The sequence below is a fragment of the Amblyraja radiata genome, chromosome 20 (assembly GCF_010909765.2).
Source record: "Amblyraja radiata isolate CabotCenter1 chromosome 20, sAmbRad1.1.pri, whole genome shotgun sequence".
Classification (NCBI taxonomy): domain Eukaryota; kingdom Metazoa; phylum Chordata; class Chondrichthyes; order Rajiformes; family Rajidae; genus Amblyraja; species Amblyraja radiata.
The window spans coordinates 21,101,286-22,000,043 of record NC_045975.1 but is presented as its reverse complement, the minus strand read 5'-3'; the positions used below and the strand labels follow the sequence as shown (position 1 = coordinate 22,000,043).

The 898,758-nt window shown below is 42.6% G+C and overlaps 13 protein-coding genes and 1 non-coding gene across 33 annotated transcripts in view; 5 read left to right on the top strand and 9 right to left on the bottom strand.

Moving 5' to 3' along the window:
- Positions 1–99,734: 99,734 nt before the first annotated feature.
- otog (otogelin) lies at positions 99,735–220,225 on the bottom strand. Of its 2 annotated transcripts, none has more exons than XM_033039001.1 (56): positions 220,038–220,225; positions 219,776–219,833; positions 219,423–219,474; positions 217,294–217,381; positions 214,913–215,011; positions 214,496–214,650; positions 212,767–212,888; positions 209,475–209,680; positions 208,510–208,640; positions 206,772–206,878; positions 205,371–205,483; positions 204,100–204,225; positions 203,113–203,221; positions 202,147–202,193; positions 201,250–201,395; positions 199,343–199,475; positions 198,308–198,485; positions 196,799–196,923; positions 194,626–194,838; positions 192,513–192,678; positions 188,827–188,901; positions 187,666–187,709; positions 186,540–186,705; positions 168,429–168,536; positions 167,101–167,239; positions 166,407–166,541; positions 164,003–164,149; positions 162,820–162,939; positions 161,282–161,398; positions 159,349–159,505; positions 158,525–158,551; positions 156,769–156,936; positions 155,628–155,906; positions 140,900–141,017; positions 133,107–133,186; positions 129,699–131,881; positions 128,137–128,314; positions 125,263–125,408; positions 121,414–121,518; positions 120,832–121,018; positions 119,577–119,797; positions 117,599–117,737; positions 115,506–115,697; positions 114,679–114,891; positions 113,138–113,242; positions 111,536–111,640; positions 110,562–110,663; positions 109,432–109,530; positions 109,294–109,334; positions 109,133–109,208; positions 108,437–108,615; positions 107,205–107,309; positions 105,429–105,548; positions 104,095–104,140; positions 102,407–102,486; positions 99,735–101,418 (listed from the first exon to the last, which is right to left on the bottom strand). In XM_033039001.1, exons 1-56 carry the CDS (start codon positions 220,114–220,116, stop codon positions 101,218–101,220), a joined length of 9,156 nt encoding a protein of 3,051 aa, XP_032894892.1. In that variant the 5' UTR covers positions 220,117–220,225; the 3' UTR covers positions 99,735–101,217. The 2 variants fall into 2 exon arrangements, with proteins under 2 accessions (XP_032894892.1, XP_032894893.1); XM_033039002.1 differs by having other exon boundaries at positions 214,913–214,981.
- A 13,949-nt stretch (positions 220,226–234,174) lies between these two features.
- Positions 234,175–344,593, top strand: ush1c (USH1 protein network component harmonin). Of its 2 annotated transcripts, XM_033038999.1 has the most exons (21): positions 234,175–234,267; positions 248,439–248,506; positions 255,663–255,806; positions 258,685–258,823; positions 268,472–268,580; positions 269,812–269,836; positions 272,417–272,474; positions 273,891–273,994; positions 274,106–274,190; positions 275,595–275,654; positions 276,726–276,782; positions 277,223–277,365; positions 283,990–284,055; positions 284,669–284,805; positions 294,047–294,126; positions 319,184–319,225; positions 327,958–328,011; positions 330,569–330,668; positions 339,471–339,580; positions 342,593–342,648; positions 343,791–344,593. In XM_033038999.1, exons 1-21 carry the CDS (start codon positions 234,232–234,234, stop codon positions 343,801–343,803), a joined length of 1,686 nt encoding a protein of 561 aa, XP_032894890.1. In that variant the 5' UTR covers positions 234,175–234,231; the 3' UTR covers positions 343,804–344,593. The 2 variants fall into 2 exon arrangements, with proteins under 2 accessions (XP_032894890.1, XP_032894891.1); XM_033039000.1 differs by lacking the exon at positions 327,958–328,011.
- A 3,274-nt stretch (positions 344,594–347,867) lies between these two features.
- abcc8 (ATP binding cassette subfamily C member 8) lies at positions 347,868–452,432 on the top strand. 6 transcript variants are annotated; one of them, XM_033038997.1, is made up of 41 exons: positions 347,869–348,060; positions 353,278–353,440; positions 353,531–353,672; positions 362,841–362,962; positions 366,892–367,058; positions 368,719–368,961; positions 371,024–371,212; positions 373,548–373,712; positions 374,454–374,609; positions 388,843–388,977; positions 391,478–391,640; positions 393,742–393,782; positions 394,917–395,062; positions 398,640–398,745; positions 399,397–399,507; positions 401,569–401,644; positions 402,685–402,790; positions 404,135–404,167; positions 407,770–407,808; positions 411,478–411,576; positions 415,884–415,968; positions 417,012–417,092; positions 420,299–420,439; positions 421,528–421,653; positions 422,301–422,406; positions 424,065–424,312; positions 425,438–425,604; positions 426,406–426,475; positions 427,709–427,866; positions 430,297–430,389; positions 432,294–432,396; positions 433,930–434,043; positions 435,688–435,808; positions 436,469–436,599; positions 441,199–441,277; positions 444,780–444,888; positions 445,862–445,965; positions 449,844–449,977; positions 450,622–450,684; positions 451,894–452,044; positions 452,230–452,430. In XM_033038997.1, exons 1-40 carry the CDS (start codon positions 348,040–348,042, stop codon positions 452,026–452,028), a joined length of 4,791 nt encoding a protein of 1,596 aa, XP_032894888.1. In that variant the 5' UTR covers positions 347,869–348,039; the 3' UTR covers positions 452,029–452,044; positions 452,230–452,430. The 6 variants fall into 6 exon arrangements, with proteins under 6 accessions (XP_032894887.1, XP_032894886.1, XP_032894888.1 ...); XM_033038993.1 differs by having other exon boundaries at positions 424,062–424,312; XM_033038992.1 differs by lacking the exon at positions 451,894–452,044 and having other exon boundaries at positions 424,062–424,312; positions 452,230–452,432.
- Positions 452,433–453,964: 1,532 nt separating this feature from the next.
- kcnj11 (potassium inwardly rectifying channel subfamily J member 11) lies at positions 453,965–456,753 on the top strand. The gene is made up of 2 exons (XM_033038998.1): positions 453,965–454,060; positions 455,212–456,753. The coding sequence occupies exon 2, from the start codon at positions 455,274–455,276 to the stop codon at positions 456,516–456,518; it is 1,245 nt and encodes a 414-aa protein (XP_032894889.1). The 5' UTR covers positions 453,965–454,060; positions 455,212–455,273; the 3' UTR covers positions 456,519–456,753.
- A 12,718-nt stretch (positions 456,754–469,471) lies between these two features.
- ncr3lg1 (natural killer cell cytotoxicity receptor 3 ligand 1) lies at positions 469,472–490,152 on the bottom strand. Its single transcript, XM_033038991.1, has 11 exons — positions 489,950–490,152; positions 485,944–486,294; positions 484,310–484,636; positions 482,391–482,507; positions 480,199–480,612; positions 477,906–478,265; positions 477,142–477,450; positions 475,531–475,857; positions 473,349–473,657; positions 470,775–471,258; positions 469,472–469,620 (listed from the first exon to the last, which is right to left on the bottom strand). Exons 1-10 carry the CDS (start codon positions 490,014–490,016, stop codon positions 470,948–470,950), a joined length of 2,892 nt encoding a protein of 963 aa, XP_032894882.1. The 5' UTR covers positions 490,017–490,152; the 3' UTR covers positions 469,472–469,620; positions 470,775–470,947.
- Positions 490,153–502,086: 11,934 nt separating this feature from the next.
- On the top strand, positions 502,087–509,464 carry rpl27a (ribosomal protein L27a). The gene is made up of 5 exons (XM_033038989.1): positions 502,087–502,223; positions 503,456–503,519; positions 503,602–503,677; positions 504,462–504,636; positions 509,295–509,464. Exons 1-5 carry the CDS (start codon positions 502,221–502,223, stop codon positions 509,421–509,423), a joined length of 447 nt encoding a protein of 148 aa, XP_032894880.1. The 5' UTR covers positions 502,087–502,220; the 3' UTR covers positions 509,424–509,464.
- LOC116984876 lies at positions 507,175–507,303 on the top strand. Its single transcript, XR_004415151.1, has one exon. It is a non-coding gene; the product is annotated as a small nucleolar RNA SNORA3/SNORA45 family (small nucleolar RNA).
- Positions 509,465–519,996: 10,532 nt separating the features above from the next.
- On the bottom strand, positions 519,997–737,555 carry dennd2b (DENN domain containing 2B). 2 transcript variants are annotated; one of them, XM_033038988.1, is made up of 20 exons: positions 737,280–737,555; positions 611,816–611,920; positions 595,429–596,664; positions 588,713–588,867; positions 575,763–575,908; positions 568,740–568,955; positions 563,604–563,700; positions 560,266–560,310; positions 558,991–559,175; positions 554,621–554,730; positions 553,027–553,096; positions 548,516–548,593; positions 539,602–539,742; positions 538,498–538,646; positions 528,807–528,984; positions 526,093–526,134; positions 525,172–525,283; positions 523,789–524,028; positions 521,805–521,891; positions 519,997–520,653 (listed from the first exon to the last, which is right to left on the bottom strand). In XM_033038988.1, the coding sequence occupies exons 2-20, from the start codon at positions 611,887–611,889 to the stop codon at positions 520,619–520,621; spliced, it is 3,396 nt and encodes a 1,131-aa protein (XP_032894879.1). In that variant the 5' UTR covers positions 611,890–611,920; positions 737,280–737,555; the 3' UTR covers positions 519,997–520,618. The 2 variants fall into 2 exon arrangements, with proteins under 2 accessions (XP_032894879.1, XP_032894878.1); XM_033038987.1 differs by lacking the exon at positions 737,280–737,555 and adding an exon at positions 669,958–670,116.
- A 22,252-nt stretch (positions 737,556–759,807) lies between these two features.
- c20h11orf16 (chromosome 20 C11orf16 homolog) lies at positions 759,808–775,206 on the bottom strand. Of its 2 annotated transcripts, XM_033038986.1 has the most exons (8): positions 774,922–775,206; positions 774,385–774,641; positions 772,434–772,793; positions 769,583–769,764; positions 766,297–766,420; positions 765,373–765,604; positions 763,928–764,620; positions 759,808–759,967 (listed from the first exon to the last, which is right to left on the bottom strand). In XM_033038986.1, the coding sequence occupies exons 2-8, from the start codon at positions 774,592–774,594 to the stop codon at positions 759,915–759,917; spliced, it is 1,854 nt and encodes a 617-aa protein (XP_032894877.1). In that variant the 5' UTR covers positions 774,595–774,641; positions 774,922–775,206; the 3' UTR covers positions 759,808–759,914. The 2 variants fall into 2 exon arrangements, with proteins under 2 accessions (XP_032894877.1, XP_032894876.1); XM_033038985.1 differs by having other exon boundaries at positions 774,385–775,206.
- Positions 775,207–781,533: 6,327 nt separating this feature from the next.
- Positions 781,534–783,102, bottom strand: ascl3 (achaete-scute family bHLH transcription factor 3). The gene is made up of 2 exons (XM_033038984.1): positions 783,050–783,102; positions 781,534–782,571 (listed from the first exon to the last, which is right to left on the bottom strand). Exon 2 carries the CDS (start codon positions 782,562–782,564, stop codon positions 781,926–781,928), a length of 639 nt encoding a protein of 212 aa, XP_032894875.1. The 5' UTR covers positions 782,565–782,571; positions 783,050–783,102; the 3' UTR covers positions 781,534–781,925.
- A 7,079-nt stretch (positions 783,103–790,181) lies between these two features.
- Positions 790,182–820,092, bottom strand: tmem9b (TMEM9 domain family member B). The gene is made up of 5 exons (XM_033038983.1): positions 819,738–820,092; positions 818,913–819,004; positions 813,169–813,277; positions 812,100–812,231; positions 790,182–794,351 (listed from the first exon to the last, which is right to left on the bottom strand). Exons 1-5 carry the CDS (start codon positions 819,822–819,824, stop codon positions 794,196–794,198), a joined length of 576 nt encoding a protein of 191 aa, XP_032894874.1. The 5' UTR covers positions 819,825–820,092; the 3' UTR covers positions 790,182–794,195.
- Positions 820,093–831,557: 11,465 nt separating this feature from the next.
- Positions 831,558–844,041, bottom strand: nrip3 (nuclear receptor interacting protein 3). The gene is made up of 7 exons (XM_033038982.1): positions 843,740–844,041; positions 842,534–842,719; positions 839,794–839,876; positions 838,588–838,727; positions 833,686–833,738; positions 833,498–833,595; positions 831,558–832,137 (listed from the first exon to the last, which is right to left on the bottom strand). The coding sequence occupies exons 1-7, from the start codon at positions 843,911–843,913 to the stop codon at positions 832,128–832,130; spliced, it is 744 nt and encodes a 247-aa protein (XP_032894873.1). The 5' UTR covers positions 843,914–844,041; the 3' UTR covers positions 831,558–832,127.
- Positions 844,042–867,091: 23,050 nt separating this feature from the next.
- On the bottom strand, positions 867,092–877,628 carry LOC116984679 (SIN3-HDAC complex-associated factor-like). Of its 5 annotated transcripts, none has more exons than XM_033038977.1 (6): positions 877,365–877,484; positions 875,633–875,778; positions 872,024–872,123; positions 870,756–870,879; positions 870,109–870,259; positions 867,092–868,057 (listed from the first exon to the last, which is right to left on the bottom strand). In XM_033038977.1, exons 2-6 carry the CDS (start codon positions 875,758–875,760, stop codon positions 867,904–867,906), a joined length of 657 nt encoding a protein of 218 aa, XP_032894868.1. In that variant the 5' UTR covers positions 875,761–875,778; positions 877,365–877,484; the 3' UTR covers positions 867,092–867,903. The 5 variants fall into 5 exon arrangements, with proteins under 5 accessions (XP_032894868.1, XP_032894869.1, XP_032894871.1 ...); XM_033038978.1 differs by having other exon boundaries at positions 877,379–877,466; XM_033038980.1 differs by lacking the exon at positions 877,365–877,484 and adding an exon at positions 876,959–877,341.
- Positions 877,629–888,403: 10,775 nt separating this feature from the next.
- dennd5a (DENN domain containing 5A) overlaps positions 888,404–898,758 on the bottom strand; it is a 90,565-nt gene continuing 80,210 nt past the window's right edge. For all 7 annotated transcript variants that reach the window (XM_033038969.1, XM_033038971.1, XM_033038970.1 and 4 more), the window contains 5 exons: positions 896,466–896,647; positions 893,575–893,657; positions 892,933–893,056; positions 892,261–892,429; positions 888,404–889,917 (listed from right to left, as the gene is read on the bottom strand). In XM_033038969.1, the coding sequence (XP_032894860.1) occupies positions 889,734–889,917; positions 892,261–892,429; positions 892,933–893,056; positions 893,575–893,657; positions 896,466–896,647 (742 nt within the window). In that variant the 3' untranslated portion in view covers positions 888,404–889,733. The remainder of the gene's footprint in view (positions 889,918–892,260; positions 892,430–892,932; positions 893,057–893,574; positions 893,658–896,465; positions 896,648–898,758) is intronic.

The following is an 898,758-nucleotide window of genomic DNA, read 5'->3' as shown; positions in this document are numbered from 1 at the left end:
TCTACCTGCATGTTGAAATCTCCCATAACCACCGTAGCATTACCTTTGCTACATGCCAATTTTAACTCTTGATTCAACTTACACCCAATATCCAGGCTACTGTTTGGGGGCCTGTAGATAGCTCCCATTAGGGTATTTTTACCCTTACAATTCCTCAGTTCTATCCATACTGATTCTACATCTCCTGATTTTATGTCACCCTTCACAAGGGACTGAATTTCATTCCTTTCCAACAGAGCTACCCCACCTCATCTGCCCATCTGTCTATCTTTTCGATGGGACGTATACCCCTGAATATTCAGTTCCTAGCCCTGGCCCTCTTGCAGCCATGTCTTTCGAACTTTCCTTCGCATTAATTCAATTCAGGAAGGAATAGATGACATTTTGGGAAAGAACCCTACTTCAAAATCCTTCAAGACTAGAAGGCTCCTGGCCCGAAACATTATCTTCCCATTTCCCTCAGTGGATGCTGCTGGACTTGCTTGAGTTCTTCCAGTGGTTTGGTTTTTCACACCCATAAATCTGTTATAATCAATTGGAGAAGCAGAAATGAGATGATCCGATGTATTTAAGGGATGGAATAAATATCAGGGAATCTAAGTGCACAATTTTAAACAGAAAGATTAAATGTTGGTTTGATCATTATAATGCCTTGCAACATTTTCATATTAGTCATTCTTTTTTGCCCTGGCACACTTATTCATTCCTCTTTCAAATGAAATATATTGTTTGTAACCGATATTGGGAAAAAAAGCATTATAACCATTATATCAGGATAAAGGCAATGTTCCAACAATTGCATGTTAGAACATTCAAAAACATGGGCAAAGCAGAGATCACAACCAGCACAAATTGCTGCTGGTGAAGACAACTTACAGAGTAGAGCAATCATTTTATGCTGTTGTTATGGCCACAAGCATTAGTGGCTGCAATGTTGTGCTTCTTATTATGTCCTCCAGCAGCCATTTTTTAAAAGAATGCAACTTGAAACTTCTGGACCCTTAGTCTCCAGTCTTTCCTTGCATACCAAAAATGAGTGATTAAATTTCCTGGTTTTCCAAAGGTCAGCTTTAATAATATACAATGCCTGGATGAAAGGCCCGATGTCTGCACAGTAGCCTGCTTTTATGAGCAGCTGAGAAAATTTGTTATTTTCCTCTTTGGTTTCCCTGGCAACAGTACAAATCTTTCCAGGTCCATAGAACCTGTTGACAAGCGTTGGCTATAGAAACCCCTCAATTATTTCTAAATGGGCCACTCCTGTATAATATGCTACTGCTTCATAATCATTTCACTAATGAAGAAACACTGATCTCATTACAAGGCAAACAAATAGATGCCAGTAATTTGTAGTCTTGGATTAACATTTTTACTAGGGCTTGCTTGATTACTCCAAGAAGCTGAGAGCAAAATATTTCCAGGCCATTTTACCATATAACACCATATAACAATTACAGCACGGAAACAGGCCATCTCGACCCTTCTAGTCCATGCCGAACAGCTTTATTTTGGGTTTGGATTTTGTCTTGATGATCTAGGATGTGGATATTGCTGCCTGCGTGCATTGCCTATCCCTTGAGAAGATGGGGGCAAACTATGTTCTTCAACTGCTAAAGTCCTTTTGCTGAAGATTTCCCCCTCATGCTATTAGGTAAGGAGTTCCATGAATTGGAGACAAACACAATGAAGGACATAAGAGCACAAGAAAATGGAGGCACCTGGAGTAGGCTATCTGGCCCCTTGCATCTTCCACGCTAATTGAATACAATAGTGAGGTGAGTTTTTTTTACGCAAAGTGGTAGGTGCCTGGAACATGCTGATACTGAGGCTGGCAAGGTGGCACAGGGGAAGAGCTGCAGGCTTACAGTGTAAGAGACCCGGGTTCAATCCTGACTACGGGTGCTGTCTGTATGGAATTTGTACATTTAAACCGTGTGCGTTTTCCAGGGTGTTCTGGTTTCCTCCCACACTCCAAAGACGTGCAGGTTTGCAGGCTAATTGGCTTTGGTAGAAAGAAATTGTAAATTATCCCTAGTGTGTAGGATAGTGCTATTGAACAGGGATTGCAGCTCGGCGCAGAGTCGAAGGGCCTGTTTCCCCCCGCTGTGTCTCTAAAACTAAATCTAAAACGATAATGTTTGAGAGACATTGATGCAGACTCGTGACCAGGCCTGGAATGGAGGGTTATAGAGCATGTGCAGGCAGATGGGATTAGTTAGATTATCATTGTGGTTGCTGACACATCGCCTGTTCCTGTGCTGCAATATTCCAATGAAGCCTTCCTCTGACTTCACAATTCGCAACACTTCAATCCTTTTGTCTCATATCTTATATTTTATTTTAAAATATATTGTCTCAGATTTTAATCTCTGGCCTTTGTTTCAACCATCTGCCTGTCCAAAACTCCCTTACTTGTGTGTACCTGCCACACTTTGCCCTGCCCCTCCTCTCACCTGAAACATAGAAACATAGAAAATAGGTGCAGGAGTAGGCCATTCGGCCCTTCGAGCCTGCACCGCCATTCAATATGATCATGGCTGATCATCCAACTCAGTATCCTGTACCTGCTTTCTCTCCATACCCCCTGATCCCTTTAGCCACAAGGGCCACATCTAACTCCCTCTTAAATATAGCCAATGAACTGGCCTCAACTACCTTCTGTGATAGAGAATTCCAGAGATTCACCACTCTCTGTGTGAAAAATGTTTTTCTCATCTCGGTCCAAAAGGAATTCCCCCTTATCCTTAAACTGTGACCCCTTGTTCTGGACCTCCCCAACATCGGGAACAATCTTCCTGCATCTAGCCTGTCCAACCCCTTAAGAATTTTGTAAGTTTCTATAAGATCCCCCCTCAATCTTCTAAATTCTAGCGAGTACAAGCCGAGTCTATCCAGTCTTTCTTCATATGAAAGTCCTGACATCCCAGGAATCAGTTTGGTGAACCTTCTCTGTACCCCCTCTATGGCAAGAATGTCTTTCCTCAGATTTGGAGACCAAAACTGTATGCAATACTCCAGGTGTGGTCTCACCAAAACCCTGTACAACTGCAGTAGAACCTCCCTGCTCCTATACTCAAATCCTTTTGCTATGAAGATAGGCACAGCATGCTGGAGTCGGGCAGCATCTCTGGAGAAAAGGAATAGGTGATGTTTTGGGTTGTGAGACTTCATCAGACCCTTCAGACCCTCCTCTCTTCCAGCTCTCTTTCCCACCTCTTCTCACCATCAGTCTGAAGCAAAGTCCTGACCAAGAAAGTCACCTATCCATGTTCTTCTGAGATGCTGCCTGACCCGCTGACTTGTCCAACCAAGATACCCTGGTTACTTTCAAAGTTTCGCTGCATTGATCCACCAACACCAAGAAAAAATGTGAAAAAAATCCTCCTTTATTGAACTGCTGTGGTTTGTTAAAGTTTCAAGACACACTGTGGGGCATTGCGCATTTGAAATCCTTGAGGAAAGCTATAATTATTCTGACTCATGCTGGCAGTTCTATATTTGCTGTACTCTTAGAACACTACCGGAATTGATTTGTTTTTTCCTTGGAAGACCTCGATGATGAACATTGCAATATTTTATCAATTATTTCATCATTGTCCCCTTGAGGCATGCCTGCACGTCACACAGTTTAATGGGTGATTTACATTATGTCCAGCATCAATCTTTTTCTCCAATTAGGAAAAGTCTAGAGTATAAATGAGGACATTGGCATCCTTAATTCAAATTAAAACAATTCAAATGTCTTTACCCACCTCTGCTTTATAAAATTAATGCTGCCAAATTCCTCCATTTTGTCGCCTGGTTTCATTTTATTAAATACTAGACCAAGTGCAGACCCGTTGGGTCTGTTCCCCCAACGTGCGGTTGTGGGGGGGGGGGAGCCGGCATGCAGCATCACACACTAACTACGCCCCCCCCCTCCCGCACTTACGCTAATGGAGGGGGGAGAGAGAGAGAGAGAGAGGGGGGGAGGAGAGAGGGGGGGGAGAGAGTGAGGGGGGGGGGTGAGAGAGGGGGAGAGGAGGGGAGAGAGATGTTGGGAGAGTGAGGGGGGAAGATAGAGGGGGGAGAGAGAGGGGGGAGAGAGAGAGGGGGGGAGAGAGAGGGGGGGAGAGAGAGGGGGGAGAGAGGGGGGGGGAGAGAGGGGGGAGAGGGGGGGGGAAGAGGGGGGAGAGAGAGGGGGGAGAGAGGGAGGGGGGGGAGGGGGGGGGAAGAGGGGGGGAGAGAGGGGGGGGAGAGAGGGGGGGAGAGGAGGAGGGGGGGGAGAGGAGGAGAGGGGGGAAGAGGAGAGGGGGGAGAGGAGAGGAGGGGGGAGGGGGGGAGAGGAGAGGGGGGGGGAGGAGAGGGAGGGGGGAGAGGAGGAGAGGGTGAAAGAGGAGGAAGGGGGAGAGAGGAGGAGAGGGGGAGGTAGAGGGGGGGGGGAGGAGAGGAGGGGGGGAGAGGAGAGGGGGGGGAGAGGAGATGGAGGGGGGGGGGGGGAGAGAGGGTGCCTTTTTACTTCAACCCTAACCCAAACAACTATTTGCAGGCAGTGCTTTTTTACCTCTAACCATATTTTCATTTTCAAACCAAATTAAGGGTACTCACAGTGCTGTAGACATTTGTCGGTGTCATTCAAAGCTCTGATTGAGGCACACCACTTGCAGAGACTGATTGAGGCACACCACTTGCAGAGACTGATTGAGGCACACCACTTCCTGGTTTTATAGTTGCTCCCCCTCCCTCCAGCAGGGGCAGCAGAGAGAATGGGGAATGTTGTAAAAACATTAATATCTCTGTCAATTTTCATCGACGGGAAAAATCCTCGGCACGCACGCGGCGGAGGGGGGCCCTGAGCGAGGTGGCCAAAAATGACGGCCGTAGGTGGCGGCGTACTCTCGGAAACCGCAGCACAGCAAGCCGAAACCGATCAAGAACAGAGTTTTAGTAATATAGATATTGCACTTTGTGTTGTTCATTATAAGTTTTATATACTAGACTAAGTGGGTCCCTGTCACACAGGAGGCTTGATCCCCCAACACAATATTCCACCACTCACCCATAGCCCACAACTGCACAAGCACAGCTCATTTCCCTCATCCCTAGCACTCTTTTCACCCTCCTCTTCACCCTCCACTTCACCCTCCCTCTTCTTTCCCCTCTCCTCCTCCCCTCCCCCAATCCCTCCCTCACCTCTCTCTCCCTTTCTTTTCCCCAACCCTCAGTCACTCCCTCGGTGGAAAGAGAAAAGACAGGGGAAGAGCCATGGGGGAGAGGCGGGTATCACGGGGAAGGGGGTAGAGCCAGCGAGAGGGACCAGAGGGGAAGGGGCTGTTTGGGACTCACAGCGGAGCTGGGCGCTCTCCTCCACTGGGATCAGATTCACCGGCCTCCCTCAGCTCCAGTAAAGACTGAGGAATGGGTGGACCGTCCCGGTGAATGACAGGGGAAGAGACTAATCCGCACGACGCTGACTGGCAGGAAAGGAGATCGATCTGCGCACGCGTGGTTTGTATGATATTTAAACCTCGCTAACTTTTACAATATACCACCAATCGGCACGAAACCTGTTGCACTCACAGCACAGGAGAACGGCGAGTGAGCTGGCGAAAAATCATAGCACTAGCACGTACTGTTTTTGGGCAAATAGAAAAACCGCGCAAACCGGAAGAGCACAAGATCAGCGCTTTAGTTATGTATAGATAGATAGATTATGTTTACATACCTGTTGTGCTACTGCAGGTAAGAATTTCATTGTTCCATATAAGGACATATGTCAATGTCTACAGTATATATATATATATATATATAGGTGGACACAAAATGCTGAAGTAACTCATCAGGACAGGCAGCATCTCTGGATAGAAGGAATGGGTAACATTTCGGGTTGAGACCCTTCTTCAGACATGTCAGGGAAGTGGGCGAGACAGAGATATAATGTAGTTGGAGACAGTAAGACTAGTGGGAGAATAGAGAATAGTCAATAGACAATAGACAATAGGTGCAGGAGTAGGCCATTCGGACCTTCGAGCCAGCACCGCTATTCACTGTGATCATGGCTGATCAACCACAATCTGTATCCCGTCCCTGCCTTCTTGCCATATTCCCTGACTCTGCTACCTTTAAGAGCTCTCTATCTAACTCTGAAACGGGGAAGGGGGAGGGGATGGAGAGAGAGGGAAAGCAAGGGCTACTTGAAGAATATATATACTGAACTTATTTTTGTTGTTTGTATACACTGCAAAGACAAAAACAAAGCCCTCGTCCCTGAAGTTCTGAGCTTAATTTGGAGGTTGTAGTATTTAATAGCCTAATGGTTGGTGGGAAGAAGCTGTTCCTGAACCTGGGCGTTGAGTTTCCCTGCTCCTGTACCTTCTTCCCAGCATCATCTAAGGCCACTTCTGCAATATATTGATTGATTGAAAGATGTAACATGGAAATAGACCCTTCTTCCCACTCAGTCCACACCGACCATCGATCACACTAGTTCTATTTTATCCCACTTTCTCGTCCACTCTCTACACACTGGGGGCAATTTACAGAGGGCCAATTAACCCGCAAACCCGCAGGTCTCTGGGATGTGGAAGGAAACCCGACCACCCAGAGGAAACCAGCAGTAACAGGGAGTGCCTCCTGTATCATGCATAATTCAGATCATCATGTTACAGCCGAGATATGCAGACAGAAGGTAGCTCAGGAATCCCATCCATAACAGGAGGTTGGAGCACTTGGAACTGTGTTGGCTGGAGAGAAAAGGCCCGGGGAGATATTCAATCTCATGGCTATGGTTAAATTTCATCCACAGTGCTGCCAGGTCCAAAACCAGAGGATAAAGCCTTAAGATTAAGCTTAGCAAGGGGAAGCTGTGCAGCCAGCTCAGAATTAACTGCACACAAGGCGGTGAGTGCAAGAAATGTTCACCCCAAAGAAAGCATAGAACCAAAGATGTGCAAATTCATACCCACTGTAAATTGCTTCTAATGTGTAAGTGAGTGGTAGAATTTTACTGTGCAGTTCCTTTTGACAATTGAACACACTTGACTCATCTATATTAATATTTGTCAACTAAATCAATGATTTGGATAAGAACGTGCATGGCAAGATTAGCAAGTTTGCTGGTTATACGAAAGTGGGTGGTATTGCAGATAGTGAAGATGGTTGTAAAACATTCTTGATCGGTTGGCCAGGTGGGCTGAGGAATGGTTGATGGAATTTAATACAAAGTAACACGATGCTTTGCATTTTGGAAAGTCTAACATGGGCAGGGCCAACACAGTGAATGGTGGGGCTCTGGGGAATGTTGTAGAGCAGATAAGTAGAAGGTAGATAGCATGGTCAAAAGCGCTCTTGGCCTTCATTAGTCAGAGTATTGAGTATAGAAGTTGGGAAAACATGTTATAGTTATTTAAGACATTGGTGAGGCTGCATTTAGAGCATTGCGTTCAATATTGGGCACCATGTTATAGGAAAGATATAAAGGGTACAGAGAAGATTTACGAAGATGTTGCAAGGACTCAAGGGCCTGAGCTATAGGGAGAGGTTGAGCTGGCTGGGACTCTAATCCTTGCAGTGCAGGAGGATGAGGGGTGATCTTATAGAGCTATATAAAATCATGAGAGTCTCTTGCCCTGAGTAGGGGAATCGAGAACCAGAAGACATAGGTTTAGGTGGGGGGAGAGGGGGGGGGGGGGTGAGATTTAATAGGAAGTTGAAGGATAGCCTTTACAAAGGGTAGTGAGCTAATTATTTAGCTCCTGCCACTAATTCCATTATTTCCCGAAATCTATTTCCTACCTTAGGTTGTAATCCAACTAGTAAAATAACCAGCCCTTAGGCGTGCCGCAGTGGCAGAGTTGCTGCCTTACAGCGCCAGAGACCTGGATTTGATATTGAACTATGCGTGCTGTCTGTACGAAGTTTGTATGTTCTCCCCGTGACCTGGGTGACCAGGTTTGTAGGTTAATTGCTTCGGTAGAGATTGTAAATTGTCTCCAGTGTGTAGGATAGTGCTAGTTTACGGGGACCTCTGGTCGGTGTGGACTAGGTGGGTCGAAAGACCTGTTTCTGCGCTGAATCCCTAAACTAAGCTAAACTAAACAAAACTAATTACGGGAGTGAAATTTCAGAGTTTTGCGATAATCCACTGTGGGAGGGTGGAGTGATAACATTAATCGTGTTGCCTCTGTCATCTAGCTCTAGTTTCAACAGCAGTTACAGTCACTGCAAAGACTGCTATTCACCTGCTTCACATTTGCCCAAGGCTGGAATGCTGAATGTGAAAGACTCAGTTGTCCACGCTAAGTTGCAGAGGTTTAGTTTAGAGATACAGCTCGGAAACAGGCCCTTCGGCCCACTGAGCCCGCGCTGACCAGCGATCCCCGCACACTACCACTATCCTACATACACTGGGGATAACTTACAATCTTTACCAATGCCAATTAACCTGCAAAGCTAGTCACGGGGTGAACGTACAAACTCCGTGCAGACAGCACCCATAGTCAGGATGAAACCCAGGTCTGTGGTGCTGTAAGGCAGCAACTCTACCGCATGGCCACCCCTCAGGTCTGGTTATTTTATTAGTTGTGATACAACCTAAGGTAGGATATAGATATCTGGAAATACTGACATTAGTGGCAGGAGCTAAACACTTAGAAGTTATGTTTTAGCTGTGGCAGACCTCCTTAGTAAATAGAGACACAACGAACTGTAGAAGCTGGTTTACCAAAAAAAACCCCTCAAAGTGCTGAAGAAACTCAGCAGTCAGGCAGCATCTCTGGAGAACAGGGGTAGGGGATGTTTTGGGACCTTCTCCAGATTGAGGGAGTGTCTCAACCTGAAAAGTCAGTGTGTATTTGTCCACCAATACTCCTAAAAATAAATGATGTTGTCATGTATCCTTTCTGTGGTGGAAATGCCTGCCGTGCCATCGTACGTTATCCTGAATTGTTGATTCAGCGAGGCATAGTGTCCTTACACTTTGAGGAAAATGTGACCTCACGAGTGGAGACAAGGAACTGCAGATGCTGGTTTGCCAAGAAGGACGCAAAGTGCTGGAGTAACTCAGCGGGTCAGGCGGCACCCCTGGAGAGCATGGTTGGGTGATGTTTTGGTTCAAGACCCTTCTGCAGAATGAGTGTTGGGGGGCGGGGGTGTGAGGGAAGAAGCTGGAAGAGAGGAGCAGCAAGATTGTTCTATGAATCCTGTGATTTAAGATGGAGGTCCTTCGATCATAAGATCATAAGTGATAGGAGCAGAATTTGGCCATTTGGCCCATCAGGTCTACTCCACCATTCAATCATGGCTGATCTATCTCTCCCTCCTAACCCCATTCTCCTGCCTTCTCCCCATAACCTTTGACACCTGTACTAATCAAAAATCTATCTATCTCTGTCTTAAATATATTCTCTGACTTGGCCTCCACAACCTTCTGTGGTAAAGAATTCCACAGATCCATCACCCTTTGACAAAATAAATTCCTCCCCATCTCCTTCCTTAAAGAACGTCCTTTAATTCTGAGGCTATGACCTCTAGTCCTAGACTCTCCCACAAGTGGAAACATCCTCTCCACATCCACACTATCCAAGCCTTTCACTATTCGGTATGTTTCAATGAGGTCCCCCCTCATTCGAAACTCCAGCGAGTACAGGCCCAGTGCCGTCAAACGCTCATCACATGTTAACCCACTCATTCCTGGGATCATTCTTGTAAACCTCCTCTGGACCCTCTCCAGAGCCAGCACATCCTCAGATATGGTGCCCAGAATTGATCACATTAGCCATGAGAAGGTGATCAAAGAAGACCTTTGCAATGTGATGGACAGGTTGGAGACAACTCTGAGGTTTCAGTCGATGGACTTGTTTCCTTGAGTGAAAGATGATCACCATTATGTTAATTCCAAGGATCCCGGGAATGTTTGAGTCACAGATGTGGGTAATGAGGGTGTCGATTTGTTACTGATAGTCTTCACTGTCAGGCTTTCAGATTTCAGTGGAGGTACCATTCTCTCCTGAGCTCCGGTTGTTTTATTAGTTAGGATACAACCTACTTACCTTCTGGTCATTCAGATGTGGCATCAGTTGGGTGGTGCGAGATGGAGGTGAGCCTTCAGGACAAGGACAGAATCGTAAAATGTTCTATATTTCCCGGAAGCACAAAGGAACTGCGGTTGATGCCCTCTCGTAAGGCAGCATTCCCGTACTGAAGCTCTACCCAAACACAGTTGGCTAAAGCAAGTCAGACACTGGAATCCGAAGGAGACGGAGACACAAGGAACTTTACTTTAGACTTTAAACTTTTGAGATACAGCATGGAAATAGGCCCTTCAGCCCACCGAGTTCACACCAACCAGCGATCACCCCGTACACTAACACTATCCCACACGCTAGGGACAATTTACTATTTTTACCAAACCCAATTAATCTACAAACCTGTATGTCTTTGTGGTATGGGAGGAAACTAGAGCACTCAGGAAAACCTACGTGGTCACGGAGAACGTACAAACTCTGTATAGACAGCACCCGTGGCCAGGATTGAACCTGTAAGTGCTGTAAGGCAGCAACTCTACCTCTGCGCCACCATGCTGCCCATTTTAAATTGGAGAATTTGATATTCGCAATGCTGTGAAAATGTTGGAAGAAGCATGTCTTCGCAACAACGGCTGGTCTCGAAAGCCACACGAAAGAAAACGAACATTATGGAGTTAAAAGTTTTCTGGAGTGTTGCAAAGAGGCATGTGCAAATAATTAATTTTCAAGTTTTCTGTACAATGTGTGATCTTGATTTTCACCAAAACAGCTGGTGTGAAAATTATTTTTGAATTGGAGCCTTTCCAAAATATCCCAATCACACGGTGCATTTTGTCTTGGCTTCAGGTTACTCAGGCATGCTTAGAAATTCCAACTGTGGCTAAAGTAACCCAGCCCATTTTAAACACCATGGATATCTGAGGGGCTTTTACAACAGGGGTACAAAATGGGATGTGGCAGAATGGTCCCACAAAGCACCCCGACACATAAATAGTAGTAAAGATAGACACAAAGTGCTGGAGTAACACTCAGCGGGTCAGGCAGCATCTCTGGAGAGAAAGCTGTGGTGGGGAATGAATGAGGACGTGGATATCAACAAAGAAGGTATAGTTTTAAGATGAGAGGCAGGAGTTCTAAAGATAATCTGAGGGGTAGGATTTAATATAAATGGGTGATTGATGGCCAGCTTAGACCCAGTGGGCCGAAGGGCCTGTTTTCAATGGTGTATCTGTAAATTAAACGCACTAATTCTATGTTATCCCGATTTCTGAACCACGACTTATATTCTAATATTTCTAATGAATTTAAAAACAAAATGCTGAAGTAACTTAGTAGGTCAGTATCTCTGGAGAAAAGATATAGGTGACGTTTCAGGGAAACTAGAGAAAAAATGAATGAATTAATTCCTTATTTCTACTGAATATATTAGTTATTGGATTGATAGATTGATAGATACAGCATGGAAACAGGCTCTTTAGCCCACCGAGTCCATGCTGTCGGTTCACACTAGTTCTATGTTATACCCACTTTCACATCCACTCCCTACACACTCAGGGCAATTTACAAATTATAGTCACAAAGCAGATTTGGTGCCAAGGACATGAAAGTAGTTTACAATACAATACAATACAATACAAATTTATTGTCATTTGAGCCTCAGTGAGACTCAAACTAAATTTCGTTTCCACAGCCATACAAACAAAGACAATGTCCTACAGTCATACACATAATTAAATTCACACAAACATCCATCACAGTGAACCCACTGTGATGGAAGGCAAAGTCTTTTCTCTCCCCTGCTCTCAATTTCTCTCCCGATGTCCAAGCCCCAGGCGGGTGATGATAAGTCCCACGGCCATTTTAGGCCGCGCGGGGCGATTTACGGCCCCGCTCCCGGTCTGAAAGTACAAGGTTGGAACCCCCACGGGCGCTGGCATGTCCCACGGCCATGAAGCCGCGCCAGGTGATGTACGGTCCCGGTCCGGGTCGTTCCAACCCCGCGACACGGGCTGGAGAAGTCGCGTTGCGGGAGCCCCGGGAAGCGGTCTCTCTCTCCCCCCGGACCCGTGAGCTCCCGATGTCCCGGTCCACTGGACCTGCGGCTGCGTTGCTGGAGCCTCCGAGCCCCAGGAGTCGAGTCGCAGCAGCGAGTCACCACCGATCCCCACGCTCCGAGGCCGGCCAGCCCCACGATGGTGAGTAGTCCGCAGCTCCGCAGTCTCCCGAGCCCCCGGGTCGTTCAGGTTGGAGGCCGCTCCACGGTGCTAGGCCCCAACGACAGGGAAGAGATTTTAAATAGTTTCCCCCTGCACCCCCCCCCCCCACATATACACATTTAAAACCAGTATTAAAAAACACCAAACACTACATTTAACTAGACAACATTTTAAAAAAAAAGACAGACAGGCTGTAGGGGCCGCTGCAACGGGTGAGTCGCGCCGCCAATTGAAAGTTGAACAGCAGATATTTGGAGATAGACACAAAGTGCTGGAGTAACTCAGCAGGACGGGCAGCATCTGTGGAGAATTGGAACAAGGTGACGTTTCGGGTCAAGACCCTTCTTTAGACTGAGATTCAGGGGAGAGAGAAGCTAGAGGTGTGACAAGATTCAGAACAAATCAGAGCCGGCACCGATGACCAAGGAAAGGTGGAGCCGACAATGATCCATTATTGGCAGCTATTTGAGTTAGTCTGAACTAAACAGATAAACTACATAATTCTGATTTAATTCCCCCTCTGCCTTTACGTCACGCCTCTTCACTCCTTATCTGACACAATGTTGTCTCCTTTTCATCTCTTGCCATCTGCCTGTCAAATGCCCCTCACCTGTATCCACCTATCACATGCCAGGCTTCTTCCCGCCCCCACCTCTCGTTTCTAGTGTTCTCCCCCCACCCTTGCATTCTACAATCAGTATGAAGAAGGGTCCTAACCCAAAACATCGCATTTCCATGTTCTCTAGAGATGCCGCCTGACCCGTTGCGTTACTCCATCACTTTGTGTTTTCTTTGTAAACTTGCATCTGCAGTTCCTTGTGCTTCCATTTCTGATCTTTATTTCAGACTTCCAGCATCTGCAGTTTTTTGCTTTACCCTTTGTAACAGTAGTTGTATAAAGTGGAATAAGACCTGGTCAATACGGGCAAGCTGGGACATATGGCCTGTTTCTGTGCTGCACAGGCAACTGAACCATCCTACCACCAACTAGGTAGTGGTCCTGACCTTCCATCTACCTCATTGAAGACCCTCGGACTATCTTTAATCGGGCTTTACTGGACTTCATCTTGCACTGAACATTATACACTTTATCCTGGACCTGTACGCTGTGGATGGCTTGATTGTAATCAGGTATCGTCTTTCCGTTGACTGGATAGCACGCAGCAAAGAGGCTTTCATTGTACCTTGGTACACATGACAATAGTAAACCAAACTAAACCAAAGTAAGCACAGAATAGATCTGTCACGCTCGCATCATGAAGCCTCAAACACGATTCTGTTTGAATGGACACGTTTCTCTCCCCCTGACCCCCTGGTAGAGGAATGGTGTTTACTGTCATTACACAGCTGGCACTAGCGTTCTGGCATTTGAGTGCGTCGGACTCGCTTTGTTGCCTCGATCCAACTCGTTCCTGATTTGTGGCCTGTGTCGTCACGTAAAGTGCAGCTGTCTGTGGGATGAAGAAGCCACTTTTGGGGTGCCAGCCAGTCTGACTGCCTGCATTCTGAAAAAACAAAAACTCCCTCTCGACCTTTGCACATAACACTCGGGAAAATCCAACTGCACGAGCAAGGCAGCACCCCCTGCAGGCAGGAGAGAAACAGTGCAAGCACAGAGAGCCCTGTTGCAAGTTTCATTAAAGCAAATAGCAGTGGCTTTATACTTACAAAATATAACCCTTTTAATCATCAATTGTTATTCAACTTTTTGATCAAATATAAAAATGAAATATTTCTAAATGTGTTTAAAAAGTGGGATTTCAATAGATGTTTATCCATAAAGACAAGGGGGCAAAATGATTCAAATAATTGAGTTTCAGTCATAAAAATTGTAACTTCCCAATCAAATATTATTTTAACTTTCCTTTTGAAAAAAGGTTTCAATTAATGTTTAGTTTAGTTTAATTTAGAGGCACATCATGCAAACAGGCCCTTCGGCCCACCCAGCCCGTGCCGACACACTAGTTCACACTAGTTCTCTGTTATCCCACTCTCCCGACACGATTATGGAGCAATTTACAATTAGCTTACACACCCAACATAATACAATATTCTATTTGACTATGATCTAATTATTTTTTCAATGGCGGTAAAATTCAATAAAATGATACTGGGGTATATTTAAATTGTACTCAAATTTGTTAGGCTTTCTTCTTTGTTATAGTTGGCTGATTTTTAGAAAAATCCATCGAGTCCAGAGTTTAATTGTCACATGTACTGACAGCAGAACAATGACATTTCCACTTGCAGCAACATAACAGGCCTTTAAACACAATACACAGAGAAAATATGTAACAAACAAAAAATTTCAATAAAATAATAAGCACAATACTCGTATAAAAAATCTGACGTCTTTAATGCAACCGAACGTTGGTGTGGCCGCATTTAGAGTATTGTGTTCCGCTTTGGGCATCATGTTATAGGAAAGATGTTGTCAAGCTGGAAAGGGTGCAGGGAAGATTTATGAGGATGTTGCCAGAAGTCAAGGGCCTTGAGCTATAGGGAGAGGCTGAGCAATCTCGCACTCCATTTCTTGCAGCGCAGGAGGATAAGGGGTAATCTTATAGAGGTGTAGAAAATCATGAGAAGAATAGATTGGGTAGATGCACAGAGTCTCTTGCCCAGAGTAGGAGAATCAAGATCCAGAGGACATAGGTTTAAGATGAAGGAGAAAAGATTTAATAGGAATATGAGGGGTGACTTTTTCACACAAAGGGTGGCAGGTATGTAACAAATTGCCGGAGGAGGTAGTTGAGGCAGAGACTATTGCAATGTTTAAGAAACAATTCACCAAGCACATGGATAGGACGGGTTTGAGGGATATGGGCCAAACACAGGCAGGTGGCACTGGCGTAGATGGGCATGTTGGTCGGCGTGGGCAAGTTGGGCCGAAGGGACTGTTTCCATGCTGTAAGGCTCTATGACTCTATGACTCAAAGATAGTGGAGACAGAGACAGCCTCTCTAAGAAAGGCTGCCAGTTAATTTAAGTTTGATACTTGCTTGCATGCAGCTAGATTGAAAATTTCCCAAATATTACAGGCTTGGAATTTATACCAGGAATGCCTTAAAACCCCCACCCCATAACAACTGTGATGGAAGGAAGTATTTTAGGATTGTTTCCTGATTGTAGTAAAATGGTGGTTTCATGAAATGTTAGGTTCAGCACTAATGTGCTGCATTTGTGTGGTAGATCACATAATGTTCTTGAAAGTGTCAGATTGTGCACTTACAACTTAAGTGCCGGATATTGCCTTACTAATGTATTGCTCATTCAATACATTTATCTTACTCACATGGAAATTGTATTGCTCACGAAACAGCACGAAGAAAACTGGAGTTTTTTCTTAAACTTGAGCTGCCATGAGATTACTTTCCATGTTTCCTGTTTTGAGTCCATCTGTCCACTGATGCACCAGCACAGACATAGCATCATTCTTTAGTTTAGCTTAGAGATACAGCTCGGAAACAGCCCTCAGTCCACCGAGTCCGCGCCGACCAGCGATCACCCCGTACACCAACACTATCCTACACGTTAGGGACAATTTACAATTTTACCAAAGCCAATTAACTTTACTCATTGGTATGACCCGGAGCACCCAGAGAAAACCCACGCGGTCACAGGGAGAACGTACAAACTCTGTACAGACAGCACCCATTGTCAGGATTGAACCTGGGTCTCTGGCGCTGTAAGGCAGTAACTCTACTGTTGCGCCACTGTGCCGGCTTAGAGTATGTACAATCTTTTTCCTGATGATTTAGTGTCTCCTGATTTCAGATTGCAGCTGCTTTAAAAGCTGAATGATTCTTTATTTGAGTGGCTAGCCAGCTGTATGGCACTTTAGCTTATATTTACATATCAGGTTCACTCTAACGGTAGACGATAATGTAATTGGATGCAGTTGAAGTGGATGGCTATTATTTTTAGTTTAGAAATACAACGTGGAAACAGACCCTTCAGCCCACCAAGTCCGCACCGACCAGTGGTCATCCCGTACACTAAGACTATCATACACCATAGGGATCATTTTACAATTTTTACCAAAGCCAATTATCCTACAATCCTGTAAGTCTTTGGGATGTGGGAGGAAACTGGAGCACCCGGAGTAAACCCATGCGGTCATGTGGAGAATGTACAAACTCCATACAGACAGCACCTTTAGTCAGGATCCAACCTGGGTATCTGGGGCTTTAAGGCAGCATCTCTACCGCTGCGCCACCACGCCATCCATCATCTTACTGACCTGAATATTACCTTGCCACATTTTAAATGAACAATTCATTTTAGAGTACTACAGAGATAAAACAAATATTTCCTGAATTCATCAGATATACTTTGCAAGTCGTAGACTTATTGAATTTTTGTTAATTTTGTTACGCTGGATAGGGAGCAGAAAAGATATACGAGGGTCTGAACTATAGGGCGAGGTTGAGCAGGGTAGGACTTTATTCCTTGGAACACAGGCGTGGGTTCGAATCCCACTTCTGACACCATGTAAAGGTTGGATAGCTGACACACTGTAACCTTTACTAGGAGTTTATTATAGCACATGGCACACACGTCCCAGCACTGACTGCATCCAGCCTTCAGGTGTACCGGGACGTAGTGGGAGGAACAAAGGGAGGATACTACATTTATACTAATATGATGGGGCGTGGTTAGTGGTGATGAGGTAGCTACATTATAGGTTGCATGCATAAACCATCTACAACAGGAGAATGAGGGGTGATCTTATATAGGTGTATAAGATCATGAAGGGAATAGATATGATAAATGCTCAATGTCCTTCACCCAGAGTAGGGGAATCAAGAACCAGAGGACATAGGTTTAAGGTAAGAGGGGAAAGATTCAATAGGAAGCTGAGGGATAACTTTTTTAAACAAAGGGTGGTGGGTGTATTGACCAATCTGCTGGAAGAGGTAGTTAAGGCAGGTACTAACACAATATAAAAAATACATTTAGACAGGTACATGGATAGAATTTGTTTTGAGCTACATGAGCCAAATGCAGGCAGGGGGGACTAGTGTAGATGGGGCATGTTGATCGGTGTGGGTAAGTTGGGCTGAAGGGGCTGTTTCCACGCTGTATTACTCTATGACGCTATGGTTCTAATTGAAGTTAATTGATTTATATGCAATAAAGTGAAACCAATGAGATCTAATACTTAATATAACAATGCACAGCACACACATGAATGTTAGAGAAAGTTGAATGGTTGTTAGTTTTCCAATAATGAAAATTTACTCCTTGATATTTATTTTAAAGGGTTAGTCATTGATTCTCCCAAATCATTGTAGGTATGTTCATGATCATCCCCTCTCCATCTGGAACCAAAATAATTTGCAATCTTACTGATCTTGTTCTTTGTGTAAAGTTACCTTTTTTTTTCTGCAGAGAAGATGTGGACTCGGTGGGCCGATGGGTCTACTTCCCCACGGCATCTCTAAACTAAACTAAACTAAACATCTTGCACAACTGTAACATAACATCCCAACTTCTCTACTCGGCTTCAGTTTGTTACAAGAATGTAAAAGCGTATCCATCGCTACCCAAGGCCGCAATGTGGATTGAGGTATTAGCCTTGTTCAAAGTCATTCGAAGGGTGCAGCGGCAGCATTGCTGCCTTACAGTGCCAGAGACCCGGGTTTGATCCTGACTACGGGTGATGTCTGCACGGAGTTTGTACAATCTCACCATGGCCGCATGGGTTTTCTCCGGGTGCTCTGGTTTCCTCCCACACTACAAAGACGTGTGGGTTGTAGGTTAATTGGCTTTGGTAAAATTGTAAATTGTCCCTAGTGTGTAAGATATTGCTAGTGTACAGGGGTCACTGGTTGGCGCCGACTATGTGGGCCAAAGGGCCTGTTTCCGTGCTGTATCTATAAACTAAACACCTTGCACGACTGTAACAGATCATCCCAACCACTCTACACTTCTGGCTTCAGTCCGTCGCGAGAATTTAAAAGCTTATCCATCACGACCCAGGACTGCAATGTGGAATGTGGTCTTGAGCCTCATTCGAAGTAAATGAATCCTCAGCAGCATGTTGGTGCTTCGTTCAGCTATTGGCGTTGATCAGACAAAGGGATCCTTCAGTGGACTGTGGTTAAAGCTGCATCTCGTCCAACTGGTGAACGTGCCTGACTCGTTCTGCAAGACTTATTTACTTTTCCTTTGAGCCGGTGGCATTCGTAAAGCCTGACAGCTGAGGACTGATATTTTGGCTTTTGGGTGAACAGGTTTACAACAACTCACCACACGTCTGGCAGCTCGAGGACCGAGATAAATGGGAATTTCAAAGAGCGTTAGCTCGAAAGACGAATAGACTCATTGTTTTGACAAAAAACCCAGTTGTTTTGGTCTTGAATGTGGTTGGCTGCAGCATTACTACACTCTCCGCAAATCCTTACTGCCATGAAGCTTCATATATACAGCGTGGCCAGGTGGACAACAAATTAATCTCAGCTACGCATAAGGAATTACATGTTTTTATTCTAGAATTAATAAAATGTAGTGAAAGTGGTAGGAAGATTGTTTAAACACAGCTTAGAAGTGATGTATTAGGTTTAATTTTAGTTTAGTTTAGTAGGTGCAATGTTTAAGAAACATTTGGACAGGTACATGGATAGGACAGGTTTAGAGGGATATGGGCCAAACGCAGCCAGGTGGTATAGTGTTGGTCGGTGTGGGCAAGTTGGGCTGAAGGGCCTGTTTTCATTCTGTATGACTCTACTTTACATTGCGTTACTTTAGAAATACAGTATGGAAACAGGCCCTTTGACCCACCAAGTCCATGCCGACCATCGATCGCCCGTTCATGCCAGTTAGAAACATAGAAACATAGAAACATAGAAAATAGGTGCAGGATGAGGCCATTCGGCCCTTCGAGCCAGCACCGCCATTCATTATGATCATGGCTGATCGTCCCCAATCAATAACCCGTGCCGAACTTCTCCTCATATCCCTTGATTCCACTAGCCCTTAGAGCTCTATCTAACTCTCTCTTAAATCTATGTTATCACATTTTCTCATCCACTCCTTAAACACAGACACCAATTAACCTACAAACCTGCACGTCTTTGGGACCTTGGAGGAAACCGGAGCACCCGGAGAAAACCCACCTGGTCACAGAGAGAACATGCAAATTCCACACACCGAGGCAGCACCCAAGGTCAGGGTGGAACCCAGGTCTCTGTCGCTGTGAAGCAGCAGGTCTACCCGCTGCACCACTAAGCCGCCCACTTAAGGAATTTTTACTAGAGTTAACAACATGTTATGAAAGTGGGTGAAAGGTGCAGGAACCACAGGCTAGAAGCATGGCTCAATAGATATGTTGTTTTCAAAACAATTGTTCTGGATTGGTGAAAGGTTTAATTTCAAACAGGAAATTGGTCCTAATCCTCTCATTAATTTGTTGTCTTTGGTTTTGTAAAGTAGTTTGATAATAGTAGTGTTGAGATGACAATTCATAAACAAGGGTTCTTAACCTGAAATTAAAACTGCAGCAAGGAAATTGTTACGTTTAGTTTAGTTTAGTTTATTTTGGAGATACAGTGTGGAAACAAGCCTTTCAGCCCACCAAGTCCATGTCAACCAGCGATCAGTCGTACCTGCATCTACCCTGCACACCAGGGACAATTTTTACAGAAGCCAATTAACCTACAAGCCTGCACGCTTTTGGAATGTGTGATGAAACCAGAACACCCGGAGACGTGCAAACTCCATACAGACAGCACCCTTAGTCAGGATCAAACTGGGTCTCTGGCGCTATGAGTCAGCAGCTCCACCACTGCGCCACAGTGTCACCCACTAACGCGACTTTTCAGCGACTGTCTTTGACCTTCAAGCTCAAGGGCACTCGCCTGAAAAACCTCGAGCTGGATCAACCATCTGCAACACACACACACACACACACACACACACACACACACACACACACACACACACACACACACACACACACACACACACACACACACACACACACACACACACACACATCGCAAAGGCGGGGGCTAGGGAACGCGGGGGAGCGCTGTCTGAAATTCTTCATCTGCCCTTTGTCCAGCCATCTCCCCATCAACCCCCCCCCCCACCATCTCCCCCCCCCCCCCCACCCCCCCCCCCCACCCCCCCCCCCACCCCACACCTGTATCCATCTCTCACTTGTGTAGGAAGGAACTGCAGATGCTGGTTTAAACCAAAGATAGACACAAAATGCTGGAGTTACTCAGCGGGACAGGAAGCATCTCTGGAGAGAAGGAATGGGTCACGTTTTGGGTCGAGACCCTTCTTCAGACACCTCTCGCTTGCCAGACTTTGTCCTGTCCCTCCTCGCTTCCAGCTTTCTTTCTCCACCACCACAATCAGTCTGAAGAAGGACCAAACCCAAGACCTCACCAATCCATGTTCCCCAGAGATGCTGTCTGCCCCACGGAGTTACTCTAACACATTGTGTATTTTTTAAAGGATGGCAGCTAGGTTTTGATTTAGGTTTAGGTTTATTATTGTCACGTGTGCTGAGATACAGTGCAAAGCTTTGATTTGCACGCTGTTCAAATGGATCAGATATACCACACATAGATACAATCCAATCAAACTCAGCACAGTAGGTAGAACGAAGGGGAAGATACAGAGCGCAGAATATAGTTCTCAGCATTGTAGCGCATCAGTTCCAGAGACACGTCCAATGTCCGCAGTGGGGTAGAGGTGAATCAGACAGTACCCTAGCTTAGGAAAGGCATATTCTCTGTGATTTCCATTCATCTCGCACTGCATTATTCACCGATTACATAAGAAACTTGTTGATGAATTATAGAAAGCAAATAGATTCATCTAGCTGCTTTATTAACCTTGACAACAGAGTGAGAGCCCCCTGGGGATTTTCTGACCCTTTGAGTTGTCCGGGTCATGGCCATGTTTCTGTTGTGGATTCAGGAGAGAAGTGAATGCTGATTGATGGAGACGCCAGATGCGTGTTGAGTGTTCTCCGTTCGAGTCTTGCCCCCCCACCTGTTCTCTGCCAGCTCACATCAGTCTCTGACCCGCCGACCAATTTACACTCCCCAGGGCATCTGAGTTCACGCATCCTCACATGTATACTTTACTGAACATCTTTGACAGACAGCCCCTCAAATACTCCAGCAAATTTGGGCTATCCATTCCCCCCAATTTTCTCTGAATCAGTTATTAGTTTAGTTTTAGTTTAGTTTAATTTAGAGATACAGCGCGAAAACAGGCCCTTTGGCCCACTGAGTCCGTGCTGACCAGCGAACCCTGCGCACTAGCACTATCCTACACACAAGGGGCTATTTACAGAAGCCAATTAACCTACAAACCTGTAAGTCTTTGGAGGAATAGGAGGAACTGGAGCACCTGGAGAAAACCCATGCTGGTCACGGGAAGAACGTACAAACTCGGTACTGACAGCACCCATAGTCAGGATCAAACCCAGGTCTCAGGAGATGTAAGGCATCGTGCCAAATCAGTTATTCTTTTCTTTCTTATGGCCTTTCAGGGACAGTTGTTATCAGGCATCTGAATCATCCTCTCACTAATTAGAGAGCGGGCCTGAGATACTATCTACCTCATTGGAGACCCTCAGCCTATCTTTGGTTGGACTTTGCTGGACTTTATTTTGCACTAAACGTTATTCCCTTTATCATGTATCTGTACATTGTGTGTGGCTCAATTGTAATCATGTATAGACTTCCCACTGACTGGTCAGCACACAACTAAAGCTTTTCATTGTACCTCGGTACATGTATTAATAAACTAAGCTAAACTAAACTAAACTTCTTGCCATTAGAGTCATAGAGTCATATTGCACCAAAGCACGCCCTTTGGTCCAACATGTCCATGCCAACCAAGATGCCCCATCTAAGCTAGTCCCACCAGCTCATGTTTGGCCCATATCCCTCTAAACCTTTCCTATCCACAAACTAAGTGTCTTTTAAATGCCATTATATTACCTATATATAATCCCTCTTTCTGTGATTTAATTGAACAGATGCATAACCCAATGCAGTCTCCCGCTCATACTTCACGAGTGACCCTTGACAGCAATGGGAAGCTCTTATTACGGGAGGCATAGACAGGGTAGAGAGCCAGAACCTTTTTTCCAGGGTGGAAATTTGAAAGACTAGAGTGTGTAGCTTTAAGATGAGACGGGCAAAGTTGAAAGGAGTTGTGCAGGGCAGGTTCTTTTTACACAGTGAGTGATGGGAGCCTGGAACAGGCTGCCAGGAGTGGTAGTGGAGGCAGATATGATAGAGAGACACAAAGTGCTGGGGTAACTCAACGGGGCAGGCAGCATCGCTGGAGAAAAAGGATTGGTGAAGTTTCAGGTTGGGACCCTTCGTCAGACTGAAAGTAGGGAGCCAGATATGCTGGTGGCATTCAAGAGGCTTTTAGATAGGCACATGGATATGCAGGGTATGGAGGGAGGGATATGGATCATGTGCAGGCTGATGAGATTAGTTTAACTTTGTTTTCTATCAATATTAACTCAGAACAGAAAGTATTCCTTTATTGCTCTTATCCGCAACTTCAAGAAGTGAATATGTGTTCTTGGATGTTGATATTTCACTAACAAAGAAAAATAACTTGAAACAATTGCTCAATGCGATCTAACTTTTCTGGTTGCCAGCTAAGATTATGTTATTACCATCTCACTTAGATCCAGTTACATTAACCACAATGTAATTTACATTGTATAAAGCTTGAAATTTAAGCCGGGATTGAAAATTTCACCAAAGATATACTATTCACTAATTTAACAATGGGGAGTTTCCAGTGCAATAATGTATCCTTTTATATTTTGGAAAAGAATGGCTAAAATCTAATGATCTCATAAAGGGAGAACAGATCTGTGAAGAACCATTTACTATTTTGGAATATTATAACCATAACTTTACAATTTCTTGATATCAGAATAGTGCAATGATTCCATTGTGAAACGAGCAGGAAACAAAATCTTTAGCCTGGCAAAGCCATAGAAATATTGGGGTTTGCTCTTGAGAGACCAGATATCACTTGGGACTTGCAGCTGAAGGATAACTACAGAGGGGATAATGCATTGACTGTTAAAATATTTCTGCATTTCGGTGAAATACGCAGTTTAAAGTTACATAACAACTTTCAAAGTTTACTAGCACTAATACTTTATCTGAACCAGACTTGTGAAGAAGGGGCTTTTAGTTGAAATGGACCTGAATTTTCGAAGGCACAAGTAATTACATCTCTATTATACCATTGCCATTTGCAAGGTTCATGTGAACTCTAATGCAGGTCAGTTAAATATCTATGACTATGATTTAACTCAAGTCTTCATCTAGGGAAGGAAGATTGTCTTTCTGGCTGCTGCAGTTGTCGTTTATTCAGCTCAAAGTCCTCTCGCAAAGAAATATATAGGAAGCACATAATCGGCCTGAGTAATATTTTGCCATTTAACTTGCTACAGGGTTGATAATAGATCTCCGTGAGCAGCAGAGTTTCTTGAAACAGTACGTGGATAGTCCAACCAGAGATGGGAACAAACTGGTCCTTGTGCTGGGAAATGAGCCTGGCCAGGTGACTGGTGTTTCAGTGGAAGAACATTTTGGGGATAGTGATCACAGCTCCAGAAGTTTCAAGATTGTTTTGAATAGGGGAAAGGCTGGACCTTGCAGGAAATTATTAAACTGGAGTACAGTAAACTACAACTTTATTAGGCAGAAGTTTGGGAAAGTACAGGGGGCACAATTGTCATTGGTTAAGTCTACCTCTGACATGTGGGAGTCGTTTGATGAGCAGTTGATCAAAGTTCAGAACCTGTATGTTCTGGGGCGGAGGAGGGATAAGGGTGGCAAAGTCAAGGAAACATAGATGCCCAAATAAGTTGTAAATTTGGCCAAATAGATAAAGGAAGCACGTGTAAGGTTTAAGAGGATGGAATTACAGGAGCCTTGATGAAGATCGTTGTGTCTTCTCGAGCCACGGGCGAGATTCTGGATGACTGGAGAGTGGCTAATGTTGTTCCTTTACTTAAGAAGGGAAGTAGAGAGAATCCAGGGAATTCAAGGCTGGTGAGCCTCGCGTGCGTGGTAGGGAAGCTATTGGAGAGGATTCTGCAGGAAATGATTTAATCCCATTTGGAAGAGAGTGTGTTAATTAGGGAACAGTCAAAGTTGCCTTGTACATGGCATGTTGTGTCTTACTTACTTGATGTTTTTGAGGAGGTGACGAAGGTGATCGATGAGGGTAGGGCAGTGGATATGTCTACATGGGTTTTAGTAAGGCATTTGATAAAGTCCCCCGTGGTAGGCTGATCCAGAGACAGTGCTTGTGTACGGGGTGATGGCTGGTCAGTGTTGACGGTGGGCCAAAGGGCCTGTTTCTATGCTGTATCTCTAAAGTCATGCCAGTACTATGACCAAATTTCTCCTGTTTGAAACCAATTTGTCACCTTTCATCACTGTGGGATTGTTGATCAATGACTATGTTACTACTGACACTCTGTCAGTACTCTTCATCAATTTAACTGAACTTTACCTAGAAGAGCACCCTTAATGTACAAGTGTGATATTTTAATTTTTCAGTTGAGTGAGGTTTGTAGTTTGTTGTAAAATTCTGGATGTCTTTTTCTGATAACTTGTTTCCATTCAGCCATCGAAAGAACTCAAGAGTCGTCTATGATTAGTAAGGGTGTCAAGGGTTTATGGCAGGAGATGGGCCGAGTGGCCTAAATCTGCACCTATGTGTTATGAACTTATGAACCAAGAGTTTAGTTTAGTTTAGAGCTGCAGCAGGGAAACAGGCCCTTCGACTTAACGACTCCATGCCGACCATCGATGACCTATTCACACTAGTGGTCCAGTTTCCTCCCGCATCCCAAAGATGCGCAGGTTTGTAGGACAATTTTCCTCTATAAAACTGCCCCTAGTGTGTAGGGAGTGGAAGAGAAAGTGGGATGACGTAGAACTAGTGTGAACGATGGTCACCCTGACTCGGTAGGCCGAAGGGCCTGATTTCATGCTGTATCTTTCAATCCATCAATTAATCTCAATATTCCATCTGATTGCTTCAAGCATGACCATGCGTCTATCTAAAACTGGCTTTTGGATAAGCACATAGATATGCAGGGAATTGATGGATATGGATCACGCACAGGAAGATAAGAGTTGGTCTTGGCATTATCTTTGGCACAGACATTGTGGGCCAAAGTATCTGTTCCTGTGCTGTACTGCTTTCTGTTCCATGGTTTCAAGGCAGCAGTTTAACATTTACTTGGATCAATTATTGCCTATTATGTGCCCTGGTGGAATTATCTTGAGCAATAACTTTGAAGGATTCCCAAGAACCACCTTAATAATGAGTACTACTTTATTGTTGCACTTCCATCGGTTAAGGAAAGATACCTCCCGAACTAATCAAAGGTCACACCTGATTACAATTGTTGATGGCAACAATTTAATTCTGTGAGGTAATTCCCCATCCTTACTGAATAGTGCTTTTTAAGGACAGGTGTTTTGAGTCAATGATACAACAGCCTTCAGGGAATTCATTTAAATTAAACTCTTAGTGACATTTTCTGTTGACTGGAACTCTTTTAAGGGTAAGCTGGCTCTGCTTTCTTGCAGTTTGCAAAGGACATTTTGAGGGTATTGGTGATATAATGTTAGCTCCACAGCAGAAAAGCCTTTCACTGTACCTTGGTACATGTGACAATAATAAACTAAACTGAAGCAAAGACAAATCTATGTTGGTTACAAAGTCCTGAAATAACTTTGTGTCTGGCAGCATTCCTGGAGAACATGAATTGGAGATTTTTCAGGTCAAAAACCTGTTGAGTTACTCTGGCACTTTGTGTCTTTTTGTGTATTAACTAACATCTGCAGTTATTTGTTTCTAACTCTATGTTGGTCTTGGACACTGTTATGTGACCTGCTAGAATGTGTAACCACTTGCAATCTCTGGATGCAGTAACTGCCTACTTCTGGCAGGTAGAAGTTTTTAAAGCATGCAACACCGGTCTTGGGAACAGCTTCTTCCCCTGTGTTATCGGGCATCTGAACTGTCCTTCCATACACGAGGGTACTAGGTACTTGTCTATGAAACTGATGCAATACAATGCTGAGAATTATACTCTGCACTCTGTATCTACCCCTTTGCTCTACCTATTGTACTTGAGTTTGATTTGATGTATTTATGTATAGTATCCAATTTGATTGAACCATCCTCTGACCAGCTAAAGTGCAGTTCTGACCTCCCAACTACCTCATTGGAGACCTTTGAAGTATCTTTACTGGATTTTATCTTGCACTAAAAGTTATTCCCTTTATCCTGTATCTGTTCACTGTGGGCGTCTTGAATTTCAATAAACTTTATTTATCCATTAGGAACTTTGGTTTCTGCCACCATACAACAAAAAGAAACAATTTTACAAGACACACAACTAACTCAATTCACACAGACATCCATCACAGTGAATCTCCTCCTCACTGTGATGGAAGGCAAAGTCTTGTCTCTCCCCTGCTCTCCATCCTCTCCCAATGTTAAAGCCGCGCCGGGCGATGTCAGGCCCCGCTCCGGGTTGTTTTCAGCCCCGCAACTCAGGCGGGAGAAGCTGCCGCCGCGGGAGCTCCGAAAGTAATCATGTAGTCTTTTTGTTGACTTATATAGCACGTAAAAAAAAAAAAAAATCACTGTATTTCAGTGACATGTGACAATAATGAACTAAACTAACAAAAAAAAGTTATACCAACAGCTTTTTGTATACAAAAAAGCACTGCCAAAGAATAAATTTCTGAAACATAAACTTTGCTCCCTTTTGAAATACTAGGTCTGATAATGTTTTTGGCTTCTGCTGTTTTGGTCAGATGCTTTTCCTGAAACATCTTAAGTAATCACATTACTGACACATCCACAAGTGCATTGATAGAGAGTTTACGTACTCTTTTCAATTGGTCACCTCAATTTATGCAAATTTAAAAGCAGTAGGCAGGAGCCAGATTTAGAAATATTCCGCCCGTTAACCCAAACTCCAGGGGTCTGCTTGATCTAGAAAGCAGCGTTCTCGGCAAGAAATTGCAGAGAGTTGTGGATGCAGCCTAGACCATCACACCTACACACACACCAACCTACCTTCCATCTACACTTCATGCTGCCTCGGCCACCAGGATAATCGAGGACCAGTCTCACCCCTGTCACTCCCTCTTCTCTCCTCTCCCATCAGCCAAGAGGTACAGAAGTTGGAAAACACACACCTCCACATCCAGGACAGTTTCTTCCCAGCTGTTATCAGGCAACAGAACCATTGTATTAACAACTAGAGAGGGGTGCTGAGATACCATCTATCTCATTGGTGACACTCGTACTATCTTTCATCGGAATTTACTGGACTTTATCTTGCACTAAACATTATTCCCTATATTATGTATCTGTACACTGTGGATAGCGCAATTATAGTCATGTATAGTCTTTCCACTGACTGGTTAGCACGCAACAAAAGCTTTTCACTGTACCTTGGTACATATGACAATAAACTAAACTAAAGTTTTTATTGGTAAATTATAATAACAAACTTCTAGACTGATGCATTGACACACTGTACAGTCTGATCCTAATGTTCTCTGCTCCATATCTCACTACTGCGCTTGGTTGGGCACTTCAAATTGCTCTGAATCCTTCTGCCTCTGATGCTGGATCAATGGGCCTTTTTATTTTATAGCCTATTGATGATCTAGTTTAGCGAAACATATTACTTTGGAAAGTAAAATAAGGGGCAGGAGTAACTCAGTAACTCAGGCAGCATCTCTGGAGAGGTGACGTTTTGGGTTGGGACCCTTCTTCAGACATGTCATATGGAGGGATATGGACTAAATGCAGGCAACTAGCTTAGATGGGGCATCTTGGTCAGCATGGATATGTTGGGCCAAAGGGCCAGTTTCCATGCTGAATGAGTCCGACTCTAAGTGTATGTCTGCAGTATTAACATGTCTGGAGCACAGATGTCTGTGAATTGTGTGTGACAATCAGTAAGGCATCACATTTTCATTATTCAGTTCAGATTCAACTGAAAAATAAAATATAGTGCTCAAAAGGGAGACATTTTACTTTCCAGATTGTGGGAATAAAGTCTTGCATCTTTCACTTTCTTGCAGTGAAAATGTGTCTCAGTGTTTCGTTCATATCCCTCCCAACCCAATCAGTCATCTATCTAAGAGTCAAGAGTGTTTTATTGTCATATGTACCGAAATGGAACAGTCAAATTCTTACTTGCAGAGGCACAACAAGTTTGTAAACACAGCACTCAATAGATTATGTGATATGCAAATTTTTAAAAGTTCAGTAAAAAAAAAAGAAAAAAACAAACAAAGTGTCAATCAAGGCAGTTAATGGTTGGGAGTTTAGTTGGAGTTCGTAACGTTCAATAGTCTGATGGTTGTTGGGAAGAAGCTGTTTCCGAATCTGGACATTACCATTTCAGACTCCTGTACCATCTTCCCGATGGCGGGAATGAAATGAGAGTGTGACCAGGGTGGTGTGGGTCTCTGATGATGCTGGCTGCCTTTTTGAGGCAGCAACTCTTATAGATCCCTTTGATGGAGGGAAGGTCAGTATCCGTGATGGTAGGTAGCAGTGTTCACCACTTTTTGTAATTGCATTTATTCCTGGGCATGCAAGTTACCGAACAAGGCCATGATAATTCTAAAAGGGTTGACGGTGGATATGCAATGGAAGACATTTAAAGACTGCATGGATGAACTACAAAAATTGTTCATCCCAGTTTGGCAAAAGAATAAATCAGGGAAGGTAGTGCATCCGTGGATAACAAGGGAAATCAGGGATAGTATCAAAGCGAAGGATGATGCGTACAAATTAGCCAGAAAAAGCAGCATACCGGAGGACTGGGAGAAATTCAGAGACCAGCAGAGGAGGACAAAGGGCTTAATTAGGAAAGGAAAAATAGATTATGAAAGAAAACTGGCAGGGAACATAAAAACTGACTGCAAAAGTTTTTATAGATATGTGAAAAGAAAGAGATTAGTTAAAACAAATGTAGGTCCCTTGCAGTCAGAAACGGGTGAGTTGATCATGGGGAACAAGGATATGGCGGACCAATTGAATAACTACTTTGGTTCCGTCTTCACTAAGGAAGACATAAATAATCTGCTGGAGATAGCAGGGGACCGCGGGTCAAAGGAGTTGGAGGAATTGAGTGAAATCCAGGTTAGCCGGGAAGTGGTGTTGGGTAAATTAAATGGATTAAAGGCCGATAAATCCCCAGGGCCAGATAGGCTGCATCCCAGAGTACTTAAGGAAGTAGCTCCAGAAATAGTGGATGCATTAGTAATAATCTTTCAAAACTCTTTAGACTCTGGAGTAGTTCCTGAGGATTGGCGGGTAGCAAACGTAACCCCACTTTTTAAGAAGGGAGGGAGAGAGAAAACGGGGAATTACAGACCAGTTAGTCTAACATCGGTAGTGGGGAAACTGCTAGAGTCCTATATTAAAGATGGGATAGCAGCATATTTGGAAAGTGGTGAAATCATTGGACAAAGTCAGCATGGATTTACAAAAGGTAAATCATGTCTGACGAATCTTATAGAATTTTTCGAGGATGTAACTAGTAGCGTGGATAGGGGAGAACCAGTGGATGTGGTGTATCTGGACTTCCAGAAGGCTTTCGACAAGGTCCCACATAAGAGATTAGTTTACAAACTTAAAGCACACGGCATTGGGGGTTCAGTATTGATGTGGATAGAGAACTGGCTGGCAAACAGGAAGCAAAGAGTAGGAGTAAACGGGTCCTTTTCACAATGGCAGGCAGTGACTAGTGGGGTACCGCAAGGCTCAGTGCTGGGACCCCAGCTATTTACAATATATATTAATGATCTGGATGAGGGAATTGAAGGCAATATCTCCAAGTTTGCGGATGACACTAAGCTGGGGGGCAGTGTTAGCTGTGAGGAGGATGCTAGGAGACTGCAAGGTGACTTGGATAGGCTGGGTGAGTGGGCAAATGTTTGGCAGATGCAGTATAATGTGGATAAATGTGAGGTTATCCATTTTGGTGGCAAAAACAGGAAAGCAGACTATTATCTAAATGGTGGCCGACTAGGAAAAGGGGAGATGCAGCGAGACCTGGGTGTCATGGTACACCAGTCATTGAAAGTGGGCATGCAGGTGCAGCAGGCAGTAAAGAAAGCGAATGGTATGTTAGCTTTCATAGCAAAAGGATTTGAGTATAGGAGCAGGGAGGTTCTACTGCAGTTGTACAGGGTCTTGGTGAGACCACACCTGGAGTATTGCGTACAGTTTTGGTCTCCAAATCTGAGGAAGGACATTATTGCCATAGAGGGAGTGCAGAGAAGGTTCACCAGACTGATTCCTGGGATGTCAGGACTGTCTTATGAAGAAAGACTGGATAGACTTGGTTTATACTCTCTAGAATTTAGGAGATTGAGAGGGGATCTTATAGAAACTTACAAAATTCTTAAGGGGTTGGACAGGCTAGATGCAGGAAGATTGCTCCCGATGTTGGGGAAGTCCAGGACAAGGGGTCACAGCTTAAGGATAAGGGGGAAATCCTTTAAAACCGAGATGAGAAGAACTTTTTTCACACAGAGAGTGGTGAACCTCTGGAACTCTCTGCCACAGAGGGTAGTCGAGGCCAGTTCATTGGCTATATTTAAGAGGGAGTTAGATGTGGCCCTTGTGGCTAAGGGGATCAGAGGGTATGGAGAGAAGGCAGGTACGGGATACTGAGTTGGATGATCAGCCATGATCATATTGAATGGCGGTGCAGGCTCGAAGGGCCGAATGGCCTACTCCTGCACCTAATTTCTATGTTTCTATGTTTCTATGATGCAACCTGTCAATATGCTCTCTAACATCCACCTGTAGAAACTCGAGAGTATTCATCGAAATACCAAATCTTTTCAATCTTCCACTGAGTTAGGCCCGCACTATCATGTTTATGTTGCTCAAGATTCCAGATCTGTAGTTCCTGGATTAGATTTCAAACTTTAGAGATACAGTATAGAAATAGGCTTTATGGCCCATGCCGACCAGCCATCACCAAGTGCACTAGCACTATGGCCAATTTACAATTTTTACTGAAGCCAATTAACCTATAAACCTGAAGGTCTTTGGAGTGTGTGAAGAAACCTGAGCACCCAGAGAAAACCCATGCGGTCACAGGGAGAACGTACAAACTCTGTGTGGACTACACCCATAGTCAGGATCAAACTCGGGTCTCTGGCGTTGTAAGGTAGTAACTTTACTGCTGCGCCACGGTGCTGTCCTTGTGTCTACATGGTGTGGGCCCCACAGTGGACAACTAACACATATCCTTTCTCCACACCTCCCCTATTAAATGTCAAACTGCAGTTTCAAACCGTCCTCCGAAATGCACGCTTATGCCCGCTAACATTTTGCATGCAATTACCAGATGGAAGGTATTAGCTCTGCTGTACAATGTATTGGCACGGCTCTGCTGCTAACTAACGCAGACTGGATAAATCTGTCATTTAAGCAGCATGACTTTCTGTGGCCAATTGTATAATCCATGGGCCATGCCATATTATACAAGGACTCGAGTGTTATCCAATGAGCCCGGCTCAAAAAATCTGTGTTTAGTGGAAATGCTGACAAACGTCCTTACTTCATAGGAGCACAGTCAAACGGGAGCCAAAAATGTTATCTCATCATGGCCTCGTTCTTCTCTGGACTACCTGTCCAATTTTATCATGTTGCTTCTTGCTATTAATGCTCACACTGACTGACTACCTCTTTGAATGCCCACTGTCTGTCTTTCAACTTGTTATCGAAAATAAATTGAGGATGACGTTATACAGAGGAACTGTTAAGAAACATGGTTAACGTTGCCTCATCGCCTGTCCCCAAGTCTGAAAGCTGATCTCTCATCAGGTTTTATGCAATTGTAAACAAGGTCTTTCCTGCACAGTGCAGTTGTTGTCCTACTGTCACAAGTTGACCGCTTCTAGTTCACTCTTTTGCCTTGCTGGGTAATTACTTTGAAATGGCGTGCACTAGGATGGCAAGGTACCTTCCAAAATGGGGCCAACACCAGGCGACACCTTGCAAGCTGGATCACTTTAGAGATAAAGCATGGAATCAGGCCATTCAGCCCGCTGAGCCCCTGCTGACACGTGATCATTCTGCATACCAGCGTTATCCTGCAATTTACACTCTGCAGAAGCCAATTAACCTACAACCCTGTACATCTTTGGAGCGTGGGAAGTAACCGGAAATCCCAGAGAAAACCCACATGGTCACAGGAAGAACGTACCAACTCTGTGCACACAGCACCCATGGTCAGGATTGAATCTGGGTCCCTGGCGTTTTGAGGCAGCAACTCTATCACTGCGCCACTCTGCTGGGCCCAGACGTGGTTCTGGAATCATTCATTACAATCACTCCACTCTTTTAAATCTTTATTTCAACAGCAGTGTTTTTTACTCTAACTGGGCTTACTAAATGTTATTCCCTTTATCCTGTATTCTGTACACTGTGGATGGCTTGTTGTAATCATGTATAGTCCTTTTCGCTGAATGGATAGCATGCAACAAAAAGGCTTTTAACTGTAGCTCAGTACACGTGACAATTATTAAACTAAACTCAAAATTCATAACACATAGCAGCAGAATTAGGTTATTTAGCCCATCATATCTGCTCCACCATTCGATCATGGCTGATCTATTTTTCCCTCTCAACCCCTTCCTCCTACCTTCCCCCCATAACCTTTGACACCCTTACTGACAGTATCAAGAACCTATCAATCCCTGGTTTAAAAATACCCAATGACTTGGCCTCCACAGCCTTCTGTAGCAATGAATTCCACAGATTCACCACCCTAGTAGGCCCAACCAGTCCATGGTCCCAAATCCAATGGTTCTATGGTATTTTATTGACAATCACCTAAGCACAGTAAAATTCCTTTTTTTCCCCTCATGCATTTCATTTAAAATCTTACTATACATCGGCATAATCATACTTAAATACAAGAGTGTAAGAATAATAGATTACACTGAGGCAGTATGCAAGAGTTGCCACGTTTGCGGCACCATTTTGTATGATTCAAGTCCAAAGTTGTTAAAAAATGTGGAGTCTGAGGGTCAGGAGGGGGATGGGGAATGGGGGAGGGGGGGAGGGGAGTGGGGGAGGGGGCTGTGGGGTAGGGGGAACCTTCATAACTTTTGTACTATTTCACCGATCGGAACAAAAAATGGTGAGTAAGGTGGTGAAAAATCGTAGCGTCAAGGGGGATCATTTTTGTGCAAATATAATTACAACGCAGACAGGAAGTGGTCAAGATGAGAGATTTAGTAATAGTACGATAGAAAGATAGATAGATAGATAGATAGATAGATAGATAGATAGATAGATAGATATTCTTTATTTTTTCTGTATAATTGGCTGGCAACGTGATTCAGTTTTTGCTGTCTGCTTGTGGTGGAATCTTTTACTGCTAATAGCTGAACTTTGCTTTGATTCCACTGCAGTTATCAATGAAATCGGAAGGTGTGATGGAACAGCGTGATGAATAATTGTAATGGATGGGCTGCTTCCAATATTACAAGGTATGTTGGTGAAACAATATTTTGTGATGTTGTAGACAAGGTCCTGCAAATGGTGGAATCTTGAGCAAAACACAAGGTACTGGAAGAAGATAGTGGGTCAGGCAGCATCTGTGGAGGGAATGGACAGATGACGTTTCAGGTCGGGACCCTTCTTCCAAAGAATCAATTTCCTCCACTGAAGCTGTCTGACTCGCTGAGTTTCTCCAGCACTTTGCGTTTTGCCCAAGATATTGGCATCTGCAATCTCTTGTATTTCTCTGTATTTTTACATGTTCTTTCTTCTATGGCCAACTACTGAAGAAATTGCCTCATCATTTAGGTTTCTTTATTTATTGTTTTACCATAGCTGATTGGTAAAGTGAACACATACCCAGATTTTTGCTTTGTGATGGTGTGATTTGTTGTGTATGCTGGTGCATATTCCAATATGCAATGTAAGTTAATGTTCGCTTTGTTATAAAGTGCAGCTTGTGCTGAGAAAATCTAAGTGTGACAGATTAGAACTTGACACTAAATGATCATTTGCTAATATAATTTCAAATGGGCCACAGTCTGAGAAGGTGCATTTGTTTATAGTCAACATAGATTAATGAAGGAACACATACAATGGAGTCTTGGGTCTTTGTGCTTCTTGAAGAATTGGGAAAGTGATGCTGGATTGTGGAAATGTAAAAGGAGAATGGATTTCAAATACGTCTGGAAGTTAAAGGTGGGATCTCCCAGGACTTTGGAAGGATGGGCCAGTTGAGGTCACAGAGCCGTGGTATTCTTGTGTTTTGGGTTTATTAAGAAACTAATTGTGTTGTCTGGAGTCAGGGAATAAGACCGTATGCTGTAGGAACGTTGAGTACAAGTCTACAAGTGGCTGGTTTGCTTTCCCTTTCCCACGGGAGATTGCCCAGATTCCATTTTTTTGTTGGAAACCCAAGATTTTGTGAGCATTTCCCTGTTCTTTGTCAGAGCAGAATGATCTCTGTTTTTCACACACAATACTTGTTACACATTCATCTATCTGATTTCTGTTCTTCTGATTTCTGATGTCTGCTTTTAAGTCTGATTTCTGATGTTAAGAACAGAAATCTGTTCTGATTTCTGATTTAAAAAAACAGCAATCTGTTCTCATGATTTCTGATTTTTGTTGTTCCACACATAGTTAAACATATTTATCTATCTGATTTGCTGTCCGTGAACGTGTAAAGATCAGGAATTACCTGAGAAAATAATTTCTTGGCCAATACATATATATCACAACGGAACGCCCTGCTTGCCTTCAATGAGTGCGATGAAATACTTTGCCTCCATCCAAAAGGTTGTGTACAGCTCGAGTTCACTAATCCATCCACGCGGCAGAAGGTCCCAGCCTGCCACGGGTCGGTAGGGGGGGGGATGTCTCCGAGCCGTCCACTGCTCATCTCCCGAAGACCAGAGACGGGGAGGATACAGCCGGTGACGGGCGACGAGAGAGGCCGGGTAGGAGAGCAGAGGGAACTGGGGTCTGGCCTGCTTCACCTTCAGGGTTTGCTGCGGGAGGTGGCACAAAGGTGGGCAGGTGCTGAGTGGGACGTTGGTTGGCTGCACGGCCCGCCCGTCCAAGGAAGGCAACGGCTGGAGGCCCACAGCAGCCTGGGACTCGCCTGGATCAGGCACCGTGATGAGAACTAGAACGTGGGCTGCTTTGAAAATGACACCAAAACCTGGCGCCTCTTGCACGCGGGCTCAGTGGACTATTGCTGTACACTTTGCTAATTGGGGATTGTGCTTGGGTATGGCAACAGTGTACTGGACTGTATGTAAGAAATTAATTTCATTGTGCGTTTGCACGTGGGACAATAAAAGCACAATTCAACCCGTGATCAAATGCACATCACCTTCTACAGAACACTGCTGTTTTAATACAACACTGAAGTGTCAACCAAGATTATGTGATCAAGACTCAAGTGGCACTTGACCACACACACACACACACACACACACACACACACACACACACACACACACACACACACACACACACACACACACACACACACACACACACACACACACACACACACACACACACACACACAAACTCTCTTAGTACTAAGGGCAGTTAAATAGCAATCCAGTCTAAGATAATTCTTAATTGAACAAAGAACAGGACAGCCCAAGAACAGGCCCTTTGACCCACGATATCTATGCTAAACATGATGCCAAGACCATCTCTTATTCATGTACATGATCCATATCCATCCATTTCCTGCATATCTATGCGTCTATTCAAAAGCCTCTTAAATGCCTCTTGTATATTCCTCAACCACCAACTCTGGCATCATGTTCCAGACACCCACCACCCTCTGTGTCAAAAACAAATGGTGCTTCGTACATCTCCTTTAAACTTTGCCCCTCTCACCTTAACTCTGCCCTCTAGTATTGTTTAAACTAACCAGCTGTTGTGTGGATGTTACTTGATTTACGAGGCAGGACACTGCTTCCTATGAATCGTCTTCATTTTAAGTAAAAATGCCTGGTGCATTGCTTTCATTTTACACTCGGTGACGGTAGTAGTATGTAGTGCTGTGCCACCTGTCCTTTTTATGAAATTAGTTATTTGGAGGATGAATGAGGGGAAATACGTTCTCGACAGCTGCCAAAGTCATTTGCCTGGCCATTCGCTAAACTGCAAGCATCTGTTTTGAGAGAAGAGGGCACTCGGTAACCCCCCACCTCCCACCCCACTCACTCCCCCCCACCCCCAGCACCCCAGCTCAGACTGAGCGATCACCTGTTCCCCACCATCTCACAAGCAATGCACTGCCCTGGTTTAGTTGTGAAATATCATTCTTCATGCCTCCCTTAATATCGCCATCTTTCCACTTATTGTTGAGTACAATGGATCTCCCTTTCCAAGTCAGACTAACAGGACAACGTGGCTTATGACTCAAGGTGCTTCTAGTATTCCAGCTAGGCATAGTGCCTGGGTCTCAATAACAGTAGTGGAACTAGTGTGGAGTTTGCACGTTCTCCCTGTAACAGTGTGGGTTTCCTCCAGATGCTCCGGTTTCCTCCCACATCCCAAAGACAAAAAGGTTTGTTGGTAAATTGGTCTCAGCAAATTGCCGCTAGTGTGCAGGGTGTGGATGCGGAAAAGTAGGATAACATAGAACTGGTGTTGGGGTTGAAGAATGGACACGGTGGGCTGAAGGGCCTGTTTCTGCACTGTATCTCTAAACTGAGTTCTACATTATCCCACTTTCCCATCCACTCCCTACAAAATAGGGGTAATTTTACAGAGGCCAATTAAACTACAAACCCACGCATCTTTGGTGTGCGAGAGGAAACCAGAGCACCCGGAGGAAACTCACGCGGTCCCAGGAAGAACGGGCAAACTCTACACATGGGGATTGAACCCAGGCCACTGGCGCTGTGAGGTAGCGACTTTGCCAGCAGTGCCACTAAACTCTAAAAGAAACTCTGAACTACACACCACCATTCAACATACAGAAAGTACCACTATTTTAATCAACTACTTTCTCTGGCAGCTCACTACAAATGAAGCTACTTGCTTCATTTGTAGTGAGCTGCCAGAGAAAGTAGTTGATTAAAATAACAACATTTAAAAGAAACTTGGACAGATATATGGTTATCTTCCTGCTTCACTCAGTCCAGACGCAGGATCAGATTCCAACGTCTGTAATGCCTCTGTAATGTCTGTCTATCGTTGTACTGGTATGGGAAGAACAAATCCAAAACAAATTGGTGCAGTGGCAGAGTTGCTGTCTTACAGCTGTCTGCACGGAGTTTGCACGTTCTCCCTGTTTTCCCCGGGTGCTCCGATTTCCTCCCACACTCCGAAGACAAATAGATTTGAAGGTTAACTGACTTCGGTAAGTTGCAAATAAATGATCCCTAGTGTGTAGGATAGTGTTAATGAATGGGGTGATCACTGGTCAAGGATGACTCGGTGGGCCGAAGGGCCTGTTTTTGCGCTGTATCTAAAGTAAAGCCTAAAGCAATGTCAAAGATTAGAGAGCATTTCTTTCAGGTGAGAGGGGCAATGTGATGTGGGGCAAGATAGGTAGGGGCCTGAAACACACTGGCAAGGGTGGTGGTGGAGGCATTTAAGAGGATTTTAAATAGGCACATGGAAGTTCAGGGAATGGAGGGATATGCATCATGTACAGGCAAACGAGATTAGATTAACTTGTCACCATGGACATTGTGGGCAGAAGGGCCTGTTCCTGTGCTGTACTATTCTCTGTTATCACTGATTCAGATTATCCACGTCTTATTTTGATTCACTATATCTGGAACTGATGCGCTACAATGCTGTGGACTATATTCTGCACCCTTTGCTCTACCTATTGTACTGGAGTTTGAACTAATTGCATCTATAATATGGTATATCTGTTCCGATTTGATAGCATGCAAAATTCCTCTCATCAGCTAGAGTGTATGGTCCTGACCTCCCATCTTGTTGGCTGGTTCTCATTGGAGACCTGTGAACTATCTTTAATTGGACCTCATCAGACGTCAATGTTATCTCTTGCACTAAATATTGTGCCTTTTATTAATTATCTGTGGACGATGGGTGGTATAGCAGACTCTTCCCTCTAACTCAGCACAGTGACACAGTGGTAGAGTTGCCTCCTCACAGTGCCAGAGAGCAAGGGTTGATCCTTTCTGTATGGAGTTTGTATATTCTCCCTGTGACTGAGTGGGCTTTAGACAATAGACAAAAGGTGCAGGAGTAGGCCATTCGGCCCTCTGAGCCAGCACCGCCACTCAATATGATCATGGCTGATCATCCACAATCAGTACCCCGTTCCTGCCTTCTCACCATATCCCCTGACTTCGCTATCTTTAAGAGCTCTATCTAATTCTCTCCTGAAAACAGCCAGAGAATTGGCCTCCACTGCCTTCCACAGATTCTCAACCATCTGTGTGAAAATGTTTTTCCGCATCTCCGTTCTAAATGGCTTACCCCTTATTCTTAAACTGTGGCCCCTGGTTCTGGACTCCCCCAACATCGGGAACATGTTTCCTGTCTCTAGCATGTCCAAACCCTTAATAATCTTATATTCCAATAAGATCCCCTCTCACCCTTCTAAATTCCAGCGTATACAAGCCCAGCCGCTCCATTCTCTCAGCATATGACAGTCCCACCTTCCCGGGAATTAACCTCGTGAACCTACCCTGTACTCCCTCAAAAGCAAGACTGTCCTTCCTCAGATTTGGAGACCAAAACTGTGCACAATACTCCAGGTGTGGTCTCACTAGGGCCCTGTACAACTGCAGAATGACCTCTTTGCTCCTATACTCAACTCTTGTTATGAAGGCCAACATGCCATTCGCTTTCATCACTGCCTGCTGTACCTGCATGCTTACTTTCAGTGACTGATGAACAACAACCCTCAGATCTCGTTGTACTTCCCCTTTTCCCACTTGATATCATTTAGATAATAATCTGCCTTCCTGTTTTTGCCACCAAAGTGGATAACCTCACATTTATCCACATTAAACTGTATCTGCCATGCATCTGCGCACTCACCCAACCTGTCCAAGTCACCTTGTATCCTCATAGCATCCTCTTCAGCGTTCACACTGCCACCCAGCTTTGTGTCGTCTGCAAATTCGCTAATGTTGCTTTTTTGAACTACTTTCATTTTTTTCTTGTTTGCAACTAAGTAACTGAGTGGTCCTTGGTTCAAATTAGATTTTTTGATGGGATTTTCATCATAACGTGTTAAAGAATTGTTGCAACTTTATACCACGTGCTGGGCTCCATAAGGAGTCCAACGTTGAACAGTAATTTGTGAAGAAGATGCTGGGTGCTCCGGTTTCCTCCCGCACTCCAAAGATGTACAGGTTTGTAGGCTAATTGGCTTGTTAAAATTGTAAATTAGAAACATAGAAACATAGAAAATAGGTGCAGGAGTAGGCCATTCGGCCCTTCGAGCCTGCACTGCCATTCGATATGATCATGGCTGATCATCCAACTCAGTATCCCATCCCTGCCTTCTCTCCATACCCCCTGATCCCTTTAGCCACAAGGGCCACATCTAACTCCCTCTTATATATAGCCAATGAACTGGCCTCAACTACCTTCTGTGGCAGAGAATTCCACAGATGGCAGAGAATTCCACAGATTGTCTCTGGTGTGTAGGATAGTGTTAGTGTGCGGGGATCGCTGGTTGGTGCAGGCTTGGAGGGCCGGAGGACCTGTCTCCGCGTTGTATCTCTAAACTAAACTCAAAGTCAGCAAACGTTGGGCTTTTACATTTACACAATCGTCCGTGATGTTTGATTTATTAGTTTTATTCGTGTTGACAACATCACTGAGGAAGATCCAGTTAAAAACAAGCTATTTTCCCCTCATGTAAAGCTATTAATGAATGCTTTGTGTGTGAAAGCTTTAATTAATGGATACATTCCATCTGATGATGGACAGAACAGTTTGAAGAAGCAACAGCACGTTAGTTGGTCCTCTGGGATGTGTTTGCTCGACTCATTGAGTCTTAAGGTCACACCAACAGCGCGCACAAGGCTTCATATTTTGACCATTCAGCTTATATTTTTGCTCAGTCTTCATCAGTAGGGCTGTTGGTTCCTCGACAGAGGAATAAGATAATTGGTCTCCCAGAAGAATTAGGGTTGGATTTCTCGTGCCTAACGGCAGACTTCAACATTATAATGTGTTGCCATTTCTTGCATCAGAACTGCTTTACTCTTAACCAGTCTTTTGAAGTTGTCTGGACTTCTCCGCAACAACCATCAGGCTATTAAACACTACAAACACCAGCTAAAAAACACACAGTGTGATGGAGCAACTTAGTAGACCATGCAGCATCTCTAAACAATAGAGAACATGGATAGGCGACTTCTCGGATTGGGAACCTTCTTCAGACACCAACTAAACTTTGAGCTACAAACTGCCTCGGTTGCACTCGGACTTTGGATTTTTTGTTTTGCTTTGTGCTAATGGTGTTTTTACATTTCATTGAATTATTTTTTTGTTTGTTATGTTATCTTGAATACTGTGTTAAGTTAGCATTAAGTGGGATAACATAGGACTAGTATGAACGGCTGATTGATGGTCGGTGTGGACTCGATGGGCCGAAGAGCCTGTTTCCATGCTATTTCTTTGAATCAATTGAGAAGTGCATTGATGGCAATGAATTTCAACGCCTTGGCCTGGGGCCTTCACTAGACAAGGGATACTTCAGAAGCCTCATGATTTTCCATTTTAAGTGAAAGAGATTTGCTTTTTGTTTGTCTGTGTCCCACCATGCCTCCCCTCTTTGCTTCCAAGGGATGCTCTGCAAACAGCATGATAGTAAAAATGTAGTAACAAGGAAATACAGATGCTGGTTTACCAAAGAAAGACATATCTCTTTTCCAGTTTTCTTCCCCCTACTCCATCAGTCTGAAGAAGGGGCTCAATCTGAAAAATCACCTGTCCATGTTCTCCAGAGATGTTGCCTGACCTGTTGAGTTACTCCAGCACTTTGTGCTTTGCTCAAGGTTGCAGCATCTGCAGTTTCCTGTGTCCCCATATGAATTTTGACACCTAACTCTCTAATCAGACTGCTAACTTTAACAGAACATTGGAAACACTGATAATTTCATTACCTCTGAATGCAAATTGGGTCTTATTGTATCTTATGTTGTTTTGTGTGATTTCTCCATCAGATAGCATTCCATTTCTTCTTCTACAAATAGCTTTACTTATAAGTATGTAAATAGCTCCCTCACCATTACTGCCTGCTAAAGAATGACGCAAAGTGCTGGCGTAACTCAGCGGGTCAGGCAGAGGAAGGTCAGGCAGCAGGTCTGCAGAATATGGATACGTGATGTTTCGAGTCGTGACCCTTTATCAGACTGAGAAATCTTATTCAGGTGTCTGGAAGTAAAAGTCCTGACCTGAAATGTCACATATCCATGTTTTCCAGAGATGCTGCCTGACCCACTGAGTTACTCCAGCACTTTGTCCCTTTGTGCAATAACCAGCATTTGCAGTCCATTGTTTCTACTAAGCCATGATCAGGTGCCTGAACTAAAGCCCCAACCCAAACTGTTACCGAAATGTCCTGATCCACACTGGGTGCTTTCTGTGTGGAGTTTGCACGTTCTCCCTCTGGCCACATGGGTCTCCTCCGGGTGCTCCAGTTTCCTCCCACTTTCCAGAGACATGCAGGTTTGTAGGTTAATTGGCTTTAGTAAATTGTTCCTAGTGTGTTGGGAGTGGATGAGAAAGTGGGATAACATAGAACTGGTGTGAACAGGTGATCGATGGTCAGCGTGGACTCAGGTTGAAGGGCCTGTTTCCCATGCTGCCTCTCTAAACGATAAACAATATGCTTTCTTTACCACTCTATTGGTTTTGCCACTTTCTGGAATAACTCAGCAGGCCAGGCAACATCTTGAGAGAACATGGATAGGTGATGTTTCATGTCAAGACCCTTCTTCAGAACTTTGTGGCCTTCAATGCTGTTCAGGGTCTTGCCATTCATTGTATATTTTCCTCCCTACACACTTTGTGTCAAAAGTTCATAAGTTCTAGGAGCAGAATGAGGCCATTCAGCCCATCAAATCTACTCCACCATTTAATCACAGCTGATCTATCTTCCCCTCTCAACCCCATTCTCCTGCCTTCTCCCCATAAACCCCGACACCCATACTAATGAAGACTCTGTCAATCTCCACCTTAAAAATATCCATTGAATTGCCCGCCACAGCCGCCTGTGTCCTTTACTGCTATTAAGGGTCTTGTCATTAATTGTATATGTTCCCCTTTATATTCACACCCGCTTTCCCTCCTTCTCCCTCACTCCCTCTTATATTTCTACTCAGCGACACGCAGTGGCACTTTCAGAGACAAAACAAAAGATTGCCGACTGGATAACCTCATAGTTTTGTGAGGTATACGGAATGGCTTGAGGTCAGGAGGGTGTTTGGCACGTGTGGGTTCAATGCAGATCAAAACACTTTAACAGCCAATTATTTGTCACTTTAAAGGACCCCTTAAAATGTTTACAATAGGAAAAAGGGGGGAAGATGAAGTATGCTGCTGGTGTGGCTACCATTAGTCCAGTGAAGCCGCTGCTTCATTAATTAGTGCTGTCTGTTACACGATGAGGCACTTGCTGTATGCATGCCAACAAACTAGCGGGGGTACTCATATTTCAAAGGTGGCTCTATCGTGCCAGCTGCCTCTGAAGGTTCTGACAAATTTTAGGGATATAATTCTGGGCCCTTTTGAAATAAAAGCCGAGCTTGACTAGAAGAGATCAATGTGCTGGAGAGAGGGAGAAAAAAAAATGTCGCGAGTTTGATATGCAGCAGATGTCAGCCCTGGGTTGTTTTTTTTTCTGAGTTAGAGTTTGAGTCTAGTTTATTGTGCCGTTGGCAGTTACTGAGGCACGGCATCTTGACTTTTTCACGGCTAATCCCCCATCAGTGAGGCTTTGGAACAACAAGGCCTTAAACAAGTTTTGATAAGTTTGAATTTTACTTCTGTGGCGGAGAAGGGAGGCCAGATGGAGTCAAACAAGTCAACACTCATGGGGGAAGCGCACATTACACGATGCCTTCAAGGTCAGTTATGTGAGGGATTTCAAGACTTTTCCATTGTCCTTTTAGTTCAGGCCCATTAAACTCCCATTCGTTTGTGGTTGCTCATTGTACGCTTTGTGCTGGCTTTGCTTGATCCAATTTGCTATTGTAACTCTATGCTTGAAATCCAAAGCCAATGGTGATTGCATTGGCAGCAAATGTTTCTCGGCAGTAATCCTTCCTGCTCTGTCATTCCTTCCATGGATGATCTTATGATGTACATATGGCTGGAAGCAGTAGGCAGAACAAAATCTCAGAGGTTTATAAGATCAAGAGAGGAATATATAGGGTAAGCGCACAGACTCTTTTACCCAGTGCAGAGGAATCAAGAACCAGAAGACATAGGTTTAAGGTAAGGAGGGAAAGATTTAATAGGAACCTGAAAGGCAAATTTTCTTTACACACAGGCTGGTGGGAATATGGGACGAGCTACCGGAGGAGGTAGTTGAGGCAGGTACTACATTCGGGCAAGTACATGGATAGGACAGGTTTAAGAGGGATATCAGACAATCATAGACATGTGGGAGTAGTGAAGTGTGGGGAAGTTGGCTGGTGTGGGCAAGATGGGCTGAAGGGTCTGTTTCCACGCTGTACGACTCTATGACTCAGAAAGGTGCCAGTATGGAGGAGTATGGCACTTTATTTTATTTTAAGATGCCAGCACGCCATATCACAGAACATAAAACAGTACAGCATTAGAACAGGCCATTCTGCCCACAATATCAGGGCCAATGAGACCAACAAACGACACAAGGTGCTGGAATAACTCAGCGGGTCAGGCAGCATCTCTGGAGAACATGGATACGTGACGTTTCGAGTCGGGATCCAGTTTAAATAAGGGTCTTGATAAACGTCACCTACCCTTGTTCTCCAGTGTTGCAGCCTGATCCATCAAGTTACTCCAGCATTTTGTGTCTCTCTTTGGTAAACCAGCATCTGCAGTTCTTTGGTCCATGATGCCGAGACCATCTCTTATTTGCCTGCACGTGATCCATATCCCTCCATCCCCTGCATATCCATGTGCCTATCTAAGAGCCTCTTCAATGCCTCTTGCCTATTGAATTTGCCTCCACCACCAATACAGGCAACAATTTTCAGGCACTCAGCACCGTCAGTTTCTAAAAATATCTTGCCCCGCACATCTCCTTTAAACGTTGGCTCTCTCGCCTTAAACCTATGTTGTCTAGTATTTGATTTTTCCACCGTGGGGAAAAAACGGTTCTGACTGTCTACCCTATCTGGCCTGACTGTCTTGTTGAACTGGAGGTTCCCACTGTCTACACTACCCTATTCTGACTGTAGACCTTATGTTGATGTGTGTCATCACAACAAAAGAGGACTTGTTGTCTTCCTATGTGTGAAAGGTATTCTATAAAATGCAGATAAATGATCGAATGATATGGTCCCTGGTCAATTCGTTCCTTCCCACCCAAACCACCCCCTCCCCTGGTACTTTCCCTTGCAACTGCAGGAAATGCTATACTTGTCGTTTTACCTCCCCCCTTGATTCCATCCAGGTGCAGCAGAGGTTCACCTGCACCTTCTTCAACCTCATCTATTGCATCCGCTGCTCTAGATGTCAGCTGCTCTACATCGGTGAGACCAAGCGTAGGCTTGGCAATCACTTCACCCAACACCTTCGCTGAGTTTGCAATAAACAACCTGATCTCCCGGTGGCTCAGCACTTCAACTCCCCTTCCCATTCCGAATCCGACCTTTCTGTCCTGGGCCTCCTCCATTGCCAGAGTGAGTCTCACTGTAAATTGGAGGAGCAGCACCTCATATTTCGCTTGGGCAGTTTACATCCCAGCGACATGAACATTGACTTCTCCAATTTCAGGTAGTCCTTGCTTTCTCCTTCTTTCTCCTCCCCTTCCCAGCTCTCGCACAGCCCACTGTCTCTGCCTCTTCCTTTCTTCTTCCTGCCGCGACCAACAGTTCATCAGTCTGAAGAAGGGTCTTGACCCAAAACGTCACTTATTCCTTCGCTCCATAGATGCTGCCTCACCTGATGAGTTCCTCCAGCATTATTATCTACCAAATGATATATCATGCAGTTTTTGGTGTTTATGTGACTTTGTGCTTGGATAACAACTCTTCACTGCCTGTTTAGCTTCCCATCCCATGGGTCAATTTCTTTCAGGAAAACACGATATATAAATATGTCTGTCCCAGTATTAAAATTGTGTTTAAGACTTTAGAGATACTGCGTAGAAGCAGCCCCTTCGGCTCACCGAGTCCACGCTGACCAGCAATCACCCTGTACACTAACCTACACACGCTAGGGACAATTTATACAACTTACCGAAGCCAATTAACCTACTGGCTTGTATGTCTTTGGAGTGTGGATGAATACCGGAGCACCCTGTGAAAACCCACGCGATCATGGGGAGAATGCACAAACTGCACCCGGACAGCGTCTGTAGTCTGGATCGAAACCGGGTCTGTGGTGCTGTGAGGCAGCAACCTTACCACTGTGTCACCCCCTACTTTGTAGAGGAAGGTCTGCGCATGTATGGTCTGGGGCATACTGACTGTGGCATTTAAGGGACATTTGGAAAGGCACATGGATATGCAGGGAATGGAGGGATATGTATTATGTGCAGGCAGATAAGAGTTGGTCTTGGCATCATGTTGGGCACAGGAATTGTGGGCCGAAGTGCCTTGGCTGTACAGTTCTACGTACTAAATAAGAATATATTTATTCCTTTACATTTCTAATATGCCATCCCATATTATCTTGCAAATTTGTGTGATATTACTTAGGTCTCATTTTCATGAACATAAAACTATAAATTTGTTTTGCATTCATTTCACTGGTAATCTTAATATCTATAAAGCATAGGCGTGGAGTTTCCTGACTACTAATTCAATTAAAGTTCATTTTCAGTAATGCTGGATTTATAACCAGACCATACCAGCAGTTTGTAGTAGGCAATAGTGGGCCATATGAAAGTGCTTTTGAAAAATAGGTTATTGTTTTAAACAATCAACAGAGAAGGTGTGATGATAACTGTCACGACAATAACTGTCAAGGGGTCGGAGAATGTACTTTACCTTAGACGAGAGATACAGTACGGAAACAGGTCCCTTCGGCCCACAAAGACCACGCAAACCAGTGATCACCCCGTACACTAGCACTATCCTACAAACTAGGGACAATTTACAATTTACCTACCAAATAATCTACAAGCCTGTGTGGGAGGAAACTGGAGCAGTGGGAAAAACTCCATGCAATCACAGGGAGAACATACCGACTCCGTACAGGATCGAACCCGGGTCTCTGGCACAGGATGGCAGCAACTTTACCGCTTAGCCATCCTTACATTGTCGAGGAAAGCCTCTTCAATTTTGTTTAGAGATACATTGGAAGCATGGAAACAGGCCCTTCAGCCCACCAAGTCCACGCTGACTATTGATCACCTGTTCACATTTGTTCTATGTAATTTCTCTCATCCACTCCTTAGGAGGAATTTACAAAGGGCAATTGACCTACAAACCTGAATGTCTTTGGATTGTGGGAGCAAACCAGAACACCCAGAGAAAACCCACGCAGTCACAGGGAGAACGTACAAACTCCATATAGACAGCACCTGTAGTCAAGATTGAACCTGGGTGCCTGGTGGTATAAAGCAGCAACTCTACCCCACGTGACTATTCCTTCATCTCTTCCTTCTGATGGTAAATCTTGCTGGCATGGCAAGATCATGCATTATCTTTCCGCTGGCACGCAACAAAAGCTTTTCACTGTACCTCGCTACACGTGACAATAAACTAAACTGAAACTCAAACTCGGTTACAAAACACAAAGTGTAAGAGGTGCTCCATGTGTCACGCTCATTTAGTTTAGGTTTATTATTATCATGTGGACCAAAGTAGTCAAAAGCTTTGTTTTAAATGTTATCCAATCAGTCAAATAATGCAACCCATTCAAAAGATGACAATATAGGTAGAGCAAAGGGGAAGATACAGAAGGCCTTACATGGGCCACACGGTGGTACAGCGGTAGAGTTGCTGCCTTACATCATTTGTAACGCCAGAGACCCGGGTTCGATCCCGACTACGGGAGCAGGACAAAGCCTGGCAAGTGATAGGTGGAGGAAATGTGTAGGATGGAACTGTAGATGGTGTTTATAATGAAGATAGACACAAAATGTTGGAGTAAGGCGGGTCAGGCAACATCTCTGTAGAAAAAGAATAGGTGATGTTTCGGGTTGGAATCCTTCTTCAGATTGAAAGTAGAGGTGGGGCAAGGGGTGGGCAACTAAACTAAGTTGGACTACAGTCAATATGTTTCCAAACTTTCTTTCACATTTATCTGTGATTGAGATTTAGCACAATCCTTCCATAAGTCTACATTGAGTATTTACTATGATGGATATCAACCGGATAATGCTTTTTGATAATTATGCAAAGCATCACTAAAGCCGATGAATAATTAGTGATATCCTGATATATCTGAGGTGGTTGCCACTGAAACAATATAGAAAGCATAATGTGAATGAACTTTGTGAAATAACAGAGACATTGGTGAGTTGTAAAGGATGTTGGTGGGGTACCATTTGGAGTATTGTGTTCAGTTTTGGTCACCCTGCTGTGGGGAAGAAAGTTGTTTAGCTGCAAAGTATGTAGAAAAACATTACGAGGATGTTGCCAGGACTCGAGGGCCTGAGCTAGAGGGAGATGAGCTAGAGGCAGGTTAGGACATTATTCCTTGGAACAAGGTAGGCTGAGGGGTGATCTTATAGAGGTGCATAGAAGCATGAAGGGAATAGATAGGGTGAATGCATGGAGTTTTTTACCCAGGGACGGGGAATCAAAAACCAGAGGACATAGGTGTAAGGTGAGAGGGGAAAGATTTAATAGGAACCCGAGGGTCAACTTGTTACTCAGAGGTTGGTGGGTATATGGAACGTGCTGCCAGAGGAGGTTCGTGAGGGAGGTAGCGGAGTCAGGGGATTATGGGGAGAAGGCAGGAACAGGGTAATGATTGTGGATGATCAGCCATGATCACATTGAATGGTGGTGCTGGCTCGATGGGCTGAATGGCCTACTCCTGCACCTATTGTCTATTGTCTACTATACGACAATTTAAAAGACACTTGGACAGGTACATGGTGTAGGAATGGTTTAGAGGGATATGGACTAAATGTGGGCAAATTAGATTAGTCTAGATGGGGCATTTTGGTTGGCATGGACAAGTTTAGTTTAGTTTAGATTATTGTCCCATGTACCAAGGTACAGTGAAATGCTTTTGTGCAGTGAAAGGCTATACATGATTACAATTGGGCCAACCATCCATAGTGTACAGATACATGATGAAGGGAATAATGTTTAGTGCAAGATGAAGTCCAGTCAAGTCCAATTAAAGATAGTCGGAGGGTCTCCAATGAGGTAGATAATAGCTCAGGACAACTCACTAGTTATTGATAGGATAGTTTATTTTTCTGAAAACAACTATCCCTGAATCTGGAGGTGTGTTTTTTCACCCTTCTGTACCTCGTGCTGATGGGAGAGGGGAGATGTGGGAATGACCGGCGTGAGGCTGGTCCTTGATTATTTATTATTTTTTTTAATTTTATTTTTATTAGAAGTACAGTAAATTACAGTAATACACATCACATATATCTTATTACATTTTGTTGTACCACTTCGTTTTTCGAGCTTTAAAAAAGGTAGAAATAAAAGAAGTAAGGAAAGTGAGCAAGAATCGTGAAGGTTGGTTCTTGATTATGCTGGTGGCCTTGCCGAGGCAGCGTGAAGTGTAGATGGAGTCAGTGGGAAGGCGGTTGGTTTGTGTGGTGGTCTGGGCTGGGCTGAAAGGCCTGTTTCCTTGCTAGTGCAATCCATTTGCATTCACCGAACCATGTCATTGATACTGACTTTGAGCGGGTACACAAGGTTGACAACTCTTCCTCTTCATAGGTGGTATTGAAGGGGCCATTGGCTTTGCCCTAAAACCCTGCATTTTCCCTTAATCTTCGAGCCTGTTGAGTGATCATTCATAATCTTAACCAAATGAAAGACCCACTGATTCTTAACACAGCCATATACATTAGATTTTGATCGGGGTCAACTTCAAAGAGAAGACGGAATGACATATGAGTTATGTTGCACCTCAGAGAATACTCAAGTAAATATTTTCAATAATTGGTTTCAGCAGAATAAAAGAAAGAAGTTATTTTAATATTGAACTTTCTTTTATCTTTGAAAAGGGAAGCACTTTTCTTGGCATTATGAAGGAATATATTAATCCTATTGGCAAAGTGGAAGCAATTTTGAAAATGATCTCCCAATGGGATTATAAAGTAATAATGAAATTTGGGAAAGGATGTGACTAATAATGATTTTTTTCATGACGTTAATCCGAGACATCTGTGATTAGCCATTGGGTAATATTTACAATTAATTATCAGTTATAACCGGCTTTTTATTTCATGAGAATGAATTCTAGTGAGTTTTTCTTTTATCTGCCTTCACGTATCACTTACATTTCCCACAGATTCTTTTACAAAACTACATTGTCCCGCTCGATTCTAAAAGCGTTATTTCAGTGCCTAATCTTTATTTACTCAGAAGTTGGTAATTCAGATACAATCAAAATAAACAGTTCTAATTCCTCTTAACCTACATTATTTTAATGGATTCAGGTAAATTCTTAAGTTAAGAACCGTGTCAATTTTCACTCGATCTGAATGCATTGGGAATTGTCTTTGACGGGATCAGTGAGGGAGTTTTAGTTTTAGGACATGCAGCTTGGAAACATGCTCTTCGGCCCACCGAGTCACTGCCGACCAGCGATCACGCATACACGAGTTCCATCCTACACACTAGGGTCAATTTGTGGGAGGAAACCGGAGCACCCAGAAGAAACCCCATGTGGACACAGGGAGAACGTACATACTCCGTACAGACAGCACCCATAGTCAGGATCGAACACGGGTCTCTGGCGCTGTAAGGCAGCAACTCTATCGCTGTGCCGCCTGGAATAGGGAGGGATTAATTGGCAGAGGGGTCTGGTGGCGGAGAGAAATGTGGTGATCGAAGAGGGGAAATTGGAGAACAACGTTCATGACATTGGGTCGTAGGCTACCCGGACAGAATAAGTCTCCAGCTCTCCTGCTGTGCCACTGTGCCACCAAGGCAGTAGGGTTCAGAATTGAGTTGGCAAGAGTTTCACCTTTAGTTTCTGGGTTCTGTTTGTTCAGGAGACTGGAGCTGTTATCTATCATTCTAAATAGTTGCTTAGTTCCAGATTCAGGGAGGTTATTCCCAACTGTTATCAGGCAACGGAACCATCCAATCATCAACTAGAGACCATTCCTGATCTTCCATCTACCTCAATGGAGACCTTGGAACTATCTTTAATCGGACTTTACTGAATGTTATCTTGCAGTAAGCATTATATTCTTTATCCTGTATCTGCACACTCTGGAACAGAAACCAATTAACCATCAAACCGGCACGTCTTAGGAATGTGGGAGCACCCAGAGAAAACCCATGTGGTCACGGGAAGAAAGTACAAACTCTGTACAGCCAGCACCCGTAGTCAGGATTGAACCCGGGTCTCAGACGCTGTAAGGCAGCAACTCTACCGCTGCGCCACTGTGCCGCCCATGCTTGTAAACAACTTTGACAGCCAACAAATAGGAAGTGTGATTCAAGCTGCTGCTTTGACCTGGCCTGCCGACATCCTCACACCTGTTGTGGGTGATCAGTTGTAAGATGCAGGATTTACAGGCCAGGGTCAAACTGTCTGCCTTTCCTATCCGTCCTGAAGTGAAATATTTTATCCCCTCCATGGTTCGATATCCATCAGCCTGTTGGAAAAGTGCAAAAATCCCCTCGGCATTCAAAGAATCGGCAGTAGCATGGTTGGAATTTAAGACTTACGGCTTTCTAGTTTGAGCCACCATTTGAGTCTGCATTGTCGAAAATCTTCAAAACAGAATGGATAAGCACGGATAAACCCGACCGAGACTGGTTTAGATCAGAACGGTTCTCTGTCTTTTGCTTAAGGATGATTATTTTTGTTACGAGTTTATCTATAACTATTTTGTTCTTCTAAATCTGCAAACTTGGTGTTCTCTTTGCACTACACCTCCACATCCACAATTGAAATTCACATCTAATCAATAAGTTTATAATCTTATAAACTCCAAACAACCTCTCCTCTCCCTTTTATCCCCCTTCTCTTCCCTGTGCCTCGCCTGGATTTGCACCCATTTCTCCCCGTCTCTCCCCCCCCCCCCCCCCTCCATTCCCTTCTACCTATGTTCCTTCCTCTGGCTTCACATTTCAATTCTCTTCTCACCTTATCTCACTACCTTTTGTCTTTTCATCCCTGTCCACTCAAAACCCCCATCATCTGTATCACTTGCCAGACTTTGTCTTGTCTCCACCTCTCTCCCTCTATTGCAATTACAGGGCCCCAACCTGAAAAGTCGCCTATCCATGTTCTCCAGATATGCTGCCTGACCTGTTGAGTTACTCCAGCACTTTGTGTCTTCAACAGTCTAATAGATTGTTTCCTTCATTCCCAAGGGTTAAAGATCTGAAACTCTACAACATCCTTTAGTCTTTAACAAGCTATTAAGTTTCATAAAACCCTACCAACTGCACAGTAGTGCAGCCGGTAGAGAAGCACCCGCCACCCGGGTTCAATCCTGACCTTGGGTGCTGTCTGTGTGGAGTTTGCACGTTCTCCCTCTGTAAATTGGCCCTGTCAAAAGTGTGTAGGGAGTGGATGAGAAAGTGGGTTAACATAGACCTAGTGTGTACGGGTGATCGATGGTCGACGTGAATTCGGGCTGAAGGGTCTGTTTCTATGCGGTACCTCAAACTCATTTATATCACTACTTTTTAATCTAAACGTTACTTTGGAAAGGTCTTTGAATCACCCGACTTCTCAATCCTTCTGTTTAGTACCATACCTCTTTTATGTACAGAGCACCCAAATACATTTGAAAATATAAATGTGTCTTGTTTTAATGGGCAAGATGTGTGAATCCAAATATCAACAAAATTTGCAGAGTTTAATAAGAAACCTCAAGACACTAAAACTATCTAATCAATACTGAAATGTGTCCACACTTCTATGATAGAACACAGAGTGCTGGAGTAACTCAGTGGGTCAGGCAGCATCTCTGGAGAACTGGGATGTGACGTTCCGGGGTGAGACGCTTCTTCAGACTCAAGAAGTATTAAGAAAGGTCTCGACCTGGAACGTCACCTATCCATGTCCCCCAGAGATGCTCCCTGACCTGCTGAGTTACTCCAGCACTGTGTTCTATGCAAGATTCCAACATCTGCAGTTGCTTGTGCTATCGTATTGTTACTGTTTGGTGCACCACACGTCGCACTCTGGGATCATACCCCAAAGAAAATTCCATTGTTTTAAAAATTGCTGAACCTATATTTGAAAAGCCAGGAAAAACAGGAAAGATTTATTTGGGATATGGGAGGAAACCCAGGGGAAACCCATGCGGCCACAGGGGGAACGTACAAACTCCACACAGACAGCACTCGAGGTCAAAATCGTGGTTTAGTTTAGTTTATAAATACAGTGTGGAAACAGATCCTTGAGCCTACCTGGTCCACACCGACCAGTGATCACCAGTTCACTCTAGTTCCATAATCCCACTTTCTCATCCACTCCCTCCACTCTAGGGGGGATTTACTATTAACCAACAAACACACACCTCTTTGGAATAACTTTGGGAACTTTGAAGGACCTTTTATTGATAAAGTTTCAATATATTTTGCCTTGAATTGATAAAGGTGCCTCGTGCCTGGGATTGAAACATCAGCCAGAAAGTGATTTATTTTCCACCAGATGGAGCACTATTACCAAATGGAGAATATCTCCCAACACTTCTAATGGCAGCCAAAAGCATGAGGACTCAGACTTCAATTGTAGCGTGTGCCTTGTACAGACACGACAAGCGAAAGGAGGTATAACATCTATCACAAATAGTGATTGCAACATCTATGAAACATTATTTACATGGAGACACAAGGAACTGCAGATGTTGAGAACCTTAAGCAAAGCACAAAGTGCTTCATCTGCCCAATTTCTCATCTCGGAGGAATAGATGGGAACATTGAACAGTTCAGCACAGGTATAGGCCCTTCGGCCCACAATGTCAGCACCGATCATGATACCAAGTTGGATTAATCTTCCCTATCCTTATCAGTCCATTCCCTGCGTATCCATGTGGCTATCCTCTTAAAGGTCACCATCGTACCTGCCTCCACCACTTCACTGGGAAGTGCATTCCAACTACCCACAACTCAAAGAAAAATTTGCCCTGCACACCACCTTTAAATGTTTGCCCCTCTCACCTTAAAGCTATTCCCTCTATTCTTTGAAAGGCCTGCACAGAGTGAATGTGGAGAGGATGTTTCCACTAGTGCGAGAGTTTAGAACCAGAAGGCACAACCTCAGAATAAAAGGATGTACCTTTAGAAAGGAAATGAAAAGGAATTTATTTCGTCAGAGGGTGGTGAATCTGGAATTCATTGCCACAGACGGCTGTTACTGAGTATTTTTAAGGTGGAGACTGACAGATACTTGATTGGCAACGGCGTCAAGGGTTATGGAGAGAAGCAGTAGAATGGGGTTGTGAGGGACAGATAGGACTCGAAGGGCCAAATGGCCTACTTCTGCTCCGATAACTTACGAACCTATGAACTTGACATTTCCACCCTGGGGGAACAAGGTTCTGACTGTCGAGCCTAACTAAGCCTCTAATAATTTTATATACTTCTATCAGATCTCCGCTCAGCATCTGAAGTTCCAGTGAAAACAATCCAAGTTTGTCCAACCTCTCCTTGGATAGTTAACTGAGTCACGCCGACCCTTTGGCCACATCGCCAGGTAGAGTCATAGAATCGTTCAGCGTGGAAGCAGACCTTTCGGGCCCAACTTGTCCACACTGACCAACATATCCCATCTACACGAGTCTTATCTGCCTGCGTTTGGACCATATCCCTCTAAACCTATCCATGTACCTGTCCAAATGTTTCTTAAACATTTCTATTGTATCTGCCTCAACTTCCTCCTTCAGCAGCTCGTTCCACACCCACCACCCACTATGTGAGAAAGTTACCCCTCAGGTTCCTATTAAATCTTTCCCCCCCACCTCATCTTAAACCTATCTCCTCCGGTTCTCTGGGCGAGAGACACTGTGTGTCTATCCGATCTATTCCTCTCATGATCTTGTACACTAGGAAGTTATAAGGTTCTGAAGTGTGATTCTGATGAAGGAAACACCAGTCTCTTCTGCAGGAAAGATCACCTACGACCTCTGACTTTTCAGCCCATATTATTTAAAAAAATATGCAATACCATTAGTCCCCAAAACAGTGCACTTTTTGCTACTCTGCTCTATTTTGGGCAGAGTTGAAGGTGAGACAGAGATTAGTTGGAGGACAGATGAGAGGAGGCAGCTAACGTGTAATATATCATCCTTAACAAGTGTGTGCAGCAAAGTATGCACACAATCCGAGCTCTATTTAAAACCAGAGCAGTCATTTATCTAGCAGTCATTTCTCTTTCTCGGCTTGAATTTAGTAGTAGATAAAAGTTGGATCGGAAAGTCTACTATTTTTCTTTACATGTTTTGAAAATCACTTTTAGCAGTATCAAAATCCAATCATATGTTGAATAAAGTTATCTTGCCACCCCAGAAAAACTCATAATGCTTGATTTGTCAAGTAAATACTTCTTCACCCATCATGAATAATAATATTTCTTGCTCAAGAAGAAGTGTGTAGAAGTGTCCCGACCCGAAACGTCACCTATCAGTCTGATGAAGGGTCTCGACCCGAAACGTCACCTATCAGTCTGATGAAGGGTCTCGACCCGAAACGTCACCTATCAGTCTGATAAAGGGTCTCGACCCGAAACGTCACCTATCAGTCTGATAAAGGGCTCGACCCGAAATGTCACCTGTCAATGTTCTCCACAGATGCTGCCTGACCCACTGAGTTACTCCAGCACTTTGTTTCTGTTGAACATAGAACATAGGTCAGTGCAGCCCAGGAAAGAACCTGTCAGCCCACAATCTGTGCTGTACATGATGCCCAGATCAACACTTACCTGCCTGCGCATAATCCATATCCCTCCATTCCCTGCATATCCATGTGCTTAACGATACGTTTGTTAAGCAGCACTATCATATCTGCTCCACCACCGCTCCTGGCAACGTGTTCCAGGCATTCACTACACTCTGTAGTTAAAAAGTTATATATCTGGATTAGGTGTTTGAAGAGCTACAACCCACAGGGCGAAACGACTGAAGAGTAGGAAGTAGATTGTCACGGTCATGACATCTTAATGGTGGCTGGGTGACGGTGACTTGTACAACTCCTATGGCACAGAGGGGAGAACGGCCTTCCTAGTTGTACAATTTTCTGATTGTATGGGCAATCCTCAGCAGGATAGCGCAGTGGTAGAGTTGCTGCCACTGTGCCTGTGACCCGGGTTCAATCCTGACTACGGATGCTGTCTGTACACAGTTTGTACATTCTCCCTGTGACTGTGTGGGTTTTCTCCGGGTGCTCCGGTTTCCTCCCACCTTCCAAAGACGTACATGTTTGTAGGTTAATTGGCATTGGTAAAATTGTAAATTGTCCCTAGTGTGTATGATAGTGCTCGTGTACGGGATGATCGCTGGTCGGCACGGACTCGGTTTCCAAAGGCCCTGTTTCTGCGCTGTATTTCTAAATTAAAGTCTAAAGCAGTTGCAGTCCAACTGAAATCTGAGCAAGGTAAATAGTAAAACGATCCGGTGTATCAGTCTCACATGAGTCAGTGAGGGTGAGCTCTGACTGTACCAAATATATCACGACAGTGGCTTGTACAAGCTGTGTTGTAACGCAGTTATGGAGACAACAAGTTCTCCCTAGATCTCACGTTCTTCAGAGATGCTGCTTCACCCACTGAGTTACTTCAAACTTTATACATCCGGTGCGGAAACAGGCCTTTCAGTCCACCGAGTCCGTGCCGACCAGCGATCACCCTATACACTAGTTCTATCCTGCACACTCGGGGCAATTTATAATTTTACCGAAGCCAATTAACCTACAAACCTGTATGTCTTTGGAGTGTGGAAGGAAACAGGAGCACCCAGAGAAAGCCCATGTTGTCACAGGGAGAATGTACAATCTCCATACTCACCTTTTAATCTTCATTATTCACCTTTTCTGCGAAAAAGTCATATCTAGGGGGTGAAATATTATGGTGTTAAGCTCAGCTTAGGGACACATCATGGAAACAGGCTCTTCAGTCCACTGAGTCCAAACCGGGTGCTGTCTGTGTGGAGTTTGTATGTTCTCCCTGTGACCGCATGGGTTTCTTCCGGGTGCTCCGGTTACATCCCACATTCCATAAACGTGAAGGTTTGTAGGTTAATTGGCTTCTGTAAATTGCCCTGGGTGTGCAGGATCCGAAAGTGGAATGAAATAGAACGAGTGTGAACAGGTGAACGATGGCCGGTTTGGACCCAGTGGACTGAAGAGCCTGTTTCCATGTTGTATCCCTAAGCTGAGCTTAACACCATAATATTTCACCCCCTTGATATGACTTTATTTGCAGAAAAGGTGAAAATGAACCAGAAGGCTTAGGTTTAAGGTTAGAGGGGAAAGATTTAATAGGAAGCTGAGGGGCAACCTCTTCACACTGAGGGTAGTGAATATATGAAACAAGCTGCCATAGGAGGTAGATGAGACAGGTGTAATATAAATTTTAAAAGATATTCGGATAGATATATGTAGAAAAGGTTTAGCGGGATATGGGTTAAATGTGGGCACTAGTGTAGAAGGGGCATCTTGGTCAGTGTGGGCAAACTGGAATGAAGGGCCTTGATCCGCGCTGTATGATTCTATAACTTGATTAAGTCCTTGTGAGGTTTGGTTATAGAGTCATATGGCATGGATACAGGCCCTCTGGCCCAATTTACCCAAGCCGGCCATCTACTTCTTTTGGTCCATATCCCTCTAAACCTACCATACCCATGCAGGTACATGTTGCGATAGTACCTGCTTCAACTACCTCCTCCAGCAGCTTGTTCCATACATCCACCACCCTCAGTGTAACAAAAGTTACCCCTCAGCTTCCCATTATATCTTTATTTCCCCCTCACCTTAAACCTTTGTCCTCAGGTTCTCGATTACCCTACTCTGGGCAAGAGACTGCGTTTACCTGATATATTCCTCTCATGATTTTATACACCTCTATGAGATCACCCCTCGTTCTCCTGCACTCCAAGGAGGGAGTTTGTCTAAGGATGAAGCTTATTTGAGGGCGATGGTGATTTGACTTCCTGTTATTCTACTCGAGGGAAGGGCTGACCTTGGCCGGTTTCAGTGTTAGCACACAGAACACATTTCCAGATCCCAACGACCTCTTTAATGTACTCCCGCAAATTCTCCAAATGATGACACCTGCCAATGGCATTATCGGGTTTCTCTCTGCATTCTTGCTGGTGCAATGGTTCTGAGCAGTCATCTAAACCATCTCTTGTAAAGCCCAGACAGCTCAATAAACAAGAGCTGGTACAAAGAGTGCAGAGAACATTCGCCAGGATGTTGCCACATCTCGAGGGCCTGAGCTACAGGGAGAGGTTGAGCAGGCTATGACTTTATTCCTTGGAGCACAGGAGGCTGAGGGGAGATAGTATAACGCTGTACAAAATCATGAGGGGAATAGATAGGGCGAATGCTTTAGTAATTCATGGCAAGTGTATTTTACCCAGGGTGGAGGAATCAAGAACCTGACATAGGGTTAAGATGTGATTTAATAGGAACCGAGCGATAACTTTTACACAGAGGGTGGTGGGTATGTGGAACGAGCTGTCAGAGGGGTAACGCCACCAGGCCACCAGCATAATCAAGGATGAGTCGCACCCCACCACTCTCGCCCATCAGGCAAGAGGTATCGAAGACAGAAAATGCATACATTAAGATTCAAGTTTCTTCTTCCAGTTGTTATCAGGCAACTGAACCATCCTATAAACAACTAGAGAGCAGTCCTGAATCATTATCTACCTCATTGGAGATGCTCGGACTATCTTTAATCGGTCTTTACTGGACTTTGCTTTGCACTAAACATTATTCCCTTTATCCTGTATCTGTATATTGTGGACGGCTCAAGTGTAATCACTTATAGTCTTTCCACTGACTGATTAGTATGCAACACAAGTTCCTCGGTACACATGGCAGTAAACTAAACTAAACTAAACGAATGTGAATGTAGATCGACACTATATGCTGGAGTAATTCAGCGGGACAGGCAGCATCTCTGGATAGAAGGAATGGGTGACGTTTCGGGTCGAGAGCCTTCTTCATGGATCAGTTGCTACAACATTTAACTTCCAACAAATTATTTTATACCAGCAGTAGGACAAGGAGCCTTTTTCATTTGACCTGGCGAGGTTATTGTCTTCGTAATCTGTTTGTTTATTTGCAGCCTCAAGCATCCAATTCCAGAATGAAGCCCCTAATCCCCAAGAACGTCTTGCGCATCTTTTGTCCCAGTAGTCACTGCCTGCGACTGTAAGACAAGCCTTTGGGTTAGCTAAGCTTGCAGGGGAGCTGATGCTATTTTCGGAGATTGGGCCTGATACCGGAGGAGTGAAGTCTGAAACGCAAATAGCTCAGAAACCAGAGAACGGCCAACTGGATGACAGAAGTATGTTAATTAGTTTTCAACACGTTAGTCATTGGCGACATAAGGAGGACCTTGCCAATTTGTTTGTCTAGCTAGAATCCATAGTCAATGCAAGGGGTATTCACAATAATTGGTGGGTCGCACTGAGAGGGGCAACATTTTGACTTTAAGTTTAGGTTTATCATTGCCACATGTTGACTGTTGGCAGACCAATTTCCCTCCAGGGATAAATAAAGTTGTATCATATTGTATCGTGAGGTACAGTGAAAAGTCTTGTTTTGCATGCAATCTAAACACATCAGATAATTCTCTATATGAATACAATTTGTTCAAACTCAAGTAGAATGGATCCCACATTGTAAAATGGTTGATAGCAAATTGAATTTTTGCAAGTGAGAATTTCATTGTTAATTTAACCGTTTTGGGAGTCTGCCAGTCTGAAGAATGGTCTCGACCCGAAACACCACCCATCCCTTCTCTCCAGAGATGCTGCCTGCCCCGCTGAGTTACTCCAGCTTTTTGTGTCTATCTTCGGTTTAAAGCAGCATCTGCAGTTCCTTCCTACACTCTTGACTCTCTTGACTTGACAGAGCAGTGGGGTGTGGTTTAGATTTAGATTTATTATTGTCACTTGCACCAATGTACAGTGAACAGCTTTTGCACGCTATCCAAACAGATAACACTATACTTAAATGCAATCAATTCAAACTCAAGTATAATAGATACCTCATTGTAAAATGGCTGATAGCAAGTTGGTTACTAATTGCATCTTTTTAAAATCTTTATTTCTATTGATATGCAAGTAAGAATGTCATTGTTCTATTTCAAGACAAATGACAATAAAACACTCTTGATGCACCCTCTTGACTCTTGACTCAATAGTATTACTTTTGGTTTAGGTTTATTATTGTCACGTGTACCAAGGCACAGTGAAAAAGCTTTGTTTTGCATGCTATCCAAACACATCAGGTAATACTGTACATAAATACAACTAAGCCAAACTCAAGTACAACAGGTAGAGTGAACGGGAAGATACAGAATGCAGAATATAGTTCTCAGCATTGTAATGCATCAGTTTCATAGACAAAGTCCAATGTCCACAAAGGTGAATCGCACAGTAGCCTAGCTATTGGAAGTTCATGTACCGATAAGTCGTGGCTGGACCCAACATTCCCTAAATGTAGCTATATATATAAAATGTATCAAAACGTGCAGCACAAATTTATACTTTGTAATGATGGATTCAAGAAACTTTCAAATTGCTGTTGAACAAAATTACTATTTTTGTATGATAGATTTATATTTTCTGAAGATCAATGAAAATTTTACCATTGGGAGTTTGAATACTCTAGAGGTGGTTGCAATACAGAAATGGACACAAAGTGTTGAGGTAACTCAACAGGTCAGGCAGCATCTCTGGAGGACATGGATAGGTGACGTTTCTGGTTGAAATCCTTCTTCACTGATCATGAGGGGCGGGGGAGCAGAGAAATGGAAAGCGGGAGAGGCGGGACAAAGCGTGGCGGGTAATAGGTCGACACAGGTGAGGGGGGATTTTTTGACAGGTAGATGGTTAGAACTAGGGCCAGAGATAAGAAAAGGTGTGAGACAGGTTTGAAGAGTTTGGGATTGTGAAGCCAGGAGGAGAAAAGTAGCAGGGGAATGGGAAGAGGGAGATGGAGGCTGGAGGGGAGACATAGCTTGCAATGCAGCATATTTACTAATTGAGTGTCTGAATGCCTCTTAAATTTGGTGATGGTATCTGATTCCACTATCTCATCAGCTAGTGGATTCCAGATATCCCCAATACTCCATGTATATAAACAAAACTTTCCTCAAGATCCCCTTTAAACCTCTCAGCTCTCACCTTAATCCCATGCCCTCTTGTTTCTGATCCCCTTACCATGGAGAAAATTCTGATTCTGACTGTCTACCCTATCTATGCCTGTCTTAATTTATTATACTTGGATCAGGTCGTTGCTCACAAGGATGTTGCCAGGACTATCATGATGATGTTGCCAGGTCAAGGGCCTGAGCTATGGGGAGAGGTTGAGCAGGCTAGGACAGTATTCTTGGAGAGCCGGAAGTAATCATATAGAGGTGTATAAGATCATGAGAGCAATGTGTGTGGTGTGTGTGTGTGTGTGTGTGTGTGTGTGTGTGTGTGTGTGTGTGTGTGTGTGTGTGTGTGTGTGTGTGTGTGTGTGTGTGTGTGTGTATGTGTGTGGCGTATGTGTAGTGTGTGTGTATGTGTAGTGTGTGCGTGTAATGTATGTGTATGTGTGTGTATGTGTAGTGTATGTGTTGCGTGTGTGTGTATATGTAGTGCGTGTGCAAGCTCCATTAGAAGAAAAGTGCATATTTTAACTTTGTCCTCACAGATAGACAATAGTTGCAGCAATAGGCCATTCGGCCCTTCGAGCCAGCACCGCCATTCAATATGATCATGGCTGATCATCCACAATCAGTACCCCGCACCAGCTTTCTCGCCATATCCCCTGACTCCGCTATCTTTATGAGCCCCATCTAACTCTCTCTTGAAAGCATCCAGAGAATTGGCCTCCATTGCCTTCTGAGGCAGAGAATATTGTGAATAGTTTTGAACCCCATGGCTGAGGAACGATGTGCTACAGACACTGGGTTCATACCGACCAGCGAACGCCCCTTATACACTAGCAGTAGTCCTACACACTGGGGACAATTTACAAATGTAACAAAGCAAATTATCCTACAAATGCACATGCACGTATGTGCTTGTGTTCACTTGGAATTATGAAATAGGACAGCACTCGCACAAAACAAATTGATTTGGCATTAAAGTCAATGTCCTATTTATTTAGCTTGGTTACATGAGGAAAGGTATTTGTTGCGTACCCTCAGAGCTCCAGCAGAGTGGTCCCTCAAGCCATTCAGCTGCTCAACATTCTGTAATTTGAGGCAACTTTTCCCTAATATGCAGTCTGACTACATAAAGTGTGCTGGAGATGACATTTACCAGAAAGTTTACATTTTGAAGGGTGGTTGTGCATACCAAAAATGGTTAATTGTAAAGGACGAACATCATAAGGATTATTCCTAATATAATTGGGTTTATCATCGCCATTTGAATTCCTTTCTTCCCTGTGATGTTGGTTCTCATTTATCATTGCGCACCCTGTCAAAACAACAACAGTTGGGCGCAGAGGTCTGGGGGAAGGTATCTCGAGTTTCAAGAATAAAATTGATGTATTTTCAAATATCTTGGGAGCTGCACTTGAAATCATCTGATCTGCTGATAAAAGATAGGAATTTGTCCTGTGTGGAATGCCTGTAGTACTGCCGACATCAGAACTCTGCAAAGCCAGCTTCAACAGAATCGCATTCCAGTGGTCCCTGTAGTGCAAGCTGTTGTATGGTCAAAAACTTTTCCTGATGAAGGCCGATAGTGAGGGAACTACCTGAAATGTTTCTGAACTTGGAGTCAATTGGTTGGCATGGCAGAACATATTCATTGTGTTGTAACCATTTGGTTTAGGTTTATTATTGTCACGTGGATTAACATGCGGTGACTAGCATTGTTTTGTATGCTATCCAAGCAGACCACAGTGCTATCCGAGTGGCACAGTGGTGCAGCTGGTAGAGCTGCTGCCTCACAGCACCAGAGACCCAGGTTCGATCCTGACTTTGGATTCTGTCTGTGTGTGGAGTTTGCAGGTTATCCCTGTCACCCTGTGGGTTTCCTCCCATATCCCAAACAAGTGCGGGTTTGTAGGTTAATTGGCCCTCTGTAAAATTGATCAGTGTGTAGGGAGTGGATGAGAAAGTGGGACAACATAGAACTAGTGTGAGCGGGTGATTGACAGCCAGTGCAGACGTGGTGGGCTTCATGCCGTATGCTGTATTCATGCCGTATCCAACACATCCTGTATCACCAAAAAAACCCAGATAATACTTTACATAAATACAATCAATCTATAATAGGTAGAGCATAGGGAAATATACATATTGACTCAGTCTCTCTAAATATTTCAGTCTGAAGAACGATCGCAACTCAAAATCTTACCTATCCATGTACTTCAGAGTTGCTGCCTGGCCCATTGAGTCACTCCAGAGCTTTGTGTCTTTTTGTTTACTGCCAATTTGATGGAACAGTTGTACAAAGACTAGAACATTTTTTTTTGCACTTGCTTGAAGAGATTTAAATCAAAATCATGTAATATTTAAAAAGATTGAGCAAGAAGCCAATATCTGCAGTGTTACAGGGTAAGAGACTGGGACCGATGAGGAACATTAGATGGAGATACAAGGAACTGCAGATGCTGGAATCATGAGCAAAACACAAAACGCTGGAGGAACTCAGTGGGTCAGGCAGCATCTGTGGAAGGAGTGCACAAATGAAATTTCAGTTTGGGACCCTTCTTCAGTCTGAGGAAGGATCCCGACTTGAAATGTTATCTGTCCACTCCCTCTGCAGATGCTGCCTGAAAACGTTTGAAATTTAGTCACTGTTGTAATATTAGGATTTCTTTATGCAGAATATAGAAACAACAGCGCAGGAATGGACCCTTCAGTCCATAATGCTTGTGCCGAACATGATGCAAAGTTTAACTTATCCCATCTGCCTGCACATGATCCATATCTCCCCATTCCCTACATATCCATGTGCCTATCTAAAAGCCACTTAAACGCCACTATCGTATCTGCCTCCACCACCGCCACCCCTGGCAATGCATTGCAGGCCCCATCTCTGTGTAGAAATAACTTCCCTGCACATCTCCATTAAACTTTCCCCATTTCACCTTATAGCTATGCCCTCGAGTGTTGGATATTTCCATCCTGGGACAAAGGTTCTGCCCACCCTATCTATGCCTCCATAATATTTTATGCATATAAATATTTTATATTCATATTAAATTTATTGAATTTATCCCTTTCTACGCAACTGTTATAGCTTCCTCCTGATACCAGAATCTGTATCTCCTCACATATCAATCACTTGTTTTCTTTAAATGATAAATGAGCTCACTAAAATAAATTTTTGGAGGAACATTCCTGCAAGCAGCTTGAGGTTCAGAATACACTGATAATAATCAGGACAAAAGGTTCACAGAGAACAAAGTACTAATTTGGATTATAGTGATGCATTTGAATATTTGTGATCCACAATTGTCATCATCACAAGTGCTCCATAGTGACCCAGTAATAAATTTGATTTCCTTGTGAAAGTTTATAAATCTTTAGACTTCACTTTAGACTTTAGAGATAAAGTGCAGAAACAGGTCCGCGCCGACCAGCGATCACCCCATACACTCGCATTATCCCACTCGCTTGGGTGTGATCTCAAGAAACAAATGTGAACTGTGGACCTAGTAATATGACGTGGGAGGAGGAAGGGGGCAAAGAAGTGTAGGGGAGGGGAGTATGAGATTAAGTTCCTTAAAATTGGAGAATTCATTGTTTATACCGCTGGGTTGTATGAGGTGCTGTTCCCCCAATCTGCGTATGGCCTCACTCTGGCAATGGAGGAGGCCCTGGATAGAAAGGTCAGTATGGGAACTGGAAGGGGAGTTGAAATACTTGGCAACCGGGAAATCCTGCAGGCTTTGGCGGGCCGAGGTAATGGGCCTGTTCCACTTAGGCGACTTTTTAGGCGACTGCAGAAGACTTCGCAGCCGCTACATGGTCACCCCATGTTTGCGGGTGGTTGCCGGGGAGTCGCCTTCATGGTTGCGAGGAGTTCCCGCATTTTGGGAACTAGTCGCGGCCTCAGTATGGTCGCTGAGAATTTTTCAACATGTTGAAAAATTAGCGGCGACTAGAATGAAGTCGCCATGGAGATTAGCGAGAATTCCCGACCCGTAGGTGGGTCGCAAGGCGGTTCTAAGTGGATTGCCAGGAGGTCGAAGGTTCTCAGAGGTTCTCGTAGGTTGTAGCAGGTGCTGACCGGTGAATTTCATTCGCTCATTGGGGGGAAAAAAAAGGTAAGCAGTCGTTTTCAGAACCAAGGAACCGACCGGTAATGTTAAATGTCCGCCGAGCTTCACAGCCGTGTATCTCTGGCTTCTTAAAAGTTGTCTCTCCCCCCCTTCCTCCCCCCCCCTTCCTCCCCCCCCCTTCCTCCCCCCCCCCTTCCTCCCCCCCCCTTCCTCCCCCCCCCTTCCTCCCCCCCCCTTCCTCCCCCCCCTTCCTCCCCCCCTTCCTCCCCCCCTTCCTCCCCCCCCTTCCTCCCCCCCCTTCCTCCCCCCCCTTCCTCCCCCCCCTTCCTCCCCCCTCTTCTCCCCCCCCTTCTCTCCCCCCTTCCTCCCCCCCTTCCTCCCCCCCTTCCTCCCCCCCTTCCTCCCCCCCCTTCCTCCCCCCCCTTCCTCCCCCCCCTTCCTCCCCCCCCTTCCTCCCCCCCCTTCCTCCCCCCCCTTCCTCCCCCCCCTTCCTCCCCCCCCTCTTTTAAAGGACTTACCGTACACTGTGCTTTAGCTGTCTTAGTTACAGCGCCAACCTTTCTGTTCATCGCGGTGTGTGTCTGTAACACCTTGGCTTTGCACCGTGGGAATTTTTTAGACAGCGCTCCCCGATTGCCCTGGCCCCCGCCTTTGCAGTGTGTGTGTGTGCGTGTGTGTGCGCGCGTGTGTGCGCGTGTGTGGGCGTGTGTACGCGCGTGTGTATGCATGCGCGTGTGCGTGCGTGTTCGTTTTCGTTCCGCTCTGATAGTCGACGTTCCAGTTCCCGGTTTTTCAGGCGACTGCCGGCAATTTGACAGTCGCCGAGAGTCCGCTGAAAAATCGCCTAAGTGGCACAGGCCCATAAGTGTTCACCAAAATGGTTGCCGAGTCTACGTTTGGTCTCGCCGATGTTCAGAAGCCCACATTGGGAACACAGGATGTGGTAGATGCGGTTAGAGTAGGTACATGCTAACATCTAACCTGAAAGGACTGTCGGAGTCCCTGGATGGAGTCAAGGATGAAGGTGTAAGGGCAGACTTGGCCAAGTTGGTCCAAAGAGCCTGTTTCCATGCGATATGAGTCTTTCACTCATTATTATTATTATGGTGACAGGAGTTATGGGGAGAAGGCAGGAGAATGGGGTTAAGAGGGAAAGATAAATCAGTCATGATTGAATGGGCCGAATGGCCTCATTCTGCTCCTATAACTTTTTAGTTTAGTTTAGAGATACAGCATGGACCACGGAGTCCAGGCCGACCAGTGATCCCCGCAAGCTAACACTATCCTACACACACTAGGGACAATTTTACTACTTTACCGAGCCAATTAGCCTACAAACCTGTACGTCTTCGCAGTGCGGGAGGAAACTGGAGATTGCAGAGAAAAGCACACAGGTCACGGGGAGAACGTACAAACTCTACAGACAACACCCGTAGTCAGGATCGAACCCAGGTCTCTGGTGCTGTAAGGCAGCAACTCTACTGTTGCGCCACTGTGCCACAACTTATTACCATTTCATCACTAACTTCTTTTGCTTATGTCCACTGAAAATGTTTATTTTGTTTTTAAACCTTTAGATCCCAGTATTGTCTGGGGAAATCTCAAACACACACCACTTCCAGGAGCATATTCAAAACAGACCAAAGGGCTTGCCAAGTGGAAATGCATATCCTTGAGCTCCTTAATCTCAGTGGCCATATATGATCGTTCGATCTGAATGGTAATCCCTGCAGATCACAACTGAATATCATTGAAATAAAATCAGCAGACAGAGTGGCACAAATAAATAGCTTTGATCAAAGTCAAGACCTAAACAGCCATTTCTTCTGCACTTCAATAGAAAAACAGGGATGTAATGTTGACGCTTTACAAGGCACGGGTCCGACGACAATTGGAGTATCGTGAGCAGTTTTTGGCCCCATATCTGAGGAAGGATGTGCTGGCATTGGAGAGGGTCCCAAGGAGGTTTACGAGGATGAGCACAGGGATGATTGGGTTAACGTATGTTGAGCATTTGAAGGCACTAGGCTGGAGTTTAGAGGGATGAGGGAGGAAACTTACCGAACAGTGGAAGGCCTGGATATAGTGGATGTAGAGAAGATGTTTCCACTAGTGGGAGTGTCTAGGACCAGAAGCCAAAGCCTCAGAATAAAAGGACATCTCAAGAAAGGAGATGTGGAGGAATTTCTTTATTCAGTGGGTGATGAATCTGTGGAATTTATTGCCACACAAGGCTGTGGAGGCCAAGCCGAAGGATATTTTTAAGGCGGAGACTGATAGATTCTTGATTAGTGAGAGTATCAGGAGTTATAGGGAGAAAGCAGGAGAATGGGGTTGAGCAGGAAAGATAGATCAGCCATGATTGAATGGCAGAGTAGATGGGCCGAATGGTCTAATCCTGCTCCTATAATTTATGAATTTACGAAGTCTAATAGGTATCAATATGGGCTACACACATACATACTATATAATGCGATATATTTCACCATTAGTCTAAATAGCTTCAGTCTGGATATTAATGGAAAAAAACAGTACCCAATGACAAGGGCTGATGACTTTACCTGGAGGATGACATTTTGTGAAGCTTAGGAATTTTCAATGTTAGGTTTCAAAAGTAATTTCAACATGAATACGTTTAAAATACAAATACATTTATTTGACATCATCCATGCCATCCACCATCCTGTGATTGACATTATATGATACAATTTTCAGAGCAAAATGGTGATAAAGATATCCAAAGATGTAGTCATTTGTTTGGTACACACAATTGTGCTTTTATTGCCACGTGTGTGATGTGCAAATGCACAGTGAAATTATTTTCTTACATATTTCCTGCAGCATTTAATCTGTAGAGGGGTCTCGACCCGAAACGTCACCTATCCATGTTCTCCAGAGATGCTGCCTGACCCGCTGAATTACTCCAGCATTTTGTGTGTCCTTTTCAATAATAGGCCAAAATGCTTCAGATCCAATGAAATATTATTTGGTTGGAAACACGACAGTCACTTTGCAAACGGCAAAAGCCTCACAAGCAACAATGTGATGATCAGAAGGTTCAGATTTACTGATGTGTAGGAAAGAACTGCAGATGCTGGTTTAAATCGAAGGTAGACACAAAATGCTGGATCAGTCTGAAGAAGAGTCTCGACCCGAAATGCCACCTGTTCCTTCTCTCCAGAGATGGTGCCTGTCCCGCTGAGCTACTTCAACATTTTGTGCCTCCTTTAGTTTTGTTGATGTCGGGATAAAAATAAATCTTCTGATCTTCATTGAAGTCATGCCATGAGATCATTGGCGTGTAACTGCATATACACATGGATAGCACTAGCGTCCCGGTTGAAAGCAGACACCGCTGTAAATTTAGTATGTCTTCAGTACAGGACTGAAGTTTTACGCTGCATTTCTCCGCTTAAATCTCTGAATCAGGACAACTTTGCTATTCTATTTTCTAAAATGTATTCGAGGAGCCAGTGTCTTTTGTCACAAGTCGTTCTATCTCCCACTTCCCAAGGGCTGTACAGATTTATAAATCATCCCGAGGATGGTTGTGATATGCTGGTCCTCTGATATACCTGCGTCCAATATGGAGGTCATAGAGTCATACGGCACGGAAACAGGTCCTTCGGCCCAACTTATCCATGCTGTCCAGAAGCCCCAACTATGCTCACCCCACCTGCCCGCGATGGACCCATAGCCCTCTAAACCTTTCTAATCCATGTCCCTGTCCAGATGTCTTTTAAATGCTATTATATTAATAAGCTCTCAACTACATAGATTTGATGGCATTATTTTTGTCTTTGCTGTATTACTATTTGTTTATACTGGGTATATAAAAAATATTATTTTTATCTATATTACTAAAAGTCCGAACTTGACCACTTCCTGTTCTGTATATTGATTTTAGAAAAAACACTGCCACTTACGGCTGTGATTTTTGGCCATCTTACTCAGTCCCCCTCCGCTGCGCAGGACAAGTGGATTTTTCCCATCGATAAAAAATAAAAGAGTTATTAGTGTTTAAAAAATGTTGAGATTCTCTCTCCTATCAATCACGCCATGAAGGCCACGCCCTTTCTGGTGGGAGGGGGGGAGGGACTATAAAACCCAGAAGTGGGCGTGGCTCAGTCTCTGCAAGATGGAGGAGAGGTCACGACTCGCTGTCTTTAGTGGCCTTGCACCCTGCTTGAAATGGTTAGAAACTGCACTTGAATTTGGTGGCCTTGGACCGTGCTTGAAGTGGTATGAAACTGCATTTGAATTGGGTGGCATTGCACCCTGCTTGAAATGGAATTTCAAGGAATAGTCATGAGTCAACCACCAGCCCACCAGCCGTGAGTGAGTGAGTTGCCAGCAAAACAGGCTTGAGTGACTGAGCCGCCAGCCCAAGAATCCATTCGGCCCACAATGTCCATACTAGCCCTGTGGAAACCAGTTCCTTCAGCCCACAACACCCATACTAGCGCTCCAGAAAGCCCCCCCCTCCCCCCCCCCCCCCCCCCCCCCCACTGGCCACCAATATTGGAATTGGTGGACCAGCCCTCCCATGTGATACTGGGACCCAACGGGTCCCACTTAATCTAGTATATAATATAAATATGAACAATATATATTACATACTATAATAACACATATACACACACATACTGTATATATACAGATTTTTTTTATTGTTTATTATAAAGTTTACAGAATACTAAGTTTACATGTCTGCGGTGCTGCTATAAGTAAGAATTTCCGTTTTGGGACATATGACAATAAAACGCCCTTGACTCTTGACTCTAAGATTCATCAGGCTTTTTATTCTGCACAGATGTAGGATGGATTATATGAATCCCCGCATCCAAGTTTCCACATGTGCATTAAAAGCATCATTTTTAAATGGATTAACTGCAGTGCTGTGCTGGAGCTATGCGTTTAGAACACTGACAAGATAAGTCTTCTCGGTCACGATATATGGAAGTTATATTGAATGAAGCAGCAGCTAGCGATGGCATTGGCTTTAGTAGCAGCCTGTGCTGTTCTGTGGCACTGGGTCCACCATGCACACGAGACTCGATCAAAGAAGTAGGAAGTAACTGCAGATGCTGGTTTACACGAAAGTTAGACACAAAATGTTGGAGTAACTCAGCGGGAGATGCAGCATCTCTGGATAGAAGGAATGGGTGACGTTTCGAGTCGAGAAAGAGCATACAGAACACCACCCATTCCTTCTATCCAGAGATGCTGCCTGTCCAGCTGAGTTACTCCAGCATATTGTGTCTATACTCGATCAAAATAAAGTTGGTACAAGGAACTGCTTTACAAAAAAACTCAGTGTCTTCAGCAGCAGAATGACACAACATGCTGGAGGAACTCTGCAGCATCTCTGAAGTACATGGATTGGTGATATTTCAGATCAGGTACCAATTGGAAGACAGGTCCCAGCTCAAAACACCCAGCACTTTGTGTCTTTTTTTCAAATAACGTTGCTTTGGTTCAATCCATACCAAGAGATGCCCCAAACAGAACAATTAAATTCTTACTTGTGAACAGAAGGTTAATGCATACCCGCTGTTTAGAATTGGCACTCTTCACTCGCTCATTCTAGCAAGCATAGGGAGTGGATGAGAAACAGGGATAAGAGAACTAGTGTAAACGGGTGAACGATGGTCGGCCTGGACTCGATGGGCCAAAGGGCCTGTTTCCATCCTCTGTCTATAAACTAAACTAAAATTAAACGTGTCTCTAAACTAAACCAAAACTAATTCACGACTTCATTGTCCATTGCATACAAACGACCACAGATAACTATCCACCCCAAAGGACTGTTCTGTAATTTCAATAAGAATTAAATAATTTCTTCAGTTTAGGATTTATAGACATTGCAGGAAAAAAATCTTGTGGAAGGTTTTGATAGAGTTCTATTTTTTGCATGAAATATTATTAAAAGTAATGTGATGGTAGCAACTGTAGTATTGTGGTTATAGAGTCATACAATGTGGAAACAGGCCTTTCAGCCCAACTTGCCCACACCAGCCAACATGTCCCCTTTACATTAGTCCCACCTGCCTGCATTTGCCCCATATATCCCCTAAACCTATCCAACCCACATACCTGTCCCTATGTTTCTTAAATGTTGCGATAGTACCTGCCTCAACTACCTCCTCAGGCAGCTTGTTCCATACAGGCACCGACCTTTGTGTAAAAAAAAAAAATCCCTCGGGCTCCTATTAAATCTTTCCCCCCTCACCTTAAACCTATGTCCTCTGGTTCTCAATTCCCCTTCTCTGGGCAAGAGACTTTGTGTGTTTACCCAACCTATTCGTCTGATGTTTTGTACACCTTTATAATATCAACCCCTCACCCCCCTGTGCTGCAAGGAAGAAGTGATGGATACAAAATATTCATTTTAGATGAAAGGCATGTAAATCCTATATCCATGTGGACGATAATTTCGATGCTCCTGATTTGGTATTAGGTAGGCAGACTCTACAAAGAGATGGATACAGTTCCAGTTTGAAGTCTACTTCACCGCCCCTTCATGCCTGAGGATAGGGATGTAACAGTGTGGTGTGACCTCTGGAATTCAAGTCCGAATATAACCCAGATTGATGGAATCAAAGTTTTTTGTCTTTGGCAGCTGTAAAGGCTTTGCAAGTCTGACCAAACCAAACGTAGTATTAGCAACAGCAGTATCACTTATCTAACATCACATTGGCTAGAGTAGTTTCTTTCTGTGGTATGCATATGATGACAACAGCTATGAGATCAATGACAAAGGAAATCACTTTGTTTAGTTCAATTTATTGTCACGTATATCGAGGTACAGTGAAAAGCTTTTGTTGCGTGCTAACCAGTCAGCGGAAAGACTATACAGTGCCCTCCATAATGTTTGGGACAAAGACCCATCATTTATGTATTTGCCTCTGTACTCAACAATTTAAGATTTGTAATAGAAAAATCACATGTGGTTAAAGTGTACATTGTCAGATTTTAATAAAAGCCATTTTTATACATTTTGGTTTCCAAGATATTAAACATGATTACTTTCTAGTCATGTTTGGCATTTTGTTGCATATCCTTTGCATACAATGACTGGTTGAAGTCTGCAATTCATGGACATCACCAGTTGCTGGATGTCTTCTTTGGTGATGCTCTGCCAGGCCTGTATTGCAGCCATCTTTAGCTTATGCTTGTTTTGGGGGCTAGTCCCCTTCAGTTTTCTCTTCAGCATATAAAAGGCATGCTCAATTGGGTTCAGATCGGGTGATGGACAATGACCAAGAATTTACCATTTATTTTGCTTTGAAAAACTGTTGCTTGAGCAGTATGTTTGGGATCATTGCCTTGCTATAGAATGAACTGACGACCAATGAGTTTTGAGTCATTTGTTTGAACTTGAGCAGATAGGATGTGTCTATACACTTCAGAATTCATTATGCTACTACCATCAGCAGTTGTGTCATCAATCAAGATAAGTGAGCCCGTACATTCAGCAGCCATGCATGCCCAGGCCATAACAATCCGCCACCGTATTTCATAGATGAGGTGGTATGCTTTGGACCTTGGGCAGTTCCTTCTCTCCTCTATACTCTGATAAGTTAATCTTTGTCTCATCTGTCCACAAGACCTTTTTTCAGAACTGTAGTTGCTCTTTTAAGTACTTCTTGGCAAACTGTAACCTGGCCATCCTATTTTTGCGGCTAACCAGTGGTTTGCATCTTGCAGTGTAGCCTCTGTTTATGAAGTCTTCTGCGGACAGTGGTCATTGACAAATCCACATCTGACTCCTGCAGAGTGTTTCTGATTCGTCGGACAGGTGTTTGGGTATTTTTCTTTATTATAGAGATAATTTTTCTGTCATCAGCTGTGGAGGTCTTCCTTGGCCTGCCAGTCCCTTTGTGATTAGTAAGCTCACTAGTGCTCTCTTTCTTCTTAATGATGTTCTAAACAGTTGATTTTGGTGAGCCTAAGTTTTGGATGATGTGTCTAACAGTTTTATTCTTGTTTCTCAGTCTCATAATGGTTTTCTCTTTCATTGGCACAACTTCGGTCCTCATGTTGATAAACAGCAATAAAAGTTTCCAAAGATGATGGAAAGACTGGAGGAAAGACTAGGTGCTGAGAGCTCTCTTATACCTGCATTAAGGAGGCAATTAAACACACCTGAGCAGTTACAGACGCCTGTGAAGCCATGTGTCCCAAACATTATGGTGGCCTGAAATGGGGGGGAACTATGTATAAACACAGCTGTAATTTCTACATGGTGAAAACAAAATGTATAAAAATGGCCATTAACAAAATCTGCCAATGTGCACTTTAACCACATTTGATTTTTTTTCTATTATAAATCTCAAATTGTGGAGCACAGAGACAAATAAATAAATGATGGGTCTTTGTCTCAAACATTATGGAGGGCACTGTACATGATTACAATCGAACCGTCCACAGTGTGTGGATACACGATAATGGGAATAACCTTTAGTTCAAGATAAAGTCCAGTAAAGTCCAAGATTTGAGACAATTCAAGATAAAATCAAAATTAAAATATCTTCACTCCTAGTGATTTATTTTATTTTACTTTAGCGATATAGCACAGAAACAGGCCCTTCAGCCCACCAAGTACACGCCAGCCACCGATCCCCCTTCACTAGCACCATCCTACACACTAGGGACAATTTACAATTTTTAACAAAATCAATTGACGTACAAGCCTGGGCATCTGGGTTGTGGGAGGAAACTGGAGCACCCAGGGAAAACCCACACGGTCACAGGTAGAATGTACAAACTCCATACAAACAGCACCCATTGTTGGGATCGAACCTGGGTCTCTGGCGCTGAAAGGCAGCAACTCTACCGCTGCTCCACTGTGCCATTTTGGGTGGTTGGTTAATAAATTTGCTTTATAAAATAATATTTAGCAACAGTTCAAATTGAATTGCCATCCTATTGGGCATTTCACTACTTTTAATAATATTCAAGTTGCTCATATTTTGCCAAGATTTGTTATATTTGATCCTGACCAGTTGAGTTGCTTGCAAAATGGTGACATAGTAATGTGCAATTTCTTACTTTCTAAAAACTATTAAAACATGTTCAGATAATAGGTTTTTTTAAAGATAATTTTTTAAGATTATAAATTGTCTTCAAAAAATATCATGAATTGAATGTTATTCAAACATTGAAAGACAATGTTTTTTTGTCATTCAACTTTTATCCTTTAAAAGCTTGGTTCCGCTCCTTATATTATGATGTAGCTTTATAGGATGATCAGGCCACATTTGGAGTATTGTGTGCAGTTCTGGTCGCCCCATTACAGGAAGGATGTGGAGGCTTTGGAAAGGGTGCAGAGGAGATTTACCAGAATAATGCTTGGATTAGGGTGAATTAGCTACAGGGAGAGGTTGAACAGGCTTGGATTGTCTTCTCTAGAATTCCAGTGGTTGCGGGGAGACCTGATAAAAGGATATAAAATTATGAGAGGCATAGATAAGGTAGAGAGTCAGAACCTTTTTCCCAGGATGGAAAATAATGAAATACTAAGGGCATTATTTTAAGGTGAGAGGGGAGAAGTTTGAAGGAGATGAGCGGGACATGTTTTTCACACAGAGGTTGGTGGGTGCCTGGAATACACTGCCAGGGTGGTGGTGGAGGCAGATATGACAGTGGCGTTTAGGAGACTTTTTGATCGGCACATGAATATATAGGGAATGGAGGGATATGGATTATGTTGAGGCAGAAAAGAGTTGGACTTGGCATCATGTTCAGTGCAGATATTGTGGGCTGAAGGGCCTGTTCTTGTTCTATAGTCACGCTCACATCGTTAACATAAAACCTGAGGGAGAGCGAGAAAGAGAGAGAGAAACAGGGAGAAAGGAGAAAGCGAGAGAGAAGCAGACAGAGAGAGAGACAGACAGAGAGAGAGAGGCAGACAGAGAGAGAGACAGAGAGAGAGACAGACAGAGAGAGAGACAGAGAGAGAGACAGAGAGAGAGACAGACAGAGAGAGAGAGACAGAGAGAGAGAGACAGAGAGAGAGAGACACACAGAGCGAGAGACAGACAGAGAGAGAGGAAATAGTTGGTTAAAGAACTAAAAAAATTGCTGTATATCAGCTTTGCAAAAGTCTTTACAGTTTATCTTTTCCCTTAATTCTCTGCAGCTGTGCAGTTTTAAACTGATGAAGCCAACACTGGGAGGACTGTAAATGCAGATTGGGGGTAACACTGAATCACTTTTTCATTGCTTTGCTTTCTGCATGTAATCCTTTTCAGTGGCAAGAATGGTCTGCATAGCCCATGACAACAGATGTTAGTAACTGATACAGCCAGTAATTGTGTCCACTTAATGAGTCGGGATAATAGCAGGATAAGGACCTGACCTAGCTGACTGGCTCAAACCAGCTGCTGGATATATTTTTTTTAAAGATAAATGTTGAATGAACAAAAGAATACAAACTTTTTAAGTACAACACAAGTATTCACTCACTTACATTTATGATGCCGTAACAATTAATAACAGAATAGTCTGTACAATATTTTCACAAACTGAAGCTTGTGTGAGTAGAATAACTAAATGTTAGAATCACAGTCATACAGGACGGAAACAAGCCCTTCGGCCCAACTTGTCTATGCCGATCAACATGCCCCATTTACACCAGTCCCGCCTGCCCCAGTTTGGCCATCCCTATCCTTTCCTATCCATGTACCTGTCCAAATGTCCTTTAAATGCCAATAAAATATGAAATAAATGTAGAAGTAAAAATTAAAAAATGTTAATGTAGAAATGTAAAATTGTACCAGAATTTCCAAAAAGCTTTAGATAAAACACCATTTAAACTAGTCCGAAGAAGTGTCCCGACCTGAAACCATCCATGTTCTCCAGAGATGCTACCTGGCCCACTGAGTTAGACTTTAGACACTACTTTAGACTTTAGAGATACAGCATGAAAATCAGCCCATCGAATCCGCGCCGACCAGCGATCATCCGGTACACTGGCACTACACAGTAGGGACAAGTTACAATATTACTGAAGCCAATTAACCTACAAACCTGTATGTCTTTGGAGTGTGACTGGAAACCAGAGCACCCAGTAGTCAGGATCGAACCCAGGTCTCTGGCGCTGTAAGGCAGCAACTCGGGGTGGAAGATTGCAACCTTCACGTGGTCCGCCCTGTTTCGACGAATGCAATCAGCCGGGCGTGCTCAATTCAATAAGATTAAATAGAACAAGTTGTCCAACTTTAGGCTCTGCACGTCATATGCAAGAAGAAAGCAGCAACTCTACCATGGCGCCACTGTGCTGAATCACAGAGTCATACAGGATGGAAACAAGCCCTTCGGCCCAACTTGTCTATGCCAATCAACATGCCCCATTTACATGCCCGCTTACTCCAGCACTTTGTGACCATTTTAGCAGACTACTTTACAAACCAAAGTCAATATTTCTGAAACAAGGAACTATAGATGCTGGTTTACCAAAGAAAGACAAAATGTTGGAGTAACTCAGCGGGTCTGTCTGAAGAAGGGTCTCGACCAGAAACGCTACCTATCCATGTTCTCTTGGGTTGCTTCCTAGCCCACCAAGTTACACCAGCACTTTGTGTCTTTCTTGGGAATAGATTGGTTGGAATGTGAGAGGACAAAGCACGACAAGGCTAATTAGATCATGTTGGAGGAGGCATTGGGTTAAGTGTCCAGATATTCCCATTGGGACTTTTGCTCTTTGCTTCGTGAGTGTAAATCATTTGGAAACGCATTCTCAGGACAGGATCACAATATTTTCAGATGATGTCAAGTGACAGGTGTTTTGGTCACGTTGGAGCCAGGAAAGAGGGCTCAACAAGATTGATTCCAAACTGACCAATGGAAGATGTAATCCTCCATGGATGGAATATAGCTTACCAAGGAGAAATGTTATCGATAACAGAATCTGTTTTAATTTGACTACTTGTCATATACACTTTACTTTTTGACTTTAGACATACAGTGTGGACTTTAGGGATACCAGTCGGCCCACGCTGGTCCGTACTGACCAGCGATTACCCCATACACTTACACTATCCTGCACATTAGGGGCTATTTACAATTTTACCAAAGCCAATCAACCTACAAGCCTGTACGTCTTTAGAATGTGGGAGGAAACCGGAGCACGCGGTTACAGAGAGAACGTACAAACTCCACACAGACACTACCTGTGGTCAGGATCGAACGCGGGTCTTGGCGCTGTAAGGCAGCAACTCTACCACTGTGCCATCCTAATTCACATATTATTCAGATTATATTTGTAAACTCCATATCTGGTGTTTACTATCATCAAGTCACATGGAACTGCAGATGTTGGAATCTTGAACAAAACACAAAGGAACTCAGTGAGTCAGGAAGCATCTGTGAACAGAATGGGCAAATGTTTTGGTTCAGGATCCCCCTTCAGGCTGATGGAAGGGTCCAGAGCCGAAACGCCATCTGTCCATTCCCTCCACAGATACTGCCTGACCCGCTGAGTTCCTCCAGCACTTTGTGTTTTGCTCTCATTGAAGTAAATTGGACCCAATCAGTGAGATTTGTATTGTATTTACAGTAATTATCGGCAAATTATGGACCTTCCATATCTCAGAGGGAAGGCAGCAAATCTGATTAGTTATTGAAAGCTGTCAAGAATAATTGTAAATGACAGTTAGAATTTATAGTTTGTTTCTTGAAAGGCCAGACTTCCCACCATTGACTCTATCTATACCTCATGCCCTGCAGAGAAGCAGCCAACATAATCAAAGACTTGTCCCACCTCAATCATTCCTCCTTTTCCCCACTCCCGTCCAGCAGAAGGTACAGAAGTTTGAAAGCGCGCAGCACCAGACTCGGGAACAGCTTCTTCCCTTCTGTTATCAGACTTCTAAACGGTCCTTCCATAAGCTAGGGTACGGTCCAATTCACCTCTTCTCCATTGTGGACTTTGGACTTTGTCTATGGAACTGATACGCTACAATGCTGAGACTATATTCTGCACTTTGTATCTTCCCTTTTGCTGTACCTATTGTACTTTTGTTTGACTTTTTTCTATTTAAACATGCTATATCTGATCTGTCTGGATAGCAAGCAAAACAAAGCTCTTCCCTGTACCTCGGGTACATGTGACAATAATAAACCTGAACCTAAATTAAACAAGTTTGGTCACTCCCTCTTCACCCCTCTCCCATCAGGACAGAGGTATAGAATTACGAAAACGCACACTTCCAGATTCAGGGACTGTTTCTTCCCAGCTGTTATCATGCAACTAAGCCATCCTATCACCAACTAGAGAGTGGTTCTGACCTTCCATCCACCTTTTTGGAGATCCTTGGACTATCTTTAATCGGACGTTACCGGACTTTATCTTGCACTAAACTTCATACCCTTTATCCTGTATCTGTACTCAGTGGACGACTTGATTGTAATCATGCATAGGCTTTTTGCTGACTGGCTAGTCCGCAACAAAGAGGCTTTTTGCTGTACCTCAGTACACTTGACAATAATAAGTAACTAAAGTTATGATCTAACGACAATATGTTGAACTGCACAGGGCAAATTTGGTATTGATATTTAGTTTAGGGAGAAACAGTGTGCAACAGGACTATCAGCCCACTGAGTCCACACCTTTCGGATGTGGGAGGAAACCAGCGCACCCTGAGAAACAGGGAGAAATGTACAAACTCCGTAAAGACAGCACCCGTAGTCAGGATCAAACCCAGATATCTGCCGCTGTAAGGCAGCAACTCTACCGCTATGCCACCATGCCGCCCAACATCTGGAAGAATGTTTGTTGTAAATCACAGTTAGAATTGAGGGGGAGATTGAGGGGGGATCTTATAGAAACTTACAAAATTCTTAAGGGGTTGGACAGGCTAGATGCAGGAAGATTGTTCCCGATGTTGGGGAAGTCCAGGACAAGGGGTCACAGCTTAAGGATAAGAGGGAAATCCTTTAAGACCGAGATGAGAAAAACATTTTTCACACAGAGAGTGGTGAATCTCTGGAACTCTCTGCCACAGAGGGTAGTTGAGGCCAGTTCATTGGCTATATTTAAGAGGGAGTTAGATGTGGCCATTGTGGCTAAAGGGATCAGGGGGTATGGAGAGAAGGCAGGTATGGGATACTGAGTTGGATGATCAGCCATGATCATATTGAATGGCGGTGCAGGCTCGAAGGGCCGAATGGCCTACTCCTGCACCTATTTTCTATGTATCTATGTATCTAAATCAAGGGGATAAAACATGATTAGCAGTTATGTTCAGCACCTATTCTGTCCTTATCTTTATTTGATTCTTAAAAATATTTGTAATGCCTCATCACTTGCTATTTGCTATTTTCTAAACTCGAGCCTCTGTTCTGGTCATTGATGCCGTACTATTCGCAAGTTCATAGGTCATTGGAGCACAGGTAAGCCATTCAGCCCATCGAGTCTACTCCATTATTCAATCTTGATTGATCTATCTTTCTCTCTGAATCCCATTCTCCTGCTTTCTCCCCGTAACCCCTGACACCCTCACTAATCAAGTATCCGTCAATCTCTGCCTTAAAAATACCCATTGACTTGGCCTCCACAGACGTCTGTAGCAATGCATTCCACAGATTCACCACTTTCTGACTGAAGAAATTCCGCCACATCTCCTTTCTAATATTACCTCTTTTTTTCCTTTTGATGTGGCTTGGTGTATTAATGACTTTGTAAGTTAACATGTTTTTCTCTAGAAACATCAAAGAAGTAACATTTTTGAATGTCTACCTTCTCCTATTTATCCTTGCATTTAATCCCAAAGGAAACATGTTTTTTGTTGCTGTCTATTCAGTTTCTGTTGTAGAATCAGTGGAATACCTTGGGGTTATTTGGTGTATCCTGTTTCCCTTGCCATCGGAATTTCATGTTGTCTTACTTCCACATCAAGTCACAGCTGTACAGCACAGAAATAGGCCCTTCGGCCTACCTTGTCCATACTGAATAAGTTGGCATATTGGGCTCGTCCAATTTGCCTGCTTTTGGTCCATTGCATTCTAAACCCTTTCTATCCTTGCATCTGTCCAAATGTCTTTCATAAAATGTATCCACAACCCAGCCTTGTTGGGTAAGGCTTACCCACGCCTTACCCACCAAAGGAGCTTGGGTAAGTCTCCTTACCCAAAACATAGGAACACTTATCCATGTTCTCTAGAGATGGAACCAGACCTGCTGAGTTACTCCAGCACTTTGTGTCTTTTTCTTGTAAACCAGCATCTGCGGATCCTTGTGTCTTCATTACCTTCCTACTTTCCTAGTTCGTACAATACACACTGGTTGATTACATCACTTCCCATTTCCTTCTGCATTTTCCTCTGTGCATCTCCTCTGATTCATGTCACAACATCTTCTGTGATTTGGCGTTTTGCCTTCATCAGCTCTGTTAAATTCTAACACAAGTCCACCACCAATTTTCCGGCACCTTTGGTTCCAGAACCTTTCTGGATTATCCGTTTTGCCGGACCAGTAGAGGTCACGGTCTTGGGGGACCGAGATACCGACCTGCAAAGTCGGCTATAGGAACGGATCTGTCGGCTCCGGCCAGGCCGGAGTTCCAAAGCCCCGGCCGCAGGGGGCAAATTTGACCCGCCGAAACAGCGGAAGTCCCAAGGAGGTTGAGATTGGCTGCCCCACCCGGCCATGGTGGCACATTTTAGGAGGGACTTCTGGGGGAGCTCTCATAATGTTTTCCGGTTTAAATGAGGTGCTGGACAACTAGTTACCGAAAAATTGGTGGTGGACCTGTATTGCTCTTTCTTCTGTGGCTTCTGGTGAACTATTGTCTACCCGTCTTCGGTCCTGACTTACCACGAGATCCTGAGCGGACCGTTGGATTTTGATAGTCCTTCATCAATTGCTGGCAGCCACTCCATTGTGCTAGTGGTTGCCACCTATTACAATTAAGAGGTGTGTTAACAAGTGGCTTCTTGTGTACTGATCTCATAAGCAGTCCATGTTCCTTAAAGTTAATCACAGGGGAAAATGAGGTTGGATATATAGATGTGACAATCATCAGCACTTTGGCCGTGTCAGTAGAGTTTTCTATTCACAAGTCACTATGTTTCATCTCAATAGGGAACTGGCCTCAATCAAGCGGTGCTGAGTTACAGATGGCAGGGATGGTAGTGGAGGCAGATAGTGGTATTTAGCAGACTTTGGATAGGCACGTGGATATGCAGGGAATAGAGGGGTAAGGATTAGAGCCATAGTCATACAGGCTCTTCAGCGGAACCCGCCCACGCCGACCAATTTACATTAGTCGCAACTACCTGTGTTTAGCCCATATCCCCCTAAACCTCTCCTATCCATGTACCTGTCAAAATGCCTTTCAAATATTGTACAGTACCTGCCTCGACTACCTCCTTTGGCTGCTCGTTCCATATACCCACCACCCTCTGAGTGGAAAAAGTTTCCCAGATTCCTATTAAATCTTCTCCCTCTTAACTTAAACTTATATCCTCTGGTTCTCAATTCCCCTACTCTGGATAAAGAACTCTGCACATTCACCATATCTATTCCTCTCATGATTTTATACACCTCTATAAGATCACCCTTCATCCTCTTGTGCTTCAAGGAATAAAGTCCTCACCTGCCCAAACTCTCCTTCCTGCTCAGGCCCTCAAGTCCTGAGAACAACCTTCTTAGGTGCAGGAAGATAACAGTTGGTTTTGGCATTATGTTTAGCTCAGACATTGAGGGCCAAAGGGCCTGTTCTTGTGCTGCGCTGTGTTACGTGTTCAAGTATTTTGCAACTTACCATTTACCCAAATTTCCTTTTGACAAATTTAAGTAGTTTCCTTCCAGAAATTTAAGGTATGACCTAATAATTTAATTTTCAGCGCTGTTATTTGTTTCCTTGTGTCATGCATTATATTTGGATTTAGCTGTTCCATTTTGTGTATCATTTCTTATGCTGCTGAGGATGAGTTGCGTACATCTTTGCCACTTTCAATGCCACGCGTGTAATTCTGATGAAACTGACTAATGCTAAGGAATAGTCTTACCTGCATTGCAAACTCTCCATGTAACCAGTATTCTTTAAGTAATCTTAAGGTATTGGTTTAGATTTAGGACTAGGTTTATTATTGTCATGTGTACCGAGGTACAGTGAAAAGCTATGTTTTGTGTGTTATCCAAACAGATCAAATAATACCATACAATCAAGTCAAACTCAAGTAGAGCAAAGGGGAAGATACAAAGTGCAGAACATAGTTCTCCTGCATTGTAGCGCACCAGTTACACACACAAAGTCTGATGCTCACAATGGGGTAGAAATGAATCGGACAGTACCCTAGCTTATGGAACGGCCATTCACAAGTCGGATAACAGAGGGGAAGAAGCTGCTCCTGAGGCTGGTGGTCCGCCCTTTCCAGCTGCTGTACCATCTGCAGGAATGGGAGTGGGGAGAAGAGGGAATGACCGGAGTTTGTATATTCGCCCTGTGACAAGGTGGGTTTTCTCCGGGTCCTCCGGTTTCCTCTCACACTCCATAGACGTGCAGGTTTGTAGGTTAATTGCCCCTAGTTTCTAGAATAGAACTAGTGTATGGGTGATCGCTGGTCCTGACCTGAAACATCACGTATCCATGCCTTACAGCGCCAGAGATTTGTCGGAAGGAACTGCAGATGCTGGTTTATACCAAAGATAGACACAAACATAGACCAGTGTGAAAAAGGGTTCCGACCTGAAAGGTCACCTATTCCTATTCACCAGAGATGCTGCCTGACCCGCTGTGTTTCTCCAGAGATGCTGCCTGACCCGCTGTGTTTCTCCAGAGATGCTGCCTGACCCGCTGTGTTTCTCCAGAGATGCTGCCTGACCCATTGAGTTACTCCAGCACATTTTATCTTTTCACGTTTACTTGTAAACTATCATGTGGGTCACTGTGAAGCGGCCAAGCTGTGCATAGAGATGACCTCATTCAAGTTTGAATAATCGTTTGTTGAACCATACACTGAAGCAAGTGAAGGGAATCCGCCTCGCTGCGAGCCCTGCTTAATTCAGGGACATTCCTCTAACACCACTGGCATGATGCTTCCACTTGGCTTTAAGCCCCTTTCAAATAGTTTGTCTTCAGCCTGCACGTCCCACACTGAGCGAGGCTGAAGGCCGCGGTTTAAACATCTTGTTTCTTCATTTGTTCTGGACATTTGTCGGTGCAGCTGACCCCACGCGGGACAATTTGCCTGTGTTCCATCGACGGACAGCTGCACCACAAACTATTCCCCAGCCTTGCTCCAGGGATTAAAACTGCCCCCTGCCCACTGCATGCAAGGACAGAGGCACACTCTCAGTGCAACAAGCTGCACTCAGACAACGTTGCTTCACTGCCGTGTATCGCCTTTCAACAATGACACTAAAAGCTCCATGACGGCCACAATTCAGTGCGCTTAAACTTCCAACTCAAACCGTTGCACGGCAATGCAGATATTGACTGAATAACTGTTCGACAAGAAGACGCTTAAGCAGAAACAAAAATCATTTTTGAAACCTAAAACGCTGGCTAAGGAAATAGAATCGTGCCACAAAATACAATAATTCTTGCGTATATTTTTGTTGAAGATGCTTTAGCCGTTTGATTCAGTTTTCTTTACATCTTCTTTGTCTTCTGTCTCTTCTGAAAGTCTCAACTTCAGTGGTAGAAGCATAGAAACGTAGAAAATAGGTGCAGGAGTAGGCCATTCGGCCCTTCGAGCCTGCACTGCCATTCGATATGATCATGGCTGATCATCCAACTCAGTATCCCATCCCTGCTTTCTCTCCATACCCCCTGATCCCTTTAGCCACAAGGGCCACATCTAACTCCCTCTTAAATATAGCCAATGAACTGGCCTCAGCTACCTTCTGTAGAGTGTAGGAGGTTCCAGAGACATAAGGAACTGTGCATGCTGGTTTACAGAAAAAAGACACAAAGTGCTGGAGTGTCTCAGAGGGCCAGGCAGCATCTCGGGATAGGTGGCATTTCGGGTCAGGACTGAAGGAAGGTCCCGACCAGAAATATTACCTGTGTGGGGAAATAAAGAGGATCAATGAGCAGTCTTTTACTCAGAGTCGGGGAACCAAGAACCTGAGGGCATCAGTTTAAGGTGGGAGGAACATGATTTAATAGCAACCTGTGGAGGCAACTCTTTCATACAGAGCGCGGTGGGTGTATGGAACGAGCGGCCAGAGGACGTAGTTGAGGCAGGTACTATAACAGCATTTAATGACACTTGGACAGGTACATGGATAGGAAAGGTTTAGAGGGCTATGGGCCACATGTGGGCTAATGGGGCGAGCTTAGATGGGGCATCTTGGACGGCATGGACAAGTTGGGCTGAAGGGCGTTTCCACGCAGTAAGGCTATATGACCATTAATTAGTCTGTAGAGGAAATGTTGACCTACAGTCAGTAAAGTTGTAATTGCAACACGGGCAGTTTACAACTCAACCGTATGAGCAGATACATATAAAGGAACTGCAAATGCTTGTCTGAAAAAGGGTCCTGACCCGAAACATCACATATCTATTTTTCCCAGGAATATTGCCTAACTTTAGATTTTAGAGATACACAGCACGGAAACTGACCCTTGGGCCCACTGCGTCCGCTCCGACCAGCGATCACCCCGTACACTAGCTCTATCCTACACACTAGGCACAATTTACAAGTTTACCAAAGCCAATTAACCTACAAACCTGTATGTCTGGAGTGTGGGAGGAAACCAGAGCATCTGGAGAAAACCCAGGTGATCACAAGGGGAAGTACAAACTCCGTACAGACAGCGGCCATAGTCAGGATCTAACCCGGGTCTCTGGCGCTGTGAGGTTGCAATGCTACTACTGCGCCACTGTTCTGCAAATGTTCCACCGAGTTACTCCAGCATTTTATGTCTATCTCTGGTGTGAACATTGAATTCCCTAACTACAATTAACAATCCCCTCAACAACTCTGTTATTTTGAAAGTACCTTCTTTTGGGGTAGGGGGAAAAGGGCCATTTTCAAATTCTGGAGATGCTTTCTACGGCCAGTAAAATGCTGTGTGATTGAAGATTTGTATTTTCCCCAAATAATCAGGAAATCGCAGCTCGTAATCAAAAGGATTAGAGGTCACGCCTTCTGTAGGGAACATGGTTTTATTATAAGCTCTCCAGTGTATCTGTCGAGAAGGTTAACACGCCTGTAACATGTGGGTTGTACGCTCCAAGTCTTGTGCACTGTGCTGCATAATTATGTAGTGCGTTGAAGGTTAGACAAGGTCATGCATGGGAACAAGAAACAGAACCATTTTCACTCTGTGTCTGCCATTATGCTTCCAGTTCATTCATAGCGCCAAATGAAATGAGTTATACCTAAATATTAGGTGTGTAGGAAGGAACTGCAGATGCTAGTTTAAACCGAAGATAGTCACAAAAAATATTGGTAACACAAGGAAGTGCAGATGCTGGAATCTTGCGAGGAACACAAACACTAGAACAGAGGTGGGAGCGGGACAAAGTCTGGCAAGTGATGGGTGGACACAAGGAACCGCAGATGCTGATTTTCAACAAAAAAAAACACAAAGTACTTCAGTAACTCGGTGGATCAGGCAGCACCTCTGGAGAACACGGATAGCTGACGTTTCCGGTCGGACTTCTTCTTCAGACTGATTGTAGTGGGGAGGAAGCTGCAAAAGAGAGGTAGGCAAAGCTTGGCCAGTGATAGGTGGATACAGGTGAGGGAGGTTTGGTTGGCAGATGGGTGGACAAGGGCTAGAGATGAAAAGGAGACAAAAGGGAGTTGGATAAGGAGAAAAGAGGAGTGAAATGTAAAGCCAGAGGGAGGGACATAGGTGAGAGGTGAGGGTGTGAAGTGATAGTGCGAAAAATATGTGCGCACCAGGTGGGATAGGAAAGAGATGGGGGGGGGGGTTACCTAACATTGGAACCCATCAAACAGAAGAGGTGGAGGGGAGGAAAGAAGAGGGGTTGTGTATTTTTGTGTTTTGGGCAAATAGGTTATCCACCCTAACCACACTGTCAAATAGTTGCAGGCATTATAGGTGTATTTGCAAGATTCATGTGCTTTCATAAATGGAGGCAATTTAGATACCATATAATTCAGATAAGGGGCAACACAGTGACGCAGTGGTAGAGCCAGAGACTCGGGTTCGATTCTGACCCAGGGTGCTTTCTGTGTGTGGAGTTTGCATGTTCTCCCTGTGACTACGTGGGTTTCTTCCGGGTGCTCCGGTTTCCTTCCGCACCCCATTAGCGGGTTTGTAGGCTAATTGGCCTTCTGTGAATTTCCCCTAGTGGATGAGTGTGTAATAACATAGGACTAGTGTGAATGGTTGATTGATAGTTGGTGTGGACTTAGTGGGCCAAAGGGCCTGTTTCCATGCTGTATCCCAAAGCTAAACCATTTACCATGCTGTCTAATTAAGCTTTGGACAAGATCGCCCTCCACAGGATTTATTATCTAGTATGTGAGTGGATCGTTAGCACAGTCGAGCTGCCGCCTTACAGCACCAGAGATCCGGGTTTGATTCTGACTACGGGTGCTGACTGTAAAGGGCCTGTCCCACTTAGCCGTCATTTGCGTGCCATTTACGCAACCTCCAAAAATGTGGTTGTCGCGTTGTGACGCACAGTAGCGCGTGGGTAGCGCGGGACGGGCACATGGAGAGGCGTGGAGGAGTGGAGTTGCGCGCGGTATCGTGTGGCCCTCCAAGATTTCGTGCTGCACTAAATCCTCGCGCGCCACCTGCGTGACGCATCGCATACGCACGATAATGCATTGGTGTCGCATGCTGGCATCCCGACGTCTCACGTGTATCGCGTGGTGACGCATGGTTACGTCACCGTGCATAACCATGTGTCGCCGCACGCCGCCAGGTATTCTAATGACGTCACACGCACCAGACGCCATGATGACGCGTGATTTGCGCGCGACGTAGAGTCGACCTATTTTACATATGACGCGTAAATGAGGCGCAAATGACGGCCAAGTGGGACAGGCCCTTAAGGGATTTGTTCGTTCTCACTTTGACCTCGTGAGTGTTTTCCGGATACTCCAGTTTCCTCCCACGTGTGGGTTTGCAAGTTAGTCGGCCAGCTGTAAATTGCCCCTAACATGTAGGGAGTGGATGAGAAAGTGGGATAACATAGCCAGAGGGTGGTGAATCTGTGGAATTCATTGGAATTCTTTGCCACAGATGGTGGTGGAGTAACTCATTGGGTATTTTTTAAAGCAGATATTTTTAAGGTGGAGAATGACAGATTCTTGATTAGTAAGGGTGTCAAAGGTTACAGGGAAAAGGCAGGAGAATGGGGTTGAGAGGGAGAATTAGATCTCCTATGATCAAATGGCAGAGCTGACTCGATGGGCCAAATTACCTAATTCTACTCCTATGTCTTATGGGCCTGAAATGTCTTCTATCCATTTCCTCCACAGACACTGCCTGACCCATTGAGTTCCTCCAGCACTTTTGTAGGGGTTTTGTTTTTCCCTTTACTCCACAAAAGGATTCCCCTAGGTTCTAGACCTCGGAATTATGGTGGGATATGATAAAAGGTTGAATTGACCAGAGTGTGCCGATGAGAGAAAACAGAAACCAAGATGGACTCAAAGCAAGTCTAAAATTTACAGGCTTTATTAAACAATGAGAAATCGAATCTCACCAACACTACACAATGCGTGGCTAAACTTATGCTTTAAACTAAAACTATGGACGAAAACTATCGGGCACGTCGTAAAACTTACTTTAACACAAGTTACTTGCAAGCATACTCCCCCTTGACCTTTCTCCCCTCAACCTCCTATTTCGGGAAATTCACCAGGTCACCAGGATACTCACAGCGAAGTCGATGCAGGCCCACGAGCTGTCCAGCAGAGCAGGAAGAGCAGGAAGAGAGAGCGAGTTCTGGCTTGACTTCGGCTTTTATACCTGAGCTTCCTTTGAAACCCCCAGGTGGTCCTCTGGATAGAAGGGGTTCTTTTGATGTTTCCCAGTTTCGATCTGGCATGAACAATAGGCTTCCGATGATAAGGGGTTTGCTGATGTCATGATCCCTCAGCCTGATCGTTATCATCCCCGATGGTGATTGTGCTTGTGCTGGCCTGTTTACCACCGTCTGCTGAAGCTTGGTTCCTCCCTTTGTGTATCCAAGAGAATCTCGTTATCTCCGTCTCAGCCTTCCCTGTTCACACCGTTGTGTGATGTCCAAGTCCACAGGCCAGACGGGTTTGATTCTTGATGTGTATTGGAGGGGGTTTTTTCCGTTGCAGCCAGCAAATTTGTCTTTTAAGATATCCATGTGCTTATTCAATTTCTTCCATAATTTTGGAGGATTTGCCCAAATAACTTACATGCCCCTACGACACGTCCAGGCTCGCACGGACCGTGTCGATTGACAAAGTTAGTGGGCAATCCTCCAGCCTCAAGAGCTGTAAACACTCCTGGTGAGAAGGTGAAATTATGTACCCCGAAAGCCCCCTTAATCGCTAAACTAGGCCCTCGAAGCACATTAACTTACACTATACACATTTTACTTTACATCAATCCCACAAACCATACAGTACCCTCACGACCATTCCCTGAAAATGCAGGGATTACAACTTATGTACAAAAACTATTGCACTAGAGTACAGACATTTTACAGTGATGGGGTGTCGTTATGGTGACGTCGGGCGGCTCGATTTACCAGCTGTTGTAATTTGGCCATCCTCCTCCGCCTTTTAAATTTGCAATTAATGCATAGCAAATACACCACAATTATCATCTGGCAGATGATCAGAACATGGGACACGATGCGGACCCATGCTGGTACTATGATCCAGGACTCCAGGTCCCACCAACTTGGAGACTTGATCTCTTCGATCTCCCTGGCGATATCCAGAGTCTTTTGTTCCAGGGAGAAGAAGTGTTTGTGCGACAACTCGACCGCCACCAGCAACTCTTTTAATTTTTCATTCACTGGGGGAATATCATACCCAAAATGGGCAACATAGTCAAATAAGTCAGTTACATTTTCTCGTACCGAGAGGTGAACCGAAGAAGGTTCCGGGATGGGTAATATTCGCTGCTGTGCCACATGGACTTCTGCCCTGGGTTTAAAGCAGAAGCTGCTGTGCGGTATCGGGCACCACAGCTGTGATCCGTGCTGATACCGCTGGGCACTTGTGGTGACACAGTACGTCCCACTGCCTATATACGCCACCTGTGGAGGGACATGGTCTGCCGCCATCGCCTCCATGGTGCAGTTTATAGGCTGTGCCCCAACAGTCCTGAACCCACACTGAGGCCTAGCCTCAGCGCCCATGTGCTGGGGACACAGGATTACCTGTGCTCCCCGGCTCCGACAACCCAAAAGGTCAATGCCTGTCACAGCTTGCTCCCTCACTATGACATAGGGCGGGACCTTCCCGTAGCGAATATGCACCCCCCCCACGAACAACTCCCACGTTCTCCACTCGGTACAGAGGAGCTGGTCGTGCCGAGGTTCCCATTACCGGGATTCGTACGACCACTCCCATTATGGTGTGATTGGATTTTCCGCAATCCACCGGTACCGGGTAGGCCTCGGAGGCCACACGAAGCTGACAAGGACTCAAAGTGCTGTTATAAGGGTGTAGCGCTGCTAGGTGCTGGTTGCTTATCCAGGAGGGGACCCGACCTTGCCTCAGGTCTTCCAGGTTGCTCCTCCCCTCCCCCAACAACCACGCACCATACAGCCCACACACCTCATTCTGTGCAGCCTGATCGGACGCATTCCGGTCCTCTTTAATCAAAGCGTTTATCGTTTTTGCATGTGTCTCCAATTGTGCTATGATTTCTTTTAGATGTAGAGTCATTGCCACCTCTTCGTGCAGTCCCGATCTTACCACCGCATTTTCCTCCCCCAGAACCTTTCTTAACTGGCCCTTCAACTGATTGATCTGCAAGGCCAGTTCTACGTTGTCCATGCTATTAATAATAGACGTCCCCGTGTTAAATGCTGTAAACCCGTCGTTAACCACCCCTCGTCTTTGCCTACCGGACCCCAAAGTGAAATCCCCTACTCCGCGGTACATCTCTTCTATGTCTATGTCCCCAAAATCCAGGTTGTGGAATTTCTGGAACATGTCTTTTAGCAGGGCCTGATATAATAATTCCGTCTCGCGGGGGCACCATGCGGGTAACCGCACTTCAGTCAAATTCGACGGACTCCTCCGTGACCCCGCGACGCGCCACTCACATCCGGAGGCACATCGTTGCCATCATCCATACAGCGGGGCTACTTATCTGGAAAACAAAGCAAAACACCTCCTTGCCTCCACAAAGCTATCCGCCTAAAATGGCAATTGGGGTTTTGATATGTCTGTTATGGTCCACTTTTCCACAGCACATCCCTTCGATCCCGTACTGTCTGTCCCTGTACTCCCCTGTAGCTATACAAAAACTTATATTTAATTACCAAACACTACATCTACTTACACACAAACCAATGCTATATACAACGCCACCCGTCTCCGGGTGGCCAACTCATAACTGGTCCCCGTCACGCTGGGGCCACCCCTCTGGTGGGCCCTCCCGTGCAGGCCAGAACTCCTCCTGTCGAGGGGCCTGACTGCCCCTCACCTCCCTTTGCACTACGGGGTTTTGAGTTACCCCTACGTTCCCTGTGGAGACTGGGCTCCCTCCAGCCGCACTCCGTAGTGCCCTGTTTCGGCCACTCTCCTTCCCGGCCCTCCTGTGGCCGGCCCTAGCCCTAGGTTTAATTAGGGATGGGGACCACCTTACTGGGGGTTTAGGGACCCTGTCACTCCTACGTCTGACCGGGGGTTCCCACACCAGAGGTGATACCTCCATCTCCTCTGCTTCTGCTAGTTCTGCCTCTCTTAGGCAGTCTACGGTACCTGCCTGCGGAGGGCTGGAGTCAGCCTCCTTCTCCGCTGCTTCCAGTCCTCGCCCTGGAACACAGCCGGCTACTTCAGGCTGACTACCTGTGGACTCACCTGGCTCCCCTACGGTTTCCACATCAACCCGGGTCTGTTCTTGATCTTTACCCCCATACGGTCCCTCTATCATCTCCTGCCTGCAAATGGCTGCTGAGGCAGCCTTTAAAATGGGGTTTTGTGCCTGGACCATGGTCAGGTCCGGAGCCAAAACCACTCCCGCACTCTCCTTTTCTCGAGGCTGCTCCCTGGCTGCAGCTACCTGTCCTTCCTCATGGGGATCTAATGCTTTCCCACTCCTGGCTCCTTCCCTGGCCAAGCAATCCGCCCTCTGATTTCCCTCGCATCGTGGACTATAGGGTGCCCTACTAGATGGAGGGGATGTACGGGGGTTGTTCATGTGGACAATGCTACTGGAAGCACCAATGTCCAGCAGACAACTCCCGACCACATCCTGGACCTCCATCTTGACCCAGGGTCTCCCACATGGGCCACACTCTAACGGGCATAGGAATGTGGGCTGTTTCACTGGCAGTCATAAAGGTGCCGGGGGTGCGGATACGGGCGCGCCCTGGCCTGTTGCCATGGCTACCTGTCCGGACCCTCCCGCCTTTGACTGCAAATAGGTAATTAGATCTCTTACATCTATTGTTACCTCCGGGGCTGGGTTGGCCGTTACCGGGGTCCTGTCCCCCACTGCTCTACTTGGGTTTCTGCACTCCCTCTTGTAGTGCCCGGGCTTCCCACACCCATAGCACACCAGCCTCATCTCGGAAGAGGTCTGGCTGCCTTCCTGTTTCCACTGCCTCCTTTTGGGGGGTGCCGGTACTATTTCGTGCACCTTGCCCTTGAAGGGCTTCTCCTCACTTCTCTCTCCATTGCGGTACGCAAGGGTGAGCTTCCTGATCACCTCCGCCTCGTTAAGGTTTGGGTCAGCTGGGTCGAACCAGTGCTCGGCCCTTGCCCTAACTCGCGGGAGGCAATTCGCCACCAGAGTCTTCAGCCAGTGAGCTGTTCTCCCATCTAAATTCTGCCTATCTAAAGGCATCCCACACGCTCCCTCATACACTGCCCACAGCCTGTCTGCGAACATGTCCGGGGACTCAGCTACCTGCTGCTCCGTCTCCCCCACCCTGGTGAAAGGACTACCCTGATTCAACCCCATGGCCTCCAGAACCGCTGTCTGTGCCGCTACCCATGTTTCAGGTCTTCCCCCTTCCCTGGAGGTCACTGCCTTGCATAGGTATGAATCTAGGGTCATCAGTAGCAGCTTTACCCGTTCTACCTCATCGCAATCGTTTATGTCGGCTGCCTGCTGCACCTCCATAAAATGCAATGACGGGTCTCCTGCCCTGGTTAACTTGGGAACCTGAGCCACCATCCCCCTCAGCACATGTGCCCCATGGGGAATGATGATATCACTCTCTATGGGCCCCCTATCTGCCTGCCCTACCGGGGAACCATATTTCCTTTGCCGTGCCGGGCACATCTGCCCTACTCTGGGCTGTTGCCCCTTTACCCCCAGCTCTCCCACCATGATCGGTAACCCCACCACCTCGTGGTGTGCTACACATGGCGCGGAAGCCGCTAACTGAGGGTGCTCTCCCGCCCCTCCTTGGGCCTGTCCCTCCCCGGACAACCCGAACCCCACCTGCCGACCCGGACCTATCCCCGGCGCCTCAGGAGGCGGTCTATTCCCCTTTGCCACTGGGGAATCATCTGCTGAGGGAAGCCCTCTGCCCCCGGGGGACCCCCCTGATCCTACCAGGTGAACCCGTCCCCTAGTCTTGGACAGAGTCTCCTCCAGCTGCGCTATCCTCGCCTGGCAAGGCCCGTGATCACTATTGCCTAGCTCGCTACGGGCCACCCTGTATGCTGCTTGTATATCCTGGAACTTTCCCTCCAGCTCCCTGCACTTCTGTGTACTCTGAGCCAGGAGTTCCTGGGCGTTCCTTTCCCTCTCCTTTGCCTCTACCACCTGGCATTGGAGGAATTCCTGGGCATTTCTGTGGGACTCCCTCGCCTGCAAGATACACTGCCTGGCTTTACTGCATTCCTCAGATAGCCCTTCCCCTTCTCTAGCGCTTTCTTCAGCGCTGGCCCTAGCTTCTCTCAGTTGCTCTTCCAGTCTATCTATCTGTCTCTGCATATTGGCTACCTGCTGTGATAGGCACGCTAGCCAAACTGCCTTTTCCTGCCCTTTACTATACGCTTTGCTTTCCGTCCATTGAGCTGCAGCTTCTGCGGGCTGCTCAGCTCTCAACAGTGCTATCACCCATTGTTTGGTGAGATTGATCTTTTTAAACAGATAAGAGGAGATTCTCTCCTCCATCTTGCTACGTTCTCTCACCCCCTCTGACAAATCACATATCCCAAACCACCGAGGTCCTGCCATGGTCGCCATTCTGTAGGGGTTTTGTTTTTCCCTTTACTCCACAAAAGGATTCCCCTAGGTTCTAGACCTCGGAATTATGGTGGGATATGATAAAAGGTTGAATTGACCAGAGTGTGCCGATGAGAGAAAACAGAAACCAAGATGGACTCAAAGCAAGTCTAAAATTTACAGGCTTTATTAAACAATGAGAAATCGAATCTCACCAACACTACACAATGCGTGGCTAAACTTATGCTTTAAACTAAAACTATGGACGAAAACTATCGGGCACGTCGTAAAACTTACTTTAACACAAGTTACTTGCAAGCATACTCCCCCTTGACCTTTCTCCCCTCAACCTCCTATTTCGGGAAATTCACCAGGTCACCAGGATACTCACAGCGAAGTCGATGCAGGCCCACGAGCTGTCCAGCAGAGCAGGAAGAGCAGGAAGAGAGAGCGAGTTCTGGCTTGACTTCGGCTTTTATACCTGAGCTTCCTTTGAAACCCCCAGGTGGTCCTCTGGATAGAAGGGGTTCTTTTGATGTTTCCCAGTTTCGATCTGGCATGAACAATAGGCTTCCGATGATAAGGGGTTTGCTGATGTCATGATCCCTCAGCCTGATCGTTATCATCCCCGATGGTGATTGTGCTTGTGCTGGCCTGTTTACCACCGTCTGCTGAAGCTTGGTTCCTCCCTTTGTGTATCCAAGAGAATCTCGTTATCTCCGTCTCAGCCTTCCCTGTTCACACCGTTGTGTGATGTCCAAGTCCACAGGCCAGACGGGTTTGATTCTTGATGTGTATTGGAGGGGGTTTTTTCCGTTGCAGCCAGCAAATTTGTCTTTTAAGATATCCATGTGCTTATTCAATTTCTTCCATAATTTTGGAGGATTTGCCCAAATAACTTACACTTTGTCTTTTGATTAATAAGGAAATGAGCACCATGACAGCCCAGTTAATATTATTTGGCGGGCTGAACTGAGTCTTACGGTTTGAGAATGTCCTAGGTTATAATAGTGTCTGTGTTGAATATAAAGCGAGAATGTTACAATTGCATCATTAATTTCAGCGCAACAGCTGTCGGCCTAGCTCCATTGAAACAATGGGACACACTATCTCTCTGAAATAGCGATGTTCTTAGCAGTTTATCCTTTACAATAATTGTAAAAGAATGCCCATTTCAGATAGAACAGGTTTATCATTATAATGTAGACCCGCTGTGTTACTAATCATTAAACATCATGTCTTTGAGATCAAATCTGCCAAATATATATTTTTTAAAGATGGTTTAAGTGGGGTTGCAAATTACCAGAGCCAAGTTTAGTGTAAAGTTCATCTTGGTGTTGTGACCTCAGCCCAGCCAGAGATGCAGGGGAGCCTTGGGGAGAAACTTGGTTGATCCCTACGTTGTAATCTGTGAGATATTCGGCTTGAAACCCCCTCAATAAATCTCTCAATGTGTCTTTGTGAACGGGATTCAGCAGTAGATCCTCAGCATGTGTTCTGCGGAGTTTCAGGCCAACGCCAGGATTTGCCTTGTACAAACGTACGCCAGAGATCGTGTTATCTTTAAAATTTAGAGATATAGCACGGAAACAGGCCATTCAGCCCATAGAGTCCGCCGCGTACACCAGCACTGTCCTACACACTAGGGACCATTTGCAGGAGCTAATTAACCTACAAACCTGCACATCATTGGGACGTGGGAGGAAACTGGAGCACCCAGAGAAAACCCACGTGGTCACAGGGATAACGTACAAACTCCACACAGACAGCACCCCTTAGTCAGGATCTGAAAGTAATGAACACTAAAAGTAAAAACTAAAATCTAAAACTAAAAACTAAACTAAACTAAATTAAACATCACAGAGTTTAGCAAAAATAAATCCTCTATTCTGATTGGCTTCACGTTTCTGTGAACCAATTAATAATATAGTTTAATACAATTCATTTAAATCTTGCACAACAAATATCAGAGGGAATGTTCAGTGAAAAGAAATGGTTAATACGTTCCTGCATGAAATATGATGTGAATAATCCCAGTAGTTTCAATAGCTTACTATCAGAGGCCAAATATTAGATTCCACCTGCCAGCCCAGCTGTGATCAAGTAATTCATCACAGAGCAGACAGCAAATTAGAACCTTCTGGCTCCATGGCTCAATATTATAACAGGCAACGCATTTATTTATTTAGTCAAAAATTGTGGGATATGGTGATTGTGTGTGAATGCAAGCATGTCAGGATGTTCCCAGGTCATCGAACACTGGGAATAAATAGCTGATAAATTTTGCAATGGTATTGCTGTATTGGCTTTGGAATTCCTCTCCCTGCTTTCTTTTGACTTTAAACTTTGGACTTTAGAGGTACAGAGTGGAAACAAGCCCCTCAGCCCACCGAGTCCATGCTGACCATCGATCACCCCCATACACTAACACTTTCCTGCACACTAGGTACAATTTGCAATTGTTACCGAAGCCAATTAACCTACAAATCTGTCCGTGTTTAGGATGCGGGAGAAAAGGAGAGGACCTAGGGGAAACCATCGCGGTCACAGGGAGAATGTACAAACTTCGTACAGACAGTACCCGTAGTCAGGATGGAACCTGGGTCTCTGGCACTGTAAGGTAGCAACTCTACCACTGCCCCACGATACTGACCGCATTCATATATTTTAGAAAAAGGCTACGTGTTTGCAGACGATACCGAGATTGCTGGGGTCACGGACTCTGAGGAAGGATGTCAAGGTATAACGTGAGATATAGATCACCTGGCGAAATGTGCGTGGAACTGGTACATAGAGTTTAACCAAGTGTGTGATGTTGCACTTTGTGAGGGTGGGGGTTGAATATAAGGGGAAAGTATACAGTTAATGGCAAGACCCCTAATAGCATTGATGTACAGAGGATTTTGGGATCCAAGTCCATAACTCACTCGAAGTAGAAACACAGTTGAGTGGCAAAGAAGGCATATGGTCTGCTCACCTCATTGATTGGGGTGTTGCATATAAGAGTCTGGAAGTCATAGTGCATCTTTATAAGACTTTGGAATATTGCATGCAGTTCTGGTCGCCCTATTAGGATGTGGAGACTTTGGAGGAAGTGCAGAAAATGTTTACCAGAATGCTGCCTGGATCAGGGGATATTAGCTACAGGGAGAGGTTGGACCTGGATTGTTTTCTCTGGAATGTTGATAGTAGTATATAAGATTATGAGACAGTCGGATCTTTTTTGCAGGATGGAAATGTCAAAGACTGGAGGACATTGCTTCAAGGTGAGTGGGTAAAGTTTGTAGATCTGCGTGGCAAGTTTTTTTACACAGAAGGTGCTGGGTGCCTGAAATGTGCTGCAGGGGGTGGTTGCGGGGGCAGGTACGATCGTAACATTGAAGGGACTTTTGGATAGGCACATGGTTATGCATAGAGTGAAGGGATATGGATTATGTGCAGGCTGGTCTTGTTCGGCACAGACATTGTGGGCCGAAGGGCTTTGTTTGTGTGAAAAGGAAATTTTCTTTAAAATGTGACCTCAGTTATGGTAGAGGTTGGCACCATTGAGTTCACTGTCACCTTCCCCAAGGCTGTGCTTTAGCCCAGTTTCCAACAGAAAACCCAGTCAATGAAAAGCTAAAATTTAAGGTCTCATTTTATCCTTAAGTAATTAATTTCTCATCTCAAATCTAAATCTGTTTATTAAACCAGATTCATTCATTTTGCAGTTAATACCGCAATCCTCCCCCAAAGCATTTAGTTAAGAGCATTTCAAACAGCAGCTGTACTAATAAGTTCTTTAGACTCTGCATGAAGTTGAGGGCAGTGGTGCAGCAGTAGAATTGCTGCCTTACAGCACCAGAGACCTGGGTTCGATCCTGATTACGGGTTCTGTTGGTACGAATTTGTACATTCTCCCTGTGACCGCCAGCCCCGGTTTCTTCCCACATCCCAAAGATGTGCAGGTTAATTGTTACATTTTCACGAGTGTCTAGGATAGAACATGTGTGCAGGGATCGCTAGTTGACGCAGACTCGGTGGGCCGAAGTGATTGTTTCCACGCTGTATCTCTAAAACTAAACTAAAACGTGGAAAGCTTCTATTAAGCAGCCAAAATTGCCGTTGACAAGTCTTCCAAACCCTCACCTTTGTAGGCTTGGTTACCTGATATCCTCACTCCCCTGATTTCTAAGCCATTTTTTAATTATTTTCTTTGTCGCATAAAAAACACTGATAAATTAAGGTAGTGTCCCATGGTGGAAACATCAATAACCAGGGGCCACAATATTAAAGTAATTGGCCAAGGAAACGTGAGCCAAAATGTGGGTAAACACTCTTGTCCACCATAGAATAAATACGTTATTATTTTCTGGAAGCAGTGAACTCATCACAGGAAAAAACAATCCAGTTTGGCCGATGTTTTGAGAGTTTACATGAAGGGTTTTAGGTTTCAAATTAGTTGCTTCAAAGGCAATTAGAATGAGTTGAAACATTCGGAAGCAAGGCTGCAATAAGGGTTGTCAAACAAACTATTTTTCTAAGCGGTGGAATGACGGGTAGGCAGCTTACAGCTCAAAATCGATGCCCAAGTTAAACAGCGCAACAGTTCCATAGACAAAGTCCAATGAGGTAGAGGGGAATTGGACAGAACCCTGATGGCTCGTGCTTTCAATCTTCTGCACCTCTCACCTGAGGGGAGGGGGTGGGAGATTGCAACCTTCACGTGGTCTGCCCCATTTCAACAAATGCAATCAACCTGGCGTGCACAATCAAATAAGATCAAATAAAACAAGTTGTCCTTCAACTTTAGGCTGTGCACGCTATATGCAAGAAGAAGACCTGAGGGGAGCAGGGAAAAGGGTGGGGCGAGTCTTTGATTATGTTGGCCGCTTTTCCGAGGCAGAGTGTGGTGTTATACACAGGAAAGCCCTTGTACACCTGCAGGACATCTAAGCCACCTCCTGCATCAGCCATGATCATATTGAATGGCGGTGCAGGCTCGAAGGGCCGAATGGCCTACTCCTGCACCTATTTTCTATGTTTCTATGTTTCTATGCATTGTGTTTGCCATCAATTTAACGCTACCACGATTGAACTTCATTGATTGCGACTCGTGTTTACTTATCCACCTTCCTGACATTTCTTTGGCTGAAGTATGCAAGAAACATTTATCAGATTCCTCAGGAGAGGTGGAACACTGGTCTTGCCCAGGTGTCTGCATCCTTTCACTTTCCATGTTCTTGGAACTGTTTTTATTCTTTCTCGTACGTGACACTGGATGAAAGAGTTCACTAATGAGGCCCTCTTGACATAAGAACGCTTTAAAACTAAAATGGTCACTAAGGACCAGAGATCATTTCCCTTAAATTAATTATTTCCCCCCAAACAGCCAGTTTGATCTTCGCAGGGAAAGGATAGATCAGAAGATGACAGCAGGGATTTGTTTAAGATAAACGGATAAGAATTGCTTCCGATGTCAATCTCTGGGTCACATGTGTCTTGGCCTTCACAGCTCTCAGTGCAAGTTTGTGCATTCTTTAAGCAATTTATCTCATTATTTTCAAGATCCAAATATCCACATCTCTCAATGAAATCTCTAGAGATACAGTGTGGAAACAGGCCCTTTGGCCCACCGAGTCTGCGCTGACCAGCGATCCCCATACACTAACTGTCCTACTCACTAGGAAATATTAAATATTTTACCAAAGCCCATTTACCTACAAATCTGCACGTCTATGGAGTGTGGGGAGGAAACCAGAGCACCAAAGGATGGAAGCCACTGCTTCAGATTTTTGGGCTGCACAGTGGCCAGCAGTAGAGTTGCTGCTTTACAGCAAAGATACTAGAGGAGCAAGATGCACCACTCAGCGAAAAACACGTAGTATGACGTGTGTGATTGCGTACGCCATTTTATAGGGCTGCCCGCAAACTATCATGGCGTCCACATCTACAGCTCGGTGTAAATTGCCGATGTTGACAACTCAACCTGTCTTCAGGTTCCCCAACAACAAAGAAAGGTGAGGAAATATTATTGTTTTCTGTCGACATTATTTTGTCCTGAAAATGTTATTTTTTGTTCCCCTATCAACACTCATTGGGAAACTAGGGTTGTTGGTACATTAGAAAGTTACTAGATTTTTTTTAATAGATCTAAAATTACCACAATAATAAAGTCAGCAATTTTTGCTGCTCTATAATCTTTGCTGTACAGCGCCAGAGACCCAGGTTCGATCCTGACCTTGGGTGCTGTCTGTATGGAGTGTGACCGTGGGGGTTTCCTCCATAGGCTTCTGTAAATTATCCCTAGGATGTAGGATAGAACTAGTGTACGGGTGCTTGCTAGTTGGCGGGCCAAGAGGCCTGTTTCCCGTATCTATAAACTAAACTAAACATAACAAAAGAGCATTTTTTTCTAATGCTGGACTACACATGCACTCGGTACATATTTAAAAAACACAGACATGCTGATTAAAATTCTTGGTCCACTTATTTTAAATCTTTATTTATATAATTAGAATTATCACAAAAACCCATATCAATTGGAGATCAGCATAATCTGTGAATATATAACTAGAAAACTACACGCACATGTATGATAAAAAAATAATTACTCATTTCACAGCAATTTTGACTAAATATAGGATGTCCACAAATATGGAAAAAGGTGGTTCTGTTTTATTTGTTTTAATGTTTAAATAAAGTGCACCGAAATATACAGAATCCAATTATCTGTAATGTATCTACTACATATCTATGCCATAACCTACCCTTAAATTTTTTAATTAAAGTTTAATGTAAATCATTAAAAAAAAAACAGACATTGAAATATTTTGAGAAAAAGATCAGTGAGTAAACTCACCTTAAAAGTAACAGAATTAAAAAAAAACATTTGAGGTGTTTTACTAAATCCATTGGCAATACCAGTCAATAGTTCTGTACAAAAATGTTTCAAAAGATAACGTTTAATTAAAAATGGATAATTAAGATAATTGTGGAATTATTTATGGAAATTTTAGGTAATATATTTTGTGTGAGGCCTGTTTGCTTTTAAGTGAGGGAATGGGGGCCAGGAAATCGAACTCTTTCTACTTGGGCATTCAAATATCTCTGGCCAGTGGACAAAGTTTAAAGGAGATGCGTCGGGCAACTTTATTTTTTACAGACAGTGGTGGGTGCCTGGAATAGTGGATGAGGCAGTTAGGATAGAAGCATTTAAGAGCCTTTTAGATAGACACATGGATGAGCAAGGAATGGAGGGATATGGATCATGCGCGGGTAGATAAGAGTCTGGAACCCGAGGCCATAGCCTCAGTATAAAAGGATGTACTTTTAGAAAAGAAATGAGGAGGAGTTTCTTCAGTCAGAGGGTGGTGAATCTGTGGAGTTCATTGCCGTGGATGCCAAGTCAATGGATATATTGGAGATTGACAGACCCTTGATTAGTAAGGGTGTCAAGGGTTATGGGGGAAAAGGCATTAGAATGGGGTCGGGAGAGAAAGATGGATAAGCCGTGATTGGCCGAATGATGCTGCCGGCATCATGTTCAACACAGACATTGTGGGCCGAAGGGCCTGTTCTTGTGCTGTACTGCATCGTGTTCTAAACCGGTAGGTCACTTGCAGTGAAACAATTTGAGGTAAACTCTCAGAATAGCACAAGTTAGACTCGAGTTTGCTGGATTTCTTTGGCGACCTTAAGCAGGTAGGAGGCAGAGTTTTCTTTTGCGAGTTAAATTAATGAACTGTTTCAGGCAGTATTGTAGAGAATGGTGAAGGAGTGAGAAATAAAGGATCGTCAGTAAAATGTCAAACTAGAATAATAATAAAAATTCCTAAATATAGATCGGGATTAATTGGAACAGACTGCATGTGGCACCAAACTACAGATTGTCAAAAACCTTTTGTTTCACAGGTGAGACAGTAGTGGTTGTTTCTTGTTCGATTCTGCCCGTCGAACTCTAGGACCACTGGCAGGAGCAGTCTGTCGGTTCTTGGATAGAGTAGTTGACCCAGGTTGTGTTGCTGCTGCAGTAGAGCTGCACCATGCGTTTCTGCAGCCCAATTTCCCTGCAACACTTGCAGAACCTGGCGTGCGTGTTAATGCTGTAGTTGTATATACTTGCTGAGGGACACTTTCCATCACATGACACTATGTTTACCTGGAAAACAGTACAACGTGTTAACACTTGGAAACACATTGTCAGGTAGCATCTCTGGAGAAAAAGGATAGGTGATGTTTTGGAGCAGGATCCTTCTTCAGACTGAAAGTAATATGCTTGTTAGGCTGGGAGGCCAGTACCTTCTCTGTATTCTATTTATATAATGACATGTTAGTCATTCACGGGGACATTGCCAGGACTTGAGTGCCTAAGCTACAGAGAGAGGTTGGGCAGGCTAGGAATTTATTTGTTGGAGTGCAGGAGGATGAGGGGGCGATCTTATTGAGGTGTATAAGATCGTTAAGGGAATTTAATAGCATGAATGCACAGTGTCTTTTACCCAGAGTAGGGGAATCAAAAACCAGAGGACATAGGTTTAAGGTGTGAGGGGAAAAAATTAATACGAACAGGAGGGGCAACTTTTTTTACAAAGTAGGTGGTGAGTATATGGTACGAGCTGCCAGAACAGGTAGTTGAGCCAGGTACAAAAACATTTAAAAGACATTTGGACAGGTTCATGGATAGGAAAGGGTTAGTGGGATATGGGCCAAACGTGGTAAATGAGATGTGCTTCGATGGGCAGCATGGGCACGTTGAGCCGAAGGGCCTGTCTCCATGCTGTATGTATCCAAAGAAGAAGACAGCTAGTTTGACGGTAAGTATGAGTACAAGAAGCATATAGAAACATTGAAAAAACATAGGTGCAGGAGTAGGCCATTCGGTCCTTCGAGCAAGCACCACTATTCAATATGATCATGGCTGATCATCCAGAATCAGTACCCTGTTCTTGCTTTCTCCCCATATGCCTTGATTCCGTTAGCCTTAAGAGCTATAATCTAACTTCCTCTCTTGAATACATCCAGTGAATTGGCCTCCACTGCCTTCTGTGGCAGAGAATTCCACAGATTCACAATTCTCCGAGTGAAAACATTTTTCCTCATCCTAGTCCTAAATGGCCTCCCCCTTGCTCATTTCATTTGTTACTCACAGGTCTGTTACTTCGGCAATCGTTCTTTCGAATGGTCATCCTCACCACCACCTTCTGACATGACTTTACATCCTCTTTACCTGTATCATTCATTACCAATAAAATATATCAGTGTGCATTTCCAAACCTCTTGAATGTGAGTTGGACATAATTTGTTTTTTTTTTAAAGAATAGTGCATTTCTTAAGATGTAATTAATCTTTCTGTTAAGTTGTGAAGTGATTTTAAAGTCTTCAACTTTCATTCGCAGTTGGAATTATATTCTTGGATAGTTGTTTACTTCATTCATTCACAACGTTACTTTCTTGTTTTATGTTAACTAATTTAAAGCAACGTTCCACTCTGGTGATTTATTGACGTAACTCTAATTAGTCACTACTAAAGGAGTTTTGCTGCTTGTGTCCGACACACAGGTACACAGCTGATTTCTGAATAGAAAGGAATAATTTCGATGGCGAAAATATATATTTTTTTAAACGTTGCAAAATAGCACAAATTACTGTCAAAAAATACCAATTACTTGTGTGGAGTTTGTATGTAAGAAGGAACTGCAGATGCTGGTTTAAACCGAAGATAGACACAAAAGCTGGAGTAACTCAGCAGGGTAGGCAGCATCACTGGAGAGAAGGAATGGGTTACGTTTCGGGTCGAAACCCTTCTTCAGACTCTGTGGAGTTTGTATGTTCTCCCTGTGTAGGTTTTCGTTGGGTGCTCTGGTTTAACCCCACATCCCAAAGATGTGGGGATTTGTAGGTTAATTGGCCCCCTGTACACTGCCTCTAGTGTATAGGGAGTGGATGAGAAAGTGGGATAACAAAGAACTATTGTGAACTGGTGATCAATGGTCAGCATACAACTGTTTCCCTGCCCTTCATTGTATTATATTGAACTGAATCATTCAATTCAATGTTATAAAATAGCCTGTATTTTAGGAGCTTTATATTTTTGTGTTGTGATAATTATAAATATATCAATACGTGAAATAATTATTGCCTATAAAGGAATTATAGAAATCATGACTTCTATATGAATGTTACCATTTTGTTGGTGGGCATATGGAATGAGCTGACAGAGGAGGTAGTTGAGGCAGGAACTATAGCACAATTTAAAACACACAGATATATGGATGGAAAGGTTTAGAGCAGGGGTCGGCAACCTTGTACTGCATAGGGGCCAGGACACATGTCTGTGAGCGGATGACAGGCCACATCTATCACGTGTACACATGGATCCTGCCCCGGATGGCTGGCATCAAATCACGTGTTCACAGAAGGTAGACAAAAATGCTGGAGAAATTCATCGGGTGAGGCAGCCTCATGCAATCCTTGCATGTCTCACCAGCATTTTTGTCTACTTTCGATTTTTCCAGCATCTGCAGTTCTTTCTTAAACGTGTTCACAGAAGATGCGCAGCCGTGCCGGCGGCTTTGCGCAGGATGTGGTACAGCCAGAGCTCGGCGGACCGGATGATTTCAGGTTACGGGCCACATTCAGCCCGGGGGCCGTAGGTTGCCGACCCCTGGTTTAGAGGGCTATGAGTCATACACGGGCAGGTGGGACTAGTGAAGATGGGGCATTTTTGACTGCATGGACGAGTTGGGGTGAAGAGCCCGTTTCCGTGCTGTGATTATTTTAATGAATTGCTGATCACTGCTCGATTCAGAATGGTCTCCGTTAAATGATTACTCACAAATTTGACAGCAGCCATCCATGTATGTTATAACAGATCCTCCAATCTGAGGGAGAAAAGCTTTAATTATTGTAGTGGCAACAAAGTTGAACGATGCACATCAAAAGTTGGGACATTGTGATACAGCTGTACAAACTACATTTGGACTACTGTGTGTGGTTCTGGTTCTATACGAAGAATGCGTTAGGTTGGAATGGGTGCAGAAGAGATTCGCCAGGTAGTTACCTGGGCTTGTGTTAGAGGGATAGGTAGGATAGACTGGAATAGGTGTCAAAGGTTATGGGGAGAAGGCAGGAGAATAGGATTAGGAGGGAGAGATGGATCAGCCACGATTGAATGGCGGAGTAGACTTGTTGGGCCGAATTTCACTCCCATCCCTTATGACTTTATACTATATTCTTTGGAGCGTGGGAAACTGAGAGGTGACCTTATTGAGATGTACAGGATCATGAGGGGATGCATAAACGCTCACAGTCTTTTTCCCAGGGTAGAGGATTATAAAACTAGAGGTATAGGCTTAAGATGAGAGGGAGTGATTTAAGAAGCCTGCAGGCGCAACTTTTTCCACTCGGAGTAGTCCATATCTGGAACGATTTGACTTAAAGGACATTTGAACCGATAGATCGGAGTTTTTTGGAGGTCTATGGCCCAGTAATGCCAATGTGTTTGTCATGGACACAGTGGGCTAAAGGGCCTATTTCCTTGCTATACAACTCTATGATATCAAGTGATCTTGAACTACATAAAGAATACATCGAACCAGGCAGAGAATTATTATTAACCGGTGAACATCACAAGAGCTCTGTGAAGTAGTTTGATGAAGATCAATGGTAGAAGCCCACCCTTCCATTTTGGTGAACAACAAATCTACCAGATAGAAGGCCTTGAATTTACCAATAAAAATAGTAGCAAGTCTATATTAAAGAAGAGAGACACAAGGAACTGCAGAAGCTGGTTTACAAAAAGAGACACAAAGTACTGGAGTAAGTCAGTGGGTCGAGCAACATCTATGGGGAACATTGATAAGAACCTTTCTATATTCTCCAAAATGCTGCCTGACCTGCTGAGATACTCCAGCACTGTGATTTTTTTTAAATATTAAAGAACAGTATCTTGCAGAGTTATTTATACAATTATCCAGAAATGATATTGCTCCTTTAACACGCAGAGGCCTAGACATACACATTGCTTTAAGGATATTGACTTCCGCTTTGAAATAATTTGATTTGGATCTGCAATTCCCTTGACCAAATGCTTAGTATTCAGTCTACAACATGATTGAGAATAAATCCTCAATTAAACCATATTGAACACGTGATGTGTGACTCACTGACCTTCAAACACGCAGTTTTGTTGAAAGGCGGGCAAATTATGTTTGAAGTGATCAAGACGGGTCCCGAAACCGTGTCAGTACAATCGTATCTGACACAGTTGGACACCCACGATGTTCCAGGCTATTGAAAGAAAATGAAATATATAGTAATATTTCCTATAGAATAGCTACTGTGTTACATTTTCCTCACAATCGAGTTAAATTGGTGATTTAATTTTCTAATGCCTATGTTACTGAGGTAAATCGTCATGTTTAGTTAGAGATACAGTGTGGAAATCGATTATCGCGAGTATCACCACCAACCAGCGATCGATCACACTTGCACCAGTTCTACCCTACACAATAGGAACAATTTACAGAAGCCAATTAACCTACAAACCTACACTTCTTTGGAATGTGGGAGGAAACCGGAGGACCCGGAAGAAACTCACGCCGTCACAGGGAGAACGTACAAACTCTGTACATGTCCTCATCATTCTAGAGGAAATCCACTAAACCAGCAAGAGGTGCTTGAACTGGTGTCTCTGGGCAAGTATCAAGTTAAACCAGAGCTAAAAATTAGACAACATCCAACCTTCGTCACAGAGGACATTGGACTCATTCTCTATAATGCTATAATGTTGTGACCCTATACAGTCGACCCTCGTTATAGCGGATTTTCATTGTAGCAGAGCTGTCTCTTTAAGTACACAGCGGGAGGCCATAGACATTGACAAGCAATTGCTTCGATCGACATTTGTACAATGGTAATCTGTTCAACAAATAGCCTTTAATATTATTTGCTAATAAGAAAAGTACATTTTTAGCTGTTAAAAAGAACTTTGTATTTGAAAACTACCCGTTGTTGCATGGAGCGACCGCTAGGTGGATGCAACTAATCCGTTACTTGGTTATAGCAGACAATCGGCAACAACAGACACTATATTTCTCCCCCATGGTCCGTTACGCCAAGGGTTATCTGTATTCTGCACACGTAGTCCCGATCTTCCAACCTACCTCATTACGGGCATTGGACCTTTTCTCTGAAACTGTAACACTGCAATTTTGCAAATGTATTCAGTACTCTCTCACTTTGCACTACCTGGTGTAACTTGTGTAGGCTTGATTGTACTAATGTATGGTATGATTAGACTGGGCTTTCCCTGTTCGGCTGGCAACCGGAAGGTAGCCGGTTCGAATCCCGCTTGGAGTGCATACTGTCGTTGTGTCCTTGGGCAAGACACTTGGGCAAGACACTTCACCCACCTTTGCCTGTGTGTGAATGTGTGTGAGTGATTGGTGGTGGTCGGAGGGGCCGTAGGCGCAGATTGGCAGCCACGCTTCCGTCAGTCTGCCCCAGGGCAGCTGTGGCTACAGAAGTAGCTTACCACCACCGAGTGTGACTGAGGAGTGAATGAATAATGCGATGTAAAGCGCCTTGAGTATTAGAAAGGCGCCATATAAATCCCATCCATTATTATTATTATTATCTTGATACATATGAGAATCCGAAACCAATACCAATAAACATAGACCACTGGGATCATTCAAACACAATAGTTGTATCATACAACAATAACATTTACAGTTTAACAGTTACAGTACTGTGGGAGTGTACAGATTAACATTCAACTGCAGGTTTATTTTTTGAGTTGGAAGGCATTTTATATTACAAAGAGGCAGATGCATGGAACACCTCAAATGGTTATCATGAAATCAATGACCTGATCCCCGTCTCTGGTAGATAGTACACGCCATGCAAAATTTAAATTATTGACTATTGCATTCTCTTTCTCACCTTGTGAAAGGTTGTATTTTCATTTTCCAAGTTATCTAGACAGGATACATTCTTGCAAACACCACAACAAGTTGTCGGGTCATCAGGAGGAATGTAAACCTGGTTCTGTATGTTTAATAGAAGGCAAACGTTAAAGTGTCTCACATGCTGTAGAGCACGTTGCTAAGTCATGACATTAAAATTACCACAATATTTTTCGGTTACTTTTTGTACCAATAGATCAGTAATTATATGATAATCACAGTATATTGTTATAAGCTTACAAATAAAGTAATGGCTTTTCTGGTTTACTGATAGTCAATTTTCACCTATTATCTATCTCAATTATCTCCTATCTACTTCATTGGAGCCCCTCACACTATCTTTACTGGACTGTATCTTGCACTAATCATTATTCTGTTTATCCTGTAGCTGTACGCTATGGATGACTTGATTGTAATCATTTATTGTCTTTCTGCTGACTGGTTAGCACGCAGAAAAAGCTTTTCACTGTATCTCGGTACATGTGACAACAAACTAAATTATGTTGCACTGTAAAAGGCTGCAAAGTGACAAATAGTGGCAATGCATGGGTCCTTCACTGTCCACCATCTGGTGGCTAGAAAGCTTTAAATTTTGCACATCAATATCCTCCACTCACTGTATTATTTTTTGGGGGGGGGGGGGGGGGGGGGGCAGGAAACTGGTTTTATTAGGATGGGTTGCTGGCATCTCCATTTCCTTCATTAAATCACTTAACTTAGAAATGCAGCATGGAAACAGGCCCAGGCTGACCATCAATTACCCATTTGTACTAGTACTATGTTAACCCACTCAAATCCACTCCATACACACAAGGGCCAATTTACAGGCGGCCGATTAACCTACAGAGAGTTGTCCCTCAGATTCTTATTGAATCTTGCCTATTTTACCTTAGACCTTTGTTCACTGTTTTTTGGGTTTCCTCCCACATCCCAAAAACGTGTAGGTTTGTAGGTTAATTGGCCTCTGTAAAATCCCCCCTAGTATGTAGGGAGTAGATGAGAATGTGGGATAACATAGAACTAGTGTGAGAGGGTGATCGATGGCAGGCATGGACTCATTGGACAGAAGGGCCTGTTTCCATGCTGTATATTTCCATTCCATTCAACATCCTCATATAACTTCTCTGCACTCTTTCCAGCTTAAATGGCTTAGCAAGGATTGATGCAGAATTAAATAATGGTGAAGCTTCACTACTCAAGAATTATTACCATTTCACATTGTGCCGAGCAGTTAACCATGTTGACGAGCAGGTTGTAGACACCAGTTTGATTGTCCAGGTTGTGTGTACACTGTGTGGTGTAACACAGCCCATCTGTGGTGTGCTCCACAATGACTTGACCTGGGCGCAATGTACCTCTCTCTCCATCAATGCACACTTTGTCATTTACTGCAACCAAACAAACACATGAAAATAATGTATCTGAGTTCATAAAACACATTAAAATGTAGAATAAAACAAGCTCATTCAACAGTGGAGGCACAAAGTTCAGGAGTTACTCAGTGGGTCAGGCAGCATCTCTGGAGAGCATCGATAGGTGATGTTTTAGGTCAGGACCCTTCTTCAGTCCGACCCAAAAGGCTGATATTTTAATTTTGATCCCTTTCCAAACTCAATTAAATTTGCCTGCAACAATTTGAATGTTGCAATATCCCGTGTTATTTATGGAATAAATGTGTTGCATTTATAGACTTGCATTTAATTCTCATTTGGATCATGGGGTAGACGGACCCTCCTCCCCCCCTCCCCAATCCTGAACGTTCCACTCGCCACTTTAATGTCATGTATCTTGTTGTGTTTTAGGACAGTTGGCAGACCAATTTCCTCCTGGGATAAATAAAGTTCTATCCTATCGTATCATATCGTATTTGAAATTGGACGACCAGAGTGATGAATATGAGCTTACCACATTTGTATTCCGGGCAGGCACATGGATTGGATGTAGTATTTCCAAATTGTTGTTCATTTACCAATATCTCTCCCTAAAATAATCAAATAACAAAATAGTTGAGTCTTCAGACTGAGGTAAAAAAACAGTATATCAAAACGTAACAACGTGCCACTCACCAATTTGCACTGAGGTTTAGGAAATGTCTCACAGGCGCATTCTACAAATAAAAAAAGGAAATATATAAAATGAAGCCTAATTGCTTAAGTCATGCAAGTTGCTCAAATGTTTAGAAATTCAAAATAAAGTCCACATACCACAGGAATGAACTGGGCAGCACCGATCCGGACTCCATGCATGGAGTTCCTGCATTCCCGTAGGACACTGAAACTTTGGACATCGATTTATTTCACAAACTAGGAGAAATAAAGCAGATATGATTCATGAGGATAAAGTATGGGGTTCTCCGAATTGAAATGTGGCAAAAAATCAGCGTGATTCTCCTAACTTTGACGTCTAATGGTATATTACAATACAGTGCTGATTCAAGATGGTAAAACACACCCAGCAAAATCAGGGCATCCTATCGTAAGCAATATCTGTACACTATACTTGTAAAGTGTTCATGAGACTCATAACAAAACTCAAGATGTTTTGAAGCCTGATATCTCGACCACATGAAGGTACAAAAGCTTGAAAACATGTACCACCAACTCAAGAACAACTTCTTCCCCTCTGATTTCTGAACAGTCCTTCCATAAGCTAGGGTTTAATCCTGGTCTTCCAACCAACCTCATTGCAATATTGGACTTTTTCTCTGGAACTGCTACGCTATCATGCTGTAAAGTATTCTGCGCTGTGGTATTTTTTTCTTTGCACTACCTGATCTACTGGTGTATTGCACTCATGTATAGTATGGTCTGATTTAATTGGATAGCTCGTAAACAAAATCTTTTCACTGTATCTCACTCCAATTTTTCAGCAATGTTTACATATTCAGTTTTGCTGCGGCAAGTGAGAATTTCAATGTTCTGTTTGGGACATATGAGATTAAAACACTCTTGACCTACAAACTTGCATGTATTTGGAATGTGGGAGGAAACCGGAGCATCCGTAGAAAACCCACGGGGTCACAGGGAGAACGTGCAAACTCCACAGTCAGGATTGAACGTGGGTCTCTGGCGCTGTGAGGCAGCAGCTCGACCGCAGTGCCACTGTGCCACCCTATATTACTTGGTAATAGTTCTTTTAGAAATCGAACTACAACCTGACTATTGCAATAGACACAAAATGCTGGAGTAACTCAGCGGGACAGGCAGCATCTCTGGAGAGAAGGAATGGGTGACATTTCGAGTCGAGACCCTGCTTCAGACTGCAGTGTGCCGCATTTATTTTTATACAGCTAGTAATGATTGCGATGGATTGAACGACAAAGCATCATGCTCACCACACTGGTAGTTTGGACAACACATCTCCGTTGTGTTGTTGTCCACCGTGATCATCTCTCCTTCCGAGCAGGTGGGTATCTGGTCCGAGCAAGCACCGCACACTGAATACAAGGACGAGCAAAGTATTATATTGGTCAATGGACATAGAGAGACAGAGTCCTACAGCGTGGAACAATGTCCTTGGGCCCAACTCGTCCACGACGAACAAGATGCCCCATCCCTGCTTGGTCCATTCCCATAAGGAACGGGCTGCGGAGGAGGTAGTTGAGGCTTGTTTACAACATGTTATTATTCACTATTCTTTAGTTAATGGCCATTGTATGAAATATCTCAACTGCATTGGAAGCACTGAATTAGAATACGAAGTTGGTATATCCCTTTTGCGCGGTTTTCATAATAGAGCTTTTGTTTCTTTTTCTTTCTTTCTTTTCTATGGTTTATATTTCTTAACTTTTTTCCCCTAACTATTTGTCTAATGGGTTTGTTTTTTTTTTATCACTCTTTTACACTAACACAACTTTCTCTCTCACTTTCTCTACTTTATTTATTTCTATCTTTCCTTAAAGCTTAAAAAATGAAGGGGTACAATAAATGTAATAAGATATATGTGGCTTGTACTACTGTAATTTACTGTACTTCTAATAAATAAAAATGTAAAAAAAAGAATTAGACTGCAGCAAACAGCATTCATTTCCATTAATCGTGCCATAATCCTTCAGGATAGGGTATTACAATCAAATACTTAACTCGCCCTACTATCATAGTGTTTAAGAAATATTTGGACAGGGACATGGATGTGAAATGGAGGGATATAGGCCAAACACAGGCAGGTGGGACCAGTGTGATGGGGCAAGTTGAGCTGAAGGACCCGTTTCCATACTGTATAACTTTATGAACTCTCAGGAATAAACTTTTGCTGAATGTTCAGGTACCAGTTAGTCGTTTTGAATCAATATTTATGTGTGTAACTTACTGCAGATGTATGCCAAACAGCAACTGCCATCAGCTCGAGTAGCAATCAATGTCTGGTCCTCTCGACAAATCGGGATATCAGACCCACACTTCTCTGGATCGCATTCTGTAGAAAATTAACAGTCTATCAATTAAAGTAGCTAATAGATCACATAGAAACCACAGGAACAGGCTCTTTGGCTCCCAATGTCCAAGTCAAATATAATGTCAAGATAAACAAATCTCATCTGCCTGCCTCCTCTGATCCATATCCCACCATTCTCCACGTCTGAAGAAGAGTCCTGATTCAAAATGTCATCTATCCATGTTCTCTGCCTGACCCGCTGATTCGCTCCAGCACTTTGTGTCGTTTCTCATCTAAAACCCTGTTAAACGCCACTATCGTATCTGCCTCAACCACCATCCCTGGCAGCATATTCTAGACATCCACCACCCTCCTTTTAAAGATCTTACCCCACACATTTCATTTAAACTTTTCCCCTCTCACCTTATAGCTATGCCCTCTTGTGCTTGACATTTCCACGCTGGGAAAAAAAGATTTTGACTGCTTCCCCTATCTATCTATTTCAACATTAATCTTTTATTTCTACATAAATATTTAACTACTCTGAAAGCATATGCCATGTATGAAAAATGTAATGAAATTAGACTTATTTTCTTTTCTTTTTCTCTGATCCAAAACACTTTCAGTTTGAACTTTGTCATCACCGCATCTCAACAGATTGAAGATGCTGCACAACAAATTGATTATTCCATCTTTGTAGGTATGGAAGTCTGTTCTGTTTTAGTTTTAGACTGTAGAGACACAGCGTGGATACAAGCCCTTTGGCTCACCGAGTCCACACCAAACAGTAATCACCAGGACGCTAGTTCTATTTTATCCCACCTGTTATGCACATTCATGCATGAAGAACTGTCGGTGCTATACTGGAATGTACTACCGGGGGTGTTGGTGCAGGCAGATGTGATAGTTGCGTTTAAGATGCCTTTAGATAGTCACATGTTCGACCAAGGATATGCATCATGTGCAGGCAGAGGAGATAAGCTTACCTTTGCATTATCTTTAGCCCAGACATTAGGGGCCAAAAGGCCTGTTCCTTTAGACTTTAGAGATACAGCACAGAAAAAGGTCCTTCGACCCGCCAAGACCACGACCATGCTGCACACTAACACCATTCAACATACTAAGGACAAAATTGCAACTTACCAAAGCCAATTAACCTACAAACCCGCACGTCTTTGGAGTGTGGGAGGAAACCAGGGCACCCAGAGAAAACCCACGTAGTTATGAGGAGAACGTACAAACCACGCACAGACAGCACCAGTAGTCAGGATCGAACCCATGTCTCTGGCGCTGTAAGGCAGTAGCTCTACCACTGTGCCCTGTTCCTATGCTATACTTTTCTAAGGTGTGTTTTATGGAGTAGATTTATGAAAGCCACAATGGCATTAAATGTTAAATATTCCTGGCAATGACTGCTCATTACCCATGATAATATCGAGACTGGAAATATACACTGGTTTTTTTTTAAGAAGTGCACATGGATCATTACCTCCGGATTTCTCTCCGGGAGGAATTTTCTGTATTAATGTATATCCTTACCGCAAAAGTAGCCAGGACAGCAGAAGTCTGGTTTGTAATGGGTAATAAGTCGCTCTCCATATGAACACTGGGGGGCAAAACTTGTGCAGACTGTTTGATTGCAAGCTGAAAATGGAATAAAATATTAATGCAAAACACACTGCCCTCTAATCCAGGATTATTCCGGTAAAAATGTTGCACTGTACAAAACGTTCGTCAGACTTCACTTGGAGTACCAAAGACAGACACAAAGTGCTGGAAAAACTCAGCAGGTCAGGTAGCTACTCCGGAGAACATGCATAGGTGATGTTTTGGATCGGGACCGAATTAGGGTCTGAAGAAGGATCCCAACCCGAAACGTCACCTATCTTTTTTCTCCAGAGATGTTGCATGACCCGCTGAGTTATTCCAGCACTTTGTGTTCATCTTTGGTATCAACCAGCATCTGCAGTTCGTTGTTTCAACTCACTTGGAATACTGTGTCACCGCACTAGCAAAATCCCCAGCATAATCAAGGATGAGTTACACCCCGGTCACTCCCTCTACTCCCCTCTCCCATCAGGCAAGAGGTACAGAAATGTGAAAACACACACCTCCAGATTCAGGGACAGTTTCTTCCCAGCTGTTATCAGGCAACTGAACTGTTCTATCACCAACTAGAGAGTGGACCTAACTCCCATCTACCTCATTGGAGACCCTCGAACAATTTTTAATCAGACTTTACTGGACTTTATCCTGAACTAAACGTTATTCCCATTATCCAGTATCTGTTCACTGTGGACGGCTCAATTGTAATCATGTATAGTGTTCCCACTGATGGAATAGCACAAAGCAAAAAGCTTTTCATTTTCCTTCGGTACACATGATGATAAACTAAACACAAAAGGATGTGGTTGTAGTGGAAAGAGTGTGGAAGAGATTCACTGGGATGTTGCTTGGAAGGAAGGCTATGCTTATAGACAAACGCACCAACATCAGCATTTTGGAGGAAGCCAACATGACCAGCAGCACCAACTTCAATGGACTGGCTATGTCATCTGCATGTCCAACACATGTCTCCCTAAACAAATCCTGTACTCTCAATTGAAGGAAGGTCAGTGAGCGAATTGAAGGCCAAAGAAACGCTTCAAGGACAACATCAAGAAAAGTCTGAAGAAATTCCACTTCACATCGAGCAACTGGGAGCACATTGCACTGGACAGGCACTCCTGGAGGATATCTGTGCACGTCACGAAATGGAACTACACCATGTCACAGAGACAAAGCGACAGCACCATAAGGAGAGAAGGGGGCTCGACAACTACCAATCACCGCCAGTCTCCACTGCCCACGTTGCACCAATGTGTGTGGATCGTGGATCGGCCTCTACAGACATCTGCAGACCCACAAGTAGACGACCCTATGGAGAGGACATTCATACTCATTCCGAGTGACCGCCGATGATGATGATGCTTATAAGCAGAGATTGGATTTTTTAATGTTCTATTTTTGATAAAAACCACAAAGAGGTAAAATATTATTTTATCAGGATTAATGATCGTTGAACAGAATTGAACACTTACCACATATCTTTTCAGGGCAGCAGCTCCGATCGCCAGCGAGATTGACCACTACTTCCCCAGAGCGACGACAAACTGGTTCTGGGACAGCTGAACAGTCGTGGTCAACGGTAACAATGGTCCCGTTCTCCAGACACTGATACATGCAACAGCCGTCCACTGATGCATTCCACGTATCGCCCCCAGCGTGCGGAAGCCCCCAGCTATCAGTGCAAGCTGAAGAGTACAAAATACACTCAATGACCTTAAGCAATAAGTATGTGGAATTACCAATACTATGCTATAGTATACAGTGTGTGCCTATGGTATGCAGGCCTTCATCGGTCAGGGCATTGAATGCAAGAGTCAGGAAGTCATGTTACAGGCGAAGGGTCTCGACCCAAAATATCACTCATTCCTTCCCTCCAGACATGTTGCCTGTCCCGCTGAGTTACTCCAGCTTTTTGTGTCTATCTACAGTTCTATAGGACTTTGGTTCGGCCGCATTTAGATATGGTTGAGCCGTTGCCTCACCGTGCCAGAGATCCTGGGTTGGATCCTGACCTCAGGTGCTATCTGTGCGGAGTTTGCATGTTCTTTCAATGATCACGCGGGTTTCATCCGGGTGCTCCGGTTTCCTCCTGCATCGCATTGACATGTGGGGTTGTAGGTTAATTGGCCCTCTGTAAATTGCCCCTAGAGTGTAGGGAGCGGGTGCAAAAGAGGGATAACATAAAACTAGTGTGAACGGGTGATCGATGGTCAGCATGGACTCAGTGGGATGAAGGGCCTGTTTCTGTGCTGTGCCTCTGCACTAGACTAAAGATATTGTGTGGGACTCTGCCACGTACCACATTTTGCCTCAGGAATGCACAGGGTGGAGTCAAGGCGGTGGAGAATGGATCCCTCCGGACAGACACATCCTTCACTTATGGTGGGACATGAAGTATCTTCTGATGGGAAGAAAATTCTGTTCTGACAGGTCTTTGCTTCACAGGTCAGCACGCAAGCTTGGTATATCATGGGCGGAGGACACGTGAAAGCTGAAATAAACATAGCAGAAAAAAAACCACAAAATATAATTATATTTAGTTACTTTATGTATCCTAATGATTATGAACAGGGCTGCCAGTTCTATCTTGTGGCAAGAATATTAGTGACTTTTGTACATTCGCTCTGCTTTTTGCTCAACTTAGCAAGGACTAATGTAAATCACACGGCAAGGTTTGGGAACAGCTCCATCCAAGGAAATTCCACCCGGTTGTGACCACAGCCCAGACCATCACATAAAGCAACCTCCCTTCCATTGACTCCATCTACACTTCACACTGCCTCAGCAAGGCCACCAGCATAATCAAGGAATAGTCTCACCCCTGACACTCCCTCTTCTCCCCTCTCCCATCAGGCAAGAGGTACAGAATTGTGAAAACACACATCTCCAGATCCAGGTACAGTTTCTTCCCAGCAGTTATCAGGCAACTGAACCATTTTATCAACAACTGGAGAATGATCCTGACCTCTCATCTACTTCTGTGGATACCTTGGGGCTATCATTTACCAGTCCCTACACATTATACCCTTTATCCTGTATCTGTACACTGTAGACGGCTCAACTGTAATCTAGTCTTTTTACTAACTGGATAGCATGCAACAAGCAGCTGCACACTGTTCCCTGGTACAAACGACAATAAACTAAACATTTACAAACTGCATTCAATGCACTTCCATCTGTATTATTTTTAAACAAAGTAAAAATGAGTTAAATTTTTTTCTCCCAATCTCTCACATAATCTCATTTCCTGTTTGTTTCTTGTTCTATATCAGACGTAACTATTCATCATCTCTATTATTTGTTTCTCTTCCTTCATCAATTTGCAGAGCAAATAAGATGTAATGGGAAGAGATCCAATTCATGTCATGAGGTGAAGAGTGTCTCATTATCAGATGTATTGACAATTTCTTACATGCAGCAGCATAACAGCCTGTAAACACAATACACATTAATATATAATAAACAAAACATTCAATAAATTAATAACCACAATACTAGTGGAAAAAACCCCCCAAAGTTCTTGGTGCAACCAAAGACAGTCCATAGCAGTTCATAGTCAGGCAGAAAGCGGGCACCAACAAACAGCTTCTTCCCATCTGTTACCAGGCTTCTGAACGGTCCTTCCATAAGCCAGGTTACTGTCCAATTCACCTCCACCCCATTGTGGACCTTGGACTTTGTCATTGGAACTGGTGCACTAGAATGCTGAGAACTATAATCTGCACCTCTGTATCTTCCCCTTTACTCTACCTAATTCTAATTATGATTAGTTTTGTGCAGTATTCAAAAGCCTAATGGTCGTTGGGGGAAAAAGCTATTCTGGAACCTGAATGTATGGAGTTTTCAGACTCCTTACATTCAAAGATGTAGACACAAGGAACTGCAGACGCAGGTTCACAAAAAAAGGCACAAAGTGCTGGAGTAACTCAGCGGGTCAGCATCTCTGCAGAACATGGACAGATGATATTTCAGGTTGGGACCCTTCTTCAGACTGATTGTAATGTGGGGGAAAAAGCTGGAAAAGAGAGATGGGGCAGGACATGGGCCAGACAAGTGAGAGGTTTTATGCCAGTTTTGTCCTGCCCCTCCTCTCTTCCAGCTTTCTTCCAGCTTTCTTCCGTCTCCCCTCCCCCCCCCCCCCCCCCCCCCCCCCCACACACACAATCAGTCTGACAAAGGGTCCAGACCCAAGAAGTCATCCATCTGTGTTCTCCAGACATGCTGCCCGATCTGTTGTGTTGCTCCAGCACTTTGTGTCTGATTCAGAGATGCAGCATAGCAGATGATTCAGGCTTGTTATTTAGGCCGATTACATTGGTTTTGCCCGCCATTGAATCTGTTGCCTTAGCCAAGCAACAACCACATGTCAACTTATACAACAGTGCTACTTACCGCAATAGTCTGGCCTCCTCCAGTCAAGGCAAATACTGAACTTATTACACAGCGCCACGTACGCCCCCAGCGCCGAGCAATGGTTGTGTACAAACAGCGAGTCTCGGATCCAGAGTTCACAAAACATCTCTGGAGAAACCTACCATCAAAATAGGAATTAAATCGTTCTTAATGCTGATTAAGATCTGTAACATTGTAGAACATAGAACAGTGCAGCACAGGAACAGGCCCTTCAGCCCACACTGATACAGACAGCACCTGTCCACTGATGCCATTCTGAACAGGCCGTTCGGTCCACATTGTTCATGCCTAATATGATGCCAAGTTGAACTGATCTCATCTGCCTGTACATGATCCACATCCATCTCTTCCCTGCACCTCCACATGCCTAGCTAAAAGCCTCTTAAACGCCACTATTGTATCTGCCTCCTCCACCACCCTTGGCTATGTATTCCAGGCCGCTACTACTCCCTGTGTGAAATTAACTTGCCCCACACATCGCCATTAAATATTTCTCACCTTAAAGTTATACCCTCTTGTGTTGAGGTGAGTTGCCAAGATAAACTAATCTCATCTGCCTGCATGTGATTCATATCCCTCCATTTCCTTGTCTATCTAAAAGCCCCTTAAATGCCACTAACATATCTGCCTCCCCCACCATCCGGGGCAGTACGTTCCAGTCCCCAGCACTCTCCCGTACATCTCCATTAAACTTTAACTCCTCACCTTATAGCTATGCCCTCCAGTGTAGGGCATTTCCATCCTGGGAGAAAGGTTCTGACTGTCTACCCTATCTATCCATCTCATAATTTTCTATACTTCTACCAAGTCTCCCCTCAGCCTTCGATGTTCCAGAGAAAACAATGCAAGTCTATCCAACCTCTCCCTGTGGCCGAACCCCTCGAAACCAGGCAGATACTAAACAATAAAGCACAGGATGGACACTAGATCTTCAAATATAAACAAAAAACCACATTGGTTATATAAATGCCCTCAGATTTTTGCTATTTTCTTCAATTTGCAAATACATTGTATTTCCAATACAAATACAAAAATAGGGTGTATCAAATTAGACTATTTTTGCAGTGGGGAGGATATTTCCAGCAGAGGGAGAGTCTAGGACCAGAGGGCACAGCCTCATAATAAAAGGGGGAATTTCTTTAGCTAGAGGGTGGCGAATCTGTGGAATTCATTGCCACAGGAGGCCAAGTCATTGGGTATTTTAAAAACAGAGATTGATAGGTTCTTGATTAATAAGGGCTTTTTCAAAGGTTATAGGGAGAAGGCAGGAGAATGGGGTTCAGAGGGAAAGATAGATCAGCCATGATTGAATGGTGGAGCAGACTCAATGGGCCGAATGGTCAGGAACACTCAGAGATTCTCAATATGAAAGTGATGGGATACCCTATAAGGCTGATGAATTTGATATCCTTGGGCTTAAAGACGGCAGTCATTTCGAAGAAACAAAGCAAGAAGCATATTTCATAAATGACTTGCAGAATGGGAAGAAACAAGCCAGATATGATTGATGGCAAAGAAGTTTGAAATAATAGATTGGAAACAAGAGAGGCAACATGAAATGAATGAAGACCCAAGGAAATGCAGATGCTGGTTTACAAAAAATGACTCAGTGGCAATGAATTCCACAGATTTGCCACCCTCTTGATTCTTGATTAGTACGGGTGTCAGAGGTTATGGGGAGAAGGCAGGAGAATGGGGTTAGGAGGTAGCTCAGCTGTGATTGAATGGCAGAGTAGACTTGATGGGCCGAATGTTACTCCTATGTCCTGACCTCTGTCAAAAGAAACTCCTCCTCATCTACATTCTAAAGACAAGTATTTTTTATTGAGGCTGTGCCCTCTGGACCTAGACGTCAGTGGGTCAGGCAGCATCTCTATATGTATCATTCATATGTGGCATTGAATGGGGAATGAGGGTTGACCATTGAGAAATTAAGACTAATTTATGAGGTACTTACTTGTGCATGGCAGGGGGCAAATGTTCCGCTCTGGAGCATTTTGAAGCACTCGGAGCAGTTGCCAGTCGAACAATTCACCTCATATTGCCGAATCATTTTAATTCCAGTCTCCGTGCTGGCCACTGCCCATTCCTCCGCAAAGACGCCTGGATCAACATCCTTGCCAAGAACTGTGCCATTTTTAAAAGTCAAGTCATTTGTTGGGTTTCCGTCACAATAACCTGCAAATATGTTGGAAAATACAGATTCAGGGCAGTGATTTAAACGACAAGATTTTTGAACTACAAGAAATTGCAACGAGTTGTGGACGTAGCCCAGACCATCACGCAAACCGACCTCCCTTCCACTGAATCCATCAACACTGCACGCTGCCTCCGCAAGGCCATCAGCATAATTAAGGACCAGTCTCACCCGGGCACTCCCTCTTCTGCCTTCTCTCATCAGGCTAGAGGTATAGAAGTGTGAAAAACTTCTAGACCTCTAGATTCAGGAACAGTTTCGGCCCAGCTGTTATGAGGCAACTGAACCGCCCTATCAACAACTAGAGAAGGGTCCTGACCTCCCATCTTCCTCATTGGAGGCCCTCAGACAGATGCCACCATTTCTCATGCCCGGTTTAAATTTCGCGTACACCATGATTATTCTTTAAAAACTCTTCAGTTTTCGGGTCCCAGCCAGTTGCAGCCGTACTCTGGCGGCAGGCCCGACTCCCCCGCCGGGGAACTGGGAAAGGGAAACCGCCGAGCCAGACCCCTGCTGGAGACCGGGAACCTGAGAGGACGTGGGGGGGAGTTGGTGGCAGATGCTGGACAAGGGACTGAAGGAAGAACCATTCGCGTCTTCCAGTTCTGCTGTGGTAGGCGAGCCCGGGGCACGAAGGCTGAAGGTGGCCGGGCGAGGAGAGGGACGACAGTTTGTGGGACAATCGGACAGAGGTGACGGCTGCAACAGGCCTTTATGGCCAGCTGCTGTTGGGATGGTGAAACAGCACCAAAACCTGGTGACTCTTGCATATGGACACCGTGGGCTGTTTCTTTGCATTATGTACTTAACCGGGGATTGTACTTTTGTATGGCAATGATCTTACTGATCTGTATGCAAAAACAGAATCCCACTGTACCTTGGGTTGGATTACGTGGTGATAATGAAGAAACCATTGAACCATTATTGCATGTAATTAAATATCTTTACTCTCTTGGCCTTTATCTGTCGGAATCTGCTTTAAAACACGTAAAGGAAACATTTGTTCACATACCACATAGTCCCAAATTAGCGAGCTTTTTACTGGGTGTTCCAGTGTTGATGACCATAATCCTGGTGCTGTGAAACCACTGTATGATTATACCCGCTGGAGTCACAATGGTGTACATGCTCCCAGTATCAACGATCTCAAAATCAAATCTTCGGAATGGAGTGTAGGCCAACTTTGAATTAACGTTCAACTACCGCAAACAAAACAGTCATTAGTTGTGTGGCACAGTGGTGCAGCGGTAGAGTTCCTGCCTTCCAGCGTCAGAGACTCGGGTTCGATCCTGACTACAGGTGCTGTCGGTACTGAGCTTCTACATTTCCCCTGTGTCTGCATGGGCTCTCTCCAGGTGCTCTGGTTTCCTCCCACACTCAAAAGACATGTGGGCTTGTAGGTTAATTGACTTTGCTAAAAATTGTTAATTGTCCCTCGTGCTAGTGTATGGGGTGATTATATTTGTAATTAATTTTTGATTGGTTTTATCACAAAATTTAATTGATACAACGTATATTAATTTCTTAAGAACTGGAAAAAGATGAAGAAATTCAGGGGAGTCAAGAGGGTGATTTGCAAATATAATGACCTTACCGTTCTCCTTTGCTGATCGATAATGACAATATTCGACCCATGAGTTATATTAAGCTTCGTTAGGCAGATGTAGGTGGAGTTCACTTGTGGTTGCATCATTGTGATCTGATTAGAAAGAAACATGGAGATTAACTGTAATCCTTTTCCAAATCAATCTGTATTGCACATGGTCCGATGGTACTTTATTGTCACATGGCAGTAAAACATTTTTTTACGCAAAAATCTTGGTCAGTAAAAATCTTCAATATAAATCTTCAGTAAAAACCTTGCTAGATATTGGCACAATCTTACTTAACTACAAGAGTGTAGGTTAGTAGATTACACTGAGGCAGTACACAAGTGTCACCACATTTCTGCCGCCATCTTGTACACTGATGACATAAACAATTTCAATTAGCAGTCGGTATGTGTTTTCTGTTAATAGATGTATTCAGTCTAAGGAGCAAAACTAAGAATAGTTCCAAATCTTGAAATACAGGCACTCCGCGACCTACGCCAGGGTTACGGTCTGTGAAAGCTTGCACATGTTATATTTTACATAAGTCGGCATCACCATCCACACCCACGTCCCAAATAACTCACCAAGTCTGAAGAAGGGTTTTGACCTGAAACGTCGCCTACCCTTGTCCTCCAGAGATGCTGAGTTACTCCAGCACTTTGTGTCCGTCACTGAGACTATGGACTGTGGGCGGCACAGCAGCACAGCAATAGAGTTGCTGCTTTACAGTGGCAATGATCCGGGGTTGATCCTGACTACAGGTGCTGTCTGTACGGAGTTTGGACATTCCAGCTGTAACCGCGTGGGTTTTCTCCAGGTACTCACGTTTCCACCCACACTCCAAAAATATACAGGTTTGTCAGTTAATTGGCATCGGTATAATTGTAAATTGTCCCTAGTGTGTATGACAGTGCTAATGTATGGGTGGTCGCTGGGCGGCGCGGACTCGGGGGGGCCGAAGAGTCTGTTTCTGCGCTGTATCTCTAAATCTCTACTCCAGCACTTTGTGTTCCACGCAAGATTCTGGCATCTGCAGTTCCTTGTGTCTCCATGGTACAATTTCACTTGAATTGTAAAAATATGTGGTACCAAGACAAAATAGAAGGAGGAGGATATAGTAGCAGATAGTTTAAACAAAATACGAAGCATGCATAATAAACTATGTGGATGTATACGACTCACTCACAGGCTTCACATTTTTTCTCATGACCGAGTATCAAACATCCTGTCTTTTTCCACAAATATTTTTAATAGATGCATTTTAATAATCAGGACCCCTTCTAACAGTTTTGATATATTATATCGATGTAGCAAAGATATTTAGTAACAGCCAATTAAGGACGCATTTGTTCTGTGGACCAGGTGTCCTTGATAAGTAAACACATAATTAATGATACGATGATTGGATTAGTGTGGATTGGCTCAGGTCTGGTCACATCAGGACCCGAACTTCTTTCAAAATATCCAGTGAACTCAACTCTCCGAGACACTATGTATTAAAGAGTTATTGTTTGGAAATTCGGCCATTTTAGAGTCACACAGCATGGAAGCAGACCATTCGGCCCAACTTGTCCATACCGACCATGATGCCCACATTTGGCCCATTCCTTTAGACTTTACATTAGAGATACAGCGTGGGAACAAGCCTCTCAGCCCACTGTGTCCACGCCAGCCAATGATCACCCCGTACACCAGCACTACCCTACACACGGGATAATTAACAAGTTACAGAACCCACTAACCTATAAACCTGTACGTCTTAGAAGTGTGGGAGGAAACCGGAGCACCCGGAGAAAACCAATAGAGTCACAGGGAGCGTGTACAAACTCCGTACAGACAGCACCCATCGTCAGGATCAAACCCGGGTCTCTGGCGCTGTGAGGCAGCAACTCTACCGTTGCACCACTGTGACTTTCCAAATAAGGAACAAGTGTGCTATAGGCCCATCTAGTCTGCTGTGGTGACTAAATTACAACACTTCAAGGTTGAAGTAGCCTATTCTTGCTCTTAACTATCTTTCTTCATCCCCCTGTTCATATATCCAAAGGCGTTAGCAATTTCTCTCTGAACATACCATTTGTCAATTCCTCCACCACCCGCTGGAGTTCACAACCTTCCAAGTGAAGACATTTCTCCTCAACTTGGTCATAGAGTTATAAAGCATGGAAACAGATCCTTTGGCCAAACTTGTCCATGCTGACCAAGATGCCTCTTCTTAGCTAGACCCATATGTCTGCGTTTGACCCACTGCGCTCTAAGCCTTTCCTATCTACATAGTCTTCCCAGTTTCTTTTAAATGCTGTTCTAGTACCTTCCTCAACTACCTCCTCATGGGCTGAAGGGCCTGTTTCCATGCTATATCTCTAAACTCTTGCTGTGAATATTGTGCTTAAGTATGCAAGGATATTGACTGAGAGAAGATTACAGATAAGCTCTGATGTTTTTCACAGTCGTGACGTCAGCCAGCACACAATATCTAGTTTACTGGGCAAAGAACGTTCAAATGTTCAAAGAACATTGGTACAATACATCGGTGAGGCCACATTTAGAGTATTGCGTTTAGTTATGGTCACCCTGTTATAGGATTGATGTCATCAAGCTGGAAAGGGTGCAGAGAATATTTACGAGGATTTTACCAGAACTCAAACTTCTGAGCTATGGGGAGAGGTTGAGCAGGATTTATTCCTTGGAGGGCAGGAGGGTGCGGGGTGATCTTATAGAGGTGTATAAGAACACGAGAGGAATACATAAAGTGAATGCGGAGTCTTTCACCCAGAGTAGGGGCAACCAAGAACCAGAGGACATAGGATTAAGGTGAGGGGGGAAAGATTTAATGGGAACCCGAGGAGCAACTGTATTTTTTACACAAAAGGTAATAGGTATATGGAATGGAATGAACTGCCGGAGGAGGCAATTGAGACAGGTATACACTAAGTTGGCACAGCAGTGGAGTTGCTGCCTTACAGCGTCAGACACCCGGATTTTATCCTGACTATGGATGACTTCTATATGGAGTTTGCACGCTCTACCTGTGACTGCGTGGGTTTTCTCCGGGTGCTCTGATCTCCTCTCACATTCCAAAGACGTACAAGTTTGTAGGTTCATTGGCTTAGGTAAAAATTGTATAATTGTCCAAAATGTGTAGAATAGTGTTAGTGCTATAAACTTGGTGGGCCGAAGGGCCTGTTTCCGTGCTGTATCTCTAAACTAAACTAAAGGTACTATCACAATGTTTAAGAAACATTTAGACAGGTACATGAATAGGATAGGTTTAGAGGGATATGGGCCAAAGGCAGGCAGGCAGGCGGGACTAGTTTAGGTGGGGCATGTTGGTCGGCATGGGCAAGTTGGGCCGAGGGGCCTGTTTCCACCATGTATGACTCCATGACTCTAAATTAGTTGGGTATAGCTGAGTCCCCAGTGTACATGGGAATGTTTCACTGCAAGTGTCATCACCCGGAGAAATAGGGAACTATTTGCCAAAAAGACTGAATGCCAGTGTCTCCAATAGTTATGAAGATCATAAAACAAACTATAAACATTGCAGAAAGTTTAAAATGAACCAGCTGCAAATTACCTCCTAGTAGAGCAAATGGATTACATTCGCGTCCGTGTTATTTCTTATAACAAATACCATTGTGGTAACGCAGCCCTGAAATGTTAAAATTGATGCTGAAGAATTCATCTAATTGAACTTGGCTTGCAAACGCTCTTGATTAAAAGTTAGATAATTGTGTTGAATGATGCAGGATAATTAATAATTAGAAAGATGTAGCAGTTCAGACAACCTTGTACTCTACGTTGCGAAGTGACATGGAATCTCAAGGGTTTATATTATCGTGAACACTTACCATCTGGTTGTTAAGACATTCGCTGATTCCTACGGTAATAGTCTCATTTGCTGTTGAAGCAATAATGTACGAGGCTGCTCTAGAAACGCCAAAGCCGTATCCATCAGAAGTAATGATGTGCAGATTGGCAAGAATGGAACATCGACCTGCAAAAGTTAGATGCCTCACATTGTAATTTAAACTTTCCTGGTCCGAGAACACTGATGCAATTATAAAGAAAGCACATCAGCGCCTCTACTTCCTGAGAAGATTACGGAGAGTCTGTATGTCAAGGAGGACTCTCTCTAACTTCTACAGGTGCACAGTAGAGAGCATGCTGACCGGTTGCATCGTGGCTTGGTTCAGCAACTTGAGCGCCCAGGAGCAGAAAAGACTACAAAAAGTAGTAAACACTGCCCAGTCCATCATCGGCTCTGACCACCCTACCATCGAGGGGATCTACCGCAGTCGCTGCCTCAAGACGTTGCTGGCAGCATCATCAAGGACCCACACCACCCTGGCCACACACTCATCTCCCCGCTACCTTCAGGTAGAAGGTACAAGAACCTGAAGACTGCAACATCCTGGTTCAGAAATAGCTACTTCCCCACAGCCATCGGGCTATTGAACTCAACTCAAACAAAACTCTGAACATTAATAGACCATTATCTGTTTATTTGCACTTTATCTGTTTATTTATTCATGTGCGTATATATTTATATAATGTAATTGATCTGTTCTGTATTCATGCCTATTATATTCTGTTGTGCCGACACAAAGCAAGAATTTCATTGTCCTCAGGGACACATGACAACAAACTCTCTTGAATCTTGAAACTGCTCTTCAAAGATCTGTAAACTGAGCTTCAAAGGAGAACATTGGAACTCGACATCCTCTTACATTCAGAGACAATTGGATGGGTACATGGATAGGATGGGTTTAGTGGGTTATGGGTCAAAGCTGGTGGAGCCCTAGGAAAGATGGAAAGGGTGCAGAGAAGATTTATGGGAGAGGTTGGGCAGGTTGGGATTTTATTCCTTGGAGTGCAGGAGGATGAGGGGGTGATCTTATATTATAAGATCATGAGAGGAACAGATAGGGTGAATGCACAGAGTCGTTTATCCAGAATAAGAGAACCGAGAAACAAAGGACATATATTTAAGGTGAGGGGGGAAAGATTTACTGGGAACTTGAAGGGCAACACACAAAGGATGGTGGATATATGGAACCAGCGGCCCGAGGAGGTATTTGAGGCAGGAACTATCACAATGTTTAAGAAACATTTAGACAGGTACATAGATAGGATAGGTTTAGATGGATATGGGCCAAACGCAAGCAGGTGGGACTAGTGTAGATGTGGCTTGTTGGTCGGTGTGGGCATGTTGTGCCGATGGGCCTGTTTCCACGCTGCATGTCTCTATGACTATATCAATAGTAGAAACAAGGAACTGCAGATGCTTGTCTACACAAAAGGACACAAGGAGTTGCAGTAATTGGTTTACAAGACACCATGAGGCTTCAACTGTACTGCCTCGCCACTGTGCTGTCTGTGTGGAGTTTGCATGTTCTCCCTGCGACTGCATGGGTTTCTTTCGAGTGCTCCGGTGTCCTCCCACATCCCAAAGACTTGCAAAATTGTAGGTTAATAGATCTCTGTAAATTCCTCCCTGTGTGTAGGATGCGAAAGTGGGATAACATAGAACTAGTGTGCAGGTGATTGTTGGCCGGCACGGATTCGGTGGGCCGTAGGACCCGTTTCCACGCTCTATCTCTAAACTAAACTAAAAGATGAGAACATTTACATTCATTGTTCAATGCTCAACAAAAGTTTAAATATCAATCATCAAATTAATATGAGTCGGAGGCCCCTGACTGCCAGGTGGTCTGTGTGAGACAATTCTTACAGTCTCCTTATAGCTTCTGTTTATTTTATACTTTGCCAAGTAATTTGGTGCATTTCCAAATAGTTTCTTTTACTACAAAAGCTAACTAAGAACTTTATTACTGTTTCATTCCTTTGTTTGCAGCGTAGAGAAATTATTTTACGAAGCTTACAATAAAAGTAATTAGGTGGAAATTTGTATTCATCTTATCGTTCAATTACTTTTTCCTCAGAAATCATAAGCATAGAAGTGCAAGTAAAGTAAGTTCTTCTTTCCATTTCAATGATTTATGTTTAACATGGCGGTGAGCTTCAAAAGATTAATATATTTTGTGTTCGGTTCTTTGTGCAATAAATAGAGAGCAGCACAGTGGCACAGCAGTGGAGTTGCTGCCTCATTGTGCCAGAGACTTGTACCCCTCCGATCCTGACTTTGGATGTTGTCTGTGTGGAGTTTGCACGTTCTGCAGGTCAGGCAGCACCTCTGGAGCGGATGGATGGGTCAGGACTGTTTTGATTTATCGCAGTGGGGAGGGGAGGGGGGGGGGGAAGCAGGAAGAGAGCTGGAAGGGCAGGACCAAGCCTGGAAAGTGATTGGTGGAGAAACTGCAGATGCTGGTTTACGCAAAAGGACACAAAGTGCTGGAGTAACGAAGTGGTTCAGGCAACATCTCTGGGGAACAAGGATAGGTGACATTTTGGGTCAGTGAGGTAGTATACTGGCCAAAAAGTTGTCTATCCATGTTCTCCAGAGATGCTGCCTGACTCGCTGAGGTACTCCAGCACTTTGCGTCCTTAAGCAATAGATGGATATAGGTGAGGTGGGTTTTGATTATAGATGGGTGGACAATGGCCAGAGAAGAAAAGGAGACCAAAGGCCGTGAGATAAGGAGAGGTACTAGGACAAATCATTATGGACTCTGAGGAGCTGCAGCCAGGCACCAACAAAGTCAGTTCATATGAAATCATAATCATTTTAATATACAACACGGGCACAAAGTCAAATATCTTACATGGACATTCCCACTGTGGACAACACTTGTCAGTGTTCACCTGCACGGCAAAACCACGGAACTCACAGCTCGGTGGAATGACGATCTGGGGACAATGATGTGATCGATTGATTTGCATTACTTGCCCTTCCATGCAGATCTGTGTGACACATTCATCTACATCCTGCGGAAATGGGATCTGCAAAACATAAGTTCATAAGTTATAGGAGCAGAAGTACGGCATCAAGTCTACTCCGCCATTCAATCATGGCAGGTCTATCTTTACCTCTCAACCGCATTCTCCTGCCTTCTTTCCATAACCCCTGACACCCGTACTGATGCAGAATTTGTCAATCTCCACATTAAAAATACCCATTGACTCCACGTGACCTCCACAGCCGTCTGTGGCAGTGAATTCCACAGATTCACCACCCTCTTGATGAAAAAAATCCCTCCTCATCTCCTTTCGAAAGGTACATCCTTTTATTCTGAGGCTGTGGCCTCTGGTCCTAGATTTTCCCACCAGTGGAAACTTCCTCTCCACTCTATCCAGGCCGCTCACTATTCTGTAAGTTTTAATGAGGTCCCTTCATCCTTTTAAACTCCAGCGAAGACAGGCCCAGTGCCGTCAAACGCTCATCATATGTTATCATCCTTGGGATCATTCTCGTAAACCTCCTCCGCAACCTCTCCAATGCCAGCACATCCTTCCTCATATGGAGACCACAACTTCTCACAATACTCCAGATATGGGCCCTTCGGCCCAGCTAGTCAATGCCAACTATCAATCACCCATTGATGCTATTTCTATGTGATCCCACTTTCTCTACACATTAGGTGCGGGAAGGAAGAGATTGAACTTTTTTTCACCTTCCATCACAGTGAGGAATGTGGAGTCTCTGTGGTGGATGTTTATGTTAAAATGTGTTGTGTGTTCTGTTGCTTTTTATTTGTATGACTGACTTGGCAAATTAAATTCTTCGTATATTGCAAAACATACTTGGCTAATAAAGTATTATTGGGATTGTGATTGTGAACTGCAGATGCTGGTTCAATCGAAGACAGACACACAGTACTGGAGTGACTCAGCTGGTCAGAACCCATCTTCAGACTGAATGTAGAGGTGGAGGTGGGGGGGGGGGGGGGGGGGGGGGGGAATAAACTGGAGGCGCGTAAGGGCCAGAACAAATCAGGGCCAGCAACAGATGACCTAAGGTAGGGTGTTACCCATAATGGCCCATTGTTGGCTGGGGAAGGTGTAATAACAAGAGAGATACAAAGATGTGACCAGCGTTCACAGATGCCAATTAACCTATAAACCTGTATGTCTTTGGGATGCAGAAGGAAACCCATGTGGTCACAGGGAGAACGTGCAAACTCCACACACACAGACGGCACCCGAGGTCATGATCAAAACCGGGTCTCTGGCGCTGTGAGGCATCGGCTCTACCCACCGCGCCACTGTGTTACCCCAAGTTCTTCCACTGAAAAAACTTTGGCTGAAGTTTTTCACTCAAGATTCCAGCATCTGCAGTTCCTTGCGTCTTTAGTGAAGATCAGAGGTCCACTGATATTTTACTTACAGTGCATTGGCTGGTTGGTGCGACGGTCAGACCTGTGGAGTAGGCAGTTGTTGTGAACACTGTTGGGCCAGCGACTGATTCGAATACCCCAGCAGAAGTAATTGTCAATGAGGTGACATTGGATAAGGTAGATGGTAGTGATTCCGAGGCAGTTGATGACTGTGTAGTTGAAGATTCATATTTAACTGAAGTTACTTTCGAGGTAGTGGGAAGAGTTCCATTCAAACCCACAGACACCGTTTCCACAGTACTCAGCAGTCGTGGAGATGGTGCTGTTTTTCCAACATCTTTACCAGTTTCAGTAGTAGGTCTAGTAGATGTAACAGGCGATGCAGTTGTCTTGTTAACTCCCGCAGATGTAGCAGATGCTTCATGCACTGAAACTGCTGATGTCTCCGTCGCTAATGGTGTTTTAAACAAGACAGTCGTAGGCCTAGTTCCACCTATATCTAACAGCAGAGTGGTTACGCTTACAGTGGTGGTTCTGGGGGCTGAGGTTGGTGTTGTCGCTGTGGAAAGTGAAAAGACAGTTACGGTCGCATTTATTGCGTGCGCGGTTTCTGTTGTTTCAAACGTGACCTCTGCAGCAACAGTGGAGGATTCAGCTGAGGTACTTGTAAGCAACGTAGGCGAGACTGTGGTTGTTCCGAGTTGGGTGGCTACAGTTGCAGTGGTTGTTTTCAGTGTTGACGTTGGAAGAGACACACGTCGTGTGGATGTTGGGATCGCGGTGGTGGATGTTATTAATGGCTGCAAGGATGAAGTTTCGAACTGGGTGGTTGTGTGAGTAGTTGTGAATCTCATTGTGGTGGTTGGTTGCGGTGAGAGCGAGGTACCGCTCGAGTACGGTTCTGCTGTCGAACTGGCCGTCATTTCTGTGCTCTGTAGAGTTGAAGTCGTCTGGAAACCTTCCACAGTTGGACCACTTTCTGGACGTTTCGTAGACGGCGATGGATAGGATTGCTCCAGATACCACGCGGTTGTCATATTTGGAAATGCCACGGGCATCGATGTTTCGAGAGCTGTGGTTTTTGAGGACACTGTAGTGGAGGCTGTTGAATGCAACGTGGTAGTTGATGTGGGGGAAACCTCTTTTGAAGTTGTACGCAATGTCGTTAAACCTAGATCAGTCGCAGGTGGAGTTGTTGTTGGGTGTATTCTTGTGCTCAGAGGAAAAGTTATAGTCCGTTCACTCGCACTTGGTGTGGTGGTTTTATATGTTTCTGTTATCAAAATTGGTGAGGATGTTGTTAATTCTTTAGTCGATGGATGGAAGGTCTCTACTGTCGTGGCTGACAATTTAAAGGGTCCGAGAGTTGATGATGATTTTGTCTTTTCTGTCGTCAAGGACGCTGTTCCAGTGGACCAAGGGTACACAGTGAAGTGGGGATAACGTGGACTAGTGGACTTTGTGGTCGTCGCACTGAGCGTGGGAGGAACAGTTGGCTGCAATTCTTTGGAGGTTGGATATGTCGATGTTATTTCTGAAGTTTGAGGAGCTGAGGTAGTTTGAGTGGTTGACGTTGTCTCTGTGGGGGGATGTGCTACAGGCGTGGAGTGGGAAGTCTTCTCTGGCAACGGTTCTGTCTGCGAAGGAATTGTCTTGGTTGTGGTGGGCCGCCATGCTGTTGGCAATGTTACCCCTGTGCTGGTTGTTGAAGGTTCCCTCGTGGTGACAGTGCGTCGGGTTTCAATGGTTGCAGGCGGCAAATGTGACTCGGTTAGTAACTGGGTTGGTTTTGTGGCATCTATTGGCGTCGACATTTCAAACACAGTAGTTGCTTTGGTGGTTATTATCCTCGCCGAAACGCCTAGCGTGGAAGTGGGTGACATATACGATGTTGTGGATGGAACAAAAGCATGTTCTGTGGTGAGTGTTGTCCATGACGTGGTCTCTGGAGCAGACGTCTCTGCCTCCATCGAGGATGGGGCCGGAGACGTGCCTGCGGTCAAAACCGAGGCACTTGTTGTCAGCTGGGTTACCAGGGGAATCTTTACTGTTGATGTGGGAACAGACACCTTTGTGGTGCTTGAAGTTGTCGGAGAGCTGGCGGCTTGGCCTAATTCAGCCACTGTAATGGAAGTCAGAGGCTGGACTGAAGCATTAAAGGCTGGAGTAGTGGACACCCCAGGCACTGCTGATGTGGATTTGGAAGGTTGAATATAAAGGGCTGGCCTGATGCCTAGTTGAAGAAATGAGAAATAAATAGACATTAAGACTTGACCTACTTCTTCAATTGTTCACTTTAGTTACAATAGTTTATTTTATTGTCACGTGTACCGAGGTACAGTGAAAAGCTTCGTCGCATGCAAATCAGTCAGCAGAAAGACATGATTACAATCGAGCCATTCACAGTGCATGCAAAACACAGTTGTGTGCAAAACTAAAAACAATAACTTTGGATAGGCAAAGCAAATTTTATAATATCAATACATTATGTCTTGCTATCAGACGTTCATCTTTATCCTCCCCAACTTTTAGTGTTTCATTCTAAAGACATACGTGGATAGGAAAGGTTTAGAGGGATATGGGCCAAACGGAGGCAGGTGGGACTGGTGTAGATGTGGTGAGGGGAGGTTGTTAGAGGTTGCCTAAAATTGGTGAATTCAATATTCATACCATTGGGGTTGTAAGCTACGCATGGAATGTGAGCTATTGTGCCTCCTATTTGCATGTGGCCTCACTGGCAATGGAGGAGGTCCAGGGCAGAATGGTCAGTATAGGAATGGGGAAAGAGGGTGAAAATAGTTAGCAGTCGGGAGATCCAGTAAGCCTTAGCGGACCAAGCGCAAGCGTTCAATGAAATGGTCACCGAGTCTGTGCGGAGACACAAAATGCTGGAGTAACTCAGAGGGTCTGGCAGCATTGCTGGAGAACATGGCGTGACGTTTCACACTGGTTGTGGTTGGGTGGGGAGAAAGCTGGAAGAGAAGTAATCTCTGATCAGTCTGAAGAAGGGTTCCAACCCGAAATGTTGCCTATCCATGTTCTCCAGGGATGCTGCCTGGACCGTTTAGTTTCGTGATACATGGAGAACATGAATAGGTGATGTTTCCCATGTAAACAGGCCCTACGGCCCACTAGGTCCATGCCAACACTTGTTCCATGTTGACGAGCACCTTCACATCCACGCCCTACACACTAGGAGGTAATTAACAGAGGGACTTTTAACCAAATAAAATCGCATGTCTTTGGAATCACACGTGGCACTCCAACACTTTGTCTCTCTTTGTCAGTTAAACTTCATCCTCTTCTGAATACTGTTTACAGAATTGCTTGCTCTTTGTGTTTAACTCTGAGATTGATTTTCAAAGCCTGAGCTACTTCCATTCGCCAAGGGTGAGCTCACTTGGCTATATTCAACTTCACGTCTGTACAGGAAGGTAAATAATCAGGTGATCACTTACAGTCCTGCAGATACACGCATCTCTGCGTATCTTCATCAAACAGCATATCCATCGGACAACGAGGCATACAGCCTTCCACACTGAGGAATAAAATAAAACGTTAAATCTGCGATTCATCTGCAATTGTCATTGATGCCCCAGGACAGACTTGTGATATAGAGTCATACAACGTGGGAACATGCCCTTCGGCCCAACTAGCCCATGCCGACCAACACGCCCCATCTACACTAATCCCACCTGCCTGCGTTTGACCCATATCCCTCTAAACCTATCCTATCCATGTACCTGCCTAAATGTTTCTTAAACGTTGTAATAGTCCGCACCTCAACTACCTCCTCCGGCAGCTCATTCCATACGCCTACCATCCTTTGTGTAAAGAAGTTGCCACTCAGTTTCCCCATTAAATCTTTCCCTCCTCATCTTAAACCTATGTTCTCTGTTTCTCGATTCTCTTACTCTGGGTAAAGACACTATCTATTCCTCAGTTCGATTCCTATTACATAGATATCAAGGGTAAAATCAGTAAGGAAAGGGCATTGTTTTGTTCATTTAACCATTTCATTTTTTGACCAACTTCTTAACCAAAATTGAGACACAAGGACGCTGGAATCTTGAGCAAAACACAAAGTACTGTAACATCAACTGTCTATTCTCTCCACAGGTGCTGCTGTTGACCCGCTGAGTTACTCCAGCACTTTGTGTGTTGCTCTTAACCTAAATTGTTGGTTTAACCTGTGCTCATAGTCGATTCATAAAATGGCAACTTTACCTGGCTAATCAGGCACGGACTTCTCGATAAAAGACCCTAACAATTATTGCGATGGCTTGAAACTATAAAAATCATTACTCTTGGAATGTGTTAGGACATAGAACAGTACAGCACAGTAACAGGCCCTTGGATCCACGATGTCTGAGCCAAACCAAGCTAAACTAATCTCCTCAGCCTGAACATGATCCATATCCCGCCATTCCTGATATATCCATTTGTCCATCTAAAAGTTTCTTAAACACCATTATCGTATCTGCCTCCACAATCGCTCCCCGCAGTGCATTCCAGACACCCACTGTGTAAAAAATAAAAAAAATAAAAATGAAACACTTGCCCCGTACATACCTTTTGGCCCTCTCACCTTAATGCATGCCCTCTTGTATTTGACATTTCCACCCTGGGTGTAAAGATCTTTTGGAGCAGGTTACTTTTGATTGGTAATGGGCACCTCTAGATCTCTGCCTTTTAATGATCTTCACGTTTGTCATAGGTAGAGATTCATCCCCACTTCACAAACATTGAATCGTTGGAAGATTCGTTACTGTGTTTTAGGTCAAATATAGGTCTTTTTGAGTGAATGCCATACTGGTTTGCACCCAGCGAAGGTAAATATATTGGTCAATATTCCCCAATACTGAATAGAATAGTTTATTGTCACATGTGACAAGTCAGTCATTCTTTGCTTGCATACCTCGCCATGCACTCACAGTGGTTCCCCCACCCTCACAGCAGTCTCCCCATGCCGGGACACCATTGTCCAGTGTTCTGCCCTCCCCCCCCACGCCGGGTCCCAATGCCGGGTCCCCATTGTTCAATTTCCCCCCCCACGCTTTCTCCTTTGTTCCTTCCCTATTTAAGTACATTTTGCTGAACTATGTTCATTGAACAAGGTCAGAATGAGCTCATCATGGTGCAGGCTCTCGGTGCTAATTTTCCCCGTGCAACAGCAATTGGGACAAGGGGCAAACGATGGCCATACGTAGACAAAGCTTGCAGATGATGATAAATCTTTTGTCCAATAATTTTGCACTAAAACCTTCTCTGCTTAGATAGTGAGAATAAATACTCAGATAGAAGTATTACTAACTGTCCAATGGCCTTTTTCAATCAATATATTCCTGTTTCTGTGATATTTTGGCAAAATAATTTCAATATTGCTACATTTATCTTTGGTTTGCACGTGTATTCATTTCCACTCGTATAACTCTATTGACAAATTTCCCTCCCTTGGTACGGTTCATTATTGCCGCATGTGCAGAGGTACAGTGACGAGCTTTGTTTTACCATACAGAATAAAATCAAGGCAAACTCAAATAGAGCAAATGGGAAGATGCAGAACATAATTCTCAGTATTGTATTGGAGAGACAAAGTCCAATGTCTGCAATGGGGAAGAGGTGAATCGAACAGTACCCTCACTTATGGTCTTTGTCATAGAGTCATACGGCACGGAAACCTTCAGGCCATCACCCATCCATGCCCAACAGAAGGCCCCCTCTAAGCTGGTCCCACCTGCCTGCATTTGGCCCATATCCTCTGGCAGGTCGTATCGTACCCCAACCACCCTCTGAGTGAAAACGTTGCCACTCAGGTTTGCCGCTGAAATCTTTCCCCTCTCACCTTTAACCTATGTTCTCTGGTAAACCCCTACTCTGGGTACGAGGCATTTTTTTTGCAAAATATTTTCAATTTCCTGAAACTTATTTTGGTTGTAGATTTGTGTACAAATGTATTCATTTCCACATATAATTCTATTGTCTCAAATTTTTCTCTCAAACTTAGGTTGAGGTTTATTATTGTCACGTGTACCGAGGTACAGTCAAAGCCTTGTCTTGCATGCCATCCAATCAAATCAGATAATACTATACATCATGCAATCAAGCAAAACTCAAGTGTAATAGGTAGAGTAAAGGGGGAGATACAGACTGCAGAATATAGTTCTCAACATTGTAGCGCATCAGTTCCATAGACAAAGTCCAATGCCCACAATGGGGTAAAGGTGAATCAAACAGTATCGTAGCTTACTAGTACAGTATCGGGCGGCTTGGTGGTGCAGGGGTGGAGTTGCTGCCTTACAGCAAATGCAGCACCAGAGACCCGGGTTCGATCCTGACTACGGGTGCTGTCTGTACAGAGTTTGTACGTTTTCCCCGTGACCTGCGTGGGTTTTTTTTCGAGATCATCGATTTCCTCCCACACTCCAAAGACGTACGGGTTTGTAGGTTAATTGGTAAATGTATAAAAATGTTCCCAGTGGGTGTAGAATAGTGTTAATGTGTGGGGAATCGCTGGTCGGCGCAGAACCGGAGGGACGAAGGGCCTGTTTCCGCGCTGTATCTCGGAACTAAACTTATGAAAGTTCATGTAATGATAAGTTGTAGCCGTCCCCAACATGCCCTAAATGTAGCTATATAAAAAATATGATAAAAAGTGCAACAGAAATTTAAACCTTGTAGTGGTGTGCAGGAAGGAAGTGCAGATGCTAGTTTAAACTGAGGATAGACACAAAATGCTGGAACAACTCAGCAGGACAGGCAGTATCTCTGGATAAAAGGAAAGGGTAATGTTTCGGGTCTCAACCCTTCTTCAGTCTAAAGGGTCTTGACCAGAATCATCACCCATTTGTTCTATCCAGAGAAGCTGCCCGTCCTGCTGAGTTACTCCAGCATTTTGTGTCAATCTTAAATTTTGTAGTGATGGATTTACGAAGTTGTATAAAATTACTATTTGTATATGATTTATTTATATTTTCTGAAGATCATTGGAAATTCTACCATTGGCAGTTTGAATACTGCACAAGTGATTGCAATGCAGAGAAGGACACAAAGTGCTGACGTTACTCAGCAGGTCAGACAATAGGTAGAGCAAAGGGATACAGAGAGATACAGAGTGCAGATTATAGGTCTCAGCATTGTAGTGCATCCGTTCCACAGACAGTCCCAATGTCCGCAATGGTGAATATGGTGAATCGGCCAGCACTCTAGCTTAAGGTCTTCACGGAAGTGAGCACTGCATTTTCAGGAGGCATCACAGTGGCATGTCAACTATGTTGCATTTTCAGATTTAGATAGAGATTTACTTTACAAATAAGTCACAGCGAGGCAGAAAACTACAGTCGGCTAATCTGCAGGCTTCAGCCACTGAACTTTATCCCTAAATTTAGCAACAAGTCCAGCAATGAGGTATTGATTGTGGCATTCTTCAACAATACCAAACTAAGTTACCTATAAATATTAGCTTTGAACTAGTCAAAACTATTAATCAACAATGTGGATCAGTTCCATGATTGCATTACTTCCTTCTGGTAGTTTAGCTAGTTTAGTTTAATTTAGTGATACAGCATGGAAACAGGCCCTTCGGCCCACCAATTCCACGCTGACCATCGATCACCTGTTCACACTAGTTCCATGTTATCCCACTTTATCATCCACACCCTACACACTAGGGAGGGCCAATTAACCCGCAAAAAAAAACATGTCTTTGTGATGTGGGAGGAAACCGGAGCACCAGAAGAAACTCCACAGATAGACAACACCCGAGGTCAGGATCGAACCTGGATCTCTGGTGCTGTGAGGCAGCGGCTCTACTTGCTGTGCCACAGTGTCACCCTAAAGCGGTAGTTTTAGGGCATTTATAACAAAGCTTTCAGTAAAATGACCGGATAAAACCCAGCATCCTTGATGGAAAGTCTACCTCTGTAACTCTGAAGCAGAGGGAAAAAAACATAAAGTTGAAATGATAGAGTGCAGATCAAGGTGGAGCACAGGCAAGAGAGGGGGAGAGAGTAGGGGGTGGGGGGCAGGGGAGAGAAGAAAGGGTTGCTGAATTAGTTTATGAACAGGGTGTTTGTAATTTAGGCTGTAGACAGTATGGGCCAAGCTGGCTGTCTGTCTGTCTCTGTCTGTCCGTCTCCGTCCCTCCCACTGTCCATCCTTCTCTGTCTGCCCTCTCCGTCTGTGTCTGTCTCTCTCTGTCAGTGTGTCTCTCTCTGTGCCTGCATCTGTCTCTCTCCATCTGTGTGTCTCCCTCTCCATCTGCATCTGTCCCTCTCCGTCTGTGTCTCTCTCTCCTTCTGCATCCGTCTCTCTCCGTCTGCCCCTCTCTCTGCATCTGTCTCTCCCTCCGTCTGAATCTGCCCCTCTCCGTCCACGTCTGTCTCTCTCTTCGCCTGTGTCCGTCCCTCTCTCCGTCTGTGTCTGCCCCTCTGTCTGCTTCCGTCCCTCTCTCCGTCTGCATCTGTCCCTCTGCGTTTGCCCCTCTGCGTCTGTCTAACTAACTGAAAGACACTCTCCAGACTCATGTACAAGCAATGCAAATTGATGAACAGTTGTGGATTCACAGTGGAGGCTGCTTACTCTCTGGAAATTGAACACCAGCCCGGACCAATGCATCTGCAAAGTCCACTCAGTGGGTGAAACCAGGAAGAAATTCACATGATGAAAATAGTTATCTATTTGCGATTCGTACAAAACTTCATATAAATCACCTACATTTTATAAAGCAACATCTTAATTTTCAGAATAAAAATGGAGTGACTTTTGACATGAAATACAAGGAACACATGCTGAGGATATTAAAAGCTAAAATGATCAGTCAGTTGTCAAAAGCTTACATTACTTAGTGCGAGCCCAGAATAGCCAAATAAATAGTGATACGAAAATGAAATCCTGTGAACGTGCACAGATGTATTTAGATCACGGCTCTGCCTCTGAAAGCAAACTTATCCTTAAATTCTTAGACATAGCAGATGCATGCATTGCATGCCTTCGGATTTGTGTATCATTTTTTGATATGTTGAAAATCAGACCTCACACAGAGATTAATGTGGATAGATTATTTTGCGATAGAATGGAGAAAGCAGGAATATTATTTTTTTTATTGAGTAGCCGTTGAGTGACATTAACAGTGAAGCAAAATTCAGAAAGCTTACAGGACAGTGGCTTTGCATCTGTAGCTCTACCCAATACAGGCACCTCCTGACTTAAATAAAGGTAACATTCTGTGAACCCTTATGTTAGTCGTATTTTACGCAAGTCAGAATCATCAACTGTGTCTGTCACTGAGAGTATTAGCTGTCTCAATGGTGTCCGTCTGTGTCCAGGGCACTTTCTGCAGCGCAAGGCCTTCTGGGTAATCACTACCACCATTGCCGGCTTGTTTCCGGTGTAAACTTGAGTGAATGTACAGTGTTGTGCAAATTATAAACAGCCTTGATTGCTGTAGGGACTGAGTACAGAATTGTTTACATAAGTGAGAGTCTACACAGGGGCGCAGTGGTAGAGCTGCTGCCTTACTGTGTCAGACACCCGGGTTCAAACCTGACTATGGGTGCTGTCTGTATGGAGTTTGCATTTTCTCCCTGTGACCACATGGGTTTTCTCCGGGTGCTCTGGTTTCCTCCCACACTCCAAAGATAGTCACTAATCAATAGATGTATAGATTTGTAGGTTAATTGGCCAGTAAATTTGTAAATTGTTCCTGTGTAGGATGGTGCTAGAGTGCGGGGATCGCTGCTCGATACAGACTCGGTGGGCCGAAGGGTCTGTTTTCGCACTGGATCTCTAAAGTCCAAACATTATTTAGGCAGAGTTGATTAGCTTAACCTGGCATCGTGTTCAGCATGGATATTGTGATCGACCTGCTCAGTTATTCCAACATTTTTGATAGAATAGAGAAAGCAGGAATATCATTTTGTTTACTAAGGGCGGCACAGTGGCACAGAGACCAAGGTTCGATCCTGACCTCTGATGCTCTGTCTGTGTGTGGAGTTTGCATGTTCTCCCTGTGACCATGTGGGTTTCCTCACATATCCTCCCACTGTGTTTGTACGATAATTTGCTTTGCAAAAATTGTAAATTGTCCGTGTGGGATAGTGCTAGTGTACGGGGTGATCGCTGGTCGGCGCGGACTCCGTGGGCCAAAGGGCCTGTGGACGGCTTGATTGTAATCATGCATAGACTTTACGCTGATCGGATAGCATGTAAACAAAAGCTTTTCACTGAACCTCGGTACACGAGACAATAATGAATGAAACTAAACTAGACGATGAGAAAGTGTGAGGCAAAAGGAATGAAGAGTTAACTAATATCATCAGCTAATAGCACGGCAGAATAGTCAAAGTACTAGCAGGTGTGTTTTCAATCTCTTGCAGGAGAACTCGATGTATAATTAGCACTTGGTCAGAACGTTAAGCCCGTGTTTACAGCCTGGAGATCAAAGTGTTGACAATTATTGATGCTGCTCCCTCTAAATCAGTGGACAACAGCAGCACACTGATCATTTAAGTTTACGGTCTACTTGCATCTAACCCTCCCTCTCACATCACACTTCATCACATGCTGGCAACCCCTTTTATAAACCTAGCCGTAAACCTCAAGCTATTTTAAAGAAAAGTTGTTAAAAAATAAAATCAATCTTTCATTCATAAACTGCTTCATGGAATGGAGAACAGTGCAACAAAGTGCTGGAGTAATTCAGCAGGACAGGTAGCATCTAAGGAGGGAGTGGACAGATGACGTCTCGGGTCGGGACACTTCTTCCGCAATGTCGTCTGTCCATTCCTTCCAAAGATGCTGCCTGAACCATTGAGCACCTTGTGTCTTGCTCAACATTACAGCATCTGCAAATACCCATGTCTCCATAGAACAGTACAACATAGGAACAGATCTTGCAGCCCACAAAGCTAAACATGATGCCAAGTTGAACTAACCCCCTCTGCCTGCATATGATCCATATCCAACTAAATATCTCTTTAAATGCCACTATCTATTCTATTCTGCCTCCACCACCACTCCTGGCAGTGCACTCGCCACCCTCTGTGCGAAAAAATAAATAAATAAATGCCTATATATCTCCTTCAAACTTTGCCCCTTTCACCTTAAAGCTATGCCCTCTAACCCTTAACATTTCCAACCTGGGGTAAAACGGTTCTGATAATTGTTAGAGAAATATTGCATGTTCATTCATCAGGCTGTGCAGAAGAAAGGGCAGTGGAGATTTAATGTTTCTGGATGTGTCCACATTTACCTTGGTAAATCTTGACAGATGTTGTCTGTAGGATCTCTGCAGGTTCTGATACAAGGATTGGCACAAGTCTCATACCGCCACTCACAGGTAGAATAAACCGGAGACAAGACCTCAGCATCTGTACAAATACACAAAGAAACGTTTAATTTGGGAGTCCCTACATACAACAGCGTGAAACATCTGGAATCACATCCAGTAGAAACAAGGAATTGCAGATGTTGGTTAATTCACAAAAGGTCACAAAGTGTAGAAACAAAGAACTGCAGATGCTGGTTTACACCAAAGATAGACACAAAGTGCCGGAGTAACTCAGCGGGTCAGGCAGCATCTTTGGAGAAAAAGAATGGGTGATGTTTCGGGTCGGGCAGTGGGGCACAACATTTTGCAACTTGTGGACCTGCCACTTGACAGCTCCAGCAATCCGAGTTCAATCCTGACTGCAGGTGCTGTCTGTGTGGAGTTTGCACGGTCTTGATGTGACTACGGTATGTGAGTTTCTTCCCATGTACCTTCAGATTTAGGGACAGTTTCTTCCTAGCTGTTATCAGGCAACTGAACCATCCTATCAACAACTAGAGAGCGGGCCCGTCCTCCTATCTACCTCATGCGAGACCCTCGGACTACCTTTCATTGGACTTTACTGGACTTTATCTTGTACTAAACAGTATTCCCTTTATCCTGTGTCTGTACATTGTGGATGGCTTAATTGTAATCAAGTATAGTATTTTCTTTGACTGGATAGCTTTTCACTGTACCTCGGTACACGTGACAATAAAAATAATAAGCTGAATAAACTTTTACGTAAGTCGGGGAGTGCATGTACAATTTCTTGAGGAATTTCTGATGTGTCTGCCCTCAACCAGCTCCAGTTGGGCAATATTCTGGTTTTGTTCAAAGAACTCGGATGAGATTAAAATTTTTGTTACTCAGTAACTTGGGATTAATGTTCGCCAGCCGACTCCACAGCTGGAGTGTCGAGATATTTATCTGAAATCGCACTGGTGAAAAAGAGCAGCACCTGTTGGAAAAAGGCTCTTATTACAGATTATGAAAATAATTAAGCCTGTTTTATGCACTTCAATTCTTAATTCAGAAGAGGCAATACAATATAAAATACCACAGAACATTATGGTATCAACCATTTTCAGACATAAATGAAAACCTTGAATACTGGAATTATTAAATTTAAAACCCGGTTTATTATCAAATACTGGTCGATCATTATTTGACGCATAGAAATGTTATAATGCTGGATCTTAGTTTAATTTATTGTCATGTGTATCAGGGTACAGTGAGAATCTTTTTTTTTTGCGTGTTATTTGGTCAGCAAACGTACCTAACTACTTGTGCTCCAGAGATGCTGCCTGACTTGCTGAGTTACCCCCAAATTTTGTGCCTATCCGGTGTAAAGCAGCATCTACAGTTCCTTCCTGCACATACATGATTATAATCAATCCGTCTACAGTGTACAGATACATGATTGGCCAGGCTAGCACTTTACTCCCTGGATGAGGGGCTATCTTACAGAAGTGTACAAAATCATGAGGGAAATGGATGGGGGTGAATGGAAATTTTACCCAAGGTTGCAGAATCTGGGGGTGTGGGGGCAGGGTTGTGGAGAAGTGTTGTGGAGGAGTGTTGTGGGGGCGGGGTTGTGGAGGCGGGGTTGTGGAGGCGGGGTTGTGGGGGAGGGGGGAGTGAGCTCGGAGAAAAGACGGAGGAAGGGCTATGGGGGAGAGGGGGGCATCACGGGAGAGGGGGGGAGGAGCCAGCGAGGGGGACCAGAGGAGTAGTGGCTGGAATTGTCAGTCCGATGGGGACTCACAGCGGGCGCTGGTCGCTGGTCGTTCTCCTCCGCCGGGATCCGAGTCTCCGCTTTCCTCAGCTGCTTGGGGTGGGGCTGCTGCTTGGGGCAAGACGGGGCTGGGCTGGGCAGGGCTGGTCTCGGCTAGGCTGGGCGCGGCTGAGCTGCTTCGGGTCCCTCCGAAAGTCCGGTTGAAAACCTCCACCGGCCACCCTCAGCTCCAGTAAAGACGCGCTGGTGCAGGAAGGGGCAGACTATCCCAGGGAGTGACAGGGGAAGAGACTAATCCGCGCGGCGCTGACTGGCAGGAGAAGAGATCAATCTGCACACGCGCGGTTTTTAAGATTGTTAAACCTCGTTAACTTATACGACATTCAACCGATCGGAACGAAACTTGGTGCAATCGCAGCGCAGGAACTGATGAGTGAACTGGCGAAAAATCGTAGAACTATCGCGAACCATTTTTACGCAAATAGAAAGACCGTCAAACCCGAAGATAACAAGTTCAGAGTTTTAGTTATGTACTAGACTAAGTGGGACCCATTGGGTCCCAGCATCACTCAGGAGGGCTGGTCATCCAACGCAATATTCCACCTCTCCACCAATTCTAATATTGGTGGCCAGTTGGGGGGGGGGGGGGGGCTTTCTGGAGCGCTAGTATGGGTGTTGTGGGCTGAAGGGACTGGTTTCCAGAGGGCTAGTATGCAAATTGTGCGCCAAATGGATTCTTGGGCTGGCGTCTCAGTCAATCAAGCCTGTTGTGCTGGCAATTCACTCACGGCTGGTGGGCTGGTAGTTGACTCACGGCTAATCCTTGAAATTCTATTTCAAGCAGGGTATAAGGCCATCAAATTCAAGTGCAGTTTCTTACCACTTCTAGCAGGGTGCAAGGCCACCAAATTCAAGTGCAGTTTCATACCATTTGAAGTAGGGTGCAAAGCCACTAAAGACAGCGAGTCGTGACCTCTCCCTCCTCCTCCTTGCAGAGACTGAGCCACACCCACATTTCCGGGTTTTATAACCCCCCCCCCATCGGAAAAGGTGTGACTTTCATGGAGTGATTGACAGGAGAGAGATTCTCAACATTTAAAAAAAAAACTAATAACACTTTTATTTTTCATTGATGGGAAGAATTCTCTGCACCTGCTCAGCGGAGGGGGACTGAGTAAGATGGCCAAAAATCACAGCCGTAAGTGGTAGCGTTTTATCTAAAATCAATATACAGTGCAAACAGGAAGTAAGTGCATTTACATGAAGTGCCTTTTAACTTCAAGCCAAAACACCCAAGCAACCATTTGCAATAAGTAGTGCATTTCAACTTCATGCCACCATTTGCAGTAAGTGGTGCCTTTCAACTTCAAGCCAATGCATCCAAGCCACCATTTGCAGTAAGTAGTGGCTTTCAACTTCAAACCACACCCAAGCCACCATTAGCAGTAAGAGGTGCCTTTCAACTTCAAATCAAAGCTCCCAAGCCACCATTTGCAGTAAGTAGTGCCTTTCAACTTAATGCCAAAGCACCCAAGCTACAATTTGCAGTAAGTAGTGCCTTTCAACTTCATGCCACCATTTGCAGTAAGTAGTGCCTTTCAACTTAAAGCCAAAGCACCCAAGCCACCATTTGCAGTAAGTAGTGCCTTTCAACTTCAAGCCACAATTTGCAGTAAGTAGTGCCTTTCAACTTCAAGCCAATGCACCCACGCCCCTATTTGCAGTAAGTAATGCATTTTAACTTCAAGCCATTGCACCCAAGCCACCATCTGCAGTAAGTAGTGCCTTTCAACTTCATGCCACCATTTGCAGTAAGTGGTGTCTTTCAACTTCAAGCCACACCCAAGCCACACCCAACCCATCATTTGCAGTAAGTAGTGCCTTTCAACTTCAAAGCTCCCAAGCCACCATTTGCAGTAAGTGGTGTCTTTCAACTTCAAGCCACACCCAAGCCACACCCAAGCCATCATTTGCAGTAAGCGGTGTCTTTCAACTTCAAGCCACACCCAAGCCATCATTTGCAGTAAGTAGTGCCTTTCAACTTCAAAGCTCCCAAGCCACCATTTGCAGTAAGTGGTGTCTTTCAACTTCAAGCCACACCCAAGCCATCATTTGCAGTAAGTGGTGTCTTTCAACTTCAAGCCACACCCATGCCACACCCAAGCCACCATTTGCAGTAAGTAGTACCTTTCAACTTCAAGCCAAAGCAACCAAGCCACCATTTGCAGTAATAGTGCCTTTCAACTTCAAACCAGCTCCCAAGCCACCATTTGCAGTAAGTAGTGCTTCCAACTTCAAGCCAAAGCACCCAAGCCACCATTTGCAGTAAGTAGTGCCTTTCAACTTCATGCCACCATTTGCAATAAGTAATGCCTTTCAACATCAAGCCACAATTTGCAGTAAGTAGTGCCTTTCAACTTCAAGCCAATGCACCCACGCCCCCCATTTGCAGTAAGTAGTGCCTTTCAACTTCAAGCCACACCCAAGCCATCATTTGCAGGAAGTAGTGCCTTTCAACTTCAACCAATAGAGACATTTGTTGCAAGCTTTAGAACCAATAGAGACACTTTTTGCAAGGTTTAGAACCAATAGAGACACTTTTTGCAAGGTTTAGAACCAATAGAGACACTTTTTGCAAGCTTTAGAACCAATAGACATTTTTTTGCAAGCTTTAGAACCAATGGACATTTTTTTTGCCAGCTTTAGAACCAATAGACATTTTTTTGCAAGCTTTAGAACCAATAGACATTTTTTTGCAAGCTTTAGAACCACTGGCACTTACATTTGAGTAGACATGTGTTCAGTGTTATTCACAGCTCAGAGAAACGTGACCCTCTGCCTTCCTCCATCTTGAAGAGACTGTGTGGCACACCACTTCCTGGTTTTATAGTTCCTCCCCCCTGCCGCCAGCGGGGGCAGCAGAGAGAATGGGGAATTTTGTAAAAACATTAATATCTCTGTCATTTTTAATCGACGGGAAAAATCCTCGGCACACATGTGGCGGAGGGGGGCTCTGAGCAAGGTGGCCAAAAATGACGGCCGTAGGTGGCGGCGTTCTCTCGGAAATCGCAGCACAGATGGCCAAACCCGGTCAAGAACAGACATTTAGTAATATAGATAGATAGATGGGGCCAACACGTTCAATTTGGCCCACTATAATATTTAGCTGCCAAAATTCCTGAACTCAAATGTGCCAAGGAACATTTCCAGATTGAATCGTGACATGTAGGAGTCACTCCATGAGGAAGCTTTGAGTAAGATTGCATTGTATTCACTGGAAGTATGAGAGGTGATCTCAATAAAACACGTTAGGTTCTGAAAAATAATTACCGAATAGATCCTCGGATGCCTTAGCTGAAGATTCGTTACCTTTGAGACATTATCGCAGTATAAACAATCAAGTAGTTAGGACTGAGATAAAGTAAAGCACTTATCATTTGTGCATCTTTGTAATTTTCTACACTAGATGCTCAATCCACGAGTACCAGATCAAGATGAGTGGAGATCTGATCGAAGTATATAAAATTATGAGGGGCAAAGACAGGATAGACTGTCAGAAACATTTCCCCAGGATGTAAATGTCAGAGACTAGAGGGCATAGCTTTAAAGCGAGAGTGGCAAAGTTTCAAGGAGATGTGTGCGGAGCAAGTTTTTTTATTAGACACAGGGAGTGGTAAGGAGTTTACACAGAGAGGATATCGGTTGCTGGTCAATCAAGGAGGACACTGACCTTCCCACCACACACACGGGTACTGACCTCCCCACCACATACTGTGCATCACGGGGACTGACTTCCCCACCACACACAGCCCGGTCACTCACGGGTACTGACCTCCCCACCACATACTGTGCATCACGGGTACCGACTTCCCCACCACACACAGCCCGGTCACTCACGGGTACTGACCTCCCCACCACATACTGTGCATCACGGGTACCGACTTCCCCACCACACACAGCCCGGTCACTCACGGGTACTGACCTCCCCACCACATACTGTGCATCACGGGTACCGACTTCCCCACCACACACTGCCCGGTCATTCACGGGTACTGACCTCCCCACCATCGAAGGGATCTACAGGAGTTGCTGCCTCAGAAAGGCAGCCAGCATCATCAGAGTCCCACACCACCCTGGCCACACTCTCATTTCACTCCTGCCATCGGGAAGATGGTATAGGAGCCTGAAAACTGGAATGTCCAGGTTCAGGAGCAGCTTCTTCCCTACAACCATCAGACTATTGAACTTTACAAACTCTGGCCAGACTCTGAACTACAAACTACCTGGGTTGCATAAGGGACTTGGGAGCTTTGCGTTTGGTTTTGCACTATATTGGGTGTTTGTGTTTTATTAAACTTCTTTTTGTGGTTTAGTAGGGTGTCTACCGCGTACTGAATACTATGTTTATATACCTGCTGCTTCATTGTTCCGTTTTGGGACGTATGGCAACAAAACACTCTTAACTCTTGGCTTTGACTGATGACCAAACATGAGCATTGTAACTACTACAACACAAATGCTGCCACCTACTGCCGGCAATGCTATACCCCCGATACACTGATAAAATATATTAACGTGTAAGACTATTAGCTGCATGATGGTATGAGATAGTACGATAACATTAAATATACTGTACACTCGCTGTTGAATAGTGAATTGAAACTAAATAAAACCATCACACAAATTATTGCTAAGAGCTCGTACACTCCTTGTCTTGCACAAATTAGGAGTCTGATCTTTTTGCTCAATTGTGCTGGGTATTATCCCCTCAGTGTAGCTGGCCCAAAATTGGCAAAAATCCAATGCAACAGATTATGGGTTTTAAAACATATTTTACTTTTGATACAGATTTAACATCAGAAGCTGGTAAATTAGTTGGATGGAACTGAAAAGTTGGTTTATACCGAACAGAGACACAAAATGCTGGAATAACTCAGCAGGTCAGGCAGCATCTCTGGAGAAAAGGAACAGTTTCATTTAATTTAGAGATACAATGCAGAAACTGGCTCTTCGGCCACTGTTCTAGGGTCGTAAGGTCATAACTCATAAGTAATAGGAGCAGAATTAAGCCATTCGGCCCATCAATTCTACCGCCATTCAATCATGCCTGATCTATCTCTCCCTCCTAACCCCATTCGCCTGCCTTCTCCTCATAACCCCTGACACCCGTACTAATCCAGAATCTGTCAATCTCCACCTTTAAAATATCCAATGAGCTTTCACAGCCTTCTGTGGCAATTAATTCCAAAGATTCACCACCCTCCGACTAAAGAAATTCTGCCTCATCTCCTTTAATTATGAGGCTATGACCTCTAGTCTTAGACTCTCGCACTAGTGGAAATATTCCCTCCACATCCACTCTATCCAAGCCTTTCACTATTCTGTATGTTTCAATGAGGTCCCCCCTCATTCTTCTAACTCCAGCGAGTTCAGGCCCAGTGCCATCAAATGCTCATCATTGGCTAATGTACTCATTCCTGCGATAATTCTTCTAAACTCCTCTGGACCCTCTGCAGAGCCAGCACAACCTTCTTCAGATATGGTGCCCAAAATTGTTCTAAATACTTCAAATGCAGCCTGATAAGCACCTTATAGAGCCTCAGCATTATAACCCTGTTTTTGCATTCTAGACGTCTTGAAATAAATGCTGGGATTGCGTTTGCTTTCTTTACCACCAATTCGACATGCAGGTGTTGGGAATCCTGCACCAGCACTCCCAAGTCCCTTTGCACCTCCGATTTCTGGTTTCTCTCCCCATTTAGAAAATAGTCTATGCCTTTATTCCTACTAACAAAATGCACGACTCCACACTTTGCTGCACTATATTCCATCTGCCACTTCTCTGCCCACTCTCCCAACCTGTCCAAGTAATTCTGCAGAGCTCGTGCTTTCTCTACACAACCTGCCCCTCCACCTATTTTCGCATCATCCGCAAACTTGACCACAAAGCCTTCAATCCCTTCATCCAAATCATTAATCTACAACGTGAAGAGTAGCAGCCCCGGCACTGACCCCTTTGAAACTCCGCTAGTCACTGAGAAACCAGAAAAAGCCCCCTTTATAGCCACTCTTGCCTTCTGCCATCCAACAACCTGCTATCCATGCTAGTACCTATCCTTTGATACCGTGGGCTCTCACCTCACTCAGCAGCCTCATGCGTGGCACCTTATCAGAGGCTTTCTGTAAAGCTGTCCTGCTATTTATTTCTTCAAAGAATTCAAACACTAACACTATCCTACAGACATCACACCACGGACAAGTTACAATGTTACCAAGCCAAATAGACAACAGAGCTCATCTCTAAACTTCTGGAAATGAGGCACAACGTGCTGGGGAAACACAACGGGACTGGCAGCATCTCTGCAGAACATGGATCCGTGACGTTTCGGGTCGGGGCCCTTCTTCAGACAATGTTCAATTGAAGGTATCAAGTACAAATTCATTTATAGAACAGGCTTTTTGAACTTTTTGTCTGATCATCTGCCAAAATAAAACACACCCTTCACCTGTATCCACCTATCACTCACCAGGCTTTGTCCCGCCCCATCCCCCAGCTCTCTTCTAGCTTCTTCCCCCCCCACTACAATAAGTCTGAAGATGTGTTCCAACCTCAATCATCGCTTATCGATGTTCTCCAGAGATGCTGCGTGACCCGCTGACTTACTCCAGCACTTTGTGTTTTTAGACTTTAGACTTTAGAGAGGATTACCATTGAAAGTAAGAGGAAAAGTGGTCGTTTTAGCTCTTGTGAAAATGAGCACTAATTTCTGCAATCCACATTAAACTGCATCTGCCATGCATCTGCCCACTCACCCAACCTGTCCAAGTCACCTTGCATCATCATAGCAATCTCCTCAAAGTTCACACTGCCACCCAACTTTGTGTCATCTACAATTTTGCTAATGTTACTTTTAATCCCTTCATCTAAATCATTGATGTATATGGTAAATAGCTGCGGTCTCAGCACCGAGATTTGCGGCACCCCACCAGTCACTGCATGCCATTCTGAAAGGGACCCGTTTATCCCTACTCTTTGTTTCCTGTCTGCCAACCAATTTTCTATACATGTCAGTACCCTACCCCCAATACCATGTGCTCTAATTTTGCCCACTAATCTCCTATGTTTTAACCTTATCAAATGCTTTCTGAAAATCCAGATACACTACATCCACTGGCTCTTCCTTGTCCATTTTCCAAGTTACACCCTCAAAAAATTCCAGAAGATTAGTTAAGTATGATTCCCCCTTCGTAAATCCATGCTGACTCGGACCAATCCTGCTACTGCTATTCAAACGTGCCGCTATTTCATCTTTTATAATTGACTCCAGCACCACCGATGTCAGGCTAATTGGTCTATAATTCCCTGTTTTCTCTCTCCCGCCTTTCTTAAAAAGTGGGATAAACTTAGCTACCCTCCAATCCACATGAACTGATCCTGATGCAGTGTGGAAACAGGCCCTTCGGCCCACTGAGCCGCGCCGTCCAGCGATCACTCCGTACACTAGCACTATCCTACACATTAGGGACAATTTACAATTTTACCGAAGCCAATTAACCTACAAACCAGCACGTCTTTGAAGTGTGGGAGGAAACCGGAGCTCCCGGGGAAAACCCATGCAGTCACAAGAAGAACATACAAACTCCGTACCGACAGCACCCATAGTCAGGATGGAAACTAGGTCTCTTGCACTGTGAGGCAGCAACTCTACCGCTGTGCCACCGTGGCCGCCCTCTAGTTCCTCTAACACTTTGTGTTTTGCTCAAGATTCTAGCCTCTGCCTTTCCTTGTATCTGCACATTATTCCGATTTGGATATACATTGCCATTCATTCAATCTGATTGTGTTTCAGTTCCACCAGTCAGTACTTGAAAACGCGACAGAAACTATGAAAAGCAATGGTGCAAAAAGACAAATTGGAACCACGGGTGTGGGGGAAAATGAGTGGCCATTTTATAGGCCTCTTTAACAAATATCCTATAAAATAATAAAATAAACTGTCAAATGCCTGGATTAAAGGGTTTCAGCTACAGCAAGAGGTTGAATAGACAGATTGTTTTCTCTGGAAAACCTAAGGTGGAGGGGAGAAGATACAAGTATATAAAATTATGAGAGGCATAGATAGGGTAGACAGTCAGAACCTCTCTCGGGGTGGAAATGTCCATCACTAGTGGGCATAGTTATAAGGTGAGAGGGGGAAAGTCCGATGAAGATGTGTGAGGCAACTTTTCTTTTCCACAGAGAGTGGTGGGGTCCTGGAACGCATTGTCAGGGGTGGTGGTGAAGGCAGATGGTTTAAGAAGCTTTTAGATGGACACATGGAAGTGCATGACATCAGTTCAGCTGGGCATCATGTTTGGCACGGACATTGTGGGCCAAAGGGGTCGCTATCGTGCTGTGTTGTGCTGTTCTACATCTTATGGCAGTCACCTTAAGAGATCTCAGCAGATGAAGTCATGTAGTTTAATTTAGTTTATTATTGCCATGTGTACAGAGAAAAACCTTTTGTTGTGTGCAGTCGGCGTAAAAACTATACGTGATTACAATCAAGCCGTCCACAGTGTACAGATATAGGAAAAAGGGAATAATGTTTAGTTCAAGATAAAATCCAGTATAGTCTGATTAAAAATAGTCTGAGGGTCTCCAATGAGATGGATCAAGACCGCTCTCTAGTTGGAGATGGGACGGTTCAGTTACCTGATAACAGCTGGGGGAAAAATGTCCCTGAATCTGGAGGTGTACGTTTCTACACTTCTGTACCTCTTACCTGATGGGTGAGGGGAGAAGAGGGAGTGACCAGGGGGAAACTGGCCCTAGATTATGCTGGTGGCCTTGCTGAGGCAGCATGAAATGTAGATAAATAAAATCATATTTATCTGGAGAATATTTATATTCTATAGTGTTTGATATCCGTGAGTTTGTGAGCAATTTCATATATATGACTATAAAAGCGCACACACATATATATTTTTTAGTGCTTCTGTAGAATCATAGAACATGGACACCGGCCCTTCTGCCTAACTCCATGCCAACCAAGATGCCTCATCTAAGCTAGCCCCATTTGCCTGTATTTGGCCCATATCCCTCTAAACCTTTCCTACCCATGCACCTGTCCAAGTGTCCTTTAAGTGTTGTCATAGTACCTGCATCAACTACCTCCTCTGGCAGCTCGTTCCATTTACCCACCACCATAAAATAATGATATTTCCAAGGTAAGCTTATATATCATCAAGCAAGAAATGAATTATGGTTTGGATAGGAAAGGTTTGATTATATATATGCTTACCTTGGAAGGGAGAGAGTTATGTAGTTACCCAAAATGTCGACGTTCATATCATTCTGATGTAAGCCACCAAGCGGAATATGAGGTGCTGTTCCTCCAGATTGTGTGTGGTCTCACTCTGGCAATGTAGGAGTCCCAGGACAGAAAGGTCAGGGTGGGAATGATTTTATGCAAGTACAAGTTCGTTTATTTAAACAACAAATGAACTGTCAAATGATGAGAGGCGGCACAGTGATGCAATGGTAGAGTTGCTGCCTAGAGACCCAGGTTCCATCCTGTCTGCATGAAGTTTGTACATTGTCCCCGTGACCCGTGTGGGTTTTCTCTGGGTTCTCTGGTTTCCTCCCCGACTCCAAAGATGTAAAGGTTTACGTACAGGTCAATCATGTATTGTCTTTCGGATGACTGGTTAGCACGCAACAAAAGCTTTTCACTGTACCTCGGTACATGTGACAATAAACTAAACTAAGGTTTGAAAATCAATTGGCTTTGGCAAAATTGCAAATTGCCCCTAGTGTGTAGGATAGTGTTAGTGATCACTGGTTGGTGCGGACTCAGTGGGCCTCGGGGCCCATCTCCCTTAAATCTAAAGTAAAGTAAATTAATTAAAATTAAATTCATAATGTCATCAATTCAACAAAATGTAATTTTTAATTCTCTGCAAAATAGGGTTTTAGCCCATTAAAAATATTCTTAGTATTCTTTTCCTTTCATTTTGGTTTCATCTGAATTTTGATTCCCCCAGTTGGACATGATCTCTGATCTAATATGCCAGGCATGTAAAATAGTCAGCATGAAACTTAATCTGCCTTTGCCTCTCCACTCTGTAGCTGCTGTAACTTTTCCATTAACCTAAACAAATGGTGCTGTATTTATAGAGCGTGCACTTGTACTGCCTCAGCATGTTAGACCGAGACTGTGCCGAAGAAATGCGCTGGGCAAATGAACCAACTGCAACAGTGCTTTGCTTATATAAATGCTGATACCCGATTCCGTGAATGCAGTGATTTATGAAATCATTCGATCTGATCCCATCGCTGAGGTAAACTGTTTCAGTTTTCCACCGGCATAGGATAGATCAGCAGCTTAGAGAGCAAGATTCTTGCATTTTAAAAAAATAATGCAAATAAAGACAAATGGTACTTCTAGCATATTTGTAGAGATGGAACCTGCTCTTTTCTCTTGGAGTCATAGAGAATCATAGTCACACAGCTTGGAAACAAGCCCTTCAGCCCAACTTGCCCAAACTGGCCAACATGCCCCATCTACCCTAGTCCCACCTGCCTGCATTTGCCCCATGTTCCTCTAAACATTGGCTCTTTGCGTAAACATGACATTCCTCACCGTACTTTGAGCAAAACAGAGCTCCACCAAATCCTGTCTTTCAACAAACTTCTTTTTTTTAGATAAATGCGTGGAAACAGGTCCTTCGGCCCACCAAGGCTGTGCCGACCAGCGATCACCCCGTACACTAGCACTATCTTACTGGGGACTATTTATAATTTATAATTTTACCAAAGCCAATTAACCTAAAACCTGCATGTCTTTGGAGTGTGTGAGGAAACCGGAGCACCCAGAGAAAACCCACATGGTCACAGGGAGAACGTACAAACGTCACCCTATAGCACCCATGGTCAGGATCGAACCTGGGTCTCTGGCACTATAAGGCAGCAACTCTACTGCTTCGCCGCTGTGCTGCCATAAATAGCAAATTAGCCGACCACAGCTTTTGTTTCTTATCTTTTATTGAAGGACATTACGATCCAATTATTTTTTGCCAACTATCCAGTTGCCTCATGATTACCACTTCTGATGCTGGATTTTTACTCCAGCATTTAGTTTCATTCATTGAATTCAAATTCCTCAGTTGTTACAATCAGATTCAAATCCATGTCTGCAAATTAGTCCAGGACTTTGGATATCAGTCATAGAGTCATACTGTAGGGAAACAGGCTCTTCGGCCCAACACGTCCATGCTGACCAAGGTGCTCCATTCAAGCTAGTAGGAAAGAACTGCAGATGCTAGTTTAAATCGAAGGTAGAATCGAGTCTGAAGCAGGGCCTCGACCCGAAACGTCACCCATTCCTTCTCTCCAGAGATTCTGTCTGACCCGCTGAGTTACTCCAGTATTTTGTGTCCACCATCTAAGCTAGTCCCAAGTTTGGTCCACATCCCTCTAAACCTTTCCCATCCACGTATCTGTCCAAATGTTTCTTAAATGTTGCGATACTACCTGCCTCAATTACCTCCTCTGGCAGCTTGTTCCACACACCCACCACCTTCTGTGTGAAAAAGTTACCCTTCGGGTTCCTATTTAATTGTTCCCCCCCCCTCACCTCAAACCTGTGTCCTCTGATTCTCGATTCCCATATTCTGGGCGACTTTGAACAGTCTGATAACTTCATCACCAAGGTGCAAGCAATAGTAAAGGTGAGGTAAACCTGGATTATTATTGCAGCAAGCATATTTTAAAATGTTTAAAATTGTTTCAATATTTTAAACATACTTTAAAATAGGTGCAGCAAATATATTTAACCTGATGAAAATAGATGCATCGGTAGGGCATTTGGCCCTTCGAGTCAACACAGCCATTCAATATGATCATGGCTGACCATCTAAAATCAGTAAAATCAGCCAAATCTAACTATATCGCTTGAAATTGGACTGTGTGTCTTTATTCTTCCTTGATAATCATTCTCTTTAGAGTTCCGGTCTATCCTGTGTTTGAAAACGAGCTGCCTAGAATCAGAACATGACATTTGTTGTTATTTTCCCATTAGATTACAAGGTTCCTAAGTGAGAATCAGTGTGAAAATAAGGCTTTGCCCATCAACATCTTCGGAATACAAGACTTGGCAGCTCTTTCCCAATTATATGAACATTGAATTCTCCAATTCTACGGAACACCACCCCCACCCCCTATTTATTCCCCCATTTCTTTCCTGTGCACCCCACCCCCAATGTGCACCCATTTCTCCCACTCTACCACCCCACTTTCTTCATCTCTCGTCTCCCATCTACTTCCACCCAAGTGCCTCCCCGACTTTATATCTCACTCCATTTCTCTCCTAATCTTACAACCTTGTCTCCTTTTCTTCTCTCATCTTTGTCCACCCATCTGCCAGTGATACCCTCTCTCCTGTATCCACCCATCACTTGCCAGGCTTTGTCCCGCTCCCAACTCCATTTTCCAGTTCCCCTTCCACCCACCCACCCACCTCCACTACAATCAGTCTGAAGGGTCCTGGCCAGAAACCCCGCCTGTCCATGTTCTCCAGAGGTGCTGCCTGATTCTCCGAGTTCCTCTAGCACTTGGTGACCTTTTATCATAAACCCACCTCGTCTGTATCCACCTATGGCTTATCAGGCTTTGTCTTGCCTCTCCTCTCTTCCAGACATCTTCCCCCACCCTAATCAATCTGAAGAAGAGCCCCAACCCAAAACGTCACCCATCCATGAGCTCCAGAGATGCTGCCTGACCCGTTGAGTTCCTCCAGCACTTTAAGTTCTATGGAAGACTCCAGCATCTGCAGTACCATGGGTTTTCAGAATGTATTCAATGGAGTATGACAATTGGTTCCTACTTTAAAGATTTGTTCACTAACAACCAACCTATTTAACTTTCATAAAGCAAAGAAATCATTTGCTCACCTTGAAGCTGGAAGAGTGTAGCATGTCTGAAACCCTGGGAGTGATTGTATTTCAACAGATGGAGAGTAGAACTTGCAAGATGAATGAAAAATCCATGTCTTGAGTAAGATTCAAAGGCGTTATATCCCCAGACCCACGCGTCCTTGTGGAATTTAAACGTTGCCTCTTTTCGAAACGTTGCGTTGAATTCCCATTTACTTATGTGCAGACTGCCATCGAATCGAGTCCGAAGAAAATAGTTTGGTTTGTCAGCTACTTCCAGGGAGACTAGTGACACATCTGTTGTAAACAAATAGAAGATTAAGAAAAAAACTAAATATGAGGAGAGTGGAACATCACTTTATTGCTGGAGAAAATTACTTCTACATAAATGTCATAAGTGAATTATCGTGACTGAATAGTGGAGAGGTTTGCTTTAAATGAAAAACAATTAAACGATTAGGGGTGGCACAATGTCGTAGTGGGAAAGTTGCTACCTTACAGCACCAGAGACCCAGGTTCGATCCTGACTACAATATTCTTTTCAATAAAATGTGAAGATGTGAAGATGCTGTATGTAAATGAAAGCAGCCAATGACAGGAGTAACAACAGACATGATAAAAGAACAGAGTTGAGGGTGTCACGGTGGTGCAGCCGTAAAGCTGCTGCGTTACAGCGCCAGAGACTGGATTTGATCCTGAGTACGGGTGCTGTCTGTATGGAATTTGCATGTTCTCCCTGTGATGGTGTGGGTTTTCTCCGGGTGCTCCGGTTTCCTCTTACATTCCAAAGACTTGCAGGTTTGTAGGTTAATTGGCTTCTACAAATAGCCCCTAGTGTGTGGGATAGAACAAGTGTACGGGTGATCGCTGGTTGGTGCGAACTCGGTGTGTCGAAGTTCCTGTTTCCACACTGTATCTCTAAAACTATAGATATTATTAATTTATACTATTTTCTACCTTCCTGGTTTTTATGTCGAGAATGTTTTAATTGCTTGTTTTTTTTTTACATTCACCTCTTGATGTTTGTGGCTTTTGAACGTGAAAACAATGACGAGATATTTCTAGGGTGCAAACAGCTAGTTATAACGTTGCGTTTTGGCAAATGTACAGAGATGGATGCGTACAAACTGTCAAGTGTGTCAGACTTGGACCTGCTTACCATGTGGCTTGGGCAAGTGAAGACCTGGAGTCAGCATAAAAAGTGTCACCACTCCTGGAATGGAAATTTCTCTTGTAGCTGGGAAAACAGTCCCGCTCAACAAATCGGCGGCCACCACTGTACCTGCGTCCAAGTAAGTGACCAGCGAGTACGGCCCCTTCCCCAGCACTGTAGAGCAGAAGAGAGATGCACTTTGTTACTTTTAGAAAATTCACATATGCATACAAACATCAACTGCATCGGGTTGCCTTTAGGCTTCAGAGATACAGTGTGGCCCACCGAGTCCATGCTGACCAGCAATTAACGCACTAGCCTGTGCGGCTTTGGAGTGTTGGAGGGAACCGGAGCACCCAGAGAAAACCCACGCTGTCACAGGGAGAACGTACAAACACCACACACTGGGTCTCTGGTGCCCTGAGGCAGCAGCTCTACCAGCTGCACCTCTGCTCTGTGTTACTCAAATAAATTGTTGATTTTTTAAAAATCATCTGTGGCTCTGCCTTTTAAAGCTCTTCCTTCCCAGCGCTCCAGGCATCGTGTACAAGTGAGCATATGCTTGAATTGGGGGGATGATGGAACGATTTTGTTTAAAAAAGTTTTATAAAAGGGCGGTACTGTTTTCATAAAACTGCAAGTAGCTCAACACATAACAGAAAGGTATAGTGCAGGAACAGGCCCTTCAGCCCTGCATATTCATGTGCCTGTCTAAAAGCCGCTGATCCACTACCTAAAAGCCACTATTGTACCTGCCTCCACCACCACCCCTGACAATCTGTGTTAAAAAAAAAAACTTGCTCTGCACATCTCCTTTAAACTCTGCCCCTCTCACCTTTATGCTATGCCCTCTCATCTTTGACATTTCCACCCTGGGAAAAGGTGCCGACTATCTAGTCTGTCTGTCTGTACTGACTATGTACCCTGTTGAATCAATTTTTGAAAACTATTTTTTCAGTCACCTTAAGAATCATTTGTTGACTTAAAAATAGAAAAGATCTACATGATGAGATATTCTATTCCACAACTTTCCAGATATAGTAAACTCTTAGCCCCCTCTAGGGGGGAAGACGTTGATGATTCAGTAGCTTTTCTACATGGGGATTCCAGATTGAGTTGTTCCACCCTGTTCTTCAAACAATGTTCCCTTGTTTTCACATTTGACAGTCATACCACCGGGTGGCACAGTGGTGCAGCGGTAGAGGCCCGGGTTCAATCCTGACTACGAGTGCTGTCTGTACTGAGTTTGTATGTTCTCCTCACGACTGCATGAGTTTTCACCGGGGCCCTCCCACGCTCCAAAGATAAACAGGTTTGTAGGTTAATTGGCTTTGGTAAAGATTGTAAATTGCCCTTTGTATAATGGTAGAATACGGGGTGATCACTGGTCGGTGCGGACTTGGTGGGCTAAAAGGCCTATATCGCCTAGGCCTATAGGCCTAGGTCTTACATGATAAGCAGCTGAGGTATTTTAAGAAATAGGTATGTTTTGGTCTGTATGTGCAGAACTATTATTTTGCTCTGTATTTTAACTTAGTTAAAGAATTTCTCTGTTGAACTGAAGCCTCCAGAAAATGCAGTATAATTTATTCCAAATTTTAACGGAAAGGTCATGCACGGTAGACATTTTATAACCCGTGAAAGCTTGTGTGATTAAGCACAATAATTGCTTGTCCAAACAATTGGTCCTCTTTTTCATCCCAGCAAGTCTTATAAATGCAAACCACACAATGTTCTGTTTTACAGATATTATAAATCTTACCTTTGTTGTAATATTCACAGTCATAAGCTGAAATGAAGAAGAAAAGTCATTAAAATTATGTTTTTTGCCATTTAGAGAATTCAAAATTCAAATAAATGAATACAATGTCAATGCACATTCAAATATAAATTCAAACAAATGAATGTGTGGAATTTGCACGTTCTTCCTGTGTCCGCGTGGGTTTCCCCCGCGCGCTCCAGTTTCCTCCCACATCCCAAACACATGCCGGTGAGTAGGACAATTGTTTTCTGCAAAATTGCCCCTGGTGTGTAGGAAGTGGATGTGAAAGTGGGATAATATGGAACTAGTGTATGGGTGACCGTTGGTTGGCACAAACTCAATGGGCCGAAGGACCTGTATCCATGCTGTAGCTCTAAAACTGTAAACTAAAACTCTAAACTAAAATTTCACGTCCTCTGTGCTAAAGGGATATTAAGATTGGAAGGTACACAAAAATGCTGGAGAAACTCAGCGGGTGCAGCAGCATCTATGGAGCGAAGGAAATAGGCAACGTTTCGGGCCGAAACCCTTCTTCAGGCACCCGCTGAGTTTCTCCAGCATTTTTGTGTACCTTCGATTTTCCAGCATCTGCAGTTCCTTCTTAAACACAATAAGACTGGAGGTGTGGGAAGGAACTGCAGGTACTGGTCTATACCGACGACAGACACAAAGTGCTAGACTCTGTGCGTCAGGCAGAATAGGTGACATTTTAGGTCGGGATCCTTCTTCAGTCTGAAAAAGACTGGAGGGCTTGGGTCACTGCTTAAGAACCATTCTCTAGCCGTGAGCAATCCAACGTTTCTTTCTGAAGTTTCTATACTTACGGCAGATGTTTGGAGATCTCCAGTCAATTGCAACCCCATGTTGGCAGCATGTCTGAGCATATGCCAGCACGCTGGTGCAGAAACACTCACAGTCCCCACCTCTGTTACATGCACACGTGTCAGTCAAACAGTTGGAATAAAACCAGGTGACGTCAACCTGAATAACAAAGAGAAGAGAACACAGTGACCATAAGACCATAGGAACACAAGTAGGCCATTCGGCCCATCACATCTATTTCACCATTCGATCTATTCTTCCCTCTCAACCCCATTCTCCTGCCTTCATCCCTAAACCTTTGACACCCCTACTAATCAAAAACCTGTCATTCTCTGCTTTAAAAATACCGAATGACTTGGTCTCCACCACCAAGTGCGGCAATGAATTCCACAGATTTATCACCCTATGGCTGAAAAATTCCTACAAATCTCCATTCTAAAGGTACGTTCTTTTATTCTGAGGCTGTGGCCTCTGGTCCTAGACTCTCCCACTACTGGAAACATCCTTTCCACATCCATTCTATCCAGGCCTTTCATTACCTGGTAGGTTTCAATGAGATTCCCTCTCGTCAGTTTTGTTTTACAAAATATGCCTCAAAACAAGTCTGGATAGTCAATTAATAAAACAACATAAATTAATTCAGATCTGCTCACTTTTGGTTATAGTGCAACACTGCACGAAAACAGGCCTTTCAACCAAACTCATCCTTACTAACCCCTTCTAAGCTTGTCCCATTTGCCCGTATTTGGTCCATATCCCTCTATATCTTTCTTATGCACGTACCTGTCCAAATGTCTTTTAAATGTTGTGCTGCATTTAACTAGCAACTTTCCATAGATCCTGAAACCTCCTCTCCAAAATCTACAACTACTTTGTAAAGTGCAATTTTCTCCGAAGAAGTTAATCAATTAAAAGAAACTTAGAAGGGAATTTGAGTTGTTTGACATAACAAATGAAATGCAATTGTCCAATGTTTGAGAAGCATGTGAAAGCGTGCCTCTTTCCCCTGCTTTGTGAATGCTTATTGTCAAGTGTACTGAGGTACAGTGTAAAGCTTTGCTTTGCATGCTCTCCGATCACATCAGATAATACTATACATAAATACAATCAAGCCAAACTCAAGTACAGTATGTAGAGCAAAGGGGAAGATATAGTGTAGAATATAGTTCACCAGCATAGTAGAACGTCAGTTCCAGAGAAAAAGTCCAATGTCCTCAATGGGGTAGAGATGAATCAGACAGTAGCCTGGAAAGATCATTTGGAAGCCTGACCAAGTGGAAGAAGCTGTTCCAGAGTCTGGTGGAGCGCACTTTTTAGCTTCTGTACCTTCTGCCCGATGGGAGCGGGGAGAAGGAGGAATGACCGGGGTGACACAGGTTGCTGATTACATTGTTCGATTATGCCAGTTTCCAAGGCAACCTGAATTGTAGATGGAGTCAATTGAGGGGAGTCTGGTCTGTGTGACAGGCTGGGCTACATCCACAACTCTCTGCAATTTCTTGCGGTCTGGGGCAAGCTATACAAACTAGCGGACATAGGTTTTAAGGTGAGGGGTGATAGATTTAATAGGACCCTGATGGGTAAGTTTTTTTTTACTCAGAGGGTGCCAGAGGAGGTGGTTGAGGCAGATATTTCCACAATGTTTAAAAAAACATTTGGACAAGTACATGAATAGGAAAGGGTTAGAGGGATATGGGCCAAACATCGGCAGGTGGGACTAGTCTAGACAGGCAGGTTGGTCAGTGTGGGAAAGTTGGGCCGAAGGGCCTGTTTCCATGCTGTATGGTCAGTGGGGAAGAACATCAGACGTGTGGGGAGAGCATCAGTGGACCAGGAACTGTAACCACCCCATTCAAAGGCCTGTGGTTTGAGGTGAGACCAGGTACTATGAATCAAAGCTGAGGAGAAAAGGCCAGTGTTAAGGTCGGCGCTCACCACCGCATGGCAGGGCTCGAACACATCGCACAACAATATCCCACATTCCTTCTTTGCAAACGGCTCCCGCAGTGGGTTCAGGTGGCATGGATTACGGACATCAGGGCTGCTTGCACACTGTGAAAGATTATGTCAGTGATATGCATGTAAATAAGGTAATACTTTTAATTTTGGGCTGGCCGATCTGTATGAGCCCACACTAGATACAACACAGAAACAGGCCCTTCAGAGATACAGCACGGAAACAGGCCTTTCAGCCCACCGTGTCTGTGCCAACCAGTGATCACCCCGTTACACTAGCACTAACCTACATACTAGGGACATTTTTTAATTTTACAAAAGTAAATTAACCTACAAACCCACAAGGGTCACAGGGAGAATGTCCAAACTCCGTACAGACAGCACCCGTAGTCAGAATTTAACCCAGGTCACTATGGCAGTAAGGCAGTGCACCACTGTGCCCCTAGCCCCTAGTTCCCCTAGTCAGTTTAAATCAGGGGGAAAGGGTCTCTAATATGCAGCTGTGATTTATCCCCATTGTTAAAATTACAATTCCATGGTCCATACTCATCCTCCGACCATCACCACACCCCATTCCCTTTGCCCAATTCGGGAATATAATCCTGCACTTAAACGGCATATGGAGTAGCTGGCACTCTAATTTATAAGCAGAACAATGGACCCACTTGCAAGCTCCATGGATATCAACCTTACGCCTGTCCTTATACCTCCTCCCTTGACTTCATCCAGGGACCCCGACAGCCTTTGCAGGTGAGGCAGAGGTGCACCTCCTCCAACCTCTTCTCCTGTAGCCAGTGCCCCCGGTGTGGGCTGCTATAGATCGGCCAGACCAAGGGCAGACTTGGCGATCGTTTCACTGAACACCTACACTCAGTCCACCTTGCCCTACATGATCTCCTGGTTGCCAAACATTTCAACTCCCCTTCCCAGTCTGACCTTCCTGTCCTGGGCTTCCCCCACTGTCAGAGCGAGGCCATACACAAATTGGAGGAACAACAGCTCATATTTCGCTTGGGCAACTTACAGTGTATGAACACTGATGTCTCTAAATTCAATTAATTCCTACATTTCTTTTCACACCACTAGTTAAGCCACCCCCACCCCCCACCCCTCACCCCCACCATAGTTGTCTTACTAGTTCCACGGTTCGCATCCTTGTGCCCCTGTCGTTAGCTCAGCTTCCCCACCCAACAATGGGCCATTATGCACTCCACCCTTCCTGAGGTCATCTGTTGCCGGCCATATTTTGCTCCGGCCTTCTCTACCTTTCAGTCTGAAGAAGGGTTAGAGTCATAGTCATAAAGCATGGAAATAGGCCCATCCGCCCAACTTGCCCACACCGACTGGAAACGTCACCTACTCCCTTTCTCCCGGGATACCGCCAGAGCCGCTGAGTTACTCCAGCATTTTGTGTCTATACATTCAGCCAGACCTATCTCTGAATCGCACTAAACAGCCAGAGACCTTCCCATTCCCACAATCAAGCTAAGTCTTTAATGTCTTGAATGTTTAGATACCTCCACGGCTGTCCAGCTGGTCCCAAACTCTTGTGGATTGGGTGCTTCCATCTGGTCTGGTGTCCTCATTTCATTGACAGTTTTCAAGTCAAAATTTCCACACAACCCAGAGAGTTTACCCTGCAAGGAAGCGAGTAGGAGAGCAGGGGAAAAAGTTACTTAATCTATAGTAAAAAATACGTTACAATTCTATTAACTGCTCGGGAACATTGGAGATTGAGAGGACACCTTAAGTATATATATAGAGACCCAGAAGTAGATAAAATTACGAGAAACATGGATAGGGTAGACAGTCAGAACCTTTTCCCCCCAGGGTGGAAATGTCAAGGACTAGAGGGCATAGCTTTAAGGTGAGTGGGGCAAAGTTTAAAGGAGATATATGGGACAAGATATTTTTTTGTACTCAGAGGGTGGTGGATGCCTAGAACACATTCCCAGCTGTGGCGTGGACCAAGATACAATAGTGGCATTTAATAGACTTTGAGAAATGCTTGTGGATATGCAGGGGATGGAGGGATATGGATCACGTGCAGGCAGAGGAGATTAACCTGGCATCATGTATAAAAAAATCACAAAGCACTGAAATAACTCAACAGGTCAGGCAGCATCTTTGGGGAATCTTCCACAGATGGTACCTGACCCGTTGAGTTCCTCCAGTGCTTTGTCTCTTTTGCACAAGATTCCAGCTTCTGCACTTCCTTGTGTCTAACTCGGCATCATGTTCAGCACTAGCATTGCGGGCCGAAGGGCCTGTCTCTGTGCTGTGTTGCTCCATTTTCTGCAGTATATAAATATGCAGCTGATTACTGTGATAGATTCATGTCAAAGGAGCAGAATTTGGCCATTGAGTCTACTCCTCCATTCAATCATGGCTGATCTATCTCTCCCTCCTAATCCCATCATCCTGCATTCTCCATTAGCCTTTGAGACTCTAACTCAATTACCTGTCCGTCCTCACTTTAATAATACCCACTGACTTGGTCTCCACTGCTATCTGTGGCAATGAATTCCACAGATTCACCACCTTCTGTCTACAGAAATTCCTCCTCATCTCCTTTCTAAAGGTACGTCCTTTTATTCTGATGAGGAAAGGCCACGTTGCGTGGAACCTCTTTAAGCTAAACATGAATTGAAGATTTTCACAGCAAGAGGTTAGATGCTGCATTTAATGGTGTGTACCTACCTGCCACCTGGGCCCAACCTGGATGTGTGTTGTTGTCCTTTCATCCCATAGTATGGAAATATCCTCAGCAGGGAAATGTATCATGGTAAATATTCCCGCTTTCCATATCTGTATCGTCTGTTTTGTGTCCATGAAGCTGGAAGGACTCTGAGAAGATTCATGATCATTATTTGCTGAATGGTATAAAAGATTGCCAAATTTAATCTAGATGTGACACAAAGTGCTCGGGTAACTCATCGGGTTAAGCAGCATCTCTGGAGCACATGGTTAAGCGACGTTTCCATAAGACATAGGAGCAGACTCAGGCCATTCAGCCCATCGAGTCCACTCTGCCACGTAATCAGGGCTTACGCTCTCAACCCTATTCTCCTGCCTTCTCCCCGTAACCTTTGACATCCCTACTAATCAGGAATCTGTTAATCTCTGCTATACAAATACCCAATGACTTGGCCTCCACCGCCATCATTGGCAATGAATTCCACAGATTCACCACCGTCTGGCTAAAGAAATCACTCCTTATCTCCTTTCTAAAGGTACGTCCTTTCAATCGGAGGCTGTGTCCTCTGGTCCCAGACACTTTCTGGGACCCTTCTTCAGTCGTCCTTTTCTTTCTTTTACCCAGCATCTGCAGTTCCTTGCGTCTTAGTCTAGATGTGATTGGTCTCCAATACAGAAACAGTCACTTGAGTAATGTAATTTGTGTCCCTCAACAAATTTGAAACTTAGCACCAGCCACAGTCAGTCCATCAATTCTGGAGATAGTTCTAAAGATCTGCCACAGTCAATGAGATTCCACTGCCAGACTCGTCTTTCCTTCCCCTTTCTGCTTAGCAAAATGACTTTTTCACAACTTCCAGCTCTTGCATCTCCAAAAACCTATGTGAACTCCAACTGAACAATAAATTCTCCACTTTTAGGTAGCAACCCTCTTTTCCCCACCTCATTCCCCTCCTGCAGCCCCATTCCAGTGAGTACAGTTTCTTCCCAAGTGTCAGGTGTTCTGGGGAGAAGGCAGGAGAATGGGGTTAGAGAGGGAAAGATAGATCAGCCATGATTGAATGGTGGAGTAGACCTGTTGGGCCGTATGGCCTAATTCTGCACCTATCTTATGAACTCCCACTATCTTGTCCCCTTCTGCCCCCATCTCTCCTTCTGACTTTACATTTTACTCTTCTCTCCTAACCCAACTCCCTTTTTTTCTCCTTCTCCCATTTTGACACCCTTGCCTTCATCCATCCTTCTATGAATCAACCCCTCCGCCCTCACCTGCATCCACCCATCTCTTGCTCGGCTTTGTCCCGCTGCCACCTCTCTTTTCCAGCTTTCTGCCCCGCCTACAATTAGCCTGAAGAAGGGTCCTGACCCAGAACGTCGACTATCCCACCCACCCCCCGCCACTGCAATGTCCAAAGAAGAGTCCTGACCCAGAACGTCACCTATCCATGCTCTCCAAAGATGCAGCCTGACCCGTTGAGATCCTCCAGCACTTTGTGTTTTCTTGAACACGGAATGTCCCCTTAATGCAAGGGCTCCTCATAGACTGCGTTACAAGATTTGTTGCCGCAAGAGAGGCAGTTATCACATTACAACATCCTTAAAGAAGTAACGGCCTTAAAGCAACAATCAGTACTTACAGCTAATATTATTGAGAGCATAGAACTAAATGTGGATTTCTGTCCAGCATGGGCAGTTGGAGTTGCTGCCTCACTGTGCCAGAGACCAAGGTTCGATCCTGACTATGGGTGCTATCTGTGCATAGTTTGTACTTTCTCTCTGTGACCGTGTGGTTTTCTCCAGGTGCTCTGGTTTCCTCCCACACTCCAAAGACGTACAGGTTTGTAGGTTAATTGACCAGTAAAGATTGTATATTGTCCCTAGCATGTAGGATAGTGCTAGTGTATGGGGACCACTGGCCAGCACAGACTCGGTGGGTCGAAGGGCCTGTTTCCATGCTGTATCTCTAAACTACGGCAATCATCGATCATCCATTCACACTAGTTCGATGTTTCTATCCCACTTTCCCATCCATCCCCTACACACTAGGGGCAATATACAGAGAGCCAATTAACCTACAAACCCGTATGTCTTTGGGATGTGGGAAGAAACTTGAGCACCTGGAGGAAACCCACACAGTCACAGGGACAACGTGCAAACTCCACACACAGACAGCACCCGAGGTCATAATCGAAGCTGGGTCACCGGTGCTATGAGGCAGCGACTTTAACAAAGGTGCCGCCCTCATATTAAACAACTATATAAAATAAACAGATAATGTTATTTATGGCGACATTACTGTGAATTACAAAGCAAATAGCCACGCTGAATAACTTGGAAGTAAGCATGTATTTGCTAATTATTAAATGCAGTGATGGAAAATGGTTTGGTTTAACTGTGATCGGCTTACCAGCTTTCCGCTATCACCATCAAAGACCAAGGAACTATTTCCAACCAAGATGCTCAGGGCTTTCCTACAAACAGCACCACTCCCGTAACAATCAACATTCTCAGCAGTAATGGACAGGTTTAAACTCCCATGACTCTGCCAGGAAGAAGAAAAAAAAATTGTTGTTAGAGATTTATCATTAATTTCTTAGCAATCAAGTAAAATGTTCTTGCTTGCTGGTTTCAGATTCGGCACATGCAATGAGCGACTCCATGGACACGATAATAATGTTTGAATGTAGGTGATGTTTTGGGCCGGTTAGTTTTGTTTTTAGTTTTGAGATACAGTATGGAAACAGGCCTTTCAACTCACCAATTTCACACTGACCATCGACCACTCGTTCACACTAGTTCTATGTTATCCCACTTCCTCATCCATTCTCTATATACTAGGGACAATTTACAGGAGCCAATTAACCTACAAACCTGCACGTCTTTGGGATGTGGGAGGAAACCGGAGCACCCAGCGGAAACCCACACGGTCACAGGGAGAATGTACAAAGTCGGTACGGGCAGCACCCGAGGTCAGGATCGAACCCGGGCCCTTGCCATTGTGAGGCAGCAACTCTACCGCTGTACCACGCTGAATATACCGTTATCTGTACTTGTCTATGTTTTCCTAAACCAATGAGATTGCAATGAAAGAAAGCTCTTACCTTGACAAGGTAAACCTTGCAATTACTCATAAAGTCATAATGGACTCCATCAAAAGTCTTGAAATGGCGGTCCCCATAGGCCGTGCACACAGAAGGGCAGGGTTGGAATGTGCACTGGAACGCCCCCTGCTGGCAAACACTACAGGACATTTTACCAATAAAGATACACAAACGTCAGTTATGAAGCAAATTACTTTCACTAAAGTTCTAAAGAACTAAAATTCCTTTTTATCCAACAATAAACACTCTTTAACATTGGGTTTATTAAAACAATGTGCACCAGGCTGCTAAATGCTATGGTAGACAAAAATGCTGGAGATACTCAGCAGGTGAAGCAGCATCTATGGAGCGAAGGAAATGGGCAACGTTTCGGGTCGAAGCCCTTCTTCAGACTGAATGCTATGATGCTGAGACTTAAGGGTCATGTATAATATCTGTGAATTCTGCATATCAAGGAACATTTTTATCAGGAGTTTTTATATTTGGAAATATCCATATTGAATCGAAATTACCATTCTTGCTGCTGTCAGCTACCAATCTCTCCAGACCACAACAGCTTTACATTTATAAGAGTTTTGCATGACCTTCCAAAACCCCTCTTCTCAAAATTTGAAACTTGCAAATGAATGAAATTGGCCAAATCGACTTTTTTTTTAAACAAATGTTCTATTTCACAATATTCTTTGGGCTTTTTAAAATCATGCATGGCAGAAAGATTGGATTGTCTTTGATGGGGAAAGTGAAGAGTCCAGAGTGTTTTATTGTCATAAGTTCCGAATCAGATCAATTATATTACAATAGCACAACTGATATGTAAACATATTACTCTGTAAACATCATAATAAACACCAAATGTTCAGTATATATAATAAAAAAACAAATAAATAAATAGACAATAATAGTGCAAAGTCAAAAATTATGTCCCAAGTCTACATAGCTCAGAGCCTATTTGGAGGTTATAGTTTTTAAATAGACTGAAGGTTGTAGGGAAGAAGCTGCTCCTGAACGTGGACATTACAGTTTTCAGACTCTACCTTTTTCCCGATGGCAGGAGTGAACTGAGAGTGTGGCCAGGGTGGTGTGTGTCTCTGATGATGCTGGCTGCCTTTTTGAGGCAGCGAGGAATCGTAAAAGATCCCTTTTATTACATCTAAAATCTATCACTATTTGTAATACAGAAAAGCACAGTTACAAATGCGACACACTAAAGACCTCTAGGGCTCAGGAAAGGAAGAGGATTTGTAGTGACGTGGGGAAATAAGCAGAAAGACTTTCCAATTGAAAGAACAGAGACTGTTCACATGAACACCAGAAGATGGCTCACTCACCAGATGTAACACGGGGATTTTACTAGATCACCCGGAAAATACTCCTTTCCTTTCCAAAGACAGGGACATTCTTCAGGCTTAAAGCATTCATCTTCATGCTTCACAAGGCTAGTAAAAAGCACAGATGTTATTTACTGATGAATGAACTTCTACCAAAACTAATTTATGGTCTGACCCCCAACCTGCATACAGCATATTTCCCTTTTATTTAATGTATTTACTCAATTTAGTTCAGTTTAGTTTAGAGATACAGCACAGAAACAGGCCCTTTGGCCCACCAAGTCCACACCGACCAGCAATCCCTGTGCACTAGCACTATCCTACACTCTAGGGACAATTACATTTTTTACCAAAACCAATTAACCTGCAAACCTGTATGTCTTTGTAGTGTGGCAAGAATTCAGTCCCAGAGAAAATCCACGCAGTCACGGGGAGAATGTACTAACTCCGTACAAACAGCACCAAACCCGGCTCTCTGCCTCTGTAAGGTAACAACTCCACCGTGCGCCATAGTGCAGCGTGCACCGTTCATTATTCTTTAATTCCAGCAGAGAGAATCATACTGCACAGAGACAGGCTCGCACACTTTAACTCCCCTCCCATTCCCACACTGACCTGTCAGAGTGAAGCCCAGCACAAATTGGAGGAACAGCACCTCATTTTTCACTTGGGTAGCTTACACCCCAGCGGTATGAACATTGACTAATCTAACTTCAAATAGCCCTTGCTTTCCATCACTCTCCATCCCTCTACCCCCCAGTTCTCCGACCAGTCTTACTGTCTTCGACTGCATTTTACATCTGTACTGCCCACTCCCCTGACATCAGTCTGAAGAAGGGTCTCGACTCTAAATCATTCTTTCTCTCCAGATATGCTGCCTGTCCTGCTGAGTTACTCCAGCATTTTGTGTCTATCTACGGTTTAAAACAGCATCTGCAGTTCTCTCCTACACATGGAGACAGACTCTTCGGCCCAACTCATCCAAGCCGACCAAGATGCACTACCTAAGCGAGTCCCATTTGCCCACATTTGGCCCATATCCCTCTAAACCTTTCTTATTCATGTACCTGTCTAAGTGTCTTTTAAATGTTGTTATAGTACCTGCCTCAAATGTTTAAATGTTGTTATAGTGCTACCTCCTCCGGCATCTCATTCCATATACCCACCACCCTATGGGTGAAAAGGTTGCCCCTCAGGTTCCTATTAAAACTTGCTCCTCTCACCTGAAATCTATGTCCTCTGGTTCTTGATTCTCCAATCCTGGGTAAAATACTATGTTTCCACCCTATCTATCAAACTTATAATTTTATATAATTACAAATGCAAACATTCTAGACCAAATGAGAACACAAATAGGACTGAACACCAAGAATTGAAGATGTTAAATTTAGTTCATTCATTCATTGGATGTGGATTAATTCAGAAGCATCTATTTAATGCTTTATTCTGCACAGTTTGAATGATCTTAAAAAATCGTGAGGGAAATAAATAGGGTGAATGTACGGAATCTTTTACCCAGGGCGGGAGAATCAAGAACCAGAGGACAGGTTTAAGGTGAGAGGGGAATGATTTAATAGGAACCTGAGGGGTACCCTTTTCCATATCAGGGGAGGGTGGTGGATATATGGTATGAGCTGCCAGAGGAGGTAGTTGAGGCAGATATGAGAACAACATTTAAAAAACACTTGGACAGGTATATGGATACGAATGGTTTAGAGGTATATTGGACAAACGTAGACAAATGGGACTAACTTCGAGGGGGCATCTTGATCAGCATGGACAATTTGTTTCCATGTTTGATGATTCTATAAATGGACACACTGCTGATATTGAGAAGCCCGACTGCGTAGCTTCAGAACTCTTTGCAGACTGCCTAAACATCCGTCTTAAGAAGGGTCCTGACCTGAAACGTCACTGATCAATGTTCTCAAGAGATGCTGCCTGACCCACTCAGTTACTCCAACACTTTGTGCTGTGTGCTCGAGATTCCTGCATGTGCAGTTCCTTGTGTCTACTGTCTATATGTCTTCATAGCTTCACCAAGAATGCTGAACATAATAACTAATTTGACAGTGTTTAATGGCACTTGGCCTCTACTCGCTGGAGTTTAGGATAAGGGGGGACCTCGTTGAAACTTATCAAATAGTGAATGGCCTGGATAGAGTGGATGTGGGGAGGATGTTTCCACTAGTGAGAGAGTTTAGAATCAGAGGGCAGCCGTAGAATAAAAGGACGTGCCTTTATAAAGGAGATGAGGAAATATTTATTTACCCAGAGCGTAGCGAATCTGTGGAATTCATTGCCACAGACGGTGGTGGGGGTCAAGTCATTGGGTATTTTTGAGGTGGATTGACACATGTACATTGACAGATACTTGATTAGTATGGGTGTCTAGGGTTTATGGGGAGAAGGCAGGAGAATGGGGTTGAGAGAGAAAGATCGATCAGCCATGATTGAATGGCAGAATAGACTCCTTGGACTGAATGGCCTACTTCTGCCCCTATGACTCATGAATAATTTATCCAGCATTTAGCTGGTGAATTTGTCATTGATTGATTGAGTGAGCTGTAGAAGCCAAGTGTTTCATCTGTGTTGCGTTACATTACAGATAGTGCAGATGTTAACAGATTCTTTTAACATTGAGCCAAGAAGATATTAATTTCTGTGATCAAAGGATTTTAAACAATCCACCATTCATCCTCTCTTAGAGGAGCAGATTAAATACTTTCTAGAAAGCAGTGAACATTAAATTGCAGATTCCTATCAAACAGAACTGATTTGTCAATCAAAAACAAAAATCTATGATTTCCTAAAATTATTTATTTTGACAAAAATTAACATTAGTTACAGTCAGACATCTTTGCCAGTTGCTTACCATCATAATTTGTTGTTAACGCCAATCTAACTCCCATGATAGTTCATACGTTCATAAATTATTGGAGAATAATTAGGCCATTCAGCTGAAGTATACTCTGCCATTCAATCATGGCTGATCTGTCTTTCCCTCTCAACCCCATTCCCCTGCCTTCTCCCCATAATCCCTGGCGCCCATACTAATCAAGAGCCTTTCAATCTCCGCCTTAAAAATATCCATTGATTTGGCCTCCACAGCCGCCTGTGGCAATGAATTCTACAGATTCACCATCCTCTAACTTAAGATATTCCTCATCATCTTAATTCAAAAGGCTAGTCCTTTTATTCTGAGTCTATGGCATCTGGTCCTAGACTCTCCCACTTGTGGAAACATCCTCTCCACATCCACTCCATCCAAGCCTGGACAAGAATGATGTCCCACAGAACAAAAGCAATGACTGAAGTATTACTGAATATTTCTGATGGGGTCGTCTAAAGATCAATAACTCTTTTTGTGGCCGTACGGGTCTGTAGGTTAATCGGCCTCTGTAAATTTTCCCTAGTGTGTGGGGAGTGGATGCAAAAGTGGGATAACATAGAACTAGTGTGAATGGGTGATCGATGGTCTGCATGGACCCAATGAGCCGAAGAACCTATTTCCATGCAGTTTCTCTAATTTAAATAGAAAAACAACTTTTAACTAAGTACTGAAAAGTGAGTAAAGCCATTTCAGAAACTATTTTAAATAAATTCTTATCAGTATTAGGTCTACATAATCATGTCCCTTCAATATATAATACATTTATCATTAGACTGTAATAATTATTGAAAAGGTTAAAATCTTTGATAAATCAATTTTAAGAATAGGTCCACATAGGTTGACAAGAACAAGCTGCATTTACAAGGTTCAATATTTTGCTTCTACCACAGGTTTACTTATCTTTTTGCTTTATTATTTGATTAAAAACAATTGCCACATGATTAAATACCATAAACATCAGTTCAAAGTGACTGCATTGAAGCATAATCATGCCAATACTTTTAGCTGTTAGCCACTGTGAAAAGCTTTGTTTTGCTTGTTTATACACAAATACAATCGTCAAACTCAAGTACAATAGGGAGAGCAAAGGGGAAGATACAGAGTATAGAATATAGTTCTCAGCATTGTGGTGCATCAGTTCCATAGATAAAGTCCAATGGGATAAACATGAATTGGACAGTGCTCTAGCAATACATTCTAAATGGAGCAGAGATGCTCTGTATGCAAATAAAATCAAAATTTCAAACTAATAAACCTTGTTTATAGCAAAGCAATTTTTAATTTAACATTTAAAATAACCTTAAAAAGTGTGTTGTTTATTGCAATTGTATTTCTGCATTATGCACAAAGACAAAAAAAAACCCAATTGTTGGCAAAGTTGCAACCTTATGTTATATTAAGATTCCAGTCTGGCTTAATGAAATAGTGCTGAGATCTTGTCTGTTCTAACATTCTGTTAAGCTTCTTAGAGGGTATCTGATCTGCTTGGCACATTCTTTTGCATTTAAATAATACGTAAAAATCTTTAATCAGGGAAAATGACATTGGTAGACAAGGATGGGTTGTGCGTTCATTGCTGCTGAAATACCAGAGTTTGCGTGCACACTCTCGCACTCTCTCTCACGCACACACATTGCGCCAGCGCGTGCATCCATGTGCACGTGAACCGTGTACTCCGAGGACGAAGAACTGCAAATTCTGGTTTCCAAAGAAGGATCTCGACCCAAAACCGCACCTATCCATATTCCCCAGAGATGCTGCCTGACCCACTGAGTTTCTCCAGCACTTTGTGTCTTTATATCATGTACTGTAAAGGCATCATTTGATTTTGGCTGAGTTTTAAAGCCTAAATCAAATATTTACTTCAATAGAATGCAATACAGAGATACAGCCGATTCAGCCCAAATGATTCATATTAATGTTTATGCTTCACACAAAAAAATCTATACTAAAAGTGGAATGGCCTATATTATTAATGAATTCTAGTTCTGGCTATAGAGGGAGACTTAGGAGAAGAAAGTTGCTTTTATTTTGTAATATTTTGAGTGATTGGAAGTAATTTTGCTTGAATTTCTACTAAAGATTTTATTCGTATTTGAATACTAAATAAAACTTCTATTTTATTAGATTCACTTTGTTTTTGGTTTCCCCATGGACCTGCCGGAGAGATAGTCATTCCCACTCTTCCAATCATCTAGGCCATCCCCTCCACTGATGCTGCCTGACCCGCTGAGTTCCTCCAGCACTTTGTGTTTTACTCAAGATTCCGGCATCCACAGTTCCTTGCGCCTCCATTTTAGTGATCCACTGCAAAATATCCTCAAAGTATGCCTACTTTACAGAGGGAACTGCAGATGCTGGAAAATCGAAGGTAGACAAAAATGCTGGAGAAACCCAGCGGGTGAGGCAGCATCTATGGAGCAAAGGAAATAGGCAACTGTTAAAATAAGTGGTTTCAGGATACAGACCTACAGTCTTTCAAAATAATATGTTACATTTTATATTAATAAGCTAGGTTTTGTTCATGATCATTGGATAATTTAGCCAACATTTTCGCCGGGTGCTCCGGTTTCCTCCCACACTCCAAAGACATATAGGTTTGTAGGTTTAATTGACTTTGGTAAAACTATAAATAGACTCTGGTGTGTAGGATAGTGTTGGTGATCACTGGTCAGTGCAGACTCGGTGGGCCAAAGGACCTGTTTCCACACTAAAGCCTAAAGATGCTGCCTGACCTTCTGAGTTACTCCAGCATTTTGTGTTTTATTCATGATTCCACAATTTGCAGTTCATTGTGTCTCCACTGATCAGTCACATTGATTTTTTCATCATCATTATCTTCCCCCTTTGGTTTCAAAACATTCCAGCCTTTAAATTTAATTTACCTCAACTTCCAAAAGACAATTAAAATTTATAAGCAAGGTTATAATTTTAATGCAAAGCTGTTATCAGACAACTGAACCATCCTATCACCAACTAGAGAGCGGTCCTGACCTGCCATCTACGTCAATGGAGTCCTTCAGACTAGCTTTAATCAGACTTTCTCTTGCATGAAATATTATTCCCTTTATCCTGTAGATGTTCACTGTGGATGGCTTGATTGTCTCATGTATTGTCTTTCTGCTGACTGGATAGCACGCAACAAAAAGCTTTTCCCTGTACCTCAGTGCACTACACTAAAATAGATAAAGTACGAATCAGCAGATCAGGTGCATGTGACGGTATAATTTTATAAAACTAGATTATCAGCCACTTATTTACATTTGTGTGGAAACATTCGTCTTTAGACTTTACTTTAGACTATAGAGATACAGCGAGGAAACAGGCCCTTCAGCCCACTTAGTCTGTGCCAGCTGGGGTGACACGGTGGCGCAGTGGTAGAGTTGCTGCCTTAGACCGCTTACAGCACCAGAGACCCGGGTTCCATCCCGACTACGGGTGCTATCTGTACAGAGTTTGTACATTCTCTGCGTGGGTTTTCTCCAAGATCTTCGGTTTCCTCCCGCAGTCCAAAGACATACAGGTTTGTAGATGAATTGGCTTGAGTTTGTATACTTGGTATAAGTGTAAATCCCTAGTGCGTGTAGGCTTGTGTTAATGTGCGGGGATCACTGTTCGGTGCACACTCAGTGAACCAAAGGGCCTGTTTCCATGCTGTATCTCTAAACTAAACTAAACCTTTGATCATTCCATACACTAACGCTATCCTACACACTAGGAACAATTTACAATTATTTTTTAATGAAGCCAATTGACCTACTGATGTACGACTTTGGAATGTGGAAGGACACTGGAGCACCTGGAGAAAACCCACACTGGTCACAGGGAGAACGAACAAAGTCCATACACACAGCACCCATAGTCAGGATCGAACCCGGGTCCACAGTGCCGTAAGACAGCAACTCTACCGATACGCCATTGTGCCACCCCATCCATTCTCCTGTCCAGAAGAAGATACAGAAGCTTGAAAGTGCATAGCACCAGCCTCAGAAACAGCCTCTTCCCCTTTGTTTTCAGGCTTCTAAACAGTACTTTCATAAGCTAGGGTACTGTGCGATTCACCTCTACCCCATTGCAGACATTGGACTTTGTCTATGGCACTAAGGCGCTACAATGCTAAGAACTATATTCTGCACTCTGTATTTTCCCTTTGCAGTACCTATTGTGCCTATGTACTTGACTGTGCCTATGTATGGTATTATCTGATCCGATTGAATAGCATGCAAAACAAAGCTTTTCACTGTACCCCAGTACGTGACAATAATAAGCCTAAGCCTAATTAATCCAAAGCAAAAATTCAGAACGTTTCTAAAGTCAATTTCTAAAATAAGAGGTCCATTGTTGTTCAGAAGATAGAATTCTGTTTTGCTGCCAACTGCACAGTGTAATAAGAAGAGCTACCAACAAAATCTTCAGGAAAAAATGCAATTTTAACTTTCAGAAAGCAAGTGCTGAACCAATGCACGAAAAGGTCTTTTGGAAAACTGAAGCATATGATATGACACCATTACCTACACCAAGTTACATTACATAGGTCAAAGGTGCTTTTAAATTGCTGTAACAAAAAATCTGGAAGATTACACAGAAACAAAAACCCTCACACAGCTAGATGGTTGTGACATTACCAACATAATCTCCGTTATACTGTTGAAACCAGTACAGGGTATTTAGTAATGTGCTTCATGCTACGTGTCAAACAAATTGCTGAGTCATTAAAAAGGAATTAAAAGAAAAAAAAAAAACTAAGGTTCCATTTCTCAGTGTAAATTCATTACTTGTTCCATGTGCTTTTGGAAGATCAAAGTTTTTTACTTTCAGAAGTCAAAGTTTGTAAAAAAAAAAAAAAAGAATTTCTCTCTTTGCCAAATAAATTTGTTGGAGGGTCGAGGAAAAGTGAATTAATCTGGGTTGGATTTCAGCAACAGTCTTAAAACAAAAGTCCGTCTGTTTGTTAACCGGTGAAGAGAGAGCAAGGACAAACTGCAAAATGAATCCACAGCGAACGGAGGCCTCCTTAACGGTATCATATTGACCAACCATTTGCCAAACACATTAATATAAGCACTCATTCCAACAATTCCTTAAATTTGTCCAATGCTTATCTTTATTGTTCTACTGAAGGCACAGTGGTGCAGCGGGTAAAGCAGCTGCCTCGCAGAGCCAGAATCCAGGATTTGATCCTGACCTCGGGGGCTGCCTGTGTGGAGTTTGCATGTTCTCCCTGTGACCGTGTGGGTTTCCTCTCGGTGCTCTGGTTTCCTCCCACATCCCAAAGACTTGCAGGTTTGTAAGTTAATTGGCTTCTGTGAATAGCCCCTAGTGTGGGCGAGAATGTGGAATAACATAGAACTAGTGTGAACGGGTGATCGATGGTTGCCGTGGACTAGGTGGCAGAAGGGCCTGTTTCCATGCTGTATCTACTATCTACAGTAATGAAATGTGTAGGAAGGAACTGTAGATGCAGGTTTACACTGAAAATAAACACAAAATTATGGAATTACCCTGCGGATCAGGCAGCATCATTGCAGAAAAAGAATAGGTGACATTTCGGGTCGAGACCCTTCTTCAGAAAAGGGAATCATTTCATTATTGTTTTGAATAAGGATGCTGTGTGAGTCATATTTCAGATATCTACAGACCACTTATTACAATGATAATACAAATGTTATCTATTTTTATTGAAATCTCATTAAAATGTAGAATTGCATTACTTATTGATCATGTCATTGTTATTGTTAATGTTCACAAGTTCACACATTATAGGAGTAGAATTAGGCCATTCGGCCCATTGAGTCTACTCTGCCATTCACGGCTGATCTCTGCCTCCTAATCCCATTTTTCTGCCTCCCCATAACCCTTGACACCCGTTCTAATCAAGAATTTGTCAAACTCTGCATTAAAAATATCCACTGATTTGGCCTCCACAGCCCTCTGTGGCAATGAGTTCCACAGATTAACTACCCTCCGACTAAAGAAGTTCCTCCTCACATCCGTTCTAAAAGAGCGCCCTTTAATTCTGAGACTATGACCTCTGGTCCTAGACTCTCGCTCTAGTGGAAACATCATGTGAATGATGTATCCTACTGTTTGTTAGGTGTGCGTTTATTAATGTCACGTGTAACGAGATACAGCAACAAGCTTTGTTTTGCACGCGATCCAACCAAACCACCAAACACTACACATTAATACAATCAAACCTAACTCAAGTACAACTTTTTGTGTCAAAATAGGGGGTTTCAGGATACAGACCTGCAATCTTTCAAATTAATGTGCTCCATTTTATATTAAGAAGCTAGGTTTTGCTCATGGTCCTTGGATAGTTCAGCTCATATTCCCCCTTTAAAAATACATTCTTTACAGGTATCCTTTGGAAATCTAATAACCAGTGTAATGAGACAGGGGTGATCGCTGGTCGGCGCGGACTCGGTGGGCAGAAGGGCTTATTTCTGCACTGTATCTGCACATGATACAACTAGGGAAACAGTTCACCGTGAGATCTGTTATGGAATTTTAGACTTCAGGCATTACTTTAGACTTTGGAGATACAGCATGAAAACAGAGTCTCTGGCACAGTAAGGCAGCAACTCTACCACTGTGCTGCCCAATGCTACACTCTGCTGTCATTTAACTGCCTGTTGCACAAGCAAGTTTGGGCTCTGATCTCTTTTTTGCTTTTATAATGTTTTTTTTATTTGCTGATCTTTTTAGCTTTGTTTATTATATTACCCATTGATACTCGAGGCAGCACAAAACTGCTGTGCTGCCTCAAGTGAAGATGCCATTGTCCCGTTTTGGTACATTTGACAATGAAACACTCAACTCTCTTGAATTTAAAGCAATAAATGTGATTTACTGTGAACATTCTGATGAGCTGTGATTGTTATTTGAAGAAGAAACAAGATTGTTACTTGAATGAACCTGCTGCCTATTCATAGTTTTTACGTAGTCTGGGATTATATGCTGACTGTCATTTAAAATTCCACACTGAAATGTGCTCATCAACTCTGGCACAAGAACTGGTGTTTAATTAGATTTTTTAAATTAAAAATTGGATCTTGGGCGTATTTGGCACGTTCTAAGGCATCCCCAAACTTTGTACAATGCTGACGGCATTAAAGACTCTACCTCTGCAAGAGACATTTTGTAGCTGGGATCATATGCACCATTGTAAGAACAATGAATCAACTATAATCCACTCACTGAAGGCATAGATAGACACAGTCAGAAGTTTTTTCCCCCAGGGTGGATAAATCAAATACTAAAAGGTACAGCTTCAAGGTGCGAGGGGCAAAGTTTAAAGGAGATGTGCGGGTCAAGATTTTTTTTCCCTACCGAGGGTGGTGGGTGCCTGGAACGTGCTGCCAGGGATGGTGGTGGAGGCAAATACGGTTGTTGCCATTTTGGATAGGCACATGGATATGCAGGGAATGGAGGGCAGATAAGTGATGGTCTTGGCATCATGGTCGGCACAGACATTGTGGGCCAAATGGCCTGTTCTTGTACTGTTCAAAGGTGATGAGTTTCAGCCTCTGCACCCTGGGAGGCAGTGAGCTCGATAACTTTACCCTTTGGGCAAGAATTTTGCTCATGTCCTTTCTTATCTCTAATGCGCATGGTATACTTGCCTTCATCGGACTGAGAATTGAGTGTAAGTGTCAGGGAGTCATGTTGAAGCTTTGCTGGACTTTGGTCAGGCCGCATTGAGAGTAGTGTGTGTAGTTCCGGTCGCCCCATTACAGGAAGGATATGTATGGAGGCTTTCGAGAGGATGCAGAAGAGGATTACCAGAATGATGCTTGAATTTGTATAGCTTTATGGATACAGCAAGGAAACAGCCCTTCGGCACACTGAGTCCATGCCAACCAGCGATCCGCACACACTCGTTCTAACCTACACACTAGGGACAAAGTATAGAGGCCAATTAACCTACAAACCTGCATGTCTTTCGAATGTGGGAGGAAACCAGAGCACCCGGAGAAAACCCATGCCGTCTCTGGGAGGATGTACAAACTCTGTACAAACAGCACCCATAGTTAGGATCGAACCTGGGTCTCTGGCACTGCAAGGCAACAACTGTACCGCTGCACTACTGTGCCACACCATTTAGAGGATATTAGATATAAGGAGAGGTTATATACACTTGGATTGCTGTCTCTGGAGCATCGGAGATCTGATAGAGGTATATAAAGGATAGTATCCTGTATCCCTTTTCAATCACTTTGTCAACATTTAAGGATTTACTTTTGGAGATCTTTGCACAAATATTTCAAAGTCCCTCTGTCCCTCTACACGTTTCACATACTAAATTTGGGACTCACTGACTGCTACATCACAGATAGCTGGTGCGAAGATGTTATATAAGTGGTACTAAAGAACATATTAAAAGTTATCATTGTTTTTGGAAGCGAATCTATAGTCTCCGGAGGCTGAAATCTGATTTGGTTCTCATGAAACCAATATGAAATATCAGTTTTTTTCAATTCTGTTACTCAAAACCACTCAAAAATGAATAGATTTTTTTTGGAGAGATGAGTTGGCAGATATCTGAAATACTTTCTCACAAGCAACCACTGTCCTTCACAAAGGACAGATTGTGTTCTGGAACAAAATTAAATAAAAGTTCTTTAATGAACTTCTGAATAATTACAGCAACTTCCAGCCTTTACTTAATTAATTGGTGATTACAGTTTGATAAAAATATAATTCCGTCCAGGCCCTTTGCATTTCATCACCACAATTTATGTCTCTGTAAAGCACGTAAATCATTTGCGTTGGCAAGTTGGTGATATCATGATTAAGAATTGCCAGCCGCTGAATCACAGGGTCATACAGCACAGAAACAGGCCCTTCGGCCCATCTTGTCCACGCAATATGCCCCATCTACACTATTCCAACCTGCCCACAATTGGCCCAAATCCCTCTAAACATTTCCATTTTGGCCTTGGAGATACCACGTGCAAACAGGCATGTTGGTACATTAATGCCCCTGTCCCACTTAGGAAACCTGAACGGAAACCTCTGGAGTCTTTGCGCCCCACCCAAGGTTCCCGTGCGGTTCCCGGAGGTTTTTGTCAGTCTCCCTATCTGCTTCCACTACCTGCAACCTCCGGCAACCACCTGCAACATCCGGGAACCGCACGGAAACCTTGGGTGGGGCGCAAAGTCTACAGAGGTTTCTGTTCAGGTTCCCTAAGTGGGACAGGAGCATTAGTCTGCGCCGATCAGCAATCACCCCGCACACTACCAATATCCTACACACAATGGACAATTTACATTTTTTCCGAAGACAATTAACCTACAAATCTGCACTTCTTCAGAGTGTGGGAGGAAACCGGAGCACCCGTAGAAAACCCACGTGGTCACAGGGAAAATGTACAAAATCTGTATAGACAACACCCGTAATCAAGATGGAACCCAGCTCTCTGGCATTGTAAGGCAGCAAACCTACCGTTGCACGCCTGTGCTGCCCCGTTTCCTATCCATGTACCTAGAAGGCATACTAGTGCCTCTACTTCCTTAGAAGGCCTAGGAAGTTCAGTATGTCCCCAACAACCCTCGCCAACTTCTACAGACATGCCGTAGAAAGTATTTTATTGGGATGCATGATGGCATGGTTTGGGAACAACTCCATCCAAGACCGCAAGAAATTCCAGAGTGTTGTGGACATAGACCAAACCATCACGCAAACACTTCCATTGACGCCATCTATACCTCACGCTGCCTTGGCAAGGCCACCAGCATAATCAAAGATGAGTCTCACCCAATCATTCCTTCTTCCCCCCTCTCCCATCAGGCAAGAGGTACAGAAGTTTGAAAACACATACCTCCAGATTCAGGGACAGTTTCTTCCAGCTGTTATCAGGCAACTGAATGGTCCTTCCAGCTGTTATCAGGCAACTGAATGGTCCTCTCATCAGTTAGAGTGCGATCCTAAGTTACTATCTACCTCATTGGATACCTTTGAACGGAATAACAAACCTAGCCTATCCAATCTCTCCCCATAATTAAAGACATGAAATTTAAACAACATCCTGGTGCATCCACTGCACTCTGAAGCACAACTACATCCTTCCTGCAATGCCTTTTACTTTAGACTTTCGAGAAATAACATGGAAATGTGCCCTTCATCCCACCGAGTCCACGCTGTCCAGCTTACATTAATGCTACCCACACACTAGAGACATTTTACAATTTTACTAAAGCCAATTAACCTAAAACTCTGCACAACTTTGAAGTGTGGGAGGAAACCGGAGCACCCAGAGAAAAGCCATGCTGTCGCAGGGAGAACGTACAAACTCCGTACAGACTGCACCCTAAGTCAGTCTCCAACCCAGGTCTCTGGCGCTGCAAGGCACCAACTCTACCACTGTGCTGCCCCTTACTGTGATGACCAGAACTGCACACAATGCAGTTGGTAAAGTTGCAACGTGACGTACCAACATCTACACTCCAGTCTTTGAAGGCAAGCACACCTTGTGGCTAAAGGGATCAGGGGGTATGGAGAGAAAGCAGGTACAGCCATGATCATATTGAATGGCGGTGCAGGCTCGAAGGGCCGGATGGCCTACTCCTGCACCTATTTTCTATGTTTCTATGTGCCTTCTTCACCACCCTATCCAACTGTGTTGCCACTTTCCAGGGGATTATGGACAGGAACCCTAGGGGTGCCTTTATTCACTAACACTCTTTAAAGCCCCATCTCTTGCAGCATGTTTGCCCTACCCCCTCTTTGGTTTTCCAAAATGCGTCACCTCACACTTGTCAGTGTTAAGTTGCATCTGCCACTGGCCCGCCCAACATTCTGCCCGAGCTATATCCTGCTGCAGCCTTAAGCAATCCTCCACTTTCCCAAACGTAACGTTTTGTGTAATTTGTAAACTTAATCATTGCTCATAAAACCACACCCAACATATTAATAAATATCACAAACAAAATTCCCAGCACTGGTTCCTGTGGTACACCGTTGTAATTTAGCTTTACGGTTTGTTCGCCACAGTCGGCGATCTCTCAGTTCTAGTTTATAATAAACTACAGTCAATACAGGGATTGATAACTAACTATGACAATTTTAACGCCATGTATTTTAACGCATATTCATGAAGTCTGGGAATATGGAATTACTGTGCAAGGGATAAGAAACATTACTAAAAGAGATAGAAAATGGTAGACCTTGCAGAATGAAGAGTCAACTCACTAAAGGCATTTGGACAGGATATGTGAATCAGAGAGGTTTAGATGGATATGGGGCACAATGAAGGTTGGTGGGACTAATGTTGATGGGGCATCTTGGTCGGCATGGGTAAGTTGGTCCAAAGGGCCTGTTTCGTGCTGTATGTCCCTATCACTAATCAAATTGTGCTTAAAATGAGTGCAACATTATTAGTAACATTATTGATAATTAATTAAAAGCACTAGAATATAAAGAAAGCAGTAAAGATGCAACCATGGAATTAGGAGGGATAGAGGAGGCCATGACATTTCATTGGCAAGTCAGATCAAGGAGATTTCAAAGGCTTTTTAATTGCATACATTAAAAACAAGAGCATAACTAAGGGGAGTGTAGGACCACTCAAGGATAAATAAAGACATTTATGGTTGGAGTGAGAGGATGTAGGTGAGATACAAAATGAGTACTTTGAATTAGTACTTACCCAGGAGAAGTACACGGAGGACAGTGAGATCAGTGTGGGGTATACTTGCACACATGGGCATTTTGAGTTCAACAAAGAGATGACGTTGAGTTTCTTGAAGAATATTATGGTAGATAAGTCCCCAGGACCTGCTGGGATCTACCCCAGGTTATCAAGAGAGGCAAGAGAGGAGATCGCAAAGGCCTTGCTGCAGATCTTTGCTTCTTCACCAGCTACAGTCAAGGTCCCAGAGGACTGGCGAGTAGCCATTGTTGTAGCGAGTAGCCATACATGTTCTACATAATCTACCATCACCTACATCATTAAGAGAAATAACGATAATCCCAGGAACTAGGTAATGGTAATCCTCATAGGAAGTTATGGAATGATTCATTCACTTTTGGAAGAAAATTAGCTTATTAGCAACAGGTGCATGGCTTTGTATAGGGAATTAGTTTTTTTTAAATGAAGGGACAAAAATGATTGATGAGGGTAGGGCAGTGGGTGGTGTCCACATGGATTTCAGTAAGGCATTTGATAAAGTGCCTCATGACAGGCTGATCCAGAAGATCAAGATGCGTGGGGCCCACAATGACTTGATAGTTTGGATTCAGGACTGCCTCACCCATAAAAGACAGAGGGTAATGGTGGAAGGGTGTTATTCTGCCTGGAGGTCTGTGACCGTTGTTACTTGTGATATATGTTAAGGACCAAAATGGAGATAAGTCAGTTAGTAAGTTTGCAGACAACGGCAACATTTGTGGAGTTGTAGACAGGAAAGATGGCTGTCAAAAGGTACAGCCGGAGATGGATAAATTATAGACATGGGTGAGGAAATGGCAGACAAAGTTTAAGTGTGAGATGTTGTGCTTTGGGAGGCTAAATAAAAGGGAGGGAGAGGGCGTTTGGGGAAGGATACAGTTAATGGAAGGGTTGCTTAAGGCCACAGCATTGGTGTACAAAGGAATTTTATGTCCAAGTCTATAACTCCTCAAAAGTAATCACACATATAGAATAAAAGAAGGCTTATGGAATGCTTACCTTCATTGGTCATGGCATTGAGTGGTTGGGGCAGGAAATCATATTAGACCTTGATAAAACATTGGGGTTAGACTGCATTTGGAGTAATTTGTGCATTTCAGGTCGCCCCATCACAGGAAGGATATGGCGGCTTTGGAGAAGGTGCAGAAGAGGTTTACCACCCTGGATTGGAGGGTATTAGCTACTCGAAGAGGTTGGACAAACTTGAATTGTTTCTCTGGAGCGCTGGAGGTAGAGGAGAGCCGTGATTAACGCATGTATATAAAATGTTGTGGCTTTGATAGAGTAGACAATCAGAATATTTTTTCCCCAGGATGAAAATGGCAAATACTAGAGGGCATACCATTAAGGGGAAATTTAAAGATGTGTGCGGCAAAGGATATTTTTGGAAGCAGATAAAATAGTGGTTTTTAGATTAGCGTGTGGATATGTAGGGAATGGATCATATGCAGACAGAGGAGGTTAGTTTAACTTGGCATCATGTTTAGCATAGACATTGTGAGCTTGTTACTATTGTGCTATACTATTGTATGCTCTCATGCAAACTCAGCATCAACTTCCACAATAACATAAATTCACAAGTTATAGGAGCAGAATTAGGCAATTCGGCCCATCAAGTCTACTCCGCCATTCAAACATGGCTGATCTATCTTTCCCTTTCATCCCCATTCTCCTGCCTTCTCCCCATAGCCCACGTACTAATCAAGAATCCGTCAATCTCCGCCTTAAATACATCAGTGATAACTCTGCAAAGCATCATCTGAATATTTCTTCTCAATTTAAATTGTCAAGAAAACAGATTGACTGTTGTGAAAAAAACTTATGTCATATTTTAAATATTCTATGTGGTTTGTTCTATGTGACAAAAGTGAACCAACAGGTTGAAAATGGGTAGAATTTGAAAATATTGCACTGACCACAGTGAGAAAGTAAACATGGCGTGATTGTTATATTGTTTCACCGTACATCAGGCTAGTTTTCAAACAGATACATTGCAGGCAGGGATTTGGTACAAGGCCAAGGTCAGTTGGTATCACTAGCCTTGAATACTTCACTGTTGACCCGCGAGTATTGTATTCACGAGACCACTCCCGCAAACTCCAGAACTGACGTTCATGCATCGAATGGAAACACTAATGTCCTTACTGTATATCAAGTCTAGATCCATTCTTACATCACGCTAATCCCTCGCCTTGGAACCAGCATTTTACAATGTGGATTTTGTTACTTTAATTAAAAAGTAGTGACTGACAACTTCACGATTCTTGGGCAATCACTGGTGCATGTCAAGTGCATGTGGGGTAGCAAGGTGCCGCAGCGGTAGAGTTGCTGCCTTACAGCGCTGGGACCAGGGTTCAATCCAGACCACGGGTGCTTTCAGTATGGAGTTTGTACGTTCTCTCTGTGACCTGCATTGGTGTTCTCCGGGTGCTCCGGTTTCCTCCCACTTTGCAAAGACGTGCAAGTTTGTAAGTTAATTGGCTTCAGTAAAATTATAAATTGTCCTTAGAGTGCAGGGCACGGCTGGTGTGCAGAGATTACTGGACAGTGTGGACTCGGTGGGCCGGAGGGCCTATTTCCACACTGTACCTCTAAACTACACTAAACTAGACAACATAGAACAGTACAGCACAGGAACAGGCCCTTCAGCCCACAATGACTCTAAAAGATGAGAATTTTGAACCCTGCTTCTTATCCCCGGTTAACTTGAATACAAGCAAATGATTGTGCTGCATTGCATGAGTTATTCCTCTCGGCAGTAGTGTACAGGTGTAACATGACTAAACTGCAAGACACAACAAAGCCGATGAGCAGAAATGTTCTCTGATAATTATGTGTAATTTCAAAGCCACAAGTGTAACTTGATTGTCTGTGTCTAACAAGATAGACCATTAGACACATCAACTCAGCTCCAGCAGTTCATAAACCCAAAGCACCAGAGATATGGAGACACAAGGAACTGCAGGTGCTGGAAATTTTGATCAAAACACAGAATGCCAGAATGTAGAACTGATGCTGGTTAATACACAAATAGGACACAAAGTGCTGGAGTAACTCAGCGGGTCAGGCAGCATCTCTGGAGAACATGGATTTTTGCACATTCCGCAGGCATTGCCACTTTTCATTTCACTGCACATCTCGTATGCGTATGTGACAAATAAACTTGACTTGACTTGGATAGGTGACGTTTTGGATCAGGACCATTCCTCAGCAGGTCGGGCAGCATCTGAAGAGGGTATGTATTGGACAGACGATGTTGCAGGTCAAATCTGAAGGATCCCAACCCAAAACATCACCTTCTACATGTTCTCCAGAGATGCAGTCAGACTCGCTGTGTTACTATAGTGTGTCTTTTTTATTGGTAAACCTGCATCTCCTTGCGTCTCCATAGATTCAGGAATGTTGGCTAAACTTCACATTTACTGACATCTGTCTTTAGGCAATATTGCAGAGTCGTAGAGTCATAGACCACAGTAACATTATTAGTGCGATCTTTTGCCTTATTACATTATCATGCTGCACTACTTAATGCAACTTGACACTTACCCATCCGGGCAAACACATCCTGAGAGACACGGCATTGTTTCAGGGCAGGCCACATTTAAGAGTAGATTTTCACAAGTCTTTCTGCAGCCTACGCCGAGATTGGTCTGAAGGCCACTCACAGGATTACTGCAGTTAAAGTATGTTTGACCAGGTCCACATTGGGTATCTGTTGAATTAGGAACATGGTTAAACATCGTCTTCTGCAGTTTAATTGAAATAACAAATTTTGAATGAATAAATGCCGGATGCTGAATTGAATGAATAAATGCTGACCATTGATCGCCTGTTCACACTAGTTCCTTGTTATACCTCTTTCACATCCACTCCCTACACACTAGGGGCAACTCACAGAGGCCAATTAGTCTACAAAATTGCATGTCTTTGGGATGTGGGAGGAAACCACAGCACCCGAAGGAAACCCACGCGGTCACAGGGAGAACGTGCAAAGTCCACGCACAGACAGTACCCGAGGTCAGGATCAAACCCAGGTCCCTGGTGCTCTGATTCAGCGACTGTGCCACCGTACTTCTTTGGTGCTCTGTTAGGCTGCATTTAGGTTATTGTGCACAGTTCTGATCACCCCATTTCAGGAAGGATGAGGAGGCTTTGGAGAGGGTGCAGAGGAGATTTACCAGAATGCTGCCAGGATTAGAGGGTACTAGCTATATGGAGAAATTGGACAAACGGATTGCTTTCTCTGAAGCATTAGAGTAAACGGAGACCCAATAGAAGTATACAAAATTACTGGAGACAGAGATAGGATAGCCAGTCAGAACCTTTCTCAACTTGGAAATGTTAAAGATTCAAAGGCATAACTTTATGGTGAGAGAGCCAAAGTTTAAAGGAGATATGTGGGGCTTTTTTTTTTTAAACACAGAGTGGTGGGTGCCTGGAACGTGCTGCCAGAGGTGGTGGTGGAGGCAAATACGATAGTGGTGTTTAAGAAGCTTTGAGTCAGGCACATGGATATGTAGGGAATGGATGGATATGGATCATGTGCAAGCAGGTGAGATTAGTTTATCATGATATTATGTGGAGCACAGACCTTGTGGGCTGAAGGGCCAGTTCCTGTGCTGCACAATTCTACGTTTTATGTATGTTACATGTCGAAACATCATCGACTTACCGGTTTCTTGCTTCTGGAACTGCATGGTGCCTTCAGAACAGATCCTGACAATGAGAACAAAACCATTACTTCTGATGCTCAATATTGTTATAAACATTTTCAGTTCATTACACATTTCCCAATTTTTCTTTGGACTTTTAAAATCGGCATTATGATATGTCGCAGAGTATAAGTAACCATCGACTTTTCTCTGCAGGATTAGTGTCCCTTGTGTGTAAACTGTTAAACATATCTCAGTGGAGCAAGTATGTAATGGATTTAGCAAAATTGGATACACAAATTATTTATCTTAACCACGTAATTTATTGGGTTAACGACAACTTTTATGGGGCTTTCTGCCTGAAAAATGGCAGCAACTATTAACAGCACTCTGAAAAGGGTAAGAGGCTTCTAAAAAACTAAAATGAGCTGAAAGTTGTCAAACAGCCATTCCTAAAGACTTGAATAACCTACATCAGCTATAGGGAGCAGATGGTCAGCATGGACTCGGGGGGAAGGGGGGGGGGGGGGGGGGAGGGGGGGGGGGGGAAGGGGGGGGGGAGGGGGGGGGGGAGAGGGGGGGGGGGGGAGAGCCTGTTTCCACACTGTATCTCTAAACTAAACTAAACAGTGAAACAAATTTTCCAAAACTGAATGTTACTTAAAGCAAAAGGTTTGCCAAGGTGAAGAAAATTAAAAACAATTTAGAGAGGGAGATATTATTCTTTAATTTGTTGTATGAAAACAGTGTTTGTAAAGGCAAGTACTTTAAGTAGCATTCAATTTCAAAAAACCTGTTTCACTATTTAGTTTCATTTAGAGTTACAGCATGGAGACCGGCCCTTTAGCCCACCGAATCTGCAGCGACCAGCGATCACCCGTTCACACTAGTTCCACATTATCCCACTTTCACATCCACTCCCAACACACAAGGGGCAATTTACAGAGGCCAATTAACCTACAACCCTGCATGTATTTGGGATGTGAGAGAAAACTGGAGCACCCGGAGGAAACCCCCACGCATCACGGGGAGAATGTGCAAACTCCACACAGACAGCACCAGAGGTCAGGGTCGCCGCCGAGTCTCTGGCACAGCGAGGTAGCAGCTCTACCCGCAGCACCACTGTGCTACCCTACAACCCACTGGTGTAAGATGAATAGAAAACTGCGGTTACTACTCACCACATTCCCGTGGAACTAATTGCCACTTCTCCAGGTGAATACTCTGTACCCATAAAATAACAAGGACATTCACTTCTGTAAAAGTCAATTACAAAATTTCAAACTTTGTTTTTACCTAAAGTTATAGCCTAGTTAAAACACAAGATCTAAAAAAATAAAAACATTTGAAAACATTAATATATATCTTTTTTACAAAGTTAGGTATCAACTAGTTTTAGGTTGGTAGGATTGGAGATACCGTATGGAAACATGCCCTTCGGCCCACCGAGTCCACACCGACCAATACACACCTGTACACGTACAACGACAGATGGCACAATGGGCTAAGTGTTCGGCTGGCAACCGGAAGGTAGCCGGTTCGAATCCTGCTTGGAGTGCATACTGTCGTTGTGTCCTTGGGCAAGACACTTCACCCACCTTTGCCTGTGTGTGAATGTGTGTGAATGTGTGTGAGTGATTGGTGGTGGTCAGAGGGGCCGTAGGCGCAGATTGGCAGCCACGCTTCCGTCAGTCTGCCCCAGGGTAGCTGTGGCTACAGAAGTAGCTTACCACCACCGAGTGTGACTGAGGAGTGAATGAATAATGCGATGTAAAGTGCCTTGAGTATTAGAAAGGCGCTATATAAATCCCATCCATTATTATTATTATTATTATCCTACACAATAGGAACAATTTACAGAGAGTTATTTAACCAATAAAACCATACATCTTTGGGATGTGGGAGGAAAATAGAACACCAGGAGAAAACCCACACTGTCACAGGGAGAACCCATAATCAGGATCAAACATGGGTCTGTAGTGCTGTGAGGCAGCAGCTCTATATTTAAAGTCAACATTTTGGTAATTATTTGGCCTATCAGTCAATGAAATAAAATTATATGGTGGGACATATCCAATACAATTCCAAAAGGGGTTGTATGATGCAGAAATATATCTTTTAGATCATGGAAGTTCCTATTGAATTGTCTGTAATTACATTTTATCGGATTTAAATAATGTCACCATCAAGCTATGCAGTATAATCTATCCACAAACTCATTTCCAATTTATTTTGCAAGAAATTGAAAGTTAGAGCAAGGATCATTCTTAGTCATCACAGTTAAACAGTTACAGATTAAATCTCTCAACAACTAAGATGCGAAGGAATGTCTTTAGTCAGAGGGTGGTGAATCTGTGGAATTCATTGCCACAGATGGCTGTGGAGGCCAAGTCAATTCGTATTTTTAAGTGTAGATTGACATATGCTTGATTAGTAAGGGTATCAGGGGTTATGGGGAGAAGGCAGGAGAATAGGGTTGAGTGGGAAAGATAAGTCAGCCATGATGGAAATGAACTGATTGGCCTAATTCTATTCCTACAATTTATGAATTACAAATACCGTTTAGATTCCTATGTAAGCAGGGCTAGAAGATACTTTACGGTGGCAAAATGCATTTAGTTCCACAACCTATTGACTTTAACCACATTTTGTTTATCATCGTATAAATAAAAATGTTTTGTTAAAGAAAACAGTAGTTGAATGTTAAGCTGGCAACATGAGGCAAGTATTTTTTAAATAAAGGAATTGATGTTGTAGAATTAATGCTACACCCTACAGTAATTTCTTGTAGAAACCAGGAACTGCAGATGCTGGTTAATATACAAAGGGACACAAAGTGCTGGAGTAACTCAGCATGGCGGGCAGCATCTCTGGAAAACATGGATAGGTGACGTTTCGGGTAGGGACCCTTCTTCAGACTGAATACAATTTCTTGCTTTCCACAATCAGAACGATATTACATTACACCTGACAATGCTTCTAAAAACCAAGAGTTTATTAGCTCAATTAACTGCACCAAAGCATCTGAAACAATGTTAACCTGTGTAGGAGTGCAAATACCACCTTGATTAACCAGCACAGAAGTATTAAAGTTACGGTAACATAACACTGTTAGTAACTAATTAGCCCACTGGCTAAAATGATATCTTTAGCACCTATGTCCATAGGGTTGCAAGCATCGGGAGTACCTCGTTAATGCAAATATAGAGCAAACAATTTAAGCCATTATAATATCTAATCCAAAGATAGGTTGTGGCTAATCTAAATATGGTTTGAATGCATAGTGTCTTTTACCCAGAGTGGGGAATCAAGAACCAGAGGACACAGGTTTCAGGTAAGAGAGTAAAGATTTGATAGGAACCTGAGGGGCAACCTTTTCCATAGAGACAGGGCAGTAGGTATCTGGAACAACCTCCCAGAGTAGAAAGTTGAAGAAGGTGCAATGACAACATTTACGTGGATAGGAAAGGTTTAAAGGGCTATGGGCCAAATGGGCAGGTGTAGAGGGGGCATCTACAAATGGGACCAGTGTAGAGAGGGCATCTGGGTCAACATGGGCAAGTTGGGCCGGAGAGCCTGCACTATGGTGTAAGACTCTATGAAATTACAGTTTCATTTTGAGATACGGCATGGGAAAAAGGTGCTTCCGACCATCGATCACCCGTTCACACGAGTTGTGTTATTCCAGTTACACATCCACTCCCCACACACTAAGGACAATTTGCAAAAACAAGTTAACCTACAAACCCCGCACGTCTTTAGGATGTGGGAGGAAACCAGAGAATAGGAAACCTATGCGATCACAAGGAGAATGTACAAACTCCATACGGCCAACATCCAAGGTCTGGAAAGAACCTGGGTCTCTGGTGCCGTGAGGCAGCAGCTCCACCATTGGCACCACCGTGTCGCCCCATTCTGTTCAACTTTGGTTTTGTTGCAAGGAATGGGAAAGTTGTATCTTTTAAACATTTGAAACCGGTATGATTTCATAAGATAAGATTAATAGAAACATAAAGTTATGAGAGCTATAAGGTGCAAGGGGCAAAGTTTCAAGGGGATGTGCAGAACAACTCGAGGGTGGTGGGTGCCTGGTTCACGCTGCTGGGGGTGCTGGAGGCTGGTGTTTAAGAGGTTTTTTGGACAGGCACATGGATATGCAGGGAATGGAGGGGTATGGATTATGCACAGGCAGATGAGAGCTGGTCTTGGCATCACGTTTGGCAGAGACTTTGTGGTCCGAAGGGCCTGTTCCTGTGCTGTTCGATGTTCAGTTTACTTTTATTCATGTCGCATGTACTGAGGTACAGTGAAGTGCTTTTTTGATGCGTGCTATTCAGTTAGCGAACGGACTATACATGATTACAATCAAGCCCTCCAGATGCAGAATGAGGGTACAACGTTTAGTACAAGATAAAGTCCGATTAAAGATAGTCAATGGGTCTCCAATGAGTTAGATGCGAGGTCAGGACCACTCTCTAGTTGGCGATAGGATGGTACAATTGCCTGATAACAGCTGAGAAGAAACAGTCCCTGAACCTGAAGTACAGGCAGAGGAGATCAGTTTACCTTGGCATCATGTACAACACGGACACTGTGGGCTGAATGGCCTGTTCCTGTGCTGTACTGATCTACGTTAAGAAGAAAATAATTGCAGCATTGGACATTGCTTAGGTCATATAAGGGGTATGGGGAGAAGGCAGGAACGGGATGCTGATTGTGGATGATCAGCCATGATCACATTGCATGGCGGTGCTGCCTCGAAGGGCCGAATCCTGCACCTATTGTCTATGTATCTATGTATACGACGGAGGTAAACTTTGAGAGGAGAGCATTTCGAAAGAATTTTTATTTCATCATTGGCACTTACTTCTTCACACACAGGTGTGTTTTGGTGTTGTGATAGGTGCCGACAGGGCAAGCACATCCTTCAGTGCAGTCTTTGGAACAAACTTCTGGCACAGACAGTGACTGGCACTTCCGATTGCAGAATGACATACAGGGACCATATATCATCGTGTGGGGGCACTGAATAGCTACAAAGATTAAAAACAGGCAGTGAGAATACAATTCATCATCAGAGAATTAACATTCCTGTCTGTAAAGCAATAGTTACTTCATGACACATGGAAGTTGCTGTTCAGTGAAGCATACTCAATATTCTGGAATGTCAGAGGTTAGACTGGACTTCATCTTGCACTAAACGTTATTCCCTTCATCATGTATCTGTATGAATATTGATTTCTCTAATTTCCATTGCATCCCCCCCTCTCTCCATCCCTCCTCCCCCAAGCCGTACTAGCTTCAAAGTCGTCTTGTTGAGTCTCATTGTCTGTAACTAGTTTACACCTAGCTCACAGTTAACAACGGCATGTTTCTTTTATCAGCGTTAACTTTTTGCATATCTTTAATTCATTTGTTCGATATCTCGACAATATCCCGATTGGCAAGGTGTAATGAGTGTTGTGACATTGAGATCGATATTGGGCACCCACCAGCCTCTGTACAAAAAGTAATTTTGCCCCACTTTTAAACTTTACTCCTCCCACTTTTGTGGATTCAGCCCAGACCATCACGCAAATCAACCTCCCTTCCATGCGCCCCATCTACATTTCATGCTACCTCACCAGCATAATCAAGGATGAGCTTCTCCCCTCCCCCATCAGGCAAGAGGTACAGAAGTGTGAAAATGCACACCTCCAGATTCTGAGAAGGGGAGGAGAAAGCAGGGACTACCTGAAATTCCTGCTTTCTCCTCCCCTTCTCAGCTCTCCCTCACCCCACAGTCTCTGCCTCTTCCTTTCTTCTTCCCGCCCCCACTCCACCCTCATATCAGCCTGAAGAAGAGTCTCGACCCAAAACGTTGCCTATTTCCTTCGCTCCACTGAGATTCTCCAGCTTTTTTTTGTCTACTTTTGATTTTCCAGCTTCTGCAGATCCTTCTTAAACCTCCAGATTATGGGACAGTTTCTTCCCAGCTGTTATCAGGAAACTGACCCACCCTATCACCAATTCAAAAGCGGTCCTGAGCTCCCAGCTACCTCATTGGAGACTCGGACTATCTTTAATCGGACTTTACCTTACACTAAATGTCATTGTCATTATCCTGTATCTGTACACCGTGGGTGGCTTGATTGTAATCATGTATAGTCTTTCCACTCACTAGATAGCTCGCAACAAAAAAGGTCTTCACTGTATCACGGTATATATGACAATAATAAACTAAACTAGCTTAGTTAAGTTTATTGTCACATGTACCGAGCTACAATGAAAAACTTTTGTTTCATGCTAACCAGTCAGCAGAAAGACAATAAATGATTGCATTCAAGCTGTCCACAGTGTACAGCAACAGGTACATGTACATGTTTGTAGGAAAGAACTGCAGATGCTTGTTTAAACCAATGAGACTCAAAAATAGCTGGAGTAACTCAGCAGGTCACACAGCATCACTGGTGAAAAGGAATAGGTGATGTTTTGAATCTAGACCCTTCTTCAGACCGAGAGTTAGGGGAAAGGGAAAACGATGTGATGTTTTGGGTGTGAACTCTGATGAAGCCTGATGAAGGGTCCCAATCCAAAATGTCACCAATCCTTGTTCTCCAGCGAAGCTGTCTGACCTGCTGAGTTACTCCAGTACTTTGTATCTTTTTTTAAAATGTAAACTAGCACCTTTACCTTCGATATGAGGACAAATCAGTTGGATAAACTAGGATGACTCCATGTTGAAACAAAACACTGTTGATGCTGTTAAATACAAATACACAAAAGGACACAAAGTATGGTCTGAAGAAGGGTCTCGACCCAAAACATTACCCACCCCACCTATTCTGATAGACGTATGTAAAATGATGAGCGGCATAGACAGTCTAGGGTAGACAGTTCCCTGTAGCTACAAGATAAACTATCTCTACTGAATATTGAAAATGTTGGAATTGTCCTGTTTGTTGAGAAAGTAAATGTGTATTCGTCAATGTGTCGCTCACCACACTCTGAGACATTGGCCCGGAAGTCGACCAAAATGTCAAATTTTCCACACAACCGTGCATAATGTGCAACTGCAGAGCACATGCAAGCCTCGCCGCATTTGCAGGTGTCAGTTCTGCATTGTTCTTGATACAGTTCTGGACTCAGATACTGATGGCACGATGCAAAAATATAGCCGCTGATAACGCTACACTTCTCAGTAGCATACGAGGCTGAAAATGAAAAAATGTAAAACTGCATTTAGGACATATTTTTATTATTTGCATTATTCTGCTGCAAACTGCACTGGTCACTTTCTCCTTTACCTTAGATTACCTTTAGACTTCACTTCAGAGATACAGCTCAGAATCAGGCCCTGCGACCCACCATGTCCACACCGACCAGCGATCATCCTGTACAACAGCACCATCCTACACACTAGGGTCAAGTTACAATTTACAATATAAAATTGTCAAGGGATTGGACAGGCTTGATGCTGAAAAAAAGGTTCCCGATGTTGGGAGAGTCCAGAACCTGAGGTAACAGTTTAAGAATAAGGGGTAGGTCATTTAGGACTGAGATGAAGAAAAATGTTTTCACCCAGAGAGTTGTGAATCTGTGGAATTCTCTGCCACAGATGGCAGTGGAGGCCAATTCACGGGATGTTTTCTAGAGGTGTTAGATTTAGCTCTTAGGGCTAACAGAATCAAGGGATATGAAGAAAAAGCAGGAATGGGATACTGATTTTGGATAATCAGCCATGATCATATTGAATTGCAGTGCTGGCTCGAAGGGCTGAATGGCCTACTCCTACACCTCTTTTCTATATTTCAGACAGCATCTGCAGCTAGGATCAAACCCAGGTCTCTGGCGCTGTGAGGCAGCAACTCTACAGCTGCACAACTCTGCCGCCCAAATTATTTAATTCAATATTAGGTATGAGAAACAATCAGTTGGATCAACTAGGATTATTCCCTGTAAAAACAAAGAACTGCAGACCCAGATAAATACACAAAGCGACACAATGTGCAGGCTGAAGAAGGGTCTCGACCCGATATCCGGACGGGACATCGAAGGACGAGAAGCCGAAGCCATGAAGTGGAAGCCAAGATACCGAACGGACACAATGCCGAAAAGCCAAGATACCGAATGGGCACGACGCCGAAAAGCCAAGATACCAAACGGGCATGGCGCCGAAAGGATATGGTCGAACGGACACGACGCCGAAAGGATACGAAGCCGAGCGTACACCATGCCGAACGGACAAGACGCAGAACGGACAAGACATTGAAAAGCCGCCGAACAGACATGACGTCTCCGGGGACGGGATTTATCCAAGACCTTGTCAGCGAATGGTCCAGACCCCCACATCCATCACATCCCTGGCCGGCGAGAAGACGGGAAGGTGGGGGGTGAGGGGGGTGAGGGGGGGGAGGGAAGCTTGAGCTTGTGACTATAAAATGGTGGCAGTGACTCCAAGCTGCTGCGATTGCCACAGCGGCTTTTCAACATCATATTCGTTCCCCGTCAGATTTTAAATCAAAAAACTATCTGATGCCTAATACACATGAAGCCGAAATGATAAATAGGTATAAAACACTAAAACACTTTAAAAAAATCTATATTTGCTGCAAGAATACACAAACAACTTAACTATTTTAAAATGTAACAAGGTACAACAATTTAACTATTTACGAACATGACATCGAAAAGCCTCTGTGGCAATCGCAGCAGCTTGGAGTAACTGCCACCATTTTACAAAAGCAAGCTCAAGCTCCCCCCCCCCCCCCCACTCCCACACCCTCCCATCTCCCCCCCCGGTCAGTGATGGACGCGGGGGTCTGGATCAATTGCTGACAAGGTGTTGGATAAATGCTGTTTGGCGGCTTTTCGACGTCATGTCCGTACTGCATCTTGTCCTTTTGACGTGGTGTCCGTTCGACTTCGTATCATTTCGGTGTGGTGCCCAATCTTGGCTTTTCGGCGTGATGTTCATTCGGCATCTTGCCTTCCACTTCTTGCCTTCGGCTTTTCGTCCTTCGACATCCTGACCGCACATAATGGATCACGTGCAGGCAGAGGAGACCAGTTTAACTTGGTATCGGGTTCGGCACACACACTGTGGGCTGAAGGGCCCATTCCTGTGCTGTACTGTACTATGTTCTGACTGGATCATTGAACTGAGCAACTCACCGTATTGCTGGTGTGTGTCACATGGATCCACCTCCGGAATGTTGGCACCACGGTTACACGCTGTGGAGACTCTCCAGGAATTGGCAAAGACCTGCGGTGTGCTTTCAATCATCCCCCCCGGGGACCTGGGCAAATAACAAGGAGAAATTGAGAAGTCTGTACTCAACATCAATGGAAACAAGTTTCAGATGGAGACCAAAACAGACCCGTTCTCCGATCCTCCACAGGTACATTTACAACCCACAACAATTGACTTGTTTCAGATTCTATAAAGTCATATAGAGTCATGTAGTGGAAACAGGCCGTTCGGCCCAACGTACCCATGCCGAACAACATGCCCCATCTAGTTCAAACTGCCCGAGTTCGGCCCATATCCTTCTAAACCTATCCTATTCATGCACCTGTCCAAATGTTTTTTAAACGTTGTGATAGGGTTAGGCATATGGCACAATGGGCTAAGTGTTCGGCTGGCAACCTGAAGGTGGCCGGTTCGAATCCTGCTTGGAGTGTGTACTGTCGTTGTGTCCTTGGGCAAGACACTTCACCTACCTTTGCCTGGGACTAGAGACGGAAATTAGCTACTGAGTGGCTACAATCTCGCATATTTACATGCAAATGTTCATTAATATGCACTGTCCCTATAAACAAATTATTATTATTATAGTCCCTGCCTCAACTACCTCCTCACCACAGGAGAAGACCGCATGTTTTTCCTCTGGGTGCTCCGGTTACCTCCCACATCCCAAAGATGTAGGTTAATCGGCTTCTGTAAATTGCCCCTAAGGTGTAGAGAGCGAATAGTCCGAGGGTCTTCAATGAGGGAGTTGTGAGGTCAGGACCGTTCTCTAGTTGGTGATAGGATGGTTCAGTTGCCTGATAACAGCTGGGAAGGAACTGTTCCGGAATCTGGAAGATGTTTGAAAGAATGAGCTGTTAAAATGCCCTCAACGTTATCTGGAAGCAAGGCCTCAGCCTGAGGCTTGCTTATGGAACCCTCTCCTTCATGGGAGAGTATAGCAGCAAGACTTATGGCTTTGTAGCTCCAAACATCCTCAAGGTAAGTGCAACTGTGAGACTAGTAAGAGAAACACTCATTTAGTTTAATAAAAAGGAACTGCAGATGCTGGTTTGTACTGAAGTTAGACACAAAATGCTGAAGTTTCTATGTATCAATGTAACTCAGCAGGTCAGAGTGGGTGGAAAGATAGTAAGATGGATAAGTGATTTTGTGATGCGACTCATTTAGTTTAGTTCAGTGATACAGCATGGAAACAGGCTCTTTGGCCCACCATGTCCACCATTGACCCATTCACACTAGTTCTATACTATCCCGCTTCCTCACCCACTCCCTACACACTAGGGGCAAATTACCAAGGGCCAATTAACCTACAAACCCCACACGTCTTTGGGATATAGGAGGAAAAAGGTGCACCCAGAGGAAACCCGCATGGTCACAGGGAGAATGTCCGAATCAAAGCCAATTAGTTACCATCCGTAACAAATACTTACAAGAAATCATCCTGAATGTTGTTGTTGAATGTTCCACAAAGTCCAACGGTGTCCTCCTTCCATCTTGCATCCACTTGCAGGTACAGCCTCCTCCCTTCCCTGTCATACTGCAGACGCACTCCAAAGTTGGTTTTAATTTGTACAAACATGGACGTAAGTTCAGTAACTTCAAACAATTCTGTCAAACGATAAGAAAAAGTACCAGTGACCATATAGTTTGAAATTTCTTATCATCTGAAATAAAGGAACTGCAGACGCTGGTTTACACAAAAGGACACAGAGTGCTGGAGTAACTCAGTGGGTCAAGCAGCATTTCTGGAGAACATGGATAGGTGACGTTTCGGGTCTTCATGAGAAGGGTCCCAACCCGACATGTCACATATCCATGCTCTCCAGAGATGCTGCTAAGTTACTCCAGCACCTTGTGTCCTTTTTTTCAAATAATGTAGTTTGATGAAGGAGACTGGAAAATGTGACCTGTACCCCCATGCACACTTGACTCTGTCTATCATAGACACCTGGGTTGGGGAGGTGTGTCTATGGGGACCAGTCTGCACAGTCAATAGTTACAAAGGATCTGATCATCCATCCTTACATCCGTCAATCTTCTTCGACTATATCAAAACACATACTACATAACAATCTAACACATCTAAGCAAGGATGGCACAGCGGTAGAGTTGCTGCCTTACAGCGCCAAAGACCCGGTTCGATGTTGACAATGGGTGCTGTCTGTACAGAGTTTGAACGTTCTCCTCGTGACCGCGAGGGGGGGGGGGGGCGGAGGGGGTGGGGTAGGAGCTTCAGGTAGGGGCCAAATGGGTGTCAATGGGTTTTATTGTTTACACAAGTGCGAGTTTACGTAAATCACCTGTTACGCAAGTTGGGGAATACTTGTAGTTATTGCAAATTATCAGGTGCAATAAGCCAGCAATGCAATAGAGTTGAAAATGATGCAGCAAGCATTTACTTAAAGCATACTAAAGAGCAAGTTCAAAGCTTAGTAAACTGTAATGCAGCAAGTAATGTTTCGTACCGTCTTTGTACGGCAGACTAATCCTGTACTGATTGCAATGGTACACCTCTCCTGAGTGAGTCAGTGTCACTTGCTTCTTCACATCTTCATCAACAACAATACTCACCGACTGGATACAAGCACCATTCAGATTCTATGGAAAGGAGAGCCAGAGTTTAATCCTTAAAGTGGTTCAGAATGAATGTACGCTATACTTTTAAGGATGCATTAGGATTACACCTCATACTGCCTCGGCAAGGTGACCAGCATGATCAAGGACGAGTCTCACCCCGGTCACTACCTCTTCTCCCCTCTCCCATCAGGCAAGAGGTACAGAAGTGTGAAAATGCATACGTCCAGATGTGGGGACAGTTTCATCCCAGATGTTATTGGGCAACTGAACCGTCCTGTCGCCTACTAGAGAGTGGTCGTCCTGAGTTACTATCTACCTCATTGGAGGTCCTCGGACTATCTTTAATTGGACTATCTCGGCATACTGGGCGGCACGCTGGCACAGTTGTAGAGTTGCCGCCTTACAGCGCTTTCAGCGCCAGAGAAGCGGGTTCGATCCCAACTATGGGTGCTGTCTGTATGGAGTTTGCATGTTCTCCCCGTGACCATGTGGGTTTTCACCAAGATCTTCGGTTTCCTCCCTCATTCCAAAGACATACAGGTTTGTAGGTTAATTGGCTGAGTATAAAAATGTAAATTGTCCCTAGTGTGTGTATACGATAGCGTTAATGTATGGGGATCGTTGGTAGGTGCGGACTAGGTGGGCCGAAGGGCCCATTTCCGTGCTGTATTTCTAAACTAAAGCTACTGGACTTTATCTTGCACTATACGTTATTCCCTTTTATCCTGTATCTGTACACTGTGGATGGCTTAATTTTAATCCTGTATAGTCTTTTTGCTGACTGGATAGCACGTAACATAACAAGTTTTTCACTGTACCTCGGTACATGTGACAATAAACTAAACTGATAAAGAGCTCTATTGACTTAATTGTGTCAAGCCAATATCCCTTGGGACAAATATCGTGACAGGTTAACTTTTAGTTACTTTCCAGCCTGAATAAGGCGTGCCACATGCAAATGCCACCAAAAGGCAAATAAGAAATAAAATTCTTATTACTCCCAAAATATCCACTATTTAGAAAGGATATTTTAAGTAAGTGCAAAATACAAAGACGGAGACCTGAAAATGGAAAGAAATTCAAGCTAACAATAATTCTCTGTTCTGAGTGAATTGTCTCTTTGATAACTTTACATCAATCCACATTCAGCAGGTGTTCTTATATCAACTGCTCTCTTTCACCGGCCACTTTACAGACTTCTTTCATCTTGGCTCAGTCTTATCCTCAACACCATCAAAGACTTTGATATTTCAACGGGAACACAGATAAGGTTCCTTCAAGTTAAATGCTTGTCCAATTTATTGCCATAAATGTGTCTGCAAGTTTCATATGATTCTTAAATCGACATGGCCCAGCTAAATGTCGCTTTCATTAACTCACTGGCACCAGAGGATTGCTGGCTTTGTGGTTAACGGATTAGAGACCTTATAGTGTTTCTTTCAGGTAAAATGTGATGGTTCTTGACTTTCTCCTGTTAGGTAAAGACAAACTGAGTCTTTTCTCTAAGAACGGACGTGGACAAAATTTCACTCACTGAAGTTACCAACAATTCCCCACCTTTTTTTGTTGTTGATGTAAATAGTTAAGCAGCATAGAAAGAGGCCCAAAATGTCTGTGCCAAACATGATTCCTGCATGTAACCCATACTGCTCACCTCCAAACCTTTCCTGTCCATGCACCCATCCAAATGCATTTTAATTATTATCTTTTTTGTTAAAAAAAAATCACCTTTGTTCAAACCATTAATTATACCTTAATCTCAGTTTAATCTGTGTAAACAAACGTTGTTTCTTACTGTGCCACACTGAGTGTTCTGGAGGCTGATGGTAAACTTTCCAGAATGGTGACTCTTTGCCAAGATGTACTGACATATAGCACGGAATGAATACTGCTGTTCGTCAAACGTCTTGAAGTGAATATCTCCAGTTACAGAGCACTCCGCTAAAAGATTGAAAAATAAAACAAAATCTTTATCAGGATACGTAATTGTGTCTGCTCAGGCATAAACCCGAGCCAGCTCTTGCCCATCTAAGCTAGTTCCACCTGCCCATGTTTGTCCCATGTCCATCGTATGTCTATCTAAAAGTCTCTTAAATTCCACTATCGTACCTGTCCTCTTACACATTCATTATTCACCTCTGGTCATTCACGAACAAGCAAGTAAAAGTTCAATAGACTACGAATTCAAAATTCAAATAGCTTTCATCAAGGAGAAATTGTTTAATTGTGTGAAAACATATGACCACACCATGAAAAGTCTTGGTCACTACTGAATTCAACAGTAGCTACCTTAAGAAAACCAATTAAGACTCTCAAGGCGATTTAGAACATAGAACAGCACAACACAAGAACAACATTTTTGTTCCATAATCAGACATAGTTGCAGAATTGGGCCATTTGGCCCATTGAGTCTGCTTCACCATTCGATCATGGCTGATCTATTTTTCCATCTCCACCCCAATCTCTAGCCTTCTCCCCATAATCTTTGATGCCCTTAGTAATCGAGAACCTATCGATCTCCACTTTAAATATACCCAATGACTTGGCCTCCACCCGTCCTTAAAAATGCTAATTAATGGAAAGGCAAACATGCCTCTAGACTGCTATGCTGAGTGGCTATTGCAATGTTATGCCTCCTTATCCCCACAATTCGAAGCCTAACGATACAAACAAAATCAGAAACAAACATTACCTGGACACTTGTGTTCTGTACAGTTCCAGATACCTCCTGCACAAGTACTGAAATTAGAATAAAGTATTCAAGAATAAAATTTATAGCTAAAATTGTAAATATTTAATTTGTGGAATCAGATTGCAATTTCACATAAAAAGAAAATTGAGGCTAACAAACGAACAACATAAAATCATTGGAAAACCACTGAATAATGAAAGGCGTAGATAGTGTGGATATGGAGAAGATGTTTCCAGTAGTGGGAGAGTCTAGGACCAGAGGGCACAGCCTCAGAATAAAAGGACGTACCTTTAAAATGGAGACGAGGAGGAATTTCTTTAGCTAGAAGATGGTGAACGGATTGCTACGGATGACTGTGGAGGACAAGTCATTGGGTATTTTCAAGATTGATAGGTTCTTGATTAGTAAGGGTGTCAAAGGTTTGGGAGAAAGCATGAGAATGTGGTTAAAAGGGAAAAATCAGCCATGTTTGAATGGCTGGGCAGAGTTGACGGGCCGAATGGCCTAATTCTACTCTGCCTTATGAGCTTGGATCTAGACCAGGGGTCAAAGCATAGTAAAGGTTCTTATCCACGGAGTGAGACGGTTCTCATGAACCCGACTTGACCTGGGAATGGAGATGGGAGATACAATCACACACAAGATAAAGGAACTAAATATGTGGAAGTACAGACGGCGACTGAAACTCAAGTACGTTTGCTGCGGCTGGCCAAAGAGAAATTTCTCTCTCCATAGCAATTGCACATTTAATAAAGATGTGCACAAGAAATTGAAATTTCCTTTGGGCCACACGATATCACGTGCATCGTATCGTGGTCTAGAGTTAGTGCAAAGGAATGAATTAGAGAGAAAAGGAGTACAACTTGCTGTGGCGACTATGGGGTGAATTTCCAAAGCAATGATTCTTATTACATTGGCTAAGTTGATAAGGAAATTGTGAAGTCGCATTTATGTAAAGTCACTTACCAGGTGCTGCAGTGTTTCTGAATTACAGAGCCAGGCATGTGGGGAGTACCTTGAAAAACACACGGACACTCTGCAGATTTCAGACAGGTCCCATTTTCATGAATCAAACCTGTTGGAGGATGTTACACTTCATTAAATAATATGATTTTATTCAAGAATACCATGCAGATAATTGTATCAGAAAGCTGCTTAAGTCTTAAAATTACAGGCGGGTCCAAGAAATGATCCGGAACTTGCTATCAAATGTCAAGACGTCAGGAGTGTTTACCAAAAACGGAACAATGACCGAGTCTGAAGAAGGGTCTCGACACGAAACGTCACGCATTCCTTCTCTCCAGAGATGCTGCCTGTCCCGCTGAGTTACTCCAGAATTTTGTGTCTATTTCCGGTTTAAACCAGCAGCTGCTGTTCCTTCCTACACAACGGCATTCTTCCTTTGTGCCAATATTTCTGAACAGAACCACCACCATTTATGCATTTAACAAAAGTAAGTCCAGTACTGTGGAATTATCAGATCATAAAATGCCTTGTGGAATTATTCCTTCGGTTCTGCCTGTGCCCACGCTGACCATCGATCACCTGTTCACACTAGATCCATGTTACCCCACTTTCGCATCCACTCCCTATACACTAGGAACAATTTACAGAGGACTAATTAATTTATAATCCCATATATCTTTTGGATGTGGGACGAAATGGAAGCATCCGGAGGAAACCCACGTGGTCACAGAGAGAACGTGCAAACTCCACACAGACAGCACCCGAGGTCAGGATCGAACCCGGGTCTCTGGTGCTGTGGGTCTGTGGTACAACCCACAACAACCCACTGAGGTTCATCGCTCATGATTCCAGCATCTGCAGTTCCTTCTGTCCCTATATTTGTGTTGCTGCTCCACCAGAGACAGTTTCCGAGATGTCAAAACGGGAAAGGGTGATAGAGCGCAGACAATGTCATCGAAGGTTAAATATTCCAAGTAATGCACCTACCTTCAGGGCAGTAGCATCCGTCCAGACACTGAAAATCAGTGTCGATGCATTCTTGCTGAACACGACACGATACAGGACAGCATTCTACACATTCACGATGCACAAATTCACCATCACAAACTGATGCTGTGGAGAAAAAGTCAGCAACATTACAGATTAAGATTGCAAGTCATGATTAACTAACATCACAAAATCATGAGAGGACTAGATCGGGTTAACGCATAGAGTCTCTTGCCCGGAGTAGAGGAATCAAGAACCAGAGGACACAGGTTTAAGGTGTGTGGGGGGGGGGGGGATTTAATGGGAGCCGCCAGAGGGGCATTTTGTTTTTACACAAAGGGTTGGGTGTGTATTGAACAAGCTGCCCGAAGAGGTAGTTTAGGCAGGTACTATCACAATGTTTAAGAATTATTTAGACAGGTAAATGGATAGGATAGGTTTAATGGGATGTAGGGCAAATGCAGGTAGGTGGGACTAGTGTAGATGGGACATGTGGTCAGTGTGGGGACGTTGGGCCGAAGGGCCTGTTTCAACGCAGTATGACTCTATTAGTTTATATACAAGATAGATTTTGTCAATGAGACACACAGCAGATGCGAGTTCACAAAATGTTCACGCTTTGTCCTGCCCCTCCTCACTCCCAGCTTTCTTCCATCCCCAAATCAGTCTGAAGGATGCCAACCCGAAACGTCACCAAAACGTGTTCCCAATAGATGCCGCCTGACCCGCTAAGCTACTCCAGCACTTTGAGTACTTTGGTGTAAATAAGTATCTGCACTTCATTGTTTCTGCATCGTATGCATGGATTTGTTTCCCAAATTCATGATCCGCGATGTCAAAATCATTTCACTTTTATGTATTCTGTGTACAGGTCCATCACCAATTTTCTAGAACCCTTGGATTGTCCATTTTGCCAGCCCAAGGTCACGGCCTCCAAGAGGAGTCCAACATTACCAGAACGTTCCACCTAGGCCTTCAGGGAGGAGAATTACCGACCCACAAATTCAGCCTCAGAAGTAGGCTATGGGAATGGATCACCCTTGGTTCCAGAGCACTGGCCGCAGGCGCCAAATTTGACCCCTCGATCGACTACAGAAGTCCCAATGAAGCTGAAATTGCCGCCTCACCCAGCCATGGGCACTACGTTTTTGGTGGGAACCTCTGGGGACGGGGGGGGGGGGGGGTGAGGGTTTAAATGCACTCTCATAATTTTGTCTTAAGATTGCCGGAAAATCAGTGGTGGACCAGTGTCTGTTTTCATTATACTGTACCACACTGGTTGAACAGCTGCCTCCATTCATTGAGTGGTCTATTTGCGTGAGCACAGGATCTTGCGTACTCAGTCAAAACCCCACACAGTGTTGCATTATCATCAGGTCCGTACCTGATAGAATAAAGAAAAGTACAGTACAGACCAATAATCAAACATCAAGATCCATCTTCTTTACTTAATCAATAATCTTCTATGATCCCCGAGGTCCGGCAATCACAAATGAATCAGATTTTAATATCAGTCCAATTTATTATTAATAGCTCCACAACTGAAATAAAATATGGCCTTATCTTGATTAGTAAGGGTCACAGGTTACAGGGAGAGGTGTGGAGAATAAGGTTGAGAGGGAAAAGTAGATCAATCATGATCGAATGGCGGTGATGACTCGATGGGCCAATAGCATCTATATCTTATGGAGAATACAAAGTATCATAAACTGCAGTTACACTTGTAAATAAAAAGAAATTTTAAGACTAGAAATGATTCAATGCACAGCATTATTGTGCTTGATTGTAATCATGTATAGTGGAAACATAGAAACATAGAAAATAGGTGCAGGAGTAGACCATTCGGCCCTTCGAGCCTGCACCGCCATTCAATATGATCATGGCTGATCATCCAACTCAGTATCCTGTACCTGCCTTCTCTCCATACTCCCTGATCCCTTTAGCCACAAGGGCCACATCTAACTCCCTCTTAAATATAGCCAATGAACTGGCCTCAACTACCTTCTGTGGCAGAGAATCCCAGAGATTGTGGCAGAGAATTCCAGAGATCCCCGAGTCTTTTCGTTGACTAGATAGCACACGACAAAAACGTTTTACACTGTACCTGTACACGTGACATTAAACTGAACTAACCAGGCGCAATATAGACACAAACTGCACAGTATGGGGCGGCACAGAGGCACAGCTGGTAGAGCTGCTGCCTCACAGCGCCAAAGATCGATCCAGCTTCGATCTTGTCCTCGTGTTTGGGTTTCCTCCAGGTGCTCCGGTTTCCTCCCACATCCTAAAGATGTGTGGGCTTGTAGATTAATTTGTCTCCAGAGATGCTGCCTGAGTTACTCCAGCACTTTGTGGCATTCTTTGTACTCCCAGTATCTGCAGTTCCTTGTATCTACATTTTGACTGCTCCACTGTGATATCCCCTCAAGATGGTTCTACTTTGAACTCCAGGGATGCTGCCTGAACTGCTGAGTTACACCAGCACTCTTTGTCCTTCTTTGGAGGGTAATTGACTAATGTAGATTGCTGCCAATGTGTAACAAATGTGGGATAACATAGAACTACTGTGAACAGATGATCGAAGGGCTCAGTGGGCCAAAGAGTTGTTTCCATGCTGGATCTCTAAACTAAAATTTAAAAGATAAGCTAATTAGTATTTGGCGTATACTCACGTGCAGAGGTCATTCATACAACTGGCCACAAATGGATAGGGTGATACATCATGATGGCAGAGGGTAAATGGATAACCCAGGAGTACAGAGCACAAACTTCTTATATTCTGCAAAATACATGACAACATTAGTACTTCCATCATCATTAAACCATAACTTAAACTTACACCATACATTTTGTTGGAAACACAAACTAGCAGTATCCTTACAATAGCAAATTATGAAATAAATCTTTACTAGGCTCAATAATTTCACAGAAACATGTTTAACATGCATGCTAATGACAGACACAAGGTGCTGAAGTAACTCAGTGGGTCATGCAACATCTCTGGAGAAAATGGATAGGTGACGTTTTGGGTCAGGACCCTTCAGACTGATTATTATTGTATTATCATGCACGCTAATGGATAAACAATACCCTCATTAAAACGTTTCACTCTGGCTTCCACTGGCCATTACTGCTAGACCTCTGCCTTTTAGATGCCTGACCACTACCAAACCCCAGCCTGTAATATCCAAGTTTGAATCCTTGAAACATCTTTCTGTTCTGCTAAAAGGGAAAAGGTGAAAAGGAGGACCGTGTAGGCATGTATCCTACCCCTGCATCAAGACTGGCTGAGATCTCTGTCTCCGAGACCTAGAGAGAACATTATTGTTCAAGTTCAAGTGAGTTTATTGTCATGTGTCCCTGATAGGACAATGAAATTCTTGCTTTGCTTCAGCACAACAGAACATAGTAGGCATTTACTAGAAAACAGATCAGTGTGTCCATATGTGCGAATTGGTGGAAAAGCATCTCATATTTTGCTTGGACAACATATAACCCAGCGCTATGAACATCGGTTCCTCTAATTTTGTAAACCCTGCATTCCGTCTCATCCTCCCCCCCACCCCCCACATGTTGTCCTGCCAGTTCCACTTTTTTCATCATTGTATCCTTTCATTATTACCTCTTCCCCAGCCACTGATGGGCCATTATGGACTCCACCCTTTCTTATCAATAGTCAGTTTATTCGTCACGTACACAATAAAGTGCAGTGAAATGAACTTCTTGATCATCTATTGCCAGCCCTGCTTTGTTCCGGCCTTTTCCTATCTCCAGTTCTCCCCCCACCCCTTCCCCTCTACTCTCAGTCATTATCAGGCAACTGAATCAAATAGAGAACAATCCTGACCTCACATCTACCTCATTGGAAACAGTCGGACTATCTTCCACTAAACGTTATTCCCTTTAAAACGTATCTGTACACTGTGGACAGCTTGAGTGTAATCATGTATAGTCCTTCCACTGACTGGATAGCACGCAACAAAAAGTGTTTCATTGAACCTCAGTACACGTGACAATAAACTAAGCTTTTGTATCGTTGTAGGACATTGATCATTCTTTTAATTTGGATTTTTAACTCATCTATTGTGTTTTTTTAAATATAATTTATGATGCTTTTATAAGTGATATACTAAGATTTTATATGTACTTTATGATATTTTTTTAATATGCAATGCATTTTTTATGTAATGTTGCCCCGTGTCTGGACCTCGAGTCCGGAATAAAGTTTATTATTATCATTATTATTATTATTTTGGTAAGGGGGAGAAAAGTGGGGGTAAGATGGCAGAATTGCAGGGAAGAACGTTGTCATGGTGATCGGACCAAGTGACCAGTTTATTTTTATATCATGTGAACAGCATTTTTTTTCTAATTGCTCAGTACTAAAAATGAATGTAGTTTATCACTGACCGCATTTACACTTTGGTCTAATCCAGAACAAGGTGGTGGGTAGTTGATCGGAGTCACGTGGCAAGGCTCCACATCTGGGATATCCTCTGTCCAGCTGTTACCGAAAATGGCTAATTCCTCTGTTAAGACGCCTGAGAAAACAAAAGGATATGGAGGTTTAAAATCGGGAATTGGAGGAAACAAATTCTTGAAGTGTGAGTTGCCATAGAAAGTCAGAGTCACAGAGAGTCATGGTCATACAATGTGGAAACTGGTCCTTCAGACCAACATCATGCCCAAGATAAAACAATCTTATGTGCCTGCACATCCTGTGCAAGATTCATATCTCTCCATTCTCTGCATAAATGCTACCATTGGATCTGCCTCTGGCAGTGTGTTCCAAACAAATGGCTATTATTTTGCAAAAACATTTTCTATACTTGTGTTTGGTCAGAATTATATTTTGCACAACTAAATCAGATTATTATTATTTTTTGAGTTTAGTTTAGAGATACAGCATGGAAACAGGCTCTTCAGCCCACCAAGTCCATGCTGACCATTGATCACCCATACACACAAGTTCTATGTTATCCCATCCATTCGCTACACACTCGGGCAATTCACAGAGGCCAATTAAGCTACAAACCTGCACATCTTTAGGATGTGGAAGGAAACTGATGCACCGGATGAAAATCAAGCGGTGACAGGTAGAATGTGCAAACTCTACACACTCAACACCCTGGAAAAGACATTTGGACAGGTACATGGATAGAATAGGTTTTGAGGGATATGGGCCCAATGCAGGCAGGCGGGACTAGTGTTGATGGGGCATGTTGGTCGGTGTGGGCAAATTCATCCGAAGGATCTGTTTCAATGCTGTATGAACACCGAAGGTTAGGATTGAACCCGGGTCTTTGGCGCTGTGAGGTAGCAGCTCTATCAGCTGTGCCCTGCGTTTATCAAAACCATTGCTTCAATATAATTACCATAGCTGGTGTATAAATCATCATGCAGATTTCCATTGAAGTTGCCACATAGACCGCACAGTTTCCCAACATACACAACGCTCATCTTTATGTAGACTCCAGAACTACCATCCCAGGCCAAGGAAAAGCCATGGTGATGCCTGACCAGAATGTATCCAGCAACTTGTTCAAACTTCAAGTTGCCAATAGTGTGAGGTAGCTGAACACTAGGAGACAAGTGGATAAATATAAAGATGAATTTAAAAAAACTTTTGCGATTCATTAAATTCAGCCATTCGTTCACTTAATAAGGTATGTGTAAATTCACATAAAGTATTCATCATATACCATCATAGCAATGGCTAAGTAATTAGTTCAATCACATACACAAAGTGCTGGAGTAACTCAGCATCTCTGGAGAACATGGATAGGTGACATTTCGGGTCGGGACCTCATTTTCAAAAAGGTTCTTCAAATGACGGATCCCGATCTGAAATATCACCTGTCCATGTTCTCCAGCGTTGCTGACCCAATCGCATTATTTATTTATCTATCTGTCTATCCATAACTAAAACTCTGATCTTGTGCTCTTCCGGTTTGCGTTATTTTTACATTTGCGCAAAAACGGCAGCCGATAGCGCTACGCTTTTTCGCCACCTTACTCGCCATTCTCCTGTGCTGCAAGTGCAACACGTTCTGTTCTGGTCGGTGGTATAATACAAAAGCTATAAAGGTTTAGAAATCATAAAAACCGCGCATGTGCTGAGTGGTCAGTCAGTGCCACTCAGATTGGTCTCTGCTCCTGTCACTCAACCGGGGTGGCGACGCCCCTTCCTGCACTGGGCCCTCTCCTGCCTCACTCGCAAACTCCTCTCTCCCCTCCTCACAGTAACTTGTCTACCGTATAGGGTTTCAGGGTGGCCGGGCAGATTGCGTGGAGTTTGAGTAACACACATACACGATGCAAACTAGTCCAATCGTCAAGTCAACAGGATCTAAACCAGAGCTAACAATGAATGACCTATGGAGGAAGGAAATGCAGATGCTGCTTTTTATGGAGGAAGGGAGGGAGTGACTGAGGGTAGGGACAGGAGAGGGTGGGAGCGGAGAAGTGAGGGAGGGAGGGAGGGGATGGAGGAGAGGGGGGGGGAGAAATGAGGGGAGAGGTGGAGAAGGGGAGAGGGGGGGAAGGAGGGGAGGGGAGGGGGGGGGAAGGAAGGGAGAGGGGGGAGGAGGGGGGGAAGGACAGGTGAGAGGGGAAGGAAGGAGGGGGGGAAGGAAGGGAGAGGGGAAGGAAGGAAGAGGGGGGAAGGAAGGGAAGGAGGGGGGGAAGGAAGGAGAGGGGGGAAGGAAGGAGAGGGGGAAGGAAGGGAGAGGGGGAAGGAAGGGAGAGGAGGGGGTGAGGGGGGGGAAGGGCGAGGGGGGGGGGAATCAGTGACGTCACACCGGGTACCCGTCAGACGCACCTGCGCAGTTGGAGGCTATGGGTAAGTGATGGAATTTTGCGCTGGGGGAACGGAACTCAATGTGTCCCACTTACTGTTACTTTTTATTCCTTCATCAGGGGTGTCAAACTCATTTTAGGTCACGGGAAAAATGCGTGACTCCGCGCACTCGCGAACGCAGTCCGATCTGGCACAGCTGCAGCCGGCTCCGGCATCGGGGAAATCATCAGGTTTGACACCCTGATCTAAATCATTAATATATATTGTAAATAGCTGCGGTCCCAGCACCGAGCCTTGTGGCACCCCACTAGTCACTGCCTGCCATTCTGAAAGTCAACATCAATAATAAATTCAACCTGGTCCAGTTTATTTTATAGCCCTCATGAACTAAAAAGCATTATGCGAAGCAACATATCTGTTGCAATGGGTGCTGAAATTTTATAGATTGAAACAAATATTTACTCCATTAAAAATAACAAAATGAAAACAGCAAAATTACAATTGCTAATCAGATAGCTTGACTTTGTTCACCAATCTAATGGCTGTCAAGGTCCATATTACATGTGATTGGTGGTCAATCTATCCCTACATTTCTCCAGTTCAAATGGGTGACCATATGGTGCTGGAGGAACTCAACGGGTCGGACAGCATCTGTTGAGGGATGGAACAGACAGCCGAGGTTTTGGGACTAGACCCCAAATCCGACTAATTGGAGTAGGGTTAGGGTCCATCCGTCTAATGACGGGTCCAGACCCAAAATGCTATCTGTTCATTCCCTCCACAGATGCTGTCTGACCCACTGAGTTCGTCCAACACTATGTGCTTCCTCATGTGCAGTTCCTTACACCACCAATTAAAGGACAAGTAGTTTCGGAGTCAATTTTGATTTGGTAACATGATGTGGAATGGAGGGCTTTAAATTCTCTAATAACAGCCACTTGCATTCGGGGGAAGTGACTGCGTATACGTAAATGCAAAGGTGAAATCTGTGCGAAGGGCTGGTAGATCTTTCCAATTCCTTTGTTGATCTTGAAATATAGCATGCAATGTTTACCGAAGAAGAGTCTCAACTCGAAATGCCACCCTTCCGCGATCTCTGGATATGCTACCTGGCCCACTGAGTTACTCCAGCACTTGGTGTCCACACTACCACTTCTGACAGCTCGTTCCATATACTCACTACTTTGTGTGAAAAGTTACCCCTCCGGTTCCTATTAAATCTTTTCCTCTCTCATCTTAAACCTATATCCTCTGGTTCTTGGCTCCCCCACTCGGGGTTAAGGACTCTGCATTTACCCTATCTATTTCCCTCATGATTCCCTCTATAAGATCACCCCATAGCCTTCTGCACTCCAAGGAATAAAGTCCCAGCATGCCCAACATCTCCCTGTAGCTCAGACCCTCGGGTCCTGACATCATCCTTGTAAATCTTCTCTGTACTGGGTCTGATATTGAATGTAGAGAGACTAGAATGTTCCTTGTCCTCATAAATACAACTCCCATTTCTAAATGTAGCATTGAAATCTTCCTACCAGTGTGCAGTTATAGGATGCAGAATTATTTACAAGTTGTGGCATTCAAAATGTTCGATTTCAAATGATATTTTAGTTTAGACATACAGTGCAGAAACAGGCCCTTCGGCCCACCAGGTCCGCGCCGATCAGCAATCCCTGCACATTAACACTATCCTACAAACACTAGGGACAATTTTTACATTTACCAAGCCAATTAACCTACAAACCTGTACTTCTTTGATGTAAACACAAAGAAAGGCAAAAAGTTGCAATGGGTGGAAATAAAGTTTGATCCAATTAAAACATTATTTTGGCACCTTAAGAATCTGAGACTTAATCAGTAAAAATAACAACCTTTTCCCATGATGGATGACTTCATGATTTTGCAGAATGATTTCTCCTTCATACGCAAAGAATAAACTGACCGACCGTTGGCAAGAATATGGAGAGGAATTGCAGGCGGGATCATTGTGGATCTGCAGAACAAGAAATATAATGGGATCAGATCAAAAGACTTTAATTTGGAAATAATTTTGGTTTAGCAGTACACCAGGGGAAAGCAAATAAAACAGCTCCCTCTCCATTACCTCTGGAAACTGGAAAACCAAATCCAATTTGGCGAAAGAAATTTTTTTATCCCACTTTTATCATCAAAGGATTAAATATCACAAATAACTTGTTATATCAGTTGCAGGCATAATGAAGATCTTTCTAGAACACAAAACTACCTTCTATTCAGTCTCCAAGTCTTAACTCTGAGGAGCACATCACAAAAGTGTATTAAATACACATGTCATGTTGGTGGACAGTTGTCTTTATGAACAAGGATGCATTTGTGAGGCAGGCAAGAGTAAATAAATGCAAGATTTTGGTGAACCCCATCTATATGCAACAACAGCTTTAGAGATTCAATCCTGGAGTAGGAGGCGTTCATTTCTTTTTATCCAAAATTTAATTATATTACATCACGTTTCATTCTCAACAAGTCAAAGTCCAAAGCACTAAATGCTGAAGTAACTCAGTGGGTCAGGCAGCATCTCTGGAGAACATGGACACAGAGTGCTGGAGTAACTCAGCGGGTCAGGCAGCATCTCTGGAGACAAGGAATAGGTGATGTTTTGGGTCGAGACCCCCTTTTCCTCAGAGATGCTGCTTGATCCGCTGAGTTACTCCACAATTTTGTGTCGATCTTCATTGTAAACCAGCGTCAGCAGTTCCTTCCGACACTAGCCCACAGCACAGACGTCTCAAAACCTCCAAATGACAATAACATTATAAATCCCACATAATTTTAATCAACCTTTCAGAATCATTTCAAAATGTTATTTTGGGAGTTGTAAAACAGAAATAAAGACTTAAGGAAACCCACATAGTCACAGGGAGAACGTGCAAACTCCACACAGACAACACCCAAGGTCAGGATCGAACCCGGGTTTCTGGCACTGTGAGGCAGCAGCACTACCACTGTGTCATCCAATGAGTGTACCAGAAGTCAAAATCAATCTTGCCATATTGAGCAACAGACATATTGTTGGAAGAAAATACAAGTTAGCACAAAGTAAGATGATCTACGACGTGCAAAGCAGTGTCAAAAAGCAACGAACAATAAACACTTAGCTATATGCACAGACAGTCAACTGACTTCACAGATGAGGGAAACTTTGAACAGAAATAGATGAAACTGAACTGTAGACTGTCAGAGGATATCAATTAATTAAAATCCATGTACTGAGAAGCCAATTCAAAAAAAGAAAAATGAGCTTTGGGAGCCAAATACTATTAACTTAGAACAGTACAATGCAAGAACAGCTTCTATGGCCCACAATGTCTATGCTGAACATGATTTCAAGACCATCACTTATCTACCTGCACACAACCCATATCCCTCTATTCCCTGCATATCCATGTGTCTATCCAAAGTCTGTTAAATGCCACTATCATATCTGCTTCCACCACCACCCCCAGCAGCACGTTCCAGGCACCCACCACCCTCTGTGTAAAAACCTTTTGCTCAGGTAGAGAGAATGGGACTGAAGGTGTGGAAGAAGTCGTCATTTAAGATGGTAGCCAAATAAATAATTACCTGAATCAATAAACTTTGTTGACTCTGTTCACATTCTCTCACCAGTGTGTATGTGCAATTTCCCGGGTAATAATAGTAAAGACCGTCAAAGGTTTCATAGTTGTACTGGCCCCAGGTTCGACAGATTAAATCACGATTATTGCCTCGACTGAGAACTAAAAAAGTCCAGACATATTATTATCAACTTGGTTTTTGACACAAAATAAATTAATTATGGTTAATGCTGATAGTCAATATTAAAGTGCTTTTTCTGCATCAAATTAATTTATCATTATTCCCAATAGTATCATATTCTAAAAAGCCAAACAGGTTCCAAATCATTCTTTCTTAAGAACAAAAGTGGGTGATTTCATCTTGATTATATCCCATAAAAATTTGGAAATTTTTACAGATCGCTCATCTGATGAGAGTAGTTACCTGCTTGGCACCGAGTGTCATGTGCCCCAAACTCACTACAATCACACTGCTCGGCATTCGCACAAAGACCTGTATTTAGACATGGGAGTGAACATAGATCTAAAGGGAACAAATAACAGTTCAATATTAATGGCAATTATTCAGATATCTGCAGTCACGGAATACATTATTAATAAAAGATCACAATGAGGTAGACGGGAGGTCAGCACCGCTCTCTAGCCGAAGAGAGGATGATTCAGTTGCCTGAGAGTAGCTGGGAAGAAACTGTCCCTGAATCTGAAGTTTGAAAACGCATACCTCCAGTTTCATTTTTTGACTATTTTTGACAAGTTCTCCATTTATGGTTGTTTGGTGCCTGATCGCAAGGACAACTTAATATCACATCTTGATTACATATACAGTCATATCCCCCTCCATCATTCTAATTTTTATTCCTAATGCTTAAATATCTTCATGGTCTACCTGTGCAATATTCTCTAGCATTACAACATGTTCATAAGTTCTCGGAGCAGAATCGGGCCATTCGGCCCATCAAGTCTACGCCACCATTCAATCATGGCTGATCTATCTTTCCCTCTCAACCCCATTCTCCTGCCTCCGCCCCTTAACCCCCGACACCCTCACCAATTAAACTTACTTACATGTACTACAAACCTTACTATATCACTGCTCCCTTCCTCTCAGTCACACATAATTTATATCTTCATTGGCGACCATCCTTTAAGACTCTTGGGTCCACACTAGGATCTTTCTCCACAAATCCCTAAATCCCTGTGTTAATAACATTCATTGAAGCCTATTTTCTTGAGCCGACTATTCTTTACCTCTCTTAATCTTCTCTGGACCAATAATGACACATTAAAGTGTTTTTACTGCGTTAAAGACACTAGATAAATGTAAATTATTGCCATCCGGATGACCAATTATTTTGATGGAGTTACACCATCATAAAGTAATTACTAAAGTATTAAATGCATTGATTGTAACATTCAATAGTCAAGTGAAGAGTGTTTTATTGTCATACGTTCTGAAACAGAACAAAGAAATTCTTACTTGAAGCAGCACAACAGATGGAAAACCCATAATAAACACAAAATGCCTTCTAATAATGATTAGTAGCATGTTGGATATCTAGAAACATTAAACATTAAAAGCTCCAATTTGTGCTGATTAATGAGTACGGAAGGACATAAGTTTACATAACAGCAACAAGGTGTTCAGTCCAATCAGTTCACACTAGCATTTCCTCAACTACGCAAAGCACAAGTTGCAATCACATATGCTGCCCCATTTATATTGTCACCGAAACATTTTCTTTAATTCATCCACCCATCCAAGATTATCTTGACCAACAACTATTAGCAACTGATCAAGATCTCTGGGAATTTATACATTTGCGAGTTGGATCAAAGTGCTGGAGTAACTCAGCGGGCCAGGCAGCATCTCTGGAGAACATGGATAGGTGACATTTCGGGTCCGGATCCTTCTTCACACTGTGATTTGGATCAGTTCAATTAAATCTAAATCTGTCCGTGAACCGATCATCCCAAGAGTTTATTTTTAATTGGTCAATGAGGAGATTTAAACATAGAACAGTACAGCACAAGAACAGGCCCTTCGGCTCACGATATCTGTGCTGCACATGATGCCAAGACCATCTCTTGCGCACAATCCATATTGCTCCATTCCCTCAGTATCATGTGCTTATCCAAAAGCCTCTTAAAGCCACGATGGTATCTGCCTCAACAACCACCCCCAGCAGCGCGTTCCAGGCACCCACCACCCTCTGTGTAAAACAATTTGTCTCGCACATCTCTTTTAAACTTTGCTCCTGCTCACTTTAAAACCATGCCCTTTAGTATTTGATCTCTCATCCTGAGAAAGAGGTTCTGACTGTCTACCCTATCTATGCCTCACATAGCTTTACATACTTCCATAGGGTTTAACTTGGTTTACTTCAGAGATAGTATGGAAACAGGCCCTTCGGCCCACCGAGTCCTTGCCCGGCCACCAATCGCCCCGTACACTAGCTCTATCTTATACACACTAGGGACAATTTAGAGAAGTCAATTAGCCTACAAACCTACACGTCTTTGGGAAGTGGGAGGAAACCAGAGCACCCGGAGAAAACCCACGCAGTCGCAGAGAGAATGTACAAACTCCGTACAGGCAGCATCCGTAGTCAAGTTTGAAACCGGGACCCCAGTCCTGTCAGGCAGCAACTCTATTGCTACGCCACCGTGCCGCCCAAAAGATCTCCACACAAGCACAAGTGTTCTAGAGAAAATAATCCAAGTCTGTTCAACCCCTCCCTGCACCTATTACTCCCTAATCCAGGCAGCATTCTGGCAAAATAAATAAGTTTCACTATCTTCACTTACCTTTTGGTCCATCTAATAACGGTTCTGATTTCCATGCCAGAGATGTGGCTTCAAGAAGCGACAAAGAAACATCAGGTGTTTGGAATATCTGAAATATAAATTTCAAAAGAAGCTTCAAGTGTTACATTTGATCAGCATTCCGTGAATTTAGACTGAGGTGTTGTATAAAACTGTTAAGTTTATCTATGATGCACACTTGTAAATTCTGCTCCCGACATGTGCACATACTGTAAAATTCATTAAAGGAAAAACTATTTGGTTTATACTTCATTCACAAATTTAAGAAAGTACGCAACTACGCTTCAACTCAGTCACAGAGTCATACAGTAGGGAAACAGGCCCTTTGGCCCAACTTGCCCATGCCGACCAACATGCCCTATCTACACTAGTCCCACCTGCTTGCGTTTGGCCCATATCCCTCCAAACCTGTCCTATTCATGTACTTGTCCAAATGTTTTTTAAACATTGTTGATAGAAAGTGCCTCTGTGCAATTGCTGTATTAGTCTGAATCTGAGCATCTGATTCTGAATGTATCTTCAAGAATTATGGAGATTACTTGATTTTGGTTTATGGATCATACGCAAGTTTAAAATTAACACCAAAAAAATGCATCAGAAGTTTCACATTCAGTGCTACCCCCGCGCACATACTATGGGAATTTGCGGGTTTTAGTGGTTTTTCAGACACGGGGGGTTATTCATTGGGGATATTTTGGGCTTCAAGCATAAATGAAATAATTCAATTCGTTTCCGAAGACCAAAACACCAAGTAAAATCGGTGGGACTTGGAAGTTTTTAATTCCACTGGAAACTTGGTCTCGTAGTTTTAGGGGGAACTAAATCGACTGCTGGTCATGGAGTCTCGACGGTTCTTCTCAATTCCCGATGCCGGGATTGATTTCGCGACATGATGTCTGGCAAATCCCTGCAAACTGGCATTAAACTCACAATCCCTTTCATTAAAAACTCTGCGTTAGCGACAAGTGTTGGTTCAATTATTACTTATTGTAAAAAAAGAGTAAATTATTTCTATTGCTCCGAAAGACGGGCAACAATTTGTAGTTGGCTGATGGTGCGGGCACCTGTTAGTTTTTTTTCAAGACACACAAGACTGGAATCTTGAGCAAAGCACAAAGTGTTGGAGGAAGGTAGACACAGAAATGCTGGAGTAACTCAGCGGGATAGGCGGCATCTCTGGGTGGTAGTGAATGGGTGGCGTTTGGGGTCGAGACCCTTCTTTAGTCTGATGTGAGGATCTCAGCGGGTCAGGCAGCGTATGTGGAGGGAATGCACACCCACGGGTCCATTCGGGCCGGGACCCTTCTTCAGACTCCATTTAAAATTTTATTTAGCGAGCTTATCAATATTCTGTGTAAAAAAAAAAATGTGCCCCATCATCCTACTGCGTATTTGTATTTATCGGCTAATCTACTTTGAACAATAAGCTTCCGAGAATCATAATTTAGTATTTTTAATTCGTTCGTTTCATTTAATATACAAGAGGAAAGTGAAGCACTATAAAGGATACAATATCGTTGTTTTATCCTTTGTTGTTTTACATAGGAAAAAACGTTTTTTTCCCACGAGTTTAGTTTATTATAAAATGATGCAATCCAGTTTATTTTTAAACCTTTGTTTTTATATACATTGGGGAAGTAAAACGCTATAAAGAGTACAATATATTTTTATTCCGTTATTATTTATTATGTAGGGGAAGTTGAGTAAAGTAAATGCAAGAATGGTCCCGACCCGAAACGTCACCTATCGATGTTCTCCAGAGATGTTGCCTGCCCCGCTGAGTTACTCCAGCATTCTGTGTCTATTGTTCGTATAAATCAGCATCTGCAGTTCCTTTTTGTTAATTACATGCCAACGACTGTAGTGATTGCAGAAGCGGTGTAGCTATTTCAACCCTACAATTTTGGACTACTTTCCTCCAAACTCTTAAAAAAGTTATTTTTCTGTTTTTAAATTTGTGAACGAAAAAACGTGCCCCAATGCACATTTAGAAATCAAAAGTCGCCACTTCATTTCCAAGCGCACTTGCTGCCGCCCGTTACCGGGTGCGTTCCACTGTAACTCATGTTTCAGGCGATTGGGAGGGTTGCATGGGGTGAATGAGACGCTACCTGCTCTGCCTGGGAAACGATACCGCCTTTCTGTGTTGTATGGCTGCCGTTCCTGGAGAGGGAGAGAGAGAACAAGGATAGGTTTGTTCTTTGCAGGTAAACTGCACCTTCACTGCTGCGTTACTGCACAGGAATGCGCGAATAGAGAGAGACCTGGACGATTAATACAAAATAGTGGACACTATGCACGTACAGTAATTATCAGTAATATTTTATAAAACATTTCCATTGCATCGTCCACTCAAATATTTCCAGCGATTCCCCATCCCCCACCGAGCTCAGTTTTATTTTAGAGTAAAAACATGAACTAATTCATTATTAATTCTTCCTCGGGTTGACAACATTCCACTTACTTCCCTGAAGACTCCTCGGTGGATGGTCGAACGTTGTCTGCATTCCACGAACCCCACACTGAGAAAGAAAAGACGAATGCACCAATAATGTTTGTCTTGCAACACCAACTCCAAAGCAAAAAAAATCCCTGCTCAATCACTAACACAATTCGTTAACTCAGGTATTTAAGACTTTAACGAATAATCAGCGACAAGGCACCTTGTTTCAATACCTGTACCGCTGTCTTTTGAAAGATGGTTGGAATCGTTTTTTAAATCTTACCTTGGGACGCTAATATCACCAGATAGTATAAATTCGAATAAAAGTTCTTCTTTAATCTGCTCTGGGATGCGAGCTCCATGTGTGCAAATTCCAACGCAAATTACTTCAACATTCAGGTAAGGTTCCCAGTGCAAGATGCTGGGTGTGTTAGTAGTTCATGGCTTCTCAGTATCTGAGCCGTGCCTCTATCTGCCAACTCGTTAAGAGGTGGTGCGTATGCAAATCACAGTCATTCCGCGGCACAAAGAAATACAGTAGTTGCAAGGAATGATTTCATTACCCGTGCAATCTTAAAATAGATCTACACCCTGTTATTTCAACCTTCATTTGCAGAAACGAGAGCAATGTGACTTTGCAAGTTCGTCAGTACGTTTAAATTCCAATTGCTCAATTGTGCAAAAGACAGCCGCGTTTAGTTTTGGTTTAATGCTCGAGTCTTAGGTGGAACACAAAGTGCTGAAGGAACTCAGCAGGTCAGACAACATCTGTGGAGGTAGTGAGGGGATTGGGACCATTGGCCCAGTTGGCCAAATCTCCATGTGCACATGTGTCAAACTGTATTTTGGCAGAGACTGGGCAATCATTCTGATAGGTAGGTAACCTCCTAGAATCATGGAATCCTACAGCGTGGAAACAGGCCCATTGGCTCAACTTGCACATACCAACCAACATGCCCCAGGTAAACTAGTCCCACCTGCCTGCATTTGGCCCATATCCCCCTAAACCTGTCCTATCCATGTAGCCGTCTAATTGTTTCTTAAACGTCGCAATAGTACCTGCCTCAACTACCTCCTCTGGCAATTCAATTCCATACACCCACCACCCTTTGTGTGAAAAAGTTGCCCCTCAGATTCCTATTAAATCTTTCCCCCTTCACCTTAAACCCGAGTCCTCTGGTTCTCGATTCCCAGTTCAGGGCATCTACCAGATGTATTCCACGTGATACCTCTTTAAAATCGCCCCTCATCCTCCTGCACTCCAAGGAATGGAGTCCAAGCCTGCTCAACCTCTCATATAACCATATAACATATAACAATTACAGCACGGAAACAGGCCATCTCGACCCCTCTAGTCCGTGCCGAACACATAGTCTCCCCTAGTCCCATATACCTGCGCTCAGACCATAACCCTCCATTCCTTTCCCATCCATATAACTATCCAATTTATTTTTAAATGATAAAAACGAACCTGCCTCCACCACCTTCACTGGAAGCTCATTCCACACAGCTACCACTCTCTGAGTAAAGAAGTTCCCCCTCATGTTACCCCTAAACTTCAGTCCCTTAATTCTCAAGTCATGTCCCCTTGTTTGAATCTTCCCTACTCTCAGTGGGAAAAGCTTTTCCACGTCAACTCTGTCTATCCCTCTCATCATTTTAAAAACCTCTATCAAGTCCCCCCTTAACCTTCTGCGCTCCAAAGAATAAAGCCCTAACTTGTTCAACCTTTCTCTGTAACTTAGTTGCTGAAACTCTCCCTTTAGATCAGATCCTCTAGTCCTGGCAACATTCTCTTAAAGCTTCTCTGTAACCTTGTCCAACTTGACAACATATTTCCTATAACCTGGCACCCAGAACTGAACACAATATTCCAAATGAGGCCTCACCAATGTCTTTACAACAGCAACATGACGTATCAACGTCTACACTCAATACTCTGAGTGATGATCCCTCTACCAGTTCAATGCACCTTATGATAGTTGGATCAGAAAGCCTCCAGAAGCCATTCCAAACATGATGATGGAGATACAAGAGACTGCAGAAGCAGGAATTTTGCGCAGAAAACAAAGTGCTGGAGGAACTCAGCAAGTCGGGCAGCATCTATGGAGGGAATACACAGGTGACATTTTGGGTTGTAACCCTTGTAATACTTTGTATCATTTGGATCCGTCTAATACTTTGATATTATTTGATACTATGTACATCATAATGATTTTGCACTAAATAACGAGTACAATATTGATCACTGCTGCGTGGTGCTGCAAGTGATTTTTTTAAAGTAAGTTTATTGGCCAAGTATTCACATACAAGGAATTTGCCTTGGTGCTCCGCCCACAAGTAACAACATGCATAGTGACAGTTACGAATTACTTAGAAAACACTAAATATTAATAATAATAAAGCATTAATGATAAAACACCATTGATCAAGCATTCCTTTCTTGTTAGTTCTATTGCACCATAAATATGTTCTCATATTCCCAAACCGGATGGTAAATAGGGCGGCACAGTGGCCCAGCAGTAGAGTTGCTGCCTTATAGCGCCAGAGACCCAGGTTTGATCCTGACTAGGAGTGCTGTCTGCATGGAGTTCTCCCTGTGTCTGCACACGTTTTTTCCAGGTGTTCTGGTTTCCTCCCACATTCGAATGTACAGGTTTGTAGGTTAATTAGCATCATTTAAAAAAATTGTAAATTGTTCCTTGTGTGGGGAAAATGCTAGTGTACTGGTGATCTCCAAACTAAACATCTCCATGCTACAGACAAGAAATCTGCAGGAAAAAAAATTTGTTCAGTTTAATTTAGTTTAGTTTATTGCTACATGTACTGAGGTACAGCGAAAAACATTTTTGCTAGATCCAGTCAGCAGAAAATCTATACATGATTACAATCAAGCCGTCCACTGTGTACTGATACAGGATAAAGGGGATAATGTTTAGTGCAGAATGAAGTCCAATTAAAGATCAGAAAAGAACAGCTGGAATGATCATATTGGATTATTATTAGGGGAGGTGGGGGCTAGATGCAACTGTTGTGTGAAGAAGGGTCCCGACTGGAAACATCACCTATTCATTCCCTCCACAGATGCCGCCTGACAACTGAGTTCCTCCAGCACTTTGTCACTTGTCCTTTGGCCCAACTTGTTCACACGATCAAGATGCCCCATCTACACTAGTTTCATACACCTGCATTTAGCCATAACCCTCTAAACATTTCCTATCCAGTTACCTGTCCAAATGTCTAATAAATGTTGTTAAAGTACACTTCAGGTTCCTGTTAAATCTGTCCCCTTTCACCTTAAAGCGATGCCCTCTGTTTCTCTGAAGAAGGGTCTCGACCACAAACGTCACCTATTCCTTCGCTCCATGGATGCTGCCTCACCCGCTGAGTTTCTCCAGCATTTTTGTCTCCCCTCTGGTTCTTGGGTTTTTGGTTTGTGTGTGTGTATTTTTTGTTGTAAACCTGCATCTGCAGTTTCTTGTGTCTTTATATTTACTCAGTTGGAAACCCTTTGTGGATTTTACTCGAAGTAAAGAACATCAAATAAAGTTCTTGTACTAAAGTTGGGACATTGTGATGCAGCTGTACAAATCGTGGGTGAGACCACACTTGGAGTGCTGTATGCTGTTCTGGTCACCCAGCTACAGGGAGGATATCATTTAAAAAAAGGCACACAATATTGGAGAAAGTGGGTCAGGCAGCATTCCTGGAGAACATGGATAGGTGATGTTTTGGATCAGGACCCTTCTTCAGACTGATTGTAGGGGGAGGGAAGGGAAGAAATCTGGAAGGGGAGGGGGGGCAGGACAAAACCTGTCATGTAATAGTTGGATACAGGTGAGGGGGGGGGGGAGGTTTGATAGGAATATGGTTAGACAAGGCAGAGATTAAAAGACAGACAGTGAGAGACATGTAGGATTTTGTAGTTACCTCAGATAGTTGAGCAAAGGTCAGGGATGAAATAGAGAAGAGAGGGGAGGGTTGTGTAGTTCCTTGTGTCCAGGATGGCATTACGTTCCCTGAAGGATATGGGCCAAATGAAAATCAGATATCCTGGCGTAAGAAGGACAATAAATTGCTACTGAATCTAAATCTATGGCTGTGGGAGCAAGCGTTTTGCTCTTTCTTCAGTGGCTGAATGCAACCAAACTTTCCTTGGTTTTACAAAAACAAAATTTCTTCTGCCTGTGGGTCAAACAAATTGCCTGTGACTCCTTGCAATCTTTAGAATAGCACAAATTACAAGTCAATAACCCAAGGGGACGTCTTGATCACCAATCAAATCCTCCCACCTGTAGCACAGCCAATTCCAGAATCCATCACATTTCATATTGCATTGAGATGGCAGACTTCAATTTGGCTCAATAACCAACTCATCATGCTCAATGGACATTATTAGTTGGGACAGACAAATTAAATAGATCAGTGTTAATACTGTAGATATCAGTGTTAATACAGTAGATACAATGAACTGCAGATGCTGGCTTACCAAAAAAAAGACACAAAGTACTACAGTAACTCAGTGGGTCAGGCAGCATCTCTGGAGAACATGGATAGGCGGCGTTTCTGGTTGGAACCTTTCTTGATTTGTAGATCATATGTTTTATGCAGCTTTTATGCAGACTTTGGTCATATCCAAGCTCAAAATCAAATCTCATTGTCTTAAATAGAAAATCATAGCAAGACCTTGACATCGAACATAAAACACTACAGCATAGGACCAGGCCCTTCCGCCAACCAAGTCCACGCTGAACAGCGATCACCCCGTAACTAACCTACATGCACTGGGGACAATTTTACAACTTACTGAAGCTAATTAATCTGCAAACCTCTTTGGTGTGTGCGAGGAAACCAGAGCACCTGGATAAAACTTAGGCGATCACAGGGAGAATGAACAAACTCTGTGCAGACAGCACCCAAGGTCAAGATCTCTGGTGCTGTCAGGCAGCAACTCTATCCCTGTGCCACCCGTTATATTTCCTCTCGCGTTATGACAAACGTTTGCTAAATCCCACATTAAAAGGTGTATAAATAATTGCCATAAAGAACTATGTTATTGGAATGCATCTGGTGTTCTCTGTGTGGAGTTTGCATGTTCTCCCTGTGACCATGTGAATTTCCTCTGGGTGCTCTGGTTTCTTCACACTTCCCAAATTTGTGCAGGTTTGCAGGTTAATTGGCCCAAGTGTGTAGAGGGTGAACGTAAAAAAACTGGGATAACATAGAACTAGTGTCAACGGGTGATCGATGGCCGGCGTGGACTCGCAGGGCCAAAGGGCCCGTTTCCATGCTGCATCTTGCATCTTCCCACCAGGAATGACGTTCAAAGGATTATTAAAAAATTCGGGAACAGTTTCTTCCAGATGTTATCAGGCAACTGAACAATCCGATCACCAACTAGAGAATGGTCTTAACTTCCCAACAACCTCATTGAAGCCCCTCAAACTATCTTTAATCTGACATAATATTGCACTGAACTTCATTCCCTTTATCTTGTATCTGTACACTGTGGTCAGCTCAATTGTAATCATGTATCGTCCTTCCGCTAACCTGTTAGCACACAACAAAAGCTTTTCATTGTACCTCGGTACATGTGACAATAAACTAAACTTAAGGGCCTGTCCCACTGTACGAGGTAATTCAAGAGTTCTCCCGAGTTCTCCCCAGATTCAAGCTCGTGTAATGTACGTAGCGGGTACGTAGGGGCTCGTACGAGTAAAAAGTAACAATTTTTTTCATCACAAGTGATTTTTTACTCATGGACATTTTTCACAGTGTTGAAAAAATGTCAGGATTTTACCGGATTTCCCGAGTACCTACAGTTACTCGTACGAGCTGCTACGTGACATCCACTGACTCCTAAGTACATTACACGAGCTCGAATCAGGGGAGAACTCGGGAGAACTCTTGAATTACCTCGTACAGTGGGACAGGCCCTTAAAACTAAATTAAGGAACCAATTCCTGCAGCAATTGTTGCCCCAGTGTTCCTTAATGATGATCATATACTCTGTCCTAATTGTAGTGATAGATTCAATGTGTGGTTCCTAACAAATGGCAATTCTTTAAAGTAATATTCATGTTTTAACTTGTTGGAGAAGCTGTGCACAGATTGCTAAAACAGTTTGAGAGTTACCAAGAAATAGTTTGTCAAAACATCAACACTCAACTTACATGTTATAGAGTTATACAGCATGGAAACAGGCCCTTCGGCCCAAATTGTCCATGCTGACCAAGGTGTCCCATCTAAGCTAGTCCTGTTTGCCTCTAAACTTTACTTGAGACTTTACTTTAGAGATACAGTGTTGAAAGAGGCCCTTAGTCTGCTGCACTGACCAGCAAACACCCGCACTAATAATCTGCACTATCTACACGTTAGGGACAATTTACAATTTTTACCAAAGCCAATTAAACTACAAACCTGTACGTCCTTGGAGTGTGGGAGGAAATCAGAGCACCCAGAGAAAACCCACGCAGTCACTGGGAGAACGTGCAAGCTCCATACAGACAGCACACGTAGTCAGGATCGAACCTGGGTCTCTGGTGCTGTAAAGCAGCAACTCTACCATTGCATCACAGTACCCCTCCCCTCCTTCCCCTCTCCTCCTCTTCCCCTCTTCCCCTCTCCTCCCTAAACCTTTCCTATCCATGTACCAGTCCAAATGTCTATTAAATGCTGTTACTGTACCTATCTCACCTATCTCCTCTGGCAGTTCATTCCATACACCCACCTCCCTCTATGTGAAAACATTGCCCCTCAGGTTCCAACTAAGTCTTGCCTCTCTCACCTTAATTCATTATTGATCCACAATGAACAAAATGTTACTGTGATTTACCTTCCTGGGAGTGGTGGGGGTCACCAGGAGACAGTAGTTGTTGATCATCTACTCAGAAAAAGTGTTCCACTTCTGATTTCTTCGAGGCTAGAGGAGGATTTGAGATAATATAGAGTAACAGCAGCATCAGTGAGGAAGAGGAGAGTGACGAGGATATTGAGCAAATACTGGACAGGTGAATTAGAACCTTCAAGCAAGTTGGTAACCAGCAATTAGAGTTCAATATTGCACTCAAATCAAACACTCAAACAGGTGTGCCTTATTGGCAAAACTTTCACACCTGTTTTTATTTTGTCATTAAAGTGATTATGTCTGCCCTTTTCTTAACATGCACATTTTGAATGCTATAATGTGAATGTGAATGTGAATCTGATCTGATCTGATCTGAATCTGAATTGAATCTGATCTGATCTGAATACACAACGTTAAAATCAATGCCGGGAATTAAATTTAGTTTAGCTCAGAGATACCACGTAGAAACTGACCCTTCAGCCCACTGAGTCCATGCTGACCATTGATCACCTGTTTACACCCTTCTAAGATATTTGGGATGTGGGAGGAAACCCACGTGGTCACAGGGAGAACATGCAACTCCACAGAGATAGCACCCAAGGTCAGGATCGAACCCAGGTCTCTGGTGCTTTGATGCAGCAGCTCTACCACTTGCACCACTGTGATGCTTTAATTTGTAAATATTATATTGTTATGTTATATTTCTTACTACATCATGATGTATCTCTAATCAGTCTTTGATACACTCTTATTTTCATATAACATGTTTGTAGTAAGGACAGAGATAGAATGTAGTTGGAGACAGTAGGACTGGTGGGAGAACTGGGAAAGGGGAGGGGATGGAGAGAGAGGGGAAAAAAGGGCTATTTGAAGTTGTCAATGTTCATACCACTGGGGTGTAAGCTACCCAAGCGAAATATGAGGTGCTGTTCCTCCAATTTGTGCTGGGCCTCACTCTGACAATGGAGGAGGCCCAGGACAAAAAGGTCAGATTGGAATTGGGAGGGGGAGTTAAAATGCTGAGCAACCGGGAGATCAGGTAGGTTAAGGCAGACTGAGCAGAGGTGTTCAGCGAAACGATCGCCGAGCCTGCGCTTGGTCTCGCCGATCGTTTTGCGATCCCTTCCCTCTTCCCAGTTCTCCCGCCAGTCTTACTGTCTCCGACTACATTCTATCTCTGTCCTGCCGATTCCCCTGACATCAGTCTGAGGAAGTGTGTCGACCCGAAACGTCACCCATTCCTTCTCTCCAGAGATGCTGCCTGTCCCACTGAGTTACTCCAGCATTTCTTGTCTATCTTCGTGTTTGTAGTTTAATTTGCATCTGTAATAAAAGGTGCCCCTGGTATGTTGGGGGAGGATGAGAAAGTGGGATCGCATAGAACTAGTGTAGAAACAGGAATGCATGGCTGACCCGCTGATTTACTCCAGCATTTTGTGTCTTTCCTTAGAACTAGTGTGATAGGGTGTTCGATGGTCAGTATGGACTCGGTGGGCCGATGTGTTTGTTTCCATGCTGTATCTCTAAACCAAACCAAACTAAAGATATCCATAATATGTAAACAACTTTAGAAGTAACTTTAAATGTACATGGTCATATTAAATTATCTACTTCATAAAATAAAACCTATTCCAGAATCATCCAACAAATTTCCAATTGTCCTGGATCTGTGTCAACACGATTAGGTCCTGTCTTTTGTGCAGGTCAAGGGGACATGATAAGTAACTTTTGTGTGGAAAATAAAGGTTACATTTAACAGATTTGAGCAGTAGATTTGTTAACAATATGGTATTCTTTGTGAAGGAAAACAAACTACCATTGTTATGGTTCTAACAAACAAAAAAAATCCCCGTTTCTTTAATACCAACTTCCTTACGAGATCCTTTTAAACATGCGGTTAAGTGTAACTGTGATCAGCATATGTAGAAAGGGCACTAGTGGTGTGTATAACATGCAACTAAGAGATTGTTATTAAAAGAAACCCGAGATGATCACTGGCTCAGAAGATACACTTAGAAAATTCCACTTTAAGCTGACAAACTATGCAAGATTAAATCCGATTGAATTCTTGAAAAGATAATAATATCGAAAGGGCACAGTGTCGCAGCAGTAGAGGTGCTGTCTGTGTTTGTACATTCACCCTGTGACCACGTGGGTTTTCTCTGGGTGTTCTGGCTTCCTCGCACATTCCAAAAACATACAGGTTTGTAGGTTAATTGACATTTGTAACATTGTAAATTGTCCCTAGTGTGTGTTGTAGGACTGTGCTAGAGTACAGGGTGATCGCTGGTCAACGTGGACTTGATGGACCGAAGGGCCTGTTTCTGCCCTCTAAAGTCTAAAGTAAAGCACATTACATTTTACTTTAATTAACAGATTGTTAATTTGAACGTGTATCTGCCAGTAGGTGACTGATTTTTAATTCACAAAATCTTGTACGTTTAACAGAAGTGATTTAAACTGGAGGAATATCTTCCTTGCATGCCTGTGGCAAGTATATTAGTGTGACATCCAAGAATGTTTCAAATAACATTCATGTCATTAAATACAATTATAAGATTAAGTTTAAGCTTTCACTAAGGAGAATCCTTATGTCCTAATAATAAAAGCTTCATCTACTTTTATATTTCAGAGAAATATAAAACTTAACTTGCCTTGCCTTTCCATATTCGGACAATTTTTACGAGAATTAATTTTTAGTTGAGTCTAGTCTAGAGATTCAGCATGGAAGTAGGTCCTTCGGCCCACCGAGTCCACGACGACCATCGATCACCCATACACTAGTTTTATCCGTCACACTGGGAACAATTTACAGAAGCCAATTAACCTACAAATCTGCACGTTTTAGGGATGTGGGAGGAAACCGGAGAACCCGGAGAAAACCCATGCGGTCACAGGGAGAAAGTGCAAACTCCACAAAGACAGCAGCTGTAGTCAGGATCAAACCCGGGTCTCTGGTGCTGTCAGGCAGCAATTCTACCACTGCGCCAGTGTGCCGCTCTAATTCTTGAATAAAATACATGAAATTGCGTGTAATCTAGTCTTTGTGAACTCCCAACCGCTGAGCTGTTGCCTGAAGAACACAGACTGCAATCTGTCAGGATAGACAACAAAACATTCTCCACGATAATCCCCAACACCAGTGGCGCACTAGGTTATGTCCTCAGACCTTTGCTATCCTTACTTTACAGTCATGACACTGCTGCCAAATTCTGGTCGAACGCCATCTACAAGGTGTGTAGGAAAGAACTGCAGATGATGGTTTAAATCAAAGATAGACACAAAATGCTGGAGTAACTCAGTGGGACAGGCAGTATCTCTGGAGAGAAGGTATGGGTGACGTAACGGGTCAAAACCCCTTCTTCAGACTGTCCATCTACAAGTTTGCAGATTATACCACAGTAGTGGGCCAGATCTCGAACAATGACGAGTTTTATTATTTTCTATTTTATTTTTTTCCCTCTTTTTTGTATGGCTTTGTAAATATTTGATTAGTGTATAAATGTAAATAATTTGGTGTACATATAGCTGCTGATGTACATATGGTGTATATATAGCTGCTAAATCTGTATGACAATTATAAGCAGTTGAATAAGGGGTGGGAATTAATAAGCTTTGGCTTCTTCCGGCTCCTTTTCGGACACATATGATTTCATTTATTTATAGACACTTTATAAATATTCTTGTTTTGTTTTTTGTCTGCTGTTTCACACTTGCTTTTTTATTCTTTTATTCTGTTCGAAATAAAGAATTAATTTTTTTTAAAAAATAGAATACAGGGAAGAGATCAAGAGCTTAATAACGTGGTGTCATGACACCAATCTCTCCCTCAATGTCAGTAAGGCAAAGGAACTGGTCATCGACTTCAGGTGTTCCGGTTTCCTCCCACATTCCAAAGATGTGCAGGTTTGTAGATTAATTGGCTTCTGTAAATTTCCTCCTATTATGTAGAGAGTGGATGGAAAAGTGGGATAACATAGAACTAGTGGGAACGGTTGATCGATACTTGGTGTGGACCCGACGGGCCAGTTTCCATGCTGTATCTCTAAAAATGTGGGGTGGAGTACATGCCTCAGTCCGCGTCAACGGTGGAAATGGTCATGAGTTTCATGTTTCTAGGTGTGAAATCGCCAACAATTAGACTTGATTCATCTCAACACTCGGGCCAAGAAAGCACATTAATGCCTTTACTTCAGAAGTTTAAGGAAATTCAGCATGTCTCCAATGACTCTTACCAACTTCTACAGATGCGCCATAGTAAGTATCCCATCAGGATGCATCACAGCTTGATTTGGCAACAGCTCTGCCCAAGGTCACAAGCAACTGCCGATCAAAAGATTTTTCTTCAAACTAGCTCCTCACCAAAACACAAAGTAGTGGAGGAACTCAGCGGGTCAGCCAGCATCTGTGGATAGGCAACGTTTGGGGCGGGACCCTTCTTAAGTCTGAAGAAACGTCCCGACTTGAAACGTCATCTATCCATTGACTCCACCGTTGTTGCCTGACCCAATGAGTTCCTCCAACACTTTGTGTTGTGCTCAATGTTACTGCAGTTCCCTTTGTCTCCATTCCATGACAATTTACAACCACTGTGCTTTTAAACCCACTCACCCTTCCTTTTTCTAAATGTGGTGCTGAATTATATTAGAGCGCAATGTATCTACACTTATCCTATTGAAAAGTAAGAGCTTAAGAATTGAAATAGAACAGGGTTGTGATTTGTTTAGATTTTGATTTAGAGATAGGGTGTAGAAATAGGCCCTTCAGCACAGCAAGTCCATGCTGGCCAGCAATCACCCCATACACTAGCACCATCCTACACACTAGGAACTATTTTACAACTTACTGAAGCCTTCTTCTTCTTCTTCTTCTTCTACTTCTTCTTCTTCTTCTTCTTCTTCTTCTTCTTCTTCTTCTTCTTCTTCTTCTACTTCTTCTTCTTCTATGTATTTGGCGGTTGGCAAACAACTTTTTTGGTGCATTACCGCCACCAACTGGCATGGAGTGTGGATCAAACAACACCATTACATATACTAATAACCTATATCCTTCCGAACAAATTGGTTACCCTAAGAAAAAGCAACAGGATTTGATAGCACTTATATGAACTCCCTTGCAAAATATCTACCAAATCAAATTGTACTCTTTCTTTTCTGAACTGCTCACTCATCCGTCCTCTCTCCTCCTCATACCTCTCACAATGTACAATGACATGCTCTATTGTATTCACATCTGCCTGTATTATGCTTGCCTATTATAAAAAGTGTACTGTTCAGACCAGTGTGTCCAAATCTAATTCTTGAAATTACTGTCTCCTCTTTTCTGTTTTTTCCTGCTCATCTCATTTCTCCCACTTTCCTCTGGACTCTGTAGAACCACCGTCCTTTCTGCTCTTCCTCCCATTGCTTTTGCCATCTTTCCTTCAGTCTTTGCTTAATAATGTCTTTGATTTCAGTTTTACCTATGTTAATACTTAAATCAATCTTACTTCTTTTTGTTACCTCTTTTGCTACCTTATCTGCCATTTCGTTTCCTCTAATGCCAATGTGTGTTGGTACCCATAAAAATATGACTGTAAGCCCCATCATTTGAATTCTGAATAGTGTTTGTTGTAGTTCAATCAAAATGTCTGGTCTACTGTCTGAATGGCTGTGCTGTAAACTCTTTATTGCTAAACTTGAATCTGAACAAATAACTGTCCTTAAAGGCCTAGTATCCAACTTACTGAAGCCAATGAACCTACAAACCCACATATCTATGGAGTTTGGGAGGAAACCTGAGCACCCAGAGGACATTTCAGACATTTAGTTTATGACCTTATCTCCTAGTGCTTTAAGTAATCACTCTACAAGCCATTACATTGTCCTTCCACTAGATGGCAATATGCAGTTCATAACAATTGTCCATAATACAATATTAATAAATAAAGCATTTTGTTTTTTCATGCACACAATACATAAGTAAAGTGCATATTAACTGATTACATTGCACGATACCATTCTTAGCAATGTAATATTCTGTTATTTTTACCTGAAAAAAATATATTATTACACAAGTTAAATCTTGTGCAATATTTCTATTCAAAGCACAAATATTATTTTTGAACAAGGCAATACAGGATAAGGAATATCCATAGTGGCGGAGTTGCTGCCTCACATCGCCAGAAACTTGAGTTCGATCCTGACCTCGGGTCTTGTCAGTGAGGAGTATGCACGTTCTCCCTGAGACCAGGTAGGTTGCATTTTTAAAACAAGTGGATTTGTAAGTGAATTGGCCTCTGTATAATTGCCCCTATTGTGTAGAGACTGGATTCCCCCCCCCCCCCCCCCCACTCACTCCTGCCACATAATTGAATTATATTTCTCGGTGTTTCGGAATTAGCCAAGCATTTATGTCTTTTAATAATTGATGATAATAAGTTCATGTTATGGGAGCAGAATTAGGCCATTTCGCCCATAATGTCTACTCCGAATCATGTATTGTCTTTCCACTGACTGGTTAGCACACAAAAAAAGCTTTTCACTGTACCTCGGTACACGTGACTATAAACTAAATTAAAACTCTGCCATTCAATCATGGCTGATCTATCTTTCCCTCTCAACACCATTCTCCTGCCTTCTCTCAATAACTCCTGACACACTTATTAATCAAGAATCTGTGAATCTCTCCCTTAAAAAATAGCCATTGCTATCACTGGGTGGCGCTAGCAATGGCTGCCTCACCAACAGTCTGTCTGTCCTTTCCTTCTCTGTGTTTTAATTGTATGTTTTAAATGTATGTTTTTAGTGTTCTTTAGCTTGTTTTAGGTTGGGGGAAATTTTTTCTAATCTCTTACCTCGACGGAGATGCAATTTTTTTCCTATCATATCTCCGATAATGCGGCCTAACATCGAGGAATTGGCGACCTTTGCTGGTGATCGGTTTTAAGAGCTCCACCGTGGTCGCCTGCGGATTTACCATCGCGGTGCTCGCAATCCCTTTGCCAGGCGTCGACCTCGGAGCTTCAACCATGATTGCTTGCGGACTTAACATCACGGAGCCTGTGGCCTCTGGTCAGAGACCGACTTCGGGAACTCCAAGCCGCAGGAGTTTCGATCGCCCTGACGTGGGAGTTTCGATCGCCCCGACGCGGGGGCTTTGGCCAACGGCTGCAGGAACTTCCATCACCCTGACAGATAGTTCAACTGCCCCGACTGCAGGAGAATAAAGAGGAAGAATATTGGACTTTTTTGCCTTCCATCACGGTGAGGAATGTGGGGAATCCACTGTGGTGGATGTTTATGTTAACTTTTATGTAGTGGTGTGGCTTATTGCTTTTTATTAATGTATGGCTATATGGTAATTCACATATCATTGTACCTTAATTGGTACATGTGACAATAAAAGACCTTTGAACCTTTAAAAATAAATATGTTTATAGTACAAAAAATAAAATGTGACAAATATATATTAATTTATTGCCTTTAAACATAAAATCCCACAAAAGATATTGTTCTAAGGCACCAATAATTTTTGGTTGATGAAGTGCTGAACGCTGTGAACTGGTATCCGGGAGTCCTTTCCCTTGTCAATGCGTTCAGAGGAATAGGGGGCGGTCGGTTCTTGTTACCAACGTATCCAGACTGCTACAATGGAGAAAAAGGTAGCCAGAGAATTCAGGCACAAGGTAAGGGCAGAGATAACTCGCTGTAGGCACTACAACTTTTAGATTACCAGTATTGTTTGTCTACACTAGCTTTAATCAAGCGTTTGTTATTTTCACGCAAGCTTGAGTTAGGGAAAGTGCTTGTTCTCAGACTATGAACCCAACAGTATCGTTGACTGATGGGGGAAGGGCATTGAGTATTTAGGACAGTCTTCAATTTCCATTAAGCGTTGCCAGCGCAGCGTCGGGGATTTTTGCGCTTCAAGTGAAACGCCTTTAAAGCTGCCAGTTTATGGTAGAGTTTCAGAAATGTTTAGCTTGTACATGGGCGGTTGTTCCGTCCAGCAAGAAACTCACTCGCCCCTTATAGTTGAGCTGCATGGCAGCGGAGAGAGAAGGATGCGGTTTCCTAAACTCCCAGTTAAAGCCGCCACTCCATGGGATGTGGGGTTTCCACTAACGCGTGAGAACTAGGGGTCGGGCAAGTGGCATGAAAACGCAGGTTTCTGAGCTCTAACTTAAATTGGTAACATTATCCTGGACTGGAATCTTAAAGGGACACGTCCTGGTTGAGGTGGCGCAGAAATAGTGACTAATGGCTCTCTTTTAATGGAAATTATAACTGTTAATTTGGAGCCTCGTTTGGTGATGTAGGGCGATCAAGCACTTTAAATTGCACAGAAAAATGGAAAATCAAATGTTAATTGTCATTATTACAGACAAGAGAACAATTACATTTCTACTTGCAGCTAAACAGGCCTGCAAACACAATATACTGCGCCTCTCTTATGTGTTATCTCAGTTTTTTTAGAGATACAGCATGGAAACAGGCCATTCGGCCCATCGAGTCCATGCTAGCTCCTGATCACCCGTTCACACTAGTTCTATGTTTTCCCACTTTCTCATCCCCCCCCCCCCCCCAACACACTAGGAACAATTTAGAGGGCCAATTGACCAACAAACCCTTTGGGATGCGGAAGGAAACCGGAGCACCCGGAGGAAACCCACGCAGTCACAGGGAGAACGTGCAAACTCCACACACAGACATGATTTTATGGTCTTGGGTACTGCTTTAAGCTTCTTCTTCTTTCGTGTCCATCTTCCATGTTTCAAATGTTGACATCGCTGTTATCGTCTGTCCTGAAAAGGACACAAGCTTCCGGCGACAATCAGTGGGAGCCATCCCTTGTTATAATAGATGATGGTGGTAGCTCAAGACACTTCCAGTTTCCAGCCCCGTGACGTGGACACGTCTGCTATGGGGCCACTGCTTTAAGCTGAGTACAAGGTACAAGGTTCCAAATTCAATTAACCAACCAAACGTACTGTGGTGGCAGCTGGCTAAAGTTCTTAAATGAACCAAATAGACAATGGCTGTGTACATATTGAATCTCCTCGATCTTCTAAGGAAGTGGAGACATTAGTGGGCATGAGTATTGGTTTTCCTTCTTTTGCTCCCTTTACTAACGTGTCAATAAACTCATTTTCTACATATGACAGGTGTATCGTGCAACCTGCCGTTTAAACAGCTGTTCTCTATCTGGAAAATGGGGTTAGCGTCATTGGGTTTCTAGACATTTGGGTCAAAGCTTTTACTGAGTTAGTAGATTACTGATTTTTATCTGTTTCCTGCACAAGATATATTTAATCTCTCTGGTGTCCATGACATGTTTATACTATGTAATATGTCTTTAAAGTGCCACCTAACTGTTGCCAGGTTGGTCTTTAGTGCACATCTACACTCAACATTACATTTTTGTAGATCATGTTTCTTACTCAGACCACTTATGCCCATTGAATTGGTACAAGTCGCAATAGTTTCCCCTGAGAAGTACTGGGGTATTTGCAGTGAGAAGGTGTAGAGTACAGGAAACTTAGCAAGGACTAAATAGATTAAATATATTATGTTGCAAGAAATTGACATTTCTGACCCAAAGTTCTATAAATTGGATAGTACCAACTTTTGTTTTTCAGGAACTAATTCTTGCTTTCCTGGGATTGGAAGGAAATGATAAATATCTTGAGCCATTTGATTGTGAACAATTGCCCTGCTTGGAAGTTTACTTTCCAAGTAGCCTTTCTCACTCACAATATCAATTATCAGGGTTTCCTCAATAACATTTCTCCAATCATTTAGTTTAGTTTAGAGATACAACATGGAAACAGGCCCATTGTTCCACCGAGTCTGCACCGACCAGCAATCCTCTGTACCCTAGTTCTATCATACACACTAGGAACAATTCACAGAAGCCAATTAACCTACAAATCTGTACATCTTTGGAATGTGGGAGGACTTATTTATTCATTCATTCAAACCGGAGCACCCAAAGATAACCCACGCAGTCACAGGGAGAACCGACAAACTCCATACAGACAGCACCCGTAGACAGGACAGAACCCAGATCTCTGGAGCTGTATAGCAGCAACTCTACCGCTGCGCCACTGTGCCGCCCTTAACATTGTCCACGTGCTCCAATGTTCTACACAAATTTGTATTTTATTCATTCCACACGACTGGTGCAATAAGGAGGTTGATGGAGGCAGATACAATACATTAAATAGATTTTTAGGTAGGCACATGGATGTGCAGTGAATGGTGGGATATGGATCGTGTGCAGGTAGATAAGAGTTGGTCTTGGCATTATATTTGGCACATAAATTGTGGGCAGAAGGACTGTACTGTTGGTGCCGTTTGTTCTATGTTCAAGGTAGACATGAAGTGCTGGAATAACTCAGCAGGTCAGGCAGCATCTCTGGAGAAAAAGGATGGGTGCTGTTTCGGGTCTGGACCCTTCTTCAGAGTCTTAATGAAAAGGTCAAAAGAGGGTAGAAGGCTGCCTGGGAGAGGGGGGGGGGGTCTGAGAGCAGTGAGACTGGTGGGGATGAGAGAAGGGGTCATCACTGGGTGGTGGGGACCTTCCCATAGAAAAAGGCGCAGAGGCGACAGAATGTTTTATATTTTAATAGTTTTTTTTTGTTTATTATTGTCACGCGTACCGGAGAAATTGTGAAAAGCTTTAGTTTGCATCCTATAACAAAAGGATTTGAGTATAGGAGCAGGGAGGTTCTACTGCAGTTGTACAGGGTCTTGGTGAGACCACACCTGGAGTATTGCGTACAGTTTTGGTCTCCTAATCTGAGGAAAGACATTCTTGCCATAGAGGGAGTACAGAGAAGGTTCACCAGACTGATTCCTGGGATGTCAGGACTTTCATATGAAGAAAGACTGGATAGACTCGGCTTGTACTCGCTAGAATTTAGAAGATTGAGGGGGGATCTTATAGAAACTTACAAAATTCTTAAGGGGTTGGACAGGCTAGATGCAGGAAGATTGTTCCCGATGTTGGGGAAGTCCAGAACAAGGGGTCACAGTTTAAGGATAAGGGGGAAATCTTTTAGGACCGAGATGAGAAAAATATTTTTCACACAGAGAGTGGTGAATCTGAGGAATTCTCTGCCACAGAAGGTAGTTGAAGCCAGTTCATTGGCTATATTTAAGAGGGAGTTAGATGTGGCCCTTGTGGCTAAAGGGATCAGGGGGTACGGAGAGAAGGCAGGTACAGGATCCTGAGTTGGATGATCAGCCATGATCATATTGTTTAAGAAGGAACTGCAGATGCTGGAAAATCGAAGGTGCACAAAAAAGCTGGAGAAACTCAGCGGGTGCAGCAGCATCTATGGAGCGAAGGAAATAGGCAATGTTTCGGGCCGAAACCCTTCTTCAGACTGACTCTAACTCCCTCTTAAATAGGCAACGTTTCAGGTCGAAACCCTTCTTCAGACTGAAGAAGGGTTTCGGCCCAAAACATTGCTTATTTCCTTCGCTCCATAGATTCTGCTGCACCCGCTGAGTTTCTCCAGCTTTTTTGTGTACCAGCCATGATCATATTGAATGGCGATGCAGGCTCGAAGGGCCGAATGACCTACTCCTGCACCTATTTTCTATGTTTTTATCCAGTAAAATAAAAAGACTACACATGAATACAGTTGAGCCGTCCAGAGTGCAAAGATATAAAACAATTTGCATAGGGGCTAAGATTTGCAGTTATTTGTTAATCTGCATTAAAAAAGTAACTTGTATAGGAACATGGATAAGAAAGGATTCGAGAGATATGGGCCAAACGCTGGCAAATGGGACTAGCTTAGATGGGAAGTGTTGTTTTCCATACTGAATGACAATATGATTCTAAGTTAATATTTCATGATAACTAGTATTCATGACAATAAATTTAATCTATATATTGATTCTGCAACCAGTGGCTTGAATCAATTCTCTCAATGGTAAATTATTGTAAATTGCATTAGGGGTCATGATAATTTTAATAAGAAAATATATATCTTTGTAATGTTATTATAAAAACATATTTTGTGCTGCTCATTATTCATTTTGTTTTGATTCCACTTCAATAACTTCTTTGATTTTGTAAAATATCTGTATCTGATAGACTTACTGTTGCGGTTATCATTCTCAGACTTAATTTAGTTTAGTTTAGAGGTACAATGTGCCGCAAACAAGCCCTTTGGCTCCCTGAATCCCCGCCCATACACTAGTTGTATCCGTGTAGGAAAGAACTGCAGATGATGGTTTAAATCGAAGGTAGACACAAAATGCTGGAGTAACTCAGCGGGACAGGCAGCAACTCTGGAGAGAAGGAATGGGTGACGTTTCATGTCGAGGCCCTTCTTCTGACCCGAATCGGTCTGAAGAAAGGTCTCGACCCGAAATGTCACCCATTCCTTCTCTCCAGAGATGCCGCCTGTCCTGCTGAGTTACGGAAGTGGCGGCGCTGTTGAACGGCTGCGGCTCGCCTGCAGACGGTCTGTTTTTACTTTTTTTGTTGTTTTTTTTGTCTTGTTTAGTTAAATTTTTGGTTATTAGGTTGTGTTGTGTGTGTGTGGGTGGGGGGGGGGGCTGAACCAGGGCTTTCTGTCTCTCCCTTCAGGGGAATGCGACTTTTTCGTGTCGTATCCCCCTTCTCTGCCTCCGTCTGCGCTGAGGCCTAATGGCGGAGCTGGCGGCCTCCAACCTGTGACCGACCTCGAGGCTCCGGAGGCAGAGCCAGCCAGGACTCACCAACGCCGTCTTCGTGCTATGGCGGCGTTCGGGCGCTCCAGTGGCAGCGGCACGACTCGGCGCTCCGGTGAGGGCAGCCCGGTGCGGGGCTGGGACGGTGCTGGCTGAGACGCTCCGGTGGCAGCGGCACGACTCGAGGCTGGGACGGCGCTCCCGTGAGGGCGGCCCGGCGCGGGGCTGAGACGGTACTCCGGTGGATGGGGCGGCGTTCTGGCGGCGGCGACCTGAATCCGGGGCTCGGCCGCGGGCCAGGGGACGACATCGTCGGGAGCTCGCAGGTCACAGGCTGGTGCCTGTTTTCCGGAGCTCCCGCAGCAACAGCAGCGGCCGCTGGACTGGAGGGCGGCAGCTTTGACCACCCCGGGCCGCGGAGCTTGAACCGGCCCTTTCGCGGAGCTCGGTGAGCCGCGGGACTGACTACCATCGCCCGGTGGGGTATCGCCTCAGCGCAGAGGGAGAAGAGGAGGGAAGAGACAGTAGCCCTAAGATTTTTGCCTCCATCACAGTGAGGAGGTGCCTGGTGAACTCACTGTGGTGGATGTTAATTTGTGTTTATTGTGTGTCTTGTTGTTTATTATTACATGTATGGCTGCAGGCAACGACATTTCGTTCAGACCGAAAGGTCTGAATGACAAATAAAGGATCTGATCTAATCTAATCCAACATTTTGTAACTATCACTAGTTCCATCCTACACACTAGGGACAATTTACAGAGACCAATTAACCTACACACCTGCATGTCTTTGGAATGTGGGGCGAAACCCAGAGCACCCGTGAAAACTTCACGCGGTCACAAGGAGAATGCACAAACCCCGTACAGACAACGCCCGTAGTCAGGATTGAACCTGGGACTGTAAGGCAACACCTCTACCACTGTGCCCCCCATTAGCTTACTGTGCAGCCTCATTCAGTGCAGCATTAGGATGTATTTAGAAATGAAGCAAAACATTTAATTTTAACATTCTTTTAACGTGGTTATATTAAAAGGTTTTCAGCTCACACCTGTTTTATCATCTGTTTAGTTCAGCTTAGTTTATTATTGTCATGTGCACCGAGGTGCAGCGCAAAGCTTTTTTGTTGCCTGCTAGTCAGTCAGTGAAGAGACCATGCATCGTTACAATCAAGCCGTCCACACTATACCGATGAGGGATAAAGGAAATAACGTATTGTGCGAGATAAAGTCCAGTAAAGTCTGATTAAGGATAGTCTGAGGTCTCCAATGAGTTGGATGGGAGATCACGACCGCGCTCTAGTTGTTGACAGGATGGTTCAGTTGCCTGATAACAGCTGGTACCAACACACGGCAAGAATTACAATTTTATTGATCGGTTTTATTGCTTTATTATTGACCTTTGTTACTTGCGTGACACAAGAATCACTCATCCCGTTCAGAGGTTTTACTGCGTACACCACTCCCCACCCCTCCCCCCATCTCTCACAAACAGGAACTGCATTGGTAAAAACATTCCTTCTTTAAGATACATATGTAGAGCTTTATATCAGCTCAGTGTTTTATCAAAACAAATATTCTCATGTATGAGAGAGAACATATTAGACCAAACTGTCGGGGTGTGTCAGTGTGTGTTATTTTCCATGGACTGTCACACAATGGTAGAAAAAGCTAAACATACTTAAAGGGTTTTTTTGACTGGAGTGTAAATTAAAAGGATTTTTATGATTCCCATGTCAACTTAGTTTATGTTTATGGAAGGGAGGTGAAAGAAAGATGGATGTTTATAGCTATTTACAGCGAACAGGTCATTTGAGGAACAGCTTCCATTTGAGAGATTAACTTTCTTCACTTTACAGTTTCTTGCTGTGATTTCTGCATTTTGACCAGTATGTTTCCAAATTATTTTTCTCGCCACAGTTAGTTGCAATCCTTTGCTGTTATGTCCCACTGAGAAGCTATAGAATGCCATAAGTTTACCAAATCTCATTTGGAAGCATAAATTCACTATAGGTTTCAGACACCGAGTTTTATGGCTTTTGCAACCCCTCATTGATTTTATATTGTAGTAAAAACAATTTGGTCCACTCGTCCTTGAGTTGTATCTTCTGCAATTTCTATTAATCTATCTATCCTATCTATCTATCTATCTATCTATCTATCTATCTATCTATCTATCTATCTATCTATCTATCTATCTAAAAGTCTGTTCTTGACCGGTTTTGGCGATCTGTGCTGCGATTTCCGAGAGAACGCCGCCACCTACGGCCGTCATTTTTGGCCACCTCGCTCAGAGCCCCCCTCCGCCACATGTGAGCCGAGGATTTTTCCAGTCGATGAAAAATGAGAGAGATATTAATGATTTTACAAAATTTCCCATTCTCTCTGCTGCCCCCGCTGGCGGCAGGGGGGATGGACTATAAAACCAGGAAGTGGTGTGCCTCAATTAGTCTGCAAGCTGGAGGAAGGCAGAGGGTCACGTTTCTCTGAGCTGTGAATAACACTGAACACATGTTCACACAACTGTACCCTTAATGTGGATTGAAAATGAAAATATGGTTAAAGTAAAAAAGCACTGCCTGCAAAAGGTTGTTTGGGGGGTTTGGGTTGAAATAAAAAGGCACTCTCTCTCCCCCCCTCTTCTCTCCCCCCCCCCCTCCCCCCTCTCCTCTCCTCCCCCTCTCCTCTCCCCTCCCCCCTCTCCTCTCCCCTCCCCCTCTCCTCTCCCCTTCCCCCTCTCCCCCCTCTCTCCTCTCCCCCCCTCTCCTCTCCCCCACTCTCCTCTCCCCCCCTCTCCTCTTCCCCCCCTCCTCTCCCCCCCCTCCTCTCCACTCCCCCCCTCTCGCTCACCCCCTTTTTCTCCCCCTCCTCCCCTCCATCCCCCTCCCCCACCATCCCTCCCCTAAACCCCCCTACCCTCCACACACCCCTACCCCCTTCCCTTCCACCCCTCCCCTCCCTGCTCCTCACCTCTCCCCCTCCCTTCACCTCAACCCCCTCTCAGCACCCCCCCTCACTCCCCCCTTTCCTCTCTCCCCCCCTCCTCTTCCCCCTCTCCTCTTCCCCCCCTCCTCTCCCCCCTCTCCTCTCCCCCCTCTCCTCTCCCCCCTCTCCTCTCCCCCCCCATCTCTCCCCCCCTCCTCTCCTCCCCCCCCTCCTCTCTCCCCTCCTCTCCCCCCGTCCCCCCCCCTCCTCCCCCCCTCTCCTCTCCCCCCTCCTCCCCCCCTCTCCTCTCCCCCCTCTCCTCTCCCCCCTCTCCTCTCCCCCCTCTCCTCTCCCTCTCCTCTCTCTCCTCTCCCCCCCCTCTCTCTTTCTCCCCTCTTTTTCTCCCACTCCTCCCCTCCATCCCCTCCCCCACCGTCCCTCACCTAAACCTCCTCCCCTCCACACACCCCTACCCCCTTCCTTCCACCCTCCCTGCTCCCCACCTCTCCCCTCCCCTCACCTCTCCCCCTCACCTCTCCCCCCCTCCCCTCACCCCTCCCCCCCTCTCTCCCCCTCACTCCTCCCCCCCTCTCTCCCCCTCACTCTCACCCTCTCTCTCTCCTCCGCTCCACCCCCACCCCCACCTTTCCCCTCTCACGCACCCTCCTTCTTCTCCTCCTCGCCACCCCCTCTCCCTCTTGCCCCTCTCTCTGTGTCTCTGCCCCTTCTCTCTCTGCCCTCACTCTCTACCCCCCCCCCCCCCACCACTCCTCTCTAGATGTGACTGCAAGTTGGGGGCTATGCGTCAGTAGATAGGGTGGTTATGGGGTAAAAGGAGCAAATTAATAATATTAATATAATATCAAGGGGGGTAATTAGCGTGAGTGCGGGGGGGGGGGGGGGGATAGTTAGTGTGTGTGACGCTGCATGCCGCCTCCCCCCCCCACAACCGCACGTTGGGGGAACAGACCCAACGGGTCTGCACTTGGTCTAGTATTTATTATATTTTGGTTCTGCTTCTGCATGATATTGCTTCATTGGTTGTTATTCAATCAAAAGGCCACATTTGGAAGCATGGTGACTGTTGAGGGAAGAATTGGTATCATTGCTATTGATGCTAACCATTTTCAAGTTTCTTTTCTGATTGTGAGCATTGTTGATTTAAATAGTTGTGAGGAAAGACACAAAGCGCTGGGAGTAAAGGGCCTGTCCCACTTTCACGACCTAATTCACGACCTCTGCCGAGTTTGCCCTTGACTCATACTCCCAGCATGGTTGTCACAAGGTGGGAGGAGGTTGTGATGTTAGTCGTAGGTACTCGTGGCATCAAGTAGGTCGGGCCATTTTTCTAGCATGATGAAAAATGTCCATGAGTAAAAAAGGTTGTGAAAGTGGGACAGGCCCTTAACTCAGCGGGTCAGCCAGCACCCCTGGAGAACACGGAAAGGTGATGTTTCAGGTCAGAAGCCTTCTTCAGACTGATTGTAGGGGGTGGGGTGTAACAAAGCTGGAAGAGAGAAAGGGCAGGGCCTGGCAAGTAATAGGTGGATACAGGTGAGGTGGGGTTAGATAGGCTGATGGTTGGACAAAGGCAGAAGGTAAAAAGACAGGAGGTGTAAGACAAAAGGACCGAAGTGGAAAATTGTGAAGCAAGAGGAAGGAATGAAGGGGGGAGGGGAGAAATATATATGTCCAGGTGGGGCACAGGGGAAAGGGGGTTGTGAAGAAAGGCAGCTAGGGGAACAGGGGGGGGAAGGGTTGAGTTACCTAAAATTGTTGAATTCAAACATTGAACCCTCCCTTTCCACTTGCATAACTTCCTCTAGCTTTACAATTTGCAACTCCTCAATCCTTTAATCTCACACCTTCTGTCTTTTCATCTCTGGCCTTTGTCCAATCATCTGCATCTTAATGCCTCCACCCCCTCACCTATATCTGCCTATTACCTGCCAGGCTTTGGCCTGCCCCTCCTCTCTTCCAGCTTTTTCCCTCCCCCCCCTCCTCCTCCTCCTCCTCCTCCCCCTCTCCTCCTCCCCCCCTCCTCCTCCCCCCCCCTCTCCTCCTCCCCCCCCCCCTCTCCTCCTCCCCCCCCCCCTCTCCTCCTCCCCCCCTCTCCTCCTCCCCCCCCTCTCCTCCTCCCCCCCATCACCCCTTTCTTCCCCTCCCCCTCTTCCCCCCCTTCTCCCCCCCTCTTCTCCCCCCCCTCTTCTCCCCCCCCCCCCCGCCCTCCCCTCTTCCCCTCCTCTCTCCCTCCTCTCTCCCCTCTACCCCCCCCAAACACAATTGGTATGAAACAGCTTCTGGACCTGATGAGTTGCTCCAGCACTTTGTGCTTTTTTTTTGTAAACCAGCTTTTGCAGTTCCTTGTTTCTCTACAATTATGATATCTTGTGACAGTACAATTGCAAGTCTTTTATGTTTGGTTTAAAAAATATAGCAGCAGAATGTTTGAATACTTTTTTTCTTTTTGCTGTACCATCACTACATGTTACAGCACAGTCTTGTCTGCCTTGAGATGCTAATTGAACAGTTGCTTGAACAGTCACAATTTCTTATGACCACCTCCCCCTTATACTGTATAAGAAAGTGATAAAGTAACAACATTAATCATAGTGAAGCATCATTTGTCAAGTGTTGGCATTGCAATGTTTTGAAATAAAGAACAGTGTTCAAGATCATGTGAAGAATAGTTCATATAAAAGCACAGAGTAGGGGAATCGAGAACCAGAGGACGCACTGTAGGTTCAAGGTGAGGGGGGGAAAGATTTAATAGGAACCTGAGTGGTATCATTTTTTGCACAAAGGGTGGTGGATTTATGGAACGAGCTGCTGGAGGAGGTAATTGAGGCAGATACTATCGCAACGTTTGAGAAGCATTTAGACAGGTACATGGATAGGATAGGTTGAGAGGGATATGAGATATGACAAAACGCAGGCAGGTGGGACTAGTGCAAATGGGGCATGTTGGTCAGTGTGGGCAAGTTGGGCCGAAGGACTTGTTTCCACGCTGTACGACTCCATGACTCAGTCTATGCGCATGGTCTGTCATTCTTGTAGCAAGTAATCATAAATGCCCTTTAACCAATGTCTTCAGCTAAGCGGTTCAACAGTGATCTTAGTCATTTGTTTTGGAAATTCATAATGTAAAAGGTATTCCTGATCTGTATAAAGGGCAAATTTAGCTGGCAGATGGGCAGTATGCTTGAGCAAGCATGAAAGACCAAGACAAATTGGGGTTGAATTCCAAAGACTCTGACTCACTATTGTGCAGAGGAAAGAGTGTTTAATTGTCCTATGTACCAGCAATGGATCAATTAAATTCTTACTTGCCCATAAGTAGGCCCACAAACTCCAAGCTACATATAATAATGTTGTTTTAATTTTATAAACTAATATTGCAGCACAGTGGTAGAGTTGCTGCTACACAGCCAGAGATCCAGGTTCAATCCTGTCTGCACGGAGTTTGAACGTTCTCCCTGTGACCATGCGGGTTTTCTCTGGGTACTCCGGTTTCCTCCCGCATTCTAAAGACGTACAGGTTTGTAGCTTAATTGGCCTCGGTAATTGTTAAATGTCCCTAGTGTGTGTAGGATAGTGCTTGTGTGTGGGGATTGCTGGTCGGCACGGACTCAGTAGGTTGAAGGGCCTGTTTCCACACTGCATCTCTAAACTAAACTAATATGCGTAATCTTTGCGTAAAAACCAAACTTGTTTTAACACAACCAAAGACAGTCCATAGAAGTTCACGGTTGTTGAGGTTAGTGTTGTGCAGTGTTCAAGAGCATAATGTTTGTGGGAAGAAGCTATTCCTAAAGAGCTTTAGTTCAAGTCATAAGTTGAAAGAGCAGAATTAGCTAGGCCATTCAGCTCATTAAGTCTACTCAGCCATTCAATCATGGCCGATCTATCTTTCCCTCTCAACCCCATTCACCTGCCTTCTCCCCATAACCCTTGACACCCTTACTAATCAATGACACCATTACTAATCACCAGGATATTGCCTGGATTAGAGGGTATTAACTATAAGGAGAGGTTGGACAGACTTGAATGATTTTCTCTGGAACGCCGGAACTTGATGTGAGGCCTAAAAAAAGTATATAAAATGATGAGAGACACAGATAGGGTATACAGTCAGAACCTTTTTCCCCAAGGTGGAAATGTCACAGTCCAGAGAGCATAGCTTTAAGTGGAAAGGACAAAGTTTAAAGGAGACGTGGGGGTATGTTTTTTTACACAGAGGGTGGTGGGTGCCTGGAATGCGCTGCCAGGGGTAGTAGTGGAGGCAGATACAAAAGTGGTGTTTAACAGGCTTTTTGATGTGCAAGTGGATATGCTGTAGATGGAGGGATATGGATCACGTGCAGGCAGAGGAGGAGATTAATTCAAGTTGGCATCATGTTCGGCATGGACATTGTGGGTTGAATGGGCTGTTCCCATGCTGTACTGTTCTATGAACTTTGCAGTGCTGTCATTAACTCAATATACTTTGATTTTGCATTTTCATGGTCTAATTTAATTTAAATTGTTAATTAACTGGATTTTTTTTAAAGGACATAAAAGTGCTGGAGTAACTCAACAGGTCAGACAGCATCTCTAGAGAACATGGATATATGACAGTACACAAAAAAGCTGGAGAAACTCAGCGGGTGCAGTAGCACCTATGGAGCGAAGGAAATAGGCAACGTTTCGGGCCGAAACCCTTCTTCAGACTGATCGGGGGGTGGGGGGGTGGGGTGGCGGGGAGAAGAAAGGGAAAAGGAGGAGGAGCCCGAAGGCTGGGGGATGGGAGGAGACAGCAGGAGGGCTGAGGAAGGGGAGGAGACAGCAAGGACTAACAAAATTGGGAGAATTCGATGTTCATGCCCCCAGGATGCAGACTCCCCAAGCGGAATATGAGGTGCTGTTCCTCCAATTTCCGGTGTTGCTCGCTCTGGCCATGGACGAGACCCAGGACAGAGAGGTCGGATACGGAGTGGGAGGGGGAGTTGAAGTGCTGAGCCACCGGGAGGTCAGGTTGGTTATTGCGGACCGAGTGGAGGTGTTCGGCGAAACGATCGAACAACCTCCGCTTGGTCTCACCGATATAGATCTGCTGATATCTAGAGCAGCAGATGCAATAGATGAGGTTGGAGGAGAGGCAGGTAAACCTCTGTCGCACCTGGAACGACTGCTTGGGTCCTTGAATGGAGTCGAGGGGGGAGGTAAAGGGACAAGTGTTGCATCTCTTGCGGTTGCAAGGTAAAGTGCCCGGGGAGGAGGTGGTACGGGAGGGAAGGGAAGAATTGACAAGGGAGTTATGGAGGGAGCGGTCTTTGCGGAAGGCAGATATGGGGGGGATATGGATATAATATGGATATATAACATTTCGGTTTGGTACTTTTCTTCAAATTGAAGTTCCGATCACCTATCCATGTTCTTCAGAGATGCAGCTTGACCCACTCAGTTACTCCGACACTTGCAGTTCCTTGTTTCTACCGGATATTTATTTTTGTTGCGTTTAATGTGCCCAGAAAGATGAAGCAAACAAGAATCCCTTGTTCTGGTTCATATCCTCTGCAGAAGACATATTAAGGAATTCAATTATAAAAATGACATTTATTTTGTAAAAGGAAAGTAATAATTTTAAGTGATTGTGGATTCATTGTAAAATGACACCAGCTTAAAGAGAACGTTTCGTTGGCGAGTGGAGATAGTGACAATTTGAAGGCAGCTTTATTGGGAATCTGATACATCTGTGATCCATCATTGCTTGCCGTTTGGAGGCTGATATTATGTTCTTTGAGGCAACGATCACTTTACATGTTAGCATTTTTGTGTCAATTCTGCTGGGCAAGAATGTGTTCCATTAATGAATGGCCCAAGAGGTTCTTAAACATATTTATTGAGCAGCTGAGTGATCATAAGGTACAAGAGATTTTTATTGAGAAATGTTTCTCAGATTATTTTCTTTGTATTGTTCTGGCCATGAATAAAATCAATATTACTCAAGATACAAGATTTAAGCTGCCTCTAGGGAAAGATTGTCAACTTGTATCTAACGTGCTACTCAACTTTGACTCCTGGACTTTCAATTGAATTGCTGCAAGCACGGCAGTTTCATTGAAGTGATAATATTGTTGTGTAATTGTATTAAAGATTCTGTTATTGTGCCTATCCTGATTGGTAGTTAACATGTATTTTGTGGTAAATGTAAACATATATTTTGTGGTAAATGTATCATCTAAATTTTTTTTTTTCCTCAGGTGGACATATTAATTGACAGTGATGCAGAGAAAGACTATCTGTATGATGTTCTACGCATGTACCACCAGTAAGTAGTTTTGTTACCAATATACTTCCATGTTTTGAGGTATTTATATTTATAAATTACATGTCTTCTTTCCAGTTGTATTTACATTGCCCCAAGCAGTAAACCTTATGTATAAGCGAGCAAAACCAGAGTTATTTAACTTGCTAAAGTTTTGTGAGACAGATTTTGATTTAAGGAGACAATTTAATATTTGATTTGAAAATGTAGTTGAATGTAAAATTTGAGAGTACGTTGTACTCCCAGGAACTAATAAAGAAAAATTAATAATAAACTTATCCTAAAGTGCGAGGATAGAGGTTTAAACGTTGCCTCGGCAAGGCCACCAGCATAATCGGGGACCAGTCTAACCCCGGTCACTCCCTCTTCTCCCCTCTCCCATCAGGCAAGAGGTACAGAAGTTTGAAAATACATACCTCCAAATTCAGGGACAGTTTCTTCCCAGCTGTGATCAGGCAACTGAATGGTCCTCTCATCAGCTAGAGTTCGTTCCTGACCTCCCATCCTATTAGAGACCTTTGAACTATCCTTGATCTTTAAGCTGACTTTATTGGACATCAATGTTGCATTGAATGTTGTACCCTTTATCTGTGCACTGTGGACGGCTCGATTGTATTCATTTCTCTGACTGGATAGCACACAACAAAAGCTTTACACTGTACTTCAGTAGATATGAGTATCATAAACTAAAGTAAATCATAATTGAATGGAAAATTATTGATTTTCTTTTTAGTTTGTTTAAAATGTAATGTGAATGAACTTCCCAGATTGAGCTAAATATTATCATTACTACTGATGTAGTAAATATTAATATGACTCAAAAGCTTTTGATATGTTGAGAATTCAGCACTTATTTTGCGTGAGTACTATAATGGTGACTCTTATTTCCTTTTACCTTAACAAGTATGTATGGCTTAATGTTTAGGGTTTATTTACAGTTTTTGATTTAAATCTGATTAACTACTGTTTAAGTTCTATGTAACCAATTTTATACTTTAGGGATATAGTGCAGAAACTGGACCTTCAGCGCACCTAGTCCGAGCCGACCAGTGATCACCCCGTACACTAGCACTATCATGCACACTAGGACAATTTACAATTTTACCAAAGCTCATTAACCTACAAACCTGTACATCTTTGGAGTGTGAGAGGAAACCGGAGCACCCAGAGAAAACCCACGCAGTCACATGGAAAATGTACAAATTTCGCACTGACAGCATCCTTATGGGTCTGTCCCACTTGCCGATTTTTTTTTAAGCAACTGCCGGCAACAGTCTTAGTCGTAGCAGGTCACCGAAAACCTGGCGACAACCTAAGTCATCCTGGTGACAACCTACGACAGCACCTACATCAAGCTACGCTCATTGGCATCAAACCCACTGTCACCGAAAATGTTTCACCATGTTGAAATTTAGCGGCGACAGGAAAGGTTTGCAGGACTGAGGAGACTACTTATGGTGAACATGTGGCGATAAACTAGTCGCTTATAGTTGCCTAAAAAATCGCCGAAGTGGACAGGTCCATAAGTCAGGATCGAACCTGGGTCCCCGGCGCTGTAAGGCACCAGCCCTACCGCTGCACCACTGTGCTGCAATATTAATTTTGAATTTAAAAATATATATTATATGTTATCTGTGTGCGTGGAATTTATGGGCCTGTTATGCTGTTGAAAGGAAGAATGTATATGATCCATTGTCAGTAAAGGCAGGGAATGGATCATATGCAGGTAGAGGAAATTAGTTTGTCTTAGAATCATGTTCAGCACAGACGTTGTGGGCTAAAGGACCTGTGATGTTCTATGTTCTAGTGCAAACACCGCAAGGGTATTCTAGACCAGCAACAATGGGAGGTTGTGTCCATCCCACCCGCAAAGTTGTCAACTCATTTGATGAACAATCCTAGACCTTTCCTGGTCTGAATAGTTATTCACCAAACTGAACAATGAGTTGGCTTTAATTGATATTGACCAGTGGAGCATGAATCATAGCGTTTGCTTAAAGATGGCACAACTGGAAGAGCTGCTCCTCACAGCGCCAGAGACCCAGGTTTGATCCTGATCTCGGGTGCTGTCTAAGTCGAGTTTGCACGTTCTCCCTGTGACCGAGTGGTTTTCCTGTCGGGGGCTCGAAATTCCGTGCACATCCCAATGACATGCGGGTTTGTAGGTTAATTGGCTTCTGTAAATTGCCCCCTAGTGTGTAGGGAGCGGATGAGAAAGTGGGATAACATAGAACCAGTGGGAACAGGTGATCGATGGTCGGTGTGGACTGGGTGGGCTGAAAGGGCTATTTCCATGCTATATCTTCTTTGAACTAAAACTAAAATGTTGAGTTAATTACTATTTGAATGATACTCGTTGTTTCCATGCTATATCTTTCAATCAGTTCGATCAATGTTGATTGTCAGAATTTGTACAAGTACTGTCTAATTATTGGTACATGCTCTGATTCATCAGATTAACCTTTTCATCCCTTTACTCATGCTAAAAATTGTACTTTAAAATAGCGCAAACCTAGTTATATTTTAATAGTCCTACAGCACGGAAACAGGCCCTTCAGCCCAACTTGCTGATCCGACTACGCTGATCCCACCCGCCTGCATTTGACCCATATCCCTCTAAACCTTTCCTATCCATGTACCTGCCAAAATCTCTTTCAATGTTGTTATAGTCCCTGCCTCAATGGTACAAGTGTGGGTATTATATACAACTATCACAATTCTTTGTTCTGCATGTTATTTTATAAACAGAAGTTACATTGTTGCATTGAAGAATTAGAGTTAGCAGTAGCTACTTACAATGGAAATCCACTAAACAATAATAAAAGTGGTTTAAAAACATTTGATTATATTTGTCACAGGGTGTATTTTAGTATTTTCAGAGAATTAATTTGCATTTGTAGGGTCTTGATAATACAATGGTGTTGTTAGTGTAATTATAAGATAGATCTTTGGCTTAAAATTTCAAAGGTCAAATCCTGTGGCATTTTGAGGGTTTGAATTCAGTTTAAATTATAAGAAATAGGAGCAGGATTACACCATTCAGCCCATTGGATCTGCTCAATAATCCTATGATGGCTGATCTATCTTTCCCTGTCAACCCTACTCTCCTGCCTTCTCCCCGTGACCTTTGACTCTCTTACTAATCAAGAAAGTATCCCAACCTTAACCCTGACGTATTGCTTACAGCGTACTATGTTTACATATTCTGTTGTGCTGCTGCAAGTAAGAATTTCATTGTTCTACCTAGGAGATATGACAATAAAATACACCTGTCTCTTGACTTGCCCATATTTAGAAGGATGAGGGGTCCTCGTAAAGAAACAGAAAGAATTATTAAGGGATTGGAGAGGCTAGATGCAGGAAACCATGTTCCTGATGTTGGGGGAGTCCAGAACCAGGGATCGCAGTTTAAGAATAAGGGGTAGACCATTCAGGACTGAGATGAGGAGAAACGTATTCACCCTGAGAATTGTGAATTTGTAGAATTCTCTGCCACCGAGAATTCACACAGACCAATTCACTTAGAAACATAGAAACATAGAAATTAGGTGCAGGAGTAGGCCATTCGGCCCTTCGAGCCTGCACCGCCATTCAATATGATCATGGCTGATCATCCAATTCGGTATCCCATACCTGCCTTCTCTCCATACCCTCTGATCCCCTTAGCCACAAGGGCCACATCTAACTCCCTCTTAAATATAGCCAATGAACTGGCCTCGGCTACCCTCTGTGGCAGAGAGTTCCAGAGATTCACCACTCTCTGTGTGAAAAAAGTTCTTCTCATCTCGGTTTTAAAGGATTTCCCCCTTATCCTTAAGCTGTGACCCCTTGTCCTGGACTTCCCCAACATCGGGAGCAATCTTCCTGCATCTAGCCTGTCCAACCCCTTAAGAATTTTATAAGTTTCTATAAGATCCCCTCTCAATCTCCTAAATTCTAGAGAGTATAAACCAAGTCTATCCAGTCTTTCTTCATAAGACAGTCCTGACATCCCAGGAATCAGTCTGGTGAACCTTCTCTGCACTCCCTCTATGGCAATAATGTCCTTCCTCAGATTTGGAGACCAAAACTGTACGCAATACTCCAGGTGTGGTCTCACCAAGACCCTGTACAACTGCAGTAGAACCTCCCTGCTCCTATACTCAAATCCTTTTGCTATGAAAGCTAACATACCATTCGCTTTCTTCACTGCCTGCTGCACCTGCATACTTTCAATGACTGGTGTACCATGACACCCAGGTCTCGCTGCATCTCCCCTTTTCCTAGTCGGCCACCATTTAGATAATAGTCTGCTTTCCTGTTTTTGCCACCAAAATGGATAACCTCACATTTATCCACATTATACTGCATCTGCCAAACATTTGCCCACTCACCCAGCCTATCCAAGTCACCTTGCAGTCTCCTAGCATCCTCCTCACAGCTAACACTGCCCCCCAGCTTAGTGTCATCCGCAAACTTGGAGATATTGCCTTCAATTCCCTCATCCAGATCATTAATATATATTGTAAATAGCTGGGGTCCCAGCACTGAGCCTTGCGGTACCCCACTAGTCACTGCCTGCCATTGTGAAAAGGACCCGTTTACTCCTACTCTTTGCTTCCTGTTTGCCAGCCAGTTCTCTATCCACATCAATACTGAACCCCCAATGCCGTGTGCTTTAAGTTTGTATACTAATCTCTTATGTGGGACCTTGTCGAAAGCCTTCTGGAAGTCCAGATACACCACATCCACTGGTTCTCCCCTATCCACGCTACTAGTTACATCCTCGAAAAATTCTATAAGATTCGTCAGACATGATTTAGCTTTTGTAAATCCATGCTGACTTTGTCCAATGATTTCACCACTTTCCAAATGTGCTGCTATCCCATCTTTAATAACTGACTCTAGCAGTTTCCCCACTACCGATGTTAGACTAACTGGTCTGTAATTCCCCGTTTTCTTTCTCCCTCCCTTCTTTAAAAAGTGGGGTTACATTTGCTACCTGCCAATCCTCAGGAACTACTCCAGAATCTAAAGAGTTTTGAAAGATTATTACTAATGCATCCACTATTTCTGGAGCTACTTCCTTAAGTACTCTGGGATGCAGCCTATCTGGCCCTGGGGATTTATCGGCCTTTAATCCATTCAATTTACCCAACACCACTTTCCGGCTAACCTGGATTTCACTCAATTCCTCCAACTCCTTTGTCCCCTGCTATTTCTGGCAGATTATTTATGGCTTCCTTAGTGAAGACGGAACCAAAGTAGTTATTCAATTGGTCCGCCATATCCTTGTTCCCCATGATCAACTCACCTGTTTCTGACTGCAAAGGACCTACATTTGTTTTAACTAATCTCTTTCTTTTCACATATCTTGATGTATTCAAGAGAGAGTTGGATAAAGCTCTTAGGGCTAACGGAATCAAGGGATATGGGGAGAAAGCAGGAACTGATTCTGGATGTCCAGCCATGATCATATTGAATGGCGGTGCTGGCTCCAAGGGCCGAATGGCCTACTCCTGCACCTATTTTCTATGTTTCTATTTTGCTGAGGAGTTATTTCATGAAAAATACATTGCAACTATTTGCCAGTGACTTTAATGACTATAAACTATGACAAATTACCATATTTGAAAAGTAAATTAAAATATTATAAAACCCATGTGTTGGTAATTCAATGTTTAAACTATACTACGATAAAATTGTAGAAAGAATAGTGGAATTTTAATCTGGAAACAATCATTATTTTATTCTTATTTTGCTATTGCTGCAGCAGTGTTGTGTGGGAGATATTGTTTTCCATTCATCACTTGAATAAACGGAGCACAAAAGAAGCTGAAATGTAGACGTTGGCAAAGTTTCCATGTGATCTTTGTAAAGAGGGCTGGTTTTGTTTCCCAGCGGGCTTTTCCTGTTCAGTTTCATTGAGGTTTGCCTAATTGCTTTTGCCATTCATAAAGCAAACCCCTTCAATGTTTGGGTCATCTGTGAATCGACAGTTCTCAATAATTTACTGCCTGCGCTGGTTAAATGAAATTCACTGCAATAGCACCATAACAGCTGATTTATTTATTATGTTTCCGCATCACCTAGTTTGCAACAAGACATGAGGCGTTCTTTCAAATATCTACGAAAATACACTTCTCCCCCCCTCTATAATAGGTCTGAAGAAGGGTTCGGATGCGAAACGCCACCAATCCATTTTCTCCAGAGATGCTAACTGATCCAGTCAGTTACTCCAGCACTTTGTGCATTTTTTTTGTAAACCAGCATCTGCAGTTTCTCGCGTCACCATATTTTGATTGATTGATTGATAGATTGAAAGATACAGCAACAAAAGAAACAGGCCCTTTGGCTCACCGAGTCCACGCCATCCATCAATCACCCATTCGCACTAGTTCTATGTTATCCCACTTTCTCATCCACACTAGGGGGTAATTTACTGAGGCCAATTAACCTACAAACCCGGGCGTCTTTGGGATGTGGAGCACCCGGAGAAAACCCACCTGGTCACAGCGAGAATATGCAAACACAACCTAAACAGTACCCGAGGTCAGGAACGAACCGGGGTCTCCGAGGCAGTGGCTCTAACAGCAGTGCCACTGTTACAGCTGCTTATTTTGAACTTCCAGTTGACCTAGTTTCCAATGAGAACTGTCCTCTGTGATCACCTCGTACATTAGGCAATAGCGATATGGTCTCTATACCACTCTCTTTCCTGTAACCCTACGCTAATCGAAATCCTTCATCATCTAGAATGCCATCTCCATTCATTTCCTGCTTGGGTGAAAGTGAGCTCAGGTGTACTTAAAGGTTCCACCTGTGTATGCACCTGATCTGTCACCCAACACGTGGTCTGGGAACTTTCCAGTAATTTTTTAAAAAAATGATTGAAAGAAACAGCATGGAGACAGGCCGTTCGGCCCACCGAGTCCACGTTGGCCATCGATTACCTGTTCATACTCCATGGATGTTATCCCACGTTCTCATCCACTCCCTGCACTCTGGGGTCAATTTACAGAGGGCCAATTAACCAACACACCCGCACGTATTTGAAATGTGGGGGGAAACCGGAGCACCTGGAGAAGACCCACGCGGTCACAAGGAGAACGAACAAACTCCAAACTTCAAGAAAAATGCTCTGGTGTCTCTGTAATTAATATTTATACCTCTCTTTCAGGTCGATGGATCTCCCTGTTCTGGTGGGAGATCTAAAGCTGGTGATAAATGAGCCGAGTCGTCTGCCAATGTTTGAAGCAATCCGGCCACTTATTCCCTTGAAGCACCAAGTAGAATACGACAGCCTGACACCAAAACGATCTCGGTAAGGTGCCGATTGTAAATAGAAAATCACAACATATTTAATAAAAGGACGGCAGTCTATTGCTTGCTCGGAAGTCCATTGATTTTCATATTTGCAGGGAATTTAGGTTTATTTTTAAATTAAATTTATTCCTCAGTATTTAGATTAGAGGAGGTACGATAAAAAGTTCATGCGTTCTAGGAGCAGAATTAGGCCATTCGGCCCATCAAGTCTACTCTGCCATTCAATCATGGCTGATCTATCTTTTCCTCTCAATCCCATTCTCCTGCCTTCGCCCCATAACCCTTGACAACCTTACTAATCAAGAATCTATCTGTCAATCTCTGCCTTAACAATATCCATTGACTTGGCCTCCACAACCATCTGTGGCAATGTGTTTCACAGATTCACCAGAAGGATTAATCGAGTATAGTTGTGTGCACTTTCTAAAGGAAAGATGATATTTATATTAGAAAGTCAAAGTTTCCCTCGTATTGGAAATCAGTAAATAATTATTATCAGTCTGAAGAAAGGTCCCGACCTGAAACCCTGCCTGTCCATTCCCTCCACAGATGTTGTCTGGCCCGCCGAGTTCCTCCAGCACTTTGTGTTTTATGCAATAATGTGGTCGCCCAGGATTAGCTTGATCAGGCGATAAGATGCTTTATATGAAGGGAGTCAAGGTCAAATTGATGAATGGTTTGTACTTTCTTGTGCTGCGGGCCACACCACACTTGGAATTCGGAAACATTTTAATTATGTAACGGGAACTTGTGTAGATCATGGCTTTAATTTCCTTCTCAGGCTTTGAAAGAGAAATGAAACATTCATGAAAGCAGAAATTAACTAAAACAACATCCCTGTGTGGTGAAATATTCCATCCGGTAAACTTAACCTGCAACCCACGATTATGGTTCAGTTACAGATAAGGATGGCATTTAAAAAGGGAAAATATAGGCAACACTAGAGAACAGTCCTGAGCTACCATCCATCTCACCGGAGACACTTGTGTTATCTTTAATTGGTCTTTACTGGACTTTATCTTGCACCAAACGTTATTCCCTTAACCCTGTATTTGTACACTGTGGACGGCTTGATTGTAACCATGCATAGTCTTTTTGCTGACTGGCAAGCACGCACGCAAAGCTTTTCACTGTACCTCGGTACACGTGACAATAAACTCAACTAAAGTAAAGGGCCTGTCCCAATTGGGCGTCATTTGCGCATCATTTACGCGACATCATTTACGCGTCATAACGCACGACGCGCATTACTCGCGCATGGTGCGTGGTGACTTAGGCAGGGTCGCGCGTGGCGCCCCAGGATTTTGGGATTCACAAAATCTTCGCACGCCACCTGCGTTACGCGCAAATGATGCCCAAGTGGGACAGGCCCTAATTAAACAATTGTTTCTCTGTAGACATGAGAAACTGCAGATGCTGGTTTGCAAAAAAAGAAACAAAGTGCTGGAGTAATACAGTAGGTCAGACAAGATCTCTGGAACAAATGGATAGGTGACGTTTTGGGTTGGGGCGCTTCCTCCAACTGATATTCAAGAAAATTCAAGGGATTGAATATTAATTGCAATAATGAAGAAGCGTAAGAATACGTAGAAAGCTGAGGGGTTATCTTATAGAAGTGTATAAGATTATGAGGGGTATAGATCGGTTGAATGTACAGTATTTTGTCGAGGGTAATCATACAGTGTGGAAACGGGACCTTTGGCCTAACTTGCCCACACTGGGCAACATGTCCCAGCTACACTAGTCCCACCTGCCAGCATTTCTTCCATATCCCTCCAAACCTGTCCCATCCATGTGCCTGTCTAACTGCTTCTTAAATGTTGGGATAGTCCCAGCCTTAACTACCTCCTCTGGCAGCTTGTTCCATATATCCACCACCCTTTGTGTAAAAAAGTTACCCCTCAAATTCCTATTGAATCTTTTCCCCTTCACCTTAAATCTATGTCCTCTGGTCCTCGATTCACCTACTCTGGGCAAAAGACTGTGCATCTATTTGATCTATTCCTCTCATGATCTTGTATACCTCTGTAAGATCACCCCTGTTCCTCCTGCGCCAAGGAATAGAGTCCCAGCCTACTCAACCTCTGCTATAGATCACACCCTCTAGTCCTGGCAACATCCTCGTAAATCTTCTCCGTGCCCTTTCCAATATGACAACATCTTTCCTATAACATGGTGCCCAGAACTGAACACAATACTCTAAATGAGGCCTCACCAAAGTCTTATACAACTGCAACATGACCTTACAACTTCTATACTCAATATTCTGGTTGATGAAGGCCAAGGTGTCAAAAGTCTTTTTGACCACTCGATCTACCTGCGACTCCACCTTCAGAGAACTATGCACCTGCACTCTGCTCTACAACACTGCTTAGTGCCCTACCATTTGCTGTGTAGGTCCTGCCCATGTTGGACTTCCCAAAATGTAACACCTCACATTTTTCTGCATTAAATTGCACCAACCATTCCTCAGCCCACGTGCACAATTGATCAAGATCCTGGTCGGGGAATCAAAAGCAAGGGGACAGAGGTTTAAGATGAAACGGGCAAGGTATAATGGGAACCCAAGAGCAACTATTAATGGGTATATAGATTGAGCTGCCAGAGGGAGTAGTTGAGGCAGGTATTATAATAACATTTAAGAGACACTTTGACAGGTATATAGATAGGAAAGTGTATAGGGATATGTGCCAAACATGGGCAAATAGACTTATTTGGGGCATTTGGTCAGCATGGATGAGTTGGGCTGAAAGGCCTGTTTCTATGCTGTATGACTTTAGTACTATGATTCTATGTGAAATGCTTTGGAATGTTGGAGTTATTTTCTTTGGACTGCCTTTCAAGTGATACCATAAATTTATTTTTGACCCCTGTAGGAAACTAAAAGAGGTGCGTTTGGACCGGACACATCCTGAAGGACTAGGGCTAAGCGTACGCGGTGGACTGGAGTTTAGCTGTGGCCTCTTCATCTCCCAGTTGGTGAATGGGGGACAAGCAGACAATGTTGGCTTGCAGGTAAGGATCACTATTGAAAGTAAGAGGAAAAGTGGTCGTTTTAGCCCAAGTGTGAAAATGAGCACTAATTTCTGCAATGCATATAATTCACTGAATCACTAAACGTTTTTCACGTTATTCCCTTTATCATGTATCTGTACATTGTGGGTGGCTCGATTGTAATCATGTATTGTCTTTCCACTGACAATAGGTGCAGTAGTAGGCCATTTGGCCCTTTGAGCCAGCACCGCCATTCAGTGTGATCATGGCTGATCATCCACAATCAGTGGCCTGTTCCTGCCTTCTCCCCATATTGCCTGACTCCACTATCCTTTAAGAGCCCTATCTAGCTCTCTCTTGACCTCCACTGCCCTCTGAGGCAGAGAATTCCACAGACTCACAACTCTCTGGGTGAAAAAGTGTGTCCTCATCTCCATTCTAAATGGCTTGCCCCTTATTCTTAGACAGTGGCCCCTGGTTCTGGAGTCCTCCAACATTAACCTGGTTATAGGCCTTTCTCACGGGGCGACTTGACGCAAGAGTTAACCAGAGTTTAACATCGTGGGAACCTCGTGCGATAACAGTACGGCATTCGTGGACCACCGTGGCGCTAACGGCAGGTAATCGTGTAACTTGGTGACTCGGGAGAAAATTCAAGCAAGCTTGAATTTCTCCAAGAGTGACTTGTACACTTGTGGTTGTGCATTGCAACTTTATATGAACGTAGTGGCCAGTGCGATATCCGTGCGATATCCGTAATAACTCTTGCGGTTACCGTGGGAACTCCTGCGAACGGTAAACCCGGAAGCTGGACAGAGGGGACAGAAGGTGAGTAAAAAAGGTGTTCTCAATATCCTTTATAAATGTCTGTATGTTAATATGTGTGTCTTTTCCTCTTGGGCATTACTTTGTTTCTGTTGGTGGCTCCACATTTTATGATAGCCTGAAGTGTATAAAGCTTTTACCTCAGCAGTTTGATTGTCAGTGCTTGTTTACCTCATTGTTAAATAAATATATTTTTTACTATCAGCTTGATGTCTGCAATTCTTCATTAACACATCACTACAAGATGAATGTCTCTAATGTTATATTCCCTCTCGTGCTGAAACACAAAATAGTTGAAGGGAGGTGATATAATCACATTTTCATTAAGTTTCATTTTTGAGTGTTCAGGTCCATCAATTGTTGAGCTATTTAAACGTTTGAAAGTTTCACCTCTCGGTAGAAAATAAAATAAGCCAATCAGCACGGTAAATGTGAGACAAAGTCTTTATTCCTATTTGACAATATAAAAAGACGACTTCTTGCACATATTGAGAGAAGGTGCATCACACCAAACATTTGTCTATAAAAGGGCCTCGCAAACACGAAAATCAACAAATGAGGCACGCTAGATTATTTTAAACACATTATATTCATTAACCTCCGCAACAAGCCTAAACTCAGGCATTAAAAGGGACAATGCAATGTGCTAAATGGCAGGTTTTGCGGACGAACATCTTATAGGAAGCACTTTTCAGAGGACAACACTAGAAAGTCAGCTTATTTGCTATGCATTTCTGCTAACATGCAGTAGTGTTCCTGTGGTCGGCTACCCATCAATATAGCTGTCCTGCCACGGCACACTCCCCAATTGTGAATTGTAGTAAGCGCAGAGATGGCCTCTTTGCTCTTTCACACCCAGTGAGACTTCCTCTTAATTCTCTTTTTAATTAATCTCTCCCTTCTGCCTTCACGCAAGCGTCCTCGATGCACATAGTGGGCTGCTGCATACAGCGCGTCAATGAAAAAACCCACCATCCTGTACTCGAAACTACTTAGTATAGGCATGTCTCCAAATGAGCCAATTCAACCAAGGGAGGATATTTATAGTGTGTGAAAAAAAAAGTGACATCATTTGTGCCATGTGTAGTTCACAATGTTCATTCAAGATTTAACGGGAAAGCTCGGGAGATGGACAAGTCACTCGCACAAATAACAGAAATGCCGAGTACCGTGGGAACTCTTTATCTACCCCCCGTTATATCGTGTGATATCGTGCTAGACCATGACCACTTCACTCTGGTTACATCTTGCGTCAAGTCGCCCCGTGAGAAAGCGCTTTTAGCATGCAACAAAAGCTTTTCACTGTACCTTGGTACACGTGACAATAAACTAAGCACAAACCTTCCTTTACTGGATTGTTCAAATTTTAGACTTTTACACATTTTGGTTAGAGATGCAGCGTGGAAACTGGCCTGTCAATCTCCCAAGTCCATACTGACTGACAATCTGCCTGTACACCAATACTATGCTACACATTAGGGACAACTTACAATTTGCAGAAGCCAATTAACCTACAAACACATAAATCTTTGCAGTGTGGGAGGAAACCGGATCACCCGGAGAAAACCCACGTGGTCACAGGTAGAACCTACAAACATACAGACAGCAGTGTGGTCAGGAACAAACCCGGGTCTCCGACACTGTACCGCTGCGACACTGTGCCGCTCTGATTTGATTGAATGTTACAGCATGGAATCAGGCCCTTCAGCCCACTGAGTCCAGTCCGACCATCAATCACCCGCTCACACCCTCAATCTTCCTCTTTGCTCTACCAATTGGATCAAGGACCAGTCTCACCCCGGCCACTCCCTCTTAGCCCCTCTCCTATCAAGCAAGAAGTACAGAAGTTTGAAAACGCACACCTCCAGATTCAGGGACAGTTTCTTCCCATCCTCTCACCAACCAGAGAGCGGTTGTGACCTCCTATTTACTTCATGCGAGATCCTTGAACTATCTTTAATGGACACTAATGGACTTTATCTTGCACTAAAAGTTATCCCCTTTATCCTGTATCTGTACACTGTGGACGGCTCTGTGTAGTCATGTGTAGTCTTTTCGCTGACTGGATAGCACACGACCTCACTGCTCATGCCAATAATAAATCAGCGGCAAGCTAAACTTTAAAAAATATCTGTTTGGGATAGCTTGCAAAACCAAAGTTATACGTGACAATAAAAAGTTAAATCCAAAATCGGTATTCAACTCTCACATTATTAACATCCACAAGTACTCCACACTCAACTGTCAGCCACATCTAGTAAATGGGTTCCTTTAATGGGAATTCCGATTTCCTTTTGGAAAGAAAAATGTCGTACAGAGAAAATTCTAACCCATATTTCTACTAGCGGGAGAGTCTAGGACCAGAGGGGCCAGCCTCAGAGTAGAAGGACTTACCTTTAGAATGGAGATGAGGAGGAATTTCTTTAGCCTGAGGGTGGAATCCATTGCCACAGACAGCTGTGGAGGCCAAGTCATTGGGTAATTTTTAAACGGAGATTGACATATTCTTGATTAGTGAGGGCGTGAAAGGTTATGGGGAGAAGGCTGGAGAATGGGGTAGAGAGGGAAAGATAGACCAGCCATGATTGAATGGCAGAGTAGAATTGATGGGCCCAATGGCTTAATATACTCCTATGACTTGTATCTTAATTTATGATCAAAAACAATCAATCTTTATCCTTTGCTCCCCACCAGCCCTCTATTCTCAATTTCCCATCTTTACTAAGAGTCTCTGACTTTTAAATGCTAAATGTCTTCTAGGAAGCTCTTTCAGAAACAAGTTAATGCATTTGTTTTATTTATCATAGCTAACTGGATCTATGCCGTTGTATTGCTTATTTGGGAAATTTTAATTAAAAATGAACATACAGAACTATCAAACTGTAAATCATTGAAACAAATATATCCTTTCATCATTTACAATAATGCTGTTCTCTGAATAACTGAGAAACAACAGACATCTTCATGTTTACACAAAGACGTTATTGTCTACGCCTGATTAAATTATTTCAAGCATAAATGCTACAGTTTAAATTACAAAATCAAATGTTACTCCAAGACCAGTTGTATTGGGGAAGAAAACTTTCTTTGCCAAATCATGTTTCGTGTTTGAAATCATAGTATTAAAGTCATAGTCATACAGCATGAAAACGGGCCTTTCGACCCAACTTTCCCAAACTGACCAACATGCCACAGCTGCACTAGTCCCACCTGCCTGTGTTAGAGGTCCATATGCCTCTAAATGTCCTATCCATGTACCTGTCTAATTGTTTTTGAAACGTTGTGATAATACCTTCCTCAACTACCTCCTCCAGCAGCTTGTTGCATGCGCCCACCACCCTTTGTGTGAGAAAAAGATACTCTTCAGGTTCCTATTAAATATCCCCCCCCGCATCACCTTAAATCTATATCTTCTGGTTCTCGATTTCCCTACTCTGGGCAAGAGACTCTGTGCGTCTACCTGATATATTCCTCTCATAATTTTGTGCACTTCTATAAGATCACCCCTCATCGTCCTGCGCTCCAAAGAATAAAGTCCAAGCCTGCTCAACCTCTCCCTATAGCTTAATCCCCCAAGTCCTGGCAACACCCTTGTAAATCTTCTCTGCACCCTTTCCAGCTTTGCTGAGACATTTGAAGTAATTCCTTCTTCAGGAGTCCCAGTAATAATTTATACATATAAATATTTTTATTTGAACATGCACGTGCTAATTGAAAGTAATTTGCATAATTACGTTCATATAAACTCATATGTATGACATTACCATTTTGAGTAGGTTAATGAAACCACATTGTTATATTTTGTCTGTCTCTCTGTCTCCCACTGTATCTCTCTCTCTTTGTCTCCCCTCCCCCTCCCCCTCCACCTCCGCCTCCGCCTCCGCCTCCGCCTCCGCCTCCGCCTCCGCCTCCGCCTCCGCCTCCGCCTCCGCCTCCCCCTCCCCCTCCGCCTCTCCCTCCGCCTCTCTCGCCTCTCTATCTCCCTCCTCTCCCCCCCACCCCCCCCCCTCTCAGACAGACAGACTGTTGGCGAGGCTGCCATCGTGGCGCCACCCAGTGGTATTATGACCTAAAGACTTGAGACTAATTCTTCAAGGGAACTTAAACAAATTCTGTCTCATCAATTGCTTTGTAATGGAGCATCTGGGTTACAGTAAAGTGGAAACCATTTCATTGTGTTACCATGGTTACACTGCATACGCATCCTAAAACTAATAAGAATCAGCCTGTAATTCCCTCCTTTTTTTGGATCTGCTTGAGGTAATTGTCTTGCACTTGCCATCAAAGGCACTGCTGTCAGTGAACCCTTGGTTTTGGTGAACTGAAGTGTGACCTTGCGTACGCACTTTCATGACGTCCTTGAGGAAATGAACAGGAAACCTTTTACCTTGCCAGGTATAAAGTGGACCATCAGGTGTTCTCAAACTTACAAAAGCAAAAGAGCAAATCCTAGAGTCGTTAATCATGCCATGTATAGACTATAAACCACTGAATAGTTTCAGATCAATGACAGAAAACCAGTTGCCAAAGGTTATGGCAGTTTACAAGGTTCTGCGTTTGGCTCCATTAATGTGACCTTCATTAATTCCCCCCGTAGAACTGGATTAGATCCATAACATAATTTAAACTGAATTTCAGCAAGAATGCTGCTTTTTATTGCAACGTGTGACTGTCTTGATTAGTGAGGGTGTCATAGGTTATGGGGCGAAAGGCTGGAGAATGGGGTTGAGAGGGAAAGATAGATCAGCCATGATTGAATAGACTCGATGGACTAAATGGCCTAATTCTGCTCCTATGACCTATGTGCTTATCGCACTTCTGGCAGCTCAGTCAACATGGTCCCCACAACAGAGGCAATGGGAAATGATGCCACAGACAAATTAATGTTGAAGGTCAAGGGGGTTGGAAATAATGCTACAAATGACTGTCCCAGAGGCAGCGTGTTGGCACATTGACATGCAGGGAATGGAGGCGTGTGGATCACGTGCAGGGAGAGGGGATTTGTTTAACCTGGCATCATGTTCAGCCCAGACACTGTGTACTGAAGGGCCTGTTCCTGTGCTGTACTGGTTTACCCTTGATTGGCTCCCATTCAACAGCAGTGGCACAGTGTTTATACAGTATTTACAATGGTTCGGCTGCCCAGAAGTCAACTATAGCTTGCATTTGTGAAAACATTCATGAATTTTCTACTACACATTTCTGTTTCATAAAACACTGAACACCACCACTCCTGACAGCATGTTCCACCACATTCCGTATTAAAAAAATCTTACCCTGCACATTTCCTTTAAATTTTGCCCCTCTCACCTTAAAGCTGTGCCCTCTAGCATTGAACATTTCAATCCTGGGGGAGAAGGGTTCTGATTGTCTGTCTGTCTGTCTGTCTGTCTGTCTGTCTGTCTGTCTGTCTGTCTGTCTGTCTGTCTGTCTGTCTGTCTGTCTGTCTGTCTGTCTGTCTGTCTGTCTGTCTGTCTGTCTGTCTGTCTGTCTGTCTGTCTGTCTGTCTGTCTGTCTGTCTGTCTGTCTGTCTGTCTGTCTGTCTGTCTGTCTGTCTGTCTGTCTCTCTCTCATATTGTTACATACAGGTCTCTCCTCAAACTCTGATGTTTCAGAGAAAACAATCCAATGTTTGTCCAATCTTTCCCTGCAGATGATATCCCCTACTACAGCAATATCTCTGCAGATTTGGAGAATTCATGAACATTATTTTACATTCTGCAATTTTTATCAAAGGTCATTCCTGCAGTTCTTAAATTTGTCTATTTGGAAGATCGGCAAACATGTTGTGTTTTACTTTGGCAATGTTAGAGTTAATTGTATTGGTTATCTTGTCACCAGCGAAAACAATTACAATGAAAATATTATTGCTGACCTTTCAGAAATATTTGGAAGATTTATCACGGAATGTATTTAATGTGCCAGAGGTAATTTAATACTCAGGCTGATGCTTTCAAATTGTTGGTCATAACTTTCAATAAATTAAGTAAGCGCAGGGTCTGAATGTCAAAATAGACCGTTGGTAAATCTCGCTGATAGGCAATTAGTGAGAGAGTGTGGTGCATAGGAAGCTTATTGTTCCAAGCTTCTGTCTCATTGTATGAAATTCCATTCTTTCTATTGGCATTATTTTTTCCACTGACTTTCTAAGACGTGGATGATTTTACATTGTGCTTTAACATTCTTGTTGCATGGACTACAAGATTACATCTTGTCAGTTGTCAACATTCTGCTCTGAATTAAAAAGGGTTTCAATGTATTAATAATGTGCTCTAAATGCCACGAGTGCTTCTGTCTCTTATCATGGACTAATACACCAGGAGTCTTGAGTTTGCTTGAAAAAGCATTATTGGATGAATTTTAGTTCAAAATATATTCAAGATGTAATGCATCTACTAAAGATTTTTGGATGAATAGGAAAGAAAAAAAACTCTAGATGCTGGAAACCTGATTATAAAAATATAAAATGCTGGAAACAATCAGTGGGCAGCACAGTGGCGCTGCTGGTAACGCCACGGCTTCACAGCGCCGGAGACCCGGGTTCGATCCTGACCTCGGGTGCTGTGAGTGTAGAATTGGCACGTTCTCCCTGAGACTGCGTGGGTTTCCTCCGGGTGCTCCGGTTTCCTCCCACATCCCAAAGATATGCAGGTTTGTAGGTTAATTGGCCCTCTGTAAATTGCCACAAATGTTGATGAGAAAGTGGGATAATATAGAACTAGTGTGAATGGGTGATCGATGGTCAGCGTGGACTCATTGGTATTCAGGTCCTGTTGCCATGCTGTATCTATCGGTCAATCAATCCCAAAGACATGTGGGTTAGGTTCATTTGCCTCTGTAAATTGCCCCGAGTGAGTAAGGGAGTGGATGAAAAAGTGGGATAACATAGAATAGCGTGAATGAGTCGGCGTGGACACAGTGCTGAAGGGCCCAGTTCCAGCTGTATCTTTCAATCAAAGAAAAATATCTGAAGACATTGATATGGAAAGTGTTATTGGTCAATAGCACTGAGCACTTGGTATAAATAATGGTTGTGCATTGTACACTTGGTCAAAAATGTGGCTCTTTAATGGAACTGATATTGGACGGCAAATACAATGTCATCGCTATAAGACAGAGTTTTATGATACAAGAGGCATTGCGCGACATAGTGGCGCAGCAGCAGAGTCACTGTCTTACAGCACCAGAGACCCAGGTTCGATCCTGACTGTGGGTGTTGTCTGTACAGAGTTTGTACGTTCTCCCTGTGGCCGTGTGGGTTTTCTCCGGGTGCTCTGGTTTCCTCCCACACTCCAAAGACGGCAGCAGTGTAGGTTAATTGGCTTCGGTAAATTGTCCATACAGTGTAGGATAGTGCTAGTGTATGGGGAGATCACTGGTTGGTGAGGATCTGGTGGGCCGAAGGGCCTGCTTCCATGTCGTATCTCTAAAGTCTAAAAGTTCCCAATTTTCAACTGTATTTTGTCTCATTTCAAGGTTTGTCGGTTTAAATTTTGTTATTCCAGTAGATGGCATAGTAACACAAGTTTCATGGTGTTAGGTGACATCAGTCTGAAGTGAAGTCTCAACCTGAAATGTCCCCTATCTACCACCATCAGGGGTGCTGTCTGACCCATTGAGTTACTCCAACACGCTTTAAAATTAACCATATTCTTTCTGTAGTTGGTACCTGAAATAAATTTTAAAAAGGAGGGACAACGGGAAGCAATAAAAAAGACACTAGCTGCTGGATTTTGTATGTAAATATGCAATACCACTTTAGTTTTAGTCTGAAGACCTTATCACCTGAAGAAGGGCCCTGGCCCGAAAATCCACCCATCCTTTTTCTCCAGAGATGTTGCCTGATTTGCTGAGTTGCTCCAGCACTTTGTGTCTATCTTTAGTTTTAGTTACGCCTCAGATTCCCATTAAATCTTTCTCCCCTTCACCTTAAACCTACTATATGTCCTCTTGTCCTCAATTCCCTTACTCTGGGCAAGCGACTCCATGAGTCTACCTGATCTAATCCTGTCGTGATTTTATACACCTCTATAGGATCGGTTCTCATCCTCCTGTGCTCCAAGCGATAGAGACCCAGCCTGCTCAACCTCTCCCTATTGCTCAGACCCTCGAGTCCTGGCAACATCTTCATAAATCTTCCATGTACCCTTTCCAACTTGACAACATCTTTTCTGTAACATGGTGCCCAAAACTGAACACAATACTCTAAATGCAGCCTCACCAACATCTTCTATAACCGCAACATGACATCCCGATTTCTATACTCAAATATGATTAATTATATCAGAAGGTGACCCAGACATCTGCATATGTAAGTTATTGTTATGATTACAAAATTTGAACCAGAAATTCCAGAAACAATTGAGATGTTGTGGATCAAAAATAGTGAGCTGTGGTAGAGTCATAGAGAGAGCCTTAGTCATACAGCACGAAAATAGGCCCATCAGTCCACTGGTCTATGTTAAGTCCAAGCTAGTCCCATCTCCCCATCTTTGATCCATATCCCTCTCAACCTTCCCTAGCCATGTACCTGTCCCAGTAGTTATCGTACCGGCCTCAACTACCTCCTCTGGCAACTCACCCACAACCCTCTGTGTGAAAATGTTACACCTCAGGTTCCTATTAAATCTTTCCCCCCTCACCTTAAATCTGTATCCACTGGTTCTTGATTCCCCTACTCTGGGTAAGTGGCGGCGCGTGTGTTCACCCTATCTACACCCCTCATGGTTTTATATGCCAGTCCCACCTGCCTGCATTTGGCCCACATCCCTCTAGACCTGTCCCTATCCATGCACCTGTCTAATTGGAAAAGGTCCTGTGATTTCTTCTTGACATGTTTTTCAGCTGGGTGATGAGATTGTTCGGATCAATGGCTACTCGATTGAATCCTGCACGCACGGGGAAGTGATAAATCTCATCCGCACCAAAAAGACTGTCTCGCTGAAAGTTAGACGTAAGTGTATACCTCAATGATCTGCCTTATTCAGTTAATACATATATTAAGTTTTGTGTTCTTTATAAGATGTGGATTTGGGAATCCATATTAAATATAGATTCTTGATGATTTTGCAACAAAGGTTCCTGAACATAGCCAATAAATTGACTTGTTCCACCAAGACCTGCTAGATCTCCTGGTCGCTAACTATTTTAACTTCCCAAACCCACCCTATCTGTAACTCAGCCAGCATCTCTGGAGAACATAAATAGGTGATGTTTCAGGTCAGCACCCTGAAGGGGTCTATGTTCTCCAGGGGTGCTGCCTGACCCGCTGAGTTACTCCAGCACTTTGTGACTTTGTTTTTGTAAAGCGGCATCTGCAGTTCCTTGTGGCCCCAACCTTTCTGCCCTGGGCCTCCTCCATTGCCAGAGTGAATCCAATTGCAACCTGGAGGAACAGCACCTCATATTATGTGGAAACGAGGAACTGAAGAAGCTGATTTACACGCAAAAGGACATAAAATGCTGGAATAACTCCGTGGGTCAGGTCGCGCATCTGGAGAACATGGACAGGTGACGTTTCAGGTCTCATGCCCTTCTTCAGATTTCATTATGGGTACCTTATACCCCAATGGTATGACCATTAACATGCCTGAAGCAGGGTTCCAACCCGAAACATCACCTATCTATTTTCTCCAGAGATGATGCCTGACCCACTGGGTTACCCTTGCGCTTTGTGTCTAACTTTGATGGACATTAAATTCTTAAATTGTAAGTATCTGTTCATACTCGTGTTGCTTTCCTCTACAAAGCCTTATCCAAAAATCTAATCCTTGACCTAAGTCTTCTAAAAGTGCATCGTGACTTCCTGACTTTTATACTCGATGCCCCGACCAATGAAGCTGAGCAAGATATGCCTTCTTTGTCATTGTATCTACTTATGTTGCCAGTTTCAGTGTGTTATTAACGTGGACATCAAAATCACTCACTACATCAAATTCATTTGTTTTATATTTCTGCCTATTTAATCGAAAATAGTGTGTAGAAAAGAACTGCAGATGCTGGTGTATGCCGAAGATAGACAAAAAATGCTACAGTAACTCAGCGGGTCAGGCAGCATCTCTGGAGGAAAAGGATGGTTTGTGTTTCGGGTTGGGGCCCTTCTTCAGACAGACTGGCCGATCGAAAATAGTTACTTGTGACACTTGGGGAACTACTGTTAATGTGTTTCTTATTTCATTTTGCAGATGTTGGAATGATTCCGGTCAAAAGGTGAGGGGATCATTTTTTATTTTTAAATCTCGGAATCTGGTGAATATCATAGCATTTTATCCAGAATGAGCTGTATATATTTATATAATATGCTGAATAGCCGCCCAGATAACCATGTCCACTGGACAAAGCCTGGATCATGGGTGAAGAAGTTTGAGTCTATCTAGAAAGTGTTCAACAATCTGCCTTTCGGGGAATTCCGTTGCTTGAGGTCATCTGTTGCCGGCCGTGATTTGTACGGCCCCCTCTTCTCTCCCCGTTTTTTCTTGCCGCTCCACCCTGCAATCAGTCTGACCCCGAACCGTCACCTATCCATGTTCTCCAGGACGTGCACAGTGGTAGAGTTGCTGCCTTACAGCGCCAGAGACTGTCTGTACGGAGTTTGCACGTTCTCCCTGTGACCACGTGTGTTTTCTCCGTGCTCCGGTTTCCTCCCACATTCCAAAGACGTGCAGGGTTGGCTTTTCTAAATTGTCCCTGGTGTGTAGGATAGTGCTAGTGTACGGGGTGATCGCTGGTCAACACTGTGGGCCGAAGGGAATGTTTCCACACTGTATCACTTTCAAAAGTAAAGTGATTTTTTTTTCTGCCTTCAATTTGGTGATGCTGCATTTTACACTTCCCCAGCACAGGGTGGCACAGTGGCACAACTGGTAGAGCTGCTACCCCACAACACCAGAGACCCAGGTTCGATCCTGACTTTGGGTGCTGTCTGTGTCTACATTCTCCCTGTGGCCGCATAGGTTTCCTCCGGGTGCTCCGGTTTCCTCCCACATCCCATTCGCATGTCGGGAGTACGGGGGGAGCTCCGATGTGGAGACCACAGGGGGGAGCTCCGGCACGGAGACCACCTGAGCGTTGGTGGGCTTAAACAATTGGTCACATAAGTGTGAGAGTATGCAAGTCACCTATGGGGAGCAATGCCTGTACTACAAACAAAATGGTGGCAGGAACATTTCATATGAACGTTCATCTTCCAATATTTCTCTTGAAGTATTCTTCTTCAATTAAATGACGTGTTTCCTGCTGTTCTGCAAACAAGGTTGTGCCAGGAATTAGTTTAATTATTCAAGTGCTGTGTGCTGTCAGCCCAGCGTGTTGTTAGTGAACTTGACGTGATTCTGCAATTGCAAGCATATTATCGTAACGTTTATGGTGTAGATATTTACGGGACCTGAAACTGGAGATCGCGCTTCACGATATTCATTGTAATCTATTTACTGCTTTCAGCTTTGGAGGGGACTTTGTTTTCACTGGTTAGTCTCATATTTTTGCAACGTTTACCACAAAATGTTTCATAATTATGTAGCAAAGAACTGCGGATGCTGGTTTGCACTGAAGATAGACACAAAAAGCTGGTTAAACTCGTCGGGATAGGCAGCATCTCTGGAGAGAAGGAATGGGTGATTTACTGAAGGTTGTTCTTATTTAGTTTAGAGATACAGTGTGGAAACAGCACTTTAGCCCACCGAGTCCACGCCAACCATACACACTAATTCTATGTTATCCTAGTTTTGCATCCGACACATTAGGGGTAATTTGCGGAAGTAAATTAACCTACAAACCTGCACGTCTTATGGTACTGATCAGTATTAGATTGGTAGTTAATTGTTCAATGTGGCCTGAAACGCTGTTACTTGTATGGGAATTTACGGTAACTATTCAACAAACACTACCCTCACCGCCCCTCTCATCCCTGTAGCCCACCTGGACGCATTACTTCTCCCACAGTCCCTCCCCTCCTTTCCCCTTCCCCTTTCACCTATAATCCCATCCTCTGATTTTCCTTTCCATGCCTCTTCTCTCCTCATCTCACAGCCTTTTGTCATCACATCTCTGGCCTTTGTCCACCCATCTGGCAATCAAACCCCCTCGACACCTGTATCCACCTATCACTTGCCAAGCTTTGACCCACCCCCATCTCTCTTCCAGCTTTCTCCCCCTCTTCTCCAACAAGTATGAAAAAGGGCGGCACAGTGGCGTAGTTGCCTCTCAGTGACAGAGACCCAGGTTCACTCCTGATCTCGGGTGCTGTCTGTGTGGAGTTTGCATGTTCTCCCTGTGGTTTCCTCTGGGTGCTTTGGTTTCCTCCCACATCCCAAAGATGTTCGTAGGTTAATTAGCCTCTCCAAAGTCCCCCTATTGTGTCGGGTGTGGATGAGAAAGTGGGATAACATAGAACTAATGCAAATGCGTGATCGATCGTCGGTGGGCCGAAAGGCCTGTTTCCATGCTGTATCTTTCAATCAATAAAGAGGGTCCTGCTCCAAAATATTTCCTCTGCTGCTGCTTGAACTGCTGAATTACTTCAGCACTTTGTATGTCTTATCTTCAACTTAATTTTCTTATTTTTCTTTCGATCTCTGGGAATTTGTCAAGATATCCAGTGAATTGTGCTTTTTCACTTGCGCTAGAAAAAAGTAATACGTTTTCTCTTAAATCATGGACGTGGCGGTACATAAATAACATGAGCTTCAAGCATTGACTGGTTGACACGATGATTTTGAGTCGTGTTGGAAAATCACACCGTACCAATGTTACAGACATGGCTTGTTAAATGTAATTTATTATTCTCTTTAGTTCTTCTGAGGAATCCTTGAAATGGCAGTTTGTGGACCAGTTTGTGTCGGATGCAGGGGTAAGATGTAGATTTTATCAGAACCTAGTTTTGTTTATTGTCTCGTGAACCGAGGTACAGTGAAAAGCTTTTTGCCGCGTGCTAACCAGTCAGTAGAATTACAGCGTATAGATACATGATAAGTATATCTAATATATATAAGTAAATAATACCTTCCCTCCTTTCCATTCCCAATCACTGCAACCTATTACAAGCAATATTTGTTGAATTTTGATTGATTGATTGAAATTTAGACACAGAGTCCACGCCGACCATCGATCACCCGTTCTCACCAATTCTATGTTATCCCACTTTCGCATCCGCTCCCTACACACGAGGGACAATTTGCAGAGGGCCAATTAACTTACAAATCCGCACTTCTTTGGGCTGTGGGAGGAAACCAGAGCACCCGGAGGAAACCCACGTGGTCACAGGGAGAACAGCAAACTCCACACAGACAGCATCCGAGGTCAGGATTGAACCTGGGTCTCTGGCGCTGTGAGGTAGCAGCTGTGCCACTGTGCTGCTGGCCTTTTAAATTAGATCTTCCCCATAGCAATAAATACAAGAGTCATTCTGAAAAATTGGTAAGACCCATGGTAACTTTCCCAGTGGGAAGATGAAGGCTGCCACTTAAATGTAGTCCAGGACATTTGCGCATTTGAACAGGGGAACAAAGTTAACATATAGAATTGACTAATTTATGTGGATTTAACATGTATTGATTTCTCTGGGATGGCAGAGGTTGAGGGAAGATCTGGTGGAAGTTTATAAGAGGCATAGATAGGATCGACAATCAGAATCTTTTTCCCAGAGTGGAACTGCAAAGAGGACATAGCTGTAAAGATGAAAGGGGCGAAGTTTAATGGAGCAAAGTTTAAAGGAGATGTCCAGGGCAAGTACTTTTCCACATAGCGTGGTGGGGGCCAGGAAACTCTTTCCACACCAGAGGTGGTGAAGGAGGCAGGAGGCAGTGGTGTTTAGGAGACTTGTAGACAGGCACATGAATATGCAGGGAATTGAGGGATATCGATAATGTGCAGGTATATAATACTACATTATATTAACATCATGCTCGACACAGACATTGTGGACTGAAGGGACTGTTCCTGTTATATATCCCTCTCACCTGTATCCACCTATCACTCGCCAGTCTTTGTCCTGCCCCTCCTCTTTTCCAGCTTTCTCACTCCCACCTCCTAATCCATCTGAAGAAGTCTCCCAACCTGAAATGTCACCTTTCAATATTAATTAAATATGAGAGAGAAAGACTGTGTGTGTGAGGGGGAGAGACTGAGATGGAGAGAGGGAGGAATAGAGTGATAGCGAGATACAACTATTTCTGAGCATATTGGATCATTCCACTGGAATGCACATTGACATTTGTTCGAAGACCATGCCCACTGTATTTACACCAACACCTGTTCTTTGTTGCAGGATGGGAAGATCAGTTTAGCTGGATTGGCTTCACTGGGAAACAAGGAAATAAGGGAAAAGAAGGTTTTCATTAGCTTGGTTGGTGTAAAAGGCATGGGATGCAGGTACACCATTCACTTCTCACTGTTTTAACTCACTGATTTAAAAAAAGTATATTTTGTGTACTTTGTGGATGCTGAAGATAGAAGTCTCCTCTGAACGTTCTCTCCATGTAGCATATCCAGTGGCCCCACCCAGAAGCCGGGGATCTTCATCAGTAACATTAAACCAGGGTCGGTTTCTGCAGAGGTCGGCTTAGAGGTGAGTGAATTTACCATTAACCATCTTATCTCAAAAAGGCAGCCAGCAACATCAGACCCACACCACCATGGCTACGCTCTCATTTCACTCCTGCCATCGGGAAGAAAGTAAACCTTGAGTACCAGATTCAAGAGGCACATAAGACTAATCCTATCTAGAAGACAAAGTGCTGGAGTAACTCAGTGGGTCAGGAAACATCTCTGGAGAACATGGATAGGTGCGTTTCAGGTCGACTCGTTCTTAGACTCTGAAACATCCCCTCTCCGTGTCCTCCAGAAATGTTGCCTGACTCATTGAGTTACTCCAGCACTTTTTCTTTTACATAGGTTTATTCTTGCGTGCTTATGCAGGCTAAAAACGCCTAATTATTTTTTCCATGTTGTGGCAAACAATGAAATACTGAAATAACATTTCATTCAGTTTTGCTCCCTTCTACATCATTCCAAAATGCAATTTCCGTGTAAACTGTTCTTCATTTGCTTCATATTTCTATATGCTTTGTCATGCTTTGATAATGTGTAAGGCCATTGAGAATTATTGGTGCATATGTCACCCCTGTGTTATGTTGTGTTGATATTTTTGTATCTGATAATTAACAAGGGAGTGTGAATCTCCAGCAATTTATCAAATTATCAAACTCAATGACAGCTTACAATGCTTGACCACGGATTACATTTATAAATTAGAACATAGAACAGTACAGGAGTGGGCCCTTCAGCCCACAATGCTTGTGTTGATCATGATGCATAGTTAAACACAAAATGCTGGAATAACTCAACTGGTCGGCAGCATCTCTGGAGAACATGGATGGGTGACATTTCTGGTCGGAACCCATCTTCAGATGAAAGAAGGGTCCCGACCCAAAACATCACCCATCCTTTTTCTCCAAAGATGCTGCCTGACCTGCTGAATTACTCCAGCACTGTGTCTATCTTTGGTATAGAAACATAGAAACATAGAAAATAGGTGCAGGAGTAGGCTATTCGGCCCTTCGAGCCTGCACCGCCATTCAATATGATCATGGCTGATCATCCAACACAGTATCCTGTACCTGCCTTCTCTCCATACCCCCTGATCCCTTTAGCCACAAGTATAAACCAGTATCTGCAGTTTCTTGTTTCTACATGGTACCTCGTTAAACTGATTCATCTGCCTGTACATGATACATATCCCTCTATTCTCTGCAGGCCCATGTGCCTATCTAGAAGCTTCTTAAACACCACTATTGTATCTGCTTCCACCGCCACTCCTGGCAGCGCATTCCTGGCCCCCACCACCCTCTGTGTAAAGAAAACTTGCTCCGCACATCTCCATTAAACTTTTCCCCTCTCACATTATAGCTATGCCCTCGAGTGTTGTACACAGGGAAAAAGGTTCTGTCTTGTCTCTCTCTTTCTAATGCAGGTTGGAGATCAAATTGTTGAAGTGGATGGAGTTGATTTTACGAATGTAGAGCACAAGGAGGTAAAAACCGATTCTGTTTATTTTTCTTGTTTACAGACAGACCATTTTACATCATAAAACTCACCAAATTAATGGTTTAAGAGACAATATAGTAGATTATGTTAAACTGCCATAGTTCAGAAACTTTCAGTATCTGTGTATACTGGCACAATATTGAATTGCCGCAAGCAAACAGAGTACAGTTAGCACTCGATATAACTAAATATCTGTTAATACAACTGTAAATATCGCTGTATTTCTAAAGCTAAAAACTAATGGACCATAGGGAGGGAATGGTGTTCGTTATTGCCAATTGCCCGCTGTAACCCAGTGTAATCTATATCATTTCATGTGTGGAGACTCAGCAATAAAACTTAGGCTGAGCAAGAACTGCTGTGACGTAGGTGCCTTTTATTCCGCTGAAACATTAAAGCAAAACCTTAGTTACAAAGCTGCAAGGTTTCAATACAGTGATACAGGTGGCGGCATTGGCAGGCACGGCCGAGGTAGCGGTGTGGGCCGGGGGTGTCAGCGTCCCGACCTGGCGGGTGATGTTCGATAGGCCCGCCCGCTACAACCAAAATCCGTTATAAATGAGCCTGTAATAATGAGGGTTTACTATATGTTTTCTGCAATGGTAGCAGAGGGCGACACAGTGGCGCAGCAGTAGAGTTGCCGCCTTGCAGCACCGGAGACCCCCGGTTTGATTCTGACTACGGGTGCTGTCTGTACGGAGTCTGCTCATTCTGCCTGTGACCACGTGGGATTTACCCAGGAGCTCCCGTTTCTTCCCACATTCCATTGTAGGTTGATTGGCTTTGGTAAAAAACAATTGTAAATTATCCCTAGCGTGTGCAGGATAGTGCTAGTGTACGGGGACCGCTTGTCAGCACGGACTCGGTGGGCCAATGGGCCTGTTTCCACGCTGTATCTCTAAACTAAACTAAACATCTGCGGTGTCTGGTGACCTGTAAATTACCTGGTTGTTTTAATGCTGTGATATTTACTGAATAGATGGATTAATCATCAGGTTTTCATCTTGTGGCAAAGGCCTGTTTTGCAATGATGTATATATCTTTATTTCTTTTCCAGGCAGTCCGAATATTGAAAAGTAACAGGAGCCTCACGCTTGTTGTTCTCACCGGTGCGGTAAGTATTGGACATTTTGAGAATAAGAGAATGGTTGCTTTTAAAGGTTTTGTTGGGGGTTTTAGTGAAAGGCAGAAGATACAGAAGCTTGAAAGCACGCACCACCAGACTCAGCAACAGTTTCTTCCCCTCTGTTATTCGGCTTCTGCAAGCTCCTTCCATAAGCTTGGGTACGGTCTGCTTCACCATTGTGGACTTTGTCTCTGGAACTGATGCGCTACAATGCTGACGACTATATTCTGCACTCTGTATCTTCCCCTTTAGCTCCAACTATTGTACTTGAGTTTGACTTGATTGTATTCATGTATGGCAGGGAGACACGGTGGTGCTGCGTTAGATCTGCTGACATCTCTGGGTGCTCCAGTTCCCTCCCACACCCAAAAACATGCAGGTGTGTAGGCTGCAACTAGGTTGACTTTTCGTTTCTCCGTTCAATTCAGGGTAAAGAACTATTCCAGAGTGAAGAAGAACGGATGAATGACTATTACCGACATGAAAGGGAACGGCAGGAGCTAATGCAGCAGAAAAGGCTTGCGTTGGAAACCAACAAAATTGTGAAGGAACAATTAGAGAAAGAGAGGCAGTAAGCTGACCCCTCTACATTTGCTGCTTTATATTTAACAATAGATTCTTTACATTGTGCCCTTTTTCAAACTGACATTATGCCATTTCTCAAGTTGAATGCACCATATCACAATGTTTAAAAAGCATTTGGTCAAGTACATGGATAGAGATAGAGGCCATATGCAGGCAGATAGGACTAGTGTAAATGGGGCATGCTGGGCAGTGTGGGCAAGTTGGGACAAAGGGCTTGTTTTGATGTTATATGACTGATGTAGCATGGAAACAGGCCTTTCAGCCCATCTAGTCCACGCTAAACAGCAATCACCTGTTCACACTATCCCACTTTCTCATCCACTCCCTGCACTCTAGGGGTAATTTTACAGAGGCCAATTAACTCACAAACCTGCACTTCTTTGGGATGTGGGAGGAAAATGGAACAGCTGGTGGAAACCCACACAGTCACAGGGAGAATGTGCAAACTCCACACAGACAGCAACATAGTCAGGATCGAACCCGGGTCTCTGGCGCTGCGAGGCTGCAACTCCACCAGCTGCACCACTGTGCCTATGGGAGAAGGGCCCCAACCTGAAACGTCGCCCATCCATGTTCTCCAGCGATGCTGCCTGGTCCACTGAGTTACTCCGGCACTTTCTGTGGGGTTTTTTGTAAAGCAACATCTGCAGTTCCTTGTTTCTAAATCCAAATGCCCAAAGTGATAATTACTAGGATAATTAGGGAAACCCACAGTCACAGGGAGAACGTGCAAACTCCACACAGTCTCTGGTGCTGTGAGGCAACAGCTCTACCTGCTGCATCACTGTGCCACCGATATGATGACTCATTATACAACAGGTTTCTATCGTGAAGGCATAACAGTGTGTGTTCAGAATAGGAAATGTCAGCTTTCATTTTCTAATAGAGCACTTTTGCTCAGTGCATTATGCAAACAGTTCAGCTTTCAATTACTTTGAGAGATTACAGACTCTTGACAAACTCTCATCTAAGCCAGACGGCAGGTTGGCTGAAAATCTAGATGACTCATTTCCTTTTCACTTGTGTTCAGTCCTATAATTTTTCATTCTAACAGCAGGCAATTCCATTCCACCCTAATGTAATTCAAAAAATAACAAATCATATGCTATTGTATTCTACAAGAAGGATTTTGCAACAAATGTACAATAGTTTCATTTATTTATATTGTTATAAAGGAAATTGAATGTGTGGGGAATGGAGGGATGTGGATTACGTGCAGGTTGGCACAGATAGAAACATAGAAACATAGAAAATAGGTGCAGGAGTAGGCCATTCGGCCCTTCTGATAGATAGAAGAGCTGCCCATTCACCTGAAGAAGTCTGACGAAGGGTCCTATCCGCGTTCTCCAGAGATACTGCCTGCCCTGCTGTAGTTACTCCAGCACTTTGTCCTCTTTAGTGAATTTCTATATTGGGTTTTAGGTTTTGTTTCTCATAATCATCGAATAGGTCGGGTTTTATTGTGGTATCTCGCCCCCCAAATTTCACAGGATGCCAATAAATCCCAATACACCACTAACATTTAGAGAGTCATACATCATGGAAACAGGCCCTTCAGCCCAACTTGGCAACACCAACAAACATATCCCATCTTGAGACCCAGGACCGTTGGAGACAGCGGTGGAGGGTCAGAGCGGTGAGGGCTTGAATCGGGCACGGGGCTTGTTCTCACAGAGACCCAGGACCGTTGGAGACAGCGGTGGAGGGTCAGAGCGGTGAGGGCTTGAATCGGGCACGGGGCTTGTTCTCACAGAGACCCAGGACCGTTGGAGACAGCGGTGGAGGGTCAGAGCGGTGAGGGCTTGAATCGGGCACGGGGCTTGTTCTCACAGAGACCCAGGACCGTTGGAGACAGCGGTGGAGGGTCAGAGCGGTGAGGGCTTGAATCGGGCACGGGGCTTGTTCTCACAGAGACCCAGGACCGTTGGAGACAGCGGTGGAGGGTCAGAGCGGTGAGGGCTTGAATCGGGCACGGGGCTTGTTCTCACAGAGACCCAGGACCGTTGGAGACAGCGGTGGAGGGTCAGAGCGGTGAGGGCTTGAATCGGGCACGGGGCTTGTTCTCACAGAGACCCAGGACCGTTGGAGACAGCGGTGGAGGGTCAGAGCGGTGAGGGCTTGAATCGGGCACGGGGCTTGTTCTCACAGAGACCCAGGACCGTTGGAGACAGCGGTGGAGGGTCAGAGCTTACCAAATCCCGTAACGTTCCACACTCCATAGGGAGGGTTTCTGGGGAAGCCGCTGATTGGTGGGAGCAGACTAGAGGAAGCAGCTGATTGGGTGCAACCTCAGGTTAGCATTTCTGCTTTCTGGTTAAAGGTACAGTGATTTAGTAAGGGTACGGTGAGCTAAGGGAGGCTAGGGAAGCGGAAAATCAAAATGTGACAGGAGGATCCAGAATGTGTGAAGATAAAGCTCTAGATGTAAAAAGGGCAAAAACGGAAAGGAAGGGTAGTAAAAATCATCTGAAAGTGCTTTATCTAAATGCGCGGAGTATTCAAAATAAGATAAATGAATTAACGGTGCAATTAAGTATATATAGTTATGATATCGTGGCCATTACGGAGACATGGCTGCAAGGGGATCAGGACTGGGAGTTAAATATAGAGGGGTACTCGACAATTAGAAAAGATAGACAGGAAAGAAAGGGAGGAGGGGTGGCCCTTTTAATAAGGGAGGGAATAACGGCAATGGAGAGGAAGGATATTGCGTTGAAGGATCAGGATAGTGAAACAGCTTGGGTACAGATAGAGAATAACAAAGGGAAAAAAACACTAGTGGGTGTAATTTATAGACCTCCAAATAGCTGTGACGCTGTTAGTCAGAACATAAATCTGCAAATAGTTGACGCATGTAAAAAGGGAACTGCTGTAATCATGGGGGACTTCAATTTTCATATTAATTGGGCAGACCAAACTGGGCAGGGTAGACTAGGGGAGGAGTTTATAGAATGTATTAGAGACGGGTTCCTAGAACAGTATGTCACGGAACCGACAAGGGGGGAGGCAATCTTAGATCTGGTCCTGTGTAATGAAGCAGGATTAATTAAAAATGTCATAGTTAGGGACTCGTTGGGAACAAGTGACCACAATATGGTCGAATTCCATATTCAGATAGAAGGGGAGCAGGTTGAAACTCAGGCTAGGGTGCTTAGTCTAAATAAGGGGGATTATGAAGGTATGAGGACTGAGCTGATCAAAGTTGACTGGGATAGCAGACTCAAGAATCAGACGGTACATGAGCAGTGGTGTACGTTTAAAGGTTTACTGTATAACCTTCAAGATAAATTTATTCCTATGAAGAAAAAAAGGGGTAAGGGTAAGAACAGTCAGCCATGGCTCAGTAAAGCTATAAAGGATAGTATTCGGCTGAAGGCAAGGGCATACAAGGTAGCCAGAGGTAGTGGGAGGGTAGAGGATTGGGAAGCATTTAAAGGTCAGCAAAAAGTAACTAAGAGATTAATTAAGACGGGGAAAATAGGCTATGAAAGGAATTTAGCGAACAACATAAAAACTAATAGTAAGAGTTTTTATAGCTATATAAGAAGAAAAAGGGTGGTTAAGGTGAACGTTGGTCCATTGGAGGGTGAGACTGGAGAGTTGTTGGTGGGGAACATGGAAATGGCAAAGGCATTAAACGAGTATTTTGTATCAGTCTTCACCATAGAAGACACAAAAAATATTCCAACGCTGGATAAACAGGAGGCGGTAGGAATGGAGGAGCTAAATACTATTAAGATCACCAAGGAGGTGGTATTAGGGAAATTAATGGGACTGAAGGAGGATAAATCCCCTGGACCTGATGGATTACATCCAAGGGTCTTGAGGGAGATAGCAGTGGGGATTGTGGATGCATTGGTGATAATTTTCCAAAACTCCCTGGAGGCAGGAACGGTCCCAGTGGATTGGAAAATGGCCAATGTAACACCTATATTTAAAAAAGGAAGTAAACAGAAGGCGGGTAACTATAGACCGGTTAGTCTAACATCGGTGGTGGGTAAAATGTTGGAGACAATTATTAAAGATTCACTAACGGGCCACTTGGATAAACATGACTTCATCAGACAGAACCAGCATGGTTTTGTGAAGGGGAAGTCGTGTTTAACGAATCTGCTCGAATTCTTTGAGGAAGTGACAAGCCGAGTGGATAAAGGGGAACCGGTGGATGTGGTATACTTGGACTTCCAAAAGGCTTTTGACAAGGTGCCACATAAGAGACTATTGCTAAAAATAAAAAATTGTGGGATTGGGGGTAATATATTAGCATGGGTAGAGGATTGGCTAACGAATAGGAAGCAGAGAGTGGGGATAAATGGTTCATACTCGGGATGGCAACCGGTAACTAGCGGGGTTCCGCAAGGGTCGGTGCTGGGACCACAGTTGTTCACAATTTATATAAATGATTTGGAGGAGGGAGCCAAGTGTAATATATCAAAATTTGCGGACGATACGAAAATGGGAGGGAAAGTAGGGGATGAGGAGGATAGGAAGAGTCTGCAAAAGGATATAGATAAGCTAGGTGAGTGGGCAACAACTTGGCAGATGAAATTTAATACTAATAAATGTGAAGTCATTCACTTTGGGGAAAAAAATGATAGGGCAAGTTATTTTCTAAATGAGGAGGAGCTGCGTTGTAATGCAACGCAAAGGGATCTAGGGGTGTTAGTACATGAATCACTAAAAGTCAGTATGCAGGTGCAGCAAGCAATCAGGAAGGCCAATGGAGTTTTGGCCTTTATTGCTAGGGGGATTGAGTATAAAAACACGGAGGTCTTGCTGCAGCTGTACACGGCATTAGTGAGACCACATTTGGAATACTGTGTACAGTTCTGGGGTCCATACTTAAGAAAGGATGTACTAGCCCTGGAGGCAGTGCAGCGAAGGTTTACAAGATTAATTCCTGCAATGAGGGGATTGACATATGAGGAAAGGTTAAGTAAGCTGGGACTCTACTCTTTGGAGTTTAGAAGAATGAGAGGCGATCTCATTGAAACGTATAAGATCGTGAGGGGCCTTGATCGGGTGGATGCACCGAGGATGTTCCCAATGATCGGGGAGGCTAGAACTAGGGGACATAGTTGCAGAGTGAGGGGGGGCTCTTTTAAAACTGAGATGAGGAAGAACTTCTTCACCCAGAGGGTGGTTAGTTTGTGGAATTCACTGCCCCAGGGAGCAGTGGAAGCAGAAACGTTAAATATATTTAAGTCAAAAATAGATGGTTTTTTAGCTGCCAAGGGGATAAGGGGCTACGGGGAGAGGGCAGGGATATGGACCTAGGTATGGTTAGTACAGTAGACCTGAGTGATCTCCTGGACAAGTGTCGATCGCCTGGATTGGGGTCGGAGAGGAATTTCCCGGATTTTTTTCCCGAATTGGACCTGGGTTTTTATCCGTTTTTTTGCCTCCCCCAGGAGATCACGCGGTTCTTGGGGTGGAGAGGGGTGATAGCGGTATAAAGGGGAGGGTAGTGTCTTGTGTTCTGTGTCTTGTGTCTACTGTTTGTGGGTAAGTGTGTCTGTTTAGTGTTCAGCCATGAGTGAATGGCGGTGCGGGCTCGACGGACCTGGTGGTCTACTCTCGCACCTACTTTCTATGATTCTATGATTCTATCTTCACTAGTCCCACCTGCCAGCGTTTGGCCCATATCCCTCTAAATCTAACCAATCCATTTACCTGTCCAAATATTTCTTGAACGTTGTGATAGTACCTGTCTCAACTACTTCTTCCGGCAGCTCGTTTCATACACACAACGCCCTCCCCCCCAATTTCCTATTGAATCTTCCCCACCCCCTCACCTTAAACCTATGTTCTCTGGTTCTCCATTCCCCTACTCTGGGCTATTCCCTACTCTATTTAAATCTAGTATATGCCACAAGATACCACAAACAGCTGTGTGAATAATAGGCAACAATGCGTTCAAGTGGGTCTCTGGCATGTGAGGCAGCAACTCTACCAACAGTACCACTGTGCCGTTCCAATTGGTCAAAATAATGGGATACCTAAAGACTTTTACTGTTAATAACATGGGATTCTGTATCATCTTGAACAGAGGCGACACAATGGTGCAGCTGGTATAGCCGCTGCTCACGGTACCAGAGACCCGGGTTCGATCCTGACTACGGATGCTGTCTGAGTTTGCACGCTCTCCCTGTGACATTGTGGGTTTTCTCTGGGTGCTCTGGTTTGCTCCCACATCCCAAAGACATGGGGATTTGCTGGCTAATTGGCCTTCCCCTAGTGTGTAGGGAATGAATGACACAGAAAGTGGGATGACTCGGCATGGACTCAGTGGGTGGAAGGGCCTGTTTGCATGGAACGTGCCTGGAATGTGCTGCCAGGGGTAGTGGTGGAGGCAGATATGATAGTGGTGTTTAAGAGACATTTAGATAGACACATGGAAAGGCAGGGAATGGATCTTATGCAGGCAGAGGAGATTAGTTTGCTTTGAAATCATGTTCAACACTGACATTGTGGGCTGAAGGGCCTGTTCCTGCGCTGCACTGCTCTCGGCTTTAAGAAGCTGTTGCATGGATTATACAAAACACAGCTGTTAATCTTGTATTTGAAAGAGAACAATGCTGTAATTTTAAAACAATTTTTCATATTTTAGAAGGAAGTTGGAGATAACACAGAAAACTGCAGAAGAACAAGAGAGATTTCAAAAAGAAATTGAACAGTAAGTGTTCATAGTTAATAAGTTCCTGGAGTAGAATTAGGCCATTTGGCCCATCAAGTCTACTCTGCCGTTCAATCATGGCTGATCTGTCTTTTCCTTTCAACCCCATTCTCCTGCCTTCTCCCCATAAGCCCTGACACCCGCACTAATCAAAAATCTGTCCATCTCCGCCTTAAAAATATCCATTGGCCTCCACAACCATCGGTGGCAATGAATTCCACAGATTCTTTCACCTTAAAGCTATGCCCTCTAGTCTTTGATATTTCCACCTGGGGGATAAAGTTTCCGACAGTCTACCCTATCTCTGTCTCTCATAATTTTATATGCTTCTATCAGGTGTCCCCGAAACCTTTGGCATTCCACGTGATCCATATCCCTCCTTTCCCTGCCTATCCATGTGCCTATCCAAAAAGCTCTTAAACGCCACTGGGTTCTTTCATTAGGTTTCTTTCAAGGATTCACTTGGATAATGTCAAAACCATTCCATTTGTTGACATTCCTTGTGTTAGGATCTTTCTCTGTGCCATTGAAGGTGAAGAAACTCCAGGTTGTGCAGAACACAAGAATGATTTTTCCACTGTGTATGGAGTAGTGTGATTTGTCTTCCCTGCAGGATTGAAGTGCAAGAACAGAAGTTCAAGAAGGAATGGGATGAAGACTGGGGAGAACGGGATCGGGGACGGGAGCAACCCAGAAGTCTAATGTCTACAGGAGCTGATATAATTCCACATCCTCCGCCGGAAAGTAAAAGTAAGATACTTTTGTGCTGAAAGAAATTTGGAACGGCACAGTGGTGCTGCTGGTAGAGTTGCTGCCTTCACGCCAGAGACCCAGGCCCAATCCTGACCTCGGGTGCTGCCTATGTGTGGAATTTACCCATTTTCCATGTGATCGCGTGGGTTTCCTCTAGTTTCATCCCACAATCCGTGGGAAAAAATGTAAAATTGCCCCTAGTGTGTAGGGAGAGGATGCGAAAGTGGGATAACGTAGAACTAGTGTGAACAGGTGATCGATGGTCCGGGTGGACTCTGTAGGCCGAAGGACCTGTTTCCATTTTGTAACTCTAAATAAAACTAAAAATCAATTACTACATTTATCACAAGTTTATCGGCAATACATTTTTTTGATGTGCTTAAATTGATTTAAACTTTGGGAATCAAACTTATATCCTGATGTACAGGTGGCACAGCGGCACAGAAGAGTGGCACAGTGGCACAGCGGTAGATTTGCTGCCCTACAGCAGAGAGACCTGGGTTTGATCCTGACTACGGGTACTTTCTGTACAGAGTTTGTATGTTCTCCCTGTGACCGTATGGGTTTTCTCCAGGTGCTCCCATCTTCTGCCACATTCCAAAGACGTGCAGCTTTCTTAAGGGCCTGTCCCATGAGCATGCGACCTGCATGCGGCAAGCGCGACCTAAAGGGCCGGTCCCACCAGCATGCGCTTGCATGCGCAAGCGCGACCTAACATGGTCGCTTGAGCCGTACGGCATGCGGCAAGCGCGACCAAACCAGAAGCGGGAGCCGCGCGGAGGTCGAGTGAGTTACACAGCGTCGAGGCGGCTGCGGGCTGGCAGGCCGTTGCCGCGCGGCATTTTTATACACGGTCAGTTTTTCAGAGCCCCGTGCGATGTGGGGCCAGCTCAGCACAACTCCATACGGCTCCAGCGATCGAAGTGGGACCGGCCCCACGAGGCCATACGTAAATTGTCTTCTGTAAATTGCCCCAAATGTGTGGATTTGAACGAGTATATGGACTACCGCAGTTCATCTATAGTATATGGGTGATCGCTGGTCTGCGCTGACTCGGTGGGCCAAAGGGTCTGTTTGCACACTGTATCTCTAAACTAAACTAAATGTATCATAATCAGCTTCAAGTAACTAAAACACAATCTAAAGGTTCTTCAATTACATATTTGCAAATGTTGTAAGAAATTTGAAAGATTCTGAGAATTTGGAGAAAGTCTAACAACTGGTTTATGAGACTTCAGACAGTGAATGACACATTTAGAAGTCTGGTCAGGTAGTGAACTAGATGGCTGTAAATCAACAAGATTGCTTCAATTTACGGCTCTCAGTTGAAGAATAGTCTGCAATCTTCACTAGGGAATGCACAGCAACAAGAAAGAACAAAATGGAATGCAAAAATCATGTTACTGAACACGTCTGAGATTAGTTTGGTTTCTGAGGTATTTTTCAAGGCCAAGTTAAAGCTCGTCAATCTTAGTATTTTTAGATTATATAAAATAATTTGCAGATCCAACTTGACTAAAGAGAGGTCAGAACAGTGGCAAGTTGCATCTGTTTTCCCTCCCAAACTCACGGTGCTTGTTCATGTTTTTGCTGTGAACCAAATTAGGCTTTAGTCTTTAGAGATACAGCGTGGAAATGTGTCCTTCGACCCACCGAGTCCGCGCCAGCCAGCGATCCCCGTGCACTAACACTATCCTACACACTGAGGACAATTTACAATCTTTACCGAAGCCAATTAACCTACAGACCTGTACATCTTTGTAGTGTGGGAGGAAACCGGAGCACCCGGAGAAAACCCACGCAGTCACGGGGAGAACGTACAAACTCTGCATGCATAGTCAGGATCGAACCCGGGTCTCTGGCGCTGTAAGGCAGCAAATCTTCTGCTGCGCCACCCTGCCACCTTAAGTTGTGGGATGCAGTGGGGTGGGGGAGAGCAGTAGGAGTCTAGATTGTCCTTGTCATCTTTGATAGCCGGTCTCCACTGAACTGCTGAGAACTCCTGATTTAACTTGCCTTTTATTGCAGCAAAGAACTTCCGGTGGCGACATGCTTTGTTAGCAGTCGCAAACTTTTTAGCTCCGCTGAAAAAATCGCGATTTTTCGCGTTAAAATCGGGTCAGGAGGTCGGGACCGTTTTTAAAAACTTACCGGAGTCTCATGTCGCGGTGCTGATGACGTCATCAGTAAGCGCCGTGAATTTAACGGAGGGAAAGGCATTTTAAATGAAAAAAACGTCTCCAGGTCAGAGCCCACAGAGGAAAGCTACAAAACACCTGCTGAAGACTCAGGAACACCAAGAAACTGCAAAACTGACCTCTGGAGTGGACTCTGGAATGGCTACACGATCTAAGACTGAGATGACCACAAAAGAGAAAACCGAAATGGAGGAGTTAAAGAACTCGGTAAGAGATTTGAAAAATGAGTTGAAAGCTGGAAACTTAAATTTGATGGAAAACATGCATGCATTTATTAATGCTGGTAATGAAAAAATACTTGAGTGCATTGGGGCTCTGCAAAAAAAAGTTGATGATGTGCAAGAAGAATTAACGGAGAAAATTAATAAGGTGGCAGAAGAGTCCACAAAGATGTTTGAGGCTGTGCATGAAACTGTTTCTGCAAATGTAACTGCAGTGAAAGATATAAAAGCTGTTGTGGAAGAGATGGCTGGAGAGATGCAGACGATGAAGTTAGAAATAGACAGCCTCAAGAGCCAACTTACAAAGGTTTCTGATAAATATGTTGACCTAGAAGCTCGCTCAAGACGTCAAAATATACGAATACGTGGAGTAAAAGAGGGAGCTGAGGGGGACAATGCTCGTGGGTACACTGCCAACCTAATTAAACACGTGCTCAATCTATCTGAGGCACCTGTAATTGAAGAAGCACATCGACTACCCAGAGTTAAACCAAAATCTCAAGGAGAACATGCCTACCCAAGACAGATCATAATCAAACTTCGGGATATCCCAACAATGGAAGCGCTGATGAAAAAGATCAAATACGGAGAGAACATGATGTACGGAAATGATTCTATTAAACTCCTACGGGACTACCCTCACGAGATTGTTCTGAAGAGAAGAAAGTTCTCACAGACCAGAGAAGCTCTTTATGAGGTCAAGGGTGTCAGATGTGGAGTATATTATCCGGCCAGAATGCGTATTACTTTCAGGGGAATCTCAAAAACATTTATTAACTCGGTGGAATCTCTTAAATACGCTCAAGAAATCGTGGCCAAGGCAGCAACAACTGAAGATTGATCACCAAGACGTCATGAACAAATTAATTTGCTTATCCCCCCAACAAGAATATCACAAGAAAAGTGAAATAAGCGAACAACACCAATCTTTAAAAATTACTACACGCAACAGATTTTCCAAGAGACGTGTCTAGACATTATTATCTCGCCTTGAACATTGCGGAATCTAACTCAAGGACATTCTGTGCTCAAACGAGGAAAGACTGATAACATGGGAGTGAATCTGCTGAGCTGAGAGCGAAAAACATCACATGGCTTATACAGTTTTACAAAATATTGAGAATTAATAATTAATAACTAACAATACTAATATAGAAATAGCAACTGAAACTGATAAAAATTAATAATTAATAATTAACAACTAAAAATTCTAATATAGAAATAGCAACTGAAACTGATAAAAATGTGTTGCCTGCTTTATAACGCAGACAACCGTAATCACATATGTTCCGCAGCTCGAATGGGGAGGGGAGGAGACTCGGGCACCTGGCACAGTTCCAGGAGCCTGACTTCGGTTAACCCTTTCAACGAACAAATCACTTTTAACAATACTAAAACCATTTACAAATAGTTAAGAGATAAAGAGTGAGGAATATATGTAACTTAATACATGATTAGATTTGATAAGTTGGAATGAAACATATATATATATATACTGCAACTGGGTGAAATAGAACTTATTTGGAAACGGTACCGACCCCCTAGGGTTTGGGTAATAAAGGCAGCGGGGCTAATTTTTTTTTAACATCTACACCGGAAGCGATATAGATGTCGTACCCCACAGACGAGTGGGTCACTCACTACGGTGTCCGAAACTCAGACACCGTAAATTTATTTGATATACTTTTTTTTTTTATTATCACAATATGTCACATCTATGTGTTTTCTTTTCAAGGACAATCGCAGAGGGGAACTACCAAGGAAGTCTATATTATAAATGCTCCCAAAATAACCAGAGTCCTGAGGTATGAATGCACCATAATAAATAAGGTCATCAAAATAGGTAGAAATGTATGACGACAATCAAAAGAAAATGGGAGGAATCACACTATGCAGTTGGAATATAAGGGGTATTAATGAACCTATTAAAAGGGGCAAGATACTAGCTCAGTTGAAATCATACAACACGGATATTTCGTTTCTACAGGAAACGCATCTTAAACATCAAGATCAGACGAGACTGAGGGCGAACTGGATAGGCCAAACATTTCACTCTTCATTTACTTCCAAATCTAGAGGTACCGCTATCATTATTCGTAAAGGAATTCCATTTAAATCAAAGAATATTATTTCAGATAAGGAAGGGAGATACCTTATAGTAGCAGGAGAGATCAATAATACGCCAATTACGTTGGTAAACATATATGCGCCCAATTTTGATAATCCTCAATTTTTTAATAAAATTCTGAATATAATTGCAGAATGTACTTATCAAAATGTCATAATTGGAGGAGACTTTAACTGTGTTTTAGACCCTTATCTAGATAAATCGATGCAAAAACAAAAAGGTAATAGGAAATCTAAAACCAGTGAACTTTTACATACATATATGGAAAACACAAATATAGTAGATGTGTGGAGGATTGCAAACCCGACGGGAAGGGATTATTCGTTTTATTCAACGGTGCATAAAACATACTCACGGATAGACTATTTTCTTGTGGATACAAAATTAATTCCGCACACTATGAACCCTAAATACCACACTAATGCGATCTCAGACCACTCCCCGCTAACTTTTGTTTTAAAACTAGAAGGAATGTCTATGAATAAATCGTTCTGGAGGTTTAACTCGCAAATTTTAAAAGACCCACAAGGGAGTATATATTTAAAAAAACAGATGGACCTATTTTTTGAGATAAATGATACACCAGATATATCCCCCACGCTATTATGGGAATCCTTCAAAGCATTTATTAGAGGAGTCATTATTTCATTTCAAGCTTATCAAAATAAAAAGAATAAGAATGAACAAAGACATTTAGAAGAACAAATAAAACAATTAGATACAGATAATGCTAAAGATCCAACTATGGATAAACATAATAAAATCCTATTATTGAAATTCAAGCTAAATAAATTACTGTCAGAGAAAGTTATAACATTATTTCAAATTACAAAACAAGAACACTTCGAATTCGGGGATAAACCCCACAAACTTTTAGCACGCCAACTGAAAAAACGGGAAAAAGAGAATGCAATATTAAAGATTAAATCAGATAGAGGGGAATTATTAACATTACCCAAGGATATCAATAAAAGATTTGCTCAATTTTACCAGAATCTATACACATCTAAAACGTTAATAGACAATAATAAAATTTCAGAATTTCTAGATAACTGTAACCTACCACAATTAGAACTGAGGGAACAAGAGGAACTGGGAGCACAAATTACTTCTAAGGAGATAGAAGACACAATAAAAACACTAAAGAATGGAAAAACACCAGGACCAGATGGATTCAGTAATGAATTTTATAAATCTTTTTATGACATAGTTACTCCACGATTACAGAAAATGTATACATATGCTTTTGAGGAGCAAAGCTTACCTGAAACACTAGCAGAATCAACGATCATATTAATACTTAAAAAAGATAAAAATATAGAAGAACCAGGTTCATATAGAGCTATTGCTTTGTTAAATACGGATCAAAAAATAATAGCGAAAACACTAGCCAGTAGACTAAGCAGGTATGTTAGTAGATTAATAAATGAGGATCAAACAGGATTTATACCTAAGAGACATTCATTCAATAACTTGAGACGTTTGCTTAACATAATGCACTCACATAAATCTCACGACCAAGAGTTAGCTATCATCTCACTGGATGCAGAAAAAGCGTTTGATCAAGTAGAATGGGATTATATGATTAAAGTATTGCAAAAATTCCAATTGGGAGAGAACTTCATTGCATGGATAAAACTATTATATAACAAACCTACGGCTAGAATACTAACTAATAATATATTATCCTCGAAATTTGAACTATCAAGGGGCAATAGACAAGGTTGTTCATTATCTCCGCTGTTATTTGCTTTGGTAATTGAACCCCTTGCTGAAAAAATAAGAACACACCTGGATATTTACGGTTATAATACAAAATATTCAAATAACAAAATATCCCTATATGCCGATGATGTACTACTGTACATCACAAAACCACAAATTAGTATACCGAATATATTAAATTTAATTGAGGACTTTGGATCCTTTTCAGGATATAGAATAAATTGGAACAAAAGTGAAATTATGTCGATAAAACCAAAAGACTCAACACATCTCAGGAAATTCCCCTTTAAAATAGCTACAGAAAAATTCAAATATTTGGGAATTGAAATTACTAGAAATTACCAGGATATGTTTAAAGCCAATTATAATCCCCTACTTAAGAAATTAAATAATTTGATTAAATTCTGGAAAACACTTCCGATGTCCTTAATAGGCAGAATAAACGCTATAAAAATGATTTTCTTACCACAAATTCTATACCTATTTCAATCAATACCTATATATCTCCCAAAAAAGTTTTTCAAAAAATTGGACTCAGACATTACAAATTTCATATGGGATTATAAACCCCATAGAATACAAAGAACACACCTTAATAAACGAAAAGAGTGGGGGGGTCTAGCGCTCCCTAACTTTATGTATTATAATTGGGCAGTAAATATTAAAAATATGATTCACCTGCTGGACAATTCTGCCCAGCAGGCGGACTGGATTGTAATGGAAAAAGGGGATTGCTCCCCGAGTAATATAGGAGCGATTATCCTCTCACCAATAAATCTGAATAATAAAAATTATAATAAAAACCCAATTATACATAGCACAATTAGAACATGGAAACAAATAAAACAGAATCTAAAATTAAGAAACCTATCTCTCTCAATACCAATAGCCAATAACCCATCGTTTAAACCATCAATCATAGACAAATCATTTATACATTGGGAAAGAATGGGAATCAAAACGCTCGAAGATCTGTATGAAGTGGGAAAATTACTATCATTTCAACAACTACAACTGAAATATAATTTGAAAAATAACCAATATTTTAAATATCTTCAAATTTGTGATTATTTGAAAAAATACACAAAAGACTATCATAATATGCCTTCCGACTTACTGGATGAAGCAATGAAGACAAAGGCGGAATCAGCTAACTTAATATCGTACTTATATAATATCATTTTAAACATAGAAATACCCACAACAGATGGAATTAGAAGAGACTGGGAACAAGAATTAGCTATAAAAATTTCAAAAGAGAGCTGGGATAAACATTTACTACAGGTGCATAAATGCTCGATCAATGTACGACATACGCTTATCCAATTCAAAACATTACATAGACTATACTATTCAAAAACTAAATTAAATAAAATCTTTCCCAATGTTTCACCAATCTGTGAGAAATGTCTGTGTCAAGAAGCTACCATAGCGCATTCTTTTATTTTTTGTACAAAAATCCAAAAATTCTGGCATGGAATATTTGATATTTTTTCAAAATTAATTAAAATAAAACTGGTACCAAAACCAGAATGGATCATTTTTGGGATATCGGAAGATATCCCTGAATTAAACGTGTATCAGAAGAATTTACTCAATTACGGGCTAATAATGGGAAAAAAGCTCATACTTAAATTCTGGAAAAATGCGCCCACACCAACAATAAAAATGTGGATATCAAATATGTTTGAAACATTACATCTGGAAGAGATGAGATTCCTCTTAGCAGATAAAGCAAACCAATTCCAAAAGACGTGGTCTACGTTTATGGACCTATTACAAGCATGAGGTGCAATAGTAATTTTAAATAAATAAATAAATAAATAAATGGTATCAGGACCTGGCATTGGGAGATAAAACAACAAAAACAGACTTGGTTGGTAGTCTTTCTGCGGAGTTTAATGTTATAATAGAGCGATTGTCCTTACTTTCTTTTTCTTTCTTTTCTAGGGTCTACTTTCTTACTTTACTTCCTTCTCTAACTTCTTTTCTAAGGGGCTTTCTTTTCCCAACACTCTTCTGCACTTCACAACTCTTGCGCACCTTCTTTACTTTCCTTACTTCTATCTTTTTTTTAAAGCTTTAAAAAAAAAAAAAAATGAAGCGGTACAAAAAATGTATTAAGATATATGTGTTGTGTGTTATTGTAATTTACCGTACTTCTAATAAATAAAAAAAAAAAAAAAAAAAAAAAAAAAAGAATTTCTCGGCTCAAGTACCTGACTCAACCATGGGCACCAACACAAAGAAAACTAGACAAGAAATTACAATAAATGTCCAGCTTAATTTACTGAACATTTTAAAGATAAAAATATTATCGAAACACCTAAAAAGGGTTAAACATTCATTCACATATTTCTTACAATAAATACGATGAAACATGTCAGAAGTTTTGCCAATCTGGGTTTCTCAAAATCATCAGTTGATGTAGAATCAGTTCTCAAAAAATGACCTCTTTCTTACATTAGGACTAATGCTTGCAGAGAAAATAGACGGTAGAAATATTATTATTGTTTAGTTTAGTTTATTATTGTCGCGATACCGAGGCAGGGTGAAAAGCTTTTTATTGCGCGCTATCCAGTCAGTGGAAAGACTACATGATTACAATCAAGCAGCCCACAGTGTACAGATACAGGATAAGGCATAATGTTTAGTTCAAGATAAAGTCCAGTGAAAGTCCGATTAATGATAGTCCGGTGGTCTCCAATGAAGTAGATGGGAGGTCAAAACTGCTCTGTAGTTAGTGACAGGATGGTTCGGTTGCCTGATAATAGCTGGGAAGAAACCTAGTGGGGTTTATGGGGTATTGGATCAATCAGAGCTTTCTCGGATTAGAAATTAGCTCCAACGTGATCTACCACGCACAGTTCTGTGACGTTTCTCAGGTTACTTTTGCCTCAGAAGGAGAGAAATGTTTGTGCTGAACCAAGTCTTGTTCTTGCCCTTCCTTTACTTTTCTTTCCCAGAAGACACAACGACCGACGATCACACTCAATTAACAGCGGATGAATTGACAGAACAAGCTGTGGAATTGGGAAAGGATCAGGTTTGGTGGATAATTTCATAGCTGAGGGCTTGGGATGGTGCACTGTATTCAAAAATTCCACCTGGCAATCAAAAAAGCGTGTTAGGTTAAATTGTGATGGTGTGTGTGAGACTCACCTAACTACACTTATTTAGTTCATGTCTCCCAATTCTGTTTTGCCCAGCTCAATGACAGGGTACTGATTCTGGATGATCAGCCATGATCATATTGAATGACAGTGCTGGCTCGAAGGGCCGAATGGCCTACTCCTGCACCTATTTTCTATGTTTCCATGTTCTGTCCAATTACTAACACTATTGTATGAAACTAATATTTCTCATCCAGTGACCCAAGAAGCTGCAGATACTGGAATCTTGGTCAGAGCACAAAGGGACTCAGTGGGTTAAGCAGCATCTGTGGAAGTATTGGACAGACTCAAGAAGGGTCCCGACCTGAAGCCTTGTCTGTCCATTCTCTCCACAAATGCTGCCTGGCCCGCTGCTTTCTTATATAGAATTTCTCCGGCAAAATTCATTACTATCTTCCATGGATCACAAATGTCCATGAATGTGTATTAATTCTCTGCTTATAAATATGATAAGACCATCTCATAATGTGACAATCATAATTGAATTTGCAATCTGAAGATTTGTCATAATTTTCAAAACACGGACCTCAACATTCCAAAAAAGGTCATTTGGGGTATTATTATGTGGAGTTCTGGTTGCCCCATTACAGGAAGAATGTGGAGGATTTGGAGAGGGTGCAGAGAAGGTTGACCAGAATGCTGCCTGGATTCGAGGGTATGAATTACAGGGAGAGTTTGGACAGACTTGGATTGTTTTCTCTCGAACGTTAGAATTCAGGGTGCTTTGATAGAATTATATAACATTTTCAGAGGCATAAGAGAGTGGACAATCAGAACCTTTTCCCAGGGTGGAAATACCCAACCCTATGGGTGAGGGGGGAAATTTAATGGTGATGTGCGGGGCAAGTTTTCTACACAGAGAGTGGTGGGGGTCTGGAACACCATGCCAGGGGTGATGGCGGAGACCGATACGATCGTGGCATTTAAGAGGCTTTTAGATAGGCATGTGGAAATACAGGGAATGGAGGGACATGGATCATGTACAGGCAGATGAGAACAGTTTAACTTGGCATCATGTTCAGCACAGACATTGTGGGCCGAAGGGCCTGTTCTTGAGCTGCACAATTCTATCTTTAAAAGTGCCAGCATTCTCCCCAGAACTGTTGGAATTCTGGTACAGAAGTGCCTCCAAGTTTGGGATTCCCACATATGCTTGCCTGAATGTGAAAGTGCCTGTTGTCCACTTCCCCTGGTGATTTCCTGACTAATCTCCAACATGGAATACGCCACCACCACCAAGCAAGATTACAATTGCATACTCTCACCGGAAGAGTTGTGGGCATCGACATAAAGAAGTTATCGTGCAGTATTTCACCTATATTTAGCTCAAAGTAATTTCAAAAAGTGAGACCATTCAAAATTTCTGTGTATGAAGAAAAGTGATGAAAAGATGCACAATAAGTTGAAAGTTACAGTATTAAAATGCACAAATATTTGCAGGTAGAATGTTAAGATGTATAGATGCACAAGACGTTGCAGGTAAAAATTTGTTCAGCATTGCATAAAGGTTAATCAATTTTCTTTCCCAGTAACTGATTCTCTGCTGTCGGTCTGGCGACGTCACGAAGAGTTGTATCACATCAATATTGGTGGGTGAGCCACTGCATCCTTGTTCATTATCCTAACTGCATTTCTTTTCTTTTATTCTTAGCAATTGGTTGGTTTTATCAATACGAAGGCAAATATCCCAGCACACCAAAGGTAGAGGGTGATAATGGTCTGAGAACTTGCTCTGGTTTATTCTTTGTGGACTGGGATTGTTTTTGTTTGTATCTTTCTCATTCTGCTATGTACCTCTGCAGTTTTTCGTGAAAAAGTTATTTCATCACTTTGACGTGGCATATCGAATGTCCGGGGAAGTATAAGTTCATAGGTCTCAGGAGCAGAATTAGGCCATTCGGCCCATCAAGATTAATCATGGCTGATCTATCTTTCCTTCTATTCCTATTCCTCTGCTTTCGCCCCATAACCTCTAACCCTTACTAATTAAGAATCTGTCAATCTCTGCCATTAAAAATATCCATGGACTTGGCGCCCACAGCCGTCTGTGGCAATGAATTCCACAGATGTTCTCTGACTAAAAAAATGGACTCCTCATCTTTTTTTTTAAAGGTAGGTGTTTTAATTCTGAGGCTATGGCCTCTGGCCCTAGACTCTCCCACTAGTGGAAACATCCTCTCCACATTCACTCTATCCAGGCCTTTCACTATTCGGTACGTTTTGATGAGATTCACCCTCATCCTTTTAAACGCCAGTGAGTACAGGCCCGGTGAGTACAGGCCCGGTGAGTACAGGCCCGGTGAGTACAGGCCCGGTGAGTACAGGCCCGGTGAGTACAGGCCTCAAATGCTCATCATGAGTTAACCCTTGAATGCTTGAATACCTGTGTTTAATAATCAAAATCATTAGACGATGTAGCTGACTTAATGTCAAAGTGGGAAGTAAAGCCATAGGGTTATCTAACTTGTAGAAACAAGGAACTGTGACATTGGTTCATGCACAATAGGACACAACGTGTTGAAGTAACTCAGCAGGTCAGACAGAAGCTTTGAAGGGAATGGACAGGCAATGTTTCAGCCTGAAGAAGGGTCCCGACTAGAAACATCAGCCTGAAGAAGGGTCCTGACCCAAAACATCGCCTGTCCATTCCCTTCAAAGGTGCTGCCTGACCTGCTGAGCTACTCCAGCACTTTGTGTTTTAATTCAAGAGCACAGCTTTGCAACACTTCACGTACATTGTGACTCTGACCTGAATGCTGTGGTGCTGCTATTTTTGCTATTTTTGGTTCTCTGACGCGATTTTTGGTTCGGTTCTGTTTTCTCCTCACCTAATATCATCGCTTGTCAAAATCGAGTATTTTTCTTTTAAGAAATATAGACAAATACATCAATTTTCTGTTTCTGTTTTGTGAACACCTGCAGTTCCTAGACACCTGCTCCCACCTGCTTTTACCCTGTTCTGATGTTTCACCTCCTTGCATCCCATATTATCCCAGTCATATCACGAGCGTGGGGATCTAAATTAGATTGTCAGCCACCTAAATTACCATTTTGAAAGCTTTTATGCAAAGTATGAGACTTGCATTGCAGAGTAGAAACTGAATTTCTTGATGAGAGCTACATTTTCTTTAAGTCGTAGAGTATCATTGAGCTTTCTTTTTCACAGTAATGAAGGCTTATTGTTCAGGAAGGAGCTGCCGATGCTGGTTTATACCAAAGATAGACACAAAATGCCGGTGAAACTCAGTGGCTCCGGCAGCATCTGTGGAGAAGAATAGTGAACATTTAGGGTCGGGACCTTCCTTTTCAGACTGAAAGTAGAGGTGGGGGAAATAAACTCTAGGAGAGAAAAGGGCCAGAACTGGCAGGGCCGGCAACAGATGACCTCAGGAAGGGTGGCAATCCAAAATACCCTTTTGTTGGCTGGGGAAGATGGCCCCTTTATGGACTAGCGTAGATGGGTCACCTTATTTGGCATGGATACGTTGGGCTGAAGGCACTGTTTCTGTGCTGTCTGACTCTATGCCCAAGTCTTTTTTAAAGAACTGCAGCATATTTTTACACATTCTTTCATTCATTGTGAAAAGTTGAGCAGGTCCCAATCATGGATTCTCCTAGATATTCAAAGCTTTCTAATTCATTCTTAAATGAAACACAAATTGCTGGAGTAACTTAGCGGGTCAGGTAGCATCTCTGGAGGCAAATGGACATACGACGTTTCAGGTCGCGACCCTTCTTAATTAAATATATTAAAATACTGCTTTGAACTCTACCAAAATCTATTATTAATAAATAAACATGGCACTCTTCCCTACACTTTGAGTGCTCCACCAGTTTTGACCAATCCAGCTAAATGTTAACAGTTCAATAGCTAATTAATTGCCCTGCATAGCATATGAGATAGTGCCTCTCTGCTGACCTCTGCTGTCAGTGTTTAGAAATGTCAGGTAACTTTCACTAAATGTAATTATTTTTCTTCTTTAGAGATATTGAAAACCTTAGTAATTAGTCGGGCCATTGGGTATAGAAGTTGTGAGGTCTTGTTGCAGTTGTATAAGATGTTGACGGGGCCACATTTAGAATATTGTATTCAGTTTTGGTCACCATGTCTTAGGAAAGATGTTGTCAAGCTAGAAAGTGCACTAAGAGGATTTACGAGGGTGTTGCCAGGACTCGAGGGTCTGAGTTATAGGGAGACGTTGAACTGGCTGGAACTTTATTCCTTGGAGTGCAGGAAGATAAGGGGTAATCTTGTAAGGTGTATAAAATTATGAAAGGAATAGATTGGGTAAACGCACAGTTTTTTGCCCAGGGTAGAGGGAATCGAGAACCAGAGGACATGAACAAAATGTGCAACAAAATAAAATGGCTCAATGACATCAGGTCAGTCCAATCATTTTTTTCTGACATTTGTATCTTTGGCCCAGATAACGCCATCTCTATGTCTCAAAAACTCCATTGGAAGTAACTTTCCCTCCACAATCTCCTCAGAACCTTTCTGGTCTGGACATTAAGATCACCCAGTTAGTGTTATTTTCCCCAAGAAGTTGGAACATAAGATTTAAAGATGTTAAAATGATAAAGATCACCAATAAGAATCAGAAAGTCATACAGCGTGGAAACAAGGCCCTTTGGCCCAACCTACCCACTCCGACTAACATCCCCATCTATACTAGTCCCACCTGTCTGCATTTGGCCCATTTCCCTCTAAACCTATCCTATTCATGTACCTGCCTAAATGTTTCTTAAACATGACAGTACCTGCCTCAACGATCTCCTGTGGCAGCTCATTCCATACACCCACCATCCTTTGTGTAAAAGCACGTTATCTCTCAGGTTCAGATTCAATCTTTCCCTCCTCACCTTAAACCTCTGGCTCTCTACCCTGGGCAAAAGACTGTGCACACGATCTATTCCTCTCATGATTTTCTACTCTTCCATAAGATCACCCCTTATCCTAGCCTGCTCAATCTCTCCCTTTAACTCAGGCCCTTAAGTCCTGGCAACATTCTTTGCACCTTTTCCAACTTGACAACATCTTTCCTATAACATGGTGACCAAAACTGAACACAATGCTTTAAGATGTTAAATGAAATGGTATTGGTTATTCGAGGAATTGTGAGCAGTAAACTCTGCGTAAGTCCGAATGTTTGCAATTATTACCTAAACCGGCACACATGGCCATCCTTCCCCTGCATTATTATAGCTCGATGCTCTGTTCAATTGAAACGGAACCAATAACTCATCAGTGGGACAAGAAGGCAGGAGTAGAAAATGTAAAATATTCGGAGCTATTCCTCTGTCTTTTAAATGGTCTTTTTACTTTTGGCTTTGCATGGGTTTGCCAATGAGAATTACATTTTCTGTGTTTTTGCACTTTTTTTATTGTTTTACTGTTGCTGTGCTGAGTTCAATTTTGAGTGCAGTGCTTGTAACTGATGGTTTTTCCATAAAAGTGTCTCCATATTTCGAACGGTATGAACATTGAATTTCAGGTAACTGACCTGTTAACATCTTCACCCCCCCCCCCCCCCACATCCCCTCTTTTCCCTATGCCCCAGCTGGATTCACACCCATGTCTATCCCTCCCCACCCCCACTCCTCTACCCCTCCGCCTATATTCCTTCCTCTTGCTTCACAATTTGCACCTCTTGCACTTGATCTCACACTTTTTGTCTCTTCATCTCCGGCTTTTGTCCAACCATCTATCTATCAAAGTCCCCCCTCAACTGTATCCACCTATCACTTGACAGGCTTTGTCCTGCCTCCACCTACTTTTTCCCCACCCCCTCCTTCCCACTACAATCAGTCTGAAGAAGGGTCTCAACCCGAAACGTCACCTATCCATGTTCACCAGAGATGCTGCCTGAACCGCTGAGTCACTCCAGCACTTTGTATTTTTTGTTTAATCTCTGCATTAACCCATGTCAGAAGGAGAGGAAGAAGTCCAGGGCTGAGATATTATTTGACCAGAGGAAGAATAAGAAGGAACTGGAATTTGAACAGAAACTTGCAATAGAGAAAGAGGAAATGTTGGAGAAAGAAAAACAATTGAAAATAAATCGACTTGTCCAAGAGGTACATTGGAACTGCAGGTGGTCAGATGAATGTCCGTGTGATTGCAATACTTACGTAGTTGTCAGTAAATTTAGAAAAAGGAAATGGTCTAATTCTATAATCAAGGACTTTTGGGGGTGAAATTGTAAATTATTTATTAGGAACAGCATTTTAACGTACATAACATATTATTTGTAACCTATTGTATCTTGATAAACCATTCAATATCTGCTAGGCTGTTAAATAAGAAGTATCATTGATAATGCCAGCACGGTGGTGCAGCGGTAGTTGTTGCCTTACAGCTGCAGACACCCCGGTTCGATCCTGACTACGGGTGCTGTCTGCGTGCATTCTCCCTGTGACCGCATGGGTTTTCTCCGGGTGCTCCGGTTTCTTCCCGCAATCCAAAGACGTACAGGTTTGTAGGTTAATCGGTTTCTACAAATTGTCCTTAATGCGTAGGGTAGAACTAGTGTGCGTGGTGATCATGGTCAGTGTGGACTCGGTGGGCCAAAGTGCCTGTTTCTGCGCTGTATCTCTGAAATAAACTAAAATCAACTTAAATGTTGTCAGCAAATTCACAGAAAAGAAATGGTCTAATTACATAATAAATAGACTTGGGGGGGGGGTGGGGGGGGAATTGTATTATTATTAATTAGAAACCCCATATTAACATCATAGAACAAATATATGCATAGGATAGTGTGTAGGAGAGTGCAAGTGTAGGATGATCTCTGGCCAGCATGGACTTGTTGGGCCGAAGGACCTGTTTCTACACTGTATCTCTAAACTAAACTAAACTTAAATAGTTGTCAGCAAATTCAGAGAAAAGAAATTGTCTATTTGCATTTTTAAAGGACTTCTGGGGGCAAGATTATTATGTTTTTAATTAGAAAAAGAATTTTAACTTATTATATAACAAATATATTATTTGTAGCCCACTGTATCTTGATAAAGCATTCAATATCAGCCAGGCAGCCAAATGAGAAGCTTCCCTGATAGGAGAGGGCAACATGGTACATATGTTGGGAAAAGGATAGTTCAGGACTGCACTGTGTCATTGGGGGCTTTGGGGACCTCCTCTGCCAAATTCGAGATATAGGTGGCAAATAGCCGGGGCTAAACACAGATCCTTGCTGAAGTCCACTCATCAGACAACCTTGTTTATTCCTCATCTCTAAATTAAACTAAATATCTTCTTCCCAACAACCATTAGATGTTTGAACACAACATGGTACATATAGTACATAAACTAAATAGTGGACTGTTTTGTTTGCAAGCTTTTTGCACTAATATTGGGATTTATCTTAATGGGTTTTTTTTTGTTTATCATGTTATTTATGAGTGCTGTGTTTACAGGCCTCTTATGCTGCTGCAACTAAGAATTCCATTGTTCTGTTGTTGGTACATATGAAAGGCTTAGGGGGATATGGGGAACATGTGGACAGATGGGAATGGCATGCGCTAGGCACCTTGGCCGGCATGGACAAGTTGGGCCGAAGGGCTTGTTTGCATCCGATAGGACTATATATTTAGTTTAGTGATGCAAGAAACAGGCCCTTCGGCCCACCGAGTCCATGCTGACCATCGATCACCTGTACACTAGTTCATGGGTTCTGGAGGCAGAATTAGGCCATTAGACCTATCAAGTCTACTCCGCCATTCAATCATGGCTGATATATCTTTTCCTCTCAACCCCATTCTCCTACCTTCGTCCCATAACCCCTGAAACTAGTTCTATCTTACACACTAGGGACAATTTACAGGGGCCAATTAACCTACAAACCCATATGTTTTTGGAACTGTACAGTCTATGACTGTAAACATTAAACACTCAATCCCTGACTAAATTAAGAAATGTGTAATAGACAGTGGAGAAAAAATTTGAAGTGGGTAGTTGATTAAATGTGGTCGCCTTTCAGTAATGTTCACCACATAACAGCAAGAACATTTACATATATAGCAATCTGTTGAAGTGTCTAGAGTGAGCTAAGTTATCGGTACATTGCCTCAGGTCTCTGAAACAGAACGGGAAGATTTGGAAGAATCTGCAGAAGTCCAGCACTGGGTGGAGAAGTTGTGCCAGACTCGGTTAGAGCAAATCTCTTCAGCAGAGAATGAATCCCTTGAGGTAATAGTAGTGTGATGTATCCAAGAATTCAGAAATCTGTGCACTGTGTGAGGCACTTGGTGTTATTATTTTGAGTAACTTGGAGGGGAGGGGAATGGAAATAATTCAACAGCTAATGAGGACAACCTTATTTTGATGACTTGTCAATAAAACTATGACAAGTTACCAAAATTGGAAATCTCAAATTAGCATGGTCTCTTGGTTTGGAACTCTTGGGCAGAAAATGATCATACAATTTAGATACCATTAAGATTGATGTACTTTTTTTTCTCTTTCTTTAGAATATTTCAGCCTGAAATGTTAACATATATATTAAATCCAGGCCCTGTTTACCAGGTTTAGTTAGGTACGAATGTAATTAGGGAATAGGATTACTACAGTATATTTCAGACACAAAGAGCTGGTGTAACCAGCAGGTCAGGCAGCATCTCTGGAGAACATGGATAGGTGATGTTTCAATTCAGGACCCTTCTTCAGACTAATTGTAGTTGGGGGTGAAGAAAGCTGGAAAGAGTTGGGGATATACCTGCTTTCAAGAAGTTCTCCAATCAACCTGAAGAAGGGTACTGGCCAAAAACATCACCTATCCATGTTCTCGATGGGTGCTGCCTGACCTGCTGAGTTATTCCTGCACTGTGTGTCTTTTTTTGTAAAGCAGCATCTGCAGTTCCTTATTTCTACAATAAATTTCAGGTTTCTTCATAAACAAGTAGGTAGGAAGATCAGCATCGGGAAATGTGTAGACACAAGGAACTGCAGATGCTGGAATCCTGAGCGAAACACAAAGCGTGGAGGAACTCAGCAGATCAGGCAGCATCTGTAGGAGGAATGTACAGGCGACATTTGGGATTGGGACCCTTCTTCAGACTTGTGATTGGGTATATTGAATAGGAGCAGACAGCCAAGGTAAATTAGGTCAAATCTGCGCCATACCGATCAGAATATGTGTGGATATAAATTAAGAATAATATTGTGGACGACAGATGGCACAATGGGCTAAGTGTTCGGCTGGCAACCAGAAGGTAGCTGGTTCGAATCCCGCTTGGAGTGCATACTGTCGTTGTGTCCTTGGGCAAGACACTTCACCCACCTTTGCCTGTGTGTGTCCTTGGGCAAGACACTTCACCCACCTTTGCCTGTGTGTGTGAATGTAATTATGTGAAGCACTTTGGGGTCAATGCAAGTTGACTAAAAATGTGCTATATAAATAAAGAAATTTAAAAGAAATTTAAAAAATTTAAATAAGTGAATTTAATGAAAATAAGTGAATCAAAATGATAGGTTGATGAAAAACTAAATCAGTTGGAGGACAAACTAAAATGGGCAATGATCTTGGCAGATTTTCAAAAGAAAACATTTAAAGCAAGTTCAACAGACTGCAAGAAAATATGTCCTGCATAAAAACCATGACTAAAACCTAAAATGAGATCTATGAATGAATAATCAGAATGAAAATATGTGACCATAATGAGAGAGGAACGCACTTGGTATCTGGACCACAGCAGAGGTGTGTTCAGAGATTAAGAGAGAAGACAAAATGAACTGGAAACAAAGTATTAAATACAATACAATTCAATTTATTGTCATTTGGACCCCTTGAGGTCCAAACGAAATGCCGTTTCTGCAGCCATACATTACAAACAAATAGACCCAAGACACAACATAATTTACATAAACATCCATCACATTGCTGTGATGGAAGGCCAAAAAAACTTCTCTCTCCACTGTACTCTCCCCCCCGATGTCAGAGTCAGAGTCAAAGTCAAAGCCCCCGGCGGGCGATGGCGATTGTCCCGTGGCCATTAAAGCCACGCCGGGTGATGCAAGGTCGCACACCGGGTCTTGGTGTTAGAGCCCCCGGCGCGCGCTCGCAGAGACCCGCCGCCATTCCAAGCCGCGCGGGGCGGTGCTGTAAGGCCCCACTCCAGGTGCTCTTCAACCCCGCAACTCGGGCGGGAGAAGTCGCCGCTGCGGAAGCCCCGAAAAGCGGTCTCCCCCAGGGACCCGCGGGCTCCCGGTGTTACCGTCCGCCAAACCCGCAGTTGCAGCCACCGGATCTCCGGAGGTCGGGTCGCAGCAGCGTCCACCACAGCTCCACCCGCTCTGGACTCGGCCAGCTCCGCGACGGTGAGGTGAGTAGTTGGCACCACAGCCCCCGGTCTTCCTGTTGGAGGCCGCTCCTCGTTGCAGCCCCAACGACAACGGAGACCCGACAAAGAAAAGGTCGGGTCTCCCGTGCAGGGAGTGATTTAAAAGTTACCCCCAACCCCCCCACACCACCCCCCCCCCACACATACCCCAACAAAAATAACAAAAACTACATAAAAACATAGACATAAAATAATAAAAAAACGCAGACGGACTGCAGAGGCCGCTGCTGACGAGAGTCGCGCCACCTACAAAAATTTAATTTTGTCAAGGAATCAAATTGTCAAGGAATCAAAAACAAAATGAAATGATCAATTAGAGTATCAGGCTGATTGATTAGTAGGACGGGATGTTACAATCCCTAAGGTTTTTCACTACAATTGACAGTTGGTATTCTTGGGGATGACCACTAGATAATTTTGCTACCAATCAGATACATCTTCAGTTGTGTACCTCAACATCACTGGGTGTTTCGGCCTTTTATCACAAGACACCATCAGTCGAGGCAGGCCCACTGCAGGGAGATCAGACCTGGGTGTGTGTCTTATGGTTAGCCTCTAGATGGTCACGTGGGAGCCCAGACAGCATCTTTTCTCTTCAGCCACCGTCAGTGACTGCTCCATTCTGCTTTTTTCCTTCCATCTTCCTCTCTACCACTGACTGTGACTGGTTGGGCTCTGGACTCGTGTCCGTTGGTGGGACAGTACTTGGTTGAGCTTCGCCTGGGGTGCTGATACCTTGTGGACTGTGGTGGTTAACCTGCCACTGGGCTTCACTCCACTGACTTGGCCTACCTCTTAGAAAGTAATGGTCAATGCGAGGCCCCACACCAAGCTCTCTCAGGCACTTTTTCCTGCCCTTCTCTGATGTTATCTTTTCCCAGCCACAGATGCAGCTTTGTATGAAAATAGAACCATGAAGAAAATGAAAAGTTCAAATCGCCAACAGCGATCACGGAATGATGAGACATTAAGTAATTATCTTGCAACAGTGTCTGCCAGGAAGATAAATTAGATGAGTAGAAGTCATGGATGAGATGAGAATTTGTGATAACTATTGTTTTTTTTAGGATAAGGAAGGCATGAAGCTAACCAAACACAACAAGGTTAAACTCTCTGACAAGGATAAAATGCATCCATGCTTGTTAAAAGAATTAAGTGAGGTGCTACGTCACACATTCAATTATAAGGGGAAAAAAGAGTCTGGTTGGGAAGAACTGGTAGCAAGTTAACATATAACCTTGAGGATGAAGAGAAAACATTTTCATGAAACATTTCCATTAACAGCAATGGTAGGAAACCTAATAAAGTATCAACATGCTGCTGGGGTGATGGAGACAGATACAATAGTGGCATTTAAGAGGCGTTTAGATGCACAGGGAATGGAGAGGAACGGATCACATGCATGCAGAAGAGATTAATTTAATGTTGACATCTTTGCGACCATTTTGGGTTCAGAATTTACTTGGATTCGTGTTTCTATGCCGCAGTAACTAGAGGGCCCACATTTTAGAAGAGATCTTTCTGTAATTGCTGCCAAAGCAACAAATGTTTGAGAAACTGGGTCTTAAAATAATGGTTTTAGTTATTATTGGAGTGAATATTTTATTGCTTGATTTTGTGAAGTTATTAAAAGAACTGCTGTCCACAAACAGGGGTCTACTGCACCACCACCTCCACCTCCTCCTCCGTCAGTAACTGTGCGGAAATTTGCCGGCGGTTTCCAGCTTCACACCACGGATCTTGACGACATCAACCTGGATCAGTTTGATCCGCCGGTGAAACGGATGCCACCCCCTCCGCCTGCGTCCCATTTTACCCCCTCGCCTTATCCCGCCAAGCTCCCGACCCCAGCGATCCCGACCCCACGTAAAAAGCCCGCTCCGCCTCCCCCGTCCTCGTCACCGCGCCACGCAAACACGGGCTCAAAGATGCCACCGATGCCACCTCCATTGCCTCCCGCGCCCCCGCTGCCACCCACACCTCTCCCCCCGCCCCTGCCCACCCATCCCACTGCCTTCCCGCGTTCCCAAGGCACCATTCCCGAAGGAAGAGAAAACAAGTCAAATTATTACTCCCAGCCGGACACGGACTCTGGTCGTGAATGGGAGCCCCAGAGCTTTGGGCCAAAAGCTGCATACAGTCCGATTTACAACCGGACTGGTGAATGTTCATATCCAACCAGCCACAAGGTATTGGAAGGCAAGAGGTTTATTGTGGTTGCTGTGTGCGAACCTGTCTGTAACTATATTCTGCATCTTCCCCTTTGCTCTACATCTTGAACTGTATCTACGTGTGGTAAATCTGATATGCAGCACTGCCAGTCTTAGGTAACACGCGACTTATGGAACTTGCACTTATGTAAGCAATTCATTAAGCCCACTGACGCCCATGTGCTCTCCATGTCGTAGCTGCCCCCGTGGTCTCATAGAAACATAGAAAATAGGTGCAGGAGGAGGCCAGTCGGCCCTTCGAGCCAGCACTGCCATTCATTGTGATCATGGCTGTTCGTCCCCTATCAATAACCCGTGCCTGCCTTTTCCCCATATCCCTTGACTCTACTAGCCCCTAGAGTATCTAACTCACTCTTAAATCCATCCAGTGACTTGGCCTCCACTGCCCTCTGTGGCAGGGAACTCCATAAATTCACAACTCTCTGGGTGAAAACGTTTTTTCTCACCTCAGTCTTAAATGACCTCCCCTTTATTCTAAGACTGTGGCCCCTGGTTCTGGACTCGCCCAACATTGGGAATTTTTTTCCTGCATCTAGCTTGTCCTGTCCTTTTATAATTTTATATGTTTCTATAAGATCCCCCTCATCCTTCTAAACTCCAGTGAATACTCCATGTGGGAGCTCTCCCCGTAGTCTCTGCCTTGGAGCTCTCTCCATGATCTCCACCTCGGAGTTTCCACTTGCTCTGCACCACAGAGCACCCCCCCCCCCCCCCCCCCCCCCCTCCAGTCTCTGGCGAATAGTATTTACACGTGTGCAACAGCACTTCCGTTTCCGACTTGTGTAACATCTAACTTATGCAAGGGTTTGCGGAGCATAACCCTTGCATAAATCGAAGAGAGCATCTGTGTGTGTGTGCGATCCTAACCTTAGATGCTGTCTGTGTGTGGAGTTTGCATGTTCTCCCTGTGACCGTGTGGGTTTCATTCCACATCCCAAAGGGTTTGTAGGTTAATTGGCCCTCTGTAAATGTTCCCTCATGTGGCAGGGATTGGATGCAAAAGTGGGAAAACATAGAACTAGCGTGAAGGGACGAGCAATGGTCAGCGTGGACACAGTAGGCCAGTTTCCATTATGTAGCTTTCTATCAATTCAAAGCCCAAATGTAGAATCTGCTGCAGGATAGCAAAGCAATTTACTATAGAGTGAATGCTGCATTTTTGGAGATATTACAGACCATTAAGCCCCTGATCAAAAGCTTGCATTTCATTTTGTGTGAAGCACTTGTGTTATTTCTGATATAGTTACTGCATGGTAAAACTGTAAATCAGTTAAATCAGTGCAGATGGGCCTTTGGCTTTTCCCTGTTGATAATGATTGTCTGTGTTAGAGTGTGAAGTTTGCGTTAAATGGAGGTGAATATTTGTTCCCAACTTTTGTGTGTGTGTGACCAGCATAACCAAAGGTAAAACTCAACAAAGTTAAAAATTAGAATGTATATATTAATGAATAAATATCTAATATTTTAAATTGGTCAACTGAACCCTACCTTTTGGTTCACTGGTCAGATGTTGCTTACTTGGAAAAGTGCATGTGTTTGAAGTGATTTACCACCAATAGTTATGATTTATATTCCCAAAATTGATGATTAATCTGTCTTTATATGTCTCAGGTCATGAGGAATACATCTCATGGTAGCAAAATCTCTTCTGCATCCAATAACCCATTGGTATGTGACCAGACAATAGCTCAAATAATCAGCGAGACCTAGGATAATCTTAGCATCAGAGACAGATCTTTGCTTTTGAACATTGGATATAGGGAGCATTTTCTCTTCTTATGTTGGACCTGGTGACACAGTGGCGTAGTGGTAGAGTTGCAGCCTTATAGTGTCAGAGACCCAGGTTCGATCCTGACTATGGGTTCTGTCTGTATGGAGTTTGTACATTCTTCCCATGACAACATGGGTGATCCGATTTCCTACCACACTCCAAAGAGGTGCAGGTGTGTAGGTTAATTGGCTTAAGTAAAAATTGTGTAAATTGTCCCTAATGTGCAGTGTGTGCTAGTTTAACGGGGATCACTGGTCGGCGCGGAATCAGTCCCTGTATCTCTAAACTAAATTTAAAGTAAACTGCTCTTGAATACTTGCCACTTAATTACTGTATTACTTATTAAAATCCATCAATTGGTAGGATATGGAAATGTTTCTTAAGAATGAAGTTTTTTTTGGGAGGTGGGGGGAAATTGGAGCTATAATAGAACCACTGTTCCCTCATAGTTCTTTTACATTGAATTGCGTCTCAATGTTAGTCTTTTAAGGTACAATGCAATTTTACATTATTTCCAAACATGAATTGCCTAACTATCTATAGTTTCTACAAGAAACCTAGACTATGTGCTGTTCCCCATTTCAAGGTCGTCGGCAGAAATGCTTAATTGAGAAAGTTTAACATATATTAGATGAATATATTTTTGAATAGGTTTATTATTGTCGTGTCTTGTGGCAGAGTGATACGGCTTTCAGCATGTATCTTATTAAAATGGATTGTGGAATTTCTATTAGCCACTAGTTCATTCACAAATACATTGTGCTTTCCCTTTCTCTCTGTCATGGGTGATTGTTCATCATGTACTGCACATAACGTCAGCAACTTGCCCCAAGCCCACCTACGCAAACACGACCAATGGGCCCATTGGTTTCCAAACCAGTCATGCTGCCTCCTAGCCCCAGCCTGATTAAAAAAACATGGGTTAAATCGGAACTGGTAAGTTTGCTTTCTCTAATATTATCTACCTGTAAAAAAGCTCTGCACTTAACGTATTTATTATTCATAGATTCATGCAGCACGGAAACAGACCCTTCAGCCCAAATTGCCCATGCTGACCAACTTGCCAGCATGGGCAAGTTGGGCTGAAGGGTCTGTTGCCGTATTGTATGACTAAAATGCCCCATCTACACTAGTCCTAACTGCCTGTGTTCGGTCCATGTCATACATAAGCCATGCACATGTCCAAATGTCTTCTAAACGTTGTGATAGTACCTGCCTCAACTACCTCCTGGGAGCTCATACCATACACCCAACAACCTCTGTATGTTAAAAAAAAAATGGCCCCTCAGATTTCCCTTAAATCTTTCTTTCCCCCCCATTCACCCCCTTAAACGTATGTCCTCTGGTTCTCCTACTCTGGGTAAAATATCCTATTTATCCTATCTATTCCTCTCATGATCTTATAACTATTTGGTGTGGGATCATTTTTATACCAAAGCAATTTCTCTACATTGTGGAATTGAAGATCCCTTGAATTGAAGGCTCTTCTGGGTCAATGTGTGGTAAATCAGAAGTCAGGCCCGCCGATTCCTAAGCTGAAAAGGAAACAAAGTGCTGGAGTAACTCAGCAGGTCAGGCAGCATCCCTGGAGAACGTGGATAGGTGGCGTTTCAGATTGGGGCCCCTCTTCAGACTGACACGAAACGTCACTTATCCATGTTCTCCAGAGATGCTGCCTGACTCGCTGAGTTACTCCAGCACTTTGTGCCCTTTTGTGTAAACCAGCATCTGCAGTTCCTTGTTTCTGGATTGCTAAACTGTTCTGAAAATCCAGTGATTGCCTGCAGCTCTGGATATATCTGCTGGTGAGTGATTGGAGTCAACTGCTTAGTTTGATGGTGATGGTTCGATAGCATGACATCTCAGAGTTTCAGCCTTTCAAGATCTGTCCTGGGTGCTACTTAGGGATGAGGTTTTTAGCAAGTTGTCATGGGCTTCCCATTGAGCAGGAGTTTTAAATCGATAATTCAAACACACTTCCAATTATTGAGAAGAAAAACACAAAGTGCAGGACTAACTGAACAGGGCAGGCAGCATCTTTGGAGATCCATGTTCTCGAGATGCTGCCTGGCCCACTGAGTTACCCCAGCACTTTGTGTCTTTTTATTGTAAAGTAGAATCTGCAGTTTGTTGTAACTGCAATTATTGAGCTTGTGTTTTTTAGTCAGAGTTGTACAAGGGAATGGGTCAGTGCAATACTTAATGCAAAAACATGGAAATGTTGTTTTAATATTCTTTAATGTTTCATTAGTTAATACACCTACTATACAAACACAGTAAGGATGAACAGTGAGTGTCTGCAGGGTATTCTAAGGGCAATACTGAATTTTAAACTTGTTGCAGTACTCCAATGGGTTATTTTGTAAGTAACATGTCCTCGTAAAAGGGTTGATATGTTACATCTTGCTCAACAACATTCAACTCAAGAACATCTCATTCCAAAATAATTCAATGTATGCTATCTTTGCTGCTTTTAATAAAAAACATAACTTTTTCAGTGAATTAAGTCCCTGCCCAGGACATCTGTTTTGACTGCTAAAGGTGTATTTGCCAGTAACATATTTAAAAAATAGAACATGGAAAGTACAGCACAAGAACAGGCCCACAATGTCCGTGCCGGACATGATTCCAAGACCATCTCTTATCTACCTGTGCATAATCCATATCCCTATCCAAAATCCTTTAAATGCCACTATCACATCTGCCTCCATCGCCAACCCTGTCAGTGCATTTCAGGTATTCACCATCCTATTTGTAAAAATAAATTGTCCCTCACATCTTGTTTAAATTAGCCCCTCACATTTTAAAGCTCTGCCATATAGTATTCAATTTCCCCATCTGGGAGAAAGGTTCTGACTGTCTATACTCTCTCTGCCTTTCATAATAATTTAATATCCTTCTATCAGCTCTCCCCGCAACCTCCGGCTTTCAAGAAAAAACAATCCAAGTTTATCCAACCTCTCCAAGTAACTGATTACCCCTAGCCCAGACAATATTCTGGCAAACCTTCTCTGCACCCTCTCCAAAGCCTCCACATCCTTCCTGTAATGGGGCGACCAGAACTGCATGCAAGACTCCAAATGCCGTCTAACCAAAGTCCTAAAAAGCTGCATCATGACTTCCTGACCTGTAAACTCAATGCCCCGACCTATTAATGAAAGCATACCGTATGTCTCCTTTATCACTCTTTACCAATTTCATGATACATGGTGACATAATAAAAATATTAATGTTGTATTATGTTTTGTCCCTCTATCTCTTCCATTCTACCCAAGTAATATAAAGACCTATAAATCACATTCGGTAGCATCCCAATGTTACTTTTAATGGGTAGATGAATTGATGTTGATTAGGTCTTTAGATTGGTACAGACATTGTGGGCCGAAGGGCCTGTTGACGTTGTGTACTGTTTCATCTCCATTGACATTTCCACCCTGGAAAAAAGGTTCTGATTGCATACCCTGTTGTTGCCTTTCATAATTTTATATACTTCTATCAGGTCTTCGCTCAGCCCCACTGTGGACCAAACAATATCAATGAATCACCAGTATGTCTTTTGCTACCAGAAAGACATGCCTTACAATGTGTAACATTAAGATGACACAAAATGCACAACCATTACTTTACACTTTGTTTCCCAGTACTGTGTTTGCCTTGGAATGATTTGTAGTGAATTAATTGGTTCTATTTAAACAAATTCCCATCTTGAGTCCATAATCAAAAGCACATATCTTTTAAAACCCATTATTGTTGGTGATTTACCACATTACCTACATAAAATGATTTACTGCATTATAACACTTCTGTCACCCATTGTAAGAATCAGTGAGTTCAGTGTACCAGTGATATATCAAGGAGTCAAACAATTCTTAATATTAATCTGTCCATTGCGGATCCTTATGAAGTCTATCATCTAGCCGAATGATGGATGCCAAAATTGGCTCATCAAACTGTCCTGTGTCACCTAATTATCGACAAGCCACTGAAGAAATAAATTAGTGTCAAGACGTCATACTGCGCATCAAGAACTGGTTATGGACTACAAATCATCATTATTACTCTCTTCTTCTTAGGCTGACTCTTTCAGTCATTGTTCCTTATCTCTCCACATCACCATCTATATAGAAACATAGAAAATAGGTGCAGGAGTAGGCCATTCGGCCCTTCGAGCCTGCACCGCCATTCAATATGATCATGGCTGATCATCCAACTCGGTATCCTGTACCTGCCTTCTCTCCATACCCCCTGATTTCTCTGGTTTCCCTTATCCCTAACCTGTCTGAAGAAAGGTCTCGACCCAAAACGTCACCGATTCCTTCTCTCCAGAGATGCTGCCTGTTCCGCTGATTTACTCCATCTTTTTGTATCTTATCTTTCAGTCCGGGGTCAGTTTGCTTCTCAGCTTGTGTGCATACAAAGGTGGATGAAAAGGCCAATGTGTAATTTGCAGACACTGCCACATGTGTGATGGGAGGCATTTAGGATTAGGGTTATTATTGTTACGTGTACTGAGGTACAGTGACAAGCTTTGTTTTGCATGCAATCGAACCAACTCATATAATACCAAACATGAATACAATCAAGTCAAACTCAAGTACAATAAATAGAGCAAAGGGGAAGCTGCAGAGTGCAGAATATAGTTCTCAGCATTGTAGTGCAACAGTTCCAGAGACAAAGTCCAATGTCCGTAATGAGGTCGGTTGGAGAATCTGAATTGTGCCTTAGCTTATGGAAGGACCGTTCAGAAGCCTGATCAAAGAGGGGAAGAAGCTGTTCCTGACTCTGGTGGTGCGCGCTTACAAAGTTCTGTCCTTCTACCTGACTGGAGTAGAGAGAAGGATTGAGCTGAGTGATTGTGTTTGCTGCTTTCCTGAGGCAGCGTAAAGTGCAGATGGAGTCAATGTTGGGGAATCAGATCTGTGTGATGGACTGGGCTACATCCACAACTCTGCAATTTCCTGCATGACTTGACCTAACTACCTCCTCTGGCAGCTCGTACCATACATCCACCATCCCCTCTATGAAAAAGTTGAACCTCGGGTTCCTATTAAGTCTTTCCCCACTCACCTTAAAGCTTTGTCCCGTGGTTCTTGATTCTGCTAGTCTGGGTAAAAGACTGTGTATTCACCCTATCTATTCCTCTCATGATTTTATGCACCACAGTCATCACACCTCCGCCTCTTGCACTCCATGAAATAGAGTCCTAGCCTGTCCAACCTCTCCCTGTAGCTCGAGCCAGGCAACATCCTGGTAAGTCTTCCCTGCACTCTTTCCAGCTTAACAACATCCTTCCTACAGCAGGGTGTCCAAAACTGAACACAATACTACAGGTGGTCAGGCAGCCTTGCACAACTGTAAGATAACATACCAACTTTGATACACAATATGTGTCGGAAGGAGCTGTAGATGCTGGTTTGTATGACAATAGACACAAAATGCTGGAGTAACTCAGTGGGTCAGGCAACATCTCTGGAGAAAAGGAATAGGTGATATTTTGGGTCGGAACTCTTCTTCAGTCAACTCGCTGAGTTACTCCAACATTTTGTGTCGTATCTTCTATATGCAATATCTTGATTGATGAAGGCCAATGTACCAAAGTGCTTCTTTACCATCCAATCTACCAGTGAAGTTACTTTCAGGGAACGATGCCCCTATACTCATAGATCTCACTGCTCTACAACACTTCCTAAGGCTCTACTTAGAACTAATTCTTTTTCACACGTGCTCTAATTAAAAATTGTAATAACTCCGATGAGATGGATTAGGTACATATGAAACCAGAGCAGTGTTGGAGAGTATAAATCTGCTGTAACAAGTACATAAAATAGAAAGAACACTTCATATTGATTTTAGCATTGTGGAATTAACTTTTGAATTCTGAAGCTTTATATTGACTGATGGAGGTATAGGATAAATACAATTGCAAGGTGAATAGCGATCTATGAAAAGTGCCAAGTCTATCGATCTAATGATCTTCTGTTAATTCATGAAGTCATTTTCACAATTTCCTCCATTATAATCAAATCATTGGTTAAATCACTTTCCAATTAATTATTTATTCCAATTCTATGTAAAGCCTTAACAACGTCATTAGCAGATCTTACTTACATAGAAATGACAGACCCTTTGGCCCACAACGACGGTGCCGAACATGATGCCAAGTTAAACTAATCTCACATGATCACATCCCTCCATCCCTTCCATATCTATGTGCCTATCTAAAAGCCCCTTAAATGCCACTATTGTATCTGCCTTCACCACCACCCCCGGCAGTGCCTTCCAGCCACCCTCCACTCTCTGTGTTCAAAGAAGGGTCTTGAACTGGAACGTCACCTATCCGTGACTTCCAAGGATGCTGCTTGACCCCTTAAGTTACTCCAGCATTTTGGGTCATTTTGGGCCGATCCACTTTCTACAGGGATGCTGCCTGATCCGTTGAGTTACTCCAGAACTTTGCTTTGTTCTTTATAAACCAACATCTGCAGTTGCTTGTTTCTCCAAGTCTACCACACTGAGTGAACTTTTGGTTTATCAACCCTTCATCGCCTTCAATCCCCTTTGGTAAATAATAAGGCTCCTGTCAAATAACTCGGGATGTTAATACATCAAAGTGCTGAATTTAAATTGTTGTGATTCTTAATACTTTTCTCATTTCACAGCAACCAGAAATGTTAAAACGAATGGTAGTCTACAATTCGTCATTTCGTTCTAAAGGAAAGCACGTAAATAATAAGGACATTTTACCTTAATTTACTTAATTCCTTTTCTTTAGGCATGTATTTTGAAATAGATGTACAGCATGTTTGAGCTCTTCGTTTATCTCTTTTATCCTTTTGTTCCATAAATGACTGGAGTCTTTCGAGGTTTTAAAAAAATAATTAAAAACAGGTGCCACAGTAGCACAGCTGGTAGAGCTGCTGCCTTACAACGTCAGAGACTCGGGTTCAATCCAGACCTTCTTCAGTCTGAAGCAGGGTCAGGACCCGAAATGTCACCCATTCCTTCTATCCAGAGATGCTGCCTGTCTCGCTGACTTACTGCAGCATTTTCTATCTATCTTTGGTTTAAACCAAAATCTGCAATTCCTTCCTAAACAACTCTATACTTTCGGTTACCTACCTCTATCATCTTCATTGGATCAGAGTAATTTTCCCCTTTTGATGTTCTTCATTATTTTTTTCTGGAGGGGGGAAGTTGCAAGCACGACGTAAATGAAAATCTACAGAGTGGAAGAACATTGGCAAAATATGTTTTTTTTTTTTTTTTTTTTTTTTTTTAATTAGAAGTACGGTAAATTACAATAACACACAACACATATATCTTAATACATTTTTTGTACCGCTTCATTTTTTTTTTTTTTAAAGCTTTAAGAAAAAGATAGAAGTAAGGAAAGTAAAGAAGGTGCGCAAGAGTTGTGAAGTGCAGGAGAGTGTTGGGAAAAGAAAGCCCCTTAGAAAAGAAGTTAGAGAAGGAAGTAAAGTAAGAAAGTAGACCCTAGAAAAGAAAGAAAAAGAAAGTAAGGACAATCGCTCTATTATAACATTAAACTCCGCAGAAAGACTACCAACCAAGTCTGTTTTTGTTGTTTTATCTCCCAATGCCAGGTCCTGATACCATTTATTTATTTATTTATTTTTTAAATTACTATTGCACCTCATGCTTGTAATAGGTCCATAAACGTAGACCACGTCTTTTGGAATTGGTTTGCTTTATCTGCTAAGAGGAATCTCATCTCTTCCAGATGTAATGTTTCAAACATATTTGATATCCACATTTTTATTGTTGGTGTGGGCGCATTTTTCCAGAATTTAAGTATGAGCTTTTTTCCCATTATTAGCCCGTAATTGAGTAAATTCTTCTGATACACGTTTAATTCAGGGATACCTTCCGATATCCCAAAAATGATCCATTCTGGTTTTGGTACCAGTTTTATTTTAATTAATTTTGAAAAAATATCAAATATTCCATGCCAGAATTTTTGTACAAAAAACAAAAGAGTGCGCTATGGTAGCTTCTTGACACAGACATTTATCACAGATTGGTGAAACATTAGGAAAGATTTTATTTAATTTAGTTTTTGAATAGTATAGTCTATGTAATGTTTTGAATTGGATAAGCGTATGTCGTACATTGATCGAGCATTTATGCACCTGTAGTAAATGTTTATCCCAGCTCTCTTTTGAAATTTTTATAGCTAATTCTTGTTCCCAGTCTCTTCTAATTCCGTCTGTTGTGGGTATTTCTATGTTTAAAATGATATTATATAAGTACGATATTAATTTAGCTGATTCCGCCTTTGTCTTCATTGCTTCATCCAGTAAGTCGGAAGGCATATTATGATAGTCTTTTGTGTATTTTTTCAAATAATCACAGATTTGAAGATATTTAAAATATTGGTTATTTTTCAAATTATTTTTCAAAATATGTTTAGTGCACATATGAAGGGCGAGAATGCAAACTTCAAGGGCTACTATAAGCAGCATATCGAACATATTTTATCATATGGACATTAAATGTTTCAACTATGTGGATCGCAATAAGTACAGAGGTGGAGTGGTAAATAGAACCATATCTTTCCTTTGATTGTCAGGTGGAATCAGTCTACTGTAACATTTGTGGAAATACTGTCCCTCTATTATAAATTGAATGTTTTAAACCTTATGAGAGAGAGTTTCTTTTGTCTCTGTTTCAGCTCTTAATATTTGTTTCTGATGTAAAGCAAATTAGTGTTTGATTTTAACATAGAAGAATTTGTTGCATAATCACTTTTGGTAGCAAAATTATTACCAATAATGGTGGGATTTATTAGGGAAAGTTTGTCATTTCCTTTCAAATTTATATTTAATAATATATGTATAAATGATTGATTAATCTATCATATGCACTTATGCAATGATATTAAAGATATATATATATATATGTATATGTATATGTATATGTATATGTATATGTATATATATATATATATATGTATGTGTGTATGTGTGTATATATGTATATATATATAATATACATATAAACAATTAATTAAACTATCTTTTTGTGCACTTATGCAATGATATTGAAGATATATGTATATATTCATAAAGATATATGTATATATTTATATATTGATTAAGCTACCTTATGAGCACCAATGAAATGATATTAAATAAATATATTTATTGTGGCAGCACCAAACGTGGTGAACAAACAGTTGCTTTATTCAGACATAATAGGTTCGAAATACATACACGTTGGGTCCTCTAACATATTGTCATTGCTGCTGCAGCTGAGCAAGGGTATTATCTCGAGCTCAGCTATCTGTCAACTGATGATCTCCCGGTGAGATCTGCTTAAGAATCAGGACACTCCCCTTAACCCATGACGTCACGTGACAGCCCTTGTAACCACTGACCGTGGTGGCCATTTTTGTTGTTGCTGCGGTGACCATGTGGTAGTATGGCCATGGCGGCCATTTTGGCGGCCGGCTGAGGCGGCCAACCGAGGTAATTTGCAGATGCGTGCAGGGCGGCCGGCATCGACGGGCCTCACCTCACTGCTGCAGGTAGGGACTCCACCCACCGTCGCCAGTGCCGTCGGAGACCGGCTGCGCTGCCGCGCCCTCGGCGGAGACTCGAAGCTGCCGGGGAATCTGTCGCGGGACCACCGATTCACGACCCGCTGAGGCTCCACCCAGCTGCTGGGCCGACCACAACCCGACCGGATGGGCAGCCAGCACCCGGGGAGGTGCAAAAGGACGTCTTCGGGTAGCCGCCCCAGGTAGGCCCGCTCTATCAGGAGGCTAGGCCTTGAGCAGCGGGGTAATGGGCGGGTCCGCTCTCTCCCCGCTCCTGGGGCCATCGGGCGAGCGGCGGTGATGCTGGGGGCAGGGGGCTGCTAAACTCGCAGCTCCTGCAGCAGCTGGTGGGGGGGGCGACGGCTGGTGGGGGAGCGACGGCAGCCATGGCCTCTCAGCTCCAGTGGTCGGCTCCGGGCGGGTCATGTGGGAGAGAGATTGATGGCCGTCAAACAAGGCTCAGACCATGCACTTGACCTGGACGGCCTGCGGCATACCTTACGGTAGGGCCGGTTTGGTGGCAGCATCGTTCAGCAGGGCTGGGCTGTCGGCTGTAGACATCAGGTATCCCGAGGTTGCGTGTGTCGGGAGAAATCTAAAATCCCAATTTGGATCGTCGCGGGTCACCAATGTAGTGGCACCAAACGTGGTGAACAAACAGTTGCTTCATCCAGGTGACAGCCTCGTAACCACTGACGATGGTTCGACTGTAAGTGGTCTGACTATTAGCCAACACCATATTGTCTTTAATATCATTGTATAAGTGCACATAATATAGCTTAATCAATGGTTTACTATGTGTGCGTGTGTGTGTGTGCGCGTGTGTGTGTAGAACTGTATATTAGTTACAGAAGTTATTGTGATGGATGCAAAGTGATAAATACCTGGATATGACGTCTTGCCAACTTGAGTTTAATGCCAAATGTGTATTCTGTAAGAGTAACTATGTAAACAAAGTGGTATCAGTAAAACCTGCCAGTATGTTCTTTATTATGTAAGAAATATTCTGACGTGCTGTTATGTTGTTCCAGGGCTTTCAGAAATATGTGGAGGACTTTGATCCGTATTCCATGGTAAGTAATACATATTGGAGAGTTAAGATAAGAGCAAAAAAAAACTTTGCCAAAATGCCTTGAGAAAAGGGAAGGGAAGTAGGGGGTGGCATGGAGGCTCAGCGGTAGAGTTGCTGCCTTACAGCGCCCGAGACCCGAGTTCGATCCTGACTACAGCTGCTGTTTGTATGGAGTTTGTACATTCTTCCCAAGACCACGCATGTTTTCTCCAGTAAGCTCCGGTTTCCTCCCACAAGACATACAGGTTTGTAGGATAATTGTCTTGGTATAAATGTAAATTGTCCCTATTGTGTGTAGAATAGTGTTAATGTACGGGGATCGCTGGTCAGAGCAGACTCGGTGGGCCAAAGGGCCTGTTTCCGCACAGTATCTCTAAACTAAAAACTAAACTATAGTAAAAACCAATGCCATAGCATTGATGTACATGGGATCTTGGGGTCCATCACACCCTGAATGTGGCAACACGGGCATATATAGTGGTAAAGAAGGCCTATGGTATGCTTAAGAAGGAACTGCAGATGCTGGAAAATCGAAGGTAGACAAACTCAAACTGTTGGAGAAACTCAGCGGGTGAGGCAGCATCTATGGAGCGAAGGAAATAGGCAACGTTTCGGGCCATCTGAAGAAGGGTTTTGGCCCAAAACTTTGCCTATTTCCTTCGCTCCATAGATGCTGCCTCACCTGCTGAGTTTGTCCAGCACTTTTGGCTACCTATGATATGCTAGCCTTCACTGGACAGGGCGTTGGTCAGGTAGTCATGATGCAGCTTTATAGGACTTTGGCCGGGCCGCATTTAGAATATTGTGTGCAGTTCTGGTCACCCCATTACTAGGAAGGATGGGGAGGCTTTGGTGAGGGTGCAAAGGAAGTTCACCAGAACGTTGCCTGGATGAAGGGTTATCAGCTACAGGGAGGGGTTGGAGAGACTTGGATTGCTCTCTGTGGAGGTTGTGGAGAGACAGCTTCCTATAACCAAATTTGGTCAAATGTCACCAAATGTTGATCACAGCTGCTTTTGCCTTTTAGAACTTAGAATATAGAACATAAAACAGTACAGCACAGGAACAGGCCCTTCGGCCCTCAATGTCCATGCCGAACATGATGCCAAGTTAAACTGATCTCCTCTGCCTGCACATGATCCACATGTCTCCATTCCCTGTATATCCATGTGCCTATCTAAAAGCCTCTTCAATGCCACTATCGTATCCGTCTCCACCACCACCCCTGGCAGCACGATCCAGGCACTCGCCATTCTCTACAAATAACGCATGGCAATAATAAACCTAAACCTAAACCCTATGTTTAAAAACTTGCCCCGCACATCTCCTTCAAACTCTGCCCCCTCGCTTTAAAGCTATGTCCTCAAGTTATGACATTTCCACCCTGGGAGAAAGCTATTGCCCTGGACTGGTTGAAAGTAAACCATTCTTCTTGGAAAGAGAGAAGTTGGCCAAAGAAAATAAACTCCTAACTGAGGTGCTTTTGTATTGAAGAACAGTTACACAAAGTGCTGGAGTAACTCAGCGGGTCAGGCAGCATCTCTAGAGAACATGGACAGGTGACATTTCAGGTCGGGACCCTTCTTCAGAATCATGGTTAGGTTAGGTCACATTGCGGGGGGGGGGTTTTGTGTGTCTTTTTTATGTACGCCACAGATGCTGCCTGACCTGCTGAGTTACTGCAGCACTTTGGATCTTTTTTTGTAAACTATCTTCTGCAGTTTCTTCTATTTGCTTTTGTATCTGTTGCTCATTACACAGGAATTCAATATTTAGCCCCATCACGTACAATTTAAAACAATATATATATATATATATATATATATATATATATATATATATATATAACAGATCATTGGTTGGATACATTCCACTTTTCACCATTGTCTGTGACTAATTTAGATTCTTCAGGTTTTGGAGTGACTGTCAGATGAGAGAGATGATTAATATTTAAAATCAAGTCACTCCTCGGCGATAGATTTAATAATCCAACACTGAAATGAAAGATGGCCCTTGGGGAATAAAGATGAAGCAGGAAAGAAATTAATCTAGTAATTAGAAACACTAAAAAGAGCCATGAAATGTCCTTGGCAAGTAGGATTTAGGAAAATCCCATGTTCTATATTAGGAGCAAGAGTATAGCAACAAGAGTGGCACGATGGCGCAGTGGTAGAGTTACTGCCTTACAATGCCAGAGACCTAGGTTCAATCCTGACTACGGTGCTGTCTGTTCGGAGTTTGTACATTCTCCCTGTGACCGTGTGGGCCTTTTCCGGGTGCTTCGGTTTCCTTCCACACTTCAAAGACGTACGGGTTCGTATATGGATTGACTTCTGTAAATTGTCCCTAGTGTGTGGGATAATGCTAGTGTACGGGGTGGTCGCTGGTTGGCACAGACTCACTGGGCCCAAGGGCCTGTTCCACACTGTATCTCTAAAGTCTAAAGTAAAGTCTAATAAAGAAAGGACAGGTCCACATAATGTTCGACTCGATGGGCCGAAAGGCCTAATTTATCAAATCTGTCTTGTGGATCTGATTAATTTGCAGTTAATTAGCGATTGTTTTTGTGGATAGAATGTGTTTATGGTCATATACGTGTATACTTGGTTTCCATAACTTTCCCTTTGCTAAATTGACTTTCAAACTTTAGGCTTTGGTTTGGGGACAACAATATGTTAAATAAACAGAAGCAAGCTATATTCCTTAATGTCTTTAAAATGTAATGATAGGTGACAATGTCAAGCTGAGCACAATCAATTTACATTTTTTATCTGTTTAAAACACTAATCTATTCTTGACCATGCAATGAAATGTTTCTGGCATTTTTTATTTTGGACCTTTTTCTTGTTGAGTCCACACACAAGGTTAGAAGTTGTTCAGCCAGAGCTGGACACACTTCTCAGCATCCGCATACAATGGTGTCTGTCTTGTGCTTCTTTTGCTTCCGGTGCATGGTGGTAGAAAGATTGGTGGAAACAGGGCCGCGACGTGAATGCTCTATCCTTGAGCCCATTTTGGACCAATAACTATGTATTAGATGATTAATAACTACAGTTGGGGGGGAAATAAACACAAAATGATGTGTTGTTAATCACACTTAAAAGTGTTTTTCAATTTCCCTTCCAACTAAAAAAATCAGCAACTGTGCAGGGTGGATGAGTTGCTGCCTCACAGCACGAGAGGCACAGTTTGGGCCTGATCTTGGGTGCCAAAATGCAGAGTTTGCACATTCATCTTATGACTGTGTGGGTTTTCACTGGCTGCTCCGGTTTCCTCCCACATCCCAAAGACGTGTTTATTGTCACGTGAACCGAGGTACAGTAAAAAGCATTTGTTGCGTGCTAACCAGTCAGGGGAAAGACGATACATGATTACAATCGAACCGTCCACAGTGTACAGATACAGGATAATAATAATAATAATAAATTTTATTTATGGGCGCCTTTCAAGAGTCTCAAGGACACCTTACAAAGATTTAGCAAGTAGAGGAAAAACATGTAAGCGGAATGAAATAAATAGTAGAGACATGACTAGTACACAAATTAAAGACAGAATTCAGTTCAAAACACAATATGAGGCAATTCAAGCACAGATGAAAAGGGAGGGTGACGTGGGGCTAAGGATAGGCAGAGGTGAAGAGATGGGTATTGAGGCGGGACTGGAAGATGGTGAGGGACACGGAATTGCGGATCAGTTGGGGGAGGGAGTTGCAGAGCCTGGGAGCTGCCCTGGAGAAGGCTCTGTCCCCAAAACTGCGGAGGTTGGACGTGGATGGAGAGGATACCGGCTGATGTGGATCTGAGGGACCGTGAGGGTTGGTAGGGGGAGAGGAGGTCAGTGAGATATGGGGGGGGGCTGATGGTGGAGGGCTTTGTAGGTGAGGACCAGGATTTTGTAGGTGATCCGGTGGGAGATGGGAAGCCAGTAAAGTTGTTTGAGGACTGGAGTGATGTGATGCCAGGATTTGATGTGGGTGATGAGTCGGGCGGCTGCGTTCTGGACCAGTTGGAGTCGGTTGATGTAGGTGGAGCTGATGCCAAGGAGAAGTGAGTTGCAGTAGTCCAGTCGGGAGGAGATGAAGGCATGGATGAGTCTTTCAGCAGCGGGAGGTGTGAGAGAGGGTCTGATTTTGGCGATGTTGCGGAGGTGAAAGAAGGAGGTTTTAATGACATGGCGGATGTGAGGCTCGAGGGAGAGGGTGGAATCAAAGATCACGCCAAGGTTGCGGGCCTGGGGAGATGGGGGAGACAGTGGTGCCATCGATGGTGAGAGTGGGGTTATTGATTTTGCTGAGTGTGGATTTGGAGCCTATGAGGGGGAATTCTGTTTTATCGCTGTTGAGTTTGAGGAAGTTATGTTGCATCCAGGTTTTTATAGCTGACAAACAGGAGTTGATATGGGAGAGGGGGGGGGGGGGGTTGTGGGGGGATTTGGTGCCGAGGTAGATCTGGGTGTCATCGGCGTAACAGTGGAAGTCCAGGTTGAAGTGGTGGAGTATCTGACCAAGGGGGAGGATGTAGATGATGATGAAGAGGAGGGGGCCGAGTACGGAGCCTTGGGGAACGCCTTGAGTGACTGTGGCTGTAGCAGAGGTGTGGTTATGGAGAGAGATGAAGTGGGATCTGTTGGAAAGGTAGGAACAGAGCCAGCTGAGTGCAGAACCTTCAATGCCAAGGTCCCCAAGTCTGGTAAGCAGGATGTTATGGTTCACTGTATCGAAGGCTGCACTTAGGTCGAGGAGGATGAGGATGTTGAGGGAACCAGTGTCAGCAGAGGTGAGGAGGTCGTTGAGGACTTTGAGGAGAGCAGTTTCTGTGCTATGGAGGGGGCGATGGCCAGATTGGAGGGGTTCAAATAGGTTATACGCAAGGAGGTGGGAATGAAGTTGTGACGCAACGATACGCTCCAGGGTTTTTGAGAGAAAGGGGAGGCTTGAGATTGGGCGGTAGTTAATGAGAGAGGAGGGATCAAGACCAGGTTTCTTTAAGATTGGAGTGACAGCAGCAGTTTTGAAAGCGGAGGGGACAATTCCTTGGGACAATGAGGAGTTGAAGAGATTAGTGAGGTAGGGGCAGAGAACGGGGAGGCAGGACTTCAGCAGGAGAGTGGGGAGAGCGTCGAGGGAGCAGGTAGTGGGTTTGGAAGAGCTGATGAGTTTGGAGATTTCAGTAGGGGTGACCAGGTCAAACTGGGAGAGGAAGCAGTGTGGAGGAGGGGTAAGGAGGTCAGTGGAGATGTTGAAAGGAGGGGCCTTGGTAGGTGGTGGAGTAGATGCTGGGGAGTCGGGTACAGGGGATAAAGATTGATAGATGGTGCTGATTTTATCAGTGAAAAAGTGGAGGAATGAGTTGCAGAGAACCGGAGTAGAGGTAGGGAGAGTGTTGGCTTGAGGCTTGAGGAGGTTGCCCACTGTGGAGAAGAGGGTTCTGTGGTTTAGGCAGGGGTCGATGAATATGGAGGAGAGGTAGGCAGATTTTGCAGCAATGAGGGCATCTTTGTAGTCAGTGAGGTGGAGTTTGTAAGCTTCATGGTGGACTGTGAGAGATGATTTCTTTGTGAGTCGTTCAAGTCGGCGACCAGTCTGTTTCAGCTTACGAAGTGCAGGTGTGTACCAGGGTGAAGATGTGTTAAAAGTTACGGTTCTTGTTTTGAGGGGGGCCAGAATGTTAAGGGAGGTAAACAAGGTGGAGTTGAGATGGTTTGTGAGATCATCAGGTGAGATGGGGGTTGAGTCCAGGGGGAGAGTGGTGGAGAGCAGGTCAGAGAGATGGTGGGGATCGATGGATTTTAGATTACGGAAGGTGATCTCTCGGAGGAAGCGGGGGCGAGGTGTCGGAGAAGTGATGGTGAACCGTATAAGCTTATGATCAGAGAGGGGGAAGAGGCAAGGATGGAGGTCGAGTACCGGTTGATTTGTGGAGCAGACCAGGTCAAGGATGTGACCTTTGTCATAGGTGGGAAAGGTGACGTGCTGAGTGAGAGAGAAGTTGTCAAGTAAAAAGGTGAATTCAGATGCGAGCTTGCAGGTGGGGGAGTCCATATGAATATTTAAGTCACCAAGTAGCAGCAGACGTGGGGAGACGGATGAGGCAAGTGTGAGAAGTTCAGTGAAGTCAGATAGGAAGGAGGGGTTTGGTTTAGGTGGCCGGTAAATGAGGATGACTGTCATGGAGGAAAGGGCTTTGAAGGCGAGGATGAAGGGAATCACATTCAGTACGAGATAAAGTCCAGTAAAGTCCAATTAAAAGTAGTTCGATGGTGTCCAATGAGGTAGATAGTAGCTCGGGACTGCTCTCTCGTTCCACCAGTGACCATATGGGTTTCCTCCCACATCCCAAAGACGTGCAAGTTTGTAGATTAATTGTCGTCTGTAAATTGTCCCTAGTGATATAACGTAAAGCTGATGTGGACGGGTGATCGATGGTCGGCGTGGACTCGGTAGGAGAAGGACCTGTTTCCGTGCTGGGTCTCTGAACTAAATTTGAAACTCAGGGACCGCACACATAGGTTGACAGTGTTGTTTGCATCTCCCGAGCCTCTGGCTGTGTCGACTGAGTGATGGGCTGACTTTGCCTGGAAAAACAAGTTGAGCCATTCTGGATCCACAGGGTGTTGGGGAGCAAGCATTGTTGTGCCGACTGTGCTGCTCACAGCAGGGGGAGCAGGTGTGAAAACACATTCGTACTCATCTCTTCCCAACGGAACAGAGGGAATGGTTGATGGATGGGGAGATATAACAGTTGCTTTGGAATGCTGTACACGGATAACTCCTAAAAAAAGTAATGATGTGAATGCCAATTCACAGGCAGCGTGACGGGGCATGAGAATTTATTTTTAACAAAATAAGTCCTCAACAATTTCTTCAGCAATAAGAACAGTTTCGTGTATTGCAATATATTGACCATCTTTAATTGAGAGTCTTTAGAATTTAGACATTAGAGATACAACATGGAAACAGGCCCTTCGGCCCACCGTGTCAGCACTGACCACCCCGTACACTAGCATTATCCTACACACTAAGGACAATTTATAATTTAAAGAAGCCAATTAACCTACAAACATGTACGTTTTTGGAGTGTGGGAGGAAACCGGAGTACCCGGAGAAAACCCACGCAGTCTCAGGGAGAACGTACAAACTCTGTACAGACTGCACCCGTAGTCAGGATTGAACCCGGGTCTCTGGCGCTGTAAGGCAGCAACTCTACCGCTGCGCCACTGTGCCGCACCATTCATTCATTGTATTCGGAGTCAGTCATTCAATAAATTCAGTCATAGAGTCATACAGCACGGAAACAGGCCCTTTGGCCCAACTCACCCATGCCCACCAAGATGTCCCATCTGCTCTAGTCCCACCTGCCCTGGTTTGACCCATATCCCTCTAAACCTTTCCTATCCACGTACCTGCCCAAATTAATTTTAAATAATGATATAGTGCCTGCCTCAACTACATATTATGGGTTTGTTTATAAAGGCACTGCAGATGCTGGTTTACTCCACAGATGGACACAAAATGCTGGAGTAACTCAGCGGGAATAGGTGACACTTCTGGTCAGAACCCTTCTTCAGACCCGACCCGAAACGTCACCTTTTCCTTTTTTCCAAAGATGCTGCGTGACCCGCTGAGTTACTCCAGAATTTTGTGTCTATCTTCGATATAACCCCAGCATCTGCAATTCCTCTCTACACAGCTATGGTGCTGTCCGATTCGCCTCTACCCCATTGTGGACTTTGTCTATGGAACAGTGGAGCTACAAACCACGGCAGTGCAGTTGCTGCCTTACAGAGCCAGAGACCAGAAACCTCACCTATTCCTTTTCCCTGTATGGCTTTGTTTACTGTTTAACAATGACATATTCTGAACAAAAGCACGTGACCAGCTTGGAAAGGTGCGTTTGGGTAAAGCTTTCACATCAGATGAATACATTTTTATTTTCCAACTGCAAACGGCACACCATGACACAGCACAAAAGTCGCACACTACTGTTGCTGACAGTTGAAAACTGCAGAACATAATTTTCCTGATGGAAAATTGAGTAATTGAAGGATAAATAACAGTGTCACTTTCAGAATTTAACAACAGTGATTGGGGTGCAAAAATAACCAGAGAAATGTAGATGCATCAGTCATAGAGTGAAGATCAAATTATCACGGGATGGATTGTGTACAGAATTCTATGCTTTAGGGTCGTACAGCATGGAAACAGGCCATTCGGCCCAACTTGCCAATGCTGACCGAGATATCCCATCTACTCTCATCCCACCTACCTGCATTTAGCCCATTTCTCTCTCAACCTATCCTATCCATCCACCTGTCCAAATGTATTTTAAATGTTGTTATACAACCTACCTCAACTACCTAATTTGGCAGCTCATTCCATATACCCACCACTGTGGGGAAAAAGCTGCCGCTCCGGTTCCTATATAATCTTTCCCCACTCACCTTAAACAAATGTTTTATTTTCAATTCCTCTGCATTGATTAAAAGTCTCTGTGCATTCACCCTATTTATTCCCCTCATGATTTTATACACCTCAATAAGTTCAAACCGCAGCCCCCTCACTCCAAGAAATAAAGTCCTAGTTTTATTAAAGTATTTTGTCATATCAAGATTTATTTCCGATCATTTATATGAAAAGAAAATCCTGACTTTAAGGAAATAATTTTGTCTGCTTAGATCATAATTAGCATGGCAGGAGATGGCATATTACTAATCAAAAACATAATTATATTTCAGTTCACATCAGAACAGATTGTGGGAAAAGATGTTCGCCTCTTACGAATTAAGAAGGTAATAAGATTTATTGCAATAGTAAGATTACTATTCAATTCCCCTATCAGTGAAATGGGTATTTTGTATTCATTGTTGCTATCATTTCCTTCTTTATGTTGATCACATCTACAATTTTCAACAAAATATCTTCAGGCAAGATGCACTCTGCATTGTCTTTTAATTCCAGCTGAGACATTGGTGAGGCCGCACATGGAGTATTGTGTTCGGTTTTGCTCACCCTGCTGTAGGAAGTATGTCAGAAATCTGGAAAGAGTGCAAAGAGGATTTATGAGGGTGTTGCCCGGACATGAGGGCCTGCTATAGGGAGAGGTTGGGCGGGCTAGGACTTTATTCCATGGAGAGCAGGAAGCTGAGGTTTGATCTTATAGAGGTGTTTAAAATCATGAGGTGAATAGATCGGGTTGTTGTACAAAGTCTTTTCACCTGGAGAGGGGAATTAAAAACAAATGGGCATAGGTTTAACATAAGAGGGAAAATATTTAATTGAAATCTGACTGGCAACTTTTTCGCTCAGAAGGTGGTGGGTATATGGGCAGGTAGTTGAGGCAGGTACTATAACTACATGAATAGACAGTTGGACAGGTACATGGACAGGAAAGGTTTAGAGGGATATGGGCAAAACCCGGGCAAATGGGACTAGTGTTGATGGAGCATCTTAGTTAGCATGGACGAGTTGGGCCAAAGGGCCTGTTTCCATAGATAGATACAAAGTGCTGGAGTAACTCAGCGGGTCAGGCAGCTTCTCTGGAAAAAAATTCATGGGTGACGTTTGGGACCCTTGATCAGTTTTCTGTTTCTGTGCTGTGTGACTCTGACTGTAATCATGCTGGCAAGATCATTACATTGTTTAGCCTGCATAGCATCTATAAATATAACCCTGAAATATCATCTAGATAGTTGGTTCAGAGTAAAGTTTGGCACCAGACTATAGTATTGCATGTTGAAGGCTCAGCTTTATGGGCTACTCCAACTCGAAAGATATGTTTGCTGGATTTTTTTTAAACCAGCTGACAGTCTGTGATCCCCAAAGATAATATAACACATAAACAACAAGATGTAAAGTGACTAACCTTTGTCATATGTTATTGGTCAATTCATGTTTTTATAAGCATGACAATAACGAAAGATGTAACATAATGAAGATATAGATCTACCCTTTACAATGGTTTTGATTTCAGGTGGGACCTGTACCTTGCACTGAGGCAGCATTGGGGATGAATTTATGTAGTGGTTTTGTAATGTATGTATAGGAAGGAACTGCAGATGCTGGTTTACACTGAAGATAGACACAAAATGCTGAAGTAACTCAGCGAGACAGACAGCATCTCTGAAGAAAAAGAACAGTTTTGGATCGAGACCCTTCTTCAGACTTTGTGTTGTTTGTTTCTGCATCTTGATCTGACATATTCTCAGTTAACTGGTCTCACCTGGGGCAGCATTTAGAGATAAACGTTTTTCCTGTATCAGACTGAAGAAGGGTCTTGAACCGAAACACCTATATTTTTTCCTCCAGAGATGCTGCTTGACCGCTGAGTTACTTTGTGTCTATCTTCATTTTGTGATATGTCATAATGATGCACTACTCAAAAATGTGACACATGTTTGTACATGGAAGTGAATGAAATCTTTAGACTTTAAAGGTATAGGCCCTTTGACCCACTGGGTCCGCACTAACCAGCGATCACCCTGTTCGCTCGTTTTATCCTATACTCTAAGGACAATTTACAATTTTACTGAAGCCAATTAACCTACAGACCTGTACGTCTTTTTGGAATGTGGGAGGAAACCGGAGCACCCGGAGAAAACCCACTTGGTCACAGGGAGAACATACAAACTGTACAGACAGCAACCGTGGTCAGGATCGAACCCGGGTCTGAGGTGCTGTGAGGCAGCAACTCTGCCGCTGCGCTTATTGTTGCATGCTTGCACAAAGGTAGTTGTTCCGAAGTTTCATGTGTGATTTATTTTTATTTTTTTATTTTTTTACACAATTTCACTTTGACAGATCTTTTGTATTGTTTGAACAAAATGTGGAAACGACCACAGTTCTGTCTCAGTCACTGTGGCGCAACGGTAGAGCCACTGCCTGAGACCCGGGTTCGATCCTGACCTCGGGAGTGCTGTCAGTGTGTGGAGCTTGCACGCTCCCCATTTGACTGCGTGGGTTTCCTCCCACATCCAACGATGTGTGGGATTGTGGGTTAATTGGCCCTCTGTAAATTGGTCCCCTGGTGTGTAGGCAGTGGATGAGGAAGTGGAATAACAAAGACCTAGTGTGAACGGGTGATCGATGGTCGGCGTGGACTCGACAAGCCGAAGGGCCTATTTTCGTGCTGTATCCCACATCCCAAAGAGGTGCAGGTTTGTGGGTGAATTGGCCTCTTTAAATTGTCCCTGGTGTTAAATAATTTACTGGTGTCTGATCATTTCCCGTGTGTTGCTCCTGCTAGGATCAGGGTCTGCACGTCAAGAGTTGCATGTAAGGAAGCTTCGTATGACATTGAAAGTCACTAGAAGTCGTAACCCTGATGGATTAATTCATTCTGTTGTACAGGAGGGATCGCTGGACCTTGCAGTTGAAGGGGGCATCAGCTCTCCACTTGGGAAGATAGTTGTGTCTGCTATCTATGATGGAGGCGCTGCAGACAAACATGGTGAGATTGTTTCTGCTCTTTCTGAATTCTACTCTTTCCAGCCGATTTGGAAAATATCAACTTCCGCAGATACTGCCTGTCCCACTGAGTTCTTCCGGCTCTTTGCCTTTTGTTTTCTTCACCACCCTGTCTACCTGTGCTGCCTCATTTCCGCGGCATCATCCCTTCATTATTTTTTAAGAGATACAGCATGGAAACAGGGCCTTTCGGCCCACCGAGTCCGCGCTGACCAGCGATCACCCCGTATGCTAGGGCTATCCTACACACTCGGGACAATTTACAGAAGCCAATTAACTTACAAACCTGCACATATTTGGAGTTTATGAGGAAACCGGAGCACCTAGAGAAAACCCACGCCGTCACAGGGAGGACGTACAAACTCCGTACAGACAGCATCCGTAGACCGGATTGAACCCGGGTCTCTGGCGCTGTGAGGCGGTAACTCTACCACTACGCCACTGTGCTGCCCTGCAACAATTATTGTAAGCAAGAGGCAAGATAACCCAACTCTAGTGGGAGCCAATAGTTTCAACACCATTTTCATTGCAAATTCCATGCTGTGATGTTGCAGGTATTTCCACTTTCCAGTTAGAAGCAACCCCACAATTCCTGTCAATGTGCCCGTGTATAGTTCTGCAGTTGTGCTTGGAGTTTGTAGCAGGTTTCAGCAAGATCTACTTTACTCAATCGATTATTTCCTGCAAAGGTTCAGGCAAAAGAAATTCTCCAGCATGAATGAAAGTCTGATGATGAGAACCTCTCGGTCTCTCCTGCTTCGTCAGAAAGAGTCAAGTCAAGTGCCCTTTATTGTTGTATATCCCGAAGCAGAACAATGAAATGCTTACTTGCAGCAGCCCAACTGGTGTAAACACAGTACTCAGTACAAACCATAATAAAGAGCTGCTGCCCCATAGAAACAGAGACCCGGGTTCGATCCTGCCCTCAGATACTGTCGGTATAGAGTTTGCACGTTCTCCCTGCGACCGTGTGGGTTTCCTATCACATTGCAAAGATCGGTGGGTTTGCAGGTGAATTGGCCCTCTGTAAATTGCCCCTTGTGTGTACAGAGTAGATGTGAAAGAGAGATAGCATAGAACTAGTGTGAACGGGCGATGGATGGTCGGCGTGGACTCGGTGGGCCGCAGGGCCTGTTTCCTCACTGTATCTTTCAATCAATCAGAATGGCTGAGTGCTAGTCCTCTCCCTCCCGCTGGTCGTGTGTTCAGCGGTGCCAGGGGAACAGGTGGTGCTTGCGGCCTTGCTCATCTCTAATTTGGTTGTAGCAAAGCAACACCAGCTGCCGGCTCCACGTTACCTGCTGTGACCACTGGCAAAACAACCCTCGGCTCTCGTCCCAATTGACAGTCAGTGCCATTCGCACTACAAATCTGCAACTGCAACTGCAATGGACACAAAGGCAATGAGACAAGGGAAGCAGAGGCATGATGCCAGAAGCAGGATATTTAATTGTCATGTGTACCGACACAGAACAATGAATTTCGTACTTACAGCAGCATAACATTAATTAGTAAGGATGTCAGGGGCTATGGGAGAAGGCAGGAGAATGGGGTTGAGAGGGAAAGATAGATCATGTATGATTAATTGTCAGAGTAGACTTGATGGGCTGAATGACCTAATTCTCCTCCTATAACTTACGAACAGGTTTGTTATCACGGACGCTTACTTGCAGGGAGTGGAGGAGACAGCGGGATAACATAGAACTAATGTGGAAGGGTGATCAGTGGTCAGTGTGCACGTGGTGGGCCGAAGGGCCTCTTTATATGCCGTATCTCTACACTAAACTGAGTTAAAAAAACAAATTGGAACTCTCAATGCCAAAACAGTTTGCATTTGAACGTTGTGGGTGACTTTTCAACTGATCTGAATTTCAAAGGAACAGCACGGAAACAGGCCCCTCAGCCCACTGTCCACACTGGCCATCGATCACACATTCACACTAGTTCTCTGTTATCCCACTTTCTCATCCACTCCTTACATACCAGGGGCACTAAACAGAGGGTCAATTAATCTACAAACTTGCAGGTCTTTGGGATGTGGGAGGAAACCTGAGAAAACCCATGTGGTCATAGGGAGAACGTGCAAACTGCACACAGACAGCACCCCAGGTCAGGATCAAACCTGGGACACTGTGCCACCCAAACACCAATCAACGATGCATGACAGGGAAACGCTCCCAACATGCCTTTTGAGCTATTGATTTGAAAAGTTGGACACTTGAATTGGAGACATCTTTCAAGGCACTCTACGACGTTATCAGGTTCTAATTCCTTTCATTTACGCAGTAACAGCTGAGAGTGATAGTGTTACAGATAATGAAATGATGCATGTATAAAGTGTCAGGCAGACTAGTCTAACTGTATTCATTTTGCGTATTTAGTGGACATTAATAGTAGGTGTTGCGTTACTGTATAATTAACTGCTTTGTAAAAAGTCACAAAGCATAAAGTAACATCTCAAAAATTAGGTGTTGCCTTAAATAATATCGTCTCCCGGTGCTTCTGAATATTATATCTCTCACTAGACCCAAATCTGATAGTAGATTTATCACTCTTCGTCGATAAACTAATGAGGTCTAAAACAAAGCAAGTTCCAAAGTATCTAGGTAGACAAAAATGCTGGAGAAACTCAGCGGGTGAGGCAGCATCTATGGAGCGAAGGCAATAGGCAAGGTTTCGGCTCGAAACCCTTCTTCAGAAACACTTCGGGTCGAATCCCTTCCAAAGTATCTAGTGTCTCCAGCCCTGCCTTTTAGTTTAGTTTAGAGATACAGCACGGAAAAAGGCCCTTCAGCCCACCGGGCCTGTACCGACTAGCGATCCCCACACTATCCTACACACACTAGGGACAATTTACACTTATACTAAGCCAATTAACCTACAAACCTGTACGTCTTTGGAGTGTGGGAGGAAACGAAGATCTCGGGAGAAAACCCAAGTGGTCATGGGGAGAACATACAAACTCGTACAGACAGCACCTAGAGTCGGGATCGAACCCGGGTCACTGGCGCTGCAAGCGCTGTAAGGCAGCAACTCTACCACTTTGCCACCATGTCCGCCCTTCAAAGGATACCTATAAAGGATACTCAGCTCACGGCATGAAATGTTTGCAATTTTCCAATTCCCCTCCCCCCTCCCTCCCTTGTGTCCTACTTGTAAGCTACCCAAGCAGAATATGAGACTCCGGTCCTTCACCCTCTCTCCCTCCCCTTCCACCTACATTCCTTCCTCTAGCTTCACAATTCGTAAATCTTCCATCCTTTTGTCTCACACCTTCGCTCTTTTCATCTTTGAACTTTGTCTATAGAAATTCCCCTCACCTGCATCAACCTATCACCTGCCAGGCTTTGTCCTGCCCTTCCTCTCTTCCCGCTTTCTCCCACACCCCCCCCCCCCCCCCCCACAATCAGTCTGAAGAAGGGTCCCGGCAAGAAACATCACCTATCCATGTTCTCCAGAGATGCTGTTTGACCCGCTGAGTTACTCCAGCACTTTGTGTCTTTTTTTCTATAAACCAGATCTGCTGTTCCTTGTTTCGGCACAAAATGGTACTAAAGGCTTTTCATTTGGTGCCTTCCCACACAGTGGGAAACTTTGATTCTGCTGTGTGGGGATGTTTTATGTCAAACTCTATAGTGTGTTGTGTCCATTATTTTTATTGTATGGCTGTATGGGAATTTCATTTCACTGCCATCTGGCACATGTGACAAATAAATGTATCTTGTATCTTGTATCATTAGCAGGTTATGTTAATATCTAGAGAAAGGACAGGGTTTTCACAAAATAACCAGACTATTTTAACATAAAAACAATCATCATTAAAAAAGTTAAATGCTCAGGCTGAAAAAAGATATGAATGCAATTCTAAAAATAAGCAAGTAAAGATGGAATGAGAACAAAACGGAGGCACAAGGAACTGCAGAAGCTGGTTTCCAAATTAAAGACACAAAGTGCTCGAGTAACTCAGTGGGTCAGGCAGCATGTTTGGGTAACATGTATAGGTGACATTTCGGGTTGGGTTCCTTCTTCAGACTGATTGTAGTGCGGGGGGAGGAGAAAGCTGGAGGAGGTGAGACCAGGACAAAGATTGGCAAGTGATAGGTCAACTGTATTTTATTGTCATATATCCCAGATAGAACAATGAAATGGTCAGAAGCAGTTAAAATCCATCATTTTTTTTAAAGCCTCAGCTTCCTTTGAAATGACTGCAGGAGAAATTGTAGCTCTTGCATTTTAATTATGATTTAAATTTGAGTTCATGAAGGGAGTGACATTCATGGATATATAATAACTGCGGCACTAGTTTCTGTAGTGGAAGATAAACCTGGAGGTCATTCATTGAGGTCTGATGATAGCCCTAACAGGAAAGAGGCAAAAAGACCAGGCATACAGCAACACAGGCTGCCTCAGGTTAGAAAAACTGAACCGTCCTACCAACAACTAGAGAGCAGTGCTGAACTATTGTCTACCGCATTGGAGACTCTCGGACTATCTTTGATCGGACTTTACAGGAGTGTATCGTGCACTAAACATCATTCCCTTTATCATATATCTGTACACTGTGGATGGCTCGATTGCAATCATGTATAATCATTCCACTGACCTGGCTGGCACACAACAAAAGCTTTTCCCTGTACCTCGGTACAAGTGACAATGAACTAAACTCAAAAATACCGTTGGATTGTAAGCTGCATAGTTGACTAGAAATGCTTGTTTGACATTTGTGTGCATTAAAGGACTACTGCCTGTGGTCCAAAGTTGTAAAAAGTTATGAAAATGTGTCATGGTTGCTTTTATAACTCCCCGCAAGGTTTAATAGTCATACAGCTTGGGAACAGACCCGCTGGCCCAACTTGTCCTTGAATACCAAGATTGTGTATTACTGTTCTATGTTTTAATGTAGTCACTTTAAGCCCTTCCACTCTGCTCCTTACTTGGAACAACTGGACAGTGCATGTGCGGCACAAATTCTGCCCAGTGGTTGCCAGCTATCGATCGTGGTTCTCTGAGTGCCAGGCTATCTAATTTCATCTGCAGAGCATCTATTTCAGATGAACGCTGCATATCTGAATATTTGCAGCTTCCAATGTGCCTGCTTGCATGAACTCAGGGAATTTGAGAAGAATTGAGACTTCCTGAGATGTTTTCAAATGTTATAATAATCTTGCGTAATCGAATCTCTTTCTGTTGGACACGGCTTCTACTATTATATTAATCAGTATAATGCAAAGAGCATGAATTAGGCAATAATTATACATTTTAAATAGATTTCCCAATTCTTTTAACTACAAAGAGTTGAGGAAAAACTCCTCGTATAAAGGGATACTTTGGTACAAAAATTAATGCGGGTGAAGCATCTTTTATAAAACACAAAGTGTTAGAGTAACTCAATGGGTCAGGCAGCATCTCAGGACACAGACTGCAATGGGGGTCTCTCCTGCACTCGTGCAAAATGCATTGATTTCATCAACATTATTGACTGCATCAGGGCTGCCTCCTGCGCCATTGCAGAACTCATTGGCTTCTTCAACTTTACCGATCCATGTCCTCCAGAGATGCTGCCTAACCCACTGAGTTCCTCCAGCACTTTGTGCTTACTCAAGATTCCAGCGTCAGCAGTTTCTTGTGTTTCCATCTGTTATAAATATTTGAACACAAGCAGGCATTTAATCCTCCAACCTTGTTCTAACATTCAGTTAAGGCACTGTTGAATCTTGCTTCATCTCCATTTAACTTTGCCTGTCAAAAATTTATCTTAATCTTTTAAATTACAGTTGCCTTTTTTCAGAAATTAATGGATAGCTGAGAAAGTTATACAACTAAGAAAGAACAGCAGCATGAATCTTCAATGAATTTCACAACAAGCTAACACATGGCTGCAGAGAGCAATTCAATTATTTAAATATGATGAATGAAATACTCTCTGGTGACCCCCTCTTCCCTCAAATCTTTCCTCCCAGAAAGTGCCTCACGGTGCCAGGGGCCCAGGTTCGATCCTGATCTCGGGTGCTGTCTGTATGGAGTTTATACGTCCTCCCTGTGACCAACTGGGTTTCCTCCGGATGCTCCAGTTGCCTCCCACATCACAAAGCCATGTGGGTTTGTAGGTTAATTGGCCTTCTGTAAATTGCTGCTAGTGTGCAGAGTGTGGATGAGAATGTGGGATAACATAGAAAAAGTGTAAAGGGATGACCAATGGTCAGCTTGGACTCAGTGGGCCGAAGGGTCTATTTCCATGATGTATCGTTCAATCAATCAAGATTGCATATGCAAGCTCAGAGCAGTGAATTACCAACTGCTAATGTCTGGTGTAAAATATTTTAATATAGATTGTATTGCTTGACTGGCTGAATAATTTATGCTTAAGTGGCTCAGGGAATCTTTAATTACAGCCCATTTGGTTAGCTTTTTGAATCATTTATAAGAAATCAGCTGATGGTAAGATTAAGTTTTCTGTCCTTGGATTTTGTCTCTTGTTTTCTGCATCTGAAGATTGTAGAGTTAAACTCTACAGGTACCCATACATGTATGCAGAGAGGCACAGCGTGCAGCTAGTAGATCTGCTGCCTCAGAGCCCCAGTGACCCAGATTCAATCCTGACCTCCAATGGTCACCATGTGGAGTTTGCATGTTCTCCCTGTGTCTGCGTGAGTTTCATTGGGATGCCACCTTCCCTAGCCAACAATGGGCTTACTAGCCCCTGCCCTGCCTGAGGTAACTTGTGGCCGGCCCTGAATGGTCTTGGTCTTTTCACTGCCTCCAGCTCTTCGCCATTACCTCCACCTCCTTCTTTCAGTCTGAAGAAGGGTCCCGACCCGAAACTTCGCCCACCCTTTTTCTCCAGAGATGCTGCCAGACCCACTGAGTTACTCCAGCACTTTGTGATTAAATGGTGGAGTGGACCTAATGGGCCGAATGGCCTATTTCTTTCCTATCACATGATCTTATGAGGACCGAACATTGGTCTCTGGCTCTGTGAGGCAGCAACTCTACTGCTGCACCACTGTGCCACCACATACGCTACTTGGCCAAAGGGTATATTCAGTGCTCTATGTAGATATAGTTTGTATGTGGATATCACACAAGACCAGGGAGTTTGCTGACATATTTCTACACAACCAAAAATACACTTACTACAGCTGAGAACCCATTCCTTTCTGTAGTACTGAGTAAGCTGTATCCAGTTTCAGTGTGCTCTGCCTTTTAAATCCATAGCATTGATTTCAATGGTGATGATTTTGAGATGCATCCAACACACACTGCCATGACTGTAGAACACATTCTGAACTGCCAGCCGCAGGTAAACCTTCACTCAATCCTCTCTGAATTTCAGGTTGCTATTCCACTAAGCAGATTACATTTCTTAATAAAATAAAACCTGTATCAGTGAATCATTATAACCTACTTGTTCCTGGATTTGTAAGGACTATGAATAGTTATTAATAATAAAATAGTAATTTAGAGGCAGAAAATAATTGTTTCCTGTTTGCAGAAGGATTCCACCACCTGGCTCTACCGTACTCTCTTGCTATTTCCTGTATGGTGTTAGCTCCTTATTTTTTTGTTTCAATTCAGAACCTTTCAGTACTTCTCACAAACGCACCATGAGGTCAAAATGTTCATCTGTTGCCAGCCCTTATTTGCCCTAGTCTTTTTTCATCTCCAGTTCTTTCCCCCTCATTATCCCCCATCCCCCATACTTTCAATCTGAAGAAGGGTCCCAACCTAAAACATCACCTGTCCTTTATCTCCAGAGGTGCTGCCTGACTTGCTGAGTTACTCCAGTACTTTGTGTCTACCTTCACCATAAAGTCAAGTGACCCTGCATACAAAGAAAGAACTTCTATCCCTCCTCAATTAAACTCGGATAAGACTCGCGGCAAACTTGGCAACTTTTCCCTGATTTTCCAATCACCATAAAATCTTCTCCACCTACCCCCCACTCCCCAATTTTTTTAATTTCTTGATTAGATTATTTGTATTTGTTAAACCCAGTACTAATGTTTTATTTCATGTTACTAGCATGATAGATAGGAACATTTTAGAGGGCACAAAGTGTCAGGCAGCATCTCTGGGGGAAAAAGGAATAGGTGAGGTTTTGTGTTGGAATTTCTGAAGAAGGCCTCGTCCCGAAATGTCACCTATTCCATTTCTCCAGAGATGCTGCCAGTCCCGCTGAGTTACTCAAGTTACTCCAGCACTTTGTGTCTATCTTCGGTATAAACCAGCATCTGCAGTTCATTCCGACATAAGGTTTAGTGGAATATGGGCCAAACGCAAGTAAGTGGGAGTAATTTAGATGGGGCATCTTGGTCAGCATGGACGGGTTGGGCTGAAGGGCCTGTTTCCACGCTGCATAACTCTATGACTCCAGCCATATGATCTCTGGACAACGTCCTCCAGAGTAGGTAGACACAAAATGCTGGAGTAGCTCAGCGGGACAGGCAGCATCTCTGGAGAGACGGAATGGGTGACGTTTCGGGTCGAGACCCTTCTTCAGACATTGTAGTGTAGTGTAGCAACATCTGCTCTCACTTCTCCCCCTCTGTGCTGCGAAATGCCCTCCAGAGATGTTGCCTGACCCGCTGAATTACTCTGGCGCCTTGTCTCCTATTGTGTATTAACTGACGTCTGCAGTTCCTTGTTTCTATTCTCTGACCCCAAGCATCAGCAAAAACGGCAGTAACAGTGATTTTTCTCAGCACATACAGATCTTGGATCATAAACTATTTTTTTCGACCCTTGAAAGCAACAGTACTTATTTTCTACAATTTGTCTTTTCCAGGCGGAATAGTGAAAGGAGATCAAATAATGGCGGTCAATGGGAAGATCCTGGTAGATGCCACCCTACCTGAAGCCCAGACGACGTTGGCAAAGTCTTGGAACAGTGGCGGCGTAAGTATTGTTATCCATCCTGTTGGTTTATTTATTGCCTGCCCAAAGAGGCATTTTCAGCAAAAGATGAAAATAGATCAAACCAAACATGTATTAAAGTATCATCGCTATCAAAGAAGCTTCCCCTTCAGTATCATCATTCAGAGATGTTTATCTTTATGTTGACAGTAATTATTTTAGGTTTACTACGTGGATAGGAAAGATTTAGAGGGGTATGGGCCAAACGTGGGCAAATAGGACCAGCTTGACAGGACAGCACAGGAACAGGCTCTTCGGCCCACAATGTCAATAGACAATAGGTGCAGGAGTAGGCCATTTGGCCCTTCAAGCCAGCACCACCATTCAATGTGACCCTAGCTGATCATCCCCAAACAGTACCCCGTTCCTGCCCTCTCCCCCTTATCCCCTGACTCTGCTATTTTTAAGAGCCCTATCTAACTCTCTCTTGAAAGCATCCATGGAGCCTGCCTCCACCGCCCTCTGAGGCAGAGAATTCCACAGGCTCACCACTCTCTGTGAGAAAAAGTGTTTCCTCGTCTCCATTCTAAATGGCTTACTCCTTATTCTTAAACTGTGGCCCATGTCCGTGCCGAACATGATGCCAAGACAAACCAATCTCCTCTGCCTGCACGTGATCCATATCCCTCCATTCCCTGCACTTCCATGTGCCTATCTAAAAGCCACTTAAATGCCGCTATCGTATCTTCCTCCATCACCACCCCCGGCAACATGCTGGGTATGATGTTATGAGAGCCAGTGAGAGGCTAGACAGTCAGAACCTTTTCCCCAGGGTGGAAATGTCCAACACTAGAGTGCATAGCTGTAAGGTGAGAGGGGAAATGTTTAATGGAAATGTGTGGGCAAGTTTATTACAAGAGAGTGCTGGGGCCTGGACTGCATTGCCAGGGGTGGTGGTGGAGGCAGATGTGACTGTGGTGTTCAAGAGGCTTTTAGATAGGCACACAAAGTGCATGGAATAGAGAGATATGGATCATGCACAGGCAGATGAGATCTTAGCATCATGTTCCATGCAAACATTGTGGGCCTAAGGGCCCGTACCCTGTGTTGTACTGTTCTATGTTCTATGTCCTAATAAATTGAACGTTACATCCAGAATCCACAAGGGGGCAGGTAAATAAAGAAAGCAGGAAGTTACTGTCCAATTTACTGTGCTTCTCCAAAAAGCCACAGTGCTGGAGTAACTCAGCGGGCCAGCCAGCATCTCTGGAGAACTTGGATAGGTGACGTTTTGTCTATTTCTACCGTTTAACCTGACCCACTGTGTTTCTCCAGAACTTTATGTCCTTTTGTTTGTTAACCAGGATCTGCAGTTCCGTGTTTCTAACATTCTCTACATTTCTATCACTGTGAATGTTATGTTCTATCTCACTCTTTTTATTAAGATTGATTGCTTGAAAGTTAAAGCATGGAAACAGACCCTTCAGCCCACCGCGTCCACGCTGATCATCGATCACCCGTCCACACTAGTTCGATGTTATCCCATTTTCACATCCTACACACTAGGGGTGATTTACAGAGTCCAATTAACCAACAAACCTGCACGTCTTTGGGAGGTGGGTGGAAACCGGAGCACCCGGAGGGAGCCTACATGGTCAGAAAGAGAATGTGCAAACTCCACACAGACAGCTCCCGAGGTCAGGATCGAACCTGGGTCTCTGGTGCTGAGAGGCAGCAGCTCTACCAGCTGAGCTACTGTGTCACCATCTTTTTTGTTACGGCATGTTTCTGTGTCAATCTGATGATTTACAGTCCTTCCATCCTGTTTATTCTGCCTGCCCCACTCACTCTTCCATATTCTATCTATTCTCATCGATACTGGCCATAGACCACCTGTTCCATTGGTGGTGTTCTGAATATGCATTCCTTTTTAAGGTTAATAGTGTTTAGAGAGTGATTACAGACAATGACCACTTTGAAAATATCCATATTCCTGTTTGTCCTCATTGTCAATAGGACACGATATTGTTCTAAGGATTATTTATCAAGGTTTAAAGGTCAGTTTATTGTCACCATGTACCAATTAAGGTCCAGTGAAATTTGAGTTGCTATACAGCCATACTAAGTGAAAAGCAACAAGACACACAATCACATAAAAGTTAACATGGATTCCACATTCCTCAGTGATTGAAGGCAATGAAGTTCAACTTCTTCCTCTTGTTCCCCCGTGACTGCAAATAAAATATTAATTTCTGTTTTCCTTCATTAACCGGAATATAACGTCACAGAGGAAACAAAAATAACAGATGGTGAAACCTTTTCTGAGTGATGTATATTTTATCGAATTCAAGATTTTCAAATTATTCAATTTTTTAAATTTTAATTGTCATTAAGCAGCCAATAAATGTTTATCTGTGGAGAGGGCAGATTTCACATTACAAGGATGTTATTCATATCTTTTTCTTTAGAAGCAGGGTAAAACTTGATTCGTAAAGGTCACCATCCCCAGTGATGTGAGAAATAATAATAGAAGTGTCTGTTTTTATAATGCCCTTTCCTCCTAAGGAAGGAGTGAAGGAAAGGCCGTAAGAAAAGCAATTACTTCTCATTCCACCATCTACAAATGATTATTTTTTTCTATTATTTCTATTTTTTCTCCACAATTCTCACTTCACTGTTGATTCTCACCTATTAGACGATGGGGGGGGGGGGCTCCGAGAACAAAGGGGGACCCGACAGGGGGGATGCCGAGAATGAAGGGGGACCCGGCAGGGGGGATGCCCAGAACAAAGGTGTAGCCAGCAGGGGGTGCCTGCTGCAATGTGCCGCAGCAGGCAGTAGAGAGGACTGTTCGTTGAACTTTTGTAACTTTGGCAGCGCCAAATCGTGGCAACTCTTGTATATTACCTGGGTGAGGTCTGCTGTATGATTTTACAGGGTTGTATATAAAAACAAAGCACTTCACTGTACCTAGGTATATGTATCAATAAAGTATCATTGAATCCATTGAATTGCTGTACCTGCAATAACAGTACTATGATATCTCTGTTACAGGACTGGATAGATTTGGTTATCGCAGTGTCTCCACCAAAGGATTATGAGGATGAAGTGTAAGTTTAAATGAGTGTTTGTAAGTTGGGGGGGATTTAATTTTTCTTCACTCCAATATTTCTAATTGAAGTTGTAGTTTATTCATTCAGACATGGCTGAAAAATTCACTGAGATAGTCTTGCTGCAAATAAGAATGTCATTGTTTCGTTTTGGGACATATGACAAATAAAACACTACTCTCTTGACTCTTGATTCACATTTAAAATAATTTGTCTGAAAAAAACAACAACAAATAACTTTGCAAGTGTTTCTGAGTAAAATGTTTTATCCTTAAAACAAATTTGCTGACTAGTAAGTTTATACTTTAATTGGACATTAATACTGGAGGAGAACTTTATATTGATCTAACGTAGACTCATCTCTGTACTTTCCCACACAAGGCTTTAATAGATCAGATTATTCAGAGATGAGTATGATCGATCGCTGACATTAATGAACACAATTAGTGCATACAACCAAGGATGTTTCCTCCATTATTTCCTTGTGCCTCATTAATAACTTTGTACCTAATCTCTATATCCTTCCTTCATTAATGCTATTTCTAGTTCTTCATCTAACCAAGATTTCGTGGAAATATAAGAGGCATCTTGTTGATATGAAATTATGTTTCATTGAACAACATATAGCGTTCAGTCCATGATTGTCGAATACTTTAGGTTTATTATTGCCACGTGCAATGAAAAGCTTTGTTTTGCATGCTAAACAAACACATTAGATAATACAATGCATAAATACAATCTATTAGATAATCTCAAGTACAATAAGAACAAAGGGGAAGATACAGAATGCAGAATATAGTTTTCAACATTTGTAGTACAACAGTTCCAAAGACAAAATTCAATGTCCGCATTGCAGTTGAGGTGAATTGAACAGTACCCCAGCTTATGGAAAGACCGTTCCAAAGCCTGATAACAGATATTAGATGGACCCAGAGACAGTGAAGAAAAAAACTAAAAATGTAGTCATGAAACAAAAACATCTTTGCAGGAGACCTGATAATATATTAAATTCCCATTTTCCTAAAACAAAACTCATTGGAGTCTTTAACCAGAGATCTAAGAAAGCTTAAACATTTTGAGTATATTATTAGTATCTCAAAATGGAAAAAAAAAAAAATTCATTGAATATTCCTTTTTTATAGGACATTCTTCTGATAAAAGAGCGACATGTGATATCATGAAGACTTCTTCTCCAAGAATCAAATCATAAAGTCCTTTAATGTGCAAAAATAGTATTGGTGAAAAAAATGCTTAATTAATCTGAATTCATTATAATGGTAATAATTACAAGTCAAAGTAAATATCAATACATGTAGTATTTGCTACATGGAATTAATGGGACTATATAGTAACATTATTATGGAATTACATGTGCTGTGTCAAATTAACTTCTGTTAGAAATCATGTCAGTAGGTTTAACAAAGAATGGAAGACTATATGGTTGGAACAACTTTTGTCATGTTCTTCAATGGAACCTCTGTTTTAATACGCAAAAGGGCTCAAATAACTATTATATTAACACAGAAATGCATTGGATCTCATGAACCTGTTTTAACGCCATACAATAATGTCATAAAGTAGCTCCGCATCTGTGCTTCTTTGATGAGAGTGAACTTGTACAATTATCAGGACGGCACAGTGGTGCAGCTGGTAAAGCTGTTGCCTCACAGTGCCAACAACCTGAGTTCAATCCTGACCTCAGATGCTGTCCATGTGGAGTTTGCACCTTTTCTCTGTGACCGTGTGGGTTTCCTCCCACATCCCAAAGACGTATGGGTTTGTAGGTTAATTGGCCTCTGTAAAAATAAAACATATTGACCCTAATCTGCCGGGAATGGAAGCTAAAATGGGATAACATAGAACTGGAGTGAACGGGTGATTGATGGTTGGCGTGGACTTGGTGGGGTGAAGAGACTGTTGCCATGCTGTTTGTCTGAACTAAACAAGAACTAAACTTGTTAATCGACTGAGATGTTGAGTGAAAAAAGATGGGATATCTGGTTTTCAAAGGGTTCAAAGGTCTTTTATTGTCGAAGCTCCCGAGTCGTGGCGATCGAAACTCCTGCATCGCGGCGTTTGAAACTCCCGCGGCTTAAGAGTTCCCAAAGTCGGTCTCTGTCCAGAGACCACGGGCTCCATGATGTTAAGTCCGCAAGCACCCATGGTTGGAGCTCCGAGGTCGACCCCTGGCAAAGGGATCACGAGCTCCGCAATGGTAAATCCGCAGGCGACCGCAGTGGAGCTCTCAAAATCGATCACCAGAAAATGCCGCCAACTCCTCGATGTTAGGCCACAGTGCGGACGGAGATACAATATGGAAAAAAATTGCATCTCTGTCGAGGTAAGAGATTAGAAAAAGTTTCCCCCACCCCACCCCGAAATAAGACATGCTAAAGAACACTAAAAACATACATTTTACACATACAATTAAAACAAAGAAGGAAAGAACAGACAGACTGTTGGCGAGGCAACAGTTACCCTCAAGCGATATACCAGGTAAGAAAAGTAAAGTTGAGTAGTGGAAGCCGAAAACCATCTGCAAGCCTGATTAATAACCTGCTGCTGCTTTGTAGAACTGAAGTCCAGCGAGTTGAGAGACTTTACACAAATGCAATCATCTGTGATTGCAACTCCTCCGTGCTACTGAAGATGATTTAGCAAACAATTATACTTGAGAACCCATGCTTCAAGTATGGCATATCAGCGTACCATGTGGGCATGCAAAGATTGAAATATTAAGGGTGATTTTATAAACTGTACACTCTCAATTGTGGGATGAGAATTCAGAGATTTGGACTGTATGTATTAGTTCTAGCCGCTGTAACTTCCAAAATCCATCAAGTAATTTATATTTTAGTAATTACACCATTTGCTAATCGTTAATACAGCAATCCTTTACACAATGTGTAATCCAGGACTGTGTTCAATGACAAATTGCAGGAGGATAGATTTTAATAATTTAATAATGATAAATTGATGGTAAATTCATCTGCATATGATTAAATGCATGCATATCTATTAAACTTTCATTGAAATGTCTAATGTACTACAAATCTTCAAGGTTTTTCACAAAATACATTTAGTAATGTTACAATCATTGTTGATTTATTCAGTGCTATATTGTTAATGTTAAAGCTGTAATTTGTCCAAACATTTGATTGGAAAATTTCTTTTGAATTAAATCTTTATTGAAGCCACTGCCAAAATGTAATTATATGTGAGGTTAAATATGTGGTGAATTAATGCTTCTGGAAATGGTTTTGACCACAAAGCCGTTATGAACACCATCATCAGGGAAAGGAGGGATATGAATCACGTGCAGGCAGAGGAGATTAGTATAACTTGGCTTCATGTTCGGCACAGACATTGTGGGCCAAAGGGACTGTTCCTGTACTGTTCCATGTTCTATCAATAATAAGCTTTAAAAAGACATTTGGACAGGTACATGTGGCGGATATCGCTTCTCGACTAAACTCTGGCTCTCTAAATGAAGCTTGATCTGACGCAAACTTAAGCTAAAAATAAGCAGCGATATTTTGTGTTCTTGAATAATAGTATGGGATATTGATTAAAATGTTTTTAAACTATTTATTGTTAAGAGCAAAAAATGTCCTGAAAGTGTTTAATAACTGGAAGATGCCCATTGAGAATTATGTTACAGTTAATCCTTACATATTTATCAAGAATTACAACGGAATCTATTGGGCAAGTGGGCTGAAGATTGGCAAATGGAGTTTAATTCAGATAAGTGAGGTGCTGGTTTTTGGAACTTAAATCAGGGCAGGAACTTTACAGTGAACAGTAGGTACATGGGTAGTGTTGTAGAGCAGAGGGATCAAGGAGGACAAATGCATAGTTCTCTGAAAGTGGCATCTCGGGTAGATAGGTGGTGAAGAAGGCTTTTGACACATTAGCCTTCATCAGTCAGGGAACTGAGTACATAAATTGGGACGTTATGTTACAAACATACAAGATGTTGGGGAGGTAACACCTGGAGTGTTCATTTTTGGTCACCCTGCCATAAGAAAGATGTTGTGAAATTGTAAAGCGTGCAGCGAAGATTTACAAGAATGTTGCTAGGACTTAAAGGCTTGAACTATAGGGAGAAGTTGAGCACGCTAGATATTTTTACCTTGGAGCGTATGAGGCTGAGAAGTGATCTTATAAAGGTGCATAGAATTATGGGAAGAATAGGTAGGATGAATGCACAGAGTCTTTTATCCCAAGTTAGGGAAATTTAGGGAGCATATTTGTAAAAACACATACCTCCAGATTCAGGGACAGTTTCTTCCCAGCTGTTATCAGGCAACTGAACCATCCTATCTACAATTAAAAAGCGGTCCTGATCTCCCATCTACCTCATTGGAGGCCTTAGAACAATCTTTAATTGGACGTTATCTTGCACTAAACATTATTCCCCTTATCCTGTATCTATAAACTGTGGACAACCATATAGTAATCAATTGTATAGTTTGTTTTTCGCTGACTGGATAGCGTGCAACACAGCGCTTTTCATCGTACCTCGGTACGCGTGATAAACTAAACTAATTCTGTGTGGTCAGGCAGCATATATGGGGGATATAGATAGAAGTTTGAGCATTTCCGAGACCTGGGGTTGGTGACAGGCTCCAAAATCGTCCCAAAGGCACAAGGGCGATTTTTCACCTGACCTGAACTCAGCCTGATGATGAGTCCCGTCGCGAAACGTCGCCTATCCGCGTCCTCCAGAGACGCTGCCTGATCCGCTTTGTGTCGCTGACTGTGAACTCGGGTTAAGAGCTGCGTGTGTTTTTAGCATTTCCGAGACCTGGATCTGGTAATTAATTCCAAATTCCTCGCAAATGCAGACGGGCGGTTTTTCACCTGAAGCCAGAGGAGCTCACATTCGGTAAACAAGCGTGACAGCAGTCTCTCAGCCGTCTCTCAGTGGTTTGAACGCCGCTGCCTTGTCAGTGATACATTCTGCGAGTTACTAAGAGAGAGCGTTGCACGGCTCACCCGCTCATTGTCCCCAACATCCTATTGCTCAGATTAAACTGTAACCAACATGCGGCTCCCTGGCCTGCACCAAAACAGAGACTTCCCGCGGGCTGGTACACTGCAGAGAACATTTCCGAGTCAATGACTTCCCCGTGACTCTGCCACCGAGAGACTCCCTGTGGTCCCCAACCCGTGTAGTCAGTGCGATGGCGACACGGTGCAAGGATGCAATGGGGATGGAGGATAGTCGCTGCCGACCTGCCTTTGGGAGGATAAATGGTGTTTGAGTCCCGGCCAAAGTAGGGCACACACGGTGGCAAGATTTCACCAGCTTGGATCTACACTGCTCATCTCTTGCAACGCTTCTTGGCTTTGTATTTAAAAGCTAATAATCCCTTCGTTAACCAGGAAATGATGCCCAGGCATAACGCGGTAAGGTTTTTTATGTTGTTGCAAATCTGAATTACAGAGTAGATTGCAGTGTGGAAGAATGCTTTGTGATGTCCTCTGGTATGCGCTGCCTTCCCGCACATTGCCGGTCCAGAAACACCTTGCATTGTCTGCACGCACTCGCTCAGGAGAGAGTCTCTCATTCCAGGAACTGCAGACTGGCTGCAGATAGCTGCATCCACACACATGCAGTCACCCCCCACCATGCGACGGGAATCTTCACACTGTTTTTCATCGTGATTGTGTCTGCCGTCTTTTTGCAGAGATGTCTACTTTAAATTGAATTTATTTTAAAAAGCTCTATAGGTGGCGGGGTGTGAGCCAATTCAAACTGAGCTGCTTAAAAAAAATAATCTCCAAATGACGTTTTCGAGCAACACTAGGGTGGTGACCGAGATATTGGAGCCAATGAGAGAAACGGAGGGGGAGGTCCGGAGACGAGGATGTCGCAAGTGGAATGATGAAAGGTCAAAGCTAGGATGAAACCAAGAGCTATTCAAATACCTCATTTGCAACTGCAGACCCTTGTGGAACATAAATAACATTTCAGAATCCCCCTCCTCCAAACCACCCCACCCCCTCCAATCCAAGGTGGAAATATTAACGGCTAAAGAGCATCGCTTTAAGGCGAGAGGGACATAGAGGGTATAAGTTATACGGGGAGGTTGGACAAACTTGGTTTGTTTTGTCACAAATGCTGGCGGTTGAGGGGACCACTGTCTAGACACCTTTCCAGTGGGACTTTGGGGGGGGGGGGGCAGATGCCCCTCCATCAAGGGAAGGGATATCACCCCAGGGGCTACATGAGTAATAAGGGTTCTTGGTATGAGGTTGGTTTGCGAACACTACCAGATATAACACTAATGAATGTATAAACGCTGACAATGTCAGAAGAGTCATAGAGTGACACAGTGTGGAAACAGGCCTTTCGGCCCAACTTGCCCACACCGGCCAAAAATGTCCCAGCTACACTCGTCCCACTTACCTGTGCTTGGTTCATAGCCCTACAAACCTATCCTATCCATGTATCTGTCTAACTGTTTCTTAAACATGGGATAGTCCCAGCCCTATCTAACTCCTCTGGCAGCTTGTTCCATACACTCATCACACTTTGTATGAAAAAGTTTCCCCTCAGATTCCTATTAAATCTTTTCCCCTTCACCTTGAACCTATGTCCTCTGGTCCTCGATTGCCCTACTCTGGGCAAGAGATTCTGTGCATCTACCCGATCTATTCCTCTCATGATTTTGTACACCTCTATAAGATCCCCCTCAACCTCCTGCACTCCATCAAATAGAGACCCAGCCTACTCAACCTCTCCATATAGCTCCCACCCTCTAGTCCTGGCAACATCCTCATAAATCTTTACTGAACCCTTTCAAGCTTGACAATATCTTTCCTATAACAAGGTGCCCAGAACTGAACACAATATTCTAAATGTGGTCTCACCAACTTCTTATACAACTGCAACATGACCTCCCAACTCCTATACTCAATACTCTGACTGATGAAGGCCAAAGTGCTAAAAGCCTTTATGACCACCTTATCTACCTGCGACTCGACCTTCAAGGAACCATGCACCTGTACTCCTAGATCCCTCTGCTCTGCAACACTACCCAGAAGCCTACCATTTACTGTGTAGGTCCTACCCTTTTTTCGACATCCCAAAATTCAACACCTCACACTTCTCTGTATTAAATTCCATCAACCATTCCTCCGCCCACCTGGCCAATCGATCCAGATCCTGCTGCAATCTTTCACAACCATCTTCACTATCTGCAAAACCACTCAATTTTGTATCATCAGCAAACTTGCTAATCTTGCCCTGTATGTTCTCATCCAAGAAATGTTGGACATTTCTATCCTGGGAAAAAGGTTATGACTGTCTACCCAATCTATACCTCGCATAATGTTATATACCTCTATGAAGTCTCCCCTCAACCTCCAACGTTCCAGCGAAAACAATCCAAGTTTATCCAAAATCTCGGTGTAGAACAAGGGTTCCCAACCTGTGGTAAATTTACCTCCTGGGAGTAAATTTGTTGATTCTGGATTTGTCATATTTTTTCTCATTGACTGACTGTATACCGGTATCTGTTCATCATTATTTGTTCATAAATAAGTAAAATAACATTGTTATGTGCTATTAAAGTTGTCAGGGGTAAATGGGATGAAAATGGTTGGGAACCCCTGCTGTAGATGAACCCCTTTAACACAGACAGCATTCTGGTAAACCTCCTCAACATTTCTCCAAAACCTCCACACGTTTCCCCGTAAAGGGGGGGGGGGGGGCAGAACTGTATGTTCATGTTTTAAGATCTCCCTTGTTGAAGCTTTTAATAATAAATTTGGCACTAGGCAATATTAAATTTACCAATTTACTATATTAGTTATTTCCTTGCTTTAAGCTTCAGCAGCATTCTGTGCAATTGTCCTGTTGCACACGCACATTATTTGAATAAAATAGAATAAAACAGTATTGCATATAAAAGGCATGGCTATTTATTATTCAAAACAACAGGTTAGTAATGCATAAAGAGACAGTTATTCTCATGCTGCAGAAAAAAAACAAAGAAGATTATATACCTAGAATATAATGATAACTTCATGCAAAAGTGATGTGGTGACATTTCCAGGAAACTTCCAAAAATGAGTCATTAAATTGTTTGTTGCAGGATGTACTAGAAGGTGAGTTTCAACTCAAAGAGCAGTTGATATATAAATGTGAATTAAATAGAATATGCTGTTGAAATGTATAATTTAAATAAACTTGAAGGAATTAGCAGTCTTCTCATTTCAATCCTTTACCTTTACTCTAGAAGGTTCCTCAAGCCTATTTCTTTTTCAGATCTACAAGTCACACTTTGGTGGCATTTTGTAAGGGCCTAACATTATGTCTCATATGTTTAGTGCAGATTAGTTTAGAGAAACAGCATGGAAGCAGCCCTTTCAGCGGCCAACATTCACCCATTCACACTGATTCAATGTTATCCCACTTTCGCATCTACTCCCGACACACCAGAGGGAATTTTACACAGGCTGTTTAAACTACAAACCTGATGTCTCTGGGATGTGGGAGGAAACCGGAGCACCCAGAGGAACCCCATGTGGTCACAGGAAGAACGTGCAAACTCCACACAGACAGCACCCGCGGTCAGGATCGAACCTGGGTCCCTGGAGCAGTGCGGCAGCATCTCGACATGCTGTGCCGCCTTGTTCTCCCTCAGAACTAGCTCTCTCAACCTCTCCACCATTCTGTCATCAGAGGGACAGTTTCTACCCAGCTGTTATCAGGCAATTGAACCATCCTATCACCATCTAGAGTGCAGTCCTGACCTCCCATCTAACTCATTGGAGACCCTTGGACTATCTTTAATCAGGATTTTACTGGAGCCTGGAACTCACCTGTATCGGGAGCCGCTCCAATAGACCAAGCATGCAGATGGACCGGACTTGGCGGCGCCCCCATGTGGAAATATGCAAAAAATAATTTTGCAATGCAGTTGCACATGTGACAAATAATGCTCCATTGAAGCTCTCCCCACTACGTCAGCAATACCTCACCAGCTTCCACTTCTACTTTCACCCAGGGTAGTTGACATAACCCTTCACCCCCCCCCCCCCCCCCCCCCCACCCACACCCGTGTGTCCACATTCAACAACTTTGCAGCACAGTGGGTACTCCAGCATGGTGGCACAGCGGTAGAGTTGCTGCCTCACAGCGCCAGAGACAACGGTTTGATCCTGACCTCGGGTGCTGTCTGTACGGACTTTGCACGTTCTCTCTGTGACCACGTGGGTTTTCTCCAGGTGCTCCGGTTTCCTCCCACATTCTAAAGGCGTGCGGGTTTGTAGGTTAATTGGGTTTTATACATTGACCCCAGAAAGGAGATGAGGAGGAATTTATTGAGTAATTGGTGAATCTATGGACTTAATTGCCATAAACAGCTGTGGAGGCCAAATCATTGAGGATTTTTAAAGCTGAAATTGACAGGCTCTTTATTAGTAAGGTTATCAAACGGAGAAGATAGAAGAATGGGGTTGAGAGGAAAAATAAATCAACCGAGATTAAATGGCGAAGTAGACTAGATGGGCCAAATGGCTTCACTCTGCTCATAGAGTCATAGAGTGATACAGTGTGGAAAGAGGCCCTTTGGCCCAACTTGCCCACACCGGCCAACATGTCCCAGCTACACTCGTCTCACCTGCCAGCATTTGGTCCATATCCCTCCAAACTGTCATATCCATGTACCTGTCTAACGGCTTCTTAAATGTTGGGATAGTCCCTGCCTTAACTACCTCCTCTGGCAGCTTTTTCCATACATCCATACATAAAAAGTTACCCCTCAGATTCCTATTAAATGCTCCTATGACTTATGAACAGCATGTAAAAGACTTGGACAGGTACATGGACAGGACAGGTTGAGAGGGATATGGGCCAACCGCAGGCAGGTGGGACTAGAGTAGATAGGGCATGTTGGCCAGCGTCGACGAGTTGGGCCGAAGGGCCTGTTTCCATGCTGTATTTTTAATATGGTACAAAAAATGCACGAAGCTGGGACATGTTGGCCGGTGTGGGACATGTTGGCCGGTGTGGGCACTACGCGCTAAAGTTATCAGTTTTAACTTGGAACACTATTTGTGAAAATGTGGGGGATGTCAGGTATTCGGGTGTGGTTTGTTTTTTACAGACTCGCTGTGTGTGTGTTAGTTAGTCAAGTGTGTGAGCGGCGGGTATGTGTGTGTTTGTGTGTGTGTGCCAAGTGTGTGAGCGGCGGGTATGTGTGTGTGTGTGCCAAGTGTGTGAGCGGCGGGTGTGTGTGTGTGTTAGTCAAGTGTGTGAGCGGCGGGTAGATTATGCTTACGGTTACAGAAATGAGCCGCTGCCGCAGTCTTTAACACTGGGACCGTACTCTCGTTTTAACAGCGCCGAGTACTGATGTAATGAGAGAAATAGATCTGTGAGCTGGCCGGGCGGCGAGGCTGACGACTCATTGACAGTCCTTGCAGCTCAACACTCCTCCAGCGCTCGCTTTATTTATTTTTTGTGCCCTCCCCCGATCCTTCAGGCAATGCTTCTCTGGAAAAAAATGTGCTAAACCTCCTCCCTTCTTTCTTCCTCTCCTCCCTTCTTTCTTCCTCTCCTCCCTCCCTCCCACCTTCCTCCCCCCACCTCTCACCCCACTTTTCTTTGACCAGGGTCCCATTATCACCATGTCTTTGTCCTTTTGTGGCAACGACAACGACACAGCCGCCTACAACGTGGACAGCGGAGTTCTCAACAACGGGTGCTTCGTAGATGCCTTAAACGTTGTCCCACACGTCTTTCTGCTCTTCATCACCTTCCCCATTCTGTTCATCGGTAAGCAAAGACCTCAAGGTGCTCTGGGTTCTTCTATAGGAGACAGAGTTACTTGTGCACACTTCTGAACTCAATGTTTTGGATTTCAAGGTTGGGGAAGTCAGAGTTCCAAGGTCCATATCCACCACAGTACATGGCTACACTTTCCTGGTCACAACCTGCGATGGATTCTCACCTTCATCCTCCTGTTCGTCCTGGTGTGCGAGATAGCCGAGGGAATCGTCTCGGATGGGTAAGCCAGTCCATGTGTTAAGCCACATCGTCCCGGGGGCTATTTTTACTGTGGTTGCCGAGCTAGCTTTGTATGTAGTGGGCCGCTTCGCCTCTCTCAATTGTTCACTCTGGCCACAGAGACGGAGAGAGGGGGAGGGGGGAGGGGGGTGGGCAAGGTGTGGAGGAGGTAGTTATGAGTTGAGGGGGATATAATCTCCGATCCCAGAACAGAATTGAAGTACAAGAACCCGCTTCTAGTTTAACGCATGATGTTTAAAAAAAAAACGTTCCTCTGTATCGACCTTAAAATAGACCCGGTCACAAACACTGACGTCTTGCTTTTGAATTATATATTGAATAGCAAATAAAAGTTCAGAATACCAATAGGACACGCCGGCTTTGAATCCTTTCAAATGGCCAATGATGGGTGTTTTTTTAGATACCCTGGAAGATTATTTCAAATGGAAAGTTTTGTAATGACAGGAAGCCTACGTTTCAAGCTAATGTGTCGTTTGTTCAAGTTTATGTTTAACTTTGTTTCCGACGTTTAAACTGGTCTTAAAGGTGGGAACACCTGGGTCCATGGCAAATCGGTCACGTCCTCCAGAGATGCTACCTGACCGGTTGTCACTCCAGCACTTCATGTTCAAACCACGATACCAGCCTTGTGTCAGTAAATTGATCAATTGGATAAAAAAAACACAGCGTGCCGGAGTAACTCAATAGGTTGGGCAGCATCTCTAGTGAACATGGATGGGCGATATTTCCGATACTGGCTTGAAGGAAGGGGAATGTGATGATGGAGGATTGTGTTAGTGAATGGACACCATGTCCAAAGTACCGTGATGGACAATAGAACCCTTGCTGTTTGTAATATTACATTAATAATTTGGATGAAAATGTCAACAATATAATTAATAAATCCACAGGAGATATCTAAATTGGTGGCATGTAGGCACAAGGAACTGCAGATGTTGGTTTACAAAAAAAAAGCACAAAGTGCTGGAGTAACTCAGCAGGTCAGACAGCATCTCTAGAGGACAGATAGTTTCATTTATTTAGTTTAGTTTATCATTGTCACGTGCACCGAGGTACAATGAAAAACTTTGTTGTTGCGTGCTGCCCAGTTAGCGGAAAGACTATGTACGATTACAATCAAGCTGCCCACAGTATTGATACAGGTTAAAGGGAATGATGTTTAGTGCAAGCTAAATTCTAGTAAAGTCCGATTAAAGATAGTCTGATGGTCTCCTATGAATTAGATGGGAGATCAGGATTGCTCTGTAGTTGGTGAGAGGGTGGTTCAGTTGCTTGATAACAGCTGGCGGGAAAAAACTGTCCCTGAATCTTGAGGTATAAGAAACTGATAGATGATGTTCTGGGTCAGGAAAGTCTCCTATTCATGTTCTCAAGAGATGCTGCCTGACATGCTGAGTTACTCCAGTGTTTTGTGTATTTTTATGTGTTAATTATTGCCAAGCAATCCAGTACTTGTGTTTTACTCAAGGCTGATTGTAAATGGGTTCAATAGCAGGAGTCACATCTAGTATTCCCCAGAGATGCTGCCTGATCCGCTGAGTTACTCCAGCACTTTGTGATGGTGTTGATAGTGATGAGAGTCGTCTTGGGCTTTTGAATGTTATTGATCAATTGGTAAGAAGAACAGTAATACACGATGAAATTTAATGCAAATAAGTCTGAGGTGAAGCATCTTTGGACAACTAATATGCTTCGGACATGCACATTGAATGGGAATTTCGAACACCATGCTGTCTCATAAAAGCAGCTAACATCACCAAAGACGTCCCACCCTGGTCATTCCTTCTTGTTCCTTCTCCTGTCTGGCAGAAGGTACAGAAGCTTGAAAGCACGCACCACCTGACTCAGGAACAGCTTCTTCTCCTCTGTTGTCAACCTTCTGAACGGTCCTTCCATCAGCTAGGGTACTGTCCGATTCACCTCTTCCCCATTGCGGACATTGGACTTTATCTATGGAACTGATGCGCTACAATCTGAAGATACACTGTATCTTCCCCTTTGTTCTTTCTATTGTATGTGAGTTTAACTTGATTGTATTTTTGTATAGTATTATAATATTTGTTTGGATACTTTTCACTGTATCTCAGCACACATGGCAATAATAACCTAAACAATGGTCTACATCTAAAAATGCCTGAAGGTGGCAGTGCAGGTAGATAAGGTGGGGACAAATGTGTAAAGGAAAGAACACAAAGTGCTGGAGTAACTCAGCAGATCAAGCTGCATCTCTGGAGAACATGGATATGTGTTGTTTCGGGTCAGGACCCTTCTTCTGAGATGCTTCCTGACCTGGTGAGTTACTCCAACACTATGTGTTCTTTTGTGTATTGATCAACAGCTGCAGTTAGAGTCATAGAGTCATCTAGTCATACAGCGTGGAAACAGGCCCTTTGGCCCAACTTGCCCACACCGAACAACATGTCGCATCAAACAAGCAGTTCTTTGTTTCTACGATGTGTAAGGGTTGTGAGATTATGGTACAACTTTATATAACGTGGGTTAGATGACAGCTGGAACATTGTATACGGTTCTGTAATTGCTGCACTTGGCTTGACTGTATTTATGTATGGTAATATCTGATCGGTTTGGATAACTTGGGAAACAAAGGTTTACACTGTACCTCGGTACACATGACAAATATAAGCCCAAACCTCAACCTCAATCTAAATCTTGGTAGTATTGGGTAAGTCCTTTAGAGAGCGTGGGGGGGGGGGGGCATGGAGAGAAGGGGAGAGAGGGGGAGAGAAGGGGAAAGAAGGGGGGGAGAAGAGGGGGTGAAGGAGTGGAGATACTTCTAAGAAATAAGACAATATTTAATAAAGTTTAGCGGGCATTTAACCTTACCTGTTTTTCTTGGTCCTGAAAACTCCAATGAACCAATTAAAATGCCCGGTCAGACGGAGATTGCCTACGGCTGCCCTCGACTGCCTGTAACGAAATAGTGACCCCACTCCACTGCACCGCAAGTGATAAAGAACCATGCTGACCAATTTTTACTCGCAGTAAAATTTTTCAACATGCTGAAAATATTTCCGCGACCTCGCTGAGGCCACGAGTATTCGGGAACTTCACTCGAGCATGAAGGAGAGTTCCAGCGACCTCATAGGACCTCCTGGGATCACGTGTCGACCATGCTGCTAGTTTGAGTCGAGGGAAAACTCTTCTAAACTTGCAGATTAGGTCGCCGCCGTGGGCAGCCCCTTAAAGTAGGGATATGGTATGCTTGCCATCAATGGCTGGGGCATTGAGTATAAGAGGCAGGAAGTCATGATGCAGCTTTATAGCAGAGTTGCACATAAGGTCATCGAGTCAAAGGGCATGACGCAAGGAGCAGCTCAATCCACCTGGAGGACATGGCAGCTTCCGGCATACACTGTTAACACACAAAACGCGTACTTTCTTACCTGTTAAAAACTGCCGAAATGGTCCATTTTTGCGCTGTAAATAATTGTGGAGGGTGACTGTGGGCTCTGAACTGTGCTCTAGTATCTTTGCTCTGAACCCGAGCACCAAGGTGCAAGCAGCCGAAGGAGCGCATCCCTCGGGACAGCCCCCACTCTCCCCCCGGGGTCAGCTCTGTCCGGCCACGGCTGCCCTCCCCCTGTGGGCCGCACTGTCACGGGCCATGGGTCGGCAGCGCCCATACACGGGGCCGGGTGGAGCGGGGCCGCGGCTCCGGGCAGCGGACGCACAGGGACAAAAACCCGGCAACGTCCCCGTCATCTGCAGCAGAGTTGGGGACAGAATGGTCCCTCCACCCACCCAGAGTCACTGACTGCCCTGCACCGGCACCTGACCCGACCTCCTCCCACCCCACCAACCCCCAGTCGCGGGGATAGACGAGTGTAGAACCAGTCAGCGTGGAGTCCGGATGCTGGGACAGAAGACAGGACCGCTACACTGGAAGCCAGGGTAAGTGCTTACCTGCAGTTCACCGCGTGTACTCCAGTTGGCATTGCGTGGCAACAGTACGGGTCACGGATCGTGACCTCGACTGCCGTGCAACTTCCATATAGGACTTTGGTTAGGCCGCATTAGAAATATTGCGTGCAGATCTGGTCTCCCACGTTCCAGGGAGGATGCGGAAGCTTTGGAAAGAGTGTAGAGGAAGTTTACCAGAATGCTGCCTGGATTAGAGGGTATTAGCAGAGGTTGGACAAACTTGGATTGTTTTGTCTGGAATGCTGGAGATTGAGGGGAAATCTGATAGAAGTATATAAAATTATGAGAGACATAGACAGGGTCAACAGCCAGATCCTTTTTTCCCAGGACGGAAATATCAAATACTAAAGGACATTGCTTTAAGGTTCGAGGGGCAAAGTTTAAAGAAGAAATCCATGTGGGAAGGTTTTTTGCACAGAGTGTGATGAGTGCCTGGAATGCACTGCTGGGGATGGTGGTTGAGGCAGACACAATTGTGGTATTTAAGAGACTTTTAGATATGCACTGATATGTAGAGAATGAAAGGATATGGATCATGTGCAGGCAGATAAGAGTTAGTCTTGGCATCAATGTTCGGCATAGACATCGTGGACCGAAGAGCCAGTTCCTGTGCAGTACTGTAATATGTTCTGTTGTTGAACCCTGGAATTCATTGTTTAATTTACCATTACACCTTTGAATGCTATCAATCCTACTGTCTACCCATATAAAATCGTTAGAAGTGCAATAAAATCAAGTTTTTAGTGGTTGCTTTTACAAAAAGTGCAAATGATTATTCTAAAAGCCAATTAATATAAGCAATAATCAATTTCTATTACAATGAAATGTTACTTTGGGCTCACTGGAACATTAAACGTATGATTATTTTTAGTTGTTATTTGTAATATCAGTTGGTTAAGGTCAATTAACACATGTATAAAATGTTTTTCCTTAAGCCTGACACCCTGAATAGAGTTTTGCAAAGCTATTTAAAATTCTGTTTTAATACAGAGAAACATTTTACTGAAAATGTAACAAGGGACTGAATGAATACAATGGAAAGAGCATCAATATTAAAAAGGTGTTGATATTAATAAGACTGAAGAGTGGTGTCCCCATAATTGAAAACAGATTAAGAAGTCTGAGATAGAATTGTCTGAACTCACAGTAAGTTGAGGCACAGTGGTGCAGCAGTTAGTTCCGCTGCCTCACGGCTCCAAGGACCTGGGTTCAATCGTGATGTTGGATGTTACCTATGTCTGTGACACTTTCTCCACATAGACTCGAGGGACTGAGCTATGGGGAGAGGTTCGGGCCACATCGGACTTTATTCCTTGGAATGCAGGAGGCTGAGGTCGAAAACTTCAAATTCCTCAGAGTCAATATCACCAACAGCGTCTCCTGGACCACTCATATTGAAGCAATGACCAAGAAGGCACACCAATGCCTCGACTTCCTTGGAAGGCTTAGGAAGCTTGGCATGTCCCCTACAACTCTCACCAACTTCTACAAATGCACCATAGAAAGCATTTAATCAGGATGTATCATTGCTTGGTTTGGGAACAGCTCCATCCAAGACCGTAAGAAAATGGAGCGAATTGTGGATGCAGCCCAGGCCCTCACACAAACCAACCTCCCTTCTATTGATTCCATTTATAGCTCACGCTGCCTTGACAAGGCCAGCAGCATAATCAAGGATGAGTCACACCCTGGCAACTCCCTCTCCCATCAGGCAAAAGGTATAGAAGTGTGAAAACGCACACCACCAGATTCAGGGACAGTTTCTTCCCAGCTGTTGATCCTCTGAACGATCCTCCCACAACCAGAGAGCAGGTCTGAACTACTATCTATCTCTGATGTCACTCAGACTATCCTTGACTGGACTTTGCTGGCTTTACCTTGCGCTAAATGTTATTTCCTTATCATGTATCTATATACTGTAAGTGGATTGATTGTAATCATGTATTGTCTTTCTCCTGACTGGTTAGCACGCAACAAAAAGCGTGCACCTCGGTACACGTGACAATAAATTATACTGAACTGAGGGGTGATATTATGCATGTGTGTAAAAACATGAGGGGAATAAATAGGGTGAATGCAGATCCTCTTCAGACTGGGACACTTCCTGAGTCAGAAGAAGGGTCCCGACCCGCAACAGCACCTATCCATGTTCTCCTGCGATGCTGCCTGACGTGCTGAGTTACTCCAGCATTTTATGTATTTTTTAGAGCACAATGTGATTTGTCTGGTCTGATTAATAGACTACGATGAGACAGAATTAATAATAATGTTTTGTTGTGATGCGATCTGGCCGCAGCCAAATGCGAATGGAGATATTAATGATTAAGGGGATACAGCAGCTCTGAACGCCAACAGTAATGGGTGACTTCAAATAACTTCAATAAAACCTGGGTATGATGGCAAAAAGCTATGCAGTGAATCTGACCCAAGATTGCTTTTTGACAATGGGGTCAGATCTATGATTTGCTGTAACTGCTACAGAAGTTTAAATAATGGGTGTCTATAAAAAGAATTCAGACATGAATATGTTTGTATAATTGATTATCTGTGTAATTGTCCATTTAATAGATGTAAAACTCCATCGCTGCAAATTAAGTTTGTAGTGAAATTTCCCTTAGACATATATGCCTCTATCATGAAACTCTCAATTTAGAAAGCAGATGAAGCAACAAAAATAATTTTGATATCAGTATGGCAGAGGCAGTTGATATACTATCTGCATTTGATGAGCATATCATAAGATCATAAAATGTAGGAGCAGAATTAGGCCACTCGGCCCATCGAATCTACTCCGCCATTCGATTACAGCTGATCTGTTTTTCTCTCCCAATCCCATTCTCCTGCCTTCTCCCCGTAACACTTGACATCCTTATTAATCAAGAACCTAACAATCTCCGCTTTCAAAATACCCAATGACTTGGCCTTCACCTCTGTCAGCTGCAATGAATTGCACAGATTCACCGCCCTCTGACTAAAGAAATTCCTACTCATCTCCATTCTCTCTTAGGCAGGGGGAGGAAATCAGACATTTCTGAATCACAAAATGTTGGGATTAAAATAACCTACAAACCCGCAGGTTTTTGGAATTAGTTTAGTTTAGAGATACAGCACGGTAACAGGCCCTTCAGCCCACAGAGTCTGCATCGACCAGCGATCCCCGCATATTAACACTATCCTACACACAATAGGGACAATTTACATTTATATCAAGTATATTTACCTTCCCGGAGAGGCGATCAAGTTTCGGATCACATTCTCTGGGCTCTGCGGCCTACCATAGATGGAGTTGAAAAGCCTCCTCGGACTGTCGTGAGCCCCACCGCAGGGAGCAGACATACCATCGGAGCAGATTCCTTGCCTGCAGACTTGCCATCAAGGCCTCACAGTCTCGGGAGAGGCTAATCAGGAGCTCCAACGCCGCAGAAGGTTCGTCCAGCCCCGACACGAGGTTCGATCGCTCCCGATGCGTGAGCTGAAAGCCTCGACGCGGATGGCCTGAATGCCGCCGGCTATGGGACTCAAGACCATCCCGTCGAGGCCCCTGACCAAGGAAGAACAAAAAGGGAAGGACTAACTTTATTTTCGCCTTCCATCACAATGAGGAATGTGTAGGGGTCACTGTGATGGATGTTTATGTTAAATGTGTTTTTTTGAGTCTGTTGCTTTTTAAAATTGTATGACTGACCTGGCCAGTGAAATTTCACTACACCAATTGGTGTATGTGACAATAAATGAACCTTATTATCCTTACCCTTATGAACCTAAACTTGAACGTCTTTGGAGTGTGGGAGGAAACCGAAGATCTCGGAGAAAACCCATGCAGGTCATGGGGAGAACGTACAAACTCCATACCGACAGCACCCGCAATTGGCATTGAACCCGGGTCTCCGGTGCTGCAAGTGCTGTAAGCCAGCAACTCTACCGCTGTGCCACCCTAATGGGAATCCCTAATGGGATGTGGGAGGAAACCGGAGCACCCGGAGGAAACCCACGTGGTCACAGGGAGAGCACCCAAGGTCAGGATCGAACCAGGGTCCCTGGCACTGTAAGGCAGCAGCTTTACCTGCTGCACCATTGCGCCACCATGAGACTGGGACGCTTTTGATTATTTTGCCTGGAGATGCATGTCAGGTGGAAGTTCAGTTCAATCTGCCTCCCATAATTAGGACTTTATCATTACAGGAAATCCATGAACCACTGATGTAGAACTAAACCATAGGTCCTTAAATTACACTGCTTTTCCATTATTAATTCGTTTTTTAATTTAAGAATACAATATGGAAACAGGCCCTTCGGCCACCGAGTCCATGCCGACCATCGCACCCATTCACATTAATTCTATGTTATCCCACATCTCCATCCACTCCTTCTAGGGGAAATTTACAGAGGGCCGAATAACCTGCCCACCTGCATGTCTTTGGGATGTAGCAGGAAACCGGAGCATCTGGGGAAAACCCATGTAATCACAGGGAGAATGTGCAAAACTCCACACAGACAGCACCCGAGGTCAGGACTGAACCCGGGTCTCTGGCGCTGTGAGGCAGGAGCTCTATCAGCTGCGCCACTGTTCTGTCTTAGATGACATAGAATAACGAAAAGTATTTTCAGATTTCAACTGTGGTTTGATTGCTTGCAGTAAATATTCATCCAAGAACAAAATTCCTTCCAAATATAGGATAACAATTTCTGGCTCATTTGGCACAATCCTTGTCAACCTGTAATTTCTGCTGTTTTTCCTGCATAAGTATTACCTTGGAAGAAATACCCATGTGAAAGGTTTAAGTCTAGGTTTATCATTTTAACATGTACTGATAGCACTCAAAGACAGGATTGAACCTGCGTACCTGAAGCAGCTACTGCATCAATAAATTCTTTCTCATCTACAATATATCACAACACATGATGTTTTCATCATTTGTAGGAAGGTAGTTACGTGTAGCAAGGTACAGTGGAAAGCTTTGTTTTGCATTCTATCCAAACAGATCAGATATACCATACATGGATACAATCAAACTCGTGTAAAATAGGTAGAGCAAAGGGGAAGATACAGAGTGCAGAACATAGTTCTCAGCATTGCGATGCATCGTATTGAAATGTAATTGATAAAATCCTTTAGTATTTAAATATTCTGAGTCATTTGTAAGAATTGCATTTAAATTTTTGCCTAGTTCTCTTCATGATAAATATTTTCATTTGTGTTCCCTAGATTTACGGAGACTCGACATTTGCATCTGTACATGCCTGCTGGAATGGGCTTCATGGCCGCGATTACATCTATCATTTATTACCATAACATTGAAACGTCAAACTTCCCCAAACTTTTGTTAGGTGAGTTTTTCTTTATGAGGGCTAGACTACACAGCTGTATTCTGTGCCCTGTGCCATTCTTTGCTTCAAAATGTTTCTGCTTTTCATGGTGTCTTGCATAACTATGCCCCGTGGCAAAGTATTCTATGGTCCAATAACAAAGAAAAAATACAATTTTCAGAATAAAAATAACAAATCTCATTCTATTTATAGTGACATTTAAAAAAAAAGTAATGGCTTTTTGTCTGATTTCTACATCAGAAACGCAGAACACAGCACAGGAACAAGCCCCTTAGCCCACAATGTCTTTGCCGAACATGATCTATTTCCCTCCATTCCCTGCATACCCATGCAACCTATCTAGAAGCCTCTTAAACACGACATTCATATCACCCTCCACCACCACCCCCGGCAGCTTGTTCCAAGCACCCATGTATTAAAAAACATGGCCTGCACATCTCCTTTAAACGTTGGCCCTCTCACCTTAAAGCCACAGTATGCCCTGTAGTATTTGACCTTCTACCCTGGGGGAAAAGGTTCTGACTGTCCACCCTATCTATGCCTCTCATCATTTTATATACCTCCATCAGGCCTCCCCATAACCTCCAACATCCCAGAGAAAACAATCTAAGGCTACTTCTTTTAATTACTCTTTCTAAACAAACATTTTCAAAACTCTAGTTAGTCCCCTTTGATCTAATTTCCAATATATCCTAAATTTTTTCTCATAACTATATATTATCATTACGGTTATCATCAATAAAATGACATCCATCGAAAGGCAGGAGTTGATGATATGCAAGTAGATGTATAAAAAAATTCGATTTTCCCCTTTCATAGTAAAGGAGTCAATATATATATATATATAGGACAACTCAATATATAGGACAACTCAAATTTCTCTATTTCAATGTTTAGTAGAGAGAGTTCCATCTATCAGATAATTGAGATGAGGTTGTGGAAATGAAATCAACACATGACTCCCTGGAGGATACTTGAAGTAATTAAATATCTATAATAATTGTTGAATAGTGCACACATTCAAATGACAATGACACCGAGCTACTGTACACATTAAGGGAAATAGCCAACTGATTGTATATTGTTTAAAGAACATAATCGTTCACAATTCGCAACTCGTTTTGTCTTTGGGGTGTGGGAGGAAACCGAAGATCTCAGAGAAAACCCAAGCAAGTCAGCCTTGCAGACAAGCAGCCGTAGTTGGGATCGAACCCGAGTCTCTGGCGCTGTCAGGCAGTAGCACTACGCCACCATGCCACCCACATTATTAGGGATAATTTACATTCTTTACCAAAGCCAATTAACCTACAAACCTGTATGCCTTTGGAGTGTGGGAGGAAACCTGTCTCCTCACACCTTCTGTATTTTCATCTCTGGCCTTTGTCCAACCATTGTCCTATCAACACCCCCCTCCTAAATCAACCTGTTACATGCCCAGCTTTGGCCTGACCCTCCTCTCTTCCAGCTTTCTTTCCCCATCCCCCTATAATCAGTCTAAAGAAGTGTCTACAACCCAGCACCGAGGATGTTCCCAATGATCGGGGAAACTAGAACTAGGGGACATAGTTGCAGAATAAGGGGGGGCTCTTTTAAAACTGAGATGAGGAAGAACTTCACCCAGAGGGTGGTTAATTTATGGAATTCACTGCCCCAGGGAGCAGTGGAAGCAGAAACGTTAAATATATTTAAGACTAAAATAGATGGTTTTTTAGCTGCCAAGGGGATAAGGGGCTACGGGGAGAGGGCAGGGATATGGACCTAGGTATGGTTAGTATAGTAAGACCTGAGTGATCTCCTGGACAAGTGTCGATCGCCTGGATTGGGGTCGGAGAGGAATTTCCCGGATTTTTTTCCCGAATTGGACCTGGGTTTTTATCCGTTTTTTTGCCTCCCCCAGGAGATCACGAGGTTCTTGGGGTGGAGAGGGGTGATAGCGGTATAAAGGGGAGGGTAGTGTCTTGTGTTCTGTGTCTTGTGTCTACTGTTTGTGGGTAAGTGTGTCTGTTTAGTGTTCAGCCATGAGCGAATGGCGGTGCGGGCTCGACGGACCTGGTGGTCTACTCTCGCACCTACTTTCTATGTTTCTATGTTTCTATAACGTCACCTATTAATGTTCTCCTGAGATTCTGCCTGACCCGCCAAGCTACTCCAGCACTTGTTTTTTTTTTGTAAACCGACATCATCAGTTCCGTCAGTTCCAGAGGGAGGTGGATGCTTAGAACATGCTGCCTGGGTTGGTGGTGGAGGCAGATATGGTAGTGGCATTTAACAGGCTTTTAGATGGGCACATTGATATGTAGGGAATGGAGGGATGTGGATCACGTGCAGGCAGAGAAGATTTGTTTAACTTGGAATCATGTTCGACACGGACATTGTGGGCCGAAGGGCCTATTCATGTGCTGTACAGTTCTATGTAAAAAGGAATGCAATGTTTGATATCCTGCATTAATATGGAATTAGGTAGTGAAGTTGCCAAAATGTAAGAAACAGCATCTTCCGCACCTTTCTCCCAAATCTGCGTTGGTAACAAATGCATGTTCGTACCCATGACGCTTATAAGACCAAAACTGTTCTTTAACTTCCTCACTGAACTGCCCACAAAGTAAATCCATGTAGTCACTGAGCGACACTTTGCAAATCCTTCCTCAGTATATCTGAAAGCAGCATTATTGCTCGTGATCCCATCAGATAAATCAGGCGAAAAAAGACACAAAGTGCTGGAGTAACTCAGTAGGGCATCGAACATCTCTGGAGGACAGGAATAGGTGACTCTAAAGGTTCCTGACCCGAAACATCACATATCCATGTTCCCCAGAGATGCTGCCTGACCCGCTGAGTTACTCCAACACTCTGCGCCTTTTATTGTAAACCAGCCTCTACAATTTCTTGAGACCTGATGAATTAAAGTCTCAGCTGCTCGATTGTCTCTTCCTACCCAGACAGATGGTTAGACACCATCCAAGAGAGAGTTCGATTTAGCTCATAGGGCTAAGGGAATCATGGGATATGGGGAAGAAGCCGGAACAGGGTACTGATTTTGGATGATCAGCCATGATCATATTGAACGGCAGTGCTGACTCAAAGGGCCGAATGGCCTACTCCTGCACCTATTTTCTATGTTTCTATCCCTCCCCTCCAAAACCAACTCACTTCCTGCCTGGTAGCCTTCACCTATCCCAGTTTGGAGCCTCTGTGATGACTAACGTCATTGACCATTCAGTCAATTGAAACTTGCCCCTCTTAAACACCACTATCGTATCTGCCTCCAGCACCACCCCTGGCAGCACGTTCCAGGCACCCACCACCCTCTGTGTAAGAGAGTGGTGCGTGCATATCTCCTTTAAACTTTTCCCCTTTTACCTTAAGGCTAAACGTTCTAGTATTTGATTTTCCCGTTCTGGGGAAAAGGTTCTAACTGTCTCCCCTACTACCCATGCCTGTGGTAACAAAGGGAGATATGGATTCCTATTCTTTTTCTTCAGAGATGCTGCCTGAGTTACTGCCCGCTGAGTTACTCCAGAATTTTGTGTCTATGGTGTAAATCAGCCTCTGCAGCTCCTTCCTACACATTTTTCCGGTGGAGGTGGTTGAGGCAGGTACTATCACAATGTTTAAAAAACATTTGGACAGGTACATGGATAGGACAGGTTTAGAGGGATATGGGCCAAGCGCGGGCAGGTGGGACTAGTGTAGATGGGGCATGTTGGTCGGCATGGGCAAGTTGGGCCGAAGGGCCGGTTTCCATGCTGTATGTCTCTGTGACTGTAACATAGAGGTAAGAAAGCAATGTTAGATTCGTGAAGGGCTACTGGTCAGCCTCTGCATCCTCTGGTAATAGATCTCACTGTCTGTATTGTGTCAGTTGCTGCAACTGTGGAAGTACAACTTTGTTGTAGATGGTAACAGGATTGCGGTCATTTGTTTTGCAGCTTTGCTGGTCTATTGGACATTAGCCTTTGTCACGAAGACGATAAAATTTGCCAAGTTTTGTGAACATGGGATTGGTCTGAGCCAACTCCGTTTCTGCATCGCTGCCCTGTTGGCAATATTGTACGGCATGCTACTGGCTGTGGAGGTTAACGTCATCAGAATGCGGGTAAGGCAGGGGCCATTCTTTCCTTTGTCCACCTTTCCCAATAGGAATGAGGCTGCTGAAGAGGAATGCTGCCTGGATTAGAGAGTATTAGCTACAGGAAGAGTTTAGTTTGGAGATACAGCCTAGAAATAGGCCCTTTGGCCCTTCGAGTCTGTGCCGACCTGCGATCCCAGCGCACTAACACTATCCTACACACTAGGGACAATTCACAATTCTACCAAGCCAATTAACCTACAAACCTGTACGTCTTTGGAGTGTTTGTGGAAACTGGAGATCCCAATGAAAACCCAAGCAGGTCATGGGGAGAACGTACAAACTCCATACAGACAAGACCCGTAGTCAGGATTGAACCCGGGTTTCTGACATATTAAAATCTAAACAGCACTGTGCCGCCCTGTATACTATTCTATGTTCAATGTTCTAAGGAGGATCCTGACCCAAAATGTCACCTATCCACATTCTCCAGGGATGCTGCCTGACCTGCTGAGTTACTCCAGCATTTTGTATCTTTTTTTGTAAACCATAATCGACAATTCTTTGTGCCTCCATTGTACTGACTGCTGTACAGTCACTACTACATCAGAAGAGTTATAGGGATACAATCATGATTGCGATATAAGTCATCGAGAAATATTTATGTCATTATCTTGCCTGTTATACAGTCAGCATGTACTTGGACATAACTCTTTGCCAAATTATTTATTGCTGCAGAGATAAATAAACTCTTCAAACTGACATTGGGCATCAGCAGCTCGCTTCATCTGGTGAAAGTGCTAACATGTGCTAACAGGATAACTCTTGTGGCACGCAATGTGAATATTATTTCCAGTGCGCCCTACTTGAAGTGAGACTAGTCATGCCGCACCTGTTTATCAAGACAGAAAATAGACATAGCATCATACAGCATGGAAACAGGCCCTTTGGCCCAACCTGCCCACACCAGCCAACATGCCCCATCTACATAATTGTTTATCAAGACAAAATAAATAGTTTGCAAGGTTTGCTAAGGACATTGAGACAGGGAATTGGAACTGTCATGATCTCGATCAATGGCAAGCTGGCTCAAAGGACCTTGTGATCTATCATTTACGTCGATCCTGTGTCCTCTGGTCCTAGACTCTCCCACTCGTGGAAACATCCTCCCCACTCTATCCAGGCTTAGTTTAGCTTAGAGATACAGAGAGGAAACAGGCCCTTCGGGCCACCGAGTACGCGCCGACCAGTGATCCTTGCAAATCAACACTATTCTATACGCACTAGGGAAAATGTTACATTTACACCAATCCAATTAACCTAGAGACCCGTACGTCTTTAGAGTGTGGGAGGAAATCAAAGATCCCGGAGAAAACCAACGCGGTCACGGGGAGAGCGTACAAACTGCGTACAGACAGCACCCGTAGTTGGGCTCGAACCCGGGTCTCTGGTGCAGAAAGCGCTGTAAGGCAGCAACTCTACCATTGCACCACCATGATGCCCTATTCACTATTTGCTATTCTTTCACTATTCGGCCTTTCACTATTCGGTAGCTTTCATTAATTTGACGCTGTTTTACAGAAAATGAATGAGTGATTCTGAATATTTATTTAAGAATATATATTATAAACATTCAACCTCATCGTTGCTTCATTCACTGACTCGTGCAAGATTTCTCCTGTCCTAGCGATACATTTTCTACAAACATTCAAGAGAGGTGAAGCCTCCAGAAGACCTGCAGGATTTGGGAGTCAGATTCTTGCAGCCATTCGTGAACCTCCTGTCCAAATGTACCTATTGGTGGATGAACAGATTCATAACGACAGCACATAAGAGACCTATTGACATCAAAGCCATTGGCAAGCTGCCCTTTGCCATGAGAGCAATAACCAACTATGTACTCCTGAAGGATGCATACGAAGCACAAAAGGTAGTCTTCTCGTATATTTGCAATTGTTTAGTGCCATTTTCAGTGTTTTTAGAGTTTTGTTTATTGTCACGTGTACAGAGGTGCAGTGAAAAGCTTTTGTTGCGTGCTAGCCAGTCAACGGAAAGACTATATATGATCACAATCGAGCCTTCCACAGTGTACAGTTACATGATAAAGGGAAATAACGTGAATAATGTTTAGTGCAAGATCGTCCAGTAAAGTCCGATCAAAGATAGTCCAAGGGTCTCCATAGAGGTAGATAGGAGCTCATAACTGCTCTTTAGTTGTTGGTGGGATGGTACAGTTGCCTGATAAGAGCTAGTGCTGTGTTTCAGGTTTTGTTGATGAACCAAAGGGCAACTACTCTACAAATAGATAGAGTGAATGCACAGAGTCTTTTCCCCAGAGTTGGGAAGACCAGAGGACACCAAACCAGGGCAGCTGAACAGGTACATGGACAGGGAAGGATGGGGATGAGGAGGAATTTATTTAGTCAGAGGGTGGTGAATCTGTGGAATTCATTTCCACAGACGATAGTGGAGGCCAAGTCATTGGGTATTTTTAAAGTGGAGATTGATAGGTTCTTGATTATTAAGCAGGTCAAAGATTATGGGGAGAAGGCAGGAGAATGGGGGTTGAGAGTGAGAAAAGTAGATCAGCCATGACCGAATGGCAGAGCAGACTCGATGGGACGAATGGCCTAATCCTGCTCCTATGTCTTATGGTCTCATGATCAAGTGCTGGCACATCGAACTGCCCATTCCACAGGATGTAGAGCATCCAATTAATCAATAATCAGATGAAAATATTCAACTGATTAATTGTAAATTCAATGAGTTTAGCTGTAACTTTACCTTGTTATTTTAGAAATCTATATTTTATGGAGGTGAAGCATAATTTCTTCATCATGCAAATTGTAGGTTGTCTTCCCTTCAACAAATCAGTGTAATTTGCAGCATAATATGGTGAATGATTCATTCTTTCCAAATCTGACCTTTGCTACCATTACCATCTGCTTTTGTCATTGCTCTGTGTTAAGTGGAATAAAGGAGGTATGGAAACCAAGAGAAAAACATATAATAAAATGGCAGAAAATGGACAGTTCTCTGACCTGCAAGGCTGCCAACTGTAGTGATATTTTGTCTTTACTAATGCAGACATTAGTGAAGAGAATCACGTTGAATAAATCATAATCAATTAGTTTAGTTTTAGTTTAGTTTAGGGATACAGTGCGGAAACAGGCCCTTTGGCCCACTGAGTCCGTGCCGACCAGCAACCATCCGTACACTACCACTATCCTACCCACTAGGGACAATTTACAATTCACAGAAGCCAATTAAACTACAAACCTATACATCTTTGGAGTGTGAGAGGAAACCAGAGGACCTGGAGAAAACCCACACGTCATTGGGAGAACATACAAACTCCGTACAGACAGACAGCACCCATAGTCAGGATCGAACCGGCTCTGTAGGACAGCAACTCTACCGCTGCACCACTGTGCTCCCCTAAATCCAATTATTGGATGTTGATCAACAGAACTAATGGAGAGGAAAGGTTTAGAGGGATACGGACCAAATGTGGGCAAGTGGGACTAGCGTGGCTGGGCTCATCTTGGTTGCAGGAAACCGGAGCACCCGGGGGAATACCACACGGTCACAGGGACAATGTACAAACTCCACACAGTCAGCACCCCAGGTCAGGTTTGAAGCCGGATCTCTGGCGCTGTGAGGCAGCGACTCTATCAGCTGTGCCATTGTACCACCCCTGTGATAGCAAACATGTGCTGCACACCACTTGTATTGTCTCTGTTCCTTCCCCTATTTCGACTTCTAATTATGGATTGCACTACAATATTTAAAAGATATTTGGACAGGCACATAGATAGGAACGGTTTAGCGGGATATGGGCCAAACGCAGGCAGGTGGGACTAGTGTAGAAGGGGTATTATGGTGGACACGGACGAGTTGGGCCAAAGGGCCTGTTTCCGTGCTGTATGACTCAGTGGCGGTGAATATTTGCTGCAGATGCTCAGCTAAATGCGTTCTACTCCCTGTTGCAGAAGAAAGCTCTGGTCGGGCTGCAGGACACGAAGATGATCTGGCGGGTGTTACGGCAGGCCTTTGGTCGCCCCATCATTCTCAGCAGCATCTTTCGCATCTTGGCCGACCTGCTGGGCTTTGCCGGACCTCTCTGCATCTCTGGGATTGTGCACCACCTCAGTGACGAACATCAAGCCTTCCATCCACAGGTACGTAACAACACACTTCTGTCATCTAGTTTAGTTTAGTTTACTGATACGGCATGGAAACAAGCTCTTCGGCCCATCGAGTCTGTGCCGACCACCGATCACCCGTACACAGATGATCTGCCATGATCATATTGAATGACGGTGCTAGCTCGAAGGGCCAAATGGCCTACTCCTGCACCAATTGTCTATTGTCTACACTAGTTCTATCCAACACACTAGGGACAATTTACAGAAGCCAATTAACCTTCAAACCCACATGTCTTTGGAGTGTGGGAGGAAACTGGAGCATCTGGAGAAAACCCACGTGGTCTCAGAGAGAGCGTACAAACAGTTTCAGTTCAGTATATTGTCACGTGTACCGAGTACAGTGGAAAGCTTTTGTTGCGTGCTATCCAGTCAGCGGAAAGACAATACATGATTACAATCAAGCCATTTACAGTGTATAGATACATGATAAGGGAATAACGTTTAGTGCAAGGTAAAGCCAGCAAAGTCCGATCAAAGATAGTCCGAGGGTAACCAATGAGGTAGACAGCATCCACAGTCAGGACCAAACCCAGGTCTCTGGTGCTGTGAGGCAGTAACTCTACCACTGCACCATTGTGTCATCCAGACACTTGGGCAGGTACATGGTTAGGAAAGGTTTAAAGAGATATGGTCCAATTGAAATCATAATGTCATACAGCACGGAAACTGGCCTTACTAAAACTAAACTAAATGGCAGGTTGATTGGTAAAAATGAAAACAAAATAAACAATGAACTTCTAAGTTAAAAGTTATTCCAGAAAACAAATCTACACTCTTGAAATTACTTGCCAGTGTGTCTGAGGCCATGTGGACATCGAACAGTACAGCACAGGCCCTTCGGCCTATAACGTCTGTGCTAAACATGATGCTAAATTGAACGTATCTCCTCTATGATCCATGTCCCTCCATTCCCTGCATATCCATATCCGTATCTTAAAGCTTCTTAAAACGCCACTATCAAGTCTGCTTTCAACAACATTGCTGGCAGTGCGTTCCAGTCCCCCGTCAACCTCGGTGTAGAAAAAATTGCTCCACATCTGTTCTTTAAACTTTACCCCTTCTCCTTAAAGCTCTGCCCTCCTGTAAATTGTAATTTTGGTCATCTATTAATAATCCCCATGTATTTATTCCTTGGGAGGGCACCTGACAGTGTACAAGATCTATCACTTATGCTTCAGAAATGGAATGGATTGAGTGTCACACATTCCTTGTTACGTATCCTGTCCTGGCAGGTTTATTTTAATGAGGACTATTCCAAGCAACCACAAATTATCCTTGAGACACATGTTTAGTTTAGTTTAGTTTGGTTTTATTGTCACCTATACCGAGGCACAGTGAAAAGCTTTTTGTTGCGTGCTACCATGTCAGCGAAAAGACTGTACATGATCACATTATCCACAGTGTACAGATACTGGAACTGTAGATGCTGGAATCTTGAGTAAAACAAAAAGTGCTGCAACTCAGCAGGTCAGGCAGCATTTAAAGAGACATGAGCTAAATTCGGCCAAATGGGACCAATTTAAATGGAGCATATTGGTCAGAGTGATATATTGGGCTGAAGGGCCTGTTTCCATGCTGTATGACTCTTTGAATGCATTGCTTTAAACAGTACCATTTCCATGGTGGAAATGTCAAAGACTAGAGGGCAAAGCTTTAAGGTGAAGGGGCAAAGTTTAAAGGAGGTGTACGGGACAAGTTGTTTTTTTTACAAAGAGGGCCGTGAGTGCCTGGAACGCACTACCAGGAGTGGTAGTGGCGGCAGATACGATCGTGTCGTTCAATAGGGTTTTAGATAAGCACATGGATATGCAGAGAATGAAGGGATATGGATCACGTGCATGCAGAGCAGATCAATTCACCTTGGCATCATGTGGGCAGAAGGGACTGATCCTGTGTTGTACTATGTTCCATCTGTGAAGGAATGGATAGGTAACATTTAGGGTCAGGTCCCTTGTTCGACTTTATCGATGTAAATTAAACTATCTTTGTTTTTATTTAACCGCATCCTTCATAAACTGGATTTGCTTTCCCGATATAATCTTTGCCCACTCTGTTTTGCGCACTAACCACAGTATTTGATTAACATTGGAGCACTAAACATTGCCATAACATATAACAATGAGCCTGAAGAAGGGTACCGACTAGAAACATCACCCATTCCTTCTATCCAGAGATGCTGCCTGTCGCACAGAGTTAAGCAAGCAAATTATGTCTCTAATTCAATGGTGTTTTGTAAATGTTGTCAAGAAATTATAGTTTGTACAATACATTACTGCTGGAACTTACAGAGCACTCTTGGTCTCTACAGGTCAAAATGCTGGGAGTTTACTTCATTTCCTCACAGGAGTTTTTATCCAATGCCTATGTGATCGCAGTTCTATTATTCCTCGCTCTCCTTTTACAAAGAACATTTCTTCAGGCGTCTTACTACGTTGCCATAGAAACTGGAATCAACCTACGAGGAGCAATTGAGGTACTGGAGTTTTGTATGTTTAGTTCCTAGTCATAGTCTTTAGAGTTTAGAGATACAAGGCAGAAACAGGCCCTTCGGCCCACCGAGTCCATGTCGACCAGCGATCACCCCGTACACTACCACTATCCTATACATTAGAGACATGTTTAAAATTTTACCGAAGCAAATTAGCCTACAAACCTGTGCGCCTTTGGAGTGTGGGAGGAAACCGGAGCACCTGGAGAAAACCCATGCGGTCACAGGGAGAACATACAAACTCCGTACAGACAGCACCTGTAGACAAGATCGAAACCAGGTCTCTAGTGAGGCAGCATCTCTACCGCTGTGCCACTGTGCCGCCTTGTCATTCACCACAGATACAGGCCCGTGATGTGCAGGGAATGGAGGCATATGGATTATGTGCAGGCAGATAAGAGTTGGAATTGGTATAATTTTCAGCACAGACATTGTGGTCCGAAGGACCTGTTCCTGTGCTGTACTGTTCCATGTTCTATGTTCTAATGGGTGGAATCAGGGTCAGGGACTCAATGCAAGATGGTGGTTGAGTGACACGTGTTTGACTTGATAAGTTAAGTGCTTTCCTATGGTTCAATATTCCTTCCAATTCCTAACATCCAGTCACTCTTACTGGCATTACTCCTGTTGAAATACATGATGAAAATAAATGAATACTGCCTATGAAAGATTTTCATGACAGTTTCTCATAACGCAGCTACATTTCTTAATTTTTTTCTCTCCCAGACCAAGATCTACAATAAGATCCTTCGATTGTCCACATCCAACATGTCCATGGGGGAACTGACCGTGGGGCAGATCTGTAACCTGGTCGCCATCGACACCAACCAGCTGATGTGGTTCTTCTTTCTCTCCCCCAACCTCTGGGCCATGCCCGTGCAGGTAACTTGACGGGGCGTTGATGCGAAACCTCTGAAGCAAAGTCACCGTGACTTTAGTGGTGACTTTCACACCGATGACCTGACAAGTCAAGAGAGTCAAGAATCAAATGTGTTTTATTGTCATTCGTCCCGAAACGGAACCATTAAATTCTTACTTGGAGAATATGTAAATAAATAGAATAGACAGACAGACAGACAGACAGACAGACAGACAGCAAGACAGACAGACAGACAGACAGACAGACAGACAGACAGACAGACAGACAGACAGACAGATGACTATGATTAAAAGGAAGTTGAGTGTATACATACTGTACAGTATATGACAAACAGTTGAAGTGCAAAGACAAAATTAGTGCCCCCAAATCTATGCAGTTCAGAGCTTATTTGTAGGTTGTAGTGTTTAATAGCCTGATGGTTGTAGGGAAGAAGCTGCTCCTGAATCTGGAAGTTACAATTTTCAGGCTCCTGTACCTTGTTCCCGATGGCAGGAGTGAAATTAGAGTGTGGCCAGGGTGGTGTGGTTCCCTGATGATGCTGGCTGTCTTTTTGAGGCAGCGACTCTTGTAGATCTCTTCGATGGTGGGGAGGTCAGTCCCCGTGATGGACCGGGCAATGCTCACCATTTATTGTCTCCTGGAAATTGAGTCTTACCTGCATTACATTAACATATTCAATTCAGAGTCATACGGCACGGAAACAGGTTGTTCGGCTCACCGAGTTCATGGCCGACCATCGATCACCCATTCACTCTAGTTCCATGTTATCCCGCTCTCTCATGTTATCCCACTGTATGCACCAGGGGCAGTTAACCGAGGCGAATTAACCTCCAAATCTGCATGTTTTTGGGACGTGGAAGGAAACCGGAACACCCGGAGGAAACCCACACAGTCACAGAGAGAACGTTCAAAAACTCCACACAAACAGCATCCAAGGTCAGGATCGAACCCGGGTCTCTGGTGCTGTGAGGCAGTGGCTCTACCAGCTGCGCCACTGTGCCGCTGCTCAATGCATTGCACAGTCTCGGATATTGGAGACAAGGTAGCATGTTAGGAGAACATCTCTGGAGCTTCTGTATGGAACAACAGGTCACAGGTGAGTTTATTGTAGTGCAGCAGTTTCCACTCAAAAATAAACCCAAATAGGATATCCCTTCTCAACATCAAAAGGACTTGAATCAGATACTAAACTAACAAACGAAATAGGTTTGCTTTATATCACTTGCCAGGCCTTGTCTCGCCCTCACCTCTCCTCTCCAGTTTCCCCTCCACATCACCCTCCGCCAGACTGAAAACGGTGCCCAGCCAGAAACAGCCCCTGTAATTCCCTCCACAGATGCTGCCTGACCTGTTGAGTTCCACCAGAACTTTGTGTTTTACAAAAACTAATTAATGTTCATGTTTTCTCTCCAACCTTGATTTAAGTTGGGGGGAAAAGCATCACAATACTATTAGTTCCTCCTTTTTTTGTTATTTTACGAACATTAATTTTTCCAATCACAATTAAAGTCACAATAATTGCATCTATTTAACTCTAAGCACCGGTTGCGGCACGATGGCCTAGCGATAGACCTGCTGCCTTGCAACGTCAGAGATCCTGTCTACAGTTGCGGCTATACAGTCCCCATGAGCTGCGTGGGCTTTCAACGAGATCTTCGGTTTCCTTCCACACTCCAAAAACATACAGGTTTGTAGGTTAATTGGCTTGGTGTAAATGTAAAATTGTGCCTAGTGTGTGTAGGATAGTGTTAATGTGCAGGGATCGTTGCCCAGTGCTGACTCAGTGGGCCGAAAGGCCTGTTTCCGCACTGTGTCTCTCAACTAAACTAAACTAAAACACAGATTGTCACAGATGTTAGAATAGAATAGAATAGAATAGTTTCTTTATTGTCATTGTAACATGAACCATGTACAACGAAATTGTAAAATGTCAGCCAGTCAGTGCACCATTCAAACATTTCTAAAAGCTAACGATACATACAAGGTAAAATATTTTAAAAAGATAAACAACTAAAATAAATATCATAAAAATAGCACGCATAAACACCCAGCCCTACATCCTTCTGTCGATTTCACAGTCTCTTAGTATGTATCGCCCCTGCGTTCCTTGGCGGCTACATTTAGTGCCTTTATAGCAGTGGGGTAAAAACTGTTTTTAAGTCTGTTTGTCCTTGTCCTTGTAGATCTGCACCGTCTGCCTGACGGTAACAGTTCAAACAGGGAGTGTCCGGGGTGGGAAATGTCCTTTATAATACTCTGGGATTTTTTGATGCAGCGGGAACTGTGTAAGTCCTCCAAGGTAAGGAGAGGGCAGCCGACAATCCTCTGGGCGTTGTCAATGGCCCTCTGGAGCGCTTTCCTCTGAGCCGCTGTGCAGCTGGTGTACCATACGCATACACAGTATGTTAGGATGCTCTCAATGGAGCACCGATAAAAGGACAGCAGCAGTCTCTGAGTGATGTTATTCTTCCTGAGCACCCTCAGGAAGTGCAGTCTCTGCTGGACCTTTTTCAGCAGCGCAGAGGTGTTCACGCTCCATGTCAGGTCCTCCTCAATATGGATTCCCAGGAAGCGGAAATCCGCCACCCTCTCCACACAGTCCCCTCTGATAATTAATGGTACCATGTCCGTTTTATTCTTCCTGAAGTCTATTATTATCTCCTTGGTCTTTAAGATGTTGAGGAGCAGGTTATTTTCTCCACACCACACTGTCAGCTGCTCCACCTCATCCCGGTAGGCGTACTCGTCCCCCCCGGAGATGAGTCCCACCACCGTAGTGTCATCCGCAAATTTGACAATGGTGTTGCTGTGGTGGGCGGGGGTGCAGTCATGTGTGTAGATGGTGTAGAGCAGGGGGCTCAGCACGCAGCCCTGTGGAGAGCCGGTACTGAGGCTGAGGGCCGTGGATGTGTGATGGCCCACTCTGACTCTCTGGCTGCGACCCGACAGGAAGCTATTTATCCACATGCAGGTGGAGTGTGGAAGTCCCAAGTCCCCCAGTTTGTCCACCAGTTTGTGGGGAAGGATGGTATTAAATGTTCACTTTGACAACAATGGCGATGCATTTAAGAGGCTTTTAAGAGACTTTTAGATAGACACATTGAAGTGCAGGGAATGGCGGGATATGGATCAAGTACAGGCAGATGAGATTAATTTAACCTGGCATCATGTTCGGCATGGACATTATGGGCCAAAGGGCCTGTTCCCGTGCTGTACTCTACTCACTGTCATGTTCTACTCACTATTTGTGTTCTGGCAACGTTTTGATAATAGGGGGATTAAAATCAGAATGAAAGCTTGGCGTTCGTTTGTATTCCTGCAGGATTGCTTGTAGGTAGTGGCTCTGACTAAAACAGATGCATGATATTTACTGGGGTTGGCACTATGGCATCATCTATTACACATGATTTCCATCTTCATCGTATGTTGTTCTACTTCAAATCTCCAAGGACATAAGTAATTTTCCAAATATAGAGCCTCCCTGCCTGACTTGTCTCCAGTTTATTGCTAAAATAGTGTTGATTAGTAGGACTGGATGGTACAATCCCTAAGGTCCTTCACCACAACTGAAACCCGGTATTCTTGGGGGTGACCACTAGGTGATTTTGCTACCAATCAGACACATCTTCAGTTGTGTACCTCAACATCACTGGGTGTTTCGGCCTTTTATCATAAGACACCCTCAGTCGAGGTTGGCCCACCGCAGGGTGATCAGCCCTGGGTGTGTGTCTTATGGTTAGCCTCTAGATGGTCACGTGGCAGCCCAGACAGCATCTTTTCTCTTCAGTCACAGCCAGTGACTGCTCCATTCTGCTTTTTTCCTTCCATCTTCCTCTCTGCCGCTGACTGTGGCTGGTTGGGCTCTGGACTCGTGTCATTTAACATTTGGGAATAGAGCATGACCTTGGGTGCTGTCTGTGTGGAGTCCACACTGATCACCCGTTCACACCAGTTCCATGTTATCCCACTTCCTCATCCACTGCCTACACACAGGCGCCGGGCACTAGGTTCTTACAGAGGCTCAATTAACCTACAAACCCGCTCGTCTTTGGGATGTGGGAGGAAATCTGATCACCATGAGGAAACCGTCACGGGGAGAATGCAAAAATTACACACACAGACAGCACCTGTAGTCTAACCCGGGTCTCTGGCGCTATGAGGCAGTGGCTCTACTAGCTGCGCCACTGTGCCACCCTTCAAATAGTCATTTCTAATCTCCTTTTGGACTTTTATATTGCAATAAGATTTGCTAATTTAGTTTAGTTTATTATTGTCACGTGTACCAAGGAACAGTGGGAATCTTTTTGTGCTAACCAGCCAGCAGATACACAATACATGATTACAATCGAGTCGTTCACAGTATACAGATAAAGAGTGCACGGTAAAGTCCAGTAAAATCTGATTAAAGGTAGTCTATGTGTCTCCATTGAGGTAGATAGTAGCTGAGGGCAGCTCTCAGGTTGTTGATAGGATGGTTCAGTTGCCTGAAAACTGTTGAGAAGAAACTGTCCTTGAATCTGGAGGTCTGCATTTTCACACTTCTGTACCTCTTATCTGATGGGAGAGGGGAGAAGAGGGTGAGACACATCCTCGGGTATGCTGGCGGCCTTGTCGAGGTAGCGTGAAGTATAGATGTAGTCAATGGAAGGGAGACACAAAGTGTTTGGAGCAACTCAGCGGATCAAGCAGCATCTCTGGAGAAAAGGAATGGGTGATGTTTCGGGTCTTCCACAAACTGAGCTGATTGGTTTGTGTGATGGTTTAGGCTACGTCCACAATTCACTGCAATTTCTTGCGGGCTTGGACGGAGCTGTTCCCAAACTGTGCTGTGATGCATCCTGATATAATGCTTTCCACGGCGCATCTGTAGAAGTTGATGAGAGTTGTTAGGGACATGCTGAAGTTCCTAAGCCTTGTGGACATGCCAGTATTATGTTCTGATATCATGTGATTGGAAATGTTTGAGATATGAGCTTCACTCCGGATGAGAGGCAACGGGTGACATTTAATAGACGCTCCAGTGCAACAGGCACTTCAGAGATTCCAAAGGCCCAGGAAAGAATCTGTAAAATGGTGCCAGAATTCCAACACCAGACCACTCAGGAAACTGATAAGCAGCATGCATTTGGACTCCTCAGTCTATGTGGGTTGTGTTATCTGGCCTGTAGCTACTCTGCACAAACCGTGAGAGGCTGGTATCCATCAGGGCAAAAGGCTAAAGCTGTGCATGCTGCCCCTTAAGTACCTTTTTGTGAGGCCACTTTTAACTTTAGCTATGTTTATTTGAACTGTGCAACTGCCAGCGCATTCGTTCTCAACCACGACGCTAATTATAGAGTCATACAGCATGGAAATAGGCCCTTCAGCCCATCTTGCCCATGCCAACCAACAGTCCCCATCCACCGAAGATAGGCACAAAATGCTGGAGCAATTCGGCAGGTTAAGGCAACATCTCTGGAGAAAAAGGACCAACATACCCCATCTACATTCATCCCACCTGCTGGCATTTGCCCCATTTCCCTCTAAACATTTCCTATACATGTATCTGTCCAAGTGTATTCTAAATTTTGTTGTAGCTGGCAGCTCGTTCCATATACCCACCCTCTTTGTGGGAAAGTTGTCCCTCAGGTATCTATTACATCTTTCCCTACTCACCTTAAACCTATGTCATATCGTGAGAGAAACATACAACACAGAAAATAGACCCTTTGGCCCAACTTGCTCACACCAACCAACATGACCCATCTACACTAGTCCCACCTGCCCACGTTTGGCCCATATCCATCCTTAATGTCCTATGCATGTACCTGTTCAAGTATCTTTCAAATGTTGCTAACTTGCCACAACTGCCTCCTCTGACAGCTCATTCCATACACCCAACACCGACTGTGTGAAATGGTTGCTCCTCAGGTTTCTATTAAATATTTCTCCTAATGACTTTAAGCCTATGCCCTCTGGTGCTTGATTCCCTTACCCTGGGTAAAAGGCTAATTAAGTCCATGGCTAATTTCTGAGGCATCCTGAGGATTAGCTGTGAATGATTGGTTGATTAAAATAAACCCTGACGCTATATGTGAAGAGTGTGAAGACTTGTGTTGCAGTATGTTATCAAAACAGTTGGATGTGTAGCTTAAATGCTAAAAAAAATAACAACTTTAAACTGTGGAAAAGATACTAAGCAACATCATCACAAGTACTGCCAATTACCAGAAGCAGTGTCAGGGAAGTGTTCACATACAGTGCCCTCCATAATGTTTAGGGCAAAGACCCATCATTTATTTATTTGCCTCTGTACTCCACAATTTGAGATTTGCAATAGAAAAATCACATGTGGTTAAAGTGCACATTGTCAGATTTTAATAAAGGCCATTTTTATACATTTTGGTTTCACCATGTAGAAATTACAGCAGTGTTTATACATAGTCCCCCCCCCCCCCCCCCCCATTTCAGGGCACCATAATGTTTGGGACACAGCGATGTCATGTAAATGTAAGTACTCATGTTTAGTATTTTGTTGCATATCCTCTGCATGCAATGACTGCTTGAAGTCTGCGATTCATGGACATCACCAGTTGCTGGGTGTCTTCTCTGGTGATGCTCTGCCAGGCCTGTATTGCAGCCATCTTTAGCTTATGCTTGTTTTGGGGGCTAGTCCCCTTCAGTTTTCTCTTCAGCATATAAAAGACATGCTCAATTGGGTTCAGATCAGGTGATTGACTTGGCCACTCAAGAATTTACAATTTTTTAGCTTTGAAAAACTTATTTGTTGCTTGAGCAGTATGTTTGGGATCATGGTCTTGCTGTAGAATGAACTGCCGGCCAATGAGTTTTGAGGCATTTGTTTGAACTTGAGCAGATAGGATGTGTCGATACACTTCAGAATCCATTATGCTACAACCATCAGCAGTTGTATCATCAATGAAGATAAGTGAGCCAGTACCTTCAACAGTCATACATGCCCAGGCCACAACACCCCCACCACTGTGTTTTACAGATGTTGTGATGTGCTTTGGATCTTGGGCAGTTCCTTCTCTCCCCATACTTTGCTCTTGCCATCACTCTGATACAAGTTAATCTTCATCTCATCTTGTCCACAAGATCCTTTTCCAGACCTGTGGTTGCTCTTTTAAGTACTTCTTGGCAAACTGTAACCTGGCCATCCTATTTTTGCAGCTAAACAGTGGTTTGCATCTTGCAGTGTAGCCTCTGTATTTTTGTTCATGAAGTCTTCTGCAGACAGTGGTCATTGACAAATCCACACCTGACTCTTGAAGAGTGTTTCTGATCTGTCGGACAGATGTTTGGGGGTTTTTCTTTATTATAGAGAGAGTTCTTCTGTCATCAGCTGTGGAGTCTTCCTTGTCCTGCCAGTCCCTTTGCGATTAGTAAGCTCACCAGTGCTCTCTTTCTTCTTAATGATGTTCCAAACAGTTGATTTTGGTAATCCTAAGGTTTGGCTGATGTTTTATTCTTGTTTCTCTGTCTTATAATGGCTTCTTTGACTTTCATTGGCACAACTTTGGTCCTCAAGTTGATAAACAGCAGTAAAAGTTTCCAAAAGTGATGGAAAGACTGGAGGAAAGACTAGGTGCTGAGAGCTCTCTTATACCTGCATTAAGGAGGCAATTATCCTGAGCAATTACAAATGCCTGTAAAGCCATGTGTCCCTGAAATGGGTGGATTATGTATAAACACAGCTGTAATTTCTACATGGTGAAACCAAAATGTATAAAAATACCCTTTAATAAAATCTGACAATGTGCACTTTAACCACATGTGATTTTTTTCTATTACAAATCTCAAATTGTGGCGTACAGAGGCAAATAAATAAATGATGGGTCTTTGGCCCAAACATCATGGAGGGCGCTGTAGTTAAACTTCTGCTGGCTAAAGCAGTGCTATGTTTTTCCTTGCAGTCAAACAATCATCATGCTCACGACAGCTGATGAAGACCATGTTCCTATAATAAAGTGGCTAAACTCAACTCAGTATCAGCAGATTCCTTTTAATTGGCATTCCATGCCAAGCAGCTGTTGTGAAACTTTATCTTGTTTTCACATTTGAGATGGGAGAGTGGATTTTAATGTTCAGCAGTGGAGGAGCTGGGTAGAAGAGGAAGGGCAATTCATGGCTCGCTCCACAAGTCAAAGGAAAGAATGTTTGACTTGGTGAAAACCTAATCCTCACCCTAACCTTCGTGATGGCCGGTTAAAGCATTATTGGCCACATGAGGTGGGAATAGATAGAGTGAATGCACACAGTCTTTTACCCAGAGTAAGGGAATCAAGAACCAGGGGGCATAGGTTTAATGTGAGATGGGAAAGATTTATTAGGAAGCTGAGCGGCAGCATTTTCAGCCAGAGGGTGGTGGGTATATGGAATGAGCTGCCAGAGGAGATAGTTGAACCAGATACTATAACAACATTTAAAAGTAATTTGGATAAGAACATGGATAGGAAAAGTACAGAGTAATATGGACCAAACATAGGCAAGTGAGATTAACCTAGATGGGGCATCTTGGTCGGCACAGAGAAGTTGGAACGAAGGGCCTGTTTCCATGCTGTATGACTGACTTTCTATGGTGGCTCTAAGTTAAAGTTAGTCCTCTTTAGTGCTACTCAGAAATAAAGATTTAATATATTTTGTTGGTTGAATCACCTCGTGTCCATGTCATTCTGAGGTGTCTGCAAACTGAACGCAGTCATTTTGTTGTGTTGTTCACAATGTTTGGAAATGCCGGTAAATCCGCTAACCTGCCACACTTTGTGCCATGCTTAAACTGTGAATATCGTCAGCGTATTTAAACATTCAATGCCAGTCTGGCCACCCTGTGTTATCAATGCTTCTACTTATCAGGAGGTTAAGTTCATTATTGTCGAGTGTAGTGAGGTACAGTGAATAGCTTTTGTTTGTGTGCTAACCGATCAAGGTTGGTGCAGTGACGCAGTGGCACACCGGTAGAGTTGCTGCTTTACAGCACTAGAGACCTGGGTTCAATCCAGCACGGGTGCTGTTTGTACAGAGTTTGTACATTCTCCCTGTGACCATGTGGGTTTCCTCCTGGAACTCCCGTTTCCTCCAACATTCCAAAGGCATGCGGGTTTGTAGGTTAATTGACTTTGGTGAGCATTGTAAATTGTACCCTAGTGTGTGCACTAGGGTCGCTGGTCGGGTGGACTTGGTGGACCGAGGGGCCTGTTTCTGCACTGTATCTTTAAACTAAACTAAACTAAATCAGTTAATGCTATACTTGAATACAATCAAGACAAATTCAAGCACACCAGGTAGAGCAAAAATAAACAGAGTGCAGAATATAGTTTCTCAGCATTGTAGCGTAACAGTTGCAGAGAAAATCTCCAATGTCCATAATGAGGTTGGTTGGAGAATCTGAACTGTAGCCTCACTTATGGAAGGACCATTTTGAAGTCTGGTGGCAGAAGAGAAGAAGCTGTTCCCCTCTGAAGAAGATGTGCAGGTTTGATATTTCTTAAGGTCAACAAGTCTGTGATAAATAGTACTTGGCTTCATGCTGTGGATCATATGTTGGAAAGTGGGATTAGTAGAGAGGTACAAGATGTACTAATCCTGATACAAGGGGTGAAGGGCCTGTTTGCATGCTGTCTGACTGCCTCAACGATATAATTCCACATATACAAGTTACCAACAATTGAGTAAGTCTAGTTTGTCTCTACAGCTCGCCTCAACGCAGTGTCGCTCTTTCAAAAACTGCATAAAGAATATTAAGAGTTTTGGCCACTGCTATCTACTGTCTTTCTATTCAGACCTACCAAAAGAAAATCCAGCTTAGCAGGCATTAAGAAGTTCTTTGCACTAATATTGTATTCAGTTTTGGTCATCCTGCTGTAGGAAAGGTGATGAAAAGAATTACAAGGATGTTGCCAGGACTCGAGGGCCTGAGCTATAGGGAGAGGTTGGGCAGGCTTTTCCTTGGAGCACAGGAGGCTGAGGGTTGATCTTGTTGAGGTGTATTAAATAATGAGGGGGATGCACTGTCTTTTTTCCAGGGTAGGGGATTCAAGAACTGAAGGACACGGATTTAAGTTGAGACAGAAAAGATTAAATAAGAGTCTGAGGGGCAACATTTTCATAGAGCGGGCGGTGAGTACATGGAACAAGCTACAAGAGGAGGTAGTTCAAGGAAGTACAATAACCCTGCTAGTGGTAGTTATCTTAGTTATAGAAACATAGAGCTGTACAGCATGGAAGTGGGACCTTTGGTCCACCTTGTCCATGCCGACCAAGTTGGCGTATTGGGCTAGTCCCATTTGCCTTCAGGTTGATTCCCGACAGAATCATTGGGCTCCCAACTTTGATCCACCCTGGGCAAAACAGTTGAGTTCCGCAAACAGTTGAGAACCAGTTCTGGAATCCAGGAAGCCGAGTGAAATCCAAGTTACCAGTATTTAGTTCTTCACCACCTGCAATCATACGATGAAGGCAAATAATTTTTTCGTTTAGTTTAGAGACACAGCGTGGAAATAGGCCATTTGACCCACCGAGTCCATGCCAACCATCGATCACCCATATCCTACACACTAGGGGCAATTTACAGAAGCAATTCAACCTACAAACCTGTAGGTCGTTGGGATGTGGGAGGAAACCGGAGCACCCGGAGAAAAACACACGCCGGTCACAGGAAGTTCGTACAAACTCCATACAGACAGAGCACAAGGTCAGGATCGAACCAGGTATCTGGCGCTGTAAGGCAGCACTCTACTGCCGTGCCACCACCTCCTGTTACAGGAGGCTGATCATCTCAACCCTGAGTCATTGCAACAGGAGTCCCTCAGCACAGCCCCCCTGACTCATCTAATTAAGCTGATTCACCATTGTCTTCCCATTTATTTGCAGTGGATATGTAGGGAATGGAGGGAAATGGATCAGGTGCAGGCAGAGGAGATTAGTTTAACGCCATATGTACGGCATGGACATTGTGGGCTGAAGGGCCTGTTCCTATGCTGTACTGTGCTGTGTCCAAACAAGGAACTGTGGATGACGGTCTACAAAAAAAGGTCACGATTGCTGGAGTAACTCAATGCATCAATTAGCATCTCTGGAGAACATGGATAGGCTACGTTTCGGGTCGGGACCCTTCTTTAGACTGATTGTGGTGGTGATGGAGGGGGGGGGGAAGCTGAAAGAGTGGAGGGTGCAGGAGAGAGCGAAATAGACTGGGTAAGCGCAGTCTTTTGCCCAGAGTAGGGCAATCAAGAACCAGAGGACATAGGTTAAAGGTGAGGGGGGAAAGATTTAATGAGAACCTGAGGGGTAATTCCTTTTACACATAGGGTGATGGGTGTATGGAACAAGCTGCCAGAGGAGGTCGTTGAGGCAGGTACTATATCAGCTTTTTTGGAACATTTAGATAGATACAATGGATAAGATAGGTTTAGAGGGATATGGGCCAAAAGCAGGCAGGTGGGACTAGTGTAGATGGGGTATGTTAGTCGGCATTGGCAAGTTGGGCCAAAGGGCCTGTTTTCGAGCTGTATGACTCTGTGTCTTTCGGACAAAGAATGGTAAATGATAGGTGGATACAGGTGAGGGGGACGTATTTTATAGGCAGATGGTTGGACCGAAAGTTAAAAGTCAGTTCAATAAATGGATTCTCATCTATTCCATATTGTATGTTCTTTAAAGACACACGTGAGGATGTTTGCTCATGGTTGTAGTGGGTGGTTCCATTCGCAAATAGCAACGTTGTCGGCCCGTACACATAGCAAGATCTGGATCTGATTCGCACGCGGGCTGATAACTGAGAAGTTATATCAACATGACTGGTGCCAAATGAAAGTGATAGTTGCAAGATGAGAACATCTCCCCACCCTCTCCATGGAATTCATTGACATTAGAACGTTGCATCTTAAACATCGCTGGGGTGGGGGGGAGAGAGCTTGTGAAATCACCACACACCAGCCAGAATAAGCAAAGAAAAAGACTCAAAGTGCTAGAGTAACTCAGCGGGTCAGGCAGCATTTCTGGACAACATGGATAGGTAACATTTCAAGTTGAGAGCCTTTCTTCAGACCTACTTGTTGCTACTTTTTAGTGCGAGGGTGGTGAATCTGTGGAATTCATTGCCACAAATGGCTGTGACGGTCAAGTCATTGGGTATTTTTAAGGCAGAGATTGACAGATTCTTGATTAGTATGGGTGTCAAGGATTACGGGGAAAAGGCAGGAGAATGTGGTTGAGAGGGAAAGATAGATCAGCCATGATTGAATGGCGGCGTGGACTTGATGGGCTGAATGGCCTAATTCTGCTCTGGGAACTTATGAACTTATGAGCAGGTTTGTAAATATGGACACTAACATATAGGGAGTGGAGGTACAAAGGTGGACAGCATAGAACTAGTGTGAACTAAGTGATTGATGGCCAGCGTGGACTCGTGGGCCAATGGGTTTGTTTGGATGCTATATCCCTAAACTAAACTTATGAACATGAACTTAACCCGACCAGTCACATAAGAGCCGGAGGAATCAGCCATCTTAGCTCTATTTGCCACATCAAAGTTACCAGCTGAGATCCCTCCATTTAATTTTTCAGTTAAAACCACCAACATGACAAATATGGGTGTGCCTGCAAATGGCACCAAGCCTATGTGAACAGGATGGAACCACTTTATCAATAGGTGACATCGTTTTTTTTGTGGACATATCCGGTTACATTATAAGTACCTTAGATTTATTTCTCGAGATTCCAAAATTAATTCAATCGGCTTGGCGTTCTATCCTGGTAATGAAAGTATTTTCACCTCCTTTCATTAATGGTTCTAAACTCGTTGGAAATGGCACTGATGGGTGCAAGGTATACAGAGGGATCTTGGGGTCAAAGTCCATAACTCCCTGAAAGTGGCATCGCAGGTAGATTGGTCGGGGGGATTGAGTACAAGAGGCAAGAGGTCATGATGCAGCTTTACAGGAATTTGGTCAGGCTGCATTTGGAGTATTGCGCGCAGATCTGGTCGCCCCTTTACAGGAAGGATGTGGAGGCCTTGGAAAAGTACAAAAGATGTTTATTAGAATGTTGCGTTGATTAGGGAGATATTAGCTATGGGGAGAGGTTGGACAGACTTGGATTGTTTTCTCTGAAACGATAGAGATTGAGGGGAAAGCTGACAGAAGTATATACAATGATGAGAGACATAGATAAGGTAGACAGTCAGAACCTTTTTTCAAGGATGGAAACATCAAATACTAGAGGCCATAACTTTAACGCCAGAGGGGGGGAACATTTAAAGTTGATGTACTTGGCACGTTTTTCACACAGAAGGTGATGAATGCCTGTAACATGCTGCCAGGGATGGGGATGGAGGCAGATACAATAGTAGCGTTTAAGAGGTTTTTGCGCAGGCAATGGAGGGATATGGACCAGGTACAGGCAGATAAGAGTTGGTCTTGGCATTATATTCAGCACAGACATTGTGGGCCAAAGGGCCTGTTCCTGTGCTGTACTGTTCTATGTTCTGTGTTCTAGGATGAACTAATTATTTTTTTGGTATACACAAGGAACTGCAGGTCAGATCTGGCCCCCTGAGTTACTCCAACACTTTGTGTTCTTGCTTGTTTAGTTGAGTTTAGTTTATTGTCACGTGTAAAGCTTTTTGTTGCGTGCTGACCAGTCAGCGGAAAGACTATACATGATTACAATTGAATCAACCACAGTGTACAGATATATGATAAAGGGAATAACGTTTAGTGCAAGACAAAGTCCAATAAAGTCAGATTTTTATTTTAAAGTGATTGTAGTAATCCATGTTATTCTGATAAAAATGAAGTCATGTTTTTACAAATATTGATCAAAAATAGACTTTGTTTTTAATCCTACAGGTCCACCAATGATTTTCTGGTACCCTTGCTTCCAGAGCCTTTCCGGATGATCCATTTTGCCAGACCAACGGTCACGTAATAATAATTCAACAATACACCTCTGACCCTTTCAATATACCCCGACCGTATCTCGGAAGCGCCTTGGACTGCTCGGAACTTAAATAAATAATTAACAATTAGCAAAGAAGTAAACAATTAATTATTTCAGCATGGAGTCACGCATCCCGAAAGAGCTTGCGCCACTTACAACGCTCTCGGAATTTTGTCCGGAATAAAGGAAGTGCCGGACCATCAGTTGCCGGAAAATCAGTGATGGACCTGTACTATTGTTGCATTGCAGAATTGTTTTGACCCCAGTGTAAATGACTTTTTTTTTGCATTACAGATTATTGTAGGAGTATTTCTTCTTTATTACCTCCTTGGAATCAGTGCCTTAATTGGAGCGACAGTAATTATGTTGTTGGCCCCAGTGCAGTATTTTGTAGCAACCAAATTTTCTCATGCCCAGAAAAGCACATTGGTGAGTGTTACTTCACAACAAAATGTAACTCTGTAATAATTATTAACTAATCCCAGATTGTTCATTGGAATTAATTGAATGCCCACATATGCTACGCTTCTCAATCAGGTGGAAAAAACAAGCGGCTTGCTCCCAAAGTTATCTTGTCCCTGTTGTTAATGGGTTGAGTGCATATGAGTGCACAAATTAATCTTGCTGAGTTCATCCGTTGTGACAAAACAATCTTCTAATTTGTACTTTCCTCCTAATGACCCCAGCACAGTAGAGCTTCTGTAAGAACATCTAGATCCACATCTAGACCAGGCGTGTTCTCATAGTGCGTGACAAAATGATAGTGTGACAAACTGTCCTTACCCAGAAATTGTGAGTTTATTTCAGACTTTAGACTTTAGTGATACAGTGGAAACAGGCCCTTCGGCCCACCGAGTCTGCAACCACCAGCGATCACCCCGTACACCAGCACTATCCTACACACTAGGGACAATTTAGAATTCTACAGGTCAATTATCCTACAAACCTGCGCATCTTAGGAGTGTGGGAGGAAACCGGAGCACCAGGAAATTCCCCACGCCTTCACAGTGAGAAGGTACAAACTCCATACAGATAGCACCTGAGGGCAGGGTTGAACCCGGGTCTCTGGCACTGTAAGACAGCAACTCTACCACTGCGCCACTGTGCCGCTCTAATCCTCTTGCCCGAGTGTCCTTATATTCTAGTCCTCTCAAAATAAATGCCAACATTGCATTTGCCTTCCTTACTATCCAATGAGCTTTTGGGAATCCTGCATCAGCAATCCCTAGTCCCTTTGCACCCTCCAATTTCTGAATCCACTCCCCATTTAGAAAATATTCGATGCCTTTATTCCGACTACCAAAGTGCACGACCGCACACTATGCTACACTGTTTTCCATCTGTTCGTCTGCATGTACGTCTAATGGTGCATGCAACATTTACTTGCAATGGGAACTATTAGGATTTTGGGTCATTGGGTCTGAATTGCAACACGAATAGATTTGCTTACATCCGCAGAAGATATAGAAAATCATTTATTTTCCTTCTGAATAAATTTAAAACATTAAAATATGAGCAGGGTGCATTGCTGACCATGTTGAAGCATCTCTAATCCCTGCCTTAAACATGGAGAGAGTTTCATCCCAAGAACAAGTTTAAGGGCAGCACAGTGGCGCAGCTGGTAGAGCCACCGTCTCACAGCGCCAGAGTCCCGGGTTCGATCCTGACCTCGGGTGCTGACTGTGTGGAGTTTATATGGTCTTCCTGTGACCACGTGGGTTTCCTCCAGGTGCTCTGGTTTCCTCCCACATCGCAGGTTTGTAGGTGAATTGGCCTCTGTAATTTGCCCCTTGTGGGTAGGGAGTGGATGAGAAAGTGGAATGACACAGAATCAGTGTGAACAGGTGATCGATAGTTGGTGTGGACCTGGTGGGCCGTAGGGCCTGTTCCCATGCTTTATCTTTCAATCAATCAATCAATCAATCATGCTCTTCGGCCCATCAATGCCATGCCGACCATAGAGCACCTCTGTGCACCAATCCTGCACCAGCCCCATTTTACTGTCTGGAGCCTGGACCCTGTCCTCATCAATGAGGCTGTTGTAGAGATGGTCGACAACTTCGTGTTCCGAGAAATTATTATAGCCAGCAACCTACCCTGGTCTTTCCATCTTTCTGATCAAGGACATGCCTTGGCAGATTCAGCATGTCCATGCGGACCTGATGATTGAAGTATTGAGCTCTGACCAGTTTAGGCTTATTATTGTGTTACGTACCGAGGTAGAGTGAAAAGCTTTGTTTTGCATGTTATCCATACAAAGCAGAGAATACTACACATTAATACAATCAGGCCAAACTCAAGCACAATAGGTAGAGCAAAGGGGAAGATACAGAGTGCAGAATATAGTTCTCAGCATTGTAGTGCACCAGTTCCACAGACAGAGTCCAATGTCCTCAATGGGGTAGAGGTGAATCGGGCAATACCCTAGCTTTTGGAAGGACCATTCGGAAGCTTGGTAACAGAGGGGAAGAAGCTTTGTTTTGCATTTGATCCAAACAGATCAGATATACCATCTGTGTGGGAAGGAACTGCAGAAGCTGGTTTACATTGAAGATAGACACAAAGTGCTGGAGTAACTCAGCGGATAAGGCAGCATCTGTGGAGAAAAGGAATGTGACACTTCAGGTTGGGTCAGTCTGTAGAAGGGTCTCAAACCGAAAAGCCACCTATTCCTTTTCTCCAGAGATGCTGCCTGACCCGCTGAGTTACACCAGAATTTTGTGTCTATCTTCAGATAGACCATTGATAGACACAATCAGTTCAAACTCGTACAACAGATAGAGCAAAGGGAGAGAGAAAAGCAAAGCAGATACAGAGTGCTATGGAACAACAGTTCCTTAGACCAAGTCCAATGTCCACAATGAAACTGTCTTGATGGCTTGGTTTGTTCTTCTCTCAGCTCTGCCACTGACTGTTCTACCTATTGCAGGATTACTCAAATGAACGCTTGAGAAAAACCAACGAGCTGCTCAGAGGAATCAAACTACTTAAACTGTATGCCTGGGAAAAGATCTTCCATAAGAGTGTGGAAGAAACTAGACACAAAGAACTCACATGTCTCACATCCTTTGCTCTGTACACCTCCATATCCAGTAAGAAATCATTTATGTTTTATTTCAAATGTTGTATTTGTACTTTGCCACCTGCTTGTTTTATTGCTGTGCGTTTAACTGGACTGCAGAAATTGCTCATGTAAAAAAATCATACTTTACAGGGGTGATATTTGAATGAAATCAACCCTACTGTGATTATTAATATCCAGATTTATGGGACTCATCCATTTAGGACTTCATCAATAGCCGTGCTAAAATCAATGTAGACCACTAGAAAAGCACTTACTCATCAGCAGTCTGTCCCCTCATCAAAATGGTCGATCAAGGCAGTCACACTTGACCTTCCTGAACAAATCTGTGGTGACTCTCATTAAGAATTGGGCGGCAGAGTGACGCAGCGGTAGAGATGCTGCCTTACAGCACCAGAGACCCGGGTTCAACCCTGTCTGTGTGGAGTTTGCGCGTTCTCCCCATGGCCTCGTGGGTTTTCCCCGGGATCTCCGGTTTCCTCCCACACTCCAAAGACTTACAGGTTTGGAAGCTAATTGGCTTGGTAAAATTGTAAATTATCCCTAGTGTGTGTTGGATAGTGTTAGTGTGCGGGGATTGCTGGTCGGCGCGGACTCGGTGGGTGAAGAGCTGTGTCTCTGAACTAAACTAAAAAAAATCCTGATCTTTAGACTGGATGACAGTAATTTAGTTTAGTTTAATTTAGAGATACAGCACGGAAACAAGCCCTTCAGCCCACCAAGTTTGGGCCAACCAGTGATCACCCATATGCTAGTTCTATGTTATCCCACTTTCTCATCCACTCCCTACACACTTGGGGCAGTTTACAGAAACCCATTAACCTACAAACCCGCACATCTTTTGGATGTGGAGGAAACTGGGGCACCCGGAGAAAACCCACGCAGTCACAGAGAGAACGTACAAATTCCATACAGACAGCACTCGTAGTCAGGATTGAACCCGGATCTGTGGCACTGTAAGGCAGCTTCTCTACCGCTGCGCCATGGTGCCTCCAAAGTTAAACTAGGTTTCCCTCTTCAATTTGAAATAACAGTAGCATGTTAGAAGTTTCTATGAACTAGGATTAAAGCTATATCCAAGTCAAACTGAAAACTCAGGTCCAATAGATAGAGCAAAGGGCAAGATATGGAGGTGGGTGACAGGAACGTGCTACCACAGGTGGTGGTGGAGGCAGATACAATAGTGGCATTTAGGAGACTTTTGGATTGGTGTATGTATATGCAGAGAATGAAGGAATATAGATTACGTGCAGGCAGACAAGAGTTGGTCTTAGCATCATGTTTGGCACAGTTATTGTGGGCCAAAAGTTCTGATCCTGTGTCCTATATACAAGAGTAAAACTGTCTCAGAAAAAGGGATCACACAAAGTGCTGGAGCAACTGAATGGGTCAGGCAGCATCTCTGGAGGACATCGATAGGTGATGTTTGGGTTCGAGACCCAAAAAGTCAATCAGTCTGAAGAAGGATCCTGACCTGAAATGACACCTATCCACGTTCTCCAGAGATTGCAATCTCTAAATACATTCCTATGGACAGGTACATGGGTAGGATAGGTTCAGAGGGATATGGGCAAAATGCAGGCAGGTGGGACTAGTGTAGATCGGGGTATGTCGGTCAGCATAGGCAAGTTGGGCCGAAGGGACTGCTTCCACACTGTATGACTATGACTATGAAATGCTGCCTGACCCACTGAGATGCTCCAGCACTTTATGTCTTTTTGTGTAAACCAGCATCTGCAGTTCCTTGTTACTTCAGAAAGAAGTAGATTTGAACTTGAGTTTAGTTTATTGTCACTTGTTTTGAGGTACAGTGAAAAGCTTTAGTTGCATGCTAACCATTCAGTGGAAAAATTATACACGATTACCATCGAGCCATGTACAGTGTACAGATACATGATAATGGGAATAATGTGAATAGGCATGGTTTACTGCTGAAAGACATGGATCATGATGCACTACAAGTGAGCCATGTAGTTGAGAAGATTAAACCTTGTGTACTGGTAACATTTAACCCATACTGCCAGGATGAAGCCTAATTATTGTATAGCTATTAATACAAATGCAAGCTGCTTTCATGTTGTTCCTTCACAAGGTTCTCTCCTTATTTTCAGTTTTTATGAATGCAGCAATACCTATTGCAGCAGTCCTCACTGTAAGTAGATGATGTTTCCTTTTCAAATCAGGTTCTTGGGTTGCATGAATAGTAATAATCACAATATAAATATACCAGTAGATTCAACTCACTCGGTAATTGATTTTAAATCTTTTAGATTTGTCTGAGATACAGAGTGGAAACAGGCCGTTTCCACGAGTCCGCGTGGCCCAGCGATCACCCCGCACATCCACACTATCCTAAACACACCAGGAACAATTTACAATTTTACCAAAGAGAAAAAACCCAACAAACCTGCACATCTTTGGATTGTGTGAGGAACCGGGAGCACCCGGAGAAAACCCACGCGGTCACAGTGAGAACGTACAAACTCTGTACAGCCAGCGACCAATGTCAGGATTGAACCTGGGTCTCTGGTACTGTGAAGCAGCAGCACTACCAGCTGCACCACATTGTTATATTAAACACAGACATACAGTAGATCAAACAAATGGATGAACAAAAGATGAACCAAAGATTAGTCAGAAATAAATATCTGAATTAATATGAATTTATATTGTGGATTTTATCTGCCCAATTGTCTTTTGTTTATTGTTTGAAACTCAAATACGTCTGTTCGGATAGACCTGCTAAATGTTCTTGTGTATTATTATTTCAAAGGTTTCAAAGGTCTTTTATTGTCACGTGTCCCAATTAAGGTGCAGTGATATGCGAATGACTGTACTATGTTGTGTTTTTGTTGAATGTTGTACAGGATCCACCACATATTTTCCACCACCACGGGTTCCAGAGCCTTGCCATGTTGTCCGTTTTGTCGGACCAACAGAGGTCACGGCCTTGGGGGGCCAGATACCGGCTTGCAAAGTCAGCCACTGAAGTCGGCTATGGGAACACACCTGCCAGATCTGGCCAGGCCGGAGTTCCAGAGCCCCGGCCGCAGGGTCAAATTCGACCCGCCGATCGGTTGTGGAAGTCCCGATGAGGTCAAGATCGGCTGGCTCATCCAGCCTAGGTGCCACATTTTCGGGGGGACTTCCAGGGGGTGATTTTGTCCGTGTGGGACAAATCAAGGGGGCCACTCCACCAGTTTCTGGGAAATCAGTGGTGGATCTATATTTTTATTGATTTATTGATTGGTCCGGGAGCTAACTTTTTTCTCTGATTTATCAAAAGACATTTGTCGTTCACACCCAACTCTATGAAGATGCAGACCTGTCACCAGCGGTGGCCTTTGCTTCCCTCTCTCTCTTCCACATTTTGGTCACACCTCTCTTCCTGCTGTCAAGTGTGGTCCGCTCAACTGTCAAAGCTTTAGTCAGGTAAAACGATGTTCAAACATAGTGTGTGGTCTTTCTCTCCACTGAACCATTGTACTTGCTGGAGTTTCGAAGGATGAGGTGGGACCTCATGGAAACTTACCCATTAGTGAAAGGCCTGATACTAGAGTGAATGTGGAGAGGATGTTTCCACTAGTGGGAGAGTCCAGGACCTGAGGACATAGCCTCAGTATAAAAGGACGTGCTTTTAGAAAGGGGATGGGGAGGAATTTATTTTGTCAGAGGGTGGTGATTCGGTGGAATTCGTTGTCACAGACGGCTGTGGTGTAGCAAGTCAATAGATATTTTAGTACATTTGATGGTCAAATGGCCTAATTCTGCTAGAATTTATGAACTTATGATCAGTGTATCGGAATAGTACACTGAGACAGCATACAAGAGTCACCAGGTTTGGTGCCATTTTCAAGCCCCATTTGTTATAAGTGCAGAGTTCTTAACCTGACCATGAAGGCCGGTTGTCCTGGCGGCGTTGCAAGGTCGGCCTGGCCAAGCGTAGTCGTTGATGTCCTCCTACGCTGCTCTGCCGCTCCATGCAGCTTCAGGTCACGTCCGGTCCACACGCTCGGCCCGAGATTATCGAGGCACTCTCTTGGGTCCATTGACGTTGATGGTGATGCGTTGAATGTAGTTCACCTTCTTCATACTGGCCTGGATGAAATCCCCTGTGATTCATGAAGAATCCAGAGTGTATAATTGTCAGATGTACCGCCATTGGAACAATTTATATTCAGTTTTACAGTAAAATCAATTACTTCAATTAATCAATCACCCACGTTCGTATGTTCTTTTAGCGTCTTACATTGTTAAGTAGGCACTTAGAATGCAAGGAACCTAAATTTAAATAATTGCTGCACTGATCTGACTTGGTTTAGTTTAGTGTATTATTGTCAGGTATACCAAGGTACATTAAAAAGCTTTTTTTGGTGTGTGCTATCCAGTCAGCGGAAGGCTACACATGATTACAATCAAGCTGTCCACAGTGTACAGATACAGGATGAAGGGTATCACTTTTAGTGCAAGATAAAGTCCAGTAAAGTCCGATTAAAGATATTTCGAAGGTCTCCATGCGGTAGATGGGAGGTCAGGACCACTCTCTAGTTCCTGGTAGGGTGGTTCAGTTGCTTGATAACAGCTGGGAAGAAACTGTCCCTGAATCTGGAGGTATGCGTTTTCAAACTCCTATACATTTTGCCTGATGGGAGATGGGAGAAGAGGGAGTGACTGGTCCTTGATTGAAGGCATTGGTGTGATTTGTTGGCCATTGCTTCGATGTGGCTACTCCAGGACCCATTGCAAGACCAATATGAGCCATTGGGGCTATGCAGGTGCGGCAGACACAGAATGTGAATGTGGAACATCTATACAATCCATGCCACACCTACTAAGATGTCCACTTCTTGGTGAACAATGCTGCCTGGAAGATCTAGCGGTGGCAAACGAGAAGGCTGTCCACTGTGCAAGAGCCTGGTCGAACATTTGAAACATAGATGATGGACACGAAAGAAGAAGACTCCATGATAAATTGCTGATGATATTTATTCCAAACAACTTGAGCTTTTCAACCATCCCTACTTCAGTGCAATCAATGTATGTGCACCGCATCGCTTCCTGAAGTCGATCACCATCTCAGTATTCAGTATTCAGTATTTACTTTAATGTCATTTTAACTGAGTACTTACATACACAGATGAAACGAAAAAATTGTTTCTCAATCAGTTCCTGTCAGTGCAGTTAATAAAAACAGAATAAATACATACAGTTTTAAAAATTAAAATTACCATATCTAAAAAAGGCCTAATAATTGAAATAAAAATTCAGACCAAACAGTGGCTTTCCTTTGACAGGTGCCTAGCTGTCAAAGTATGGGCGAGGTTGGATGTGTTGGTGTATGATATATGGGGAGGGGACACAGTCCGTTAACCAGTCTTATTGCCTGTGGGAAGAAGCTGTGTAGCATCCTGCTGGTTTTGCAGCTGATGCTCCTGTACCTCTTCCCAGATGGCAGAATCTCCTTTGTCTTGCTGACATTGAGGGAGAGGTGTTGTCTTGGCGCCAGGACACGAGGTTCTCAATCTCCTTCCTGTACTCTGTATCATTTTTATTTGATATCCGGCCCACTGTGGTGACGTCGTCGTCAACAAATTTGTAAATTGACTTGGATTGGATCAATGTTGCTATAGCTTTGCACTAAATGCCGTACCCTTTATGGATGATCCTGTGGATGGCCTGATTGTATTCATGCATAGTCTTTTCTTTGACAGGATAGTATGCAAATAACAGCTTTTCATTATACTTCGGTACATGTGGGAATAATAAATTAAAATAAACTAAACTAAGTTTTGGTGGTTTAAACTAGTAATGAGAGTAAGTGGCACGGATGGTATTGGGAAGCAGTATGCCTTCGTGAGGTGATGAGGGTAACACAACCACACTTTGTGGCCCATAAGGTTTGATAAAGAGTCATACTGCATAGAAACAGGCCCTTCGGCCCATCTTGCTCATGCCAACCAAGATGCCCCATCTGCACTAGTCCATCTGCCCGTGTTTGGCTCATATCAATGAGGTAGAGGGACTTGAGCCAAATGAGGGAAAATGGATCTAGCTCAGATGTGGCATCTTGGTCGGTACTACTGAATTGGGCTGAAAGGCCTGTTTCTGTTCTGAATGACTATCAGTCCAATTTGTCTCTGCAGCTCACTTCAATATGTTGTTATGTTTGTTAAAACTGGATAAAGAATATTAAGAGTTTTGGCCATTGATATCAACTAAGTCACTTTATTCCAGGGCCTGTTTCCATGCTGTATGACTCGATGACTCTATGTCAGTGTGGAATGATTACAGCAAGATATATATATTTTGGATAGTTAATACAGCCAGCATCTTTGGACCTGTATCAAATCATCAGTTAAACCATCTCTAGGAAAAGAAGTGAACATTTATTAAAAAAAGATGAATACTTCTTATATTCAATAGCATTCTTTTACAAATACAAGGCCACCAGCGATTTTCCGGCACCCTTGGTTCCAGAACCTTGCCAGATTATCCGTTTGTCCAGACCAAAAGAGGTCACGTAATATTAATTCAACAATACATCTCTGACCCACTAATTATACCTCTCCCACGTCCCTCACACTCCGTGGACTGCTAGAAACTTAAATAAAACAAATATTAAAGTAAATTAAATGTGAATTAAATGATTGATGGATTGCATTAATACTTCGAAGCCATAGCCAGGGTTAAATGTAAGCAAAGTAAACCAAGAATCGTACAAAACCGAGGGATCACCTCCAATGCTGATGTAAACAAATAACTCTGTCAGGACAGAGGGACATGTCTTGAAAGAGCGGGTGCCACTGCAACATTATCCGTGGCGCCCAGAGAATTAGTCTGGCGATCACGGAGTTTTCAAGTGCGCTCTTGTCAGTTTGTCCGGATTAAAGGAGGTGCTGGACCATCAGTTGCCATGAAATCGATGGTGGACCTGTATTAATGCAGGGGCACCTTCGAATATTCTTTTGATTCTCTCCAGGTCTGGTAATTTCAATCTTGTTTCTTTCAGTGTGCAGAAACTCAGCGAATTCTTCTCCAGTGAAGAAATCGGGGAGGACCACAGCAGAGTGGTGTTGCAAATGAACACTGAAAACAGTGGCAAATATCAGACCATAGTGAGTATGAGTGAACTTTTCAGCAATGCAACCTGTGAACTCCTCTACACTCTTCTTCTCTCCCCTACCCCCCCCCCCCCCCCCCCCCCCTCCCCCCTTACTCATCATTCCTGCATCCTCATAATCTACTGTATGGTACAAAATACAGGTCCACCACTGATTTTCCGGCAACTGGCGGTCTTTCTCACTCACTCCCGCACAACATTCTTTAGTCCGGACAAAATTACGAGAAATCCCCCCGGAGGTCCTCTTGAAAACATGGCGCCTCGGCCGGATGAGGTGGCCGATCTTTAGCTCATCGGGACTTCCGCGGTAGATCAGTGGTTTGAATTTAGCCCTCGACGGCCGGAGTTCTAGAGCCAGCAGATCTATTCCCACAGCCGACTTTGCGGACAAGTATCTTAGCCCATGACCTCCGTTGGTCCGGCAAAAAAAGGATAATACGGCAAGGCTCTAGAAACGATGGTGCCGGAAAATCGATGGTGGACCTGTATCCAAATCTCCATCACTTTTGTCTTAACACCAGCCACTCTGCAATGCATGTGCACAGGAGAATGTGTTACAGGTCTCAGGCAACGAGTGTTTGTGATTTTATTTCATTCGCACTTCTAATGCAATGAACATTTACCTTTTCCACTCACTCCCGCACAGCCCCTTAAAGTTATTAACCGCAAACGACCTACCAAGGAGGGATGGCAAAAATTTGATCCACAGCCCATGCAACAAATAAGCGTCACAGAAGGAGATGATGTATTTATAAAGGTGAAATAATTGTCACTTATATCTGCTTTTAGAATAGTTACGTTACTTATACCTCTCTGAAGCTTTATGCGGCAAGTTTATTTTCAAAAATGTTCTAATATTTTTAAAGAATTTTAATAATATTTTAAACATTATTAACGATGTTGGACATTGACAGACTGCAAAACACTCGCAGTCCATCACTTCTTCTTCTTGCGAATGAAACATAAACCAAAGGAATAGTTAGATCTCAAGCCGGGTGTTGAGCAGCCGGGTTGTTGTCTCTGCGTCAATGTCTGCCAGGCCCTGAACTCCATTTGGTGGGTGGTAGAGCGGGCACCCAGAGATGACATGGTTGGCTGTCTGTTGTTCTGCTCCGCATTCACAGGCTGGGCTCTGGCGGAGCCCCCATCTCCACATGCGGGCATTGACATACCCAATTCAAGTACAAAGTCTGTTGAGCTTCACCCATGCTCCTCTGGGGAGGTCAGACCCTGGACCTACCCTGGATCTATCACTGAATCATAGAATCTGGCTTTCATAAAGCATTTGAGGTGTGATTTGGCTTGTTAATTGTGAGCTTGTTAACAAGTCGCACAATTCAATGACTTCTGAAATGGTGAAACACGTTACAAACTCATGCAGGGTTTAAATTGTGATTTTCATCCAATTTAGATAAATACAAAATAAAGGCAAGATTTTTTAAGCATAACATTAGTTTAGTTTAGTTTAGTTTAGTTTAGAGACACAGCGTGGAAACAGGCGCTTCGGCCCATCGAGACCATCTATCCCCCGTTCACACCAGTTCTGTGTTATCCTACTTTCTCATCTACTCCCTACACACTAGGGGCAATTTACAGAGACGGGTGCAAACCCACAAGTCTTTAGGAGTGGAGGAAATTGGAGGATGCAGAGGAAACCCATGCGGTCACAGGGACAACATGCAAACTCCACATTCAGACAGCACCCGAGTTCAGGATTGAACCTGGGTCTCTGGCGCAGTGAGGCAGCGGCTCTACCTATTGTGCCACTGTGCTGCCAGACAACAATTAGTTCTTAAATTGTTGGTTATGCAGAAAAATAAAGGACAGGCACAGGCCCTTCGGCCTACATTGCCATGCTGAACATGGTGCCAAGTTAAACTAATCTCCTCTGCCTGTACGTGATTCATGTCGCTCCAATCTCTGCATATCCATGCGCCTATCCAAAGACCTCCCAAACACCACCATCATACCTGCCTCCACCACCACCCATGTGAACACACTCCAGGCCCCACCATGTTCTGTGCATTTATTAGTTTAGAGATAGAGCATGGAAACTGGCCCTTCAGCCCATCGTGCCCACGCCAATCATCGATCACCTGTACACTAGTTCTATCCTTCACACTTGGGACAATTTATAGAAGCCAATTAACATATAAAGCTGCACGTCTTTGGAGTGTGGGAGGAAACCTGAGCACCCGGAGAAACCCACGTGGTCACAGGGAGAACGTACAAATTCCGTACAGACAGCACCCGAGGTCAGGATCGAACCTGGGCCTCTGGCGCTCTAGAGGAATTGTATCGCGGAGCTGGAGAGTGCAGAGCAAAGGAAAAATAGTCTTAAAATTTGGACCAGTTTTTAACAAATTTAATCAAATATTTTTTTCCTTCACACAAACGTTTGATGAAATCTGAATTGTCTCTATCTAATTCTTGCTAAAAGGCTGTTGAGGTTAAATCAATCAAACTTAGAAATTAATAGGTTTTTGTTAAGGGTTATTTTTGTTATTGGGTTACAGAGGGGAAAAAATATTGGGCCGATGAAAGGTTGAAATGAATCAGGATTTAATAATTGAATTGTGGTGCCTCCTTTTCAAATGTCCGTTGCGGTTTTTCTGCAAGTCAACTAATTGCAGTGATTATCAATGTGCAGAGTGCTTGCCGATGTTTACACACAATAAGGGCATGTCGTTGAGGGAACTGGTGCTGCTATATTACGGGCATGCAAACAGAGCTGTTCCAGAAGCACTAATATTGATCTTGTCATTTAAAGATCACTGTATCTTTCAAACTTTCCTCATTTTCTTTTCCATGAATAAAGGTGACAAATGGATTTTTTACCTGGACATCGGACGGGGCTCCAACTTTGTCTAACATTGATATTAAGATCCCTTACGGTAAGACAAAAACTGAACTGAATTAACAATTAATTAAAAAAGTGCCCCAATTGTGAGTCCTCCTTGCTTGATTTGGGATTTGCACCAAGTAACTTCTGTTATCTGTGGAGAATGTTTCTGTTAACGAATAAAACACGAAAGTGCTGGAGGAACTCAGCGGGTCAGGCAGCATTTGTGGAGGGAATGGGCAGTTGACGTTTTGGGTAGGTGTACTTCTTCAGACTGAAAGAGTAGGAGGGAATAAAGCAGGAAATGAGAGGTGAGGGTAGCAGGACAAGAGAGGTGGGGGTGGGGCAGAGACAGGTGAGCAAAATGAGAGACATGGGTCAAACACATGGGCCAAGATAGGGCACCTTGGTCGGCATGCACAAGTTGGGCCGAAGGGCCTGTTTCCATGTTGTTATGACTCAGTGGGTAAGGGTAGTGTGCGCCTTTGATGATGCTGGCTGCCTTTTATCAGGCAACATCTCTTATAGTCCCTTCAATGATGGGGAGGTCAGTACCTTTGATGGACCAGGCAGAGTCTACCACCTTCTGCCGTTTCATGGTAAAAGTTTGACAGAGTATTTGTCAACATACCTGTGGGCAGATAGAGCTGCTGCTCACAACGCCAGAGTCCCGGAGTCCATCCTGATCTCGGGTGCTGGCCGTGTGGAGTTTGTACATTCTCCCTGTGACTGCGTGTATCTCCTCCCACAGCCCAAAGACGTGTAGGCTTGTAGGTCAATTGGCCTTTGTAAAGTGTTCCCAGTGTGTAGGGAGTGGATGAGGAAGTGAGATAACATAGAACTGGTGTGAACGGGTGATCGATGGTCGATGTTACTCAACGGGCCAAAGGTCCTGTTTCCATGAGGTATCTCGAAACTTCTGTTCGTTGCCTCTATTTGTCTTTGTTTTAATGTGATTTTTGTTTTGGTCAATTTGTTTGTAGAGAGAGACTAGAGTTAATAATCCCTGCTCGTTACTGATTCAAGCTATAAAAAATGTCAGGTTGATGAGCAGACAATGTAAAGATGAGAATGTTCCCTTTTATTTTTCAGGCCAGCTCACCATGATAGTCGGTCAGGTGGGCTGTGGCAAATCTTCGCTGCTCTTGGCAATTCTTGGCGAAATGCAGAAATATTCTGGCCTTGTCTACTGGAACAGGTATAAGATCATAAGACATAGGAGCAGAATTAGGCCATTTAGCCCATTGTGTCTGCTCTGCCATTCAGTCATGGCCATTCATTCATTTTTCCCTCTAAACCATATTCTGCTGCCTTCTCCCCATTATCTTTAACACCTTTACTATTCAAGAACCTATCAATTTTTGCGTTAAAAATACCCAATGACCAGGGGCAGCTCAGTGGTGCAGCAGTAGAACCAGAGACCTGGATATGTTTCTGAGTATGGGTGCTCTCTGTATGGAGTTTGTACGTTCTCCCTGTGACCGCGTGGGTTTCTTCCCACACTCCAAAGACTGCAGGTTTGTAGGTTAATTGGCTTTGGTCCAAAAATTGTAAACATCCTAGTGTGTAGGATAGTGCAAGTGTACGGGGTGATCGCTGGTCAGCGCAGACTCGATGGGCCTAAGGGTCTATTTCCGCACTCTAATATAAAATAAAGAATTAGGCCATTCGGCCCATAGGGTTTGCTCCACCATTTGATCATGGCTGATCTATTTTTCCCTCTCGACTCCATTCTCCTGCCTTCTCCCCGTAACCTTTGATGCCCTTACTAATCAAGAACCTATCAATTTCCGCTTTAAAAATACCCAATGACATGGCCTCCAATGCCGTCTGTGGTAATGAATGCAACGGATTCATGACCCTCTTTCTAAAGAAATTCCTCCTCATCTCCATTCTAAAGGTACGTCCTTTTGTTCTGAGGCTGTGCCCTCTGGTCCCAAACTCCTAGCGCTGGAAACATCCTTTCCACATCCACTCTATCTAAGTCTTTCATTATTCGTTGGGTTTTAATGAGATCCTTATGCATTACCTGGTCAAAGAACTTGCTAATGTCCATGTAGACACCATCCATGCACTGCCCACACCAATCTTCATGGCCAACTCTTCAAGTAACCAAACCAATTTGGTGAATTATGATTTTGCACCACAGAGCCATGCTGACTATCTCTAATCAGAGTGTGCACGTTCTCTCCGTGTCCGTTTGGATATCCCCAGGTCCTCTTGTTTCCTCTCGTACAACAGTAATCGGTTACGGTAGGTTGACCCTACTGTGGGTGGGTGGCAGGAAAATAGGTTGTTGGGGGGGATGGGGGAGTGGGGGAGATGGGGGGGAAGCAAAATGAATTGAAGAAGATATGATAGAGAACAGGTTGCAGTGAGAGAGGTGATAGGTTATGGTTAGGCTTAGATTTAGGCACTGAGGCGAACCCTCCTGCATAGGTGTGCACTGGAAGCTAGCAGACTCAATGGGCTTAACGGCCTCCTTCACTATCATAAACACAAGGCCGAAAGTTATTCTTATTTCTTCTGATTCATTTTCTAGAGCTTCTGATGCTGAAACAACAGAAGAAGGCAGGTATGGTCTACATCACTGCTCACTATTCTTAACTATCCCAATTTCCTTCAGTTTTGTGTTGTCTAGTTCCAGATTGAGAATCCGAAGAAAGTTTCTCCACTTCCTATTTATTTTTCATTTGTCGATCAACGGGACATAACGGGCATTTGTCGTTCACATCTAATTGCTCCAAATCTGTGGAGCCAGTTATAAGTCAATCTCCATCACTGCGCAATTATCTAATTTTCTCATTTGTATACTTGTGGATGCCCCATAAGTGCATCTAAGCCACCCATCCCAGTCTCTCCATAAAACACAAAGTGCTGGAGTAACTCAGCGGGTCAGGCAGCAACTCTGGAGAACATGGATAGGCAACGCTTCGGACTGGGACCCTTCTTCAGTCTGATTGTGAGGGGGATAGGGGGAACGAAAGCTGGAAGAGAGGAGGAATGTTTGGTTTAAAGAAAGGTGCATGGTAATGATGAGGCAATGGGGGCCTGATATGTTGCTTCACCTGCTGAGTTACTCCAGCACTTAGAGACTTGTGAACATCTTGTTGGGGAGATTAGAACTGCACTATGAACATTTCCAATTGAGCTCTATCGCACAACTGATCCAGTGTACAAAGATCGGCTCGGCACTTGAGTCTTTTTTGTAGAAGCAAGGAACTGTAGATCCTGGCTTGCCAAGGAAAGATGCAAAGTGCTGGAGTACCTCAGCGGGTCAGCCAGTATCTCTGGAGAACATGGATAGGTGACGTTTCGGGCTGGAACTCTTCTTCAGAGATGTCTCCAGAGATGCTGCCAGATCTGCTGAGTACTCCAGCACTTTGTGTTCTAGGCATGATTCCAGCATCTGCAGTTCTTTGTGACTTCAGTTCCTTCAAATACTGGTGGCTTTTTCATTCTGACTCATCTTGATGTTTTTTTTACAAAACTTATCGTAAATGTTCGCTAATAAAATATCTGGATATATATTTTCATCTGGATCTTCTGCAGTTAGTTGAAGGTCAGCAAGGCAACTAACTAATGAACATCAATGATAAAGTAGTGGAATTCTACTTTGCCAGCTACTAACCATATTCCTTTCTGTAAAATGTGTCACCATAAAATAAAACGTGGTTCCATAATGAAAAACGCAATCATTCAATGCACGTCACTAAATTTTAATATTTCAGAGGAGGACGTTTGATTGGATTATTTTATAAATCTGAGGAGTAGGATTATAATGACACATAGAACATCAAACAGTACAGCACAGGAACAGGCCCTTCGGCCCACAATATCTGCATCGATCATGATGCCAAGTTAAACTAATCTCCTCTGCATATACATTCTCCATATGAGAGAACTAGATCTTGTAGGCGCACAGAGTCTCTTGCCCAGAGTAGGGAAATCAAGAACCAGAGGACTTAGGTTTAAGGTGAAGGGAGAAAGATTTAATAGGAATAGAAATATAGAAACATAGAAAATAGGTGCAGGAGTAGGCCATTCGGACTTCGAGCCTGCACCGCCATTCAATATGATCATGGCTGATCATCCAACTCAGTATCCTGTACCTGCCTTCTCTCCATACCCCCTGATCCCTTTTGCCACAAGGGCCACATCTAACTCCCTCTTAAATATAGCCAATGAACTGGCCTCAACTACCTTCTGTGGCAGAGAATTCCACAGATTCACCACTCTCTGTGTGAAAAATGTTTTTCTCATCTCGGTCGTAAAAGACTTTCCCCTTATCCTTAAACTGTGACCCCGTGTTCCGGAATCTGAGGAGTGACTTTTTCACACAATGGGTGGTGGGTGTATGGAACGAGCTGCCCGAGGAGGTAGTTGAGGCTGGGACTATTGCGACACTTAAGACACAATTAGACAGGTACATGGATAGGACAGGGTTAGCGGGACAGGGGCCAAAAGCAGGCAGGTGGGACTAGCTTAGATGGAACATGTTGGCCGGTATGGGCAAGTTGGGCCGAAGAGCCTGTTTCCATGCTGTAAGACTCCATTACTCTATCGCTCTCTTCCCTGCATATACTTGTGCCTATCTACAAGCCTCTTAATGACCACTGCCATATCTGCCTCCACCAGCACCCCCAGCAGCAGGTTTCAAGCCCCCACTACTCTCAATGCAAAAGAAACGGGGCCCGCACATCTCCTTTAAACTTTGCTCCTCTCACTTTAAAGCTTTGCCTCTGGTCTTTGATATTTCCATCCTGAGGAAATATTACAGGGACCTATGAAGTTGGAAGTTAAAGGAATTGATTTCATTCAATATCAAAGCATTTTGCCTGTGAGACTTTTGACATTTTAATCTTAAAATCCTTCATACATTTTCTGCTACTAAACTCAATGGACCCAAGCCAATTCAATTCACGTCATTTTACTTCTCTTCTCCAACCCTCATCAAAAGGAAAGTCCAAGTATGAGAGAAAGCTGATGAAAGTCGCAATGTACATTTAATGCAGATCCTTTGAAGATTTCATAAGTAGGACATCAAAAAATCTGCTGCCAAAGCATCCCATTAAAGTATTCTAGAACATTCTCACGGTTCGCGCAAAGCTCTTGTAAAATGTAGAGACAGCAGGCCAAACCACAGTGATTGAAATCAATCAACCATAGAAGCCATAGAAATTCAAAATAAAAACATGGATTAATGTCCTCGTTGGGATCTTTCATTTTTTATTTCCAAAACCGAGCATGGGACAAGAAGCAATGAGTTAATTTGGATAAGTTGCTTAAATAGTTAGTTCACGAGTCTGATTCTGTAAACAGATCAGAACCAGGATAGAGAAAACTCTTTATTTAAACATGGAATTCTCCAATCATAAGTAACACTTCCCCCTCCCTCTCTCCCTATCCCCCACCCTCCTGTGAACCCAATTCTCCCACCATCCTGCCCCTCTCCCCACCCCCCATTCCATGTACCTACCCATATCCCTTCCTCCAGCTTAATATTTCACCCCCTCCTCCCCTTATTTGTCTCCTTTTCATCTCCAGCCTTTGTCCACACATCTGCCAATCAAGCCACCCCCCTCCCCCCCCCCCCTCAACTGTATCCATCTATCACTTGCTAGGTTTTCTCCTTCCCGCATTCCTCTCTTTCAGCTTTCGCCACCTCCTAACCTCCCCCCCCCCCCCCCACCACTACGATCAGTGTGAAGAAGAGTCCCGGCCCAAAATCTCCTCTGTCCATTCCTTCCCCAGATGTTGCCTGACCCGCTGAGTTCCTTCAGCACTTTGAGCTTTGCTCGGGATTCCAGCATCTGCAATCCCTTGCGTCTCTTATTTGCACAAAAGTTGTTCTCGTTCTGTTGGAAGTTGCAGATTCTGCATTTTTTATCTGTATCTGGTTCTCATGGTTTCAGAGAATAACACCATTTAAAAGACAACACACAGCGCAGGAGTAACTCAGTGGGCCAGGCTGCATATGTGGAGAACATGGATAGGTGATGTTTTAGGTCAGATTTAGAGGGATGTGGGCCCAATGCGGGCATTTGGACCGAGCGTAGATGAGGCATCTTGGTAGGTATGGGCAAAGGGCCTGTTTCCGTGCTATATGACACTATGACTGAATTAATTGATGCTACACTGTGTTAAACAAATATAATACTTTATCCCCTATTGCAGCAGTGCCGAGGAGGACACATCTATTGATGTTGAAGTGAGGTATATCGTCATTACATCCCCTATCACTGGAAAGATGGTGCCCTTGACAGTAACACCGATTTACCACCGATTTTCTGGCAACTGGTGGTCCTGCTTCTCCTTTAATCAGAACAAAATTACAAGAGCGCACTTGAAATCCCTTCTTCCCGGAAGTTCCCCTAAAACATGGCGTCTGGGCTGGATGAGGCGTCCAATCTCAACCTCATTGGGAGTTCTGCGGCCGATTGGCGGGTTAAATATGCCGCCTGTGGTCGGGGCTCTGGACTCCGGATCTGTTACCATAGCCGCGGCTGCCTTTGTGGGCTGGCATCTCTGCCCACCGAGGCCCTGACCTCTGTTGGTCCAGCAATATGGATAATACAGCGAGGCTCTGGGACTAGGTTGTCGGAAAATCGGTGGTGGACCTGTACTAGCAAACTGTTTTGAGTGTGTCTCCTGGGGTCACGGTTGCCAATTCTGAATTGACCTGTGGACTTTATATGTTTTTAAAAATATTGGTGAGAGGATGAAAAGGTAACATCGCCCAGCAAGTGATACAGGACCTGTGTGTTTTCTTATTGGAACAGTGACGCAACTGGTCGAGTTTCTGCCTCCCAGTGCCAGAGACCCGGGTTCTTTCCAATCTTTCCTCATATGACAGTCCCACCATCCCAGGGATTAACCACATGAACCTACGCTGCACTGCCTCAATAGCAAGGATGTCCTTCCTCAAATTAGGCAACCAAAACTGCACACAATACTCCAGATGTGGTCTCACCGGGGCCCTGTACAACTGCAGAACCATCTCTTTACTCCTATACTCAAATCCTCTTGTTATGAAGGCCAACTGTAGACTGTAGATTGGCTTTCTTAATCGCCTGCCTTACCTGCATGTTTATTTTCAGTGACTGGTGTACAAGGACATCCAGGTCTCGTTGCACTTCCCTTTTTCCTAATCTGACACCATTGAGATAATAATCTGCCTCCTTGTTTTTGCCACCAAATTGGATAACCTCACATTAATCTACATTATACTGCATTTGCCATGCATCTGCCCACTCACTGAACCTGTCCAAGTCACCCTGCAACCTCCTAACATCCTCTTCACAGTTCACATTGCCACCCAGCTTTGTGTCATGTGCATATTTGCTAGTGTTCCTTTATTCCATCATCTAAATCATTAATATATATTGTAAATAGTTGCAGTCCCAGCACCGAGCCTTGTAGCACTCCACTCACCGCTGCCTGCTATTCTGACGGGGACCTGTTTATTCCGACTCTTTGTTTCCTGTCTGCCATCCAATTCTCTATCCATGTCAATGCCCTACCCCCAATATCATGTGCTCTAATTTTGCCCACTAATCTCCTGGGTGGGACCTTATCAAATGCTTTCTGAAAGTCCAGATACACTACATCCACTGGCTCTCCTTCATCCATTTTACTTGTCACATTCTCAATAAATTGCAGAAGATTAGTCAAGCAGGATTTCCCCTTCATAAATCCATGCTGATTTGGACCGATCCTTTTACTGCTATCCAAATGCACCATTATTACTTCTAATTGACTCCAACAATTTCCCCACCATCGATGTTAGGCTAACTGGACTATAATTGCCCGTTTTCTCTTGTTCATCCAGAGTTGGCAATCTGACCTGCGTTTCATGTCGTGTTCTGTTACTATCTACTTACAAACCTATGAGTCATGTTTAGGAGCCAGAACTTCACCTAATATGGTCATCGCATGTAATATGTCCCTTTCATTTTAAGTTATTTGTGAACTGTACTAGATTGAAGAAATAAGGAAAAGCAGATGCTAGTTTATACCAAAGATAGACAAAAAGTACTGAGTAACTCAGTGGGTCAGGCAGCATCTCTGGAGAATAAGGATGGATGATGTTTCGGATCGGGACCCTTCTTCTGACTCGGAGTCTGAAGAAGGTTCCCAATCCGAAACATCACCTATCCATGTTCTCCAGCGATGCTGCCTGACCCGCTGAGTGACTCCAGCACTTTGTGTCTAACTATGCTATGTTGCTGTGAATGGTCTGATACTAAAATATAACCGTAAATTGTTTTTTTTAAGTTTGTGTTGTGCAGGTGCACGAATATTTCTTTATTTAGAACTACTTCTACAAACTAATGAAACCTCTTTTGAACCAATTTGTTCAATAACCTCATTCTACCCTGAAGCAAAAGACAAAGTGATGTAGGAACTCAGAGGGTCAGGCAGCATCTGTGGAGGGGATGGACTGAGGACGTTTTGGTTCGGGGCCCTTCTGCAGTCTGTGTCCCGAAAAGGCAGAAAGGTCCCGACCTGAAACATTATTTCCCTTCCTTGATGCAAGAGGAGAGATGAGAGAATGACCGTGGTGTTAGTGGTCCTTGATTATGTTGGCTGCTTTCCTGAGGCAGTTTAGCATGTTGATGGATTTGATGGAGCGGGGGCTGGTTTACGTGATGGACTGGGCTGTGTTCACAACTCTGCAATTTCTTGTGCTCTTGGGCAGAGCAAATGTCAAATCAAGCTGTGATGTGTCTGGATACGACACATTCTATGAGGCATCTGGAGAAATTGGTAAAAGTCATTGGAGAACAGCTTTATTTCATAGTTTCTTTTGAGAGGGTTGAAACATTGGTGAGCTTTCTTGGCCATTACATCCTTGTGGTTGGACCAGTATGAATTGTTGGTGATATTTACACCTAGGAACGTGAATCTGTCAACCATCTCCACTTCAACAAGATTGATACAGACATATTTTACACATATCTAAAATGTACTGGTAATTAAATTATTATCATAACTGCATGAATTTAATATTATCTCACATTGAAAGTAGTTTGGGATAAAATATTTACATAATTCATGGATACTATATCTAGTTCTGATGAATTGTCATTTTGCTTACAAATTTTGACAATTCTAAGGAGACATACAAGATCTAAATGAGAATGAAAATATCCCCAAGAAACATTAGGACCGGTACATGGATAGGAAAGGTTTAGAGGGATATGGGCCCTATGCAGGCAGGTGTAGATGGGACATGTTGGTTGCCGTGGGCAAGTTGGGCCCAGGGTTCATTTCGTATAACTTTATGACTCAAATTCCTTCTTGATTCTCGTAATGCCTACCCAATTATGAAGGGGACTTGATAGGGAGAATGCACAGAGTCTTTTACCTAGCATAGGGGAATCAAAAACCTGAGGACATATGTTTAAGGTGAGAGGGATAAGATTTTATAGGATCCTCAGGGGCAACTTTTTTTTACCAATTTTTATTCCATGGTAGGTATATGGAATGAGCTGTCGGAGGAGGTAGTTGAGGCAGGTACTATCGCAACGTTCAATAAACATTTGGACAGGTACATGGATAGGCTAGGTTTAGAGGGATATGGGCCAAACACAAGTAGGTGGGACTAGTGTAGATGGGCCATGTTGGTCGGTGTGGGCTTTTTGGGCTGAACCGTCTGTTTCCACGCTGTATTACTCTGAATGACTTTCGTTGGTTGGTATCCACAGGTAAAAATGTCCTTAATCATTTTTGAAGTGTTCTTGTCCAGTATTATAATATTATCAAACAGGATTCTGCGGCGAGAGGTCTTGGCAGCAAGTTTACCTTCTGAATAGATAACGCCTTTTTCTTGAGCAGAAAAAAAAATCTTGCATGTATTTCATACACTGTGTTAATTTGCAGGAAAAGAGGGTCTGTGGCCTACGCTGCTCAGAAGCCATGGTTATTAAATAGAACAGTGGAAGAAAATATCACATTTGGGAATCCCTTCAACAAACAAAGGTAAGAACATTGTGTAAAATGTGTGACAGTAACAGATAGTCTGAATTCACACAAGGCTCAGTCCGCCTTGGCCAACGCGATCTCCTGGTTACCAAACATTTAAACTTCCCTTCCCATTCCCATACTGACCTTTCTGTCCTGACCTCCTTCACTGTCAGAGTCAGGTCACACGCAAATTGGAGGAACATCACCTCATATTTTGCCTAGACATCTTACAACCCTGCAGTATAAAGGTTGACTTCTCAAATTTCAAATAACTCCTGCATTACCTCCTCTCCCCTCTCTCCCTCTCTCTCCCACCCAGGTTGAGCTACTGGTTCCACTGTTCGCATCCTTGTATCCAGTGGCAGACTGGGTCTAAAAATATTGGTTGCCAGGAGACAAAGGGGGGCCACTTCATCAGGGGCCCACTTGATATAGGGGGCCCACTTCATCAGGGGCCCACTTGCCATCGGGCAAGCTGACCCTGGCCAATCTGCCACTGCTTGTATCCCTCTTGTTATCACACCTTCCCCAACCAACAATGGGCCATTGTGGACTCTACCCTTTCTGAGGTCATCTGTTGCTGGCCCTGATTTGTTTTGGCCTTTCCTCGCCTCCAGTTTCCTCCAATTAACCTACAAACCCGCACGACTTTGAGATATGAGAGGAAACAGGGGCACCCGGGGGAAACCCATGTGGTCACAAGGAAATGTGCAAACTCCACGCACAGACAGCACTCAAGGCCAGGATCGAACCCGGGTCTCTGGTGCTGTGAGGCAGCAGTTCCACCAGCTGCACCACTCAACCTCCCACTAGTTAGTGACGCAAACATCTCTGGGATGTCCACAAGCTTAGTCCATTTTTATTATGCCCACTTCAGTTTAACCTCTAACTTCCTTCCAAGAGAGACAGAAATGAGCTAATGCTATTAAAGGATTAAATGCTCTATTGACAGATAGTGTCATTAAGGTGCATTATGCTTCACAAATGGTACAGAAGGAGGTTTCACAATCACATTAAACAGAAGCATACTGTATGGCCATTAGTATCTTCAATGTTTATTGGTTCCATAACCAATTATCTCACTGAGGTGGCAATGTTTTACAGTGCATGACATGTGTTGTTTTCTTCTTTGCTGTCATTAGTAGGATTTTAGAGTGCGTTGACAGCGTTTTTTTCCCTCCCGGTAGACACAGTAGGTTGGGGAGGAAGAATAGCAGATATCGCGAATTGAAGACTGCCCTAAATATGAGATGATTCAAAACTTGTCTGGCTGCCAAACACGAGGCATAGAAATCTCTGCCTGCATATTAACCGCCCACAATGACCAATCTGTGTTAAAGCCACCCATAATCTTCTTGGGCAGAGAAGATTTACGTGCAAGGACACAAACTGCTGGGGTAACTCAGCGGGTCAGACAGCGTATCTGGAGGACATGGATAGATGACGTTTCAGGTCGGGACCCTTCTTCAGATCAGAAACGTCACCTATCCATGTTCTCCAGAGATGCTGCCTGACCCGCTGAGTTACCCCAGCACTTTGTGTCCTGTTGTGTAAACCAGTATCTGCAGTTCATTGTTTCTACAAAGATTTATGAGAATGTTGACAAGATTTGAGAACCTGAGCTATAGGGAAAGATTGGGCAGGTTAGGACTTTATTCCTATGGTCACCCCTCACTGATTATCTCAGTAATTACCCCTCAAAGTGATTACCCCTCAACGTAGGAGGCTGAGGGCTGATCATATGGAGGTGTGTAAGATCATGAGTGAATTGATAGGATGAATGCACAAAGTCTTTTACCCAGGGTAGGGGAATCAAGAACCAGAGGGGTTAAGGTGAGATGGGCAAGATTTATATGAACTTGAGGGGCAACACGAAGGGTGGTGAGTGTACGGAACAAGCTGACCGAGGAGGTAGTTGTGGCAGGTACTACAACAGCACTTAAAATGCATTAAGGTACATGGATAAGAAAGGTTTAGAGCGATATAGGCTAACTGCAGGAAAATGGGACTAGCGTAGATAGGACATCTTGGTCGGCATGATCGAGTTGGGCCGTAGTTTTAATGCTGTATGAAGCTATAATTGGGTCAAAGTCCAGAGAATAATGTTCCTCAAATGCATCTTGAACTGGTTCAGCATCTGGGCTCTAATTGGTTGTAAGGTGACAGTACTATTTCATCTGTGATGGTCTATCATTGAGTTTGAGGCAGATTGCAAGGATTGAAAAAGTGATCTCTGAAAATCATCTACCTAGTAATTTCAGGAGTGTTAGTACTTCCTCCAGAGTACCACATATACTCTTTTTGCTGCTGTTTGACCAAATGCAGAGAATATAGAGCAGCACAGGAGCAGGCCCAACGGCCCGAAATGTCTGTGCCGAACATGATGCCAAGTTCAACTAATCTCCTCTGTCTGTATATGATCCATTTCCTTCCTTTCCCTGCATATCCATAGAAGTCTCTTAAAATGCCACTATCGCATCTGCCTCCACCACCACTCCAGGAACCCACCCCTCTCAGTGTAAAAAACGTGCCTCAGACATCTCCTGTAAAGTTTACCTATCTCACCTTAAAATTATGCATAACAGCCTTTGACATTTTCACCCTGGGAAAAAGGTTCTGTGCCCCCCCCCCCCAATCTGCCTTTCATAACTTTATAATCTTCCATCAGCCTCTGATCTTCCAGAAACAACAATCCAAGTCTGTCCAACCTTTCCCGTTAAATAATACCCTCTAATCCAGGCAGGATTATATCTGCCAACGTGGGCTGAAGGGCCTATTCCGATGCTGTACTGATCTATGATCTATCTCTTCTACGATCTGTGTCTTTTCCAGCATTTAAGAAAGGCTACATTTTAAAGGCACCACAGAGTTATTTGAAATTCATGGGGACTTTACATTTGTCTGTATTGTAGCTTGTGTAATATTTAACTGTGCAAGGGGCGGCACGGTTCAATCCGGACTACAGGTGCTGTCTGTACGGAGTTTGTACGTTCTACCCGTGACCACGTGAGGTTTTCCCCCAGTGCTCTGGTTTCCTCCCACACTCCAAAGGTGTACAGGTTTGTAGGTTAATTTGGCTTCTTTAAAAAATTATAATTTGTCCCTAGTGTGTAGGATAAACAATAGACAATAGGTGCAGGAGTAGGCCATTCGGCCCTTCGAGCCAGCACCGCCATTCAATGTGATCATGGCTGATCATCCCCAATCAGTACCCCTTTCCTGCCTTTTCCCTGTATCCCCGCTATCTTTAAGAGCCCTATCAGGCTCTCTCTTGAAAGTATCCAGAGAACCAGCCTCCACCACCCTCTGAGACAGAGAATTCCACATACTCACAACTGTGAAAAAGTGTTTCCTCGTCTCCGTTCTAAATGGCTTACCCCTTATGCTTAAACTGTGGCCCCTGGTTCTGGACTCCCCCAACATCAGGAACATGTTTCCTGCCTCTAGTGTGTCCAAACCCTTAATAATCTTAGGTACACAAAAAAGCTGGAGAAACTGAGCGGGTGCAGCAGCATCTATGGAGCAAAGGAAATAGGTAACGTTTCGGGCCGAAACCCTTCTTCAGACTGATGGTGGGTGGGCGGGGCGGGGAGAAGAATGGAAAAAGGAGGAGGAGCCTTAATAATCTTATATGTTTCAATAAGATATCCTCTCATCCTTCTAAACTCCAAAGTATACAAGCGCAGCCGCTCCATTCCCTCAGCATATGAGTCCCGCCATCCCGGGAATTAACCTTGTAAACCTACGCTGCACTCCCTCAATAGCAAGATAGTGCTAGTGTACGGCGATCGCTGGTCAGCGCCGTCTCGGTGGGCCGAAGGACCTGTTTCCGCGCTATCTCTAAACGAAACTAAAAAGAACTAAACCCTAATTGAGTTACTTTAGATTGATTAGGTCAACGGAAGTTCATAGACGAAACTGCTTCAAATGGACTCAACGTGTAGAGTGAATGTAATAAAATAGCTATTTTGAAGGTGTGAAGTGGAACCTCTGTAGCAGTTAATTCTTTGCAATCTGTCTTAGTCTAACATTGTGGAAGTCAATTACTGTCTTGGCAGAATAATATCACTTGCACAGTTTTAAACTCTAAGTCATTTATTTTCATTTATGTTAATTAAATGCAGTATTGGAGTATATATTGCTGCTATCAAGAATGTAGTGCATTAGTTAGTGTTTACTTGATTGTATTGTTTACTTGACTGTATTGGCTTCAATAAATCATGGCAATCTTTCCAGCTCTATAATGTCTGTCACCCCCCCCCCCCCCCGAGTCAGTTTATTGGATATATTAACGTTGTTCCCTCTTTGCCGTCTCTCGACAGATATAGAGCGGTGATTGATGCTTGTTCACTCCAACCAGATATTGACATACTTCCTCAGGGAGATCAGACCCAAATCGGTGAGAGGGTCAGTAATTCCAATGTACATCTTTGATTTCTATTGATTAATTAAATTCTTTGTTCCATTAAACAGCAAAGGTTCAATGGAGTTTTATTTGTCGCATATGCAAATGCACAGTGAAATTATTTTTGTATATATCACACATGCAAATGCCGCCATTTTTGGCGTCATTATTCAAAGTTCAAAGTCCCACGACCGTCTCCTCTCCTCGCCCGGGGGCGCCACTTGCATCCGACCTTGAAGCTGGAGGCATTACCCCCATTCACCCTCCTATCGACCCTTGTTCCTTGCGTCCGTTGGCCCAGCTCCCTCTTGGTTACACCGTCCGACAAGCCTTCGGGTGGGTCGCCAGTCCCGCCGGGTAGGAGGGTAGGAGGGTGTTTTGGATGCAACAATATCTATCACTGCCTGTATCAACCATAACGGCAGATGCTGGAATCTTGACCACATTTGTGTTTGGTTGGGATTGAAGCCTAATATGCGGTTTTAGTCCAAATGTCCTTCGTTCCTTTCTCCCCATGGCTGAGTAACTAAATGTACACCTGGCACAGAAACAGACCCTTCGGCCCATCTTGTCCGCACCGACCAACGATCACCCCGTCTACCTAGCACCGTCCTACACACTGGAGACAATTTACTATTTTTACGGATGCCAACTTAACCCAAACCTGAACGTCTTTGGAGTGTGAGAGGAAAGCGGAGCACTTGGAGAAAACCCACGCGGTCACAGGGAGAACGTACAAACTCCGTACAGTCAGGACTCGTAGTAAGGATCAAATCCGGGTCTTTGGCCCTGTAACGCAGCCTCTGCTAATGCTCCAATGTCACTGTTCAACAGCTGTGTCTAAGCAGCTTTATTAAGGCCCAATATCCCCCAGAGCATCAAGCTAATGACCATTTTGTTGATTACTAGTACGTGAGAGTTTCATTATAATTACGTATTAATGAATGTCGTGGGAATGAACCTAACTATTTTATGGTTTGTTTTATTTGCTGTAAATAAATGCCTGGATTGATTTTCTGCTGCTAATTCCAACCATCTTCCGCAGGGAATTATCCTAAGTGGTGGACAACGTCAACGTATCAGTGTGGCAAGATCCCTGTACCAGCAGACCAATGTGGTATTTCTGGTGGGTACAGTTAAGTCAAGTCAAGTCAAGTCAAGTTTATTCGTCACATACACATACGAGATGTGCAGTGAAATGAAAAGTGGCAATGCTCGCGGACTTTGTGCAAAAGACAAACAAACAAACAACCAAACAAACTATAAACACAATCATAAACACACACATATTCTTTTACATATTAAATATTGTGGGCGGAAGGAAAAACGTTCAGTAAAGTTAGTCCCTGGTGAGATAGGCGTTTACAGTCCGAATGGCCTCTGGGAAGAAACCTCTTCTCAACCTCTCCGTTCTCACCGCATGGCAATGGAGGCGTTTGCCTGACCGTAGCAGCTGGAACAGTCCATTGCAGGGGTGGAAGGGGTCTCCCATGATTTTATTGGCTCTGGAGTTGCACCTCCTGATGTATAGTTCCTGCAGGGGGGCGAGTGAAGTTCCCATAGTACTCTCTGCAGAGCCTTCTTGTCCTGGGCAGAGCAATTCCCAAACCAGATGCTTTTGTACTGCAAAAGACACAAAGTGCAGGAGTTACCCGCTGAGTTACTCCAGTACTTTGTGTCTTTTTTGGTAAACCAGCATCGGGGGTTCCTTGCGCTCGGTCCACCTAGGTCTGCTGGATCTCCCGGTTTCTAACCATTTTAAATCCTCTTCCCATTCCCATACTGATCTTTCTGTCCTGGGCCTCCTCTACTGCCAGAGTGAGGCCACATGCAATTTGGAGGAACAGCATCTCATATCCGCTTGGGGGTAGCTTACAACCCAACAGTATGTACATTAAATTCTCTGGTCTTAGATAATTACAAAACCCTGCCCCCGCCCTTCTTCCCCCATATAATCTCCCCCTCTCCCTCCCCCGTTCCCCGACTCACACCTATTTCTCCCCTTCCCCTCTGCTCCTATCTGCATTCCTTCCTCGAGCTTCACAATCTGAAACGCTTCAATCCTTTTGTTTCACACCTTCTGTCTTTTCATCTCTGACCTTTCTCCAACCATCTACTTATCGAATAACCCTCCTCACCTGTGTTGGCCGTTTATCTACACGCTTTTCCTGCCCCACCTCTCTTCCAACCTACAATTACTGAAGAAGGGTCTCCCGAGATGCTGCCTGGCCTGCTAAGTTACTCCAGCATGTTGTATCTTCTGCAGTTCCTTGTGTCTCCAATCTATCGTGCTTAAGTTTGACTTGATGATATTTGTGTATCGTATTATCTGATCTGATTGGATAGCATGCACAATAAAGCACTGTACCTCAGCACACGTGACAATAATGAACCTAAACTTAAACCTGTTTAATATTAACTTTTTACGCAATTAATTAATTTTTTGTTTACAATTCCTAATAAGTACATTGAATCTGAATACTTAATTAAAGTTCAACCTACAAATGTTAAAAAAACATTAAAATGCTTAGTTGGAATAATTTTTAACTTCATGAAAATAAGTATTGCACTTGAAAACCTTGTTTAATTTTGGATGCAACAACATCTATCATAGTCACTATCAAGCATAATGGCAACGTAAGGAACTGTAGATGCTGTAATCTTGGGCAGAGTACAAAGTGCTGGAGGACCTCAGGCAGGCAGCATGTGTGGAGGGAATGAACAGACAGCATTTCGGGTTGGATCACTTGTCAGGCTTTGTCCCGTCTCCACCTCTTTTCCAGCTTTCTCCCCTCTTCTACAATCAGTCTGAGTCTGAAGTAGGGTCTTGACCCAAAAAGTAACATATTCCTTTCCTCCAGGGATGCTGCTTGACCCGCTGAGTTACTCCAGCATTTTGCGTCTATCTTCAGTGCAAACCAGTATCTGCAGTTCCTTCCTACACAGTCTGAAGAAGGCTCCTGACCCAAAGTTTCCCTCCACAGATGTTGCCCGACCCGCTGAGTGGCTCCAACACTTTGTGCTTTGCTCAATCACAATAGCATTCTGCTTCATTCCGTGCCACCCCTGCACAATGCATGACTATCATCTGAGGTACTGTGGTGCGAGCAGCTGATTGTCGGTGAAGAGGAAGCAGAATGTAAAAGATATCTCAAACAATCCCATTCCGTCAGGCTGTGGGTGAAGGATCAGTCATGGTGTGCAACTGCTAAATGCCATCCCAAAGAAACCTCATCATATTTTTACTCTGTGACGAAACGTAACAATTTCCACTTGGTCACACTCCACGCAGGAGGAAAAGAAGCAGACAGAAATCCGGAAGTAATGTCCATGCTGAACATGATGCCAAGTTAAAGTGATCTCCTCTGTCAACATGTGATTCACATCCCTCCATATCCATGTGTCTGTCGAAAAGGCTTTTAAATGTCACGATCCTAGTCCAATGCTAGTCTTGCGCATAAACACTACACCAACACGTATCTGGGCTGCAATCAATATAGGAAGGTTAGAGAAAGGCCAGTGAATGTCAGAAGCTAAGACTACAAGTGACCTTAAAGGATAAATCTGAACAGCTCAGAACCAAAATTAGCTCACTGCAGACTGTAAACCTTCCTTCACCGTATCGTCAGTGTTGAGGCTTCTCCATGGTTGAAGGAGGGTCCTGACCCAGCACGTCTGCCCATTCCATCTACAGACGCTGCCTGGCCTGTTGAGTTCCTCCAACCACTTTGACTCAAGAATCCAGCATCTGCAGTTCCTCGTGAAACTATAAATACTTGGGTCCACAAATGGGTGGAGTTAGCCACCTCTTCCATACATTAAAAGATAGGTCCGAGCGCTCCCCAAAGCTTGGTGTGTGGTTTGGACATAGACTTTGTTCCCCTATGTTCACACAAAGAATTTTGTGTTACGCTCCTATCATCATTCTCCCATAGGCCAATCTGGGGGGAAACTGTCTTTTCCACCCTGGATAAATAAATGTAAATAAATAAATAGAGAGATAAATAAATAAATATCTATCTATCTATCCCAAAGATGTGCGGGTTTGTAGGTTAATTGGAATCGGCAAAATTGCACCTAGAGTGTAGGGAGTGGATAAGATTGCGGTATAACATAGAACTAGTGTGAATAGGTGATTCATGGGCAGCATGGTTGTGGTGGGCCGAAGGGTCTTTTTTTATGCTGCATCTTTCAGTCAGTAGATTGAACCCAGGCGTCTTTGATGAAAGTTATGAATTCAACCAGATTCTCATTACGCAAGGGTCGTTTAGTGTATTCAGCGTCATTAACAAAGGCACTAAGCTGGACATTAATACCACTTTGGTTTGTCAGGACGATCCGTTCTCGGCACTGGACATCCACCTGGGTGACCACCTCATGCAGGATGGAATCCTCAAGATGCTGCAGGAGGAGGAGAAGCGAACAGTGGTCCTGGTCACTCATAAACTGCAATACCTGCCCCATGCAGATTGGGTGAGATATTCTCCAGTACCTTTGCAATGGTGTTTCCAACATTTTGATGAGTAAATCCATGTCCAGTGTGATTGATCCATAAGCTAGGGTACTGAAGATGGACACAAAATGCTGGAGTCACTCAGCTGGTTAGGCAGCATCTCTAGAGAAAAGTAGTAGGTGATGTTTTGGGTCAGAACCCTTCTTCAGACCCTACCTAAAACATCATCTATTCCTTTTCTCCAGAGGTGCTGCATGCTTCGCTGAGTTACTCCAGCATTTTGTGTCCACCTCCGGTACAAACCAGTATCTGCAGTTCCTTCTTACATAGCTATGGGTACTGTCTGATTCACCTCTGTCCCTCTGTAGACATTGAACTATGTATATGGAACTGATGCTACAAATCAGGGCGGCACAGTGGCGCAGCGGTAGAGTTGCTGCCTTACAGCGCCAGAGACATGGGTTCAATCTTGACTATGGTTGCTGTCTGTACGGAGTTTGTACGTTCTCCCTGTGACCACGTGGATTTCCACCGGGTGCTCCAGTTTCCTCCCACACTCCAAAGATGTACAGGCTTATAGGTTAATTGGCTTTGGTAAAATTGTAAATTGTCCCAGGTGTGTAGGATAGTACGAGTGTACAGGGTGATCAGTGGTCGGCACGGACTCGGTGGGCCGAAGGGCCTGTTTCTATACTGTATCTCTAATGTCTAAATTCTAACTGCTGAGACCTATATTCTGAGCTCTGTATATTCCCCTTTGCTCTATGTATTGAACTTGAGTTTGAACTGATCGTATCTATTTCCTCTGGGTGTTCCGGTTTCTTCCCACACTTCAAAGACGAGCAGGTTTGTAGGTTGATTGGCTTCTGTAAATAGATGCTAATGTGTAAAATAGAATTAGTGTACGGGTGATTGTTGGTCGGCGTGGACGCAGTGGGCCCGAAGGGTCTGTTTCCATGCTGTATCTTTAAACTAGATTAAACTAGACTAAACTTGGCTGAACATGTCATTACGTGTAACATTATTCAGCATTTAAATAATATTTAATGTTTATGATTTGAATTATTTCTATAATGTGTCTTATTTTCTGTGCGTTTTGTCTCCACAGATTATAGCCATGAAGGATGGCACTATACAGAGGGAAGGCACATTGAAGGATATCCAGAATTCTGATCCAGATCTCTTTGAACTTTGGAAAACACTAATGAACAGACAGGATCAAGAACTAGAAAAGGTTCTTCCTTCTCAGACTAAAGATTTCAACAGTCTCCTGCATTATATACACCTTTCTCATCATATTTTGTTGCTGGTGTTGGTTTTGATTTTGACTTTTAATTTAGACATTAGAGTTACAGCGTGGAAACAGGCCCTTCAGCTCACCGAGTTATCGCCGACCAGCGATCACCCCACTAACACTATCCTACACACTCTGGACAATTTACAATGTTACAGAAGCCAATTAAACTGCAAACCTGCACGTCTTTGAGATGAGGGAGGAAACCAGAGCACCTGGAGCAAACCCACTCGGTCACTGGGAGAACGTGCAAACTCCGTACAGACAGAACTCTCAGTCAAAATAGAACCCAGATCTCAGTCGCTGTAAGGCTGCAACTCTACCACTGCGCCACTGTGCTGCCCCTGATCTCATATAATACTAAGGAAAAAAAAGAAATTCATCCTTTATTATAAGCATAATTGTTCCTTGTTTCCCTTGCTCGTACAGTGGTGATATCATGTGCGTCTAGATCAATTTTTTCCCCAACATAATATGTTCCCAGTACCTGTATAACTTTCAACTCGCATTCAGTTTGAATATCGTTCTTGGCTGTTACTTGAAATTCCGGACACTCACACTGAAAAAATTGTTGCTTTGCTCCACAGGAAATTGTAGCTGGAAGCAAAACCGCATTGGAGAGGAAGAACTTACGGAGAGCAATGTACTCGCGGGAGGCCCTCCTGAAAACACTGCAAGAGGCAGAAGATGAAGGTATTAGGCTAGTTAGTTAGTTCGTTTGGTTTATTGTCACGTGTAATGTGACACGTGCAATGAAAAGCTTTTTTGTTGCGTGCTATCCAGTCAGCGGAAAGACTATAGATTTTTACAATCAAGCTATCCACAGTGTACAGTTACAGGATAAAAGGTAGATTGTATAATAGTGTAAGATAAAGTCATCCAGTAAAGTCCGATTAAAGATGGTCCAAAGTTCTCCAATGAGGCAGATGGGAGGTCTCTAGTTGATGATTGAATGCTTCAGTTGCCTGAATACAGCTGGGAAGAAACCGCACCTGAATGTGGAGTTGTATATTGGGCAAAGACTAGAAATTATTGTCTTAGAGAGATACGGAAACTCTCCTACACCCTAGGGGTGAGATATAGTAGGGTGCACACCACCAGACTCAGGAGCAGCTACTTCCCCTCTGTTATCAGGCTTCTGGTCCTTCCATAAGCTTAGGGTAACGTCCGATTCACCTCTACCCCTTTGTGGACATTGGGCTTTGTCTGTGGAACTGGTGCTCTACAATAGTCTACATTCTGTATCTTCCCCTTTCCTCTACTTATTGTAGTTTAGTTTTAGTTTAGTTTAGAGATATAACGCGGAAACAGGCCCTTCGGCCCAACGGATCCGCGCCGTGCAGCAAACCCCGCACATTAACACGATTCTACACCCACTAGGGACAATTTTTACATTTACCAAGCCAATTAACCTACTTGCGCTAGACTTAATTGTGTTTAAATATTCTATTATCTGATCACAGCGGGTCGGGCAGCATCTCTGGACAAAAGGAACAGGCGACGTTTCGGGTCGGAACCCTCCTTGAAACAGAAGGGTTCCGACCCTTAACGTCACCTATTCCTTTTCACCAGAGATGCCTCCTGACCCAATGAGTTACTCCTGCATTTTGTATCTATCTTCAGTATAAACCTGCATTTGCAGCTCCTTCCTGCATGTATAATCTGATCTGAATGGATAGCATGCAAAAGAAAGCTTTTCACTGCAGCACGATACACGTGACAAAAATAAACGTAAATCCTAAATGCTATACCATACGATGTGGGAGAGAGAAGGGATGCCCACTGTTAGATTACAAACTGTGACATAGCGGTAGAATTACTGCCTTGCACCACCAGAGACCCGGGTTCAATCTTGACTACGGGTGCTGTGTGTATGAAGTTTGTACCTTCTCACTGTGACCTGCGTGGGTTTTCACCGGGAGCTCCGGTTTCCTCCCACACTCCAAATACGTACAGGTTTGTAGGTTAATTGGCTTCTGTAAAATTGTCAATTGTCCCTAATGTGTGTAGGATAGTGCTGGTATGTGGGGATCGCTGGTCGCCGCAGAGATAGATAGATTCTTGATTAGTACGGGTGTCAGGGGTTATGGGGAGAAGGCAGGATAATGGGGTTAGGAGGGAGAGATGGATCACTTGATGGGCCAAATGGCCTAATTCCGCTCCTATTAGTTATGACCTTCTGACCTTTGGACTGTGCACCTGACAATAATAAACCTAAACCCTAAATGGTGGGCCGAAGGGCCTGTTTCTGAGCTGTATTTCTAAAGTAAACTAAACTTAACATGGCAGTGAAAATGAATGAAGGATGTTATACTGCATTAATTGTGGCTTCCTTTGTACCTTTGCTGCAGAGGATATGGCCGAGGGTGATGATGGAGACAACCTTTCCTTGGTGCTGCGCGAAAGGGCAAAGATGCCATGGGGTGCCTGCGGCAAGTATCTGAGCTTGGCCGGATGCCTTCTGCTGCCTTTGCTCATCCTCTCTCAGCTCTTCAAGCACACGGTGATGGTGGCCATCGACTACTGGCTGGCAAAGTGGACCTCCGACGCGATCTACGTCAAGAACGAAGTGGAGAAAGGAAATTGTTCTTCCACCCAGGTGAAGACCTCAGTGCCACACATTTGAGTCGGCCCGTTACTATTTCTGGCTGTTTTTGGCACACAAAAAAAGGCACAAAGTGCTGGAGTAACTCAGCAGTTACGATATTTATGATAATTTTTGTAAACATAGCATCAAGATGAGTCAGAATGAAAAAGCCACCATTATTTGAAGCGACTGAAGATACAAGGAACTGCAGATGCTGGAATCATGCCGAGAACTCAAAGCGCTGGAGTAACTCAGCGAGTCAGGACAACATCTTTGGAGAAACTGAATAGGCGACATTTCGGGTTGGGACCCTTCTTCAGACGGTCTGCAGTCTGAAAAAGGGTCTTGGCCCCAAACGTCACCTATCCCTTTTCTCCAGAGATGCTGCCTGTCCCACAGAGGTACCGCCAGCATTTTGTGTCTATCTTCGGTGTAAACCTGCATCTGCAGTTCCCTCCAACACTTGGATAGGTGACGTTTAGCTATGGACCCTTCTTCAGACTGATTGGAGGGAGGGAAATAAAACTGGAAGGAAGGAGAAGCACGATAGGTGAGTGATAGGTGGATACAGGTAAGGAGAGGGGTGTTTTGTGATAGTCAGATGGGTAGACATATGCCAGAGATGAAGAGACAAACTAAGCTGCAGAGGAAAGGAGAGATGATGTGTGAAATGTGAATCCAGACGAAGGAATGTAACTGGAAGGGGAGGGGGAGGGGAGAAATGTACGCGCGTCCAGGTGGGGCACTTTAGTTTAGTCAGTTTTGTCACATATACCGCGGTACAGTTAAAAGCCTTTTGATATGTGTTATCCAGTCAGCGGAAAGACCATACGTGATTTCAATCAAGCCACCCAACAGATGCAGGATAAAGGCAATAACGTTTAGTGCAAGGTAAAGTCCAGTAAAGTCCGATTAAAGATAATCCGAGAGTCTCCAATGAGGTAGATGGGAAGTCAGGACCACTCTCTAGTTGGTGATAGGATGGTTCAGTTGCCTGATAACAGCTGGGAAGAAACTGTCCCTGAATCTGGATGTGGAACGACAAGGAAGAGAGAAGGAGATAAAAAAGCCAAAGGAATAATCTTCTCATGTTCAACACATGCTTGCTCATTGATTTATCTTCTATTTGCTTTCTAGGATTGTTACTTCAATCATTCTTCATACATAATAGTCTTCAGCATCCTCTGCTGCCTAGGAATTGTCCTCTGTCTGATCACCTCTATTGCTGTGGAATGGACAGGCCTCAAAGTGACCAAGGAACTGCACAAGAGTTTGCTCAACAAAGTCATCTTGGCACCAATGAGGTACTGAACTACATTCTTAAATGTTTCTCTGCTCTCGAATTAAAAGTCCATTTTAATTTAAGTCATCTAGCAAGAAATTTGCATGATCGTCTTGTAAGTCTAACTTGTATATCAGCTTATATATATATTAGGTTACTGGGCTCCAATCTCTATGACTGTGCAATGCACTGAGGGACAGCACAGTGGCGCAGCTGGTAGAGCCGCTGCCGCACAGCGCCAGAGACACAGACCTGACCGAACCTGACCACGGGTGCTGTTTATGTGTGGAGTTTGCACGTTCTCCCTGTGACCGCGTGGGTTTCCTCCAGGTGCCCCGGTTTCCCCCACATCCCAAACGTTGGTTTATAGGTTAATTGGCTTCTATAAATTCCCCCTAGTATGTAAGTAGGAGGAAAGTAGGATAGCATAGAACTAGTGTGAACGGGGTGATCAGTGGTCAGCGTTGACTCAGTGGGCTGGAGGGTCTGTTTCCATGCTGTATCTCTAAAATTGTACTCCCTGTAAACTTCAGTTTCACACTAGGCTGCTTAAGTTAACATTAACCCTCTGCTTTTAAAGTACACCACCTGAAATTTAGAGCGCTCTTAGTCGTGATGTTTACAGCGCTCTTAGTTTCAACCTATAACATTTACTATTGCTTCCCCCTCCACGGATGCTGCCTGACCCGTTGAGTACCTCCAGCAAATAGTTTTTTTGCTCCAGATTCCAGTACCTGCAGTCTCTTGTGGCTCCAGAAATTCAAATAGCATTTACCAGTAATTATTAGTGCTTATTGTACACATTTTTCTTTGATTCCTTTAGATTCTTTGAGACCACTCCTCTTGGGAACATTCTGAATCGCTTCTCTTCAGACACCAATATAATCGATCAGGTAAGACGTTTGGAAGATTTCAGGTCATATTGCAAAAGTTTTTAAATTTTAATAACTTTATTAGATAGTGCAGAAACAGGCCCTTCGGCCCATCGAGTCCGCTCGGACCAGTGTTCACCCTCCTGCACTAGCACTATCCTCTACACACTAGGGACAATTTACAATTTTACAGAAGCCAATTAACTTGCAAACCTGTACGTCTTTGGAGTGTGGAAGGAAACTGGAACACCCGGAGAATTCCCATGCGGTAACAGATAGAACGTACAAACTCTGTACAGACAGTACTAATAGTCAGGATTGAACCCGGATGTCTGGCAATGTGAGGCAATAACTCTACCGCTGCACCACTGTGCTACACATATGCTGTAATATTCATTGACCCAATATCTATCCACTCCACTCTATATTCTTCCCTTAGGTATCACAAAGCAATTCAAGATATACACTTTCACAAGATTAACGGCGGGCACAGCGTAAAACGTTGTTACCACCGCAGAAATATATTGAGCAACCCAGAAGTCAAATCACTGACCTCGGGTGCTGTCAGTGTGGTGTTTGCAAGTTCTCCCTGTGATCGCGTGGGTTTCCCTCCATGTGTTCTGGGTGCTTCGGTTACCTCCCACATCCCAAAGACAGGTTTGTAGATCAGACTTTACTGGACTTTATATTGCACTAAACGCTATTCCCTTTATCCAGTATCTGTACATTAAGGACGGCTTGATTGTAATCATGTATAGTCTTTCCACTGACTGTTTAGTATGCCACAAAAAGATTTTCACTGTACCTCAGCACCTGTGACAATAAAGCAAACTAAACTAAATTTAACGAAATGAAACTAAGCTAATTGCCCCTCTGTAAATTGCCTGTTTCCATGCTCTTCTCTAAATTACTTGGCTGACAATTAAAGTTTACTGTTGATTGTTTTAGGTTCTTGTTTGCACTTCTGGTCGCCCCATTACAGGAAGCATGTGGAAGCATTCAGGTTGCAGAAGAGGTTTACCAGGATACTGCCTGGATTAGGAGGAATTAGATATAAAGAGAGGTAGACACAAAAAGCTGGAGTAACTCAGCGGGCCAGGCAGTATCTGTGGAGAGAAGGAATGGGTGACGTTTAGTGCAAGATAAAGTCCAGTAACGTCCGTAAACCAAGAGATAATTTGTTATAAGGGACGGGTGTTGATGGATGAGATTTGGTATTGACTGGATTGATGGTAATGTTGCATTTATTTCCAGCACATCCCCGCTACCTTGGAGTGCCTCAGTCGATCAACGCTCCTGTGTGTCTCTGCTCTGGCAGTGATTTCATACGTAACACCTGTGTTCGTCATCGCCCTGGTCCCTCTCGCAGTGGTTTACTACTTTATCCAGAAGTACTTCAGAGTGGCGTCCAGGTAGGCAGCTGCCAGAAGCTGGGCTTGCTAACATTACAGAGACGTAGGATTGTAGAATCACTCCACTGACAACATCAAGGTGAACAATACCGACAATGACTCAATGTCACTTTATTGTCACATGTACCTATGTTAGGTACAGTGAAATGCTTTGTTTTTACATAAAACCCGGTAAAATCACACAGCAGACCTCACCTAGGCAGCACACAAGTGTTGGTGCTTTTGTAACTTTTCTGGTGCCGTCAAAGTTACAAAAGTTCACTGAACAGCCCTATCGTCTGCATGCTGACCCATATGGCAACAGTCCCCCCCTCCCGCCAGGTTCCCCTTCATACTCGACGGCCCCCCGTGTCTAACTATGAGCCAGAAATGGGTATCAGCCCAGAAACATCACCTGTCCATGTTCTCCAGAGATGTTGCCTGATCTGCTGAGTTACTCCAGCACTTTGTGTCCTTTCCCTTACACATTCTTCACCATCTTAACTACCTGCACTGCCAACTTGATTATTTACACTATTTGGTGGATGAGTCTGCAATATATAAATTATTCTTTTTCTGGTAATCAAGTCATGAGTCAACAGTGTTTTTTTGTCATTTGTACCGAAACGGAACAATGAAACGCTTACTTGCAGCAACAGCAGCAGCACAACAGGTTTGTAAACACAGTACTCAATAGATAAAAAAGATAAAGGCAAAAAACAAGTGCCATGAATTAAAAAAATCTAAAATGGTGCAAAAACAAACCAATAAAGCACTAAGTCTAGGCAGGTCGTAGTTTAGTTGGAGTTCGTGGTGCTCAATAACCTTGTGGTTGTTGGGAAGAAGTTGTTCCTGAACCTGGACGTTACAGTTTCAGACACCTGTACCTTCTTCCTGAGAGGAGGAGTGACCAGGGTGGTGTGGGTCCTTGGTGATGCTGAGTGAATAGGGTGGCATGCCTCATCCATAGAAATTCACTGAATCAAAAAATTGAACACCAGCAGATAGTGCTGCTGCCTCACTCGCTGCAGACCCAGGTTCAATCCTGACCTCGGGTGCTATTTGCATGCAGTTTGTATGTTCTCCCTGTGACTGCGTGGGTTTCCTCCGGGTGCTGTGGCTGCTCTGGTTTCCTCCCAAATCCCAAAGATGTGTGGGTTTGTAGGCTAATCGGCCGCTGTAAATTCTCCCTAGTGTGCATGTAGTGCATGAGAAAGTGGGATCAATGGTTGGCATGGACTCGGTGGGCTGAGGGGCCTATTTTCATGCTGTTTCACTCACATTATCGCCATGGCTCATGTTTTAATGCTATAGGTGCCATTTAAATGCTTTTGCCACCTATTTGTCCTTAATTGTTTGGAGACATAACAAAATGGCAAGCTGGAAGTCAAGGCTTTAGTCTGAAGCACTACACAATGATAACCCTTAAGCTTCTATGAATAGGTGAAGTGTTCTCAAAGCACATAGTTAAAGCACTCTTCAATTTGTAGTGGGTCTTATCAAAATTGGGAGCTTTATACCCAACCATCAGTGCACCAGCTCTATTTACAGATAAAAATAACAATGAGGATAGACACAAAGTGCTGGAGTAACTCAGTGGGACAGGCAGCATCTCGAGAGAGAAGGAATGGGAGAGGTTTCAGGTTGTGACTCTACTTCAGAGTGAGAGTCAGGGGAGAGAGAAACTAGAGATATGAAACTAAATATTTCATCATGAGATGAAATGGTTCATTGTCATCGTCTGCTTTGAACTGTCGTTTTCACACCTTACCCTTCCATACCCTCTAGTTTCCCTCTTCCCTGGCTCTCAGTCTGAAGAAGGGTCTCGACCCGAAACCTCACCCATTCCTTCTCTCCAGAGATGCTACCTGTCCCACTGAATTACTCCAGAATTCTTGTGTCTATCTTCAGTGTAAACCAGCATGTGCAGCTTCTTCCAACATGTAAAAATAACAATGGCCAGCTTATTGAATCAAAAGATCAGCATAATTCATGCATACATTTAATTAATGCAAAGCTCTGAATTTTTAATAGCACATGTAAACTCCCCATAAATATCTTCAACTAAAAACTAGCAAAATGCTGGAGACTGTTAAGAAGCGTCCCGACCCGAAACGTCACCTATCCATGTTCTCTAGAGATGCTGCCTGACCTGCTGAGTTACTCCTGCACTTTGTGTCTTTCTATGATAAGCCAGCATCTGCAGTTAAGGGGGGAGGGGAGGGAGTGCGACTCATCCTTGGTTATGTTGCTCAGGTAATGGAGTCAATGGAAGGAAGACCGGTTACGCGATGGCCTGGGCTGCTTCCACAATCCTCAGCAAGCTTGTTAAGCCTCATGGTTTCTAGAGTGTGCTTGCGTCTGACGTGTATTGATCAGCGGAGTTGAAAGATAATAAATGATAAGGACTTACAACCATTAATAGACTTTTCACCATGCTTTGATCTGCAGAGACCTACAGCAACTGGATGACAGTACCCAACTTCCGCTACTCTCCCACTTCTCCGAGACGGTGGAGGGCCTGACCACAATACGAGCCTTAAGGTAAAGCTATCTACTAGAAATATATACAATTATGAGAGGCAAAGACAGTCAGAACCTTTACCACAGGCTGGAAATGTCAAAGACACGTCAAAGCATAGCTTCATCATTAGTCAGAGTATTGAGTATAGAAGTTGGGAGGTCATGTTGCAGTTGTATAAGACGTTGGTGAGGCCATATTTAGAGTGTTGTGTTGAGTTCTGGACACCATGTTACAGGGATGATGTTGTAAAGTTAGAAAGGGTACAGAGAAGATTTACGAGGATGTGGCCAGCACTTTAGGGCCTGAGCTGTTGTGAGAGGTTGAGCAGGCTCGGAGTCTTCTTTAGAGGGCAGGAGGATGAGGTGATCTTATAGAGATGTATAAAATCATGAGAGGAATAGATTAGGTACACACAGTCACGTGCCAGAGTAGGAGAATTGAGAACCAGAGGACATATGTTTAAGGTGAGGGGGAAAGATTTAATAGGAATTTGAGTGGTAACTTTTTCACACAAAGGGTGGTGGGTGCATGGAACAAGCTGCCAGAGTAGGTAGTTGTGTCAGGGACTATCGCAATGTTTAAGAAACAATTAGTCAGGTACATGGATAGGACTGGTTTAGAAGGATTTGACCTAAATGCAGGCAGGTGGGACTAGTGAAGGGGCATATTGGTCAGTGTTGGCGTTGGGCCGAAGAGCTTGGTTCCACACTGCATGACCCTATGACTAAAATTATGAGAGGCATTGGTAGGGTAGACAGAACCTTTTGGATGGAAATGTCAAAGATAAATGTCAAAGCAGAGCTTTAAGGTGAAGGGGCAAAGTTTAAAGGAGATGTTATTTTTATACAGAGGGGGGTGAGTGCCTGTAACCCACTGCCAGGGGTGGTGGTGGAGGCAGGTATGTCAGTGACATTTAGGAGGCTTTTGGATAGACACTTGGATATGCAGAGAATGGAGGGGTATGGATCACTTGCAGGCAGAGATCGTGTTCAGTATGGATATTATGGCCCACAGGGCCTGGACTGTTCTATATTAATATAACCCCAGATTAAAATGGTAACCGTATATTATTCAACCTATTGAAGGTTGGGATATTTGCACAATAGGGAAGGTAAGAATGACAGTGAATGGACAGACAGCAAGACCATATCAGATTAGTCATCACCTCATTCATCGGCAGAGGGATTGTATGGTCTATTCCTGCTCCCTCTTATGTTCCTATTCTGCCAAACATTTGCACGTGGAATAGAATCAGCGAGTCATACAGCACGGAAATAGGCCCAACTCGTCCGTGCTAACCAAGATACACCATCTAAGCTAGCCCCTTGTGCCTGCCTTTAGCATATATCTCTCTATACCTCTCCTAGCCATTCACCTGTCCAAAGGTATTTTAAATGCTGTAATAATACCTTCCTCAACTACCTTCTTTGGCAGCTCGTTCCTTATACCCACCACCCTCCATATGAAAAAAGTTGCCCCTCAGGTTCTGATTAATCTTTCCACTTCACTATCCTCCATGCTAGGGACAATTTTACAATGTTACTGAAGAAGCCAATTAACCTACAAACCTGTACGTATTTGGAGAGTGGGAGCACCCGGAGAAAACCCATCCAGTCATACTGAGAACGTACAAACTCCATACAGACAACACCCATAGTCAGGATCGAACCCAGGTCTCTGGCGCTGTAAGGCAACACCTCTACCGCTGCTGTCCTTAAACTAAGCTAAACTAGACAAAAATGGAAGCTGAGGACACATCTGCTCATAATCACAGAGTAACAGATTTACCTCAACTGGATGCAGAATTAAACTACTTTAGATGGTGTTTAAGCATTGAGGGGGATGAATGCTTTTTATATTTAAAGACAAATATACGCACCGGGTAAACTTGCAGCCAATGAAATTTGTGTGCCTGTGTTTTCAGGGAAGAAAATCGCTTTCGCCAGAAACTGCTGGAGCTCACCGACACTAACAACATTGCCTCCTTGTTCCTCACAGCAGCCAACCGCTGGCTCGAAGTTCGTATGGTAAGGGCTACAGATGACGAATCTTCAATGATTATTGCCTCTCCTTATCTTTTTTCCGCCTATTCTTATGAAATTAGAATTTGAACTGTGCGGTAAATATCCCTACAATAGCACACCAAATGTAAATGCTCCATTTCACTGACTTTCACTATAGACTTTACACTTTAGAGATACAGCACAGAAACAGGCCCTTCTGCCCGCCGAGTCTGTGCCGACTAGCGATCACCCCTTACACTAATACTATCCTACACACTAGGAATCATCTTACAATTTTTTACTGAAGCCAATTAACCTACAAACCTGTATGTCTTTGGAGTGTGGGAGGAAACCGGAGCAACCGGAGAAAACCCATGGGTACTCCGTACAGGCAGCATACGTAGTGTGTTCGATGGTCAGCACAGACTTGGTGGCCTATTTCCGCGCTGTATCTTTCAATCAGTTCAATCAATCAAAACCTCAACTAAAAACTGGTGGGGAGATGTAAACACATGAGCTTTCAGCACAATGATCTTTCATGAGAACAAGAGTCAAGAGTGTTTCATTGTACATACCGACAATGGTACAATGAAATTCTTACTTGCAGTAGCAAAACCGGACTGGAAACATAATGCACATCGAAAATATAAAATAGATTAAATAGATTAATAACCATGGGGTAAAGATAAAGATGAAAAAGTTACCATAACATCTCTATGCATGCTAGTTCATGGACGAGGTTTTGTTCTGGAGCCCAGTTGTTATAAAGATACCTTTAGTCACTGATGATAAATACACAATGTATTTGCTTATGTAACTCCCACTTCCGAGTTTGGATTCACTAAAGTTCAATGGTAACGGCAGTGTATCATGCAAACTTACCTGTGTTTTGCAAATTCAGCATGTGAGGAAAAATAAAATTCTAACCACATAGAATAGCACACAGAAGTGCTGGAGTAACTCAGCGGGTCAGGCAGCATCTCCCGAGGACATGGATAGGTGACGTTTCAGGTCGGGATCCTTCTTCACATTGTCCCATCCCAAAACCTCACCTATCCATCTTCCCCAGAGATGCTGCCGGACCCACTGTTACTCCAGCACTTTGTGTCTTTTTGTGAAAACCAACATCTGCAGTTCCTTGTTTCCACATAGAACAGCACTGCACAGGAACAGCCCCTTCGGTCTACAAAGTCCATACCAAATATGATGCCAAGACGAACTCTTATCTACCTGCACGATCCATATCCCTGCTTATCAGTGTACCTATCTAAAATGTACCTATGGTATCTGCCCCCACCACCACCCTTGCAGCGAGTTCCAGGCATCCACCAGCCTTAACAACCATCCGACATAGCTGCAAAATGGTTGATGTATTTATTATTCCCTCAAAACTTAAGCATTGATTAAGGTCTGGCGGCCAAACTAATAAATGTGCAGATTCCTTGTTCACTAATGTTTTGTTTAACTCTGCTCAGCGACTTTATTACTTCAAACATATTATTGCTTTATTCCATGGCAATTTTACATGTGAGTAAAGCTGTTTATTGTTGCCTCTAGGAATATATTGGAGCATGTGTAGTTCTTATTGCAGCAGTTGCCTCGATCACAAACTCTTTGTACTACGGACTTGCATCAGGACTTGTTGGTCTGGGACTTACCTATGCCCTCATGGTAAGAATATTATAGATACTTAGAATATTTAGGATGGGGGGGGGAGGATCTCATTGAATTTATTGAATAATGAAAGGCCTAAATAGACTGGATGTGGAGAAGATGTTTCCAGTAGTGGGGGAGTCTAGGACCAGAGAGCCAGAGGGTACAGCCTCAGAATAAAAGGATGTACCTTTAGAATGGAGATGAGGAGGGATTTCTTTAGCCAGAGGGTGGTGAATCTGTGGAATTAAATGCCACTGATGGCTGTGGAGGCCAAGTCATTGGCATTGGCGGCGCGACTCACCCGTTGCAGCGGCCCCTACAGCCTGTCTGTCTTTTTTTTATTTTTTGTCTAGTTAAATGTAGTGTTTGGTGTTTTTTAACACTGGTTTTAAATGTGTATATGTGGGGGGCGGGGGGGGCAGGGGGAAACCGTTTAAAATCTCTTCCCTGTCTGGGAGACCCGACCTTTTCCCTGTCGGGTCTCCGTTGTCGTTGGGGCCTAGCACCGTGGAGCGGCCTCCAACCTGAACGACCCGGGGGCTCGGGAGACCACGGAGCTGCGGACTACTCACCATCGTGGGGCTGGCCGGCCTCGGAGCGTGGGGAGCGGTGGTGACTCGCTGCTGCGACTCGACTCCTGGGGCTCGGAGGCTCCAGCAACGCAGCCGCAGGTCCGGTGGACTGGGACATCGGGAGCTCGCGGGTCCGGGGGGAGAGAGAGACCGCTTCCCGGAGCTCCCGCAACGCGACTTCTCCAGCCCGTGTCGCGGGGTTGGAACGACCCGGAGCGGGGTCATACATCGCCCGGCACGGCTTCATGGCCGTGGGACATTACAGCGCCCGCCGGGGGCTCCAACTTCGAGACTTTTAGACCGGGAGCGGGGCCGTAAATCGCCTGGCACGGCCTAAAATGGCCGTGGGACTTATCATCGCCCGCCTGGGGCTTCGACATCGGGAGAGACATGGAGAACAGGGGAGAGAAAAGACTTTGCCTTCCATCACAGTGGGTCCACTGTGATGGATGTTTGTGTGAACTAAATTGTGTGTATGTCTAGGAATTGTCTTTGTTTGTATGGCTGTGGAAACAGAATTTCGTTTGAGCCTCAAATTACAATAAATTGTATTGTATTGTATTGTATTGTATTGGGTATTTTCAAAGCAGAGATTGACAGGTTCTTGGTTTGTAAGGGAGTCAACGGTTATGGGGAGAGGTCAGGAGATTGGGGTTGAGAGGGGAATAATAGATCTGCCATGATTGAATGCCAGAGCAGACTCCATGGACCAAATGGTCTATGGCTCCTATATCTTATGCTCGTAATTTACTAACATATGAAATTGGAAGTCTTCAGGAGTAAATATAAATTTGGGTCACTTGGAAATGGAGATTTATTTTGTTGCTTTTCAAAATTGGGTGAAATTTATTATATGTTTCTAATCATTACTGTTCAATCTGAGATTTTAAATTGGGACTCCTTCGTCCAGTTGCTGAATTATATTCAAAACCAAAGTGGAAAAATATTTGGCATTAATTTTCTTGGCAAAGATCAAACTTACAATAGACTGCACACTCGTAGGCTGTGTTATTTTTTTTTTCTCTGAATTGTTAGCTGTTCAAGGCTTGACCAATTGCTGAAAGTAGCAACATTCTTTGCTTTGCAGATCTCAAACTACTTGAATTGGATGGTACGCAATCTAGCGGATATGGAGGTACAACTGGGTGCTGTGCAAAGGATAAACAACCTCCTTAAAATCGAAACTGAAAATTACGACGGACTTATATGTGAGCATTTCCAGTGGTTCAATTGTGCTTTTATTGTCACATGTGCTAAGTGCTAACATAGCGAAATAACTTTTCTGTACAAACAGTCCTGTAGAGTATTGGCATACCACCGATCCCCGATTACAATTATATAGAAATGGTCTACTGAGCCCGCATGCAAGAGGCGCCATGTTTTGGCGCCAATTTTCATAGTCCACGCTCCAGTTCCTATGAGTGGTGCTTGTTCCATGCAATTCCCAGCCTGTTGCATGCCTCCAGCCATCTCCTTCCTTGGGCGCCATGTCCCTCTCTTCGTCCGTCCACTTTTGTTCCCCGGGGGTGCCTCCCGCAGCCGACCATGGCGCAGTAGGCCCGTTTAGTAATGGACCTGTCCCACTTAGGCGACTCGTTAGGTGACTGCCAGGGACTAGTTTTAATGGAATTCACCTACGACACCCGGCGACAACCTACGACAGCACCTACGTCAACCTACGTCAACCCACAACAGCAAACATTGTCGCCACTGTCGCCAAAATTTTTTCAACATGTTGAAGATTTTGCGGCAGTCGCCCAAAAAATCGACTAAGTGGGACAGGCCCATTAGAATTCCAATGACCAATTAGTTAAGTCAGCAAACAATCTTTTAACTATTTGTTTCTTCTCCTGGATAAATTGCAACAGCACCTTCTCAGATTCCTCCTAATTGGCCAGATGAGGGTGAGATCAAAATCCAGAATCTCAGCGTTCGGTACGACAGCACCCTTAAGCCAGTGCTAAAGAACGTGAATGTTCACATCAGTCCAGGGCAGAAGGTAAGATGGCTAGGTTATAGTCAACCTGCTGTAGAAAGGATGTCGTTAAGCTGGGAAGAGTGCAGCTAAGATTTATGAGGATGTTGCCAGGGCCTGAGCTATAGGTTTCTTCTGGGTAGTTCACTTTCCACCCACATCCCAAAGATACGTGGATTTGTAGATTAATTGACCCCTGTGAATTGCGCCAAATGTGTGGGGAATGAATGAGAAAGCGGAATAACATAGAATGAGTGTGAACGGTGATTGATGGTCGGCATGGTCACGCTGTATCTTTCAAACAATTCAAACTAATGCCAGTTTTCTGAATTATAGCTAACTGTTTCTGCTACATTACAGAAAGTCTCTTACTTTTGTCTGTTGAAGGGATTTCCAAATGCCCCTCGAGTGTAGGGAGTGAAAGCAAAAGTGGCATAGCATAGAACTAGTGTGAACATGTGCACAATGGTCGGCATGGACTCAGAGGGTTGCAGAGCCTGTTTCCATTCTGGACCTCTAAACTAAACTCTAAAGATATGAATGACCCATTTTCATGTTTAACTATAGCATTACAGGCAATATAGAGTAGATCTCACAGTACTTACCAGGATCTCATTGAAACCATGGCAACAGATCCCATTGAAACCTACCGAATAATGAAAGGCCGGATAGAGTGGATGGCTTTGATTTGTTCTTTTCATACCTTTCATCTATTTGTTCTTTGTAACTTTTCGTACCTCTAGTTTCCCTCTCTCCTGACTCTCAGTCTGAGGAAGGGTCTAGACCTAAAACGTCACCTATACCTTTTTTCCAGAGATGCTGCCTGACCCACTGAATTAAACTAAAAGAGAGCAAGGCAATGCAATGATGTTTAAAAGCACTGCTCATTGTAATAGAAAGTATGTTTTCTTCCACACTCTACTTGAATAATCTCTCTGGTTCAGTAGGCTATATTTCTGATGTATGTAGTAGTCCCTTATGCTGGAGTTTCAATGGCAAGGTTAAAGTATACACCCTGTCCATAGTTAAGCATGCTGTGACAGGCTTTTAAAATGTATAAAGCCCTAGGGCTACTACTGAAGTGGAGCGTATACTCACACTAGAGTAGATGTCCTCGGGAGAAAGGAAAGAAAGGAGAGAAAGGTACTTAAAAGAAGAGATTTGGGTCTTCTATTCCTGAAAATAGAAACCTTGGAGCGTTAATTAATTTCCATTAAAGAAAGTTAAGGCATTGAAACAACTGGGTATTTATCGAGAAGATGGCAAGGATTAGTATTCTAAAACCTTTAAAAGGCAGCAATGTAAACCAACCAGACTAAAAATAATATTACTAATAATAGTTGATTAACTTAGAGCATGGAAGGCTATAATATAGAAACGTGGAACTGCAGATGTTAGTTTACAGAAAAAAGAAACAAAGTGCTGGAGTAACTGAGTGGGTCAGGCAGCATCTCTGGAAAACATGGGTCTGGAATTTTCACATCGGGAATTATCTGCAGACCAAACAAAACGGCACACGAACAGGCCCTTCTGCCCACACGGAACATGATACCAAGTTCAACTAATCTTCTCTGCCTGCGTGTGATCCATGCCCCTCCATTCTCTGCATATCCATGTGCTAATCCAAAAGCTTCTTGAAACACCACTATCGTATCTGCCTCCACCACCACCACTGGCAGTGTATTCCAGACCACTACCACCCTCTGTGCAAAAACGTGCCTCGCACATCGGCATTAAACTTTGCTCCTCTCACCTCAAACTTATGCCCTGTAGTCTTTCGACATTTCTACCCTGCATAGAAATGTCTACCCTTCCTATGTCACTCATAATATAAAATACTTTTATTAAGTGTATAAGAAAGAGGAGATATGACATTATAATATATTATACATAAAAATCACCTTATCAATGCATTGTGAACAATTTGTGGGCAACACAGTGGCGCAGCAGTAGAGCTGCTGCCTTTCAGCGCCAGAGACCCAGGTTCGATCCTGACTATGGGTGTTGTATGTATGGACTCTGTACGTTCTCCCCTTGACCCATGTGGGTTTTCTCCGGGTGCTCCAGTTTCCTCTCACATTCCAAAAACGTACATGTTTGTAGGCTAATTGGCTTTGGAACAATTGTAAATCGTCCCTGGTGTGTGTAGGATAGTGTTTGTGTGGTGGGATCGTTGGTCGGCGAGCACTTGGTGGGCCATAGAGCCAGTTTGCACGCTGTATCTCTAAACTAAACTAAATTGTTATCTCAGATCAGGCTAAGAAAACCCACTCCTCAGATGAAAGGTTATGGATTAATCCGACATTGTAACTGGATCTTAATCTGCAGCAGGTCAAGATACAGAATTGCCAGATGAGTTAACATTTGAATCCCTCGCACATCTGTCTATTTAGGCTAATGCAATCTAACTAAGACGCAATTTTCTCTAGTATTCCCTTCAATATTCTTTCTCTGTAACCAAAATAAAAGTAAAGCCATTACTGTTTATGGAACACTGGTGCAGCTTGACTATTTTGTTTGCTATTATAGTACAAATTCATCGACATTTCAGTTACCCAATAACATTCATTTGAATTGTGAGAAAAATGCATCTGCAAATTAATTTTGAAGTGATCTATGATTTATTGGGTAGGTAAATGTAGTTCTTTCGTCAGTCAGATTAAAAAATCCTCACTGCCAGATAGCAACTAAGCAAGGAACTATGTCAGGATGAGGAAATGGCAGAACAGTTAGAGATGAGGAGAAACTTCTTCACCCAGAGAATTGTGAATCTGTGGAATTCTCTGCCACAGAAGGCTCTGGAGTCCAATTCACTGGACGTTTTCAAGAGTTAGAGTTAGATTTAGCTCTTAGGGTTAAAGGAATCAAGGGAGATGGGGAAAAAGCAGGAACGGAGTACTGATTTTAGATGATCAGCCATGATCATATTGAATGGCGGTGCTGGCTTGAAAGGCCGAATGGCCTACTCCTGCACCCATTTTTCGATGTTAACTGCAGATGTTGGAATTTTGAGCCAAACACAAAGCGCCAGTCAGGCAGCATCTGAATGGACAGATGATGTTTCAGGTCAGGACCGTTCTTCAGACTGAATGTAGTAGGGGGGAGGAAGTTGGGAAAGAGAGGTGGGATGGGACTAAACCTGGCAAGCGATGGGAGTCTTTTCAGTAAAATGGAGACACAAGGATCTGCAGATACTGAAATCTTGAGCAAGTTGAATCGGGGAACATCTCTGGAGAACATGGAGAGGTGATATTTTGGGTCGGGAAGTGAGGTTCCAATCTGAAGCATGGAGCAGCGGTAGAGTTGTTCCCTTACAGCGCCAGAGACGCAGGTGCGATCCCGAATGCGGTGCTGTTTGTACAGTTTGTACAGTTTGTACGTTCTCCATGTGGCCGCGTTGGTTTTCTGGTTTCTTCTAAAGATGAACAAGTTTGTAGGTTAATGGGTTTTGGTAAAAATTGTAAATTGTACCTAGTGTGTAGGATAGTTCTAGTGTACGGGGCATTCGCTGGTTGGCGTGGATGCGGTGGGCCGAAGGGCCTGTTTCCGCACTATATCTCTAAAGTCTAAAGTAAAGTCACCTATCCTTGTTCTCCAGAGATGCTACCTGACCCCACTGAATTACCCCAACATTTTGTGACTTTTCTCGTAAACCAGCATCTACAGTTCCTTGTTTCTACCTAATAATTAAGTTATTGTGCTCTTAAGAAAACACCAGTTCTTCGGGGATGTCAATGGTGACTGTTAAGTGGGGACAGAAACGTCACATCTTTAAATCTGATGAAGGGTTCCTATCCGAGACGTCCTATTCCTTTTCTCCAGAGATGCTGCCTGACCCACTGGGTTTCTCCAGAATTTTGTGTCTATATTCGGTTTAAACCAGCATCTGCAGTTCCTTCCTACACACTTTACTTCCTTACGTCTTTCAAAACCCTGTCTTGTAGAAGTCGAAAGAAGGGTCTCGACCCGAAATGTCACCCATTACTTTTCACCAGAGATGCTGTCTGACCTGCTGGAGTTACTCCAACTTTTTGTGTCTATCACCCCTTCGTTCCAAATGGGATCGTGTGATATAGTGTGGAAACAGGCCCTTCGGCCCAACTTTCCCACACCAGCCAGCATGTCAGCTGCACTAGTCCCACCTGCCTGAGCTTGGTCCATATCCCTCCAAATTTGCCATGTACCTGTCTATTTCTTAAAAGTTGGGTTAGTCCCAGCCTCAACTACCTCCTCTGGCAACTTGTTCCATATGCCCACCACCCTTTGTGTGGAAAATGTTACCCCTCAGATTCCTATTAAATCTTTTCCCCTTCACCTTGAACCTATGGTCCTCGATTCCCCTACTCTGGGCAAGAGATTCTGTGCATCTAGGACAAGGGAGAAGCACAATTTTTGGATCTCCATAATGTTTAGTTGCAGCTGCAGATTTACTCTACAACACAATAATGAGTGCTCTTTGCTTCATTTTATTCCCAGATATAGGTCATGATATTTAAAAATGCTAGAATGACTGATTAAAAATACGACAATGTTCGCATTGGTGTAGCACCTTGTTTAAATGCATTACCAAATGCTTTACCATGTACTGATAATACTTCACAATGGAATCCATTTGGTCCACAGGTTGGAATCTGTGGACGGACTGGCAGTGGGAAATCTTCCTTTTCTTTAGCCTTTTTCAGAATGGTAGATATGTTTGAAGGTAAAGTTTTAACTTGAATTTGTTTTTCACACATTCTCTCATTTAAATTTTTTTTTTGTACTTTTGTTTTTATTCCCACCTATACTGTTAACATGTTTTTAAAAAATGGGTACATAGCACCAAGTTCTGGAAAGCAAAGGAGAGTTAGCAACTGAAAATATTTGTTTGTGGTATTGCAACCAGGAGTTAAGGAATGTCAACAAATGCAGTGTTGAGTACTTCATTTCTTGGCGCAGCTGGTAGAGTTGCTGCCTCACAGTACCAGAGACCTGGGTTCGATCCTGTCCCCAGGCGGTCCGTGTGGAGTTTGCATGCTCTCCCTGTGACTGCTTGGATTTTCTCCAGATGCTCCATTTTCTTCCCACGTTCCAAAGATGTACTGGTTTGTGGGTTAATTTGCTTCTGTAAATTGCCGCTAGTGTGCAGGGAGATTAAATCAGATAACATAGAACCAGTGTAGGTGTGATCGTTGGGTGGCATGGACTCGGTGGGCCAAAGGGCCTATTTCCACGCTGTATCTCTAAACAAACAATGGTACTGGCGGAGTAGACACAAACAAGGAACTGCAGATGCTGGTTTACAACAACAACAAAAGACAAAATGCTGGAGTACTCAGCAGTTCAGGCAGTATCTCTGGAGAACATGGATAGGTTGACATTTTGGGTCGGGACCCTTCTTCAAACTTAGAAATAAACCTTACAACAAACCAAAGAAATTTCCTCAACTACAGTATAATAACCGGGAAAAAATTAATATTAATATTAAAATTTTGGAAAGGCCCTACAACCCCCACAATTAAAATGTGGATTACGGAAATGTCGGATACCCTATACTTAGAAAGAATTAGACTTGTCTTAATGGACAAACAAGATCTTTTCCATAAAATTTGGGCTCCATTCATTAACTATCTGAAGGGATAGATTGGCACAGCACGAGGAACCAACTGAAACTTGAACTCAGGAACAGATGAAAAGCTATACTTTATAACCTACGAACCTATCTCCATTGACGTATTACAGTTAACCCATTCCACCTCCCTTGTTTTTCTGTTGTGTTTTTTTTTCTCTTTTTTCTTTGTAACTTTCTACCCTCTCTTTCTCCCTCTTTCTATAAAAAATAAAAACACTAGAAGCAGAAGTAATTGATAATGGAAAATTTTAATAATGTATGACTGATGTATATGAAAAGTTTTTTTACTATAATATGTAACTACATTTTATAATATGTCTACTAATAAATATATTTTTTTTTTAAATAAATAAAAATAAACCTTTAAGCAACGTGCTGAAATTCCAAGCTAAACGAAAATTACTCCTAGCATATTTTAATGTAATAAGCGATAGAAAAGTTTGAATCCAATAGTTTTACCTTGTTGTACCATAAAGTACTCTGTACTAGTCACTCTTGTAAGATCATTATAGCTGTCCTTGTGCCAAAGAACTATAAAACAGTGAAGATGCAAGGAACCACATACAGTGCATTGAGAAAGTATTCAGACCCCTTCACTTTTTCCACATTTTGTTACATTACAGCCTTATTCTAAAATTGGTTAGTCATTATTTTTTATTATCAATCTACGCACAATACCTCATAATATAAAAGCGAAAACAGGTGTTTAGTAATTATTGCAAAATAATTAAAAATAAATAACTTAAATATCACATTTACGCAAGTATTCAGACCCTTTGCTGTGACTCTCAAAATTGAGCTTTGGTGCATCGTGTTTCCATTGATTATCCTTGAGATGTTTCTACAACTTGATAGGAGTCTACAAGTGGTAAATTAAATTGATTGTACATGATTTGGAAATGCACACACCTGTCTATATAAGGTCCCACCGTTGACAGTGCATGTCAGAGCAAAAAACAAGCCATGAAGACGAAGGAATTGTCTGTAGACCTCCGAGACAGGATTGTGTTGAGACACAGATCTGGGGAAAACATTTTTTGGAGCATTGCAGGTCCCGAAGAGCACAGTGGCCTCCGTCATTCTTAAATAGAACTTTGAAACCACCAGGACTCTTCATAGAGCCTGGCCAAACTGAGCAATCGGGGGAGTAGGGCCTTAGGATAGAGACTTACTAACATATTCAGGGAGGTGACCAAGAACCCGATGGTCACTCTGACAGAGCTCCAGAGTTCCTCTGTGGAGATGGGAGAAACTTCCAGAAGGACAACTATATCTGCAGCACTCCACCAATCAGGCCTTTATTGTAGAGCGGCCAGACAGAAGCCATTCCTCAGTTAAAGGCACATGACAGCCCGCTTGGAGTTTGCCAAAAGGCACCTAAACAAGATTCCCTGGCCTGATGAAACCAAGATTGAACTCTTTGGCCTGAATGCCAAGTGTCACGTCTGGTGGAAACCAGGCACCACTCATCACCTGGCCAATACCATATCTACGGTGAAGCATTGTGGTGGCAGCATCATGCTGTAGGGATGTTTTTCAGCGGTAGGAACTGGGAGACCAGTCAGGATCGAGGTAAAGATGAACGGAGCAAAGTATAGAGAGATCCTTGATGAAAACCTGCTCCAGAGCGTTCAGGACCTCGGACTGGGGCAGACGTTCACCTTCCAACAGGACAATGACCTAAAGCTCACGTCCAAGACAACGCAAGAGTGGCTTTGTGACAAGTCTGTGAATGTCCGTAAGTGGCCCGGCCAGAGCCCGGACTTGAACCCGATCGAACATCTCTGGAGGGATCTGAAAATAGCTGTGCATCGACACTCCCCATCCAACCTGACAGAGCTTGAGAGGATCTGCAGAGGAGAATGGGATAAATTACCCAAATACAGGTGTGCCAAGCTTGTAGCGTGATACCCAAGAAGACTTGAGGTTGTAATCACTGCCAAAGGTGCCTCAATACAGTACTGAGTAAAGGGTCTGAATACTTATGTAAATGTGATATATCAGTTATTTATTTTTAATTATTTTGAAAAAAAATCTAAACACCTGTTTTCACTTTTTTATGGTGGGCTATTGTGTGTAGATTGCTGATAAAAAAAATGAATTTAATCCATTTTAGAATAAGGCTGTAACGTAACAAAATGTTGAAAAAGTGAAGGGGTCTGAATACTTTCTGAATGCACTGTATAATGGAATCTTGAGCAAAACACAAAGTGCAGGAGGAACTCAGTGGGTTATGCAGCATCTGTGGAGGGAATGCATAGGTGACGTTTTGGGTCAGGACCCTTCTTCAGACTGTATAGGAGAGTCAGAGTCATACAGCGTGGAAATAGGTCCTTCGGCCCAACTTGCCCACACCGACCAACATGCCTCATCTACACTAGCCTGAAATCTACAGTTGGCCCATAAACCTTTAAACGTATCCCATCGATGTACCTTTCTAAATGTTTCTTAAACGTTGTGTAGTAGTATTGGTTTAAGACAAGGAAATTTTAATGTAACTGGTTAAGGTATCACATAGCATGCATGTTACACGGTGTTTGTACAGTACAGTACTTTATCAACATTTTGATAAGTTTTTTTCCTGCTACAATAGGGAGAATACTTATTGATGGAATAGACATTTCTAAACTGCCACTAAGCATGTTGCGATCCAGACTCTCTATCATTCTTCAAGATCCTGTGTTATTCAGTGGTTCAATACGGTTAGTATTAATGAAAAAGCAAATGGATCTTCCATGGGTAATGCCAATTGCATAATTCATGTGCGAATCAGCTTTTGATGCATGTAGTTCAAAAACAATAATCTGTCAATTTGCATAAAGGATTATTTCTGCTATGTTGACTTTGTTCTTAGAAGACTGCAATGTAGATCAAAATAATCAAAATTCAGATACTTGTCTGATAAAAGATTTAGTTTTATATTGTCATGCATATCGAGGTACAGTGAGAAGCTTTTTTTGTTGCGTGCTATCAGTCAATGAAAAGATGGGCAGCACAATGGCGCAGCGGTAGAGCTGTTGCCTTACCATGCCAGAGACCCAGATTCGATCCTGACTATGGGTGCTGTCTGTATGGAGTTTGTATGATCTCCCTGTGATTGCGTGGGTTTTCTCCAGATACTGCAGTCTCCTCCCACATTTCAAATACATGCAGATTTGTAGGTTATTTAGCTTCAGTAACATCTTATATTGTCCCTAGTGTGTGGGATATTTCTTGTGTATGGGGTGTTCACTGGTTGGCGCGGACCCCGGTGGACCCAAGGGCCTATTTCTGCGCTGCATCTTTAAAGTCTAAACTAAAAACTATACATGATTACAATCAAGCCGTCCACAGTGTACAAATACAAGATAAAGGGTATAACGTTTTGTGCAAGATAAAGTTCAGTAAGGTCCAATCAAAGATAATAGGAGGAAACCCACATGGCCTCTGGGAGAATATGTAGACTATGTACAGACAGCACCCGTAGTCAGGATTGAACCCGGGTCTCTGGCGCTGCACGGCAGCAACTCTACCGCTGCGCCACTGTGCCACCCCCTTTTTTAAATGTGTAATGAACAGTTTGTCAACTAAGAGTTGGCTCGAGTTCAATGGGTCTCCGTACCACAATGACTTGAAGATAATCAAACTAACTTGTAAAATTTGAATTTTGAACTTGTTATTTTCATTTTCCTGTAGATTTAACTTGGACCCAGAGAAAAAATGCACAGACAGCATTCTGTGGGAGTCCTTAGAGATCGCACAACTCAAACACTTGGTGAAAGCTTTACCTGGAGGTTTAGGTAACACAGCAGAAAAATTAACATGCAACAGAAACACATTGACAAAATTAATGTTTTACTACATCCTCACACGTTACAGGTCATAAGTACCATATTTGATATTGTACTTTGTAGAGTGTATTTTTCTAACCCTACAGAAAGATAAACTTTACATTATCAAAAGATCACAAAATAATTTATTCTGTAATGTAGAAGGAAAGATAAAGCAAAACATTTATTTTTGTGAAAATAAGGAACTGCAGATGCTAGTTTACAAAATGACACAAAGTGCTGAGTAACTCAGCAAGTCAGGCAGCATCTGTGGAGAACATCGATAGGTGATGTTTCGGATCAGGACCCTTCTCCAGTCTAATTGTAGTAGGGATCAGTCTGAAGATGTATCCCGACCCGAAACATCACCTATCCATGTTCTCCAGAGATGCTGCCTGACCCGCTGAATTGTCAGTGTTGGGGATCACATATTTCATGTATGTTTCAATTTGCTGCATATCCTCCAATATTACATTAAGCAGATATTAAAATGAGATTTTGTACACAGAAAATACAAATCACATCTTGCCTCATGTTTGAATGTATGAATAATTAACCTCGGATTTTAAAGGAACGATAGATGTACAAAGATAAGATAGTGCAAGGGAGTGTGGAATAGATATGCAAAAGAATGTGAAGGTTATAGAGTGCAGGAAAGTTTAGTTTAGTGTCATATGTACCGAGGTACAGTGAAAAGGTTTTGTTGCGTGCTAAACAGTCTGGAAAGACCATACATGATTACAATCGAGTCGTCCAGTGTGCAGATACATGATAAAGGGGATAATGTTTAGTGCAAGATAAAGATAATGGAAGAAACAGATGGATAGTATTTGTCTTGGCAGCAATGTGGATTGGTGCAGTTGTCCACTGACAGCTTATATTAACCACCTATTGATTTTTATTTACCATCCCATTTTACACCATCACCTGAACAAACCTGAATAAAGCAAGTGATTGAAGCAGAAGCTACAACAAGAATTTCAAAAGGTTTCCAATACCAGCTAAAGCTAGTTTAGGTAGTAGTTTATTTTTAGTTTAATATGTGAGACCGCAGAGGAAAAGCTTAGCAGCATGAGAGGGAGAGAGTATCGCTGCCTTTTTAAGTTAATGGACATCCAGCAATGACACTGGTTTATACAGCTATCTTTTGTTTATGTCCACTTGCGGCAGATAAAGAAAAAATAATTTGAAGACAAAAAGCCTTGCTTTAATCTCTTTAATGGCATTTTATACTAATGTAGTTCATGATGCATACAATATGCAGATTAGTACCCTGATTTATAATAGCATAGATCAAGCTTTAGTTTCCTCCAGATTAGTTTAGTTGTCACGTGTACCGAGGTGCAGTGAAAAGCTTTTTTGTTACATGCTGACGTGTCAGGGGAAAGACTATACATGATTACAATCGCGGAGTCCGCAGTGTAAAGATACAGGATAAAGAGAATGACATTTAGTTGATCTCAGACCTAGTCATAGTCATACAGTGGGAAACAGGCCCTTCACCTCAACTCGTCCATGGCTACCACCAGTCCACATCTATGCTAGTCCCACCTGCTCACATTTGGCAACTATCACTCTAAACCTATCATATCCACGCACCTTTCGTTTAGTTTAGTTTAGAGATACAGCATTGAAACAGGCCATTTGGCCCACCGAGTCCGAGCCGACCAGCGATCACCTAACACTCTAGCACTATCCTACACTCTAGGGAGAATTTACAATTTTATCGAAGCCAATTAACCTACAAACTTGCACGTCTTTGGAATGTGGAAGGACCCTGGAGCAAATTCAGTACTGACAGCACCTGTAGTCAGGATTGAACCCGGGTCTCTGGAGGTATGAGACAGCAACTTTACCGTTGGTGCCACTGTGCTGCCTTGTCCAAATGTCTTTTAAATTTGTTTGCGACAAATGAACCAGCCACATTGATAAACATTGCCACAATCCTGTGGATCCAGTTACATAAGTGAAATAGATTAGTGGTTGGCTTGCAATTTTAAAATATTACACCGCATAAACATGACGCTAATGAATTGTGAATGTTTTGTGGGGACATGCAGAGTAGAATTATAACTACATGTCTTCCCAATCAAAAATAATTAAAGCTAGGATCAAGGCACATCCCGCTCTCCTGGAACAGGCTCATAACCGGTTGTAAATAAACCAGCACAAGCATACGAGGCTGGAGACCATTTAAAGAATGCATGCTTCAGATCTTTTTTCCCCCACTTCTCTTCTCCCCTTGATCATGTGCGCTTTCTCTGTGTTTCCTCTAACACTCCAAAGACGTATAGGTTTGTAGGTTAATTGGCTTCTATAAATTATAATAGTCCTTAGTGAGTAGGATAGTGTTAGTTTATGGGGTGATCGCTGGTCGGCGCGGACCCGGTAGGCCAAAGGGCCTGTTTCTGTGCTGTATCTCTGATGCTGGCCAAGTGAGTATCTCACACAGGGAGAGTGTAATTGACTTCTAATATTAGGAATTCCTGGAAATCTTTCAGTGACTTCTGTTGGAAACTGCGTATGCACTGACATCAGATAGGCTTAGCAGTGATAAATGTAAGGCGGCACAGTGTCACAATTGGTAGTGTTGCTGCTTCACAGCACCAGAGACCCGGGACCGATCCTGACGTTGCACATTCTCCCAGTGACCATGTGAAATTCCTCCTGGTGCTCCAGTTTCCTCCCACGTCGCAAAGACGTGCGGGTTTGTCGGTTAATTTACCTCTGTAATTTACGTAGTGTATAGGGAGTGGATGAGAAAGTGGGATAACATAGAACTAGCGTGAATGGGGGATCAATGGTCATCGTGGACAATGGGATGAAGGGTCTGTTTCAACGCTGTGTCTTTTAATCAATTCAAAACAATTGTGGTCAAAATTTACTGATGCTCTTTATACTAACGCTTATGGCTGTAGGAACTAGTATCCATAATGTCAATAGCCAGAGCGTTCATTGACCTTGCAAATTATTCAACGTTTAATACATTTAATTTAGTTGAGATACAGCAAAAACCTACGAGAGACAAAGGTTGGATAGACAGGCAGAATCTTTTGCCCAGGGTGGAAATGTGAAAGGCTGGAGGGCATGGCTTTATGGTGGAGAGCAAGTTTTTAAACATAGAGTGGTGGGTGCCTAGAACGGCTGCCAGCATGGTGGTGGAGACAGGTGCAGGCAGAGAATAGTTTAACTTGGCACCATGTCAGACACAGACATTGTAGGCCGAAGTGTCTGTTTCTGTGCTGTACTGTTCTATGTTCTAATTTACCTCCCTTGCCGTACACACCTTGGTGCGGGAATTGCAAGCCTCTATGTACAATTACAATAAACCCAGACTAATGTAAACAGTATAATATCTGCAATGCAAAATATTAGTCAGATTATTGGGCTTTTTTATAATTAATTGCAAGGAATTTTTGCCCTGAAGTCCAAAACAATGGCAATAATTAGCTTTTTTTGGAACGTCAGGAGAGCAAATATTCCTTTCCACATTATGCCGAAGGAAAAGAAATATTAAATGTTTAAAAATAAAGATTATCAATCTCCACCATTCTGGCAGTGCGTTCCAGGCATTTAAAAACCTGCCCCACATATCTCTTTTAAACTGTCCTTCGCACTATAAATCTTTGCCCTCCGGTCTTTGATATTTCCACCCTGGGCAAACGGTTCTGACTGTCTACCCTACCTATGTCTCTAGTAATTTTGTGCTGCATCTCTGAACTAAACAAAATTAAAAATCAAATGTACTAAACATTGTTGAGTAGTTTGCCAGGTCAATGAATATTAAGTTTATTATATTACCTCAGTCATGAATCATGATTCCGACTTTTTTCATATCTGAATGGCAGATGCTACCGTTACAGAAGGAGGAGAAAATTTTAGCTTGGGTCAACGTCAGCTGTTTTGCTTGGCAAGAGCCTTTGTGCGGAAAAGTAGCGTGTTGATTATGGATGAAGCCACAGCCTCAATCGACATGGAAACAGTAAGTACCAGTGGTCATCTTTCATTTATGATTATTTCTGAGAGGCATCAATCTGGGGAGAAGTGAAACAGTTTTAGGATTTGCACGGGCAAGCACTGAAACTGCAAAGTGTGTTCCCATCATCAGTGAGGAGCAAACAACTCCATGCAAATTTTCCAAGATCAGTTTACCATCTGTGGTAAGGGATACAATTGTCATACATCTATATAAAACAAAGTAGTTTGGTGTAACCAATATATATTTCAAGGATGTTTTCAGAAAATTCTTGAGATGCAGATGCTGAATTTGAATCACTTCTGTTCACTATCTTTATTATTTACACATACAACTAAATTGAGTGGAGGGGAACCAGACGACAAGGTTTACAATGACAGGGGATGGATTGAATAGGGGTAACTTTTTCACTCATATGGTGTGGGTATATGCAACAAGCAGCCCTAGGAGGTAGTTGATGTTGGTACTATAAACAGCTTTTAGAAGACATCTGGTCAACAACATGAATACAAAAGGTTTAGAGGTATATATAAGCCAAATGCAAGCATGTGGGACAAGCTTAGATAAGACATCTTGGTCAGCACAGACGAGTTGGGCTGTTGGACCTGTTTCTGTGCTGAACGACTCTAAATGATACTGCTCTTTTGCAGGAAAATATTTTACAGAAAGTTGTGATGACAGCCTTTGCAGATCGAACAGTGGTGACCATTGCTGTAAGTAACATCAGCCTTTACTAGTTTAGAATCCACCAAGATAGGATTCCAGGTTCATAGGTGTTACTGACTGTGGATAAATCAAGAGTTTTAAAGGATGATATTGTCAACAAATTTCATTTATGATCATTTCATCTGAGAGGCATCAACCAAGAGAAAAGTGATACGGGTTTAGGATTTGCATTGATAAGCCCTGAAACTGCAAAGTGTGTTCCCATCACACACCCATAATTGGGGAGGAACAAACAGCCCCAAGCAAATATAGTGAGTCTGAAGGAAGGTCCTAACCTGAAACATCACCTATCAATTTTCTCCAGAGATGTTGCCCAACCCGTTGATTTACTCCAGCGCTTTGCATCCATCTTACATATAATGAGAACAGTTTTAACATCTGTGGTTAGGGATCCTGAGTTGCAAGCACACTGATTGGAATAAAGACACTTAAAGATCAAATTTGAGAATTGGATATCAATGACAGGCACTCGTGTTTCATCCATGTATAGATACCTTGGAAATATGGATGTTGGGCTGTGTGTTGAGACCACTGATTAGGAATAGGGCCACAATAAATGCTTTCCTTTAATTAATTAATTAATTGGGACAGTGCTGAATCTTCCATATAAACCTGACGTTGCTGCAATTCAAAAGGAGCAAGGGATTTTATGCTAGAAAACCAAAAGGTATTAATAAACAAGTGACATAAACAATTATAATTTTGGTGATATTTATTCTTTTAAAACAATAAATTCTAATGGGACGGATATTAGACTTCAACTCTTATGGATTGTTTAACTCTGGATTACTGATTTAGTAAAACCAGAACCCTAAAACATCTAGTGGGTCAAAATTCCTTCAACCCACCGAGTCCACGCTGATCATCAATAACCCGTTCACACTAGGTCTGTTATCTCACTTTCTCTTCCACTCCATACACACGCAGGCCATTTAACCTAAAAATCTGCATATCTTAGGGATGTAGGAACAGTCTTATGCTTGCCGAGGAATCCCATGCAGCCAGTGATAACATGTAAACTGATAGTATCCGAAGTGAGGGTCGAAACTGGATCTCAATAATATGGCAATGGAATGGAGAGCAAGACCAGTTCAATCCAACCAAAGTAGTAACTATCATGGGAACTTTATGACTTGCTCATCGTTACGATTTTTTTGTGAACCTGTGTGAAAGATTTTCCCCCTTTCCTTTTATAGCATCGGGTTTCGCTAATTTTGGATGCAGATCAGATTGTAGTCCTGTTTGAGGGCACAGTAGCGGAGAACGATTCTGTATCTAATTTGATGAGCAAAGACAGCAAATTTGCCTCTTTAGTGAAGTCCAAAAAATAAAGATGCAGGCACAAAGGTGACTTGCTGGGTTTGTATGGGAATGGTGTGTAATTGTTGCAAAAACAGATGTATTCCGCTTCCAAAACTAACCCGGGCTGTGTTTTGCTTTCCAGCGATGAGTGGCTAACCAAGATTCATATTTTTCAAAATAATATCTGGTCTTGAAAACAAATCATGCTAATAATTATTTTGGTTTTCCAGCATCGTGTGCACACCATTTTGAATGCAGACCTGGTGATTGTGATGAAGAGAGGAATTATCTTGGAATACGACACACCCAGCATACTCTTGGAACAAAGGGATGGAACCTTTGCCTCTTTTGTACAGGCAGATAAATGATACATAGCAATAGATGCATTTGTAATTTCATTTGTTCTGTAAATAAAATTGGCACATTTCTTATCAATGCAGTGTAGTGGCCAAAGTTTTTTCCCTGGTTGGGATGTAAACTATTTACCATGTACCTGCCGAATCCCTTTTAAATGTGTTTATAGACCTAATTCTCAGTTTCTGTTTTTGAAGATAGCAATAATTTTGTGTGTTTTACTGTCCATTATTGTTGTCAGCAATCTTCACAGTTCATTCTCCTGCTCCCAGAGCCAATAATAAGTTATATTAGTCCTACATGCCTTCCTATTTTCACGCCAGTCTGTTTCGCCCAGAAAGGTTAGTTCTGCCTTTAGGCATCGATATTTGCGAGTCTTTGTAAGTTTGCATCCCTCGATACAATGACAACAACCAGGTAGGGTGTGAGAGACACTCTATATGCAGCACTCTTTCAGTGAATCGCAGGGGCCGCACAAGGGTAATGTTGTGTTCAGTGACCTAGAGAGCTTTGGTTATCTGGGCTACAAAATAGGCTGACACATCCTTAAACTGCAATGCGAGTCAGTGTCTGTTGTTCACCATATCCTGCTATACTTCAAGCCACAAGTACGGAAAACACCTGGGATTTTCTTCAAAGGGAAATGGTAAATAATTCAGGAGGCAAGACTGATGTCACTTCCAAAATAACATGCCAGGAATAGCTCAAAGCAAGATTCTATATTATACATTTTCAAGAAACGATTGTTTGATTGCGCTATTTATGCTGATTGACAGAAATGTGTGATTAACCAGAAGATTAAAACAATTTCCTTTGGTGGCAGACATCAGGACAAAGGAGTAAAATTAAAATTAGGGCCAAGTTGTTTTGGGTCAGAAAGATGACATAAAAGGATGGCACAGCTAGTACAGCTGCTGCCTCAGTGCCAGAGATCCAGGTTCGATCCTCGGGTGCCGTTTGCAACGGAGTTTGCATGTTCTCCCTGTTACCATGAGGGTTTCCTCTGGGTGTTCCACCTACCGCATCCTTAAAATGTGCAGGTTTGTACATTAATTGGACTGTGAAATGCCCTCAGTGTGTTGGGGGCGGATGAGAAAGTGGGTTAACATAGTTTCTCCAGCACTTTGTGTTTTGCTCGAGATTCCAGAATCTAGTTAATTATCTCCATTTTACCAGAATGATGTCCGAATTAGAGATTCAGCTGCAAGCAGACGTTGCATTGTTTTCTCTGGAATATCAGAGGTTGAAAAAGAGACCTGATTGAAGTAGATTCCACAGTGAAAGGCACAGATAAGTTAAGCGGTCAATCTTTTTCACCCGGGGGGGGGGGGGGGGGGGGGGGGGATATGTTAAATACTAGGAGATACAAGGGACTGCAGATGCTGGATCTTGATTAAAACACAAAGTGCTGGAGTAACACGGCATCTGTTAACAGGAAATGGACATGCTACAGCTGAGATGCAGCCTGACCCACTGACTTACTCCAGCACTTTGTGTTTAACTCAGCATTCTGGCATTGGAGTCCATCAGCTTCCCCTATCTGGTTACAGGCATGATTGGCAGCAACAGCTGGCGTGCCCTCCCCTTGCCTCCTCCTTCAACATACAATCCGGGCTAGGCTTTGAAGCTCTGTAGTCTATGTCTCTACGTGTCGATCTCCCAGTACTTGAAGACAGGCTGCTTGCTCTCTTCTGCCAGTGTTTGCAGGTTGGTTCTCCTCTTTTTGTCTCTGTGATTGAAGTGGACTGTTCCCTCCCTCCCCCCCCCCCTCCCCAGTGCTTGAAGGTTGATTACCTGTCTCTCTATCCATGCGCCTTTCTCTCCCCCAGTGCTTGAAGGTTGAATTCCTCTCTCTCTCTCTCTCTACGTCTCACTCCCCATGTTTGAAGGTTGGTTGCTCCTGTTTCCCCCTCTCTCTCTCTCTTACTGTCATTTAAGTGGAATGCTCCTCTCTCTACCAGTGTTAGAAGCAGGACTACTACTACTCTCTCCCACTCTTTGACGCTTGATTGCTCCTCTCTTTGTCTCAGTTTTTCACTGTCTGTCATTGAAATGGACTATTCCTATCTCTCTCAACCAGTGTTTGCATCGACTGCTCCTTTCTCCTTCTCTCACGCCCCCCCCCCCCCCCCCCCCCAGGTTTAATGTCGGACCATTTTTCTCTGTCCCCGAGGCAGACTGCTCCTCTCTGCATGTGTCTTTCTCCCACTAGACTGCTGTTCTGTCTCTCTCCCAGTTTGAAGGTTATCTCTCTGTCATTAATGTGGACTGCTCTTCTTTCTCCCCGTTTTTGAAGATTGGTTGTTCTCCTCTCTTCGTTCCTCTATTTGAAGCCAGCCCGCTTCTCCCCGTCGTTGAAGTGGAATGCTCCTATCTGCTTGAAAGCACACAATTCTGTCACTGAAGTAAACTGCTCCTCTCTGTCGTCCTCTATCTTTTAAACACTGCTCCTCACTCCGTCACTGAAGTAGACTGCTCCTCTGTTCGAAACATTGCCCCTCTCTGACATTGAAGTTGTCTACTTCTCTCCGTCTCTCTCTATTTGAAACACTGACCCACTGTCACTGAAGTAGCCTGCTCCTCTCCCTGTTTGAAAGAACACTGCTCCTCTCTCTGTCACTAAAATAGACTGCCCCTCTCTCTGACTGTGTTTGAAAGAACACTCCTGCACTGAAGTGGGCTGTACCTCTCTCCTAGTGTTTGAAACCAGACTGCTCCTCTCTGCCATTATTGCAGTGGGACTGCACCTCTCCGTCTCACTCTCTCCCCTCCAGTTTTTGAAGCCAATCTGCTCCTCCCAGTTTGAAGGTTGGTTGTTTTTCTCTGCCCGTTTCTCTCCCTCTCTCATCCCTCTCCAGTGAGCTGAGCTGAACCGAGCCCGGCCGGCGGGTGAGGGCACTCGCCCTGCGATGGGCCCACCATGCTGTCGGCCAGGAAAGAGCTGGTGGCCGAGGAGTACGTGCTGCGGCTGCAGGAGGAGGTGGTGGCGCGTCCCCGCCGCCGGGAGAGGCCACGTCGGGCTCGCTTCGTCGACAAGCACGGCGCCTGCAATGTGGCGCACACCAACATCCGAGAGCAAGGCCGCTACCTGCAGGACGTGTTCACCACGGTGGTCGACCTGAAGTGGCGGCACACGCTGCTCATCTTCACCATGAGCTTCTTGTGCAGCTGGCTGCTGTTCGCCATGATCTGGTGGCTGCTGGCATTCGCTCACGGCGACCTGGACGACAGAGGAGGTGGAGGGGGGCCATCTCCCCCGGCCGTGCCCTGCATCACCAGCCTCCACTCCTTCACCTCGGCTTTCCTCTTCTCGGTTGAGGTGCAGGTGACCATCGGCTTCGGCGGGCGGATGATCACCGAGGAGTGCCCGTTCGCCATCGCCGTGCTGCTGGCGCAGAACATCGTGGGGCTGGTGGTGAACGCCATCATGATGGGCTGCATCTTCATGAAGACGTCGCAGGCGCGGCTGCGGGCCGAGACGCTGATCTTCAGCCGCTCGGCGGTGGTGGCGCCGCGGGACGGCCGCCTGTGCCTCATGTTCCGTGTGGGCGACCTGCGCACCTCCATGATCATCGGCGCCAGCGTGCGCGCGCAGCTGGTGGGGCGGGCGCGCACGGCCGAGGGGGAGGTGCAGCCGCTGCGGCAGCTCGACGTCTCATTGGACGGGCCGGCGGGGAGCGGCGGCTCCATCTTCCTGGTCTCGCCCCTCATCGTGGCGCACGTCATCGACGGCTCGAGCCCGCTCTACCGCCTAACGGCCGCCGGCCTGGCGCGCGCCCGCTTCGAGCTGGTCGTCGTGCTCGAGGGCGTGGTGGAGACCACCGGCATCACCATGCAGGCGCGCACCTCCTACCTCTCCACCGAGATCCTGTGGGGGCACCGCTTCGTCCCCGTCGTCTGCGAGGAGGACGGACGCTACTCGGTCGACTACTCCAAGTTCGGCAACACTGTCAAAGTGTCCACGCCGCCGCTCGGCGCCCGGCAGCTGGAGATGGAGCAGGCTGAGGCGAGGCACCGCCCCCAGGTCAGCCTGGGGGGCGACGAGATGGAAGAGGTGGAGGAGGAGGGGGTGGAGATAGAGGGGGAGGGAAAGGTGGTCAGCTTCGATATCTCGCCCGGCGTTAGGAGGAGAAAGAGCTCGGTGTTTCAGAGCGACTGTTTGTGATCCGCAACCCACCTTCCCTTTTTTCCCCAGGGTGAGGGGAGGAGAGAAGATCTCTTCACACCTCCTCACATGTACACGCCCCTTCCCAAGTACACACCTCCTCACATGTACACGCCCCCTCCCATGTACACGCCCCCTCCCATGTACACGCCCCCTCCCATGTACACGCCCCCTCCCATGTACACGCCCCCTCCCATGTACACGCCCCCTCCCATGTACACGCCCCCTCCCATGTACACACTTGTCTAGACCCCTTCCATGCGCCTCTCTACGAACTACAGACATCCCCATATACACATCTGTACAGACCCCATCCTCAAGTACATACCTGACTGGAATTGAAAAGGAGCATTCACCAGGATGATGGGCAGGTTGGGGGGGGAGGTAAGGAGATCTATGTACACACACACACACACCTGTCTGGATGCCTTCCCACCACACACATCTCTTCCCCCTCAATGCTTGCACACCTATCTTGATCCCTCCACATACACATGCCTGAGCCCCCTCACACCAGATGCACACATCATCCATCATTCACGATATCACCTCCCTTCCCCTTCAGCAGAGGTGCTGAAGTTAACAGTTCCCTATACTTAACCTGCAGCCACTGACTTATCACAAAGCACCAAGAATATCTTGAGCAAAATTCTGGCTCCAGTGAGGGCTTAAAGGAACATTCACATCACAGAGCCATGAAATCTCAAATTCTGTTGATATGCAAACCATGACCCCTAGTAGCAATGAACACACTCTCATTACACTATTTTTCTGTTGCTTTTAATACTACCACAAGACAATCACACAAATGTTCTGATCAGAAACACATTTGTCAAAATGCAAATACGCACATCGCCTGACTGGACCTCCAGATATATATAATCTGATAATCACTCCTGCATAGAATCACCCAGCCTTTCATTTTAAAATATATCTGAAACAAATGTATTAGTTAGAGCACGTTTCTTGGCTATTGGTTTTGACAGGAATATTTAACAATAATTCCAACAGCAAATGTCAGGATTCTTCATCGTGCACTAATAATTTAACCAAGCTGGCCACGTTGGAATTCCTAGCACGAGATTGGAAAGACGGGTTGTATTCACTGGAATTTAGAAGGATGAGATGGGATCTTATAGAAACATATAAAATTAAAAAGGACTGGACAAGCTAGATGCAGGAAAAATGTTCCAAATGTTGGGGGAGTCCAGAACCAGGGGCCACAGTCTAAGAGTAAAGGGGAGGCCATTTAAAACTGAGATGAGAAAAAAACCTTTTTCACCCAGAGAGTTATGAATTTGTGGAATTCTCTGCCACAGAAGGCAGAGGCCAATTCATTGGATGAATTTAAAAGAGAGCTAGAGCTCTTGGGGCTAGCGGAATCAAGGGGTATGGGGAGAAGGTAGGCACTGGTTACTGATTGTGGATGATCAGCTATGATCACAATGAATGGTGGTACTGTCTCATAGGGCCGAATGGCCTCCGCCTGCACTTATTTTCTATGTTTCTATGAGGGCAAGAAAATTAGTAGTTTTGTAAATGCTGTGCCCCTTCTTCCATTTGCAGTGTGCTCCAATCAATTGACTTGAAGTCATACCGTTTGGCATTGTAAGTTGCAAAGAGCCAGGGATTCACAGGAGTATTGTTGACATTTTTAAATTATCTCCTTTTCCCCTTGTAATTTATTGTCTTAATGAAGTTTGGAGTAGCGTGTTTGATTCTGATTCATGGATTGTCCCTTGGAGCTGACGGTGCAGTTAGGTCCCCAATGCTGAGGATATTGGCCAGGGAGCGATTATTGATTGACATTGGTCCGCTATGTAAGCGTAGTGGCAGGTGGGATATTTGCCACGTGGTAAACCATGGCCTATGTTCCTGTGCAGGTGGTAGTAAATGTCATGCTCAGTGTATGCCTTCGTAGACGGGTAGCTACTGTTGCTCGTGAAGTTGTCCCCATTTATAATGGCCTTTATTGTCAGGAGGCAGTTTTGTAGAGTGAAGCAGCTTGGAAGAGGACTTTAGTTTTGTAGATGTTTAATATAAGTGAACATTTAGTGAATATTTAGTGAACAAGTCAGCCATAATTTGGAGCCAAGCCTCTGAAAATAAAGAGACAAGGTATAGCAGATGCTGGTTTACCAAAAAAATGCAGGTCTGGAAAAACTCAGGGGGTCAGAGAGTATCTCATAGATAGGTGACGTTTAGTAGGGGGGGAGAAAGCTGGAAAAGACGTGGAGGCAGGACAGAGCCTGGCAAGTGATAGTTAGACTGAGAAACCATTTGCGTACTGTAGCTCAACAATGGTCAAGTATTGACATAACCTTGTGTTACTAACTTAATAAATTTATTAGATCAACATAGAACAGTACAGCATAAGAACAGGCTCTTCAGCCCACAATATCCATGTTCAATATGATGCCAAATAATTTCCTACACCTGCACATGATCCATATCCCTCCATTATTTATATAATCATGTGCTTGTCCAAAAGCCTCTTAAATAGTATGACTGTATCTGCCTCCACCACCACACCTGACAGTGCGTTCCAGGCACACACTACCCTCTGTATAAAATAACTTTGCCCCTCTCACCGTAAAGCTATCCCATCAAATCTTTGACATTTCCACCCTGGGGGAAAAAGGTTCTGACTACTGCAGTACATGCTGGATCTATACTTTCATTCATTTTTATTCATACCACTTTGTTGTTTAGCTGGCAAATGGCACTTCTTCCCAAAATTGTATACATGCTGACTAATTGTAGAAAATGTTTTGTTCAGAAAAATTTCATGACTCAAGAAAGGCTGGTAAAACACAGAATGGCATTTTAGGACAGTATATTACAATGCAGAGGATGGCATGCTATTCATTACAGCCAAAAATAACTTTATAAATTAATGGCAAGTATCTAAGCTTGTCTTCGGCACTATGGTGATAAATTGTATATTGCGGACTTATTGTACATTTATTATGTTATCCTTAAATTGATTTGTTACCATGCCCCATTTTCAAAGTATGAACAATTAAATCAAAAAAATTGAATGAAGCAATAATTCAACGTGTAAATGTTGAAACTATACTTGAATGATTGAAAATAAACTAGTTTACTACTGTTATAATTCTTATAACGGCCAAGAATGAAAAAGCCACCCAGGGATGTATCCAGGAATATGATGAAATAGAAGTTTTTGTAAACATTATATATTTATTAATCTTCTGTATATTTAATACAATATGTATTGAACTTTTCAGATGCAAATATGTGCATTCTTAAAGTATGATCAGTTTCAAATGAATGTTCTTGAAGTTTTATTTTGGAATGGGAAGAATAATAGTGATATATGCTAAAGCAGCGACTTATTTAAAGGGATTTTCCTCTATTCCAGGGGAATTAGGTTTTTATATTACTTATTGGTAAGAATTTGGAAAATAATAATAATGTAAATGTATTTTGGCAATAAGATTGATATTTGGAATGAACTGCCAGAGCAGATTGTTGAGGCAGGTACTATAACAGTATTTCTAAGACTCTTGGACATGTACATAGATAGGAAACGTTTAGAGGGATGTGGGCAAAACATGAGCAAATTAGACTAGTTTAGATGGGGCATCTTTGTCGGCATGGACGTATTTGGCCAAAGGGCCTGTTTGGTGCTCCAATGACACTGATTCTAATGTCCTTTTCAGATTCCCATATAAGCCTTCTCTTTAAATTATTTACAATGGCTCTACTCAGAATCTACACATATATAGACATTGCATCCATATATTTTAAGAAAATTATTGGTTATTGATTGCTGAATCAAGTAGTCAATGATTACTAAAAGCATGTAGTTGGAGTGCAAGGGAGAAATGGCAAGGGTTGGAGTTGCCAGGATGGTGCTTGTATCCTATGGTTAGAATAATGATTTCTTGGTTTGCAATCAAAGATTCCAAACATTTTGAACCAGGTGATCTAACCTGCATCAGGAGCATGTACAGCAGCACCATGTGTTCCCATAACGCGGGGGGGGGGGGGGGGGGGGGGAGGGCGCAATTCCACAAAAGGAAGGCGAGTGAATTATTGTGCACACTTCATTAATTATACAAGGATATTTTCAGGTGAAATGTTAATACAGGTAGTAAATTAAATAAATGCCAACATATCTAGCATAAATTAACCTCAAATTATCAACGTTTTCATAGGGAAATGGACAAAATTAAAATCCAAACTTCTACAAAGAAAACTAAAATGACCTGAAATTATGTGGCTGACATTGCATGATCTAATGGTGCTAAATAAAGATCCGTGACTACACTGAAGTAAATAATAATTTACAACATTTTTATGCTGTACATCTTCTGCATTAAGTAATATTGAGGTGTCAGCAGGACCTCAAGAAAGAAAAAAACCTCTTTAAATTGAAAATGGAATAGATGATAAAAGTTTCATTAAGATAATCTTGTCTTTCATACAGGGACAATCACATCATCAATATTGTTTAATGTAGCTTTCCACCTGTTAATTCACATATCAAACTTTACGGCAAGGGTTAGTTTTGTACTTGAAAACCTGATCATTTTTTAAATGTTTCATTTTTAAGATCAGATAGTCCTGCTTCCAAAAAGAAAACAATGAATCTAACATTTCAAGTGACATTACCCATGAAAATTGTATTTTTATTCTAATCTTAATTAGTTCTGAATCTGCTACATATTCAGAACTATAACAATTTACCCTCATTTTATTATTCAATGTAATATTGGTGAATTATGACATATCTTTCACAGAACACTGCTAGGTTAATTTTAGTTATGTTACCATACCACAGTTAAATTATATTGCTGCAGGTTAATCAGTCTCTTTTTCTTTTCATGAGGTTATATTAGTGCCTTCCATTTGTCAACCCTGAACTCGCATAGCCAATTTATAATTCACTAAAATATCACAATGCTTAAATTCCTATTTGGGTGTTTCCATAAATCAAAGATCATAGAGCTCCGCTCTTATGATCCTTGCCATAAATAAGGGTACAGAGGTTTTAAAAATGAAGTATTAAGCAAACCAACATATTGAGAACTCAGAAAATCTGACCTCTACCGACGAAGTGCTGTAATTACAGCTTAAATACCTGCCAGTTTTGCAATTGACAATTTGAGGTTAGCAAAGGCAGTTACATTCTAGTTACAGTGTACAGTATACAATAGTTAGAAAAATGAGTAAAGTTTCACAGGTTGTTAGCTTTTCTTTATTATCTGTTCTTTATTGTTCAGAAATGTAATTTTCCTAACTGCAAGGGAACATTATCAGCTTTGTGACTCGCCATTTAAAATTCTCTGCCTGTGTATCCTTACACATTATAATAAAAGAGTTTCACAATATCTGAATTATTGACTTTATTCAACTGACTACAACTTGGATTATCTGCTGATGCGTTCGTAGTGGAGGTTGCGGGATCCCCCTGTAGCTAAGTAAGCTGACCACCACCCCCCCCCCCCCCCCCCCCCCCCCATACACTGTTTCCTCCCACACTCCAAAGACATGCTAGTGGGTTGGTAAATTAGAATTATCCCATGTGTATGTGGGAAGGGAGGAGATGGACATGTCAGGAAGAAAAGGTCACAGGGAAATAAGTGGAGGAATGGGATTGAGAGCTTCCGTTCATTCATTGGGTTCATAAGGAAATAAAACAATACTTGCATACATGGTACTAATTATTTTCTGATATGAATTTATGCTTAAAAAATATTATTCAAGTTAATTCCCAGACATTAACTTTAAAGCTCTTTCAGCAGGAGATTTCTCATTTACAAGTTTGACAATGTGGAGAATGGGTTAAATGCTTGATTTCCATAAAATATTAATATTTTACAATACAGCCCTTTTACCATACCTTTTGCATGTTGTGCATAACTATACACATTTGAATGTCATATTCACCACTGCAATTCATAAAATAACCATGTATCATTTACACTTTGAAATTGTCACATTATTTCATTTCAGAATTCTGTAAATTATAATACATATTTTGATATTGTTTTAAAATTATTGATACTAAGAAGACAAAGATGGGATATGTGAAGACCAGATCTAGCGTAATGTGCATAGAAAATTCTATTATATTGATCTCCAAGTAGCTTGCAGTCACAGCTAGGATGTCAAAGATATCTCTCTCTTACCCTCTATTAAATACCCCAAACTTCTAAATTAAAATTCAAACTTCTAAATTCATATATGGCACCCTAATTAACTCACTGTGAATCATCCTACCCAATGATTAAAATATTGTGGCTGAGCATGCTCATGTTTAATAACAGAAGCATAGAGTATAAATGAGCGTAGACAGAAAATGCAGGAGTAACTCAGGGGGACAGGCAACATCTCTGGTTAGAAGGAATGGGTGGTGTTTTGGGTCGAGAGTCTTCTTCAGACTCCAGCATTTTGTGTCTACCTTCGATTTAAACCAGCATCTGCAGTTCTTCCTTACCCAGAGAATAAATGAGCATTGAGCCACACTGTTCAATGGTGCTAGCAAGAGCCCTCATAAGATGAGAAATCTGCAATGTTTGTTTTGTAATAGAGGCAACAAGCACATGTACTGCGATGCAGTACATTTTCCTTTGGGGCTGAAAGAAAACTGATTATTCTCCTAAGAAACTATTTAACAATTTGGGGCTCTTATGGAAGACAGGTTTCTCATGAGAATATAGCTCCAAGGTAGAAATCAGTCAAAGACTGCCATATCCTGAAGGGTGAAAAGTTTGAGCCTCTCTTAATCCGCCACTCAGAAGCCCGCAAGGGCTGTATAGTGATTTTCAAAGGCCAATTTTCTCAGTGTGGCAAAGGAGACAGATTGACAACAACGCTGTTCTATGATCACATCAGGTAAAGTCTGTCCTCTTGCATTGAGCAATATTCTCTGAAGAAAAATCTGAATCTTGCCAACTTGTCAATATGTTTGACTATAATATCTATAATTAATATCTAGGGTTTGGGTGACAACATCTAGATCCCATTTCTTCTCTCTTACACCATTTGATTGATATTATTGATTGATTGGACCCAAATACTGATTCTACATTCAAAATTGCTCCAGCAACACATTATAAAACATGTCATTTCAAAATGGACTGCAATCAGTACTCGAGAATTCTGGAAACAGTAAAATATAAAGATAGTAATCGCCTACTTCATCTGGTTTTAAATGGGCAAGCTCTTATTTTGAGGTGGTGACCTGCATTTGATTCCTCCCACTTCTTTGACTCTATCTATACTTCTTGTTGCCTTAGAAAAGCAGCCAAAATAATCAAAGGCGTCCCACCCTGGTCATTCTTCCTTCTCCCTGCTCCTGTCCGGCAGAAGATACAGAAGATTGAAAGCTGTACCTCTGTACAGATGACAATAATAAACCCAAACTTTAAAAAAAATCTGGATTTCTCAGGAACCTGTGCATTGCATTTGGTAAAGAGTATGTTTTGAATTATTTTTATTATCTTGCAATTTGATTATTAAAGTGTTTTATTATTTCAGATACTTCTAATATATTTTAACGGTTCAAGTTTTTTGACGGAAATTCTGAGGACATAATTTGAAGGACTGTATGCAGTTCTGATCATCCAGTTGCAAGAAGAACTTCATTGTTGGAAAGAGTGCTTAAAAGATTCACCAGGATGTTACCTGGGCATGCAGGCGTGAGTTATAGAGAGGTTGGATAGGCTGGGACCTTTTTCTTTGGAGAATGGGAGGCTAAGGATGTACAAGATCATGAGGGGCATGAATATAATTAATGTTCTCAGTCTTTTTCCCAAGGTAGCGGATTCTAAAACTGAAAGACATTCTCTTAAGTTGAGAGGGGTGAAATTGAAGACGAACCTCAGGCAAACCTTTCACTCAGGGTGATCCACATCTGGAGTGAGCTGCCAGAGAAAATATGTTTTGACAGATACATGGATAGAAAGAGTTTAGAGGGCTATGGGCTAAATAGTAATAGACCAGTATTCCAACTTTATCAGCATGGGCAAGGTGGGCTGAAGGGCTGTTTCCATGCAAAATGTTAAAATAATGCAATCTAATGAAAAATAGCTTCGCAATTTATGAATTTTCACTTAACAAAATTCAGGAATGGGACATTTTAGTAAATCAAATCAAAAAAATAAGTAAAACAAAAGTAAAATAAAGTTTTAAAGAAGTAAAACTTGTATTCAAATTTTTAATTGTATGAACATGCGTGTTTTGTTACATCACATAATTTACAGACAGTACCAGTTTTTTTTTTAGCTATCATTGCTCAAAGAGTCTGCATTATGCCTGTCAATTTCAAAAGTAACTTTAAAGTGATTCCCAAGTTGCCCATTGAAATCGCATTATAACCAATTCAGCCCACACAATGCAAGTAATGTCCCCAACTTCATTAATTGCGTTATATTTAATCTGTGATAATGGAAATGCACATTATAGCAGAACAACTGTACTACAAAAGGTTTGTCAACCATTCATGCATCAAGCTGTAGGTTTAGTTTAAATGAACAGATTACTTCAATTCCCATTTCAGTTCATCAGATCTGTCCTGTCAGCAAATAGTGAACATACTTTACATATCATATTATTGTATATATTGTTGCCAGCTACAAGGATTTGAATTTGTTCCTTCACGCCTAGAATAACTACTAACATTTAAAAAAACATTTAAACATCAAAAAATTATAATTGTAAGCAATATGGCCACATTTGATTTATATGGACACACCTGGTTCAATAACTGAAGTATATGCAGAGGGATAAATTAATAAATGTACAAGTTTGGCAATAAAGTTTAAGTGCATAAAATCAGTGTTTACCACCTATGGCTTGCAAACAAATTATATTAGCATACTGTTTTAACAAACATGATCATAATCAACAGGGGAGGTATTCTGCCTTCTGTACTTGGTGTGGGCGAGATGTAACTCTAGACCTTCCATTGTGGCTAATTTTTAAGTGTCCCCTGAAATCACCACCAAGCTATTTGACAATTAGGGATGGGTAAGAGATGCTAAGCTTGTCAAGTGATTAAAAAAAGGAATAGAAGATTTATAAATCAGGTGAACATTGGTCCACCTAGTCCAATGACCGGCAGTGTCAGTGAACAAATGTCTTTTAAATTTGGTGGGTCAGGAGATACACATTGCAGCCAATGGTCGATCAGGCCTCAGATCTCTGTACTGTTTGTTTTAATCAATTAATGCGGTAATGATGCTCCCAGCTTTCTCACTGATGATATGTTAGCATAAAAGCATGTTCCGTATACATGAATAACATGCTCTCCGTGTTGCCAACATAACTAAGTTACCTTTGTGGAGCCAAAGGAAGTAATGGTCTTCCATTGTTCCACTGGGTCTTCCCCTTCCCCCTCAAACCAGGTGACCCCAGTTCTTCCCCACCCGCACTACAGTCCTCATACCCCCCTCCTCCCTGACCATCTACCACCCCCCTACCAGACATCGCATCGGCCTCCGTCCACTCACCTGCCTTCCTCCGACCCCAACCCCATCCTTGCCGTGTGTTCACCATCCCCCCTGACCTCCCCCTCTCGGATACCGAACGGTCTGTCCTCAGCAGAGGCCTCACCTTTGTTCCCCCCCCGTCCCCACCTCAATGAGTTCCATGTCCGCCAAGATGTGGAGCTCTTCTTCCGTCGACTCCCGATCAAAGCGTTTTTCCATGGAAAGGAGTCCTCGCCCCCCAGTGATGACCCCTTCTCCCATCTCCAACGGACCCCCTCCTCTTGGACTCTCTCATGGCCATCTACCGGCTTTAGACCTTTTTATTTTAAACTGCCGGCGGGACATCAATCGCCTCAACTTCTCCACTCCCCTTTCTCACTATAACCTCTCGCCCCCTGAACGTACTGCCCACCGCTCACTCTGCAACAACCTAGACTTGGTGATCAAACCTGCCGACAAGGGAGGTGCCGTGGTAGTCTGGCGTGCTGATGTCTACAAGGCTGAGGCCACGAGCCAACTCTCAGACATCTCCTCCTACTTATCCTTGGACCATGACCCCACAGACGAGCACCAGACCACAATCTCTAACACTATCACTGGCTTCGTCACTTCCAGCTCCCTACCCTCCCAAGCCTCCAACCTCATCGTTCCCCAGCCCCGCACAGCCCGCTTTTACATTCTCCCCAAAATCCACAAACCTGACTGTCCTGGCAGACCCATTGTTTCTGCCTGTTCGTGCCCCACCAAACTTATTTCCACATACCTCGACTCCATCCTATCCCCCTAGTTAAATCCCTCCCTACCCATGTTCAACACACCTCACACGCTCTTCGTCTCCTCCATGACTTCTGTTTTCTAGGCCCCCATTCCCTCATCTTCACCATGGATGTCCAGTCACTCTACACCTCAATCCCCCAACAGGAGGGTCTTAAAGCCCTCCTTTTCTTCCTCGACCGCAGAACCAACCAATCCCTGTCTACTGATACTCTCCTCTGCCTAGCGGAGCTGGTCCTTACCCTTAACAACTTTCCATTTGACTCCTCCCATTTCCTCCAAATCCAAGGCGTAGCTATAGGCACGCGCAGGGACCCCAGCTATGCCTGCCTCTTTGTAGGGTACGTCGAACAATCCTGGTTCGAGGCATACCATGGCCCTATCCCGAAACTCTACCTCCGCTACATTGACGACTGCATTGGTGCTACCTCCTGCACCCATACAGAACTTCATCCATTTCACCACTAACTTCCATTCGGTACACAAATACACCTGGACCATTTCCGGCATCTCCCTACCGTTTCTAGACCTCATGATCTCCATCGCAGGTGACAGACTACTGATCGACATCTACTATAAAACCATTGACTCCCATGGCTATCTGGACTATACTTCTTCCCACCCTGCTTCCTGTAAGGACTCCACCCCCTACACCCAATTCCTCCATCTACGCCGCATATGCACCCAGGATGAGGTGTTCCACACCAGGGCATCGGAGATGTCTTCATTCTTCAGGGAATGGGGGTTCCCATTTCTACTATAGATGAGGCTCACCCCAGGGTCTCTTCTATACCCTGTAACTCTGCTCTCACTCTCCATCCCCCCCACTCGTAACAAGGGCAGAGTCCCCATTGTCCTCACCTTCCACCTTACCAGCCATCACATACAACAAATAATCCTCCGCCATTTTCGACACCTCCAACGGGATCCCACCACTGGCCACATCTTCCCATCTCCTCCCCTTTCGGCTTTCCGCAGAGACTGCTCCCTCTGTAACTCCCTGGTCAATTCGTCCCTTCCCACCCAAACCACCCCCTCTCCTGGCACTTTCCCTTGCAACCGCAGGAAATGTTACACTTGTCGCTTTACCTCCCCCCTTGACTCCATCCAAAGACCCAAGCAGTCCTTCCAGGTGCGGAAGAATTTCACCTGCACCTTCTCCAACCTCATCTACTGCATCCGCTGCTCTAGGTGTCAGCTGCTCTACATCGGTGAGACCAAGCGTAGGCTTGGCGATCGCTTCGCCCAACACCTCCACTCAGTTTGTAATAACCAACCTGATCTCCCGGTGGTTCAGCACTTCAACTCCCCTTCCCATTCCGAATCTGACCTTTCTGTCCTGGGCCTCCTCCATGGCCAGAATGAGGCCCATCGTAAATTGGAGGAGCAGCACCTCATATTTCGCTTGGGTATTTTACACCCCAGCGGTATGAACATTGACTTCTCCAATTTCAGATGGTCCCTGCTTTCTCCTTCTTTCCCCTCTCCTTCCCAGCTCTCCCACTGCCCACTGTCTCCGCCTCTTCCTTTCTTCTTCCCGCCCCCCCCCACCCCCATACCAGTTTGAAGAAGGGTCTCGATCCGAAACGTCGCCTATTTCCTTCGCTCCATAGATACTGCCTCACCCGCTGAGTTTCTCCAGCATTTTTGTCTTCCTTCGACTTTCCAGCATCTGCAGTTCCTTCTTATACTAAAGGGGCTGTCCTGCTTGGGCAACTTAATCCGCGAGTTCTGGCGAGTTTGCCCTTGACTCGTACTCGCAGCATGGTCGACATGAGGTCCTAGGAGGTCTTTGTAACTATCCTTCATGCTCGAGAGTAGTCCCCGTGTACTCGAGGCCTCAGCTAGGTCGCGGCGTATTTTTGGAAAAATGCCCGCGAGTAAAAAAAGCTCGCCATGGAAAAAAAATCAGTACTTTTTTTACTCGTAGGTTTAGTCGTAGTAGGTCGGCATGTTAGTCGTAGGTAACCGAGGGTAGTCAAAGGTAATCAAAGGTAGTCAAATGTAATCGTAGATAGGCTGATAGTCGAAGGGAGGTCAAAGGGAGGTCAAAAGAGATCATCTTCACTCTCCACTATTCGGTGTCCAATTTTCCCGAAGTTATTCGTAGCTAGTCATAGCTAGTCGAAGCTAGTCTTCAACATAGTCGAAGGAGATCTTCAACACGACATTTTTTCAAACTCTCCTAAACTCACCAATTAGGTCGCCCAAGTGGGACTGCCCCTTAATGGTAGACAAAAGTGCTGGAGAAACTCAGCGGGTGCAGCAGCATCTATGGAGCGAAGGAAATATGCAACTTTTCAGGCCGAAACCCTTCTTCAGACCTTTCTGCCCCTTAATGGTCTTCCTAGATCTTCTATAACATCATCAAGGATTTGTTCCACCCCGCTCAATATTTCTTCTCCCTGTTCCCGTCAGGTAGAAGGTACAGAAATTTGAAAATATGCTCCATCAGACTCAGGAACAGCATCTTCCCCTCTGTTCTCAAGCTTCCATATGCAAAGGTACTGTCCGATTAAAAAAAAATATGTGGATGCATATATGGATAGCAGGTGTTATTTAGAGGGCTTCGGGCCAATTGCAGGCAATTTGGACTAACCCAATATGCCAACTTGGTCAAGGTGGGCCGAATGACTACAGCTCTATGACACAACATTCAGGTTGACTTTAAATTGCCATTGAGACAGGCCTACCAAGCTACCAACACTCTTTTCCAATTTCATAATTTTAAATAGAAATGAATTTTCCTCAGAATATGGGCAATAGCAAGTTCTCCCTGAAAGCTATTACAGTAAGTAATGTTACTTTGTGTAAATTAAGTAATATGCACCTGTTACTTATGGTAACTTTACAATGGAGGAAATTTGTTTTTTTTTAATATTTTATTTTATTAGAAGTAAGTACAGTCATATGGCACCAAAGTGCCTAATATATATTTTCATAATACATTTTATGTACTTCTTTTTTTTTTTTGTCACATTAAAAAAAGATTAGAATAAGAAAAAGAAGTTAGATGGTAAAGGATAGAAAGATGTGAAATATATAGTGTGTGAAAAAAGAAAACGAGTAAATGAAGAAAGTTGAGAGAGAAAATAGAGAAAAGAAAATAAAATAAAAAAGAAAAGGAGATCATTATTTATAATCTTGACCAACCCTCGTCCAATCCTGAAACAGTTATTTTTTACAATTGTGTTGCACCATATGATTCCAAAAAAACGACGAATGGAGACCAACTCGTTATGAATTGGTCTGATTTATCCATTAGGAGGAATCGCATTTCCTCAAGATGAGCGGTGTCCAACATACTTGCAATCCACATTTTAAGCGTTGGTATTGATGTACCCTTCCAAAATTTAAGAATTAATTTTTTTGCTATTATTAAACCATAGTTAAGGAATAGATTTTGAGATGTGTTCAATTTATTCCCATCTTCCATTACGCCAAATATAATCATTTCAGTATTAGGTTCCATTCTTGTCTTGAACAATTTTGTAAATATTTCAAAAATATCATTCCAAAATCTATAAAGTTTTATGCAGGAAACTAAGGAGTGTGTTATAGTTGCCTTTTGGGCTAGACATTTATCACAAGTGGCGGATATATTTGGATAAAATTTGTTCAATCTTGTTTTTGAATAATATAATCTATGTACAATTTTAAATTGAATTAGATTATGTCTTACATTAATTGAACATTTGTGAATATATATCAGGTATTTTTCCCATTTAACCTTCGTAATTTTTATCATTAGTTCCCGTTCCCACTCTTCTCTAAGTACCTCTGTCAATGGTAGGTCTATATTTAGAATACTATTATATAAATATGATATTAATTTTTGTGAGTCAGCTTCAATTGCTTCTTCCAATAAGTCAGGAGTTACTTTTTGATATCCTTGTATATATTTTTTCACGAAATCGCAAATCTGAAGATATTTAAAATATTGGTTGTTTTTCAATTTAAATTTTAATTGTAGTTGTTGGAATGATAGTAGGTTTCCCATTTCGACAATGGAGGAAATTTGTAAATGGTATAAAGCCCACAAAGGCCAACTCTTATATTGAGATTTTAAACAGAAAATAAACATGGAAAATCCATGCAGATTCCAATATAAATTCTCAGAGTCCTGTAATGCCTCATTATTTGTTGGAATAATTCTGCACAGGCTGGTGTGATTAAAGATATAAGGTAAATTTAAACCTGCAGTTTGAATGGCTTCTCAATAATTTCATTGGTCTTTTCATGTCGAATTTCACAAACATAATTTTCCAAATTTTCTTCCATGAGAATTGGCAGCTTTGTGATTGTCGAGTACAGTCCGCGTTTGTCTATTTTGGGCTTACCCATAATTTGATCATCCGTGCAATCTTTCCATCCCTTGTACCAAACAACTTCTATATCCTTTGGGCAAAAATGTTCAATCTTGCAACCAAGGGTATATTTTCCACCTATTTTGAGTCGATCATTGTCACAGTCGGTAAAACTTGATACTTTAGGAGCCACAGCTGTGGAAAAATTGAAATCACAAATATCAAATACAAGTTAAAGTCATGCTTCCTTTATGTTCCAAAGTGACCTGGGCAAACAAAATAATGTTATTCCGCTTGGTTAGCCTACAACCCAATGGTATGAACAGTGGAGACTTCAATTTTTGGTATTTAACCTTACAAACACCCCTTGCCCTTTTTACTGCCCTCACCTTTTTTTTTTAAACCCTCTCTACCCTGTGCCCCACCTGGATGCACACCCGATTCTTCCTTTCCCCTTCTCTTTGCCCTCATCCACCCGCACTACTTCCTCTGGCTTCAAATTTCATGCCTCTTCTATCCTCTTTTGAAACTTTTTTTTTGTTGCATTTCTGGCCTTTGTCCAACCATCTGACAATCAAAAACCTCACCTATATCGATCTATCACATGCCAGGCTTTGTCCTACCCCCACCTCGCTTCTGGCTTTCCCCCGCCCCCCCATGGTGCCACCCTTTTTTGCAGTGAAATCCTATTTCTATAGTCGGTGCCAATAATATCGACACACAGGGCCCAAATTCAAACTAACTACCCATTACCAAACACATAGCTGCTGCCTCAGCACCAGAAACCCAGGTTTGATCCTGACCTCAGGTGCTGTGTGTTTGTGGAGTTTGCACAGTACCCACGAGACTGTGTGGATTTCCTCCAGGTGCTCTCGTTTTCTCCCATACCCCAAAGAAGTGTCGGGCCCCACCTTTGATTAGACCATAGAACAGTACAGCATAGAGACAGGCCGTTCGACCTATAATGTTTGTGCTGAACATTATGCAAAATGAACATAATTTCCTCTGCCTGCATGTGATCCATATCCCTCCATTCCCTGTATATCCATGTGCCTATCGAATAGTCTCTGAAAGGCCACTAACATATCTGCCTCCACCTCCACCCCAGGCAGCATATTCAAGACACCCTCTACTCATTGTGTAAAAAACCTTGCCTCGCACATTAAACTTTTCCCCTCTCACTTTAAAGCTATGTATGCTCGTCTTTAACTGTCGAACTTATCTTTGCCTCTCATAATTTTATATACCGGCACTTCTCACAGGTCTCCCTGCAATTTCCAGTTCCAAAGAAAACACTAGGGTTACCCAACCTCGCTTGACAGCTACTACCCACTAATCCAGGCATCATTCTGGTAAGCCTCTTCTAGACACCTGGTAGCAGTGCTGCCTTACAGTGCCAGAGACCTGGGTCTGATCCTGACTCTAGGTGCTGTCTGTACGGAGTTTGCTCGTTCTCCCCGTGACTGCATGGGTTTTCTCCGGGTGCTCCGATTTCCACCCGCATTCCAAAGACGTACAGATTTGTAGGTTACTTGGCTTTGGCAAAAATTGTCCCTAGTATGTATGATAATGTTAGTGTACGAGGTGATCGTTGGTCGGCCGGACTCCGTGGGCTGTTTCTGCGCTGTATCTCTAAACTAAACTAGACTAATTACCCAAAAATAAGAAGTTTCGACTATAAACCTGTGTAAAGGGCCTGTCCCACTTGGGCGTTATTTCCACGTCATTTATGCAACATCATTTATGCGTCACGACGCAACATCATTTACGTGTCACGTCCATGTCGTGACGCTCGCATGGCGTGCATTACGTGCGCATTGCGCGATGGTGAGACGTGGTGGCGTAGGCAGTGAAGCGCGGTCGCTCATGACGCCCCAGGATTTTGGGATTCACTTAAGGCGATGAACAACAAAAGCTAAACAAAAATACAAAGTGCTGGAGTAACAGCGTGTCAGGCTGCATCTCTGGAAGACATGGATAAACAATGTTTTAGTTTGGGACCCTTCTTCAGACTGATTTTAGCAGGGGTAGTGAAAGCTAGACAAGTGAGAGTGGGACAAAGCCTTGCAAATGATAGGTAGATTCAGGTGAGAGTTTTTCATTGGCAGATGTGTGGACAAAGGCCAGAGATGGAAAGTAGATAAAAGGGAGTTTGTGTCAACAACAAAAGCCATTCTTCTGCACTCATTGTAAAACCTTTACTGTCTTCAATGTTGGTTATATCAAATTTAGAATAATAACTTATCAAAATATAGTTAAACAAATCATTTTCACAACACACTCACCTTTTAGGGGCAGTTGAATACGCCTTTTGAATGAATTATTATCACGGTCTTTACACAGAAAGATTAACTCTCTTTCTAAGTCTTCCGCGGTTACTAAAAATTTAAGGCAACTCTCTACTTTGTAATTGTTGTCAATGGTACGCACAAAATCTGAATTAGTTACTCCACTTTTCACAGGCTCAGATCCTCTATACCATTCAAAAATGAAATCCTTTCTTAAGAGGCCATGTACGGAACAAGATATGGATAAATATTCTCCAAACCATGGGTTCTTTGGCACCATTTTGAAGTCTGAAATTGTTGGTGAGCCTATAATGAAAAGAAAATGTATTTAAAACATGGAATAGTACAGCACAGGAACAGGCCCTTCGGCCAACCAATGTCTGTGCCAATCATGATACCAAGACCAATTCTTATCTGCCTGCACGTGATCCTTCCATTCCCTGTATATCCATGTGACTATTTAAAAGCCTCTTAAACACCATTATTTCCACTGCCCACCATCACTGCATTCCAGGCACCCAGGTTAGGCTTAAAGGGTTGACAATTTTATTTCACTCAGAGGGTTGACCGTATCTGGAATGAGCTGCCAGAGGAAGCTATAGAAGCTGATGTAATTATAGCTTTTAAAAGACATTGGACAGATGTATGGAGAGGAATTTTTTTCAGAGGGCTATGAACCAAATGCAGGAAAATGGGATTTTCCAAGACTGCCAAATTAGTCAGCATGGACAAGGCAGGCCGAAGGGCCTGTTTCTATGCTTGCCAACTCTACGACTCTCTGACTAAACGGTGGATGCGTGACAAGATAGGTCCAATCCACTTTGTATTTCATCCTCAGGTTTGCTAGAAAAACTAACGTGAATGACTGTCCCATTCAATCCAGTGGAAATAGGTAAATTCAGCATTTTAACTTTAGTGTTAATTATTTGTTAGAGTTTTAATGTGTTAATATTTGTTTACGCATATATTTAAAGTCTTTTTATAACCGTTACATATTTCAGACAAATTTAAAGGTACTCTACATCCACCGAGCTGTCACTAGCTGCCAAGATGTCCTGGGAGGCTCGAGTGCATCGTGGATAGGGCTGATGATATCGTAATCTGATGGTCAGTGTTGCAAACTGAATGAACAGCAGTTTTGAATGACGCAATACTTCGTAAACTGTGAATATATAATAAAAGCTCCTTGTTGAAGGGGAAACATTGTTTCCTGGATCCAATAAATCAGGAAGCAATGCGGAGATCTGTAACAGTACAAGATGACGAGGGGGCATGGATAAAGTGGATAAATATTCAGTCATTTTACAAAGTTGTCACTCCTCCACCATTTAATCATAGTCAAAGTGCTGTACAGCATGGAAACAGGCCCTTCGGCTAGTCCTGTTTGCCCGCATTTCTCTACGTACAGCATGGCCTACCAGCTCCTCTAAAGAGTTAAAAACTACATTTTAACATTTTTAATATTACAAAAAAATTACAAATGTTTAAAGAATCAAATTAATATCATTAGTCGGTCAGGCTCTTAATCAGCATATAGGATGATAATCTGCTTTCGACACCAAAAGCAAGGAGTAATATGTGTACCAGAACCCTTTTGTATCTAAAAAAGCATTGGTGAGACCTATGTGCAGAATGAAACACACTGCCCTCTCTGCACAACCAAGAAAAAGGGGCACCCATACAAAATCGACAGTCACAGAGAACCTGCAAACTCCACACGCAGCCAGTACCCGAGGTCAGGATTAAAGCTGGGTCTCTGGCCCTGTGAGGCAGCAGCTCTAGCAGCTACGCCACTGTACTGCCCAAAAATTGAATTATTCCTTTTCAAAACAATAGATATTTTAAAAATACAATATTAGAAAATTACAGCAAAGTCCCACGTTACAGCCTTTTGTGTGAATTCTGTAATTCACCTTTCCAAAATTCATAAATCACTACCCAAAATCGTTAAAATGAAATAAAACTTGCTATCATGCAATTTATGAGGAAAGAAAAACAAAATCTATTATGGGAAAACACCATAAGGGCCGTTTTCTGTGTCACCAGTATGATGTTATTGCACTCAAATAATTCTCAATTAACTTTTTCAGGTCTTAGAATCAGCTCTGGCTGATTATGATTTCCAAATAACAGCTGGAATTCATTTTACCACAGCTTGATAAAGAGAACCTTAACTCACCTTTAAGAAGTAACCGGAAGCATTGCTTCTGAGGTTTGGTGGAAGATTTTGAATGATAAACTTCAACCTTGTATTGATGTTGATGATCATCAGTGCTTGGACTCAAGGTTAATTTGGTGACTTTGCTGCAGAGACTGTGTTCATTCATCAATTCTTCGTTAGCGATTCCATATTTTGCATCTTCTTTTATTCTCACTTCATCCCTAAACCAGTCAATTTGAATACTCGCTGGATAAAAGTCCATTATTTCACAGGACAAAGTCAATGTCTTCCCGACTTCAGGGTTCGGAGGATGACAAGTAATTTCTTTTACTTTGGGAGAAGATACTGTAAGAAAGAGGAATAAGAAAAGCTGAAATGCATCTTAAAACATTGTTTTAGGTAATGTTCCAGAAAAGGTTTTGTACAATGAGGATGTAATCAGTGTTTGTAAGTTGACTAGAAATAACAATTGGAAAGCTGGAAAGGGTGCGGAGAAGATTTACGAAGAGTATATACGAAGAAGATTATAGCCTAGGACACGAGGGCCTGAGCTATAGAGGTTGGGCAGGCTAGGACTTTACTCCTTGAAGTACATGAGGTTGACAGGTGATCTTATAGAGGTGTATAAGATCATGAGAGGAATAGATAGGGTAAATGCACAGTCGTCTAGCTAGGGTAGGGGAATCAAGATCCACAGGACATAGGTCTGTGAGGGGGGCAAAATGGGTGCTCCATTTCCTCACACTATCCAAAGACGTACAGGTTTGCACGTTAAATGTCTTCTGTAAATTGTAAATTGTCCCCTGTGTGTAGGATAGTGTTAGTTTATGGGGGTGATCGCTGGTTGGCGCGGACTTGGTGGGCCAAAGGGCCTGTTTCCATGCTGTACCTTTAAAGACTAAATGTTTGGCACTGACATTGTGGGCCGAAGGTCCTGTTGCTGTGCTGAACTGTTCTAAAGCAATAACTCAGCGGATCAGGATCTCTGGAGAAAATGAATAGGTGACGTTCCGGGTCGGAATTCTTCGTCGGACCCGAAACATCACCTATTCTTTTTCTTCAGTGATGCTGCTTGACCTGCTAAGTTATTCCAACATTTTGTGTCTATCTTTGTTATAAACCAGCATCTGCAGTTCCTTCCTACACACTATACTGTTCTATGTTGAATGTATGGAACTGTGTCCCCTCCCCATACACACACCCCCCAGCTAGTCACCTGTCAGGGTGAAGCCACTGAACAGCACTTTAAATTGTTCCTATGTTTGGGATCGATTGTTCTGTCTGAATGTCTGTTTTAGTTCTATTTTAGAGATGATAATTTTTAAACTTGTAAGTATTTATTTCTGTTTTTATTAATTGCACTGATGACAAAACTGATGAGAAACAATTTTTTGTTTCTTCTGTGTATGCAAGTACTCAGTGAAATGACAATAAAGTGAATACTGAATACTGTTCTAAGTTCTCCAGCATTTAAACTCAATGTTTTTGCCAACTAGAAGTAAATGTCCAGGTAAAAGTTATGATATGACGGAAAGCTGACAAGATAATATAATGAAATTAGAACACAATTTAATAATGTCCTTATTGTCTAAATAGCAGAAACAATCTTTGAAAGGAGAGGAAGCATACCTAAATTCTCAGGAACATATTCCGCAAACTTTGGCTTGGGAAGGCTCTCATGTGTGACCAAGCATTGATATTTACTCTTTTTGTCTGATAACGTTGGAATTGTGGTGCAAGTCGTGGTGAATTCATACAACTTCTCCGGATTCTCGATCATTTCAGATGTTTCATTCCCTTTTATGGCTTTCTTATCTTTGAACCATAAGACAGAAATCTCTTTAGGATAAAACGAGTGCACTTTGCAGGAGAGAGTCATTTCTTTGTCAATTTCTGGATTCACTGGTTCGCTCCGGATGGTATCAAGTGAAGGAAATGCTGCAAATCAGAAAATAGAATTTTACTACATTTGTAAACACCAAATATAGTCATGATGTTAAAACATTGGCGCTGCTGACTGAGAAGTGGTGGCCGAGGACTGGGGGAGGTGGAGAAAGGCCCTCGAGGTGTGTATGAAGCAGAGGACATAGGTTTAAGGTGAGAGGGGAAAGATTTAATGGGAAGCTGAGGGATGACATTTCCACACTGAGGGTGGTGGGTATAAAGTCATAGGAGCAGAATTGGGCCATTTGGCCCATCGAGTCTACTCCACCATTCAATCATGGCTGATCTGTCTTTCCCTCTCAACTCCATTCTCCTGCCTTCTACCCCATGAATGGTGGAAGGCCATTTTAATGCCTCTGACTGAAATATTTCATAATAATGTCAACAATGCTAAGACAATTACACGTTTGATGGTGAATGCGCAATCAAAGACTTTAAGTTTGAGTTACCTTTCACTTCCAGCTTAACCCGTTTCTCGGCTTGGTTCAAGCTAACGTGATTCACTTCACATAAATATTCTTTTCCATCATTTTCTTGAATTGATGCAATGAAAGTGAGCATGCTGTAGACGCTGTAAGTGTGGTCTGGATAGGTAAACTCACGCAGACAATGGGAATACCGGCCCACCGTGTTTTTTGCCCCATTTTCCTCGGTGTGGTCCAGCAAAAGAGATTTTACCCCATTTATTCTTTCATACCAACTGATTGTTAACAGACGTGGCGTGAAAAAGCTTATTGGACAAGTCAGCATCACTGAAGTGTTGTGACGCACAACAGGAGGTGCGATTATGTTCCCCAACTTAGGAGCAACTAAGGAGAAAAACACAAAGTAAAATCAGCTTAACATTTGCAATCTTAAGGAAAAGATGCTGTGTGTCTATCGCATAGCAGTGACAAAATGCAACGGTCATTTACAATTCAGAAATAAACTTGTGCATATTAGGCTTGTAACATTTTAATTTCTGTAGATGCAGCCCAGTCCATCACACAAACCAGATTACCCACCAGTGTCTCCATCTGCACTTCATGCTGACTCAGGAAAGCAGCTGACATAATCAAAGACTTGTCCCATGCAGGTCATTCCTTCTTCTCAAGGTACAGAAGCTTGAAAGCACACACCACCAGACTCAGGAACAGCTTCTACCCCTCTGTTATCAGGCTTCAGAATGGTTCTTCCACAAGCTAGGATACTGTCCGATTCACCTCTATTCCATAGCGGACATTGGACTTTGTCTATGGAACAGATGCGCTACAATGCAGAGAACTATATGCTGCACTCTGTATCATCCCCTTTGCTCTACCTATTGTACTTGAGTTTGAATTGATTGTATTTATGTGCAGTATTATATGAACTGATTGGACAGCATGCAAAACAAAGCTTTTCACTGTACCTCGGTACACCTGACAATAAGCCTAAACCTATCTACTCCCTATCTCATTTTCTTCCGATACTCATGCTGTATCCTTAATTTCTCATTCACTTGCAGTAAATTTCAGACTCGATAGTGCTGTTTCAAGGCAAATTTAGAGAAGGATAATCTTATCAAAGGCAGTCGGGAATTTGGGCATAAGATCCGCCATTCAGCAAACAAGGAAATCCCAACATTAACCAGTTTTTGGATTTAATTATATCTTATCTCCATTAATGTACCTTCTTGCCATAAACTGTTTCCAACTTTATAACTATATCTCAAAGGTTTTTCCCTGCCTGTAAAATGCTGTGGAGTTTCCCAAAAATTGTAAAAGATGCCATCCATGTAAATATCCTAACACAAATATATTAATCTCAGTGTTTAACAGTTTCAAACTGATCTTGTCCCAACAACAATTTTTCAAGGGGATTCCCAGTCCACAAATCCTTTCCAGTACACTGCTACAATTCCTCCCCAGTCCCCCAGACACTACAGAAGTGATCCCAGGTGCATTTTTAAATACTGAAGTATTTAAACTGAAGGTGCCTTCTGTTTTTCTTTGTCACATCTTTTAGTCCCACATCTTTGAATCCATACCAGTAACTATTAGCTACAATTGTCCCTAAAGAAAGCTTTTAAATAAATTATCTTATTGCAGTGGATATACTTAAAACCAAACCATCTATAAGACGAAGGCAAATAATGCAGAACTATTACATAACTCAACGATGCATCACTTTAACTGCGAAAGTAGCATTTTCCAAATGTTTTTTGCATAGTTTGCTGTTCACAGTGAATAATCACAAACTCTGTGAAAAGTAAAGGACCTCCGTTCTATAAATTTAAAGACTGTAAATTCTAGGACATACTATCAGAAATTAATGAATCAAGAAACCATATGGGTGATCCACAACTTGGATAAATTGAAGAAGAATACTGTAGTCTCCCGACACTGACTTAAAACAAAAGGAGACAAAGTGCTGGAATAACTCAGCGGGTCAGGCAGCATCTTTGGAGAACATGGATAAATAATATTTCGGGACGGATCCCCTCTTCAGCCAAGTATAGGTGGTGTTTCAGGATGGAACCCTTCCAACCTTTCTGGTCGGGACCCTTTTACCAAAATGGGTAGGAAACGTTTCAGATCGGAACACTTCTTCATTTGTTTTGGGTCAGAAAGTTTCCTGATGGAAGAAGGGTCCATACTCTAAACATCAGAAATACTGCCCAGCCCGCTGAGTTAGTCTAGTACTTTATGTCATTCTTTTTTGTAACCAGCAATTGCAGTTTCTTATTTCTACGCAATGACTTCATATCTGTAAAATGCTTACTTGCATCAACTTGTAAAGAGGTGCGTTTCTCCTGAGTTCCAGTTGGATACGACACTCTACATATGATTACTGCTTTATTGTCCTCCATTAAGTCAGGATAAATCTCAAGAGTGCTGGACAAGCTCTGTGTTCCATCATCATGTACGACAAAACTACTTTGTCTGACTTTCCAATTAACGTCAGTTGCATTCCCCTTTCCTATTTCTGTTATATTCTTTGCTTTGCAAAACCTTATCATCCACTGGTCCCTTTTGCTTTCACCAATGAAGGACTCTTCAGCATCATTCCTTCTCCTCAAATACCAGCCAACAGAAATGACATCAGGTCGAAATCCAGACACGTGGCATGTAATCTCTGCAGGTTGTTGATGGATAAATCGAGCAGGCATCTGAAGATCACATACATTGGGTGGAACTGAGAATAAATGAAGGAAAATTAGAAATTTAAAGATGGATTATTCCAAATATGGAGTCATAGTCAGCGTGGAAACCGGCGCTTCCGCCCAACCTGCCCACGCCAATCAACATGCCCCATCTACACTAGTCCCACCTGCCTGCTTTTTTCCCATATCCTTCTAAACCTATCCATGTACCTCTCTAAATGTTTCTTAAACATTGTCGTAATACCTGCTTCAACTACCTTCTCCGGCAGCTCTCTGTGCAAAGATTTTGCCCCTCAGGTCCCTATTAAATCTTTCCCCCTCACCTTAATACTATGTCCTCTTGTTTCTCAATTCCCCTACTCTGGGCCAAAGACTCAGTGCATTTGTGCAAATTAACTTTGTCTTTTCCTGAAAATTCCTTGCGGTACCACACTAGTCACTGCCTGTCATTCTGAAGTTAGAAGACAATGTTTAATGAATACAAACATTTGTATCAAACTGCACCTACAATTTCATAGCACTAAGTGCATGGAGGATATTAATTCTTATATAGAGGTATCAGCATTTCTGACTGATGAATATCAAATTAAACCAATACATAGTAATAGAACAGCATAGCACAGGAACAGGCCTTTGACCCATAAAGTCTGTGCCCATCATAATGTTGTTAAACTAATCTCCTCTGCTTGCACATGATCCATATCCTTCCATTCACTGCATGTCTATGTGCCTATCTAAAAATCTCTAAAATTAAAATGATCGGTTCTGCCTCCACCACCATCCCTGGCAGCGGGTTCCAGGTACCCATAATAAACTGTGTAAAATAAACTGGCCCCGCATATATATTTAAAACTTTGCCCCTTTCACCTTAAATCTCTGCCCTCTAGTCTTTGACATTTCCATCCAGGGAAAAAGGTTCCAACTGTCTATCCTTTCTATAATTTTGTATCTTCTGATGATTCTAGAGAAAACAATCCAAGTCTATCCCATCTCTCCTTGCAGCTAAAACCCTCTAATCCAGGCAATTTTTCGGTGAACCTTTTCTGCACCCTTGCCTAAGCCTCCACATCCTTCCTGTAATGGGCAATCAGAATCACATGCAATGCTCTAAATGTGGCCTAACCAAAGTCCTATAAATCCTGACTCTTATACGCCATGCCCCGACCAGTGAAGGCAAGCATTTCCTATGCCTTTGTTACCACTCCATCTACTTGTGTTACCACTTTCAGAGCAATGGACTTGAAATGGGATAAGAACATCAATTTAAATAATCATTAACAAATATCTGCTAAATACTGTATGTGGGACCAAACTTAACCAACAATATCATTGATCATTTATAGTTAGTAGACTAATCATTACAGTATAGTTGGCAATGCCAAAATTGTCACAAGTTTGTACAGCACAGGTTAACTAGAAAATTATACAATTAGGTCAGCACAGTGGTGCAGTGTGTAGAGCTGCTGCCTCACAGCGCCAGAACCCCGGGGTCGATCCTAACCTCGGGGCTGTCTGTGTGGAGTTTACACGTTCTCTCTGCGACAGCGTGGGTTTTCTCCAGGTGCTGCGGTTTCCTCCCACATCCCAAAGGCGTGCGGGTTTTTGGGTTATTTGTCCTCTGTAAATTGGCCCTAGTGTGTAGGGAGTGATTGAGAAAGTGGGATAACATAGAACTAGTGTGAACAGATGATCGATGGTTGGCATGAACTCGGTGGGCTGAAGGCAAAAAGATTTAATTGTACCCCAGCCAAATAACTTATGATTCTTTGAATCGTTTTCTATAAATTAATCCACAGTAGATAAGCATTACCTTTATAAATGTACCGCATGTACAGGTAAATTCCAGCCGCTAACAGCATTACAGAAAAAATTACACTTCCAATGATGCTTCCAACTATTGAGCTTTTGGACAGATGAATTTCTGCTTCTGTAATACAAAAGTGCAAAAAAAATGACAAGATTACAAGACGTACCTTTAGAAAAGAGATGAGGAGGAATTTCTTTAGACAGAGGGTGGTAAATCTATGGAATTCATTGCCACAAAATTGGGTATTTTTAAAGTGGAGATTGACAGGTTCTTGATTAGTAAAGACATTAAAGGTTATGGAGAGAAGGCAGTTGAATGGGGTTGAGGTGGAATGGGGTTGAGAGGTTCAGCGCTAGCTCAGTTATGATTGATTGAATGGCAGAGTAGACTCAACGGGCAGAATGGCGTAATTCTGCTCCTATAACTTATGAAGTGATGAAGATGGTACAGAACGAACCGCTCACATCTACTTTTAAAAGCCTGAACATGTTTGGGAAAAGACTCGGAAGTGACCAAGAGGAAAAAATTTTCCACATGGGAGAATTTAAAAGCCATTGATAAAAGGTAACAAGAAATAAAGAGAAGAGAAGAAAATTATTTACTTAGGATGTGAAACTTACAGTTTATAAAAGTAAAAGTACAATTAGCCCTTAAGAGATGCAATTATCAAAAAAGTTATTGAAGCTATAAATACTCAACACTTTGAGAAGATAATTATAGTTACAGATGTACTTAGATTTAGCAGAAAAAGGTTCATGGACAGATTTAACAGAAAGAAGTTTGGGTTAGCATAATTGTTTTATAAAAATACTCAGTTTAAAAAGCCTTTATCAAACTATTAAAAAAAGAAAAATCATACTTGTTTTATCTTCAGCTTATAGCGGTGTATAAAATCCCGAGGCTAATTGAAAGGGTGAATGTTCAGAGTCTTTTACCCAGAGTATGAAATCAAGAACCAGTGCACACCATAGTTTAAGGTGAGAGGGAAAGATTTAATAGGAACCTGAGGGGCAACTTTTTTATTCATAGGGTGGTGGCTATATGGAATGAGCTGTACTAGGAGGTAGCTGATGCAGATATAATAATAACATTTAACAGATCTTTGGACAAATACTTGCATGGGAAAGGGTCAGAGAGATAAGGACCAAATGTGGGCCAATGGGACAAACTTGATGGGGATTTTGATGGTATAGACTTTGGGCCGAATGGCCCGTTTCCTTGCTGTACAACTCTATGACTACCCCACGTTACAACTTTCCACCCATCCCAAAAGTCACTTCTGATCCCAAGTTTAAGGTGAGGGGGGAAAGATTTAATTAGAACCTGATTACCTTTTTTTACACAGTGGTGGGTATATGGAACGAGTTGCAGGAGGAGGTAGTTGAGGCAGGTACTATCACAACATTTAAGAGACATTTGGATATGTACGTGGAGAGGAAAGGGTTAGAGGGGTATATGCCAAACGCGGGCAAATGGCTTTGCTGAGATGGGGCATCTTAGTCGGCACGAATGAGTTGGGCTGAAGGGCCTGTTTTCGTGCTGGATTACTCCGTGACTCTACCCCTCAACATGAATGTAACCAAAAGTTTGAAATTTCAACTTTTCATTAAAAAATAGAAAGAACACTACAGCGCAGCGGTAGAGTTGCTGTCTTACACCGCCTGTGTCCCAGGTTCGATCCTGACTACAGGTGCTGTCTGTACAGAGTTTGTACGTTCTCCCCATGACAGCATGGGTTTCCTCCGGGTTCTCCGGTTTTGTCCCACATTCCAGACATGTGAGTTTGTAAGTTAATTGGCCTCTTTAAATTGCCCCTAATATGTAGGATAGAATTAGTGTATGGGAAATAGTTGGTCAGCACAGACTCATTGGGCCGAAGGGCCTGTTTCCACACTGTATCTCCAAAACTAAAACTAACTGACCTTTCAAAGTCACTGCAGCTTTCTCAGTGTATGGCTCTGGAAATGCCTTGTGTGTCACCCGGCATTCAAAACTGCTGCCAATATCTTCTACACGAGGTTCCAGTCGAACTTCAGTGGTCATGTTGCATGTCCCATCAGGATTTTTGATTGGAGGGGCGATGCAGATATCAGTTAACAGCTTTGTTTTCTTTTGTGACGGGTTTGACTGAAACCAATCCGTTTTGCATTCGCAAGGATAATATCCATTTAACTGACAACCTAAGACCATCTCTCCTCCAGTGCCAACCTCCACAAGCTTCTCAGAAACAATAGTTACTGTGGGTCGTGCTGTAAAAAAAAAATATATATTAATGTCTCAACGACTATACTTAACATAGAAAACATACTGTTGGGTCACATAAAGACTTGGTTTGGGAACAGCTCTTGCATGAGCCCAGTTTAGTTTAGTTTAGTAATACAGCGTGGATGCTCCCATGCAACGCAATCAACCTATGACATTTGATATCTTTCAGTTCATAGTTTCTACCTGATATGAGAGTTTCCAATAACATTTGTTCTTCCTTCAGATATCAAATAAATGTAGAATTTTGCTTTCATACTAAGGCGTTATACTAGCATGATGGAATTTGTATTAGAAGAAGGGTCTCCACCCTAAAGGTCACCCATGAAGAAGGGTCTTGACCCGAAATGTCACCCATTCCTTCTCTTCAGAGATGCTGCCTGTCCCGCTGAGTTACTCCAGCATTTTGTGTCTACCATGGAATTTGCAAAACTATTTCCTCTGAAATACAAACTTGTACCCAACATCTTTTGGTCTCTATGCTCTAAGAAACTACCATTAAGCTGGAAAGAGTGCAGAGAAGACGAAGGAAGATTTTGCCAGGGCTCAAGGGCCTGAGCTAGAGGGAGCATTTGGGCAGGCTAGGACTTTATTCCTTGGAGCGCAGAAGGCTGAGAGGTGATCTTATAGTCGTGTATAAGATCATGAGGGGAATACATAGGGTGAAAGCACAGAGTATTTTATCCAGAATAGGGGAATCAAGAACCAGAGGACATAGTTTTAACGTGGGAAGGGAAAGATTTAAATGACAAAAACTTTCACACAGAGGGTGGTAGGTATATGGAATGAGCTGCCAGAGGAGGTAGTTGAGGTAGGTACTACAACAACATTTAAAAGCATTTGGACAGGTACATGGATAGGAAACGTCAAGACTGATATGGGCCAAATATGGGCAGATGGGACATATTGATCAGCATGGACCATTTGGACTGAAGGGCCTGTTTCCGTGCTATATGACTATGAATAAAGTCCTAGCCTGCCCAACCTCTCCCGATAGCTCAAGTCCTCGAGTCCTGACAACATGCTTCTAAATCTTCTCGCCAGCTTAATGGCTTCCTTCTTACAGTAAGAAGACTGAAAATGTTTGGATATAAGTTTGTATTTCGGAGAAAATAATTTTGCAAACTCCATCCAGCCAGAATAAAGCTTTGGTTTGACAGCAAGTGGGGCATATTGGTCGGCAGCAACGAGTTGGACCAAAAGGCCTGTTTCCGCACTGAATGACTACTGCTCTATATATATTATTTTATCACAATATTAAATATTTACAGTGAAGTGCAAGAAATCTCCTTACCTAAAACTTCAAGCTTTACCGTCAGAGAAGCTTTATAATTTGGTGGAATAACAACTTCACAGCGATATTCCCCCAAATGTTTTAACGTAACATGTCTCAGGAAAAGTGACATGTTTCCATTTAAAATTGAGTTTTTAGACAGCTCTGCTTCCTCCCACAGATTTGTTATCTGTCCGTTAGAATACATAAAGATATTTAATTCTTCAGTTCCACCGGTAAAAACCCATAAAACGCCTAAATTATTTGGGTTCAAAGTAATCGCACTGAGATTAGCAATCTCACACTCGAGAAGTCCATTTTCGTACAGGATGAGTTCCGCTGGACTTTTGCTTGCTTTCAACGTCAACTGTCCTGTAAATTGGAAAAAAAAGTACATATTAGAATATTAAAAATATTTTAAATACATTAAAATATGTATATATTTTTTTCAAATATACATATTAAAATATGTTAAAATATTTGCATGTTAGAATGCACCCTAGAAAAATGATCTAAACGAGGATGGGTGGGACTAGCTTAGATGGGGTACGTTGGTCAGCATGGACAAGGTGGGTCGACAGGCCTGATTCCATGCTGTACGGCTCTATGACTGACTCCTTACATAGAAACATAGAAACATAGAAATTAGGTGCAGGAGTAGGCCATTCGGCCCTTCGAGCCTGCACCGCCATTCAATATGATCATGGCTGATCATCCAACTCAGTATCCCGTACCTGCCTTCTCTCCATACCCTCTGATCCCCTTAGCCACCAGGGCCACATCTAACTCCCTCTTAAATATAGCCAATGAACTGGCCTCGACTACCCTCTGTGGCAGGGAGTTCCAGAGATTCACCACTCTCTGTGTGAAAAAAGTTCTTCTCATCTCCGTTTTAAAGGATTTCCCACTTATCCTTAAGCTGTGACCCCTTGTCCTGGACTTCCCCAACATCGGGAGCAATCTTCCTGCATCTAGCCTGTCCAACCCCTTAAGAATTTTGTAAGTTTCTATAAGATCCCCTCTCAATCTCCTAAATTCTAGAGAGTATAAACCAAGTCTATCCAGTCTTTCTTCATAAGACAGTCCTGACATCCCAGGAATCAGTCTGGTGAACCTTCTCTGCACTCCCTCTATGGCAATAATGTCCTTCCTCAGATTTGGAGACCAAAACTGTACGCAATACTCCAGGTGTGGTCTCACCAAGACTCTGTACAACTGCAGTAGAACCTCCCTGCTCCTATACTCAAATCCTTTTGCTATGAAAGCTAACATACCATTCGCTTTCTTCACTGCCTGCTGCACCTGCATGCCCACTTTCAATGACTGGTGTACCATGACACCCAGGTCTCGCTGCATCTCCCCTTTTCCTAGTCGGCCACCATTTAGATAATAGTCTACTTTCCTGTTTTTGCCACCAAAATGGATAACCTCACATTTATCCACATTATACTGCATCTGCCAAACATTTGCCCACTCACCCAGCCTATCCAAGTCACCTTGCAGTCTCCTAGCATCCTCCTCACAGCTAACCCTGCCCCCCAGCTTAGTGTCATCTGCAAACTTGGAGATATTGCCTTCAATTCCCTCATCCAGATCATTAATATATATTGTAAATAGCTGGGGTCCCAGCACTGAGCCTTGCGGTACCCCACTAGTCACTGCCTGCCATTGTGAAAAGGACCCGTTTACTCCTACTCTTTGCTTCCTGTTTGCCAGCCAGTTCTCTATCCACATCAATACTGAACCCTCAATGCCGTGTGCTTTAAGTTTGTAAACTAATCTCTTATGTGGGACCTTGTCGAAAGCCTTCTGGAAGTCCAGATACACCACATCCACTGGTTCTCCCCTATCCACGCTAGTTACATCCTCGAAAAATTCTATAAGATTCGTCAGACATGATTTACCTTTTGTAAATCCATGCTGACTTTGTCCAATGATTTCACCACTTTCCAAATGTGCTGCTATCCCATCTTTAATAACTGACTCTAGCAGTTTCCCCACTACCGATGTTAGACTAACTGGTCTGTAATTCCCCGCTTTCTCTCTCCCTCCCTTCTTAAAAAGTGGGGTTACGTTTGCTACCCGCCAATCCTCAGGAACTACTCCAGAATCTAAAGAGTTTTGAAAGATTATTACTAATGCATCCACTATTTCTGGAGCTACTTCCTTAAGTACTCTGGGATGCAGCCTATCTGGCCCTGGGGATTTATCGGCCTTTAATCCATTCAATTTACCCAACACCACTTCCCGGCTAACCTGGATTTCACTCAATTCCTCCAACTCCTTTGACCCGCGGTCCCCTGCTATTTCCGGCAGATTATTTATGTCTTCCTTAGTGAAGACGGAACCAAAGTAGTTATTCAATTGGTCCGCCATATCCTTGTTCCCCATGATCAACTCACCCGTTTCTGACTGCAAGGGACCTACATTTGTTTTAACTAATCTCTTTCTTTTCACATATCTATAAAAACTTTTGCAGTCAGTTTTTATGTTCCCTGCCAGTTTTCTTTCATAATCTATTTTTCCTTTCCTAATTAAGCCCTTTGTCCTCCTCTGCTGGTCTCTGAATTTCTCCCAGTCCTCCGGTATGCTGCTTTTTCTGGCTAATTTGTACGCATCATCCTTCGCTTTGATACTATCCCTGATTTCCCTTGTTATCCACGGATGCACCACCTTCCCTGATTTATTCTTTTGCCAAACTGGGATGAACAATTTTTGTAGTTCATCCATGCAGTCTTTAAATGTCTTCCATTGCATATCCACCGTCAACCCTTTTAGAATTAATTGCCAGTCAATCTTGGCCAATTCACGTCTCATACCCTCAAAGTTACCTTTCTTTAAGTTCAGAACCATTGTTTCTGAATTAACAATGTCACTCTCCATCCTAATGAAGAACTCAACCATATTATGGTCACTCTTGCCCAAGGGGGCACGTACAACAAGACTGCTAACTAACCCTTCCTCATTACTCAATACCCAGTCTAAAATAGCCTGCTCTCTCGTTGGTTCCTCTACATGTTGATTTAGATAACTATCCCGCATACATTCCAAAAAATCCTCTTCCTCAGCACCCCTGCCAATTTGATTCACCCAATCTATATGTAGATTGAAGTCACCCATTATAACGGTTTTGCCTTTGTCGCACTTTACTTTACTTTACTTACTTACTTACTTTGTAGCCATATCCCCTTGATCATGCCTCTCCCACCAGAGAAAACATCTCAAGTACTATCTTGTCAAAGACACCCCCACCAAGGATCTTAAATAGTACAGTACAAGATCGGGCCACCCATTATACATAAAACAGTATAGCAGAGAAATGGGCCCTTCAGCCCACAATATCTATGCTGAGTTTAGAGGCTTTAGACTTTAGAGATACAATGCAGAAATAGGCTCTTCGGCCCACCGAGTCAGTGCAGACCAGCTATAATCCCATACACAAGCGCTATCCTACTCACTAGGAACAATTTTGGCAGAAAGTTAGTTAACCTACAAACTTGTACTTTGAGTGTGGGGAGAACCCGGAATATCCGGGGAAACCCACGCAGTCACAGGGAGAACGTACAACCTCCTTATAGACAGCACCCGAAGTCAGGAACAAACCACGATCTCTGGCGCTGTAAGGCAGCAAGTCAACTCTACCATTGCGCCATTGTGCCGCCCTGACAATTACACATAGAACAGCACAGTGGAGGAACAGAGCTGTCAGCCCATAATGTTTGTGCTATTATACATAGAACAGTATAGCCCAGGATCAGGCCCTTTGGCCCACAATAGCATAGGAACACGCCTTTCGGCCTACCAGAACCACGTTAATCTTTATACATAGAACAGTACAGCAGAGGAACAAGCCCTTCGGCCCACAATGTCCGTGCCGACCATGATGCCAGGCTAAACCCCCCGAGGCAGCGACCAGCCCCCGGGAAAGGTAGGTCGCGCACCCCGGCACCGGGCTCCCCATTCTGCGACCCGAGCGGCCTCTCGGCCCGCGCTCCCTAGCCTAGCGCAGCCCAGCCACGGCTCTGACCTGAATGTGGCGTCAACATCACCAACAGGAGCAGGAGTGGCCGCAGTGGGTTCCCCAGCCACCCCATGGTCCTCGCTGTCCAGCCTGCCCCGAGCTGCCGCTCCCCGCACCCCTCTCGCCGCCAGCCGCCGCCTTGGTTTCACTTTTGCCGGTGTTGGGCGGGGAGAGACTTGCCTCTCTCTGTCTCCCTCTGTGGGACACAGCGCAGCACAAAGATTCCGCTCTATAATCTTTGGCGGTCTGCTCGGGGAGGGGAGGAGTGTTTCCTTAGACAGCGGGACATCTGAAATAGAGAGATCAAACCTGAGAGGTAGAGATTATATTTCCCCAGAGAGAGTGATCAGACAGATCCCAGGCGGAGAGATTGCAGATCGAGAGTGGGTCTCTCCATCTCAGACTGAGAGATCACAGACAGAGATGTCACAGGTGGAGAGGGAGATCACAGACAGAGAGGTCGTAGATGAAGAGAGACTGTAGACAGAGATCACAGACAGGGATCGCAGACAGAGAGATTCCAGACAGAGAGAGGTCGTAGATGAAGAGAGACCGCAGTCACAGAAATCAGAGATATCACACACAGGGATCGCAGACAGAGAGAGATCACAGATCGAGAGATCACAGGGAGAGATCGCAGACATAGAGAGATTTCAGGTGGAGATATTAGTTCAAGTTCAAGTGAGTTTATTGTCATGTGTCCCTGTATAGGACAATGAAATTCTTGCTTTGCTTAAGCACACAGAAAATAGTAGGCATTTAATACAAAACAGATAAATGTGTCCATATACCATGATATAAATATATACACACATGAATAAATAAACTGGTAAAGTGCAAATAACAGAAAGTGGTTATTAATAATCAGAGTTTTGTCCGAGCCAGGTTTAATAGCCTGATGGCTGTGGGGAAGTAGCTATTCCTGAACCTGGTTGTTGCAGTCTTCAGGCTCCTGTACCTTCTACCTGAAGGTAGCAGGGAGATGAGTGTGTGGCCAGGATGAAGGAATGAATCTCTTTATTGTCATTGCACATGGTACAACAAAATTTAAAAGTCAATCCCATGGTGCGATTCACAAGAGCAATTTTAAATATATAAGAAAAGGTAAAAATATATACATATTTAAAATAAAATTACAGATAAATAACAATAGCAGCTGAGGTAGAACCATTCAGTTGAATGTGAGTGTTATTTCTTATTTTGCATTGTTGAGTTCACGTATGGCTATGGGGTAGAAGCTGTCTCTGAGTCTGTTTGTGCGAGTTTTGAAAGACCTGTGCCGTCTGCCAGAGGGCAGCAGGTGGAACAGGTTGTGTCCAGGTTGGGAAGGGTCCTTCAGGATGTTGGCTGCCCTGCCAAGGCAGCGAGAGCTGAAGATGTCCTTCAGGGAAGGCAGTGGGCAGCCAGTGATTTTTTGTGCGGTGTTGATGACCCTTTGAAGGGCTCTCCTGTCCGCTGCAGAGCAGCTGGCATACCATGTGGTTATACAGTACGCCAGCACACTCTCGATGGAGCAGCGGTAGAAGGACACCAGCAGCTTCTCCTCCAGGTTGTTTTTCCTGAGGATCCTCAGAAAGTAGAGTCGCTGCTGGGCCTTCTTGACTGCTGTGGTGGTGTTTGTAGTCCAGGAGAGATCCTCCGTAATTTGTGTGCCCAGGAATCTGAAGTCTGAGACCCTTTCCACACAGTCCCCATTGATGAATAGGGGTTTGGGGGCTGCACTGTTCTTACGGAAGTCTATGATAATTTCCTTTGTTTTTGTGGTGTTTAGGATGAGGTTGTTGTCTGAACACCACGCTGCCAGTCTTTGGACTTCCTCCCTGTAGGCTGTCTCATCTCCTCCTGAGATACGTCCAACCACAGTCGTGTCGTCCGCAAACTTGACGATGGTGTTGGTGGAGTGGGCGGGGGCACAATCGTGGGTGTAGAGGGCGTAGAGGAGGGGGCTCAACACACAGCCCTGTGGGGAGCCGGTGCTGAGTGTGATGGGGGTGGAGAGGTGATGGCCCAGTCTGACGGTCTGGGGGCGGTTAGACAGAAAGTCCTTGATCCAGAGGCAGATGGGTTGGGAGAGTCCTAAATCCATGAGTTTGGTGACCAGTCTGCTGGGGATGATGTGATTGAAGGTGGAGCTAAAGTCAATGAAAAGCATCCTCACATAGCTCCCCTGGTGTTCGAGGTGGGTCAATGCAGTGTGAAGAGCAGTGGCGATGGCATCCTCAGTGGACCTATTTGCTCTGTAGGCAAACTGGTGTGGATCGAAGGTGGGCGGGAGGCGGGCTTTGATGTGCTGCTGGACCAGCCTCTCGAAACACATCATGATGACTGGTGTGAGAGCGACCGGTCGGTAGTCGTTAAGGCCGCTGATAACAGGCTTTTTTGGTAGTGGGATGATTGTGGCAGACTTCAGGCACGGTGGGATGATGGATTTGGACAGGGACAGGTTGAAGATTTTCGTGAAGACCTCGGAGAGCTGGTCTGCACATTCCTTCAGAACCCTTCCTGTCACGCCATCCGGGCCGGCAGCCTTCCTCGGGTTCACCTCCCTGAGCACCCGCCTCACTTCATGCTCCTGCACAGTGAGGGTGTAGTTGTTGTTGTTAGGGGCTGGTGGGAGAATGGTGACGAGCTCTTCTGGTTCTGCCTCGAAGCGAGCAAAGAAGCAGTTCAGCTCCTCTGCCAGTGAGGCGTCGCCGTCGGCCAACGTGCTGTTGCTGGGCTTGTAGTTGGTGATGTGCTGGATGCCCTGCCACACCCGCCGTGGATCGTTGTTGTTAAAGTGGTCCTCTATCTTCCTCTTGTGGGCCGCTTTGGCATCCCTGATGCCTTTCTTCAGGTTGGCTCTAGCACGCTGTACAGGGCTCTGTCGCCAGACCTGAAGGCGGTGTTGCGGTCCTTGAGGAGAGTTTGGACCTCTTTTGTCATCCACGGCTTCTGGTTGGGGTACACCCGGATGAGTTTGTCGACGGTGACGTTGTCAACACAGTTCTGGATGTAAAAGAGTACCGTGGATGTGTACTCCTCCAAGTCCTGATTTCCAAAAATGTCCCAGTTTGTCCTTTCAAAGCAGTCCTGTAGCTGTGAGGAAGCTCCTTCAGGCCAAGTTTTAACAGTCCTGGTGGTGGGTTGAGCTTTTCTCCTGAGGGGGGTGTATGCTGGTGCTAAGTGAATGGATAGGTGATCCGACTGGCCTAAGTGTGGTAGTGGTGTGGCTCTAAACCCCTTCTTGATGTTTGAGTAGGCCTTGTCTAATGTATTTTCTTCCCTGGTTGCACATTTGATGTGTTGTTCAAACTTGGGGAGAACTGATTTTAAGTCTGCGTGATTGAAATCACCAGCTATGATATGGGCTGCTTTGGGGTAGGTGTTCTCTTGTTTGCTGATAGCGCTATGGAGGTAGCCTAGGGCTATGCTAGCATTAGCATCCGGTGGGATATACACAGCTGTAACTATGACCACGGTAAACTCACGTGGAAGGTAGAAAGGCCTGCATCTAACTACCAGGTACTCCAAATCAGCAGAACAGTGTCTGTCTATGATTGTGGTATTTGTGCATCAGTTGTTGTGAACGTAGATGCATAACCCCCCTCCTTTGCTCTTACCGGAGTCTTTGTTACTATCCCAGCGAATTGCTGTGCAGCCTGCTAGCTCAATGGCTCCGTCCGGTACAAGTGCGTGTAGCCACGTCTCTGTTATTAGCAGAATGCAACTGTCCGCGATGAATTTATTTGCGGCGACCTGTAGTCTTAGTTCGTCCATTTTGTTGGTGATAGATCTGGCGTTGGTGAGAATGATGCTAGGTAGCGGTGGTTTATGTGGTTGTTGCCTTAGCCTAGCGAGTAGTCCGGACCGGCGACCACGCTTTTGCTTCCTGTGCCTCCTCATTCTCCGGCGTTTGCTGGGGCCGACAACAATCCACGGAGAGCCCGGTGTCCTGGCTATCTCCTCCGGTATGTTGCGTGAATGCAGAAAAACACACTTAACTGCCTGTTTACACTGTAATCCGATCATCAGAAGATCCTGTTGGCTGAAGGTGAGATGGTGTGGGTCTTTGATGATACTGCCAGCCTTTTTGAGGCAGCGACTACGATAAATCCCCTCGATGGAAGGAAGGTCAGAGCCGATGATGGACTGGGCAGTGTTTACTACTTTTTGTAATCTTTTCCTCTCCAGGGCGCTCAAATTGCCGAACCAAGCCACGATGCAACCGGTCAGTATGCTCTCGACTGTGCACCTGTAGAAGTTAGAGAGAGTCTTCCTTGACAAACCAACTCTCCATAATCTTCTCAGGAAGTAGAGGCGCTGATGAGCATTTTGATAATTGCGTTAGTGTTCTCAGACCAGGAAAGATCTTCAGAGATGTGCACGCCCAGGAATTTGAAGTTCTTGACCCTTTCAACCATCGACCCATTGATATAAATGGGGCTGTGGGTCCCCCTCCTACTCCTTCCAAAGTCCACAATCAATTCCTTGGTTTTGCTGGTGTTGAAGGCCAGGTTATTGCGCTGGCACCATATGGACAGTTGCTCGATCTCTCTTCTGTATTCTGACTCATCCCCATCAGTGATACGCCCCACAATAGTGGTGTCGTCAGCGAACTTGATGATGGAGTTCGCACTGTGGTTCGCTACGCAGTCATGGGTATAGAGTGAGTACAGCAGGGGGCTGCGCACGCAGCCTTGAGGTGCTCCCGTGCTGATTGTTATCGAGGCTGACACATTTCCACCAATACGAACAGACTGTGGTCTGTGGATGAGGAAGTCGAGGATCCAGTTGCAGAGGGATGCGCTGAGACCCAGTTCTGCGAGTTTGGTAACCAGTTTGGAGGGGATGATTGTGTTAAATGCCGAGTTGTAATCAATGAATAACAGCCTGACATATGAGTTTTTGTTGTCCAAGTGGTCCAGTGCGGAGTGGAGGGCCAGCGAGATCGCATCCACCGTTGATCTGTTGTGGCGGTACACGAACTGCAGTGGGTCCAGGTTTTTGTCGAGGTAGGAGTTGATTTGCTCCATGATCAACCTCTCAAAGCACTTCATCACCACCGGCGTTAGTGCCACTGGTCGATAGTCATTGAGGCACGTCACCTTACTCTTCTTGGGCACCGGTATAATTGATGCCCTTTTAAAGCAGGTGGGGACCTCAGACCTCAGAAGTGAGAGGTTGAAAATGTCCGTAAAAACTCCTGCCAGTTGGTCCGCACAGGTATTACAGACGGAGACGGACACAGAGATCACAGATAACAGTTTTTCATCAACAGAAACAGACATTGGGGAGAATATCTGATAGCAGACTTGATACTTATGGATAACATGCAGGCAGAAGAGATTAGTTTGTCTTAGCATCATGTTTGACACAGACATTGTGGGCCGAATGGCCAGTTCCGATGCTGTACTGTTCCATGTTCCGGGTTCATTATATGCTATGGGTTAGATATTCCACAGGAAACACTTTAACGTTCAAGTAAATTTCAAAGGTTCAGCATGGGAGTGGCTGCGCTGCCTTGCAGCTGCGGCTCGCCTGCAGTCCGTTTGTCTTTCCTGTTTTTTGTTTTCTTTTGTCCTGTTTTTGCGGTGTGTTTCGGTTTGTTTGGCTGTGTGTGTGTGGGGGGGTGGGTGTGGTGTGTTTTTTGGCTCTTCCTTGGGGGGATGCGACTTTCCCTGCCGTATCCCCCGTCTCCATGTCCGTCTGCGCTGAGGCCTATCGCGGAGCTGGCGGCCTCCAACTGCGACTGACCTCGAGGCTGTGGAGCAGAGCCAGGACTTACCAACTCGAGCCTGGCCGACTTCGGGGCTGTGGTTGCGGTGCGGCACAACTTCCGACCCGACTTTGAAGCCTCGGAGGCTCGGCCGCGGGCCAGTGGGCCAGTGGACGACATCATCGGGAGCTCGAGTTCTGTTTTCCGGAGCTCCCACAACTACAGCTGCGTCTGCTGGACTGGAGGACGGCAGCTTCGGCAGCTTCGACCGCCCCGGGCCGCGGAGTTTGAACCGGCCCGTTTGCGGAGCTCGGATTCAGCCGCGGGACTTACCTACCATCACCCGGCGGGGTTTTAACATCGGAGGCTTGGATTGCCTCAGCGCAGAGGGAAAGCAAGGAGGGAAGAGACAATGACTTTGGGACTTTAAACTGTGTTGAGTGTTTGTTATTTATTCTATGTTATGACTGCAGGCTAAACCATATTGTTTGTTTTGTTTTTGTCTTTTGATTTTACCTTGTTTGGGATGCGTTTATCTTGTGTGGGACTAAAGATGGAAATTAGCTACTGGCTACAATCTTGCATATTACATGCAAATGTTTATTAATATGCACTGTCCCTAATAAAATTAATTCAATTCAATTCAATTCAATTCAAGATACCCCATGATCTTGTCCAACTTTCCAAAATCAAATTGCTCTAAATATAATTCTGCTGTGGAGTCTCTCTCAAATGGGGAAGTAATTTCAAACAACAGACCTATAAATCTTACTGTTGCTTCTGCAGAAGATAAAATTGCAATTTTGACATAGAGATATACATTTTAAATAGTGGCTTCACTTGAGAATACTATGCCAGAGATACCATTCGGGCAGAAAAATAATTAGCTTTTTGTAAGGACGGCACGGTAGCGCAGCGGCAGAGTTGCTGCCTCACAGCGCCAGAGACCTGGGTTTGATGTAACGATGATAATGGAAACAATACTGACCCATCTGTCATGGACCTCTTCCACTGTCAGAGTGAGGTCCGAAGTAATTTGGAGGAACAGCACCTCATATTTCACTTGGGCAGCTTACAACCCAGCGGTATATTGACTTCTCAAATCCTTGTTTTCCATCTCTCTCCATCCTTCTCCGATCCTAGTTCTCCAACCACTGACTATTCTCCTATTATTAAAAATGTTATATTTGTATGCTTCGTTGTCACCTTCTCCTCACTAACAATTATCTATTCTACATTGATTGAAACGTTGCCGTTGCCGTATATTTTAAGCCCATATTGGCAGGCAAGACAAGGCCGATTTGTATGGGGCCTAAATAACATTTTCGCATCATAAGATTAAAATAAAGTCACACGAAAAAGCAAAATAATATGTTAAAAAATGAAATACCTTTTGTTTTGTCCTGCACGTGCGATCCGTGATGTTGAAGGTGGTGAAGGCTTTTTTAGTTGCGTTTAAGTTCAATACAGCGACGCAATGGTACAGCAATTTTTTTTTTTTAAACCCGCGAACGGAAGCGCGAACGATTTTTCTTCTTCAGCTAGCAGCCCGAAGAAATCCCTCTCCGACAATCAATACAAACCTGCATTTTAATCCCGCCCCACACCCCCAAAGCCTCCGGAATCGCACGCACCGGCAGTGGCAGATTTGTAGCGCCACTGATGATAGGTTTTGTAGCATCGCTACTTTGATGTCTCATTTTCACACCTTACCCTTCCTTATCTCTGTGTCTCCCTCTCCCCTGACTCTCAGTCTGAAGAAGGGTCATAACCCGAAATGTCATAAGGTCATTAATAGGAGCACAATTAGGCCATTCGGCCCATCAAGTCTATTCCGCTATTCAATCATGGCTGATCTATCTCTCCCTCCCACAATCCTGTTTGTATCAATGATGGTGGAGAGGGTCAACTTCAAATTCCTGGGCGTGGATATATCAGAAGATCTTTCCTGGACCCAGCACACTGATGCAATTGTAAATAAGGCATATCAGCGACTCTACATCCTGAGAAGATTACTGAGATTCGGCATGTCGAAGAGGATTCTCCTAAACGTTTACAGGTGCACAGTAGAGAGCATTCTGACTGATTACATCATGGCCTGGTTCAGCAACTTAAACATCCAGGAGTGAAAAATACTACAAAATGTTGTGACCACTGCCCAGTCCATCACCGAATTTGACCTCCCCACCGTCAAAGGGATCTATCGTAGTCGCTGCCTCAAAAAGGCAGCCAAAATCATCACAGACCCACACCATCCTGGCCACACCCATATCTCACCACTGCCATCAGGAAGAAGGTACAGGCAGAGCCGGGTTTACTGATAAGCTTAACAAGCTTAAGCTTAGGGCCTCGAGATCTAGGGGAGTCTCACAGAGCCGGATTTACTACTAGGCTTCATAGGCTGAAGCCTAGGGTCTCGAGATCTAGGGGGCCTCCGGCCAAGGCAGGACACATGCCATTCAACTCTGGGCGCCCCCCCCCCCCTCTCTATTTCTCTCTCTCTCTCTGTCGCTCTCCGTCTCCGTCTCCACCTGCCATCCGTTTCCGTGTCCGGGCCGCCGGGTCTCCGCTCGCTCCTCATCCGCCGGCACGGCAGGCCGCCTTGCACATGCGCACTGCTACGACCGCTGAAAACAAACGCAGAATCAATCCCTGACCCTGGATCTGGAGTAACTCCCTGGAGTAACTCTTGCTTCTGGTTTCCTGGTCCTCCATAAATATTCTAAATGGAATTTAAACTGGAGGTGGTGTAGGGTTGAACAATAACAGCCTATTGCATTTTATCTGTTTATTTATTGTGTATATATATCGTCTATGGTATATAAACACACTAAACTTTTATCTCTTGTTCTGTATTATGTTTACATATTCTGTTGTGCTGCAGCAAGCAAGAATTTCATTGTCCTATCTGGGCCACATGACAATAAAACTCTCTTGACTCTTGACTTGGACTTAAGCAAAAAAGGGTTCTTGGGGGAAAAAAGAGATACCTTAAATTTAGTTGCGTCTGGTTGGGTAACTATGATAGGGTGAAGACTATTCCATGCTTTAATTGTGCGGGGGAACACCATGGAGCAGCCAGCAACTCTGGATAGAAGAAATTGGGTGACGTTTCGGGTAGAGACCCTTCTTTAGACTACCTCTGGTTTTAGTGTTTTTAGTTTAATTTAAAGTTACAGCGTGGAAACAGGCCCTTCGGCCCACCGAGTCCACGCCGACCACCGATCACCCGTACACTAGTTCTATCCCATACATTAGCGAAGTCAAGCGTCAAGAGTGTTTTATTCTCTCACATCCCAATTAGATCAATGAAATCCTTACTTGCAGCAGCACGACAGAATATGTAAACATAGTACTCTTTAAACAATGTTATAAACGAGAAAACAAAATGATGTATATAAATATATATGTGTGTGCGTATATATAATATATACCCACACACACACACACACACACACACACACACACACACACACACACACACACACACACACACACACACACACACACACACACACACACACACACACAATTCCCCTCCTAGGATTAATAAAGTTCTATCGTATAGTATTGTGTGTGTAGGAAGGAACTGCAGATGCTGGTTCAAACTGAAGATAGATACAAAAAGCTGAAGTAACTCAACAGGTCAGACAGAATCTCCGGACAAAAGGAAAATATTACGTTTTGGGTTGGGTCTGAAATAGGTTCCTGCACACTTTGGAATGTGGAAGGAAACAAGAGCACCCGGAGAAATCCCATGCGATCAAAGGGAAAAGGAGCAAACTCCATACAGACGGACCTCTTATTCAGGATCAATTCCAGGTCTCTGGCACTTTTAGGCGGCAACTTTATGGCCCCATAGTCATAGAACTGAATTAAAACATACAGTAGCTGTAAAGGGGGACATAGCGTCACTTGGAGATTTAAAACTGAAAATTGATATTTTCATTTTTTTAGTAACCAAAGTTATCAACGTATAATTTTTTGTGTGTTGGAAAACAAAATATAGTGGCACAGCTGGTAGACTTGCTGCCTCACACGCCGGAGATCTGTGTTCGATCCTGTTCTCGGGCACTGTCTGTGTTGAAATTTGCACATTCTCCCTGAAAGCGTGTGGGTTTCCTCCCACATCCCAATGACGCATTGGCTTTGTAGGTTAACTGTAAAATTGCCCCTAATGTGTAGGGAGTGGGTGAGGAAAGTGGGATAACAGAACTTGTGTGAATGGGTAGACAAAAATGCTTGAGAAACTTAGCGAGTGAGGCAGCATCTATGGAGCGAAGGAAATAGGTAACGTTTCGGGTCGAGACCCTTCTTCAGACTGATGTGAGGGTGGGGTGGACGGGAAGAAGAAAGGAAGAGGTGGAGACAGTGGGCTGAGGGAGAGCTGGGAAGGGGAGGAGAAAGCAGGGGTTACCTGAAATTGAAGAAGTCAATATTCATACCGCTGGGGTGAAAACTGCCCAAGCAAAATATGAGGTGCTGCTCCTTCAATTTACGTTGGGCCTCACTCTGGCCATGGAAGTGGCCCATGACAGAAAGGTCGGATTCGGAATGGGAGGGAGAGTTGAAGTGCCACCGGGAGATCAGGTTGGTTATTGCGGACCAAGCGGAGGTGTTGGGCGAAGCGATCGCCAAGCCTACGCTTGGTCTCACTGATGTAGAGCAGCTGACACCTAGAGCAGTGGATGCAATAGATGAGGTTGGAAGAGGTGCAGGTGAACCTCTGCCGCACCAGGAAAGACTGCTTTGAAGCAGAAATAATATGTGAATGCTTCATTGAGCATAATTCCAACTGGTAACTACGCACTTCGTCCGAGCACATTATCACACGCGTCATGCAAGCCATCTTAAATGACCACCTAAACTGTCATTTGACAACTTAAAAAGCTGCCAAGGTTGCCCGGCTGATAACAGAGAAAAAAAATTAAGTGAGAGCCCTGCAAGGTGTATAATAGTTTTGACACTGTCATAGGCCTTTCTTACATATGCTGTCACAACACTGTAGTCTCTAAACAACCCTTCAGTAATTTTCCTTTCCTCCATTTCAGAATAATAGTGTTTTAAGCCAATAACTCGTCACTAGCAATGGCAATAAATAAATAAATAAAAAGCGCAGCTTTCCAGCCCCTGATCTCATTGGCCACGTTCGGCTGCAAATCGGTGTCAATCTGGTGGACCATCTTCCTCTAGTCGTGGGGGATTGGGAGGGGCCTCACAAGTGGAACAGTTTAGGACCTATCTTCATCTAAATCCGGCCCTGGGTACAGGAACCTGAAGACTGTAATGTCCAGGTTCAGGAATAGGTTCTCCCCCGCAGCCATCACGTTGTTAAACACAACGAATAAGCTATGAGCTCTGAACTGCAAAAGACTATATTATTATTTCTTATTTGCACTATATTTGTTATTTATTGAACTTTTTTTCCCCATTATATACAATGCTTACATATTCACATATTCTGTTGTGATGCAGCAAGTATGAATTAAATTGTCCCGTCCGGGACATATGACAATAAAACACTCTTGACCCCATTGACCCCAGGGGAAGTACAACGGGATCTGGGGGTCCTTGTACATCAGTCTATGAAAGTAAGCATGCAGGTACAGCAGGCAGTGAAGAAAGCAAATGGCATGTTGGCCTTTATAACAAGAGGAATCGAATATAGGAGCAAAGAGGTCCTTCTGCAGTTGTACAGAGCCCTAGTGAGACCACACCTGGAGTATTGTGTGCAGTTTTGGTCCCCTAATTTGAGGAAGGACATTCTTGCTATTGAGGGAGCGCAGCGTAGGTTTACAAGGTTAATTCCGGGATGGCGGGGCTGTCATATGCTGAGAGAATGGAGCAGCTGGGCTTGTACACTCTGGAGTTTAGAAGGATGAGAGGGTATCTCATTGAAACATATAAGATTGTTAAGCGTTTGGACACGCTAGAGACAGGAAACATGTTCCTGATGTTGGGGAGTCCAGAACCAGGGGCCACAGTTTAAGAATAAGGAGTAAGCCATTTAGAACGGAGACGAGGAAACACTTTTTCTCTCAGAGAGTGGTGAGTCTGTGGAATTCTCTGCCTCAGAGGGCGGTGGAGGCAGGTTCTCTGGATACTTTCAAGAGAGAGCTAGATAGGGCTCTTAAAAATAGCAGAGTCAGGGGATATGGGGAGAAGGCAGGGACAGGGTACTGATTGGGGATGATCAGCCATGATCACATTGAATGGCGGTGCTGGCTCGAAGGGCCGAATGGCCTACTCCTGCACCTATTGTCTATTGTCCTGTCTTCTCCCCATAACCCCTGAGACCTGTACTAATCAAGAATCTATCTCTGCTTTTTAAAAAATCCATTGATATTCACCCATCCATTCTTTCCAAAGATGCATGTCCTGCTGAGTTACTCCAGGATGTGGTGTCTATTTGACCTGAGGTGAAGCTCCAACCCCCTGACCCACAAAGGCTGAAGTGGCTCCGCCCCGGAGACTGAATAGTGGAGATGTGTGACGGCGCATGCGCTGCGTAACGCGCGGTGGGTGAGGGATAAAAGCGCGCGCGCCGTGGCCATTGCTCCTCTTACGTCACGGCCCAAGATGGTAGGTCTAGCCGGCTGCTCTGCGCCCTCCGCCCTCCGCGCACTGAATCCGCCGCCATCCGCCGCCCGGCGACACCATCCCGGGCTTTAACGTGTAGGCATCGATGCGGCGTCTCCTGCCCGTAAAGCGGGTGGTGATTTCGCTATGGGGTTGTATGTGATTTGGCGAAATTCACCTAATTTTCGCCGGCCTATATTTGCGGCCTAGTGAGGAGAAGCTGAGCGCGGTGCGGCGATGCGCTGCTGACCGGCCGGCTTCCCACTCCCTGGTTCTTGCAGAATTCACTGTTAGCCGGGCGATGCAGGTTGAAACAAAAATGCTGGAGTAACTCAGCGGGATATCTGGAGAGAAGGAATAGGTGACGTTTCAGGTCGAGACTCTTCAGGCTAGGAATCAGGGGAGGGAGACTAGAGGTATAAAAAAAGTAGGACTCGAGTGCCTGAGCTACAGGAGAACATTGGGGTTGAGGTGTGTACAAATTAACCCGTCAGGTTTGGCATCTGAGGTGGGATGCGGACTGACGGCGTTTCAGGTTTGTTTTGCTGAGTTCTACCAGCATTTTTTTTTAAAGTATGATTCTAGCATCTGCATTCTCTTGTGTGCAAATTCATCCAGTGCCTTAGGCGAGCTCTCATTCAAATGTGTTATTGAGAATAGAAGGAAGCAAAACCAGAAAATGCCAATAATTAGAGTGAGTTCATTAATGTCGGTTAATGTTCTCTCGTCCGCACTCTAGTTGGTGATGGGATGATTCAGTTCCTGATAACAGCTGGGAAGAAACGGTCCCTGAATCTGGAGGTGTGTTTTGCCAGAGGGGAGAAGAGGGAGTGTGACTCATCCTTAATTATCCATGCCAAGGCAGCGTGAAGTGTAGATGGAGTCAATGGAAGGGAGGTTGGTTTGTATGATGGTCTGGGCTACGTCCACACCTGTCTGCACTTCCTCCAGTCAGACAGGAGCAGGAGCTGCTGCTCCCAAACCATGTTGTGATAAAATGTTTTCTATGGTGCATCTAGAAGTTGGTGAGAGTTTATTCAACTGCAAAGTTAAAATAAAAGACTGCAAAAACAAGACACTGGTTCAAAACAAGAAATTTTACAATAAAATATAGTAAACTCTCCATGGGCATGATTTTTTTATATTTGTGCATTAGTTAAAATAGTGTACATCACAGGACTGCAAACAATGTTGTTGGATTGTCAAAATGACCTGACATTTTAAACTTATTTTAGCCCACCAGATTTAGAAAAACCAGGAAGTTGAGAGGGCACGTTAGCCATGGTCATGGCCGTATTGGTGAGTCAAAAATGCAAGATTGTTTTTTTTTGGTGTGTGTTTTTAAACACTAGATGATTGATGTTCTTTGTGGTCTTTTCAGGCAAACACAGGAAGCATCCTGGGGGTCGAGGTAATGCTGGTGGAATGCATCACCACAGAATCAACTTTGATAAATAGTATGTTATTGTACAAATAAGTGTTTCAATCCTTGAGTGTGATCACAGTGGGGGGTATCTCCAGTAAACTCTTTTTATAACGGACCCCTTTATACGGATTTCATTTATAGCGGACGGATGTTCCAACGTTGCCTGGTCACAAGATGCACCAGTGAACTCTTCGTGCATAGGGCGATCCCGTTAGCGAAGCTGTTATTATCGTAGTGTTTAAGAGGTTTTAGATGGGCTCATGGGAATGCGGGGGATAGGGGAATATGGATGTGTAGGAAGAAACTTCAGATGCTGATTTACCCTGAAGATAGACACAAAATGCTGGAGTAACTATGGGGACAGGCAGCAACTCGGGATAGAAGGAGTGGATGACATTTCGAGTCGAGACTCTTCTCCAGTCTAGCCCATAAAGTCCATTCCTTCTATCCAGAGATGCTGCCTGTCCTGCTGAGTTACTCCAGCTGTTTCTTTATATAGAGGGATATGGATCATGTACAGGCAGGTGAGTTCAGTTTTACTGCATCATGTTCGGCACAATCATTGTGGTGTACTGTGGTCCTGTGCTGTACTGTTCCGTGCAGCGGGGATGAAGTTTCTTAATTTTCACCTGACTTTAAAAGTGTTGGTAGGTTTGATCAAACAAGTGGGGGGTTTTTTAAGTATCATTTAAGGAATAACTCCTTAAATGATAATTTAAAAAAAAATGCTTGTTTGATTTGGTTGAATTTTGTATGGAAAATGTATGGTTTATTAATGCTGAAAAGATTTGATTTTACCACCCATTATTTTTCAGTCACCCTGGTTATTTCGGAAAAGTTGGTATGAGACATTTCCATTTAAAGAAGTGCCAGTTATTCTGTCCTACCATAAATCTGGATAAATTGTGGACACTGGTTAGTGAACAAACCAGATTAAACTATGCTAAAAAGCCTGAAGGACCAGCACCCGTTATTGATGTTGTACATGCAGTAAGTAGTGCCACATGTTGGTTTCAAATATTTCAAATCATTTGCAGATGAGGGTTTCTTGATTAGTACAGATGTCATGCGTTATGAGAAGGCAGGAGAATGGGTTTAAGAGGGAGGGATAGATCAGCCATGATTGACTTGATGGGCTGAATGGCCCAATTCTGCTCCTAACGTGATCTTATGATGGGACTTTTTTGAAACAGAAGGCTGTGTGATGACATTGTGAGGAATGGGTAAACTGAGCAGTCACATTTTCCCAGTGTATAGGGCATAGGCCTAGGGTGAGGAGAGAGGATTTTAAAGGAGCATTGGGCAACTATTTCATTCTGAGGGTAGTCTGTCTCTGGAATGGGCTGCCAGAGGAACATGTAGAAGTGGATACTGTGACTTGTAAATGGATTAGAAGGTTTTAGAGGGCAATGGACCAAATGCAGGCATATTGGGCTCGGCCGGTATGCGAACTTGGTCGGCATGGGCAATGTATGCCGAAGGGCCTATTTCAGTGCTGTTTGACTATGACTTAAGCTTTTTCTCTGGTTTGTATGGAAACTTATTATCTATTTTATGTAAAGCACTTTGGTGTCAATGCGAGTTGACTTAAAACGTGCTATATAAATAAAACCTACTTAAGCTATCCTGCTGGCCTCAAAAGTTGTTTCTTGTATATGGCTGTGCATAGGTCTGGTGTTTGTAAGTTTGGGGGATCTGAAGTATGCTTGCCCTCACTTTGAACTGAGTGCCATCCACCTTCCATTTCTCTGCCACTATTCTTAGTCTTGCCATTAAGAAAATATTTGTCATCCAAAGTATGCTACTGTTCCCTATAGGGTAATTTCACGAAAGGTCACTGGATCATAGATCCTCACCCACATGACCGCAAAATCCAACTGGGGTACAAGCGTCACTTCTGGTACATTTTATTGATGCTGAAAACGCGCACTTTCACACCCGTTAAAAACCGCGAAAACGGCCCGTTTTTGAGCTGTAAATAACTGCCAGTCGGGGTGACCGGGAGGCACAGTTATCTTACTTTACAGTCCAGAAGATAGATAAAAACGAAGGTAAATACAAGAGGGAGCTGAAGGGGCAACAACAGTGGTTGGCACACATTCGCCGTGGAGATATAAAGATTGAAAATATCGGGAATTATCGCGTTTGCTCGCTGCATTTCATCAAAAGTAAGGCATTATTGACGTTTTATCTTTATTCATTTGTTATATTAAAAAGTTGTAAAAGTGAAAAATCCGTCAGTAAAATAAATAAGTAGTTTGGGTGATTGTGCAGGCTTTAAACAAGAAACATTGAGAAATATATTTTGGCAAATAATTAAATGTCTTGATTTTGTCCAATTAACAGCTGACAATTATCCCATTCCTTAGCTTGCATCTGAGTAAAATTTATTTCAAAACGCATTGATTAATGATTCATGATTAATTAAATGGTAAATGTAGCTTCAGACGCGTTTTCATTTTGCATGTTAAACCCCACCTGAGAACCATGGGCGATTTTACTGACGGATTTTTCACTTTTACAACTTTTTATATAACAAATGAATAAAGATAAAACGTCAATAATGCCTTACTTTTGATTAAATGCAGCGAGCAAACGCGATAATTCCCGATATTTTCAATATTTATATCTCCACGGCGAATGTCCGCTAACCACTTCCGCTGTTGTTGCCCCTTCAGCTCCCTCTTGTATTTACCTTCGTTTTTATCTATCTTCTGGACTGTAAAGTAAGATAACTGCCTCACGGTCACCCCGACTGGCACAGTTATTTACAGCTCAAAAACGGGCCGTTTTCGCGGTTTTTAACGGGTGTGAAAGTGCGCGTTTTCAGCATCAATAACATGTACCGGAAGTGATGCTTGTACTCCAGTTGGATTTTGCGGTCACGTGGGTGAGGATCTATGATCCAGTGACCTTTCGTGAAATCGCCCTATTGCACTTGATTGTCATTCACATTTTTATCCTTTCATAATTTGTCTTCATTCGTGACCTAATGTGCTTCTTGATAACTTGATTCTTCAAACAATCATAGTGGCTTCCTGCTGCACTAGTTATTGTGACTGCCTCAGCTCCAGGGATCCTTGTAGAGTTTGCACATTCCCTTAGACTGGGAGAGTTTCTACCTAAAGCTCTTGTTTCTTCCCACATTGTAAAGATGTGCTTACATTAATTGGTTAGAGCAAGACAGATTTTGCTGCCTCTGTTTAGTGGCATTTGATTTTGCAATGAAAGGTGTAAATAGCACTAAAACAAATTAATGCGTATGTGTAGGAAGGAGCTGATGATGCTGGTTTATACCAAAGATGGACACAAATTGCTAGAGTAACTCCAAGGGTAAGACAGCATCTCTGGAGAAAAATAATAGGTGCCATTTCGGGAGATCACATTGGCCAAGGCACACTGGGCGTATGAAGTGTATGCACAGAAATTAAATGCTGTCTGACCAATCGGTGATCATGCAGAGCTAGTTTTCAATGTGGAGCATGAAGCTTTGGTTAAATAACAGAATTAGTACTCAATTCTCAGGGATTCGAGGCTAGAGTCACGCCCTTACATTTCCGTTGTTTTGGTGTGCTAGAGCTTTCGGAGAGTAATCACTGATATTATTCACTGGCTGTGACTTTTGTAGCCCAGTCAGCCACAAAATTAGTGACATCATCACTGCAAAATAGTGAATGGACCCCTTTTCTATCTGCGTCCACCACCCCCGGCAGCACATTCGAGGCACTTGCCACACTATATAAACCTGCCCCATACGTCTTTAAACTTTGCCCTCTCACCTTGAATCTGTGCCCCCTCGTATTTGGTATATTCATAGCTTGAAAAAGGTTCTGACTATTGTATCTGTGCCTCATCATTTTATATGCTTCTATTGGGTCTCCCCTCAACCTCTGGCCTTCTAGAGAAAATAAGCAGCCTGTCCAACCTCCTGTGGTAGGTAATACCGTCTAATCCAGTCATCATTCTGGTGAATCTCCTCTACATACCATAGCCTCCATAATCTTCCTGTATGGGGCGACCAGAATTGCACGCAATACTAATCGGGCAACAACAAGGTCCTTTTTGGACTGAATCCCATGTCCCTTTGTTCAAACTATTCAATACCTGTGTTTGCACTTTATCAGTTTATTTATTCATGTGTTTTGTAGTCAATGCCTATTATGTTCTGTGTGCTGAAGCAATGCAATAATTTCATTGTCCTATCAGGGACACACGACAATCAACTTGAACTTGTCTTACGAAGTTTGTATGTTCATCCCGTGATTATGTGGGTTTTCTCCGAGATTTTTGTTTTCCTCCTACACTCCAAAGACGTACAGGTTTATGTGTTATTGTGTGGGGATTGCTGGTCGGTGTGGACTTGGTAGGCTAAGTAGCCAAGAAGGTTGACAAAATGCTGAAGTAACTCAGCGGGACAATCAACATCTCTGGAGAGAAGGAATGGGTAATGTTTCGAGTTGAGACCCTTCTTCAGACTGATGTCAGGGGAGTGGGTGGGATAGAGATAGAATGTAGTTAGAGACAATAAGACTGGTGGGACAACTGGGAAGGGGGAGGGGGATGGAGAGAGCTATTTGAAGTTAGAGAAGTCAATGTTCACACCTTTGGGGTGTAATCTATCCAAGCGAAATATGAGGTGCTGTTCCTCCAATTTGTGCTTGGCCTCACTGATAATGGAGGAGGCTCAGGTCCGAAAGGACAGATTGGGAATGGAAGGGGGAATTAAAGTGCTGAGCAATCAGGGAGGTTGATCAGGGAAGAGTCATAGACATCACCAATGTGGACCTCCAAACTTTATGGTTCCACATTGTAAGCTGCTCTGGAAGGTTAGGTTCCATGGGATCCAGTGAGCTAGCTAGCTGGATACAGAATTTGCTTCATGGTAGGAAGCAAAGGGTGGTGGTGGAAGGTTGTTTTTCCTCATTGGAGGCCTAGAGGGACATGGGTGAATGTGAACTAACTTTGATGGGTCAGCATGAGTAAGTTGGACCAAAAGGGTCTCTTTTGGTCATGTTGACCATGTGCCAGATATGGATGTTAAATTAAACTATCCTCTTCAGTCTACGTATGAACCATTCTCTGCATATTTGTGTGCCTGTTTAAAAGTCTCAGATGCCACTTTTGCATCTGGTTCCACTGTTCTGCTGTGTGTCTCTTAACAGTACCCTATCTATACCCATCATTTTATACACTTTTATCGGATCCCTTCTATGCCCCACAGTGGACAATTCAAGTTTGTCCAATCTCTCCTTATACTCTAATCCAGACAGCATCCTGATATCCACTGCATCCTCTCCAAGACTTCTATATCCTATATCTACTTGTCGTAGTCTTGCTGCATGAAAACAGGCTCTCGTCCAACTTGCCCATACCAACCAAGATGCTCCATTCAAACTTGTACCATTTGCCTGCAGTTGGCCCATATCCCTTTTTTTGCTATACATTTACATGTTAGTGTCTTTTAAATGTTATACCTGCCTCATCTACTTACCATGGCAGCTTGTTTCAAATACCCATCCTCTGTGGAAGAAGGTACCTCTCGGATTCCTATTATAGCTTTCCCCTCTCACCTCTATGCCTGCTGGGTCTTGATTTCTCTTTAAAATGCATCCTTGGACTGTCAATAACACATTTTAATTTTTTTTCAGGGATACTATAAAGTTTTGGGTAAAGGAAGACTTCCAAAACAGCCTGTGATTGTCAAGGCAAAGTTCTTCAGCAGGAAAGCTGAAGAGAAAATCAAGGGAGTTGGAGGAGCCTGTGTGTTAATGGCGTAACGTTTAACTGTGTAAGAATAAATTAAAAAACTCACTTTTAACTGGTCTCTAATGTTTTCATTTTTTAAAATTGTTATAGATGGTGGAAGAAATTGTTCCTCCCCTTAGTCACCAAATTTATTTTTCAAAAAAATGTGCTTTTTATGTAAGCTAGAGACATTAAATCACTAAAGTGGAACAGAGTTTTTACCTGATGTTGAAGATTATTATGTTTGCAGATTTAAATGGAGATTAGCAGTCGATTAGTTTGGTCCCTTGATCTCGGCTGACTTCACTTTATTGATTTCGTACATTGCTGTATATTTTAATACATGGGTCAAAGGGAAACTAATTTTAGAAAGGAACGAAAATTATACTTGAGGAAAATTAACTGTCAAGAGCAGGAAGGAAAGTTATGTAGCTGGCAAGTCTTTTTTAATTGGACAAACAGTGACACATAGCTCAGATGTCATGAGCCAATGGGCCTGCTCCTGTGCTGCACTATATTCTGACCAATACTTTGGTGTATGGCTTGCCTCCGGGTTTGATTGTAAATCAGGGAATGATTTGAATATGCAGAGATCAATATTGTCCAATTGAAAATGTATTTTATTTGACTAGAGAAAATAGAATTTCCCTTCCATCTACCATGCTGACCATCAAACACCCATTTCCGCTCATTTACATAAATTACATTTTATAATTCTACCCACACCATCTCGTCTCCCAAATTATTTTTCTGGGATTAAGAGATCTTGGGGTCCATAACTCCCTGAAAATAGTAACTCAAGTAGATAATTGTAAATTAGCCTCTTTATTGGCTAGGGCAATGAGTACACGTCGGGAAGTTACCGAAGAAGGGTCTTGACCCAAAACGTCACCCATTCCTTCTCTCCAGAGATGTTGCTGTCCCGCTGAGTTACTGCAACATTTTGTGTCTACCTTCGGGAAGTATATTAAATTGAGAGGCAGAGGTAGGGTGGACTGTCAGAACCATTTCCCAGAATGGAAATATCAAATACTAAAGGATTCGAGGTGAGAGGGGCAAAGTACAAAGATATATAGCGCAAGCTTTTTACATAGTGGTGAATGCCTGGATTGCCCTGCTGGGATGGTAGTATGATGGCATTCAAGAGACTTGGTTAGGCATATTACAGCAGGATCTTGATCAAGTGGGCTGAGGAACAGCAAGTGGAGTTCAATGCAGATAAGTGTGAGGTGTTGCATCTGGGGAAGTCAAACCAGAGCATAACCTTTGCAGTGAATGGCAGGATTCTGAGGAGTGGTAGAGCAGAGGGATCTCAGAGTACAGGTTACATAGCTCCTTGAAAGTGGTATTGCAGGTAGATAGGGTGGTCAATAAGGTTTTTCGGTACATTGGACTTCATCAGTCAGGGTATTGAATGTAGAAGTTGTGATGTTATGTTACAGTTGTACAAGATGTTAGTGTGGTCTGCATTGGCTGTATTGTGTTCAGGTTCGGTCACCATGCTAAAGGAAAGATGTTAAGCTGGAAAGAGTGCAGAGAAGATTTAGGAGCACGTTGCCAGAACTTGATGGTCCAAATTGTAGCGAGGTAGAGCAGGCTAGGACTTTATTCTTTGGAGCATGAGCAGTGGGTGATCTTATAAAAGTGTGTGAGTATATATGTGTATATAGCGGGCCAGGATGCGCCTGGCAACCAGGCCCGACTCGCCTGCCGCAGACTGACCTTGGAGGACTTGCCCGGTAGCCCTGGCTCGCCTGCCACGATCTCTTAAGCGGGACCAGAAACCTACCCAAAGGCTTGCGATTGACGGGTCCTTGTCTGAAGGCTTGTGGGCAGCAGCATTGGGAACCTTCCTTAGAGCTGCCAAGTTTTCTGAGAGCATTTCAGTATTCTAATACCTGAAAATCAGTATTATGCTGAGGAAATCAGTATTTTTACGCAGTGCCATTTTGCTCTCCCTCCTTCCTCTTTCACTCCCTCCCTCTCCTTTCACTCCCTCCCTCTCTTATTCACTCCCTCTCCTTCTCCCTCCCCAAACAGTCTGTGGCCATAGCGCTATGTGTAAAGGCAATAGCGCTCCAGCTGGTAGCGCTATAATTAGAACCCATAGTGCTGTTCGTTTAAATTCCCACGCGCTAAACTGACAGCGCTATTTAAACCTGGAGCAGGACAGGCAGATCAAATTTACAAAAATAATCATCCAGATCTTGAAATTTAAAATACTAATAGGTTTAATCTGCTATAATTTTTAGAGTTACAGTATGACTTTTTATATCCTTGCTTTTTAAGCAGCAAGATGAACCAGGAAGTCGGGCCGATAAAAAAAAAAAAAAAAAAATCTGTGTTTTACAAAGCAAATCTACATCCGTATTCTTATTGCATTTCCGTACAAAATACAGGAATCCGTACTTCTTGGCAGCTCTGCTTCCTGAGGGCTTGGCAGACAGCATAACTGGGAGGGAGCTGGAAAAGAAGGATTTGAGAATCTGGGTAATGCTTCCAGCACCTTCAGGTATGCTGCAAGATGTGTCCCGGGACAAAAAGATGGCCAGGAGGGGGGAGGGACATCCGTTGGTGTGAACTGCTGTACTCCAAGCGTGTGGGTGGACCAGACTTTGAATAATGACAGTGCCTGCATGTGTAATATATGCAAAATGTATTTCACTGTAGGGGGAGATCGAAAAGATGTACAGTGCTCTCCATAATGTTTGGGACAAAGACCCATCGTCCAGTTACATGTGGCTAAAGTGCACATCGTCAGATTTTAATAAAGGCCATTTTTATGCATTTTGGTTTCACCATGTAGAAATTACAGCAGTGTTTATATATAGCTTCCCCCATTTTAGGGCACCATAATGTTTGGGACACAGCAATTTCATGTAAATGAAAGTAGTCATGTTTAGTATTTTGTTGCATATCCTTTGCGTGCATTGACTGAAATCTGCGATTCATGGACATCACCAGATGCTGGGTGTCTTCTCTAGTGATGCTCTGCCAGGCCTGTATTGCAGCCATCTTTAGCTTATACTTGTTTTGGAGGCTAGTCCCCTTCAGTTTTCTCTTCAGCATATAAAATGCATGCTTTTTAGCTCAGGGTTCAGCTCAGGTGATTGACTTGGCCACTCAAGGATTGACCATTTTTAAGCTTTGGAAAAACTCCTTTGTTGCTTTAGCAGTATGTTTGGGATCATTCACTTGCTGTAGAATGAACTGCTGGCCAATGAGTTTTGAGGCATTTGTTTGAACTTGAGCAGATAGGATGTGTATACACTTCAGAATTCATTATGCTACTACCATCAGCAGTTGTATCATCAATGAAGATCAGTGATCCAGGTCCTTCAGTAGCCATACATGCCCAGGCCATTTCACAGATGTTGTGGTATGCTTTGAATCTTGGGCAGTTCCTTCTCTCCTCCATACTATGCTCTTGCCATCACTCTGATATAAGTTAATCTTCACCTTATCTTTCTACATGTTGAAACCAAATGTATAACATTGGCCTTTAATAAATCTGATATTGTGCACTTTAGCCACATGTGATTTTTTTTTTCTATTACAAATCTCAAATTGTGGAGTGCAGAGGCAAATAAATAAATTATGGCTCTTTGTCCCAAACATTATGCAGGGCACTGTTAGGAATCTGAAAGGCAACTTTTTCACATTCCAATTCAAGCTATATCCTGATGTCCTCTGGAACTCTCCACATCCTTCAATTGGTGATCTATATCCTGGTGTATCATTGGGCAACCTTGCTCATTTTTGTCATTTCCTAACATAGATTACAAAGAACAGGTCTCCCGGCAATATTCATTGGCAGAACACAACTTATCACAAACCTTGAGTCACAGAATCACTACCTTCCATCTTCGGAGGCTCGGCCACGGGCCCAGTGGACGACAACGTCGGGAGCTCGCAGGTCACAAGTTGGTGACCTGTTCTCCGGAGCTCCCGCAACAACAGCTTCGTCCGCTGGACTGGAGGGTGGCAGCTTCGACCGCCCCGTTCGCAGAGCTCGGATTCAGTCGCGGGATTTACTTACCATCACTTGGCGGGGTCATAACATCGGAAGCTTGGATCGACTCAACGAAGAGGGAGAACAAGGAGGGAAGAGACAAGGACTTTAAGACTTTTGCTTTGCCTTCCATCACAGTGAGGAGGGCCTGGTAGGCTCACTGTGGTGGATGTTAAATCTGTGTGTTTTGTTATTTTATTCTATGTTATGACTGCAAGGCACAAAATTTCATTCGGACTGAAAAGTCTGAATGACAATAAAGGATACTTGATACTTCTATGACTTTTGAATTCAACTTAACAGCTTACTGTGGATCCTGTGTGACTTAATCTTCTTGACCAGTCTACCAAAGGAGGGGCTTTCTCAAATTCCTAACTAAAGTTCATGTAGATAACATTCACAGCCCCACCCTCACCATCTCAAAAAATAAAATCAATCAAATGTGTGAGGCAGGTCATCCACAGCACAAAGCAGTGCTTACTATCTAATATCCCAAGAATCTTCTCCAATAATTCCCCCATCACTCAAATGAGGCTTACTGCCCTATAATTTACTGGATTTTCCCTGTTGCCTTTTTTAAACAAAAGACCAACACTGGCTATTCTGCAGTCTTCTTGGGCCTAACTTTTTGATAAATAGAATACAAAGATCTCTGTTGTGGTCCTCACAATCTCCTCCATTGCCTCCCACAATATTCTACAATAGATTCCATTAGGCCTGGGGACTTAATCCTACTTAATTTTTTACAGGATACCCAACACCACCCCCATAATATTTACATGCCCTAGAAAACAACTATAATGCCAAGGCCTTAGATGGGGTGGAATTTTGCAAGTAGGTTCAGAGAAGTTCTTTCGGGTAATATACAGAGGATTCAAGAAGGGAGAGGGCAAAGCTTGACCTACTATTAGGGTATTGCACAGGGCAAGTGACTTAAGTGTCAATGTGCAAGCACTTTGGGACCAGCAACGACAGTTTTATTAGCTTTAAGATAGTTATGGATCAGGACAGCACTGATCTAAGTTTTAAATTGAGGCAAGGTCAACTTTGATGGTATTGGACAGGAACTTGCAAAAGTTTATTAGAGTAGGTTGTGGGCAAAGGGACATTTAGAAAAGGATGCGTGGGTAGAGTGAATAGCAAGGCAGGTAGGAGTAAGGAACACTGGACAACAGGAGAAACCGAGGCTCTTGGGGAGAAGGAGGTATGGGTCAGGTATAAGCAGATGGGATCAAAATTATCCTTGGAGGAGTACAGTGGTTTGAAGAGTTTAGTTTATTATCACATGTACTGAGGTACAGTGAAAAGCTTTCGCTTGTGTGCTATCAGTCAAAGAAAAGACTATACATGAATACATGGGAGTTTAAGGTAAAGGAACGCTTAGGAGGTAGTGACCATAATATATAAAATAGCGGTGAAGATGAAATCAGATGTGTTGGTATTACTGTAGAGTAAAGGTGACTGTAGAGTAAATGGCTCTGTAGAGGCATGAGGAAGGAGTTGGCTAAAGTTGATTGGAAAGGGACCCTAGCACGAATGATGGTGGAGCAGCAATGGCTGACAAGGAAAGTCAAACACAGCATAAAACTAAGAGGGAAGGGATATAATACTGCAAAGATTAATGGGAAGCTAGAGCCTTGGGGATTGGTGCTGGACTCTGCTGTTTGTGGTTTAGATTAACGATTTGGATGAGAATGGACAAAGCATGATTAGTAAACTTGCAGATGACACTAAAGTTGGTGGTATTGTAGATAGTGAAGATGGTTATCAAAAATTCTGTCAGTTGGGCAAGTGTGCTGAGAATGGTTAATGAAGTTTAATGCAGAGAAGTGCGAGATGTTGCATTTTGGGATGTCAAGCCAGTGCAGGACCTTCCCAGTGAATGTCAGAGCCCTAGAGAGTGTTGTAGAGCAGAGGGATCTAGGAGTGCAGGTACACGATTCCCTGAAAGTGGTGTCACAGGTAGATAGGATAGTTGGAGCAAAGGGTCTATTTTGGTCATGAAGGACTGCCAAATATGGATGCCAAATTAAACTAATCTGCTAGAGGAGGTCACTGTGGCAGGTACAATAACAACATTTAAAATACATTTGGACAGGTACATGGATGGAAAAAGTTTAGAGGGATATGGGTCAAACACAAGCAGGTGGACTGGCCTAGATGGGGCATCTTGGTCGACAAGTTGATCTAAAGGGCCTGTTCCATGCTGTGATACTCTATGACTTCCAGTCTTTCTTCATTATGCATTCGACCTTTGATTACTGGCATGCATGATGTAATACTCCCCAACATTATATGCCATTTGCCTGTGTTTTCGCATTCACTCAATCAATCTATATCCTATTGCAGAATCACAGGATACTTTTCACATCATTGGCAAATGTGGAAACCTTTGTTAATGTTACTTCCTCTAGGGCATTAAATAGTGGTCAATAATTATTCCTGTGGTATTCCACTAATTAAGTCCTTCCTTCCATTATGAAAATGATCCACTTATTCAAACTCTGTTTTCTATGAGTCAGGCAATATCAATCCAGTCCAATACTCTTCCTTCAATGCCATGGGCTTCTAATTTACCTTTCAGACCCATGTCACATGTCCTTTGGAAATATAAATGCATGACATCTCTGCTTCCTTTATCAATTCTCACATTTATGTCTTCAAAAAATTGAAGTAAATTCATCAAACATGATTTGCCTTTTAAAAAATAATGTAAATTACGTTTAATTATGATTAGCTTTCCTAAATGATTAAGTTTTTCCTCTTTGATTACTGACTCTTACATCTCAGTAATACAGGTCCACCACCGATTTTGCAGCAACTGGAGGTCCGGCACCTTTTCAAAGGAACAAAATGACAAGAGTACGCTTGAAATATCCCCCTGAAGTCCCCCCCCAAAATATGGCGCCTAGGCCAGGTGATGCTGCCAGTCTTGATCTCATCGGGACTACCGCGGAGATCGTTGAGTCGAATTTACCCCGTGACGGGTTCTGGAACTCCAGACCAGCCAGAGTTGGCAGATCTGTTCCCATTTCCGACTTCAATGACTGAATTTGTATTTCGGGTTCCCGAGGCTGTGACCTCTGTTGGTCTGGCAAAGTAGATAATCCAGCAAGGCTCTGGAACCAAGTGTGCCGGAATATTGATGGTGGACCTGCAATAACTGCTAAGTTATTTGACCTGTGAAATTCCCTGACTTCTGCCTTTCTCCTGTTTTGAACAAACATCTATTTAATGGAAAACACAAAAACTAAAATGAAACAAGGAAGAGAAAATTGTATAAAAGTTTATAAAGGAAGCACTTACATTTTATATATGACCTTTACAGACTTGGTTAGTTCATTTCAACTAATAAAGTACTTCTGAAGTGCAATCATTATTGTAAGCTGGCAGATGATGTTCTCCTGGCAATGTGGCATGACCTTGTATCCTATATTGTTGGTCGGAATGAGTATTTGTCAGAACATTGGAGCTAATGCCCATCCTCGTGGAGATTGTATTATGGGAACTTGAGGTTCTTCCTTAGAGAGAAAATAATGGCCTAAGTTTATTGTGTCATCTCAAAGAGACTCAATAGTGCATTAAACAAGGGCTTAGATTTTTCTGCTTCAGTTTCTCGAGTGGGAATACAACCTACAACATTCTGACTCTGAAGTTGTAGAGCTATCAGTACATTGGGCTCACAAGAGAGTGCACATACTGGCATCTTTCGTAATAAATGTTAGGAGATAGGATACAAACTGGAACAGCACCTCATATTCTGCTTGGGTAAGCTATAAACCAGTGGGGCTGAACGTTGAATTCTCCAATTTCACATAACCCACCCCCTTCTCATCTATCCAGTCCCAACACCCACTTTCCTTTCATGCTCCCTGCCCCTGTTAACCAGTTACCTGCCCCTCCTCCACCACTCATCTCTCACTCCACTCTACTGCGAGTCTCCCATTTTACTTAACCCTCATCATTCCTTACAACCCATTATCCCTTCAACTGGTTCTATAGTTAATTCTCCATATTCTTTCCTCACATTCTGCACCATTTTGGCGTCTCCATTTATCATCTCCAATCTTGGCTTCAATTCTCTCCCCGACCTGACATCTGCCAATCAACCCCTCACCTGTATCTCTCCGATAAATATGCTCTGCCTTGCTCCCCACCCCTTTCTCCAAAACATCGTCAGTCCATTTCCCATCACAGATGCTGCCTGACCACTGAGTTTCTCCAGCTATCAATACATTTATTTTATAGGATGTAGACATCATTGGCCAGACCAACATTTATGTCAATCCCTAAATTCTTTTGATAAGTTTTGGGTGAGCTACATTCCTGAACCTTTGAGGCCTGTTGTGGTGAAGTTAATTCCATAATGTTATTGGGATAGTGGGTTCCAGAATTTAGAACCAGTGAAATTGAGGAACTGTGAAATATTTCCAAGTCAGGATTGTGTGCAAGTTTAGATGGTTTCTCCTTGTACTCTTTCCCGTTGTCCTGCTAAATGGTAGTGCCTACATGCTTGAGATAAGAATTCAAGTCGCTGCAGTGCATCTTAGAGAGGTGTATAAAATCATGAGAGGATATTGGGTAGAGTGACTTGCCCAGAGTAGGGGAATCGACAACCATAGGACATAGGTTTAAGGTGAAGGGGGAAAGATTTTAATACGAGTTTGGGGGGTAACCTTTTCACACAAAGAGTGGTGGGAGTATGGAACAAACTGCCAGAGGTGGTAGTTGAGGCAGGGACTGTTGCAACATTTAAGAAACAATTAGATAGGACAGGTTTAGAAGGATATTGGCCAAACGCAGGCAGGTGGGACTAATGTCGATGGGACGTTGATCGGTATGGGCAAGTTGGGCCAAAAGGCCTGTTTCCATGCTGTATGACTGACTATTTTGTAGATGGCACCTATGGCACGCATAATGAGCCAATGATGGAGAGAAGTGAGTATTTATCACGGTGCCAATCCAATGAGTTTCTTTAACCTGCAAGGTGTCACATCTCTTGTAGATGAAGTTTGCTTCATGGGTTTAGTGGATAGTATTTCATAGCCTTGCATACATTGGGAGGTATTGAGCTAGGAAATGACTAGCAAGAAGAGGTTCAGTGGGATAACCGAACTAAGATGGTCACAGTGACACAGTTGGTAGAGCTGCTGCCTTACAGTGCCAGATACCTGAGTCCGATTCTGATCTTGAGTGCTGTGTGTGTGGAGTTTGCACTTTCTCCTTGTGATCGTGTGGGTTTCCTCCAACATTCCAAATAGATGTAGATTTGTATGTTATTTGGCCTCTGTAAAATTGCTCCTAATAAATAAGGAGTGGCTGTGAACAGGGGATAGCATATAACTAGTGTGAATAGGTGTGCGATGGTCAGCGTGGACCCAGTGGGCTGAAGGGCCTACTTCCATGCTGCATCTCTAAGCTCTGAACTAAAACTGAACTGTTTCCATGCTGTACAACTCTTTGACTGTATTTCACAAGTACATTATGGGAAAAAGAGTAATTAGAGAGAGAATAAAGCCCCTCAGAAACTAATGCGGTCATCTATGTAAGGTACTACACGAGATGAGTATTTCTCCTTTGTGTTTACTGTGAAGAAAGCATAAAATGTGGGGATAGTTAATGAAGATGTCTTGAGGAGAGTCCATATTATAGTCGAAGAGCTGCATCCTAAGGCGTTTGACAGCTTGCATCCAAATGATATTGCCAGGACTTGAGGGCTAGAGCTGTAGGGAGAGATTGGGCAAGCTAAGACTTTATTCCTTCGAGTGTATGAGACAAAGGGGTGATCTTATAGAGGTGCATCAGGGGAATTGATACGGTGAATGCACAGAGTTTTTGTACCCAAGGTCATGGAATCAACAACCACAATACAAATGTTTAAGGTGAGAAGGGTAAGATTTAATAGGAACCCAAGGAGCAACTTTTTCACTTGGAAGGTGGTGGTTATCTGGAATGAGCTGCCACACGGGGTAGTGGTGGCAGGTACAGTAACAATATTTAAAAGACACTTGGACTGGTTCAGGGATAGGAAAGGTTTTATTTGAAACAGACCAAACACAGGCAAATGGAAGTAGCTTAGAAGGAGCATCTAAGTTGTCATGAAGGAGTTGGACCAAAATACTTGTTTCTGTTTGTATGGCTCTATGACACTCCAATGCAACCCATTTGGTCAAAGATTAGATTTGAGCAAGAAATGCTGGTATTCTCATTAATGTCCACAGCTTATAAAGGAAGACTATTACCTCATTTGGGAATGCTGGGAGGGTGAGCTTATCTGACATGTCTTGATCCCAACACCACATATACAATGCCTTCTAAAAGATTCCGCAATTTAGGTCATATTTCTAACTGACAAACAATTGCTAAGAAAACTAATAATTTTCTTTTTTTTGAAAACCGATACGTAGAAATACTGCAAGGCTTACCCAGTCATGCTTGGTGAGAATGGCAGAACAGTAAAGGCCTCTGCATCTTTCTCATTACACTCAGCTACAGCAGTGCTTAACATAATGGAAAACAGTTGGTGATTCATTCACCCGCCTCTTTCTATGGCAGCTTATGAATTTTCAAGCAAGATTAAAACATGTACCAAGTATTTTCAGTGTAACTTTATCACATTTTGTTTCCAAAATGCAGAAAAGAGCCAAAATGGATACAATCTCAACTCCACAACTACAGCAAGGGAAAAGACGATAGTTCATTGTTTTTCATGGCGTTCAGCGACAAAATATTTCCAAGTTGATAGAATCGTACATTCTCTCCATAATCACACCAGAAAAATAATCAAATTGTAAATCATATGAAGAATGTTTCCCACCCCATCCCCAGCATGCGCTGCATCTTTTGCACATGCTCAGTTAGACCATTCATCCTTCAAGTCATAAGTCACTCTGGCATCACAACAATCTGTCGCAGTCAACTAGTTACAGATATTCAGTATAATGACTGCTGAACCCAGACAATAAAATACCAATAAAAATACAGTAAATATATTTACAATATATAATCAAATCCCTATGAAAGATGAGCATGGCTAAATGTACTTGTTCCACTTCGGATCATCCTCTGATCTTGTCATAGTTCATTCAGTCTTTGAAATTTCGCGAAGATGGTAAAGACAGAATTGATTTTTCCCAAAAACATAAACGAGTCGGCGAATGAGTCTGTTGTGCAATGGTCAGTGGTCCTTGTAACATGAACGCAGTACAAATGCAACTAACTCTTCTTGTGAAGGAATTTCATTTTATTTCCTGCAAGACACATTAAGTTTCATTAGTAATGTAAATCAGGAAACAAAACAATTTATTTCGAGATTTAAAAAAAATGATTTGCAGAGTTTTACCGAGAACAGCAAATTTTACAAGTTGATGTAATTGTTTGTTCTTCTCTCAACTGATGTCAAGAGCAGGTGACTGGTCTGTTTCCGTTCCCAGTTTTCCTTGTAAACATTTCATGGGAGCACAGGAGGTTGGGATGCTTTTCTGATATCCCTTCCCGCTCCGTCTAATTTCTAGCTGGTTCTCAAATTCTGAATATCCTCATAGAATCATGCAACACAGGAGGCCATTCTTCACTTCATGCCTCTTGAAAACTGCCAGCTAATCAGTTGCATTCTCTTATCGCCATAACCTTGCACATATTTTATCCTCAAGTATTTATCCAGATCCTCTCAAGAAATGATTACTGGGTACATTTGAGCTGACTGGTTAATGATTCCTAAAGCAACCACCAGGGGTCAACTGGTTGTAAGTAGTAGGGACAAGCTGAACGATAGACATTAGCACATTTCACTCCACTATTGCTGTGTTCCCGATTGTGTATTAGAATGAGAAATCCTGCTCTGCTTTCCTACTCCAACCAAATCTGGTGTAGGTTCCGAATCCACAATAATTTCGAATGGAAATCCCCAAAGTGGAGAAAGGTCAATTATTTTTTTTGAACTTTTTTTTAAATGTCTTTAATTCCATATTGATGTCTTAATAAATTATTTAATAATTTTAAACAAGCGTAATATTTTTTTTTAAGCTATTTTAAAAACCTATTAGACTCTGACAGGAGGCAAGGCTGTATCTCAGCTGGGGTGTTCTGAGAACAGTGCCTTAGCTGTATACAATGATGCCTTGATTATGAGATCAAAGCGACTGGGCAACAGTTCTGGGGTTGGGTGTTGGCAAGTCTGGGATGTGTCAAATTAGGTACAATTGGGTTCTATTCAATAAAAAGATGTTTCCATCATCTTTTCAGGCAGTGCATTTTAGATTATCAGTTATTCTTGGTGCTGCTCAGGTTTTATTGCATTTATTGATCTCCTAAACCATTTTGTAGCCATGTCCTCGTGTCATTCAAGCATCAGATGTGCTGTTCTCTCAGCAGTTGAGAAATCCTATGCAAAGGTACTCACCAAGGCCTTTCAGAAATTTGTTCACTCCACTCTGTTCTGTGTCAGGCAGCTCCTCCAAATATTGCTCAACTCTCTGCTCAAATAGACCTATAGAGAAGAGAATTAAAAAATCACTAAATGAGGCCTTAAATGTGGCTTTAAATCCCTACACTCTTTCAACTGCTAAAATATAAATCAACGCTATTAGAAATTTTAATTGATGACACAAAGTACATATCCTACTGTGAGTTTGGTCAAACTAAATTGGCAGTAGGTTTACCATGTTTAAGTCTGCAATCCCTGGGTGGCTGTAATTATTGCTAAAATAATTAACCTTGAGACATTTAGAGTCTCAAAAGATCTTACAAATCAATATTTATTGCCATGGATTATGCATATCCACTGTGAGTTCTGTGGGTAAATTGTTTATATCTTCAATTGATAAACTTAGCAACAGTGCAAAGCTACAGAAAAAACCCAGATGTTCCAGAATCCCATGTATGTGTAAACAGTTCATGGTAGGTCACCAATTTTATAACTCCAAAGCCATTTTCACTCTGCTTATATATATATATATATATATATATATATAACTAAACTATGAATTTCTTTATTTTTAATAACATATGATACTGCTGCAAGTGTGCTGAATAAATACTCTTCCAATATTTATATTTTATTCACTGGATCAAATATTGAAAGTACCTGCTACTTGAAATGGTAGATAATGAAGTTGTCCCAAGTCTCTGCTACGGAGTGCAAGTGTATCAAGAAAGATAAGTGCAGGATACTTTTTTTTTTTTTTTTTTTTATAAAGGTACTCAAATGATTGAGAGATTTTTTAAATACTTGAAATTCAATGACAATTGATATTAGAAATGTTGGTGTACTTCAGATGACGTAAGGTTATTGGCTGCAACCTTCCCTCCATTGATGAACTGTACACTGCAAGGGCCAGGAAGCGAGTGGGCAAGATCATCTCTGACCCCTCTCACCCTGGCCACAAACTCTTTGAATCACTTTCCTCTGGAAGGGGACTCCGGATTGCCAAAGCTGCCACAGCCAGACATAAAAACAGTTTTTATCCCCGAGTAGTTGCTCTACTCAACAGCCAAAAATCTGTAGCCTCCCTTTGATCTGGTATTTTGTTGGTTCACATGCTTCATCAATGGTGTTTTATTATTATTAATGTTTAGTGTTTTCTGAGTCATTCATAACTGTCACTGTATGTCATGTTGTTACTTGTGGGCGGAGCACCAAGGCAAATTCCTTGTATGTGAATACTTGGCCAATAAACTTGCTTACTTAAATATTACCAGTTTATACAATAAATTGTGGTTTTGTAGTGGCCTGGATGAGGTCAGGAAAAGGCCAGTCACCAGGCAGGTTCAGAGTCATTTAATGAATCATGGCAAACACACAGAACGCCCGTGAGCAGCCCCCGGGTAACCCCGTGGCCAGCCCCTGTCCCTCAAGAGCCGAGGGGGATGACCCAAGGAGTGGCCTAACCCCCAGGGACCACCACAGTTTCCAATCCTGGGTTCTATTCAATAAAAGCACCTTGAGTGATTACTGCAGTGAAAGAGTGGTCATTCAGCAGAGCTGCAAATTGAGCTGATAAATTTTATTATTTTTAAAATATTTTTATTAGAAGCAAACACATATTATAAACATTTCATGTATATCAGTCGTACATTATTAATATTATCAATTGTGGATTGGTTCTGCTTCTAGTTTTTTTTTAAAGATAGGAAGAGAGAAAGAGGAAAAAAAACACAAATGTCATGATAACTGATACATTTTCAATACTGTCATATTTTGCATTAAACCATTGGTGTTGGTAGGTTAAAAGAAGCAACTCTGCAATGTTTAATAGAGAAGTACGCGGAGGTGATATTGTGCCTTTGGAGCTTACGATACGAGCTTATAAACTTTATTTATCCCAGAAGGGAAATTGATCTGCCAACAGTCATAAGAACACAAAAACACAAAAGTTCAGTTCTACCTTTAGCTCTGCACTTTCGCAGTTCTCGGTCTTGTATGAATCCAGCAAACATTTGTGACTCCATGAAGACCTCAAGAAAACGGCGGATGCTCTTGGAAGCCACTGACTTGCGGAAAGCTTCTCTCTGGAATATCCGTTCATTCCTCTCATTTTGGGTCAAAAACAATGAATAATGGCCTATAGTTTCCACAAAGTACCGAATGAATGCTTCCGACACCAGACTGTTCAATGAGTTGCACTCTGAGGGAGGATGGACAAGGTAAAGGGTTATTTTGGATATGTCACCTAATTTCTCTAGTTCTATTCCCTTTCTCTGCTTGCCCCGTGGCTGGATTTTGCAGCACAGGTGACAGCTGCGAAGCAGTTTTTAAAGGTTGTGAGGCATATCTTTACGTTCATGTCATCTGGCGTTCACAATACCTACAGAAGACAAGTTAGGAGAGACTAATCAAGACCAGCTTGGCCAGCTTACAACCCAGTGGTATGAATATTGATTCCTCTAACTTCGTAACCATTGGTTTCCCTCTCTCACCTTCCCTCACCCATCCTAGTTCTCCGACTAGTTCCACTGTCCTCCTGATAAAATATTAATATTTGTATGCCGCGTTGTCGCCTTCCCCACAGCTAACAATAAACCATTCCACATTTCCTTATCATCATCTGCTTTGATCTGTCGTTTTCACACCTTACCCATCTATATCTCTAGACTCCCTCTCCCCTGACTCTCAATGTGAAGAAGGATCTCGACCCAAAACAGCACCCATTCCTTCTCTCCAGAGATGCTGCCTGTCTCGCTGAGTTGCTCCAGCATTTTGTGTCTTTTAATGTGTCACTGCCACAAGTTGGTGCTTTGGAGTACCAGCTCAAGCATCAGCTGTTGTTGAGTCTTGCTCCATCTTCCACCCTTCAAAATCCTCTGCTATCCATGTCTGGCTGCTAAAACACGTCTAGGTCATTCTCCCCTCTTGGTGTCAGTCCAAGTGCTGCCTTGCAGGTTTGTGACTGCTGTGTAATGTCAGAGGTTCTTGTTTAGATTTTAAAGGAACTAAATATCCTGAAAACATCATCTATTTATCAGTACTTGTTTTCTATTTCATTGTAGAGTGTCAACGAACCAGCGGTGCAAGAGAAAGCAAGCAATTATATATTAATTGTCATTTATGTCAGAATCAACATTATTACTTATGTTTTATTAATAATAATGATGGGAGACATTTGCTTATTCTATACAAATAATACATTTTTTGCGTTAAGATTATTTTGCACTTGAATACAGTGCTTAATTAGATAGTATTATCATTATGCTTCTGCACGACAAAAAATGAATTTAGAATAGTGATATCTTTAATTGCAGTAAGAAACAGGCAATCATTATTTTCTCACCATCATCTGATTCACTGTCTGAATCTTGATTGACTAGTTCATTCTTTTGCTCCAGAGCCTGCTCCAGAGCAGCCTGAAGTTTCCGTGGTAGGAGTGAGTCTTCATCATCCATCTAAGTAATAACAAAACCAATTATAGACATTCATATCTGGCTATTAATCCTGTCACTAAATGACAGCAGAACTAATTAATTTATATTTGGAGAGTTTAAAGGATCCTATGGCGCAGATTTATAGCAATTTGCAAGGTAAGTGGTCTTCTCAATATTGGAGATATCAAATACAGATTAGGTAACTGTTTTGCAGATCATTTTGCATTCAATCCACAGGGATGAGTGTGAGCATCTTACACCTGACACTTTCCTTCCCACTCTCACTCTGGCCTTTCTATGGCCTCCTGAACTCTTATAACGATGCCCAACATAAGTATGCGGAACGGCACTCCTTCCACTTGGACATGTTGAAGCCTTCTAGACTTTATCAACTTGTGGAACCTCAGTTAAATCGCACTCTGCCTAGAACTGACGTGATGTGATATTGGTTCAGCTATTCTCTCTCTGAATCGTCTGATCTAATGGTATGTCCTATAGATCTTCTCATGTTTGTGCCATTATTCTCCCATTTTATAGCTTGCATGTTCCCTTTCCAGACTCTCCCTCTCACTGCCCTATGAACAATTTTTTACTAGTACTCCATTCAAAAGTCAATCGCACATATAATGTGCATATTTTGTGGACATCTGTACCAATCAGTTCAGTTTCAGTTCAGTTTAGTTTATTGTCACCGTGAAAAGCTTTTGTTGTGTGCTAACCAGTCAGCAATCATACACGGTCCTTGAGGATAATGTTGAGAGACAGATTTTAATAGACAGATATTCATCAGCTTGTTGCACGGAGGGATATTTATGTTAAAAAGTTCTTACCTGTCGAAGGAAGCGATCGGCTCCTAAATCCACCATCAGTGCCTGAAAAACACAATTTAATAAATAATCAGTTCATGGTCAGGAAAGTTTCTCATTGAAAATGCGTCTAACCTTAACCAAGGGTAATGCAAATATCACTTCTGCCAGTCAAACCCCTCAGGAAAAGCTAATATGTCCCAATTCCGGCTTTAGAATTCAGAATAAAAGACCAGCTCACTCAAGGGCTTTGATGTATGTCACTGCTTGCTGCACAAATTTGCACAAGAGCCCCTCGAAAGAGAAGAATATTTAAAACTATGATCACACGATATCTATGTGGTTTCCATGTTAATGTAAAGGGAAATATCATTCTTTGAGCCATTAAATACATAGAATAATACGTGTTTTCTGCCCATGGGTTTGCAGTGTTCACATCCAGTCAGCCAAAGGTGTGCAGTTGTTATATTTCGCTTTTTATGTTAATTCCAATTTTTTTAAATTGCTCCAGCTAAAATTGTTTTTAACATTAATTCCTTCATATCATCCTCTTATTCGCTTGCCATCACACAATCCTCTTTAGACAGCCCTTCTTGTAACCCATGTATTCCTTAAGTTTTCCGATTCATCGTCAATTATCCAGTATCAGAGAGAGCCCCTTTTGCAAGCTTTACAATCGTGAAAATAAAGTTGCTGATTTTAATGTTGGTCAGAAGAATTCATGCACTCACTGCTGGCTCCACATCGTTACTAAGTGTTGTTTTAAGCTAAATTACATTGTTCACAATCTTACCATCCATTTTAACCCTGAGTGTGAGCACCTAATTCGTATTTGTGTCACAAAGACTCCCATCAACATATTCCTCGTTCTTAAAACTTGTTTGCATCGCTCATCTCCACCTCTGCGTTGTTACTATAATAACTTTTAAAAGACATTTAGACAAGTACATGGAAAGGAAGCATTTAGAGGGATATAGGACAAACGCGGGCAGTTTGGACTAGTGTAGATGGGGCATCTTGTGCAGAAGGACCAGTTTCTGTGCTGGGTGACGCTATGACTCTAAAAGGACTCTGCATTTACCTTACCTATTCTCCTTGTTGTTTTATACACCTCCATAAGATCACCCCTCAGCCTCCGGTGTTCCAAGGAATGAAGTCCTGGTCTGCTCAATATCTCCCAATACCTCAGGCCCTTGCATCCTGGCAACATCCTTACTAAGCGTCTGTGCATTCTTTTCCCAGCACCCTGCACCCAGCTTAACAGCATCTTTCCCATTGCAGGGTGACCAAAACTAAACACAATACTCCATGTGCAGCTTCCCCAATGTCTTGCACTGTAACATAACGTCCCAAATTCTCGATTCAATTCCCTGGCCAATGTGCCAAAAGCATTATTTACCACTCTATCTACCTGTAATACCTACCTTCAAGGAAACAGGTACTTTTACTCCCAGATCCCTCTGCTCCACAACACTCCTCAGGCTTCTACTGTTCACTGTGAAGGTCCTACACTAGTTTGACTTCCCAATTCACATTTATCTGAATTAAACTTCATTATCAATTCTTCAGCCCATTTGCCCAGCTGATCAAAATCCTGCTGTAATGTAATGATTACCATCTTTACATTCTATTGCACCAACTATTTTAGTGTCTTCTGTAAGCTTACTCATAGAGTTATACAGTGTAGAAACAGGCCCTTCAGCTCAACCTGCCCACATCGACCAACATGTCCCATCTACACTAGTCGCACTTGCCTGGATTTGGTCCAAATCCCTCTAAACCTGTACTATCCATGTACCTGTCTAATTGTTTCTTAAATGTTGCTATAGTCCCTGCCTCAACTCCCTCCTTTGTTCCATACTCCCACTGCCCTTTGTGTGAAAAAGTTACCCCACAGATTCCTATCAAATCTTTCTCCCTTCACCTTAAACCTATGCCCTCTGGTTCGCGATTCCCCCACTCTGGGCCAGAGGCTCTGTGCGTCCACCCCATCTATTCCTCTCATGATTTTATAAACCTCTATAAGACCAGTACACCTCTAAAAGATCAAACTGATCTTACTGACCATGCTTTATATATTCTCATCCAGCTTGATGATATAGATGGTAGATAGCAATGGGCCAGGCACTGATCTCTGAGGCTCAACACGTCTCAGGTCACTGCTCCGTAAAATCAACCTTCCACCCCCACAGTCTGCTTCCATCCATGAAGCCAATTCTGTATCCAGTTATCCTCTCACTGGATCCCATGCCAACTAACCTTCCAGAGCAGGCTACCATGCAGAATAAATAGACCTTGCAGAATTAAAAGACCATATAGACTACGTCCACAGCCCTGCCCTCATCAACCTTCATGGTTACTTCTTTAAAAAACTCAATCAAATTCATGTGAAACAATCTCCCATGCACAAAACCATGCTGACTTTCATCATGTCATCTCAGCAATCAAATACACCTGTGTGCATAAAGTACATTTCAGCTTTCACTTAAAGGAGCCTTAAAGGATAGCGTGTACATGAAGCATCTTGTCATCTCAACATGTCACTAGCTCCCGAGAATACATCTAAAATGTGCTCATTGCTGCAACATGAGGAAATTAATGTTTAACTTTAACATTTAATGTTTCATTTCTTTCCGATCGAGAATTTGAGATAGTGAGAACATCTATTAACATTGAACCCTATATAAAATATTGGCAAACCATGTTGTTAAAATAGGGCAACGTTTGTGCATTCTTACCTCTTCCACTGGAAGTTCCTTTAGTTTGGGGAGAGAACTGGAGAGCAGGCCCACCAGGAAGGGTGTTGGACAGCAGACTATGTCGATCATGGAGGATGGAAGCACTGGTATGAAGGTATGTTGCCAGGAGAATGGGTACAACAATGCCACCACTGCATGGGCACAGTTGGACAAAGTACTGTAAAAACAAATCATAACCAACAGTTGATTCTGCTGCTCAGTGCTATTAATTGCTTTCCTAAAATATCATCTGAAATAAATATAGATGACAAATAGCAATAGGCCAGGCACAACACAAGTCTCAGGTCTCTACTCCATAAAATCAACCTTACACCCCCACAGATTATCCTTAATCCTTAAGTACAATAATTTTACATTTAGAACTGCACACAATACTCCAATTGCGGCCTAACCAAAGTCTTAACATGGCTTCCTGACTCTCATAATCAATGCTCCTAGTAATGAAGGCAAGCATACCATATGCCTTCTTTACCACCCTAATCTACTTGTTCATAACCTTCAGTGAGCTATGAACTTGGTTCCAAGATCCATGTGAACATCAATGCTGTTAAGGGTCTTTTTTTAAACGATATACTTTCCCTTTACATTCAACCTCCCACAGTGCATCACCTCGCACTCAGGCACGGAAATCGCTATCAAAACATGTGGGGGACACAATTTCACACGTGCATGCGCACACACGCGAGGCTTCGGCCGTGGGCCCTGTGGACGGTAACATCGGGAGCTGACCTGGTTGGTGACTCCAGCAACAGCAGCTTTGTCCACCCCGAATCATGGGGCTTGAATCGGCCCGTTCACGGGGTCTTTCATCGGCCGGCGGGGGCTTCAACATCGGGAGCCTCGATCGCCTCGATGCAGCAATTTGATTTTAAGCCGCGCCAGGGGCGCTGAAAGGCCCCGCGATGGGCCGATTCAGCCCTTAGAAAGCGGCTGATATAATCCGGATTACAAAACATGGGGGGGGAATCGTCCACCACCTCTCAAAGCAGAGGGGGGGGGGGGGGCAGAGGCGTGCCCCTCCTTTCCCCTCCAGGATTTCCGTCCCTGCTCACACTCACTCAGGTTATAGTCCATCTGCTGTTTCTCCACCCATTTCTGCAACTGATCTTTATCCTATTGTATATTCTAACAGCCTTCCTCACTATCTGCAACTCCTCCAATTTTGGTGATGTATGCAAACGTACTCAACCATCTACATTTATGTCCAAGTCATTTATATATATTACTAACAGCAGAGAAGCCAGTATAGATCCCTGCGGAACTCCATTGGTCACAGACCTCCAGCCCGAATATCTTACCTCCACCACAACCCTACGTTTTCTATGAATAAGCCAGTTCTGAATCCATATGACCAAGTCAGCGTGAATCTTGTGCACCTTAATCTTCTGGATCAGCCTACCATGAGGGACCTTACCAAAGCCTTACTAAAATCTATGCATACAACATCCACCACCCTACATTCATCAATCTCCATCATCACCGCCTCAAAAAACTCAATGAAGTTAGTAAGACATGACCTTCCGTGAACAAAGCTGTGCTGGCCATCCCTAGTTAGTATTTACTCCCATTTGGAAGAAAATGGTCTATCTCGAAGAATTCTCCCCAATAATTTTCCTACCACTGCCAGGATATAGCGGAGTCAGAGGATATGGGGAGAAGGCAGGAACGGGGTACTGATTGTGGATGATCAGCCATGATCACATTGAATGTCGATGCTGGCTCGAAGGGCCGAATTGGCCTACTCCTGCACCTATTGTCTATTGTCTCACCAGCCTATAGTTCCCTCAATTGTCGCTACTCCTCTTCTTAAACAAAGGAACGACATTGGGCATTCTCCAGTCCTCCAGGCCATCACTGTGGCTAGAGAAAAAAGAAGGACCTCGCAATCTTTTCTCTCGTCTCCCTCAATAACCTGGGATAGATCTCATCATGCACCGGGGACCTATCCACCTTAAAGCTCCCTCTTCAAACCCACTTCTTCCATACCTATCTTGGAACGTTCAACTCATTCAACTCTTTAATCTTCTCACCCATATGCCAATTTGCTCGTGCTAGCATCTGACCGTGAACACTATACATCAGGGTGACAGGGTGTGATAATTATGAATTGCGATGGGATTGGTAATGTTCTAGTTAATTGTCATGTCCTGAATTACAGGTATAATGAAAATGTGACTTGTGGGCAGCATCACAAGCACATAGGCTAAGACAGCACACAAACAAATAATCTCTCAATCCTCCCAGACCATGCCCCACACGCCTCCACCAAGTTGACCTCTAATTGTCCCAACTCCCCAATTGCTTAGACCACAGCGACTGGGTATCCAGCGACCATTAAGGCCTTATTTTCTTATCTTCACCCACCCAACAAGGCAGTGATCTTCAGCGTCCCTACCCATAGCGCCGTTGGGATCCACATTATACTGCATCTGCCATGCATCTGCCCACTCGCCCAACCTTTCCAAGTCACCCTGCAGTCTCATAGCATCCTCATCGCAGCTCACACTGCCACCCAGGTTTGTGTCACCCGCAAACTTGGAGTTGTCACATTTAATTCCCTCTAAATCGTTATGGAGGATTTGGAAACATTAAGTTAGAACATTATTAAGATTCCGGGGGATTTTACTGCTTAGTTGTTCTGTTTGTTATATTCATCATGTGCCATCTTGTGGAAATATTGAGTAGTCACTGGTAGATGCATGTTGAAATCTTGAAACTGTAAACAAATTGATCCTCCTGAGCTGATAATAAATAGGAGTAAATATTGGGAAAGGGAAACTAAACCTGGGCCGAGTACATAAAAGTATGCCCAAGAGAGTTTACAGACTCCAGAGTTGCAATGGCATTGAAGACATTTATTATCAGTAGTGTAAGAAAGGACTGCAGATGCTGGTTTAAATCGAAGGTAGACACAAAATGCTGGAGTAACTCAGCGGGACAGGCAGCATCTCTGGAGAGACGGAATGGGTGACGTTTCGGGTCTCCCATTCCTTCTCTCCAGAGATGCTGCCTGTCCCGCTGAGTTACTCCAGCATTTTGTATCTACCTTTATTATCAGTAGTCTCCATTGAGGGAGACTTGAGCAAGTACATGTATGGGAAAGGTTTACAGGGATAATGGCCAAAGGCGGGCAAATGGGACTAGCTTAGATGGGGCTTCTTTGTCGGCATGGATAAGTTGGGCCGAAGGGCCTGTTTCCGTGCTTTATGACATGCCTGTACAACTCTATGTCCAAACTCCAACCAATTAACTGCAGCTAGTCATGGCTTAAAATTATGAAACGTTTCCACACTCTAGGAATGAACTAAAAATGCACTTCCTACACTTTTGACATTTACTATGACACTTAACAAGTTACCAAGACATTTTTGAAAAGGCAGAACTAATGAACTGCAGATGCTGGTTCATACAAAAGGACTCATGTGCTGGAATAACTCAGCGGGTAAGTCAGCATCTGTGGAGAATATGGATAAGTGACATTTCGGGTCGGGAGTTATTCCAGCACTTTGTATCCAACTCTTGAAATTATTATCAACATAAATCCCTTTAATAAATATCCAAAACCCCATTAGTTGATCACAGTATGGCAAAGGACACAGTTTGGAGGGGAAAAAACGTGGAAAAATGACTAAATCATTACATAGCATCTCCAAGGTGAAATATTTCTTTGATGAGTTCCAGATGCTGCTATCTATTTTAATCATTATTTTAACAAATGTTCTACGAGGACAAATTTCTAACATGTTTGACAGAACAAATGGGGAGCAAAGGAACAAACTGTAAGTGAAGTACATACCTTCCGAATGCTGTCATTAGCTGTCAGAAGGACCTCTTGCTTGTGTTTGTTTAGACTGCTTTGCAAACAATATAGAGAGGATATCTACTTCATAAGAAACTTTCCATCAAGCAACCAAACACTGTTTTAGATCAATATTGCAGCTGAGAAAATTTCTGGGAGACTTCTTGTGACTTGAGTTCTCGGTTATTCAAATAAGCAACATTTCTACTTGTATAGGAAAGAACTGCAGCTGCTGGTTTAAATCGGTAGGCATCAAATGCTGGACTAACTCAGCGGGTCAGGCAGCATCTCTGGAGAGAAGGAATGGGTGACGTTTCGGGTCAAGACCCTTCTTCAGACAGATGTTGGGGAGGGGGCGGGACAAAGATAGAATGTAGTCGGAGACAGTAAGACTAGTGGGAGAACTGGGAAGGGGAGGGGATGGAGAGAGAAAGCAAGGGCTATCTGAAGTTAGAGAAGTCAATGTTTATACCGCTGGGGTGTAAACTACCCAAGCAAAATATGAGGTGCTGTTCCTCTAATTTGCGCTGGGCCTCACTCTGATAATTGAGGAGGCCCAGGACAGAAAGGTCAGATTGGGGATGGGAGGGGGAGTTGAAGTGCTGAGTCACCAGGAGATCAGGTAGGTTAAGACGGACCGAGCGGAGGTGTTCAGCGAAACGATCGCCGAGCCTACGCCGGTGTGGTGAAGTTGACACTTAGGAACTGCAGATACAGTAGATGAGGTTGGAGGAGGTGCAAGTGAACCTCTGCCTCACCTGGAAAGACTGTTTGTATCCTTGAACCATTTCTACCTTTTGTTTAGTGAATTAATATGTATTTGCATGTGGAGATTGAGGGTAGTGGCTATATCCCTGCTCCAGGTATCTAGATGACTGGCCTAATAATTCAAAGAATGCAAGTTCAAATACTCCCCATGTGAGTTTGTGAATTTGAATTCAGTTTATAAAAATACTGGAATAGAAATTTGTAAAGGGCCTGTCCCACTTTCCCGAGTTACTCATGAATTCTCCGGAGTTTTCCCCTTGATTCAAACTCAGAGAATGTCCGTAGTGAGTCCGTAGCGAGTCCGTAGATATTTCGTAGCGGCTCGTAATGCCAGCCGTAGGTACTCGGGGCATCAGGTAAGTCGGGACGTTTTTTTCAACATGTTGAAAAATGTCCACGAGTAAAAAAAAATAGCCCCGAGTACCTACGGCTGGCTATTACCATAATTCTCCAACTTTGTTGTAAATACTCTCAGTAAATGTGAAGAGACCTTTGGTCAGAACTGTTCAAGATATTGAACCTCCCCTTTCATGGATCGATGTGTCCCACTATTGAACATTACCGGACACATCAGCAAGGAGCCAATAATTAGCAATGTTTCAACCTTGCCTGCACTACCTAAAGCTTAGGAACTGCAGATGTTGGTTTATACCGAAGATAGACACAAAATGCTGGAGTAACTCAGTAGGGCAGGCAGCATCTCTGGAGAGAAGGAATGGGTGATGTTTGGGTCGAGACCGTTCTTCTGGCTACTAATTGCGCTACTTAAAGCCTGCTTGCTTTTCTTATTATAGAACAGATGCCTTGCAAATTGTACCTTCCGAAGTCCACCAACTGGAAGTTGGACAATTTTATACTGGACAAATATTATTATTATTTTTTTTTTAAACATTTATCAAGCCAATTAACATAAAAATCTGTACGTCTTTGGAATGTGGGAGGAAACTGAAGATCTCGGAGAAAACCCACGCAGGTCACGGGGAGAACGTACAAACTCCGTACAGACAGTGCCCGTAGTTGGGATCGAAGCCGGGTTTCCGGTGCTGCATTTTGCTGTAAGGCAGCAACTCTACCGCTGCGCCACCTAAGCCCTGGTCCAGCAGTTCTTGTTGCTCTCTGCAACATTTGTTCATTGTCCGCATCATGCTAGGTTCTAAGTGGAATAGCTACTCATTTGTTTGTCTACGGGAGCAAATAAATGATCAGCAAAGTAAAATGAAAGGTCCATAAACATGTACTACACCACTTCCTGTTAGCTTTTGTAACTTAAAACAACTAAAAGCACGAAAATCATAATACCAGATGGAAAGGATTAGCAACTCTCCTGCAAATGGTGAATGATTCATAAGGCCATGTGATAGAAGCAGAATTAGCCCATTCGGCCCATCAAGTCTACTCCGCCAATCAATCATGACTGATCTCTCTTTCCCTCCTAACCCCATTCTCCTGCCTTCTCCCCATAACCCCTGACACCCGTACTAATCAAGAATCTATCTATCTCTGCCTCAAAAAATATCCATGGACTTGGCCTCCACAGAAAGAATTCCACAGATTCACCACCCTCTAACTAAAGAAATTGCTCTTGAAAGAATGTCTCTTAATTCTGAGGCTATGACCTCTAGTCCTAGACTCTTCCACTAGTGGAAACATCTCCACATTGATGCCACAGATGTAGACCTCCGTGAACTAAAGATCTAAAGATATCAGTGTACAGTCCTTCAATCAATGCTCATGGGGCAGGAAATGACAATGTTAATACATTAAAGTGAACTGAGGGGAGGTTCTGAAATACAGAAATAGATCCGGATAGATCACTTTAAAGAACTTAAGTCGGGCGAATCATAACAGGAAGCACCAGTCCAACTTCCCATTGGGTAGGAATTCAACAGAAATCAATTCAAATGCTTCAAAATATGGGGGGGAATCCCCAGAGCCCAACTCTGCACCGTGTAGGTTCTGCCCATGTTAGTGCTCCCAAAATGCAACACGTCGCAATTCTCTATATTAGATTCCATCGACTATTCATCTGCCCACCTGCCCAACTGATCAAGATTCTGCTACAATTTTTGACAACCATCTTCACTATCTACCATACCACCCACTTATGTGTCATCTGCAAACTTGCTAACCATGCCATGTACATTCTTATCCAAATCATTGATATAGATGACAAACAGCAACGGACCCAGCACCGAACTGTGAGGCACACCACCAGTCACAGGCCTCTATCTGAAAAGGAACCTTCCACCATCACCTTCTGATTCCTTCCTTTAAGCCAATTTTCTATCCATTCAGTTGTCTCTCCTTGAATCCCATTGGATCTAATCTTCCAGATCAGCCTACCATGCAGAACCTGGTCAAATGCCTTATTAAAATCCACGTAGCCAACATCTACAGCTCTACCTTCATCGATCTTTTTGGTCACATCCTCAAGCAAACTCAAATTTGTGAGACACAACCTCCCACATACAAAACCATATTGATTATCCCTAATCAGCCCGTGTCCATCTATGTGCATGTATATCCTATCCCTCAGAATACTATTGTAACTTTTCGACTACAGATGTTGAGGCCACATTTGGAGTATTGTGTTCAGTTTGGTCACCCTGTTATAAGAAAGGTGTTGTTAAGCTGGAAAGGGTGCAGAGAATCCTTTAATCCTTGCCAGGACTAAAGGGCCTGAGGTATAGGGAAATATTGGGAAATATTGTGCAGACTAGGACTTTATTCTTTGGAATGCAGGAGGATGGGATGTGATCTTATTGAGATATATAAGATAATGAGAGAAATATATAGGGTACGTGCACAATCATTTACCCAGAGTAGAGGAATAAACAACCAGGAGATACAGGTTTAAGGTGAGAGAGGTGAAATTTAAAAGGGTGGTAGGTATCTAGAACAAGCTGCCAGTGGAGGTAATTGAGGCAGTTACTATCACAACATTTAAATACATTTGGACAGGTACATAGATAAGAAAGATTTAGAAGGATATGGGCCAAACGCAGCTAAGTGGGACTAGTGTATCTTGATGGAGAATCTTGGTCGGCATGGGCAAGTTGGGCTGAAGGGTCTGTTTCCATGCTGTATAATTCTATGACTTTTTAGTTCAGTGAAGTGGGCAACACAAGTAGATAAGTTGGTAAATAAGGCATATTGTACGCTTGCCTGCATTGCTGAGGGCAACGATAACAAGAGTCAGGAAGTCATGATTCAGGTCTATAGGAATTAGTTAGGCCACATGTTCAGTATTGCCTGCAGTTCTGGCTGCTCTAATTCAAAAAAGACGTGGATGCTTTGTAGTCGATGCAGTGGAGGATAACCAGAATTGCCAAGAGTGGTGATAGAGGGAGACACCATAGTGGTGTTTAAGAGGCTTTTAGATTGGCACATGGAAATGCAGGGAATAGAGGGATATTGATCATGTACAGGCAGATCAGATCAGTTTAACTTGCCATCATGTGTCAACGCAAACATTGTGGGCTGAAAGGTCTGTTCCTGAGTTGTACTGTTCTATGTTCCATGTTCTAAACCAGGATAGGTGGAACTAGGTTAGATGGGGCAACTTGATCAGTGTGGATGATCTCCCCTTTTCTATGCTGTATGATTCTACAACAAACAGAGTTCCTTGAGTAGTTTATTTTTGGTCCAGATTCCGGAAACTGCTGTCTCTCGGGTCACCATTGACATTAGATTTCAGTAGGAGCTGCAACACATAAACTAACAACATTGCACTATCTCTGTGCAATACTACTTTACCCTCATAAACAATTTTAATTTCCTGTTTGGAATGACTGCAATATTCACTGCATTTGTGAAATGCCTCACATTCTTTTCCTACACCTAAACAGTTCCTTCTCCTGTTGATGAGTATAGTAAAGAAAATGCAGTAAATGCTGTTGATTCGTTCTCTGTTCATCTGGAACAAAAACATTGTAGCAAGCAATACAAGTGCCCCAGTCAAATAATATCATCCCTTTTACAGTTAGGCTTTTGAAGGCATAGTTATTACTATTGTACCAATGATGACTGGATGAGATTATCACAGATATCTTTGTTTTTCCCTTTTCATACAAGTAGAGGAGGATGTCATTAACTTAAATGCAGAGATCACTAAACCTGTAGTGAGACCATAAACTTTTATTTGAACTTTTCAGGGAGGATCTGAGCATTTTATGATGCATTTTCTTACAAGAGGGATGGGAGATTGAAGAGTTAGTCCGTCTATATTGCTTTCTGCACATTGTCGGCTAACAAATCACTAACTTGTTTCATTGAAAATGTCAAAGTAGTTTAATTGACAGCTCTCTCATTGAATCATGCATCAACAAAATGGGGGAAAAACAACTTATCTTAAGATGTATCCTCCCTTGTAACAGTTTCTTTGAATATTCAAGTACAAATTTAGTTAATACTATTCGCATATTTTTCTGCATTCAATTTTTTTAGACGTATTTACCATACACAGATGAAAGACACAAAATGCTTCTCTCCAGAGATGCTGCCTGTCCCGCTGAGTCACTCCATCATTTTGTATCGATCTTCAGTGTAAACCAGCATCTGCAGTTCCTTCCTACCATACACAGGTAATAGCTTTACCAGGGTGCCCAACAGAACAGTGATTAGCACTGATGCCTCACAGCTCCAACAACCTGGATTGGATCTTGACAATAGGTGCTGCCTACGTGGAGTTTGCACATCCTCCCTGTGACTGTTTGGGTTTCTCTGGCTGGTAATTTTCTTCCAACGGACATGCTGGTTGGTAGGTTAATTGACCACTGTAAAGTTTCCCTGGAGTGGATGGGTGACAGGAGAATGTGGAGGCAGTAACTGGATGTGGAAACGAGAGATAAAATGGGATTAGTGTTGAAGGGTGCCTGATCTTCAACACGGACACAGGGCCAAAGTGCCTGCTTCTGTGCTGTATGACTAACACCAAATTTACTTTTGTTACTAATGTCATGAAATTAGCTACAAGATTGTATTCTTAAGGAAATAACATTATTGATCAGGGTCATGTCTGTGATACATTTCTATGATTTTGTTATGATCCCCAGCCATTCAAGGAAAGATGGAAGAAAACAAAATAAAATGCCCCCACTTTACCTCAGTTTATCTGCGATGAATATAACTCGCCGTTCAAGCAGCAGAGAAGCAAACACCCTGATAACTTGACGTATGCTGAGGCAACGGAAAAGACAGTCAAAATCCACGTGTTCCAACCGGGAGTCCATGGGGCGTCGAAGCTCAATCACCTAAAACAACAACGTTAGTGGTCAAGCTGCTGAAGAACAGATCCACGCAGGTACATGTGACAGTGCCGTGCAAAGTCAGAGTCATGCATAGTAGTGCAGTTTCACAGAGTCATGCAGTCGTCAGAGAGTCACGCAGTCATGCAATGTCACATGATTCAGTCGCTCAGTCATGCATCATCACGCAGTTATTCAGCACAGTACAAAAGCTTTCAGTCCGCACTGACCATAAAAAACATTTACTATTCCTATTTTATTTCAACACCATCATCTTCTAGTTTACAGTTCTTCCAGTTGCTGGTACCTTAATTGATGTACCAGACAATGACTTCCATTTAGATATAGATCACATCATTTAGATTTAGGGAGCATTCTGGTACTCATATACCTGTACTACAAGAACAATGTTATCCATTGCTTACAGAGGATCATAATGCATATGATGTGATACTCTATGCTTTCTGGTTCTAAATAACTATCACCACAACCAATAATTAATATTGAATATTATTTTTTAATATGGTTACATAAGGAATAGCACACTTTTTACACTCCTAGTTTTACTTCAGCTAAAAACATTGCAAATCTACCATTGTTGCATGGAGCTCCATTATATATGCAGTACACTGCTTGCACAAATCATTATAATTTGTGATTAATCTTGTTTGAATTACTGTCTTATTATCCATAGCCAGACCTCAGTTTTACCACAAAACTTTGAAATAAAATGTGCCATTTTAGACACCATCTTTAGACAATAGTGAGTGCTTTGAGATGTTTGTGTCTCGCAGAGATTACCTTATAGATTTAAGTCAGTGTGGAATATTCAATATATTTGCTGGTATGCAAAGATGTTGCACACTTAGTGGCCCCTTGCTGACTGTTCATAAACCTTTGGTCGAATTCCTAATCTCTGTTGGAGTATGCACGAATATCCCGTTAATAGAAAGTCACTCACCTCGTTTCCAGCTCCTGGTAGAAATGTCTTGACTTTTATGGTCCTTCCAGGAGCAGGAAAAGGTGACTCCATCAAACTCCTCATGAATGGATAGACCAGAGCAGCAGAAATTCCACGCCTCCTCTCCACTTCATCCAGAATCTGTTCAAAAAAAAATTTGATAAACATCTTCCTCAGGACACAAAATTATTATTTTAATCTTTTAATTATCAAGGACATTGAATTGTACGACTAAGACCTCAGAATTATTTGAATGAACAAACTGTTTTGGTGACATGTTTAAAATACAGGTGATGACGAACGATATCATTAGAACAAGCTTCTCTTCCAATAAGAGGCTCACAAGCAACATGGTGCTCAAGCTGTGTATCTAGTATTAACTAATGGATTGAGACCTTCACCAGCTTTAATTAAAGGCCTTGGCCAACAGTCAGAATATCTGAGGCATGCAGCTCACTTCAAGATGGTTCCTTTCTTTCCTGTGTCCCCTTTCAGCTGATCTATATCATCATCTACCCTCCAACACACAACCCTCTCCAATCATCCAATGCGTGTACCAAGAGTATCAATTGTCTCTCATACTTATCCAATCATCTTCTAACCCAATATGTTTCCAACTCTTCTCCACTATATCAACTCTACTTCCATTCACCATCATCCACCCAGGATCCTCTCCAGATGCCCGCTATATGTGTTCATTCCTCATAATATCCCATTGATCGCCGCCACACGTTGCCACTCAAAACACTTTACGGTGTAAGCATGCTCCCTCCCCCATGCAATGATGGGAGGTGGTGCAATAGTTTTTTTGCACAACTGTTTATGTTAGGCTTTTCTACTACCTATGACACATTGAGTCTTGTACACAAAAGAACTTCAGAGCTATCCATGTTCTCCGGAGATGCTGTCTGACCCACTGAGTTACTTCAACAGATTGTGTTCTTCGCAAGATTCCAACATCTGCAGTTCCTTGTGCAAGCAGTGGACTGCATATATAATGGAGCTCCATGCAACAATGGTAGAATTTAGCTTTCAATTGCTAAAATGGCAGATTGATTCCCTTATCAACACTACAACGGCCTCTTTTCTCTTCACAGCAAAATAACAGAATCATTAGCCATTGTCCTCAACGACTTGAAAAAACAAATCCTGGAATCCTGCAGTAAAAATGGAATTTGACATTCAGTCACATTCTATAGACTTTGATTCTATGATTAAAAACAGATGGAACTGTGGAATTTGATCTGTAAAATACTGGTTTAACAAACTCCCAGCATCTAAGGTAATGAAAGCAAACTTTACTTGTTCAATCACCATTGTCCCTGTTTATATATGAGATGTTCAATTAATGATTAGTTATTGTAAGAAGTTTTGAATGGAGTTCAGATGATAGGTTTCTAAATAATGATAAATGTGAAGATTCATGTTAATCTGGAGAAAATTGAACACTAAATAGCACAGGATGGCCATCATGATGTTTGACTCATTATGTACATGTCACCATCAATTACCCATCAAGAAGAATGAGGGGGGACCTCATTGAAACATACAGAATAGTGAAAGGCTTGGATTGAGTGTGTGTGGAGAGGATGTTTCCACTAGTGGGAGAGTCTAGCCTCTTAAAGGATGTTCTTTTAGGAAGGAAATTAGGGTGAATCTGTGGGATTCTTTGCCAAAGAGGCTGTGGAGGCCAACTCAATGGATATTTGTATGGCAGAGATAGATATATTCTTGATTAGTACGGGTGTCAGGGTTTATGGGGAGAAGGCAGGAGAATGGGGTTAGGAGGGAGAAATAGATCAACCATGATTGAATGGCGGAGTTGACTTGATGGGTTGAATGACCATATGGCCCAGTTCATTTATCCTCTTCACTTATCTCAGAAAGTAGCAATACCCTAAGCTCACATTAACTGTAATTTTGGTGACTGGAATCTTCTGCCATTATCAGTCACCACTCCACTAACCAGGCCAACAGTTGCAGAAAATGAATAATTCAGCTTTATTAATTCATATGGTTGGACCTCATTCTCTTCAGATAGTGGATTGATTCATGCTGGATTCAGCTAACCAATGGCAGTTCCTATCTGCCCCATTTATTAAGGTTTAATGCAGAACACTAAGTTAGGTGCAGGCTAATACGTCAAAGCAGCTAGGCACTAAAGCTCCAGAGGTGAATAGGCATCAGGTTGACATGTTCCTGAAATCCTGGACAATCAGTGAGATGAGGAAATGCTGCAGAAGGGCTTTCCTTTTTTCTGTCGATAAACAATTGTAATGATTTACACACACGAGTTGATGCACATAGTCTCTTGCCCAGAGTAGGGGAATTGAGATCCAGAGGACATAGGTTTATGTTGTGGGGGGGGGGGGGGGGAGATTAAAATAAACCCGAGGGATAACTTTTTCACGCAAAGGGTGAATGGAATGAGCTGCCGGAGGAGGTAGTTGAGACAGGTATTATCGCAACGTTTAAGAAACATTTAAACAGGTGCATGGATAGAACAGGTATAGAGGATTATGGGCCAAACGCAGGCAGGTTGGGCTGAAGGACCTGTTTTAACACTGTATGACTAAATTATATTTAATTTCTATAATTTTCTGACTAATTCAGTATGTAATTTTAAAAACTGCATATAAAATAATAAAATTAATTGAAACACATTTAAACACTAAGATTGAATGTTATTTAAACAGTTTAATGAAAATGTGACAACAATTACCTCACTGAAAGAGCAAGTGACTGCCATTATTTGCTTCACAACCATTGGCACAAAATAGCCAATAGGATTGAATAAAATTCAACTTTGTGCCATGAAAGCATTGGCAGAGTGTCTTACACTTATTAAAAATGTGGTGGAAGGGAGCAGTTTAGGGCAGACTACTGTTCTGCCACTAAGTAACGTTCAGTTATTGGCAGTTGCATTAATTGTTCCTTCCATATTTCTGCCTCTTCCTCATGACAAAGTATTGTGGAAATCACAAACGTTTCCGAGTCATTAGAGATCATTAGATGATTTCAAGATGCATGAATAGAAAACATTGTTTAACAGCCCATATTGGGAATGAAATTGTCTCAGTTATGTTGATGGCACGACAGATTAAATTGTCAGCATTAGGTTAATGATGATTATCATATTCATCTTCTGTTAAATTTAATTTCCAATTTAACAACTATATAACTTTGGGAAGGTACATCTCAGCTTCCAAATTCTGGGGCATCATAAAGTGATACAATAAGATTTTAATGAAATGAAGAAATCTTGGCCTCCTGTCACAGTAGCATATCCAAGAACATCCACTCTTATCTTAAATCTTTGATGTCAGTCACATTCATCAGCTATATTCACACATGAAGCAAGGAAGAGAATCATAATGATGGATGAATCACTGCAGATTTTAGCTATGGAATCCAAACTAGACAATAAGGTGCTTACTGTGTATAAGATACAGTAAACCCTCATTATAACGGACTTTAGGGGGGAATGGTATCCATTATTGCCGATTGTCCGCTATAACCGAGTAAAGTATTATCATTGTTATGTAGTTGAAACAAAAAACTGCAGATTATGGTAATACACAAAAAGATACAAAGTGCTGGAGTAACTCAACGGGTCAGGCAGCATCTTTGGAGATCATGAATAGGTGTCGTTGGGACCCTCAACAAGGATCCAGATTGCTTTGCTGCATGGTCCATAATCTTTCCATCATGAGGCATCATCTTTAAACACTGGTACTTAAATGCAAAGGACAAGAAGCTTCAAGCTACACCTTACCTGGTTTTACCCTAATTGTAAGTGACACATTGCACTAGAAATGGATATGTTCCATTTTCCCAGCATTAGCCCCATGCTAATAAACATAAAATCTGTAATTTGTTTCACTTGCATATATTGATTTTTCCTCAGCCAATTGATAATTTACATCATGCAACACTTCCAAACATGAATAAACAGAGCACCAGGCTGCCTACACTGATAAAAAAAAATCCCATGCGCTTGCCAATTTGCTGCTAGTCTGATTTCAAATCCAGCCAACAATATTTTTACAATGCTTTCAATAAGTTTCCTTTTAATATATTTTTGCCATCTGTTTCCATGATGTGGATAATGTTGGTGTTTAATCCACTTTATAATTGAGAGTCCTTTCTATCACCACTTACAACAGAGACCAAAGCTTTGTATGTTTTTGACTGCATACTGCACCGGATATTCAGTTGTTAAGGATGAAAGGTTTAGCCGTTGCCCCATTTCAGCAGGGGTTACTTCACCCCACTGCTACAATCCAACTTCAATGGGAAACCTTGGGCAGTTTCCAAACATAGAACAGAAACTTCTGGTGGTTTTTCCACTTTAAAACATTAAGTAGGGGAACAATGACCTGGTAAATTAAAGCCATGCTGTATTTTGTCTACCACGCGAAGTTCATGGATTGCTGCAACATTTGTGGGTAAACCTTTTGATGAATGATGGGAAAAGATCACTCAGATAAAAATATTTCTGGAACAATTATGCATAAAAGTTCTTTACATTGGGAAGTAAAAAATATGACCCCACTCTGGTGTACGGGAATTAACAATGAGAAAGATTCAAAGTGGCGATTATCCAGGGAGAGGAGACATGTTACTATGAAGGGATATAGAACTGTACTGGGCCTTCAGCCCACAATATCTATGCCAAACATGATGTAAAATTAAACAGATCTTATATACCTTCACGTGATCCATATCCATGCATATCCATGTGTCTATCTAAAAGCCACTTACATGTCACTATTGTATATGCCTCCACCATCACCCTTGGCAGTGTATTCCAGGCGCCCACCACTTTCTGTGTAAAAATCCTACCCCATGCATGTCCTTTACACTTTGCCCCTCTCACCATAAAGAACCTGAGAATTCTAGAAACTCACAACATAGGCGGCCATTCAGCCCATTCTGCCTATGCTGTAGAATGGGCTGCTGTTTTTATCCAACATCTTCACTTTTTGTTCATAATGTTCATATTCATTCCTGCACAACTCATGTATTACTCTATTTATGGAGTCAGCTTCCACCACATCTTCAGTCAAAATAAATTTCCATTAGGTTTCCATTTAAATTCTAATTTATTTCCTGACTTGCCATTCGAAATTAATCCTTTCTTGTTGTTTTATCAAAACTGCCCATCATCTTGAAAACATTTAGAGTTATTAAGGAAGAAGAGTCCAATCATTTCCTGCCTTCCTTCATTACTACAATCCCTTATCATTGTGGCAGAGCTCCTCAACATCCTTTCCTTATGATGCTGAGAAATCCTTCAAGTTAACGAGCATTTTACACTTTTTTTAAAACTTTGAAAACATTCATGAATCATCCCTTCTATTTGTGACAGAATAGTGTGTCTGTTCTAGAGGTCTCGTATCAGGCAAACAACAATGCCTGCCTGTTGGATCCAACTGAATATAATTAGAGTTTCAGTGCTGGTTGGCCTACTTACATTGGCTCCCTTATCCAGTCAGTCAATTATGCGAAGGTGGCATGGTGGTGCAACTGTAGAGTTGCTGCCTTACAGCACCAGAGACCTGGGTTCGATCCTGACTACGGGTGCTGTCTGTATGGAGTTTGTACCAGATCCCGGTGACTGGGTGGGTTATCTCTGGGTATCCTGGTTTCCTCCCACATTCCAAAGACGTATAGGTTTGTAGATTAATTGGCTTCGGTAAAAATTGTAAATTGTCCATAATGCATAAGATAGATCTAGTGCTAGCGTACAGGGAGATTGCTGGTTGGCAGAGAGGCACTGTTACCGCAATGTAACTCCAAAGTCTAAAGTAAAAACAGCTTTTATGATAGCTCACTGAGGCACCTTTTATAGATGGTCCATGGTTCAGAAATATACAATTAACAGAAACATACAAAATTCACGGATAACACTTTTTTCCAGGTTGAAGCACTTAATATTAACATTTTGTTTTCCTCTGATGGCCACAAACAGTTGGATTTCATCATCAATGTCTACCTTCATTGAAATGTTGCTTGTGAGATACCGAAAGTTGTCATATTTTCCAGGGTGATGGTGTGGGCTTTTATTGCTGGAGGGGAGATTGGTGGAGGACCTATATTTTGTGGATGTTTGTCTTAGTTTAGTTTAGTTTAGAGATACAGCACGGAACCAGACCCTTTGGCACAGCGAGTCCGCGCCGACCAGTGATCCCCGCACATTCACATTATACTACACACACTAGGAATAATTTACAATTTTACCAAGCCGATTAACCTGCAAACTTGCACGTCTTTGGAGTGTGGGAGGAAACCAGAGACCCCAGGGAAAATCCACGCAGGTCAAGGGGAGAACGTACAAACTCCGTACAGTCAAGCACCCTTAGTCAGGATCAACCCCGGTTCTAACAAAACCAAGCTGACTGTTCCTCATTCCAAAGTGAATGTAAACCAGCTTTTGAGGCCCTCATACATTAACACACTCCACTTGCCCCTATTTAATTTCCCTAAAACATGTTCCACATATGCCTCTGCTTCCTCAGTTATTAGACTGCATATGGAATGATCAATGTTTACCAGTACATCATCCTTATTCCAATCTATGTTATGGTAATGAGAATGTTCTAATAATGTTCTATTCTGCAGAAAAGATGACAAAGTTGCTGACAGAATTTGAGGGTTTAAGCTGTAGGGAGAGGATGGGCATGCTAGGACTTTATTCCTTGGAGTTCAAGCAGACTGAGAGGTGCATAATAGAAACATAGAAACATAGAAATTAGGTGCAGGAGTAGGCCATTCGGCCCTTCGAGCCTGCACCGCCATTCAATATGATCATGGCTGATCATCCAACTCAGTATCCCGTACCTGCCTTCTCTCCATACCCTCTGATCCCCTTAGCCACAAGGGCCACATCTAACTCCCTCTTAAATATAGCCAATGAACTGGCCTCGACTACCCTCTGTGGCAGGGAGTTCCAGAGATTCACCACTCTCTGTGTGAAAAAAGTTCTTCTCATCTCGGTTTTAAAGGATTTCCCCCTTATCCTTAAGCTGTGACCCCTTGTCCTGGACTTCCCCAACATCGGGAGCAATCTTCCTGCATCTAGCCTGTCCAACCCCTTAAGAATTTTGTAAGTTTCTATAAGATCCCCTCTCAATCTCCTAAATTCTAGAGAGTATAAACCAAGTCTATCCAGTCTTTCTTCATAAGACAGTCCTGACATCCCAGGAATCAGTCTGGTGAACCTTCTCTGCACTCCCTCTATGGCAATAATGTCCTTCCTCAGATTTGGAGACCAAAACTGTACGCAATACTCCAGGTGTGGTCTCACCAAGACCCTGTACAACTGCAGTAGAACCTCCCTGCTCCTATACTCAAATCCTTTTGCTATGAAAGCTAATATACCATTCGCTTTCTTTACTGCCTGCTGCACCTGCATGCCCACTTTCAATGACTGGTGTACCATGACACCCAGGTCTCGCTGCATCTCCCCTTTTCCTAGTCGGCCACCATTTAGATAATAGTCTGCTTTCCTGTTTTTGCCACCAAAATGGATAACCTCACATTTATCCACATTATACTGCATCTGCCAAACATTTGCCCACTCACCCAGCCTATCCAAGTCACCTTGCAGTCTCCTAGCATCCTCCTCACAGCTAACACTGCCCCCCAGCTTAGTGTCATCCGCAAACTTGGAGATATTGCCTTCAATTCCCTCATCTAGATCATTAATATATATTGTAAATAGCTGGGGTCCCAGCACTGAGCCTTGCGGTACCCCACTAGTCACTGCCTGCCATTGTGAAAAGGACCCGTTTACTCCTACTCTTTGCTTCCTGTTTGCCACCCAGTTCTCTATCCACATCAATACTGAACCCCCAATGCCGTGTGCTTTAAGTTTGTAAACTAATCTCTTATGTGGGACCTTGTCGAAAGCCTTCTGGAAGTCCAGATACACCACATCCACTGGTTCTCCCCTATCCACGCTACTAGTTACATCCTCGAAAAATTCTATAAGATTCGTCAGACATGATTTACCTTTTGTAAATCCATGCTGACTTTGTCCAATGATTTCACCACTTTCCAAATGTGCTGCTATCCCATCTTTAATAACTGACTCTAGCAGTTTCCCCACTACCGATGTTAGACTAACTGGTCTGTAATTCCCCGTTTTCTCTCTCCCTCCCTTCTTAAAAAGTGGGGTTACGTTTGCTACCCGCCAACCCTCAGGAACTACTCCAGAATCTAAAGAGTTTTGAAAGATTATTACTAATGCATCCACTATTTCTGGAGCTACTTCCTTAAGTACTCTGGGATGCAGCCTATCTGGCCCTGGGGATTTATCGGCCTTTAATCCATTTAATTTACCCAACACCACTTCCCGGCTAACCTGGATTTCACTCAATTCCTCCAACTCCTTTGACCCGCGGTCCCCTGCTATCTCCGGCAGATTATTTATGTCTTCCTTAGTGAAGACGGAACCAAAGTAGTTATTCAATTGGTCCGCCATATCCTTGTTCCCCATGATCAACTCACCCGTTTCTGACTGCAAGGGACCTACATTTGTTTTAACTAATCTCTTTCTTTTCACATATCTTCTCTTTGTATCTAATGCAAGAGGGGGATAGATAGGGCAATGAACAGTCTTGTTCCCAGCTTCGTGAAATCAGGGAATAGAGGGCATAGGATTAGGGTGAGTGGGGAAAGATTTAATAAGAATCTGTTGGGCAACTTTTACACAGAAGTTGGTGAGTATATGGAGGGAGCTACTGGAAAAAGTAGCTGAGCCAGGTACCATAGCAAAATTTGGACATGTACACAGATAGGAATGGTTTCAAGGGATAAGGGCCATATGCAGGTAAACTATGACTTTGCCTTCCTAATCCTCAATTGATAAGAAACTATCATTGCTGATATTCAAAGTGTTACACAGTACCTTTGAAAAGAGTGTGAAACAGCCCAAGCGACTGATGACACAATAAACTTCTGGCAAGCGAGGAACTTTTCCACTTGGCTGAAATGAAAAAAATATATAAACATTATATGTAAGAAGGAATGCTGGTTTAAACCAGATATAGACACAAAAAGCTGGAGTTACTCAGCGGGACAAGCCGCATCTCTGGAGAGAAAGAACAGGTGACATTTCGACTTCTTCAGACATCGAAATAAACATTATAGATATTTGCCTAACTGTAGACGTTTACATCCTGCAAGTTAAAAATGTGCCTTTCAATGTTAGTTACTTCACTGCATTAAAGATACCTGGAGTCATTTTGTAAACTATATCATGAAATCACTGATCTGGTTAAATTTAAGACTGCGCAAATCATGTACAAAGCAAGAAATAATTTACTTCCAAGAAATATACAAAAACTGTTTATGGAAAGACAGGGTGGGTATAATTTGAGAGGGGAACATAATTTAAAAAAACTCAATGTCAGAACAACTCTTAAAAGTATGTGCATAGCAATCTGTGGTGTGAATTTGTGGAATGGTCTGGAACAGGAGATAAAACTTAGCACAAGCATAATTCAGTTTAAAAAGATGTACAAAAACACTTGTTTAAAAGGATATTGGGATGAGGATAGGTGATTGTGAGTGGGATATTTGTTATACTGATTGTATTGGGAAGGGTGATTATAGAGTGATGGGTTGTATATATGACTAAGATACTGTATAGTATATGAGGGTTTTTTCTTTTCTTTTTCTTTTTTTCTTTTTTGTATGGCTTTGTAAATATTTGATTAGTGTTCAAATGTAAATAATTTGGTGTACATATCGTGGCTGGTGTACATATGGTGTACATATAGCTGCTAAATTTGTATAAGATAATTACAAGCAGTTGAATAAGGGGTGGGAATTAATAAGCTTTGGCTTCTTCCTGCTCCTTTTCGGACACATATGATTTCATTTATTTATAGATATTGTTTATGACACTTTATAAATATTTTTGTTTTGTTTTTTGTATGCTGTTTCACACTTGCTTTTTATTCTTTTATTCTGTTCGAAATAAATAAATAAATAAAGTGACGCAACTGGAATATAACAAACTAAAATAGAACAGTAACTAGATATAAAATAATTTATAAATGTCAAGTAAGTTCCCGCCTGCCATACAGTATTAAAGTACATAAATAAAATTAGAAAATAGATATGAATAAATATTTTTGCAAATTCTACAAAAATCAAATTATCATTTTACACATGGGTTGAAACCATTGCTTTTTGTCTATCACTATGAAGGATTCCAAATTTTGTTCAGGCTAAAAGACAAGATCAGAATCATGTAGATCATGGTGATTAAATATGATCATTGATTGCGTGATGTTAAAAGGCTAATGGGATTCAGGAATTTCACCGTTTAGAAGTTTGGGGTATGTATGAGCATGTGCGAGTAAGTCTGCACTGAGATTTAGTTTTAATGCTAAGACAATTGGGCGCCAGTAGAGTAGCTGCCTTACAACACCAGAGACCCAGGCTCGATCCTGACTATGGGTGCTGTCTGTATGGATTTGCACATTCTCCCTGTGAGAGGGTTCCTCTGGGTGCTCAAGTTTACTCCCACATTCCAAAGTCATACGGGTTTGTAGGTTAATTGGCCCTGTAAATTGTCCACAGTGTGTCGGATAGAGCTCGAACTTGTGATCATTGGTTGGCATGTATTTGTTGGACCCAAGGCCTTGATTCCACGTCATATGTCTAAACTAAAAACTAAACAATAAGAAAGAGAAAAAGCAGTGTGCTTATCATATTTAAAGATTAAGAGAAAGCAGAATGAAAATGTTCATGCAGCAGAGTCTTGTGCACTTTGGCTACAGCTACAGATAAATGTGTCATTACTTGCTGGGGTGTGTATTTTAATGAAGGTATTAATGGACTAAGGTTAGATGATGCAGTTCACATCTGACGAAGAGACGATTTGCTTTCCCTTATTAGGCATTGAATTGATCCCGTAAGTTCTGATTAAATCAACCATGTAACGTTGTTACTTAAAATTACATTGTCAAATCTGCTGGAATGCTGACACCTTGCCAGGAGTTTTGGAACGCCACCAGCTCATAGCCGTCCTGTGGGAAATGCCAATAAAAACATATTCCATCCAGGAAAGGTCTTCATGAATTAAAACAAAATGAAGGATTAGATTTCTTTTTATATTGCTAATGTTTTTAAGTGAAACAAAAGATCTGACATTTATTCAGAAATGACACTGGAAAGCAGTAAGATTGCCCTTTCCCTGGGTAAACGAGGTTCTGCTCAACTTCCAGTCAAATAGCAGTCCTGAGAATGTTATCTGCCCATTGGTTATGAAGCAGTTCAATTCAGTATGTTGATTCTACAACTGCTATTAGTCATCCCAGTCTTTCTTTTACATGGAAGGAAAAAACATTCATAAACTCCTGACAAATGTGTTTACTCAGAATTGAACATAAGCTGGTATGGGCCAATACTGCAAACTGGTACAGAAAAGCCAAGGTTATGTTTTCAAAACAACAGTATGGGTAGGAGGGGGTCATTTCAATGTATGAAATCATTAACTGTGTGAATTGCACCTACAGCTACATGCTGCTGTTTTAAAAGTATATTCTACATGCCTCAAACATAGCAAAAATAACTTTCCAAAGCCTGCTGGGATACAAGTTAAGTTTCAGATAAAGAGGAGCAGGGGAGTCAATATTTCAGGATATTTCAACAAACAGCCCTGACCCCTGCAGTACACCACTCATTGTAGACCTCCAACCTGATCAACAACCCTCCACAACTGCACTCCAAAACAATTTTGAATCCATTTGGCGAGCTCATCCTAAATTCCACATACTGTAACTTTTCAGACTAGCCTACCAATGAGGGACCTTCTCAAAGTCTCTGGTAAGGTCCATGTAGACAACATTCACTGCCCTGCTCGCATCAATCCTCTTGGGGACTTCTTCACAAAACTCAGATTCATGAGATACAATTTACCCTGCACAAAGCCCTACTGACTATCCATAATCAATCAAAGCCTATTTAAAATGCTGGTAGATCCTGTTCCTAAGAATCGCCTCCAACAACTTTACCACCACTGATGTCAGGTTCATCAACCAGTTGTTCCCTGGCTTGTCCTTGATGGTTTTCTTAAATAACGATACATTAGCCATCATCTGTGCAAGGACCTCTATAATTTCCTTGTTCAAAAAGGAACTGCAGATGCTGGAAGATCGAAGGTACACAAAATTGCTGGGGAAACTCAGCGGGTGCAGCAGCATCTATGGAGCGAAGGAAATAGTTTCCAGCATTTCCTTCGCTCCATAGATGCTGCTGCACCCGCTGAGTTTCCCCAGCAATTTTGTGTACCTTCTATAATTTCCTTCCTTACTTCCCACAAGATCCAAATATGTATCTGGTCAGGCCCTGGGGATTTATACACTTTACAATTGCTGATACCTTCTCCAAATGCTTAATTTCTCCCTCTACAAGAAACCTGACAACTCAGGAATGAATCTACTGAAACCTGGCTGTAATTGCTCTGTTGGATAATAGAGAGATCAAAACTGTGCACAATATTCTAGGTATGGTCCCACTCAGAACCTATACAATTGGGGCAAGAGCCTGCATGTATATACCCAAATCCTCTTTCAATGTACTATTTGGCTTCTGAATTGTGTGCTGTGCCTGCATGTTAATTTTCAGTGATGCATGTACAAGGATGCAAGGTCTTTTGAATACCAACATCTTTCAATCTCTCGCCATTCAAAAACAAAACATCACCTCCCTACCAACAGAAGAGGTATTGTTTTTATAATGGAGATTGAAACTGTGACATTGAAATTGCAGTTTGTAAAGGACCATGATATTTAAAAAAATATATAGTAACATCACACAGTATCGTGTTTCAATTTCCATGTTACTTCTTTGAAAAATTTGAGATGAGCAATGAATTCTATAGCTATTCACCATTTGATTCTTTTTCTGAGATTCTTTTTCTTTACTTTGCACTCAATTTCATGTTTCTCCTCACTGCCTGCATGCAATACTTCACTTTTACACGTTTATATCCCCTTTCCAATCACTGGCAGCCTATTCCGGGAAAAGTGGACTGAGTCGTACTGCATGAGACTCTGCTGCAGAAATAATATCACCCCAACCTTGAGCATCTGCGAAGTAGGCCCTGTCATCAACTGCTGGGACCATTCTATCTGCATCTTTAGCCTATCCCCTCACTATTGGGAGCATTTTGACATGCGGCGATACATTAGCTGTCTGATTAGGAATTATTTTGTCTATATAATGGTTTCTCTGAATCTAATTTGTTAAAATAAGTACTAAAAAAAAGAAGACAATCAAGTCAGGGCTAGTAAGAAGGCTGTAATTAACAATCATTTATTTTACTATGAGAAGGCATAGTGGGGTGCTAACTGCAGCTTAGTTTCATTATGGAATGTTAAAGCTGACAAGGAGAATCATACTCACCAATAACCGTCTGCAATAACCAAATCGTCGACTGCCATCTTCCCCAGTGAGCATGAATGAGAACGTTTCGCTGAAAGAGAGGATCATAACTCACTCAAAAAGAAACGCAGTGAAGAAACACTGATGGGATCTACTTGGGCACATGAGATTCTCACTAACATCTTATTCATTGAAAATAATTTGCAGTTATGCAAGGATGGGCTAGGTTCAACACCAACTAATGTTACACATACGTTACAGGACCTGATTTGTTTGAAATTATCATTTTAATAATAGATATTAATTTTGGAAGTATTCAACAATGTCTGCAATTCTTTCAGGGATGTTTTTCTTACTTTGGAGTTTTATTCAGTTTCTTTAATTTAAGTTTAGAGGGAAGAACAATTTATGATAATTTTTGTTTTGCACACAAACAATTGTATTTCCTTTATGCCTATATTTCCAAATTTGAAGTGCTGGGGACATTATATGGTCATAACCCTTTCAAAACTATTATTTTTACCTCTTCCTTCCCATAATTGAAATTTCTGCAACTATTTACGGGCGTATTTGAAATTGACAAAATGACAGAAGGTGATGGGTATATGGAACAAGTTGCCAGAGGAGGTAGCTGAGACAGGTATTATCACATCATTTAAAAGACATTTGGACAGGTACATGGGTAGGAAGGGTTTAGAGGGATATGGACAGGTATGGACAGGTACAGACAGGTGGGACCAACATAGGTGGGGCATCTTGGTTGCACTGAAGGACCTGCTTCCATGCTGTACGACTCTATGACTATGACTCTACAACTATGCTGAGAGGAAAGGCCTGAGGAGGCATGGTTGGCTAACCAGATATTGGTTTTGTGTTAACAGATGCATGGACCCAAATTCCAGATCTAGCCATCAACTGTGAACACAGTTATTTTATTGATGATGAGAAAGTTCACAATTTACCAAGAACTGGTTTAAATTCCCAACCTGCCTCTCTTTTGGGGGAAAACCAATCTCATCATAAATATACTCTCTGTCAACTAGTGATCAGATACTCTAAATGTGGCCTCAAACAATATCATATATATCTGCAACATGACCTCCCAACTTCTATACTCAATATTCTGACTGAAGAAGGCAAATGTGGCAAAAGCCTTTTTGAAACCTGTTCATCAAAACAGCTTTATACGGTGGTCAAAACAGCTTCATCAAAACCTCTCTAAATTCATTATCAAAACGAGTTATTATTATCAAATTATGGATGTATTAACTTCCACTGTGGCTGGTGTGGATTATTCCTCATCATGGAACAAGTAGTATAGATGTACAGCAATGCTTCTCTCATTTTAACCAAAGTGCTGGAGGAACTTAGCGGGTCAGTATAGAATATAGTTCTCAGCATTGCACTGCACCAAGACCAGAGACAAAGTTCAATGTCCGCAATGGGGTGGAGGTGAATCGGACAATATTCCAGTTTATTCAGAAATCGGATGGTATTCTAGTTTATGGAAAAATTGTACATGAGCTGCAAACCTAGATCGCATTATACTTTAGCGAAAGTTTGTGCCTGTGTATTCATTCTCATGAACTGCTTGAATAATTCTCAGTTGATTTACCTGGTAAAATCTGACACTGGACTCCAGTCTTTGGCATCTGGAAAGCAGAACTGTGGGATTGCTTTCAGTCGTTCCTCTGCCTCACGTACCTGTTTTGTTGGCCTCTCTAGCTGTGGAGGAGAAGCAACATTCGAGTTACTACCTGGAGTTACTACCATCAACAATTCCAATAATAACACTGTCTGCACATCTGGACGCCCGCAGCGACAGCTGCGGAGGGTTGAGGTCCCGACCACGGGGGAAAATGGAGGAGGACTATCCAAATTTTGTGCCTTCCACCACAGTGATGAATGCTGTGGTGGATGTTTGTGTTAAATTGTTATTGTGTATTGTGTGTTCTTTGTCATTGTACCGCTGCTGACAAATTCATTTCATAGATGATAGTGTTATATCTTGGTAGTGCTTAATATACCACAGGTCATTTTTTACCTAAATTATTAATAGAACTCATAGTGGACCATGCAAAATTATTATATTGTAACAATATCTACAAATATTGGTATTGGTTTATTTTTGTTTTACAGTCATAAAAACATAAAGTCATTATTACTGTAACCCATCTCTGGCAAAACGGAACATTTTGATACTTTAGCAGAAGATTTACAAGGGTACCTTGGTCGGCATAGACCAAGTATATTTCATTTTATAATCGTATTTAATCACAAAAATACTATACACAGATACATAGGGTTTAGTTATGGTAGAACGGAGAAAGTGCAATCGGCATCAGTCCCCACTGATTTAAAGTAATTGTTAAAATGATCAGAGTGAGAGAAAAGATTTTGTTTGCACAAGTTGTGATGCTTGGCATGCCAAACAATATTGTGCAAACATGCTATATTGTCAATTATAAAGGCGAATTAAATATATACTTAAAAATAGAAAGTCACCGAGTCATATAGCATGGAACCCAACCCAACTCGTCCATGCCGACCAAGATGCCCCATCTAAGATAATCCCATTTGCCCATGCATTTCTACCCCTCATGATTTTATACACTTCCATAAGATCACCCCTCAGCCACCTCCTCCGCAAGGAATAATATATCGGCCTGCCCAATCTCTCCCAATAGCTCAGGCACACGAGTACTGGCAAAATCCTTGTAAATCTTCTGCACTCCTTCCAGTTAAATAGTAATTTCCCATACCAGGGTGACCAAAACGGAACACAATATTCCAAGTGTGGCCTTGGCAATGTCTTGCACAACTGTAACACAATGTCCCGACTCCAATACTCAATTCTTTGACTGATGAAGGCCTGTGTGCCAAAAGCCTCCTTCACCAACCTATTTACCTGTAATGCCACTTTCAGGGAACTATGTAATCCAAGATCCCTCTGCTCTACAAAGCTCCCCAAGGGTCTACCATCCTCTGTGATGGCACTGGCCTGGGTTGACTTCCCAAAATGCAGCACCTCACACTTATCTAAATTCCATTTGTCACTCCACTTGCCCAGTGATTAAGATCTCACTGAAACCATCTTGATGATCATCTTCACTGTCTATGATATTGATTACGTTATTTGAGATATCACTTACTAATCATGTCTTGTATGTTCTCATCCAAATTGTTGATATAGATGACAAACAGCAATGGGCCCAGCACCAATTCCGGAGGCACATCACTAATCACTGGTTTCCTGGCTGAATGGAATACCTCCACCACTCTGTTTCCTACCATGAAGCTAATTCTGTATCCAGTTAGCTAACTCTCCCTGGCACCCATACACCAATTCATCCACAGGGGCCTTCCATGCAAATGTTATCAAATGTTTTGCTTGAGTCATATCGACTACATCAACGACCCTGCCCTCATCAACCTTCCTGGTTACTTCTTCAAAAAACTCAAATCATATTCATGAGACATGATCTCCCACGCACAAAACCACGGTGACAATGACTACAATCTATGTCTTTCCAAATGCATGCAGATTTTATCCCTCATTTGGTTTTTGAGGAACCCTATTCTCTCTCTTGTTATCCTGTTCCCCTTAATATGCATAAACCCTCTTTAGATTATCCTTAATCTTAAGTGTCAGGTCTATCACATGCATCCTTTTGTCCTCCTGATTTTCTTCTTGAGTATGCTACCCAATTCCCAATACTCCTCCAGGGATACACTTGATCCTGGCTGCCTACACCTTACGCCTCCTTTTCTCTAACCAGAGCCTCAATTTCCATCATCATCCATGGTTCTTGCCTTGCCACTTTACTCACAACAGAAATATGCATACCTTGAACTCTCACTACCACATTTTGAAAAGCATTCCACTTTCTGAATATCCCTTTGTATGATCAGTTTTCAAATTCCTGCCCAATTGGCCTAACCCCAGCTTCCAGCTTTAATTTAAGAACGTGCCCTAATCTTATTCTTAAATACTTTAAAGCTAATAGAACTATGGCCACAAGTCTCAAAGTGCTCCCCACAAACAGTTTAAACATTACTAAATGACACTAAAGTGGGTGGTGAAATCGGTTATCAAAAATTACAGCAGGCTCTTGATCAGCTGGGCAAATGTGGTCTCACTCTGACAGTGACAGGACAGAAAGGTTGGTATTGGAATGGGAAGGGGAGTTAAAATGTTTGGCAACCGGGAGATTGCATAGGCCAAGGTGGACTGAGCGTAGGTGTTCAGCGAAACGATCGCCCAGTCTGTCCTTGGTCTCGGCGATATATAGGAGTCCACACCAAAAACAAAGGATACAGTAGATGAGGTTGGAGGAGGTGCAAGTGAACCTCACCTCGCTTGTAATGACTGTCAACTCCCTGGATGGAGGAGGTATAGGGTCAGGTGTTACATCTCTTGCGGTTGCAGGGGAAGGTACCTGGGGAGGGGGTGGTTTGGGTGGGAAGAGATGAGTTGTGGACGGCACGGTCTCTGCAAAAGTGGAAAGTGTGGTGATGGGAAGATGTGACTAGTGGTGGGATCCCGTTGGAGGTGGCGAAAATGTCGGAGGACTATGCGCTGTGATTTCAGTGGGTCAGGATAGGCAGAAACAGTGGGTCTGCCAGTGCATTTCTATTGCAGAAACAATGGGTCTGCCAGGGCAGGCTATGTTACTTTCGGCTATTTGTGAATTATACAGAGGATTATTTTAGATCTTGCAGACAAATTGTGTTATTTTTATCAAATAGATATTTTTTAGGTATATTTAATTGGCATGGTTTTGAATGTTTGTAGCTTTCTTGCTGTTATATTTGGAATGCTTAAAGATACAATTCACTCAGACCGCCTTTGGGCATGTTGTTTAAAAAATGTCCTTTAAAAAGAATGAACCAATATAGAAAGTTAATTGTGGATCAGCACAAATTTTGCAAGCTTTTGTTGTCATTTTGTCTTTTTCTTTTTTCATGAGTAAATGTACTGGCATTGCATTGTTGTGGAGGATTAATTTAATGTTGTACTTGGACAGTTATCTGCTTATTCAAAGTACCTGACTGTTGGACAAATATTGTATAATATTCAACTCTGCTCTATGTGGCTTTCACGTGTAGTTAAGGTTCAAATGAAATATTCATACCTCACAAAAGTGATACGTTTCACACACAGGAAGTTATTTTTCACCACAATGTAAGAAACATTAATTTTATTGGAAAACTTCAAGCTCAGATTAATTTGCCTGCTGAAGAATTAGAACCAAGTTTTGGCTGTTGAATGTTATCTGTAGACGGCTGTCGAGTCAAGTCATACCATACACAAGTACGATCAAGTCATGCGCAAGTACAAGAGCTAGTGCAGAGAGGAAACTCCTGATCGATTTAGACCTGTAAGAGAGATTTTAAAGAGTGGGATGAAGGTTGCCAAGTTTGGACTAAGGGCTTGTTTCTATACTATACGACTGTGAGTGGAACGATGGCAGTGGATCCATAGACAATAGACAATAGATGCAGGAGAAGGCCCTTCGAGCCAGCACCGCCATTCAATATGATCATGGCTGATCATCCACAATCAGTACCCCATTCCAACCTTCTTGCCATATCCCCTGACTCCACTATCTTTAAGAGCTCTGTCTAACTCTCTCTTGAAGGCATCCAGCGAATTGGCCTCCACTGTCTTCTGAGGCAGGGAATTCCACAGATTTGCAACTCTCTGGGTGAAAAAGTTTTTCTTCATCTCCGTTCTAAATGGCCTACCCCTAAATTCTAAACTGTGGACCCTGTATCTGGATCATAGTGGATCCCCTTCTGGGATAGAGATTTTAAAGAGTGGAGTGAAGGTTTTGTCAAATGGGACCAAGGGATTGTTTCCAAACGATACGACTCCATGAATGGAACAATTGTAGTGGATCATCGTGCATCCTCTTCTGGGATCAGCACACAAAGAATCGCCATGCTCAGAGACTACCGGGCTTTTTAAAGCTTAGTATTTACCTTTGGAAACTGATAAGATACTTCAGGAATATATGTATTCTTTGAAGGCTTTTTCTTTAATGAAATGACCACAAAATATTCAAAGAGTTCCCGCTCTTGCCATTCGATGAGTTCTCGTTCTAATGTGCGGTAACTGGGAGCTTTCTTCAGCACCGACTGAATGTGGACCAAGCGTTGAGTGTGTGCTGCAAAACAAGACAAAATCCAAACACAGTTCAGAGTGTCCACAGGACATCGGACAAGTTCTTATTCTTTAGGGAACGTGGGTTCACCCCTTCTGTCATTGATGGGTCCATCACTTATCTCCGCTGTGCCCTGTAGTTCTGTTCTCACACCCCCTCCCCCAGACACAATAAGAACACAGTTCCCCTGGTCCTCACCTTTCACCCCACCAGCTTCCCCATCAAACACATCATCCTCCGACATTTCTGTCACCTCCACTCATCTCCTAATTTTGACCCCTTTCTGCCTTCCATAGAGACTGCTCCCTCTGCAACTCCTTGGTTCACTCAACCCTTCCCACCCAAACCACCCCCTCCCCATCTACTTACCTCTGCAACCGCAAGAGATGCAACACCTATCCTAATAGCTCCTCCTTTGACCCCGGCACTACATCTAGGTGAGACAGAGGTTCGAATGCACCTCCTCTAACCTCATCTACTGCATCGGTGTTCCCAATGTGCGCTCCTGTACATTGATGAGACCAAGCGTAGACTCGGCAACTATTTTGCTGAACACTTACCCGAAGGTCGACTGGATCTCCCGGTTACGAACCATTATAACTCCCCTTCCCATTCCCACACTGACCACACGCATATTGTAAGGACAACGCCACATATTTCACTTGGGTAGCTTACAACACAGCGGTATGAACGTTGAATTCTCTAATTTTAGTTAACTAATACAAACACCCCCCCCCCCCCCCACCCCATTAAAAGTCAGTTAACCAGTTCCACAGTCCGCCATGATGTATCCTTCATGGGATCACACCGTCCCTAGCCAACAATTGGCCTATCGGAACCACTCTGTCTGATGTCATCTGTGGCTGGCATTGATTTGTCCTGATCCTTTCTTGCTTCCAGTTCCTCCCACCTACAATTAGTCTGAAGAAAGGTCCCTACCCCAACATTATCATGGGAATTAATCTGATGTTCATGGAGCTTGAGAGAACAAACCAAAATGTATCCTTTGCTGCACAGACTAGCAGCAAAGGTAATATTACACAGATATAAATGAAGCCCCTTACAAAGTACCCAATGCATTGTGACCTCTTACCTTTAAACCTGTCATCTGAGTCACTCTCACTCTCACTGTTCTCATCTGTGAAACAGATAAAGACATTGAGTGAAGATTCCAGTAAACCAAAACAAGCTCAAATCCAGGTCATAGACTAAACAGTCTTTGGTGTTGCAGCAGCTGGTAAAAGTTTGGCTTTTAGAAAACTGTTCAGAATGGAATTGTTTTCCACCTTAGCGGAATGGTATGTACAGCAGCAGGTTAAACCGCTCTCCTCCTGCACATCATCAGCAATTGAAGAAAAAACAAGTTAACTGAAAGCATGCTGAAGAATTTATCTTTTATATCCTTTGTAAAAGGGTGTCTTAACGTAGTGTCAAATAGCACAGGAATCGTAGTTGGAATAACACAAACAATATGGCATTGATCATCATTACACTCTCTGGTACAACAACAACTGCTCAAAGAATTAGAACTACATCCGCATTCTCTACCTGGAAAATCCATTCATGCTGGGGCCAGAGATTGGAAGGAGAGGGGGAATTCGCCTTTCCTTAGGTTATCACTTGGAAATCGAGCCACAAGCCTTATACAGTAAGCCCCACAATAACAGACCTCTTTATAACAGATTTTGGTTAAAGCAGATAGAATCTGCTGTAGATCAAGTTATTTGTTTCAAAGAATGACCACTAGGTGGATGGAACGATTCTTGGTTTAGTTATGTTTTAGAGATAAGGGTACTGTACATTGATCTGTTTCTTCTACTGTCCTTATTATTGCACCAATAAAAGTGTTTTAATTACTTTGGAAATTTAGACATTTCAATAGTGTTTTTGATCCATTTGAGCTTAGTTTAGTTTAGAGATAGAGTGTGGAAACACTGAGTCTATGCTGACCAGCGGGCACCCGTACAATAGTTCTATCTTCACACTCTGGACAATTTACAGTGAGTAGGACAGAGAATTGTGAGTCTGTGGAATTCTCTGCCTCAGCGGGCGGTGGAGGCAGGTTCTCTGGATACTTTCAAGAGGGAGCTAGATAGGGCTCTTAAAGATAGCGGAGTCAGGGGATATTAGGAAAAGGCAGGAACGGGGTACTGATTGTGGATGATCAGCCATGATCGCATTGAATGGCGGTGCTGACTCGAAGGGCTGAATGGCATACTCTTGCACCTATTGTCTATAACTACCACGGTGGTTCTACATTTCCTCCCACGTTGCAAACGCATAAGAAATTGTGACAGCACAGGTTTCCTCCGGGTGCCGCGGTCCACACCCATCCATCGCAGAGACGTGCAGGCCTGCAGCCCAACTGGCCTCCGCGAACCACTGGCAGAGCCGCCCCCCCCCATCCCCCTCAGCGCCAGAGACCCGGGCCAGGGTCAGACCCCGACCCCAGCCGTTATCTCGCCTCACCTCCCAGGCTCCCCCAGCACATCAGCTCCATCCCACACACCGGGCACAACTCACAGTGTATAGGATAGAACCGGTGCACCGCAGCACCCGGAGGAATCTCACGCGGCCACAGGGAGTACCCACGGTCGGTATCGAACCCAGGCCCCTTTGCTGCGAGATAGTGCCTCCGGCAGTAACCCACAGAAACTGCACAACCCACAGAAACCACACAACCCACAGAAACCACACGACCCACAGAAACTGCACAACACACAGAAACTGCACAACACACAGAAACTGCACAACACACACAACACACATAAACCACACAACACACACAACCCACAGAAACTGCACAACACACAGAAACTGCACAACCCACAGAAACTGCACAACACACAGAAACCGCATAACCCACAGAAACTGCACAACACACATAATCCACACAACACACACAACACACATAAACCACACAACACACACAACACACATAAACCACACAACACACACACAACACACATAAACCACACAACACACACACAACACACACAACACACACAAACCACACAACACACACACAACACACATAAACCACACAACACACACAACACACATAAACTACACAACACACACACAACACACATAAACCACACAACACACACACAACACACATAAACCACACAACACACACACAACACACATAAACCACACAACACACAGAAACCACACAACACACACAACACACATAAACCACACAACACACACACAACACACATAAACCACACAACACACACACAACACACAAAAACCGCACAACACACAAACCTGCATGTCTCCACAATGCGGGAGGAAACCTGAGCACCTGGAGGAAGCCCACACTGCCATAGGCAGCACCTAAGGTCAGGGTCAAACTCGGGGTTGTGGCATTGTAAGGTAGCAACTCTACTGTGCAGTCCCAAGGTGTTGTGCGCTTTGTGTTCTTTACTGTTTATTGTTTATGTTTATTGGCTGTTTTTCTCTTAGTACTGTGCATATTAACCCCATTATTCAGTTATAGCAGACACTTGGTAATAACAGACACCATTCTTCCCCATGTGGGCCATTGTTGACTGTAAACTGCCAGTTACATTATTAATGCTGCTGCCTCATGACTCCAATGACTCAGATTCCAGTCTAACATCGGGTTTTGTCCGAGTGGTGTCTGAACATTCTCCTCGGTAACTTCAAGAGTTTCCACAGGCGCTCCTCTTTCTTCCCACATCACAAAGGCCAGTTAGTTGATTATTTACTTGGCTGCCCTTAGATAAGTGAGTGGAAAGAGAATAAGGGGGACTCAAAACGAGTAGATTGAAGGGAAGTAAGTGGGGTAATGAGACTGTTGGGATTACACGGAGTGCTAGCATTAACTCAATGGGCAAAATAGCCTCCTTCCATGTTATTGGAACAGATAAGAAATAATATGATGCATGCTGAAGGTCTTCAAAGTGGGAGAAAATGAATTTAGAAGCATGAAATTACAATGTCATATCACTGGACTAGACTATTTAAACATAGCAACTTAAAATGCATCAATGAAACAGAGAATGAGGGAAATGAACTTAGCGTTGATATTTTTGTTACTTCCAGCTAGGTCAATATGGACAAGGTGAAGAACTCTAATAACTATTGTGGCTGTTTATCCCATGTTGCATAGCAATTCTTCACTTACAGCAAGTCAACTCAATCATTATTATAGCACTTTTTACATTCATTTTCAGGAGGTTAAAAAGATACAACTCAAGTCAGTTGGTAATTCTCCGAATTCAGAGAAATCTATGCACATATTTCTGCCCCACAACAGGGGTAAGAAGTACAGCGATTAACTCGACTTAATGGACATTCATGCCTTCTTGTTTTTGTTGAAAGAGGGGGGATATTTTTAATTTGACGTTTTTTGATTTGGATCAGTTCTAGCAAGATGTAAATAATGGTTCATCCCCTTACCTCTCAGAGATGCATTCTCAAAGTTTGACAGAGACAATTTCTTCAGCCTTTTCTTCCCTCTCTTTGCACTATAGATGCCGTTAATTTTCTGGACAAGCTATGAAAGTTTTAAAAAATGTACATGTTTTTAATTATTAAATTCTACTCAAGTTTCTACTGAGTACAGTACATACTGATTATGTTATCCTTATGAACAAAGCAATATTTCACTAAATACATAGTTAACATGCATGTAGTTAACAAAGGCAAGATATGCCATTCTCAAGCAGATATTGATAAACAAGCTATTAAAAGGTCATAAACTCACTATCTGCATTTTTGCTTCACATTTCTTAATTGAAATATTAGGCTAACTGTGCCTTTTTCTATGCAGATAATGGATCAATAATTCTGAAGGTGATTTTTGCTGCTTATTTGAACATAGAATAACAAAATCATTACAACATGAAAGGGCTGATGGCTTTTTGGATGGGCATGCAATTCATTCCCAATGCCTGGCCCTTTCCCTTCATCCTCCCATGCTTTGTCTTCAGGTATCAATCTAGTTTCATTCTGAAATGCCCAAATCATTTTCTCATGCAATGCATACCAAATCATAAATACCCACTGCGTAACGCCCTTGGATGTACAAGAGCTGTGGGATATCGAGGAGACCCTAGTGAGTCACTGTCCATGATACCACTTGCTTTAGTGTCATCTGCAAACTTACAAATTATGCCTTGCACATTCTCTTCCAAATTATTGATATATACCACACAAACAGCAATGGGTCCAGCACTGTTGCCTATGGGTCCAGCACTGTTGCCACGTCGCCTATTTCCTTCGCTCCATAGATGCTGCTGCACCCGCTGAGTTTCCCCAGCAATTTTGTGTACCTATGGGTCCAGCACTGATCCCTGAGGCACACCTAGTTAGACCTCCAGTCCAAAAAGCAATCTTCCACCACCATCCTCCGTTTCCTTCCTTGAAGGCAATTCTGTATCCAGTTACCTGGATTTAATGGAGCAGACACTTAATACATTTGGGTCCAATCTAATTCCTGGTCCTAATGACACAGGCTCAAGGGAATGACTGCATTTCTTCCTTCCCTTTTTCTTTATACATCTATGATTCACCTTTCAGGCACTATAAATGGGCATCCAGTAAAGTCATGATTAAAGGCAGGAAGAGGCAGTGGGTAAAAGTATATTGGGGACGGCTGCCGATCATAACACCATATTTGCAATCTGACAGAGAAAGGGCAGGAGGTACAAAATACCTATTCGTTTTCCAAGCACTTTCATTTTTATTCCATGAGTACATTCTTTGGAAATCAAAGGGATCTCAGTCCTCACTGCCAGCTCAACCTATTCTCACTGTCGTTCTTCATTATTTCATTTCTCTCTTCCTGTACAGACTTTATTGGGCAACCCAATGCTGGCAAATAGTAGCAAAAAGGCCAGTTAGCACCAATAACAAGGTATGGGCAGTCTGATGGTGTCCTTCATTGTGATCTATAGATACTGTACATCAGCAACATCAAGCCTAGTCTTAACGCAGTCAGAAATTCCTCCTGCTAATAAGTACATTTGGAGCCATTCAATTGGTGATTTGCTTTTGTTTACATTTAAAATGTTCTGATGATCACATTGCAATTCTCAATTCAATGCTTAGAGATCTTTGCAGTGGCATTTATGTGCAGGCTGAGAAGCTATAAAGAGGAGAGGACCAGTAATTGGAATAAAATTGAATCTATAAAGTATCTGCTCCATTAAATAAATAAAATTGAATCTATAAAGTATCTGCTCCATTAAATCTACAACAGGCACTGTGGCACAGCGGTAGAGTTGCTGCCTTGACGTGCCAGAGACCTGGCTTCGATCCAGACTACGGGTGTTGTCAGCTTCTCGAGTTTGTACATTCTCACTGTGCCGGTTTTTTCCGGTTTCCTCCCACATTCCAAAGACATGCAGGTTTGTGGGTTAATTAGCTTCTGTATATTGTCCATAGTGTGTAGGATAGAACTAGTGTCTAAGGGTGATCACTGGTCGGGGCGGACTCGGTAGACTGAATGGCCTGCTTCCATGCTGCATCTCGCTACACTAAGCTATTGTGGTGGGAAATATGGGACAGGTGATAAAAGAAAGAATTAAATTTGTGTAACTAATGGTCCACTTTATAGTTCAGCAAGTTATCTTTCTGTTGCTATTGTTTAAAATAATATTCCGTACGAAAACATTTGGATGATTTCTCATTACTTGGTCTCGGCAATTCAGATCATATCTTGCACTGAAGAAATGTTCTAGAAATCTTCTGGCCAGCCAACCATGTGTATCTGGCCAGCACGCGTGCTACCCACCAGACTCGTGAAGCCTTGATAAGTGTTTCCAGGCATTTTGTGCTGTTTTTCCAGAGGGAACGGAGAAATGTTAGTGGAGCTGACAAGTGAGTATTTGCCTCCACATTGCAGCTTTGGGGTGGTTTTGCTCCAGGCAATAAATCCTTGAAGTTAGGTTGAGGAATAGTACTGCCTGTCAATGTTGCAACTGGGTGATTAACCCTACTTTCTCCCCATGAAACTTGGAGCAGTTTCACATATGTTCTGGCCTTACTTCCTGGCCAGACGAGTTTAGGAATATGGCTGTCAAAACCTTGGAACTGCTGCAATGGGATCCAAAAATATAGCACCCAGAGTATGAAGAGGAGGGGATAGAGCACATTCCTCTATGACTTAAAACATGTTTCCAACCCCTACAGCTTCAGGCTTTGTAATTGATTATAGCATTTGAGAGATTTACTATCTCTATGATACAACTTGGAATCAGGCCCACACCAACTGAGGAACAATAACCCTGAAAAAAAACAGCCATTAAAACACGTCTTATTAATGTTTAAACACAGCCAATTTTGGATCCATTTCATTATTTTCACTTAGATTCCATGGGTCTTTACTGACTAGTTTACCATGCGAGACATTGCCAATCTCAATGGATTACTTCAAAATTACTACCCTTTCAGATTGGAAGAAGTGCAAATGAATTACTGCTTCATCCAGAAAAAAAATGCTTGGTTCTCTGAATGGTGGGAAGGAAAGAAAACAGGGATATCTACCACAATTGCACGGGCATGAGCCCCGAGAAGGAGAATGGTTGGAGGAGATGAAAGCATCTACTATGGAGTCATGGACTCCAGAATGTTGAAAGGGAGGGCAAGATGTAGCTGGTGGTGGAATTCCATTTAAGGTCCTGGAAATAATGAATGATGATGCATTGAACGGCTGTGAATGTGAACTCTGTGGTCCACTCTTCTGTCTTAACTCATTCATTTAGTCATGCTACCATGAGAGATACACTTTTACAGATTATTTTTCCAATATTCCAATGATCCAAACAGTCCTTCCACCAATTCACTAGCAATTAGGAATCTATTGCAATCCATTCTATTGCTTTCAGTGATCACAATCTAGTGTCCTCTACAACAGAGAGAACAGATTGTTCCTAGTGTGTGGGATGGAACTTGTGTATGGGTGATCGCTGATCACCCATTGGGCTTCAACAGATTGGTGGCTACTTTGCATGAAACATCCCTTCAGTCAGCAAGGGCAACCCTGAGTTTTATGTTGATTGGCACTTCACTTTTCTCTACACTCCAACTCTGACCTATCTTTCACTTTCTATATTGCTCCAACGATGCCGAATGTAAGCTTGAAGGGAGCACCTTACATTCCATCTGCAACTTTATAATGTGATATTTAACAATTTCAGGTTATCATCCATTTTTTCTTCTCTCTGATGCAAACCTTTCTGTTTTCATTTGGTGTTTATATCTCATGGCTTTAACTGCCAGTTCTTAAGATAAATATTAATTATCAAATGTTCACATACATCAAACCCTCGTTTTAACGGACCACTTTATAACGGATTTCAGTTATAGTGGACCAAATCTGTTCTAGACTAAGTTTGTTGCTTCAGGGAAGATGGATAGAGTGAATGGTGTTTTTGAACTATTTTAACAGCTTAGTTTAATTTAGAGATACAGCGTAAAACACTGAATCCATGCCGACCAGCGATCACCCATACACCAGTTCTATCCTACACACTAGGGACAATACACAATTTTTAAGATAGAACTACCACAGTGGTTCTATCGATCCGCCCACATTGCAAAGACAAAAACATTGTGACAGTGTGTATTCACTCACCGCAAAGACATGCAGTCCTGCAGCCCAGCTGGCCTCCCCGTACCTCTGGCAGAGCCCCCCCCCACAGCACTCGAGACCCGGACCTGACCCCAGCCCTCCCAGCGACCGCCCCAGCCCCACCAAGTGTGTTTTATTATAACGAGGGTTTACAGTATTCATAGAAATATACAGCACAGAAACAAGCCCTTTCACCCCACCTTGTCCATGCCCACTGTAAGGCCTATCAATGTCAATTCCATTTGCCTGTGTTAAACACATATCCCTCTTACACTTTTCCTATCTAAATCCAAGTCCATAAGCCTTTCAAATATTGTAACTGCATCAGCCTCTACCACTTCCATTGGTAGTGGTACCATCTTTTACTTCAATCTTTCAGTCTTTCACCATTTAAAAAATAATTCTGCCATCATTTTTTCATTTTTTAAGTAGATGCCATTTGTAATTTGTGCATATTGGGACGTCAAACCAGGTCGACGTTCACAGTGAATTGTTTGGCCTTGGGGAGTGTTGTGGAGCAGAGGGATCTAAGAGTGCAGGTATGTAAAGTGGTGTCACAGATAGTTAGGGTGGTAAAGAAGGTGTTTGGTACATTGGCACTTCATCTGTCAGGGTATTGAGAATAGATGTTGAGTGTGATGTTACAGTTGTACGATATGTTGCTGAGGTTGTGTTTGAAAGGACTGTGTTCAAGATACTATTTTCAAGCCAAACACAAGCCAAACTGTATTTAACTACTTTGAAAAGAAATTGAAGTATTTGCCTGAGATGTTGTATAATGAAGTTGGTTTAGCACAATGTTTAGAATGTGTGCTGAAACTCAGATATGACCACCGAGTACTCTTGGTCATTAATGTAGATGTTGATTCTATGCATATATATGTCAACATTGCAAACCAATAAAGAGCAATAATAATGTTTCCAACACATTATCAGAAAAAAAGGTGGACATTTCTTACTTTAGGAATCCTCCTGGATCGTCGTGTAGACAGCAGCTCACTGGTGGTGCTCATGCTGTCGTCGTTGAGGCTGGTGGGGGAAGAGGGCACACTAAGGTGGGACAGAAGCAACACATCATCATGGCTGTGTCTTTTGGACAGTCGTGGTAGTCTAAGGGTCCTCCTGTCTATGGTACTACTCAGACGCAGTGTCAGACTGCTGGGTTTCGGAGGCAGCTTTGGAAGATAAGTCATTGACCAGGTTAAGTTAAAGCACAAAGAGAGCACACAATCCATGTATCATTTCACGACTTGTTTTGTGCTGCACTAGCTCCTGAGCCAGATGTTCCTCAAACTTTCAGTATTTTTTATTTCAAATTATTCATGATGACAAACAATGCAACTATGTGTATTCTAAACTAATTAATTGCAGTTAAAAACACGCTCATTGTAACTCATAACAGTAAATTATATTGAGTCGTGCAGTGACAATAAATAATGGGGAAATGGGCTGAAAGAAAACAAATCTAGTGTGAAAGAATTAATAAACTAATATTCAGATTCTTTAACCATGAATAATTACTGTCAATCTGTGGATTATTCCTTCATGTTTTATAAATTCTTAGATTATCATGATGTGCAAAGTTATTTACTACCAATAATAGTGCAGGTTCACATGCAGTGAAAAATAAGGTTTATGTGACTATAGCATTTAATGTTATTTACTTTGTAGTGACAATATAAAACAAATAGATTGGAGGAACATAATTCATCACCTATCATCACTTTTAATAAGTGCCATTCTCCACTTATTTCAATGTACGGAAATGAAACACTGGGCTCCAGATGCACACAATAGTTTCTGAAATGTGCTGGTGCTTCCTGTAACTCATGGATCATTTTTCACATTTTTAGTTGTAATACAGTGCACATTTGAAGTGCATCCAATTTACTTGGCGTATGTGAAGCATATATGTGGATTTTGCCTAAGTGTGTTTGCTCAGAGTTGATCTTCAAGAGCAAACGCACTACGTACAAAATCACAAAAGTAAGAGCGGTGTGGTGGCACAGTGGCGCAGCGACAGTGTTGCTGCCTTAAGCGCCAGAGACCCAGGTTCAATGCTGGCTATGGGTGCTGTCTGCATGAAGTTTTTTACATTCTCCCTGTGACCGCGTGGGTTTTCTCTGGGTGTTCAGGTTTCCTCCAACATTCCAAAGACATGCAGATTAGTAGGTTAATTGGCTTCTGTAAATTGCCCCGTGTGTAGGATAGACTAGTGGACGGGGTGATTGCTGGTCGGCGCAGATTCTGTAGGCCGAAGGGCCTGTTTCCAGGCTGTATCTCTAAAACTAAAATTAAAAACTAAAACTACACTAAGCAATGAAAGTATTAGTCGACTATAAAAAATTATTTGTGATATATGGATTTGTTTTCTCTTCTTTTTTTCTCATCTGTAGTACATTTTTTTACATTATACATTTTCCATTTTTAATTAAAATGCCCACAAGGAACTCCTAAGAGATTAAGTTAGCAATTATCCTCTCCGTCTGTCAAAAGCAGTGACTTGCAACATTCAAAGCTTGGCAATAGCTTACTTTTATTCCATCCAACACAGACGGCAGCAGCAAGGTAATCTGATGCTTGCTTTGTAAGATGTGATTGAGTAATTAAGTTCCGGTCTCTTTACTGGCAGGAAATTAATAATAGGACGAATTTACCAAAAATTAAACCATGGGTTCACTTATAAGGGTGAATCATTCATGATTAAATTAAAAACATGCACTTTAAATGGTGCTGAGCAGGAGACATAGCTAGTGTGTCCTGGCATGTTTGAGGTATAATTTTCCAATACTTGTGTGGTTTGGAGCTTTCAATTTTAGTTTAGTTTAGACACACAGCGCAGAAACAGGCCCTTCGGCCCACTGAGTCCCTGCCGACCAGCAATCCCCGCACACAAACACTATCCTAAACACCCTAAGGACAATTTACAATTATACCAAGTCAATTAACCTACAAACCTGTAAGTATTTGGATTGTGGGAAGAAAGTGGAAATCCTGGAGACAACCCACACAGGTCACATGTAGAACGTACAAACTCCGGAGAAGGAGCAACAGAAGCTTGAGGTGAAATGATTCTGGAGGCTGGCAATACAGCAAGTATTTTCAAACCAAATTAGAGAGCATTTTTCATTGTGTACAGTGCGTCACTCAAGAGAAAAGTAGGCAGTATTCTTCAGTATCTTCAGCAGTGAATTAATTGAGAAGAGCATTTTCCAATATCTTCAAGAATGAGCGGAACAGAGTGCATTTTTCAAGATGATCAGAGTATATATTGTGGAAAATAGCACATCCTTTACTGTGTAGGTGGCATGCATGTGGCAGTGAATGTGCACATATATTATATTTGAAGAATGATCTGATTCGGTCTGAAGAACAGTCAAGACCTGAAACGTTACCTTTCCCACGAATATTTCCTGCGAATATGTAAATTGAGTTGCGTTTTTTGTATTTTGCTGCAGTCATGGCTGGTGTATCAGCAGTAAAATAGGGAGTTGAGAACGCATCCTTGCGGAGCACCAGTATTGTAGAGGATGATTTGTCACCAATCTTCACTGATTGTGGTTGAGGATCCAGTTAAGTATCCAGTTGCAGAGGTGAGTGCTAACTCCAAGTTCCACACTTGCTCCACAAGTTTGGAGATCAGCTTGGATGGAATAATAGTATTGAAAGTAGGGCAGTAATCTGTGAATAAAAGTCTGACGTAGCTCTCACTCCAGTCCTGGTGTTCCAGGGATGAATGAAGGGCCAGGGAGATGGCATCAGGCGTGGAACTGTTATGGTGGTAGGCAAACTGCAGTGGATCAAGGTTGCTTGGTAGGCCTGATTTAATGCACATGATAACCAGCCTCTCAAAGCACTTTGTGAATGTAGATGTCCAGGCCACGGGACGATAGTCGCTAAGGAATAAGATCTTGCTTATAGTGGCCTTCTTGTAGCAGGTAGGTACACGGAGTAGGGAGAGATTAAATATATCCATGAACACTCCTATTAGTTGGTCCATGCAGTTCCTAAGGACGCGGCCAGGAACTCCGTCTGGGCCAGTTACTGTCCATGGGTTTACCCTCAGGAAAGCCAATCTAACATCTACAACAGTGACCCTGGGAAACGGCTCACTCGAGTCTGAAGGGATGAATGTCATTGCCCCATTGGCTTCTGCTGAAAGCGAGCATAGAATGCATTAAGTTCATCAGGTAGCACCGCACTATCACCAGCGATATTGCCCAACTTCGCTTTGCAGCCAGTTATAGTATTCAGGCCATGCCACAGTCTGCAGGTATCCGAATGATTATACTGGAACTCAGTTTGTCCCGGTATTGTCTATTGGCAATCTTGATGGCTTTGCAAAGATCATAGCGGCCGTTCTTGTGCCGCTCAGGGTGTTTGACTTAGATGCAGCAGTCTCGACCTCTACCTGGGAATGTACTGCACAATTCATTCGTGGTGTTGTGTAAAGTTCCAATATAATGTCCAAATTCTTCCATTCTATACTCCCACCTATGAAGGCAAGCATTCCATATGTCTTTTTCATCACCCTGTCTACCTGTGTTGCCTCTTTCAGGGAACCATGAACTTGGACCCCCAGGTCTCTGTTCATCATTATTCCTTATTGCTCCATCATTTATGCCCTACCCTTATTAGACTTCCCAAATTACATCATCCTGCACTCGTGAAGATTACGTTTAGTCTGCTAATGCTTCAGTCCACTTTCCATCTGATCTATATCTTCCTGTGGCCTTCGACAACCTTCCTCACTACCCACAATATCACCAGTTTTCAGATCATTAGAAGATTTATTAATCTCATCCCAACTTTCATATCGAAGTTGTATATATTACAAACAGCAAAGTTCCAAAGCTTGCATACACCTCTAGTCACAGACTTTCAATCAGAACAGTTTCCTTTCACCACATCCTCTTAACAGAAAGTCAATTTTGGATCCAATTAGCCAGCTCCCCTCAAATCCCATGTATCCGGACTTTTGGACAAGCCTACCTTGCGAAATTTTGTCAAATACCTTAGAGAAGACCATATGGATAATACCTACCACTCTGACTTAGGATTCTCCTTAATTTTCCCAACCAAGGATATTTCATGGCATCTTTTTCCCCTCCTAGTCCCTTTCTTAAATGTTTTCCTACACTCTCTAAATATTTCAAAGAACTCTTGAGAACAGCATTCCAGCCATTCACTCAACATTTTCTGGTCCACTGAATCCAACGGCTTCTTGGCTCTAAACAAGCCTCAGGTAGATGTACCTGAAGCATGAACGAAATGTCTACCACCTCCAGAAGTCCTAATTTGCTGCACTTATTTGTGTAAATCCATTAAATGGTCAGTACTTGTCTTTTTGCACTGCTTGCAAGCAGTGAAAATAAACAGATATGATGGCTTTGATGGCATGATCTTAGGAATAATCCAAATGATCACGTTGGCAGATAATGTGTAGGAAGGAACTGCAGATGCTGGTTTACTCTGAAGATAGATCCAAAGTGCTGGAGTAACTCCAGCATTTTGTGTCCAAGTTGGCAGGTAATGATGCTTTGATATAAAACTGGAAAATATTTCTTGCGCAAATTTTCTTGGGAAAAATCAGCTATTTCAATCTTATACGAATCTGAGAAATTTGTTATGAATTTTACACAGTGAATGACAGGGCTCTGGGGAGTGATGTACAGCAGAGGGATCGAGTACAGAAATATTGATCCTTGAAAGCAGCATCACAGGTAGACAGGTTGGCTTTCAAGAAGACTTCCAGCAAATTGTCACAGTCACAGTATTAAGTATAGAAGTTGGGAGGTCATGTTACAGTTGTACAGGACATTGGTGAGGCCACATTTAGAGTATTGTGTTCAGTTTTGGTCACCCTGTTATTGGAAATATGTTGTTAGGCTGGAAAGGGTCCAGAGAAGATTTATTATGATGTTGTTAGAACTCGAGGGCCTGAGGTATAGGGAGAGGTTGTATAGGCTAGGATGATATTCCTTGGAGTACAGGAGGATGAGGGGTAATTTCATTGAGGTGTATAAGGGGAAAAGATAGAGTAGATGCACAGTGTCTTTTACCCATAGGAGAATCAAGAACCAGAGGAAATAGGTTTAAGGTGAGGGGGGGAAAGATTTAATGGGAACCCAAGGGGCAACCTTTTTACACAAAGGGTGGTAGGTAAATGAAATGAGCTGCCAGAGGAGGTAGTTGTGGCATGTACTATCACAACTTTTAAGAAACTTTTAGACAGGAAACTTTTAGATGGATGGGATAGTTTAGAGGGATATGGGCCAAACGCAGGCAGGTGGGCATAGGTCGGCATGGGCCAGTGGGGCCAAAGGGCCTGTTTCCATGCTGTATAACTATGTTTCTACCTAGCACCCTAAACTTGATGACGTCATGTGTTAATAGCTTTGCTAACCATAAAATAAGCTTCTTCACGTTATTTCTTTTCTTTTAGGTATAAAAGTACCACAAATAATCTAGTTATATTATTCTGCATGACCACATAATAGCTTTGATCTTAAGCAAAGTAAAATCTTTCAAATTGTTGAAATAATTTTTTCTGACATGCCCCTGCTAGATTCAAACCAGGCTTGCCTGGCTAATGCAGCTCCAGCATGAACAAGTCTGACATATTATACACATATCATTATTCACAGTGCCTACTTCTCGGAACTGGTATAGAAATCTCACCTTACTGGTCTGTGTATTCTTGCTATTTCCCACATAACTAACTTTCAAAAGGTTGAAATGGTTCTTTGGGATTGATGGCAATAAAAATATTGCATATGTGTTTGATGTATGGCCTGAGTTACAGTAAAAAAGGGGAAGATAAATCATATTTAAGTTTACACGGTCTGATGGTAGAATTAATTACTTTGTAATCCAAAGAAAACTTGTGGGCGTGATCTTTACATGGGCATAGTCAATTTTATTCTAATTCAGCAGCTCAGTTTATACATACATTTTGCTTTGTATTGTCACAAATTTAGAGATGATTTAAATGAGGATGACACAAAAAGTGTCATATTGTGAAAGCTTTTCAAGTGGAAATGTGTACTTTTACATCTAACGTGAACATGGGTATAAATAAATTTCAACAATTTTCTATTTAATTTAATATCAAACTAAAAATGGTATGGTACCATTTTAATGATATTGCTTTTATTTTAGCGGGGCTCATTTGCAACACAAATAAAATCAGTAAATTTATTTTGCAAAGTAACATCACCCTGTATTTATTAAAACTTCCAGGACTGTTATAATATGAAAAGTTGTATTTATTTCTCATCAGCATTGTAAAGCACTTATAATACCACCACATCTGAATGACAATCTGTCTGACAATAAAATATACATTCTGCACTACACTGGCCTATTAAGAGAAGGATGTAAATCCAATTTTGTTTCACAAGGGAAAAATATCCTCTTAATTTAATAGTATATTAATGTAATACTTCAAACTATACTGACTAGCTTATTTCTTGATAATTCAGAGTTCCCTATCAATTAATTCTGAGTTTCCTATCAATTAATTCAGAGTGAAATCTGCAATTCTTCTTTATGAAATATAATCAGATTAATTCTATGAATTTCTGTAAGATGGGACATTGTAATGGTATTTTTTTCTGAAAAAAAATGAATCTTTAGGGTGTATTTGGTGAGCTTGTTTTATTCTTTCATTATCTATCCACAGTTCAATTTTGGCATCAATTCAGAAAGCATTCACAAATCATACAACATTACATAAACATGAACGATTATTTAATGCTTGACATTATATCATGGTTAAATTTAGATGTTTTTAAAATTCATTTTCGGTTTAAAGAAAGTTGTAGAAACAGCTTTCATTTCCAAATCAACTTGGTTAGGCTGACGGCAATGATCACCACTTCCCAGTTCAGTCCTTTTTTCTCTAGCCTTATAAAAACAAACAGACCCAAAAAAAGTATTCCTGCATGAATTGCATGAGAAACATAAAGCAAGAGAATTACCTGGGGAGGTGTAGTGTACTTCCTTTCCTGAGGGGACCACATCCTGTGCAAAGAGTCTAGGGAATTCTCAGATGACAGCCGTAACTTTCTGCCAGGGTATCGACCTTTCAGATCCACATCTTCATAAGGATTTTCTTTAGGGGTATCTGTGGAGCAGTGCAGAGAGAAAAAACAGGCTGATTCAACAGAGTCATGTGAATCTAAAAATATTTCCTCAGTTGGCAGACTAAGGAAGACTTCTGTTTGTAGTTAACTTTTTCTCCTCAGTTGTTTTATCCAATGATTATTTTTCAAAAGAGTAGAGTTTTCTTTAGAAAGTGTACCAAAGCAGTAAATCCCTTGCAATGCCAAGCATAATTGGGTAGCTCTGGTGTCACTGAACAGGATGTGATGTCACTTGAATTACTGCTTAAAGATTGGGTTATGAACATTAAAAAAAATAATTGGTGACTCACTTTCTGACCCCAAAGTTGAACGCTGTATGTTAACACTTTGCCACTATTCCTTGGACAGATTATTATTTTAACAAAAAGTACAACACATTTCAATGTGTTTAATGTTGTTTTATTTATTTAGTCCATCTCAAAACAGCAGAGAAATGTTTCCATCGGCAAAGGGAGAACACATAGCCAAACTTTCAAAGATACAGATGGTTACAATGATAGTTTATCTATTAAAGCCTTATTTTCCCATTAAGTTGTGTTAGCTCGTTTTCTAAATTTGTAAGTCCTATTTCCAATTCCTTTAATTGCTAGGGAAAAGTCTCTCACAAAACTGGTTCAGCTTTAGACTTAGAAATTCATTCTCACAGCACTGCAAAAGTGCTGTGTTAAATGTACACATAGCCGGCAGCAACATTGAAATCATTTCTGATCCTCTGAGCAATACAATTTGATCCCTATCTTTCCAGAGTGATTTTCATTGGAATAAAATATCACAAAGTGCTGGAGTAACTCAGCGAATCAGGCAGCATCCCTGCAGTACATGGATAGGTGACGTTTTGGGTCGGGACCCTTCTTCAGAATTTCATTAGTGCTGGAAAAGCAATTCTGGCGTAAAAGCTGCTCGTCTGACATCAACAAAAATGCAACATCCATTTTAAACCTTTTACAGTGATTTTTAAATCTCAGTGGTCTAAATAAAAGTGAAGCAGCCAAATCTCCCTAACACGCTGGAAGGGGAATCAAACACAAGAGGGCACAGGTTTGTAGTGAGATGCAGGAATTATAAAGGGGATTTGTAGGGGTTTTCAAAATAAAAAGCTGTTGATACTTGCCCCAGATGAGATGGTAGAATCAGATACAATCATAATATTTGAGAGACATTTATACAGGAACTTAAAAATGCAGGGTTTAGAAGGATATGGACCAAATGTGGGCAGTTGAAAATAGTGTAGATGAACAAAAAGATTGGTAAGCTTGTGGTGGGCTGAAGGGCCTGTTTATATTCAACTCTATAATTCTCTTTCCATCTAAACCACACTATCTCAAGGTCATTCACATTCTTTGCCAGGCTGCTTTACAGAACGTTGCAGTCTACTGCTTACTCTATCCACTTGAGACTAAGCCCTCCTTGTACCGTTAACGATATTGCTGCACCGGAAACCTACTTCTAGCTAGTGCACTTCTTGCTGGTAGACACAGAAACAGAATATATGCTTCATGGACAGTCCAAAGACGTACAGGTTGGTAAGTTAGTTGGCTTGGTATAATGGTAAATTGTCGCTAGTGTGTGTAGGATAGTGTATGGGGATTGTTGGTCGGCGCGGACAAGGTGGGCCGAAGGGCCTGTATCAGCACTGTATCTCTAAACTAAACTAATTACTGAACAGTTTTTGACCGAGTGTTTACAGGGGCCATTTCCCATATCTAGATTTTTCCAAGTAGTATTGTCTACACAGGCTACACTTCACCAACACTATCCTCACTGAGATCGGTGAACTCCAGTGACCTCAAATACCCTTATTTATGTAACTGGAATACACTTCAATCAAAGACAATGTCTCATTTGCTCTTAGCTTCCCAGACCTGGGATCATTATAGGCCTCTTCTGTATGGAACTAAAATACTCAGCAGGTCAGGCAGCATATGTGGAGAGGGTAGCAAGCAGAGTTGATGTTTCAGGACAGTGGCCTATCATCATATGTCTTTCCTACAATGTCCACCCTGAAGAAGCTCTCCTCCTCTCCATTGAGATTTCCAATGTCTTGTCAAATCTCACTTTCACCATCACAGCCTTTTCTTGATTCTCCTGGTCTCCATCCAATCACACATATTCTGATTTCTCTCCACAACTCCAGTTCTGCAACTTAAACCTGGTCATTTCCTCAATATCCAGCTTTGGTGGAAAGGTCATACATCAAGCTGAAACTTTAACTCTTTCTTTCTCTAAAAGTACATCCAAACCTGCTGTATCTCCAATATTTTCTAATTTTATTTCAGATTTCCAGCAACTGCAGTTTTTTAACTTTTCGATCACTGGTTGATGACTTTAGACTAATCAACATTAACTGGAGCTCACTCACAATCCATACAGTCGAAGCTAAATCTATCAAACCACAACTGCTGTCCTTAAGGACTAGAAATGCTGATTTGCCCTTTTGTTCCCCACACCACCCCCTCCCTCCTGACCTATAATAATTTGTGTGATACTTGCGCAAATGCAACAGAATACAGGCGTGTATCCATTCAAAGTGATGATGGCTTACTTGCAAAACAACACAGACTTTAAGTAAGCAAACTGGATGTGCCAGACTGTCTGTGAAAATATTGCATTGCGACAGAGCAAACACGTAGTAAGGGACTCCATTGGAACATAATGGGGAGGAACTGGAATAGAACGCATAGCACTTCGATTTTACTCTGCAATTTAACAAGATCATGCCTGACCCGATCATAACCACAAAACCACTATCCCACCCAGTCTCCAGGAGTCATAACTCCCTTGCGATTCAAATACATCTGCCTTGAATATAATCAATGACTCTGCATCCAACATTCGATATTGATAGTAATATACTGCCGTGGACAATGGACAATAGACAACAGACAATAGGTGCAGGAGTAGGCCATTTGGCCCTTCAAGCCAGCACCGCCATTCAATATGATCATGGCTGATTCGTGGAATTCGAAAGATTCGCGAGAGAGAAGAACTTCATGTTCATTAGTCGTAGGAGTAGAATTAGGCTATTCGGCCCATCGAGTCTACTCCGCCATTCAATCATGGCTGATCTATTCTTTTCTCTCAACCCCATTCTCCTGCCTTCTCCCCATAACCTTTGACACCGTATTTAAATCAAGGACTTGTCACTCTCCGCTTTAAAAATACCCAATGAGTAGGCCTCCACAGCCATCTGTGGCAATTAATTCCACACATTCGCCACCCTCTGCCGAAAGAAATTCCTCATCTTCTTTCTAAATGCACGTACTTTTATTCTGAGGCTATGCCCTCTGGTCCTAGACTCTCCCACTGGTGGAAGCATCCTCTTCACATCCACTCTATGCATGCCTTTAACTATTCGGTAAGTTTCAATGAGATCCCCGCTTCAAGCTTCTAAACAGCGAGTACAGGCCCTGCTCATCTCTGATCCCTTAAGAACTTCTTCCTTATCTCTGCCTGAAATTGACGATACCCCATTTTAAAATGATGCTGCCTAGCTCAAGGTACCCAACCAGGGGGAGCATTCTTTCAGCATCGGTGGCCTACATTGGTGAGGCCCCATTTGGAGTATTGTGTTCAGTTCACCCTGCTGTGGGAAAGATGTTGTTAAGCTGAAAATGGTGCAGAGAAGAATTACGAGGATGTTGCCAGGATTTGAGGGCCTGAGCTATAAGGTGGAGTTGAGCTGGCTAGGTCTTTATTCCTTGGAGTGCAGGAGGATGAGGGGTGATTTTATAGAAGTGTATTAGATCATGAAGGGATTAGAAAGGTTAAATACACAGTATTTTACCCAGAGTGGGAATCGAGAACCACAGATTTACGGTGAGGGGGAAAAAGATTTAATAGCAACATTTTTTTTACACAAGGGATGGTGGGTATATGGAATGACCTGCTCACAACATTTACAAAACATTTGGACAGGTACATGGATAGGATATGTTTAGAAGGATATTGGCCAAATGCAGGCAGGTGGGACTAGTGTAGATGCGGCATGTTGGTCTGCATGGGCAATTTGGGCCAAAGGGCTTGTTTCCACTTTGTATGACTTTATGACTATCTACCCATCAATCTCCTTCTAAATATTTCAATAAGATCCCCCCGCATTATTGTATGGATCAGTGAGTAGATGCTATTCTATGCTTCAGTGATTGGAGGCACAGTCTGCTCAACCACTATTCATACAGCAGCCTCTTTATCCCAAGAATCAAACGAGTGAACCTTTTCGGCGCTGTATCCAGCTGCATATCTTTACTTACAAAGTGATTCTATATTATCATTTATCATTTAAAAATAAATTTGATAGGTATATGGACAGGAAAGGAATGGAGGGTTATGGTCTGAGTGCAGGTAGATGGGACTAAGAGAAGGAAAAAAAAAAAAAAAAAGTGTTCGGCACGGACTTGAAGGGCCGAGATGGCCTGTTTCCGTGCTGTGATTGTTATATGGTTATATTGGTACACATTATTCTAAGTTGCTTCAGCAACCTAGTTCATCAGCAGTGGCCTATACTTACTTACTTACTTAATCAAACTTACTTAGAACAGTGTAGTGGAAGGTAGATCCAGGAGGACTGTCAACAATGTGGCTCCTAATTCCAGATTCAGCGACAGTTTCTTCCCAACTATAATCTCACAACTGAACCATCATATCAACAGCTACAGAGTGGTTCAGAATTACTATCTACCTCAGTGGTTTTTAACCTTTTGGCCCCACGACCCCATCAGACATTCTTGGTCAGTACCGTGACCCCCGAAACAAAAATTGGGAAAAAAACAGCCCGGTTTATTAAAACATGTCTGCCAATGCTCAGTCAATGGGATGGCTGGAATTGCTTCACAGCCATCAGGCATCAAAACGAGGATGAATACTCGACAGGCAGCACCTCATGTCAGCGTCAAACACAAGCGTACCATCATTTTCAGAGTTACCATGGTTGAAAATCCAGCCTCACAGCGATAGGTTGAGGGGGACTGGACCAATAGGGTCAGGTCCCTCTTCGAAAGAACAGGACAGTCCTTCACTTTCAGCCAAAACGTGGTGAGGTCTTGTTCCATGAAGTCACTCTTGAGCTGCGCATCTTCACGAATTCGGTAAAATTCAACCTTTGCCGCCACACCAGTATCGCTGATGGCACTGTCCCCTCATGAGAGCGGTCGTCCAGTCCGGGGAAGTAACGTTCGATGGCTTCACTAATTGCCAGAAGGTGGGTTGAGATCTCCTCATGGAAGTGGCATTCAACATCTGGAGAGTCGTCATCTCAGGGAAAATAGTCGTGTCGCTGTCCTGGACTCTTCTCTAGTAAAGTTGAATCTTCCTCCTGAACGTTGCCACTTTGTCACGAGCCGTGTGTAGCATTGGGAGGTTTAAGGAATACACCTCGGCGTAGAAGAGAGCCAAGTAAGCAACCTTCATCACGAACAGTTCATCCTGCAACTTTTCATGAAGCTGATTCTCCTTCTCGGTACACCCTCTCTTCAAGAACAGCGCTATTTCCTCTTGACGTTGAATCACATGATTGAGAACTTTGCCACGTGAAAGCCAGCGCACCTCTGTGTGGAATATCAAAACAATGCAATCGGGTCCCATTTCTTCACACATCGCTTTGAAGATTCTTGAGTTTGCTGCGCTCCCTCGAATGTGGTTCACAATCTTCACCACATCTGAAAGCACTTCTCGAAGACCAGGAGGAAGAGTCTTCATTGCTAAAGCATGGTGATGTATCATGCAGTGGGTGAAGGAGACATGTGGAGTGACATCCTTCACGAAAGCTTTGAGGCCAGATCTGCATCCGACCATGGGAGGTGCCCCATCTGTACACACCCCGACAAGTCGTTCCCAGCCAATGCTTGATGAGGAAGGCTTCCATCATTCTAAACACATCTTCTCCCCAAGCGGTAGTAGCCAATTGCTCCGAGAACAGGTAATCCTCCTTCATGGCTTCTCCATCGAGGTAACAAACGTAGACTAGCAGTTGGGAATGAGGCAATGACCAGGGATGTCAGGAAACTGCTGAGGGATGACCAGGGATGTCAGGAAACTGCTGAGGGAACGCAACTCAGCCTTTAGATCTGGCAGTGATGAATTGTACAGCACTGCCAGATCTAAACTAAAGAGAGCCATTAAAGAGGCAAAGACAGCCTATGGAAGAAGGTTAGAGGGGTATTTTAACGAGAGGGACCCTCGGCGTGTCTGGCAGGGCATTCAGCAACTCACAAACTACAAGGGCAAGGGAGGGCCAATCATCAGCAGCAGTAACAACTCGCTAGTTGAGGAGCTCAACCACTTTTTCGCCCGTTTTGAGCTGAATGAGGCGGAGCCTGCACCTGCAGCCGCACCCAGCACTGACGACCCGCCACTCACTGTGAGTACGGAGGACGTCAGAAGAACACTCCGCAGGGTCAACCCCAGGAAGGCTGCTGGCCCAGATGGCATCCCAGGGAGAGTATTGCGGGACTGTGCAGACCAGTTAGCGGAGGTTTTTAGCGACATCTTTAACCTCTCTCTGTTAACATGCACTGTCCCTAAATGCTTTAAGACTGCTACCATGGTGCCTGTACCCAAAAAAACATCCATTACCAGCTTGAATGACTATAGACCTGTTGCTCTCACTTCAACGGTGATGAAGTGTTTTGAACGGCTGGTCCTGGCCCACATTAAGTCCTCACTCCCATCCACCCTGGATCCGCATCAGTTTGCATATAGAGCTAATAGGTCAACGGAGGATGCCATCAACATAGCTCTACATTCTGCACTGACACATCTGGAGCGTCCTGGCTCATATGTGAGGATGTTATTTGTAGATTTTAGTTCTGCAAATAATTACATCATCCCCAGCAGAATGGTGGACAAACTGTCTGATCTGGGGGTTAATGCAAACACATGCGGATGGATTAAGGACTTTTTAACAGACCGCCCACAGACTGTCAGGATGGGGTCCAATTACTCCCCAGTCCTGACGCTCAGCACAGGAGCGCCACAAGGTTGTGTGCTGAGTCCCATCTTGTATACAATATACACTTATGACTGTATACCAACACACAGTACAAACAGGATCATCAAGTTTGCGGACGACACGACTGTGGTGGGACTGATAAACAACAACGACGAGTCTGCCTACAGGGATGAAGTCCAAAAACTGACTGTCTGGTGTACCAAAAACAACCTGGTACTCAACCCATCAAAGACAAAAGAACTGGTCGTCGGCTTCAGGAGGAAGAGGAGAGAGGAACCTGCTCCCTTATACATCAAAGGAGACATGGTGGAGAGAGTCATGGCTTTAAGTTCCTGGGAATAAACATCTCCCAGGACCTCAAATGGCAAATGAACACCGTCACTCTCGTGAAGAAGTCACATCAGCGGCTGTATTTCCTGAGGTCTCTGCGGAGAGCAAACGTCTCACAGCCGCTGCTGCTGTCCTTCTACCGATGCGCCGTGGAAAGTATTCTCTCCTATGGAATCCTGGTGTGGTTTGCTAGCTGTACTGTGGCTGAGAGGAGGGCGCTGCAGGGAATTATAAAAACTGCACAGAGCATTACAAACGCTCAACTGCCCTCCTTGGATGATATATATAGGGCCCGATGCTTGAGCCGGGCAACAAATATCAAGCAGGACACATCCCACCCTGCCAACCACTCTGCTACCCTCTGGGAGGCGATTCAGGTCTCTGAAGGCTCGCACCGGTAGACTAAAAAATAGTTTCTACCCATGTGCGATAAAATAGCTTAATTCCAACAGAGAACACTGGGGAAGCAAAATGTAATTCCAAGAAATGCCACCAAATTCTTTTTAATTCTTTTTAAATGCTTATTTATTATTTTACTAATAAGTGTACATATGTGTCAATGGTTGTCGTGTTTGTATTTTTTTAACCGGAGGAGATGTAATGGAATTTCGTTGCACAATATTGTGCAATGACAATAAACGTATTCATTCCTTCATTCATTCATTCAGTTGCAGTGAATACACTGGACTGCTCTTCACAGCGCTCACTACTTGCAGCAGAATATCATTACTCATATCTGATATTCGACTTTTGACTGTGTCATTCGAAAAGGAAATCTGCCTGAACTTGTTTGACTGCTGTTCCCCCAGCACCAACTTTGCTGCTTCGAGAAGGCATGGCTTGATAAGCTGTTAACCGATGGTGTGAGGTTTCTTAGTCTGTAGGATTCGATAAGCAATCCGTATGAAGCCTCCAACGCTACTTCATTTTGACAACACAGTGACCCGTCAAATCGATGCAGAAACCCTTGAGTGCGGCTTATTTTCGTTTGAAATAGTCCACGCCCTTCCCCGCCAGCTCGCTGTGACAAGACTCCAAACGGATCTTCAGTTTGCTGGGCTTCATGCTCTCGTGGCTCAAAACATTGGCACAGATAACACATTGCGGCTTGACCACGGATTTTTGAATGCTTGTGAAGCCGAACTTGAGAAATGGTTCACTATACGTGCGCTTCTTGACAGACATAGTTCACAACACACACACAGCTCGTGTGCGTATATGTACACGCATACACGAACAAAATACTGTGTGTGGTATGTGCCTTTGTTAGGTTTATACGTTTTCCCTGTACGTGACCTGCATGGTTTACTCTGGGATCTCCAGTTTCCTCCCATATTCCAAAGATGTACAGGTTTGTAGGCTAATTGGCTTGGTATAATTGTAAAAATTGTCCTTGGTGTGCGTAGGATAGTGTTAGTGTGTGGGCATCGCTGGTCGCACGGACTCAGTGGGCTGAAGGGCCTGTTTCCACACTGTACATCTAAACTAAAAAAAACTAAGATGCTGCTTGACTTGTTGAGTTTCTCCGTGAGCTCGACAGCTCATCCCAGCAACCCAAGTTTCTCCCTATCAGAAATATTCCCTTTGCCCCAGTGATTCCTCCCCTCAAAAAAATCTCTCTGTCCAGCAGTGATGAAATGTCTTCAATGTGAAACATTAACTTGGTTTCTTTCTCCTGACCCCTTGGGTACTTCCAGCATTTACTGTTTTTATTTCAGACTTCCAGCATCTGCAGCTTTTGATTCTCAATCAAAAAGTCTTGTGCTTTGTTTCAGCTTTAGTTGTTAACTTTTCATTGCTCGTCGAATTATTACTTTGACGGATAGAAGGCCATGCTTCAAGTTAGGAACAAACTCCTTAATCAAATCTTAACACAAAGCTGAGTTCATGCAGTGCAATTCCATTGCTGCCAGACACCACATGTGGATTTTATTCAGACTTGCTAACTTACTTGGATGTCTGAGAAATATAACAGTCCTGATTCCAATTTATGTCACGTCTAACATACCTTTTGACCTTTTTCCACCTGACCTAAATATTTCTTCATGGATTTCCAGTGCTTTCTTTATCTTCAGTGTTCAATTCTTTCTCCAAATATATTTTATATTATACATATGTAAATTATGTTCAATTGCTAGGTGAATTCATAGATATAAACATTTTTGAAGAAAACTAAATCGTATGTTCAATTTGCCTTTGTAATATAACTATCAGTCATACCACAAGAGTCATGCATCACAGAAAGCAGGGACACCACAGAAAGACATGGACAGTTTGGGAGAGTGGGCAAAGAAGTAGCAGATGGAATACTGTGTAGCAAAGTGTAGTCATGCATATTGGTAGTAGGTATAAAGGCATAGAATATTTTCTAAATGCAGAGAGAATTCAGAAATTGGAGGTGCAAAGGGACTTGGGTATGCTGGTGCAGGATTCCCAAAAAGGGAATTTGCAAATCGTATGCAGTAGTATGGAAGGCAAATTAATTGGGAGAGGACTACAGTGTAAAAACAGGGATGTAGTGCTGAGGCTTTATAATGCACTGGTCAGACCGCATTTTGGAGTATTCTGAGCAGTTTTGGGCCTCATATCTGAGGAAGGATGTGCTGACATTGGAGAGGGTCCAGAGGAGGTTAATGATAATAATCCCAGGAATGATTGGGTTAACATACGATGAGCGTTTTACGGCACTGGGCCTGTACTCGCTGGAGTTTAGAAAGATGAGGGAAGACTGCATTGAAACTTACCGAAAAGTGAAAGGCCTGGACAGTGGATGTGGAAAGGATGTTTCCACTAGTGGGAGATACTCTAGGACCAGATGCCAGAGCCTCAGAATAATGGGATGTGCCTTTAGAAATGAGATGGGGAGGAATTTCTTTAGTCAGAGGGTGATGAATCTGTGGAATTCACAGACGATTGTGGAGGCAAGTCAATGGATATTTTTAAGGTGGAGATTGACAGATTCTTGATTTGTAACAATGTTAGGAGTTATGGGGAGAAGGCAGGTGAGTGGGGTTGAGAGGGAAAGGTAGACCAATGGCAGAGTAGACTTGGCGGGCTGAATGGCCTAATTCTGCTCCTAGAACTTGTGAACTTCAGCCGAACTTGCCCATTCCAACCAAGATGCTGCTTTTAACCTCATCACACCTGCCTGCCTGCCTCGACCCAAAACATCACCTATTCCTTTTCTCCAGAGATGCTGTGTGACCTGCTGAGTTATAGCTTTGTGTGTCTAACTTCACTTCACGCTAATACACTAGCTCTTTGATATTTTCAGTATAACGTTCAATCTGATAACTACTTTGCTCTTTTAAATGGGACAAGGGGATCATAATTGTTTGTGAATAAATTGTAATTTGATTTTATAGAAATAGTTTTATCTGTGGACATATTTTGTTCCCATCCTGCCTTCTTCTTCTTCTTCTTGCATATGGCGTGCACAACCTAAAGTTGTAGGACAGAATCAAGTACATTGATTCTGTCCTACAACTACAACCTACAACTGTCCTCCGCTGTTCTATTTGATCTTATTTGATTGTGCACGCCGGGTTGATTGCATTAGTCGAAACAGGGCGATCCACGTGAAGGTTGCAATCTTCCACCCCTCCTCCCTCCCATCCTGCCTTATAAATATTCACATTCAGCAGGTTTTGCTCTGGGTGAGTAGTACCTTACTTGTGAGTCACCAAAATGTAGTCAAGAGTCCTCATTCTCCATCGTCACTTTTACTTGACTGCCTCATCAGTATTTTCCAACGCACCACCTCACAATGATCAGATTTTAACCCCATCTGCCTTTTGTCAGACAATGTCACCATGACATCAATTTCAAATTGTAGTCCAAGACTACCTCCACACTGTCAACAACGCCACTAAGGGTTGCAATTCTACGTGATAAAAAAATACAATAAGTTCCCTCAAGCTTTTATCCTAATCAGTTTTGAATGGTGTATAGGGTGATTTCACGAAAGGTCACTGGGTCATAGGTCTTCACGCACGGAGCCGCAAAATCCAACTGGGGTACATACGTCACTTCCGGTACATGTTATTGATGCTAGAAACGCGTACTTTCAAACCTGTTAAAAACCGCGAAAACGGTTCGTTTTTGCGCTGTAAATAACTGTGCAAGTCGGGGTGACCGTGAGACACAGCTATCCTACTTTAGAGTTCCAAAGATTAAGAGAAACGAAGGTAAAGAGAAGAGAGAGCTGAAGGGAAAATAACAGCGGAAGTTGTTGGCCGTGCAGATATAAAGATAGAAAATATCGGGAATTATCGCGTTTGCTCGCTGCATTTCATCAAAACTAAGGCATTATTGATGTTTTGATGAAATGCAGTGAGCAAACGCGATAATTCCCGATATTTTCTATCTTTATATCTGCACGGCCAACAACTTCCGCTGTTATTTTCCCTTCAGCTCTCTCTTCTCTTTACCTTCGTTTTTCTTAATCTTTGGAACTCTAAAGTAGGATAGCTGTGTCTCACGGTCACCTCGACTTGCACAGTTATTTACAGCGCAACAACTAACCGTTTTCGCAGTTTTTAACAGGTTTGAAAGTACACGTTTCTAGCATCAATAACATGTACCGGAAGTGACGTATGTACCCCAGTTGGATTTTGCGGCTCCGTGCGTGAAGACCTATGATCCAGTGACCTTTCGTGAAATCACCCTATAGACTTATATAGGACAGAAACGGATCCATTAGCCAACTAAATCCATGCAAAACTTTTTGTTCATCTACACTAATCCTAAAAACCTTAATCAGGTTGTCAGAGTTGACAATAGTAAATATTCATTCTTTTTTTTTCAAATTTATTTTGATATTCATATACACAGCTGAAACTAAGCATTCAAACAACTGCTTTTGTAAGCAACTGCTTTTAATGTTTATTCCCATGTTGTAGCTACAATATACAATCTCTAAACAAATTAATATTTTGTAATTTACAAAGTGCAGTAATAAAGTAATGTAACTAGAATATAGACTGAAAATCATTTTAGAACAAGATTTTTGTGAATGACCGTTGTAGGGTAAACAATCGTTTAATTAGTAAATAGGGATGTGGATTGTGCTAATGTGGTGACAGGAAACGCAGACAAAGCCTTGATTATGCATGCACCCATCATTGTAACATAAATTTGGATTTACTGAGAATGAATTTAGACTTGAGGATGAACATCTCATTCTGTTTGTGACCTAATTAAGTCTTTCCCAGTTCCATTCAAGAATTAAGACCTCGTTCTGTTGTTAGTCAGGCCGCTGTGCAAAACCTCGTTATGTTTAATCAAGGTTCTGAGTAATCTTGTCATCTGAGAATATAAAAATGTACCAAAGTCACACTCGATGGGTCAGCTTTGGCTGGCCTCCTGGTGTGTAAAGTTGAATAAATCACCCGTTACTTCAAACACCAACTCCGCGTGGCCTTTCCATTTTGCTCCTACAATGGCCAATGATTGTAATATTTTACGATGCTAATGTATATCCTCACAATAATTTTGTTCTTATTCTTACCTATGATGTCTTCATAAGCATTCTCTTCTGCTAAAGTGCTTTTTGAACTAAATCTGCTGTGTACTTCCAGAGGCAAGGTGGATGTACCATTTTCAGTAGGAGAAGGAGAATGCGATGAATGAAGACTGACAGCATCTTCAAATTCAAAGGATTTCCTTGTAAAACACAGAGAGAGAAGATTGTTGTCAATAGACCAGCAATTAACTTTTTTATTTAGAAGCATGCAGATCTTAAGAGTTTGCTTTACTAAATGTAAAAAGGGCTGCTGATGTTGTTATATCCATTGCTGTTGTCAGGCTTTTGGGTCACTTTTGTCGTCTGTCAGTTACAGAGTTTGATATTCCATAGTTTACCTCCAGCAATCATCAAATTTACAATTTTTTCTGGATAACTGACAGAAGTTAAACGACTGCTTCAATGGAAACATCTCTCCCATAAACTGCTCAATACCCTTCAGGATAATGTGTAGGAAGGAACTGCAGATGCTGGATTAAACCAAAGAGAGACACAAAAAGCTGGAGTAACTCAGTGGGTCAGACAGCATCTCTGGAGAAAAGGAAAAGTTGACGTTTTGGGTCGAGATCCTTTTTCTGAAGAAGGGTTTTGGCCCGAAACGACACCTATTCCTTTTCTCCAGAGATGCTGTCTGACCTGCTGAGTTACTCCACCTTTTTCTGTCTATCTTCCATTCAGGATAATGCAACCCTCATGATTAGCATCCAGTCCATCAATCACAACCAAACATTCATAGCTTCCATCATCCATTTTTTCATAAGATTATAAGACATAGAAGCAGAATTAGGCCATTTGACCCATCGAGTCTGATCTATTTTTCTCTCTCAACCCCATTCTCCAGCCTTTTCCCCGTAACCTATGATGCCCTTATTGTGGCTACAGGGTGCGCTAACAACAATCTTCAGCTTTGTAACAACTTAACAAAACATCAGGCCTCAAACTCAGTACATTGCCAGCTCATACTTCAAAGTTGCACACCATCTAAACTTGGAGATATTTTGTCATTCCTTAAATATTGTTGAGTCTGGAGCTTCCTGCTCATTGTAGAGTGTGGGAGTATCTTCACAAAAGGACTGCAGTGGTTCAAAGTTGCAGGTCACCACCATCATCTATATGCGGTTGACTCTTGAATGCTCTCTGAAATAACCCAGTAAGACACCAATTTGTAGCATGTTCTCCACCATCCTTTTCATGGAATTAGGGATAGACAACAATTGCTGGCCTTGCCAGTGACACCTAGATTAAATAGGCTTTCATTTTAATGTCTAAGTTAACTGTTAAGTAAAAGTGCACCACATCCATGAACTGATCATTACCATACAGTAATATACACTTTCAACAATTCAGATGTGTTCAGGAGTTACATATTAACTAGTTCTTTTCAAATTGAAGCCTCAAGCACTGGTTTTATGTCTAAACGTCTGTCATTATTGCCTGAAATAATTTGAAGGATTATATACAACAGTGGTATTTAAGAGGCTATTCGATCGGCAGATGAATGTAGAGAAAGGAGGGACATGGATCAAGTGCATTATGTGACATTGATTTATCTTGGCATCATGTTTGATACAGACATTGTGGTCCAAAGGGCCTGTTCCTGTGCTGTGCTGCACTATTCTATGTTCCATGATTACACTTGCTCGCGTAAATCTATTTCATTCTCATTTCATTGATTTTAATAATACAATACAATATAATACAATACAATTTATTGTCATTTGAGCCTCAGTGAGGCTCAAACGAAATTCTGTTTCCACAGCCATACAAACAAAGACAATTCCTAGACATACACACAATTTAGTTCACACAAACATCCATCACAGTGGACCCACTGTGATGGAAGGCAAAGTCTTTTCTCTCCCCTGTTCTCCATGACTTGTACTTGTACCATGTAGCATGAGGGTAAAAAGACAGGTTATATCGTCAAAGGTCCACTCTACTCTCGCTATATTCACTCTGGCTGTTATCCTGTTATCGTTCTCACTGTTATCAGTAATCCTGATTGTCCAGTGGTCAAGTAGTATCACTTCACTTTAGATTTTAGACATACAGCATGGAAACAGGCCCATCGGACCCACTGAAACCACGGCGACCAGCGATCACCCCGTCCACTAACACTATCCTAAACATTACGGACAATTTACAATTTACAGAAGCCAATTAACCGACAAACCTTTGTAGTGTGGAAGGAAACCCGAGCACCCGGAGAAAGCCCACGCAATCCCAGGGAGAAGGTACAAACTCCATAGACAACTCCCGTATTCAGGATCGAACTCGGGTTTCTGGCACTGAAAAGTAGTAACTCTACCACTGCACCAATGTGCTGCCCAATTGTCTAGAAGGCACCAGTATTCTTGACGGCCAGGATTTGTCACTTTCTGAGCTGCGGCCCATGTTCCATTCCCGATCAGAGTAAACAGGATGTTATCCTGTGGATACAATTACGAATACCAAAAACCATTGGGACAAATATATGAATAGAAAGTATTTAAGATCAATATCGGCCAAAAGTGGGAAAATGGGACAAGCACAGAATTGGTTGGAATGGAGAAGTTGGGCCAAAGGGCCTGTTTCCATGCTTTATGACTCTATGACATTGGGAAGAGGGTACAGGAGCCCAAGTACAGCTTCCACCCATCAAACATCAGCTTCTTGAACCTCCCTTCACAACCTTAACAATCCTTCATCAGCACCGAACCATCATGGACTTTGCACTACTATGGTTGACCAACATATTTTGGTTTTTGCACTATCATGGTCTAGTTTACTTAGGATTAATCATAACTTATATCTACTATGTTGCTGTTAGTGCGCATGTAAAGTTGCACCAAGTAAGAATTTTATTATTTGAGTTCATATCCGGTTCATATGACGAACATCTCCTCTTGAATCTCTTGACATCATTTGTAAAACATCATTATGATGTAATGACTGGGTTTAAAGATGACACCTTAACTAAAACTGTAATTTTGTTTATTGAGGGAGTAATGAACCAGAATTAAAGTAGACGTTGATTAATAATGTTGATTTTGCCATCCTGGGAAAAAGGTTCTATCCATCTATGCTCCTCATAATTTTCTATACATCTATCAGGTCTTCCCGTAACCTCTGACATTTCAGAGAAAACAATCCAAGTCTGAACAACCACTCCCTGCAGCTAATGCCCCCTCTGCAAGGCATCATTCTTGTAAACCTCCCCTCTACATTGCTTCCATAGCCACCACATCCTACCTGTAATGGGGTAACCAGAACTGCACATAATACTCCAAATGCAACCTAACCCAAGTCCTATAAAGCTGCACCATGACTTCCTGATTCTTTTCATCATGATCTTTTATGCCGTGCTATAACCACGACCCAAACTATGAAAGCAAGCATACCATATGCCTTTGTTATTATCTATCTACTTATGTTGCTACTTTCAGGGTATTATAGACAGTAAGTTCCCTTTGTACATTAATGCCGTTGAGGGTCATGCCATTAATTATATATTCTCCCCTTACGTTTAAATTACCAAAGTTAAGCACCTCACACTTGCTTGGATCTCCATCTACCATTTCTCCACCCATTTCTGTAGCAGATCTCTATCCCGATGTATACCTTGAATGTCTTCCTCGGTCTTGGTGTCATCTGCAAACTTACTAACCAACCTGTCTACGTTTATGTCCAAGTCATTTATATATATATATATATATATATCACAAAGAGCAGAAGTCTCAGCACAGATTCCTGTGGAACTCCACTGATCATAGACCTGCAGACCTTCTACCACAACTATCTTCTATCAGTTATCAAGCTCTGAACCCATACGTCCAAGTCACTGTTAATACCAATGAAGCAATTGTGTTCAGTTACATAAAATGCTGGAGTAACTCAGGAGGTCAGGCAGAATTCCTTTAATTGTTTAACTTTTAACATCCCTAACCATTTAGGGATGCTGAATGCCCTGCTGAATTACTCCAGCATTTCGTCTTTCCCTGGTAAACCAGCATCTGCAGTTCCTTTAAGTTTAGTTTAGTTTGGTTTATTGTCACACAAACCGAAGTACAGTGAAAATGTTTTTGTTATGTGCTAACCAGGCAGTGGAATAACTATACATGATTACATGAGCCATTACTGTGGTGCGTCCACGAATTTGTAAATTAAATTGGATTTGTACTTGACTGCACAGTCGTGGGTGTACAAGGAATAAAGAAGGGGCTGAGAATGCATTCTTGCAGAAAATCAGTGTTGAGCATTATTGTAGAGGATGGTTTGTGCATGTTCCTAAAATCCCTGCTTTATTTTCATTCATTTATTAAATGTAGATAATTATTTGCAATCAGTTCTGATTTAATCAATATTATTCAGGTAGCAAAAAATAAATATTTGAAACATATTGAGGAGAGCATAATACATCATAGACATACACTTCTATCTACAACATGCACTTTGACAGCAATTCTCGAAATATCACCAATATGACATTTTAACAATGTTTCTCCCCAACTCCTGCCGAACTGAGTAATATCACAAAATAATCAGGAACAACAGGGTTTGTAGTATACATTTTAAGGATCAACACTACAATGGAATCAATTAGATTGGCTGGGTTTTGTTTAATCCCTTCCTCTTCCTGGCTGAAATCTTTCCAACAGCTAGGAAGAGACTAAAAGCACTGATTAAATAAACATTGTCCAATTTGAACACAGCCCTTCCTTTTTCAGCAATGGTTATTTAGATGATAGTTGTTTGTGTGCATATGATTATTTCTTCTTCAAAGTTTGCCCACCAAGATATGACATAATTATGTATGGGGACAGCAACAAAGTCCAATGGTGTTTTTGCCCTTTATTTTAAAACAAAATATACAATAAAAAAATGTATTTGCATATCTGCTGCTTGTCCGTCCAGTAACATCCAGGGCCTGATGATAATCTTTGATCGTAATTACTTATCTACAGTAACAGCTGCTTTGTGTGTGTCACAGAATCACAGGACACATCACACCTATGCTGACCATCTAAGCTAATCCAATGTGTCTGTGTGCAACCCATATCCTTCTAAACCCTTCCTATCCATATACCTGGCCAAATGTTAGGTTAAAAATCTGAGGTAATGGCCTTGACTTCTGTAAAGGCAAGGTAATCGAGACACACAAAGGAAGCTATTCTAACAATTTCAGCAGAATGTATCTCTTGATGAGGACAGAGAATACAATTTCACTCTCAACCTTTGAACCAGAGAGATACAGCAAAGAAACAGGCTATTTTGCCCAACTCCTCCATGTAGACCAAGATGCCCCGTCATGTCCCATTTGCCTGCTTTTGGCCTATAACCCTCAAACCTCTTACCATCCATCTCCCTGTCAAATTTCTTCTTAATGATGTTATAGTACCTGCCTTAACTACCTCCTCTGGCAGCTCATTCCATAATCCCACTACCCTCTGTGTGAAAAAGTTGGTCACTCTCACCTTAAACCTACACCCTCTGGTCTCTGATTTCCCCAATGCTGGATAAAAGATAATGTGCATTCACACTATCTATGCCCGTCATAATTCTATACACCTATCTAAGATGACCCCTCAGTCTCCCTCTCTCCGAGGTATAAAGACCTATCCAGCACTCCTCCCGCTAAAACTCAGGCCCTTAAATCCTGGCAACATCCTCTTAAATCTACTCTCTACCTTTTCCAGCTTAATGACATCCTTCTTATAGCAGGGCTAAATCTCATGTTTAGCCTTTGATCCACTATTTCCCAAAAGATTTCTATCAACAGGCTTTAGCCCAGATCAAGTACATCCTCATCTCTTACTTCAATGTGGAAATCTCATTGACACACACCATCACCCTTTTCTGCCTTGGCTGATTCCCCGATATAGGCCCGGCTTTGGTTCTGCTAGTTCCGAAGTTCACAGATATGAATCACTTTGAATCCGCTGTCAGGTCTGACAACCACATGCTTACTAAAGTGACTCATTTAGTTCAGGATCATCGCGGACCACTATTGTAAACCCCTGCAACTTCACCCTCTCTCCAACCTCCTCATCTGTCCAATAAAGTATCATGTTATCCTTGAAGCTGAACACCTGCACTCCAAACTCTTCTGCTACCAATTTACAAACCAGCCAACCTCCCATCCCAGCTATCAAGATATCTAATAATGTTCACTTACCTCAATAATCCTTCCCTCCAAGCAAATGTCCCCCTTCCGACCATCCTCAAAAGCTGTCCTCCCTCCTTGCAAATGATGTTCCTTTCCCTTTCCAAATCCCTCAAAATATGTTGTAAATTTCCACATTTTCTGCACATATTTCCTATCAATCCCCAATTTAATTCTTCCTATTGAACCTTTAACTTTGCAAACTTAATGAATCACCAGTCATAAATGAGTCGTAAACGCGAGGTTGGGAAAGGTAATTGAACAAGCCCTCGTCGCTCAACTTGTCAACAATGTCATAAAATCTCTCGTGTTGTCCAGATCGGCCATAAATCATCACATGATCCATTCTCATTCATCCCACCCTTAATTACATTTTCCTAAAATCTCTACTTTATTTTCATTAAATATTTAATTCCCCCAGACTGCATGTACATTAGTTTAAATCTGTCTCATAATGCAAGGCGCTGATGTAATTCATTGTAGACAGCACTACCCTTAACAAATGTTGCAGGTAAATAGTTTTAATCACAGTAAACATCATTGTAAAACTGTTGTTTACCTGTTGTGGATCTTTCTATGGAGGTTTGAATCTTTTTTCTGCCTCCGTGTAACAGGGGGTGCAGGAGTTGATGGAAGAGGGGGTGGCGAAATGGGAGAAGAGGACAGAGGTAGACTGTTGCTAGGAGTACTATGGGTTTTATCAGCTTCATACTCAAAAGTGCGTTTTGGTTTCGGCACAGGATTCACCACAATGGTCGGTGGACTTTCGGGCAGTACTTCGGTCTTGTATGAGAAGCTGTCAGAATGTTGACTGATTTCCTGCTGTAGTGTAGCTTTCTCAGTTGCAGGATCAGGTTCTGGTTCTGTTACCACAGAGCTAAAACTCCCCCTCTTCATTATTCTCCCAGCCTCCTTGATGTCCTCCGACACACTCGGGGTGAAAGATTTTTTCCGCAGTCTCTCCCTCCCATAGCAGCTGCTGGGCAACTGAGGAAGGTTGGTATTGGGGCTCTCCTTGAGAACCTGCTCAATCTTCTGAATCCTGCTGAGTACTGCAGAGGCCTGTCTCCTCACGTGCCCTTTGCTGCAAGCATTGGAAGACTGGTTCTTTCCAAACAATCTTTCATGTCTGGCAAACAACTCTTTATCGGATGCTTCATCTTCAGTCTCAGGGTATGAGCACTCTGAAAATGACCTACTCATTCTTTTAAATCCTATCAGATCAAAGGTCTTTTCACTGCAGGGTGAAGGCAGCAGGCTGGGGCATCCTTCACTGCAAGCCCTATCTCCACCTTTTCTCTTCTCCAGCATCAGATTCCTCCTGTGAGATATTTCCTTTCTGCATTCCCATTCTGAAATCTTCTGCCGAATGTCAACAGTCTGCGAGCGTGTGCTGGTTCTGCTGAAGGAAAGGCTCCGGAGAGTAGCTGCCGTTCCCAAAGACAGCGTGCTCCGGTTAAGTTGGGAGGTGCCTATCCCATCATCTGGCTCCTCATGGCATCCTGTGTGTGATAACTTCTGGTTTCTGACTCCCTCAATTGCGCTGCCCGGCGGGTTTTGGTCCAAGCATGCAATGCTCACAGCTTTCAGCAAAGGACTTTGTGAATCAATGCTACATGAATGTAGAAAACTGCTTCTCGGTGTTGCTCCTCCTGAACCACAATCCCTTAGACTCTGTCTAGGAGTTGAGACATGAGCATATCTAATATATCTGCAGGAGTCTTCACCATCACTTAAAGGGTACGATGGACTTTTTACCGGCAATAAAAGAGTAGTTGGAGAGAGTGAATGACGCCTGTAAAGAAAGAAAATGTATTAAAAAGAGACAAAAAAAGTGTGCATTAGAACATGTGTAGAAAGGAACTGCAGATGCTGGTTTAAACCAAAGATAGACACAAAAAGCTGGAGTAACTTGGTGGGACATGCAGCATCTCTGGAGAGAAGGAATGGGTGACGTTTCGGGGCAAGTTATTTGCCTATGTACCAGTTTTAATTTATCCACAATCCACACATTGTTAACCAGTATTTTTTTTTTTTATTGTATGCTTATTTTGCATTTTTATTTTTACTTCTACTATCTTGCACTATGACTATGACCAGACGCTAAACTGCATTTCGTTGTACCTATACTCGTATTTGTGCAATGACAATAAAGTTGAATTGAATTGAATTGAATTCTTCGGTCTGAAGAAGGGTCTCGACCCGAAATGTCACCTATTCCTTTTCTTCTGAGTTACTCCATCTTTTTGTGTCTATCTTGTGCATTAGAACATCTCAAGGTTGGTGACACAACAGACTATGGATATTTGAATCTTGAGCAAAAAATAAATTGTTAAAGAAACGCAGTGAACCAGGCAATGGAAAGATGACATTTCAGGTTGGGACCCTTCTTCAAGTCTTGAAAAAAGTTCCCAACCTGAAACATCATATGTCCGTTTCCCTCCACAGACACTGTCCGACCTGCTGAGTTCCTCCAGCAGTTTGTTTTTATGTCAGGGTTCATAGTCACTTTTCAGTTTATGTATTATAGTATTAAACATCTCCTTTTACATTACACTAAGTACCAGAAGTTGATTGTGAACAATAGCAATAAAAGGGATTTGATGGAGAGGCCAGAGAAAAATGGTTGGGATATATGGGAGTGGTATAGGGAATTGAGACTAGTAAAGAAAAAGTATTGAACATCGCTTTGATGGAGCTGTTGAAAATTCAAGACACTTAGCAAGTAGAGAGAACTGGGTAGAGGATACATCATGGGTGCAACAGCTGAATAAATAAGTATTGATATTGTAGTGGAATTTGCAAAGTGCACATTAGGTGGGTGGATGCAGGGATAGAATGCAACTGATTAGCATTGCTATTACTAACACTATGCTATTATATAAAATCCCAAAACATATTATAATGTTTAAGGCTCCATACAAAGTCTCCAAGAATTGATGCTTCTTCTGAAAATCTACACAAAAGATCAGCCCATTTTTTTAATTGATCTAAACAAAATCTGCAGAATCATCCATCCACAGAGCCACATGAGGTAAAATATTTTGTAGCAGATCCAAATAGAAATGAACTTCAAGGTTTTCGCCCAAGTGCTTGGTCTGTAGAACAAACACAGCTGAGTTTTAACAACTTAAGGGGCTGTCCCACTGCAACAACCTAATTTATGGTGAATTTAGAAGAGTTTGCCCTCGACTCATACTCGCAGCATGGTCGACACGAGGTCCTAGGAGGTCTTTGTAACTCTCCTTCATGCTCGAGAGTAGTCCCCGCATCCTCGAGGCCTCAGCTAGGTCGTGGTGTATTTTTCAATGTGCTGAAAAATGCCTGCGAGTTAAAAAAGGTCACCATGGAAAAAAAAAATAGATATTTATTTTACTCAATATACAATATACAATACAATCTTTATTATTCCCAGGAGCTTTTTTTCGTAGGTTTAGTCGAAGTAGGTCGAAGTAGGTCGGCATGTTATTCGTAGGTAATTGAGGGTAGTCGAAGGTAGTCGCAGATAGTCTTCAACATAGTCGAAGGGAGGTCGAAGGGAGGTCAAAGGAGATCGAAGGAGGTCGTCTTCACTCTCCACTATTCGGTGTCCAATTTTCCCGAAGCTAGTCGAAGCTAGTCTTCAACATAGTCGAAGGAGTTCTTCTACATAGTTGAAGGAGGTCTTCAACGTGACACTTTTTCAAACTCTCCTAAACTCTTCTAAACTCGCCAATTAGGTCGCCGCAGTGGGACAGCCCCTTTAATAACAACTTAATAATTTTACATTACATGAATAACATAAATATAAATTAAAAAAGCTCCTGGAAATACCTACATACCATAAGATTTACGAGTTTGCAAGAATTAATGGAATGTTGCAATGATATCAGCAGCACTGCTGTGGCAATCAGTCTGATTCATCAATAATATACTTTTAAAGAGCCTTTATTATCGTGCTTCCGCAACACACCATTCTCTCTTTGGTGCGTTAGGAACTGCTGCATTTCACACACCACCCTCACAAACCCAAATACCACAATTTCAGGCAGCGCGCTTTCTGTATCTGTTTCAGAACAGTCCATTTCCGCTGTGAGGCATCCATTCAGTGATATTGTCTCAGTCTTTCTCCCTCCATAAGCAAGGCCTGACCAACTGGACATATTCTACAGCCCTGAATTTTTCATATTTGCTTGTCTGTATTCTCACTTTATAGCTATCCTCATCTTTAAGCTTTGATTCTGTTATTTTCTCTCCCGCTTCAACTGCCCCAATTAATCCTATGACCAGATGACTACAGCAACTCATCCCAATGCCAACCCTAACCACCCGTCAGAGATGTTCAATTTGTCTCACCCATCATGTCCCAGTTCTGACAAAGAACCTTGGACCTGTAATGTTAACTCTGTCAAGTGTTTCTGATATTTTTTTGTTTTTATTTCATTTTCTAGCATCTGCATTTTTTAATGATTTTCATTGAGATTTTCACAGCTACGAGATATAATGCAACAACGTTACCTACATGAGCCCCTCCCCACAGTCAGAGGTCTTAAAGGGCTGGTCGCCAATTGAACTGTTCTGGGATATATTCGCCCATGAGTTACAGGGGTAACATATGCCTCTGATGACCAATGATGGCACATTGTTCGAGCACACAGTGACATGTTGACATGTTAACAACACCTGCAAATATTGGAGCTCACGTCAAGAGAACTGCAATTATCATGTGGAAACTGGCAGATACAATGGAGGGCAACAGAGATGACGCATTATTTGATTGATTGATTATACCTTTAATAATCCTTTACAGGAAATTACAGTGCCACGACAGCTTCAAGACAGACATAACACCACACATTTCCTCAAATAGCTTCCATATTTAACAAGTTAAAATACAAGTTAAAATACAAGTTAATACAATTAATTTAAAAAAGTGCAGTTATTTATGCGCATTATATAACCTTATAGCAGCTGGTAAACAGGACTTCCTATGTCTCTCAGTTTTGCACATTGGTGCAATCAGTCTCAGACTGAAGATGCTGCTCTTGATCACTTTCAGGGCATGGAGTGGGTGAGGGGGGGTTGGTCATTATTGAACCCAGTTTGTTCAGAGTTCTGGCCTCTGCCACCTGCTGGACCGTTCGTTGCTCAGCCCCGACCACTGAGCCGGCCTTCCTGATTAGCTTGTCCAGTCTGTTTTTGTCCGCTATGCGGGCGCCATCTCCCCAACAGGCCACAGCAAAAAACAGAGCACTGGCCACCACTGAATGGTAGACACTGCACAGTAGGGGTTGGCAGATGTTAAATGACCTCAGCCTCCTTAAAAAATACAGTCGGCTTTGTCCCTTCCTGTACACCGCCTCCATATTTACCGCTTCACTTGCTCTGGTTTACTCCAAAGCAGATTACAACTGCTCACAAAATGCTGGGGTAACTCAGCATCTCTGGATAGAAGGAGTGGGTGACGTTTCAGGTCGAGACCCTTCTACACACCTTCGATCCCAAACGTCACCCATTCCTTCTATCCAGAGATGCTGCCTGTCCCGCTGAGTTATTTCAGCAGTTTGTGTCTCTCTTTGATGTAAACCAGCATCTGCAGTTCCTTCCTACACATTACAGCTGCTCAGTCTGGCCCAGGTGCCACCAGGGAAGCATGAGAATTATATCTCTCCCGGATGTTATGAGAATCATCTCGGGAGCATTGAGACCGATTCAGTTCAAGCAGCTTTTTAAGCAGCTTTGAACCCCTTGATGCTTGTTGGGTAAATATTGGCCTTAAACAATATCACTAGCTAATAGTCAACAAAGCACTCCCACTGGTGCTCCAAACTAAAGAATAACGACATACCTCATCTCATTGGTGTATTACTGACTGCAAACATTACTAACTCCATCTAGATAAGTGACATAAGTGATGAGTGTGGTGTTTCGATCTGTCAGAAAGGTTTTTCAGAAAGGAAAACAGTGAAACAGATGGGCTGAAGTATATTTATTTCTCAGAGAGGACAAACTGGAGGTTTCTTCCACTGAGGCAAAATATGGGATGAGCACAAAAATAAAAAAGGTTTAACCACTCTAAAGGGATTATACTCTGGGTTTCCCAATAGCCAGCAGGATATTGAGGAACTGATTAGATACGTGGACATGTATAGAAAGAAGCAAAAACATCTCTCTCTGTAGCTCAGGCCCTCAAGTCCTGGCAACATTCTTGTAAATCCTCTCTGCACCCTTTACAGCTTGACAATGTCTTTCCTATAACATGATGCCCAAAACCGATCACAATACTCTAAATGCGGCCTCGCCAATGTCTTATACAACTGCAACATATACTCCCAACGTCTATACTCTAAGGTTGCCAGAAGATACAGTGGGATATTGGTCAACTGCAGAAATGGACGGAAAATGGCAGATGGAGTTTAACCCGAGCAAGTGTGAGGTGTTTTACTTTGGGAGGGTGAAGTAAGGGTTAAGTATACACTTAATCGCAAGACCCTTAACAGCGTGGATGTGCAGTGAGATCTTGGAGACCAAGTTCGGAGCTCACAGAAAGTGACAGCACTAGTAGCTAAGGTGGTAATGAAAGCATATGGTATGCTTGGCTTCATTGCTAGGGGCATTGAATACAATTGTCAGGAAGTCAAGATGCAGCTCTATAAGACATTAGTTGAATCGTTGGATTATTGCATGCAGTCTTGTCATCCCATTACAGGAGAGGTCTGGAGGCTTTGGAGAGGGTGCAAAGGAGATTTACCAGAAGGCTGCCTGGATTGGAGGGTTTCAGGTACAGGGAGAGGTTGGATAGACTTGGATTGTTTTCTCTGGAACGTCGGAGATTGAGGGGAGATGTGATAGAAGTATATAAAATTATAAGAGACATAGAAAGGGTGGACAGTCGGAACCTTTTTCCCCAGGGTGTAAATGTCCAAACCTAGAGGGCATAGTTGTAAGCCTAGAGGGCATAGCTGTAAGCTGAGAGGGGGAAAATATAATGTAGATGTGCGGGACAGGTTTTTTTTTTCACGGAATGGTGGGGGCCTGGAATGCACTGTCAGGGATAGTGGTGGAGGTAGATATAATAGTGGCCTTTAAGACGCTTTTATATAGGCATGTGAAAGTACAGGGGATAGAGGAATATGGATGATATAAGAGACAAATGAGATCAGTTTAACGGCGTCTTGTTCGGCACAAACATTGTTCCTGTTCTATGTTCTAACCATCAAAGCTCCCCCTCACCTGTATCCACCTATCACTTGTCAGGCTTTGTCCTGCCCATTCTCTCTTCCAGCTCTCAGCCCCCTCCCCCTCCATAATCAGTCTGAAAAAGAGTCTCGTCCCGAAACGTCGCCAATCCATGTTCTGCAGAGATGTTGCCTGCCCGGCTGAGTTACTCCTCCTTGTGTCTTTGAATGAAAATGTCGGATTGGTTAGTAGGTTTGCAGATGACAATGCAATTGGTGGAATTGCGAACAATGAGGAAAATATACAGTGGGATAGTGTCAGAACAGACAGGTGGAACCTTTTTCCCAGGGTGGATATGTCAAGGACCAGAGAGCATGGCTATTAAGTGATGCGTGGGGATTTTTTTTTTTCTTTACACAAAAAGTGGTGGATGACTGGAACGAGCTACCAGGACTGGTGTTGGAGGTAGATATGTTAGTGGCATTTTAAGACGCATTTGGATAGGAATATGGATATGCAGGGAATGGATCACATGCAGGTAGAGGAGATTTGTTTAACTTGACATCATGTTCAGCATAGACTGTGAGCTGAATGGGCTGTTTCTGTGCTGTATCGTTCTATGTTTTAAGTTCCCAGCTACTTTAACCCATTAAACACTGCACCACTCAATATAATTTTTAAGTTATTCCACTTGAGTGTTGAAATGGAAGTGGATTCATTGTCCCACAACTAAAGCTCGCCACATCCCAGTTCTTCATATTTGTTTCAGCCATTATTCCCTTGGCTGTGAAATCAGCAAAAATGTTGTGAAAAATTGAGCAAGTTATTTACTTTGTTTAGATGCCAGAATAAAAGCTTCCATTGGTTAATCTAGGACTAAACTTGTTCAGCATCGCTCCTTGATAACCATCTCTGGCCGACTTTAGCTATTATTTGGAAAGCATCAGGCTGAGGCAGGCCAGTTACTAGATCTTCCAACAAGAATAAACTTGGGGGAAGATTGCTGCAAAGTCCTTAGGGAATTGCATTCAGTTTAGATCATTCTGACCTAAATGTAATGAGATCTTTCAGAGTCTGAAGGCACAAACTGTTCTGCAGATGGTTTAATCTATTCTTAAGAAGAAGATAGTGAACAAACTTGGTTCAATAGATGGTAACTGTCTTGACTTGTTTTTATTGATTGAGAGTCTGTCAGCTGCATAGGATTTTGTTTCATAAAGTTGATAAACAAGATTCTAGGATTTCCATGTTATGTCCAGTACAATGATTATTTATGCTTCAGTAACCAAATTGAATAGAAACTGAATGACAGGACTAATTTTATGCACTAAAATCATTTACCTTCAATTTTCCGATGTAATTTGGCTTTCTCTATCCACCCCCGCACCTTCCCATGTTTCAACACAGTTACTCACATTGTTTTAAGAGCCAGGGCGCTCCAGTCCCTAACTTCCTTCTTTCATGCTCAGACAGTCTTCAGGGTCAGCTGGAGAAGTGTGAATTGCAGCTGATGCCAGTATTCACTGAAGCAAGAAGAAGTGAGGAATTTCTGAGCTTGAAGTACTGTATGTGATAAGTGTCAATGGCAACCTCTGCACCAGAGAATGACTTTTTGCAGTCTGTATTAGCTTTTGGCATTCTGACTGCACACCTACCAATCTGCATGTGCATAGTGTCACAGAGGTGGAGTCATATGGCAAGGAAACAGACCCTTTGGCCCAAATCATCAATGCTGACCAAGATGCCCCATCTTAGCAAGTCCTATATACCTGGATTTGGTCCATATCCCTCTGAACATTTCCTATTCCTAAATGTATTTTTAATATTGTTATTGTACCTGCCTCAACTACTTCCTCTGGAAGCTTGTCTTATATCCCCATCATCCTTTGTGTGAAAAAGTTGCCCCTTAGATTCCTATTAAATCTTTCCCTTCTCACTTTGAACCTTTGCCATCCAGTTCTTGATTCCCCAACCCTGGGTAAAAGACTCTGTGTATTCACCCTATCTATTCCCCTCAAGATTTTATATACCTCTATAATATCCAGCCTCCAGGATTGCAAGGAATCAAATCCTAGTCTGCCCAACATCTCCCTATAGCTCAGGCTCTCAAGTCCTGGCAACATTCACAAAATTCACCTCTGCACTCATTCCCGCTTAATAGTATTTTTCCCACAGCAGGATGGCCAAAACTGAATACAATATTTCAACTGCAGCCTCGCCAACATACTACTGTTACTAATGTACATACCAATGTTATTACTGTAACATAACATCCCAACTCAATTCCCTGTGATGAAGGCCAATGTGCCAAAAGCCACCTTCACCATCCTATTTACATGCAATCTACGTGTACTCCTGAATCCCTCTGCCCAGACCCCTACAGATCATTGAGAGAGTCCAGCCCTTGTTTGACTTCCCAATATGCAACACCTCGCACTTACCTGAACTAAACTCCATTAAGAATTCCTCGGCCCAGTTGCCCAGATGATCAAAACCTTGCTGCAAATCTTGATAACCATCTTCACTATGTACCACCAATTTTATTGTCACCTGCAAAATTACTAATAATTCTTTGTACATGCACTTCCAAATAGTTGATATAGATGACAAATAGCAATGGGCCCTCTCGCTGCTTTTGATAGTATGACATAGATTTCCCAGGGACAGCTATGGTATCACCTGTAGACAGACAGCTGAATGGTTCAGCATAATTTAAATCAGAAAACTTGGTTAAACGGGCAGGCTTTAACAAGTGCCTTGAAACTGGAGAAAAGAGTGGAATCAGTTGAATTGCAGCAGAATCAGTTGTCTCATATGATATTGCCTAAGTGAGCATATGGTAAAAAATTATCATACAGCAGGTCATCAGCTTTTGTCCTTTGAGATTACCTTCGCTATTAGTCATAGAGCCATACAGCATGGAAATAGGCACATCGGCCCAACTTGTCCATATCCCATCTAAGCTAGTCCCATTTGTCTAGCCTGTATGAGTCTCAGCCCCCTTCTCTACTCCTTATACATCCACGACTATGCAACCAAGTACAAATCCATTTCAATCTACAAATTCGTGGACAACACCACTGTTGTGGACCATGTATCAAATAATGACGAGACAGTGTACATGAAAAAGATTGAGAACCTCGTGACCTGGAGTCAAGACAACAACCTTCTTCTCATTGCCAGCAAGACAAAGGACACAGTGATCAACTTCAAGAATCGGAGCGGTACACATACCACGGTATGCATTGACAGAGCCGAAGTAGAGATGGTTGAAAACTTTAAGTTCCTTGCAGTAAATTTCACCAACAACTTCTCCCGGACCACCCATATTGAAGCAATCGCCAAGAAAGCCCACCAACACCTCTACTTCCTTTGAAGGCTTAGAAAGGTCGGCATGTCCCCAACAATTCTCACCAACTTCTACAGATGTGCCATAGAAAGCCATTTATCGGGCTGCATCACAGCATGGTTTGCGAACAGCTCCATCCAAGACCGCGATAACTTACAGAGAATAGTGGATACAGTCCAGACTATTAGACAGACCAATCTCCATTCCATCGACTCCATTTACTCTTCACACTGCCTCAGCAAGGCCACCAGTATAATTGAGGACATGTCTAACCCTGATCACTCCCTCTTATCCTTTCTCCCAACAGGCAAGAGGTACAGAAGTGTGAAAACACACACCTACATATTCAGGGACAGTTTCTTCCCAGCTGTTATCAGGCAACTGAATTATCCCATCAACAACTAGAGAGCAGTTCTGAGCTACTATCTACCTCACTTGAGATCCTTGGACTATTTTTAATCGGACATCACAGGACTTTATCTTGAACTGTACCTTATTCTCTTTATCATGTATCTGTGCACTGTGGATGGCTCAATTGTAATCTTACCGTTGACTAGTTAGCATGCAACAAAAGCTTAACACTGTACCTCAGTACACAAGGCAATAAACTAAACTAAACTACAGCATGAATAGAAAAAGATTTACACGTTTCAAAAATGGTCAGAACAGAACAACTTCCACACATCTTTCACCCAGAATCTAACCCGGGTCTCTGGCGCTGTAAGGCAGCAACCCTACCACTGCGCCACCCCAATTAGATTCAATGTGGTATTAATTCCCATAGAACTAGATTTGATGTTCACATCAATTGTTGGCAACAACATCTTTAAGACATTTCTTTGAGTGAATATATAAACAAAACTTCATTAAGCGGCATCTACTGTTCCTCTCCCAATTTCTTTATCACGATTCTTCTCTGTGAGAGATCCATGTGTTCACCACTGCTAGACCACAATGTATGAACAAAAGCTTATGCCTTTGGAACAAGAGGAATTATTTTCTGGACATGACTGAATGATGTCTGAGCATTTTCCTAAACAATTAGGATCTCAGCGCAAATTAATCATCATACAATTCTTACCTCAGCTGTAAACAACACATCTATTTTATGCCAACATTACATTTGTTCCAATTTGCTGATAACCACAATATTTATGATGAATATTTAACTTTGCATTGCAATGTATTCATTTGTTAAGCTACAAAACATCATAGTACCAGTTTGCATCTACATTCCCACACAGAATGCGTGTGGTCTGATTGAGGTCTTTCAAGATTGGGAGTGAGCAATGCTGGGCAACTCCTACCAAGACGAAAGAAATGTTCATTATCAGTGCATGCTATCCCAACACATCTTGATTAAGTCAACTACTGAGGAGCCTTAGCTACTAGCCTACAAGGGCGGCATGGTGGCGCAGCGGTAGAGTTGCTGCCTTACAGCGAATGCAGTGCCGGAGACCCGGGTTCAATCCTGACTACGGGTGCTGTCTGTACGGAGTTCGTACATTCTCCCCGTGACCACGTGGATTTTCTCCGACATCTTCGGTTTCCTCCCACACTCCAAAGACGTACAGGTTTGTAGGTAAATTGGTGGTAAATGCAAAAAATATCCCTAGTGTGTGTTGGATAGTGTTAACATGCGGGGATCACTGGTCGGCGCGGACCCAATGGGCCGAAGAGCCTGTTTCCACGCTGTATCTCAAACCAAACTAAGCCTATGAGTTGATCAACTGGGAGTTATATGTCATGAATGCGAAGAGGGATTACATTGTTGAGTTCAGTCGCTTCAAGTCTTGTCATTTTAGAGGAGAACACCTTGTTATGGGTAACAACCAAAGTAGAAATTCGTGATCTAACAATGTCTAATGTACATCAAATCTAATCAAATTGATTTTGAAAGGAGTAAAAAAAACATGCAGCATACAATCTCAACACTTTAGAAGTGACTGTAGATTAAACATTCACCATTAAAGCATTGTAATTGTATCTCTAACGCACTTTGTCTGAGCACAGGCCCTCCTTCCTTCACCCCCTAGATGCCTGTAAATTTAAATACCAAATATGCATTCAAATTTGTTTATTAAATTTTATCTGGAAAACTGAAACATTGCACCATCTTTAAGAGGTTATTGAATTCTTGGTCTCGTGGGATCCTATGAGTGTACATAAGAACTATTTTGGCTGATTGTCAGCTGGATGAAAGAGGTTTCAGTTTTTTTCTGACTATAACAGGAAGTGGGTAGAATACTACATAATGTTGCATGCTGTGGGATTGTCTCGGGTTTAAATTATCACATAGGGAAATTTTGGAAATAGTGTTTAGGTTCTAGGACCCTGCTAATAAAGAGTAAAATTATAGTTGGATGTAAATGATCTCACAATAACAAGTGAAATTTAAAGTTTGCAAAGGTCAATTAGAGTTGATGATACTGTGGCAGAGCTGACTTATCCCTATTGCTTTTGGAAACTGACAGTATTAAGAAAGTATTGTTATTACAAGCTATACTAGGGCAGTCTCAAACGTGGACATGGCCCAAAGTACAAAATTGCTTCCTAATTCACCACTAATAAGTAGGCAGCTGGTTTTTGTAGACTGGTTTTTATAGATCTTCAGTTCATTGAACAAGTAGGTGCTTATTGCTATCTTTCACAATAGTGAATTAAAGTTTTTAAATTAGATGTCTCAAAGGGAGTTGTGGGGTACTGAGCAGACATGTGTGAAGGCCACACCTATGATAGAAGAGGGAACCCCCATTCCCTAAAGAATGTGGACATCTCGGATGTTCTGGTATGGAACTCCTCATCTTGGCAGCAGATGCAGTGTAGACGGAGGAATTGGGAGTAAGGGATAGATACTTTGCAGGGGGCAGTGTGGTCCGTAACACTTCTCCTGCTCCCCCTCCCATCAGTCGCAACAGGGACAGAGTCCCCCTAGTCCTCATCTTTATGCCATCTCCAACAGGATCCCACCACCAGCCTCCTCCATTGTTAAGTGAGGCTAAACGTAAATTGGAGAAGCAGCATCTCATATTTCGCTTGGGTGGCTTATAACCCAACAGTATGAGTAATGATTTCTCTAACTTTAAGAAACCATTACATCCCCTCACTCTCGGTCCCTCTCTCACCTGAGTCGTCGTTCTAGTATTACTGTCATCCTGTTGAGTTCCTCTGCCTGTATACTCATTATCACCTATCCCACAGCCAATCTTGAGTTGCTGTTTTCACAGGCCCTGTCCTGCATCTCATGAAAAAAAAGTACCAAGTATTGTATATTAATGTGTACAGGTTTGAAATAATTTCCTGCTAACTAATAATGGATAGCTGCCAAATCTTCACCAGCTAAAACTGAACAAGACACATGGGCATAGAAATGGACTACTCAGAATTGAATGATGTAGACGATATGCAATCTGAGGCAAGATCAAAAAATAAAAGGAAACTTTCAACACATGTGATGACAGAAACATTGTCAATGTTTGAGGTCAATACCCTTCAGATGAGGGTTCAGATGAAAAGTCATTGTCCTGAAATATCAACTCTGTTTCTGCAAAGTTGGTGCCTGACTTGACATTAACATTGTCCATTTTCTTTTCAAAATGTAAACATATTTTTTTTTTTGGCATGAATTGCTGATTATTGAGAGTCTGAATGACAAATATCACTGGTGCCCAGAGATCCTTGAATGGCACATTTTGTGTTTATCAAGCCGGGGTTTTTTAAATTCTACCACATCACAGAATTACTTCTTTTTATTTAATGTCATTTACTCCCAGATACGATTTTTTAAAATCCGCTTTACTCTGCACCAGCATCTTGCCTTGGTCTAGATCTCACCAAAGCAAATTGTTTTCAGTTTTACACACCTGCCATGCCTTGGGGCTTTTTGCTATGCTTACCATAATTTTGCACAGTTTCATGTTACATCAGATTTGTATCCTCAACTTAAAGAGAACTGAGTCATAGATATGAAAATGCCTCATGCTAACCACTGCATCGCCTGAGCTTTCACTAATGTTAATGCAATTTTAAACATGCATTTGGTCAAAAGGTCACAACAAACTGGAAATTACTATAACTAAAACAGAATAAATCACTCTGAAAAACTTTGGTAGAATTTGCCAATACAAAGACCTTTATAATATACAATTTTTTGTTGTCAGTAATTAAAAGCAGACAGATCTTTTGCAGGGCAGATTATTTTATGCGCAATTAATTTAAAAATTAAAATATTAGAATATTGTATAATGGTATTATGAAGTTTTCCTCAAAATGTTACAGAATTTATACACATTGATATTTTAATTATGTGATCTATTCTATAAGAATAATTTGTCCATCCACATGTTACCACCATAAAAATTAATGTATATTATTGTTTACCTCATTTATTTCTGGTAATCACCTATCAATGCCATTCACTAAACCTGCAGCAACTGTGCTACTGTTGCTAAATCTCTCTGTGTGGGAAAATTTACGAGGTGAAGGGATTTGGTACAGAATAAAAAATCTTACAAAAACCTATAATTAGTTATGCAAAACACAACATTCTGAATGCCAAAAAGTCACATACATAATGCAAAGGCAATGAAAATGCCAACTATTGAATATTTGTACATTAACATATCATTTGCAGCATTTTTGTTGTTGTCCTAATCATCACACGATCAGATATAGATGCTGCAGGAAGCTGAGACTAACTGTTTTCAGATAACATGTCATAAGGTTATAAAGAATAGGAGTAGAATTAGGCCATTTGACCCATCGTCTACTCCACCATTCAATCATGGCTGATCTATGTCCCCTCCTAACACCATTCTCCTGTCTTCTCCCCATAACCTCTAACACCTGTACTAAACAAGAATCTATGTATCTCTGCCTTAAAAATATCCACTGACTTGGCCTCTACAGCCTTTTGTGGCAAAGAATTCCACAGATTCACCACCCTCCGACTAAATAAATTTCTCCTCATCTCCTTCCTAAAAGAACGTCCTTTAATTCTGAGGCTATGACCTCTAGTTCTAGACTCTCCCACTAATGGAAATATCCTCTCCACATTCCCTCTATCCATGCCTTTCACTATTCTGTATGTTTCAATGAGGTCCCCCCTCATTCTTCTCAACTCCAGCGTGTATGGGCCCAGTGCCAACAAACGCTCATCATAGATTGACCTCCTCGTTTCTGGGACCATTCTTGTAAACCTCCTCTGGACCCTCTCCAGAGCCAGCACATCCTGCCACAGATATGGTGCCCAAAATACAACACAATACAATTCAATTTATTGTCATTTGGACCACTTGAGGTCCAAACGAAATGCCGTTTCTGCAGCCATACATTACAAACAAATAGACCCAAGACACAACACAGTTTACATAAACATCCATCACATTGCTGTGATGGAAGGCCAAAAAAACTTCTCTCTCCACTGCACTCTCCCCCCCCCCCCGATGTCAGAGTCAAAGTCAAAGCCCCCGGCGGGCGATGGCGATTGTCCCGTGGCCATTAAAGCCACGCCGGGTGATGCAGGGTCGCACACCAGGTCTTGGTGTTAGAGCCCCCGGCGTGCGCTCGCAGAGACCCGCCGCCATTCCAAGCCGCACGGGGCGGTGCTGTAAGGCCCCGCTCCAGGAGCTCTTCAACCCCGCAACTCGGGCGGGAGAAGTCGCCGCTGCAGAAGCCCTGAAAAGCGGTCTCCCTCCAGGGACCCGCGGGCTCCCGGTGCCGCCCGCCAGACCCGCAGTTGCAGCCACCGAATCTCCGGGGGTCGGGCCGCAGCAGCTTCCACCACAGCTCCACCCGCTCTGGACTCGGCCAGCTCCGCGACGGTGAGGTGAGTAGTCGGCACCACAGCCCCCGGTCTTCCTGTTGGAGGCCGCTCCTCGTTGCAGCCCCAACGACAACGGAGACCCGACAAAGAAAAGGTCGGGTCTCCCGTGCAGGGAGAGATTTAAAAGTTACCCCCAACCCCCCCACACCACCCCCACCCCCCCACACACATACCCCAACAAAAATAACAAAAACTACATAAAAACATAGACATAAAATAATAAAAACGCAGACGGACTGCAGAGGCCGCTGCAGACGAGAGTCGCGCCGCCTACCGGTTGCTCACAATATTCCAAATGCGGCCTTACCAGAGCCTTATAGAGCCTCAGCGATATTCCTATTTTTGTATTCAAGCCCCCTTGAAATAAATGCTAGCATTAAGTTTGCTTTTTTGTGCATTAGTTGGCTTGTATTGGGGAATTAAATTCTGACAAGGTAGTCGTGCTTCTAACCTATGGAAAATGACAAGGAGATAATGACAAGGACTGCAATGTCAGGCTAACACTTTGCCACTTCACCGAGTTACTTTGAAGAAGTCAAGAGAAATTCTGCAGAATTTTTCAGTAGAAATAGAAATGTAAGCAGCTGAGGTCGCAATGTCGAACTTGTCCCTCACCTGGTGCTTGTGTCACAAACTGCTTTAGATGCTCCAGCTGCATGATTGGTGCTGGCGTTCTTGTTGGCTGTCATCCTTATCTATCGCCTCAGTGTCCCCGGTCACCTGCAGAGGAAAACGGCAGGTTACTTGGATCTGCACTTCAACCTGATCCCACTGGAATATAACATAACATCGCAACATTGCCAACATTTAACAAAGCTGAAACCTGGCGAGTAAAATGAAAATTATATTTTGCATTTCGGTGAATTGGATGGAAACCTTGAGCATGGATGTAAATAGACAACAGGTGCAGGAATAGGCAATTTGGCCCTTCGAGCCAGCACCGCAAATCAATGTGATCATGGCTGATCATCCACAATCAGTACCCCGTTCCTGCCTTCTTCCCATATCCCTTGACTCCGCTATCTTTAAGAGCTCTGTCCACCTCTCTCTTGAAAACATCCAGAGAACCAGCCTCCACCACCCTCTGAGGCAGAGAATTCCACAGACACACAACTCTCTGTGTGAAAAAGTTTTTCCTTATCTATTGGCTGGCAGTCTGCATACAAGAATTGCTATTTTAGTTCCATACAAACAGACGACAAAACAACCAGCATTTATCAAGTGCCTTTAGCATGGTCAGAAGTTTCAATTTGCTTCCCAGCAGTGTAATTCAGACCAAATTTCACACCAAGCGACATCACGTATCTGGGAAGTAATTCAGTAACAAGGGAAGATGTTATACCTAACCAATAGATTATTTTCTTGATGCAGCAACTTTGCTCTTCTAAGTGAAAAAAATGCACTCAACTTTGCACTTGGAAAAATAGCTACAAGGTTTTTACAAAACAAATATTAACATTGCAATTATAGCCGCCATGCACATGCAACAACTTAGAACTTTAATAAAACATTCAATTATCATATCACATATAGAAACTGCATAAACCTTGGTGCAGTGCCATTCCCTAATCAGGAAACATTTTTGTGTGCCTCTGATCTGCAACAATTTAATTAGTTCTCCTTCCAAATCTGTGCCGGCTGCTTGGTCTTAATCCATAAGTAAAAAGAGAACTTCTGTGTATGGTGGTTGGTGGTCTAAACCGATAATCTATTTCCCTGTAGCACATTACATTGAATTACCACACAATGCCCTATGTCACTCTTTCATATTTATATAAAGATTAGTTTACATTGCACTATCAGTATTTAGTAACTTCCTGCTAACACTTAGCAACCAAATGCGAGAAAACATCCCTAAAACTCAAATAAGTTAATGGAATGATATTTGGAGATAGAGACTGATCACAACACAGTGCATTTGGCACCACTAACTAAATCTCCATTTAAACATATTTTGGTACTGAACTTTACAGAAATGCAAACAGTTTTACGAGGCTGTCATTGTGGAGATCCCCCTGAAACTAGACCATAGAGTCAGAAACAGGCCCTTCGGCCCAACTCATCCATGCTGACCAAGATGCCACATCTAAGTCAGTCTCATTTGCAGTTGTTTGGCCCATATCCCACTAAATCTTTCCTGCCCATTTACATATCCTTTAAATACTGTTATAGTACCTGCCTCAACACTGCTTCTGGCAGCTGGTTTCATTTACCCAACAACTTTTGAGTGAAAAGTGGCCTCTCAGGTTCCTATTAAATCTTGCCCCTCTCACCTTAAACCTATGACCTTGGTTTTTGATGGTTACTATGGCAAGTAATGTTAGAACTTCAAATTAGTTGATTCTTTTTCTTATTGAGTCCACACATAAAATTAGAAGTTGTTCAGCATAGCTGAACACAGTTCTCGGCATCTGCATACAATGATGTCTGTCTTGTGCTTCTTGTAGTGGAAAGATTAGTGTAAACAGGGCCGCGACGTGAATGCTCTTTCCTTGACCCCAATTAGTTGATATCTGCCTTTCTATTCACAGAGGCATCCAAGGCTTTTCTTCATTTGTATAATCTCGAGCTATTCTATACTCATCAGTAACCAACATACCAGGAATAATTATTAGACGTTGTTCAAGTAATGTACTTGGTAGTAAATATTCAATCAGGGTTTTATATGTTGTTGCCTTAGATTCTGACAACATAAAATGTTAATTTAATAGTGGTATAAACCCAAATGCCCAAATACGAGGCAACAACTAATGTGAAGGTCAAATATTACCTATGAACCCAACACCTCCGCTCAGTTCGCAATAACCAACCTGATCTCCCAGTGGCTCAGCACTTCAACTCATCCTCCCATTCCGAATTATGAATTGCACTTAAGCAAACAAAACTTGTTCAAGATACAGCAGGGTTTGCGTCTGTTGTCATGCAAATATTTAAGCTACAAGTGAATTCTTTCCAACGTGTCTTATGGTGATTTTGTGCTTGTCTGGGAGATGCTGGTCAACAGAATACACCGTCGTGCCCTAAATATTGTTATGATAACTTTTTTTAAATATGCTGCATGTACTGTTACCAATAAGTTCAATGATCTATTATTGAAGTCATCTTTGTGTGTCAAATGGTGGGGAAGGGGTGGATTCATGCTGGTAATTAGAACTTTTTTTAAAAAGTCTCACAAGTCAGAAAGATAATGTCATGACAACACGGTCTGAGATAGCTTCGGCGTAGTATTACTGCCCACAATGATCGTGCAGTACCTCTTCCCGCAGACGGCTTCTTTCCTCTCTTTAAGCTTGTGAAGTGACAGTACAGAGACTTGGCATTTGGCTGTTTGTAATGGTTCTCTAGCGTCTTTGGTCTTGAATTCCTACTGGCGCTTGAGAGGAAGGAATGCTCAATTTCTGCCCAGAAGTGATGAAATGTGGTTTAAGACTCAAGTTCCTTTGGAAACCTGCCCACTTGAAGCAGAACTCCTCATTCCATTCACGGGCCATCCACAGATTTCCTCCAATCAGGCTGCTGTTGCTAGCTTTCTTGAAGATTCATCCACAAGCATGTGTGAAATTCCCAGCAGAACTCTCAACTGAAAAAACTGACAAGTCCTGGGGAAGCTCCAAAGTGTCAGTAAACAGAGTGGTGAAGAAGACTTATGGCACACTTGCCTTCATCAGACAGGGCATTAAGTACACGGATTGGGACATCAAGTTACAGCTGTACAAATGTAAGTGAGACTGCACCCGGATTATTGTGTGAGGTTCTGGTCACTATATTGTGGGAAGGATGCCATAAAGCTAGTGAGGGTTCAGAAAAGATTCACTGAAATGTTACCTGAACTGGGTTTGAGTTATAAGGAGAGGCTGGATAGGCTGGGGAGTGAGAGCGGAGCTGCGGGATATAGAGGACACCCTAGTGAGAGCCTCATCTTTAGTAAACGAGGGGAACCCCCGTTCCCTAAAGAATGGGGACATCTCTGATGGCCTGGTTTGGAACACCTCATTCTGGGTGCAGATGCGGCATAGAAGGAGGAATTGGCAGTAGGAGATACAGGAAGCAGGGTGGGAAGAAGTGTAGTCCAGATAGCCATGGGAGTCAGTGGGTTTGTAATAGATGTCGGTCAGTAGCTTGTTACCTGCGATGGAGATGGTGAGGTCTAAAAACCGTAGGGTGATGTCGGAAATGTCCAGGTGAATTTGAGTGCCGGATAGAACTTAGTGGTGAAATGGATGAAGTCAGTGAGTTCTGCATAGGTGCAGGAGATAGCACCAATGCAGTCGTCAATGTAGTGGAGGTAGAGTTCGGGGATAGGGCCACGGTTCTCGAACAAGGATTGATCAACGTAACCTACAAAGAGGTAGGCATAGCTGGGGCCCAAGCGCGTGCCCATAGCTACGCCTTGGATTTGGAGGAAATGGGAGGAGACAAACGAAAAGTTGTTGAGGATAAGGACCAGCTCCGCTAGGCGGAGGAGAGTATTTAGTAGATGGGATTGGTTGGTTCTGTGGTCAAGGAAGAAACGGAAGGCTTTAAGACACTCCAGGTGGGAGATGGAGGTATAGTCATTGGACATCCATAGTGAAGATGAGGGAGTGGGGACCTGGAAAATGGAAGGCAGGAAAGAGACGAAGAGCATGTGAGGTGTCTTGGACATAGGTAGGGTAGGATTTGACCAGCTGGGATAGGATGGAGTTGAGGTATGTGGAAATAGGTTTGGTGGATCAAGAACAAGCAGAAACAATGGGTCTCAATTCGTCCCTTCCCACCCAAACCACTCCCTCCCCCGGTACTTTCCCTTACAACCGCAAGAATTGCTACACTTTTCGCTTTACCTCCCCCCTCGGCTCCATCCACGGACCCAAGCAGTCTTTTCAGGTGAGGCAGAGGTTCACCTGCACCTCCTCCAACCTCATCTACTGCATCCGCTGTTCCAGGTGCCAACTGCTCTACATCAGCGAGACAAAGCGCAAGCTTGGCGATCGCTTTGCCCAACACCTCCGCTCAGTTCGCAAAAACCAACCTGATCTCCCGGTGGCTCAGCACTTCAATTCCCCCTCCCATTCTGAATCTGACCTTTCTGTCCTGGGCCTCCTCCATGGCCAGAGTGAGTCCCACTGCAAATTGGAGGAACAGCACTTCATATTTCGCTTGGGTAGTTTACACCCCAGTGGTATGAACATTGACTTGTCCAATTTCAGGTACATAGATACATAGAAAATAGGTGCAGGAGTAGGCCATTCGGCCCTTCGAGCCTGCACCGCCATTCAATATGATCATGACTGATCATCCAACCTGTGGAATTCTCTGTCACAGAAGGCAGTGGAGGTCAATTCACTGGATGTTTTCAAGAGTTAGATTTAGCTCTTAAGAGCTAAAGGAATCAAGAGATATGGGGAAAAAGCAGGAACGGGGTACTGATCCGCTCTTTCTGTCCTGGATGTCTTCCATGGCCAGAATCAGTCCCACTGCAAATTGGAGGAGCAGCACCTCATATTTCGCTTTGGTAGTTTACACCCCAGCGGTATGAACATTGACCTCCAATTTCAGGTAGTCCTTGCTTTCTCCCTCCTTCCCCTCCCCTTCCCAGCTCTCCCACAGCCTACTGTCTCCACCTCTTCCTTTCTTTTTCCAACCCCCCCCGACATCAGTCTGAAGAAGGGTCTCGACCCGAAACGTCACCTATTCCTTTGCTCCATAGATGCTGCCTCACCCACTGAGTTTCTCCAGCTTTTTTGTCTACATTCGATTTTTCCAGTATCTGCAGTTCTTTCTTAAACATTTCAGAAGACTTGCTGACTAAGTCATTTTTTACCTTTTATGCCAATGACATAACAATTGTTTTTTAATTTATCCCCAGTAGCTGTTTTGATCCCAGACTAGAAGCCTGTGAGCCACTCCATTAGAATGAATCCCTGAGGTATTTGAAGTTTTAATGCAAGGAGTATTCGTAATAAGGTGGATGAATTGAATGTGCAGTTAGTAGTTAAGGAATATAATATAGTTGGAATTACAGAGACATGTTTACAGGGTGACCAAGGCTGGGAGCTAAACATGCAGGGGTCTTTGATATTCAGGAAGGAAAGACAGAAAGGAAGAGGAGGTGGGGTGGCATTGCTGGTTAAATAGGAGATTAATACAATAGCAAGGAGAGACACCAGCTTGGATGCTGTAGAATCGGTATGGGTATAACTGCGAAATAGCCAAGGTCAGAAAACGCATTTTGAAGTTGTATACAGACCACCAAACAGCAGTAGGGAGGTTGGGGATAGCATCAAGCGGGAAATTAGGGATGCGTGTAGCAGAAGTACAGCAGTTATCATGGATGATTTTAATCTACATATAGATTGGGCCAACCAAATTAGTAGCACCGCTGAGAAAGAGGATTTCCTGGAATCTATACGGGATGGTTTTTTAAACCAATATGTAGAAGAACCGACGAGAGGGCAGGCCATCCTAGACTGGGTATTGTGTAATGAGGAAGGATTAGTTAGCGATCTTGTTGTGCAAAGCCCCTTGGGCAGCAGTGACCATAATATGGTGGAATTCTGCATTAGGATGGAAAGTGACAGGGTTAATTACAGGGTCTCTGTACTTAAAGGAGACTTTGAAGGTATGAGACGGGAATTGGCTCAGAGTGGAAAATTATACTTAAATGGTTGACGGTGGAGATGCAATGGCAAAGATTTAAAGACCGCATGGATGAACTCCAAAAATTGTTCATCCCTGTCTGGCGAAAAAATAAAACGGGGGAAAGTGGCTCAACCGTGGCTGACGAGGGAAATCAAGGATAGTGTTAAATCCAAGTAAAAGGCATATAAATTGGCCAGAGGAAACAGCAAACTGGAGGACTGGGAGAAATTTAGAACTCAACAGAAGAAGACAAAGCGGTTAATAAAGGGGGGGGGGGGGGGGGGAAGGGGGGGGGGGGCGGAAAGCATGAAAGAAAGCTTGCGGGGAATATAAAAACTGACTAAAAGCTGCTTTAGATATGTAAAAAGGAAGATTAGTGAAGATACATGTAGGTCCCTTACAATCAGAGACAGGTGAATTTATAATGGGAAACAAAGAAATGGCAGAACAGTTAAACAAGTACTTTGCTTCTATCATCACTAAGGAAGATACAAACAATCTCCCAGAAATACTAGGGGACCGAGGATCTAGTGGGAAGGAGGAACTGAAGGGAATCCATATGTCAGGAAGTGGTGTTAGGTAAACTATTGGGACTGAAGGCAGAGAGCCAGTGGCTGTGGTGTATCTGGACTTTCAAAAAGCCTTTGACAAGGTCCCACACAGAGATTAGTGAGCAAAATTAGAGCACATGGTATTGGAGGTAGGGTATTAACATGGATAGAGAACTGATTGGCAGACAGGAAGCAAAGAATAGGAATTAACGGGTCCTTTTCAGAATGGCAGGCAGTGACTAGTGGGGTGCCGCAAGGCTCGTTGTTGGGATCCCAGTTATTTACTATATATATTAACGATTTAGACGTGGGAATTAAAAGTGACATCCCCAAGTTTGCGGATAACACAAGGCTGGGTGGCAGTGTGAGCTGCAATGAGGATGCTATGAGGCTGCAGGGTGACTTGGATAAGTTGGGAGAGTGGGCAGATGCATGGCAGATGCAGTGGATAAATGTGAGGTTATCCACTTTGGTGCCAAGAACAGGCAGGCAGATTATTATCTGAATGGTGTCAGATTAGGAAAAGGGGAGGTGCAACGAGACCTGGGTGTGCTTGTACATCAGTCACAGAAAGTAAGCATGCAGGTACACCAGGCAGTGACAAAAGCTAATGGCATGTTGGCCTTCATTGCGAGAGGATTTGAGTTTAGGAGCAAGGAGGTCCTATTCAGGTAGTCCTTGCTTTCTCCCTCCTTCCCCTCCCCTTCCCAGCTCTCCCACAGCCTACTGTCTCCACCTCTTCCTTTCTTTTTCCAACCCCCCCCCCCCCCGACATCAGTCTGAAGAAGGGTCTCGACCCGAAACGTCACCTATTCCTTTGCTCCATAGATGCTGCCTCACCCACTGAGTTTCTCCAGCTTTTTTGTCTACATTCGATTTTTCCAGTATCTGCAGTTCTTTCTTAAACATTTCAGAAGACTTGCTGACTAAGTCATTTTTTACCTTTTATGCCAATGACATAACAATTGTTTTTTAATTTATCCCCAGTAGCTGTTTTGATCCCAGGCTAGAAGCCTGTGAGCCACTCCATTAGAATGAATCCCTGAGGTATTTGAAGTTTTTTTTATACTTCTGGGCATTTGAATTTATGTTATGGAGTGTTATAATGCAAGTTTGAGTTAGGGTACATTAAAACAATGCTTCTGCAGCAAAACAGTGTGCACACAAAAATTTATTGTAGATACCGATAATGTTGGAACACTCTGCAGCATCTATAGAACGAAAAACAAAACTAACATTTCTGGTCCAAGGCCCTTTTTCAGAATTGTGTTGGACCTGAACAGATACCTCTATTTCTCTTTCCACACTTGATGGTTGACCAAAGAAGGGGATGGCTGGAGGCCGGCAGCAGCCTGGGGTTTGCCTGCATCAGGGACCGTTCATAACAACTGGAGCGTGGACTGGACTTGGAAAATGATGCCGAAACATGGCGCCTTTTGCATGCAGGCTCAGTGGACTATTTCTGTACAATTGCTAATCGGGGATCGTATGGCAATACTCTCCTGGTCTGTTGGTAAGAAAATAATTTCACTGTGCTTTTGCACTTCACACAGGTGACAATAAAGCACCATCGATTGATTGGTTGTCTGCTAAGTGTTTTACAACAGTTCTTGCTTATATTTCAGATTTTCAGCAGCTGCAGTTTTTATGATTTTCATTTAATTTAACAACATCATCTTGCATCTATTATAACATTGCGAAACCCAGGATTGTTTGCTAAGAACCTTAAACTAAAGGCCCTTCTCTTGGCTGGACAAATGTCATGTTTACTAGTTTGGAAGAGTATCATTTTTGTTTCAATTGTTAAAGGGTTTTTTATTAAATCACCACCATATACATAACTGCAGCCTGCAAATTGGTGTCATTTCCACATGTTATATATTATTCATTGAGAACATAGTTTGGGCAGTTACATGCACAATCCTCAACGAGAACAGGCTGTACTTAATGACTTCATTACAGTCACAGTAGCTATTTTCGTTATAACTAAAATAAGCTGCTACATTACAATACAATTTACAACTTTCTTTCTCAGTTATAAAAAGGGAAACCTGCAGGTGGTGGTGCACTCTACGACTGCTGCCCTTGTCCTTCTTGATGGTAAGGATTATGGATTTGGGAAGTGCTGTAGGAGCAGCTTGGGTATGTAACTGCAAAATAGGACACAAAGTACCAGAGTAACAGAGGTCAGGCAGCATCTCTGGAGGGAGGTCAGCCAGCATCTCTAGAGAACATGGATAGGTAATGTGTAGCAAGGAACTGCATATGCTGTTTTAAACTGAAGAGAGACACAAAGAAATTGAGTTATTCAGCAAGACCAGCAGCATCTCTAGAGAGAAGGAATAGGTGATGCTTCAGGTTGAGACCCTTCTTCAGACTGAAGGATCTGAAGAGTCTGAAGAAGGGTCTCGATCTGAAAAGTCACCCATTCCTTCTCTCCAGAGAAGCTGCTTGTCCCGCTGTTACTCCATTTTTTTGTGTCTATCCATGGATAGTTAATGTTTCAGATCGAGCCCCAGAGTGTACAAACTAGCATGTGCAGTTCTTTGTTTCTACTATGTAACTGCAATGGATTTTCTAAATATTAGCTTGGAGGAGGATACAGACATTACTTTGCTCATCTTTCCCGTGAACTGTGGACCATTCTAATGTAGCAACACCCACATAGCTATAAACACACAGGTCAGTAACTTCACTGAATTTTAATTTCAAGGACAATAAGGAATGCACCATGTTTTTCCATGCAATGAATTAAGGCAACATTGTACCTACTGTGAACTTCAGTCAAAATCTCAACCATTTCTATTCTCAAATGTTATTCTAATTTGAAGTCATACAATATTTTGTTGGCATTATTCAAAAGGTTTTCTTACTACAGTGGACATGATTATGATCATAACATTTTTTCCCCTAATACAGCGGCACGGTGGCGCAGCGGTAGAATTGCTGCCTTACAGGGCTTGCAACGCCGGAGACCGGGGTTCAATCCCGACTACGGGTGCTGCCTGTACGGAGTTTGTACGTTCTCCCCGTGACCGCGTGGGTTTCCTTTGAGATCTTTGGTTTCCTCCCACACTCCAAAGATGTACAGGTACTGCAAGTAGGTTAAATGGCTTGGTGTATGTGTAAATTGTCCCTAGTGTGTGTAGGATAGTGTTAGTGTGCGGGGATCGCTGGTCAGTGCGAACTCAGTGGGCTGAAGGGCTTGTTTCCGTGCTGTATCTCTAAACTAAACAAAAAATACTCTTCCAAAGGCCATAGGGCAGATGTCTGTCCGCTCTCTCTGCAATTTAGTTCCTCAAGTCAACAGATTGTAAAGAATACCCACAGTACTTTTTATTCTTCTCAAACAATCAAACAGCACATGAGGCCAGCATTGCTGGGCCACTTGATTGTGTGCAACATTAATCACACTTCCCATCCCTTTCCTTAAAGCCCTGCTTGTATTTTTCAATTACTATGAACATTTCTCAGCTGAAATCTTTTATTTTATTTATTTTTTATTTTAGTGAATGAAAATCTCACTGCAGCAGTAGATATTTGTATAAGTATTTAGAGTGTGGTATGACTAATGGAATAGCAGAGTGCTGGGAAGCATTAGCAGTAAAGTGAAATAGAAATACGTGGACAAGACAAGTTCATTCAGAACAGTACACTGAGCAGCAAGGGCATGACTGCTGAACTTTTACCAAGTTTAATAAAAGGACATTGACCTGAATAGTTTACTCTGGTGATAGACACAAAATGCTAGAGTATCTCAGCGAGATCTGCAGCATTTCTGGATAGAACAAATGGGTGACGTTTCGAGTCGAGACCCTTCTTCAGACTGAGAGTAAGGGGAGAGGGAGACACAGAGATATGGAAGGGTAAGGTGTGAATAACGAGACATCAAAGGGGATGAAGTTTAAATAAAATGTGGAATAGGTCATTGTTAGCTAGGGAAAGTAGACACCGAAGCCTACAAAGATAATGTTTATTCAGGAAGACAGTCAAACTGGTCGAAGAACTAGGGGGAGAGAGGGAGAGAGAGGGAAAGCAAGGATTACTTGGTTAGAAAAGTCAATATTCATACCGTGTGATTGCAAACTGCCCTGGTTCTCTTCTTGCACACGCTATATTCCCAAAATATTCTGTATCTGCAGTATTCTGCTTCTATAATAGGCACATTGAATTTTACTCATTGCTGTATTGTGTTAATATCAATTCCTGCAGATTAGGCAAAGATGAAAAATATATTCAGCACAGGTGGAATAAAATGCATCAAGAAACGATGATGATGTTTATTTGCACGATTCAATAATACTTTGAACCATTGGATAATCTGGCTGAAGCAGTGTGGTATATTTGACATTGTGTAAAAAGTGCATCCAATATTATTCTCTAAGATTTATTAATCCTTTCAGATTTAAAATAATAATTATTAATTTTCCCATGGAAATGGAATGCTGAAATCTTGAGAGTTGTGCAAAATGTTGTCATTAAAAAAATAATCAACTTTCATTGCAAATGTATGGTTTCATGTTCAAAATGCTGAGTGTAAATATTATGAAAGCCCTTCCCACTGTATAATTAGGTCATGATAAACATGACACAAACAAATTCCTCTGTTAACTTGGACTGATTGCAATCAAACACAAATTACAGGAAATGTTTATATATTTTCAAAATTTTCATAGCACTTCTTATTTCTCAACTCTGATTTCAGCTTCCCTCAGTTTTTACTGTTAACTGCCCATCTTCTTTGAGCAAAACATGTGCAATCGGTGCCAATGTGGGAGAGACTGCAAGAACTAAATGGCTAAATCTTTGTCAGCAGCGTAAACACCAAAAACAGCACCACCCTTCATTTTACTTGGTCTCCAAAGTAAATTGGAATCTACAGTGCCCTCTATAATGTTTGGGACAAAGACCCATCATTTATTTATTTGCCTCTGTACTCCACAATTTGAGGCCATTTTTATACATTTTGGTTTCACTATGTAGAAATCACAGCTGTGTTTATACATAGTCCCCCCATTTCCAGGCACCATAATGTTTGGGACACAGCAATGTCATGTAAATGAAAGTAGTCATGTTGAGTATTTTGTTGCATATCATTTGCATGCAATGATTGTTTGAAGACCGCGATTCATGGACATCACCAGTTACTGGGTGTCTTCTCTGGTGATGCTCTGCCAGGCCTGTATTGCAGCCATCTTTAGCTTACGTTTTGGGGGCTAGTCCCCTTCAGCTTTCTCTTCAGCATATAAAATGCATGCTCAATTGGGTTCAGATCGAGTGGTTGACTTGGCCACTCAAGAATTGACCATTTTTTAGCTTTGAAAAACTAATTTGTTGCTTTAGCAGTATGTTTGGGATCATTGTCTTGCTTTAGAATGAACTGCTGGTAAATGAGTTTTGAGGCATTCATTTGAACTTGAGCAGATAGATAGCAGATAAACATCAGAATTCATTATGCTAGTACCATCAGCAGTTGTATCATCAATGAAGGTAAGTGAGCCAGTACCTTCAGCAGCCATGCATGCCCAGGTCATAACACCCACACCACCGTGTTTAACAGATGAGGTGGTATGCTTTGGATCTTGGGCAGTTCCTTCTCTCCTCCATACTTTGCTCTTGCCATCACTCTGATCAAAGTTAATCTTCGTCTCATCTGTGCACAAGACCTTATTTTCCAGAACTGTGGTTGCTCTTTTAAGTACTTCTTGGCAAACTGTAACCTGGCCATCTTATTTTTGCAGCTAACTAGTGGTTTGCATCTTGCAGTGTAGCCTCTGTATTTCTGTTCATAAAGTCTTCTGCAGACAGTGGTCATTAACAAATCCACACCTGACTCTTGAAGAGTGTTTCTGATCTGTCAGACAGGTGTTTGGGGACTTTTCTTTATTATAGAGAGAATTCCTCTGTCATCAGCTGTGGATGTCTTCCTTGGCCTGTCAGTCCCTTTGCGATTAGTAAGTTCACCAGTGCTCTTTCTTCTTAATGATGTTCCAAACAGTTTATTTTGGTGAGCCCTAGGTTTGTCTCTAACAGTTTTATTCTTGTTTTTTTCAGTCTCATAATGCCTTCTTTGACATTCATTGGCACAACTTTGGTCCTCATGTTGATAAACAGCAATAAAAGTTTCCAAAGGTGATGGAAAGACTAGGTGCTGAGAGCTCTCTTATACCTGCATTAAGGAAGCATTTAAACACACCTGAGCAATTACAAACACTAGTGAAGCCATGTGTCTCAAACATAATGGTGCACTGAAATGGGAGGACTATGTATAAACACAGCTGTAATTTCTACATGGTGAAACCAAAATATATAAAAATACCCTTTAATAAAATCTGACAATGTGCACTTTAACCACATGTGATTTGTTCTATTACAAATCTCAAATTGTGGAGTACAGAGGCAAATAAATAAATGATGGGTCTGTCCTAAACATTATGGAGGGCACTGTAGTTTCCTTTGATACCTTTGCTCTTATTCCCATTGCCTTTATTGTCACAAAGTCATAGAATTATACAACATGCAAACAGGTCATTCTTCACAACTTGTCGACACTAACCAGTGGTCATCCTTCCATTTTAATCATTATAGACTGTTCCAAATACAAAACTGTTATTCCAGCACACTCAAATGGTGATGGGCTAGCAGGGTTTCTGGCCTGTCAGATGCTATATTGCTGACACTCCTAACAAATTTATATGGTCACTTATACAATGGCAAGGCCAAACGTAGAGATTGTTTCGCTGTGCACCTTTGCTTAGTCCGCCTGGATCTACCTGATATCACAGTTGTCAAACACTTTAATTCCCCTTCCCATTCCCACACTGACCTTTCTGTCCGAGGCCACCATTGTTAGAATGAAGCTAAACACAAATTGGAGGAACAGCATCTCATATTTCACTTGGGCAGCTTCGATCCACACCAGTTTGCCTACAGAGCAAATAGGTCCACTGAGGATGCCATCGCCACTGCTCTTCACACTGCACTGACCCACCTCGAACACCAGGGGAGCTATGTGAGGATGCTTTTCATTGACTTTAGCTCCGCCTTCAATTGCATCATCCCCAGCAGACTGGTCACCAAACTCATGGATTTAGGACTCTCCCAACCCACCTGCCTCTGGATCAAGGACTTTCTGTCTAACCGCCCCCAGACCGTCAGACTGGGCCATCACCTCTCCACCCCCATCACACTCAGCACCGGCTCCCCACAGGGCTGTGTGTTGAGCCCCCTCCTCTACGCCTTCTACACCCACGATTGTGCCCCCGCCCACTCCACCAACACCATCGTCAAGTTTGCGGACGACACGACTGTGGTTGGACGTATCTCAGGAGGAGATGAGACAGCCTACAGGGAGGAAGTCCAAAGACTGGCAGCGTGGTGTTCAGACAACAACCTCATCCTAAACACCACAAAAACAAAGGAAATTATCATAGACTTCCGTAAGAACAGTGCAGCCCCCAAACCCCTATTCATCAATGGGGACTGTGTGGAAAGGGTCTCAGACTTCAGATTCCTGGGCACACAAATTACGGAGGATCTCTCCTGGACTACAAACACCACCACAGCAGTCAAGAAGGCCCAGCAGCGACTCTACTTTCTGAGGATCCTCAGGAAAAACAACCTGGAGGAGAAGCTGCTGGTGTCCTTCTACCGCTGCTCCATCGAGAGTGTGCTGGCGTACTGTATAACCACATGGTATGCCAGCTGCTCTGCAGCGGACAGGAGAGCCCTTCAAAGGGTCATCAACACCGCACAAAAAATCACTCGCTGCCCACTGCCTTCCCTGAAGGACATCTTCAGGTCTCGCTGCCTTGGCAAGGCAGCCAACATCCTGAAGGACCCTTCCCACCCTGGACACAACCTGTTCCACCCGCTGCCCTCTGGCAGACGGTACAGGTCTTTCAAAACTCGCACAAACAGACTCAGAGACAGCTTCTACCCCATAGCCATACGTGAACTTAACAATACAAAATAAGAAATAACACTCACATTCAACTGAATGGTTCTACCTCAGCTGCTATTGTTATTTATCTGTAATTTTTTTTTATACAGGTATGTATATATATATTTACCTTTTCTTATATATTTAAAATTGCTCTTGTGAATCGCACCGTGGGATTGACTTTTAAATTTCGTTGTACCATGTGCAATGACAATAAAGAGATTTATTCATTCATTCTTTATTCATTACAACCCAGTGGTATATTGATTTCTCTAACTACAAGTAACCCGTGCATTCCCTCTCTCTCCATCCTCCCAAGTTGCATATCCTTTATTCATCTTCTATCTATCTATACTATTACTAAAACTCTCATCTTCCGGTATGCGTTGTTTTTAAAATTGCTCAAAAACGGTACCATATATCGCTAGGATTTTACGTCACCTTACTCACCGTTCTCCTCAGCTCCAAGCGCACCAAGTTTTCTTCCAATCGGTGAAATATTACAAAAGTTATTGGTCTGTTATTCGCCGGGACAGCGACGCTCCTTCCGGCACCCGTTGTCAATCACCGACGCCGAGAATAAAGCTGAAGGAGCGGACTGTGGGTTGTGTTCGCAGGTGGGGGCTGGGAGTGTGACAGGCGCTGGGGACGGGAGCCGCTTAGTGAGTCCGGAGCTGGGTCCTGGAGCCGGTGAGTGCGGCTGGGGCTGGAAACCGGTAAGCCCACAGAATTCCCATAGATTTGTCAGGCAAGATTCCTACACAAAACCACGCTGACTTCAACCTCAAGTAAGAAAACAGAAAATGCCTTATTACACAAAATATAGGGGAGTAAAATTGTGACTTCTGTCTTCATATAATCTTCCTACAGCAGTTACCAATTCCATTTATATTATCCTGCTTCAGAGGATTAGGAAAAACATATTTTAGAGGATTTTAGAGGATTAGGAAAAGCATATTCTCCTAAGGCACAGTAGTCTTTCCAGTTAGTGATTCTGTTGGAGATAGTTGGAGGCCTGTCTTGGGGACTGAATGGTGAAAATCTAATAAAACTGAAGACTTGTTTCTCTGCTGACTACATGAATCTTACATACGTTTAAGGTTGTCAAGTAAAACAACATTCATTGATATGGAAGATAGACACCAAAAGCTGGAGTAACACAGCGAGACAGGCAGCATCTCTGGAGAGAAGGAATGGGTGACTTTTTGGGTTGAGACCCTTCTTCAGAGGTATCTTTAACATAGCAATGGGAGCCCTAAGTAACTCAAAATAACTACACCAAGCTACATTTGAAAATAATAGTTCAAATGCCCATATGAATATGCAGATAGATCCCACTGAGTTACTCCAGCATTTTGTGTCTACCTTCGATTTAAACCAGCATCTGCAGTTTTTTCCTACACAGAGAAGATCAAGTAGACAGTTCCTTGAAAGTGACACCGTAGGTACTGAAATTAGAAAATTATGTAACAGTTGTACAAGACATTGGTGAGGCCACATTTGGAGTATTTTCCGTTTTGGACGCCCTGCTATAGGAAGAATGTCATAATGCTGGAGAGAGTAGAGATGACTTACAAGGATAGTGTCAGGACCTAATAGCCTGAGCTACATGGAAAGGGTGGGCAGGCTAGGACTTTATGCCTTGATGGAGATGTATTTAAGAGGCTGGTAGATAACCACATCGATATGCAGGAGTATGGATCACATATAGACAGATGAGTTTACTTTATCTTGGTATCATGTTTCACGCAGACATAGTGGATTGAAAGGCCTGTTCCAGTGCTCCACCCGCTGAGTTTCCCAGCATTTTTGTCTACCTTTCTATCTTCTATGTTTCTATAGGGCAGCCTGGGGGCGCAACGAGGGCAGCACGGTGGCGTTGCTGCTTTCCATCGCCAGAGATCCGGGTTCAATCCGGACTATGGATGCTTGTCTGTCTGTCCTCCACCCCCATCTCCCTCCTTGTCTGTCTGCCCTTGTTTGTACGTTCTCCCCATGACTGGAGCGGGTTTTGCTCCAGGCACTACAGTTTCCTCCCCCACCCCAAAGACGTACAGGTTTGTAAGTTAATTGGCTTTGGTAAAATTGTTAATGGCCTCTAGTGTGTGGAGGATGGTGTTGGTATGCATGGATCGCTGGTCAGCGTGGAATTGGTGGGCAGAAGGGCCCGTCTCCATGCTGTATTTCTAAACTAAACTAAAATGTTTGAAGCAACACTTGGGTGGTTCTCCCCCGAAACAGCTCGTAAAACAGAGACCACACTTAATGTTGCATAGCTGCCAACACTTTGCGGTACAGCAAAGAAATGCCTCAGCTCTTAAAGGCACACTCCAAAAGGAAGCCAAGGGCGAGAGCTTTTTGACACAAAGGGTGGCGGGTATATGGAATAAGCTGCTGGAAGAGGTAGTTGAGGCAGTTACTATCGCAACTTTCATGAAACATTTAGACAGGTACATGGATAGGACAGGTTTAGAGGGACATGGGCCAAATGCAAGCAGGTGGATGGTAGTGTAGTAGATGGTACATGTTGGTCGGTGTGGGCAAGTTAGGCTGAAGGTTCTGTTTCCATGCTGTATGACTCAATGACTCTCTATGACTCTAACTGTATGTCTATATTACAGTGCATTGATATGTACAGAGCTGTTTGTGAATCCACAAATACAACAAGACACAAGCGACCACATTTTATGTCAGCTACTCCCTGAAAACATCTATACTCAAGTGACTAAAGGAGATCTTCCTATGATTCACTGTAGCTTTTCCTGTGTTTAACCAATATAGTCTGAGCAAATTTTGTACAGATCTGAAAGTGTAAGTTAAATTTAAGGAAGGAACACAGCTCACTTGAAGACATTACCAGAGAGCAATGTTTTTTTGCCTTCATTTATCCAAATCACAGACAGAGTAATCTAGCAAATATTTTGATTTAAAATTAAGTATTTACACCAATATGAACAATATGATTTTTTTTCCTGAGTTTTTTATGGAACATACTAGTTTTAGTGGAAACTAGCCTATGGGCGGGTCCCTGTCACACGGGAGGCCTGGTCCCCCAACGCAACCCGTTCCCCAACGCAATATTCCACCACTCACCCGTTCCCCCAACGCAATATTCCAATATTTCCCATCTCCCTCCTCCGCCCTCCCCCCTCCACACCCTCCCCATCTCCCTCTACCATCCCTCCCCATCTTCCTCTACCACCTCACTCCCCACCCCATCTCCCTCCTCCTCATTTCCTTCATCCTCCTCCCCTCACTCCCATTCCTTGCCCCAGCACCTACCAAGGTCATAGAGCAGCGCCAGGGCCTGGTTCTCGTACTCGGCCTGACCCTGGTTGTAGACTCCAGCCCTCAGCTCGGTAGTCCAGCCCCCAACGTAATCTCCAGACTCTTTGCTGACCCCAGACCCTTGGCTCATCCTTGGTTCCAACCCAGGTGGCGGCTTCTTTCTAGGCCCTGGTCACGGCCCCATCCCAAGTCCCGGCCCTGACTCTAGCACCAGGCTCGGCTCCAACCCAAGACCAGTCCCCATGCTCGGCCCGCGGCACCACCCTCTTCACCAGGCTCATCGGACGTCGTCGGCCGCCGCTACCCCTTCACCGCAGTATCGGTGGCGAGTTGGCGACCTCCAGCCAACTGACAGTGGACGAGGCCAGTCAATGCGGCGAGGAGACCAATCTACGTGGCGGCGACTGACACCAATCTGCGCATGCATGTTTTTTACGATTGCTAAACCTTAATAACTTTTACAATATACCATCGATCGGAACAAAACTTATTGCACTTGAGCACAGGAGAATGGTGAATATGGTGTAGAAAAATCGTAGCGCTATCGTATGCTGTTTTCCCGCAAATGGAAAAAATATGCAAACCGGAAGAGCCCAAGATCAGTTTTAGTTATGTATAAATGATTCGAGATAAAGAGGAATATAATTGCATGGTTTGACTTGTGTAGTTGGAGTGCTTCTTTGTACAGGGTGTAGGGCGAAAAAGTTGATTTCATGTTTAAAATCATGAGTGGTTGAGACAGATTAAATTAAGAAAAAAAATGTTTTCCACAGTGAAGGTTCAATAACCAGATTTCAGTAACTTAAGATGATTGGCAGGCGATAAAGGTGACAGGTTGAAATATTTATATGAAGCAAGTAGTTAGGATTGGGCAACTTGACAGGATTCACATACGGCATTTAAAAAGGAAATGGATAGACACTTGAAGGCAAAAATAGTGAGAGAACAGACAAATGGGACAAATTGAATTGCTCTTTCAAAGAGTTCAATGGGCTTCTTCCTTCTGTACTCAACTCTTCCATGGATCTTAAGAAAATGATACAGGAGTCCAATATATATTGAAAACAAATCTCCCCAGCAAATGGTCAGGTATTTAAGTTGCCCAGGCTGATGAAATGTTATGAGGTCATTAATCCATACTGCATATCTGGAGTGAAGCAACGATGGAATGAACAGTTCTAACCAGGATGCAGAGGAAGGAACTGCAAATGCTGGTTTAAACCAAAGATAGACACAAAATGCTGGGGTGACTCGGCGGGTCAGGCAGCATCTCTGTAGAAAAGGAATAGGTGACGTTTCGGGTCGAGATCCTTGAGACCCAAGTCAAGACCTCTTTGTGGCCGTGCTCTGACTGGTGGAGCTGACACCTGAGATGAGGTTCATCTACCTGACTGTGCTGCCTTCCTAGGCAAAAGCAATGTACACTCTTCAACATCAGGTGGTCTCAGCCAATTGGCACTGGCAGAGCAACTGCATTTTGCCCATTCTTTAAAAATCCCATTTCTGCCCCCAATGTCTTGAAACTGCGTGCTTGGGAAGACTTCCTGAAGCTCGGAAAGCTGCGTATTTCATTGCCAATTTCCCTGTTCCACTGAAGTTTGAATCCAGTGGTTGAGTCGAAAGAAAATGTCTGGACACGCTTCACATCTGACCCTCAGCTTTTGGCTTTAGACCCTCAGAACATTGACTCCATTCGTTTACCCTGGAGAAAGGTCAGTGCCGGTAAGTGCTTCACTGGTTGGTCTATATTTTAATGTTTTCAATTATTTGTCCATATTTTAATGGGCTTTCAATTCATTTTCCCATCTTTTTAACATTATATATTGAACATCAAATTATTTTAATTGCTTCCATATTAAATAATTGTTTTGAAAACCTGTGACTATCAAAGACATTTAAAAACTGTTCAACAATGTTCAAGGAGCTGGGGAGGGATCACTGCTTGCCGGTTATTTGCAGTACATCATGCACTTTGCCGGCTCACTCCCTTGTTCATCTTGTTCAGCCCTATCCAGAAATAATAGGTGCAGGCAGGCAAAGATTGTGGGAAGGATTTCATGCAACAGGCCAGATCCAAGAAGATCTACACCATTATTTCAGGTGGCGTTTAGGCCCACAACCTGTTAACTGAACAGTGGCTATCTCTAGCATGTCCTAGTCCTCTAGATATATATTTCAGCTTTCTATTGGAGTTCTTAACTGTTTTTCTGCTATGGATGTTGTCAAGCTGGAAAGGGTGCAGAGAAGATTTACAAGGATTTTGCTAGGATTCGAGGGCCTGAGCTTTAGGGAGAGGTTTAGCTGGCTAGGACTATTCTTTGGAGAGCAGGAGAATGAGGAGTGATCTTATAGAGGTGTATACAATCATGAGAGCAATAGATCGGGTAGACATACAGAGTCTCTTGCCCAGATTAGGAGAATCAAGAACCAGAGCATATAGGTTTAAGCTGAAGAGGGGGGGGATTTAATAGGAATCTGAGGGGTAACATTTTCACGCAAAGGGAGGTAGGTGTGTGGACCATGCTGCCATCAGAAGTAGTTGAGGCAGGTTCTATCACAAAGTTTAAGAAATATTTACACAGATACATGTATAGGACAGGTTTAGAGTGATATGGGCCAAACGCAGGTAGGTGGGACTAGTGTAGATGCGACATGTTGGTCGGTGTGGGGAAGTTGGGCCAATGGTCCTGTTTCCAGTCTGTATGGCTCTATGGATGGATATACTGACCACCAAGACTAATACAAAGCTCTTTTGGTTTTCTCTCTCACCATTTCAATTATATTCATGAAGAAGATAAATATGCTTAATTTATTCACGTTGCTTGGATTAATTTTGTCTTTTGTTTGATGCTCACTTTCCCATATTTATCCTGTCAGTTTTCAACTGGCTGCATATGTTCTGCGGCTTCCCCTGGTTGGCCATCATCTGCCAATGTTGCATTGAAGTTCAGAAGGCAGGCAATTGTAAATTAGAAACAGTGGTGGCCCCTGGGGCATGGAACTCAGTGGTTGCCTACCCTAGACATAACTCCCGCTACAAGTAACTATTGTTTTCTACATTACAACCAGTTTCTCATCCATAACCAGTGCTTTTCAGAATTCCCATTGCTATAATAGATTTTTGGAAGTTTAAATATAACAAATTACATACTTCTGTAGTTCAAATGTGCTGTAACTTCCTCAAAGAAGATAAGATTTGTCAGGCAGGATCCTTCTCTTCCTGAGGTATACTGAATGATACAGGTAATGTTTGTTTAGTCATGAAAATTAATTCCATCCTTCCATACTGATTTTAAGAATGACTGATTGATCTGCAGGCATCTGCATTTCATTATTGCTGCCATTCATTAAAAGACCACATCAGTCAGAAGAAGGGCTTTGGCCCGAAACGTTGCCCATTTCCTTCGCTCCATAGATGCTGCTTCACCCGCTGAGTTTCTCCAGCATTTTTGTCTACCATCACATTTTGATGTGTCTCATCTATTAGTATCTCCCCATTGTCAATGATTATCAAATGTAAACTTATTTCCAGCTACCTTACCATCATGAGGGCCAAAACTTTTAAAATGCTTATAGAAACACAGAAACATTGAAAAATAGGTGCAGGAATAGGCCATTCGGCCCTTCGAGCCAACACCGCCATTCAATATGATCATGGCTGATCATCTAAAATCAGTGTTTACGAAAGGACTGCAGATGCTGGAAAAATCGAAGGTAGACAAAAAAGCTGGAGAAACTCAGCGGGTGAGGCAGCATCTATGGAGCAAAGGAATGGGTGACGTTTCGGGTTGAGATCCTTCTTCAGACTGATAAGGGGGTGGAGGGAAGAAGAAAGGAAGAGGCAGAGACAGTAGGCTGTGGGAGAGCTGGGAAGGGGAGGGGAAGGAGGGAGAAAGCAAGGACTACCTGAAATTGGAGAAGTCAATGTTCATACCGCTGGGGTGTAAACTACCGAAGCGAAATATGAGGTGCTGCTCCTCCAATTTGCAGTGGGACTGATTCTGGCCATGGAAGTCATCCAGGACAGAAAGAGCGGATCAGTACCCCGTTCCTGCTTTTTCCCCATATCTCTTGATTCCTTTAGCTCTTAAGAGCTAAATCTAACTCTTGAAAACATCCAGTGAATTGGCCTCCACTGCCTTCTGTGACAGAGAATTCCACAGGTTCACAACTCTCTGGGTGAATAAGATTTTCCTCATCTCAGTCCTAAATGGCCTACCCCTTATTCTTAAACTGTGACCCCTGGTTCTGGACTCCCCCAACATTAGGAACATTTTTCCTGCATCTAGCCTGTCCAATCCTTTAAGAATTTTATACGTTTCTGTAAGATACCCTCTCATCCTTCTAAATTCCAGTGAATACATGCCCAGTCGACCCATTCTTTCATCATATGTCAGTCCCGCCATCCCAGGAATTAACCTGGTGAACCTACGCTGCACTCCCTCAATAGCAATAATGTCCTTCCTCAAATTAGGAGACCAAAATTGCACACAATACTCCAGGTGTGGTCCCAACAGGGCCCTGTACAACTGCAATAGGACCTCCTTGCTCCTAAACTCAAATCCTCTCGCAATGAAGGCCAACATGCCATTAGCTTTCGTCACTGCCTGGTGTACCTGCATGCTTACTTTCTGTGACTGATGTACAAGCACACCCAGGTCTCGTTGCACCTCCCCTTTTCCTAATCTGACACCATTCAGATAATAATCTGCCTGCCTGTTCTTGACACCAAAGTGGATAACCTCACATTTATCCACTGCATCTGCCATGCATCTGCCCACTCTCCCAACTTATCCAAGTCACCCTGCAGCCTCATAGCATCCTCATTGAAGCTCACACTGCCACCCAGCCTTGTGTTATCCGCAAACTTGGGGATGTCACTTTTAATTCCCACGTCTAAATCGTTAATATATATAGTAAATAACTGGGATCCCAGCAACGAGCCTTGCGGCACCCCACTAGTCACTGCCTGCCATTCTGAAAAGGACCCGTTAATTCCTATTCTTTGCTTCCTGTCTGCCAATCAGTTCTCTATCCATGTTAATACCCTACCTCCAATACCATGTGCTCTAATTTTGCTCACTAATCTCTGTGTGGGACCTTGTCAAAGGCTTTTTGAAAGTCCAGATACACCACAGCCACTGGCTCTCTGCCTTCAGTCCCAATAGTTTACCTAACACCACTTCCTGACATATGGATTCCCTTCAGTTCCTCCTTCCCACTAGATCCTCGGTCCCCTAGTATTTCTGGGAGATTGTTTGTATCTTCCTTAGTGATGATAGAAGCAAAGTACTTGTTTAACTGTTCTGCCATTTCTTTGTTTCCCATTATAAATTCACCTGTCTCTGATTGTAAGGGACCTACATGTATCTTCACTAATCTTCCTTTTTACATATCTAAAGCAGCTTTTAGTCAGTTTTTATATTCCCCGCAAGCTTTCTTTCATGCTTTCCGCTCTCCCACCCCACCCCCCTTCCCCCCCCCCCTTTCCCACCCCCCCCCCCCCCCCTTCCGCCCCCCCCCCCCCCCTTCCCCCTTCCCCCCCCCCTTTATTAACCGCTTTGTCTTCTTCTGTTGAGTTCTAAATTTCTCCCAGTCCTCCAGTTTGCTGTTTCCTCTGGCCAATTTATATGCCTTTTACTTGGATTTAACACTATCCTTGATTTCCCTCGTCAGCCACGGTTAAGCCACTTTCCCCCGTTTTATTTTTTCGCCAGACAGGGATGAACAATTTTTGGAGTTCATCCATGCGGTCTTTAAATCTTTGCCATTGCATCTCCACCGTCAACCATTTAAGTATAATTTTCCAGTCTGAGCCAATTCCCGTCTCATACCTTCAAAGTCTCCTTTAAGTACAGAGACCCTGGAATTAACCCTGTCACTTTCCATCCTAATGCAGAATTCCACCATATTATGGTCACTGCTGCCCAAGGGGCTTTGCACAACAAGATCGCTAACTAATCCTTCCTCATTACACAATACCCAGTCTAGGATGGCCTGCCCTCTCGTCGGTTCTTCTACATATTGGTTTAAAAAACCATCCCGTATAGATGCCAGGAAATCCTCTTCCTCAGCGGTGCTACCAATTTGGTTGGCCCAATCTATATGTAGATTAAAATCATTCATGATAACTGCTGTACTTTTGCTACACGCATCCCTAATTTCCCGCTTGATGCTATCCCCAACTTCCCTACTGCTGTTTGGTGGTCTGTATACAACTTCAAAATACGTTTTCTGACCTTGGCTATTTCGCAGTTATACCCATACCGATTCTACAGCATCCAAGCTAGTGTCTCTCCTTGCTATTGTATTAATCTCCTATTTAACCAGCAATGCCACCCCACCTCCTCTTCCTTTCTGTCTTTCCTTCCTGAATATCAAATACCCCTGCATGTTTAACTCCCAGCCTTGGTCACCCTGGAAACATGTCTCTGTAATTCCAACTATATCATATTCCTTAACTACTAACTGCACATTCAATTCATCCACCTTATTACGAATACTCCTTGCATTAAGGTACAAAGCTATGCCTGAATGCTTGAATTAGTCATAGTCTTACTGGTGCTGAAGTGGACATGGTCCAGCTGTAAATATCACCAACAATTTAACCTGATCTAACCTCATTGATACTACAACCAAGAAAGCACACCAACGCCTCGACCTCCTCAGAAAGATACAGAAATTCAGCATGCCTCTAATGACTCTTACCATTTTTTACGGTTGCATAATGCAAAGCATTATATCCAAATGCATCACAGCTTGGTTTGGCCACTGCTCTGTCCAAGATGACAAGAAATTCCAGAGTGGTGGTCGTAGCACAGACCATCATGCAAAGTAGCCTCCCTCGGTCATTGTCTTTCCTCCCACACCTCGATTATTCCCTCTTCACCCCTCTTCCATTTATTAGGCAGAAGATATGAAAACACATACCACCAGATTCAAGAATAATTTCTTTCCCAGTTATCAGATTATTAAACAGACCTTTCATAAACTAAATCATTCTGAAGAAGGGTCTCAACCCGAAACGTCACCCATTCCTTCTCTCCAGAGCTGCTGCCTGCTCTAGCATTTTGTGTCTACCTTTCATAAACTAAAGATTTATTCCCAATCTCTGAATCTACCCCTTTATGGCCCTTGCACCTTTTTATTTGCACTTTCATTGCAGCTGTAATACTATGTTCTGCACTCTGTTTCTTTTCTCTTTTTGAACTACCTGCTTTATATATGATTTGATTGTTCTCATGTATGGTTTGATTACACTGATATGGCCTAATTTAGCTGGATAGCATACATAGCAAAGATTTACAATAGTATTTTAGTACATGTGACAATATTAATAAGCCAAATCCAATATCAAATCAATACTGATTCAGGGTACCTGATGCAGCAAGGGATGTCCTGTTGTAAGGTCTTGACCTGAAACATCAACAATTCCTTTCACACCACAGGTATGTTTGACCTGATGAAATCCTCCAACTATTTGTTTCATGCACCAGATTCCAGTGTTTGTAGTCTCTTGTGTTTCCATAGTTTTACTGATTATTACTTATCATTTCCTCATGAATGTTAACGACTTTAATCGCAATGGCATCATAAGCCATTAGTGATTTTAAAATAACCATGACAGTTGTAAAACTTAATTTTGTTCAAACAAAAAGACTGGTGAGCTATCTAGCACATCACTGTAGTATACTCCATCGCAATCCTAATATGGGAGCCTCTGTGCACACTTTAAAATCTTGCAACTCTACGCCAGGAATGTGTCTCTCATCCACTATTTACTTACCCAAAACACTAGATATACTCAACTCAAAGAAAACAAGTTATTGTAGAAAAAAACAGCTGGAATTTCAAAATATACAATAATCAACGATACAATAAATTAATAAGCAGTAATACTTGATAACCAGACTATAATAGTACAAAACTGGAGTACATATTACAACCAAAACCATAGTAACCATCATCATTGATAAGGTAGGGTTGTCATTAGTGTTGGGCAGTGTTCAAGAGTCTGTTGGTTGCTGGGAAGGAGCTGTTCTTGAGCCCAGAGGTCACAGTCTTTCAGTCTCCTATACATTTTTCCGATGGTAAGAGCAAGATGAGAGCACGTTCCCGGTGATGTGGGTCTGATGATATTAGCTGCCTTTTTGAAGCAGCATCTCCAGTAAATCACTTCAATGGTGGGGAGGTCAGTATCCGTGATGGACCAGGCAGTGTCTATCACTTTCTCCAGTCTCCTTGGTTCTTGGACATTCGATTTACTGAACTAGACCATGACACAATCAGTCCGTATGCTCTATACCGTGATATTGTAGAAGTTCGATAGAGTACCTGGTGACATACCAAATCTCCTCAATCTTCTAAGGAAATAGAGGTGTTGATGAGCTTTCTGTGTGATTGCATCAATGTGCTGAGATCAGCACAGATCTTCAGAGATATGCACCCCCAGGAACTTGAAGCTGTCGACTCTAGCTGCCACCATTGCATTGATGAGGACAGGTACATGGATCCTCGGCTTTCCCTCCCCGAGGTCAACAATCAACTCCTTGGTCTTGCAAACGCTGAGAGTAAAGGGCCTGTCCCACTTACCTGTCCTTGGAACGCAAATTACGCATACAATTACAACATTTAAAAGATATTTGGACAGATATATGAATTGGAAAGATTTAGGGAGATGTGGGTCAAATGCAGGCTAATGGGACAAGCCCAACTTGGTCGACATGGACAAGGTGTGTTGAAGCACTTGTTTCCATACGTACAGTTCTTTGACTATGACTTATTCAAATATTGTTTTAGCCATTTGTGAATTTTGGCCCATTTGGTGTCGAATTGCAGATTTAACTGGGTGAATATTCAAAAGAATGCACTCCTGTTGTATAAATAAATAACATATGGTTGTCTGGATTCTACAAAATAAATTTGTTGCATTATGGTTATACAGTGACTATCCATTAAATAATTTTACGTGAAATAACTGCATGTAAATGACCAGGAACTCAAAGAATGCCAATTTTCACCAATGTATCATTGACCACTGCTTAAAATAGTTGATTGACTGTAAATTGCTTTGGGACATCTTGGAACTAGGAACATTTTTTTTTTAATAACTGCAGGGTGCAGAAATAGCAGATGGAGTTTAATTTAATCAAGTGCTAAGTGTTGCACTTTGGATAGTCAAAAGAAAGGGGAAGATATACAATTAATGTCAAGAGCCTTCACAGCATTGATGTACAGAGGGATCATGAGCTCCATGTCCATAACTCCCTGAAAGTAGCAACACATAAATAAAGGATGATAAAGGCGGTGATGGTACGCTTTCTTTCATAGCTCGGGACATTGAGTATAAAGGTCAGGAAATCATGATGCAGCTTGATAGGATTTTAGTAAGGTCACATTTGGAGTATTGCGTGCAGCTTTGGTTGCCCCATTACAGGAAATATGTAGTGCTTTGGTAAGGGTGCAGAGGAAGTTTACCAGAACGATACCTGGATTAGGGGTATTAGCAAAACAGAGAGAGTTTGTACACACTTGGATTGTTTGCAGGGAGACCTTATAGAAGTTTATAATAGAAGGCATAGTGAGTTGGGGTAGACAGTCAGAACCAGTTTCCCAGAATGGAAAAATCAAAATCAAGGCATAGTTGAAATGTGAGATGAGCAAAGTTCAAAGATCATGTGCTGGGCAATTTTTTTTTTACACAAAGGGGGGCAAATGCCTGGAAGGCGCTGGGCAGAGTGAGGAGGGTGGAAGTAGATATAGATATGATAGGTGGCATTTAGGAGATTTTTGGATAGGCATATGGATACATGGGAATGAAGGAACACATGCAGGTAGGTAAGAGATGGTCTTGGCATTATGTTTGGCGCATCCTTCTGTGGTAAAGAATTCCACAGATTCACCACCCTCAGACTAAAGCCTCTGATCAAAATCTGCATTCCCACATGCAAACTGAACCAGCTCCCAAGCAGATTAATTATATGCTGAATTGGATTATTTCATGTGGGCTCAGGACAAGTGTGTGTCACAATTACAACAAATTCCTAATCAGATAGGAGAAATAATTCAGACAGATTTCCAATCGCAACAGCCACCTACATGCTGTATTGATCAGCATTTCTCCTGGGTTCAGCAAATAACCATGTCTTCTGGACCACCCATATTGAAGCAACGACCAAGAAAGCGCACCAACGCCTCTACTTCCTTAGAAGGCTTAGGAAGTTCGGCATGCCCACACAACTCTCACCAACTACAGATGCGCCATGGAAAACATTTTATTGGGGTCCATCACAGTTTGGTTTTGGAACAGCTCCATCCAAGAACGCAAGAAATTGCAGCAAATTGTGGACGCAGCACAGGCCATCGCACAAACCAACCTCCCGTCCACTGACTCCATTTATACCTCACGCTGCCCTGGCAAGGCCAGCAACATAATCAAGGACAAGTTGCATGCTGGCCACGCCCTTCTCTCCCCTTGGGCCAAAGGTGTGAAAATCCACACCTCCAGATTTAGGGACAGTTTCTTGCCAACTGTTATCAGGCAACTGAATTAACCTACCATAAGTAGAGAGCAGTCCTATCTCATCGGTGACCCATGGACTAGCTTTGATCTGACTTTACCTTGCACTAAACGTTATTCCATTATCATGTATCATCTATTCACTGATTATCTTTTTGCAGTACGCAATAAAAAGCTTTTCACTGTATCTCAGTACACGTGACAATAAACTTAACTGAAACTGACTGTTAATTTTCCTAACTTGCATAAGAATTATTTCCATTTGCATGGGGAGTAAATGGCTCGAGACTCCTGTGGAACCAAACTTCACGATAGAATCCTTTCATGCTCCCTCCATCACAAACTCTCCTGTCCCCAGATGGAAATGCACTCATCCCTCTTTCAAATTCCTTTACAGAGGCACTCCTTCTTTTCCAACTCACAGTTCATAGATGGAATTTCCAAATCCCTCCAAGAACATCAAACTCGAGTACACCAGAAATCTTCCTAAACACATCTGAAGGAGTCAAATCAAAACACGATGAAAAAGCATCATGTAATGGAGAATACCACAATATTGTGGCTTTTCTGACTGAGCAGAGTTGAATCAGAGATCCCTCCTGGATTTGTGGAATTAAGCACCAAGGGGCTCAAACCTATTTTTAACCGGACGTTTAGCTAGCAGAGTAGATAATTTAGTTAGGTTAGACTTGATTGGGCCCTGGGGCTTTATATATTAATGCATGTTAGGATCTCCAGCACCTTATGCCCTAGAATATTGACTTTCTTCACAACATCACTATTAGCTTCCCTGAGTTCTCTGGCATTCATGTCTTTCTATATGATAAATACAGACAAGAAATACTTGCATGAATCCACAGATAGATGTTCTCGTTTCTAGACCAGAGCCTCAATACCTTCCCAATCCAGTTTCCCATTCCTGCAGGCATTGCCCTTCACTCTAACAGGAACATACTGACTCTAAAGGTAGACATAAAATGCTGGAGAAACTCAGCGGGTGAGGCAGCATCTATGGAGAGCAGGAATTGGCAATGTTTCGGGTCGAGACCCTTCTTCACCCGCTGAGTTTCTCCAGCATTTTTTGTCTACCTTCGATTTTTCCAGCATCTGCAGTTCTTTCTTAAACATACGGGCTCTAAACTTTTGTTATCTCATATGTAAAAGCCTCCCACTTGCCAGATGTCCTGTTACCTGCAAAAAGACTCCCCAATTAATTTCTGAAAGTGTAATACTGTCAAAATTGGTCTGTTCACAATTTAGAAATTCAAACCTTTCCATAACTGTTTTAAAACCAATAGAACTATGGTGACTGGTCCCAAAGTGTTCCCCAACTATCGCCTGCCCTGTCTTTTTTCCAAGAGAAGATCAGGTTTTGCTCCAAAAAACACCAAACAAATTCCGGCCTATACAAGCCCTTATAGGGTACGTACCACAGTCCCAGCTGAATGTTGAATGCCCGGGCAGCTACCGTAAATACTCATGAGCATGGAGAGCAATAACAGAATGCACTGGTCTCTTTTATACATTTATTTTATTTCAAAATTCTCATCATGTCCATTAAAATGATGTGCCAATTAACAGAATGCCTAGATGCTGACCCATAACTTGATAAATTAAACAGATTTAGTTGCATGTAACTTCCACCAGCTCTCTAAATTTGAGCATGTTTACAGTGAGACTTTGTCACTTTCATTTATCACCATTACAATTTGAAGATGAAAGACAAGGGTGACAGGGGCATCAGGGAAGGAAATGACTCAAAGAAGAAAGGGATACAACACATACTTAGAACTGGGAAGCAATGTGATTTACCGAGAAAAACATACATGAAAAATCAGTCAGCAAATCTGCTAACTAAACTTTAGAAGACTGGCTAGTTCTTATTCTGCTAATTTTTTTACTGTGTATTAAGTTCTACATTTTACTTGTTGTATAATTTTCAGTGTCTCAACTCTTTCAAAAAACAACTGATTTGTTGCTGGTTATGATTGAACAAATGTTTAAAAGGAAAGGTAATCCGAGAGGCACTGCCTACACAGAAACGACGCATTCCATTAATTCACGAAATTGTGACTTGAACTGGCAGTCAATAATGTTGTACAGCTGCACACAATTATAAACATCTGTCATACTAAGTTCACCAAGCTAATCAAGAAAGCAGAGAACTTGTGGTATTTCTGTCCCCGTCATAAGATGTCATAAATATTCAATGTTGCATTTTCTATATGTACAAGTATAAATCATATTGGCTACGCTATAAAATGCACCCAAACATTTTAGACTCTTGTTCAATTTCTTTGAATCGAAGATTATCCAAAAATTGCTTCAGAACTAGACAGTCTGGAGTAAAAAGGCAAGCGCAACATTTTATTCACTTACGAGGGAATAGCCATAAGCCAACCCCCCAGAGACTTCAGATAAACTTGAAAATCAGATGGAATTTCAGCACACTTTCCCTTATAAGGAAAACATGGCCAGCTCCCAAAAAATGAGCATTCCACGGCACTGGAGTAAATGGGTTCTGCAAATATGTTTTCCTCTTATGGGAATAGCTCAGCCAGGTTGAGATGAGAGCAGCGGAAAGCATCGCTATAGCACAGTGCAGGCATGACAAACCTATAAAAACCTGGCCCTGTATTAACACATTCCAAAGAGTGTCAATGCTGCACTAGGCCCTCCCACTACCTTAACTATTTCTTGAACCCTCGGCTGACATTCTGCACCAGATTCCAAATTAATCTGTTTCAGTTTGTGTTATTCTCAAAGCTTTTGGAGCCCATCGATAAATCAATTAGCACATTTGAATGATATCCCTCCCTCTGTGATGCTGAAATTTTATGGATTAATTCTACATAGAACATTTGTCTACCATGTATTGTAAAGGTAATTTAATAGGAATTTTGTCAATATTACAGATATAATGGAGCCAAAGTTAACAAACGTTATCTGGGAACCATTTCTAGTTTACACGAATTGCCCAATGTTTTTTAAACTAGGTGAAGTCCGCAAACTCTATCTAATGAAATGCTTCTAGGAAAATAATAGCTCAACCATGGATAGGATAGGTTTAGAGGGATATGGGCCTAACGCAGCAGGTGCGACTACTGTAGATAGGGCATGCTGGACGGCATGGGCAAGTTGGGCCGAAAGGCCCGTTTTCACACTGTATGTCTATGGCTCCAAGAGCACTGAGACACATGTGGTTGCTTTCCTTCCCCACCCCACGTCTGTCCTGCTTAGTAAAGCCGTCTGGCCTCCTACATAATGAAAACTATCCACGCCTAATGTACAGAAAAAATTAACAATATCCACAGGATCAGAACGGAAATTAATTACTGCCTTGAGGAAAGATGACATATAGTTTTACAAATAAAATACAGGAAAAACAAACAATTATCTCCATGCCTATTATGTCACATTACATACAAGTTTTAGAAAGAACAACTTTCATCACAACTCCCAAAGGACTTGGTGCAGGATTCCCAAACAGTTAATTTGCAAGTCGAATTGGTGGTAAGAAAGGCAAATGCATTTATTTCAAGAGGACTAGAATACAAAAACAGGGATGTAATGCTGAGGCTCTATACGGTGCTGATCAGGTCACATTTGGAGTATTGGGAGCAATTTTGGGAAGGAAGGATGCACTGGCTCTGGAGAGGGTCCAGAGGGGGCTTACAAGAATGATCCCAGGATTGAGTTGGTTAACATATGGTGAGCATTTGACGGCACTGGGCCTGTACTCGCTGGAGTTTAGGATGAGGGGTAGCTCATTGAAACGTATGGAATAGTGAAAGGCTTGGATAGAGTGGAAGTGGGGAAGATGTTTCCACTAGTGGGAGAGTCTAGGATCAGAGGTCATAGCCTTAGATTAAAGGACGTTCCTTTAGGAAGATGAGGAGGAATTAGTCAGAGGGTGGAGAATCTGTGGAATTCTTTGCCACAGAAGGCTGTGCCTGCCAAGTCAATGGATATTTTTATGGCATAGATAGATTGTTGATTTTGATTCTTAGTTGTAATGGACAATCGGCAACAGCATATAACATTCCATATGGTCCTTTATAACAAGGGTTTACTGTGTGTTTTCTCTTGGCAAAGAAAGGAGAATTAGAGGTTATAAAAATAATATGATTATTACTAAATTTAATAACAAAATGCAAGATTAGGTTCTTTAATCAGAGCTCAGCAGAAAGTAGAAGCTGCTACCATAAGGAACACTATTCAGTTGTGGATTAAAGGCACTTGATGGGCAGCAAGAAAAACTCAAGGTAAAGGATTGGGGTTGATGGGATTAGATGATGCAGCACTGTGAGAGGCTCGAGTGGAGCAAAACCATTGGCATGTAGTTTCTAGTCCAAAATATTACCTCTATTCTGTAAATACTTGGATAGACACAAAATGGACAGGCAGCGTCTCTGGTGAGAAGGAATGGGTGACGTTTCAGGTCGAGACCCTTCATCAGACTTGGTCATGCAATGGAATGGCCTGACCGCGGGAGAACAAAGAGGAAGAAGATTGAACTTTATTGGCTTCTAACACACAGTGAGGAATGTGGAATCCATTGTGGTGGATATTTATGTTAACTTTTATATGATTGTGTGTCTTGTTGCTTTTCACTGAGTATGGCTGTATGGTGACTCAAATTTTACTGTACCTTAACTGGTACATGTGACAATAAACTGACCTTGAAACCTTGAATAAAAATATGGTATTTTGATTATTTGAGTAAAGATGTAAGATTGCAGAATTTTAATCAGTAAAGTAGCTTAAAGCATGGATTAATTTTGAATAATGTTACCAAACATTTATTGGAAACCTTTACATTATATTTTTGCATGGATCGTTTGCGTACTCCCTCTAAAATAACAGTCTTTGCTAAATATTTCCAGCTTCTTTTCATACTTCTGGCTCTGAGCTTGGTAATTTTATAGCAGCAGGCACAAGTGTCTGGTTTTAATACCAGGGATCATTACTTATTCTTAGTTTGATTGAAAATATAAACTCAATTCCAAAATTATTTATAAAAATAAATCATCAATTGACATAAATAATGCTTGTAGCTGAATATTCAAACTACTCTTAAAATAAAAGCAAACATTTTTGGAAATACTCAGAAAATCAAGTAGCATCCGTGGAGAAAGAAAAAGGTTAATAGACATCAAAAATAGCTACAGAAGCTGGAAATCTGAAAAATTGCACAAAAAGTCAGCAGGTTAGGGAGTTACTATGGAAAGAGGAAGTCAATCGTTTTTTGTCTGCGACCGTTCACTGAAAGTAACTGACAAAAGGTTGTAAACTTGAAATGTTGACCGCGGTGCTGAGCTGGAAGTAGAAGTTGAGCAAAGCTCGGACTTTATCCCCTGGAGAGCAGGTTGTAGGGGATGATCTCATAAAAGTGAGTAAAATCATGAAGGGAATAAATAGTGTGAATGCAGTGTCTTTCACCCAGTGTAGGGGAATCAAGAACCAGAGGACATGGTTTTAAGGTAAGAAAGGAAAATTTTAATAGGAACCAGAGAGGCAACATTTTCACTCAAAGGGTGATGAGTTTATGTACGGTTGGGCTCGACCGCCAGGGACGTCTGACCCGCCTGGTACACCGCCTGGACGTCGATGGGTGCCGCTCTGCGAGAGCGAGGAGGGACCCACGAGCAACAGCCGAGAATGAGGTGGGCCGTTGAGGAGCGAAGAGGGCCATTGGATGTTCCCAGCAAGAGCTGCTGAGCTGTCCAAATGAGGGCCCGGCAGCGGGTGGCCTAAGACTGGCTCATGTGAACGCTGGAGATCAGACGGGCCCATGGTGGGTGCTAGAGGTCTGCATTTACAAATTTACATCAAACATAAGGTACTTTCATTTATCACGCTATTTGGAAGTGTTAAACAACAGATCCAGGCTTGAGTTTCAGGGTTTGTTTGCAAGGTGAATAGCAGCTGCAACGCACTTCAAAAATGGATTGTTGTACACGCACTTCCTAGATTAGTACTTGTGAAATTGTAGAAGTCATTTCATTCTATGTGACCACTCTGCCGCTCAATACTTTCATGGTTGGTTTTTCACTGCATTGCAATTTTCTTGCATAGCCCAATAATTCCCTTAATGGAGAACAGTCACGTGAGTACATTCATAACCCTTGGGTATTGTCAATGCAACTGGAAAAAGGATCAAGACAACTCAGTGAAAAAAAACATATCGAGAAATTCAGTAATATATGCATCCTTAATGAGCAAGTCAGTGTTAAAGGCTTGGCTATCCAAGTAAAATTCATTATACTTCTCCCAAGCACAATTATAAGTTAGCACATTCCTCTGGCAGCCAGATTAGTAGGTAAGGGCACATTTTATAAATCCCCTTCTTGCTTAGATTTCCTGCAAAGCCTCCTTCTGATCACTGGCCCTTTCCCAAATCCCCATCCCCTTCTCCCACACAAACCCTCCCTCCTCCACAATTCCTTTCTCCAGTTCGGGTCTTGGATCAGGACCAAACAGTGTCTATGCAATTATGTATTTCACAACAAAATGATCTAATGCTGGTCTAAAACCAAAGTATGCACTTCTCATAGCTTGGTCCTCGAGTGCAACTGATTATTTAAGGGGTAGAGCAACAAAATATGTGGGTGTGATTTTCCAATGGCATCTGTGGGCACTAATAGATTTCTACATGACAAGATCATAGACAGCTTTTTTTTAAAATTACAAATTATATATTCAAATATAAAATTTCACATATCTTAGCTGGGTTGAAGTTATTACTGGGGCAACACTATTCGTTAACTGAGACCCCAGGATAATAATATTCATATACATCTCTGGTATTTCAGTGGATTAAAGAGGAAGCATTGTGCAGTGGATGAGACATTAAAAAGGGCAGAAATGGAATTGCTAAGCTTTGCTCCCTGATCATTGATACTTCTTCAGTGAAAATAGTTGAAAGATGCGAAAGCAGAGTCAGACCTTTGAGCAGCAATCAGGGAGGAAATGCTTTACTATTCTGTTTTATGTGTGAAAAAATGTCATGCCAAGAATCAAGACAGGATGCCAGAACCAACACCATGGGCTCAATAGATTCTGAAAAATTAGACTGGTATTGTGCAAATGTGAATATGAATGCAACTGCAGAGCAGAGGAGTCTCTATGCTTATAAACCTGTGCTGGATATTTGTTGTTTTGCACCCAGCACATGGTATATCATTCAGGTTTGTTGTAATTCCCCACTGCCCGTAACTTCAGAATGAACAATGATTACCAATTTTGCAATCCCACGAGTTACTAAAAACTACACTGGCCTTTGCTTTCTGTGCATGCCTTTCGAATCTGGAATGCAGAACTATCTGGACATTGTTAGTACGTCAAGATTTACGATCGTGAAGAGATACAGACCAAAAATCTATTTAAAACCTTACAGCAATGTTTATTTTTACAACACAATATATTTACATACTTTAAACCAAAATAAATGAAAATCAACTTAAATGATTAGGTTTACTCAGTTTCCTAGCTGCATTTGTTTTGTCATTCAATGAACATGGATATATTAAAATGAAAATCCCCAATGTGAATACAAAGTGCAAAAGCCAGTAAATGTAGTTGTTCTTCTGGGACTGTGGCTATTGCGATTTCCGCATCAGGACTGTGTGAGCCATACTTTTACCATGTACTTCACACAGTGTCAGATCAGAAAATGCTTAAACCTAAACCACAGTGATGCCTGGTGTGCCCATGTTCAAATTTACATTGAGTGATATTAGCACGGTTTATAATATTTGACCTGGAATATGATATTGGCTCACAAATTATCTTAAAATGATTGGGTTAGATTATCTCTTGTGGCTGAATAACATGTAGAGGTTTTCCTCAGTCTGCCAGCAACTGTGAATTTGTGGAATTCTCTGCCAAAGAAGGCAGCGGAGGCCAATTCACTGGCTGAACTTTAAAGAGGGTTAGATAGAGTTGTTGGTGCTAGCGGAATCAAAGGGTCTGGGGAGAAAGTAGGCACGGGTTACTGATTGTGTATGATTAGCCATGATCACAATGAATGGCCGTGCTGGCTCGAAGGGCCGGATTACCTCCTCCTGCATCTATTTTTCTATGTTCTATGTTTCTATGTTAGTGTCATCTGCCTTGACTAAATAATTCAATTTCCTCAGAGAAATATGTTCAAAGTTAGTAACATGCTTAAAAGGAATTAAACGTCTGCCCTCACACAATAAAAGACTTTGTCTTTCTTTAGTAAATTTGGCCTTGTTGCCAGGCAGGGCATTCTGCCAGGTGGGCAGAGCTTCGTAAAACTGCTTAGAACATTTGCCAAGCACTTTTAAAAGAACAGGTCAATCTTGTCAGTTCACTCATCTGTCCCTCACACTCAGTGCCCGACTGAAAGAGCTTTGTTGCCTCAACGTGTAGCAACAGTTGAGGCCAAATGAAGACAATGACGTCCTACACATTGGATTTGCCTGACTGCACAAGCTGCCTGTTTCTGCAGCTACCCAGCCTTGGGATAAGTCAAGACAGATTTTGAAATGCAAATCTGAAGGCAATAAAAGAGAGAAATAAATATAAAGGGGTGACTGCTGGTCACAGACTAACATTTCCGGAAAAAAAAGTGAATTTCTCTGTCCTTTATGTTTTTTTCTTTTTGGGTAGCCAATTCTAAATTAGACCTTTACAAGTTTAGTTTAGAGATACAGCATGGAAACAAGCCCATCGGCTCACTGAGTCCACGCTGACCATCGATCATCCGTTCACACGAGTTCAATGTTATCCTACTGTTTGCATCCACACTTTTCACAATAGGGGCAATTTACACAGGCCCATTAACCTACAAACCCGCAAATCTTTGGGATGTGGGAGGAAACCGGAGCACCTGGAAGAACGCGTGCGGTCACACGCAGATGGTGCAGACCCGAGGTTGGGATCAAACCCAGTTCTCTGGCGCTGAGGCAGCAGCTCTAGCAAGTGTGCCACCCCTTGTGCTTTAAGTAGCAATGTTACAAAATTTTGAGATTTAAAAAATCAAGTCTGTAATTTATCCCATCAGATAAAGCATAAAAATAAGTTTAATTTGACACCTAATTCACTTTCATATCTCAAGTATTTAAAAAGTTATGGCCATTTTCATACTGGGAAATTAGCATCTTGTTCCCTATTGATTTTCTATGGACATAACAAAAAAGCTGTGATCGTGAACAGTCAAAAGCCCATAACTTTCTTAAAAATTAAGAGAACTGAATGAAATTTTCAGTTATCATAGATTGAAGCATTCTGAAACAAATATAAAATAATCTTACTTGGATGACCAGAAATTAAAGCATATAATTAGTTAGTTACCTAATTGTAGCTAATTTCAGACTTCAATTACTAGATCTAAACATCTATCCATTTCTTAATAAATGATTAACATTTTTAAATAGCCTAAATGTCCAAATAATATTCACAAATAATTCACAATAAAACATGATTTTTAAATCTCATTTACATTAATTTATAGGCCAAATGGAAGGAATTTAGTGTTTAATTGCTGTAAATAAATGCCCATTTAAATCAGCTTTCCAGTGGGTCCCTGTGGAACGCGCTGGTTTAGAACGTTCACATTGCGGTAGATTTGTGCCCCCAAATGCCCAGAAAAATACTGCGCGATATAATGGGCCCAAATTGAGCTACTCGCAATATTAAACTTAGTATAAAGGGATCTTTAGAAGCCCTTTTTAATGTAAAAATATACAACCTAACTTCTGCTATTTGCTTTATGAGACCCAGCGGTTGGTGGCGGTCGCGGGCTTAGAGATTGATTTTTAAACTACTATAACTATTATTCAAGGCCTTTAAACCTAATAATAGCTTTTGCGACGGGGTCTTCCAGCGATTTTCCGTTAATAATTAACTAGGCTGAACATTTTCGATTGGAACAGCTTAGAGAAAATCGCGTTTTAAACCCGCCCCCTCTAAACGGCGCCAAAATCGCGCACAACCGCAGCAGCAGATCTTCAACGACGCTTCAGGTAGGCTTTGCAACATACCTACTTTAAGTCCCCAAGTCTTCAATGAGACAGCATAACATGGGGTGACAGAGGATAGGCCAGTCAGAAGTTTAATTTCATTTAAACAAGGCGTGAATAGTGAGCCAACATACTAGCATGGAGTTGATGAGCAGAAATGGTCTTCCTCTGAGATGTTTCTATTATTCCACCCACAATACATTTTACTTGTTGTGATAGAAAATAAACCTGTAATTTGGTGATGAAGGGAGTTGGAGGTTGGAAAGGTTGCAGGGATGGGGATTGTTGGTGGTGCAGGAGGTGGAGAATTAGGATATCAGAAATTTCCCTTTGACCACCATGGGTAAATGCATGTTACTCCAGCACTTTACGCCTTTTGTTTTCTGAGACCATAGGCACCTGGTTGCAATGATCTCCACACATTAATTCTAGCAATAGACACTGCTGTAAATGCTGGAGTAATTCAGCGGGACAGGCAGCATTTCTGGAGAGAAGGAATGGGTGACGTTTTGGGTCGAGACCCTTCTTCAGACTGAGAGTCAGGGGAGAGGGAAACTAGGGATATGGAAGGGCAAGGTGTGAAAACAACAGATCAAAGCAGGCGATGATCAAGGAAATGTGTGGTTCATTGTTGGCTGAGGGGAAGTTGACAACGAAGCATATAAACAGTAAAATTAATCAGGAGGACAGTGAAACTAGAGTGGGGGAGGGACGGAGAGAAAGGGAATGCAAGGGTTACTTGATGTTAGAGAAATCAATTTTCATACTGCTGGGTTGTAAACTACCCAAGCGAAATATGAAGTGCTGTTCCTCCATTTTGCGTTGGGCCTCACTCTGACAGTGGAGGAGGCCCAGGAGGAGAGGTCAGAATGGGAATGGGAGTTAAAGTGTTTAGCAAACAGGTTTCTAGTGACATCAACAGCGACAAGTACCAAGAGGTGGTCCCATGTGGACAATACTCTGGCATTTCCATGCAGACGTGGCCTCTATGTGGAAGGATGAATTTCTCTCCCATAGCTTCTGGGTCTGGATCACTGCATTGGAAACCTTACCCCAAAACTCTGTTAATTTGATCTTGTTGGTCTAACTTACCTAACATGTAGGGTCAAGCCTTGTGAGCAAACACGGCACTAATGCTTACTACAAAACTTACTAATGCTACCACACTCCCACTACTCTCAAGGAAGAAAAAGTAAAAGAGAAATAATCAAAAGGAATTAAAATGGTCCAATTCCAAACTAATGTTGAGATCTAAATCCAAGTTACACCTTACAAAACCCCACATTTTGCCCTTTTTTTCTTCCTTTCTGAAGCAAATTCCATCTTACATGCCAGAGCCTCTTGATGATGTGGAAACTTTGAAGTATACCCATGCATCAAATTAGTATTAAATACAGTTTTTGCAGTACAGTCAACACCACATAACAGGGGCATCATATGCAAAAATCTAGACACTAGCAATTAATTTAATTACAGAATAGACGTAGATGGATCATGTTATAGCTATATGGAGCTTGTTCAAGAGACAAACATTTGTTGTTCTTGTGAGATTCTGGAAAATGAAATATATTGTCATACAACTTATTATAAAGCGTTCATTAATATAAAATCAGAAAAAGGAAGACTGATATTATGCCAAAGCCTAAAGAGATGGTTTTTAGTTTAGTTTAGCTTAGTTTGGAGCTACTGTGCAGAAATGGGCCCTTTGGTCCACCAAATCTGCTTTGACTTACAATCACCATGCACTAATTATACCCTCCACACAAGGGACAATTTAGAGAAGCCAATTAACCTATAAACCTGCACGTCTTTGGAATGTGTGAGGAAACTGGAGCACCTGGAGAAAATCTATATGATCCCAGGGAGAACGTACAAACTCCAAACCGACAGCACTCTTTGTCAGGATCAACCAGAGTCTCTGGCGCCGAAAGGCAGCAAATCTATCGCTGCAGCCACTGTACCACTCCTTTTATGGAGGGTCTTACAGAAGGGCAGAGAAAAGAAGTAGATGAAGGCAGGGAATAATAACGAGTGGGAGGTCACATGGTGGACTGGAAGTGATTAGGGGTAGAACAAAGTCTGGCAGGTAATAGTTTGATAATGGACAAAAGGGATTTTTGATCAGAATAAGATCGTACAAAGGCCAGAGATAAAAAGACAGAACGTGGGAGACAAAAGGATAGAGTTGCGAATTGAAGGAAAGTAGGAGGAAGGGAATGGGGAGGTTCTCCAGAGATGTTGCTGCCTAACCCGTTGAGTTACTCCAGCACTTTGTTCTCAAGTATCTATGTTAATGTTTGTTTATCCTCTTGGAAATATCATTTGTAAATCTCCTCAGAAAAATAATAAATTCCTTCTACTTCCTCGAGAAAATAAGGAAAAGCCCTTTAATATAGAACAGTATAGAACAAGTACTTCGCCACAATATCTGTCTTGAACACAACAAAAAGGCTATCTCTTACCTACCTTTGCATAATCCATATCCTTCCTTCTTCTTAGGCCCCCTTCGGTCATGTCTGACCAAGGGTGTCTCCAGGGTGCTATTCTTTATATGGAGGACGCCTGTGCATGACTTTATTTAACGTGGGGAGACTGGTGCATAGACAGCCACACCACGGTCCTTGACAGATCTGGGTCAGGATCCAGTGGCATGGAGTCCAAGATGACCAGGGACCCTTTTCTGCTGCAGCCTTCATTTGCCTTCCCAGCTGTTGTGATGCTCCACTAAGGTCAGCCATCATCCTCCGCCTGTTCCACCGTTGAGGTCTTGGTTGGATTGCTCTTTGTCAGAGACCTTCCCCTCGACCTTACTGCCATGGGTGGCCCTACCAGGAGCATAGCTCCAGACGGCATCGCTCTCAGGATCTCAGGTCCACACAAGCTTCTCCACCACAACAAGGTGACAATCCACGGACAATCCCTCCATTACATTCATATCTATATGCCTATTCAAAAGCATATGCCACTATATGCCACTATCATAATTGCCTTAATTTTCAAGTGCTTTAAGGTGAAGTAAAAATCCTTGTTGTTTGTAGAATGTGTAATTAGGTATCAAACCTCAACAAAATAAAGAGACCTTTAGACAAGAGAATGACTCCGTATGGATAGATGTATCTTGAAGGGGACAAATTACAGAGCTAGAAGTTTTGCAGTTTCCTGAAATGTCATCAAATGCATAAAACTGATTTTGACTTTGATGTGATAAGTTACAAAAAGAAACAGCTTGGTATGGGAAATAACTGGGGTACACTTTAAATGTTTATTGCCCTCCACAGGATACTTGTCATTTTTCAGCCAAACACAAAACTGCCTCACTCCCTCTTTGGGGTACTGTAAATAGTATCAGACTAATGATCCATGTTAAAGTGTTAAAATAATCCAGGAGTGCCATGGTTTAATACAATCACATGTTCCATTATCTACATTAAAATGGACAATTATTGGGAAGACTCTTAACAGCATTGATGTAGTGAGAGGTCTAGACTCCCTTAAGTGGCACAGTGGTAGAGTTGCTGCCTTAGAGGACCAGAGACCTGGGTTCGATCCTGACTATGGGTGCTGTCCGTACGGAGTTTGTACATTCTCCATGAGTGCAGGAGGATGAGGAGTAATCTTATAGAGGTGTATAAAATCATGAGAGGAATAGATCAGGTAAATGCACAGAATCTCTTGCCCAGATTAGAGGAATCGAGGACCAGAGCACATAGGTTCAAGGTGAAGGGGAAAAGATTTAATAGGAATCTGAGGGGTACCTTGGGTGGATAGAACAAGCTGCCAGAGGAAGTAGTTGAGGAGGGGACTATCCCAAAATTTAAGTAACGGTTAGACAGGTACATGGATAGGACAAGTTTGGAGGGATATGGACCAAGAACAGGTAAGTGGAACTAATGTAGCTGGGACATGTTGGCCGGTATGGGCAGGTTGGGACAAATTACTATGTCCATGACTCTATGACTTCATGGGTTTTTTCTGGGTGCTCCGGTTTCCTCCCACATCTCAAGGAAGTGCAAGTTTGTCTGTAGGGTGTAGGATAGAACTAGTGTACATGTGATCGTTGGCTCTTTGGGCCTAAGGGCCTGCTTCTGCACAGCATCTCTAAAACAAAAGGAGAATGTCATTTGAAAACTATTTAGGTCGATATATTTAAGTTTACCCTGTTTATAACTAAAAAACTAATAGCAAGATGCAAAAAATATTTGGACATTTTGCCAAGCATGATTTTTGGCATTCAAGTGAGCCCTTGTGACACACTGTATAACTGCACACAACGTTCTGCCACAATATGACAGTGTATCAGAGAACAACTTTATTGCCATGTTTAATTACATTTCCAGTACAGACAGACCAAATAACCGAACAGAAATCTGAGACCAAGTGGAACTTCAAGTGCCTCCTGTGGGGAATTTAGTTTATTGGAGTGTGGATTGGAGAAAGGGTAACAACACACGGGTGGAGCTGCTGCCTCAGAGACCCCGATTCAAACCTGCCCCGGGTGTTGTCTGTGTAGAGTTTGCATGGAGTCATACAGCGAGGAAACAGCCCGTGTTGCCTACACCAACATGCCCCATCTATACTAGTCCCACCAGCATGCATTTGGCCCATATCCTTCTAAACCTATCCTATCCATATACCTGTCCAAATGTTTCTTAAATGTTGTGATAATACCTACTTCAACTACCTCCGCTGGCAGCTCATTCCATACACCTACCACCCTTTGTGTAATAAAGATGCCCCTCAGGTTCCTATTAAATCTTTCCTCCCTCACCTTAAACCTATGTCGTCTGTTTCTTGATTCCCTTCCTCTGGGTAAAAGACTCTGTGCATTTATCCTATCTATTCCTCTCATGAAATGGCAGTTGGTTTAATCCATGCAAATGTGAGATGTAATACTTTGGGAGGTTGAATGTAAGGGCAAAGTGTCAAATTAATAGCAAGACCCTTAACAGAATGAATGTAAAAAGGCATCTTGGGGTCCAGTTCCATAGCTCCCTGAAAGTGGCAACACAAGCAGATACAGAGGTAGAAAAAAATCCACTTGGTATCCCTGCCTTCGATACGCAGGGTATGAAGGGATATGGATTATGTGCAGATAGATAAGAGATGGTTGGCACAGTCATTGCAGGCCGAAGGGCCTGTACCTGTGCTGTACTGTTCTATTTTCTTAACACAATCAAGGGATTTGCTCTCCCAGGTCATTCCCCCAAAGAGAGGGAAGGAAATTGGATAAAAACTACTGATTGCAGAAATAGATGTAAACCCTAAACCATGGGCTGTAGAAATGATTAGCTTATGGAGTACTTCATTCATAACTAGCAGCTTTTTGGATAATAAAGCTAAAATCAATCCTAATTTGCCAGCACATGATGGCACATTACAGAATTATTGAAATCAAACAGCATACAAAGAGGACATAGTCTTTCAGACAAAGCTGGTTTTATCTTGGTTAATCTCATTTCCCAGCTCTGATTCTGTAGTCTTATCGGTCATAGCTCTGCCACATGTCCTCCAGGCACTGCCTAATCGCCATAAGGATTTCTGCCTCCACAAATATTTTAAGATGCGTGTTCAAACTTTACTTTTTTTTTACTTTATTAATTTATTGAACATGTTAAAAAATTTCAAGCACTCTTGAGATGAGGAAGAAATTCCCACAATTCTTCCAAACCTTTCACTAATTCACTTGGTTTATCGCAGAAATTCAAGCACATTTCTGAAATGCAAATCGCAGAGAGAGGTAAAACATAGAAACATAGAAAATAGGTGCAGGAGTAGGCCTTTCGGCCCTTCGAGCAAGCACCACCATTCGATATGATCATGGCTGATCATCCTAAATCAGTAACCCGTCCCTGCTTCCCCCCCCATAAAGAAGACGTATGATATGCTTGACATCGTTGGTAGGGGCAATGAGAGTCAGGAAGTCATGATTCAGCTCTTTAGGACTATGGTTGCACCGCATTTGGAGTATTGCGTGCAGTTCCAGTCGTCCCATTACAGAAAAAATTTGGAGAGAGAGCATTGGAGGTTTACCAGAAAGCTGCCTGGATTAGAGTGTTTCAGCTACAGGGAGAGGTTGTATAGACCTGGACTGTTGTTGAAGTATACAGAATTATAAGCTAAACTTTTTCCCAGGGTGGAAATGTCCAACACTAGAGGGCATAGCTATAAGGTGAAACGGGAAACGTTTAATGGAGCTGGGCGGGGAAAGTTTTTATTTTAACAGAGAGAGCGGTGGGGGCCTGGGCTCTGGTGGGGGTAGATGTGATAGAGCTGTTTAAGATGCTATAAGATAGGCACATGGAAGTGCAGGGGATAGAGGGATATGGATCATTTACAGGCAGATGCGATCAGTTTAACAAGGCATCATGTTCGGCACAAACATTGTGAGCCGAAGGGCCTGTTCCTGTGTGGCACCGATCTATGTTCCATGAATACAGTGGGATGTAGATCAGTTACAGACATAGGCAGAGAAATGATAGGTGGAGTTTAATCCAAGCAAGTGGGAGATAAAGCACTTTGGGAGGTCAACTAAAAGGGGAAAATATACAATTAATGCCATGACACTTAACATCGTTGATGCTCAGAGGGATCTTGGAGGTGGCAGATATGATAATGGCATTGAAGAGACGTTTGAATAGGCACATAAATATGTAGAGAATGGAGAGATATTGATTATGTGTAAGCAAATAAGAGTTGGGCTTGGCATCATGTTCGGCACAAATATTGTAAGCTAAAGAATATGTTGCTGTGCTGTACTGTTCTATGTTCTATTTAGAAGTGAACTATTACTATCCTACACCGTTTCTAAACCCATTTATCATTCCACAATTATGTACACTTTGTAAGGCAAAATCTTCAAAATTAAAGAATGTTAACTTCTCTGGATGTATGATTGCACAATAGTGTTTCAGTTGTGGAAGTAAAAAGATCTAGATTCTGTTCTTAGTTTTAGATTGGCTTGGTAGTATTTCCAACACCCCATTAATTGTCAAATGGAACCATGGGACACATTAACCTTTGAACAGTGGTACAAGGCAACTTGAAATTTGAGTAATATTAAAGCAGTTCAAATGCATTCCACGGCACAGCATTAAAGTAAGAAAATAAATATTGCAAGTTAGTAGTTAAATAATCAAATGTTACTGATTGACTTTTTGATTAAACACTATGGTGACCTGAGCCACAGTGACAACCATGAGTTTAACCAGCTTATGCCAGTTTCCATTACATTCACACCATCCACAACAATTTTTCATACAAAGGGTGTTGGGTGTATGGAACAAGCTGCCAGATGAGGTAGTTGAGACAGGGACTAACCCAACATTTAAGAAACAGTTAGACAGGTATATGGATAGGACAGGTTAGGAGGGATATGGACCAAACACGGGTAGGTGGGACTGGTGTCGCTGGGATATGTTGGCCGGTATGGGCATGCTAGGCCAAAGGGCCTATTTCCATGCTGTATCACCCTATGACTCTATTCAGGCATAATTATCTCACACAGCATGCTTGCAGCAACATTGCAGGGCTGGTAATTCAACAACGACATTCTTAGAATGTATTAGAGTGAAACGTGGATGGGGTGAATTCAGTTTGATCCTCTTGCAGAAAAAGGTTCCCGTTTTGAGCCAACAGACTTTCCCCAAGGCAAAACTGCACTGAATGAAAGGGCAGCTGATTCCAATCAGGCTGTGGGATACTTGGAGCTCAGAGAGAATCCTGAAACTGTTCAGGGCTGCACTGATCATCTCACACTTTTCAATTTCAAATGAGTTTCTGCCAAACTTATGATATTAACTCTTAAAATCAAAAATTGGCTTCCTGCAATGCTCCAGTGCCAACACACACAATGAAACAAAGATCATAGAATACATGTGGGGCTATGGCATGTATACAGCCCGCCTCAATGACCATCTGTGGCCAAACGACTTTTATTATGTTGAAAAGCTATCACTTTCTCGCCCCCTTCTGAATCTCCAGACTTTTTAAGTATTCATTAGACTCCACTGGTGGGAAATGAAATACCATTTATGAAAGTTGTCTCAGCTTAACTTAAAACAGTAACCAATTAATAATCAAATCTTTCCTCCCATCTAGCCTTGTGAGTAAGGAAAGAGTCCACGATGGTGATGAACAAACCGCCACAGAACCTGAGACTTGGTCTCTGCTCAGCCTGAATAACAGGGCAGCACAGTGGCGCAGCAGTAAAGTTGCCGCCTTGTGCCAGAGACCCAGGTTCGATCCCGACTATGGATGCTGTTTGTATGGAGTTTGTAAATTCTCCCTGTGACCACGTGGTTTTTCTCTGGGTGCTCCAGTTTCCTCCCACATTCCAAAGGTGTGCAGGCTTGTAAATTGCCCTTAGTGTGTAGTATGCGAAACTGGGATAACATAGAGCTAGTGTACTGGGGATCATTGGTAGGCGCAGACTCGGCGGGCCAAATGGCCTGTTTCCATGCTGTATCTCTAAACTGAAACTAAATACTTACACTGTTACAAATAGCATCAGTAACAAAGGAGGGGAACTGAATCCTTTTTAGTTCACACTCATGCAGTAGAGTCTCCCGAGTTAAGTAACTCCCATGTTTCTTGTCAAAGAAAATTAAGGAATGAAAGTGTTCGGCACGGACTAGAAGGACCGAGATGGCCTGTTTCCGTGCTGTAATTGTTATATGGTTATATGGAAACATATAGCCACGGCATTGGAGAGCGTGCTGCTGCCTATAGTTCTGGATCTCTATTACTTGGAATGCACAGCAAGTTTGGAAAAACCCAAAACTTCAAATTTCCTTTGAAAGCTGAGAAATGCAATTGTACAAAGATATTTTGTCATAGTCTACCTCATTTAAAGTAAAAAATATTCACAAGCTAGAGAAAGTCTTTATTTATTTATTTATTTATTTTAAATTCTTTATTTCGAACAGAATAAAAGAATAAAAAGCAAGTGTGAAACAGCATACAAAAAACAAAACAAGAATATTTATAAAGTGTCATAAACAATATCTATAAATCAATGAAATCATATGTGTCCGAAAAGGAGCAGGAAGAAGCCAAAGCTTATTAATTCTCACCCCTTATTCAACTGCTTATAATTATCTTATACAAATTTAGCAGCTATATGTACACCATATGTACACCAGCAGCTATATGTACACCAAATTATTTACATTTATACACTAATCAAATATTTACAAAGCCATACAAAAGTTAAATGTGAGAACTTAAGAAGACTACTGTTAGTTGTATTTAAGTACTAAGCTGCATTGTTACAGATAATAAGCAAGGAATCTATTAGCCGGGAGGTATCTATTCACCATGTTGCTGGATGTTTAGTGATCACATTCCTAAGACAGTCCAGCAGTGTTTCTCTGAATATGGTGCTATGGAAAGCAGTATCCAGTACAGTATTCAGCTATGTCACCCTATCTGCTAAAAGTCGCACCACATTGTCCATTTTCTTTTCCTTTGCCCAGAGTTCCAAACTATTAACATTTCTCTTCAAGTGAAAGAGAAAACAAGAGAAATGTTTGCTGCTTTCCACAGGTTGAGGCTCAAGTAAATTGTGACTGAGGAAAGGACAGTTTGAAAGGACCCTCCCACTCTTCATAATGTAGAGTTCCCCACCACCCCCCCCCCCACCTCCTTTCTTGTTGAATGGAACAGTTCTATTCAGTAGCACTTTCTTCCCAGAGCTTTTCATAACATAATCTGCATATCTTGAACGAGAAGTCACCTCGTTATTTGTTCCTGTAAATGAGATTCATCGTATTTCAGGGAAATTCAAAAGCTATGTCAAGACCCATGGCATATCATTATGAATTTAGCCCACAGAGGTTGGCTGCGATGCATTTCAGGAAGCTGCGAGTTTAATTCTCTAGATTTCAAATGAGAAAATGTAAGAGGTTTTTCAGGATCCATTTTAAGCTACTTATGTTGCGAAATGTAGTGCTTTCAATGACTCATGTTACCGAATCCTGCTGTAAGCCTTTAAAGCCCATTTACACATTGGAATCGTCAACTGACTTTAAAACTAATACAACCAAAAAGTTAGTTCTCGGATTTATATCCCTTTATCTATAATTCAACTTTGCAATTACATTATCATTACACAAAAGCAGGCAGTTATTATCTATCTATTATAAGTATCTTATCAGGATGCAAAACAGGCTGATTTGGGAACAACTCTATCCAAGACTGCAAGATATTGCAGAGAGTTGTGGATGTAGCCCAGACTATCGCACAAGCCAGCCTCCCTTCCATTGACTGCATCTACACTTCACATTCTCGGCAAGGCCACCAGCATAATCAATGACCAGTCTCAGTCTGAAGAAGGGTTTCGGCCCGAAACGTTGCCTATTTCCTTCGCTCCATAGATGCTGCTGCACCCGCTGAGTTTCTCCAGCATTTTTGTGTACCTTCGATCTTCCAGCATCTGCAGTTCCTTCTTGAACACCAGTCTCACCCTAGTCACTCCCTCTTCTCCCCTCCACCATCAGGTAAGAGGTAAAGACGTTTGAATACACATGCCTACAAATTCAGGAACAGTTTCTTCCCAGTTGGTATCAGGCAACTGAATGGTCCTCTCATCAGCTAGAATGCGGTCATGACCTCCCATATTCCCCACTGGAGACCTTTGAACTATCTTTAATTGGACTCCCATGTTATATCTTGCATTAATTGTAGTACCTTTCATCTGTGCACTGTGGATGGCTTGATTAAATTCAAGTACAGTCTTTTCTTTGACTGGATAGCATGCAACAAAAGCTTTTCACTGTATCTCGGTACATGTGACAATAATAAACTAAACTAACGAGCAATAGCAGCAGTCCACTTTCCTGCCCATGTGCACTTTCTTCAATAAGCTCACATGTGCCGCACACTAGGCTTTTACATAAGCAAATGGACATGCAGGGAACAGAGGGTTATGGCTCATATAAAGGCAGATGTGATGAGTTGAGCTTGGCATCATGTTCAGCACAGACAATGTGGGCCAAAGGACCTATTCCTGTGCTGTACTCTTTCTATGTGCTATGTTCTATGTTCATATGGCTCTGACCAGCAATCCACAGTTTTTACATGTTAGTTTGTTTGTCTTCACTTTGTAACTTCTTTTATTAACTTATCAAATTACTTCATCTTCTATTTATCACCATAGCAAATCTTACCTCACCCTATAAAAGTTATTCCCTTTGTCTCTCCCTCCACATCACTTTCCTGTGCCTAATCACAGAGGCCAATTTTAGCAAACTTGTCTCTTGCTGAGATCAGATATTGATGATTTGCATAGCTTAGCTGAACATTGAAAGTGTATTTTTGCTTAAGCACAGGTAAGCCCCAGCTCATTATGCTGACAGAGGAATGGTGAAGTGCTTATGTTAAAACTGCACAGAGATCCTGATGGAGCCACAGAAGACTGAAATCTTAAACAAAAAACAAGTGCTGGAGGAACTCAGTGGATGAAGAAGCATCAGTGGGGACGAGGGGGGGGAGGGTGGGGACAGACCACAGTACAGGTCGGGACCCTTCATCAGGCTGATATTTAATTCAGATGAACAGAAGAATTATTGTCCAGAAACCTAAAGCAATAATCCGAATGTAATTTTTCAAAAGACAGAAACAACACAACCAAACCACTTTGCTGTTTGAAGAAGCCTAATGCAGTGTTGGACTGCAACCATTTATTCACTCTGCCTCGAGTTTACAGGAATCACAAGCTCAGTGTTAATCCCTTCCACACACATTGCTGTCCAGTTTGAACACCTCACGCTCCATGATGAAGTCCTGCTGGGCTGAGCTAAGAGGCAGATCTCTGACGGAGTTAAATTATGCTGGAAACATGCCAGGTTCTCTGATTATGCAGCTCATCTGATCGACAACCACAACCTTTGCATAAAATCATGGAATTCCCAGAGCTGTTTTCCGATCAGACGTTCATGCTATTTGACCCTGTTTTTCAGTTACCACATATATTCAAGAGAGTCAAGAGTATTTAATTGTCACATGTACCGACAACAGAACAAAGAAATTCTAATTTGCTGCAGTTTACCAGATTGTTAACACAATAATACACAGATAATATATAAAAATCAAAAATACAATAAATTAATCACCATATTACTAGGTCACCATAATCGTACCAATTTACTGAAGATTATAGATACTGAGGTTAGTGTTATGTCATGTTCAAGTGCCTGATGGTTGCTCGGAAGAAGCTATTCTTGAACTTGGTGATCACAGTTTTCAGACTTCTATATCTTCTTGCCAATGGTAGAAAAAATGAGAGTATAGCAAGAGCAATGTGGGTGCTTGATGATATTAACTGGCTTTTTGAGGCAGCACCTCAGATATATCCTTTCGATGATGTGAAGGCCAGTATCTGTTGTGGACTGGCGCAGTGTCCGCCACAATGTGTACGTATGATCGTAGATCAGACCTTCAGCCCACAATGTTTGTGCTGAGCATGATGTCCAGCTGTAGTGATCCCATCTGCTTACACATGATCCATATCCCTCCTTTACCTGCCCTATGTGCCTATCTAAAAGCCTCTTAAAGGTTATTATCGTAAATATCTCCAACACACCCCTGGCAATGCGTTCCTGGCCCCTGCCGCCCTCTGTGTAAAATCCCTGCCCTCCATTAAACATTTCCCCTCACACCTTACAGCTATGCCCTCTAATGTTGAACATTTCCACCCAGGGGAAAAAGGTACTGACTGTCTACCCTATCTATGTCTCTCACGTTGTCTCCTTTGCTCCTAGGCAGTCAAATTGCTGAACCAAGCCCTGATGCAACCAGTCACACATGCTCTCTACTGTACACCTGTAGAAATTAATTGGTGTATTCAGCAACCTTCTAAGGACACACAGGCATTGATGAGCTTTCTTTGTGATTGCATAAACGTGCTGGACACACAATAGATATTTAGAGATATGAATGCCCAGGAACTTATTGCCGTTGACTCCCTCCACCATCTCCAATCAAAGGCAGGCTCGTGAAACCCCGCCTTTCCCATCTTGAAGTCAACAATCAAGAGTTGCTTGGTCCTGCTAATATTGAGAGCAAGAAGAGCATACTTGACACGTTGTCTTAAAAAGACCTTCCAAGACATGACCATGCCACATCCTGAGTGGATGTCACCACATGACAGTGCTTAGTTTAGTTAAGTTTAGAGATACGGCGTGGAAACATGACTTTTGGTCCACCGAGTCCGTGCCGACCAGCGATCCCCGTACACTAGCACTATCCCACGTATTAGGGACAATTTACGATCTTTACCGAAGCCATTTAGCCAACAAACATGCATAACTTTGGAGCAAAACGCACGCAGTCAAGGGGAGAACGTACAAAATCCGTACAAGCAGTACCTATGGTCAAGATTGAACCTGTGTCTCAGGCGCTGTAAAGCAGTAAATCTACCCCTGGGTCTCTGCCGCTGTAAAGCAGTAAATCTACCCCTGTGCCTCCCCGTGCTGTTGACAAATTTCAGGGTAAAACCAGAAAAGTATTCCTACACCATCAGCAACATTTGCCTTATTTCCCCAGCAAAATGTCACCACATGACTGTGGCACTGAGGTGAACTTTGAGCAAATGCCTGAGGAAGTACATCACAACCCTGAGCAAGCACCAACATGTATTCTCTTGCTGGATATAACAGCACATTGCAGAACTAAGCCAAGTTTGACAATGATACCCAAGCCCAGGTGGAATCCCTCATTCACTCCGTCCATGGTCAACTCCTAACCCGACCATGGAAAATAATACCATCTCACTCTGACACCAAGGCGAACTTGAAACCAAACAATGCTTCCCATTCACTCCCTGCCGACTCGCTATCGTCAATTTGTTCATTGAAACACGCAAAAAGATGGGTTGTTTATCAATATCTGCAAGACGAAGGACCACTATCAACCTGCACCCATTGCACCACACTGCCGCCTGACACTAATAGCTTATGACCAGTGTAAGAGAAATATGCGCCACTTCCTGTATCCTGGGAGCCACCTCGATAGACATTGATGATGATATTCATACCACTCTTCAACACACCAGCACAGCCTTGGTTGATTGAGGAATTTGGTATTCAAAGACGAGGGCTTCAAATCTAGCACAAACCTCATGATCTACCTGGATCTGGAACTAACCTCATGATCTACCAGGTAATCTCTGTTCTCCTATTTACTTCCGAGTCCTGGACTACAAATACCAGGCATCTCGAAGTACCAGGAAAATACCACCATTGCTGCCTCTGCAAAATCCTTCACAGTCACGGGAAGGACAAGCAAACCAATATTACCATCTTCCCCCAGGATACCATCTTCAACACCAAGGACCTCATTACTCTCAGTCATCTATGGTGGGCAGGCTATATCATTCATCTGCCTGATACCAGATCTCAACAAATAGACACTATTCCGAGCTCTGTTGTGGAAGCAGATTACCATCCAGAGAGATAAAAAGACTCAAGCATGTGCTGAAATCTTCCAAGAAAAAAAAATGTTATATCTCTATTTACTACTGGGAATCCATGACTATTCAAAGTGGAGAAGCAGCATTCTGTTATAGGAATTTTATATCATGCACCACCACACATATTTTCCATCTGTTCACCCAATTCCTGCCCCTTCTGTGGAAAAAATTATGACTCTCATCTTAGTCTCATCAGTCACCTCAGAACCCACAAAACAAAAGCTAGTCAGGCCTAAAAAGATCATACCATACCACCAACCTGGGCTAAACCTGAAATTAACATCCAAATTCAACGTCATAGAGTCCTGTGAATCCTGTATATATAATCTTTTGGACCATGAGGGGCCTTATTAAAAGCCTCACTAAAATCCATGTATACAACATCCACTACCCTACCTTCATCAATCTCCTTTGTCACCTCTTCACAAATCTGAGTCAAATTAGTAAGACATGACCTGCCGTGTACAAAACTGTGCTGGCTTTCCCTTAATAGCCCGCTGAGTTCGCATCAGCACAGCACCACCTGTTGACCCTGATTCAAACTGACCAGGATAAAGTACTGAGCTGGAATGGACAATGTGAGCTAACACAATCCCATCTGTTTCAACAGAATATACCCGACTCGATATAACTGATGCACAACACATATACTCCAGTTAGACATAAAAGGCTGGACTAACTCACAGGGCCAGGAGGACTCTATGACTCTAAACACAGTATCTGGTGGGACATGGCAGGCACTATTCAGCACGATCCCCAGCCATTCATAACATTTCTCAATGAATTGGAATGATTTGGAACCAAATGTAATATTTCAAAGTTTGGTGACAAAGTTATGAGAGGCATAGATGGGGTGACATTTGCCCCGGGTGGAAAATCCAATACTAGAGGGCATAATTTTTAGGGTGAGAGAAGCATAGTTTAACACAAGGGCAGTGCCTTGATCGCCCTGCTGTGACTGATGGTTAAGGTATTAACAATAGTGGTATTTAAGAGACTTTTGGATGAGCATATGGATGTGCAGGGAATGGAAGGATATGGATTATGAGCAGGCAGATAAGAGTTGTTCTTGACATCATATTTAGCACAGACAATGTGGGACTGTCCTTTTGCAGTACTGTCCTATGTAAAACTGGTTGGAATTGTGAGTTGTAAGAGGCTTCAAGGAGGTTTCAAGGCTGCTTAAACAAGTTGAATGAGTGGGTAAATGCATAATAAATGTGAAGTTATCCACTTCAGTCAGAAAGATAGAAAGGCAGAGATGATATAAACAGTGATGTATTTGGAGACGTTTATGATTAGAAAGACAGGTTGGCCTTGTACACCAGTCACTAAAAGCAAACATGCAGGTTCAGTAAACTGTTGCAAGGGCAAATATTGGCCTTCATTGCAAGAGGTTTTATGTACCGGAACAGGGATGCCTTATTGCAAATGCAGAGATGCTACCTCGCAGCACCAGAGAACCAGGGTTCGATTCTGACCTTGAGTGCTGTCTGTATGGAGTTTGCAGGCTCTCCCTATGACCACATGGGTTTCCTCCGGGTGGTCCGGTTTCTTCCCACATCCCAAAGGCCAGCAGGTTTGTACGTTAATTGGTACTGTAAATTGCCGCTAATGTGCAAGGAGTGGTTGAGCAAGCAAGATAACATGTGAACGTTAGTCTGAACGGACTCAGTGGGCCGAAGTCTCCATGTCTTTCAATCAATCAATTCAAACTACAAAGATACAGAGCCTTGGCAAGACCGGTGTTGTGTCTGACTGAATGACAACAATGTCTTCCCTGGCTGAAGGATCTTGAATCAGGGGTCACAGACTCAGAAACCAGGGTAAAACAAGGCGGCACAGTGGCGCAGCAGTAGAGTTGCTGCCTTACAGCGCCAGAGACCCGGGTTCGATCCTGACTATGGGTGCTGTCTGTACGTTCTCCCCGTGACCTGCGTGGGTTTGCTCCAAGATCTTGTTATAAATGTAAATTGTCCCTAGTGTGTGTAGGATAGTGTTAATGCAGGATGCAGAATGGATGGACCGAAGGGCCCATTTCCACGCTGTATCTCTAAAGTAAAATAAACTAAATTTAAGACCGATTAAGAAACCCCTTCACTCAGCATCACTGCCAGCTAGGGGTGAAACCTTTCCCTACATTAGACCAGAGCCTGTACCTCGGCCATAAGTGTTACTAAAGTTTGTGCAAGTCTTGTGGTTAAAATTGCATCAATCAACATGTTAGCATGAAAATCGCTGGGTGATGTGCTATAACTTTGGCATATCTTGCCAACTTGAATCTGGTGTGCTGTGTGGCAGGTGTGTGGCATACATCACCAACTAACACCAGCGATAATGCAGTTCCACAGGGTATCAGTATGGACAGGGGGACAATGGCTGCTGCACTCATGACCTGAATAACGTATTGCAAAAGGCAAGTTCACCTTCATTGCGGATGATACGAAAATAGATGGAAGGGCAGGTAGTGTAGAGAAAGTAGGAATAAAGGTATAGATTATCTTCTAAATGCAGCGAGAATCCAGAAATCAGAGGTGCAAAGGGTCTTGGGAATGCTGGTGCAGGATTCCCAAAAAGTTAATCTGCAAGTCGAATCAGTAGTAAAGAAAGCAAACGCAATGCTAACATTTATTTCGAGAAGGCGTATATACAAAAACATGGATATGATGTTGAGGCTCCTTAAGTTGCTGGTAAGGCCAGATTTGGAATATTGTGGGCAATTTTGGGCACCATATCTGAGGAAGGATGTGCTGGCTCTGGTGAGGGTCTAGAGGAGGTTTACAATGATCCCAGGAATGAATAGGTTAACCTATGATGAGCGTTTGTCGGCACTGAGCCTGTACTCGCTGGAGTTTAGAAGAATGAGGGGGGATATCATTGAAACATACAGAATAGTGAAATGCTTGGATAGAGTGAATGTTTCCACTAGTGGAAGAGTCTATGACTAGAGGTCATAGCCTCAGAATTAAAGAACGTTTTTTTAGGAAGGAAATTAGGAGAAATTTATTTAGTGAGATGGTGGTGAATCTGTGGAATTCTTTGCCATAGAAGGCTGTGGAGGCCAAGTCTGTGGATATTTTTAAGGCCGAGATAGATAGATTTGTGATTAGTACATGTGTCAGAGGTTATGGGGAGATGGCAGGAGAATGGGGTTAGGAGGGAGAGATAGATCAGCCATGATTGAATGGCAGAGTAGACTTGATGGGCCGAATGGCCTACTTCTATTCCTATCACATGGGCTTATGACCTTATGATTATTGGCATCAAAGAGGTGTTTGGAGGGCGTCTTTTTGTGCTAAATGTAATGCACTGAAGCACTCAGCTCCAGCTAATCAATTTATATGCCTCACCCATGAAAAATAAGCAGCTGTCGAACCTCCAGCCACTCCACTGCTGCTGGCGATATCTCAGCCAGTCGCCCTGGCTAATGATTGGCTGTTGTGGAGCTGCAGTCATCTTCTGCCATGTGGGAATTTGATTTGTGGCCACATTTCTGAATTGTAAACTGTTCGGGTTATAAACATTCAACGGGAACACAACCCTGCCGTAACTATGGGATGACCTGTGTTTGATTAGCCTGCAGCGAGTTTTGACGGTGCCCAGTCAGGCCTCCTGATGCCTTTAAATCATGAACAACGAAACCGCGAGGCACAATGGGCTCCTGGAGGAAATGTGGCTATTCAAAGAAGGTACTAAGTCGCATCGTCTTACTCCAAATTATGCTGGAAAAGAGCACTGGGTAAAGATGCACATGTGATGACAGGTAAAGATTAAGCATGCCAGACTGAATAGAGCAAACAAGTACCTCACTCAACTTTACAGTGGGCAGTAGTTCAACGGGAAGTGGGTCCACATATCTGTAAAGCGGGTTTAGGTGAAAGCGCTACATGTCCCAACCACAGAAAAACAAGTGTAAATGTGTTGTTTAAATCCACAAGCACATGTTTTAAAATAAATAAATAACTTAAATGCCATCCAGTTCCAAATTCAACCATCAATTCCAAAAAAAACCAGGAGTTGTGTAGAGAGCACAAAGATTAATCTGGGGTGGACATTTTTCCATAATTGTTCTTTGGCAACTCTGAGAATATTGCCCCACTTTAACATTGAAGGGTTTTTTTTAAAAAGCTTGTGAAACTGATCTGTGTTCAGCAACCATTCCCCTGCCAAAATAAGCAAGATATTCTGCATTAATTAACGAGAAATTTGCCAAGCTTTAAACATGGAGCTTGATGTACCCTGATAATTAGGACTTCACAAATCCATCATTTTTAAAAATCTGGATTAAATCACTCTGTAGTTTAATGGCATACACCTGCCATGCAGGTACCCAGACTCTGTCCAGGGAAGTTTTGATCAAAATAGTGAGGGAAAATGCAGGGCTCAGACAGAAAAGGCAGACATTTCATACTTCCACAAGAAAATGGTAAATCACTTTAATCAGCAAACACAATAGGAAAATGCAATAAAATCAGATTATAACCGCATTTTTAAACTTGAATTCCAATTCCAACTTTTGTTAAGCAAACTGGAAAAAAGCTGACCCTTTTCGCACTTTGTTATTATATGATAAAGAACAAGTGATAAGTCTAGACAAAAATACTTCCTTCATCTTCATCATTCCATGTGGGAGAGTGAAACTTGCTGCGATAGTGAAGCTGAGGTACAAACTCCTTCAACCCCCGGCCGCATTTGCTTTCAATTAGTTCCAGGTGTTCGAATGGGCATAGGGAACACTAAAGCCTGACAGAAATATCTCCCACACACAGCAGCAGTAAACCAATCGCAACCACGCTTCATTGTTTGGCAGTAGACAAAGAAACACTGTATAAGCAAGTTCAACAAAGCAAAGAAGTGCACTGTTTGCCTTAGAATAGCGATATGGAGAGGGAAATGGCTGAGAATATCAATGAATTGAGGTATGGGGTTCATGCAAATGCAGGGGCTGTAGGAAACAGAAAAATAACTTTTATCAAAAAGTTTAGAGATCTGACTGGGAAGGTGTATGATTCAGCCACAATAACTGCAAACATATATTGAGACTTTCTGAATTATAGGTATCTATTCAGTCTTTTAGAATAATTGTTTTAAAGAAATCAAAGTCGAAGTAATTATACATATTTTACAGGGGAAATGTCATCCTGAAAATCCTTAAATCCAGTCTTGTAGCAACACATCAAATATGCATTTATTTTATCTATATTTGCATGGATTTCATCTTAGTTTTTCTTCGATATTTGTTTAATGGAATTCAACTTTTTTAGCATGATATCATTCCCCACAACTATACACTGGTGGAAACCCAGGGCCCTCCAGAGTGCTGAGAATCAGCATTTAATGGCATAACCCCAAGGTAAACAGTTTTTTTTTTAAACGTTACCTGCATTTTGCAGTGCCTTCCTGTCCCGTCCATTCCGGTTTATATTTCCTAGACAGACTTCCCCATTAGCTGAACCGCTGCTCAGAGTAGTTTGGACTCCAATACCTACAGAGCTTCCCACAACTCCCTCACAGCACACTTCCAGCTACAGTGATTGCAGAATGCTGAGAGGCTGGGCTAGTCACTATGGCAACTGTTGTTCCTGCTTGCAGTTCTGAGAGGGCTCCATGAAACATATGCCTTTTGATTTGAAAAAAACGTTTTGGAAAGAGCCGTCTTTCTCCTCGCTGTCTGACGTAGAGCAAGTTTGTAAATCACTCTCGTGAAATAAAACACAAAGTACTGACGAAACCCAGTCTGTCAGGCAGCGTCTATGGAGGAAATGAACAGCCGACGTCTGAAGAAGGGTTTCGGCCCGAAACATTGCCTATTCCCTTCGCTCCATAGATGCTGCCTCGCCCGCTGAGTTTCTCCAACACTTTTGTCTACCTTCGATTTTCCAGCATCTGCAGTTCCTTCTTGAACAGCCGACGTTTTGGGTCAGGACCCTGTTTCAGCCGTGACAGGGTCCCGAATAGTAAAGTCGTCCGTCCATTCCTTCCACAGCTATTACCAGACCCGCTGAATTTCTCCAGCACTTTTGTTGTTACTCAAGATTCCAGCATCAGCAGTTTATTGCGTCTCCATACTAAAATATGGAAATAGATATGCTCAGGACGTAATGTTTTATATGTGTGGAAACAACGTATTATCAGCATTCTGTTCTCAAAGGGTAAAGTATGTCATCCATTCAATTATCATTATGTGGACCATTAATATTCAGATCCAACCAAAGTGACAGCTAAATAATGCTATTGTGCTTGAAATATTTACAGACATGCCTAGCAACACGCCCAGAATATACGCTGCCTTCTTTTCTTTCCATTTATGAATGTTTGTAACTTGTGCATTGGATTTTAGACATTTTGCATCTTATTGATAAAATTTATCTACTAATCTATTTTTCCGACCACTTTCTGTTTAGCGATTGTTTATGGTTATTAGAGTGAAGACAGCATCCAAAAGCATATCACAATTTAATTGTTTTGTCACCAAGGCCAATATTGTTAGATCAGGTAGAGTGGAAGAGAATTTACTGTTTTTTGTTAGTGTCACTGTTTCTTTTTGGTCAGGTGCCAGACATCTATCTTATAATACGTCCTTAAAATTTCCATTTCAATATTTAGTTTACTTGAGTTCCATTAGTAGGATGGTACACTGGGTAAACTCTCATAATCTATTGCTCCTGCAGACAAGGAATATTTTGCAATATTGAATCTGTCTCTGAAGCTACTTTGCAATAAAGTTGAACACGTTGTTTAAATAATGTTATCATTAATTATGTCCAGCTCAGGGACTCTGCTAATTACAGCATTATTCTTTCACATTCCTTACATTGATTGTTTTACAAAGAAAAAGACTGGAAAAAACCTCCTCCTCAGAGGTGGAATCATATAGAGCATAGACAGGTTAAAAGGAAATTTGAATTTTCCTTAAAATGAGAAAAAAAAATGCAAGTTAATGGCATTAAACTGGAGAGTGGGATTAGAGTAATTGGCTAACAAAGAGATAAAAAACAATGCTGCAAATTGAGGAACAATGGTAAACAGCTCAGAAGAAATTGGCCGTTGCAGTCTTCTACACTAAATCCAGATTCCCTGAGACGTTGTGTTATCTCAAGATCAAGTTAAGAAAGAGGCAAGGAAACAACAATATAGAAATAGCAGCATGAGTATTTGGCCTTCTCATACCCGTGCTACATTTCAACAAGATTGCAGTGGATTCTTTCCTCCGGAGTGATTTTCCTGCAGTCTTGGCACAGCCTTTAATTTCCTTAATTTCTAAATATTTTATAATTTGCTTGAATATATACAGAGTCACAGCTGCCCTGTCCCTCGAATAGAAAATTCCAAAGATTCTCTACCTTTTTCCCCCTTCCAAGTTCCCTATCTCTTCAGAGCATGATCCAAGAAGAGCAACATCTATGTATCCGCCTTGTCCAGCCTCTTAGAATTTTGAGTGTTTCAGTGAGATTGAATGATGTCATGCCCAAATGCAGCCAGTAAGTAGATAGATTTAGAAGATTAGAAAAGGGAGTAAGCAGACGCTATTCGACTCTCTAGTCTTAGTGTAGGCTTAGTCTGTTTAATATCTTTGAAGGTAAAACACCTCTTCTGCCAGGAATCAAACTGGTAAATATCCATTGCACTTACTCTACCTCAAGTATATCTTCCCTTATGTGAGAAGGATAGGCCAAACCAATACACAATAATCCAAGTGCAGTCTCACAAGAGACCTATATAATCACGATAAGATGTATTTAGTCGTGTTCTCAAATCTACCTGAATGTCAGGTCTATTTACCTTTTTCCTAACTATTGGATGGTAACTACATGTTAATTTAGTGATCTATGCGCAGACATCTGAATCCTTCGCAATACCAACAAATTTTAGCCTCTTCCTATTTTAAAAATATTAAATGTTCCTATATTTTTTAACAAAAGCAGATGACTTCATATTTTGCTACATTATCTTTCATTTGCCATATACATGGTAATTTGCTCATACTGTATATACCTTTGAAGCTCTCTGCATTTTCCTAACACCTCTGACCATCACCCAGCTTTAAATCATGAACACGCTTGGATATATTGGAATGGAGGCATGAGGAACTGGCTCACAAAAAAAGACACAAAGAGCATCTCTGGAGAACATGGATAGGTGAAGTTTCAGGTCGGGACTATTCTTCAGACTGATTTTGGGGGGGGGGGGGGGGGGGAAGAAAGCTGGAAGAGATGTGGAGCATTTCAAAGCCTGAAAAGTGATAGTGGTTGCAGGTGAGAGTTTATTTTGCTAAACAAATGTTTGGACCAAGGCCAGTGCTGAAGAGACAAAAGTGTGAGATAAGGTTAGAAGTAGTGAAAATTGTGAAGCCAGTGGAAGGAATGTGGGTGGAAGGGAACACGGGAAGGGTGAAATGGTGTGAATCTCGGTGGGCCATGGGAAAGAGAGGGGTGGTGGTGGGGGTGTTGTTAGTAGGTTAGTTACCTGAAATTGGAGAATTCAATGTTTATACTGTTAGGTTGAAGGCTACCCAAGGGGACCATGAGGTGCTGTTCCTCCAGTTTGCATGTGGCCCCACTCTGGCATTGAAGGCGACCCAGGAAGCAAAGGTCAGTTGGGAATAGGAAGGGGAATTAAAATGGTTAGTAAACATGAGATCCAGCAGGCGTTGGCGGACCGAGGGCAAGTGTTTAGAGAGATGATCTCCAGCAGGACTTGGCAGACTGTGCGCAAACTCCAAACCCACCGACTTCCACAGTTATCTGGACTAAGTCTTCTTCCTTCCTGCACCATCTCCACCCCTGAATTTCTCTGCTGCATAAGCTCTCAAGATGAGGCTTTCCATTCTAGGACATTCGAAATGTCCTCTTTCTATAGTAAACATGGTTTCTCACCCTGATGTCATATATGGATTCCTCACCAATGTCTCCTCTGTAGTTGTGCACTTTTCACCCACTAGCCTTTACATCCAACACATCATTCACGGACATTTCCTTCACCTTAAATGTGATCCCACCACCAGTCACAACTTTCATCCTTCTGCAGGGACCAGCCCCTCCGCAACTCATTGTCAGAGTGAGGCCCAACGCAAATTGGAGGAACCGCACCTCACATTTCGCTTGGGTAGCTTACAACCCAGCAGTGTGAATTTTGATTTCTCTAACTTCAAGTAACCCTAGCATCCCCTCTCTCTCCATCCCTCCCCCACCCATTTTGTTGTACTAGTTTCAATGTCGTCCTGATGAGTTTCATTGTCTGCTACTCGTTTTCACCTAGCCCACAGCTAACAATGCCCGTTTCCTTTATCATTACGTTTTTGCATATCTTTCATTAATTTATTCTATATCTCTCCACATCACCATCTATATCTCTCATTTCCCTTTCCCCTGACTCTGTCTGAAGGGTCTCGACCCGAAACGTCACCTATTCCTTTTCTCCAGAGATGCTGCCTGACCCGCTGAGTTACTCTAGCTTTTTATGTCTATCCTTGGCTCATTCCTCCCTTCTCACTCAAACCACCAGGTACTGCAATCGCAGGAGATGTAACACTTATTTGTAGGCGATGAGAACATACATGGCAAGATTAGCACATTTGTAGATAGTGAAGATGGTTGTGAAAAATTGCAACAGGATCTTGATCAATTGGCCAAGTGGGCTGAGGAATGGTTGATGGAATTTATTGCAGAAAAATGTGAGGTGTTGCATGTTGGGAAGTCAAACATAGGCAGGACGTACACAGTGAATGGTAGGACTCTGGGTAGTGTTGTAGAGCAAAGGGATCTTGGAGTACAGGTGCATAGTTCCCTGATGATGTCACAGGTAGATCGGGTCATCAAAAAGGCTTTTGGCTCATTGGCCTTCATCAGCCAGAGTATTGGGTATAGAAGTTGGGAGGTCATGTTGCAGTTGTATAAGACGTTGGTGAGACCACATTTAGAGTATTATGTTCAATTTTGGCCACCGTGTTATAGGAAAGATGTCAAGCTGGAAAGGGTACAGAGAAGATTTACGAGGATATTGCCAGGACTAGAGGGTCTGTGCTATAGGCAGAGGTGAAGTAGTTGGGACTATATTCCTTGGAGCGCAGGAGGATGAGGGGTGATAAGGTGTATAAAATCATGAGAGCAATAGATCGGGTAGATGCACGGAGTCTCTTGCCCAGAGTAGGAATCGAAGACCAGAGGACATAGGTTCAGGTGAAGGGGAAAAGATTGAATAGGAATCTGAGGGGTAACTTTTTCACACAAAGGGTGGTGGGGTAAGTAACAAGCTGCCAAATGAGGTAGTTGAGGTAGTGACTATCCCAATGTTTAACAAACAGTTAGACAGGTACATGGATAGGACAGATTTGGAGCGATATTGGCCAAACGCAGGCAGGTGGAACTAGTGTAGCTGGGAAATGTTGGCCGGTGTGGGCAAGTTGGGCCGAAGGGCCTGTTTCCACGCTGTATTACTCTATGACTATGCCAAAGACGTGCAGATTGGTAAATTAATTGGCCATTATAAATTGCAAGATCCTTCCAGAGGGAAGTTTGTAATCACCACTCTGGACTATCCCTTCTAACTATCCTGAAAGGTTTACTTCAATCACGACCTTACCCTAGATTCAATTTCCCAAACTAGGCACCCTTATTATCTTCTTGCTTGAGATTACCCAATTAAAAACTATTTATAATTTTACATTAATAGCTAATTGGGTTGAGAGATGATGGATGGATGGCACTTAACAGGATTTTCTTTATTCTAGCTGAAACCTATTTCCAAACCTATTTCCATTTGAAACCTATTCCCAAAAGTTGAAAAATACAACTGGTTCTGAGGTCACTACATTTTTCCATTCTTAATTCTTCATTTATAGATGAACTTAAATCATTAGTTAGTGAAGGAGAGAGTTCCAGAGCAAAATCATTTGTTGTTGCACCCTGTTTCCAAGCTGCATGTCCAAATGATACACTGAATAAAATTAACACTGAGGCAACACAGTGGCGCAGCGGTAGAGTTGCTGCCTTACAGTGCCTGAGACCCGGGTTTGTTCCCGACTACGGGTGCTGTCTGTATGGAGTTTTACGTTCTCCCTGTGACCCCGTGGGTTTTCTCTGCGTGCTCCGGTTTCCTCTTACATTCCAAAGATGTGCATGCTTGTAGGCTAATTGGCTTCTTGTAAATTGTCCCTAGTGTGTAGGATAGAACTAGTGTACGGGTGATTGCCGAAGCGCCCATTTCTATGATGTATCTTGAAACTAAATAAAACTAATTTGTCACGTGAATTCGACTAACAGACTTTCTTTAATTTGTCTATAATATAACAAACATAAACCTTGTAAATGCACAATTCAACCAAAACTTCAAAGTTTAAAGATTTCAATATTACACAGAATTTAGGTGTCAAGTACAGGTGTCAGAGGTTATGGGGAGAAGGCAGGAGAATGGGGTTAGGAGGGAAACATAGATCAGTCATGATGGAATTGCGGAGTAGAATTATTGGGCCAAATGGCCTAATTCTACTATTCCTTACGAACTTATGACCTTAATTTGCAATAGTCCAAGTATTGCTTTGTAAAATGACCCTGCTCAAGGATCTCTGGTGACTTCTTTGTATGTATACTTCTTTTAAACAATCCAACAATTGATGGCTTGAAAGCTCTCATTGAAGCTTAAAGATGTCCTTTCTCTCAAACGTCTGTTCATTCAAAAAGGCCAATCTAAGATTAATCCTCACTCATATTTTTCATTGAGTATACATTATAATATAATTGACTATAAAGCATCATTGAATTATCTGACAAAGAACAATTGACTGTGACATTTAACGGTTTCCTATCTTCAGTACTCTCATTGTGCATGATATCTCAAGCCATTTGTCAAATTGAATTCTACATCTACTGTGTTAGAAAGACACAATGTTTTAGCAGTCAGATTACTTCAAACAACTTTTTGTCATTCTCTTGTCTTCTTGAACATATCCTGTAACATATCCTGTTCTCATTGATAAAAAAATATCATGAACCGGCTGTACGAAAGTACATATCAATAAGATTAGTTTATAAAGCACCACTTAAAATGAAAAGCTTCATTCCTTGTGAGTTGCAAAGATTGCAAACTTGTAATTATGCATTCATCTATTTTCTATTTTTGTTAGTCTGAAAATTCTAGGTCAGCTGACTGTCATTATTTCAGCTCTGCACATTCTTGCTAACAAGAATGTATTGCGATGGGGTAGGTAGTAAGGTTGGGTTTGAGGGATGGGGATAGTCAATATCCATGGTTTAGATGGCAGTGGGGACAGCATGAGTCATGGGGACAAGGTCCTGGATCAGAGAAGAACGTGACATCTGTGAACAATCAGAAAGTGCAGGAAACACTTGACCCATAACATGATCCAACATGTTAATTCTGTTTGTACACAGACTTGCTGTGGAGACATTAGCAGTGGTGCTGGTTTCCAACGGGAACGGTGATGGACGCACCACACATCTCTGTCCTCCAGTTCCTGAGGTTGGTGTGTGTGCTTTATCATAATTCCTTACAATGCTATGTACGACAATGATCGCAACTTCTACTGAAGTGTGGATGGCCGTTGGCTCGCTAGAAGCTCATCCGCCCTTTGACAGGTCTTGTTTTTGGTCCTGCTGGGGGTCCACAGCCCCCTCCTCACCTGGCAAACCAGGTGGGGGAGACGGTGGAGCAGGTAGCATGGGATTACATGGTACCCGTGGCGGGGGGGAACTCCCCGCGACCTGACCATGTGTCAGGTTGGGGGGAGTTGGGAAAAATAGAAAAAGTTAGCTTTAAATTGCAGCAAAGGTTGAACTAGAGGAGTGAATCTAAGGACAAAGTGCATATCTCTCATAAGGTGAGGCTTTGGTTGCCATTGGTAATGCTAAACAACAAAAATAGATCTCACTGATCTGCACTTTGCTGGTGAGGACTGATTAATGAGGAAAGTGCAGAGCAGTGGGATTAGTTTTTGAGTGAACTAACAAGGAAGTGGTAGAAGGATATGAAGCCAAAAAAAAATACACATACATTGCTCTTCATCAGAGAAATAGAGTCACAGAGTATTTTAGGAATAAACCTAATACCAGGAATTAATTTCAGTTGGCGTGCCAACAACATATTGACAGTGATTTTATTTCTATGATGAACAATTTCATATTTAGTTTAGTTTAGAGATACAGTGCGGTAACAGGCCCTTCGGCTCACCGAGTCCACACCGACCAGTGATCCCCGCACATTAACACATCCTACACACTCTAGGGACAATTTACACTTCTACCAAGCTAATTAACCTACAAACCTGTACGTCTTTGGAGTGTGGGTGGAAACCGAAGATCTCGGTAAAACCCACATTGTCATGGGGAGAACATGCAAACTCTGTACAGACAGCACCCGTAGTCAGAATCGAGCCCGGGTCTCCGGTACTGCAAGCGCTGTAAGGCAGCAACTCTACTGTGATGCCCAACAATGTACATGTTATTTTTTTTTTTTTTGTAACACCATCCCTTCTGCCGCTTATGCTTACCAGAACTGGCCCATTCCTGGGTGGTGCCTGATAGTGGGGAGAAACATGCCAAAGGGAGAGGAGGTCAACCTAAGACATGCTTTTGGTTACATCTTTGTACTAGTAACCAAGTACTCCGAGTGAAGCACAGCAAGTCAGTAGGATTTTTAACTATTTGACACCTGGACCAAAACAATAACTTAACTATGAGTCATCCTTATAACATCTCACACCACCATGGACACATACTGTAAAACAGACAGACACAGAAATAAACACAAACACACACGCATTGACATTTAAAGTATAAGCTGTTTTCCATTTCTGTCCAACAAATTAGGTAGAATTCTATTTTTCATTCTATTTCATTCCTGACAAAATGATAACACATGGGATTGAAAACTAAATATTATGACCAATCAGCATCACATGCATTACTGATTCTTTAAGATCTCTCAAATAATTCCACATAATCTGCACATAAAACTTGTAAAGCACGTTAATGATGGCTCAGGAAAGAAAAATAAATTCAAAATTAGTATTCAGATGTAAGTAAGGTCAAGTGAGTGGGGAAAATAGTCCACAAACAAGATAAACAGAGGAAATTATATTACCAAAATGTTAATTTCTTGTCAGGAACTTATACAAAGTTGTTTGTATAAATGTGAGTAGCTGTAATTCATAATGGCACGAAAGAAGGATTTCTAGACATCTTTCATCCTCAGAATTATTTACTCACAGTGGTTCCCCTCATCGGGAACTGCAGATGCTGGTTTAAACCAAAGATGGACACAAAAAGCTGGAGTAACTCAGCGGGTTAGGCAGCACCTCTGGAGAAAAGGAATAGGTGACATTTCGAGTCGAGACCTTTCTTCAGACTGTTTGACCTGCTCGAGAAGGGTCTCAACCCGAAACGTCACCTATTCCTCTTCTCAAAAGATGCTGTCTGACCCGCTGAGTTACCCATCATGTGATCTCTTTGAAGTCGGGTATCCATGGAGTTGCAGAGAAGCATTTAGTCAACATCTATACTGCTCTGCATGTACAGGCAACAGGAGGTAACGTCTTTAAAACAATGAACACAGCAATTCTGGCGAGGTAGACTCTTGGCAGTGGGGTGAGTTTTATAGAATTAGTCTTATTGAAAATGACATTTAAAGTATCAATTGGAGTTTATTTGGTTATGTAGGCACCTGCCACCACTGTGCTCACATCAATACTTAATATGGAGCTTCACTAGTTACACACAAGTCATAGAGTCATACAACATAGAAACAGACCCTTCAGCCCAACTCATCCATGCTAACGAAGATGCCCCATCTAAGCTAGTCCCATTTGCCTGCGATTGGCCCATAACCATCTAAACCTTTCCTATCCATGTGCCTGTCCAAGTATCTTTTCAATGCTGTTATAGTACCTGCCACAACTACCACATCTGGCAGCTTGTTCCATCGACCCACACCCAGTCAATAATACAGGAGAGTTAAATGCACCTTGTGTACTGGGAAGCTTCATAAATGATTTTATTAGAACTAATAATCTGCAATTTATTAATGTACAGAAAATTGTAAATTATGCAAAAAAAACACAATTCGTAGTTCGATCTATTCTAAAATATACTGTTAAAACAAATAATTCCATAATTCCACATGTCAAAATGAAATTAATGATTTCCTTTTACAAAACTCACTGCAGGAAATAGTCAAGGAGGCCCTCACACCATCTGTTTCCTGCCCCACGTGTGTGGTCGGCACTTGGTGGTTACTATGCTGCATTCTCTTCTAGGTTGATTTACAGGTGTTCTAAACCAAAGCAGTGATATGTTCATAGTAATACTGGAAGATGCAAATTATTGGTGTGATTGTGCAAATCACTCTGGAGCATTTTGTAATGCCCTGAACCCTCAATTGGTCCTGATTACTCAAGCATATTTGCTTTTCTATAATTTAATCCTCGAGAGATTAGATGGTACACAAAGTTTCATGGTGTGATGCATTGTCGGGCAGGAGAGTGGTATAACTAGTGCACCAAAGATAGATATAAAAAGCTGGAGTAGCTCAGTGGGTCACACAGCATATCTGGAGAAAAGGAATAGGTGACGTTTCAGGTCGAGACCCTTCTTCAGACCCAGGTTCAATCGTGAGCTTGGGTGTTGTCAGTGTGGAGCTTGCACATTCTCTTGCCTGGGTTTCCTCCAGGTGAGTCCAGTTTCTGGAGATTGGTAGGTTAATGTGAATTGCAGCTGTAAATTGGGAAGGGGGGGGGGGAGGTTGGACAAGTAGCTGATTAAAATGTGGGATTAATGTATGATTAGTGCAAATGGGGGTTAATGGCTGGATTAGAGAATATCAGCTCTAATATTCCCATATTAGAGAATATAAGGGAAGATTACATTGACTTGGATTATTTTCTCTGTAATACCAGATATTAAAGGACAATGATAGAATAATACATAATTATAAAGCAGATGATAGACATAAAATGCAGGAGGTGTATTGGTTGTCGGAGAGGGATTTCCTCGGGCTGCTAGCAGATGAAGAAAAATCGTTCGCACTACCGTTCCCGTTTTACAAAAAAAATGTGCTGGATGATTTAATGGCTGGATTTAAGTAAATCAATCACATTCCAGAAACGTCCACTCTCAAGATAATCAAATGTATTTATTTTTTGCACAATCATGTCTTACGAACATCTAAATCATCTATATTTTGTGTTATTGTCCATCCATGATCAATATTTTCATACTAAATATCCACAGTACAGTTTTAGTCAGATGTATTGTGCAAAAAATAACGATTTTGATTATCTTGAGAGTGGATGTTTCTGGATTAATTTATGGGAATTAAACATTAAATTCCTTCCATTTGGCATATAAATTCATGACAAAGTGAGATTTAAAAATCATGTTATGTTGTGAATTCTTGTGTGAATGGGATCAGTTTGTTATTTGTTATTTGGATACTTAGGCTATTTAAACATTTTAGCCTTTTCTTAAGAAATTGATAGATGTTTAGATCTAGTAATTGAATTTAGATTAATTTAATTAATTAGATTAATTTAATTGATTTGATGAAACTGATGAATATGAATTTTTTGATGGGTATTTACTATTTGTTATAGCATTTAACTTTATCATTGCAAATAACTTGTTTCTGTTAATGGTGTTCAGTGTTTTTTTTCTTTACATTTTAAACAGATGTCTCCGAAGAAGAAATGCAAAATTGTCGATCCAAATGCCCAGCAAAAGAGACCGATTCAGACACCATTCGCAGAGATTATCCGTATTTGAACTACTCCAAATATGATGATCTACAGGACATTCTTAATGGGGAAAGTAGTGGGCAGAAAGGCATGTTATGCGTGGTTTGAAGACCAAAAACTTGTAGTTTGCAAGTTTACAAAATTGAAAAGTTGAGGAAAAACAAGGTGTACAGAGTTGCTTATTGGTTACAATCTGAGGAGTATGATGATGCTACTGATTATGATATGCCAATGTACCAGCTAGCAACTGATCTTCTCCATAAAGACTTGGTCTTTTGCTAGAAATTATAATTTATTTACCTGACTGTTATGAACTTGCAGCATATAATACAATGATATTAAAGATCTTGAGAATATCACATTTTTGAATTTTCAAGGCAGTCTCGGTGTTTATTACTATTTCCGTCACAGCGGTCAATTTTGTAATTAGCTACCATTAGGTAACTAACTAATTACATGCTTTAATTTCAGGTCATCCAAGTAAGATGTTTCAGAATGCTTCAATCTATAATAGTTGAAAAATTCATTCAGTTCTCTTAATTTGTAATAAAGTTATAGGCTTTTGACTGTCCTCGATCACAGCTTTTGTGTTAAGTCAATGGAAAAGTAATAGGGAACAAGATGCTAATTTCCGAGTATGAAAATTACCATCACTTTTTTAATACTGAAGATATGAAAGTGAATTTAGTATTAAATTAAAGTTCTTTGTATGCTTTGTCTGATGGGATAAATTACAGGCTTGATTTTTTAAATCTCAAAATGTTGTAACGTTGCAATAAATGGGGTGAATGAACAGAGTATTTTACCCAAGGTAGGGGAATCAAAAACATATGCTTAAGGTGAGAGGGACAAGATTTAATACAAACCTGAGGGGCAACTTTTACCACTCAGAGGGTGGCAAGTATATGGAATGAGCTGCCAAAGGAGGTAGTTGAGGCAGATACTATAACAGCATTTAAAACACACTTGGACAGGTACATGGATAGGAAAGGTTGAGAGAGATATGGGTCAAATGCAGGCACATGGGATGAGCTTAAATGGGTCATCTTGGTCGGCATGGACGAGTTGTACCAAAGGTGCCATGTGTCTACTTTCGATTTAAACCAGCATCTGCAGTTCTTTCTTACACAGTTGTGCCAAAGGGCCTGTTTCTGTGCAGTATCGCTGTATGATTGTTAAATATAAACACAGAAGGAGGTCATTTTAGGCATTGTTTTCATAAAGTCTGGATCACAATTTAAAAATACCTATTTACAGAACAACTCTTAGCCATGCAATGGTGAATCATAAAAAATTTGAAAGATAACATTTCTGAAACAAAATGGAACGTGGGACCAGCCACAGTATGCTATGTTACTAATAATATTTTGATACTAAATTGATGTGATATCAAACCCAATTACATTTTAGTCAAAACCATTGAGGGAAGACAAAGCTTAACAGCTTCAGACACAGTTAATCAAGATGACCTGAAAAAAAGCTTGAATTTTGCAAAGATTTCTGCTCCTGAAGTGCTAATCTGTTATCTTTCGGTTCAATTTGTAATGCTTAACTCAAAATGAGATGTGTTTTATTGTCAAATTTGGACACAAACTGCAGTAAAGTATCCTTTTTGAGCTGTTTAGATACCACCTTATCCTGTAGAAATAATGCAGAGGTAGTTACATGCTGCGGTAGCTAAGGATTCAAAAATGAGAATTCACGAGGTTAAAGTCTAACTGTACAAGTGCATAACAGCAAAACGCATGAAGACTGGGGAACTTGTACATTGTCAACCTCGAAGCACAGCCTGGTGATCAGATTTCCCAAAATGTGGCCAGGAAATATAATAGCTGTTTTTTATGGATGTTCAGTTTCATAGACATAGAAACATAGAAAATAGGTGCAGGGGTAGGCCATTCGGCCCTTCGAGCCTGCACTGCCATTCAATATGATCATGGCTGATCATCCAACTCAGTATCCTGTACCTGCCTTCTCTCCATACCCCCATACCCCCTGATCCCTTTAGCCACAAGGGCCACATCTAACCCCCTCTTAAATATAGCCAATGAACTGGCCTCAACTACCTTCTGTGGCAGAGAGTTCCAGAGATTCACCACTCTCTGTGTGAAAAATGTTTTTCTCATCTCGGTCCTAAAAGACTTCCCCCTTATCCTTAAACTGTGACCTCGTGTTCTGGACTTCCCCAACATCGGGAACAATCTTCCTGCATCTAGCCTGTCCAACCCCTTAAGAATTTTGTAAGTTTCTATAAGATCCCCCCTCAATCTTCTAAATTCTAGCGAGTACAAGCCGAGTCTATCCAGTCTTTCTTCATATGAAAGCCCTGACATCGTAGGAATCAGTCTGGTGAACCTTCTCAGTACTCCCTCTATGGCAACAATGTCTTTCCTCAGATTTGGAGACCAAAACTGTACGCAATACTCCAGGTGCAGAGAAAATAAAACTTAGTTATTGAGAGTCTCAAGTTGTCTAGGCCCTGACCTCCTTTTCCCTACTGACATAATTATTTTTATAAAGCAATTTACTATAACACGAGGTTTCTTAAAACATGAGGTTTCATTAGAAGGGATAGAAAAGGCCATGAAATGTCATTGGCAACACGGATTAAGGAAAATCTCAAGGCTCTTTATCCATGCATAAAAAATAAGAAGGTGAACAGGGAGAAGGTAAGACTGCTCAAAGATAAAGAAGGGAATCTATGCTTGGCGTCGGAAGATGTAGGCGAGGTATTAAACGAGTACTTTGCATCTGTATTCACCGAGGTTAAGGAGGACAGAGAGGTCAGTGTGGAGAATAAATATGCCAGGGCATTTTGAGATTGAGAAGGTAGGGGCAAGTTTTGTTTTTAATACAGAGCATGGTGGGGACCTGCATCGTATTTCCAGGGGTGATGAGCGAGACAGATATGATAGTGGCATTTAAGAGGCTGTTGGATAGACACATGGAAGCACAAGGAATATGAGGATATGGATCCTATGCAAACAGATGAGATCAGTTCAGCTAGGCATCATGTTCAGCACAAACATTGTGGGCCAAAGGGCTTGTTCCTGTTCTGTAAGTGAAGTGAAGGTTGTTTTTTCTCTGTCCAGTTTTTCTCTGTCTATTTTCAGGTACCATTTAGAGGTCACTCAAACTGATTTATCTCAGTATCTTCCTGTAGGTTAAAAGAGAGACAGACATCGACACATGTTCTAAACATGCAAGTTAAAACTATCATTTTTTAGCTGCAAAATCCTTTGGGACATCCTAAGTTTATAAAATTCACCATATAAATGGACCTCTTTCATTTTTGATCACTATGATCACTATTATACAAGTTCTATCCTATACACTATGGACAATTTACAGAAGCCAATTGATCTACAAATTTGCATGTCTTTGGAATGTGGAAGGAAACCAGAGTACCCGGAGACAACCCACGCAGGTCACAGGGAGAACGTACACGCTGTGTACAGATTGCACCCATAGTCACGATTGAACCCGGATCTCTGGTGCTGTAAGGCAGCAGCTCTACCGCTGCAGCACTGTGCCATTGCTATGTCAGAAGCAAAAGCAAAATTCACCACATGCTGGAAATATATAAAAAAACAGACAATGCTGGAAATACTCAGCAGATTAGAGAACATCTGTAAATACTTTCAGGTTAGGATGACCTTTTATTGTAGCCCTCAAATATTAACTTTTTCCTTCTCACAGATGTTACCTGACTTGTTGACTATTTTCAACATTTTCTGTTGCTATCGGTTTAAGCTTATTATTGTCAACTATACCGAGGTACAGTACAGAACTTTGTTTTGCATACTATCCAAGCAGATTAGATATATTATACATGGATAGAATTAAGCCAAATACAATAGATCGCAAAATGAGAAGATACAGAGTACTGAATATAATTCTCAGCATTGTAGTGCATCAGTTCCAGAGATAATGTCTAATTTTCACAGTGAGGTGGTGGTGAATCAGACAGTACCATGGCTTATGGAAGGACCATTCAGAAGGAAGAAGCTGTTCCTGGTATTGCACGCTTTCAAGGTTCTGTACCTTCTGCTGAACGGGAGCAGGAAGAATAAGGAATCACTGGGGCAGGATAAGTCTTATTATTGTTGGCTGTGTTTGGCTGTTGCAATATTAATTTGTTGGACAGCTCTCCTCTTTTAGGGTCTTCTACAGATTTTCATGAGGAGAATTTTGCAAGGATGGGAAGCCTATGTGTGACATTTTTGTATCTGTACCTGATACTTAAATCAATACTGAGCAATCCATCTGGTGTAATAAATTTTTATAATGGTTTGTTATAAACTATACCCATTATATTTTTATCTAGCTATTTGCTATAACTTGCTGGGCCACTTCAGGGTGAAATTAAGAGTTACTACATTGCTGTGGATTTAGAAATAAATATAGGCCATGCTAGGTAAAGATGGCAGTTTCCTTTCCCTAAAGCACAGTGACTAATTATTGTCCTTATTACAAGATGTTAATTTGTGTGTCTCTCTCAAATGTGGGAGAATGCAATGGCAATATTTCACAGAACAGGAATGTAGTTATTCCTCATGCTTTTGCTATCACTCAGCTTAAACAAAAACAGATGATCTGGACACAATCACATTGTTATTACTGAAACTTACACAAACATTTTTTTTTGCCATATTTCCCACACAGCAACAATGATTACATTTTGTTGGCTGTGAAGTGCTTTGGAATGCCCCGGAAGGGATGTGATAGGTTTAATATAAAAAAAGCAAGTTTACTTTTTATGAACAATCTTCCCCAACACCTACAGCCACATGCTGGCGCAGCGGTAGAGTTGCTGCCTTACAGCGCTTGCCGCGCCAGAGACCAGGGTTCGATCCTGACTACAGGCGCGGTCTATCAGGAGTTTGTATGTTCTGCCCGTGATCGCGTGGGTTTTCTCAGAGATCTCGGTTTCCTCCCAGACTCCAAAGACGTACAGGTTTGTAGGTCAATTGACTTGGTATAAGTGTAAATTGTCCCTTGTGTGTGTAGGGTAGTGTTAACGTGCGGGGATCATGATCAGTGTGGACTTGGTGGACCGAAGGGCCTGTTTCCACGCTGTATCTCTAAACTAACCTTAAGGGTTGAAGCCTTGTTGGGAGACAGTTCTATGAGTTTAAACAGCTATGCAAGTATAAACAAAGTTTTTTTTAAAACCATAGATAGACACCGAATGCTGGAGTAACTCAGTAGGTCAGGCAGCAACTCCGGAGAGAATGGATGGGTGACGTTTCAGGTCAAGACGCTTCTTCAGACTGAGAATCCCAGACACTTGGCCTGAAGAACGTCCTCGACCCAAAACGTCACCTATTCCTTTTCTCCAGAGATGCTGTCTGACCCGCTGAGTTAAGAATCTCAGTCTGAAGTAAATCTTTGGTATAAACCAGCATCTGCCATTCCTTCCCACACATTTTTTTTAAACCATAACCAGTTAAAAATCAGAAACTCAGTAACTGAAACTGGTGTAACTCAATTTGGGCGGCACGGTGGCGAGACGGTAGAATTGCTGCCATACAGCAGCAGGCCCGGTTTCGATCCTGGCCATGGGTACTTATCTGTACAGAGTTTTCCCCGTTCTCTCCGTGACCTGCGTGGGTTTTCTCAGAGAACTTTGGTTTCCTCCCACATTCCAAAGACTTACAGGTTTGTGGGTTAATTGGCTTGGTATAAATGTAAAAATTGTCCCTAGTGTAGGATAGTGTTAATGTGCAGGGATCGATGGTCGGTGCGGACATGGTGGGGCGAAGGGCCTGTTTCTGCACTGTATCTCTAAACTAAACTAAGAAAATGCTGGAAATGAACATTAAACATTTTTGCATTCGTGGAAAATAAATGTCAACTTAAAATTTCACATGGTGTTCATCGTCACACCGCACAGATACTTATTTGTGGTTAAGCCCATAGAATTAAACATTCACATATTGCAAGATATGATTCTGCCAAAGGGTAGAAGCGAATGGTTGACTTTCAGACTAGATGGAAGTATGCAGGGTGATACAGTGATCATTCTATGATATATATTACTAGCCCTTACATGGTCACAGGGCTTAATTTCAGATTAATTAGCAGGTGACATCAAATGCATAAATCCCATTGAAGAGTGATGAGGAGAGTAACAGACTTAAGGGGGATATAAACAGTTTGCTGAAATAATGAGCAATATGACAAATGAAACTCTGTGCAGGTTTGTGTTAAGTGACTCATTTTTGTAGGAAGAAAGAGTGGTGTGCTGTCGGGGATGACTCCAGTTTGGCCATGACCATACTGACACTCGCAGTAGGGTGAACTCAGGTGATATACTTTATTTACAGCGATAAGAAAGACCAGGACCACGAGGACACTGTCCCTCGTTGTCAGAGCGCGTGGGCAATGACACTGGCGATCTTGGACCTGTCCTAGCACTTAGTCCTGGTCTTTGAAGGAGTAGGTGTGGCGATCTCAGGCTTCTCCCTGCAGTTCACCTTAGCCTCGAGAGGAGGTGCTCGTGTTTAGTTTAGAGATACTAAAACGAATATCTTAGTCTTGGTATCTCTGGTGGTCTCGGGTTTCTTCCTAGTGGTTCAGCTTTGGGCTTGAAGAGACGATGCTGGTAGACTCTGGATTATCTTGGCGACCAGCTTTTTTTGCCTCTGTGTGTATGCGTGTGTGCTTCCCTTGTTGTCTGTGGGCAGAAAGAGGTTCTGGCAACTCAGGCTTGCGTCCAGGGTTTATTTCCGGCAAATCAATCTTGATCACACAGTGGCGCTGGAGGTCTCCAGTTTGTCCAAGTGGCTCAATCTTCCTGTGACAGGAGAACACAACTACCAGGGAGGCATCCCACGTTGACTCCTCTTTTCTTCCCTCTTGATAGAATGCCTGGGTTTTATAGGGAGTAGGCTGACAAGGATCAAGTAGCAAACCAATAAAGCTAATTGGACCCAGCTGTTACCACTGCTGCTGGGAATTGGCCTCTCCTGGCCTGTCAGCCTGTGATAAAGATCACAGCGGCATCCGAGGGCGAGGATGCTTCCACATTTCCCCCACCACCTCCCCCTTAGCAACGATCCTGAAACTTGAGTGTCTTCTTCATTTGCCAGATTATCACCATTTTCTGTTCACATTTTCAGCAACAATTCTCTAAAAGCAAAATATTACTTTGAGACCTTCTGAAGATGCAGAGTTCCACTGTGAATTTACCTGTGAATTCTGTTTATTGTCACATGTACCGAGGTACAGTGAAAAAGCTTTTTGTTGTGTGCTAACCAGTCAGCAGAAAGACAATACATGATTACAATCGATCCATTTACAGTGTATAGTTACATGATAAGGGAATAACATTTAGTGCAAGGTAAAGCCAGCAAAGTCAGATCAAGGAAAGTCCAAGGGTCATCAAAGAGGTAGATAGTAGGCTTGCTCAGCAGCAGAGATTGTGGCACCTTTCAGTCTCAAGGTGATTTAATTCCGTTTTCCTTCATTTGAATTTCTTCTTCCATCAAATGAGTAGCCAGTGTGGTCTTGCCCACGTTCTCTCCAAATGTGACAGTCAAAGGAGGGTCAACTCACATCACACTTTATTTACACTGTTGAGTCCAGGACCACATGGGGGTGCAGTCCCCCGCTGTCATGGCACATTTGTAATGGCACTGGCTAATCGCAACAGTTTAGTCCTGGTCTTCAAAGGAGGAGGTGTGGCGATATCAGGTTTCCCCCATGCGGTTCACCGCATGCCTTGTGAGGAGATGCTGGCAGTCTCGGGATTCTTCCTGGTGGCTCAGCTTTGGTCTTGGAGAGGCGATGCTGGTGGACTCTGGATTTTCCTGGCTGTGCATGTGCATGTGGTCCCTCGATATCTGTGGGCAGGAAGAGGTTATGCTTTCTCAGGCTTGCCCTGGCCACTCAGTTTTAGCCTTGGTGAGGCACTAGGTGTCTAGGGTTTCTTCCCGGCAAACTAGTCTTGACCACACCAGTTTGTCCGAGTGGTTCAGTCTTCCTTGAAACACGATAGGGAAACACAGATAGCAGGGAGGCTTCCTTCTTTCTTTCTTCCTCCCTTATCCCCTTCCCCTCCCCCTCCACCTCCTCCATCTCCCTCCTCCCTCTTCCCTCCCCCGCCCCCCCCCCCCCCCCCCCCAGGAACACGAGGGGAAATTATTTTTACACAAAGGGTGGTGGGTGTATAGAACGAGCTGCTAGAGGAGGTAGTTGAGGCAGGTAATATCGCAACATTTAAACGGGTGCATGGATAGGATCGGTTTAGAGGGATATGGGCCAACTGTAGGCAGATAGGACTTGTGTAGATGGCACATGTTGGTTGGTGCGGGCAAGTTGGGCCAAAGGGCATGTTTTTACGCCGTATCACTATGACCTTAAACTGAATTCCTTCGGTTCTTGATTCTCATACCTTGGGTAAAGACTTTATGCATTCACCCTACAATTCATCTCATGATTTTATACACTTGCATAAGATCACCCCTTTGCCTCCTGCACTCCGAGGAATAAAGTCCTAGCTTGCCCAAACTCTCCCCATAGCTCAGGCCTTCAAGTCCTGGCAACATACTTGTAAATCTTCTCTGCACTCTTCCCAGCTCACCAACATCTTGTGCAACTGTAATGTAATGTCCCAACTTATATACTCAATATCCTGACTGATGAAGGCCAATGAACCAAAGCCCTCTTTACCACCCTATGTACCTCTGACACAACTTTCAGGGAAATATGTACCTGCACTAGACCTCTCTGCTCTGCAGAGCCCAACAAATCACTCTAAAGATCCTGCTCTGGTTTGACTTCCCAAAATGTATCTGCATTAAAATTAATTAACCATTCTTCAGCCCACTTGCCCAACTGATCGTGATCCTGCTGTAATTTTTGATAACCATCTTCACTATCTATGATCCCAGCACTTTAGTGGCATCTGAAAACACACTCATCATGCCTTCTACATTGTCATCCAAATCATTGATAAAAAAACACAAGCAGCAATGGGCCCAGCACTGATTCCTGAGTCCAGCAAACACCACCAGTTACAGGTTTCCAGTCCGAAGAACAATTGTTAACCACCACCTTTTGCTTCCTTCCATTAAGCCAATTCTGTCCGGCAGTAAGCTCTCCTTGGATCCCATGCAATCTAACCATCCAATGCAGTTAATCATGCGGAACCTTAAAGGCCTTGAACAAGTTCTTATAGACAACATTTATGGCCTAGCCCTCGTCAACATTTTTGAGACACGATATCCCATATATAAAACCATGCTGACTATTCCTAATCAGCACCCATCTAATAAAAAAAAGCTTACAAGATTCTTGGCTATATGCAGAGAGGCAGCTTACAAAAGATAATACATTTTTTTATAAAATACTGATTAGGCCCAAATGGAATATTAAGTTTACTTGTCAGCAACATACTTTTAAAATGTTAAAACTTCAGAAAGGACATTGAGGAATTTTATTGAAAATATACTGGTTTGATGAAGAAAATGGAGACATTATTTATTCACCATAGAACCGAAAAGGTCAAGAGAAATGTTGAGAGAAGTGTTTAAAATATTTCAAGTTTTGATAGGATGAAATGGAGAGGCCGTTTCACACAAGGGTCAAATGCCAAAGGTTGCAGAATTAAATGAATTGGCAAAGTTAGAGGAGATAAGGGAGAAAAGATAAAATTTCTGCATCAGTTATTATGATGTTAATTGGACTGTGTGACAGGACGAGAACTAAGGGTCAACAATAACTTTTTTACAAAGGAAAGGATTAAATACCTGCAAAGGAAAGACCAGAGGAGAGGACCTGGCACTTTTATTGAACCGGCAGAAGCACAAGAGCTCAATAACCTATATTGTAAATCGGAAGATTATGGGACGGATACAATTGGTTATATTTCCCACTCCGATAATACAATTATATTGTAATGTAATATTGTAATATTATATTGCCATTTGGATCTCCCTAGTGCTGGTACAGAGGATTTGTTTTCAAACAGAGTAATACCTTGGTTCTGTACTACTACCCATTAACTATGCAAAGGGACCAATGGCACATTATGGAGAAACCTGCATAGATTAAGGACCCTAAAGGCAAGAATCTCAGGAGTCTTGAAGATGTAGTTAACATGCAGGCCACAGTTCATCAGGTACACATACAAGCACATTCTATATCTGTTCTACCATCCTTTCAGGCATTGAGTTCCAGGCTGCTACCATCCTAGGAGGGAAAGAAGATCTTTTTTTTCCACTCATAGGATGGTAGCAGTCTGGAACTCAATGCCTGATGCTGATATCCATAGCACTAAATCAGCTTGGATTTACCAGCTCCTGAATCAGTGAATTTTTCAGCTATCTCCTTTAGAGGCACTTTGAGGCTTAGTGTGTGGTCCAAATCACACTGGAACATCAGGACTGGAATTACATATTATCCTGTTACTCTAGAAAATCACATTCGGGCACTTTTGGTGATCCTGCTAACAAGATGGAAAGCCGCCATTATTATTATTTTCCAGCGAGGAGGCATAGGTGTGGCTTGAGCCTCAACTTCCAGAAGGTTCCTGTTCTGGCAATGGCTCAGAAGTAAAAGTAGAATGCTCCAGGGTTTGGAAAAACTGCTTTTCAGATTAGGTTAAATCTCGATCCCACGTGCTTTCCTAATAACTTAAAATATCCCATGATAGTACTTTGACAATGAACCGAGCAGTTTTCCCTTGTATTCTGGCTAATAAATACACCTTAATCAACATTAATAATATATTCACCATCATCATGTTGTGGGTCAAAAAGTGTCAAACTGTTTTGGGACCTATTGTAAGGGACATAAAAGTCATTTATCTTCCTACATATTTTATTGTGATCTGGACTTCTGATCAGTTAAATTAAAACCCCAATGCAATGCAGGGTGTTACCTGCAAATGCCTGCCTTTGTACTGACCCTAAACAGTCCTAGTTTGTGTCCAGAATATATCACTGAGGTGAATTGATGAAAGCTAAATTAAAATCAGAATGTGCCACATAGTCCGTTCATCATATGCTTGGTAAATATTATGACATTCTAATAATATACTATGGATACAAAAATAATTACAGGGCACTATATTTTCACTATATTTTCAGTGGCTGCAGAGTTGGCTACAAATAATCAGGACAGTGTTTCTTTTCCAGATTCCATGATAAAATTGCACACATTTCTTTCTAGTTTAAATTGTTATGATTAGTTTAAAAATATAAAACCTAAAAGAAACATTGCTCCAGAAATTTTGAAAATAAGGAAAAGTAATCAGAGCTATTTCTCTTGCAAGTGAGCTAACAGCAGTGAAGTTTATTGCCTGTTGTTTAAATATCATAGTCATCAAGCCGATACATTATAATTTACCATCACGTTATGCTCCAACAGCAACACTTACATGACTGGAATACTGAAATAATTAATGATCCTTAAGCCACTTCAAAATGCTTTACAACTGATTGAAACTAACTTTTTTATAACCACATGCCTTAAATGACAAAAAGGCATTTAATATTGTCTTGAATCCAAATATTCAGTATTTTTTCCTTGTAACTTACCTACATCACCCAAAGCTGAACATTTTGAATGTGGATCAGAATGTTACCACAAAGGAAATGACATAGACTGCACGGTAGCAAAGAGGTAGAGTTGCTGCCTCACAGTGCCAGAGACCCAGGTTCAATCCTGACCACAGGTGTTGTCTGTACAGGTTTGTACCATCTCCCTGTGATCGCATGAGTTTTCTCCGAGTGCTCTGGTTTCCTCCCACACGCCAAATACGTACGGTTTGTTGGGTTAATTGGCTATGATAAAATAGTAAATTATTGTCCCTGGTGTGTAGGATATTGTTCATGCAGGGGTCGATCGCTGGTCAGCGCAGACCTAGTGGGCCGAAGGGCTTGTTTCCGCGCTGTATCTCTAAAGTCTAAAGTAAAAGACACAAATGTTACCTCAGTCACTCAGGGCATGAATAAATGTTTATTTAAAACCCCATGAAGGATAATGTGTTGGAAGTGTGGGATAGAATGGGAAACACCCTCAGGGTACTGCAGCAGTGCTGACTCAACACATCAAATACTTAAAAGCATGTGAACTCCTAAAATGATATCTTGATCCAAGATCAGGATCAGGCTCTGAAAACCGTTCATAATCACATTTCCATCAGCATTATACAATCCAGCTGTTAACAGCAATAATTTTTAGCTGTGATCTTACTCTGAAAAAATGTTCTTATATCTATCTGAATTGTTGTTTAAGTGATACAAGCTAATTTAGGTAGCTTAATCACACATCCGGAAGTGGCGGCGCCGGGAACGGCTGCGGCTCGCCTGCAGTCCGTTTGTCTTTTACTTTTTTGTGTTGTATTTTTTCGTTTTGTCTAGTTACGTTTTTGGTTTTAGGTCGTGTTTATGGGGGGGGGGGGGGGGGGGGGGGGGCGAAACGGGGCTTGCTGTCTCTCCCTTCGGGGGAATACAACCTTTTTGTCGTATCCCCCTTCTCTGCCTCCGTCTACACTGAGGCCTAATGGTGGAGCTGGCGACCTCGGGACTCTGGAGGCAGCTGACTGGACTCGTCCTGAGCTCCCGTGAGGGTGGCCCAGCCCGGGGCTGGAACTGCGCTCTCGTGAGAGCGGCCTGGCGAGGGGCTGAGAGACTTTCCCGTGAGGGGCTGTGGCCCGTCGGAGTGGCCCAGCCCGTGGGTAGAATGGCACTCCCGTCGGAGTGGCCCAGCCCGAGGGTGGAACGGCACTCCTGTCGGAGTGGCCCAGCCCGAGGGTGGAACGGCACTCCCGTCGGAGTGGCCCAGCACGAGGGAGGAACGGCACTCCCGTCGGAGTGGCCCAGCCCGAGGGAGAACGGCACTCCCGTCGGAGTGGCCCAGCCCGAGGGAGAACGGTACTCACGTGAGGGCGATCCGGCTCGGTGCTGGAACGATGCTCCGGTGGCTGGGACGGCGTTCTGAGGCGGTGACCTGAGTCCGGGGTTGAGCCGCGGGCCAGCGGCTGCGTGTGCTGGACTGGAGGGCGGCAGCTTCGACCACCCCCGGGCCGCGGTGTTTGAACCGGCCCGTTTGCGGGGTTCGGTGAGCCGCGGGACTGTTGTGCCATCGCCCGGTGGGGAATCGCCTCAGCGCAGAGGGAGAAGAGGAGGGAAGAGACAGTAACCCTAAGATTTTTGCCTCCACCACAGTGAGGAGGTGCTTGGAGGATACACTGTGGTGGTGTTAATTTGTGTTTATTGTTGTTTATTATTGTATGATTGTATGTATGACTGCAGGCACGAAATTTCGTTCAGACCGTAAGGTCTGAATGACAATAAAGGTATTCAATTCAATTCAATTCAATTCAATTCAATAATTGTAAATAGTTCTCTTACAAATAAGACCTAATTAATTGGCTAATGATTTCAGATTGGCATGTATTCAAAAACCAAACCCAATGGAGCAACAGTAGAAAATTCTATTCACATTTAGGGCAGTATTGTGGTGCAGTTGGCAGAACTACTGCTACACAACGCCAGATAATCGGATTCAATCCTGACCTCGGGTGCTGTTGGTGTGGAGTTTGAACATTCTCCCTGTGACCTCCGGTTTCTCCAGCTTCCTCCCACATCCCAAAGTCGTGTTGACTTGTAAGTTAATTGGCCTCTGTGAACTGCCCCTAGTGAGTAGGGAATGGATGCGAAATTGGGATAACATAGAACTTATGTGAACAATGATCGATTGTCGGCATGGACTCTGGTGGGCCGAACGGCTCGTTCCACGCAGTATCTCTAAACACTGAATGCTGACAAGATCAAATGGGTGATATCAAGGACAATTGAGAATCAGTTATGTATATATATAGAGGTTGTAAAAGTGTGGACATTTCTCCCCAAATAATATTTAATACAAATCATGAATGCTGCTCTCAGACACCAAGAAAGTTAATAGAAGATAGAATTGTGAGGGGTAGGTAGGGAGAAATTACTTTCTCTAGCATGTGTGTAGGTAGCAGAAAACGTAGATTTGAAACAAAAGCTAGAGGGAAAATGAAGAGATATGAATCCAAATAAAGGATTATGAAGTTCTGGTCTGTCCCAGCTGAAAAGACAGTAGAATCAGATTCTATTGGAACTGTGAAAAAGGAAGTAATTGATACCGAGAACATTTTCTGCGAATGTTTGAATTATAGGACTAACTTGGGCAGCTTGTTTAAAGATCCAGCATGCCCATGATGCCCTGAATGGCCCCACTCTGTGCTGTAAGATTCTATGGTTCCATGATTCTAAGTTCTCTCTTCTTATAACCACTCTCAAGCCATCTGTTCTTCATCACAGTAGCTGGTGTTGTCCACAGATCACAATTAGCAAGATTATTGCAACACGCTTCATCATTTGTGGTTAGTCACATGGATTTATTTTTGTTTCTGCGGATTAATTCCCCTCTGTTATATAGGTGATTATCTTGTTCACTCAGTGTGTTCTCAATTATTATGAACATAAAAGCACTTTCATTGTCCTAACTATAGACATGCTTGTAAAACTTCATTGTTCAATTTTAAATGGGTACACTTTTGTGGTCTAATACCTGGGGTCTTTTCACATTAAACCATGAAATGGAAATTCTTTACTTCTGAACTTCTGTTACGTTTCCATTTCATGGGGCTTGTAAACAATCAATTATTTATTTACCAGGGTACACAATAAGATCGTTATATTTTTTAACTCTTCTGAATCATTGTGAAGGATTTCAGAATAAAGTATGGGATTTCCTGGGTGTGAGGTGAGGGACAATTATACACCAGAATTAAGAAACAATTAATGGTATGACAGCAGATCCTCGAACCTACCTTCAGATAGATAATGGTGACAAGATAATATGAACACAAAGCAGCCATGGTCTTGGACCACAAGATTTTGTAACATTATTCCTATTACTAGAGTTGAGCTAAACTCTAATAATAGGAATAATGTTACAAAATGGCAACACAAGTAGATAGAGAGGTAAAGAAGGCATATGGTATGCTTGCCTTCAGGACATTGAGTATGGAAGTCAGGAAGTCATGATGCAGAACATTGGTTAGGCTGCATTTTGGAGTATTGTGTGCAGTTCTGTTCGCCTCATTACAGGAAGGATGTTGAGGCTTTGGAACGGGTGCTGAAGAGGTGTACCAGAAAGATGCCTGGATGAGGGGGTATTAGCTACAGGAAGAAGTTGGACAGACTTGGATTGTTTTCTCTGGAACACCATAGGTTGCGGGGAGACCTGACAGAAGTACATGAAATTATCAGAGGCATAGATATGGTAAACAGTCAGAATCTTTTTCCCAGTTTGAAAAATCAAATACTAGTGGGCATAGCTTTAACGTGAAAGGGGTAAAGTTTAAAGAAAAATATGCAGGGCAAGTTATTTTTTCACACAGAGGGTCGTAAATGACTGGAACATGCGGCCGGGGTGGTGGTCGAAGAAGATACGTTAATGGCAATTAAGAGACTTTTGGATAGGCAGGAAATGGAGGGATATGGGTTATGTGCAGGTAGGTAGGTGATGATTTTGGCATCACATTCAGCACAGACATTGTGGATCGAAGGGTCTGTTCTTCTGCTGTATTGTTCTATGTTCTAAATAAGGTTATACTGTATATTAGAGATTAAAATGTATTGTGATGAATTGCTAAACAGAATTAAATTATCCAGGAAATGCATTAAGCAGAGATGAGTCATTAAGGCAATACTTTTCTCTCAAATGCCTCCAAGTGAAAGCATACCACTGACAGTGGCGGGGGAGTGGTAACCAAGTAAAGGAAGTAAACATTGAAATGTAAACAGGAAGTATTTGTTGTATGAATGATGAAGTTTGCCTACTTAAAATAACTCTCTCAAATAAGTGAATCAAATCACTGCTTTTCCTCCAATTTTGTAAGTTTAAAAAAAAGGGAAAAAAATATATAATCAGATGGAGCGATCAAACCAATATATTTGTGGAGACACAGGAGTCTGCAGATGCTGACATTTTGAGCAAAAAATAAGTGCTGGAGAAACCCAGCATACGAGGCAGCATCCGTGGAGGGAATGGCCAGATGACGCTCTTCTTCACACTGCTATTTTTGCTGACATTTCTCCAAGGCGCCAGCATTGCTGATGGATGACACATGCAAGTGGTAATTGAGTTTGAGGTTAAAAGAGAAAAGTAAAGAATGGTGAACTTTATTACATTCCATGAACCTTACATAAGTCAGCTTTTACACAAGTCAAAATCATAAACTCTGTCTGAACGGCACCTCATATTTTGCTTGGGCAGCTTACAACCCAGCGGTATGAGTATTGATTTCTCCAACTTCAAGTAACCCTTGCTTTCCCTCTCTCCGTCCCTTCCCCATCCTAATTCTCTGACTAGTTCTACTGTCATCCTGATTAAATATTACTGATTGTATGCTGCATTGTCATCTGCCCCTCAGCTAACAATAAACCATTCCACATTTCCTTATTGTCATCCACTTTGATCTGTTGTTTTCTGTCCTTACCCTTCTATATCTCTAGACTCTCACTCCCCTGACTCCCCTGAAGACGGGTCTTGACCTGAAACATCACCTCACTCCTGAGATGCTGCCTGTCCCGATGAGTTACTTCATCATTTTGTATTTATAGGGCCTGTCCCGCTGCGGGGACATAATTTGCGAGTTTAGAAGAGTTTAGGAGAGTCAAGGAGAGTGTCATGGTCTTGTTGTATCGCCGAAGTAGAACACCTCCTGCGACCTCCTTCAACTAAGTAGAGAACCTCCTACGAATATGTAGAAGATCTCCTTCAACTATGTTGAAGACTAGCTTCAACTATCTAAGATTTACTAGCCGATGCTCTCCGGAAAATTGGACACTGAATAGTGGAGAGTGAAGACGACCACCTTCGACTAAAATAACACTATCTACGACTACCTTCGATTACCTACGAGTAACATGCTGACCTGCTACGACCTACTTCAACTAAACCTACGAGTAGAAAAATATCGATTTTTTCCATGCCGACCAATTTTTACTCGCGGACAATTTTTCAGCATGCTAAAATATACTCCTCGACCAAACTGAGGCCACGATTATGCGGGAACTTCTCTCGAGCATGAAGGAGAGTTACATAGACTTCCTAGGATCACGTGTCGACCATGTTGCGAGTTTGAGTCAAGCGCAAACTCTTCTAAACTCGCAAATTAGGTCCCCGCACTGGGACAGGCCCTTATCTTTGGTGTAAACCAGCATTTGCAGTTCTTTCCTACACATGTGTGAATCATCATTCGGTACATGCGGTGCGCCAGAAGACCGGAGATGGATAGTGTTGTGCCTCTATTTAAGAAGATCTGTAAGGAAAAGCCTGGGAATTATAGACCAGTGAGTGTAACATCTGTAGTAAGCAAGTTACTGGGGAGTATCGAGATGCATCGCAGCATTGTTTGGGAACAGCTCCATCCAAGACCGCAAGAAATTGCAGAGAGTTGTGCACATAGCCAGACCATCATGTGAACCAACCTTCCTTTCATTGACTCCATCTACACTCCACAAGACCTCCAGTATAATCAAGGACCAGTCTCAACCTGGTCACTCACTCGTTTCCCCCCTCCCATCAGGCAAGGTTTGAAAACAGATACCTCCAGATTCAGGGACAGTTTCTTCCCAATTGTTATCAGGCAACTGAACCGTCCTCTCATCTGATAGAGTGCGGCCCTGACCTGCCATCTATGTCATTAGAGACCTTTTAAATATTTTTAATCAGACTTTATCTTAAATGTTGTACCCTTTATTCTTTATCCACAGTGGATGGCTTGTTGTAATCATATATAGTCTTTTCTTTGACTGGATAGCACGGAACAAAAAGCTGTTTTCTATACTCAGTACACTTGACAAAAATAAACTCAATTAAACAAAAGTATTCAGAGGAAGAAGATATATACACATTTGGAATAACAGAGGCTGATTAGTGATAGTTGGCATGGTTTTGTTCGTGGGAGATCATGTCTCATGAATCTGATTGAGTTTATTAAAGAAGTAACCATACAGGTTGATGGGGAAAGAGCCATAGATGTTATCTATATGGATTTTAACAAGACATTTGATAAGGTTCAGTGTAGTAGGCTGCTCTGGAAGGTTAGATGGCATGTGATTGAGGGAGAGCTAGCCTAGATAGAAAATTGGCTTCATGGAAAGAAGCAAAGAGTGACAGTGGAAGATTGTTTTTTAAGTTGGAAGCCTCCAACTAGAAACATAGAAAATAGGTGCAGGAGGAGGCCATTCAGTCCTTCGAGCCAGCACCATCATTCAATATGATCATGGCTGATCATCCTAAATCAGTACCCCCTTCCTGATTTCTCCGCATATCCCTTGATTCCGTTAGCCCTACAAGCTACATCTAACTCTTAAAAACATCCAGTGAATTGGCCCCAGTTACCTTCTGTGACAGAGAATTCCACAGATCTGGGTGAAACGTTTTTTCCTCATCTCAGTCCAAAATGGCCTACCCCTTATTCTTAAACTATGACCTCGGGTTCTGGACTACCCCAACATCGAGAACACTTTTTCCTGTACTAGTGGTGTGACCCAGAGATCGGTGCTGGGCCAATTGCTGATTGTGCTTTATACTTGTGGAAACGCATTGCAAACTCCATTTATATAACATATTCTATTATCTGTTTTTCTCATCAAATACATCCTTTACATTTACCAAACTCGAGTAGCTTCTTTTATGCCACTTCCGCTTTCAAATCTCTCCCTACATCAGTCATGACAACTTGTGACCCTTCCATCTCTGTCCTGCACTCTGCTCTTACTATTTATTTGGTCAGTCACTACAATCATGCCCTGGGACTGTTTGATTCTGCCCTCACATTCTCCTCCTCAAAATATTCTTGCCTTTGACCATGCCTTTGATTCCCTTCCCAATCCCTCTTTTTTTTCCCCCATCTTCATTTTACATTCAGTGTTCACTCTTTGTCCTCCTAACATGTATTAATTTGAAGTACTTTGGACGTGCATATTCTTGTTGTACAAATGGGTCTATTTCTCCTGCTGGGTCTTTGAGTTGGGTCAAATTCTAATTAAAATGTTGCAATTGATTGATGTGTCATAATGGCAAACAGTCTAACAAATTCATGCTTTAATACAACAGCTGCTTTAAGCATTAAATGCTGATTCCTGAACTGGTAGGAAATAACATTGGGCCTTAATATGGGTTTTTTATTTTACACTCTATGAATCCTTCCACACAAAGACAATTTCATAAACAGCAACTTTGTACCAGCATAGGAACAAAGGACACAATGTTCATTTGGTACAGGAATCAGTATCAGAGCAGATGTGCCCATGGATTTCATAAGCCTGTCTGCTTTTAAAATTACTCAGGACAATCAATTTGTAATGCTTTGCTGTTGTTGCCAAAGTAACGAGTACAGTGTTCCTACATACCAGGATAGAAGACTCAAACAAATATCTATCCCGATGAATCACCAGATCCAATGCCATGAATTATTTTGATGTGTGCATTTATAATATACACAGTCTACTAAAAAATATCAAAACAGCCATGTAATTAGCTTTAAATTCAGCAAATCTCTACAACCCAATTGATACCTACGGTGTTTCAGAAGGAACTGCAGATGCTGGAAAATCGAAGGTACACAAAAATGCTGGAGAAACTCAGCGGGTGCAGCAGCATCTATGGAGCGAAGGAAATAGGCAACGTTTCAGGCCGAAACCCTTCTTCAGACTGAGTCGACCCTAAACGTTGCCTATTTCCTTTGATACCAATGGTGATTGCAGCAGTCTGTAATGCAAGCCTTATTTCATCCGAAAATGTTATAAACCTCTATGAAGCAAGAAACTAACTAAATATGCTTGTTTCAGCTGGCAAAAGGATACTCGGAGTAATTTCCCAGCTGTAGCCCTCAGGGAGCACAAACAGAAATTTAATTAATGGTTGCAAAATCCTCACAACATACCAGAATTTCTACTGTGCCTTTTAAAGGCTCCACAGTACACAGTCATAAGATTGTCTGTACTAAAGATGAGAATATGTTTGCCCGAAAACAGTTTTCCAATTATTTGATTACCTTGCATTGACTTCACTTTTTTTAAAGAAAGGGTTATTCTTATTCAGAATGGCTTTTAATGTTGCTTTCACTGTTACAGATTTGGTAGGTGCTATTAAATCCATCATTTTTACAACACAAAAATTAGGGAGCTGTGAACATCTGTAATGTAATAAGCAAACTAATTAAAATTAGCCAAGCACCATGGCTCTGAAACTAAAGCACAGAGCAGATATCAGTACTTCCCTACACAGCCAAGTCCTCTTCCAATTGCTTCATCTTTGCCATTAACACTAGAACATCACCATATCACTAATAATGTTAGGTTTGTTTTGGAAATAAATTAGTATATTTTAATTTAGAATCACATAGCTTCATAATACATTCTCGCAGTCTTCATTGCAGTATTTTTGCACTACCTCCTACCTCTAATTGGTTTGGTTGCTAGTCAAGTCATAAAAATGTTAAGAATTTGGAAGGCTGAAAACAATTTTTGATAATTATCAATGGATATCCCCAGGCTTTAAAAACTAATACATTTATTACCCATATCTCCCAATGTCTTTTTCATCAAATGCCTTCTCCATATTCCCAACAGCCATGACCACTAACTAGGTTGCTCATTACAAATATTCACCACTCTCTGCATGAAGGAGATACATCTTTCACTGATCCAATGCTGATACTGATCCAAATATACAATGTCTCAATTAATGTATATACAACCTATTCGGATCCTCTCCATAAAAGGGAGGAGGAGATGGAACCAAAGGAGATGCAATACTTAGAAAATTAGACACAAAGTGCTGGAGTAACACAGTGGGTCAGGCAGCATTCCTGGAAAACATGAATAGGTGACATTTTGGGGCGGCACCATTCTTCAGACTAATTGTAAGGGGATTGTGGGGGGGGGGGGGGGGGTGTTAGAAAGCTAGAAGAGAGAAGGGGCAAAGTGTGGCAGTTAATAGGTGAACACAGGCGGGGAGCTTTTGATAGGCAGATGGTTGGACAAAGGCAAGAGATGATAAAAAGTTGTGAATTGTGAAGCCAGAGGAAGGAATGTAGGAGGAGGTGGAATGTTAGTGGATGCAATAATTATTAATTTTGCCTCTTCTCTTCTCACCAGCCAAGGATACAAACATTCATTCTAGGTAAAGCAGCTATTACCAATATAGTCTCATTGCACTGGATGCTCACAAGGTGATTGGAGAAGCCAAACACAGATTGAGTGATGGCCTTGTGGTACACCTGCGCTTGGTCCGTAGGAATGATCCCAAGCTTTCTGTTGCGTGCCACTTAATTCTACTTTCATTCTGACTTGTTTATCTACAGCCTCCTATCCGCCATAGTGTGGCCCAATGTAAACTCGCACAACTGGATGCATGTGATTCATGGTGCATTGCTTGTATAGATTCACAACTGGCTTATTCATAGACGTCAGAGGATTGATGTGGGAGGAAGATATTCTGGGTGGAGGCCTGTAACCAGTGGAGGACAACAGGGACCTCTGTTTTTTGTGATATATATATATATATATGGTATGTATGGTATGTATGGTATGTTTGGTGTATGGGTATGTTTGACTTCATTGCTAGGGGCATTGGGTATAAGAGTCAGGAAGTCACGATGCACCTTTATATATATATATATATAAATGACTTAGACGTAACTATGATGAGTATGTTTGCTGACAACACCAAAATTAGAGGAGCTGCAGACAGTGAGAAAGACTGGCAGAAGATACAGCTGGATATGGATCAGCTGCTGAAATGGGTGGAGAAATGGCAGATGGAGTTTAATCTGAGCAAGTGTGAAGTGTTGCACTTAGGGAAGTTGAACGTAAGAGGAGAGTATACAGTTAATGGCTCGGCCCTTAACAGTATGGATGTGCAGAGGACATTTGGAGTCTAAGCTCTCTAAAGGTGGCAACATAAGTAGATAGGATGGTAAAGTAGGTGTATGGTATGTTTGACTTCATTGTCAAAAGAGTCAGGAAGTCATGATGCAGCTTTATAAGACTTTTGTTAGGCCGCATTTGGACTATTGCATGCAGTTCTGGTCACCCCATTACAGGAAGTTTGTGGAGGTTTTGGAGATGGTGCTGAGGAGGTTTATCAGAATGCTGTGTGGATTAGAGGGTTTCAGTTGGCAGGAGAGGTTGGATGAACTTCAAATTGTTTTCTCTAGAACAGAGGTTGAGGGAAGGCTTGGTAGAAGTATATAAAATTATGAAAGGCATAGATAGGGGAGACAGCCAGAACATTTTTCCCAGGGTGGAAATGTCCAATAGTTAAGGGCATACCTATAAGGTAAGAGGAAGAAATTTAGTGGAGACGTGCGAGGCAATTCTTTTGTTTGTACAGAGAATGGTGGGGGCCGCGAACGTATTGTCACAGATAGTGGTAGGACATAGGTTTAAGGTGAGGGGAGAAAGATTTAACCTTTGACCACAGGGGTTTCCTCCAAGTGCCCCAGTTTCCTCCATCATCCACATGCAGGTCCAGTATGTAGGTAGTGGATGCAAAAGTGGAATAACATAGAGCTAGTGTGAATATACCATCAATGCTCAGTGTGGACTAGATGGGCCGAAGGGCCTATTTTCATGCTGTATCTTTCAATCAATCATTCAATATTTTTTCTTCTTTTGAACCAAGACTCAAGAGTTCAACAGCTCAAACTGTTGAGTAAAATATTTTGTCACAGTTGGTCAGGAAATGGGACATTAAAGGAAAAGATGGACAAAAATAACCCATTCAATTTTAAATAAATCCGCCCTACTGCTCTCAATGAATGTAGTTAATGATGATTAATGAAACTTTTTGTTCTGGTAATTCATTTAATCATACTGACCAGTGGTGAAGACAATTCAATTAATCACTGACAACTATATAAGGGAACCATTATAGACTTGAAAAATAGACTTTTTTTACCTTTCATCACAGTGAGGAGGTGCCTGGAGGAGAGTCACTATGATGGATGTTTTTGTTAAAATTGCGTTTTGTTGCTTTTTTATTGTTATGACTGCATGGCAACGAAATGTCGTTCAAACTTGTTTTTGAATGACAAATAAAGAAATTCAATTCAATAATGCAAGAATTGTTTGACAGAGTTGTGTCACAGTGCAAAGTGTTAGGCAATGATAGACTTTCTCATGTTCTGAATAAAAGATGATCAATCTGCTTGAAAGAAACGTGCTTCTGCAAGGGACTCGACTCCCGATTCCAGCCACATCTCCTGCTTTTCTTTCTTTCGTCAATATGATACAAACTCTAAGCATTCCATTTGACCCCAAACTGAATGTAGAACCTCACAAAATTCATCTTCAGTCAGTAGATCTCAGTACTTTATATGTTTTTAAAAAGAGGAGGGGCACTCCATCCCCCTCCTCTTCAGCCTCCCTCTTTTTAAACTTTCAAAAAAAGTGCAATTGTACTTGCTGCCAGGACTTTAAAAAATAATCCAATTGCACTTCCCCTGCCTCCCCCAGCACGCTCTCCGCCTCCTCTTTATAAACTTTAAAAACTTGCTGCCAGGACTCAGTGTTCTGTGATTGCAACATTGTTGCAGGCAGGGCCAGCAAGGATTTGGATTTTTGATACTGAGAAGTTAAGGGAAAAGTCAAATGTGTTAAGTTTTAAATGTGAATAACTTGTAAAATATACCATCAATCTGAACAAATCTTAATACAACACACCACAAGACAATGGTGAGTAAGGTGGTCCAAAGATTGTAGCGCTATCATGTACCATTTTGGCGTAATTCAGGCCATGAATCAGACGCACGCACACAGACAAGAGGAGAGTTTTAGTAGTATACCAGACCAAGTGGGACCCATTGGGTCCCGTCCCATCAACGCATGGTTGTGGGGGGGGGGGCGCCTGTGGCGTCACACACAGAGATACAGCGTACAAATAGGCCCTTCGGCCCACCAAGTCCACAGCGACCCACACACTAACACTATCCACAATAACACTAGATTGACATATATTTCAATGGTGAAAGAGAAGTGTGAACATTTTCTGAGGGAATCGGAGGATGTTGCACAGGGTGGTGAAGAAAATTACCCATTAAAGGCTCTTTCTGCAGGGGGCTACTGAGTTCTGGTCCAATAGGTATGGTTGGGTACTTCCAGCAGGCAGTTGACAGGGAACTCCCTGAGACAATATGAACATAGTCTTTGAATGTCTGTGCCATTCAGGCAAATGCCCACACTTGTTCTGCATGCTCCTGTGGCCAGAAGGAAAGTAGATTATATTTAATCTCCTTGAGAATGGAATTCAATTACCTTTCCTTATATAGCAGTGAGAAGCAAACTCTGAAATGCAAGAGCAGCAGCAGCCTCCTGGAATGAGCTGTGATTGCGTAGGATGGAACTGCAGATGCTGATTTAAACCAAAGACACACACATAAACTGCTGAAGTAATTCAGCGGGACCGACAACATCTCTGGAGAAAAGGAATAGGTGACGTTTTGGGTCGAGACCCTTCTTCAGACTACTGAAGAATGACCTTTGATTGTCAGGCAAAGACTGATCATGAGTTTGACCCTCATGGGGAAGCAATCCAGACATCCAACAGAGTTTGCAGGCAGTCACGGGACTCAGTGAGGACAAAGAATGTAGTATAAATGTTGTCCCTGTAACTGACATGGTTTCATGGGATAGCGATTCATAAAGTATGATTATTTTTTGAGGGCTGTGCAATGGTGCAGCAGGAATAATCTTTGCCTTATAGCTTCAATATCCTGGCTTAATTTCCAGCCTGCGATGCACTCTCTCCCTGTAACACTGTTTTCCACCAAGTTCACCAGTTCTCTTTTCTCACATCCCATGTGCGATGTGTGGTTAATAGGTGAAAAAGCTACTGTCAATTATGCCTGGTGTAGGCGGGTGATGGGAAAATCCGAAGAGTACTGATTATAGGGATATATATGTGGGAAATAGATTATAAGGAAATAGATCGGGCAAGTCTCTTGCCCAGAGTAGGTGAATCGAGGACATGGGTTTAAGGTGAAGGGGAAAAGATTTAAAAGGATTCTGAGGGGTAACATTTTCACACACATGATGGTAGGTGTATGGAACGAGCTGCCAGAGGAGGTAGTTGAGGCTGGGACTATGCCAACATTTAAGAAACAGTTAGACGGGTAAATGGATAGGACCTATTTGGTGGGATATGGACCAAATGCAGGCAGGTGGGACAAGTGTAGCTGGGACATGTTGCCCGGTGTGGGCAAGTTGGGCCTGTTTCTACACTGTATCACTCCATGACTATAAATGAGAGGAGAAGTAAGATTGCTCTGAGATTGCTGGGAGAGCTGGTATAGATTCGATGATAGAAAAGGGATTTGGGAGAGTTTTCAGGGTTCGTGTGGAGGAGTAATTATTGAGGGGGGGGGGGGGTTGCAGAGCAAAGGATAGAAGGTGCTTTTAAACTTACCTTATGCAGTGGATTTAATGAAATCCGATTGCCCCAGGTGTGCCCAATGAGTGGATAATGTGTGATAGTGCCATCGACAAAGCTCCAGATTTACACATGGAATAATACGATTTGTTTAGTGTGAGACATGAAAACAGAATTCTTGCCAATAAGTGCCTGGTCCAATTTCCAGAAATGACCAGGAAATGGTCATTATCATACTTCACCCTGCAAAACACATTATCCTGGGAATGCCACTCATTAGGGACTCCTGGGACAATCACATTTTATTAAATCCACGCCGGACAGGGTAAGTCTTAAAACGTTCCTATCCTTTGCCCTCCACCCACTCCTTAATAATTATGTGTCCCTACAACTATGAAAACTGTCCCAAATCCCCCATCACCCCTGTTAATTAGTTGTGGATCTAAATGGGGGCTGTTCAGCTTCAGGCTGCTCTTATAGAAAGACAAATACTGAGATCAAGTATGTTTTCAAACCACAGCATTTTATCTAACTTTTAATTTAATTATAAGGAATATAGTTGTACCAATACTGTGATTTAAATAAAGCTATGTTTAAAGCAAGCTAAGGGTAAAGGGGAAAGATAGGAACCCAAAGAGCAACTTTTTCCACACAAAGCGTGGTGGGTATAGGTTGTCGAGGTGGGAAGTAGTCGAGATAGGTTTAATAACCACATTTAATATACACTTTTAGTACACGGTCAACATGTTGGTGCAGCAGTAGAGTTGTTGTCTTACAGTGCCAGAGACCTGGGTTCGATCCCAACTACAGGCACTGTCTGTATGTATGTTCTCCCCATGACCCCGTGGGTTTTCTCACAAACTCCAAATACGTACAGGTTTGTAGGTTAATCAGCATGTATAAATGTAAATTGTCCAATAGGACAGTGTTAATGTGTGCTGATCGCTGGTCGGTGCGGACTCGGTGGGCCGAAGTGCCTGTTTCCATGCTGTATCTCTAAACTAAACTACATGGAGAGGTAAGATTTAGAGGTAATAGAAACATAGAAACATAGAAAATAGGTGCAGGAGTAGGCCATTCGGCCCTTCGAGCCTGCACCACCATTCAATATGATCATGGCTGATCATCCAACTCAGTATCCTGTACCTGCCTTCTCTCATACCCCCTGATCCCTTTAGCCACAAGGACCACATCTAACTCCCTCTTAAATATAGCCAATGAACTGGCCTCAACTACCTTCTGTGGCAGAGAATTCCAGAGATTCACCAATGTGAAAAATGTTTTTCTCATCTCGGTCCTAAAAGATTTCCCCCTTATCCTTAAACTGTGACCTCTTGTTGTGGACTTCCCCAACATCGGGAACAACATCGGGAATAATCTTCCTGCATCTAGCCTGTCCAACCCCTTAAGAATTTTGGAAGTTTCTATAAGATCCCCCCTCAATCTTCTAAATTCTAGCGAGTACAAGCCGAGTCTATCCGGTCTTTCTTCATATGAAAGTCCTGACATCCCAGGAATCAGTCTGGTGAAGTTTCTCTGTACTCCCTCTATAGCAAGAATGTCTTTCCTCAGATTAGGAGACCAAAACTGTACGCAATACTCCAGGTGTGGTCTCACCAAGACCCTGTACAACTGCAGTAGAACCTCCCTGCTCCTTTGTGGGCCTAATGCAGGTAAATGGGGCTAGCTTCAATGAGGCATCTTGGTCAACATGGACAAGTTGGGCCAAAGGGACTGTTTGCATATGGTATCACTCCAACTTCAAACTTGTACCACTGAAATATAAAGTACTCTGTGAAATTCAAAACCAGTACATCCTTGGAATACTCAGTATTTCCTGAATATGATTAATTTGCATACAGTTGTACAAAACATTGGTGAGGCCACATTTGGAGTGTTATGTTCAGTTTTGTCACCCTGTTAGAAAGATGTTATTAAGCTGGAAATGGTGTTGAGTAGATTTACGAAACTGTTGCCAGGACTCGAGGGCCTGAGCTATAGGGTGGAGTTTGAGCAGGCTAGGACTTTATTCCTTGGAGTGCAGGAGGATGAGGGACGATCTTATAGAGGTTTTAAGATCATGAGGGGAATAGATAGACATAAATTCATAGAGTCTTTTACTCAGAATAGGGGAAATCAAGAACCAGAGGATATAGGTTTACGGTGAAGGGGGAAAGTTTTAATTGGAAAAACGTTTTGTGCTGTGTACTAATCTGCCCTGCAAGCAAGGAAGAGTGTGCCAGGAGTTTGAGTGATTAACCTGTTTTGAATGTTAAGCCAGGAAAATGCGTAGGTATGGCTGCGAGTCTCGTAACAGGGCTAAATATGCGAGGTTGAGATGAACTGATGAAAGAAAGATATGTTCAGACTGATGGCAATGTAATGCATTGCAGGCGTGTGGGCCTTGTGGTGCATTTGAAGAGATATCACATTTGTCGATGCATTCAATAAATTTGACCATATGTTTCAGATCAGTGAACGTCTCGCAGTATTAGCCGAAACAAAAGTTGATTTCTGGCACTGATTTCCAGGCCCATTTATATCCACTATCTTTGGAGAGTTTATACCAAGCATCCAATGGCCACCCATGGACAAGGGATACCTCTTCCCCTTCCCAACTTCTTCACCAAGACCTAGAATGCAGCATCAGAACACCTTGGAGCTTGCCTTCCACTACTTTGCTGGCAAAATGCACTCTTTTTTAAAAGGAGCTAACAGACTCTAAGTAATGCAGGTTAACTGGAATCTGTGCTAGCTACTTACAGTACTGGCTCCCTGCTAGTATCTGGAGTCAGGGGACCTAGGCAAGGTACTAAATGAATACTCTGCATCTTCCTTCAACAAGGACATGGCGTACAGTGAAATCAGTGTGCAGAATACTAATATGCAAGGACAGTTTGAAATAAAGAAGGAGGGAGTTCTTGGAGCTCTTAAAGAGCATTAAGACGGATAAATCCCCAGGGATTGATAAGATCTATCCCAGGTTATTAAGAAAGGCCAAGTGAGATTACAAGAGTCTTGTCATAGATTTTTGCATCATTTCCAGCCTCAGAAGAGTTCCCAGATTATTGTAGAGTAGCCAGGGTTGGTCCTTGGTTTACATTCATTCAAATAGATCCTTCATAGAGCTTCCGTCAAATAGATCATTCATAGAGTTTCCGTCAAATAGATCAGTCAATCCAGCAAGGTAAATTAAATAATACCAGAGAGTAGCGGGTCAGGAATTGAGGCAGGTCATGGGAAGGTGGAGGTTTAGGACCAGTAAGTATCAGGACAGGCAGCGAGAGGTGAAGAGATATGGTGACGCTGGTGGGCTGATGCAAGGAGTGTGGTGGAGAAAGCAAATGAGGCTCAAGCCTGGATCAGTGGGGTCCTCTGGGGATCTGGGAAGCCTCTGGGGATCTGGGAAGCCTCTGGGGTGATGATATCGAGGCTATTGCGGAAACATTGTTGCGAGAGGGTCATGACAAGCAGCTCAATGTTTCAGATGTGATTGGGAGAGGTGGAGGAGGTGGAGGAGTTGTGCTGATTGTCGCAGTGACACCCAGAGAGAATGTGCAGAGCAACTTTTTACACAGCGGGTGGTGAGTGTCTGAAATGCGCTGCCAGGAATGGTGGTCGAGGCAGATAGGATACCCGCATTTAAGTGACCTTTGGATAGGCATATGGATATGCAGGGAATGAAGGGACATGGATAATGTTCAGGTAGATAGGAGATTGTCTTCACACTATGTTCAGTACAAATATTGTCCTGTATTGATCTATGTTCTAATACCCATACTTTTCTTTGTGTGAAAACTGATATATTGCAAAGCTCTGCATGCATGCAGCTGCCCGATTTAATTATTGTGCTGTTTGCTCTTTGACAGAAGGTGACTGTTGTAGTTTATGCACCTTGACCTAATATAATACTCATTTCATATTTAATACAAGAGCACAATAATTCTGCAGGTCTTAAATAATAGCATCTAATCCATGTCTAAAAGTTAAAACTAAGACCTGTGAATTTTTAAATACTTATATAAAAAATAACAACATAGCTGATGTTTGGAGAATAGCAAATCCAAGTGGTAGGGAATATTCATTTTACTCATCAGTTCATAAAACTTATTCACGAATTGACTATTTCTTAATGGACACAAAATTAATCCCGTATACGAATAAACCATCATATCATAATAGTATTATTTCTGATCATTCACCATTGACTTTTATACTTAAAATTGAGGGAATGCCGGGTATAAAACCTTTTTGGAGATTCAACGCACACATATTAAATAACCCGCAGGGCTATGAGTATATAAAAGAAGAAACAAAATTTTTTTTCGAAATAAATGACACGCCGGGTATTTCTGCACCGCTATTATGGGAAACCTTCAAGGCATATATTCGCGGCGTCATAATCTCTTACCAAAGTTTTCAAAATAAGGAAAATAAAAGAGAACTTCAGCGGATAGAACAGGAAATAAAATTACTAGAACTGGACAATGCAACTGACCCAACCATAGATAAACATAATAAGATAACTTTATCGAAATATAAAATCAATAGAATACTATCGGCAAGAGTAATAAGATTATTCCAAATTACAAAACAAGCACACTTCGAATTTGGGGATAAGCCACATAAATTACTTGCGAGGCAACTGAAGCAGCAAGAAAAGGAAAAAACTATCACTAAAATTAAATCGGATAAGGGTGAGTTTCTAACACTGCCAAAGGATATTAATAAGAGGTTTGCCCAATTTTATCATAATTTGTATACATCTAAAATAAATACAGATGTTAGTAAAATTACAAATTTTTTAGATAATTGTAATCTCCCAAAATTGGATAGTTTAGAACAAGAGCAATTAGGAGCACGGATTACTAGTGAAGAAATAAAACAAATAATAAACTCACTGAAAAATGGGAAGACCCCAGGACCAGATGGTTTTAGTAATGAATTTTATAAAAGATTTCAGGAGTCAATTGTTCCAAGATTATTCAATTTATACATGCAGGCTTATACCGAAAATAAACTACCAGAAACCCTAACAGAAGCAACAATAACGCTTATACCAAAAAAAGATAAAGATTTAGATGAACCGGGTTCTTATAGAGCTATTTCACTTCTAAATACGGATCAGAAAATTTTAGCAAAGATTCTAGCTAGAAGACTAAATAATTATATTAACAATTTAATAAATACGGATCAAACGGGATTTATACCCAAAAGACAATCATTTAATAATTTGAGAAGGCTTTTCAATATAATGTACTTTAACAATGAGGACAATGAAGATATTTCAGTTGTTACGCTGGATGCAGAGAAGGCATTTGATCAGGTAGAATGGCAGTATTTATACAAGGTACTCCAAAAATTTAATACGGGAGAGAATTTTATTAGATGGGTTAAACTACTTTACGATAGACCTACGGCAAGAATATTAACTAACAATATGCTATCTCCAAAATTTTACTTATCAAGGGGTAATAGGCAAGGTTATGCCTTATCACCATTGCTATTTGCCCTTATGATAGAACCGCTGGCCAAAACGATTAGAAATCACCCGAATATTCACAGATATAACACTAAGGACTCAAAGAATAAAATTTCATTATACGCTGATGATATCCTTTTATATATTACTAATACACAAACGAGTATACCCACATTATTAACATTAATTGAGGAATTTGGCTCTTTTTCAGGATATAGAATAAATTGGAATAAAAGCGAAATTATGTCTTTAAAACCACAGGATTCGAGACACTTACTAAAATTCCCCTTCAAAATTGCAACAGAAAAATTCAAGTATCTGGGTATTCAAATTACGAGAAGACACAAATCATTATTTAGTGCCACTTTTATGCCACTATTAAATAAACTGAATGATATGATTAAATTTTTGAAAACGCTCCCGCTCTCATTGATAGGTAGAATTAACGCTATAAAAATGACTTTCTTACCACAATTAATATATTTGTTTCAAGCAATCCCAATATATATTCCAAAATACTTTTTCAAAAAACTAGATTCTACTATCACTAATTTTATATGGGATTACAGAGCACACAGAATTCAACGAAAGCATTTGTGTAAACCTAAAGAAGTTGGGGGCTTATCATTACCTAACTTTATGTATTACTACTGGGCAGTGCATATTAAGAACATAATGTACTGGTTGGATAGTTCCACTCAGCAGTTGGAGTGGATAAGAATGGAGAAAGAGCAGTGCTATCCGCACGATATAGGAACGATCCTGCTCTCACCGATAAAATTGAATAGTATAATATATAAGAAGAACCCAATTATTCACAATACAATAAGAATTTGGAAACAAATAAAAGTATCCTTGAAATTAAATCATCTATCAGTACTAACCCCACTAGTGAACAATCCCGCATTCAAACCATCTCTCATCGACAAAACATATCAACAATGGGATAGACTGGGGATTAGGAAAGTAGGGGATATGTATGAATTGGGCAAACTGTTATCATTTCAACATTTAAAATTAAAATTTAAACTGAAGGATAATCAATATTTTAAATATATACAGATATGTGACTATATGAAGAAATATATACATAGATTTCAAACTATATTTTTAGACCCTTTAGAAGAAGCAATGAATATTAAGGCTGATTCACAAAAACTAATATCATACTTTTATAATAATATATTAAATAGAGAATTACCCTCAACAGAAGCACTAAGAGAAGATTGGGAACATGAGCTAATGATAAAGATCTCGAAGGATAGATGGGAAAAGTATCTAACACACATAATTGTTCTATTAATGCAAGACATAATTTAATTCAATTCAAATTATTACATAGACTATATTATTCAAAAACGAGGTTGAATAAATTTTATCCAAATGTCTCTCCCAGATGTGATAAATGTTTGTTTCAAAACGCTAATATAACACATTCATTTGTAGGATGTACAAAGTTGAATAAATTTTGGAGCGATATATTTGATATATTTACAAAGCTTTTTAAGTCCACAATAGAACCTAAAACGGAATGGATTATATTTGGAATAATAATAGAAGATATCAATTTAAATAAAGACCAAAACGTTTTTTTTAATTATGGGTTAATAATTGGAAAGAAATTGATACTTAAATTTTGGAAAAATACAACCATACCAACTGTTAAAATGTGGATTAGGAATATGATGGACATAGCACGCCTTGAAGAAATGAGACTCCGACTAATAGATAAATATGACCAATTCTTAAGGAGTTGGTCTCCTTTCATCGACTTTTTGGAATCATGTGATGCAGCGGTACCGTAAAGATTGCTGATTTCAGTTCATGCCGCGGATAGATCTACATCTCCGAATAAAGATTTGAAAATTTCTCTTTTAAGGGGCCTTCTCTCCTATTTCTACTTTCTACTTTTTCTTTTTTTTTTTTTATATACACACTTCACGTTTTTCTATTCTCTACCATCTATTTTTCCTCTTTTTCCCCTTTCTATTGTTTTCTTTTTCTTGTCTTGCTTACTTCCTTCTCAAAACATAAAAGTAGAGGTTGTGCATAGAATGGATTACGGTATGACATAGTTGGCACCTAAAATTAGGTTCCACTGTACTGTTTTGTACTGTATTAACTTCTAATAAAATAAACAAAAACAAAAAAACAAAAAAAAACAAAACATTTTTATTACTCTTTTTATATCTGCAATTTTTAGCCCCTTTCCCATCCCCACATTTTTCCAAGATGACCACATCATTATAAACGGAGAACATGTTTGGATTTAAAGAGATTGGTTTTGTTGATAACAGGATCAAAGAGATACAAGAGATACATTTACTAAAATTTTATTTTCGCTGCAAACTTTTTTTGGCGGTCTCAAAGAATTTACAAGTGTGCACATTGAAATCTGTTGGCACTATTTAACTACTTTGTTTGACCTACCAACACACCAAATTTATGTGCACAGTTTTAGATCAAAGACAATTTAATAATATTGGAAACTGGATACAAATCAGATGGGCCTTTTTTTTCATCTTTTAGAAGTTAATATGATCAGTGTTCAACACACCAACAACTAAGAAAGATGAAGTTTAAATGTACAGAAGGGAAAGGTTTGTGCATTGTGACAGTGTTATATATCAAATCTGATGCCCTAATGCTCCCCAGTGAGGAATTCAACTCATTGCATGGCATGGTCTTTCAGATTTCCTTGAAATGTTTAGTTCAAAATGATATCACAACGATTCACCCTCGAACTGAATCATCCTACCACAACCAAAGAGCAGTGCTGATCTACCTCTTTGGTGACTATCCTTGATTGGACTTTGCTGGCAGTAAATTGCAATTTGCCATAAATGTTAGTCCCTTATCATATACTGTATCTATACACTGTAAATGGATCGATTGTAATCATGTATTGTCTTTCCGCTGACTGGTTAGCACGCAACAAAAGCTTTTCACTGTACCTCGGTACAAGTGACAGTAAACAAAACTAACGATGCGTTAATCCCAGCCTTTCCTTATGAATTGCAAAACCCAAAGTATGATGACATTTCCTAGGAAACCACTCCAAACTAGATATCTGCATCTAACCCCATACAAGAAAACTGTACATCACCCAAGATTGGTTAAATAATAGCATCTAATCCATGTCTAAAAGTACTATCATTAGTTCTAAACAGGAAAATGACACAATACTTCGTCTGTCTATTAAAACAATTGCACGCCTCCTGGGGAAACAAATGCCAAATAGGAAACGGACAGCTAACTCTGCAGAAACAAAGAGAGCTCGATTCATAACCCCAAAAACGGGCACAAAGATCTCAATGAATTATTAATCCGAGCCTGTTCCTTCAACTAGATGTGAATTAACAAAAATTAATGGAGGCAGTGGAATTATGGTCTTTGCAAAGTAATTGGGTGCAATATTAGAGGCTTCGGTTAGTTTAGTTTAGTGATACAGCACAGAAACAGGCCCTTCGACCCACTGAGTCTGCACCGACCAGCGATCCCCGCACACTAACACCCCACAAACACTAGGAACAATTTTAAATGTTTTTTAATACCAAGCCAATTAACCTACAAACCTGTACGACTTTGGAGTGTGGGAGGAAACCAAAGATCTTGGAGAAAATCCATGCAAGTCACATGGAGAATGTACCAACGCCGTACAGACAAACACACGTAGTCAGGATCAAACCCGGGTCTCTGGCACAGTAAGGCAGTAGCTCTACCGCTACATCACCATGCCGTTCACTGTGGAGATGTTAAATACCAAAGATCCTATAGTGGAGCAAGATAGACCACTCCTGCTAAATGCAATGGGCTGACGTGTAGTATGCAACGGAGCGGAACGTGGGCCTTTTTGTCGTCCATTTCAGTAACCCGACCCGACTTTGTAAATCCCTCTCGCAGTTACGGGGGAACAGTTTGTGTGTGTGATATTCATAATTCTGTTCATTCATAATTCTGTTAAATTTTGTTAAAGAATAATATGTTAACAAATTATGATTCTGTTAATTGTCTTTTTTTATGTTTTTTTTTTTAAAAGCTTTTCTTTTAAAATGGCTCATGTGCTGTGTTTGAGTTTGAGTTGATTTTTGTATTACTCTTGCACTCTGTAACTCATCCAATCACACTGTTCACAACTGTGGTATTTGGAAAAATAATAGCAATATGAAGATCCAGTTGCTCTACTCTCAGAATGTTCCTTAATGTTCCTTAATCATTTATTGTGTCTATGGAATTGGTTTTCAACAATAGAATGGGTCTGGTCTTCCCAATAGCCAGAGAGTGGAATGAGATCTGTCTGTAATGGTGGGATTATCTAATGAAGTATTTAACAAAATAAAATTTGTTTTGAGCTAGATTAAAAAATGATGTATAACAAGGATGGTTTTATTCAGCGACAATACAACTGATTAGATTGTGTAGGAAAAGAACACACCTACATGAATGTGATACAGATGTATATAATCATATAACACATATATATTTCTCCAGATTTTTATATATAATGATAAACTTTATTTCGGACTCAAGGCCCAGACAAGGGACAACTGTGGAAGGAACATAGGCATAGGCATCTTTTTGCTTTTTATTGTGTCAGAGAGGTAGAAAGAAAATGAGGAGAAGATTTTTACCCAAGTTGTTTGATTTTGACGAGGATGTTTCCGTAACCGGCCTCTGCCTCCGCACTAACATCTTTGCTCCGCTATGGCGGACGAAGGTGGCGGAGACGGAAGCCGGTTACGGAAATGGGGCCGAAGATTACCCATGAATCTGCCCATTGACCGTACTACGTCTTTTTCGTCGAGTGGGCTATCTTGCTCCGCTATAGGATCTTTGGTAAATACAGTATATACAGAGCAGAACAGGAGACACAAGGAACTGCAGATGCTGCTTTGCCAAAAAAGACACAAAGTAACTCAAAGAGTCAGGCAGCATCTCTGGAGAACATGGATAGATAATGTTTTGAGTCAGAACCCTTGTTCTGAACAGAACAAGAAACTTGCTGGACAAATACTCAAAAGATAATGAGAGTTGACAGTCCAGCTGTTAATGCGAGGAGTCATGCACCTAGATGCAACAGATGAAGAAGCAACCATGAATGAACAAAAGTCATACAACATTGCAAAAGGCCTGTTGGCCCAACTTGCCGTGCTGACCATGATACGCCATCTGCGTTCATCCCCCAACCCACATTTGGCCCGTATCCCTTGAAACCTTTCCTACACATGTACCAGACCAAATGTCTTTTAAATGTTGCTATAGTACCTGCCTCAACTACCTCCTCAGATAGACACAAAATGCTGTATTAACCAAGGTTGCACAGTTGTGGAGTTGCTGCCTTACAACGCAGGGATCCGGGTTCAATCCTGAAAACAGCACCTGCAGTTCCTTTTTATTACATTTCAATTACCTCCTCTGGGCTAGGCATCATGTTTAGCACAAATATTGCGGGCTGAAGGGCCCAGTCTTATGCTGAACTGTCCTATGTTACATGTTCTACCACCAACCCTCCCAATCTGGACTTAGACAAGGCCAAGAGAAGTGAGGAGATCTTATACCCCCTCAAGACTACTCCAGCATTCAATGAGATAATAGTAGATTTGATTTAGTCTCAAATCATGGAATTACTATAATCAAATTACAGAATTTCAGAATACTGGTTATCTCGGAGTCATAGAAACTGCCTCTTCAGCCCAAATTGCCCAGACTGACCAACATGCCCCACCTATGCTAGTTCCACCTGCCAGGGTCAAGACTCTTCTTTTCAGACTGAAGAAGAGTCTCAACACTAAACGTCACCCATTGCTTCTCTCCAGAGATACTGCCGGTCCCACTGAGTTACTCCAGCTTTGTGTCCATCTTCAAATGACGTCACGCACTCCAGACGGCTGTGCGTACGCATGTAATCGCGCCCGACCTTCGCTCGACCGTCTCAGCTCAACGCGACCACGAGGTCGAGTAGTTTGCGTGCCAAGGACACGTAAGTGGGACAGGCCCTTTACTCTCACCGGTCTTGCCCTTCACTTTAGCAGTGACATACATGTCATATATTGTGAGCAATTTTGGGCACTAGATGCTGGCTCTGGAGAGGGTCCAGAGGAGGTTTACAAGAATGATCCCAGGAATGAGTAGGTTAACCTATGATGAGTGTTTGACAGCACTGGGCCTGTACTCGCTGGAGTTTAGAAGAATGAAGGGGACCTCATTGAAACACATAGAATAGTGAAAGGCTTCGATAGAGTGGATGTGGAGAGGATGTTTCTACTAGTGGGAGGGTCTAGGACTAGAGGTCATAGCATCAGAATTAAAGGACTTTCTTTTAGGAAGGAGATGAGGAGAATTTTTTCTAGTCAGAAGATGGCCAAGTCAGTGGATATTTTTAAGGCAGAGATAGAGTCTGAAGAAGGGCCTCGACCTGAAACGTCACCCATTCCTTCTCTCCAAAGATGCTGCCTGTCCCGCTGAGTTACTCCAGCATTTTGTGTCTACCTTTGATTTAAGCCAGCATCTGCAGTTCTTTCCTACACATAGATAGATTCTTGATTAGTACAGGTGTCAGAGATTATGGGGAGAAGGCAGGTGAATGGGGTTAGGAGAAAGAGATAGAGCAGCCATGAATGAATGGCGGAGTTGACTTGATGGGCCGAATGGCCTAATTCTACTCCTATTCCTTATGACCTTATGCCCTGAACTCTTGTCATCACACTTCTTAAACCACTTTCTGGATGTTCCTTTGCATGTAAACAACCTACTCCAATCAACTTGAACAAGCTCCTGTCCAATGCCAAAATTGGCCTTGCCCCAATTCATAACTTTAACTCATGCCTGCCCTGTCTTTATCCATAACTATTTTAAAACTTTTTGAACAGTGGTCACTAGTCCCTACGGGTCAGGCAACATCTCTGGAGGTACACAAAAAAGCTGGAGAAACTCAGCAGGTGCAGCAGCATCTATGGGGCGAAGGAAATAGGCAACGTTTCGGGCCGAAACCCTTCTTCAGACTGAAGAAGGATTTCTTCAGGAACTAGAGGTCTGAAAAAGGGTTTCGGCCCGAAACGTTGCCTATTTCCTTCGCTCCATAGATGCTGCTGCACCCGCTGAGTTTCTCCAGCTTTTTTGTGTACCTTCGATTTTCCAGCATCTGCAGTTCCTTCTTAAACATCTCTGGAGGACTTGGATAGGCAACATTGAGTTGGCACCCTTCGTTCTTTTAGATGGAGCTAAATTCAGTCCTAAGATCATAATCTGCTTCCAGTGTCAAATCATGCACCAATTTGTTAGTACACTATGTTTATGGATCATTTTGTTGGTGATTAAATGCCACTGGTTAATAAATAGTACATGACATTTCAAGCTTGATCATCTGGCTTGAACACAACTCCTTGCTGCATGCACCTTAACTTCAGTGGTGCTTCTGTGTCTAGGAAGTAGTTTCTGCTTGTTTTTGGTTGGGGTATTACCCTCAATTTGGAGATAGTAAAACCAAGTGGCGAAGTTAGTTACAGATGATGGGGAATTCATGCCTCAAAAAGGGTGATGCTCAGTGATATTGAGAAAGCAGCCTTGAAATTTGCATGCACCACCATCACTTTGTCCGAAGAAGGGTCTCATAAGATCATAAGTGATAGAATTATTGGAATTAGGCCATTCGGCCCATCATGTTTACTCTGCCATTCAATAATTATCTCTCCTTCCCAACCCTATTCTTCTGCATTTTCCCCATAACCTCTGACACCTGTACTAATCAAGAATCTATCTATCTATGCCTTAAATATATCCACCGGCTTTGCCTCCACAGCCATCGTGGTCTCAACCCAAAACATCACCTATTACTTTTCTCCAGAGATGCTGCCTGATCCACTGTGTTACACCAGCATTTTGTGTCTGTCTTTGGTTTAAACCAACATCTGCAGTTCCTCCCGACTCACTATCACTTTAGTTCTTTCTCTTCAACCATATCTTGTTTACTGCATCTTTATGTCTCATAAAGATTTTGATGGTAATTTATTTGGGAAATTATCCAAAGAGGGAGTTGCTGTTTTATACTTGTCCTTAACGTGTCAATTTTGAGAACTTGTGAATGAAGTATTTGACCATAAGAATTCTGTGCTATTTCCTAAAACTATTTATTTTAAGATCAAAGTTTAGTAATCTGTGGGAACAGAAAAATTACTGTGAAGTCATTACTTAATAGCTGAGGAATTCTTTTAAGATAGATTTTCAACAAAAAAAGGTCAAGCAAGTTAGAACTTGCCAGGTTACAGGTCAAAAGCCAGGCATGTGTGATGAAGAGAAACTGCCCGTCCATAGATCCATCACAGACGCAGCAGATCGAATAGCATCAAAGATAGACACATAAAGCTGGAGTAACTCAGCAGGTCAGACCCAAAATTTCACCTATTCCTTTTCTTCAGAGATGCTGACTGACCCGCTGAGTTACTCCAGCTTTTTGTGTCTATCTTCGGTTTAAACCAGCATCTGCAGTTCCTTCCTACACAGACCAAATAGCATTCTTCCGTGCTGTAGTTTCTAAGATTCAAAAATGGATGTTTGCAATGTCTCATTTTATCATGAATTTCAAAACAAAAGTTCATTTCATTTGTCCATTAATGGCCACTGTCATTATAAAGGCTCCGTTACATTCTTAAATGTTTGCAGGCTTGGAAAGATTCTATGACTCATTCTTTTCAACAATATCACAAACACCAAGATAACATAGAACAATACAGCACAAGGACAGGCCCTTTGGCCCAAACAGTCTGTGCAGAACTGGATGCGAAGCCCATCACTTATTTAATTTATCAAGTAAAATAGAACAGTGGTTTTGCTTAGATACAATAGATTGCAGTTGTTGGAAACTGGAGCAAAAAGCACACTGCTGAAGGAACTCAGTCTGAAGAAGGGTCCTGACCCAAAACGCCATCTGTCCAGTCCGGATAGTGCCTGGCCCGCTGAGTTCCTCCAGTAACTTGTGTTACTCACTCAAGATTCCAGTATCTGCAGTTTCTTGCATCTCCAATTGATCCTGGTCTGGATCATTCAACAGCTGCCTGGCCCACTGAGTTCTTCCAGCAGTTTGCTTTTTGCAGTGGCTTTGTGTTTTTGTTGTATTCTCTGTCACTAGCATTGAGAGTCCCGAAGACTATGTTGCTTGCCTGGTGTCCGGGTTCTGGACATCTCATCTGACTGCAAAGGAATTTGCAGTAGGAGGGGAATGATTCAGTTGTGTTCAATGTGGGTGCCAACAACACAGGTAGAACAAGGAAAGAGGGTTTTTTTCTGAGGGAATTTGAGCAGCTAGGGATTAAATTAAAATGCAGAACCAAAAAGGTAATAAATCTCTGGTTTGCTACCTGAGACACAAGCACATTGGCATAGGATTAACAACATTGGAGAGTCAAACATGTGGCTCCAAATTGGTGTGGGAGAAATAGGTTTAATTTGTGGGACATTGGCATCAGTGTTGGGGAAAGAGTGGGAGGTTTCAATGGGATGGACTCCATCTAAACCCTCCTGGGATTAGTGTCCTGATGAATCACATAACTTGGGCAGAAGATTCTTAAGGGGTTGGACAGGCTAGATGCAGGAAGATTATTCCCAATGTTGGGGAAGTCCAGAACAAGGGGTCACAGTTTAAGGATAAGAGGGAAGTCTTTTAGGACCGAAATGAGAAAATCATTTTTTACACAGAGTGGTGAATCTGTGGAATTCTCTGCCACAGAAGGTAGTTGAGGCCAGTTCATTGGCTAGATTTAAGAGGGAGTTAGATGTGGCCCTTGTGGCTAAAGGGATCAGGGGGTATGGAGAGAAGGCAGGTATGGGATATTGATTTGAATGATCAGCCATGATCATATTGAATGGCGGTGCAGGCTCGAAGGGCCGAATGGCCTAATCCTGCACCTATTTTCTATGTTTCTAAGATAGGGCTTTAAACTAAATAGCAGTAGGGTGGGTTTAACAGATTGGAAAAGTACAGATAAAGTTAATGAGATGGAGAGTACGGGAGAGGTTACCGAATAAGAAATAGAGGTTTGGGAAGCTTTTAAAAACCAATAAAAAGTAACTAAAAATACAATAATGGAAAAAGGATTTGTGCTCTTGACCCGAAACGTCACCTATTCCTTTTCTCCAGAGAAGCTGCCTCACCCACTGAGTTACTCCAGCTTTTAGCGTCGGTCTTCAGTTTCTCCCGACTCACTATCACTTTAGTTCTTTCTCATCAACCATATCTTGTTTACTGCATCTTTATGTCACATAAAGATTTTGATGGCAATTTATTTGGGAAATTATCCAAAAAGGCAGTTGCTGTTTTATACTTGTCCTCAACGTGTCAATTTTGTGAACTTTTGAATGAGGTATTTGATCATGCCTAAATGAATTGGAAGGAGATGGAACAGTGATTTAGTTTAGTTTAGAGATACAGCGAGGAGACAGACCCTTCGGCCCGCCGAGTCCACGCCAACCAGTGATCCCCGCACATTAACACCATCCTACACACACTAGGGACAATTTTACACAGACACCAAGCCAATTAACCTACATACCTGTATCTCTTTCGAATGTGGGAGGAAACCGAAGATCTCGGAGAAAACCCACAGGGTCACGGAGAGAATATACAAACTCCATACAGACAGCACCCATGGTCAGATTCGAACCCGGGTCTCCGTCATTGCTGGCGCTGTTAGGCAGCAACTCTATCCCTGCACCACCGTGCCGCACTTAGTTCTACCATGCTACTATACTACTGTGATTTAATGGTGTTCCTTTCTTAAGTTCATGAGGAATAGTAGAATTAGGCCATTTGGCCCATCAAGTCTACTCCGACATTCAATCATGGCTGATCTATCTCTTCCTCCTCACCCCAGTCTCCTGCCTTCTTCCCTTAACCTCTGACACCCATACTAATCCCAAGAATCACATGGGATCCAGGGAAAGCTAGCTAACTGGATACAGAATTGGCTTAATGGTATTGGCTTAATAGAAATAGAGGATAGGAGAGGATAATTCCTTCATTTTCAAATGATGGACATGCAACTGGTGGTGTGGTTAAGGCATCGGTGATGGGTCCATTACAGTTGGTTATTTATATCGCCGATTTGGATGAGAATGTACAAGCCATGATTAGTATGTTTGCAGGTGTCACTAAAATAGATGGTATTATATACAGTTAAAATGTTTATCAGGAATTACAGCAGGAGATTGATCAGCTGGGCAAGTGGGCTGAAGAATGGAGTTTAATTCAGATAATTGTGAGGTGTGCATTTTGTGATGTCAAACCAGGGCAGGACATTCACAATGAACGATAGAGTCCAGGAGAGTTTTATAGAGCAGAGGGATCGAGGAATACTGGTAAATAGTTCCCGGAATGTGCCTTAGCTGGTAGATTGGGCGGTGATGCTGGCCTTTGGTATGTTGACCTTCATCAGTTAGGGAATTGAGTACAGAAGTTGGAACGTTATGTCACAGTTGTACAATATATGTTTGTGAGGCCACAATTGGAGTATTGTGTTCAGTTTTGATCACCCTGCTACAGGAAAGATGCAATTACGTTGGAAAGAATACAGAGACGATTTTCCAGGAATGTTGCCAGAACTTGAGGGCCTGAGCCATAGGGAGATTTTGGGCAAGCAAGGACTATATTCCTTGGAATGCAGAAGATTGAGTGCAATCTTAAAGAGGTGTATAAAATCATGAAGGGAGTAGGTAAGATGAATGCACAGAGTCTTGTTCCAAGGGTAGGGGAGTTAAGAACTAGAGGGTATAAATTTGAGGTGAGGGGAAAGATTTAATATGAACCTGAGAGGGCAACTTTTTCCATAAAGGGGGCAGTGGACTGCCAGATGCAGATACTTGAGACAAGTAAAATAACAATATCTAAAGGACATTTGACCAAGTACACGGATTGAAAAGATTTGGAGGGATATTGCCCAGGAGCAAATGGGACTACTTTGGAAGTCAAGGGACAAGGTCGGGACCCAAGAGGTCTCTTGGTCAACATTAAAGAGTTGGGCCAAAGGGCTGGTTTCTGAGCTGTATTACTGTATAATTTTATGTATCTTGCTGAAGTACAAGTCAGTCTCAATCGGGTCAGATGCCCTACTCCTGCACCTTTTGATATGTTCTTATGTTCTTACAATTGAGTGCTTACTATTGAGATTATACGTGAATCAACAGGCCAAGGACATCAGACAGATGTAAAAGATGTAAAGGGAATCTAACTATTATATATAGTTGAAAGTGGCAATAGAAAAAGACAGGTTGAATACAAAAACTTTAACAGGAATACGTTGAGACAAATAGCTTATTCAGCATGTTCTTTGTCATTTATTCAATGTTTTAGGTGTAAAGATAATGTAGAGGTGTAAAGGTGTAAAGATATATAAATATTTGACTAAAGTGGAAGTTCTAACAAGACTGTCCATCTAGGCCACATTCCTGTAAAAAATATCACCATGTGTGCTCTCATTATACACATTTTCTATGCAAAATTATGTCAGCTATTATGTGTAAAATTCATTCAGTTCATATCAGAATTTAAGGTGGCTCTCTGAGAATTTCACATTATTGTTCAATTTTTGTAGTGATTATTTGATTTCCACAAATGTTTAAAGAATAGCTCAGAATTTATTTCAAGGTAAATTATGGATGAGCACGCAATGCCCGGACTGATTCCATTTGGTTTGCGAGATTATACATGAAGATTTTTCTTTCTTCACATCTAAAATGGAGCCCCTGGCTTCTCCTCAAATCTCCCTCTAGTGGCTAGCTGAAAGCTGACAGCCAATTAGAAAAGAGACACACAAAGAACAACTGATGCTGGAATCTGGTGAAGAGCACAATGTGTTCGAGTAACTCAGGCCAGGCAGCATCTCTAAAGGACATGGATAGGCAACATTTCAGCTTAAGACATGTTCAGACGGCACGGTGGTGCAGTGGTAAAGCTATTGCCTTACAGTGCCAGAGGCCCGGGTTCGATCCTGACTATGGGTGCTTGTCTGTGTTACAAGGGAACAGGTTCGAGGATCTAACTAGTAGAACAGAAAAAGGCTCACTCGTCTGTTTAGTTGCAAATTCGTTTTATTGGCAAGAGAGGACAAAAACAATACTTGTCTCGGTATGCGCGGGGTCCATTTTATAGCAGCACATGTCTCTCTCTTTCTCTGCCTCCGTCCGCAGCGCTGATTGCGACTCAGCCCGTCGGTGAACCTCTCTCGTACATGAACTTGAACTAACTTCTAGTTTACTGGAGTCTGCCTTTATACAGGTAAGAAATCAGGTGTTGAAATACCTGCCAGTAAGTCCTGGCCAATAGTGCTGCTCCCAAATTCCAACTATAACCAATGGCAGGGTACTGCATCCCAGCAAGTCCCACTCCCCCATCCCTTTGGGAACAGAGCGCTATCAGTCGCAGACTGGCGTATAAAGCGCTACAAACTTGGCATGCAAATCAATACACACAGCGTTGCCGGTTTGGCTCATAAAGGTTTAAACAGAGCGTTGTCAGCTTAATATCTGGGCATTTAAACAAAGAGCTGTCGGTTGCAGTGCTATGGGCTCTAAATATAGCGCTACCGGCCACAGCACTGTGGGCTTTAAACATCGGGATATGGCCACAGCGCTGTGGGTCACAGACTGTTCGGGAAAATTCTCGTATAACATTCTGTACTGAGTTTGTACGTTCTCCCGTGACCTGTATGGGTTTACTCCGAGATCTCCGGTTTCCTCCCGCACCCCAAAGATGTACAGGTTTGTAGGTTCATTGGCGTGTTGTAAATGTAAAATTGTTCCTAGTGTGTGTAGGGAAGTGTTAATGTGCAGGGATCGCTGGTCGGTACGGACTCAGTGGGCTGAAGGACCTCTTTCCGCACTGTATCTACCGCAGTAGTCGAGGGGGAAAAAACCTACAAAAGAGGTGGGGTTGGGACAAAGTCTGACAAGTAATAAATCCTCATATGGGACCTCCACAGGGATTGTAATCGTGTATTGCCTTTCTGCTGACTGGTTAGCATGTAACAAAAAGCTTTTCACTGTCATAAGGAATAGGAATAGAATTAGGCCATTCGGCCCATCAAGTCTCCTCCACCATTCAATGATGGCTGATTTATCTCTTCCTCCGAACCCCATTTTCATGCCTTCTCCCCATAACCCTTTGACACCTGTACTATTCAAGAATCAACCTATCTCTGCCTTAAAATATCCACTGACTTGGCCTCCACAGCCTTCCGTGGTAAAGAATTCCACAGATTCATCACCCTCCGACTAAAGACATTTCTCCTCATCTCCCAATAAAAGAACGTCCTTTAGTTCTGAGGCTATGACCTCTAGTCCTAAACTCTCCCACGAGTGGAAACATCCTCTCCACATCCACTCTATCCAAGCCTTTCACTATTCTGGATGTTTCAATAAGGTCCCCCCTCATTCTTCTAAACTACAGCGAGTACAGGCACTGTGCAGACAAACGATCATCACAGGTTAACCCACTCATTTCTGGGATCATTCTTGTAAACCTCCTCTGGACCCTATCCAGAGCCAGCACATCCACCCTCAGACAAATGCAGCCTTACCAGCACCTTTATAGAGCCTCAACATTACATCCCTGTTTTTGTATACAAGCCCTCTTGAAATAAATGCTAGCATTGAGTTTGCTTTCTTTACTACCGATTGCAAATTAGTGCACGTGACAATAAATTGAACTGAACTGAAACAGATACAGGTGAAGGGAGTTTTGATTGTGGCAGGTGGGTAGACAAAGGCCAGAGATAAAAAGGAGAGCAGATGAGTGAAAGAGGAGTGAAATATAAAAGCCAGAGTGAGTGGAGGTGAAAGGGAGGTGGCATATTGGGAGAAATTGATGTACACCAGCGAAGATGGTTATCAAAAATTTCAGCAGGAATTGATTAATTGGGAAAGTGATCTAATAATGATTGAATAGGAGTGAATAATGGAGTTTAATGCAGTTAAGTTAGAGATGTTGCAATTTTGGAAGTCAAACCTGGGCAGGGCATTCACAATGAATGGCAGGCCTCTGGGAAGAATTTGAGAGTAGAGGGATCTAGGAGTGCAGGTACATATTTCCTTGAAAGTGTTGTAGGTCAAGAAGGCTTGGTGTATTTGCCTTCATCAGTCGCGGTATTGAGTATAGAAGTTGGGATGTTATGTTACACTTGTACAAGATGGCGAGGCCACATTTGGTGTACTGTGTTCAGTTTTGCTCATCTTGCTATAGGAAAGATGTTGTTAAGCGCTTATTTACAAGTTTGTTGCCAGAACTCAAAGGCCCAAGCTACTGTATAAGGAGGTTGGCAGGCTAGGACTTTATTCCTTGGAGCGTTGAAAAATGAGGGGTGACCTTACAGAGGTGTGTCAAATCATGAGGAGAATAGATAGGTCTTCCCCCCCCCCCCCCCCAGAGTAGGGGAAATTAAGAACCAGCGAACATAGCTTTAAGGTAAGAGCGGAAAGATTTAGTTGGAATCTGAGGGGCATCTTTTCATACCGAAGGTGGTGTTTATATCAAACAAGTTGCCAGAGGAGGTAGTTAAGGCAGTTATTATAACTTCATTTAAAAGATATTTGGATAGTTACATGGATAGGAAAGGTTTAGCAGGTACATGGAACTAGTGAAGGTCAGGCATCTTGGTCGGAATGGGCATCTTGGTCAGAATGGGCAAGTTGGGCCGAAGGATTCTTTGACTATACCCAAGGAATAATTCTTGGGAAAACTCCCCTGCAGCAGTTGAGAGGGCAGATCGAGTTCATATACTGTAATTCAAAGCATAAAAGTTCAGCTTCATCCAATAATAATACAATGAAAAACATTCAGCCAAACACTGTGGTTTATTTCTGTTGGGGCAGTATTGTGAAAGAAAGTTATGTTAAATGTCCTTTCAACCTTGTTTAAAGCACACTTTCAGTATTGTGATCTGACCATCATAACATGTACAAAACGTGCTTATGAAGATAATGTCAGTATGAGTTACAGCATTGATAACCGACTGTTAGGTTTCACCTATCGGATTTACGGGAGAGGTAAATAAGTATTTGAGGGAGAAGTGAACGCAAGATTATGTTGAAGATAGACACAAAAACCTGGAGTAACTCAGCGGGACAAGCAGCATCCCTGGAGAGGAGGAATGGGTGATGTTTCGGGTCGATTATGTTGATAGGTTGATGAAGAAGGACATGAGAACTCAAGAGGAACATAAACATGCCAGAATGGGTTTGTTAGTTCAGATGTGTTGTTCCAAGCTTTATATTTTATTTACTCCAATTGCACTAGAGCGTCAGCTCTGTTGCACGTATATTTGGAGTTGAAGTCACAATCTTTTTATGCAGAGACATAGTGGTACCATTAAATCAAAACCGGTAATATTAGATATTTTGCTAAAACGAATCTTCTGCAAAAAGAATATTCTGCCAAAAAGAGTGACCTTAATAAGTCAAAACTAAGCAGCACATTTCTCATTTTCTCCCTTTGTAACCAGGTGTCAAATTGGTATTTTGTACTATATGCACTTCTGCAGTGCGCAGAGGATAAATTCAGCATACTACACACAACCAACCATATATTAACTATTTATCAATGATGTTATCCTCATTTAATTTAAAAATTCATTTCACAAGGATTTACCTGAAGCTGATGCTGTCTTTCATTTATCTCCATATTTGTGCATTAATTTTAAATGCTGGCATTTAACATTTGCCTGCTCGTGCCAATCTGCCCAAGTGAATTTTAGATTTTTTGGTAAATAAAGTTATTGGTTCACTTAACCAGACCTGTTGAAACATCAGATATAATTAAAGGTAATATATAACTAATGTAACTTTCATCAAAACAGGTCTGGGATTTGTGATATATTCTGTTTTGCCAAGCTCATAAACACTATTTCTTGCCCTGGATTCCAAAACACTAAAAACTCAAACATTCACCCATTCCAGTCCAGAGCATTCGAGAAAGAAAATGTGTAAAATCAAACATAAAATCCGCCTGACTACTGATTTATAATTCGCTATATGCTGATTGACTTACAGTGCCATCTTTCTGTTTTCAGTTAAGATTTTCTTATGTTACCAAAAAACAATTTACCTTTTCAACATCTATTTGTAGTTACTTTTTGCCTTTCAGCAGCCCCCATAACTGCAACTTGAATTGACTCCGGCCAAATCATCATAATAACTGTGAAGGTCCCTGAAGATCAAACATTTCTTCATTTATTTTTAAATGTTATATATTTATCGAAAAGTGGCAATTACATGCATGCACATTCGCTGGTTCCTGTAAAATATGGTTTCATTATTGCAATGCAAGCAAGGCAGATTAATTCAGAACAGTGACAGGAACATGAGATGCAGGGGTGTGGGAACCAGAGAACCACCAGACTCAGGAACAGCTTCTTCACTTTCATTATCAGACCTCTGAACGATCTGCTGAAGCTCGGGTACAGTTTCCATTTTCCAACCTACCGCATACATTGGACTATAACAGTTCAAGAAAAAAAGACCAAAACCCAGAAACGACATTATGCAGTCTGGTATTTTTCTCTTTGCTCTGTCTTTTGTACTTGGCTTAATTATATTAATGTATGGTAGTATCCGATTTGATTGATAAAGCACAAAAGGTTTTCACTGTACCTCAGTATACGTGCCGATAATAAACCTACACCGAACCTCCCCAACCCCCACCTCCCTCTTTCTTGCCTGCATTTTTATCACAATTGTAGCATCTGAGTGATGCTAAGGGGAGGCAAGCCAAAAACTAGAAGGATTAGGTTTAAAGTCAGTGGGGAAAGATTTAAAAAGTACAGTACCAGAGCCAGGTTCGATCCTGACTACGGATACTGTCTTTACAGAGTTTGTATGTTCTCCCTTTAACCACATGGGTTTTCTCCGGGTGCTCTGGTTCCTCCTGCGCTCCAAAGACATGCAGGTTTGGAGGTTAGCTTCTGTAAAATTATAAATTGGTCCCGTGTGTGCGTGTGTGTATGTGTGATTGGGCTAATGTACAGGGTGATCGCTGGTCAGTGCGGACTCGTTTGGCTGAAGGGCCTGTTTCCATACCATATCTCTAAAGTCTAAAGTTAAGTCTAAAGGTACCCGAGGAGCAAAGATTTCATACAGAGGGTGGTGTATTAATGCAACAATTTGCCAGAGGAAGTGGTGAAAATGGCTACAATCACAACACTTAAACGACCCTTAGATTGGTACATGGATAGGAAAGGTTTGGAGGGATATGGGCCAGCCTCAGACAAGTGGGGCTAGATTGGATAAACAACTCGGAAGGCAAGGATGATATGGGCCAAGGGCACCATTTCAATGCTGTATGACCCTGTACTTTAGCGCACCCGGTACATTTTGCAGGACAAAATTGGTTTAATTAATTGAATAGCAAAATCAAAAGTTATATACATAAAGATTACAAATATTAATGAGATAAGTATATCTAAACAATTATTTGCATCTATATCCTTGGGACATTATAATCTTGATATGCAAGTCTAAGTGCTCCAATTGTAATGGTGATGCAATATCTTAGCTGTTACAATAAGAAAACCTACGCCAGCACATAGTAATGAGTTGTATGTAACTGTATAAATGCAATCAGCTCCAGAAAAGGATGATGTTTAATTTGTACCAGTTAGAAGAATGAGAGATAATTTATACCTTACCATTCATGATCAATTCAGCATTGGAATGGGGTAATAATGGTTTTCAAGTAGTAATCAGATGAACCATAGGTTTGAAGAATTACTCATGCAGGTGGGTACGCGTTTTTCCAATTGTCCATTTATTGCTTACACAGCATTAATTAAGTGCCCATCAAAGTGCTGAGTGTAAGCTTTTATTTACGCATTGAAAAATTAAACTTGGTACATTTGAGGTTGTATAATTAATTTACGAGAGTTGCACAGATTACAAAAATAATTCCAACATTTGGAAACATTGTGTGGCACGGTGGCGCAGCAATAGAGTTACTGCCTCACTGCACCAGAGACCCGGGTTCAACCCTGACTATGGATGCTGTCCGTACTGAGTTTGTACGTTCTCCCTGTAACCGCTTAGGTTTTTTCCGGGTGCTCCGGTTTCCTCCCACACTCCAAAGACCTACAGGTTTGGAGGCTAATTGGATTTAATAAAAATTGTAAATTGCCCCTAGTGTGTAGGATAGTGCTAGTGCACGGGGTGACCGCTGGTCGGCACGCATTCGGTGGGCCGAAAGGCCTGTTTTCCACACTGTATCTCCAAACTAAATTAATGCTAATTTATGGCTATTTTTGTTTTCTAATTTAAAAAATGTCAATCAATCAATGGCAGATATGAAATGAAAATGGAAAATAGCCCCGACAATGGAAGGTTCGAGTGCCCCGACTGTGGGAGAACAAAGATAGGAAGAAAATTGAACTTTTTATTGCCTTCCATCACAGTGAGGAATGTGGGGGATTCGCTGTGGTGGATGTTCATGTTAAAAATTTATTTGGGTGGCTTGTTGCTCTTTATTGGTAGGACTGTATGGCAATCTGAATTTCAAAGTACCATAATTGATACATGTGACAATAAACTCACTTTGAAAGCTTGAAAACACAAGAGATTTGCAAGTGTGATTATGACTATTCTAATTGAGTTTGGACTGGCTATATTACAAAGAAGAAATCTATCAGGGTAATTATGAAAAATTTGTTTATGTTAGGGGTTTGTAATGCCATAAACAAATCCATGGATTGTGATGCTTTACATTGAGAACAATGGAAACTAAGGGCGATTATATAATCATAGCCAAAATGAACAATTAAGTTCACATCATCATTTATGAGAGGAGAACTTCAAACAGTTTATATCTTTCATTTTAATCTGGGTTTCAAAATTATTCCAACATTCCTGCTAATCTATGCATCTCGATCTATAAGAATTTGCAATAACTTTGATCATGGTTTCATTTTATGCCACAAGTGGAGTTTTATAATCACGCTTGAAGTCTGAAGAAGGGTCTCAACCCCAAAACATCACCCATTCATTCTCTCCAGAGATGCTGCCTGTCCCGCTGAGGTACTCCAGCTTTTTGCGTCTGTCTTGAAGGACTATTTATCCTTAATCCATATAGTTGACAGCAGAGTTTCTCTCTACTGGTAACTGAAGACAATTCAGTCAGAATATACGGAACCTGGGAAAGTACGCCATAGATTCTGCTAAGTCACTGTGTGTTTTAACACAGAGTGCAGTACCTGTGGAGTTTGGACTTGGCAAGATTCGGGTCTGAAGAAGGGTGTCGACCCGAAACGTTGCCCATTTCCTTCGCTCCATAGATGCTGCCTCACATTTTTCCAGCATTTTTGTCTACCTTCAATTTTCCCGCATCTGCAGTTGCTTCTTAAGCAAGGAGAGCAGTATAGTAGTACATTAAATAATTAAATATACAAATATTCTGTTTTCTGCACCAAGCAGAAAGAAGAACATTAGGACAACTCAGATTTCTTGAATGTTCATCCCATACCATGTGGAAAATTGAGGATGATTCTGTTTCCTGGACAATGACAAATGTCAGAAATATGGTTAGCTGGATGGACCCGAGCTCTGTTTCTGAGCTTGACCAACTGTGGTCCATCCACACCACTTAGTATTTCATTGATTGCCTATTTCAGAGGTTATGCACTCCGCAGCTCAACTGGGAGAGGGAATGTACAACTGACAGGGAAAAGTCAGAACAGGAAGGCAAGTCAGAAGACTCCCAAGGACATCCTGCTTTGTAATCAGTACATAGTTCTGAATTCTATTAAATGAAACAGTTCACCCAGGAACGACAGCTGAATCCAACACCATAACATCATGGTTGGTAAGGTGCACAGGGTGGCAGAAGTAAAAATAATAGATTATCGGGGTGCAGAAGCATCATTAAAACTTGTCCCATCCTGGTCATTCCTTTCTCCTGCTCCCATCTGGCAGAAGGAACTCTAGCTTGAATGTGCGCATACCAGATTCGGGAAGAGCCTGTTCCCCTCAGTTATCAGGCTTTTGAATGGTCCTTCCATAAGTTAGGGTGCAGTTGCATTCACCTCTATCCCACTGATGACATTGGACTTAGTTTATGGAACTGATGTACTATAATGTACTACAATAGCGAGAACAATATTCTGTATATTCCCCTTTGCCCTATCTATTGTCCTTGACTTTGACTTGATTGTATGTATGTATGGTACATCTGCTCTGTTTGGAGAGCATGCAAAGCAAAGCTTTTCACTGTACCTCGGAAAATGCATCAATAATAACAAATATCTATACCCTAAAACAAAACCTAAATCTAAAGATCTAAAATAATCTCTTAAAAAATCCTTGCAAACTCCAAGTCTACTTAATACTTCATCAATTATCTTTTGCCCTACAGAATCAAAAGCTTTTTTACAAGTTCCATAAAAAGTCATAAAATCCTTTAAATTCTGAGAGTTTCTATATAAAGACTAGTCTACAAATTAATATAAAGAGGACATTTATTATAAGCTCCCCTAAAGTAAGACATTTATTTATAATAACATTGCCAGGTGGTCGATTAAAGATGCAGGCATGGACTTTATTGCTCAAAAAGGAGAAGGGTTTCGGCCCGAAACGTCGCCTATTTCCTTCGCTCCATAGATGCTGCTGCACCCGCTGAGTTTCCCCAGCAATTTTGTGTACCATGGACTTTATTGCTCCCAGTTCATTTGAAAAATATTTTAGAGAAGAATTTGAAGGAGTCCTGGCTGAGATATGAATCATTGTTAGACATGGGTGAGGTGCTGGGTGACCAGAGGGTGGCTAACATTGGGCCTCTATTTAAAAAGGGCTGCAAGGAAAAGCCTGGCACCAATGAGCTGGACATCTGCGGTAGGCAAGTGACTGGAAAGTATTCTAAGGGGTAAGATACAAATGCATTTAGATAAACAGGAGTTGATTAGGGATAGTCAGTATGAATTTGTATATGCAAGATCATGCCTGATGAATTTGATTGTTTTTTGAAGAACTAACCTAGACGTTTGATGAGGGCAAGGCCTTAGACTTAGTCTATACAGGTCTCTGCAAGTCCTTTGTTGAGGTTCCGTTTGGTAGGCTGCTCTGGGAGTTTAGATCGCATGGGATTCAGACAGCTAGCTGGCTGGATACATAATTGACTTTATGGAATGAAGCAGAGGGTAGTGGTGGAAAGTCAGTTTTCAGACTAGAGGGCTGTGACCAGTAGTGTGCCTCAGGGATCAATGCTGGGCCCATTGCTGTTTTTGGTTTGTACCCATGATTTGGATGAGAATGTACAAGGCATAATTAGCAAGTTTGCAGATGACACTATCTACACTAACTAAAATGGGTGGTAATGTAGATAGTGAAGATGCTGATCAAAAATATCAGCAGGATCTTTATCAATTGGGCAAGTAGACTGAGGAATGGCAAATGGAGTTTACTGCAGATAAGTGCAAGGTGTTGCATTTTAGGAAACCAAACCAGAGCAGAACCATCACAGTGAACTGTTGGGCCTTGGGAGTGTTGTGGAGCAAAGGGATTTCAGAGTACAGGTACATCGTTCCCTGAAAGTGATATCGCCGGTAGATTGGGTGGTGATGAATATTTTAGGTACATTCATCAGTCAGGGTGTTGAGCACAGAAATTGGGGATGTTATGTTACAGTTGTACAAGACATTGGTGAGACTGCATTTGGAGTAATGTGTTCAGTTTTGGTCTCCCTACTACAAGAAAGATGTTGTTAAGTTGGAAAGTGCAGAGAGGATTTATGAGGATGTTGCCAGGATTCGAGGGCATGAGCTATAGGGAGAGGTTGGGGACTTTGTTCCATGTAACGCAGGAGGCTGAAGGCTGATTTTAGAGAGGTGTAGAAAATTATATGGGGACTTGATACGGTGAATGCACAGAGTCTTTTCTCAAGTGAAGGAATCAAGAACCAGAGGACATGGGTTTAAGGTGAGAGGGGCAAGATGTAAGAAGAACCTAAGGAGCAACCTTTTTTCCTCACAGAGGATGCTGAATACATGGAGAAGCTGTCAGATGAGATAGTTGTGGCATGTACTATATATAGCAGCATTTGAAAAGACGCTTGGACAAGTACATCAATAGGAAATGATTTTAGAGATGTGGGCCAAATGGGATTAGCTCAGATGGGGCACATAAATCAGCAAGGATGAATTGGGCCAAACGGCCTGTTTCCATGTTGTACGACTAATGGTATCTTGGTCCTAAAATCGGCCTGTAGGTTTCAGTGAAGACCCCATTGATACATTGACTGGAGTTCATGGAACGGAGGAACCTTAAAGTCTATATGCACTGACATTTAAAAGTAGCCAGTCAGGTCAACAATTGAAGATGAGCTGCTTTTCTTCATCAGTCAAGACATATAATAAAGCAGCAGAAAGGTAAACGCTGGAACTGCGCAATACTGAGTCAGTCACAGCTCAAGTAATGCATACATTGGTAACTAGATAGCAGGAAAGCTTGCCAGCCCTGGAAAATTGTAGCTCTGAAGCAAGACTGCATAGCTATTGTGGTTTTCTTTGGAATACAAGATACTGGGGTGGAGACAACTGCAATGTATAAATTTAATAGGGACTGAGAGTAAACAGGAAGGATCTATTTTCCTTAGTAGAGAAGTCCAAAAACCAGGAGCATGGATTTAAACAGTAACTGGGTTGGAGGGGCGAAGAGGAAAATGGGTTTCACTCCCATGGTGATAGAAATATGGAACTCACTATCAGCAAGGATGGATGATGGAGGCGGCTGCAACCCTCTCCACTTAACCAGTACCTGGAGGTGAAATTGAAGAGCTGTGATTTACAGACCAAGTGCTGGAACTCGGGATTAGACTGGAGAGTTATTTTCTGACTCGGAGATACAATGGGCAGAATGTGTCATGAAATGCACTATGATTTAGTGTAGTTTACGTTGGAACACTTTCTTGTTGGAAAATTCATGCATGTCATGTAAATTCTCTAACATATCAATGTGATCAAAATCATTACTAAGAAATAAAAACTGCAGATCTGTAACTTAGTGGCAGTATTGTTTGATACCACTACATTTATCATACGGTATGACCATTTATATATACATAGAGAAAAGACTTACGAGTTGTGTAATCAAAATTGCCATTTTGAACCTGAAATTATTCCCATCAACCAGCTTCGCCTTAAATTCTATATACTGTTAGGGGAGTTAAAGTAAAAATGACTCTTTATTTCTCATATCAGCATTGGGATATTAAGGCGACGATACACCATTCAATTGCTATGAAATTGAGTATATTCGTAATCGTAATAACAATAAATCTTGTGATAATCTATAATCGAGTTACCAAGGTAAAAGTTGTGAAAACTCCACTAACAGAGTCGTATTTTATTCTCAGATTAAAGGTACTGGCCTTTACTGAGAAACCATCCCCTACCTATTTAACTCACGAAGAGCAGCGCCCGCTGAAGATCGGGGTCTGATTATGTCGAATACATCTTATCTTCCAGTTGAAGCGGAGGAATTACCTATCCCTACCCACGGGTCCGAAAATGTACACTGTCCATGCGATTCAGTGAGGTGCCAACATTTTCGCAGCAAGATGAAAGCCTCTCCTGAACGCGCGGGCACATCGCAAACAGAACTTGGTCGGACAAAACGTGCATATAACGCATATTCAGTCATGTACTGAGGCTCGTCCTCACGAGGAACATATAATCCACCACTTCATTGCTTACTCTCTTCAATGTTACACAATACAGCGAAGGCAATGTATTTGCGCCCCATTTGCGTCCCGTTTGCTGAGATTGTTCATGCAAACTGCATACTGCAATCAAAAAGATCTGATGAGAAAACAGAGAGTTTCCATTTCCCCCCAAAGTCATACGATAAGTACTCAAATCATACACATATACGGAAAGAGAATAGTTTCTTAATACCACGTTAATACAACACAACCAGAAACAAACTCAACAAAAACATTCCATTGAAAAGTGTTACATTTTAACAAGGCAACAGTTCACACGTGGTAAGGGTTAATATAGATAGACATGTGGAAATGTCACCTTACCGTGCATTCTAGCGAAAAAAAGTTGCTAATTTTGCTGAGATGCCTTTTGTAATAGTTGTCGCGGATTCAACCCTTTGCCCGATTCTGCTGCAGAGGATTTTTTTCGGGAAAGAATGGTAAAGACTCCGGAAACGATGACGGGGCTCCTGTTATTGATATAACATTTCAAGAGAGATACAGCCTAAAGCGCGATGACCGGGAGGTTCTCATCCGAAGGAAAAGACTATTAGGCAAGAAGTGTAATTCGTGAAGTCAGTAAAGTGGAAGTCATTAAGTCTTTAACAATTTTCACATTTTTTTTATGGGAGACTGGGCGGAGAAATCACCAGAGAAGGGTCTCGTTACACACAAAGCGCTCAGAGCAACATACATCTGATGAGTTAGTACATTTGGAGTGTGGTTATTCTAAATCCTTTTCAAAGAAGGAAAGTATTTCCAAATACTCAGACTCTGAAATGGTAAAAGTGAAGATATTAGACGATTTAAGCATGGGCCATTCAAACAGTGCGGACAATTATCATAATCTTCAACTAATAATAAGATTGTTGATACAATTATCCACAAAATAACTAAATGTTGTATTTGCATGTAATCCAACCATTAATGCATTTCTCATGTTTTCCAAACAAAGTCTTTAGCTGGATAATGCATCAGCTGGTTGCAAGCTTGTCATTTTATGCAGCAACACATTTGTTTTACAGCCTGTACCGCTGGATAAGGCAATTGTCCTTTCCCGACAGCGCCCCGGGCCTGCGAAAGTGAAGGAACACTTTATAGAAATAAGGAACTGCAGATGCTGGTTTTGCACAAAGGGACACAAAGTGCTAGAGTAACTCGGTGGTTCAGGTAGCACCTCTGAAAGCACTTTCTGGTTGGAAATGCCGTAAATGCAATGGCTTTGGAAGCCAGCGAAATCCGCTCTCGATTCGTTACCCCTGTATTGTTTGAAACTGCGGGAGTCCCGCACCTGGATCTCCAGATATTGCAAAAATCCAACTCGCCACAGGAATATGTGCAGAGGGAGCCACCCAGTGGTCTGGCTCGGCGACGACTTCCCCGGATAGCAACAGACAAATATTTCCATTGTCCAACTGACTTAAATCAAATTCTTCCCACCATTTTACTCCATCAACTACTTCTCCCGTTATATCATAATTTTATTTGAAGCTATACAGTTTTCCGGTGAATGTCTTTCGTGTGGCCGGTGTAGAAATAGATGTGAACTATAATCGGCATTATGTGTCGGGAGTTTGTGGGTGTGATATGTCCTTTATTTTTTATGGATGGAACATTGGACGCGCTTGGTCTCTTCTGCGTTATCATAATAGCACGCTGGATATCGTGTTAATACATCTTCATTCGTTTTACTTGTGTGTGACTTGGAGGGGAACTTGCTGATTATTATCACCAAGGACACTGCCGCTAGGCATTGCAGTGATGTCGCGCTGACCTATATATTGGAGTTAAATTCGTGTTCAAACGTAGGATTAAGCTGGAGCCAAGTGTGTTTGGAAAAACATTAGTGTTGCATTCATGAGCAGACTATTCCTATGTGCTATCTCCCAGCACTGTTGACAAGAACTTCCTTCACAACTTTATTCCATTCCTTCTATCAAGATATGCTGCCTGTCCTGCTGAATTCAGCTTTTTACTCCAGCTTTTTGTGATTATCTTTATGCACAACTTTAATGATTGTCAGTAGATTGAATGGGCATTGGCTAACCAGACGTCTTTTTTGTCCGACATATTTTTTAATAGGGCATATTTGTCACGGTCTGCCCTCTCCTTATTCTCATCCACTTCACCTCCCAGTACTTTTCCACCGGTCCCTCCTTCTCCTCACATGCCTGCCTGCCACTCCCCTCTCATCAGCCCAACTCTCCTCACCTGTTGCACTCAGTTGCCTCTGATCACCAATTAACCCGGTATATAGACTCTCCTCACCGTTCACACAGTGCCAGATTGTTCTCAGCATTCATGCAAGACTCTCCAGCGATTTCCCGACTTCCTGCCTTCGACTCTCCGTTCGTCTGTCCCTCGCTGGTTTGTTTGCATCGTGTGTTGGATCTCCTGGTTACCGGACCTTACGCTACCCCGACTACGTCTCCTGCCTGCCCCTCTTCGGAACCCTCGCTCAATCCTGAGCCTCTGTGTGAGTACGGTGTACCCATTCCTGTGTTACTACTCTGTGTTACAGTATCGTAATAAAGTTCGTTACCAACTATACCTGCCTGATTCTGTGCTGCTATTGGGTCCAAGCTATACCCGTTACAGTACAATCTGGCCCACAATGGACTCAGCGCACACAACGTCTCCGTCAAACCGCTTTGAGAGGATTGAGCACACGCTCCAACAGCACGAAGCTATGCTCACTGCCTCCAACTCCGAGGTTCGACAGGCTGTGTCAAACCAGGAGCAAGCATTGGTTGTACTAGCCACCCAGGTCCAACAGCTGACGACCACCCTCGCCCAGGCTACACCCCATGTTTCGCCTCCGGCTCCGACAGCACCAGCTCCCGGTAGGCCAGGACCATCACCTGAGCCCCAGGTGGGAGCCCCGGAGCGCTACGCTGGAGACCCGGAGGGCTGCAACCCATTCATCACGAACTGTTCCATTCTCTTCGCCCTACAGCCCTACACCTTTGCCCAGGAAACGGCGAGAGTGGCGTTTACCATTAATCACCTGACTGGCAGAGCTCGGCAGTGGGGAACGGCTGAATGGGAGCGACGCATGCCGGCTTGCTCCTCTTTCCAGACCTTCGCCGCAGAGCTTCGCAAGGTGTTCAGTGAGGTTTCGATGGGTCCGGACGCTGCGGGAGGTCTGCTGGGGTTGAGCCAGGGGAACCAGAGCGTCGCTGACTTCACCATCGACTTTCGCACCAGGGCCCGTCAGAGTGATTGGAACGCCCCGGCCCAGTGTGACGCTTTCTTGCTGGGCTTGAATGACTATATCAAGGATGAGTTGGTGTCCCACGACCTTCCTTCTTCTCTGGATGGGCTTATCGAGCTAACGACCCGTCTGGACCGACGCATCCTGGCGAGATGTCGGGAGAGGTGACAGGGACAGGCGGACCGCCAGCTATCCACCCAAGCTCGTTTTCCTCCGGAGACTGGACTACCCTCGTCGGGGCAACCGTCGAGGCAACCCGAACCCATGCAGGTGGGTCGCACCAGTCTCACCCCCGAGGAACGGGAGCGTCGGCGTCGGGGGAACCTCTGTCTCTACTGTGGCCTGGCGGGTCATTACATCTCCAAGTGTCCAGTAAAAGGCCAGACTCACCAGTAGCGGAGGAATTACTGGTGAGTCGAACCTCTGAACTTTCCTCTGCCCGACGTCCTCTTTGTCCTGCTGCTGGGGCTGGGTTCTTCTTCGTGGAGAAGAAGGACAAATCTCTGCGTCCCTGCATAGATTACCGGGGGCTCAACGGCATCACGGTGAAGAATCGCTACCCTCTCCCACTCATCTCCTCTGCTTTCGAGCTCCTGGAGGGGGCCACCATCTTTTCGAAGTTGGATCTACGCAACGCCTACCACTTGGTCCGCATCAAAGAGGGAGATGAGTGGAAGACCGCCTTCAACACTCCCATTGGACATTATGAATACCTGGTGATGCCCTTTGGCCTCACCAACGCCCCGGCCGTTTTCCAGGCTTTGGTCAATGACGTTCTCAGAGACATGTTGAACAAGTACGTGTTCGTCTATATTGATGACATCCTCATCTTTTCACGGACCAAGGAGGAACACGTACACCACGTCCAGGCAGTTCTACATCGGCTCCTGGAGAACTCGCTCTTCGTTAAAGCTGAGAAGTGCGAGTTTCACTCCCCGTCAGTCTCCTTCCTAGGATACATCGTTGGCCAAGGGGACATCAAGATGGACCCCGCCAAGGTCTCTGCTGTCACCACCTGGCCTGTTCCTGACTCCCGCAAGCAGCTCCAAAGGTTCCTGGGGTTCGCCAATTTTTACTGGCGGTTCATCCGTGGCTACAGTACTGTGGCCGCACCCCTCACGGCACTCACCTCCTCCAAGGTTCCGTTCTGGTGGTCCGCGGCCGATGAAGCTTTTCAGACACTCAAGACACGGTTTTCATCGGCCCCCATCCTCCAAGTTCCGAACTCAGAGAGACAGTTCGTGGTGGAGGTGGACGCCTCCGACGTGGGGGTGGGAGCTGTTCTGTCCCAGCGGGCTGCCGGGGACCAGAAGCTCCATCCATGCGCCTTCTTCTCCCGACGCCTGACCCCTGCTGAGAAGAATTATGACATTGGCAACCGAGAACTGTTGGCGGTTAAGTTGGCGTTGGAGGAATGGCGTCACTGGCTGGAGGGAACCGAGCAGCCTTTCTTGGTTTGGACTGACCACAAGAACCTTGAATACCTCCAGTCAGCCAAGAGGCTCAACTCTCGTCAGGCCCGCTGGTCTCTCTTCCTCACCCGCTTCAACTTCTCCCTCTCCTACCGACCTGGGTCCCGCAACGTGAAGCCCGATGCCCTCTCTCGACAGTTCTTGGCGAAGGAGGAGCCTGCCTCTGGCCCCAACACCATCCTCCCGTCCTCGCACAGGGTTGCCTCCCTCACCTGGGAAGTGGAGGAGAGGGTCAAGGCGGCCTTGGAGAACCAGCCAGGACCCAGCGCATGCCCTCCTGATCGCCTGTTTGTGGTTTCTGCTCTGCGGTCCGACGTCCTTCAGTGGGCCCACAGCTCTCGACTCACCTGTCATCCCGGCATTCAGCGGACCAAGGAGATGGTGCTACGGAGGTTCTGGTGGGCATCGCTGGAGGAGGACACTCGGGAGTTTGTCAACGCCTGTCCCGTTTGCAACCAGCACAAGGTCTCACACCGAGCTCCTGCGGGTCATCTGCTTCCACTGCCTGTACCCCATCGACCATGGTCCCACATCTCCCTGGACTTCGTTACCGGCCTGCCCCCATCCAGTGGTCACACCACCATCCTGACCGTGGTCGATAGATTTTGCAAGATGGCTCACTTCGTGCCCCTGCCCACGCTTCCATCAGCCAAGGAAACTGCCGAGCTCATGTTACTCCACGTCTTCAGGCTCCATGGTCTCCCTGTCGATGTGGTCTCCGACCGGGGACCTCAGTTTACCTCTGTTCTGGAAGGAGTTCTGCACGCTTGTGGGGGCCACCGTGAGTCTGACGTCTGGATTTCATCCCCAGTCCAACGGCCAAACTGAAAGGAAGAATCAGGAGATGGAGACGGCGCTGCGGTGTATGGTGTCCAAGCATCCCTCCTCCTGGTCCCAGCAGTTGTTGTGGGTGGAGTACGCCCACAACTCCCTGACAAGCTCGGCCACTGGGCTCTCCCCTTTCCAGTGTGCCTCCGGGTTCCAGCCTCCACTGTTCCCGGCGCTGGAGAAAGAGGTTTCCTGCCCGTCCGTCCAGGCCTTCATTCGTCGCTGCCGCAGGACGTGGACCCAAGCCAGGGTGGCTCTTCTCCGCTCCGTGGACCGTTACGCCACGGCTGCCAACCGTCACCGCACCCAGGCCCCCACCTACCTCGCGGGCCAGAAGGTGTGGCTGTCGACCCGGGACCTTCCCTTGAGGGTGGAGTCCAAGAAGTTAGCACCCAAGTTCATTGGTCCCTTTGAGATCCAGAAGGTCATCAACCCAGCGGCTGTGAGGCTCAAGTTGCCTCGTTCCATGCGGGTCCATCCTACGTTCCACGTGTCCACAGTAAAGCCAGTCCGGGAGAGCTCCCTGGTCCCCGCAGTCCCTCCTCCTCCACCTCCTCGTCTCATCGACGGAGGCCCCGCCTTTACGGTGCACCGCCTCCTGCGCTCCCGCCGTCGCGGGAGGGGTCTCCAATACCTGGTCGATTGGGAGGGTTACGGTCCAGAGGAGAGGTCCTGGGTTCCTGCTCGACACATCCTGGATGCCTCCCTCATCAGGGAATTTCACCGGCGTCATCCCGACCAGCCGTCCAAGTCCGCCACTCCTAGAGGGGTCGCCGCCCCTGAGACTCTGTCCCCTCTTCCGTCTGAGGCACCCAGTGATGACGAGACGGAGCTTTCCTCTGATGCTATGGAGGAGGATGCGGACATGGATGTCTCGGATTAATATTAGCCCTCCTCCGGTCCCCCTCCTCCCACCCAACTCTGCGTGGGATTGGGTTTATTTTCTTTATTGTTTTTTTGTTTTTGTTTTGGGACGTCAGGAGCCGTCCCTTGAGGGGGGGTTCTGTCACAGTCTGCCCTCTCCTTATTCTCATCCACTTCACCTCCCAGTACTTTTCCACCGGTCCCTCCTTCTCCTCACCTGCCTGCCTGCCACTCCCCTCTCATCAGCCCAACTCTCCTCACCTGTTGCACTCAGTTGCCTCTGATCACCAATTAACCCGGTATATAGACTCTCCTCACCGTTCACACAGTGCCAGATTGTTCTCAGCAATCATGCAAGACTCTCCAGCGATTTCCCGACTTCCTGCCTGGCTTCGACTCTCCTTTCGTCTGTCCCTCGCTGGTTTGTTTGCATTGTGTGTTGGATCGCCTGGTTACCGGACCTTCCGCTACCCCGACTACGTCTCCTGCCTGCCCCTCTTCGGAACCCTCGCTCAATCCTGAGCCTCTGTGTGAGTACGGTGTACCCATTCCTGTGTTACTACTCTGTGTTACAGTATCGTAATAAAGTTTGTTACCAACTATACCTGCCTGATTCTGTGCTGCTATTGTGGGTCCAAGCTATACCCGTTACAATATTCCTAGGCAAACTTCTACATTTCGTATTATGACATAGGAGGAGATCAACTGGTCCATTGAGTCCACATACTTGCTCCCAGTGGAGGCATGTCATAGAGAATAGGAATAGAATTGGGCCATTTGACCCATCAAGTCCACACCGCCAACCTGTCCAAGTCCTTCTGCGGAGTCCCTGCTTTCTCTACCCTACCTGCCCCTCCACTTATTTTCGTATCATCCACAAACTTTGCCACAAAGCCTTCAAGCCCCTCGTCCAAATCATTAATATGCAACGTGTAATACGAGTAATACCATCAGTACTATTTCCCCAGGAAAAAAAACAGGTGCTGGAGTAACGCGGCGAATCAGGCAGCATCTCCGGAGAACATAGATGGGTGACGTTTTGGGTCAGGACCATTCTTCAGATTCCATTCCCCATTTTATTTCCATGTGATCTATTCTCTCTCATGTGCCTATCAACTCCTTCCTGATTCTCCTGCCACCTACCAATACAAAGGATAATTTACAGTAGCTAATTAACCTATCAGCAAATCTTTGGCAGGTCAGGATCAAATTCAGGACGCTGGAGCTGTGAGATAGCAGCACCAACTGGAGTGGCCCTCTGCCAGCTTGTTGAACAGATAACTCCACTTTAGAACGCAAAATTCTGGAAAACCTAACACGTCAGGCAGCATCTCTGGAGAACATGGATAGGTGATGTTGCAGATTGAGAATTCCCACTATCTCACGAAAGCAGCCAACATAATCAAGGACCTTGAAAGCTCGTACCACCAAACCCAAGAACAGCTTCTTTCCTACTATTATCAGACTGTTGAACAGACCTCTTGCATGCAGAATGTATTCTTGATATACTAGCTAACTTCTTTGGGCCCCTTGCATTAGTTTCAATCTGCACTTTCTCTGCAAATATAAAGCGAGGTACAATATTCCCATTTTATTTCTCTTTTGTACTACTTTGATGTATGTGCATGCTCGCCTATTTAGTTTTCTTGTTTTCAGATTAGAGATACAGTGCAGAAGCAGGCTCTTTGTTCCACCGAATCCATGGCGACCAGCAGTCACCATGTGCTAACATTATCCCACACACTAGGGACAACTTACAATTAGAACAAGCCAGTTAGCCTACAAACCTGTAAGTCCTTATAGTGTGGGAGGAAACTGGGGATCCTGTGGAAACCCACATAGGTCACGGGGAGAATGTAAAAACTCCGTACAGTCAAGCACCCGTAGTCAGGATCGAACCCGGGTCTCCGGACCTGTAAGGCAGCAACTCTACTGCTGTGCCACCATGCCGCCCACTATAGCAAAGGGTATGATCTACAGAGATGGAATGCAAAATTATATTTTTCCAGTGTATCTCGTTACATATGACAAAAATAATGAACCTAAAATTATGATGTGGCCCTGCCATTGGAATGTTGTACCTTTGAAACCCAGTGTGTTCTATTTTACAAGATCTTTTCAATGTTGCCTTCATGCTGAGGGCAGTCACAATCACTTCACTTCTGGAATGCCGTTCTTTGATCCAACATTATCAGACTACATAAACTAAATTAAATGGAGTGATCAAAATTGGCTAAGCACTGACAGGAATTTTTTGCATTTTGGGAAGAGGCCTTCTAACATCATGAATCAGTAATGTTTAAATGTTTCGTTTGATATTTGGTTCCAATTTTGTTGTAATTTGGTATCGTTTATGGAATTATCCATGAAGTTCATAAATTGGTACTTTTATTCATTTCTGGCTGGATCCAGCTCTTTGCTTTAATATCCTACCCATGGCACCTAAGGTTCAATGGATATTTATTGTCACATATACAATTAAACATTACACAGTGAAAATCAAATATACTAGAGGAGCTGCTAGCAGACAATAAGCTCCAGAACATCCTGAAGGTTTTATTGATACTTCACTGCTGTCAAAGACCTTTGAATTGCTTTGTGTCTCTCTGATTATTAATAATTTAAAAATAATTCAAGGGCAGTCATGCCCACCTCACTTCTGGAACGTAGCCTTTTGATCAGGGTACTTGCTATTGTCAGGGTACATAACCTAAACTGCATGGATGAAATTGGCTCGGCAAGGCAACAAAAGTGGGCTTTTTGGAAGAGGCTGAGAAGGATTCTAGCTCCATTTTTGACTAGAAACACTTCATTAGTGACTCTTACATGGACACTCAGCTTTGTTGTAGTTAATAACATCATCCACTAATTTCCTGGTCCAAAATTATCCTCAAATAAATCCAGATTGGCTATGAGATTTTACTTTGCTTTATTGGTTGAGGCAACACTTAGCATAGACTAAAACATATGTTGTTAAACATGGAATTGGCTCCATAAAATTTAATTCAAAAATATTCATAGTTCTGCCTCTGAGAAGCCATATTATACACTCTATTTTTAAATTTGACGTGTACTGCAATAGTGAAGTAAGGATGTGTTGGACCATGAGTTTAACAGATTTTGGATTATGCCGATCACTCTAGCATCTCATGGTTAAGTAGATTGGGGTGCAAAAACGGCTTGTAATCTGTGCCAGTTTTCAGACCCGTTTTTCTACAATATATCAGGCAGGTTGTCTTTTCAATGCAGAAGAAATATTATCAATCGAATTGTCTGGGAGTCACTCCTAACAGCACTGATTTGGACCAACGTGTCTGCCACTGGTATGGCGCGATCTGGTAAACGACTGATTCCTGCTGGGTTCCTCACCACATGATGCAAGTCCAGCCTACTAGATGTGACCTTCAGAAATCAATCAAATAGTCATGACATTGGTGAGGCTGCACGTGGAATATTGTGTTCAGTTTTGGTCACCCTGCTACGGGAAAAATGCATTAAGCTGGAAAGTGCAGAGAGATGATTTATGAGAATCTTCCCAGGACTAGAGGACCTGAGGTTAGGCAGGCTAGGACTTTAATCATTGGAGCCTTGGAGACTGAAGGGTGATCTTATAGCGGTGTATAAAATCATGACAGGAGTAGATAAGGTGGATGCACAGTCTTTTCCCAGGGTAGAGGAATCAAGAACTTGTGGATAGAGTTTTAAGATAAGAGGGGAAAGATTTAATACAAACTTGAGTAGCAACTTTTTCACTCAGAGGGTTGTGGGTATATGGAATGAGCTGCCAGAGAAACTGGTTGAGCCAGGCACAATGACAACATTTACAGGACAGAGGCATACGCAACTGCAGGTGCTGGAGTCTGGCTTGGAACACAAAGTGCTGGTGTAACTCAGCAGATCAGGCAGCATCTCTGAAGGATATGGATGGGAAGCGTTTTGGTTCTGGACCCTTCTTCAGACTGATTGTAGTAAGCAGAGGAAGCTGCAGAGGCGAGGGCAGGACAAAGCCTGGCGAGTGGGGAAAAAATGCACTGAGTGCTGAAACAATCTGTAATATTAATTAAAGGCCAATATGTTCTCTCCTACCTGAATACATTTGAACATCTCATTTAATTTTTAATCTCTAAGTTCTTCAAACTAATCCAATAAAGAATAAATTCCTTACTTTTTGTCCTTGTGCTACGTTATTAATGAAAGCTGGTAGCATGATTTTCCTACAAAACACAAACTTTAAATTTAAAAGCTTAAAATTGAGATTTTTTAACCATGTGACAACCCCATAAATAATGTTTTTTTATCAAGTATGTGTAATATGTTAACCTTAACTAACATAGCACTAACTCATTGAAATCAAGCTATTTGAAAACATCTATAATTTTAGCCGATTTTAAAGTGAGTCCAATTTCATTGCTTTCATAGACCCGCAGCAAAACACCTTAGGTCATACAAGGTGAGATGAATCTATTCATTTAACTCTCTCCTACCACTGGCCTTCTACATAGTAAAAAAGCACCTACATATGTGACTGGAAGAACCCTATTGGACAGGGAATCATTTATTTATGTTATGAAAGGAACTGCAGATGCTGGTTTACACAGAAGATAGGCACAAAATGCTGGAGTAACTCAGCTGACTGGCAGCATCTCTGGAGAGAAGGAATGGGTGACGCTTTAGGTCGAGACCCTTCTTCAGACCCTTTTATTCTTTGTGTTTAAGAAGGAACTGCAGATGCTGGAAAATCGAAGGTACACAAAAATGCTGGAGAAACTCAGCGGGTGCAGCAGCATATACTGGGCGAAGGAAATAGGCAACGTTTCGGCCCGAAACGTTGCCTATTTCCTTCGCTCCGTAGATGCTGCTGCACCCGCTGAGTTTCTCCAGCATTTTTGTGTACCTTTTATTCTTTATCTCATCATCAAGACTAATAAACAATCCCACGATGAATAAGGGAATTTGTAGGAAAATAATACTTTTTTTCAATCACCTGTAGTTTTAATTGGTGTGATATTTGAGAAGCTGTTTTTTTTTTTAACGCTTCAGGACTGATACAATGGCGAGCGTGCATTAATGGCTACAGCGACGTCGCTGAGTCTCCGCCTTGTTCACCGCTGCAGCACTTCGGGAAGTGTGTTAGTGATCGACGTGCGGAAGGCGGGGGTAGGCTTCCGCGGGCTGGAGCAGATCTCCAAAGCCGGGCCCTGGTGAGCTGGGCGCTCTTCCTGGAATGAATGTGCAGTTGTGAATGAGACCAAGTGTAAAAAAAGGCAGGGAATGTTACGTTGCAGGATGGAACTGCAGGTTTTATTACAACGAAGATAGACACAAAACGCTAGAGTAACTCAGCGGGACAGGCCAAAGATCCTATAGCGGAGCTATAAGAACTTTGGGACAGGCAGCATCTCCGGAGAGGAGGAATGGGTGACGTTCCGGGTCGAGACTCTTCTTCAGACTGAGTCCTTCTCTCCACGGATGCTGCCTGTCCCGCTGAGTTACTCCAGCATTTTATATATCTTCGTGGGGAATGTTACATTGTTCCTCTGTTGCTACCCCAGACGTTACGTTTTTCCAGGATAAAGCAACCAGCCGAAATCTTAAAACGTTAAAACTTCATCTTAAAACGTTAGAAACAGAACACCGAATATGTGAAAATGAAATCACTGCCAGTCACTATCACTGGTCGAATGTTAATAGTTGTCACTTTGTTTTGTTATTTAAATTTTTTTTTATTAGACAGCTGCAGTCACGCCATTCAACTGGTCATACAAGATACAGCTGTCAGGATGAGAGTGTTTATGACTGTGTATACCAGTCAACGTGACTGCGTGTTAAGTCAAATGCCTGCGGACCCTGTGTTTTTTTACAAATTACGTGGAAATGGACAGATGATGACATTTCAGGTTGGGATCCTTTTTCAGACTGATGAAAGTGGAGGGGAGTCCATCAGTCGTTCAAAATGTCACGCGTTCATTCCCTCCACAGATGCTGGCTGACCCACTGAGTTCCTCCAGCATTTTGTTTTTTGTAGTAAATTTGTAGTGTATTGTGGTATATTGGTTTTCTTCTGCTCTTTTTCCTTTCGCTGTTACCTGGAATTGTCTGGGGCACTACTGGAACTGAACCACAATTCTGCAATAAATTATAAGGGATTTGGTGTATGTTGTAAAGTATTGTGGAAAATTATTTGACAAAACTCAGGATTTGGGAAAGCAATTGTTCATGTTTTTTTTTTTTAATTTGGCAGAATCAAGTGTCAGCGATTCCTGGTTCTCCCATGCCAGCATGGAGCATGAAACCTGCCAACTTCAAAGTGCTTTGCGGCGATCATCACAGCTCGGGCAAGATGTTCTCCATCGTGCTCAGAGAAGGAGAGTTCGGTGGTCGATTGATGGATCAAGGGGAATAGAGGGGACATCCATTCAGAAAGAGAAGGTAAAAGTACAAATTGAAACGCACCAAAGAACAAGTTACAATTGACAGCACATGATGATATCACGGCATATAATTTTAAAATGTCATTATCACAGAAGCTGAAATTACAACAGAGGATAAACTATGTGATCTGACATTTCCAATAGCAGGGTTCGAGATTACGTGATGGGGTAAAATGTATGTGTTAACTCTGAATTAATTCCACAGCAGCAGATCAGGATGGCAGCATACAATACGATACAATATGATACGATAGAACTTTATTTATCCCAGGAGGGAAATTGGTCATAAAACACAACAAGATACATGAAACATGACATTAAAGTGACAAGTGGAAAGTCTAGGAATAGGGCATGTGCAAGGATTAAGGAGGGGGGGAAGTGGGAAGGGGAGTCAGCCCTATAGAGCATCACAGGCCTCCTATGACCATCCCCTCACTGACCTTGTCATGAGAGGGACCCCCCACTCGGGAGCCCTCTACTCAGGGATTCTCCCTCTCTACATCGGGGACCTGGAGTGGAGGGTACTGCACCGAGGAGTCTCTTGCAACCTGTTTCTCTCGCGATTCACAGACTCGACACCCGCCTGCCACTTTGGACACACTATGGACACACCCTGTGCGTAGGGGAGAGGGTAGGGCTGAAGACAACCAGGTTGGGTTGCTCCTGGGCCTGGCTAAGCTGGCCATCCGCGAGTCACAGCGCCAGGCTGAAGAGGGCTCTGCCCGAGCCGGTTGCCTGTCCCTTTTCTGGGGTTATGTCCGCGCCCAGTGTTACTTGAGAGGGATTACGTGCTGTCCACGGGCGCCTTGGGGGATATCCGGGACTGTCAAGCACCGAGTGGGGTGGAAGTCATCTTCAATAAGGATTGTAACATAGTTGTATAGTAGTTTATTTAGTATGTTTGTTTGTCTTGTATTATGGTGGTGGGTTTTGTTTTGATTTACTTTGTACTGTAAATATTATTGTAAATAATTGATTAAATAATTTTTGGTTAAAAAACCCCAAAACAAACCACTGCTCTCACGGTACTCTCTCTGAGTCCTCATTAGTGCAGCTAGCTTGTCCATCTTGTTAGCCAGTGATCTCACATTCTCCATTGTGATGGAAGGCAAGTATGGCTTGTATCTCCTTTTCTCCGCACGTTGTTTTACCCCCCTCTCACTCTCTCAAACTTATCATGTCTACCTCCCAGCCATCTTGCATTTAAACTTTGGGCAAAGAGTATTTGACTATATATTCTTAATTATCCAGAATGCATAGGATAATAAGCTGGCTGCAACTTAGCAGGCAAGGAAGGACTTGAACTTTATTTTGCCTTCCATCACAGTGAGGAATGTGTAGGAGTCACTGTGGTGAATATTCATGTTAAAATGTGTTTTTGAGTCTGTTGCTTTTAATTGTATGACTGGACTGGCCTGGCCAGTGAAATTCCTCGTATGTTGCAAAACATACTTGGCAAATAAACTTTGATTATGATTATGATTATGATTAAAGTTTGTTTCCCAGATTGAGAAATGATACTTCAAAATCATTGCTACTGGACCATTATTGCCTGCCATTTACATACATAATTTAAAACTGGGAATAGGAAAAAACTTAAAAATATGCTAAAGATACAGAATTTGAGAAAATTCCCAAGGAATACTGCAACTAAATATTTAAAAATCTGAGAAAGGGTTTTTAATTGCCAAATTAATTTCAGTAGGTAAGTATGAAGCAACAATTGACAGGAGGTAAAAAGGCTTTGGAAAATGTCTGCCTCTGTAGATTGAATATGTGTTGGTAAACAGTATCCACTATAATTTTGACTATGTCTCTTTGTCAGTGTGAAACAGAGTGTCCTGACATCGATGAAGCCTTTGCTTCTTTCATGCATTGTATGGCTTGCATGACAAGGCAGTGTAAGGTAAGCTAAAATGGTCTTTGTTTGTCTTCACTTCATTTCCACACACTATTTCAATCTATAGAATATTGAAGTTTTGTACAGGTTGAAGATTACTGTTCGTCATCAATTTCTTTAACAACCTCAAATTGGTGGCATAGCATTAAAATGTAAACCAATACATATGAATTGCAAAAGCCATATCATCTGTGAAGTGCTAGTATATGTGTTTGCTATGCTGCAGTTGGAAAGATAAAGTTGAACTTGTGCAAAGAATAGTGGATTAGTGTCAGAGAGAGGATGGGCATTGATTGCTTTTTCAACTAGAAGATGAAAAAGAGATTACACCAAAAATTGAAGTTTTTGAAGCAATGGTTCTCTCTTTTTAGAAAAAAAAGGTTAATTGCAAATGTACGTTTTTCATGTAAAGGCAGTGCTCCTTAGACCAATGCTCCAAATAGATGAAATACAGTAAACCCTCATTATAAAGGGCTTGGGGAGGGGGGGGGGGGGGGGGGGGGGGGGGGGGAGAATTGTGATTAGCGATTGTCAACTATAACCGAGCACGGTATTATAATTGTATAAGTAGAAACAAAACACTGGTTAATACACAAAGTGCTGGAGTAACTCAGCTGGTCAGACAGCATCTCTGGAATACATGGATAGGTGATGTTTCTGGTTGGGACCCTTCTTAAGATTCTTGGCCCGGAACTGGGCCTGGAATTCAGGTGAGTTTGCTGGCAGCCAGGGGGGAGGTGAAGATCAGCGGAGTCATTGGTCGTGGCCTGTGGGAGTACAGGTAAAGGTTAGCGGTGGTGGAGGTGGTGGCTATGGCTGCAGGCGTGGCCGCAGGGATGGCAGAGGCATGGGAACAGCCGTGATGGTGGTGGCGGCTATGGCTGAGGCAGTGGAATTTGCAGTGGTGGCAGCGGTTGGCATGGTAGGAGCAGCTGGGATGTTGGAGGCAGTGATGGCACTGTGAGTGGCGGGAGAAGTAGCACGGGTGGCCGGCGGTGCAAGCGGTGGGGACACGGCACACACAGCCATTGGAACATCAGTCTGCTATAACCCATTAAATCCTAAATCTTTAGAAGGGTTTCAACCTAAAACGTCACCTATTCCTTTTCACCGGAGATGCTACCGTCCTGCTGAGTTACTCCAGCATTTTGTGCCTAACCAATGTGAAGTGTTCTGCTAAAAAAATAGTTTATTGTATGTCCATTTATAAGAACATCGAATGTGGATCAGTAATATGCTGGACACAGCACATTTGGATGAAATGAGACTCCTCCTAATAGACAAACAAGACCAATTCTTAATGAGTTAGTCCCCATTTATTGATTCTTGGAATCATGTGGTGCTACAGTATCGTGAAAATTAAGTTTCAGGTATGGGTGAAAGACGAATTAGAACATAAAAAATCATCTCCTTGTGGCGATTGAATAAACTCCCTCCTGCTTTCCCTTATTTCTTTTCTTCACTATTTTCTTTTTCTGCCTTTTACTCATGCTCACTAGCCTATTCACTCTTTACTACCTCTTTTTCCTTTTTCTCTTCCTACTTTTCGCTTTAAAAAAAAAAAGGAAGTTGTACAGAGAATGTAATATGTTAACATAATTTTGGGAAACTGTAAAAAGGTACCACTGTATTGTACTTACTTCTAATAAATAAAATTATTTAAAAAAAATAAATAAGAACATAGTACAGTACAGTAGACAAACAGACCCATAGGCCCACAATGTCTATGTCTATGCCAAACATGATGCCAAGGCCATCACTTATCCACCTACACATAACCAATACCTTTCCGTAAATATCCAAATATTTATCTAAAAGTCTTTTAAATACGTCTAATGTATCTGCTTCAGCGTGTGTACACATCTTCAAACTTTGTCCCTCATACTTCAAAGTTATGCCTATAATATTGGAGGATTTTCCAAATTTCCTGTGCATTGGCACAGCTTGTGTTGTAAGCAATAGTCAAATATATAATGATCAATTCATCTATTTCTGGGCAAATGAATGGGCATGGTCTGAATTGAATGGAGTTATTGTAATAATCCTGTAACATTTATCTTGCAGCACTACTACAAGAGTGTACCAATGTGTGCAAGAGATGAAATTGAGGTAAATCATATCCAAAGTTATCACACAGGCCTGAAATGTCACAAGTGTTCATCAAGCTCTCATGCTCCGGTAAGTGTGATACGTGGGTTAGGATCTGGAATTTATACATAACTAAAACTCTGATCTTGTTATCTTCCGGTTTGGCAGTCTTTCTATTTGCGCAAAAACGGTCCGCGATAGTGCCAGTTCACTCGTCGTTCTCCTGTGCTGCGAGCGCACCAAGTTTCGTTCCAATCGGTTGAATGTCGTATAAGTTAGCGAGGTTTAAAAATCTTAAAAACCACGCATGCGCAGATCGATCTCTTCTCCTGCCAGTTAGCGCTGCGCAGATTAGTCTCTTCCCCTGTCACTCCCCGGGACGGTCCGCCCCTTCCTGCGCCATCGCGTCTTTACTGGAGCTGAGGATGGCCGCCAGAGGTTTCAAACCGGACTTTCGGAGGGACCCGAAGCAGCCCCGCCCCAAGCAGCCCCGAACCAGCCCAGCCCCAAGCAGCAGCCCAGCCCAGCATGGGAGTCCCAGCCCAGTCGGAGACCCAGCCCAGCATGGGAGTCCCAGCCCAGAGTCGGAGACCCAGCCCAGACCAGCCCAGAGTCAGAGATGTCGCCAAACGGAAAGCGGAGACTCTGATCCCGGCGGAGGAGAATGACCAGCAACCAGCGCCTGCTGTGAGTCCCAATCACACCGCCAATTCCAGCCACTACCCCTCTGGTCCCTCTCACTGGCTCCTCCCCCCCCCCCCCCCCCCCCCGTGATGCCCCCCTCTCTCCCATGGCTCTTCCCCCGTCTTTTCTCCGAGCTCACTCCCCCCACCCACATACCCGTCCCCCCCACATGCCCCCCTGCCCACACACACCCCTCTCCCCCACACAAACCCCCCGCCCACACACCCCTCCCCCCCACGCCCACACACACCCCACGCCCACACACACCCCATGCCCACACACTCCCCCACCCACACACACACCCCTGCCCCCACACACACACCCAACCCCTGCCCACACACATATCAGTTTTGAGCATGTTAAAAATTCAGCTGAAAATGCATTTGTTATTTTTATTTTTTTCTATCAACTGAGCAAGAAACAAAAGCTAGTATGGATTCTCTTTGAAGCTGCATTGTCTTGCTGTTGTGTCCTTCTCTGTGACCTGGTATGAACTCAATGTTCTTAAATGGCTTTTAAACAAGTAGCTGAACAAATGGAATCTGTTTTGATTTCAAATTTCCAGCAATTACATTTGTTGTATAACAGGAAGCAGATTTCAGAGTACATTTACATTTCTCGGGTCTGGATATAGCCAAGTGCACACGCCCAGAATCGCAGATGCAAACTTTGGCGTTTTGCGCAATAAGCAATTTCCTCATTTTAGTTTTAGTTTAGAAATACAACTCGGAAATAGGCACATCGACCCACCGAGTCTGCACCGACCAGTGATCCCCGTACACTAGTACTATCCTACACACTAAGGACAATTTATAATTTCACCAAAGCCAATTAACCGATAAACCTGTCTGTCTTTGGAGCGTGGGAGGAAACCGGAGCACCCGGAGAAAACCCACGCAAGTCACAGGGAGATCATACAAACTCCGTACAGACAGTACCTGCAGTCTGGATTGAACCCGGTCTCTGGAGCAGCAACTCTACCGCTGCGCCACCGTGCCGCACTTAATCCTCCAGTATAGTGGCCTGGAACTGGCCAATCATTAAAAGAGGCTAAAACCCTGCCCACCGTGTCTTTAAAAGTCAAAACCAGTCTTCAGGCATTTGCAAGGAACAAATCTAGCTGCAGCTTGAGGTTCCCACCAATATTTCTGGGCCCTCAAGCAGATACCTGCAGGAACAGGAGGCTGGTGTCAATACTGGCAGGTGATCATGGCACAGCAGTTGACCTGGATATAAATATCAAGGGCATCATTAACAAAGGGATGCTTTGTTTTAATGTAAACTAAGTTAACATTTGATTTGTTCTTAATGACAATGGTCTCTTTCTTATTTTAATAACAGATTAAATGTACTGACAAGGTTCATATTCAAGTGGCCCCAGGTTCTTATGCAGTGACAGCCAAATCAAGATGGTCTGACAGAGAACAGACGCGTGTTATACACTTGGGACGAGACCAGACCGTAGATCTAATTTTTAACATATGAACTATGATGAGTACAGGACTGCAACATTGGGTAATACCCAAAGTACCCCTGTGGTTTTTTTTTCCAGGGGAGATTTGTATTTTCTGCTTCAATACAATGGTTCTCGGGCATGTTTTATTAAAATGCTGTTTCTTATGGAGTAGTTCAAAATAATGAAGCAATTATTTCCGAAGTGCCAGGCTGTTTATTGCATTTGAATAGAAAACAATTTTAAAATAGAAGGAATCGACACCCTCTCTATTGAAGAAATACATTTTTTAAATTGATTCTTAGTACATTTAACATTAAAATAATTTCAAGGTTAGGATTATATAATGCCATCTTTAATGTTGATTTATAGATTTGCTAAATCGCCAAGCTACAATTTAAACAGGATTACTGATTTTACAACAGAAACAATGTTAGGCCATAAAATTTCATTTAAAAAATGAAAAAGTATTCCCGGTTAAGAGGTGAAAAGGAGCTGAAATGGTGTTAAAATGGAAGGATGAATTGTGCAGCCAGAGGGGGGGATGTGGGTTGAAGGAATGGAGGGGGAGAGGGTGGTGATGGGAGGGTAAAGGGGATAAAGGAAATATGGGACATGGGGATGGGTGATGATTCTTCAGTGGAGGGGAAAACAGGTGCTCGCCAGATTGGTGGGGGCAAGGGAAAGAGGGGAAATTATGGGAATATTAGTTGAAATTGGAGAATTCAATGTTCATACCATTGGGTTGTAAGCTTCCCAAGCAGAATACAAGGAGCCGTTCTTCTGAAAAACTGGCTCTGCAACATTATGTGAATGCTGTGTTGCATACCAATAGTTATGGGTTCTTAGAGTCACATTGCTAAATGCAAGCAAAATTTACAAAGCTACCACCTGTCAAGAAAAATGCAAAAGCTAGTCAACTTCCTTCTAAAATGGTGAAACATGTTTCATTTGATGCTTTTTCAGGGTTGTCTCTTGTTCTTCGTTCAGCTTTTCTGCTTCCTGGAATTTTTCTGCCACCATTTTATTGTGTTGTTCCACTCGCTTTCTTCTTGCTTGCTAGAAAAAAATAAGGAGTGAGAAAAAAGTTTTCACTTAACATTTGCACCACAGAGATTTTGGGAATAATCAATGTTAATAGAATAGGTCTAACCTATCTATGTGACATTCAGTTGCATTACTCTCTCTGCCGCTGCCATCGACATTGACCAGAAACTCAACTGGTCCACTTACTTTCAATTGAACGCACAGAATTGATGTGAGAGGCATGGGTGTATTATGACTAGTGACTCGCCTCTGCTACCTCAAATCCCTTCCACCATCCAGAAGGCACAAGTCAAGTTCAAGTCCGCGTTTATTGTCACTTAACCAATTAAGGTACAGTGAAATTTGAGTTACCATACAGCCATACTAACTGAAAAGCAACAATACACACAGCCACATAAAATAACATTTAACATAAACATCCACCACAGTGGTATCAACATTCCTCATTGTGATGGAAGGCAATAAAGTTCAGTCAACTTCCTCCTTTGTTCACCCATAGTCGGGGTCTTTGAACCCTCCGCAGTCGCCGCTGCTGACCTCGCTGCGACTCCGATGTTCAAGCCCTCGCGTCGGGATGATCGAAACTCCGGCAGCATTATGAAACATTCTGCATTTGCCTGGGTGAGTGCAGCTTCTACAGCACTCTAAAATGTCAACACCACCCAGGGCAAAACAGCACCCTAAACATTGCTGACGTAATACAGCTGGTCAGGCAGCACCTCCGGCGGACATGGATAAGCTCTTATCATTACGTCATAAATGATAGGAGTAGAATTAGGCCATTTGACCCATCAAATCTACTACACCATTCTATCATGGCTGATCCATCTCTCCCTCCTAACCCCATTCTCCTGCCTTCTTCCCATAACCTCTGAAACCCAAACTAATCAAGAATCTATCTATCTCTGCCTTAAAAATATCCACTGACTTGGCCTCCACAGCCTTCTGTGGCAATGAATTCTACAGATTCACCACCCTCTGACTGATGACATTTCTGCTCATCTCCTTCTTAAAATAATGTCCTTTAATTCTGAGGCTATGACCTCTAGTCCAAGACTCTCCCACTAGTGGAAACATCCTCTCCACATCCACTCTATCCAAGCCTTTCACTATTCTGTATGTTTCAATGATCCTGAAACGTCGCCTATCCGTGTCCTCCAGTGATACTGCCTGACCAGTTGTGTTACTCCAGCACTTTGTTTTTAACTCAAGATTCCAGCATCTGCAGTGGCTTCTGTCTCCAACAACCTACTCATTCTGTCTCCCTACCAGAGGTGCACAATGGTTGCAATGTGGACCATCTACAAAATGCAGGCACTCTGGCAGCACCTGCCAAATCTACAAACTCATCACCAAGAAAAGGTAGCAGGCACATGTTAACACTATCATGCAGGTACCCCTACAGATAGCACTGCATTCACATTTGGAAATATATCCCGTCCTCCACTATCTAGAGTCCAAGTCTGCAACAGTCCAATGTTGAATATATTCAAACCTGAATACGTTAGCTTTTTGGACCCTGAAAGAATTGGGGTGGGAGCATTTGGGCGAAAGTGCTTTTGAAGCACAGGAACATTTCACCAAAACCACCAAGTGGTAGAACGGACTGGAATAGCCTATGACCTACCTCTTAATTCATAACATTGTTTCTTAGTGTAGGAAGGAACTGCAGGTGCTGGTTTAAACCGAAGATAGACACAAAATGCTGGAGTAACTCAGCGCAACAGGCAGCATCTCTGGAGAGAAAGAATGGGTGACATTTCCGGTTGAGACCCTTCATACTAGAGTCAGGGTGAAAGGGAAACGCAAGGTATAGACGGTGATGTAGAGGGATATAGAACAAATCAAAAAAGATATGCAAGAAAGTAATGATCATAAAGGAAACAGGCCATTGTTGGCTGTTTGCTGGGTGAGAACGAGAAGCTGGTGCGACTTGGATGGGGGAGGGATGGAGGGAGAGGGAATGCAGGGGTTACTTTGTACATGTTTTACTTTTCAAATGAGTAGTTTCCTGCATAAGGTACCTGCAGCTGGATTTCTTTTATTTCAACTGCTTTCGTTTTCTCTGCCTCCTTCATATCCTTCCTTGCTGTCACCTGCTGGAGACGTGCCAACCTGCGGGCTTCTTTCTCCTTATCCTCACGAGCAATAGACTGGATTCTGCTTTGAGTCTGCTGCTGCAAACTCTGCTTCGCTCTCTCCATTTTGTCCAACATCTGCTCTCCCTCTTCTAACTGTTTAAATTCGTTCTGCAGACGATAATGCACTTTCTCCCTTAAGACACAAAAAGTGAATCGAATCAGTCTTAATACGTGTGAAATGAAATAAAATGTCTCTCAAAATACACAACAACAAAGAGTATTGAGAATCATTTGGTTTGCAATCATCTTCTCTTTGTTACATCATCAACAGATTTCATTTGTAGGCCGAAAGTTTCAACATGTTACCTAAAGGCTGTTATTTCACAGTGAGGAGGAGATGCGCTGTGATGGATGTTTGTGTAAATTGTGTTGTGTCTTGGTTCTTCTACTTGTTTGTATGACTGCAGAAACCAAATTTCGTTTGAACCTCAATGAGGTTCAAATGACAACAAATAAATTGTATCATTGTATCGTATCATTATTTAGCTTGAGGGAACTGGGAATACACTTCAGTCCTGATGTGAAAATCTTACATTGTTGATTATCGCTGCACCATTGTTCTACAGATATCCATTCACAAATGATTGCATATTCCTGGATTACAGACTGGCCACTCTTTAATTTTGATTGTCCTGTCTTTTCCTTTTTCTAATTGATTTCAGAGTGTTGCAATAGTTAACATCTGTTGTGTTCCAGTACTTTCAAACACTGATATACCTGCGCTTTTGCTGAATGTTTTGATACTTGTTCTCACATTGTTGCTCTCGGTCTTTCTCCCACTGACGTCGCTGCAGTTTTTTCATTCTTGATCTCTCTGTGGCCTCCTGATGTTGACAGTCACGTGACAGTTGACTCTCTCCTAAACGCTCTTGAATTGGTGGACTTTGCACCTAGTCATGGAAATCAAAAAAATCATATTTTATTTGAAGAAAACATATACATTTCTGGGTTTTTTTAAATCGTGGGAAAATCTAGTATTTGGTCATTTTTTTCTTTTAAGGAAGTGAAGAGTGAAGATGTAGAAGAGCTGCATACTGATAGTTTATTGAAGTGTTCTCCTTCATTCCTAGATTGAAGTATTCTTCATTCCTAGATTGAAGTGTTCTCCTTCATTCCTAGATTTTTGGTCAAGCGTATAGGATTTATTGGATTGAATAATTTTCTGGTTCTGAGAATCCCACTGGAACTATTTTCTAATAATTAATCTAATCTTTAGAGAGAGGTATTATAAAACAAATTGTTAACAATCAAAGTATGAATGAGGGGATAACTCAAAATATCAGTTGTTCTTTTCTAATACCAGGTTTAGTGGAGATGAATACAGGGCGTTATTATGACTCCTATCTATAAAAGACAGCAGGGTGGTGTAACGTGGCATTGGCTGAGTCTCAGGCGCAGTGGTCACCTTTACTAAAATATGATGAGGTAAACTTGGGAAGAGTGTAGTGGAAGAAAAGGAAATTAAAATATAAAATACTGAATACTGTTTTGGATAAGAATTGAAGGAAACGCTATGTTTCAGGAAGAAAGACAAGGAGCTAAGGAGAAGTGTGAAGGGCATAAACCACATACTTAAGATCTCTGAAATGTTATAATTTTGTGAATATCATTAATCATTTTTGGACGCATACCCCAGTAGATGATGTGACGTGATGCTTCTGATATGTCAGAACATCTTTCATTGTGACTCTGTTCTGAGAACATGCGTGGTCAACACTTTTAAACATTGCACTGCGGTTTGTTGGTCCAAGATTCTGAAGCTGCACAGAAGATTTCAGGTGACTGCTGTCAGGTGCACTTCTCAATGGACTTGAAGACAAAGTTTCTGTGAAAAGAGCACTATTGGGTAGTATGGTAGTAACTGGATCGAAAGCCTGGCAAATGCTGTTCTGTCATATTGTAAGAACAGCTGGCATATTATAAGAATAAATGATCAGATGTCCTCCACTCTTTCACTCCCTTCCCCCATCTATCGTTCATGTATCTACTGCTAATGATCCAGCTGAGTTTGCAAATCCATCAACATTTCAAAAAATGAAATTCAAAATATGTAAATGTAATCCTTGATTAAAATAATTTTAAATATCTGCAATTATATCATATGTTTAATACACTGTGTGAAGATTGGCAGTTCAGTAGAAAGCTGGTATTATACCAATTAAAGCAGTATTTTACACCAGTAAGCTGGCACACAGAACACTGAAAAACAGAACCATAACAGGACCTTTGAAGGTATGGCACCAGATCAGATGATTTTCCTGATTAGAGTCATACAGTGATACAGCGTGGAAACAGGCCCTTCGACCCAACTTGCCCACACCGGCCAACTTGTCCTAGCTACACTCGTCCCACCTGCCAGCATTTGGTCCATATCCTTCCAAACCTGTCCTATCCATGACTTTTGGATATTATTCTTACTAATCGCCTATCATACTGTTAATTCACTTTTTTTAATTCAATGTTAATATGTTGCACAGGCCATGAATTATACAAAATTCTCTCATGATTGGAGGGCAGGATGCTTTGGTTTTTGTGATTTTATTTTCAAATTGGTAAATCATTGGTTAAGGTCTCACAAATCAATTCAAATGTTCAATACGTATCCTAGTATATATCGTATCTGTTTATATATACATATACATTAGGTAACAAGGACGACCATTTATAATTAAAAAAACACTTGAAAATTAAGCATCAGCCTAGTATGTATTTAGATCTGTTTCATTTCAATAGCATTAATTATTGCCATGTATTCCCATCACTATGATCTTGTTATATTCCAGAAATTAATTGGAAAAATAGGATGAAAATCAACCCGGCGTGCACAATCAAATAAGATCAAATATCACAAGTTGTCCTACAACTTTAGGCTGTGCAAGCCATACCCAAGAAGAAGATGAAGTACTAGAAGCAGATGCAATGACAGCATTTAAAAGAGAATTGGTCAGGTACATTGATAGGTGACATTTTGAGAAACTTGGGGCAGGCACGGCAAATGGGACTAGCTTGGATGGGACAACTTGGTCAGCATGGATGAGTTAAGCATAAGAGCCTGTGCTGAAAGCGTGCCAAATACTTCTTCACCGCACTATTTACCTGCGACACCACTTTAATGGAACTATGCATTTGTACTCCTAGGTCCCTCTGGGCTACAACACACCTCAGGGCACTCCCATTCACAGTGAAGGTCTTGTCCAGGCTTGACTTCCTAAAATGCATAGTTCACACTTATCTGAATTAAACTTCATTATCCATCCCTCAGCCCACTTAGCCAGCTGATCAAGATGCCGCTGTAATTCTCGCTAACCATCTTCAATGTTTATGATACTACCTATTTTGATGTCATCTGCAAATTTACTCATCATGCCTTGTACATTCTCATCCACTTGTTACTAATTATTCATGTATAATGTCAGAAATTAACCAATATCATTAACCAAACAGTTTATTCTGTGTTTTTTTCTCCTCTTTTTCACTGTTCATAATATAACTAGCTGATTTGGCGTAGTATGTGATTTCATCATGAGATATTGCATGAATCTCTTGGAACTAAAAAAAACACTTTAATTAATTAAAGATTAAATAGGAACCAGATTTTGTACACACATGGTGATGAGTGTATGCATTGAGCTGCCAAATGAGATAGATGAGGCAGGGATTGTAACAACATTTAAAAGACATTTGGATAGTTATACGGATAAGAAAGGTTTGCATGGATATGGGCCAAATGCAGGCAGGCGGAACTAGTGTGGATGGGGCATCTTGGTTGACATGGGCAAGTTGGGCCAAAGATGATGTTTCAGTACAGAATGACTGTATGATTTTATCATGGATTGTAACTGCACAAAATAATACTGCTTATACAGGCATGTTCCACAGGCCGGTACAGTGGTACAGTGGTAGAGTTGCTGTGTTACAACGCCAGAGACCCGGGTTCAATCCTGACTACAGGTGCTGTATGTACGGAGTTTGTACGTTTTGCCTGTGGCCACGTGGGTTTAGTCCAGGTGGTCTGGATTCCTCCCACATCCCAAAGACATGAAGGTTTGTAGGTTAATTGGCTTCTATAAATTGCCCCTCGTGTGTAGGATAGAACTAGTGTACAGGTGATCGTTGGTTGGCACGGTCTCGGTGGGCCAAAGGGCCTGCTCCACGCTGCATCTCCAAACTAAACTAAACACTTTAATAAGATAAGACTTTAATCAGGAACATTTTAATGATTTACAGATGTACTCCTAAAAAATGCAGCAGACCAAATACACATTGACCACATTCAGTTATAGAATTTATCATAGGTATTATTAAAACAAGCAGACACATTAGATATCATCATACCAAGCACAATTTTTGCATGCTATAGCTGCATTAGAGATGTTTGCTATTTTCAGCAGCTTTAGGAGATTAAATGAAGAGAGATCCTGAAGCCATGCATATGCATGAGATGTAAAGAAGTGTGTCTGTACATCACATTGAACATTTACATCTCTTGTTTTTAGAAGTAAGAGGAATTAAAGTTTAAATGTTTAACAACATGTATGCATATGATCTGGAGGTAGAAAAAATTGCTGGAGAAACTCAGCAGGTGCGGCAGTATCTATGGAGCGAAGGAAAGAGGCAACGTTTCGGGCGCTGAGTTTCTCCAGCAATTTTGTCTACCTTCGATTCTCCAGCATCTGTAGTTCCTTCTTGAACATGCATATGATCTGTTTGCTAGGCCAAATATGTTATCTATCAGTACAATTCCACTGCTGCAGCATGAGAGGAAGTTTGCTGAAGGTTTGATTTGCACGAGTAAGAAAAGTCCAAGAAGACTTGTCCCCTGATTGAATGGAAGAAAAATGTATCATTACCTGGTTTCCTTCCATGGGGCTTTTGGTGGCTTTGGCTCCAATACCTCCATCCAGGCCTGTCTCTGGCTTTGCCTCTCGATCGCTCCAACACCGAGTAGGTATTTACTCCCTTATCTTCCAAAGTAGGCTTACAAACAATTGTCTCTAGGCTACTATCAGAATCTTCAGAGGATGAAGCTGAAGAAGGTGAAGACAGCAATTTTTCAGGGAATTTCTTTTTTGGAACATCTAACTCCTGAAGCTGCAAAGTAATTTTCTTGTCCAATGCATCTGCGTCACAAGTTGTTGAGTTGATATATTTTGGAGTTACTGGACACCACCCTACAGGAGGAATCACTTCTTGGAAACAGTAACACGGAGGGTAGACTGGCAAACAATGGAAACCATGATAAAACCCATTCCAGTAATTATGATATGGATCGTGGCCAGGGAAATGTGAAAACAAGGACTGGGTACACATTGGTTCAAAATGGCATTGACGAGCTAGCTCACTCACATGAGACCGATGTAGACAAACATCACGACAACTAGTAAATTCATTATCCATTAGTTGATGCCTGGATGATAATGGAGTTAACAACTCCTGTAGAACTCTCTTATACATCGCCGATGGAATCCACATGGCTACATTTTTGGAAACCTTGACAGTTTTTGCATTCCAGAACTTTACAGAGATTTCATCATCTTCCATGGCTATTTAAGAGAAAGAAAAAAAAGCTTTATAGTCTGAAACCATAATTTTAACATTAATGTACATGACATTATATGTACATGTATTATACCACCAGAAGAACAACAGGTCAGGCATTTCAGTCTGGCTCTCAGTTTTATGTTAATTTAAAAGTAGCTGTAATAATATCTCAAAAAGGAACAAGATAGCTTCGGAGCTGAAAATCTGAACTATTATTTCAATCAGGGGTGGTGCAGTGGCACAGAGTTGCTAGAGACCCGAGTTTGATCCTGACTATGGGTGTTGTCTGTATGGAGCTTGTACATTCAGTATAAAAGCATAGATTATTTTTTATAATGTATCAATATTGAACATCAACAGACAGCTCAGGTAGGCTGAAGTGGATTAAACAATATTCTTCTCTTGATCACAATAACACCAGTATGGTGTAAAGAAAAGACACAACGTGCTGGAGTGGCTCAGTGGGACAGGCAGCATCTCTGGAGAACATGATTAGGTGATGTTTCGGGTCGTTCAGACTGATTACTGCAGCACTTTATTTCCGTTTTCTTTCCTTTTATCTGCAATTCCTTCTATCTACCAGTGTGGTGTAGATTTGCTATAATCTCATTGACCATTTGCACCCTTTCGGAGTTTATCTTCTAAATCTTGAATGATTCTCAAATTGAAATGACAAAGATAAATAAGGACCAATACAGCTCCAATCGGGACAATGGTCATAACAGTGTGTAACTTTCCAAATTGGATATCATACCTTGCAGAGGATCTCTGGTTTCAATGCCAAACACCACTATTCCAGGACCATATCTGATTCTGTCTGATTCCCAAGGTGCTAGTACATTGTCACCTGGGACCACAGCATGTCGCATTCCTTCATTATATTGGATAATGTCATGCAATGCCGTCTTCTGCACAAAGATTTGACACTTGTCATCTTGATCCATAGTAGATTTGTCGAACTCAATCAGAAATATTCCTTTTCTTACCTGGCAACGGGAAGAAGTAGTTATTTTGCAACATGTTTATGCTGAATTTCATTTGATTACTTGCTTTATATAGCATAATATTCAAACATTAAAGACAAGTACTAATCGCTAAAATTCTTCATGTGCTATGAATATGTTGAATCAAACAGAAATATTCTGCTGTGCAACAATTTGACTCCATAATATGGTTTAGATTTTCACAAATTCCAATCAGGTCTCCGTCTCTCAAAAGGCCACTGATTCTATTTTTGTGGGTTCTTGAGGTGAGGTTTAGTACTATGCAACTGGGATCAAAGTTGTAAGGTAAATACCAACGGCAGTAACCTCAGCCAGTGGAATAGCAATGCATCTCACTTCCTTATCTGAAACCATCTTTTCTTGAAGTTTATGTACATTTAATTCATGCACGCTGAATGCGACAGATGTTCCTTGCTGACTGCTTCAGCAAGCCACCCTTCTCTACCTGATCTTTACCTAATCTTTGCATTTATTTTTATAATTTTTAGATTGAAAGATCAACATAAAATATATGATGTCACATATCCATGGCACATGAAGAACTTTAGCAATTAGTACTTGTCTCTAATTGATAAGTAACAATGGCAAGTAAATAGCCAAGCCGAGATTGTGGCAAAATTAGTAAATATTATTCCTACATCAACGTAAATAATAAAACTAAAATTCCACTCCACCTCTTGTTTGATTTTGCCCAGGTAAAAGAATCCATCAGACTCTTGTCTTGCGAGGACAGAAGTTCCAAAAACCAAGTGGCTTGATCTGAGATGTCCTGCCCACGGCTCAGTATATTTGCAGGCACTATTGACAAAGATAACAATGCAAGCTCGAACTTCATTTTGATCAATATAAATAGCATTTAAAGTATTAAAGAGGTTTCTTACAAATATCAGATATTTGAACAACCTGTACAAATGTAATCCTATCACAGCAACAGAACACTACAGTACACCTCTTGTACTACCACGCACTTGTTTTTGAATTGTGTTTTGCACTAATGTCTTGCTTTTTTGCAGAACTTTTTCTTTACACTGTCTTGTCGAACTTGCGTGTAATTTATGTATAATTTATATCTCTAGGTGTTGTCTGAGTCTATGTGCTTGTGATAATCTGCAAGATTTTTATTGTACTTATACCTCATCGTTCTTGTGCATATGACAATAAATTTGGGCAAAAAAATGGCGGCACAGTGGCGTAGTCGTAGAGTTGCTGCCTTACAGCGCCAGACTACGGGTGCTGTCCATACAGAACTTGTATGTCCTCCCCATAACCTACATGGGTTTTTCTCTGGGTGCTCCAGTTTCCTCCCACACTCCAAAGACATACAGGTTTCTGGTTAATTGGTTTGGTTAAATTGTAAATTGTCCCATGGGTCGAAGGGCCTGTTTCTGTGCTGTATCTCTAAAACTGTAACTAAAACTTGATTTGATTTGATTTAACTTAACTTGTATAATGTTGGGTAAAGAGTTTCAGTGATAAAAATCCAGTGATGCAGAAGGAAGAGTGTTACATTTCTAAGTCAGCATAATGTGTGACAAGTGGAAACTTGTATTTAGTGTCATTCCCATGCACCGTTGCCTTTATCCTTAAGTTTGGGAGGTTGAAGAACCCCAGGAGAGATGTTGCAATGTATTTTGATTATGGTATATAACAAAACCAAAGTGCAACTGCTGAAAAGTAAGGTGCCAATCAGCATAAAAATGCAAGAACAAAAGAAATAGGAGCTCAGGTTCTTTTGACCTGGGTCTTCTGGAGTAACTACTCCCCCTTAAAATTTACTTTGAGTGCCTGCAAATCATTGATGAGAAAATTAACCGGACCAGCTATTATGACAGATATAGGGTGGCACAGCTGGTGGAGATGCTGCCTAACAGAGCCAGAGACCCCATTTAAATCCTGACCTCTGGTGCTGTGTGTGTGGACTTTGCACATTCTCCAGGAGACCGAGTGGGTTTCTTCAGGTGCTCCGGTTTCTTTTCACATTCCAAAGACGTGTGGGTGTGTAGATTAATTGGTGCCTGTAAATTGCCCCATGTGTGTAGGAAGTGGATAGCATTGAACTAGTGTGAACGGGTGATTGATAGTCAGCGTGAGTTTCACTAGACCGATGTACCTGTTTCCATTCTGCATCTCTAAAAAATATATATATTTAAAACAATGGCTACAACAGCAGGTCAGAAGCTTGCTATACGTGGCAGTTTGACTCAACAATCATTTATATCAATGATTTGGATGAGAATGTGCAAGGCATGATTAGCAAGTTTGCAGGTGACACGAAAGTGGGTGGCATTGTGGATAGCGAAGACAGTTATCAAAAATTGCAGCAGCATCTTTAGCAGTTGGGCAGGTGGGCTAAGAAATGGCTAATAGAGTTTAATAGAGATAAGTGTGAGGTATTTCACTTTGGAAAGACAAATCATGGCAGGACGTTCACAGTGAATGGCAGAGTTTTGGGGAGTGTTGCAAGTCAGAGGGATCTAGGAATGCAGGTACATAATTCAATGAAAGTGGCGTCACAGGTAGGTAGGGTGGTCAAAGCGGATTTTGTTGGCCTTCACCATTCAGAGTATTAGGTATAGATGTTAGGATGTTATGTTACAGTTATACACGACATTGGTGAGGCCATATTTGGAGTGTTGTGTTCAGTTTTGGTCACACTGTTATAGGAAAGATGTTTTTAAGCTGGAAAGAGTGCAGAGAAGATTTACAACAATGTTGCCAAGATGCAAGGGCATGAGCATTAGGGAGAGGTTGGCCAGGCTGTCACTTTACGCCTTGGAGCACAGGAGGAAAAGGGGTAATCTTAAAAAAGGTGTATAAGTTCATGAGAGGAATAAATAGGGTAAATGCACAGTCTTATACCCACAGTAGGGGAATACAGAGGTTGAGATTTAAGGTGAAAGGAGAAAGATTTAATAGGATGCTGAAGTGTGACATTTTTACACAAAGGGTGGTGAGTATATGGAACGAGCTGCCAGAGAAGGTAATTGAGCCAGGTACTAACACAGCATTTAAAATACTTTTGGACAGGTACATGGATAGGAAAGGTTTGGAGGGATACGGGACAAATGCAACGAGATGGGACCAGTGTAAATGGGGCATTTTGTGTGGGCAAGTTGGGTTGAAGGACCTGTTTCCATGATGTGACTCCTGATTCCATCATTTCAAAGGCATGATGCAGGACCATGATGGAGGAACATGATGGAGGACCATGATGGAGTACTCTTTGTTTCCTTGAATAAATGCTTTTGTAGTTTATATATATCAAGGAGAGATAGTAAGACATCCTTTTGTGGCATGAATGTTACTTCCCACTTTTCATGCCATGCCTAAATACTGTCTAGTTGTTATTGCATACATTGTGTACACAATCTCTCCAGGAAAGGAGACAGAGCAAAGACACAATCAAAATAAAAGGATGGATGAAAAACACACGGTGCGGTTATTGGAAGAAAATAGCTTAATTGTTTGTTGAGTTGTGAAAGGGATGGAGCATTATGCACTCATCCATAATATGTCCTTAAATTTGTGGTGCCAAGTAAATTGAACATTCAACCAATTACTAAACTAGTAGAATAGTCCACTAAAGAAATGGCTTACATTCAAATGGCTATTATCGTTGTGGAGAGTCATTTATTTGATTTTGTCTTTTTTTTTATTTTTATTAATATTTTTATTAGAAACAAGTACATATCATAATAAAAACATTTCATGTATGTCAGTCAGTCATACATTGCTAATATTATCAGTATATTGACTCTGCTTCTATTTTTTTTTGTCTTTTATTGTATCTGAGAGATAGTTTAATGATATTGGCTTGAAAACATTAAGCAATTAAAAGAAATGTCTAATGTGCCATGCAACATTACAAATTATAGTAATGGGGAATTACGTTTAGCAAGTTTTATGATAATATGATTACCAATATTTATTATCATAAAATGCATAGAAAAAGCAACTCACCTTGCAGAATTCCTTGGATTATAAAAATGTGCTGAATGCATGTGAAGAGCTTCTGCATCAGAACATTTGTCCCATGAGTGAATGGATGGGCTTTTATCCAGTGGAGTTTTGACACTGCAGTATTTCGGAGCCGAGTACAGAGGCCCAGAGATTGAATGGTCTGCAGGATAAATTGGAATCACCTATGCAATAATTAATAAATGATTAGATTGTTTCATAATGTGAGGCATTTTCTTCATAATATTTAGCAAACCTTTCAGGAAAGAAAATGGTCCCAATCAAAGTTGCTTTCCTTTTTGTTTTGGTCTGTTTTTGTTTCTGTTTAAGTGCAGACTATCACCTATTTAAAATAACAAGCATGGACACTCATTAGCGCACATATTTAGTTTAAGGACAATTCGCTTACAATATCGGCAGTTCCATTTTTTCAGCACAAGGAGAAAGATTAAGGTACCTCAGGAAATTGGACTTAATGTTGGTTTAGATTCTTTTGTTCGACACGTCAGTTGATAACCTATAGTGGTAATAGGGTCGCGGCCCTGATTCCACCAATCTTTCCACCACCACGCACATGAAGCGCAAGACAGAAGAACTGCATCAAATAGCAAGACAGACGCCATTGTGCAGATGCCGAGAAGTGTGTTCATCACTGGCTGAAAAACATCTAATTTTGTATGTGGACTCGATGAGACGAACTTGGCTGCAGTGGAAACAGTTGCAAACAAGCTGCCTGAAGGGCTGAATCACATACTGTAATTTTGGGATACTCATCCCAAATTTGCATTCAGTTTTATTGGGCAATATTTGGTTTTACCATAATTGCTACTGCAAATTCACAATTAAATTAACTTTTGAGAAGAGACTTTCCTCCATTGACTCTATTAGTTAGCTCCTCTTAATAGTGTGTTTTTGCTAGACTAGTGTAACATAATATTTCCTTATTAAATATAATCTTGGGTTTCTGAGTGATCAGTCAATTTTTCAATGCCTGTAAACCTTCAGAATAATTAAGGCAGAACCAGTGGATGTGGGGTGTTTGGACTTTTAAGACAACCCTGGATAAATTTCTAACCCCAAGGTTAGTAAAGAAATTTAGAGTGCTACAGCTTGGGGTAGAATACTTACAGATTGTGGATTGATTAACAATGAAAGCAGGCAGTAGGAAAAAATAAGGCAATATTGGGTCATCCTTCTTCCCGCCCCTCCCCCCCCCCCCCCCCCCCCCCCCCCCCCCCACATCAGTCTGAAGAAGGGTTTCGACCCGGAACGTTGCCCATTTCCTTCGCTCCATAGATGCTGCCTCACCCGCTGAGTTTCTCCAGCATTTTTGTCTACCTTCGATTTTCCAGCATCTGCAGTTCCTTCTTAAACATTGGGTCATATTGACAATGATTTGCATGAGCAGACCAACTGCAATAAATCCAAGTTTACTGATGGCAGCTACAAACAATCTGCTGGAAGAACTCAAGGGATCAAGCAGCATCTGTGGGTGGAAAGGAACAGTCGAAGTTCCAGTTGAAACTCTCCTTCAAAAACTTTCTTCAGATTCCAGCATCTCCAGTCTTTCGCATCTCCATTTTAGTGATGGCAGTGTGAGTTGTGAGAAGGATGCAGAAAAGCTTGGGAAGGAAATTTAGAGGTTAATTTAAAGGGCAAGGACATGGCAGATTTAATATAATACAGAAAAAAAATCTGCTTTGGTGGAAAAAGTAGAAAGGCAGAGTATTTTCAAATTGGTCTTACACAAAGCACCGAAAGTTAAATTGATTGAAAGATACAATGTGGAAACAGGCCCTTCTGCCCACCGAGTCCATGCTAACCATTGATCACCAGTTCAGACTAGTTCGATGTTATCCCACTGATGCATCAACTCCCCGCACACTAAGGGAATTTACAGAAACCATTTAACCAACAAATCCATGTGTCTTTGGGATGTGTGAGAAAACTGGACCACCCAGAGGAAACGCATTTGGTCACAAGGAAAATGTGCAAACTCCATGTATTCAGCATCCAAGTTCAAGATTAAACCTGGTTATCTGGTACCCTGAGGCAGTAGCTCTACCAGCTGTGCCACCGTGTTGCCCTACAACTTGCATGAAGTTACCAGGTGATGAGCTAAATTCAGAATTACCACTGGTGGGCTGACAAATCAGAAACACACACAAGAGAATGGAATGAGCATACAGATCGCTAAAATTATAGTACTGGTGGAGGTGCTACAACTCTTGGAGGGGTTAAATATGCTGAGAATTTTCCATTAGACATTCAAAATAACTGGTACAGGTACCCTATTGTTTAACAATGCAATTAAAACAATTATGATATATTTTATTGCTCCATTAATCACAATTTATTTTTTGAAACCACTCAACAGACATATTTGTAATGTTATATTTTACAATATACTAACATGCATACCATATAATAACTTTTTTCCTAGAGGTTTCAGTTATTAAACTGCCTGAGGTTCTGTTTTTCTTAAACACATTTATACCATGATTTGGTGCTCCTACTGTAATTTAAATTTTCCATTGCAAGCCACTAATGAGCTTCTTACGTTTTAGAAGCATTGATTGGTGGTGGTCGGAGGGGCCGTAGGCGCAGATTAGCAGCCACGCTTCCGTCAGTCTGCCCCAGGGCAGCTGTGGCTACAGAAGTAGCTCACCACCACCGAGTGTGACTGAGGAATGTATGAATAATGCGATGTAAAGCGCCTTGAGTATTCTAGAAAGGCGCTATATAAATCCCATCCATTATTATTATTATTATTATTATTCCTTAAGACTTTAAAGTTTCTTCGCTTAACAAAGTTGTATGTTTCCATTTAGAGTATTTAATTTCCGTGAGTTACCTGTTTGATTGCTCCACAGTGGCTGAGTCTAATGAGATGAGCACTGCCCTGGGTAAGCATGCTGATTCTCTGCAGAAACTCTCGACATTCACTGTCTATCCATTTGTCCGTCAAGTAGAAGGTGTGCAATGGACGACCACGGGATAGGTGTGGTAGAACGTGAAAAATATCCTTTAAGTTATTGTCAGGTAGACCAGTTGTCACCAGGTAGATAGCCTGACACATAGGATCATCAAATGCTGCTGTTAATGCACTGAGCAGATCCCTACCCAGTGTACAGGTAAGTGACTGAAGCCATTGCACTGCACTGAAAACGGTCTGGGGGGTACATGTTACCACATGGTCACACCATTTGGTTACCTGCATGAAAGGAGGCAACATTAGATATCCATAGAATCACAGAATGGTTACAACACAGAGGGAGGCCATTCAACCCATTATGCATGCACCACCATTTTAACCCGAAGATTCTCTACATCCACCACCGAGCCCTTGGAAATTTTTACTCCACCATATATTTATCCAGTTTCCTTTGAAGTCCACAATGGAACCTATCTCCACCAGCCCTGCAAGTAGTGCATTCCAGATTAGAACCACACATTTTAAATATTTTTTTCTCATGCCACTCATAATTTTCCATTTGTGACTTCTAGTCCTCAAATCCTTCACCAGATAGAACAGCCTTCCATTATCCATTCTACCCGGGTACTGCATAATTTCATTTACTTCGATCAAATCTCCCTCAGCCTTCTCTTCTCCAATGTCCGAGCCACTCTTGCCTTGTAACGTACAGCTTTATCCCAGGAACTATTCTTAATTTGTTTTCTGAAGCCCCTCCCAATTGTTTCATATCCTTACTATAACATAGCAACCAGAAATGAACTCAATACTCCAGTTAAGGGCAAGACAGTGTTTTATAAAGTTTTGGCATGATTTTCTGGCTTTTATGTTAATTAGCTCATTCAAATGTAAGTATGCTTAGATGGACACAAAATGCTGGAGAAACCCAGGGGGACAAGGCAGCATCTCTGGATAGAAGGAATGAGTGACGTTCCAGGTCGAGACCCTTATTTCCTACTTCCTACTAAGCATGCATTGAAATTGATATTAGAATAGCAATCATTTCCATATAGCAATCAATAACATGGATGTAATGCTGAGGCTTTATAAGGCACTGATCAGATCACATTTGGAGTATTGTGCGGAGTTTTGAGCCCCAAAGGATTTGCCAGCATTGGAGAGGGTCCAGAGAAGGTTTACGAGAATTATCCCAGAGATGATTGGGTTAACATATGGTAAAGTATTTTACAGCACTGGGCCTGTACTCACTGGAATTTAAATGGGGAACTCATTGAAACTTACCGATAGAGTAGGCCTGATTAGAGTGAACATGGAGTGGATGTTTCCACTAGTGGGGGCGTCTAGGATCACAGCCTCGGAATAATAGGACGTACCTTTGGAAAGATGAGGAGGAATTTCCTTAATCAGAGGGTGGTGAATCTGTGGAATTCATTGCCACAGGTCGTCATGGAGACAAAGTCAATGGGTACTTTTAAGGAGGAGATTGACAGATTATTTATTAGTTATGGGTGTCAAGGGTTAATGGGGAGAAGGCAGAATGGGGTTGAGAGGGAAAGATAAATCAGTCGTGAGTGAATGACGGAGTAGCCTCGATGGGTGGAATGGCCTAATACTGCTCTTATGACTTTGGAACATTTACATTTTCAAGATCAAATAATTCTGACAATTTACCAGAAATTCTGTATACAAATTGTTTAATGGGCTCACAAAGCATATATATTGAGTATACCACATATGTAAACCTATCAATATGATTTTAGCTAATAAATAAATTGAACTAGGGCTATAATAAATAATAATTTACTAGCGAAACGTTCCATTTGTGAATACGTATAAATTATACATTCAAGGATGAAGACGTAAACTCTACCTTATTGGAAAATTCCATAATATTAAAGCGACTGGAGAGTGTGCTATAAGCCTTGGCCAAAAGCGCTTCCTTCAGGTGAAACTTGATTGCGGTGATGTGCAATTGCATGCTTTGCGACGTGTCGACAACAAAGGTGATATTCGTGTCCTTCACGTGTCCAAACAATGTAGGGAATCCGTGGAAACGTAGATTGGGATAAACTGCCGGCATGGTCGCTCTTCGCTGCGCCGCCCGCCGTCCAAATTAACACAGAGGAGCTTGGACACACACAAACAGCAAATATTTACAGCGCAGTATGGCTTAAAGTCAGTTCATAAAAAACTAAGAAATAGTTTGAAAGATCACTTGAAGCTACTTGAACATAAGGGAACATTGTTTCCTATTTCGTAGTCAGTGACAGTTTTACTTTGAAGTCTCAGGGAATTTTTTACTATGGTCAAGATTACTGAAAAAAACAAACTGTAAACATTGCGTTGGAAATCCGAATTGCAATCTTACAATACAACCATTGATTTGATCATCTGTTTTATACACCACCTTGCCTTAGTAGTGGTAATCCCAATACTGCACGCTGTTGAAATGCTGGAAGTGTTGGCGACCTCTGTCTTCCCACTACGACCTGCTTGACTCCCCGTGAAGACCCTGCCTGGGCGAGAGACTGCACCGCAAACTCCAGTTGCTATGTTCCAAAGCGTGTTGCTGGGTTGTTATGACTCCGTGTTGCTATGACGCAAGCCACTTTCATTCGCAGCGGATGCATTCCGGGAGCTGTAGTTCCAAACGTGCAGGAGATTTGTGAGAAATTGTATCACAGCGAGGTAAACTGCCTGGGAAAGAGCTATAGATGTTGGTTTACACTGAAGATAGAAGACACAAAATGCTGGAGTAACTGCGGGACAGGCGGCATCTCTGGAGTGAAGGAATGGGTGATGTTTCGGTTCGAGACCCTTCTTCAGACTGAGAGTCACGGGAGAGGGAAGACAGAGATATGGAAGGGCAGGGTGTGAAAACGAGACATCAAAGGGGATATCGAGTTGGAGGTCACTATTCATACCGCTGGGTGTGCATACCGCTTGGGCAGTTTACAGCCCAACGGTATGAATATCGACTTCTCTAAGTTCAAGTAACCCTTGCTTTCCCTCTCTCTCCATCCCTCCCCCATCCTAGTTCTCCAACCAGTCTGACTGTCTTCCTAATTAAGTTTTAGACAATAGACAATAGATGCAGGAGTAGGCCATTCGGCCCTTCGAGCCAGCACCGCCATTCAATGTGAACATGGCTGATCATCCCCAATCAGTACCCCGTTCCTGCATTCTCCCCATATCCCCTGACTCCGCTATTTTTAAGAGCCCTATCTAGCTCTTTCTAGAAAGCATCCAGAGAACCTGCCTCCACCGCCCTCTGAGGAAGAGAATTCTACAGACTCACCACTCTTCGTGGGACAAAGTGTTTCCTCGTCTCCGTTCTAAATGGCTTACTCCTTAATCTTAAACTATGGCCCCTGGTTCTGGACTCCCCCAACATCGGGAAGGTGTTTCCTTTTATCTTTGTATGTTTCATTGTCATCTTCCCCTAGCTAACAATGATCTATTCTATATTTTCCATGATCCGCATCCTCTTTGATGTCTCGTTTTCACACATTACCCTTCCATATCTGTGAATCCCTCTCTCCTGACTCTCAGTCTAAAAAAGGGTCTTGACCCGAAACATCACCCATTCCTTCTATCCAGAGATGCTGCCTGTCCCACTGAGTTACTCCAGCATTTTGTGTCTATCTTCAAGACAAACTGCCTCCTGCAACCAGTGGGCACCCCAATGTTTGGACTACGCAGTAGCGAAGTGAATTGTCTCTGGTTTAGTATTTTTTTAAGTTAACGCCATCCTTGAAGTTTGAAGTTTATTTTATTGTCACGTGTATCGAGGTAGAGTGGAAATCTTTTGTTGCATGTCAAAGAAAATGCGATACATGAACACAATCAAGCTGACCGCAGTGCACAGATAAAGGGTACAACATTTAGTGCAAAGATATTACATTGAAGTCTGATAAATTCCGATTTAAGATAATTTACAGGTCTCCAATGAACTAGATGGGAGATCAGGACCACACTCTAGCTGATGAGAATACCATTCAGTTGCCTGGTAACAGCTGGGAAGAAACTGTTCCTGAATCTGGAGGTGTGTGTTTTCAAACTTCTGTACCTCTTGCCTGATGGGAGAGCGACCGGTGTGAGATTATCCTTGATTATGCTGATGACCTTGCCAAGGCATCATGAAGTGTAGATGGAGTCAATAGATGGGAGGCTGTTTTGTGTGATGGTCTGGGCTACGTCCACAACGCTGCAATTTCTGCAAGATGGGTATCGTGTTGATGGGGACAGCCATTCACTCACTCTGCAACAGCCCCGAGATTATCATGACACCCGCTGATGAGGTGCCATGGTAGACTGGCGAGCTGACCACTACCGCGAGGTGACACCTCCTCCTACCTACCCCAGGACCATGAGCCCACAGATAAGCACCAGAATATTATCTCGTAGACCATCTCTCATTTTATCACTTCCAGCTGTCTGCCCTCCTCAGCCTCCAACCTCATTGTTCCCCAGCCCCGTGCAGGCCTGTTTTACCTTCTCCCCAACATCCATAAATGGAACTGCCCTGGCAGACCTATTGTTTGTGCCTGCTCCTGTCCCATTGAATTCATTACCACATAAACTCAACTCCATCCTAATCCTCCTGGTCCAATCCCTCCCAACCTATATCCAAGCAACTCACATGACCTTCATCTCTTTAATAATTTATGCTTTCCACATCCCCGTTCCTCATCTTTACTATGGATATTCAATCACTCTACACCTCCATCCCTCACCAAGGAGTCCTTTAAAGCCCAACATTTCTTCCTCCTCCGCAGAACCAGACAATTTCCTTCTACCAACACTCTACTCTGCCTAGCAGAACTAGTCCTCATGCTCAAATTCTCTTTCCACTTTCTCCAAATCAAAGGCTTAGCCATGGCCACTTGCATGGGCCCAAACTACACCTGCCTCTTTGTAGGGTACGTTGAACAATCCCTGTTCCAGGCATACACTGGCCATATCCCAAAACTCTTATCTCCACTACTGTATATTGATGACTACATTGGGGCTACCTCCTGCACCCATGGACTTCATTAACTTCACTATCAATTTCCATCAGTTTTTTTTAAATGAACTAGTTAACATGTAGGTAGCTGCTTTCTGCATACAGAGTTCTTTATTGTCCTCATCATACGTTGGTATATTCAGTTAGATGGTTTCATAATACTTTAGCTTTGGGCTTGGTTTAGTTGACCGCTTATCCTGGAGTTATCGCACGTAATTTGTGTTTTAATTGTAACTAAACCAAGCGCGGACCCGTTGGGTCCCGTTCCCCAAATTGGCAGTGCTTACCTTATATCCGCTAATCGTTTCAGCAACAATACTTTCACGAAAGACGAAGATAGACACAAAATACTGGAGTAACTCAGCGGGACAGGCAGCATCTCTGGATAGAAATACATGAATTGACGGGACACTTTGAAACGTTTGATAGTGATTCCTCGCCGGGTAAATCAAAGTACCGAGATTATTTCTAAAAGTGTGGAGTCTTGGTTCAGATAATTGACATTAGCCGGCCAATGAATCCCTAGGTTTATCACGACCCCCATGCTTTATCACAGTCCTGGAGTAAATTTTGGGTCAGGACCCTTCTTCAGACCTGAATGACAAATGACTCCTCCCTCTGAACTCGAAACGTCACCTATGCGTGTTCTCCGGAGATGCTGCCTAACCCACTGAGTTACTCCAGCACTTCGAGTATTTTTTTGTAAATCAGCAGGTTAATTTAGAGATACAACACGGAAACAGGCCCTTCGGCCCACCGAGTCCACGTCGACCATTGATAACCCGTTCACACTAATTTTCCCACTACACACTAGGGGCAGTTTATAGTGGCCAATTAACGTACGAGCCCGCACATCTTTGGGATGTGGGTGGAAACCGGAGCACCCGGTGAAAACCCACGCGGTCACAGGGAGAACGTGCAAACATCTATCCGGGTTTTGGGCGCTGTGAGACAGACAGCAGCTCGACCGCTGTTCCCTGTTTCTCAATTTTAGCACCGAGATTGCGTAACATGAATTGTAATCTTATTAATGTCGCGATGAGACGGGTAATAGTATTCTCTTCTAATATAATTGCTTAACTTTCAAAATAAGTGTTTTTTACAAAACAGGTTTTGGTGAATAATTTTAATTGCAAAAACTTGGATAGAACTGTACCTAATACCACACACTCACACGTCGTCAATTCCCTGTTTGAACAAAGTTCTAGTGCAAATACGTTTTATTTTAATTAATGCCTGTTTCTTTCAATAAACGCAGCAATCACATTGTAATTATAAAATGGGTTAGGACTTTATAAATTAGATGAACAAATAAAACAATGTGTTTTCAAAAGCAACGAATCGGTGATAGAAAAGCATTTGCAACTTTTTTGTCACTTTCAAGCCCATCGCATTTCAGAAACAATTAATCTGCTTTGCACAAGTACAACAAATTGTGAGCAAACTACCATATAGCACTTGACTCATGGATTTAATATACATTCCTTGATTCATTCGGGTTCAATTTACGGCACCCTTTTAAAACATGTCTCTATACACATACCTACATCAATTATTTTGAAAGATAACATCGACAATTCCCTGACATTTTGTATCGACGGTCACGCGTGGGCCAGTTGTTCTTTAATAACCTGATACCCAAATAAAACCCAGACATTTTTCACTCCAGACGTTCATTCGTAATCGACCGGTCATCAGCGTTTTACATGTCCAATATAGTAAGAAAAATGTACCTCAACATCTCAATAATGTATTGAAGATCAGTCACAGGACGGACCCCGTTATTGATAATTGTATCATTAATTTTAATGCGTAATTATCCCCTCACTGACGAATAAGAGAATTATATTCTTGATTATAGACTACTTTTTTTTTAACTTAACGCGTTCCACTTTCTTCATATATTGATTCCATGTTGATCGCCGGATAGACTGTGAGACATTGATGACTTCTGCAAAGGGCTGCGTCTTTCGCGTTACTTTGTTAGCTCTTGGAGTCAATGAATAATATAGCTGGTCAATAAGACAAGAAATAAACAAGCGCTTCATTTTATTTATGCAGATTTGTTGTATAAAGTGCTATTTGGTATTCCCATTTAACTTTAAAGTAATTAAACGTAAAATGCAATGCCTCCTGTTTCTCAGATGAGGTATATCGTGTCCACGTTTGTCCATTCAGCGGGAAAGTGAGATCGGAGGAAGGCGCGAAGCAACTCGAATACTGGCGAAATGAATGGACAAAAAAAGACAGTGGAAGGAGAAATTAGCGTTTCCCGTTTGTGCATGAAGATAGCATGTTTTATTTTAAATATGCGAGAAACTGATAAATATTATTGTTAAGGTCGATTTAGCTGCGTTTTTACGCTTCAGGTAGGAATTAACAATTGGGAGGTAAATTACATGCGGGCTTTCATTGTGCAAGACTTGTTGCACAAGGATAGAGATATCTAGCCTACATTGTACTCACCGAGTTTAGATTGATAAAAGGTGATCGGATTTAGATTTGAGAGGGATTTACAGAGTAAGCATTGGGATGTAGAAACAAAGAACTGCAGGTGCCGGATAATACTTTGAATCACTTGAATCTTTGAATCACTTCCCTCTGGAAAGCGACTCCGGACTGTCAAAGCTGCCACAGCCAGACATAAAATCAGTTTTTATCCACGAGTAGTTGCTCTACTCAACAGCCAAAAATCTGTAGCCTCCCTTTGATCTGGTATTTTGTTGGTTCACATGCTTGATCAATGGTGTTTTATCATTAATGTTTTATTATTATTAATGTTTAGTGTTTTCTGAGTCATTCGTAACTGTCACTGTATGTCATGTTGTTACTTGTGGGCGGAGCACCAAGGCAAATTCCTTGTATGTGAATACTTGGCCAATAAACTTACTTACTTACTTACTTATACCCAAAATGCTGGAGTAACTAACTCACCGGGTCAGGCAGCATCGCTGGAGAACATGGATCGGTGACGTTTCGGTCTAGACCCTTCAGACAATCAAAGTCTGAAGAAAAAGGTCTCGACCCCAAACGTCATCTATCCATGTATTCCAGAGATGCTCTTGCACTTTGTGTCCTTTAGGGTGAGGAGCTTTTGTCTAGGGACAAATCAAAGCCAGCAACAGTGATCAAGGAAAGATGGAGCCCACAATGGTCCTTTGTTGGCTTGGAGAAGGTGTGAGTGTGATAACAAGCAGTGAAACTAACCAGGAAGATAGTGAAGATGGAGAGAAGGCAGGTACAGGATTACTGAGTTAGATGATCAGCCATGATCATATTGAATGGCGGTGCAGGCTCGAAGGGCCGAATGGCCTACTCCTGCACCTATTTTCTATGTTTCTATGTTTCTATGAAACTAGTAGGCCAATCGGTTGAGGAAGTCACGGATCGGTTATTAAGTGACCGAGCAGAATCGCGGTGGTAAGACCTACACTGGCTTATTTTCTCACTTGCATTTATACTACTTACGTGAACGAGATCCGTAATATTGAGGTCACTCTTGGAAATAATGCCCGCGTTATCGCAGAGTGTAGACTGGGAACAAAGGCAAAGGTGATGTCGAACATGAATTAAAAAAGCAAAATGCTGAAGGAATTCCGTAGGTCAGGTGGGTCAGGTGGGAAGCGGACAGACTGAAGTCACAAGATGAGTCCCGACCCGAAACGTCGTCTTGGCTGATCTGCTGAGTTCTGCAGCACTTTGGGGGTTTCTTTGCGCAAGATACCAGCATCTGCAGTTTCATGTATGGAAAATGAACTAATTGTCAAATAATCATACAGCACGGAAACAGACCCTTTGGCCCATCTCTATCATGCCGACCAAAACGCCCCATGATGGGGCCCTATTTGCCCGCGTTTTGCCCATATCCCTCACAAACCTTCACTATCCACCTGTCTGTCCAAATGTTTTTTAAGTGCTGTCATTGTACCTGCCTCAACTGCCTCCCCTGGCAGTGCGTTTCATATACCCATCATCCTCCAAGTGAAAATGTTGCCCAGTGTTTTAAATTTTAATTTTAACAATCCCTTCCCATTTTAAAACGATGTCCTAAAGTTTTTGATTCCCCTAGCCGGGAAAAAAGACTGCCTGTATTTCCCTATCTATTCCCCTCGTCTCCTGCCTCCAAGGAATAAACTTGTCAATTTTGATTTATTTTAATAATTTGCGCTGGCCAAATATTTTATTTGTTGCCAAGTGGTGGGTTATTGTCAGTGAATTACAATTTAAATATCTAAATTCTGAAAGGGGATATGTCACTGTCAGTTACAGCAAGAAACTACCCCCTTATCCCCAAGCTCGCATTACCTGCCAGCGTTTGCAATGCATCCGCAACTTTACGGCGGGGGTAGAATGGATGAGAGTCACCGTGCTCCTTCCATTCTCCCGGCTGAGTTGCCCCGGGGTTACCTCGGCTGCGAGTTTCCGCTAACCCTGCTGCAAACCGAGCGCTTCTCCGGGGCAGCGACGCCGTCTGTTTCCACCCCACCTGTTGCCCGGGGAAGGGCGTCTCCGGCCGCCTCCCTCTCCACATGGTCTCCGTGCCCCCCCAGCACGGTCTGCAGCTCCTTGATGTAGCTGATGGCGGCTCTCAGCGTCTCCACCTTGCTGAGCCGCTTCTCCGAGAGCTCCTGCGGGAGGTGCTGCCTCAGCCGGGCGTAGCCCTCGTTCACGCACTTCACCCTCTGCCGCTCCCTTTCGTTGCGCTTGCGGATGAAGGCGGGCTCGTAGGAGTAGTCGTAGACGGCGCTGAACGGGCTTTGGAAGGGGATCTGCGGGAAGTAGTGCCAGCCCGAGAAAGCGTCGTTGGCGAATCCATCGGGGTAGGTGTCGGCGAAGGACAGCATGGAGATCTCATCTGGATGCCGGAGCCGTGGGGGTTCTGCGCTCGTCTGTAAAGCAGCCAACTCGACGGGGAGAGACGGAGCCACTTGCATGCAGGGCGCCTCGGCGAAAGTGATCCTCTCCAGCAGCCCGTCGTAACTTTCAGGCTCCACCTGGTACAAGTAGCCCGGGGATGTCAGAGCCATGGGACTTCCGATCATATCTGTGCTAAACACGCAACAAATATTGTTAACTGACATTCTTTTTTTCCTTTAAAGCTAGGGACATAATTTTAAAATAGCTTATAAATCAGATTAGTGTATAGATCCAACATCCACAAGTCACAAACACATTTTATCAAGTTAGCAATGAAAAAGCTCATCGAATTGACGACTAGGGTCTAGAACAAATTATTTTAATGCGATACAAATCTAGAGCTGGGTTTTTTTAAGCACATATCAAACTTTTAATTCTACAGGTGTAATTTAAAATAAAATCTTAACTTTTCGACTCACAGATGGATACTCACGCACAACTCCCATAGCTAGGATGGTGTACATAACATTCCATGAAATGGAAATCCTATTTATTATTTGATCAATTATCCAAGCTCACGTTGTTCTCAGTATCTACATTTATTTTAAACGCAACTAATTTAAGTTAACTGACAACGAGATTAGCAATGGCAAAGCGTTTCAATTCTTACCGGGAACCTATGGAAAATATAGAATCAGGGCACTCACTGTTCACAAAAGGCAAAATAAAGTTAGACTGATAGGAGCGTCCATAAACAACCGGTTTATGAGCTCTGCCAGATTAGCCTGGGGCTAGTTCGATCTGCAATATTGTGGTTTAGTTTTTACTGGAGCCACATATGCATGGGTATCATTTTACATTACAGTCAACTGGAGGACCCGAGTGATTCCGTACCCAGTTCATATCTTATTTTCTCAAGAAACAGATGCAGGTTTTTATAATGTTCACTCTCCTGGCGTTACATTCACAGCGATATGTACTTGTAGCTGATACAGATCTGAATTAAAACATCCTCGCCGTAAGTAACGAGCCAAATGCCGATTAAAAAAAAAACTTGGACCCCAACAATTGGCACTCTGACGGGTCTGTGATGGAGCACCTGTTCTCCCATTCGGACAGGGATCCCGAGTTGGTGATTTAATCTGGCAGTGTCAAAGCCTATTTACTCTGAATCATTTCAGCGCAAGGACATCCATTCTAAGAAGCAAAACCACAATCTTTCGGTTTTGATAGTGTGTTTGATACACAGATGTGTTGTGCACTTGCCAAAAATCAAAAGCAAATGGTATATTGATAAGGAAACAAGGGACTACAGATGCTGGATTACAAAAAAAAAGCATAAAGTGCGGGAGTAACTCAGCAGGTCAGACAGGTGACATTTCGGGTTGGAATTAAGAAGGGTTAAATACTTTAAAAATACTTTATTGGCTCTTAGGTACATTACAAATCTAGGCATCATTAAAAAGCAAAAGAGAAATGAAAAACGTACTTTATTTTCCAATGCTTGAGCAACTTACTGGAGAATAAGTTTGGGGAAACTGCTAGAGTCAGTTATTAAAGATGGGATAGCAGCACATTTGGAAAGTGGTGAAATAATTGGACAAAGTCAGCATGGATTTACAAAAGGTAAATCATGTCTGACGAATCTTATAGAATTCTTCGAGGATGTAACTAGTAGCGTGGATAGGGGAGAACCAGTGGATGTGGTGTATCTGGACTTCCAGAAGGCTTACGACAAGGTCCCACATAAGAGATTAGTTTACAAACTTAAAGCACACGGCATTGGGGGTTCAGTATTGATGTGGATAGAGAACTGGCTGGCAAACAGGAAGCAAAGAGTAGGAGTAAACGGGTCCTTTTCACAATGGCAGGCAGTGACTAGTGGGGTACCGCAAGGCTCAGTGCTGGGACCCCAGCTATTTACAATATATATTAATGATCTGGATGAGGGAATTGAAGGCAATATCTCCAAGTTTGCGGATGACACTAAGCTGGGGGGCAGTGTTAGCTGTGAGGAGGATGCTAGGAGACTGCAAGGTGACTTGGATAGGCTGGGTGAGTGGGCAAATGTTTGGCAGATGCAGTATAATGTGGATAAATGTGAGGTTCTCCATTTTGGTGGCAAAAACAGGAAAGCAGACTATTATCTAAATGGTGGCCGACTAGGAAAAGGGGAGATGCAGCGAGACCTGGGTGTCATGGTACACCAGTCATTGAAAGTGGGCATGCAGGTGCAGCAGGCAGTGAAGAAAGCGAATGGTATGTTAGCTTTCATAGCAAAAGGATTTGAGTATAGGAGCAGGGAGGTTCTACTGCAGTTGTACAGGGTCTTGGTGAGACCACACCTGGAGTATTGCGTACAGTTTTGGTCTCCAAATCTGAGGAAGGACATTATTGCCATAGAGGGAGTGCAGAGAAGGTTCACCAGACTGATTCCTGGGATGTCAGGACTGTCTTATGAAGAAAGACTGGATAGACTTGGTTTATACTCTCTAGAATTTAGGAGATTGAGAGGGGATCTTATAGAAACTTACAAAATTCTTAAGGGGTTGGACAGGCTAGATGCAGGAAGATTGCTCCCGATGTTGGGGAAGTCCAGGACAAGGGGTCACAGCTTAAGGATAAGGGGGAAATCCTTTAAAACCGAGATGAGAAGAACTTTTTTCACACAGAGAGTGGTGAATCTCTGGAACTCCCTGCCACAGAGGGTAGTCGAGGCCAGTTCATTGGCTATATTTAAGAGGGAGTTAGATGTGGCCCTTGTGGCTAAGGGGATCAGAGGGTATGGAGAGAAGGCAGGTACGGGATACTGAGTTGGATGATCAGCCATGATCATATTGAATGGCGGTGCAGGCTCGAAGGGCCGAATGGCCTACTCCTGCACCTAATTTCTATGTTTCTATGTTTCTATAACCATAACACTGCCAAACATCAACTGGTAAGGTGGCTTCCTGAGACCCTACTATAACCACGCATGTCTATTTTTATTTCTTGGCAACTGTTCCCAATAGTTTCATTGGACACCATTCTGGTTGTCTTGGGTGTTCTTCTTCTTGCGTATGACATGCACAGGCTAAAGTTGTAGGACAACTTGTTCCATTTGATCTTATTTGATTCTTATTTTTCATTTCTCTTTTGATTGCATTCATTGAAACAAGGTGGACCACGCGAAGGTTGCAATCTCCCACCCCATCTTGGGTGTTCATTATAAGGCAAAGCTCCATGCTCCATGGCTGGGAGAAGGGCCTGTTAGTTAACTTGCCCTTCTCTTTGCAAGCCAATTAGCATTGGGCCTGTTTTAGCAGGGTCAAACAGGGTCGTGTGATTTCAAGAGAGTTGCAACAAATTGCAGAATAGATAGACAGACAGAAAATAATAATAATAATAATAATAATGCATTTTATTTGCTCGCGCCTTTCTGGACACCCAAGGACGCCTTACAGGACATAAAATCACAATACATTTATCAATATTAAAATCAAGTTGATTAAAAACAAAAAACAAAAAATACACAAAACATTTTAAGTCATTAAAATCAGGGTGAACATGGTGGAAGTTATGTCGGATATGCTAATCTAAACAGGTGTGTTTTGAGTTGCGATTTGAATTGATCGATAGTGTCCAGGTGACGGATGGGAGGTGGGAGAGTGTTCCTGAGACGTGGGGCAGAGCGTTCCAGAGACGTGGGGCAGAGCAGCTGAAGGCTCTGGCACCCATGGTGCTGAGTCTAAATGTGGGGACAGTTAAATTGCAGCTGAGGAGGAACGAAGTGACCGGGAAGGAGTGTATGGTAGCAGCAGGTCAGAGAGGTATTGGGGAGCAAGGTGGTGTAGGGCTTTGAAGGTCAGCAGTAAAATCTTGTAGTTAATCCGGTGGTGCACAGGGAGTCAGTGGAGCTGAGTGAGGATGGGTGTGATGTGGTCCGACGATCTGGTGCGGGTGATGATCCGGGCTGCAGAGTTCTGAATGCATTGGAGGCGATGAAGAAGTTTATTGGAGGTGCAAGTGAGGAGGGCGTTGCAGTAACCGATGCGGGATGTGACCAGAGCGTGGATGAGGACTTTTGTATTGTCTTTGGAGAGGGAGGGGCGGAGTCTGGAGATGTTGCGGAGATGAAAGTATGCAGAGGGTGTGATATTGCTGATGTGGGGGCCAAAGGAAAGTGTACTGTCCAGAATGATGCCGAGACTTTTGACATGGGAGGAGGTGGGTATGGGTGAGCCATCAACTGAAATGGTGAATGAGTGGGTTTTGGAGAGTATGGACTTTGAGCCAATTAGCATGATTTCTGTTTTATTTCCATTGAGTTTTAGAAGGTTGAGTGAAATCCAGTTGCTGATAGCTTGAAGACAGGTGGTGAGGGCAGTTGGGGGAAGGGAGGTGTTTGGTTTTGTGGAGAGGTAAAGTTGTGTATCATCGGCGTAGCAGTGAAAATTGATTCCAAAATGACGGAGAATATTGCCAAGAGGTTGAATATAGATGATAAAAAGCAGTGGCCCCAGCACCGATCCCTGAGGAACACCATGGGTGACTGTGGCAGTTGTGGATGTGACTTTATTTCCCTGGATGAACTGTTTTCTGTCGTGTAGATAGGACCTGAACCAAAGTAGTGCATTGTTGTTGATGCCGATGGCAGATAGACGTTCCAGAAGAATTGGGTGGGAGATGGTGTCAAAGGCTGCTGTGAGGTCGAGGAGGATCAGGATGGATAAGTGGCCGGTGTCAACTGCGAGAAGGAGATCATTTGTAATTTTTACCAATTTACCATTATCAGTGCTGTGATTGTGGCGAAAACCGGTCTGAAATGGTTCATAGAGGTTATTGTTTTGAAGGTGGACTTGAAGTTGTGTCGCTACTGTCCTTTCCAGAAGTTTAGTGATGAATGGGAGGTTGGAGATGGGGCGGTAGTTATTTGGATTGTTTGGATCAGAACCTATTTTTTTTAGAATCGGGGTGACAGAAGCTGTTTTGAGAGATGTAGGGACAGTAGCAGTTGATAGGGAGGAGTTAATTATGGACGTTATGATGGGTGAGATAGAGGGCAGACAGGATTTAACCAGGACAGTAGGGATGGGATCAAGCAAGCAGCAGGAGTTCTTGGACTTGGTGATGAGTTTAGTTATTTCTTCGACTGTTAGAAGCTGGAAAGTAGATAGGGTGGAGAGTGGGGAGTCCAGTGTGGAAGTCCAGGGTGGGCTGTTGTGAGCAGAAGCTGAGAAAGAGTTCAATTGGTGATGAATGCTGGTGATTTTGGTACTGAAGAAGTCCAAAAACGTATTACACTGAGCAGTTCGAGGTTTCAGGAGGTGCAGGACAATAGGTGCAGGAGTAGGTCATTCAGCCCTTCAAACCAGCACTGGCATTCATGGCTGATCATCCACAATCTCTAAGAGCTCTAACTCTCTCTTGAAAGCATCCAGAGAACCAGCCTCCACTGCCCTGAGGCAGAGAATTTCACTCGCGATTCTCTGTCTGAAGAAGGGTCCTGATGTGAAATGTCGCTTGCCCATTCCCTCCAGATACTACCTAACCCATTGAGTTCCTCCAGCACTTTGTGTTTTGCACTGCTTTTCAATCCTATCCTCTTCACCATAATGCTGTATCTCACCTCCAGCAAACCTCTCTCAGGAGTAGAGCTTTTCATAACTAATGTGAAACTATTCAACCTGTGGTAATTACAGTTCAGAATCAAGGTCACCCCAATATGAAGCATATGGTAGGACCAAGAAACTCTAAAACATATGGTTTACTGGGTATCAGAACCTACAGAGGCAAGTCGTTCCTGAATCCTGAGAAAATGCACAAGGGAGAAAAATAAGGTATTCCAAGGTACAGTTGTCATTATTACACATCTTGTTCCCATTATGTACAATTATGGTTAGTACATTGCTGAAAAAAATGATTGATGTTTATGAATACACCCTTGAAGAATCCAAACAAACAAAGTATCTTGGCATCAAATTGCAGAATGATCTGCGTTGGAATGGTCAGACTCATCATGCAACAGTGAAAGCAACAGGTGTCCTAAACTTCCTGAGGCGCAACTTTCATCATTGTTCAGCTTCTGTCAAGGAGAAGCTGTATTTCACCCTCGTTCGACCTCATTTGGACTACGCAGTTGCAGCTTGGGACCCATACACAGATAAAAACATTTCATCCATCGAACGTGTCCAAAGACAGGCCGCTCGATTTGTTACTAACACCTATGAGAGAGAAGCGAGTGTCACCAAACTTCTGAATTCTCTGGGGTGGAACCCTCTCTAAGACAGACGTGAAGCTCACCGTTTGACCTGTTTTTACAAAATGTTAAATGGTCAGCTAGACATAGATCACAAGACCTACACCAACCCCAAACCAATTAGGAGCAGACGAGGGCATTCGATCCAATTTGTGATCCCAGCTACAAAGACAGATGTGTACAGCAATTCGTTCTTCCCACGCACAATTAAAGCATGGAATAATCTCCACCAAACTATAGTTACCCAACCAGATGCAACTAAATTTAAAGTAGCACTTTCTTCCCAATAACCCTTTCTGGCTTAATCCCTCCCTTCACCACCTCCAGTTTAAATTCCAGTTGGGATATTTTGGAGGACCAAGTAACCAAGAACCAAGAATTCCATAACCTTTCTACAAATCTGAGAGTATAATGTGGAAAAGGTATGTTTGTAAGATGTTGTATAATTAGATGGAATTCTTTATTTTCCTTTCTGAAGAATATTGCATATGACTTCATTAACCTATATAAGGTATCAATTCTTTACATTTAAAATATTTTAGCAACATTTTAGAAAGCTTAATTTTCCTAATCACAATGAATGAAGATGACACATGGTGTGGACTTCAGCCAGGAGGTTTGGGAATGAGATGGAAAGTGCATACAGTATGTGTTAAGTAAGAAAGGGAATGGCCTTTGATGTGGTAACCTATCTGAGCACCTTGGGAAGAGTGGTACAGTCTGAATACACAAAGCCTTTTTCTTACCTGGGAGCAAAGGTGGAATGAAGTGAAATATCCAGATGCAGTTCAGTGTAACTTGTGCAGAAATGAGAGCAGGAATAAAAGGTAAAGATGATGTCCAAAGGAAAAAAATGTTAACACACTTCATCTAATTAATTTACTTACACTTTGCATCGTTTTATAAAATTAGGATTAGTGTTCTACTAGAAGCACTAATCAGCAATGACTTGGAGATACTCCTTTTTTAAATTCCAAAGAGGATTTAAACTCTACGCCAGAGACAAATATACAATTGGAACACTCTCATACAGTTCTGGGTGTCTTGGTTTACCTTATTTCATTCATGGCGTTAAGTAGAGAAATCCCATGCAATCTTTGAAAGAACAGAGGGGTTCCAAAGTTGTTCATATCAACACTTCAAATCACAGTAGTTCAAATCAATAACTCCGCAATTAGCATGAATAAAAAGGACATTGACACTCGCCTTATTCCTTGATATGGGATCTTACTATGTTGTTTCCCTGTGATACAACAGTGAGTATATTGAAAGTAGTTCATTGGCCTGGGAAATGTCTTGAAATCTGCACGAGAGGTGGAGAACTTCATCAAACTACATCTACCCCGGTTAACATTGACGGCGCCATAGTGGAGATGTTTGAAAGCATCAAATTCCGAGGAGTAAATACTACCAGCAACTTGTCCTGGACTAGCCATATCGAAGCAACGGCCAAGAAAGCACACCAACGTCTCTACTTCCTTAGAACGCTTAGGAAGTACGGCCCATTGAATAGAAACAACCCCAGAGAAATGTGAAGCAATGATAGAAATATTTTGTTAAGTAGTACAGAAATAAAATTTATTAAAGAAAAAAAGTATACAAAGTTTCACTGTACATCTTAAAACAGGGTGCTAAAGATTACAAATACAAATCTATATCTTACTAATTTTCTGTGTTTGATGGGTGGGCGTATTCAACTGATAGGGAAGAAGAGATTATGCAAAGTCAAATTGAACCTCCTTTGATGTATATTTGGCAGGCAGTTGGATGAGCCTCAATATGAGGATTAGCTCTATTTAACCAAAAACTTGAAACAAAGTATATTTACCGGTATTTAATTTAGGCAAGATTATTTTTGTTATAGTTTGATCATGCATACAATGAAAATGGATAAAGGTGATAACCTGAATATACATCATGCGGACTGGTCGACTTCTACATTGTGGCGATCATGATTTGTGAACTTTTAAGTCTGATAAAGTCTTCTTTGAAAGATAAAATTGTAAATTGTTTTTGCCACAGGGATAAAAATCTGAAACCTACTTGGTAACTCCATCGTCTAACCATGGCAGTTGAATAAATCCTAAACAGTCATCAAGTAGCTCATCCAAAAAGCTTATTCGCAACACTCGCTGTTGGAAGATAACCTTTTGAATTATTTGCAACAATAAGCTACCCAGGCTGACATAAGAAAGCTGGAGCACCGATGCCAATAGAAAATAGGGTTAAAGGACAGAATATCAGCAAATTTATCGTTAAATGTATTTAATTTACCAATATCAATGTTTCTTATGTATGATTATGAGGATGGGAAATGGCTTGGTAGCGCTTCATAATAATAATAAATGATGCAGTAAAGAATGATAGAATGTTTCCGCTTGTTGATGATGAATACTGGCACAATTTAAAAACACGGAAGAAGAGAATTAGAGATAAGCTAAACATTTTTCAGTGGAATGGAAGAATGTAACACTCTCAGTGATAATCTATTGTTTAAAGAGTTTCCATAAATATTTGCATGCATGAATTCAATAAATTATTGGAAATACTGAAGGTGATGGAGAGCGAGACTATCAGAAAGATATAATTAATAGTTCAGTTGATCTAATGAAATACGGGTGTTTCAGTGGCTAATCAGTCTGCGTAACACTTACAAGCTATTACTTATCTAAATTGACATAAACAAAAATGTTTCATTAAAGCCTACCAGGAAAATGTTTTACCATTTAATTAGTTTGGTTTAGAGATACAAAATGGAAACAGGCCCTTCGGCCCACCGAGTCCGCACTGACCATCGATCATTGACATTAGTTCTATGTTATCCTATTTTGCCATCCACTCCCTACAGACTAGGGACAATTTATAGAGGCGAATTAATCTACAAATCGACAAAAAAATAACTACAAAAGTAGTTGTTTGCTTCTGTGGCCTGTTGAGGTGAAATTGAGACGATTTCAATGAGGCATTTCAACATATGGCAACTCTTGAGATGGGGTAACAAGAATATTAATGACCATACCATTTAAATGTATTTCAAAATGCAATCCTTGTGCAAAAAATGATCCAACTATGTTTTTCTTCACATTACATAATTACATTGCTCACAGCAATTGAATTGATCATTTGGATAGGTGCTTGGATGGAAAGGTTTAGAAGGATGTGGACCAAATGCACACAGGTGGGACTAGTGTAGATGGGGCACCTTGGTTGGCATCAGCAAGTTGGGCCGAAGGGCCTGTTTCTATGCTGTATGATTCTAAATAAGAGTAAGGATTTTTAGATTTAATCATTACTTGCAACAAAAACACTAAGTTCCCAGACCATGTACATTTGCAGAATTTGGAGAAAAGGATTTGAGAGAAATACCACTTAATTTAAGTCTTATGTAGTCGATTCCATATAATTACAGAATAGTTTTTTTTTTAAATTCCTATGCAGACCCAGGCAATTAATTGTGCAGCCAGTGGTCAGAATAATAGCCATTGAATGATTAATACAAAACAAAAATTAAAGAGATGAATCTGATAAATGTCCTGTGGCATGATATATTTTGAATTCAAATTTAAACATACTTGTAATGAATGTCATTTCAGAGTACAATATAAGAGTTTTCCTGTGTAAAAAATAAACAAGTACAGTTTAAAAGCTTGTTTAAAGTTTGTGCGGCCAACATTGACCAGTAAAAATGCAACTGGCAATGTGTTGGTATATCAAATAGATTTCAAAGATGGTACCTCTGTATTAGAAGGCACCTGTTGTCCAGTTTACACCATTCGGCAAGATAGATTTAGATGAGTCGTTGCACACATGCAGTCATGAAAGAGTGGCCTTTCTCATGCAAGGTAGAGGTGAAATAGCCATTTTTAATCATTCTCAGAGCTAGTTACAAAACATTTTGGATAGAAAACCTACAGCAGATAGGATCAGTAGATTTCGCAGACTGACAGAGAAAAATCACTACATATGGAATAAAAATGTAAATGATCATGTTAATATTTAATTATACAGGTCGGGCCTCCTCTCCTTGGAATCAGAGTACTGATGCAGAGAAGAAAAATGTATTGTCCCATCACTGGATTGAAATAACAAATATTTGATGCAAGGCAGTTGTGACAGAGAAAGACAATGCAATCTGGTCTCATCAGTTAAAGGAAAGAAAAATGTCATAGACTGGCGAGATTATCTGCTCCTAAACTGTTGCCCAATACTTCACGTGCTCAAATAGACACAAACAGCATTGATCTTGACTATGTTTTCCACAATAGCACAGTTCCCAATATAATGTCTTCCCTAACATTTTAGTAATGTAGCTGTTAGAAACACCAACAAAATCTTGCTCCAGAATGAGTGTCTACGGTCAAAATGGTGAAAGGGAGAAAAGTTGGAATGCAACATATAGTTTAGAGATACCGCATGGAAACAGGCCCTTCGGCCCATTGGGTCCGTGCCGACCAGCGATCCCCGCCCATTAACACTATCCGACTCCCACCAGGGACAATTTTTACATTTACCAAGCCAATTAACCTACAAACCTGCACGTCTTTGGAGCGTGGGAGGAAACTGAAGAAAACCCACTCGGAGAAAACCCACGCAGGTACCGGGGAGAACGTAAAGCTCCGTACAGACAGCAGTAGTCGGGATCGAACCCGGGTCTCCGGCACTGCATTCGCTGTACGTCAGCAACTCTACCGCTGCGCCATCGTGTCCTAACTCTCCATGATCTAACTCTCCTGAAAACTCATCTATTGATATAGAATGAAGAACAGGCACTTCTATACAATACTGGTGTAAACAAATAACTTTAAAAGTGTATCATAGGTCAATATCATCTTTCAAAAAGAAATATTTAACTTCTGCAATGCTCGAGTCTGCAACAATAAACGAGACTAACTATTTAATCTTGTAATCAGTGGATGTTGATGATCTTTTTCTACTCTTTATCGGATCGGTTGTAAACAACAACTGATTAGCCAGAACACGTACTAGCATAATACTTGATCAGCCGCCTTCATAATTATGTTTATAGTTGTCATCCTTAGGCTTTATTAATTCATTAAAAATTCAGTTTAAAAACGAAAATGAAAATTCGGTGTTGAGTGTCAACAAAAGTCTTCGGCTCTTCTCTCAAACTGGGAGTGCGTAAACTCTTGAAAATAATTAGTTCCATTAACAATCATCTGTGATCATATTAAGATTATTATTTTCATAGCATATCAATATCCCATGTAACTGCAGATTCTTTCTGTAACTGCACCAGATAATTAAAGCAACCAGAAAAATATATTAATTTAAAGTATTTTATAATTAGGATTTAATTAATATTAATCATATTATCCTGTGCAACATGTTCCCTAGCAATATCATAATTTATTGATGGGCAGTGGTTGCGGTAAACTATACTAAAGAAAATTTTCAATTACAAGATAATATCAAACATTACACTCAGGTGTCAAAGAATTGACATCAAGGTGCCAAAGCTAAAGAAATTCTACCAGCAGGTAATGTCTTGGAGAAATCAGTCAGATTGTTTCTGTCGATCCACTGAGATTTCCAGTACATTCTTTAAAATTCATTGTTTTTAGCTGAGGACAACATGACGATCAAAGACTGATTTCCTTTGTTCTTGAACTTGTCTTTTCCAGCGCTGCTGTGCATATTCAACTTTATTCAACATATTAGAACGTGAACGAGAATGGGAGAGCACATCATGGGCGTTGGCAAATGGTTGTGTGTCCTAAAAGGAAGCAAATGCACTTTAGACAAAATAGAAGTAGATATACAAAATAATCAATGAAAGTAGAAACCTTGGACTAACAGATATCTTAGAGCTATACACCATGGAAACAGTCCCTTCAGCCCAACTTCTCCTTGTCGACCAAGATGCCCCATCTGCAATAGTTCCACTTGCCCGAGTTGGGCCAATATCCCTCTAAACCTTTCTATCCATGTACCTGTCCAAATGTCTTTTAAATTTTGTTATAGTATCTGCCTCAACTATCTTCTCTGGCAGTTTGTTCCATAATCCCACCACACTGTGTGGAAAAAGTAACCCCTCCCCCCTCCAGTTTATTAAATATCTTCCCTCTCACCTTCAACCTATGTCCTCTGGTACTTGATTCCCCCAATCTGGATAAAATACTCTGTGCTATCTACTCCCCTCATGATCTTATACATTTAAGATCATCACTCATCCTCCTGCGTTCTAAGGAAAAAGTCCTAGCCTGCTCAAACGCTCCCTATAGCTAAGGCCATCAAGTCCTGGCAAGAATCTCATTAATCTTCTCTGCACTCTTTCCTGCAACAACATCTTTCCTATAGCAGGTTTATGCAATTCATGATGCTGAATCGATTCGAGACGTTTATAAGGTTGTGCCACTTTACTAGGAAAAGTTATTGCTAACCATATGATAAACTATTCTACCTACTGCAAACATGTCTAATTCTGCATTTTCAAATGCATTTGCATGTGTAGCTGTTTCATTCATTTGCCACTATCTAAAGTGAAACTTGGAACAACCTGTTGAAAACCACTTAAGATTATGTACAGGTCAACCACCAATTTTCCTGGTGGCTCGGCAACTCCTTTAATAGAGACAAAAATCCCCCCCCCCCCCCCCCCCCCCCCCCCCCCCCCGGAAGTCCCAACGATAATGTGGTGCCTAGACCGGGTGAGGCGGCCAATCTTGACCGTATCAGGGTTTATGTGACCGATTGACGGGTTGAATTTGCCCCCTGCGGCCGGGGCTCTAGAACTCCGGCAGCTCCGTTCTATAGTCAACTTCCAAGGCCAACTTTGCGGGCTGACATTTCGGCACCAGCCTAGGCGGATCATTGCGATACCGTTCCAGAACCAAGTGTGCCAGAAAGTAGATGAAGAAAGAAAAAGAGTAAAAGAAAATGGTGGAATTGTAATTCAGGGCGATGAATCAATTGGAAACATTTATTTGGTTGTACAACCTTCCTAGGAAAAAATATTATTAACCATATGAAAAACAGTTTCCAATAGCAGAGCAGCTGTGTTTCATTCAATTACCATTACCTAAGCAGAACTTTGCAATAACCTTTGTTGTAAATGACTTCTTTATGTAATTCACGATGTTTAATCGATTGGCAATTTATACAATCTTCACAGGAATTGCCAACTGCATGAGAAAGCATTTCACTTTGATTGGAAACTTTTAATTATATTGTGCGACCTTACTAGGAAAAGTTACTGCTAACTGTCTGAAAAAGCATTCTACATGGCAAATAGTCTAATTTGGTGCAACCATTGCAGAGTAGCCATGTTTCATGTAATTGCCAATAACTTGAAATAGCCTTTCTGTTGAAATACCCTTATTATTGAAATTCAACATAACTACCACAAAAGTGAGAAATGCTACAACAATAAGTGTGTGGAACAAATCGATCTCATTGTGCAAAAATATACTGTAAAAAGTTAAAAACCTTTTATTTTATCTGCATTGAAGCCAGTGAGTTTAATGGGAGCAGAGAAACGTGGCCGCAGTGGGTTTAAATGAGCGTAAGAACCAGGACCACAGCAAGACAGATGCTGAAACTACAGCATTTCCAAATAATCCAATAAATTCATTTTTTTAAAGAATTAGGCCATTTAGCCCATCGAGCCTACTCCGCCAGTCAATCACGGCTGATCTCTGCCTCCTAATCCCATTTTCCTGCCTTCTCCATATAACCCTTGGCAACTGTTCTAATCAAGAATTTGTCATCTCTGCCTTAAAAATATCCAGTGAAATACCCAATCAATATCTGATTATCAATATTTTAGCGTATTTCCAATATACAATATTCTGCATTTGTTATTCATTTTCAAAGTTGCTTGTAAAGAATCCCAGACTTATTACACTTCAGTGTCCTGCATGTATAAATAATCTATACATTGTGCCATAAGCACTGTGGTGAAATTGTTGATTGCTTTTGTTATAAGTTGGATATGTAATTGCCATTGACAGTAACATAATAATATTTAAAAAGCTTGAATTACAGTTATAATTCCTGATGCTATCTATTGAATCAAAGTCAAATCTTTACTTCACAATCAGCTCCTGCAAACCATCTTATGAAAATAAAAACACACCCTAATTATTATTTAATTGCTACAACTGCGGATACATCCTTAAACCTGTGAATATTGGATATCATTGTTTAATTTATTAATCCAGCAATCAACAGCTACAACCACCTGACTAAAGAGTCTTTCCAATAAGACACAGAATGTGCATACTTGGTATACATGAGCAGATAACTATTCGTATATCTTGGTGGAATCGGAGACCACAAACAGACCCATGTTAAGTTGATACTAAGCAGAATAGGTGAAGTGCACAATGTTAAATAATAAACAGAGTTGCTGGACGATAGTGAATCGGAAAAAAGCGACCCCTAAACATTCTGTTGAAAATGCAAAACAGTACTGAAGAATACAGCTGTATTTTTAACCGACAAATGCTCTAATTACTCACATTAATCTTCATTCTTAGGTGAACACCTGCAAGTCTGCATTGGTTTTCTCAGTAAATGAAATGTAAACTAGATAAACTCTACAAACACAAATAAAAGTGAAGAACTTTCTTCAGAATGTCAGGTTCCAGTATCTCCAAAGTTCTGTTAGCCTGCAGTTCTGGGGCAAGGGCCTCTTGCACCTGAGCCAAGATGCTTAGAAATGGCTTGGGGCGGCAGAGGTTCTGTTGGACGGTTGAGTTTCCACAGCAAAACTGTCAAGATGCGGTGAAATTTGCTTTTACAATTCAAATGCTTGTTGGCACTTCATAATAACATTGAGGCAACACGTTCTACCTGTTCTGCTTGTGAATTTACGTTTTGCAAATGTCAGTAACTACTTCAGTGACAAGTAAATTCATCCAACGGCACAATCCTCTCAAACAGAAACTGCCCATGCTTACATTTAAAGCAAGATTATCTGTCCATTTCACAAAACTTCACTAAGATTCAAAATTGCATAGGAACCTTATTTGTTCCATGATATAATTTATAAATAATCAGATACAAAGTAAGCAAAGTTTAATAGGTTAAAATTCTAATCTTGCCTCTGAAAGAATTCAATAATGTCAAACAATTTTGCAATTAAGAATTGTTCTTTTTTAAATATAGCAAAGTCAACGCCTTGTCTTTCATAGCATATTCTAAATAGAGCCTGGGGCAATACTTTAGAAATACAATACCAGAAAGACATCTGTCAACAAAGATGACCACAAATATTTAAAAGCAGAGGCACCCAGTGCTAGTTCGAAATCCATCATTTGCACAACTGTCCTTATGGCACACTTATTTTGCAAGTAATCCCACAAATACAAATGGCATTCAAAGGCTTCATTAATAAATCAGTGGTTGAGTCAAAGGATAAATAAATCCTCACATTCAAATTGTGGCCTAACTCTGGCAATGGCAGCAGTAAGGTAGTATTTATGGCTTTAGAAGTTCAGGGCTAAATGACCAAGGGCTAAATAAATCAAGGTTCCAGTCCTAAATGCTATCCAACGTTCTGCCATGTTTAATGAATTGAGCTCCTCCTTTGAGTAACCTGATTATAGAGAAAGATCTCAACAATGCCATTTAATGGCATTTAACACTTCCTTTTTTAATATTTTTCACTGTGGTAATAAAATTAATATCTCAATAAAAAAAATAGCAAGTCACAAAAGCCACTACCAAACAAAATAAATAGTAAATGCTTGAAACCATCAATGTCAGATTAGGCTGATTAGGTGGCCAATTAGGAAAAGGGGAGATGCAACGAGACCTGGGTGTCATGGTACACCAGTCATTGAAAGTACATGCAGGTGCAGCAGGCAATGAAGAAAGCGAATGGTATGTTAGCATTCATAGCAAAAGGATTGAGTATAGGAGCAGGGAGGTTCTACTGCAGTTGTACAGGGTCTTGGTGAGACCACACCTGGAGTATTGGTTACAGTTTTGGTCTCCTAATCTGAGGAAGGACATTCTTGCCATAGAGGGAGTACAGAGAAGGTTCACCAGACTGATTCCTGGGATGTCAGGACTTTCATATGAAGAAAGAATGGATAGACTCAGCTTGTGCTCGCTAGAATTTAGAACATTGAGGGGGGATCTTATAGAAACTTACAAAATTCTTAAGGGGTTGGACAGGCTAGATGCAGGAAGATTGTTCCCGATGTTGAGGGAGTCCAGAACAAGGGGTCACAGTTTAAGGATAAAGGGGAAATCTTTTAGGACTGCGATGAGAAAAACATTTTTTACACAGAGAGTGGTGAATCTCTGGAATTCTCTGCCACTGAATGTAGTTGAGGCCAGTTCATTGGCTATATTTAAGAGGGAGTTAGATTTGGCCCTTGTGGCTAAAGGGATCAGGGGATATGGAGAGAAGGCAGGTACAGGATACTGAGTTGAATGATCAGCCATGATCATATTGAATGGCAGTGCAGGCTCGAAGGGCCGAATGGCCTACTCCTGCACCTATTTTCTATGTTTCTATGTCAGTAAATCTGTGAACAGAACAGAAAAGATAATGGAATATCTTGTTGAGTGTCTTGCCACCTACTCTCAAATTTGCACTTATCTTCTGTGCATCAGAATTTGCAAGTGCAAAGTCTCTTGGACTCAACTGGCATAGTTTAAAGCGCCTTGAGTATTAGAAAGGCGCTATATAAATCCCATCCATTATAGTCCTTGTGCAATGTCATTGGGTTATATAGGCAAGCTGGAGCAAGTGCCATTTGCAAAATTGCTGAAAAGAAACCTCTGTAAAATAGCAAAACTACTTCCCAAGTTTGTCATTTGTCAAAGTTATCAGGTCCTTTCAACAGTTCTTTATATATCAGCCATTCAAAAAAAAAGTAAAAATATGAGAAAAAAATATTAAAGAAAAATAAGCCAAAAAACACAATTAAATAATGGCTAACCATATTCTTACCTTAAAGCCTTTACTTAAATGATGGGACTCGTGGTTCCTGTGCTAGGTCTAACCAGTATAAAAGCTGGAGAATTCAGCAAGTTTGTCCTCTGTCCCAGACCCCATCTGGTTTGACCAGTCCAACATATTGATAGATACACCAACAAGAATATCTCAGCAAATGTGCAGGTTCCACATTGATTTAGATGAAAATGAAGGCGATTCAATAAGCTTGCAAATTACCTGAAAACTGGTGGAATTGTGGATAGCATGGAAGGTTGTCAAATGATACAATAGAATTCAGATTAGTTGGAGAGTCAAAATGGCAGATGGAGTTTAATCCAGCCAAACGCAAGGTGTATTTTGGGAGGCAAATGCAAGAGGAAAGTAAACGGGAAATGGCAGACCTATTGATGTACAGAGGGTCTCTGGTTGCAAGTGGCAAGACACAAATGGATAGAATGATTAAAAAAGTGTACAGCATGCTTGTCTTTATCGGTTGGGACAGAGTATAGAAGTTGGAATTTGTGGCCGATGTATAAAATCTTGGTTAGGCCATATTTGGTGTATTGTGTGTAGTTCTGGTTGCCATAGGAAGGATATGGAGACTTTGGAGAGAATGTAGGAATTTCACCTAGAGGTTGGACAAATTTAGACTTATTTTTCTGGAGCATCAGAAGATGAGGGGTATTGTATTCTGCTAGAAGTATATACAATTATGAGTAGTATGGGTAGGGTAGATAGTAAGAGTTTTTTTCCCAGGGTGGAAATGACAAATATTAGAGATTTTTGAGTGAATTTATTTTTAGGATAATTGCAAAACCTCCTTTGGACCTTCTCTCAGATATGGTGCCCAATATTGCTTATAATTCTCCAAATGCAGTCTGACCAGCACTTTATAAAGCCTCAGCATTTAATCCGTATTTGTATTCTGGACCTCTCGAAATAAATGCCAGCATTGCGTTTGCCTTCCTCACGATCAATTCGATTGCAAATTAACTTTTTGGGAATCCTGCACCGGCACTCCCACGTCCCTTTGCATCTCCGTTCTCTCCCCATTTGGAAAATATTCTACGTCTTTATTCCTACTAGCAAAATGCATGACTCCACACTTTGCTATGCTGTATTTCATCTGCCATGTCCCTGCCCAATTTGTCAAAGTCCTTCTGCAGAGTCCCTGCTTTCTTTACACCACCTGCCCCTCCACATATCTTCGTATCATCTGCACATTTGGCCACAAAGCCTTCAATCCCCTCATCCAAATCATTAATATACAACTGAAGAGTAACAGCCCCAGCACCAGCCCCTGCGGAACTGCTTGTCACTGGCAGCTAAAGCCGCCTTTATTGCCACTCGTTGCCTTCTGCCATCCAGCCAACCTGCTATCCATGCTAGTATCTTCCCTTTGATACCATGGGCTATCATCTTCTTTAGCAGCCTCACCTGCGGCACCTTATCAAAGGGGTTCTGAAAATTTAGGTAAACAACATCCACTGGCTGTCTGTCCTGTTATTTTCTTCTTCAAAGAATTCCAACAGAAATGTTATTCGAGTTCTTCCTTGATTTTGTTTTTGTCACAGACCTCCAGGAACCATGGGACTGTGCTTTGTCATCTATTTGCTCTATAAATTCATGTTATACGCAAAAAGTTGCTTGATGTTTGCCTAATTTCATGCTTTGGAATAGGAAAGGGTTGTATCTTTAAACTACATTTCATCATCATAATGAGAATAATTACAGTTGAACTGTCTATGTTGTAATTTTATAGCAAATCTGAATAATTTACCAAGATTTAAGATGCCAAAACACCCAATCAAAATTCAGACTCTTAAATATAATGAAATATTTTGCATGTCATCTGGGCGACATCCAAAATTACCAGTGGTCATTCTGCATCATGAGGCTAACAGCTTTTATTCAGCATCCAACATTTTTCATCAGCAATACATTATGGGCAGTCATACATCTCTATAGCTATTTTGGTGATGTTAGTATGGCCATCTTGGATTGTCTACTGCAGCTTCACGTCAATACAGCATTTGCAGCCTGGTATCATTTGGAAATTTTATGTTATGAAAACATTGCTTTGCAGCAGATGTCTTATAGTATACACACAGGTGGATAGAATGGTGGTCAGTAACCAAAGATGATACCCCTGCAGAGTACAAAACAAATGTAAAGTACGATGCTCAGAGAAAATAGAACATATTTACACATTAAAAGCAATAAATAGCATAAATATTTTTAGCAATTTATTGCATTGTAACTCTGTGCACCTGTTTATTGGAGTTGCAATGTTATACCTGGATGATAGACGTGTCCTCGTTTAGCTTGAACAGATGTAATACATTTTTCCTTTTATTTACTGCAGTCTCCTAAAGAGCATGAATCTTATTAAAATTGAGAGAGGCAAGAGAGTAGATTGTGGGAGCCTTGATGAAGATCTTTGCGTTTTCTCTAGCTACAGACAAGGACCAGTAGGACTGGAGAGCAACTAATATTGTTCCTTTATTTAGAAAGGGAAGTCGAGAGAATCCAAGAATTTATAGGACGGTGAGCATCACGTTAAACCTGGTGAGCCTGAAACATACTGATGGGGTGATGGAGGCAGACACAACAGTGGCATTTAGGATACTCTAGGATAGGCACATGAATATGCAGGGAATGATGTGGATTTTATGCGGAGAGATAAGAGTTGCTCTTGGCATTATGTGCGGCACAGACAGAATGGGCCGAAGTTCCTGTTCTGCACTGTTCTATGTAGTCCTATACCTTAAATAATGAATGTTTCCAGGAAACATCAGCATGGCGGGGGGGAGGGGGTGAATCACCTGGAAGTTGATCAATAGAGTCAATTAAATCCTGGAAGTCCGATTCTGATGAGTTACCCTGGATGAGACAGGGTAACTCACCATAATCGGATTTCTTTGGCTTAGTACTGCATCACTAAGACTTTGGCTTCCAAGTAATTAGGAGTTATAATTAAACCAACACATTTTACTTTCATTTTATTTAGTCACATATTTACACTGCTTTTTAATAATGTCTATATTAAATTCCAATTATTATATTGCCAATTTAAAACAAGAATTTGCTTTCATCTCTTCTCAATTTATTATAACCTTGCATTATTCCAAATTTGGAAGAATGCAGAATCATGCTGACCATTTGGAGGGGAAACAAGTTACCAAGCCCTAGCCAACAACAAATATCCATTAAAATTAATTAACAGAAAACATTTGGTTAGATTAGGTTGGGCATAATTGTAATCAAAATAGATATCAATAAAGCCACGCAGGTTGCTGTATTAAAACAACTGTGAAAAGTATGATGGGTATGAGTGAGCTTGTCATAGAACTAGTCAGACAGCGTGGAAACAGGCTCTTCGGCCCAACTGCCCACACCGACCAACATGTCCATTCTACATTAGTCCCAACGGTCTGCTTTTGGACTATATCCCTCCGAACCTGTCCTATCCATGTACCCGTCTACTTGTCACAGCCTTTGCTGATCAAAAAGGTAAATGCTCATGGGATACAAAATAAGAAGAAATTGGGTTCATAAATGATTAAGTTGTAGGAAACAAAGTGTAGATGTGTAATAATAGATGTGTATTTTTGTCACTGGAAAGCTATTACTAGACGGACTACATAGAGCTCAGTACTTAACCTCATGGTCCAGTAATAGAGATGAATAATTTAAACCTAAAACTAAAGAGGTATTGCAGGAGTCTTCTGTACTGTGGAGGAGAGCTTTAGACTGCAGGATAATAAATTATTCATCTGGTCAGTTTAGTACAAAAATGGCAAATTTAATTTAATCTGGAGAAATGTAAGGAATATATTCAGGAAAGTTACAAAGGCAAGGAAACATACAATAAACAGTAACACATTCATTGATGTTCGGGTACCCAGGAACCTTTAAGTTCACGTATGCAGATCCTTAAAGATAACTGACATGATCTACAAATAGCTGTTTAAATTGGTACATATGGTGCTTTCCTTTGCTATCTGAAATATAGAGTACAAGACCAGGGAGTTTATACAACAATTGAGATATACCACAATTTGAGTGCTGCATAGAGTTCTGGTCACAACCTCACAGGGAAGATGAGAATGTATGAGACAAAGCATCGAGGAGATTTGCCAGGACTCGAAATTTGTAAGAGCAAAGAAAAATTGGAATAAGCTTATAACAGAGGAGGTTGAAGGAAGCCTGCAAAATTTAGCGTGCAAAATTAGGAGAGCAGATGGAGGGAGAGCCATTTCCCCTAGGGGAAAAAAAAACATAAGCCACAGATCAAAGTTAATTGCCAGTAAGATTAGAGTGAAGTGAAGGAAGAAACATTTCACTGAAGATAGTAGAAGTCTGGAATTCAATGCTCAACAAACTGGTGCCCTCATCAATTGCAGAACATACTTCAAGAGCTTTGACTTGCAGAGTAATGGGCCTAATGGTAGAATGTGGGATCAGGCTGGATAACATTTTTTCAACTGGCATAAACACAATTGGCCAAATTACCTCTATTTCTCATAAATTTCCCATAGTCTTACATATCACTGGTCCATAATTCTTTCTTCTGTTGACAATTTTCAGTTTGACTTTTTGTAATAAAACAGATATGTGAAGAGTTCTCATTGTACTTCAACTGTGAATTCACAATTGTAGGTTTGTGCACTAGGAGGTGCAGTTGGAATTGCACGTTGGCAGGATTTTTCACTGACTATCATGCTATTTGGTTTCACTGACTATCATGCTATTTGGTTTCACTAGTCACCTGCCCTTGAAGTTCATTCCTAACTCAGTTGGATCTCTAGGCAGAGTCTTTTCCCTTGACTTACCAGCTGAAAAGGATTCAGGAATTTAAATGTTTTTGTATGTCTCGGACTTTCACAAACACTCAGAATCTGTTAAAAAAAATTAAGTGTGTACAATAATTTGTTTAAGTTTTGTGCCTGATCATACTTACCATTAACCAGTACAGCATAGGAACGGGTACTTCAGGCCACAATGACTGTGCCCACCATAATGCTAAGTAAATTGATCTCATCTACCCATACATGACCCATATCTCTCTATTCCCTGCACATCCAATGTGCCTACATAACAGCCTCTCAAATGACACTATTGTATCTGCTTCCACCTCCACACCAGGCAAAGTGCTCCATGCCCCCACTACTCGCTGTATAAAAAACCTGCTCCGAAAGTGCCCCCACTACTCTAAAAAAAAATCCCTGAATTATTAATTTATACCTAAATTTATCTTGAAGGTTTAAATCTCTGGGATTTCAGGGGATTTGATAATCTATTTTAATTTAACTTTAAGACTGTTCGTAATTTAACTGTTCTTTAAAGTATTTTAAAACTGTTCATAGAGGCTTATAATTAAAACAATATATTAATTATGAGCAGGTTTATTAAATGACTCTCATTGTCAAAGATATTTACAATAGTTGAAGGGCCTCGTCAGCAATTAGTTGCTACCCCACCCGATTCTACTTTCCAGCACTAAGTACATAACCGTACAGGTCATGTCCTTAAAGCACAAATAAACAGATGGAAAATATTTGGGTATCTGACTCTACCATCTATTTAGGCTGTCTATCACCCAAAAGTCTCTTCTATTTTACAGAAATTCCTGCATTCACTATTTGCAAAGATTGGACACTCGCAAATGAGTTACATGGAGTTTTCCATCTAATTCATTTGCTCAAAGTAAGAACCTATAAAAACAGCAATCATAGTGGACGGTGCTAGAAATGGTTTTCCACCTACACTTTCATCATAGCGCTAGTGTCCCGGGTTTAATATTGATCTTGGGCACTGTTTGTGTGGAGTTTACATGCTCTCCTTGTGACCATGTGCCCTCCCACATTGTGCAGGTGTATAGATTAATTGATCTTTGTTAAATTGCCACTAGTATGTAGATGAGTGGATGAGAAAGTGGGATAACATAGAACTAGTGTGAACAGGTATCCGGTGGTGGACGTGGACATGGCGGGCTGAAGGGCCTATTCCCAAACTGTATGTTTAAACTAGGTTTTCCTGTGATAAAAATGATCATACAACTTGCATTTCTTCCACTCTCTACACACTCCTTTCCTCCAGTCTAAATGCTTTTCCACCAATCACAAGACAGCATTGTACACATTTTGCCATTAGGATAGGCAGCCGCAGCATTCCATCTTCATACGTTAGCAAGGTCCATCACCCCTGGGATGTATTTCTCACTTCACAGACTAGCTTCAATCTTTTCATTGAGTATCCAATTGGAAATTATGAATTTTACTCTCAGGATGCAAAGTATGAGCAGCAACATCACTTTTATTCACACCAACATTCAAATGATTCTAATCCATTTTGCAGTACAAAATAGTTCAGAGTGCAAGAGAAGCAAAAGCAAGGAAATTCAGTAAGCACTCAGCTGTACCTGCAGTCGGGACAATTTAAGTAGTGAACTAAACTACTAGCATAAATTTAGGACATTGGAGGATACCAAAGCACCCAAAGGAAACCCATACAGTCGATCAAAGAATGAAGAAACCCAGAGACAGCACCAAATGCCTGGATCAAAACTGGCTTGCTGGTGATTTGACACAAACAAAGAAGAGTTATAAAAGAATAACTGGTAAAATCAGTCTGAAGAACAGTCCTGACATGAAACGTTGTTCGCCGGTCAATCTGAAGGAGGATCTCCACCCAAAATGTTGTCTGCTCATTTGATGAGTGATAATTAATTTAATGACAGGGTTACCTGCAGAAAGCAGCCCTCAAGAAAACAGACTGTTCCTGTTAGCTCAGTCATCCTTTTTACCTCTTGAGCCAAAGCCTCGCACTAACCCTCCACTAAGCTTCTCGATGTTGGGGAAGTCCAGAACAAGGGGTCACAGTTTAAGGATAAGGGGGAAATCTTTTAGGACCGAGATGAGAAAAACATTTTTCACAGAGAGTGGTGAATCTCTGGAATTCTCTGCCACAGAAGGTAGTTGAGGCCAGTTCATTGGCTATATTTAAGAGGGAGTTAGATGTGGCCCTTGTGGCTAAAGGTATCAGGAGGTATGGAGAGAAGGCAGGTACAGGATACTGAGTTGGATGATCAGCCATGATCATATTGAATGGCGGTGCAGGTTCGAAGGGCCGAATGGCCTACTCCTGCACCTATTTTCTATGTTTCTAAGCCAAAGTCTTGCATTTACCCTCCATGAAGCTCTCGTGCCAATGCCTCGCACTTACCCCCTACGAAGCCTTTAGACATTAGAGATACGGCGCTGAAACAGGCCCTTCGGCCAACCGAGTCCGCGCTAACTGGTGATCACCCCTTACACCAACACTATCCTAAACACTAGGGAGCATTTCAAATTTTACCGAAGCCAATTAACCTACCAATCTGTTAGTCTTTGACGTGTGGGTGGAAACCGGAGCACCTAGAAAAAAGTCATGCGATCACCGGAAAGAATGTACAAACTCCGTATAGACAGCACCCTTAGTCAGGATCGAACCCGCAACTCTGGCGCCATAAGGAAGCAGCTCGACCCAAAGCCTCACACATCCTCCACAAAACCCGTCAAGCCAAAGTCTCACACATACACTCCCCAAGGCACTTCACCTTCACATGGCCGCCCCGCTAGTATCTGCCTTCCTTTTATATACCCACTCAGAGCAGTTACTCCAGGATGCCAACAGCTTTCTGCTGCAAAAATGAATATGCCCCTGTTAAGTGTGTGATGACCTGGCGAGAAGAGCTGGACCCTTCTTTAAATTCATTTCAAGTTCAAATTTATTTTCACATGCACCAATTAAGGTACAGTGATATTTGAGTTGCCAGACAAGTAAAGAGAACACAATACACAATAGAATTTAACATAAACATCCACCACAGTGGAATCAGCATTCTTCACTGTGATGGAAGGCAATAAAGTTCAGTCATCTTCCTCCTTTGTTCACACGTGGTCGGGGCCTTGAACCCTCCACAGTCGCCGCTACAGATGCTCAGGCCATCTCGTCGGGATGATCGGAACTCCGACGTCGGGACGGATCAGAACACACTCCGCTGCTTGGAGTTCCCGAATCAGCCGCTTCTTACCGGAGACCACGGGTTCACGATGTTAAAATCCACAGGTCCCGCGGTCGGAGCTCCAACACTGACGATCCTCGGCAAAGGATCGCAGCTCCGCGATGTTGAAGTCCGCACCGCGCCCGTGGCAAGAAGCTCTGGGCTGCCGCTCTTGGGGTCTGAAGAGGCTGCACCAATCTAGTTGTTAGTCCGCGAGGGGGGGCGAAAATGCGACATGGGAAAAAGTTGCATCTCCGTCGAGGGAAGTGACTGGAAACGGTTTCCCCCTATTTTCCCCCACCCCCCTACCGAGAAACATTAAAACATACATTTAGACGCTCTAAAAATAACAAAAAAAAATTTTTTTTTAAACACACGGGCTGCTAGCGGGGCTGCCGCTCGCGGTGCCACCCGGTTTTGTGTGGAGGCGGGTGGGAGGGAGGGAAATAAGAAAGCTGACAAGTGGTGGAGGGGCAGGAAATGGTCTGGCAAGTGATATGTGTATACAGGTGGGGGCGTTTCAATGGCAGATGGGTGGACGAAGGCAAGAGATGAAGAGGTGGCGAAAGGTTATAAACTAAGGAGAAAAGAGGAGGAACGAGAAGAGGAGCAAATTATGAAGTCAGAAGAAGAGATATAGGTGGAAGAGGACGGGGGGGGAGGGGTGAACATTGAACTCTCCAATTATAGGTAACGTGATTTCCTTTGGTTTCCTCATTTTGCGCGTTTTCTATAGTTTAAAATTATATCATCTGCTAGGATTATCACCTATCAAGCTCTGACAATCCACGGTTGACTACTTATTAAGAGCAAGACAATTGCAAAGAGATACTTGTTGACTTTTTAAAAATAGCTCCATTTTTCCCTCATTTACTTCTCAAATTTCATTATAAGCTTTTAATTCTGCTCTGTGTGTGGCTTTGACTTCATATGATTCCAAAACTAGTTTAAACATGAAGAAATTACAAGTATACTTAGTGAGAGAGTAGGATCGTTCTGTGAGCCAGTCTGGACACGATGGGCTGAATAACCTTCTTCTAGCCTCAGGTGCAAGACCCACATGTCATGCAACTTCTTATGCAATTCCTCTCTCTTTTCAGTAGCCACTGGGTCCTATCCCTTCAACCCATGCATTTCAGGAGCAAGAGAGCTGTTGACCTTTTGAAACAGATTTGTGGTAAGATGAGGTAGGCTTGATGTGGTAGGGTTTGCAATATCAGAATTTAAGTAAGGCACTAGTCAAAGACATTTTCTAAATGAATGAGCTTTGATTTTAAACAGAATACAAAGTTTCATCCATTACTCCTTGGCAATATCAAAGGACAGCTCTGGGGTTCCAATGTTCAAAGACAACAATCAAATCCAGCTCCAATGTCTCTTGAGCCCTTCAATGCATGATGTCCACTCTTGAATAAGCCACAATATTCTCCAGTCCAATACAGAAAAGACCAGTCATCTTCTTTAGACCCTCCTAAAAACATTATTAAAAGTTGCAATCAATTCCATTCCCTCCCCAAGATACTGCCACAGGCCCTTCAGCCCAATTTGCCCATGCCGATCAACATGCCACTAGTCTCACCTGCCCGTGTTTGGCCAATATCCCTCCAAACCTATCCTAGTCATGTACCTGCCCAGATGTTCTTTAAACATTGTGACACTATCCGCCTCAACTACCTCCTCCAACAGCTCGTTCCATATACCTACCACCCATTGTATAAAAATGTTGCCCCTCAGGTTCCTATTAATTATTTTCCCCATCAACTTAAACCTGTGTCCTCTGGTTCTTGGTTCCCCTATTCTGGGTAAAATACTGAATTGACTATCTATTCCTCTCATAATCGTAAGATCACCACACATTTTCCTGCACTCCAAGGAATAAAGTCCTACCCAGCTCAACCTCACCCTATAGCTCAAGTCCTGGCAACATCCTCGTAAATGTTCTCTGCAACCTTTCCAGTTTGACATCTTTCCTACAACAGAGTGACCAAAAGTAAGCACAAAACTGTAAACCCTCTTTATTACAGACCTCTTTCTAACAGATTTTGGTTATAGCAGACGGACCCACTGACCTTCACCGCCAGGCCGGGCAACCTATGCCAACTGTGGCCGCACCTCATCCCTAGCCGCTTCCAGGCCGGGCTACCAACTCCACCCCTGGCCAGCACCACCTCCCCGGCCACTTCCAAGCTCGGCAGCCGACACCACCCCGGTTCACACAGCTTCTTCGGCCACTTCAGGTCACGGGTGCTACTGCCTCCGTCAACTCTTACCTGCACTCAGGCCGCCCGGAGCCGTGACCAATGACTCCGCTGATCCTTGCGTCTCACCCAGCCGCCAGCAGGCTGCACCCGCACAACTTATCTGCATCCCAGGTCCAGTTCCAGACCTGAAGAAGGGTCTTGACTCGAAATGTCACCAAGTCATGTTCTCCAGAGATGCTGCCGACCCGCTGAATTACACCAGCACTGAGTTCATTTGTGTATTAACCAGCATCTGCAGTTACTTGTTTCTACTACTTATACAATGATAATCCTTTACTCGGTTTTAGCAATGAGCAAAAACAAACACCATTCTCCCTCCCCCTCTGTTGACTACTAGTTTTGTTATAATCATGTTCCTTAGTCTTTACAGATACAGTATGGAAACAGGCCCTTTGGCCCACCGAGTCCATGCCAACCAGTGATCACCATGTACACCAGTACTATCCTACACACCATTGTGCCACCTACTAATTTAATTTCTCAACTTCAATCTTTAAGCTTGATTTAATACCTGTCATTCACCATTTGGTAAAATACTTGGATATAACAATAGACAATAGGTGCAGGAGTAGACCATTCAGCCCTTCAAGCCAGCACCGCCATTCAATGTGATCATGGCTGATCATCCCCAATCAGTACCCCGTTCCTGCCTTCTCCCCATATCCCCTGACTCTGCTATTTTTAAAGAGCCCTATCTAGCTCTCTCTTGAAAGCATCCAGAGTACCTGCCTCCACCGCCCTCTGAGGCAGAGAATTCCAGCCTCCAGTCAACTCACCAAAATCTCTTTTACTAGTATTCTATCCTCCATCGATTTGCAAGTTCTTTCGCAAGTCCTTTTCAATCACCAGGACCACCAGTCATCATGAAATTAAAATTGCCTTATATCTTGAAATTAAAATATAATTAAAATAATAATTATTAATAATAATATTATAATTATTATTATAATTATTATATTATTATTAATCATTATTATTGCTTGGTGAATTTTTTGAAGTTTAATAATTGATGTATTTTAATTTCAAGATATAAGGCAATTTTAATTGAGATTTGATGTTGGAGGAGATCAATTTGATCTCCAACATTGTATAAAATGTACTGAGCACATCGCAATGGGACTAGTTCATAAAAAGCTTAATTCAAATGATCTTCCTTGATTGTGGCGATAAAGCTGCAAACAGCAGAGCCAGTGGAGAAATACTGAACCATCAACATCAATTTAGATATTTCCACATTAAGTTATACATATTTAGAAATCATGAAGTTGCAAATAGTAGAGGATGCAATAGTTTTATCATGATTTTCAAATTAAAAATTTGGTCATGAAATTTAAAAAGAATTATGCAATTATCAATTTCCTCAACAATATTTACAATAATAAATTCCCATATCCAAGTTTATAAAGGAAACTAGCTTTTAAATTTGTTATTCTGGTTCATTTAGTTAAGAGATGCAGCGTGGAAACAGGGCGTTCGGCCCGCCGAGTACGTGCCAACCAATGATCACACTTCCACTAATTCTATATTAATCCAGTTTCACATCCTGACACTAGGGGCCATTTATAGAAGTCAATTAACCTAAAAAAACTGCACGTATTGGAATGTGGGAGGAAACTGGAGCACCCAGAGAAAACCCATGCAGTCACAGGGGCAACATACAAACTCTATATAGACAGCACCCGTAGTCAGGAACAAATTGGGTCTCTGGTGCCAGAGGGAAACAACTCTACCTCAGCGCCATTGTCCCTGTATTTACTTCCTTGCAACAGATACGATACAGAAGACAAAGACCCACTGAAATTTCATTAGTCTAGTAACATGGTGCCTGTTACACAATATTAGCTGTGCAGCAGAACATGGTTGGCTCATGATAAAATTAAACTGCCTTTACATATTAATTATATTAAACGCAAAATCTGATCAAGATTCATTCTTGTAATTACAGTCTGCCCTCATTATTATGGACCTCTTTATTACGGGTCTCAGTTTTCTCATGGACGGAGCATCCCCACTGTCTCTTTGAGAACACAGGCTGCTAGTTACACTACTGGAAGCCACTGAAATTGACAAGCAATTTACAGTTACTGTACAATTACGTGATTCAAAATGTTACATTTCAAAAATTATGTATTTCATGTGGCAGATATGAAATTGTTTCTCATCCAATAACCAATGCTGTATGTTCCATAGACTTTATTATCAGGCCTTTATTCATTACCAATGTAAATATTTAAGACTTTTTGCTGTTGCATTTGAACTCACCCCAAAGTCTTCCTCGTTTTGCAATGGTCTTGAATGGAACAAACGTTTTTTCAGCAAGGGTTCCACCAGTGTCAGATAAATCATATAAAGCAGCAGCAAGCCCAGGATAGACAAATAAATAACAATCGTCACCTGCAGACAAGTTAGATTACATTATTCAGATCTTTCTGCCAGTGCTATGAGAATGACAGTTCTTGAATGTTATTAAATAAACCTGACTCTACAGAAGCAAATTGGGAGGACTTAGAAAGGAAAGCTGCAAGAAAGCATGGTGATGATGAATATTTTGGGAAAGGCTGAACTCACATTGAGCACTCTTAGGTATAAGCTTCAAGAATTATCAGTCCTAATAACATTGATACATCCCTCATTGCCCCTTCAGTGGATATAAATATAGTAAAATGTCTCCAATCTGGACAAGATATCAAAGAATCGTAATCCCGGGGTCCCACCAGAAATTATGCTGCCCACAACCATACAATAATAGTTTATCCCAGTAGAAGAGCAATTAATGATCAGGAGTATTATAATTCAAGTCTGTAATTCAAGAAGTGGTGAGAAGCAGGTGGAGCAAATGGAGAGCGATATGTAGAGTGACATAAAATCAATGCAAAATTATCAGGAGCAGTAAATCCAACCTGAAATTAGTAAATTTACTTCAAGAACTTGTTGTGTTCGGCAAAGAGATTGTGGGTCAAAAGGTTTGTTCCTGTGCTGTACTGTTCCAACCATTAGAAGGTCTTGGATGTTGGGACTTCAGTCACATAAGGTTTACATCTCACAGTTGTCAGTATACATCACATTTCACACCACCAAGCAAGTTCAAACAGTATAAAAAAAAGTGAAAACGTTTTAATCTTTAGTTACATTAACTGTTTCCATTTAGCAATAACAAAGTTGCTTGCCTAAATATGCTATGTGGCATGAAAAGGGAAAATTGAGTGAAAAATAAGAAAGGATGTTCCCACTTATTACCACTAGATTATGCAATACATTTGAACTTCAAAAATGAATTAAGCAAAATGTGTTAGTGGGAAGAAAGCTTTTATGGCTTAAATGTTTTAAATACCTTAATTGTAACAGAGCTTCGTTCTTCATATCTGCACTCGCATCTTAAACAATAAGCTTCAACATCTTGTCCAGCAACTGGCATGGGATCAACAACATGTAGGCAATCACTGAAAAAAAGACAATATTTTAATTCTATTCAAATAAGCAAAGGTATTATAAATGTTTTATTATAGCCCTTATATTTGGTCCCTAGAGTAAATCTAAAATTGATGTTAGAACATAGAACAGTGCAGCACAGGAACAAACCTTTCGGCCCACAATCTCTTTGCCGAACACAACGACAAGATAAATTAATCTTATCCGCCTGTAAATTCCCTGCATGTTCCTGTGCCCATCTAAAAGCCTCTTAAATGCCACTATCATATCTGCCACCAACCCACCTCACCCCTGGCACAGCATTCCAGACACCACCATCCTCTGGGTAAACAGACCTGTGTAACTGATGTTGAATCAGAATACTTTGAATTGTCAACATTGGAATTTTTTTTCATAGAATCTATTTGAATTAAAATAAATAATTAACAACAGTATAAAATTTCTTCAATGCATTTCGGCAGTTTCAGTTTTTGCACTGTAAGTATAAATCGGAAATGCTGCATAAATAAACCTTTAGAAAAGTGGTAATATAGTTTTAAAACCATTTAATATACATTTTAATTCTATCACAATGTCATTAAGCTCAGCACTAATACTCAGTGTGATACTCAGCACTAATACAGATCAGTATTAATAGGAATTTGTAATTTGTTCAATTTTTATGTAATGCCTCCAGAAAGAACTGCTAACAAATGTTGGATTTTTTCTACTGAACACACTTGAAACAGAAAACACAAAAAAAGGCTTCAAGTTGGAGAAGTAAAACCTTATATGGTATAACATGGTAATTTTTCTCTTCGGGGATGAAAGCTTCTGTTTTCGAACACCTGTAAAGGGCTTCACAATTGGCATCCGCAAGCAGCTTCACGTGGAGGAGCATAAATCAACATTCTTACCATCAAAATGCCGACCTTGAAAGATTTCAGCCAAAAAGGTCAGCACTGGCTAAGTATTTGATTTTTTTAGTTAATACAGTGTGGAAACAGAACCTTCAGCCCACCCAGTCCGCACCGACCAATGATCACCCGTACACTAGTTCTATCCTATACACTTGGGACAATTTATAGAAGCCAATTAGTCTACAAACCTGCATGTCTTTGCAATATGGGAGGAAACTAGAGCACCCGGAGAAAACCCACGGGATCACAGGGAGAATATACAAAATCCGTACAGATAACATCCATAGTTAGGATTGAACCCGGGCCTCTGGCGCTGTAAGGTAGCAACTCTACCGTTGTGTCACTGATACTGAACTTTTCTACAACAGCAAGACATTTATTTTGCACAGAGAGGGGTGGGTGCTTGGAGCACACTGCCAGGGGGAGTGGCGGTGGCACCAGTGGCAATTTAGAGGCTCAACAAGCAGCTTCATGTGGAGGAGCATAATACTGCATGCAATAGCACCATCTGATGGTAACAGCTAAGAATAAGTTCTATGTAAACATAACACAGATGTTACATTTTCACTTGCAAAGATATCCCAAATACCCAGAAACTGTTGTACACTGTGTCGGTTTCACCTGTTTGCGCCCATTTCTGGTTGAAACACCACCCGACTGGACAGTTGTGGGTAGAATTATTTTAAATACCACCCTCCGATCCATCACAGTAATCCGATACAACAAACAAGTAGATGTGGGTGGGGGTGGGGGGGGGGGGTTGTTGGGAAGAAATAAGTACGGGTCCAGGTGGGGCAAGGGGAGAGGCACAAGAAAGGGAGGGATGAAAGATGGGGGTAGGGTTGTTAGTTACCTAAAATTGGAGAATTCAATGTTGAATCTGTTGTGTTGTAAGCTACCCAAGGCCTCACTCTGGCAAAGGAGGAAGTTATCATTGTTAGCGACTGGGAGATCTAGAGGCCTTGGTGCATCGAGCACAAGTGTTCGGTGAAATGGTCGCTCAGTCTATGCTTGGTTTCACTGATGTACAGGAAGCTACATCAGGAACATGCTGCCATAGAAGAGGCTGGAGGAGGTGCACCTGAATCTGTCTTACCAAGAAGGACTGGTCGGGTCCCTGGATGGAGGTGAGGGAGGAGATATAGGGACAGGTGTTCATCTCATTTGGTTGCTAGGGAAGGTCCCTGGGAGGGGATAGTTTGGGTGAAAAGGGAAGATTCAATAAGGTGTTGTGGATGGAGCCGTCTCTGCAGAAGGTGGAATGGGGTGGGAATGGGACACATGACTGGTGGTGGGATCACATTGGAGATGAAGCAAATGTCAGAGAATGATGTGCTGGATGTGGAGGCTGGTGGGGTGATCGGTCTGGACCAGGGAACCTCTATCCTTTCAGTCTCAGGGTAGGAATAGCAAAACTATGGGGCACAAGGGAAACCCGTGTGAGGGATCTCTCTATGACAGATCCATCTATGACAAACAGGTACTTGGTCTCGTACATTGGACAAAATAACGTGGTGGCAGCATGGGCCAGACGGCACCAGAGGTGGAGTGTCCCTCTGAGCTGGAGCTACTGTTGGCGGGGATGAAGGCGGTCACTGCAAGTTGCTGCTATTGGTGCAGCTGGGATGTGCGAGAGTTACAGGTGGGCACTGCTGAGGGGTGGCGGCGGCGCAGATCTGCTAGTGCTGGGCTGGGACTGCAGTTCACAGCCTGCAATATTCTCAAAGACGTGCTAAATAAGTACATGTAGCAGCAGAGCCACGGCTACAGCGAGCTGTATGATCCCACATCTAGGTCAGGCCTTTAAACTAATTGGAATTAGTCTTTCAGAACGTGGCACGTTGGCGCAGCAGTAGAGTTGCTGCCTTACAACGCTTACCGCGCCAGAAACACGGGTTCAATCCCAACTACGGTTGGTACGGAGTTTGTACATTCTCCCGGTGACTGCATGGGTGTTTTCTGAGATCTTCGGTTTCCTCACACACTCCAAAGTCCTGCAGGTTTGTAGGTTCATCGGTTTGGTATAAAAGTCAAATTGACCCTCGTATGTGTAGGATAATGTTAATATGCGAGGAATGCTGGTCAGCGCGGACCCGGTTGGCCTGTTTCCGCACTGTATCTCTAAAGTAAACTAAACTAAAACTCAAACATCCTATTCACATTGAGTTTGCACATCAAATCTCAGCATTTCCTGTCAGCAAAAACAATGTGCTTCAGTTCCTACAGCCTGGAGCCAAGAGGCTAAATGGTGAGAAGGAGTATACTCCACAATAAAATTTCCCCTCATCACAAGAAGCAACGGCAGGCCAAGCTGACCCCTACATCACTGCCCCTGTACTGCTGATGGCCAACAGACCTTTAAGGTCAAGATAAGGTGATACTTTTAAGAATTTGATACTTGAAATCTACAAAATGGCATCTGAAACATGGCAACCCTTTGTGTACTGCCTCAGAGGAAATTTACTCAATCGTTGCACTATTTTACATATATGATTGAGCTTATGTACAGTATGATTTTACTAGATTGTATGCAAAACAAACCATTTCACTCTATCTAGGTGCATGTGACAATAAAATAACTACTACTACTCTACTACTGCATGGTTGCCATTTATTGGCATAATTCACACACATCATGGTATTATTATCATGTAAATGCCTCACCAGCAGAAATGATCTGCTTAGAATCTTTGTTTTTACACATATAGTCAAACTAGTAGAAACAAACACTGCAGCAACTCCTCAAATAGATATGAATGTAAGTGATCTAACTAGGACATTGATATTTTGTTCTCGGTATTGATATTTTGTCATTGCTAGGCCTGACACTACTTAATGAATACAATCGTAGCATTTATGCAGCTGAAATCTCTGCAGGAATTACCCTATCTCTCGACTTGTGTAGATGGGGGAGTAGCGAGAAGACCAAGTCCACAAACATTCAATACACATCTCAACCTTCCTCTGCTTCCGTCTCTTCCCCATTCCTTTCCTCCTTTTTTTCTGTCACCACCATGTCACCACCATGTTGGCCTGATTGTACTACAATGCAGCTGCTATGAAAGGTATTTCTCCTTTTTTCTTCAATTTTCATTATGCCAAGTCAAACTATTACAGCAGTTTGATGCAAATACAGAGTACACTAAGCTACTTTGAGGGCAATCCAACATCACAACCACTGATATGGAACAGGAGCCACATACTGATCATGCCTGGCAAGAATAGCAGATTTGTTGATTTTCTTAGCCACAAGAGCTAGTGGGCCTTTAACAACCAACTGACTGCATCCTGATCACTTTTACCAATACCACCTTATTTGATAAGATTTTTTTTTAAACAAATTTAATTGCTTACAGTTCCATTTGGATTTGAACTCAACATACTCTGGGATTATTAATCCAAGCCTCAGTTACTGGGTTAAGTAAAATAAATATTATGCTACCCTACCCTGCATTACTGTTGAGAGTATCATGTAAAATTTGCTTGTGCGTTATTTACCATCAAGAACTTGTGCTAAACTAACAACATCCAATTATGCGGGGTTCCACAGAGAATAACAAAATACTCAGTCTATTACATTTTACGTCATCAGGAAAATCAACAAGCAAAAGATATACCCATCAGCCAGGTATTCAGCAACCATGATGATTAGAAGTTTTCAAACTAGGATCTATAAAGTCTATCTTGGGTATAAACCATCAAATCTATCTGTCTTGGACAACCTCATGAATCTGTATCTGTTTGTTTACCCACTAGAATCTAAGATTTGCAATGATCAAGCATTTATAACACACCTATCCCCAAGGATAAACTTGTAGTACTTCTACATACTTACGGCAATCACAAACCTGCAGGAATGACTATATGTGACTTCCAGCATTTAGCAGCAGAAGCCAAGGAGTATTTCAGTAACAATTACACTGTTATACTTTTAGTAACAGACAGCTTCAGAAATTAGCAAGTCTCTGCAAGTGTGTTGATAGTCAAAGGATTGGCCCACAAAGAAATATTTAAAATTCTTTGACTTAAGTTATTGTCAGACAATTGCTTTGGGCAATCAGACATCACTTCCGCAGGAAAATTATTAGAGTGCCTTAAAACTAGGTGCCAATGCCACTGGTCTGCACCAGTGTGCCCTTCTTCACCCACCACATGGCCCAGTGACACGACTTTTGTTGCGGCTCACGTTGTAGCCCCTGGTGACAGTGCTTTCTTCAGGTCACTGCCAACAAGTAAACACACTCGGTCACCGCCGGACTCCCTCCATTCTCACCTCCTGTCACTTCCAAGTTAGAGTGTGTAGAAGAGACCGAAGGGACGGAGCAACGGGAGGAGGAATCGGCAGCAAAGATGTGGGAGGCGGCCAAAGCAACGCTGGTGAGAGGGGAGGAAGCCCCACAGTGACCGAGCGCGTCTTGTCAGCGGCAAAAGCCCAAAGAAAGCTTTCCCGGAGATACAACATGAGCTGCAACAGCTGCGTCAACCGGACCAAGCGGTTATACGACCACACGAATAAAACTGATTGATTGATTGGTGGAGAAAGGCTTGCTGGTGGACCTTGCAAGTCGGGAGTAGTGTCGAAAGCCAGGGCTATAAGCATCCACGATGGGGTTGCGAGCTTGGGATGGCATTGGCAGGTCCATCCATTATATTTGAAATCCGTTATAAAGGGGTTCGTGAAAACGAGTCTACTGTATTTGCTTTTTAAGTATTAATAGATTCACTTTTGAGGTAAAACTATACTTACCAATCTTTCTGTGTTACATTTTTATTATAAATATGGCCTGCGTTATCTTTGTATGGTGGACAAATGCACTTGCACCTGATATCGTCAGAATTCTGCAAACGAACAGATGAATATTTAGCCCAGAATGGGACATGAATTATACATGATTTAAAACTATGATATATATATCACCTACTATTCAGTACATAACTACAATTGAGAAATAAATGCCTATTCTGAAATATTCCATGTGAAGACCATTGCAAATATATCTTTCCACGGAAAACATCCTACTGCACATCACCACTCCAAAACTGTGAACTACCCCAATTGTCAGTTTGAACAGGAAAGAAGTTTAGCATTTACAATCTATAGAATTAGTAGATTGCCTTACATATATGTACAATGTAGCATCAAATTATTTTGTCTTATGGTCCCATGGCTAATTTGCAGAGTTGCCAAAATTGACATTCATGGCCTCAAAGTGCTCAGCAACATGACCTGCGAACCACTTAAAAAATAAGGGTAAAAATGGATCGTGTTTAGAAAATACTGTTGCTCTACAAGCCATGAGCTTTCGAGAAGTTTTAATGAAGGGTATCGACACTATAAATTGTATTTTTCCGTGTCCACGGACAGCCTGCCCTGCTAAATACCTCCAGCATTTTCGTTTTTATTTCAGATTTCCTGATTTATGCGGAGTTTTTTGTTTTTGTTTTTAGTTTATTGTTTTTGGTGCTTTCTGTCAACCAGCGGCGTCTCGAGGCCTGGCCTGGCCGCCGTCCGGGAGAAGCGCTTGGGAGCGAACGAGCCCGGGGCCCAGAGGCCCTTCTCCGCATTCCCTACCTTGTTCTCCTCGCTCCTTGTCAGCACAACCAGACACAGCAGCGGCAGCAGCAGCAGGAAAGGCCAAAACCAACAACCTCTCGCCATTCTTCGCCTCTCCTCTCTCCGCTCTTCTCACTCTCCGGTTTGATGGGTGTAAAAAAACAACGTTTCCCTGGTAACCTGCAGCCGATCTGGAGATCAATGGCGACCAGGACCACGGTTGGTCCGTCACTCGTCGTTCACTCCCACTGAGCAGTTGCAGCAACTGCGTTCCGAGACCATGGACTCCATCAAAAAATAATTAGGCCCCATGTTAATAATACACACATCTTCGTCTATTTTGCTTTTTTTTTTCATTCAGTTTTATTGCTTTAAGTTAGGGTAAAGAGAAACGAGGATGTCACTATTAGTTTAACGTTGTTGCTTGCGGCAGGTGTCACACGCATTGAAGTCCGGAGTAAGTCATTATTCCAGCATTGAACCGACGAACTGTTCTACATTTCCGTATCCTCGTCTGCTTGTACCTGTCGTTTTCACACCTTACCCTTAATCAGTGGTGATTGGGGAGGGTGTGTGTGTGATTGGGGAGTGTGTGTGTGTGTGTGTGTGTGTGTGTGTGTGTGTGTGTGTGTGTGTGTGTGTGTGTGTGTGTGTGTGTGTGTGTGTGTGTGTGTGTGTGTGTGTGTGTGTGTGTGTGTGTGTGTGTGTGTGTGTGTGTGTGTGTGTGTGTGTGTGTGTGTGTGTATATATATATATATGTAGACAGTGGAATTGATAGTAGACTTTAGGAGAGCTCACCCCACTCACCATCAACAACATCACAGTCACATCGGTGGATTATTTTAAATTCCTGGGAGCCATCATCTCCAAGGACCTTAAGTGGGGGGCTACCATCAATTCCACAGTCAAAAAGGCACAACGGAGGTTGTACTTCCTGCGCAGCTGAGGAAGCACAGTCTGCCACAGGCAATCTTCTTCTTGCGTATGGCGTGCACAGCCTAAAGTTGTAGGACAACTTGTTCTATATGATCTTATTTGATTGCGCACGCCGGGTTGTTTGCATTCATCGAAACAGGGCGGACCACGTGAAGGTTGCAATCTTTCACCCCCCCCCCCCCCCCCACAGGCAATGATTGTCCAACTCTATATGGTCATCGTAGAGTCTCCTCACCTTCCCCATCATGGTCTGGTTTGGCTCAGCCACCAAGCACAACATCCGGAGGCTGCAGCGAATCGGCTGATCAGCTGAGAAGGTTATTGGCTGCAACCTTCCCTCCATTGACGAACTGTATACTGCAAGGGCCAGGAAGCGAGCGGGTAAGATCATAACTGACCCCGCTCACCCTGGCCACAAACTCTTTGAATCTATTTCCCTCTGGAAGGCGACTCCGGACTGTCAAAGCTGCCACAGCCAGACATAAAAACAGCTTTTTTCTACTCAATAACCAAAAATCTGTAGCCTCTTTTTGCTCTGGTCTTTATTTAATTCACATGTTTAATCAATAATGTTTTATTATTAATGTTTAATGTTTTATGTATCATTCCTAACTGTCACTGTATGTCATGTAATTTGCGGGCGGAGCACCAAGGCAAATTCCTTGTATGTGAATACTTGGCCAATAAAGTTATTCATAAACTTCATAAAAAAGAGGAGATTCTGGAGGATCTTGCCCATTTCCTGTGGCTCCACATGGAGTTGACCGCTTTGATTCCTGAGGGGCCCCATTTTCTGTCTCATTACACCTTTTCCCTCAATAGTTCACCACCTTTTGTAATCTCCTATGTTCCTGGGAATGAGTTGTCGAACCAGGCCGTGATGCAACTAGTCAATCTGCCTGCTGCTGTAAACCTGTAGACGTAGAAGAAAGTATTAGTCGACATACAGAATCTCCTCAAGCTTCTAAGGAAACAGAGGCGTTGATGAGCTTTCTTTATGATTGCATCAATGAGCTGGGCCCAATACAGATCCTCTGAGGTATGCACTCCCTGGAACGTGAAGTTTGTTGGCTCTCTCCACCACCAACCCATTGATGAAGACAGTTTGTGGATTCTCAGCCTCCAATTAATCCCAGATTCATTCCTCTAACCATATTTACGAGGATGTTGCCAGGACTCAAAGGCCTGAGCTATACGCTAGACAGGTTTACACAGATACTTGGATATGGTAGGTTTAGAGGGATATGGGTCAAAAGCAGGCAGGTGGGACTAGTGTAAATGGGGCATGTTGGGCCAAAGAGTCCGTTTCCACGCTGTATGACTATGTCTCCATGCACTTCAGTCTTACTTGCAGGCTGCCCCATCAACCATATCTACAGCTACATTGGAGTCCCCCCAGATGCTGCTCAATCTGTTGAGTTCCTCCAGCAGTTGTTTCTTTGTGTAGGAAAGAACTGCAGATGCTGGTCTAAACCGAAGATAGACACAAACAGCTGGAGTAACTCAGCGGGCCAGGCAGCATCTCTGGAGAGAAGGAAGAAGGGTCTCGATTTGAAATGTCACCCATTCCTTCTCCCCAGAGATGTTGCCTGTCCTGCTGAGTTACTCCAGCTTTGTGTCCTATCAGTTGTTACTTTGTTCCAGATTACAGCATCTGTAATCTTCTGTGTCTCCACTGGATGGCATTTTGCATCCTTGGAGAGGTTTTCCATTTGCAGTGATTCCTCTAGTTGATTGAGCTCAAGAGGAGAACAAGAAAAGGGCATGTGACATATACATTAAGATTTTTGGTTGCATAGAACAAACTGTCTTTTTGTGTTGAGAAAATAACCAGTACATATTATTAGGTTATCCTCCAATCCAACTTCTTTTTCTGCATTCCCCACTTCCAAAATACCTCCACCCATAGATCAACAGGCACTTTGACCATCACCACCTCTAGGTTCACTTCCAAGTTGACCACCATCCTAATGTACATATTACTGCCATTCCTTATCTGCTTGGTCAATATACTACTTAGTTGATTGAATTATATGGTACAATATACCGGGGTATGTGCAGACTCCAACTGATGTCCTTTTGTGCTTAAATTAAATCCAGTGTGGATTGGAGTTGCTTCACTTAAAATACAGATGCTGGCTTGAAAAATGTATGAGTGATAAATTCTGAGTCATAAGTGTATGCCCATTAGTCATATAGCTGAGAAGAACAGATACAGCAATATAACTGGAAATTGTTCACACTCCACAGCATACAAATTAAAATACAACCTAGAAATGACAGATCTTGGAAGAGCATGTTTTATCACGTCTTTGCTAATATAAACTGATCTCAATAACCCCCCCCTAAAGTTTTTTCATGCTTTTCCTCTTTTGCACATACTGGTAACTCTTGCAAAAAATGTAGTGATTTCAAATTATAATAGGGTTAGCAAAATAATGTAATGCTGAAAACACAATAATTTCAATACTAATATTTTTTATGTTTTACCATTTTTTCTAATAGTTTTGCAGAACAAAAAAAAATGTGGATTCTGAAAAAATATTTGATCCTCATTTTTTCCACAGCATTTTTATTTGCTATTCTATGAATAGCACATGCAACAATCTGCGCTTTTTTCCATGTTAAATATTTTTTTATTTTTTTTTTTTATTTCATCCTCTATTACGTACTTTGATATTTAATTATGTTGGAGACACTTTGTAACTGCAAATTGGTGATATCGTTAAATTAGAAATATTTAAAATGCCAGTATTTTACTGATGATAAATTTTACAGAGAAATCACATGACTTTCTTTGCAGTCATGCTGTCTGCTGCTATATTAATTATAGCAATAACACGCTGGCAACCCAGTTATTCCAGGTTGCTATGGCAACTGTGCATGAATGTCTTCATTTACCACTTTCCTTCAAGCTGAGTAATCAAACTGAGCAGTTATGACTGAGAAAAGATTTCAGGTGGTTTCTCTCTCTTTTCAGTTTTGTCATTGTATGTTGTGCATCAGGTGCTTAACAATGAAAATAATCTGCTCTCTCTCTCTCCCCAGTTTTATTCTTTTCTCTCCCCTTCCCTTCTTTCCTGGTGGTCATGGCTGAGACAATATCATGAATGTTTGATCTCTCAACTCAAATAACAATAATTTGTACATGAGACATGTTTGTATGCTAACAAGCCTTTCAGCTGTGAAAATTATCATAGTTTAACCCCTATCCTCAAAAGATATGCATACATCTGAAACTGAGTTAATGCACATGAATATTGGAATAAATAAATACAGACTGTGCTCTGCTGTAAGGAACTTAAGTATCAATATATTTGTCCTTCACTAGGTTGAATTTAAACCTAATAACTCAGACCAAAAGCATATGTATCAATTTTAACATAATTTCTCATTTGGTACTTCATGGTGTATTTGCCCAGCAAATCATGTGACATTGTGAAAATGGAGGGTTAGGTTACAAAATAGCCAGATGGGAAGAAAACCTTTTATATATACACAATTATTCGATTAAAGTTAGACATACTTTAATTCAATTAAAAATACTGCACAGACTCTACTAATCAAAGAGTAAACTGAATAAGATCTTTCCAAATGTATCTCCTATTTGTGACAAACGTCTCCTTCAAGAAGCAACTACAACATATTCCTTCGCCTCTTGCATAAAATTACATAACTTTTGGAGAGGAATTTTTGAATTTTTCTCAAAAACATTACAATCAAAACTGGACCCCGACACGGAACTGGTTAGGAACGTCAGAAGCCTGCTCTGAGCTATCAATATTTCAAAGACGTTTCCTCAATTATGGTCTGATAATGGCAAAAAAACTAATACTCAAAATCTGGAAACATACATCTGCCCCTACTCTTAAAATGTGGATTATAAACATGTTTGAGACACTACATTTTGAAAATATGAGACTTGTCTTAGCAGAAAAACCAGAGCAATTTTCGAAGACATGGACACCATTCATTGATTCATTACAAGCATAGTATGGTGCAACACAATTTTAGAATTAAATCTAATTATGGGTTGGGTGATGAGTGGGGAGGGATACGAAGCAGGTATATCATCACCTTTAGTTTTTCTTTCTGTTTTTGTCTTTTTATTTCTCTACATCTTTCTTATTTATTTTACTTACTCACTCTTACTACACCAATTTGGTAGTCTATGGGTTCTATTCTTGCACACTCACTTTCTCTCTCTCTCTTGCTTTTTCTCTCTTCTTCTCTTTCATCTTTAGCTAAAAATTAAAATTGAAGCTGTACAATAACTGTATTAAGTCATGTGCCGCTGTTTATATTTTTGTACACTGCTTCTAATAAACAAAAAAATTAAAAAGTTACAAAATAGCACCAAACTAGAGAACAATGTTATGGTGGGAAAATTGGGCACAGTTTGCTTACAAATCTGCAGAGAAATAGTGGATCTTGAATTTGCTGAGTGCAGGTGAGAACCAACACTCATTGCTGAAATTCACAGAAGTGTGTGGCCGTTTTGTATCAACAAGACCTTTCATGGTGGCAAGGCTCTTACAATGTAATTGGTGACACGAGCAATATATGCTTTGATTTTTCCATGAACAGGGCATACTAATTCTATTAATAGTGTGAGATATAATAATTAAGCAAGCACCTCCACATCTCAATATAACTTTCTACAAAAATGAATACGAAATGCCTAAACCAGTATATGTTTAGACCTCTAATTCCTAACAAGAAATATGACTTAAAAGTGAGATTCTCTTCTGCACCATCACTCAGCTCTCAATGATCTGTGCTCTGATTTGATACAATTGCCGGTGTTCTATGTTCTATATAAATGCAGGTTCTTTCCCTCATATATAATAAAAATGTGCAAAGATAGAGGATTACTGACATTCATGTTAATGCCCCAGGAGTACTTTAAAATAAGTTTTCATAATCTTCTATTCACTGCATATGGATATTTAAATTACCTTGTCTAGGAGCATCATCGAGCTTTGAGTTATTCTATAAATGCGCACATCTTGGTCTGAAGAAGGGTCTCGACTCGAAACATCACCTTTTCCTTCGCTCCATAGATGCTGCCTCACCCGCTGATTTTCTCCAGCATTTTTGTCTACCTTTGATTGTTGCAGCATCTGCAGTTCTTTCTTAAATATCTTGGTATTATGTCATTTTCTTAACATCTGTGGTGAAGACAACCTCCAATGCCATATATTTTGTTTTAAATATAAAGTGATGTATAGTGACTCCACAGAGCTGTACTGGATCACTTTGGTCTCCAGTCAAACGAACCCCTATGTTAATCCATAATTTTTATCAGTTTATTACCAATACTATACTTACACTTGGAGCAGATATTGCTGAAACCAAACCTAGTCCCATAATTCTAACATTTAAATACCAGAGTGGAGAACTTTGTTGGAATTTCAATGTGTATATCACAAGGTATCCATTGACCCGTGACACAATAAAACTGTTCATTTTGGGTCACATGCATTTTCAGTTTTGTATAACTCAAACATATCCCATGTTAATGTAATGCTATAGTGATGTAATATTGCTCCTGGCTTTCAGGACAAGTCATTAGATTATTGCTAAAATGAAGTTAACCAGCCAACATGATACTCCAACAAAATAACTTTAATCAGTATCCCAAACAGATTTTTACTTTTTCTCTTTACATAATCCAGCTGAATAACAGAAATATATTATTACTTCCAGAGAACAATTAACACACAGAAGATGTTTTATTTTCCCATCTAAAGTGAAATCACAGAACAATATCAGGTACAAAAAAGATGTATATACCACAAAAATACTTTAAAAAAACTGTTAGAAAAGATTAACACTTAAGAATACAAGCACTAATCATAAATATCAAATTGCAGTTGGTGTTATGGTACTGAAAATACAATGTAATTGTCAGATATATTGGATTTGGGGTAAATGTATATAGTAGAGGCACTCTTGAACCAAAATCTTACAAGGGAAAATTTGATTAAAAAGGTTCTGGCAGTCCTTCAGCAAACACATTGTAGGCCATAGGGGCTGTGTTATACTGTACTCTATGTCCTATTTAGCAATTGAGAAATTTTCAGATCATATTAATATTTTATATCTCCACTAGTAGTGTCTGTTCTAACATCCACCAGAAAACCATACCGTGTCTGCAAATGATCAATATAGTCATTTTAAGTTGTCATTATTCAAGCTTTAGTATATTCAAGCGCATTTTCAATCACATTTCAAACAAATATGCAAAAGCAAGTTGTGAGGCCGTATTGTCCCTTAGGAAAGATGTCATGTAATACTTTGCCCTGGTATATGATTCCTGGTGTATGAGTGCTGTATGTACAGTGCAAAGAGGAAAATTGTGTATTTCTCTTCTTGCCTTGCCAGTGTATTTTGATTGCCCCAATTGCTGTGGACTTCATGACAAAACATAAGAATAATTCAAGCAGACCCTTAACAGACGCCTCAGCTTTGTACTCCCCGTGCCATATCTCAACTAAAAAATAACAAGATCTCAGGAGCTGACTGTATGCTGCTGAAACCATAAATCTCTGATAAAGAGCTTCCCAATCTAACAAATCCCCAATCTATCATCATGTCTGGTCAAGGAAAGATATACCAGAAGACTTCTTAATTGTGACTGTCTTTAAAAATGAAGACTGTCTAGTTGTAGTAATTACAGATGGGTCGCCCTGCTGTGTGCAACAAGTCATTGAACAGGCTCCATAAATCAGTGTGGATTCCATCTATCTAGAAGCAGAATCGACAAGATCTTCACTGTACAAACTACAAGAAAATGCAGAGAACAGTACCATACACTATACATTCTCCTTTTAAGTCTCACTAAAGTTTTTGATTCCATAAATTGGGATGGAGTTTGGAATACCCTGCTTAAATTCGGCTGCCCTCAGAAATCTGTCTCTTTCTTTCATTTCCCCCGTTGCAGTACGCAAGCTAACCAGCAGTGTAAAACTGAGCAAATTTCAATGAAAAATGCTGCTAACCAAGACTGCATCACGACCCTACATTGGCCCCATTAGCCAATGCAAAACCCACAAACTGGAGTGGAAGTAATTGATCCTCATCATGAGAGACTGCTGAAGATGATGACATTTTACTAACTGCTTGATGTTAAGATCTACTGAACATATAGGAACACAGATGCAGCTCTGCTTCAAGTAAAGCCACACATCAGAATAATGAACAAAGGTAAATGCTGTAATCCAAATTTAATTACTGCACCTTTTTCAGAATTGTCAGAATTCCTGATATCTGGAATTCTGGAAAACAAACAAAAGAAAAGTAATATCGTGTAAGCTAATTCATCACAAATGGTCAGTAGATATGGCCTACTTTATTCTTTGCTAAATCAACATTTTAAAAGCAATTAAGCCACGGTTCTCAGATCTTGGGACAGAGTTAATAATTAATACCAAATTAATAGTTTATCTTAAGGAGACAGTAACTTTTAACAGTAACACAGTCATATAATGTGTTATTTCTCACGTATAACCTATTCGAACACCTCCAATCTGGATTTCGCCCCCTCCATAGCTCAGAAACTGCTCTCCTCAAAGTCCTCAACGACCTCCTCACCTCTGCTGACACTGGTTCCCTCAACATCCTCATCCTCCTCGACCTGAGTGCGGCCTTCGATACCGTGAACCATAACATCCTGCTTACCAGACTTAAAGACCTTGGCATTGAAGGTTCTGCACTCAGCTGGCTCCGTTCCTACCTTTCCAACCGATCCCACTTCATCTCTCTCCATAACCACACCTCTGCTACAGCCACTGTCACTCAAGGCGTTCCCCGAGGCTCTGTTCTCGGTCCCCTCCTCTTCATCATCTACCTCCTCCCCCTTGGTCATATACTCCGTCACTTCAAACTGGACTTCCATTGCTATGCTGATGACACCCAGATCTATCTCAGCACCAAGTCCCCCCACCACCTCCCTCTCTCCCATATCAACTCCTGCCTGTCAGCCATCAAATCTTGGATGCAACTCAACTTCCTTAAATTAAACAGTAACAAAACAGAATGTCTCCTCATTGGCTCCAAATCAACACTTACCAAAATTAACAACCCCACTCTCACTATTGACGGCACAACTGTCTCCCCATCTCCTCAGGCCCGCAACCTTGGCGTGATCTTTGACTCAACCCTCTCCCTTGAGCCTCACATCCGCCATGTTGTCAAAACATTATTTTTTCACCTCCGCAACATTGCCAAAATCAGACCCTCTCTCACACCCCCCGCTGCTGAAAGACTCATCCATGCCTTCATCTCCTCCCGACTGGACTACTGTAACTCTCTTCTCTTTGGCATTAATTCCAGCAGCATCAACCGACTCCAACTGGTCCAGAATGCAGCCGCCCGACTCATTACCCACACCAAATCCTGGCACCACATCACCCCAGTCCTCAAAGAACTTCACTGGCTTCCCATTTCCCACCAGATCATCTACAAAATCCTGGTCCTCACCTACAAAGCCCTCAACCACTTGGCCCCCCCTTATCTCACTGACCTCCTCTCCCCCTACCAACCCTCACGGTCCCTCAGATCCATTTCAGCCGGTCTCCTCTCCATTCTGAAATCCAACCTCTGCACTTTTGGAGACAGAGCGTTCTCCAGGGCAGCATCCAGGCTCTGGAACTCCCTCCCACAATTGATCCAAACTTCTGAGTCCCTCACCATCTTCCAGTCCCGCCTCAAGACCCATCTCTTCACCTCTGCATACCCTTAGTCCCATGTCCCCCTCCCCTTTGCATCTCTGTCTTACTGCTCTATTTTGTTTTGTTCTTGACTCACCATGTAAAGCGACTTTGAGTCCTTGAAAAGCGCTATACAAATAAAATGTATTATTATTATTATTATTATATAGTACAGTTCTCCATGTGCTTGGGGATTTTCTGGATGTTGTCTGAATGTAGACGCTGCATGCAAGATAATTGCTCATGTGTGAGCTGATCGCTCTGCTGCTAATATGTGAACTTGTCTCTCCAACTCTGGAGCAGAGGCACATTTCTCCCCATTTCCACACTCACTGTTGGAAATGTCCCAACCCAGAAAGTCACCTATCCATGTTCTCTAGACATGCTACATGACCCACTGAGTTACTCCCGCAATTTGTGACTTTTTTTGTAAGCCAACATCGGCGGTTCCTTGTATCAACATCCCACTGTTGGCAGCGTCATACTCTGGTCATACTCTGGTCATACTCTGGTCATACTCTGGTCATACTCTGGCTGCAGGGAGAGCTAACTCTGAGCAGTGAAGGCTAAAGAGCCCAGACGCCCGTGGCGAAGAATGTGTCAAACCAGGTCTGCTCCTAGTCTGGAGGTTGAAACAATGGTCTGTTGGCCCTCTGAGTAGCTGCCCCTCCCTCTTCATCATTCTCTTACACCCGCTGGTCTTTCAGTTGTCTTTCCTCTGGGTAACTGGGTATCTATCCTCAGCGCACTGCAAAGTCTCCACGCCTGCTGAAGGCAGTGGGATCTCCTCTTTTGTGGACTGATGGTATTCTGTACTACTATCTTCATGTTGATGTGACCGGTTTGCAAACCAGCTGTCAGAAACCACAGAGTGAACGTACGTCATTAACAATTTGAGCTTGTAAAAATAAACCGGGGAGAAAAATTGATCGAATAAAGCCAAATGCAGACAAGAAAAAAAAGGCAGCTGGCTAAGAAGGAAGATAATATTATGACTCAAGAAACAGCTGATTTAATCAAGACGACAAGATACATATGTGGATTATGGTGGGCAGGTTCAAAGCAAATATGCTTGGCTACCATGGTGTTGGTGTGGTAGGGTGCCAGATGGGGGCAGCTATGATACTAAGGAATAGAACAGTGTTTTTTTTCTAGATGTCACCATCTGGGTATGAGCAGCCAAGCTGATGAGTGTTTTCTTGAATGCAGGCCACATACAGGGTAGCAATTATTACACATACGTCAAAGGACTGAATGGTTTAAACTGTTTATTCTTATTACGCCAAATGTCAATAACAAATTAAACATTATCCACGTAGTCTCATTAGACAGAAAGGAGAAGGAGTTGAAGGTGAAACCATGAGCTTGGACTACATAGCCTACAAATCTCAGATTATTGCTAGATTTTACACTGATTTGAGAAGGATGAAGAATTTTAATGCAAAGAATGACGAGAGATCTTGATGTGAGATTTTAAATGGCTTGTTGAACCACATTGTTTAACTTTTCCTGAACTGATCAAAAGTTTAAGGATGTTTAAATACCATTCTCCTCCCTAGATAGCCCAGTTACAGTTACTTACCCAGGGCTAATATGACAACACCTGTCTACCATCTGCTACAGAAATGGACAGAGAAATGGGAGATGGGAGATTCAAGCAAGTGTGAGGTGTTGATCTGGGTAATTGAATGTAAAGAGAAAATATACAATTAATGGCAAGACCCTTAAAAGCATTGATGTATAGAGGGATCTTGGGGTCCACGAAAGTGGCAACACAAGTAGATATTGGTAAAGAAGGCATGTGGTAGGTTTGCCTTCATTGGTCGGGCATTGCATATAAGAGTCAGGAAGTCATGATGCAGTTTTCTCTGGAATGCCAGAGGTTGATGGGGAGAAATGATAGAAGTATATAACTATGAGAGGCATTGATAGGGTAGACAGTCAGAACCTTTTTCACAGGATGGAAATATCAAATACTAGATTTGATAGTGGCATTTAAGAGGCTTTTGGATCGGTAGATGGAAGTGCAGGGAATAGAGGGATGTGAATCATGTATAGGCAGATGAGATCGGATTAACTGGGCATCATGTTGGGCGCAAACATTGGATGCCAATTAGAGACAACCAGTTTTGTGCAGTTCCCTCAAATAAAAAATAACCCATTTTGAAAGCAGAGTCTCAGGTTGTTGAATTCCACATTAGTTTCTACATCTATAATAACTTGAACATTCTATTAAATCTTTATGCTCAAAAAGTATCTTAATGTATGTTGTAAAATTATTCACCAGTTATTTGTTTTACTGTAGAAAGTAGTAGAAAGTGCCACAAATACAAATACAGGTCTTGTAGATTACAAGAGATTATACTGCAGAAACACATCACCAAATATTATGAGGCTGACAGGTTAAACTCTATTTTACCACTGTGCACGTCAGTCAACTCACAAATAGAATAAACTTATTTTGTTTCAAAATTAATACTCACGGTCAATATTTTTAAACAAGGTACAGGAAGTTATTTCTATAATTTTATTTTGTATTGTATATTCTGAAATAAAAGACTGAAGAGGATATACGATTGTCTAAATGCTAGAAAATTCCATGTTCATTCTGAAAACTTGTATTAAAGACAAAACCAGAAGTAGGAAGGTGTCAGACAAGCCGTAGATTGGTTGTTTTGTCATACAAATGCATGAGCCATCGAAGAACACTTCTGCAAATTAAATGTTTACTTCCGTCACATATTTCAACTTCTGTACTTCAAGAAGAGCTGGTTTTGGAAAGACAATAATTTTATATTATTACATTATATTTCTTGAAGAGGCAGAAATAAAAAATTATCTTTGAGGAAAATCTTTGTTATACATCAAATATCGTAGCAAAATAACATTCTACATTTATTCTAATATTCTATTCCATTGATATTATACTTCTATATTTCCTGCATTCAGCCTTAAATACATTTCTATTCTTAAGTTTTTTTAATTAGCTTTGTCATTAATAATGAGATATGGCCTATCTATCTTTTGGACATGCGTAAATGTTTTGGAGAATGCCATTTTATGAAGTACACTCATGCAATTACTGTTTCTCCTTGGTTAAGCTTTATGAGTAGTCATTAAATTCAGGAGCTTAGCAAGTGCTGAGAATTAGAGTAATGCAGAGAGTATGAAGCATGTAAATGTGGCAGATATTGCAGAGACAGTGAGGGATAAGATGTTTTAAACCAAAATTTTGCATGACTAGAGGGCAATGTACATCAGCAAACATAGGGTTAAAGCCTCACCCGCTCACTGATTTCTTGTGCATGTGTTTACTACAACAAGCATGCATTAGACAATGCCACGCTCTTGTAGTTGGAAAATGGTGCCAGTTTTGTGTTATGTTCCTTTGGGTGATCGACACAGAGTTCAATAGCAATACAAACCATGCATCAAGTTGCTGGAGAACAGCACAATGGAATCTGACATGATCTTTTACAGCACAGATCGCCGGGAAAATCTGACAGTGAGGTTCCATGCAGTACCACTTTATGCAACTTTCGAATGTCATTAGTGTGTTTTACCACCATTTAAAAATAGCAAATCTATTCGTCACACAGTGGTTTCCCAATAATCAGCCCCATTTTGATATAGACTGGTGACATTTTTCTGCATTTATTAACTAGAATCTTTGCCATTAAAGGTGAATCACCCTGCAAATATGCAGACATTTCTCAGTCTGAATATCTCTGCAACTTTCTGCAGAGCTGAATAAACACTCTGGATTATTCCATTAATTCACATCCTCTTCAATTGGCAGAAAATCATTCAAACATTTGAGACCAGGATTTACAATTATCTTTTATATAAAATGTACAATACATTCAGGACATATAGTTTCAAACAATATAGGTAAATGCAGATAAATCATTGTGATTGCACCTACCCATCGGCCCCATAACAGAAGCATCCACGTCGCAGGGCTGGTAACTGGAAGTATCTCGAGCTAATTGTGCTACCACCATCATCTATTGCGACAAGTGATGGCTCCCACTGATTGTCTCCAGAAGCTTACGTCCTTTTCAGGATAGACGATGACAGCGAGGTCAACATTTGTAACAAGATGGACACGAAAAGAAGAAGACTTACCCATCAATATTCAATCTGCTGTCAATATTCAGAAATTGAATCTCCTCTTTCTCTTTCTCTCCAAGAATTAAATATTGTTTTTCCATGTCGATTATGCACTAAGCACAAAATAGAATAGAAAAAAACTGATGGCTAAAACAGCACAAACATTTCTCACCATCAAACCCAATAAATTAATCATCTTTTACCTTCAAAGATCTCAAGGTCTGCAATCCAAGAGAGAGAATTTTCTTATCATCATCTGAAAATGAAAATGATAATAGTGTTGAACATATCCTAATCATCATTAAACTGAGTATAAATCTTTCAATAATCTAGAATCAGAGCAAGGGGTTATCATCAGCTTCTTCCTAGTCTCAGTTCTGATGAAAGGTCATCGACTAGAAACATTGTTTCGTTGTCCACAGATGCTGACTGACCTCCTGAGGTTATTTTTCGCACTTTCTGTTTTACCTTTATAATCATAGAACATAGATCAGTACAGCACAAGAATGGGCCGTTCACGCCACAACATTCATGCCGAATATGATGCCTAGTTAAATTAATCTCTGCCTGCACATGATCCATATCGCTCCATTCCCTGTACTTCCATATGTCTATCCAAAAGCCTCTTAAATGCCACTATCATATCTGCCTCAACCACCATCCCTAGCCACTTATTTAGTTTAGTTTTGAGATACAGCGTGGAAGCAGGCCCTTTGGCCCACCGAGTCTTCACCGACCAGTGTCCGCCATACACTAGCACTATCCTACCTACAAGGGACAATTTACAATTTTTACCAAAGCCAAATTAACCGACAAACCTGTACGTCTTTGGGGTGTGCAAGGAATCCAGATCACTCAGGGAAAACTCACGTGATCACAAGTAGAACATGCAAACTCCGTACAAACAGCACCCTTAGTCAGGATTGAACGCGGGTCTCTGGTGCTGTAAGGCAGCAACTCTACAAGAGCCACTGTGCCGCTCCAGTTACACACCACTCTGTGCAAAAAAACCTGCCCTGCACATCTCCTTTAAAATTTGCCCATGTACCTTAAAGCTATGTCCTCTAGTCTTCCCTGGGTACAAGAATGTTGGACCAGGAGTAGAACAAGAACCATATGCTTCCACCTCCAGTCCTACAAAGCTGTTGGCAAACGTGAATAAGTGACTCCCTACCCATCGCTAGTGTACAGGTCTTCTTCTTGCGAATGAAACATAAACCAAAGGAATAGTTAGATCTCAAGCCGGGTGTTGAGCAGCCAGGTTGTTGTCTCTGCATCAATGTCTGAGTGGCCCTGAGCTCCAATTGGTGGGTGGTAGAGCGGGCACCCAGAGATGACACGGTTGGCTGTCTGTTATTCTGCTCCGCATTCACAGGGTGGGCTCTGGCGGAGCCCCCATCTCCACATGGTGGCATTGAAATGCCCAACTCCAGTAAGAAGTCTTGTGAGCTTCACCCATGCTCCTCTGTGGAGGTCAGACCCTGGACAGCTTTTATCTGGTGAAGAGATGTAGATGTGTAATGGAGATGAGGTTGCCTTCCACTCCTGTCACCACTTGATGGCTATCCAGCATGCTTTTGTCTCAGTTGGCTGGATGGTGCTAGGAGTTGTTTTCCATGTGGAGCAAATGGGCGACGGGACTTTAGTAGAGGTGGCCTCTGCTCTCTGCTGATCGCCTGCTGGAGGAGGTGATCTGGGTCCATGGCACGACGAGGTAGTGCCTGAGTTGCAGGTGTACAGGTGATCGCTGGTCAGAATGGACTCGGTGGGCCATGGGCCTTTTTCCACGGTGCATCTCTAAACAAAACTAACCTTCTTCCATTGCCAATAATGGACCATTATGTGCTCTATCTTTCCTGGGTCAATGAAGCGGGTTCTGATTTGTTCTGCACCTTTTACTACCTCGAGTTTTGCCATCCCGTGAGTTTTGGTCGGTGAGTTTTGAGTATAGGAGCAGGGAGGTTCTACTGCAGTTGTACAGGGTCTTGGTGAGACCACACCTGGAGTATTGCGTACAGTTTTGGTCTCCTAATCTGAGGAAATACATTCTTGCCGTAGAAGGAGTACAGAGAAGGTTCACCAGACTGATTCCTGGGATGTCAGGACTTTCATATGAAGAAAGACTGGATAGACTCGGTTTGTACTTGTTAGAATTTAGAAGATTGAGGGCGGATCTTATAGAAACTTACAAAATTCTTAAGGGGTTGGACAGGCTAGATGCAGGAAGATTGTTCCCGATGTTGGGGAAGTCCAGAACAAGGGGTCACAGTTTAAGGATAAGGGGGAAATCTTTTAGGACACAGATGAGAAAAACATTTTTCACACAGAGAGTGGTGAATCTCTGGAATTCTCTGCCACAGAAGGTAGTTGAGGCCAGTTCATTGGCTATTTTTTAAGAGGGAGTTAGATGTGGCCCTGGTGGCAAAAGGGATCAGAAGGCAGGTACAGGATACTGAGTTGGATGATCAGCCATGATCATATTGAATGGCGGTGCAGGCTCGAAGTGCCGAATGGCCTACTCCTGCACCTATTTTCATTGTTTCTATGTTTCTATCCCCTGATGCTTTAAGTAGGTACATGGAGATGTAGAGAATGAATAATGGATAATGTGCAGGCAAAGGAATTTAACTAGGCATCATGTTCGGCACAGACATTATGGGCAGAAGAGCCTGTTTCTGTGCTGTACTGTTCTACTGTGCAGGAAGAAACTGCAGATATTGGTTTAAACTGAAGATAGACATAAAAAGCTGAATTAACTCAGTGGGTCAGACAGCATTTCTGGAGAAAAGGAATAAGTGAAGAAGGATTTCGACCCGAAACGTCACCTATTATTTTTCTCCAAAGATGCTGTCTGACCCGCTGAGTTACTCCAGGTTTTTGTGTCTATCTGTATCAGGGGCAGAAATCGCTATAAAAACATGGGGAGGACACTATTTCTTGGTGGCCGCGCGCACACGCACACACACACGCGAGGCTTCGGAGGCTTCGGCCGTGGGCCCTGTGGACGGTAATATTTGTAGCTGACCTGGAACTCCAGCAACAGCAGCTTCGTCCGCCCCAAATTGGGGGGCTTGAATCGACCCGTTTGCGGGGCCTTTAATCGCCCGGCGCGGCTTAAAATCAGCCGCGGGATCTTCCATTGCCCGGCAGGGGCTTCAACATCAGGAGCATCGATCGCCTCGATGCAGCAGTTTGACTGCCTGATCACGGAGCAATGGAAGATTCTGCGGCCAATTTTAAGCCTCGCCGGGCGATGAAAGGTCCCGCGAACGGGCCGATTCAGCCCTTAGAAAGTGTCTGATACCTGCTTGAATCTTTCCAAAGCTACAATGTAATAAATAACACAAACAAATAAAACTGAAGCAAATAAAGGCAAACTGATGAACCAACCTTGGAGGGGGGAGCGCGAGAGAGAGATGGGAAAAAAATACTAAATAACGTGAGTGACCGTGAATGAGGGACGTACCTGCAAGCCAGCCAGGAAACCAGTTCGACCGGAGTCCTTAATGACCTGACCCGTTTAAATCCGATACCCATTAAATCTTTCCCATCCACCAATACATCCAATTACTTCAAATGGTAATTTTACCCGCATCAGACAGTTTTAAGAAATTCTCCGTGAATACCTTCAGTAATACTTGAAGGTCAAAACACAATCGGTGTCACATCATGTTAATACGATGTTAATAGTGACATTTAACAGGCGCTTAACAGTGACACCCCCCGTCTCGCGGAAAGCAGAGATTTTAATAGGTTTTTTTTCACCGAATTTCAAAATCCGGATTACAAAACATGGGGGGGGGGGGGGGGATTGTCCCCCACCTCTCAAAACATGGGAGGGAGGTGTCCCCTCCATCCTCCCCCCACCCCCCCCCCCCCAGAGGAGACTATTTTAATTCGGTATCATGTCGTGCATAGACATTGTGGACCAAAGGACCTGTTCCTGAGAGTTCTGTTCTGTGCATGCTATTCCTGTACTGCTAATTTATAATAAATATTTTGGGATTTTTTTCAAATCAACTGAATATTAGAGCTTTAAGGGAAAAAAATCACCATGTTTGGAATTTATTGGGAAAATGGACATTATAGTAATTGAGTAATTATTAGAGAATATAGCTACAGTTCACTGACTCTCCAGTAGACTTTCTGACTTTAGTAGACTCTCACCAACTAAAACCCTGCAGTTCGCAAGCATAAAACTTCAACAAGTTTTTCTGAGATTGAACACAATTTGTGAGTACAGGCATCTCCCCCCAACCCTACATTATGGGGGTTGCGTTCCAAGATCGATTTTCTGGAAAGTGAAATCATGTTACCTGCACACATGTCTAGAAACTCGAGTTGTAAAAAATATATCTATATATTTGTTCACTTTCACACAAATTCCGTGAGTGAATTTAAGTTAATTCATTAAATTTTTGAGTGGTGGTTTATGAAATCTATCTGGCCGTATCTACACTACTTGAATGAGCACAACACTGGGATTGCCTGTAATTGTTTTACAGGGTTAACTGGAGCCAATTTTACAGGGTTAACTGGAGCTATTTATTTTGTCTATATCTCAATTCCAATACAAAAGTTCTCACATTTTCAGCTATTATCCAAGGTACCTTTAAATGTGATTAATACTTTCACATCCATTGGCAAGAAATTTGTGATAATTACTCACAAAAAACTAAAAACCAATGTAAAATACATACATACATTTAGAAACATAGAAAATAGGTGCAGGAGTAGGCCATTCGGCCCTTCGAGCCTGCACCGCCATTCAATATGATCATGGCTGATCATCCAACTCAGTATCCTGTACCTGCCTTCTCTCCATATCCCCTGATCCCTTTAGCCACAACGGCCACATCTAACTCCCTCTTAAATATAGCCAATGAACTGGCCTCAACTACCTTCTGTGGCAGAGAATTCCAGAGATTCACCACTCTCTGTGTGAAAATTTTTCCTCATCTCGGTCCTAAAAGATTTCCCCCTTGTCCTTAAACTGTGACCCCTTGTTCTGGACTTCCCCAACATCGGGAACATCGGCAACATTTAAAACAAAGATTTATCAGGACGTAATTAATGAATAAATTCTGGTTAGTGTGTAAACTTACCCACCACAATTGCTGAACACTTAATATCGAGTTGCCCTATAGAGATTGCAATATTGTCCATTTGGCCAATGACCTTTAAACTAAAGGGCATACCCATTGTTTCAGTTTCACCCTTTTCTGTTTTCACAAGTTCCATCAGCCTATAAAGAAAAAAGATTTTGAAGATGTAATTTTTAAGTTTAGATGAAGATAATGTAAAACTATATGCTCAATAAAGTCAAATGTAAAACAACATAGCTAATGCCTTAAAATGCAGGATTAAAAATTAGTCAGAACAAAAAGATCTGTGACTGTTCAATTGTAGGATGCTAAGCATTAAACAGGATTCCCAATTTTCAACACATGTACTCAGTCAAGGTGGCTTACAGATACTTTTCTCTCTTCCCAAAACCAGCCACTTTAAAAACCTACATCTGCTTTCATCTTCCCTTTATTTCACAATGTATTGTACATTTCACAAGCAGTAGGGCAAGTGTCAATAATTATTGAAGAGACTATCCAGAGAGAGCCCGATGCAGGGACTTAACTCAAAACATCAACTTTGCCTCCACATTCCTCTGAATCCATAGACGGTGCATGATGCACTGAGTTCCTCCAGCAGTTTATTTTATGCATAATAATTCATAATTTATACTATTGTGAAATTCAGTTCCAAAGCATAATCCCACCCAGAACACTTAATGACAGGTTTATTTGCAATTTATCTTGCAATGAATTAAAATCATCTTGGAGTAGAATGTTAATTTTCTAATACATCCAGATCACTGTAAACCTGGGAGAAAATCTTGGTGCTACTAATTTAATGCTGCAGCAGATAGCTGTCAGTTTTCACTTTTGTTTCGCAATAACATTTATCTTCTTTTCTCTAAATGTGATTGTCTCACAGTATTTTAAATCACACATTTCATACAGTCTTACTGTACAATCTTGTCGAATGTTAAAAAATATCCTTTGGAACACTTAAGATGGCCGCTCCTTTAAACATGTTTTCGATGTATTTCTGCTTAAATGAGTTACAAATCCCAAAAGGCCTTCATCAGAACATTATTCCAGCCATCTGTGATGACGTCTGTGCATTCACACGACAGCTATTCCCGTCCGGTCATGTGGTGAGTGAAAAAAAAATCACAATTGTGTCCAGTAAACCCTTGCTTTATTTGTTGCTATCTGAGAAAGAGAAAGTACAATAAATGCATGTTTACTTACCCCAGATTATCCACACAGGCAGTTGAAATGAGATTATATCCAGAGCCAGTGTCAATCTGTAACGTCGTCTCTAATCCAGCACACTTGAAAAATTGAAAACAGTCTTAGAACCATCCAAGACACATTGGAGAATCAAGTCTATTCTTGTGGCAATGGAACAATGCTGCCTCAAGGCTCCAGCGACCCATATTCAGACTGGACTGCCAGTGCTGTCTGTGTGGAGTTTACATGTTCTCCCCGTGACTTTGGGGTTTGCTCCAGGCTTTTCCCGACAACTCAAAAATGTAGGCTAATTGGGCACTGTGAGTTGCCCCCTCATGATTCTGCCAGGAGGTGGGTGCAGTTGATAGGGAGGTTGGGAGATTAAAATAGGTTAGGGTAGGATTATTATATAAATAGTTGCCTGATGGTTGATGTGAACTCGATCACATGAAGGGCCTGTTTTTGTGCTGCATCTCTATGACACTATAACAAGGTTGTAAATCACACAACAGTAAATGTACCAAGCATTAGCAAATTGTAAATCAGGAGCGTTCATCATCTCACAACGCTAAGGAGATTTATATGCCACAATTAGTAATTAGGTTGTATATAATGAAAACAGCTATTGATCAAACAGACCTGATTTAAGATTCAAACATCACAGGACTCGAGAGACTGTTCTCGATTAGTACGGGTGTCAGGGGTCATGGGGAGAGTACAAGAGAATGGCATTAGGAGGGAGAGATAGATCAGCCCTGATTGAACAGTGGCGTAGACTTGATGGGCCGAATGGCCTAATTCTGCTCCTATCATTTATGACCTTATGATTGTTGGTACACAGAGTATTGTTACTCTGAAATAACATTTCATCCCTTGAGAGTTCTTACCTTATCTCTCTGTAATAACATTTGCAAATGGAATTTAGGGTAGTTTTTTTTATATTTGCAAAAATGTTTTAGTGATATCACATCCAAATATGGAAAAGTATCAACAGTTGGTGCAAAGAAGCTTAAATGTTCAATTTGTCTGTCCATTTTTATATACTTACACAATAATATTATCTTCATAGAACTGTACAGTACAAGAACAGGTCTTCCGACCCACAAAGTCTGTGCCAAACATGATGCCACGACCATCAAATATTTACCTGCACATAACACAATTCCCCTCCATTCCCTGCATATCAATATGCCTATCCAAAAGTATTTTAAATACCACTAACATATCTGCTTCAACCACTGCCCCTGGCAGCACATACCAGGCACTCTACACTTTTTGGTTATATAAGAAACTCGCCCTGCGCATCTCCTTTAAACATTGCCAATCTAGTATTTAGACTTTAGAGACACAATGTGGAAACAGGCCATTCGGCCCACTGAGTCTGTGCCGATCAATGATCACCCCATACACTAGCACTATCCTCCATAGACAATAGACAATAGGTGCAGGAGTAGGCCATTTGGCCCTTTGAGCCAGCACCGCCATTCAATGTGATCATGGCTGATCATCCCCAATTAGTACCCCATTCCTGCCTTCACCCCTGACTCTGCTATTTTAAAGTCCTATCTAGCTCTTTCTTGAAAGCATCCAGAGAACCTACCTCCACCTCCCTCTGAGGCAGAGAATTCCACAGACTTACCACTCTCTGTGAGAAAAAGTGTTTCCTCATCTCCGTTCTAATTGGCTTACTCCTTATTCTTAAACTGTGGCCTCTGGTTCTGGACTCCCCCAACATCAGGAACATGTTTCCTGCCTCTAATGTGTCCTAGCCCTTAACAATCTTATATGTTTCAATGAGATACCCTCTCATCCTTCTAAACTCCAGAGTGTACAAGCCCAGCTGCTCCATTCTCTCAGCATATGACAGTCCTGCCATCCCTGGAATTAACCTTGTAAACCTACGCTGCACTCCCTCAATAGCAAGAATGTCCTTCTTTAAATTAGAGGACCAAAACTGCACACAATACTCCAGGTGTGGTCTCACTAGGGCTCTGTACAACAGCAGAAGGACCGTTTTGCTCCTAGATTCGATTCCTCTTGTTATAAAGGCAAACATGCCATTCGCTTTCTTCACTGCCTGCTGTACCTGCATGCTTACTTTCATAGACATCCCCTTTTCCCAACTTGATGCCATTTAGATAGTAATCTGCCTTCCTGTTTTTGCTACCAAAGTGGATAACCTCACATTTATCCGCATTAAACTTCATCTGCCAGGCATCTGCCCAACCTGCCGAAGTCATAGCATCCTCCTCATAGTTCACACTGCCAACAGCCAATTACCCTATAAACCTGTCTTTGACATGTGGGAGGAGACTGGTGCAACTGGAGAAAACCCACACGGTCACGTGGATAACATACAAAGACATGAGGATCACCGATCTTTGAAAGAATAACGGTGATGTCTTGAGGACAGTCAAGGAGGCGCTGAATGTCCCAAGATGTATGAAGGTTGATAAATCTTCCAGGCCTGATCAGATATATCCAAGGACATTGTAGGAAGCTAGAGAAGAAATTGCAGGAGTCCTGGCTGAGATATTTGAGACTTTGTTGGACATGAGTTGGACTGAAAGGCTGGAGGTGGGTAATGTTGTGCCTCATTAGACGGAAGGATATAGGTGGACGGTGCAGGGTGAGAAAGGGATGGGTTAGTGGGAGATATGGGCAAGTTAGACCAGAGGAGCCGGTTTCCAAGATTTCTAGATCTCCAAGTTATTCATTGGATGAATAATGTCATCCACATTAAAGAATGCAAAATTACCTTGCAACACACAAATATCAGGTCATCATCACCATGTGTTCTTCTGTGAAATTCTTGTTTAATCTGATGAAAGCTCTTGTTCTGCACCGGAAACGAATTGTTAGAAGGCCCGGTCCCTCGGTTGTTGGCTTGAAATTTTGACAAGTTGCTTTCTAGTAAACGTCTTTGCAGAATATTATGTGGTTGCTAAAATAAAATTACAAATATTACAATGTTAATACAGTTATGATATTGGTAACTTTAGCTCCTTTAGTAACCAAATTAACCAGATTTATTCCTAGGATGTACAGTAGGTTTGCCCTGTGTGGACATTGTCTAAGGTTGATACTGGGTCTCTGACCGCATTTAAGAAACATCTTAATGAGCAGTAGATCGACACAAAAAGCTGGAATAACTCAGCGGGTCAGATAGCACCTCTGGAGAAAAGGAACAGGTGATGTTTCGGGTCAAGACCCTTCTTCAGACACTTGGATCGCTTAGGCATTGGAGGGTAAGGACCAAGTGCTGGGAGATGGATGGACCAAATGGCCATGTCTTCATGTGTGCGATTCTATGCCTCTATTGCAGCTTCTCACCACCAATCAAGCACATGCCGGTCATTTCCCTTGTGGTGGTGGGTGTCCTCATTACTTGAACGGGTCAATAGATTGGGCTATAGATATGTTTAACTGTTGACAATGGTGTAAACCAAAGATCTTAGAGCAGAGCCTAGAGCAGAGCTCTGCTCTAAGATCTTTGGTGTAAACCGGACAACATTTGGGATTGTCCTCCTGTTATACACCTCTACACATTTTCATTCCGAATTTCGGCACAAGACTCATCATTCTTATGAAGTTAAGGTAACATGTCCAATAACGTGACGGCTCCAAGATGTATCGGAAAAAAACGTTCAATAGATTAGTTATTATTTAGTTCGATCCAAATGAATTAATTCCCGCAAATGACTTTTTTTGTTTTTACAGAATTTAAACAATAAGATGCAAGATTAATCGGAGTTATGAGAATCCAATTAAATTCTTGCAGCAGGCAGCACTCTCTGGGAGTCTCCAGCCCAAGGAACTAGCCCCGGTTTAGGGCAGTGGAAGCGGCACGGAGTGGATCGACCCTCTCATTTATCGATATACTGAGGAACCATAGACACAGGGTAACCATCCCGCACAAAGACCAAGCTTACTAGTCTTTGTCAAAAATTAGACAGTCACTTACGGTTTCTTTGGAGGTGCCCAGTTTTTTTAGCCCGTCCAAGGGCAATAAATCTGCCGAGTCTTTATGGATGAACTGGACAGCTTGTTTCATTCGCCTCTGCAGGCGCAGAGAAGCAGCCTCCCGAATGTCTGTCTGCTGCTGTCGGCTTTCTCTCAGAATGTCAGAGTAAAACATACTCTGGAGGCAAAATAATTGCCGACAATCAGAAAAACAAAACTGGGCGGTTAAAGGGGAAACTCAAGGAATTATCCCAGAGCCAAAACGGAGAAGCTGAATCTCTCAATCGAAATGGGAAGCGCCTCGGAGACAGCTTGCTTTTAAAGGGACGCCTCTCAGCCTTCAGTGATTGACGCCCAGGTTCCAGCCCCTGATAGATACAGAGCTCGCTGCTGCAGAATCATCTGCCCATGAATGGAAATAGATCCTTGGCCTAACTCGTCCAAGCCGACCACTTTGCATAACCAAGGTAGTCACATTTGTTTGCGCCTGACCCATCTCCATCCAAAGAAGTCTGCAAAAGGGTCCCAACCTGAAACACCTGCTCTTCCCAATTTCATAAGAGTGCTTATGCCAAATCATAGCAAAGACTTGATAAAGAACCTTAGATATATGATGTATGAAAGATTTAAGTGTGCAATGATCACAAACAAAAGCAACATGCATATTGACATGTTATAGAGACAGTAACTTTAAGACTTTTGCCTCCATCACAGTGAGGAGGTGCCTGGTGAACTCACTGTGATGGATGTTAATTTGTGTCTATTGTGTGTTTTGTTGTTTGTTATTATATGTATGGCTGCAGGCAACGACATTTTGTTCAGACCGAAAGGTCTGAATGACAAATAAAGGATCTAATCTAATCTAATCTATAAGTGTATGATTGATTCAATGAATCTGTACAAGGATGTATATGGATACGAAAGCTTTACATGGATGCTGGCCAAACGCGGGCAAATGGGACTAGCTTAGTTGGGGCACGTTGGGCGGCATGAACAGTGTGGGCCGAAGGGCCTGTTTTCTTGCTGTATAAGGTAGACACAAACTGCTGGAGTAACTTGGTGGGACAGGCAGCATCTCTGGAGAGAAGGAATAGGTGGTGTTTCGGGTCGAGACCCTTCTTCAGACTGATCCTTGCTGTATAACAACATTATTTCAGTAATTCTGATATTTTCTGGCTATTTATCTTCATGCTGATTATATACAAAAGTGCCTGGAATTGTTGCGTCCAAAGGAGAAACTTTTCCTGTAGTTGTGTATTTTCAAACAAACACATTTACTGTTTTATGTGCATAAATGATGGTTTGATAACTTTATAATTTAATTTGCATACCATACAGAAGTGGTTTAAAGTGCAAAGATGTTGCACAGTTCAAATCTTTTCATTACTGAAATGCTGAAGACAATGTTGGTGAGGTGGGCAGCACAGAGACACAGCTGGTAGAGCTGCTGCCTCACAGTGCCAGTGTCCAGAGTTCGATCCTGACCTTGGGTGCTGTTTGTGTGGAATTTGTATATTCTCTCCGTGATCGTGCGGGTTTCCTCGAGATGTTTCCGTTTCCTTCCACATCACACAAATGCGTGGTTTTCTATTTTAATTGGCCTCTTTAATTTGCCCATAATATGTAGGGAGTGGATACGGAAATGGAATAACACAGAACTAGTCGTCGCAAGGGATCAATGGTCTGTGTGGATTCGATGGGCTGAAGGACCTATTTCAATGTTGTGTCTCTAAACTGATTATAATTAAAGAAATGTGGTTTTAATTGGCAAAACTGGATTTTAAAATATGCATTTTTACTGTGTAAAGTTCGATTTAAGAACTGTATCATGTAAGCAACTGCTTCTTTTGTACATATGGCAATAATGTTTGGAGAGAAGATATCAGAAAGTCTGATTCTCTGTAGAGTATTCTATAGTTAACCTGGTTGTAGTAGGTATACATGAGTAAAAGAAGCGAGTCTCTTGATAAGTTATTTTGTTTAATAGTCAATTTGTAAGTTATAAATTACAATCTATCCTCCAGGAACTTAGAAGTAGATACTAAAACATGATGAAAAGAAAAATGCTGGTTAATGCAACGGTTAAATTTAGACTCTGTGACTGAATCAAATGGGATAACATGTTTAGGTGAGCAGTGATGTGGGGGATTAAATTCAGATGGTGCCAGTGACAACATGTGCCATATACCGTGATGGTTTCCATAATCTGAAACAAGTACAGTAAAGAGACTTTCAAATTTTCAAACAGGCTTAAACATGGTCTACAATAAACACCAATTCAACCATTTAAATGGACAAAAAGTATTTTCAGTGACAGTCAATATTAAACACTGTAGGACAAACATTTGGCAACTTTGTGCATAATTTACAGTAACTGTTTAAATGCATAATTAGGCATCACCATCTGTTCCAAACTAGAGCAGATTAGATGGTCTACATTGAGCATAAACTTCAAATTAAGTCATTGAAAATATAGAAATCTTGAATTGTGTAATATGATGCATTCTCTTAGATCTGAATTTTAAACCTGTAATATTTAGTGATTGAGAGTGCCGTTACCTGTGAAACATTCTCCCGTCCACTGATCTAAATTTAATTTCCTTTATTAGCTGAGTTGCGCATGGTCTGGTGCATTTGGACCCAAGTCATTCCATCCCTGGTAGCGAAGTGTCGAGATGTCCATGAATACAAGTTCTAATATTTCCTTATCATCCTTCCCCTGGTCCCCTTTAGTCTTTGAGAAGTTACTTAAAATTTCTCATTCACTAAACTTTGGTGTAATGTCTGCTATTTGTCCACCAGCATACTTGCAACGTGCTTTGACAGATTTTACTATATGAAACAAGCAATGCCAATTTTCAAATTATTATCCGAGGAGGGGCTGTAAGTGTAAAGAGTTTAAGGTGCTCCTTTACAACTACTCACATACCACAAACCTGCACATGATTCCCTTCTGCACCGTGAAAGGTATTTTCAAGAACCAACAGTTGTCAATGCAATTTGAATGTTAGTTTACTTCAGTGATACAACATGGAAACTGGCCCTGTGGGCGAGGTCAGGGTCAGCTCTGTCAACTACTTCCCCAAACTCAGCTCAATTTTCCAATTCAATTTCTTTAAAACTCTGCTTAAAATCCATCTCTTTAACCAAACCTTATCTCATCAGTTATGCATTTTTCATTGTGGCTCAAGGCCAAATCAGGTTGATGATTTACATGTGTTTTTTTGGATATTTTACTTGATAAGTATAGAATTTAGCTTTTGCTACATTATAGATTTTGGGCAGGAGTTACTAAACTAGAGCAACTTATGCCTTATTGTAAGATAGACACAAAAAGCCGGAGTTAACTCAGCGGAAAAGGCAGCATCTCTGGAAAGGAACGGGTGACGTTTTGGGTCGCTACCCTTCTTCAGTTTGGTGTAAACCATTATCTGCAGTCCCTTCCTACACATTAAGCCTTATCGAGCTTTCCGCAATCTGCTTCTGCTTCAGGTGCCTAACAAACACACATCACAAATGTTTTTATCAACCTTATGGTTTGTCATGACTATGAACTCATCTGTTTTCAGGTGGGGATATTATGAAGATAATTTGCAACAATGTTCTCTCGCTGAGAGGTGAACATGAATCAATATGTACAACATGTGGACATGATTAATTTTCCGATGTGTCTCTAGGAGGATCTAGAATGGTGGAAGAGAACCTTTAATACATTTACAAATATGTTCAACACAGAAATCACTGAACTCAGAAAATAACTATAAGAACACTTTACATTAGAATGATGCTGTTAAAAAGAAACTTTCCCTAGAAACATTATGAAATATAAACAATGAAAGTACAAGTGCAAACATTTTTCATTGCCATTTCATTGTATAATTATATGGAGACCATTGTGAGGTCACTGCTCGATTGATCTAACATGTCTATTTAATGTGGAAATGCCGAGATAAGTTGATAAATTATAAAAGGCTGAACAACATAGCGAAGACATATCACATCATATTTTACTTGTTTTAACAGCAGTGGTTAAAATGAATAATAGTTCATGAGAGTAAGACCACTGAATTTCACAAAGAACAAGCTAATTTGGCAGTGGATCAGTCAAAGCATTTTGATGATATCCTAATTTCCTGCAGGAGCTAGCACATAACATAAGCTTCCCTCCATCTATGTTTCTCATTGTTTCCAATTGACATTTTTTTAATGTAATGAATAGGAACCGCGTGGTTAAAATAAATTTACAGTTCTAATGAGCACCAAACAATTTTTCTTTTGCCTCCCTAGACCTTTGCTAGCTACAGATCACATGTTGAGGGTTTCTATAGCAGTCGTCTGCAGCAAAACTAGTTCATCATAAGTAGGTCAGGGTGTGTGTGTGAGCAGGATAATTTATTGTTTGATATAAATTAGGGAAAGGAAATTAATATTGCTTTTGTTTGCAATTGCTCATACTATTTTCAGTTTTACAGGGTTACAGGGTTACATTCCTATGCCCAGGAGTTCATGCAAACTGAAGGTAAACAGATTAAAGGAAACATTTTACAGTCTTCTAATGAAATAGCAGAGTTCAAGGATGTAAAAAATTCCCAGCTATTTGTATGGCCGTAGAAATCTAGAAACTTTTGAACGCAAAAGTCGAATAAATGACCATGGGAACATTTCTCTAGATTCTTGTGCTGTGTATTTGAAGTAATTTTGTGGATGTGCCAAAACATCAAATAGGGCCTTGCTGAGATTTTTGTCCTGCAAAAAAAAAAGACGTTGAAAAGTCAATCTAAATACAAAAATCGAAGATATGTAATCATTAACAGACACGGCAGATGCAGGGAATGGAGGGATATGGATCATGCGCAGACAGAAGGGATTTGGCATTGTGTTCCCCGCAGACATTGTGCGCCAAAGGGGCTGACCCCGTGCTGTACTGTTCTATGTTGTATGTGGTGGAGACAGAGAAATTGAGGGACAGGGATGGTGGCTTTGCAAGAGGCAGAGTGTGAGGAGGTGCGGTCAAGGCAACTGTGGGAGGCATTGGGATTGTAGTAGACATCAGTACATAGTCTGTCCCCTGAGACAGAGAGATTGAGAAGAGGAGAAGTGGTGTCAGAGAGAGAACAAGTACATTTGGAGGTATGGTGGAAGTTAGCAGTAACGTTGATGAAACCAATGGGTTCTGCACAGGTGCAGGAGGCAGTCATGACGTAGTCATTGATGGAGCAGAGAAAGAGTTGGGTACATTTGGAACAAAGCGTCTTCAATGTAACCAACAAAAAGACAGGCATAGCTGGGCCCATAGCAGCCCTTCCAGGTGAGAGAGCCTGACAACTTTGACAGTACAACTTTGAGAAATTCGTCGCTATTCTATGTTGCAGTTACTCAGCCAACCTCCTGTTTATTTTTGCTCCAACCCTTTTCATTCCATGGGCATTTTATCAAATGCCTTTGGCATGTTTACAGATAACCACATCAAGAGAATAATAATTCACTCTGCGCTCTCTCTAGCCAAGAATTGCAGAGGTTAAAGTTATCACAGAAAACTATAATTAAATGTCTCTACTTCAGTATTGCCATTGAATAACTGTGTGGTATATATTAATGTTATTATAAAACTAAAATTGAGCAGGTATTAGATTCAAATAGATTTTTGCTGCCAATATCTGGTCTTTGCATCTTCCCTTTAGTATTTCTTGATGATTCGCTGACACGTACAATCGACCATCTCAAACTATATCTTCAATCAGTTCTTGGTAATCCTCTGTAACAGAGAAAGAGAATACAGTAAACCTTTGTTATTATAGCGGATCATGGGGGGGGGGGGGGGGGGGGGGGGGGGGGGGGGAACGGGGGTAAATGGTGACAATTATTGTCAATTGTCTGCTATAATTAAGTAAGGGATCCGCTCCAACCACCTAACTAACGGTCACTTCGTGAATCAACGAGTTGTTTTCAAATACTGTACAAAGTTCTCTATAACAGCTAAAAATTAATTTTTCTTATTGCAAGCTAAAAATACTAGAGACTGTCTGTTACATTATTTTACTTGATTCTTTTACTTTCAATAAGCTGTTGTAGCTGACAGTGGATTTTCAGAGCTCTTCTGCAGTGAGTTCTTCAAAGCTTTGCTTCCGATTGAGACAGCAATGCCGGATTTCTGAACATGCTGACTGCTGGTAAGGCTGAAAGAGGATGATAATGTGAAGCAGACAGGCAAATTGGACAGATATTATAAAGCAGATCTCTGTACTTACCATCATATGTTACGTACGGAACCTGGAATCCTTTGCCACTATTCCCTTCATTGGACTTGAATTGAATCCATAATTTCCTTGATCTTGAAGTGAATGCTATGGGCCGTTCATAGGTCTGACAGGTTTCATAGGTTGTCACTGAATTAGACAAAGCTGATCAATGACACTATAAGAACAGATTTATTCAGTGACATAGATCATTTTTTTAGCATAAATCAGTTCTTTGAAAATTCATATAAAATATTATTAATATTAGATTCATAGAGTCATAGATATATACAGTGTGGAAACAGGCCTTCGGCCCAACTCGCCCACACCGGCCAACAATGTCCTAGCTACTCTAGTCCCACTTTCCTGCGCTTGGTCCATAACCCATCAAACCTGATGGGATAGTCCCAGCCTCAACTACCTCCTCTGGCAGCTTGTTCTACACACCCACCACCCTCGGTGTGAATATTGCCAGAACAATAGCAGCAGTATTGAAATAACTATCTTTAAAATAGGTCTGCATAATTTGAACACCACAGACAGTATTTGCTGTACGGTTTAATTTGAAACACCCAAGCAGCTAACATTTATGTTTTAAATCCTATTCAATTGCACTGTCATTGTGCTGTGTCTAAAACACATTGGTTAACACATTCAAGTGACATCCTTCCTATGTTTTTACTCCAATGCTTATTTGGCATTGAAGACATTCTCTATGATATGTGTGAATGATTTGGACATGGATATAGATGGGCTGGTTAATATGTTTGCAGATAATACCAAGATTGGTGGAGTTGCGGACTGTAAGGAAAGTTGTCAAAGTACTGTATATACATCGGGATATAGGTCAGCTATGGAAATAGACGGAGAAATGGCAGAGGGAGTTTAATCTGAGCAAGTGTAAGGTGTTGCACTTCGGGAGGTCGTATGTAATGGGAAAAGTATTCAGTTAATGGCAAGACTTTCAGCGGCATTAATGTATAGAAGGATCTTGAGTTCTAAATCCATAGCACCCTGAAAGTAACAACGCAGGTAGATAGAATGGTCATAGAGTCATACAGGTGGAAACAGGCCCTTCGGTGCAACTTGCCCACGTCAACCAACATGCCCCATCCTGACTACTCTTACCTGCCTGCGTTTGGCCCATATCCCTCTAAACCTATCCTATCCATGTACCTCTCTAAATGTTTCTTGAACATTGCAATATATGCCTCAACTACCTCCTCCGGCAGCTCGTTCCATAGATCCATCACCTCTTGTGTAAAAAAGTTTCCCCTCAGGTTCCTATTAACTCTTTCCCCCTTCACCTTCAACCTATGTCCTCCGGTTCTCGATTCCCCTACTCTGGGCAAAAGACTCTGCATTTACCCAATATATTCCTCTCATGATTTGTACAATTCTATAAGATCACCCCTCATCCTCCTGCATTCAAGGTATAAAGTCCAAGCCTACTCAACCTAGAGTTCTGGTAACATCATCATGAATCTTCTTTGCACCCTTTCCAGTTTGACAACATTTTTCCTAAACATAGTGACCAAAAATGAACATAATACTCTAAATGTGCCTCTTATATAACTGCAACATGACGTCCCAACTTCTATACTTAATACTCTGACTGGTGAAGGCCAAAGTGCCAAAAGTTTTTTAGACCACCCTATCTACCTGTGACACCATGTACCTGTACACCTAGATCCCTTTGCTCTACCACACTTCCCAGAGCCCTACCATTCACAGTGTAGGTCCTGCCCTTGTTAAACTTCCAAAAGCAATGGTACTGCGTGCAGTTCTGGTTGCCCCATGACAGGGTTGATACGGAACGTTTGGAGAAGGTTCATAAGATGTTTACCAGATTGCTGCCTGGATTAGAAGGTATTAGGTATGAGGAGAGGCTGGACGGATTTGGATTGTTTTCTCTGGAATACCGGACGTAAATGGGAGACCTGATAGAAGTATATCAAATTATAAGAAGCTTAGATAGAGTAAACAATCAAAACCTGTTCCAGAGGGTGTAAATGTCACAGACTAGAGGTATAGCTTAATGGTAAACAAGAGGAAGTTTAAAGAGGACGTGTGGGGCAGGTTGCCTGGTGTGGTGGGTGCCTGGAACACGCTGCCTGGGGTGGTGGTGGACTCATATACAATAGTGACTGTTCAAGATACTGTTAGATAGCAACATGGATATGCAGAGAATGGAGGGATATGAATCATATGCAGGCAGAGAAAATTAAGTTTATCATCATCATGTTTGGCACATACATTGTGGGCTGAAGGGCCAGACCTGTGCTTTACCTTTCTACGTTCTACAGGAATTAAACCCCTCCATGAAATGAACTACATTCTTACAGATCAGATAAAGAACAATACCATTTTTTAGAATTCAAAAGTGGATAACCTCAAAAATGTCATAATTAAAAGTGATTTTTGTGGACCATCATTTCCCAGAAATCTTCATGGAGAAACACACCTCATAGCACTGATGAGTACAGAGGAAGAAGGTTTTGATTCAGATCTTTTGTTTTGGCTTACATCTCAAACTCAATAGGCACTGACGGACATGGCTCGCTGTCTGCAAGCCAACTCTTATTTTGCAAGCAATACTCCACTCCATCATGGCAACAAACTTCCAGGAGAGCAAACGGTTGTTCTCAAGCTCCTTGAAAAAAGACGGACCCATGGGAATATCTGGTTCATGACCTCTCAATATTGGGAAGGAGCTTCCAAGGACGCACTGAGTCCTTAATCTCTATGACTGGAGCGCAGGGAACAAAAGGTGTGCACAACATCATAAGCTACCCTTCTATCTGCCCAGTCAAGCATTGAATCATCGACTTGTCTCAGAATGTGCAAATCCCATGAAGGACTCTTCTGTGGATGCAAGGATAACCTGTATCCACGGAAATAGTGTGGATGCAAATTATTATTCTCCCTGCTTGGTGAAAAAAGGACGAAAAAAAATAAAGAATGCTTAATGAAGAAAGAAGTTTGGAAAAATAAATAAAGAAAAAGGAGGAACGAAGACCCAATTGATCTTAGTTGAAGGGACACCCAGGAAGGGAAGAGTGGAATTGCTGATGGTTTTGTTGGAAATAAATTGCTCAAGTTTTTGTGCTTCTCTGACTAAGGGGAGCACCTGCTATCCGTCTCTGCAACGTGGTACAGTATACACAGCGCATTATACAAGCCCAGATTTTCAAGAGTAACTCCTGTCAAGCGGTTATAAATTAGGAGATGCGGTTACCACCTTGAAGTTGCTCAAAGTTTTGACTTTTGAACAAATATGTATCTATTAGCTTGCCATTCAAATTTTATTTGTGTAACGTTATAAAATATTAAATGTTGTCACTGTTCTTACTCACAACTCTTTCTCATGACTAAGTAGTCTCCACACTCATCATCAATCGGTAGGAATATTTCTGGTACAACGACGAGAATGCGCCTTTTTGGAAGCGGACTTAAATTCCAGGTACACTCAACATTTACAGGATAGTCCCCAGGGTAATTTGGAGACTCAATATATCCAGTATAGTCTCCAAGTTCTCCACCACATTGTCTGTCTGATGCACAATAAACACAAATAATATAATTAAGTGCCTCACTTTAGAAGGATTGTCAAGGCACAGTTGGGCATGGTTCTACAAGATAGGTATGTACGTAGGCACTGATCCCAATACACAACGCTCATGGAAAGCTCTTTATTAGACCCAAGGAAGATGTCTTGGTTGAAGCTGTACTACAGGAATTCTTCACAAAAAGAATGACATAGATTACATCAAAGTAACAAGGTAGAATACGTAATAAAAAAACTAAATTCTAAACAGTTAGAAAAAAACAAATTGCATAATATTGAAAATATGACATTATAAATTCAAAGATAAAATACTGCTTGATTTAACTTTCTGCAAAAGGTGTGAAGTAAGTTGATTCATCATAGTTAACAACAGTGATGACAAGTTCCTGTACATTCACAAACTATTGTACCGACCGATTGACAGTTTTAATTGTGTAATCTGCATTGATTAGCATGTTTGCCTGTAGTTTTGAGATGATAGCATGCAAAACAAGTGCCAGATCTCAAGTAATTCACCGTAATAATTTCAACCGATGTTGTGCTATCTCTTTGAAAACAAAATGCAATTTGTTTGTAGCATCCTGCATCTGCTCAAAACAGTTTCCTTCCTTTACAGCAAGATATTTTTTCAAGATTCACATTTCAGGCTCTCACTTTCAAACCTTGAAATTTGAATGCAGTTGCTCTGACACTGAACAACTTGAACTGAAATGCTATTATGCTGAGTGACCTAATTCTCGATTAAAATCTTACCAAAAAAAAGGATTGCAGCATTCATATGGATGAACCAGGGCTCCGATGCACCCAATTTATAGATTAAGATTTAGAATTTGAGGGAGTGCAATATATGGACCCAATATGTCTTTTACCAGCTCCCGAACATCACTTTACAAACTGCCGGTTAGTGCAGTCATAAACCAAGTGGAACATGTGCAGTACTTGGTTTATACAATATATGCTTATTTTGGTATCAGAATCCTGAAATAGTTGTCAGATCACTAATTCAGAGTCCCACATGTCTACTTCATGTGGCGATCACAAGCCCCGAGTGTTAGTTCTGCAGTTCATTACTATGTGGGATTGAATGCAACAGCTGGAGAACAATTATTAAATGCCCAAGTCTGCCAACATTTATAAGACATCTTTAGCGCTGTGAAAATATCCCAATGTTGACAACACATGACATGAGGAAAGATTAGGGAAGGTGTTTGTTCCTGGAGGCAGATTTTAAGGATTTTGTAGAAGAGGGATTATGAAATGATGAGAGGTTCAAGGTGGAGATTCCAAACATTGAATGGGACACAACATATCACAGTGATGGTCACTTTCGGGTTCATGTTCTGACACTGGTACAGTCAGAATATCTCTGGAGAACTCTCTTTCTGTGCTTTAGAATTGGAAATGCATTAACTGCACCATTTCCCTGACTGGTGAACAGTACTCCAAAATTTGCTGTTATATTCATTCTTTGCTTCCATCATACCATCATGACAATCTATTATAACTGCTCTCTAACCCACTTGGAAGTTGAATCTAGTTGCTAATTGCAAGTGTGCAATATAGAATACACCTACTTTTACATTGAGTAATATTAGTTGATGCATCAAAATCTGTGGTGGTATTTCCAGGACAAGCAATGCAGTGATTTTGCCCAAATTCTGGCTGGTACAATCCCACCGGACATCGCATGCATCTGTGCGTGTTTGTATCATAAAAATGACCCGCTGAACATCGGACTGTGGAAATATAACAGAAAATCGAAACAACATCATGAAAATCATGATATGCAAAATTCTATGATCCTGAATTGCACTGAATTCCAACACACACATACAATTTGCCACATGTACAAACATAGAAAATAGGTGGAGGAGGAGGCCATTTGGCCCATCGAGCCAGCACCGCTACAATACTACAAATCCACTGAGTTGTCTAAGGACATCACAGTTGGATGTACAGGATAAAATCTCAATCAATTTACCAACTCCTTACAAGGATGATGTCTCTAAAAGGACAGAGCAAGAGTATGCTTCTTATTTTTCTTGTATGTGGCTGAATCTTGGCAGAAATGCACTGAAACCAGGACTATTTGTGGAACCAAAATTTAGGATATTACCTCCATTAGTTTTCAGTGAGAAAATTGCTTGGCTTTCAAACTATGGAAAAAAAATGTTCATGGTTCATTTTAAGACTGCAGAGAGCAAATAAGATAAAGGGGGAGTTTAATTATGGTTGTAAAAGCTTGATGGAGTAAATAATACTGGTAACTAAATATAAGATAATAGAAAAAGAGTCACGAGACAGAGGTGTGATTAAAAATATCTGTTTTATACAGCTTATTATTATCAGCACAGAAGCAGATTGAATAGTAACGTTGAAAGGTATATAATTGAAAAGGAGAAAATTGCAACATTGTGGTGGAAATAAGTACGAAGAAGACTAACTGGACATCTTTACAAACAGGAAGCTTACAAATTAGGAGCAGAATGGCTTATTTTAGATTGTGAGATTGCCATGGTAGAACATTAATAATATTAATTGCAGCAAATTAACATGTTGATATTGTAATACTGGCTTCACTGTGGATTATTAACAAGTAACGTATAATGTGAACCCTTTGAAATAGCACTGTTCTGAGAGCCTCTGCATAAAAAGATGACATTGTTTGTTCTAAAATTGTCTCAACATCCACAACAAAAATACATCAATTCTCATTGGTGTATTTCAAAAGTACATCAATTCCCAGCATCAAAACTGGAGGAAGTAGTTTAATAAAATTACCTTTAGTTTCACAATCCTGAAACGTTGCTGATCCTTCACGTTTTGTTCTTAAACCTCGCCCACAAGTCCAATTTCTGGCTGATATGTTCCAAAAGGACGTGGTTGGCATGGTTTGAATCCATCAGATGAAAACTCTCCATCTGGACACTGGCCTGAAGTAAGAGTAAACTATTTCAGGCTAAATTATAAGCAATTAATTAAATGGATGAATTTGTGCAGTTTCACCGCAAAGCTCTTCAGTAATTAAATTTGATGTAACCAACGATGCAATTGAAATTGTGATAGAGCTCACCTGTTCTTATTTTTTTGTAGATGCTTCAGGAAAAGCTGTTCAGAATGTGATGTCGGAATTGTGATCACCAAAAATTTATTTAGCAAGATTGTGTGAAGCAGCAGTAGATTGCTGGGCAGCCGGTGGGTCGAAGAGCCTGTTTTCACGCTGTATCTCTAAAGTAAAGTCTAAACATTGTCTAACCTCTCTTTACAGATAATAATGCCCTCTAATCCAGGCAGCATTCTGGTAAACCTATTCTGCATCCTCTCTAAAGCCTCCATTTCAGGGAACGACGGAGGTGGACCACACGATTCCTCTGCACTTCAATGCTTATAATGCTTTGTAATTAACTGTACACTTTTCCCTTACATTCGACCTCCAAAGTGCAACACCTCACACTTGCTTGGATTGAACTCCATCTGCCATTTCTTTGCCATTTCTGTAGCTGATCTATATCTCACTGTATACTTTGATAGCCTTCTTCACTGTCTGCAAAAGTACCAATTTTGGTGTTGTCTGCAAACTCACAACCCAACTTATCTACATTTCTATCCAAGTCGTTTATATGTACAATTACTACGTTTAAGAGAGACTGACCCCCAAATAGACGGGTTATGGTCCTAATGCAAGAAAATGGGATTCATGCAGATGGGCAATAAAATCAGTGTAGACATGGTGGATTGAAGAGCCTATTTCTGAGTTGTGTGACTCAGTGGCTGTTTGCGATTGTTACTACAGTGAGGCAGAAATGCAGAACTGTTGTTGCAGACAGATTAGCCATGATTTTATTAAATAGCAAACTGGCTGAGGGGCTGAATGGCCTGCACATGCTCCTACTGTTCATATTAGAATTTAGAACAGTACAGCATAAGCATAGGCTCTTTGGCACAAATATGATACTAAGACCATCTCTTATCTACCTGCGCATAATCCATATCCCTCCATTCCCTGCAAATTCACATGCCTATCCAAAAGCCTCTTGAATGCCACTATCATATCGGGCTCAACCACCAACAGCGGCAGCACGTTCCAGGCACTCAGCACCCTCTGTGTAAAAAAAGTTGCCCTGCACATCTCCTTTAAACTTTGCCTCAGTCACCTTAAAGCTATGGCCTCTAATATTTGATTTTCCCATCCTGGGAAAAAGCTTCTAACTGTCTACCCTGTCTGGTAAATATTCTGGTAAAACTCTTCTGTACCCTTTCCAAAGCCTCCATTTAAAAAAAAAAAAAATTCTCAAATATTTGCAGTTTATTTTGGCATGTACAACCGCCAAGTTCTTCACCAGTGGTGGCTCCAACTAGGCTTGTGCCCTAGTCTTTTCTGCTCACTGCAGCGCCCCTCCTACCCATTGCCACGTACCTCCGTGGGCTTTCCTCTCTCGCTGCCAGTGAAAGCTGGGTATGGGCCCCATGCTTCAGTGCCATCCATTTTCAGGGCTTGTTGATTCGGCAGGCACATTCAAAGGCACAAAATATTCCTGAATAACTTCTGTCTTTGAGCCTTGGCATTTCACAGCCGTACTGCGAGGTGGAGCACTTCATCATACACTGCACACTGGGCGTCTGGCCTCATAACCAGTCAGTTTCCCTCACCTACCCACAGCAGTGAAAATGTCAATATTAGAAGTATGGACAAAATCTATGACTCCATTGCCATATCGGAAATGTTGCATTTGTGAAAAGGACCAGTTACGAGCAGCTCAGTGGCGCAGTGGTAGAATTGTTACCTTACAGTGCCAGAGACATGGGTTCGAACCTGACTATTGGGTTCTTTATACAGAGTTTATACGTTCTGCCTGTGACCACGTGGGTATTCACCTCGTGTCATGCAGTGTGGAAATAGGGCCTTTAGTCCAACTTGCCCACACCAACCAACATATCCCAGTTGTCTCACCTGCCTGCGCTTGGTCCACAACCTTCTAAACCCATTATATCCATGTAGTGTCCAAATGTCTTTTAAACATTGTGATAAAACATGTGTCAACTACCTCTTCTGGCAGCTCATTCCTAACACCCATCATCCTTTGTGTAAAAAGTTGCCTCGCAGGATGGATGTAGTCTTTTAAGCAGAGTGGAGGAATCACGAACCAGAGGACATAGATTTTAGGTGAGGGATGAAAGTTCTTGATTCCTCTAATCTGGGTAAAAGACTGTGCATCCACCCGATCTAATCCCCTCATGATCTTACACAGCTCTATAAGATCATCCTTCATCCTCCAGCGCTTCAAAGAACAAAGTCCTATCCGGCTCAACCTCTCACTATAGCTCAGGCCCTCGAGTCCTGGTAACATCCTCGTAAATCTTCTCTGTACGCTTTCCAGCTTAACAACATCTTTCCTATGATAGTGTGACCAAAACTGAACACTCTGACTGATGAAGGCCAATGTGCTAAAAGCCTTCTTGGCCACCCTATCTATCTGTGACCACTTTTGAGGAACTATGCATCTGCAGTCCTAGTTTTCTCTGCAACACTCCCTCGAGCCCTGCCATTCATTGTGAACGTCATGTCCCATAGAAACATAGAAAATGTTTGTCTTCCCAAAATGGACACCTCGCACTCTCTATTAAATTACATTAACCATTCCTTATCCCACCTGCCCAGCTGATCATGATCCTGCTGCAATTTTTGATAACCTTCTCAAGTCAAGTCAAGAGAGTTTATTGTCATGTGTCCCAGATAAGACAATGACATTCTTGCTTTCTGCAGCACAACAGAGTATTGTAAGCATAAATACAGAACAGTTCAGTGTGTCTATATAGCATAGACCATATATACACACATAAATAAACAGATAAAGTGCAATAGGCTGTTATGGTTCAGAGTTTGTTTGATGGCAAGTTTAATAGACTGATGGCTGTGGGGAAGACGCTGTTCCTGAACCTGGCTGTACCAGATTTCAGGCTCCTGTACCTTCTACCTGATGGCAACAGAGAGATGAGTGTGTGGCCAGGATGGTGTGGGTCCTTGATGATGTTGGAAACCTTTTTGAGGCAGCAACAACGATAGATCCCTTCGATGGTTGGGAGGTCAGAGCTGATGATGGACTGGGCAGTGGTCACAACTTTCTGCATTCTTTTCCGCTCCTGGACGCCTCCTGCTGGCCAACGACCATAACGGCTGCTGGCGCCCGCATCTCGCCTCAAAGTCGCCATTTAAAAACAGCCGCACTGCTGAGTCCTGAACGGCTTGAGTTGGAGGACCACGTCTCCCGTGGGGGCTACGGGTAGGGAACGGCTGCGTTGGGGGAGCAGACCCAACGGGTCTGCACTTGTGTACTTATAAATCACTTTGGATTTCCCTTAATATTATCTGTTGGAGGTATCTCCTGCACACTTTGGGCCTTCTGATTTCCTTCTTAAGTATGCTCCTCAGTTCGCAAAACTCCTTCGGGGTACACATCCAGCTTCCTACACCTGTCCCATGGCTCCTTCTTTTACCTGACCAGAGCCTTAATTTTTTCACTTACCCCTGCCTTGAGTTCATCCTCCTTACCCATCAGGCGTCTTGCATTAAAATAGGTGGAATTTAATTCAACAGCCGTTCCTCGCTCCCCATCACGCCTATTCAATCCACTGAACTTTCTTCCATCACAATCCATATTGACTTCCAGCCTCTCACCTGTCTCAGTCCTGCATTGGATCCCACCCACATTCCAAAGTCGGGGCAAAGAAATTGGCTTCTGTAAATTGTCCCTACTGTGTGGGATAGAACTAGTGTACGGGTGATTGCTGGTCAGCATGGACTCGGTGGGCTGAAGGGCCTGTTTCCATGCTGGATCTCTGAACTAAACAAAACTGAGAGTACTGTGTCTGTTAGTGAGGGTAGCTGTCTGGCCATGAGACCAGATTATCTGTGTGTATGGTGAAGTGCTCCACCCAGCAGTATGGCTGAGAACTGCCAAGGCTCAAAGGCATAGGATATTTGTAGACGGGTTGGTTAGTAAGTTTGCAGATGATACTGAAATTGCTGGGGTTGCGGTTTGAGAGGAAGGCTGTCAAGGTATACAGCGGAATATAGTTTGGCTCAGAAATGGGCGGAAAGAATGGCAGGTGGACTTTAATCCTGCAAGTGCGAGGTGTTGCATATTGGGAGGTCAAATGGAAGGAAAAAAATATACAATTAATGGCTTGACCCTCAGCACCAATGATGTACAGATGGATCTTGGGGTCTAAGTCCATAGCTCCCTGAAAGTGGCAACACAAGTCTATAGGAGTGGTAAAGAAGGCATATGGTATGCTTGCCTTCATAGGTCATGGCATTTAGTATAAGAGCCAGGGTGTCATGATGCAGTTTTATGGGACCTTGGTTCGGCCACATTTGGACCATTGCGTGCAGTTCTGGTCACCCCATTACAGGATGTGGAGGCTTTGGAAAGAGTGCAGAGAAAGTTTCCCAAAATGTTGCCTGGATTACAGGGTATTAGTTACAGGGATAGGTTGGACAGCCCTGGATTGTTTTCTCTGGAATGCCAGAGGTTTGGAGGAGACCTATAAGAAGATTATAAAATGATGTGAGAGCATCGATAGTGTCGACAGGCAGAACCTATTTCCCAGGATGGAAACATCAAATACCAAAGTGCTTAGCTTTAAGGTGAGAGGGGCAAAGTTTAAAGAAGTGCCGAACCACCTTTTTACACAGTGAGTGCCTGGAACGCGCTGCCAGGGCTCGCGGTGGAGGCAGATATGATAGTACCATTTAAGATGCTTTTGGATAGGCACATGGATATGCAGGGAATGGAAGGATATGGATTATGCGCAGGTAGATAAGACATGGTCTTCACAACATGTGCAGCACAGAAGACATTATGGGCCGAAGGGTCTGTTCTTGTGCTGTACTGTTCTTTGTTCATAAACTAAATGAAGAAAAATGTGAAATAATCTGTGCACTGGAAAATATTTATATATATAAATATATATACAATGTTGTTTAATATCCAAATTTATGGATTGTCAAATTAATAATATAGAAATTGGTGTTCTGACAAATTTGAAATTTCCTTCTTCATTACAGATGACTCAAATACCATATTTGATGTTTGGACCTAAATTGGTTCCCTCAACCTCTTTAAAATTGGTTTAGGTTTGTTTTGTCATGTGTACCAAGGTAGTGAAAAGCTTTGTTTTGGATGTTATCTAATCAAATCAGATGTTACTATACATAGATACAATCAACCAAATTCAAGCGCAATAGGTAGAACAAAGGAGATTGAAGAATATAGCTCACATCATTACAGCACAGTTTCAGAGACCAAGTTCAATATCGCATGGAGGTAGAAACATAGAAATTAGGTGCAGGAGTAGGCCATTCGGCCCTTCGAGCCTGCACCGCCATTCAATATGATCATGGCTGATCATCCAACTCAGTATCCCGTACCTGCCTTCTCTCCATACCCTCTGATCCCCTTAGCCACAAGGGCCACATCACCATAACTCCCTCTTAAATATAGCCAATGAACTGGCCTCGACTACCCTCTGTGGCAGAGAGTTCCAGAGATTCACCACTCTCTGTGTGAAAAAAGTTCTTCTCATCTCGATTTTAAAGATTTCCCCCTTATCCTTAAGCTGTGACCCCTTGTCCTGGACTTCCCCAACATCGGGAGCAATCTTCCTGCATCTAGCCTGTCCAACCCCTTAAGAATTTTATAAGTTTCTATAAGATCCCCTCTCAATCTCCTAAATTCTAGAGAGTATAAACCAAGTCTATCCAGTCTTTCTTCATAAGACAGTCCTGACATACCAGGAATCAGTCTGGTGAACCTTCTCTGCACTCCCTCTATGGCAATAATGTCCTTCCTCAGATTTGGAGACCAAAACTGTACGCAATACTCCAGGTGTGGTCTCACCAAGACCCTGTACAACTGCAGTAGAACCTCCCTGCTCATGGTCGAGGAGAATAGGACTGTATCGTAGCTTCTGGAAAGAACGTTCAGAAGCCTGATGATAACAGAGGGAAAGCACAAAGGCGAAGTTTCTGAGTCTAGCGGTGCACTAAATAATGTTTTGGATAATCCTTTTCATCAGAATATTTCATCACATGTACAATCTGGAAGTGGTCACAAACAACTTTCTAAGAGGTGATGCCTGTTATTCATCCTCTCTTGCCCAGGGACCCCGAGACCAAGGGTAGCATTGCTGACTGACTGAAAGTGGGAGATAAATTGCCTTGGATTGTAATGATTGTAACTGTGCTTTTATAACTTGCATCAAGATATTTCTGTTTTATCTTTCACAGTTGCTGTGGGAAAACCTGTCAACTCATATTTGGCTTAAAACAGCAGGTTAGTGCAAAGCTGCTTAGAAAAACTAGTCAGGATGTAAATTAGTTTACATCCTTGACAAATGTGTAGATCACAGACATGATTCAAACCAATTCCAGAGTGTAGACTTTGCTGACACATTGAAAGCATATCTCCTAGGAACCAGAGACAAGTAACTTTGTCCATACATTATCATGTTACAAAAGAAAATCTCAAATAATTATCACATTGCCCAATTCTGGTAAGGGGCTGGAGGAGGAGAAGAAGACGAGCAAGTACACATGAAGCAGAAGGGAAGATGTAATTTAACAATGGCACTAAAATGGTGGTGGAAGAGATGGCTAGAAGTTCCCTGAAGGTGGAATCTCATGTAGATAGGGTGGTAAAGAATGCTTTTGGTGTGCTGGCCTTTATAAATCAGAGCATTGAGTATAGAAGTTGGGATGTAATGTTAAATTTGTACAAGGCATTGGTGAGGCCAATTCTGGAGTATGGTGTACAATTTTGGTCGCCTAATTATAGGAAGGATGTCAACAAAATAGAGAGAGTACAGAGGGGATTTACTAGAATGTTGCCTGGGTTTCAGCACCTAAGTTACAGAGAAAGATTGAACAGGTTAGGTCTTTATTCTTTGGAGCGCAGAAGGTTAAGGGGGGGGACTTGATAGATGTCTTTAAAATGATGAGAGGGATAGACAGAGTTGACGTGGATAAGCTTTTCCCACTGAGAGTAGGGAAGATTCAAACAAGAGGACATGACTTGAGAATTAAGGGACAGAAGTTTAGGGGTAACATGAGGGGGAACTTTTTTTACTCAGAGAGTGGTAGCTGTGTGGAATGAGCTTCCAGCGGAGGTGGTGGAGGCAGGTTCGATTTTATCATTTAAAAATAAATTAGATAGTTATATGGACAGGAAAGGAATGGAGGGTTATGGTCTGAGTGCAGGTAGATGGGACTAGGGGAGAATAAGTGTTCGGCACGGACTAGAACGGCCGAGATGGCCTGTTTCCGTGCTGTAATTGTTATATGGTTATATAGAATGATACTGTAACTTTATACAATTCCTGAATAGTGAGCTCATCACCATGTATACCTGAAGAACTGGGGTCAAGGAAAGAGCGTTCACGTCGCGGCCCTGTTTCACCAACCTTTCCACCACCACGCACAAGAAGTGCAAGACAGACACCATTGTGCAGATGCCAAGAAGTGTGTTCAGCTCTGACTGAGCAACTTCTAATCTTGTGTGTGGACTCGATAAGAAGAAGACCTGAAGAACTTGAGAACAAAATGTAAAAAGAAAATGACTGGCTTAAATTATTATTCATTTTTACCATGCAGATAGCAACAAGACTGTCATTCATAGAAAATTGAACAGTATGGCACAGGAACAGGCCCTTTACCCAACAACGCCCATGATGCCATGTTAAATGAAGGAGATGAGGAGGAATTTGTTCGACATCCTAAGGCATATGAAGATTGATATATATATCTCCAGGACTTGAACAGATATTATGGCAAGCTAGAGAAGAAATTGCTGAAGCCCTGGCTGAGATATATGAATCATCATTAGACACGAGTGAGGTGCTGGAAAACGCAAGGGTGACTAATATTGTCTCTCCATTTAAGAAAGTCTGCAAGGAAAAGCCTGGGACCTATAGACAAGCAAGTCTGATATTTGTAATAGGCAAGTTACTGAGAATTCTGAGGGATAATAAACATATACATTTGGATAAACAGAAGCTGATTAAGGACAGTCAGTATGTTTTTGTTCATGGGATGTTAAATTAAAGTTGTACTAGATATTAGCTGCATTTGGAGTATAGTAGTGTGTTCAGTTTTGATCACTGTGCTATAGTAAGGTCATTAAGCTGGAAAGGGTGCAGAGGATTTATGCAGATGTTGCCAGGACTCGAAGGCGTGAGCTTTAGGGAGAACTGGCTAGGGTAGGATTTTATTTGGAGCACAGGAGGCAGAGAGGAGATCTTATAGAGGAGCATAAGATCAAGAGGAGTACAAAGGGTGAATGCACAGAATCTTTTATCCAGAGAATGAAGAATCAGACGACAGTTTTAAGGTGAGAAGAGCAATAGGAACCCGTGAGGCATCTTTTTCATTCAGGGTGGTGGGTATGTGGAACGAGCTGCCAGAGGCAAGTGCAATAACAGCATTTAAGAGACACTTGGATAGGAGACATTTAGAGGAATAAGGGCCATGCACAGGCAAATGGGACCAGCTAAGATGCGGCATTTTGGCCAATATGGACAAATTGGGCTGAATCTGTATGATTCTTTGAAAATTAGTTCTTTGAAAATATTAAAATGGTAAATGAACCTGCAAAGTGTGGTTCCAGTAATTGGTACCTATAATTACAGGAAAGATGCAGTTAAATTTGGTGTCTCACTGTTCACTGGCTACCATCTCACCCTTGATAAGTAGTTTTATGTGCACCACTACTGCCCTCTACCAATAGAACACCTTATTGACATGCAGTCACTGACCTTGCAGCAGTTGTGTCAGATAGGTCACTTTAAGAAGCTTGAATTTTTAAACTAAATTTCAATAAATCATAGCTGAAAAAAAACTACTACATTTAGCAGTTCAAAGTTAACTTAAATAAAACGTTGAATAAACAAAAGCTTCTTAGTGAACCCTGCAATTGGATTCTGAACACAAATTATCCTTAAATAGGTTTTTGGAATGGGCACGTTGGGTAAAACCAGTTTCTTTGCAGATTGATTCATGTTCTCCACTTTTGGCAAAATCGGTTGCCATAAAAGTCTTAAGAAATACAAGCCTCTTTTAAACATACTAAAATATTTAATATCAGAAAGAGAATGTATTCAGTTTCTCAAAGTGCAGGACCAGGAATAGAGATATTTAGAGCGAGCTAGAATTCTGCTGCAGGTATCATCCATGAAAATCTTCTTCTCTTGGGCAGCATGGAGCAGAGGCTGAGGTAGGGGGCTTGCTAGTGAGCAGGCAATTGGCTCACCTCACACCCCCTTGGAGGTGTTCTGGATGTTCCGAGACTGCAGAAGGCCCACCAGCTGCTGTTGTGCCAATGTCTACAGGTCCATGTGTCCATGGAGCAGCAGCAGGCTGGGGAAATTGTTGCATCAGGTGCTGCTGAAGACTCCACAGAAGTCAGACGAGTGCTTGGATCCGACGCGGGCTACAGCAACACAGAGCAACAATGGAGAACTCCCTGCAACTCCGACCCAGTGCTGTTGCTATGACAACAGGCCTTAAACTAAGTAAAGTCAAGTTAAGATTCTACATTTTTTTTTACAATTTGAACATGAAGGATGCAAGATGATGCCAGGTACGTGGCAACGCTTCAATACCCCCTCAGTATAATCTGCTATTCTTACACTCTTTTACTTGGGTATGATTGTGCTTATGTAATATAAGAATCTAACTGAATTCTATGCAAATGGAATGTCACTGTACCTGTGACAATAAAGTACCATTGAATTATTCTCAGTTCTCGGTCTACAGCAGGCAATGAGCACCATCTACTGGAAGAGTACATCTACAACAGTGTGAGAACAGTGTGATGTAATAGAAATTGCATTCATTGCAATGTGTAAAAAGAGTTGAGATACTGTATTATAATGTTGCTGCATGTCATTGTGGTATATATCATGTCTTGATTGGTGAATGTGTTTAGTTTGTGACTTTATTTGAAGCAGAAATAATATGTGAATGCTTCATTGAGCATAATTCCAACTGGTTACGACACACTTCGTCCGAGCACATCATCGCACGTGTCATGCAAATCGTCTTAAATGATCAAAGAGAAAATAATGCAATAATGCCTAAATTAGGTGTTTCTAACCAAAATTTGGTGAAATTGGTCGGAGGCAGAACTATCCTCGAGGAAAGTTGTCCTTCTCTTAGTTTAGTTTAGAGATGCAGCACGGAAACAGGCTCTTCAACCCACCGAGTCCGCATCGACCAGCAATCCCCACCCATTAACACCACCCTACATGCACTCGGACAATTTTACATTTATACCAAGCCAATTAACGTACAAACCCATACATCTTTGGCGTGTGGGTGGAAAGCGAAGATCTCTGAGAAAACCCACGCAGGTCACGAGGGAAAACGTACAAGCTTCGTTCAGACAAGCACCTGTAGTCAGGACCAAACCCGGGTCTCTGGCGCTATAAGACTGTAGCTCTACCGCGGCGCCACTTCAAAAATAAAAACCAATGAGTAAAACAAAACAAATTGTACTTATCACCAACAACTCAATGCATTAAAATATGGTCCAAAGATAGGTCCTCCACTAGGTAACTATTAAAAGGCTGGTATACAACAACAGCAAGTTAAGTACAAAAAATGTATTTCACATGTTTTACTCTTTAAAAAAATTGATATACTTAAAAATACACTGGGGTAGGTAACAGAAAATAGTCCTCAATTTCCCAGTGAGTTAAGGAACAATAAAAAATTGCCCCTGCACAAGAGTATCTGCTAGCATTGTACCAAAATACAAAAAATAGTTATTGCACATCCCACATACCAGATTAATTTGGCAACTCTGGTAATTGAGCTCAAATAATCCATTGATTCAGTGAGGAGTTCAAGGTGAGATGCAGGGAGTGAGGTTGAGGTGCAGAGCTGGGATTGAATAATGGACAAATGAACAGCAATACACTTTGATAATATTAAACTTAAAAACTGTAAAATAGAAACGTTTCCAGGAAGACAAATCTACAATTTAAAATGCCACCTAATCAAAATTAAGTCATTCTCTTTAAACATAATGACAACAAAAATCCATTTCAAATGTACGCCTGGAGATTTCAAACAAAACGTCAATGAATGGCCAGCCTACTTTTAAAATAACTAGCACACTGGAGATTTATAAAACCGAGTTCACTGCTTCAAGCAGTTACTGATCAAGAGAAATGCAATTACTCATCAAGAGAAATGAGATGACTTGGACAAAATGATATCAAATTCTTAAAGTCTGCCACTGGAGACAAAAAGACAAATACAGGCTGTGACCAGAGGTGAATGTCCAGTTGCTGCAGAACATATTACCGTTTTCCTTGAATAATCTGAAGTGCTGTTTCAACCTCTGTTGTAGCTTTGGAGTTCTTTTTTGTACCACAACAAGGTTTAAAAAGACGAGGATCAATCAGCACCTCACCAAAACGACCCTTGTAGATAATGCCACAGCAAATCTTTTGCCTGTGAAGAAGAAAAATAAAATTAGACGTGCAGTTTGAAAAGTACTGATTTCCAGCATACGACTTAACTTATCTCATGTAACTGAGAATAACAATGATAGTAATGTTCTACAGCTACTAATCTCATGTGTTAACCCCCTACAACGGATTCACTTTAAAACTTGATATTCTTTAAATGAAGATAAATCACATTTTTGTTTTACTAAAATAATAAAAAGGAGTAACTTCACACGAAGGTGCCAACTTTTCTAAACTATTCCAATAACCTTGTATTTCTGTGCTAATTTAATATGAAATGTTGAGCATCACGTTCACCATCTGCATTAGCCTCAGGAGTCTAAAGGAAATTCAGCATGGCTCTAAAGACTTACCAACTTCTGTGAATGCAATGTAGAAAGCATACTATTAGGTTGCATCACAGATTGGTTTGGGAAAAGCTCTGGCTAAGACCCCAACAAATTGCAAATGTAGCCAAGTCCATCACATAAACAAGATTCCCCACCATTGACTCCATCTACACCTCATACTGCCTCAGGGAAAGCAGCCAACATAATCAAGAACCGTTCACGCCTCGGTCATTCCCTCTTCTCCCCACATCCGTCAGGCAAAAGGTACAAAAGCTTGAAAGCATGAAACACTGGATTCAGAAACTGCTTCTCTCCCTCTGTAATAATCTAGGGTGTAGCTCCAACCTTCCAATCTACCTCATTGCGGACAATGGTCATTTTTTATGGAATCGTTTGCTGCAATGCTGAAAAACTATATTCTGTAATCTGGTATTTTTCTCTTCACTCTCCCTTGTACTTGCTTACGGCTTCATGGTACTCAAGTATAATATTATCTGTAGACACAAATGGCTGGAGCAACTCAGCGGGACAGGCATCATCTCTGGAGAGAAGGAATGGGTGATGTTTCGGGTCGAGACCCTTCTTCAGACAGGTCTGAATAGGTCTGTAGGGTCTCGACCCGAAATGTCACCCATTGCTTCTCTCCAGAGATGCTGCCTGTCCCGCTGAGTTACTGCAGCATTTTGTGTCTGTCTTAGGTTTAAACTAGCATCTGCAGTTACTTCCTACCTGTAATATTATCTGATATGATTGGATAACACACAAACAAAAGCTTTTCACTATATCTCTGTGCACGTGACAATAATAAACCAATACCATATGAACAAACATTAACCCAGAATGAGCCAATGGCCATTCAAACCTGATCCGAATGCAACTTCAACTCTGCATTTGTTTATTTTGCTAACCTTTACCCGTTTATTATATATTTTCCCATATGTCAAAAATCTTGACTCTGCTTCCATTACACTTTGAGGCCATGTCCCAAATACTCCCAACCCAGAGAAAAATAAATATTTCATCCCAGCCTTAACAAGCGATCCTAGTTCTAAATTCCCAAACGCGAAGAACTATCCACTATGTCAAGAAATCTCAGGATTTTATGTTTCAATCAAATTCCCACACTCTCTTACACTCCAGCACGTGTCCATCAAACTTATCCATCTTCTTTTAATTCAAGACTTACAATCAGATACAGATCAGTTGTGATCTAATTGAATGGTGGGACAGAATAGAGACCAAATAACCCATTTTAACACATCAGTCTAAAATCCAGGTTCAGTTTGTGATGGAAAGCAAATTCAGCAATGTCCAAATGTTGATAAACTTGATACTTAAACCTTTCATCAATTTTAAAATATATTTTGGTGGTCTGATGGTCTATGTAAAATATTAGCACTTCCCCGCTGATTTTCCACCCCCTACAAAATAAATCTGGCGTACTGCTTATTAAAGCTGATTAAAGGAAGAATACGTGTGGCAATTTGTTTGTGGACGCTTGTCCAACACTTTGAAAGGTCATTAAAATTGAAACCAAAAGGACACAAAATACATATAGGCATTGTGGAAGTTATGCATTTGAAACAGATAGAAATCAAAAATGATTAGGCAGACATATTGAGAAGTATACATGGAATCATTGATAATCACATACTTTTAATAGTTGGCCACCGAGAGACATTAATTAGTAAACTCCCAAAATCACCTTTTCCAGTATGTCAGATCCAGAAACGAAAAGACTGGTTGCAAGGAAAGAGCTTTCTGGGTTTCTGTATCTGACTCTTCATCAGATTGGTTGCTGTAGGTAGGCGACTGTGAAGGTGAAATACTAGACGTTGTGCTATGTGCATCCGAATCTGTACAACATGAACACAAACATATTATGCCACCAGACTTTATAGGTCTAGGTACCAAAATAGAATGGGGAAAAATAGAGTGAGGGTAATTACATATAGACAGTACGATTGAAAATAATGTTAAATCTTTGAAAAATAATACTTCCTTGGTGAAACATTCAACTGTTTGTGGCTCAGGGAACTTCATTTGGTGCATGGTTTCAACTTGTTAGATTTGATCCAATGCTATTTTACAACTGAGGGATAATCCAACCTAATGCTATTATGCACAGGTTGAATTGTGCAAGTAGATTGAAATGCATGAGATAGAATCTTTTTCAAAACAGCTAATAGCCATCTAAAGTATATTTACTCAAAGTGAACAATTCTATGGAACTATGTTCAAAACCAAATTTACTTTTCAAAACATTCAAATCTGCTGGAGTTGGCAGAATTGCAGGAAGAAGAGGCACCAATAAAAGCAACCATTAAAACTAAATAAATGCAAAGGACTTACTCTGTCTTTTTAGTTTTTGCTGGAGACGCTTCAATTTATTCTGCTTTTTAATATCATTGCCGGCTTTCCTTTTCTTAGGCTTCACAAGTGTTTTAAGGCCTGGACCAGCTCGTGCATCAACTACCTGAGATGGGTGGGAAAGGGGGCAGGTCATAGAGTGATACAGTGTGGAAACAGGCCCTTTGGCCCAACTGCCCAACTTGCCCACACGCCATACCGGCCAACATGTCCCAGCTACTCTAGTCCCACCTGCCTGCGCTTGGTCCATATCGCTCCAAACCTGTCCTATCCATGTACCTGTCCAACTGTTTCTTAAATAATGGGATAATCCCAACCTCAACTACCTCATCTGGCAGCTTGTTCCATACACCCACCACCCTTTGTGTGAAAAAGTTACCCCTCTTAATAATTCCTATAAAATCTTTTCCCCTTCACCTTGAACCTATGTCCTCTGGTACTAGATTCCCCTACTCTGGGCAAGAGACTCTGTGCATCTACCCAATCTATTCCTCTCATGATTTTATACACCTCTATAAGATCACCCCTCATCCTCCTGCGCTCCAAGGAATAGAGACCCAGCCTACTCAACCTCTCCCTTCAAATTCAAAGATAAAATCATGATTTGCTTCTGTAGATTCAATTAAATGATTAGTCAGATTATATCAAATGAGAAAATTGTCAACTACATAAATATTTAGCTTATGCTAAATATGCATTGAGAACAGATATAATGTTTTAGGCAGTATAACGTTTGGTGTGCAATTTACAGTGTATCCAAATTATTTATTCATAGAACATGCACACCAGACCAAACATTACAACACTACAAGACTGTTCAAGTGTAAATCCGCTCAGGGATTTTTTGGACATCTGTGCATCTCTAGACTGATCAGCTTCCTCCACAAACAACAATGGAAAGCTGTTTCATTGAATAACTTCACAGAACTCAGATTGATGCTACTTTTCTCACAGCTGAGGAATTACTTCAGATGCAAATCCCTTGTTTAAATTTCAAAATATTTGGAACTTCAGCAAACTAAATTTGATCGAAATAATGCGATTTATTTTTAATGTGATTTTTTTTTAAATTAAAGTTGTGCCAAAAGCATTTTACAAGTCATAATCCTATTCCCCCTCAAGCACACACGTACTGAATATGTCTGAAACACTGGAATAAATCTTTCCTTGTCCTCGAGTAGACCTCAAATGCCATTCTCCATATAACTATATAGGTTATCATGGATCCTCGCAGGTCTTCACATACTTACATGACTCCAATTTTTTTTTGATCCAGCAGGCAGTTTTATCCATCTCTTCACCAGAAGGACACATGCATTACAGATATCTCCCATCCGTGCTTCTATCAAACTGCAGGAAATTAAAAATAAAAATTACTCCAAACATAATTTGTTAAAGCATTTCATTGCAATTTGATTTTTGATTTGATTTTTTTTAAAAAGCTCAAGTGACAAACTATCTGTGGGTGGAAAATTAATCCATTAAAATCAACTTCCAACAGTTGTCACAGCTACGGAACAGGCCTGCAGCATCTACCACTTTTCAACAATAAGATAGCCCGGGTTTGAAAAAGAATGATCAGTGAATCCGACCCAAAAACTGTCTGAATGCCTCGTACCAAACTAGATTTGAACTAATCCCAGTCAACATTCAATTATATTTTATTTTGGTTATATTTTATCCCACCTTATAGCTTCCATTATAAAGGGATTATGTATCTCCCAAGCACAAATCAGAGTCAAGAGTGACAGACAACAAATGGGTAAATCCTGGTCAAACAACAAAAGTGCATCAACCAAGACTATGAATAGATTTAAAGGTCATGTTTAAGAAAGAACTGCTGATGTTGGAAAAATCTAAGGCAAACAAAAATGCTGGAGAAACTCAGCGGGTGAGGCAGCATCTATAGAGCGAAGGAATAGATTACTTTTCGGGTCGAGACCCTTCTTCAGACTGAAGAAGGGTCTCGACCAGAAACTTCACCTATTTCTTCGTTCCATAGATGTTGCCTCACCCGCTGAGTTTCTCCAGCAGATTTAAAGGTCATGTCAGAATAGATTTGCTTTAACTCGCACACATTCGGTTCTCCCATTCATCGCAATTAAACATTTTGTAAAGCCACTTTGAATCATAATGGTTGTAATTACCCCAAGCTGGAAATCTCAACTGCTCACTTCTGTTGGAAGCCGACTCCAGTGAATAGATTCCAAAGTAAATTTGATCAGACTAAAAATATCTTTTTGATGGTACTTGCAGAGTAATGTCAAAATGATGGATATCTGTTCCCAGGTATCCATTAACCACCCCCTTAAAATTGACTCTCAGTGGCACATGGACAATCCCTTTGTGGAATACATTTTTCAGTTTTGGATCTCTTCACACTACCTTATCCACTTCCTTCGAAACACACAAAAGGGGAAGAAATCTGTGTCCTACTAATGACCTTTCCAGGTTGGAGTGCTTTAGTTATCAAGAAGGAATAGATAGGCTAGATATTTTTTCAGCATTGCAAAGGATATGGAGGTATAGATAGGGTACATAGCCAGCATCTGTTTCCCATGGTAGGGGTGTCCAAAACTAGAGGGCATAGATTTAAGAAGCAAAGAAGATTTAAAAAGATGCCTGGGAAACAGAAGTTTATAGAATGATAAATTGGTGCCCAAAATGAGCAGCAGGGGTGGTGGTGGAAGAAGGAACAGTTACAACATTTTAGAGGCATCTTGACAAGGACGTGAATGAATGAGGAAGAAAGGAATTCAAGCAAGTGGGATTAACATAGACAGACATAGACACAAAATGTTGAACTCAGGCTGTGAAGCAGCATCTCTGGAGAAAGGGACCCCCCTCTCAGACTCTCAGTTTGATGAAGGGTCTCAACTCGAAAAGTCACCTATTCCTTTTCTCCAGAGATGCTCCCTGACGCCAACATTTTGTGTCTTTCTTCAGTGTAAACCAGCATCTGCAGTTCCTTCTTACTTAACATAGAAAGGCAAGAAGATCAGCATTGATGCCGCGGGCTGATGAGCCCATTTTTATGCCATATAACTCTCCAAAGGATTATTGTTAAACAGTGTGAAGAAAGGTCTCGACCCAAAACATCACCCATTCCTTCTCTCAAGAAATGCTACATGTCCCGCTGAGTTACTCCAGCTTTTTGTGTCTATCATCGGTTTAAACCAGCATCTGCAGTTCCTTCCTATGCATATATAAACAAACAATGCACTAGAAACATAGGTGCAGGAGGAGGCCATTCGGCCCTTTGAGCCAGCACCGCCATTCATTGTGATCACGGATGATCATCCCCAATCAATAACCCGTGCCTGCCTTCTCCCCAGATCCCTTGATTCCACTAGCCCCTAGAGCTCTATCTAACTCTCTCTTAAATCCATCCAGTGATTTGGCCTCCACTGCCTTCTGTGGCAGGGAATTACATAAATTCACAACTCTCTGGATGAAAAAGTTTTTTCTCACCTCCGTCTTAAATGGCCTCCCCTTTATTCTAAGACTGTGGCCCCTGGTTCTGGACTCGCCCAACATTGGAAACATTTCTCCTGCACCTAGCTTGTCCAGTCCTTTTATAAGTTTCTATAACCCCCCCCCCCCCCCCTTCTAAACTCCAGTGAATCCAAATTAATCCGATAACTATAATAGAATCATCACTTCCTTTTTATTTGTTCTGGGCAATGTGTTATCAAATTCAGAATTATGTAAGAATTATGGAGCAGAATTATGCCATTCGGCCCATCAAGTTTACTGTCCCATTCTCATCATAGCAGATCCAAGTCTCTCCTTCAACCTCATTCTCCTGCCTTCTCCCCATAACCCCCGACACATGTAATAATCAATAATCTATCTATCACCCTCTCTCAGCGTCTCTGGTGAACATGGGTTTCGGATTGGGACCCTTCTTCAGACATCTCTTCATCACCATCCCCCAAATACAAGGTGCCCGTTTCTTCTGGTTGTATAGGAGCAGGGAGGTTCTACTGCAGTTGTACAGAGTCTTGGTAGGACCACACCTGGAGTACTGCGTACAGTTTTGGTCTCCAAATCTGAGGAAGGACATTATTGCCGTAGAAGGAGTGCAGAGAAGGTTCACCAGACTGATTCCTGGGATGTCAGGACTTTCATATGAAGAAAGACTGGATAGACTCGGCTTGTACGCGCTAGAATTTAGGAGATTGAGGGGGGATCTTATAGAAACTTAGAAAATTCTTAAGGGGTTGGACAGGCTAGGTGCAGGAAGATTGTTCCCGATGATGGGGAAGTCCACGACAAGGGGTCACAGTTTAAGGATAGAGGGGAAATCCTTTAGGACCGAGATCAGAAAAACATTTTTCACACAGAGAGTGGTGAATCTCTGGAACTCTCTGCCACAGAAGGTAGTTGAGGCCAGTTCATTGGCTATATTTAAGAGGGAGTTAGATGTGGCCCTTGTGGCTAAAGGGATCAGGGGGTATGGAGAGAAGGCAGGTACGGGATACTGAGTTGGATGATCAGCCATGATCATATTGAATGGCGGTGCAGGCTCGAAGGGCCGAATGGCCTACTCCTGCACCTATTTTCTATGTTTCTATGTATTGACTGCTGCATACTCCACTATTTACTAGGTGGAGGCTTACTGTCCTCCCCTCCCATCCTCCCCCCCCCCTCCCCCCCCGCCCCGAAATTCTAAAGTGCCAGAAATAAAGGAAGTCTGACAGACAGACTGTGCCAGCTTTCGATGAGAACTGTACGACGTTGTATTTGCCTAATTACAATAAGGAAGTGCGCTCAAGGACTCCGCGCTTCCGCTACTGAAGGCAACGCGTGTGCGCCCGGGGGCGGGGAGAGGAGAGAATTATACATTATCATCTTACCCGAAACAAAGTTTAAAGCTTTCCTCATATCGTCCACTGTCGGTGAAACGGGAGCTGGAAGATTTGGTCTTGCAAATGCAACAGCCTTCTAAGCTCCTGTAGATTTTGGATTTATGGAAACCAAACATTGTCTTTCACCGTCGACACTGGTTGAAACGTTAAATTAATTCAGGTTTTATTTACAAACTTTCAGCTGCAGAAGTATTCAGACAGGCTCGATCATCGCGCATTCCTATTATTTCTACGTTTTCTGACCTCAAGTGACACGAGAGAGAGTCATGTTTGTTTGGTGCCAGGTTACAGTCTGGGCTGAATCACCTCTCGCTGCCTCCGCGGCTGAGAGCAGATGAAAGCCCATGACCCAGCTTCAGCGGACCGCAGTCCACGCTTATTATACTCCTCACCCCAGCTTTTGACCACTGGGCAGACATGACAGTCGCAATTAAAACCGTCAGACAGTGTAACACGCCTCCAACACAGACACTGCGACATCAGATACTCAGCACAAATTTGACTTATTTTTCACTCCATGTGCTGAAGAGCAATATTCACTGTGGGGTGGGGGTAAGATTAAGTCGCCCGGGTGTATGTATTCATCGGGAGCCGCGAACATGGCGAGTGACCCCGTTATGTGGCAGCTTGCTCGGTTTGAGCGCTTGCAGCCGCCGCGCTACTTCCCCCCAAGGCCAGGCCGACCTTTCCATCCCCGCGGCACTAACACAATAAGTGTTGTATTTTAATGACATCAACATAAAGAAAGGGGAGCGCTTTACCTTTCCGGTATGTGAGGTCTGGAAGCGTGGAGGTGTGCACCGCTCGACTGTAGCCAACAAACTCCAGGCGGGAGCAGCGGTGGTTGCAAACAGCGCTGAAGTTATCGGGGGTGCGGTGACCGACCGGGTGGATACCCGGGGACTCCGATGCAAAAATCAAGGGAGGCACAGTGGCGTTGCTGCCTTTCTGCTGCTGCTGCCTTTCTGTAGAGTTTTTGCCTTACAGCGCCAGAGATCCCGGTTCGATACTGACCACGGGTGCTCTCTGTACCGAGTTTGTACGCTCTGAAAGTTGCCGTTTTCACTGCGGAGACTTTCTGGTAAAACGATGAGGATTTCCCCTCGCCCAGTCCCTCCCTCTCTCCCAACTCCTCGGGGTCGCGACGCCATCGCTGCACAGACCACACATACAACTCTCAGTCTAAACAGGAGGTGGTAACAGCGAAGCCCACCATGGCAACACTACCGCGCCCCTTTACACGGACATTTCGCCCCAAGTCGCTGTGCGATTTGGCTCAAAGATCCTTGCTATAGGATCTTTGATTTGGCTCACCCTGAATCTTCTTTGTAACCGATCACTGCACTGACCCCAACGAAATGGGAGGTCCTTCCGAGATGGCAAGAACACTGCGGGACTAAGAGGGCTGCACTGGCGAGATGACTCGCACCTCATTATATTGTTCATGAGGGTTATATTTTGAACATCGTCAACGAGTGTCGAGTCAAAGGAGAAAAAATGAAACCAAAAGAACCACGCGGTTTCTATTGTGTCTCGTCTCAGTTTAAACACACTCTCTTCCCAACACGAGAGGCACTTTAATGTTACATGATTTACAAAGAATACAAGCATGGTCGACACACCATGCGCCCGGACCCAGGTGCAGTCCATTCTTCTATGTGTAATGCCATGCTTCTGAAAACAAACTTTAACCACGTGAAAACAGAACAAGTGCACTCACCAAACTTCACTAACCTCGTTGTTATTGTCTTTGCAAAGTTGGTCGGCGTCCAGCTGGTGTCACCACCTTTACACACTAAAACGTTTCTTACCCCAAGGCGCCCTGCACCGTATATGGGCACCGCTTCCAATCCCAGTCCCCGCTCTGTTGCAGCGTGCGGCATGTCGGGATCTGCAGTTTGATCTCGGTGACATTCCTGTTGTAACAAACACAAAGCGCTCTCAAACTCCAAATCCCAGCGCTCCCAGCTGCAAGTGAATTAACCCTGGCGCAGCCCGATAAGACGGCAATGGTGACCAGCGCGATTAATAGTAATAGGGAGTGCTATAGTATTGCCAAAGAGAGGTGCGATGCCCTTGCAGTGGCTCACACGCGTCAAAGGCCTTTGCTGGAGTAACACCGCGGAACAGACAGCAGTAACGCTGTAACTCCAATATGTTCTGTCTACCAGCATCTACAGTTCCTTCCTACACGTGGTTTATTTATCCTTCTGTCGCTGATTTTTTAGAAAGCAATAAGCGAGTTCGGTATTCCGACTACGCATGCTCAGGTCATAGGTCACTAGCTATAAAGCAGGCTTGGCAACGGTGGTGCTGCATTGTGTGCAGGTTTGCATTTCATCCGTAGTCGGGGTCGGCTCTCCGTCACTGCGGGTGCTGTTGAGTTGCTGTTGGGCCGTCCCCTCCCCGGTGTCATGTCCCTGCCCGGAGGTGTTCAGGGTGGCTCTGGGCCGGCGGGGTGGCCCTGGACTTGCGGGTTCCAGCTCAGCTCTGACTGTCCTGTCGGGTTGATCGGCAGCCCTCCACCTCCACCCCCCTCCCCTCAGTCCGACACCGATATCCTGCTGAAGATGGGCAGCTGCCAGCCCTTCCCGAAGACGGGCAACTCGGAGCCACTGCTGCTGGAGTCGTCCTGGTCGGAGAGGGTGTCTGCGGATGGGCTCCTGCCGGCCATGGAAGGCCGGGCGCCCGCTGGAGATGCGGGTACTGTTGGTGATGGTGGTGCTGGCGGGAGCAGCAATCTCCTCCCCCTCCCTTGCCCAAGCCCAAAGTCCGGGCCAACTCCAACTCCAGGTTGGGGCTGAGGGCTGCTTGCAACACGGCACAATCTAGCGCTGGGCCGGAGGAGGCTGAGCCCAGGTTGGCGCACTGGCACAGGTGAGGCCGGGGCCCTCGCTCCTCCTCGGGGGTTGTGGATGAAGTGGCAGCGGGTACTGTAGGGGCAGAAGCCGGTGGTGTGCAAGGTACGGCTTGTACATGGGGTAGCAGCTGAGGCCGTGGGCAAAGTGGCACTTGTCGCCGTAGCGAGTTCCTCTGGAGTTGGAGCGGGGTTGGGCTGGAGTTGGGGCTGGTTGTGTGTCTGGGGCCGCAGGTGTTGTCGGTCTGGGCTGTTGGTTGGCCCGGCGGGAGAGGCAGAGGTGAGCTGAGTTTGGCGCTTCTCCCCGCTGGGCCCTGGGGGCCGGTGTCCCGTTGCTCCGGCCGCCCCCTGGGCGGGAATGGGATATTCGAGTGGGGGGACGGCGGACGGTCCAGTGGTGGTTCGGCAGCGCTTGCGGGTCTCGCGAGGAAAATAATGTTCCTACAATTCTTTGGGTTTGTTGAAACAATGAGCTGCAGGTGCTGGTTTACCAAATAAAGACACAAAATGCTGAAGTGACTCAGAAGGTCAGGCAGCATCCATGGAGAACATGGATACGTGATGTATTGGGTTGAAACCATTCATCAGACTGATATTCTAGGTTTATTTTTTCGATGCCTCAAATAACAGCCCGACATTTGAAACATTGGAAGCCATGAGTGAACTCTTGAATATTTCCACTGGTGACTCACGTATAATTCCAAATCTAGGTATCTGTCAGCACTGAGAGGCTGTTACACTTTTAACAATATAAGAACAGAAATAAATTAAAGCAATGTGTCATCATGCTTAATCTGCCATTCAGTAAGATCAGGGATAGTGTTTTGCCTCAGTACCATCTTCCTGCATTAAACTGAGATTTCTTGCTTCCCGTAAAATCCAATTGCTCGCTTGAAGATGCTCAGTGACTGGCCCCGCATTGACCTCTTGCATAGTGAATTCAAAGAATTTTCTATCTTTTCAGTGAATAAATCTACAGATAGACTGACCAAATCAAGTTAGCAATAATACAGTAGAAAAATAATCCCTGAAGTGTGTACGGGCAACATCTTTACTGAGCAGCAATTGAGAACAGGCTATTCTAGAATGGGTATTCTGTAACAAAAACAATGGTTACTTAATAATCTTGTATAGGATCCAATAGGAAAGAGTGACCATAATATGACACAATGTTTAAGAAAGAACTGCAGATGCTGGAAAAATCGAAGGTAGACAAAAATGCTGGAGAAACTCAGCGGGTGAAGCAGCATTTATGGAGCGAAGGAATAGGTGACGTTTCGACCTGAAACGTCACCTATTCGTTCGCTCCATAGTTGCTGCCTCACCCGTTAAGTTTCTCCAGCATTTTTGTCTATCTATAATATGACAGAATGTATTTCATGGAGTATAATACCACTAGGGGCACCGCATTGATGGCAGCCTCTGCCTACAGTCTGTTTTTTTTTGTCTTTTTTTAAAATTTTTAGTCAGTTTTAAAAGTTTGTTTTGGAGATTTCTTTAGCTTTTCTATGTGGGGGAGGGGGGTAGGGTAAAGGGGAAACCGTTTCCCAGTCACTTCCTGGCGAGGACGTGACTATTCTCTGAGTCGCGTCCTCGCCCCCCTGCTCGCGGCCTACCACCTGGATTGGAGCGGCCTTTCCTGCCGGGGACCCGGACCAGAGCTTCAGCAGCGGCGGCGCAGCGCTGGATACATCGTGGGGCAGGCGATGCCTTACCTGGATCACCGTTGAAGCTCTGGAGCGTTTGGCCTGCTGCTTCAACATCGGAGCTGTGGTTTGCAGAGCTTCCAGCTCGGGCGGCGCGGACTCCGGTAGGAGGAGGCCGATTCGGATGTCCAAGCCGCTGAGGAAGTCCTCCTGTCCCGATGTCAGACTCCCATCACCCCGGTGAGCGGGCCTGAACATCGGGCCGCCCGTAGCGGCAACAGCTGGAGGTTTGGGAGCCCCCCCAACCACGGGAGGACAACAGAGGAGGATGACTGTATTTTGGAGCCTTCCCTCACAGGGGGATGTCTGTGTTAAAGACTATCGTGTTCTGTGCTCTTTATTATTGTATGGCTGTATGGCGACCACACATTTCACTGTACCAATTGGTACATGTGACAAATAAAGGTATCTTGTACAACGTGTTCCTTAAAGCAAATCCTGTCAAGGAGAAGGTAGACACAGTAATTGTCTGTACATTGGCGAGACGAAGCTGAACACCTCCACTCAGTCCGCCTTAACCTACCTGATCTCCCGGTTGCTCAGCACTTTAACCTCCTCTCATTCCCAATCTGACCTTTCTGTCCTGGGCCTCCTCCATTGTCAGACTGATGCCCAGCGCAAATTGGAGGAACAGCGCCTCATATTTTGCTTGGATAGCTTACACCCCAGCGGTATGAACATTGACTTTTCTAACTTCAAATAGCACTTGCTTTCCCTCTCTCTCCATCCCCTTCCCAGTTTTCCCACCAGTCCTGTCTCTGACTACATTCTATCTCTGTCCTGCCGACTCCCTTGACATCAGTCTGAAGAAGGGTCTCGACCCGACACGTCACCTTCTCTCCAGAGATGCTGCCTGTCCCGCTGAGTTACTCCAGCATTTTGTGTCTACCTTCTGTGTAAACCAGCATCTGCAGTGCCTTCCTACACCAAGTGAAAGTAAATTGAGTAAACTACTATCTGGGTTTCCCTGAAGCAAAGTGCTCTGTTTGAGCCCGACTAAAATAATCCTAAACACATCCTGTCATGTATACAGAATGAGGAAGCAACAGTCATGGTCATCTACAACTGCAAATGCATATGTGTCAATGCAGAAAGCAAAATAAAATCAAATTAGGCGGTCTGAAAGTGAGAAAAAGTGACAAACTTTCGTGTGTAAAGAAATGCAATCGAAAAACATAAACCTGTGATAATGTTACGCAGAAAATGTAATGAAATAAAAATTAAACTTGCATGATAGTTGCCAGTTAAAAGCAGAAAGTTCCAAATCTCAGTGCGGGAACTATGTGGAATCTTTCATGGCCATTGCTTTCATATGTTAAACCTCGTGATCTGTACAAACCACTTAACAAGTTTCATTCATATTCTAATTGTACCCCCATTATGATTCTACTGTCCATTATCAGCCCATGAGCTCAACCAGGAGGTCCTTGGAATTATGTACCCCAATGTAAAAAAAACAATCCAAGTAATCACAGCCACATATAAATTGTCATAAGAAGAGTTTCGGCCCGAAACGTTGCCTATTTCCATCGCTCTATAGATGCTGCCTCACCCGTTGAGTTTCTCCAGCATTTTGGTCTACCTAAAAATTGTCATAGTTAATCAAAAAGTAAATGCAGTTACTGGTGATTATTTATGCCTTCATATTGGCATTGGCCACACATGACCCGCACATAGCATAACCAGGCCCCAGAGAGCCCAATCCTTTGTATTCTTCTGTGGCATGGTGATGATACTTTTGATGGGTTAATTCATTCTTTCACTCCCATAGTGTTGATGTGAATTTGTTTTATTTTGTTGGCCAGTCAAATATAGAGAGAGACCATTGTCTTTTTGGGCATCTCTCATCTGCATCTCTCCTAATTACATCGCTCAAATATATAATCTCATATTTGGAGACGAACAGTCTGCCTGCGATCAGATGCTTTTATATTTACTTGGATAAAGACCAGCCTTGGTCCACCTATTTGTAAAACTGAAAGCTCAGTGGACTACATTGAGAAAACAATAGCTGTAAATTGATAACAGACTTTGGCAGTGCACATGAGAGGAAAGAATAATGTACATGGCATGTCAGGCAAACAGAAATAAAAGTGTCAGTAAACTGATTTGGAAACTACAGGTCCTCCCCAGCTTATGAACCCCTGACTTTTATGGAGCCCATACATATGAAGGTGCATTTGGGGGACCAGCAGTAAGGATTTGCCAGCAGCTGTAAGGCTGTAGCAGGCACTCATTCTTGATGCAAGCAGGACTTTTGACACCAAACCGGGAAAAACACATTCTCGTTCACACGTTGTTATCCATTTTGCAAATCCAATCTAGAGATAGATGTCCAGAATGGCAGCAGTGCCTTTTTTTTGTAAAATCGGTCAGTATAGCACTTACAATTCACCAAAGCAAAACTTTAAATAAATATTATTATTAACAGAAGACAGGCTTTGGCTATTGGTAACATCGTCTTTATCATGAATAAATGCAAAACAAGATTCCCTACCATAACCCAGGAAGGATGTGTAAGGTATTTGTTGGAGTGATTGAGCCCATTGCTCAAAACAAATCAAATCAATGTTAAATGTGATAGTAATGTATTTTAATAAATGAAGTTTTATTTGATCAGTGAGCAAGTGGATATTTTAAAATCAATGAGACGATATGCAGCCAAACCACTCGAACACTGCCGGGTTAAAAATTATTTAATTATTATTTCCATGCATTTTATATAAGGAAACATTTGATAGTTTCCTTTTATTTCACTGTAATCTGAACATAAATGATGTTACCGATACATTCTATTATCTATACCTTCAAAGTGTTAAATAACTGGCAATATCTGGAAGAATAAGGCATCTTGCACAAGTAGCTCTGGAGAATAACAAGGGTCATCTAAATAACCCATCTATGTCAAAAGTTTGTGCACCAGGACTGTAGTTGTAATAACTGTGATGGATGTTTGTGTAAATTGAATTGTTTGTATGTTTTGTAGGAATTGTCTTTGTTTGTATGGCTGTGGAAACGGAGTTTCGTTTGAGCCTCACTGAGGTTCAAATGACATGTAATAAATATTCTGATTCTGATATGGCAGCAAAAATTCATTTTTCTTTGCACCAATTTTTAAAAACTTTTAAATTGATGATTACTTGTACAAAAGTATTATTTTGCAGAGAATAGTGAATCTCCGAAATGATCTATTTCAGAGAGTTGTGGAGGCTAGATCACAAGTATTTAAAGTGGAGTTAGATAGGTTATTGACATGTTTAGGGCCTGTCCCACTTGGGCATCATCTGCGCGTCATACAGGTGGCGCGCAAAGATTTTGTGTATCCCAAAATCCTGGGGCGCGACCGCGCGTCACTGCCTACGCCACCACGTCTCGCCACAAGCCATGCGCGCGTAATGCATGCCATGTGCGCATCACGACGGTGCGTGACACGTAAATGACGCTCAAATAACGCCCAAGTGGGGCAGGCCCTTTAGTGAACTACGAGCTATGAGGAACTGACACAGAAGGGGAATCAAGGCCTAGGGTTGATCACCCATGATCATATTCAATAGCGGGGTATGATTGAGGAAGCCAAATTCTGTGCATATTTTGTGTGTTCTATGTGTTCTTCAAAATATTATTTTAATATTATAATACATATAGTATTGGCCAATAATATTTTTCAGATGTAAAATCAACTGGCTAAGTTACTTGTTAACATCAGATAACATAACAATGCTGATCTCACTAAGACTCGTTAAAAATGCTGGGACAGCTGCACACAATACAATATATAATGCATTCTTATTATTTCTAAAGCTTTATACAATTGGAAACATTTGTTAAAAATTTAATTCAATAAGTGATGGCTCTGAATTTATCAATAAAGAATTGCATTAATTTATTTTTGCATAATTATTGCATAAAATAAGCTCAGTGAATGAACCTTTTATAACTTTACATATTTTGTGAAATGCTAAACCTATCAGTGAAATAACTATAATCTGTTGTTTTGACAATTTTCGGTACAACCTTACGTAACTGATGTTTAGTTATTGAATTATATTCAATAGTGATAGTTTCAGTATTGCAATTGACCAGTGAACTATTATGAAATTAAATGCAGCTAATAATAAACTTAAAATAAAAGAATGGAACTAAAACTTTCATATTGCACACTAACATTCAATATATAACAACTTTCTGTACACAGAGACAGGTAGAGAATAATTATGAAACATTTACATTTATTTATAAGGACAGTTTGAACTACAACAGCTGTAGATTTTTATACAGTACAGATCTAGTTTTGTTTACAGAATAGATAACAAAGTTATTAAGCCATTAAATACAAACTGCCTTCTATAAACCCAAATCTCATTCAATTATTAGTCATTATCTGCTCACAGGAGCAAAGTTGTAATGTAAAAATATACGTACACTTATAAATACAGACTTTCTCACTATCGACATATCATTAATACAATTTAAATACTCTGTACACCGTTACAAGTTAGTTATACTGAACATATGTCCTCACCAAAATCTGAATAATTAATTATAGTTTCTATTAAATGTAATTCTCTTCAGCAGCCTCCCCTAGAGGATGAGGAGGATTTTTTGTTAAAACATGACTGGTCATAGTTACCTGTACATCACTACAGCAAATCCCCTACAGAAATAAAACAGATGCAACATTTTTATTTTGCTCTCTATCAAAATATATTTGAAATATATATAATTAATATTTAGCTACTTGGGAGACCAAGTAGTTGAGAATAATTATTTTTTTATTCTATCTTCTGTACAACTTGTTATAAAATGTTCATGAGTATTAATCACAAAAAAGTTATGACAATCTAGCCAACATATGCATGGCTAAAAATATCAGAACTGTACCAACTAAAAGTCCGAAAAATTGGAGCTATAATTTCGATTTTGTCACTACAGAATATTTGTAAACACGTCATTGAAGTGAATGCACCGACATTATTTTAAGAAGGTGAAGTTAGTACTGAGGGCACTTAAAGCGAGAACCTTTAAGTAAGTGATTGAACAAACACTTCAAGCTCTAACATGAGTGTACCAAAAGATATTAAATGCTCTCATTCTAGCAAGGCAAGCCAAATTTATTCCTGTGTCCTTTCGACTCGCCTAAAGAGTGTTTTAGAGAAAGAGCAGTTTTGGAGAAACTCCATTATCACCATTGAGATTCACAATACCAGAACATGTATTTCGATTAAGGTTTTAAGATTTAAAAAAAATCTAAGCTCTAAGCTACATAACTAATGAAATTAAATTATAAGTAGCATTTTGAAAGAAAGAATGGTAAGGAAGCCAGTTGCATCTCTTACCGTAAACTTCAAATAGTTACTCCAGCACTTTGTAAGTTTTTTTGTAAACCACTATCTGCAGTTCCTTGCATGTCCTCAGTACATTATCAGGAGCATTGAAGATCGGAAAACTGAAATTTGTGTAACTTGGCGGCAAATACCACTTTTCCTTTACAATTTACCATCGCCTTTTCATTGCATTGGATACAAAACGTGTGACTCAGTTTCTAGTCAGCAAGTCCAAATATTCATTGAGGATTTATAAATTGGACATGCTGGTGTGTAGTCGTGTGGTGCGTATGTGTGTGACAGAATGAGAAAAACGGGGGAGAGAGAAGAAATGTTTGGAAAATAACACCACTGTTAAAAAGGGAAAATGGTCTCTATTGAAATTAGGAACAGAATGATGCCCACATTATCTACATGAAGTCATTGAGTATGAAAACAGGCTCTTTGGCCCAATTTGCCCATGCCTACCAACATTTATCATCTAAGTTAGTCCAATTTGCCCACATCCCTCTAAACTGTTCATATCCCTGCACCTATTCAAATGTCTTTTAAATGTTTTTATTGTACCTGCCTCAACAACTGGCAGCCCATTCCATATACAGTACTCCTCACCCCCTGCATGAAAAAGTTGCCCCTTAGGTTCCTATAAAATATTTTCCATCTCACCTTAATCTTCACCCATCTAGTTCTTCAACCCTGGTAAAAAGAACTGTGCATTCAACCCTTTCTCCTTATGATTTTATACACCTCGTTAAGATCTCCCCTCAGCCTTCTGTGCTCCAAGAAATAGTTCTGACTTGCCCAACCTCTGCCTGTAGCTTATAACTTAAAACTAAGAATATTAAATGTACCATTGCTGATAATTAAAAATTCTGAAAAATAATTCCATACATCTATACAATTTGAACAATAAAACAATTTAAATTTAATCATACACCATTTGCCTTTAACGTACTGAGTTTTTTCACCTAAATCTGCTATCATAGATTACTTTTCATTGTGTGTTCATTTAGTTTGCCCCCACATGTATCATGCTATTTGCCTCAGATACTCCTTCTGATGTTTCATGTTCTGACTTCTGCCTTGATAAAGAAGCCTCTCACAGGCTCACTTTTTGATTCATTAGTTGTTACCTTGTACTTTATAGTTCCTGGTTTGTCATCTCTCCTCACTTCTATTGTACACTTGTGATACAATTGTTACATTATGTTATTAAAAAAAGCACCAAGTTGTACAGACAAAGAAGCCATTATGTCCACTTGGTGGTGTTATTCTTTGGTGAAGTTACTAAACTATTGGACTGACACCCTGAATTGCAATTCTGGTTTCTACCTGGCAATGTCAAATTTCTAATGGCCCAATTGAAATATTATTCCAGAAAATAAAAGCAGCTGTACTGGCACATTTGTTTACTGATGTACAAACAATGCTGCAAATTCTGAGCAAGAGAAGCAGTACAATTAAGTTCAAATGTTGAAAAATTATTCTCTAATTTGTGATGTTCAGTCAACTGCATTATGAAAATGGTATATCTCTGCCTCTTTGTTCATCTACTTGGTGATACCAAGATGGAATTCTTGGATACCAACAATTCAACATGGTAAGTTGTCGTAATGCACATACTTTAACAATATGTGTGTTAATAATTATTAAATTCTTATATTAAACATTGTTATTACAAGTGCCACTTAATTCCTTCAGGTTTTAATTAATGGAGAATTAAAAATGTGAAATTTTACATTTTTCCTTGCATATTCTATTTTTATACTTTATTGTTCATTATTTCTCGTTTTGAATCCGATTTGATATTGATTTTACAGATTTTAATATACACTTCCTTCTCAGTCATCATATTATTTTGCAATCATTCAGTTTATTTGGTTAAGAAAATATGTGGTGGATCTTCCAAGGCATAAGCCTTTCTCTTGCTATATCATTGTCACACAAATAAAATTACAGTCGAAACAGTGGCAAATTAAAACACAACTTGTTAAATGATCAATAATAGCTATGTCCAATCTATTAATATTGTTTCGCAGGATCATCTAAAGATCATAAATGATGGGAGCAGAATTAGGCCATTCAGCCCATCAAGTCTGCTCCGCCATCCAATCTATCTCTCCCTCCTAACCGCATTCTCCTGCCTTCTCCCCATAAACTCTGACATCCGTACTAATCAACAATCTATATATTTCTGCCTTAAAAATATCCACTGACTTGGCCTCCACAGCCCTCTGTGGCAATGAGTTCCACAGATTAACTACCCTCCGACAAAAGAAATTCCTCCTCACCTCCTTTCTAAAAGAGCTCCCTTTAATTCTGAGGCTATGACCTCCGGTCGTAGACTTTCCCACTCGTGGAAACATCTTCCCCACATCCACTATATCCAAGCCTTTCACTACTGTTTCATGTGTTTCGGGTAACAGAAACAAACTAGTTCCCGTTAGAAGTTCATAAGGAGCAGAATTAGGCCATTCGGCGCATCGAGTCTACTCTGCCATTCAATCATGGCTGATTTATCTTTTTCACTCAACCTCATTCTCTCGCCTTTACCCCGTAACCTTTGATACCCTTACGAAGCAAGAACCTTTCAATCTCTGCTTTAAAATTACCAAAAGTCTTGGCCTCCACAGTCGTCTGTGGCAATGAATAGTATAGATTTACCACCCTCTTGTTAAAGTTATGCTATTTATTACACATGGTTTGTTGGTCATTTTGCCTCAAATGTAAATTAGTAGTTTGTTGATTTTTAATTGATTTTGCAGACATTTCAAGGTATGTGAACAACAATCTGGATATTAAATATGGCTATTATCAAGTTCACTGGCACAACAAGCACAGCAAATACTGATATTATTGCTAGTAAAAATAATATTGTGCTAAATCTTTATTACTGTAATAAAACTTCACAGGAATATTAGAGCCCACTTTACAGAAAAATAACTTGCAACAATATAATTTGATAAAGTCTAAAACGTCACAGTCTAAAAATCACAGCTGGATGGAAAATCATTTTACCTCATTATATCAGAGTAAGAAACCCAGAACGCTTTTGTTAAAGTATATTTATGTGATAAATAGGGGGTAATCCCATAGATGTATATAAAAGAAAACCCAGATACTCAAAAAAACATATTTTTCATGCCCAGGAATGTTAATATCTGACACATGCACAGAATGTAAAGAGAGTAAACAGTAAATTGAAGTGTGATAACCCTGTTGGTAGAAATTCTTCTCATGTTCCCAGGATCATAGATGGTATTACAATAGATAGCAGCAGCCAACCAGAAAATGCGTTAAAAAAACATAAGCCATACATGTGCACACTAAAACAAATTGTGAACATACAGCTTTTTGGACTTTAATGTTGCACTGCACAAACTCATAAAGTGACTTCATCAGAAGTTGAATGCCAAGGACTAACATTAATTATGAGCTATCAATTCTCAACTCTATGTAACAGAAGGTAAACAGAAAACTGAGGAAGAGTATCTTTCTTTTAATTCAAAAATGTTATGAATACTGTGTTTTCTCAGCACAATATCAGCATGTTATTTTCAATCCTTGCTCACCGGCATTTGAAAAAATGTTACCAATTTGCTAATTTAATTTACAAGAATACTGTTTATGTATATCACAGACACACATACAAACATTATATTACATATATACAGACACACACAGTGCATGTTATATACACATACACACACTCATACATACAAACACACACACTTTTTAGCAGCTACAAAGTAAATGCTGTGCATAATTCAGTGCACAGGCTTTATACACATTTAAAATTTCAGACACTATTTCAACTGCAGCTTAACAGTGCAAGTCTTGGCAATCTGCAGCAAAATAAATCAAACTTAATACTTTTCTTCTTTTAGAAAAAAAAGTTTGAAACAAGCATCATTCTTGGATAGGCTGCACAACACTGTACAACCAAGAACGATTACCTACAATTGACAACAATATTAAAAATATGCACAGATGCATATTTTCTCAAACCTTACAATAGCCTTCCCAAACTTGGGTATCGGTTCAAAACAGCTCTGGGCATATATTATATGGCAAATAGCTCCTGCAACTTCAAAACAAGTTGTTGATTTCTACTAAGCAGGTTCCCTTTGCAGTTGGAAAATTGTATGTTACGTATGCGTCATTTTTTTGTATGGTCTTCCGTTGGATGCTGGTGAATGGAGTTACATGTCGATACCTTTGACCAGCGACGTCTCCAGTGTGATATTAAATTCCTGTAAGGTTTGCAGCACTCTGATGAGAGAGTTAACTAGAGTGTGGTCTTTAATCAGAGCTGTATCTTCATACATCTGAGCAATGATGGGGCAATCAGCAAGCAGCGCAATCCAGTTGTGCAAGAGGTGATCCCTGTCAGATTAAAATAAGAGGCACAGTGGTAGATCAATCCATTCATTCAATTATGAGAAATATGATTCAGAAGTAAAAAGTCCTGAGTTATTAATAAAATAACCAATTGAAAGATGCAGGTGAAGAGTCAAGAGACAAATAGATTATTATAATGTCATGACAATTTAAATTAATAAAACATTTTGATTTCCTCCTTCGATATTTAAAGAGAATTGAAATGATTGACGGAATTTTTATTTTCAAATGGATAACATTCCTTGCTCTACCTGTACAAGAAAGTTTTGTAGTAAATGCCTACTATGTTCTGTGTGCTGAAGCAAAGCAAGAATTTCATTGTCCTGTCAGGGACACGTGACAATAAACTCACTTGAACGTGAGCTTGAAATGGACGAATGGACCTTTGACAATGAAATCTAAAGTTTCTTCTGTTTATTTTTACTCTTTCATAAGACCATTTAATTAAAGTACTTCTCAATGCCTTTAATTCTGCTATTTTGCATTTAGGACATCAATGATTCCTGCACATGCCCTTTGGCCACAATGTATGTGCCAAACAGAATGCAAAGACTACCTCCATTCTGCCTGCACATCCTTCCACACCCTCCATATAAATATGTCTGTCCAAATGTCTCTATAGCGTTTGCCTCAACTACCACCTCCGATAATGCGTTCCAGGCACTCACATGCCACTGTGTAAATAATTTGGCCCGCACATCTCCTTTAAACTTTGAGCTTCTCACCTAAAAGCTATGCCTTCTCGTATTTGATATTTCCATCCTGGGAAAAAGGTTCTGACTGTCTACCCTATCTATGTCTCTCATAATTTTATATACTTCCATCAGGTCTACCCCCAACTATCAGCATTACAGAGAAAACAACCCAAGTCTGTCTAACATCTCTCTGTAACTAACAACCCCTATTGAGGCATGGTTTTAGTAAACCTTCTCTGCACTTTTTCTAATACCTTCTTGTAATGGGGTGGCCAGAACGGCACGCAATACTCCAAATGCGACCTAACCAAAGTCCTATAAAGCAGAATCATGACTTCCTGACTCTTATTCTCAATGCCCCAACCAATGAAGGCAAGCATACCAAATGTCTTGTTTAGCACTCTATCTACTAGTGTTGCGGCAGCCAGGGAATTATGGAATGATTATAGCAAACACAGTTCATTCACACTCACACTTCTTCAAAACACCTGATGCAATAATAAAACAGAGACACAAGAAACTGCAGATACTGGAATCTTGAGCAAGACACAAAGTGCTGGAGGAACTCAGTAGGTCAGATAGTATCAATGGAAGCAATGGACAGACGACATTTCATGTCGGAACCCTTTTTCAGATTCCCTCCACACATGCTATCTGCCCGCTGAGTTCCTCCAGCACTTTGTGCTTTGCTGATAATAATAGGGCATCCAGGAGTCCACAAGAGACTCCTTTCCTGTTTCACGATACTGCTCAGACGCCCAAAGGATCCACCCTCAGTCCCCCATTTGCTTCATTTACATGTTTCCATTGTCAACACAATAAAACTTGTGAAATCAGTTAAAATTGATGATTGAAAGATAGAGCATGGAAAATGGCCCTTCGGCCCATCGGGTCCACGCTGTTCACATTAGTTCTATGTTATCTCACTTTCTAATCCACTCCTTACACAATAGGGACAATTTACAGGGGCCAATTAACCTACAAACCCACATGTCTGTGGGATCTGACATAGATAAGTTAGATAATAAGAACCTTTTTACCTAGGGTGGAAATGTCCAACACTAGAGGGCATAGCTATAAGGTGAGAAGTTTAATGGAGATGTGTGGGGCAATTTTTTTAAATACACAGAGTAGTGGGGGCCTGAAACGCATTGCCAGAAGTAGTGATGGAGACAGATACAATAGTGGCGTTTAAGAGGATATTAGATAGGCACATGGAAGTGCAGGGAGTAGAGGAATATGGATCATGTGAGATCAGTTTAACCTGGATCATGTTCGGCACAAACATTGTGGACGGAAGGGCCTGTTCTTGCACTGTACTGTTCTATGTTGTGCGGAAATCGGAGCATCTGGAGGAATCCCCCGCTGTCACAGGGAGAACATGCAAACTCCACACAGAAGCGGCCGCAAGATCGAACCCAGATCTCTGGCCCTGTGAGGCAGTAGCTTTACCAGCTGTGCCACCGTGTCAACCAGAAATCTTATGTCTTTGGTCACTACGTCTGATATCTTTGTCCTTTGGTCAAAAAATATAATGTGACTAGTTTTAGAAGGTATAAAGTAAGAATTCTAATCAACACTGCAGAATTCATTTGGTTTTGCCTAGAAAACAAAAGAAAAATAAGTTTCTTACCTTGCCCCCAGACACACAAGTAGTTGGAACTTTCCATCCTTGCCAATGTTCCGAGGGGCACTATTAATGGCAGCAATGAAGGTGCAAAATTTCTTAGCCCGAGTTTGCCAGTTCTCTTCCTGGGTTTGTTCTGTATGTTCCAAACTCTCAAAGTAGACAAATGCTTTTTCTGCAAGCAATAAAAAAAAAATTTAAGCATTATAACTTTGGCCAGTTGACATGTGTAACCAAATACAGACTCTTCCTTTGTCCCACATAATGTTTCATATTATTTAGAACCATTTTTCCAACTCAACTTTCCAAGTCTATTTCTTACAATACTTTGAAACAATGCTGTATTTTGCCCACCCTGACTCACAAGCCAGCCATTTTGGAAAGTAATTACAGACTACATCCTTCTCTGCAGAGATGCTGCCTGTCCCAACGTGTTACTCCAGCTTTTTGTGGCCATCTTTGGTTAAACCAGCATCTACAGTTCCTTCTTACACAGACTGCATCCAACTCATTAAACAAAAAATAAACATCATTGTATTTTTAAGCACTTAATTTCATTCCAAGTAGAATCCAATTCACAATGGGCTTTTCTGAAAAATCTCAGCGAATTTATTCCACAGCAAATTATTCATAATTTATTTGAATGGTACTATTCAATTATTTTTACAGCATACATACCCAAAAAATCCCAAATAAAAACACTTTTGAAGAGTCGCGGTGACTTGAATCCATGGTGGAACACCTGCTCTAAAGCTGTCACAAGTCCATTTTCCCCACAGAGTAGTAATGTCAGGCTGCCCCTCTACATTACAATCACAAAACAAAGTCAAACATATTGATTTTTAAGTACACCATAGCTTAGAAAACCTCCATTAAAATTAACAACAGATTGGAAGTGACATATTATTGGAGATATCAAAATAAGAGCTAAACATGTCAATTAAATTATAAGAATAATTGGAATCAATGCATTTAAAACTCAACTATGTGAAATCCAACTCAGGGGTATGATGGTACTCAATAATATACCATAGTTGGATTATGTAATATTAAGACCCAACTTCAAGGGAAATTCAGGTCAATAAGAAATAAACTTCCTATAATTCAAATTCACCAATAGCAATGCGATAGCAATTGAACAAATATCCTATTTCTTTTTTTTTAAATCACTTCTATTATTTATTTTGTAATGTAACTGCAACAAAAATCCTTTTTAAAAAATGTCAATAAAATAAATTCTTATGCATTTGGGCAATATGAAACTTCCCTTATTTTGGAAATATTCTTTTTCTGATGAATATTTAAATACAAATTCCTCACCTCCTTCTCAGGCTTGTGAAAGTGTTTGACAATCCCATTGATGGCTTCACCTACAGATTCTTGTATTTGGCCAGTGTTTAGCTCTACAAGAATAAAGGAATCTCTTCAGAACAAGTTCAGTTTATTCTTTGTTGAATTTTCAAATATGGTTGTTTACAGAATACAGACAGTTAAGGAAATCTACTAAAAAGATGAGTAAAAAATCAATAATTAGTATGGTGCAGCTAGTAGAGGCATTGCCGCACAATGCAAGAGACTCGGGTTCAATCCTGTCCTTGGACACCATCTGTGTTGACACCCTGTGCTGTATTGGTTCAATGGCATAGGTATAAAAACCTATTCAACGGTATAGGTTTCCTCTCATACTTCAAAGACATACGGGTAAATACTTTCATAAATTGCCCCTTGTATGGAGGCGAGTGGTGAAATCTTGTGGGAATTGAGAAAGTGGGGAATAGAAGAATGGGATTAACGCAGGATTAGTGTAAATGGGTGGTTGCTGGTCAGTGCAGATTTGGTGGGCTGTTTCTGTGCTGTGTCTCTCTGTGATGCCAAGAGTAAAGGACTCAGTGAAAGATTACACCCCTTCAAATGCACGTCAAGTTGAGTTTATTATCATATGCACAAGTACAAGGATGGGGGGGAGGATCTTATAGAAACATATAAAATTATAAAAGGACTGGACAAGCTAGATGCAGGATAAATGTTCCCAATGTTGGGCGTCCTGAACCAGGGGCCGCAGTCTTAGAATAAAAGGGAAGCCATTTAAGACTGAGGTGAGAAAAAAAAAATTTCACCCAGAGAGTTGTGAATTTGTGGAATTCCCTGCCACAGAGGGCAGTGGAGCCCAAGTCACTGGATGGATTTAAGAGAGAGTTAGATAGAGCTCTAGGGGTTAGTGGAATCAAGGGATATGGGGAGAAGGCAGGCACGGGTTATTGATTGGGGACGATCAGCCATGATCACAATGAATGGCGGTGCTGGCTCGAAGGGCAGAGTGGCCTCCTCCTGCACCTATTTTCTACGTTTCTACAGTGAGGTACAAGTACTATGAAAATGTTGCTGGCAAAATCTTGCACAAAAATGCAGACAAATACGCCAAAAAAATTCTACATAGATTATACATAAATTGTACATAACATTTCTAAAAGAGGTCAGGACAAAATTCATTAGTGCAAAACACAATGAAAAAGGTCTAAGGTATGTGGTCCGTTGTCAATGTATGATTGGAGTTCCCTAATCCCTAATTATGATCCATAATGATCCCTAATTATGTATGCAACCTTCTTGAAGTAGCACCTCATGTGGATGCTTTTGATGATGGGGAGACCTGTGCCCGTGATAACAGAGTCTATCACTCTCTGTACCCTCTTGCTTTCCTGTGCATTGGAAATGCCAAGCTGAAGCCAGTCAGGATAATTTCTATAGGACATCTGTAGTTTTTTTTTTTTTTTTTTTAATAAGAGTATTTGGCGACATACTGAATCTCTTTATATTTCAAAGGAAGTAGAGGCGCTGGGACGCCTTCTTTGAGATTACATCTTTGTATTAAGCTGGGGACAGGTTACCCCAGCAACTCCCAGGAATATGAAGCTGCTAACTCTCTCCATCACCGACCCACCAATGAAAATTAGCACGTAATCTCCCGACGTCCCAAAGTCAAGTTCATTGGTCCTTCAGTCGGAAGACGGATCTCGACCAGAAACGTCACCCATTCCTTCTCTCCAGCGATGCTGCCTGGCCCCTGAGTTACTCCAGCATTTTGTGTCTATCCTTGGTCTTGATGTTGAGGGGTGGTTGTTTCTACATCGCCACTCGCCCAGGTATTATATTCGGCCAGCTACTATGATTCAGCCAACCACCATGGCATAATCAGTGAATTTACAGATGCCATTGGAGCAATGCCTATCCACATAGTCATGGGTTTTAGGAGAGTAGGGTAAAGGGCTAGGCACCCATTTGGATGGTCAGTGAGCAGGAGATGTTGTCACCAATCAGCACTCCAAAGACATGCAGGTTTGCAGGTTAATTGACTTCTGTAAATTGTCCCTAGTGTGTAGGATAGAACTAGTGTACGTGATCACTGGGAGGCGCAGTCTTGGTGGGTCGAAGGGTCTGTTTCCACGCTGTATCTCGAAAACTAAAAAGTACTGAGCCATTTTCCCATGATCTTTGTAGTCCAGATCTTCCAACCTACCTCATTGGGGAACCTGGCTTTTCTTTTATGTACAGAGTATCTGTAACTATAATGCTCGAATGCTGTAGCGATATATTCCACACTGGTATTTTTCTCTTTACACGAACCTTTGTACTTGCGCATGGCTTGATTGTACTTGTGTATAGAATGATTTGACTGGATAGCACACAAACCAATAGCAGTATAACTGATGAAGGAAGTGGAATCTTTAGTAACTATTTTTGGTTGACTTTGCTTTTGTTTTCTCTCTCGAGCCACTGGTAAATTAATACTGACAAACGTGTTCAACCAATCATTTCCCTAAATTTATACTAAGATCTTGAAATCAATTATTCACCGGAGATGAACCCGATGACTCGAGACTGAACCATTGTTGGATATTCTGTAGAATCCACAACAAGCAAACAATTAAAAATATTTTTAAATAGTCCTTTCAAGAGAAGAATGCTACATGGAAACATAGAAAATAGATGCCGGAGTAGGCCATTCAGCCCTTTGAGCCAGCACCATCATTCAATATGATCATGGCAGATTATCCAAAATCAGTACCTTGTTCCTGCTTTCTCACCATATCCCTTGATTCCGTTGTTGTTGCTGCATATCCATTGAATTGAAATTGAGATTAAAAAATACCTTTCCTTTCACAGTGCTTTACTTCTGATATCGCCTTTTTAGATACGTCTGCTTCACTTACTTGGTCTATTGGCAGGAGTTATATTGACAAATCTCCTTATCATACTTGGGGATTGCTGCATCGGGGGAGTGCGACAGTGACGCTCATCGGTTTCCAGAGTGGCGGATGCAAGCTCGCCAACAAGAATCCTTTCCAGACTCCCATCATCTACTCCTTTTCCGAGCCACCTGCCGCATGGAAATCTGGCAACAGAATAAATAGAATGGATCACATTATGCTGCAGAACTGACAAATCAATGCATATACATTATTATTGTTCCCCTTCAGTTTCTCTTCTTTTAAACCTATCTATTAATAGGAACTCCTCAGGTTCCTATTAAATCTTTCTCCTCTCACCTTAAACCTATATCCCCTTATTCTTGATCCCCTACTCTGGGTAAAAGACTGTGGATTTAGAAACATAGAAACATAGAAATTAGGTGCAGGAGTAGGCCATTCGGCCCTTCGAGCCTGCACCGCCATTCAATATGATCATGGCTGATCATCCAACTCAGTATCCCGTACCTGCCTTCTCTCCATACCCTCTGATCCCCTTAGCCACAAGGGCCACATCTAACTCCCTCTTAAATATAGCCAATGAACTGGCCTCGACTACCCTCTGTGGCAGGGAGTTCCAGAGATTCACCACTCTCTGTGTGAAAAAAGTTCTCCTCATCTCGGTTTTAAAGGATTTCCCCCTTATCCTTAAGCTGTGACCCCTTGTCCTGGACTTCCCCAACATCGGGAGCAATGTTCCTGCATCTAGCCTGTCCAACCCCTTAAGAATTTTGTAAGTTTCTATAAGATCCCCTCTCAATCTCCTAAATTCTAGAGAGTATAAACCAAGTCTATCCAGTCTTTCTTCATAAGACAGTCCTGACATCCCAGGAATCAGTCTGGTGAACCTTCTCTGCACTCCCTCTATGGCAATAATGTCCTTCCTCAGATTTGGAGACCAAAACTGTACGCAATACTCCAGGTGTGGTCTCACCAAGACCCTGTACAACTGCAGTAGAACCTCCCTGCTCCTATACTCAAATCCTTTTGCTATGAAAGCTAACATACCATTCGCTTTCTTCACTGCCTGCTGCACCTGCATGCCCACTTTCAATGACTGGTGTACCATGACATCCAGGTCTCGCTGCATCTCCCCTTTTCCTAGTCGGCCACCATTTAGATAATAGTCTGCTTTCCTGTTTTTGCCACCAAAATGGATAACCTCACATTTATCCACATTATACTGCATCTGCCAAACATTTGCCCACTCACCCAGCCTATCCAAGTCACCTTGCAGTCTCCTAGCATCCTCCTCACAGCTAACACTGCCCCCCTGCTTAGTGTCATCCGCAAACTTGGAGATATTGCCTTCAATTCCCTCATCCAGATCATTAATATATATTGTAAATAGCTGGGGTCCCAGCACTGAGCCTTGCGGTACCCCACTAGTCACTGCCTGCCATTGTGAAAAGGACCCGTTTACTCCTACTCTTTGCTTCCTGTTTGCCAGCCAGTTCTCTATCCACATCAATACTGAACCCCCAATGCCGTGTGCTTTAAGTTTGTAAACTAATCTCTTATGTGGGACCTTGTCGAAAGCCTTCTGGAAGTCCAGATACACCACATCCACTGGTTCTCCCCTATCCACGCTACTAGTTACATCCTCGAAGAATTCTATAAGATTCGTCAGACATGATTTACCTTTTGTAAATCCATGCTGACTTTGTCCAATGATTTCACCACTTTCCAAATGTGCTGCTATCCCATCTTTAATAACTGACTCTAGCAGTTTCCCCACTACCGATGTTAGACTAACTGGTCTGTAATTCCCCGTTTTCTCTCTCCCTCCCTTCTTAAAAAGTGGGGTTACGTTTGCTACCCGCCAATCCTCAGGAACTACTCCAGAATCTAAAGAGTTTTGAAAGATTATTACTAATGCATCCACTATTTCTGGAGCTACTTCCTTAAGTACTCTGGGATGCAGCCTATCTGGCCCTGGGGATTTATCGGCCTTTAATCCATTTAATTTACCCAACACCACTTCCCGGCTAACCTGGATTTCACTCAATTCCTCCAACTCCTTTGACCCGCGGTCCCCTGCTATTTCCGGCAGATTATTTATGTCTTCCTTAGTGAAGACGGAACCAAAGTAGTTATTCAATTGGTCCGCCATATCCTTGTTCCCCATGATCAACTCACCTGTTTCTGACTGCAAGGGACCTACATTTGTTTTAACTAAGCTCTTTCTTTTCACATATCTATAAAAACTTTTGCAGTCAGTTTTTATGTTCCCTGCCAGTTTTCTTTCATAATCTAT

Coding starts and splice junctions, on each gene's coding strand:
- nrip3 (XM_033038982.1), bottom strand. CDS start 843,913: ATGTTTTACTCTGACATTCTGAGAGAAAGCCGACAGCAGCAGACAGAC. Junction 842,720..843,739: donor TGGGCACCTCCAAAGAAACC/GTAAGTGACTGT, acceptor ATTTTATTTTAG/CAACCACATAATATTCTGCA. Junction 833,739..838,587: donor GTGTTCAGCAATTGTGGTGG/GTAAGTTTACAC, acceptor TTTCATTTTCAG/ATGATGATAAGAAAATTCTC.
- LOC116984679 (XM_033038976.1), bottom strand. CDS start 877,527: ATGCCGCACGCTGCAACAGAGCGGGGACTGGGATTGGAAGCGGTGCCC. Junction 872,124..877,378: donor GCAAAGACAATAACAACGAG/GTTAGTGAAGTT, acceptor AATTTCCTGCAG/TTTGATAGAAGCACGGATGG. Junction 870,880..872,023: donor CAAAAAAAAATTGGAGTCAT/GTAAGTATGTGA, acceptor CACCCATCTCAG/GTAGTTGATGCACGAGCTGG.
- c20h11orf16 (XM_033038985.1), bottom strand. CDS start 774,594: ATGCCGGCAGTTTATCCCAATCTACGTTTCCACGGATTCCCTACATTG. Junction 766,421..769,582: donor AATCCAAGGAATTCTGCAAG/GTGAGTTGCTTT, acceptor CTTTGTCAATAG/TGCCTGCAAATATACTGAGC. Junction 765,605..766,296: donor TGGGCAAAATCAAACAAGAG/GTGGAGTGGAAT, acceptor TCCCGTTGCCAG/GTAAGAAAAGGAATATTTCT.
- abcc8 (XM_033038992.1), top strand. CDS start 348,040: ATGATGCCCAGGCATAACGCG. Junction 430,390..432,293: donor ACCACAATACGAGCCTTAAG/GTAAAGCTATCT, acceptor CTGTGTTTTCAG/GGAAGAAAATCGCTTTCGCC. Junction 444,889..445,861: donor TTATTCAGTGGTTCAATACG/GTTAGTATTAAT, acceptor ATTTTCCTGTAG/ATTTAACTTGGACCCAGAGA.
- ush1c (XM_033038999.1), top strand. CDS start 234,232: ATGGAGAAAAAGGTAGCCAGAGAATTCAGGCACAAG. Junction 273,995..274,105: donor GTAAAAGGCATGGGATGCAG/GTACACCATTCA, acceptor CTCTCCATGTAG/CATATCCAGTGGCCCCACCC. Junction 328,012..330,568: donor GCCTCTTACGAATTAAGAAG/GTAATAAGATTT, acceptor TCTGTTGTACAG/GAGGGATCGCTGGACCTTGC.
- ascl3 (XM_033038984.1), bottom strand. CDS start 782,564: ATGATCGGAAGTCCCATGGCTCTGACATCCCCGGGCTACTTGTACCAG.
- otog (XM_033039001.1), bottom strand. CDS start 220,116: ATGGAGCTCGCATCCCAGAGCAGATTAAAGAAGAACTTTTATTCGAAT. Junction 121,519..125,262: donor AATGTCTTAACAACCAGATG/GTAAGTGTTCAC, acceptor CTTTCTAATCAG/ATCACAATGATGCAACCACA. Junction 119,798..120,831: donor CGCTAATTTGGGACTATGTG/GTATGTGAACAA, acceptor ACATATTTGCAG/GTTATTGTGACGGAAACCCA.
- dennd2b (XM_033038988.1), bottom strand. CDS start 611,889: ATGACAGCCAACAAGAACGCCAGCACCAATCATGCAGCTGGAGCATCT. Junction 568,956..575,762: donor AGTACACTACACCTCCCCAG/GTAATTCTCTTG, acceptor TATCTTCCAAAG/CTGCCTCCGAAACCCAGCAG. Junction 526,135..528,806: donor AGGAACTTCCAGTGGAAGAG/GTAAGAATGCAC, acceptor TGTGTTTTTCAG/GCACTGATGGTGGATTTAGG.
- tmem9b (XM_033038983.1), bottom strand. CDS start 819,824: ATGGCGAGAGGTTGTTGGTTTTGGCCTTTCCTGCTGCTGCTGCCGCTG. Junction 819,005..819,737: donor CAAGGAGCGAGGAGAACAAG/GTAGGGAATGCG, acceptor GTTCGTTTGCAG/AATTCTGACGATATCAGGTG. Junction 794,352..812,099: donor AAAACGAGGAAGACTTTGGG/GTGAGTTCAAAT, acceptor GCTTCCTTTTAG/GACACACAACCATTTGCCAA.
- rpl27a (XM_033038989.1), top strand. Junction 503,678..504,461: donor AGAATCAACTTTGATAAATA/GTATGTTATTGT, acceptor ATTATTTTTCAG/TCACCCTGGTTATTTCGGAA. Junction 504,637..509,294: donor TTATTGATGTTGTACATGCA/GTAAGTAGTGCC, acceptor ATTTTTTTTCAG/GGATACTATAAAGTTTTGGG.
- kcnj11 (XM_033038998.1), top strand. CDS start 455,274: ATGCTGTCGGCCAGGAAAGAGCTGGTGGCCGAGGAGTACGTGCTGCGG.
- ncr3lg1 (XM_033038991.1), bottom strand. CDS start 490,016: ATGGGGTGGCTGGGGAACCCACTGCGGCCACTCCTGCTCCTGTTGGTG. Junction 484,637..485,943: donor GGTAAAGCTTGAAGTTTTAG/GTAAGGAGATTT, acceptor TTTTTTTTACAG/CACGACCCACAGTAACTATT. Junction 478,266..480,198: donor CTCTTTACAAGTTGATGCAA/GTAAGCATTTTA, acceptor TTTTCTCCTTAG/TTGCTCCTAAGTTGGGGAAC.